The sequence below is a fragment of the Rattus norvegicus genome, chromosome 3 (assembly GCF_036323735.1).
Source record: "Rattus norvegicus strain BN/NHsdMcwi chromosome 3, GRCr8, whole genome shotgun sequence".
Classification (NCBI taxonomy): domain Eukaryota; kingdom Metazoa; phylum Chordata; class Mammalia; order Rodentia; family Muridae; genus Rattus; species Rattus norvegicus.
The window spans coordinates 142363971-143517403 of record NC_086021.1 but is presented as its reverse complement, the minus strand read 5'-3'; the positions used below and the strand labels follow the sequence as shown (position 1 = coordinate 143517403).

General features: G+C 40.7%; 2 protein-coding genes, 3 long non-coding RNA genes and 3 pseudogenes across 24 annotated transcripts in view; 4 read left to right on the top strand and 4 right to left on the bottom strand.

The window, feature by feature from the left end:
• Positions 1-111683, bottom strand: part of Plcb4 (phospholipase C, beta 4) — a 369409-nt gene extending 257726 nt beyond the window's left edge. For 5 of the 19 annotated variants that reach the window (XM_039104317.2, XM_006235083.5, XM_063283136.1 and 2 more), the window contains exons 1-2: positions 111314-111382; positions 23911-23979 (exon numbers count right to left, since the gene is read on the bottom strand). The gene's annotated coding sequence lies outside the window, so the exon portion shown is untranslated. Of the gene's footprint in view, positions 2274-23910; positions 23980-37471; positions 37540-111313; positions 111473-111553 lie in introns of those variants that run through there. The other 14 variants (XM_039104324.2, XM_006235088.5, XM_063283133.1 and 11 more) reach the window with 9 other exon arrangements.
• LOC134486450 (uncharacterized) lies at positions 48124-62654 on the top strand. Its single transcript, XR_010065398.1, has 2 exons — positions 48124-48280; positions 61445-62654. It is a non-coding gene; the product is annotated as an uncharacterized LOC134486450 (long non-coding RNA).
• A 90349-nt stretch (positions 111684-202032) lies between the features above and the next one.
• Positions 202033-209899, bottom strand: LOC120101678 (uncharacterized). The gene is made up of 3 exons (XR_010065397.1): positions 208902-209899; positions 205262-205391; positions 202033-203852 (listed from the first exon to the last, which is right to left on the bottom strand). It is a non-coding gene; the product is annotated as an uncharacterized LOC120101678 (long non-coding RNA).
• A 20750-nt stretch (positions 209900-230649) lies between these two features.
• Positions 230650-240311, bottom strand: LOC134486159 (mRNA turnover protein 4 homolog; annotated as a pseudogene).
• Positions 240312-293361: 53050 nt separating this feature from the next.
• On the bottom strand, positions 293362-1004639 carry Plcb1 (phospholipase C beta 1). Of its 2 annotated transcripts, XM_017591467.3 has the most exons (33): positions 1004074-1004213; positions 977550-977627; positions 800477-800545; positions 572921-573058; positions 537680-537759; positions 535963-536016; positions 534893-534968; positions 523999-524099; positions 522367-522533; positions 485915-486061; positions 470766-470923; positions 456125-456207; positions 447724-447808; positions 444397-444574; positions 439646-439713; positions 436828-436924; positions 434811-434895; positions 432667-432791; positions 430052-430206; positions 426849-427013; positions 426063-426162; positions 424782-424886; positions 423685-423794; positions 413491-413623; positions 410997-411050; positions 408474-408693; positions 402562-402742; positions 380318-380394; positions 380127-380216; positions 379209-379266; positions 378554-378640; positions 366630-366747; positions 294936-294956 (listed from the first exon to the last, which is right to left on the bottom strand). In XM_017591467.3, the coding sequence occupies exons 1-32, from the start codon at positions 1004170-1004172 to the stop codon at positions 366649-366651; spliced, it is 3522 nt and encodes a 1173-aa protein (XP_017446956.1). In that variant the 5' UTR covers positions 1004173-1004213; the 3' UTR covers positions 294936-294956; positions 366630-366648. The 2 variants fall into 2 exon arrangements, with proteins under 2 accessions (NP_001071109.1, XP_017446956.1); NM_001077641.2 differs by lacking the exon at positions 366630-366747 and having other exon boundaries at positions 293362-294956; positions 1004074-1004639.
• On the top strand, positions 901279-901944 carry Nsa2-ps5 (NSA2 ribosome biogenesis factor, pseudogene 5; annotated as a pseudogene).
• On the top strand, positions 907491-910846 carry LOC120101919 (uncharacterized). The gene is made up of 2 exons (XR_005502963.2): positions 907491-907727; positions 910274-910846. It is a non-coding gene; the product is annotated as an uncharacterized LOC120101919 (long non-coding RNA).
• Positions 1004640-1011595: 6956 nt separating the features above from the next.
• On the top strand, positions 1011596-1013733 carry Rtkn-ps1 (rhotekin, pseudogene 1; annotated as a pseudogene).
• Positions 1013734-1153433: the final 139700 nt, after the last annotated feature.

The window sequence follows — 1153433 nt, the reverse complement described above, 5'->3', positions numbered from 1 at the left end:
AGGCAGTACAGTACCCAGGGCAGTTAGTTCTGGACAAGCTCCCTCCTTCCAGGACAGGAGAAAGGAGCAGGAGTCTTGGATGAGCAAGCTCACACAGACAGCAATGGCAACAGGGAACCAAAAAGTCCCACCCCTCAGTCAGAGTGAGAGGCTGGGCAAACACTGCCCTTGGCCAGAACAAAATAGACAGACAGCGGCTAAGAGGGACTCTTTCAAGTATTCTAAGCAGAACGGCAGATAGAGTAAATGCTTTCTACAGGCTGACTGCCGAGGAACGCTGCCTGGGAGGGAGTGAACAGCCAGGAACAGGACCAGAAGTGCTTCTTAGATAGAAACTAGTGTCCATTACAAGAGGAACTGCACCTGCATTCCTTAAAACAAAACAAAACAGAAACAACAGCAACAAAAACAAACAAACAAACAAAACCCTTAAGATCTAGTCGATAAAGGGAAAAAGTCTGCTGTGTAGGAAATGGCGTATTGGGAAAACTTGTGCAGAAGCTCTCTCGGATCTGCCTGTCAATCTTCTCGCCCATTTCCTCCTCTACAGTACCTTGAGGGTGTGAAAAGGCACAGGAATCTTCTAAGCTCATAGGGTTCTGGTAGTGCAGGAATAAAGAGAAGCAAATGTGAACTCGTGTCTAAAAGGAGCTCTAGAATTAACGTCCCTTTGAGAACAGTAAATTGTTGAAGATTTTGCCCTATAACTAAATTTCATTAGGAATACAATTGCATGTCAAATTAACATGCTAATGCATATACATATACAAATCCTCAGATGTTCCCATCTGCAAGTGCTAACTTTACAATAAAGATGTCAGCATTTCCCAACTGTACCAAATAATACAGGGTGCATAACGATATTTCAGGTCAAATTCTACAACAACCAGTCTATATGAACACAAATGGGTTTCTACATTGCGAGATTTCTAGTGTGTGACAACTGCATATTGCCAATGAATCGATTAGATGGGACGTTTCATGCTTTGTTTCCCAGACTTATTTAATCACAGGTCTCTCTTTATTTGAGAACATCCAGGGAGAAGTGTATTTACAATACCGATTTGTGAAATGCTTAGAACTCTACATTCCATTTGCTAACTTATAGTTTACCAAGCTGACACTGAGATAACATCTTTAAAAAGCCACAGAGTTGGGTTCCTCATATGTCCCAACTTGCAAAAATACCTCTGATAGAACAGTATATCAATTTCTACATACATCAGAGCCTAAGTATTTTGCAGCTTTCCCCCCAAGCGCTGGCAAATGAAAAGAAAGCATACCATACAGATGCTCAGTGACTATTACCTTAGTAATCTCTCAGATTACCTGACAAAAGCAGCGTAGGTCTTTTTGCTCACAGGGAATGGTCAATCAAGGCAGGGAGGTCATGGCGCCAGGAGTCTGAGGTAGCTGGTCACACTGAGTCCACCATGAAGAAGAACAGAGCGATGAATGGTGATGCTCAGTTAGCTTCCTCCTTCTCAGGCCTTCAAGACCCAAGCTTAGGGCATGATGTCATCCTCTTAAGGGTGGCTTTTCCATCTCACTCAACGTAATCAAGACAGTCCCTCACAGGCATAGCCAGAGGTTTGTCTCCTAGATGACTCTAGATCCTGTCAAACTGATACAAGTTAGTAACCATCGTGGCTACTAACTACTTTATAATGCAAATCTAAAAGATAACTGGTGTCCACGCACAGGGATTGGTATAGCTACTCTGATACTCTGCAGCTGCCACAGTGGGCATGAGGCTGAGTAATGATACCCTGTCATCTGCAAACACTGAAGGCTAAATGTTAGAGATTGACGCTGAGCTAAAGTACCCTCTGGAGAGTGTACCACAAATACTGAAACCAAGTCAGAAGCAATCTGTAAAACCACCATCCTAACACAATACAACTTGCATCTGTGTGTGCAACCACTCACACACTGGTGCACATCCTAGAGGCGAACCTGATTCTCACGCAAGCACTTCATGTGTCTCAATTCACCGAACAGAGTCCTACAGTCCTCACTCAACCCCCAGCAACCCCTACACAGCTACTGTTCTTATTGAAAGAAGACGGGAATGTGGGTAGACCTTCCAGAACATGGGTGGCAATGCAGTCACGCACTGCAGAACACGCTGCTCCACCCAGAAGATTCTCCCTCAATGACCTTCCTTAAAAACAGAGCCTCCTGGGGGCTATGGTTGGAGTTCCACAGTTCAGAATATGCTTAGCAGACACAAGTTCCTGGGTTCAATCAAGCCCTAGAACCATCCTTTTTTCCATTAAAAAAAATTAAAAAATACAGAGGCTGGAGAAATGGCTCAGCACTTAAGAGAGCATGTTGTTTTTGTAGAGGACCCAGGCTCAGTGAGTTCCTAATGCCCACATGGTGGTTCACAACCACCTGTAACTCCAGTTCCAGGGGATCCAGGGTCCTCTTGTGACCTCCTACAGCACTAAGCAAACACAGGACAAGCATACAAAAACACAGGCAAAACACTCACATATCAAATTAAATAAATAAATATAAAAATAAGTAAAATTGAAAACTTCTTAACCCGCTTTTACTCTTCTGATTTACTAATAGGAACACATGTAATAAACGTAACTATCAAAAAATTCTTTTACACAGTAATCCATGACCAAAACTGAGAAATCCAGTGTGAAGCACCACACGTTTAAAATGGCTATCCAAATGGTACAGAAGTTCACTGATGTGGGTAGACTTTTGTAATTATGGTGTGAACTATTTTTTATTTGCAATTTTTAAATAATACATTTTATTTTAAAATTAATTTAAAGCCTGTCTTCTTGGGGTTTCTTTTTTGAACCAAATATTATATCTTTAATTCACAAGTATAGTTTCTAGTGAATAAATAAAATCATAAATAAGATATCTATTTGAAATACTATCAGATACTGAAAATAATATTTGATTTTTGAAATAAGGAAGGAAAGAGCAAAAAATGCTGAATATTGGGGAAGAGAAAGAACTGAGCACAGGAGATGCAAAGTTAGGAACAAGGAGCAAAAGATAATTGTTTTTCTAGTACTAAGTCTGCCTTGTAGTTTTAGTTTTAATGATAAATAAATGCATAAAATGTATTCGATATTAAAGGTGTAAAATTTAATGTGAGCGCTCAGCGCTTCTGAATGCCTATTCCACATGTACAGAAGTTCACTGAGTTTCATGGACTTCTGGTCTAGTTAATACTGATGTATGTTTTCATTTATCTGCAAGGGTTTTTTTTAATAGTAAAGCTTATGAAATTAAATTACATATAATTTAAATATAAAATTACAAAGAAATGGTTAGGGGAGATACAGGATGATCTGGAAAGCAGAACTGGAACGACTTTCATCAGGAGGGCACATGAGAATCAAGAGAAAAACACGGAGCCAGAAGCTCGAGACGTACGCCAGGCATGTGCTGCAGTTGCTGACATGTGCGCTCAACCTGCTTACTGCGGGCGCCCAGCTGCAAAAGAGGAGGTAACACACAGAGACACTCTCTACTGTCGAGACGTAGCTGAGTGCCATGACACTGGATATAGGCCAGGACAGTGTTAAAAGCTCCTTGTGAACATAACATGTGTTAATGTAGAATGTTCGGGCCACAGAAGGCAACATGAATTTCCTCCATCTCACCTACTGCCCTGCTGGATGGCGTCAGCCCTTCTCTCTGTTTAGACGGCTGGCTCATGGGTTCCCATCTGAGTGAGTTAGCCCTTTGTCGTGGTTTCCTGCAGCCGTACAGCTCTGCACTCTGTTGCTGCACTTTATTGCGCTCCTGGTTTGAACTTCTTTTTTGCTCTGGTGTTTGCAACATAATGTATTTAAATATGAACTGAAAGCCTGTAACCTAGAGTATTCTGAGCATAATAAAAGCATCGCCCATCTTGCCAATATGAAAAATGAGGAACACGAACGAGAGATTGGAGAAGAGAGAAACGTGGGAGTGCTATCTTAATCTCATATCTTGGCATCAATAAATAGGCTCTAAAGCTAATAAATTCTACAAACAATGGATTTCATATTGCTATTCCCATTAATAATGACTTGCTACAACAAAGAGAGACCTGAAAACTAACAAACACAACAAGCAAATCACAGGAAAAGCAGAAACAGAAGACAGGCTACTGACCCAGTGAGAAGTAGCGCTCCACCTCTCCATTACACACACAGACTCTCTGCCTTACCCCTTGCATTGCAGACCCTCTGCTGTTGGCACTCTCAGAGAGTGGTCATCTTTTACCCAGACAGTGTCAAACTATTTAGCACTGAGTGTCCTGGAACTCCCTCTGTACCCTGTGAAGTCCTCGAACTCACAGAAATGCACCTCCCTGGTCTCCTTGGTACCGGGATTAAAGGTGACTCTGATTTCTCTGCACTTCACCTAATTTGGCAGACATCTCTCAGAAGTTTGATACCAGGACTTAAAACACTGCTTTCACTTGGTTAAGAATTTTGCCCCACTTACCTTCATTTTCACAGTTTCAGAAAAAAAAAAACAAGACACCTCCACAAAACAGATCTTCACAAAAAAAAAAAAAAAAAAAAAAATCTCCTGCTTTCCTCATGTTCATTCTCATTTCCTACACAGGCTAGTCTCGAACTCACAAAGCAGCGAAGGATGACCTTCAACACCTCTTGGCCTCTGCCTCCGGGATGCTGGAAGCGCAGTCCTGTGGCCACTCCCACTTCTACCTTCTTGTCTTTGTTAAGTGTACCTCAATTTTTTTTCAGTTATCAAGATGTTGTCCATTTATTTCTGATTAGGCACTAGAACCCTGGAATAAAATAAATGTCTTTATACTGTATAAAATATGCCTTTAATAGAGGATAGGATTTTGTGAGTTTTCTTTTTTTTCTTTTCATTATTTTACTTATTTATTCACTTTACATTCCTAGAGCAGACCCCCTCCCTCCTCTCCTCCCACTCCCACCATCTCACCCTCCTTCTTTCATTCTCCTCCGCGCTGGGCTGGATAGCAGCATGCCCTGGGACAGTACCCACTTACTTCTGGTTGCTGCTGCTACACAGTCTGCATAGCCTACAAATGAGAATTTTCCACAACCCTCTGACCTCCAGGTTGAGTAACTAGTAATGAAAATTGGCTGTGGTGGGGATAATCCCATCACAGAAACTGGCAAATAGTTCAAATCAGGCTGGTCCCTGGCAGTACACCAGTACAGAGGCCTGCGCGTCAGACAAATACTGGAAACAACCACTGCTTTTTGAGCTGTGTAAAGTAAGAGTACATCCACTTCTTCCCCTAGGGACACTCTGTCTTTCAGGCTTTTTAAACAATGAACTGATTCAGAGGGCTTGACTTCCTTGATGCTACACTTCACCAAGATACACTAGTGTTATTGTCAACAATGCAGAGCCTGTGTGCACAGGTGAGCTGCACTGCTAGAGGGAACCCCATTCTTCCCAGTTCTCCTGGATACACGCACATAGCATGTTTAGTCCTAATACCTTTAACTTGGTGTTCATTATCATCATTACTGAGAAACTTAGGAAAGCACAAGGACATTTGTTTATTGTAAACTAACAAATATTTATATATAATAAATAAAACTTTAAAGATGCAGACACGATCATATCTCTGCCTCTTCTCCTTCTTCTTCCACTTATCTCAAATGCCAAAACATTAAAAATAATAACAATCCCACCATTCCTTTCACTAGCTCTCAGCTGTCTATAAGGTAAAGCAAAAACAGTTATTTAGTGGTGTCTTTGACCCCCTTAACTTCACAGAGATCTATTCTAAAAATGATATCCAGTATACTCAATCAACTGGGGGAGGGACAGGAAAGGAAGGACAAATAATCAGTGACCATTAGTGTACAGCACAGTGAAGCCAGGCTAAAACGCACAGCCAACTGGTCTACCTGGGCCATCTACCTAGTGGCCATGAAACAAAACTATTTCACAGAGGAAAAAACAAGCATACCAAAGAATAATCGAACATACCAGAATCATGTGAGATGATAGCATCACCAGTGTCACTGATTCCTGGTGCTCATTGCATCACTGGGTAGCAGAGCTACTAAATTGTAACAATAATATCACTACTGAAGTTTATCTTACTAATAATCGACATTAAAAGGAGAAAAATCATTACATTTAAAAACAGAAATGACAAGACAATAAAGACTCTTCCTAAATTCTCCCCTACCTAGGGTTTTGGTTTTGTTACTTTGGTTGGTTTGTCTGTTGTTTTTGAAACAGAGTTTCTCTGTGTAGCTCTGGCTGTCCTGGAACTCCTTGCATAGACCACGCTGGCCTCAAACGTAGAGCTCTGCCTGCCTCTGCCTCTCAAATGCCAGGATTAAAGGCTACCTAGCAATTTTAATGGATTAATTTCATCTTTATTTATGTGTATATCTATGTGAATAGATGCCCTTGGAGGTCAGAAAGGAGTGCTGAATTCCCCTGGAACTAGAGTTCCAGGCAGCTGGCAGGAGGGCTGAGGACTGAACTCAGGTTCTATACGAGAACAGCAATCACTCTTAACCTCTACATCAGCATTTCAGCTCCCACCTGAACATTTCACTGCACTGCAGAGGGTTACTCGAACACTAAGAAACTCTATGAAAACTACACAGCAAACTTAATATACAGAGAGTGCTCTCTATGCCCATGAATCAGCACAGCTACCCAGGAGTAGGAGTTCATGGTGGCACCTTGTAATGACAGCAGTCTAAACAAGAGCATCTCTATTTGCAAGCTGTACATAATCAACAGAGGAGACTCTAAAGCATGTGGACCATGACTGGGAATTCTGGTGGAACCTATGGTTCTGCATTTGTATCTAAGTAATCACTTAGAAGACAGGGATAATGGTCCAAAGACTGCAATGTGAATATCAGATACCCAATAGTGGATCTTTCCACAACGACACCTCTGGCAAGTCCAAGCATACTAGACAATGTCTCAACCTTGGTCTACCCCTCAACATGTCTTCCCTGCAAAACTATACAAATCAGGATCAAAAGCATGGACCACTCAAGATAACTGCTAAACATAGAATATAATTATAAGAAAATCCAGAAAGAAATCAAATGAAATAGGCCCAGCTTCAAACTCTTGCTGCTGATGTCCTAGCTGTTTATATGACTTTGAATTAATTGTCAAACTTACCAAGTTAAGTTTCCTTACTTGTACATTGCTAATGGAAATTTACAAGTTTAAGATATTAAATTTAAAAGTTTAAGATATTTCAAATAAAAATATGCATTCTAAAAGGCACTTGGTAGACCAAGTTTCCATGGAATGTTTTATGGATTTCCTGCCTCTGCCTCCCAAATGCTAAGACTATTATGCCCAACTAGTAAGACATAACTCAGGAAAAATATTAGATGTTAACATACCCATACTGTCATGGGCTGGCACACTGTGCGATAGGGCATGCAATAGGATGACAGCTGCCTCTCCAACCCTGAGTCCACTGCTGGACTCGCTTGCTGCTCTAATCCCTGGGCTGCTGCTGGCACTCAGCTCAGAGGCCTCTCTCCCCAGTAAACCATCCAAAGACTGACCACTATGGAAGTTCATTTTTATGCTATTCCAAGTTGTCATACTAGTGATTTCCCATGAGAAGAAACTCTGCTCTCCTAGTCATCAACAGCTAAAGAGTGGAAACGAACTATGTCACTCACACAGCTTTCGTCTATATCACCCACCTCTTGTAGGCTTCTTCTCCCACATACATAAAAGAGTAAAAACAGAGGTTGTCTCCATCACGGTCTTGAAAACAGATTAATTTTTTTTTTCAATTAGCAAAACACTATAAGAAATCATCCTGGAGTGGCAAGATGGCCCAGTGGTAAGGAGTGTTTGTCACCAAGCCTGCACACACCTCTCAGATGACATGAGCTTAATTCCTGGGACCTACACAATGGAAAGCAGGAACCGACTTCTGCAAGTTGTCCACAGGTATGCACATATATGCATACACAGGTAAATACAAATAAATGTTAAAAGAAATTCGTCACTAACTCCATGAAGATAACTCTCTACATTCTTTCTTCTCAAAGCTGAAACGGTTTCTATTTATTTTTAAAATTATGTATACACATGTGTGTTTCTTTGTGGGTATGTACATGTGAGTACAGGTACCGGAGGAGGCCGAAAAGTATCCGATCCCCTTAGAGCTGTAGTCTCGTCTTCCTGACATGGGTACCGGAAACTGAACTTCGGTCCTCTGTGAGAGCAGTAGATCCTCTTCACAGCTGAACCACCCCTCTGTTCCTACATTCTATTTTTTACAGTAATCTATAACACACACACACACACACACACACACACACACACACGCACGCACTTTATATCGTTTTTCTTCTTCAAACAGAAATTAAATTCTTCCAAGCATGAGCAGTATAATTTGTTCAACGTGAATTTTTGTGTGCGCTATGTTCTGGCACTGCTGGGCACTAGTATACACTGAAGAATAAACAGATTATGTCTGTGCCCTTGATGATCTCACTACTTAGAACAGCTCCCACCTCATGTCCAAAGCAGGACACACTGCCAACTAGCTCGGGACCAAAACCTCGCCCTGGCGTAGCCGATGCTATAAGCCACCGCTACATAAACATGTCAACAGAGAACTGACCTGGTTGCAATTCTTTACTCACGCTCAGAAGGCAACAGATGAAATCTGCCAACGAAGTGGTGTGGAGTCTCCGGTGCTGTAACCGTCACACCATACTTCCAGGCTACAGTGCAGCAGCAGCCGCTTGTGACACGGAGCTTGTGAGAGCCTTAGTATGCATGCTCAGCCCCCATATATGCCTGGAATGTGACCACCTTCTCTTCCTAACCCTGAGTTACTTGGCAAGCCAAAGACCTATCAGAAGCTTCCAGATGTTCATCAGCACCCCAAGCAGACAGCAATTGTCATTTTACCTGCCATGGAAGACATACTTAATACTGTGCCACCCGCTTACAGCAATGATATAAAATATCAATACTAAATCTCTACCTATAACCTTATCTTGAAAATAGGCACACTAAGCAAGAATTAAATCAGTTACGTTCACCATCTTTAACTTGTTAAAAATCTGTCAAGCTGAGGACTCTACGATCCTAGGATTGCCTACACAATCATCTGACTATGAATTCATAGGAATCATAGAAACTGGTGGGTTTGAGGAGTGTGGAGACATAGTCAGGAGCTGGGGATATAATTCAGTTAGTAGAAGGCTTGTCCGATATACACAAATCCCTGGGTTCAACATCCATTGATGCATACCCAAGTGAGGTGGCACTTGCCTGCTATATCAGACTCAGGATCTGAGGCCAACATAGGATGAGACCCCGTTATAAACACAGCAAAATCAATCTCTTCTCTCTTCCCTTCCCTTCCCTTCTCTTCCCTTCCCTTCCCTTCCCTTCCCTTCCCCTCCCCCTCCCCCTCCTTCTTCTCTCTCTTCTTCTTCTTCTTCTTCTTCTTCTTCTTCTTCTTCTTCTTCTTCTTCTTCTTCTTCTTCTTCTTCTCCTCTTCCTCCTCCTCCTCCTCTTCCTCCCTTCCTCCCCCCCCCGTCAGGAAATTATATGGCCAGGCATGAGTAAAACCTTCAAATGTAGATTAACTCACTGTTTCTATGGATAAGTCTTAATTATATCCACAAATTGTTTGTACTAAAACCTGGACACTAACAGAAAACCCCTTCCCATCACATGGAAACATGATAGACAGTTCATCCTCAACTGGCACATGAAAAGACACAGTTTACCTTTCCAGCGTAGTCACTTTCCAACAATCCTGTGTTAACCACAGATCCCATCTATACAGAGAGTCCACACTGAACCAAAGGGGAGCTTCCCAGTGTCTCTGGCCTGGGTCTGCATGTGCTCTGATGCACCACTGGCTATGCGGCTGCTGATCGAGCGGGATCAGTGCAAAGCCACTGTTTAAGTAGACCGGTTTGACATTAAAGAGCAACCACACCTTCTCAGATGTAATTTAAACAGAACCCGCCCATAGTCCTCTCCACAAGAAACCCTGAGGTGTTTGCTAACGCATCAGTGAAGCTTTATGCTTATACTTCATGGAATATCTTTAAGTGGCCTGACTGAAAACACAGACCTGATTTCCCTCAACACCCCTCAGCTTTACGGTCCTTAGGCAATTCTGCAGACAATGTATTTCATGTTTTAGACAAGTTGCTAAGTGTGAGAGTCACTACCACTGATGAACTGCAAAGCAATGCTACGTGGTTTACAGAATAAGTGAGGAAAACCCAGAAACCCCTGCAGACCCCCTACAGAAAGATGGACCAATAACTCTGATCTGATGACATTGAATAGTTGCTAAAACCCTTCTATCACTTTTCTTCACTCCCGACTCCTTCCATTTCAACTCTGGGTCTTGACACACAGCAGCATGTACTTCACACTAAAGAAGTCCACCTGCTTTCACTTTGTTTTTAAGGTAATTCATTTATGGTCAATATGCAATGAGACATGGTCAGTGACAGCAGAATTAAAAATGTACTCCAAACAGCTGCCACGTGGAAAGTATTTAAGGATCCCTACAGGGTGTGACTGAAGCACTGAAGCAGAGCAGCTTTGTCACTTGGGATTCATCTATCTCACTGGACATAGAGGGCTACTCCAGAGAGTTATGAGGAAGACACAGAATGGAACAAAAGTTCAATGTGAATGAGGCTCACCAAAAGTTACTAGTGTTTATAAAATATACCTAGAGAGGAATTACCTTCTAACATAGCCCTCGGGCCTGTGAACTGGATCACAAGGATAAGGGACTCCTTCATGGCTCCAGTGCATGTGCAAAGAAAACCCTTTTCTGTTTTGTTCAATAAAATAACCCAACAAACAAGAAGTATGATAACCTTCTATCTAGGAAGGAGGAAATCAAAGATACTATCCTGAATTCCATATTATAACTGTATTTCTTCCCTTACTAAGACTTAAAATTGTTATGAGCTAAGAATGAAGCTCAGAGGTGAGGGCTTTCACAGCAAGCTTAAGGCTATGTTTTCAGTGCCCAGGACAGCCAGAAGACAGGAGACCCTCTATTCCCTACTCATTTGAGATTTTTTTTTGTGGATTCCATACAAAATGTCCCCCTAAGGCTCTTGTGTTCAAGGCCTAGCCTCCAACTAGTGGTGCAATTAAGATCCCGGGCGGACAATCCACACTGTTGAGTTCAGACCTGCATAGGCTATTCTTAGGAGGTGGGCCACTTTAGACATCCATTAGGCATCCATTTCTTTGTTCTCTCCCTCCATCCACCAGCTGCCTGGCCACCATTACATGGAAGCCTCTTCACCACAAATCATATTCTGCCACTCCACAGTCCCCAAAACAAGGGGCTAAGTAACTCTGAGCCCAGAGCTAAAACAAGCCTTCTTGTCCTCAGGTTTATTACCCTTCAGGTAATCTGTCAAAGCATTAGAAAGCTAACAGATTCGGATGTCAGATACATCTTTACAATCAGGCATGTATTTCTTCCAATATGCTAACATCCTATCTGATTCACACAGCGTCTCAAGAACTGCTGTTTTCTTGAATTTTACCACAACAAATTTAAAGTCATTTTATGTAAAGAATTTTTTTTAAATGTGCATGAACACAAACTCAAATTGGTATTTCCTCTGCCGTTTTCTTTGCATAATTTTTCCTTACCATTAACTTCTTTAAAAATGCCTTTATTTGTGCATGTATCCTAATCTAACCACTTTAAACGAGGTGGTTATATTACCTCATTAACACCTCATAAAACTCATGAAGAAAGTCACTTCATTTTAATGTTTGGAGCCTAGTTCACTCCGCTCCATTTAATGGGCATTTTGACTAATATAATGAGGGATGGAAGGGCAACATTGTGAGGTGACAAGAAAAAGGGACCTGAGAGTTCAACCAAAGCCGCCTCCACTCTCTGTGGCGCTGATCCTACTGGATAAGCAAACTTGATCATTTAGTATTAGTTATCAGCTTCCTGGAACTCAACTAGAGCCCCCCCACCCACCCCTCTGAAAAAAGAAAAGACGAAGGACCCTGAAGCTAACATGAACAGAAATGATTAACAATAAAATTAATGCTGATTGCAAATGTAACCTTCAAGATGCCCAGAGCCCAGTAATCCCTGAAAGACCAGATAATAAGGTCTGATTGCTTTAGAATGTCACACACAGGCCTGGGAGAAACAGCCCTGTAAATCGTCGGCGCAATTTATGTACAAGGAGTCCAAAGTTAATTTCTGCAGTCTAAGTCATTGTGTTCTCCACTTCAAGTCTGTCAAATTAGCCCTTTATTTCCTGCATGCTTTGTGTGGCCTGTATTCACGTGCAGAGAGTGAGTCCGGAAAGCAGAACCTGTTCCCTGAGAGCAAACCTCTTGAATATTTGCATATCACAATCTTTTGTGTCTTAACTCTGTCATCTAAGAACAGCATTAAAAGTGCATCCTCATCATCCTCTTGGGGTTGTTGAGAACTATACGAAGCACATAGCTAATACCACCGCCGGTGTTGGCTTCCTGAATAATGGGCACAGGTACCCTTTATATGACTTCTTGAAAAATTACCTATGAGAGATGACTGAAGACACAAGAAAAAAAAATCTACCAAGAAAAACTCTTCCTGGTAGCTATCACAACTGTAAACATTTTATAATCATATTCTGGCATTACAAAGTGTATATAAATGAAATCATTTAGTGGAGTAAGCCAAAAGACATCATCCTATGAGCAGAGTCAATGGCTTTTGCTGCCAACCGGCTTAAAACATTCTCTCCTAAGTGGGTGGTGGTGGTATAAGCCTTTAATCCCAGCACTAGGGAGGAAGGGGGAGGGGAGCTCAGGAGAATCTCTGAGTTCAAGCCCAGCCTGGTCTACATACAGAGTAAGTTCAAGGGCAGCTACAAAGAGAAACCCTGTCTCAAAAAAGGAAAATAACAACAACAACAACTAATAATAATAATAATAATAATAATAACAATAATAATAAAGTTCTCTCCTACTTTATGATTTAACATTGGCATTGTCTTTCTTGATCCTATAGAATCTAGAGTTTTAACTTGAATCCCAGCAAAAGTTAGGCAATGTTTATTCTCAACCTTGACCTTTTTCTTAGACCAGGCAATCAACATGAAAGCCTAGGCTGGCCTACTGGGAAAGCAGAAACTGCATAGAATAAAGTCACCCCATCCCAGAACAGCCAGCACATAGCTATACCCAGCCACGCTACATCCTGTGCCTAAACCGCATCATCAGAGCCATCTATCGACCCACAGCTGACTTTAGATGTGCTCGGTGATCTGCACAAGAGCCACGCAGCTCATTCACAGATTCGATAAAGCTACGTTTTCCCAAAGCAATGATTAACTCACACACTTTCACTTCCTGCTCAGGAGCCCCTCCAGATTAACACTCAGCACACTATGGTCTTCAGACAGCACTTTCTTCAACTGGGTACTGGACACGCACGGGATGGATCAAAGCAAAATGGGAAATGCTGTTCTCGACGCCAGGCTCTGCTTAGGAATGATACAATGGAAGGCACAGAATAGTAGTTAGTGACTGAATACCCGAAGGTAAAGTGGCCCAGGTGGACAGTGCGCATGGAAAACGTGGGATCAACATGGCAAGACCTGATGGGAACCTGAGCTCTAGCCCCTACTATGAAATCAAGGTGTGTTTTTACCCCAAACTTTCTTACTGTTACCTTCCGTCTTCTTCAAGCAACTGTTGCTTCCCACTTGGCTACTGAGAACAACCAACGCCAGCCCTCATTCATCACAGAAATCGCCTTCCTTGGAATGAGCAATTAGGTATTAACCCTTGACCTTACAGTTCCAAAGACGTTTTATCAGCATCTTTAGCCAACCTGAGAGCACATTTCTCCAACAGAAAAAGACGCTTTTATCTAGACACAACGAATAGCAGGGCTGTTTTTTTCTCTGTTCTCCAAAACCAATGAGGAGCACCTACTCATACCTCACTTTGCTGGACAGGCTGTAGCTGACGTTCATATTCATTCCTGCTGAAGAGCAGAGAGCTGTACACTCAAAGAGGGAGGAGCTATCGATGAGTGAGTTCTACCCCTAAGTGCGCACGCTCAGCCCAGTATCCCTCGCGGAATGAAAAATGTGCCTGGGTTCCAGACCCTTCCTCTTGGCTCTTCTTTAAGCATCTAGTTATGAAGAAACGTATGTGTTTAGATCTCTCTCGCTCCCCGAGGACTCCTGAAATCAAATCGCTTTGCCAACACGGCCAGGAAAACAAATCATTTGTGTTGTGGCTGAGCCATACGGCTCCCTTCACAAACACCAGCCGAGCCTGCACAGCTTTGCTCTCACAGAGCCATTTGGGAGAAGATTTTCATGGCAACAGAGGAAATGTTTCTACTAAAACAACACCTACACTTTGCTGGGGATATTTTCAGGAGGCTTCCCCGACTGCCGTTTAAGTCGTTCAAGTATCTCGTTTAAAAGTCTGGCCCAGGGTGAAGTCGGTGGGCCCCATGGGAGGATTTCTCGATCAGTTATTGAATGAGTAATCTGGAGCAAGTCACTTAACCTGGCAAGACCTCAGGACTGTGATAAAACAGAAACCTCAGCCCCTTCAGGAGTCGATGAAATCATGCAAGGAGACACAGTCTAGCACCCAGGTGACATAACAGGAATTCAAAGTAAGGATGGGAACTGGAAGGATCTGTGGCAAATTCAAAGCTAAAATTAACCTTAAGAATCTTAGGGGATAAAGATGGGATATAGTCACTGTGGTCTAGTGAATAGAGTCCACTTCAGCACCAAAAAGTTATTCCCAAGCCATTTGAGTCAGGCTTCCGCTGTGCCCCCATGGTTCAGTACCACTACCAGTTAATATCAGTGAACAAAGTTTCCCTGCTCCCTTCTGCAAAGCTTGAGTTTCAGCTCGGCTTCTCTCTTAGCTCCATCCTGAGTCTGTCCTTCCCTCCACAGGCTGGGTATCTAGAGCACTCCAGAGTAACCTCTGTCCAGTGAGCTCTAGTTTAGGGTCCATATCCCAGGAAACCCAAATTGAGACAGCACAGATACATTCGTTGCTTAGGTGACAAAAGTAAGTCCCACCGAGGTTACAAAACATGTTGGATTGCACAAACCAGGAGTGGTGTTGCTAGAACTGGAGCCCGGTATCTTTAAACTGCCATTCACAATCACTTGATGACATTTTCATCATTTTGACCAAGAAACTAAACTAAACAGTTGGATATTGTCCTCAAGGTAGACTTCAAGAAGCAAATCAGGACAGGGAAAATCACTGTGAAAATAAAAAGGCAACTTCCAGGCTAACAGTGAAGCTCGAGGGTTTCTCATTTGCCCTGGGTGCAGTAGCCAGCAACTGAAACAGGAGAGAGGAGTGGGTTTGACAACAGGGTGTGGGGCTATCAGAGCTCAGGGACTGGAGCCACCTGGTGACAACAGAACAGGCTTCTGAGTTGCGAGGATGGAAACCATGACATGGACACAGTTATTCCCACAGGTACTGCGGGTAGAGACACAGAGAGACACCCTGGCTCTGCCTCCACGACAACCTTCACCAGGGCTTACTCCGGTGCCAGAGGACAATGCGGCCTAGGAGCAGGGGCGAAGCATGGAATAGACAGGTCTAATGGACACAGCTGTGCTTAAACAGCCCAAGAATGCAGCAGGAAAGAAACCGGCAAGAAGCATAAACACTCTGTGAATAAAATTGAACAATTTAAAGCATGAGTCTACGTACAGCCAGCGAAACGGCAAGTGATCGCGTATGCTCTAGCTGCGCTAAGCAGGGGTGTGGGGTGGCATCGCGCTCTCACACTCACTGGGTCTTCACAAGCACAGGCTTCCGTTACTGCTCAGCTCAAAACCCGAGGTCTAAAGAGACAAGGCTTCCAGGCATGGTGGCTCACGGCTTTGATCCAGCATTGGTGGGACAATTTATGGACAGCCTCAGATATGCAGCAAGCAAGACCCTGTTCTTAAAAAACAGGAAATAACTTAAAAATAAAACTATGATTGGGGGGCTGGGGATTTAGCTCAGTGGTAGAGCGCTTACCGGGGTTCGGTCCCCAGCTCCGAAAAAAAGAACCAAAAAAAAAAAAAAAAAAAAAAAAAAACTATGATTGGGATTACAGCTTAGTGGTGAGCGCTTGCCTAGCCTAAGAGAGGGTCTGGGTCCATTCCTACTGCCAAAAATACATAAGAGCCAGGAGCTAAAGGTTTCCCATTATTCTCTCTTAAATACATTTTTAAAAATCTAATACTTCAAAAGTGTGTCTATCCTGCCACAAAAACCTGTTTATTTGACAGTGCTTAAATGGGTAGAATTTCATTACCCAAATTTTATTTATTCAGCTCAAACTGCTCTACAATTTCACATGCAAGTCAACAAAGGAGGAGCTAGAACACAGATTCTTCTCAGGAGTCCTATGCTGACTTCTACTCATGAAGCAGAGGGAGGGGCAGGGAAGGGGAAGGAAAGGAAAACAGAAAATAAAACTAGATTCCCAAAGATGGGCAGCCACAGTTGAGCTTCCCAGAGACAAACACAGCACGGCTCCTCTCTGGTCTTCCTATTTTAAAAACCTCTTACATTACAGACCCTGAGGAGGAGATATGATTTGTTCTTTCAGTACAGACTACGAACACATTTAGTCCTTCCACCCTCCAACAAAACTTCTTTGAGGACATTAGAGCCCTTAATGGCTTGAGAGAGGATCTGGGGTTGAGACCCGGCTTTGCTTTTAGCCGCCTGTTTGGCATTACATAGGCCAAGGATCTTCTCTGTGCCCGTTTTCTCATTTCCTTCTGACATGATGTAATGCCATGACTGCATGGGATCCACACTCCTTTCAGCCCTGAGTAGACTGATCCCACACAAAGACAACAAAGACCCTTTACAGATCCAGATCACCGGTCTGTCTTTTCCTTGACATGGCCCAGATGTCTATTTGTGAGACTGCCTACCAGAATTAAAAGCACAATCTATGGTCGTGGCAGAGAAAGAGTCTGACCTCATTCCTCACTCAGTTGACTGTGATCTCATCCAGCGACTCTTACGCTGGGTCGAGGGTGGTCTGACTGCAGAACACGCTCAACTCTTCTCCTTTCCTGTGACCACACCTTCTGCCATGTAACCTTCAGGTGCCATCCTCTGCTGTCACAGGCCACACCTGCCGTTAGCCAAGAAGACATTATCGAACAGGATGTAAAGTAGCAAAGGCTGTGGAAGTCCTCATACAGCGGCCTTGTCCCCTTCTGTTCTTGCTCCTGTGCCATACCTAAGCAAACATGCCAGACCGAGCATGCTCGAAGGTGAAGGACACACATTGCAGAAATATGTCGCCTTGGTCTTACTGGCTAAAGTCATCCTAACTCACCAACATAGACACATAGGCCAATCCAGCTGAGGGCAGAACTGTTTGCCCAGTCCGCAGGAGACCATAGACACTGCTGTCAGCTGAAGTCAGCTAAGACCAGATGAAGAGCAAGTGAACCTCTAAACGTTTAGGATGGGTACATTTTTAAAAAAAATAGGTATCTTCAGAGCCGGAAAAATGGCTCAGCAGTTAAAAGGACTTACTGTTCTTTTTGTATGCCAGGGCTCAGCTGCTAGCACCTACATGGAGACTCACAACCATCGATAATTCGTGCAAGGAGATTCAGCCCCTCCTTCTGATTCCCATGGGCACCAGGCAGGCACACGGTGAATATACATACATACAACATACGTAAATGCACGTAAAAACACTTGTAGTCAAAATGAAGTAAGTCCAATTTGGTTTTGCAAAATAGGGTTTACCCTGGCTGCCCTGGAACTTGCTCTGTAGACCAGGATGGCCTCAAACTTGGGGATCTTCCTGCTTCTGCCTCCCGAATGCTGGTACTAAAGGCATGGGCCATCATGCCAAGTTAATTTTTTAACTTTGCAAAGACTTTTTCAATTTTATGTTTACTTATATGTAGAGAGGGTGTCACGGGCCTTAGATCCACTGGAGTTAGAGGCAGAGGCAGTTGTGAGCTACCTACTGTGAGGACCGGAAACTGAGCGTCCGTCCTCTGCCAGGGCAGTATGCTATGCACTCTTAACCACTGAGCCAGCTCTCAAGGCAACACACCACCGATGCTTACATGCTTGCCTTCCCCTGAAGTTCTGTGCTTGCTTGTTATGCGGCTTACCGTGGCAATACACGATGGACACCATTCCTGCGGATGCAGACAGCCCAACTGTAAGGATTGTTTCTAGAACTATACTTCGGAGTAATGTCACCCTGCACACGCTTTAAATCCATCAGCACCTTCAAGTCTCTCAACGTTCCAGGATGAAGAAACTGGCTGAACTTCATCTAACTCATATTTTATACAACTGGTTGTACCACAGACCTCCAAGTTCAAGCCCCAATCAAATCACCCCCAGCGTTAGAGCCCAAGTCTAGGCTGAATAGTCTATGCAACCTCTCCGCTAGCTAGACTGTGTGTGTGTGTGTGTGTGTGTGTGTGTGTGTGTGTGTGTGTGTGTGTGTGGTTTTAAAAATGAAAGATAATATTGCAACATGAGTGAAGAATTATATTAGCTCAATCTTCAGTCTGGCACAGCAGCCTCTTCTTGACTTCTTCTTCCTCTTTTCCTATACACATTGTGGACAAAACCACTTTCCTTTCAGCTTTGTGGTGAGATCCACGAAGGCAAAGTGAAACCACTCAATGGGACAATCCGGATTGCCGCAGCCAGTCATCTCCCCATAGGACACCTGGTGGCACAAGCAGTATGTAGGCTCATTTGGATCCACAGGCATGTGCAGGACATCAAAGGGGTGAACGGATAGGATACTGTCGACAAACACAGACCTACTCTTATGCTTCTTTTCCTTTGGGGTGTCCTCTTCTGATGTCCTCCGGCCTTGGGCCCAAGAGCTTCCTTTTTCTTTCTGACTCCAACCTTTTTTCAAGCTCCGTGGTCCAGTGCTTTCAAAGCCACTTCCATCCCTCCTGTCCTTCAGGTCAGCCTCAAAGCATGTCAGGTCAGCATCAGGCCTTCGGATATGCTTATCCACCACCTCGTAGGTCAGCCTGGCCAGCAGCACCTTGCCATCACTGCACTTCTTGTACTTGCTGTAGGCGCCCTGGATCTTCTGGGGGTGCTCCACACGCTGGGCTGATGAAAGTCTTCAAGGTGGAAAGACACTCTGCAGCCAGGACGTCCGTCTCTGCTTTCTTATCTTCTGATCTCTGGTCCGGCTCTCGCATCAGCTGGAAGTTCCTCTCAAGTTCACGGGGAAGGTTCTCAGTGCTGTCCAGATAGTGCTCCAAGTACACAGCAGTCGCCATCGTCGCTGCGGCCACCTAGACCATGAATCTTATGTTCTCCTCCAAGATGGCAAATGGGCCCTTCGAAACAAAAACAACGAAAACCACCCCACAAGCACTCTGACATCACAAAACTTTGTGCTTATAATCGCACATGATTAGAATTTAAGGGTAAACGACCAAGTATTTAAAATCCACAGACGGTGCTACTATCTGCTCCAATAACCTCTACAATTTCAATATCCCCACATGTCTTTGATTACCCGACACAGGCTCACCATCCACTGCCTCCCCTCACTCCCTGACTCCTACCCTGTGTGCACTACGTGTGCTTCCATCAAATGGTCCTGGAGCTTCTGCTCCGAAACCCTCCAGAGTTTGGTCACACGTGACGTGAACCTGAAATCATGGCTCATGCCCCTCTGAATCAGCAGGAGTCCCCTCAAGGTGTGAAAGTTCATCCAGCACTTGCAGCTTCCCTGCTGGCTGCGCCTAGGGGACACCAAACCCCCACATGCTCAGTAGCCACAAGGTGGCACCATAAAAGCTGGTCCACAGAAACATCCACTACACTTTGACACTCAGACTTCAATTTCCGGTGCTCGAAATTAGCAGAGTCCAGAACAACAACCCTGGCATAAAGTGTGGCCTGTACAACGTGGAATTTCTTCTGCAAAGTCCCCAGCACTTAGTCATACACAAATCTCAACAGAAGCAGGATTCATAAAGCTTCGTTTGTTCTTCATGTACTGCTTGAGGTGGTATTTCTCCAAAGCTTCTACTGGGGCCCTCAGACCACGCTGTAAGACCACCTGACAGAACTGACCTGGCATTCATAGTTTCCTACTATAAAACACTGCCATTTGGTGCTGCCTGCATACTGAGAGGGGTCCGCACTTATTCCACTCACAGTAGGGGATTCAGAGATAAACAATGAGCACTCAGTGGGCAAAGTATGTAGCTACAGGGAGAAAGGGGCAGTAGTGAAATGGATACAGAATACAAATACGACTGAAGTTTCTGAGTGTCCTCTCTTTATCCTGCACAGCCCCAGGAACAGATATGTACTAACATTAGTCAGCAACTCACTGGGGAGTGAGAGGCACCGACGATGGAAAGACTCCCTGCCTCAGTCAGCCAATGTGACCACTGTGAATTTAGAAAGACTAAAGAATTAGACTTTCTGAAAGATTTGATTTTGTTCCATTTCTATTATGTGCATGCACGTGAGCGTGCGTGCGTGTGTACATGTGTGCGTGTGTGTGTGTGTGTGTGTGTGTGTGTATGTGTGCATGCGTGCATGTGTGTGTGTTTAGGCAGGCTTACACATTTTCAGTTCTTGCAGAGGCCAGAAAGGGCCCTGCATGTCTCTTGGGAGGAGAATTTCAGGCAGTTGTGACCCACTCAGAACTGCACCAGGCTCCTCTAGACGAGCGGCGTGTGCTCTGTCCTACGTGTGCTCTGTCCTACTGAGCCACCTTTTCAGGAGCTAAACCCACATTTTTTAAGATTTAGGTTACTTATCAAAGACCTAAAAGACATTCAAAAAAACAAAAACAGGATATGACCATACATTTTCCTAGTTGGGAAAAAAATACTCCTTTTATTTTCCGGAGAGAAATATTGTAAACCATTTGTCGCTTCCAGACTCCTGATAATATCGTGAAGGACACACAGAGAAAGACTCTCAGAGCCCAGTGGCTTGGACTTTTTGCTTCATGTCACTGAAAGTCACCAGAGAAATATTTCTACTTCCGCCCTGGACACACAATTCCATACTCCAGTCATGAAGGAAGATGTCATCTTTAAACAGAGAGACAAAAAATTAGTGCAAACACAAGGTGTCCGAGAGCCGAAAAACCGGGTGCTTGCAGGGAGAGATGGAACAGGTGCTGTCTACTTCAAGACCCTACAGACGGGCAGCGTGCACTTGAGGGAAGAACTCCTCGCTGTGCATACCTGCAGCCTTGTTCTCCAGGACTGATTTCTTTTTTTTTTTCCTTTTTTTTTAATTTATTTAATACTTAATAATAATTCTTTGGTTTCCGGGCAAACATCCCCTCCCCCCTCCCCTTCCTTATGGGTGTTCCCCTCCCAACCCTCCCCCCATTGCCGCCCTCCCCCCAACAGTCTAGTTCACTGGGGGTTCAGTCTTAGCAGGACCCAGGGCTTCCCCTTCCACTGGTGCTCTTACTAGGATATTCATTGCTACCTATGAGGTCAGAGTCCAGGGTCAGTCCATGTATAGTCTTTAGGTAGTGGCTTAGTCCCTGGAAGCTCTGGTTGCTTGGCATTGTTGTACATATGGGGTCTCGAGCCCCTTCAATCTCTTCCAGTCCTTTCTCTGATTCCTTCAACGGGGGTCCTATTCTCAGTTCAGTGGTTTGCTGCTGGCATTCGCCTCTGCGTTTGCTGTATTCTGGCTGTGTCTCTCAGGAGCGATCTACATCCGGCTCCTGTCGGTCTGTACTTCTTTGCTTCATCCATCTTGTCTAATTGGGTGGCTGTATATGTATGGGCCACATGTGGGGCAGGCTCTGAATGGGAGTTCCTTCAGTCCAGGACTGATTTCATTTGAACTTTCCTTTGCAGCACCTCACGCCCATTCATTGTATCTAAAAACAAGGGCTGCACAGGAAGCTGCACTTAGGAAGATCCAAAACATCTCACAATCAGTTTAACCCTTCAAATCTAAAATTAAGAAAAGGCACTTCCAACCACTGCTTCATTATTCTCCCAAACACACACCCTGCCCCACTGTGTACTAACATGCCTGTGTTCATGTGTGTGCAATGGTGTGTGCATGTGTGTTTGTGTGTGCATATGTGTGCGCGTGCGCACACGCGTGTGTGTCTTATTTCCCTTCCATCTGAAATCCTTTTTAAAACTCCATGTAAAAGTATAAGCCCACACAACTGGCCACTAGCTATGTCAGGAATGAGACAGCAGGCATGCTCTGTGACTGACACTCCCTTTTGTGACAGGCCTTCAGTGCAGGAACCCTGAGTGCTTCTCAGGGGAAATTCTATCCTTTGGAAATGTTCCAAAATTCATTTTTGTCCTCCCACAGCCTGATTTTCTGCATGCATTCTTTCAAAAACCATCTCCATCCCCTGGGAAGAAAGAAAACCGATACCAAAATTAAACAAAGGCAGTCTTCTGAAGGCCTCTCATGCAAAGCTTTGCAAATAAAAGTGATTTCTTGACTTTGTTCTCTCTTTTCTCTCCACAAAGTTAAATCCCTCACAGTTGTTCGTTATTTTCATTTATAAATGTTTTGCCAGGTAGGAGGACCAACATCCCTGCTACAGAAGGAAGCCCGGCCAGCGAATGCCCAGCACAGGAACCACAGCGGCTAGAACTCCCACAATGCACAACTGCATCCACCCCCAGTTTCTTGCCAATGCTGTTCCTTAATTGGCCATGAATAGTTCCAGTCAGCCCCAGCAATTTCTGCACCCTGAACAGCATAATCTCCTCAGGCATCAGCTGCAAGCTGAAAGTCCCAAATTTTGAAAGAGCATCCAATTAATAATCATCATAATAATGATGAAAGAGATGCCAAACTGCTGTGTGGCGTCTGCCGTTCACAGTGAAAGCTCAGCTAACTGAACCAAATTACTCTCCTCCTGTTCACCCAGTCATTTCTAGTCCCATTTTTGTTTTGAATATATTTTTTTGAGACATTGTCATGCTGGCTCAGATCTAACATTTTGGGTTTTGTTTGTTTGCTGTTTTGCCTTAAAACCATATTCTCTTATAGCCCAGACTCTCCTCAAACCTGCAGTGCAGTTGAGGATGGGTGACCTTAAACTTCTAATCCTCCTGCCTCCAACCCCTAAGCACTGGGATTACAGGTACGTAACACCACAGCTCTTCTTCTCTGACGTTCCTTAAATGGTCTATTCAGTAAGGAAACTTTCTGGAACCCCATAGAACCAAAGGCTGTGATTTCAAACTTCCAATTGTATCCACTAACCAACATTGATTGAGCAAAGACACTATCTGGATATAAAGATAACTGCCGACAGCTGATATCAAGAAAATCACAAGTCCAATCAATAAGACATCTCTAAATGACGATGGTGCATCTGGGAACAAATGCTTCCTGCATACTTGACCCACACCTCATGCCCTAGTGATGATACTGACATGAACCTCCCTTGAACCTCCCCTACTCGCATGGAACTTCTTCCTGGAGCAAGCACCGACAGAAGAATACGGTCTGGATACCAGAAGATCCTAAAGGTAGGACTATAAATCTCAAGGGTTGTAGTATTAAAACAGGAAAGTGAAATAGGATTCCACATGGCAGAAATTTCAAGGAGGTTAGATCATCAATCTAATGGTATTGTGAAGAAAGTGACTCCGTCGATGAAAGAGTGTGCAAAGGCCCCATGACGGGCAGGAGTAAGTAACAGCATTTGGCAAGGGTAGACAGCAGGGCATGAACAAAGTGGGTAATACCAGATGAAGTCAGAGGCTACAAGGAAGGGACCATGCCAGCCCACGAGACCCTTGTTAGGGTTCTGGCTTCCATTCTGAAAGAAGCAAGAAGCCACTGCAGGTTCAGAGAAGAAGGACATTATTGGACATATTTATAAAGACTCACCCAGGGTGCTTTGTTGAGAATCCTCTCAAATGGTTTTCAGCACTCACAGAGAAACTAGCCAGCAGGCTCCTATAGAATCCAAAGGAAAGCAGGGGTTAGACCAGAGGGCAGTGGTGAAGGCAATACCAACTGGCTGCCTTTGGGACGCATGCTCAGTGTCAAACAGAATCATATACTGATGAACTGGATGCTGGCATTGGAAGACAGGCATTGGTTTTGTTTGTTAAATTTTAGTTTTGTTTCCTTTTTCTCTGCTAAATACTGCTTTGGCTTCTGTCTTGGGCATCACCCAAGAGTTTCTGTGTTTAGGGCTCGGTCCTCGGCTTGGTAATAATGAAAATAGTGGAACCAAGCAAAAGGAGGTTATGTGGTTGAGGATGTGCCACCAAGGGAGATATGTGACATTGTTGGTTCCTCTATTTCCCAGATGTTACAGGAGAGCAGCTTCTCAGCAAACACTCCTGGTCTTGACTTTCTGACTAGCCAAAACAAAGACAAGGGAACTAAGTGACCATGGGACTAAACAGGGCACTCTGACCCCAGTCAAACTCTCCTTCTTCTAAGCTGTAGGTAGTCTTGGGGATTTGTCTAGAGAAAGGAAGCTGACTAACGAAATGCTCGATAAAGCTCCAAATGTGTGCTCCCTGGGCCATAAGTCCTGTGATTTATGGTTATACACTACTTTATGGCTCTTCACTCTATTCTGTCGACAAACCCAGCCAGCCTGGGCACCAGTGACCATGCACATCTCTCTCTTCCCACTGAGAATCCAAACATGTTCATATTCCTGTTTTCAGTCTCTCCATTTTCCCTTGTCTCTTTCCCTCCCGTCCCTCTCTTCCCTCTCCCTGTTCTAATGCCACCCACTGTGGCAGAGTGGTATCCATATCCCAAGTGGTACTGATAGCTCTGGCCTCATCTCCCCAAATTTACCTTACCAAAACTGGAGAGAAAATGATGACCTGACTCACTTATTTTATGATACAATGCCAACACTCAGTCTCTGTACCCTGTCTCCAAAGGAGCTTTCTATAGCCGGCCAACTATAGCTCCCTTTCCTCTCCATATTCCTTCATTGACATTGGAAATGGGCATTCTGTCACTTTAGGTCTCTTAAATAATACTCTCCCAGCCTAGAAAGCCCTCTCCTCCCTCTCTTGCACAACTTTTCTTCAATGCACGTATGCATGCCCTCTGCTCACATTCTGGCCTCTACAAAATGCTCTACTCAGGTCCTACACCACAGGTCCCTTCTGCGCTGATGAGCAGGTATTCGTTAAAGAACACATGACAGCTGGTATTCACTTTACATGCTCCACCAACACAGCAGAGCATTTCATACATGTTAGGTCTTAGGCAGTGATGTCCGAAAAATACAGTCTTGCCTTAGCTCAAGCTGAACTGCAGAAGGATTTTGGTAGTTAGACAAAAACCAACATTCCTCAGGAACTTATGAAATGGGTTCCCATCTGCCGAAAAGTTATTTTCCTTGCTTTGGGCATAAGGGGCATATGGCTCTCCATTGAAATATACCTGTGGTTACACATCAACCTTCATGCTTGCCTTCAAAGACCCCAAGCTAGCATCCTAGCGTTTCTCACGTCCCCCGGTACCCTAAACTCCTGGACCTCTCCAGTTCACAGCTTCCCTCCCCTCAGGCCATCCTTCTTATAACCCGCTGTTCTCTTTTCTCTCTTGTTTTTCTCACTGTTCTTCCTTCCCTTGCAGATAGCCTTGGCCACGTCCAGTCTGCTTTTTTTTCCTCTCTGCTCTGCATTCTTCCAAACATGTCTGCGCTCGCTCTCTCTCTCTCTCTCTCTCTCTCTCTCTCTCTCTCTCTCTCTCTCTCTCCCCCCCCCTGTCTCTCATAAACAAACCCCCCATCATGGAGTGGAGTGGCCATTTTGGTGGTTTCTTTACTGCACCCCTTGCACACAATGCACTGTTAATAAATTACTTATTTTAAATAGAGACTTAAAATCCCTAAGAATTTACTCATCGTCTTTGGGGAAGATAGAATCACAGTCACTTCCTACTGCATCTTTCTGTGCCCCACCCCCACAAGTGCCATTTTGATTCATCCACTCATGTTCGTTTTAGACAAAGACCATTCTACAGAAGAACAAAACTTACACCTGGGCTTGTCTCTTAAGAGTGGACTCCCAGGCACATGACATCCGAAATCGTAACCAAACCAGTATTTTTAGCTCATAATCAAACAAATCACTGGCTTCATGGGACTCTCACTGGAAATGGAATGAGAAGTTATGGGATACTGATCATCACTGGCCCATCATCAGTGCGATCTCAGGGATTAGACCTGAGGCCACAGGGTTACAAAAGCAAAAAGGGACAATGATGGCCTTTAGTCCAACGACTTACATTCCAACCAGGGATCTCTGCCACACGGAACAGCATGCTTTCTCCATCCTTTTGTATCATGTTCCTCGGGGCAAGATGTCATTGACCACCTCCAATGGCAGGGGTCACCCAAGAAACTAAGTCCTCATGTTCCCTAAGGGAGAGGACTCCTAAGTTTTCAAGGTGATTAGTCCTCCATTAACCCTTTGTTTTTCAAGGCAACTGCCTGCTATTTTTAATTGACATAGATAAATACTTGTGAGTGCCTAAGCCGGAAGAGGGCAGCCCCATTCCTCTAGAGCCTGGGGCAGAGGACAGGTAGAGCCTACAGCTCCTCTCAGGAAGTGGGATTTGCACTTAGAGCAAAGACATCAGTTAGAAGTTGCCAGGCAGACCAAAGCACAAAATGAAGAGAGCCTTTTTCTCAGGGGCAGAAAAGGACACTGGGTAAAAAGAAGAAAAAGATTGCAATTGTGCTTTATGCCTGTCATCCCAGCGCAGGAGTGGCTGAGGCAGGAGGATGCTACGTTCAAAGCCAGTCTGTGAATAATAAGATGTTGTCCCCAAAGATGAAGTAAAATAAAATAACAAAACTTAAAACAACAACAATAACAATAATAATAACAACTCCTGGACAGTGAGAAAGGTAATGGCTGAGGGAAAGTTAGAAACAAGAAGAGTCAGGTGGGGCTTTCTGGCCTAGTAAAAGAATGTTGAGTTGGATGGGCAGACAGTGAGAGTTCTTTCAAATAATCCTCAGTGTGTGAATTGCCCCACTCATCTGCCAACATTGATTGTGGCTCTTTTGAAATAACATGCCTACCATAAGTGCCTTGAAATAAAACAAAAGCCCTCCGTAGCACACAACTGCCCCCTCTGAACCACAGATGAGTGCTGGGCAGACAGAAACAAACACCAGTGTGTCTTGAGAGCATTTAAACTAAGACACAGTGGCCACAGACAATTGGTGATTAACACTTAACTTAAAGTTTCCAGAGTGGATCATAGTGGATACTAAAAGACATAGAAAACTAGGTATCCAGGAAAAAAAAAAAGCTTCTCTTCTCAAACCCGGCTCTACGGCTAGGGTGACCTTCCGAATGCAATGGGACTTGTCATCCAGGACTTCCTCTCTTTAGGACACTAGTAATAGCTTCTGCTTTTGCACTTTACAATGGTTCTCCTTAACACACTGCGTGCCCCTTCCATGATCTGTCCATTCTGCATGGAGAGAGTATCGAGAAAAGACCATAGACAGGCTAGCTGAGGTCATCGCTAAACTCAACTGCTCATGTTCTGTGAGTCATCGCAAACACTCCAACCACAAAGAATGGCAACTGCTTCAGTCTCTCAGGGAGCCGTGTTGTCCAGCTGAGACCAGTCAATCCACAGACACCTGAAAAGCCGGCTGTTGTTCTGAGCCAGTAAGTTTTGGTGTGCTTGGGTACAAAGCAAGAGAGGGAGAAAGCAGTGAAAGTCCAGAGCAACGGATGAGAAAAGGAAGGAGACACAGACGAGTCCCTGCAGGGCACGGAGCCCGAGTGCAATTCTAGAACTTGGCGCTTGAGCTCCAGGACATCTGATCAAGTTATGGGGCAAATCAGGATCTAAGTCTCATTAATAAAATAAGAATGGACTCAGAAAGGAAGCCTGGAGACCTTCGTAATAGGGTTAAAAAGGAAAATCCCCTGGGCAGCAAAGCTATAAATCTCAGGAGGTGCCTGGAAGAGGAAAATGGAGGAGAGAAAGGAGAAGGAGGCCACGCTGTTTGAGCTATGCCAGTATGGAGGTCAGACACATGGCAGATAAGCTATGAGCAGGAACAGCAGACTCAGTAATGGAGAACTGATGCAAGTTCAAGGTACCGGTGAAAGTGCATTTAGGCCATCAGAAAGAAAAAGAGAAGAGAAAAATCTGCTGTTTTTCCCAAGGTCCCCAGGGTAATTTGAGCACCAGATCAGCTGATACAATAACTTCTGCTCTAGGGGATCCAACATCATTCTTTTGCCTTCATAGGTGTATTCACACACATACACACACACACACACACACACACACACACACACACATACACACACATACATACAATGCACACGTGTGCACATGCACACACACATATACATAATTCATATACACACATATACATGAATTCATACACACACATACATAAATTAAATTAAATAAAAAAGTCACACACAATGATGACACTATATTTAGAGCATTGCTGCAAGATGACACACTATGTTTCTCACTAAATGTCCGATGATTTTTTTCAAATAGTTTTCAGTTTGTTTACGTATCTCTAATATTTTTAGAGTGTGCACAATCCATATCATTCTAAATGATAATAAGCAATTAGATTACCATTTTATCTTTGGCCTCAAGTCCAGGCAGTCCTCCAAAGGCTACCCAGCTCTGGGCTAAATCATGTCTCTGACTCCATCGCAAAACCATTAGGCAATGCAACAGTCCCTCTCTTCCCCTTCATTCTCCTGCCTTCTCTGCTCTCCTTCCAAACCCAACTCATGGATTTCCTGTCACTCACCAACCTCATTGCCTTTTCCTCACAGACTTAAGTGTAGCGACAATTTCTGAATTTTAGTTTTCTTTTTAAAACGCGGAAATGTTTTAAGAATATATTTTCACTTTAACCCCAGGCGTGGGATATGGCTGCTTCAGACTGCCCATGGCAGCTAGATTTGCCTCGTGCTCTGTCTGGCACGGGTGATTTTGCCAGCTGCAGATAGTTTCTGTGATTGTGCGATGTTTGGAATTCTGGACTTTCTAGAGGGTTTATGAATGCTAGGGCACAGAGAGTGGTGTGGATTGGTTTTGGTCGCTATGGGTCACGGTTTGTTAAGTAGTCATGCACAAAGAAAATGAAGAAGGAATTAGATATTTTAATGGTGAAGACCAAACTTATTTCAAGGAACTCGATGCCCCTGATCAGCAGGAGGTTGTCTAAGGATAATGCGGGTCCCCTTTCTGACCCCTGACTTTATTCAGGGATCTCTTTCCTTTTCTCGCCATCCTTTTTTCTCCCTTATCTATTGTTAGGGGGTTGGAAGAGAAAAAAGATAGAGAAGGGTGGAAGAAAAAAGAACCTACTTAAATATACCCTCACTTAGATACACATAGAGCCCACGATAAGCAAAGAGTACTTTATAATTCATATGATAATCACTTGTTTAGACTTCTATTTTCCCAACATATTGTGATTTCCTTAAAAGCACAAACCAAGTACTATTCATTACTGAGTCCACCAAGCGCCTGCATCACGAGGGTCCCTGCAGAGTGAGCCTTTTCTACTGCTGGAGAGCCTTTTCTAGGTGCTTGAGATGTCTTTCACAGCAGCTTTTAAAAACTCTCAGAGAGGGGATTATAGCTCGCTAGGTGGATGGGAAACTTCGAGAACTAAAGAGAAAAATACATACTCATCTAAAATTAGAATATACAAGATAAGCCTGGAATTTCTAGATGGACAGATGCGCTGTACCTTCTGTCTCCCTACATTGCATATTTTTCATCTTATATGGTTAAGTACATTATAATTAGCTGTATGGACAGTCATCGTAAGGCAGAGTTTCAAATTTTCAATCATACTCATACAGGGCTTCCCACAGAGAAAGCATTCTAATACAATTTAAGTCACCTATTCGAAATATCTTTTGGGATAGGACACCTTCCTATATGGTAAGACATCCTAAATGCTGGGTATCCTAGAAGCTCAAGGATAGCTTATCATTTTCTTCCTAATGTCTCTGGCTGTCCCATTTCACCCAAGTGGTTAGGAAGCACAAGACCTCCGAGATGAGATGGTGCTTTAGTAAGGGCCTCAGCAGGAAACAGATGACAACTTGAATGCACAACTACAGGAGTTTATGAGGTGTGATTTACAACGGAGCTTAGGAAGCCAATCACGGAGCAAGACATAGCTTAGGGCTGGAGCAGGAGAGAGAGAGGTATAGAAACCTACAGAGCACAGCTGTATCAGAAAGCTGTATGACGGATTCTGTAGCTTCCAGATGCGTTGTCATTTGTCAGTATGATGGTGAGAAATCTAAGGGAGCAAGCCCCCGACCTAACCGCCTTCCCCTCATTAATCCCCTCTAGGACCTGCCAGCAGTCCGTGGATGTAGCAGTTAGCACCCACCTAAGAGAACTGGAGAGAAAAGCTCTGGAAAGATGAATAACATCGTCTGTTGGAAGTCTCCTACTTCCTTTCTTCCTGGCCAGTCTCTTCCCTTGGAAGAACACTGGGCATATAAATAAAACCCAGCCCAGGTGAGTAGCATTATGGGAACAGCAGATGTCTAGCAACTTAGCTCTTATTCTTTTCCTGAGTGTGCATGTAGAAGCTGCTAGTGACCCACCCAGATTCCTCCACCTCCCCAGTGACTCAGTTTCCCTGTATGGAAGAAGTATTATTCTAGGAGCCCTTATTCTCCTGTCAGTATATCTTTCAGCTATAAATACAAGTAGGAAAGCTTTTGAACGTCCTTAGACCACAGATGTTGGTAAAGAGTCTCACTCTGACTGCCTACTGTGACAGCTCAGAAACATTGTGGTGTTTCTCAAGTCCCCCAGCACAAAGGAGGTCATTTGCCCATCTTGGGATTAGTCCTCCTCTTAGTTGTCTTTCCTTTCTGTTCCTATTGCTTCTGACCCCTAGTGGCAGATACAGGACCCTCCTGGGTACTATTTATACTCCCAAGTTAAGTTCAAACCAGTTTTTGAAGACACCGACCTAAGGTACTAACTATATAACTATAAGTGTTTACTCTGAAGTAAAGAAAAACATGTTCAATTTAGAATCAGAAACTCAGGTTTCTGCACAGCTGCTTGGCTCTGGCCTCACTTTGACGGACAGCTGAGATGCCAGCCCAGGGTTCGGCAGTCCCGATTATCCTGTGCAGTCCGATAATAAGACAGCCTCTAAGTTCCTGCCTAGCTTCCATGTTTACGAAAATTTATTAGAGGAACAGAAATGCTGAGACTCAAATACAAACTGTCACAAAACTCCATTCTTTACAGTAATCTCTAAAACATGAGTAATTCAGAGAGGGAGAGAGGGAGAGAGAAAGAAAAAGAAAGAGGGAGGGAAGGAGAAAGAGAGAGAACAGAAACTGACTTTTGGATCATCCTAAGATAAATATTAGAAATTAAAATTTTGCCTATCTGCCAAATGGTCATAAGATGGGGTTTTCAACCACATTTCCTAGATTTGACAACATAAAAATTAATTTTCACTTATAAATCTCCCACAAACATCTCTTGACAACCCTTTTGCTGTCTTCTGGCTGGAGATAAACTCAGGGTCTAGCCTGTACCAAACAACTATTCTATCAGAGAAGTGCAACACTAGCCCTGTTGTCGACTGTTAATCCACTTTGGCTTGTGTTTGGTTTTGGTAAGTTTTCTGGTATTTGGGAGACTCCAGCCCAGATTCTCACTCTAACGATGCACACAGGACAGCACCCTGAGCCCTAATACTCTGATATGTGTGTACACATTGAAGAAATGGGAGGCTTAGGTTATCCGCATCATTTGCATAGTATCTGCCTACTCTAGTATTTCTTCTTTAAACGAATAGAGTAACCTCAAATTCTACATTTAGACTCTGGTCTTGGGTGTTACTTTACCCAGTGCACTGTTCTAGAGCAAAGCCTACCTACTCACTGGCTAACTTGCTGGGTCCTAAGCATCCCGGAACTGATTCTTAAGAAGGAGGTTTAGGTGCTAGCCATATAGTGGTTTACGACAGCATGTTTCATTTTCAGCTCTTGCAGTTAAAACATTAGCAGAGAGCAATCATTCACGAGCGTGACTGGTAGTCACAACCTTTCAGTACTTTTCGGAAACATACTGCAGGGGAACAGAAAGCATGTATGAATGCTGGGAGGATACTGGGTAGTGGGCAGAAATGACCGTAAGAGACCCCAAAGTTCCTTGACATGTCATCTTAGTCAGCTCCCTTATAACAATGGTGCCATGCATAGCTACATGGGAAATCAGAAAAACAACAAGGAGGTTTCTAAAAATCCTTCAGGTGCTGTTGGGGCTCTTCTTCCTGGTCCTGGTAAGCAAGAGGCTGGGAGATTTGGCAAGCAGGCGAGGCAGCATGGGAACCAAGGCGAAGTTTTAAATTTGTACTATATAGGCACACTATCTGAAAAATGGTTTCCTCCCAGCTTCCTCCAACATGAGGGACCATCAGCTGTTTCTCTGTGATAGCTGAAGAGAAGTGGGGAAATGAGGTCATACAAGGTCACTTGCCAAAAAGTTATATACTAAATATCACAGTTATAAACTTGAACAAAGTGCAAGGGCTAATTTTATGGACATAAAAAAATCATAAAAGTGCTAAAAGTATTAAATTACCAAAACAGGAAATACTGAATCACATTGTTAGAAATGTTAACATGAGTAACTTCGATCTGCCTAGATACTGGTATCAGTAGTTCTCACAGTTGGGTATGTGACAGGATTACCTGGGAACCTTGAAATTTCCAAGTCCCAGGATATACACACCCAAGACACAACATCTTTTCTAACTGATCAATAGCAAGGACATTATTTGACGAGCTACTATTGTGACAGCTCAAAGCCAACCTGTATTATGCTGAGCTAATGCTAATGAGGCTTAGGGTAGAAGATAGTGCCTTCACCCCCTTGGCTCTTCCCCTCACATTTGCTCATCATTAGCACAAAGCTCTGTCTCCTCACCCCTTGTCAATCTGAAACTGCTGCTTCAAGCCACCCACAACTTGATACCCACAAAGCAGATAAATAAGACTGATGAAAAGGCAGTGTCAAATGCAGAACGTTGAAGCCATGACTGTCATGGGGAATGGTGTCCTTGGTGTCTTTCCAGGCATGGCTTACCTATTCGAAAGGAAGCTGCCTGACAGAGTGGGCTACACACTGCTATCAACATGCTCAGCTCTGGCCCCATTCAGGTTGCATTATCATTTAGACATTCATCCACTCACTGAATGTCCACTAGCCATGTAGCTTGGTCCTATCTCTCTCTGAGCTTACAAGTTTGTCGGAACAACAGAATCTATATAGTAACTGCAAGTCAGAAGTAGGGACGGTCGGGCAGTGCAGAGTGATAGATCCATCACCCAGAGGAAGCCATTACCTGCATGGAAAGGGGAGGTACTCCAAAGTGCAGCTACAATAGGCAAAGACCTGTGAAAGCAGAAATGTGACCTCAGGAAGCTGAAATCAGAAAGAGAGAAGGGCTGCCAGAGGTCAGGGGTAAGACAGTATAGGGGGCAGCAGCAGGAAGAAGTGTGGGCCTTCCCCTAGGGCAGGGCTTACCAAAGCTACTGACAGGTTAGGACAGTACCAGACTGTCCTAAGCATGTGTTCAGTAATCTGTGTCTATTCCTGGCAACTTGTCTTATTCTGGGCTTGTTTACCTGTTTTACAATCAGTACAGAAGGACACAGTAGTATCCTCAAACTGCCAAAAATGTGCCCAAATATCACAAGTGGTCCCACTGGAGAACCACTGAGGATGACCTGGGTGGGGCAAATATCTTCGTGGGTGTTTTCAGTAGGTCTGTGAAGAGGGGGGCATCATCCAGCTGTGATATAAGTCAACAGCCAGGGCTGTATTTTGGATAATCTGTAACTTCATGGAAACTTCAGTTATTTTTACCTCATGTTAGAACTGTTGTACATACTTGAATATTGCCACAAAAAAAAAGAAAGAAAATAAAAAAGGTAATGTCATTTCACTTGTTACTGAAATGTATACCTTATCACAGCACAATTTATATAGTACTTTAATAACGGTGTTTCAATATAATGGTTTCCTTTGTAGCTCCTGTTTCTTTTGTTATTTAAAGCATGATGAGAGAACACACCCACAGTCACAGTATTTGACAGGCTGAAGCAGGAGGATTGCAAATTCAGGACCAGCTACACAGCAAGTATAGGGGGGGGGAGGGGACGGGAGGAGAGAGAAGGGGAAGGAAGGGGAGGTGACACACACACACACACACACACACACAAATGTAATTTTAAAAATTTTTTTAAAGTAAATAAAAGGCGAAGGAAAGTTAAAGGCATCAAGGGCATCTATTCAAATCTAAAGCAAGCCTCCTGCCCCATGGACAAATGAGCAAGAGAAGGAAAGAGGCTGCCTAGACCCCACCACCAGTCAGAAGTGGGCCCAGGCATGATGCTCAACATGGGCTCCATATGCTTCCCATCTACTAAATCATAAGGAAAAGCAAAGAGAACCTCACTCCCCCCCATCATGGGACATGTGAGCCCGAACATTTAGCACTGGAATTCGAGCTTTGTAAACGTGGGCAGAAGGAGGCAAAGACAGAAAGGAAAAAAAAATATGTATATGTCGACTCATCTTTACTGAAGGAAAGCAGCAGTAATAATAGGAAAGTTTAAATATTAATTGAGCCCTAGTATGTATCAGGTACTTTTCTAAGCAGTTCATCTACCAAATAGCTTGTAAAAACAACGTGAACCTAATTTCAGAGATGAGAAAACAGAGTCCCAGTGAGATTAAGTGGGTTTCTATTGTTGTGATAAGACAGCATGACCTAATGCAACCTAATGAGCAAAGGGTTTATCCCACTTCCAGGTCACAATCTATCACTGAGAAAAGTCGGGGCCAGAACTCGAGGTGGGAACTTGGAGCCAGAAGTGAATCAGAAGCCATAGAGGGATGCTGGTTACTAGTTTGCTTGCTCACCTTACTTTCTTATAGCACCCAGGACCACAGGAATCATCAATCAAGATAAATAAATAAATAAATAAATAAATAAATAAATAAACAAACAAACAAACAAACAAACCACAGCTTTTCCCCTGGCCAAGTCTGGTGGGGACATCTTATCCACTGAGGGTTCCTTTTCCCTAGGTTGGATCAGGTTGACATAAAAGTAGCTGTCACAAATCCCACCCACAGGGGTGGTAGAAGGCCGACCCTGCACTATGGCACTATGGCAATGCCCTGAAGTGCCCACAGCACTGGAAGGGGTGTCCTCTTTCCATTAGACAGGGTGAAGAAGTTACAGGTCACAAAGATTCTATATCTCATTAGCAAGGACCCAAGAGAAGACTAGAACCCAGAGTTGAACAGCCAGTATGGCGTCCGACTTGATCTCTGGTTTAGGATTTAGTTTGGAAGAATAGAAGAAAGGAAAGGATGAGGAGGAGAGTGAATAATGGATTAGCAGGAAGTCAAGTGCAAGGTCAACAGAAGGAGAGAAAAGCGACAGCTCCACGGAACTCAATCCTGGTGCTCAGACAACTCCAGCTCCATCTCAGAGCCGGAGCAGAAATCAGTCATGGCTCCTTGAACCATGAAAAACCAGCCAGACAAGCTATTAATGTCACCCCAAAGTGTCTTCTAATTTAATGTAATTTCATGCCGCTATGAACCAGCCAGAAGGCGTACAGTTGAAGGGAAAAGGCCTAGAGACAGCGAGCTGCCTTCCTAGGAATCCCTTGGAGATCCCTTTCATGACAAGTTGCCTGATTTTTCCCATTTCAAATCACCCCTCCTACTTTTTGATGGACATCCTGAATGTTCTCAGTCCAGAGACCGAGCATGCTTTCCTTGTTTGGGCTTCATGTCAGTTTCATATCTGATCTTATAATTTCTATCTATCCTAAGAAAACAGGTTGCTCCCTGTTCCCCAAATAGTTGCCTTTGTACGAAGTCAACAAACATTTCTAACTTCCCATATATGAGATCAGATACATTTGCTCCTAACCCAGAGCACTAAGCCATCGCGTGTGCATATGATCCATGTGTACAGTGGGAAAACAATGCAAGCATAGGCGACAACTGCTGGCACTTCCTCCCTGACAACGCACAATACTTGCACTGGCTGTCGATCTTTCTTAGCTAAACATACTCCCTGCAACGACAGTCATTTATTTGCTTCAAGCCAGCTAGATGATACACTAATTAAAGTAACTTACCTTCTAAACTCAGAAGAGGGGAAAGCAAGAAGCATTCTAAAGGCTACAGGAATCTAGAGGCTAAATGTTTCTTTCAGGTCTGGGGACTGTAGATGGGCCGCAAGCCTCAGAGACATGCATGTTTCCCTTTGAAATCACAAAGCCCAGGATTTACTATCTGTGGCTTGCAGCAATGCATTAAACAGAGCTGGTCCATAAATGCTCAAGCTGAACATCCCATTAAAAGCCTTCAGAGATCAATGGAAGTTCACACCCTGCTAGAAGCCAGACTTCTGGAAAGACAATGAAGAAGAGCTGTGATGGGCACAGGCTGCAGGCATCTTCAAGCTGAAGTGGAACACAGGTATCAGAAACTCATCCATTTCCAAGCTCACTACTAAGAACATACTTTTTGTGGAAAACACACTACATAAGTAACATTACAAAGAGAGATAAGAACAACGGACTAGATACGACCAAAGAAGATCCCCTGAGTTCATACTGGCTTTTTAAAGAGAGCTTTAAAAAGACTGGTTTTGTACAAGATGTTACAGGATTTAAATGCTGATGGGAACAGACTTAAGTGTCTTGAACCTGTGGCTGAACAGGGTGGAAATGAAAGATGGACAGGAGTAAGACTCAGACTTGTCGCCCAGACTGTACACACACTCTCTAGATACTGAGTGTGTGTGAGTGTAGGTACGGATTCAGCATACTACCACTCTACAGCTATACCTCTATAAGTGAGAGTGTGAGTGTGTGTGTATGTGTGTGAGTGTATGTGTGTGAGTGTGTGTGTAAGTGTGTGTGAGTGTGTGTGTATGAGTGTGTGTGTAAGTGTGTGTGTGAGTGTGTGTATGAGTGTGAGTGTGTGTGAGTGTGTGAGTGTGCGTGTGTGAGTGTGTGTGAGTGTGTGTGAGTGTGTGTGAGTGTGTGTGTGAGTGTGTGTGAGAGTGTGTGAGTGTGTGTGAGTGTGAGTGTATGTGTGTGAGTGTGTGTGTGAGTGTGTGTGAGTGTGTGTGTGTGAGAGTGTGTGTGAGTGTGTGTGAGTGTGTTGTGTGAGTGTGTATGTGAGTGTGTATGTGAGTGTGTGTGAGAGTGTGTGTGTGAGTGTGGGGGGTGAGTGTGTATGTGTGTGTGTGTGTGTGTGTGTGTGTGTGTGTGTGTGTGTAGGTGTGGATTCAGGACACCACAACTCTCCAGCTACAGAGTGTGAGTGTATATGAGGACAGCTGGGGATTCAGCATTCCTCTTACCTCTCTTTTCCTAGCTTCTCCTGAGGCAAACACTACTTGAAGATTTCAGAAGGACAGCTTGTTTATTAGCACATCATTCCAAGAACTGTGAGGAGGAAATTGGGGAGATGAGCACATCATTTGAATGGATTAACAAAATGTACATACGTACAATGAAGTAATATGAGTCTTAAAAATGAACAAAATTCTAGCACATGCTAACATCATGGACAAACCTTAAAGACACAGCTAAGTGACTATGTGAGTCACAAAAAGACCACCTCAAGTAGTTAATTCATCTAGGAAGAAAAAAAGGATGTCTGTTGCCAAAAGCAAGGAGGGGGATAAAAAAATAACTGTTCAATAGATACTGTTTCATTTTGTAAAATGAAGAAGTTCTGGAAACCAATGGAGGTTATGGAAGCCCAATAACTTGAATGCACTTAGGGCTGCTCAACTGTCTTCTTGAAAGTAGCCAACACACATGCACTCATGTGCACATGCACACACACACACACACACACACACACACATGAAACACACATACATGCATGATACACACACACACACACACACACACATGAAACACACATACATGCATGATACACACACACACACACACACACACACACACACACACCAATAATGAAATAGTTAAGGTGGAACAAATGATGTGTATCTCACCACAATAAAGGAGATGCCACAAGTTTCATAAAATCAGAGGACCTGCAATGTCTACAACACAATCAAAGACTTAAAAACAAAAACAAAAACAAAACAAACAAACAAAAACCTCATGATCAGGAGAAACAAGTGAGGCCCAGAAAAACCACCAACAGGAGGATAGGAAGAAAGCTGTGAAATAAAAGATCAGATGTCTGTCTTTGGGTCTTTGGTTTTGGAATTTTTTTTCTTTTCTGGTTATAAAAATAATCTGCAGTAAAAGTTTAACATACACAAAGTTAGAGTTTCTCACCCATAATCCCCTGGTATGGTTGGTGCTCTTATAATGTGCAGCTTAGAGTCCTACGTGCAAAACCCCAGCTGCCAGTCAGTGGCTTATGCTGCTACTGACCTAGCATCCTCGCTCTCTGAATACATAGGGTAACAGCAAATCCTGTGTCCCTGTCTTTGAACAGCTTGCCACTCAAAACGTAGTCCTCACATACATCAGGAGCCTCAGCAGTCCTAAGAAGTCTTTCATGCACAGACTCTAGACACACTCTGGTTGTGCATCTGTATTTCAGCAAGATTATGGGGTACACCTTACAGGTCTAAAAGTCTGAGATGCAGGGTATTAACACAGCCTTTTGACTGTTCCTATCATTTCTAAAGAGTGTTAGACTTGCTACATCTTTCAAACCTTATAAACTGTCAGCCTTCACATTTTGTTCCTGCCCTGTCTCAGCCACCGTGGCCGTTGCTCAACTTCCCGATCTCATTTCCTCCTTGCAGTTTCCCCTGCCTAGAACACTCCCCAAATGTTTTTGATAACCTCTTCCCATCACTTCTGTTCCAGCACAGATAACACCCACCTCAGATGTTCTAGTTTGATTTCTGTTTGTGTGATAAACACTATGACCAGAGGCAAATTGGAAAGGAATGGATTGAAAACATTTTACAGTTGACAGTCCATTGTTTAAGGAAGCCACGGTGGGAGCTCAAGCCAAGAACCTGAAGCAGAAGCCATGGAAGAATGCTCATTATTGGCTTGCCCACCTGCCTAGGGATGGTGCTGCCCACAGTGGACTGGAGTCTCCTATATGAATCATCAATGAAGAAAATGTCCCACAGACATGCTCACAGATCAATCCAATCAAGGTAATCCCCCAGTCTCACTTCCTCAGGTAATTCTGGGCTGTGTCAATTTGATAGCCAAGATTGGCCATCACATCAGAGAAGATGCTCGCCAGGTTTCAAATGAAGGAACTTCATTACTTGGCATAAAATTATTTGACACAGTATGTGCGTCGATATTATTAATGTATTTTTTCAGATAATGCCATCTGAAAGAAAAACAAACATGACAGCAAACAGTTTTTTTTTTATTTGATGGAATTGAAAATTCTGTTGTAAGGCAAGTTTAAAAGACTAAACGGGTGTTCTCCCAAGAATAAATGCTTCTTTTGTAATTCAATTCAATACTCTTGGATTTTTTTTTTCTTCAGACCTCTAAAGAAAAAAAGGAAAAGCAAATGAATCGGCATGTTGAGACTCGCTCTGAATCGCTTGTGTTCCCAAGGCTGCCGGTTTACTGAGCTTAATATCTTTTTGTCTTTGTCTCATACCAACTTTGTTGGTAACAACAGGGCCTTGTGCACATGCGCAGTGATGCGATTATCAGCGTGTTAGCCCTCTCGCTTTCAGAAACAAAAATGAAACCACAGCGCAGCAGCACGCTGTCGAGGCAGAATTCACTAAACCTGGAGGTATTACCTGCTTTTGCTGGGAAGGGGAGTGCAGAAAGAGACAGATATAAAGTAGCCAGAAACTTGATCTCTTAAACTTACAGGCACACATGACACTCTGTGTCTAAGAATTCTGCTCTTAGAACTGGATCCTAAAGATATGGAAACACATGTATGGTCAGTGAATGACATCACAGCCTTATTTGTAATTGGAATTTAAAAAAATTATAGTACTAGACAGTGAGTTAAGTAAGTCATAGAATAGAGCAAGCCATTCACAATAGAACTTGTTTAAAGCTCTAGTCAACAACGTGGAAAGTGTGCCGAGCCCTCGCTGCAAGCCTGTGGCCAGCCCTGGCTACCTGGAGGCTGAGTATGCAAGCATCACAACCTGAAGGGCAGCTTGGTCCAGAGTGAGCTGAAGGCTGGCCAACTTCATGAGGACCAGGGATGTCGTTCAGCGGTAGATGGCTCAGCGGTAGATTATAACCTCTGGGGCAGTCCCTAGTACTACGAGAACTTACTTGTGATGTAAAAAAAAAAAAAAAAAAGAGTTCCTGCTAGGTTCTTTTTCATACCAAGGTTTATAAGAATGGATCTTCAGTCCAGCCACTATCTTTAATTTCACAGACATATCAGTCCTTCTTGTCCCCTTCCCTTCTTTTCTTCAGTTTTTCAAAGAACTCGTCACCACCACATAGAGACATGGAGGTCACTGTCCATCTCCTGCACGAACACAGTAACCCCAAGAAAAGAGGAGCTAAGAGCTCAGCACCACACACTGTGCCCAGGCACACAGGACCCCGCACATGTGACCTGGGAAACAAAAGACTGGCTAGAGCATCCTGCATACATAAGGGACATGAGACATGGGCCAGACAGTCCCAAAATACTCCTGGTGGCTCTGGCTGGGTAGTGAGAACACTCAAGCTTCATTCTCTTCTTATATTGATCTATATCTACCAAATTTTATGTCATAGTATAAATAACTATATCCTCTTTTAATTGTGTCTGTGTGTGTATATATATATATATTATATGTGTGTATGTATATGATATTATATATTTATATACTTAAATGTATGCTAAATATATACTTATATTTAAATAAATGCAAATATTTCCCCTTTGTTTTATAATATATGTAAACAACTTTTTTTAAAGATTTATTTGTTTATTTTATATATAAGTACACTGTAGCTGTCTTCAGACACACCAGAAGAGGGCATCAGGTCCCATTACAGATGGTTGTAAGCCACCATGTGGTTGCTGGGATTTGAACTCAGGACCTCTGGAAGAGCAATCAGTGCTCTTGAATCCTGAGCCATCTCTCCAGCTCATGTAAACAACTATATTTGGTGATCTAAGAAGAGTACTCTTCATTCCATTACTGCCAACTTCTACAAAATGGAAAAAAAATAACATTTTACTCTTCAAATCAAATAACCAAAATGAAATCTCAAAGGAGAGGTTAAAAGATACCAATATGTCCTTTCTTGCTTCTCACAGCACACACCCTCATCAGTTACACAACAAAGCTCAGAGCACAGTCCTTAACAAGATGTCTGGTGCCCTGCTCCTCCCTCTCTGACTTGTGGAGCACTCTGTGGTTAGAGCAGGAGGTGACAGTCACATCTCAGCGGGCTTCCTACAGTTTCACTCCCATTGTATTGGAAGGCGACACAACCACACAATTGCATCACTGTGTCCTCCTGCTTGGAAAGCAGAAGTGTCACCAAGAGACACCTGGGGGGAAGCAAGCGGGTGGAGGAAGGCATTCAGAAACTCCCTGAAGACAGCCAGCGGGTCAGCCTTAACATTGTCATTGTATCATGTTCCTTACAGAGTGGTAAGAAGGCTTAAAATGCGCTTCCTGGGCTATAGTCAATGCTTCCACTTTCAGTTCTTTTACTATAAGCATTTTAGAATTAATAAACTAAAGATCAGATGCTATTCAAAAGCACTGACTGCAAAGGTCATACTTGTCAAATAATAATGCAGATGAAAATCTGCATAGGGAATAGTGTGTGCAGAGAGAAGGGCACAGTGTGTGCAGAGAGAAGGGCACAGTGCGTGCAGAGAGAATCCCCACAGGCAGCCAATATCTAAAGGATCAGAAATGGCCCGCTCCTTTACACAGGGTGTGGTGGGTGCTGTTGAACTGGCTGCCCAGGGTCGACTCCAAACCTCCTGCCTCAGCCCCACACCTGCTCCTTCTGTATCTTCCTCCTCCTCTGCCTCTGTAGCATTTCCCTTCATGCAGGGCCTGGAAGGAGCCAAAGGACGCTCACATTAAAGGGAGTGTTTCTTTGTTATCTGCATGAAGTCAACCATTCATTCTATTCTGAAAGCTGTGGCAGAATTCCTTAAGCATTTCTTTAAAAACGCTGATTTAATTTTGTAAGTGATTTTTCAATGCTCTAGATTCAATGTAAGAAAGCCACGACCCAACTGGAAAATCAGGCATGGCATTAGCATCTGTAAAGCGCGCAAGCCGAGAATGGTTTTCACACGTTTAAGTGGCTGAAAAGAATCCGAAAAGCAAGCACTTCGTGACACATGATCAAATGGATTCAAAACTTGTTGCTCGTGAGTATACGTTTGCCAGGATGCCACTATCCCCGTTCACCTGAGTACTGTTTGTGACTGTTCTTGGCCATAAGAATGAAAAACTAAAATGAAAACAATATCAAAAAACTCTCACTTTCTGGACTTGACAGAAAAAGTCTGTCGACTCCAACTCACGTCGCAGGTGCATGTATATACAATATGACAGCCACATTCACCACGAAACTGTAAGCCTCTGCGTCATGAGCTTTATGTACATTATTTGACAGTAGTTTAAATAGGAAAGGTTTCTGCAAATCAGCATCTACCTGTTTTGTAAAGGTGTGGATGAGAGAGCTGGAGAAACGTTTGCAATCCTGACAGAGAACAGTTTTCTCCATATTTTTCTGTCAAATAGTTAGGTAGTGTTTTTCTGTTTACTAATACAATGTTATTGCCTGTACTAAGAATATACAATCATCTCGTTAGTTTCTCTGGGCTTTGTGGTTTTGTTGTTGTTGTTTTGGTTTTTGCTGGGTTTTGTTTTATTTGAGACAAGGCCTATGTACAGCCTTGGCTACCCCGAAACTCACTCTGTATAGAAATCCACCTGTCTCTGCCTCTCTCGGGCTGGGATTAAAGGTGTGTGCCACCAGGTGGAGCATCTCGTGGTTTTCTTAAAGTTATCATTACAAGCGGCATCTTCAAAGTAGTGTCTTCACCATGGAAATATGAACTCTTATAAACGGCATTATACAGTACAGTACAGTAACGTTTGCGCCACAGTAATACGCAGCGGTAAGTATTTTAATAGTTATAGAATTTAGGCTGGTGAGAAGGCTCAGTAGGAGGTATAGGTTCCTGCTTCGAAGCCTGACAACCTAAGTTTAAGCTGAGGACTCACATGGCGTAGGGAGAAAAATGACTCCTATACACTATTGTCTGATCATCATACACACCACGGTCTCTGACCCACCTACATACAGACACAGGCTGTTTCTGAGTTCCGTATAAAGACAAAACACTTTAAAGTAGTCCCACTCTTAACCCTTGGTGATCCTCGTGACCCTCGATCACTCCAAGGGATCATGACTGATCATTTCTACTTTAATAAGAATGTACCTGTCCAGAATGCTTGGCTTATGAGGTTTTCCCAATGCATATTACACATAAAATTCATATAGCCATATGTTCAATTATACCACTACATTTTATTACCTTACTTTTTATTTTTAAAATTAAATTTTACTAATTTATGATTTAAAAACTTGCAAATAATAAGAAACATCACACACCAAAATTAGCCAGACCCAAAGGTCAAAATAACTTCTATATAGTCAAAAGCTGTGGAGCTTCAGATTAAATTTTACACATATACTCAAGCACGCACATACACACATAAATCAAACAGATGAACATTAAAAAATTACATTTCCATTATCAAGTATATTTCATGTTCTTATCCTCCACCAAAAACAAGATCCGTAGCAGCATTAGAACTAATCAGTTAACTTTACATCCTTTTCTCACATCCGTGACTGGCATCCAGTCCTTCAGCAGACCCTTATATTAAGCCTTTTCTACAAATTATACTGTACCCACCAGCACATTTGCTAATAAATAAATATATCAGCCAACTTCTGCATGTGAGAGAGAAGGTTCTTGGTTTCCCTTTCTAAGATCATGTGACCTCACTTAATAGTAAATATTCTAATATATTAATATATATTCTATTATTAGTTTATTGTATATTAATTTATAATATTATATCATTATATATTAATATATTATATATAATATAATAATGTATACTATATATATTACAATATATTATATATAACATTATATTATATATAAACCATTTTTCTGATTTTTAACTTCATTATTCTTTAGTATTCACATATATATCCACATGTATTCATATTTATGTTCACATTATATATACACACTATCCATTCATCTGCTGATGAACCACTAATTTGGCTCCAGTGTTTTGATGAGGCAGCAGTAAACAAAGGGGGTGTGAATATCTGTGTGGACGGCTGTGGAGTTCTCTCATGTTTCCTATTTTAAACAGGTAGCAAAATGTTTCAGAGATGCGGCACTGCGTGCACAGGGGCAGGGCGTGCTAGCTCCTGGTTGAACCACATTTATAATTCAATTCCTGCCAATTCATGTTGGCTTTTACACTGCAAGCCAAATAGTCCTTTTAACTATACTCAGATGCACAATAATTGACAGCTCATTACAACAAGTGGTCTCAGGGGGAAAGTAGAGAGGTAGTGGTGTATAAATGCTTTAGTCTCTAAGCATGGCCTAACATGAAGACAAATAAAACCCACTCTCCCCTTAGATACACTGGATCTTTAAATGTTTCCATTAAACAAAATCAATATCCTTTTTCCTCTCTTAAATATTGCATGCTGAAATCCAAAGAATACAATAAATTAACCTAAGTTTTCCCATGAAATATAGGCATTATAATTCTTATAAGTCCGTAACTTAAAGAGCAGAAATTAGTATTTTGTTTTGTTTTACGAGTCAAGTTGTGCCGTGGCCCAGATTGGCCTCAGACTAGTTAAATATCCAGGCATGAACTTGAACTCTCAATCTCCCTGCTTCTACCTCCTGAGTGTTGAAATTACAGACCTGGGCCACTACACCTATTGTCATTCGAGGGTAAGGCTCGATCCCAGGATTTTGGGATGTCAGGTAGGCACTCTACCAACTGAGACCTGCTCCAGCCCCCAGTAACAGTTTTTAAAGTAATGGGATAAAGGACACCAAATTATGGAACAAAAGGATATTTCTAAAGCAGTCCCTAAAATCTACGTTTCCCTGAATTACACAAGCACAGCTACAGAGGAAGGAACTGGGCCAACCGCTCTCTATCAGCATAACGTTTGTGATGTCAGCTGTGGCCTTTGTAGGGGCAAGAAGCATTAACAATGTTCATTTTCAATTTTCCTGAGTTTTCAAAGTTATCTTCGACAAACAACATTTTTACAATAAGAAAAAAATACAATACTCTTTCTTCATCTCTTGTCCGATTCAATATCCGTCAGAAAAACACGGCACTGTTAAAATACGGGCCTAACCACAACCATAGAAGACCAATAAGCGTTATTTCGTTTATTGTTTTCTACCAGGTCAAACGTTGGTAGAAAATAGTTAAACACATAACATTTCTTTTCAAGTGTAGAGGGGGAAACAGAGAGAGAAATACTACTGATAATAAGGTGCAATATTTAATACCTCGTATTCTCCAGTTTGAGACTAAAACGAAACCTGATTTCAGGAACAGGCATTAAACATAATCACCTTAATATCAGCAGGGGGAAAATACTGAGCCAAAGTTACTGTTGAACTTCCGACTACCTGTGTCTACTTTCCGGCACTGGGACAGCCAACGTCCACATCCCGCCATGCCCCGTACACGGCATGCAAGGCTAAGAACCCTAGCCCAGCATCGCCTGTAGGAGACTGGTGTTTCACACGCATTTGTTTGAGTGCCTATGTTGGACACATGTTGTTGAAACCTTCACTAGAGCGCTATTTCTGCCGAGGGCTCACCTTTGCCTTTCAAAGCAAAACAAAAATTCTCCCTGCAGGGTTTTAGACTATCCCAGTAGCCCACTTTATGGTAATGTGTTCCTCGGTGGCCTACTTGGGCTCAGAAAACTGAGCACACACCACTTCCCACAGTCAGAGCAGGCAGAAGCTGGTCCTGGCTGAGAGAATAAGCAGGTGTGACTGACGCTACTGAAGTTGAAGGAAAGATGAGAAACTGTGGGGAGGGTGGAAGGGGGTGGGGCCACAGGGAGCAGTGCATAAGAGCCAGGAAGGAAGGAGGGAGGGAGGCAGAAAGGAAGAAGGAACAGGATCGTGGGATGATGAAAGACCCCAAAGTGGAGCTCAAGGACCAGCCTCGGGAGGTCAAGTAAAAGGCCATGCATTTATTTGAACATGGGAAGGCAGGGAAATAGGCAGAAACGAGATAGGAAGCGGAGAAGGCTGCATGGGTAAGACTGACACACCCCTGTAGGCAGAGCAAGCTTAGGGAGGAAAGAGCCTGAGGGAAATACTCCCCACTGAGAAGGGATGGCAAGATATTGATGAGGGAAATTTAGCCAAGAAACATGGCAAGGGAGGTGAGAGGATGTGGGAATCTGAAGTCAAGATTTCCGGAGCCATCTGTATCCTCCAAATCCCTCCTTTGCATGGACTTGCTGTAGCCTCCTCCAGCAATAAGGCAAGCAGTCGAAGGGGAGGCACCGGGGAAAGCCCTGTGCTCCTTCAGCTTCCTTCCTTGGACATGTAGCTGGATACAAGATGAGGTTGTCTTTCTTGGGGCAGCGCCCAGAGCTCTGCCTCTAGGGCTGGATAATCACACAGATGCCAGCCGACCAGCCTGTTACGCAGACCTCTGAAAGAGCTGACTGACAGGTCGGAGTCTGACCAGCTCACTCCCAACCGTGACAGCATCTGCAAATGTGCGCCCGGTTCTTAGAGGTCTGGCGTCAGAACTCCCTGACAGGCAGCCATGAGCTTAAAAATGAGAATTACAATGAGAATTAAAATTAAAAATGAGAATTCTCACATCACCTAAAACAGCAGCCAGCTGTGGCTTGCCTTTAAAAATGGAGTCTGTGCTAACGAAGCCTCCTTAGGAAGCATGACAAGATGGGTTATAAAACTTACTTCCCTGAGAAAACATGAGCAGATGGCTGCCAATGAATCTTTAATTATCTTCAATTCATTACGCAGACATTAACCTTGACAAATTAATAAAGGTGAACTGATACATACACTTAAGGCTTACGTGATTTAAATGGTTCCCACTGCAGCAAGTGCACAGCCATGGATGCTGATCAAACCCTTCTGAAATGGACACCTTCTCATCCTTCTTAAAACCATAGAGTGAAGTTGTAGTGTCGTGAATAGGCACTTTTTTTATTTTTACTTTCCTTTTTGACACTGTAAAGGAGACGGAGTAAGGTTCCAAGCTATTAAACTATTTGTGATGTACAAGTCATCACCGTAATTGGGGGCACACTTTCTTCTGACCTTTACAAAACTTTCATTTCCCAGACGTAACAGACAAGAGGCACTTTCACAGCACTGATAATGATTATCCCTATGGGGACCTGCCAATTATAAGCTTAACACGAGAGGAATATCTTATTGGCTATCGCAGAGTCTCCCGGTGCACTAGAATACAGCAGAAAAATCTCACAGATCATGATTGGATGAGAATCCGGGTGTGCTGAAAGTCTAATCTAGAGAAATGTCCGCTGAAATAACGCTAGGGAAACAACTGCCCTCCTGCGTCTGACGCTGCGTGTCCAGAAAGTGGCACATAACCACACCGCGACTGTGAGTCGACAGCTAGGCTGGTGAAAACCGCTAACACTGAGCCATGAAACACACAGCGGCGGCAATAACTCAGAACGACTGCACAGTAAGGCACGGAGCCCTTGCCAGCTCCCCAGGCTCCAGCCTTCCGGAGCCCTCTGTCTAATCTTTCTCAGCACAGGGGCCTTTATAAAGTGCAAAGGAACACTTCCTAAGGTTGGCACTCAGCTGATACCAAATGCCACAACAGTACTTGAGTAAAGGATTCATGAAATCCCTAGGGGCTTTTTCTCCCCTCTAATCACTCCTAATGAGGCACTGATTTTATTCTTAATTTGACTCGCATTCTCTTTACTCATACAGGTGTTCCCCAACTTACCATGGTTTGACTCTATCATGGCGGAAATGCAATTCAGCAGAAACTGCACCCTGCATTTTTTAATTTGCACCATTTCCCTGGGCTCCCTGGACAGCATCGATGTGTCCAGGTTTCCCCTTGGCACCGCCATTTACAGCAAGTGTAAGTACCCCACGTTCAATAGTGTACTGTGTTGCCAGTCTCTAAGAGCAGAAGGCTGGTTTCTCCCAAAGTGTCGTAGTCAGCATTCTAGCCCTCCACTATACCCTACCTGGCCACGAAACACTTACACTTGATTACTGGTCATGTGAAGTGCAGCTTATGGAAACTGACATGGGCCATTGTTGTGTAGCAGTTTTCTCTGTCGCAGGAAAACTGCGACAGAAGTAAGCAACTCAAAATAGCTTCAAAAAGTCCCTGAAACTGATCAGACTCACTAAGCTCCTCCCTCCAGAAGAGTGAACAGTAAAGACGATTGAGAGTCACTCTCAGACAAGTCAAGCTGCAAGGTAGACTCTCAGACAAGCCCCACATCCTAAAACAAGCAGAGATCAGTCAAATTGCCTAAAAGAAGCAAAGACAAGCCAAGGTGCCCAGAAGAGGCTCAGACCAACTGAACTACCTAGAAAGGATGCTCTCCAGTCTGTTGATCTGCTCGAAGGCTGTGCACTGTGTTGAGTCACTGTGTGAATAGGCTTTGAGACCCTCCTCCTAGACATGTGGGAGCTCGTCTTCTCCTGTTTGACTTTGGGGCAAGATGTAGAACTCTCTGCTCCTCCTGTACCATGCCTACCTGGATGCAGCCCTGCTTCCTGCCTTGATGAGAACAGACAGAACCTCTGAACCTGTAAGCCAGCCCCAGTTAAATGTTGTCCTTTATAAGAGTTACCTTGGTCATGGTGTCTGTTCACAGCAATGGAACCCCTAAGACTGAAACCAACAATAAGCAATAGATACCATTTCGGATTATTCATAAAAGTATGTCGGGAGTCTAAGGCTCTCGAGCAGAATGCTGAGTGCAGGTGGTAAAGCCCTGGGGTAGGGATGAGATGAAACAAGAAGGCACGAGAGCAAGAAGGTGGGAGTGGCTAATGCACGGGGAACAGAAGGAGGGGAAGGGGCTGAATTCACAATTCCTGATGAGAAGTTTTGGCTAAATGGCTTTGTGAAAGGTTTCAATGCCATCTGTAAATTCACATATCCTGAGCTATAAAAGCATTTCATGCCCTTTGACTATAGATAGATGGATGAATGGATGGATAGATAGACAGACAGACAGACAGACAGACAGACAGATAGATAGATTGATTATGATCAAATAAGTGGAAATGGGTAAATAATATATAAACATATGGACCGTAAACCTACTTTAACAGAGGAAACCAAAATGAAGGCTGAAATGTTACACAGTCATCAAACTGCAAGTGCATAAACCTAGTAGGTGCAGACAGTAGATTTCTGTGAGAACTGTCAAAGAACCCAGAAGAAACCTACTGGAGCAAACGGAGGAGTTCGGCAGTTTGCGGGAAACGATGGAGAGGAATGGCACACACACACACACACACACACACACACACACACACACACACGGAGCAAGAGTACAAAAACTCAAATAAAAATGAAAACCGAGCTCGAGAAGAGCTCCTTTGTAGAAACGGGAAACGGAGAGGTGCAAAGAATTGAATCACGTACTAGCATATATGTAATTGACATTTTTGTTCATGAGAACGTTAAAGCCATGCACGCAGCATTTGCATGTCACCTAGAGCATAACATCAGAAATGGGGCTGTAAATGATGAGTATGTAGGTACCCAAACTGCCACATTTTCAACCACGAATGTATGTGGTCCTAATGGAGGTCCAGAGATGCACAAACGTGTGCTTGCTGGTGGCTTTGCCAGACTACGAGGACCACGAAGAGCTTTCTTTTCTTCCAAACTCCTGTAGAACTTTCAAAGTAGCATTAACAGTCTACTAAAGCGAGCATATTACAAGCCTGGAAAACAGCAGGTGCAGAGCCTAAAAATCACACTTTAAAATTGTAATTTAGAGTAAACTTCACTAAGGCTGAACAGCAGCTGATCACACACAAGCATGTGCGAGGATGAAAACCCATCACGTTTAAGGAATGGCCTCATATTCATTACAATAGATTTACATTTTAATTATACCGTGCACAGCTTCCTAAAGTCTATCATGAACAGAGTATGACAGTACGGAAGTGCCTTCATTAGTGACTAAAACATGATACCTCGTTCACGGAAAGAAAACTGTCTTCACACTGCAGCTGTAGGAGAACCTCTGGGACTGTTCAGGTTTTGATTTATTACTCAGAGGCTTTAAAAAAAGAGAGAATATAATAAGATTTTAATGTAATTTTAAATTTTCATGTAGACCGCAAACTCATAGTTCTCAGTGAAGGAGTCAACCCTCAGAACAAGATTCCCATCTCGAATTGAGGGAAGGTGTATAAAATAAACTCCAACACCTTTGTTCAAGCAAAGAAAGGCCCTCAAAGGCTACCTCTGGTGATGGGTGCCTGGTAAGGACAAAGGAGCTGGCCAGATGTCCTGTGAAATTCACTGTCATCACCTGGCTTAACAGCAAAGCATTAACTACCAGCTCACCTTCTCCAGGCAGCAGAGCCCTGCCCAGGTTCGTCACGAGCTTCCTTAGGCAAGAAATGCTCCCTCTGCAATAGCACACCTGTACAGGAGCAAATGTCAGGACACGGGCACCTTAGGAAGCTGTGTGAGCTCTCCCCAAGTCTCACCAAGGGTTTTAGAAAGCTGCTCTGAGGAGAGGTAAGGGCCTCTAACATAGTAAATTGGTCTTGTTCCTCCTCTGGCTGACTCTTCTTACAGTCATGACTCGTTCACTGGCTAAAGAATAAACAGAAGGGAGCTCATGATATAACCCCACGTTTAGTACTTAACACTCCTTCCTCCCAAGGCTGAGGCCCAGGCTCTCAGCACCCTCCCTGACATGCTCACTCTCCATGCTCGCTCCAAGACTCTGCTTGGGCCATTCATTCACTTTCAGCTTCTTCAGCTTGGGTCAGTGCCATGTTCTAAGCATCGTTATCTTCCTATCTCTCCTCAGAACCTAAAATCTGGTCACCCCCATGCAAACAGAACACTTATTTCAAAGGGTCTTCTGTCAGTCCCAAATTGTTTTATTAGAAGTCCTTCCTGGGGACAGTGTGTGGTGGGAGCAACCTTTGAGGCAGAGGCTCTCTGTGAATCTGAGGCAACCCTGGTGTTGAGGAAGAGGAAGAGGAAGAAGAAATATCTTAAGAAACTTCCCTCTCATTCTGCTGAACACAAAGCTATGTGAGGTAGCCAGACAGGCCAGGTTCTGTGCTTAGCATTCTCCTGACAGGGACACCAATGAACAGAATTGGTGCAATATTAGTAACAACCTGGAGAACTGAAAACTCCAGAATAAAAGAAGTTTAATTGTGTTTGATACTGTTTTAATAATTTGGAATATTAGATTACTTAGCAATTTAGATTATTAAGAAACAAATAAAATTAAGCATTTTGGCAATTTTGATTATGAGAAAACCAAGGGAAAAAATCCACAAAGATAATTAAAGTATCTAGCAAGATATGATTTCCCCGAAATCCCCTGTATTTCCGGCTATCTCCTTAGACATTCAGACCTATAGGACAGCAGAGGACAGCAGGCGGTCTGTGAATGCAAGGACACTAGCATGGCGCATTTGCGCAATCAGAACTCCAAGTTCCCTCTCCTGTCTCCCAGGGAGGTCCTCAAAGAATGTTCCCTTGGGGGGCTGCCAGTTTTGTGTTGCTATCTGAGGAAGCTGGGAGGTGCCCATGAGCTAACACAGCAAAGTTCCAATGCCAAAATATTTCAGGCATTTTAATTTTTATTACAATTTAAACGGACCTCAGAATAGACGGAAACTTGCTTCCTGAACTTTACTTGTGTGTAAATGAGTCCATTAATTTTCCTTCTGAGCACCGGGTTGGCACCAGGTAAACTGGTATGTATAAGATCTCAGCCCCTCCCCCCCACCTCAGTTCTCCTGACTTTTGCAGGGAACCAGCATGAGACTCTTCAGCCTTCAATCCCTCCAGAAAGGCCTGCCTTTGTGGAAAAGGCAAAGCCTTATACTTAATACGCTGAAAAGCTGAATTTAAAAAAAATAAAAAGAGAAGAGGAGGAAATTGTTCTAATTACAGGGAGAACTTGTACATGCAAATGCAGTTTTCCTTGGGGAAATTTGCATGTTCTTCTTAATATGGAATCCCCAAGCCAAAAGTACACATTTTCCTCATCTTTAAAGCAATGCTCTTGCCCAGAAACTGCACAGAAAAGCAATCTATGAATGTGCTCTAGGCCTGGCCCAAAATTCCTGCTTATGAAAGAAAGGACTTTATGAAGTGTTTCGCAATGCTCAAAAGATACACTGTCATCCATAAGGAAGAAGCAGCACAGTAAAATGGTTGCTTCAACAGCAGTCTATCTAAACCACTCTTTGTCACGGTTATATACATTTTATAAATTATTCTCAAATGCTGAGCACTTCCAATCAGACAACAAAGACTGGTCTTAAATGCGAGGAAAAGAAAACACTCATGCATGATTTTGTGATAACGAAAGTAATTAAGGAATACATAGTACAGACATCCAAATTGAGACTCATTTTTAATTCGGTCTAAATCCACTCAAATGTACCTTTGCAGTGGAGTGTGGTGGTCTCTCACCCACTCTGGATGCTGAGGCAGGAGGACTGCCGTTTAAGAGGTCTGCATGAACTGTATAGGGAATTGAGGCCAGCCTGGCCAATGTGGCAAGACTGCCTCGATATTTTTTATTTATTTTATTTTTTAAAGTATGCGTATGAATTTGTATCTGTGTATAAGTATGTGTACTTGAGCTCAAGTGCCCACAGGAAATGGAGATATTTGATTTCCCGGGAACTGTAGTCACAGGTACTTGTACGCCAGCCAATGTGGGGACTGGAGTCAAACTTGGGTCCTTTGCAAGAGCAGTACTCACTCTTAACAATTAGCCATCTCTCTAGCCCTGTCTAAATCATTTTTTTTTAATTTTCATTCTTGGATATTTTATGTATTTACATTTCAAATGTTATTACCTTGACTCCCTTTCCTATCCCTTCCCCCCCCCCGCCCCGCTTCTATGAGGATGCTCCCACTCCCAGCCACTCCCACTAAACGCCCTGGCATTACCTAAGTTGGGGAAACCAGCTTTCACAGGACCAAGGGCTTTTCCTCCTATTGATGATAGACAATGTCATCCTCTGCTACATATGTGGCTGGAGTCATGGGTCCCTCCATGTGTGCTCATTGGTTGGTGGTTTAGTCCCTGGAAGTTCTGGTGGGGTCTGGTTGGTTGATATTGTTCTTCCTATGAGGTTGCAAACCCCTTCAGCTCCTTCAGTCTTTTCCTTAACTGTTGGGGTCCCCTTTGTTCAGTCCAATGATTAGCAAGCATCCTCATCTGAATTCGTAGGGCTCTGGCAGAACTTCTCAGGGGACAGCAAGCACTTCTTGGCATCAGTGGTAGTGACTGGGCTTGGTGGCTGCATATGGGATGGATCCCCAGGTGGGGCACTCTCTGGATAACCATTTCTTCAGCCCCTGCTCCACTCTTTGTCCTTATATTTCCTCCCTTGAGTATTTTATTCTCCCTTATAAGAAGGACTGAAGCACGCTTTGATCTTCCTTCTTCTTGAGCTTCATAGGATCTGTGAATTTTTTCTTAGTTATTCCAAGTTTTTGAGCAAATATCCACTTCTCAGGGAGTACATAGCATGTTTTTTTCTTTTATGATTGGGACACCTTACTCAGGATGATACTTTCTAGTTCCATCCATTTGCCTAAGAATTTCATGAAGTCATTGTTAATAGCTTAATAGTACTCCATTGTGTAAATGTACCACATTTTCTGTATCCATTCCTCTGTTGAAGAACATTTGGGTTCTTTCCAGCTTCTCGCTATTATAAATAAGGCTGCTATGAACATAGTGGAGTATGTATCCTTGTTATATGTTGGGGGATCTTTTGAGTGTATGCCCAGAAGTGGTGTAGCTGGTCCTCAGGTAGTACTATGTCCAATTTTCATAGGAACCTTCAGACTGATTTCCAGAGTGGTTGTACCAGTTTGCAATCCCACCAACAAGGGAGGAGTGTTCCTATTTCTCCACATCCTCACCAGCATCTGCTGTCACCTGAGTTTTTGATCTTAGCCATTCTCACTGGTGTGAGGTTGTTTTGATTGTATTTTCCTAATGACTAAGGATGTTGAACATTTCTTTAGCTGCTTCTCAGCCATTGGTTATTTTTCAGCTGAGAATTCTTTGTTTAGTTCTGTACCCCATTTTTAAGAGGATTATTTGACTCTCTGGAGTCTAACTTCTTGAGTTCTTTGTATATATTAGATATTAGCCCTCTATCGGATGTAGGATTGGTTTTATCTTTTCTCAATCTGTTGGTTGCTGTTTTGTCCTAATGACAGTGTCCTTTGCCTTACAGAAGCTTTGCAATTTTATGAGGTTCCATTTGTCGATTCTTGATCTTAGAATATAAGCCATTGGTGCTCTGTTCAGGAAATTTTCCCCTGTGCCCATGTGTTTGAGGCTCTTCCCCACTTTCTCTTCTATTAGTTTTATGTGAAGGTCTTTGATCCACTTGGACTTGAGCTTTGTACAAGGAGATGAGACTGGGTCAATTTGCATTCTTCTCCATGCTGACCTACAATTGAACCAGCACCTTTGTTGAAAATACTGTCTTTTTTCTACTGGGTGGTTTTAGCTCCTTTGTCAAAGATCAAGTGACCATAGGTATGTGGGTTCATTTCTGGATCTTCAATTAAATAGCAGATGACAGAGCTCAAGGGTGAACTGATAAGTAGGATTCGAGACCAGCACTGAGGGAAAAAATGTTTCCATTTGAGATCTGAAGACCACGGTGTGATGGCATAGCCTATATAGCCCCTGTTCTCAGAAGGCTGAAGCAGGAGCCCTGCAAAATCTAGAAAAAACTGAGGTATGCTGCAAGATACTAACTAGTTCAATTGAATTTTTTCTTTTCTATAATCAACTTTGATGATAGTAATAGGTGATGGTAATACTTCCCAAGGGTGATGGACACTAAGTATTTCCTTTTCACAGTGAAAACACTGCAAAAGCAACAGACCATTCTGAAGTAACTATTCTCCACGTGGAAGAAGCCTAAAGTTCTAGTTTAACTGTGGCAGCTGGTTCACTCCAACAGGCTGTTCCTATAATCACAATAAATAAAATATTCTTTATGAGCTACTTACTGGAGAAAACTGTTTATATTTTTTGTCAGATATTTTCAATGCAAACAAGTTAGCAGTAGCTTTGGGCAATGAACCCCGCCAGCTAATACAGCAGTTGTCTAAACTAAAGGAGTGTGTGTGTGTGTGTGTGTATGTGTGTGTGTGTGTGTGTGTGAGAGAGAGAGAGAGAGAGAGAGAGAGAGAGAGAAAGAGAGAGACAGAGAGAGAGACAGAGAGAGACAGAGACAGAGACAGAGACAGGGACAGGGACAGAGACAGAAACAGAACTGAATGGAAACATTTTTGTCCCTCAGAATTTACAAGATGATACTAGAAGGCTGAAATAACCTGTCAAATGAGTTAGGTCACACCTTCCAGATATATCCCTTGAAAGGTGGGAGAGCACACTGAGGAAAGTAGGTTTGGGAAGGGTGAGTCTGAGAAGGGTGGGTCTGAAGGGGTGGGTCTGACGAGGGTGACTGAGGAGGTAGGTCTGAGGAGGGTGGGTCTGAGGAGGGTAGGTCTGAGGAGGTAGATCTGAGAAGGGTGGGTCTAAGGAAGTGGGTCTGTTTAATCTGTTTATTTTGTCTGTTTATATGAGATAGTATAGCGAATAAACCATATTTTCCAGGACATTTCTATGTAGCTCAGCAATCATATACATATCATTTGAAGGATACTTAAAACCTAGGTTTTCAAGTTCCACGGCAATAAATGCTAATTACAGTAGAAAGTTCTTTCAATCAGAAAGGTGTTCCACATCCATTCAACTATCATTTTACTACCTGTGCTCTTTTAAAAATATAAAACTCCAAACAATATCGCCTGGTACTGTGTGTCAACCTCGAACAGCTTTTATTTCTGTGCCGAGCTTCATATTTTTCCACAAATTAGCATACTGTGAAAAGCAGAGTGCTGATCAGTAAAACGCCCACTTACTGATCACAGAGATGCTGGAAACCATCTTCGCTGACACTTGTCCAAAAGCCCCAATCCCCGATTCACAGAACCTCAAGAATCTGCAAGAGTTTAACCTGCTCCACACTGAGCAGAGCAACTTGGGGACAATACAAATCCAGAGGACAATCCCCAGGACACTACGGTCTTGGACCCATAATTGAAAACTCCCTGGCAAAACGGAGGTAATATTTATGTACGAGCGAACTCCATCCATCTGTGCCTGGCGCATAAATCTCTCCCTGTATGTTCTGTAGAACGCTGGTCGGGTGGGGGTGGGGACGTTATCTTAACTGCGTCCTGCCCTTATTTGATAAGCTCTAGAATGTGTATGTGTTGTGGCCATATGTGGTGAAGGGGCAGGATGTTGAGTCAAGAAACAACAACTTAACACCCTGACACTCCCCTCAGGTGTAATTTTAATTCCCAGTTTAGATCATTTTAGGACAGGACAAGAATTCTCTACCAGCAAATGGTTGGGTTTTCCTTTCTAAACAGAGACTCTGTTAAACGCATATTTTGAAGTTTTACTTTAATATGTTTATTGATATTTTTCTAGAAAAAGGACCAGAAGTGTGACATGTTTGTTTACTTTTAACAAATCAACTGGCCCAAAGGGGTGAGGGATTCATGAACAACAAATGTTCTTCTGGCACCAGCATGTTATAGATATTTATGGCTCAGGGCCCAGAGACATAAATAAAGATTTTGTTCTAAGGGGAGTTATGGTATACTGATTTAAGCAATAGGGAAACTACTTATGTACAAAGAATGTGTGTTTTCAAGTATGGGCAAAGTTCTTGTGAAAGGAGATAGTGCAGTTATTTTATTGTTACTATGATGTTGTGTTGTTGTTGTGTTGTTGTTGTTGTTGTTGTGGTCTTACATTTCTGGGCTCAAACTTTACCAAGCACATGGTGTTTCCTAAACAGTTCCCTTTTCTCCTCCCCTTTCTTCTTTCCTAGCCCTTTCTCCCTAACCCCCTCCCTGCTCTGGGTCCTTCTCCCTGTTACTCTTAGCTAGAATACAACTAGCTAGACTTTACTTCCTCCATGGGCTATGGCTCCACGAATGGCTACATTTGTACAGCTACATATGCATCAGTCAGCCGAACAATTAAAAGTCATTTCAAGGGACATAGGAATGTTGCCCTTCCATAAAGCTGATTTATTCTTCTTCCTGTTTTGGTTGCTTTATCAAGGTAGCAATTTCAAGGTATTATGAAAATAATAGAAGTTTTCCTTTCTGAATCCTTAAAATGATAGTGTTCAGCAGTAGCTGGGAGTCCATGCTTCATAACTCACATGTCATCTAGAAAGGCTCTACGTCTGTTAACGCACTTACACTCTGGCCAAGTTTCAATTCTCACTTCCTAAGCCAGTCCTCTTATGATGCCTCCTTTTGACACACGTGTCAATTGGCATCTCAGATGCTATGCTGCCTTGGTTTTCTTCCTCCCCTGGTATTTTTCTCTTGTTGCTGATCTTTAATATGGATTCTTTGTAATCACCCTATTCTGAAGAACAAGTGTCCTGAGAGTCATTCTTCAGCCCCCACGGCTTCCTGTACACATTCACTTTTTCTTGTCCTCACCCACTTATAGCTCCTGTATTTGCCCATCTCCTTCCCAGGTCGAGTCAATTGCAGGTTTATATCTATCTTGACATGAACATCTATCTAACGAAAATCTTAAATTTTACAGATCCCAAACCAAGTTCCAAACTTCCACCATCCAAACTTCCTGCTCAGCCCAGTCATGCAGACTTCCTTGCTCTTCTGCCTTGGGGTGCTGACATCTGCCATCACCCCTAGCAACCTTGCGGGAGGGGGCATTCCCCAGACAAGACACTTCTATCTTAGCACCTCAGGTCCTCAACTCAAAGACTACCTTCTCAGGGACTCCTTTCCAGCCTGTGGTTTCCTAAAGCTGTAATGCATCCCTTTTCTCTCTGATATAATCAAGGTAGCAATATCCCTTGACTGTGTTATCGTTAGTGTTCCAGAGCATAATATGAAGCCCCAGATCCTAGATCAATAGGGCGACAATCCATACTGGCTGGATGACTAATTCCATGCTCCTCTGCAGCCTGTCGCTCTCCATTGACAACTACCCATGACTTGCACCGCCGTAAGCATGCAGGAACCAGGCCTGTAGCACACAGGACTAGCTGAAGTTGGCGTGTCTGTCTGAAGTCTCCTACTTTCTAATGGCTGCCCAACATTCGGCCATCTGCCTCTACCATACATAATGATTAAACCACTGGTTTACCAGAGGGATATTCCATCGTTCTTGCTATCATTAAAAAATTCTGACGATAATCACCTTCTTTACATGGCTATCGGGTTGTAGCTTCATACTACATTTGAAGAAAGGAAATGTACACTTAAAATGTTATGCATGCTGTTCATCTTCAGGAAGACAGGCAAGATAAAAACGAAGGCTGGTCCAAGTGCATTAGGGCAGCACTGTTGAAAGAGCAGTCCACAGTTCTTGCCGAAGGGCAAATCCATAACTGGTCCACGATGTGGTAGATAAGGGAATTGAGTAGGAACATTTGCAAAATATTTGGTGAGGTAATGTACTTTTGGTTTGTTTGGTTTTTATTTTGTTTTGTTTTTACATAAGGGCTTACTGCATAGCCCTGGCTGAGTCGGAACTCTGTAGATCAGGCTGGCCTCGAACTCACAAAGATTCACCCGTCTCCACCTCCGAGTGCTGGGATTAAAACTGTGTGCCACCATACTCTCAACCGTGTGTGTGTGTGTGTGTGTGTGTGTGTGTGTGTGTGCACAAACATAATATACATATAAAACTTTGCGTGCTCTTTATTTTCCTTTTATGGTTTATAGTTCATGGTTTTATAAACTAAGAAAAGTGACCCATTCACAAGAGCTCAAGGGAGAGATGATATTTTATTTTTATCAACACCATTATAAATTACAGAATCATCTTTTTAACTGTCACTTGAGGCACTGACCAAGACTGCACCATTACTGCTTTAATTTGCACTTTAATGCTAACATGTTTGCCTATGTTCTGATTTGTCACTGACCACATATTCATTACTTTTGAATTGTCTGTTTTATATCTTCCCCATAACTCTAATTAGGTCCTTACCTTAGAGATGCAATCTTAGAGGCTTATTTTAGAATTCTTTGAACCTGGAGGATATTGGCTTTTTGTTTGACATAAAAATTGCAAATATTTCTCCAGTATAATATATCTTTCTGCAAAAAAATCTAAATATTAAAATAAAAATTTTAAACACCTTTGTAGTCATCAAGCTGGAGTATTCTTTCAGTGTTTCTACTGAGATACCCTCCCCCATCGAGTCTCAATGCCACATCCAGATTGTGAGAATACCTCTTTACTTCTGACCCTTACTTACAATTTGCATTGTGACATAGTTTGACTCTCTGGATTCCTGCTACACAAGCAGGAGTGTGACAGAGCCCCTGCTGCAGCCTTTGAGATGACAGGCAAGTGTTCCAACACTTTTCATTAAATAATTCATCTTTTTCCTACCAACCTGAAATATCAATCTTATCAGGTACTGAATTATCATAATTTCATATCTAAAATTAGACTGTATATTTTATTCATTGGGTTAGCTTTATGTCCATAGGTCTGCTCACCAGGGATTCACACTCTGTAAATAGCCGGGGTGGCAAGGGGTACTGAGGCAACTTCCCTATAATGTGCATGTGGCACAGGCAGGTTGGGTCTTCCAGATGATGTCCCAAGTTACTGTGTCAGATTCCCTCACTTTGACAGGAGTGGAACTGAGCATGTCATGTATCGGAACAAAACTAATATTTCAATCTAACTGTGCTAAATCTGGCTTCCTAAGAATAAAATATTTCTCTCTACTAAGTTAAAATAAATGTCACATCCTAAAATTTTGCATCTGCCCATGTTTAATAGCTATACATTCGTAGGTAAATTACTGGCAACTTTGTATACCAAAGTTGTTTTGCACTACTATCTTTTTTAAGTGAAAATTCTTTTACTTTATAGTCATAGTTCATTTGCCAACTTCTTCCTTTTTATCTTTTTTTTCTTTTCTTCCTTTTTTGTTGTTGTTGTTTGGATTTTTTTCGTTTTTTGTTTGTTTGTTTGTTTGTTTGTTTGTTTTTGGTAATTTTTGGAAACAGAGCCTCTTTATATAGCCACCACTGGTCAGGAACTCACTCTCTACGTAGACCATGCTGGTCTCAGATTCACAAAGATCCAAGTGCTTCTAACTCTGTTTTAATTAAAGATGTGTACTACCATGCCAGCTACTTATTTAACTTCTTCTATAACAAAGACACACACACACACACACACACACACACACACACATACACACACATACCAGACACACACACACACACCAGACACACACACACACACACACACCCCAAGGATGCCAAAGTTGGGCTGAAGGACAGAGAAGGCTAAAAAGGGAGCACAGCAGCAAGCAGCTCATCTGGAACACAAGGTACCCTTCATTCATGTCCTATGGAAGCGGGAGCTGGTGATGAAGCCTCTGCTTTGGGGAAAAGGACCTGGAGGCAGGACGCAGAACAGAGGTAATTCTGGATGACTGAGACACAAAGTAAGAAAGAAAAAAAAAAAAAACATTCCCAAGTTCCAGACATCCGCTTCACTGTGATGTAGGGTCTGGAGGTTGGAGATATGGTTCTGGTTAGATTCTCCTCCAGAGGACTGAGGTTTGATTTCCAGATCCTACACGGTGGCTCACAACTACACGCACCTCCATTTACAGGGGATCAGATGCCCTCTTCATATTTCTGCAAGCACCACATATACGCGTGGTACACAGATATAAATGAATGCAAAACAAACAATTAAATGGATAAATTAATGATGATGATGGTAGTAGTAGTCGTCGTCATCATCATCCTAAACAAAATGAAGGGTCTATGTCTCCTCCTTTTGATGCCAGACTTTGTGACTTTTTCAACAAACATAATATAGCAAACAAAACTGGGTTTAACCTCAAGTCCTGATGTTACAATAGCAATTTTTTTTAAACAACCATTCTCTAAGGACCTTCTTCTCTCTTGCAGTTCAGCTGGTATAGTCACAAGCAGTTCACAGACAGCCCACACGGAACTTCCCTGGAGTGTTTACAGTAATGTGCGAGGTGAACACGAATGGGTCGCCGTCATAAGAGTGTATGCTGGGGCAGCCAATCAAAGACCCAGGGATGCACCAAGCTGTCTCTGCCAACCCCCACCCTACCTGTGACCACTCTGTTCTGAGCACGCAGTAAAGGCCAGTTCAGATCAATGGGAGCAGCAGCAGCTCGGCTGGGAGCAGCTGGTTTCCTGCTAATTGACACTGAAGGTGCAGCCAACAGGAAAATGTAGGACGAAATTAAAATCATTATTTGTGCCTTCTTCTTTCAGTCTTCGTCTCTTGCCTTGGTCACACTCGTTAGATGGAAATGGATTTTCCATGTAAGTCAGCTTTCCATTCCTAAACAAAATAACTGAGAAAACTCAGAAGGGGAAAAGGTTTACGGTTCTCAACGTTTCTGGCCATGGTTGCTTGGCCTCCTTGCTTTGGGCCTAGAGCAAGACAGCACACCATGTGAGACACATGATACAGGGGAAGCCCATTACTGTATGATGGGCAAACAAATAAGAAAGAGTAAAACAATAAATACAATACAAAACTGGAGTGAGGGCATGGTGGTACACACCTTTAAACCCAGGAAAGGAGGGCAGAGGCAGGGGGAATCGCTGAGTTCAAGGCTAGCCTAGTTTACACAGTGAGTTGCAGGACAGCCTGAAACTGTCCTACACAGAGAAACCCTGTCTTTAAAAACAACAACAGTAAGAAAGAAAAAAATTCATTGGTGATTTAAACCCCCTGCCATGCCATAGCTCTTTTGTTTCTGCCACTTTCTAACCAAGCTGGAGATTAATTTTGAGAACATGGCTTTGAGGTGCATTCAAGGTCCAGACTGCAGGAAGTACAAGGCAGGAAATATAATGGAAACTGAAGATATTTCATGAGCAATCCTTGGACATTTAGTGTGTGGACAGTGGTTTTCAGTGCATGCACAAGGCCCCATTATGAGCCCACGGTGCCAAACCTGCACATAACAAACTAAGCTGCATTTGCCGCCTCTCGCTCTCTTTGTCTCTCAAGTCAGAGTGTGAAAGAGCTTTGATCGTGTTTGAGATTTCAGCAGACTGACCACAGGGGAGAAGAGAGAAGTCAAGTAGCTTCTGTTCAAAGAAGACACTGGAAATGAAGAGCTTGCAAAAACAGTGCCCGGGAGACAGAGTCAGGCAGATCTCTGTGAATTAAAGGGCAGCCTGGTCTACAGAGTGAGTTTCAGACCAGCCAGAGCTACCGCTACAGAGCTACAAAGTAAATCAATAGATGGCAGACAGACTGACGATAGGTAAGACGGACAAACTCACAGATATATATCACTGAGGAAAATTGCTAGCAATTATATATATGTATATATATATATATTCATGTTTATACAGAATGGGTTTACAAAAGTTATTTAAATCAATAAATATTTTAATGTCCCCACTTTGTTTTCTAAGGCAGCAAATATGTATGGCGTAAGCCACACACCAAAAGCCTTTCAGATCCAGAGAAGTTTTCCTAAGGGTATAGAAGGGCTCGAGACTACAGAGTCTGCAGTTCATCCTATGCTGAGACAGGGAGCACGCACACACTGTAAAGAACACAGGGGATTAAAGAAGCCTTGGGTTACATCCCAAACCCCACAAAACCAGAGCATTCGATGGAAGAGCTGACGGTAAAACAGAGAAGAGAGTATGTGGAGCGCCTACGGAGAATAGGTCCTAACATCTCATCATCAGCTTCATCACTGAAGTGGATGTGACACCCACATGGCTCCTTTTATACAAATATAATAATTGTGCTTAGAAGCAGTTCTACACTGTAAAGAATATGATACTGACAATCAAACCATCTGTCTCCAGTTACATATGCCAATAATAAAATGTCTTTAGCTTTGTTCTAGATGACACATAGTCCTGAACCTTCTCTGATATAGCAAGAGGTGGGGGCACAAATTCTAACGTAGTTTTATTTATGTTAACTGAAAACTTTACTCAGTATCATGAAACAAATAATCCATTAATAATCTCATGGGTACACAATTGCTATCTTCATATTTTAGAAGTAGATAATGACATTAGTTATTTAACTAATAACTAGTTAATGCACAGTAAAGTACAAAGCCAACCCGTCTCTAATTCTTCATTTCTCTTAGGCCATCATTTGATCACATCACATCAAGAGAATGACGGACCAACACACTGGAGACTTTGGAATGAATATCAAATATTTTTCTCCCACTGTTTAATCTGAGGGAATTTCATAACCAAAAGATTTCACTTTTTTTTCCTTTTTTCATATTCACTGTCTACCTCAATACCTTACATAAGAGCCTTAGGTCTGAGAAATGTCTTCTAATGAGACTATCAAATTTTTTCTATACCTTTGGTCACTAAACTTGAATAATCAGGTACCATAAGCCTCATGGTGATTTAAAAAGAATTATCAATCACTCAAGGGGCTGGAGAGATGGCGCAGCACTAAAGGGCACTGTTGCTCTTCCTGCAGACTTAGGTTCAAGTCTCAGTAACTGCATGGCGATCCACAACCATCTGGAACTCCAGTTCCCAAAGAGCTGAGGCCCTCTTCTGGCCATGATCCTAAGACATGCCGGCAAGCAAAACACACACATACAAAAACTTTTAATGAAAAAAAAAAACACTCAAAATGCTAAATTTTAGGAAACGTTTAAGTCATTTGTCAACAGGGCATTCAGTTCTTCCAAAGCAAAGGTGTAGCATGAGCAGTGCGGAGAGGCATGCGGCAAGAAGTCCTGTTGCATGTGTGGGTCAGCCAGTCTGCTCACTATGGGGAGAACAGTCCAGATCATGAGCAACTGCAGAAGTTAGCCTGTGAGTGATAAGAGAACCACACGGGGCTTCAGTGCAATGTGGCTCTCTGAGACAGCTGTAGAGGCATGCTCAGCACACTGCTCTGTCCTCCACAGCCACTCTCGCCCTTCTTCCAGGACAGAACTTCTACTGGGAAAGACTATAGCTAGGACCAGAGGCTTTCTAATCAAGATTGTGGGGTGAACGCTGAAGGTGGAGCACTCATCTGAGAGGCCACATTCACACATACATACACACAAACGCACAGATAAACACACACACACACACACACATGCACAGAAACCACACACAGACATACATACACACAAACACACAGATAAACACACACACACACACACGCACAGAAACCACACACAGACATACATACACACACATACATACATACACACAAACGCACAGATAAACACACACACACACGCACATATATCACACACAGACATACATACACACACATACATACACACACATATAGACACACATGCACACACATATATATGCACAAGCATATACATATACACACATTCATACAAACACACACATATACATATGGACATGTACATATCCATACACACATGCATAAATGTATACACATATATAAACACACACACACACAAAAGAAGAATTTATGCTCATTTGTGGGGTACCATTTAGAGACCTCAGTCATACAACAATTTGGACGCAGATCCAAATGGATTCTATTTCTCATCATACACGGAATCCTCATAGTCATCATCTATGTCCAACCCAGGGAGGAAGGAAGACAGGACACAGGGTTTCCTAAGCCTTGTTTAGATCTGCATGCTGTGATCTGCTCACAATCTGTTGGTGAGGTCCAAGGAAGGCTACTTCTGCGGTTCCCAGGGCTGGGAAGCTGGGCACAATCCTCCCTCTACAACTCTTTTCTAACCAAGATTTGTTGTACAGGCTTGATGGACAGCTGGCTTGTGTGCTGGGGGTAATGGTTCCACGGCCACGTACATCTCTGATACTTCCAACATGTGAACATTCCATAGTAGACTCCTCCTCCAAGAACAGGCAGCCTAACCCTGCCAAAACTACGTTTGGAACAAGGGATTCCCCAATGGGATGTACGTGAACATGGCACAGAGGACGCTGTGCACTGCAGAGATAGATGATGCAGATGCTCACACAGCTGCTGTGAACACCAAGGCGTACAGGAAGCACAGACAACATGTGTAAGGATTTACAATGCCACATAAAACAGAATGCAAGTCTATTCGTTCTAGAAAGCAAACAAAACAGACAGATCAACCTAGCTGCAGGAATCAGAAATACAGTGACTGTTCACAGACAATAATTTGGATTAGATTCTGAGTACGAGAAGCAAAATTGTAAACATGACTCTCTACGAAGGAAACAAATTGTTCCACAACTTAGCCAGAGCTGATTGCTTGAAATTTCCAATACAAATATTCATTCCTTAAAGGAAATTCCTTTCCATAAGGAATGCCAGGAGACTCTATTGGCTTTATAATTGGTTTAAAGAATTACTGGAATATGGTTGGTCCCAGAACTGCAGATTATGCAAGTGTTCTACCACAGAGCCACACTCCCAGCACTGGAAATGCTAGAACTCAAAGGACCGTATTTGGAACTAGCTTTCGTGCTTGAAGGCTCTATCTAGCCAGCCCAGCGTGTAGGAAGCAGAATGACCGTAGCATCATAAAGGGAACTCTTCTGCTGTCCCCAGCTACTCAGTCAGTCTGCAAACCTGAGCAGTCTTTGCCTGGGAGACATATTCAGTCAATATGACGACAGACAGGACTAATTATTAATGTGATAAAGGCCTAGTGCCGTGGCAGTATCTTTTACATTGTGAATCTATTGCTGTAAGTGTCTAGGTTCCAAACCCTGGGGTGACCTAAATAAATGAATACATGTTTTCAGTTTTCACTCACACCCTCTGCTTCATAACTCTCAGCTCAAGGAAGGCAAGAGAAACTAGAATGTTTCCTTACCAAGGCAGAAGACAGAAACTCTAACCTTACACTGTCTTCCTGTCTTCTAGTTAGCCCTAAGAAAAAGAAAACAAACAAAACCACTACTGGTCTACACCACATCTACCTAGTTCATATGATCCTCATCATTCCAAAAGTAGCCTGTCTCACAGCCTAGAGAGAAGAATGCCATGGTGTTAGGCCCGAAGACGCTGGCCAAGCCAGGCCTTGTTGTAGCCCAGTCTATCAATAGCAGTGCCTTTGTAATCAAGTCTTCCTAGATAGAGAACCAGAAGGGCAGACTTCAGTATCCAGACAGCTGAATACGCCCAAGTTCCTGGAAGTTGGAGTAACCAGGTAAGACATGAAAATCCCACATCCTCTTCTCATCACCCTAGGCTCATCTCCATCGTCCACAGTCCTGGCCCTGATTGTATACCAATGAGCTCAGGTACATGTTTTCTTGAGTTCCGTGGAGCACTTTGAGCAAATTAATCAAATCCAAGAAACAGACTGGGAGAAGCCTGACCAGTGGGTAGGGAGCCCAGGGAAAACCCCCAGAGCACTGGCAGAGATGGTCTTGGGAACAGAGCCCTGATCCTGTGTGATCTGGTACCGCTTGATGGAGTTGGGACACCCAACTAGAATCTACTGCAGAAATGACTGCATGCAGAATGGGAAGGAGATGTCCCCATAGCTGGTGACAGAAGTCATTGGCTATGGTAGATGGCAGGAAGACATGTCTACTTTGTTCCCCTGGAACAGCAAACGCGTAAAAGAAAAGAAGAAAAAGAAAACAAATGAGCGTCATTCATTCTATCTTAACAACACTTGTGGCCTGTCCTGGTTAAGTCCTAACTTGATTCAAGTACCTTTCCCATATTCTGGAGCATAGTCTTCTTCTACTGTAAGGGCCTATTTTTATTGTCAGCAACAATTATTAGTCATTTACAGTTTTGCACAAAGAAGCACACTGAAGCAAAAAGTTGCTCTTAATTCAGTAACCCTCTTGTGTTAATGTATGCCCTTCACATAATGAGCTACTTAGCATTGTAGACTGTGTATGCAAGGGAGATAGCATTTGTTGCGTACGTGAGGAAACGCGGTATAACCATAGACTCCAGGACTATAACCACGCTTACAGTTTTCTGGGCTCTGCAATCTGCACAAAACGGTCTGGACCTTGTACAAAGGTTCAGTCTCCAGCCTGTGGTGCTGCTGGGCAGACACAGATCCTAGTGGGAAGTTATGTCCATCACTGGAATGTGCCTTGCACACAAGAACCCTTGCCCTTCCGGTGTCTGTTTCCTCTGAGCCCTGAGATAAGAGTCTTCCCTCATCGCACCCTCCCTATCATGATATTTTGTCTCCTCAGAGGCCCAAAAGCAGTAAGACCAACAGACTACGGGCTAAAATTTCCAAAACTATGAGCCAAATTAAACCATTCATCCTTTTAAGTTGGTTCTCTCTCGTATTCTGTCATAGTAATAGGAAGCTAACAAAGACCGAGTCCTGTAGTAAAGACTGCGCCCCTGAGTTTCCAACTACATCACAGAAATATGGTTCTTTATTTCTGAGAGAGCTCTGGATAGGTGTTTGAAAATGAGAAAAAGCAACTCCCCCGAGTGCCTAGAAGCCCGAAGTTCTCAATGTATAGCTCAAGGCAGAGCAGACATAGTAATCACTTTTAGTAGAATATACACAACATACACTCTTTACTTTGCAGCTAATCGCAATTGGCATTTAGACTTTAATGATAATTAATGTCTAAATATCTTATTTCCAAAAACCCACACTTACAAAATTCAACATTGTATCTATCACGCTACTGGCACTTTTCTGATCACCAGATACTATCTTCATTCTGTAATTAAAACACACTTTATTGTGTGTATCATCTTTGATGTCAAAATCTACAGAATCAAATTTTATGGAAGAGGTAATCACTTTCCAAATTTCATCATAATTACTCAGTAAGCAGTCTGCATACGGCAGACACTTGAAGCCCAATTTTGGAGCTTATCTCCGCCATCTCTAAAGTTCACAATTAGTACACTCCCAGTGTTCGCATGCGATGCTGGCTCTATTTATAGGAAATAAGCTAACTTCGACTCCTCTGTTTCAATTCTAAGATTAGAGAGGGATTCTCCCCTACGCCTGATTTTCAGTTTCCTAGTATATGCCCTCATTTTCCCTTGTACTGTCTAGCGGTGGAGATGATTTATGAGATGTGAGCAGCTGCGTCAGGAACTCTCAGGCAAGCAGAACAGGGCCTGTTCCAGGTGGAGGTGACCTTACACTGCACTAGAACTGAACACTGGAAGAGTATTTAAGCTCACGTCAACATCACAAATACATTGTTTATAAATAAAACAGGGAAGGTTCCCACCTTATAACTTCTCTGACCAGAAATGTTTGGAAAGCTGCAACCTCGCCTTCAAGAGCACACTAGAGGGTAACGCAGGTAAGGACACAGGCCAGGGACACTGGCCCTGTTATTTTGGAATACCCTAAAATATGAAGAATCTGTGATTTGGGGTGATAGCCTTATCCAACACCCACCCCATGGCATGCGTGCCTGGATGAGTATCTTAGTATCCACAGCCGTTTTCCTGAAAACGCACTGTCTTCGGAATCAAAGTCCCCAAGTACTATCAGGCAGGGTAGGTAATAACATGGCTGCCATCCCAGCAGAGGCAAAACATTGTGATTTTAGAGGCTAGCCTCAGTGACATGGAAAAATTCTGTATCAAAACAACAAAAAAAGGTAATTAAGTAAAAGATTGTTTAAATTAAGCCCCTAAATACTCTGTTGAGCCTAGACAGTGAACAGATGTCATCCATGTTGTAGAGCAAAAGGTATCAGATAAGAACTAAAGCACTTACAGAAAATGTGTCTATGAAATTCAGACATCTGTCGTAGACTATGAGATTATGAGGAAACACACCCAGGATCATCCCCAACCTTGTCATAGTCAGTAACACCAGCATATCACAACTCATGCTCTGAAAAAAAGAAGTTTTATCAAAAAAAAAAAAGTATAGATACCAGTATCCAGTTTTAGTGCTGGAAACCCACAATCCCAGCACAGAAAGCCTGGGTTCAGAGGGTCGTGGGTTCAAGGCTACTCTGAGCTATATAAGCATACCTTATTGCCCAAAGCCAGAACATAAAGACTTAACAATTTTTATTGGCGGACAGTATCCTGTATTTCTACTTCTGGGTATCCTAGAAAGATGTCACCCAGGAAATGGAGACGAACATATTTAATCAAGATGGGCTACAATAAATCTATTTCAATATAAAAATGTCTGTGCTGGGGGCTTCCTTTATTGTGGCTCCCACACTTGAGTTCTGCGAGCATCAGCTCCTCTCTCAAACGTTCTGTACAAAACCTGGCAAATGCTGACTGTAAATCGAGTGACTTGAGGCTTTAATTTGGCTTCTAGTGGCATATGTTGAGGGTATAAAAACAGCTTCTTAAACAGTTTAGACTGTAACTATAAAAAATAACAGAAAGAGTAATCAAAGACTAATTAACTTTTTAGATGCACACCTTTTTAAAGAAACATTGCACTATAACAGTCTATATTCAGAGTATCATCTCTTCCTGGGAGGAGGGGCTATAGAAGGCAGGGCCTCCACTCGTGACAAATACAAGGCTGGCTCTCAGGAGTGACAAGGGTAATACACAGGCCAGGGCAGCCTGAGTACTGCGTATTCCTTTCCAATAACAAAGAGAAGCCTTAAAACTAGACAAAGTGTTTCTTTAGAGAAACCTAAGGAAACAACTGAAGGCTTTGTTTCCAATGAATTGCTGTCTAAGAGGCAAATGGATAAATCCAGGTGGGAAACTGATCAAAGGAAATGTATGTTTTTCAAAACAGAAATTAAAGCACTGACTTGCTGGGAGTGTTGCTGAATTCCATGACATCAGTAGCTAAATGAAGACAAACGTGTGCCAAACTCCACGTCTATTTCTTTCACAGTGGGACACAGAGGAGACAGGGCAGGGTTGGGTTGTAAGAGGGTAAAGACCTACAGACACCCCTACCTTCCTTTCAATTTCCACTGACAAAGCATCCACTCATACTCCTTATTGTTCTCAGTGAAGAATCGTGATCGAGAGAAATAGGTCAGGAAGCTTAAAACATCATACCTATAATTTTATGTTACACTCATAGTAACTGTTTCGTACGAAACCTCAATCTTTTGGAGGCTGGATACAGTTAAAAGCACTTACTGCTCTTCCAGAGGTACTGAGTTCAGTCTCCAGCATCCCCTTCAGATGGCTCACAACCACCTGTAATCCACTCCCGGTTATGCCTTTGGCCATCACAGGCAACTATATTCATGTGCATATGCCGCCCCACACACATATACACACAATTATAAATCATGAAACTATTTTTTAAAAATCTCAGTAACTAATAAATACTAAGTAAAACTTTTTCCTTCAAAAAAAATCACTTTATGTGCATTAAATAATTTTAATATTCTAATTAAGTAAACGGTTTAACTTAACTCTAGCTAATCATCTTCAAGTATGGGTTATTTTTAATCAAATCCAAGTAAAAAGGACAATGGAATAATGACATAGGTTTGTAATTCTGACCGTGACCTCAAACCAGGGGTCGGTCATTCAGTGAGAAGATGTACAGATTCTAAAACAGTGTCTTGGATTCTGGCCCATGAGAACCCCAAGGACGAGATTCCCCATGAGCCATTTCCAGCACTCACGGAAGTGTGTAAATGGGAGCCATCTTCTTTTCAGACAAGATTCCTCCAAAACTTGAAACTGAAAAATCCCCCCCTGCACCTTACCTAAAGGAGCAAGAGCCCACTCCTGCCATCAGTACCGGGGTCTGCAAACCACCAAGTGTGAGTTCCGGAAAGTGAGTTCACACTTAGCTCCAGACTCACTTCCTCTAAAGCAACACGGTTTCTAAACAGGGTCTCCCCTAAAAGACCAGCATCTGGGATCTCTCCTCTCCAACTTTCTGTGGCATCGAATGCCAGCCGGCGTCACTGTGACCCACTGACTGAGCAGAACACACGGGGAGAGGAGAAGCTGGCTTCTCTATCTGAAATTAAAGTTGCAGGCAATCTTTGTTAGCAAAGGAGGAGAGACAGGCTGGTGACTGATATCTGCACATTAGTCACGGCATGTGCTCTGGGCCGACCCATGGCATAGTAGCAACTTAGACAGAACTACTTGTCAACTTTAAGTAAAACTGGTTCCAAAAGTAGCATGACTTGTATGATTTATTTAAGGGAGCTGATGAAGTAACTTACTGTAATGTAACAGAATATTCCTGAAAGTCTACTGTAAAGCTCGCACTGCAGCTCATTGACACTTAACTTTTCCCGTGATAAAATGCTTTTTAAATGGTCATCCTATAAAAGTGAAAATATCAATAAATGCACAAATAAAAACGGTAACCACCTTCTGAGAACAAATTAGCAAGCATGGGATAGGGGAGATGGCTCAGAGGTCAAGAGCACTTGCTGCTCTTGCAGGGGACTGAGGCTCAGTTCCCAGCATCCAAATGGTGGCTCACACCATATGTATCTCCAGAACGAGGGGATTCAACACCTTCTTCTGACCGCCCACCCAGCCCATCCATAGTGCACAGGTACTCAGGCGCACACACACACACACACACACACACACACACACACACACACACACACGTATGTCAAATAAATATTTTTAAAAATAAATAACAAGTATGTGTTTACTTGCAGGGAAGCTATCATTTTCTTCAAGTGTCCCCTGGCTTGGAGAAGTGACCAGTAGTTAAAAATATATCTTTGATTAACAAATGCAGAAAATGGATGAGCGACCATTGCTAACAACAGAAAATTCTTTGTAAATAAGTAATCTGAGAAACAGCACGTTTCTGAAAAGATGCTTTATCGGCTCAAGCTCTGGGACCACAGATATAAACTATTAGATTTGCAACCAGCTAATGCTGGCTACATGATCTATGGCTGGGAAAAGCTAAAAAAAAAATGGGCAATCCGTGGATTATTCCGCTGATTTTAGCTAAAATTTTCAAGAGACAAAGGGGGGACACATGAGGGCAATGCACAGCTGTTACAATAAGCAGGAAAAGCCACACTCTGAGGAAATGCCTCCTCGTGATCTCAGAATATGACTTACTGACCCCCTCTTACTGACCCCCTCCACCTCCCGCCCCAGAAAAACGGTGTACGGCTGTACCAGGTCTATTTCAAAGCCAAACTGAGTACAAATAAAAAAAATCAAACTCAGCATCTTTCTATAGACAACATGCACAAGACCCAACACTGAATCCTAACATGATTTACGAGAAAGGGGGGGACTTCCCAGTGAGATAGTAAATGGAACCTTATCGGTATACTCACTGATGGGAAGCAGTCAGCATAATGCACAGTAACTTCTGCTCTTGCAAGAGGCAGTAGCTGTAAGGGAAGTCAGTGACCAGGTGAGATGTCCATGGGGAAGCAGGCAGCAGCTGTGGGCTGGAAGAGCTGCCAGCCACAAGCAGCTGGGCAAGGTGGAAATCCCCCAGGAAGTGCTTCCCTCACACACAGCAGTGCTGAAGCCATAGACAGACGGAAGATCAAGGGCTGGCTGCATAACTGGCATGGGGGCCCAGGAGCTGGAGAAGCTGAAGCAGATGTAAGGCTTGGTTGAGGTCAATGGGAGCCTTCAGACTGCAGCCTCAAGCCACCCCGTTTCACATACACACTGGCTCCTCAGGAAGGTTCAAGGAAAGAACTGAGTCAGAGCCTTGTACACTCTCATCGCCCTGGGCATGGAACGAGGGGCCTGACAGATGACTAGGAAACACAGCAGGCTCCCCATCACGGGCACCACTGAGGTCAGTAGGAACCCCCAGCGATAGCTCCTTTCCTTCCCTGCCCTATGGTACTGATCCAGAAAGAGCATCAAGGAGGGAACTGAGAATCACAGAGCTGCATCAGGGAATGTGGTCCAGAAACTCTATGTAACTATACGTGCTGGATAGTTTTATGTCAAGCTGACAGGAACTAAAGTCATTTGAAAAAAGGGAGCCTCAACTGAGATGATCAGGATGTAGGCAACCTTGTAGGGCATTTTCTTGATTGGTAATGGATGGGGAGAACTCAACCCACTGTGGGTGGTCCTGTGCTTGTGCTGGGTGTCCAGATTTCTCTAAGAAAACAGGCTGAGCAAGCCATGATGAGCAAGCCAGTAAGCAGCACCCCTCCATGCATCGGCTCCTGCCTCCAGGTTCCCCCTCTCTTTACATTCCTGTCCTGACTTCTTCAATGATGAACGGTGATATGGAATTGTAAGCCAAATAAACCCTTTCCTCCCCAACTTGCTTTTAGTCATGGTATTTCATCATAGCAACAGTAACCCTAAATAAGGCATGGACTAAACTCCAAACCTGGGTGAATATATTTCAACTAAAAACGAAAATTCCCACACCTCATCAGCATGGTTTGCTTCAAGAAACCAGGAGGGCAAGAACTCAAATCTCGTCCCACCAAGGAAGAAATTGGTATATGATTTCTTTTTAATCTAATGTACCTAATGTCCTAACACACGTCATGCTATCCTTACTTGCTGATCCTCCGGTGGTAGCTATGGTACTTAAAGAAATTACTGATTTAAACTGGCTGCTATGGGATTTTCAGAGTGGACCTATCCAGACACTGGGTTGGCCCTGAAGTTAGTATCTTATTCCAAGAATAATATAGGGGTCGTACTGGGTGCCCCAAGCATATGGACTGCACATTTAAACTTCTGAACTGTGAAGCTCAATTTCACCACAACCTATTTCCACTTGAACATGCAAATACTTCAGTGAAAGTACAAGTGCATAGCGTGTAAGAAAAAAATGGAGGGAGGGTGAAGGGAGGGAGGGTGAAGGGAGGGAGGGTGAAGAGAGGGAGGGTGAAGAGAGGGAGGGTGAAGAGAGGAGGTGAAGGGAGGGAGGGAGGGAGAAGGAAGGGGGGGGTGAAGTAACTGCAGTGTGTATCTGTGCAGTAATATAAGGAACATGACAAATGAAGGCAGTACGCCCTGTGAAAAACACCAGCTTTGTTGTGGTGGCACTTGTTGCTGTGATAAACACCATGACCTAACATGACTTGGAGAGGAGAGGGTTTGTTTCATCTGATTACAGCCCGTAATTGAAGGAAGCCAAGGCAGGAACTATGGAGAAATGATGCTTTTTACCTCGCTCCCCAACTCATCTTCAGCATACTTTCTACAACATAATCCAGGCCCATCCGTCTAGAGATGGCACTGCACACAGTAGACTAGACTCTCCTACATTAATTAGCAATAATAATGATGATGATTATAATAATAATAGTATTAGATGTCCAGTAGACATGCCAACAGTGATTGAGGCACTTCCTCAACTGAGTGTTTCCTCTTCCCAGATGTTCAATGTGACAACCAATAGTAGGCATCATGGTAAATTAGATGAAATACTAGGAAAGGAAATTTTAGAGTATTATAATAACAATGATTAATGACATCAAAGACTATACAAATAAACTCCAAAATGAATTCAAAGAGCATTCAAGAGCCAAAATGAGAAGTTTAACCTAACATATGAAAGTAAGTATATGAAACCGTAATTTGATAAATAAAAATATAGAAGAAAGACATGTTGAAATTGTAGAAATGAAAACGTCCATAAGTAAAATAAAAACTCAAAAGAAATTAATGTTAGTGCAATAGATCAAGTGGAAGACAGATGAAATAAAAGATAAATTAGAAAATAGGCAAAGGTCAATTTTTAAAATTGTGGACAGACCATGCAAATTCCATGAGACACCATTAAAAGACCAAGTTTACAAATCATGAGGATGGAATAGCTTCAGGCTAAAGGTAAAAACATTATATTTAGTAAAATCACCACAGAACAGTTTACAGATCATGAGAGATGACCACCCGGACTCGGGATGTATGTAGAACAACAAAGCAGCAAAGAGTCTCCTGACATCATAGTATAGTTAAAACACTAAACCTAGGGAACCAAAAGAAAAATATTGAATGCTCATTAGAGAAACACCAAGTTACAAGTTACGTATTAGATTATAGAATTACATCATTATTAGAATCTGAGCTCCCAGGGACTAAACCACCATCCAAAGAGTACACATGGAGAGACCCATGGCTCCAGCATGGCTCCAGCTGCTTATGTAGTAAAGGATGGCATTCTCTGGCATCAATAAGAGGAGAAGTCCTTGGTCTTGTGAAGCCTCTATGTTCCAGTGTAGGGGAATGCCAGGGCAGGGTGGCAGAAGTGGATGGGAGGGGGAGCATTCTCATAGAAACAGGGGGAGGGGGATTGGGAGAGGGGAGAACCTGGAAAGGGGATAACATTTGAAATGTAAACACATAAAAATATCCAATAAAAATTGCAGAAAAAAAAGCAACAAAAACGACAAAACAACCCAGGAGTTAACCACAGCACAGTAACAATAGGGGACTTCTATTCTAAGCAGCTCACATCAGACAGAAATGAGCAGGGAAACACCTAAGTTAAATGACAACCCAGCACACAGAACATGGACGGAGCAGCTACAGAGATGTCCGCCAATCATTACAGCACACATATGCTTCTCGGTAGGTCGTCTCTTAGGAAATGAAGCAAGTCTTAACAAACACAGGGAGAATTACAAAGGTTAATTCTTTGTAACTTGTCTGATCACAAATGAAACACAAATGAACAGCAAGAGAAACTGCAGGGCATGCACAAATATGGAGATGGATGGGTCACGGGAGAAATCAAGGGGAAAAGCTTGAAGTCCCTAAAAATGAATGACAGCAACAATGAGAAACCAACAAAATTCAATGAAAGCGGCCCTAAGACAGGCATGGATAGATAGAGCTCTAAGCGCCTACACTAAAGAGTCAGAGATTTCAATAAACAGTGCAACCAAGACCTTAGGACCTTAGAAGACCAGGAACAAGCCAAACCCTAAGCCAGAAAGGAAGTAACTAAGATCAGGACAGAAATCAGTGAAATGGAAACCTTAAAAACAATACAAGGAATCGATGTAACAAAGAGTTAACTCTTGGTAAAAAGTAAACAAATTGGCAAGGTTAGTCAAACTAACCAGAAGAAGAAGGCCCAAACTAACAAAAGTATAGAATCTATACCTTTTCATCAACACTATAAATGAGACAGAAGCCATTACAACAGGTACTGGTAACATTCAGAAAATCTGTAAGGCACACCTTAAAAAATCATATGTTCTGCTGAGGAGGGAGATCTAAAAGATGCCAATGACTTCCTAGATACATATGGCCAATCAAAAATAAACTGAGATGAGATCACCAAACCAAACTGATCTCTAACAAGCAACGAGATTAAAGGAGCAAGTTTAAAAGCCTCCTGACTAGAGACATTCAGGTCCAGACAGATGCAATGGTGAATTCTACCAGACACTCAAAAGGGAACCAGTGTTTCTGACACTATTCCATCAGATAGGAAAGGAAGAGTACAATCTCAAAGGACACAATAAGATCCTCAACCAAATACTTGACAAACGGAATTGAGGAACAGATCAACAGATCTTGCAAACCAGTACAGCCACTATGGAAATCAGTACAGAGGGTTCTCCAAAACAAACTGACAAGCTTATCTTATGACCTGCTGATCATACCACTCCTGGGTACTTAACCGAAGGACTCCAAGTCGCCACACAGACACTTGACATCCCTGCTTCCTGCAGGGTTACTCACAGTGTCTAACCAACTTAGGTACCTGCCAAAAGAGGAAAAGATGAGGAAATAGGACTTACAGACACAGTGGAATTTCTCTTTTAACCTTGAAGAAGAATGAAGTTAGGCCTTTTACAAGACAGTACAGTTGGAAATAATCATTGCCCAAATAAGTCCAGTCTCAGACAGACAAATATTGTCTGTCTCTGTTGATACGTAAAATCATAAATGTGTAAGTGACATGAACATAGAAGCAAAACTAGGAGACAATGGGGACTATTGGGAGTGGAAGGGGAAGGGGGAGAGGAGCAGCGCCTAGCAGGGTGGGAATACATCGTACATCATAGGCTAGCATGAACATGGCCTGATGTGTAGTAGGGTGTGGCTCACTTGGGAGAGTACTTGTCTAGCATACAGGAGTGTCCTGGGTTTAGGTCCCAGCACTGCAGAAGTGGACCCTGGTCCTAGCACTGCAGAAGTGGACCCTGGTCCTAGCACTGCAGAAGTGGACCCTGGTCCTAGCACTGCCGAAGTGGACCCTGGTCCTAGCACTGCAGAAGTGGACCCTGGTCCTAGCACTGCAGAAGTGGACCCTGGTCCTAGCACTGCAGAAGTGGACCCTGGTCCTAGCACTGCCGAAGTGGACCCTGGTCCTAGCACTGCAGAAGTGGACCCTGGTCCTAGCACTGCAGAAGTGGACCCTGGTCCTAGCACTGCAGAAGTGGACCCTGGTCCTAGCACTGCAGAAGTGGACGCTGGTCCTAGCACTGCAGAAGTGGACCCTGGTCCTAGCACTGCAGAAGTGGACCCTGGTCCTAGCACTGCAGAAGTGGACCCTGGTCCTAGCACTGCAGAAGTGGACCCTGGTCCTAGCACTGCAGAAGTGGACCCTGGTCCTAGCACTGCAGAAGTGGACCCTGGTCCTAGCACTGCAGAAGTGGACCCTGGTCCTAGCACTGCAGAAATGGACCCTGGTCCTAGCACTGCAGAAGTGGACCCTGGTCCTAGCACTGCAGAAGTGGACCCTGCTGGTGCTCATTGTCAGCACTCAACTCCTTGTCCAAAGCAGTCTACCCAGACCGTGGGCACCACACTGGCAGCCCCTGACTCGGGAGTTAAAACTACTGCTACATATAGATAATGGAGCAACTGGACAAGTGGGACTCTGTGAAAAGAAAGGGAGGAAGGGAGGGAGGGAGGGAGGGAGGAAAGGAAGAGAAGAAAGAGGAAATGGGAGAGAAGAGGAGAAAAAGCAAAAAATGGCCTGATGTATCTATGTATAATTGATAAAAATTAAAAAGCAGTAAGTAATAAGAGAAAGAAGGGAAGAAAAGTGAGAGGGGAGGAAGAGGGGGCACAAGGGGAGGAGGGAGGGAGGAGAGGAGGGAGGGAGGAGAGGAGGGAGGAGAGGAGGGAGGAGAGGGGGAGGGAGAGAGTAGGTCATCATTTTCTGTGTTCTTTCTCAAGTCTTCCTGTCCTAAAACAAGCCATTTCCTTTCCAACAAAGAAAGAATGGCAAACCTTACAAAAGAAATGTACTGAACTTACTGAGTAAGCATACAAAAGCTGGAAAGGGGCAGGAGAGGAAAATCAGAGGAACTCGGCTTTATGAGGCATGCTTCCAGATTTATCTGTGAAAAGACGGAAGGTCAGAGAAGGGAGTGTATGGGTAATAATTATAAATGAGTTCGGTGGCAGAGGTCAGCTAAACAAACTTTAGTTCTTTTGAGTTTCAAAATCACACTTCCAACAATTGATTCCAAGAGCTAAGAGAAACTTCATTACTTTACAACCATATGTAGAAAGTTTTCACTTCTCCAGCCGTAATTTAAAGTCTGATTTTACTAGATTGAGAATGATCTATTATGGAGTTCATATATTTCATAAATAGAGTAGCAACTCATAATTGTCAAGTCACAGAATGGAGGACTAAATCCATTTGAAGTACTAGCAATAAAATTCCTAGGTGTGATGTCATGACTGTCTGTCTCATGGCTATGATCTTGGCTTCCTTCTGGGAGGGGATATGCCAAGTCAAAAGGATCTGTAGCCCAGATTTCGTCTGAAGCTAATGGCAGCCATGTGACCCAGCCATGACCAGTGTCAAGCTCTAAGAGAAGCTGTCAGAAACATCCCCTGAGAGGTTCAGCGCCATCTTCCAAATCTTGAGAACCAAACAAGACTGTTTGATGAAGAAAAGCAGCAAATCTGCCTGTTGGGTGGCCTTGCTGAAAAGCTATCTCCCTTCCACTTTTTCATGTCAGGTGTGACAGATTTCTATGCGCTTAAGCTGATATTTCTATAATTCACTGCCGAGTGGATTCTCACAAGCCACATATAATTTGTTCTTCCCTTTGCTGTATTCTCAGAGGTTGCCCCACTTCTACTGTGATGCTCCATAAAACTAAGAACCAATTCACAATCACTGCTGACCTCATCAACAGTACAGAAGACTATGTCCTACCCTCAAAGACCAACAAACTGGGAAAAAAAGATCATGTCCACCAATCTACAATGTGCCTTTCTGTGAACCACAATTGTTTATTCGGGATGGAACAGAAAGAAAATCAAAGGAAAAACATTCAATGCTGTTCCAATGACCAAAGAAATAGGAACTCTTCAGTTTTGAGGTAAGCCTCCAAGACCCTATGTCTCAAGAAAGAAAAACAAGTAAGTTTAGCATGACTAGATTAAATAGCACAAACAAAACATCACTACCAAGAGCTCAAAGATATTGTCGGGGGCTTAAGGGATAACCTAACTCAAATGCTAGTTCCTCCTTCTATGGATCCCAAGACACACACCTTCCAGAGATGGTAAAATTCTGTTTTTTAATGTGTGCATGTGTGAGTGTGTGTTCATAAACACGTGGACACCTCCACACACACGCAGAAGCTAGAGAACACTGGGTGTTTTCTGTTGTTCTCTGTCTTATGCTCTTGACACAGGTTCTCTCGCTGAAGCTCCAGTAATCTTCCTGTTTCCAGCCTCCACCTCCTTCCACCCGTTCAAAGTTCCCCACACTCCCACCCCTACTCACTGCTGGGGTTAAAGGAGAACGTGGCCAAACCTGACTTGTTAACATGGATGCTTAAGAGCTGAACCAAGGCCTTCATCCGTGTGCAACTGGCATTCTTACCCGACCTCTGCCCCCAAGCCATCACCCAAGCACATAGAACACAAAATTCCATAGTAATTTCTAGCTGCTGATTTACCTTGACACGGTGTAAACTTTTAGAACTCAGAAAGCTGACCGTAATTACCAATAAACGCTTATAACTAAATATGTAAATCAATGTATTGATTACTTTTTAAAAAAGATTTATTTATTTTATTTGTACAGTGTAGCTGTCTTCAGACACACCAGAAGAGGGTATCAGATCTCATTACAGATGTTGTGAGCCATCATGTGGTTGCTGAGAATTGAACTCAGGACCTCTGGAAGAGCAGTTAGTGTTCTTAAGCCATCTCTCCAGTCCTATAGGTCATTTTTTAAGAGATTTTATAGATTGCCCAGTCTTGAAAGAAAGAGAGAGAGAGAGAGAGAGAGAGAGAGAGAGAGAGAGAACTGTACAAACAGGTCAGCTGAAACAGGATGGCACTGTAATTGCTCAATGTCTCCAGTAAGACTCCACACCCAACAACAGCTATTCATCACAAGAAGACATTTCGGCACATCCCACCTAGCTTTCGGTCACCAGCTTCACCCTTCGGAAGAGCGCAAGTTTGGAGGGATCTGAAGGGATCAGCTTAGGTTGTGTCTCTGGTATAAGGTAGACTTTACACTCAAACTCAGGAAAGTCAGTTTTCAAGTTGCTGTTCTGTCATGCCTCCCATGTTGGGTTTTTATCAAACCATTAATAAACCATTTATTTTCAAACTACACATAGACAGTAGCTCAGGAAACATTTGCAAGAACCTTCATATATAGACCCAAAAGAAACCTCAAGCACAGATAGTATTTGCCATATCCTGAGGCAGACATGGCTGTGACCCAGATAGGGACTCCCTAGCTTATCTGAGCATCTATAGCACACTTATGAAAAAAGCTATTTGTCCAACCTAGACAAGCCTACGGCTTGAGAGTCAGATGACCTGCTGGCGTCTGGATCTTAAATGTCTGTCTCCCCATCGTGTTCAAGGCTTGCTGTTATGTAGTCTCCTGCCCTGTGTCCCCAGTCTAACATCCCATATCCCCCCCATAATCCTTATGATGTGAGGCTAAGAGGTTTTCAGATCACTGGTCTGTGTTTGAAGGGAGTAATCAGACCTTAATTCCCCAATTTCCTCTCCCGCCTCCTCTCCCGCCTTCCTTCTTTCCTCCTCTGACTTTGCCTATTCCCTTGGACATGACAACAGACTCCTTCAAGCACTCCTGCAGTGAAGCAAAGTAAGACTGCAGGTTTGAGGTGGCTTATGTCAGGCCCTCTGTCGTGGTAACATAAAGCTTACACAGTTCCCTCCTCATAGATGGTACACAGATACTAAAGCACCCTGTCATAGTTGGAGAGCATATACTAAGACCCCTGGGGGCTTCTGACCACGCGTGGCCTCTGAAATAAGATCCACCATTCCTGAGCAGATTGACTGAGCAGTGTAAGATAGTGGACACCACTGAACGGACGAGAGAGTGGGGGAAATCCACTGCACAAAGGAAAATATCAGCACAGTACTCAGCGCTACGTTCTTAACACTTTTTCTTAAATAAATAATGCCTCTTTCAAGCTGATGAAAACCTCAGCGAAAATATTTATCCAGTCAACATCTTAGTGACATAAGCTGTTAGGATAGGACACACACTTGCAAACACACACACACACACACACACACACACACACACACACTCCAACAACTTCATCAATGCACATGGAGAAGAAACAGACTCTCCACCCCCGAAACACTTGCTAATTATTTTTACACAATATGTGCACAGTCTGCAGTTTTGCTGCTGAAGGGGAACGTGAACCACAACACACATTAGCAGAGCCTGCTGCTCGCCGCCCAGCTGATACAACCCTGCGATTCTGTAGCAATAATGAGGGCTTTTCTGAGTCATCATCTCTGTCAAAACAGATGCATAAATGCCAAATCCCCATGTAGGACATAAAAACTGAAATGTGTCAGAAGCCAAATGTACTTGAAGTTATTAAGTGAGAAGGCATATTTCCATTGTTTGCCCGGCCTTTCTGCTAGTTATGTCTGACTTTAAAATTTTCCACCCAGAGCTGCTTTCCTAACACCTCAATTTAATATAAAGGTGATGTGGAATTTTTAACCTCCAATAGTAACTTACCTCCCTTTTAAAAGATAAATATATCCTTCCTTCCTTCCTTTCTTTCCTTCTTTCTTTTCTTATAAAATCTTTCAATACTTTCCCCACAATACAAAGGTGGAAAAAGTGCTCTCAAATCGCACCCACAATCCTTCTGTGGAGTTAGTATTTCTCTACCCTCCACCAAAGGCCAATGATTTTAAAAGACAAGATCACAAAAACAAGAAGGTAGTTTTCAAAGGCGGAAATTGGCCACAACAGTGAACTCAGTTTTCAACTTGTTTTAAATTTCAAACTCACGGATGCCTAGCAAATTGGGAATCCTTCATGAAAGCTTACTTTGCTCCGAGAGCACCCGGAACAACAGGCCAAAGGCACTGCTATTCCCCTTGGCATTTCACTCCACAGCAGAAGACACTGTCCCATTCACCCGATGGAATACTGAGGTGCATATGAAATTGGCTGTTACATAAGATACCAGGACTGATGCTAAAAGACGGACGTCACAATAACTCTTTCCATGTGTCCTCTGTCTTTTCTTCTCTCTTTCTCTTCATCTTCAAGTAATTAGCAACTAATCTCAAAAGATTATAGAAGCCGCTAATGTTCAAGGAAATGTGCAGAGTTGTACTTAAGTTTATGATTCTATTGGACACGATCTTGGTACAAACCTACAAAGTCTGACCATAAAAGGTCTTCTTGGTCTGCTTGGGGGTTTGTTGTGCTTGTTTTAGTTTTTAGATTTTGCTCCTTCTTACCTGTATGGATGTTTTTCCTAAGCATAGATGTCTGGGCACCATGTGCATACAGTGCCTATAGAAGTCAAAAGAGGGCATCGGATCCGCTGGAACTGGAGTTACAGATAGGTGTGAGTTGCCTTCTGAGTGCTGAGAACCAAACCCAGGTCCTCTGGAAGAACAGCCAGTGCTCTTAACCTCTGCACCATCTCTTCAGCACCATTGTTTGTTTGTTTGTTTTGCTTTTTTATTGCAATAAATATAAATTAAAGATATTCCACCATGAAAAGACAGCTTTTTGGTCACCCATGGGGAAAATGTACCAATAAGAAGCAAAGTGCTATCTCTCCCAGTCCGTGGTGCTGTACTATGAGCAGACAAGGATACTATTGTTCCTTCATCATCTCCGGTTTTCAACGGTATTTTAAGAATGATAATGTAATATGTTTATAAGCTCACAGTGAGTTTTAAGACTCTTGAAACCTGGGGCTAGAGAGATGGCTCAGTGGTTAAGGGTATCCACTGCCCTTACAGAGGGCTGTTCTTGCAGAGAATGGGAACTCAACTACAAGCTCCCTTGTCAGGCATTTGACAACCACCTGTAACCAGCTCCAGGGTACCGGACCCCTCTGACCTCAGTAGGAGCCTTTGTTCACTTGAACAAACCCACAGACAGACCACACACACACACACACACACACACACACACACACACACACACACACAGCATCAAACCTAAACTTTTCAGTTACAAGAGAAAGCCTCTTGGATACTACCAAGATGTAATCACATTTTCATTCATATTATATAATAAATTATAGGTTTATAACTTTTGAAGCATCTTGACAACTAACTTTGCCCAAGATTAAATTCGTAATTTTAAAATGACTTCTCATCATGCACCACCAGAATGTCCAGGCTTTGGGACAAAACCATTTTAATTATTTTGAAATTATTTTCTAAATCAATAAAGTAATATAAACATTTCATAACCACGTATATCCGAATTACAAATTTTAAAACACTGAGTGTGTTTTAAACTTTAAGTCATGTGTCGTTGACCAACTATTAAGATGTATTTGTGGGAAGTCCCACAACCGCGGATCCCGGCCCGCAGCAGCTCTCTGCTCCCAGACCCGGTGAGAGAGAGAGACCCAACCGCCTGGTCAGGTGGGCACTCCTGAGGCTGCAGAGCGGAAGAGACCACCAACACTGCTCACCCCTGCCCACATCCCTGGCCCAAGAGGAAACTGTATAAGGCCTCTGGGCTCCCGTGGGGGAGGGCCCGGGAGCGGCAGGACACCTGCCAGAGACACCGCCGGAACCTGAAGGAAACAGACCAGATGAACAGTTCTCTGCACCCAAATCCCGTGGGAGGGAGAGCTAAACCTTCAGAGAGGCAGACAAGCCTGGGAAACCAGAAGAGACTGCTCCCTGCACACACATCTCGGACGCCAGAGGAAAAAGCCAAAGACCATCTGGAACCCTGGTGCACTGAAGCTCCCGGAAGGGGCGGCACAGGTCTTCCTGGTTGCTGCCGCTGCAGAGAGCCCCTGGGCAGCACCCCACGAGCGAACTTGAGCCTCGGGACCACAGGTAAGACCAAATTTTCTGCTGCAAGAAAGCTGCCTGGTGAACTCAAGACACAGGCCCACAGGAACAGCTGAAGACCTGTAGAGAGGAAAAACTACACGCCCGAAAGCAGAACACTCTGTCCCCATAACTGACTGAAAGAGAGGAAAACAGGTCTACAGCACTCCTGACACACAGGCTTATAGGACAGTCTAGCCACTGTCAGAAATAGCAGAACAAAGTAACAGTAGAGATAATCTGATGGCGAGAGGCAAGCGAAGGAACCCAAGCAACAGAAACCAAGACTACATGGCACCATCGGAGCTCAATTCTCCCATCAAAACAAACATGGAATATCCAAACACACCAGAAAAGCAAGATGTAGTTTCAAAATCATTTTTGATCATGATGCTGGAGACTTCAAGAAAGACGTGAAGAACTCCCTTAGAGAACAAGTAGAAGCCTACAGAGAGGAATTGCAAAAATGCCTGAAAGAATTCCAGGAAAACATAAATAAACAAGTAGAAGCCCATAGAGAGGAGACACAAAAATCCCTGAAAGAATTCCAGGAAAACATAAATAAACAAGTAGAAGCCCATAGAGAGGAGACACAAAAATCCCTGAAAGAATTCCAGGAAAACACAATCAAACAGTTGAAGGAATTAAAAATGGAAATAGAAGCAATCAAGAAAGAACACATGGAAACAACCCTGGATATAGAAAACCAAAAGAAGAGACAAGGAGCTGTAGATACAAGCTTCACCAACAGAATACAAGAGATGGAAGAGAGAATCTCAGGAGCAGAAGATTCCATAGAAATCATTGACTCAACTGTCAAAGATAATGTAAAGCGGAAAAAGCTACTGGTCCAAAACATACAGGAAATCCAGGACTCAATGAGAAGATCAAACCTAAGGATAATAGGTATAGAAGAGAGTGAAGACTCCCAGCTCAAAGGACCAGTAAATATCTTCAACAAAATCATAGAAGAAAACTTCCCTAACCTAAAAAAAGAGATACCCATAGACATACAAGAAGCCTACAGAACTCCAAATAGATTGGACCAGAAAAGAAACACCTCCCGTCACATAATTGTCAAAACACCAAACGCACAAAATAAAGAAAGAATATTAAAAGCAGTAAGGGAAAAAGGTCAAGTAACATATAAAGGCAGACCTATCAGAATCACACCAGACTTCTCGCCAGAAACTATGAAGGCTAGAAGATCCTGGACTGATGTCATACAGACCCTAAGAGAACACAAATGCCAGCCAAGGTTACTGTATCCAGCAAAACTCTCAATTAACATTGATGGAGAAACCAAGATATTCCATGACAAAACCAGATTTATACAATATCTTTCTACAAATCCAGCACTACAAAGGATAATAAATGGTAAAGCCCAACATAAGGAGGCAAGCTATACCCTAGAAGAAGCAAGAAACTAATCGTCTTGGCAACAAAACAAAGAGAATGAAAGCACACAAACATAACCTCACTTCCAAATATGAATATAACGGGAAGCAATAATCACTATTCCTTAATATCTCTCAATATCAATGGCCTCAACTCCCCAATAAAAAGACATAGATTAACAAACTGGATATGCAACGAGGACCCTGCATTCTGCTGCCTACAGGAAACACACCTCAGAGACAAAGACAGACACTACCTCAGAGTGAAAGGCTGGAAAACAACTTTCCAAGCAAATGGACAGAAGAAGCAAGCTGGAGTAGCCATTCTAATATCAAATAAAATCAATTTTCAACTAAAAGTCATCAAAAAAGATAAGGAAGGACACTTCATATTCATCAAAGGAAAAATCCACCAAGATGAAGTCTCAATCCTAAATATTTATGCCCCAAATACAAGGGCACCAACATACGTAAAAGAAACCTTACTAAAGCTCAAAACACACATTGCACCTCACACAATAATAGTGGGAGATTTCAACACCCCACTCTCATCAATGGACAGATCATGGAAACAGAAATTAAACAGAGATGTAGACAGACTAAGAGAAGTCATGAGCCAAATGGACTTAACGGATATTTATAGAACATTCTATCCTAAAGCAAAAGGATATACCTTCTTCTCAGCTCCTCATGGTACTTTCTCCAAAATTGACCATATAATTGGTCAAAAAACGGGCCTCAACAGGTACAGAAAGATAGAAATAATCCCATGCGTGCTATCGGACCACCACGGCCTAAAACTGGTCTTCAATAACAATAAGGGAAGAATGCCCACATATACGTGGAAATTGAACAATGCTCTACTCAATGATAACCTGGTCAAGGAAGAAATAAAGAAAGAAATTAAAAACTTTTTAGAATTTAATGAAAATGAAGGTATAACATACCAAAACTTATGGGACACAATGAAAGCTGTGCTAAGAGGAAAACTCAGAGCGCTGAGTGCCTGCAGAAAGAAACAGGAAAGAGCATATGTCAGCAGCTTGACAGCACACCTAAAAGCTCTAGAACAAAAAGAAGCAAATACACCCAGGAGGAGTAGAAGGCAGGAAATAATCAAACTCAGAGCTGAAATCAACCAAGTAGAAACAAAAAGGACCATAGAAAGAATCAACAGAACCAAAAGTTGGTTCTTTGAGAAAATCAACAAGATAGATAAACCCTTAGCCAGACTAACGAGAGGACACAGAGAGTGCGTCCAAATTAACAAAATCAGAAATGAAAAGGGAGACATAACTACAGATTCAGAGGAAATTCAAAAAATCATCAGATCTTACTATAAAAACCTATATTCAACAAAACTTGAAAATCTTCAGGAAATGGACAATTTCCTAGACAGATACCAGGTATCGAAGTTAAATCAGGAACAGATAAACCAGTTAAACAACCCCATAACTCCTAAGGAAATAGAAGCAGTCATTAAAGGTCTCCCAACCAAAAAGAGCCCAGGTCCAGACGGGTTTAGTGCAGAATTCTATCAAACCTTCATAGAAGACCTCATACCAATATTATCCAAACTATTCCACAAAATTGAAACAGATGGAGCCCTACCGAATTCCTTCTACGAAGCCACAATTACTCTTATACCTAAACCACACAAAGACCCAACAAAGAAAGAGAACTTCAGACCAATTTCCCTTATGAATATCGACGCAAAAATACTCAATAAAATTCTGGCAAACCGAATTCAAGAGCACATCAAAACAATCATCCACCATGATCAAGTAGACTTCATCCCAGGCATGCAGGGATGGTTTAATATACGGAAAACCATCAACGTGATCCATCATATAAACAAACTGAAAGAACAGAACCACATGATCATTTCATTAGATGTTGAGAAAGCATTTGACAAAATTCAACACCCCTTCATGATAAAAGTCCTGGAAAGAATAGGAATTCAAGGCCCATACCTAAACATAGTAAAAGCCATATACAGCAAACAAGTTGCTAACATTAAACTAAATGGAGAGAAACTTGAAGCAATCCCAGTAAAATCAGGGACTAGACAAGGCTGCCCACTCTCTCCCTACTTATTCAATATAGTTCTTGAAGTTCTAGCCAGAGCAATCAGACAACAAAAGGAGATCAAGGGGATACAGATCGGAAAAGAAGAGGTCAAAATATCACTATTTGCAGACGACATGATAGTATATTTAAGTGATCCCAAAAGTTCCACCAGAGAACTACTAAAGCTGATAAACAACTTCAGCAAAGTGGCTGGGTATAAAATTAACTCAAATAAATCAGTTGCCTTCCTCTATACAAAAGAGAAACAAGCCGAGAAAGAAATTAGGGAAACGACACCCTTCATAATAGACCCAAATAATATAAAGTACCTCGGTGTGACTTTAACCAAGCAAGTAAAAGATTTGTACAATAAGAACTTCAAGACACTGAGGAAAGAAATTGAAGAAGACCTCAGAAGATGGAAAGATCTCCCATGCTCATGGATTGGCAGGATTAATTTAGTAAAAATGGCCATTTTACCAAAAGCAATCTACAGATTCAATGCAATCCCCATCAAAATACCAATCCAAATCTTCAAAGAGTTAGACAGAATAATTTGCAAATTCATCTGGAATAACAAAAAACCCAGGATAGCTAAAGCTATCCTCAACAATAAAAGGACTTCAGGGGGAATCACTATCCCTGAACTCAAGCAGTATTACAGAGCAATAGTGATAAAAACTGCATGGTATTGGTACAGAGACAGACAGATAGACCAATGGAATAGAATTGAAGACACAGAAATGAACCCACACACCTATGGTCACTTGATTTTTGACAAAGGAGCCAAAACCATCCAATGGAAAAAAGATAGCATTTTCAGCAAATGGTGCTGGTTCAACTGGAGGGCAACATGTAGAAGAATGCAGATCGATCCATCCTTATCACCCTGTACAAAGCTTAAGTCCAAGTGGATCAAGGACCTCCACATCAAACCAGACACACTCAAACTAATAGAAGAAAAACTAGGGAAGCATCTGGAACACATGGGCACTGGAAAAAATTTCCTGAACAAAACACCAATGGCTTATGCTCTAAGATCAAGAATCGACAAATGGGATCTCATAAAACTGCAAAGCTTCTGTAAGGCAAAGGACACTGTGGTTAGGACAAAACGGCAACCAACAGATTGGGAAAAGATCTTTACCAATCCTACAACAGATAGAGGCCTTATATCCAAAATATACAAAGAACTCAAGAAGTTAGACCGCAGGGAAACAAATAACCCTATTAAAAATGGGGTTCAGAGCTAAACAAAGAATTCACAGCTGAGGAATGCCGAATGGCTGAGAAACACCTAAAGAAATGTTCAACATCTTTAGTCATAAGGGAAATGCAAATCAAAACAACCCTGAGATTTCACCTCACACCAGTGAGAATGGCTAAGATCAAAAACTCAGGGGACAGCAGATGCTGGCGAGGATGTGGAGAAAGAGGAACACTCCTCCATTGTTGGTGGGATTGCAGACTGGTAAAACCATTCTGGAAATCAGTCTGGAGGTTCCTCAGAAAATTGGACAGTGAACTGCCTGAGGATCCAGCTATACCTCTCTTGGGCATATACCCAAAAGATGCCTCAACATATAAAAGAGACACGTGCTCTACTATGTTCATCGCAGCCTTATTCATAATAGCCAGAAACTGGAAAGAACCCAGATCCCCTTCAACAGAGGAATGGATACAGAAAATGTGGTACATCTACACAATGGAATATTACTCAGCTATCAAAAACAACGAGTTTATGAAATTCGTAGGCAAATGGTTGGAACTGGAAAATATCATCCTGAGTGAGCTAACCCAATCACAGAAAGACATACATGGTATGCACTCATTGATAAGTGGCTATTAGCCCAAATGCTTGAATTACCCTAGATCCCTAGAACAAACGAAACTCAAGACGGATGATCAAAATGTGAATGCTTCACTCCTTCTTTAAATGAGGAAAAAGAATACCCTTGGCAGGGAAGGGAGAGGCAAAGATTAAAACAGAGACTGAAGGAACACCCATTCAGAGCCTGCCCCACATGTGGCCCATACATATACAGCCACCCAATTAGACAAGATGGATGAAGCAAAGAAGTGCAGACCGACAGGAGCCGGATGTAGATCGCTCCTGAGAGACACAGCCAGAATACAGCAAATACAGAGGCGAATGCCAGCAGCAAACCACTGAACTGAGAATAGGTCCCCCGTTGAAGGAATCAGAGAAAGAACTGGAAGAGCTTGAAGGGGCTCGAGACCCCAAAAGTACAACAATGTCAAGCAACCAGAGCTTCCAGGGACTAAGCCACTACCTAAAGACTATACATGGACTGACCCTGGCCTCTGACCCCATAGGTAGCAATGCATATCCTAGTAAGAGCACCAGTGGAAGGGGAAGCCCTGGGTCCTGCTAAGACTGAACCCCCAGTGAACTAGACTATGGGGGGAGGGCGGCAATGGGGGGAGGGTTGGGAGGGGAACACCCATAAGGAAGGGGAGGGGGGAGGGGGATGTTTGTCCGGAAACCGGGAAAGGGAATAACACTTGAAATGTATATAAGAAATACTCAAGTTAATTAAAAAAAAAAAACTAAAAAGTAAAAAAAAAAAGATGTATTTGTTATATTTCTGTACTGGTTAGTTGTATGTTAACTTGAAACAAGCTAACATCAACAAAGAGGAGGGAACTTCAATTGAAAAATGATTCAGCTGTATGCAGACCAGTAGGACATTTTTTAAATTATGATTTATGAAGGAGGGCTCAGCCTTTTGTGGGTGGTTCCCTCCCTGGGCTCTTGATCCTGGGTTCTATAAGAAAGCAGGCTGAGCAACCCATTGAGAGCAAGGCAGTAAGCAGCACCCTCCATGTTTTCTGCATCAGCTCCTGCCTCCGGGTTACTGCCCTCTATGAATTCCTGCCATCACTGCTTTTGATGATTAGCTGTTACATAGAACTCACCTCCCCAAATCGCTTTTGATCATGGTGTTTCATCACAGCAATAGAACCTGTAACTAGTACTATTTCATGTACACTATTACATTATATGTTATTTGTAAGCTATACTGGGACTATAAAATATATATTTCTATTTATATGTGTATATATACACAGAAATGTATACTCACCATACAAACATACAAAACACGAAAGATATATAATATGTATAGGCTACCATGTTCACAGATTTCTAGCAGAGACACCTGCCCACCCAGCTTCAGCTTTGATCTACCCTGACCAACCTGACCAACTAATTTGAGCTAGCAAGAGTTCTGAATTAGTTTTTCCACTTGAGTGGCCCACTATTTAACCAAGTAAGTAAAGACTGTTGCAGATTAGAAATCTCATTCCTCCCATTATGTCAGTCATCTTTACCTCCCCCAGAGACCGATGCCAGCAATCATCTTGAGCTTATTAACTGGTCATTTATTTGCTCCTTAGTGGTTTTTTTGTAACAGAGTAGGGAGGTTATAGACTGTGGCAGCCCCAGACAATGAGTGTTTCTCAAGGTTTAACACTCCTAAACACCCTAGAGCTCAAAACCTAATCTCTAAATTCTTTCCAAGAGAAGCAGAACAGGAACTGTCCTGAGGTTTCAGAAGATCACCCAAACACTTGAAATGGCACACAATGAGAAGTGTTCTCTTGCATACTTCCAGGCCTCGCAGCACACGGCCAGAGCAGACCAGAAGCCATCTACACTGAGGAGACTGGAATAAAGGACTCTTCAAAGACAATCTCATCATTCCCCTCCAGCCTTCTCTATCAGCCCCACAAAGTACCCCAAACCATTCTCATAAACAGGGCTGTCGGTAGTGAGGAAAGCTGGTATCCCATTTGCTGGCTGCATGCATGCCTACCCACAGAAACTCATGAACTGATCTGCGGACCATGAGACGGTGGAGCGCCCATGCCTGGCTGAGGCTGCCTGTGATTACAAAACAGAACAGGGCCCCAGGAAAAGGGGAAAAGGGCTATAAATACTTTGTGAGACAGTCATTTTCACTGATTCTGTTAAATGTCCCACCCAATTAAGGTTTCTGTACAAAGGTACAAGAACGATCCAGTCAACCACTAGATGAGAGGTGCCAAATTCTTACGAGGTTAGCCAGACAGGGCACTGCTTTCACCAAGCAAAGTCACAATCCAACGATCTTGCAAGAAACTCCAAAGGGTGGATTAAGTATGTCTGAGAAAGAAGAGCCAGGCGGCTGACAGCCCTGCTAAGTGCAGAAGCTTTGGGCCCGTCTTTACTCCCTGTAATCTCTCGGCGAGCCAGAGCCAGCGGACAGGAGGACGGACTAATCCTGCAAAGGACTGACTTTCTTGCTCATGACTGATGAGCAAACCGGGGGTCAGATGGGAGAAGACACAAATTGGGTGAGAGAACGGATATTCTAACATTCATGGACATTTTCTTTTCTAGTATTTGAAATTGGGTTGCTTCAAATATACTATAATGACACAAAATTATGGGATGTGTCGAATATACCAATCCAATGGAGAAGAAGGTGGAGAAAAAGAAAGCTATTTTCTATTGGTTTTATACTTTGTGATCCAGTCAACAGATAAGTTACACTGAGGATCCAACCTGTAGGTTTATTTCTGTAAATTTAAGATACGAAAAGCAAATAAACAAACAAAAAACAAAAAATACTGAGGCAGTGCTGAAAACTCAAAAGCACCGCAGCACAACCATATAAAAAGTGATGTCCAATGGGAAGGGACCAAACATTTCACCCAAACAGTCAAGCTGACCAGAAGAAGTCCAGCTGTCCAATCAATCAATCAATCAATCAATCAATCATTTCCACCATACAACCTTTGGGTAAGAAACACATGAAAGATTCGAAAAGATGAAAAAGTATTAAACCAAGCAAAGCAAAAGCATATGCAAGCTGAACTGGCTGTGCTGAGGACCAATGGACTTAAACAGACACACGGAGACCGTGGCCCTTCCAGGTAATGAAAGTGCACACCTGAAAGAAAGCTCTGAGAGCCTAAGCCTTCACTTAGCTAACCTCTTCACAGGGAGGACAGTGACGGGCTTCTTCAGAAGCATCGGTCAGGGCACCACCAGTGACTTCTCTCAACTTCCTGTTTTAGAGACTGTCTTCATATGCCAGGGACCTCCAAGTTGAGTGTTTTCACCAGGAACTCAACACTCTACTTGAGCAGAAACCATGGGTTGGTTGTTAGGCAGCATAGCCTTGGAGGAGAAGGCTCTGGGGACTGGGACACACAGACACCGTCTGTGACATGCTTGCTTTGCAGTCCTCGACAATTTCAACAAGACTGTTTCCTTATCCACGGAATGAGGATATTGCCACAGAACTCACAGGACACGCAAGAAAATCAATAAGGAAGGAATCAGAACTGCCGAAGGCGACTTGGCCTGTCACAGACAACTTTGGAAGGCCGTACACATTGCTAAGCCACCTCCAGAAAGTGGCCTGGGGTTTCAAGCCTTCACAAAACACTTGGAAAATGTCAGCTTCCTTCCCAGACATGGACGTTGTACCTGAGTAACTGTAAAGAGCTATTTTCTGCACAGAATCTTGGACTGTCACACACATCCTCCTCTACATATGCAAATAAGATTCAAAGGACCACATTTTACTGTCCTGGCGACTTTGCCTCACTTCACAAGTGAGCGATGAAGGGAAGGTAATAACCCCAACGGTGATTTAATTCCCATCACCTCCTCCTCTGTCCAAACTGATTCACGCAAGTGGATGCTTTTCAAACATCCCTCACCCTGAACAGGTTTAACTGAAAGGTTTTTGTTTTCAAAATTAAAAACAGCGACCCTCTGTTCTCAGCTACAATGAGAACCACGCTGTCCCAGGGACTGTAACACCAACTGACAAAATAGAGAAAGATTCCTCAGAAAATGAACCATTTCCAGTGGGTAAATCAGTGAGATGCTTACCCGTGTCCAAAGTGTTCGAGTCTTGGCGGCTTCCTGAGCTGTCTTATTGGGATGTGAAAATGTGACAGGAATGGACACGCACAATCCCAGTGGGCTTTACCTTCTCAGATCACCAGCTACCCCCAATGCCAAAGTCACAGTCAAGGTTACCATGCTTCCCACTGGGGAAAGTAGGTGTCAGCAAGGTAGGTGACTCCCATTTATGCTGCCTCACATAACCACATAAAATTTAAGGCCGAGACAAAACTTGATAATTAATGTTAAAAAATGCATTGCTTAGATGCCAATTATAGAAACAGCAGAATGCATAAGAATCCAAAATAGAATTTAAAAAAATAACGAGCTAAGAAGAGATGTAGAAGAACAGCATGTGGCCTCTCTTCTCAGCTTATACATTAATTTTAAGGCACGCGAAGAACCTACTGTGTGCTGGCTGCTGCATGAGTCTCACCTGAAAACTGGAGCTCCACTGTGGCCAAAGAGACCACACGGCTTGTACAGATAACTTCAACTGGCCAGAAGCTGCTCCAGCGAGTCTCTGGAATTTAGAACATACATAGGGACAAACTGTATGTCCTACCTGACTCCATTCTATGATATAGCTAAACCAGGCGCTGGAGAGAGTGCTTTAAATAAAAGTAGATCATCCCTACACAATCAAACTCTCTGTGATTTAGCACTACAATGTTTTAGCAGCTTGCTCAAAATGCCCATGTATTTCTTTTTAATTTAAAGCACAATACCACAACGCGTTCTATTTGTGGTACCTTTGTAGTCAATCTTTCCATTTATACTGAATATTAATCACTTAGCAGGTTTGTTCCCTATTTTATAACCTCGGTTCCACAAGTATTTTACTTCTTTATCAGTAATTTGCATGGAAGTCATTAAATAGAATACCACACACATAACAACTCTATTCTGCTCTATGTGTTCCCCCGGTGAGCACCAAGTCACAAAAAACGGTGTACAGTACTTAGCGCAAGTCTAATGCTAAGTTATTCTACAGAGAATCTGACAAATGAAAACCTTTGGCTACTAAAAAGAACTTAAGATATATTTTCTAGAGAAAAAACAAAACACTGTTCTAAAACTACCCACAAGTATATGTCATGTATAAAATTATAAGCTAGGCGAAGATTTGAGTTAGTCATTGTGGGAAGTGATTTAAGACCATCTAATATGGTTATCATTCCATTCTGGGATTTCTCAAAGAAGTGTGTGAGGTTCACGCAGTGAAAGAAGGTAAGACAGACAGGACTTTTCTAAGCTCCACCCACAAATGGTAAAGCTTCTAAAAGCACTGTAAATCAAGCCTTCTGAGGCAAGGAGCTCAGGCTCAAAGGCCAAAATTAATATTCTAAGATTAGACTACTAGGCTAATTTCATCATTTTGTCCTCCTAATTTGCCAAGCGCTTTCCTTTATATAACTTACTCAACAAGCAAATACAAAGCACTTGCTTCATGTCAAATACTGTGCAAGGTTAATGAGAAAACAGGCATAGCTAACCTCAGCCTGAGGGACCTTCCGGCCAAAGTGTGTGTGTGTGTGTGTGTGCGTGTGTGCGCGTGTGTGCGTGCGTGTGTGTGTGTGTGTGTGCGTGTGTGTGTGTGCATATGCATGTGTATGTGCATGTGTGTATATGTGTGTGCATGTGTGTATGTGTGTGCCTGTGTATGTGTTTGTGTGTGTGCACGTGTATGTGTGTGCATGTATGTATATGTGTGTGCATGTGTGTAGGTGTGCATGTGTATGTGTGTGTGCGTATGTGTATATATGTGTGCATGTGTGTATGTGTGTGCCTGTATGTGTGTGCATGTGTATGTGTGTGCATGTGTGTACGTGTGTGTGCATGTGTGTACGTGTGTGTGTCTGTGTGTGTGTCTGTGTGTGTGTCTGTGTGTCTGTGTTTGTGTGTACACGCACGCAGTGGTGAAACACTGAATACTAACAAGTAAACACTGAACTGTACAAAGTCACATATGCTCTGGAACCAGCACTTATGAATACATTAAAAATGAGCCAATATAGCTGATAAGTCTACTCCCTTACTCTGTAATATGTATATTTCTTTGGGTTACTATCTCAATAGGACCCTATTATGTATATGATGATGCTGTGACTGCTGTAACAAAATGCCACAGACCAGGTGGCTTAAACAGCAGAAAGCTTATTTTCTCCCAGTTCTGAAGGCTTGAAGTCCGGGATCAATGTTCAGGCAATCCTGGCTTCTCCTGACGCCTGTCTCCCAGCTAAGACTGCTACTTTCTCATCTCTGTCCTCCTGTGACCTTTCCTCTGTACTCATGTAGGCACAGATACAGCAGTGTGCACTCAGAACAAGCTTATTTTGAAGGCTATCTGTATCGTAAATCAATCACAAGACCTTGAATAAATGTTTTAATCACTCAGTGTTCTTAGTATCAAACGATGATTATGCCTACCCTGCGGGATTACAGAAAGAATGAGGTTGCATTCCTAAGGCCCAAGGAACATAACACAGATCTAAAGCACACTGGGTTCTGAGCTGGGTCTCAAAGTAACCTGGGAAATCACATTATAAAATATTGCAATAGTCCAACTCGAAATTACAACTCTCAAATATTATGACTTTGCGAAATAATGACTCAGAAATACCACAGAACAACTCCATGTCTCCAGTATGGTTTCATGATTATTCCAATTCATACCTACTATCTATCATTTCAGTGCTTGAGCATGCATGCATGCATGCATCTTTCTGCCTGTCTGTAAATGGGTGTTTATGTCTGTCTGTCTGTGTATGTATCTGCGGGTGTAACTATCTATGTTTGTGTTTGTGTGTGTGCACGCTCATGTGCATGAGTATGTGTGTGTGTGTCTATGCCTACCTATAAGCCTGCCTCTGTGTGTGTCTTTCTATGCTCATGTGCCTGCAATGTGTGTGTGTGTCAATCTGATTGTATGTGCCTGTCTTGTCTGTGTATACCTGTAGGGTGTGTGGGTGCATTACTGTGACTGTCTATCTGTCTGTGTCTCTGTGGGAGGGGGATGTGTGTGTTTCTCTGTCTGTCTGTCTATGGGAGTCTATATTTGCATAGGTGTGTATATCTCTGTGTCTTTCTGTTTATGCCTGTGGGGTGTGCGAGTTCCACCCTGAGGGTTTCAGACCTGTGGGAAGGCAGGAAGAATGCAGGAAGCAGTGACTCCCAAGCACTGTGTTCCTGGCACTTCGTTGCTTCTGGCTGGAAATGGGTAAGTTTCTCTTAAAAATATTTGGATCAAATACCTTGTTAAGACAGTCAGTATACTTTCCAAGTGACTGATGCTGTCAGTTCTCCCACAATTCTGGGAACACCTTGGTTTGGTACAAAGGGGAACACTTTCAGAAGGTTCGACAGACATCTGCAACTCTCAGTCCAGAAGTAGACTCCTCCTGCTTCTCAATCTTTAGGAGGACCCCGAGAGCCTGTCCTGTTGAAATCCAAACTTAGAAAACAAGGGTTGGCCTGTCACTCAACAGTTCAGAAGGGAGCAGTTATACTGAGTCACCTCAGGTTGGGGACTAACACCCAAGCCATCTGTGTGCCTCACATTCTTCCTCTTCCCTGAAGGCTGGAGAAAACCACTGCATGCTACTTGTGACAGACGGAGAGGAGCTTTAGCCAGTTACTCTGATTCCTTCAAAGGGAATGGGTAAATGGACAGAATGAGGCCAGGATCTTGATTCTGTGAGGGCATCACGGGTTCAAAAGGCTCTAAATGAAAGGAAATACTCTCTTCATTTCCAAGTGCTGCTGTATTTTCTCAGCAGCCGCAGTAACTAAGCTAAAATCTTCCTCCTAAATATTGTCTCCACTGAAACCTGAATGATGATCTATTTAATAACTAACATTCTCAGCAGCATTTTTTCAACACAAAGCTAAAAGAGATTTGCAAAATAAAAAGATGCGAATTGAAAAAGAAAAGAACGCTCTTAAACACCACCAATGCCACATGGGTGGAGGGCAGAGTTACAGTTCAAAAGCCATTCTTCAGAATAACTCAAACTATTGCAAATAACACAGTCCCCCATCTCTAGAGCACAGAAAGACACTCTTTCAAAAATAATATTGAGTGGAATATTCCCCTTCAATTAAGTGTATTTCTATTTGGCAGTGATATATTCCCAGGTCATTTTGAAAATAAAATATGATGCGAAAATCAAGTACAAAGCATTTTAGATCACGGTGAGCCCAATTAAATAAAATAATCTTTTTAAATAAATTACTTTCCCCCGAATTCCTTGCAAGCTTGAAATGGGGAAATTTCTCTGACTTGCTGCTATAAGGAAATACACTAGACAGAAAACAAGCAAAATATATTAAAACGGAGCACATGACACAGAAAAGACAATGTGAGCATGTGCCCTCCAGGCATAGATGACAGACTGTCTCCTGGGAAACATCTCTGGGTGTGGTTTGCTATTATAACATTAGTTTCTGTCAGAGAAATAACGAACACAGCCTTTCCAGATTACTGATCACCTTTCCAAAATGGTTACTCTGCCATCTGTCAGCAACCAGTGATTCCCCTTACAAGTGTGTCCGAGGCTTCCTGCTCTGAATGGTGGCACTCCTCTGACTTGCTCAGTTGCTGCTATTCTAATTTACACCACGGGTAGAATTTGCACTGTTGGCATTTAGCACTCACTCATTTAAGAGACACTGATTAAGTCCCAGAGATGCGCCCAATTTTTTTTTTCTGTGTACATGTCATGTTTGAGCTAAAACATGAACAGCTGACATGGGGATAGAGGTGCAGCACCCACGGGCACTTGAGTTGGAAATCAAAGCCCGTGGTGAGGGATCGAAGTCCCCCTCAATCAGAGTCTATGAAGAGCGATGAGGAGGGCGGACAGCTCAAAGTCACATAGTGCACAGGAGCCACGGCGTTTAGCTTCTTGGAGTTGAATGATGCTTAATACAGGTTATACAAATAAAGGAGTTAAAATTTCACTGCGGAGTTCAGACCAAGGATGGCTCGCATTCATCAAATTAGGGAAACAGAAATTAATCCTGAAAGCGCTGGGGAGTTGCGGAAGGGTTTTATAAATAATGCTCCAAGGCTTCTTTTGTAGGGATTTCTTTAGCTGGTGTGAAGAATGAAGTCATAGGCAAAGATGTAAAGCTATGAGGTAGCTGTCTGTGTGTTTCTCTTCCTGCAAACTGTAAAGTCCTACATGGAAGGGGGAAAACAAACAAACAAACAAATAACCACCACCATTGTAAAGAATACCTGCGGCTCACACCATTGTAAAGAATACCTGCGGCTCACACCATTGTAAAGAATACCTGCGGCTCACACCATTGTAAAGAATACCTGCGGCTCACACCATTGTAAAGAATACCTGCGGCTCACTCCAGAGCCAAGAGAATACACGATTGACAGATTATACAGCTGGAACAATCCAGGCTTGGAATGATAAGTATATTGTTATGGTTATGGTTTGAATCTAAAATGTTTATTACAGGTGTATTTAAACCCTTGGTCCCCAGCTGTTAGTGCCAGTTTTGGAGGCTGTGGAACCCTTAGGAGGCAGGACCTAGCTAGAGGAAGCTGGTCACCGAGGAGCAGGTCTCATGCATTATTATCCGTGTTCTGGTCACAGGGTCTCTCTGCTTACGTATCAGCAGTGATGTCAATGTACAGCCTCACGGTCCTGCTACCCAATACCCGCCAGCTCTGCCCATGCCTGCCAGGCCAGAAGGGACTGTACCTCCCCAAACTGCGAGCCAAAATAAACCTTCCCTCCTTTAAATTGTTTCCTGTCCTGTATTTTTGTCATAAGGGGGTGTGGGGGGCACAGATTCACTAGATGAGCATCGAGCTACCCAAAGGTCTAGAAACTGGGATAAGGCATGCATTTGAAGTGAAGTGGTTGGGGCACTCTGACCTGCAGGTACCCATAAGGACTTCAAGGTCATTATCTCTAGCAGAAAAAAAAAAAAAAGATGCGTTTGAAACTCAGACGAAAATGTACAGCTACGGGAGCTTTCAGTGAACAGTAAGCTGACAGACCAGACCGGCAAAAGCACCATCTCCTACAGAGAGAGTTTTAGAGTGAGCGATGTAGAGGCCTCCAGGGAACACCAGGTCAAGGGCTGAGTGGTGAAGGCTCTTGGCGAAGCTCTGCCTCACCACATAAAAACAATTGGTGTGCAAGGGAGGAGAAATCCCTCGGAAGCAGGGACTTCAAGATCTACAGCAGGAACCGCAAGAATGAATCAATCAAGCAAAATCTGTTTACTCTGGAGGGAGGATGCTGCACTTTCACGGGTGATTCTGGGACCACACGAGAGCAGAGGCTGATGGTGAGTGTCCTGGAACCTTAAACTATAAACCCTGGATGTAAGGAAAGGTGAATCCCCTCCAGCTGCCTGATTCTATGATTCTAATCTCCTTCCATTGCTTGTTCACGAAGATCAAATGCACAAGCCCGACAGAGCAGTCTTCCCCTTCTCAAACAACAGGAGCAGAAACGCGAGGCAGCCGCTAAAGCTGATTATGTCTGGTGTCTTTACTGCTCTGCTGAACAAATGAGAAAACACAATTTGTCCGTGTCTACCAAGTGATGCTAACGATTCCGTTAAATTGACTCCTTCAAAGAAAAATTAGCACTAATATCTTAATTTCTTCCTCGACTCCTCCCACCCCCAGGATACCTGATATTTTAAAGAATTTAACAAAATATTAAAAGCAAAGGAATGGCTTCACAGGATTAATAATGACAGACATTATGAAGCCCCTTCACCTCTAAACCTAACCCGTCAGATAAACGTACTAGGTTTCTCATTCTATGGTTTTACCGAAGAAAAGGAGTCTATTCCAAATGACACTGAAAAACTGTAAGCCAATGCTACTCTGAGGACAACCTCAAGTCTTACTGACAGCAGCCATGTGATACTACGGAACAATCTCAAGTTTCGATTTAATTGTTGTAGCTAGAGTTTTATTTTCTTTTTCACAAAACACTACAGGTTTTCTGCTCTGGCCAGACGTCTAGCCTGAGAGCCTCCCACTCTAGCCTGGGGAGTAGCTGGGCTCTGCCATCTGCCTCTCCTGACCGGTTACCAGCTCTTTCCACACTGCTCACTGTTGACCCATAGCTTTTATCTGGGTTCATCTATCTAGGCGACAGAGTACATATACTCACATTCCTGCTTTCCTTGCTGTATTACAGGGTCATTGTGTACCCTACAAAGGTCACGGCTCCTGACTGTTTCTTCTTGCTCCTTCCCTTCAGTCACAAATCGTCAGTCTTCCTTGCTTGTCCACCCTTTAGCACTTATACTCACTGTACTCATCTGCCCACAGTCTCTAAAGGGTCTTTTTTAGGGCCCTCTCCAGAGGACGTGATTTACACATATTTTCTCATCAGGTCCTAAGACAGGGGCTTGAAGAGTGAGTTTTCACAGACACTGTGAAAGGAAATTGTCTGTAAACTGTCACATGCTATAGTGTCTCCATGAACCTAGCACAGACTTTTTTGAATACGCAATTTTCAATGCCAAGGAGTCTTACCATGTTTCTACAGTACTCAATGTGCTGTAAAAATAAACATACAGAAGGCATACATTCAGGATCTGAACGTCCGTGCCAGGCCAACCAGAAGTTTGTTTTTAAAATAGGTATCTGGAGAAAGAGCTGAAGGATTCAGACCCATGTTTGGAAAAGAGACACGATTCCGGTCTTCCTGCCACCATGTGCTTCCATCAGGGTACCCTGACCGTGACCCTGAGATGCTAGCTAAGAGCATGCCATCAAATTCTGAAGAGCAACTAAGTGGATGTATGTTACTGCTAATAATTACAATGATCACAACTGTCACTTGAACGAGGTCAATATCAATGGCCTAGATTTACTGTGTTCCCCCCAATAAGTCTTGAAATGAAAACACAATGTAGTTTCTAAGGTATCCAGCTCTTTTTGGCTACAATTCATTTCTCAAACAAATGAAAATTATCGTGGGGGTACCCACTAAAGACGCTTAGTAAGAGTGCAATGCCATTGATCGCCCCAAATCTCTTGGGAAAAGGTATAAGGAATTCCAATTTTTCTGGCTTTTGTTGCAGGCTTGTTCACATCTTTGGTTGGTTGGGTTGGGTTGGGGGATTGGTGTATTGAGGCTGGGTCATGCTTATGTAAGCTAGGCTGGCTTCAAACTCAATGTCCTCTTGCCTCAGCCTCCTGGGTGTTGGGCTTACAGGTAAATACCGCCAACCCTGGCTTCTGGTGAATTCTTTGATAATTCTACACAGATGCTGTTCAACAGCCAGCGGTTTGTGTTGCCAGGACTCCACAGATAGATACTCAAGTCCCTTAGATAAAATAGTGGTATTTGCTTACACATCCCCCCCCATATATTAAATCACCTCACTATCTGTGGTACCTTCTACAGCATAAATAATTACAGTAATGCATTGTTAAGGGAATAACCATCAAAAATTGTCTAGGCCTGGGGAAGGAGCTCAGTTAGAGAGTGCCTAGAATAAATATGTACATGTTCAGAACAGATACTTTTCCCTCCAAACAATTTTGACCCGTAACTACTTGAACACTCAGAACCCAGAGCGTAGAAGGGAGACAGACAGCATTAGCAAATCTAAATTTACCAATAAGTCAAGACAGGCATTTTTAACCGTCAAATTAACTTAATTGTCCAAGGTCAGCATCAATCTGTATTGTGCATCCGCCCGGTGGACCCTGACTTCTCTGAACACAAACCCAGGGTGCTTAGGACATGTCCCTGTTGGAGAAGGCCTAGAGTCTCAAAGCTAACCAAGATGATCGGAGAACAGACGTTGTACTCTGATTCTACAAAGCATCTCTTTATTAAGGTCTTTCACCTTAGCCCCTTAACTGGAGAATAGTTTTTTTTATTAAATACTGTAGTTTAAATAAATGATTTATTTCTAAAGTCATTCCCAGGTATACAATATAACTGAACTCTAAATGAACAAGTAAAACTGTGTAGCAATTTGGGCTATGTCAGTTAGAAGATCCATTTATATGCCTAACCTGAGGTTCTCTGAGACACAAATTCTATCACAGACCTTTTCTGAATGGTAATTTGACAGTGTTTTCTCTGAATTTTAAAGGCGATTAAGACAATTTTGACCAAATAATTCTATTTCTTAGAATTTAGTAGTAAAAAACTGACACACAAATTCATGAAGACCAATGAAATCGTCTATCTTTCACTGTACAGTCATGAGAAAACCGTTAAAGCACTACAAGATTATATGTCTTACCAGACTCTATGCAGTGTTACAAAGCTGAGATAACCAGTGTCCAGACAATAAATGAAATTACCATACGACACAGTTATGAAGACAAAGCAAGTCACAGAAAAATAAATGTGGTATGATTCTGTTTATATAATAAAATGCATCTGCATGTACAGTATGATACAATTTATGTAACAAGAAAACCACGTCTATGTATTTGCGTATGTAAATGAATGGACAAAGGGAGGGAAGAGACACTTGCAGCTGTTGCCAATGGTTATATCTGGGGAGGGTGTAGGTGGGAAAGAGTACTTTACATATTGCTTCTGTATTTCTGCATTGTCATTTCAACTGGAACACGTTAGTACATCACTTACATCATTTTAGAAACCAGCAAAAATAAAAACTTAAATTCCAGAGAGGGCCTCGGCTATCTAGTCAATAACCAAACATCAATAGATACAGGAGAACCCCATCTCAAGAGACTACACTTCCATTTGACCCAAAGTGATCTTCCATTGAAGACTGAGAAGGAAAAACTAGGGCAGGTGCGCCTTGAAATGCTCGCCCACAGAAACATATCTAACTTCTCAGTGTTCCGAATAAATACTGCAACTGTCAATACAGGGAGAGATATCCCAAGATTTGCAGAATTCAAGCATCGACAGAGGCAAGAGAGCCTCTATGACCCCATAATAAAGGAAACCACTCATTTCTCTACGCTAAACTGATCACATTTCAAAGCACTGTCAGGAAATGTCCCACCTCTCTCAACTCTGAATACTTGTCGGTACCTTAGAAAATGGGATGAGAAAAAAAAAAAGTCAGATATTTACAACTCTATGCTCATCCAAAATAAGGGAGACTATATGACAAATTTTAAAACCTCCTCCTTTAAAAACGGCTCAAAACTGCAAATAAAACTAATGGTATTCTGTAGGGCACAGTGCATTTGAGAATTTATGCTTGACAGAAGGACCAACATGGGAACTCTCAGGCTGAATTCCTGCCACAAATGTGTCTGTCCGGTTTGGCAATAACACGGACTGTGTGCATGCAAGTGGAGGCCAGAGGTCACCTTCCTGTTCATTCCTCAGTTGCAACAACCCTTGAGTTTTGTTTTCTGAGGAAGGGTCTCTCACAGGCCTGGGGACAACTGGCTGCTCTCCGCTGGCTGTCTAGCAAGCCCCAGGATCTGCCTGTCTCTACCTCCCTGGCTCTGGAATTCTCTGGAATAACCCTGTTATTCCCAGATTTCTTACAGGATTCTTGGGCTCTACCTCGGGGCTTCGTGATTATGGGGCAATCGCTGTACCAGTTGAGCAATCTCCTTGGCCCAACTTCCAAGCACTTTTTAGCTTATTAACTTACCGATTTTATGTGTGTCTGCATGCATATCTGTGCACCATTATGTACCTGGTCCACACAGAGGCCAGAGAGGGTATCAGATCCTCTGAGACTTAAATTAGAGATGGTCCTAAGTCACTGAGAATCAAATCTGGGTCCTCTGGATTAAAAAAAAAAAAGCCAGTTCTCTGAACCAGCCCTCCAACCCTGCCCAAGCACTTTCAAATGAGGAACTTCCACGGTCCTGATACTCTGTGTTCCTTGCTTTGCTATAAAATGTGCATGCAGTGGCAGACTCTTCTGGCAGGTCCTCCTGGGAAGGGACACCCATAGGCCACCACACCCATGGTCCCAGACACCTGTTCAATAGCACTTGTGTGTGCGGCTTACCTGGCTCCTACACCAGGGGCCCCAGCAACCTCGCCGAAACCATAAAACTTTGTCAGCGGCAAACTAACTTGACAGACAGCCTTACTTCTTCTTTTGACCTTAATTTTTTATTGATTATTTGATAATGTCACATAATGTACTTTCCAGTCCTCCCAGGCCCACCCCTTGCCCTTATGATCTCTCCCAAAATCAAAGAAAAAAAAATAATACTGAATCTCTACATTCTTAGTCCCTGGCTCAGGTTAGCAATCTATTAATCCCCTCTTTCTGTCTTCCAGTCCATGCAACTGCAGGAACAAAAGCCCCTTGAACAAGACCAGGAAACAGGGCTTTATCCTCAACTTGCTATTCTGATTCCACCATCACAGCCATTGCCAGAAACATATCTGTTACATCTGAGCCCAGCCACTTAAAATAACTGCCACACCATGTTTTGTGGTTTACAAAGAAAGGAAGGAGAGAGGGAGAGAGAGAGGGAGGGAGGGAGGGAGGGAGGGAGGGAGGGAGGGAGGAAGGAAGGAAGGAAGGAAGGAAGGAAGGAAGGAAGGAAGGAAGGAAGAAGTCCCTTCTGTAGCATGCACTACACCATCCACAGGTAACACCGTGGTTTAAAAGTTGGAGTTCTGGGCTAACATGGTGCTTGCTTATAATTCTAACCTTTGAGAGCCTAAAGCAAGAGGATTTGCAGTTTGGAGCCAGCATGTGCTACACAGCTAGACCCCAAAACTAAACAACAGCAACAACAATAACAACAACAACTGGTTTAGGTGTCAATCTGCTTAGATTTCAATCACAACTCTAAGCCCATCACCTGATTAACCTCCCAAATGTAAGTTCTCCCCAAATGTAAACTTAAGAAGCTGTCACACCTCCCAACCCCGCTCGAAAAGTGTCCAGGAAGATCAAATGAAGTGGCATGTTTCAAGTTGTTGACAAATATCTGGTTTGGGGGTTTGTTTTGCTTTGTTTCCCCTTGTTATTGCTACTACGAGCAGAAAAGTTTAATGTTCCCGCTAATGCCCATGGGACCAGAGGAGGCACGATGTGCCCTAAACATCAGTGGTCCCTAAATGCTTCTCATGGATGTTTCCATCCTCCTAAGGCTAACTTGCTTAATATGGTCTCTTTTTAAGCCTTGCTGGAGGACACAGAGGCCCTGGGGATGGCATCTGGCTCCTGCATTACAGTTCAAAACCCCACACTTGCAGAATTTTAAGGCTATTAGAACTGAGCAGTGCTGTATTCCTCTACCCAAATACAGTCGCAGGGTGAGGTAAGCCCAGAGGAAGATCTGGCTTCAGGAGGTGGCCTGTGGGGTCACTGTGGGTCGTTCCCTAACTGTCAGGTGAGAGTTTGAGTATGTTTTACATGTTTTAAATGAGTTTTTCTGCATGGGCTCCAACAAAGGAACCAATGCCCTCTACGCTGATGGAGGAAAGTGAGAATTGTAGGCAGTGAACCTAGTAACATCAGTGGGAGAAGAGGCAGAGTGGTTGTCACAGCAACAGAAGCACCATTCCTCATCACCCAGCACCAACGTTAACCAGGGGGTTGGGGAAGTAGTCTTTAATAAGATAGTCAACCGAGGCTCTGAGCGGACACGTGGGGCCACGTGGCCAGCACAGGATAGAAGCTCAGGGATGACGGATTCCAGCACTTTAAGATCTCAATGTCTACTCCTGAAGGCAAATCCAAAGCACAACTTCCCGGCCTATCCATCCACCAACTCTGAGAGCCACCATTGGTCTCAGACCAATGTCCTTCACATAGTAGGGGTTTCCATTTTTGCAGTCCAGTAAATGCTCTCGACTCTTCCAAGTACATTTCAAATGTGTGAAATTAAATACTACTTATACGTACCACTGAAATGAATCATAGTTATCAAAATAATGTCTTTAATTGAACTCACACTTGGCTGGAGAGGTGACACATCAGCTAAGAGCACTTGTTCTTCCGAAAGGACCAGGATTAGGTTCCCAGGACCCACGTGGTGGCTGGCTAACAGTCCTCTGTAACTCCAGCTCTAGAGAAAACAGTGCCCTCTTCTGGCCTCGTAGGGCACTGCACACACACAGTACTAATACAAATACAGGCAAAATACTCATACACGTAAAATTAAAACAAAACAAAAAAAATCTAAAAATTAACAAAACAAAATGAACGCATATGAAAATGCACATCTTTTCAACCCTCTGAATGCCAAAGGCTAACCAAGAATGGTTCTAGTTCATGCTGGAACTGTCACTTGGAAATATATAAAAATTAAAGGCCTACCAGCAATATCCATGGCCCATGTTCAGATCTCAGTGACATAGATCCGCGGTGAAGGCCTCTGGTCTAGGTGGGGGGAAGAGCTGTCCAACATAAAGGACTGTTCTGTGTTCTCTCTGGATCGGCCACTTAAGTCGAATCTGACTTACTCGTTCTTCCTGCCTCTAAGGAAACAGCTACTTTAGTTCATTCATGCTAAAAAGCCAAATAACATCCTCCAATTGTTTGGGAGGAAAAGAATGCTTTGCAAGGGTGTTGTACTCTAAAGTAATGATTTGCCTGTCCCTCGCTGTGGCTAGAGGTGGAATTCCCCAAGGGACCATGTGAGAACTGTGAGGGACACTCCCCAAAAAGGGGAAAGGATAATGCTCTTGTGCTCGCATGGTGCGTAATGTTCTCAGTGCAGGTTTTATGGAAAGCAGTTATGAGAGGGCTTCAGTAAAGGAGAGAAAGGGTCCAGTTCATATCAGGAAAGTCTTTTTTTTTTCTAAAACTTGCCATTCATTCCACTGAACAAAATGATGTACTGGCTAAGATTCGAAAGGGAGGGCATTCCTACCTCCCTCTGGGTACTCCGGTTACACCTTCACAGAACAACAGCATCCAAAGGGAGGAGAACCCAGCCAGGCTCTCAGAAAGTGAGGTTCCCACTCATGTGAAGCGGGCTTTGCAAATAAAGATCACTCCAGGACGACTCTTTGAAAGCAGGCTGAACTATAAGGACGAAGCGGGATTCTCCGGTCATCCACTCGCTGCTGTGTCAGTGCCGGAGTCCCCCTATACCGCAGGCAATGTGAACCCATTCTTTGTTGACGGTAAAGAACCAGAGGCATGAACACTCAAGGCAGAACTGAAAAACAGTATTACAGCTTGAGGAAGCACTTCTACTTTAAAGGGTGAGGCTTTATCAAAGGAAAAACTATTACACAGAAAAATAAATAGGAAGGGAGAGAAGCAAGGTTACCTACGCCCTGAGTATGACCTCGGAATAGGAATTCCTATGAGAGTTAAATAGTATCCTTGCAAACAAGGTTAACATTTGAACTCAAGCTCCAAAAGCAGGTGCCTGTCGTTGTCGCTGGGGGATGTCCTTATTTCTCAAGAGGTGGCTAAGTCTCTTCCACAGACTCCTTCCCTTAGGAAGCAAAAAGTAACTATTTACAAACTGCAGTCTGGACATGAACTACAAATAGTGATCAGTAAACATCCTCAGGGTCCTTGACCTCATTCTAAATATCAAACGCAGAGCGTCTTGCTTATACGGAACTCACCAAGGGAGTTTTCAAGGCATGTGTCGTCCCTGCTGGTAAGCATGCAGTTTTCTTCAAAAGCTCTTACTCTGGAAGTGGTCACAAATGACATTAACCAAGTCCTAATGTTCCTCATAATTTTCATTTGTCAAGTCATATTCCCCCAAAATATCTGAGTTCACTAATAAGACATTTGTTCAAAGTGTGAAAATTACAAAAACTAGTCCTTCCTATAGCACTATTACCTAACTGCCTTGATCTGAAAATACATAATTTATTTGCAACTTAAGATTTAAAAATTTAAAAAGTCAGACGTGGCAGCTAATTATTAGCTTTATAAAAATCCACCAATTCATCCATTTGGGCTTGCCAGCTGCACCTAAAAAACTGGGGATGACAATCAGATACTGTCCCCAGAAGCTTATATCCCAGCCTATCAAGACACAGCCTGCCACTGTAATGGGTCCACAGACAACATCGCAGTTGTGTATAAACCCAATCTCATGTGATGGGGAGGTAGGTACAAATACAAGGCAATCGTTTAGTCAGTCAGTTACCAGTGAACCAAAATTTAAAACAAATTAGTAGTAGCCTTAGAAAACAGCATGTTCACTAGGGTTGCCAAATATGTACCAAGTTGCCCAAATCTGCAGTATACATTGATGGACAGGGGGCTGGATACATTCTTGGAAAGAGAGTAAACAAATACATTAGCACCAGCACTAAACGGTCTGTTTCAATGGTGATACAAGTCTTTAAAATCCACTTCTTCAAAAGCTCTTTTGAAACCCTTAAGGGTTTTTTTAATCCCCATATTTCCCTATCTGATATGACAGAAAGTACGCAGCCTGGATTCCGGGCCATGTAAGTTTAACATCACTCACATTTTAAAAGACACAAATATAAAGCTCGCAAAAGAGTATTTCAGCATGGAGCCCTTCTGCGTGGGCGTGCATTTGTAAAGTAAAAGTAGAATTATTCCAACAGATGTAAATGTGCTCTCTGTGATCAAATGGAGTCTTTTGAAATTCTGTTTTGACAGTTCCTTGTAAAACAGCATTTCCACCGCGATTAATTCAGGGCTGGTAGTGATATCATCAAAGCTAAATCAAAACTAAGTTCTGATGGCTGAGTAATAAAACGGGGGTGGGGGGGGCGGGGGGGGGGAAGCACACCCAGGAACCAGACACCCAGCACTCTGCAGCACACTGCTACATGTAAAGACATACTCATTCTGCCAACCAAGTTTCACCAACATAAAAATGCTCAGAAATGCTATTCTATTTTTAAAGTAATTTTTTTCTTACAAGAGGTTTCCCCCACAGACACCAGTCACATATTAAATGTCTACAGCGTAAAAAGATGATATAACAGATCAATACACCAGTTGAAAAATATGCAAGACTGTTCTGTGGGGGGAAAAAATTCTAGATTACATAACACAGACAGTCAGGGATTACACCACAAGGTCCTGGTGAGCTGAATTTCTGAGCCTCTGTATCAATCTGCAACTTGGGAAAACGAAGTTTGAAGGGTTCAAAACATTAGGTTCTCAGTTCAAACACATCTTTAAAAAGACATCGGTCTTTAAAATACTCAAAGGACTAAGTTGAAATTTTACACACACACACACACACACACACACACTCTTCCTATCCTAAAAAGTAATTCACTTTCTGAGCTCCATGAAGTCTGCCCAGGTAAAGTCACTGGCTGCTCTTCCCCATCATCTTATTTTATGCTCTGATTTCCCTTTAAAAAGAGAAATTCGATTCTTTTTCAAAGCACTGTACTCCTGCCTATGCTTGGACGTTATTGTCAACCACGGTTATTCAAAACATTACTATCTCCACAAATGGACAATTTAGATTTACAGACCACCATGCATCCCACTTTTACTTCAAAAATGGCGACTGTCCAAAAAATGTTTTGCCCCAAATTAAATCTCAAGCCCCTTGCTTTAGAGAAATAGGAAGAATCACTATAGGAGGTTAGGGGTTTTTAAAAGTCATATCCCAGGGGTTGGGGATTTAGCTCAGTGGTAGAGCGCCTGCCTAGGAAGCGCAAGGCCCTGGGTTCTGTCCCCAGCTCCGGAAAAAAGAACCAAAAGAAAAAAAAAAAAGAAAAAAAAAGTCATATCCCAAATGCATGGATATTTGTGGAAATATAAGACATTTGCCTTTCTTTCTAGAAAATGCTGGATCTATAACTCTGGAGTTGTTCAATTGGAAAATTCTGTGTTTTCACACTTAGATTCAGTAGTTTACAAAGTCTAAACTCAGAAACCGTACAATATAGACAGGGTCTAATTGACTAAGAAAAAACAACTTTAAACTTCTGAAAATAAAGCGATGTTCTTTTACATGCTTTTAGGGGGCCAAAAAACTGCCCTAAAGGAGCGCTTAGCCTGTCAGTGTCAACTGGAAACAGTCTATCATTTGTAAGCTGCCCCCAGAAGACGCTGAAATGCACACGCACACACATTTACATGCGTTGCACAGTGCCAACTATTTCCAACCAAAATAATCATATACACGTCGAGCCGAGCTATTTCTAGCGCAGAAGAGGGTGAACGTCCGGGTAGGCAGAGGAAACCCAGTAGCAGATGATTGTTGGGTAGGCGGGTGGCGGCGGGGTCCCCTGCCTCCCGCGCAGGACGCCTCGCACCCCGCACCTGCACCGGGTCCTCGGCAGGGCATCCGGGGGCGCGCGCGCGCGTCCGGGACGCGCCCGCGGGAAGCCGAGTAACCCGGCGGGCTGGGAGCGGCGGGAGCATCCCCGGGCGGGACCCAAAGCGCCTTCTCCTACCTGTCACTTCGAGGCGAGTCGCTGCTGGGGATGCGGCCACCGCCGCCTCCGGGAACCCCGCTGTGTGCGCGCGCGCGTGTCTGTGTGCGCGCCTGTGAGAGCCTGTTTGCGGCGCGGCTCCTTAGCCGCTCGCGCGCCGCCACCCCCTCCCCGCCGCCGCGGCCGCCGAGCCCCTCCGGCGCCGCCCCGCCCTCCGCCGCCTCCGCCCCCCACCGGCCTGCGCCTCCCCGCCGCGCTCACCTCGTCCGCCCGCTGCCCAGGGCTCCGCCCGCCCGCCGCTCCCGCCGAGCCGGGCCCCGTGCGGCCCCGGGCCCGCCGCCCCTGCTCCCGGCCGCGACGCTGCCTCCGGAGCCCAAGCCGTCGCCTCGCAGCCCCAACCTGCCCGGGCTACGGAGCATGCCCAGTGCGGCGCCCGGCGGGGCTGGGGGTGGACCGGGGCCGCGCGGGCCGGCCGGGGTGGGGGTTGGCTGTCCCGGGGTCGCCGCCGCCTTCCCGGTGCAGGGTATGGGCGCGTGCCCGTGCGGACTGAGCTGAGCCCTCAGCGGGACACCACGCGCCGCTGGCCACGACTCAGCGGGTGCCCGGCCCTGGAGGAGGGGGCGCGAGCCAGCCAGAACCGGGAGCGGGAACTGGGCTTTCGTCTATGTTACATTGAACAAACACGGAGAGCTTGTACACTGCAGCAAAGGGATTTTATTCATTCAGCCCGAGAAACAATCTGCCGGAGGAAGTACTACAGCAGGCTTACACTGAGCCAGAAAGTGATTTCCAAAGTCTTCCCCCAAGTGATCCTAAGACGTGCACCTAACTCCACCCTTAGACTTCGGTCCCAGGGATGCTGGGGACCGCTGTGGCCAGCTCTCCCTGTGCCTGGAACCGACATCCGGGTGCCCTAAGTCCTGCTGAGGCCGCCTGGCCGTGTGCATCCAGCGGCACCCTTTGTGGAGACCCTACACAGGAGTCGCTCCGGAACTCCCCGAGGGCTTCCTCCTACAGAGGCCACTCGGTTTCCTCCCTCTCCTGCTTGGCGGCGGCCACCAAAACCCGGAGACGTGGCACCTGCGCACTGGGGACTGGGGCCCATGCTCGCTGCGGAACTGGGCATGCTCAGCTGCCCGAGCTGGTCTGGCGGGTCAAGAGGAAAGGGCTCAGTTTGGAGGTTAGCTTAAAAAAATGGAGAGGAAGAGGGCAGAGGTGTGGGCACAAAGGGACAATCCAGGCCCTGTGGGCACAAGCAGTTGAAAATGCAAAACAGTTGATCCCTTAGTTCATTCTGGCGGTTACCAGCAGAGATAGAAAGAAAATAACCACCAAAAGTTCATCAACTAGTGTGATGGTAAATGCCTATAATGCCAGTTGGTTTACAGAGCAGCCTAAACTATGCAATGGGTTCAAAGCCAACCTGAACTCTGTCTCAAAACAAGAAAGGAAAAATAATCTGTCAATGTAAGGGAGATGGACCGAGAGCCACTGACCACTTCCTAGCCAAACACAGAGCTTCAGGTTTAAGTGAGCCTTGAAAAGGGTTTCTCAGTGCTGAAGCTGCGTGTCTGTGAGGGAACCCACAGAAACATTCACTAACCCAGGTCAGCCTTTTCCACCAGGGTTAAAAAGACACCAAAGATCCCAGAGAAAGCTGATACTTCACTGGCCAGGGTCTTCAAGATGCATGGGTCCGGTCCCATGCCAGTGTGTTAAGACTGCTTTTCCGAGTGTAGTGGACCAGGCACACACGTTACCTGACAGGCTTTTGAACGTACAGATTTTCATTAGGCAACACAGGAGTAAAATCCTATGTTCTCCATTTCTAACAACTCCTTCTGATATCGCTGGTCTTAAGCTGAGACTGACTAGCAAGGGTTTAGAGCAGTATTTTAGGCATGCTCTCCGCGAGTGTGAGAAAACTGTGGCTCAGAAAAGGTAAGGAATTTGCCCCCAGGTTGAGTAGTCAATGAATAGTATAGCTAAACTCAAACCAGTTCCTCAGGGCTTCTCTTGTATGTCTTATAGTCCTCAAATATTATCCCCAGAAAGGTGAGCTGAAAGCTATCATTTATGTGACTGACAGTTCTTAACAGTAGAATTTAGTACATAATATACTCAAATATAGTTAATTGGTTAGCCTTTGATGTCTAACAAAACCACCAACACATAGTAGCCTGAAACAATTACTGAGCACTCACCTTTCTCTGGATGAGCTCCTGGGACTGCTATGAGCTGAGCAGTTCTGCCCTGCAGCCACATGCACAGGATGCTTCCGCATAGTTTTCATACAGCAAGCTGCAGCCTTCAGCAGCAAGGAAAGCAAGTCCCAATTTAAGGTAGTACTTCCTACACTGCGGTTTTGATAGGAGTTTATGAAAAACGGAGTGACCATTTCAAAGAGGTGTACCACACAAGCAAACTTCTGTAAATCTAGCTTTCTACCCAAGAGTTCACTCCAAGTTTTATAGATTAAACGATTCGTTTTACATATGGAGAAGAAACTCACAGTAGCCTTTTGTCACGTCGGGTACTCACACTAATATTGAGCTCATTGTCTCTTGATGCTTTATGAACAGCGGAGTTTTCTAAATCCTAAATGAAATATGATTTTATCCAGGATCCTCTTCCCTCCCCTTAATGGCTTCTTAGACACTTTTCAAAGGCTTTGCCCAAGACTCTAAGGTAAACATAAGTCATTTCCTTGATGAAGGTAGATACTATCACAAGAGACAGCCGGTGACATGAAGCTCAAGAAGAAGGACGACCAAAGTGCAGATGCTTCACTTCTTCTTCGAAAGGGGAACAAAAATAATCATAGGAAGAAATACGGAGACAAAGTTTAGAGCAGAGACTGAAGGAAAGGCCATTCAGAGACTGTCTGACCTGGGGATCCAGCCCATATATATACAGTCACCAAACCCAGACAATATTGCTGATGCTAAGAAGTGCACGCTGACAGGAGCCTGATATAGCTGTCTCCTGAGAGGCTCTGCCAGAGCATGACAAATACAGAGGCGAATGCTCACAGCCAACCACTGAACTGAGAACAGAGTCCCCACTGGAGGAGTTAGAGAAAGGATTGAAGGAGCTGAAGGGGTTTGCAACCTCATAAGGACAACAATACCAACCAGCCAGAGCTCCTAGGGACTAAACCACCATCCAAATGGACAGACCCATGGATCTAGCTGCATATATAGCAGAGGATGGCCTTGCTGGGCACCAATGGGAAGAGAAAACCTTGGTTCTGTCAAAGCCCAGTGTAGGGGAATCTCAGGGTGAGGAGGTGGGAAGATGTGGGTGGGTGGGTGGACAGGTGCGGGAACACCGTCATAGAAGAGGGGGGAGGAGGGATGGGATGGGGGTTTATGATGGGAAACAGGAAAAGGGGATAACATTTGAAATGTAAATTTTAAAAAATCCCATTAAAAAATGCTAAGTACCATGGGTAAAGAAAGGAAATGAAGAGGATTCCCGGAAGTAGGCAGGGAAGACTTCCAGTTTGGATGAGGACAGAGATAGCATCTCTTCGGATTTAACATTTAAGCAGAACCCGGATGAAAAGAGATAGATAGATGTCTGGGAAGAAACATGCCCAGCAGAAAGGAGCAACAGGAAGCTAAGATGAAAATGTGTTTAACCTGTTCCAGAATCAGGAAGGAACCAAGTGGCCACCTGAGGCGTAAAATGAGGAGAATTGAGGACTTGGGGGGCAATTGGGAGCCAAATCTACTAAGAACACAGAAACAATTTTGTACATAAATCTTGTAAGTGCCCTGTGAGCCAATTGAAAGATGTCAAGCAAGGTTGTGACAGGATTGGTGGATGGATGGATGGATGGATGGATGGATGGATGGATGGATGGATGGTTTTAAGCAGGTTCACACTGAAAATGTCTGTAGGAGCAGACATATTGGAGAGGTTCCTCAGAGCGCCTGGAAGGAGAAAGAGAGTGCTGGTGGTGTAATTCTGTTTTAATTAAAAGTACATTTTTTAAGGAAAGAAAAATGAAGATAATGTCTGTAGGAGCAAGAACACAGTGAGGAAGCCTACAGTAAGCAGTCGTCCGTACTAGGGCAGGTCTGATACCTTGCACAGGATTGGAACTCAGAACAAGTAAAATCCTCCACTTATATTCAGGTTTCTCTTTTCTCTCAGGATGGGCCCAGATAGGCCCCTTGGTTCCTTAAAGAAGTTGGTGGCACAGGATTTGACTTAATTACTATCCTGTCCACTGCCCCCTGCCCCCTTGCCCATCTGGGTGTAGTTTCCCAGAGCTATATAAAGGAGGTTCGGAGAAGAAAGGGGATGAATGCCCTTGCCTTTAACCTATGACCATTGAGATGGCATCTCTGTTTAGTATGGGAGGAGACCATTGTCACTCTCCAGGGCAGGTCTGTCAGTTCTCTGCTGAGGAGGTAGTAGGTAGGCTCCTGACACTCATGTCTTCAACTCCAACCCTTGGATCTGCAGTTTTCCCCCCTATGTCCCATGGCATCCCAATTCACATGTTAGGAAGGCCACACTACAGACCATGGCTTCTGAAAGAAAGTTCCACAATGTCTGCTGGGAACACAGAGAAAATGGAGAAATGTTGCCCTTCCCAGACAGAAGCGCAGGTTGGCAAGAAGGAAGGCAAGTGAGTGACTTAAGAGATGCCTATACCCACTTGTGAAGGCTTTCCCTGGACTCTGGGTCCCTGCATTCCCCTCTGCTATGGACATCAGTCATAATTCCCTAGCAGTGTGCTGTTACACAGATCAGCATTAGCCATAGAGAAGTTGGGAGCATCCATTATGCAAACAGTTCCTCAGCTGAGTGTTTCGAAACTCTAAGGTTGATCTTGTGAAGTATGACAGGGAGGAACAGCAATAGTAAGGGGTTTCAGGTTAACCCTGGACTGCAAAAGACCACACTGCATCCTCTCTAGAGAAAGGGCAATGCGTATATTATCCCAGTTTAAAGTGGCCCATTAATCAAGGTTTCTACCAAGCTCTTTACATGCTGTCCTTTGGAAAATGAAGAGGTCACCACTGACCTATTTGTCCAGTTTGCCTTAATTAGAAACATACATCTTTCTGTAAAGTGGGCAGCTAACAGACAGGTCTGACATGAGGCGTCTTGGCCCCAGGGTCTCCCTCCCTAACCTTGTGCCACTGTGTGCTAGAGAACTAAAACAATTTAAAAACACTGAGAACTAAAGAAAATGGTCATAAAGAAAATGTTTATGGTGCTTTGAATATGCTTGACCCAAGGAGTGGCACTATTCGGAGGTCTGGCCTTGTTGGCGTGGGTGTGGTCTTGTTGGAGGAAGTGAGTCACTGTGGGGGTAGGCTTTGAGATCTTCCCCTTAGCTGCCTGAAGATGAAGATGTAGAACTCTCAGCATTTTCTGCACCATGCCTGCCTAGAAGCTACTATCCTCCCACCTTGACGATAAGGAACTAAACCTCTGAGCCTATAACCCAGCCCCAGTCATCCTTTATACTTAAGAGTTGTCTTGGTCATGGTGTCTGTTCACAGCAGTAAAACCCTAAGTTCAAGGGCTAGATTTGTGTATAGAGTAGTAGCCAATGTTAAAAATAAACCCCAACGGGGTTGGGATTTAGCTCAGTGGTAGAGCGCTTGCCTAGGAAGCGCAAGGTCCTGGGTTCGGTCCCCAGCTCCGAAAAAAAAAAGAACCAAAAATAAACCCCAACTTTCTGTTTTATCAATTGTTGGTTGGAGTTTAAATAGAGATTATAACAAAAAGCAAGGTGGAAATGACAGTTTAGTTACATTCCAAATGATTTGTTGAAAAAAAATTTTTTATGTGAGCCAAGCTTAGGACATGATGACATAGATGGAAACTTAATAAACTGTGAAGGTGGTGATGATGGTGATGGTGGTGATGACGATGATGTTTGCTAGTCAGGAAGTATAACTTATATACAAGGAGGCATGACATTCTTAAGTGGGGGTCAAGACATTTTCACTTACATAGCAACCCATGTGACCATCATCACAACTGCAACAAGATACAGAACATCATTACCACTCCAGAAGGTTCTCCGGGTTCTGGTTTGGTCATTGCTCCTTCTGTGAACACACACACTGTCCCCACCACTACATTACCAGCAGCCCCATCCCAATGCCAGAGCGTTGCCTCTGCTTGTCTCTGAACTTCATGTAAAAAGAACCATGAAGACTGTGACTGGTGTTTTTCATTCATTATGTCTGTGACATTCGTCCCTCCTGTAGCTTCTGTCTGAAGTTTCTTCCTGTTTGCAGTCTGGCTTCATTGCTTGAATACAATAAAATCAATTTATCCTACTTATCATGGAGTCGAAAAAAGTGGGGAAATTTTGTTTTGTTTTGGTGTTTGACACAGGATTTCCTGTGTAGGTTTGGCTGTCCTGGAACTCATTCTGTAGAACCAGGCTGGCCTCCAACTCAGAGACCCGCCTACCTCTGCTTCCTAATGCTGGGATTAAAGGCATGTGCCACCACCACCCAAATTCGTAAAAACACTGTCCATGACAGTCCATGCACGGCTCTGATAATGCCAGCTGTGTATTTCTCTTCTTCTCAGCACAGGCTAATTAATATGCTGGGCTCAATCCTGTTCATGGGTTGTTCTGGAAGGATAAAAAAGGTAAATTCCTACATATTTTTCAGAAAGCACAAATAAGGCGACGGCATATTCCTAGATAAACTATAAAGCATTTTCTTCAAATAGGCCAGGAAACAAATGCCAGAATAGCCAGAATGTGTTTTACTGGGGTTAGAGTAGAAAGCCTCAAAAGCACACAGCAGCATTTGAGGCAGGATATGACTTGTAAGTGAGGGTGCTGTCCCTACTTAGTGTCCCATAGGCATGCTTGTGACAGAATAACATAATTTAAATGAGACTATGTGGAAACTACGCACGCTGCCTAATGAGTCCGACAGTGCTTGTCTGGTCACGTGATTACACCTGTCTCTCCAGTCTGCACACGGGAGCATGCTATGTTGGTAAATACAATGACTCCTTCCTTCTGTTGTGCTGAAATGAGGTTAGAAAAGAGTGTTCGCTTACACCGCAAATATCAACTGAGCAATCCATGAGACTCAATGTTCCCTTTTCCCTTCACTGGCTCTATGTGGATGGAATTGCAACAAAACTACAATTCCATTAATTTCGTTATTGCTCTCTGCCTCAGGAAGCCCAAAATTTCACCCATCAAAATAATAATAATAATTTTGACCTTCCTTATGCAGTCAATTTTGCCACTGTGATTCCTCCTGACCAAGATGAAAAACAACAGTTTTACAGCATTGCTTCTAGTGTGGCTGGAGAAGACTAAATGATCCAATCACTCCAACTCACAGTGGTCCATCTCAGAGCCGCTGTGCTACCTGCCCTGGTGACCTACCTAATGGACACCATGCCAGGATGCTACCTACCATGCCAGAAACTGCAACCTTCACTGGTCTACATAATTAAAAACACAGAACACAAGGCTAATGCGTAGCCACAGAATTCTATATAGCCTGCTAATTTTTAAATTAATGATTTAAAAAAAAATAGAATGTATCTTGTAGGTTATGTCTCTTCAATGAAGCTCCCTATCCTGGCTTTCTAAGATGGGCTGACACATTTTCTAGCTCTTAACTGAGGAAAGCACAGGATTTCTGAGAGCCACCTGAGATTTGAGCGCTAAAGGAAGGCCTTTCTCGGATTTAGGCAGGATGACATGTTAGTGGGACAAGTTTCTCACTGTACAAAGATGCCCAGCAAATGGAGTAAGTGTTGTCTGAGATGATCCCCGGCTAAGCCCAGGGCCAAGTCAACTCCAGAGGTTTCCGTTCTTTGGAAAATTACAGATGAAGAACCATTCCCGGAACCAGATGCAGCCATTGTTTTCCCTGCATCCAGTCGGCCCCTTGAAACGGCTTCATTGATCAGCAGTAAACAGCAAAAGTTCTGTTAATGTTCATGCTTGTACTTTTCTTTCTGAGGCTAAGGGGCTGGAGAGATGGCTCAGTGATTAAGTGTTTGCTCTTACAGAAGACTTCGATTCAGTCTCCAGAATCCACATGGTGGCTTGCAACTGCTTTCAGGGGATCCATCACCCTCTCTTGGCGCCTTCAAGCTCCAGGCAGGCAGGCAAAACACTCACACACATAGAATCAAAACAAGTAGACTTTAAAAGATGCTAGTGATAAAATCAGAAGTGAGAGTCTCCATTTGACTGTTTCCTGAGGGGCCTCCTGTCTGCTGAACTCACAATGGCAGAGATGGCAGAAACAATGTCAAAGGAAGAAGCCCATTCTTGCCTAGGCTTGCATGTACCTACACCATGTTGCCCAAAGCATGTCAATGATTGGGCTCTGGGTTTAAGTGTAGGGCAAAGTAAAAATGATAACTTTCTATTTTATTATATATATGTATATATATGTAATAATGCATCATGGGTGGGAGCTGCTGAGATAAATGCTCTCTCTGGAGAGGTGAACACGTAGGATCATCATTATCCCCTATCACTCCACAGTATCAGAGCATGCCTTCTTGAGGGAAGGGACCACTGTCCATCTGCTTGCAATTCCCAAGGTGCTGCACCGTACTTGGACTTAATGAATATTTGCTAAACAAAACAAAACAGACGGAAAATCAAAACAACAGCCACAAAAACCCCCACTGGCCTTGGAATCCACCGAGAGGCTGTAAGCCAGTAAGTCATTTTTACTTCTGCAGCCACATATTATACTGAGTCACTCATTAAGCAGTATTGATTGACATCATTTTATAAATACCCCTTAAATCATCCTGGCCATTCAGAACACATCTTCTCTAACCCTTCAAGGTGGAACTGAGCCTATTATGTTTCCTCACAGCCTATTTAATAGCACTTGCCTCATTGTTTTACAGGTATCTGTTGGTCTGTCTCACCTCGAAGGAGTGTAAAACTTTGTCCTGCAAAATCAGGACCTTAGTTCTTTCTTTCTTTCTTTCTTTCTTTCTTTCTTTCTTTCTTTCTTTCTTTCTTTCTTCCTTTCTTCCTTCCTTCCTTCCTTTCTTTCTTTCTTTCTTTTAACCCCAGCAAAAGAAATAGCAACCTATTTTTTAAAGTCAGTAAGATGTGGTCAAGACAAAAATTTCAAAGGACTGTTCCCCACCCCCCAGGTATTCATGAACAACAAAATGTTACTATATACCTCTATCTTACTTAGCCTGCCTAAGAATCTGCATAGAGACATTCTCTTTTTCTTCCTCTCTCCTCTGTTATGGTTTGAATAGAAAACGCCACCCTTCTAGGCACCTATGCTAAATGCTTGGACCCTAACTGATAGCACTGTTTTGGGATGTGATGAAAACTTTGGGAGGTGAAGCTTAAAGAGAGAGGAAGTGGGGGAGGAGAGGCCTTTGATAATTTTACTTGGTCACTGGTTTCTTGTCCTCTCTGCCCTTCCGTTTGCAATGAGGTGAACTGTTGTCCTCCATACATTCCTGTCACAGTCATACTCTGCCCAAGGGCACAAGGTCAAGTGATCATAGATAGAACCTTCTGAACCCGTGAGACAAAGTGAATCTTGCACACTTTAAGTTGTTCCCTAAGAGACTTTAGTCACAGTTATGCAAAAGCAACTAATGGAACCCTCTTAAGTCTGTCATCTTTTGCAGGTTTGTCTGTGCACATAGAGCAGCCCCAACCTTTCCCACTCTATGGAGGTGCCATTATTAATGAATTATTTAATTTGGGGCTGGAAAGAAGGGTCAGTTTGCAAAGTGCTTTCTGTACAAGCAGGAGGACTTAATTCAATCCCAGGACTCAAAAAGAATAAACAAACAAACAAACAAAAAAAACAAAAACAAAAGACCCAGTGTGTCAGCGTGCCAGTTTCTACACACAATGCCAGTGCTGAGGAGAGAGAGAGAGACAGTGGATTCCCTGGCCTTGCTGTTCAGCTAGTTGAATTATCAAGCTCCATGTTCACTAAGAGATCCTATTTTAACAAATAAAGTTGAGAGAAATCAAGGAAGACACCCCTATCAATCTTTCATTCTCTTTCTCTCTCTCTCTCTCTCTCTCTCTCTCTCTCTCTCTCTCTCTCACACACACACACACACACACACACACACACACACACACAAAACTGAGTTTTAAACTTTTTTAGATTTTTTTTGTCGGAGCTGAGGACCGAACCCAGGGCCTTGTGCTTGCTAGGCAAGTGCTCTACCACTGAGCTAAATCCCAACCCCTAGATTTTTTTAATGTGTTCTGCCTGCATATATATATATATATATATATATATATATATATATATATATCCATGTGTATGTGTACCACAGGCATGCCTGGAGGCCTCAGAGTTCTATAGAAAGCATAAGATCCCCTGAAACAAGATCATGCAGGGTTGGGAACTAGACTTTGCCTGTGGTGTACCTGCACTGTTTCCTTCAGGTCTCCTCTCCTAGTGCTATTTCTGTTATCCATTCATGTTGCACATTTGATTGGCATTTGAATGAATCTAAGTCTTACAGTTAAATGGTTTCAGCAATGGTTCATTTATTGCATTTTCTCCATTCACATCGTGGTTCGTTGACGTCTGCCTCCAGAATAATGTATTTAAAAGGGATTATGAGATCCATATTCCTTAAAGATTTTATGTCAAGGTGTTCGCTGTAGAGAGAGGACTGCTCAGCTTTGTGTAGAATGCAGGTTTTCCCTCCCTTTATGTCTTAGGACCGTTACATACATTACTGCCACCATGTCACTTTGCTGGAGGGAGTCTGAGGCTGCTTTGATAGCTTTTGTCTTAAAGACGGTTAATTTTTAAAATCAAAGTTTTCAACCTTTGATATCTTACCTCTGAGGTGACATAACTTTATAGAGATATTTTACAGCAATCTACAGATATTTTACTTTTTTGTTTATTTGAAAAGATTTTAGTTTCTTCTTAGTGATATTTTTACATGTATCTGTGTGTTTGCACACATGAGTGTAGTACCCACACCATCCAGGGGATGGAGTGACATCCTCTAGATCTGGAGTTACAGTTGGGTGCTGGGTACCAAACTCTGGTCCTCTGTGAAAGCCGTGTACAGTTTTAAGCTTTGCCGCAGCTCCTCAGGCTCTGTTTGACCTTTCTGGCCAGAATCACATTCTCTATTCCAGACGGGCCTGAACTTATGTTAATTCGCTGCCTCAGCCTTCTCAAGAGTATAAACAGGATCATCACACTTGGCTTCCAAGGTTTGCATTTTAAATTTTTATATTTATAGTTATCCAGGAAGCCTGGGAAATGCTTACCATTTCCCATGTTTTAAATGATTTAAATATATTTCATTCTCCCTAAAAGCAAAATTGAGCCTCACTCTGTACAGCAGGGGATTTCCTCCTACCTCACATATAGGTCAACTATCTGATCACCAAGATAAAATACAGCCCTGCAAGAAATTCTTTCTTCTTTTATTTTATTTTTAATCAGAAAAACTTTGGACAATATACCTTGATTATGTTTTCCTCTTCCCCTACTCCTCCCAGATTCTCTGCATCCTTCCTTCTTCCCCAACTGTGTGTTCATTCTCCCTTTCCAACAATAAGGAGACACACACACACACACAAACACACACACACACACAAAAGAAAAGCAACAACAACAAAAACAAATAGAGCAAATGTCAAAAGATCAATAATTTATATTATTTTATTTTACATATTTTATGTTATATATTTTATATTACATTTATATTTATATTATGTTTGATTATGTTTATTTATTATTTACATATATAATATATATTATATATACTATATATAACTCAAACAAAGAAAAACAAAACAAAAATTTCCAGAAAAATATAATTTTTCATTTTGTGTTGGCCAACTACTTCTAGTCATGGATCTTGCCCTGGAATGTGGTTAATGTATCCAGTGGTAATCCATTGGAGAAAAATGGTTTTCCTTTTGCCAGAGGGTATCAATTACAGACAGCTTCTTGGTTAGGACTGGGACCTGTACTCACTTCCCCCACTTAGTGTGCACAGCTTTTATTGATATGAAAAGAAACCAACTTCCTTCCTATGACAATGATCTGCTTTTCCCTTCAGTCCCATCATCTTTGTGACAGGCAGAATAGTGTCCCAATCATCGTCCTCATTTCCCGAGTCTCTAAACAGATTTCCTTCCATGACAACAGAGGCTTTGGAGATGCGCTAAGCTAAGGATTCTACAACATTGAAGCATCTCTTGAATCGTCTAGGTGGCTCCTGTAACTGATTTCCTTTAGAAGAGAAGAAGGGAAGCAAGCAAAGAACAAAGGTACTGAGCCTTGTGGTCAGCACCCGACCTGTAACCAGGGCTTCTGGCTTTGAAAGTGAAAAACAGGGGCCATAAGCCAAGGTGTGAGGGCTGCCTCTAGACATTGTCACAAAATATACGGCAAGATAGATAGATAGATAGATAGATAGATAGATAGATAGATAGATAGATAGATAGATAGATAAAAATACAAACTATTGGGTTCGGTCCCCAGCTCCGAAAAAAAAAATACAAATTATATCATTAGTACATGAACGGCAACATAGTACATAACTGTGTGTAAAAAGAAAAAAGAAAAAGTCAAGCCAAATACACAATAAACAAGGAAATATTTTGAATTCATGTAGACAAAAAGAATTTCTAAAATCCTTTTTTTGAATTTAGCATAGAAAATAAGCTCAACTGTGTAGAAAACTTTTGATAGCAGAGAGACTTACAGAATTGAGAATGCAAGCGACACAGAAAGTATGTCACGTTCTGTGGTTAAAACATCTACCTATGATTTATAGAGTTTATTTAAAGAAATAGAGGGACAAGGGAGTTGGCTCAGTGGTTAAGAGCACTGACTGCTCTTCCAGAGGTCCTGAGTTCAATTCCCAGCAACCACATGTAATTCCCACAACCATCTGTAATAAGAACCAATGTCCTCTTCTGGTGTGTCTGAAGAGAGTGACAGTGTACTCACATACATAAAATAAGTAAATAAAATTTCTTTAAAAGATAGGGGCTGGAGAGATGGCTTAGTGGGCATCTCCAGAACTCACTATGAAGCCAGGAGTGGTATCATGTGCCTGTAATCCCAGTATTGAGAATTGGAGACCAGGAATTGGAGATCCCAGTGACTCTCTGGCCAGTTAGTCAAAACAGTAAGCTCAAGGCTCAGGTGACAAACCCTGATTGAAAAAGTAATGTCCACCTCTGGTGTCCTCATATTCATGTGTACACACACTCACACGCACACACCCACGAACACGTATGAATGCATGCACACCAGACACAAACTGATTTCAACTGGGACTGATTCTCTGAGATAGATAAGTTCATTATTTTTAAAGAGAAGAGGAACAGTGGCTCTGGGAATTACCATGTAGACTACTGAAAATCTCCAGGCAAATTTCTTTGATGCTGCTATTAGTATGCAGAAAATGATGTTCTTTTCTTTTTGTTTTCTTTTCTTCCCCTCCCCTCTCCTCCCCCTCCTCTCCTCCCCTCCTTTTCCCTTTCTTTCCCTTTCTTTCCCTTTCTTTCCCTTTCTTTCCTTCCCTTTCCTTCCCTTTCCTTCCCTTTCCTTCCCTTTCCTTCCCTTTCCTTCCCTTCCCTTCCCTTCCCTTCCCTTCCCTTCCTTCCCTTCCCTTCCCTTCCCTTTCCTTTTTCAGGGAGAGAGTGTTCAAGAAAGGATTTCTCGGGACAGTCCTGGCTGTCCTAGAACTTACGTTATGGATGAGGCTGGCTTTGAACTCAGAGACCCCACATGCCTCTGCCTCCCAAGTGCTGGCAATTAAAGGTGTGCACCACCACCACACATTGACAATGTTTGCTTGTTTGTTTGTTTGTTTGTTTGTTTGTTTTTTACTTTCTTTAATTCCATTCAGGACACTGTAGCTTCTGTGATGTTTCTTTTTGTTTGTTCTAGGGGCAGGACTACAGTCCAGCAATAGGGCATTTTCCTGCCATACGTATGGTCCTTGGTTCCAACGAGGCACCGCAGCTCCATTGATCACTTGTTCTGAGGACTCCCTCACCAATGTAGAACTTTGGAGATGTTATCAGGACAGACAGTCCCTGGGGCCACTACTCCTCACTGTCTTATAACATTACCCCTGTACTTTTCCAAGGCAGCACCATACTGGTTTCCTTATGGTTCTGGCTTTGATCACTTTTTTCTTCTGCCTACTTTAATGTCATTTCCACGAGGGCACAGCAGTACCTTTTCAGGGAACCAGGCCTGGCTGATTATGGGCATTATGGCTGGGTTGACTCAGCCTTCTGGCTAAATTTAGAAAAGTAAGTAGAAGCAGAAATGAGGTAAGTGGAATTAAATGCCAGAGCAAACGAGGGGCTCAGGGCTTCAACCAAAACCACTTTCCAGGTGTGCTTTTGGTAATCTAAGTTAAGATCATCAAGTGAGTGGTGTTTTTCAACTTCAGTTTCCTCATAGGTTTGTTAAGAAAAATATTGATCTTTTATTAGATACTGGTGCTTTATTGGGTGCTCAAACCAATAAACCTTCTCCGAGGTCTATAGAAGCCATACAAAACAGGCTTCAACAAGAGTCTATTCTCAAGAAAAAAAATATTATATATTTGGGCATTGGCCCAAAATCAACGGCCATCTCTTCACATTCATTTTAATGGTCTCTCAAGGGTTTACCCAGTCCCCTGCTCCTTTTTACAGTCCTCCAAATCTTTTATATAACAAGGGTCTATTGGATAGGGAGTCCACATGGGATCTTTTTACCTGGGAAATCTGAATAGGTGAGAATAGAGAAGGCACTGTACTTGGTAGTTAGTTTGAGGATTAAATGAAGTACATGATATGCTTGTTAAGGGGCTTCAGGAAAACATGACAAGAGACAGAGAAGTAAATTATGAGGAATTCACTAATGAGATTATGGAGATGAGGAGTCCTGGGGTCTGCAATCAGAAAGACAATAGGAATTATCAGTTCAAACAGGAGATCCAGAGCACAAAGAGAATGGGCTGGTGAAACTTCCATTCTCAAAGTTGCTCTCCTAGAGAGTCAACCTCTTGTTAAAGCTCATCACTTCCAATTTCAGTCTTGCTCAGAAACACCACTCTAACTGAATGTCTGTACTTGATATGGCCACATCAAATTGACATATGAAGCCAACAGCCCCTTCTTAGCTTTGTACCCAGCTGTACTAATGAATGTTTTTCTGACCACCTCCAGTTCTCATAAATTTTATTTTCTCTGAGCTTCTGTATTGTTTTGATGATAGAACCATAAAGAAGTGACTTTTTATGACACTTATAGCACTGAAATATGTTTTATTGATTGTTTAAGGCCATTTTATTTTCCCAGGGCTACTAGAGAGAAAAACAAGGAAATCGTAGTCATCTCCAATTGCTGAATTAGTTAGGACACTCATGGCTTTTCCTGCCAGCTTGTTAAAGAAAGGAGGTGACTTCTTGTCTCATCTCATAACTGCAAAAAGGAGATACTCTGAGCAAGCCATTCCTGGAGATAGGGCTTGTTCATTAGAGAGAAAGATTGGTGTCTTGTTAGGCACATAGCTTGAAGACAGCTGTGCACCTTTTCCAGCCCAATTTGTGCCATCACAATGAATTGGAGGCCAAGGAGGACATTCTTGGGGAAAATTGAGAAGTAGCCCCAATATTAGGAAACATAAAGGAAACTAATGAACATTAAGTATAATATCTGACTCATATGAAGATAGATACTTTTGACAAGAAGATAGGGTGGAGGATGGGGAAGGAGCAAACCACCACTCAGAATGGGATGAAATAGCATAATATGCAAGTAAGGCGATAGTATCAATCTTCACCATAGCTCATTCTTGTGAGACTTTCAGAAGGCACCAAAAGACCACTGCTGCAACTCACATGCATGAGGAAGCATAAACAAACCAAATGGCTTCTTGAATCGCCATCTCACAGAATGAATCAGAGACAACAAGAGGCAGGGATACAACTCTCCAAAGGGTCCCCAGCAGACCAGGAGCTTAGATATAACAACACAGCAACCAAATGAAGATTACCTAGAGGAGGCCAACAACAACATTCCCACACATCCCATAGTTGTACATCTTACTGCTGACAGACAGCCATCTTTATTTCCATCCTATCCATTCTTCATCACCTCTGAAAGACAAGAGAAAAGAAGGAGATGAGGAAACAATCCCCCAAAAAGTCCAGAAACGTCTTCCCTCCCTTGGTAGAGGAAGCATCAGATAGCCTTTTGTGTTAGTCATAGTTTCTATTGCTATGACAAATACTTGACAAAAAGCTGAACTGGAAATTTCTGGTTTCTTTGGACACTCAGCTGTGCCATGTGATGTTTTTCTGGAAAATGTCTGGTGAGAGGATGTTCTGATGAAGCAGACACATGGGAGGATGTTTTGCTAAGAACAGACACGTGGTGTTTTTCTGGAAGCTGCCTGGAAAAGGGGCCTGTGGTGTTTTGCTAGAGCAGATGCTTGAGAGGACAGGCGATGTTTGCAAAGGATGTAAGGATAGCCCAACAGACAATGGATGCGCTGTGTGGCATTGGTTCGCCTTGCCACTCTTTGCTCGTCTTCACTGGGCTTTGCTGCTACTGCTCTTTGCTGACAATGTCTGTGATATTGGTTTGCCTTACCTTCTTTGCTGATCATATTTTGTTGTGACTTCATACACAGAAACACACTAAGGAACTCTTGCTGCTTCCACAGACTCGGGCCAATTGGCAGAGCCTACTGATTCTTTTTTTTTTTTTTTTTTTTAGATTGAACTGCCATTGCTGATCCATGGATGGTGGTTTTGAGTGGATCAAGCTACCATCATTGAGTCATGAACTGCTGATAGCCTGACAATGCAGACTGGATTTACCCAATAGAACCGTGTCTGAACAGGTCATGTTTACCTTTCCTTTCTACTATCTCTTTTGGTTGGTGGGTTAGAAGGTTAAAGTGTTTAAGAACCCTTATGAAAGTAGGTATTTTTTGTTTTTGTTTTTGTTTTTTAAATCTAAGTCTACAAAAAAATGACCTAAAGGGAGGGATGCTTCTTTTTGGCTCATAGTCCTACCGGTTTTCTCATAGTCCTGGTTCTCTTTATTCTGTGTCTATGGAGAGGTACATCAATATGGTGTATCAGATGCTATACATCTTACGACAGCTAGAAAATAGAGGCTGTGGGCAAGCTACAAACCCCAAGGACACACCCCCATTGACCTACTCCCTTCAGCTAGATTCAACTACTGAACCTGCCAGAACTTACCAAATTAGTGCCACCAGCATAGCCATGATATCAATACAGAAACATGGGAAGACAGCTCATATTTAAGCAGTAACGGCTTCTCTCCTACAAGTCTCTAAGTCAGGAAGTAGAAAGTGTTCTAAGCTAGGTCTATCGGTGCTCCAAGTTGGATCACTCAGAACTCTTAAATAAATGTAGTAGAGGTACTTCTAGTCATGCAAATATCTGCTCTGTCTTTACTGCACAGAAAGCAAACAATTCTGAATACTGTAGTTAGGCTGAGTTGTGTACTCACTCTGGCCCCTGGTCTCTGACGAAAAGTCATTAAGTTTCATTTTTGAGCTAAGAAAGTAAAATCTTTGGAGACTCTCCAGTGTTTATCCCCCTGCTGTGGCCCCATGAAAGATATATATTAGATTCAACAGTGTCATGAAATACAGGCAGATGGGGATCTGAGTCATCTCTTGGAAGGGAGATGCCTTGGAATTCATTTTGGCCCATCTCAGGTTTTCCATGAGTAAGAAATAAACCTCATCATTTGAGATTCCTGATTATTTTATAACCAAAGGATAATCTAACCAATTCTGATTAATGTGAAAACTGATCTTGGAAGAGGGAGGTCACCCAGAATCCTAAACTATTTGGCAGAAATATATCAGTCACAGGATGGGTGAGCATATCCAAGTCTGGAAAGACAGTAGTCCATGTAGAGAGGAGGAGAGCATTCATTAAAACTGTCATCAGATAGCCCACTATTTAAATGTTTGCTATTAAATGTGCTAAATATTTACTATTGTTGTAATGAAAAGCTACAAGCTTGCACGTAAGGCACTACAAATTTACTATTTTAAAGTCATAGTGGGTAAAAATCCCCCTGCTTTTCTTTCTGCATGCTCCAGGAGAAAATGTGTTTTCTTGTTCACATTTCAGTTGAACTGTCTGTAGGACCCAGTTCCTGGCAGCTGTAGGACTGATGTTCCCATTTCCCTGCTGGCTGTTATCTGAGCATTGCCCTCAGCTTCAGAGGCCACCACCTACCTTGACTTGTTACCTGTTTCCTCACCTAGGCAGCAAGAAGAGATAAGACTTTAAAGCTCCCTGACTGACTGGTCTGCCTCCTTCTCTATTTTAAGAGTTGGTTTGATGAGACAAGTGCTCATGTACACATGCAAGACCGTTTTCCTCTTGAAGGTTGTGTGCCAGTGAAAACACTGAGTGGCTTTTCTTGTTTTGCCTCTGCTTTAGCTGTACAATCAATGTAGAAAACGTCCATGATGTCAAAAGGTGTTAGGCTCCTACCAAAGAGCGAGCAGGCTGTAGAAGACACCAGCAATGTGCCCTCTAAACCAATTCCTTTCCAACACTGTTTACTTGATCAGATCCTGCAGGCTGAGGATCTGATTGTCCCTCCTTATAGATACCTGCCATAAACCCCCAAATATTCTGCCTGTACTTCAGATTAACCTACCTTATACTGGAGTTCTTATGACTTGGTCCTGAATTCACTTGGTTTCCGTGAAAAGCTCACAAAACTCAGAAACACCCACTTTCCCTGTTTTTTTATACATGTAATAAAAAGGATACAAATGAAGAGATGGGCAAGAAGAGACATATAGCTTCCATGCTACTTTTAAATGGCCAAACCATCCAGGAACCTTTGCATGTTCAGTTAAATGAATGTTTGTTCTCCAAGCCATGTTCTTTTGAGGTTTGTGGTTTCTTCATGTGTAGGTGTGAATGAAGGGTGCACAGTCAAGTCAGAGTAGAGTCAAAGAGAAATGGGTTCTCTATTGATGAGTGCTGAACAGAAAAATCAGCAGGACCTGTCCACACCGATTTTTCTTGGCCTTTGAACGACATTCCCTTCTCTAGAGTAAAAGACAAGGCCCCACTAGAATAAGAGCTTCGTTTGACCACTACAAGACAAGGGTAGGTTGGTGATTCTTTCCCTATTCCAAGACTGAAAGATGAGGGAAATCAGTTGTGCTTTTAACTATTCCTTTTAAAGCACTCAGTGTACTATTTGGGCTCACATTAAGAATCTTTGTTAAGAATGCTACCTTTAAAGAAACTGTCAATCTGTCTTCCAAAATGGCTAGACTGGTCTCCTTTCTTGCAGTGAATGAGGGTTTCCACTACTCCGTGTCAATATTATTAAAAGATCCAGAGGAAAAACTTAATAAAAAAGAATATCGGGACTTACTATACAATATTTAAAAAAATACAGCACAAGACATTTAAGAAAATCTGGATGTACTTTCTTCGTGAACCGTGGGAGCTCTGAAATGTAGATTCCTTGTGCATAAATTTGGCGAGGTAATGACGCATGTAAGACACTCTTCCCTCTTCCCTTTCTCTCGCACAACATCAGTGTGGTGGTGGAACCCAATATTACTCCATGCTGAGATGTTTGAGAAGCTAAGTGATGAAGGCTGATTTTCTGTTTCTCGTTGCTTTTTCCTCTCTATATAATTATCACTAGAGAGTCACTAATTAGCTGTGAACTCCCAGGGTGAAGTTCACCCTTCTGCCCACAGAGTCTGTCTCTACAGGTGCCTTTTCTATCACTCAGGGATTTCTTTCCTGAGGTGTTATAAGAACTGAAGGCTTTTGCTGTCCAATCATAGTCATGTTTCGGAGCTGTTTTTTCTTCTTATCCCAGTTTCATTAAACTTTATGCTCTTACATTTTCTTTGTCCCTACATTTATCTGCTAGGAGTTCAGTATCCAGACTAGCTGCAAATACATACAATGGTTTGCCTTTATTTGTTATATGGTAGGACCAACAGTCTCTGCTGATTTACGTAAAGGCTTTTTACTCTGATTGTTTAGTTTTGACTAAGCTCTTTCAGAAGTTTTGAGGGTTCAACTCCAAAAAGTGAAATGAAATAAAAGAAATCTTTATTCTTTACAATCCCAGAATTTAAAAAAAAACAGAAGCAAACAAACAAACAAACAAACAACAACAACAACAACAACAACAGAACCTTTGTTTTTCCTAAACACATGGGCATCCTTGGAAATCCCCAAAGAGATCCCTTTGAAAGATTATGTGTCTGAATCCCCCCTCCTGTGTGTGTGTGTGTGTGTGTGTGTGTGTGTATGTGTGTGTGTTAGTGTGTGTGTATGTGTGTGTGTATGTGTGTATGTGTGTGTATATGTGTGTGTTAGTGTGTGTGTATGTGTGTGTATGTGTGTGTATGTGTGTGTGTTAGTGTGTGTGTGTGGTGTGTGTGTATGTGTGTATATGTGTGTGTGTGTTAGTGTGTGTGTATGCATGTATGCACGCACCCTCTCTCTTCCTTTCTTGCTTCGGTCAGAGCTGAAGGTTATGGGCATTTGCCACTATGCTGAGCATTGGGGTTGATGTCACTTGAACAAGTTTGAAAAAAATAATTTGGAGCCTCTGAAAGTCAGTATGCCAGGAGGTCTGAACATGTAGAGAGATATGTTCTCAAAATAGGACACAAGGCTTCTGGTAGGCAATTTAATCACAACTGTTCAGTCCTAAACACACACAAGGCACATTAAATGAAATCGGCAGGTTGCATTTCAAATTTCGATGTATATATGCAATAATATTTATTAAAGAATAAGAGGCCATGAATTTGAGGAGGGGCATAGTAGGATATTAAAGGAGCAAAGGGGATAAAAGTAAGTATAGTTCTCAGACAAAAAAATCTCAAAAAAAAAATATTAAAAACCAGGAGAAAAATATTTACAGAGAGGTAGGAATGACGCCTTATTGAATAAGTGGGAAATGCCTTTCAATCTTCTCTCCTCTTGGTATGGGAGAATCAAATTCAGGGCTACACATGTCAGACAGGTGTCTTGCCAGTGAACTACACACTCTATTCTTTACCCTTTGATTAGCCTAAATGCTCACACTTAAAGGAACGAAGTGCTCTGTAACCCTGTGCTTACATGCTCATGTTACTTGATAATAGTCTCTTCAAGATACAATCTCTAGACATCAGTTTATGTTTATATTTTAGATTTTATTTATTTAGATGAGTAATAAGTCCTAAAAACCACGAAACTGGATCAACAAAATAGAAACATTCTCTACCTTATTATTAGTTGCATTATCGATCAATCCATATTCTTGGGGGGAAGTGAGGTTTTTTCTGTGACTTTCTTAGATTCACAGTTCAACTGAAAAAAAAAATACTTAGTCCTTATGAGTCTGAGTGTTCTCATCTGGAAAATAAGTAACAATTATATCTGAGGCACTTGGCAGTTACATGAAATAGACTTTTTTTTTTCAATCTCTCCACTTCCCCCTTTCTCTAAGCAGGGATATCTTTTACTTCCTAGAACTACAATATCCAATCATTACTTTAGATAAGCCAGGAATAACTGTTTAATGAGTCACACTCGTAGTGGTGCAAACACTCAGTGGCCAAATATGGATACTAGCAGCTGAATTGGACAGCATAGACAGAAAACTTCCATCTCCTAAGGAAGCGCTCTTACTCTGCTCTTCCAGACCCTTGCTGTACTGTGTTCACAGTGGAAAGCAAGCAGACAAACAAACAAACAAACAAACAAACCACCAATGTCCTGGAAACAACAAAAAAATGAAATGATAAACGATGAGACCTTTCTACTGTAAGCGAAATGTAAGCTTTAAACACATATTTTTTATTTAACTTATTTTTACTTTTTATTTTAATGTATTGGAATATGTGTTGGGATAACGCATTCCAATCCCTAAGTACTGCCCTGAGATTTAGTTAAAGGAAAACAGGCTCAATTCCAATGCAGTGGACATGATGGAGATACTTTCGCATCGAAATGAAATGTTCATGTTTTGGCTGGATTTGCTCCTTTGCCGTACATTTCACTGGACCTAGATCACCTTTGAATTTTTGCCTACTTGACCCAATTCTTTACAAAATAACTATTTGATTAAAATAATAATGGTTTTAAATGTCCTTATGAGTCCTTCCTGGATATTAAACTATATTTGTTTTCTCTAATTGGTACAGAACCTTCACATCGCTGCACAGCATAGAATAAATAGCCAATGGGAACTAATTGGAAGCCTCCTTCTCATGACCAGCACATCTATGGTTTCCTTTCCTACCGATGAAGAAGAATCTTCTGGCTCCTAAAGTATCTAAAGTAGCTAGAGACTAATAAAAATACATTAATTCTTGAGTTCTTGGTTGATTATTCTATTTCACCTCTTTTACAGTTTTAGAAATTATACTTTCCTAACTATAGCATAATGTTTGCTTATACTTTTCAAAATAAAGAACAATTTTAAATTGGACAAAAGCCCCGACTCTTTGACATTAGAGACTACAGACTCATCTCTAGTGAGCCCTAAGTTCTTCCCATTCCCAATTGTTTCAGGAATGTAAAATGTGACTAGTAGGTATGGCATGAGGAAAGTGTTTTTCCAATCTACTAGAGCTGTACAACAAACTCAGCCTTGAGATATATATCAACTGAGACCCCAGCTTGACATCTATTAGGTTTACAATGGATTGTGCTTCTGTCACATCGTGGGTTCATACCTTATCCACTCTTTCATAGCCAAATCTAACTCTATTTCTCCCATGTATTCTGAGATAGTTGGTTTTATTGGTTTAGAATTGGGATAGAGCTCTTTCTATCTCCATTGCCTGGAGTAACTGCAATTAATTAACCTGTAATGAAAGCACTTGCTGAGGGGTTGCTTTGAAAATTAAGTAAGAAATAATGTGTACTGCAAGTTCATGGCACCTAAAACTCAGTGGTAGCATTGATGATAAACCTTCCCACTTGTTTCCAACCAGGCTGTCCTCCTGCTGCTGCTGGAGACTTCCATGATCCCTTTACCAGTCATCAGGTCTGCTGGGGGTAGAAATTATAATTCAGCATTGAGATTTGAATGTGAATTGTTCTTCATCTCCTCTGTGCCATTGGACACTGGTCTGTAGTTAGTAGTGATGTTCTGGGGGTTTGTGCAGACTCACCGGAAGCCATCAGTCATTGAGAGTAGTCTTGAGGCTTCATAGCCAAGCCCTGCTCTCCGTCCTTTCTCTCCCTCTCTGTCTCCAGAAGCGCTCCACAATTCCACTCCCATATTTCCATGTACGATGAACCATATCCCTTCTTAAGCTATGGGCCAAAAATAAAAGCTTTTTAAGTTGCATTTGTCAGGTATTCAGAAAGGGAATGGGAAAACGGTTATATGTTTGCTGGAAAGGCATCTCCATCACACTTTCCTGAGTTTGAGACCTGTACACCAGTCCCATGAGGCTGATCTAGTTATAGACTACCAAAACTGAATTCTGAATACACACTTAGGACTGATGCCAAATTGGAATAACAAAATAAGACATGTGATTCTCCATGACAACAGAAAGATGGAATTTCCCAGAGCAGTCCATTCTCTCGAATTGTTTGAGCTATACGTGACATCGTAGCCACATGTCTTTATGATTCATGTATGTCCATCGTCCCTCTGTTCAGTGCAGGCTGCTATTCATGGTAAAGATGACATCCATAGTTACCTGTTGCTACTGTTTGAAAGTGGAGCTTCTAAAACTTATTTTGAAATTTAAGTGTGGAGGAGGACCAATCAGAAGTGATTCAGTCATGAGAGGTCTACACTTGTGAGTGGACATGGGTGGATGATGTCATAACAGGAGTAAAAACCCAATGAAAATAATAATCCCAGTTCTTTTTCTTTCTCTCACCATCCATCCCTGTGTGTGATAACGTTTATCGTGTCAGACACGACAAGAAGGTCCTTTTGGATGTCCCTGAACCTTGGACTCTCCACCTCCAGAATCATTAGGCCAATAAACTTCTGTTGTTCATAATGTACCAAGCCTGTCTGTATCCTGTTACAGCAGCAGAAAATGAGGAGGACACCACTAATGCCTCTGTATTTACAGTGCCCTATGGCACTCCAATGCAGAATAACTCAATTCAATTCCAAAGAAGCCACAACAAAATGTTTACCCTTCAAGATTACAGAAAAAAAGTACCATTACTCACACGATGTCATGCATCAAAGTTTCTCTTCTTGATCCATTTTCCTGTCTTTACAAATATCTTCCTAGCCCCTCTTATGTCACCACCTGGTGATTATTCCTCCTCTACCTTTCCCTGACTCTTACCAAAGATTGCTTTAAGCAGGGGAGGGATCCAATAACCTCATTCACATTAAAATGTAAATTAGTAATTCCCTGCAAGGCTTAATAGGGTCTCTCCCATGGGGAATTTATATTTTAATGTGAACCAAAGGACCACATCTATAAAAGTATAATTTCAAGGATCAGAAATTTAAGTAGAGAAGGTCAGTCAAGGAGGCTGTAGGCCCTTCTCAGATGTGTCAGATCATGGACAGTGGAGAATGCAAGGCCTGTAAGGAGTTAACCAGAAACTGAGGACCAGAGAGAATAGTGTGACTACTCCTAGATGACCATGACTGAAGGATGAGATAGAACATGCATTCAGAGGGCTGTGTGCAGGCAGAAGTCAGTTGTTCAGCTCCTTCAGAAGTCAGCAAAGGGGAGGACCAACAAGAGGAAGTGAATAGGACTTCTGACAGGCATGAGATGAATCTGACAACAGGCAATTTGCAGGCATCCAAACAAAGAAAGAGCAATGCCAGGAAACACACACTCTATTAGGGCAAGAGGGTGTGTTAAATGCAGGAGAAATTCTGAAGCCTTGTCTCAAAGAAATACAATGGTTTTAGCAAGAGTGAAGTTGATGCTTATCCCCAAACAAGAAATAGCCAGAACAAATGACAAGGGAGGAAAAATTTCTTCTTGCTGTACTTTGCCTGTCTACTACCTATTCCTCATGACTGACAGCCACTTAATTCATTCTTGTTAGTGCGTCACTTAGAAGCACTTGATGCCCACTAAATGTGGTTCATGGGCTCTCCATCTTTAGCTTTGGTTCCCTCTGCCCTGTTTTTCATCAACTGACTCTTCCTTCTATTCTCCACACTTTATCTTCTAAGATTCATTCTCTTGGAGTGATTTATGTTGCATGCAGAGTGCTCAGTCTAGGCCTCTGATGGTGTCAAAGCCCTGTTCCTCCTCTGGAGTCAACATTAGCTAACTTTGGCTCACTCGCTATTGTTGGGAGTCCTGAAGACACTTGCTACAGAAGAAACCTATCATTTAGAGTATGTGATAAGCTTCATGCTATAACCTGGGCCTTTCCCCTCATAGAAGGTCAGCAGCTCCAAACAAAGATAGACATTTGTACTTCTAATTAGATGGTGCTCCTAAAACTTTCTGGACAAGCAACCAAATGATGGTTGCACCAGCACTGTACAGAGTGTGTTGCATTTAGATCTTCTGATGGTTTTTGTTCCTTGATGTAGACTAAAGGGAGAAGGTTGCTTGGGACATACTTTCTCACATCCACTGTTGTAGTATGAGAAAATAATGAGAACTATGCAAGTGTATTCAGAAACTTTGAGCATGCAGGATGCAGAATAGTTTGACTTACTCAGAATGAACCATGACATATCCCAGAGCATTAAAGTACTTACAAATAACGCAACTTACCCCATTGACCCATAGTTGTAATAAAGATAAAGTAACAGGAGAGGAAAAGAGGAGGAGCTACACATTTGAGGGGTGTTTTTTTTTTCAGCAGGAGACCAAGGATCTCACACTCATCACCTCATACATCTATTAATAACTGCAAACAGTTTTCTCTGGTTCTTTATTTGACAGAGACACTTAGGAACAGAGACGTCAGGTATGCAGGTTACAAGAGCAACAAAAGAGTTAAAGAGTTCACAGTTATTGAATATTATACGTTTCGGGTCTTTTCTGTGATAAATAATAGAAAATACACCCTAAGATGTTTTAACAACAACACTGACTCCATGCTGGTCAAAAGGTCTTTAAGGAGAGGATTTGAGGTTTGGTTTCCAATTAATAATCATCATTCCTGAGATCCAGGCCTTCCTTGCTTGTACCCTGCCTTTCTCACTTAGGGAATTAGTACATATTAGTTCACGACAATAAAATACCTCTAGCGACAGCAGCCTTCTGCACACCACCTCTAATACATCCTTATGACATCCCACTTTTTAAAGTCTACACATAACACTAATCCTGATTTCTTATTGGCTACAATTATATTATACGGTCTTATATAAACTCATCATTTGAAAGGAGGAAAAGCACTCAAATTAATTTAGACAAAAGTATGACTTAGTCCCTACATATTAGACTTCTGAGATTTCTTATCTTCTAAACATACAGGATTCCTGAGATAGTTAAATAAAATTGTTGTTCTGTTAATAAAGAAGAAAGACAGAAAAGTTTGGTTTGGTTAGACAACTGATGATTTCTGTCAACTTCTTTATTTGTGTTTGCATTGTGTTGCACTTATCAATTAATTAAATATGTCCACGACTGCAACATAAACATTTGATAATAGGTTTAAATTTTATATTTCATTCTGGAAATTAGGAGAAAATTTTCTAACATCATTCAAATTATAAATTTAAAGCCTGAATCAAAGTTAGTTTCTCATGCCAAGGCTCTTACCAAAGTCTAAATATTATAAGTTCTGATAGATTGATAAATGACACATAGATTACTTATATATGTGTATATATCTCTGAAATCAGAATGTAACTAAACTAATAATCTGTGAAGGTCTTAGGGACAACCTTTCATTTACTAAAAGTTACATAAAATAATATTTTAATGTGTCTTATCATCAACAGTATAACTGGGAAGAAAATGACTTTCAAGTTAAGATCGGTTTTTACCTTGTGATAGCAATGGACTAATCTTGTATACCCAAAATACCACTGTCCTGATTAATTACTCCTGCAAATATTTGCCTTGTCTCTTGCTCTGGGTTGATGAGTCACAGGGAGTTCATATAACACTATTAATACACTATTGATAAAGTCATCTTCTTATAAGTTCAAATCCAGACTAACACCTGTTTATGGAGGGTTGTCTCTTTCCTTGAAATATAACCACTCTCTTTAGTAAGACAAGTATTCAGACACCTAACTACAATGAATACAGATCAGAATGAGGAGCAAGGCAGTAATCTTCAGAATGTTGTGTTGCCTGGCGAAAGGAAAGGCATATTCAGAAATATATTATGAAGCCATCTACAAGGCCAAGTTTGTTGCAAGTGTTTTTAGCACAGCTAAAGTATGCTAAACCTGCCTATACAAAATGACTAGAATTAGTTTGAAAAGTTAGAGGACAAGGGCAATTTCAATAGAAATCAGAGGAAGACAAGAGTAACATTTATTTACATTTATTATTATCCTTATTCTTAGTCGAGAACAGCTTTCTGCATGATGCAGATCCTGCTGTCCTGGGGGAAAAATTCTGAGAACCTATGTTCTAGAGAACAGGGAACATGGAAAAGGTAGTCTGTCTGCATTCTGACAGTGACACGCAAAGTTTAACAAGGCGTTGGAAGGTCAAGAGGCTTAAAATACAGCTGTTTTGAAGTAAATACCACAGGAAATCCAGAGAATCTTAGAGCAGGGTTGAACCCTTACATAGCAACAGTTGAAACTGAAAAGGCTTCAACTGACAAACTTCCAGGAAAGCTTCACATTGAACAGAATGATTTAGCCCAAGACAAAGGTCAGATAAACCTGAACCTGTTCTCTTACAGGTCCTCAGAGTAACTGCCATGGTTCAGCAGAAAGACATCGAGACTAGGACATAAACTAACAACAAACAACCAAACAGAAAAGCCATAGGACTTGAGACATATGTTTAGCACCAGATCTATGTAATGATGTAACCATACTAAATTGTTTTTTAAATCACATGATTGCATCTGTGCTTCTGTTTGAATTTGGAAACAAGAGAGAGTCTCCTTCACTGAATATGAGAAAAAAGAATTTATTATTTCAACCACTATACACAATGGCCAGTTCAGGTTCTTATACAGAACATGCACTTGATAAGTGTGTATTGAGAAAAATGGAAAAGAAACCCACAATAGTCATCAGAAATCTAAAATTTGCAGGTAAAATCTGACTATGAAAACTAAGTATCCCTCATTGTAAATATAGTTCCCATTGTACTCCAGACACAGAGGTATACGAACATAAAGAACTTGAGGGCAGAACTAATGGTATGGGGTAAAAGGGCAAGGAAATCTCCCCAGAGGGCAGAATCACCACGCTCTGCCGAGGAAGTCCCCTACTTTTGGGGTAGTACTCAGGGCAAGTACCTATTATTTGCCCAGTGGGATTTTGTAATCCCTTTATGTCTCTCTGTGTTCACTTCTAGAATAGGAAGTTTGTTTGTTCTGCAAGATCAGTCTTTGCTATGTGTTATAGGAGCTTTCTGGTCACTTACCTTCTTAAATATAGGTCACACGACTAGCCACTGTGGATACAATGACGTTTGACATCACCTGGGACCTCAGGGTTGAGCCAGGTGTATGATCAGATAAAGCATTAAGCTGTTTGTGGCTGTATCATCCTAGTCTTTAAGGGAAACATCTTCAAATCCACCCCCCACCCTCTATCTTCACAGTCTTCTCTCTGTGAGGTAATATCCTAAGGCGTCCTTCTTGAGAGGATAACCCAGGATAATCTCTCAGTCTCAAAATTCTTAATGCGTATATATTGTGTATGGTGTCTGTGACAAGCACTATTCTTACTTAGTTTATTGCTATAGAGATTAAGTGGTAGCTAGTCACTAGTTGTGAGGATTGTGTGAAACCTTTACGGAAGGCAAGTTGCCCTCTGAACCATCCCTTTTTCCCTTCCCAGCATGAGATTTCTGGGTAAGTTCCCATTTCTTTGGGGTCCCTTGCTTCAATAGTCATAGTCAGAATGAGAGACACAACTGTCTCTAGAAAATCTTCATTTCTGCTAGGGCAGCTGCATAGTGACAGGCAGGAATACTAAACCCTCTCCAACGGGTAAGGCACGATGAAAACGACACGTAAACTACTCTACAAGCATACCATGTATGCTTTAGCCAGTCTTATTAATTTGGCGTATGCTACTAAAGCGTCTTCCATGTGGCTCTCATCAGACTCTGTTGCTACCGTTTTGTAGAAATATTTTTAATATCCTCAATAGAATTTTACTTCTTAATTTTTAATAATATCTCAAGCGCATTTTTAGAAGAAAAATTTCAAATATTTTGATTTTTAAGGATATATTATTAGTCTACTTCCATTGTAGGCAAAAAGCACATTCTGGAGAATTTGAATCCCTTGAAATTTGTTGAGGATTTATCGATACCGTAACATTTGGTCTATCTTTGTGAACCTATTGCTTGTACTTGAAAAGAACACATTTTGCAGTTATTGGGTAAGATGGTCTATAAATATCAATTGGGTCAAGGTGGTTGATACAGACTCTTCAGATTTAGAAAAAAATTAAATGCCTAATCATTTGGGGAATAGAAATTAAGTATGGTAAATTTATATACAAAGCTATTTTATTCCTGAGCACTCAGAAAAATTTTACTCTGTTGACTCTCAGATGTGGTAAATGCTCTCATTAGCTTCCTGCATTTCTCTTGTAGAAACACGTCTAAGTGGATGAGATTGACCAGAGACAGTTATTAAGGCCGAATATTGTACAAACCACACAGAAAGGTCTGTCAGAGCTCTTCAAGTACCTAGCGTATTAAGCCTAAGCTTTCAAGTGTCTGTTGAAGGACTGTTCAAAGCTGGAGTGACCTATGCATTTGGAAATACTTACCTTTGCTCATTTTAATTGATGAAATTGGCTAATTTCTCTAAACAATAGGGCACAGCCCATCTTATATCGCTGATGTTCACCAATGTGCCCCATGTTCCTCATAAGCCAGATAGTCCAATGGCCAATGTTCAGTCAACAAAACACCAGAAAACTCCAATGGAAAACCAAAGGGAGATGGGCTGGAGAAATGGCTCAGTGGTTAAGAGCACGGATTGCTCTTCCAGGGGTCCTCAGTTCAATTCCCAGCTACCACAGAGTGGTTTACAACCATCTATCGATGTGATCTGATGCCCTTTTCTGGCATGCAGGTGTATATGTAGATATAACACTCATATACATAAAAATGAACAAATAAATCTTTTAAAAAAAACCTAGAATGAAGCAGAACGACACACCCAATGACACTGCAGTAACAGTATTAGTTTCAAAGAAATTAAGAGAAAAAGCAGGTCACAGTTTGTGAAGGTGTCCACCTTCCTGCAATAGGCATAGACTAACTCTAGATCCTTCTTAGCCCAGACATGACATTAGAGGACATACAAAATGGATCTGACTAAAAACCTAGTTCTTTTTATTCTAGTTCAACTAAAACTATTTTTTTGCAATTTCATAATATATAAAATGTATTTTAATCAATTCACCCCCAACTCTCTCCTTAACTTTCCAATACACTCCCTCACACTTTGATGCCTCCTTCTGTTTTCCTATTTGTTTATTTATATTTCTAGTCAATGAGTGCGATTAGTGCGGCCACTTGAGCATATGTAAACAACCACAGGCCATCCCCATGGAGAGAAATGACTGCCTATCTAATGGCCTGTTAGCACCAACGGATATACTGTGAACAGTCATTCTGTACTGCTCCTCTCTGGTTCTATGGCTACTCAAACAATGGACCCCAAGAACCAGAATTCTACAAGCATCGCCAGCTAAAGAAAGCAAAGGTTAAAGCCCCGGGGCAGCCAGAGTAGAAACTGTGTCTAAGAGAAAGATTTACAAGCTGTCTGATGACTTTGCAAGAGAGACTGGAGCTGAGACAATAGTAGGCGAAGTACAATACCTCTGCTAGTTACACATATCTCTTAGCTCCTTTAAAGTAGCATAAGGTAGCTTTAAGCTTTACTCTGTTGTTAAGTTGTAAAGATGAAAAAGGGAGGTAATCCCTCTGGATCTCCTTGCCTCTCTTCTTAATGTTGCTGTGTTGCTTAAATTTTCTTTCTCTGCTTTTCACTTTTAATTTGACTCTTTTTATTAGTTGAAAATGGCCAAACCTGGTCTGTTGGGGAACAGGCTGTGACCCAAAATACTGAAAACACCCTCAGCAGCCATCAGTCACCAGTAACTCCTCAGTTAGAAGTGGAACCTCATGAGTCCCTTACCAGTCTTACTGACTGGCATGTTCTTGGGCAGGCATTGTGCAAGTATCTGAAGCTGCAGGTTCAAAAGCTGTGTACAAAAGCTATTTACTGCTAATAGTTCCACAGCCTGTGGTGGGGTTTCACAAGCCCCTCCTCCATCTATGGTCGAATTGATTGTTGTTCTAATCTTGTGCATTCAAATGCTCCCACATTAGTTTGTGTCCTGTGCAGAGGATGCTATTTTGAAGCTGACCTCCCAACCTCTACCTCTAACAATCTTGTTGCATCCTTTCCTGTGATGTCCCCTGAGTCTCACCGGAAGAAGTGTGACGCGAAGGTCTTATTTGGAGTTGACACTCCACAGTCCTTTATTCTTTGCCCTTTGACCATTCGTGAGTCCTTGATTCAATTACTACCATTAAAAACAACAAAAGGGGAAAAAAAGCTTCAGCCAGTAAGGATTGCTAACTCCAGAATTTAGAGAACGTGCAGTACTCACAAAAGCACAAGAGCATGCAGTGCACAAAGGGCAGGAGCCATCCTTGTTGGTTTTTTCTAACAAAGGTGGTGATTGTGTTTTTTCCCATTGGCTGGGTTCCTACCTCACAGTTTTTCTAGATTGGCTAGGTATTTAAAAAAAAGGGTAAAGAAAATGAAGGACAGAAGGAAGGAGTCATTGCTCCAGGCCATCAAGTACCGGAAATAGAGCAAGTCTTTCCAGTAAACAAAAGTTTGACTGGTTTGGGGTGGGGGTTAAATATTTGCATAAATGGTTTACAATGTGGAGGAGATACAAAGATTTGAATTTCTTATCATCAGCAGAAGTTTTACATCAATTGATAGTAAAGGCTGATTTTTAATGTTTCTTTTAGTCGTTTTTCCAGACAGGCACATGGATCAATAAAATAGAATAAAGGAGCCACGTATAAGTCCATGCTTCTACAAAAGCATAACTTTTGACAAAGATACCTATTAAAGAAAAGAGAGCATCTTCAACAAATTGTGCTGGAAAAACTAAATGCAACATGTAGAAGAATAAAATTTGATTCTTATCTCTGACACCACACCCAACTCCACAACCCATTCCCAAAATCTCAACTGCAAATACATCAAGGACCTCAACATAGGACAAGATACTCTGAATCTCCTAGAGGGAAGAGGGTGCTTGCTTCACTCACAGATGCAGTTAAGGACTTTTCAATAAGATTCCCATAGCATAAGAAAGTAACAACCAACAGTCAACCAATGGGAACTTGTAGAACTCAAAAGCTTTACAGCAAAAGAGACGATCAATCAAATGAAGACGCATCCTACAGAATAGAAATTTCCTTTTCTCAGATGTCCAACTGAGGATTAGTATCTAGAATATACAAGGAACTGGTGTGTGCATGTATGTGTGTGTGTGTGTGTGTGTGTGTGTGTGTGTGTGTGTGTGTGTGTGTGTAAATCCCTAAACACCAAGAAAACAGACAGCCTAATTAAAAAGTGTTCTGTGGAACTGAGTTTCTCAAAAGAAGAAATGCAAAGAGCTAAGAAATATTTGTAAAACTGCTCAATATCTTAGCCTTCGGGATATGCAAAGCAACACTACTTTTCTACTATTCCAGCCAGAAAGGTGAAGATCAAGAAAACAGATGCTGGTAAGGATGTGGAGAAAGGGGAACATTTATTCTCTGCTGATGGGACTACATACTGGTGTAATAATTGTGGGAATCATTAGGGAGCTTCCTTTAAAAGCTAAAAATGGATCTACCACATGACCAGGCTATACTACTCCTAGCCACAGACCAAAGGGATTCTATAGTTACTACAGAGACACTTGCTCCTCCAAGGTCCGTGCTGCTGTATTCACAATATAGGATGGGGTGGGGGAGCTATCTCTCAGCTGACGAACATGTAATAAAAATAAAAACACAATGGAATTTTGAGTGAGCTGTAAAGCAAACTGAAATTGTGAAATCTGCAGGTATATGGACAGAACTGGAAACGAAATCACACTGAGGAAGCCCATCTCAGAAAGACAAAAATATCACACATTTTCTCTCTCACTAAGATTTGTATTTAAACTGGAGTATGTAGAAAAGCCAGGGCACTCACTTTAAGAAGACTTTGGGGAGGGATTTTTAAAGAAGGGGAGATGATAGAATAGAGGTGGCGGGAATGGGGGGAAGGGAGTAATAACAGGAGAGGGGAGTTTTAAGAGAAAAACAGTTTTTAATCTTCCTTATAAAATCAAATAAATTTTAATATGATTAAGGCATTTTATCAGATAGAATTTTTAGCTGCAATTGACAGAAATAAGCACCAGATTATTTGACCTAAAAAAAAATAGTGATTTCTGAATATGGAGTATCCCATTTAAATGATAAGAAAGATGACTGACATTTTCAAATGGTTAGGAAGATAAGCATGGTAGCCTGTGCTCATAATTTCAGTAATGTAGGAACTGAGGTAGGAGTGTAAATCCAAGAAATATCTAGTAAGAGCCTACCTCTAAACGAACAAGTAGTGAAGTAAAATCAAGTAGAAAACAAGGCCAGTGGAATCGGTGTTCCCTAGGTGCAGTGGCCTAAGGGCTAGGAGTGGCCACCTCATCAAGTTCTGTGTCTAAAGTTCCCTTTGACAATGACTTGGATTAGCCTAGGTTGCTCACAAACCTATCTCCCGGCTGCCAAATGAAGGAAGAAAAAATGTTTGTTTGTTTATTTATTTATTTATTTATTTATTTATTTATTTTCTAAAAAGGAATTAAGCTGTACATTTCAACAAGCCTTATACAGCAAGAAAGACATGCCTTAGAAGAAAAGGGTTTCAGACAGAGATAGGAGAAAAGAGATAGACACTAACCAAGTTGCTGCTCTTCTGTTTTGTAACCGACGGTATTCACAGAAGACACACAGAGAGAAATCGGCTCTCAGTTGCTTGTCTCCTACACTGATACGTTGGAAGGAAATCCATAGCATGTCCACATACTGTTTATTATCCACAACAATCTGTGGAATTGGAGGAGTTGGGTTCAATACTGTATTTGTCATTGAGCAACTGTATGAACTTCTTTGAGTCACTGTTTCCTTGAACTGCAGAGTTTTCACAAGGGAATTGGGGTTGACGAAGCCTACGGTATTTGTCAGAGCCGAAAAGAACTCTCTCGTTGGAACTAGCTCGGATGGAGGAAACAGCTAACTAGAAACCTACACCCAGTGAGACCATTTTGCACTTGTAATAAGGTTGACGCTGCTGAAAAACTGATTCTACAGTTCTGCTTAATTTTAATGGCTTTAGATTTAAATGGTCTCTTGTGGTTAGTGACAATAAAACAGGGAAATACAACTCTGGACCCTAAAACCTATAAAAATAGGAGCCTTGTCTGCCTTGAGTGATGATTGCCTCTTCTCCCAGCTTCACGAACCAGTGTCAAGTCGCCAGTTTCCAAGTTCCCTGTAAGACTTTAGCAGATCTCTAATGAGTAGAACACATGAGGTACACAGCATAGTTCTTGTGACACATGGTTCTACGGGGGAAAACACCATAGACAAGCAATACTTTAGTATGATAAAAGTTAAGGACTTGTTACTGAGATGCAGAGACCGCACAGTAGAAAGAGGTATGACTGAAGACCTATCTGAAGCATAGACGTCAGCCTTGCTGTGAGAGCACAGAAGGTGAGACCATGCCTGGAGGTTCTGGAAACAATGGTTTGGGAAAGCAGGGGATGGCGAGTAAGGCAGGTAAAAGGGCAATGTAGTTTATATGCGGGGGCCTGGTAGGTGTTGTATTAGAAACATCCTTAGCTTCACTTTGATGGAGTTGGAAAGTTTTGACAAACAGTCTGCAACACATCTCATTTGTGTTTTTCAAAGGATCCCTCTTGATGTACTGTGAACCAAGGGCTGGTAACAAAGAAAGACCATTGAGAGTACCGATGGAGAGATTTTAACTACCAGGCAAGACATGGTGATGATGACTTGAACTATAAAAGCGGCAAAAGTGACATCTTAGTCTATTTTCTTTTCTTTCTTTTAGTTGACTTTTTTTGTAGTGCTGAACTTCCTACCTAGGGCATCACATCGTCCAAGCGATCACTGAATCACGTCCCCCAGCCTCTCAGTTTTGCTGTCACTGTGACTGAATAAAACAGATTGAGAAAACTATGTAGCTTGAAAGGATTTATCCACAGTTCTAGATATAGAAATAGCAAGGAGCCAGAAAGCCCAGCTTTTAGTGGTGGAGGGTGCTACAAGCTGAGATAGCAAATACTCCAGAAGGACACATTCAAACCAAACCACTCTTCTAAGAACTAAATAATCCACTAATGGATTAAGGAAGCCATCCATGAGGGCAGAGCCGCAAAGAAATAGTCACCTATTAATGGTCCAATCCCCAAATATGATCAGCGCAGTAACACAAGGAATGTCTTTTGCAAATGAGTTCTCAACTATAACTGCAGTAGGTGATAGAAATGGTCAAGTTCAGGGACTGGACTTAATGTTAGCAGCATTGACTAACGGACGGGCCGTGGTTTGTGAAGAACAGATGAGATGATGACAGAGGTGAAACTCAAAGAATGGCATTAGAATTTACTCGTGTGAGCAGAACCGTGGGTGAGCAGTTTAGGAGGTCAGACAAGGAGCTGCAGCTGTCATCAGTTGAACCTGAAATCGGGGGTGAAGTGTGAGCCTGCCCCATGAACCTCTCATCTGCATTGGTTGAGGAGGTGATCACAGCACCTTGTACGCAGAGGAACAAGTGAAGACAGAGTGCTATGCAGCTTGCTCTTCTGCTCTATCAGGACCTGAGCAGTGCCCAGTCATCTCTGGGTACCCAGAGTTCTCAGCTGCCTATCACTGCCCATTAATGATCAAAGGGCAAGCCATTCAGCTGTGCCAGTCACTGTGCATTCCGCCTGGAGCAAGCTGTCTAGACAGTGTCTTTCATTCCCCACTAACACATTTTTGCTTTAAAAATTATTTTAATTCAACACGATGAATAGAATATATTGTGTGTTTCCTTAGGTAGGTACCTTCCACAATTAGAAAACATTGCACACTTTCAGTATGAAAGAGGTTACACATGTCCCCCCTTGGAGACAAATTATGAACTATTAGTGAGGACATTTATAGGCAGCTATGTCTCTGCTTTATGGAAGTTTCTTTAGACCCAGAAAGCTATGATAAGGGAAATAAATGTAATTAACTTTGAAATGCTAAATAGTTAGCTGCAAACACCCACCTCCTCTTTAGCCTTGGCAAGGATTTTTCTAGGTTTTGGATTCGCTCATTTACGAAATCTGGAAGTCTGGCATTTGCTTGTTGTTGAGTTTGTGCCAAGAAAACGAGATGTTTGTCATCTGATAGAACAGAAGGCCTCTTTGATTTCCTGGGAGACTACAGACTTGGAGAATGTGCAGCTTGCAGGAAAGGAAAGGGAAACCCATAGATGTAGCCCTGGGGGCTGCCAAGCTTTTTCTTGAAGGATTTGTAGAACAGGAGCCATGTTGTGAGGCTACTTAGCTGCCTAGGACTTCGACCTACTCCTCCTTGCTGAGTTCCCACATAAAGCTTTATTTAGGAGTTCGTGATTCGTGTCCGAGTCCTAACTACGCTCCTATTTCTTCTGACGTATCTCAGGCCAGCACTTGACTTCTCTTCCCGTGTCTCTCTACAATGTATACCTTCATTCTATATCTCCCCTAAGTGATCTGTATGGAGAAAGGGTCTGTTTGACCACCAGGGAAAGATGTCTGCATTCCAAGCGGCCAATGCACACTTAGGAGTCCCTTTGTATCCCAGTAGGCTGTACTGCTTTCCTGCTCAGACCCCATTCACCAACCCCTATCTGTGTCCCTTTGGCTGTAAGGAAAGGTGTTGTCAATAGTTTGCTTCTGACTGGACCATTGCCTTTGGCTGACGGAAGTCAACTGGCTTGGAGATGCCTGACAGGTTTTCTGTACCTTTGACCTATATTCACTGACTAATAAACCAGAGTGACACACTTAGGCCTAATCTTTTGCCCAAAAGCTAGACAAACCCATAGTGGAACTGATGCTTCTGGGCCCCATGGACCAGATTAAGATTATGGGGTTAAGGCTTTCTCTTGAGACTACATTCTTACTTGTCTCCGTCTGCTTCTCTATCTATCCCCACAATCTCCTGTAGGTCTTCTGGAAGCATATTCTTACTCTATGTGCAAACAGCCTTAGTTGGCACTGTGTTTATAAAGTTGACTTGACAGCAGGCTCTAAATTCCAGACTTGGGGATACATCTTACCTTAAGGGTTAGAGAATACCTGGCTAGTTTCATTTCCTGCAAATGGATTCACTCATAGCTACAATTATGACATGAAGTGACCTTGCAGAAGATCAATAGTGAGTGGCTGTTATTCCTTGAAGAGATGGTCTCAGATATTTGACACTTACCTGAAGGCCACAGAGTGCTGTGAGGTTGAATTTGTGGGTAAATGCCACCTAATGACTACAACATAAACATGTAAACTACAGTGCCATAACAAGAATTTCACAAAGACATTGTTTTGAAGTGGGGCCTTATTTTTTTCCATCTTTATTAACTTGAGTATTTCTTATTTACATTTCGATTGTTATTCCCTTTCCTGGTTTCCGGGCCAACATCCCCCTAACACCTCCCCCTCCTCTTCTATATGGGTGTTCCCCTCCCCGTCCTTCCCCCATTACTGCCCTCCCCCCAATAGTCACGTTCACTGGGGGTTCAGTCTTGGCAGGACCCAGGGCTTCCCCTTCCACTGGTGCTCTTACTAGGATATTCATTGCTACCTATGAGGTCAGAGTCCAGGGTCAGTCCATGTATAGTCTTTAGGTAGTGGCTTAGTCCCTGGAAGCTCTGGTTGCTTGGCATTGTTGTTCATATGGGGGTCTCGAGCCCCTTCAAGCTCTTCCAGTCCTTTCTCTGATTCCTTCAACGGGGGTCCCGTTCTCAGTTCAGTGGTTTACTGCTGGCATTCGCCTATGTATTTGCTGTATTCTGGCTGTGTCTCTCAGGAGAGATCTATATCCGGTTCCTGTCGGCCTGAACTTCTTTGCTTCATCCATCTTATCTAGTTTGGTGGCTGTATATGTATGGGCCACATGTGGGGCAGGCTCTGAATGGGTGTTCCTTCTGCCTCTGTTCTAAACTTTGCCTCCCTATTCACTCCCAAGGATATTCTTGTTCCCCTTTTAAAGAAGGAGTGAAGCATTCGCATTTTGGTCATCCTTCCTGAGTTTCATGTGTTCTGTGCATCTAGGGTAATTCAAGCATTTGGGCTAGTATCCACTTATCAATGAGTGCATACCATGTGTGTTTTTCTGTGATTGGGTTACCTCACTCAGGAAGTGGGGCCTTATTATGTCAGAGCCTAATGATGTTCCTCTTGATTCCTGAGTGCTGATATTATGATCATGTCCTAGCAAACCAAAAGATGGTTTTAATCTGAAAATGCTTAAAGTTTCAGGAGTGTATATTAAGTTTCTTCACAGTGTTTAATCAAGATTTTCAAAAAAAAATCTTAATCTATTTTTTTCTTCCTTAAAATGTGAGTACAGCACTATCAACAACACCTGGAACTTTCTTGTACATATAGAATCTTTGATCTTAATCCAGCTGAATCAGAATTCATAATCTATTTCTCATGAGATAGATTCTTAACCATATGAAAATTTGAGACTATAAGTTTGAAGAAGCCTTTCAGCAATTGTATTAGTTACATTTAGGTCCTATGACAAGTGTGCACATAAACAAGGCAGGTGTCTTGGTGTCCTATTGCTGTGGAGAGCTATAATAACCAAGACTTCTCATATAAAAGGAAGCATTTATTTGGGAGCTTGCTTTCAATTTCAGAGAGTTACAATCTATGATCATCAAACAGGAAGCATGGTGGCGCAAAGGTAAGCATAGTGCTGAAGCAACATCTAAGAGTTTACACCTTGATCCAGGCAGAAGGTAGAGGGGTAGAAGGGTGGGAAGGAGACATTGTGGGATGGTAAGGGCATTTGAAACCTCAAAGTCTCTCTATTACTAGTAATATACCTCCTCTAAGAAGGCTACCCATTCTAATAGTTCCCAACACATTCAAACACGGGAGCCTATGGAGACATTCTCATTCAAAACACCACAGAAGGGAAGATTTATTTTGGCTCTCAGTTTCAGAGGGTTCAGTTCATGGTGGCTTGGTCCTATATGTTTGGGCAGGACATCATGGCAGTTGGAGCAGGAGTGGGTAAGATAGGAAGTTATTCTTCTCATGGAAGACATGAACAGAGAGAGTGGGGAAGGCACTGGAGATCAGGATTACTATCAAAGGCATGCTTACTAGGACTCACTTTCTCCAGCTAGGTACCACATCCAAAGGTTTCCAGAACATTCCAAAATAGATTCACCAACTAGAAATCAAATGTTGAATGTATGAATCTATGGGGGATATTTCATATTCAAGGCACAAAAACACATTTTCATGATGGACATAACTGGAAAAAAATTGAAAATGACCTGATCTACAAAACAATAGCTCAAGGTAGAATAAAGAGAATGTGTTGGCAGTCTCTGTAGCCTCAGCACACAAGAGGTGAGCAGGAGCATTGTGAGCTTGAGACTTGTCGTGGCTATACAATACTCTGTCTTTAAAAAAAAAAAGACATAGCCACAGTTACAAATTTAAGATATAAAATCTGCATAGATTAGGGATCCTCTCAGCTTTCATCAGAGAATCTTTTTTTTTCACAATGGGTAGCAGTTAATGCAGAGACTCATAACTGGCCAAAGTATTGAGAAATACTTCTTTTGTATTATTTTTGAAATTTTTATAAATTTTTTTATTTGTATTTGAGAAACGATTCTCAAAGTATGGAGAAGCAAATGTTGAGTGCCGTACCTAAAAAGGACTTCTCAATCACCTACACCAAGGTTCAGGGAATACTGAAGAAAGAGTGTAGGGGCGAGAGATAAGGAAGAGTGTGCTGTGCTGTAGCACAATGCTGTAAACGGTGTCATTACTATTGCATTCATAACTCACTGCAGCTGTGGACATTGTACAAAATTCATACAAGGTTGAGCCCATCAACATCTCCTCGTGGATGGGAAGGGACTATGAGATGCCACCACACCACCAAGGGATTGTTAACAGTTAATGATTTCTGGGAGTGTGCGCCATTTTATTCTGTGAGGCAGCCACTGACAGAGTGTCTATGCTCCATTAAAGGATCCCCACACAGGCTCATGTGAGTGACCTAGTTAAACTCAATGGGACACAAAAAGACGAAAGGCAAAAAGGGACTTGGGTTTTTTTTTTTTTAAGATGGTCTTTAACAGGAGAGGAAAGGAAATTAGAGAGAGTGACAGTGATTGAAAGTGCCTAAAATTCATTAAATGCATGTATGTGTTTTAGCAGTCAAATTAGCAAAATGATTGAAAGACAAAATTAATACTGAAAACAGAAGAAGAAAAAGGAGGACAAGGAGGAGGACCAGGAGGAGGTGAAGAAAAGAAGAAGGAGAAGGAGGAGAAGGAGAAGGAAGGAGAGGGAAGGAGAAGGAAATGTACTTGCTCAGTGTCTTTTTTCTATAACTTGTAACCATTCAGGACAGCTTGTAGAATTGGGTATACCCAAAGCACTTCTGAGATACCAAAATAAATGCTAAATTAGTTCACAAATCAAAATGATCTTACAGAAACTCTTGGTGCTTGTTTTCAGCTGTCTGTCCTGATCTAGTCAGACTATTTCTCTGGTTGCAAAGTCTTGGGTGGAATTTTGAGAGTCATTCCAAGGACAGTGGCTTCCTGACATTAAAGCCACAGCTTTGGGCTTGCCTTATGTACTGGGGATTTGCAAGTGCAGAGCCCAGGACCATCCTGACCTTCAGAATCGGAAGCTCTGGGGTGTGCATTGACCATCATCACTGAGATCCTTATGAGTCTGATGAGGCCCAAACTCTGCTTCCACTGTTTCGGAGGAAGGAAAGTGTGAAACTGATAAGGAGGAACAGACAGAGAAGGGAAACCAAGATACTGAGAAGCTCCAGCAGCTCTTAGAGCCTTGGCCTGATTAAGGGGATGGGTAGGAGTTTCAGTAAGATGGGCCGGGTGTGAGAAAAGACAGTGATAAAACCCTATTTGCATGTCTGGGGCATAGATTTTTAAAGCTCAGCAAGCAAGATGCTAAAAGACAAGGAGTCATTACAGACTATTCAAAGTGTCCGACTTTTGTTCTTCTGAGTGATGACGGGCCATTTATCTGTAAGTAGAGAAACATTAGGCTAAGAAAGAAAGAAAAGCGCAGGTGAAAGGGAGAGGATTCTGTTCTCTGAAGGTTTAATTTACCCTGGAGTGCTGAATAAAGACGCCGCCATTATACTGTTAGGTAGGGGAATAATGCCCTGTAGATCTGCCCTGAAATCTCAGCCACAAAGCACTGCTGTAAATGGGATCCAGTCCACCGAGATGTTACTCTGTGATGGGAACTTCGGTGGAAAATGAGAGCGACCGAGTTAACACTTTAGGGCCTCATTCAGTATTTTGTTAGACCCATATCTATCTTCCAAACCACTTTTACTCTAACGATATATCCAGATCATTCTATTTACTTTACCATGTTTTCTTTACACCTGTGTGTCTCTAACAGGCTTTCAAGCCACAGTTGCCTCTAATTGAGTGAAACTAAGTTTTAAGTGGATATTAATATTTATTCAAGAATACAAAACAGCAATCTGAGCATTCACATCAGCTCCAGCTGAATTCAGCCTCTGGGATCCCAACTGCTGCCTGATCATGATTTTTCTCACACCTTATTAGATTTCTCCTATTTGTTTTGACAAATTAGGCGCATTGACACAAAATTACATGTATTATTCTCCTAGGTATGGAGCTGGGTACTAGTACTAAAAAAATGTCAAAAATGTCCTTCAGATTAGAGGGGTAGAGCGGGTTACATTGTAAAGCAAATTTCTGTGAGCATTATTCAGTAGCTACACAGCTTGCACTTTACATTGAAATTATTGAGACCTTGAAAAAAAGTCAGAAGAAGTGGCTTCGGGGAGTGAACTTGTCTTGAACCACTGACATCAAAGGAAATAACACTGCTTTAAGGAAGTTGTGCTAATTCAGACAAAATTTTTCCCTGATAAAGGGACACTCAGCCTGTTCAGTAGGGGAGCCCGTGTCTCTATAGGTATTAGACACAGTGTTTCTGTCCTACCTTAGAGAAAGATTTAAGCTCTATGAATGGCTGCAGGCTAGGAGGTGGGAGTGTGGGGAGTTCCTCTCATGTTCAGCACTTCCTGCCTAGGAAGAAAAGACGGGTGCATTTGAAGGCCTTTGCTCATACTTCCACACCCTTCTTAAACATTTACAAAGTGTTCTTTACAGTTTCAGTATCAATGGTGGTCTCTTTTTTTTTAAAGCTATAAAATAGGAACCCACTTACATAACTTAAACAAATGAAGAATACATTTGTTTGATGGCTATTACGCAACCCTTCAGGAATAAATAAATTGTGCTTTTTATATGAGGTTACACGAGGATGATGGATGTTCCCTTCAGAGTGCACAATAGGATGCTTCTGTGAGTGATGGTCTGCTGCTTCTGTTGTCATTTGTACGTTAGCGAAAGTATACAGTGACTAATAATACCATTGAGAATATTGCAACAGTTCAGCTCTGTAGACAGGTGTTTACATCTGTTGTCTTTATTGTCTTCCCAAAACTGGCAAGTGGAACATAGACTACTCTGGCCAATCTTGACTATCAACTTGATTGAACAGAGAACTGTCTGGAATATCAGTTGGTGGGGAGAGTACTCCAGAGAGGGCTATAAAAAAGGTGGATTCTGAACGAGTCAGTGAGTTCATCCCTTATGCCTCTGAAGATGGGCCATTGTAGGGAGGTGTAGAACAGGAAGAGGCGGAGCCTACTGGAGAAAGTAGGTCTCTGCAGGGTGTTCTTAGTGACTTCATCTTGCTTTGCCATCTTCCTGTTTGTCTAGTCTCTGCTTTCTGTTTACCATAGATGACTCACTCTTCTTCTACAGGTTCCCTTCCTGGTAGACGGTTCTCTGACATTGTGGCTCTAAATAAATAATTTTCTTCTTTAACTTATGTCCCTCAGGCATCTTTGGTCATAGCTTCCCAAAAGTAGCAAACCACTAGGCTATAAAGTACATTTTTTGTTATATGAACACATTCTGTCTTCCAACGCTACCGTTTCTTCATTTTCTTCAATCAGAAGATGTAATCCCTCCTCTTGGCATGGGGAAAGATCTTCTGTTTTGATCAGATCTGAGATGCAAACATCATACAATGTCACTGCCTTTTTTCTTGGACTGGAATGCTAAAGGCTTCAGTGGAGGAGGGCATCTCGTGTCAAATCCTCAAGCCAAACATATTTGTATGCTGAGTCCAGTATGGTGAGATAGGGGGCTTTGCTGAATCGTACATTAAAATGAGTTTCTCTGCATGATTTTTGGTTTGATAGTCATACAAGGGGGTTTGAGATGATTCAACCATCAAAAGTCTTCATTTAAAAACTTTCCCCCACATAGTCTTATCCTTAAACACTTAGAGACTATGGGGTTGGGGAGATGTCCAGTGGCCTTGAAAGTATGAGGACTTGAGTTTGAATTTTCCGAACCCACATAAAGCTGAGCAAGTGGTAAATACCTCAGTCCTAGTGTTTCTAGATGGGAGCCAAGGACAGAGGAATTGGAAAGTTGGAGGCCAGTTAGACATAAAATAACCATCCCAACTAAAACATCAACATCAATAAAAACTCTGCCTCAAAAAAAGTTTAGAAGGTGAGAGACCATTACCAGAGTCAGAGTTTGTCCTGATATTTAAACCCAGACTATGACATGTGTGCCCTTGCACACTCTCTCACATACACAAGCATATAAATTACACATAAACTGTAAAGGGACCCCAGACCTTAGTATACTGACGCCATGACAGAAGTACCATCTGGCCTTGGAATTATAGGCAGCAACACCTGTCAAAAAGAGAACAAAAACCTAATCTGTCAGCCTTGATAGTTCTGAGAAAGTATCTAAATGTGTTCTCTTTGCTTTTATGGCTTCTTTCTGTAGTTCCACTTCTGGCTAACTAGTTTTGCAACTGATGTTTATCAGCCCACGATGTAGTTTTTGTGCTTAAAAGCTCATTCTGGGTTCCAAACACCGAGAGTAGTTGCCAGCTGGCTAATATAGACTTTTTATTGGCTTGACTATGTGTGTGAGTGGTCTTCTCAGGAGAATATATTGCAACACAAAAACCTGTAGGAACTGATAACTTTGGCTGTTGCCTTTTACTATACCCACTTTTTCTATATAATCTCACTGACAATCAGAATAACCATTTTCTCAGACAAATAGCAACTGCTCTTCTATATTCTATCTCAGAGGCGAGCCAAGACTGTAGACAGGTGTGAGCACATGCTTATGTGTACTGCCCACAAAATGAGGGCTGAAACTGGTGATTTCTACAGCTTTCAGGACAACATACCAACACTTATCCATTCTCTACAGGGTTCTATTCATATACTAAGAAGCAAGGAGACAGGAAAACAAAACAGGAAGAAGGAACATGTTTTAAATCTAGAAATACTCAGAGAACTAGCCACTGGCAGTAAGTCTGTATGGATTGTTTGCCAAGAAATCTCTTATTGCCTTCTACTCTAGCCATTCTTTTCTTCCTTTCTTCCTTTTTTCCTTCCTTCCTTCTTTCCTTCCTTCCTTCCTTCCTTCCTCCCTCCCTTCCTTCCTTCCTTTCTTTATTTCTCTCTTTTTCTCTTTCTCTCTTTCTTTCTTTCTTCTTAGTACAAGAACAAATCTTTGGTCAAAAATGAGAAACAATCCTTTAACACTGATAAAATTCACCTAAAATATGATCTCATAAAGAGATATGAAAGTATTACCTAATCTGTGTATACATAGCCACAGGCCTACAGTTGTCTAGTGAGTGTTTGGCAGTTGCACTATTTCATATCAACCTTCCTTTCCTGACTGTGAATGCATAGGATAATTCTTGAATGCTATAGTCAGGAACATACTAAATGCTATAATATCACTTAAGTAAACAAAATTTGCTAAATCTGCTTGCAAAACAGAATCTTTTTGCTTGTTTTTCTTTTATTGAATATTTTCTTTATTTACATTTCAAATGTTATCCCCTTTCCCAGGTTTCACTCCAGAAACTCCCATCCCATCCCCACTCCCCCTGCTTCTATGATGGTGCTCCCTTACTCACTCACTCACTCACTCACTCACTCACTCACTCACTCCTCCCTGCCCTCGTGTTCCCCTACACCTAGGCATAGAACCTTCTCAGAATTAAGAGCCTCTCCTCCCATTGATGCCTGATAAGGCCATCCTCTGCTACTTGTGTGGCTGGAGCCATGGGTCCCTCCATGTGTACTCTTTGGTTGGTGGCTTGGTTTTTGGGAGCTCTGGGGTATCTGGTTGGTTGATATTGTTGTTTTTCCTATGGAGTTACAAATCTCTTCAGCTCCTTCAATCCTTTCTCTAGCTCCTCCACTGGGGACCCGGTTCTCAGTCCAATGGTTGGCTTCAAGGATCTGCCTCTGTATTTTTCAGGCTCTGGTAGAGCCTCTCAGGCATCAGCTATATCAGACTCCTGTCAGTATGCACTTGCAAGACAGAATCTTAGAAGTTAGGGTTTGTTTGCTCTGTGTTCACTAATTCTAGTGAAGGAATTTCACTAGGGGCATGCATGCATTTTGTTCAGAGAAAATGAAAAGCTTTGATATAGTTCTCAAAGAGTTGATGAATCGCAGAAGAAAATCTATTGCCAAAAGACTGTGACCTCAGGTGATTTCCACCTTGAGCAAGTGTGACTTTATCTAATATAATATGTAATGAAAACATGCTATACACCATCGGTTCCTACCTCAGGATAAGTTAGGCATTGTAGCATAACACTAGGAGCCTATTTCATCAAGTATACATCTTATCTGCTGACTGCTGTCTCTGCCTTGGCTCTTGCCCAAGCCTCGTGGTTCCTTTTTGTACACATGGGCTGGTCTGGAATTCCATGGCAATTTGGCTCTGTAGCCTGCAGGTGCAGATACTCAATACACCCAAGGAAATTTCACCACACACTGTTTTCTAAGTAGGGGACTAAAATGATGTGAACTCTTTCACTCTCAGGCTTACTATAAATGCCTTCTCAACACTCCCATGTTTTTAAAAAAAAAACCACTTTAGAGGACAAACATGTCCATGGTTTCAGAGTTGAAAATAACAATCATTTTAAAAACAAATAATCTGACTCCAAAGCCAGCCTTATGCCCTGGACCTAATTGTATCACATGTTCATGCAAATCAAATATGTGTGTTATGAAGTCCATTCTGAATTATTTAAAACAAGCAAAGCTAAACACAAAATAAAGCTTATCTAAAAGTTTGTTCCTTTGTTTGGTGCATATCTAATATGTGTTCTGAGAGTTTGTGGTTTTCATTGATTAAGATTTCCAGTTACTGTCTTTTTACTATGATGACCAGTATTTTGATTATCTGAAAATAATTCTGTATCAAAACAACTTCACCCTAATATCAGAAAACAACAATCTTTGCTGGTCCTAAGAGTGATATAGGCTCACCTAGGTGGGTCCCTGGGAAGTGGGGAGAGAGATTTTCTTGCCCCCTAGTTTACTGCTCTCTTCCAGTGGAGTGTTTGGGGTACACGTAGTGTTCAGTGAAAACATTCACTCAATAAGTAAATGAATTAAATGAATGAGGGGACTGGTAGATGAGTGAGTGAGTGAAAAAAAGAGTGAGAGAGAGAGAGAGAGAGAGAGAGAATTACACAGAAGCAGTGGAAGGCATTCTATTGAAATACATGCTAATTTTTAAAGTCATCCAGTGTTAATTCAAAGACTATATTTTCAATAAATAACCGTCAAATAATCCTATAGGATATTCAGTCACAACAGCACTTGTCATTTGTCTTTCCTATGAAAATGAATGTAGCTCAGCCAATAAATCCCAAGATCCCAAGGTCCTAAAATACATACAATGTTCGGAGCCAGTGTGGTTTAAGGATCCCTAACACTGACATGTAGAACACAAAGTGATGGGGAAATTAAGAGGTAGTTAAAACTTGCCCTGTTCTTATTCCTGGCTTCCATCAATAGGGGCTTCAAGCCTGAAAAATTCATGGAACTTCTTTGCAAATCAAACAGCAGTTGGAGTAAAATCTAAGATGACTCAGGAAGCCAGGGCCTCAGGTCCAAAATATAACCAGACTGTTATGTGACTCTGTGAAGCCTCAGAAGTCTAATTTAAAAATTACTGGGTTAATTTGCTTTTCTATGGCAAATGGTCCCTGAAAATGATGGTATAATTTATCACCCAGGCATGAGGATGAAAAGTTCTTGGTGTGTAGCCAGGCCCTGTCTAATTGTGTAAGTCTGGGCATTGCGATTCTTTCATTTATTCTCAGTGAGCTTATAGATCACCATGTTTTCATCTTTTTTTCCCACTTCTAGCATCTAGAACTATTTAAAAAATAGAAAAAACCATAAACACTAATAATTCAACAATAAAAACTCAAAAAGCATGTAGACCAAAGGAAAATTAGTATTTGTTATGTCTCATCATTATAATCAGAATTTTTTTCCAGTCATCTTAGTAGATAACCACTGCCGTGGTCCCTCCCACTCCAGCTTTGCCTCTTAGTAAGAAAATTCACAACACTATCGAAAACATCTCTTTCAAAGACTGCTGACACTGAGTCCTCATGGTGAAACCTTGGCTATTATTGTGAATATATTTTGAGGTTGAGTGATTTCTTTTTTGCAAATACTTCTCTATGTGCTCTCTTTGAGTCTTTCTCTCTCTCTCTCTCTCTCTCTCTCTCTCTCTCTCTCTCTCTCTCTCTCTCTCCTCACTATGAATCCCTGGTTAGCGTGGAATGCACTATATAGTCCAGGCAGCCTCCAACTTACAGAAGTCTTCCCACCTCTGCCTTCCCAGTTCTGGGATTAAAGGCTTGGGCCAACACGGCTCCCATATTCTACACCTATTCATCACATACATGGGATCTATTATTGATTCTCTCTCTTCCTAGTTGAAGGAATATTTAGTTATGTGGCTACCTTCTGCCTTGGTTTATCTCCTGTAAACTGAGAGTGATAATATTTAACTCACAGTGCTACACTGAAGGAGAGTTGGGAAGTTAATTCAATACACATGAAACTCCTGCTTATGTCAGTGCTGAGGATCGAGTTGTTGTGCCTTCCTGGCTAGTGTTCTAGTGTTGAGCTACCCTGCCATCTCTCTCAATTGTACACTGAAGCTTGTACCTGATACCTGTTGATGAATGTCCTAAAGTCTAATCATTGAGAAACTGCTATGTACCATTGAGTCTGCTAAGCCCTCAGTATACAAAGATGAATTTTTGCCTACCTGTACATCTGGGCATTAATTACATATGTGCAGTGTCCAAATAGACTAGAAGAGGGCATCAGATTTTCTAGTACTTGAGTTATAGGCAAATGTGAGCTGTCATTTGGGGTGCTGTGAATTGAACCCAAGTAGTCTGGAAAAGTAGCCAGTGTGCTTAACCCTTGAGCCATATCTCCAGTCACCCCCACCCATTTGAAAATACATTTGTGACAAGATCAAGTTGTCTGGGCTGGCCTTGAATTTGAAGTTCTCCTACCTTTTCCTCCCAGTGGGATACAGAGGGCACCAGGTGTACACTACGGTGGCCAGCTTATTTGGATCTTGACTCCTCAGTAAAAGTTAAAAACACTGAGAAAGTCAAAGATTACAGCATATTAGATGTATTAACTATTGCCATATTCAAATGTGATACATTGAAAAAATCCCTCATGTTCTAAAAATACAGACTGATTTGCTTATAAGTAAAGTAATATGATAAAAGTAATGTCTATGTATCTGGCATTGGCTTCAAAATAATTTGTCAAGTCTGAGACAAGGGACACAAATGAATGTAGATTTGCCATGAGTTGAAGATTGTTGACATAGGTATTAGGTATGTATTTAATTTTTATGTTTTAGTGCACGTTTAGTGTTTTTTATTTTGTTAATAGTAAATGAGTTTTGTGGAAAATGCACATACATATTGGTGGGAGCTAGCGATCTCTAACACTTTCAATGTAACCATTTGTATAGATGAAAAACATTGTGACTTGGAAAAGACTAATGGATAGAGTCTTCAATGGGAGAAGTACTAAAGGACACAGAAGGGCCCAGGGACTGGTAGGAATAAAGCAAGAGAATGATGTCATACAATTGATCTAGAAAGAGTTGGGAAGGTAGACACTCATATAAGTTAACTGAGTATTAAAAAGGAAAGTGCATCAAGCCTTTATCAAGAACCTACTCATCACTGTGGGGACATACATGAGTCAAACAAAATGAGGTCTACTTGGTTTGCTTCAGTAAAGCAAGAACTCTCCCTTCCAAATTCTTCATGCTCCTCATAAGATACTTGAAAAGAACTTCATATGGGATTTGGTGTTACCTTTGTGATGACTGTTTGGGCTTACCAGTAACAGAATTTTATTGCTCACAATGTAGAGGGTAGTCCAAGATGCAAATTCCAGAAGATGTAGTGTCTGGTTGAGGGTTATCCCTAATAGCTAGTACCTTCTGGTTGTGTGTTCACATGAAGGTGAGTGAACTCCCTTGACCTCCTTTTTATAAAGGAATTAACTTCAGGATCCAACCGCCTCCCAGAAGACTCAGCGTCCTAATATTATTGGCACAGAGGTTAGGATTCATATATAAGTAGTGTGGGGCACATAATTCTAGTTTGTAAGTGTGTAAGAAAATAGGGCCAGCTCTAGGTAAGATATTGACAAGAAGCTGGGTTATCTGAGCTTAGTTCTACTCTAGGAGGCTAGAAGCAACCAAATGTACCATTGGTCAAGAAGCAACCATCGCTAATTACTCAGAAGAGTCAAGGGCTGCCAGTGCCAAGTAGTCTTGTGTCTCTTTTGTTTAGTTGCAGTGTGAGTTTTATATATGTTCAGCAAGGGATGTCTTGGCCAATTTGTCAAGAGAGCCACTTTTTACTTTCTTGATACATACCTGGGGAGGAAAGACACTGGCTTCTGAAGACAAGAGGGCTAGCTTGGACTTTCACAGGTAATTAGATGGAGCTTCAGGGAGACTTCTTAGCATTTCATATTTTGGGTAAACTTTATTTTTAATTGTTTTCTGTAAGAAGAGCATGTGTATACACATCTGAAATAGCAGAGAACAGCAGAGGAAAAAATGGATTCCAATTAACATGAGCAAGTATCAGTCTCAGAGTACTGAATGAGAACAGCATAACCAATTACCTTGCAAGCAAGTCCTACATAGAGAATAGAAAACTCATTAAAATAAAAATTAAAAGGGGTCTCTCTAATGGTTCCAGCAATCCAGCAGATAGTTTTAGAGACTATGAACAGAAATCTGGGGCTGTATTTCTTTAATGAACTTCACACCATTAACTTTACAGAAAGAAAAACACCATCAAGAAATAAATGGAAAAAGCTCAATGGGCATCCAGGACAGGGTTACTCGAGGCAAACCACCCCTTAAGCAACAAAACCCTGCTTTTCCATTTGTATCTTTCTATTGACCACATCAAAAAAGCATGGATAAAATAATTAAAACAACTTTTGCTGACATAGGAGTACATAGGTGCAACTGCTGGCCATCTTTATCTTCCTAGGCTGAAATGTTTTCCAAATGACATTTTGTTCTCTATTTCATAATTGGAATTCTGACTTTGGAGAAACATGGATGTTGCCATGGATGTTGCTCTTATATGTCCATTACAGGCTCACATATTCCCCCCTGTTATTGTTGTTGTTATTGTCCCTGTTCTCCAGAATGACATTATTGAGAAATGGTGGACTCAGGGCCTTCTGGGAGGTTCTTAGGCTGTTAGAGATGGGGGAGGCCGGTGGGATTCTGACTTCTTTTCCTCTTTTCCTTCTCAGCCAAGAGTGGTCCTTAGGCCCATCTATGACATGCTTCCTCAGTACAGACAGCAGGCTCGTCAGTCGTGAACCAGACCCTCTGAAACAATGAGCCTCTTTGTCTTTTCTCTGTATATGTTGGTTATTTCAGGTATTTGCTAGTAGTTACAGAAGGCTGAGAGACACAAATGAGGACTATTTTATGCTTGTCACATCCAGAAAATGGAATATCTTCCTATATGGTCTGAATGGCTTCTCTCTCAATAACAAGGCTAGTTCCCTTATAAAAGAGGCTTTGGAGAGCTCCCTCCCTCCTTTTAACTCCTGAGGTCAGTGACAAAGCTCCATCTACAAACCAGAGTCCAGCTCCTACACGATGCAGAATGTACAGGCATCATGATCTTACACTCTGCAACTTTCAAAGATACACGGAACCAATTTCTGCAGATTATTAATTGTCCAGGTTAAGGCATTTTGAGGTACCATTTCTCTTCAAGAGCCACAATGGCTGAACACTACAGGGAATTCCAGATGTGGGGCAGGGAAGGGCAGAAACTTGTTCTAATGCTCGTAGACACAATGCCTTTCCAAGGAGTAGGGCCTGAGCTCAGAGCTCCCTAATTGGGGAGGCTCTGAAGGGAGAGGTTGGGGAGAAATGAAAGGGTCAGATACATAAAGGGAGCAGAATTAGAAGAAAAGCAAGAGAGACAGATGTACAGTAAGAACCTTCTGTGAGTGCTCTCACAGTAGACTCAGTAACCCTTAAATTATGCTACTGCTTACCATTTAGAATAGGTGATTCTCAGCTTGTAGGTAGCAATCCCTTTGGAGGTCTAACTACCCTTTCTCAAGGGTCACATATCAGATATCCTGCATATCACATACTTACACTATGATTCATAATAGTAACAAAATTAATATCATGAAGTAGCAATAGAAATAATATTATGGTTGGGGTCACCACAACATGACCTGTTGTGTTGCAGCATTAGGAAGGTTGAGAACCACTGGTTCTTTATTAACTAATATTAATATTAATATTCTTTTATTGAAGAAAAAACAGAGAATGTGGTTGGTTCCTTGGAAATACTGCTAGGATTGTTGGAAGACTAATAGGTGAGGAGACATGTTTGAATTGCTTCTTAGTAACAGCCAGGATCATAAAATCACTGCTAAAGGGAAGTGAACAGGTAACACAAAAGAGCCATTTGTGCTGAAATATGTGAACTATGGCCAACAGCAAGCATCCTACTCAAACACCTTATTCAGTACTGAATCTGCAAAACCTTATCAGTGCCCACAGGGAGACCCTCGGTTTAAGAGGTAGGATTCACACCGGTCATGTCTGTGGTGCTTTCTTCTCCATCTCAACCTGGCTGTGCTTCTTCCTCACTCTCATCACCAGGTTTCTTTCTCTCTCCTTCTTTTTAAAGTTTTTAAAGGAAGCTTTTGCTTATTTACCTTTTTTAAAGACTTATTTATTTATTTTATGTATGCAAGTACACTATCACTGTCTTCAGACACACCAGAAGAGAGCATCAGATCCCCATTACGGATGGTTGTGAGCCATCATGTGGTTGCTGGGGTTTGAACTCAGGACTTCTGGAAGAACCGTCAGTGCTCTTAACCAGTGAACCATCTCTCCAGCCCTTGTTTATTTTTTAATATGTGCATTACAGGAAACAAAACACAAGAAGGTAAGAATAAAGTCTCCCAGTCACAAGCAGTTCACCTTGAGGTATCATTCCAGATCCTGCAAGTGTACAAACACTGAGGTCATTGAGATTATATAGCATGTACCGAGCTTTTGCCCCATTGTGAATATTCACCAACTAAAAACCCCACGCTGCATGAGGATTTTGATAACAAAGAATACACCAAACCATCTCAGTCAGTCAGACAAAATTGTAATCCAATCTTCCTTGGCACCAGAAATTTCATAGAAGACAAAAACAGTAGCAGGTCTCTAGATAGACGGGCTGGCAAAGTTACAACTAAATTCTGCATTCACTCGGTGCTCAGCTCACAAAGAAACACAAAGCAACAGACCACACTAAGTATAGCATTCCCAAGTTTATCTTCAGATCTATACACTAACATATGCAGAAGAAGGGGTGTTCCCACTCAAGAAATGTATTCCTGTGGAGCAGCTGAGAGATCACCTACGGCAGGGGCTCTCAGGGAATCAGTCTCAACACAGCTGCAGACCTCATGCTGAGAACCTCTCTGCCCTCCAGTCAGCCTAGCAACATGAACTTCCTCACATGGTCCGGACATGGCTTAGCAGTTCCACGTTCAAGAGGGACCCTCTTTGTCAGTTCTACCATATCCACTGGCTGTAGTTTTAACCATGTGCTCTCCTTTAGGACATTATGTTCAGAAGATGGGAAATGGACTGTGCACAATGAACACAAGTATTTTACCAAGATGCACATAGGGACCCCTGGTTACAGCTGTCTTCTGGACACAGAGGCACTAGCAGCCTTTCTCTCTCCCATCCTCTTCTCTGCACAACTCCTAAATGCAGATGATGCTAGTGAGAGATTAACAAAGGCCACACCCAGAAGACAGCCCTCCCCAAAGACTAGCCTGACATTTAGTGATTCTTTTGCTACTTCTAACATCCTTAGGCACTGGGACGGACCTCTAATGCCTGGCAACATTGACTGGAATGCATACCTAACCAATGGCTAGACAACGTGAACCAACCAACCGCTACAGTGCCTTTTCCTCAGCACCTGATCTTTGCCCGAGCCCACCTCCACCACCTGGTAGCAGCATTTGCTCCAAGGCCAAGTTCAACCTCCACTTCCCCAGTGTGACCATTCCTATGAAATAACAAAGTAATTCTAAAGACGTGGTATCAGCCCTCTATTTTTACCATGGTGTGCATTTTCCCCACTTATGCATTACTGTATGCCTGTGTGCACATCTGTGCCACTCCACTTGTGGAAGCTAAAAGAAAAGTTGTGAATTACTTTTCTCCTATCAAGTGGATCCCGGAAATCAAACTCAGATCACCAGCTTGGTGGCCAGCACTTTCCATGTTGAGCCACCCCACCAGTCCATTAGGTACACTTTCTTCCTGTTTTCAGACAAAGTCTATATACAGGCTGACCCAGAACACAGAGATCCACCTGCCCCAGCCTCGAGTTGAAGGCCTGCATGACCACATCAAGTCTATTATGCACTTAAAAGTCTAGAGGCTCGATGTTCCCAATAAGCATTTCAGTGTATATTGTACATTGCAGTGAATACATTCACCTAACGAAGGCTGTGGTCAGAAACTGCCTTCTAAACAGGGTCTAGGCCCTCTTCCAATTGTCTCCATCCAGGAGTCACGTGTATGCAACTGTCATGTTTGTGTGGGGATTTTAACAATTTCACTTCCTAGGTGCTTTTAAGAAGAGGGTTTTTTTTTCCTACAGATTTTAACATAATTTACAAACATGCCTTTTTACTGCATCCTTTGTCACACACTGGCACCTCTTTACTGTCTAGGAAGACCAGGTGCAGCAAATTTGGATACATGTCTTCTAATCATTGCAAAATAAGATATGCAATAAGGGACAATGACTAATCTTGCACTACCAAATTTACTTTCTTTGTTTCTTCTCCTAAATCCTCCCAAGTCAGGCTGCATTGCTCAGAAGTGGTTTTCTCTTTCTAGTTCCAAAAGACAGCATTTCATCATGAGTTTAAACAGAATAATTTATGAGATGTATTATTTACTGTCTGCTTTTAACATACTTTGTGTACTTTTAAACACCTAGAAAGGCTAGATATTTCAGATAAGGACATAAATTTGTCTCCTATATACACATTATATGTGTAGTGTTGAAACCACACATATAATGATGGTTAGATCTCAAAGTGTCTTCTGGTGAGAACATTCTAGTTTCTGACCTTTTTTCCCATTCAGCCCCTCTCCTGTATTCTATGACACAGGTACCTCTCACTTGGATGATAAACTTCCACAACTCTTCAGAAGACAAGCTTGCTATGAACTAACAGAATAGACAGAATGTGTGAGTTTACTAACTCTATTTTGTCATACATTGGCAATTTCTTTAATACCTAGAGATTAGATATAGGACTCATTTGTCCACTATGTACAATATATACAGTATAGCAAAGTTACACAAGATGCACGCAGCATACGGTGAAATGCAAGCTAGAAATGTCTAGTGCACTAATGGAATCTTTTTGCAGTTTCTTCCCTCCCACCTCCTCAATCCACTGAACAAGTACAGCCAGTACACTGTTCTCAGAGGTAGATTAACAATTCTATTTCTACACACAGTATTTCTCCAGTTAAAAAAAAAACTGTGTATGCAAAATATTATTCTACTATTTGTACCTTTAAATGTATTAAGCACTTTCAAATATCTAGAAAGGCTAGATGTTTCATGTAAGAACTTATCTGCTATTCACATGGCATTGGTAAATAAAACTGTATGCAAAGTAATGGATATTATCTGAGGTATCTTCTGAATATAACCATTTGGGTATCAACCCACTTTCTTTCCCCTTCCCTCTGCCTTCAAACCAGTAGACAAACATAAGCATGTAGGAGGAGGAAGAAGTCGGGAGACAGATTGCTCTCTCTCTCTCTCTCTCTCTCTCTCTCTCTCTCTCTCTCTCTCTCCCCCTCCCTCCTTCCCTCCCTTCTTCCCTCCCTTCTTCCCTCCCTCCCTCCCCTACTGTGTATGCATTTTAGTCTTCATTTCTCACACCCACCGTGTGCGTGCGTGTGTGTGTCTGTGTGTGTGTGTGTGTGTTTGTGTGTTTGAAAATGCCAAGTTTTTTTTGTACTGTCTTTTTAGCTGCTCTGAAGTGCTTGACATATCTTATAAGAAGTAGTAAAATACTCTGTAAAATATTTTTTTGTTAGGATTCATTTGAAATATTGTTTGGAGAGGAATAGCCAAACCTCTCCTGAGTTGACCACATTGTGCTTGTGCCCTGGTTTTCAGGAGAAGTAAATCCAGAGCTCTTAGCCATTGTGGTCCACGGGCAGAAAGAAACCACTGTCCCATTTTGTTTGACTTTGCTCTGTACATAGTGAATGTAAAGAAAAAACAGGACCTGTTTTACAATATCTAGTCACTCTAGATGTTAAAGAGGGTGTCAGTATGACAAAGTAGAATTAATAGGACAATATATTTTTTTTTTACTTTTTGTGTTAAAGAATTTTTAATTACTCCTGCTACATGTGTGCTGTTTACTGGACTGCTGTGTACGTTACTTGAAACATCTGGTCTATTTAGATGTTTAGATGTGCCCGATGCATGTTAAATGCAGAGGTAGTGAAATATCACTTTGTAAATATCATTTTGCAAAAACTTGTAAACTTTTGTCTTTGGGAGTGGAGTGATGAGTCCCTATGACCAGGGTTATCTGTGCTTGCTCGGTGGTTTGGAGGAAGTAATGGAAGGCAGGCAGTGGCAGTGGTCGTGTAGTAGTGTGTGTATGGGACCTTCTCACATGCCATTTCTATGTGCTTGCATTTCATTTGCTGTGTGTATACTGTATGTAATGAACGAATATGTCTAAATTTTTCAACATCTAGACTTTAGATATTAAAGTGATAGCCAACGTATGACAAAGTAGTAAAATTAGCAATAGTGGACACAGTTAAAATTCATAGAAAAGATTGTTCTGTGAATGACTTGGGGATAGGAATTTGTTCAGGTTTCTCTTTAATTAGAAAAAAATTCTTTTATTTCCGCTAATCCTTCAGAACAGCTGGGCTGCTTGCAAGGTTGAAAGACACACTATTCTCTTCAGAGATCAGCAGCAAATTCCTGGCCAATACTTACCTTATTAGTCTCTCACACTGTATCTTCCTCTCTTATTTCCTGTACTGCTTCTGGGTTTTGTTTTCAACTTTTTTCTCAATTAATTTTTGTCTTTTCATTTCTGGAGCAACTTCCAAAGTGGAATTGTCGATAATTTTTTTTATCATATTGTTGTTATTATTTACTCCTTGAGCACACATTCTCTTTGGATAAATACATTTCATATGTCATAGCATTCTTTATCATGGTTACCTTCAACTAGACTAACACTTCTGGCCTTTTTGATCTCTTTCCCTATCTCTCTCTAAGGAAGGAGGAAGGGGCTTAGCTGCTAGAAGAATTCAGAAACAAAGATGAACACACTTCACTGGATTTCTGCCCCATGCTACTGGCTTGCTAACAAAGAAGACTCAGTCTCATCTAGTCCATTGGGTAACTTTTTGAGAAGTAGCCTCACTGGACACATGGTCTTTCCTCAGGTACATGGTTCTTGCATTCAGTTAGGAAAGCTTTATTGGAGAGCAGATTAAATGCACTTTCCTCAGCCCTGTGATTTTAGTCATAAAACTTTAGTGACAGAATATGAGCAAAATATATTGTATGAAATATTTCAAAAATAAAATCTAGAAAAAAGTTTGGATGGGCAAAAATTATGTACATGTTAGATAGATATTGACTTCATGAACTTTCTTCATGATTTAAAGAATGATTTCCTAAAATCGAGATGAACTTTTAGAACACCATTTATACACAGCCCATTAATGTAAGTCTAGATGAATTCCATAATTTATCTGTTATGTGACTGACCATCTCCACCCCTTAAGAAGTTAATGCCTGGGCCCACAGACATTATATAACTGTCACAAATGACTATCTTGATAAATGTCATTATTATGTTGTGTTTATGACATTTGAGTTAAGGACTCTTAAAAATCAAAATATCTTTAAATGGTATTGCGCTTTGTGTGTGTGTGTGTGTGTGTGTGTGTGTGTGTGTGTGTGTATGTGTGATTATTCAACATATACATGAGCAACACACATAATAAATATACTGCTTTTATTTGCTATAAGACTCTCTTATACAGCAAGAGAAGCCTATGAGACCATTTCTAAATTATGATACAGAAATAGCTTTGTCTTTTACAACTTTTGGAATAACCTGAGCTTTCATGGAGAGAAAGTCTCAACCTGGCTGGTGTCTCCATCTCCTCTTTTCCTGATGTGAGTGTCAGCACCATGCAATCTTTTACCCATAGTGCTGCTGGTAATGAAACACTGCCAGTTTTAGTGGCGGATGCTGACGAAGACAGACAAGTCAAAGTGCCAATTTGCATTTGCAGTCCACATGAATCAAAGACACCAATTGCCCACTAGTTTTCTTCTGAGAGGTAGGAAATAAATCTGTAATTATAAAGGCCCTGCTAGGCAAATGCTTTCCTGACATGCCACCAGGTTAGGATGGATGTAATGATGGATAAGACATTGCTCTTATTCTGAAACCCCAGTGAGTGTGGAGTCTTTCCAACTTAGCTGAAAAGCATTGTGTGAAAGGAAAAGATGGTAAGGATAAAATAGTAAATGGGGCCACTAGCTTAGCTCTATGGTTTTTGGAAAAGTTAAATCCAAGAGAAAACCTGGAAATAAAGAGTTGAGTACTCGGATAAAGGAACTGGCAGCGTGAGCAGGAAACAGGAAAAGGAAAAAATAATCAAACGAAGAGGCAAAGATAAATGACTAGATATCAGTCACGACAAACTTGACCCAACCTGTGCCACCAAATCTGGGGCTATGTCTACTGTTTGTCTTATGCTGAATGGCTCATTCAATGCTTACCATACATTACTGGCAAAGAATTATGATCAACCATTATCTCCTACTGGTCTCATTTTGTCAAGAAATATCTCCTTAGGCATACTGAAACATTTTGCTATGATTTAATATAAAAATTTAAAAACATCTCTTTAATACCTGCATGGGATTATCCAGGAAATAAACTTTGTCTTAGATGCTTAACAGTACCTATTCTAGTCAATAGAAAAACTGAAAATAGTAACCAGGTTGTGTTTATCTCTGAAGGTCTCCAATCTTATGGGCAGATGGTCTGGCTCTTTTACAGCCTTTAGTGATGGCTGAGGGGACTACCAGACTCATGGTTTATGCTGGGACCAGAGAATTGTGCCTGAAAGCAGAGTAGACAGAGACTCACTCAGTGGACTACAGTGAGGTGAGCTTAGCAGAATCTTGGCTTGGGGACAAGTCCCCACACACCCACAAAACACCATTTCTTTGACACTGAGCATTAAAACCTCACTTAAAACTGAGTTGCTTAGGGTTGGGGATTTAGCTCAGCGGTAGAGTGCTTGCCTAGCAGGCGCAAGGCCCTGGGTTCGATCCCCAGCTCCGGAAAAAAAAAACAAAAAAACTGAGTTGCTTGACACAATCATCACTTTAGTTCATTGAAAGCAAGTTAGCTCCTGATTCTTGATGGGTTTATTTTGGTAAGATTGGAACTGGTTGCATTTTGTCAAATTAATAAATTATCAAGATTTCATGTATATGCACTATATTTATATAATTTTCCCTTCTCCCATTTCCAAATCCCTTCCATGCCTCACCTTTCAACACACACACACACACACACACACACACACACACACACACACACACACACACACAACCTGGTGGATCTGTTTAGTGTTGTTTATATGTATATGCTTTTAGGACTGACCATATTGTATTGAATAAACAATTAGCAATCTTATCCCTGGAGAAGACTCTTTCTCCTTCTATCTGCAGTCATTAATTGCCTATAGCTCTTCATCTGCCCCTGAGAATTACCCCATCTACACTGGCAGGTCAGCTGATGGTTTGATCAGTCAGACTTTGTTAAGACAGCCACATTGTTAAGATTTCATGGATGTGGATTCCCCATCATACATAGAAAACACAACCTTGTATCAGACTTCCTATGACTCTTATGGTCCTCTGACTCTTTCAATCTTTCCTTTTCTTCTTTCATGATGCTCTGGACTCTTAGGTGTAAGGTATGCAGTAGATGCATTGGTTGGACCTGGGTACCTGTAGTCAGTTGTTCTCTGAACTGCGTTGATCATTTGACTCATTGTGGCTTCCTGTAACGATTTCTGTCTGTTTCAAAAAGAACCTTCTTTAATGTGGCGGGAGAGGTATACTTATCTGTGCATGTAAGGATAAAAATTTAGACAGTAGGTAGTAATTATACTGGTTTAGGAAAGTAGTTGTACTGTGTTCTCCTCTAGGACTGATCATCTCATTAATTGTGGGTAGCTAGCTAGGTTTGCGGTACCAGGCAAGGTTTCCTTTTTGTTGAGAGAATCTTAAGTCCAGTTAGATGACTGTTGGTTACTCCCAAGATATTTAGGGATATTTTACTGTGCTGGTTCTTACTGTGGTTCGCAGACATCACTGTTGGGTAACACTACCTGTCTTGCTTCACAGCTTGCATAACACCTTCCAACACTAGGAAGACTTGTCTTCTAGAAGGAGGTTTCTGGGTCAACTCGATTCATCTAACTCTTGTATCCGAAGGACATGATGTTTTGAGCAATAAGGACTTATCTTTAACTTCCGGGAGGTAACCAAGGACAACAGCAATATCCTACATTGTTTGGGGGGTTGTTTAGATTCCCTTGACTAACAATATGAAGTTCCTTGTGCCTCGTACTGAGGTTTTCGTTAGACTCTACAGCTCTTGGAGGGAGTATTATTATTATTATTATTATTTTGGTTCTTTTTTTCGGAGCTGGGGACCGAACCCAGGGCCTTGCGCTTCCTAGGCAAGCGCTCTACCACTGAGCTAAATCCCCAACCCCTGGAGGGAGTATTATTACTCCGAATGGCATAACTTCTTCAGGTAAATAAAGTTGTATACTATATAAACTATACATATGCATATATAGTGTATATGTATATATATATGTAACACAAATACATATATACATATATATACACACACATATATGTATACATCCATGTTTTTTGTTTTGTTTAACTGATGAATTTATTGGATATCTTCTTTAATTACATTTCAAATGTTATCCCCTTATATCCATATTTGTTAAGAATGTATTTTATATATAACAAACATATGTACACACATACAAGCATATTTAAGGCTGTGTGGGGGGAATACAAAATAATGATTTCCTATGGCTTTTTCAAACATCTTTAGAGTTCTGCACCCTCCTTCCATCTTCTCCTTTTATATTGTCCTTCCTCCTCCCTCTCAACTGAAGCCCACCCCCTTTTCCCATTTCTCCCCTTACACCCGCTGTATCCCACTATTGCCTTTTCTAGAACTCTGTCCTCCCTGTTCTATGCTCTCCTTTCACTTTTTTTGTTGTTGTTGTTTCTGTGGTAACTCCAGGGTAAATGCTTACATCTACAGATTTGGCACTGGGTCACACAAATAAAATAAAACTTTTTTGTCATGGAGATTGCAAGAGGCCAGGTAAGGTGTCTTCCTAGTGGTCTTTCATTCTCCACGCTGGTCTGTAGAGATCTCCATTTCCAAGAACAACAAATGAGCAAATCCCAAACTATGTATGCTTTCCAAGTCTCTGATTGGCCATGTTTGATACCACCATATTGATCAAAACAAATCACATGGCCAACATCAACATTTTATTGAAGGAAGTTGAGAAACCGGGAATGGAGAGGCTCTGCTAATTAAAGTGATTGCCATGCAAAAGTGAGGTCTGAGTTAGGATTCCCCAGGCCCTGTGTAAAATAAGGGACATAGTGTGTGTGTGTGTGTGTGTGTGTGTGTGTGTGTGTGTGTGTGTGTGTTGGGGGGACCTGTAATCCCAGTGCTGAGGAGGCAGAAATAGGATTCCTGTGTTTGCTTGCTAGCTAGTCTAGCTGAATCAGTAAGCTATAGGTTCAGCAATGAACCCTGTCTGCCCAGCAAAATAAGGTGGAAAACTATAAAGGAAGACACTTGATGTTAAACTCTAGCTCCTTCTGGACATGCACACACATGCATATGTACTTACACATATGCACCTATACAGAAGTATATATATATACATACATATATATATATATATACATACATATATATATGTGTGTGTTTGTGTATATATATACACACATACTTACATACTCATACATACAAATACAGGAAATAAGCATATTCCTTTTGTGAGATGAGAGATCTTTCTTGCATAAACACACACACACACACACACACACACACACACACACACACAGTAGAGGGGGCAGATGAGAACAGATGCTGGGAAATAAACTTAGAGCTTTATATGTGCTAAGCAGGCATTTTACCACCGAGCTATATCCCTGACCCTACAACTCCTCTTACTAGAAAAAATGATGAAAGCAACACAAAAACAATCCCTGAGTAATTTGTGGACATTTTTGGCAATCAGTCAAGAACAGATGCATATTGAAGTTCATTGGGGATTATGACTAATGCTGAAGCAACACACTAACATAATTACATCCATTTCAGGAAGGGAAGCTTTTTTATCAGTATGTATATATGCACACATGCATGTATGATGCATGTTAATGTCCCAGAAGTGTTTTTTTTAATTTATTTATTTATTTGCGTACCAGATGATGTTCCCAGAGAGTCTTTCCCTTCATCCCCCCCCACCCCTTCTCCACCCTGGCACATCTTCCCCTACTGAGGCCAGACAGAGCAGCAACAAAGACTGAGTTGCTTGTTTGCTACATATGTGCCCCAGGGCTTTGTTCCAGCCCCTGTATATTCTTTGGATGGTAGCTCAGCTTCTGAGAACTCCCAGGGATTCAAGTTAGCCGAATCTGTTGGTCTTCCTATGGAGTTCCTATCCCCTCAGGGCATTCATCCTTCCCACAACTCTTCCATTTTATGTTTGGCTGTGGATATCTGCATCTGTTTCAGTCAGCTGCTGGGTAGAGCCTCTCAGAGGACAGTTATGCTAGGCTCCTAACTGAAAGCAGAACCGAATGTCATTAGTAATGTCAGAGATTGGTGCTTGCCCAAGGGATGGGTTTTGAGTTGGGCCAACTATTGTTTGGCCTTTCCTTCGGTCTCTGCTCCATCCCGGTATTTGTCCCCCAGGTCAATTTGAATGGTCCAGATGGATTGTTCTTCAGAGTGCAGGTTCCTTCAAATGTTCTGTGCCTTGTCATCAGTTAAAGGATATAATAAGTAAATTTCTAGACCCCGCGCTGAGATTCTGATGGGATTGGCCTGGGATAAAGCTGGAGAAGGTCCAATTCTGATAAGTTCTTAGGGGGTGCTTCTCATCTGATTGGATGTCAATATTACCACAATTAACTATTACAAATAACCACCTGGGCTTATTTCTCTGTACATGAAGCATGATCACTGTTGGCTCACACTTAGTATTCTTTCTCAGGCCCTGTCTCTCAGGCATTTCAATACAGCTAGTCAGTAGGTAACCACCATCACAAAAGATCCTGCACTGAGAAACAAGGCTGCTCTATCCGCTCCCTTTCGCAGGGTTCCCTCTCAACTAAGCACCTACCTCTTTTTCCTTCAGCTTCCTATTAAATGAACAGAATGGATGATTATATGGACGAGTGGCTAGAAAGAAACCTGAAGCCTTCAGTAGCCAACAACAGAAGTCAACTGTGACGGTGAGCTCGCCTTTCAGTATCCATCAAAGCATATAAAAGATCCAAGATGAATCCCTGGGAAGTCCGATTCTGACCTCTGCTAATCTGGATGTAGGAAGCACAGAGACGAATCGCTCGCTTGCTCTTTGGTAAGAGGAGATGCTTTTCAAGTACAGTATTTGCAGCTCATGCTTGGTCAGAAGGAAGTGAGCACTCTGCTCTATTCTGATAATTGCGATTGAGAGGTGCTCTTGTCAGCATTGGCCAGAAAAATTATTGTCTATTCTTTACTGTAATCAACAGTCTATTATAAAATACACCCTCTATCTGGACACTTCTACCTTCTAGGTAACAGGATGCCATAGTTGACTAGACAATTAGCTCATTCTCTTTCAAAGTTTCCAAAGAAGAGAAGGCTGATTTGTATTGTACTTGTGCCACTGTCTGCCACCACCTTCATGTGAGCAGACATATCGCCAGCTTGGCAGAGCACAATGCTCTATTTAGTTTTAGACTCCCCCACCCCCAACCTACAGATGGATCTCCTATCAGAGCCCTTCAGGAAATCTCAGTGTTCCTCTTTACATGTCTCCGAATCTCCAGTGTTTAATTGTGCTTGGCTAGTTAGCAGACATTTTCTCCCTCTTTGAAGGGAGGGTCTCATGGCCATGTTATATGGGCCTGGGTTAGTGTGGTTACATAAGGTTTACCACATAGGCCTTTCATTCACATGCACAAAGGAATATCTCAGGGCATCTTGGGACATAAAACAAGAAGTAGCTATAGCCTTATCGTATGATAGATGGTGCTACCTTTTGCTTTGGAGAATTCCCCCACACTGATTTGCATAGTGGCTACATCAATCTTTTTATCATCATCATCATCATCATCATCATCACTGTTTTTTACATTGTACATTCTGCTCAGTGCCACCCTCCTAGTCACCCCCTCCACAATCCTTTCCCCTCCCCCTTCCCTTTCTCCTTTGAGCAAGTGGAGCCTTCCTGGTTATCCCCCAACCCTTGAACATCAAGTCTCTATGAGGCTAAGCATATCCTGTCCCACTGAGACCAGACAACCACTATATCAATTTTCAATTCTACTAATAGTTCTGTGGGACATGGTGAGGAGGGGCGCACGCGTGCGTGCGTGCGTGCGTGCGTGCGTGCGTGTGTGTGTGTGTGTGTGTGTGTGTGTGTGTTACTGCTGTGTGTGAAAGTCCGAGAACAAAAATGGCAGTCTGTACTTTCCTTTTACCATGATGTTCTAGGAGTTGAACTCAGGCAATTAGGCTTGGTGGCCAGTGCCTTGGCCTCATGAGTCACACTTATTTTTGTCCTTCACTTGTTTGTTAAAGTAAGAAGCATAGATTCTTCTTCCTCCTGCTAAATTAAAGGCATGTATCCATGCTACATCTCTAGCTGGTTATCAGCCAGTTAACCTCGTCCATCTCCATAAGAGACAGTAGGAGTGGCCTTCCAGGCAGAATCTGTCATGTGTCTCTGCCACGCAGAGATAGAAAGCACACTGCTGTTGTAACTATTCTCAAGAGTGAAAACGCAGGTCAGAGCAGCGTGAATGCTCGTGTTTAGGTGGGTCACAAGACAAATGGGTGATGTTTCTGTTCCGGAAACAAGTAACTTAGCCAGCTGTGGAATAATGCCCATCCACGATGACTAATTCCACATCTGGATAGTCCAAACCTTTTCTTTAGGCAGCAGCAAGCGGGCTCTGCAGATGGTAGGAGATACCCCCTTCTGAAAGAAGCCTATGAAAAGCTTGTTTGTTTTTGGCACCCCGGTCACTTGCAGTGCTATGGCAGTTGCAGCTTGAGGGACAGTTTGTCTGAGCTCTCCTCTGGCCTCAAAGCATCCTGGGAAGCTCTCTGTCATCTCCGAGATCTTTGCTGTGTTCTTCCTCTGCATCTGGGGGAGCCACTCAGCCTTCCAGAGAAGGTGTTGCTCTCAAGCTTTGTTGTGAAACCCCCAATGACATGTTAGTGTTTTGCTTTCTGGACTGCTAATACCTGCTTAAAACTCGCTGATAGCTGAAGTGAAGAGAAGGCAGTGTTCTTGAGTAAGCCACAGGGTTCATCAAATCTCATACTCTACAATAGTACTCAAAGAGATCATCCATGACCCCAGTGGGAGGTAGCTCAGAGTTTTCTAGGTAGAAATCAGGAATTCTAGTTCCTGGGGTTTTGTACATAACTCCAAACTATAGGCCCTGAGTTTACACATTTTGAAAGTCTAGATAATCATAAGGAAAAAATGTAACAGACTAAATTCTTTCAGAAAATATGCTAATGATATTACTCTATCATCAAAATTGGCTCTCAGGTATATGTTTTAAAATATTTTTATTTTGAAAAAATCAAATATTCAAATAACAATACAAAGGTTTGCATATATCATTTCCAAGGTTCACATGTTGTCACATTGACTCTCTCTCCTTGTCCACAGTACAGGTCTGACCTTCTTTATTTCTCGTTCTTCCTTTTACCTCTCTCCTCCCATGCTCCTGTGTCTATGGTTTGGTTCTTTGTATTGCTGAGTTCTGCTGAGGCAGATTTAACCACCCATGGATTTAAATATTTGGACAAAAAGAATTGCATCTCTATTAAGCAAGTACAGACTTCTTTCTTGCTGTTATTCCCCAAATAATTCGGTATAAAAATGATGTACAGGGTCTTTTTTATAAATACCTACAGATGACTTAAAACACATGAAAGATGTGAATGGATTATAAGCAAAGGTGATTCTATGTCACCTAAAGGACAGGGTGCTGCTGCCAATGCTTTCCCTACATGTTGCTGTACACATCCACACAGACAGGTATGTATTCCATTGAACTGCAGCTCAGACATCAAACCCAAGAAACTTGCTATTCACACAGTGTTGTTATTTAGAATACATACTCAAATTTTGCTGATTAATCAGTGTCTTTAACAGAAGTTAAGCTTTATTCAGCCTCACTTCGCACGGAAAGTATATATTATGCTCTCTGTGTCATTTATACTTTTGACAAGCAGGGGACAATTGTTTCTAATCTGATGACATCAAACAGAGGACCTTGAGTTAAGAATAAGCAGGCATCAAATCTATAGGCACAATTAGTTTCTTTGGATTGTTACAGCTAGTGGCTTAAACTTTGTAAAACAACCCTTTGTCTTCACTGGACCCTGTGATATACAGCTCAATAGGAAATGAATAAGTGTACTTCGGGTCTGAGACACTCTGTTGTAATTGGGGTCAAGTCTTTGAGGCAGTTAGCAATCCGTGGTCTGTTATAAGACTCAGACCTCAGACTTCAGTGCTTTGGCTGGCGATCACCTCAATACATGGCCACCAAGAAGAGGCACACCGGGAAATAAAACTTAGGGTACAATACAAATTTAAAATTGTTATCAAGAAATCAATTTTATGGTTTAAATATTTTCTTAAACATGGTTTTACCCTTAGAGAATAAAATTGCTGATTCTATAGAGTAACCTAATTTTTTGAGATTTCCCCTTAGAGCTAAAATCCCAGTTATAATGTAGAAAAGGATATTACTTATTAAAAGTGTTCCAATAGCAAAAGCACAGAAGGTGAGCTCTGTTTATAGGCAGAACATCTGTATCTACATCTGTATCTACATCCCTCTGCACCTTACCGTTGAGTATGCTCCTGCCGGACCAAATGCCTTTGCTATCTTGCCATTGGAGCAAGGGTTTCCCTTAAAGACATTGATTTTTGAAACAAAATGAAAGAAAATCAAGAAACCAAGAAGGACAGCAGCACGAAGAGCTGTGACAGGTGCTGAGCCTCGGAACTCCTACAGGTTAACAGACCCGGAATCAGGAACTGCTAATATTAAGGACGACATGTAAGTTATCTTTATATTTTTATAGTATCACTCATCCTTGAATTTAACCTGTTATTCTATAAGCCTTAAAACGGAACCATCTTATTTGTATTTAATGTGATTAGAGCTGGGAACCCACTCCTATCATGGCAATATTGAATGCTAAAAGGTTTCCTATGTAGTTTCCAAGCACGGGTGCTATTGTGATGTTTTAAACATTTCTAGGTTCTTTAGTCCATCGCGGTATGTTAGTCATGCTAATAAATGGATTGTAGTTCTGTTTAGTTTCAGAAAGTTTGCTGCCTGATTGTGAAGGTACGCTGATTCCTTAGAACACCGTGTTGCTCCAGCTGCTGGTACTAATGTCAGGAACTGAGTGATCAAAGTGTCTGTCAGATTAAGAGGAATGGAATCCCTCTCAATAATGTGTGCAGAATGCCAGATCAAGAGAATGGAGGGCACTACAGCTCACAGCCATCTCTCAGAGAGTATTTTTATTCATTTGGGACTCAGACTTCAAGAAGATGCCCCACACGGCACCTGCCTGTGGAATGTGTAATTTAACAGGAGACAGTGTTTTGAGAAGGAAATTACAGAGCTGTACTGTAGCCCCAGGTAATCTTATTAATCTTTTTGACCTTTTCTTTTGCTGTTGAACCGGTTTCTTCTAAAAGGAAGATAGCATTATCATTCTTTATGGAAGTAGGAAGTAGGAAAAACAAGGACAGCAATGGGATGGTTTTTAATGCATGGCACTAATGGACAGTGGACCCATGCAGGTGACACTGTGGTCACTCAAGAAGATAATTCATGTGTTTACCTCATTCCTGCCCTTCTCTTTCTAATTGCAACAGAATTCTAGAACCTGACAGAGGATTCTTATTTAGCAGATTTAGTAGATTTGATGGGGAAAAAAATCGAGTCACCAGTAAAGTAGTTTTTGTTTGAAAGGAAAAACTTATAATCGTTAATTTCCTTGAGAGGTCAGAGAGGTGTGACATTTTTGGAGGGCTTCAGACATGTAACAGAGGGGTCCATGACAGAAACCCCACATCTCCTTTAGGTTCCCTTAAGATGTTCTTCTCCTTTGAAGGGTGTCACTTCTCTCCTGAAGCATGTAACAGATTTCCCATCATGTCTGAAAACTAAAGTTTTGTGAAGATGTTCTGGGCTGCAAAGTTCCTAAAGCTATTTTCCTGAAGGGGTGCGTGTTGGGGTGCATGGATGGGTCCGTGAAAGGTGTGCGGAGGGATTCATAATTCATGAATTAAGAGTAAGAAAAGGGGCTAAAGGGGCCCCCACTGATTTAATGAGTCTTCTTAAATCTCCATTAGTCTGAAGTTCTCTTTGGTAAGATTTTTAAATGTGTCCTTTTGCTTTTATCACTCTTTCATCTCCTCCCCATCTGCTACATGATATCACGCTGGACATTACCAGCGAGAAAGTACTTAAGTGCACACACGGTTACAGCGATGGAGCTGAAGGATACAGCATGGTAACTGCAGTGCCCTGAGTCCAGTGGAGGATGACACGGTGAATGAGCTTAGGAGCCTAGCTAACCACGTGGTGCCCCATAGGCAAGGGGCTGGCCATGTATAGTTTTGGGTAGGTTTTTCTTCCCCCTAAATAAAAGTTCCTGAAACATACACACATCCGTTGATTTATAGTATGTATTATATTTATTAATTTATTAAATATGTATTATATTTATATTAATTGTATATTTAATATTAATGAAATATAATATAAATGATCTGTGTCTATTTAGAGTTCAAGGGGAAACATGAGCAAGGTGACAAGACAAGCAGTATATGGTCCCTAATGGCTGAAATATTTTATTTAAAATTTTTTAGCTCATTTTTCCATGGGTATACGAACTTCTAGAATGACTTCTAAACCGCAAACAGGTTTTAAGTAGACAACTCACCAGCGTGATTTATAATTATGACATTGTACAGTAGATCATGGTATCCTTATTGTGGTATGAACAGTTAACAAGCGATCTGCCCTTTTAATAGGCTTTTAAGTGTGTGGTATTTTCTGGTTGACTTGAGTTCAATGCTGTATGGCAGACCTCTGAACCTTACTCCATCCTGCTCGAATGGAGGTGCTTGCTCAAGGATTGACAGCTCTCATTTGGCCTCCCCACTGCCCACCCCATCCCTAAGATCTTGCAACAAACATTCTATTTGTTTTTATTGTATGAGTTAGACTACTTTGTATATTTCATGTATGTAAGGGGCATCATGAAGCACAGTTGATTTTCTGTGACTGGCACATTTCACTCAGGATGCCTTCAAGAGCCATGCACATTTTTTTTCTGATTGCGGGGTTTCCTTTTTCAAGGCAGGGTAGTATTCCACCATTCTGCCATACTACATTGTCTCTATCCACTTACCCATTGATGGAGAGTTAAGGTCATTTTCACACCTTAGCTATTGTGACTAGTACCTTAGTAAATGAAAACAAAAATATGATGCCTTCCTACCTGTCAAGATGGCTATTATTAAAAAAAAAAAGTCAGCAAGCATTACAAAAGATATGGAGGAATTGGAGTGCTTGCCTTCTGTTTCTGGCCATGCAAAATGGTATAACTGCCACGGAAAATGGCAATCCTTTAAAATACAAAAAAGATAGAATCACCATGATGATTCTTTTCTATGCTTGTGTGGAAAGAAGGAAGGTCCATGCCATGGAGTTTACCCTTTGTCAGTAGAAGGATTGTCCAACCATTTTGTGGCATTTAAAATATTTATGTTTTGCTTTCTCTGTTTCAAGAAAAGTCATTGATGAGACTCTATTATGATGCTGTTATGCACTTAGGCTTGTTTCAGGCTGTCTCCAAGAAGTTGGGAATACTTATGAGAGGACTGGAGAACCACAGGAAGTATCTACACATTCTAAAACCCTGTGGTTGGGGACATAGCTATTGGTAAAGAGTTTTCTCTTTATGATTTCTGCCCTCAGCATCCACGTAAAAAGCCAAGTATGACCATACTCATTTGGAACGCTCAGGAGACAGGGTAACCCTGGGACTCACTTGCTAACCATCTTCGCCTAACCAATAAACTCCAGGTTCAGGGAGAGATCTGGTCTTGAAAAATCAGGTGGAGAACAATTGAGGAAGACACCTGAATTCAACTTCTGACCTAAATATACATGCATATACATGTATACATGTACACACATGTACACACATGTGCACTCGTGAGAATACATACACATAAAGAATTTTTTAAAAATCTTAAAGGCTGAGTTTGCTTGGTAATGTATATTGTGCAGTACTTAGAGATCCAAGTCAGATGAGTATAGGGCACTTAATATTTTATGTGTATCACCATTAGCCTTATAACATAATGCTAATATGCAACTAATATACAACATATACTGTTATAACATAAAGTACAAGATTCAGCAGCTCTAGCATTTATTATGTGAGTGGATAGATAATTTCTGTATGTTTATAGGTGCATAGAGTTTTGTTATGTTGTACAGTATATGGAAGGACAATAAATTGGTACTGAGTGTAAGACCTTCAAGTCGGGAGTTGCTTGTCAAGGTTGTTTACTTATGCAACTAAATTTGCCTGAACTGACTGTTGACTTCATATGAACCTTATGGAAGGTGATTTTCTGAAACAAATTATTGGAGACAAATTTATTTCCATTTTTTTGGTCTTTTATTCTTTCTCTTTTTTCCTTATCTCTTCAAAGTTCATTTGTGCAAATCCTTTCTGACATTTTCAGGCAGTGTCTTCTTCAAAGCTGTATTTGGGGAATTCGGCTGAATGCTCATGGTTCACAAGGAAAGTATCTGGGGTCCTCCTATATACAATGTCATTTAGGACCAGTCCTGTCTTTCAGTCTGAGCATTCTCCTGTCAGCCTGTCTTTAGTGGCAGGGAAGACAGAAAGCCAGTAAGTGAGAGAAAAGAAATAGCTGGCCAGTCCCACCCAGCTGCTTAGAGCAGAGGAAACAAAGCACACCCTGATTGCCCAAATTTCTGATATTGTACTTAAGCTTTGCCTTGTTTGTTGTGTCCCTTGCCCACTCCCACACTGTAAGATCAACCACTCATTGACTATCCTTAGATTCTTCACGAGAGAATGTGCATATTCAGAGACAAATGAATATTCGTTGACCGTGAAACCCAATGCCATCTCCCATGGAAAACTGTCATTCAGCTTTGACACCCCTCCAAGCATACACAGAGTGTGTCACTTGCTATGTCTGTTTTGAAGAGCATGCCTTCGTGCCTTTGATAGGTTAGAATCTCATCAAACTCATTAAGTATGAACTCGGAGTGAATTGCTCCCTTGTCCCTCTGGAATGTTAAGGCAAACCTTATCAGACACACAATAAGGGAACTATTGACTTAACTACTAGACTTGGAAAACGCACATGAACATGAGTTTGGCTGACACTTTGAGGATTTAGCGGATGCTCCTCACAAGACTAGAAGCATATGGTGTAATGTACTGCATTGTGTTAGACTCTTCTCTGAGTACCAAGAAGTTCAGTTGGAGCCAGGGAATCCGGTTAGCCTTCAGGCTGTGAAGTCCCTCATACTAGAAGGGACCTAGGAGTCATCACAGATGTCCCCCCCAAAAAATCACTGTTTTGAAAGGTAGACACCAAACTTTAATAATTAGACTTTATTTTCTAAGGAATGCTAGCCAGTAACTGGACTTTAATAAAATTAGGAGCCTCTCTCTATGATTCATCTAGTATATTCCTTGTGAAACTTCTTCACATTATTCTTTTTCTCTTAATTTATTGTGAACCCATGAACCACTTTATTTGCATGACAATGACATGATCCATGGGGTCATACTTTGATTATCTTTTATTTCTACGTTATTGATGTTAAACTAATCGGAGGAACTTCATGTCTGGAGAGGAAACTTTAGACATATAGTCCAAACCTCAGCTGATGTTTGAGATTTGTGAGGCTAAGAGAGGAGGGTTGACATAAGCATTTATAGGACGTCAATCAACTGTATGTGAGCATATGCGTCACAGGCATCTAATCTTCATGGGAACTTCTTGCATACCTAGTCTTTGAGCTGAGAATTTGAAGCATACCATAAGAAACCATGGCATGGGAGGCTTCAAGAACTTCAGTGCCTTAGCCACCTTTCTCAGTCCTTCTCACCCTACCCAAGAAGCTACTGTCTTAGTCAGTTTGGGTCTCCATATAATAGGCTTGATGATGTCTTACCAATGCCTGGTATTTTTTTCTAACAATTGTAGAGGCTGAGGTTGGGGTGCCAACATCCCAGGGTATTAATGCTAGAATTCTTCTCTGTTGTAGCCTGCAGCCCTCTCCTTAGATCCTTACAAGTAGGTAGAGAATGTCCCTTGCTTCAGAATGCTAACATACATATGAGGGCTCCACTTCATGATGTAAGCCCTTCCTGAGCCATGTTATAGCATCAGATTTTCAACTTACTAATTTTTAAGGGTGTCAAGAGCTACAAGACTTTGATCAACAATACTGCTCCCCAGTACTAAAATTTGCCAGATAGAAAAATGGAATCATGTAACATCCCCCTCAGCTCTTAACGGGATACACAGAGAGTGCAGTGCAAGCTATCACAAGGAAGCCATAGGTTGTGTCTAGAATGGAGGAAATCCTGTACAGTAAACCATCCTGTTTGTTCAGCTCATAAATAACATAAAAAAGAATAGGGTCTATTGTATAATCTGAGACTTGAGAGACAGATTAACCAGGTGCAGCCCGTGGACCTTGGATCCTGACTCACAAGCCAAGTGCAGAAGGAGGAACTGAAAAACTGGAACTTAATCCTGAAGTGATCCCAGGGACCGCTGTGTGCCATTTCAGTGTGAAGCTGCAACTTTGGCTCATTTAAAACTATTTTGGTTTCAGAAACATGTGCTTAGTCAATATACACGTATTCACTTCATATGAATAAAAATATGGGACTTACACTAAAATTCAGATTCCTTAACTTACTCTGTGTGATTGTAAGTTTGCATTTTGTTTTGTTTTGTTTTGTTTTAACAGCTATAGTTGCCAGATTCTATTTTCAATTCTGTTCCGGAGTCTGAGGTAGTAACAAAGTGACCCATCTATGTTTACCATGAGTCTATGTATAAACAAAATCAAATTTCCTTAAAAGCAAAGATATCTATCTCCTTATCCTTGAGCTCGGGGATACTTCAAGTGCTGCTTGAAGTCCCTTCCTGAGACCTATCTGCTGTTACAGGGTCAAAATGCCCCACCCGCTCAATGGTAAGCTCCAAGGTCTTCTGAAATGTCTCCTTCTGAGGCGTCTTTTTGAAGCAAGCCAAGGCCACCTCCATTCTAAAATGAGGTAAGAGGCTCTCATGACACACTGGCTAAATGAAACTGATGTTCAAAGAGTTCTGAAGGTCGTCCCTTGAATATGTGCACGAGGAAGGCAGGAATGCATGGTTCATGTTCCTAGATGTCAATGTCGCCTTCAGTTCCTAGGAAACCTCATTTCTTTCTCAGCGCTGCTTTGGAGGAGAGCCTGAAGCAAGACAGGAAATAAATGTTCGTATCCTGGTTTCTGTTCGTTACGGAAGGCCAGCAGGCCAGCTCCTTTGTGGAATTTAAAAGAAGATAGGAGTTAAGGCCAAAGAGACAAAGCTTTGTAAGGGTGCCAGGGTTTAAGCAGAGAAGAGAATCTTATCTTTCAAAATGATGAAAGGGAGCCTCGAGTTTATAAACCAAAGCAACCTCCAGGCACTCCTAAAGTCCGTGCTTCTCAGTCTATAGTGCACATACACACATTTTTAGAGTGTTGTTAGAATGCACATGGTGGGCTGGTGAGCGGCTCAGCAGGGAGAAAGCTCTTCCTGCCAAGCTTAAGGACTTGAGTTGGATCCTGGGACCACAAGATTGACCTCCACAAATACACCATGGCCTGTAAGCACGCATGCACATGAGCATGTGCCCACACACTTATTCACACACACATTCACATACACATTCTCACACACACACTCACATACACATTCACACATATATACACACTCACATACACTTACACATTCACACACTCAAATTCACACATACACACTCACTCACATACATATTAACACAGTCAAACTCACATACTCGTCTATACACATACTCACATACAGAAACACTCACATACTCATTCACACACACACTCACACACACTCACATACACATACACACACTCACACACACATACACACTCACATACACTTACACATTCACACACTCAAATACACACATACACACTCACATACATATTAACACAGTCAAACTCACATACATGTCTTTACACATACATACAGACATATACATACACACTCACGTACTCAACTCACACTCAGATACACAGACTCACATGCTCACACATATACACACATTCACACACTCACATACAGATTCATACCCATATACACACAAATACATATTCACATACACATTCACACACATAAGCATACATATACACATCCACACATACATACATATACAACATAAATAAATAAATGTTCAAAATGTGTATTATGACCCAGCAGGTTGGAATGACCTTCTAACAGACTTGCAGAAGGTATCTGTGGTCAGTCTATAGTTTATTTGAGTTTATGGTCGCCTGGTTACTTTTAGAGATGGGATCTAATTTCTTTTCTTGGCCTCTTTCTCTAGGGCTGGGTCTTTTATTTTTATACCATTTGTGAAAATACATCTGTTAATCCTCATGAGTGCAAGCTGAGGATAAATTTAATGATGAGTTCACGTTAAGTGCATGGCCACCATTCAGAGTCACACGGGAGACTTCAGAGGGGACAGGAGGGCAGAGGCAGTCAGAGCTTGAAAAAGAACACTTATAAATGCTGGGCTATTTTTCATGTTTTCTCACCAAGGCTTTTAGGTGTTGTTAGGTGAGGGTTATTGTTTCTATGTAGGAAAGACCCAGAAGTACTGGCTTAGAGCCATCCAAAGCAAAATGGGAAACTGCAGAAAACATGACCCAGTTTCTTCAAAAATAAATGCCAGGGAGAAAAGGAGGAGGGGCAGGGACTATCTCAGATGAAGAGATCTAAGGGCTGTAGGAAACAATGCAGCATGGGCACCTTGCTGGAAATCTGATTTGGTTGAGTAAAACCTAAAACAGACATTTTTGGAGGCACTTGGTGACCTGGAACATAGGCCTGCTCATAAGTATTAAAAAACTGTAGTCAATTGTGGTGCATGTGCTCATGTTATTGCAAGCATGTCCCAGAAACATTATCTGTAGAGATCAAATAGTAAAATTATATCCTGTTTTCACTTGCCTAAAAATACACACACACACACACACATACACACACACACACACACGTTCACACATGTGCACATGCACATGCCCACACACACATATATACACACACTCATACACACACATATATACAAATACATTCATGCACATATACACACACACATAGTCACACACATACATACACCCACACATTCACCCACATATACACATACACATATAAAATATAAATGCACATTCAAACATATATATACACACATGCACATTTACATACATATATGCATATTCATAGGTATATATATATACACAAACACATTCAAACACACATATACATACATACATATACATAAACATTCACATACATATATACACACACGTTCACAGCCACACACACACACATATATATACATTTACACACATATATACATACACATTCATACACATGTAAGTACACATATTTGCACATACACATATAACACACATATATACACACATTCATACACACACATACATATATATACACATTCACACACATACATATATACACACATATTCACACACACACACATATTCACACACATATATACACACACAGTGATGAGGGGAGGAGGGAGAAATGAAACAAAACTGGCAGATGCTACTAAGCATAATTCTTGAGACTTGATGTTTTAAAACTTTAAATTAATCTTAGAATTTCAAAAAAGCTGTATAATATTTTATTCTAGCAACAAAGGCCTCAATACTTATTTCTTAGCTTCTCCTAATGTAACATCCTATGTCACTGAGTTTACATGTCCTATGTTACAGAAAGATCAACAGCAGGGAGTTAGCAATACTATAACACTATTAAGTGAACCAGAAATTTCATTCTAATTTCATCCACTCTCTCAATTAATGTCATTCTTCTTCTTAGGAAACAAGGGGGGTGTCCCATCTTGAATTTGCTTATCCTATTTTCTCTTTCTCCTCTGGTCTGTGATTAGTCCCATTGCCTGCCCCCAATTAATTTTCATGCTCTTGTCACATTAGCAATACACATTAGTTATGATGTAGAAAATCCTTCAGTTTGGGTTAGTCCTAGGTCTGGCCAAGGTTCAAACTGAAGTGTACTTACGTTTTCATCATATTGTTCTCTCTAAATTTAGGTATATTTGAAAATTTTCCATAGCAGAAGTGAAAACAACTGTAAGTTCAAGCATTGTGAGGTTGTGTAACTTCTTTAAATTTAATAGCTCTTAAATGAGAAGAGCTGATACTAGAATTCAGAAATATCCAAGTTTAAAAAAGTCCGTTAGCATCCTTTATATTATAAAGTGTGATATAAAACAATCTTTAAATGTAAAGGCAAGTCTCATGGGTGAGAAGCCCTGCAGACATTTTCTTGCTCTGAACGTAATTAATCTACTCCCACTTTATGGGTGCTTTCCAATAATGAGGCTATGCAATCAACACTGGGTTCTGTTTTGCACAGTCCCTTAGTTAGAAATTATATACTTTGAATTCTCACTCAAAATACACACAGGGAAGCAAAAATAAATATTGAATATATGGTGACAGAGAAGGTCATAGAATTTAGAGTTAGAATTGCAGTCTTCCTTTGGGAAAAGACTTAACAAAAATAACACAGTTGGCATTCCTTCCTCTAAACATTTATCCTTCTCTCCCTTTCTTCCTCAGGAAACACAAGAAACAGAGGATTTTCTGAGGTTATTTGTGTGTGTGTGTGTGTGTGTGTGTGTGTGTGTGTGTGTGTGACTTCTATCTATAACCATTCTCCATCCTATGTGCCCTAAATAGCACTCAGGCTTGACTTTTAAAGGTCATAATCTAAGGTACAGTAATCTCTTCTAAATAATTTCAAATTTCCAGTCAACTTCACCCATACTATGTATTATAAAAACCAATTGTATTGATCTCTTGAGTTAAATAGTCATGCCACTCAAAAAAGCTGTGGCCATGGAGAGGTACGGCATATGGTTTCCATAACACTTGCAGCCTACTTCTGCAACTAAAGTTCTAGGGAGATGATAGGATAGGATCTAGCTGAAAAGCAGACAACTTACCTCCTCTATTTCTTATAATTAGGCATTGGCAGGTTCTATCCTTATTTTGTTGAGTATAAATCCACAGGACGTATCCTGAGAACTTACCTAATGGTTCTCACATACAAATGAAAAGAACCACACATCTAAGTAAAAAACACTTAGTTATGTCTGGAGAAATGAAGATGACATAAAAGCCTTCAGAAAAAGTTGTGACACCAAGAACTTGAAGGACAAGTTTGAAGGCACAGCTCTTTCCAGGTTTGGTCTTACTAGGTAAGTGCGGGCTCCCTAGCCTAACTCCATATGAACTCTTAACACGAAGTCATGAGTGTTGTGACTTGGTCACCTGAGGGCTGAAGTGTTTCAAATTCAGTCTCATTGCTCATGACTTCTCCTTAATTTTATAAAAATACTAATTTTGTTCAGCTCCCAGAGATTCTTGGATGAAATCACAGTGATTTCCAGTTGAGGGGTGCTACGTGTAGGTGTTCACCATGAGGACCTGTACCCCATCTTCCATACAAGTTCCATGGGCAGTGCACTCCCCCCAACCCATTAAGCTTATTCCTGCCACTTGCTTTGGTCAGTGAAGCAGAAGTAGCCATGAGAAGAATTTGCATGGTCTCTGGGGTCACTGACCGTGTCTTCACCCACATCTGGTTTATATTGTGACATTTACAGAGGAAAACAGTTCTTCCATAGTGTCAGAAAGGGGGAGAATCATGTGGAAGAAAGTGATTGCACCAGGCACAGTGTTTGTCTTTCTTCTCTCATTGTGCTTCAGGGCACCCATGTTAACCACTAAGCTGTTGAATTTCTGGGTGGAGAATCACTTGGTGAATGAGCTGTCAAGAGTGCTGGGGTGGGGGATGTGTGCATCTAGACACTGAGGGTTCCTGTTGTCAACCTAAGCAGAGCCAGCAGCCACAGTGTGGAAAGAAGCACCAAGAGAGAGAAGCAGAGCTCCATTTACTTAAGAACAATGCAAGGACCACACCTTTCTTCCGGGGCCTTACACACACAGGACACCAGCAAAATCCTGAACAAATGAAGTCATAGTTTAAACTGGGCTTGTCTTTGTACTAGCCACTGGCCATCTGGAGCACACAATAAAGGGAAATCCACTAGAAGGAAACTCCAGAAAGGTCCAAACACTGTAACTTGGACTTGGAACGTTTAAAGGAGGACAGCAGAAGCAGTTCCTACTTGGAATGGAGTTTGTTTACTCTGCTTGTTTGAAACCTGAGCCAATGACCCTAATGGTTTTGACTGGTTCTAAGGGCTCTTTTGTTTTTGTCCAATGGAGCACCTATTTCTGCAAATGAATTTTTACTGATAGCACTGGCAAGACTTTTCTTGTCTTCAGAACTGAAGTCACATCTTGCCCCAAAGCTACCTGGTGCTATAGGGAGAAAGGGCAGTAATTTAGAGTCACGGAGTCCCTGCTGCTTGGAAGGTAGGATGGTTATTGTACTCTGAGGGGAGAGGTATGAAGGAAGTCATGGGGTAAATAAACAGGAACAATGGCATGTTTTAGCTTCAGCCTGTGCTCTTCTAGGGGAGGAAGATACATACCCAAATTGTGACCAAAACTTGGCTTTTTAAAAGGTGTAGAAGGTGGGGGAGTCAACAATTTAACAGTATTTCAATTGCAGTGAGTCCTTTTCCACCTCCCCCTATGCACAGAGTGTCACTGAGGGCCTTTCCCAGTCTGAGCACAGTTCACCTTAGGTGAGGGTGCCTGTTTAAGATGCCATCTTTCAATGTGATTAGCATCTGGAGAGCCTTGGGATTCAGGATAAGGGTAGTCTGGTACTTGTGATGACCAAGTCTACAGGGTCTGTACTTGGAAAGAGAGTGGAGATTAAAAAGTCATCTTGTTATGGCTGCAAAGCCCAAGCCCCAGTCCTTGCATGGTCGTGGACCCTCTGAGCCCACATTCTTCACTGGCAAAACAAGAGGCCTGGAATCTTGAAGCAATGGAGCATTTCTTTTACTTATCACTGAAGCCTGAGGTAGAAAGGATTGCTGTGGTCGAAGCTCCTGTTGGAGCCAGGGCCTTGAGCTCTTCATCACTCCACGGAGACCTGTGTTGTCTGTACTACTGGCCAGCAAATGACCATAACAATCCACAGACAATGCACTTCCCATCCCATTAATGTCAGGCTTGCTCCATGACTTGCTTTGGTCAAGGGACAGAAAAAGATGTTGAGAAGAAAAAGAAAAAGATGTTGAGAATGAGTATGAATGATCAAAACAGCATGGCATTCCTGGGATTTGAGGTGTCGACAGTATGTCCATGAAGCAATGATCTTCATCCTAGTGGGAGAGGATATATTAATATATTTTACTCTTAGGTTGATTAAACTTTAGACCCATGAATAAGGTATAAAGGTTTTTGTTTTATTTTGTCTTGTTTTGTTTATGTTTGTTGTTTTTGAAGTCTCTGAGATTTGGGGGATGGATATTTGATACACAGCTTTATTCTAGCAAAGTGTGGATAATGAACAGCTCTAAAACCTATTCTCAAAACCTGTGTATAGACAGAATTGGTATAAGAGAGAAAGAGTCTAAATCATTAAAAAAACAAATTCAGCAGTCCCAACAACCCGGCACACATATTTCACTAATGTTGCCCATCATAAGTAATTGAACTGTTTGTGCCAACTAGATATCTAGGGTTGCTCTTTTACTCAATTGTTTTCCAGTCTGATTTTCCAGAATCTAGATCACGCTTTCAGCGCTCTTAATTACGTAAGTGGAATACTCTTTTAATAGGTTTCACTGGTTAGTTTTTGTCAACTGGACCCAAACTGGGGTCATCTTGGAAGAGGGAACCTCAAGTGAGAAATCACCTCCATTGGATTGGCCTATGGGTGTGTCTGTGGAGTATTTTCTTGATTGACGGGGGATGTGGGAGGGCCCAGGACACTGTAGTTGGTACCCAGGACCTCTTGACGAGTAGTCCTGGACTGCAGAAGAGAGCAAATGGAGTAAGCCAAGAGGAGTAAACCAGTAAACAACATTCCTCCATGGTTCTTGTCTCTGCTTTCTGAGCTGACATCTATCAATGTGAAATTGATGTGTGAGCCAAATAAACCCCTTTCCTCTTCAAGTTGCTTTTTGGTGTTTAGCACAGTAACAGAGATGCAAACTAGGACAATGTTCCCCCTGTAAATCATAGCACCTGAACCCCGGTGTGAGACTCTGAGTATTGGCAAACAAACTTAGCCACTTTACCTTCTAAACCCCAATGCCTTCCTCCCCATTAGCCTCACTGTCATTATAGCCAACATAATATCTACCAACAGCTAGCACTGGTTTCATCATGAAGTTTCCAAGGTGAAGTGGAATGGAGATCCACAGGGACCATTGCAAAGGGTTTCCTACACACTGCCCCCTCACCAGGCTAATGACAGAATCTCAGTCACTGCAGCCAAGGCCAACAGTTTTTAAAAGAGTGAGCTCAGTCAGTGAGGAAAGGTGGTCATATTCGTTCCTCTAGTAGTAGCTTCACTTCAGCAAAGCTAGAAGTAATTCAGCCAGACTTTGGTACCAAATGGCTTCTGTCAGCCTCCCTTTGTGAGCTCAATTTTCTCCACTATGTTCCAGAAACTAGTCCCTGGTTGACATCTGAGCAGGCCAAGAAGGAATTTCTGCCATTTTCCAGAACCATTTATTGAACACCTTCGGGACAGATACAACAGTATGCTTAGTACGACAGTGTCACCATGAAAGCAACCAGACCCATCAAAGTCAACACTAAGTGGGGAAAAATAAATCTCGTTAAAAACCCACAGATTTCTTACAATGAGCTATAATTGAAACAGTGGAGGAAAACATAGATTGTTTTGGGCTCAGTGGGTCTCTGTGGGTCATGATATTATACCTTTCACCTGGAGATGCCTCTTATGACACCTTGGAATTGAAAAACAGACCCAGATAAACAAGTAGACAAAGATAAGTAGAACCTTTTCAAATAACACTTGAAGACAGACGCTGTACTTCATATTCAAGTAGTATTAGTATGTTTTTCTAAAAAAAATTAATCTTTGGGCATACAATTGACTTCTACAGATTCCTTTGCTATACTTTCTAGCCTTGGGTATTCTTTCTTGTCCTTTTACAAGCCTTGGTATTGATTCTTTGTGAGTTTTACTTACATCATGCACTCTAGCCCCACCCATCTCCTGTCTCTTTGTATCTGCCCTTTGCCCTTGCAATGTCCTGCTTTGGATTTGCAGGACTGGCCCTTTCATACCACCCAGCAGTTCACAGATGGTGTAGATGTTGGGGTGGGTTAACTCAAAGCCCTGGATCTGGGAAATAGCTGAGCTAGTCAGCCAGCCAGCTTTCCCATACCACCAGGGTTAGCTCTCTAGCACTCCCCTGACTAGCTCTCCCAATGTCTTAGCCACCAAGGGGCAAGGCCAGCTCTTCCCTCCCCCGCCCTGCTACAGTGGTGAGGGACTGGGGGTTTGGGGGTTCCTCAGGCTTTTGAGACACTGTTCTGATGGAACCCACTCTAAAAGCCATGCCAGTCAGCACAGTGAACTCAATGAATTTTATGAGGTCACCTGTAGCTGTCCTTATATGTCCCACACTACAAACAAATCATGCTCTCCTTTAGAGAAAAGATCAGGCTAGCATGTGGCCATTCCAATGATTGTGACAATCAGAATAGGTATTAACTGAGCACTTACCTCAGACCACATACAGCTCCAAGAACTTCACCCTGACTAATCACAATTTCTAAAATGCCCACTAATCTCCAGTTTTGCAGACAAAGCATAAGAAACCTAGATGACCTCTTTAGATTTCTGACTTCACAGAGTTTCTAACCCTGGTAAGATGCTTTCATAGGAAATCTGTGGGCAGAATTCAGGGGACACTTGAGTGAGAAAACGTGCGTCTTGTAGTGATTTCTAACTGAATTGGTGTAGTTCCTTTGGTTAAGGAATGTAGACACCAAACCGGCTCTGACTTCAATACGAGTAAACACTATAGATGTGTTTCCCTGCCATGCGACAGTTGTGGCTGTACTGTTTAAATTTGAGTTATGCCCTTCACTACTTAGTAATTGGAGAAGTTAATCTGAGAAGATAGAAAGATCTCCCAAGCTCATGGATTGGCAGGATTAATATTGTAAAAAGTGACCATCTTGCCAAAAGCAATCTACAGATTCAATGCAATCCCCATCACAACTCAATTTCTCATAGATTTAAAAAGAGGACTTTGCAAATTCATTTGGAATAACAAAAAGCTCAGGATAGCAAAACTATTCTCAACCATAAAAGAACTGCTGGGGGAATCACTATCCCTGACCTAAAGCTGTATGACAGAGCAATCATGATTAAAAACTGCATGGTATTGGTACAGAGACAGGCAGGTAGATCAATGGAATAGAAGACCCAGAAATGAACCCACACATCTATGATCACTTGATTTTTGACAAAGGAGCTAAAACCATCCAGTGGAAAAAAGACAGTATTTTCAACAAATGGTACTGGTTCAACTGTCAGTCAGCATGTAGAAGAATGCAAATCGATCTATTTTTATCACCTTGTACAAAGCTCAAGTCCAAGGGGATCAAGGACCCCCTAAAGAATTCCTAACTGAGGAATGTGGAATGGACAAGAAACATCTAAAAAATGCTCAACATCCTTAGTCATCTGGGAAATGCAAATCAAAACAACCCTGAGATTCTACCTCACACCAGTCAGAATGACTAAGACCAAAACATGACAAAGGGTGATGGTGAGGATGTGGAAAAAGAGAAATACTCCTCTATTGTTCACCAACAATGGGATTGCAAACTGTAATAACCACCATGGAAACCAGTCTGGTGGTTCCTCAGAAAATTGGACATAGTACTATCTGGAGACCCAGTTAGACCATTCCTGGGCATATACCCAAAAGATGCTCCAACATATAACAAGGACACATGCTCCACTATGTTCATAGCAGCCTTATTTATAATAGCCAGAAGCTGGAACGAACCCAGATATCCTTCAACAGAGGAATAGATACAGAAAATGTGGTACATCTACACCATGGAATACTACTCAGCTATTAAAAATGAAGACTTCATGAAATTCTTAGGCAAATGGATGGAACTAGAAAATATCATTCTGAGTGAGGTAACCCAGTCACAAGAGAGCACACATGGTATTCACTTACCGATAAGTAGATATTAGCCCAAAAGCTTGGAATACCCAAGATACAATTTACAGACCAAGCTCAAGAAGGAAAACCAAAGTGTGGATGCTTCAGTCCTTCCTAGAAGGGGGAACGAAATACTCACAGTAGGAAATATGGAGACAAAGTGTAAAGCAGAGATTGCAGGAAAGGCCATCCAGAGACTACCCCATCTGGGGACCCATCCCATATACAGGCACAAAACCCAGTCACTATGTGGATGCCAAGAATTGCTTGTTGACAGGAGCCTGATATAGCTGTCTCCTGAGAGGCTCTGTTAGAGCCTGACAAATACAGAGGCTAATGCTCACAACCGACCATTAGACTGAGCAGGGGGTCCCCAATGGAGGAGTTAGAGAAAGGACTGAAGGAGCTGAAGGGGTTTGCAGCCCCATAGGAAGAACAACAATATCAACTAAGCAGACCCCCTAGAGCTCCCAGCGACTAAACCACCAACCAAAGAGTACACATGGAGAGAACTATGGCTCCAGCAGCATATGCAGCAGAGGATGGCTTTGTAAGACAACAATGGAAGACAAGGCCCTTGGTCCTGTGAAGGCTTGATGCCCCAGTGTAAGGAAATTTCAGGGTGGGGAGGCAGGTGTGGATGGGTGGGTGGGGGAAGTACCCTCAGAGAAGCAGGGAGGGGGGTGGGATAGGTGATATCTGGAGGCAAAACTAGGAAAGGCATTAACATTTAAAATGTAAATAAAAATATCCAATAAAAGAAAAAAATAACAATAAAAATCATGTATTCTAATTCCATGTCAGTGGGTTGTATTTTGTTTTGATAATTTATTTTTTTGTTTTGTGCATATAAACTATTATTCTGCTACAGCATGGATAAACCTTGAATCTCCTGTTAAAAGAAAGAATCCTGTCACAAAGGATATTTATATCACTTCCTGAGGAAGCTTCTAGAACAAGCAAATCTATAGAGATTAGTGGCTGCCAATGGCTGGGAAGGAGAAGTGGGAAGTGATTGCTGAGTTTCCTTATGGAGGGGATAGAGGGATAGGGAGGATGGGGACTGAAGAAAATGTTCTCAAGTTGGATGTTGGTGATCCCTTCTGATAATGTACTAAGACAAAATTGTGCCTTTGAGTGAGTTCGGTAACAGTAAAATTACACTCTATTCAGCTGTTAAAAGCAAGCACCATGATATTCTGGACTGGTCAGAGCTTTCTTGAACTGCTTGTGAACCCATAGGTGCACAGAAGCCATACCTAGGGCAGGCCTCAAGAGGTATCTAGACAGGTTCTATTAACTACTTGAAAAGTGCTAGATTCAGCTGTGCATTTCTTTAATCTCAGCAGCAAGGCAGGTACATGTCTGAGATTGAGACCAGCCTGATCTACATAGAAAATTGAAGGCCAGGCAGGGATATGCAGTGAGATCCTGGTATTTCTTTCCATAGCAACCATTAAAGTGCGTTTCTTAGGATATTCAAGGCGAAAATACAGGGACTAGCTTTCTTTTTCAGCCTAGCAGAGCCCAAAAGTTTTGTTTGGGCTGAGTGCAAATTAATTCTCTACCCACTTCTGGAACCATCACTTTTGCCAGCAAAGAGTTCTTTGTGCCTCTGTGTGCAGGTTTGTGTGTGTGTGTGTGTGTGTGTGTGTGTGGTGTGTATTTATACACTGCTTTTTAGGTTAGTGGTCAGGTGATTTTGAACAACGTAAATACTTATGGAAGGATCATGTAAGGTTCAACTCCTCCAAAAATACTTATCCGAAGACATCAGTCTGCCAGGAAATGAATGACAGTGACAATGTCCTCTCCTCCTGTAGCCCACCATGACTCATTGGTGCCCTTCAGTCTAGCTTTCCTGGAGGCATATTTGACTCACTGACTGTTGTCTTTTGCACCTTTGGAGGACTGTTTTTATACATGCTGGCAGTTAGCTATCTCATGCACCTGCTACTCTATTGGGCAGAGGGCTTCTTTGGGCAAAGAAGGGCAGCAGGACCTAGAAGAACCAAAGATTTAAGGAGCCTTGGTACATTTTACACCCAGTGAAAAATTGGACTTGGACCAAGAACTCGTTTTACTCACCTGTGGATCATTTAGTCTGCGTTCCCAAGAGGACTGAACACAAAGTGTCCAGTCATTAGGGTACTCATTAACATACTATATTACTCTTCCTCCTTTCTTTGACTCATTATGTGTACATAAGCATGTGCTCATAGACACACACACACACACACACACACACACATACACACACACACATACACACACACACACACACACACACACACACACACACACCACTTAAGCTTGTTCAGATCATCTCCAAAACAAACTTCTTTAGACATATGTTCTCGTTTATGGGTTTGATCTAGAGAAACCTCAATTTAATTAAATATGCATGAGATGTGTAGCTGGGCCCAAGTAAAATAGAGCTTTCGGTGTGTTGCATTAACAGACTACCCACCAAGCAGCAAGACCCTTTCACCACTGGGATGCAGCCTCTGTAGTCCACTAATTCTGTCACTGTTCAAACATTTGGGGACACCTGTTTGTTAACTAATGATTGTTATGGTGAGATTTCCAGTGATATCGCATTTTTAATTGGTGAGCATAAAGTATACAGTTTTAAATTCACAAATGTTAGTTCAGGCCAATCTAGCACAGGGATTATCATGGGTAGGCGAAAGAACTCTTTCCTCTTGCAAATTAAAAGTGGCTTGAAGGGAGAATAAATAATCAACCTTGGTCAAATCATCCTCTGGTGGGTTATTGTCCTAGTCCTTGTTCTGGAATGTGCCTCTAAAGGCGTCCTTACTGTGGATGCTGGCCAGGGCAACTGAGTACCCACAAGACGACTGCTCCTGCTTAGATGCCTCATCCAGAATGGCTTCAGGGAGAGATCTGAAAGGGGCAGGAGGGCATGAAGCAATTACATGGACACTGGGACACACAGACAGAAGAGCTGGGATCGGGTGGGCTGGGCTCTCTGATGGAAAAAACACAGAACCCTAGAAACTCAGTGTATTTGTTATCTAGAGTTGACCATGGGGGTGAGTTTATAGTATACAATTAAATCATGGAGGCAGGTTTAACTAGACTCAGTAGGAGTGGACTCTAGAAGGGTCTTTAGACCATAAACTTTAGGGAGGAAAAAAAGATACAATGGACATTTCTACAAATACAATTAACATTTATACTCAGGCCCCTGAAGAAGGCTTTGCAATCCCTCTGAAGCTTACCTCAGGAAGGCATAGCCATTACTAAGGACAAAGACAATGGAGGCCTTGACATTGCCATGCCCATAAGAATACCACACATTTGCTGAAATGTCATTCACATTTGGGGTGAAGGGAGGAAATATCTTCAGTTCCCTCTCAAAGAATAGTTGTTCCTGCTTAGTTAATCTCATCATGGGGGTAGCCTGGTTACCAGGCTGCACCACTCCTGAAAGACAAGGTGACCACGGGTATAGGACAATGACTGGAGACTTCCTGGTGCCATGCTGTGTATATTGAAAACAGGATGGTATAAAGCAACGGACCCTAGTTACCCGTATCCTGGTGCCTTTTGTCCTAGAGAGATGAGGTAGGCTCGCCGAGCTTAAGGCTAGTCAGTTCTTTATGTAGTTAACTTGCTTGGATGCAAAGTTAAGCAGGAACCAGCCTCAATGTTTTCAAACAAAAAGGGATGCCAAACTTTTACTCTGCATTTATCTATGTATAAATAAATATTTATGTATAAGACACCAAGGGGTGTCGTGAGGCCCAAGTGCAGAGCAAGAAGTAGATTCTAAGTCCTTGTCACATTAGTGTCTTAACTAGACAGTCTTCCTGGATATAATGGCTGACCATCAGTTCTGTTTACAAGAAACTTGAACATTCCTCCTTCAGGCTCCGATGGGATGGTAGAGACAGGGTAGGGCCAGGATTAGAGAGAGGTAGGACTAAACCAATGTCCCCGCCATTGACTCATCTGGCAGCTCCAAGGATCCCATGCCAGGCACAGCTGCCTTCCTCAGATCTACCTCAGAGGCTAGGAAAAGTCTGTATTTTGGAGTCTGATAGGAGCTCATGTGGAGAGCCCAATTTTGCAGCTTTGCCCTTCACAGAATGATCTGGGAATAGCAACTGGGATCGTCCAGAGAAGCTTGTTAGAAAAGCAAGAAATTGAACCTTCCCCAGCCCTGCTGAGGCAGCCTGGGAACTCTGGGAGGTTTCAATGCATCCTTTCAGAAGCTCTGTGTAGGAAGCAACTCCTGAGGGCCTCTAACTACAATGTGGGCTTGTGTTCCTCTCCCTTATAGATCTTTTCTGCCAGGATTAGGATTTAGAAAGAACACATCTTGTTTTTGTTGTTGTTGTTGGTGGTGGTGGTGGTGGTGGTGATGTGTGACTGTGTGCCCAAGGCTTTTCTCCAAAGAACCAAAACCAGTTCAGACAAAGCCCATGACTTCCTCAGTCTCGTGTTTTATCTTAGAGACTCATGAAATTTATATGTAATTCCATAACATACCGACATTTATCTTAAACTAAGACTATTTGCTTTGACCTCTAAAATTTTTGAGACAAACCAATTCTTCAGGGACATGCAGCATATGTTTCCTTCCTGCCCATGATGTCCCCTATGACCGGAGAGGGGTCTTCCAAGGCACATGTGTTGAAAGGCTTGCTCAGCAATCTGTCATGCTGTTGGAAAGTGGTAGAACCTTTAAGAGATTGGACCTAGTAGGTTACTGGGGTGTTCCTTCGAAGGAAACATTGAGACCCCATCTTCTCCAACATTATTTTCCCTGGCAATGATAAATGGAACAGCCATAATATCTCCCAACACACCCCACCACCCCGTTTTATCTTGTCAAACTTTCAAGGCAGCAAGGCCAGTTGACCATGGGCTGAAACCTCCAAAACACTCAGCTAAAATAAACTTTTTCATTCTTAAAGTTAATTGCCTTGGGTATTTTGTTATAGCAAAGGAATGCTGATTCTCACAAGTCCTTGTCTTCTAGCTTTCTACACGCACACCGTAGCAAGTGATTCAATCAGTTAATAATTTAAGAGGGAAATGACTGGAAATTGCGGATTCCAATTATTAGCGAAAAGATAGGGATTCATAAACTTGATTAGAATAGGAAAACTTTCTTTGAATTTTTAATACTAACTATTGATTACAGAATAGAAAAAACCTTTTATATACTCTACTCTTCAAAAACAGGAGGGATTTAGATTAGTTCCATTTTTTTTCTCTTCTGAAGTCAGGAATACCCTTATGTTTGGTTCCCTACAGGTGGAACCCTGAGGCAAGCATTTGAGAATGTTTGTCTTAGTGTGTGTGTGTGTATGTGTGTGTGTGTGTGTGTGTGTGTGTGTGTGTGTGTGTCTTTAGAGAAAGCAGCATGAGGCCATGAGCTGGGCAAGAATATGACTTTGGTAATGTCTGGCAGAGGCTTGAATCACTGAGCACCCTGGAGCATGACTCATCCCACTGAGTTGCATCACTTGAGGGTGAGCCAAGGCTGTGTCTTCACACAGGCCTGTCATTGACTCTGAAGTGCTTGCAGAAGAGAGGGTAAATCTAGGCAAGGCAATTCCCAAGGATGGGAGCAGCAGTCCAGTCAGAAATCCCCACAGAAAGCTGGCAAGGAAACCTTGTAGAAGTGGGGCTAGGGGTAGGGAGTGCTAAAACCAGGGTCCACCCCAGCTTCCATATGGTATGAAACATTGACCCTCCTGTTCCGGGGCATTGTGATCTAGAGGGTCTGGCTTCTTTGCTGTTACCCTTTTTGTATACAATTCACATCATTCATTGTAGAGTGATTGAGGTGTGTTCAACAAAATGTGTGCTTAGCTGATTTTGTCATTGTGTCAGCATCATAGAGTGTACTTACACAAACTAAGATGACTATAGCAACACTGGCCACAGTAACCCCACCGGTCACAGCAGCACAAGCAGCTGATCATTGAGACATCATTGTATGGTAACATAATAACATCATAGTCTGCATAACACTGTTGGTAATTGCCACTGGGCAGATAGCTCCTGGTTTTGGCTTTAAAAAAAAGTTTCAAAGAAGCTTTGGGATTCCCATCCAAGCCTCTCTAACTTGTCATGACATTCAGGTGACATTCCTAAAGTGGTTCCCTTCTTTCCCATGTTGGATTTCCATCATGCTCCTGTTCTGGTCACACCCATGAGGCAAGGTTGCTTTTTCCTGAACACCAAGTACTAAGGAAATAATGACGTTGCAGGCCTTATCTCTCTGGTTGATTAGTTGATTACTTAAACAGCTGCTGGACGCTGAAGCTGCCTTGGCAGGCATCCACACTGAGGAGGGGGGCACACCAAGCCCTCCCGGTGAACCACAGCCATTACCAGGCGGGGAAACATCCTTAAGTGTCAAGTGGCTTTCAGATGAGCAGATTATGATGCTTTTGTAATCACCTTAGGTGACCTGGTGCTGGGAAGGTGGCCTGCTTTCATGCTGCACAAAACCTGGAAATGGCTTTTACCACAGTGCAAATTAAGCAGGATGCTTAAGTCAGAATCAACAGGAGGCAGCATGTTGCTTTAAAAAAAAAAGAAGAAGAAGAAAAAACCCTTCCTTCTTTTTTATCCAACTTTCCTCTCATCTGTTTTCTGCTCTCTCCAGGCTGGGGTTGCAGAATGGTTTTCCACACTGTGTAAGTAGAAGACAAAATCCTCTAAGCAGCTGTTGTGATTCTGAAACGAATCCCAAGAAGTCACAGTACACGACTTTCCATGCAACAATTTTATTTTACCATCTAGAGAGGCACTCGTTGTATGTCTGACCACCATGTCTAACATGTATGAGAGACAGCCTTAAAAACAGTACTGTCCATTCCACATCCTCTGCGGTGCTGACTACTAACAAGAGATGACAAAATTCTTGGGAAGTTTTTGATTTGTGTGAAGACATTCAGAGGTCCTAAAGTTCTTTTTCTGAGAGCAAATTATTGGTATGATTGAACTGTCAAGTTGTTCCTGAATGAAGGAAAGAAAAGAAGTCAGAAGGAAGACATGGCAACCCCTAAGGATGTATTGTGGAGGAAGTTTAATATAGATACTAGGAAGAGTATAGTCAGAGGCATCTGGGAGTGACCAAAGTGACCAGGACCTGACTGAGCTGGTCCATGTGAGGAAAGAGGGGGAGCAAGAAAGGAGGCACTGACCAAGAGGGACAGCCTAGGCTAAGAGACTGGCCAAGAGATAAAGATGCCCAGCATGCACAAAGTTCTAGTTCCACCCCAGTACCATATGAACTGACCAGGATAGCAAACACAGGCCCAGAAGTAGAGACAGGATGAAGTTTGAAGGACATTCTTGGCTACATAGTGAATTTGACTCCAGTCTGGGATCCATGATACCTTGTCTGAGAAACAGAGCTGGGGGATGGGGTGGGGTTGGGGGGACACAGGCAAAGAGATAGAGACAGAGACTGAGAGTTAGAGAGACAGAGAGATAGAGACAGAGAGGTACAAAAGAATGAAGAGTTCACCAGATTACTTTAACCCAGTGTTTTGGAAAAAAAAATCACCTCACCATGTCCTCTGGCATGAGGAAATATCACTTTCCAAGTGTCCTCAGGGAAGCACCTTTGTCCCTTATTTCCTGAAGAGAACAGTGTGTCTGAAAGGGTTTCCTGCTCCCTCGGTTGGAACAGTGATGAGAGGAGCCTCAGTAGCCTACACACACAGTCAGCAGGAATCTACCCAATTAACCAGTTGGCTTGGTGTGGCCAAGAAAAGTCCATGTTTCTTAGTAAGTGTCCCCAGGTTTCACCATGACAAGTGCTTTCTACAGAGGTTGCGCCAGCATTTGGTGGCTCATTGTGAATTTTAAAGTGAAAGGAAGAGTTAAGTTGAGGCGGCTGATGGGTCAGAGGGGTTCGTTCTTCCAGTCCACCTGCCTCCTTGGCTTCTCCTCAACTCAGAGCTCCTTTTGCTCAGGCAGGCTGACCCTGTCTGCATTAGAATTCAGCCTTCAGACATGTTGCCGCCTGGCTTACTGTCAGCCTCTTGGAACACTCTGTGCTTCACTTGGACTTGTCACAATCTAGATCCTCTTTTCATGGATCATGTTTCAGACAGGAAACATGATATGGGTGTTACTCGGCAGTCTAGCCTGGGCTAACCTGACCTTTAATTTCTTCTTTCTCCATTTCCTTCATCACAGCCATTCTCTTTTTAACCACGGGATCCAGAAGAACCTGAATTGATGTTCCATGGCGGCATCATGTGAATAGCTTCAGCAGACAGCTGGCCTGTGTTGGAGTCTTAGCATTCCTTTCCTCCAGTCAGGCTCCCGTGCCCACTTAGCAACCACTTAACTGTCCACTCCAGCCCTCAGAGAAGCCCGCTGTGCTGATTTGTATCAGAGATTAGCTCTACCTGTCTGTGAACTTCATGGATGCGTCTGGTTTCTTTTACTTGCTATAATATTTTTGAGACTCGGCGGATATACTTCAGATGACTGGAGTGTGAGCAGCATTGAGTTTCTGGACATTTCTCTGATGGCTGTGAATCTTCTAAGATCTCAGGGGAGAGCAGAGGAGACCTAAGGAAGGGAATCTTTTGAGTCCTCCCCTTGTTCTTTCCAAGGTCAACACTTTGTCTGAGTGTGCACAGTGATTGGAAACAGAGATTGCTGGGTTCCCTACAATTCCTTGACAAGGGATCATTGCCAAGGCCAAGGCCACAGTGTTTAGAGAAAGCCTCCCAGGGGTTCTTGCAGCTGTCTCCTGGAAGTCCTGCCCCTCCTGCAGGAGACAAAGGCTGGCCTTGGCTCTCAGCATGGGAGACTGCAGGCTTCCATTTCCTGCCCAGCCTTGGGGAATCTCCTTCCTACTTCACTCCTTCCCATCCCCCAAGCACAGGAACCTCTCTGCCCTGCTCCCTGCTCCCATTTCCTTATCAAATGTTTAGGATTAAACTGTTTTCTTACAGCAGCTTTCCCGTTGGCCTTGCTTGACCTGGACCTGAGACAAAAGAACACAATGAATGGCTTTCTCTGCCGGCCACTCCAGTGTCCTTGCGGCCTTGGAGTGGCTTAGATGTGGTCCTTTTACCTCTTCAGTTTTATCTGATATTCTTCATTTTATTCCCTGTACTCCAAGCCTACCGGCCTTGTTACTAGAGTTATTAGGGGCAGAGCCTGAACCCCAATAGCCCTAATATGCCAGATTTGCCCATTTGTCCCCAATAAGATAATTAAACAAACAATAATAGTGAAAAACTCAGAAAAAGGAAATTTAGCCAGTGTGGCCGCACTGGGATGCAGGATAAAGCCATCACATGACTCCTGAAGGTTTGTCTTCTGAGGTCCCTGTGAGGTTTCAGACTCAGGAAAATGGCTCACTGAGGTACTTGTCTAACATATCCAAGTGGAAGCTTGCTGAAAGGTTCTCTCAGCATAGCCCAGTACTTGTTAGAGTCATCCTGACTGACATACCCAGCCCCTACCCTACTCTCTCCAGGGCCTGGGTTGTTCTTCCCACAGTTACTCTGCTCTCTATATAATCTCAGCCATTTTGGACACAAGATACTTTTTTTGATGTTGGCCTCTGGGCCACCTGATCTGTGGCTCCTCTCTTAGGCCTCCTCTCCTCTCTGTCTTCTTTTCCTCTCTTGCTTTTTGTCCCCCTGCCTCCAGCCCATTTCAGTCAAGACCCTTCCAGATGCCTCTGACTATGTTGTCTCTCATATATACAATAAAATTGCTCCTTCTATACCCAGAAGCAGTCATGTGTTCTCTCTGTCTCTCTGTCTCTCTGTCTCTCTCTCTGTCTCTCTCTCTGTCTCTCTGTCTCTCTCTCTGTCTCTGTCTCTCTGTCTCTGTCTCTGTCTCTGTCTCTCTCTCTCTCTCTCTCTCTCTCTCTCTCTCTCATTCCCACAGAAAATTTGAGTGAGGGACAGAGTTATGCACAGCTAAGCAGTAAGGCATTATCCTGTCAATCATTTACCCACCACAATCATAGCTCCAGTTTCTCCAGAAAATGTGTTCTGCTGCTTCTTCAGAATTGTTCAAAATATCCTTCAAAGGATACCCCTCTGGCTGGCACTCGTCTTCAGCCTTTTCCTTCTCTCACAATGAGATCTAGGAAGAAATACCAATTTCTTGGAGACCATTAGTTTATGAGTGTGGTAGCCAAGAGGAAGGGCATGGCTGACACTTTAGCATATGTCCATTACTGCTGGCATAGCTACCCTCTGTCTCTGGAACAGCCAAAAGTTCTACCTCTTCTTTAGGGCCTTCTCCATAGCTTCTTTTGTGTGGGTCATTCTTATCTTTAAGTGGCTGACTTTCATTCAGGTCATAACCAAATGTCACCCCTACAGAATAGAAAAGTCATCATTGTTCACAAAGGGCCAAACCTACTCCCCCTTCACATGATGAAGATGGTTTTGCAGTAGCTATTTTGTCTAGTTCATTTATTTCTTTGTTGATTCATTCATCTATTATTATCTTACCCCCACTGTAGAATGTGGGCCTGTCGGTCACACCCACGATGTTTACTTGTAATCTATTGTCACAATCAAACTGTGTAATGAACTAACAACCTCAGTATCACAGACAGACACCTATTTATCATGCATTTTCATGTCAGCAACTTAGACGGCCTGGTGGTACAGTTCTGAGGCTCAACGAGCTAGTGTATTTGGTCACACCCACCAGCAGGGTTCTATCTGCAGGTATGACCAGGCAAGTTGGTTTACTGTAAGGGTTCTAGAAGGAACGTACTACTGAGAAGCCTCAGAGAACAAGTAATTTGCAAGACTTTGTCATGGCATAGCTGTTAATATCTACTGGCAAAAAAAGAGTCATGGTGGACAACCAGAAAAAACAAACAAACAAACAACAACAACAACAACAAAACCCAAAAAACAAAAAAACAAAAAAAAGATTCTAAGTTTGTTCAAAGAATTCAAAGGATAAAGTGGTCTCCCAAATTAATATTAAGAGAATACAAATACCTGAATGAAATGTAGAAATAACTACTGAGGTCCTCTGAATAGACATAGGCATACTAAAGAAAAACCAAAATGAAATACTGGAAATGATTTCCACAACAAGCCAGATAAAGCATTGTGGAAATCCTCACCATAGATTTAATCAAGGAGAGGATAGATTATGTCAGCTTAACACACACACACACACACACACACACACACACACACACACACACACACAACCTACCTGACTTCCCAGAAATTAATGAACCTGTCTCTCTTGCATAAACTCGAAACACCTCTGCACCAGGAACCCAGCCCACCCAGGCTCCTAAACCCTTCCCCTTGCATTCACTACCTCTGCTTCTTGGAACATCACTCCAGGAACCAACTATTGGTCTTTTGCACCAGGCTAGCCTACAACTACCAGGAGTCAAGGCCCCACGGCTTCCTGCAGCAGCAGCTAGAGCTACCTCACATTTGACAGGGATGTCGTAGATACATACTCTTTGGACAAAAGCTAGGCTCTTTAACAAACGATGCTAGGAAAACCAGACATCTATATGTAGATGAGCAAATTATTATTTCTTATCTCTTACCCTGCAAAAAAAATTAACTCCAAATGGATCAAAGACGCCTTTGCAAGTCCTAAAACAGCTAGTGGAGAAAGCACACCTTGAGATAAAGGTTCAGGTTCAGGTAGGTTTTTTAACTGGCCACCCAGTTAAAAAAGCCAATAATTGGAAGTTGATGAAATTAAAAGGCTTTTGTGCAATGAAGTAAAGAGTTAACTGAGTAAAGAGACAGCATACAGACTCAGATTGGGGGAAAAAAACCTTGCCAGACCTACGTCTAAAAAGGATTAATATCTAGAGTATACAAAGAACTCAAATAACCAAACAGCAAGAAAACAAATAACACAGTCAATAAATGGCCTCTGGAACTGAACACAGAGTTCTCAGGAGAAGTGTAAATGGCCAATAGTTGTTTTAAGAAGTGTTCGACATCCTTAGCCATCAGGAAAATACAAACTAAAACTGCTTTGGGATGTTTATCTCACCCGAGTCTGATGGGCATCATCCGCAGACAGATGAGAAGTTCTGAAATGAATGTGAGGAAAGAGGGACCTTTATTCACTACGGGTAGGAGTGTAACTGAGGCAACCACTATGGAAATCAGTGTGGAGGTGTCCCAGAAAGCTAAATACAGAGCTACCATATAACCCAGCTCCACCACCCGCCCCGGTGTACACTCACAGGACTCCTTCCTACCATAAAGGTACTTCACAGCCTTGCTTACTGCTGTCCTATTCACTATAGCAAAATGATTGCATCAAGCTGGGTAATTGGTAAACAGATAAGGAAAGCATGGTATGTGTACCATCCATTCTCCCTCATCTGGGTGTGCATTTTATGTGGGGGTGAGTATGGATAGGGAACAAGAAATTAGAAAGGAGACCAGCAGGGGTCAAAAGTGCCTTAAAAGGAGAAAAGTAGGGAGGGTAATAGAATACATGTGATCTAAATGTGGGCAGCAGGGACAGGGGTGGAAGGGTTTAAGCAGGGGCTGGGAGTGGGGACATGGGAGAAGGTCTGAAAAAGCCAAGTATGCATGAAAATGTGATGAGAAAATATTACCATTGCACGCTAATAATAAAAAGTGAGAAATGGGAGCAACACTAGAACACACACACACACACACACACACACACACACACACACACACACACACACGGCCTTACCCTGCCTGACACACAATTTCTAGGGCTGCTGGGATAATCATTCCAAAACTTCCTATCTTGTAAGCATCTGATGGCCTAAAATACCTTACCTGGAATTCTAACATGGATTGCTGTATTTAGCTACAGGGAAGAAATGACTGGATTTTCCTTCCAAGTGCGCTCTCACAAGGAGGAATAAACAGAAAATATTGATAGATGGTCAAGGTTAAAGTTTCACTTCTTGTTCATTTCTCCAGAATTACAGGTCATTACCGGCGGCAATGCATGGGACTGTCTTTAGTGGGAACGTGTTGTCTGATAGCTGTGCTACATTATGAGACAATTTTTCTAAGCGACAGAAAGTAATTAAAAGATATCACAGAAAATCAATCTGCCCAGTTAATCTTGCCACTTCCACACCGGGAAAGGACTTCTTGATGACTTCTTTCTCCGCTCCACCATCAGACATCAGAAACAGAGTTTTACATTTAGACACCACGTGTGGGTAGGATCCTTTCTGGAAAGTAGTACAGTAAATATTTTTATCCTTCTGGAACATGTATTCTCTACCGCAGCTACTGAACTCGGTCTTTGCAGGATTGAACCTTGCAAGCTGAAATGCAAATTAATGTATGACGGTATCCTCAGACCCAAAATGACTTGGAAAAACTTGAGCAGACTATGGCATTGGCTATCATTTACAAAACTATATTTTTCAGTCCTATAAGAATTTTTGGGAAATTCTTTAGGGAAAGTGTTGCAGAATGACTAATTTGAGCCATGAAATCCCTTTAAAAACAGAAGAAGAAAGAAAAGAAAACTCAGCCATCCCCCAAATGAACAGCTTAATGCTTCCAAAAAGTATGATAATATTACTTAACAAAAAAAATAGTTTGCAAACTTGGCTTGTGATGTCAAGGGAATCCGTGGATTTACCTCAAGAGCGTGTTGCTTGGCCATCTCAGTGTGGAGATTATAAAGGGGCTGCTCCACTTGGAAGAGAACAAGTCTTTTCTTTTGCTCTCTCAACAGTTCCTCTGCATCCCTTGAAAACAGCAAGTTCTCTTGAACAATTTATGATCCACTCTTGCTGTACAAGAAGAAATGTACCTTGCTTTCTGGGCGTAAGATTTAGCAAGTGATGACCTTGATTCTCAGTTTCATTTTCATTTTAGATAAACAACGTTTAGTGTAGGTGTGTCCTTTGCAACACTTAAAAGATACAGATTATACAAATGGATTATTTGTTTTCTGAGTTTAGTATTTAAATGGGCCACCTGTATTTCACTTGCTACCCTACGTGGACCACTTTAACATCTCGGTGCTTCAGTTCGCTCTTCTGTAAAATGTGAAAATTGCACCTATGTAATAGGACTGTTGTCAGCTCTAATGAGACTAATAAATAATTTTAATTTAAAACACATCAATGAGATCCTGGCACACCGTGAGTATAGAAGATGACCTATTAACTACCACTGGCTATTTTATTATCTGATTGGTATTAGCAGTACATATACATGATGATGTAATTGTTAAGATTGGATTGTGTCACCCTCCAAATTTGTAAGTTGAAATCTGAATTCCCAGTGTGACTCTGAAGGTGTAATTAAGGTGAAGTAAGGTCGATAGTCAACTCATATCTTTTCGGGAAGAGTTAAGGCTCCTGGCATGCAGAAGAAAAGCTGTGTGCACGCAGGCTGTGAGTGAAGAAAGAGGCCTTCTGGGAAAGCAAACCTTCCAGTGCCCGCAAAGTAACTGTGAGCAGCTACAATGCTGCGGACATAAACTGCTCTTGTTCAAGTCACTAGGGAATTTCCTATGTCAGCCTTGGCCCTTAATACAGTAATCAGCTGGACGACGTCACGTATTTTATAGGCTGCCAACGATTGAGATGATGTCGTAAGTATGGGTTAAAATGGTTCAATGATAATGACTTTGTCTGTCTCCTCTTATTAAATATTCTTTTTACAAATTTCTTATTTGTGTTCTTTGTTTCAGTTTTTCTTTCATTCTTTTTTTTTTGATGTTTGTACCTCAGTGCCACCTTCCATTTTAATTCTTATTTTGAAATCATAAGGTGTTTCCACCCATGAAAGCAAAGTTGCTTGAGGAAACATAGCCTTGACCCCAATCAGGACAATGCTAGCCCACATACAGAGCCAACACTGCTTAGCATCTTAAACTCCCTTTCCTGTAAATTTCTTCTCTTTCTTCCTACCCCTCCTCTTCTGCCACTGAGACTAATGAAAGAAGTGGGCATTGACTTGTGTGTGTGTGTGTGTGTGTGTGTGTGTGTGTGTGTGTGTGTGTGTGTGTGACTCATTATTCTAGCTAGACAGGAAGTAAAATATAAAACTCTTCGATATTCAGAGTCAGCATCTATGTGCGGTGTTGACCGACTCTGTATGGTTAATATGCATTTGTGCTATTTCCTGTTGATGTGCTTGTAAATCGTTTTTATATGTTTGTAAACACTTTGATATCTAAACAACCTCTGTCTCCCATAAAATATAGTTTCCCTTAAAAGACCCTTATAAAACACAGGATTTGCTTCACAATGATGCAGGAGTAGAAACAAATATTAGGAGGGAGATGACAGATGTAGCCATTTGATGGGCAGACTGGGGTTTATTGTGACTTTCTGTTCCTTTGAAGTATGCTTACAAATGTCTATATTATGGTGGGTGTCCAACTTTCCACTCCCCCTTAATAAAATTATATATCTATGCCATTTGCTGTTTGACTGTACAGATAATTTGTATATTAATGCCAACCAATAAAATGTGCTTATTTCTGGGAGATACAAAATACACAAAGACACACACACAGAGAAACACACATAGATACACACACACACACACACACACACACACACACACACACACACACACACATTAAAATGGCTAAATCTAGCCAGTTAATACAGAGACTTTAAATATGTGTCATGGTAGACTTTAGATATTTATTTTCTGTCCTTTACCTTAAGAAGAGCATGGCGGTTGGGGATTTAGCTCAGTGGTAGAGCGCTTGCCTAGCAAGCGCAAGGCCCTGGGTTCGGTCCCCAGCTCCGAAAAAAAGAAAAAAGAAAAAAAAAAAGAAGAGCATGGAGTAGCTCCTTTATCCTTTTCTCTGGAACAAAAAAGCAAGAATCATAGCCAAACTCAATTCACATTTTGAGGGCTAGCTCAATCCACACTAGCCGAGGATAGCCAAACCTTAGCCGACTTATAGGCTGTGAGAGTGCCATAAATGTTTGCTTTTCAAATCACTGGGACCTTGAGTTGTTACAGAGAATTATATGGAAAAAAATTAACATAGAATCATAACTTCTTCATAATTTTTTGAGGTTTATTTATTTTTATGCATATGGAAGCTCTGCTTGAATATATGTCTGTATAGCATACTCCAGTGCCCAAGTAGTTCAGAAGAGGGATCAGACCCCTTGAAACAGGAATTAAACACACTTCTGAACCATGATGTAGGTGCTGAGAATTGATCAGAGATCCCTGGAAGAGCAGCAGTCAGTGCTTCTAACACTTAAGCCATTTCTCCAGCCTCAGAAACACAATTTCTTCAATGAAGAAATATGTGCTTAAAAGTTCACTCAACATTGACAACTCTATGCTACATAAAATTAACCTTAATCTAACTTTAGGTTAAATACTGTAGAATCTGAAGGATTTAGATTCTCGTTTGAGGTCCATCTATATCTACTTAACAAATTTAAGAGCTAGCAATTGATTCTCACACTGTCCTTTAGATCCCTGCCTTATTCATAGTGATTGAAAAAGTTCCTTGGGGTCTTTCTGATGTTTTGTGAAAGGCTAGAGACCCATTCAAGGTCTGTCTTGTGAGACAAAGAATGCAATGAGGCTTCTGTACAGAATTCAGAAGCAGGAACAATAGCTTATCTGTTCCTCAGGGAGTGCAGATAGGAGATGAAGTTGAGCCAGCAGAGTTGACACCTATGTTTGGTTTGTCCCATTTTGCAGGCTTGGGGGATCACTTTTTCATATTTTAGACATTGCAGTTTTTGTATTTATGATGACAATTTTTTGCAGATGGCAAAGTATCTCGTCTTATAGCATGAAGCATTTCAGTGCATGAGAGTCAAGTGTCCAAAGGGCCTGGAGCCTTTAGCCTTCATCTTTCTGCTCATGGGGCCACAGCCCTGGTCCTTCTTCTAGGCTCGTCTCTGTTGCTTTCTCGAGATTTTCCAAGTGGTGTTCTCTCTCCTCATTTCAACATGTTTGGTGTGTTCTCTTAGTACAATGGAGTTTGGCAAGAAGATTCTGTTTTTTCACTTAGCCTTAGTGTCTGAAAAGGCAGATGGAGGAAAGGTCTAGGATAAGTGTAGTTTTGTTGGGAGATAATCCTTCAAAAAAGCTGTGAAGGGGAGCCAATGAAGGGTGAGCTGGCACTGGAGCCACCCTACTGGAACTTCTCTGTGGTGTTACAGAAGACGCATTGGTTTTCTATTTCCTTACTTTGTAGAACTCACTTTAGACTGAGCCACTGAAAACCTTTCCCAGCTGTCTCCTGTTTCTGAATTCTGGAGGGCTGCTTCTCCTAGTGCCATAAGGTTGCCGACTTCCTGCCTGTATTACAAGTGGGCTGTGCTCATTCTCCAGGCTCACAGAAAGCCTCCTCAGGGCTGAGAAAAACGTGAAGCAGCTGTTTTGGGTGGGGAACTGTTGGGGTTATCAGGAACAGGTCTGGGACAGGTGACTCAGGTCCATCGACAAGCAACACAGCAGAGAATTGTTGACGAGTTCAGAATGAGTATACAGAGTGCCAGTGTTCAATGTACGAATCCTCTCCAAATCTGAATACTGAAATCTTCCCCACTAATGGATGGTGTTGTCTGAGGCCTTTGAGAAGTGATTCAGTCGTGATGAAGGCCATTGTGAATTGGATGTGCTCTTAGGACAGAGGTCACAAAGAGTTCTTAACTCTCCTGCCATGTGACCCTATAGTATAAAGACAGTGTCTGGGAACCAGAAGCAGATCTATCTTTCCAGCCCTCAAAATTGTGAAGAATAAATTTCTCTTTGGAAGTCATCCAGCCTACTGTCATTTTTTTTAAAGCAGCCCAAATGGAATAGGTCAGATCCAGTTTTTCTATGGAGCCCCTTCTCCGACACACCTGGTATTCTTCAAGCTCTGGAAAAGAACAAACTAAAGGCCACAGCACAGAGTAAGAACAGTCCATTCACTCCCCCTGCTCCTCTTCTCAAGGCCCACCTCTTCCCCATGGGAGCAAACACCCGGTAGGTAGAGGCAAGGAGACTTGTGTCTGGGAGCATCTCCTATCTCCAGCCTGTACTCGGCCTCACGCCTTTTCTATTACAATGGTTGGACTAAGTTTACATGATTTTACAATTAAGTCTCTGTCATTTTTATCATCTTCTACTTCAGTTTTATTATTCTTGGCATCTGTCAGGCTGCCCCAGCTTCATCTGGAAACAAAGAGCATCCTGTGTATATTAGTGCTCTCCAAAACAACATTCAGAGTACCTCCCACATAAAGCAGTGCAGCCAAATTGTCTGGGATATTTGGTGAGAAGACTGAAAAAAGGCAATTTTGATTGCATAAGCCTTGTATACTAGTGTCCTGGTTATTTGTTTGTTTGTTTATTCATTCATTCATTCTTTTGTTTGTTTTTTTTTATGAACTCGACATAAGTTAGAGTCATTTGGTAAGAGGAAACATCAATCAAGAAAATGTCCTTGCCAGACAGGTTTGTGGGAAAGCCACTATGACACCTGTGAACCACAGCAATGACTAGTCTGGCATGATACAAAAAGGATATAATTTAGGCAGTTTGCCTTGGTTGTAACCAATAGCTCTCTAATAAGACTTAAGACCTGCTTCACAAAGGGAAATCATGCCGAGTGTGGGAAACATAGCCAAGTACACAAAGCTAGTGAAGTCATCAATCTTGGAGGAGAATCTACAACCTTCATTTTATTAAGTCAACATATTCCTAACTATATTCTAAATATTTATTGTTAAATCCACAGATAATTATAGTTCTCATTCCCTCATCAAACAGACCTCTCTGCAATTCACAGGGGCCATTATGGAAAACCACAAACAGTCAAAATGCAGAGTTGTAGAGCCTAGACGCAGGTGATGTATCTACAGAACTCTTACAACTCAGGATCACTGCGGAAGAATAGGCAGGGAGAGTCTGAGAGTCTGAAGAATAGGAAGTTTGCTGTGAGAATGTGTATCTTAAAAATGACAGATGCCACATACATAAAATATAAACAACACGACTGCCTAAATTACCGGAACAAGTACAGAATGGATAAACATGTTAACTTGGAAGCGGAAAAGCTCACAAAACCTCGATGATAGACAAAGAATTACAGGCAACTGAGGAGTGTTGAGAGCAGGAGAAATAGCTTTCTTTGGGGAAGAACACACCAAATGGTTATCTAACACCAAATGCTCAGCCCTGAAAACATACATGTAAACAATAACATATGGAATGAACAGGTTCTGTTCATATGTTTGGGAATGTATATGTAAACAATTAAAGAAAAAAGGCCAGATTTTGAAAGAGCAAGAAAGGGGTACATGGGGAGGCTTGGGGGAAGAAAGGGAAAAGGAGATTATGTAATTATATTATAATCTTGAAAAGTTTTAAAAAATTTATTCAGAGAAAGGAAGGAAGGAAGGAAGGAAGGGAGGAAGGGAGGAAGGAAGGAAGGAAGGAAGGAAGGGAAGAAGGGAGGGAGGGAGGAAGGAAGGAAGGAAGGAAGGGAGGGAGGAAGGAAGGAAGGAAGGGAGGGAGGAAGGGAGGGAGGAAGGAAGGAAGGAAGGGAGGAAGGAAGGGAGGAAGGAAGGGAGGAAGGAAGGAAGGAAGGAAGGGAGGAAGGGAGGAAGGAAGGAAGGGAGGGAGGAAGGGAGGGAGGAAGGAAGGAAGTAAGGAAGGAAGGGAGGAAGGAAGGAAGGAAGGGAGGGAGGGAGGGAGGGAGGGAGGAAGGGAGGAAGGAAGGAAGGAAGGGAGGGAGGAAGGGAGGAAGGGAGGAAGGAAGGGAGGAAGGAAGGAAGGGAGGAAGGGAGGAAGGGAGGAAGGAGGCTGAACACGCCATGAGGAGCAAGGCAGTAATCAGCATCTCTCCCTGGTTTCTTCTTCAGTTTCTGCTTCCATCTTCCTGCCTGGCTTGAGCTCCTGTCCAGACTTTCTTTCGTGTGACCAGGGGGTTGTTGTAAGATAAGAGAAAGCCTTTCTTCCCCAAATTGCATGTCATTGCAATGTTTTATCACATCACTAGAATCCCTAAGTAAAGGAGATTAAATTGGTACCAGGACAAAGGGGATCATTGTGTCAGACCATGTGGTTCTGTGTGAACTGGGGTAGAATTTGAACGTTGGGCTGGAAAATCCATTTGAGTTCTCCAAGTGCTCGATAAGACTGTTGATGATAATGAAACTGGCAAGGTGTGAAAACGCTCGAGAGTCCTTTAAAGACTCTACTGGGGCCACTTAATGTTTTGAATTAAGAGTCTGTGGTTCTGGCAGCTGGCAAATATGTTGCGGTGAACAAGAAATCAGAACTACTAAAGTGAAACTTTTACTGGGCCAAACTGATCAGGTGGTCTGAAGAATCAGCTGTGATTAAGACGAGACCAGCATCATTGAGGTGAAATCTTTGAGAGAATTTCCTCAGGAACAGCACACCAAAGCTGTGGTAGGGGGACAAGGTTGTACCATGTGCTGGGAGCAGCAGAACTTTATAATTGTAAAAGTCACCCATGGCACCGGACTCAAGAGCATGAAGGGGTTGTGGAGAACACTTGGTGTTTGGTGCTACGAAAATCTGGGAGAGAGCATTGCTTAAGTTATAGCCTCAGTTACAGCTGCAGCCCCAGGGCTGAAGGGGTCATGGTGAGAAATCGAGGCTTGGCATCATACAGCAGGGTCAGAGTCCCCGAAGAGATCCACACGGGTAAGGGTGCAGCCCCATTGTATACTGCAGATCCCAGAATTTTGAAGATGCCAGTACCATGGGGTGACCAGTAAGGTCAGCAGAAGGTGTAGAATGATACTAGTCTGAAGCTATTAGATGTGTTGTGTGACCTGTGGATAATGAAGAAGTGGGGTTAGGAAGGTCTTTTGGAGTCCAGAGGGTTGAGAGTGAACACCAGATGCCCCGTTCTGACCATTTTACATGGTCAGACTTTGTTTTTGCCTTGATTTGATTATAAGACTGCCCTGGCTTCTTTTTTAAACATTTCTTTGGAGTCCACAGTTAAAGAGACATTGTACAGAGAGGCTTATGATATTTTATAAAGGGTAGAACTTCAACGAGACTTTGGATGTTTTAAAGAGATTGACCTGTTGAAGTGTTTGAAGTTTTACAAACTGCAGTACTTTTAAAATGAGGAAAGTGTTTCATATTGAGATATTGATATTAATATAAGGAAATATTAAAAATAAGGTTTAATAGTATTGTAGTGGCATGCTACATCGACAAGGGTCAATTGTCCTGATTTTCTTCTTGTCAACTTGACTCAAGCTAGAAGCTAGAGTCATTTAGGAAGAGGGTCCCTCAATTGAGAAAATATGCCCACCAAGTTGGCCTGTAAACAAATCTCTGGAGTATTCTCTTGACTATTGATTGATATAGAGGGGCCCAGTTCACTGTGTGTACAGTGTCACTTGTGAGAAGGTGGCCCTGAATTGTATAAAAAAGCAGACTGAACACGTCATGAAAAACAACACCATAACCTGTCCTTCTGCGTGGCTCTTGCCTCCATTCCTGCCTCCAATTTTCCCCCTTGAGCTCCTGCCCTGACTTCCCTCAGTGAGGGGCTATGGCATGGAAATGTAAGAAAACAAACGCTTTCCTCCCTAAGTTGCTTTTAGCAGTGTATTTTATCACAGCAACAGAAACCCTAAGACTCTGGAAAGAAGTCAAAACAGTGCACGATGTCCCATAAATGAAGTGGGATTCATCGAGAGCTATTTTGTAATGGCTACGTTATAGATACTGAGTCCATATACTACTGACACATGGCTTTGAGCTCAGCACCATCCTCGCTCCTCTGTACCCAAGTCACTATGCTTCAAGATTCAGTTTCCCAAGATGTGAACTGTACTGGTCTCCCCTATTCTACAGTGTGGGCCACTCAGGCTAACTTCAGTGAGGATAGATACAATAAGCTTCAGTCTGTGGAAAACAGGATAACGGAGAGACTCTGTCTGTCAGTAAGGATGCTTCTCCAAGAAGTTAAATGCTGTGAGGGCCATCTAGGAAATTGATTTCCTCAGGAAATAGTCTAGAAAGCTGATTTATGAAGACAGAATTATATTGAGCACCCTGACTCCTCTGAACTTCTCCTGGAGGCTCAAAAGACATGCCCATGGAGGGAGGGGAAAGATTGTGCTATGCCACACTGTTTTTAGTCAACACATTTTGTTTCTGAGCCTAAGAACTGCAGTCTTCCCTATGTTCATCTGTCATTAAGAGATCAATTCCCCCAACTCCCGATTCTGCCATGACTTTTTGTTACTGGTGGTCAGGGTCTAGGCCAGGTATTTCTAGATTCTTGGCATCTTTTTATTTTTAATTAATCATTTTTTTACATTTCAAATGTTATTCCCTTCCCCATCTCTCCTCTATGGACCCCCCACCCCATCTCCCACCCCTCTGCCTTGAAGAGAGTGCCCACACTCACCCATCTGCTCCCCTCTTCACCCTTCTAGCATCTCTTCTCTCTGGGGCATCAAACCTCCACAAGACCAAGTGCTCCCCCTCCCACTGATGCCAGATGAGGCAGTCCTAGCAGGAGCCATGGACCAACCCATATATACGCTTTGGTAGGTGGTTTAGTCCCTGGGAGCTCTAAGGGGTTTGATACTCTTGTTTTTTCTATGGGGTTGCAATCCCCTTCAGCTCCTTCAGCCCTTCTCCTGGGTTCAGTCCAATGGTTGGCTGTGAATATCTGCATATGTCTTAGTCAGGTGTTGACAGAGCCTCTCAGAGGACAGTCATACCAAGCCCATGTCTACAAGGACATCTTGGCATCAGCAGTAGCGTTAGGGTTTGGTATCTGTGGATGGAATGAATTGCACGGTGGGGTGGTCTCTGGATGGTCTTCTTGGCATCTTATCCAAAGAATTTTTAAGGGTCCATTATTCATTGAAGAATGACAACCTGGACTCAAATAGTATGCAAAAGCAGAGAGTGTTTTATTCTGCAGAAGTCCAGCATGTTGGGGTCTATCATCTACTGAGATGGAGCCTCCCCTGTCCCGTCCCCACTTCAATGAATTTGCAGACCCCATTTAAAGCACATTAGGTGAAATCTATTGGCTTTATCGCTAGGAATATTTCTGAACCATTACTGGGGAGTGGGAGGCTGGAAACTGTTGCTGAGGAAGTCTCTTGAAACTGTTGCTGACCCATTGACCTTGCCTCAGGCCAGGTGGCTTCTGATGGCAGGGCAGTTTCGGTTTGGCTGCCTGAGGCCTGGGTTGTTTTATGTTTTTTTTTCCCCCAGTAACTGATATGCCTGGATTTGGCTGGACTTGGTAACAGAGATTTAGGCCTAGTCTCCTGAACTGCCAATTTGGAGCCTGTCATGGGGTCAGCCTGTCTTAATTGAAGATAGAGGCTCACACAGATTGGCAAAAGAAGCAAGAAAACATAATTCAAAGCAAAGTGATAGTGTAAATTACAAAGGGATACACTGGTCAGATTGACAGGTGGCCACAAGAGTGAGATCACTTAAGGGCCCTGACACTTTCTTTATAGCACTTTCTTTTATGGGTTTCAGTAGAAAAAAAAAAAGAGCATGGATACTATTTTGGTGGTCCTCCACTTTGATTGATAATATAATGATTAGGTCATATAATCCCCTGTCCTACGTGCTCATGGGTCTTTCCATAATGCACCTGATTTTAACTATATGTACACCCAATGTGCATAGGCTTAAGATGGTAAGTAGGAGAATTTCCCTAAACATAAGGTATAGAACACAATTTCCCTGAGCTTCCTAAGCATGCTCAGTCCTTCTGTCCCTCATAAAGGGATAAGTTGGGTATATACTTAAACAGAAACCACTTACATTTATTTGTTATTAGGGTTGGAGAAATTCATACTTACATTTAGAGATGAAGTTCCTGTAACCTGACTCAGATTAGAGGACCAAGTTGCTTGCACATTGTTTGGAGAGTGTGTGCATTGTGTGTGCATGACATATTTAAGTGAGGCACTGGGCTGTGTTACAAGAGGGGGCTTGGTGTGCAAGAACCTCAAACCAGGATATTAAACTGATGCTGTGCTGGCCTGTCTAACTTTCTTCTTTTGCTATTATTTTGAATACAGTGGAAATGGCATGACTATTCTGTGAGGGTTCAGCGGATCAAATACTCCCATTTTCTTATATATTAAGCTACATAGGTCAGTCATCTTTCAATAGAATGAGAAATACCTCATACCACACTAGAGTGAACCAGCCATGACATATAACTGAGACCACTTTAGTCTAGCCACATCCCCATAAATGGGGCCTGTCAGTCAGTCAGCACCAAGCTGTGGAAGCCTGAATCAATCAAGTGGAGATCAGTAGAATCCCCAGTTGAGTCAACAGAGTTGCTAATTTATAGACTGTGAGCTTACACATTTGTCATTTTAACCCACTACATTTTGAGATGGTTCGTTTAGCATAATAGGTCATCGAAGAAATCAAGAAACAAAAGTTTTTAGAGCAGTGGTTTCCTTTCTTTTATGTGTTTTCACCGTGAAGATCACTTCCTTCCATCAAATGAATTCCCTGAGAGCTTTCAGCTTTCTTGTTCACCAGTAAAAACCACTACCACTACCACCACCAACAAAACAACACCCCTCCCCAAACAAGCAAAACAAAAGATAATAGTGTAAATATTTTGGCTGGGTGTTAGAGAGGTCAATAGGAAAAGGGGCACAGATGAGAGATGTAGTATTAGCAGTCAAAGCTATTTATCAGCCTGGGTCAAGCACAAACAGGAACAAAGTGCTAAGATCCAAAGACAAGTGGATCTGAACTGACTTAAGTCTCTTTAGCGCTCTTGCTCTGTGGCTCCTACAGCAATGCTACATTGTTATAAGAGTCTCTGCAAGCTTGGTGATAATTCCTTCAATTCTTTCTTCTGAGCTCACTGATTTCCGCCTGTGCATAGATTAAAATGGAAAGTGAGGCTGTCTCCACCTGTGCTGCCAGAAACCTTCCAGGAAACTCCCCAATCAGAACACTCAATCAAGCCTGTCCGTGAAGTCTGTCTACACAGTGGCAGCATCAGCAGGTGGCATAAGTGGCGTCTCCCACTGAGGAGACCACAAACACAGACATCTGTTGCCAACTGCTTGGAAGAAAGCTGCACATACACACTGCCTCAGAGGGGTGTTCTTGAGAGCTACCCATATGCCAGGGTCTTGGCTCTGTTTTCAATCTAAGAATAATTTGCTAAATTACTCAGGATATACCATATGCAAGAATGCAAAGTCCTCCCCCACCCCCTCAGTCTCTTTGATGGATTCTGCTTCTAACTCCTAACTGAAAGCTCTGAGCTCTCTCTCTCTCTCTCTCTCTCTCTCTCTCTCTCTCTCTCCTCTCCTCTCTCTCTCTTCTCTCCTCTCTCTCTCTCTCTTCTCTTCTCTCCTCTCTCTCTCTCTCTCTCTCTAAAAAAAAAAAAAAACCCTTCTGCAAAACAAACCTTTATCCAGTGAGCTGCATGCCCTGTTTCTAAGCTAAATTTCTAAAGTACATTCTCTCCAATCATGATGGCAAGGTCTCAACTTCCTCACCTGGAAAGACAATGGCTACCAGGAAAATACTACCTAGATCCAGCAATACTTAGAGAATTAAGTATGCTGAAGAATGAGAAAGCAGAAAAGAGTAGAGAACTGTGTAGTTGGCAATAGTTTCCCAAAGACATTCTCTTCCTCCAGCCTCTCCCTCCTTCCCAATCTCTATTAATCATTCTTCTGCATTTGGGGCAAAACATTCCTTTTTAACTTCTTCATATGAAACAGAACACTATCACTTGCCTTCCATGTCTGACTTATGGGTTATTTCACTTAACATGGCATGCCTCTCCTTTGATCTGTTTTGCTTTAATTCATTCCTCTTCGTGGCTGAATAATTTCCATCACGTCTGTGTCCATTTTCTTTATTCACTCATTGATAGGTTGATTCTGTATTTTAGCTATTGTCAATAGACCACAATGGTCAATAGACAAATAGAACACGACAGCAGGTTTCTGTTTCTCGATGCACCTGTTTTCATCTGTGATTTGGTCTGTCCCTTGACAGTCCACCAGGATACTGGTTAATGAATGACAAGCCTCACCTGTGCCACCATGGCCCATTCCACTACAAAACCTTACAAATTAGGTTGAACAAGCATTCATTAAGCATACAACTGGCCAGTTAGCCTTAGAGATCTTTGGCCTAGAAACTTGGGGATGACTCTCAATTGCTATTCCTTTGGGGTTTAAATAGACTTCAATCAAGTCTGTCATAATAGAATGAGTCAGTAAGGAAGAGAGGAAGAGGAGAAGGTGAGATGGATATAAGCATGGGCAAGCTGTAGGAAGTTGTGTGTATATGTGTGTGTGTGTGTGTGTGTGTGTGTGTGTGTGTGTGTGTGTGTGCACGGGTGTGTGTTCACTGTTCCACCACTGAACGTCACTCCCAGCCCCTGTCCTTGACTGAGAACATTATCTCACTGGCCCTTTGACCAGGTCTTCAGAGTCTCTTCTTGTCAATATCATGGTGCAAATTTGGCTCACTCCCTCAGACAACTAGGGAGATAGGAATCGATTTTCTGAGGTTTTCCTAAAACACCCATTTCTCCAACAGCCCATAGAAGTTCGTTCTCTTACAAGATACTTATTTATTCTGACAGCTACAGCAGAAATGCAAGGAAATTTGCTCATTCTCTTAATAGATACCTAGTTATACTAACAGTTAAAGCAGAAATGAAAGAAAGTGAGCCCTAGCCTTGGACTTTCCATCTAGAAGCCATGCCACAATAAACAAGGATTGCCTTGACACCCAACCCCATGCATGTTAGAAGGAATAGGCCACATGTTCCTGATGGCATAGCAGTCAGTTGTCCTGAGCTAGGATGGCCAAGGGCAGGAATGGCCAGGAAAACCTGGCCTCTTTTTATTTCATTAGCTTGAATTCTTTCCCCATCAGACCTCTTGCACCAAATGCAAACGACCAGTTATTTGGGCCGATTGTTTCTGCCTGTTGTTTTGTTTTGTTTTTGTTCTTGTTCTGTGCAAAAAATGGGGCCTGCAGAGGAGGGGAGCTACAGCAAGGGAATTACATAATTCAGAGGCTTCCGGAAGAGTTGATGGAGTTACATAGCTCTCTCCTAATTATTTCCCTCTTGGGCTCCAATTACATGGTAGAAACTTTCGGGCACTCCACCAATTCATCATCTTCAAATTCCCATGGATTATGAAAACCAAAGGGCCTGAACCCAAAGCTTAACATTGTTCTAGTGCCAGCAGAAGGCTTAAAAGATTAGATCTGAGGAGGAGGCAGGAGGGGATAGTTTCTGTCTTAAGCAGGCAAACAACAGCCTAAAATTTGGCTGGTAGTCTCCTGCTGGGAATTCTCCCTTTGCTCATCACTGTCAGAGGACCAATAGAATTTTTCTTCTTACAGAAAGCACCAGGGACTCTTCAGAGAAGGCAAGGACCACTGCTGAACAAAATTACTATTTCTCTCTCTATTGGCATGGCTGCTTTGTGTAATATTTTTATTTTGTTTTGTTTATGGTGCTCATGAGTTTCCCTCCACTACACCCTGCACTAGGGATTCTCTTCAAGGTCTTGTGCACTTTAAGTGAGCACCGCTATGCAGGAGCTGTGTCCCCAACTTTTACCCTCTTTTGATATGTTGCTGGAGGGTTTGGGAGAAGCTAACCCATTGCCTCTAAAAGTGAAGGTCACAAACAGTTTGTATGATAACAGAGCAATTGTATATTTCAGCTTCTTCTTACTCAGTGCTTATCAAGGCTATACTGTACGTTCAGGTGCTCTCTCTGGTCAGAGTGACAGTGCATTACACAGTCCAAGACGATAGCTGATGAATGTTTAGGAAAATCGCAGGGACGTGGCTAGTCTTGAAAACCTTCGGAAACCCCCAGAGAACTCCCTCATAAGTGTTTACCTCACTCTTATCAATGGTATGTGGTTGTGCTCATGTGTCGAGAGGCCAAGGTTATTTTGTTTGTGTTTCATTCGGGATGAATTTCCTCCCACATAACTGAGTGGGCACCTACCTACTTGACTTCTTTTTTTAATAACTGGATGAATCTGTGGAGAAGCCACTGTGTATCAGTTCTGCCTTGCCCTTTCTTTAGGCTACATTTTTAGTATCTAACCGTTATCATGCTGCCTAGGAACCACCATTGTTTCAAGCACAAAGTTCTTATTTTTTACAACCTGAAAGGAGTTTGGAGTTTGGAGTTTGAGGCTGTAGCCACGGTTGTGTGCAGAAAAGACACCCAAGAGGCAAGGTCTCCTCTCCTGCCCCAACCCCCACCTACCTGCTCACAAGGGCCCAAGGTTGCCGCTTTCTCCAGCTGCTTCTACTGAGTGGAGAAGACTAGGGGCTTCTAAGACCTTCGTTTTCTACCTCTCCTATCTACCTCATCCTTTTGGCTTCAAACCTGCACTACCTCATGCTGTTCTCAGCTGAGAACGAGGAAGACTAGAAATGCAGTCATCTTCATTTGTTCATTCAAGCTAGGTGAGTCGCAGCCCTTCCTGCAATAGGACTCAGCACAGTACTGACAAATCGTTGCTTGGACATGTAGAAGGAGATTAATTAGGTGACAGGTTAATTTAAGGGCCACAAAAGGACATGAGGGTAGAAAGCATCAAAGAGTTCCCTGGCATTGGCATGCTATTTGGAAAGTGAGGAAGTATGTTGAGGTTCACAAGGATTTGGGAAATGGACAATAGAGGCAGATTCTCAAACAGACAGCTTGAAGCTTTCCAGTCCAGCCGGCAAGCAGATCCTAAACTGCTTCTCACTGCCCAGATAAAAATGAACCAGAAGAACAGCTTGTGGCTTTAAACTGTCTGTAGAGCTAAAGGGTAAAGTGATGACAGTAAAAACAATCGTTGTGCCTTCCTGACCAAAGCCACCAAAAGCTAATTGATAAATATGGTTGGCTATCTCCTTCCTCCAACATCTCGAACTGGCCAGCTCCAACAGTCTTTAACTGACTGCAGAGTTGCACCATCAGAATAGGATGCAGTTAATTATTTCTTCCTATCATACTTGATAAGTGGGGGTGTGGTTTTGTGCTATCCCAGGGAAAACACGCTTTTTAGACCCACTCCTGTAAAAGCCTTAGTTGATGAATTCCACGAAACCTGGTGTTTGTTCTTTCCCAGTTTGTTCCTTTGGCCTTTTTAGCAACCTTGTGACCTTCCTCTGAATTCTGGTTTCATCAAAACTCTCTAAACTCTTTTTTTTTCTTTTTAATTTCCCATGTGGCTCTTTGGGAAGATACTGCAGGAGAGGCATCTTTGCCTTGGCTATTTTACCTGAGGTTCAAGGTGATTTTCCATTTCTCCAGTACTGGACTATACTCAGATTTTGAACTCCATGTCTGTCCAGTGAGGGATAGGGAAATAACAAATTACTTTACTTATTATGAACTATTGGTAGTTTTCCAAATATGTTTTTGGAATCATACTTCACCCCTTTTAAGGGAGAAAAGTTTCACTTTCTAATACAGGACAATAAACCTGTATCTATCTTTTAGGGGGAAATGTTACTTGGTAGACTGTGGGAGATAGTCCAGTGGTTTAGAGTGCTTGTTTCTCTTCCAGAGGATGCTAGTGGCTTAGAACTGTACAAGCACGTATAATTCCAGCTCTAGCCACCCTCCTCTGGACTTTGAATGTACCACACACATGTGGCAGCCCCTCTACACATATACGTGCATGTGCATAGGTGTGCTCACACATGCACACACATATACCACACAAATTAAAACTTTTAAAAGTATAATTCAGTGCATTTCTCTCTCTATCTCTCCTACAGTTCATCATACAAAAAGGGCATTTCTTTTATTTTAAAAGAACACAGCATTTTAAGGTTTTTGTTAAGTGTGCATAACTACCTAGCTTTTCAGAATCTTTGCCTAAATACATTAATACATATAAATTCAACTACTAAAAATAGTCTCATTTTTTAGTTCTGACACTTTCAGCACAAAGAAGAGTACCATAGTGCTCATCTAACCATGACCCACACTCAACAGTGGTCAGAAACTTGCCAAGCCTGACTTATTTATTTCTTTAGGAAAACATTTCCCCTTCACACCTGTATTGGTAGGAATGAACTTGGTTGTTTGAGTCTCCTAACATGGTGACATCAGTTCCTTTGTAAAGTTGAAATTTTCATAGACTTCTTGAATATACATATATCATGTTGCTCGCTTACCTGATTTAAATCTCAATATATTATTAAGTTCATGGTGAGGTCATTTTGAAGTCAATGCCAGGCATCATGTCAAGATATGGCCACCCATTGTGATATGCATCTACAAACACCACACTGTGGGTATTAACTTCCATAGCATAATGCCAATAATTTTTTTGAATAGAATAGCCATCACATAGTTAAAGACTTGCACTATGGGGCTTTTGTATATTGTTTCACTTGACCATGCTTATGTGGAGAGACAGAAGGTCGGTAGATTGAGTTCTTTAAAGATAGATCTGTATGTGACTATCTCTCTGAACCACAGCTGAGAGGTGGCCAGGCTGCACCTTAAGGTTGTAACTGGGAAATGGAAACAGCATTAGCAGTTTCTCCAGGCTGCCAGGCTGCTTCTCCGACACACTCGTAGTGAGGGTGATCTCATGCTTCTTACATAACCCTGGGTTGTGTAATGCTGCTCCTTCACCGCTGTGAGATGAGCTCAGGTACCAGGATACACGCTCAAGGGACGTCTGTCACTCAAGGAACGGCTGTCACTCAAGGGACGGCTGTCAGTCTGTATCGCGTGCCCAGTGTGTGTCTGGCAACAACCGACGGGTCACTTACTGAATGTGAACATCCTCGAATTTGGATTTTATGCGATGTGGACCAACTATCTCTGTGTAAAGCTAAAAGATTCCAAATTACAGGAGCTGTATCATGTAGCAAATGCATAGAACAAATAGCAGAGTGGAGGGAACTTGCACACTTCATTTCTGTAGCTGATCCTGAAGATATGGGGATTTCTGGGGGACTAAAATGAGTCAGGAGCTTGAAGTCACCTCCAAGATGGACTGGGAAACTGGGCAGGCCTTATGACGGTAGACTAAACCCGTGGACTTGGAATGGTGGCTGCTGTGCAGACCAGACACAGCAGGGCTTTCACGTTAACAGAGACTATTTGTTCTTCCCACGTTGATGTCTTTGTGGTGTCTCCATTCTGCTGTCTGGAATGTTTTTCTTCTACCTTTACTATAATTAAAAGAAGAATCTCCAGTATGCATATCTTGGCTGGACTAACTCGAGCTTCTATTTCATATTCTATAAAATTTCAGGGGGAAATTCAGTTTGCCAGAGATAGGCTTTTCCCCACTTGTTCATGCTTTGTCCAGTAAATTACAGAGAGAAGGTAGGAAAGGGCTCTATAGATGGTGTTTGAGTTAGAGAACAGTTGGTATTGAACTAATATTTAAGTGAGGAGAGACTCTCCAAAGAAGCCTGTCATATCCCAGTCAACACCCACAACAACATCCTATAAGGAGGATAACTTTAGCACCATTTTACTAAAAGATTAGTCATGGCTCAGAAACTTTTGCCTAAAATGATACCTCTGGATGGATTTTGTTGTTATTTTTAAAATACAGTGTTTATTAATTCTTTAAGACTTTTATATATCAATCGTTTATATTTTCATCTTATTTACCTCAACTCCTGCCCTAGCTCCTGCCAGGTTCGTCCTCCCCCTTGTCCTACTTTATGCACTCTCAGTTTGAAAAAAGAACTGACCAAGACCCAGTTTCTGCTGCCTGTATATTCATGGGTACTGGGCCAAACACCAGAGTCACAACTTGCCAGGGATCACTCTTTAAAGAAGAGCTACTCTCTGAGATAGTCCCTATCTAATGTTCTCAGCGCCTCGGCTGGTGGGGGGCAGGGCTTGTGAGCCCCTCACCGGGTCATGGTACAATGCTAATTAGCTTGATCTTGCACAGGTTTTATGTCAGCCATCTCACCTGCTGTGACTTCATGAGTACAGTGGTCCTGTGGTATCAAGAAAACACTGGTCAGCTCCTGTCCTCTTTGATCCCTGGCTCATTTAACATCCTCTTCCACCATGGTCCCTGAGCCTTAGGAGGAGGTGTTATGTAGATGTGTCATTGGTGGCTGAGCACTCCACCAACACTTCCTCATTGTAGTCTGATAAACTGGAGGTTCTGCATTAACCCTGGTATAATTCACAAGGAATGATGACAGAACCTGGGTTTGAATGCAGCTCTGTATGAATCCTAAGCTCATCGTCCAGCCAAGCCCAGCCTACATTCTCACCATCTTAGTAGTAACACATTTCTATTCAGTAACTCTTATGGGGACACGAGAAGTTTCTGTTTTTATAGCATTGATTCATATAGAAAAAAGGAGAGTAGTTATTTTCATATTTCCATGTGTAGAGAATCAAAATCAATTCAGTCATTAGGTTTCAGCCAAAAGTTAAGGAAAACTTTCTCTGACAGTCCAAGGTTGATAGAAACCATGTTGCCTATATCAGCAGCTAGCATACCTTTTTTTTTTTATTAACTTGAGCTAGCATACCTTTTTTTTTTTTTATTAACTTGAGTATTTCTTATATACATTTCGAGTGTTATTCCCTTTCCCGGTATCTGGGCAAACATCCCCCTCCCCCCTCCCCTTCCTTATGGGTGTTCCCCTCCCCACCCTCCCCCCATTGCCGCCCTCCCCCCAACAGTCTAATTCACTGGGGGTTCAGTCTTAGCAGGACCCAGGGCTTCCCCTTCCACTGGTGCTCTTACTAGGATATTCATTGCTACCTATGAGGTCAGAGTCCAGGGTCAGTCCATGTATAGTCTTTAGGTAGTGGCTTAGTCCCTGGAAGCTCTGGTTGCTTGGCATTGTTGTACATATGGGGTTTCGAGCCCCTTCAAGCTCTTCCAGTTCTTTCTCTGATTCCTTCAACGGGGGTCCTATTCTCAGTTCAGTGGTTTGCTGGCTAGCATACCTTTTATGTAAATGATAATAAATATTTTAGACTTTGTGGCATACAAGGCCTCCGTATAAAGTAATTATTTAACATTGATGCTCTAGTCTAAACCAAGGCGTGTCAATAAAAGTTTCTGTGTGAGTACCAAAATTGCAATTTTAAGTGATTTCCACTTATGAACACCATTTTTGTTTTGAGGCTTTTCAAACATGCAAAGCCATCCTTAGCTCACAGGTCAGATTTCTTCCATGGGCCATGCAATTTCCTACCCCCTGATATGCATAAAGATATACTGGAAAAACAGTGCCAGACTTGCTATCATGGAACTGACCAACTAGAGTTAAAAAAACAATGAACCATATGGTTATACCAGAATTTCAAGACTACAGTAGCAACAAAAGATACGAAAGAGAAGATTAAAACAACCCTTGAGTATGTACTGTAAGGGGAGTAAGTGGATCAAGTCTGGGGTGAGACTAGAGAAACTCTCCATCGGTAATCTTCTAGTCTTCCTGCGAGCTCCTCAACAGGAAATCAATATTACTGACTCCTAGCCATGTCGAGCACCCATAGTTGTATCTAATCAGTTCGACTGCCTTTGCAGCCAGGTGAATTTACCAAGAGATGAGCCATCCTATTTTTGATCCCAGAGTTCTTTTTGCCACATTTCTAACCAGCTGTCTTTTTTTGTGTACACATCTAGCAGCTTGAGCTTCCCATTCTAATCCTTATTTATTTATTTTTATTGGATATTTTAAATTTGCATTTCAAATGTTAACCCCTTTCCCCTCTGGAAAGCCCCTATCCCATTCCCCCTCCCCCTGCTTATATGATGGTGCTTCCACACCCACCCACTCCCAACTCCCCACATGTTTCCCTACACTGGGGTATTGAGCCTTCACAGGACAAAGGACCTCTCCTCCCATTCATGTCTGACAAGGCCATCCTCTGTGACATATGCAGATGGAGACTTGGGGAGCCCATGAGTACTCTTTGGTTGGTGGATTAGTCCTTGAGCTCTGGGGGGGTTTGGTTGGTTGATATTGTAGTTCTTCCTTTAGGGTTGAAAACCTTCAGCTCCTTTAGTACTTTCTCTAATTCCTCCATTGGGAACCCTGTGCTCAGTCCAATGGTTGTTTGCAAGCATTTGCCTCTGTATTTGTCAGGCTCTGGTAGAGCCTCTCAATCCTTATTAATCCTCAGGGTTTTTTTTTTTCTTCAGTTTAGACAACTGGTAAAGATACTCTGTCTCCAGAATCAGTTTTCTTCCCCTCATCCAGCAGCACAGCTTTGGTTCAGTTCTAAATTTTCAGTTCTCATTAATCAGAAGAACAATAGGTAGCCATGCACCAGGAGAGACTCCCTATGGACACTCAAATCCCTAGACTCACAAGTTCTTTATGTAAAAATGGAATATTTGCAGAAAGCTAACAATGTCCTCCCATGTGTGTTAAATCATCTCTAGATTATTTGCAATACCTAATAATGCATAGACACTATGCTATAGCCCATTGTTTAAGGAATAATGATTTTACAAGAATCAATGTGTTCATTACATATTTTTTTTCTGAACAGTTTAAATTCTCAGCTAACTGAACCTGCAGGTATAGAACTCATGAGATTTCATTCTATTGGTGCTGAAACCATGCCCAGCCCAAACCTCTGGGTCAGAATATCCCAGGAGCGTGACAGGATGCCAGAGGTAATCTCTAAGCATTCAAGCACTTGCTACAGATGTCTCTGAAATGACCCAGACTCCCAGACACATATTTGTAAATGTTGGAAACAGAACCAGAAAAATAAAATCAAAATTTGTCCTGAAAGTGCACTGATGAGGGCTTACAGAACTCCTAGGGTTCCGTTACTTTCAATGAAGGAGGGGATAATGAAGCCTCTGGTGTAGATTTAGAGGAACAAGACCCCTAAGAACTGGTCCCATTACATGGGAACATCTGTGACTTCTTTGATAATAAATGCAGTGTAGTAATTTAATTGCAACACTCATGATTTGTGTGCCCACCACCACGTGTAAGGTTCTTGATACAGATACAGAAAGCATTAGGAAGACAATCAATTGAATGTATTTCCACCATTGTAATTTATAAAATGGCTGGAAGCTCTTTGAGAGCCTTCCTTTCTTTTTTTCCCCCTATTTGATCTTTTTTTTTTTTTGGTTCTTTTTTTTGGAGCTGGGGACCGAACCCAGGGCCTTGCGCTTCCTAGGTAAGCGCTCTACCACTGAGCTAAATCCCCAGCCCCCCCCCCCATTTGATCTTTAATTTGGTTTTTCTTTTTTCTTTTCTTTTATTGGATATTTTCTTTATTTACATTTAAAATGTTATCCCCTTTCTCGGAAATCCCCTATCCCATCCGCCCTCCCCCTGCGTCTATGAGGGTGCTCCCCTACCCACCCACCCACTCACCCACCCCTTTCCATAGTCCCACCCTGACATTCCCCTACACTGAGGCATAGAGGACTAATCCTTCCCCTTTCAGTTTGGCTAAGCATGTTTGAAACAAACAAACAAAAAGTCACAGAAACCATAGCATATTACTTCTAAGGCAAAATCAGTTTGTTTATTTTGTTTATTTGAGCTTTCATTGAACTGTCACTTTGAGGAAGGTGGAAAGTAGGCACCATATAAGAAAATCTGCTATCTCTGCTCAATCTGCTGGAGATTCACATAAGGGGCTCCAGAAAACAGCTGGAGGTAAGCCTATCCAATAGCCTCGACCACCCACCGCCAGCCATTGGTGTGAAGTAGCCCTCATACTAGACCCAACCAAGCCTTCAGATGATTACAGTCCCGCTAACATCTGATTGCAATCACTTCAGAGAATCTCAGAGATACCTTCCAGGCTCTAGAATTAGAAGACTCCGGAGCCGCAGCCACATACCATCAGCAAAGCTGCTAGGTCTGGGGAAGAAGTTGTTCCATAGCAGAAACACCAGCAACAATAGGCAGAACTATGTTCATGATAACCTATGAATATTATTATAACCACATTTCTAACCACATCAAGGTGGTGGGATCAGTAGTAAAACAATAGTTTTATAGTGTTAAATGCAGTCATGTTAATTGTGACTTATTAGTGCCAACATAAGGAGTCAAAGAGAGGAAAAACACAAACATCGAGCTGAGGTCCAATCATGTGGTACTGCTCAATTCTCATGAAGATTTTGGATCCAACTCTCAAATGCTGCTCTTCTCTTTTGAGCATCTAATGGCCTTAGCTGCTTAATACCATCAGCTGAGGTCTATTTACTCCTTTTTTTCTTAAGAGTCTCTGCTGTCTACAGGGTGTATTCTTTATAGAAACAAAGTCATTGCCCAGCACCCTCCTTGGTCTTTATCCATAGCAAAAATAAACAGCTGCTCCCTCCAGAGGGTGACATCAGTCCTGGTGGGGTGGGGGTGGGGTGTCCAGAGGAGATCAAGAACTTGCTGGGAGGCCTTAGTCCTGGTTCCCAGAGTCAACTGTCATCATCTTCTTCCTCAGACTCTCCCTCAGACTCAGACGCGCTCTCAGGTAGGTCATGGTCCATCTGCTGGAATCTCCCTGACTGGGCATCCCACATGAATTTGATGGTCACTCTGGATTCGGCCATCTCGTACCCAAACAACTTCAGGACACGGGCCTGCTCTGGGGTCAGCACGTCACCCTCCTTGCATACTTCATAGTCAGAAAGCAGGGTCACCACACCGTTCTTGAGGGCAGTGGGCAGACCCAGTTGCCTCAGCTGAGGCTCCATGGAATGAGGGAACTGTTTCAGCGGCCCTGGATCCGGGCTCACAGTTCAAGTTGCTTTGTTCCCTCCTCGAGCAAAATCCATTTCTGTATACTTTGTGAACCACTCATTCACCTCCTCCTTCCTGCGGTTGGTAAAAAGGAGCCCAACTTCACCTCTCAACTTCTTGTGGACCTGATGTAGGTTGTCTTTGTATTCATCAGATGGGCTTCGACCCAAGGCCACCATTATCACCTTGTTTTGCCAAAGAACTTCCGACTGTGCTTCCAGGCATTCCGGATGTCCTTCAGCTTGCTGTTTCTCATGTTGGCCATAGAGAAGATGAAGAGGTACTTGTAGGTGTCCACACATTTCCAAAGCTCTTTTTATCAGGTTCTGCTTCAGTTCCAAACCTTTCTTGGCAGTTTTTGTTAAGGAAACTTTCTTGTCTCGCTTGCATTTGAGCACCGCGCTAAAGGAATGTGCAGCGGAAGTTATTTTACTCCTTTAATGAGCCATGAAAACCAAAGTGAGTTTCCTAGCTTCTATCCTCATATAGTCTGTTCAACAAAGAATATTTCACTTCCGGTCACCAGAATGTGTGGTTATTTCTTTTGAGCAGCAACGACTTACCTCTCTACTGTGCACATAGTGGATGTCATACAACTCAGTTCAATTATGATGCTTTCAACTTACTGCAAAGTCTGACTGCAAAGTCTGCCTGGTTTCGTGGACTGAAAACTCAGTCCCACAAGGCTGCCACTAGATCCAGACACCAATTACAACTGGAACAGAAATGATACCCTTTACAGTATAGATCAATGTTATAAACCTAACCTTCTATGCCTTCCTTTTGCACTTAGTTAATTTGCTAGAGAACCCAGGGAAACAGCTTACATTTATCCATTTATTGATAAAGGATATAACAGTGTATGAAGTGTGTGGAAGGAGTTCAGAGTTCCCATGCCCTCTCCATCTACTATCCCTCTAGCAATTTAACTTGTTCAGCTATCCATAAATTTCCCAAACACTTGGGTTTTTAGGTAGGCATCATCACATAGACATGTTTGACTAAGCAATTGGGCATTATTGATGACCTACACTGTCAGTCCTTCTCCAACCATTGGACGTCAGGGGCTCATAAACCTCTAACCATGTCCTGGTATTTGTGTGACAAGTCCTAATCCTGAAGCTATATAGGACCCCAAACTCCTATTTATGTCATGATCATATAAAAGAAGGCTCATGATTCCAGGTGCTAAGAACTGTATGTCAGAGGGTTGGGGATTTGGCTCAGTGGTAGAGCACTTGCCTAGCAAGTGCAAGGCCCTGGGTTCGGTCCCCAGCTCCAAAAAGAGAGAGAGAGAGAGAGAGAGAGAGAGAGAGAGAGAGAGAGAGAGAGAGAGAGAGAACTGTATGTCAGGAAACAAGGTTGAAGACCAAATAATATTCTACCCTCTTGCAACTTCCAGACATTATTCATGGAGAGTGAACCACTCCTGAACCTTACCAATCACTTTACGATGTATATTCTGCTGTGAAAAAAGACAGAAAGAGCTGAATTGGTAGGAGGTCTGTCCTGTCATGCACATACCTATTAAAAACTCATTTACATAAAAGTGTTTTAACCTGACTAATTAGCAACCCATAAGTAAATCCTAGATAGATAGTTTCCAAAACATTTTGGAGATGCAACTCATTATTTGGGATCCTAACTCTGAAGGATCTACCAATGAGGACCTTACAATTTCATTTGTTGTATTATAAACAATTCTTTTTATCAAAATAAGTTACATATAGCATTTAATATATATATGCTTGTATTAGTCAGGGTTCTCTAGAGTCACATATATGGAAATGTCTCTATATATTAAAGGAAATTATTATAACTACCTATAGTATGCAGTCCAAATAACCCAACAATGGGCAGTCCAAGAATCTAGCAGTTGCTCAGTCCCACAATCTTAGTTGTTTCAGCGGGTCTGTGTAAGCTGGAATCTTGAAGAAGTATGTCCCAACAGATGTGCTGGCAAGTAAGTGCAAACAGGCAAAGAGGAGTGAATCTTGCTTCTTATGTAGGCTTCCAGAAGAAGGTGTGGCCCACGTGTACCACCACACCTGGACTTGGAACTTTCTCTGTCCTAGGTTGGTCTTGAATTCAAGAGATCTGTTTGCCTCTGTCTCCTGGGATTAAAGGCATGTACTACCTTGCCTGGACTTAAGCTTTTTATGGCCACTATGCCTCAAGATTTGGATCAAAGAGGTGTGTCATCCCATGTCAAGATCCAGGTCAGAGGCCTGTGTCTCCCAGACTCAAGATCTGGATCACAAGTGTGCTCTCCATTTCTAGATTGTAATTCATTCCAGATGTAGTCAAGTTGACAACCATAAATAGCCATAACAATGATATATATTTAACATAAATATTATCTATAACATTTTAATAAATACACTGTGCTTGGTGAATTTCTTTGCAATCAGTTTGAGAAGCACAACCAAATTTGAAACATTACAGTTCTCCAGTACTCCTAGACCTTTCAGATTCAAAGGTAACCATCATTCTGATTTCCAACATGATAGAGCAATTTAACTTTTTAAGAGACAGGGTCTTAAGGGTTGGGGATTTAGCTCAGTGGTAGAGCGCTTGCCTAGGAAGCGCAAGGCCCTGGGTTTGGTCCCCAGCTCCGAAAAAAAGAACCAAAAAAAAAAAAAAAAAAGAGAGAGACAGGGTCTTGCTGTATATGCCAGGCTGGTGTTTTTCCTCATGGTAACTAACTTGGGTAGGAAGAAACACAAAAGGAAAGAAAATAGAGCTTCTAGAGTGTTCTAGAAGTCTAGAATGCCAGAATTGCACTAGTCTATCGGCAAGAGGTAAATCTCTGTGATGACTTGCTGGTTAATCAGAGTAAGAGGGCTGGAGAGACGGAATGGTTAAGAGCACTGGCTGTTCTTCCAGAAGTCCTGAGTTCAAATCCCGGCAACCACATGGTGGCTCACAACCATCTGTAATAGGATCTGATTTCCTCTTCTGGTGTGTCTGAAGAGAGTGATGGTGTACTCACATACATAAAATAAATAAATAAATATTTATTTAAAAAAAAGAAGTCAGAATTAACCAGAGATTGTGTTTGCTGGCTCCTGGTCAAATTTATGAGCTGAATGCTTTCCTGGTTATAAACTGCCCTTCTGTAGAGACCACTGACAGTTTTAATGCTAGGCCCAATGGTGGTTGGCCAAAAGACTTTAGTAACTCCCAGAAGGTCATTACTATAGTAGAGGTAAGACTATTTTTTGAGTATTAGGAAAAAATCTTGTGAGAAAGTAGTTGCCAATCGGATTCTCCGTGATTCCGCGGGCCCATAGTTCAACCCAAAGCACTCTAAAAGCTCAAGATTTTCAACAAAATGAATTTTGACCCATGCTTCAACTCCTCATTAAGCCAGATGATAATGAGAAATTAGTTCTAAGTTATTAAAACTAATCGAGATATGGACAAAGGGTGATCCATTAGTATAACAGAATGTTATATTACAATGATAATGTACAAACCTCAATTATATCTGGTGACATGTACTAATTTTCCAGAAATAGTAAATAGAGAAAAGAACATGTGATGTCTGAGTCTTTTTCTATAGCTCTAGAACAGATGACATTATAGGGCATGGTGCCGGGTGCCTATTCTCCTACTAGCACAAAAGGAGACTAGAAGGAGCCTGACAGGACTTCAAGACTAGCCTAGGCAACATAGAATTAATGACCCTGTCTCTTAAAATCACAACAAAGCAAAACAAAATAGACTAAAATAATCCAGAATGTTAGAAGCTAGGATGGTTGCCTTTGACAGTTGAGTCCAGTTTGGAGAACTGGTTTACTTGGGCTCTGCTTCCCTCAGTGCAAATCTTACAAAGAACATTATTTAGCTGTTCACTTAGTCCTAGTTTATGTATATTGTGTATGTCACATACATGCTACACATATGTGCATATTTATGTGTGTGTGTGTGTGTCTTTGGTTTAAAAGAATCCAATAACAAACTTTTTAAAAGACTTCTTAAAACACCCATTAAAATCTATAGATTTTTAAGATATGAATCACATATCTTTGAAAAAAATCTATCTTGGATATTGATATATATTAACATTTACAATCAGTTTTTAATGGATATATGTTTGTTGGACACAGTCCCAAGGAAGCAAACATTTTCATTCAGATACCTGGACTTTAGAAAGATCAAAGCTTTCCTTTGTGCTTCTATTTGGGCCACACAGCCCACTTTTAATCTTCCTAAAAACAATTTCTCTCAACTCACGTTTCAAAAAGTTCAGAAGTGCTTTTGTGTCTAGAACTTACATCATAAAAACCAGGCTGGCAGTACAGACATCAGGGGAAGTGCAATTCCACTCTCCAATTGGATTTGCTCACTGAAATATGTGTGTACTTCTTTAAGGATCTTAAGACACATGCCTGCCTTTACAAAGGCCATTGTTTAGAAAGGGAAGCCAAGGAGGCCCATAAAGAAACAGGTATATGCATGAGAAGGCAGCAGAAAATGTTTACCATTGTCTTTGAATATGGGACAATAGAGGAAAAGGCTATACTGAATCTAAGAAGCTGCCAGACTCTTTTCAGGGTTTGCTTCCCTACTTCAGTACACAAAATTTTGTTTATGGAGTTTTCTAGAGCTGATAGGATTAATATTGCCAGTATCCAAGATGAATCTGAAGATGGAAAGTTACTTCTTCCTGGAGGATGTGGTGCTGAGACTGTGGCCCTCTTTCCTCAGCCAAATGAGACAAATTCCCCAGTACTAACTCCTAAAATGAAAGTGGGTCTCACTTTCTACTGCTTGGCACCTCATAAATAGATCTTCTGAGGAAGAAAATCATTAGTGAGCGATGGCATGGGAAGGAACCAGCATCCACCTCCACTGTCAGGTTCTTCAGTTCTGTATGAGTCAAGTTGACAATGGTGGCCAGACTTCATCTTTTCCATTTTCCAGTCAGCGTGAAGGCAGAGGGACAATAACAGCAGTAGTCTTTGGAGCATCTTCGAGGGAGGAAGGGATGAAACAGTGGAAGGGTTTAGATGAGGTCATATTAAAGAAGAGAATTTCATGCCATATCACTGAGCCCTTGCAAGCATAGTTGCAGACATCGCACCAGGAAGTAAAGACACAGGCACCAACAGGAATATCACAGCAAACCAGGTAAGATGGCCTCCCTGCTTCCCCAACCCTTGCTCCCATTTCCTAAATGTCTTCTTTGGGTGATCACTGGCTGTTATCTAGTCATTGTAAATGACCTTTGTATTTCTGTATCATGTCTAGTGCTGTGAATTGAGATGTTGTCTGCTTTGCACAGATGCAGATTTTTCTAGGATTTAATTCCTAGGGTGAACTTGCTAGAGAGTAAGACTAGAATCACATTTGGAGAGGCTTCCGTTTCACTCTTCACTCCTAGTAGCTTCAGGACCATGCTCTTATACAATGGTGCTAAGACTTCATCTTGTGCTTCTGAAAACATCATTCCTTGTTTTTTAAGTTCTCTGTGAACTTCTAAAGGTGCTGCTTGACTCTTTGCTTCATTTTTAAACTTCCTGGAACCATTTTGTAAATATGGGCTCAAATTTTTACTATGTACACATATGTTTTCCTCAACATGGTTTGTAAGAGTAATAACTTAACTCCCCTTAAGCCTTAAGAAGGGGAATCTGTTGAAAAAAACAAACTAATGACTATAGTTTAAAGCAGAAGGTAGATATACTTCAGAGCAGTGGTTTGTTAAGCGAGTATTGTTCCTACTCTTTACTATGACATGGATATCAAAGCTCCATGTGTTCCTACCTTACCCCCACTCCAGTATGGCAGTGTTGGAGTGGTAAAACCTTGAAAAGAGGAAGCCCAATGCAAGATAACAAGGTGCTGTGGCACCTCCCATGGCCATGATTCATGCTTTAAGTTAGTTTTGGCAGGAATGAGCTGTTGTGGTGAAGTTAGTCTATTTTGTTGGACCTTGAAAGGTAGCTTGGTTCCCAGTTGAGCTAAGGCTAGAAACTCCCAGTGACCCTGAAGGGATGGTAGGAGTTGCCCGTTCCTGGGTACCAGGCCCCTGTCACTAGCCGTAGCTCCCCATAGATTTATGGCCTTTAGTCACATAAGGGCAATGCTCCAAGCCCATCTACAGATAGAGGATGTGATCTGTGGTCACACAGGCTCAAGACAGATCTCCATTTTAATGAGATACCTAAAGGCCAGGAGGGCTTGATCAATAAGCTTGCCTTCCCAGACATTTTTCCCTGTGAAAGGTATTTAACCTCAAGCCCACCCTGAGAAGTGGGATACTCACCCACTTTCTGGCATGATAATAAATGCCTTAAAACCATGGACTGACTCTTTTCATCAGGATCCATCATGGGAAGCCATGGAGAAGGCCTTTACCTATAGAACCACCGTTTATTCTCCCGTAGAAAGCTTCTCTGCACTCCGTGCCACAACTTCCACCAAGGTCAAGCTCGCAGCCTTCAAGACAAGGACTCCCCTTCATCCCCACCGCAGGACCAGTCAGAGCCCCCTCTTCTTGTCCACCTCCCCCAGCCCCGGGCTAGATGCAGTCCATGGGCCCTATTCCATTCTCAACTGTTCTGCAGCTTCCAGCGGTGCCTGGGTGTTCAAGAACCTGAGAACCAGATGGCCCCAGTCTTGTCGCAGGCCTGGGGACCCCTGAGCCAGCTCTGGCTGTCCCTTGCCTCAGACTGTTCTTCCCTACCCCACCCCTAGAGCAATGTCCTGGGACTTCCCTATAGCCCACACCTGCCCAGCAACAGTGTGGGGTAAGCTTGGTCAACTTCCCGTGCCCAGCTCCCCTGCAGCTGAGCCCTGTGATAGAGAAGAGCAGGTACCACATAACCCTACACCATCCTTTCTACAGATGGTTGCTTTTCTCGTTTCTATACTAGCTTTGGTTGCAACCAGAAGGCTCTCAAGAGGATGCAAGTACCATGAGTCAAACAAACCTCTTTAAGCAAAACCTTGTCTCAGGAATTCTGCCATGGTGATGCCCAACAGGCTAAGACAAACTTGCCTACAACCTTCTGTTGATGTCTCTGTAATTAGAAAAGGCAATAATTAATGCACTTGATTTTAGCTCTAACTGGAAAATGGCACCTGAAGCAAATCAAGGGACCTTGGTAAAATTGCATTTATGTGGTTTTTATTTCTCCTGACAATTTATTTGACATTTTTAAGACAATGCATGCTTTTCAGTTTTTGTACAGACACTATGCATTTACAGCCTGGCACCTTCTATGGAATGTGCCCTGGGCATAGGAAGGGGTAATCCAGATAAGACTTTGTCCTCAGAGTTCAGTTTGGCAGAGCTGGTTTTTACAGTGAAATTGGTTGTTTCTGTTAGTGTTCTCTCATTAATCACAACAACCTTGTTTTGCCTCAAGAGTCCTGTAACATGTTATCAGAAAGTGTAGCAGCTTAACATAACCACTTAATTCTGCTCACAGTTTTATGGGCCAGAATGTTGGGTAGGCTGTTCTGCATTCTCTCATATGGTTGAAGTCAGCCTTGGACTGGGCTGTATTTCTTTGAGTTTGCACCTGCCAGATGGTTCCTGTAGTAGAAAGATGTCACCCAGGGCTTGTGCAGGTTGAGGAGAACCCTTCCCCATTGCCTTTCCAACACCATCCTTCTGATAGAAGTGGCTCTCCAAGAACAAGCATCCCATAAGAAACAGGAGGCATAGCTCAGCCTTTCCTGGCCTGCCCTTCAAGTTCCTAGCATTACTTTTGTTGTATGCTATGGACTACATGTAGGTCAACAAGGTTGGTCTAGATTCAAGTTGGAGGAGGCACATAGAGCTCCTCTATCAATGGAAGTTGTTCCTTAAGGTCTGAGAACACAGCATCTAGAATAACAAGATATATGGGAGTATTTGAGGACCTATTAGAGATAAACCAGAAGCTGGGCTGGAACATGACTATGGGATTTGGATCTCTACTAACAAAGCCTCCTGCAGTGTGTCTCTCTGAATACTTTTTGGTAAAGCTAATAAAAGCAATGCTTTATGTAATCCATTCATTATCAGGTTTCTTCCTAGGAACTGTGGGACAAAGGCCTGTGCTGTCATAGCTAGTATTTGTTTTAGTTGATACTCACAGTATATTGGAAAGAGGGATATTTTGTTCTTCTAAACAGGATTTTCTTTGTTTAGATTTGCCAATGAAAAACAAACAAAAAAGAGCACATTAATAGTTCCAATAGCAGAAAATGTAAGGTTATTAAGGTACCAGGAGTCACGAGTGTGTCACTCTCCAGGACTCAGTCCTGGAGCACAGTTGCCAGGTTCCTAACACATTTCTACCTGTAGCCTCCCAGTTGATTCTTTGTCATTGGTTCTTCCACAACAGAAGGAATTTTATTAGAAAGACACTCTGGCACAGTTTTGAATATACAGGTTTCCTTGGCCATGACTCTAGGTCCCCTCTGACCTAGCTGGAGGCAGAGATTGTCCTCTCACCGTTGTCACAGCCCTGCTGGGCAGGCTGCTTCCTACAGATGCTGCTTATGAGCTCAGCCCAAAGGAGCCAGATCTATTTCCCATCATCAGACAGAGAAAGGCCACTCCAGAGCCCTTCCTCCACTGACAGTTGTGATAAATGCCTATCTATCGCATGATATTGTTTCTGAGATCTCCCCACGGTACAGAGAACAACTAACTACCTGCCTCATATGTAAGATTCTAGTCCGAATGTCAGCATTGGCCCTGCGGATTGGCTAATCTCCCAAAGTCATTTTCTTCACGTTTTCAGTGAGTGGATTTCCATCTTTCTTAATGAAGACCCTCGCAAGAAGTACAGTTTGCAGAATATCCCAGATCTCAGATCCCAGATCTGCAACTAAAATTTTTATGGAATAATGTTTAACCTTTCTCTGTGAAAGCGCTGGGAGATTTAAAATATCTTTTTGTGTTTTGGGTTGGTTTATTTATTTTTTTATGGCAACTGTGAGCTAACAAGTCAATATAGTAACATCACCACATAGTTGGGCCACAGACTACTGAAACAATCGCCCCCACCCCCAGTTAGGCCTAGACACTAAAAAGTGTCATCTTGCTCGCTAGCAACTTCTTCATGGTTTGGAAGATCACCAAGTGCCTTGGTATGTGGAAGGACTTCGGGATGAGTCAGAGGTTGATCTAGACTCTGTGTATCTGTCACCAACTTGGTCTTCCATACCTTTCTGGTGAGACTCCTGAGGAATTCGATTCCCTTCTCTTCTGATGGAGGCTAAACAGAATCATTCTGAATGACCTGATTATTGCCAACAGCTTAGAATGAAACATCAAAAATATGGGGCATGTATAGGTAATTTATTTTCTAGGATTCTTTTTGGCTTCAAAAAGGACAATTTTGTATGACTCACCTGAGGGAAAGACTCTACACACCAGAAGAATGAGGGGAGGTCAAATTTTGGTTAAAAAAAAAAGACAATAGTCAATTCTTTATTGTATACTTACCTTGTGCCAGGCACACTTCTAAGTACTTTATATTACTAATTTACGGGATTTCAAAAATAATTCCCATTCTACAGATGAGTAAACCAAGGTACCAACAGATAGGTAGTTGGCCTGAAACATTGTTAGGGGATGATAGGTTCCAGCCTAGGTTTTATGGCCTCAGATTTCAGTTTGTTTCTAGTAGTTTGATATCCTGTATGCCTTTAACAATGATTTCTGAAGTGTGATTTTTTTCAGCCAGCCTTCCTGTGATGGAACACCAACATAGACAAGTGAGTTGAAGAAAGGTTTATTCAGTCTAGAGAGCTGTCAGCTACAAACTGCTTCTCAACTCTGTCCTTGAGAGAACTGCATGGAGATATCACAGCCTTGTTTTGGCTGTGAAATTTGCATAAAGATCCAGGCTCAAGGTTCATTAAAAACATGTTTTAGGGTGTTAAGCAACTTGTAGATCTCCAGGTAAAGATCATTTTCAACATGCATTTGCATATAGATCTGAATCTCAGGAAAGAAGGCAGGCCAGTCTAGTGTTGTGAGTAACCTGTGTCAGAAACATGAATACATCTATGTCTTTCTACAATGTCAAAGTTTAATGAAAAACAATAAATTGCAGGGTACATTAGTTTATTCAGCAAGAATTTGCCAAATGGTCCCGATTCTCTTTGAGGTTGGCTAAAGCAAATATAGGTCCTTTCGCTTTCATTTTAACTGCATTTGTTGGCTCTCAGATCATACATTACAGGTAACACAGTACATATGCCTACATATATGTGTATATGTAGTTTATAGAGGGTTAAAGAGACTGCAATAGAATTCAAAGAGTGCCCATAGATCTGAGACTTGGAAGCTGGAAACTGGAAAGCATGCTTAAAGAATCTCATTGAAGTCTCATAGCTAGCCCCAACAGAGGTCCTCTGGAAACACTGCTGCAGAGTCAAACCATAGAGTCACAGATTTGAGCCTCACTTTGGGATCAGTCCTGAGCTGCATCACCAAGAGGCCTTGGGAATGAGGAACAGGATGGGCTCTAGATGGGAAGACTGGTGGACAAAAGCATGGACAGACAGAGGCAATTTGCATAGTGAGGAGTCTGTCAACCTGAAGCCCCTTGTGATAATGATAGAGGTTTAATGCCTACTGGTTCCTTAACACATGTACCAAAGAGCCAGATGACAGGTTGGCAAGGTCACTGTTGTCTTAGTGTTACAACTTTTCTTTCTTAAAGATTTATTTATTTATTTTATGCATTTGAGTACACCGTCGCTGTCTTCAGACACATCAGAAGAGGGCATCAGATCCCATTGCAGATGGTTGTGAGCCACCATGCAGTTGCTGGGAATTGAACTCAGGACCTCTGGAAGAATAGTCAGTGTTCTTAACTACTGAGTTATCTCTTGCCCCTGTTATAACTTTAACAGAGAAAACTGGCAAGTTTGTGGGAAGAAACTGACACAAGGGTGCCTCTTTTAGGAGAGCCTTTTGACATGGAAAGCAGTATGTGGGAAAGTGGACCATGTTTGGGGCCCAATTTGGTTGGGTATGTTCAGAGTCCCCGGCACCAGGAACCCACTTGAGATGGTAGAAGGTCCCCTGCTCCCTACCAGATTACTGGCCTGGAACACATGCCACACTTCGTAGGAAACTGACCTGTGGTCATGTAGCCTGGAAAGGAGTTCTCCGTGCCAATGAGGTCTAAAAACCCTGAAGATTTAGCCAATAAGCTTCTCTTCCTGAACATTCCTCTCTGCAAAAGGTATTTAATCTCTGGTCTACCTTGAGGAGATGGTATGCATATGTTTTCCACAACGAACAATCAATAAGCAGTTTGGAGCCAAGAACTGTCTCTTTCATCAAGCAGCATCATGGAGAGCATGGAGAACTTTGCCTATAGAGCTGCCTAAGCTTCCCAGAGAAGGTCCCCCGTGCTCCCAGACAACCTCACTAAGCTAAGGACTTTCACCCATGAGCTAAGCCAAAGTTCCCCTCCCCCAGTGGCAGGCTCATCCTCAGCCCATGGGCCTACTCTGTTCCCAACTCTGAGACCTATTTAGGAGTTTGGGAGCTCTCGAGCTGGGGGCTCCTCAACACAAGTCCATGGTCCCACGACCCTTTGTTCCCCACTCCATGTGGTTTCAAACAAGGATTGGACACCCAGGAGCTCAGGAACCCTAGTTTCAGCCTCCCATATCCTGGGCTGTGTTTTCCCACTTCCTGAGTGGTCTGTCTATACCTCCCTTGAGCCCAGCATCTGACAGTGGTGGTGCAGGGTAAATGCAGTCTAGTATTCCGTGTTTTGTGTGCCCAGCACCCCAAGGGCAGTACAAAATCAACCCAGAGCAGTGGGCAGCTTTGAAGTGAGAGAGCGTTAGCAAAAAATGGAATGTCATACTGCAATGATGAGGCTTTGAAGGAACAGAGGGTGTTCTCTTCAAATACCAAAGAGGTATTTAATAATGTTACAACTGCCATGTATAGATAGTATGGTAATGATGAGAGAGAGAGAGAAAGAGAGAGAGAGAGAGAGAGAGAGAGAGAGAGAGAGAGAGAGAGAGACAGACAGATAGACAGACAGAGGAGGGGGATAGAGGGAGGGAGGGAGGGAGAGGGCAGGGAGATGGAGAGAGAGAGAGATATTGAGAGAGAGCCTTGAAATCCTAGAAAGGAAGTTTCTGGCTTTCACATGTTTTCAAGGGGGTGGGATGTTTCATTGGTATGGAGGAAGGTACTAAATCAGACCATAGTTAAAAAAAAATGCCGTTGCCTTTGAGGATACAGGTGGAAGGCTGGGCTTATTTTTCCCCTTCTAGGTCTGAGTGCCATAATCCATTATAGCAAGGGCTTGTCAGTTCTTTGTTCTAAAGAACAGGCTACAGGGGTTGTGGCCTATTTTCCCCCAGGCTTCTCCTTTAAAAGAAGCCCATCTTAAAGCATCAGATCCATTGTGTAACAGGCAACATCAGGTATTTTCCTCCTCCTCATGAGGTCCAGATGTTGGTCTTGCCTCCTTTCTTACGTTTGGTAAGTTCTCAGACCTGGTTTTCCTGATTGGATTTTAATGTGCTCATATGATTGTTATCAACTTCGGTGCATTTAAAGGATGGCACTCTTTCTTCTTTTAAGAGTAAGTTACTATCACTTCTCGGCCTTTTGGGTAAGATCAAGTGAAGAATAAATTATCTTATGGGTGGTGCTAGACATCTGGTAGTGTTTATGTGCCACAATGGTTCACTGTCTTACTTCTGCATTTATACTCAAAGTGGAATAAAGTGTGCTTATTAAAGAGCCTTTTCTGAACCAGGTAGAGCCTAGAAAAATTACCATTTTTACACAATAAAGAGTTGCTTAGAGTAGGACACAGTGTGATCTTAATATTTAGGAGCAGAGACATTGTAAACTTTAACAGATATACAATAGTGGAGTTTGGGTGAAGGTCCAAGTTTAAAATCAATTGAGAATAAAAATCAACTAACAATAGAGTTTTACAAAGAGCAATGAAGTACTCAAGGGATCAATGGAAACACCAATACTTTAAAAAAATGGTGGGAAGGATAGTCAGAGTTGTGAAAGGAAGAACAGAGGCCAATGGAAAGTAGACAAAAGTATGGGTGTGTCCATCAGCAGGTCATACCTAGGATGAGTCTAGAGGTCCAAGGGCAGAAAGCATCATCTGTCAGATGTCCACCAGGCACTTAGAAGAAGCCAGAGCAGTGAAGACTGGAGAGGAAGTGGAAGAGAAGAAGGCAGAGAGAACTGAGAAGCTTGTCTGGGATCGGGTCAGAGCAAGGACAAGAAAGGCTTCTGGGATTGGAAGGATTGTGTTGGAAAACTTGTATTGAATTTAAAACAATGACATGTTGAGATGGCCAAGGGAAGAAGTGATGGACAGTAAGCTCAGGAACAAAGGGTCCCAAGGAACTGATGTGGGAACTCACCTCGGCCTTAAAAACAGGATGTATTGTTCTGTCAGCCTCAAAATAAGTGAAAGATGTCAGATGTGAGGGGGCCACCTACAACATACAATTAAAATTCATATGAAACCTCGAAGCATGGGAAATTCCTAGAATGAGGAAGTTGATTGGTAATTGTTAGGGGTTGCTGGGAGGAGAGAATGGAGTGACTGCTGATGGCTCAGGTTTGTGGTTTTGCTTGGCACAGTCAGGTGATGTTTAACTTTGTGAACATGGTACGCCAGAAATGGAAAAACGATGTGTGCTACAGGAAACAGGCTAATGGTTTCTAAAAGCTTGGAAGAAACAACTTTTCTTGAGAACAATGAAAAGCCTCATTTTCTAGGGTATGAATGTCGTATTTCCATGGGAAGAGGCCACCCCAGCTGTGTGATTTGCACAGACACCGCACAGTGTGAAAATGGAGCCTTTTTTTTTTTTTGCAATTATTAAGAATTTTAAGACAGCATATAAACTGTACATGGGGCTCTTCTAATCACGGGCTCTTGGGGTGAGGGAGCACTCTTCTGAGCTTCGGTCTTTTCTGAGTGTGAGCCCTGGTAGGACTTTACAGGTTCCCTAAGGCACATCTCATGGAGGAGCATCTTACTTCATATCGTAGAGCTCGGAGTTTTCATCCACAGAACTAGGAAGTATGCTGAGATGAGGGAACGAATAGAAATCTGGAATTATCCTTGCAGTGAAGTGGAGGTTCAACTGCCTCTGACATGCAAAGAGAATTACTAGGCAACCAAGAAAGCCAGTTATTGTTAGAAAGCACCGATTCATACTAATATGGTTATGATTTTTCAAATTTACAATCCAGCCATTGTTCCCCCTCATCTTCCCCTCCTACAGTTTCTCACCAGTTCCTCTTCCTCTTTGTCTCTGAGAGGATGCTCCTCCACCACCAGGACTTCCTGCTCCCTGGGGCCTCAAGACTCTCAAGGAGTAGGTGCATGTTCTCCCACTGAATCCAGACCAGGCAGTCCTCAGCTATATATGCTTTGGGGGCCTCAGACAGGCTCCTTTATGCTGCCTGGTTGGTGGTTCAGTGTCTGGGAAGCTCCCAGGGGTCTGAGTCAGTTCAGACTGTTGGACTTCCTATGGGGTCACCCTCCTCTTCTACTTCTTTTATCCTTCCCCTCTTTCAACCACAGAGGTCCTCAACTTCAGTCCAAGGGTTGGGTGTAAGTATCTGCATCTATCTCAGTCAGCTGCTGGCTGGGCTTCTCAGAGGACAGCTATGCTAGGCTCCTGTTTGTAAGCACATCATAGCATCAGTCATAGTGTCAGGCCTTGGTATCTCCCCATGAGGTGGACTCCCTGTTGGGCCGGTCACTGGACCACCTCTCCCAAAAATGTTATGATTTCCTTTGAACACTGGCTCTTCAAAAATGAAATAGATGGGTAGAGATGTCTTAGGCAATGTTCCATTGCTTTGAAGAGACACAATGACAATGGCAACTCTTATAAAGGAAAGAATTGAATTGGGAGCTTGTTTACAGTTTCATAGATTTAGTCCATTATCAGTGGAATGGCAAACATGGTACATAGACAGACGTGGTGCTGGAGAAGGAGATGAGAGTATAGGATGAGAGAGCCACTGGGCATGGTTTGGGCTATTACATCCACAAAGCCCACACCAGTGATACACTTCCTCCAAGGCCACACTTTCAACAAGGACATGTCTCCTAATCCTTCTCAAGTAGGCTAAGTACTATAAAGTATTACTCTATGGGGGCCATTTAAAAAAAAGATTTATTTATTTATTTAATGTATGTGAGTACACTGTCACTGTCTTCAGACACACCAGAAGAGGGCATCAGATCCCATTACAGATGGCTGTGAGCCACAATGTGGTGGCCGGGAATTGAACTCAGGACCTCTAGAAAAGCAGTCAGTTTTCTTAACTGATGAGCCATCTCTCCAACACCCAGCCCCTTTTACAGGGGCCGTTCTTATTCAACCCGCCACAGAGATGAGCCTATTCTAGGCAAATATTGCTGAGGATCAAACAAACAAAGAGTTGAAAATTAACAATTAGGCTAATTGGAGTTAATAGATCACTTCAGATGAGTTCACCTTACTTAGCAGGTGTTTATATGAGACCTGAAAACAGCAAGAAGAGGTTAAAATCTAAATGAAGTCCAAATGCAGAAGACTGGGAAGCAAGAGCAAGAGTGGAGATAGTAGACTTGGATGGAACTGTTGGAATGTAAGTTTTCAGGTGGTTTTGGGGGGCTTTAAAAAGTCAAGGATCCAGCTCTGCTTCTGTTGAGTCTGTTATAGAGAATGATCCAATTCATAGAGCCTCAAGTCTGAAGCAATTGTTGTCTTAAGATCTAATAAGGACAAGTTATTCTCTACAAGGAAAGAAATGTCCTCCATTGAACACAGCAAATGAGTGTTGATAGATGCTGCATATGGCATGACAGATGGAGGAATTCAGGAAACACACTTTTCTCTGTCACAGACGTGCTTCCTCTCATGGTTTTGCTCCTTTATGTGGTAGCTGCTCTTCATTCAGTTCTCACCTCCTCTATCCTCGCTATGCAGAAAGGGCATATCAGGAACCAAGCTGAGGGTGGCCAGGAAACTGCCCAGTGTGTGGTTATCTCTCAAAAATCACAAATGTATTTCTTCAGTTTCTTGAAATATACTCTCTGTTGAAGCTCAATAAATGAAAGTTTATATGCTTGCAGGTCCATAGAGATAGCTTTCAGAGATATACTCCTTCTAGCAAGGTCTCTACCACCATGATGGGAACTATCCTTGTTTCCAGCCATGAATATTAGTTTCGCCTTCTCAGTCCTTTGTAAATTGGACCATAAAGCGTGTTCTCTTTGTGTTTAGCTTCTTTTCCTCAGTGTTATGCTTGTGAATTTCACACCAGCGTTGATCAATCTTTTTGATGGTTGTACGCTTCATTACTCATAGGGGACCAATTCCAGGGTTTCCCAGTGATACTGAGGAACACTGATACACAAGCCCTTTGTATAAGTAGACTTAGCATCTGCACCTAACCTTTGCTTGTGTTCCTATATGCTTTAGATCATCTCCAGACTATTTATAATACCCAACAAAATGTAAGTAGATACAGCCTATTGCTTAGGGAAAATAACAAGGAGATAATTGTACAGTTCAGTACCAGTGTTATAGTTTTTCAAATATTTTTGAGTTACTGTAGTTGAGTATGTGGATATAGAGGGCCAACTCTATTGCACTAATATTCTGTCTCTGTGTATGTATGTATGTATGTATGTATGTATGTATGTATGTATGTATGTATCTCTCTCTATCTATCTATCTATCTATCTCTCTATCTATCTATCTACCATCTATCTATCATCTATTAATCATCAATTTATGTATTTATTTATGTATTTATCTATTCCCTTTTTTGGTGGAAAACTGGGTCGTGTCTAGTTTGGGAATACTTTGAATATTTTTCATTCATCTGTCTTTTGTTGAAAATATATTCTATTGCTATTGTATATATGCACCAATAACTTCTGGGTCCTAGTGTATAAATGACTATCAAGCTTTTCTGGATATAGTGAAAGACATTTCCAAATTGACAATGTTACTTTTGACTGTCATCCACACTGCAGAAGAATCTCAGCTGCTCTCTACTTTTCCAACATTGGTATTGTCTGTATTTAAAAATTCTGGTCATTCTTTGAAGTTGGTAGTACTACTTGTATTACATTTAACATGCATTTACTGGGTAACTCATTGCGGGTTTAGCACTGTGCTAGATGCTGAAGGATATGTCTCAGACATATGTTAGAGCTCTCTGCTCATAAGTGAGAAAAACTTAATTGGAGCTGGCATAAAGCTAAACAGATTTTGTATTACTCAGGGTTCTCTAGAGTCACAGAACTTATGGAATGTCACTATATATTAAGGAAATTTATTGTGATGACTTACAGTTTGTAATTCAATTAACCCAACAATGGGCAGCTGTGGATGGGACGTCCAAGAATCTAGTAGTCACTCAGTCCCATGAGGGTAGTTGTTTGAGCTGGTCTTCTGTAGAAGTAGGTTCCAATGGATGTGTTGGCAAGTAAGTGCAAGCAGTCAAGAAAAGAGTGAATCTTCCTTCTTCCAATGTCCCTAAATATGCCTCTAGCATGTATGGCTCAAATTAAAGGTGTGTATCACCATGCCTGGGTCTGGTACTTGCTTTGTCCCAGGATGACCTTGAACTCAGAGATCTCCTTGTCTCAGTCTCCTGGAAATAAAGGCATGTACTATAAGCTTTTCATGGCCACTATGCCTCAAGATCTTCATGTCAAGATCCAGGTCAGAAGCTTGTGTCTTCCAGCCTCAATATCTGGATCACAGGTGTGCCCTCCAATTCTTGATGGTAGTTCATTCCAGATAAAGTCAAGTTGATAACAAGGAATAGTCTTACAGATTCATTGTCCATAAAATTGAGCTGTAGGGAGGAAGCTAAAGCAGAAACCTGGCACTAGTTAGATTTTTTTCATTCTTTCACCTTTTCTCTCTGGGTATTGACTTCATTCCTTCATGCTATAGAGCAGCGGTTCTCAGCCTTCCCAATGCTATGACCCTTTAAGACAGTTCCTCATGTTGTGGAGACTCCAACCATAAAATTATTTTCGTTGCTACTTCCTAGCTGTAATTTTGCTACTGTTATGAATTGTAAAATAAATATCTGTGTTTTCTGATGGTCTTAGATGACACCTGTGAAGGGATGGTTTACCCATAGGAGTCATGACCTACGGGTTCAGAACCACAGCCCAAGGCGGTTTCTTTGTGTGGTTAGGCCCTTGGTCAATGGCAAGGCTCTGCTTCTAAGAACAAAAAAGGAGAAAAATTGTTCTTTGTTTGATGAGTTCTAATAATAAATCCACAAAGACATGTTTTTATTAGGATAGCGTGAGTTGCATGCTCATCTCTGAACTGGCTGTAGAGTTTATCAGAGGATTGAAAGGGAAGATGGCAGGTAAATCATTATCACTGACACATTTTAGAATGAAGCCCAATAAAAAGTTCATTATTTTGTCAAAGGAGGCATTGACTATTGAAGATGGTTCAAATTCTATACCAATGACGTGGCTCAGATCGGAATAATGTCTCAGAATGAGGAAGGTAAAAATAGGTAGTTTTCTGAAAAATTCTCAGTAATTGTGCTAGTGGGTTTTATTGTTGACATTGTTGTTGCATAGTAGATTATTTGTAAAAATGGATGCAACATTCTTCTCTTGGTATTCAAACAGCTTGAAATGCAGCTCCTATGACTTCCCTCTCACCCATAAACATTCTGTACCTGCAGCTCTCCTTGGCAAATGTCCATGATCCTGGCATCTCCAATATCCTGGGATCTTCATTGCAACTAAAGCTGCTCTTTCACAAATGACCTATCCTGTCTTCTGTAAGGACTCCAATCCTGGCATATGGGACCTGGCCTCAGCTGTTGTCCATGATCCCTGAAATCCTGTATCTTTCATGCTTTTTAAAGCCAATACCACATGCACGATCCATACAAAATTGCCAAGATCCGCTGCCAACTTAAGATGCAGCTTGGCTTTCTTTGAGGAAAACTGCTGTGGGCTGACCCTGAGAAACAAATCCTATTGTCCCAATGAAGTTCTAAGCTTTCACCTTAGTGGTGCTGACCTCTTACTAATCACTCTAATTCCTCAGCCACGGCCTGATCAGCACCCCATTGTCCCAATCAAGCACAAAAGGTTTCACCTCGATGATGTTGTTCTACTATAAATTACAGTTAATTCAGTACCCTGTATCTGGTTCCCAACAAAGTCTTTCCCTCTGAATCTGGTCTTTCACTGTGTGCATTATTCCCAGAACCCTTATCTTCAGAGCTCCCATAAGAATGACCCATGAAGCTCTGTTCACAGTACTCAATGTTTTTTCCAGCCCAAAGTTCTGAAGTCTTTTACATTTCTTCCAAAGAGCAACATGGTCGTTCTAGTGGTTTGCATACGTTTGTACCAGGGAATGGCACTATAGGTGTGGCCTTGTTGGAGTAGATGTGGTCTTGTTGGAGGAAGTGTGCCACTATGGGGGTTGGCTTTGAGACCCTCCGCCTAGATGCCTGAGGAGCTAGTCTTCTCCTAGCAGCCTTCAGATGAAGATATAGAACTCTTAGTTCCTTCACATCATGCCTGTCTGGACACTGCCATGCTCCCGTCTTGATGAAAATGGACTGAACCTCTGAACCAATCAAATGTTGTCCCTATAAGAGTTGCCATGTTCATAGTGTCTCTTCTCAGTAATGAAACTCTCTAACTAAGACAGTCATATCTATCAGAGGTAAATTTTACCCCACTTCCCAGGTACCAACTTCTATACTACTTTCATTTCTGTTCTGTGACTGAAAAATTAAAAGTACTTGTTACAAAAGTCGTTTTGGAGGAGGAAAGCTTTTATTAAAAATTCCAGGTCACGGTCCATTATGTGGGGGAATCATAGCAACAGGAACTCGAGACAATTTGTCACACTGTATACCTCCAAGCAAGAGCACAGAAAAACCACACAAGGTATCAGCTTGCTTGCAATAGGTCAGTCCCCTCCCCACTGTTACACACCCTAGGACCTTTACCAATGTACAAATGCCTTTGAGAGAAGGAGAACATGAAGTACAGAAGAGAGAGTGAATGCTGTTCTTGATGGCTGGGCAAATAACTTATGTTCAAATGTAGACATGAGCAGGAGGGTATGGGAAAATGTCTGCATGGAATGTTGCATAGAGTCAGTGAGTTTATAAAAGGGCAAAGGACAGATAATAGTATAAGAAAAGTTAGCTGTGTGAGTTAAGGCAGCAGAGAAAAATACAAGTGATCTTAATAGGAACATAGTTCTGATCTTCTTTTTTGATGAATGTTTTTGTTTTTTTGAGACTAGCTGGCCTCAAACTTGATATGAAGCTGAAGATGACCTTGACCTTTTGACACTTCTGTCTCAAGGGCAAGGGTTACAGGTTTGTGCCATTATATCTAGCTTAGATGAACATTTTAACTTTTTTTAAAATGGTAGACTGTACAGATGGTTTTACTCTTTTTCTGTTTTATTTATAATACAATGTTTTACTCTCTCCTATCTATAAATGTCATTTCCTCACACCATGAGACAGTCTTAGATAATAGACTCAAGAAGAAATAATAGTGTGCCAATTTCAAGCTAGGCTTTAGGAAATCTTGCATGGCTCTGCTTATTTTTGGAAGACAGCCTTCACGATGTGAATGAGCCCTGGCTAACCTCCTAATCGATAAGAAATAATACAAAGTAAACTTGAATCTTTATAGCTGCTTTTTTCTTAGAACAACTGCCTCTCCCTGATTCATTCAGCATAGTGACAGTCTGCAGGTGCAACAAGATGCTAAACTAAATACCCAGCCATGGGTACTTGCATAGGTTTACATGACTAGACATAACTTCCCTTCTATCGAGTGGGCCTTAGATGCAGTTAGGCAACTGCTGGTTACTCACACACTGTAAGTGTCCATTGCACCATTAGGGATATATTGGAAAGATTAGCCATTGTTATGGTTCATAGACTTTACATATATATAGTAAGACTGTTTATTGCTGTCAACAAGCTGGCAGCTTGGATAGTGCCTTTTGATACTGTGAGAGAAAATCTTCAAGAAGGAGGCTTCCTGGACAGTGCCAGATTCATTCCTCAAATCCGGTGTCCAAAGCATGTGGTATATTCAACAATAGGGTCTTATCTTCTAGTTATGGGACACACAAACACACACACACACACACACACACACACACACACACACACACCCCTATATTCCTCTATCTATCTATCTATCTATCTATCTATCTATCTATCTATCTATCTATCTATCTATCTATCTATCTGTGGTACTTACTTCGAGATGCCCCCAAGTGAGATACCCCCAAGTGAGATACCCCCAAGTGAGATACCCCCAAGTGAGATACCAAGATGCAGATTGATGCAAAAGCAAGAGGCTTATTTTCCGTTGTGTTGGGGGTTGACCCTCAATCAGTCCCTTGGGGCGAGTGACAGACTAGAAGGTGAATGGATATCATAAACAGTTTTTATACTTTTTAGGGGCACAGTTTACCTCAGCAAGGTTACAGTTCAAACTTATTGGCTAAGCATATTGACCTCTAAATCTATTGGCTAGCAAGCATCACTCAGTACATTCTGAGAATTTTCTACTCAGTAATGTTCCTGTGGGTGGAGGATGAAACTTAGCCTAGCCTTGACCTGAGGCTGGTGGGTGTAAGGCTGGTGAAAGCCCCTAGGGTCCTTCATTCCCCTCTTTTTCTTGTACAAGCTCCAATCTTGGAGCTACGCTTAGGGGTCTCTGGTGACTAACTCATATTCATCAGGTCCTATCCTCAGGGTCTCATATTGTTGGTGCAGGACCATCAGTTGTACTGCACCTATTCTCTCTTTTATGAAGGCTATAAGCTTCTTAATATGCAGTGTCCAAAGGGCAACAATAGCAGGAGAATAATTAAGGGTCCTAACAAGGTGGATATGAGGGTGGCTAGCCAAGGAGAGGAGTAAAACCATGACTCAAACCAGCCCTGACTCTGTTCTCTTTCTCTCTTCCACTTGGCTAGCCCTTCTCTCACCTTGGCCATTTTCATACCCCAATTTGTACAACCTGAGTCACCAAGTTTTCCCTTTAGCTATTCTGTTGCTTCTTTGTCTTTCTGAGTGAATCTGATTATTATTGGGTTACAGGTGACTTAATTCCTTCTCGTTCCTCCCGAGACATAAGGTATTATCTGAGAGAAACTGCTAGTCTGCACCTGGCATTCTACCATCACATCTATACCGCTTCTGCTCAGGCTGACAGGAATGTTTCCAACCACCAAGTCAAGTCCTGGTTCTGAGTAAAGTGGTTTCAATTAATTTATACTCATCATCATCTAGTCTGGTAGTCAGAATGGGCTCTTCAGGCAGGAAGTGTATCTGGGACCCCATCTTGGAGATTAAGTCTCGCCCCGACAGAAGGTAGTGAGAGCCTGGGATGACCATAAATGAATGCAATACCTGGCCCATCCCTAGGTGCGCTGTTCTTCAGGTAGACTTGAATACATTTTGGTGCCAGTGGCTCCTTGGACCCAAAAATCTTTTCTTGGAAATGGGGCCATCGGCTTGGAGGAGGACAAAGTGTTGAGCCCCTGTGTCCACCAAGAATTGAGTGGGTTTCTCCTTCACTCTCAGAGTTATCTTGGGTTCAGGGAGGGAGTATGAACCCTGTCATACCTAGTCGCTGTCTTTCCCCAGGACTAACACCTTTGCCATTTGGGGATGCTTTCGCCAAGGCCTGGGATTCTCCTTCCCCCCACTTCCGTTTGTTAGGGCACCATGGGGCCCAGTAGTCCCTCTCCTTGCAATGTGCCCACTAGTCCTTTTCAATGTTTTTGTTTGTTTGCTTGTTTGTTTTGTTTCTCTTTGGTTAGAGTCTGTCTTTTCTCCTCTCCCTAACTACTGTAGCCAAGATTCTCTGTAAATTCCTTTCCTGTCACTTTTCCTTTTTCACCTTCTTTTTATCTTCTTCCTTTCTCTTTCTTTGACCCTTCTCCTCCTCTGTCTCCCTTTTATGGTAGACTTTCTCCGAAACCTACATTAAATTCCTCAATGACTTATCCTGTGGTCCCTCTAGTCTCTGAAGCTTTTCCTGATATATCTACTAGCCGGGTCTATAAAAGCCATAGTCACAGTAGCGTTGTGCTCCTCGCTGCTGGGGTCATAGGGCATATATTGGTGGAATGCCCCTATGAGCTGCTCTAGAAAGGCTGAGGGTGACTCATCTGGTCCCTGCTTAACTTCACATACCTTGATCAAATTGGTGGGTCATTGTGCGGTCCCCTTGAGATCTGCTAACAGAGACTAGCAGTAGACCTTCAGATGCTCCTTACCTTCTGCAATACTAAAGTCCCAGCCAGGTCTACTCAGGGATCTACTCAGGCTATTAATGACAGCCTGGTCAATAGATGATGCCTTTGTGTCTGAAGGGACATTCTTTCTGGCTTCCTGCATTATCATCTCTCTCTCTTTGGTCATGAAGAGCACTCTTATTAGTTGTTATATATCATCCCAGGTGGGCTGATGAGTAAATAAAACTGTCTTCAAGATTAATCAGCCCCTTGGGGTTATCTAAAAAGGGGGCTGTTGGGCCTCCCAGTTGTACAAGTTGTCAGAAAAGAAAGGCCAATATTGCATAGCTTGATTGCCATCCTCATCCATGGGCCCATAGGCTCAGAGTGGGAGGATCATTGTTGCATGGGGTCAAGTGGCACTTTTGCTCTGGGTCCCCATGGCTGGTCCCAGTTCTGAGGTTCCCTTCCCACTTCCACCCCCTTGCTGGGGCTGGAAGAAAGGGGTGGGGGGTAAAGGGCACTGAATGAGGCCTCAAGGGAGATCCTTGAGGAGGAGCCATGGGAACTGGGGCCATGATGGGGGGTGAGGGGATGGAGGACCCATCAGTAGCAGATCTGCTGTGGAAGGGTCCTGGAGGATGTTCTTCTTTACAGACTCATAGGTCTCTCTGGGGTTATTCTCCTTCATGGCCAGGACCTGCGAGAGTCTTGAAGACAAAAAGTCTTTTATCCAAGAGGGGGGGACCTTCATTTGATACTTCTAGGTAATTATATAGGGCACTTGGTCTGAGCGCCTGAGGGATCCTGGTCTAAATACTCTTTCCTCTACTGCTTTGATCACCTTCAAATCAAAGGTCCCTTTGGGTGACCACCCTACTCTGAAGGTGGGCCATTCAGAGGAGCAGAGAGTAACTAACCTGCCCTTCTTTACTACTACTGACAGGTTTTCTCCTCTTTCCCCAACTTCCCTACAGTGGTTAACTAGGATGCTTAATGGGGGTAGATTCAGTCTGCTCCAAGTCCAAAATTAACATCAGTCCAAATCCAAGAACACAGAGAAAGACAATCAACACACAGACAGTTCACCCATACCGTGGGTTCAGAAACCAGGTTATAGCAAGACTCAGTTGACTCCTGATAATACTGTGTCTTGCCCTTTCCAAAAGGAGCAGAGTCCTTCAGACTCCCTCTGGGGGGCCTGAATCATCCTCCAGACTCCCCATGGTCACAGCATTAAGGCAAGTCTGCCTTGCCACAGTTGACCAAGCCAGACCAGAGGCTTTCAGCTGACACTGTGCTCCTGAGCCCAGAATGAAAGCAAAAGACAGAGAGACAAACACAGACAAACACTTACGAGCAGAAACTTACGAACTCGGTCTTTTTTCCTCTAATCAGTCTAGTCAGTGGTCACTTGGGGGTGTCCTTGCTGGCGAGCCTCCAAATGTAAGAGCCCCCCAACCCTTGGTCAGCGGTACTTAGTTCAAGAAGCCCCCAAATGAAACCCTGAGACACAGACTGATGCAAAGGAACGAGGTTTATTTTCCGGCAGCCTGCCAGTGTCTACCCTCAATCATCCTGGAGGCGAGTGACTAGAAGGTGACCCTGAATGGCTATTGCAAACGGTTTTTATACTTTTTGGGGCCATGGGTTACCCCAGAAAGGTTACAGTTCAAACTTATTGGCTAAGCATATTGACCTTTAAATCTATTGGCTAGCAAGCATTACTCGTACATTCTGAGAATTTTCTACTCATTAATGATCCTGTGGGTGGAGAATGAAACTTGGCCTAGTCTTGACCCGAGGCAGGTGGATGTAAGGCTGGCAAAAGCCCCTAGGGTCCTACATATCTATCTAAAAATTCCCATATATGTATCTGTGAGTGCGTATTTTGAGTAATGCAGAGTAATGTTTCCATTTGGAGTTTTCTTCCATTTTTTCCCATTTCCTTATTCATCGTACTTGTGTCCTCCCCATTTGCTCACTAATTGAGTAAATGCCTTGCAGTTGGTTCTCATGGAGGCATTTCCTCAAGGGAGGTACCTTTGTCTGTGCTATCTCCAGCTTGTATCAAGTTGACATGCAAAACCAGCCAGTACAGTAGTTAATACTATACTAAAGAAATAAGTGTTAATGGTCACCTTTTAAGAGAAGCTGAAACTAATCGTATAATTGCAACTAATTGAAATGACTTAGTGCTGGTCCAGTGTAGCCTTGGTAGGGATGGAATAACAAGGTTCCACCCCTGGAACAGAACTAACAGGGCATGGGCTGCTATGGGCATAAGGCTTATCTGTATAATAATGTACGTATTTCTATGTTCCTCCTTCAGGGAGTGTCCTACATGTTAATATTAATGACTCCATGATAATCAGAGACAGCAAGAGTCTAGGAGGAGAAGGTGTGACTAATGTCTCAGTAAAATGGTAAACTCTGGGACCTTCAGGCCTTAAGGCTGTGGAAAAGAACTCTAAAAAACATGAGTTCAAAAATATGTAATTTCTCAGCTATGCAAAAAATAATGCAATATGAATTATATGAGGGGCTTCATGAATTTAAAGGAACAAAAGCAGCTGGGCTGTGAACCAACTTGTCAGAAAGATCCTAAGGAAGGAGATAAAGAGATTTAGGAAGTGGTAATCGAAGGAGATCCCACCCAGCTAAGTTTTTTGTTTGTACTTGCAAGGGTAGACAGATTCCTGAGTTCAGGGTCAGATCAAGGTTAGGCTGAGGTGTGGTAGAATAGTAATTTCAGGGTGAGTGCCACCCATTTAATTTATCCTCTGTGCTTAGCAGAAGCAGCCACATCTCTGAATTTTTTTGCAATGTTAAAAAAAATGCAAGTGCTTGCCGTTTCTTAAGAATCAAGGGGCTGGGGTTGCAGGATGCTGCTTCTTAGGATAATCGAAAGGGAACCTGGAGTAAAGAACTGGATTGGTATGTAAAATAAAAGACTGGGCCTGTGATCGGTAAGAGATGAGCTATGGAGAGAATTTGTTTTTAGAATAGCAAGAGAGAACTGCTTAGAGAACTATTTCAAGCAGAAAATATAAAGAAAACTGTCTGGAGGTCACCAGAGGAAGGACAACAGAGAGAAAGGAATCCAGAGAGCTGTCTTGAGCGGAACATAGGCCACCAGCTTTGACCCACGATTTGACTTGAGTTGTTTGCTTTTGTCGCTCCCAGACACCCCTTCTCTCAGAAACCTCTCTAAGCTGCATCTGGTCCTTGGCAACTTAGCTTGTGAACTCATTCTGAAACACGTTCTGACATTGAAGGGGAAAAAAAAATACTCGCATGCTCATCCATGTTTCTGACATAGCACATTCACGAAAAATGTCATGGCAAATGTAATTTTGAAGAAGGCAATTCTAATAGCAGAGCTTAAGACTTGGAATGGGGAGGAAGAAGGGAAAGAAGCTAACCGCTACTAGAAAAATATTAATGTCAGAATTCAGAAGTCATTGTACATGTGCATTTTTAGAAGATCTTAATACATGAATAATTAATGGAGGAATTAGAGTTTATCTCCAAGTAGCTAGAAAATTGATGTCTCAATCAACAAGAGGGAAGTTGAAACAAGGAACTAGTTTTTAGGCTGGAATAATGTTTGGCTCATGAGCTAATTCCAACAGGCCGCATAAGTGAAAGCTATTACTTCATGGCATGAAATTAATAGCATCAATTCCAGTGATGAGTCAGTTGTTCAGGGAAGAATATTTGATAGTTCATTCAGAAGCATAGGTCTGCCCTAGTTAGCACTAGTTATTGGGTATTTTATCTGCTGACAAGTGCTTTAAAATAATCATAAGCATTTTTCTGATTAGTTTTCCTCATTCCGAGGCTTAACTGGGTCTGTGTGGCAGGGTGTTTCATGGCTTGATGAACTCTAAGACATGCTCTCATTAAAGAGTATATTGACACATGGAGATTTTAAGCAAAAACAATTTGACAGGAGGATCAACCTGATGTTCATTTGCCCTGTTACCTTAAGGTATGTTCTAAGACCCTATATTAGATTGCCATTATCCAGAGGAACAGATCATCTTTGTCTTTCAGACAAGGACGCCGAGAAGCATCTGAACACATTTTAATAAAGTTTCTCCAGCTCAGCATCTTCTTTTGGTTCTATAGTGTTAACTTTCCATTCTTTATCAAATCTTCTGATGACCTGGATGAGAAATATTCCCCATAGATTCATGTATTTGAACTCTTGGTTTCCTGTTGATGGCGATATATTTGGGAAGGTTATGGAAGAAGTACATCACTGGGAGCAGGTTTTAAGTGTTTATACCCTGGACCCATTTCCAGTTTGCTCTCTCTGTTTCTAGTATACACAGGAAGTTGTAATGTGAACAGCTAGTTTCCCCCTCCTCCTGCTACACTGTGTCTGTCATTATAGACTTAAGCCTTTGACGCCTTAGGCCAGTATAATCCTTCCTCAAATTGCTTTTGGTCACAGTATTTTATTACAGCAACAGAAAAATAACTAATAAAAGCCCACTGTTAAAGAATATAAATTACCTGGGCAGAGGTAGTGTACACTTTTAATCCCAGAACTCAGGATGTAGAGACAGGTAGATTTCAGTTAATTCAAGGCCAACCTAGTTTACAGAGTAAGACTATGATAGCCAGAGCTACACAGAAGAACCCTGTCTGGAAAAAAAAAACAATAACAAAAACAAAAACAAAAGCAAGAAAGTAAACAGATAAACAAATAAAAACTGCATAAACTACTTTCTACAAGCTTTATTCCCTAATGAAGGTTCCTGTATTGGTCATACTTACACTCAAGACTTTAAAACCCTTTACTCATTTTAATTTTTGTTATACAGACCTCAGCCAATGAACCTACAAGGTACAAAAATTATGGTATTTATTCCCCACAAGCTACTGTGGACCATGGCTGAAGCAGGATGGATCTGAAGGTCTGCTAAAGTGATAGTCACTGGTTACCGACCGGGAGCTCAGACGGTGTTGGCTACAAAACTTATATGTAGTCTTTCTATATTCCTTGGACATTCTTATAGTACAGTGGTTGGGCCCAAAATCCCCAAGAAACCAAAGTAGAAGTGAATGCCATTTTTATGACCAGCTCTTGAAGATTCACAAAAGGTTTAAGGGGAGTGGTCACAGGACCCACTACTTGGTGGGAGAAGTGTAACTCCCACACTATCAGAGAACCACACGGAATGAAGTCCTTTGTTTATCTTTAGAAAACCTGCCACACACATATCTGAGTGAAAATAATTCTGATTTGTCTTTCAGAGAGTTTCTAAGGACGGCAAGGTCTCAGACCGCAGTGTGGCAAAGGGAATTGGAAGGAGAAGGCTGGAAACCCAGCTTCGGTGTCATTACAATTAAACTCTCCAGCTTTGTAATTCTGAACTGAAATAACTTCCAACCCAGGAATGAAAATGTAAACTCAAAACTGTAGAATTGCTGTAATGGAATACTTCACTAAAAAGCATCTAGGACATTCCTTCAACTCCAGACAATCTGAATTTAACACATTCCAACAAGATTTTTTTTAAACCACCCTTTCTAGAATGTAGCCATACAAGGAGATTCTTCTACAGTCTTTCTTAATTGTGCTCTCCAGTGTCTTCCGATAGTTCCCAGCCTTTAATTTATAAATGCTATCTGCAGTGTCATTCCCCTTGGCATAATATTTTAGGTATTGCTAAAACCTAGACCTGAATCTGAAATATGTAAATGCATTCTACCAACCTCCAGGAACGAAAAACATGCTTCAAGCTAAAAACGTATCAATCCCTCCAATTCGTCAAGACTCTTCTACATATTCCAAAACCCCTTAATTATGGGCTCCCACTAATCTGTTAAAACATAAGACTCTTACATTGAAAAAAAATTGTGTTAAAATTTGTCTTTCATGTATAAAAGCAGATCAAGGCAAGAGTGCTTTCAGACTTCTGTTTATCCCAATTCCTATATTATCTATCAGCTGCCTCCCTTCCTACCTCTATGTTAAGGCAGACCTTGGCCTCCAATCTGCCACTCCACTCAGCTGTCTTCCCATGCTCCTCTGCGTTAAGTCAAGGCTAGGGCTCTGTAGTTCCTGGTTCGGAAATGACGGTTACTTAGAATTCTGTGCAGATTGGTGAGAATTGTACCAAGGAGACATTTAAAGCTTTCTCAGCATAACACCACCACCACATTGTCATTGTAATGGTTATCATCTTTATAAAATACTAAAACCAAGTATTAAGTACTCTGTGTAAGGTCAGGCAGAGTCATTTCATGACAATATGGAGAGCCCCAGTAGATTGGGCACAGAAATGAAACACAGAATCTTGGAAGATGGCTCAGTGGGTGACAGCTTGCTATGCAAGGAGAACCTGAGGTCAAATTCCCAGCACCCAAGAAAGAGTTAGACATGGCTGCACATGTTGGAGAGCAGAAACTGGTAGATCCTGGGACCTCATTGGCCAGCCAGCACAGTTGATACTGTGACTCTTAGGTTCAGTTAGAGGACCTGCTTTAAGGAGCCCAATAGAGAAAGAACCTTCTCTAATCTCTGTCTTACTTAAGAGTCTCATTGCTGTGAGGAGATGCCATGAACTTGGTGTCACCTAAAACAAAAGCATTTAATTCAGACTGGCTTACAGTCCCGGAGGTTTAGTCCATTTTCATCATGGCGGGAAGCTTGGCAGCATCCAGGCAGCCATGGTGCTGGAGAAGGAGCTGAGAGCTACATTGTAATCTGCTCACAGCCCGGGACTGTGTGCCCCACTGTGGGAGCTTGAGCATCTGAGACCTCAAAGCCTGCCCCGACAGTGACACATTTCCTCCAACAAAGTCACACCTACTCTAATAAGGCCACACCTCCTAATATCACTCCCTCTGGACCAAGCCTTCAAATACATGAGTCTGTGGGGGACATTCTTATTCAAACGACCAGTCTGCAACACATACACTAAGAAAACACAAGAGGAAAACATTACAATTCATAAAAGGCTAACAGTTTAAAAAGCTATTCTATCAAAAGCACTTACTTTTCCCCCCAGACAACCCTTTTTAGAGAAAGAAATAGATTTAGGGACATCTGGCCTCCAGTCTATTCTGAATCACAGAGAAAGACAGAGAAACCGGGGTGGGGGGGTTTGGAGACTTGGGTATCTTGGACATGGGCTGCTAACAGAGGGCTGCAAACCTAGATCTACCTATGGTCCTCCTTTGTTAAAAATGGAGATTAAGATTCCCAAGGTTTCAGACAAGCCCCCAAATAGTGTTCATGGACTGTATCTGGAGAAGTGTCTTTGGGAGCATCTGCATTACACCAGGAAGAATGCAGGTGATAACTGAATGAATTTGGAACCACTTGGTAATCAATGAGAAGCAATAGTAGATTCTGTCTCCTTACCAATTGCTAGCAGTAGCTAGACAAAGCTATTCATTTATTATTTATAAATGGAACAGGTTATATTATATCTTATTATACATGAAAATTCTGCCTTAACAAATCTTACCCCTTACACAGAAAAAATGTCACAGAGGTTTTGAAACAAAGACAATTTATTGCTATAGCTTCTAAAAATTAATTTACTAAGTTAATAAGAAATAAGGAGGATACACTATATCTCAGGCATTGGGGAAAAAAAAATCTAATCCTTCACCCGACTATGGATAGGAGATGAGGACTCAGGTTCAAGTACAAGAGACAGATATTTCTAATCCACATGGCATGTTTGATAAGATATCACTGCTGAATTCCTTTCCATATGGAAGGAAGACAGATGACTCATTATTAAGCATGAGAAGACATCTCAGTTTACAAACACATTATCGAAACTGTCAACAGCATAGGTTCCAAGTGAGAAAGCATACTTGTCCTGGTGAGCATATGAATCTGACACATGGCATTGTTTAATAATGGAGAATATCTAATAGCAAGAAGAAACTGGACTTCCTCTAAATAGTTCGAGTGAGTATACAAAGACAAAGGTTCTTTACACATGTCTGGATTTTCTGTAGCATTAACATCAATTTTCACTAGTTTTAAAGAATATATCATTCTTTCTTTTTTTCCCAGGTCTGCTAATCTATTTGTTCTTTAGAAATGTGGACCCTTATAAGCAATTATTTTCCCCGTGGGTACTAGGGGCTTCTATAAAAATCTTAAAAATAGTTATGGATATTGACTGCATTATAGTATCTTTACACTGAAATGTTTATCTGAATACATTTTCTTAGGTCCACAACTAGCAGGTTATGAAACTCCCCAGTACTCCTATAAAACTTTCTGGAGATCTTATGATAGAAAAAAATACAATACAATGCTGTGTGATGTTGGACTGCTCAACTTACTTCTGACAGTACAATCCTAGAAAGTCCAGTGTGTGTCCCCCAGGCAGAAGAGCTGTAAAGAAGACTTCTCCTCTGCTGAGCTGTAGCCCTGGAGTCATGGCCCAGGACTCATTTCATTGTCCATTGCTCCCCCAATGGAGGCTGCTGACTGCACCAGCTAGACAGCGGTCCTATACTGTCCCACGCGCGACCTCTCGCCGGCAAGAAGCACGCGGGCACACATAGAAATCCTTGCTATGAGTAAACTTTATTTTAATCTTAAGGAGAAGCCCTGCGCGCCGGGAAGGCGCGCTTATAAAACCCTAGCGCAGCGCATCCACACCTGATTGGTTGCTTACTCATGACCTCATCAGGCACGCCCCGGAATGGGCAAAGACCTGGCACGAAGCACTCTTGCACATGCGCACACAGTTAATCTCCCGATAAGGAGTCGGCTGGCGCGGCGAAGGCTAGCGCCATCTTGTCTGACTCGGCCTTCCACGTGGGGCGCAGTGGAAGCCAGTGCCATCTAGTGGTGGCGAATGTTATTGCGGCCCTTTACATCTCCCCCTTATCTTTTTATTAATTAATAGCGGTAAACTATTGTCTAGGCTGGTCTAGGTCCCTGCAGTTACGTCCATCTGCTGTGGCTCCTGTCTTAGGTCGTTCCTCTATGTCACAGCCTTATCCGTCGAAGGGTAACCCTATCGCCACCGGGCCCCGTGTCTTAGATTGGTCTGTGCATGAGGAAAGTTTTCCGTCTCTGGATACCACAGTGCTGTGTGACAGTAACTGAATAATGACCTAGGGCAAACTCTAAAAAGAGGCCAGCCAGAAGGTGAGTTAGTGGGGAGATCATGATCACCCTATCGCGTGCAATGAGGAAACCTCAGCGATGTAGAAGGGCTGATCAAAGGAATCTTGAGTCTCTCTCATCCCAGTGTAATGGATCCACAGATCCATGGGGTGCAAGAGCAGAGAACTCAGATACCGACTAATTTTTGAAGATAGATAACCAAATTTTAGGGGAGGCCCCTTGTTCAAATGGCTACAAGTGTTTGAGTGATAACGGCCTTGTCACGTTTTTGTTGAGATCTGAGTTTGCAAACCAACCATAGCATGAATACTAATCCACAGCATAGGGCTGCACCAAACAGAGCCACCCCCACCCATTCTTAGAAGTACTAGGAATCCAAATCCAAAGAGGGCTAGAGGTAGTTTCTGAGGGATCCATCTGGGAGTCATTTCTAGGCGTCAGAATTCTCCGTGTCAGTCGTTCCGGTAGCCAGAATGGATTGTCTTCTTCCTGTGGGAAAACACAAACCGCTCCCCTGGATCTTATTAAAATAGGATCCGGGCCTTTCCATAGACCAGTCAAAATATCTTTCCATTTTACCATCTCTTTTGGTCTATCAGGCTCTGAATTGTGACATTCGGCCGCAGTATGGCCTTGGGCGTCAAGATTTAAAAAATTAAGGGTGAAGAGTGCTATGGAAACAGCTCTCTTGGTACTGAGGGTAGAGCCTCCTCGACTCCCCCTTTTTGTTTAATTAAATAGGATTTGAGAGTGTGATGGGCACGTTCTACAATGCCCTGTCCCTGAGGATTATATGGGAGCCCAGTCAGATGAGTCACCTCCATCTGGTGGCAGAACTGTTGAAATTTTTGAGAAGTATAAGCTGGTCCATTGTCTGTCTTAAGGAGTTTGGGTCTACCCCAAGCGCTCTACGCCTCGAGGCAATGTTGAATTGTATGTGAGGCCTTTTTTCCTGTTAGAGGTGTAGCAAACATAATGTCAGAGCATGTATCAATAGAAACATGTAGATACTGAAGTTTTCCAAAAGAAGGGATATGAGTAACATCCATTTGTCAAACCTGTAGCGGTTGGATTCCTCGTGGGTTAACTCCCACATGTGGTATAGGCAGGAATTGACAACAATTTTGACATTGGGTAACTATCTCCCTAGCTTCTTTTCTAGTCAAAGCAAATCGGCGGCGTAAAGTTTTAGCCGTCACATGAAATCGTCTGTGAAATTCTTTTGCTACATCTAATTGAGGGGACAAGGCAACTGTAATCACTCTTGGAGCTTTGTCCGCTAGGTCATTTCCGCGGGACATTGGCCCAGGAAGGCCCGAGTGAGCTCTAATATGTGTTATGAATACAGGGGATCTCCTGTTGAGAAGGTTAGATTGAATTTGTTGAAAAATTTGAACACGTTTGTTGGAAGGCCTAATTAATCTAGCCACCTCAAGAACCTTAACTGTATTAACCACATAAGAGGAATCTGACACAATGTTAAGCGGGCCTGGGAAGGTCTCGAGGACCTCTAGCACCACTAAACATTCCACAACTTGAGGTGAGGTTTCATTATACTGTTTAGATACTACCTTATTATTGACCACATAAGCACCTATACCAGTTTTTGACCCATCTGTATACACTATAACCTCATCAACAAGTGGTTTCTGAGACATTATGCGTGGGAACACAATGGCTTGGCTTAAAGCAAATTGTAGGATCGGGTGTTTTGGATAATGATTATCAATCTGTCTAGCAAAGGAAGTAACTAACACTGTCCAAGCATTTGAGGTAGCAGCTAATGTTTGAACCTGAATGGCTGTATATGGTACTATCAAAGTTTTGGGTTCTTTCCCAAAATGAGTAATAGCTGCCTTCAACCCGCGGAGTGCAAGCTGAGCAACCGCATCGGGATACCAGTCAATAATCTTAGCAGGAGATGTATTGGGATGGATCCATAATAAAGGCCCATCCTGCCACAAGACAGCTGTTGGCAATTGCATAGTTTTGAAAACACACAAGTCAAAAGGTTTGGTTTCATCAATGCGCTGTAATTGAGCATCCTGTAAGGCTTTTTCTACAACTTGTAAGGCCTGGTTTGTGGCTGGCGTCTATGTTCTCGGAGAGGAGATATGAGAGTCCCCTTCTAAAATATCAAATAAAGGTTTCAACTCAGCAGAGGAAACCTTTAAAAATTGTCTCAGCCAATTTATATCTCCCAATAATTTTTGGAAATCATTTAAGGTATGTAAATGATCTCTGTGAATCTCTAATTTCTAGGGAACTATTTTTTCAGGATAAATGACCGATCCCAGAAATGAGCCAATTTCTGTAATTTGAACCTTTTCTGTAGCGACTTGTAGTCCCCATTGTCCCAATGTTTTGATTAAGATGGGATATGAGGTCTGTAAGGTGGTTAAATCTTTATCACATGTTAAGATATCATCCATGTAATGAGCCAGCAACAAGGAAGGAAATTGCTTCCTTATAGGTTCAAGGGCTCGTTGCACATATAGTTGGCAAATATTGGGGCTATTGGCCATGCCTTGAGGCAGGACCCTCCACTGAAATCTCTTATCAGGTTCAAGATGATTAATAGCTGGTATAGTAAATGCAAACCTCTGTCTGTCTTGTGGACACAAGGGGATGGAAAAGAAACAATCCTCAATGTCTATAATTATTATCTTCCATTGCTTAGGTAAAGCAGAGAGTAAGGGTAGGCCTCGTTGGATCGAGCCAAATAAACGCATCTGTGCATTAATGGCTCTCAAATCATGGAGAAGTCTCCATTTTTCTGATTTTTTCTTTATCACAAAAATAGGAGTATTCCATGGTGAAATGGACGGTTCCAAGTGACCAAGCTGTAATTGTTCATTAACCAATTTAGTGGCAGCTTCTAATTTTTCAGAGGATAGATGCCATTGAGGAACCCATATCACTTCCTCTGTGAGCCAGGGTATGGGCATAGAACCCTCAATGGCACCTAGGAAAAACCCAGGCCCTGCCTTCCTGTATTACCTTCTTGTGGAACCGGTTTTAATTTTCCTTGTTCCTTTTTTCTTAATCTCTTCCCTTTCTCGTAGCCCATTCTCTTCATAATCTCGACAACGAGAGTACTCGTTGGTCAATGTCAGACCTAGACCCTGTAAGACATCCCTCCCCCAAATGTTAACAGGAAGAGGGAGGACATAAGGAATAAACCTTCCTGATTGGCCTTCTGGAGCATGCCAGATCAAGGAGCATGAGCTGATAGTGGGGCTGGCCTCATACCCTAGTCCTTGTAAGGAATGGGATGATTGAGTGACAGGCCATGTCTTAGGCCACCACTTAGAGGAGATAACACTCTTATCAGCCCCTGTATCTAGAATTCTCTTAAAAGTTTTCCCTTCTATATTCAACTCTAAAGAGGGTCTGGAATTAAGGTCCATTATTAGTTAAGCAGAATCAGTCCCAGAAGATCCAAACTTCGAGGTGCCTCTAGGGACCCTGGAAAAAGGAAAATGATCATGTAAGCTTGGAAGAATAATCAACTGAGCAATCTTGTCACCTGGGGAAATGGAAAAAACGCCTTGAGGGCATGAGCAGAGAACTTGAAGTTCTCCTGTGTAATCTCGATTTTTTTTTGTATCAACATTTGATATGCTTTATTGAAAGGTGACAAGTAGAACAGGTAAATACAGTGGGTTCTGTGTGGGGAACATGCGCAGGACTATACAGGTGAGCTGCAGAAACCCCTACTGGGAAATCCACTTCCTCAGCGACTGACTGACGTTTCTCCATCTATTCATTCACTAGCTCAACTGACATCAGTCAACAGGGGGTTTACTTTGCAAGACTCAGCAGCTAGATTCCGGATGACACAAAGTGACTAACTGTGCCAAATTCTTAAAATTTCTTCAGGTGTGGTTTTTGTCACGAAGCAGTTTTTAAGTAGATCTCTCTAGGAAGGACAATCCACACCTTTTCAGACAGCCAATGGAACATCTAAATTTCAATCTGTACAACCTAACAGTAGTTACGGTCCTCTATTGTACAAATTCGTTACACTACATACACAAATATACAACAAGCAAGTTCCAGGGTGAACAATTAGTCCCTTTAAAGTTAAGGAGGACCGTCCCATAACAAGGCCAACACTTCCCACGGGTAGGGGGCCTTTGTAGTCAGTGGGGACAGGTTGTACACCCATCAGTGGCATTAATATGAATTGGGTGGTGGAATAGAGGTCCACTCCTGTTGAGCCTCTTGTGGCTCTGTGAACCGTGGTATCCATCTGTTGTAAGCTGGAGTCCCATATGTTTTGGGGCCCTGAGACCTGGGGCCCAGATACCCGTTTTTTTGGAATGTTTTCGCCCCCTTTTGCCTGGGGAGGCCCGGGCTGAATAAGCCTGCCTCTGATATCTTTAACTGAGCGACCGACACTCACTAGCCCAATGATAGCCTTTCCCACACTTAGTACACAGTCCTGGTGCTCTCTTCCTAGTGAGGGCTTGACACTCCTTTTTCAAATGTCTTGGTTTGTCACAGTTATAGCAGACCTTGTGATCACCTGTACCTGAGCACTTTTGGCCCTGTAGGATAGCAGCCGCAAGGCCGGCATTAGTAAGCGGGCCTCCAAGTTCTCGGCAAACTCTTAGCCAGTCCTGTAATCCTTTGCTCTTCCTAGGTGTAATAGCTGCTCTGCATTCCTGTGTGGCTTGCTCATAGACCAACTGTTCCACTAAAGGCATTGCCTGTTCAGGGTCTCCAAAGATCCTGCCTGCTGCCTCCATCATCCTAGCCACGAAGTCTGAGAATGGCTCCTGGGGGGCTTGTATGATTCTCGTTAAGTGTCCCCCGGACTCTCCCTTCTTGGAAAGTGCCTTCCATGCCTTAACGGCGGCAGTGGAAATTTGAGCATATGCTCCCCAGTCATAGTTAGTTTGATTATTGGCATATTGCCCTTGTCCTATTAGCAGATCAAGCGTCCAGTCTCTCTGATTGCCTTCAGCAATGGCATTGACTTTGGCCTGTGCCTGAGAGGCGTCATACCATAAGGCTTTCCATTCCATATATTGTCCCATATTGGGAAGCGCAACCTTCACTGTTGTCTGCCAGTCTCCTGGAGTCATGGCCAGAGTAGCAAGCCTTTCGACTTGAGCAATAGTAAAATTGGCACTAACTCCATAGTTACGGACCGACTCGGCAAGTTCTTTAATTTGAATATATTCTACTGGTGCGTGAACATGGCCTCCATCGGCAGCCTCAAACACCGGGAATGCCTGCTGTATCTTTTTCTTTTCCTCTTTAGTGAGGAAGGAATCTGAGTGGAATCTCTCCATATAAGACGGAGAGGCGCTAGGACTTATAGGCTGGGAAACCACATGGTTTCCACCTCCCACTTCCTTTTGTTTACCCAAGCTGTTAGCTCGTTGTTCATCTGGGTAGCATCTTTCTTTTTCACAGCGAGCTGCCTCATCTTCTAAATCCTCTCCCTCAGAGGAGCTAAGCTCGTCTGTCTCTGAGCTATCAAGCTCTGAAGTCTTTGAATCCTTTACAGGATAAAGACTTCTGCTTTTCAAGACCTTTTTCTCCTTCCTCTGTTTTATCTCACCTGGGGCGTTTTTTCCCCATTCTCTCTCTTCCACGGATCTAAAGTCCTTGGAAGGGTCTTTTTCTTAGGTGCACCTTTTCTCTTTAAACTCTTTAATTCGTTATCTAACCCTATTTCTGACGCGCCGCCTCGCCCTTCCCCCAACGCTCTCCGCTTTGCTGTTACAGCTGGGCAGTTCTCACGCGACCTCTGATGCCGTTTGGCGGTAACTAGAAACTCAAAGGTCAATAGAAAAAGCCCGAGGACGGCCAGAGCAACCATAAAGGTTCTTGCCGCATCCGGCAGAGGGCTGAGCTGGAACAGATCAAGGCTAAACATGGTCTCTTAGAGTTTTAACCCCACTCACAGCTTCTGGACTTCTTCCGTGAAACGGAGGCTTCCCGTAGCGCCAGCGATGATGTGGCTTTTGTCCCGGGTTTCAGCACCAAATATCCCACCTCTCGCCGGCAAGAAGCACGCGGGCACACATAGAAATCCTTGCTATGAGTAAGCTTTATTTTAATCTTAAGGAGAAGCCCCGCGCGCCGGCAAGGCGCGCTTATAAAACCCTAGCGCAGCGCATCCACACCTGATTGGTTGCTTACTCATGACCTCATCAGGCACGCCCCGGAATGGGCAAAGACCTGGCACGAAGGCACTCTTGCACATGCGCACACAGTTAATCTCCCGATAAGGAGTCGGCTGGCGTGGCGAAGGCTAGCGCCATCTTGTCTGACTCGGCCTTCCACGTGGGGCGCAGTGGAAGCCAGCGCCATCTAGTGGTGGCGAATGTTATTGTGGCCCTTTACACTATACCTCTTCTCTGATTTGGCACCCTGTTAGGTAATTATGACTTAATTGACTCTTCAGACAACTTGGTGAGTGCTCTCAGGGGAGCAGGCATTTTGAGCCCTGTTTAGATAGTTAATGAGTGTAGGCAGGAACAAGGTGAAGCTCGATTAAGTGTGTAAAGACTATCAATGGGGCAAACCTATGAAAGGAACTATGGGAGGAGTATGTGGACCAGAGAGCAGGTACCCAGGTGTTTCCCATCTTTGCCTGGCAGCAGATGACGAGAGGCATTCTGTCTTGTCCTTCATGTTTCAAACGGCTTGTCCTCATTGTATAGGGAACAAGCTCTCTAGTGCTCAATGTCCAGCCTGTAGAAATTACACTTTTCAAAGACCCCTCGGGGGACTGGCACTCTATGCTCAGGCTTCTGTGATGAGCATACTAGTGGATAAAAGCAGACATTTCCTACAGACATGGAGACAGAAAGGCTCGGACAAGATGCCAGCTTGTCTTCTGTCTGGTAACGACCATCCTTTTAGCATGCAGATGGCTGCCATCTTTAAAATGTTTTAATAATTAACATTTATTCATCATTTCCAATGTTTTCATTATGACATTTTTATGTAAACATATTATGTTTTTTTGGTCATATTTGTTCCCATTACCTACTCTTGTTTCTCTTATTTTTCTACTGGTCCCTTTCTATCAAAACCAGTCCTGTTTCTTCTACATACAACATATGAACACACACACACACACACACACACACACACACACACACACACACTCCTAATCTGCTTATTTTGGTTAGCATTGTAGTCCTCAATTCTATCTTTTCCCTGCATATTATATAATTTCCTTTTCTGTTATGGGTAAGAAGCACTCTCGCTGCTTATACGTATTTATATTTATACATTTTCTTTGTTCATTCATCTATTTATGGATGTCTAGGCTGACTCCATAACTTACCTATTATGAACAGTGCTGCAATGAACATGGAGATTCAAATATGTCTGCAGTACACTGACTTAATTTCCTTTGAGCACATAACCATCATTTTGAAGAATCATCATACTGATATGTATAGTGGCTGTTCTAATTCCTTTTCTTATGCATCCCTACCAGAATTAGTTGGTGTCTATTTTCTTGGTGATAGCTGATATGGCTGTCTTCTTGTTCATTCACGTAGCCAATCAAGTTTCAGTTATGCTTTCTGATAGGGGTGTTTGTTAATCTTATCATGAAGGCTACACCCTTATAACCTAATACCTCCAGCATTAGTCAGTTTACTAGAAGGACAGAGAGAATCTATATCTCTAATCAAAGATGACTTATTTTATTAGCCTATATAATAGGGGGTCTAGGTAGCTTAACAACAACAGCTGGTTGGCTGGCTGTGCATGCTGGAGAGGTAACCAGTTAAGTGCCCAATCCAAGAAGCTAATTGCCTCAGTAATCCCAATCTAGCACCAAGGCCCTAAAGGTTCCTGAAACATCACCTGTGAGAGTCCACATTGAAGAGCCAAGGAAGGAAACATCTGGTGTTAGCAGATAGGCTAAGCACGTGTTCAAAAAGGAAGCAGGCATTTGCACGTCCACGCTGCCTGCCTCCAATGTTCCTATGCTTCCAAGTATCTGGAGGTTGCTGTGCATACTCAGTGTATCTCTTGCCCTGAAGTAACTGTCCTACATGTCACTCTGCTCTGGAAATGTCCCAGACATACAGGTACATTGTACCTGTGCTAGACACATCTTAATCCAGGTAAGTGAAAGACCAAGACCATCTATCATGCTCTCCAGAAACCCCATGTCTGAATTCTTTCCAATGGGGAGTAGAACTTCTTCAGTATATGGATGTAGTAGAGATGAAACATTTAGTCTGCAGTAGCCGAGGAGCATTTATATGACTTCATAGGGCAGGATATAAATATGTAGGAAATTTAAACCCCTTCTAGTCCAACTGTCTGAATGGGCACAGGCTGAGTGAGACCCACGGCATCCAATTTTTAATTTCATCCTGATAATAATATTGTAAAGAAGGCCTTAGTACTCACATTCAATGGAAAATGGTTCCAGAAATACAAAGTAGCTCATTTAAGCATTGAAAACGTAGTCAAATGATGGGACTGCAACATGAACCCAAGTGTGTTTTCAGTTGTTTTCTTAACGACAGAACATTGATTTCACTGAATGCCTGACCCGAGCAACTCTGGACCCAACGAATGAGTTAAAGACAGAAATGAGGGCATTGCCTGGAAGCACAGTCACAGCACATCTTCTTTTGACACACTCACATTCGAGCTTCCATAGCTCTGTTTATTTGTCCAGATTCCAGATATTTTAAATAGTTTTTGGAGAAACAGATGGGAAAGAGTGGCATGAATCAGTTCGGTTAAATAACTGCCATGGGTGAGAAGATGAACAAGCAGAGTTATTTTATGTAGGAATTGTCGTCGTCGTCGTCGTCATCATCATCATCATCATCATCATCATCATCATCATCATCACCTCTACCTTTGATATCCTATTGAGTCCTAGTAGTTTGAAAGGGAACTTGTATTTCTTTGGAATGTGATCATGTACCAAGATTGAGCATGAACCAATCCACTGCCTTACAATTACACAGTTAACATGGAGCCAAAGAGGCTGAGCTATCTGTGTACTTCTGACTGATACCTATTTCTCAAGTTGCTCATATAGGAAACATGAGTCTACTACAAAATATTGGGTAATACGCATGTCCTGGCTCCCTCCCCATCCCCCTGTCTCAGGCCTGGAGTCAAAATAAGATTATTTTGTTCAGTGTTTCATATTTTAGAAAAAGAATAATTAACAGGTGTCTGAGATCAGAGAACACAATAGACACCTCTTATCTTTGATGCCCTGTGGCAGCACCTTAATGAAATACTGTGACGGAGGTTGACATTTCTCTCCTTAGGAGGAAGCAGAGAGCAAACAAAGGGATATTCACAGAAAGAAGCCACTGGAAGGTTCCATCTCCGTGCAGACTTCTTATTATGCAGTTGTTTGTTTAGGTGCCTGAGTTGTTTGACTATACATGTTAGAACTGTAACCCTGGCCTACGCAAAGCAGTCTGCACAGAAATAGAGCAGGGGGATGGGATGGAGAACCGACATGGCTGTGGCTCCTTTCTAAGTTAATTACAAGAACATCTTAAATGAGGCATTTTTGAGTATCTTCAGCAAGGCCATCAGCCATGCGTGGAGCAAAGGCTTGTTTTTAAAATGGTGACGCTGTTCATGGAATGCTTTGTTACTAATTTAGAATGCTTGTCCTGAGAGTTCAAATCTCAGGCATCTGTTGCCATCCACCACGTGCTTTCTTCAGGCCAAAATCCACTTGTGGTGGAATCTCAAAGCTGGGCAGCTCCACGGGGAGCCAGCAAGGCCTGGGAGAGAGATCTTGCTGTTCGGGGACTTATTTAGACAGAGCTCCAGCTTTGAAAACCACACGCTTTGGATATGGGAACCATAAATAATTTTGGGGAATATCCATCCCATTCTCCTTTCTGTAAAGGGTGCAGTAGACCTGCTAGCCTTCTGAATTTGTGATTGACTATGGACTGTTAGCTGGTGATAGGTAAATGAATGCTTTAATTCAACTTGGCTAGTCAGGCCAGGCCTGCCGTGATTAAATAAATGGAAGAACCTTTTGTTCCTCCTCCTTGAATTTCAGACAAAAATGTAAAAGGACAAGGAGCAAAGTTCCCACTGAGCCCCATAGACATTAGTTGACCTCCAAATCTGTGCCTGCAATATTAATGCACATTGTGATGCCATTTGAATGCTTGTTACATAGCGTAGTCACATTGACTGTCTAACATATAAATGAATTAATTGTATTACTTTATCTCACAGTGTACATGTATGTAAACTAACATGATCATTTCAAACTACCTCACACAAGATATAAAAGAGCAATTTAATTAACATTTATCTGAAAAAGAAAGAGTTCTTTGGGACACAGTAGATATCAGCTTTCTCCAAGTGGAGCAAAATAAAGACCTGGATTAGACACCCAGGGTGGTGGTGAAATGTGTAAGTGAATTGATTTGTGCTCTCATGTCAGTGAAGTCTGTTAAAATTCTCTAGTACAAGAGTAGCTCAAAAATTGTCTAAAAAGCTCTGAATCTGGTGTTTTAGCTGAGCGCTTGCCTAGCCTGCCCAAAGCCTGAGGTTCAGTCCCCAGCAATGAATAACTGGGCGATTGGGAGTGATGGCTCACACCCACCATCCCGGCTGTGGGAGAGTGTTGAACTCCTCACTCTGATCAGTGTTGCGCGCCTGCAGTTATTAAAGTTCAAGAGCTGTATAGATTGGTTTTATACATTACCGAGTATGTATACACGTAACAAAAATAACTGACAATGAAGCCATGGATTTGAGCATGCTTTGGGATGTGGGAAGACCAGGAGAGAGGAGGAAGAGAAACAATGTAAAGACAATACTCATGCATAAAATTCCAAATTTAAAAAACAATCAATCAATCAATCAAACAAATAAACAAAAAACAAATGCTCTTGAGTATTCGAAGGAAAAAAAGCCTATAAACTGCTGAGGAGAATGTGATGGTCTGCAGCCATTATGGAGATTCCTTAAGAACCTAAAATAGGTCTGCCATGTGCTAACCCTGAATCCCTTTCCTGGTATATACTCAAAGGCAAGGAAACCAACATACTAAATCTATGTGTCTGTGGTTACTGTCCACAACGCTGCCATAGAAACTCAGTTGTGAAATTCGTCTAGATGTCCATTAGTGAATGTATAACAACATGGCATATCTATATACTAAAGTATAGTACAGTCATCATAAATAATTTTTATTATTTAAGTGAAAATGGAAGCAGATGACATTAAATTAAATGAGCCAAGCATAGAAAAGCCAGCCCTGTGTGCTCTTCCTCATAGAGTAGGAAGTAAAAAGTCCTCTTGACTATATAATAATGGTTAGTAGAGGTTGGGTAGGCATATGTAAGAGAGGGGTACATGATGGGGTTTGGGTTTAATCATCACATACTGTTTATAGAATGTAATACTATACATGTTTACATACTATTTATAAGGATGGAATTCTCACATTGACATCCATTTGTATGTCAATAGAAATCAATACAAATTAATAAAAGTTGTAATAATAATGAACGTGTGTTTTTTTAAAGGAGCTGCTCTGACCAAAGCCAATGGCGATACTAATCTATGTACATAAATATAACTATTTATGTGGCAATTTGATAGGTGCATGATGTCCATTTGGTGGAACAAAACCAGTACCTTCCCGATTAGGGACTATGACCTCCCCAGTCACAGGGCCATCACCTCTCCAGTCACAGGGTTTTGGCCAGGTTTACAGTAACAAACATGGAATTTTCTCTTGTGTGGACTGGGCCTCTAATCCAATCAGAGAGTAGCTGGTTACCCCATCACAAACTTGCCATTAATGTACCAGTGGGAACTTTCCCTGACCAGTCTGTAGTGTTGCATGCTGAGTATGACTGTTGACCATTCTTCCTAGTAGCTTGCATCCCACTCCTCAGCAAAGCTAAAAGAAAGCTAGCCAGCAGGAAGGAGCCTTCAATTTTGGTTCCAGGGACCAAAGTACATGATGTCTTCAACAATCTATGTGCGATGGGCAAATACCTGTATTGCTCGGGAGGCTTCAGAGGCTTCCCATGTCAGTGTGGTAGCTAGGCCACTATTAGTGCTGGGTTTTAACAACCTATGTTTTCTGTTATCAGTCTGTTACACCCATTCAGGTCACTCCCCTTTAAACTGCTCTTAAAATTAGTTTAACCATTATCAGGTTTTCCTCTGACTTTTCATGCATCCCTATTTTCTGTTGATCCTTTTGTCACCCTTCTCTCCTTGTCCCTACTTCCTCTGAAGAAATTCTCCTCCCCCACGATTTCTGCTCCCATTTTCACACCACATCTGTTCTATTGTTTCCCCACCTCCTTGTTTTTCTCCCCTTTCATGGACTTTATTCTGGTTTCTGGGTTTCTACAAACACTCCCACGTAAATGCTCATGAATGAGAACATGTGGTGTCTCTCTTTTTGACCCGAGTTAACTTACAATATGATGTTTTTCAGTCTCAGCCATTTATGCAAATTTCATAATTTCCCTTTTCCTTACAACTGAATGAAATTCCATTGTATATACATGCTACATTTTGATTATCCTTCTACATTGAGTTATAATTGTTGTTTTATTTGTTTTGTTTTCTTAGTGTCTTTCTAGAAATATATTTTCACTAGGAAGTGAATTTTCTTCTCTTATTTAGTAGAAGGATTCAATGGTCTCCCTCCCCCACTTTATTGTCAGCAGGTCTGGTCTAGCCTTTGGTGTCCCACTTGTGACCCATTGAGGGTCAGAGACTGTAGCACTGGGTTGCCAGTTGGAGAAAGTAAGGCTTCTAGATTATTTAGAGTAAAGGGTGTCAGTGCTGAATTTTGAGGTGGATGGAATCGAAGGTAGGGTGGGGATGGGGTGGGGGTGGGAGTAGGATGGAGCAAAGAATGGTGAAGACAGCATGTGGCTGCAGGCGTGAGGGTGTAGGGAGAATATTTCAGAGATGTAGAAGAGAGAAAGGGTTTCTGTTGCTTCAGTAAAGGGAAGCCCAGTCATCAGGTTCTATCATGGTGTGTGACAGGAGTCAAAAAACACTGTGGTTTAACAGTTAACATACAAAGTTATAAGTAATTATATTAAAAAATTAGGAGAAACTAACCTACTAAAATTTTAGAAAAAACAGTGAAAACAAGACAAAATAAAAAAATTTAAAAAGCACATAAACAAAATGTGCATACAAGCTAACAAATGAGCGCCAACTCATGGGGTTGGGCCAGAGATTGAGACAGATGTGCGCAGAGCTCTAACCTAAAAGATTAAAGATATTGGTCCAGTCGTTTCTTTTTCAGTGGGATTCTGTGATTCCTCACACTCCTAAGCCTTTCCTTTGCACCAGTTCAGGTCAAGGGAAAAGAGCGGATCAGCCATCTTGAGTATCTCTGCCTCTTACTGAGGACTTCTTTAGGGTCCTGTAGGTCTCGCTGCTTTCTACTAGACTTTCCAGAGCTGGATATCCTTATCCTGCCCACCAGGTACAAACCCACTATGTGTGAATAATGGAGGAAGCTCCCATAGCAGCACTCTGAAGGGATGTGGGCAATGTGCCGCCTAGTATCACAGCACAGTACTGCCCTGCACATGGCTCTCCTTGGCTGTCAGGCTCAGGGGTCTCCTAGTCAGTTTTGTAGTACTGCTCTTGGTCCTTACTTTGTTTGTTTGTTTTCCCAGAGTCAAGGTTTCACTCTTAGATTCCCAGGGCTATACCTGTAATGAGGGTAGTGTGAGAGTGTTGGTGATGATGTTTGGGTTGGGCAGTTGAGATGGGTGGGCTCAGGGACAGCTTCTAAAAATGTGGTGTGAATAGATGGTAGTGGGGTACAGGGACAACTGCAGCTGCACTCTGGTAATGGCTGAACCAGCAGACTGTGATGTCTGAGGGGGGCAAGTCCCAGGTATTATTTACAGTTGGAATACTGGAAAGGCAGCAACTCACTTGCAGTACAGTTCTTTGTCCCCACCAACCCTGCGAACTGAACTTAGGATCTCACACATGCTGTACCACTGAGCTATAGTCCTAGCTCTGATGTTCTTTAAGCAGGCCATTAGAGGAGGCATAGGCTTGGGCCTCAGAGTTCCTTTGGCTGATAGGATATGGCTCAGGTAGCAGCTGTGTGTCTGTGAATGCTGAGTCCTGTTATGGAGGACTAGTGGGCCAGTGTTTACCAGCGTGCTGTGTGGGAAGTAGCTTGGCTGCGTGGTACAGCAGTCGTGGTCCTCTGCACAGCCTGCTATGGTCACCTGCTTGCTGAGACGTGGCTTTTGCTCAACCATCTTACTGGAGATTCAGGATGTTGGTTTTCATAGATTTGTTTGGCTGACTTTTACTTTCAGTCTAAAATGTCCAAACAAAAAGCACAGAAGACACTGGATAGGGATTTGTCTACTGCAAATATCCTCTCAGAGACTTTGGGAGTGGAGATGTAACACGACTCACCTTTATAGAATGTTCAGTACCTGAGGTAAAAACCCGCGTCTTAGAAAAATCAGTAAATGCTCAACTATGCCAAAGAAGCAAACTCTGACGATTATGATAGGTTTTAGGAACACATGTATTTATGTTAGAGCAGAGGATAACACACAGGAGCAAAACTTAGAAGACTCACATCTAAGGCATCATGAGAGAAAACTACGCGTAGGACCAGGAAGCTCATGGATAAGTGGCAGAGGATAAGTTAGAAATGAGGGCATATGATTTCCCTTTCCTCAAGCTCCTTCAAGTAGGCTTATAGTCAAAAGTTCATACCAGTTGGTATCCTCTGAATCACACCACAACTTAGTGGCTAAAACAAACAATCCTTTATGGATATTGATAATTTTTTAAAATGAGTTGTCCAGGCACTTTGGGCTAGCATGGCTGTCCTAGGCGATGGCAGTAACCCATCGGTGCCAGATGCTGGTCAATTAGCTAGATGGCTTAGCTAATCTTGGTTGGCTCTATTCCCCATCTGGTGGTTTTTTGTTTTTGTTTTTTGCTTGGAAAATGAGATCAGCTTAGTTTAGAAATATTTCTCGTCCATCACAGGTTAAGGTAAGGCTGTTCTCATGGTGGTGTTAGAGTTTCCTTGTGTAGCAACTGGAATGGAGTGAGCTCATTGATTAGCCAAAGCCCATCTTAAGGCCAGCCTGTGTACAAGGGCAGGGAAAAGACAGGAAGAGTCGTTAGCTCTCGATTGCACGATCTATCAATCAAATCATACCAGGAGGCCATTTTTGCAGTCAATCAACTACAGGTTAATTAATTTAACCTTTCCTGCCATCCATTGTGCTTGGCCTAGTGCCATTGTAGTCCCTGTAGATAAAGAGTAATTGATCTTCGACCTCTTACTGAAGTCTATATAATGAAAGCACCTGTTTCCTTAGGAAACTTTTGGTGATTCAGGGTCAGAGTTTTCAACCATTGTCCAGAAAAGCATAGCCCTTAAAGTAGATATTTTATCTTCTATTTAAAAGTCATATTAGAAAGTCACATAGAAATTCAGAGGCAATGTAGGGTGCATAAATTAAAATTGGCTTTGGTGAGAATAATTGACTTCTCAGAGGTGCGGCCAACAGGGAACTGTCAGGATAGATGAGTTTTTACACGTCTCAGAGAGAAACTGGAGCTCTTACTGCTAAATTTAACTCACAAGGATATCATACATACATCTGACAGCTTGAAGGTCTTCAGTGTATAGGAATCTTTGCCGTCTCTGTCCGATGTCTTTCTAATTGCTATTTCAACTGAGATATGTGAGTGAGGGGGCAGAGGATCCCCAAATAACACATGGGCCACTTCATTTTTAGACTTTGATTAGCTCCTCTCCCCAGGAGATTGACAGGGAAAAGAATAAGTTATCCAGCTGTAGGGTTGGGGAAGGAGAGCCACAAAGGTGTTCTTATGGAAAAATAGTTGAAACGTTTCAAACAAAGGAAAGCAAAAGAAAACAAAACAACCGAAACCTAGTAACGTGGACAGAACTGTGATTATGCCTGATTAAACAGAAAGGAATAAATGATACAATACTGAGGGGTCACCAGGCTGGAATCTAAGAGAGGGTTGGTAAATATGTAAGCAAGGAGTTGAGGCCAATTTGATCTGGAATATATATATATATATATATATATATATATATATATATGTGTGTGTGTGTGTGTGTGTGTGTGTGTGTGTGTGTGTGTGTGTGTGTATACATGTCCATGCACTCAAAAGCATCAATTTTGAAGGACTCATAAGACAAATAAAAATGAAAGACCTAGGAGTGCACTTACATCAGAGAGTGTAGGAAGCAGTGAACTTGGTACTCCACAGGGTCAACGTTAGGATACAGGAAAAGCCAGTGAATGCTGTGTAGCACTGTTTTTGTTGTAAATGATTTAGGGAGTTTCCCAGCCTAGGGCCTTATGCATTACTAAATAAGCACACCACCACTGGCCTGTCCTTAGTTTAGTTTAGTTTTTAATTTATTTATTTTTATATATGAGTACACTGTCACTGTCTCCAGACACACCAGAGGAGGGCATCAGATCCCATTACAGATGGTTGCCAGTCACCATGTGGTTGCTGGGAACTGAACTCAGGACCTCTGGAAGAGCAGTCAGTGCTCTTAATCACTGAATCATCTCCCCATCCCCCCCTTAGTTTAGTTTTTAATTTTGAGACATGGTCTCACTAAGTTGCGCAGGTAGGCCTTGAACTTGTGACTGCCCTGCTTCAACCTCCTGAATATCTGTGATTACAGGTTTGCCTCGTCAGGCCCATTGACAAGAGGTATACATTTGGGTATTGAGTAAAGCATTATGACTAACATTTCAACATCAGTGGTCAACAGAAGGACATTTGGGAGCTTTTTCTTCATGATAAATTCTCCCTGGAAAAACCTTGTATTTTGAAAGTGTTTATGTTAATATAATATTTGATATTATAAGACTATAAAGCTTCTTACACTGGAAGAATTCTTGTCCTGGTTTTAGGTATGGGAAATGCCCTTAGGTTAGGGAGTGGAGATTTCAGCTCATTTCAAGTCCATCTTCTTCTAGCTGTGATCTTCTTCCACAGAGAAGTCTTCGAGGGGTATCAATGATTATCTTCAATAGTTCAGAAGTCTTTGGTAGAGTGTGAATTCTTTTTATAAAAATAAACAGTCCATTTTGAATATTTATTGACTAAAAGCAAAAAACCAGAACCCCTCACTAGATTATTTTCAGTTACAAATCTGTTCCAGGACACTGAAGTAGTGTCAAGATACTGTACTGAGGGGTTGGGCCATCCTGGTTTTTATTGTCACCTTTTCAAGCGGCCTCCACTGTCCTGCCTTTCCACTGTTCTGATTCATTTAGAGGCTGTAGCTCTCTCTGCTTTTTCTGTCTGAGCCTCAGGAATACTGGACTTTTTCTGTTGTTTTCAAGCCACATCAAGATAAACAGATTTCTTGCCATTGTCTCAGCATTATTTGCTGATGTTGATTACACCCTCTCTGGCGTCCTATTCTTTTCTTGGTACTTTACAAGAGGAGGCAAAAATTGTTCTCTTGTACTTGCAATTTTACTGCTCTTCACATCTCAAATGCAAACAATTACCTCAGAAAATGGCCACCATGACCTCACTTCATTTAAACCTGTGTCCATTGTATGAGTCCTCTGTATCCCTCTGAGTGACTGAAAAACCCTGGGAAGCATATTACATACCTCTAGTCATCCTCCTCACTGCATCGATCCCTGAGATGTGGATCACAGGATGATACAGAATTGTAAATTAATGGCAGGTTAGGCAGAGAAAAAGCAGTATAGAGTATGAGATTTTAAAGATGTCAAGCTTCTTCTGTTGTAAGTATTGCCCTAGATTTAGATGTGGGGTGTCTATGTGGGCCCCATTCTAGGATTCCTCTGGCTACGCATCTTCTAAACCTGGGATATGTGCTAATCTGAGGGCCATAGTCCCCCTTTCTGCTGGGTTGTCAGTTTAGAATGCCTTTTCCAAAAATCTCAAGTCCAATTCCAGGTCTCCCCAAGCCTCTACTCTGGATCTACTCTCTTAAAATCAATGAAGCTGAAATTATCTTCAGTGTGTAGTCAGATAACTGGGCAAAGGTCAACTATCGGCTTAACAACTGATGAATTATGAAGCTCATTTTTCTACTTTATAGGTAGTTTTAAAAAGCAGGAGACCTACTACAGATGCGGTGGTGCTTGGGAGACAGGATGAAGAAATTTCCTGATAAAATGCTCCCTCTACTTATAAGATTCATTGCTTCTCTGGAGAGGGTTGGCCAAAGTGTGCAAGAGATTGGAAGTGCTGGAGCTGACACCTTGCAGGAACCCACAATCAGTGAACAGATTCTCCAAATCTTGGTGGGTTAATTGTTTTAAAGATGCTTTACAAATCCTTTTAAAGGCCAAGTAAAACTGAGTCCTGTTGCTTACAAAGATAACTTGCTTAACAAAATATCTTTCATAGCCTCATATTAAGAAACTAGAATAAAGGAAAAAAACAAGAATCAGAACTTGGAACTGGGCAATATTTAGGGTCATGTGTTTTCAATTACATAGAGGAGAAAGAAAGGAAGAGTCATTTTAAAAGACCTTTATAGTGCATTGTGAATCAGTCTAACTTGCCCAATCTTACAAGTTATTAAAAAAACTTATCTTTTAAATCAGCTACTTGGACTCATAAACCCAGTGTGGAACATGGGCTCTATTTGAAGTTAAAGAGATGACGGTTGCCCTTTGCTGTATAAAGGGAGGGAGCAACTAGGGAAGCAACTTTACCAGGACTGAGACATGTCACATGTCAGTTGATGCAAAAGACCCTCGTACATGTCTGAGGTGGGTTTGAAAGCATGTATGTGTGCCCGTGCACACCTGCATAACAATAGTGCTTCAGTGATGAAAGAGCACCTATCTCTTCCTTTTTCTATGTTGTGCTGGGATAGAGACACACACTGATTCATTTTGAGAGAGAAACCTGAACAATAGGCTTATCTGGACATGATTATTACGAAGAAACTGGCGTTGTATCCTATGCCAGAACCCATGCTTGGAGCATAGTTTATTAAATGTGTGTTGACCAAATGTGTGGATGATGAAATGTACATATAGCATTTAAGGTTCTTCCTTGGGTGATTCTATTGTTGCCTTCTTATTGTGCATTGTTGGGGGTCTGAATTGGGTGGCACTAGAATATTTGGGAAAGAGAAAATGATAATCTCGGAGAGCCTATAGGATTGTTGGAAAGGCAAAAGAAAAGATCCTAAACCCAGAGATAAAGGCTGGGGAGACAAAAGCCCATACAGATTAGTTTGGGGAGAAGAGAGATGCAGGCCCTTTATCTGTGGCAATCACATACAGCAAGAGAAAGAAATGCAGAAAATAGTTTTAAGAGACTCTATCAGGAATCAAATCCTATCCGGCCTCTCCTATAGAGATACAACTCCACATTTATCTCTTCTTCACAGCCATTTCCCCACTTTTGGGCTATTGTTGCTTTGAATACAGCTAGAAATGGGGTTTTCTGATGGTTTTCAGTAAGTTCACATGCAGCCTCAGGTTCTCATAAAGTAGATGGCCCTTATAGAAAATAAGGAAGGAAATTGTGTTATTTGTTTGATCCTAAGATTCTTTTTTTCTTTTTCTGAAGGAGGATGCACTTTCATATTTGACAAGGAATCATAATATTTCAAGATTCCTTTTCTTTGCTCTTAGGACATCTCTTATTGGCAGCCTGAATTTCTTGACAGTGGAAATTGGGTAACGTGTTATGCAATGCACTTTAACTTTTAAAGGACATTTAATCAATATTTCCATTCAGTTTTCTGTAATAAATTTCCTCCCATAGGAAAAAATGAAATCATAGTGAATTTACCAAGTACAGTGCACCTTGTTTGTAAGAGAAAAAAAGAAAAATCTGGGGAAATAAACTGGTATTTCATTAAAAAATACAGATAATAACTTTGTAAATCCCCAGATTTCGCTGTTGTCAAGTGATCAAAGAAGCTTCATTTTGCTGTGGGCAAAGTTTAAGGCAGAGACTGTCCAACCTGCTGGGAGTATCATCCTATAAATGCTCAACTGTAGATGGGGACTCTATATTCATCCCCCTATCTCCTTTAAGGTTCAGGAAAAATTGTGGATGAAGAAGAGTATGGTTAAGTGCTGTCCTTTGGGCATGACAAGAGTGCTATATACACAAACTCACAGTAGTTCTACCTACCTGCATAAGATGGATACAAAATTAAGTAGGTTGAATTTCAAACATGGAGTTGACACTGAGCCTACATTTTTTGCTGAGAAGCTATTGGCTGTTGATGGTTGCTGGGGATGGAGAGTCACTTGTCTTTGGGAGGATGCCACTGGTAGCCAGCCTGTGCCCTATAAGCTGACTCCACAACCATGTTCAACTGAGCAGCATTACTTGAAATCAGTGGGTTATTTAAAAAAAAAGAGTATGTGTGACATGTTTTTGGAGGGATGTTCATCAAAGTTGAAAGAAAGGAGTAGGGACATATATGAGCAAGATATGTTGTGTATATGTACGAAGTTTTCAAAGAATAAAAAATAAGAGAACTATCAGAATTATTTCTGTAAGTATCTACTTCTTTTTATCAGCTCCAAGAAGGGTGTACACTGGGAGAGCTTTCTCTAGATAAGATTTTGGAATGGACAAGCATAACTGAGACATGGGTCAAAGTCAAGAAAGTGGACACCAATTTTAAAACAAATTTCAACACAATTAAAAATGAACAGATGACCTGAATAGATATTTCTTCAAAGAAGATGTTCAACCAACTGTAATGTCTAACACCTTTCGGTCACTTTGATGCAAATTAAAGCCATAGTAAAATACTTCATGTTGATACTGTGGTATTGACTACAAAGACAGAACACCAGAAAGGCAAGCAAGCATGTCCTCATCGACTTTGGAAGACAGTTGGTAGATCCTAATTTGTAGAACATAAAGTTAATACTTTGACTGGGTATTTCTACTACTTGGTATACACACAGGACAACAGAAAATACATATAGACAATTATTCAAAATTTCCTAGCAGTGTAATTCATAGTAATTAGAAGGTAGAAACAAACCACCTGTCAGTCAAGTGTAAACCCAAGGGACTGGAGAGTTCACTCCATAGGTAAAAGCATCCCCATTCTTCTAGAGGACTGTAGTTAGGATCTTAGTACCCACCTCTGGTAGAAGCTAACAACGGTCTGTGACGCCAGCTTCCAGGAATCTGATGAGACTGCACACATGTGGGAGACACTCACACATACACATAGGCAAGAGACAACACCCAAAACTATTTAACATGATATGTACTCCCTGAGAAATATTACTCAATTGTTAAAAAATAAAGCCTTAGATACATGTATAGTTTTATATAACCCATGAAAACTCTATGCTAAATAAAAGCAACCAGGCACTAGAACACAAATATAGAATCTAAATGTGTGAAATGTTCAGAAAAGAAGTGTCCAAGGAGATAGAATTAGAGAAGTGGTTTCTAGTGGGTTGGCAGAAAAATAAATGGAGAGATGTCAGGAAGAGATTGCTCATAGGTATCCGATTTCTTTTGGGGTGAAGGAAATAGTATGCAGTTAGAAATAATGGTTAATGAGAAACTCACTAACTACACTAAAGACTAATGAAATGTGTACTATGAAACAGTGAACATTATGCTATGTGAATCACACGCAATAAAGATATTGTTAGAAAAATAAATATTTAGAAGGGGATGAAGTGACTGGACACAGTATCACTGGTTAAGAAGGCTTTCTGACCTTTGACAAAGTCCAACCCGCATCCAGGATAAAAGTTTTGGTGAGTTTAGGGATACAAATACCTCAACAAATAAAGGCAGTTTACAGCAAGTCCAATGAAAAGAAACTCAAAGCAATTCCACTAAAATCAGGAATGAGGCAAGGTTGTCCACTCTCAACATACCTATTCAATATAGTACTTGAAATCTTAGCTATAGTAATAACACAACTGAAGGAGATCAAGGGGCTAAATTGGAAAGTAGGAAGTCGATGTATCTTTATTTGCAGATAATGTGACAGTATACATAAGTGACCCAAAAATTCCACCACCAGAAAACCCTACCCAGCTGATAAACACTTTTAGCAAAGTAGCGGGATACACAATTAACTAAAACAAAACAAAGCAAAACAAAACTAAAAACCACAACTCTTTAGATTTTTCTATATACAAATGACAGACTAAGAAAGAAATAAGGGGAAGAAACACCTAATACAAAAATATAAAATATTTTGAGAAAAATCTAACCAAGCAAGTGAAATAACTGCATGATTAAAAAAATCCTCAAGTCATTGAAGAAATAAATTGAAGAAGATATCAGAAGATGGAAAGATCTCCCATGCTCCTGTGTAGGAAGGATTAATTTAATAGAAACAGTCATTCTACCAATAATAGTCTACAGATTTAATGACAACCCCATCAAAATTCCAACACAATTCTTCATGGATCTTGAAAACACAATTTTCAGCTTCATATGGAAACACACACGCAGGCGTGCGCGCACGCGCGCGCGCGCGCGCGCACGCACACACACACACACACACACACACACACACACACACACACACAAACAAGAATAGCTAAAACAACCCTGAATAATAAAAGAATTGTCTGTGATATTGCCATTATCACTTTTAAGTAATACTACAAAGCTATAGTAATAAAAACAGCATGGTATTGGCATAAAACATATAGGTCAGTGGAATTGAATTGAGTACACAGATATGAATCCACACACCCATGGATACTTGTTTTTAATAAAAATGCCACAAACATACACTTGGAAAAAGCATCTTCAACAAATGGTGCTGGTTAAACTGGATGGCTGTATGTAGAAGAAAATCCAAGTAGATCCATAATTATCACCCTGCACAAAAGTCAACGCCAAATGGATCAAAGACCTCAACATAAAATCAGATACACTGAACCTGATAGAAGAGAAATAGGGAATAGGCTGAAGCTCATTTATACAAGAAAAAGGCTTTCTGTTCAGAACACTGTTAGTATAGGCACTAAGATCAACAATTATTAAGTGGGATATCATGAAACTGAGACACTTCTGCCTGGCAAAAGACACTGTTATTCCAACAAAGCACAGCCTTACAAAATGGGAAAAGACTTTTAGCAACTACACATCCAATAGAAGACTAATATCCAAAATATATAAGAACTCAGGAAGCTAAATATCAGGAAAACAAATAATCCAATTTAAAAACGAAATACATATCTAAACAGAGAATTCTCAATAGTTGAAACTCAAATGTCTGAGAAACACTTAAAGAGATGCTTAATTAACATCCTTAGCCATCAAGGAAATACAAATCAAAACTACTTTGAAATTTTATCTTATACCTGTCAGAATGACCTGTCAGAATGGCTACAGTCAATAAAACTAGTGACAGTACATGCTGGCAAGAATATGGAGTAAGGGAACATTCATCTATTGCTAGTGGGAGTGTAAACTTGTACATCCACTATGCAAATTAGTATGGCAGTTCCTTAGGAAGATGGGAATTGACCTACCTCAAGATGCAGCTCTACCACTCTTGGGCATATACCCAAAGGATGCTTCATCCTACAACAAAGTGCTTACTCACTCAACCATGTTCATTGCTGTTCCCTGTCCTTCAACAGAAGAATGGATAAAGAAAGTGTGGAACATTTACAATTCAGTATTATTCAACAGTTAAAAACTGACACTGTCAAACTCACAGGAAAAAGGATCGGACTAGAAAAAAATCATTGTGAATGAGGCAGCATAAACTCAGAAAGACAAATATGGTATGTATTTGCTTATATGTGAACATTAGTTAAGTCAATGATAACCAAGCTATGATCTATAGAATCAAAGAGGGTAGGTATAGAGTAAGAGACTACAGGATACGTATAGGCCTCATTAGGAAAGGGAAAAAGCATAGATAATTATGGATGGATGGGGAAGACTGGAACAAGAGTAACAAGTGGAGAGCCTTTGGGGACAGAATATAGGGAGAGACAGATAAAATTAAGGGCCATTTGAGGGGTAATATGGAAACCCAATAAAGTAGACATTTCCTGAAATATATACACATATGAAGACAATCTAAATGAAATCGTCTAATAATGGGGGACTCAGAGTCTCAACTGGTCATCTCTTGTCACCAAACAAAGCTTCTAGTAGTAGGTTTGTATTACATCTAATTGAGTTGTTGGCCAGAGTTCCTGTGGGAATCCCCAAGCATTCTAGATTCCAAGGACTACAGGTTTCTCTCCACAAATTGACAGCAAGGCTCTATTGCTGAAGATAACACTTATACAACTCAGAGAACATGGAGAAGTCCAGCTGGTGACTACATCGAGCCTTTATCCCTATGTTCTAGTGTGTTTGGTACAGGAAGGTATTCTGCACACTACCAAAGAGAAAAGTAAAGACCAAACCAACCACAAATGTCCTGCTTGCAAGATTGGCCAGGACAATTGTAGATAGTCCAGGGATCGAGAGGAAAACCAAATACCACTAGTCTTTCAAAAAGGTAGTGATAAAATGACTCCTAATGATATTCTGCTATACTCATAGATCAGTGTCAGGGTCACCCATCATCAGAGAAGCTTCCTCCTGCATCAGATGGGATCAAATACAGACAGACATGCTGAGAGAGGGAGACCTTAGAACACTCAGCCCTAAATGGAATTTCTCCATTGAATCCTTCCCCTCAATGCTCAGAGAACCTCTTGGAAGGAGATGAAAGAACATAAAAGCCAGGGGGAATGGAGGACACCATGAAAACAAGACACTCTAAATCAACATGAGAAAAGCTCATACGCACTCACAGAGCCTGAGGGAGCATGCGTAGGACCTGCACAGGACTGTACCAGGTTCTCTGTTTTTAATGGGATTCTTGAATATGCCCATGAGTGGGCCACTGAATCTTGTGCCGTCTCTTGGATTCTTTTCGTTCCGTTGGTTTGTGTTGTCAAGCTTTGATGTGACATTTGTTTTATATTATATTTTATTATTTTTATTATTACTCCGTAGAAGCCCATTCTTTCCTAATAAGAGACAGAAATGCAGTGGAGTAGATAGGAGCGGACACAGAGAGGAACTGGGAGGATCAGAAACCATGATCAGGATATGTTACTTGAGAAGTCAATCCACTGTCAGTAGAATAGGAAACAAAAATAGGGGAGGCTCCTGAGGTTTTGCTTGAAACAAAAAGATTGGTTGGTACCTCTGAGAGCATAATTTTTCCAACCAGTATCTCAGAACCTAGGAATCAGAGACTGACCTCCTTCCACCAGGAACTAGTTTGTGTTTAAAGGTTGCTGCCTTGATTCAAAGACACCGTGGAATGGACATTGTTTTTTGTTCACTGATAAAGAACAAAATGACATGGTCATTTTGTTCACACACAATGGCACAGGTTCTGGACTTTTTTGCTTGTTGTATTTTAAGGTGTTGCTAACTCAGAAGTAGAGAAACATTGAAGTTTGAGTGGATGCCTTCTCTTACGTAGATAGGAGTTGTTTGCTTTCCTTTCACCCTTGATATAATTGCTAGATGGACAAGTTAATGTATTCACCACAAACATATTATTACTCATCCACTGAGCACATGTGGTGAGTGGGAGGATTGACTTGTGAGGCATAGCATCTGCCCGAGAGAGAGGCATTTAAGGTAGGAAGGAGAGGGATACTCTAGGAGTCTAGGGAAGAGCATTTGGAACCCATTGGGTGAGATGGTGCCTCAGGTTAGAGGGAGCTGGATTGGACACTGCTAACTAGGTGTGTCTGGTGGAAGCACCTAGTTTAAGGTCTCACACAGCCATAGAGGGATTAGTTTTTATCCTGGAGACAGCAGAGATCTTTTAAAGGCTTTCCATCTCCTTTGGGCTTTGACATGGGTAGTCAAACTATAGTGTGGGGGAAGGGATTACATGACTGACAATGGATTTTGAGAACTTGGGCAGGTGGGAGGTGCTGGTGGCTCCACTCATGGATGGGCCCAGTGGCAGAAAGCAAACAAGCATGAGTTATCATGAGTTAATCAAAACTGACTAATATGAATTGGCGATTTCTTGGGGAAGGAATGAGGGAGAAGACATATCAAAAATAGTGTTGGGTGTGGGAATGTCGCTCAGTTGGTAGTGCTTGGCCTAGCATACACAAATCCCTTGCTTTGATGCCTAGCACTACATATACTTGTGCTAGTACACCCCTTGGATTATAATCCTAGCACTTGGCAGGTGGAAGCAGGATGATGAGACAGTCAAGGCTATCTCCCTCACATGGGGAGTTTGAGGCTAGCCTGAATACATGAAAAAAAAAAACCTCCACAAAATAACAACACAACAACAACCAAAACAAGCCACCAATGTCAATGTTCAGCCTTAGGCACCTGGAGTAAGAGTTTTCTTTTCATTGATGAAGAAAACAAAAGAGTTGGAATGCCAAAAGAGTGACAAGAATTCTGCTGGGTGTACAGTGCTTATGTAGTCTGTATTGGCTAAAGACAGCTTTGTGGTTATGATTATCTTTTCCCTAACTTGTATGTTCTTCAGGGACCAAAACTCTGGCCTACATGGAGTAGGCCTACATAGTTACACAGTGTTCACAAGCACATATGACCTCTACATGTAGTCATAAAAACTACTTCACTATTCCTTCATGACTGTCTCAGAAGGCTTACTTTTGGATTCTAACTACTTTACTGTAGGCTACAGTAAAAGTCCAATGGTCTTCCAGCCCAGAGCCCCAGGGGCTCCCAGCTGTTGTATCACTCCAGATGGGTGTCTAAAGTAAAGCCCCAAGGCTCTCCCCGAGACATTGCAGGTAGACAGAGGCAGGCTATTCTCAACCCTGCTCTATTTGAATTCCTGTCTCTGTCCCCTAAGTCTATGACAGACAAGAGTTCACTGGGAATCACCTACTTCATGGCAATAGATAACTGGTATGCTACATTCGGGGTGCCTTTGTGATATGGACAGAGATTGCACATGTACGCTCCCTTTCCCACCAATGCTGCAATCTACATATTTCAGTAAAAAGCGTGCAGGTTGCACCACTTCTTCTCATTTCCATGATTTGTCAAAAACATTTGCTTTGCCTCTCTTAGGTTAGAAAGAAAGGGAGAAAGAAAGGGGTGACCAAGAGAAAAAAAGAAGAGACTCCATTGTGGGGGAGTAACAAGTGATAAGCTGCTTCTAGAGGGCGGAGGTGGGACAATAGCAGTCATGGCTGCGCCCTCCACATAGCACCACAGAGTCTAATGTGCCTGGGCACTGGTGTGTTGTGTAAGGAGGGCATTCTACACTGATGACAGCCATTGTGTTCGTTGTCACTGACCTCCCTGGAAAGTGGGCTCGGACTCTAATAAGGTCCAGCTGGACTGTGTTAAGAAATTTTTATTGTTTCCTTTGGACTTGTGATGAAAGCACAGAAAATTACAAGTGGAAGAAACGTCATGCCACAAAATTGCATAGAATGATTACAAAAAAATGTGAATTATGCATTTTAAATAATTTGAGATAGAAGAACCCAAATATGTACATTTTGAGAGCATCAAATACTTTTCCTTCTCTCTCTTTCTCTTCTTAAAAGGCGAGAATCACAATGTTCAATCCATTACATACAGTATTAACACAGTGTACAAGGGCAACATTAAATTCAAAGGAATGCAAGCAATGGCCCTTTCTTTTGGAACTTAATTAATGACTGCTTATCTATTACAGGAGTATTAATTAATGTATGGTGGTACTGAAATGTTAAAAACCAAAGCACATGGCATGTCATTAGAACTTTGAACACTGAATTACACGGCCAACCACGTTATTCTCAGTAGTTTAAAGGTGTCAGGGATACAGTCTAATTTAATGCATGACTCTACTTTCTACTATTGGAAAAACCACAGTACAGAATTTCACACATTCAACGAAGAACAAGGCAAATACATAAAGGCACAAAACTGCACATCATACAGACCCCTTTTCTTTACCTTTGTCTATTTTCAAGTAATATTAATATTATCAATGGATAGTATCACGGTAGTAGTTTCGATGATGCAAGATGCACAGTGTTACACACTACCCCACAACTGCAAAAAGTGTCACTGTACAGATATAAAAATGTGATTACAGTAAATGACCAAATACAAAACATTGTAAAATGACTAGAATCACCAAGATAATGAAGTCCAACTACCAAAACAGGATTTGAAAGTCAAGGTTATTCAACCTCAGTCGCTGTATGGACTATGTTGAAATCCAATGTTCCGCAACAACCACCACTAAGTTTGGTTTCGAATCCTGTTATCCATTCACTCTTCCCCAATTTTCAACAGTCTGTAACTGTGTGTGTAAAATGCAGCATTCCATTTGGACTGTCCTCACTTCCTTCTGAGTAATGCCTTTCCTTCAAAGTGCAAAAGTTGTATGGTTCACAAGAGATCTCTCTTCAGTGGAAGGTAAGCTTTAGTAAGTGACTAATTAACACTCTTGATCCTTCAGATAAAATACAATCATCTCTGAAGGGGATGTGATTTTTTTCCCCTTGTGTCTCAATAGGTGTGTGTGTGTGTGTGTGTGTGTGTGTGTGTGTGTGTGTGTGGTGTATGTGTGTGATCAAACACTTTCATGGTGTTTGAAACAAGCCTTCATTTTGATTAACACTTAATTATGGTCCTAGTTATTGCTTAAAGTTAAATAAAATTATTTCCAGAAAAATACTAAATTCTTGAAACACAAACTTCAGGACACAACTGTTTTTTGCTTTGCTAAATTATAAGCAGACAGGTTCACTTTAAAATAAAATGAAGCCATGGGCATTGTCATTGCTGGGTTTTAATGTTCTTTGTCCCACTCTCTAAACCATATTTTTTCTATATAATATTATTTCTTAAGACCTTTTAATTATGATTTTATTAGCGTTAGCATGATATAATTTGTTTCTCTTATTCACTTTAGAATAAAATAAGAATTAAAAAAGACATAACTAAGTGAAGTAAATATACAAACTAAAATACAACCAGAGCTTTATTTCTATCAGTATAAAATTGAAATTATTCAGTTAAAATTTATTGAAGATAGTAGTAATACATTTGCACTCTATTTCCTATGCATTTTTGCATACACTGACCATTAAAACAAGCTCAAAATCTGATACTTAAAATCCAATTTTTGATCCTCCAATTTTTTTAGTAAACTCATTTTCTAAATTCTAAGATTACCTCAAGTTGCATCATTGACTCCATAAACTGATTCTTAGCATTTCCGTATAATTTAATTATCCACATAACATATATTCGACCCATTTCTTCTCTGTCCATGTATCCCTGAACTTGCTTTTAAATCTTATGGAAGAGATTTGGGTCACTGCCAATTAATAAACACACATGTACACTCATGCGTATGTATGTGTGTGCACTTATATGGCTGGGTGCATACATGTACTATATACATGGAGATAATGTATATCATTTATACATGTGCATTTAGATAAATATTCTATCTTCCTTTCTACAGTAAAAATAAATGAACCACGAAAAAATATCTGACAATAAAATAGCCCACTGGATCCTGTTCAGTCTGGCGGAAACCCTGACTCAACAGAACAAACCCATTGCAGCTGTTTGATAGCCTCAGGTCAACAACCGATAGATATCCAAAGACGTGCAGCCAAATATACAACCCATATTGCTAATCGTAAAATGGCTTCACTGGGAAATGATACAGTCATGTGATTTTTTTTTATAAAAGAAACCAGCTTATATGAGTCACTATGGTATCTAATAAAGCCATGTCAATAGCAAATACAGATGCCTCTGGGATAAATAAATTAGCAAATGGCAAGCCACCAGTGCCTGCAAAGCAAAGGGTGAAACAATGCACTATACACGTTAACTTGAAAACATGGGTTTGCGGGGCAGTCAGGGAAACAATGCTCAGAGTGGAATGTTCCAGAGTGTTAAATGGTGCCGCGCACTTCTCAAACTCTCTCTTTTACTTGGAAATACTGTACACCAGGGCTTCAAACGAAGACACGAGCTCTAGTTTTCTTCAAAGAAGACATTGTCCTTCATTACATAGTCCATGGAGCCTGGAGCTGCCTGCTTTTAATTTACTATTGGAACGAAAAGAAAAATCCTGCATACATGCACCCTTCTCTCTAAGACCGCAATAGTTTCCACATGACACAAGGGACCAGGGTATGGGACCTTCACACGGATCCTTCTGGAACTCTCCCTTTGGTGTGGATTTCAGGCTAAGGGATGTTTCTCAGGAAGATGGCCCGGGCAGTGATCTTTGTCTTTAGAGTCCGATGGAGTTCAAGCAGCCGTGCATGTCTGGTAGGCCCGGCAGGGACATCACAGAGGAGTATCAAACTCTCTTCCCGCGTTCTCTCCTTGTACCTCCTCACTGGAGGGAGACTTGAGGTTCACCTTAGCAGGGTCTGAGGCCAGCGAGGGAGGGGCAGAGCCGTGATTGCTGTCCTCACTAACCTTCCCTTTCATGGCTTCCTGTACAAACTCCAGAATCTCCAGGGGCAGTCTTTTGAACTTGTCTTGGTATTCTTGCTCCAGCTCCATCTGCAGCTGAGAGACATCAAGAGAGGAAAACGGTTGAGGTCGTTTACATTTCTCAGCTCACCCGTACAGACATTGCTTCCCAGAGCTGGGTGAAGGGCACAGCCCGGATAAATGGACTTATGGCGCCATTCACCAGTCAGCTACAGTGAAGATGGGTAACAGTCAGGATGTGCCATTGGTCCCTGGCTGAAAATCAAGTTGTGGTCATGTGGTGTAGCAAGCCTAAGGACTTGGAGGAAGACAAACAAACTCAAGTCTAAACACACACACACACACACACACACACACACACACACACACTTGGAAAAGTTTACAGAAGCAGTATATAATGAGTGAAATTCTTACGCTCAGGGACTGAATAGTGTCAACAACAGGGCTTCATCTTGAGGTTGGAAAACTAAGAGTGAGTATTTAATTTGTTTATTCAGTTAGTATTTTGGGGTTTTATAGAACCGCATGTATGCTAAGCAAACCCGCTCCCACAGATCAATAATACCCCAAGTCAGCTGGCGCCTTTAAAGCAGTGGTTCTCAACCTTCCTTATGCCAAGACTGTTTAACACAGTTCCTTATGTCGTGGTGACCCCCTACCAAAAATTATTTCATTGCGACTCCAGGGCTGTAGTTTTGCTACTGTTATGAATTGTAATGTAAATATCTGATACACAGGACATCTGCTATGCCACCCTTGTGAAAAGGTCATTTGATCACCGAATGAAGCTCTGTGAAGTTTTTTTTTTCAAATGAACTCCACTCATACACATTAACTTTTGCTGAGTTCTTTTTTAAATCACTTCCTTACTTCCTTTCTCAATGCCATTTTTATTTGTCTTTTAAAGTGCTACAGTTACCTTTTAAATGTCTTCTATTTTGCCTGTTTTATGTGGATTGCTATCTATGAGCAGGTGAGGGCAGGCACAAGATAAGGCAAAGCCTGCGTTTGGGCAGTGAAAAAGTAAGGCGGGCACAGAGTTTTGGAGAGAGAGAGGGAGGAGAAAGGGAGAGGAAGAACCAAGAGGGAGGAGGAGAAGGACGACCCAGATCCGTGTGGCCTTAAAGGGCCACAGGTAGTTATGAATATTTCATAAGGGATGGATTTTATAGGACAATTTGTCTTATCTAGGTGGGTAGTTCATATTACTACTAATTGGTTCAGAGTTTATTGTGTGGACATTTTGTGGGGTGAGGATTTACTGATATAAATCTGATTGATAAATTATAAGATTATTGAGTTTTGATTTTGACGGGTTACTGGGAGTTGTGACTAAACCACAGGGGCCAGAGGCTGGGGTTGTGAGCAGAGTTCACAGCAGAGAGTCCCAAGAGGGTGGCTGCTGCTGGGGCCAGAAAATAGCCAGCCACAAGGTGGCGCTAGCCATGGAGGCAAGATCTCTACAGGACCCAAAGAGGAACCGGTGACAACATGGGATGGAGATTGGGAGCTTAGTGAGTCGGGTTGAGATGCTTTGTTGATTAAGATGAAAATACCTGGCAGATGCCATGAGGCCCCGCAGGAGCCAGCACTAGTGTGGAACGGTAGATTCTTTTTTTCAATATTTACCGCTACATGCCTTGGAAAATTGCAAGACCTTTTAAATGCCAAGGAACTCTTCATATACAGACTTACACAGCTGCCTTAGCTATAAAGTAGCTATAAAATACTTTCTCACGCAGAGGTGAGGGTATTCGGAGCAGTGAGGGCAGGAGGCTGCTTACAAGAAGACTCTGTGGTTTCCGCCCAAAGGAAACTCTGGATTTAACATATCCTGAAGACAATGCTCCTTTGCTGCCCCTCATTAGCCTTGAGGTAACTCCTTTTAACAGCACCTGAGTGGATGAGGCAGGAGGATCATCATGGATACAAGGCTAGCCCAAGCTACACAGTGACTTTAAAAAACAAAATAAGACAAACAAACAAAACCCAGAAAGTTCTTGAGATCTGAAAATGATTTTGGTGCTTGTTCGCCTTCTGATGCGCACAGACCGTGTGGGTGCTTGGCCTTGACTCTCGCTCAGGAGATAGCGGTGGGCCGAGCCTCTGCATTCTCAGCAGTTCCGCATGATGCCAGTACTGCTAGCGAGCTCTCACTACTTACGCTGACTATTTTCTCTTTAAGGCCCCAATTGTACTCTGGGCACATCCTAGCTGCATATCCTCTGTCTGCAACAAATGAAGCCTCTCAGGCTTGGCTTTGACTCTTGGGAGCTTCCATTGTGAAGTCAGTCCTCAGGGCTACTGCCCTGGTGAGTCTGAACCTCTTTCCTGGACATTGCTAACCATTTGACAGCATCTAATAGCTCAATTCCTTCACGGTCTCTTTAGGTCAGATAATCTGTCAGGTCTTAGCGATTTAGTCTCTGTATCTCTATGTAATCAGCTCTGCAACTCTAAAACTCCTGAAGTTTTGAAGTACAGAAAGTTCTGGTAAATCTACACAAATTCAGCAAGAATGAGAGTTATTTGTAGCCCTTGTGTGGTCTCCTCCGTGTGTATTGCAGAATGGTTAATTTGTGTAGCGTATGGACCAGGCCTTCCTGAGATGTTGCATTCATGATATACACAATGCATTATCTTTCCAAATAAAAATTGTTACCATTTCTAAAAAGGCAATGGAGTGGAAGGATGGTATAATGAATTCCGCATCTAGCTAGGAGACCACCTCCAACACATACATCAAATGGAGTGTGAAAAAAAATGGTTCACCTTTGGTATTCAGAAAATCAACTTTCTCCCCTCTCAAAGAAAATACAAGGAAAGAAATTTATGGAGGGAGTGAGGGAAGGAGAGAAGGAGGGAGGGAGAGACAGAGAGAGAGAGAGAGAGAGAGAGAGAGAACACAAGACTCAATCAAAAGAGAAGAGTGCCCACGGCCCCCAAAATGCACTGGATTATGTTGGAGCAAGGACACCATAAACATGGTCCCGTATTCTTTGGCTCAATAAAATCACTTCAGACTCATAGACAAGAAAACACTTGTCCTTTCATCCCCCACTTCCCCAACAATTCAGAAGAACACATGGTTTGTGTAGTAGCTTAGTTTGCCAGAGTGAAATCTCACCCCATGACAGGTCCGCTGTATTACCAGCAGCCATCTCTGTCCATCACAGCCGTCAATCCAGCACACCTGTGATTAGCTTCAGTTCCAAGCAAACCAAGGAAAGGAAGAATAACACGAGGGTGTGCATTGGGGCCACAGAAGATGATTGTTTTTATTTAGGTTTGATGGGTGAGTCTACTACTGGTGTGTTAGACCTAATTTAGCAGTATCTCCTAAGATGTTGTATAAGACACTATGCAATTTCAGAGTGATTCATCATCATAATCATCATCATCATTATTAAAAAGAAAAGAAATACGAGGAAATGCCAAATGATCAGCCAACACTTTTTAAGGACGTTGGTAATTCAATTCCTGTAAAGACAATTTCGATAATTTAATTTTAATAATGATGCTTAACAGTTTGTAATCATTGACCTAATTGTGGCTAAGTCATAACTATCCTGGACTTTTCCTCTTATCATGAGGTAGAAGTAGACTTTTATTGCATTCTAAACTAGGCCACTGCCTTATGGTTTGGATGAAATGTCATGTATGCTATGCTTTAGAAAAGTCATTCAATTATTAATAAGCTAATTTAAAAATTGTATTTACTCTTAGATGTCAAAGCCAAATTTTTCTTTTACTCTTCTTATAAACCAGTGACTTGTTCCTTGTAAAAAAAATATCAAAAGTATACAGGTGAATTCGTGGAACCATTCCCGGAAAGCCCCATCCAACTGGAGTTAGTACAGATCAAGGACTGTTGATAACACGGGCCGAGAAAGTCTGGTGAGTGAGAGAATCGGGCTGTGTAAGAAGGGGGAGGGTGGGACTGAAGAAGATGTGACCCAGCTAAAGGTGGTACCAGTAGCTAGGTTCTAGCTCAGGCTTGTCAGATTCTGGTTTTTCACGAAAACAAAAACAAAATTAAACAAAGCACAGCAGAACAACAGCAACAACCCCCCCGCCCCCAGAAATGGAAATTGTTCCTGTGAGAGTTTCTGACTTATTGTCAGCAGTCAAACAAAATAATATTTGTCAGTCCAACGACATTTTCAGACACTGGATGGTAATCTGGTATCAGCTGCAGGAAGGAAAACAAGTGTGTCCACCCAGTGTTGAGTCCTTTCTGTTTCTTACAGATTTTTGTGCTACACATGACCCCTCCATGAAGCTGGGCAGATCCTAAGAACCTGGTTTGTCCAGTGTTCTGCATGAGAAGTTGTTAACTTACCAGGCTCCAAGGGGTCTGAACCCAGCAAGTTTATGTGCCAAGCAGACATTATTAACTGAGTGTGGTGGCAGAAGCTGGAGCTGTCGTCTTGGCTTCCCAGATATGAGCCAGAGGGTGAGCCGGGCATGAGTGCCAGATCAGTCTGGATACAGAATTAAGGCCTGATTGCCCAAAGCTGCCCATTTCCCCGGGAGACAGCCTTATACTTACTTACATTTATTTGGTGTTATAAGTACCTCTTGATATTAAAAAAAATTCCCAAAGTATTTTAAGACAAAAACAAATTAACAAAAAGAAAACAAAGACAACATATCTAGCCTTTGATTGGGGAAGTCTACATTTTAGAATGTGGCCTGCAGGCATGAGGCTAAGGATGTTCAAAGCATTATGACGTTGACTGTAGAGGCAAAATAAAAGAGCAATGGTGGTAACGAAAACACAGCCCAATGCCAACCTCCATAGATAATCTTTTTTTTTTTTTACATTTTTTGCTCAAATATACATTTTCTATTATCTTTAAGTATTGGCTGTATCACATGCCACCTGAAAATAAAGACATTTTCTTACATAATGGCAGTATCTTAATCAGTTTCAAGAAAATAATAACAATTGTTAATTGTACATTTTTTTGTTATATCTTTCTTACCTTTCCCATTTCAGGTATTTATCCCTGTCTCAGATTTTAGAAGTCTTGTCTAATTTTCTTACTGAACACACACATTCTGAGTTTGTCTGGTTTGTCCCTTGCAGTGTCATTTAAGTTGACTCTTGGAAACTAGAAGCTAACTGCAGGTCTCATTATGTGGAACGTAAACATTTGATTTGGAAGAACGGTCAACAGGAATTCGTTTCTAGCTCCTATTGCCACTCGTTTGTGGGTATCTGGATCAGCTGGTTCTATTACCAGTGATGTCACTGGAGACCTACGTAGCTTGGTAACTGTTGCGCCTGGATTTTGCCAGGATCTGTTTTTGTCATTTCAATAGGCAGTTCCACTGTGAGGGCTAATTATAGATCTGTATGAAGTCTCCTCCACAACTTCATATACAACTGGTAATTCATTACACTTCATTGGAGGTAGACGGCCATTTCTTTCTTTCTTTCTTTCTTTCTTTCTTTCTTTCTTTCTTTCTTTCTTTCTTTTATTAGAGAACTGGTTTTTTTATTTGAACAAAAAACAAGACATTGTTTAATGTATTTACACCTGAAAGTTTCAGTTCTATGATTTTTTTTATGTTTTGGGGTTTTTTTTCATTTTTATTGGATATTTTCTTTATCTACATTTCAAATATTATACCTCTTCCTGGTTTCATCTCCAGAAATATTCTATCCCATCTTCCCACCCATGTCTCCATGAGGGTGCTCCTTCACCAACCCACCCACTCCATCCCACCTCCCTACCCTGGTATTCCCCTACACTGGGGCATCTACCCTTCACAAGACCAAGGACCTCTCCTCCTATTGATGCTGGACAGGGATGCAGCTGGAGCCATGGATTGCTCGATGTGTATGCTTTGGTTGGTGGTTTAGTCCCTGGGAGCTGGGGTGGGGGTTCTGGTTGGTTGATATTGTTGTTCTTCCTATGGGGTTGCAAACACCCTCAGCTATCTCACTCCTTTCTCTAAATCCTCCAGTGGGGACCTCATTCTCAGTTCAAAGGTTGGCTGTAAACATCCTCCTCTGTATTTGTCAGGGTCTGGCAGAATCTCTCAGGAGACACGTATATCAGGGTCCTGTCACCATACACCTCTTGGCATCCCCAGTAGTGACTGGGTTTGGTGGCTGCATGTGGAATGAATCCCCATGTTAGACGGCCATTTCTAATCATTTTATATTTAGTTGGTATTATTTTGTGATGAGCAGCAAAAAGCATAGCAATCTCCAGTGTGCACCAACGACTTTCAACCTGGACCAAAGTTCTCCCTGAAGGTAAGGCAAAAGTTCAAGGTTTTCTTCCTTTTCTTTAATTACAAATTTTGTGAATAAAAAATGGTGAGAGTAATAATTTTTCAAGTTCCATAATTCTTCCTCCTCTTCTTTCTCCTTCTTGTCACCCCATCTCTCTGTCTCTCCTTTCCCAAATGAATGCAGACAATTCTTCTTACTTATGCCTTGGATTTTAATCAGTTCTATAGTTTTGTGCTGGCTGGTTGTTTATATCAAAGTTCAAATGTCTGGTGTGTGCCTGAGGGGACACTTTCAGGATGGCTCTGAGGTTTGTTAGAATATCCTTTTTTGATTTTTGAGTATTTAATTGCTTGTGTGTGTGTGTGTGTGTGTGTGTGTGTGTGTGTGTGTGTGTGCCTGGACACTTCTGAATGTTCCCTGTACCAAACACAGAAGCAGTTGCCTTCTGAGGAAGCTCTGGTTCCTCCCATGAAAGCTTTAATAAACCCATCCCTGGATCCTGGAAGTGCTTGCTGTTTTCCATCACCAAGCACAGGCTGCCTCACAGCATGGCTAGGAAATATACTTTGAAAAGTGATTGGTTCACACTGCTATTTTAAATGATTTTGTTTGCTTTTGTTTTGGAGACAGAGTCATGCTATGTAGCCCAAGCAGGATTGGAACTCACTATGGCAACCAGACTGGTCTTGAACCCACATTCTTTCTGTTGCTTCAGCTTCCTAAGTGCTGGCATGGCAAGTGCTCACCACCATGCCACACTTCAATTTTTAAATACGATATTATATTCAGTTTCTGCCTAACGTAATCAATTTTTTTCTTATAGTGAAAATTTTGCCTTCTGATTTGTCATGGTTTGTATATGCTTGGCCCAAGGAGTGGCACTATTAGGTGTGGCTTTGTTGGAGTAGCTGTGTGGGTATGGGCTTGAAGACCCTCATCCTAGCTGCCTTCAGATGAGGATGTACAATTTTCATCTCTGCCTGCATCATGCCTGCTTGGATGCTGCCCTGCTCCCACCCTGATGATAATGGCTTGAAACTCTGAACCTGTAAGCCTGTAAGCCAGCCCCAATTAAATGTTGTCCTTTATAAGACATGCCTTGGTCATGGTGTCTGTTCACAGCAGTAAAACCCTAACTAAGTCAAAATTGTATTATAGTGTTTACCTCCATGCTTTATGTCAACTGCGCAGAAAATTTCAATATTATGATCATTGAAATAACTAGGTATCATTCCAAGTACAAGATTCTTTTTATTCCCAGAATGTGTTTGGCTAAGAATAGTTCCCTGTTAAAGTATATCTAAAAATATTATATTCCTCCCGCAGTTATGATGCCTTTGACAGATGTACAAGTAGTTTGTTCTCATTAGATCTTTTAGGCTAGTTTATTCTTTCTCATTTTTGGCAGTAGTAGTTACTACATATAGTTAAAATTCTTTTCCTGATTATCATCTATCTACTATCTCCATAATTATATTTTATGTGCATTGGTGTTTACCTACACGTATGTCTGTGTGAGGGTATCAGATCTTGGAGTGAGCTGCTATTTGGTTGCTGGGAATTAAATCAGGGTCCTGCTCAAGACCAGTCAGTGCCTTTAACTGTTAAACTATCTCTCCAGCCCCCTTTTCAACCCTCTTACATTATATTTTTGGTGTGTTATATTTAGTAATTATTTTGTACCGACATTTTGAAAATTATTTCTAAAGAGAAAGGAAAATAGTAAAACAAATTAGCAAAGAAACTAAAAATTATCCAAACACAAGTATTTCTGTGAAAGGGTTCTACTTAACAACATATGATATATCCAAGTAAGTGTAAATTAATAAATGGATTTGAAGGCAGAGAAATGGGGTGGTATGGAGTATGTCACAACTGTCACATTGCTGTTACAAGAACTGCCAAGTCTACCTGTACTTGTATACATCATCTGTGAATATGAGAAAAATAAAAAAAAAGCCTAGAGTTCTTTTCAAAGGAAATATTAGAACATGAACTGTGCGGGGATCTTGAGTATTTTTATTTCCTCTCTTTCCCACTTTCAGGGTAATGTGATTATATTATTTTTGGCATGAAAATGTCTTTCTAAAATGAAAACCAAATCTAATATCCGTTTTAAAAAATAAATAGGAGGAAAGGCAAACTCTGGGTGTGTGACAGAGTCAATGATCACTGCAGAGAATTTAGTTCTCTGGCTTAAACTTCATCAGTTGGATAAATGGATAATCAAAACAGCAGAAGAGAAACCTTCCCAAAATACATTCACAGAATGGATAGTTTCAGATTTAGCCAGAGCCACCTTTTAAGGCCCTGTCTTATATTTAGATTAAGTTCATGAATTTTTAGAAAAGTTCAGAGTGAGGTCAGTCATGTTACCTGAGGATCATTCCAAAAGTCCCATGTGGGAAAAGCAATCTCTATCTTGTATCCACCACTCTGGTTTTTTAAAATTTGTTTTCCTCTAAGTTTTCTTAGACTATGTTTCCATGAGATTTTCGAATCAATATGGATGGGTCCATGAGAAATGCCTTTTGTATCTAAATACTGAGAAACACTAAATAAAACAACACTGATGTTTGCCTAAATTTCTAGCTAAGTTTGAAGATGGGAAGACTCCTAAATAATGAAAATAAGAAAAGCCCTCCCCAGGAAGAAGCTTCCTGGGTAGCAGAGGAGAATCTCCATCCGGCAGGATCAGGCTTCTTTGTTGGGCTAGGAAGGATGAGAAGGGCTGTGTAAGGTCAGTGATCTCTACTTTTCTGATGAGAATTACTAAAACGAGTATAGGCAAAGACGCTAAAATGATTCATAAGGTCTATGGAGGACATATATTTGTCAAGAGATTTGGAAATCAGAATAAATAATAAAAAAATGAACAAGTACAGCTTCCAATTCAAATTACTGATGTGAATAAGGAATCCAGTGTCAGTAAATCGAAGCAGAAACTGTTCATCAACTGTTGTACCTGTGAGGGCTCAGCCGTGAAACGTTAAATTCAGACACATTGGATTCCCTCACAACCCAGGCCCGGAGTGAGCCATATAGACAAGCAGGTACCAGTGACCATGAGCTGAAGTTCAGAGCCACAGACATGCCTAGGGAAATTCTGTTTGTGTTGGACCTTGTAACTCAAAGTTGCCATTGGCAACAGAAACCTAAAGAAGGGCAGCGTGATGATCAGTGCATTTCTAGGTCAAACAGGAAATTCTTGGGACATGAAATAAATACATTAGAAGAACAAAAGACTTCTGGGTTTAAAAAGAAGGGAAAAGAAACAAAACTTACATTTCATGCCAATGTAGAAGAATACAGTGAACTCACAAGATAAATCGAAGTGTTTTTATCAGGAGGATGAGCAGAGTACATTTATTTTTGCCAGGATTTCCCAAGTAGCTACATTTATTATAAACAATAAAATTAATTAACTTTCATCTCATAAACAAACGTTAACTAGCAATAGGGCTTATTGTAAAGGGCCTACAAGGAAACCACGAATTACCTGTTACCAGAGATTCACACCAAGAGGATAATTCAGAGGCTAGATAAGACTCTTTTTTTTGGGGGGGGGTTCTTTTTTTTGGAGCTGGGGACCGAACCCAGGGCCTTGTGCTTCCTAGGCAAGCTCTCTACCACTGAGCTAAATCCCCAACCCCTAGATAAGACTCTTAACTAAACTGGTATCAAGTGTGTTCATTAGACAAAGCTGACCTTGGGAAGCTCATTTGGAGTTTTAATTGTCTTATATCTAATTTTAATTTTATTTATTAGGTCAGAACATGTATGTGTCTTATCTCTGCTATTCTGGGTTCTGGAGATCGAACTCAGGTCATCACGCTTGTGCAGAAAACGCTTCTAGCTCACACTTCCATCTCACTGACTCTACAATTGTCTCAAATATACAAGGAAGATTACTATTCTCATTTCCTCTGTGTACTATTAAAAGGTTTAAATGAGATTATGTTTTGCATATTGTGATGGTTTTGCATATTAGTAATGAATTGGTGTTGAATCTTATTTCTGAAAGGAGATAAAAAACAGGATTTGTACACAAACACATTTGTCATCCTGCCTGCTCAGTGGCCCATCTTTGCCAACGCAACATGATCATTGGTCTTCCTGAATCTCACTTTTTGGGATGGATTCTGGTTTATTGTTGATTTTGGTACATTTATCAATAAGTAATATTTTTGAAGGGTTTGATGCTATGTGTTAAGAGGCACTCAGAATCTTTTCAAGATAAGAATAGCTATGTACAGAAAAAAGATGTTGGACAGAAAGGATGCCACAGACCACAATAGGATATATGGGTTGGCGAGGAAGCCTAGATCGTGACCTTAAAGTGACACTGGAAATATTCTTTGAGGAGTTTAGAGCTAAAATTTGGGTCTCACAGGATCTGTTAATACCCTTGTCATCATTATATTCAGAGGTGCTCCCTTTTCTGTAGAACAAATAATAAATGTCATTTTTCAGACAGACAGTTCTTTGGCTTAAATTCCCTTTTTGGTGTTTCACCTAAAGGTGTGCTATGTGTGGAGAAATAGCTGATTGTTAGGCTTTGAGGATGCTGTAATATACACAACGCAACCCTTGGTCTAGTTCTTTCATTTCAGCTAGAGATCACTTATGAGCTGTACATATTCTTTAGTTGAGGCAGATCTTTCAAAAAAAAAAAAAGAGAGCACTGTCAGCAAGTTTTAGTGCTTCCCTAAAGTTAATGCACAAGCAAAAGAGCTAGGGTTTCTTAGGTTCCAGCTCAGAAACACTAGATCTAGGATAGGTGGTGAAAAATTGCATTTCTAACCAGCTCTCAGATGATGCAGATGCTGCTGGTCTGATGAGACTTTGTGTAATACCAGTTTTGACAATGGCGTTCAGGCAGTTTTCTCCAGTCGACTTCTCTCCCTCTTCCACACTATTGCAGGAATAGATAAATAAACCAATATACGTACATACACACACACACACACACACACACACACACACACACGCGCGCGCGCGCGTGCACACACACACACACACACACACTGGAAAGACTTCTTTCTGGTAAATCTCTCCATTGTAGACCCCGGAACCTTAGGGTTGGTTTTCAGTGTTCACTGTAAAACACAGGGTAAGGGGCAGAATGGGGGATGCTAAATGCACAGGAAGGAGAGATGAGCAGCCAATAAGGTACACAGAACACCAAGCTGATCCGGATGTGGAGCGAATAAAAGAAGAAAAAAAACCAGAATGTAGACATCATGTCATTTTTTTTACAGTAGAGTCCCTAGCATGCCTTTGCGTCCTGTCATAGCTCCTATGTGCACACTCCTCTTTAAGTAACAGAGGAAATTTATACTCTTCATCTGATGAAGAACACAAGGGAGTTCCGGTTCCTTTTCCTCTTAGCCACGCCTCCATTGCGTCTTCACTGCCAACATCTGAACACACCCCTCCTTAGACATTTCTGTTACTATTTCTTAACACAGCCCATACTTTAGACTTCTGAGCTTTGCTATGCCTCTCAAATCTTCTTTTGCACTTCTCTCACAGGCACCTAGAGATTACTGTAGAAACCTTGGAAAGGGATGTTAGCAATTATGCAGTCAAATCCTACAAGATTTCAAAGTCTTGGAAAGGGACTTTTGCAATTATATAGTCAAACCCTTTCCTTTTACTAAGTGCAAACCTGTGGCCCAAAGCAGTTAGTGGTTTCTAAGAATATAGGGCTTGCTGGTGGCAAGGGAGCCCTCCAATCCAATCAGCTCTCTTCTGTGGCAGACAGACTGCATGACCGGCTATGGCATTTTCGCTCATTTTTGTTTTTATAACCTTTGACTACAGCTAAGTTCCTCACATTAAAGGCGTAGTATGTATTTTTGCCTGTCTTTCAATACAAAGGCTATGTGGTTTGTTTTAACCAATCATATGTTATCATTTATGGCCTAATCAGAAGCATGGAGAAAGTCTTAGTTAGCATTCATTATAGCTCTTCTGCCGTACCCTGGGATATGGTAGAAGGTGAGACACAGCCTAGATTGACTGTTCAACTTCAAATGGACACCCAAAGAGGCAAAGCAAATCCACACAAAGGCCACGGAGACACCTACATGACCTGTAATGAACTGGACTAGCGAAGCTCAGTCACAAGGAGCTAACTCTTACAAAGCTGTGAGTCAAACGACTGTTAGTAAATGCTGGAGTGATTGGTGTCATGGGCACAGCATTGTTATGGCATTTCCCAATGCCTTTCATGACTTTTCTCAAAAGCTCTATAGTCCTGGCATAGAATTCGTTTACCATCTTCCATAAATAAGGCACCTGCCATGTGTGTGGGGTGTGTGTGTGTGTGTGTGTGTGTGTGTGTGTGTGTGTGTTTCCACACACGTGGGGATGTGTGCAGCACAAGTGTGCACACATTTGCTTGTGTGGTATGCATATGTGTGTGCTAAATACATAATATATATGATATATAAATACATATATATGGATATATGTGATATATGAATTTATATAATATATGGATGTATATCCATATTCTAGCCATTCAACATCTAGGAGCAACCTCTACTACAATTTAATGCATTTAAGGCAGTAATGGAGAACTCATCTACTTCATCTCAACTTGGGAACTCTCCCAAGTTCCATGTCTTGGGAGTTTTTGTTTTGGTTCTAGCATACTATTCTCTTACAGGGCCCTGCTATTGAGGCCTGGGAATTTTCTCTTTTTCAGTGGGTGCTTTCTTTAGACTCATTTGTTATCTATTAGAGCTAAGAGTAAAGATGATTATGAGTGAGAAAATAACTTTTGATTCTGCTCAACACTCCAGAGATACCGTGTTTAATGGGACATTATGATTATACCTGAAATGCCGAAGCTCCACCATACCTGTGAGGACTTGTGCTCTGGTCTAAGGCAGTTTAAGAGAATTATTTTGTAATTTAGAGGTAATAAAATTTTGGCATATTATTCAAAAAACACCCTACCATTCATGAATTGAAGGAACAGAAGCTTACCACCTAAGTGACTTAGAAAAGAATCGCGATTTGAACCTAACTAAATTGTTGTCCTCTAATCCGAGCTCCATCCCTATTGTTTCTGATGAAGCCCTTCTTATGAAAAGACAAGATGTGCAAAGACCCTGGTAACTGTACTGTATGAGCCAAGGGGCCACTAGCAAATCATTTCAATATGATTTCCGTGGGTGTCTAGGATTTCAAAGTTGCTTTCCTAACGTAAGTAGGGAGTATTTCATTGAAAAGCAACTTTAGGGAAGGACACTGTGGCACTCTTCTTGACACTTGGGCCATGTAACACGGAGTAGGATTTTGTAGAAAATAATAAGGACTCCCAACCTTGTGTCATCAGCTCAGTCTATTTCTAAGCCTTCACTGGGCACTTCTCTGTCTGTCTTGTTTAGAAGATGCTGGCCTTCCACTCTCCCTGTGTAATTCTTCAGTTTTTGAGCCTGTTTATTTGCTGGGCTGGTTGTTCTTCTGTTTGGCATTATGAGTCTAATTTAATTTGACTATTTCTGTAAAGAGCCAGAGACTATAAGGAAGGGCAAGCAAATAGAAAACTGGAATAAGAAAAAAAAATCATAGTTAAAAAGGAAAAGTATTTCAAACTATAAACAATCTGACAGACTGCCAATAAACAAGAAAACACAGACCTGGAAAAAGAAATATAGTTCTATAATGTTAGCAATAATTAAAATTCATCAAGGGCTTACTGTTCTCAGAGATTTTCATGTAGACCAGCATAGTAACTTCAGTGTGACTGACCTGAGACATCATTGGGGTCCGAGAAATAACATAAAGTTGTGAATTAGATTTTGGGCCAAGTAACAAGAGATAGTTGCTTTATTATCTATGGAGAAATGGTGCTGTATTTCTTGATTAAAAATGTTAAAATGACTGTAAGAGGGAGCCAGTGAACATTTCGGACAATAAACTTTTATGATTCTTTCCCAATCCTTAGTGCCATTTCACTAAGGAACCTCGAATCCAGCCATGATCTTCCTTTTACATGTGCCACTAGATGCACACCACAAATAGTTTGAACCCCTGTAAATGCACTTTTTTGCAAAGAAAAAAATAAGGACCCCAAACTTTGTGTATGAAACTTAAAGCATGTAACCTTAAGATGCTATATTCTTGACTGACAAATAAAGATTTCCCCCAAAAAACCCTAAAACTGGAAAATTTGACATATCCCAAAGCCATGTGAAAGGCTCAGCTGACACTAGCTGCTGTCACTAGTTTGTAACACCTTGTTTACCTAACTGTGAGGAGCAAGAACGTGTTTACAAATTATGACTTAAGATCTTAGAGGGACAGGAAGAGAGGAAACACAGAGGAAATCCCCTTTGTAAACACACAAACCTTACTATGACCTTAGAATGTTGTAAGGACTAAAAGATTAATCAAAGGCTAATTCTAGATTGAGCAGCTATTACTTTTTTATCAAGAGGAAGGATTAAATTCACTCTCTGAATTTAATTCCTGCATGGCTCAGCATTCAAAGCTCATCCCTACTATACACAATGAAGGCAGCTCGTTCAAATAAGCTGAGTCTTGGGCCCTATGAAGCCTTTTCACAGAGAAGGGTCTTGAATTCCTGTGGTCCCTTCATTTGTGCATGCCTCGATGCTGGCTTCTTTTAAGACCCAGGCATCATGGTAAGAGCCCAACTTCAGCCCCAGCAAGGACCATTGTCTTGACTCAGCCTGAGCATTTAGAAAGCGTGAGGCAGGCTCTGTCACATGCCCTAGAATGAACTCAGATCGTCCCCAAAGAGAGTCCTCTTGATCACCTAAAATTAGTTTTGGTTTTTCTTTTTCCTAAGTGTATATTTCAAGAGTGGTAAGCTGTCCTAGGGTTTTATCCGGATAATTGATTTGGGTGCTTAGGGAGTGAGTGTGTCCTAATTATATAGAGTCACTCTTAAGCATGATGTTTATATCTTCTGCTTCAATTGCTGGGCTTTAGGGCTTACCAATTTACAAGTTGGTTTGAAGGACTCTGATTGTCAGGAGCCTGAAGTATCCACCCAAGATGAAATCGAAAACAATGATAGAATTTTTCAGGGACAGCAAACTGAAACCAAGCCAACATGAAGTTCTGTAAGTGAGGCGGGGCTGAGTGGGAATTGTGGTGAACACAGAAGACATATCTGGGTAGCCAATGGTAGTTACCCAGTCTTCCTGACTAGATTATAGTCAAGTGAAATACATGCTCAAGTGTGGCTTATCTGATTTTTTTTCCCCTGGAGCTGGGGACCGAACCCATGGCCTTGCGCTTGCTAGGCAAGAGCTCTACCATTGAGCTAAATCCCCAACCCCTTTCTATGTTCATTCTTATTTGTGGTTCCTAGCTCTAATCATCAGGTATGAGTGCAAATCTGAAGTAGTTGCAGAAACCAGAACAGGGTGAGATGGTGGGGATGGAGGGAGAGAGCAGAAGCTAGAGAGAGAGAGAGAGAGAGAGAGAGAGAGAGAGAGAGAGAGAGAGGGAGAGAGAGAGAGAGAGGTGGGGGGAATAGCAGGTTGTGGGCCCTATGGAGAGGGAGCTATAGAATGGTTTAGCTGGGGACAGAGAAGGGATGCAATTTACTGAAAACAGAAGGGAGAAGTAATACTGAATACTGAAGATGCTTGAAAAGGCCATAGAAAACATTTTATCTTTACCTAAAATTCCATATTATATATAAGTACACACACACACACACACACACACACACACACACACACACACACACACAATGTTATGCCACTAGGGATGTTCCTCTTATAAGAGTAGGAAAATGTCTTTCTATTAGAAATTTCAGTACTAGATATGAGAAACTTCCTTTTGAATTTTGTTCAGGGAAGTCTAAGGTAACTCCTCACAGAGCTATATAGACTATTGATGTTGATTTTGTTACTTATCAGAACTCGAAGGTAAATCCATATTGAAGACAACACGTTCTTTGAATATAGGAGATGGATCTCTCCTGAAAGCCTCCTTCTGTGGTCTAGCACTCATAGTACAGAAGGTGCTATGCAAGCTGCCAATGGAGAAAACCTGCCAATATTTATACCCAGCTGTGATATTTACACAACACAATAATATCCAGTATGGCAATATACCCTGATGGTGTGTTATAGTGGCAGTTATATCTTAGAAGTAACCAATAAATGTCTAGTGGAATTAAGACCTGATCAAGAGGAGAGAATTCAAGCCTAATAATGTAAACCTTGCCAATTACCCATGATTAATGAAGTCATGGATTCTAAAGGAGAAGCTACTACTGTCACTTTCTTAAGCTAATATAGCTTCTAACTATACTTATCCTTCTAAATACTTATCCTTATACATACAGCACAGGTAAATGTAGCTCTCATCTCTGATCAGTGAAGCTTTTTTTCTTAAGCAGACAGAAAGCCACAAATGGTCAAAATGCAGAGAACAACTGTATCTGGAGTTACCAATCCTGATTGTTAGTGAACACAAAAAGAGGGAGTGCAAACAGTGTAAGAATCAGAAGACTAAGGCATGTGCTGAGAGACAGTGCCTCTCTGTAGGACAGGGAAGCCGCGTCTGTGAAGTATTAACAAATTGTTAGTCAAAGCAATACTGGAGCAATGACAACACTAGTTGAAATGCCATCATGGATGGAACTCCCATAAAGCCCCACCACTAAATGAAGTATAGGTAATTAATTATTCTTGAAAGAGGGGGAATCAGTCTTCTCTGGGGATCAGACCATGGTAGGTTATCCAAGGCCAAGTGGTCTGCCCTACATGAGCAACACTAAATGGACTCAGCAGGTTTTGTTAATATATTTATATGTACATATTCATGTAACTATAATAAATAAAGTAAAAAAGAACAGAGAAAGTACATGAAAGTAGAAACTGGGCTTGGAGGTAGAGGTAGGGAAACTAAGAGGGTAGGAAGTCAGACATGATAATAGGTTATTTAAAACGATCAAAGTATAGTAAATTTTGAGAAAAGACACATAGGGGCACCACTGTGTTTTAATACCTTTGTCAATGTGGCTCTAGCACGTGACCCACAGCATGAAAGGAACCTGATGCTCTGAGTCACACGGTAGAAATACGCTGGTCAACGGGGAACACTCATGCATGGCTGTTCTATTTTATGAAGCCACTTTTGGCACTGTTTGTCATAGCAGCTAGTAGTCGATGGATACATTCTTACATACATAATTTAAATTGTCCAATTTAAATTGGAATTAATGAAATGCTGAATATACTTCAAGACATTATAAATGTTTCTCCTAGTCACCTTTATTGACCAATCATGAGGAGAGAATCTTAAAGTTGTTGTAGGCATTTTTGCTTATTCTGATTTTAAAGTAAAAATTAGCGAATAATGCCAACTGTAAGTCTTGAATACTTTATAGCTACTACACGGCTGTAAGAACGAGCTGGTGTTATGAAACCCAGGGACGTTATTACTTCACATCAATCTTCATCATTTTTTTCTTTTACAAGGAAACTATAGAAATGGGAAAAATTGTCCCTTTCTTCCATCAGAGTCTAAAATACATAGTATCTATGGTTTATGACTGTAGTGAAGCTAATTTCGTAACCACAGGTCAGGTGACTTCAGTTCAGTTCTATTGTAAATCAATTTTAGAACACCAGTCCTTTTTTTTTTTTCCTTCTTGGGTAACAAGGCAGAGATAAAAAGCAAAAGCTTAGTGTTTTGCAGCTGCCTTATTAAGTGTCCATATCCTGGGTTGGCCTCAAAAACTTGGGGGGAGGGTTCTTCTGTAAATTGTTCAATGCAGAGAATTAAAATCCTTTCCGAGGAATCCTGGATTTAAGCATGGTAAATAACAGCACAAGAAAGTTATGATTCATCTTACTGGTGACAGGAAAGTGTACTGGGTTCCACTAAACCTGTCCTGTATTCAGTTAATCACAGCAGTGAGAGAGCCAACATAGTTTCACATTATATGTAGCATGTGCTTAGAAGTGGACAGTAAGCCCTGACCTGTGGTTCATTTTCTACTTATGCTTATGTATTTTTCCCTTCACTACCTAATACATTTCCTGATTCGCTCATATTTTAAAAGTGTACTTCTCTGTACCTGGCACTGTGACACAAGATAGTCATAGGGACAGGAACAAGAAACAGCCTTGATCTTACAGACTTTCCAGATTAGTGAGAAAAATGTCATATCCAAAACAAAAGTGTGATATACTGAGAAGTACCATGCCAAGATGTATACACAGGCAAGGAGGGAAGGTACAGTCGCCCGTCCTTGTCATCACAGAGAAGGAATTACTCAAGACCACAGGAATGGTTATCATGGAATGGGCTGGCTCTCCTACATATTTTCTAGATGACAGCTGCTTAAGTTCAATACAAGCCCATTGGATCACTTCCATTTTCATTTCGTTCCATTCTAAAATGACCATGAGAGGAAGAATGGCAAGAGTGGGGTGAAGCATAGTAATGCATCCCTGTAATCTCAGGAACTCAGGGAAGAGAAGCCAGGAGGATAACCAGACCAGTCAGGGATATGCTGTAAGACCTATTGTCTCAAAAAAACAAACCACAAAAATTCAAGAATGTAAAACAGGTTTTTAAAAACCTGAATATGTTGTTTATTTTTATGCTAACTAATATAAAGCACCTGAGGTAAAAATATTCCATGATAAAGGAGAGACTAATGACCTAATCAATCATAAAATTATTATGCATAAAATGTCACTCAGAAGATGAAGCAACATAATTCCTATAAATGGAAGTCCTCCTTATGAGTCACTGTTTCAACATATGCTCATGAAGAATGAGTATAAATGTGACAGACTTTTTACAGGTGGTATAGGCCTGTACTGTCAGCTACTCGAGAGGCTGAGGCCAGAGAATCACAAGTTTAAGGCTAGCCCAGGCAACTTCATAAAACTCTCAAAATGAAACAGTGAAAAGGGCTGAGGATGAACTCACAGATGAATGCTTGTCTAGCATGTGCTGGTTTCAATTCCCACTGTCTCCAAAAAGAAAGGAAATATGACAGACTTCTCAGCTGCCATTAGAAGGTTTCAACTTTTGAGTCGTCTACCTTCTTGAGAGGGAGGAAAGTTTCCCTGTTTCAACGTGTTTTGGAAATTTGTCAGGGCCTCCCTGGTTTCACTAACAAAGGAGGGCAATGTGCTTCTGGTAACACAATGATAATATAGCACAGAAATGTGTGGGGGTAGGTCACATAAAGTGGGTGAGGTCTCACAGACTCAAAGACTATCAATGTCACCAGGAATCGTGTTAGAAATACAAATTCTTGGGCCGACTGTATAATTAGAAAAGCTAGGGATAGGATCCCACTTCTCTGTACTTTATTAGTTGATTCTGCTAATGTCAAAGTCTGAGAGAGTTCCGGTTAGAGCTTGAAGAGGACCCACAGGAGTATTATTTCCACAGTACACAAATTAAGTCACTGAGCTTTTAGTGTGAATATGCTGGCTAGCACATTCTGGGTGGAAATTTGCAAGTTTCCTTTTTTGGGGGAGCCTGGGGTACACTAGTTCCTAATGCATGTTGGTGTTATTTGACATTATTAGAAAATATTTGAGAGATTGTTCATACATTTTCCAGTGACTTCGTGTACTTTGAAAAATAATACTACCTAGATTTGCATGGGTTTGAAACAGTTTACACTCAGCCAAAATTCAAGTAAATTGAGTTTGAATATGTATTGTCCCCAACCTTAGGTAGAGACCCTGATCTCAGTGGTCACACATAAAATATAACAGAAGTCTATGGAAGTATGTTGAGAAATACTTTCCACAAAGAAAGAAAATGAATATACAAGAGAACTGACGGGCTGTGATTGGAACATGGCCAGTATGTGCCAACACAAACCCTTCCCATATATTCCCTCAGCAATATATGGAGTAGACAGATAAAGGAAAATTCCAATTGGTCCCAGTGCTTTTTTTTCTTACATAACATTTCAAGCCAAAGGAAAAATTGTCAAGAAAAATTATTTTCTGTTTTTATACAAATAAAGCATGTGCAGCATATGAGTATGTTTAAAAGCAGTGTATCCCAGCAAAACAAGACCAAAGTTTTGTAGAAGTAATTTGTTATTGAACTGATTAATGGCTTAGCTGTTTAAAAAAAACAGATTTCACACTAAACAACAATCAAGTACTAATGCTGGAGACACAATATACACTTAAAAGGCTTTTATTTTAAGATATATAGCTATTACAGTCATATTTTCAACACTTCCCATCTCCAATAAATTAAACATTCATTTCCTTTTTCTTTTTAGCTGCCTTTTAACCAAATCTTTTGTCTCTAAGACAAGGACCTAATGCATAAACAAATGAAGTAGCCTTTGTTCTTACTTTTAAAAGCTTGAGTATATTATTCCTTGTTAACATCTTCTCTTCTTAGATCACAAATGGATATAGATTATTTTGGTAGAAAAGGTATTAGGAAGGAGCAATTCTACATGTATTTTCTCTTCCTGCTGTTTCCCAGGTTTTACCACCGTCTAGTAGGCAATTACTCAGCTGAATTACCTGTCCTCTGTGAGGATAATTATCTTGGTCTAAGAGATTGAGAGAGGCTATATTGGAAAAAGTATGTTCAACAAGACATATCCAAACAGCGACTCGCAGTTGGGAAGATATCCAAAACTAATCCATCAGGAAGTTCATATGCATATGAAAAACTTAAATACAAAAGTTTGAACAGAATTGTTAGTTTTATTAACATGGACATGAAGGGTTAAATAGAAAGAGTCCCCTTGTCAAGTGCTTCCTATTTGTGAGCACTGCTATTTGTGCAGGCATTCAGATGTGTCTTTTTATTTTAAGATGAATTAGAACCAAACAGTGAGCAAGCTCACATCTAAGTGATGACTTTAGTGTTGGGTGAACTGACTGGAACATGTTCTTCTTTCCCAGGAGAATCTGTGGCGAAGATGGACTAGTCAATAAGGCACAGATTGGCTGCCACCTTTGTGTCTTTTCAGGCATAGGTGCAAATGGTCTTGCCTTAGTGACAATCTGAGAGGCTGGATTATGTCTCAATACGGGAACATATTAGCAGGTTAGAGAGGAATTCTTACTAGCCATGCCTCTGCTGCCATTGTTTTTCTCACTTTCCAATTGCCAGACCATACTACCCTGATACCAGGAGTTGGGAAAAAGGGAGTGGACTTTTTTGTTTACTAAAGTCCCTTTTAAATTAAAGTCTTATTTTAAAAAACCTACAATTAATAAGAATGTGTTTATTTGACCACTTGTTAAGTAACCATTCCCTGACACATATACACTGGACTCCTATAATAGTTTTATGCCATGCTATGACAAGAAACCCTGTGGAGTCTGCACTAAAATGCCTGAGTACATCATCTGGAAGGTATTATAGTGAATCACTTGGCCTTGGACATGTACACTGCAGATAGCCTAAATAATGCAAAGGATCCACAGCTCTCAGTGGGACTTGTACGGCCTTCCACCATCCAGCTTCACATGGTCTCTGTATCATTCTAGCAAGAGCCATCCTTGATCTGTCAGTTTCACGTAAAATTTTCCATTTCTACACAACATCAGAGTCTGATGCCCGAAATAAATGTTCTTTCCAATTATTCTTGTGACTTTTCAGAGCAATTCAGCCCCGAGACTCAGGTACCTAGATATTATTACCAAGTACAAGCACATATGTAAATATTTTATAATGAACACAGAAGAGCGTTACCATAATCCCTTGCACGTAAGAGCAGGCCATGGAGGATGTGCACGTGTTTACTGGTGGGATTTAGAAATGAGGATTACAGGTATGGCTGGACTGAATTTACAAGAGGGCTCAAAAGACAGTTCAAAAATAGGAAATATAAAAATGATGTCTTAAAGCTGCTTAAAAACACATTTGAGAAAACAGACTTCCAAGGACTTAAGACTTTCCTTACAGGGAAGAAAATATTATAAGATTCCAGTGACTAAAGAGCCAAAAATTGCTCTTGAAAGGGCTATGCTAAGCTTTGGCCCTTAATTTGATGCTGCTAGGAGGCTCTGGAAACCTTAGGAGCTCATAAGAGGCCTTAGGTCAAGATACTTTTGAAAGCCCTAGGTCACAGAGGGACCCACCCCGCCCCTTCTTTACTCTCTCTTAGGTCACAGTGATACCACAGTCCTCCCTCATTCTTTCTTTTTTCACATGCTACCAGTAGGTAAGGAGGCCCCCTTGACAGTCACATTGACTATGATGTACTGTGCCATCACAGGCCTAAGGCAATGAGTCCAACTGGTCATAGATGCACTAACAGAAACCCAAGTAACAATAGTTGAGGCAATTCTGAAGAAGAACTGTGGAATCTGCCTGGCAGGTTGTGTTCTGTGGAGTTCCGAAGAGTCAAGAGATTGATACGATACAAATGTAAATGACTTAACCCCAGGAACAGCATACGGATCACAGACACTGACACAGGAGTGATGCGACTGTCATAGTATCATGAGACCATGGCTAAGTGGCAGGGAAAAGATAGATTAGACTTAAGATAGATCATAATTATAAAGATGATGATCGTAGGAATCAGACATCAGTTCCTCCTGTACTAGACATAAATTTACATACTTCCAAGACCTAAAAGCCCAAACCAAAAGTTGGATATTTTATGGTATGTTAGTACATTTCACTCTTTGCTTTGAGATGCCTCAAGTACAATTAAATTAGGGAAGTTTGCCAATTAAATGCAAGTAAAGTGAGAAGCAATGTGTAAACAGGACAGAGATGTTAGCAATGAGCCATAGCAAAACTGGGTTTGTGCTCTATAAAGAATTATTACAAGCAACAAGGCAACCTAACAAAGGTGTTTGCATAAGAAGGTGTACTGGCTGATTTTGTGTGTCAGTTTGACGCAAGCTGGAGTTATCGCAGAGAAAGGAGCCTCCCTTGAGGAAATGCCTCCATGAGATCCAGCTGTAAGGCATTTTCTCACACACTTCCTCCAACAAGGCCATTCTTGTTCCAACAAGGCCACCCCTCCTAGTAGTGCCACTCCCTTTGGGCCAAGCATTCAAACACCTGAGTCTATGGGGTCCATACCTATTCAAATCACCACACTGTACATGAATAAAATAACAGATCTGCTCATTACAGAAAACTCTTGAACATCACTAAAATACTCACCTACAGAGAAGGGCTAAGTGACTATAATGTGATCATGACATAGAAGGGTGTATGGATGTCAAAACAACTAGAACAACATTCAACAGGTACAGAGAGACTATACTTAGACATACTGTACTGTATTAAAACTTCCTTATATCCATAGAAAAAGGTGTGTTTAGCACATGTAGGAGTGATTGATGTATAAAACCTATCAATAGGATGATGTGTTAGTCCTATCTGTGAGGTTTTGGATAGGACATGAGTAACATTGCTCTGTTTTGAGACCTGTTCAAGAGGCCTCAAGTCCTTCCTCATTCTCCTGGATATTTGACAACAGAATTTGAATAAGCATGGACTTATTTGACCTTGGTGAGAGAGTATTTAAAAAAAATAAAACAAAACAAACAAAACAAAACCAAGCTGTTGTAAAGAAGGCCATTTTGAAGCCTTGCACAGCCTGCTATGTCATAAAGAGGAAGGAGGGGCCATGTTGTGCACACCAACGAGAAGCCCTAAGACCAGATTTTCCTGTATCACCAATTCATGAATAATGGTGTACATTTCTTACTTTATGCCATTGTTTGAAATACTGCTTGTTACTTAGCAACAACAGCCAAGCAATGCAGCATGTCCGAGGATCATGAGTGTTGTCTGACAAGTGGACAAACCTATTTAATCAGCACCACATAAAGAAAGGAAACATCACACGAGCAGTGCAATATTGCGACTGAGTCCTTCCACTCGGTATTTCACCTGTTGGGCTGCCACATTTGGTTGTGTGCCACTATGGCTTATACATTCTTTTTTTTTTTTTTTTCCGGAGCTGGGGACCGAACCCAGGGCCTTGCGCTTCCTAGGCAAGCGCTCTACCACTGAGCTAAATCCCCAACCCCTGGCTTATACATTCTTATTGACACACTATATTCAAACTTGAGGTCATATTTAATCTCAGCCTGGACCAGGTGATAGTCATTGGGCTAGTTCTAGTTTTGGGCCTTTGTAACTCGTGCAACTGTGAAAGATCTAGAATATCTTTGAAGAATATATGTGCACATTTCAAAGTAGAAAAAGAAAAAGAAAACCTCAATATCCAAAACTATAGAAATATCAATGCTATAGAAAGACGTGTGTATGTGATACAGGAAACTGGAGGTTAATGTCTTTATGCAGGTGAAGATAAAACAAGGCCTGTCATTGGATGAGGAGGAAGGGAGGTGGGAACAGAGGTTTTAGAAGGAAAGGGAGAAGCAGAATAGAGGGGAGAAGCAACATGGAGGCAGACGTAAACAATCCTTATGCATCTCTATATAGATACAGGTTTTTATGAATATGTCTTAAGGGATAAATTTCTATAGGTCAATTTATCATATCTAGGAGGGTGGTTTATGTCTTTATCAATTGGTTATGAGTTTATTGTGTGGATGTATTGTGTGGATGTATTATTGATTGAGAATTTAAGATATAAATCTGATTGTTGGTTTGCAGTTTGTTAAGTCTTGATTTTATCAGGTAGCTGGAACCTGAGGGTTTGCGGCTAGTAGAGAGCCACCAGGAGGGATACTAACCAGAGATAAATTATAGTTAGTTCCACATGGCCCCACCGGTGCTGGAACTAACTCTAGGGACCAGAGTGGCAAGGTGCCATGCTGGAATGGCTTGAAGACTGCCTGGGCCTGAGAGTACTTGGGGGCAGTGTGGAGCTACAGTGCCATGCGGCCCCACGAGTGCCAGTGCTAGCACAGGATAAAAGGTTACCAGTTTTTTTGTTGTTGTTTGTTTTTTGGTTTTTTAGTATTTATTGCAACAGGAAACCTATGTGAATTTAAAAAGTATAGAAATTGTACAAACAATATTGCAATTCCTGGTAAACTTGGACGGTTGAAAGTGGAAAAAGACAGAAAGGAGAGGATAAGGAAAGAAACGAGAGAAAGAGATAAGAAGAGAAAGATTTGTGTTGTAAATTTTTATAGGAATACAATTAGAAATACACTAATAGGATCTTTCACAAGTCAACAAGAAGGGAATGTCGTCAACAAAGAATTTTTTTTTCCAATTCTTAAAATGTAGCATAGGGCTACCTGCTATATAAAGTACGAGATTAGATCTGGGTATGGTGGAGCAGGCCGGTCACCTGACCTCAGGATGTTGGAGTAGAGAATGAGGGAGGAGGAAGGAAGGTCACCCTCAGTTCCACTGAGAGTCTGAAGTCAGGAGCTACGTGTGGAGAGGAGACACCTCAAAAACAAAACCAAAGAAGTAGAAAAATAGAACTAGTGAATTCTGAAAAGTTGCTATTCCATGCGGCAGATTTTATACTTGGAAAAAGAAAGGACTTAGAAGTTTAGGTATTTTGTACCAGAAATTTGATGTACATTTTCTTTGAAGATCCAGGCATGTTGGCACACACCTGTAATCCCAGCTACTTAGGAGGGTAGGTACAGAGGCTTCCAAGTTGAAGGTCAGCCTGAGAAGATAGTGCGGTCTTGTATCAGAAGTGAACCGAAAAGATAAATCTTATATGAAGGTGAATACATTTCAGAAGTATTTTTCCCTCTATGACTTCTGGTTGGCAGGTTACCTCTATCTTTCCAAGATGTTGGTGGTTAAAGTATCATGAGTCTCTGCTGCCCAGCGACGGGATGGCTAAAGCAGCATCTTTGAGGAACATCTCAGCGTCAACTTGATTCTTCACCCTGAAAGGGTTCCTTCTTCAGGGAAGTGTCCTTCGCTCTCCCTAAACTTGCTAGACTGTGGAATGGGAAATGACCTTCTTTTTGCCGGTCATGCGATTCATTGAATTATTTTCCTGGGGGCTTGAGTCTGGAGGTGGTAGTGGTTTGGGGCAGGGTGCTGCAGCTAGGTGAACTTGACCTTGGAGACCGGTGCCAATAGAGAACAAAAACTTAGGTTGGAAATGCTGGCTTCTTTTTCTTATTTCTCCCTCCTTACTAACAACGTTGTTCAAAATACAGCCCCAATGCCATTTCTCTGGTGAGACATCTTAGAGCAGAGGCGAGGGTGAGTGGGAGAGAAATTGCCTCCCAACATCCTAACCCCATTTTGTGATTTATTTTTTGAGCCACTTCTCTAACCGCTATGCTCACAAACATTGAAGGGGGGAATTCCCATATCAATTCTACATTAGGTCACATCCCTTATTAATCAGGTGTTTTCACTCTCTTCAACAAACTCTAAATTCACTGAGCACACATCATTTCAAATTTTCCCTATCCCTGCTATGTTATTTAAACTTTTCCTACATATCAATTAGTTGGAAATAATAAGTCTTTAGGCTATCCATTAATTGCTGCGCTGTAGACATGATCTGTATTTAAAATTGTGTGAGGAAAATTAAGGTGAAGCACGAAGGAGTCTTGGCTAATGGTGAAGGCTTCCTAGCCTTTCAGAGCAGCAAGAGGGGGATCCTGGGGGTGGGATGGGGCTCCTCCCCTGGTTAGTCATTGCAGTGTGAGATCTGAAACAGCCTGCTCCAGCTCTAGGCTCCTCTTCCTGGCTTTCCGTTTTTCATTTTGAATACTGACTGTATTTGGTCATGCTGCAGCAGAAGAAAATGATTTGTCTGCCAAAGGCTCTTTTCTAGTGGAAATTTATTATAAATAGTTTAAAGGCAACGAGGCTTCATAATGAATTTCCCTTCCTCTCCTCCCTCTCGCAAGCATAACACATCTCTGGTCTGGAGTCTCTGTAATCTTGGTTAAGTTTTGGGGAGGCAGGAAGCTGAGCCATGGTGGAGTGGGGACAAAGAAGAGGTGTCACCAAGAGCCACCTCACCCACCAGTGAGTTTATTTCAGTAAATGCTGCAGTTTTACTGGAAGATTCCTTGAGGGAAGAAGTCAGGGAGCCCCCGCGGCTGGCACAGGGCCACTGGAGCTGTGACAATTTTATAAAGAGTCTTTGCCTTTCTAATCACCAAGCCTCTTGCTGTGCTGAGCAGAGTCCCACCCCCCTGGATCTATCTGATTTAGTCCCTTGCCAGCGAGGACTGAAGAATGGGGACTGGAAACCCTGGAAAGTGAAAGGGAGGATGGGAGGAGTGTTTGGGAGCGGGAGTCTTTTTCACAACTCGCCCTGTCCTGGGAAGTTCAAGTTCAGACTTGTTGATTTTGCATTTGCATGCTCATCCGTTCTTGTTTTCCTTTTTTCTCAAGCTTCTTGTTTTGGACTCCCTGTGATTAATCATATTGACCATGGATCCTGAAAAGCCCTGTATTGTGGGGTCGTTCTTGCCCTCTAGTGGTCAAAGAATGTATTAAAATACCACTCATGCTTTATACTCCTGGCCAAAGAGAGTTTAGAGTTCAGTCAGAGAAACAAGCTTTAGCTTTCCTTTTGCATAAGCTGCTTTTGAAACTCCTTAATATGCATATCTGTTTTCATATTTTCACAAGTTGGAATTGCTATTTGGGCCCTTCCTATCCCTTCTTATCGGAGATGGGGCTCCACTATGTTGGCGAGGCTGGTCTTGAACTCTAGATTGAGAGATCTTTCCTGGCTCAGCATCTCCAGCTTCAGAGTCCTGTGCTACTTCCTCCAGGAGAGGTTAACAAGTGTCTACTCACCCCAGACAGGACGCTGACACACCGAAGGAACAGTTCTACCTAAGTCCTGCTTGGTAAGCCAATGAGATTGCTCCTCATTGAGTTTACTCTTTAGGAGTGTGGGCAAAGGCCTTTTCTTACAGGAATATACACAGGTCACCTACTGCACATCACTGAAAGGCCCATCCCAGCTCAGGTATCAAGGTATCAAGGAAATGGATTATGGAGTACCCCTTTCAAAACAGTTCATCTCCTGTGTACATTAGCTCCCTCCTAAGATCACACAGCTGGTGACAACAGTTCACAGGTAGGGCTCCAGGTAAAGGTCTGTTGGGAGACCTCTCCAGCTTTTTCTGCTATGGAGTATCAACAACTCCACTACCGTTACCACAGACATAGCCGTTCTGCATTGTTTTGCTTACTTTGTTGCCCTGATTGGGGCTGTACATTCTGTACTTCTGTTCAATTAGGGCTCTTGGCTATGTCAGGCTGGGGGAAATAGTGTTTAATCCGGGCTATGACATGTACAGTCACTTAGTCTATCTATAACAAATTAGTGTTGAGTGGACTGATGAATCCCCATCATTGCCAGAATGAAACATGTGTGGATGTTGTGTGTGTCTGTTGTGTGTGATGTTATGTGTGTATGTGGTGTGTGTATATGTTACGTGTGTGTTGTGCGTGTGGTAGTGGTGGTGTGTGTATGTGTGTGGTATGTGTGCATGTGTGTGTTGTGTGTGGTATGTGCGTATGTGTTATGTGTGGTGTGGTATGTGTGTGTTATATATAATGTGTGTGTATGGTATGTTGTATGTGTTGTGTGTGTGGTGGTGGTGTGTGTGTTATATATAATGTGTGTGTATGGTATGTTGTATGTGTTGTGTGTGTGGTGGTGGTGGTGTGTGTGTTATATATAATGTGTGTGTATGGTATGTTGTATGTGTTGTGTGTGTGGTGGTGGTGGTGTGTGTGTTATGTGTAATGTGTGTGTTGGTATGTTGTATGTGTTGTGTGTGTGGTGGTGTGTGTGTTTGTGTGTGTGCTTTTCCTATTGTCCTTAGTGGGACTTGTTACTAGAGAACTTCCATTCAAAATGTAGGTGACCTCCCTGGCTCTCAGCTCCCCATTGGTTCTAGGAACTATTACCTTATAGATTGACACAATGAAACTTCTGGCCACAGACAGGGGAAGTGATAAAAGCTCACTTCTGTAATCCCTAGTCACCCCAGGGCTGGCTGGCTGCGATCATCCTGTTTACTATACTTCTGCTACATTTCAGTAGGCAGCCCTAGAAAGCCAGAAATGACTGCCATTATAGGAAAACAGAAACACTGTGTAGAGAGACATGAAATCTCAGCTCAAACAATGCTTGCCGATGTCTGATGATTTCTGGTACTTTCACATCTTAGGATGTGAAAATGGTACTTCTCGTGCCTGATTAATCCTAGAAGGGGCACACTTGCGTGCCTGCTCACACATCTCTTATTCTGTGTCTGTAACTAACCTATCACTAATGACAAGGGAGGGGTGAGAACACATTTCCCAGGACTGCAAGCTTATCCTGGGAACACCAGCATATGGTCAGCCCTGAACTCCTTTCTGGGATGAGGTCCTCCTGTCAGACGCAGACAGATAATGTCACTGGGCACGGCCGCTGTAAGACTCACACTGAATACAGTTATCTGGGTTTCCTTAGCACTATCTTGGAGGATTGCTTTATTATTGATAAAGAGGAGCTCTCTGTAATGGTGAGAATTTCTTTTTTAACTAATTAATTAGTCCTAATTTTCTTTTAGATAATGTCTCAAGTAGTTCAAACCATCTTCAAATCTCTATATACCTGAGGCCAGACTTGAATTCCTGATCTTCCTGCCTTTATCTTCCAAGAGTTAGGATTGTAGGAGACAACCACTATACTTGGCTCAACAGGGAGAGTTTTCTCAAGATCTACAATTAGGAGCTCAGAATTGATTGATCTTGCTGCTTTTGGGAGACCTAATACGAAGATATTCACTAATGTCACTAGCTAGGATTTAGTAGTGACACTTCATAACCTCAATACGGATGAGATGACAGAATGAGTAAGGGGCAGCAAAGAAGCAGAAAACAGGAAGCAGAAAGAGGATGGATGCCTAGGGCTGTGATGTTTGGTGGGTAGCATGAACTCCGATGACCAAGGTAGACAATCATGGTATGGACCTCTAAAACCTTGGAATTCCCGTCAACTAAAAATCTAAGAAATTGTGGACTGGAATCATATAATGGACAGGATAGGCACAGAGCATCCCACTGTCATCCAGAATAAGGCTCTTAGGGACCCAAGTTGGGATGATCATTCTGGGTTGTTTTGCAGCCCATTACAGATCCTGAGGAAATGCCCTTCTTTATACCATCGTGTGGCCTATTGAAGGCTTATATAAGCAAATGCATAAATCATAACGCTAAGGGTCTTTAAACTGCAGGAAAGTAATAGTGATTAAATATTCAGAAGAGAACAGGTGAGGGATGAGGGTCAAATGGTAGTGGAGTTCATGGCCAGAGACCACAGGAGTAGGGTAACTGTGGCCAAAAGGAAGATATGGCCCCCTTTACAGGGAAGTGGTAGTAACTGCTCCCAATTCACTGGAACATGGACTAAGTGTGGTCTTCTTATATTTCAAAAGAAGCAAGGGACCATTTTTTTTAAAGAAATCTTTTTTTATCAAAAGAAAGGAAAAGTAAAGCCCAAGTGTCATGCTGATACGTTACACAGATTGTGCTTAGGGGTTACTCCAATCAGGTTACCAGTTTGAAATATATGACTTCAGATGGTTGAAACAGTCTTTTCAGTGTCAGGTTCCTGGAATGTTCTGTGTCTCAACAAATACCTTACAATGTGGCTGCATAAATACCTTACCATGGGCAATTGATAACCTATGAATTCATTCCTATAGGTCCAGAGAATGGGAGGTTCTAGATCAAGTTCTAGAGTCAGTGTCTGGCAAAGGCTTCTCCCTGCTTCTAGGGTGGTACCTCTTGGTTGTCAACCAAGGAGAAAGGATAACAAGGACAAGGTGCTTCAAGTCCTTACCAGGGCACTAATCTGATCTTAAAGAGTAGGCACTGTTGCATTGTGGGTTACATTTCAACATGAACTCTAGAGGCCCAAAGACATTCAAAGCACAGGCAGAGGGGGATTTATCTTCCTACTTCTCAGATCCTTAGGTTGAGAATCACAGAGACTTTTCAAGTCTTTTCCCCACCAAGTTTGTATTCTCAAACGTGACTGCCTCTGGATGTTCCTGTACACGCATAATTCACAAGCAATATTGGCACAGCTGTATTCCTGACCACACTTCCTAGATCTGACAGGAGAAATAAACAACGTGCCTGTGGATAATTTTTAGTGTCTTGGTTTACACTGAAATGAAAGGGATTTGCTTTGGCCGTGACAGATATTTAGATTTTTTTTTGTAGTATTATCTCCTTTGCTCAAGGAAAGGAAACCATGCTTGCAGTCACACAGCTCCAGATTGAAAGCTGTGGCACATTCACGCCTGTGAGTGCTTTAAGGAGGCCATTTTGAGTAGGGGCTTAGGGAATGGAATTGTAGAGTATGTTTGCCTGTTTGTTTGTTAACTCTGGGAGTGGATAGCCTTATAAGCTTGTGGTGAGTCCTTATACCTCTAACCTCTAGGGTAAAATGAGGATGGTAAGACAACCTTCCAGATGCTGTGGGAGATATAAGGGGATAGTTCCTATGGGCATGTAGTGAGAGCTGAATCAGTAAGGTTTGTCATTATTTCAAAATCACATACCCAAGGTAGGACTTCCTTTCTGGGGTAAACCCAAATAAAGGCAGATCCCACTGAAGTATTTGACTTTATTTGTAAGAGTATGGCAATGGGTGTTCTCTCCAAAAGAACTCAGAGGCAATGTGCATACACTTTACAGCATCGGAATCGTTGAGTAGGCCATTTCCCCCAGCCTAGTGCTAAGGCCATTAAAAGCACGGGTGTGAAGCACTTCATATGCCAGTCCTGCCGAGTTGCATGATTATGCAGTTATTACACAGCCTCCATCCTTCCCCATGGAGACTGGCCATGTGACTGTGTCTGCTATGTAAAAACAAGATCCAAACAAAGAGCAAGACATCGTGGTCATGTTATCCTGTCTCTTTGAAGGCAAAACAGAGTTAGTTTTCATTTAAAAATACAATTAAGATATCCTTTCATTCTCAGTGTCTATTCTGGACTTAAGAGAGACTCATGCTAAATGTCACACTGTGCTCTACATGGTCACCGTCTCACTTCCCCTCAGCATTTTTTCCTGCCTCGGCTCTTTGGTTATTGTAATTATCCTCTTATCATATAATGCAACTTAAACGATGAAAAATATCCTTTAAAAACTCTGGCATAATAAAAAGAAAATTGGCTCGGATAGAAGTTTAGCAAACTGGAGCTTCGAAGTAAATGCTTTGTAACTGAGCAATAGACACAACGAGGCGGAATGAGCTGCAGGGAAATTAGTCTCGCGGGAGGGGGTTATCAATTGTATTAATCTTTTTACACACACAAAGCAAACTGCTAACTTCATGGCTATTTTTCTGTAATTGTTTCCTTTCCATTTGGCTGCTTTGTGCTTTTGATTTTTTCAGCTTCGCCTGCTTTCTGCTCTCTCTGGCACTAAAGTGTGGCATCCTTTCTAGTTTCTAGAGCTAGAACTGGAGTAGAGTGCTATTCTGTCTTCATGTGGTATCATATCAAATATGAACTAAAGTCCCACACTCTCCTACAGGCACTCAGAAGGTTCGTTCTGTATGCATTAGTGAAATATATTTATATATATATATGATATATATTATGTACATAGAATATGTACCATAATATATAATAATTACACTATATATACATATATATCTCCAGTTCAATATAAGTTCCAATTCTAACTTTGCTTTCTTTTTCTGACCCATGCATTTATTGAGAATACCAATTGTTTTCCAAATACCTGTGGATTTTAAATACTCTTTTGGTTATTGGTTTCCCGCTTATTCTGGTTTGGTACAAGAACATCCTCAGCATGATTTTGTGTGGCTGAGTATGTATTGTCCACTCTTTGAATGTAGTGCATTAAACGCATGATTGTCTTATATTGATTAGCTGTGGTACTCACATTTTCTGTGCTTTTTCTAGTTCTTTGTCCTGCTGCTTTCATTAGAAAAAGTGCGAAAATCTCCACCTAGATTTGAGGGGTGGACAGAGGTACTCTTGTTTATACTATAGTTTACAGCTCCATCCCTTTTGCTCCACACATACCTGGGTTGAGAGGATTTACAGGCTAGCTTATCTATTTTAAACAAGCAAATGTCACTAGGTGACTCAATCCTCTGCAAAGTGACAGAGAAGGGTAACATGGGCAGCCTTGGGAACGGTGAGCAAAAGGGACTGACAAATTTGACTTTCCTCTCTCTCCTACATTCTTAGATCACTGAAGCATTGTTCAGCAAATATTGAGTGTTTGGAATATAGAGTCACTTTTTCTATGTCTTAAGGACCTTTGCCTCAAGTATACAGGATATTAATGAGAACTCGAAGGTATCAGATTTCGCAGAGTACTTAAGACTTAATCATTAGTTACAGCAGCAAACCTTTGCAATTGGCGGCTAGGATAAAATTAAAGGTGTGTGATATAGTACCCATGGCGGTGCATGGGTATCTCTTCCATTTAGAATGTCAAATCTGTAAGAGGCAATTTTTGAAGGACAGCAACAACCATTAAAATCTGGAATTTAAAAAGTCTAGTGCTTGAATTTGATTATTGATTTCTGAATCACAGTGTCAAACCAAGTATTCTGAAAATTATAAAGGCTGTCCAAATGCAAGTGTTCATTATGGAGGCTGTACCAACCTATGTGTTCATTATGGAAGCTGTCCAAACGTGTTTTCTTACCTTGGGAACAGTGGGTTATTTTGAAGCACTAACAAACAAGACTAAATGTTTCTTTTCTAATTTCTATTTTTATTTTATCACGATTGAAATGTACTTATACATATTATATCTTCATTTTTACAAACATAGCTATCAGTCTAATAATTCCACAATTTTAAAAAAGCTTTGAGTGAGGAAGAAAGTACTCCGTTCTTAGTGGCATTGAAAAGTTTGGGTGTCACTTCTCTACGTTACCACTTTACTCTTTGATTTTTGTCCCAGCTTGAAAATACAGGCCACTGGGTGGCCAATCCACTTTTCACTTTTCAGAAAATTAAAAAGTTTCCAAAGCCTGAAAATTCCTTCTGACTTACTTCAAGATGTTCTGTGCATTTGTAATGTGGAAGATCTTCCCAATACTGTCCACAAGATGCTAGCAAGTCGTGTCTTCAAAACTTGGTGAAACATGGATAGGAGGAACATGGTCATCCTCTAAGCTCAGTCATAGGCACGTCTCTGGCTTTCCGATTTTTAAAGAACAATATGTAAGCTGACATTAACTAAAGGACATATATCTATAATACATAGTTTCACTTCTTTCGTGTTTTTGGTAAATTGTTATTCCCTAATGATTTCACCCTAAAGTCTATAAGCAAAGCTCCTTCTGGGGAGCTGGGGAGCTGGAGAGATGGCTCAGCAGTTGACAGCATGGCTGCTCTTGCATAGCAATGCAGTAGAGTTGCCAGTGCTCACATGAAAGCTCACGCCTCTGTAATTGTCGTTCTATGAATGTCACACGTTCTTCTGGCCTCTGTGATCTCTGTACAAAAATGCTCAAATTACCCTAGATGCACAGAACACATGAAACTCAAGTAGGATAATCAAAATGCGAACGCTTCACTCCTTCTTTAAAAGGGGAACAAGAATACCCTTGGCAGGGAATAGGGAGGCAAAGTTTAGAACAGAGGCAGAAGGAACACCCATTCAGAGCCTGCCCCACATGTGGCCCATACATATACAGCCACCCAATTAGACAAGATGGATGAAGCAAAGAAGTGCAGACTGACAGGAGCCGGATGTAGATCGCTCCTGAGAGACACAGCCAGAATACAGCAAATACAGAGGCTAATGCCAGCAGTAAACCACTGAACTGAGAATAGGTCCCCCATTGAAGGAATCAGAGAAAGAACTGGAAGAGCTTGAAGGGGCTCGAGACCCCATATGTACAACAATGTCAAGCAACCAGAGCTTCCAGGGACTAAGCCACTACCTAAAGACTATACATGGACTGACCCTGGACTCTGACCTCATAGGTAGCAATGAATAGCCTAGTAAGAGCACCAGTGGAAGGGGAAGCTCTTGGTTCTGCCAAGACTGAACCCCCAATGAACAAGATTGTTGGGGGGAGGGCGGTAATGGGGGAAGGATGGGGAGGGGAACACCCATCGAGAAGGGGAGGGGGAGGTTCAGGGGGATGTTGGCCTGGAAACTGGGCAAGGGAATAACAATTGAAATGTAAATAAGAAATACCCGATTTAATACAGATGGAGAAAAAAAGTGGTGCACAGATACATATGCAGGCAAAACACTCAAACACATAAAATTACACATATATAATTTATTTTAAAAATTATAAAAGATAATATATATTATATTTAAAAAGCACTGGCTGTTCTAGAGGACCTAGAAACGGTTTCCACCATGCACATGAGAGCTGAGAACCATCTTTAATTCCAGTTCTAGGGGATCTTATGTCCTCTTTTGACCTTCTTGGACACCAGAAATATATCTAGTATACATACCTACATACATACATACATACATACACACACCCCCCACATTTTAAGAACTCACACACATAAAAACCTAAAATATTTAAGCTAAAAACCTTGTGTTCTGAATTCAATTGGCTTAAATAATGCAAAACAAAGTTAAATAATGCAAAACAAAAGAATATAAAACATTTCAACATAAAATTCTGGCTTGACACAAAACCAGACTTCTAAATGTATAAGATTAGCCTAAACTAATCAAATACCAGAGTCATTAGAAAGAAACAGTAACATTTAGCTTTGTTTATTTGACGTAAGGATGACAAACACTATCCCAATAGATCAAATATTTAAAAAAAATTGCATTAAAAATGTCATCGTGAAATGTCTATATAAGGATTCTTGCGGAGTGCTTCTTTATCTCTGAGATAAAATAAGCTTATCCTGTGAGCATTCTCCCAGGATTTCATTTTTCCCACTATTTAAAAATTTGGGGTGCTGGATACTGAACCTAGCATCCGACACAGGGCAAGCACACACATTATCCTTGAGTTACACATCAGCTCTCCTGCTACACAGGAGTTACACACCTGCTTTTCAGAACATTAGACAGTCCGGGATCTGCAGTTCCAATCTCATTCTACTGTACACTGATGTCACCATTTCCTAATTATATTAGTTTGCAGTAATGACCATACTACCTGAGATGCTTTCAAAATTATGAAGAACGTCAATACTAACCAGAGTCATTGGATGTTGTCTTCACAACTACTCTCTTACTAACCCCAAGCAAAAGAGGTACCAAATAATTAATGTTTTGCACCAAGCTGAAGAAATAACTTAAGGCTCTTCCAAGTAAGTTCATTTCTATAAAAAGACTTCAAGATGTTACCACAAGTGTGAAACTCACGGCAAGGCCACAAGCTCAGAGTCTCTGGAGAATGCGATCTACAGTGTCCAACACCTTCCTCAACACAGTCAACGACAGTCAACAGGTCTGTAGAGTTCTAACAGTACCATCTTAACATCTTTCCATGGCACTCTAGAGTTCTAATTTTAATGTTAACACAATGTAAGAGCAGAACTGCATGGACACATTAACATATATATGTGTACATACATATGTACATATATACTAAAATATGTATACACATACTGATATATGTGGTATACAATTATATATATATATATCATATATGATACATGCATATGAGATGCGGTTGCTAAAGAATACCATAGCAGGGAAAGCAGAAACAATGTGAGATTTAACTGAACACAGAATTAAAAAACAGTTGGTCTCAATGACTATAACTGTCCTGAGTTTCTTTTAATGAAACTCTGTTTCGGAAGGGAAAAAAAGGCAAACAAATTTGTCTCACATTCCCACAAGGGAAACTCATCTGTGTTTGCAGCAGGCATGATAAATGGTACTGTTCTTTAAAATACAGTCACAACTGAAGGCAATTATGGTAACCGGAATACACTGTAACGTTTGAGAAATGACTCCACAAAATGACTAAATATCGTCTTCAATGTGTTTTAAAGAAAGTACCTCATAAGATAACACATCTACTTCTATAAACTGTGGTCACATGAAGTGATGGTGGGAATTAGTGTTTGAATTTAGAATTGTTGTGAGCTGCCATGTCTGTATGTGAAAGCAAGCTGCTTCCAAATGTGTAGCTATGCTGGGCTGCTCAGGTCAGTCGTTCCTGATGAGACTCAGTCTGAAGAAGTCTCTTTCAAATTAAAAAGAAAAATGAAGTCAAGGGCCCTGGATTGAACTTATTCTTATAGCAGGTTTTGGTGCTATTATCTTTAGCACCAAAGGTAATATATGCTAAGTATGGTATGCTTTCAATAACTACATGTTGGTCAGTCTGGACTTCTGCAAGGTTTATCATAAAAGAACCCAAACTGGGCACAGAGCCTACATACCTATAACACGAGTATTTGGGAGCTTGGGGTCTAAAAGTTATGTCTTGAAAGTCAGTCTGTAATACTTAGGGAGACATAGCAGAGAGTGAGAGAAAGGAGGAGGAGAGAGGGAAACAGGGAGAGGAATGGTCAGTGGGGGTAGAGGGGTGTGTGTAGTCACTGCTGTCTGTTGAACAGCCACAGTTTTCAGATTGTCTCGAGCTCCCAGCAAGGTACAACACAGAGAAGTCACCTTTATCCCTGAGGGTCTGTCTGTCCACTGTCTAGTTTATTTTTATTTTATTATTTTCATTTATTCAGAGAAAACAAATTTATTTATTTATTTTATTTATGTGAGTACACTGTACTTGTCTTCAGACATCGGCATAGTATTCCATTACAGATGGCTGTGAGCCACCATGTGGTTGCTGGGAATTGAACCCACGATCTTTGGAAGAGCAGTCAGTGCTCTTAACTGCTATAACATCTCTCCAGGCCCTGATTTTCATTTTTTGAAATGGAGTAATATGTAGATTAAGTTCAGCTCGGATTCACTAGATGGCTAAAGGTGACCTTGAATTTCTGGTCTCCCTGTCTTTATCTCCCAAATATTGGGATTACGATTGTACACCGCCACACTTGGTTTATGTGGAGCTGATGATCAAACCCATGGCTTTGTGCATGCTAGTGTAGAGGAAATCTTTTGTGTAATATATGGAAGTTTTACCTGTCAATAAAAAAAAAAACTATGACCAATGAGCTCAGAGGGATTAGAAGGTGGGACATCTGTCAGAGAGAGTGAGGATTCTGGAAAAGAGAGAGGTCCCACAGACAGAGAAATTGGTCACATGTAACTGAGACCTTGGTAAACCAGCCACACGGCAGAACTTAGAATAGAATATGATCCAAGACTTCTGGGCAGGCATTTATTCATATATAGCAAGCCTCAGTCATTTCGTGAACTTGGTTATGGGTGGGAAAAGCTGCTGCTACATGCAGGAAGGTGAAACACTTACCTTTCCCATCTGTCAGTTTCCTTCCCTTCCCTTCCCTTCCCTTCCCTTCCCTTCCCTTCCCTTCCCTTCCCTTCCCTTCCCTTCCCTTCCCTTCCCTTCCCTTCCCTTCCCTTTCCTTTCCTTTCCTTCTTTTCCTTTCCTTTCCCCTTCTCCTCCTCCTTCCTGTGTGTGTGTGTGTGTGTGTGTTCATACACACAAATGTTAAACTCTAGACTCTCAGTAATTATGTTTGATTCTAATTCTCCCAATGTACTGCATGATCCTGTGTTGACCTCCATTTTTTCATTTTAAGGATATAGGTGTGTGTGTGTGTGTGTGTGTGTGTGTGTGTGTGTGTGTGTGTGAAGGACGGTAATAATGTCCATCTATCAGATAAATTGAGACATATCACATTAAATCCATAATGAATACTAAATCCTTGAGTCTGTGCAGACATAACCCACATGGCTATCTTCTGAGGTGAAATGCATTTGGCTCAATGTTAAGAATTCTCAAAGTTGTCACCATTTCAACTCTATTCAAAACTTCTAAGTTCAACTTTCTGACAGAGCTGACAGAGACTATGGAGGAGTGCTGTTTACCTGCTTGCTCCCCATGACTTGCTAAGCCTGCTTACTTATAGCACCCAGGACCATCAGCACAGGGATGATGCTACCCACAACTGGCTGAGACCTCTCACATCAATCACTAAGAAAAGATTGGGCTTGCCCCCCCCACTCCAATCTTATGGAGGCATTTCCTCAGTCGAGGGTCCCTCCTCTCTGATGACGCTAGCTTGTTTCATAAAATATCTAGAAAAAAAAATCATGTATTAAAGTGAGGCCTCACTCCCTTTCTTGTTCTTCATGTCAAGCTATAGGATCTGTCCTGTCATTTCCTCAATCTGTGCTAGCATGCTGATTTGTTTGGATTGTGACTGAAGTGACCATTTGCAGCATTTGAGCACAGGCCATAAGAGGTCTGTAGATAACAGGTTTTAAAATATCTGGGCTAGGCAGTTAGTGGTTGGGTTCAATCATTCACACTGTTTCAGCTTCCAAAGAGATAGATAAAGCTACTCTTCAACCAGTCGCCATGGTTACTGACATAGTAACACCTGGTTATTGATTTAATCATGAAATTTTTTTTCTTTTTTTAAAAAAGATGTTATTTATTTATTTATTTTTTTTTTTGCTTTTTTTTTTTTTATTAACTTGAGTATTTCTTATATACATTTCGAGTGTTATTCCCTTTCCCGGTTTCCGGGCAAACATCCCCCTCCCCCCTCCCCTTCCTTATGGGTGTTCCCCTCCCAACCCTCCCCCCATTGCCGCCCTCCCCCCATAGACTAGTTCACTGGGGGTTCAGTCTTAGCAGGACCTAGGGCTTCCCCTTCCACTGGTGCTCTTACTAGGATATTCATTGCTACCTATGGGGTCAGAGTCCAGGGTCAGTCCATGTATAGTCTTTAGGTAGTGGCTTAGTCCCTGGAAGCTCTGGTTGCTTGGCATTGTTGTACTTTTGGGGTCTCGAGCCCCTTCAAGCTCTTCCAGTTCTTTCTCTGATTCCTTCAATAGGGGACCTATTCTCAGTTCAGTGGTTTGCTGCTGGCATTCGCCTCTGTATTTGCTGTATTCTGGCTGTGTCTCTCAGGAGCGATCTACATCCGGCTTCTGTCGGTCTGCACTTCTTTGCTTCATCCATCTTGTCTAATTGGGTGGCTGTATATGTATGGGCCAAATGTGGGGCAGGCTCTAAATGGGTGTTCCTTAAGTCTCTGTTTTAATCTTTGCCTCTCCCTTCCCTGCCAAGGGTATTCTTTTTCCTCATTTAAAGAAGGAGTGAAGCATTCACATTTTGATCATCCGTCTTGAGTTTCGTTTGTTCTAGGGATCTAGGGTAATTCAAGCATTTGGGCTAATAGCCACTTATCAATGAGTGCATACCATGTATGTCTTTCTGTGATTGGGTTAGCTCACTCAGGATGATATTTTCCAGTTCCAACCATTTGCCTACGAATTTCATAAACTCGTTGTTTTTGATAGCTGAGTAATATTCCATTGTGTAGATGAACCACATTTTCTGTACCCATTCCTCTGTTGAAGGGCATCTGGGTTCTTTCCAGCTTCTGGCTATTATAAATAAGGCTGCGATGAACATAGTGGAGCACGTGTCTCTTTTATATGTTGAGGCATCTTTTGGGTATATGCCCAAGAGAGGTATAGCTGGATCCTCAGGCAGTTCAATGTCCAATTTTCTGAGGAACCTCCAGACTGATTTCCAGAATGGTTTTACCAGTCTGCAATCCCACCAACAATGGAGGAGTGTTCCTCTTTCTCCACATCCTCGCCAGCATCTGCTGTCACCTGAGTTTTTGATCTTAGCCAATCGCACTGGTGTGAGGTGAAATCTCAGGGTTGTTTTGATTTGCATTTCCCTTATGACTAAAGATGTTGAACATTTCTTTAGGTGTTTCACAGCCATTCGGCATTCCTCAGCTGTGAATTCTTTGTTTAGCTCTGAACCCCATTTTTTAATAGGGTTATTTGTTTCCCTGCGGTCTAACTTCTTGAGTTCTTTGTATATTTTGGATATAAGGCCTCTATCTGTTGTAGGATTGGTAAAGATCTTTTCCCAATCTGTTGGTTGCCGTTTTGTCCTAACCACAGTGTCCTTTGCTTTACAGAAGCTTTGCAGTTTTATGAGATCCCATTTGTCGATTCTTGATCTTAGAGCATAAGCCATTGGTGTTTTGTTCAGGAAATTTTTTCCAGTGCCCATGTGTTCCAGATGTTTCCCTAGTTTTTCTTCTATTAGTTTGAGTGTGTCTGGTTTGATGTGGAGGTCCTTGATCCACTTGGACTTAAGCTTTGTACAGGGTGACAAGCACGGATCGATCTGCATTCTTCCACATGTTGCCCTCCAGTTGAACCAGCACCATTTGCTGAAAATGCTATCTTTTTTCCATTGGATGGTTTTGGCTCCTTTGTCAAAAATCAAGTGACCATAGGTGTGTGGGTTCATTTCTGCGTCTTCAATTCTATTCCATTGGTCTATCTGTCTGTCCCTGTACCAATACCATGCAGTTTTTATCACTATTGCTCTGTAATACTGCTTGAGTTCACGGATAGTGATTCCCCCTGAAGTCCTTTTATTGTTGAGGATAGCTTTAGCTATCCTGGGTTTTTTGTTATTCCAGATGAATTTGCAAATTGTTCTGTCTAACTCTTTGAAGAATTGGATTGGTATTTTGATGGGGATTGCATTGAATCTGTAGATTGCTTTTGGTAAAATGGCCATTTTTACTATATTAATCCTGCCAATCCATGAGCATGGGAGATCTTTCCATCTTCTGAGGTCTTCTTCAATTTCTTTCCTCAGTGTCTTGAAGTTCTTATTGTACAGATCTTTTACTTGCTTGGTTAAAGTCACACCGAGGTACTTTATATTATTTGGGTCTATTATGAAGGGTGTCGTTTCCCTAATTTCTTTCTCGGCTTGTTTCTCTTTTGTATAGAGGAAGGCAACTGATTTATTTGAGTTAATTTTATACCCAGCCACTTTGCTGAAGTTGTTTATCAGCTTTAGTAGTTCTCTGGTGGAACTTTTGGGATCACTTAAATATACTATCATGTCATCTGCAAATAGTGATATTTTGACCTCTTCTTTTCCGATCTGTATCCCTTTGATCTCCTTTTGTTGTCTGATTGCTCTGGCTAGAACTTCAAGAACTATATTGAATAAGTAGGGAGAGAGTGGGCAGCCTTGTCTAGTCCCTGATTTTAGTGGGATTGCTTCAAGTTTCTCTCCATTTAGTTTAATGTTAGCAACTGGTTTGCTGTATATGGCTTTTACTATGTTTAGGTATGGGCCTTGAATTCCTATTCTTTCCAGGACTTTTATCATGAAGGGGTGTTGAATTTTGTCAAATGCTTTCTCCGCATCTAATGAAATGATCATGTGGTTCTGTTCTTTCAGTTTGTTTATATAATGGATCACGTTGATGGTTTTCCGTATATTAAACCATCCCTGCATGCCTGGGATGAAGCCTACTTGATCATGGTGGATGATTGTTTTGATGTGCTCTTGAATTCGGTTTGCCAGAATTTTATTGAGTATTTTTGCGTCGATATTCATAAGGGAAATTGGTCTGAAGTTCTCTTTCTTTGTTGTGTCTTTGTGTGGTTTAGGTATAAGAGTAATTGTGGCTTCGTAGAAGGAATTCGGTAGGGCTCCATCTGTTTCAATTTTGTGGAATAGTTTGGATAATATTGGTATGAGGTCTTCTATGAAGGTTTGATAGAATTCTGCACTAAACCCGTCTGGACCTGGGCTCTTTTTGGTTGGGAGACCTTTAATGACTGCTTCTATTTCCTTAGGAGTTATGGGGTTGTTTAACTGGTTTATCTGTTCCTGATTTAACTTCGATACCTGGTATCTGTCTAGGAAATTGTCCATTTCCTGAAGATTTTCAAATTTTGTTGAATATAGGTTTTTATAGTAAGATCTGATGATTTTTTGAATTTCCTCTGAATCTGTAGTTATGTCTCCCTTTTCCTTTCTGATTTTGTTAATTTGGACGCACTCTCTGTGTCCTCTCGTTAGTATGGCTAAGGGTTTATCTATCTTGTTGATTTTCTCAAAGAACCAACTTTTGGTTCTGTTGATTCTTTCTATGGTCCTTTTTGTTTCTACTTGGTTGATTTCAGCTCTGAGTTTGATTATTTCCTGCCTTCTACTCCTCCTGGGTGTATTTGCTTCTTTTTGTTCTAGAGCTTTTAGGTGTGCTGTCAAGCTGCTGACATATGCTCTTTCCTGTTTCTTTCTGCAGGCACTCAGCGCTATGAGTTTTCCTCTTAGCACAGCTTTCATTGTGTCCCATAAGTTTGGGTATGTTGTACCTTCCTTTTCATTAAATTCTAAAAAGTTTTTAATTTCTTTCTTTATTTCTTCCTTGACCAGGTTATCATTGAGTAGAGCATTGTTCAATTTCGTGTATGTGGGCATTCTTCCTTGATTGTTATTGAAGACCAGTTTTAGGCCGTGGTGGTCCGATAGCACGCATGAGATGATTTCTATCTTTCTGTACCTGTTGAGGCCCGTTTTTTGACCAATTATATGGTCAATTTTGGAGAAAGTGCCATGAGGAGCTGAGAAGAAGGTATATCCTTTTGCTTTAGGATAGAATGTTCTATAAATATCTGTTAAGTCCATTTGGCTCATGACTTCTCTTAGTCTGTCGACATCACTGTTTAATTTCTGTTTCCATGATCTGTCCATTGATGAGAGTGGGGTGTTGAAATCTCCCACTATTATTGTGTGAGGTGCAATGTGTGTTTTGAGCTTTAGTAAGGTTTCTTTTATGTATGTAGGTGCCCTTGTATTTGGGGCATAGATATTTAGGATTGAGAGTTCATCTTGGTGGATTTTTCCTTTGATGAATATGAAGTGTCCTTCCTTATCTTTTTTGATGACTTTTAGTTGGAAATTGATTTTATTTGATATTAGAATGGCTACTCCAGCTTGCTTCTTCTGACCATTTGCTTGGAAAGTTGTTTTCCAGCCTTTCACTCTGAGGTAGTGTCTGTCTTTGTCTCTGAGGTGTGTTTCCTGTAGGCAGCAGAATGCAGGGTCCTCGTTGCGTATCCAGTTTGTTAATCTATGTCTTTTTATTGGGGAGTTGAGGCCATTGATATTGAGAGATATTAAGGAATAGTGATTATTGTTTCCCTTTATATTCATATTTGGATGTGAGATTATGTTTGTGTGCTTTCATTCTCTTTGTTTTGTTGCCAAGACGATTAGTTTCTTGCTTCTTCTAGGGTATAGCTTGCCTCCTTATGTTGGGCTTTACCATTTATTATCCTTTGTAGTGCTGGATTTGTAGAAAGATATTGTGTAAATTTGGTTTTGTCATGGAATATCTTGGTTTCTCCATCAATGTTAATTGAGAGTTTTGCTGGATACAGTAACCTGGGCTGGCATTTGTGTTCTCTTAGGGTCTGTATGACATCAGTCCAGGATCTTCTGGCCTTCATAGTTTCTGGCGAGAAGTCTGGTGTGATTCTGATAGGTCTCCCTTTATATGTTACTTGACCTTTTTCCCTTACTGCTTTTAATATTCTTTCTTTATTTTGTGCGTTTGGTGTTTTGACAATTATGTGACGGAGGTGTTTCTTTTCTGGTCCAATCTATTTGGAGTTCTGTAGGCTTCTTGTATGTCTATGGGTATCTCTTTTTTTAGGTTAGGGAAGTTTTCTTCTATGATTTTGTTGAAGATATTTACTGGTCCTTTGAGCTGGGAGTCTTCACTCTCTTCTATACCTATTATCCTTAGGTTTGATCTTCTCATTGAGTCCTGGATTTCCTGTATGTTTTGGACCAGTAGCTTTTTCCGCTTTACATTATCTTTGACAGTTGAGTCAATGATTTCTATGGAATCTTCTGCTCCTGAGATTCTCTCTTCCATCTCTTGTATTCTGTTGGTGAAGCTTGTATCTACAGCTCCTTGTCTCTTCTTTTGGTTTTCTATATCCAGGGTTGTTTCCATGTGTTCTTTCTTGATTGCTTCTATTTCCATTTTTAATTCCTTCAACTGTTTGATTGTGTTTTCCTGGAATTCTTTCAGGGATTTTTGCGATTCCTCTCTGTAGGCTTCTACTTGTTTATTAATGTTTTCCTGTGTTTCCCTAAGTGTGTTCATGTCTTTCTTGAAGTCCTCCCGCATCATGATCAAATATGATTTTGAAACTAGATCTTGCTTTTCTGGTGTGTTTGAATATTCCATGTTTGTTTTGGTGGGAGAATTGGGCTCCGATGATGGCATGTAGTCTTGGTTTCTGTTGCTTGGGTTCCTGCGCTTGCCTCTCGCCATCAGATTATCTCTAGTGTTACTTTGTTCTGCTATTTCTGACAGTGGCTAGACTGTCCTATAAGCCTGTGTGTCAGGAGTGCTGTAGACCTGTTTTCCTCTCTTTCAGTCAGTTATGGGGACAGAGTGTTCTGCTTTCGGGCGTGTAGTTTTTCCTCTCTACAGGTCTTCAGCTGTTCCTGTGGGCCTGTGTCTTGAGTTCACCAGGCAGGTCACTTGCAGCAGAAAAGTTGGTCTTACCTGTGGTCCCGAGGCTCAGGTTCGCTCGTGGGGTGCTGCCCAGGGGCTCTCTGCAGCGGCAGCAACCAGGAAGACCTGTGCCGCCCCTTCCGGGAGCTTCAGTGCACCAGGGTTCCAGATGGTCTTTGGCTTTTTCCTCTGGCGTCTGAGATGTGTGTGCAGGGAGCAGTCTCTTCTGGTTTCCCAGGCTTGTCTGCCTCTCTGAAGGTTTAGCTCTCCCTCCCACGGGATTTGGGTGCAGAGAACTGTTTATCCGGTCTGTTTCTTTCCGGTTCCGGTGGTGTCTCAGGCAGGTGTCCTGCTGCTCCTGGGCCCTCCTCCACGGGAGCCCAGAGGCCTTATACAGTTTCCTCTTGGGCCAGGGATGTGGGCAGGGGTGAGCAGTGTTGTTGGTCTCTTCCGCTCTGCAGCCTCAGGAGTGCCCACCTGACCAGGCGGTTGGGTCTCTCTCTCACCGGGTCTGGGAGCAGAGAGCTGCTGCGGGCCGGGATCCGCGGGTGTGGGACTTCCGGTAAACACCTAATCATGAAATTTTTGAGGTCGCTTATGACTCAGCTAAAATTTACTAATCCAATTATTTTAAATAGGATACGTGTGCTTTAGACTATTTTCTGTACTACGAGGTATGACTGGTGAGATATTTATGAAGAGATTATGTAGGTAATTTACAAAATGTAAACAGTCAGAAGCCTTTCCACAGCAAATCTGCAATGAGGGGTCTTGAAAGACAGAAATCCATAAATGGATTTGAATCATCACTGTCATGTGGGGCAGGATAATAGCTACCTCGATGGACAGGGCTCCTCCACTTGGTGTGTGGCAAGCCTTTACACATGTATCAGGGTAGAAACTAATAAGGTGCTTCAAAATAGGTCTTCAAAGGCTGCAGTCTGCTAATTCAGAAAAGGAAAGGGCTATCACAGGGGTGGAGAATCAGGAGAGGGCTATCACAGGGGTGGAGAATCAGGAGAGGGCTATCACAGGGGTGGAGAATCAGGAGAGGGCTATCACAGGGGTGGAGAATCAGGAGAGGGCTATCTCAGGAGTGGAGAGTTTTACCAACTCGCAAAAAGTTGGCAAAAAGCCACTCCCCTGGTTGGCAAGATGGCTCAGAGGGTAGAGGGTGCTTGTTGGATAAGCCTGAAGACCTGAGTTCAATCCTGAAAACCTATGTAAGGGCAAAAGGAGAGAACATACTTGCAAAAGTTATTCTCTGACCTGCACACACATGTCATGCCATGTGTATCGAAGCCCATTTCCATCTGAGTTAATTCACAGGCTATGGGAAATTAGAATGTGGACATATCTTTGGGGTTGGGATATCCTCTCAACTTCTTGCTATTTAATGATCCTTGATAGTGTATGTAGCTGTGAGGTCTTTCTAAAGAAGTTAATCTTTATCATCAAGATAACTAATCCTCTTGCATTCTTCAAGTACTCAGATTAATCCACCTGGCAAAGTGAGAGGCAGTTAATTATTGTAGTAAAGATCTTTATCCCAAGGCCATGCACTGAAAATGAGATCAAACATTGCCTTTAGACAGGGAGTCATCTGTAGGTCAGTCTTATGATAGGGATTCTAATAATCTGCTCAGAGTCAGAACCAGCATGTGCTCAAATCTACGGAAAGTAAATAGGTTTTAGTTGAGCTTTTAACATGTCAATGGTCATCAAGTTCACTGTTCAAGCACAAGGTACTACAAAATGACCTCCATCCTGGATTTCTCTCTGCTTTCCCTGGTGTTAGCCTCTATAGCCCTTGACTACATTTTTAAGTTTCCTTGGTATTATGATACTTCAAAATGAAATGAAATTTAATTTCTTTAATGTATTAGATCAGACAAGTTTTAGAACCAGGTGTTACACAATTTATTAAATATGCTGGAAAGCTCCCCATTTGTCTCAGTATAAACAACTGTTCTGATGAAAATTTAAGACCACTAAGTTTTATTATGGTCAGTAATTGTTTCTTCTCTAGAGATGTGGAGTCTTAAGTCTGTGTCTGTAGCATCCTTTGGTCAATAAAGTGTTTATTAAAAAGCCATATACTAATAGAAAAGAAGATTCTGTGAGCTAGTTCAAACGTTGGTACAGATTTTTTGATACCTTGAAAATCACTTTCTGCTAATAATGGTAAAGCATTTATGGAATTATTTTTAAAAATTCATTAATCAAAAAAATGGCGTGGGCTGGAGAGATGGTTCATTAGTTAAGAGCATTTGCTGCACTTGAAGAGGCCTCAGGTTCAATTCCGTGTACATACATAGCAGCCATTTATAACTTCAATTTTAGGGGATCCAACATGGTTTTCTGGCTTCTGTGGGCACCAGGCACATGTATACATATACACACTCATGTACATAAGAGAAAAATAAGTAAATCTTTAGAAAAATACATGGCTAGTTGATCACTTAAAAATAGAACTTAGCTTTCAAGGAAACGACAAGAACAAACAAAGGTAATTGGTGGCATTTTGTCCACATTCTAACCAATGTCTGAGATTTGTCCTGAGGCCTTACAGCCTCCTTCTGCTGCAATGATCTGCCTTTACACTGCTAACACTGAGACACTGTAAACTCAGGCAGAAAAATCCAATAAGAAATAAAAGTGTGGCGATCACAGAGCGTCTTAAGTAGGAATTCAACAAGAGGGAGATCATGACTGAAATCTGATGTGACTGTTCATCACCCAACAGACAGATATGTGGGTCAGTGACAGGACGGCTCTCTGGTCCATGACTCTGAACGTGAGCATCTGTGGGAGACTTTGCCGGGAGCTCCATCTCTGAAGAACAGCCTTGCTTCCTAAAAGCTGTGCATGAAGCTTAGGGAATTCTGGGATTCCCTGCACTACCCATGGGAAATCAGGGCTGAAATATAAGCCATATGGAGATAGATATACTGCTGTAGTTTGCATGTGTATTCAGAAGCTCACCTCTGGTGTGCTGGGGTTGGGAGGTGGAGCCTAATACAGTGATTGGATTACCAAGGTGGGGCCCTTAGTCATGATGGCATGGGCTGTTGGAGTGAGACCCTGCTTGCACTTTTCTTTGAATCTGCTTATTTGACTTCACTCTCTGCTATGTTGTCATGCAGCACAAAGGCCTGTCTCAGATGCTGTCCTCTGCCCAAGGACTTCCTGGGCTTCAGAACCAGTTTAAAAGTTTTAAATGAACTTTGAAAAGTCCCAAACTGTTTTCTTGACACCAGCCTTTGCACAAATTTTATTACACTTAATACACGGAGACTTATTTACTCCATTCTCACAGGGCTTTACATGATTTTTAAACCACATACTTTAACTTCATTCAGCAAGGGAACCTCTTCACTTTTAGTGGATGAATATAGTGAATCTCTGTTTTCTTGCTGGTGGCTCCCCCATCCCTGGGTTTTGTTGTTGTTGTTTTTTTTGTCCAGTAGTTCTAAGTCATAGACAACCAAGAATATAAGTATTCAAAAAACACATTTACAAGGATATATGTAAATCAAAAACAAAAAGCAAGACAAAACAAAACAGAAAACGGAAGCGTTTATCAAAGTCTGTCTGGCCTCATGATACTTTCTAATAAATCCATCTATGTGGCACTGGATACTTTTGGGGATGGGCTGGGGGAATCAGACACAGCCTAAGGTGGAATATGGGAGACTCAGCTCCATTCAGTCAGCAGCAAAGTCTCCAAGCTGCACAAAGATGCTCCTGACCCAACAGTGTAGAAAGACAGGCCGTGCATAGGAAAGGCAGGCGAGAAAGGACGGGGCTGGAGGGCTTTAAAGTCTCAATGCCAAAGCTCTGAACTGTCTTCTGTGCACTAGGGACTTAATGTGAATGACCCTCTACTGGCTAATGCACGGAACAGCAGGGGTGACTTCAACAGTCACACAGATGCCATGGCTGAGGTTTGCATTAAAGTCTGAATTAAATCCATGCCCAAGAAATCTTGAGCTGTAATCCCCACATCTCAGGCTTCCCTTTGAAGTCAGTGATGCTTCAGGGAAATGCTGAGGAATTTGAAGTTTAAATGAAATGTATTTCTAGAGGCTTTTTCTCCAATATTTTATTAGAAAATTCCCCCAACATGTGTAGCATTTAAAAGAATTGAACAGCAGATGCCAACAGATTCACCAGGCTGTTCTACCATTGACCATTATTGTGCTTTTACAAGTTAGCATATTTCTGCCTCATTTGATCTTGGGATACATTTCAAAGGGACTTCTAGACTTCAAAGCTTATATATCAGCACACGTGTGATTAGTTGGGGTTCATCATGATTAAAAAAGACATTCTAAAAGTGCAGAATAATTCTCTTGTCTCATAGGTGAATTCTCTTAGGTCTGGGTGAGTCTGCCCTGAGAATCTGTACTGGACAAAGCCATACAGTCGATCCTTTCTGAAACAACTACTGCTAAGCATAGGAAACAAAGCAAAACAAATAAGAAACTACTTGTAAGTGAGGGGGGGAAAGGGGGAAGTTTGCTCCTTTCTCTCTCTCATTTGTTGATATTAAATCAGTTGGGTTGGGTCCCTTAGGGTGCTTCATGAGGGCACTGTGATATTCATGAATATTATGGGGTAGAAGCTGCAACCCTGGGTCTGCACAAATCCTCAAAAATAGCCATACAGAATGTTTTTATTTTTGTCAGAAATAAGTCTATAAATTTCTGGCTTGTGCTTAAGCTTGGCCCAATAAAGGACAGCATGTCCTAATTAGTGGGGTCATCCTCGAGAAATGGCAGTAATAGCTTTAGGATGATGCTGGCTCGATCAGCTCCCATGTAAACTAATCATCCCTGTCTCCACCATTTTCTTAAGAGAAGGTTGAAAAGATAATTGGCCTTGCTGTCAGGAGGGTCAGCAGATTCCCCTGCCAAACCTTTGAGAGAACTTAATTGGACTTTGGACACTAGAGAAGACAGTGACCTCTAAATAGAAGGGAGCTCTTAAGAGTATCTATAGGAATTACAGAAAGACAAAGACAGCTGAGGCCCTCAGCAGGCATGAGAAAGGCTACAGTGCCGGAGACACACATTAGGAAAGTCTAAACTGCAAATTTCCCACAGCAACCAAATCAGTATAGCTCTGGAACCGCCCTCTTCTTTCATTTCATTTCCCTAAGTTCCGAAGAATAGTCTCTATTAAAACAATCTGTCATGCTGCTATTTTCCTTCCTTTAGCTCAACGACTGGCAAGCTATCCTCAAGGGAGCCACTCAGAAAATATTTTGACTGTGTAGGCTCTACTGTTTCTGAAGCAATTGTTCAGTTTGGTACAGGAGATACAGACCCAGACAACACATGAGGAAATGGGCACACTTATGCTTAGTAAAACGTCTTGAATTTTCTGTTTCAAGTTAGTTCACGTGTTCTAAAATATTCTTCTCTTGGCCAGTTTTCAATCATTTCAAAATCCAACTCATTCTTTGTGCCTTGGGTTGTCTGAAAACAGGAAGTAGCATGGGTTTGATTTTCTGGTAGACTTCCTGTGACGGTAGAAAAGATACACACTGGCACAGTACAGGACTGGACCCACCAGCTACAGGACGGGGACATAGGGATCACAAGAAGGAACTGAATTTTTAAATGCCATTTAATTGTAATTAAATAAAGACTGAATAGCTGTGCATGGTTCATGATTGTGCAATACAGTTGCATAGCTTTCTTTCACATTAATGAGAAAGGATCCACATCTTTTTGGCCTACAAACAAAAATCCTTATTTTTGCAGCATATGTCATATAGTTCCCACTCACAGTGCAGAGACCACTTCTGTATATACCGGTGCGTGCACACTGTGGGTGGCGCCACGTGCACACTTTGCACACTGTCTGTGCTCAAATATATGTCCAAAGCATAGTGCTCATGTGTGAGTACATACCATGCAGCTTTTTGCGTTTTGCCTATCAAGCAGAGTGGAAAACATAATTAGGAGGGGAAAAATGTTCCTTGACACATGCTTTCTCTTCCTATTTATTACCTATGCAAACAAATACAGGATTGTGTAAACTATTTTATGGTATGAAGTTCACCATTTCTTTTAGTTTGCTCAATTATTTAATTTTTAAGAAATCTTATATCCCCCTTTATTTCAGCTTGTAGTAATGAGCCTGCAAAAGTGATCCAGGAAATGAGATCTGAGCTATGTAATGTGGTCATTTCCAAGTAAATGACAATATACAACCCCAGGTCATTTCTGATGAAATCTCCATTCACAGGCAGTACTTCATGCTGTGCTCCCAAGCAAAGTCCAGAGAAGCTGACTTGTCACACAGAAAATCACAAAAAATCAGTAACGTTTAAACTGTTTTTGTAACAGGTACATTGAGCAAGACTGTACATAGCTATTTAGATGGCTCAGAGGCTTCTCCAGTGTCCAACAGTGCTCTCACTTTGTCCTCTCCAGAGCCCGTGCTTGGTTCTTACTGGCAATTTCATAGTCTGGTGACAGGTACCAACAACCCCTCAATTGCACAGCCAGAAAGACAGACAATCTTTTCCCTTCTTCTTTTATTGACACCTTGCAGCTAACTCAGCGCTTGGTCCTGCTTCACATGCTCCCCTCTGTTGTCACAATCCAGATTCATAAGTTAACGGCTGGCTCTTGTTGCATTGATACAATGGGCACAATCAGTCTCCTCACAGGTTAAGAAGTGTGCTTGAGTAAATGAAAGCAACAAGGGTCTTGAGAAAGCCCGAGTGACTCTATGGTAGTACCTAGGAGTGGGAGGTCACAGTGCCAATGGCACCTACAAACTTAGTCAGTCGCCAGGCATTACTAACGACTAATGCACAGGTTTTGAGTGTGGACTCACTGTTCCCAACTGACTTCTTTCCTCAGTTCCTTGGTCTCACTTTATCTCACACGGTCCATCTGTCTTTCAAGATGCTCATCTCTCTTTGCTGTGTGCATTAATGTTGTTCTCTATTCTTCTTGGGTACAAAACTCTCCTGAAATAAGTGTAATTTGGAGCTCCAATCCTTATTGTACTGAAGTCCAGTTGTTCTCTCCTATTCATCTAGTTACTGACATTTATTTATAGTGGTGAGGACTGAACTCAGTGTTTTGTGCATGTTAGGCAAGCCATGCTCAGTCTCGAAACCCAAACTTGATGGCTGTATGACAATCCAGTGCCCAGCTGGGCACACGCCAGCTATGTGTCTATACTATTCTTTATATGACCTCAAAATTACATGTGGTTTCTATCATACACTCTCCATGTCCACTTCATGTAACCTCACTTGTCCTGGAGTTTTGAGAAGGCCATAAAATGTTTATTAATGAAGCTGATCCTGGGTCCACTCAAATTTGGGCATCCAAACAAAATATTAAACAGAAAGTTATAGCCATCATTTAAACCCATGCTGTGATGTTTTGGGGTTGATTCTGGAAGTGTTCTGGAAGCAGGGACTATCCTGAGGTCTTTGCTTGGTGTCTGAGGAGCAAGGAAAAGAAATAGGATATTACAAATTGATTGGTGGGTGTTTATTACCACATCCTCTTTTAGATCTCAGAATATTTTATTTTCTTTGCATCTACTTGACATTTAGGAATTAAGAATATTTTTTTTCCTAAAAAGGCAGATGACAGTAAGCATGGTTTGGCGGTATACTGCAAGGCCATCTGCAGATAGAGCATTTCTTTGTCATCTTCTTTAGCAGTTTTCCACTAGGTTGAAATGATTCATGATAACTGTATGTAGAAAGTGCAACGGAAACTCCTTCAGACTAAGCTGCTATCTTGCTTCAATTCGCCCGAGTTCCTCAGAAGGCGTGGAGCTCATCAACTTCTTTGGTGAGTATCTCCAATGTACCCTCTTCCCTGTGAGCTGTGCATCTGCTCTCTACCCTCAGATGGCCTATGTTTTTCTTGTTTTATGGTTGGAACACAGTTCTGCTAAATGTAGAGAGTCTCTCAAGCAACAGAAGGAGCTTGGCCTCCTTACCCTGATCCCTTTCATTTGTGGAATCTGGAAACACATTTGTGTCTGTTCCATGTAATCTCATAAAGGGCTGTATCTCTTGGTTCTTCTGCATGCACGGGTAGGTTCCCAGCCAATCATATGGAATGAGTTGATACTGCTTTACCCTGAGCATTAGTAACATTAGCAATATGTTCTTTCAGTGTTTCAGTGTGCATTGCTGGCTCTTAGTGGTTTTGTCCACATCTCACTAGGTTGACAGTGACACCTGTCTTAGTTAGGCTTTCACTGCTGCTAAGAGTCACCATGACCAAGGCAACTCTTATAAGGGACAACATTTAATTGGGGCTCAAGTTCAGAGGTTCAGTCCATTATTATCAAGGCAGGAGCATGGCAGCATCCAGGAGGATCTTACATCTTGTTCCAAGGCAAACAGGAGAAGACTGTTTCTTCCAGGCAGCTAGGAGGAAGGTCTCAAAGCCTATTCTGACAGTGATACACTTCCTCATGAACGACACACCTATTGCAACAGGGTACACCTCCTAGTAGTGCCACTCCCTGAGCTAGGCATATTCAAACCACCACAATACCCATCACTCATTTGCTGAATGGAATTAGCATATTATCATCTTACTAGTTGAAACCGTATCCAACAATTGGATTATCTATGCTATGTAATACAACCAATAGAATTTCATGTTAAAAAAAAAAAAACCCAGGTCCTGAATGCTTTAAGTATTAAACCACGGGCTGTGGGGCCTGTAACTAGGTCACATATTGTGCTGAATGATTCTGACCTGTCCTTTGCCATTGGCTACACACATCAGTGTCAGATGGATACAAATATATCTTTAGAAAGAGACCATGTGTCAAAGTGTTGATCTACCAGGCACAGACCTAGGATAGGACTGGCTCCCAGAATAACATTTGCAAATCAAACTGAAGTCAGCTCAGCCCAGATTGAATTGCTTTGCTTAATATTTTCTTTGCATGTCAAAACCTGACAGGATCCAGCCTCTTATATCTGTGACTCTCAACATAACTTATATTAACTTGAGTTTCTGTATGCTTTTCAATTACCTCTAAATTTACAAGTTTTTCACCTATACTAATACTAGATACATCAGTATAATGCATAGTATATGTCATAATATATACTAGTAGTATATACTATCTATAATATTACCATGTATATTATGATATATACTAATTAGTAAGGTTTATGCATAACAATTATCTGCCCTTCAAAATATATTTTATGAGCAGAACACATACCCCCCCTTACTTAGACAGAATTGTCAATAGTTGTATAAGTTTTGGGTATTTTTTTCCATATCAGTAAAGAAATCCTCCCTTTTCTACAAGGCACAAAGTAGTGAACATTATCTTCTAAAGATTTAACAGCTTTATGCTTCACACTTAAGCGTTGACACAACGTAGGTGTGAATTTTCTCATGTTGTGTTGGGCGTACGTTCATTTACATTTTCTTCATATTGATAACCCACGGCCCTGGCATCATGGATTGACAGGTCCTTTCTCTGCTAACGTCCAGAGTCAACTCTGTCACAGAGTTTCACACTGGGTGCAGTATTTTAAGTGTAACTTATTAGCACCAACATTTAATGTGCCAAGATCCCATCGATATCTTTAAGGTTCCACATTGATGATTTTCATATGTGATAACATTTTACAGCTTAAAGTTACCTTAAAGTTCATTACCGCCTACCTCTTAGATCTCCGCTTTCTCACACACATTTGAGAATCTACTTAGCACATTCTACAAGTGTTGAGATAATTTTCTTGGCATTGTATTTCATCTATAAGTCAACTAGGACAAACTCTTTTTATACCGTTGACTCTTGGCATTCATAAGAATGTTATAATCAGACTGGTTTGATGTTTGCAAGTTCTGATAGATTTCTTTTATAATTTTCCATATTTGCCACTAGCATTATTGCCATATATAGGACATTTGCTAAGGCATTACAAGTAAAAGTTACGCTTAGTGCTTGCTCTTTATTTCTGAAAATGCAGTTGATGTGTATGTCTCTTTTGACACCAGGCTACTTTCTAAGTGCTTATAAAGTAACTATGGTGTACATGTTTTGAACAGACACACATCCTTACAAAGGCAGTCTTTCTTCAACAAAAATCTCAATGGCATACTGCATAGATAGGATATGAGAGACATTTAGGTCTAATAGGAATGGTAATCACGATGGTTTTCTTGGATTGGATTAACACACACAAACACACACACACAAACACACACACACACACACACACACACACACACACACTAGTAAAATGTCAAACTGTGTGCAAACACTCAAGTCCTCTAACGATAACTCTTTTTTCAGTGAGCTCTGTGTGTCAGTCACTGAGAAAGGAGTGTTAAACATTTTAAATACAGAGCTGGATGTACTAGTGCTGATGTTGGTAACACACATCTTTTGAGAGCACACAGTGGACATACACACACACACACACACACACACACACACACACACACACACACACACACATGACATTTCAATTCTTGTATCCTCTTGGACAACTGGATGTTTTGTCATTCTGCAGTAGCCTTCACTTATTTTAGCCTAAAAATCTGTTTTACTTGAGGGTTTCAATTAGTGTCTGACATAGTTTTCTTTACTTTTGATGTCTAACTTTCCTAAACTCCTTACATGTCCATTTCAAGCAGTGCAGTGTTGAACATTCTTTTAAGTGCAAGCTAATGATCTTCACTATTTGTCAGTGGGCCCTTGTGTGTATGCTGTAATTACTGATGCAGTGGGGTCTGAATTCATCACCTCACTTCACGTTTTTATCCTTTCCTTTCCTTCTCTGTTTAGTCCTTCCTTTCCCCACTTCTTTCTGTTGTCCTGTGTTTTCTAATCTCAGATTTTTCTGTTCTGCAGTTTATGATGCTACAACCTTTTTATTCTTTCAGCAAAAATTCCAATATCCATGAACTTACAGGCCAACTAAAGTTTTCACACTCCTTCTGAGCAACACAGGGACTAATGTTTTAATATCAACTTCTTTCGAATGAATTGTGGCTTCATATCTTATTTCTATAATATAAACACACAAACTATCATTATTTTCTTACATAGTCATCCTTTAGATTCATTTGCTAATTAATCTCTGGGATGCTGCTATTCAGTCTTCCTTTCTTCGGTCATTTTTCCTCTGACTTTTCTTATTGAAGGTTTGTTGGTAAGTGAACTAAGATTCACCATTGTTAGTGTGGCACAAATCCTGGATGGTTTTTTGTTTGTTTGTTTTGTTTTTGACTAGGCTTAAAACATTCTCATTGTTTTCTGTTCTTAAGTGATATTTTGGGTTTCTGAAATTTCACTAAGTTGGATCTGGATATGGAATTCTTTTTAAAAATGTATCCTGTTTATGATTCTGACTGTATGAGTTCATGTCCTCCATTAATTCTAAGGACAAAGTTTTCAGAGCTTTCATTCCCTCACCTTCTCTCGTTCAATCTGTTATAACCCAAATATCTCTACTGTATTTCTGCATGTCTTTGACATTCCTCAATATTATAGTAATTTCATTAACTGTCCATCTGTGACTGTAGCTATGGATTGGATTTTATGTAGAACTGTGTTGTGCATTTATGGAAAAATCAATTTGTTTCAAGTTTGCTTCAACCTCATTTAAGTTCATGACTCACACTGTCAATCTTCCACACACCTGCTCTGTTGTCCCTCAGAATTCCCACATCCCTGTCTGTAGCCTTCTGCCTGCCTTCTGCTGCTCCTGTCCTTCTCACTCAGGAACTGTCCTTGTATGTAATGTGGTGAGATGGTTTGTCTTGGAAGTTTACATACAGTAGAAGTCTAAGGTACAGCTTAACAACTGATTCCTTTATAGACAAACAGATTATACCAGCAGCCCTAAGTAAGGTACACGTAGACCAGATAGTGGGTCTGTGAAGTTGTATGCATTCAGGATTTCTCAGTTTCTGTGAGAAGCAGCCAGAAATCATGGCCTCCCAGGGAAAAGCAAGCAAGCAAGCAGGCAAGCAGGCAAGCAGGCAAGCAGGCAAGCAAGTGAACAAACAAACAAAAATTCCTTTTCTCTTTATAGTACATCATGCCTTGAAAAGACTATTTTCTTGAAATTCTTTATAATAACAGTTTTATTTTATTTTAAATTGATGCATGGTCAGAGTCTTTGTGGCTCCTCATTGCCCTGGTTTTAGGAAGTGTGTTTTTACAGAACACCTTGTGCTAGCTGCCCTTCCTTTTCTTCTGCTGTCCAAACACCTCAGGAGATACCCTCTGGGGGAAGCTCACTCTTGCTGCTTTGTGTGCAGTGTTTCCACTCAGAGGCTCCTCCTTTGGACAGCCCTGGCTTCTTTCTGTCTGTTGATGCCTTCAGACACCTTTTAATGCACCCTAAGCTTTCACTGTCTCTGTTTCTCTTTCTAGATGTTTTCGGAACTTAAATCATTTCCTGCAGTGGTGATTTAATCAAACTATAAAGTTAAATTTTACTAGCATTCAGGTAGTTATAATTTTTGCATGAAAAAATATACCGAAGTTTGTTCAAAACCGACTTTTAGATCCACAGATGTGGAGTTTTCTGCTGAGAGGATCACGTGACTTCAGGAGTACTTCAGTATTACTGTGAGTCTAGTAAGAGCCAATCAAGCTTGAAGGGCTCATTAGCAGAAACACGATGGCATCAAGGAATCATAATGGCATCTTTTAGGCTGGAATGGAGGTTTGAAAAGCTAGAAATAGAAAGAGGGCACTTAGAGGAAGTGGATGCAGATGAACAGCCGGAGGAAAGTTTAGGATCCAACCATCTCCCAAGAAACTTTTACTAGTAATAGATTCTTTACATTAAATTAAGAGTATTTTAAGCCATGAAGAAAATGAATGAATATGTTATTTTTGGAACATTGCAACCATGACACCCTACCCAATCTCAGCTCCCTTCCCATGTTAACTGTGTTTTAAGCTGGTAAATAAACACCTATGACTTCTCTATTTCTTCACATGCTTGTCTTTGCTCACACACCCATGCTCAAACATCCTTTGTCTTACATTTCAATAACATTTATAGGCTGTATGGTATTTCTGTGTGTCTGGACATGTTTTTAATCAACTCTTCTGCTTGTCTGGTCACAGAACTCTCCAGTCAACCCTTTCAGAATTGTGAAGACATGGGTTTGCTTCACACCTCCCCATTATCTGTAGAGAAGCTGACCCCACGCTTGCTTTCAATTTGTCACCTACAGTTTTCTTTCTAAAAATGTTTGGAAATTGTCTCTTGCTTTTGATAGTGTTGATTTTTCTGGTTTGGGGGCTTTATGTGGATCTATTTCTGCTGCTGCTGTTCTTAGTATGCATGTTGGATCTTAATAATTAATCTGTGCCTGGAGTTGCAAAAATCTTTCCTATCCTAGCTCAATGATATTTGTATCTTTTGGTCTCCTTTGGACAACCTTCCCCCTAAGCTCCTGGCCCTGGGCATGTAGCTACTTACTGCCATGTTACCTCCCAACCATTTGTTTGTATTCTAATTATTTAGTGATCTCCTATGTAGTTGTTTCCTCTTCTTTATCCTTCGATTCTTCTGTCTTTCATTATCATTTTAGGAGAATCATTAAGTGTCACTTCTCAAATATCCTACAGAAATACACAAGATTCCTGAAGCATCTCTGTATCAGTTATATAATATGATTCTATATTTTATGGTTTGTCTTATAGTATAACATACACATGACGGTAACTGAATTCCTTTTCATTATATATTTTCAGTGTTTTATAATGAATGGATAGATTTTAAATTGTCAAATATTTCTATATCTAACCTCCATGCTACATATGTAATTCACAAGATGGGATATACGTAGGAAAAGAGAGTGGTTGGGAGTGGGGTTGCTGTCCAGAGAAGAAGTCTGGAAGCTACACTACAGGCTGGTCTCACCACTCCATGAGTGGATTGCTCTTTCTTTTTCTGGTAAATCAACACATCAACCATGCTTAGGTCAGAGGCCTATCTTAGAATTGCAGGCCTAGGAATACCTCCTTTATCTCTGCCTTTGATGAATGTAAATTAAAATCCCCCCAGCCCATCAACATACTTTTATGTCAATAAGAGCACAGCCATTGTTAAGTGCCAGCTATGAGTAGAAGTTCAGTGGGAGAAAGTCTCTATTAAGGAAGAGAGGGTGAAGCCGAGGAAAGACCATCCCTACACACAGGGAGAAAGGAAAACGTAGCCCTCAGGGGCGCACCAACAAGTATTGAGTTAACAAGCTGCCCCCCATCTGTGATTGTAAACCCATAGCAGTTAAAAATGAATAAAAGAGGGCCCAGTAAAGAGCCACCAGAACAAACAAGGCTGGCTGCAGACATCATCCCTTCAACACTTCAACACTTCAACTTCCCTTCAACATCCCTGCAACACGGATGCAAAGGCTGATCGGAAAGAAAAGAGACCGGAGTTTTAACTGGCTTTGTACTTCAATAGTGAGCATGCGGACAGCCAGGCAGAAAGGCCCAAGGAGATGTGCTCAGTTGTGTCAGTTGTCAGACAGACTGACAAGTGTAAAAAGTACCATGTATGGTACAGTGTTCAAAGAGAACACACACTGATGACAATGTGATTTTGTTGATTGTATGTTCTAAGGATTAAAAGAGAAGTTTTATCAGAGTTCATGTCAAAGCAATGAGCTGCTGTGCCTTTATGTCTACACAACTATCCCAACCCACTCCACCTCACTCTCATGTATACACAGGCACATGCACACTCACACACATACACACACACTCACACGCATACACACACATTTACATACACACGCACATGCACACATGCATACATGCACACATGCACATGTGCACACACACAGACACACAGACACACACACACACACACACACACACACACACGAGTCAGCCTTCTGTACTCATGAACTCTGTATTTGTGGAGTCAACCAATCATGGATCAGAAATGTTTGAAACAAAATTGGATTTGTACTGACAATATTTAAATGTTCGTTCTTATCAGTGATCTTTAAATAATGACAATAACATTTATCACCACCCACATTCATACTGTATTAAGAATTAAAAGTGGGTTGCAGATGATTTAAAGTATATGGAAATATGGAAGCAATGTGCAATTCTAAGCTAATACCATGTCAATGTATATAAGATGCATGAACATCCATAGATGTTGGTACCTGTGGGTGGCCCTGCAAGCACTTTCTTATGGATCTTGAGTTATCAGTATATATTCAAGTGTCGATGCATTGATAGATGAATTGCTGGCTATGGAGTTCTTCTTTTAAATTAACTGCTTGTTAGGTATAAGTTAAAAGAAAAAAAATCCCAACTAGTCTCTTTTACTCATCTATAAGTAAGAATTTTATTTACAAGATTAGCTATCAAGGTGTTGAGGGTTTTAATGTGTAGCCTTTAGGTTTTACAATTCTGTTAGCTTTAATGCTCATGCGGAATGCTCCCAAAGGCCAGAATCTATACAAGGACCAACATGTAACCCAGCTGAGGACATCACCCATTCTTCTTCATCCTGGGTTCTCAGAAAAATCTCACACAGCAGCTTTTGCCATGTTTTAGTTTCACCAATAAGATTTAAATAATGCTTACAGATTTCGGACATGACAGTGTTGTGCGCATGAGATGTGAACACTTAGGCACAGAGTTCAAGGGAAAAGAATACAGGTCGTGACCTCCCAGCTGAGCTTAAGTGCGAGCCAAGTGAGAGAAGAGGGAGTATGCATGGGTCACATGCAAAGTGTTGCTATGACTGGGCCCTGGCAAGGGCCGACATTACTGTCATCATCTCTCTGGCAGTAGCAGACATATACTGGAGTAAGGTCACAGAAGTAGATGTCAAGAGTCAGTTCACTTTTTTTAATATAAATATTTTGTTATTTTTAAGGCACATTAATGACTTCCTAATGCTTTCTTTCCGCCCTATGAGTGGGTTTGTGTTTGTGTGTGCAATTATTTTGTTAGAGAAGATATTATTAAGATATTATGAGTTTTTAAGAATAAAACAGTTTTTAATTATGTATTAGGGTGGTTGTTATAGATGCAGCATTTGTCTAGCACTCTTGAGGCACTGGATTCAATCTTGAGAACCACGAAACTTGAGAAAAGAAAATTCTGACCTTAACTAAGCAGACCCAAGCCTTTTAGCAATGGAAACAAGAATGCATTTTCTACAAAATAGGAGATTTTAAGGTTTTTCTTAAAATACTGCCAAACCTTTCTATGAAAGTATAAACACAGCAGAGAAAACTAAAAGAGAAAGTCAGAAAATGCTGGTGTCACCTCATCCATATGCCTCTCATTCCCAAGGACCCAGGCGTTCATGAAGATTTTGTTATTTGCCTCCTTATAAACATCTGTCTGTCACAGCAGGTGTTGGGTCATGAGAGGACATGGTGTCCAGGAAGTCTGAAATTAGGTTAGAAATCTCCCAGGTGACCAATTCTCTTTCAGTTGACTCACGTAGCTCATTGCACCTAGCACAGCTCCTGAACTGCCTGTCTGTGATATGGCTGGGACATAAGTCACACAGAGATATCCCTAAATGTGGTCACTGAAGATGCAAGGACCACAGGTCCAGTGAAGGAACACAGAGAGGCAGTGATTCCCTTTCTAACTGACAGAGGAATCAGACCATTTCCTTAGTTACTCTGAAATTCTGCTCCCTACAAAATTGGTTGCCCCATTTCTTGTGTGGGTCAGTCTCCAAGTTAGAAGCTGGCCCTCCCATTTCTTTGCTTCCCTACATGGAGGGTAAATCTATTACAGATCTCCGTGTATTTTCTGCAAACCTTACTTCTATGTCCTCTCAGGGACTAGCACCTCACTACTGGGTTAGACTTACTCATCTCTTGAGACCAGAAAAGACTGGTAGAACTCACTGTGTGAGCTCATGGTCTTGTAGAACTGACACGAATCAGCATGCCATCAGAGTGGGGATTTTTTTGTTTGTTACTATGCTTTGGGTAGCACACTCAGAATGTCATTTCCCATTACTGGGGCATACAACACTTCCCTACCTTCCTGAGAAAAGGATGTAGAGAGCTATGAACCAGTTAAGACTTTTTCCATTTTGTGGCCCAGAAAGGTATACAGGACACACACAAAACTTCACCTATTACTCTATTTTCTCCTCCTTTCCCTTCTACATCCAAGTCTACAGTTGGAAGATCTGGGCTCTCCTCATTCTCTATTCCTTGTCCCTGGTGCCACTGTCTTTGCAGAAATAGTAAGACTGTGGTCTCTCAAGTTGGTTACTGGGCTGAAATGCTCTAAAGGAACTGAGAGGAATCTCTTGCAATCCTATATTTCAGGATGTGTATCCCATCACCAAAACCTTCTTTATTAGGAGACTCATCCTTTCCTAGAAGAACTCTTCCTTGGGTGTAAAGCTATTGCTCACAGTGGGAAAAACAATAATTTATTTTGTGCAAAATGCTTCCTTTACATCATTGGGTAGAATGGATTCTAATGACTGAAACTAGCATTAGCCTCCTATTGTGTGGTAGATGTCTCAGTAGAGCAGTCCGGCATGGAGTTTTACGCTGTAGGAGATCATGCTGTAAATACTGTCACTAGAAGGCACCAAACAGCAAAGGAAAACAACCTAGAATTCAGGTGGTATCTTCAGGGGTGGTCGAACTTTTATTTTATGACTGCTCTGCTTATATACACATTAAGATATTGTCTATGAAGAGAAAAGCCCTCCTGACTACCGTGAAGGCAGGTGAAAGCATCTTCCTTGGTCTTTTCTTTGGTTACCATCTCCTTTATTTATTCATGTCAAACTACATTCAGCTATAAATTACAAGGACTTACTAACTTCTTGGCCTCTGAGTTTCCCTCTTATTCTGTTCTTCCATGATTCTTGTAGAATTCAGCTTCCTTCAGTCTAAACTTTGAGAAGCATGTCAGATGACCTGTTTTTCATTGCCTGCCTCATCCTGATCCTTCCAGTGTCATCTAGACTCCATTTCTACTTTCCACCAGTTGCTCAAAATTAATGAAGCTACTGACAACTTCCTGGCTACTGAAGTCTTCTGTGGCTATAATTTGCGTAAGCCAATCACATTTTCAGAGCAGGAAATTTGGTCCCAGTGTCAGAGGTGGGATACTTAGGAAGTGACAGATCAATGGATTGATAGGTTATGACAGGGGTGGCTTGGTTTCACAAGCCACCTCTCTGGCAACTTGTTCCATCCTGTTATGTAAAGACTCTGCTACAGTGTGCTCCATCAAGACAGGCTCAGTGGATGCTCGTCAGAAGTTAGTGGTGCATTCTGGGACTCCTCAGCCTCCAGAAGTGTCAGCTGAATAAACTCTGTTCTGCATCAATGAGCCACTCTGGAAGAACATGTTGTAGTAGCAGAAAGCATACTTAACAGAGCAGCTTCAGAAAGTGGGAAGTTCTCTTCATGCTGACATGATTGTACTCTTGTTTCCCTGCTATTCTAGATTTCTTCCCCACCTTCCAGACCTTCCCTTATATCTTTCCTTTCCATTTTCTTTTTGCCAGATTTTAAATGTTCTCTTTTTTTTCAAAATACATCAAGGATTTTATGCATCCAGACATATAAGTTTGGGCAGATTGTGGTATCCTTAATCCTCCCTTTCTCCACCAATATTTTAGGCATACAAATCACACTCGGGAGAAAGGATACAAATTTTAAATCATTTAATCATTTCTGCTTGAACCCCTCTACCTGTACATACCTCAAGAAGTGTTGGCTCTGCTCAGAAAATACATACACTGCAGAGTTAATCTCAAGAGCAGGGCTAGGACAGGTCAGCTAGTGCTGGCAATCATTCTTACAGAACGTTGAGGAAGTCATTTTAACTTCCTGGTCCTCACATTTCAGAGCTCACAGCTGTGATTTAGCCTTAGCTTTGGGTAGAGATTGAAGATGAACTCTTCCAAATGCACACTCATTTTTCAAAGTCTGAATTTTTCAAACCCCAGACATGCTAGAAGATGACGTGGAAGGGTGAGATTGGAGAGATATGCTTCCTGTAAGAAAGTCACATTTCAACCCCAAACTGCTTCTTCCCCTGGGATCTATTCAACTTCACTTATGGCCACATGAGTGTTTTAGAAGATTGAAAGAGAAACAACACATTTATACAAATGAACTGAGAAAGTGTTGGCTTGGCATTGGTCACCAGCAAGTTGAGTCTCCACAATGGGAAGATTGTCAATGTGACGGCTGAGGCAATTTTTCGATAGACATGTTGCTGACTGGGCTATAGAACTGTTGCCAAGACTGGACTTTTGTTTTAGGTGACTCTGGTTTTCCTAAAATAGTGCCTTCTGGTTACCTGGGAGATGACTGTTTCGAAAGATACTACAACCTTTCCCTGTTGTGGGATGAAATACCTGTGAAAAGTAATACAATTCCATAGGAAATCTTGTTTTGTTTATAATGAATGGGTGCTATGGTTTAAATATGATTTGTCCCCATTCGAAACCCATGGTGAGATCTAATCTCCATTATGAGTTATTAAGAAGCAGAATAAGGTGAGATATTCAATAAGAGATTAAGGTTCTGCCTTCAAGAATGGCTTAATGCACACGTGACTAGGGGATTAATGAGATATCTTAAGAACAAACACAGGATTGCTGCAAAAGCTTATTCCCTGTCTCTCACCATGTGATGCCCTTTTCTACCTTGGAACTCTGCCAGCAACCAAGTCATCATCAGATGTGGCCTCTGGACCTCAGATCAGAACCATGAGCTGCAGTAAACCTCTTAACAGCTCATGTAGCCAGTGTATTTATTGTGTTACGAACAACAGAAGTAGATTACAACAGTGATAATCATCTTTCTACAGTGGCAAGCTCCAGCAGAAACTCTGTATAAATTCTAGGGAAACCCTGTGCTAGGAAACATAGAGTTCGAGCCAGTGGTGTGCTGACATGTGTTTAACAAGGGACTTTTCTAGAAAGAAAAAGTGTCCTATTCATAGAGTTTGGTATTTCTCAAGGTATAAGTTCTTGTACAATGTCCAACTTTAAACAATCAAATAGATGATTTTGCACAAGGGTTGGGGGAAAATACTATTATAACCACCATACAGATCCTAAATGTAAAAATGTATATTGATAATGATGGAAACTTGTAAATAATCAGTAAGTGCTGACTTTGGAGTATTAGCTACATTTTCTTTTAATATAATTTATTTATTTCTAAGTTTATGCAATGAAAAAGTAACAATAGTCATATTTAACAATTAAAACAAAATCTCTGGAAAATTAAAAATAGACTTTAGTATGCTGGTTTGTCGTCAAAAAATAAAATGAAATTACTGCTTGCTTACATAATGCACTTGATGTGCATGAAATTGGCATGTTGGTTCAAGCGTTTTTACACTTGTCAATGTTCTAGCATGTTGTGTTATTTATAGATACATAACTCCAAAAGAGTGACTAAAGTTATCAGGAGCTACAGAGGTGACACTTTGACTTGCATATGAACAATACATTTCCTTTTCTATGAAAAGTAAATCATGGGTAGACATCTGTTTATTGAATGATGTGTGATACCATCTAAACTGTGTCATCTGAATTTGAATACTGAAACCCTGGTTCAAGGATTGTGACTATATTTAGATGAAGAGAAACAGACAGCGGGGGACATGCCCCGTTTTCACACCAAAGCAAGGTCACGTGAAGACATTAGTGAGTCTTTTCTTTCCAAGCCTAGAATCTAAAACCATCTCCACAGATACCTTGATCTTAGAGTTACAGACCCCTCAACAAGGAAAAAGTATTTTTGCTTTAAGCTCTAATCTGTGGTATTTTGTAACGGAATCCTGAGCCCATGAATACAACAGAAACAATAAGACTGTACATAGCCCCACGATACCAACATGATGCTCATATCTAGGCCGTTTCTAAAGCTGTGGGTATTACCTTCTGTCTGCTCTTGTGCCTCAGACTTCAACTCTGTCCTCTGGGTCTCAGTTAAATCCTTGCCATCTTGGATATGCCACCTACAGTTATGGTTTTCCCAAGTAACTTCTTTTCTCTCCCACTATGAGCAACTTTTGTTTCTTTGTTGTTTTGGCCTGTTTTAAACTTATGGTGATTCTCCTGCTTCAGCTTTCCAAGGGCTGGGGTTATAGGTCAAGCCATCACCTTGAGTTTCCAAACACCTTTTTATAATGATAATCGCAGTGGGTGTGGCCAATGCAGATCCTTTGTAGGCAGATGGCCACAGACTGGAAATTAAGCCGATAATCAAAAAAACCAGCACTGACCACTCAGACACTAACACTTAAGTACCCGAAGAAAGCCCTGTAGGACACTTCATCATGGGAGACAACCTTCCACTAGACACAATGCACCTTTTTATTTTCCCAGTTGAAAACTCAAAGCCTGCTATGTAAAAGACATCTTTTAGTTGAATTAATGAGGTAAACGGAGGACATTGTTCACCCAACTATAGCTTTGTAAAGGAATCAGTTCCCGTACGCTGGAGACTAAGCAAAGACACTGGACTCTATTGTCCATGGGTACAAAATTGAAAACAAACTATTTTCATTTTCTCCAGGATGAGAACACCGATATACATCATTACGATATAATTATAGACTCCATCTCTCCGTGGTTAGCTCAGAAGAGCACTATCGATTCTAATTTATTTTTCTAGGCCATCGAGGCTCCGTTGCTCTATCAGTGACCCTATGGACTCATTAAATCTTTCAGTATGATATTTATGCAGCTGTTTAATGAGTCCTCCAACACCTTCAATTCTCTGAATCTCATGCCTATTATTTTAGAGGTAAACGTCTCACTTTAATTAATCATATCCTTCATGGACTCAAAGGAGATCACAGAAAGGTTACAGAACTTTCTGTTGGGGAAAAGATTCTTTGTTTCCACATTTAAAGGTCTTCAAAGACACACTGCAGTTCTTAGAGGCTCCTTTAAGTGTTTAGACATCCTTACTCCCAGAGAAATTCCTTTATTTCTTGCTTAAATCTTTCTAAATGTAACCCAAAGTACTTGCATTGTTTCTGTTGTCAGAGAAGAAGAGCGGGCTAAGGGATCATAGACTCCAGAGAAGCCCATTCCTGCTGTGTGAGAGACTTAAATACAATCTAGAAGAAGATGGCCCTCTTTTATGATGGTTTCAGCTTTTCTAGTATCCTAAGGGGAAACTTAGGGTATAATAAATGTAACTTCAAAGGATACATGAAAGCCAATTGCTTAACAAATAAAACTAGGCCCATACACTATCCCTTCATATACACTAGCCCCACGTACACATTAGCTCCTAGAATACACTAGCCCCTTATACATACTAGCTCCTAGTACATACTAAGCCCTTTCTAGAATACTTCAGAAGAAAGCTTAATTAACAAGGATGCTTAGAGAGAGCTGGGGTTGCAGCAGATTTTGCTAAGAGGAGTTTGAGGTGCCTAGGGAGCCAAATCCATTTAGTCTCTGGTTTGAAGTCAGCTCCTACAGATTATGCTAAAGGTGAGTAGGGGCGTGGCCATTCGTGAGGATGGTCACTGACCCTCTCACATCTCTGCTTCCTCAAGTGTACAGCACAGAGGACAAGAAGACAGCACACGTGACATGGTCAGAAGGTCTTGATAAGAGTGCATGTTGGATAAATGCTATTATTAGGATAAAATTTAATACATTTTATTGCTGGTAGTTGACTTTTAATACATACACCAAATCATGAAGGAGAGGGGTGTTTTATTCTTTGCCAGAAGGGTGTTCCCTTTAGTATTTTGGGGAATGGGACCTTTAATAGATCCTTAACATTTTAAAAGGTTCGTCTTATTTGGATCATGTCACTTATGAATCTATGTGAGTGCTATGCCCTTGAAGTCCAGAAGAAGATGTCAGACCCTGTGAGGGCAGCGTTCAAGGCATTTGTGAGCTCCTTGACATCATGGGTGCTAGGAGCTGAACTTGGTTCCTGTGTAAGAGCAGTGAGCTTTCTCACCTGCCGAGCCATCTCTCTAGCTCCCCCTGGGCTTCTTATCTAAGATTTGCATCCACGCAGGGTGGATGTGCATGTAAGAGTCTGCTAACCCTTCTCTTTCACTATTAAAAAGAGAAGTTTCAAGGATTACTAGTTGGGGATTTAGCTCAGTGATAGTGCGCTTGCCTAACAAGCACAAGGCCCTGGGTTTGATCCTCAGCTCCGAGGGGGGGGAACCCCGAAAGGGCTTTTTCAGCAATTTCCTTCCAGATTATCAAGGATTACTAGAAGTCTGGTCTCCCTGTTCAGCTCCACCTATTGATCTCCAGCTAATAACTAGGAGTATACTTTTTCATCAGTGATGAAAGTGTGCACTCATAATTCTAAAACCATGAACTTCAGCTACTGCATACAAGTACTCCTGGGAACCACCTTCTTTATATCACAAGCTGTATGTGCTACTAGCTTTAATTAATTTGCCCCTTTTCTAGTTGGTATGTGGAAATAGAAGTATTTAATGACAAATAAACATTTTGGGAAAATTAAAATTGGAAGAAAAATTGGCTTTCTATATACTGCTATGTAAGAACAGTTTGTATTTTTTTTAACTACAAAATACTATAATTGGTTTTCTTCTGGTTTAGCAGTGAGACCTATTTTTCATAAGAAGTGTGAGGTTGGTTTATTTTTACATCACCCTTTGTCTCTAAGCAGCTAAAGGGAACAAACTAACAATGTGATTAAAGATTTTTTTGGAAGTCTAGGTATTATGGGAATAACCTTTTAACAGATAAATCATTTTGGCCCTCTGTTTATTTGGTTGGTTGTTTCTTTGCTGTGTGCCAGGCAGAAGGTCAGTTGTTATTCTGAAGGGAATGAAGTTGTAAATGAGGCCATCAGAAGCTGAATGCAATACTAGGACAAAACATAGCATGCACAGTCCCTATGCATTTGCTTTGGAAAGAAAGCTCAGGTCCTGCATTTTTAGGGTCACTGTCATTTGTAAATTTTGAGAAAATCCAGAGTTCTATTCAGCATATAAAATGTCTCACAATGGCTCTCAAAATAAAGTCAGTGAGATAGTTCAGCTGCAAAAAATGCTAGCTGCCAAGGTGGACCTGAGTTTGATCCCTGGGACTCACAGTATAGAAAGGATCAACTCTTTCAAGCAGTCCTTTGACCTCCACACAATGCTGAGGTACCCACCTTTCATGAAAAGAAGGAAACCACCAGTCTGCAAGGAACCCATGAGAACTAAGCCTTAACATTCAGATGCAAATGAGGAGGGTGCTCCTATTCTCCCCTTGGCCTTTGCCTGCACAAGATGGAAATCTGTGTAAGCCAGATCTCCTTTTCCCCAAGAATGAGCTCCATCACTGGGTCACATAGGTACAATCACTGATGAGAAGGTGTGGTCAGAATCAGGACTAGGCTCTAACTTTGTCCTCAAATACTCTCTGTCTTTCTCTGTGTCTCTCTGTCTCTGTCATCTCTGTCTCTCTGTATCTCTGTCTGTCTCTGTCTCTGTCTCTCTCTGTCTTTCTCTCCCTCCCTCCCTCCCTCTCTCATTTCCTTTCACTCTCCAAGAGAAAATAATATCGAAGGTTTATGATTAGATAAAAACAAAATTCAAGTTTAGAAGCAGCTTACAGCTTTTTCCATATGCTAAAGACAGGATATAGAAATGTTCTAGAACTCTGGCAGTCACATCATGGTCACAGAAAATGAGGGCCACCTAGTTAGAAAAGCAGATTCTTCTACCCAACTAGACCTCCTGGATCAGGATATGGGCTTAACAGGATCCCCACGTAATTCACAGACCCATTAAGATGTGGTCAGCACTGAGCCAAAGCAAGTGTCAAGGATAGCTGTTGCAGGGTCTTACCTCCCCTCCTTGCAAAGAGTTGGCAGCCATTTTGGAATATGTTTTTACATAGCATCACAGATCAACAGATATTTGGAGAAAAAAATGTTTCCAGTTTCATTGTAGAACTCAATTTTTGTTATCTTATAAAAGAATCTTGCTATTAAAAAGATTATTTTATGGGGAACACCCATAAAGAAGGGGAGGGGGAGGGGTTAGGGGGATGTTGGCCCGGAAACCGGGAAAGGGAATAACATTCGAAATGTAAACAAGAAATACTCAAATTAATAAAAAAAAAGAAAAAAAGATTATTTTATTTTCAAATATAAGTATTACTATGAATCATAATACAATATTTCAGTACATGCACATGGCATATGTGTATTAGGTCAAAATAACCCATCACTTCAAACATATTCTGGGATGTGTGTGTGTGTGTGTGTGTGTGTGTGTGTGTGTGTGTGTGTGTGTGTGTTTGTGTGTGTATGTGTACGTGCGCGTGCATGCGTTGATCACATTCAAAATCCTGTCTACTAATTATTTTGCAGTATACAATTAAATATTGTTGGTCATAATTAACGAGGCTACTGTGCTGTTAGAAATTTGACATCACAAGGATGTCTCATGTCTCATCCCAAACGCACACCCTCTGGAATGGCACAGAGCAGTTTTCAGATTAGTTTAAGGAATTCAATAGATTGTTACAAATCAACTGCAAGTTAAAATCCTCCATTGAAAGTTTAGACCTGCATTTTTCTCCAATCTCTCACTGCTGACCCAGAATTCCTGCTGCAGCGGTGTGATCTGGTGCTCTTGCCTCTATGAAGTCAGGAGTACGAGCTGCTCTCTTAACTTCAAATGCCATTCAATAATAAATTAACTTTGTAGAATTTTTACAAGGAATCCTATGGTGCAGAGTAGAATGGGTTAAGACTCCCTGAGAGGCTGCTCTTGTGCTCTTGGTGGGGGTTGGGGAGCGCTGTGTAGAAAGGGAGTTAGTGGGAGTCACTGGAAAATACACTTTCAGACTGGGAAGAAGAGTTGAGCAAGAAAGAAGGAAAGCAAGATTTAGAAAGGGAAGCCAATTTCATAAACAGAAGTAAACAGAAGAAAGAAAGGGAGTTTATGTTGGTTGGAAAGAATGCAAAGACAGAGAAGGCTATACCAGAGGAGTACAGGAAAGGCCAAGGAAGACATTCTAGATGTGCCAGAAACTCCACAGGAAACAGAAGGGACTGTGGAGGAAGGAGGGTGAGGACCGAACAGGCAAGCCACGCTGCCTGCACAGGGCATGGCCACATACCACCCTTCTCTCAAAAGGGCCCTCCCACCCAGTCCTACCTGGCTAGAAGGACGGTGCTCACCACTTGAGAGCTTGAGGGTTGGGGGGAGTAAAGTTGGGGGGAACAGAGGGATCCTCATGGCAACTTTCCGACAAGACTGAGGAGGAGCCTTCCCCCTGTGTGAAGAAAAAGGGAGGCTGTCATTTCTCTGTCAAGGAAATGGCTTTCTGAATCACCTGGTGTTTCAGATTTAGGTCTGGGTGGTCCCTTGATGTGCCTTCCGGAGTAGCAGTTTAACACCTCGTCCTTCCTCAACACCTGCAGGGTGGCATGGGATCCAGCCTGCCAAAAACACAGTGCTACTGCTAATTGACTTCTTGGCTTTTCCCCACCCTCTCCAGGGATTAGACACTGAATGTGATGACAACTCTGTATATCCCACTACATCAGGAGTCCTGAGAAAAGAGGATGTTGATTGACAGCTTTTCACTAGGATAAGCCAATCCAATGAGTTGAGTTTTAATGCTCCATTTTTCATTTGCAAAGTGAAAGAATGTTTTTAAATGCAGTTAATTTAAATATCTCTCTACCTAAAGAAAGAATGAAAAATCATTACTGGGACTCCCTTCAGCAGCATATATGTGGTAACAGGAACCATGTTGAGATTATGATGGCCCGTGAATAAATTGACATGCAAATTAATGAGCTGTTCTGTATTAAATAATTGACTTAAAATATTTACTGAACAGGAAGAATGTGACTGGCATTGACATTTACAGTGCTTTGGCATCAATGAGCACAAGTAGAGAAAAATAGAAGCTTTCATTCCTTTGTAGTTTGTACCCTACTGGGGAAAGACAATCAGACTTAAGTAAGAAGTCTATTACTGAATGAACAGTACAGTGAAGCACAGATTAGAATATAAAGGAAAAAACGGTCAGAAATGGAAGTCATTATAGTATACAAATTTCAGATTTTTTTGTCTTCATCTTTATGTGTTTGGGTATTTGACCTCAGTGTATGTCTGGGCATCATATATGTGCCCAGTGACCATAGAGGCCAGAAGACTGTGCTAGGTTCCCTGGAACCGGGGTTACAAAAAGCCATGGACCTCCATGTGGTTTCTGTGACTTAAACCTGGGTCCTCAGGGAAAGCAGCAAATGTTCTTAACAATCTCTCCGAGCCTGGCAGGCTCAAACGTAAACACAGTGGTCACGCAAAGTCTCCTCAAGATCAGTGACTTGAGAGAGACTTGAAATACAGGAGAAGAGTTGTTCATTCAACACTTGGGGTATGAGGAAACAATCTATGTAGGAGTCAAGGGTGGAATGGGCTGTTTGTTGGGGCACAGCAAAAAGGCCAATATGGACTGAGCAATGGTAGATCCATGTGGAAAGGAAGAAGGGATTCAGAATGAAAGGACCGGACCTTGTAAACCATTTTTGTGAGATAGACAGAGGTCATCCAAAAGGCCTTAGACAGAGAAGTGATTCAATTTAATGGTTGACTCTTGCTGCCAAGATAGGACTAGACTTTTACTGTCACAAAGCTGTAGGGAAACCATTTTAAAACAAGTGGTATGGCCATGCTGTCTTTGGCCAAGGCAGGTGGACTGAACAATTACTTGATATCTAAATATATTAGGCTCTCGTCAAATCCTAGGGTTCTCTGATTCCATCTAAATCAAAGAGTAGTCAGTGAAATCCTGTTTGATCCTTTCAGTTAGAAATTCTAAAACTTCCTTGTCAGACTCTGAGGCTCAACTAATGATAGAATAAATGCAGAAGACTTGTGCCAACTGATTTTGCTTATATAAATGGGACCCCCATGGCTGATTGGCTATACTAATGCTCTTAAGGCATAACCTGCGAAATAAAGTAACTTAGTGTTAGCTGCTGTTTTCCTACGTTGAACAGAAGTTTCTGCAGTTTTCTCAGCACAGAGCCATAAACTGACCCTTTTTAGGAAAACCTTTCTTTCAGTCTTTATACTTTGATTTACCAAGGACTTGAAGACTCTTAAGATATACTGTCTTCGGGTAATTAAACACCTTTCTTGATTTGAGTTTCAATAGATTCCCTTTCCAAGTTCAAAGGCTTGAGTAAAATCACATAATGGTTTTCAGATATTGATTATACTTTAACTTCTATATTTTTTGCTTTAAAGGTGTTTACAATGTATGTATTGATACTGTTAATTGTCTCGTTTATCACAAAGGAGGATTTGAAAGTTAGACAAATATTGAGGATTTAAAATCCAGTCAGTAGTAGAAGAATGCAGGCAAATCATGTACCATGTCATGAACAAGAGGTCAGGGAATGGAGAGAAATCCCAAAACTCCCATCCCTGAGTATGCAGGGGTTTTGTTTGTGTGTACTCCAGTGGAAACATCGAATGTATCAGTAAGTTTTTGATGCTAAATTGCTGTTTACTGAGAAGACTTAGAACCGTAACTTAAGACCATCTACTTAGCAGATAGAGTGTATTCCCTTTGGAGTCTCCACCTTCTTGCCCAGTGTAACTAACTGCATATTCCTACATCACCTCATTTCTAGGAAGGGAAAAATCCAGAAAAAAAAGATAGAAATAAAGTAAAGAATTAAACCTTAGTGAGTAAGATAGAGTCAATGCATTAGTTGACAGAGAGTCAGAGAAAAAAGCCTATCTACAGGGAAGCACAAAACAAAAATAAGAAAAAAAATCCTGAAGTTAATGGGAAAAGATGGAGTGAGAGTATATTTGGCGTGAGAACACACATATATAACACATGCAGACATGTGTAATGCATAAATGTGAATGCACACACACATACACACACTTGCACACAGAATAAAATCCCCAAAGTAAAGGAATATGTTCAGAAGAAGAAGAGGAAGAAGAGGAAGAAGAGGAAGAAGAAGAAGAGGAGGAGGAGGAGGAGGAAGAGGAGGAAGAGGAAGAGGAAGAAGAGGAAGAAGAAGAAGAAGAGGAAGAAGAAGAAGAGGAGGAAGGAGAAGAAGAAGAAGAAGAAGAAGAAGAAGAAGAAGAAGAAGAAGAAGAAGAAGAAGAAGAAGAAGAAGAAGAAGAAGAAGAAGAAGAAGAAGAAGAAAAAGAAGAAGAAGAAGAAGAGGCTGTTGTTTGCTCCTGTGAGGGCTGAGAGTTCTGGCAGAACAGATGAAGTTATCTGCCTAGCTATTTCAAACACACAGATACACTTTAGAGTTCTCTGTTTGGTCATTTCAAACACAGAGATACATTTTAGAGTTATCTGTCTGGCTACTTCAAACACACAGACACATTATAGAGTTATCTGTCTGGACATTTCAAATACACAGATACATTATAGTTATTTGTCTGGCTACTTGAAACAGACAGATACATTAGACAGTTATCTATCTGGCCATTTCAAACACAGAACCATTAGAGTTATCTGTCTAGCCATTTCAAACACACAGATACATTACAGAGTTATCTTTCAGGCCATTTCAATTACACAAATACATTAAAGTTATCTGTCTGACTACTTCAAACACACAGATACATTATAGAATTATCTGTTTGACCATTTCAAACACACAAATACATTATAGAATTATCTGTCTGACCATTTTAAACACACGGATACATTATAGAAACAGTGTATAAGATAAAAAAAAACTTACCCCAAAACAAAAAACTATAAATGAGGCCAAAGGGAAGAAACACAAATTATGTCTAAAGAATTACACTAATGCTTAAGTACACCAACAGATACAGGAAGGCAGCAGAATTCTATCCCTAATAAGATATCAGAAAGTAACTGCCAACACAAAATTCTATACCCAGTGAAAGTATCATTGCAAAGGGAAGATGATGTGAATTTTTTGTCTACATTTTAAAGATCTATCTATCTATCTATCTATCTATCTATCTATCTATCTATCTATCTATCTATCTATCTTTCTATCCTTATTTGTTTGTTTATATATTTATTTATTTTACATGAGTACACTGTAGCTGTCTTCAGACACACCAGAAGAGGGCATCAGATCCCATCACAGAGGGTGGTGAGCCACCATGTGTTGCTGGGAATTGAACTCAGGACCTCTGGAAGAGCAGTCAGTGCTTTTAACCACTGAGTCATCTTCTAGCACCTTTGTCCGCATTTTAAAATTAAGAATGTTCAGAAAGGAAGGCTGTGAGTGTGTAGATAAACTGAATAAAACCAATGGCACAACATGCACTGGTCTCCCATTTTATGAGTTTAAAAGTCCTTAATTGTCATCTTATGCCTTTTTCAATGTCTTCAGTAAGGACATCTAAAAACAGAGGACACAGTGTAAATTAGAGAGAAACTTTGTTAGAGCCTTTGTTCTCACTGAAAGAACCTCTCACTGTGTACAGGTGAGCTATGTAACACTTGTTGATAGTTTTACTGTATTTCAGAGTATTGGCCAGCGATTTTTAGACATTTTATTAAAATTTGTTCTAAGTTTAAAAAGTCTTTATGGTCACAATTGGTCTTAAAAATAAGTTGAGTTTGGACAAAGGGAAGTGAAAATGGTCCCAAATTCCCTGGTATCACCTGAAGGAAAGCAAACATGTGTCAGATTTATGTTCAAAAGACTAAAGAATAACTGTATTTTCCTTCTAAGAAGACAAGTCTTTGCATTGGTAAAAATGAAAAACAGCCTCATAAGGAACAGATAAAACCAAACTACTATGTGCATTAATTTGATGAGTGAAGCATGACCCAAAGGCTGCTGGCTCCTACTCAGGAGTTTGGGTTCTCCCAGGAGGGGTTCTAATTGACACTGGCAGGGAAAATCCATTCGTAACCGCCAAATAGCACAGATTAGAAGAGGTGCAAATGAATTAGTAAAAGAAAGGTCTAACTTTAAATCCTCAAGTTGAGCCTTTCCACATGAATAACAGGGCAAATGTCAGTTATATCCAGGGTTACACTTCAAAAGCAGCAGTGGTTTCTAGCATGATTAACTTCAGTCCAGAGATGAGTCACTCACCCTGCCACAGAAATGTCAGAGGACATAAGGAAAACCACTCTATATTCCTCTGGTTGACAAAGGGAGGGGGGATTGGAAAAGAAAGAAGGGAGGAGGCAGTAGCTACATGACTAAATGTTTTTCAGAAATAAACGAAATGCCCTAAGGCTTCCTGGAATTCTTTCTTGATGATGAGCTAAATTAAAACAGAAAACCTATGGCTGAAGAAACACCAAAGACAAATTAAGTGCCAGACTAAAAATAAATAAATAAATTACAAATTTATTGACTGTGTTTTGAGGTCAGGCAGACAGTTCATTAAAAAGTCCTGTCAAAAGACTATTCCTGTAACAAGAGCCATTAGCCACAGAGTGATCAATAGACATTGGGATATTTGCAACGGATCGAGGGCAGCATGCTAAAATAATCCTCTTTCAAATGTTCAGGAATAAGAGTAGAAGGTCCTGTCTGCCATTGTAACTTGTAGTTGTTCTGGCCTACACTGGCTGCTCAATATTGGCAGCTGAGGTTTTGAATCCCTTCCAGCATGTTCTGTATACATTAATTCTTTCTTATTGGCTTGGCGAACTCAGGTGTAGAAATCCTGATGAAACCAATTATGTCACTAAATTGGAAGCATGGACAGTGCTCTTACAAGCATCTTCCCGGTTCTGTGGTTGAAGTTTGCAAATATATATATATATATATATATATATATATATATATATATATATATATATATCTTAGACACAATCAAAGACATATATTTAAGGGCTCAGTGAAGCAGTTGACTGCCAGGAAACATGTATCTGAATATTTCTCTGGAACTGAGAATTCTGTTGAAAAGGAACTGAATGTCTATTAAGAATGTCTATTGTTTGTAACTTAATAAGTCTCAGTGGGACTTGAATTGGGCAACTTGATCTCATGTCAAATCAAGGGTCAAAATATTTATTTCTTGTGTAAATTGCCTCTGAGGACCACACACCTTCATTTTATTTATTTATTTTTCAATGCTCTCAGAAGTTACACGCCAATAGAACAGACACAGTATGCTTGTTTAGAATGGAGACACACACAAAACAAAACAAAAGAGAAAAAAAAATTCTACCTATCACAAGGGTCAGTTACCTGCTGCAATGTGGGCCAGTCCAAATTAAGCTTTCACACTGGGGCCATCATCTGCTCCCATCAAACAGGGACCATGAAGACTGGAGATGCTGGTTCTGATGAACCATACTCTCCTTTGAATGTTCTATTGAGGGTTAGTAAGAACAAGGAGCCTTGGTTCACCAGGAGCCTGAGTTTGCTGAGTGAAGGGTCCACCAAGCTCTAGTTTGCATGAACCCTATTTTGTCAGTGAAATGTATTGCTACTGAAGGACTGTTGGCCTTCATCAATTGTGGTTTGAATGTCTTTCTTATGTTAAATTTTCAAATCTTCTTTTACTTCTAACAGACAAGAATTTGTTTATCGACAATGAAGAATGTTATACAGATAAGTCTAGAGTTCGAAACATCTCAAAATAGTAGATAAGGGTAGAGTGCTCTAAAACGAGCTTTCTCTATGTTGGGATCATGAGTGTGGTGGCCAGCATGTACCTATTCACATAAATTCAACAGATGAAGAAGGGTGGATTATTGTATTCAATAATATGCTGGATGGCACTGAAGAAAGAGGAGAAATGCTATACAGTGCCATTTTCGGTTATAAGCAAATGATTGTACATCATTAGGTTCTACTTAGAATTATTTTCCTGCCCCCGTTTTGAGGAGGATTGCTCTATTCCCGAACTAAGAGTGATGTTTGAGCATGTTTTCATGTCATTAAACCAGTCTGCCTTGCCATCGTTCTTACTGAATGGGACTGCCTTGGTGAACCTGTTTCATAGCTACTGTTGATGGTTTTGTTTCCCTGAGTTTTTTTCTCTTTACTTTTGTTGCTGCTCTGATTAATTTTGGTCAGATCTAACACCAAACTCTGAAGCCCTTCCCTTATCACACTGATGAGGGATGATTCCAAAGACAGTGCTAGTATATTTCTGGTCCACATCCCACAGTCAGAGGCACATTGCGTTCTACTCAGTCATCCTGGCCTTTCCTAACCTACACTTGCTGTCCTATGTTTCAGTGTCTATCTTTGCATCTCACCCTTGATCTTGCCATTTCCCTCCACTGATTCTCACTGCTGCTTGCAAGTCTAGATCTGAAGTGTCCCCCAGAGGTCCATGAATAAATGCTTGGTCCATGGCACATGTGCTATAAGGAGTTTAAAGAAGGCCTGTAGTGAGGGCTGGTTAGGCATGGTATCTTATATACCTTTAATCAGTACTGAGGGGGCAGAGACAGGAGGACCACAGTGATATTAAGATGGTATAAGCTATATAATAACCCTGTCTCAATTTATTTATTTTTTTAAAGTGCATCCAGTAGGAAGAAATGATCTTAGTGGGAATGTTCCCTTGAAGAAAACATTAGGACTCTGGTCTATTCTTTCTGTTTCTAACTTCTGTCTTTCAAACATGAACATGATTCCTCTACCATGTGCTGTCTCTATGATGTGGTGTGCTAGAATAGGTCCCGTGCAATATAGGGCCAAACAACTGGGACTAATATATCTGAGCTTCTGAGATGAAACGACCCTTTTCTCTTTTTAAGTTAAATACTTCAGGTATTGTGTCACAGTGGCAGAAAGCTTTTGTCATCGTGTTTTTTTCTCATTTGTTGTATATCTTACAATATTACCACATGTGATTTTTTTGTCTTGTTTTGTTTTGGTGGAGACAGTGTCTTATATAAATGGCTTCAAGCCTGATATGTAGCCAAGGGTGACCTGTAAAACTCTTGATCCTCCTGCTTCCTCTTGCCAAGTGCTGGGATTATAGATGTGAGCTACCATGGCTGGCTTCACGTGCGCTTTCTTATTTTATTATCAAAGCAATGGCTCTGAAAACACACTCTTAAGCTCCAAAGAACACACTTCAACAAGTGATTTAGCTTGACACGAAACCAAAGGTTTTCAAGGGCTTCCTTCCAATCCGCTCACAACAAGATGGCCATAAGAACAGCATCACGGATGAAGGAGCGAACTTATCATGGTATTTAGTTACACTAAGAAATAAAGGTGGGGTTGGGGATTTAGCTCAGTGGTAGAGCGCTTGCCTAGGAAGCACAAGGCCCTGGGTTTGATCCCCAGCTCCGAAAAAAAGAACCAAAAAAAAAAAAAAAAAAAGAGTTGCCTTGGTCATGGTTTAGGGGTTGGGGATTTAGCTCAGTGGTAGAACACTTGCCTAGCAAGTGCAAGGCCCTGGATTCAGTCCCCAGCTCCGAAAAAAAGAAAAGGAAAAAAAAAGAAATAAAGGCAAGAGAATAACTCAGAACTCAGAGGAACACTTTAGATCCTCTCCAAGGAGCTAAGAACGAAGAAATAAAAGCTGCTAGGTATATTGCTGTAGTGAAATGGTTAACCCCCAATTACTATTAATTCACTCTTCAATGAGAAAGCACCAATTTCATTTAGGTTTCTGCTGACTTCTTGGTTCTAACCAAGAAGCTGAACTCCTTCCACCTCTGTGAATGAGTCTTAGGCACTCTACGCCAGTCATGAATACTATGCTTTCTCTCTTGGGATTTGTTTAGGGACTAGAATGTGGCTCCATCACAGCGTCATGGCAGACAATCTATTTTGTGGGGGTGGGATGGTGGGAGGCCATTCTGGAAGGTTTCCATCAGTCTTCTGAAGGGAATAAAGCAAGAAGCTTTCCCATTCTGGTTTTGAATGGTTCTACACAGGTGACGAGGCAGTGGGGCATAGCAACCATCTTCACTGACTTTAGAGCCTAGGGACAGCAAGCAACGACAATTAAATTCTAAAAATATGGATTCCCGATGATACTGCTGGGTCACTAAACCAGCTACCCAACTCTAGAACTGGCCACCCATCCGTAGAAGTCACCAGCTATACCCAGAAATGGCTATCCAGCCTCAGAACTGGCTGCCCACTTGATGTGGCTTGAATGGAAAGTGTCTCCTTTAGTTCCTGTATTTGAATACTTGATCCCAGCAGGTAATGCTGCTTAGGTAGATTATAGAACTTTAAGGGCGTGGAGCCTTGCTGGTGGAGGTACATCCTGGAGGTGATCTTTCAGGGCTGCATCCTACTTTCTGCTCTCCTTTTCTCTGCTTCCTGCCTGTGGGTAGAGATATACTCATCCAGTTTCCTGCTCCAGCAACCTGCTCCCCTGTCTCCCTTGCCATCACATACTCTCTCCTGCACTTCTCTCTCTTCCCAATGGTAAACCAAAATAAACTTTTCTGTGAGTTAGTTTTGGTCATGCTGTTTTGTCTCAACAGAAAAACAACAAATACAGCATCTACTGTATGCCTAGAACTGTCCTCCCACTCCTAGAATTATGAAGACTCAAACAGTAATATTGTTATTTATTAAGGTGGCACTGTTCAAGACAATTATTTATTTAGTTCACTAGAAGTGTGGCCTCACTATATTATCTAGATGAACCATGAGACGTCAGTTTTCCAGCCTTCAGTTCCCAAGTTAATGGGATTATATATGCATTAGACCATGCCCAGCAGGCCTAATTTGATTTTCTGTAAAACTGTACTCTGGCAGAAAAATTGCCAAAACTTATTAGTCATTTTAATGTTTGGTTGTATACAGAGAAGAAATTCTAAGATGCTTCAAAAGGAAGTAACTTGATTTTATTTATGATGACATAAAACATATGTCTACCTGAGTTTACACATGCATGAGTGCATGTGTGCATGCACATGCATGTGCACACATGTGCTGAGGACTAGGGAGCTCAGTCAGTAAAGTTCTTGCCTTGCACACATGTAAATGTGTGTCAATATGCACAATTTACACACATATGTATGATGTCATTCCCTTATAATCTTAGCTCTGGAGAGGGAAAGGCAAACAGATCCTGGGTCCCTAGCCAGTCAGCCTAGACTACTTGGAGAGTTTCAGGTTAGTTTGAGACCCTACCTCAAAACAAAAACATGGATAGTACCTAAGGAATTTTCCACTGGTCTACACACACACACACACACACACACACACACACACACACACACACACACGTGTACCTACACACCTGTGAATAAATGTACATATAATATCTATGAATTACTTAAAGTAAATTGTATGACTTTAAAATATATTCATTGCATTTTATCTATGGTTAAAATATTTACAATGTTGAACACATCCATACTCAAAAAAAAAAACCTGAAAATAGTAGTAGTTGTAGATAAGAGTTCTTAGAGATCTAAAACTGGCTATGAGATTCACCATAAATAAATTTTATTACTCCAGAATACAAAGTGATGACAAATTCAACTTCAGATGCTAAACTTGAAACCGTTCGGGTCTGAATATATACAGTTCTGACTACTTAATATTTTTCTTAAATTTTAGTCAAATCTGAACCTATTATTTCAAATATTTGAGTATGTAAATGAGGTTGATTCTGAAAATAAAATACAGTGCCCCTCCCCCAGTATGCTCTGAAGCCACAAAAAGTCAAAACTAATCTGCCCCTGAGTGTCCTCAAGCTCAAGGACTCCTTCCTTGATATTATTACTCTTGTGGTTTGGAGCCATCACTAGGTGTAAAGGGTCATAGATCCTGTGACAGAGAGGACCACTATGTGGCCATGTTGTGCACAGGGCCAGTGTTCATCCAGGGCTGCTGAACACTGCTTCAAGGGGTCATCAGCTGCTTGGAAAGTTGCACATCTTAGGACTTCATGGATTGCCCACTGTGTGAATTTTACACTTAATATTTTTAGGTCATGAGTGGCTTTAGGCAACTTAATTTGAGGAAAGGGAGGCCAGGGATATAAAGGAGACAACCGTGTGGCCATTTCTAACATTATACTAAAATGCATCCCATTGTATTAGCATAAGGGGCCTGAGAGGCTGGCTCAGAATATCTGAACTGTATATTTACAGGAGAAACTTAAGAACTAACAATGTACATGGTAACTATTGATTTTTACGAAGCCTGAAATCTTTAGGAATAACAACCACTAAGTGACTCTCATACATAGCAAACACGAAGGCTAAAGAACACAAATAACTATGAAAATGTATCTAGAGTAAGCCAGGAGGGATCTCCCTGAAGCCAACCCAGGAATGCTACACACAAATAAATAAACCTAGAACTTGAGTTTTGCAGGCTCAATAAACACTCAGGCAGAATGGCAGTGCTTTCAAGAAGCTGTGTTTTTCAACTCTAGCTAAAAAGGCAGGGAGACCTAAAAAGTCTATTTTGTTTTAAGAGAAGAAAAACATTCAGCAATGAATCAGAATGGATAGAATGTTCTAGAACTACTATGCTATTGGCTAACCTTGCAAGTATTTGGTTTACAGATAGGTTTTTCAACTAAACGTCCATATACAACTGATTTCAAGAAGCCACAAGTACAGTGTGCTTTGATTTGTTGGTTTGGATTGGACTCAGGACCTAGCACACCCTGATCACTCACAGTACCTCTGAGCCTCACTCTGAGCTGTAATATCATCTGAAAGAACAGCACTGGTCAGCTGTTGCTATGGGCACAAAGAGACATTCTTGTCTCTTTTTCTTTCTTTCCCCCTTGTTTTTATGGAAGACTTTGCCCTGCCAGAGTGATCTTGGTGAAGAGTGTCCTCTGCTGGGCCAATTCTGGTGTTACAGCATCACAAGATGAGGTTGATTGGTTCAAGAAATACTCAAGTTAATAAAAAAAAAAATACCCATGCCCAAGCCATGTATCAGACTAGCTGAAACCAAATCTGTCCAGAGGGTTCCAAGCACTCATACACTTTAGACAGACGCCATTGGTGATGAGTGCTTGCAGAATATTGGTGTATTTTTACTATCACCAAAATGATGAATTTTACACTCAAGTAATGGCCCAAGATGTTGTTCGAGAAAACCAGGAGACTTTACTTTTACTGAATAGAAAGCAAATGAGCCGAGTATGTCTAGACTGTGTCATTTAGCTCCATTTACCTTGGGCTTCTCATCCAGGATCTGCTGGCGGATCTCCTTGTGTTTTTCCACAAGTTTTTCTTGTCTTTTACTTTGTGCTTCCTCTAACTGTAAGAAAGTTACCAAAAGAAAAGAGTCATTGTAGGAAAAAAAATTAAACTTTATGCATGTTACAAGAAACAAAACCAAACAAAAATACTCCAAAAATTTTCAGATCTATGGTATCATTCTGGGCCAGAATTGGCCTTTGGACCTAGGTGATGGGAACATAGGACAGGATGGGGTGGTGACTGGTGGACATACATTGAAAATCTTTGAAACTATAATACAAATTTTAAAGAAGTTGAAGGACTGATCTGGATGTGGATGTAACCTCTATCACTAATAACAGTGAAGGGATCTTTCCAGAACCATCTTTTGTGGCATGTTTTGGGGGTTCCTGACTTAGGCAGTGATTCCAACCCAATCCATTTTATAGCCATTTGATTTAGCTCTTTTATACTTCGGCTGGCAATACTCAGAACAAGTGAACCCTTACAGAGTAGCACAGAGGAGCTGGATGCTGGTGGAAAGTAGATACAAGGAGGCACCGATCTCCTCCTAGAAGTTCACAGTGAGGTTGGCAACCATTTGTGTGGCATTTGCAAACGGTGGGGGGAGGGGTGGGCAGACATACCCTCTTGATGTACTGCACCACCTCCTGGATGTATGATCGGATCATCTCTGTCTTCTCCCTAAATGAAAACAAGCCACAGATCATTATACTATCCCACCAGGAACTCTAGCTGTCTATGCTTTTACTATCACTGTATAGCTGCTGGAAGAAAGGTCAAACCTGCACATGTGTACACGTGTGTACACATGTGCGCTCGTGTTTGTGTGTGTGTGTGTGTGTGTGTGTGTGTGTGTGTGTGTGTGTGTGTTTGGGATTACTAATGGCCATGCCTCTCCCCAAGCACAGGTTCTGTTTTTTTTTTTTTTTTAAAGATGCTCCCAAGGTTGTCTAATAACTTGAGAAATGAGTAATCAGTCATTTCCCAAAAGGGATCACTTTACTTTTTTTCTTAAAGGCCCACAGTGCCATTGTTTGAGAGCTCCCTGTAAAAACCATACAAAAGAGACTGTGGTGGTTTGAATGAGGATGGCTACCATAGCATCATATTTTTGAACGCTTAGTAGCCAGGGAGTGGCACTCTTTGATAGGATTAAGATTAGGAGGTATGGTCTCATTGGAGGAAGGTTGTCACTGGAGATGGGCTTTGAGGTGTCAAAAGCCCAAGCCTGCCCTGCCCTCCCCAATCAGGATATATCTTTCAGCTACTGTGCTAGCAACTTGAGTGCTGTGCTCCTGCCTTGATGATAATGGACTAATCCTACGAAACTGTAAGCAAGCCTACCATGAAATTCTTCCTTTTCTATGAGTTGTCTTGGTCATGGTGTCTCTCCACAGGAATAGAACAATGACTAAGCAGGAATCATGTAAAAGGTTAACTCAAGGAGAGATTTTACTAAGAGGCCTTGGTTAAGACACTGGTTCCCTGACAGGGAGCACCTGCTCCTTGGTCCAGGTAGGGAGGGGCCGATTTCCACTCACTCTTCCATCTGGCTTTTGTCTTTGGACTTGGCTTCTGTTATCTTCTCCTGCCTCTTCTTATCCATTTTCTTCTTTAATTCCTTCTTCTCTCTGAATTTACAATGGGGGGAAAATTCAGACAAATCGAGTAGCAAGCAACATTTCCAGCATTCATGTATATTCAGGCCGAATGTGAAGAGATGGAGACTTACTTCTCGCAGATTTCCTTCAGCTTCTTCAACTGATTGTTCTGACACTCTTCAGCAACATCTGTCAACTTCTGAATGAGCTGAGGGAAGAAAATGCCAGTTTGATGTTTTTCCGTGATCATAGGCACAAACTTCCTGCCTCTGTCCTTCGCACCCCAAACACCAGCATGGGCATGCATATTTAAGACAACCTGGGGCTAAGATGTTGTTAGAATCACAAAGATCTGACTTTGGCAAGAAGGGCATGATTTTAAAGTATCGAATGGTCTGTTTGTGTTTTTTAAAGATGAAATCTCTCTGATTTTCTCTCTTAATTGAATCGAATTCATTAGATTGTCCTTCCAGTTCCGGTGGCTTGGCCTCAGTCAGTGCAAACACAGCCAACACCTTGGACCTGGGTTTTCAATTCTACTCTGCAACACAATAAAAGTATTATTTGGGGGCTGGGGATGCAGATTGGTGGTAAAAAGCTTTGAAGGTATGAATTGGGCCAGGGTCTACCTTTTCTGAACCAGTATTTTCTTGATTATAAATTATACCATGGCTACTTTTACCTCTAGTAAGTAGTGCGAAACTTAAATAAAATAATAAGTAAGTTATAGTCAGTAGTGCAGAATTCTGGGTTTCTGGGTATATTTTGTTGCTGTTGTTGACTTGCTTTGAGAGTAACATCAGTTACCCATCTCAGAAAATGATGTAATGTCCTTGTGAGGTAGCTTCAGTTGACACAAAGATCATCAGGAATGTTTTTCTGTGCTGTTCTTAAAACCTGGGTTCTGAGAATGTAATAACCATATCATTTGACATCTATTTCCTTCTCAAATCAAGATTCAAGACAGCAGCAACCGTATCTTTGGATCCTCAATATCCTCATGGTTTCCAGCATTCAGTACACGCCTAATGAATGTCAATGACTTGAGAGTAAAATTTCATGCCAATTAGTCCTCATTCTTTTTGCCACACCGAAAGTCTGTAGCAATAGATCTCAGCCTTTCCACTGGAGCATGAAATATATGGCTTGCACTTTCCTTCAGAGGCCCCACTACTATTTTCAAATTATAGATTTTCTTCCCCCAATCATACAGAGTAAGATGAGTTAACTAGTCTAATATACGGAATATCTATCAAAGTAACAAGGCATGGAAGAGTGGTCCTAGGATCCATAGCGTGTACCCAAATCCATGGATGCCTTATGCTAATGGTGTAGCATTTGCCATAGTATTCACATACTCTCCTGTGGACTTTAAATCACCCTCAGACTGTGTATAATATCTACAACATTCTAAATGTTGTAAACGAATCTCAGGCAGGCTCTACAATCTGGGGTCTTCACCTCTGTTTGATGCTGCTCTCCCATCTGGTTTCAGAAGTTATTTTCAAATCCCTTCAAGGGTCTGAGGAGATGGCTCCAGAGGTAGAAATAGCACAATGACCTGGGTTCTAATCTCCAACCCATATAAATAGCAGGCATGGCCATTCCTGTGTATAACCCCAGTGTTGATTTCAGAGGCTCAGAGAGACCCATGTTCACATACGATAAACATGAAAGTTGCAGCATTTGTATGTAAATAGCTATCAAGGAGGATGTGGGTCACAAAATGCCCACTTCATCATTCAGAAGAGACTGCAGAGAGGACCTGACTCTTGATCCAGCACAGAAATTATTCAGAGAATCCCTACTTTGCTCTATCAGATTCACTTGGGGAGATTTTTCAAGGATGCAGATTGCAAGGCTCTTGTTCCTAGGCTTATTAACTGGTGAATGTTATTTCCATAACCTCGTCTGGAAATGTGGATGCTTAAGTGGTCTGTGGGGTACCTCGTAGGTACTCATTTGAATGTTAGAGCCATTACTGGTCCTTTTTCCTGTTTTCGCCTCATTCATGTGACCACAGATTATTTTAGTTTTATCTGCTCATATTTTTTGCTTTCTTCCTACCTATTGTCCTCATCCTTAGCAGCCTGGCATTCACCAACAAAGCCAGCCATCCTCTCAATGCTGGCATTTATTTTCATTTGGGTTAAGTCTTCATATATAAGAGTACCACAGTCCCCTGAGGTTTCCCTAGCTGTTTGTCTTCAGACCATGTGAACTCACTTTTTATTATTCTCAACTCTTATTCCCACTTTCTTGGTTCCCACTGTGTGTACCTGTTGGGAAACTATTCGTTTCGGGCTAAGCTTGGGTGATGGCTCATCTGAATTGATCCTGTTACTCACGTGTCCTACAATGAGCAGCTTCAGCATGACAAAAGATTCACATTAGAAACAAAAACTCTCGGGCCCTCTCCTAGACCAAGAACTCAGAATCTGTATTTCCTCAAGACTCCTAGGACAAAATGTACACCTTGGAATTTGAGAAGCCCTGCCCAGATTATTGAGGAAGATGTTGACATCATTAAAGAAGCCATTTCAGTTTGTATGGTCTGTCTCAGGATCTTTAGAACTTTGTGTTCTCTTCACTGCTCCAAATGGAGTGCTCTAATCTCTGCAACTAGGGTGGTTTAGACAGCTTAGGTAAACACACACACACGCACACATACACACACACTCTCACACACACACATACTCACACACACATACACACACACACTCACACATACACACACACACACACACACACACACACACACACACACACACACACACTTCTCGACAGACCATATAACATATGGTCCTTAATTTGGTTGGTTTGCTTTCCCCCTCTAAATTAAGTTTCTTTACTTCCCTTCATGTCTTTTCTACTTGTAGAGGGATCTGAAAAAAGCATTCTCTGTTTTTCTCAGAAATCTCCTGTCTCATGGGATAAACTCTCTCTGTGCAAAACCACATTTTTATCTCTCCTCCCAAAACCATTCCCTCTTGTCCTTGCCTACTAACCCTAACTGTGGATGCTTCTCACTTCCCTACCTCATCATCTGAATAAACGAGCAGAGGCTTCCTCTCTTCCTGAAGACATGGTTCTTCCTTTTATCAGACATCTTTATTCAATTCAACTTTTTCTCTCTTGGTAGTTTCATCATCCATTGAATCATAGACATCTGTAAATTTTTTTACATGGCACAGTTTTCTAGTAACAAGAACCCTGGTGCACGTATTTATAAACCTGCGATCCATCTTGCAAGCATTTCTTCCTTGTCTGCAGTCTCACATTGGCTTCTCTACTCTAGCCCAGAGATTTTCTGTTCTTGATGTCTCCAAGGCTTATCTGTCCCTGTCCCCAGAGAGATCTCAACTTGTAGATTGTCTTTTAACATTGGCGTTCATTACACTTCAATAAACAAGGCAATAGTTTTCTTCCAGAACTGTCTGCACACACCTGTGTGTACACTTTCCCCCTATCTTTTCAGTGGCAGTCCTATGTGACCAGGACATAGCACAAATAAAAATTCCAATTCCCATGATTGTAGAGCTATCCTGGACTGTGCCGTTATGCCTCATCAGCTCTTACTTATTTCTATCTGAAGTCTGTATAATTAAGCTCTTTGTATCTACTTGTACCTAGGTAGCAGCATGGGCACCATCATAAGTCTATTAGTGGCTGGAAAGAAGATGGTACATGTGCATACACACTGGGTCTCTTTCCTATCCCACCAAGAGAAGGCCTGGGCCCAGCTGTGCTTTCTCACACAGCACTGTTTCTCTGGGAAGGACATGCTCTGCTTTCTGGCTCATATTTGGCTCCCATGAGAACTGCTGTATTCTTCACCCTCCATTTGTTGGCCAAAGTCATTGATTCAGGTGATCACTGTTCTAATCATAGCTTGACTTCTGGACACGTGTGACTTCTCTAAGATAACAAGGCTGGCCAACCATGACCCTAGCAAGTTTCTTCCTTAAGATTCACCTACAGGTCAATGGAGAAAGAAATGAAAACCCCGTGTTGTCTCGAATTCCAATAAGGATAATACTAAGACTAAAGGGAAGCATCAGAGAGGGAAAAGTGGTAATAATCACAGGAGAGCTACAGGAAGTTTCTGGATAGGCTTCCTAGATAGGTTGTTTCTGGATTCATCTCTGTTAATTCCCTTCTTTACATTTCCACAGTACTTTTTTTTTCTTTTTCTTTTTTTTTGGAGCTGGGGACCGAACCCAGGGCCTTGCACTTGCTAGGCAAGCGCTCTACCACTGAGCTAAATCCCCAACCCCCACAGTACTTTTTTTAATACATGATTCTATCCTGTTTATTTTTTCTAGAATATATTAATGCTCAAGTTAGTCCAGCACTTCTTTCTAACTCTTGCAATCTGGAGCAACTTGAAAAACAACAACCAGCGAACAAAAAACAAAATAAAACCAAAACAAATCAACCAAACAACCCCCCCAAACAAAAACAAAAACAAAACTAAAAGTCTCCATTGTTCCCAAAATAAGGTGAAAAAACTTGAGTTTTGGTTCAAAGTTTTCACTGTATGAGATGTGAATGCATGACTCAGAAGAATGGTTTTCATAGTAATGGAAGCATTGTTAACAAACCTAGAAGAAGAGGAGATTAACTTTTGGAGTTAACTGTTAGCTACAAGCTTCTCCAGGGACAAACAATTAAAGTAACAGCAGAAAAAAGATTTAGAGTTCCTAGGAAATGAACCAATATTCCATATGGTAATCTGGAATTATACACATGATGTTTAATTTTAACTGTTGATCTAATTTCTCTTTTCTCAAACAAATGCATTTTTTACTTTGTTTACTATTCATGACAATTCCCTAGTTAAATGTCTGAACAATTTAAAGAATCAAAAACCAAAACCAAAACAAATAAACAAAAGTTCTAAAGCCCCAGAGAATAGAATTTCACGCTTGTTTTTAACTCTGAACTAAATTTCAATTGGCTTAGTCACTGGAACTTTTTTTCCCACAGATGAGTATGATGTTAAGTCAAAGAGGATAAAAGATGTGTGCACAGAAATTTGCAGTCTCTTCTGAAAGGGATGACTTTGGGAGATAGACAAATGCCAGTGTTAGATCAACTCACGCATAGTTCCTCTCCTTTGTCCCTCTCATTAATTCCTGGCGAGTGCCAAAGCCACTCTACTGAGTTTCCACCATGAACTGCTCAACTTCTACAAAGAAGGCATGTACAATGAATGTTGATTATTTAGTGATCCAAAGATGAAACACAACCCTGAGAGTTTAAAGACATGGTAGATGTTTACTCTGGGGAGTCTTGACCACTGAAGTTAAAGTCTTCATTTCTGCATTCAGCAGCTCCTTGCTGAACATCTAAGGCATCACAGACAGTCTGACTGTGAGGAAAGGGGACACTCTCTACAGAGAGCTGACTTTCTCCAAAGAAGAAAGTTTTGGGTAAAAAGGTAGCCATCTTGGTTGACTGTTTAAAACAGTCTTTCATTCACATGCAACTAGGATTCATTTTTATTTTCCACAATTAAAGATAATTTATACCTACTCACTTGACCCTAAATGTTTTGGTGCTATATGTTTATCAGAGTTCTCAGGATCAGAACCAGGAACTCATACATGACAAGAAAGTACTCGAACACCAGACGAGACCTAAATAGTTGGACTTAAATATTCATATGATTCTTAGATGAAATTTCCTTTATTCCAGAAGTAACAAAATACTCTTGAAAGTCTGGCCAGCATCCTTATACGTTGTAAATAATTTCATTCAACTTCTTCACTCTGGATTTATATCACAACAAGTGCCATGATTATCTATAGGGAGACAGGACTGGAACACTATAATATGCTTCCTTAAATGATGCTCTCCTTCCATGAGGCTATAGCTAACAATACTTGAACACCTTTTTACAAATCGGTAAGTCTGGTGCAGCAGCTACGGCCTATTTTGCAGCCTAAGTGGCACATGATGAGTTGTGTCGCTGCAGCTCTTTAGGCCTTCTGACTCTGAAAGCCACAGTGGCCACTTCAGAATAAATGAATACATACTAATTGCTTGAAATAACCATCATTGTAAATAGGGGTTTTTAGCTAATTAGCATTGCAGGCCTGACCAAAGGAGATAACATTTGTCTTGTTTGTAACTTGCTTATAAATCATGGGTTTTTTGGTCCATTTGGGAGGCAGGCCCAGAAGACCTGCCCCTGAGGATAAGTATCATGTCTGCCTTTTATTCCCCCTAAATACAAAGTATATCATTTGTCAGATGAAATGCAGTGATTCTTGCAATTCCCGGGTGTTTATGCTAAGGGCCAGTCATGTGGATCCTATTTAAGAATTTTTCTTATATCAGAATATCTTTCTCCCCAAGCTGCTTCATGTTGACACAAACCAAAGCTGTTCTCTGACGGGTCTTGGGTTTTGTTGTTCATCTATGTTTTCTTTAATCATTACTAAATAGTCATTAGCACCACTAAATTAAATCAAGACAATATACATTGTGTGTGAAAGAAAGAAAGAAAGAGAGAAAGAAAGAGAGGGGGAGGGAGGGAGGGAAGAAGGGAGGAAGGAAGGGAGGAAGAAAGAAAGAAAGAAAGAAAGAAAGAAAGAAAGAAAGAGAGGAAGGAAGAAAGAAAGACCAAGGTTTAAAATTCTGTTACTTTAAACTAGACATCCTAATTTTTATTTTAATATCTCTGGCAGGCGAATCATCCTACAGGCTATAGGAGACTAACATCCAAGGGAAAGGAGACTTTCTAAGAATTTTTCTATACATTTCTTGTTTTAGAAATAGAGATACAGATACCAAGGAGGTGAAGTAGTTTTATCAAAAGTTACATGTGTGAGAACATAAGCCATGGTGCCTTCCCTCAATCCCGTGCTGATATCTTTGGTAAAGGATTATCACCATACTCTAGTCACTTGGTTATGTTTCCATGAATTGATCTATTAAATCTCACATGAGAACTATAAGGGATGTACACAGACTGATCTTTTTGCTAAATTTAGCTCCAAATCTATGCCTTTTCCTGCACTCATACTTTGCACTGTGACTTATACCTGCTCGAATCAAAGAGTCTAGATCTCTAACATTTGACAAGTCCTATGACTTGACTTAAACAACATGATAAAAAAGAACTCTTAAGAAAGTTTCCATAGGCTGCCGCCGCAGAGAGCTCGTGGGCAGCACCCTGCGAGCGAACTTGAGCCTCGGGACCACAGGTAAGACCAACTTTTTTGCTGCAAGAGACCTGCCTTGTGAACTCAGGACACACAGAGGCAGAATTCCTCTAGGACCGGGCACTTCCTGTGTTTACCGGGAGTCCCAAACCTGCGGATCCCGGCCTGCAGCAGCTCTCTGCTCCCAGACCCCGTGGGAGAGAGACCTCACAGCCTGGTCAGGTGGGCACTCCTGAGGCTGCAGAGCGGAAGAGACCACCAACACTGCCACATCCCTGGCCCAAGAGGAAACTGTATACGACCTCTGCTCCTGTGCCCTCCTCTGCTGTTCTCTGACGGGTCTTGGGTTTTGTTGTTCATCTATGTTTTCTTTAATCATTACTAAATAGTCATTAGCACCACTAAATTAAATCAAGACAATATACATTGTGTGTGAAAGAAAGAAAGAAAGAGAGAAAGAAAGAGAGGGGGAGGGAGGGAGGGAGCAGGAGGACCGCTGCGCCTGAGACACCGCCATAATCTGAAGGAACAGACTGGATAAACAGTTCTCTGCACCCAAATCCCGTGGGAGGGAGAGCTAAACCTTCAGAGAGGCAGACACGCCTGGGAAACCAGAAGAGACTGCACTCTGCACACATCTCGGACGCCAGAGGAAAACACCAAACACCATCTGGAACCCTGGTGCACTAAAGCTCCCGGAAAGGGCAGCGCAGATCTTCCTGGTTGCTGCCGCCACAGAGAGCTCGTGGGCAGCACCCCGCGAGCGAACTTGAGGCTCGGGACCACAGGTAAGACCAACTTTTCTGCTGCAAGTGACCTGCCTGATGAACTCAAGACACAGACCCACAGGAACAGCTGAAGACCTGTAGAGAGGAAAAACTACACGCCCGAAAGCAGAACACTCTGTTCCCATAACTGGCTGAAAGAAAACAGGAAAACAGGTCTACAGCACTCCTGACACACAGGCTTATAGGACAGTCTAGCCACTGTCAGAAATAGCAGAACAAAGTAACACTAGAGATAATCTGATGGCGAGAGGCAAGCGCAGGAACCCAAGCAACAGAAACCAAGACTACATGGCACCATCGGAGCCCAATTCTCCCACCAAACCAAACACTGAATATCCAAACACACCAGAAAAGCAAGACCTAGATTTAAAATCATATTTGATCATGATGCTGGAGGACTTTAAGAAAGACGTGAAGAACTCCCTTAGAGAAACACAGGAAAACATTAATAAACAAGTAGAAGCCTACAGAGAGGAATCACAAAAATCCCTGAAAGAATTCCAGGAAAACACAATCAAACAGTTGAAGGAATTAAAAATGGAAATAGAAGAAATCAAGAAAGAACACATGGAAATAACCCTGGATATAGAAAACCAAAAGAAGAGACAAGGAGCTGTAGATACAAGCTTCACCAACAGAATACAAGAGATGGAAGAGAGAATCTCAGGAGCAGAAGATTCCATAGAAATCATTGACTCAACTGTCAAAGATAACGTAAAGCGGAAAAAACTACTGGTCCAAAACATACAGGAAATCCAGGACTCAATGAGAAGATCAAACCTATGGATAATAGGTATAGAAGAGAGTGAAGACTCCCAGCTCAAAGGACCAGTAAATATCTTTAACAAAATCATAGAAGAAAACTTCCCTAACCTAAAAAAAGAGATACCCATAGGCATACAAGAAGCCTACAGAACTCCAAATAGATTGGACCAGAAAAGAAACACCTCCCGTCACATAATTGTCAAAACACCAAACGGACAAAATGAAGAAAGAATATTAAAAGCAGCAAGGGAAAAAGGTCAAGTAACATATAAAGGCAGACCTATCAGAATCACACCAGACTTTTCGCCAGAAACTATGAAGGCCAGAAGATCCTGGACTAATGTCATACAGACCCTAAGAGAACACAAATGCCAGCCCAGGTTACTGTATCCTGCAAAAACTCTCAATTAACATAGATGGAGAAACCAAGATATTCCATGACAAAAACAAATTTACACAATATCTTTCTACAAATCCAGCATTACAAAGGATAATAAATGGTAAAGCACAAGATAAGGAGGCAAGCTATACCCTTGAAGAAGCAAGAAACTAATCGTCTTGACAACAAAACAAAGAGAAGAAAAGCACACAAACATAACCTCACATCCAAATATGAATATAACAGGAAGCAATAATCACTATTCCTTAATATCTCTCAACATCAATGGCCTCAACTCCCCAATAAAAAGACATACTGGATACGCAACGAGGACCCTGCATTCTGGTGCCTACAGGAAACACACCTCAGAGACAAAGACAGACACTACCTCAGAGTGAAAGGCTGGAAAACAACTTTCCAAGCAAATGGTCGGAAGAAGCAAGCTGGAGTAGCCATTCTAATATCAAATAAAATCAATTTTCAACTAAAATTCATCAAAAAAGATAAGGAAGGACACTTCATATTCATCAAAGGAAAAATCCACCAAGATGAACTCTCAATCCTAAATATCTATGCCCCAAATACAAGGGCTCCTACATACGTAAAAGAAACCTTACTAAAGCTCAAAACACACATTGCACCTCACACAATAATAGTAGGAGATTTCAACACCCCACTCTCATCAATGGACAGATCATGGAAACAGAAATTAAACAGAGACGTAGACAGACTAAGAGAAGTCATGAGCCAAATGGACTTAACAGATATTTATAGAACATTCTATCCTAAAGCAAAAGGATATACCTTCTTCTCAGCTCCTCATGGTACTTTCTCCAAAATTGACCATATAATTCGTCAAAAAAATGGGCCTCAACAGGTACAGAAAGAAAGAAATAATCCCATGAGTGCTATCAGACCACCACGGCCTAAAACTGGTCTTCAATAATAATAAGGGAAGAATGCCCACATATTGAACAATGCTCTACTCAATGATAACCTGGTCAAGGAAGAAATAAAGAAAGAAATTAAAGACTTTTTAGAATTTAATGAAAATGAAGGTACAACATACCCAAACTTATGGGACACAATGAAAGCTGTGCTAAGAGGAAAACTCATAGCACTGAGTGCCTGCAGAAAGAAACAGGAAAGAACATATGTCAGCAGCTTTACAGCACACCTAAAAGCTCTAGAACAAAAAGAAGCAAATACACCCAGGATGAGTAGAAGGCAGGAAATAATCAAACTCAGAGCTGAAATCAACCAAGTAGAAACAAAAAGGACCATAGAAAGAATCAACAGAACCAAAAGTTGGTTCTTTGAAAAAATCAACAAGATAGACAAACCCTTAGCCATACTAACGAGAGGACACAGAGAGTGCGTCCAAATTAACAAAATCAGAAATGAAAAGGGAGACATAATTACAGATTCAGAGGAAATTCAAAAAATCATCAGATCTTACTATAAAAGCCTATATTCAACAAAACTTGAAAATCTGCAGGAAATGGACAATTTCCTAGACAGATACCAGGTACCGAAGTTAAATCAGGAACAGATAAACCAGTTAAACAACCCCATAACTCCTAAGGAAATAGAAGCAGTCATTAAAGGTCTCCCAACCAAAAAGAGCCCAGGTCCAGACGGGTTTAGTGCAGAATTCTATCAGACCTTCATAGAAGACCTCATACCAATATTATCCAAACTATTCCACAAAATTGAAACAGATGGTGCACTACTGAATTCCTTCTATGAAGCCACAATTACTCTTATACCTAAACCACACAAAGACGCAACAAAGAAAGAGAACTTCGGACCAATTTCCCTTATGAATATCGATGCAAAAATACTCAATAAAATTCTGGCAAACCGAATCCAACAGCACATCAAAACAATCATCGACCATGATCAAGTAGGCTTCATCCCAGGCATGCAGGGATGGTTTAATATAGGGAAAACCATCAACGTGATCCATTATATAAACAAACTGAAAGAACAGAACCACATGATCATTTCATTAGATGCTGAGAAAGCATTTGACAAAATTCAACACCCCTTCATGATAAAAGTCCTGGAAAGAATAGGAATTCAAGGCCCATACCTAAACATAGTAAAAGCCATATACAGCAAACCAGTTGCTAACATTAAACTAAATGGAGAGAAACTTGAAGCAATCCCACTAAAATCAGGGACTAGACAAGGCTGCCCACTCTCTCCCTACTTATTCAATATAGTTCTTGAAGTTCTAGCCAGAGCAATCAGACAACAAAAGGAGGTCAAGGGGATACAGATCAGAAAAGAAGAAGTCAAAATATCACTATTTGCAGATGACATGATAGTATATTTAAGTGATCCCAAAAGTTCCACCAGAGAACTACTAAAGCTGATAAACAACTTCAGCAAAGTGGCTGGGTATAAAATTAACTCAAATAAATCAGTAGCCTTCCTCTACACAAAAGAGAAAGCAGCCGAGAAAGAAATTAGGGAAACGACACCCTTCATAATAGACCCAAATAATATAAAGTACCTCGATGTGACTTTAACCAAGCAAGTAAAAGATTTGTACAATAAGAACTTCAAGACTCTGAAGAAAGAAATTGAAGAAGACCTCAGATGATGGAAAGATCTCCCATGCTCATGGATTGGCAGGATTAATATAGTAAAAATGGCCATTTTACCAAAAGCAATCTACAGATTCAATGCAATGCCCATCAAAATACCAATCCAATTCTTCAAAGAGTTAGACAGAACAATTTGCAAATTCATCTGGAATAACAAAAAACCCAGGATAGCTAAAACTATCCTCAACAAAAAAGGACTTCAGGGGGAATCACTATCCCTGAACTCAAGCAGTATTACAGAGCAATAGTGATAAAAACTGCGTGGTATTGGTACAGAGACAGAAAGATAGAAAAATGGAACAGAATTGAGGACCCAGAAATGAACCCACACACCTATGGGCACTTGATTTTTGACAAAGGAGCCAAAACCATCCAATGGAAAAAAGATAGCATTTTCAGCAAATGGTGCTGGTTCAACTGGAGGTCAACATGTAGAAGAATGCAGATCGATCCATGCTTATCACCCTGTACAAAGCTTAAGTCCAAGTGGATCAAGGACCTCCACATCGAACCAGACACACTCAAACTAATAGAAGAAAAACTAGGGAAGCATCTGGAACACATGGGCACTGGAAAAAATTTCCTGAACAAAACACCAATGGCTTATGCTCTAAGATCAAGAATCGACAAATGGGATCTCATAAAACTGCAAAGCTTCTGTAAGGCAAAGGACACTTTGGTTAGGACAAATCGGCAACCAACAGATTGGGAAAAGATCTTTACCAATCCTGCAACAGATAGAGGCCTTATATCCAAAATATACAAAGAACTCAAGAAGTTAGAACGCAGGGAGACAAATAACCCTATTAAAAATGGGGTTCAGAGCTAAACAAAGAATTCACAGCTGAGGAATGCCGAATGGCTGAGAAACACCTAAAGAAATGTTCAACATCTTTAGTCATAAGGGAAATGCAAATCAAAACAACCCTGAGATTTCACCTCACACCAGTGAGAATGGCTAAGATCAAAAACTCAGTTGACAGCAGATGCTGGAGAGAATGTGGAGAAAAAGGAACACTCCTCCATTGTTGGTGGGGTTGCAGACTGGTACACCCATTCTGGAAATCAGTCTGGAGGTTCCTCAGAAAATTGGACATTGAACTGCCTGAGGATCCAGCTATACCTCTCTTGGCCATATACCCAAAAGATGCCCCAACATATAAAAAAGACACGTGCTGCACTATGTTCATCAGAGCCTTATTTATAATAGCCAGAAGCTGGAAAGAACCCAGATGCCCTTCAACAGAGGAATGGATACAGAAAATGTGGTACATCTACACAATGGAATATTACTCAGCTATCAAAAACAAAGACTTTATGAAATTCGTAGGCAAATGGTTGGAACTGGAAAATATCATCCTGAGTGAGCTAACCCAATCACAGAAAGACACACATGGTATGCACTCATTGATAAGTGGCTATTAGCCCAAATGCTTGAATTACCCTAGATGCCTAGAACAAATGAAACTCAAGACGGATGATCAAAATGTGAATGCTTCACTCCTTCTTTAAAAGGGGAACAAGAATACCCTTGGCAGGGAAGGGAGAGGCAAAGATTAAAACAGAGACAGAAGGAACACCCATTCAGAGCCTGCCCCACATGCGGCCCATACATATACAGCCACCCAATTAGACAAGATGGATGAAGCAAAGAAGTGCAGGCTGACAGGAGCCGGATGTAGATCGCTCCTAAGAGACACAGCCAGAATACTGCAAATACAGAGGCGAATGCCAGCAGCAAACCACTGAACTGAGAATAGGACCCCCGTTGAAGGAATCAGAGAAAGAACTGGAAGAGCTTGAAGGGGCTCGAGACCCCAAAAGTACAACAATACCAAGCAACCAGAGCTTCCAGGGACTAAGCCACTACCCAAAGACTATATATGGACTGACCCTGGACTCTGACCCCATAGGTAGCAATGAATATCCTAGTAAGAGCACCAGTGGAAGGGGAAGCCCTGGGTCCTGCTAAGACTGAACCCCCAGTGAACTAGACTGTTTGGGGGAGGGCGGCAATGGGGGGGAGGGTTGGGAGGGGAACACCCATAAGGAAGGGGAGGGGGGAGGGGGATGTTTGCCCGGAAACCGGAAAAGGGAATAACACTCGAAATGTATATAAGAAATACTCAAGTTAATAAAAAAAAAGTAAAAAAAAAAAAAAAAGAAAGTTTCCATAGAGGTTAGGTGATAGTAAGGAACCAGTGGGGGAAGAGGGGATCATCCAAGGAAGGACAAATAGTACAGTGTTATAAAGAGATAACAGGAAACTGGAATAGAAGGATTAAATGGTGGAGAAACAGTGTCCCCTTGATACAAAAGGACTCATGTATAGAAGACAAACTTACAGACTGGGACAGCACGCACAAGACGTATACAGGTTCAAACCAGACCAAACCCCTGCACTGAAAGGGGGAAGTAGACGCAAAGCCCTGCCCCTACTCCGGAAGTCTTTCGTATTCAGTAACTTCCGGGAAAAGCAAGGGAGCAGTCCACACCTGTGAGTAGTTGGGCCAAACAAAACAAACTCCATTTTCTTGTGTGTGCACTTTGTGTTTTGTCTCGTTTTTTCTTTTTCTTACTGGGTTGTTTGTTGATTTGTTTTGATTTTTGCTTTTTTTTTGGAGTGTATGTGTGTGTTTTGTGAAAGAAAGCTGGGTGCATAGGGAGGTGGGGAGAATCTGGAAGGAGTTAAATGAGGGAAAAGAATATAATTATACTATATTGCATGAAAATGTTTAAATAAAAAGATATTCTTATTTATACATTTATATTACTTACATTACTATTTATGAGTGTATATTTAAAATGTATATAATATAATATAATATGTAGTTATATTAATAAAAACAAACATATATTCTAGTTTCTACATAGAAACGAAAAGGAGCTAATTCTATTAGATTTGACTTAAAGAACCTGGCTAAGGGACTGCTCCTAGGAAGGTAGGTTCAGTTTAAGACACTAAGTTTTTCCTTCCCAAATTTCCTTTCTCCTTGCCCAGTGCCTTGGGGCCTTCAGGAGGTCCAGCCAGGTCTGCACTAATTTTCTGAGCCTTGGCTCAGAAAGATTCGGGTGCTGCTGGAGCCTAAGCAGGTTATTAAACTTCCTGGTACTTCAGGCTTCCCAACTCATAGGATCCCCTACTGCAATGTGGCTGTCCTATGGCCTGTGGCTGACCTCCATGTAGCTAATTTCAAATAACCAGGCTTTTTGTCTTACACTTTCCATTTTCCTCCTCCATGATAAGGAATTTGAAGTTTTCTTGCCTGAAATGTCCCTTTGAACATTAAGGGTGAGTTGTCCCTGAATTTCCATTCATGTTCATTCTTAAATTCTTTTACTACTGAGACTGGGAACCCCAATAGGGGATCCTAATTTCCCCAATGCCATATGGTGGCTCCACCAAGACTTGCCAAAGCACGTACTTGTGCCTTTTAGTTCTTTCATGGGCAGAGAAAGCACCCCATTCCTATAGCTCTAGATGGTGTTAGTATGTATGTACTCCACACTTGTACAGTTTCTTAAAATAATTAGGGAAAATCCAGTGGCAAACTGCACTCTCAAAAGTAAAGTAGGGATGGATAGAAACAGGCAGTTTGTAAAAAAGAGTAATCTGAGTGGCTGGCCAGTATCCATCCAGAAATATGACCATCCATGCTCATAAGTAAAGTTACATATTCTGAAGTAAACATTACGTCCCATGTTTTGCACTGGAAAGAAAAAACAAAAACACCACCAAACAAAGATAAACTCTTTCATGGCAAAGGCACAGACTTCAGACCATGCTGGTGATAAGGCATGTTGATAAAATCTTTCTAGGGGTTGATATGTTACTTAGCACCGTGGCTTTGTGGTGGTTTGTGTATGCTGGGTCTAGGGCATGGCACCACTAGGAGGTGTGTCTTTGCTGGAGTAGGTGTGTCACCATGGGTGGGGGCTTTAATACCCTTGTTCTAGTGGCCTGGAAGCCACTTTTCCTAGCAGCCTTCATATAAAGATGTTGACCTCTCAAAAAAAAAAAGTAAAAAAAGAAATGTAAATAAAAAATATCCAAGAAAAAATATAGTAAAAAAAAAATAAAAGAAAGAACAGAAAAAAAAAAAAGATGTTGAACTCTTAGCTCCTCCTGCACCATGCCTGCCTGGATGCTCCCACCTTGATGATAAGGGACTGAACCTTTGAACCTGTAAGCCAGCCCCAATTAAATTGTATCCTTATAAGAGTTGTCTTGGTCATAGTGTCTGTTCACAGCCATAAATAATTCACAATTGATAAACACCATTAAAATATGATATAAAATATCACTGATGGCCAAGTGCTAAATAAAAGGAGCAAGTTGTGAGCAGTCTATGGATTTATAGTGTGCGTGTGTGTGTGTGTGCGTGTGTGTGTGTGCGTGTGTGTGTGTGCGTGTGTGTGTGTGTTCAACTCCATTTTGGAATGATAGGAAAAGTGACAAAATAAAGCATTTTGACAATTGCTTCATTTATTGTTCTGCTATTAAAATCTTTTAATTATTTGTCATTTATTTTCTGGTAAAAATTGCAGCATTTTAAGGAAAGATAAATGACTTAGTTTTTGAGAAAAAAAAGATTCTGTGCGAAAGTCAGAAAATAAAAGGAAAAAACAGGTAACAGGACCCCAGCAAACAATGGTGAACACCCACCCTGTAATTATTTCTGGTGTGTGTATCTTAGGCAGGGCCACAGACGGGGAAGGTTCAAGAGCCTCACAGCAAGCTGGAGCACAGAGCCAGTCCAAATCATCAAAAGGAAGAGAGTGAGTTCTCGTCAGCTGCACCAGGAAGTCAATAATGACAACACAATTGTGTTTGAAGTACAGACTTCGGAGCCAATTCATATATCACACAAAATAAAGTTGTTTACTTCAGCAGTATTCTATGCATGCTTTTCTTACTGTTCCCTGCAGTCTAATGAACTGATAATCACTCTCCTCTTCATTAAACAGATTAATTCAGTGGTCACACAGCTAGCTACTCAGTGGGCAGCAGTGATCTGTGAGAGGGTATTTGACTCTAACTCCTGTATCATCATCACAGCCTACAAGCTGTTCTACTCATAGCTGGTGACAATCACTCAGAGCTCTGGGTTGAAAATGCATCTTTTGATCCTTTGGGATTGACAGGAATTGGAGGACAGAGGGCTGTGTGGGCTAATGTTGATTTGTCTTAGAATAGCTGCTGGTATGACAGACACGAGGATGTATACAAAGTTAAGACGAAAGGGAGAAGCAATGGATGAGCAGAGCGTATGTGAGGGGCTGGGGTTGTGGGCCAGTGCTTGCCTAGTATTTGTGAGACTCATATTCAGTTCCCAGCACTGAAAGGAAAAGGAAGGAGTAAGAATGGAAAGCAGGGGCCAAGCATCGTGACTGAGATACAAACCTATCAACACTATCACAAAACCCTAGCAACCCCTACCCCTCGACTGTGCGTGCTTTAGCTTTGAATGTGACATGGGGCTAACCATTGACGGTTACTGGAGATTATAATGTGGAACTCCTATCGATAGTTATTGCTTACTAGTGACTTTTAAAAGTAAACCTCACCAGTGATGTGGTACACAACTTTAAGCCTAGTACTCAGGAGGCAAGGGAAGGTGAATCTTTGAGGGTTGGAGGCCAACCTGGTCTACATAGAAAGTTCTAGACCATCCAGGTCTGTGGAACAGTAATGTAGTTCTCAGTTTGTATAACAGGTGGTTCCCAACTGCCAATAACCTCAGCTCCAAGAAATAGAATGTCCTCTTTGGGTCTTCATGGGGACACACACACACACACACACACACACACACACACACACACACACAGAGTATACTCTCATAGAGACGCATGAATAAAATAAAAATAAGTTTTTGAAGTTAAGATCTTATCCAAATAGCATAAAGAAAACACAAGGCTTCCTTCATGGCCCGGGTGCATAAGATGCTATTGGATGAAGCTTCTGTTCCATACTGGGAACCAGAGTCCTTCGTTCGGTAGTGTAAGCACTCAGGCTTTCCCTGGAGAAGTGCTGGGGCTCACAAACGTGAGTGGGTGGTGGTAGTGGGCTCCCTCTGTGTTTTCACACCTCCATACTAGAGCAAGACTTCCTTCTACTGTGAACACAGGCAGGCAAGCCCTGCAGGGACATACTCTGCCATGACAGACAGATGTCATCTGTCTAGCTCACTGATCAAGTTGTGAAGGGTACAGTACTTCCCATTTTAATTAAAGGGAACTTTAGGCGGGTTCTAAAATGTACTAATCTTGAACACAGACAGGTGTTTATCATGCTTCCTTGACTTGAGTGAATGCCGGGTCACCCAGGACTCAGCTGAAACACAAAACATGATATAGCAGATCTGGGATGGGCCCTGCACTCTGCGTGTTGAACAAACAGGTTCAAAACCTCAGAAGCTACCGTCTGTGCAAACTGTGTGTATTGCCTGTCTCCTGTGTTAATATGAACAATGGCTTCAGAAGCGTTTAACCGTTTACAGATTTAGTACATTGTTGCCACAGCTTCGCATTTCTGTCAGCTTACTGATGTCTTTATGACTGATTTCATATTAAAATTAATATGACTGTTAAAATTCTATGTCACGTACTCCTCAAGTGCATTTTACTTATTTTTGTCTATCATCTATCAGAATATTGGGCTGATGTTACTATTTTCAGTGGACTTTTGGTTAGGAGTTTATTGACATCGTTGCCTCTTAGTCTCTGAAATGCAAAAACTGCAACCCATGCACTTCTCACCCTAAAGCATTTTAGGAAATGAAATAGCTTCTCTTTAAATTTCCCATCACCCTTGTACCTGGGGCCTGCACTTTGCATTTGTCTGATTTAGCCTGGGTAGGTGACTCATCATCCAGACACACTGCCAAAGATAAAACTGTCACTTTCAGCCAGCTTTCACTCAAAAAATTCTCGGGCAAACCAATCTCCAGGTATTACATTCGGAATTGGAAAAAAAAAGTCTGGCATTCGTTTTGGAAGTAGAGTGATGGAGTGTGAACTGTGGAAGCCAAATGGCCTTGCAATAAGCTGTAAGCTTCCAAGTCTAAGGAGTCTGGGTCTTAGCGTTCTTAACAAAGGCCTCCATAAGTGGTTTATCTGAACTCCAGGCTCACAAACACGGTGGTGAGCCAGTGAGCATTTTGAGAGGGTTGGTTAACATTTGACCTGACCAGGGCATGTTGATCTGGATACAGATTCATCTTTTATGAGAAATTAGTTCTACAAAGTGTGTATTTCCTTCCTTCAGTGGAAGGGAGCGGGCATAAGTTCTAGCATCCCACCTCTGCCAGAACATTGATACCTCCCACCCCACAGGAAGGGGACTCAGCTGCTTTCTACATTCCTCATTGCACTCCTCCATGCTGAATGGGCAAAGTAGTTTTTCCTTTCGGGATGCTAAAAGTTAGAGTGTTGCTTATGATGATGGTTGGTCATGATTTTGCATTTATGTGATATGTGAGACAATGTTCCTAGAGGAGAAAGAGAGAGAGAGAGAGAGAGAGAGAGAGAGAGAGAGAGAGAGAGAGAGAGAACAAGCCATCAAAAAGAAATACATGGCTATATATGCTTTGCACAAGCAAGAAACACAAAGCAAGCCCTTCACAAAACATTGGCCTACAACCTGAAGCAGGAGAGGAGGCTGTGTTGTATTTAGGAAGCAGAGAATCTACAGGCAGATGGCCAAAGTTCAAATCACAGATGTACCACTTTCTAGTCATAACACCTTGGAAAAGTCACCACATAGAAAGAGCGCAGACAAAAATCCTGAAAGGTAATGAGTGCTCTGAAGAGTAAACCCAATGTGATTCCTGTAACTGACTTAGTCATGCAGTACATGGGCCACCAGTGGATATTCAACATGTAACTGACTTAGTCATGCAGTACGTGGGCCACCAGTGGATATTCAACACACAGCTGTGTCTTCATTGTTATAGTCTGGAGTTCCAGCCATAACTTACTGGAGAACATCAGATAGTAGTGGTTGGATCTGGAAGGACAGTTGTCATCTATTATTAAAGCTAACTTTGGCCCTCTGGCATCTGTCAAGGGAGTCCCTCCTTCACCTCTATCCCACAGCCCTCTCAAGTATTCTTTTACTGCTTCAATTTTTGGAAAAATAATAATTTATATTTTTTATGCGTGAGTATCAGTGCCTCAGTATATGTCTATACACCATATGCAGGCAGTACCAGTAGAGTACAGAAAAGGCATTGGCTGCCCCAGAACTGGAGTTACAAGCAGATGTGGGCGCTGGGAACAGAACCCAGATCCTCTGGAAGACCAGTCAATGCTCTCAACTGTTAAGCTACCTGTCTGGCCCATTATAGTTCACTAGTCTACCCACAAGGCAACTCACTTAAAGTTAAAAACACTTCCTTGAACTTATTTAAGTTCTAGGATCTTAAATAAATTTAAGTTCCACGTCCTCAAAAGGGGCTCCTGGGACAGAATTGTCACTAAGAACCCATTCTATGAAAGACTGCTGAATTAGAACTTATGACAGGGCCTCAATCAGAGTTTTAACCAGCCTTCCAGAGGATCCTGATGTATGCCTTAAGTTGAGAATAACAGGCCAAGTAGAATATGATTTTTGGATAGGTAAGTCATGTGATTCTGACTTTTTAATTTTGTATTGTCATAAAGGATCCAGGATGAAGGCCAAAGCCTCACACCGAGTCACCTATCACACAGTATGCTTTCTTTTACAGTTCAGGTTAGCACATAAAACAAGGGGGTTCATTGTTAAATTTTCAGTCACATGTCCCACTGTGTCTTATCTATAGCCAATCCTCCTCCCTTCCCCCATCCTTCTTCTCTACCTCTAGCTGATCCTTTCTTTCCTCCCAAACAGTATCGTTCCTGTGTTCATGAATTGTATTTATGTGTTTGTGTGTACATGTATATACATACATACATACATACATACATACATACATACAGTCATGCATGGCTTATTCACAAACCTAGCTTCTATGAGAGAGACGAGCTATTCTCCCTCTTTCTCCATTAACTTTTCTTGTTCTCCTCCTGCCCTCCTTTCCCATTCCTTCCCCATTTAGAGCCCCTGCTCTCTTTTCATGTCAAATGTTTATAATTAAATCATACATGAGAGAGAACATGTTCTATGTCTTTTGGAGTCTGGATTATCTAACTGAACCTGACAATCTCCAGTTATACCCATTTTCCTGCGTGTGAAATAACTTAATTCTTCTCTATGCCAAATAACTCTCTGGGTGTTATTTACATTTTCTCTAGCCATTCCTCCTCCTCCTCCTCTCCCTCCCCCTCCTCCTTCTCCTCCCCCTCCCCCTCTTCCTTCTCCTCCTCCCCCTCCTCCTCCTCCTCCCCCTTCTCCTTCTCCTTCTCCTCCTCCTCCTCCTCCTTCTTCTTCTTCTGACTAATATCTTGGCCATTTCCTATTTACAGACTGCTGTGAATAGAGCCAAGATAAAAATGAATGAGCAGTCATCTCTGAGATGTGTTGAGTTAGGATTCCTTTGGGTAGTTGAGTCATACAGGAATGCTGAGTTTGGTTTTTTGAGGGCTTGTGTAACTGATGCCCATAATGGCCACACTAGGTTACCTTCCACAGCAACTTGTGACAGTTTGTCCTGTCTCACAACCTCACTAGTTATTTGTTGTCATCTGTTTCTAGCCATTCTGACCTGGGTGAAATGGACTCTCAAAGCAGTCGTAATTTGACAGCTGAAGATATTGAACATGTTTGTACCTTTATTGGCCATTTGTCTTTCTTCTTTGGAGAACTGTCTATTCAACTATTGTACATGTACTGATTCGATGGCTCCTTTTCATGGGGTTCAAATTGTATAGTTCTTTATAGGTTTTAATCACTTGTTGGACGTACAATTGGCCAAGATTTCCTTCCTTTTCTAGACTGTCTCTTCATACACAGTGAATTCCTTACATGGACAGACTCATAGCAACAGGATGGATAATCCTAGGAAAGCATTTCCTCGGTACACTGCCCTTTTGGTCAAGGCTGTTTGTTCAATACTTTTGTTTTGGGCATTAGCTTGTTTTCAGGGCTAGCACTTCATTCCTACATTCCCGTTGTGTGTTTCTGTGTGTTAAATATTCCTATTATTTATGAACGCATCAAAAACAGTATCAAGGATTTCGCTATCCAAGAGAAAAATATTTTGACAGGCAAACATCATCACTAACAAAGAGGGTGCCCTTCGATTCACAGGTAGCCGTGAGGCATTGAAGGAAAAACAGGACAATGAGAAGCATGCGGCTTCATCATGCCTGATCCTGAAAAATCTCAGTGATCCAGAAGTAGAAGTGAAAATTTACTTGCTGCCCATGCTTTACCTTTGAGAGATTTTTTTTTTACTCCCTTGTGCCATCTCAAAGATGCTCTGAAACTAATCGATGCTCAAAAATAATCCAGAAAGGTAAAAAATGAAACGTAGCTCCACGGAGGGATTAGAGGAACTCCTCAAACGTGAGGAGGAGTGTTAGTGTACTGGACACTGAGAAGCCTCTGTCCTCTCCACGCTGGGGCGGTACGCTTCTCACTGTGTCCTGTGAGTTGTCTGAGAGCAGCAAACATTTGCTCCTCTGCAGAGCCCGGCAGCTGCACAAACACATCGTTCACACCTTCTGGCTTACCAATTTAATGTGCTCCCGCTTCTGGTACTTCTCACTGTAATACTGCTCTTGCCGAAGATTAAGCAGCTGCTGTTGTTGCTTGTCTTTCAAGTCTATCAACTTCTGAGTCATTTCTGCATCCAGGGCCGCGAGGTCTTGCTCAATGGCGGATGAGCCATGATCTGGGCTGCTGGGTTCAGATCTGCAAAGACACAGAGCTTGGCTCAGGAACTGTGCAGGCGATACCAAGTGATCGTGAGGCCCCGGAAGGCCTTCTCGCAAGGGCGCTGGGCTTGGGGGGTAAAAACTAAGCCACTAGAAGGAGAAGGTGTGAATCCTACATCCAGACAGAAGCTATTTTTGCGTAAAGGACTCTTCACGCTATATGGAGTGCTCAGGGGAGATGGTGGATGAAGGAATGAGAAAATGCTGTACTGAACGCACTGTCCGATGACGACTCAGAGACATTTGTAGGATTTGCTTGGAGATTAAGGGAGATGGGAGACAGGAAGGCATAGCTAGGACTCCAGGGTCTCGGCTTCTCCTGATCCATCTTTAGATATGAAATGTTTTGAGACTCTTTTGCTTTTTGATAGACAATCTGAAGAGTGGTAATCCTTCTACATCTTCCATCCAAACAGGCTCAAAGCCACTCCAGAGCCTCTAGAAATAGATCTTTGGGAGATCTGATACCGAGAAAGCATTTTTCCTCCCGGGGAAGACCATGCAAGCTTTCTTTAATCAGAAAAGTAGAATTATCTGTCCTATATTTCCTTTCCTCAGAGGATAAAAGGTTAACTCAGTGTTAGGGACAGAACCTGTATCAAGAGTTGGTGCTATGTTGCAGAGACACGATGTGTGTGATACTGTACTAGGTATGTCATTTAAAAATTGTCCTAGCCATCTTTAAATAAGAAATAGAAATGAGTGACACTGATTTTAATAAGGTGTGTTATAAGCTGGAGGAGAGATGAACACCTGTACTCCTAACATTCAGGAACTCAAAATAGATAGATTGTGAAGTGCCCCCTCAGTTACATGGCAATCTCTGGACTCAAAATAATAATTGTGTATATAAATATTAGCTTAACCAATTAAAGGAAGCCAAAAGATGTCAGACTTATTTCAGTTTTCTTTTTGTAACAGTCAGAGACATTTGGCATGTATTCCATAATTTAACTACATCATAGTGCTGATAAAATGCACTTTTTTCTTGCCCAGGTTAAATATAAATTTTTCCACTGAGCAATGCCTCTGGTCCAAATGAACCACATTTCAAGGGCCTGAGAGCCACATATAGCTCATGGCTCCTGTCTAAGATGTGTATGTGCATGAGTTTTTCAGCTTTCATAAAGTTTCTACAAACTTGCATAGGCTTGCTCTCCCTCTGTCTCTCTGTCTGTCTCTCTCTGTCTCTGTCCTTGCCCCCCCTTTGTGTGTGTGTGTGTGTGTGTGTGTGTGTGTGTGTGTGTGTGTGTGTGTGTAGAGGAGGTATGGAGTTCTCTGCTTAGGGAACCTGGAATGTTAAACACACAGAGTTGTCCCTTCAAAGGAAGGGATTCATCATGGATATGGTTAATAGGCTGGTGACCTATATGTTCTTTGTGTGGATTAGACCACACTAGACCCTCTCCCCAGACACCATGAGCTTTATAAACCCATCTTTATGGAGGATATCATGTGCACTTTACAAAGAGCTTCAATGTAGTCCTGTCCAATCTCTTGTTTACTTTGTGCTTTGTTGTGCACATATCATTGAGTTAATTGTCAACAGAATGTTTTCACCAGATTACGCTGTGCTAAAATATGCCTGAAATAAACTACTTGCTGTCCTACTCCTTAAGACTGAACCAACACCTTACTTCATCATGTTGAACCAAACCACCTCCTTGCCTCCTGTGGATCATTACTCTGCTGGTCATGGTGGTCACAGAGACCATGCATGTGTGGATTCTAGTAGAACAGAAGGTTTTGGAAGCCCAGCCTGGCTTCCTCTACTGCCTCTTCAGACATTGTGGGTTCTTAAGGGCATGTACATAAACATGTCTCCTGTGATGTCATTTTGATGCTGTATTAGGAATTTTCAGAATATGTTACAAAAGCATGCAAGAATATAATGTGTGCGTCATTAAAGTGGAGTTCTTAGGAGGTAATGAGAGCAAATGTTGCCTTCTTGGACTGTGCAGAAACAGATAAATGCTGATTTAGCCTTCAGCTACCCACATTTCACCTGCTATCTTCTACTCTACCTTCTACCTCTGTTCAGCCTGGAAGGCAAGGTGATTTTTGCTACTTTTAAAAACAAGTGTTGCATGTTCATTGTGTTTTCCAGCTGAGCCCATGTTACATCATATGCCACAATATGGCTCTGAAGCTGCCTCCTGCTTCTCCCTACCTGGTGGGGAAGATGACTCAGAGCCCTGTAAGAGGCATATGCACCACAGCCTGCTGTGTGTGCTCCCTGCCATGGACAGGCGGCTGACACAGTCAGTTTCAAGATGACTTACAGAATTTCCAGCTAGAGAAAAAGGTTGTATTTCTCAGTGGCAATCAATCATTCCTCTCAGCCCAGCCCTTGAAAAACGTTAACGAGAGCCGATGACACGTTTCCAGAAAAGCTGTGACTGTGAAATCTACATCAGCTCCCTGCATCTCTGATGATTGTTGGGTCAAACTGACCACATTGCCCCATTTATCAGCTAACAGGAGCAATAAGGACATCTCACAAGAGTAATCTGTTACTCTTACCCTGTGACCCCAGCTCTGGGTAGGTTACTGTAAAATGTTACAAAACCGAGGCTACTCTTTGCTAGCTCAGGCCTAGCCTGAGCTATACAGAGTCTATATATCTCAAAAACTAACCAACTAACCAAATAAACAAAGGAATATTTTAATCCAAACTACAGAAAATCAAGTAAAAAAGGGAAAAATGACTTATAAGCGCTTCTTCCACTACTGTGTTATTTATTTAAAATCTCAAGTGTACATTGATACTAAAGGATACTATTAAAAATTATAGATCTTCAAAATTCTAAGTTTTACAACATTTTACAGTTTAAATTGTGTGGACTGGTGTTCATGATGATTTTAAAACAATGCCTTACACAATGCTATTAGCGTTCATTAAAGAATAAAAGTTTATGAAGTAAAGCTGTTGTGATTAGCTAAATAAAACCAAGGAAGATAAAAATTCCATAAGAAGGCAATAGGAAAACTTGGTACCTTCGTGTTATTTCTAGTTCCCTAATTAGTAAACATTGAAGAAAATATTTTCGCAATAAAAATGAACCTCATCGATTAGAAAGCAAGAGATTATTTATCATCAACTAACTTGCAAAGGATGCTCCAAGAAAATACATGATCACAACTTAGCAAAGTAAACTCAAATAGTTAGAATGATTGCTGAGTAATCTTACTTGGCCTTCGCTGTGTCCTAAATAGAGTCATAGTATGGAGATATGCACTGAAGTGGGTATCAGTTTCTAAATGCTTTTGTGGGACCATGGGTACCCTTTCTAGAAACAGTCACATGCCAGGTCCCTAAGCAAGCATGCCACAGAACACAGCTGATGGGTAGGCACCGTGCTTTGGCCCCACTGTAGCCGCATCCTGTGCTCTGCTCGTGTTTCTGAGTAGGCCATGGTATGAGTGGGCTTCAGGTCCCTGATGCTGCACTGTGGTAGATGTCCACATAGACTTCATAGGGCTGCTGTGGGGAACGCACAGGGCGGTGCCCCTGAGTGCTTAGTGCCTCTGAGTGACACGTCCTTCTAAGAACCATAGTTTACCTGGAAACCTCCTTTGGAAATTTGCCTGTTGCAAATGTAAGAGTTTTGCTAGTTTAACATTGGATAAGGATGGGTCTTAACCTAGGGACTAGTATCTTTAGAAGAAAGAGAAAATGTTAGTTAGGGTTTCTAGTGTGTGATGTAAACATCATGGCCAAAAGCAGTTTGGGAAGGAAATTCTTACTTGGCTTACATTTCCTGGGTCAGAGTTCACTGGGAGAATCCAAGGCAGGAACTCAAACAAGGTGGGAACCTGGAGGCAGAAGCTGATGCAAAGGCCGTAGGTGGGGGATTGGGGAGGTGCAATGCACTGTCTCACTCTTTATGATCTGCTCAACGGCCTGCTTTCTTATAGAACCCGGAACCACCAGCCAAGGGGTGGCCTCGCCCACAGTGGACTGAATCCTCTCAAACCAATCATCAAGAAAATGCCCTTCAGGTTTACCCACAGCCAATCTTATGGAGGCATTTTCTCAACTGAGATTCCCTGCTCTCAGATGACTCTAGTTTGTATCAAGGTCCCACAAAAAAACTAGCTGGCAAACTGAGCTACATGGTGATACTCTGTTTCAAAACTCTAGGGTCTGGGTATCAGCTAAGTAATGAAGGACTTGTCCAGCATGGACAAGTTCATGGGATCCTTAGCCCTGCGATAAAAAATTAAAAACACAGGGCACTATTCTTTTCTCTGAGGTCATTCTACATCAAAATGCTGTTCCTCTTTTGGATATTCTTCATGGTTATGCTGCACGGTTATATTTGCTGTCCATTTCCCTCTCGTTATTGTGATGCTTTGGGTTTCTGTTGCTGTGATGAAACACCATGACCAAAACCAATAGGGGAGCAAAGGGACAAGTTCACCTTACACTTCCAGGTGACAATCTGCCATTGAAGGAAGTCAGGGAGGAACCTGGAGGACTTCCGGGTGACAATCTGCCATTGAAGGAAGTCAGGGAGGAACCTGGAGGACTTCCGGGTGACAATCTGCCATTGAAGGAAGTCAGGGAGGAACCTGGAGGACTTCCAGGTGACAATCTGCCATTGAAGGAAGTCAGGGAGGAACCTGGAGGACTTCCGGGTGACAATCTGCCATTGAAGGAAGTCAGGGAGGAACCTGGAGGACTTCCAGGTGACAATCTGCCATTGAAGGAAGTCAGGGAGGAACCTGGAGGACTTCCGGGTGACAATCTGCCATTGAAGGAAGTCAGGGAGGAACCTGGAGGAACGAACTAGTGCAGAGACCATGGAGAAACGTTGCTTCCTGACATGTTCCTCATTGCTTCCACAGCCTGCTTCCTTATAGACCCCAGGACCACTAACCCAGCACTACACACAGTAAAATAGCCCTCGCACATCAAACATTCATCCCTGGGACTCTAGCTTGTGTAAGTTGAGATAAAATTCACCAGCAAACATGCCTGCATATTTGCTATTTAAGGGTAAAATTGTATGCAATCATCGAATATCCACAGGGTACAAGAAATACAACAATAATATTACTTAATAGCTATGCTAGGCTTGTTTCTCTCTGCCACATTCTGAGTGTTTTGAGACACGAGAGAATGTACTGTGAGAGCCCCAGACCCTACCATATCTATCAGGTCATTATGGGTTTCAGGCCTCGAAAGGAAGCTGATGCTTCTTCTTCCTCATGGTAAGAAGTCTGTTCAACTAGATCCAAGGTATATAAGAACTCCATACCCACACTTTGGGAGCTGCTACAGTGCGTGTGTGTGCATGTGTGGGGTGTGTGTGTGTGTGTGTGGTGTGTGATCAGCTACATGATATTTGAGTGATGGGGCAGAGGCTCTGGAAGTATGATTGCATATCTACTCCAGAATTTGTTCAAATGAAGAAATCCATACCCGAAGTCCCAGGTATGCCAAAACCAGAGAAAGAAGGGTCATAGGAGTTCAGCCAGTCAAGACTAGCCTGGGAAAGGGGGAGGGAAGGATGGAGGGAGGGAGAGAAGGAAGGCAGGAGGGAGAAACTAAATTTAGCTTATGTGGACTGAAAAGACCCAAGAAGGTCATGGTGGAGCAGGTGCTGTCATTTTGCTCCCTGAGGTGGCTCAGTTAAAAAAGGTGTCGGCACCACACATAGGACATTAACTCCCTCGACCGCAGAATCTCTTTATCGACTCACTTCTTCTTGCTATCCTTTTTGGCGGACTTTTCCAAGGCTGCCCTCCTTCTCAAGTAGTCATTCTGAATCTCATTGTACTTGGTGGTATGCTCCTTGATGAGCTCGGTGGTTTTCTTGTGGTGTCTCTTGACCAGGTCTTTCATTTCTTTGTAGTGCTTCTTTTGAAGTTTCACGAACGATTTCTGTTGCTTGAGCTCTTCAATGGTCTGCGCCTCTACTTCTGCAACAGAAGAGCATAAGAGCTGAGTGACAGAGTGAACTGAGAGTCCAGGGTTAGGGAAGTGGCATTCTGTTCTGAGAGGGACAGCTCATCCCCACCAAGAGAGGCTAAAGAACACAGCTTAGATGTCAGAACTGTCAGACAACTGCTCTGGCTTACTTGCTAACCACTGTGCTAACCAAACTTTGCAGAGAGCCAATTCCTTTCTCTGGAGCTTTAAGGTTGGTTTTCCTAGAAGGAGAGTCTAGAATGGGGATTTGGGTGCCTGTGACTCACTGTGGACTGAGGGGAGGGGAAAGTGAGGAGGACACTGGCAGTGGAAACAACCAAGCAAAAGCAAGCACATCGATTTCAGTCTGACTTCTGAATGATCATAGAGGAACCCCAAGTGTGGACGGCATACCAGGGCTGGTCTACTCACGAGAAAAGAAGGCCAGCTTCTTGTGAATTTGGAGTGGTCAAAAAGGGAACGCAACCTTCTAGAGAGGATTTCCCTTTACACAGAGGGAAATTCTGCAGAGAAGTAGAAACTAGACTTTAATAACCCAGCCTCGCTAAGGCCTGGAATAGGATGTATCACATCGGAGGAGAATGGAGGAGGTCCCCAGCTTCATCCTTTTTAGGGATGATGGCATTCCTACTAAAGATTGGTCTGATGGTTAAATCAAAATAATTAAGGAAAATGTTTAATGGTTCTCAATCTTCCTAATGACGCAGTCCTCATGCGGTGAAATCCAACTATATATATTTTTGCCGCTACTTCATAACTGTACTTCTGTACTGTTCTGAATCATAATGTAAATATTTCTAGAAATGGAGGTTTGCTGAAGGAGGCATGACCCACAGGTTGAGAACCGCTGTGGAAGCGACTTGGCAAATAAACACACACGTTCAGCATCCTTCAGCAGACACACTAACAAGGGACACACCATAGGTTTCTCCCTACGTCTCAGGGGATATGTCAGTCAAGTGTACCAAGAAAGTGTCCTTTAATATAATTTTCCACAAAGGCTTCAGCAGGGCTAGTGGGTCACCTGTATGCCTGCAGTGTTTTATCCAATGTTGAGAAAAAAATGGTCAATGTGACAAAGTCCGACCTTAAATCACTTCATAGACACACGTCATCACTTCTATAATAAGCGTTTGTAAAACGCATTCTCACTTCTGAAGTCCCACATTAGCTTCTTATTACTTGTCCTAGAATTACAAGTTTGGGGGTTTGAGGAGCCTTTCAATGCATGCTGTCTTAACTCCAGTGAATTATTTATTTGGACTCAGTTAACTCAGAGTTCACATGTTTCCATTTCTCAATTTGAACTTTCTGTTTTGGGAACAACAGCACAAAAGATACCATAAATATTTGGAACTGTCAAGAGGTTTGGAAATAATATATATCAGGAACCATAGCAATGGTGAGAAATGGGTTGTGCATAAATGGGGATCAAAATGATAAATTTCTGTTGCTAAACATCAAGAGCTTTAAGCACTTCCTTCTCTTACCATGTGTCTGTCCTGACAACTACTTTTTCTTCCTTTAGAAGGAAGAAGTTGCAGAGAAAACGAGATACACGTAGTTAACAGTTTCCTCAGGCTCAAACTGACTCCTTACGGTTCACATTAATGATTACATTAAGAATTTATAATCCTGAGAAACTGCTGCTGTTTCTGGTAATCAATTCCACCTTAGAAAAAAATGGTTTCTAGAACATGAGCCATGGGTGGTTTAGAAATGGGACCCCCTCTTGCTCCGACCTGTAAGACACAGACATTCTAAAAAACCTTTAAAAAATCCTCCAGGCAAAAAGCTATCCCTTGGAATATCCTAAAATGTAAAAGTATTGTTCATTTGCATAAAGACACATAACACTAGTGGGCAGGCTGTTCAGAGATAGCCGCACTTAGGGTGGTGGTGCGACCCTCTGTGTATTTACACACTTACATATTTTAACATAATACCTCACGGTCATGTTTTCTACATCAGTGTTGTGTTGCTTCCCATGGAAATCTTTAAAAACATGCTTTGTTGTCTTAAAGCTCCTCATAATTCCTCCATGAATGATTTATATGTTTTTTGGCGGACTATAACTGTGTGCATTAAATTCCTATATCCCAAATCCCTAGCCCTGCCCACTTTTGCAAAGCTGACAGGTTTCAGCGAGCATCACCAGGTAAAAAGCAGAATACTGCCAGGAGTCTAGGAACCTTCTGACGCCGTCCCTGACCAGGCGTAATCCAAGCCTCCCTACACTTACGGTGCAATGTTCAGTTGCCAAATGCCTTGAGGAGGAAAGGTTTGTACTCACCTGTTAACACGCTCTGAATCAGATCCTCTGTTTTGGCGGGTGCCTTCACAGACCCTGCAACCAAAAAGATCAAAGAAATGGCCTTCTCTGTCTTTCAGATTTTTATCTCATTTTTACAAGCATGTTTGCGGATGGAGGTGTGGCCATCGGGGTTTCATCTCCAGTACTGGGAGAGTTGTGCCCCTTGATTCTAAGTCTCTTTTTGAGACGATGGCTAATCGTGTTAGAAAGTTGTTTACAACACAATTACTTTTTTTAGTTTGTAACTTGGATTCAAGCCAATGGTGATGAATAATTCCATATATTCTCCATGTATAGGGAGACATCCCTTCACTCAGACCAAAACAAGAAATTCAATCTCAGCAGTGCTACCGCCATCTTCTGGCAAAATCAGGAATGGCATGATTAAAGAATGAATGTTGACCAAAGAACCTTTATCAACTCCAAAGTGCAAAGTGTGAGGTGTAATAGGGCATTTACACACCCTCAAAATGTCTCTCTTTGCACACAGGAGTGGGAAATTACACTTTCAGAGGGAAGCCATTTTGACTTAGGGGTAGTACATGTCAACATCACCTGTCCCCATCAAAATGCGTTAGGAAGGGTACAGCATCAAAACAGAACCCCAGTCTGAAGACAGGAAAACATTGTGACAGCTCAGAGCAAGCAAGGGATATTTTAAATAATAAAATATCAGGGTATAAGAAACAAGAAAGAGTTGAGGGCTGTTCCAGAGGGAAGGCAACTCTGGAGACATGGTGAACAGTGCACTGTGGGACCCCGAGTGCGAATCTACGGCAATACATAGAGCCTGGGGCAAGGCGGGCCGAGCTTAGAGAAGGCGAGCTTGCTTTGAAAGCTTGCTTTGTTCTTGCTGAATGCTGACTTAAGGGGAAGGGGAGAATTTATGCCACAGATTCTGTAATATTTTTTAACTGTCTCCTGCAAGCCAAATTATTTTTTAAGTATCACTTAAGAAGCAAAATGTTAAAATGGCAAATTCTCTTTTATTCCTAGAAGCAATAAACTCTAGTTCAGAAGCTCTGCAAACTTTTGCATGTGGTAAATAATACCATTGGAAAATGCTGTTTCTTGTGTATGGTTAGCCATCTCCTATTACTGATTTCATTGGCTTTCATAGGAGCAGAGTATCAGTTCATGCGTGGTTGATTCAAGTGAAGTAGGATGTGTATTTATAAAACATATTCTCAGGAAAAGCACCCTTGCACATCATTGAGAAGATCTGAATGTTACCAATGGCACATTCCACTATGACAGAGAAGAGAAAGGGCACAGTCCCACTCTAGTGTTTTATTTTATTCTCCCCCTGCTTTATAAACTGACTCAAGCGGATGGATCAAATGCATGCTACCTCTTGGCACTAGGTGACTCTAAAGCATGCATGAAGCTCAACCTGCCCTCAGGATGGGTTCTATGTGTTAAGAGAACACACACACGTACACACATACATACACACGGTCACCACCACTACTTACACATACACATATCCTACCACTCACATAATACACACACATATATGTACACATACAAACACATACATAGGTATCACACACACATATATATATATACATACAAACACATACATACATATCATATACACACACATATATATATACACACACACTCACATCCACCACCATCCCCACCATCACCCTACTCATACACACAAATTCATATAAGCCCAGCCCATATATATGTATATATAGATTTATACTATATATATATATATACATACACATACAAACAAAAGATACATATCACACACACAGAGACAAACATCACACTACACCACACACACACACACACACACACACACACACACACACACACACAAAATTAACCAGAGTGAGCTGAAATGCTAATATGAGATGCATTGAAATTATATTCCTCTGAGAAGCAAGAGAAATGAATGCAGCGTTGGTTGACGCGTAGAAGCTAAAGCAGGCACTCCAGTAGTCACACATACCCTCTGACCTGGCTGTCCTCCACTAGCATCGTGCCCTTCGGGAAGTGCGTCATCACCTCCCAAATAAAACAACAACAGAGCATACCCTGTTGAGGACTGGGATGAAGAGGAGATGACCAAACCCATATGCAAGCCTAGCAGACAGGTTAGCATAGGAGGACATTTAAGGCTACTGGACAATCACATGTTGGCAGAGACTTGAAGTAAAAGCAAGAACGTGCTTCTAAGGCATAGTTGTAAGTTGCTTGTAGAACTCTTCACAAACTCAAACTATCAGTGGAGGGATCATAATTCACCCCCAGATAACAACTAATGGCTGAGGGGGGGGTATAGGTTCTCAGGAGAGCCAGGTGAAGATTTGTGAGACCTCCTAATGTTCAACCATGCACCCATCCTGCCACCTACCCACCCACATTACACAAAGCCATGCGTATATCCCAGAGCCCTCAGAGGAGCCCAGAAGCTGAAGGTTGGAGTGCTAGCAAATAGCACTGTCCCACTCTTTACCTGGAGCAGGCTGGCTGTGTGGAGCCTGGGAAGGTGGCTTGGGTGCAAGGGTTGCGGTGTGATTCACCCCATTCTCTGCTGGAGTTGTCCTGGTTTCACTTGGAGCCTCGGATGACGTTTCCCCGGGGTCAGCCTACGATCATAAACACGTTTTTAACTTTACACTTTATACTATTTTTATTTTCTCCCAGTGCCAATAAGGCTACACATTGTGGCATTTTCACCATTCCTTTGGAGTCGGAAATACCAGGTTTGAAGCTGTCAAGAAAGCAAGATTGACGCAGCTTAGTGTGAAATCAAGAAATGGCAGGTTAATTGCACAAAGGGCTCTGGTTTCCACTCCAACTTGCTCATTCTCTTGGATAGAGGCTTCCCACGCTGCCTCTGGTTCTCACCAGATGCTGTGCATCAAATGAAAAAATAGCAAAATTTAACACAAACAGAGCACCATAAAGACACAGTCTGTCCATCCATTACCAGACTCCTGCCATATCAGTAGACACCAGAGACTCTGTAGAAGGATGGCTAAGCCCAATGTCCCGAGATAGACACACATGAGTGAAACAGCTAAACTGATCTCAGCCTGATCCAGAGTAGCAGAGACTGTGCTGCTGAATGAATAACGCAGAAGGAAGTACTATTTTGATTATATGCCACCAGTTTCCACGTCAGAGCAGGAACCGATGTGGGCAAACAATGATGAGTGCAGACATTAGAGCCAGATATCCTCGGATTCAAATCCAGTCCATTAACAAGTAACTTACTTCTCCGTGCTGTGTCTCCACTTTTATCCGCGAGGTTATGCATGACTTAGGGATCCTAACATTGCCTATCTTATAAGGCGTTTTCCAGGCTCAAAACAGGTAATGTTTAGTAAGTAGCTAGAACGTTTTCTGGTTCTAGTAAATCAGTACATGTACAAAAGAGTTAAGATGGTAGGACATTACCGATAGACAATAATAAATGTATCAAGACTCAGGAGCCCTTCATTCCACCTATTTCAGCAGCTCTGCCCTATTCAAAGTAAACATTCAATAGATGTCTGTTGGATTGATGTTGATCCTTGTAAAGTAATTGCCTCTATAGTAGCATAGTCTTCCAACAGTGCTCTCCCACACTCCAAGTGCCTGACAAGCCCACGGCAAGTTTTACTGGTGATGACTTTATGTTTCTGTGTACTGCATGTATAAGGTATACTAGGGATGTTTTCTTCCATGGGTCACCTGGCTGCCAACACTGTGGCATTTGGGCATGTAATTGCAAACAGCAGACTGGAAATTTTACCAAAGGAAGGCAGAAGTATAAACAGCATCACTGATTCATATTGCCATTCCTACCCTACCCCCAACTCATTACTCTTCATCTTTGAAACAAAGCCTTACTCTATGGCTGTGGATGACCTTGAACTCACGATCCTCCTACAGCCTCAGTGTTGGTGTTGGATCAGTCAGTCCCCCATCGCAGTGTTGTCTTAAGACAACAAATAGCACTGTACATGGCCCGGGCCTCTTCAGTGTACCTGATCTCACTGGGATGGGCGGGAGAAAATACGTGTTGGTACTAAGCCAGACATTAAGACAGGAGCCTAGCCACAGAACCTAGAAGCATTAGATTTCACTATAGGAAAAGTACATCTATTGACAGATGGATAATTCTGATTGGTAAGTTCTCGTATGGCCACATTAAGTTAGCACCCATTAGGAAAATTCTCCCTAGAGTCACATGCCAAGAGGAAAGATGATATATTCTTTGTTCAACCAGACATTGCAAAAGAGAGTCTCCTGGGTCAAATGCTGCATATGGGTTTTTGTTTGTTTGTTTGTTTTCTGTGTTTGTTTCCTATGCTGCCTGATTTTTCCAAGCAGGACATGTCATATACAGAGAATGCTTTTCTTGAAAAACAAAAAAATCAGAGTTAAGGAACTGGAGCTATAAAATGTTGAGCGGGAAAATGGAAGCCACACCTAAACCCAGAGGAAGCTCTTCTAAGTGGGACAGGCATAGCTCAGTGACCACCTACTCCTGCCTGGTGTTGAAGTAAGATGAAAAACTAAATATTCATGTGAACTTACACTTTTGCAAATGACCTAAAGGCCAAAGTGCACCTCCAGGCTGCATTGGACCCAGAGCGACCTCTGCATGCTCTAACTGGACGAGCAGAGTTTGCCTGGAATCCCCAAGCCAGAATGTTAAAGGGATGTTCTGTCTGGAAATGCCCTGGGCCAGCAGCCAACAAATGTGTAGCTCTCACTTCCTCCATCCTGCCAGACACGTGTCCGGAGAAGAGGGTAAGGAGGCGCTGATTAATAGCGTCTTTGTATAGTCAGATTTCCCAAGGGCCTCTGAGGATTTTTTTTTTCTGGGGATGAATGTGATACTTTAGTGAGCATAGATGCTGGCAAACAACAAAAGACTGATGTCTGACAGTTTTGCCAAGGGATGGGTAGAAAAGCCCCAGTTTCCCCATCAGAGAAATTGATAACCGAAGCTGAGGATTCTATGGGCTGGATGACGTTTTCGTCTTGGCTTCATCTCAGCCCAGCCTGGTGGGCTTCACTTTTAGCACCATGGCCGAGTTATCAAAGACAGTACTGAAAGTCAGCACTAAAACCTCTTAAAAGGAAGTCAGAGGTCAAATAGGAGACATGAAAACTTATAGTTTAAGGTCTAAATATTTTAAGTGGCAGGCATTCTGCATTCTATGACAGTGGCAGCTTAGGGGAGCATGAATAAAATAGTAAGTCATGGCTAAGATAGGGACGCATAAGAAGGGGAGATAATTCCTAAAGAACTCCCCTGTTGCACTAGAACAACGTTCAAATATATATAAATATATATTTAAATAATAAATATATACAGATATATTTATTATGGCTAAATACCTACAGTTGTGAAATACTAAATACTAAACCTTTTGATATGATGAAAAAATTAAGTCCTTCCCACCAGATTGATGGTTGAGCTTAAATGCAAAACCCAAATTTTCTGTGCCCAGCTCAAAGGAATCAACACTTTTTACTTTGTTTCTCCCCAGGCCTCTCCATAACGATTACTTTCATGTATTTCAACAAAACAAGGACAAAATGCTTCTCCAAAGTGCTAGAAATTATGACATAAGTAAAGGTACCAAAGATACGTTTTTATAAACTTAATTGCAAGACCCCTGGGATCAATTACATGATTCTCAATTAAAGAAGGTTCCGATGATGGAACTTCAGGTGCTCTTACTAGATTTTTGCTTTTAGCCTCTGCCGCCTAGTGGACATATAGAATTACTGCAATATATTCCTCTTCAGAATGAGGCCAAACATGATTTTTAAAATCTAATATTTCATATTTAAAAATTACATCTTTCCAAAGGTTAAAGTACATGCAAATTCTTTGAGAATATACCACACGTAAATCAGTGAACAGATAACAGTCATTCTTACAGGTTTTGGAGAAGGCAATCTGTGAGGTATGATGTACAAATAAACAGAAAAGACTTGTGCCCTGGACACAAGGAGTTTAATAATCAAGCAGCTGAGAATACATATCATAAGAAATCTGTCTAATGTTTAACATGAAAGTAAAATGTCTTTCACCTATGAGATGTTACTTGGGTTGTTACAGGAGACGCTATTGGGGTTGTTAGAGGATACTAGTTATTCCTGAGTCCTGGGCAGGTAGGATAGCTCAGTACCCACTGAGCTTGCCAACAAACTTCACACCTAAGTTTGAGCCCTGGGACCCACATGGTGGAAAGAGGGACAAATTCTCAGAAGCTTTCCTCTGAGCCTACACACCTGTGCTGAGGCATTCCTGTATGCACACCCTGACACACACACACACACACACACACACACACACACACACACACTAAGCAAATAAATAAATAAATAAATAAATAAATAAATAAATAAATAAATAAATATAAAATTCATTAAAATATGCTGTCCCATCCATGGGACTTGTTAGGATGACAGCATGTTGCCTTGGACCCTGGTGGGTAAGGGTGAGGTTAGCCATTTTCTCAGAACACCATGAGGGAGATTTGTAATTTCAGGATACACGATCCAGTCTGCTAAGAACGAACGTGGGCAGTGTGTATGACTTTGTTAGAGACAGAATTTTGATTGAAACAGCTTTCCAAAACATATAGTTAAGCTGTGCCTAAACTTTCCACTAGCTGAATGAACTTAGCTATCATACCTGTCCTAGCCCTGAGAAATTCAGACTCAGTCCTGAGAAAAACACATCCTGACTGGGCTTTTCCACATGTGTAGGAGTGAAACGCACTGGCACTTGCAGCCCACCTTGAAATGAATTATAAATAGATAAGTGGATAGAGGAGTTTATATGTGATCAAGTGAAGATTGGGACTTAACTGTGGACTGAAATAAGAACATCAATTTTATCATTTTTCACGTTCTACCTGTAGAGTCTGGTAGCACAAGTAAGAAGCAAAAGCTTTAAGTAGTGGGCAAATTTGTCTTCTGCCTTTAGCTTTTGCCTTTCCTTTTTAGAAACCTAACACGCATGAATATTTTTCCCATAAGTATACGTGTGCACTGCATGTGTGCCCAGTCCCTTACAGGGCAGACCAGGGCATTAGATCACTTGGAATTGGAGTCACAGATGGTTTTAAGTCCCCATGTGGCTGCTGGGAACTGAACCTGGGTCTTCTGCAAGAGCAGCGTGTATTTTAACCACCGAGCTCATCTCCCACCCTGTTTTCCAAACGTCTTAATGAGCACCTAATATGTAAAATTAGTTTGGTGTCTTTTGCAATCAGCAGCCAGCAAGCTCTTTCAGTAGTATCTAAAATGGAATCCAAAGGACTCTTCACATGTGAAGGCTGAACCAACCACCATTTCAATAAAGCTAGCATTCCCAACACACATTGACCTAGGAGTGACCACTGCATGTTTAATGTGTGAAGGTTTATTAATTAACATCATTTTCCGAGTCAGAAGTGAGGAGGACAATGTGTGACTTTTCTCAGGGGAGGTGTCTCTAAATATATATCCATACACATGCATATGCATGTGATTTGATATATATCCATTCAGCATAGTAACTGATGTATATACAGCATTAAAATAACATTTGTTCAACAAATGAATTGATGGATTATGAGGGGAGAAAAACTTCCACTCTCAGGTTCCTGCTGGTACATAAGTAGTAGGCATACTTCATTGGCAAAGACCTGAAACTATAGTATATGTTGAATATTATGCTGAAATCAGGAAAAAAAGTGTTTGAGTGAATGAACACTAAATCCGTGAATGGAAAGAATGAAGCTGCTTCTCTTCCTACAGTTGACTCATCACCACAACTGGGAGATTATAAAAATACTAAATATGAATGCACCTGGCCCTGCTGACGATTTTATACACGTGCCAGTATCTATGTGACGAAAACCACAAAGTCGCAGGCATTACAGACTGTGAAATGTGTGTGAAATTTGTATAGAGTCTGTGCACATGCTCAGAATACTTGTAGATCGTGGTTATATAAATAATTGTACTGTACTGTTCAGGAGAATAACTAGGAAAGGGTCTTCATGTCTGTTACGGAGGCAATTTTTTTTAAAGAAATCCACAATCAGTAGTTGGCTGAATACATGGAGACAGAACCCACAGATGCACAGGGCCAAACACTCATCAGAGTTCCCACCACCTCCCTTAGAACATTTTTAACCAAGTTTCTGAGGAAGTCAGAACCACTGAACTAGAATGGTATCCTGGCTCAGTCTGCCCTTCTAAAAGGCAGTCGAAGTACCCTTTGCATCCTTTCCGGTAGGGGCAGAGCTCTGAGATTAAGCTGGATTGTTTTGCATAGACCTTGGCCCAACAGTACAGAGTGGGGACGTTCAGAAAGAGTTCCTCCCGGAGCCCTTCCTCGGTTTCTGGGACTAAACTGTATTTTGGAGGAAATGGGATGGACGAACTTTATCTGGGGAGAACCACACCTTTGCTAGAAAGGATACAGGGCTCCAAAGGAGTAACTTTCTAAGTGTGGCCATCACCAACATCAGATCCTTAGGAATGCAAATTCCAGGGTTTACTCCAAACCATCTGCATCGGACAGGACTGTGCATGGGTGCTGACACTTGCTATACATGGAGAGCCCTGCTACTAAAATCCAGGAAGTTTGTTAGCAATGCAGAATTTTACGCCCTCTGTAAGATTTAATGAATTGGCATTATATCATGATCTGTGGGTAATTTTTATGCACAACCAAATTTGAGAGTTTTGCGCTAGAGCAGGGAGAGAGCCTTCATTAATTGAGAGCCATACTTTTGCACTCCGTCTGCTGTTGGGTACGGTATTGGCAATGATTCCAGTGTTTTGGGAGGGTGAACCTAAAGCCCTGATCTGCAATCCACTGAAAAATGTCACTGCACATGTAGAGTGCTGTGCTGGAGCAAGTCAGTAGTGGGTTTGCTTAAGTTCTGGTGGCTATCGGGGCCTCTTGTGACATCTTACTTTGAATTAAGTGAATCACTCATAATTACAAGAAATCATTTCCTTCTCTAAAAATGGTGGCTACTCTGATTGCCTTAGGGCATTCAAAAAACTGACATGTAACATGTAGCTGATGGATGAAAAGGAAGGTGTCATTTTTTTTCTTTAAGAAACAATTTCACTGACTCTGAGAATTTCTCACAATATATTTTCCCTCTCCTCCAAATGCTCCCATTCTATCTACCTTTCCTCAGCCACCCAACTTCGTGTCTTCATGTCTTTAAAATTCAGGAAGTCCAATATGTACTGCCCATATACTCTTGAGGGTGGCACCATTTAATGGAGTTTGAAGGGTCCACAGGGCCACATCCTTAGAGACAGATGACTCCCCACCCCTTGGCAACTGTCAGTTGTCCACAGCTCCTGAGATGAAGCCTACCTCTCTGCTCTATGCTGTGCTTTTGTCTGCCTTGAGCTTGTGGAGGTCTTGCTCATTCTGTCACAACAGCCATGATGCCCAGATCTGCCCAGATGCCCTTCACAGGGAGACTATGAAGAACCCTTCCTTGCTAACAGTTTCCGGAATATTACAGCTGTGTCTAGTGATGGCGCAGATGTGTTTTACTCAAAGTAGGCTCCACAGGCCAGGAGATTCTGTCAGTGGAGCTTATTGTTAACGAGGCTGAGTATCAGGCTCACACCCAGACCCACGGAATCAGGCTCAGTGTGTCACCATCGCGTCTTGATCGGAATGTAAAGTTTGGAGACATGCTGGTCCACATTAGGAGTGGAGAGATCACATCCCAACTCTTTTGTTTATAAACTCTGTGGCCCTGGGCGAGAAATTTAACCCTTGAGTACCTCCATCTCCTGATCTGCTAAAAGGGGGAAGTTAGAAATTATGGATATCTTAAGGTACACCTGAAAGAAGGGGCTAGCAGCTCCTGCCTGCAATCCTAGTTACTTAGGGCAGGGGGATCAAAAATGTATGACCTGTCCAGGCTATACCATGAGTTCAAGGCCATCCCTAAATAATAATAGCTTGGGGTGTATCTCAAGTGAATATTTGTCAAACCAACCAAAATCAAGCTAACGAACCAGAATGTCACAAAGGTTAGTTAATACCAGGTACATGGAAAGTAGCAATGTTCATTATATTTACCTCCCCCATCTTCTGATATGCTGCAATAGATCACTATTGCTAAAATAACAATAAATACAAGAAACACCCCACACCCCTACCCCCAACTGTCAGATCCTAACTTCTTGACATATGACCCAGGGCCCGAGATGCCTAACACAGACAATTACAGCCTAATCTCTAACAGCTTCTAGTACCTCACCCCAAATGGCCACTAGGGAGGAAACAAACCTACTTCTTCCCAGGGTCATAATCCCCTTTCTCTCAGGGAATTTGCCTGCTGTGTTTTTATCTATAATATACATTACTTAATAAAAGTTTTCTATGAGGCACAGCAGGCAAAGGCATTTGTCACAATACCTACAAACCTTGGTTTTAACCCTGAGACTCCACATTGTGGAAAGAGAAATGATTCCCACAAACTGAACTCTGAGCTCGGCAAGCACCCTATGGGACATGAATGTGCACACACAAGTGTGAACAGTCATGATCATGTGTGTCCCCATGCCTTGGACATACCATTCTCAGCATGACAGTCATGCTCAAATGTTTCATTTTGACATTAAAGTCTGTATGGAATATTTTCTAGCAGATATATTGAGTCACAGTTTTTTCTTTATAAATGTATTTTAACGTAGAAAACAAGAAGAGTTGCTGATATTTTATTTGGCGTCTTACATTAGTATATCTGAGCTTTAAATTTTTATTAAAATTGAAGACAAAATTACACACACAGACGGCATCCTAGTATTGTCTGTATTGATGACTGGCCATGCCTATATATTACTAAAGAGTTTCTTTTTGTTGCTTATGTTTAGTTTTTAATTTGATTTGTAGAGAAATACCTATAACTGCTATAACCCTAAGATTGAGGATTGAGATTATGTTTTTGTTTTTATTCTGCAACATTGTCGACCAACGGCTCGAACGATGATTTTTAAAATGACAAAAGTACTTAGGTGCTAAGGGACATAGCAGTCATCCCAGAGGTTGGGAAACAGATACAGGGAGATGTACAATTTAGGGCCAGCCTGAACTATGTAGCAATATGCTGGCTAAAAACAAAACAAAACAAAACAAAAAAAAGCAAAAACAAAAACAAAAAAAAGAAGAAAAAGAAGGAAAAAATGAAAGGGCACGCAGAAAGTCTCCATGTGATCTTCTAATGCCCAACCATAATTTTTATATTACAGACAGGTCTCCTACAGCTCCTGTGCATACATACTATAGGTCTTGGTTTAGAGATTTATGGGACTCCTGAGAGTGTGAACAAATAGCTCTCAAATTCTTGTGCCTTCTCTTGGATTCTTTTCCTTTTGTTTGTTTTATCCAACTCTGAAATGCTTTTGGTTTATCTTATTATATTTTACTATATTATATTTTATTATTATTACCCCATAGAATCATATTTATTTTCTAATGAGAGAGAGAAAGAGCACTGATCCCGATAGGAGGGCAGAGGAGGAACTGGGAGGATCAGAGGAAGGGAAAACCATAATCAGGATATATTACATGGGAAAACATTTATTTTCAATCAAAGATAAAAAAGTAAAAATAAATATAAATAAATAAATCTTCTTAGCACTCCATGGAACTTCCTCTAAGATATTCTAGGCCACAAACATAGTCTTACCAAATAAAAAAAAAACAAAACAAAACAAAAACAAAACAAAAACAAAACAATTTTTGATAGCTTATCAGGGCACAGAGCAAGAAACTTAGAAACCAATTGCAAGAGAAACCACATAAACTACACAAATATGTGGAGATAGAATTATACACTCTTAAATCACTGGTGGGTTACTGAGAAATCAGGGAGGGAATTAAAAATGTTTTATAATACAAGGAAAAGGAAAAGATAATTTATCAGAGCCTCTGTTATGCTACCAAGACAGTTGTAAGAGGGAGGCTTGGAGCTTAGTGCTTACTCTGCTGCATCCTGGTGAGCTGCAACAATGAGCTGGCCTGGCAGGTGTGTGAGCATATGCATGTCATGATGCCCATGTGTGAGCATATGCATGTCATGATGCCCATGTGTGAGCATATGCATGTCATGATGCCCATGTGTGAGCATATGCATGTCATGATGCCCATGTGTGAGCACATGCATGTCATGATGCCCATGTATGATTCGACTTGTAGGAATTGGTTCTCTCCTTCTACCACATGGTAGAACTCAGGTAGTCAGGTTTGGTGGCAAACACCCTTACCCACTAAGCCTCTCACTAGCCCTTGGTAAGTATTGCCTGTACTATAATATATCACAAATCACTTGAAAAATCATTCGTTTTACATTAAAAAGCAAAAGAAGATACAATGATTTGCTAAGTCGACACAGAAACATCTAGAAACTCTCAAAGCAGCAAGATATGCACTCTTCACTACAACCACAGGATCAGGCACAGGTGTGGTCTAAAGAATGCCAAAGAGGAAGAGAATGTGGACATTTTGGTGACTCATCTAAAGTGTTCTGACTTGAGGCGGAAATCCATGAAGGCGTGTTCCAGTGTGCCATGTCTGAGGTATGATGTCATGGAGTCTATGCCGGCAGGTAAATGTAGAACTCATGTTACAGTCATGCATTAAGATCAGACCCCTTCTCACCTCCTTCTTGACTTCCTCTTCATCCTCCAGTGTCAATGCAGCCAACTGCTTAGCTCTCTGTTCCATCAGATTGACATATCGGATTGGGTTTGATAATGCTTCAATTACATCTAAACGAGGAGGAGACATTGTACATCAAGGTTTCTGGAGGGGTTAACTATCCGTAATCCATCCAAGGGAGCAACCATCTATGCATATAACCCATCAGCTATCCATGTGCTCTCATTCATCCCCCATCCACCCACTCAGTCATGTAGCATCATTAGTTTCCACCTGTCCCTATAATTCTGCACTCAGATATGCCATATTTTGAAATGTCATATGAGACAGGACTTTGATAAAACTCCAGAGAGAAGTCAAAGTCCTTCAGTTCTGAAAGGTAATGATAAGGATTTCAAATCAGGATCACCTCAACTACATCGTCTGTCTCCACCTTTCTTTTGAAGATTTTGTCTATCCCAGCAATGGCCTTCACACTTGGCTTAGTTGGTTAAATGTGTTTCATAGACTCTTCCCATAAAGTCTGTCTTCCAGATTATTAGAACAACCCAAAGATTGGCAATTTGAGTGTCATGTGCATGGCAATGGCTAGGTAGAGACAGTTATAGCTGTCCATCTTTGGGCCAGAAATATGCGTTCCAAGTTTGTCACAGTGTCTGCCAATGGCCAGTATCTTCACTCCCAGGACCCATGGTAATTAAAACAAACCAAACAAAGCAAAAAACAAACAAATCATTTTAAAATGTTAACTTCTGGTTAAGTTAATTCCTGTTAATTTAGAACTCCATCCATAGAATTGACTAGAGATCTGCTACGAGCGAAGGCAAATTCACTGTACAGACCTAGATTAACAACAGTGGAAGGGGCAGCAAGGGTTGGGGAGTGTTTTTTCCTACAGGGATAAGACTGCCTATGTAGAAATAGACTAAACACTGAAAGAGTAGGATTCTAATGGACATGGAGAGGCTCAAATGACTGACCGTTAAGCATCTACACACAAGAAGTTGTGCTTATGAGGCCCACAGTGCCCCAGCATTGGCCCAGTTGGCCTTCCATCCAGCCATGGAGATGCAGATGACCCAGGTAGCACTGTTTACCTGCATACGTGTCTGGGACATAGTCTTTGACTTCTATGTAGACAAAGACAGCTGGCAGCATCAGGGGCTGGTTCCTCTCATTCCGCAGGCAGATGTAGTGATAGCCTGCAGGGAGACAAGGACACCAAGTGTCATCTGTTGGTTTCACAATGCTAGCTATATCCATTCATACCCATGGTGCTCGACAAACAGTCCACTCCCTTCTCAGCTTAATCACACAATTTGAACACTGCTGACTCTGTTTTTATTTTTGTTTTTTTTTTTTCTGTTCTCACCACATTTCCCCTTCCAAACTGTATGCTCCAGTGGTCCAAATTATTGGTCCAAATGTGTCTTCTATAATAAGTCATACTTGACATGGTTTCATGACTGGGGATCTGTTTTGTCCATGAGACATTAGTGGTTTGGGGCAAGCAAAGAATGAATGCACACATGTTGAGTTAGGCACCTTTAATATCCTTGTGGGTTAGGAAAAGGAAATCCCTAGATTGGATGCCACCACTACTTCAGCATGCACCCCAAAATGAGCACACATGGAACAATAATGAACCCAAATGGCACCCCAAAAGCACAACTATGCCACTGAGCTCAGGATAGCCCAGTCAATTTTTATACTGTGGCCAATGTGCTTGGTCTTCCATGAGCTCAGGCTATTCCAGTCGATCTTTATTCTGTGGCTTTACCACACAGGCTCCCATGTTGGAGGCTGTGGGATCATCCAGCTGCTCCCCTCTGCACAGCTGGAGTCATAGGCCTGTGCTACTTGGTCTTGCCAGAGATGGTTTCTGAGAGATAGTCTCATTAAAAAGACTGAGTGTGACCTTACCTAGTTCTCTGGTTTCCTGTCTGGTGAGGTGACCCCTCACCCCCACTTCCTCTAGCAAGCCTCCACTATTAGGCGTTGACCAGAGGAGAAGTTGATGAAATGATCAGATTGTGACCTTGGTAGCTTTCCGGACTGAGTGAAATAAACTTCTTTTCTTTATAAAGTAGTCTGAGTCAGGTATTTTCATTATAGTAGTAAAAAGAAGCTAATACACAGTACTAACCCACGAGACTCATGAATCGGGACCCGTGACTCATGCATGTGAGCTTCCAAGCAGCTTGTTACACATGTATTACAATCAAAGTTGGCTTTGACAACACAGCACCATGACAAACATACACAACTACCAGACTGATTGGAACAATTCTTACGCCCCCACCATTCAGCACAATCACAGAGGAGCAACAGCTCCTAAGTCATTGTTTAATGGAAATCTCTCACCACATTATGCATACCTGGCCGAATTGCTTGCACAGGCAAGATCCGGTGGCCAATAAATTTGCCTCCTTCCTCATATGCTGCTATCCTTAAACAGGCCAGAGAAGGCAGAACTACCTGTGGGGATAGAAAGGATTCTGGTTACAAGAGTAAGCAAACCCTAGAAAGAACTAGAGAAGTACTAGAAAAACTGTCCCTGCTTTTCCCAAAGCTGAGTATCTACTCAGTCAATTTAAGTAAAAAGTTAAGTTGCCTCTCTGTGAAATAAGAAAAGACACGGGACTGCATTTGGGTGTCCCTCTGTGCTTAGTACCATTTGAGGAGCATTGAACGAAAGGGTACCTGTTATTACACATACATCATTAATGAGGAAAGTTCCACGAACTCAGATAGAGGGTCACATCATTACTCGTGTAGGTTTTCACAGGAAATGATTGTGATATATTAAATCAATACCTAAAAATAGGAGCTGGGAATAAGTCTCGGAGGTTAAGAATATTTGTTGCTCTTGAAGAGAATTCAGGTTCAGTTCCTAGCACCCACACAGCAGCTTACAAGGGTCGATAACTCTATTTGTAGGAGCCCTACCTGGCTCTTCTGATATCCTAGGCACCAGGATGTGCTGCACAAATTTATACACAGGGTAGACATTTATACAATTAAATAATGCTAAATACTAAAAAATAAAATTAAAGCCTTTATGATAACCTCCAAAATGCACCCATAACCAAATAACTGCTTTGTTTTTCCTCTGTTTAAAGCACCCAGAAAAATTTGCCTCTCACAGCAAGCATGAGACCCACCTTTTTGAATACAATTGGCTCTTCTTCCCAGACAGGATTTACAGCATTTCCTTGGGATGTCTTGGTTTTAAATGCCTTCCTTCTTGTGTCCACAGGCAAACCAAACATATCCACTTCCACATAAGTCCCAACTTTCTTATCAGAGAGAAACTGACCTGAAATAATCTAGAAAATATCAAGAAGTCTTGAGCCATGAGTAACAAAGCATCGGGGGACAACTCTAAGGTGGTCCAAGAGTTTCCTGAGTGGGAAATCGTACGATGAAATACAAGGAAGAATAGAAATGCCATTGCTCTTCCACTTAAGGAGTTGATTGAGGAGACTGAGAATGGGGAGGTTAGTAGCCAATCAGATGAAGTAGAATGGGAGCAATAAATGAATAGCATCCTTGGAAGTCACCGAGTAATCATGACCTCTCTCCTCATCCAGTTTGCCATCTGCAGAACTGTGGGCCTCCGTTGTCTAGCTAAATAATTAGTCTGTGTCATATTGTTAAGTAAGAGTTAAGTCTACATATTCCTATAACAGTTCCCATGTTTTAGTCTAGCTATAATCTAGTCATCAATATCTTGGGGACCTGCCATAAAGGTTAATGGACACAATAACCGTGGACCACTCAGCGAGATTCCCAGGTTCCTGCCTCCCTGACTCCTTCAGAATCTCTGACCACATCAGCAGGGTCTTTGTCCTTTCTTGGCTCCCACCACTTATGCTCCTGCCGCTGGGCTGGATTTCTCATCCAAACATCATCTTCGAAGTCCTGTCCCTGTCTGTCATGGGTGAGCTCAGAACACTGCTCATGACTTTGTTCCAAACACATAACCTGGGATTGCTCCATCATCCCCTGCTCCTGCTGCACTTTCTGGAATGAAGTATGGGGACATTTTATTTGTTTCCATTAGCCTCTATGACAGGTGATAGATCCCCTGGATGTTGACAACTTGGTTACATGGAGACAAAGATGTGGGGGGTGTTTTGTGGATATGGAGACTCAAAATCTCATTCGAGTCCACAATATTGAACAACTCAGTATGGAGACAAAGTAGACCCACAATCGTGTAGATGGATAAGTAGACAGGAGTAAAGGGAATGATAAGTTTGGTGAGTCCACACCTGCAGTCGATCACTGCTGCTTGACTTGGGTTCTACCTCCTGGAAGGAAGGTTTTAAACAGCACGTTTGAAACTTTCGAGTGAAGTGAGTCCTGCAAGGGATTCAGATGCTCTGAGGTTTTGGGCGCTCATGTTGTTGGATGAAGAGCAGATCCCCAAAGTAACAATGACCCCAAGCCTCAGTGTTCTTGTCAGTCCAGTGGGATGGCATATCAGCATAATAACTTGTAGATCTGGAACGGTAAAGTCTCTGCCAAGAGACACACATAGAGGTGTCACAGGGCCAACAGGAACCTGATGACTCCAGCCCTGGCATGATGACGGGGGGCAGATGCAACTCCATGCAGTGGCTTACATTTTGGACAGAAGCTACAGAGTAAATTTTTGGTAGGGGTTCTTAACTATTTCTTCTTCACCCAACTTTCCTGTATCTATGTCAAGGGCTTATAACTGTTTCCACTGTCGGAATAAAAGTTTCAATGCAAAATCAATAAGCAAAAAAAAAAAAAAACAAAAAAAAACAAAAAAAAAACATGGCAAATAGAATAGATCTGAACAAGATCAAGTTACTGTAGAACATCAATTGACAGGAATGCTTAAAATGAGTGGTGTGTATCTTAGGAGTGTGTCTTAACTGGTCCTGACAGGAATTAAACATTTGCTGAAAACAGTTTCTTAAAATACACTTAGGCAGCACCATTTTGCTTAGTTCACTCTATAATCTGTGCTTTGAAGTAACTCCAAAAGATATAATCACATAATATTTGACTACAATTTTATTTTTAAAACTTGAATATAAAGTGGCTCACTTTGAGGAGAACCAGGGACTGACAGGCAATGCTGGGTGTGGAAATAGAGACCTATCATCCCACACTTAGGTTGAACTGGAGGAACTGCAACTTCAAGGCAAGCCTGGGCTACACAGCAAGATTCTCTCTCAAAGACTGAATGCTTGGGATATAGATCAGTGGGAGGACATTTGCTTAGCAGGTGCAAGGCCTTGGTGTTTTCTCAGCAACAGTATAAAGCATGCGTATGTGCGTGTGTGCGTGCGTGCGTGCGTGCGTGTGTGTGTGTGTGTGTGTGTGTGTGTGTGAACGTGTGTGTATGTGTCTGTGTGTGTATGTGTGTGTATGTGTTTGTGTGTCTGTGTGTGTATGTGTTTGTGTTAAATATTAAACTGTCAAAGGGTTATGTGAACAAGTCACATGACTTTGTTAAGGTCAGTCTGAAAAATGCATTCATGTTTAGTTTTGGAAGTTAAGGTCAGTCTGAAAAATGCTTTTATGTTTAGTTTTGGAAGTTAAGGTCAGTCTGAAAAATGCATTTATGTTTAGTTTTGGGAGTTTATTAGTCATATAACTATTCATGGAAACACAAACTAAAAGAGACTTTAAAAAGTAAACTTTTACTTTTTTTAACACTCTAGTTTCAACAACCATATGCCTCCAGAATCCATGGGGAAGTTCTTTATAAAAACGGAGCCCTCTCATGGCATTAAAATACTTCTTGACAGCTAAAAATTCTCTTCTCACATCTATTACAAAGACTGAATAAAGGATTTGGAAATATTTTTTTAGGATAAGATACAAAGTTAAGAAAGCAACCCTTTAAGATTATTGAAATGGCTTTTACATCCCTGCATACGCCGACATCCATGATTAAACCATGCTTTGGTAACTTGGCAGCTTTTGTTCAATGTTTAATAATTAGAAATCGCGAGCCCTGGGGGAGGGGAGACCGAGACCTGGCTTCCCTGTGCATTTCCCGGTGAGATGCTTGCACTCAGAGAGGATTTGCCTCTGGGAAGTTGCCACTTCATCTATTTCTTTAGCTCCATTTACCCTCATCCTAAGAATGAGACTCAGCTCCTTTATTTCTATGTAGTTTGGAGGAACTTTTAATAAGTATTTGATCCTTAAAAGGAAAAATATATGAAGGAGGCTTCTGAGTTCATAAACTTTTAATGACAGAGATACTTCTTCATGAGAATAAGTGATATTTCAGCCTCTTCTCAGGGATGCACTTGGGACATGGGTGTCAAGAGTAGGGGGTGGGGACTGGGGGTGGTAAGGGCAGGAGTGTACGTACCTTAACAGATAAAGTGTTGGCCACTATCCCATCTACGATTCCTTCAGTAAATGGATCAAAATGCTTGTCTGGCCTCCTCATGAACTCTGGCTTCAGCCTGTAGCCACTCTTCCCATTGTATTCGTACATGCCCATGTTTATCTGCATAGCTAGATCTGATGACCAAAAGCACGCAGTGTGAGTGCATTTGTGTTTAGAAATTGTAGAAAAAGATTATAATATTTTAGTCCACTTCCCCCACTGTCCATGTCTGTACTAGGAAATAGACACTGTCATAAGAATTTAGAGACACAAATAAAAAGTAAAATGAGCTGCAATCCCGCAATTCAGAGAGAACACTGCCACAAGGCTAGTTTATAGTCTGGTTACCCTTTTCGATTCAAATACATTTTCACAAACATTATACTCATTTTACTAAACATTTTTTCTGCCTAAATTTTAACAGCTATATAAAATTCCTTTGAATACTTATATTTGAGTTGATTATTTTTAACCAGTCCATTTTTTGGACACATCTATGTTTCTAGTGAATTTTCAGTAGTTTACATAAGTGTTTCAGTGGATGTTATAATGAGATTTTGGAAAACTTGGCAACGGTTTTGCTAGAAGTAAGGGAAATTGTTGAGTCAAAAGATAAGTACATTAGAAAATGATGTTTCCGCTTTGGTAAGTTTGTTAAAACGTTCTCCAGAGAGTTTACATTAATTCATGCTCACATAAGCCATTTTAGGGAATTTATTGAGGACTGGTTTTTATATAACTCACTATGAGGGGTGCATTAGTTAATTGTTAATTAATTTATAGGAAGACATTTAAATGTGCATTCCTGTGATTAATTACAACCAATAGGAATTATTCACAGACTCTTTTCAAGTGGACAAAGGTTATTGGTCAAAGTCTTCTTAATAGTGCTCTAAATAAATGCCTAAATTTACTATAATTTCTGAGATTATAAAGAATAACACAGTTTAGGGCCTGGAAGCTCAATGGTGGAGTAATTACTTAGCGTGTGCCAAACCCTGGATCAAATCAAAGCTAGATTTGATTCATAGCATGACAGATATATACATATATATAATAAAAATAAAAAGCAGAACAAAGATTTTATTCCTAAGGCATTGAGGAAGTGTCTAGCTGTTCCAAACAGAGATGGAGTAATTTATTTGTACTAATGAGGACAACAAAGAGGTAATGACAGGGTTTTTGGTTTTTTTTTTTTTTTCAGAGTTCTATATAACACTTTTTAAAGCAGAGAAAATAAATTAAAATTTCTCTATTGCTTTATTAAACTATTACGATTATGATACTAAAATTGGACAAAGTAACTTAAGGAAACACCAGACCTCTCATACTTGAAACAGTAAATGTTACTCAGGAAACGGCATTATTAAACAGTACTGATGGTACACAGTCATGAAAAGAAAAGTATTAGTGCCTGTGAGAGGGTTTAGCAGATAAAAAGCATTTGTTTCCAAGCCAGAGAAATCAAATTTGATCCTCAGGGCTCACATGATAGACCAAGAGAGAGGTGACTCATAAAAGTTGTCCTCTGACCTCCATGTGGGTGCCCATACACAGACCCCCACACAGATGAACATGGCATATATGTGTAACACAGACACTCCTCCAAGATTTTAGGGTGTTTAAAACAAAATGGAATCCCTGGGTCACTGTGTTCAGGGAGGCAAGCAGATCTGTTAGTAGGAGTCAGAATGTGATCCATTGATCCAAACTGACAAAAGGAGTCATATCTGTTAAGATATAATTGAAGTTCTGTGGGATAAGTCTTTAGGTTCCGGAAGGAACTGACCTCAACAGAATATACACCAGAGTCAAATCTGGATAGGTTAGAGGCTTATGCTCCAAATAAAAAAGATACCATAGAGACATAGGAGTGGTGGAGAAAGTGATGGGGCCCCAGTTGTCGTCATTAGCATCTTGTTTCTCATGTCACCAACACCACAAAAAAGATGATTTTAACATGAAATATATGTAAAGAATTTTCACATTGAAGTTAATGCAAACATCTGATGAAAAATAAAAATTTGAAGAGTTGAGAAAAGGAGACAGACAGGAGAGTAAGTATGGACTTGGTGTTGGAGTGGAAGGTGTCATCAAATAAAGAATGCACAATACAGAAGCTTGTTTGTGTGTCAGTACACACACACACACACACACACACACACACACACACACACAACCAAGGGAGGTGGCAAATTTCTTAGTGGCAGCATTATTTTTGGAAGATTTCTTCTTTTCTGTTTATATCTGCCTGTGTGTGTATAGGTGTCTTTGTGTGTGTGTGTGTGTGTGTGTGTGTGTGTGTGTGTGTGTGTACGCGTGCACACACAACACAGGTTTATGTGTGTCAGTACACATAACTGTAGAAATATAGCATGATATACAGATATAAAACGCTTTCCATAAATTATTAGACAACCTCTCAATTATATCAAATTTCAATCTTTTTCTTTAGCTTTGATTTTCCTTCACTGAAATTTATTTTTTGAAATCAAATCTGGCTTTCTTCCCCTTCCCCAAGTTCCCACAGTAATGGCTTGTGGACACTTGGAAATATGGCTCTGAGGCAATGGGAGTGAGCTCCGTGTACTTACCCACTGTCTGGAAGTTGAGCGCCACCATCTGACAGCCAGCATTCCAGAAGAGCTGAGGCATGTAGTTGGATGAGTCCACGCGTGTTCCTTTGGGATATATCCTGCTAAGCTGCATCTTGTTGTATCTGGACCATCATGTTAAGTAGTGAATACAATTTCAAAGGTATCATATTTTCCTAGGCTACTTTCTTGTCTCTCACTGGGGAAGTGAATGAGATGTTAATGGTCACATCATATCAATGGGTGAAATAGACACAGAATGAGTTACTGGAATATATGTATTTTTAGAAGCAGTATTGCTTCTGGGAAACCTATGGATACCACAAACTGGGACAGCAAGAATAACTTGTGTCAAAGTCTATGTGGTTGTGAAGTGTTAGGTACAGTTGTAGTGATGATGGGATGGTGCTACGTGCAGTAGTAGACAGTGCAACCCCAAAGCTGTTTCTGAATACTCTTCCCCCATTTTCTTTACCTTCTCTGGGAATGCTCTTTGCCCAGACTATGGCAGTCTTTAAGATTAATGAGGTAGGGGGCTGGGGATTTTGCTCAGTGGTAGAGCGCTTACCTAGGAAGCGCAAGGCCCTGGGTTCTGTCCCCAGCTCCGAAAAAAAGAACCAAAAAAAAAAAAAAAGATTAATTAGGTAAACGGAGCACAGAAATTTCTCACCTTGCTTCAGATTTTAGTTGTTTCCATCCTAAGAACCCCGTAGCCACTGAACACTATGGTTATAACATGATGGACTTGCTCTTATGGAAAAGCAAGGTAGAAGTTGGTACAACACTAATTCGAGTCTTAACGCTAAAACTTGCTGGCCATATGATCTTGAGTAAATTAATTGATCTTTCTGTTCTCAATTTCCTCAGCATTACAGTAATTAAATAATTCCCTTGTCACAGGATTCCTTTGAGAATTAAGGAAGATTAAAAAAAAGGAATGTCCCAAAGTCGGTACTGAATACCAATGACAATAATTTTATAGTATAAACTTAATTATAGAGTTCACAATTGTTACCTCTTCTCTCACTGATGAGTGTGTGTGTCCATCTGTCTGTCCGTCCATCCATCCATCTGTATTTATGTTTGAAACAGAGTGCCATACGTAGCCCAAGCTGTCTTGGACCTGCTGATCCTTCTGCCTCAGCCTCCTGACTGCTGAAATTATATGTGCGTGCTACCATGCTTAGTCTCTGTTGATGAAGCTTTAAGTGATATGTGTGTGTGTGTGTGTGTGTGTGTGTGTGTGTGTGTGTGTGTTAATATGTTCAGGTGCACATTTATGTCTAAGGATATACAGGAGGCCAACCTAGGATGTTACCCCTTGGTTTTATGAGCTAGGGTCTCTTACATGCTTGCAGCTTGCCCAGGTAGGCTAGACTGATGGCCAATAAGCCACAGGGATCCTTCTGTTCCTACCTCACTGCAGTTACAGATGCACATCACCTTATCCAGCTTTCTAAACTACAAGCCCTGAGCTCAAACTCAAGTCCTCCTGCTTAGAGCCACTGATGAGGGGAAAAGGACTTTCATTCTAGAGATTCTGTCATGAAAGGGAACTCCTTAGGATAGTAGTATTGATGTATGAGAAGTAAGATGAAGGCTTCTTGGACCTTCATTCATGGGAAAGTACATAGAACTAGAAACCGCCATTGACATACATTTACAGTATCAGTATGGTCATTGTTTCCACTCCTTTTTAATTGCATATAAATCACACATATGTGAGGTGCTCAGTCAGGTTTATAACACTGTTATAACTATTAATATATATCTATAAACTAGAGAGCATACCTAGACCAGTGTGTAAAGTATACACACTTGTGTGACATATTGTAACCAATCAAATAGCAAATCATAATGTTAGTAGAATTGCCTCTTTTTAATGATGAGCAAAATAAAAATCAAGCAAACTGCCAAGGAACTTAGAAATTGATGGCTTGAGTCAGCTTCGTAGCCAGGATCTCTGTTATCCTAAAGCCAGTTTGTCTCTCTGTAGACCAGGCTATCCTCATTGTATGTGACACCAGAGACTTGGGCTGTAGATGGAAACCATGCTATGGATTTTACTTCTTATGAAACAAACAAACAAACAAACCATGACTTAACCAGGTGAGTTCAGCAGCCATTCATCAAATCAAGGATACTCGACAAATTCAACTGGAGACTTCGTGAGTTGTTCGAGTCCTTTGGTTTCCACGAAGGAAGACATTTCAAAGCTTTTATTTCTTTCTGAGTTCAACAACAACAAATAGGGCAAGATATAAAATTCAGTATTATAAATTACAATACTCTAAAGGAAATAAACAAATATTAAAGTGAACTGGAGGGTACCTGACTCTTTAACATTCATAGACTTTTATCTGTGAACCATTTACCAGCAGTAAAAGTTGAGTCCTGCAAGTTACCTCTTCGAGTGTTCATAGCTTGGGTAGATAGTCTCATGGTTTGTAGGGCATGAGTTAATTAATTAACAGGTGTTATATGGCAAGGAAATGGCCTTGTTCTAAATCCCTTGGGCTTGGCTTCTTGGGGGATCTGCAGATGTGGGGATGTCCCTGCTCACACTGCATGCAATTCACACCCACACTGCCAACTCTTAAAGTCACAGGTGGTGTGGCATGAGAATTAGATCTGTGAAAGGAGAACAATCCTTGGGGAAGGTGGAGTCTGAGAGCCTCATTTTCATAGTGGATCACAACAAACAAACAGCCAAAGCGCTGACTGTGACAAAGACCTCGACATTCCTGAACATCGGCTTGCTAGGAAAACGTGCTGAAACTGGACTTCAAGCCTCGAAAGGGGCAGGGACAAACAGTGATCTCGGTTTAGAAAGACTGACCTTGTCAGGGTTTCTTCAGCTTAGGACCAGAGCCTATGCCCTGTTATACACAGGAAAGAGTTTGAAAAATGATGATCTTTGGGAAGTTTATTCGTCTTGACTCCTTCACTGAGAACCCTACTCTTGGCTCCTAATCCATGTGTTCATCGCCCATTTGCCTTTTTTACCTTCAGAGAAACCCAAACCCCCTTTTTTTGTTTCATCATTAATTTACTCTCAGGCAACTAATCATTTTATCATGACTTTTGGTTAAAATGTCTTCATGATGGGTAAAATATAATCAATGAGATTTCTAGTGTGAGGAAGTGAGAGAAACCAGAGGAGAAAGTGTTTAAATGTCCACGGCATCACTGGGTCTCTCAGAATTTCCAGTCCTCACCCCTCTGCCTGGAAGCCCCCCTAGGGGCTTTGCATGGTGGAGCCATAGAAAGTGAAGCCAAATGGCAGGAAACCCACTGCTTTAAGATGCTTACATTGAACAGCTTCGGGGAACAAGAATCGGCAATTATGGTATCGGAAAATGCTCATCTTTATGTATGAGCTACAGTGAAATTTAAATTCCTTGCATGTAGCCAGACACCAAGTGCTGCTATGAGACTCAGAGCAGAAATGCACAAATGTAAATAAACATGCCACGTAGAAGCTTACAGTTGGTATATCTACATTTTTTTTTAAATGAGGATTTTGCATTTAACCAAAATTTCAGTTAAGAAGTCAGGATCCCTGAACATATATTTGGCACTACCATAAAAGGGTTTTCACCCTCTAGGTAACAGACAAATACTTTTTAAAATTTAATATGGATGTACAGTTGGGAGAAAGGAAAGCAAAGAGTGGTGTGAATTGTGTCACCTAGTCACATAGTTGTCTAAACACATGAAATCTGCTAGACAGTTGGAACCTAGGTGGGTTGGTTTTATTTTGGGGTACCAAGCTTGTCCAAGTTTTTCTTGCTCCCCTTCTGCCATGCTTGGATGATTAACATTGTCACTATGTCACTAGTGGTCCCATGGGAGTTGTAGCAAGACAAAATGAAATGTGAAATTCTCACTCATTTGGAGACTGGTTTGTTATCCTTCCCGTAGCCATGCATGATCTGTGGTCTTATTAAATACGTGGAGGAACATCATGCAATAACCATTTTCTAAAATATTAAATGCAATTATAATTTTGAAGTGTTCAAAGAGTTAGGTTTCTGTAATGATACCAAGATGTGCAATCCAGGCACATATCCAAGATGTCTAGAACAGAACACTTCTACCAGGTTTTGATTACCTCCTGTTTACAGATTATTCTAGAGATTTTTCTGCAGGAAATCTTACTTTTTGAAGTTTCAAAGGACTCAAACTTGACAGGCTGAATATAGTTCACCAGGTTAGACATCTCTTCTGTGGCCATGGCCTCGCTGCCAGCAGTCCCCTGGAAGCAAAAATAAAATATAATAAGCATTTCCGAGTCAGCCTTATATTATACTGGGCTTCCTTCTCCAGAAAATGGAGCAGAAAATCCTTCCCTTTGGAAAAGAACTTCAGCAATATCTACCATGGGGGAGGGATGCAGTGCAGGCCATGTCCTCATCACAAATTTCTGATGGCGCATATGTTTTAGAGTTTGGAATTGGCAGTGCTTGTTTATATATAATAGATACTGTGGGGATGAGACATAAATCTACCAAAAAATTCACTCAAAACTCACTGGCCTGCTAGACTCACTGGCTAATTTTTTTTAATGCTGAGTATTGAAACTAGCACATAACAATTTTAAACATATTTTTTCATAGTGTAGAATTTTCCATGAGTAGTGTCAGGTCAGCCTCTCAAGGTTTTAAGGTTTTGGATATTTTAGACTCTAGATTTTCAGATTATGTATACTCGGTGTATGTTTACTTTATGAATATGAGAGACAACAGGATTGTCTGGGGCCAATAGAGTCAGTGTGGCTCTTTATTAGAACTGGTTCTCAACTTGTGGGTCTCGACCCTTTTGTGACCAACTGACTCTTTCACAGGGGTTGCCTAAGAACATCAGAAAATGAAGGCATTTAGATTAAGACTCGTGACAGTAGAAAAATCAAAGTTATGAAGCAGTAACAAGAATAATTTTATGGTTAGGGGTTGCCACAACATGAGCAACTGTATGAAAGGGTCGTAGCATTGAGAAGGTTGAGCAGCACTGCTTGATAGGGATGCAGAGCCTCAACCCTCTCCCTAGGTATCAGGAGTGAAAATCTGTATCAATAAGGTGATGCCCACAGGAACTGCAGTCCTCTACAGCAGAAAGCACAGAGGAAGTCTACAGTCAGAAAATGGAGAACTCATTTGACAGTAACATTTATCATGTAGGTATATGACCCGAAACAGAGACTAATTAAACAAAGGTTGCCTTGTGTAAGGGCAGTGGGGCTCTGCCCACAATTCCTCTATTTCTTGATAAGCATTCCCTCTCCTTTGCTGGTTCTTGTGTGAAAAGGTGTGTCGTATGGCAACAGATTAGTGGTTTACGTTCCAGAACAAGGCCATCTGACATTAAATCCAAAGCCCGCTGGTCAAAAGCTATTCCACTATGGACAAGTGAATTACCTGCTGTTTAATCATGTGCAAAACTCGGAATGTAAATCAGTCCTATAGCATGTAAGGTCTTTTAATTATTAAAAGTAAGATAAAAAAGCTGGGTGTGGTGGTGCTTGCCTTTCATCCCAGTTCTCAGGAGACAGAGGCAGGCAGATAGATCTCTGAGTCATGGCTACACAGAGAAACCCTGTCTTGAAAAAAGGAAGGAAGTGAGGAAGGAAGGAAGGAAGGAAGTAGGAAAGAAGGAGGAAGGGCAGGGGGGGGGGTTGAGCTCAGAACCGTGCCTGGCAAATAGTAAGATCTTACATTAATTTAGATGTTATCTGCAATTACATATCCTTTAATACAAGTTTTAATGAAGAAAACCCGAAGTCATTACTTGCACAAGACAGGCCTCTAGAGATGGGTCTAATATTTTCTCACTTTTAGTTTAGAAGGGGAAATGCATAGAGATGAGGTTTCTTTATGAAAACTCTAGTAGAAATATTCTGGTTAAATGCCAACTGGGAAATACTCATTTTAAAAATAGACAATTGCGGAAGATCCGAGTGTACCCCGAAGCCACTCTCAGACAGATGGGGCCTTGGTTATTACAGCAGCGCCCCTCTGAGAAGTCAAGACGAATTTAGTGGGGCCATGAAAAGCACAATTTAAACTAAGCTGGACACCACGGCTCCTGGGTGTGGTCTCAGCGATATGGAGGCTGAGGTGAGAGGACTGCATTTACCCCAGAAGTTTGGGAGCATCCTAGGCTACCCAGTGAGACTCATTCATAAGGAAAGGAGTGCCAAATAAGAATAATTTATTAAGCTGAGCAGGGGCGGTGCACATGGGAGGCAGAGGCAGGCAGATCTCAGAGTTGGAAGTCAACCTGGTTGACGAAGCTAGTTCCAGAACAACCAGGGTCGCACCGAGAAATGCTGTCTCAAAAAGGAAAAACAAACAAACAAACAACACAATGCTTAGTGAGCTATCCGTAGTGATACACACCTACATTCCCAGCGTTCTAGATACGGAAGCAGGAAGATCTTAAGTTTGAGGCTAGCCTGAGCTACAAAGTTAACTCAGGTCAGACTGGGCTGCCTAATGATCATATCCTATCACATAACCATGCAAGTTATCAAACACCTGAACAAATGAATGAATATTTGAAAAAAGAAGTGCTACTTTTATTTACTATAAGGCTGTCGTACAGAGCAAAGACTCTGAAACATATTTGAATGCAGATACAGTACAAATTTTGTGATATTGACTGAAAGAGAATCCTGCAGTCCTCATTGAACTGTAGCTGATTTGATTCTGAGTTCTGTGCAGTTATTACTTTGAGCTGGTGGCATCTCCAGGAGAGCTATGTCAACATGTCACTCCATTTGATACAAAACCAAGACAGTGTAGTCACTCTCTCATTTCTGAGCATTCCTGCAAACCCTGTGCTTTACCTGGATTTCAGACCATTGAACAAATCATATAACTGCCTTAAAAAAAAAAAAAAGCTAGCGATCCAGTGTCCTGTGCTTATTCTTTTTTGCCACTAGATGGCAGAAGGGGATTATAAGATATCCATAACCCACCTCATCCATGGAAGACTTTTTACAGTCATCATCGTCGTCATCGTCATCACTCTCCGTATCTGCTTCCCCTGTCAAATTTTAATCACAGACCACAGTTTCAGGATTTGAAAGTTCAAGGAATTTGCAAAAGAACACTGCCAACTGTGTTCAGGGCATGCCCTCGAAGGCCCACCTTCTGCTTCTTTTAAAGTTGTTTCTCCCCACCCCCGAAGATTTACATTTTCCTAGTAACAGAGAATTAAGTTGACATTTGGACAAAATTCATAAATTTGATTTGAGAATTACATAGAAAACTTCAGGTTCTATTTTAAAATGCCTTGTGACATTTTTTCCCCATTTGTGTTTAAGTACTTAACTCATTTGGTATAATTTTCTCTGTGTGCATCCTACAGTCATGTACATGTTCTTTCTCGTGGATGTCAAACTGTATGACCCTAACAGAGACAAATCTTGCTTTCATTCTTCTGCCTATCCTAAACCGTGCCCCTTTGAAGTATCCCTTGGCCAGCACGCAGCTCAGTGACCAACCTTCTCCAATAAAATGACTTCACAGAGGTTGAAGAAGAAGTTCATGAATGAGACCAGGAACTGTGTGGAAATGGTACCACAGATAACATGAGAACTGACAAGTGCGGGTCCATAGTTACCTAACCAATGCCCCAATCACAAACACGATAGCTTCTTCAGCTCTTAGTGCGGGAGAGTCTGCGACAGTGGATGGCTACAGTGTCTTGCGAACTCACAGTAGTTGTGACAGCATGCACGAGAGTCAGTCAAGCTCAAGCCAGACAGAAATCCAAACAAGGAGAGGGGAGGGGAGCGTGAAGTCTCACCCTTAGAGGAGGAGCTACTGGCAATTAATAACTTCCGGAAGACAGGGAGTCAGTTTTTATGAGAGTTTATCCCTCCGGTAAGGTGATCATATTTCAGAGGAAGGCTGCACGCCCAAGAATATTTGGACAGCACAAATTTGTATTTAAAACAAAGAAAGAAACGGAACACACAGTTGGAAGGGTGGGGAAGGGTAGTGGATCTAAGAATTGTCTGGGGTAAGCATGATCAGAACATATTGTGTGGAATTCTCAAGTAACTAATAAATGATTTTTTAATGATATCATTCTTTTTTTAAAGGGCAAGATGAAATAATCTAATGTAAAAAGAAAAACAATGGAAAGCAATAAAAATAGAAAAAAGCTTTAAAATCACTACACTTAAAAAAAATCTATATCGATATTACCTAATTTAGCATCACGTTTAGCCAATAAATAGTCATTTCAATTGGTTGATTCTATCCTTCTCTCTAGAGTTAATGGATACTTTTAGGTAAAATATCTACATTAGTAGTAAACACTAAATTCTATTATACTTCTAGGTTCCATTCAAACTCAATCACGTAAAAATATTTTCAAGAAAAAAGTAAAGAAGCCACAGTTGGTTCTCTTTCAGTCACCACTGCTCCCCCTTCAGTTTTCCCCACTGCAATAGCACAAACAGCCCAGTAGATGGCAGGAGGAGCTCATTCATGAGGCAGCACGCCATGCCTGGTATCTGCTCCCAAAGGGGCCTTCTAAAAAGTTGGCACACTCTTCAGCGCCGATGATAGTGCCACAGCGCTACCTTCCAAGAAGCCCCTCTGTGTTTTCATGTGAGGGACCAAGGTCAGTCAGTGAGGAAAGCATGCACCAAACTTCTGCAGAGGGGAAAGACTTCTGCGGCCAGTAACTGTGGATAGCCTGTTAAAGAGAGCCACAGCAAGTCCTTGACGGTGCTGACGTAATAATTACGTGAACCATTTATACCTGCTGAAAAATGCACCCTATTATATCACAGGCACATTGATTGTGGAGGCTGCTACTTGATATTTCATATGCATTTCATTTCCTGAAGCTCTTCTTTGTACTATTATCTTTAATGGAGGTGGGGTGTCCTTTAATCAAGCAACCTTGAAAAGATGATTGCCGGAACATCCTACAAAATGATTCATGAAACCTAACAATTGTCCAATCACCGTTTCAAATACCCATCCAGGCCGTATCTTGACTTCATCTGCCTCTACTGGGAAAACAAAGACCTGATTTTTCTTTGGCAAGCTTAACAAAGAAAAAAACATACTGATCTGTCACTATTTACTGTCACCACAGAGTCAATACATACTTAAGGGGCTTCTCTTTTCTTATAAGACTTTGAGAGGACCCTAGAGAAATCTATTTGAACCATAAAAATAATACCCTTTTAAAAAGCAATACTAACAACACCCAAAAGTGGTATCGTACTTGACCCTTGTTAATTCTGGACTGTGTGCTGGCAAAGGGTTGGCTCCCAGAAGAGGCATCCAGCCAACAGAGTAACTTAGCTTTAAAATAAGATCCATGTCCTGTGTTTGTTCCTGGTACTGGGAACATCCACAAAACAAATGATAAATTATCAGGTCCCTTTACTCCTGGGCCTACCTGCATAGGAAAGCCTCCAAGACTACATGGCAATAAACACCAATTGCACAGGACCGACTCCTGGCTAGCTTAGGAAACCTACAGAATTGCTAACAGATTATAGCTGTTTCACCGTATTAAGCAATTGTGGTCACTGCCTGTAGAAGCCATTGTTAGCGTCATGCATCCAGTTAATGGGAGAGAGAAACGGTTTAGATAAAAGCAAATCTCACAAATATCCACCAAGCACCCACGTGCAAAGGAAGGCACATGGGGACAGGTTGGGAAAGAAGTGGCCTCTAATGATCATCGAATCGCACTTCAAATGCATTCTTACTGAGAATGGAAATTAAGTTTCAAAAGTAAATAAGAATTATGTCATGATATTTGAAAAAAAAAAAACACATTCGTGATCCACAGGGGAGAAATGTTCTGAAAGAATGATATGCCTTAGGGTGTACCTTAGGGTGTCAATTTAAATTACAAGAGCAGTTGACAAGTGAGACAGACAACAGGACAAAAGGTAAGTCAGGCTCAGTCAGGGCTTGCAGGGGTGAGCCGCTCAGCTCAGAGGAAGAGCACCTGCCTAGTCTGTGAGAGGTCATGGCGACAGAGGCTCAAACAGACAGACCTGAACACCCAACCACACAAGCAACCAACCGACCGAGTCGGCCACACTGTGTTCTGATTGCCCTGCTTTACATTTTAACATTCCAGTTGTTTAAAGATCTTTTAACCTGTGTGAGATAGGCATGGGGAAATACAGATATCTGAGCAATACATGCATTTTCATCAAATAAAGATGGAGTTACATTAAGATAGAAAATACGACCAGAGTCCAGAAGAAATCAGGGCTCCCTTCTAGTTCTAAGGCTAGCGGTGACCCTGACTTCTAACAGCTTATCTTGGTGTTGCTTGCTCTTGTACTCGTACAGATGGAGCTATGTAGTAACTTCTCTCTCTCTCTCTCTCTCTCTCTCTTGCACTATTGTGTTCACTTTGCTTCTGTGGATAGCCGTAAATCACCCCCATTCTATACATTATTCTTTTGTGTGATTAAAGCATGATTTGTAATCAGCTGGTGGATGGCTTGCTGCCAGTGTTTGGATATTTTTAATAGCATTGCTTATAGCAATTTTTCTGTCTCTTGATAAATATCACTACCCACTTCTTGTTATCCCTTTCCCTGGGAATAGAACTGGGGTCGGGGGAGTACTTGTGCTTAGCTTTTGTTGATATATTAAGCATCTTTTTTCTTTCGTCCCAGCCTTCTTGGCTTGGCTTTCTTCCTCTTTCCTCCCCTCCTCTGTTCTCTCTCTCTCTCTCTCTCTCTCTCTCTCTCTCTCTCTCTCTCTCTCTCCCTCCTTCCCTCCCTCTCTCTCTCTCTCTCTCTCTCTCTCTCTAGGGATAGGACCCAAGAGCCCCTCCGTGCCAGGCATTCCCTCTACCATGAGAGCAGTCAGTGCCCCAGAGAAACATCATCACCCTCCAATAAGGAGATCTTTGAAATTGTCAGGATTCCGGGTAAGGGGAAATAAATTACGATCAACGGCAAATAACCCAAAGTGAACCAGCGGCATTTGGATTTTTGTCGCAGGAGGAGTCAGTTTCAAACTAGCGTGAAAAAAAATGCTGGCATTGCCAGTCCCTCTCATGGACAATGCAAGCCATTTGTCACTTCACACTTTTTAATGCGATCTATAAAACATGGGAGAACTGCGAAGCCCAGAACCCATCAATGGCTGCATTACGAGTCTGCCAATCTTGTCTTCCCTTCTGATGATGCTGTGCATGGTGAACTACGGTGCAGCAGATTTGCCTCGTGTGAAAGCCAGAGTTATACCTTCCCAAAGATGAGCTGACTCCAAGGGTGAGGTCAGGCTGAGGCAGGGGACTGCCTTGGACTCTCTCAGTAGACCTAAGTAGTAACATGAGGCTATGAGCTGACAACAGTCCCAAGTGGTGGTCAGAGGGTAAAGTGACCACAGAAGAGGGACTACAGAGATGCATCATTACTGGCTTAGAAGCTGGAGGGAGGGGAACCCGTGAGCCGGTGCGTGTGCGTGGCCTCTAGGACTTGAGAAAACACAGACAAATCCTTCCTTAGAGCTTCCACAAAGTAACTCAGCCTGACTGACACTTTTGGTTTATTCTAGAGGCTTTCTCATAGACCTTTCAACCTACAGAACTTGTGATTAAGAGTGTCATAGAAAAGCATTGCGACATAAACCATCCAAAGAGGGAACGCTAAAAGCCCTTCTAGGCCAGTTTCGGAGCAGGAGATCTGAAAATCCACTCCTCCTGAGCCTGGCAGCCCCTCACCAGCTCCCGGAGACGAAGGCTCGAACACGCTGGAAGAGTCGCTGTACGTGTTGGAAGCTTGCTCAGAGAGCTTCTTTTTACCACTTCCCTCTGACGACTTGTGTGACTTCTTCTTGTTTTTCACCAAGATTTTATACATTAAATCCATAGGGCTTGGAAGAGGTACCCCAGATTCCAGCTATTTAAAAGAAAGCACAGCTTTTAGAAGCACTGTCCCTTCCTTCCAGGGACCTCTCTAATCCCACCACTTTGGATACCACAGCCTCTAGATAAGCATGTACCATGTTCAGCACAGCTCATGAGAGGGTTCTGATTCTGCCCTAATTTTCTTTTAAAAAAATAAAAGATGCATTTAAATGACCTAACTCATTTTCCACAATTAAACTACAAAAGTGAGGCCACTGAAATGTACTGGTAGATTTGATGGACTGAATGTGGACTCTCAGGCATTTTCTGATGGGCCGTGCAGGTCCAATCATTTTACTGAAGATACATGAACCATTTCTGACCCAAATCTTCGGGGAAAGGCCAGACATTTGACAGAAAGAATTGGTAAAGTTGGACAAAAGGTTCTAAATGAGTCCCTGTCTTAGACAAAGTGCTAGGGACTGCAGAATCTTGTTGCTTTCAGGTGGGTTTTTAGCATTTGCCAAGATAGACATAATTGCAGATTTTCCTCTTGCCCCTAGATTTGAGCTGTCTTATTCCTGAGCCTTACTTCACTGTTGCAGCTTGTTCATATAATGGGAAATCAATTTCCCATGAGAGGGTTATAAGCTACTGTATCAGGGAGCATGTGCAGGACCCAAGACGGACTTATTTTTAGAGAGGCCTTTGAAGTCCCATAAGCTGGCCCTCTAGCCTTTGCTTGCCACGAGTCTAGGGACTAGTGTGAACTTGAAAACATGCAGATACTGGGCCAAAGTGTCCAGGAGGAAGCGGTTACTTTAGGTTTTGGCTGCTCTTTGCCTTTGTGAATAGGGATATGACTGCTACCAATCCCCCGGACAGGGTCCTCTTACTGTACTCAGGAGTTACAAGGAGATGAAGAGAAGCTCTTCCATTGTGTTATGCTGGGCCCCCTTGAAAACCCGAGTCCAGGACCTGGAGTTGGTATGCCAATGACTTATAGCTCCAAGCCTAGAGAGCCAGACTTCTACTGCTCCAGGCCTAAGAGGCTAAAGATTTAAGGTGACAGGCTTTCAGTTTGAGGACCACGGAGTGAGCTTTAGCCAGCATTTGTCTGGAACTGGGCAGCTGTCATTATCTTCGGCTTCTGGCAGCAGTGAACAGGAGCAAGGGATAGATAGTATCTGCGTGTGATCTATCTCCTGAAAGAGCTTAGGGTTTCAGGACCCTGAGCACCTAAAATCCTAGTATTATACATAGGTTGGGATCCTGGGAACTTAAGGCTTAGTTCTCTTTGCAAAGACTTCTATTAGATAGGGCCCGATTTCCTGTTCTCGCCCTTTTCAGCTCATTGTGTGTCTAGCACCTTTGTTCCTGACCTCGGCTACTCTTCAGAATCCCAGTGTCATCCCTCTGATGCTATTCTGTTGCTGCTTCTACCCAGCTCCTCTTCCTGCCCCCAGTTCAGCCCTAGGAGAAAAGCAGGACTGAGAATTGTCCTTATGAACTGCTTATGCTGCAACACCAGGGGGCAGCACTGGAGGGTGTCTCTCTCTGGAGTCATTTAGCTAAACAGCTTCCTTTCTACAGTGGCGAAGGGGGCGTGGCAGGTGTGTCTACAACCCACTGCACCGCAGAATCCACACACCAATTAAATACTGCTAGGCACAAGTTTCTGCTGGGCCACCAGGAAATGTGCTCCCCTCTGTCTTAGGTGAGTGTGGCTGTTCAGAGTTCGCTGAAGCTGGTGATGGAATGAAGTGTGGTGCATGCTGTTTAACCCAGAAGTAGCTAGAATGGTACTACATGGAGCTGGAGTTTTGCTTTGGCAGCATGAAGCTGCAGTTGTAGAGCAGCTCCCTCAAGGCAGGCATACAATGTTCAGGGCTGTCAGGCTGTCATCAGAGCAGTCCTGCTGGCCGCTAAAGAGGTGCTGCTTGGCAGACAATCCTCTGTTAAAGGACACCCAGGAAGGGGCTAACTACTGTCCATTAAGGAATCAGATTTACTTAGCTCCCCAATAATCTTGTTTAAAGGAAAAATAAGCATTAAGAGAGAAGCTTAGGGCTGGAGAGATGGCTCAGGGGTTAAGAGCACTGACTGCTCTTCCAAAGGACCTGAGTTCAAATCCCAGCAATCACATGGTGGCTCATAACCATCTGTAATGAGATTCGATGCCCTCTTCTGGTCTGTCCAAAGACAGTGACAGTGTACTCACATACATGGAATAAATTAAATCTTAAAAAAAAGAGAGGGGGGTTTAAATAGTATTTAACAACTATCTTCTCTTAGCTGAATACTCATGGGGAGAGTTGGGACATTTTATCTGTTCATGGATACAACTGACGCCTGAGTATTGTCTCGAAGGTAAATGTAGGTGGTGGGCAGCAGTTGGTGGGCAGCAGGTGGTAGAGAGCAGGTGGGAGAAATAGGCTCAGGAACCAGCCTTGCCCCATTTTGCATTTACTTCAAAGGACTGTGACAAAGATCCAGTGGGGTGTGGGGTTTAAAGAGTGCTATCCTTTTGGACTGTCTCTATGAGCTGACTTTCATTGCTGAAGACTTTGTAATATTGACTGATTCCTGACAACTGAAATATTCTTTCCTAGAGGGGAAGAGGGAGGCTGATGAGGTCTGGGGAGTAAACAAATCTCACACATTCAGGAAGTTCCTGAAACCTAAAAGGTTCTCAAGGCTCCTTTCCAGATTATACCAGCAGTGTGGACTGCCTGGGGTTGGGGGTTGGGAATGGAGGGACTGCTCAACCTCTCTAGCTGCAGGCATGTCAGGCAGGGAGCACCAGGGATGTAGCATTTATGAGTTGATGCCCATGCTGGAGTGGGCTTTTGGATTATGGAGTTGCCTATGAGTTATCCACACTACTGTCAATAACCCTTCACCTATATTCTCGTAAGTAACCCCATGGCATCAAATTAGACTTTGGTGAAATTACTACTTTGGCTTGTCCTCAGTAACTTATTTGGGATAAACAGACATTTGTTCACAAAAACTAACTGTGTCACTTTAAGCTGAGGAGGGATAAGGCCAGAAAAAAAAGGAAATAGACACATATCTTCTGACCTCAGTAGAGCTGAGATCCTGCTGGTCAAACTACACCGATCATATATCTATACAGAGGACGTATCTCCCCAGCTGAAACTAATAAGTGTTCTCCTCTGACACGTCACAGCTACTTACTGGGTATTTTTCCAGTGGCTCCATAAGGAGGGCATCACCAAAGATTAATCGGCAATACTCGGCCATCTTGGCTTGTTGCTTCGGGCTAAGAGCAAGAAAAAAAGGAATTATGGGGTTTATTCAGAGAGGTTTCATTGCATTATTAACATGAAAAGAAGTCAGTCAGGATCATTTTTTTTTGCTACGAAACACTATCCTAAATATCACAAGAACACAGGTACTCACATATTACACACGCACAGCATGCAGGGAGGTAGTGCAAGGCTATTTTTAAGGTCATCGTATACAACCAAGACAAGGACATAACCTATCAGTTCCCAGTCTCCAGATCCATAAGACTCCTAGAGTTAGAAACTTCATTCCTTTTGTTGGATTCCCTGGCTCTAATATCAAGTGCAAGCTGCCTGGGATAGGATTATTTTCATGGTTCCCTGTGAATTCTTGGATTAAATGTATTGCAGCACCAGAAAGCAGAAAAGGATAATTTATAAGGAGTCAACAGGGGAAAGAAGAGTGAGAAAGAGAGGAGACTAGATGGAGGGAGAGAGCTTCATATGCAGAAGGAAACCAAGCAGATGTGTGTGTGTGTGTGTGTGTGTGTGTGTGTGTGTGTGTGTGTGTGTGCATGTGCAGAATGCTCTTGAATGCGGCTGGTGCTGCAGGTTCCCAAATGGGTTGCACTGCGTGCATGGGGGATGCTGGAAGGGTAAAGCAGCTTTGGCAAAGGCCTTCTCCAATTCTTTTCTTCCCTGTTTTTTTTTGAGACATGGCTTCACTGTGCAGTCTAGGCTGGCCTGATGTTTGAGAACCTCCTGCCTCAACACCCTGTGTGCCAGGATGACAGACGTACACGCACCACTGTGTTCAGATTTGCTTGCCAGCAAAGTTTCTGTGTAGAGAGAGTGGAGCAAAGGAGGTAGTAACCCAGTTGGCTGCCAGGAGGAAGTTGGTCTGTCAGGGGCTAGAGTTCAAGGTTTGAGTACTTGAGCTCCTGGCTCTGAATTGCTCTGAATCTGTATGAGAAGGATTTTAACTGCATTTGGAACCAGACAAAGGATGCTGAGAGATGCGACAGAGTAAGGGTTGCACCTTTGAAGAACTACACCAGCAAGATGCATATAAAGTGATCCCATGGGGAGGAGACACACTGCGGCTAGCCCGGATGAACTGTGCTCCAGCCCTTGTAAAGATGCTGTTAGAGGGAACATCCGAATGCTTTCAGCACTCCTGTTTCTCTTGACCTTTTCAGATGCAATTAAAGATCAGTTTTCTCATCCTGGGCAATGATAAACATCATTACCCGGTACCCAGTACTGCTGGGTTATTTATGATCTACAAGCGGAGGGTCCTAACTTCCCCGGGTTATACTGCAATGGCAATCCATTCTAGCAAAAAAAGAAATGTAGTAAAGAGAGGACTAGTAGCCATGATGCAAATGATGGTGCTTTGCTCTAAATAATAAAGATTAGAAGATGTAATTCATATTTTTACTCCTCCCCTGAAGGGTAAGCCTGGAACACACAGTGTTTTCTGTGAAAGGGGTACTTAGACCGAAGCTCTGCTTCAGTGCAGAAGGAAAGCACTCCTTATATGCTGTTTCTAACAAAAATGAATTGTGTGATCTATGGTCAGGTGAGCTTTTGGGGTGCATATGTCAACTCTCCAAGTTATTATCTTCTTGGAACTGTGGGAACGTTGAAGGAAAGATTCCAAGAACTTGCAAAGCCCAACACATCAATTGTAAATCTTTCTCCTGTGATGAAGTCTTCTTATATAAACTAAAGCTCACTTCAAACTGTGCATCCCAAGGCTAGCTTCAAACTTGCAATTCTCCTGCCTTTGCTGGGATTGTGTCCACAGCAAAGCTTTTCACTTCCACACTGATCCTGTGTTGCTTGAGCAGGATTTTGCTGTATGATCTACACAGCCCTAAGAAAGAAGGATGATGTCTCTAGGAAGTTTAAGAAAGGACTGACTGACCCTTGACTAAATCCTGACTCATACAGGAGGTTATGATTAGGGACAATTCATTAGAAGCTGTATGGATGGGACCTTTGGGGCAGGCAGGGAAGTGGTTGATGGGGTAAATGATTTCTGCCAGTGGTAACTTACATAGAAGTCTTCTAGGTCAGCCTGCTCTCTGGCTGTGACTGGCACTGTTCTAGGCTGCACTAAAGAATAACACAGAGAACTTGCATTTTGAGCAAAGCTATGGGTTAATCCTGATATGAGCAGTTCATGAGCCACACGTCATTCAGATCACTGGGATTGTCAGAAAACTGCAGATTCACACTTCGAGTCTATAGGGCAAACACGCAGGTATTTCTAAGAAGTTCCCAGAGAACATATACTGTTGGTCTGAGGATTGCTTTGTGAAAGATGTCTGTGTGAATACAAGGAGAGGAAGATGTAGGCATCCAAGAAAAAACTGAAATGTGATATTCTCTAACCAGGTCATTCATGTTCTCAAAAAACACAAGCATTCTTTTAATAGAACAGAGAGCAAAGTGAACACACACACACACACACACACACACACACACACACACACACACGCACACACACACCCTTGGAAAACAAAGAGACTTTAATTGTAGGGCAGACCCGCAGAAATAAATGACATTAAAACTGCAATTAACAAATAAAGAAATTCCAAAGTTTTTAAAGTATTGACATCAGCCACCATGGTAATAAAATTAAAGGGACAAAAGTCACAAATATATTATGTGTCTCAAGCCACAGAAGATATTTCAAAACATATTAGAGCATTCACAAAGCATCTGCCAAATAGGTCAGTTTTCTGACAAAGAATTTACCCTCCAAGATAAACTAAGCCAATGTCCTTTTTGGATCTTGGCAAAAATCTCAGTTTGTAGTAAAACCAAGATTAGAAGTCACTTCAGTCAAATTCAATATAAGATTCTTTCCTTGAAATGCTAGTTCATAAATCAAATGGAAGCTTTTAAAACTAACTGTCCTTCCTTCCGCTCCTGCTTCTCTTTTTGTTATTGTTTGTGATTGAGGTAGTTTTGTGTGCGTGCATGTGGTGTGTGTATGTGTGTGTGTGTGTGTGTGTGTGTGTGTGTGTGTGCCTGCACATGTGCACATGCATCAAGAATCATGTGTACTATGCTGTGGACGTACAGAGATCAGAAGACAAATTTTGTACAGTTGCTTCTCTCCAGGCACCTTTTGTGGGTTGTAAGGATTCGGGTTTCCAGTCTTACTGATTCAGGACCATCACTAGCTGAGCCATTTTGCTGGCAGGAAGTGGGGTTTGTTTAAAACAGTATTCTTCTTTTTTTTTTTTTTGACCCAATTGGTAAGATATAATTGCACACTTAAACATACAAAGCCTGGTACCATCCACCCCTTAGGAACATTGATAACAACTTGTAAATACACAGAGCAGAATTGTAACATCACCAGCCATGGCTTCTCCCCTCTTTCTCTCTCCTCTGTCCTCCCTCTCTCCCTTAGTCTCCTCCTCTTCCTTCAAACTTCTCTCCCACCCATCCTTCCTTCTCCTCCAATGACAGGCCTCCTTCTATCCTGTACCTGCCCCTCACCTTTACAAATTCAATGGAGAGGTGGTTCTGGTGAAGTCACCCGAGTTCTGAGTCCTTGACTAGGCAGCTGTCCTTGGGGCAGTGGAATTAGCATCAAAATACAGTAACTTCAGGGCAAACCACAACATTTCACCCTTTTTGTCCAGTTAAAAAGCCTTTTCACTTATATATTGAGTACAATTACCATTCTACAATTTATAAAGCATTTGATATACTCAACACCCAGTCCATCACTATATCAGTTAAACAGAACATTCCATTCCATTCCAGCTTAAGAAAGGCTTAAAATCTATATCTTGGCTAGCTTGTATACTATCTGATAACTATCCAATAAAATATGTATATTCAGAGTTATACAGCCTGATAGGCTATGAGACTATAATCAGTCTTCAACCCCGTCAGAAATCTGAGAATGACCAAGTATTTATACACATAGGAAGCCTAACACGGCTTCCAGAACTGAGAGGTTGTAGAGACAAATCTCCGCTAGCACAGGCCCCTGTTAGCAACATGTGAGCGCAAGTCTTCAGCCTTCTGGCCCAAAATCAACTGACAGACTCTTGAAATGCAGATTTTGAAGGGCTGATCACCCTGTCTTGGCAGGGTTTATCAGTCAACTATACTGCATAATTTATCCTTTTCTGGACAGTATTAGTCTGCAGATGAAACAGGCAGTTTTGCCAGTGGCTGCCTAGCCACAAAGGATTGCCTCACCTGGAGGTAGAGATGTGCAAATTCCTCATTAAATTCACCAAAGGGGAACTGTTAGGAGCAGATATGCTCAACAAAAGATAAATAACTTTAAATCTCAATTTTTGTGGATTTCTGACGTTTTTGAAAACCATCTACCTATATAAGACAATCTGTACTGTTGTCTTTATATCTTAATAATATCTTGAAAGCACTCTCACAACGACAGTAATATGTTTGCTATTTGGCCCTTAACTCACATGTGTAATCAACTCAGAAGTTTGTAATGACATCAATAGAAGGACTGGCTCTAATCCTTGTACTTTTAAACCTTTTTTGACAAATAAATTCTATACCAAAACAAAGTATTCTCATTTAGGAAGTGGGAAGCATCTCTCTGGGAATCCTTGGAAGCAGGCGAGTAGAGAGCAGTTAGGTGCAGCGCCCCCACACCAGCCATGGGTAGGTGATTTAAAATGTTTGAAGAGGAAATAGTAAAATCTGGATTTCTCCCATTTCTTTTCCCCAGCAATGTGGTGGGGTTTTTTTGTTTGTTTGTTTGTTTGTTTGCTTGTTTTGTTTTGTTTTTTGTTTGTTTGTTTGTTTGATTGAATGCTTTTTTTTAATGGTAGTGTGGATCAAGTTAGTCGGAAGCAGAAGTCTGGGCTGGCTCTGTTGCAGATATAGCACAGAGGACCCTGAGGTGGTTTACCAGAAAGGGAAAGCAGCCACAGATGTGTGCAGGGAGTGGTGCTAGGTCGCGGTGTTGAGGGTTCTGAGGGTTCATCTGGTGTGGGTGACAATGAGCTTGCTAGGATCTGACGAGTGATGTTGAATTAGGCAAGGCGATCCATGGGTCAAATATAGGGTTCTAATGGAAGCCCACTGCTTCCACTGAGTGTGTGATAATTCCTCCTGGGAAATCTCTGGGCTGAGCCACTTGGCTCTGGAGGTGAAGGAGAGAACCGCAGAACAACTTGCTCTCACATCAGAAGTCAGCACTTGCATTTCACGTGCAATACTATTAACATAATTGCGTATCCTGGGAATGTTATTTTCCTGGCTTTGTTTGTTCTTTGTTGTTGCTGTTGTCTTATCATTATGTGTGAATTATGAATGAACTCGAGACAGCTACATTTATTTACCAAGAGAATGCAGTGTTCTGGTGCTAGAGCCTCTTTGCTTGTGTGCAGTGTACGAATTAGGTTTTGTGTCCAGTTTGGGATCTCCATGCAATTAAAGTGGAAGACTGCAAAACACATCCTGTGGCCGCGGATCTCAGATATCTCTCATCTGATATGATGAGATCTCATAGATCTCTGGTTGTCTTGATTCCAAGTCTTGGAAGTTTCTGATACTTCCGTTTAGGTGTGTGTGTGTGTGTGTGTGTGTGTGTGTGTGTGTGTGTGTGTGTGTGTGTTCATATCCGGTATTCTAAGGACAGGCTAGCTTGGTTTGAATCTCATCTCAGCTGCATAGCCTCAAGCAAGCTAAATGCTTACTTGGGGTTCAGTTTGTTTATCTGAAAGATAAGGTTAACCCTGTTCCTTTGATGAACAACGGGGTTTATAACAAGGGCTGTGCGAACATGGAACATATAGGGAACAGTATTTGGTGCAAAATACATGTTGAGTAAATGCAAGGTTTTCTCTGTCATGGTGTTTATGGGTGTGGTCTCTCTGTCCAAGTGAGACTTTACTTTGTAGCAGGTAAGACAATACAAAATGGAACAGCATTTCTTGATTTTTGTCTGCTTTAAAAAGACATACTCCTTTGAGGAAATAACACTGTGGGGTGTCTGTTATTAAAGAAAACAAAAGCTAGGCACTGTTGACAAATCTGAAAACCACTCTGCCTGATCAAAATGGACAGGGGTTGCTAAACCCAAGGAAAAATGAGATAGATAAGGCAGAGAAAGCCCCCCACAAAGTCACTTGCAAATCTGAGCTGTTGCTGCAAACCAAGTGGGAAATGCAGTCACTGCAGGGGTGAGGAGATGTAGCAAGGAATGGGGTAGGTTCTGGTCTCTTCCATGCCCCTCAGAGGTGTTAGGAAACCGATGTATAGTGATTTCATCATTCATAGGATGAAATGCTCCCAACGACACAGAATGCAGAGTGGCAAATGCTGTGCTGTCCTGAGAGCAAACTAGAAATATACTTACAAAATTGGTCACTTCAAACTAAAGTTGTTTTCTACTCATGCGTTAACGGAATACTGTATTTAATTAGTTAAAAATTTGATTCTGCTCAAACTGCTTCCTGAAGATTTAGGAATTCATGCACCAAAGCATGTGTTGCAAATTAGCAAATTCAAAAGGACTCTCAGAAGAAAAGAGAGACAAAGGCATATATGAACCCTTTCATCATAAGTGCTACCAGCTTCATTAAAACAAACAAAAAACCAAAAGGACCCAAACAACAATAACAGCCTGCCAGGGGTCCTTGTGAGGTATAGAAGACTTCACAACACTCTGTAAGGAATCATGGCCCTACCACATGTTCTTTACATCTTCACACTAAAGTTGTCCTTTAAATGGACTTTGTCTCAACACAAACAATTATCTTTCCTTATGTGCTCATGAGAACAAGCAACTGTATGATACTATGATCTGCTATCGAGATCATAGTAATAATTACCTCACCTTGACTCTTTGCAATAAAATGAACAGTTACTAGATGGGGTAGTACACCCTTGTAATCTAGCACTTTCCAGGCTATGGCAGGAGAATTGAGTGTGTAAAGCACTCTTGGTTACATAGGAGTACCATGTCTCACAAATGAGGGGTGGGTATTGCTGCTCAGTTGAAGACCATATATCTCATAGACACAAGGCTCCATATTCCACCACATGCATGGCAAATAGTTGAGTAAATAAAGTAGTTATGCCAGAGTTGTTCTTGAAGAAATAAAGTTTCATAGTTTTATAGATATGAGAAACAAAGTTATAAAAACAAGGTTTTGAGAAATTCATCTGGTGGTCAGGATGCCTATAACAAACTTGTGACCTTTCTGAGAGCTATATCTGACGTCATGATGCTCAGTGATATGATAAAGTTTTGGTGATCAAGATTCTGACTAAGCTAATTAAGACAAAACAAAGAAAGACAACTGTTCTCAGAAAGACCCTATCCGTCCCTGTGGTAAATTCCAAGAACAACCGCAAGATGTCATCCTGACCCTGCCTGACCACCCAGTTCACCCCCCTCTCTAAGGGACGTGCAAACTTAGCCCTTTCCCAGTGATTCTCCAAGGCCAGGTGTAGGGTTGGATGAGGAAAGTGACTAATTGAGCCAAGAACAGCCCCTTGAGCAGGCCAGCCAATACCTGACCAGATCCTTTGTCCTGTGTACCATCAATGAGAATAGGCCAGCTAACCCTGTTGCTGAAGTCTGCCCTCTGTAATTAATAAATGTTGTGTGCTTTTTGGATTTGGGATTGCCTCTCCCTGCATGGATGAGCAACCCCACGTACGTGGATTAAAAAACCTTATACCCTCATGCAATTGCAGCGGTCACTTTGTCAATCTGTGCTCTGTGGGTGGTACTCATGAGGTAAGGCCACTATGGGGGTCTTACAACATTCTTTCCTTCTGTATCTCAGCAGTAGGTGCAGGCTACTTTGAAATAGACAGATTTTCCCAATACAAATAAGCAGTGAAAAAGAGCAGGAAAAGGAGGGATGTAGCTAACAGACACGGGTATAAGAAGAGAGTTTATAGCCACTTCAACCACAGTCAGAAGGAAAGGGAACTGGCCTTTTAAGACAGCATAATGGAGTATAAATGCATAGCAATAGGATTTATGAAACAGGGTTTTAAGAGTGGCCCACTGATTTCCAACTTGGTAAAGAAATGACATACCGTAAAGACAATGCACTCTACAATACCTCAAAGTGAAATCCTTGGTTTAGAATCATATGATGGCAGACTGAGAGGCTGACCCCACTAGCCCATGGGCTATTTTAATGCTCATAAGGTTTAAGTGAGTGGTTCATCCTTTGCAGATGAACGCAAGCCACTTACTCTACAACATGATTGAAAGACACCAATGCTGATGTCAAACCATCTGAAATCAGGTGGAAAATTGCTAAAGAGGCCTCAATAGGAAGGAAGACTGCTCACCGGATGTTCCAAATACTTACGAATCCACATGGTTCTCAAAGGAAAGGAGGATGGGAAAAGGAGAAGTCTTGAACGCACACTCTGCGATGGCTTCTATGACTTCCTAAAACAAGAACACACACATACTCAACACTGCTCAGTTCTTCACATGCATTTTCCCCACCTTGGAGTTAAATCCATTAGTCTGGTGGGGTTTCTTGTTCATTTCTTTTGGTCTTTATATGTGTCAGGTGTGTACCCACTGCTGTTGTTTATAGCAGTACTGGGCTCAAAACTAGGGCCTCACGCATGCTAGGCAAGAACTCTGGCTCTGATGATGTGCTCAGCTCTGAGAGCTGTGTTTTGGACGATCAAATAAGGCAAATTTTCTACCCATGCATTTACTTTCTGAATCAAACTGCTGTTAGCATTTGGTCATATTTATTTCTGGTCTGTTATGTGTGTGTGTGTGTGTGTGTGTGTGTGTGTGTTTGTGTATTTGTGTGATTTTGTTTAAATAATCGTTACAAAATCTGTATTTTACATAAATATTATTAAGAGATAAATAAGAGGGGTTGGAGTATAGATGGGTAGCAGGGTGCCTTCTGAGAGTGGGCAAGGTCCTGGGTTTTATTGCCAGCATCAAACTCAACCAAACAACAGCAAACAAAGTGGAGACGGACCTTATGTTGATGACAAAAATGCTTAAGACAGAGTTGCGCAGTCACCATCCCAAAGTACAGCAGCTGCTCGCTTTACCCAAGCCACCTCATACACACACTCTCAGCAACCCAGCCCACAGCCTGAATCTTTACATTTCCGAATACCTCTTGCTCCAAACATCTCACATACACTAAGTCATGGGATGTATGGTTGGGAATCTTCAGGTAATGCGTTTCCGAAGGCCAGGTGCGTTCTAGCATGTATCAGTATCAGTTTTCCTCATATATAGTTGTTGTAAATATTTATTTTAGGGCAGGAGCGGTTTAGGCTGCTCTATACCCTAGGTGCTTTATCCAGCAATGAAAATACGCCATATGTCATAAGCTTCAAGAGCTCTACAAAATTCTGGAAAAAAATACCATGTTGACTTAACTAGACATCAACTGTTAGATGAGTCCATAATTCTGGGAATGGACTCTTGAAAGAAGAAAAAACAGGCTGACTAGCATGAGCTCATTCCCAGTCTTTAACATGCTTCCAAATCACTTTTCATTGTAAACTGTCTACAGCAATGCACAAAGGATCAGACTGCGAAGCATATTCACTACTACGTACTGGAGCACTTTTTTCCAAAGTGTTTTTCTTATTTACATGGTATTGAAACACAATCTCTTATTTATTTATTTTTATTTGCTTTGAGGATTTATTGGTTTTTGTTGCATGTGTGTGTTGTCTACAAGCATGCCCATGCACCACACACATGCGATGCTTACACAGGCCAGAAGAGGGCATCAGATTCCCTGGAACTGGAGTTACAGATTGGCCGTGTGGGCTCTGTGAATTACACTCTGGTCTTCTAGAATGACCAGCGTTCCTAATCACTGAGCCATCTCCTCAGCCCCTCGGTTACTGTTTAAGTGCCCCACCATCCACGCTATTTAAACTTCACATTACCCTACACTGCTTTTCTTTACATTTACTCTTTGCAGTTGTGACTTCTGTTCTCATTCTTCATGCTGAAACCCTTCCCACAGAGTCCTCTCTCTCTCCTGTGCAGTGCACAGTGTTCTTTATAGCAATGTCATTAAGCTATTTCCCTTGCCTGGGAGTGGAAATGAGGCTTTCTAATTCTGGGCTGCATTTGCATATATCTTCTAAGAATGATGCTCTAGCACAGGGCGAGAACCACTCTTACTCTTTCTTAGAAGTGAATTCACAGATTGCTTTTCATACATAATCAATTTAACTTTTATCACTGCCGAGTCCATCAAAATAAGAGCACTATAAAAAGCAAGTGATGTCCAGGAAGCAGCATTTTTTATTTTGTACAGCCGCACACAGATTGTGGGTGCAAGCGGGCTTGGGTTGAGCAACTGTCTTGGACTTGCAAGCCCTGTGATGTTGGGAGAATTGACCTAGTGCTTCTGAGCTTTGGCCTGAAGGGTTGTAAAGTAGGAGTGATAAGCCACAGGTCTGTTGTGAAGGTACAGTGAGAGAAAGAGAAAAGATAGCTCACACTGAGCAGATATTAAGTCATCTTGAGGCTCTTTTCTTGCTATTGATTCCCTCCTTCTTGTTATAACCTACACTTTGACTACTAACACTAAGACCTCAGTTAAATGAGTTCCTGCTATATTCCACACACAATTGTACCATGCTACTGACATCCCATAAGGAGAATACTAATCTTCCTTTAGACACGTTAGAAAGTGGAAGTTCAGAACTCCAGCTCACCTCCAGAAGGTTTCCAAGCTCATCTGTCACATGCTTCTCAGCTCCCACTCGGTACATAACCAAGTCTGGCTTGTGCTGACCATGCTATGGGTATGGACTTCTGGCATCTTCCTAGTGGGCATGGGCCAAGCAGACAGGACTCTAAACTCCCCTCACCAGTTTTACAGAGGACCCAATTTGACTCTCAGCCCTCAGAAGGTTGAATAAGAATTCCTTACCTATAAAACACTATAGCCTTTATCTTTATAGGAAGAAAACTGAAATTTGGCTTTGCAGTCAAAGACAATGTTCCAATGTCTGGGGCTCACATCTGCAGGCTTCTCACAGCATGCCTGACAGACAGTGAAATGCATTTCTATTTACAGTAAGCCTAGGAGGGGTGCACTATTACCACTCATTTGCTGAATAGGAACAAGGCCCAGGCTGAGAGGAAGCTTTTCCAAGACCTTGCAGCCATCAGTGCTGGAGCTGCTCCTGGATGCCCTTAGTTGACCCAGCAGTCAACTAAGACCCTAACATCTATCTTCTTTTTCTCTCTTTTCCTCCCTCTACCTCCTCTCTCTGTCTGGCTCTCCTCCTTCTCTACAATACATTTAGCTACAGGTTAATAAAGCTTTGTCAAATTTTCACATCAAATAAGTCTTTACTGAATTATAAGTTGGTGACCAGTGAAACATCCAGAAGCCTTTCCGGGAGACTTTTGTTCTTAAGGTATGAAATATTTTGCAAGGTATGCATGATTTCTCAGGGTCAGAAAACTAGCAATGACTCTTAAGCTGCTTTCTTCCATGTGTGCTACATTAGTGGCACGGGTGTTACAGTCGTTTCCAGTACCACACTCCTATTACTCCAGAGACTGACAACACTGCTTTCAGTAACCTGCTGACTGCACAGGTCAGTGAATAACTGCAGTGGGAAAACTGTGCTTGAACACGTTTCCTTTGTGTGTCTGGATTGTGTGCAAATTCCAGACACAACTTTACAGTGCCACTGACTGCCCATAAGAGGAATACTTACTTTCACAGTTGCTCATGTACTGCATGCTTTTAATCTCAGTACTCAGGAGGCAGAGGCAGGTGGATCTCTGTGAGTTTGAGGCTAACCTGGTCTACAGAGCAAGTTCTGACACAACCAAAGGTACACAGCAAAACCCTATATCAAGAGGGGGGGAGGGGGAGAGGGAGAAAGAGAGAGAGAAAGAGAGAGAGAGAGAGAGAGAGAGAGAGAGAGAGAGAGAAGGGGGAAGGGAGGGAGGGAGAGAGAGAAAGACAGAGAGAGAGAGGAAGGAAGGGGGAAAGAGGGAGGGAGGAAGAGAGAGATATGAAAGAATAGCAGAGGGAGTTTATATTGGTAGACATTTATGGAACAATATGAAATTATACCTTAAATTATCATTTCTTACAGAAAACAAAGGCTTATTTTCAGAAATCTTTGATTTGACTGATTTATCTATTTTTATTACGTGTTTTCTTTTCCATTCTACTTCATACAATTGCTGGTTAGGGGTAGCTGCCTGAGGGGAGACAAATCCTGGGATGGAGTTGGGAGGGTGGTATCTGCCCTGTGTAGGGCAAAAGAGACTGAATGTGAATGGAGTGGGGCCAGAAGGTACATTTGAAGGACAGCTATCCAAAAGACCAAGACAGATGGTGTGAAAACTGGAGCAAAGGTCAAACGGAGAAGTGACGCTAGCCACAACTCCACGCTGGCATAAAGAAGCTGACTTACTGCCTCCCCTTCCCCTTGGAGCAGACCACTTGGTTTCCGTCTATACAATAAGCAAGTACAATATGTAAATAGGAATCGTTGCTTTGTGAGGTGCATCACACGGCGGCAGTGTTCTGAAACACACAAACCGAGGGCAGACAAATGGTGTGACATAAAAGGGCAAACTCTGCACTCTGCTTATTTTGCTGCTGCAGTATGGACTAGACGGTCAAATACAATCTAGACACACTGCAAAGCCAGTTCCAAATGCCCAGGTAACAGAGTAAGCGACATTTCACTGCCTGCCAAATGTTATATGAGGAATCTCATATACCTCAATGGAGGGGCAGATTTCATTTGCATAATGGCCAGAGGAAAGGCAGACAGACATGAAAGTGAGGCTACACTTCGATTGCCCTGGCATGGCAAAACTCCAAATCCTTATTGATCACCTCCTCTCTGTCAGGCTCAATTCAGTGTGCTGGGGCTGGATGAGGTCACAGAATGAAGGACTCGTCTTTGTGGGATTACATGATATTAGGAAACCCAGTAGGCAGAGGACACAGTGATTGGGTTAAGCAGCATGTTATAAGGTGACTGGGTCCCATGTGGAAATTTAAAAACACAGAGCGAGGTGGTGAGAGATTTTTCTATCTGAAAGGGTATGGAGTCACCATTAGTAGGAATATGAAACAGAGAAGTCCTAGTAGTCCTTACTGGGGTGACATTTGAGATGCTTCAAAGAAGTAATAGGAGAGCTTCTGTTCAACCTGGGCAGAAGTATGGTGGCCTGGAAGGGTCAGAGAACCTTGATGTGGCTCATGTAGTTCCCAAAACACAGTGGGTTGAGTGAATGACACAGTACATGGTAAGGATTGGGGTAATTTGCTGATTGGAGAGCAGAAGAGGTCCAATCCCTTGTCCCAATCTGACCCTTCCAAAGTCACTTATGCACCAGGCTCTGGGAAAGCAGAGCAGGGGCTGGTCTTGTGTGAGGGAAGTGGGGAGCTCTAAGTGTCAGAATTAAGTCACAAAGGTTCTGCACTGCAGTTACCGGACTCTGAGAGAGGCATCTGTATCCTTGGCTCTTTCCTAACTTGGCTCCCGGAGTAAAAACAAAACAAAACAAAACAAAACAAAACAAAACAAAGCAACAACAAAACAAAACCAAAAAACCTTGTTGCTAAATTTATCTACAGCTTAGGCTAGCGTTTCCACTACTACCCGCTCCCCTTCATGTCTCTCCAAATCTCATGAGCAGCAGCATAGGGGTAGGGGTCAGGAGGGTAGAGCTGGGCCATCTCTGGCCACTCTGCTCAACCTCAGCAGGCAGATGGATGTGGTCCTCTGCCCTTAAGCCTCGAAAGCTGCCAGGGTTTGGATGCCCTGGGAAGCAGACTGAATGAGTTCAGGCAAGGACATTTATCCAGCAGAGGGCAGGAGCTCACAAATGTGACTGAAGGACCACTTGTAGGTCAAGTGCACAGGAAGAGTCACTCCAAGTCAACCAGGTGGCTAAGGCTGGGAAGTCAATGCTCCACACAAAGGAAAATTTCCTCAGAACATGCTAGTTGTTTATTCTGATCTCAGGACCTCAAAAAATTTTGGTGATTAAGCTTTAAGAGAATGGAATCATGACTCACAGGGATTCTAACAGATAGAAGTGGGACATGGCAGGGTGGTGGGTGAGTGTCCCAGAAGCTCACTTATAGCTCTAGGTCGTCCCTACTCCTCCTATGGTTGAGACCCTTTGCACCATTGCCAGTTGGAGAAATCTCTTGACTCATGGGCTTTTCCCAGCCTCTCCTCTGTGGCCCCTGGCCACAGTCTTTCTTACAGAGCCTAACTAATTGAAACTAGACAGAGCAGAGGGCTAAAAGGAAGAAAGGAAGTGGCATATGGAAATAAAACCATAAAAAACCATATTTTCCCCCTCATTTAAGGTTATTAAACAATTTCAGAGTGGTCGGTTTCAGGAGTCAATATAACTTTTAAAGATTTTGGTCAGAATTTGAGTCAAACTATATTAAATGTGTTGTGAGATTAAGTGAAGATTAAGTGTAACTTTTCTTTATGGTGTTGCAATCCAATTCTTGAAAAGCCAAATAAAAGCAAACCATGCTTGGAATCCTACAATCGAGAAGCACAGGCAGAGGCAGGAGTTCAAGTCCAGCCTATGCTATAGAGGTGGTTGTTTTTAAAACAACAACAAAAAATTCTATAGAAATATCATCCCACTTGCATTGCTGATGACATCAATGGCACAGGACACATGGCTGGTGCCTGGCACAGTAGCTTAAACCAGAAACAGACAGACAAACAAACCCATTTCTCTGAAATGAATCTGGTCTAGCCTGAAAACCCTGCTTTTTTTGGCTATTCCATTACTGACACCTGATTTATTTGGTCACATCTCAAGTACCCTGGAGTTAAGACTAATTTTTCTAAATTTCAATATTCTTTAAAAAAAATCACAAAGTGGTAAAAAACCCAAGTCAGCGCAGACAACAGCTTCATCCAGATTATTCCCTGGGAAGCTAGCACCCCTGATGTTCTCACTTAATGAACCCATATAGCCCCTGCCAATGGTTCTTTGCAGGATTGTAGACAGAAATCTGATAATCTGGCTCAGATGTCCATATACATGGTGGGTGGCAAAGTCCGTTACAGCATGGGATGGATCCAAGGGTAGAAGGAGAACAATAAGACCGAAACACACCTGAGTCTTGCTCAAGAACGACTTCAGATCCTCCTCTGTCACTAACAGTTGTGGTCCTGCCTCCTTGGCTAATAAAGTCACAATCATTGGATTCTTTCTGTTCTTGACAACATCCAATCCACCACAGGGCACCACTGCTTCCTTTAACCATCTTCTAAACCATCCAATCAATCAGAACCCATCCTGTCAGCAATACAGGGCAAATACCCACCAGGACAGTATAGATCCCCACGACAGAAACCTTCCTTGTTCATGACCAAAACAAATACACTTACTAGCCATGTGATGTCAGAGGTCTCTGGTAGACAGACACCATGTTTTAAACCTAGCATCATAGATGAGGGCATTTACATGATGCTCATTTTGCCTCTAAAACCCTGAACTCACAAATGCATTCAAGCTTAAAAGTTTTTAACACAAATGTGCACAAAAAGTTTGGGATTTTGGAATATTTGGGTTTTTGGGTTTTTGGTTTATGGGTGTTCAGCCAGTAAAGTCTAAGAAAATCTTTCCCAAACTGATAAACTCGGCAATCTGAAAGACATCTGATGCCAGGCATTTCTGATAAGAGACACTCAAATGATACCATAATTAAATGGTAGCAAATGAATAAAGCAAAGCTAGAAATATATGAAACAAATTTCACAAATCTCCCAGCATGGAGTGAAAAATCCAAAACAGAAAAATAATGCAGACTACAATATGTAGCAATATTAGCCAATCTGTGCAACTTTTGGGGTCACACTCTTTAGGATTGTCCTCGAATGTGGATTGCTTTAAAATGTACAAAATAGTGTTCACTGCGATGCTCAAGGGAGCTCTTAGGACAGGGCAGATCACCATGGGAATGGCTACACGAGTGTGTTTCTGGGGTTCTGCTTCTTTTTTTTTTTATTAACTTGAGTATTTCTTATATACATTTCAAGTGTTATTCCCTTTCCCGGTTTCCGGGCAAATATCCCCCTCCCGCCTCCCCTTCCTTATAGGTGTTCCCCTCCCAACCCTCCCCCCATTGCCGCCCTCCCCCCCATAGTCTAGTTCACTGGGGGTTCAGTCTTAGCAGGACCCAGGGCTTCCCCTTCCACTGGTGCTCTTACTAGGATATTCATTGCTACCTATGGGGTCAGAGTCCAGGGTCAGTCCATGTATAGTCTTTAGGTAGTGGCTTAGTCCCTGGAAGCTCTGGTTGCTTGACATTGTTGTACATATGGGGTCTCGAGCCCCTTCAAGCTCTTCCAGTTCTTTCTCTGATTCCTTCAACGGGGGACTTATTCTCAGTTCAGTGGTTTGCTGCTGGCATTCGCCTCTGTATTTGCTGTATTCTGGTTGTGTCTCTCAGGAGCGATCTACATCCGGCTCCTGTTGGTCTGCACTTCTTTGCTTCATCCATCTTGTCTAATTGGGTGGCTGTATATGTATGGGCCACATGTGGGGCAGGCTCTGAATGGGTGTTCCTTCAGTCTCTGTTTTAATCTTTGCCTCTCCCTTCCCTGCCAAGGGTATTCTTTTTCCTCATTTAAAGAAGGAGTGAAGCATTCACATTTTGATCATCCGTCTTGAATTTCGTTTGTTCTAGGGATCTAGGGTAATTCAAGCATTTGGGCTAATAGCCACTTATCAATGAGTGCATACCATGTATGTCTTTCTGTGATTGGGTTAGCTCACTCAGGATGATTATTTTCCAGTTCCAACCATTTGCCTATGAATTTCATAAAGCCGTTGTTTTTGATAGCTGAGTAATATTCCATTGTGTAGATGTACCACATTTTCTGTATCCATTCCTCTGTTGAAGGGCATCTGGTTTCTTTCCAGTTTCTGGCTATTATAAATAAGGCTGCGATGAACATAGTGGAGCACGTGTCTCTTTTAGATGTTGAGGCATCTTTTGGGTATATGCCCAAGAGAGGTATAGCTGGATCCTCAGGCAGTTCAATGTCCAATTTTCTGAGGAACCTCCAGACTGATTTCCAGAATGGTTTTACCAGTCTGCAACCCCACCAACAATGGAGGAGTGTTCCTCTTTCTCCACATCCTCGCCAGCATCTGCTGTCCCCTGAGTTTTTGATCTTAGCCATTCTCACTGGTGTGAGGTGAAATCTCAGGGTTGTTTTGATTTGCATTTCCCTTATGACTAAAGATGTTGAACATTTCTTTAGGTGTTTCTCAGCCATTCGGCATTCCTCAGCTGTGAATTCTTTGCTTAGCTCTGAACCCCATTTTTAATAGGGTTATTTGTTTCCCTGTGGTCTAACTTCTTGAGTTCTTTGTATATTTTGGATATAAGGCCTCTATCTGTTGTAGGATTGGTAAAGATCTTTTCCCAATCTGTTGGTTGCCGTTTTGTCCTAACCACAGTGTCCTTTGCCTTACAGAAGCATTGCAGTTTTATGAGATCCCATTTGTCGATTCTTGATCTTAGAGCGTAAGCCATTGGTGTTTTGTTCAGGAAATTTTTTCCAGTGCCTGTGTGTTCGAGATGCTGCCCTAGTTTTTCTTCTATTAGTTTGAGTGTGTCTGGTTTGATGTGGAGCTCCTTGATCCACTTGGACTTAAGCTTTGTACAGGGTGATAAGCATGGATCGATCTGCATTCTTCTACATGTTGACCTCCAGTTGAACCAGCACCATTTGTTGAAAATGCTATCTTTTTTCCATTGGATGGTTTTGGCTCCTTTGTCAAAAATCAAGTGACCATAGGTCTGTGGGTTCATTTCTGGGTCTTCAATTCTATTCCATTGGTCTATCTGTCTGTCTCTGTACCAATACCATGCAGTTTTTATCACTATTGCTCTGTAATACTGCTTGAGTTCAGCGATAGTGATTCCCCCTGAAGTCCTTTTATTGTTGAGGATAGTTTTAGCTATCCTGGGTTTTTTGTTATTCCAGATGAATTTGCAAATTGTTCTGTCTAACTCTTTGAAGAATTGGATTGGTATTTTGATGGGGATTGCATTGAATCTGTAGATCGCTTTTGGTAAAATGGCCATTTTTACTATATTAATCCTGCCAATCCATGAGCATGGGAGATCTTTCCATCTTCTGAGGTCTTCTTCAATTTCTTTCCTCAGTGTCTTGAAGTTCTTATTGTACAGATCTTTTACTTGCTTGGTTAAAGTCACACCGAGGTACTTTATATTATTTGGGTCTATTATGAAGGGTGTCGTTTCCCTAATTTCTTTCTCGGCTTGTTTCTCTTTTGTATAGAGGAAGGCAACTGATTTATTTGAGTTAATTTTATACCCAGCCACTTTGCTGAAGTTGTTTATCAGCTTTAGTAGTTCTCTGGTGGAACTTTTGGGATCACTTAAATATACTATCATGTCATCTGCAAATAGTGATATTTTGACCTCTTCTTTTCCGATCTGTATCCCCTTGACCTCCTTTTGTTGTCTGATTGCTCTGGCTAGAACTTCAAGAACTATATTGAATAAGTAGGGAGAGAGTGGGCAGCCTTGTCTAGTCCCTGATTTTAGTGGGATTGCTTCAAGTTTCTCTCCATTTAGTTTAATGTTAGCAACTGGTTTGCTGTATATGGCTTTTACTATGTTTAGGTATGGGCCTTGAATTCCTATTCTTTCCAGGACTTTTATCATGAAGGGGTGTTGAATTTTGTCAAATGCTTTCTCAGCATCTAATTAAATGATCATGTGGTTTTTGTTCTTTCAGTTTGTTTATATAATGGATCACGTTGATGGTTTTCCGTATATTAAACCATCCCTGCATGCCTGGGATGAAGCCTACTTGATCATGGTGGATGATTGTTTTGATGTGCTCTTGAGTTCGGTTTGCCAGAATTTTATTGAGTATTTTTGCGTCGATATTCATAAGGGAAATTGGTCTGAAGTTCTCTTTCTTTGTTGGGTCTTTGTGTGGTTTAGTTATAAGAGTAATTGTGGCTTCATAGAAGGAATTCGGTAGTGCTCCATCTGTTTCAATTTTGTGGAATAGTTTGGATAATATTGGTATGAGGTCTTCTATGAAGGTCTGATAGAATTCTGCACTAAACCCGTCTGGACCTGGGCTCTTTTTGGTTGGGAGACCTTTAATGACTGCTTCTATTTCCTTAGGAGTTATGGGGTTGTTTAACTGGTTTATCTGTTCCTGATTTAACTTCTGTACCTGGTATCTGTCTAGGAAATTGTCCATTTCCTGAAGATTTTCAAGTTTTGTTGAATATAGGCTTTTATAGTAAGATCTTATGATTTTTTGAATTTCCTCTGAATCTGTAGTTATGTCTCCCTTTTCATTTCTGATTTTGTTAATTTGGACACACTCTCTGTGTCCTCTCGTTAGTCTGGCTAAGGATTTATCTATCTTGTTGATTTTCTCAAAGAACCAACTTTTGGTTCTGTTGATTCTTTCTATGGTCCTTTTTGTTTCTACTTGGTTGATTTCAGCTCTGAGTTTGATTATTTCCTGCCTTCTACTCCTCCTGGGTCTATTTGCTTCTTTTTGTTCTAGAGCTTTTAGGTGTGCTGTCAAGCTGCTGACATATGCTCTTTCCTGTTTCTTTCTGCAGGCACTCAGCGCTATGAGTTTTCCTCTCAGCACAGCTTTCATTGTGTCCCATAAGTTTGGGTATGTTGTACCATAATTTTCATTAAATTCTAAAAAGTTTTTAATTTCTTTCTTTATTTCTTCCTTGACCAGGTTATCATTGAGTAGAGCATTGTTCAATTTCCACGTATATGTGGGCATTCTTCCCTTATTGTTATTGAAGACCAGTTTTAGCCCGTGGTGGTCCGATAGCACGCATGGGATTATTTCTATCTTTCTGTACCTGTTGAGGCCCATTTTTTGACCAATTATATGGTCAATTTTGGAGAAAGTACCATGAGGAGCTGAGAAGAAGGTATATCCTTTTGCTTTAGGATAGAATGTTCTATAAATATCCGTTAAGTCCATTTGGCTCATGACTTCTCTTAGTCTGTCGACATCACTGTTTAATTTCTGTTTCCATGATCTGTCCATTGATGAGAGTGGGGTGTTGAAATCTATTATTGTGTGAGGTGCAATGTGTGTTTTGAGCTTTAGTAAGGTTTCTTTTACATATGTAGGTGCCCTTGTATTTGGGGCATAGATATTTAGGATTGAGAGTTCATCTTGGTGGATTTTTCCTTTGATGAATATGAAGTGTCCTTCCTTATCTTTTTTGATGACTTTTAGTTGAAAATTTATTTTTGATATTAGAATGGCTACTCCAGCTTGCTTCTTCTGACCATTTGCTTGGAAAGTTGTTTTCCAGCCTTTCACTCTGAGGTAGTGTCTGTCTTTGTCTCTGAGGTGTGTTTCCTGTAGGCAGGGTCCTCGTTGCGTATCCACTTTGTTAATCTATTTCTTTTTATTGGGGAGTTGAGGCCATTGATGTTGAGAGATATTAAGGATAGTGATTATTGCTTCCCGTTATATTCATATTTGGATGTGAGGTTATGTTTGTGTGCTTTCATTCTCTTTGTTTTGTTGCCAAGACGATTAGTTTCTTGCTTCTTCTAGGGTATAGCTTGCCTCCTTATGTTGGGCTTTACCATTTATTATCCTTTGTAGTGCTGGATCTGTAGAAAGATATTGTGTAAATTTGGTTTTGTCATGGAATATCTTGGTTTCTCCATCTATGTTAATTGAGAGTTTTGCAGGATACAGTAACCTGGGCTGGCATTTGTGTTCTCTTAGGGTCTGTATGACATCAGTCCAGGATCTTCTGGCCTTCATAGTTTCTGGCGAGAAGTCTGGTCTGATTCTGATAGGTCTGCCTTTATATGTTACTTGACCTTTTTCCCTTACTGCTTTTAATATTCTTTCTTTATTTTGTGCATTTGGTGTTTTGACAATTATGGGACGGGAGGTGTTTCTTTTCTGGTCCAATCTATTTGGAGTTCTGTAGGCTTCTTGTATGTCTATGGGTATCTCTTTTTTTAGGTTAGGGAAGTTTTCTTCTATGATTTTGTTGAAGATATTTACTGGTCCTTTGAGCTGGGAGTCTTCACTCTCTTCTATACCTCTTATCCTTAGGTTTGATCTTCTCATTGAGTCCTGGATTTCCTGTATGTTTTGGACCAGTAGCTTTTTCAGCTTTACATTATCTTTGACAGTTGAGTCAATGATTTCTATGGAATCTTCTGCTCCTGAGATTCTCTCTTCCATCTCTTGTATTCTGTTGGTGAAGCTTGTATCTACAGCTCCTTGTCTCTTCTTTTGGTTTTCTATATCCAGGGTTGTTTCCATGTGTTCTTTCTTGATTGCTTCTATTTCCATTTTAAATTCCTTCAACTGTTTGATTGTGTTTTTCCTGGAATCTTTCATGGATTTTTGCGATTCTTTCAGGGATTTTTGCGATTCCTCTCTGTAGGCTTCTACTTGTTTATTAATGGTTTCCTGTGTTTCCCTAAGGGAGTTCTTCACGTCTTTCTTGAAGTCCTCCAGCATCATGGTCAAATATGATTTTGAAACTATATCTTGCTTTTCTTGTGTGTTTGGATATTCCGTGTTTGTTTTGGTGGGAGAATTGGGCTCCGATGATGCCATGTAGTCTTGGTTTCTGTTGCTTGGGTTCCTGCGCTTGCCTCTCGCCATCAGATTATCTCTAGTGTTACTTTGTTCTGCTATTTCTGACAGTGGCTAGACTGTCCTATAAGCCTGTGTGTCAGGAGTGCTGTAGACCTGTTTTCCTCTCTTTCAGTCAGTTATGGGGACAGAGTGTTCTGCTTTCGGGCGTGTAGTTTTTCCTCTCTACAGGTCTTCAGCTGTTCCTGTGCGCCTGTGTCTTGAGTTCACCAGGCAGCTTTCTTGCAGCAGAAAAGTTGGTCTTACCTGTGGTCCCGAGGCTCAAGTTCGCTCGTGGGGTGCTGCCCACGGGCTCTCTGCAGCGGCAGCAACCAGGAAGATATGTGCCGCCCCTTCCTGGAGCTTCAGTGCACCAGGGTTCCAGATGGCATTTGGTGTTTTCCTCTGGCGTCCGAGATGTGTGTGCAGAGTGCAGTCTCTTCTGGTTTCCCAGGCTTGTCTGCCTCTCTGAAGGTTTAGCTCTCCCTCCCACGGGATTTGGGTGCAGAGAACTGTTTCTTTTCTTTCTTTTTTTTTTTTTTTTTGGTTCTTTTTTTTTTCAGAGCTGGGAACCGAACCCAGGGCCTTGCGCTTCCTAGGTAAGCGCTCTACCACTGAGCTAAATCCCCAGCCCTGAGAACTGTTTATCTGGTCTGTTTCCTTCAGGTTCTGGCGGTGTCTCAGGCAGGGGTCCTGCCGCTCCTGGGCCCTCCCCCACGGGAGCCCAGAGGCCTTATACAGTTTCCTCTTGGGCCAGGGATGTGGGCAGGGGTGGGCAGTGTTGGTGGTCTCTTCCGCTCTGCAGCCTCAGGAGTGCCCACCTCTGGGGTTCTGCTTCTTGATTTACATGGAAGATACATGAGTACACACAGTGACCTTAAGATGTACCGGGGGTGGGGGGGGAGCAGCACACACCTTTAATCCCAGCACTCAGGAGGCAGGTCTCTGAGTTCAAGGCTAGCTTGGACTGCTGAGTGAGTTCTCAGACAGCCGGGGCTACCTAGAGACATCCTGCCTCAAAAAAATGTAGCAGCACCGCACATATTCTTAATTTTAAGTATGTTTGACAAATAGTAAAACACAAGAAAGTAACGAGTGGACAAAAACAAATGGACAAAAATCTTGGATCTTTCCCATGTAAGTTTCCTTAGAATTTGGTTAGTTGGACAAGCTGCTGCATTTTAGCTTCTGAATTGAAACACAAAGATGATTCTTGGCCCCTGCACTTGATTGTAACACCCAGACAGACATTATCTGAGAAAGCTTTATTCCCATGGTGCCAGGTCTCCCAGCTGCCTTGTAGCAAGCCCCTTACTCTACCTTGAAGGATATTTCTGTTGTCATGGTGAATCCATGGGTGATGACAGGCTCTTCCTCAGCGGTCCTGCCCTTCCAGCAGTCCAGCTCCACACAGCGACATCCAGACAGAAGCACCTGGCGATACATCTCTACAGACGAGTTCCCAGCCAACTGGCCAGCTGCAAAACAAAGCCCAGAATCGTCCCTTGAGTCAAAGGAAGTAGAGAGGGGGGCGCCATCAAAAGCTCTTTACATGAGGCAGCCTGGGTGGCATCAGGGCTCCCTAGTGGTGAGTTGGGAGTGGAAGACAGGAGAGAGGAAGCATATTGTAACAAGGACACACGCGCTGTGACTCAACCACAGGCCTTTGTAGTCAACGGTTCAACTTGACAAAATAAACTGTCTAGCACGTCTGTTATACAAGAATCAGAATCCATTCTGGTTGGAAATGACACAGAACAGCAAAGGCACCAACATTTCCCAAGAGAAGACATAGAAAACAGAAAACACAGGTCTGTTCATGGAAGACACTTAGTAAGTGAAGACCACACACTCCTCAAATTGGTGTATAATTCTAATTCATATCAAATTCAACCTGATATTTTGATTCTTCTGCCTACAGAAATTAGGATTCTGACCCAAACCTTCACAAGGGATTATAAAAGATGTTAGTTAGCAACCAGGCATCTTGACTACCTGCCCCAGGGATCCAGGGACAGCAGGATACATCATCACCAGATGCCAAGATGCAACACATTCCCACTGGTACCACAAGTTACATATCCTCCCTGAGCATGCCCTACATCCCTTATAAAAGGCCGGTCTCTCTTTTCTCCACTCTCTTCTTCCCTCCACCCTTGTCCACAGGCAACCTCAGGATAGCCCCTCCCTAATAAACCTCCCATGTGAGATCTGCCCCATGGTGTGACTTTATGACACCTTTCCTATAGATCGTATGGGGAAGCAGTGCTTAATTAGCCAAAGTAATCTTGAAAAAATATTAACAAAGTTGGAAGAATCACATTTTCCAGTTTTAGGATTTACCACCAAGTTATAGTAATGAAGATAGTGTGGTGCCACCACAGGAAGAAACACACAGGTAAATGCAGTGGAAATGAAGGTTTACAAAAATACCTTCTGTTTATGGTCAACTGACTTCCAACAGGGTTACCAATACAGCTCAGTACAAAAAACATTAGTATTTTCAATGAATTAGCCTGTGCCACCAATAGGACAACCAGATGCAAAAAGTAAACAAACAAACAAACTGGATCTGTTTTTCACACCACATAGAATAAATTAACGCAAAATTGATCAAGTGCCTAAAAGAGCTAAAAGAATTTACGTCTTAGAAGAAACATAGGAAGTGGTGGTGGCTGTGCACAGCCAACATCCAACAGCCCAAGCAGCAAAAGGAACAATAGGCAAACTTTATAAGATTGAAACTTGTGAAATAACTCAGTGAAGAGCTGAGATAACTTAGTGAAACTGTGATGTAGCTACTTAGGGCTAAGTGGGCTCCACCCCTGCCAGCATAATTAGTTTTGGGCCCTACCTCCCATCCCATGTCCTTGCCAAACGGTGATATTTGAGGGAGGGGGTAGTATGCCAATTGCCCCTCCTTAGGAAATACCATGTGAGAGAAAGAGAAAGCACCACAGTTGCCCCTCAACACGTTAATACCACATGAAATGATAGCTCTAGGTCAGACAATAGGGAGGAAGGAGGGGTAGCAGCGTCCTTTGAGGGAGAGCTATTCCCTCCTAGTAAGCCCAGCTTGTGTAGGTTTACTTTTTGTTTTTTCTTCCTTTAATTTTCTCTTTAATTAGATGTTCTATTATGTGATTTAATTAGATTTTCCGTTATGTGATTTTTTTTTCTTCCATTTTTGGTCAAAAGAATGGACTTGAGTTCACACCTCTGATCCTAGGTGGAGATGAACCTTTCTAAACTGGACAAATATCATAAGGTTACTATGTGGCCAAGAGGCTTTCTAGTAAAGAAAAGAAAAAGATACACCTAGTCCACTCCCTTCAGAATTAGCACACATGACTATATTAATCACCTGGACAGAAAACACCCCCCTGGAAAAGCGGCTGCTTCCATAGATTTTAGAAAGTGTTTGGTTTTGGACCCTGGGACAAGGTGAATAGTTTACATACCAAAGCAGATCAGGCCTCCGGGTTCTCATTGCATCCCTACCTGGCATACCTTGCCTCCCATCTATAAACTTTCCAGCCCAGGGGCTGGACTGCTATTCCTCAGATATTCTTCTCTATATAGTCCAGATATTTTGGTCTTTCTCTCTCTGTTCTCCTCTTTGCCTCTAGGTTCTCATTGCATCCCTACCTGCAAACCCGCATCCCTGTCCCTGTCCCTCTCCCTCCCTTCTTCCTCCACCCCTCTTTCTCCCTCTTTCCCCTTGGTGACTTCCCTGGCCTTGGTCCTTGTTGCTGGTAAACCTGCCCACCTGAGAGCAGCTTCCTAGTAAACCTGCCTTTAATGTCATCTAATCCGGGTTAAATTGGCTCATTTCTCTGGCGGTGGAGAAACAACCTGTCTGAAAACCATACAAAGCCTACCTAAGGGTGGAGAGTGGCACGTGGTCCCTCTGCTGTTGCTCTCCCAGCTGGGGGCTGCTTCCCTTTGTCCTTTGCTAGGTACCTTGTAATAAGTTCCACCATCTTCTAAATTGTGCTCTCAGTGACTTGTCTGAATTCTGACAAAAGTCACCTGTATCGGACACCTGAGGAGAGCTGGTGAGATTAGACTGTGCTCTGTGTTAATTCCATACGGTATAAGAGGTTGGCCTCAGGTTGTGTCTTGCCCTGGGAGACTGCATTTTTACAAACAGCCTTTACTCCCATTTAAGAGCAGATGGGAAGGTGGGAAGTCTCTGTATCTTGATTAGCAGGTGAATTCCACCATATGTCCAGCACCACCCATGAAGCAGGGAATGGTATACAGCTTATTCTCAGTGATGAGCAGAGTGCTGCCCTGGGAATTTATTGCCTTGAATTGGGGCCCTATAAACAGATGTGAATGTCAAAATCACATCAGTTACAACAGGCACTAGAATCTGCTGAACACATCAGATTGAGAAAAGAATACAATGGTTGGGCCTCATTGACACCATGATGACAATAACTCTGTTGACTTGACCTGGTGTATGCTCCGGGGACAGATTGGCAGAGAGCACCCGACTATCTCAGGGGCTTTGGTTTGATCAGTCTCCGCTGCTCAGGCAGTATGTCTGACTTGCCATCTGCCCATTCCTTCACATGGACCTGGCCTTGTGCTTTATCTTTGTCACTTCCGTGGCCCTGCATCTCACCTGGGCAGCGTGACTCTCATGGACTCTCTCTGACTCTGTGTTTGACTCCACATCAGCACCTCTAGCATAGTTCCTACAGCGCTTGCTTCCTGACTCCCATATAAACGCTCTTTACATTTTATCGGTCATCTTCTGCCTCTTAATAAGGTCCCTTGAACTCCTTAAACTCTAAAGAGACCTCTTCACCCCCCGTATCCCTTCTGTAACCTCTGTTTATACCTGTACACAGCTACATTTGCTGCGTGATAAGCAGACATGATCTGAGAGTTAATATTCTTAATTAAGATTGGAATAAAAGGAGTGCTGATTGCCAATGTCCAGCCATCCAAGAAAATCAAGACTACTTGGCAAACTGCAACCAACAAAACTGATGTAGCTTGTAAACTGATTGTAACTTAATAATTCTGGACACTGTGCAGAAACACAAATATGTCTGTCTACGTTCCTAGGAAGGGGACTCATGACAAGAATCCAGAGTGATATCTTTGTCACAAAGTTATGAAATTGTGACAATAAAAGCAGATGAGAAGTCTGAGGGCAGAGGCCATGGCTTAAAATATTATATATTCATTCACTTAATGAGAATGTGTGTGCATGAGTATATGTATGTGTACCATGTGTAGGGTTAGAAGGCAGTATCAAATCCCTTGGAACTGGAGTTGAAATGGTGAATTATGAGCCACCATCTATTAACAGGGACATGAACGTGTTTCCTTTGCAAGACCAGTAGGTGCTCTCACCCATGGAGTCATCTCTAGTCCTGGTGGTCACTGGTTACTTGATAGAACTGCTTAAAAAGGATTAATGATAAATAGGTTTGAAATAAGTCTATTACCAAACATACGAATTGGAGTCTTTGATTTCCTTTGATCAAAAATTTCTTTGATCAATACTTTATGTTTTGTTTTATTTATTTATTATTTATTTATTTACTAATTTATTTATGAGTCATAGTCTTACTCTGTAGTCTAGGTTACCCCACTCAAATTAAAATACCTCCTGCCTCGCCTTCCTTAGTGTTGGGAGTACTGAATGTTTTTGCCTCTTTCCCCTTGGATCTCTTTTATAGCCAGTTGTAGCATGTTGATAAAAACTGTCAAAATGACCTTGAGATGGACAACATCTGCCCTGTGGAGACACACAGGGGAAAGAAAATGAGATTAGGCCAACTGGCTTAATTTTACTTTTATATGCATGGCACACTACCAGACCATCAACAGAACAAAAGGACAACACTCTTCCACTCTTTGGTGCTAGACAGCTCTAGAAAAGGCACCGGAAGGCTGATTAAGTGCATTTGCATAATCATCTGTCTTTACTAGAAAAATAGGACATTTAAACACACAAATGTATCTGCAAAAACAAAAATGCTGACAGAACAACCTGGGAGACTCCTGATGCTGGATAATCTATTTGCCATTTATAATTGCCTCAAAGTTTATTGTCATTGTGAAACTGTTCCCATGTCTGGGAACATAAAAGACAAGGGGTGGGGGAGGCAGTGAAAAATAACACTGTTATCATTTCTAAACCTTTAAACTATAGGAAGTGAAGAATTGAAAAAAAATCATTAGATTGATTTATCAAAAGGTTTGTTCCTGCATAAAATAGGGCAGATCTCCATGTGTGCTGTTTTTGTGATTTTATAGACTTTAGAATCCCTGTGAGATAGGCATCTACGCATGCATGTAGGAAATCACATCAATTCTTTTAACTGAGGTGAGAAGGCCCACCTCGGTGCCCAGCATCTGTGATGGCTGTTCTTGGTCATCAACCTGACTACATCTAGAATTAATTAAAACCCCAAATGGCTGGGCACACCTGTGAGGGATTTATTTATTTTTGGCTTGACTGGATCATTGGAGGTGGGAAGATCCACTTCTAATGCAGACCTTTAAGGTGAGAAGGCCACACCTCTAATGGAGATCTTTTCATGTAGGAAGGCTCAAGTCTAATCTGAGGCACACCTTCTGCTGGAGCCTATAGAAGGTCATGGAAGAGGGAAGCTCACTCTTTGCCTACTTCCTCTCTCCCTTGTTAGCAAGACCATTCATCCCTTCACTGGCAGTAGAGTTCTTAGGGATTCTGGCCTATACTGAAGACCAGCTGAGACAAATAGTCTTGTGGACTGAACAACTACTGAATTCATGGGCAGTCATTGCTGGGCTGGACTACAGCCTGTAAATCATTCTAGTAAATTATATAATACACACACAGAGACCACTCACGCGCGTGTGTGCGCGCGCGCGCACGCATACACACACACACACACACACACACGTATAACTCTGGTACTCTAGATTCTAGAGAATCCTGACTAATGACACTCCACACTCACCCCTCTATTCTGATAGTGGTGACCATGTGATCAGCTGCCTCAAGGTCCTGCCACTCTGCCTTCCTTACCATGTTTAACTCTGCCCTTGATCCGTGACTCAGGATAAACCCATGCTCCTTTCAGTGACTTTTGCCAGAGCATTTTATTACAGCCACAGGAAACTTAAGACAGTTGTGTGAAGACTGTGAAAGGTGTGTCACTGATGACATTGATGTTATCACACAGTGTGATTTCTGTTTACGCAGTCAATACTTTGTTAAGCTGTCTATTTTTCTGATGTGTAACGCTGCATCTTCCTCTTGTCTCAGTTGGCAAAACCTGGACAAGTTCTTCTGGGCACTCAGAACTTTCTCACTCCTTTGTCATAAAAGTTATCCCACTTTTACCCTCCACCCCAATATGGTTTCTCACAAATATATTGTCTTCCTCTTTATCTCCCTCCTTGATGGCAGCTGATGAGATTTACAGCTTTCTCATCTAGATCTCTGAGTTATTGTTTTAAACTCTAATAAAATTGTTCTCAAGCTTTCTTCTGAGTCCATACTGTTATTAACATGACCAAAAAGCCTGAGAAGGGATGCCTAATTTTTCTGGCAACACTTAGCACACTAACTGGAGTACCCCCACATTTGTGTAACTATCAAATGCTACAGATTGCTTGGTCCTCTCAGACTATTCATGCCATGGTTGTGGAAAGATGGATTGTTGTAGGGCCAAAGCCAAAATTATCCAGGACTCTTTTAGAACCTTTGGTAGCCATAGACCTTTACTTTGTGTATGACTGTCTGTGTGTGGGGGTGGGGGTGAGGGTGGGGGTGAGGGAGGGGGACTAGAATCACACTAGCCCTGATTTCAACCTTTCCGCCTCAGTTCCCTAGAGCTGTAGGCTAGTTTAGAGTTACATCTTCTTCTCTATCCGATCTCACAGGCTGCGTGCGACTAGTTGATACCAGCATCTCTAACCAAACAGTAGAACTCCAGCCTTCATCACCCGTAATGTGATGCATTCCATAAGATAACCTCTGAACCCACAGCAGAGATCACTGCCTTACTGCACCCTGCCCCGTTAGGCTCCCATCAATGTTCCTGTACTTGGGATGTCTGCTGATTGACTTCCCTTTTGTTTGGTGACTACGAAAGTTCATCCAGTCTCTTCTACAGTGAACCAATCATTCAGGGTCTCTGTACCTGGGGCAGGCTTACTCATACCTGACTCACAACAGTGTTTTCTTGTCTCCGTCAAAACAGAGACATTATTTTATGTCGACAGTAACTAAGTAAAACTGGAGTACTTTGTCATAAATGATTCAAGGTACACCTGAAAAATATTTCTGTGAACTGGCTTGCCAATACACTTGTCATTCAATAATAATTAGAAGGAATCGAATGTACTTTCTCAGTGTGGGGTTTTCAAGATGAAAATAACCCGAAAACACTGCTTGGGTTTACCATACAGCGCCTACAAGACTGCAGAATCCCTCCAAAGTAAATGTCTTGCTCATTCTTAAATATTTAAAAAGAAAAAAAGGAAGTCTTTAAAGAAATCCCAGAGAAAACCTATATCCCCATTATCCCATTACTTGGAATTGGAATTCCTATTGTGTTCCCTGGATGTGATATAATTTCCATTCTTCCCTTTTTTTTCTCCCTAAAGTCTCTGGTTTATTTCATTTTCTTCCCTGAAATTCTTTACCTCTCTTCATAAACCATATCCTCCCACTGCACTGCCATGTGACTGGGCCTAAGCACTACTGATATGTCCTGAGCCATTCAACCCTTGGTATTTCAGAAACTATTCCTTGACCTTGTCTCTGCTTGACCACGTGTACTCTCTAACTTTGTGACTGCCCTCTAAGCTGCAGTTCCTTCCCAGATGGATGTAGAGCGGTGCCTCAAGTCACTCTACAGTGGCTCCTTTGCCTTGGCTACTTGTGGCAGTGCTAGTTACAGTCCCTGGGATTTGGATTCTGCTTACCAAGGCAGCCAGGAACAAAAGACTTGAAACTGGAAATCACCAACTTCTCTACTAATACAACCTTCTGAGAAATTCCTCATGCTTTAAAGCATGGCATGTAGCTGTCTACCTTTATGTTTATCATTGTGTGATGTTTCCCTTCACCTCCAAAGGATCCCTTCCAGAATATGATGTGCTTGTTAACTCAGCAGTCTCCTGTAAACACTGTCACCTTCAATAAGTGGAGATGGGCACAATTTTTGCCTACTTATAATTCTTTGCCACTCTGTCAGGGCATATGACCTTATGGCTGCATGTATGGGAGCAGCCCAGGTGACCAAGAATATATTGAATTCATCAGCTGTTGTCCCACTAGGAACACAAAGCTCTCTTGATTATAGATTCAAGTGATATTAAAGGCCTAAGCAAGACAGCATGGAAGGCTCCCTCTCCTGAGAAAATCTATTTCAGCCTTAAGCCTTACTGTTCACAGACATATCATCAGGTCTGTGTATATTCCCCAACATGCTTTCTGTGGGAGGCACTGGTTACTGGGAATGCAAAATATAAGGCACACCCTTAACCTTATCACCTGGCAGGGGAGTGGAATACGAAATATGATGGTTCCTGTTTACCATGGATTTTAAACTCTCCTCACAATCTTACACTTACTTTCTCTTTCTTACATACCATTCAAACAAACCATTATTTAGGTTATAATAGGCTTCAGGGACCCCTCCCAGCCACAGAAAAGAAATCTCGAATCTCTTCATTCTGCCAAGGCAAAATTCCATCCTCAGAGGCCAGAATGGCCTCAGCTGTATGGCATAACTCGGTGATACATGGTAAGAATAATGGAAAGACTACTGGGTGGACTGAGAGGATGGGTTTGGGGGTCCTCTACACACTCTTACAGAGGGTCTTAAGTCAAGGACATTCACAGAGGTAGGTGTGGATATCGGTCATAGAAAGCCCATGCTAAGGGTGCACAGTCAACCTGAAATCATGAAAGACCCAAAAGACAGGGAGTAACTGATGACACTCATGAATTTCCAATTGAGTCAAGCCTTGGCTGCTGAGGCTGTGCTGTGTGGGTATAAATTCCTCATTCTTTAAGTCACTTAGACAGTATCCAATCATATGCAATCACATTCTGCCACAGGAACCCCAGCTCTTTTAATTTATCTTCATTTTATAAAGCAGCCAAGGTAAGAGTGTCATTTAAAGGTAAATTGAAGTAGGGATTGTTTATTTCCTAAGTTTATTCCACCACTCAATTTTCTTAGGTCTGTGTGTAACTAAAAAATGTTAAAAGCTTGCAGATGCTACAGTCTAGCGACAGGGAGAAGGATAAAAGAAGGGGGTGGGTGGACTCAAGTCTTGGGTGAATAATGATTGGTTTATAAGGGTACCACTGGGCTTTTTCTCCAGCCAAGAAAGTATATGGGAGAAGAGAATAATTATTCTAGATCTTCAATGAGATAATTCAATCCATCAGATTATTGGGGTAAGTAAATCTTAATTTAATACTTTTCAACATTAACTCTCAAATCCTGCATTTTTTTCTAAGTGGGATAAGGATATTATAAATTAGGAAATGATACAGAATAAAGCTGTGTTTATATAGAACCATTGTCTCCCAAATTCTTGGAGATTGGAGAGTTTTATGAGCCAGCTAAGCTGTAGGTTGAAATGACTATATAAAGTTCTGCCCTGGGAAAGGTTTTTATGTTATTGCTGGATATTTTTGTTTGTTTGTTTGTTTGTTTGGTATTTGGGTTCTGGATTTTTTTCTCCTCAAGTCATTGGGATTGACTTGGAGAGAAGCAATAACTTAAAACACACTCACTACAGAGTCACTGGCAAGGCTGTCCAAAACTCCCAAAAGTGACCACTGTAACTGATAATCAGCTCATTCTACTCGTAGTATTTTTATTAATCTCATGTATTTTTCCTTTTGCATCCACCCAAATTTTTAATGAGATGTAGTAACAGGGAGAGGAAATAACAGTCAGAGCTTTCCAAACGGATTCACTTCTCCTGCTGTATAGTTTTAATTTTTACGGTCCCTTTGAAAGTTCAGAAGAAAACAATCCACATTTTGCAAGTCTTCTTGTTTGGATTGGAGTGGGTGCCTCAGAAATACAAGTTCTGAAAATGCTTTAAGGGAAGTGGAGTGGTGGTAGGGCGCCTTTGGATTGCCTGGGTCATTCTGTCTTAATTCTTATAACCAGAACACAGACCTGCCGGTGCCTCCCTCTCCCTGTGCCCAGCCTTGCTTAGGCTCATGTGAGCAGGAACCCTCCTTGGGCTACCACAAACATACTGCTTCAACAAAATAAGGTTTATGTAAAGTTTCCATTTGTCTTAGAAATGGAGATGAAGCACAGGTATGCACCTGAAGGAATCCAAGATGGCGGACAGGCGAGGGGCCTGCGAGGCACGTTGAAAATCTAGTTTCTTAGTTGTTGGCTTTCAGATTTAATTGGATCTGCATTAGGCTTTGACTGTGTATGTGTTTACATGTTTACAGCGTGTTTAACTCATTTGAGGGCATTTGGGTTTTTATACCAGAGACGTTCCCATTTACTCAAAGGCCCTCTGGGAAATAGGAATGCTGTATTCATTCTGTGTGTAATTAAAGCATCAAACCTCCTACTGGTATATGAAACAAAGGCACATTTTTTAACCATGAATCCAAAAAGGGTTGAAAAGCCTATGAAAACTGTTTCCTCCCTCTCTCCTTTCCTTCTCCCTTTCCTTCCCTCTCTCCCCCTCCTTTCCTTCCTCTTTTTTCTTTCCTACCTTCTTCCCCTCCCCTCCTGATTACGTTATTCCCCTCAATTCTCCCACAGGAGAGAGAATGCTTTGTCTTGAACTTGAAAAGTGTAATGTGGTGAGAATATGTTTGATCTAATTCAAATCCGTTCAATGCAGACCACGGCATGATAATAACTCAGAAGACAGAGCAAGAAAAACAAGTAGACTACTCAAGATCACGACAGAAGTTAGCGGCAGCTGATGTTACTAGAATCAAATAGTGAGTCAGAATTAATCAGAGTCATGTTATGTTAATTAGATACAAAATGGGAAGAGGCTGATTTGAACTCTTTTTTTCCCCCAGAAAATAGTCAGAGGGTTGGGGGTCTCACTCATTGGTAGAGCATTTGCCTAACATGAGCTGCTCCAGGTTCCATGCCTAGTTAAATGGGGGGAAAGGGGAGTCCTATTTCCTGGTAGTTAAACATCATAACTTCTCAGAACTGTTAGCCATTGATGTGCCATTACCCTTTATGGTTTTCATTACTGTACAATCACTGTAGAAAGTGATGGGCTTCATTAGGACAATTCCATGCATGGTTGTCATGGTTATATTTTGATCAGACTTTGATCTTCTTTGTCCCATTAACCCTCTCTTGTCCTTCTCCCTTCTCCTTCCTCCTGTTACCTGATCACAGAAGTTCCCCTTTCAGGTCCCAGCATAGTGTCCTATCTGACTTCCGGTATGCATTTTTTAAGTGTGGATTTCACAGATGATACATGGTGATCTCTAGTTTATTCATTTTCCTGAGAAAAACAGCATTCTGTTCTTCCTTTCCGTCAAAGGTACTCCGCTGTGTTTAAATACCAAGTTTGCTTTGGCTACACTGAGTCACATCTTGGCTACCGTGAAGTTCCTCAGGACACAGATGTCCAGGAATTTCTGAGTTGGGTTTCTTCAGGCACACACACAAGAAAGATAGTTCCATTTTCAGATTCTATTGAAACCTGTATACCAATCTGGCATATTAGAGCTCAACCTCCATGATTAGGTTACAGAGTTATGTTGAGGAGGAAGATGTTAGTGAACGCCAAGAAATTAACTCATGTAAAAAACTTTGCTGAAATGCACTTTATAAAAAGAAACCATCAAGGGAATTTTGAACTATATTACTGCATGTTTCAATATTGAATAATTTTCCCATAAGTATTATTGTGTTACCAAGATGTAACTCAATATATAATCAGCAATTGCATATTATTAGGGTTGGTGGTAACTAGATATAATTGATGACAGACTAAAGTTACTGATGGGTGTTCAGCTATAGAATGAAAAATTTATGTTGAAAGACAGAACTGGAAGTACCTTTGTGACACATACCCTCAGAAGTGCCACATAAAAGTTTCTTTTCTAGATTTGGGTAGAACCTGTCACAAAAATCATTTGGAAATGGTGCCTCATAGCACAGGGTCCAGATTGCTATTAAAGTACTTTTCTCCCCTAGGAAAATGGGACTCATTGTGTGAGTCTGTGCCTGTGAGTGCATGCATGCACGTGTGCATGTACATACGTGTGCATGTACGCATGTGTGTATATGTGTGTATTGGGGGGCAGCATGGGCGGATGACAGAGATGTCTGATTCTGCTTGGATACAGGGAACTCAATGAGTCTTAAAGGCATTTTTAAAGATCACAAATCCTGTCAACAAGCTCCATGAAGGGGACAACAGAGACACCTGAGTACCAAAGGGAGAAAGGCTGTGTGTGAGATAGCACATCTTCAAAGGAAAGCCACACATCCACGTAACATGCAGAAAGATACTAAGTGATACATTCCAGGATGGCAAAGAAAGAATGCATATCCAATTAGTATGGACACCTAATCACTGTACCACTGCAGATACATGGGAAGCCAAGAATACAAATACTAATGCTGGAAGCATTTTTGGACGTCAAAGAATTGCCAATACATTACTTGGTACTGAAAATTATTCCACATATAGAAAATTTAGACACATATTTATTTCTTTTTAAAAAAAAATCCTGTCCTTAGTATGTGATAAAAACAAGAAGTAAGCAGTATCTTTTCACCTTCAGTTCCTTAGATTAAGTTTAAAAAGTTTATTTTTCTTTTCTTTTCTCCTCCTCATCTTTTTGGAGACAGGGTGTCAGTCATCATGTAGGTCTGGCTGATTTGGAAGTCAGTATATATCTAGGCTGATCTGAATTCTGCCTGCTTCTGCCTCTCAAGTGCTAGGTAGGATTAAAGGCAGGCACCACCACACCACCCAAAAAACTAAAACTGTATTTTTAACTTGGCATTTGATACACTTCCTTGAACTTCTATTTAAAAAAAAAAGGCATCCATACAAATTGTGACGTTCTTTCCAGTTGTAAATAGAGGTAACAGGTCACAGTTCCACTGGCAACATATGTGACTTTGTAACTAACAGAAATCACAGCTATTTAACAATTTATTTAAATTGTTTCAAACATCAAAACAGAGTCCTCGTATGTATTTAAAATTTGTTAACAAAAATATGTTACTTTAGTATAAACTATTTTAATACTGACAAAATATTAGTGAATTTTATTTTAATGCTAGATACTTTATTTCCATATATTTATACTCTGAGAAGGGTCCATAATCCTCACCAAGCTTACAATAGGTCAGTAGTACCAAACAAAGAAGGGGAAAATCCTTCATAGAGGATGATAAACATGGATGAGTGATCTGTGGTTTTTGTTTATTTGTTTGCTTGTAGTAGCACTGGTAGTAGTAGTCTTAATGAGCTGAATTCAAGGAAGGTGGCAGAGTAGACACTCTTCTTTTCTATGACTTTGTGTTTTTGTTTTTGTTAGGTTTTGGTTTATTTGTTTGTTTGTTGCTGTTGTTGTTTCTTAAAGTGTCACTATGCAGCCCTAGTTGTCCTGGACCTTGCTATATAGACCAGGCTGACCTTGGGATCATAAAGATCTGTCTGTCTCTGCACATCTCTTTCTTAAACATACGAGGCCTACAGTGGTCTTGAAGCAGGACTGAGAACTCTTTCAGATTTTCCCATTGAGGGCCTGGCTATGTCCCCTCTCTAGGGACCCAGGTAGGTTTATGACTTCCAATAAATGGCAGAATAACACAACTCACTGTGCTTTAGAAGCTAAGTTGGAAAAACTAGGCAAACTTTCTCCTGATTTTGTGTGCTTGTTCTGGCAGCACAGAGTTCATGTACCTTCCCCGGAGTCACCATGATACAGGGAAACCCAAGCAATGCCGTGAAGCCTCTTTCAGATAACACCTTCATAGCTTTGAGTCATTTCAGTTGAACTGGCAGACATGTAGGAGACAGTAACAGAAGGTTCCATCACAGAAGTGGTTTGTGTCATCTCCCACATCCTGATACTATGCCTGGAAGAAATCTAAGACATCCTAGGAACACAGATGAGCGGTGCCCTCTTTCCTTCATGACACGGTATGGCCATTATTTTATTCCATTGCACTGGATTGGTTTGCTATGTGGCAATGAGGGACTAGAATAAAGCTTAGGAGGAGTCCAGCAACAGCTAATTTGTGACATGAGTTTTTCTTAGTAGACACCACCAGTAGGAAAAAGCAGGTCAGAAAAGTTATGCAAGCTGTGTGATTCCCACAAGCTTCTAAACAGTGATGTAAAATTCCTATACTCCAGTACTGGCAAGATAGTTTCGAACTGTGTAGATTACCCTGAGATAGCCCATTCTGGCTGTCTCATGGTTATAGTGCTAACTTTGCTCATTCTCACTTAGTGCAGGAACAACACAGACATACTTGAGATTCGAGCAAAGGATAGACTAGGGAGATCTAGAGAATTGACTTCTGCCCTGTCACTCATGGGCAGATTGAAGTTTTCTTACATACCATATGTCTATCCAGTCCTTGAATCTCAAGTCTTTATGTGTATCACTGTGAGTCCAGCCTGCAGCACAAACTGAACACGCCCAGACCAGGCCTACCAGCGTGTCTACACAACCTGGAAGGTATGAGGCCCATCTATCTCCCTCAAACACCAAATAACACTCCAGGCTAAAGTTGTCTTACATCTGTTAGGATTACAAAGCAGGATGAGTATTAAGTTTGTTTGTCAAAGCTTCTCTTTTCTTTGTAAACCAGCAGCAGGGTTTCTCTAAGGACATTCTAAGGCTTGTGATTAGGGATGAAAACGTGCTTCTTTCCGATGATTCACCAAAAACCTTGCCAATGTTCACTTTAGGATCAATGTAAGACACTGTTTTCTCTCACTTTATTATTTATTTACTACTAAACCTGTCACTTAGAAAATGTCTGTTTATTTAATTTGAAGCCCTGCTTCACTGTGTATGAAAAGCCATTTGCCTCAGAGCAGGTTCAGAGCCCTTAAAGATGAGTATAACAGAGGATTAGGTAGGGTTGCCAATGGCTTTGTTCATTTTTTGTGGTGTTGGGTATAGGACAAGGCTTCCTGTACACTAACAGGCATTTGAACCATATTCCCTTGAGAAATGCCTATAAGTTCACTGTACACTTAATTCTATTAAACAAAATTCCATAGCTCAGAAAACATTAGATACCACTACAGTCTGGGAGACTTTAAAAACAACATAAACTGCACGCAGAGGATGGGACAACTTCACAAATACGCCCAGGGTGGCTTCTACCCAGAGAGGTCAGCAAGGCAACCCAAGCCCACAGAGGCCATGCCCAGGCCAAAGGAAACATTTGTTTTCTGACAACAGACACTAGAAATATCAGAAATTGCATCCCACGTACCTGTGAGGTAGGTGTTGTGTGAGGAATTGATGAAATAGTGAGACAGGGGCTGAGACATGTCTTCGTTCAAATCCAGTTTCTCAGGTGAAACGACTCCATTTTCTTCTCCGCTCAGGTAGCGCATGAATCCATCCACTGACATCTGCCCTGGAGAAAGTGGATTTAAAGGCATGTGAGAGGCTCACCGTTCCGATACTGGTGGGCGTTACTGGTGGGGTCAGCTTGCACGGATCCATCCCAAACAAACAAAACCCACTCTCAGCATCCAAGGAAAAGACAGAGGACATAGTTGTTTATTAATATGGACCCATATTTGTCTAGGATCATGCTGTGTTCTGCCACTCTCTCCATATGAATTAAGAATTCTAATGAATTAAGGATCTCCATATGAATTAAGATTATTCTGATGCTTCCTCACTTTTCAGATGATTTAAACACAGACTTTCTTCTTTTAAATATGACAACGACTATCAAGTTAATAAATTCCAAAAGGAAGGGTTAACTCTGGGTAAATCACCTTGAGATGGTTTTCCAAATTTTCCATTAAGAATATAAATTGCTTTTAGTTTTATAATAAAAAAATGAATGATTATTTAACTTTAAATTAAAAGTGTTCAAATTATTTTCCCCTTACACAAAATAAAGGTAAAATAAAGATGATTTATGCTTTACATAACAAACCGAAAGCAAAACCCGCGGAGTCCAGCCTGCAGCAGCTCTCTGCTCCCAGACCCCGTGGGAGAGAGACCTCACAGCCGGATCAGGTGGGCAGTCCTGAGGCTGCAGAGTGGAAGAGACCACCAACACTGCCCACCCCTGCCCACATCCCTGGCCCAAGAGGAAACTGTATACGGCCTCTGGGTTCCCGCAGAGGAGGGCCCAGGAGCAGGAGGACCGCTGCGCCTGAGACACCGCCAGAATCTGAAGGAACAGACCGGATAAACAGTTCTCTGCAGCCAGATCCCGTGGGAGGGAGAGCTAAACCTTCAGAGAGGCAGACACGCCTGGGAAACCAGAAGAGACTGCACTCTGCACACATCTCGGACGCCAGAGGAAAAGACCAAGCAACACCCCACGAGCAAACTTGAGCCTCGGGACCACAGGTAAGACCAACTTTTCTGCTGCAAGTGACCTGCCTGGTGAACTCAAGACACAGGAACAGCTGAAGACAGCTGTAGAGGGGAAAAACTACACGCCCGAAAGCAGAACACTCTGTCCCCATAACTGGCTGAAAGAAAACAGCAAAACAGGTCTACAGCACTCCTGACACACAGGCTTATAGGACAGTTTAGCCACTGTCAGAAATAGCAGAACAAAGTAACACTACAGATAATCTGATGGCAAGAGGCAAGCGCAAGAACCCAAGCAACAGAAACCAAGACTACATGGCATCATCAGAGCCCAATTCTCCCACCAAAACAAACATGGAATATCCAAACACACCAGAAAAGCAAGACCTAGTTTCAAAAACATATTTGATCATGATGCTGGAGGACTTCAAGAAAGACGTGAAGAACTCCCTTAGAGAACAAGTAGAAGCCTACAGAGAGGAATCACAAAAATCCCTGAAAGAATTCCAGGAAAACACAATCAAACAGTTGAAGGAATTAAAAATGGAAATAGAAGCAATCAAGAAAGAACACATGGACACAACCCTGGATATAGAAAACCAAAAGAAGAGACAAGGAGCTGTAGATACAAGCTTCACCAACAGAATACAAGAAATGGAAGAGAGAATCTCAGGAGCAGAAGATTCCATAGAAATCACTGACTCAACTGTCAAAGATAATGTAAAGCTGAAAAAGCTACTGGTCCAAAACATACAGGAAATCCAGGACTCAATGAGAAGATCAAACCTAAGGATAATAGGTATAGAAGAGAGTGAAGACTCCCAGCTCAAAGGACCAGTAAATATCTTCAACAAAATCATAGAAGAAAACTTCCTTAACCTAAAAAATGAGATACCCATAGGCATACAAGAAGCCTACAGAACTCCAAATAGATTGGACCAGAAAAGAAACACCTCCCGTCACATAATTGTCAAAACACCAAACGCACAAAATAAAGAAAGAATAGTAAAAGCAGTAAGGGAAAAATGTCAAGTAACATAGAAAGGCAGACCTATCAGAATCACACCAGACTTTTCGCCAGAAACTATGAAGGCCAGAAGATCCTGGACAGATGTCATACAGACCCTAAGAGAACACAAATGCCAGCCCAGGTTACTGTATCCTACAAAACTCTCAATTAACATAGATGGAGAAGCCAAGATATTCCATGACAAAACCAAATTTACACAATATCTTTCTACAGATCCAGCACTACAAAGGATAATAAATGGTAAAGCCCAACATAAGGAGGCAAACTATACCCTAGAAGAAGCAAGAAACTAATCGTCTTGGCAACAAAACAAAGAGGAGAAAAGCACACAAACATAACCTCACATCCAAATATGAATATAACAGGAAGCAATAATCACTATTCCTTAATATCTCTCAACATCAATGGCCTCAACTCCCCAATAAAAAGACATAGATTAACAAACTGGATACGCAACGAGGACCCTGCATTCTGGTGCCTACAGGAAACACACCTCAGAGACAAAGACAGACACTACCTCAGAGTGAAAGGCTGGAAAAAAACTTTCCAAGCAAATGGTCAGAAGAAGCAAGCTGGAGTAGCCATTCTAATATCAAACAAAATCTATTTTCAACTAAAAGTCATCAAAAAAGATAAGGAAGGACACTTCATATTCATCAAAGGAAAAATCCACCAAGATGAACCCTCAATCCTAAATATCTATGCCCCAAATACAAGGGCACCTACATACGTAAAAGAAACCTTACTAAAGCTCAAAACACACATTGCACCTCACACAATAACAGTAGGAGATTTCAACACCCCACTCTCATCAATGGACAGATCATGGAAACAGAAATTAAACAGAGACGTAGACAGACTAAGAGAAGTCATGAGCCAAATGGACTTAACAGATATTTACAGAACATTCTATCCTAAAGTAAAAGGATATACCTTCTTCTCAGCTCCTCATGGTACTTTCTCCAAAATTGACCATATAATTGGTCAAAAAACGGGCCTCAACATGTACAGAAAGATAGAAATAATCCCATGCGTGCTATCAGACCACCACGGCCTAAAACTGGTCTTCAATAACAATAAGGGAAGAATGCCCACATATACGTGGAAATTGAACAATGCTCTACTCAATGATAACCTGGTCAAGGAAGAAATAAAGAAAGAAATTAAAGACTTTTTAGAATTTAATGAAAATTATGGTACAACATACCCAAACTTATGGGACACAATGAAAGCTGTGCTAAGAGGAAAATTCATAGCACTGAGTGCCTGAATGAAGAAACAGGAAAGAGCATATATCAGCAGCTTGACAGCACACCTAAAAGCTCTAGAACAAAAAGAAGCAAATACACCCAGGAGGAGTAGAAGGCAGGAAATAATCAAACTCAGAGCTGAAATCAACCAAGTAGAAACAAAAAGGACCATAGAAAGAATCAACAGAACCAAAAGTTGGTTCTTTGAGAAAATCAACAAGATAGATAAATCCTTAGCCAGACTAACGAGACGACACAGAGAGTGTGTCCAAATTAACAAAATCAGAAATGAAAAGGGAGACATAACTACAGATTCAGAGGAAATTCAAAAAATCATAAGATCTTACTATAAAAGCCTATATTCAACAAAACTTGAAAATCTGCAGGAAATGGACAATTTCCTAGACAGATACCAGGTACAGAAGTTAAATCAGGAACAGATAAACCAGTTAAACAACCCCATAACTCCTAAGGAAATAGAAGCAGTCATTAAGGGTCTCCCAACCAAAAAGAGCCCAGGTCCAGACGGGTTTAGTGCAGAATTCTATCAGACCTTCATAGAAGACCTCATACCAATATTATCCAAACTATTCCACAAAATTGAAACAGATGGAGCACTACCGAATTCCTTCTATGAAGCCACAATTACTCTTATAACTAAACCACACAAAGACCCAACAAAGAAAGAGAACTTCAGACCAATTTCCCTTATGAATATCGACGCAAAAATACTCAATAAAATTCTGGCAAACCGAATCCAAGAGCACATCAAAACAATCATCCACCATGATCAAGTAGGCTTCATCCCAGGCATGCAGGGATGGTTTAATATACGGAAAACCATCAATGTGATCCATTATATAAACAAACTGAAAGAACAAAAAACACATGATCATTTCATTAGATGCTGAGAAAGCATTTGACAAAATTCAACACCCCTTCATGATAAAAGTCCTGGAAAGAATAGGAATTCAAGGCCCATACCTAAACATAGTAAAAGCCATATACAGCAAACCAGTTGCTAACATTAAACTAAATGGAGAGAAACTTGAAGCAATCCCACTAAAATCAGGGACTAGACAAGGCTGCCCACTCTCTCCCTACTTATTCAATATAGTTCTTGAAGTTCTAGCCAGAGCAATCAGACAACAAAAGGAGGTCAAGGGGATACAGATCGGAAAAGAAGAGGTCAAAATATCACTATTTGCACATGATATGATAGTATATTTAAGTGATCCCAAAAGTTCCACCAGAGAACTACTAAAGCTGATAAACAACTTCAGCAAAGTGGCTGGGTATAAAATTAACTCAAATAAATCAGTAGCCTTCCTCTACACAAAAGAGAAACAAGCTGAGAAAGAAATTAGGGAAACGACACCCTTCATAATAGACCCAAATAATATAAAGTACCTCGGTGTGACTTTAACCAAGCAAGTAAAAGATTTGTACAATAAGAACTTCAAGACACTGAAGAAAGAAATTGAAGAAGACCTCAGAAGATGGAAAAATCTCCCATGCTCATGGATTGGCAGGATTAATATAGTAAAAATGGCCATTTTACCAAAAGCGATCTACAGATTCAATGCAATCCCCATCAAAATACCAATCCAATTCTTCAAAGCGTTAGACAGAACAATTTGCAAATTCATCTGGAATAACAAATAACCCAGGATAGCTAAAACTATCCTCAACAATAAAAGGACTTCAGGGGGAATCACTATCCCTGAACTCAAGCAGTATTACAGGAGCAATAGTGATAAAAACTGCATGGTATTGGTACAGAGACAGACAGATAGACCAATGGAATAGAATTGAAGACCCAGAAATGAGCCCACACACCTATGGTCACTTGATTTTTGACAAAGGAGCCAAAGCGATGCAATGGAAAAAAGATAGGATTTTCAGCAAATGGTGCTGGTTCAACTGGAGGTCAACATGTAGAAGAATGCAGATCGATCCATGCTTATCACCCTGTACAAAGCTTAAGTCCAAGTGGATCAAGGACCTCCACATCAAGCCAGACACACTCAAACTAATAAAAGAAAAACTAGTGAAGCATCTGGAACACATGAGCACTGGAAAAAATTTCCTGAACAATACACCAATGGCTTATGCTCTAAGATCAAGAATCGACAAATGTGATCTCATAAAACTGCAAAGCTTCTGTAAGGCAAAGGACACTGTGGTTAGGACAAAACGGCAACCAACAGATTGGGAAAAGATCTTTACCAATCCTACAACAGATAGAGGCCTTATATCCAAAATATACAAAGAACTCAAGAAGTTAGACCGCAGGGAGACAAATAACCCTATTAAAAAATGGGGCTCAGAGCTAAACAAAGAATTCACAGCTGAGGAATGTCGAATGGCAGAGAAACACCTAAAGAAATGTTCAACATCTTTAGTCATAAGGGAAATGCAAATCAAAACAACCCTGAGATTTCACCTCACACCAGTGAGAATGGCTAAGATCAAAAACTCAAGTGACAGCAGATGCTGGAGAGGATGTGGAGAAAGAGGAACACTCCTCCATTGTTGGTGGGGTTGCAGACTGATACAACCATTCTGGAAATCAGTCTGGAGGTTCCTCAGAAAATTGGACATTGAACTGCCTGAGAACCCAGCTATACCTCTCTTGGGCATAACCCAAAAGATGCCCCAACATATAAAAAGACACGTGCTCCACTATGTTCATCGCAGTCTTATTTATAATAGCCAGAAGCTGGAAAGAACCCAGATGCCCTTCAACAGAGGAATGGATACAGAAAATGTGGTACATCTACACAATGGAATATTACTCAGCTATCTAAAAGAATGACTTTATGAAATTCGTAGGCAAATGGTTGGAACTGGAAAATATCATCCTGAGTGAGCTAACCCAATCACAGAAACACACACATGGTATGCACTCATTGATAAGTGGCTATTAGCCCAAATGCATGAATTACCCTAGATGCCTAGAACAAATGAAACTCAAGACGGATGATCAAAATGTGAATGCTTCACTCCTTCTTTAAAAGGTGAACAAGAATACCCTTGGGAGGGAATAGAGAGGCAAAGATTAAAACAGACACAGAAGGAACACCCATTCAGAGCCTTTCCCACATGTGGCCCATACATATAGAGCCACCCAATTAGACAAGATGGATGAAGCAAAGAAGTGCAGGCCGACAGGAGCCGGATGTAGATCGCTCCTGAGAGACACAGCCAGAATACAGCAAATACAGAGGCGAATGCCAGCAGCAAACCACTGAACTGAGAATAGGACCCCCGTTGAAGGAATCAAAGAAAGAACTGGAAGAGCTTGAAGGGGCTCGAGACCCCATATGTACAACAACGCCAAGCAACCAGAGTTTCCAGGGACTAAGCCACTACCTAAAGACTATACATGGACTGACCCTGGACTCTGACCTCATAGGTAGCAATGAATATCCTAGTAAGAGCACCAGTGGAAGGGGAAACCCTGGGTCCTGCTAAGACTGAACCCCCCAGTGAACTAGACTGTTGGGGGGAGGGCGGCAATGGGGGGAGGGTGAGAAGGGGAACACCCATAAGGAAGGGGAGGTGGGAGGGGGATGTTTGCCCGGAAACCGGGAAAGGGAATACCACTCGAAATGTATATAAGAAATACTCAAGTTAATTGAAAAAAACAACAACAACAACAACAACAACAAAAAAAACCACGAAAGCATATAGAAGGGAAGGGGAGAGCTCTGGGCTTTGTATTTACACATTTACTTCAGATAGAAAAAATGAGACTTTCATGTTATAAGTCAACTTAGAAACTTGTCTTTTCTTATAACATTTTGAACAGGCACTGCTAAATATTGAGACCATTGTTTTATTTCACCATTATGGATGTGAAATCCAAAGATAGGATTTGCACATATTTAGAGAGCACAATCTGAAGCCATATTACAAGGACGAGATAATCTCTAGTTTTCGCTTCAGCAGTCACAGGTGTACAGAGCCTAACCACAGCACATTTCTTCACCTTTGCAATCCAAGCTTCAAAACAATAGCCAAGGAATGGGAAATGAAGGTGTGTCAGTAAAGGGTAGGGGTAGCAAATCTGATTATCTTGTTGAAACAGTTTCGTGTTAATTTAAAAGTGTTATCTCTTCATAGAAGACATTTAGCAATTGAGATAAGCAGAGAGAAAAACACTTTTCTAAACATCTAACTGTTCCTTCCGAAGAACAGACTTTGGAATCTTTACTGTGTATCATCAAAAGGGTAGGGGTGTGTGTGTGAGTGTGTGTGTGTGCGTGTGTGTGTGTGTGTGTGTGTGTGTGTGTATTTTAACAGGATGCAAGTGTGTGCATATATATCTAACACAGTTCAGTAATTTGTTGTGAATTAAATGAATGATATGTTATAAATATTTTTTATCACAAAGTAAATTTTCCCAAGGTCAATGCTTAACTTGAATTCCTAAAATACATACCTACTTATATTTTATATAAGTTAAAATAAGATAAGGCAATAGGCTATTATTATTGGTTATTTAAATTTGTTTCAAATATTTTCGTAAGCATAAATGACACTGTGTTAAATGCTATGTCAGTTAAGTCTTTATACCCACACTTAATTCCTTTTGTAAGCTGCGTGGTCAGGAACAGAACTATCGATTGAGAATATTCATGTCATTGTGGCTTTGAATGAAGATCACTACATTTTTTTAGGTGTGCAATTTATAAACAGCAGAGTTAACCATAACATTTTACCATAGTAAATCCTTTTCACACCTAATATATTTTTTAAGATAACATACAAAATCCTGGGAATATTATAGTTAAATCAATGTTAATATCATTCAAGAATGAATGAATGAATGGACAGAAGCTTGACTATTGGCTCTCTAAAGACTCTCTATTCTATGAAAGAAACATAAATTTTTTACATTTGATTTATCACCGTCATGGTCTGTGGACATGCATGATGCAGGAGTTTAGATGCATACGCCATAGAACATGTGAGGCGGGTCGGACAGCTCTGTGGAGTAGGTTTTTTTTTCCACCTTTACATGAGTTCCAGGGACTGAATACAGGTCACCAGGCTTCCTCATCGAGCATTGGCTAAATTATTTTGCCAGAGTAGAAAGAAACATTTAAACACATGCTCAAATGGAAATAAGTATTTGCACCACAAACTGCTAAAACCAGACTCCAACGTGGGTCTCAATAGTTTTTGTAATGGTAACAGAGAGGTAACAAGAAGTCCTTTTGTTGGAGACAGAAAGAAGATATAAAAGCTTTAACTGGCATGTTTGTGACCTACAGCAGTGACTCCCCTGTGCTTGTGTGTGACCAGTCTTCAACAGGCACCATCATCTATACATTCAAATACCCATCACTTAACACAGCAACCATCCTGGTCATGTGTCCATTAGAAATCCCAAAGCAAGCCTTGATGGTGAGATGTGTACATCCCTTCAACTGATCATGAATTTTATAAGTAAACAAGTCAGCTTAGTGCCAAAGCTATTTCTACAGATGGTTCAAAAATATTTTGGATAGAACTCTTAAGGAAAAATTTCATAAGAGATTTAGTCTTTTCCAATCTTTCCTCTTTTTTGTGATTATTGTGGCTTGCTAAATCTTACTTTATCCGGTCTTCATCCTTCCCTTCCTTATTTTGCTTTCCTCTCTCTTCACCATCTATTTATTTAACAATTTACTTAGCATGCACTACATACACAGACAGACAAAGCACAGGAAGTACAGATGGAGAGCCTGCCTTCAAAGAGCTCACATTCTGGCAGAGAGCACACCTTTTCACCCCTTGAACTGCCACTGGCACAACAATGTGTGCAGTTCCAGCTCTGCTATCCCTGAGGTCTTCGATGATGCTCTGCACCTTCTCAGATTAATTCTTCTACATGATTAGAGCCAATCAAATTTTAAAATAAATTGCTCTGAAAGTAGAGGGTCACCTAGGACAATAGGATTTGGTCTTTTTATCCCACGCAAATAGCAACTTTATCCAACTCTGTCTCCCACTGGGGCCATGCCTTAGGGTCCAGGTTCCTAAACTCTGACTAGGAAAGTATGGTAAGGTAACTTCTGGATGGGTGTCGATGCCGGGCAGTCAGTGTTTACTTCAGTTCCCAGGTTAGTGGAAGCTTGGGCATGCATTCCTTTTAGTGGAATACAAAATGTACCAATAGAGGACAGTGTGACAACAAAATAAGACAAAAAGAAAAACAGTTTAGATAAAGTATTTGCAATAGGCTAGAGATGGCAAATTCGTTTTTAAAAGAAAGTTTCATTGCATTTTATGTGTCTGTGTGGGTATATACAGATGAGACAGTGCTGAGAGAGGGCAGAGGTGTCAGATCCCCCTAGAGATAGATTTACAGGTGAGACTGTGAGCCACTCAAGTGGGGCTTAGAACCAAACTCCAGTCCTGCACAAATGCAGTATGTGCAGAATGGCACCTTTGAAGTTTCCAGGCAAATGTAAGGTCAGCATCTCTACCTGCATATTCTTAATACATCAAGGGAACCTGTGCTGAGACTGAACTCTGGGAGTAATTTGAGACTGTGAACCTTGTTTGTGAATAATCTTGTTGTCTGTATTGAATACAGAACACAAAATGAGGGCCGCCTAATGTACAAACGCCATCTTCTGATGGAATCGTTATAATTCCGATCATTATAATTCAGATCTTTTTACAAAAGAATGTGTCAAAATTTGATTCATTCATTAATAAGAAGGTCAGGGATATGACAAAACCAGTTTAAAGAGGCTATGAATCACTAACTCATCTATCTATCATCTATTTAGTTTGTCTATTGTCTATCTTTTTAAATTGTAATTAAAAACTTAATAATTAAAATAGACAAACATGCCTCTTTTTTTTTTTTTTTTACAAATTTCCATGCTGAGATTTGAGTACAGTGTCTCACACATGCTAAGCAAGTATTCTACTGCTGGGCTATGTGCCTAGTGTCTTTGTCAGGAAAAACCAAGCCAAATACCAAAATTAAACACAGACATGGGCAAAATTGCTAAATTAAATACAAATCTAGTTAGGAATCCACATACCAGTCTTTTAGATAATCTTTTACATTTATTATTTCATAGAAATCTAATATTTTAATTTGCTTCCCCCCCCCCTTTGGTGTTGAACATTGAATCAAGGGCCTCACTCATTATAAGCGGTACAAACAGGCACTGAAACCCTGAGCTATGATTGTAGATCCTTACCATAATATTAAATGCAGGTCACAATCAGAAAACAATTTAGATGAGTTAGTACTTCCGAAGATTATTTATTTAAACAAAAAATCCCCAGGGAAGGACATTTTGTAATTTTATTTTAAAAATTTACTTACTATTATTAGTAAGCGTGCATATGTATGAATGCAGGTGTGGGCATGTGTGTGCCAGGATTTAGTTCTCTTCTTCTACTGAGGGTTCAAGGAATCATACTGAAGAAGACAGGCTGGCAGTGGAAGAATGATTTTACCTACTGAGGTGGATTACACTTATCTAAATCTGAATAAGAACAAGCAGGTTTTGGTCACATGAGTGATGAAATACTTTCCACTCCATAGCTTTACCTGCTAATAACAGGAACAAGTATTCAAGCTTGCTGATGCGCCAAGTGAACGGGTAGAGGTGTGGCAAAGTCAAGAGAAGTCATTGTGAAAATTAGTATTTCTTAAGGTGTAATATAGGTGAGTCAGTTAAAGGGTCAATTCAAAATATATTTCATAGCTCGTACAATGTAAGAAAATAGCCTTCCATTGGTCAAGGTATGGGGGCAGAGAACAGACTCTCACATTTTCTTTGCTTCCTTGTAACCAATGGTGGAAGAATGCTGTCATCATTGACTTAAAACCATCAGCATTAAAAACAAAGAAACAAAAATAAATCTTTCACTGTGTGTGAAAATTTCCCATTATTTTCATAGTCCATGGAGGAACACAGAAGGTAGAAAACATTGAGAACTGATGTAGGAAGAAGTTAGACATTGTAATTCAATGGAGGAACATTTGCCTAACAGGTACGAGGCCAGAGTTCAGTCCCTCCAAAAATGTAAAACAAAACAAAACAGGAGCCTGGGAAATGACTGAGGGGCTAAAGGTGTTTGCTTCATGCATGAGCTGAGTCTGATCCCCATGATACACATGGAAGTAGGGGAGTTGTCTGTTCTCTGACTTCTACATGTTTCTAAACACACACATAAACACGCGTGCATGATCGCATGCAGTCAGGCACGCACACAAAAATTAAATGTAATAAAATCATCAAAACCAAACCAAGGCCTAAAACAACCAAACCACCAAGCAAATGGAAACACATTGTCTTTCTAAACAAGTTTGCAACCAACTAAGATACTCATTTTCCACATTCCTACCAGCAGAAAATCAAGGACTTACTTGTCAACCACAGGCCTCCTTACGATTTTTCTTCCAGTTTTCAAGTTATGTAAATTCAAGTGAGCTAATATATTAGGGATGATTTAAAATAAGACAGCCCATATCAGAAGGAATATGAAACATTAGGTCACAATGAGGAGCAATCAATGGTAAATACAGTTTTTTTTTTCTGGAATAAGATCAAATGAAGTTTAAAGGGTAAAGACAAAGACTAAAAATAAAATCCCTGACATATTTTCTTAATACAGTCTAGTATTATTTCCCATTGTCCATATGGGTCACACAATGCACCTTAAGGTATTTATGAAAACACAAACTATTAAACCATTTGGAGTCAACTTAGGGAAACAGACCCTCAGGGAATGAAATGTAACACTGTTCTATGAACCTCTTCAGAAGAAACCCAGTGTTCACTGTCTTCAGTGGAAAAAAGAAACTGGTTCTGAAAAGGGAGAACAGACCTGGCTTCACTAGAGAGGAGCCATCTTTAAAGAGACCCCAGAGGAAAGCAACTTGACCACATGATGGTCCCCATGGGACATTTAAATGTCTGGTCATTTTTATCCAACAACATATTTGTCATAAACTCTCAAATATCATAGGGTTTTACACGGAGGTCATGGCCATTCACCACACTCTCCCTCTACTTGGCCCTCTCTTGCCCTTGGTTCAGAAAATGGCTTCTTCTGATAGTTTCCTGTAAGATCAGAAAGACCCAAACCCAACACATCTGTGCCATTCTAACATCTTCCAGAGGTGCTCTGACACACAGAGTCGTGTGTCATTTAACTATGTGTAGTTCATCCACATAATATATGGAAAGCCCCCAAAGGAGTTCCAAAGTAAGGGCACAGTCTGAGGCTATGCAGACCTTGAAGGACAATGGGAAAGGAAGAGGATTTATGCTCATGAAAGGGAACTCTGGAACATGGAAAAGAATACTCTAGAAGAGCTATATGACTGATTCTCCAATATCAGGGTCTTATTAGCACACACATATTTCTAACAGAACTTTCTGGAATGACTCTTCTGTTCCAGGCATCTAGAAAAAGATATTTGGATCTCAAGTCTATCCAAGAAGAGTCAGATGTCTTGAATTCACATGGAAACCAGGGTTCTCCTTGCTGGTGGCTTGCAATAACATTTTTATAAAGAGCCCATTTCTATGTGCCCCACATTGGCAGAAATGAGGGATGTGTCCATCAGCTCCTTGCCTCCCAGAATATTTAGGGCTGGAGAGATTTTCCATAGTTAAGAGCACTGTTGATCTTGCAGGTTCCATTTCCAAGACCCACAAAACAACTTACAACCATCTGTAACTCCAGTTCCAAGGGATCCAATGTTTTCTTCTAGTCCTCATGGACACCAGATGAGGATGTGTACAGACATACATACAGGCAAAAACACTCATATAAATAAAAAGATCCCTAAAACATGGCTACAGTTCTGCTGACCAGGTCTGGCAATTTTGATTACTGGTAGACTGAGCTTGGAAGGAAGACATGAAGAGAGACCAAGGCTAGAGGCTAGAGAGTGAATAGAATCTCCAAGGAGCACCATGACGTCATCTGAGTAATTTGCTTTTGATGCGTACATGAAATTCTAAATGGGGAGGAATTGGGGAATGACAAGATGAACACCTGCATGGTCTGGGAGCCAAGAGCGGATTTCTCAATTCATAGCCTTTCTATAGATGCTTTCTTTTTTTTTCTCCCTCCCTCCTTCCCTCTATAGATGCTTTCTAAAAATGACTTGTCTCATTGCAATGATACAAGAAATAAGCCCCTCAATTTTTCATTGATTAGGGGCTAAGACTTGCTAATATTTAAGCTGATGTTTCTATGTCTATTTACTTCTAATTCCCAAAAGAATTTTCTTATTTATGTTTTTTTTAAAACTTTCCATCATGAAAGAAGAGGGCACCATTCTTTCTTATATTAACTCTCCCAGCACATATGAGGTCACTGTATCCATAGATATTACATATGGCTATGTATCCTAGTCAAAACTAAGTCGTCTAGTAACCCAACAATTACCTTGCATAATTTCTAACTATCTAACTTCCCTTCAGTTTAATAATTGTCTTGTTTGTCATTTACTAATTTGTTTGCATGTAGTTCTAGGACAACTTCAAACTGTCCATCAGTATCCTGAACCTCACTGTAATGTGTTCAAATGAAAGTGCTCTCAGTTGCAATGTCTTGAAGTCTTTCTGGGAGCCTTCTGATCTAGTTAGTATAATAGAAACTGATGGATTCCTATTACTTTTGATTCTAGTTTATTCCTGTTCTCTGTTATTCTCATATGCTATGTCTTACTCATTCATTTTTTAAAAAAATTTTAGTTGTACGACATTTGTCTGTAATTTCCTGTGGAAAGGTTTAAGAGTGTTGAATTTCCTGAACTCTGCACGTGTGAAAATTGATCACATTCACTTGCACACATACTTCCTAGTTTAGCTGGGTATAGCACTATTTGTAGAATTTTTAATATTCTTTTATAAAATTGCTTTTGTTGTCTTTCTATTTCCAGCATGGTTGTTGGAAATAGTGAAATCTTTCTAATCCATCATCTTAGAAGCCATTATGTGGCTTATTTTGCTTTTGTCTTTCTAGAAATTTTCAGTATATTTGGCTCTAATTTATTAAAATTTCACAATGATTTTTCTTGATATGATTTTGTCTTTACCCTCTGCTTAGGTAATGATTGGGTATGAAAGTTATTAGCCTGTTTCAGATAAATTTATTTTTCCAGATAAAATTCTGTTTTCTTCTTTCTCGAATATTGTTTTCTCAGATTTAAAACTTTTAACCATCTTAAACATATATATTCACACAATTTTCACTTGTTTGTTTGACTCTTAGCTATTTCTTTAATTCTATTCCCACCTTTTCAGTGTTTTGTTTCTTCTATGTTATTTTTAATATCCACAAGCCAACTTATGTTATCTAACATTTTTTAAAAAATGACATCTGCACCTATTTCAAAGATGAATCTATGTTGTTACTTTTCTAAGGATAAGGTTATACCTATATTTAATAATTCTTGCTGTATATTTTTTCTGTTGCTACTTTCCCCCTTATCTCTAAATTTTTTTATTCTATGCCTAGGTAACTACTGTCTACTTATATTTTCTAATCAGCAGAATGAAACCATTCACTAGGTTACTTTAAAGAACTTTGATGAATAGCTTTGAGAACCCTGTGGTTGATGAGGCATCGCTGCAGAAGAATCTGCCATTGTTTCTCTGGGAGGGATCCCTAATCTTCAGGATTCCCTGTCTCATCTTTTGCACAATAAATGCATAGGATGGGCCAAATGTAGGGAAAGTATGTCTCTATGTGTTGCGGTCTGTGATCTTATTTTCAAAATGGTTGCTCTGCCTGTCCCTATTCTGTGTCATCTTCATTTAGTCTGTTCTCTCAGATAGGGATTCTGACATATATTTCATCAGTTTCCAGTCCCCATCATATTCGGTTTTGCCACTCCTACATCTGGAGGAGTATAGCATCTTCAATTCCTGAGCCGTTTACAGTTTCTATGGAATAACTCAGGGTGATTCCATGCCACTTGGTTGATCTATGACCAGTTCCTCAGATCTATTAGAGCTGACCTTCTAAGATAATTGTCATCTTCTTAGTTCAAACCCTTTCTAGATCACACCTATAAGATTATCTCTTAATGCAGTTTTAGTGTGGACTCAAGGTAGCATAATTAGATAAACATGCTCATCCCATTATGTTTAGCTTGATGTTCGACTATGTTTCTACAATGATATGTACTTTCTAGTATTCTTAGATAAAACTGATTATATTGGATTAAGTGCATTTTAATAGTTTTAGATGAAATTGATTCATATGGAACGGACTTTAAAACAAGACAAAAACCAACATCTTCTTTTTTGCCAGGAGCTTATTATGGCCATTGCTTTGCCTTTTCTTTTTGGAGTGGGAACGTGCAGTTACAAACATCTCACGATAGGTGGCACTGGAGGAATAATTTGTCAATCAGGTACCTGGCTGTGATTTTCCCTTAAAGCACTTAATCAGAGGGGCAGACCTGGGTCTGAACCTGCAATTGGTAAATTGCTTAGTCCTCATGACTTCTCTTGCCAAGTCTTCACTGTCAACTTTACTGGGTTTAAAAATTACGTGGGGAACTCACATCTGGCTATGTATATGACAGCATTTATATAGACATTTAGCTAAGAAAGTATGTCCCACCCTGAATGTGGGTGGCATCATTCCATGGGATGGAGTTCTGTAAGGAATGCAAAGGAAGAAGGCGAACCGACGCTAGCATTCATCTCTCTGCTTTCTGACAGTGGGTGCATTGTGGGTAGCTGTCTCGCGCTCCCGCTACACCAGCTCGAGCTGCCATACCTTCCTCACTGTGATGGAGAGAACTCTCAAGCTGTGAGGCAGAGCAGACCTTTCCCTCCTTAAGTTGCTTTGGTCAGATATTTTGTCACAGCAATAGGATAAGGAACCAGTTAGACACGTATCCAGGAAATGCCCCTTTCATGGCATTAACAACAGATATGGAATTGCTTGTGAGTGAGGAGTTCCCAGCCCCCTCCCCAAAAATATGGCTGTTCATGTTTTTCTTTTTAGATAATGGGTTACGACTTGATAGAAAGTCTAATATGTAACCACAGGCAGGATCATGAATGAGGAAAAACTGCCTTTGAATAGGTTCATTCATTTGGTCTGTTTCTTGCCTGCTGCTTAACAAATCATTCATATTTCCTGCCATACACAGGATGGACTCAGTCCACCGCCACTGTCACTGTGCAAGGGCTAAATCCTTCTTCTTTTTCTTGGATATTTTATATTTATGTTTCAAATGTTATGTCCCTTCCTCCCTCTCCCTTACCCCCTCCTCCCTTCCCCTGCTTCTATGAGGATGCTCCCACCTCAATGCCCTGGCATTCCCCTACACTGGAGAAAGAGACTTCACAGGACCAAGGGCTTTTCCTCCCATTGATTCTGGACAATGACATCCTCTGCTATATATGTGACTGGAGCCATGTGTACTCTGGTTGGTGGTTTAGTCCCTGGGAGCTCTGGTGGGGTTTGGACCCTTCTGGTCTCTATCTGCATCCAGAGTTGGGGCTGTTCCACAGCCCTCAAACCCAAAACCTGCCTACAGAGAGCTGGTCTGCCAGGAGCACTCTCCCTCCTAAACCCATAGGTAGGACCCCATGTTCTCTCCACTGACTATGCAAAGAAAACTTGTATGCATTTTTTTTTTTGTAAATACAAAATCTGAAGAAAGGAGCTTGCTCAAGACAGCATAGAACACAGAGGGTTTCTGCTCTTAGGGGGACAGGTTGTGTTGTACTGCTGTGGAAGACATTGTCCATGGTCTAGTAACAGAGAAAACCATAGTAATAGTGGTGATAATACAAAATATCTATCACTCTGAGAAAGCGATTCATTTTCAGTTCAGTAAACAGAGGCTTAGAGGGAAACTTGAATGGCAAGTGTGGAGGCTGGACCCGTAGCTCATGCTGGACCATGAAAAGATAGCTGGGTGAGGCTGATCATATCTATCCATTTATCTTTCCTAGCACTGTCCTAAGTAAGGGCCATGGACTATGGAAAATAGGACATTTTGCTGAATAGACAGTTGGCCTTAATCTGCCTCCAGTGCATCAGTTCTAAAAATAGCTCTGAGTGTGACCAGGAAAAGAGTCTTTCCCATGATTTACTTATCTCGCTAAACTGTGTTACTTTAATCTTTTTGTTAGAAGAAGCCAGGCTCTGGCAGATAAATGACCCATCTGGCAGAGGCGTGAGGATTAGGGTCTTTGATTTGAATTTGTCTATCAAGGTCCAAAATTCCCTTCCAGACTTAATTTATGTTCTAATCTCTGTGTGCAATTTAGAGGAGTCCTCCAGAATTTTCTTTCTTCCACCTATGAATCTTACATCTGGGAGACGGAAAATAAAATACAATATAAAATGCGTTATGCCAGCATTGGACATTAGAAATGCTAAACAGGAGGTGATACTGTTAGTGGGATTTGCAGAAGCTATGCAGGTGAGCTTTTAAAGGGTAAGAGAAGCCAAATGCATGCAAATATCTTCAAAGCGGTTTAGCCCTGGGAAATTCTGCCTTAGAAGACAGATGGTCCACATGTATCATCGCACAGCTGACATGGGAAAACTGGACAATGTGCCTGCCAGTTAGCATGGGCACCAACCACATTCTGTCGTGCCAAATGCCAATTAGGCAGGATCTGGCGCTCATATGTTTGGATGTCACTGGGATTAGGTGGATGAAAAGCCATTCATCGTCATTCAAGCCTCACTCTCTGTGTAATGATAGCAGAGGTCGTTGGAACACTTCCTGCCCAAGGGCTTAACACCTCCTTAAATCACTTCCAAGCTCAGCAGCAAGACGCTATTTCTTGGCTTATGTTTATTCCTGGTGCTATGACCCTTGAGGATTCTGCTAGCTTCTCTCAGGGAAAGAAGTGCAGATGGCATTGACATCTCATGGCTCACCCAAATCTATTTGCCTGCTTTCAGCAATAATCATTAACTGTCCCTCTTCTTTTCTGCTTGGGCACAGATTTTCCTATAGCATATGTTAACTACCTTGGTTTCTATGCAATAGATGAAAATTTCTGGCTTTTTAATTTTTGTTCAGATTTTCCAATCCTGTATTTAATGTGTTCTACACATGTTCTCAGGCATTAGTATTTTATCTTACATTGAAAGGATCATCCATCCTATGCATTCGAATAGACTGTAAAACCTGCCCTATACTGTGAACAAATACAAGCTAAGGCATGGCGTGATGATGCTCTTTGAATGCTTTTTTGTTGAAGAGCCTCCCCATAGGTCAGTCAGTCCCTGTCCCTGCTGCCACAGCTCCCTGTGGTTCTGCAGTTTTCTCAGTCTCTTAAGTTGTACTTGTTGATGTGGTTGGTGTGAAAGTTCTTAATGATGACACCTAACTTTGATTCAGCACTTTCCCTTCTCCAAAGCATTCTCACATTTGTGAATTTATTTACTCCTCATGGGTCTGTTTGACAAGTCAAAGAAGTTTTTGCTATTTAACTTGACAGAGGAAGTCTTGACTTAAGGAAGACTTAACCACCTATTCAAATTGACATGGAAAGAGAAAGACAGACGGTTTAGATTAGGCCTTTTGTTTAAAAGCTAGGTGTGGTGGCTTACACTTGTAATCTTAGTAGCTGGGAGGCAGAGGCAGGAAGATTGCTATAAATCTGAGTCCAGCTGTGCTACACAGCAGGCTCCAGGCCAGCCTGGAGTTATATAGTTCTATATAGTTCTATATAGTTCTATTATATGAAGCTATATAGTAAAACTTTGTCCCAAACAAACACCCTGCAAAAGAACACAACAAAGAAGGAAACTTTCCTTATTCTCTGTTTTCCCTCTAGTACAAGCAATGTCCCCTCACCCTACATATGCTAGGCATGCACCCTGCGGCTATCATCATCCTCAGTCTCCTTTCTTTTTAAAATGGAGCCTAGAATTGCCCAGGTCCAGATCTCCTTTTGGAATAGAGGTTCTCAGAGGGTAGAGTTAAGTAGCATACATTTCATAAGTTCACCTTTTGCTGCACTGTTTTGTGTTTTTGACCACAATGCAAAGGAGGCAAGGTCTTCTAGACCCTTGACCATAATGTCTAGGTCAAGTGGATGCTAACTTTACAGATGCAAAGCCTTCACTCTCCTTAACCTTGTCTACTTTGAAGCACAAAGGTAGGCCCAACTGTGTGTTCTCCCAAGCTTCCTGAGAAGGAACAAAGAACCATCCTAGCATTTCAAGTGTTATGAGACTCTGTCCACCCGTCCTGGGAACCCTGATCTGTAGACTTCTGGAAGCACAAGCAGGAAATGACACATTCAGCTTTCAGATCATCCTGAGATTAAAGGTCTTCGCCACTATAACCAATTCCAGCAGTTCTTAAGTTAGATGCACAGTGCATGGTTTTAAAATCAAAATGGCTGTGACATGGCCTCAGGCATCTGGTAAAGAAAGCAGCTGTATGGTTATCCTGGACCATGGAGGATGTTTTCTCTGACTGAGTGGAGATTGGCTTGCTTCTTTGTTTTCTTCCGTACTTAGGATCAAACATAGGGTGCAGACATGCTAGTTAAGTGCTTTAGCCCTGGGTTACATATCCCGGATATTTTTTTACCTCCCAGGCAGGCCTTAGAGTTGAGATTTCCTATGTCAGCCTCTCACGTAACCAGCATTACAGACTTGTGCCATCAGGTTCAGGTGGAACATTCTTTAATACTACTGCAATCAGGGTGAACATTTGTTTTGCTGGTAGAGAGACTGTAGTAGGTGGTATCAGTGTCTAGGAGGAAATATGATTCAACTTCCATTTGCATCTCTCTACTTGATGTCTTACTTGGGAGCCCCTGGAAGTTAGGACTTCCCTAGAGCATCCTCAAACACAGTGCATGATGGATGACCAACATACTAACATAATGTGTGCACTAGTACTGAGCTCTGCTTGTGCACGGTGAAAACAGAGCCTTCTCTAGCTGCCTTTTCCTTCTTCTCCATCCTGTGGCCTTTCCACTACTTCCAAGGATTATATCTCAAATGTTTTTGAACTCCAGTTTATTTTTTCAGAGTTAGTTCCTAAGGAAATGTGGAAAAGGGACATATGCAACATCTGCTCATTTTCTACATTTTAGCTGCAGTGCTAGGTAACGTGGTTGATTTTTGTCTATTGTCCAAAATTAAGGCTTGACCCTAAGCTTGGAGATATGTTTTTAACAACAGCTGGAGTTCTAGAGATTGCAAGGGTTCAGAGTTAAAACTGAGCCCCAAGAATTGCTGAAGCCCCTTAACGAAATCCTCAGTTATCACTGGGTTCCATTTGATAGCCATTTAGTTCAGTTGTGAGTTAACACAGTCCAGTCTAGTTTCCTTGTGATCATGACTCTTAGAGTTTTACTGCTGTGAACAGACACCATGACCAAGGCAACTCCTATAAGGACAACATTTAATTGGTGCTGGCTTATAGGTTCAGAGGTTCAGTCCATTATCATCAAGGTAGGAAGCATGGCATCATCCAGGAAGGCATGGTGCAGAAGGAGCTGAGCGTTCTATCTCTTCATCCACTAGGAGAAGACTGTCTCTCATTTGGATAGAAGGAGGGTCTCATTGACTACCCCCACAGTGACACACTTCTTCAAGAAAGACCATACCTGCTTCAACAAGTCCATACCTCTTAATGGTGCTACTCCCTCAGTCAAACATGTTCAAACCACCATATCATAACTTGTGTGTTCCATACATTCAATGAGTCTTCCTCTTATCTGGTGTGAATGACACTCTGGGGATTGCAGTGCTGGGGATAGGTCAATCTACCTAGCTGTTCCTCTTACTGAACAGTGAAAACAGAGCCTTCTATCTACAGCTGAAATAGACTTCCATCTATCTACAGGTGAAAGGGGGAAAGTGTGACAGCAGACGGTGTGACTGTCATTGCCATGTTCTGATGGTAAGTTTCATGGAAGGGAAAAGAGCTATTTTCATAATCTAAATACTTCACACATGAAATGGCAGGGCATCTTGGGAAATATTTTGTGATAAGGGAAGAAGCCAGAAGACACCATACAGTAGGTGTCTTGACCTACCAGGCTCTCTTCCCTTCTCTTGAGGCTGCCATTTGTCTTTGCCTTTTACTATTTTTACATTTCCTGCGTGGCTATTTTCTGAACAAAAGGAATTTTTGTTGTGACAAGACAATGCTGTGAGTTTCTGGATAGAGTCTAGCTGCTGAGCAAACACTGAGGTCATCGAAGGAAAGGCCAGAGGAGGAAAATACAGGCTTCCTGGGCTAGGCCACTGCTTCCCCTCTTAGTCTAGACTTTCTGGGAATAAAGGAAAAAGCAGCAAGAGAAGGAAGGTGCTGGTAGCTATCTGGTCTACCAGGCGACAGCAGGCATACCATGGCTGTTCCAGGAAAAGGAGGGTTTAGTTCATTTATTTGTTTCTTTCCCCCATTCTTAGCCCATTTCAAATATGCCAGAGAGGTCTATGAAGATAAGAGTCTCAGAGTGAAGAGGAACTTTCAAAGCACACAGGAAGGATAGTGCCATTCTTTCCTAACCTTCCACAGGGGCTAGAAAGTCAATAGATGGAATTTAAGTAGGATTCTAATCAATACAATGTTAGAGCGGCTTTCAGCAGCTTCTTCTGCGCAGTAAATTAAGGCATAAAAGAATTAGCTAAGGCATATAGTTTTCGTTTGACTTTGTCTTTGGAGAAGTTGGCTTTGTTCTTTCATTTTAGTTCTTTCATTCCCTCAGGTGCTGTGTGAGTAATCTATGCACACACCTTCATTGTGAGGCAGATCTTTAAACCGGTCAATATTGCCTCCAGATGAGCAGTTTTAAAACTGAACATCTTGTATCTCCTGGGGTTTGAGCCATGGCGCCTACAGGAGCAAGCAGCGGACTGCAGAAGACACATGGGAAGGGAAGGCTCTCACCACCTGCTTCTAGGACACACTAGCTCCTTCTTTTGTAACCCTAACAGTGCTTTTGGCAGCTTTATTTTCTCTACACACTGGTTTTCTTGTAATACTTTGTTAGAAAAAAACCCAGACAAAGTAGTCTGTCAGGAGCAAATTTGAGAACCGTGGCTGTAGTTGCCATGTTGACATACAATGTCAGCACTCTATCTCTTTTCTAGGAATTGCTATGGGGGAGCCCACATGGGACTCTAGAGCAGCTGAGGGCAAGAGGGAGGATAGAAGGAGCCTCAGTCACAGAAGAGTTTCTTTCTTACCTGCCTCTTCTGTGATAGTTAAGTGCTGAATGGCTAAGTCCCTCGCTGACAGGAGTCCCTGATGTATAAGCCTCATGGATAGTAACAAGGAAGATGTTGGGAGATAGTAGGACATGTACTTCCCTACTTCAGGGTCCTGCTACCATTGCCAGGGATTTTCAGGATGGCTGTGGCTGGATTGAGAGGAAGTGTTGGAGTGTTATGGAAGCTGCTGCTGGCTAGGGGTGGATACTGTGTGCCAAGAGAAATGAGGAACACCCATGTCACCAAGCTACAGTGTCATCCCCTTTCACAGGAGCAAGGAGGCCTTACTTCACAGTGTTTACTTTCTTAAGTCTGCCCTGATGCCAGACATTTTCTTAAACTCTGACAAGACATTTGATTTTTCAAATATGCATATGGCCATAATAATAATAAAAACAACAACAACAACAACAACAACATTTTTGGGATAGTGTTTCAAGTAGCACAGCCGGACTTAGACCCTCTATGTATTCAAACATAATCCTAAACTCCCTATCCCCCTGCTCCTCCTTCCCAAGTGCTGGGAACTAGTGTACCACTTTCTCTGGTTTATGAGGTGCTGGGATGAAACCCATGGCTTTCTGTGTGCTGGGCTATCGCTCTATCAACTGACGTTACATCCCTAGCTGAAACTTTTATAAGTTCTATCTAGAAAAGGAGATATAGAGACAGAGAAATATAACTTTAAACTCTATAAGGAAAAGAGTAATACTAAAGTAAAAAATCACGTGAAAGTTCCAGGTCATGAGTTATGTACAAATTCTTATGTTTATAACTTAGTCATCATTTTAAATACATATTTATGAAAAACATATTAATCCAGACATAAATATTCAGTCAAAGTCTCAATATGCTATTCTTTTCAGGTTTTGTGACTAAGTGATTCTAACATGTAACTTGTTACATGCAATTATGTCTGTCAAGGACTATAACAGTGATGTTCAACTGTAACCCCTACGTTTAGGACATAAATGATTAAGTAAAAGTTGTTAATTTCTTATTAATAGTTCTGTCAACTCTGTTTACTGGGTGATGATACACAGTCTTGTCACACACAGCTTACTTAGCTCTTTGAACAATCTTTTATGGAATCATTTCAAAGATGAGAAGATATGGGAGAGCTATTGATCAAAAAGTGCCTTAAAGTATGATGACCCAGTACTAATGAGACATATTGGTGGAGTATATTAAATACTTTCTTGTGACAAGATTACTTCTCATAGGTAATTTAAAGGAAGAAAGATTTATTTTGGTTCAGCTTCAGCTCATCAATGGGGAAAGCATGGCAGGAACGTCCAATCAATTGATGACAAGAGCTTGTGTTTGAGGATGAAACATTGTGGGAGACCAAGAAGCAGATAATGTATAGCAGAAAGCAGCAGCAGACATGACATTTAAAGGGTGACCTCCAATGGCCCACTTACTTCACCCAGACCTACCTCTTAGAGGTTTCTTGGCCTTCTAAAATCTGGGCACTATCTGGGAACAGCCATCTAACCACAGGAGGCTGACTAAAACATTAAGACTCAAACCATAGCATAGATTCTATGATTATTTTTTATTTGTCTTGCAACCACCCCTTCTTTGTCTAGTGAGCTTAACTCCTTTGAATGTTGAGGACTTCTTCATCCATTATCAAGTCACATGGTATGTGGTTTAGATAGATGATCCCGCAGTGATCCTAGGGAGACCCAGGTGACCCAAATGTGTCTAGTTATTCTATTTGATCCTCCAGACAGTGATTGTTTTAAACTCAAGAGTGACCTTGGGTGACCTAGACAAAGCCCAGGATTCTGACAGTTTTGATGGAGCCATGAGTGAAAATAAGTTCTTTACCTTGGGATACCTCGGTTGGTAGACCTGGAGCTTTGGTGTCTATCATGTTTAGAGAATCTGCTAAAGAGCTTTGGTGAATATAGAAAACATGATGAAAGACAGGAAAAGATATAGAAAAAAAACCCTGCATATTGTATATTTGTGAGTAGAACCTGATGTTTTTGTTAGTGTCTTTTAAAATTTATTTGAAAGTTTCATATGCATATATACTGAATATTTGGTTCTTTTTAATCCCCTCTATCATTAGCTTTTTTTTTTTATTATTTCCCCTACTGAAACTCTACTTCCTTTGATGCCTTTTCTGTTTTTGTGCCTTACTGGGTTAATTTTGTTTGCTGTATGACACGGTTGGGGTTACTTGCTAGAGTATGGGCAACTTATTGGTAGTTATACAACTGAATGGGTCCTCCCCAGGACCCATTCACTGCTCATGGCCTCACCAATGCAATGTTTTGATAAGTAGCTGATTGCAGGATGACGAACTAAACAAATGTACAGGTTCATTGTCTCAGGTACTTATTTCTGTGTTTCACACCTTGGAAACCTCTTCTTTTAGCTATTTTAAAACAAACAGTGCATTATCACTTATTATGGCCATCAGCACATCATTAATGCTTACTTTTCCTACATGTATCGTGTCACCCTCTGATCAGCATGCCTCCCATTGGCTCTTCCCCGGCTCACGGAACTATCACTGCACTCTCTGCTTCCACTCATCACCTTCTAGATGGTTCTCATAGGTGAAATCATGCAGTCCGAGAGGAATCACATCATTTGAGCTCCTGAATTCACATACTCAAAGCCACTGCAATCCAGACTCTGGGCTAGTTGGATAAGCACATGTGTTTCTGTGTTTCAACCCAATTTACATTTCTGTTGCTTTCGAATGCGGAGCACAATCTCATGTGCAAAGCTCAGACTCCGATCACACTGCTTTCTTCCTGGGATTAATAATGTTCCACTATAGTTGGACTGTATTTGGATTTAAAATAAAACAATATTGAAAACACAATTAGTTACTCCTCTTGAGACAGGCATATTAACCTTGGTTCTACTTTGTGAAAAATGCTTGGTGCACCTGAACTTGTAATGCTTTGCTTAAAACCAAAATGTCGTGCATCATAAATCTGAGTTTATTTCAACTCTTAAACCATTAACTTCCTAGGTACTGATCAAACACTAAAGGGAATTACATACCTTCAGTTTTATAATTTAGTGGCAATAAAACATGTAGTACATATAAAATATAGTGTATATACTTATATAGTACAGTCTATAAGTCATTTATAAGGAAGACTCAGTGATAAAGGTGCATGGAGCTTGAAGTACTCACTAATACTGTGTTCTGCTATATCAGTTCAATTATTCAACAAACAAACACATACATACATACATACACACAGACATGCATGCACACACACACTAGCACATGCTCTTTTTAAGGGAGTAAGAGAAGAAACAAACTCAGTTGTTTTATTTCAGTTTTTCAGTCTAAGCAAAAAAAATTGCCTTCATTCATGGGCATTCATTAAATCCAGAGGTCTGCTTTCTATTGTCAAAAGCACCAATATAACTGTCTTGTTTTTCATGCTAATTTTAACTCACTGTTTTTTTTCTAAAGAGTTTAAGTGATTAAAAAGACATTAGTCTTCAAACTAAAACATCCATGAACATCTTGTTCAGGAGTGGCAAGGGTCTCTCTGCTTTCCCTAGTCAAGCATAGTTAGATCAGCATTCAGACAATTCAGCAAGAAGTGTTTGGTGACTGGAATGGGGACATTTCTAAATGTATGACATTAAATTAAAAGAGAGAGAAAACTCCCTTGAGAACGGTGTTTACTATAAGATTCCAATCCTCTCTTTGTGGAAATGAAGTATGCAAACATTTGGCTTAGAATGCACAGGACAGAAACCCTTGGACTGTTTATATTGAATAAATGCATCTGTCCAAGCAGAGATACCAGAGTGGACATATGGCCAACCGGCCAGCTACATCTGGCTAATGGCAACAAGGGCATTCTCTTCTGAATACTTTACATCTTCTCATGTCCTTTTCTTCAGAATGCCTGTAGGTATATGAGTTTAATGTTCAGGCTTCTGGCTACATTAAATTTTTTCATTTAATCTTTGTCTTCTACTTAAAAATTTAAAACATTCCCATGAGCTGGGCACGACAGCAGAAACCTTGAATACCAGATCCTGGGAGTAAGAGGCAGGTCAGTTATTCAAGATCTCATATATGTTCAAGCTAGGACTATCCTCATCTCTATGGAGAGTTTTAGGCCGCTTAACAATATACAGTGATACTATATCTTAAAAACAAAACAAAACAAAACAAACAAACAAATGAACAATGCCCTCCCAACCAGCTCTCCAGAAACTAAACATTAACATTTATCATGTATATGTATTATTTAACCATTAAAAACCGACTTTAAATGTAATTCTGGAATTCCTGGGAATTAGGTCTCACAGGACAGGGAAGTAGCTAGGCTAAAAGTAGATCTTCACCTCTTCCCTGTTAGTTGCAAATCTAATGCTCAGGTCCAGCTCTATAGCAAACTACCTGTTGAAGCTTCTCTCTTCTCTCTTTCCGGATCTCCAGGGCATAATGCAGCTCTTTTTCTCCAGCTTCTCTACTTATGCATCCCCTTGTATCAGCTATCAACTCCAGCATGCATTTCCTGGAAGCCCACCAGCCAAGCCTGCCAGTGAAGCCAACAGGCCAGGGAAAGCAGGTAGATGCTCTTCAGATGTTCACTCTGCCTCTACTCCTCCAAATCCAACCCCCCGATTTCATTCCTAGCTCATAGCAGACTGCCTGCTGTGGCCTCTCCTTCCTTTCTGCTCTCATTTCCAGGAGACTAAGGAGACACTGATGGAGCATCCTGCTCTTCTTCCTTCTGTAGACCCCTGTGCCTCTCCTTCCTTTGGAGCCCATCCCAATTCCTGTCAGCACCCAATACTTAGAAACATATTGTATCTGGAACCCCAGTGTCTATATCTGGCAAGATCTCAGAAGCAGTCTCTACAAGGCAAACCACAGACACCACACTCTCCTAAGAGACAGAGAGGGCAACAGAAACCAAGGAACAAAACATCCACTGAACAAAGATAGGACCAGATGTCAGCACCGAGAATTATGATCACCTCAAATCCAGATGCCTAGATATCAATATAAAGACACACTCAATAATTAATAGCCAGAACAATATAGAGGACAGCAATCCTACAAAAATAGGTCCTGAGGAATGAAACATAGTTGAAATATAAGACAAAGACTTCAAATTAGCCTTTATGAATATGTCAGAGGTCCTTAAGTAAAAATCATGAATAAATCCATTAAAGAAACCTATGAAAACAGTGGAAAAAAATGAATAAAACTGTTCAAGACCTGAAAATAAAAATACAATTAATAAATGAAATCTAAACTAAGGGAAATCTGGAAATTAAAAATTTAGAAACTTGAACAAGTTCTTGAGAGGCAAGACTCACCAACAGAATGGAAAGACAGAAGACAATCTAAGGTATTGAGGACATAATAGGAAAAAATGGGTATTTTGGTAAAAAAAAACAAGCCTTAAAAATATCTAGGCAGAAAGCTTCCAAAAAATTTGGACACTATGAAAAGTCCAAATCTACAAATAATAGGAAGAAAGGAAGGAGAAAACAAAATAATACCCAGGTTAAGACACAGAAAATATTTTCAACTAAATCATAGGAGAAAGTTTTCCTAACCCAAGGAAGGAGGTGCCTATCACAGTAGAAGAAGCACAAAGAACACCAAAAAGACTGGACCAGAAAAAAAATACTCCTCAGCACATGATAATCAAAACACTAGAACAGAGAAAAATATTAAACCTGCATGAAAAAAGACAAAGTAACACATAAAGGCAGACCAATTAGAATTATACTTGACTTTTGAATTAAGACGCTAATTCTAGAAAAAGCTAGAAGGGCCTGGGCACTGTTCTAGGAAACATTAAAAGACCACTGATGCCAGCTATCTCAGTTAGGGTTTTATTGCTGTGAAGAGACACCATGACCACAGCAAGTCTTATAAAAGCAAACATTTAATTAAGGCTGGCTTACAGTTTAGGGGGTTAGTCCACTATCATCATGGCAGGAAGCACGGCATTGTACAGGCAGACAGGGTGCTGGAGAAGGAGCTGAGAGTTCTACATCTTGATCCACAGGCAGCAGGGGAAAGACTGAGCCACATTAGTCCTAGCTTGAACATATATGAGACCTTCAAGCCTGTACCCTTAAAGCCTGTACCCACCGTGACACACTTCCTCCAACAAAGCTACACCTCTTCTAATAGCGCCATTCCCTATCAGCCAAACATTCAAACACAAGAGTCTAAGGGGCACTCCTCCTATTTAAGCCACCACACTAGGCCAGACAAATATATCCAGCAAAGCTTTTAATCACAATAGAGGATGATGATGAAAAAGGAGGAGGAGGAAGAGAAGGAGGAGGAACAAGAGACATTCTATGCTAAAACCAAATTTAAGCACTTTCTATCTACAAATTCTGCCCCTATAGAAAGTGTTCCAAGGAAAGTATCAATCTGGAGAGGTTAAGCACATCAGGAAAATATGAGGAATAAATAATCTCAGGGCAGCAAATCATAAGAGGAGAAAGGAATCGACATACTACCCATTGATAACACTCAATAGTAGTGGTACAAATTTCCCAAGATACTCTAAGCAAATGAACCTAAGAAGCAAGTTGGTGCCAAAATATACTTCAAGCCAAAATAACCCGAAGAGATAGAGAAGGATACTACACACTCATCAAAGGAAAAGTCTACCAAGAGGATATTCCGATTCTTTTTTTTTTATCTTATACCTCGGTAATAGAAAACCTTACTGGCAATAAAAGCCATGTTTTCAGGGCTAGAGAGGTGGCTCAGGGGATGAGAGCACTTGCTCTTGCCAAGGACCTTGGCTTTATTCCAATTCTTAATATTTATACCCCAAGCACAAGGGTACCCAAGGTCATAAAATAGACACCAGTACAGCTTAAATTACCTATTGACCTTCACACACTGATAGTGGGAGACTTCAACACCCCACTCTTGACAATAGGTCATGCAGACAAAAACTAAACAGATTAATGTTGGTGCTAACTTATGCCATAAACCAAATGTACTAAAGTAACTATAGAACATATTACCCAAACTCAGCAACTCATGGAACATTCTCCAAAAATGACCATATACTCAGATACAAAGGAAATTTCAACAGATGTAAGAAAATTGAAATAACACAGTGCATCTTATCTGAATACCATTAACATTGGATATCACTCACAAAAGAAAGCTTACAAGTTCATGAAAACTGGACAACTCTACCTGACACTTATATGACTGAGAGTCTGAGACTAAAATAGCTCAAGGAGCATGGGTAAAAGCAAATACTACTACCATAAAAGCATAATGTAGCAATGAAAGGACTTCTAATGACATTATGCTGTACTCATAGAGCAGTGTCTTGCTCAGCCACCATCAGAAAAGCTTCCTCCTGCAGCAGATGGGAACAAATACAGAGACCCACAGCCAGACGTTATGCAGAGAGTAAGAAACCTTGGACACTCAGCCCTAAATGAGAAATGTCCATCAACTCCATCCCCTCAGAGTCCAGGAAACTATTTGGAGGAGGGGGCAGAAAGAGTATTAGAGCCCAGAGAGAACGGAGAACACCAAGAAAATATGGCCCTCTAAATTAACGTCATAGATACACACACAAACTCACAGAGACTAGGTCAGAACACACGGGACCTGCACAGGTCTGCACCAGATGGGGTCCTTGAGATGAAAGAACTTGACACTTTCTTCCATCTCTAGCCCAATGAAAATTTTGTTTCTTCCAAGGAAGTATTGCTGGGAATAAAATCCACTCTTAAGAAATATCATCCTGAGTTAGGTAACCCAATCACAGAAAAACACACATGGTATACACTCATTGATAAGTGGATATTAGCCCAAATGCTCCAATTACCCTAAATGCACAGAACACATGAAACTCAAGAAGGATGACCAAAATGCGATGCTTTACTCCTTCTTTAAAAGAGGAACAAGAATACCCATGGGAGGGGATAGAGAGGCAAAGTTTAGAACAGAGACTGAAGGAACACCCATTCAGAGCCTGCCCCACATGTGGCCCATACATATACAGCCACCAAACTAGATAAGATGGATGAAGCAAAGAAGTGCAGGCTGACAGGAACTAGATGTAGATCTCTCCTGAGAGACACAGTCAGAATATGGCAAATACATAGGCGAATGCCAGCAGCAAACCACGGAACTGAGAACGGGACCCCCGTTGAAGGAAACAGAGAAAGGACTGAAAGAGCTTGAAGGGGCTCGAGACCCCATATGAACAACAATGCCAACCAACCAGAGCCTCCAGGGACTAAGCCACTACCCAAAGACTATACATGGACTGACCCTGGACTCTGACCTCATAGGTAGCAATGAATATCCTAGTAAGAGCACCAGTGGAAGGGGAAGCCCTTGGTCCTGCCACAACTGAACCCCCAGTAAAGGGACTGTTGGGGGGAGGGCGGTAATGGAGGGAGGATGGGGAGGGGAACACCCATAGAGAAGGGGAGGTGGAGAGGTTATGGGGATGTTGACCTGGAAACCGGGAAAGGGAATAACAATTGAAATGTAAATAAGGAATACCCAATTTAATAACGATGGAGGAAAAAAAACAGAGTCAGCCTCATGCCCTGCAGTAGATGACCAACAGAAAATAAACTCAAGGCCATCTTTGGAGGTGCTCTGTCTCATAACGTGGAGTCACAGTTTCTTAATTTTTTCCTCTCTTTTATGAAAAATATAATTTAATGCTGTTTTTATTTATTGTTTTACAGTATAACTCTATTACGTATGTATGTATGTATGTATGTATGTATGTATGTGTGTATGTATATAAATAACTTTCAGTTTTATGGGGTCCTGAATATGTGTTTATCTGTACCTGTGCCTTTCCTTAAGAACTCTTCCTTCTGTTTGTTTTCTTTGTCTTATTCTGATTTTTAAAAAATCTTACTATATTTACTTATTTTGTTATTATCCCTTAGATGCCTGTTTGTGTCTTTAAAGGAGAAACAGAAAGGGTGTGGTTCAGGATGGGAGGGGAGATGAGGAACTTGGTGGAGTAGAGAGAGGAGAAAACATACTCAGAATATATTGTACGGGGAAAGTCTATTTTCAATAAAAGAAAAGCACTTATTTCTCAAAATCAGAGTTTATGCATATTTCTAACATATGTATTTGCTACATTCACAATTATATAAGCTTCTTATGCCTCACACTGAAAGATTAACTTTGTACCTGGTGATTTTTAGGGCATAAATGAAAAATAGAAGTTTTCTTCTGAGGTAAATCAGACTAAGTTTGTCAGTCAATATTGGGAGTAACACCAACTGAATTGATTCTTGGACACACCTGAGGAAATATTCAAAATGCTAGCAGCAGGAGAAAACAAGTCATGACATCATATTGGACTCTGGTATCTATTTCTTTGTGTTTTCATTGATAAAAATACAAGAAACAGCTGATTTGGAGTTACAATTGCTTTCACAAGGAGCAGGCCTTTATTAAGTCTTGAGTAAGTCATTTGACTACCAAGTCTTGGCTTTGCTCTCTGAAAAATGTTCCTGTGCACTTAAATACTTATTTGTTCATCATTTGGGTTAGTGCTGGGTCTCAGGGTTCCCTTCCTGTGAGGCAGTGCTCTACCACTAAGCTGCATGCCTAGCACCCATGTGCATTTTAAAAGTCACATGATTAAAGGAACCATTTCCTTAGAGCTCTGAACCAGCCACCACATTCAAGTAAACCGTGGCTTTGTACTAGGCTAACTGTGACTCACACTTTTCTAATAAAGAAATGACAAAATGGTTTTTATTTGTTTTTAAAGAAAAGAAATCCCAAAGTCAAACACAACAGGTTAGGAACTGCAAAGTCTAAATTAATAACTGATTTTCATTGTCTAACATAATATTGTAAAGGTTTAGTTTCTTTTCTTTTTGCTTTGTTTACTTTTTCACACTATCTTTCTCTGTAGCCCTAGCTATCCTGGAATTCACAGAGATCTGCTTGTCTCTCCCTCCCGCGTGCTGGGTTTAAAGGCGTCAACCACCATACCTGCTCTCAACCTTTTACTTTCTAAAGTTTTGCAATTTCTCCACTGCACAGATAAACCTCAAACTCCTTCTCCTATTGACTATGAAGCCAAAGTGAATAGGCAAGAAAAAAGAATCTCTAGTCTTCTTTGTTCCCATAAGCTGTGGCACCAACAGCTCAGGATCAGCACTGTTTTCTTACTCAAGTGGCTGGATTAAGAAATAGATGCTGCCTCTCAAGCAGATTTCCTCTGGGTATTTAATGGAGATTTAGAATAACAACTGTCTGGGCTGTTTGTCCAGACATACTTGTCTGTCCTGTGATGTTTTTAGACTCAGCAGGCATGACCGCGTAAGTCCTGTCTTAACTTTTCTTAGTGATAACTTTATAAGGATGCTCAAGATAGTTGGATGAGTGCATGAATGGACAAAAGTATTACCCTTGACGACCAGAAAGACCTTCCATTCATTTCTGTTAAAGTTAGTTCATCTTGGAGATGCCCTGGGCCATCCCTATGGGGCTCCATCTTTCTACCCATCCTCAGTCCCTCTCAAACCCTGGCTGCTCTGTGTAGCTCCTTCAGGCTAAGCCAGCACTGCTCAGTGCCTTGTTAGAAATGCAGAACGAAGAACTTAAATTTGACAAGGCGTCCAGTGACTTTGAGACACATTAGCACTTGATAAATATGTTACTTTTGTTTACATCCTACTGATATTGAAAAGATGAGAAACCTTCAAACCCTTCTTTGTGGCTTTTTTGCTTGCATTTGCTAAGAAAGGGCTTTGCTGTGTAACTCAGGCTGACCTTCAATTTGAGATTCTCCTGCCTCAGCCTCCCTAGTGTTGAGATTACAGGTTTGTGCCCCTATGTCCAATTAGTACAGGTCTTCAATATTGAAAATTTTATCTTTTGATTTCACATCTCTTAATTTTTCATCAACGGTTTTTTGTTTGTTTTGTTTTTAAATGCTGAAGTCATAAAGAATACAGATGCATGTGTGCGTGCATGCTTACAGATTTGAATTAGCTGGATAAGGGCCTATAGTTCCTTCCTCCAGGGCTGTCACATCAAAGAATGGTCTCTATGTCTAGATAAGCCACCATCGCCTCCCTTAAACACTTAATCCAGTTGAGGTGGTCAATCCTTTGGCTAATGGACCACCCGTCAGGAAGATATGACTACTTTAAGCCATGCTAACAAGGCAGGAAGAATAATTAATATTCCTGGTGTGTCAAGAAAGAGCCACCTGCTTTTCTGAGTTCTGATCAAAATAATTACTGTTCTTAATATTTTTTCCCTTCTGTTTTTCTTTTAGATGCTGGCAAAAGCCTATGTATCCTTTATCTGGTGTGTTGGGTTTCCTTACAGTTTCTCTACCATGGGTCACCTTTATGCTGGCTTAACTCAAGCAGCACAGACCCCTCTCCCTCTATGCTCCCAACTATGAATCTAAAAAACCCAAAAAAACCCTAAAACAACACCAAACCAAACCAAATCAACCAACCAAACAAAAAAAACAAATCAAAACCAAAACAACAAACAAACAAACAAACAAAAACCAAAAAAACCCCAACAAAACAAACCAAAAATCCTCTCTCTAAGCTGTGAATTTCATTCCTCTAACTCATGAGATAAGAACCACAAAGTCACTGGTTTGGGTAGCTTTTGTGTCATTGAGTTTCCAGGATCCTAGATTTTTGGGGAACTGTCATTCTCAAAGATACCCAGACATTCCAGTATTGTTTTTATTTTCCTACATTAAATAATAATGGTAATCTATTAGCTATCATGTGTTAATCTAACCCAAATCACACACTTTCACTTTACCCTTGAAATAGGGCAGTTATCAGAGGTTTGTTTTTGTGCATGGGCTTTGGGGTTGAAGTGGGCCTACTGAAGGCTCATATAATCCAACCAGTTGATTACTGCACAGGTGAGTTTCTAACTCACTAGGTGGAGGGTGGCAGTTTTATCTAACCAGATCTCCTTATTTATCATTTCTGTCTCATGAAGTGACAGAGGTTCATCTCCTACACTAGTAAGTGATCAGGCATCTCCACATCTCGGTGCTACAGGACACTCCTATCCTACCCACGTGTTACTTGAGGTTTCTGTGGAGAGATACTAATCTACTCCCACTATTATGGGGAATGATGCTTTGTTGGGTCATAAATGCTTCATGGAAGTGATCAGACCTCACCTCTCAGCCTGTAATAATATTGCATACTTAAGCAGGTCTACTTTATAGGTCGAGGAGGAAAAAAAGAAAGTCTAATACCCAAGTTCCTTATTATAATCTAGAGAGCAGCTAGATGGGACGCACCAGAGGAATTTAAACCAATCTTCAACACTTCAATATCCAGAGTAGACTTCATGCCATCACATGGGTCAGATGCTTTCGAGACAGTATTATTTATTTCAAACTCACAAAAGGTCAGTGAAAAACATCTCCCTGTTCAGTTCTGCAGAAGAGAAAGCTCGTGCTGGGTGAGGTTAAGTGTCAAGATGACGTGCCCTGGGCTGCCTCTGGCTACTGTGGCTATTGGTTTCATGAGCAATGTCATTAGGCCATGGGGAGGCCTGCTGGTTTCAAAAAAGCTTTTCCTGGTCACATTGTTATGAGCTAATCATTTTTAGAACTCATTCTGGAACTGTTCCACCCATGAATGTTAGCTGTTCTTGGAAAAGTCAGGAAGCATAAATAAGGAAAAAAAGGAGCGTGCATGAGAAAAAATAAGGGGGGCAGGGCATCTTTGCGAATGCTTGCACCGCTGCCCCACCAACGACGAGGCAAACAATCGGCTTGTGGCTTCCTTTAACTGACTTCACTTGAATGGCAACAGTGGAAATAATGTTAGTAATCAGGGCAAAATGCTTGGCCAAGAACATAGAGAAGCTGAAAAAAAAGTTGTCTATAACTTCCCAATGAACAGATTGAAAGGAAAACAAAATACGATTTTGTTGTATACTTAATACACAGCTCCCTTTTCCTTTGAGAGGGCTGATTCCAGGATGAGAACACTTGTGCCATCCACCCTCATTTGGGGTTTGTGATTGCTATTTCTGTTACTACATGAGGTGCCTGCATGTTGACATACAAGTCATTTCTTCTCAATAACTGGTTCACTGTGATTATAGAGTCCCTATAGACTCTAGAAATTTGCAGTAAGGTCAGCCATGATGGATCAGGTTTCTGAACGAGGGTCTTTGAATCCAGAAGAGAGTCAGTACCAGTGACACAGGTTTCACCAAAAACCTTCAATATAATTAGAACATCAGCAAGAAACTTCTTGATCATATTTTGTAATTCATTTCTCTAACATAAAAAATATATATTTAAAAATAATTTCCAGGTAACTTAAAACTGCCATTAAGGTATTATTTTCTACTCTTTTTCCCTACCAAGATTTTAATTTAAATCTATCAAAACGTCAGAATATTCTCCATGTGGAAAGATTTATCAGCTAATGTAAATTGGAATAAGATATAATTATAGCAGACTGAATATTCTCTTAGTTTTGGAAACTTGGAGAAAAACAAACAAGAAAAGAGAAAACCAAAATAAATTCATGGACTACTTTATAGAACTTTCAAAAAAAGTAGCTCTAGTGGATAACTAATTGAATTAGTTAATTTGCTGCATGAGGAAAATAAACATTCAATTATTGTATAAATTTGAGGGAAAAATAAAGATATTTAAAAATATGTGGCTTGCACCATAGACGGAACTAGAAAAGTTAATCGCCAAAGTTGAAACAACAGAAACAAACTACATCAGGTAAAAAAAAAAAAAAAAAGAAAAGAAAAGAAACATCCAGACAGAAAGGCGCTACGTGACCTTACATCCCTTACACCCAGAGTGTGGCCGGTCAGAGGAGGCAGAGACCCCGCAGTGTGGAGTGGAGAATGCACCCTACCTTTCTTGGCGAGGCTGCTGTTGGGCTCGTACTTCTCAATCAACACTTGGACCTGCTCTTGCTTCAGAGGTGGGTAAAGTATTTCATTCAGCCGGGGATCTCTCTGCTTAAGGTTGATAAAATCCATCATCTGATCAACAGTAAGGTACGGTTTGCTTTTGGCACCACTGGAAGTTATGAAAACACAAGAAACAAGAAATCTCAGTCCTTTCCACATCTTATGTATGCATTCGATAACCGAGAGATCAAATTGTGCCACGTCTGGAAAGTCTATAGTGGAGTTCTGACCTTGCCCTAAACACACCCTGCTGCTACTCCACAAAGCTTGGTGGGCTACCACTCTTCCTAACCACCACCTCGGCCAACCTAGAGAAGCCTCGGATGACTAACAGCATCCTTTACCACATGTAACATTTAAAGATAAACTGCTGACTTATCACTTCAAAAAGAAAAAGTCCAATGTACTTGAATACATTTTACCTTTTCATCTCACTGAAGTTACAGGTTTACAAGAGTCTATACTGCTTTTATTTACTTGTTTTTGCTTGTAGAGATGGGCTCACTGTGTTCCCCTGTTTCTCCTGGTGCTTCAGTCCAGGCTGGCTTCAAATTCCTACTAAGCCTCCTGAGTCAGTGTCTTTCAGGATGATAACGACAATTTATGCTATTATGTAGAGCTAAAGTGCAATATCATTTTATCCTGAAAACAACTCTGATACTGAATAGCATTGTTCAGGTGCCTATTTCAAGTTAATTGGCAACCCATGACAATTCAATGGTATGAATATGGTGGCTCACACAGCAAAGGTGTTCAGTGTGCAAAGTGACACTCCGCAGTGGGACTTGTCCTCTGTTAGTTACTTCCTTTATTAAATTTGGGTTGACTATTTGCCATTAGGTAGACTTTGGTATATCAAGAAAGAAAACGTGTGCTTCCATTAAATTGTTTCTTTTCTCTTTTCATTTCTGTGTCTCTTTAAGAAGAAATACCTAGGGGCTAGAGAGATGGTGCAGCACTTAAGGGCCCTTATTCTTGCAAAGGACCCAGATTCAGTGCCCAGCACCCACATGGTGGCTGATAACTGTATGTAACTCCAGATTCAGGGAATCCAACTCCCTCTTCTGGGCTCTAAGAGAACTGGGCATATGCACAGTATGTAGATATTCATGTAGGCAAAAGAGTCTCATACATTAAATAAAAATAAATCTAAAAAAGCACTGTCTGTAAACATCTGTAATTCCTAGAATCAGGGAAAATCAGATGCTGTCTAAGGGTTCTTAGTAATCTAAACTTCTCTATACTGATGCCATTGGCAGGAATACAATACGTAGTGTTCGGTCAGGAATCCTTCTGTTACATGAATCTTTCTTTTGTATGTTAAGACATTTTCTGCTGTATCCATAAGCATTAGTCTAAACAAAGCCAACTGAGCATGTGAAAATGGCATCTGGCCATACATGTGTCATAGGAAACACATGCTTATCAAAGCAGGTTTGTCAAGGCCAATAGCACAGTCTCATCTCCATTAAGCCTCTGCTTTTGGACATTCTCCTTGTAGTCCTAACAAAAGTCTGCCCTAGACACTCTATCATTGTAAGGTAGAAAAAGTAGATTAAAATGCGTCCTCTTACAATTCAGAGAAGATGTTATCAATTTCAGGTCGGGGACAAAGATTGTTCAGGAAAACTCTGTATACATCTGGAGTAAAGTCCTCTTGAGGGATGGAATCGTTCTGGAGAGCAAAATAACAGAGTGAGTGGGAGCTTCCTCTAGTTACTTTCCGGATTTTTCTTTGTCCCTCCCTCCCTCCCTCCCTCCCTCCCTCCCTCCCTCTCTCTTTCCTCCTTTCTTTTTCCTTTTGGCCAAACCAGGCCAAAACATCCAGAGAATATCTCTAAGGCCAACTCTAGATTTCATGTAGAACTTTGGCATGTCAACGATATTTTCTGTTATTTTTAAATTTTAATTGAAGCTTAAGAATTTTATCCTGCTAAACAGATCTTAACACAGTTTTAATAAAGTAAATTATACATAGGAAGACAGAATCTGTTTTGTAGAAATGTTTAACTTGCCTTTTTGTCCCCCCTTCTTCCCTCCCCCTCTTCCTCCTCCTCCTCCTCCTCCTCCTCCTCCTCCTCTTCCTCCTCCACTGAACCTGCTCATTTGCTTTCCCAGTTCTAAGATTACAAGAATGAACCACCATGTCTGGGTTGTTTATGTGGGTTAAGGAATCAAATGCATGTTTTCATGCCCTTTCCTATGTGAAGCATCTTTCCAGCTCATTTTATCATTTTATGCTCCCCTTCTTTCTTTGTTTCATTTCTTTTCTCTTTCTTTTTTCTTTTCTTTTCTTTTCTTTTCTTTTCTTTTCTTTCTTTCTTTCCTTCTTTCTTTCTTTCTTTCTTTCTCCCTCCCTCCCCCCTCTCTTCCCTCCCTTCCTTCCTCCCTCCTTTCCTGTCTGTCTTCCCCCTTCTTTCTACCCAGTCCTTTTCTCTGTTTTAGGTTGAGTCTTCCTCCTTATAAGTAGTGGTAGAAGACATATAACTTTGTTTGCCATTGCAAGCCTTTGAAGCGGGCACATCAGTGGCATGAGGAATATGCGTATTTCATGTCCTTTATCAGGCTTTTGAGTAAATATTTTTAAAAGTGATGACCTTGGAGAGAATACTAAAATAGAAACATACACACATTTTACACTTCGAGGTTACAGTCCATCAATGAGGACAGTCAGGGCGGGGACTCAGGCAAGGCAGACACTGATGCAGAGGCCATGGAGGAGTGCTGGGTTCCGTTATTTGTTCTGTTGTAAGACACTTTTCCTAGGCAGGACAGCCCCAGTCATTATTTGCTACTGATTGCTCATTGTTCCATTGTTTGGGAAGTGAGCCGCTGATATAAAAGGCCACTTCTAGGGCTCATGTTTGCTGTTTGGTTGGGCTGCCATGGAAACCGGAAGCATGTATTTGAGTCCTTGTTAACAGGAAGGACATTTTTCACGCAGCTTCCTATTTCAGGTACATGCCTGAATGATTATTTTTATTTTCAAGTCCCTAGAAGAAAGAAAACACCCTTCCTTTTAAACACAGTCATATATTTTAACAGAAAATGAAAAAAAAATCACTGTTTGGAATTGTCCGATGCTTGCTAACAGACCAGAAAATGTAACTTAGCACTTGGCAGAGAGCAGAGCTCCCATGTTTGTGCAATGAAAAAAAATGAAGTAATACTTCCTTGACTAAGTTCATTTATAGGAAAGCATACTATTTTAGAAAAATGAATTCTGAGAAAACAAAACAATACGTAAGAACATATGAAAGATCTCTGTACCAACAACCTTGGGATGCTTAAACACAGCTTTGAAACCATGAGCTCAAGAGCTCAGGTTCAAGAACATCAGAAATCCTCTTGAAGGGCTTTATTGGTGATTTGCCACTCAGAGAATGGAGACAGGAGCAGCCCGGGTTATGGGCCTCCAGAATTCCACTATGTTTATGAAAAGAAATACCTCTGACCAGAGGATGCCTGTGTCTATCTGAGTTAGAAAGACAGCTCTTTTGCTTTTTGAGATAGGAAAAGTGACTTGTCCAACTTTTTGACTATGAGAAAAATATTTAAAATCATTTGCAAAAAAAAAATGTTCAGTGGTGCTGCCGTCTAACTCAAGTACATTCAACTTCCCTGCATTTATGAACCCCAAGTGAAATATGACACTCTGTTAGTAAACATATCTCTTGCTGACGTCATCTACCAGATAGAAGATGATTTTCTTTTAGTTTTTTTAAATTTACATTTCATATGTTATTCCTATCCTGGTTTCCCCTTCAGAAACCCGCTATCTCCCCCTGCTTCTATGAGGGTGCTCCTCACCCTACTCCTTTCCACCTCCCCGCCCTGACATTCACCTACTTTGGGGCATTGAACCTTGACAAAAATAATGGCCTGTCCTCCCATTCATGTCTGACAAGGCCATCCTCTGCTACATATGCAGCTAGGGCCATAGGTCCATCCCTGTGTACTCTTTGGTTGGTGGTTTAGTCCCTGGTAGCTCGGGGTGGGAGGGTCTGGTTGGTTCATATTGCTGTTCTTCTTAGGGGGCTGCAAACACCTTCAACTCCTTCAGTCCTTTCTCTACCTCCTCCACTGGGAACCCCATTCTCAGTCCCATGGTTGGCTGTGAGCATCTGTATTTGTCAGGCTCTGGAGGAGTCTCTAAGGAGACAGTTATATCAGGCTCCTGTCAGCATGCGTTTCTTGGCACCCACATATTGTCAGGGTTTGGTGACTGTATATGGGAGGGATCCCCAGGTGGGGCAGTCTCTGGAAGGCATTTCCTTCAGTATCTGCTCCACACTTTGTTTCCACATTTTTTCCTCTGAGTATTTTTGTTCCCTCTTCTAAGAATGACTGAAGCATCCACATTTTGGTCTTCCTTCTTCTTGAGTTTCATGTAGTCTCTGAATTGTATCTTGCATAATCCCAGCTTTGGGGCCAATATCCACTTATCAATGAGTATATGCCATGTGCATTCTTTTGTGACTGGGTTACCTCACTGAGAATAATATTTTCTAGTTTCATCCATTTGCCTAAGAATGTCATGAAGTCATTGTTTTTAATAGCTGACTAATACTCCATTGTGTAGATGCACCACATTTTCTGTATCCATTCCTCTGTTGAAGGGCATCTGGGTTCTTTCCAGCTTCTGGCTATTATAAATAAGACTGCTATGAACATAGTGGAGCATGTGTCTTTGTTATATGTAGGAGCATCTTTTGGGTATATGCCCAAGAGAGGTATAGCTGGGTCCTCAGGTAGTACTATGTCCAATTATCTGAGGAACCTCCAGACTTATTTCCACAGTGGTTGTACCAACTTGCAATCCCACCAACAATGAAGGAGTGTTCCTCTTTCTCCATGTCCTCACAAACATCTGCTGTCACCTGAGTTTTTGATCTTAGCCATTCTGACGGGTGTGAGGTGGAATCTCAGGGTTGTTTTGATTTGCATTTCTCTGATGACTAAGGATGTTGAACATTTCTTTAAGTGCTTCTTTTTTATTTAATTTTTAAAAATGTTTGAATTCTTTAAAAACAAATCTATAGTTTATACACATTGAATTTATCACACAAAATATATTCAACTGCATAATTTTTGTATAGAAAAATGAGATTGCCAAAATATAAGCAGGTCATTTACACAACATGTATTCTAGTTAAATTTTCCCAAGGGATTCATCAATTAGTCTAACAGCAATACTCTTGCCTTTCTTTAGGTGCTTCTTGGTCATTCAATATTCTTTAGTTGAGAATTCTCTTTTTAGCTCTGTACCCCATTTTTAATAGCATTATTAATTCTCTGGAGGCTAACTTATTGAGTTTTTTGTATATATTGGACATTAGCCCTCTAATCAGATGTAGGATTAGTAAAGATATTTTCCCAATCTGTTGGTTGATGTTTTGTCCAAATGACAGTGCCCTTTGCCTTACAGACACTTTTTAATTTTATGAGGTTTCATTTATCAATTCTTGATCTTAGAGCATAAGCCATGGGTGCTCTCTCTGTTCAGAAAAATTTCCCCTATACCCTTATGTTTCCCTATTTTATCTTCTGTTAGTTCCAGTGTATATGATTTTACATGGAGGTCCTTGATCCACTTGTACTTGACCTTTGTACTAGGTGATAAAAATGCATCAATTTGCTTTCTTCTACATGCTGACCTCCAGTTGAACCAGCACCATTTGTTGAAAATGCTGTCTTTGTTCCATCTGATGGTTTTAGCTCCTTTGTCAAAGATCAAGTGGCCATAGGTGTGTGGGTTCATTTCTGGGCCTTCAATTCTATTCTATTGATCTACATGCCTGTCTCTGTACCAATACCATACAGTTTTTATCACTATTATTCTGTAGTACTGCTTGAGGTTAGGGATGATGATTTCCCCCAGAAATTCTTTTATTGTTGAGAATTGTTTGTCTATCCTGGATTTTTTGTTACTCCAAATGAATTTTCAAATTGCTCTTTCTAACTCTATGAAGAATTGCGTTGGAATTTTGATGGGGATTGCATTGAATCTGGCCATTTTTACAATATTAATCCTGCCAATCCATGAGTATGGGGAGATCTTTCTATCTTCTGAGATCAACTTCTACAATTATTACGTTGTGAAGGGCATAACTCAAATTTAAACAGTACAGCCACAACTGTCACATGGTAGGGAAACATATTTATGGTGTTTACTAGTGTACATATACATGTCAGAGCCGGTTTGCTGTCTATATTCTTTAACCAAAGGGACTACACCAATTCATTTAGAAATCACTACAAGATGCATGGTTTCTCATTCTTATACAAGTGTCCCCTAAATTCTGTCCATAGATTCCCTATGGATTCTTCATGAAGAAGCATCTTACCCTGGTTAGAAACCATACTCTGTGAAGTCAGAAATCTCCCTAGCAGGTCTTCTAGGTTTCTTATGCTTTGTCTGCAAAACTAGAGATTAATGGACATTTTAGAAGTTGTGATTAGTCAGGATGAAGTTCTTGGAGCTGTATGTGGTCTGAGGTAAGTGCTCAGTTAATATCTAGTCTGATTGTCACAATCATTGGCCACATGCTGCGCAATCTTTTCTCTAAAGGAGAGCATGATTCATTTGTAGTGTGGGACATGTGATGACAGTTACAGGTGACCTCAAAAATAGTGTGTTCACTGTGCTAAGCTAGCATGGCTTTCAGACTGGGTTCCATCAGAACAGTGTCTTAAAAGGATTATGAAGCCCCCACCCTGGTCTCTCACCACTGTGGCAGGAGGGAGGGGAAAGCTGGCCCTGCCCCTTGCCTGCTGTACAGGGCCCTGCACCTAACCTGGGCAGCACAGTAAAGCTAGCCCTGATGGCAAAAGTGTGGGTGAGCCGGCATTCCACTCATCTCATACTTCCTCTGTGTTAAGTCCTCAGATGCACAATTATCTCTGCTCTTATGTACCGGTTAGAACCAGGGACTAAGCCACTACCTAAAGACTATACATGGACTGACCCTGGACTCTGACCTCATAGGTAGCATTGAATATCCTAGTAAGAGCACCAGTGGAAGGGGAAGCCCTGGGTCCTGCTAAGACTGAACGTGATTGTTGGGGGAGGGCGGCAATGGGGGGAGGGTTGGGAGGGGAACACCCATAAGGAAGGGGAGGGGAGAGGGGGATGTTTGCCTGGAAACCGGGAAAGGGAATAACACTCAAAATGTATATAAGAAATACTCAAGTTAATAAAAAAAAAAGAACTTGCACTGCTATGTGCATGTGTATGCATATACATGTGTATGTGTGTATATGTATATATGTATATACATGTGTATGTGTATATATGTATACATGTATATATAAAATGTAATATGTAATATATTCAAGTCTAAGGATGGATCCAAAAGAGGAAAACTCATTTCATGACTTCATCTGGATTCAGGCATCTAATATAAAACATTTTTTTGTGACCTTCTGTTGCTACCATTACTTGGAATTTTGAAGATGAGATTAAGAATACTAGTGTAACTTCAAGATGAGGGTAATTGGCGTAGGAACCATGAAGCATTAATGCAAATGTGAAGGGCTGGCACTTTTCTAGTCATGTACTTACACAGAGTCTTACTAGAGAAAAGATGCTATGAACTTCCGGTGTTAGCAATAGCATTTGCAGATCCCATGGACTTGGTTACATCATGTCCACATGTGAAGTAAATAAAATATAGGGCATAGATACAGATTGTGTATATGCAAATACATAACACACTCAAAAGGGTAGCAAGAGTTCAGACTGAGCACTTGCTGTGCGCTAAGCAAGCCCCTCCTGAATATTTTTATTTTGTCCCTGGAACCACCTCTTACTGTTAGCATTTTACTGCCATAGCATGGTGCTAGGAAGTCACAAAACTTTCCTGAGGTCCTTGGTAAGCCAGCTAGGTGGTGGCAGCAGGCACAATTTTGAGTCACTGTAACTCACACAGGAAACCCATGAGCTTAAGGATCACATTCATTTCAGGATGGTGACTTTATTTCTCTGTTTTACATATTTGTATAATTAAAGAAAAATTTTATGATGAACTTGAATTTAACATTCAAAGAGTTAAACTACATTTTATTAAAGCAGATTCTAATAGAGTCTATAGATTTATTATTATTATCATTATTATCATTATCATTATTATTATCTTTTTTGGTAATTTATTCTATGTGTATGTGTACTTGGCCTGCATGTATATCTGTGTACCACATACATTTAAAGTGCCACAGACCAGAAGAGGTGACTGCTTCCTTATCATTAGAAATAGTTGTAAGTGGGCACCAGGAATCAAACCTGGGTCCTCTGGATGAGTAGCAAGTGTCTAGCTAATGAGTCACCTGCCTACCTCTAGCTGCTGTTGTATAGTGCATTATTGCCTAGTATATTTTAGACAATCAGCTCTTTTTAATATTCTTGTCTTAGAATCATAAAACAAAAGCTAAATTAGCCAGAGCCCATGGAATCACTTCAAATAAATTGCTCATTGTATATTGAATTCTTGTGGGAATTCTTGAAGTATAATTTTGATATAGTGGTTTTAGGAACCATAACTGCAAAATGATAATGTTTCTAATCTATTTTCAGAATGTAAGGCAATGGACTACAGCTACACAGAAATGTTCCTTTAGAAATGTCTGTAGCATTCCTTAAGAAGCCATGCAGAAGTCTTTAAGTAGGACATAACTAGTTTCCCTATGTTTTAATGCATACCTACCTACTTACTGTAGTAAAGTTTATATTTAAAACAAATATATGGGTTCATTTCTTATTTTCTTCATTGAAATGCAGCCACACAGGCCAATGTCATGGCAAGACTACAGTGCAATCCCAAATGTCACCGAGCCCTTTCAAGTTAATAAGCCTTAAACCAAGGGAATTTGGTACTGATAAATTATTTTCAATTCTCAGAGAGCTTGTGGGTAGAATAGTAATTTTCTGAATATGAAAAGGTTTTCACAGGTCTCACTGGAAAATATGTTTGGATTATTAATAGAAGGACAGTAATTGCTTCGTCTCGTTTTAGGTAGCATATTACTTTTTTACCAATTAGGGTAACTTGAGGCCAGTAACTGTACTCTCTGAAGGAGAATCTCTAAAGCAATGTGTTATTCCAGCAAATCATGTCAGCCAGGGTACAAGTTCAAGTGCATTAATTATTCCTAACAACGTGCACAAAGATAATGTTTAAAAAGTCTCAACAGGATATCCACAGCATTTCTGGTAATGTGTCTATTTACAGAACACAATTAAATTCAGTTTGAATGATGGCTGGCTAGGAAGCAGACTCCCACTTATGCAGAATTACCTACCATTTATATCACCCCTTCCTTCTCTGGAATGTGTAAAGTACCCCTAGGCATATACTCTGGATCTTTTAGCTAAGCCGTGACCTATACCCTCTGTTCTGTACGTATGAAACTACTACAGGGTTGTTGAAAATTGTTTTTGATATACTATAGACAGCCCAGAGAAACATTTATTTCCCGTCTTTGAAATGGTCTTGTGTTTGTGAATCTTCAAAAAAAAAAAAAAAAAAAGAAAAGAAAAAGCATTTGAATTCTACAAGTCCTACAGATAAATTATAGTTTACAATGAATAATGATCTTTCAAAACTATAATGGAGGTTGATTGTATCTTAAAATATCTTCAGTTTGTTTTCAGAAAATTGCCATTACATTTAATTTGCTAAAGATAAGTATTTTTTTTCTAATTTAAACATAACCCCTACTGCTTAAATCTCATTTTCCTTCAAATCGTCTCCAGTTGATATTGGGCTGAAAATGTAAGACTATAATAGACATAGTGAATTATACAGACTCAATTTATGTTTATTGACTGAATTTTCAGAATCCAATTGTTCAGAAAATTGCAATTTACAGAGAATTGATTGATGGATTCGATTTTTTTTTCTGTCCAGCTTCATTTTGTGTTCCTTCTTTTCAGTTCACTGGATGCAGACCACTAAGCTGATCACTGTATTTCCCAAGATTGTATCGAGGAAAGATAAACCTAGACGTGGTCACGAAGGGTGAAAATATCTTCTCATGCCTTGTAATTCTATCTCTGTGCTTCTTCTTTAGGCTGAGTGTGAGTGTGGTCACTCCTCTGCTGGTCAAACTCTTCCCAAACCTCGGGCTCTGTGCACTCTTTTTATAGAATGGATTTTTCTTCTGAGGGCAGCACCCGTTCCGTTTTAAACAGCATCTCTTTCCATTTAAGAATGCCTTTCTTGGCATATGTATTGACTAATTCTCTCCAGATACTATACTGTTCTTGAAAACTAGGGCCACACCATTCACTTGGTGCCTATCAGTATGTGGCAGGAATTCACTGAATATTGGTCGAGGTAAGGACAGGAATTATTTTGTTCTGTCTTTCCCACACCAAAGCTTCTACCAGAAAATAAAGTAGGTGTGTCTGAGCGATTTAATTCATTCAGTGCAATGAAGGGAATGGTGGGAAGATGGGGTACCACAGTATAGCACTCTCAAGGTCTAACAGAGGCCCTGGGTTTGATCTCCAGCACGACCCCTTCACACAGAGAAGAAAAGAAAGGAAATAGGGAGCAGGGGCCAGAACTGTGCGCGACAGCCTTTTTAGCGCAACTGGCCACAGGCACTGAAGAGAGCAAAATTGGTATTGGAACAGGCATTCTTGTGACCTAACAAAATCTTCCCTTTTGTCATTTTGTTTTTTTAAAGAACGTTTTCTTGTTTGTCTCTTTGGTTGTTTGGTTTTGGTTTGAAGATAGTGTCTCATTATGCAGCCCAGGGATGGCCTGGGACTTAGAGTGATCTCAGTTTCTGTTCCTGATTGCTGGAATTTCAGGTACCAAATACCACACCCAGCTACTGTTCTTTTTAATTTTGTTTAGTTTTCTAAAGTTTGGAGTCAGAATTGGGTGACAAATGTGCTCAGTCCTTTATTATAATTTCATCTTATGTTGAAAATCAGCTTTCCAATCTCAGTGCAACTGGAACATGGTTAGTTATCTCTGGAGGCCCTGAGGCCCACCAGTACCTAATGATCTGGATGAGGGCTTACTTGTTGCTTAGACACTAGGTGAGTCTAATTTGGAAGGGAATGGAAAATTCTACATAAGCATGTGGGACAGAGTTCATGCAACACACTGTTCTCCCAGAAGTACTGGTAACACATCCTTTTAGAATTATATGGCAATGAGTTGAAAAGGAGAGGAGTTCCTCTTGGTGGCTAAAGTATATGGAAGGTATTGTTTGTCAGGCATAAAAATAAAAGAGCATCTTGTGTGGTGGCCTTCTCCCTGTGAGTGGTGAGTGACCTCCAAACTCCTTTAAACCTGCATCCCCTTCAGTAGAACCTGTGGGCAAAGTCTTGAGGAGTATATATACTAAGTTTATCAACACGTGCACCATGTACCAATCAGTGTCTATAATGAATACATTAGAGGTTCAAAGAGATAAGTTGAAATTTGTTATCCACAAGTTTCTAAAGCAGTGGTTTTCAACCTTCCTAGTGCTATGACCCTTTAGTAAAGTTCCTCATGTTGTGGTGACCCCACACCATAGTTATTGCATTGCTACTTCATAGCAATAATTTTAGGAATTATAATACAAATATCTGATATGTGATCCCTGTGAAAGAGTCTTTTGACCCCCAAGGGGGTTATGAGCCACAGTTTAAAAGATACTGTTCCAGTACATGATAGTTCAAGATTATCAATAGGTAATATCCCAAGAGGCATTAAGAGTGGGTTTATTATAAATAATGTGTTCGAATCACATTGAAAATTCACACACACACGCACACACACACACACACACACACAAACACAGACACACACACACAAGCAGACACATTGATTAGACTTTCCTTCTTCCTTACTGTTTCCCCCCCCCCCCCTCAAACTCTGCCTCTCCCACTCCCTGTCTCTGCTTCTCTCTGTACCATTCCTGCCCAAAGACAAGAGTCTCATGTAACCCAGGGTAGCTTTGAACTCACTATGTGGCTGAGGATGGTCTTAAAATACTGTCCTCATATCTTCTACACCCTAACTCATGCAATATTGGGTATTTGCCAACATGCTCAGATAGTTTCCTTTCATTGACAATAAAGAGTCATTCTAGACTGAACTGGTGGGAATATGAGAATTAGTTGGTCTGTCTGACACATTGCATATATTAACAAATAAGTTATGTTTCTTTTTAATTGTCGTTTTGTTGTTGTTGGTCTTATTTGTTTGGTTTTCTGAAGCCAGTTTAGAATACATAGCCCTGGATGACTTGGAATTTGCTGTTTAGCCCATGCTAGCCTCAAACTTGCCGCACTCCTCGTCCTTCCTCTTGGTTGCTGGCATTATAGGCGTCTAACACCTTACCCTCCTCCCTTATGGGTTTCATAATCGCATCAAGCTATGGCTAGGAACTACTAGGCAGTACAAGTTTAGTACAGATTTGTAAGAATGGTGACATGGCAGGAGAGTGGAAGCACAGCATGCTCACCCTTGACGATGGAAGACTACAGGCCTCTAGCGCAGTTTCCACTCGCTTCCGGTCTGCCGAAAACAGTCGATAGATGCTAAGAGTGAAAACATCCATGAGAGCTGGTTAAAAGGTGAAGCAGTTCACTGAATATACAGTTGACCCCAACTCAGGATATTACATAGAATGAAAGCTAGGTAGCTTTGAACAGTGCAAAACCAACTGTTCTCCAGACATCGGCATCTGTTCTCAAGAACTATGTGTATCTTTAAAACTTTGTGTCTGATATAAAAATCAAGATTCTCAGACAGTGGAGATGACCCAATGAAAGCTATCACACTAGCTAATTTTCATATTAATTCCTAAAATAAATGACCTTCCCAATTTTCCCAATTGTGTTCCTTGTTATACATACTGTCTCTGATGGTCCATTGTGTAAAGCTCATAGCTGGCTTCTATGTCGAACCTGAGGGACTTCTGGCTAATGTGTTCTAATAGTGTACTTTCTTTGGCCACACCTTTGGATTTTTTTTAAAGAAGTGCTAGGAATTGAATATGGTGATCTGAATTTGTGATATCTATTGAAACATTACAAAACTCAGTCCAGTGCTCAGCACGTCTGCGTGGTAAAGGTGACCTGCCATCTTGTTCATACTGGCTTTTCCTAGTGGCTCTCTTCATCTCTTGTTTTGTGACTTAGGCTCCCTGTCTGGCACCTTTGTTTACTGAAAATTCAGAGCCCTGCCTTATAGTGACCACTAGGGGCATCCAAGTTACAAAATGGGCACTGCTAGAATGGATCTGAACCTGAGCTGAATTCTGGGATTGATGCAATGGGATTTCTTTCCTCTCCCCTCTACCTGCTTCCCACATATTCTCCAAAATGATGCCACAGGAAGTGGCAGCCCGAGTAGTGTCATGGGAAAACAGCTGCTCTCGTGTGAGACTAGCATGAAGAAAGACAGGGTTACCATACCATTTCAATGCTTCAACTCAGTTTGGTATAGAAATAAACGAGACCTATGGCACAGATGCAAGTTTTTTGTGACAAAGCAGATGAATGATTTAAAAAAAACACTCCTGTGGCTTACTTTTTAAGAGGAATGCGCCCTTCTGGGGTCACCTGAAGCTTGAGCTTAGTATATCTGTTGGGAGAATAAAAACAACAAAAAAGTAAGTCATTAAATTTAAAAAGTACTGAAAAAATATAATCTGAGAAGATTTCATGTCCATGTGCAGTGTGCTGAATTTGCCAAACTATTTAAATCTCCAAATTGGTATCTGGATGGTGAAATGGAATACTGTCTGTTTAGAAGCCTCCAAGAAGTTCCTTTCATGCCTTCTGGAGTCAACCTCCACACATCATTGTCATGTTTACATTAAACAGCAGAAATTGTCTTTTTTTGTTTTTATCCCTTACATAAAGTGGGATTGTGTTTTGGGTCTGGCTTCTTTCTCTCAGTATTAAGTTTCTGTCATTCATCTGTATCCTAATAGTTTGTTCATAAGAAATTCACAGAGAATATCAGGACTATGTATTTACCTCTTCATCTACCCTCAGACACATAGGTAGAGAGTCACAGCCACAGAACTCTCAACCACTGGTAATGGCAGTGTCAATAGAAAATGCTGTCTTGGGACACTGCACATACCATCACCCAGAGATCCCACATCCAGTTTGGTAGACAACACATTCATCAAAATTCATGTGCTACAATTCCCACAGTAGCCCTCACAAGGGTTATCCATCTGGAACAGACCTTTGCACTAGACTATGATCAGTCAACCGATTTCAACCATGCTGGGTCTGAGCTTGAACATCTTACTTCTCTCTGTATCTCATTCATTAGCAGTATCTAGAAAAGTACATGTTCTACAAATACTCGTTGGATGGAGGATGTCAGGTCAGATAAACAGGATAAAAAGAAAGGAGAAAGGAAGGGAAGAGGTGTGTTGGGAGGATTCTTAAGGTAACAAAGGGGAGATGGGAACACGCCATGATGAAGAATTTGAGGGAAGACCTGTCACTAAAATTCACCGAAGAGCAAAACAGAATGTGGTTGAGATGAGGTGTAAACCAAAGGGCATGGCATTGGGAACAAGAAGGAAGACAGAAGTCTCTTCAGTGAAACAGAAGCATGTCCATTATTGTTTCTCTTGTGATTTTGATTTAAAGGTCTCCTGAGTTCCTGAACCTCAAGAGTCACCAGGAGGAACACATCCATCTCCTGCTTCCCTGATGCTTATCTGGCCGACATCATTATTTCCTTGGTCAAGTAATTTTTAGAATGGCTATTGCAATTCAAAAGTGATTTCTCAACTTATTTCCTTTCCTTCTCCTCTTATTTCCCTTCTGTTTGCTCCTCTATTCTTTCTCTCCTCTATTGCTTTCTGCAAACGTCTTGAAGGTCTGGAATTCCATTATGGATCCATTATTGAAGGAAGGAGGTAGGAAGCTCTTGTGGTACCCACCCAAATTCTCCAAATATAGAGAAACAGGTCACATGTTGTTCATTCTCTTCAAATGTTACTATGAGAGGACACAGGCAGAGGCAGCAGGGAATGCTCTGAAAAGAGCAATTTTGTGTTCTTAATACAGCTTAATACAGCTGCCAGGGGTCAAGTCACCTCAGCCTGATGAAGTCTTCCAGGTATGAACAGAAGAGAAATCTGCCCTCCTATCCCAAAGGGAAATATATGTTTATAAATGTGAGAAGCCCAGGCAGCATAAACAAAAGCTTCACAAAGGAGAAAGGAAATTGACTCAGAAGGAGCAACACCCTTAGTAACACAATCAGAGTGACTTACGCTTTCTCCAGAAATGCGTCCCTGGACATGTTCTGAGCCAGCAGGTTTGTTGCCAAACTGAAAACCTCATTTGTCCATTCCTGAAAAATATAAATCATAGTTTCATTAGTTTAAAATACTACTCAGGTATAAACTATGCTTTTAACTTGTCTGCCAGGAAGACAGACAAATCAATAAAAGTTGGATGTGAACAAATTACTACCCACCCCTTCTTTTTTTTGATAAAAATCTTATTAAATTCAAATATGTGATTCCTCTTTTAGTAAGGAACTGTATATATAAAAATACATTCTTCAGGGTTGGGGATTTAGCTCAGTGGTAGAGCACTTGCCTAGCAAGTGCAAGGCCCTGGGTTCGGTCCTCAGCTCTTAAAAAAATAGGAAAAAAATATATTTTTCTATCTTTTAAATTCCTCATGGATAAAACTGCTGTGCTTTAAACAGTGTATAATTTTGCTATTTTTTGCTGAATTATAAACAAATGCAGATTAGCAATATAGTTTAAAATGTGGTAAATATATTTTCAATGGAATTGAAAAGATTCTTTTTGCTTTATCACTCACATACAGGAGATTTCTTGATGTTAACTAAATCCTTGTCAGATGCAGCCTCAATGCCAATCAACACTGAGCTCTCTCTTCTTCACACCCTGGAAATCCCTTGCTACTCCCCATAACTCACACAACCACCAGTATTCCCACTTGGCTTCCAAGAAACCGGAGCGTGGCCTGCTACAAAAGGAAGGTTGCAGCTCCATTTATGGCGATAATTCCAAGCACACAATGATCTTTGTCTTGCTCAGTAATGATAGGATAGTTGGCATCCTTGGGTCTGGGTTTGGGCTCCTCCATGATGAACCATCTCATCGCTAACCTCCACCATGTTCAGTAGCTCCCATTACAGTCTATCTTTCCTTAGAAGTCTACTGAGATTAGTTTCCATATTTGGATGCTCACCTGTTTCGATATATGTACTAAAGATGGTCATACACTCTTAATAAATTGATCCTTGGTCATAATGTATGATATTGTCTTTAAAAGACTTTTTTAAACTTAATGTCTACTTTATCTACTATACAGTGACCATAAGTGGTCGTTCTGGTTAGCATTAGTCTGTAGTAGTTTTCTTTCATCCATTAAACTGTCAGTTTATGTGTGTACTACAGTGAGTCTCTTACAGCAGTATACTGTTGGATCTTTTCTTTTAAAAAAATTCTAGCTAGTCAGTTTCCACCTGTTAGAAAAGTTACTCAAGTTACATTTAATTATTGGATATGTGTGAGAGTTTAATGCTGGCATTTTGTCAGTTTTATACAATCTATACTCAATTCTATTGTTGTGATTTTTCTCTTTAAAATTAATTAACTAATTAATTTAAAACACTTTCACAAGTTTATACAACACATTCTGGTGACCCTTTCTTCTTTTCTTTTTACTCCTATCACTGCCAGTCCCCTGCCTTTCCAAATCCATGACTTTTTGATTTAGTGTCTTAACACTAAGTAGGCTGTCTGTGTAAGCATGGCTTGGGCACTATCTTTAAGTGCCTCGCAGGTTCAGGAGCGAGTGTAAAACTAGGCAGCCATCACCCTGTTTCCCAGAATCTGGCAGTTGCCAATAGTTTATCAGTAAATGGTAGGACCCTGTGGCCCCCCCCCCTTTATTTAGAGATGATTGTTGACGATCCCAAAGGTGTGGTCCAGTGCTGGTAGGCACAGGGGCCAAAAATTTATGATTGACATGTCCTGGCCATGTATAGAAGATAGCTTTTTGTAGACCTTCTCCCTATATTCTGGCTTTTACATTCTTTGTTCAATGTCACAGTCAACTGTCTGTGAGCCTTAAAGGACTGGCATAAGCATCTTTCAGGGGTTGGGGGCTGAGTCCTCAACCATCCTTGAGTCTCAGCATTGTGCATAACCATGGCTCTCTGCTTTTACTTCTGTTCAATGCAAAGATATGTTTCTCTCTGAGAGGCTAAGAACAGCCTTTGTCTGTGAGTATAAAGGGATGCTTAGAAGGTGCTTTGATGTGAGGACAATTTAGTTATGCAGCAGTACTAGGTATCCTACACAGGCTTCAGATAGCCCCAGTCATGCTCTTTTGACCAGATTTACGCTACTAGGCATAGATTCCTGCTTGTGGAGTAGGCTTCATGTCTAATCAAAAACATGCGGTCGCCCCTATACAAGTCATACCATGGTTACCACCATGAGCATATCTTGAGGTTTGGTATTAGTTTATAGATCTGACATCTGGGCAAGACCACTGATGCTTTTACTAACCCCTGCTCCCACATCCTGCAGAGCATCATCTGGCACTATGCAAGATACCAGCAGGGAGAAGCTCAAAGAGTTCGGGTGGACAATCTAGAATCTTGTGTTCTTTGTATTTATTATAAAATAATGTATTTTGGTCAGCATTTTTGTACCATATACTTGTTATTTCTACTACTGATTTTTACTAATCTTTACACAGTATCTTTAAAAATTGTGACTGTTTGCTTCTTGGCTTAAAAGCCTAATAATATGCTATCATGTGATAACGGGACACTTTGTACAGAGAGAACAGAGAAATCAGAAAGGGAAGGCAGACTGCTTCAGGTGGAAAACTAACTGGAAAAAGCAGCAGTTCTCACGCACAGATATGTTAGGAGTTACAGAGAAGTGATCTAAGTAACAGGAATGAGGAGAGAAGATAGCAAGTGAAAATGCAATAACCAAAATACCACCAAAAGCCCAGAGCAGGCGGTGAGGGCCAGGACGGAACTCAGCACTAGGAGGATCATTTGCCAACAATGAAATGCTGAATCTGAGGCTGAGGTAGCAAAGGTGAAGACCTGAGGAGGCAGCACCAATGTGGAGAAGGGACAAAGCTCTGACCTTTACAGATTACAGGCCAATGATTTAGAAACAACAACACGGGACAATTATAAAAGGAAGATAAAACCAGACACCACCGACCTTGAAGTGCACACAGAAGACCTGTTTATAACAGTGTGGAAAGCAATTTTAATAAAATTAAATAGTTTGAAAATAAACAATAAACATTGCCACTGGTTTTTAAATTTTGTTTCTTTTTAGTATTTTCTGGAATAACTAGATTTTTCTAGCTCTATGGCAACTTTATGTTGTAGTGACAACATTTATAATTGAGGTCATTGTGCAGTTTCATAGTTTTTAAAAATTTTTTATTCTTTTAAGAGCTGTGGTTCTCACTCTGTGGGTTATGATCCCTTTGAAGATTGCATGTCAACTATCCTGTATATCAGATATTTACATTGAGATTCATAATAGTAGAAAAATTACAGTTATAATGTAGCAACAAGTTAATTTTATGAAATCATCATCACAACATAAGAAATGGTATTAAAAGGCTGCAGCATTAGGAAGGTTGAGAACCATGGGTTGAGAGCTAATTTCAAGTCAAATTCTAAAGGAATTAAAACTATTTCTGGAGATTTAATTTTAGTCTAACATTTTAGGCTGAAAATCTAAGTCTTCCACCATATATAGTCCAATAAGAATATAACGTGAGCCAAGTGGAACTTTGAATTTTCTAGTAACCAAATTTTACAATAGAAAAGAAGTACACAAAATTATTTTTACTAAGGTATTTAATTTTGTATAGCATTTTACCTGTTTGAGTATCTCTGTGGCAACACAATAAGAAAATTCACCCAACCTCATGTGATGGGTGAGTATAAATGTGGGTATAAAAATGAAAATTATATAAAAAATTACCTTCATCCTGTATATAGAAGTTAAGTATAAAACATGAATTAATTTTATGTTCAAACTTGAATTTTATCTTCAAGATTTCTCATTAGAATTCTAGGAAAGAAACTCCAGAATTAGAGGCATTTCCGGACCTGTGAATTGGAGGTGAGGGATGCTCGACCTGTGTTACACACATAAGTAATATATTATGAACAAGATACTTCGTAGTCTTTTGACACATTGAACTGAAATAAGGCATGGGTTTGTGTTTCAAAAGCCTCCTGGGTGCATACAAGTTCCAGTCCTCAGTAATATACTCTGTGCATTTACTTGTGGTTGTGAATGCCAATCGATCAGCCCAGGTCTTCTACATTCACTGGTCTTTCTGTGGTCCTTTCACAGAAGAAAATAGCATATCTTACTTTGGGCTGCCCATAAGTAGTTCATGAGATGATGTTTTATAAGGATTGGCCTTTAACAGTGTTCCATGGCAAAAATTAGAGAAGTACTAGTCAGAGAGAAGGGAGATGGGTTAGAATCAAGTCAAATCCTGGGGACATTAACAATGGTGAAGTACCACCCCAGGGAGAGGATACATAAGAGCTGAGTTTACTGGTCAGTGAGGAGGAGAATGTGTGTAATACGACTGTGCTTATTAGTTTCAATATAGGACCACAGAAGAGGCTGAGAAAGCCTTAGGCATCCTGGTCTCCTTGTTATCTAAGTGTGTTCTCCAGGAGCAATAGTCAACAAATATCACTTGTTTGACAGTGAAAGTAGATTCAAAAGGAAGATGGTCAGAACCCTACTAGAATCTATCCCAGTATAGAAACAAGTGTCTCGGGATTCTTGAAGGAGAGAAGTAGCCATTATATACGCGGAAGGAATGTACAACCAAGCTTTTGGGGAAAATGGCCAATGAATGGAACAACATTTCTCAGATTTTCACATGCATCTGCATCAGGGATTTGGTGAAGGGCATTTGCTCCTTTGGTGATCTCTAGAGGGGGCATAGAGCCTGTTTTTTCTCAGGTGCTTCTGGGCAAGGTCTTTTCTGCACCTGGACATGAATGACCAGGCTCTAGAATAAACATGTAGCACCATCTGAAAACCTGTTAGAAATATGGATTTCAGGCTCCATACTGCACCAGAATCTATATTTACCCAGTAAACCTTTATGTGATTTATACGTGTCAACATTAAAATATATGGCTAGGCCAGAAGGAGCACTCTGAAAAAGCAAGGCATTCCAGGATTTGGCTTGGGAAGCTTCAGCCCAGTCTTTTGTTATCCCCCTTTCAATCAAATAAATAAATGATTTTGGGCTATTGCATGGCCCCCGAAGACCTTGCAGCTGCGTTAGGCACCACATGGCCAAAGAAAAGGGGCCAGAATACAATGAAGTGTAAGAAAATCAGAGTCACCATTTGGGATCAAATTACTGGTTTCTGGGACTTTAAACCTGAACTCATCATGAGGCTGTGGAATATGCGTCGCTGTAGAGCCGGAGGATCTTACTGGGGTCTTCACAAATCTAACGCTGAGTTTTGGTTACTGTGGCCTGAGAAGAGCAGGTCCTTTGCTCTAGAGAAACTGCTCTTTACCGTTCAGAAACTAAGTACTCCCAGTCACTCCACTTGGCTTGGCTCCAGCTATTTAAATCTTAAATCTTCTTAAGGGCCATTTCATGCCTCGGGTTTAATCTCACTCTTAGGACAAAGGTCTTAACCGGAGAGCACAACTCTAAAGATGAACTGCAGTGGAATCTGCTATAGTTTCAGTGATCCTGGTTCTATTCCTTCTCCTCTCAGGTGTCAGTTTAGACAGGTCCAAGGGTACTTTTCCTACCATGTCATGAAGGGAAAGGAAAGGGTCATGAAGGCCCTTTTATTTCTAAATCTATGTTGTAAAAATTGTGGCATGTGATTTCCAAACAAGTATGTGGCATATGTTTTTCCTTAGTACCATGACCACTTATTGGTCATGAATATCAGTTATAGTGATAACAGTTGCCTGGATGTTTACTGTATTCTGAAAAGTGACCTTTGCATCCAGTAACTGACTCTCAATATTTTATTAGGAGATGAGTAGCTGTTATCCTTATTTAACAGAAGGGACTCATGGATTCAAAACACTTACAATTTATATCTTACTGCTAATACTGCAGATCACTGGTTTCTTGGACTTCAAACCTGACTTTTTAGATGCTGTGCTCTCTGTTGTGTTGTTCTGGAAAATTAAAGCTAATCAACACAAAGAGATAAAATAAACCCACTGAACTACATTCTATAGCCAATGCTAATTTATAACTTCCTATAGCTGGGCTACTTGTAAGCATTTATAATTAACCAATTTTTACTCCTTACTGTCCAAAAGACAGTCTATTATCAACAGCCCATTTTGCAGATGAGTAGGTGGATAGGGAGTTGTTCAAAAGCTAGCACAAGGTGAACACAAATAGCTAGGGACATTTGGAATTTGGACCTGAGCTTGTCTCTAGAGTCAAGTGCAAATGCTTTACAGCTACCTTACAACAATGAAGTAAATGAAGTAGGAGAGAAACAAGAAATGATCTAACGGAGAGAACACGGGGGCTTGCCATAAAACACAGAGCTGATGTTTTGCAGCCCTAATGGACATGAGCACCAGCTCAACTCAAATTTTCCTTTAGTTCATGTACAGAAAATAGAAAAGTCCAGCCCTAGCATGACTCATCCTTGTCTTTCATCCAAATCCAAGCCATGAGGTAGATCAGTTAAATGCTCCGGGTTCTGAGAACAGAAGGGAATTCTCCAGGGCTAATTCAGCTTCTGACTAAGATGAATCAACACACAAAGACAGTGTCTTTGAAAGGAAATGCCATTCTTGCCAATGTTTCTGTTTTCTACTATTCTGATTCATGCAATTTGAAATGTTTTAATGCATTTACATTACTTTTTATCTTTTAGTATTTTATTTTTTTGCTATACATGCAAAACACATAGACTGATGTAACTAACACATCCATCCATTAATACAAATTTGACAAACATTAATATTTTGTCACACTTTCTTAATCATTTTTTAAAATGTATACTTAAAACATTGCAAACTCCTTTTTATTGGATATTTTATCTATTTACATTTCAAATATTATCTCCTATCCTGGTTTCTCCATCACAAACACCCTCTCTCATCCCCCTCCCCCTGTTTCTATGAGGGTACTCCCCCATGCACCCACCTCACTGCCCTAAACTAGGGCATCTAGCCTTTATAGGACCAATGGACTCCCCTTCCATTGATGCCATCCAGATAAGGGCATCCTCTGCTACATATGCAGCTGGGGCCATGGGTCCTCTTTGGTTGGTGGTTTTGTCACTGGGAACTCTGGTTGGTTGATACTATTGTTCTTTTTATGGGGCTGCAGACCCCTTCAGCTCCTCCAGTCCTTACACTAACTACTCCATTGGGGTCCCCTTGCTCAGTCAGATGGTTGGCTGCAAGCATCCTCATCTGTATCAGTAGGGCTCTGGCAGAGCCGCTCAGGGGACATTCATATCAGGCTCCTGTCAGCAAGCACTTCTTGGCATCAGCAATAGGGTCTGGGTTTGGTGTCTGCATATGGGATGGATCCCCAGGTGGGGCAGTCTCTGTATTGCCTTTCCTTCAGTCTCTGCTATACTCTTTGACCCCATATTTTCTATAGATAGGAGCAATTTTGGGTTAAAATTTTGGAGATGAGAGGGTGGACCCATTCCTCAACTGGGGCCTTGTCTAGCTTCTGGGTATGGTCTCTACAGGTTCTCCCTCCCCTTTGTTGGGTATTTCAGGTAATGTCATCCCTATTGGGTCCTGGGAGCCTCTGGCTTTCCTGACAACTGGGACTTTTTGATGACTAACCCTCAGTTCCCCATCCCCCATTGCTACATACCTCAGTTCAATTTCCTGAACCTTTGTATATCGCCCCTTTTCCTCCCACACTTGATCCTGTCCCCCTTTCCCCTCCCCCTCTTCTTTTCCTCCCAAGTCCCTCCCATCCTCTAACTCCCATGAGTATTTTGTTCCCCCTTCTAAGAAGGACTAAAGCATCAACATTTTCGACTTCCTTCTTCTTGAGCTTCATATTGTCTGTAAATTTATTTTGGGTATTCTGAGCGTTTGGGCTAAATATCCACTTATCAGTGAGTACATATCATGTAAGTTCTTTTGTGATTGGGTTATCTCACTCAGCATGATATTTTCTAGTTCCATCCATTTGGAAATTTCATGATATCATTGTTTTTACTAGCTGAGTAGTACTCCATTGTGTAGATGCACTGCATTTTCTGTATCAGTTCCTCTGATGAAGGGCATCTGGGTTATTTCCAGCTTCTGGTTATTATATATAAGGCTACTATGAAAATAGTGGAGCATGTATTCTTGCTATATGTTGGAGCATCTTTTGGGTAGAAGCCCAGGAGTGGTATAGCTGGGTCCTCAGCTATGTCCAATTGACTGATTTCCAGAGTGGCTGTACCAACTTGCAATCCCACCAACAATGGAGGAATGTTCTTCTTTCTCCATGTCCTCACCAGCATCTGATCTTAGCCATTCTGACTGGCATGAGGTGGAATCTCAAGGTCGTTTTGATTTGCATTTCTCTGATGACTAAGGATGTTGAACGTTTCTTTAGGTGCTTCTTGGTCATTTGATATTTCTCAGTTGACAATTCTTTGTTTAGCTCTGTACCCCATTTTGAATAGGGTTATTTGATTCTCTGGAGTCTAACTTGTTGAGTTTTTTGTATGTACTGGTATTAGCCCTCTATCAGATGGAGGATTGGTAAAGATCTTTTCCCAATCTGTTGGTTGCCATTTTGTCCTATTGACAGTGTCCTTTCAATTTTATGAGGTCCCATTTGTCAATTCTTGACCTTAAAGCATAAGCCATTGGTGTTCTGTTCAGGAAAATTTCCCCTGTGCCAATGTGTTCAAGGCTCTTCCCCACATTCTCTTCTATTAGATTCATGTATCTGGTTTTATCTGGAGGTCCTTGATCCACTTGGGCTTGAGCTTTGTACAAGGTGATAAGAATGGATCAAATTGCATTCTTCAACATGCTGATCACCAGTTGGATCAGAAAGAGTAATTTGCAAATTCATTTGGAATAACCAAATCCCAGGATAGAGAAACCTATTTTCAACAGTAAAAGAACTTCTGGAGGAATCAACATCCTTAACTTCAAGTTATACTACAGAGCAATAATGATAAAACCTACATGGTATTGGTACAGAGACAGGCAGGTAGATCAATGGAATAGAATTGAAGACCCAGAAATGAACCCACACACCTATGGTCACTTGATCTTTGACAAAAAGCTAAAACCATCCAATAGAAAAAAGACAGCATTGTAATCTCTTGCAATGCAGTTTAAACTGATTCTTCCTGTGTTTACTCTTCTTCCCCTTTCAGGAGCAAGCTTTACTTTGAACACCACAACTTCCACATCTTCTTTTATACGCTTTTCCGAAGAGAATGGTATAGACCAGGGTCAGTAGACTAAGGTCTGGGGAGGTTACTCAATCCCCCTGTCAGATTTGTAAATAAAGTTTTATTAGGAAATCGACACACTTCTCTTCTGTTTTGTCTGTGTCTGTTTTCATGTTTCAATTTCAGAGGTGACTATTTTTAATTGATCTGACCCCTGGAATGCAAACAGTATGGAACTTCTCCTAGACAGTGTTTACTACTGTTTACTAGGGCTCCCTCTATGTTGGAAAGTAGTGCTTCTATTGCTCAGCTAGAGGCTGTTTGTCATCAATATCATTTATTCAAAACAAGAGCATTGTACATAGGCCCAGTTCATTTTAACTCTCACATTCTTCTACTACAGAAAGATATCATTTGAGGATCTCTACCTTTATGGATGCATATTCATGCTAATTTCTTTAAAAAAATGTTTGTTCCATACTTAATGTTGTCCTAGGACACAGTCAAATGATTCTCTATTGTGGTTGTGAAGATCGTAAAGAATTGTCTTCTCCTAGAGCATCACCAGCTATGTCTGTGACCATGCACTTCTCATAGAATATACAATGCAATGCTTATCATCACTTCAATGAGCTCCTGACAGCCATTGGCAGGGAAGGAGGCATTGAGCTTCATCTTGACACAGTCAGTTGCCTAGGAGTTGTCATGGTTATATTGACATTGTGACTTACCAAGGCAGCTAAGCATTGCTTTATGTATTTGGGAGCGATTTTGTTTCCTTTTTACCTTTTTCAAATTTCATAGTCATGTTCTGATTTATTTGTTTGGTCCTCTGCAAAAATGCAAGTACTCAACTCTCTTCTGCCCCATTCTTATAATCTCTACCCGCTTTTATCTTCATTGTTCTTTTCACTGTTTTTAAAAGGGAGTGGAGCTTTGCTTGTTTGAGGGCTAAGCTCAAACAAATCTACCAGTTTGAGTACCACTACTGTTTGCAGATGCGAGAAGTACACAGTGGCTCGTGTCGTAAATGGTCTCATTACATCATGTCCTGTCAGGATCCCAGGGAATGGCTTCAACTTAATACTAACATGCTGGAATCACAAGAAAAGTTAAGTGTATCCTCTTTCAGAGATACATATTCACTCAAAATGTTCTTTGAGGAGGTGAAAATATTCTAGAAGGTCTCTGAGCATCTCCCTGTTTATATACATATGTATATAATAATACATAATATAACTATATACATATTGAATTACAATTCAATTCATACTGCTGTAAAGGACTAGCAAGGACCATGTTTTGGCAGCTTTATATATTATAATTATGTATGAAAAATTATTTGTTGTGTCATGTATGCACATGTGTGTGAGTTATGATCATCTGTGTGTCCACATGTGTGCATATGTGGGTAGAGGGCTAGAGACTGACTTTGAGTATTCACTCCACCATTCTCCCCTTATATCTTGAAACAGTGTCTCTCATTGGTCCTGGAGGTTGCTGGTTGACTACACTGGCTGCCCCAGGCCCCTGCCAGTCTCTATCAGTCTTCAGCACTGTAGTTGCAGATGTCCACTGTCACAACTGGCTTTATGTATATGCAGAAGAGCCAAAGAACCAGCATTTCATTCACAGAGCTATCTCCTCAGCCTTTGTAATTAAATTTTCAATAAACATTTTAATACCATTTTAATTTTGGTGTAAAACTGAGTGGCAGGTACCAAGGGTTTCCATGCCTTCCCTGCACTCCCAGATGAATAGCTTGTTTCATTATTAAATGTCCCCCCACCAGAATGGTAGATTTATTATATTCAATGAACCTACATTAACTCGTTATTATCACTCAGAATCCATCTTTTATATTAGAGTTTGTTGCTTGATGTTACATGTTCTGTGAACTTAGGAAAATCTAAAATGGCACACACCAGCAGTTACTATCAAGGCAGCTCTCCTGGCTGAAGTATCCTCTGTCTCTAATCAATTTTACTCTCCTATTACATGATGAGTTTCAAAAGGGTCTTGGGATTTGTCATAACTTAAAGCTGCATATTTCAACACTTGTCACATATTTTTAAGTACTTTATCTTCTACTTACTGATAGTTGCTAATTTGTAACTGATTTCCAATATCTCACATGTGATACCAGCCGGAGATATGAGTGAGGAAGAACATGTTATGGCTCCTTCAGAATGGCCTCATCTGACTGAACATGCCTCACTACACTATAGTACACTACACTACACCACACCACACCACACCACACCACACCACGCCACGCCACGCCACGCCACGCCACACCACACCACACCACACCACACCACACCACACTACACTACACTACACTACACTACACTACACTACACTACACTACATGAAGCACAATCCATGATGCAGGGCATTTGTCTCGACACTGTAAAGAATCTTTTCACAATAAGAACGTTCTTTGTGTTGCACAGCCTGCGTTCGAACCAGAAAAGACTCTAAGAGATGTCACTGCATGTGTGCTCTGAGATAGAACATTCAGATTGTTAGAAACATTTCTGGTGCTCATGGTCTGGTATTTGGTAACAGAGCAAGTCTCAGATCCCATCATCAGAATGTTCCTAGTCTCATACCCAAAGAGAAGTCATTGTCAATCACAGAGTGACAAGACTACCATTGTCACTATGTCAGCCACAAGAAACCCCAAACAAGAAGTGTATTAGTGTCTGGTAACAGCAGTGTTGAGACATAAACATTCTATTCATGAGTTGAGGTAATATCAAGGAAAGATGCACCATTATTTTCTTTTTTTTTTTATTAACTTGAGTATTTCTTATATACATTTCGAGTGTTATTCCCTTTCCCAGTTTCCGGGCAAACATTCCCCTCCCCCCTCCCCTTCCTTATGGGTGTTCCCCTCCCCACCCTCCCCCCATTGCCGCCCTCCCCCCAACATTTTCAAATGCCTTTAGGTTACCATTGACTAATGTGCAACTCAAGTTAACTTGGGAAATAGTAAAATTGATCAAGAACATCGATTTATTCAATGTAATTGACAGAAAATCTGCACAAATTGTAGAAGAAATGCATAAATAATCCAAGTTGACCAGAAGCCAAGAGACAAAAGCTCAGAGACATCATTTACTGGTTTTGCAATGAGTTTGCAATCAAAGTTTTTTTTTCCTGATGACACAATTCCTTTCCAACTGGAAAGCTTTCTTATGGCTCCAACTATGGGTCTTTCGTATAGCTGTCTTACATGATGGAAGCTGTCAACACAGAATCTGGCTGGTTTCTTTACCTTTCATAGAACATTCTTTGTACTGGTCTAGTGGATCTACCTTTTGGACAATAAATTCATGTCAGAACCTTGTAATTCATAAAAGGTCAAATCCTGAGCTAAGTGAAACAGTATGTAGAAGGAATGGTGTGGAAAACACTGTGATTTTTGTTTAAGAGCACGAGGACAACATGTGTGTCATTGCTTCACTTACACAGTAGCTCATCATTATGTCTGATTGTGTCTACAAAGTAGGATAAATTCTTAGTCATTGAGTTAAGCTGACCACACAAATGCACATGTTAACACAACAAACCAACAAAAGTTTCTATGCCTGAGAATCTTTGTCTTTGGAAATTCATCCCCAGGTCTCCCTACAGTTTTAAGTTTTGAACATCTCTTTGGCTACAGGGTTGGTGCTGTTGACTTTCTACGTTTCCTATTGTAATGTAAACTGTGTTGGAATGGGATTTTTAGATGTTAGTTTTAATATGGCTGAGGGAGTTCTCCAGTAAACAAAGTATGTGGTTTACAGCATGTGTCCTGGCAGTTCTGTCCTGTTCCACACCTTTGTGCTACATGGTAAAGATGTGACACCCAACCACCTTCCTGCAGTCAAGAGAAACAGCACTGTGCTAAATGGTGCTCTGCAGTTCTAGAAAAGCATTTACTTGCCTGGAAGCACATTGCATGTACAGAGGTTCACACATTCGTCTGTCTTTGACAGGTGCTAGGTCTACTAAGAAGGCCAGACTTCCCATTTGTCTGACACACAGGAAAAGTTTAATGTTGTGAAGTCAGACTAAGATTGTTTTGAAGAGAACAGTATGAAAAAAATTAGCCCCCTTTCTGCAGTTTGAATAAGACTTGTCCCCTCTGAATCTCATGCTAAATTTTAATTGTCATTGTGGTGTTGGGTGATGGGGCCATTTACGATGTGACTTGTTCATTAGGAAGATTAATGGTGTTCTTGGGATTATGGCCAATCCTGGCATGTGAGGGAGTCCTCATTTTCATGGGACTGAGCCAGTGACACAGAATGAGATATTAAAAAATTGTGACACCTCTCATGTCTTTTCCACAGACACCTGCTTGTCTTTTATGTCAAAGCCCAGGGTTCTAGCCAACCAGATGTGACTCCCCGGGGTTGAACCTCGAACTACAGGACACATTTAGACAAATAAATTCTAAATGTCTAAATTCTTTTACAATTTCCAACTCCCAGTTTTCTTGTTACAGAGTCAAAAATGGACTAAGACACCCTGCCCTCCACCAAAGAACAAATGGAAGAAAAAGACAGGTACAGGTGCTTTTTGAAATTAGGAGAGGTCTGTGCTGTCCTTGTGAGCTTTGAGGGTCCTTTTTGCATCAGCTGAGTGGGTAGGGGCACAATAATTCTCTCTCCAGCTACTTTCCTGACCCGTTCCTTGCGTATGGAAGCTCCAATCATTCATACTTATAGCTCCACGTCAACTGGCCATATACTTGGGACAGTAGCCCCCGATTGCCTAATATCACTTTTATCGAAACATCTGGTATTACTCTCATCCTAATGGTCTTGGCATTAATTACTTTGCCCTGGCTGATTTTTCACAGCACACTACAGACAATAAGTGTATGCTAGCAGATTCTCTTATTATAATAATTATCTAACCCTGCTTATTCTGAAAGAAGTTCTGTTTGAAGATATTAAAGCAGAAAGATTTAATGAAAGAAAGGAAGGACGATCAAAGCTAATTCCACAGTGGGAGGAACTTCAAGAAGGAAACAGGGAGCAATCAGCACTGCTTGGGAGGTAAATGGTATTGCTTATTTGCTAAACTGAAACGTTTGACAAAATTAAAACTGCGTTCCTGCAAAATTGGGTCTTAAGTACTCACAGGTAGTTCCTCATTAACGTATAACAGAATGAAGGGATTCTGGTAAAATGTAATTTTCTCATTTGGAAATCAATCTGTTTAAAATGCCTTAATTATACCTCCCCACTTTATTTTAAACCTGCTAGTAGACTTGATTCTTTTCCTTGAAGTGAGGAGAGGCTTGGCCCTTGGTAGGGAACTTAATCCTGTTAGTCCCTCCTGTGCCATAAGAGCTACTCTGTACCTTTGACTTTGGCATTTCATTCATTTTCATATTGCTCTGCCTTCTTCTAGATGACCTTAACATTTTGTGTACTGGACTTCAGAGCTACTGTCTGCCACCTCTGAACTGGACAGTCCACTGCTGCTACCCTTCCACATTATGGCCTAACTGAAACCCACTGTCACCTGCACCAGCAGTACATCCAACTCTATTTGCTTAGTCCCAATATGTGCACATGCACAGGGGAAGTCATAGGTAAGTAGAAGTTGTTGGAGAGGGGTGTTCTGGGGAAAATATGATTTCTGGCTAAAGGCTGTCCAGAAAGCACATGGATGGCTAGGGATCAGCAAACATTTTGGTCTGAGGAGATAGCCAGGGACATTGGTCTTGTAAGTCTGGATCTATTAAAGACAGAGACCATTTACCTTCGTGCTTCCTGATATAGAGGAGAAAACACAAGAAACAATAATAAACAGAGAGAAACTCTTATCTTTCCATGCTACTGTGAACGTGGCTCCCTGACTCCTATGTTGCACAGCATGCCACAGTTCTTTCTAAAGAGTTTCTCAATTTCTTAAAAGACAAACTCTAAGATATGTGTCACTGGAAGTAACTGGTTGTAAATTATTCTGCACGAACAGGAGGAAGTAATGAAAGGATAGCAACCTGTCCGTTTTCCTCCAGTTAGTCATTGTGCTATCTCTCTCTCTCTCTCTCTCTTTCTCTCTCTCTCTCTCTCTCTGTATGTGCGCGTGTGCATGTGTGTATGCATGTGTGAACGTGCATGTACACACACACCCCCACTCATGAACACATGCATGCTCCTTTCTCAATGAACCAAGAGCTCACCCATGCTCCTCTGCGGTCCATTTCCATCTCCCTTCGCCTTCCTTCTTTTTTTTTTTTTTTTTGGTTCTTTTTTTCGGAGCTGGGGACCGAACCCAGGGCCTTGCGCTTCCTAGGCAAGCGCTCTACCACTGAGCTAAATCCCCAGCCCCTTCGCCTTCCTTCTTACCCCACTTCCTATCTTACTCCATGCTTGATGACCAGTGGTACCCAAGCTCAAACAGTTCAAGATGTTTCTCATCAGGTCTGAGCTTCATGACCCCTATCATTCTCTTAGTGCTTACATTCCTTTCTTGCCTCTTTTATAATAACTTAAGCAGGGTAAGAGGGTCCCAGTGCTCATAATTCATTGTTCTGAGGCTGTTATCTGATTTTCCCCTCACTACAAACATGCCTGTAGTCATTCTTAGCATTCTATTTTGTCTTTTATTACACAGAAAAACCATCAACATATCTTTGGCCTTGGAAATAGATTCTGAGTCTAGTCAACTTTAGCCCAAACATTCATGTATGCTTCTTCCTTCTGTTTTTGGATGACTGGAACCAGAACAATACGGTTAGACTGTGTAACACTACCTTCATCCCCTGGTCACTCACAACAATAATGGTTCTTACTGGTATCACCCGACATCCTGTCATTTCTCTGCTCCTACATATCATTTGCCTTCAACTCCACTGGCGCCTGAGTTCTGCCATCATTCTGGGCATTCTCCGGATCCTGTCTCCTGACTCTTCTTCAGGTTGTCATCTATGGGCACCCTTTCATGGCTCCCTATTTTAAACTGTGTTTAAAGATCAAGTGTTCTCCCACTCTCCAGCACTCCTCTGCACTCCTCCACCCCCCACCCCTCTGCATTTGACCTGTCCTGACTTGTTTTGCTGTCAGTCTGCTTCCTCTGTTCTGTTACTTCTCCAACCTTAGCACCCAGTGCTATGCAGGATAAATAGCAGGTAGGTAAATTTGTTTGGATCAGTGGATATTATTATTCGGTCACTTGTGGCATACATACCATCTGTTAGAAAGTCAAACACAGCATTGCTAAACATTGTGGATTATAATTTATGGGACACTCTTTTTCCTTTATTATTTTTTGTTCAAAAAAATCTAAGTTTTACTTATTGACTATTATCACAGAGTGATCCTGAAATGAAAATAAACAGCATATTATAAATGTCCCCATTATAAAAATAGAGTTTTTATCTTTGGGGATTAGCTTAAAACATTTATTACTATTAATTTTGAAGAACATCAAAGAAAAATGTGCAAAACCTTTTATGCATCAAGTTCTCAAAATAAGAATGGTCCAGAACTGGTTTGGTGGATCCCTTCACCTACTCTTCTTCAGCTTTCATCTTTATTTAATAGGGTGTACAGTTTCTTCTCCTCCTCCTTCTTCCTGTGTTTGGCATTGTAACTCAGGTCTTGAACTTACATTTGCCATACTAAATCCCAGCTCCCCAAGTGCTACGATTATAGTATGTACCTCTGTCCTCTGTACCTAGCTGATTTTTTCCCCTCAAACAAAAAAATAAAGTCTTTCCTATGTATTAGTTTCTCTCGTTTCTTTATCTTGAAGTTGTCAACTGCTAGAATGCAGAAGTTGACTTTCATATTTCAAAAAGTTCACAGTGAGTGATGGGCACATAGGAAGAAGAAACAAGGATACTCTGTGGGAACAGGTTGGGTTTGGGAACAATCAGAAGGGAAGTAATATTGCCCATGTCTTCCTACTTAAGATTTTGTCAAATTATGGACAGAAAATCATGGGAACCTTCCATGGAGAAAGCTTGAAACAACTACCAATAGAGGAGCCTTAAGGTCTTCTACTCTAAAAGATGAGAAGATTAGAGTCTATGTTGCTCAAAGCCTCTAGGGCTTGAACATTTTACATGATCTATCAGTTCCTTCCAGTGTTCAAATGCCTCCTTTCTTTTATCCCTCCCTCCCTCTCTCTAACCCTTTCTTCTTTCTCTCCTTTTTCCTCTCCCCTCTAAAGATAGTTCCTGGTCATCACACGTCAAAATAGAACTTGATTTCTGTATACCAAGAGGGACCAAGCTCTGATGTTCTGCTTTCATCAACTCCCATGTCTAAGGCCATGCGTTAAACACACCAGCAGCTAAGTTCAGAGTAATACATGCAGAAAACCTGATAATGTTTCTTGATGAAATGGAAAGAACATTAGAAGATTCATGGAGATCTTTGATGGGAAAAGGAGATGGTGAATCTCAAGTGAGGCCTAGGCCATATTCAGAAAGGAAGGGATAGTTGGAAAGAGAAGTTTCTAGAAGAGCAGGATCATGACTATCAAGAACACCTATTAAGGGTTTGAATAAAACAGCCCAGAAGAAGAAAGTGAGGGAAGAGATGTGGGAGCTCATTAGAAGGGAGACAGAGCACGTGGATACCACATAGATGGTGGGAAACTGCTCATGTGGACGAAGTTTAGGAAGGTTCCAGGAAATCTCATAATGTAACCTTCGAATAAGTGAGTTAAATTCTCCAAGACAGAGCTCCAGGGGATCTGCTTTAGAAAATGCAGATGCTTAAGACTGATGCTCTGTGTACACAACATGTTTTGGAGAATATATTCTCTCTCTCTTTCTCTGTCTCTCTCTCTTCCTCCCTCTCCCACCCCCTATGTGTGTGTGTGTGTCTGTGTGTGTGTAAAACAATATTTAAAAATGTAGCTGGAAATTTGCCATACCTATTAAGGCAGAACACAGAAAAAAACCCGATGACCAGCAATTATACTTTGCAGAGTATGCCCCCAGGAAAGGCAGCTGCGTTACTTTTGTATTGTAATAGCTCTAAATTGGGCACTGTCAGGGCATCTGTCAAGTATAGCATAAAGTACAGAATACTATGTAACAAAGAGAATTAGCGAATTCTCCCCATAAAGCAGAGAACACTAAACTCATAAATCTGAAATGATAGAAAACAGACAATAATTACTCCATTCTATAAAGCCATTTAGACATACTTTGAAAATGGATAGAAGAGATCAATGTTAGAAGCCCAAGGACTTCTAGAAGAGTAGATGCCTGGGATCATGATGATGATGGATTTTATGGGACAGCTTTAGATCTGGATCCTAGGAATATGTGTGTGCTTCCTTTGCAAATATCCACCAGGCCGTAGTTAAGATATGAACCCTTTGCTGTGTGCTTAGTGAACATCCGCATAGCTATACGAAAATGCATTTATTTTGCTTTGCCCGTTTGCAAATGCTTAAAAGAATTCAGTGCTAAGGAAAGATGAAAGCAGTGGCATCTGGCAATGCCTGCTCAGTTAAGCAACATACAGTTTCCCCTCACAGCAATTACTGGACATCCCTGTCTCAACCCAGTGGGCTCGAAAGCAGTTGAGTAGGCTGTTTCCCAACAGAATTAAGGCTGAAGTCTGACGAAGTCGGTGATTTACAATATACATATGTGGGGGTCCTACTAATGTGTCCGATAATTTGATATTTCATATCAGAGCCTTGTATCCTGCCTGTCAGGTGACAGATGCCCTCCCTAATTTCATGGGACTGGAATGAGAGGGAAGACAAGCAGATGAGTCTCCCATTACCCAGCCCCTCAGGCATCACATATTAGACCTATTTCTCCTTACACCACAAGCACCGGGCTTCTTTCTTTCCTTTAGAGGTTTTACTGCTGATGACTAGAGAAAGAGCTCAATGGACCCAGAGGTAAACATACACCTTTCTAAATGCAAAAGAGTAAGGTGGTGCCTTTGGTTTCCTTCCTTATTGGGATTCCTCTGGGCTAAATTCCAGGACAGATTTCATTACTGACTGAGCTTCCAGGGGAAATGAGTATTCACTTAGCAGCTGTAATCTGGGTCCCTGAGACCCCAAGTTGGATGCTAGCATATGGCAATCCTGGGACCTGGGACAGGCTGCCTCTGGCTCATAGCACTTCACAGTTTGTGGCCCACAGGATGCTGCTTATACGGCATGTGATTAGAACATACTAGTAGACACACCGAGTCAGTTTCTCTACCACACCCGGAGAGAAGAACAAGACACAGCATAAAGAATTGTAGTGGGCAGGCAGAAGAAAGCCATTTTCTCTTAAGACACACTGTCCACTCGAAAATTTGCTCTGATGAGTCAGTTAGCTTACTGGAAATGACACGAATTTTGTGGATGGATGTAAATGACCTGCCTTTTACAGTCTGAGGTAACCTTACCAGTTAGGTCTTTAAAGTAATTCACTAACTAGTGAGGAAAAGTGCTTGAGAAATCAAATAGGTATTGTTCTCACTGAGTGACTGCAGACCAAAATTCAGCTTCAGTGATAAGAAAAGTGTGGGAATCAGACAGCATTTCTTCTATGATGTTTAGCTACTAGGGCCATCAGTGCATTCTGCGGTCCTCACCTAAGCAAAGCCCCCATTCCACTGCTCCTAAGCTCAGCTTCTCTGGATAGCAGAATAGGAACAGTCCCTCTCCCATACTGTATGTGTGTCTGTCTGTCTGTCTGTAAACATGTATGTGTGTGTGGATGTATGTATTCCATGTGTATATATGTGTGTATACTGTATATTTCTTTCTCTCTCTCTCTCTCTCTCTCTCTCTCCACACACACACACACACACACACACACACACACACACACATGCCACAGCATATATGTGGAGGCCAGAGGGCAGTGTGTAGAGGTTGGTATTCTTCTACCACGTGAGTTCTGGGGATTGAACACAGGTTGTCAGGGTCAATGCGCCATCTCACCAACCTACAGGCAGACATTTTGGAGATACAGATCAGATGGTAGTATTTTTGACTTTTGATTATTTTTATGATTTATATCATAATAACTCACATTTGTCATGTACAAGCAGCCCTAGACAATATGAAAGCAAATGGGAATTGCTATGTTACAGTAAAATCCCACTTACAAAAAGCAAGTGTTGGGTCTGTTTGGCTCCAGGTTTAACTTTTTTAAATCCTGTACTAACTCTTCTTTCTCTTGTCTAGTCAAAGATACCTCTCAATACGTCTACTTATCTACATGAGTTCTTGGGTTTCTTGTATAAGAACACTCTCACCAGTATAGAAGATGGAATTATTTTTCGCACCTTAAAAGCACCTCGACCTTGCTCTCTGCCTCAGGAACTTTCTCATGTCCCTGTTGTACATTACACCATGACTTCTCAAAAAGGAAACTGATTTGGATTTCTTGTTACATCCCAAATCCCCAATGTCACTCTGGTCAGGGATTTGAACCTGAGAGTCCACCGAGGGTGCCCTAACAAGGTAGCAGTGACCTTGATGTCATTAGAGCCAGTTGTCAGTGGGAGCAACACTGATATATTGGATTTCATTTACCCTTGAAATCCCTTTCCAACTGACTTCCGATGACTCACATTTCTGGTTTCTCCTTCAGCATCTTTAATTTCCAACTCTTATGTAATGATGGAGTGCTCATGACTCCAAGGTAGGCAATCTTCTCTATCTAGGGTCATTTCCCAATTGATCTTTTATCCAGTTTCATCGAGTCTCATGGTGATTTTAAATGCTATTAATTATCTAATATTAATAAATCTAATAAATATCTAATTTATTAGTTTGTATGTCCCATTTGTTGCTCAACCCTAGGCCTACATAATGATCCTCCCACTCAGCATCTCCGCATGGAGTTTTCATGATTTCAAATTGAACGTGATAAAACTTAACCTCTGGCATATACCCCAAGCTGAAATTTTATATTTTAGATTAAATTCCCCTATGTCAGTGAGGGATACTTCTAACTTTCTTGCCATTCAAGACAAAATACTAACAACATTTTTTGTTTCCTTTCTCCTTCAGATAACACAGTTCCAAAGTATCTGCTGTTGGCTCTTGCTTTAAATTATGGAGACTCAGACTCCCTTTTATTTCCTCTGCAATTTCTTCTTTGCTCCAGTAAGTGCCAGTTCGCTTAGACCATTGCAGGAGTTTCTATTTGACTTGCGTTTCCCTATTGCTGTCATCTCCCTCTCCTGACCTCACCCATTACTGAAGAAGTACTAAGTCAGATCACATCTGTGCTAAGTTTAGAATTCCCTAATGGCTTCAAATTCACTCACAGTAAAAGCAGAGTCCTTCCTCGTAATGGCTTACTGTCATCCTTGTTGTCACTGTGTTATCTCTAGACACACCAACCTTGATGGAGAACATTTATAATTTTTGTTTGCCTATTTGGAATATTCTATGTCCAAACATATTCCTGGATTATTTCTTCAGATGCTTCAAGTCTTTGCTGCGCAAACTCACAGATATTACAAGGATTAAGAGCCTTGGAGGACACTAAGGGCAAGGCTCTCCTCCATGGTTGATTTTGGACCTCAACCTACATTTAGTCACTTCCCATCTGATCTTTCATCAAGTTTCCTTAAGTTTCATGATGGTTTTAAATGCTATTAATTATCTTGTGCCTGGTAACACTAGAATGAGAAGTCCTTTATTAGGATTTAAAGAACTCTGTGAGAAGGCAGTAGGCAGTGTCTGGGCTTTCTTGAGGCCAGTAAGGCAAAGCAGCTTCTTCCTAGTTAAAATAGAATCCAAGTTCTATCTTTCAGCTTAAGTAGAGATCTGATATTCGAAGATACCTAAAACATTGCATACTAGGCTCTCCTCCCCTTAAGGCTTAACCCATCTGCGTCTGCCACTTGCCTGATCAGGAGTTCACACTCTAAAAGAAGAGATTATCACTCTAACAAGGTAAAGAACTCATCTTTGTCGAAAGCCTCCCCAATGATGCAGACGAGACAGAGCTTCCACCACAGTGTTGTCTGCTTTTCTGAGACCGAATCCAGAAAATATATAACTTCTTTCTCTTTTAAAACGAATCTTCTGTTTTATGTATAAGGGTGTCTGTATTGATGACTGTGTATCACTTATGATGTGCCTGGTGTCTGAGGAGCCCAAACAGGGTGTTAGATCTCTTGGAACTAGAGTTATAGACGGTTGTAAACCACCACATGGGTGTTGGGAATTGAACCCAGGTCCTCTGCAAGAGCTGCCAGTGCTCTTATTTACCGAGCCATCTTCAGCCCCATCTCTTCCTTTGTTTGTTTCTTTTTCTTTTGGATATTGGCCACAAAACAAACAAACAAATAAAACCAAGAACACACATACACACAAAACTAGGCACACTTTTTCAGACACTCTGGGTTTGTTACCCATTCTCTAAAATCAAAATCCTACCACGCCCTCTATAGAGATGCTTTCTGACTCCATTGCAAATGGCATGACTATCTTTTCTTTTCGGCTTGAGGGTTTACAGCTTGTGTACATTGGTAGGGTACTCTCTTCACATCTTCTTTGGAAGGGATTGAGAGGAAGAGAGGAGGGGAAGAGGAAAAAAGGGGGGCAGAATCACGTGTGGGAAGAGACAGGGAGATGTACAGAGGGTCAGGAAATTAAGCAGAGAGGTGTAGCAATTGGAATGGGGAACTGGGGATAGCCAACAGAAAGTTCCAGATGCCAGAAAACAAGAGGCCCCCAGGACTTAACAGGGATGACATTAGCTGAAATACCCAACAATGGGGAAGGAGAACCTGTAGAGACCATATCCAGAGGTTAGGCATGGTCTCTGTTTGAGGGATGAGGCCCTCCTCACCCTTCTCAAAATTTTAACCCAGAATTGCTCCTGTCTAAAGGAAATACAGGGACAAAGAGAGGAGCAGAGACTGAAGAAAAGGCCATCCAGAAACTGTCCCACCTGTGGATCCATCCCATATGCAGCCACCAAACCCAGTCACTATTCCTGATGCAACAAGAGCTTGCTGACAGGAGCCTGGTATGGATGTCTCCCTTTAAATTATTTCTCATTAAGGAGTTTGAGATCCTAAAAAGGAAACCTGTTTCTTAGGCAATAGAGATGTCTGGTGTGACCAGTCTGTGTACTGTCCAATTCCTAACACTCTCAATTTCAACTAGACCTTTGTTGACCACAGCCTTCCCTTCCTTCCTGGTTGATTTTTTTTGATGATCTCTCCTTCACTAGAATTGTTCCATATGGCAAAATCATTGTTCTGTTTACTGCTTTATCCTTAGCAACCGGAACGGAGCTTATGACACTGTGCAGAGCTTAATACATCAAAGGGTGAATGATCCCAACATCTTCCCTTTATGCTTCCAAACCTTACATAAATTGTCAAGGGGCTTCCCATGTGTCGGGTGAGTATGGCTGAAATGTCAGATCTGTGGACTCCTTAAGTGTCTTCTTCCCTTTCCTGTGTTCCTTCCTGTGTTCCTTTGTGTGTGTCCCTAATTTCAGGACTTATTAATATGGATTTTCTTCCCTACAGTTAGCAAAAACAGCCTCATGCTGGAGATATATTTCATTTACAATAGTTTGTTTTCTCCAGCAACACAACAGCCCACCCTTGTCTCCTCAGCAACAGCTAAGCTGCTTGTTCTGCCTTTATTTAATTAATGGGTTGAATGTTGAGAGGTGACCTTGCAGAATACTGAGCAGTGCATAGATTTACCCTACTTACATCATATTCTGTCCCCCTCGGTCTTTTAATTTTCCTTACATGCTCAAAGGTGGAGACTGGAGGCATCCAAAAGATTTTCCTTTGTGTTATTCTGTTTCTTCCCTCCTCTCATTCCCACCCCCTTCACAGCACATGGAGATACCTGGTTAAGAATGCAATCTGATTGGAGATACAAATAGGTCATTATTATGAGAAGTGTCATGCAAAGAGTCCATATTTCTTAGGTATCCTTAAGATTCTGAGCAATGTTTGTAAGTTAGAGAGTATACAAGTATGCTTAAGAATGCAGATTTGGCTCTTATAAGTAAGCTGCTGGGCCGGCCCCACTGTGCTCAGAGGTCAAGACCTAAGAATCTATTCAGTGCAATGTTTGTCTTCCTTAATATGAATCTAGCCTGAAAAGCTGCCAATAGAAGTCCCCAAATGACATCCAGCTCATGGTTGTGATTGTTTGTCTAACATGATATGTGAAAACAACTGCTGTCTATATTTAACATCCTATCTGGACGCTCCAGCTCCTTTTCACCCAGAGGTCAGACCACACTAGAATACAAGGCCCAGATCTGCAGGATGCAAATCTCCTGGGAAACTGTTAGACATGCAAATACTCAGAGTCTATCCCAGACTCACTGGGTGGGGCTGCGCACCCAGTCCTTCCGTACTCTGGCCACAATCAAGTTTTGTACCTACTTGTTCCCAGAGCCTGGGAGAAGTGGAGGAACAGCTAAACTGATTAGAATGTCTAGTGGAGATTGTTGGAGGGACTGACATCTTCTCCAATCATCTCTGCCGTATTTCTGTGCAGTGTGGTTATTAATACACCTGATAAGGTCCTGCACACATTTAAGACTACAACCTGTATGCACCCTAGGCAGTCTCTGAGAAAGAGTGATTGTCCTTGTGGCTGAGGTTGTTGCAGGAGTTAACTGAGAATGAACAAGGATGGAGAGCTTCATAGCACCTCTTATTGGTAGGGAATCCCAAAGGAGGTTGGACCAAAATTTGGAGAACTAAAGGTTCTTCCAGACTACTAGAAAAAGCCATAGGGCAAGAGCATGTGCAGAGATGATGCTGAAGAGAACAATGGGGTGTGACAGCTGTGCTTGAGTAGCCTTCAAGTCCAAGGTCCACAGGAGGATAGAAGAGGTTAGAGCCAAGAAGACAGTAATGATGGTTAGTAGACGTTTGACTCTGAATGAGGCCAGTGATTGGCATTGTGTGGGTTTCCAAGGAAGATGTAGTCATGGTATGATGTTTAAAAGATATAGTGTGCTCCCTAAAGATATCTTGCCCAGATTTTTATATTCCTTTTCCTTTCCCTCAGATGATAAAGCAGCCACATTTACTATGGATTTTGTTTACTCTCTTCAACCTTTGATTTCATTCACTTAGTGGATACCTCCAACCTTGCAGTAGATTGTACAAAGGAGTCAATGGAGTGAAAGTTAAGAGCCTAAAGGACCAAGACCTTCACCATCTCTCCTGAAACTCTGCAGAGTGGCCTGGCATCTCACGTGGGTGAGATAAGGTTCTGGAGTGTCAAGTGACAACAAACATACTTGGTCACTGGCCTTCTGGAGAGCAAGGATGTGTGGAGAATGGTATGACTTACATTCTTTTTTTTTTTTTTTTTATCAAGGAGATTTTATTTTTTATTTTTTTTATTTTTTATTAACTTGAGTATTTCTTATATACATTTCAAGTGTTATTCCCTTTCCCGGTTTCCGGGCAAAATCCCCCTCCCCCCTCCCCTTCCTTATGGGTGTTCCCCTCCCAACCCTCCCCCCATTGCCGCCCTCCCCCCATAGTCTAGTTCACTGGGGGTTCAGTCTTAGCAGGACCCAGGGCTTCCCCTTCCACTGGTGCTCTTACTAGGATATTCATTGCTACCTATGGGGTCAGAGTCCAGGGTCAGTCCATGTATAGTCTTTAGGTAGTGGCTTAGTCCCTGGAAGCTCTGGTTGCTTGACATTGTTGTACTTTTGGGGTCTCGAGCCCCTTCAAGCTCTTCCAGTTCTTTCTCTGATTCCTTCAACGGGGGACCTATTCTCAGCTCAGTGGTTTGCTGCTGGCATTCGCCTCTGTATTTGCTGTATTCTGGCTGTGTCTCTCAGGAGCGATCTACATCCAGCTCCTGTCGGTCTGCACTTCTTTGCTTCATCCATCTTGTCCAATTGGGTGGCTGTATATGTATGGGCCACCTGTGGGGCAGGCTCTGAATGGGTGTTCCTTCAGTCTCTGTTTTAATCTTTGCCTCTCCCTTCCCAGCCAAGGGTATTCTTTTTCCTCATTTAAAGAAGGAGTGAAGCATTCACATTTTGATCATCCGTTTTGAGTTTCGTTTGTTCTAGGGATCTAGGGTAATTCAAGCATTTGGGCTAATAGCCACTTATCAATGAGTGCATACCATGTATGTCTTTCTGTGATTGGGTTAGCTCACTCAGGATGATATTTTCCAGTTCCAACCATTTGCCTACGAATTTCATAGACTCGTTGTTTTTGATAGCTGAGTAATATTCCATTGTGTAGATGTACCACATTTTCTGTATCCATTCCTCTGTTGAAGGGCATCTGGGTTCTTTCCAGTTTCTGGCTATTATAAATAAGGCTGCGATGAACATAGTGGAGCACGTGTCTCTTTTATATGTTGAGGCATCTTTTGGGTATATGCCCAAGAGAGGTATAGCTGGATCCTCAGGCAGTTCAATGTCCAATTTTCTGAGGAACCTCCAGACTGATTTCCAGAATGGTTTTACCAGTCTGCAATCCCACCAACAATGGAGGAGTGTTCCTCTTTCTCCACATCCTCGCCAGCATCTGCTGTCACCTGAGTTTTTGATCTTAGCCATTCTCACTGGTGTGAGGTGAAATCTCAGGGTTGTTTTGATTTGCATTTCCCTTATGACTAAAGATGTTGAACATTTCTTTAGGTGTTTCTCAGCCATTCGGCATTCCTCAGCTGTGAATTCTTTGTTTAGCTCTGAACCCCATTTTTTAATAGGGTTATTTGTTTCCCTGCGGTCTAACTTCTTGAGTTCTTTGTATATTTTGGATATAAGGCCTCTATCTGTTGTAGGATTGGTAAAGATCTTTTCCCAATCTGTTGGTTGCCGTTTTGTCCTAACCACCGTGTCCTTTGCCTTACAGAAGCTTTGCAGTTTTATGAGATCCCATTTGTCGATTCTTGATCTTAGAGCATAAGCCATTGGTGTATTGTTCAGGAAATTTTTTCCAGTGCCCATGTGTTCCAGATGCTTCCCTAGTTTTTCTTCTATTAGTTTGAGTGTGTCTGGTTTGATGTGGAGGTCCTTGATCCACTTGGACTTAAGCTTTGTACAGGGTGATAAGCATGGATCGATCTGCATTCTTCTACATGTTGCCCTCCAGTTGAACCAGCACCATTTGCTGAAAATGCTATCTTTTTTCCATTGGATGGTTTTGGCTCCTTTGTCAAAAATCAAGTGACCATAGGTGTGTGGGTTCATTTCTGGGTCTTCAATTCTATTCCATTGGTCTATCTGTCTGTCTCTGTACCAATACCATGCAGTTTTTATCACTATTGCTCTGTAATACTGCTTGAGTTCAGGGATAGTGATTCCCCCTGAAGTCCTTTTATTGTTGAGGATAGCTTTAGCTATCCTGGGTTTTTTGTTATTCCAGATGAATTTGCAAATTGTTCTGTCTAACTCTTTGAAGAATTGGATTGGTATTTTGATGGGGATTGCATTGAATCTGTAGATTGCTTTTGGTAAAATGGCCATTTTTACTATATTAATCCTGCCAATCCATGAGCATGGGAGATCTTTCCATCTTCTGAGGTCTTCTTCAATTTCTTTCCTCAGTGTCTTGAAGTTCTTATTGTACAGATCTTTTACTTGCTTGGTTAAAGTCACACCGAGGTACTTTATATTATTTGGGTCTATTATGAAGGGTGTCGTTTCCCTAATTTCTTTCTCGGCTTGTTTCTCTTTTGTATACAGGAAGGCAACTGATTTATTTGAGTTAATTTTATACCCAGCCACTTTGCTGAAGTTGTTTATCAGCTTTAGTAGTTCTCTGGTGGAACTTTTGGGATCACTTAAATATACTATCATGTCATCTGCAAATAGTGATATTTTGACTTCTTCTTTTCCGATCTGTATCCCCTTGATCTCCTTTTGTTGTCTGATTGCTCTGGCTAGAACTTCAAGAACTATATTGAATAAGTAGGGAGAGAGTGGGCAGCCTTGTCTAGTCCATGATTTTAGTGGGATTGCTTCGAGTTTCTCTCCATTTAGTTTAATGTTAGCAACTGGTTTGCTGTATATGGCTTTTACTATGTTTAGGTATGGGCCTTGAATTCCTATTCTTTCCAGGACTTTTATCATGAAGGGGTGTTGAATTTTGTCAAATGCTTTCTCAGCATCTAATGAAATGATCATGTGGTTTTGTTCTTTCAGTTTGTTTATATGATGGATCACGTTGATGGTTTTCCGTATATTAAACCATCCCTGCATGCCTGGGATGAAGCCTACTGGATCATGGTGGATGATTGTTTTGATGTGCTCTTGAATTCGGTTTGCCAGAATTTTATTGAGTATTTTTGCGTCGATATTCATAAGGGAAATTGGTCTGAAGTTCTCTTTCTTTGTTGTGTCTTTGTGTGGTTTAGGTATAAGAGTAATTGTGGCTTCGTAGAAGGAATTCGGTAGTGCTCCATCTGTTTCAATTTTGTGGAATAGTTTGGATAATATTGGTATGAGGTCTTCTATGAAGGTTTGATAGAATTCTGCACTAAACCCGTCTGGACCTGGGCTCTTTTTGGTTGGAAGACCTTTAATGACTGCTTCTATTTCCTTAGGAGTTATGGGGTTGTTTAACTGGTTTATCTGTTCCTGATTTAACTTCGATACCTGGTATCTGTCTAGGAAATTGTCCATTTCCTGAAGATTTTCAAATTTTGTTGAATATAGGTTTTTATAGTAAGATCTGATGATTTTTTGAATTTCCTCTGAATCTGTAGTTATGTCTCCCTTTTCATTTCTAATTTTGTTAATTTGGACGCACTCTCTGTGTCCTCTCGTTAGTCTGGCTAAGGGTTTATCTATCTTGTTGATTTTCTCAAAGAACCAACTTTTGGTTCTGTTGATTCTTTCTATGGTCCTTTTTGTTTCTACTTGGTTGATTTCAGCTCTGAGTTTGATTATTTCCTGCCTTCTACTCCTCCTGGGTGTATTTGCTTCTTTTTGTTCTAGAGCTTTTAGGTGTGCTGTTAAGCTGCTGACATATGCTCTTTCCTGTTTCTTTCTGCAGGCACTCAGCGCTATGAGTTTTCCTCTTAGCACAGCTTTCATTGTGTCCCATAAGTTTGGGTATGTTGTATCTTCATTTTCATTAAATTCTAAAAAGTTTTTAATTTCTTTCTTTATTTCTTCCTTGACCAGGTTATCATTGAGTAGAGCATTGTTCAATTTCCACGTATATGTGGGCATTCTTCCCTTATTGTTATTGAAGACCAGTTTTAGGCCGTGGTGGTCCGATAGCATGCATGGGATTATCTCTATCTTTCTGTACCTGTTGAGGCCCGTTTTTTGACCAATTATATGGTCAATTTTGGAGAAAGTACCATGAGGAGCTGAGAAGAAGGTATATCCTTTTGCTTTAGGATAGAATGTTCTATAAATATCCGTTAAGTCCATTTGGCTCATGACTTCTCTTAGTCTGTCGACATCACTGTTTAATTTCTGTTTCCATGATCTGTCCATTGATGAGAGTGGGGTGTTGAAGTCTCCCACTATTATTGTGTGAGGTGCAATGTGTGTTTTGAGCTTTAGTAAGGTTTCTTTTACGTATGTAGGTGCCCTTGTATTTGGGGCATAGATATTTAGGATTGAGAGTTCATCTTGGTGGATTTTTCCTTTGATGAATATGAAGTGTCCTTCCTTATCTTTTTTGATGACTTTTAGTTGGAAATTGATTTTATTTGATATTAGAATGGCTACTCCAGCTTGCTTCTTCTGACCATTTGCTTGGAAAGTTGTTTTCCAGCCTTTCACTCTGAGGTAGTGTCTGTCTTTGTCTCTGAGGTGTGTTTCCTGTAGGCAGCAGAATGCAGGGTCCTCATTGCGTATCCACTTTGTTAATCTATGTCTTTTTATTGGGGAGTTGAGGCCATTGATATTGAGAGATATTAAGGAATAGTGATTATTGCTTCCCTTTATATTCATATTTGGATGTGAGGTTATGTTTGTGTGCTTTCATTCTCTTTGTTTTGTTGCCAAGACGATTAGTTTTTTGCTTCTTCTAGGGTATAGCTTGCCTCCTTATGTTGGGCTTTACCATTTATTATCCTTTGTAGTGCTGGATTTGTAGAAAGATATTGTGTAAATTTGGTTTTGTCATGGAATATCTTGGTTTCTCCATCAATGTTAATTGAGAGTTTTGCTGGATACAGTAACCTGGGCTGGCATTTGTGTTCTCTTAGGGTCTGTATGACATCAGTCCAGGATCTTCTGGCCTTCATAGTTTCTGGCGAGAAGTCTGGTGTGATTCTGATAGGTCTCCCTTTATATGTTACTTGACCTTTTTCCCTTACTGCTTTTAATATTCTTTCTTTATTTTGTGCGTTTGGTGTTTTGACAATTATGTGACGGGAGGTGTTTCTTTTCTGGTCCAATCTATTTGGAGTTCTGTAGGCTTCTTGTATGTCTATGGGTATCTCTTTTTTTAGGTTAGGGAAGTTTTCTTCTATGATTTTGTTGAAGATATTTACTGGTCCTTTGAGCTGGGAGTCTTCACTCTCTTCTATACCTATTATCCTTAGGTTTGATCTTCTCATTGAGTCCTGGATTTCCTGTATGTTTTGGACCAGTAGCTTTTTCCGCTTTACATTATCTTTGACAGTTGAGTCAATGATTTCTATGGAATCTTCTGCTCCTGAGATTCTCTCTTCCATCTCTTGAATTCTGTTGGTGAGGCTTGTATCTACAGCTCCTTGTCTCTTCTTTTGGTTTTCTGTATCCAGGGTTGTTTCCATGTGTTCTTTCTTGATTGCTTCTATTTCCATTTTTAATTCCTTCAATTGTTTGATTGTGTTTTCCTGGAATTCTTTCAGGGATTTTTGCGATTCCTCTCTGTAGGCTTTTACTTGTTTATTAATGTTTTCCTGTGCTTCCCTAAGTGTGTTCATGTCTTTCTTGAAGTCCTCCAGCATCATGATCAAATATGATTTTGTAACTAGATCTTGCTTTTCTGGTGTGTTTGGATATTCCATGTTTGTTTTGGTGGGAGAATTGGGCTCCGATGATGGCATGTAGTCTTGGTTTCTGTTGCTTGGGTTCCTGCGCTTGCCTCTCGCCATCAGATTATCTCTAGTGTTACTTTGTTCTGCTATTTCTGACAGTGGCTAGACTGTCCTATAAGCCTGTGTGTCAGGAGTGCTGTAGACCTGTTTTCCTCTCTTTCAGTCAGTTATGGGGACAGAGTGTTCTGCTTTCTGGCGTGTAATTTTTCCTCTCTACAGGTCTTCAGCTGTTCCTGTGGGCCTGTGTCTTGAGTTCACCAGGCAGCTTTCTTGCAGCAGAAAATTTGGTCTTACCTGTGGTCCCGAGGCTCAGGTTCGCTCGTGGGGTGCTGCCCAGGGGCTCTCTGCAGGGGCAGCAACCAGGAAGACCTGTGCCGCCCCTTCCGGGAACTTCAGTGCACCAGGGTTCCAGATGGTCTTTGGCTTTTTCCTCTGGCGTCCGAGATGTGTGTGCAGGGAGCAGTCACTTCTGGTTTCCCAGGCTTGTCTGCCTCTCTGAAGGTTTAGCTCTCCCTCCCACGGGATTTGGGTGCAGAGAACTGTTTATCCGGTCTGTTTCTTTCAGGTTCCGGTGGTGTCTCAGGCACAGGGGTCCTGCCGCTCCTGGGCCCTTCCCCACGGGAGCCCAGAGGCCTTATACAGTTTCCTCTTGGGCCAGGGATGTGGGCAGGGGTGAGCAGAGTTGGTGGTCTCTTCCGCTCTGCAGCTTCAGGAGTGCCCACCTGACCAGGCGGTTGGGTCTCTCTCTCACCGGGTCTGGGAGCAGAGAGCTGCTGCGGGCCGGGATCATGACTTACATTCTTATTTCTCAGACACATTAATCCCCCAGAGGGAAGCTAATTGTTCGGGTGCAGGAAGGCTAGCAAGTCAGGCTGTGTCAGGAGGATATGACTGTTGTTTAACTGTAAGAGACACTGTTTTTAGTCCAACCACAAAGGGAAGTTGGAAGACAGTTTCCTTTGTGTGTCTGTTCTTTCTTAAGGAGTGAATTAAAAATCCAGTTACAGTGGCACACATCTTTAGCTCCAACACTTCTGAGGCTGAGACGGGATGAGTGCAAGTTTGAGGTCAGCCTGGGCTATACACAAAATTCAAGCTTTGAGGTCAGCCTGGCATACATAGTATAACCCTGTCTCAAAAATAAACGAACAAATAAGAAAACCACTAACTTCAGCAAGTTTGGAACTATTTTTATGCTAGTGTTTCAAAGGCACAGCTTTCTTCAGAGATTGGCCTTCTCTGACTGATTCATTAAGGAACAAGTTCCTCCTTCTGCTTTTACCTCCTCAGGCCTCCTGCTTTATTCTTCTGCACACTACTTTATCTGACATAAGGCATGTCTTGCTGTGAGTGAGCTGCTCATTTTTTTCTAGAACATCAGAAGAAATAGCCCGGTTCATCACCGAAGCCCTGATACTGTAATTGTGTCTGACACAGGAAAGACTCCCACCCTGTACATACATATTGAATAATGGCGTGAGCGGTTGTCTACTTGTAAACAAAGTCTTCTGCTAGAATTCAGTGTTCAGGGGACATTGGGTTTTACTGTGCATCCTACATCATGACCATTACGTCTCAAACCCTAGAACAAATAGCTGAGGTGCCTATTTACCTATCACAGTGGACTTGGACTTAGCCACCAGGTTCTCCCAGCATCCCTCAGTCCCTGTCTGGCTGTTACAGGGAATGGATGGCATGCCCTTCCCCTAGAGGCTCTTTGATACATAAACTAAACGTTTTGCTTACCTGCTCCTTTCTACCCTTTGCTCTCTTTCTTGACTCCTACACTTAGTTCCTGTCTTTCCCATCTCCTCAAGTGGCTGAAGGTCATGTCCACTCTGGACTCACTCAGATGGCTCTGCCTCTGGCTATGCTCTTCCTTTTATCTACAATAAACTTTCTCTTCCGCTATACATAGGAGTAGTCAAGTCTTTTTATATTTCTTTGTTTCATTTTTTCTTTTGTTTTTTTTTTCATTCAATGATACACCCTTTCCTTCAAGTCTAGCACTGCACAGGACACCTGAGATTATATATACAGAGTGATAAAGTGAGAAAATGTTAACAGCCAAAATAGATGCTTTTCAAGGAAAATGCATCTGAGAATTTAAATCTCTGGCCATGCAATTTCCCTGGGGGGCAGGCAATTCTATAATCATTTATACCCAGATAATGCAAAAATGTACTACATAAGTTCATCAATTATTCCAGGAACTTTAAGTAACCGAAAGAATAACTTCTGTAGATACTATAATGATAGGGACAATGATGGGATTAGATATTAAAATCTAAGGAAAATTCGTGTGTGTGAACCACAGAGAGCAGGAAATTGAACATTTATAAAATAAAACTTTACAAAGGCTTAAAGCAACAGAACATATACAGATTGCTGTGCAACATAGTAGGTCTACATCAGTCTCACTAAAGACCTGCTTGCAAGTAACATTTATTGAACATCTTAATTAGAAACCTAATGGATATCAAGATTGATCTTGGGGATGTGCGTGTGTCCTGGAGAGAAATTCTTATGACGTCATACACATGTTTAGCATTTGTTTACCTGTAGACATCCATGGTCTGCTGACGGATTCAATACTGAGAAATGTGGTTAAACAACACAGTGAGTTAACAACAGGATTCTTAAATAGGAAGGAAGAGAAGGCACGTGTAATGCCAACAGGGCAGAGCTCTCCACACTCGTATCTCCAAGTGTAATTATATTTTGTTGTTACACAGAGAAAGCAGATTAGGATTTAACACACTTGGAAAATGTAGCTTCCAATACCCCAGAGTATTATAGTTGGTTGGCATTTTATTCATTCTGTTGTAAGAACCAAAGTTGATAATACGGAGATGGTCAGAACTATATCCCTGCCAAAAATCACTGACAGATGACAGAGAAGGCTAACACATTCCACTGTAACTCATACAATTGTCAGACCACCCCAATCCAGGCAATTATAGACCACAAGGTCCTGACCATACACCCTCACCGGGAGTGATCATGTAGCTGTGATCTTAATATGCATGCTCTATGAGGGCACTCAAAGGATATGTGGACCCCTAACTCTGCTTAGATTCATATCCTTAACTCTTGAAGGTAAAGGAAAGTTCTGTAAAACAAAGTACAAAATGGGTGGGAGTGGGAGCCCTTCCTTACAGTGTGTTCATTTCAATCCCTTCCGAATGCTCATTCTATCACAGGAGTCCCTATATCAGATACCTTACATATCAGGTATTTACATTACAATTCAGAAGAGTAGGAAAATTATAGTTATGAGGTACAACAAAATAATTGTATGGTTGGGGTTCACTGCACCTTGGGAAACTGTATTAAAGGGTCACAACATTAGGGAGCTGGAGAACCAGTGCTCTAAAGGAAATATCAGCATCAAGAATTTTCAGCTTCTTGTCTGATAGTTTTCTATACTCTCGCTCATTCTGTGTACATCTGGAAGGCCCATTTTTTAAACTAGAATAGTTAAAATAGCCTTTCCAGTCTATAGCTAAATAATTACTTACTGTTTAAAATTTAAAGTGTATATTTTATTTCACATACTAACTACAGAACTACTACATGACTGCTGGCAATCTGTGTGGTGTGGAGGGGAAATAGGCTTAGACTGTGTTGATGTCGAGCACCCTCAGGAGAAAGTCGGACATGAAAATGGAGTTGGAAATGGTACCGACGCCAAAGTGATCAGGAAGAATGCTCAGCAGGTGAAATGAAATGTGGTTTTACATTTAGCTCAGTGGTAGAGCGCTTGCCTAGCAAGCGCAAGGCCCTGGGTTCGGTCCTCAGCTCCGAAAAAAAAAAAAAAAGAAAAAAAGAAAAAGAGAGAAAAAAGAAATATGGTTTTACCTACATTCTGTTGTTCAAAGGAATTTTATCTAATGCCCTATGTTTCATGAAAACAATCTCTGTTATTGAACATAGATGTTACTATTGAAAGCTGTTTTAAATACACGAACGCTTGACAGTTAAATTATTTTCAGATGACAGTTTAACCCAAACTAAATATTAAACAAATCAAAAATCTTCTATATGTATTGAACAATATCACCAGAAATCAGATGAAGATGACAGCTTTCGGGGGCCCCACCTACCATACCTTGGCCACTTCCTCTTGAAAAGCCACAAGATTCAGGTGGGAGATATTCACCAGGTCTGGCCCATACACCACAGTTATCATGCGCTGTTCCAAGTGTCCGATGTTCCCAACATCCAGAAGTTCACGTAACTTGGGGTCCTGAGTAAGAAATGTTAAAAAGAGTAGAAGATAAGGAAAGATTCGAACATGGTAGCACAGCTTTAAATGGATTAGAACGAGACGTGCCTTTTCCAGGGGAAGGTTGTATGAATGTTAGTGTTCCACTCTTCAGTGACTGGAGAGGTCAGAGCTCGGGGGCTGGGGGGTGCTTCTAGTCAAGACCTGTGGTTTTCAGTGACGTGCTCTTCCTACCATATGGCTACTCTGCCGCACATTCTTATGTGTCAGGATTCTTCTTCTATTCCCTCTAGTCATCTAATGAGCTATACATTGAAATGAAAAAATCTTATCTTTTTCCTCCTTTCACGGACATGTTAAAACAAACGAACAAACAAACAAGGAAGCAAGCAAACATAAGAAGTTCTTATGGAATAAAAATGCTCATGCCTGCTGTAGTCTAAACAATTAAAGACACTAGAAGCGTATGCACTGGTACCATTGGTAAATGGTGCAAAGTTAAGGGAGGGAATGGGGTCTTACTGGAGTCTTCTGATCTTTGAGGGGATCCCCAAGAAGGCAATATTGAGCCCTAGACCTCTCTGCTTCCTCTCCTTTAGCTCTTCCAGGCCATGGGGTGAATGGGTTTGTTACGTCTGCTTTTGTGAGGTGTGCTGTTCACCCACTAGATGGGAAAGAACAGTTGGTCTTCCCAGTCAGAGACAGAAACCCTATGAGCTGAGATAAGCCCATTGTCATTATTGTAAGCTGATTGGCTCCAAGGATTTGTTATGATCACAGGAAACTACCTGGAGCAGAAACATGGCCAAGGTTCTTGCTCTGACCTTTCCTCCACAGAATACAGATATAAAAAGGCGAAAAGGCAGGGTGTTAGCATGAGTTTTACATATGATGGTTCAGGCTCCTCACTCAGCATGTTCTGGGATTTGGGCATAGCGGATGCCTGTCATATTTTCTGAACAACCTACATTCTTTGGGAACACTCTGAGTAACAGTCCCATGGAAATATAGTTATTTTGTTTTTGCCTTTTTTTTCTGGGAAAAGGAAGCTTCCAAACTCACAGAACTCAAAATAAAACTGAAAATAGGGCTTAGTCAACTTGGCTGCATTTATTTTCCTCCCACAGGACAGGCCCTGTAGGACTTTTCAGTCCATGCAGAAAATTAGCATCAAATCAATCACTTAGCAAATTTGTTGCCAGCTTCTGAGCAAGGTCCAGAGTGGAATTTGTATTTATTTAGTGAAACGCCAGGCCAACAGGGCCTGATTACTGAGGCTGGTTATTCTTGCCTCCTTGTGTGGATTTTTATAAACCCTTGCAAAGAAAAAAAAAGAATTAAAAATAAAAAAAAAACAGCAAAAGAAAATAAGCAAACCTTTCCAGCTAAGTCATTCACTCAGTATCATTAATTTTCCCTTCACTTAATAAAACTTTCTCTTGTGTGGCTGCAGGAAAAGGTGCACTTTCAGGCAAGCTATGGAGAAATAAACCTTGCCCAGTAGAGGTGAAGATTCAATTCCACTGATAAGGCAAGATCTTATGAGGCCAAATGAAGCCTCCTGGAAAGATGTGCAGTTTCCCTCAGAGAATCACTTCTGAAACCCACAAAAAGAGAGTTATAAACTCAAACAAAGTTGGAGATTCCAGCACTGTAGAATCAAAAGAAGATGAAAAGGGAATCAGCAGGCATGTGATGTGTCACTGAAACAGGGGAACTTGAGGCATGTAGAGGCTCTCCAAAGGATGTGCTTAAATGATGCTCAAAGGGTTTCCAGGATTCTATCTGCTATGAAAATATTATTACAAGATAGAGTCAGCAAGAATTTATACAGAACATGGCATCTTTGTATGATTACTACTAATGGCTGGTGACACATATACATTAAAAATTCCTTGGCCTTTATATAATCAGAGTTGGTGTCTGGGCTTAGGTTGAGAAAGCAGGCTGCTGAAAGGGAATTGATGATGAAACCTGAGTATTGGTGAGTCAATGGGAACTGTTCATCTTCAAATGATTTTTGAATATGAACTAGAAAAGCAACTGGGTTGGAGATATATTTCATCAATAGAAATTCTAATAGTTTAAAATTATGTAGTTTATGATACAAAATGAGAAATGACTTAAAATATCTAACAAGAAAGTTGTTTTCTAATATCCATTTTTTTGTTTGTTTTAGAGTGTGATATTTTACACTTGATCTTAGCCAAAAGACCGAGAAGCGATGAGTGTGATATTTTAAACTGTATTTTACCTCTCTTCAATATTGGTCCTTTTAATCTCCTCTGTACTAATACTATAACTTCTCAAGTGTGGAACATTTCTCAGCATAGCCACCTGTGAGACATGTGCTGATAAAGACACATCTCTTCAAGTACCACAGGCTATCTCCAGCAGCTTTAGACCATCAGACTGTGCAAAGGAAAAACCCAGAAACACCACCTTCACCAGCTTCACAGAGGAGAACCCCGAAGAGGCAAAAAATTCAGTGAACACAGAGGTCTAAACTTTTGGGAAAATTAGTGGTTAATTTCTAAAAGCAAACATGCAAAATCAAAATTGTAACAAGGTCAAAGCCCTGTAAATAGTTGGTCTGCAAATTACTCTGTGCCCTAAGGCTTTTCTCCCAAGCAACTCTATATGAGTCGCAAAATTCTTGATAGTTTTTCAGAGGAGACTCAACTGCCCAGGTTCTGGAGCACTTCAACATGTCAATATATAGACTAGAACTGCTTTTAAGAATAAACTATCACTAAACTTTGCAAAGACTCTAGTTTTTCCAAGAGGCTTAATATAACAGAGAAAACTAAAAGCTGAAGTGAGCTTTGAATCTTGCATTGCTCAGCTTCAAGCCTTACTTTCCACAGAGAATATTCTTTCTGTGTCTTTACAGTTGGAGCTAATCAGAGTGTCCATGAACCCTGGAGGTTTTCACTCAACCCCTGGGTTTCCTCTCATCCTGTAAGAGTTAGGAAGCAGAAGTGGTCTGGCTAAATGAGTCCATTTTCTCTCAATCATCAGGACTCATGATTAAATTACTCCATGTTCATTCTAAAAAGAGGAGAGTTTTATTCTGGGTGAGATCAGTTAGTTACTACCATTCCTTGGTAACAGGCTCCTGAGCAAAGTAAAAACTTGTCTACACTCAAGAAGGTGAACTCAAGTATGCCACAATTAAGTAACTATATAATTCAGAACATCGGAGACAAATGAAAAATAAAACATAAGTTGGTTTTGTTTGTTTTGTTTTTATGAACACTAAATGATGGTGCTGGAGAGATGGCTCAGGGTTAAGAGCAGTGGCTGCTCTTCCAGAGGACCTAGGTTCAATTTCCAGCATCCCCATGGCAGCTTAAAACTGTCTGTAATTCCAGTTCCAGGGGATCTGGCATGCTCACACAGACATACATGCAAGCAAAAACACCAATGTGTTTAAAATAAAAATAAATAAATCATTAAAAAATAATAAAAGCCGATTTAGAGCTTTACTAGCTAGTCCGATGTTTAAGGAAAAGTTATTTTATTTGTATGCCAGGATTTCAGATACAGAAACTGTCCGATGCAGAGAAACCCACTGTACCCGTTTGTTTACCACCATGAAATATGTCTTTATCAGATTCTAGGCTTATTCAAAACTTTTTATATGGAGACAATTCTAGTCTCAGAACTTAATTCAGTGTTCTCAATCTGGATTATAGTTATCCATCACTCATGAAAAAAGTTAGAAATGTTAAAGTCTTTTGATACTCAGTGTGATAACTGTAAATAAACACATTCCTTGATATGCTTAAATGAGATTGGTATAAAAATCATGTGGATGGTTCAAATAGAAGAAAAACTAACCATCATATACAATCACCTTCCAAAAGTGATGTTTATGGATATGACTGCCTTGTCTGCAGGCATGTATGTGCACTCGGGGCATGCTCGGTGCCCTCAAAGATCACAAGAGTGAATCAGATCTCCCGAACCTAGAGTTACAGATAGTTATGACTGAGCATGTAGGTGATGGGAATTAAATCTGTTCTCTGCAAGAGCAGCAAGGATTCTTAATCTTTGCCAGCAGAACTGCTATAGAATATCATGAAACCCATAGGCTGGAGGGGCACGAGTGTGCACACAGTGGGTAATAAGGAATTCTGGGTTACTTCATGCTTGAGCGCCCTATAGAAAGGGTGAAATGCATCACCTTCTCCCTCAACCTGCAGGGAATCAAGTCTACTTGGTAATTTCCCATATTCATATGGTTTGGTTAAAGCATAGACCAGTATTTCTTGGAGTTTGCTTATCTCTCTGACTGGTAAGGTTTTTGTTTGACTGTTTCTTGTTTGGTTTCGTCTTATTGGTCATGTTTTGTCTTTCATCTCCATTTTATTTAACTATTTTGTAGAAACACCTGTCTTCTTTCATGGTGCTCCGTCACAGTTGTATATTGCCAAGGAAGCTTCTAGAACATGAGAATACACTCGAACGGAGGACTGACAATTCTTTAGAAATAAGTGTTCTTTTTGTTTTGAAATCAACCTGCCCACATATACGTACACTAACACTGTACTGACCCCATTGTCACTGGACTTGGTTTATTGAACTTACAACAGCAGACTGGGTCTAGACCCAGAAAAGTACTTGTAGGGGTTTCCTATGAGGACATCTGTCTCAGTCAAACAGGAGCTGCAGCTCTAGTCAACAGTTAGTCAGACCGTGGATGTCCAGCAGCAAAGGGCAGCTTTTACTGAAAAACACCTACAGTTCTTCCTAGTTCCTTCATGCAAATGAGAGGTCTAAACTGCAACACAATGTTCCTTCTTGACTGGCCAATGCCTAAATGGGCTTGGTGGCTCATACTGTAATCCTAACTACAATAGAAGCTGAAACAGGAGGATCAAGAGTTCAATTCGGTCCCCAGCTCCGAAAAAAAAAAAAGAGTTCAAATGTGCATGGGTAAGTCAAAGAGACCCTGGTTTTATTTTTTTAAGACTGTTTGTATGTTCATGGCCTATCTATTGTCTAGTATTCAGAAAGCTTTAGATTTGAATCCCCAGTACCAAAGTGGCAGGCTGGTTGGCAAGGCTGAGTCAGAGGAGTTGGTGATCGAAGTCTGCAAGCCTGTTCAGTGTCTGGCCCTGCTGGTCAGTGTCTGATCTCAATTGTAGGCAATTCCTCATCATCTCTGACTCATACAGTCAGGTAAGTCTTTGGAAGGGTGACCTTTGTCTCCATCTGCTACTGATGTTTTCACAGATATGTTTTTGACTCTAGGGCAGCATGGAAAGCCAGAATTCCTGTTTAGGGTCTTGTGTGGATTTCCTGTGAAAGTGGCAATTGGCTCTGATCCCTTGGGACCTTATCTGAACTTTTCAATGGTTTCAGTCTGTCACCCAGTGGGGGAGGCATCAGATTCTGTACTCAGTCTGCTGGGCACTTGGCTCTACTATTTAAAGCTTCGTGGACTTTTGTTAACAACCCTATGCCTCAGTTTTCTCGCCTGTGAATTGGGGCTGATAGCAATTGTCACAGTGAACACATGAGCCAACAAGAAAGCAGCTGAGGAGAAGAAAATCATAGCTTGAAAATAAAAACCAGAATGTTCCCCCCACGGAATAACCGAACCTCATAACAACCAGAACATTCTGCTGTCAGACTTTTCCACGTATTCCTTACCATTTGTATTTAGGCTTGTGTGGATCATGTATAAGGGGACAACTGTATTTTAAAATCATGCATTTGGATTCAGTATTTCTCTTAATTTGCTCTCTCTTGTGGGAAGCATTTTGTAGAGAGCTAAAAGACAAACCATTTCTAGAACTTCTCAATTATCAGCTCCTTCGTTCAACTGCTTTCAAAAATAAAGCAACATGGTTTCAGAGTTTCCACATAGTTCCCACACGATGTAGATACTAAGGACAATTCTTGCTATGTACAACGTTACCACAGTGAGTACACATGCGCTCATGTACCTCAGGCATGAGTGTGCACATGTGCAAGTGACATGATTTCTATCATGAAACATAGTCAATAAACGTTAGCTACCATTTATCTTTTTTTCCTCATTAAGACTAAATGCTTTTAGGAGCTAAGAGAGAGGTTTTTTCTATTGATTCACTACAAATAACTGAAGGAGTATGGATTAGGTGAGGATTTGTCTGTGAGTGTCTGAGAAGATGTGCATATTGGCTGAAGCTTCTAAACATGTATTTGAAAATTAAATGTATTTTGACTTTCCTTTTTTTCCTTAGTTTTACTTACATCTTTCTTTCTATCACCCCAGGTATACATAACTTAACCATCTCTGACAATACATAGAGAGCAATATGATGTTATTCCTTTAGAATCTTAGGGATATAAAACTCTTCACAGTTCAGTCTTGATGAGACTTGACAGCTACTTTCACAAGGAATAACTACCAACACCAAAATAAGCCCTGGCTTCACTATGCCTTTTTATGTGTGTGCTTTTCAGTGGTTCTAAGAAGCTATCTTCAACATTCCTTATAGCTATTCATCAAAGCACACTATGCATGAAGACCAGAGTTGCAATCTCTAAGACCTCCAATTTCAACAAGGAGAAGAAAAAAAAAAAACATCTGGAGAGTTCTGTGATTGGGTCTATTCAATGAGACCCGAGGGCTAATGATGTCTCCCTGCTGTAAGGCCATCGCCAGCTTTCTCAGCACCATTCTGCACAGGGAACAGGAAAAGAGTTTAAGGAGCATGAAGCACTCTTAATTTGATTCAGATATGACCCAATACAGTACAGATCCCAGGACCTTATTAGGCAGGTGAGGTCTGTCCATTTTCCTCGTTACTGTAACTAATGATCTGCCTGTGCTGGGGTTTTCATATCTTCACTGTGTTTATACGGGTTCGTCTCTTTTTTCCCCTCTTCCTATCTCAGGCACCTTTTCTCTCCATCACCAAGAATTTTGCCAGAATATCTTGCTAATCGGTTGCAAAGCGGGAAGCCAAATGTTCTATGTCTTCCTGTGAAGATGACATTCAAGGCCCGGTCTGGTGTATTTTGAAATGAGACATGTTATCTGCTTTTGTATCCAGAGAATTCTAATCACCCTGTTTGTCAATGATTGCCTGAAAAGTGTCATTGCTTGACTTATTTGTTGGTTTATCAAATATAAGCTCTAGAGTTAAACCTTGACATGCACTACCTTGGGCATACCTTAGATGGCATCTGCGCCCCTTTTGTTTCAATCACTTCAGCTCAATGCCCTTATATGGGATGCAGTTTAGGACCAATAGAGTTTACAAGACTGAGAGAGGTTCACAGTTTGACTCCACTCTGGTGTTTCTGTAGTATTGCTGGGTAATTTCAACAATTAAGTGCAAAATTGAATTGTACCGGGCAGGGAATGAAAGCCTTCCCGTGGTTTGCCAGCAACTGCTTAACAATAGACTCTCAGAAACCCAAATCAAGCAAAACACCAAATATTCAAAACACAAAATTCAAACAAGCCAACAAGTTAAGATCCTACACAGCTCTAGGGTAACACTTAGTGATGCCTGTGAGATAAAGAAGCAATCTTGAGCTAACCAATGACATGGCTAAATTAAAGATATTACTCTTTGAGTCATTAGTCATCAGCCTATTGTCCCATGCTATTCAACTGTACATCTGTAAGAGGGACAACACACCCCAAGATGACAGACAATCATAATAGTATTTAATAAAATAATTTAAAAGTTATATATCTTGACTATTTATTAGAGGTATTATTTTAAATATAATTTATTTGGTTGCAAGTTTATATTATTCCATTTCTAATAACACCTGAGGTTAACAATCAGAGGACTTTGCAACCATCTAACAATTGCCTACTGTTAACTAGTATAAGCTGGCTCCAACACTTCAGTTCTTGAAATCAGAGGCAGCCCGCAAAAGCTAAGGAAGAGAAACTCTATGTTATTGAGACCATGGATTGGCCTGGATTTGAAAACCCTACCTTGAATGTTGCCCATTTCTCTGTTTGCCTAATGAAGACTGCCTGAGACTGACTTCTTGTCACAGATTGCTGCTGCATGCCCTGACCTCTGTAAGAGGACCCCAGTGAGCACTCCCCAGAATGGTTCCCTTGGGCAGATCCAGCTCTTTGGGCTCCATCCCCGTAGACTTAGAACTAATCTAATGTAAAAGGGAATTAGAGTGCCTTGATCCAAAGTAGAATTGCCACTTCCTCCCCATGAAGGAATGTGTTCCTCTAGGGAGCTTCTCCCGTGCCCCAATGCAGCACAGTCAGCACTCATTCACCGAACAAAGCTTTATCAAGCCTCTGCTGTTCACCAGACATTGCGTTAGCTGGTGGAGCTCTATTAATGAATAAAACCAGATAGCTTTGCCTTGGTCGTACTTACGATCTAGTGAGTCAATGAATATTTAAAAATAAAACAACAAAAACAAACCCTTTAGATTTAAGCACTCAGAGGAAAAGGCAGGAAGGTGGCTACTTTGAGACCAGCTTGGGGTATGTATGGAGGATCAATCCTCAAAAACCAGAAAACAGCTAAAAAGACAAAACAAAAACCAAAGAGTCTCATAGCTAAATATAAGAGAGTGTACTTCAGGGGTTGGGGATTTAGCTCAGTGGTAGAGCACTTGCCTAGCAAGTGCAAGGCCCTGGGTTCGGTCCTCAGCTCCAAGAGAGAGAGAGAGAGAGAAAGAGAGAGAGAGAGAGAGAGAGAGAGAGAGAGAGAGAGAGAGAGAGAGAGAGGGAGAGAGAGAGAACTTTAGGTGTCTAACAATGGTAATGAAATAGAGGGGAATCTGGCAAGTGATAGTTTTCTTTCTTTCTTCTTTCTTCTTTCTTTCTTTCTTTCTTTCTTTCTTTCTTTCTTTCTTTCTTTCTTTCCTTCCTTCCTTCTTTCCTTCTTTCCTTCTTCCTCTCTCTCTCTCTCTCTCTCCTTCCCTCCCTCCCTCTTTCTTTTTCTCTTCTTTCTTTTGAGACAGAGTTACATATATAGCCTTGACTTGCCTGAAACTCACTATGTAGACCAGGATAGCCCAGAACTCACTGAGATCCACCTGCCCTTGCCTCCTGAGTTCTGGAATTAAAGATATGTCTCACCAAGCCCAGACTCCCTAGAAGCATTTTGATTCATTGAATTTTGTTAACAAATAAAGTAGTTGTAGTCAGAAACATTGAAGACTATGGGCAGAAATCATATGCCAATCATTCTTCCCTGTGATTAGAGGAAGAATATCAAGTTTGAAAATATTAAAAGTAGGGGGAAAGGTTGGATAAAGTAAAGCAGGAGAGATAAATTGAGTGCCACAGTGTGACAGAGATAGGGTTTACTCTTATGAAAGCATTCTAAGATAAACACCACTGAATAGTTAGAAGCTGGGGAAAACTAGGTTATCATTTCTTAGAATGTTGGTTCAGACTGAAAGGGGAATGTGTGTATAATATTTACCTTTCTACCTTATATTTTGGTGTTTTGAAACAGGTCATCCCTATGGAGCTTGGGCTGGTCTGTATTTTTTTATGTAGCCCAGACTGGCCTTGAACCGTTAACCTCTGACTCTTGAATTTTGGAAGTATAGTCACATACCATCATAGCTATCTCCTGTGTGGCATTGTAATAGTGCACACTAGTGGCTTAGACCAGGTGTACGGCGGTCTAGATGGAAAGGTTTGAGACCTACATAAAACAAATCAGCATGACTTGACATTGGCATTGGTACTGGTGTGGAAAAGATGGGCATACCTGAAGTACTGAGTTTCTAAACTGCCCAACCAAGATGTTGGTGATGTTCTTAGGAGTGACAGTGATGCCAGAAGGAATCCTGAGTTCAAACTTTGAAACTCTAAGCCTGAAGAGTTTGAGAGCTACATTCAGGACATAAGTCCAGTTGGAAAATACTACAAAGCCCCCCTTTTCAGTCTGATAAACAGGATTCTAAACACAGGAAAAGATGCCTACAGAGCAAAACTGTTACATAGATTTGTTATATCATTTTCTGTTTTATGGGTTTCAGGCCATTCTATTTTCACCTCACACCTCCTTCCCTTGATTCTTCAGCTAAAACCATTTTATATTTATCAAAATATGACTTCTTGAGAAAGCCTAACGAAGTATGACCATGTAAAGAATAGCGTCTAATGAATTCAAAGAGAGGTGACACATTTTGGCTAAGTCTCCACAGAAGATAGATGTCAAAGGTTTTTGTGCATTGTGTTCAGCAGCAAACAGAGATTTCCGAAACAAGGTACTTTATGACAAACACTGATTTCTAAAGCTATTGTGTTTTGTGTGGGTGGTTTTGCATAGTGATGGAGAACTACAAAAGCACCTTCTAAATATAATACATCAGATTCTTCTATACTTATAACAAAAGAACTATAAATCACTGGCTTCTGAATTAGATAGTTTCAGATCCAGCATTTTGCCAATTTCTTTAAAATTCTGTGTAATACACCGACACACGTGAAATGAAAATAATTCAAGTGCATAAGATGGGATTGTATGGCATGTAGCTTTAAAAAGTTATACTTCTGAAGGATTTTAAGCTATAATGTACATTGTACAAGCAAAATTAATAGAGGTTTGCCAGGTGAGAAAGCTTTGAGAATTCTAGGGTACAAGGCAGGCAGGGAATCTGAAAAGGTGATGTGTTTTGGTCAATCAGTAATTACGTCAGAGTTAATGGATCCATTGTATGCAGAATGCCTTCTAAACAGGTTATGGCTATTGTCTCTGTGGTATATAAGTCAATGTGTAGCCAAGTCTTCTGGTCAGAGGTCCTGGATATCCACTAGGACCATAAGAGACAAGAGGACTTAGGACCTAGGTACAGAGGCCAGTAGAATGTGAAACCTGAAAGTTTTAAAGGAATCCTTTAAGAGGAAGAAATTAGCTGTCATGTCTCACAACCTTGCCCATCCAGTGAAGAGCCAAGACAAGGCCTTGAGATCTACCTTTTTCTAAACTCATTTTGGTAGTTTATATGTATTTGTTATTAGTTTTTGTGTGTTTGTGTGTGCATACACATAATGTGTGTGTGTGTGTGTGTGTGTGTGTGTGTGTGTGTGTGTACGTGAGTGCATACACATACATTCTACAGTGTGCAGGTGGAGATGAGAGAACAGCTCTACAGAGCAGGCTCTCCACATCTACCTATACCTGGGTTCCAAGGCTCAATCTTGGGTTGCTAGACTTCTGCCAGCAAGTGACTTTAGTTGACAAGCTACCTTACTGGTCCTACTTTTGTGTTTTACATCACAGAATTTCAAGAAAAATTTGAATGTTCATTGAAGTGCCCTTCAGTATAAGAACTGACTCACAAGTGAATTCTGGAGCTCTACAAACACCACAGGTGCACTCCCCGAACCTGCTACGTCTGTACTCTTCTTCATTCATTCAATAAAGTATGTCTTCCCTGCCTGCTGGCTCTAAGGATCTGCTAAGAGAAACAAAGGCACGGCCTCTAAGGTGTAAGTGCTTCTTGACCACACAGCAGCTGAGTAAGTGTGATGATGGGTGTTGAAAAGGTGAAGAAGTAAAGCTGACGTGTTTTCAACAGAAAGAGCTTCAGATGAGAGCACGGCTTAGGAGTCAAACAGTGCCAAGAGGGTGACTTGGAGATACCACTGCAGCGCAACCAGAGTGCCCACAGTCACTGACATACCTGTCTACTCCGGCCATGGAACTCCATAAAATATAATGGTAAAAAAAATCTTTCTTGTCATCATTACCAACTCTCCTGGTAATTCTAGGACTCATGGTTTTAGAATTAAGAAACTCCAATTTACATTGGTTTAATTGAGATGGGGCCTTATATAATTCCAAGATGGTAATGGACTCTATATGTAGCCAAGGCTGGCCTTGACCTCCTGAATCATTTTGTCTCTATTTTCCCAGTGCTGGGATAACAAGCATGCACTAGCATGCTGGGCTTCACACACTTCCTTCCTTCCTTTCTCTCTTTCTTTCTCTTTCTTCCTTTTTTCTTCCTTCCTTCCTTTCTTTCTTTCTTTCTTTGTCAATTAAGGTGAAATAGAGGGTTTTACCATTTAAAAATAATTATCTACTTTAACTAGCCAACTTCATGTGTTTAAATGCTATCGCTGTAATTGGGATCTAGAATGCACCCCAATGGCCCATGTCTCTACAATGTGCCCCTTAGAACATTGTGTTTGGAGTGGTGGACTCTTTAAGAGGTGGAGCCTAGAAAAAGGAAGTTAAGTCACTCAGAAAATGCCTTTGAAAGAAATTTGGGATCCTGTCCCTATCTCTCTAGTCTTCCTGAGAGCTTTTAGATATATATCACACCCCTCTCTTCTGTCCATAGCCCCAAATTATCAGTCTTGCAAGCCATAAAGAACATCTTCTGATGCTGTGTAAACTGGGTACATCAAGTATTTCTTTGTGATAGAATGCTAAAGTAGTAGTGGGAAACTTTCTAAGTTTTGTTAAAGATATTAATTTATTTTAAAGTTTAAACTTCCAATAATACCTATGCTTAATATTATGAATACAATAGTATTTATTTCTTGTATTTGATAAGTAAGAGTTACACAAAATGGCACCTAATGCTGCCATTTTAGGTCTCAGGTGCATGCTTTGGAATCTTCAAAAACATAAGGGTTTCTACATTAGAGTGGAAACTTACATGCAGACTGAGCCTCATGCACAAAGGTATATAGGTGCCAATATCTCTCCTATTCTTGTTTCGTTCTTGCCTTTCATAAATAGTAATAATGATAAGTAAAAGTAAAATTACCAACTACTTCAGTAGCTACAATGATTCTTTTCTTTTCTTTTTCTCCAGACAATTTTTTTCATTAGGTATATTTTTTTACTTACATTTAAAATGCTATTCCCTTTCCCAGTTTCCTGTCCATAAGCCCCATCCCCTCCCCCCCATATGAGTGTTCCCCACCCCATTCCATCCCCCTTAGGCCCCCCGACATTCCCCTGCACTGAGGGTCCAACCTTGGCAGGACCAAGGGCTTCCCCTTCCTCTGGTTCCCCAACAAGTCTATTCTCTGCTACATATGCAGCTGGAGCCCTGGATCAGTCCATGTGTAGTCTTTGGGTAGTGGTTTAGTCCCTGGAAGCTCTGGTTGGTTGGCATTGTTGTTCTTATGGGGTTGCAAGCCCCTTCAGCTCTTTCAATACTTCCTCTAATCCCCCAAAGGGGGTTCTGTTCTCAGTTCAGTGGTTTGCTGCTAGCATGGACCTCTGTATTGGACATGCTCTGGATGTTGTCTCTTAGGAGAGATCTATATCCCGTTCCTTTCAGTATGCGTTTTTTAGCTTCATCAATCTTATCTAGTTTTGGTGGCTGTATATATAGGGGCCACATGGGCCACACGATGATTTTCTAGGAAGCTTAGAAAGAAAGCATGACACACTTCTTAGATCTTTAGCTTACCCTTGATTTCAGGCTTTCTTTCATTAAAAATTAAAATTAAAATGAATTTACTTAAGATAAACTTCATAATAAAGTTGAATTCTACCTACCTTCTTCACACTGTATTAAAAAAATTAACTCACAATATTAGACTTTAGGCAACTCTGTAAATAAAAATCTTTGAGGCCTTGAATTAGACATCCATTTTTTGTCACAATCTGAGTTAGAGCATTGACAACCGAGTAGTAAATTGAATTTCCTTAGTTGTCAACATAGTAAACTGGCAAGATAATCGAGTAGTAAACCATGTCTAGAGTGTAAGATTCTCCAGGTTTAAAAACAAAAAACAAAAACAACAACCAACTAACCAGAAATAGAGAAATGCATTGCAGAGCAATGGCTCTCTATCAAGAAACAGAAAATCCACAAAATGGGAGGAAGCACTTGTCCACTGTGTCTGTGAAGAGGCCTGTCTCATACAATGCTGGTGGGAATGTAAAGCAGTTTTGGCATGGCCCTTGGAAGAGTGGGGAATTCCTCAATATGGTAAAGTCGTTATCCACATGATCTAGCAATTTCATTCCTAGGCATAAGTCTACAAGAAATAGATGTGTGTTATGTGCTAACAACAACAATTTTTCCATAAAATGCAGCAACAGGGCTCTTTATGACAATCAGTCAAAGGTTGCAGCAGCCAGACATGATGCTTTACCCTTCTTAGTCTAGTGCATCACCCAGAATTTGAAGCTAACCTGGACTACAGGGCCTGCATGGAGTAAACAATCTTGTCTTCAATGCAAATAAGGAAATTAAAGGTGAAATAATCCAAGTGTCCATCCACTGATAAATTGTAACCAAAATTCAGTATAAATATGAAATGGCATATTAATGTCAATCAAAGCAATGAAACACTGATACATGCTACCCTGGAGAAAGCATGAAAACATCAGACTCTGTAAAGGAAACCAAACATGTAAGAACAAACGTGGTAGTATGATCCCATTTACATGAAATTTCTACAATTGTCTTGTACTGGCTGGTTTTGTGTCAACTTGTCATAAGCTGGAAGTTATCACAGAGGAGTCTCAATTGAGACCCAGCTATAAGGCATTTTCTCAACTTGTGATCAAGGGGGGAGGACCCAGCCCATTTTGGGTGGTGTCATTTCTGGGTTGGTGGTCTTGGGTTCTATAAGAGAGTAAGCTAAACAAGCCAGGGGAAGCAAGCCAGTAAGTAACATCCCTCCATGGCCTCTGTATCAGCTCCTGCTTCCTGACCTGCTTGAGTTCTAGTCCTGACTTCCTCTGGTGATAACAGCAACATGGACGTGTAAGCTGACTAAACACTTTCCTCCACAATTTGCTTCTTGGTCAAGATCTTTGTGCTGGAATAGAAACCCTAAGACAAGTTTAATCTTTCTTTAAAGGATGTCTCTTATAGGCTGACCTCAACTTTATCATGTAACCAAGAATAGACTTAAATCTATGATCCTCCTGCCTCTCCCTTCCAAGTGCTTGGATTACCAGCATGTACCATGATTACCAGCTTAAAATTGTAATTCTAAAGACTGGAAATTAAATAGTTGCTATGGAGAAAAGAAGATGGCTACTTTTGAATGTGGAGTTTCATTTTAGAGTCACAAAAATATTCTGCAACTAGCGATGATGGTATAAATGTGTATCAAAATACTGAATATACTAAAACCATTGAATCACACACTCTTCGAAGGTGAATTTCCTACTGTTTTGATAAATGTCAGTACTCAGAAATCTATGCACCCTGACAGAGTTGCTTCAGAATATGTTCAGGAACCCCGGGACCTTGAAAAGATGGGATTTTCTTGGCCTAATGACAGTGTTGAATTGAAGGGAGAGATGGCAAGAGTGGAGGCCACCAGGTGTGATGAAACTATCATTTGTAACCAACACAGCTGTCATGATGACTTTTAATTCCCAAGTCTCTATAGCTGTAAGATACGGTGTCGATTTCATCCCATAGTGGACTAATCTCCACACTTTCTGTCTCCTTCCTATTTCCTTCCTCACAAATGAAAAATCTCGAGCCCAGTCTATGGCATGCTTGCTACGTGGATTGCTAAAATACAAACCCCAGAAAGCAAGCTCACACCTAGTAGATAGCATTGGCTTTACTATGCTCGTCTACTTGTTATGGGGATGAACGCAAGGGTTCAGAGGGAGGACAAATGTTGGGGGAAAACCGTACTTTCAGTTCAGTACCCTATAATTAATTTCAGTAGGAAATGCTTTAAAGGAAATGCATTTCACTTCTCCATATATTAAAAAAAAGGAAAGATACTGTGAGGTTTAATTCAGAAGCAGAACATCAATGAGTCTATATTGATATATCTCAAAACACTTTTAGGACTAATAGTACCAAATTATATAGGCCTGGAGATTAATTATTGAAGTCCTCCAGTTATGGTAAAATACGTATTGATGCTAGTCAAATACTAGAAACTGCAATTAAAACCAAGCTTTGTTTGGAACCCACATAATTATTGCTAATATTTTTATTTTTGTATTCTTGTAAGTTTGTTTATTCAGAAAATATTTGAGCTGCTGCCTTGGGCATGTGGCTAGGCCAATGGACTCACATTTGTTTTGTTTTGTTGTTGTTGTTTTATAAAATGAATTTGTGAAACTGTTTATGAAATGCTTTAGTGTCTGTTTTGTAAGATTTATTTATTTTATTATATATGAGTACACTGTTTCTGTCTTCAGACACACCAGAAGAGGGCATCAGATCCCACAACAGATGGTTGTGAGCCACCATGTGGTTGCTGAGAATTGAACTCAGGATCTCTGGGAGAGCAGTCAGTGCTCTTAACCACTGAGCCATCTCTCCAGCCCCAGGCATTAGTATTTTGGGGAAGATACTCTACAAGTATACGTAAAATTATTTAACCACTTGGAAATATTTTCTGACTCCTGGTTAACAAATGTCACCAGACAATAATGCCAAATTCAGGTTAACAATGGAGGTTCCTATTATAAAGGGAGTTTTGAGCTGGAGCGAATTCACTTTCTGGGCATTTCTAAGTGAAGAGAACAATTTTATGTCAGGGGGTGGAGCTCAAATGTTTATAGAATCCCCAAGCTCTTTCTCATTTTTCTTAAGTTTATATGTGATATTAGGTCCCAGACTATGAGGATATAAAACTGTGAGTTAAGTATACAAATTAAACACCACACGCCTCTGTGTACATTAAATATGTCATCACAGAATTACCTCTGAGGGATGACACATGCACTGAAGAGCACAGAGTGCATTTGTCTGACACATCACAGATCATAGTCACTCATGGGGTAGGATGTATCCAATTGAGGAATAACAGTGTCACATATGTGTGCTATATGATGTGTTAACATGTGCATACAAACTGCACGCCTGCTATATAACGTATGCATTGCCTCATATACTCCCCATTTTTGTAGTCATTTTAATGTATAGACATGATATTTGACCCAAACTTCGGAAACTGTGAGCCCAAAATAAATAAAATAAGTAAATAAATAAAATCATCTCTCCATTTAAGATGAGGCTGTATTTTGTGTTGGTGGTTGTTTTGTTCACACTGTGATTATTCTGCCGCATTTCAGGGACCACAAAACTGACTAACACCAGCGAGCAGAGGGAATTATTGTTCCAGAGGTCGTTGCAATTGCTAATCCAGAGCCCATGCTGAGAATCACTTAGGTTTCAATGTACACACAGCTGGGTTGACAAGCCCTGACTGTCTTGGGCTCCATCATTGGCAAGGAAAGGGCAGTGGCCTGAGGACTCCACTGAACGTGCTAAACCCCACCAGCTGGAGATTACCTACAAGACTGTGTGAACTTCATCCCAGAGCCTCCCTTCAGGCAAAGAGCAAATGTTAACCTGACTTTGGAACAGAGCCACTTTGAAAACCTTAAACATGGGGCTTAGCCATAGATTTATAGGGATGCATAGGAAAGGGAGCCATTTGGTTCCTGAACTATTTGTGATGCCTGGGTCGGGGTTTGGTGAGTTGAGTCAATGGAGATAAAAATTATAAGAAAAAGGAACAGAAACCCAAAAGAGCATTGCTGAGTTGACAGATGCAAGGATGGGCCACACGCTGCTAGAATCGGCTGATCGGTAACCCAGTGTGAACCTTGTGTTTCACAGACCACAGGCCTTCCTTTCATTTTCTGTCCTCTTGGGAGCCCTTAATAGACTGTAAATGCTGCTATTACGGAAACAACACAGGATTTTAGCACTGAATGTATACATTTGGGACTCTTTCAATACAGAAAGAAAGATACACTAAAAACAAGGAGAACAGGAGTTTCCTTGACACCAGGCCCAGGGTCCTCATCACGGCTTGGGGAATTCCACCGCTCAGGAAGATTGAGAAACTTCCCAGCTAAGACAGCAGCTTCGAACCACACCCCAAAACATCAAGAGCTCTGGAAGTTAAGCCAGGAAGTGAAGCACACAAGTTCTCTGCATTAGCACTGGCAGAAGAGAGCAATTAAAAACATTCAAATACTCTTTACTAGCTCTGCTTGCCCTTTAAGTGATGGGAATTTTTTTCTGTTAATATTCTTTGACCTGAGAACAATCCCCAGTTAGCATTCTGAAGAACTGATTGGGTTTCAGCTCGAATCTGTACCCTCTGGTTAATCATCATGTATTACACAGTTTGTGGATGAAATATATTTGGACAGGGATAGATAAGTCTATTCATGATAATTCAACGCTGACATTCAGGGCTTAATTCAATTTTCAGAAGTGATGATCTTCATGGCATTTCGGCAAGCCTGCTTTAATTAATATCTCGACACCTCTTTAAATACCATTTTGCATTCTATACACCTGCTTTAAATCAAGGCAGTCTGAGGACTTTCACATGAGCCTCTATTCTGGGAATGCCAAGAGCCAACCTTTCTTTTGTTCGATTTTTGACAAAAATAACCTGGTGTCAAATGTTCTCCTTAATGTATAGATTTTTTTTATGAGTAGTAGACAATTAGGCCTCATTTCCTAGGGTCAGTTTTTCAGACTTGCCTCAAAAAATTACTTCTGATCTGAGGTAGACAAGATGGTGCACCGTGTCCAGTGTGTGAAGAGACATTGGATGAACCTGAGGTATCCGGAACTGTGGGAAACACCTAGGCCTACAGAATGAAGTATTGATGGTAATGGAGGTGCTGGACTATCAAAGGGAGAGATGGACTTGGAAGGAAGCTGTCCTTCACCACACTTTCAGTGCAAGCTTTGTTGGGAAAGAAGCTTCGGAGTAATTACAATATCTGCCAGAGTGTAAAATCTTTTCCACAAGCACACATCTTTCCACTAGACCTGGGTACACAAACAGCCTGCTCAGGGCCATTCTAGATAGAGATGAACCACCTAGGTGAGTCCCACTTGCTTACACAGGAGCCATGTAAATGCAATCCTGTTCTGTTCTTCTATTCCCCAATTTACATATAGGTTCCGATGCACACAGTCACTTCAGGCTTATGGATCTAAACAGTAATTACTATCTCTGAGAACACAGGGCATGGGCAGTAAGTGCTAGCTTCTGACATTGATGTTACTGGAGAACAAACCCAGGACCTAGTGCGTGCTATGCAAGTGCTCCCTCCCTGAGCTACGTCACTGTGAACATTTGTATCTCTGCTTGCACACTTACATATCGGACATCACAATGATAAAGACAAAGAACAGTTGCCTCTCCTTTTCTCTTGCTCATTCGGTATGGTCTCATCATTTTGGTCTCATCAAGTCTTTTTTCTGTTTTTCCCCTTGTATTTGACACAGTCATTTTAATTGCCCTTAAAATATCCTTGTCTTTAGGTTGCATCTGAGAGGTTTATATTAGCCTTGAAAGATGATCCACAGACACATCTTTATTCTTGCATAAAAATTCACAGATGCCCCTCTTAAAAAGTTCCTGTGTGCTATTGCATGCATTATAAAATGTAAGAGCAACCTTTAAAACAATTCAAAGGTTAATACAATAATGTGTTCCTTTACGGAATGCCCTTTTAAGCACCTAATTTGGGAGAGTAACTGTCGTCTAAGAATGAATCAGATACGAGCTTAATGTCTGATGGAGGCAAGATGCACTTAGCGAAATGGTTTGTTTCTAAAGGCGTGATTTATCCGCTGTGTTGTTTATATAGTGTATTTAAGGCACTGAGCTCATGCTGATATGCTGTCTAAAGAGTGCCATTGCTTTTGTTTCCTAAAAGAGATACTGAAGGATTCCTGCAATTCCCATCTGCAAAGGGTTCTCCAAGGGCTGGACAATCCACTGTGCTCTCAGAACTCTGCTCTTAGAAAGAAGGAACTGAGCCAGACATGTAGCACAGAAGGAGGCTAGGTATCTCACCCTAGGCTTACTCAGAACCATGCAGATCCCAAGAGGGCTTGTGTGTTCAGAACTGTCTGGAAAGGCCTGATTCAGTTGTGGTGTGCACTGTGGTATGTGGAACAGCATGGGGAAACCAGAGACCAGATCTCTGAGTTCAAGCCAGAATGATTTCAGGGCCACCGCTCAGCATTTTCTCAAGAAGAATTGGTTGTTCCCTGAAGTCATATTTTCAGTCAGTGCTGGCAAACACCAAGGATGCTCGGAAATGCCTGGCGTGGCTCTGAGGGCAGTATGCCTCAGTTTCTTCAGAGTAAAAGAACCTTCCAAAAAAGACTGTCAGGAAGCCATGTGGAACTTCTCAAAATACTTCAGTGCCAAATAATTCCATGAATTCAGTCTTCCACACCCTTCCTAAAGAAGCCCCCAAATGAAACCTCAGTCAACTCACCATGTTTCCATCAAACTCGCCATGATTCCGGTAGGAACTATTTGATATGCTCATTGGATCTTATTTAAACTGAAGAAAGTATACTTTTCAGTTAATGGCACAAACCTCTAAATAGAAGTGAATACATACAAGACACTAGACAAGCACACGGCTGGCAATGGGAGTAAAGGTGAAGAGAAGGCTGAGAGATCCTCTACCTTATCAGACAAAAATGCCTTGGCTGCACATTGGAATCTTCAGGAAGCTCTTAAAAATTGGCTGCCTGATCCTACCCTCAGGATTCTGATTAGTTAGTTGGACTGGGTTCAACTTTGGATTTGAAAGTTTTAAAAGTGATTCAAAGGCCCCAGGATTTAGAAACCAGGTAAAGGGATGGCTGTGGTAAAGAGATTACACACCTGCAACCTAATACTCTACAGGTTGAGGTAGGCACTTCATGAGGACTAGGCCTGTCTGGGCTAGAGTGAGACCCTATCTCTCAATCACACCATATCCAAAAATTCACTGTGCATTAAACCAAAGCTTGTGTTGCATTATTTGCATTGCTGCTGTTAAGAATGGGGCTGTGCTCTGCTTTCCCCCTCCCCCATCTCTGATTCACTTGCTCTAACTCCTAATGTGGCCATGTTTGGAAATACGACCTTTAAATAATACAGGTTAAATGAGGACAATAATACAGGTTAAATGAGGATATAAAGATGCACCCTTGCGGCTGGGGATTTAGCTCAGTGGTAGAGCACTTACCTAGGAAGCACAAGGCCCTGGGTTCGGTCCCCAGCTCCGAAAAAAAGAACCAAAAAAAAAAAAAGATGCACCCTTGCACTAATAAGAATAGAATCACTATCAGAAGGTGAAAGAGAGTGGGAAGGGTATCTGCAGAGACAAGGCCACTTAAAATCATGGCTGCAAGAGAGACTTCAGGAGAAAGCAAAGCTGTTGATATCTTGACTTTGCACTTCCAGCCTCCGCAGTCATGAGGAAAGACATTTCATTTCCTTCAGGCACTGACCGAAGGATGGCCTTAGGCCAGCCTGAGTAGACCTGATAGGAACTATTATTTTGGCTGCCTCTTGACCTTTCTGGTGAATATGATTCACCCTAGCACTCGCCACTCAGGAAAATGGAGAGCATGTATGTATTCATCCTCCAAACTCCGGCCAAAAAAAAAAGCCCTCCGGTATTTGTCTGAAGACCCACAGTTAGTGTCTTGTGAATGGAGTCCAAATTCATCATGGCCTGAATGCTGCCTTTGAGAGCACTCAAGACTGCCTTCAAGGAGCAGGCAGGACTCCGTGAAGGAACATCCACCTGTTTTTGCCTTTCAGCCTAACTGTCATCAGGACAATGAGTAAAAGCACTTGCCACTTAAGTCTGGCATCCTGAATTCAATCCCTGGAACACAGAGAGGACGAACAGAACTGGCTCCCAACGTTTTCCTCTGACTTCCACTCATGCTGAGACACATATAAGCATCACACATTTACAATATAATAAACATTTTTTCTTTCTTTTTTTTTTTTTTTCGGAGCTGGGGACCGAACCCAGGGCCTTGTGCTTCCTAGGCAAGCGCTCTACCACTGAGCTAAATCCCCAACCCCTAATAAATATTTTTTTAAGTCACAAGAATTAGGTTTCTTTTTTCATGCCTCGAGAATCCATGAGGCATAAAACTGCATGGGATAGGTCACCCCGACCCACCCAGCATAGTAATGTAGGTTCCTTGATGGCCAAAAGATACAAAATAAAACAAAATGTTTTTTAAAAATATTTCCTAGAGAGTCTGCTATCACTTAGGGGTAGAGCATTGTCTAGAATGTACAAGGATATGAGTTTGATCCCTGGCAATACAAAAATAAAAATAAAAGTCACAAACAAAATCTTTTCCTGGTTATCGCAATTCATACTCAGAAGTTCCAGCACAGAGGACCAATGGCCCTTCAAGGTCCTCCGTTGCTTCTGTGGATCAACCCAACTGCATACAGTGTCTTTCCATCACCTTTCTGCTGCTGTTTCTTCTCCTTCCCTCTTTTAACTTAGAAAAGCCTCCTCTTCGTGATCTTGCAAATACTGATTTTGGATGACTAAAATGTGTGTTTCCTCTCTGGGTGGCCAATCTTCATTTCAGCTTTAAGCAACTTTCTGTTCTTTAGGTCAGTGTGCCTCAATTTGCCTTTTAGGTTGGCATTTCTGGGGACCATGGCAGGCCTCTGAGGGCCTTCCTGCTACTCTCACAGGCTTCTTCTGACAGATCCTGACGAGGACATGTTACCACTGTGTTTTCTTACTCTACAAGCTCAGCCTAAGCTTGCCAGTAAGTTCTTTCAGGCTTCAAGTCTCCAATGTCTTTGGCCAAAGCTGGACTTTGAGCTGTTTGCAACCCTTCTCTGTGCAAATGAGGAGCAGACTAGCATTTGCAAGGTATGGACAGCTTTGTCTGCCTTCCTTTGTGAGGGGATAAAGATGTGCATTCTCACAAGTGTTCCAGAGTCAGGACACAGTCCCCTCACTGCAATGACCCTGCTTCAACTAGTAACCAACATCCGTTCAAATGCACTGTGAGGTATGGCTTGTTTTGTTTGCTTTTGTTTTGTGACACTTTCATCTCTCAAGGGGACCAAACCTCTTTTTCTGACATCTGGGGTAGGAAATGATGCTCTCAGTAATGAAAGCATTACTAGAAGTGCTCAGGCACTGGTCCATGACCTGTAGCAGTCCCACCGGGACTCCCAATAGAAGACTGTTTTAAGGAACTTTCAGCTCAGCCAGGAGCCCATCAAAGCACCTGGGTCAGCCAACTTCCGGTAAGACAATCAGGGTCCTGAGACACATAAATGAGCTAAATGGATTCAGGAGCAAGGCATAGAGGGGTCACCACACAAGTGCATGCTTGAATTCCCATGAGGCCAGACCTGGTCACTTAGCAGAGAAATCTAAATTGTGGCAAATTGCTTCTCACAGCCTTTCGCTTCCCTTCTTGGACACAAAGCCTTCCTCTCACTCCAGCTGGCTTCATGGATCACACTTATGGCATCTAACCTGCCTTTGCCTAGGAGCCTGGCTTCATTTAAGGACATCATTAAATGCCATTAATTAAAATGATTTAAAAAACAACTCCAAAAGTGGCATATTTCTACTCTGGGTTGAAAAAATCCAATTTAAATAAAAACAGAATGCAAAGATCATTTTTAAAAAGGTATTTTAAACCTTCTAAATACAGCTCAGAAAAAAATGTTGCCTCCTTGCAAATGGTAAATGAAGAAAAATCAACAGAGATGATTTGAGGACTAAGACTTCAAAAATGGCTTTTTCCACCCACTACTACAGCCCAAGGCAGGTACCTCAGGGATAATTGTTTGTGTGAGCACACACTCAAACTGTCCTTGCCTTTGTTTTCAGGTTAAACTTCATGATAGAAGCTGAGCATGTCCAGATACACTTTTGTCCATCACTTGACTCTTGTAAACATTTGCTTCATGATGTAAGTTAGGCATACCTCCTTACAAATGTGCCTACTATATCATCTTCATACATTGGAACCATAAACAGCATGCTCATGAATGTCCCTATCCCTCCATGTCTACGTATGTGTCTCCCAAGTAAATCCTGATGGTTCCTTGATTTAAGAAAAGTATTTACCTGGAAATAACTGGCAAGTTCTCCTTCCCTGCTATGAATATTAAATATGTCTCTGCTATATCTTCAATATTTTATTTTGGATTTGCAGACCGGTTATGCTCTGTGGCATTTAGGATTCAGCACTGTCACTGCTATGAGTTGGCTTCATTTTCCCTATAAGAGCCATGAAACTCAAGCTACCTTTATAGAATGTTGGGGCTTCCCCAAGGCAACACATTGACCATCCATGGGGCTGGTCTGAAGCTTCCCAGGAGGGTTTTTGTCCCTACCAACACCTAAGAGGAAATTGAAAGGTTTGCTAATACAACACAGTCCTTGGCTCTGATCCATATTGGCTGAACTCCATCAATTTTGTTACCCTTTCCAGGTTAAGAACTGGGATCAGGGCTACAGCACTTGCCCAGTATGTCTCAAAAAGTGTGTTCAACCCCTAATACCACAAATAATAGATTATCTACTTCCTTGCAACACGGAAACCATCTAACAATGAGGATTTTCTGATATCCCCCTGACTGTTCACAAGTACAGATATAACATTTTCCCAACCATTTCTTTTAGAGCAATGGTTCTCAACCTTCCTAATAAAGTGACCCTTGAATACAGTTCCTCATGCCATAGTGACTCTCAATCAGAAAATTATCTTTGTTGTTATTTCATAACTGTAACTTTGCTATTATTAGGAATCATAATGGAAATATCTGTTTTCTGATGGTCTTAGGAAACCCCTGTGAAAGGGTCATTCTACCCTGTAACAGGGTCTGATCCCACAGATTGAAAAGCTGTTTTATAGGCTCTCACTTCTTTTGGTTTATCCTATCTACAATACATATTCCCTCAAAGCCCGCCCCCTTCTCTCTCCTTCCCCCTCTATTGGTCTGCTGTTGCTGCTCCTCTATGGGTTGCCTGAGATCATCTTGAAGTAAGGTTCAGGAGAACCTCAGTCTCAGACTCCCAAATATCGATGACTACAGGTATACACTACATGGCTTGGCACTTGGGGGAAATTCTTTAAAATTTACTTCCTTCTCTCAAATGCGGGGACTATTTTCAGACAACAAGAACAACAAGAATACCCAGATTTAGCCTTCTATAAGGATCTACAGACTGTAAGCCTTCCCACGGGAATTCTTTATAACTGCGATTTCTAATAAATTAAAGCAAAAGCTTGAGAAAGCCCTGAACGGGCCTTCCCAAACTACTCCATCAGGTTGAGCCCTTTCGGAAAACACTTTTTGCCCTTTTCCTTACAGGGTTATGCCCTAGGGTCTATAATCTAATTACAGAAGTAGCAGACTGAGTATATTTAAAGGACTTAACCAGTCAGCCAAATTGATATCCAAAGGAAGGCTTTATGGCATTTTAGTAGGCTATTTTAAGGTTTTTTTTAAAAAAGAAATTTAAGTAAACAAAGGGAGATTTCTTTTCTTCTTTCTTTTTCCGTTTCTTTCTCTCTCCTCCCACCACCTTCTTCTTTTTCATTTACTTGGGTTCCAGGCCTTGAACTCAGGTCCTCATGATTATACAGCAAACACTTGGTCTGCTGAGCCATCTCCTTAGGGTGCCTCAAACACTGAGTACTTCTTTTGAGTGACTAGAATTTGTGCTTTATCTCAGTTTTGACTAAAGTCTTTGTTCTCAAAGCCCATGTGCCTCAATTTGCTTTTTAACTTGACAGAGAGGCCCAACATTTTATAGGAGACAGTCATTGTCTTAGATCATTCACAAACTAGGTGCTTATAAGCCATAGATTATTCTGTGCTCTGGAGGCTGGAAATTCCAAGATCTAGGTAGAGTGTGTATCAGTCCTTGCATGATGTAAAGTTCGAAGGAGAGCTCAGTGTTGTCTTTCATAAGCTAATCTCATTCTCCAGTGCTTTCATGAGAATTGTTTTCGAAAAGGGAGTTAGGGCTATAACACATATAATTTGAGGGGACATAAATGCTTTGTTTATTATATTGTCACATAAATGGATGATTTCAGTACAGTAATAAAAGTACTGAAAAGAAGCCCAAATAGCACACCTGAGGAAGACCCAGTAGGACCTGAGCTGAGGCAGTTTTAAAGAATCCCGTTTTTGTCTTCAAAAAGTAACAAGAAATACCCCAACTGCTATGAAGTCTTAAGTCACCTCTCTGGAACTAATTCTGCTTTGTTTACAGCTCATCATTTAAATGTAAAATATGCAAGCAATATTGGTTGAGTTATTTTGGGCTCCTTTTGTATTTAATTATGCAACAAGTAAATTTAGCCTAGTAGAAGATAAAATCGATATAGAACTTCTATATTTTATTTCATTTTACTATTTCTATTGCTGTATGACAAATTCCACACTTGGTGGCTTAAAACAACACATACTTAATATTGTCCAGTATCATGGGTCTGAAGTCTGACTTAAATGCTTTTGGGATGCCTCAAGGGGGAAATGTATGCATTTTCCTTCTCAAGTATCTAGAGATAACCAGCTCTGCTTGGGTCATGAGCTCCTTCCTTCCACCTTGAAAAGCAGAAACACTGAGCCAAGTCCTCTTTCTTACATCACTCTACCTCCTGATCCATTTTCTGCTTTAAACGCCCATGCCATTACCAGTAGGTCAAATCCAGTTTGTTAAGATTGAGCTCGTGTTTCCATGTTTTCAGTCCATGGTAATTCTATGACATTTTGGACTGGTTATGATACAGTATATTATGTTGGCAGTCTGTGGAAAATTAAACTATTGACTTCATGAGAAGGAAAGAAGGAGGGAGATGGCCAGGGAAAGGAAGAAGGACAAAGAGAGGGACAAGGACAGTGAGAGGGACAGGGACAGGGACCAGGAGACAAAGGAAGAAGTACTAGTGACTTAACGCCTTTTATTAACTTCCACCTCTTCCCAACAGTAGAAGTCTAGAAATCAACCTATGGGCATTTTTTGGGGACACTCTGGATCCAACTATGTACTCTGGGTTATTAACCCAATTTTAAAGTCATCTCATCACTCTCCTTGATGTCTCTCTTTTTTGTTGGATATTTTATGTATTTACATTTCAAATGTTACGCTCCACCCACGCTTTTATGAAGATGCTCCCTCTCCCACCCATCCACTCCCACTCAACGCCCTGGCATTCCCCTACACTGAGGAAACGAGTCTTCATAAAGCCAAGGGCCTTTCCTCCCATTGATGCCAGACAAGGCAATCCCCTGCTACACACGCAGCTGGAACCATGGGTGGTTCCATGTGTACTCTTTGGTTTAGTCCCTGGGAGCTCTGGGAATCTGGTTGATATTGCTGTTCTCCCTATGCGGTTGCAAACTCCTTCAGCTCCTTCAGTCCTTTCTCTAACTCTTCCATTGGGATCCCCATGGTGTTCAGTCTGATGGTTAGCTGCAAGCACCATCATCTGTATCAGTAAGGTTTTGGCAGAGCCTCTTAGTAGACATTCATATCCGGCTCCTGTCAGCAAGCACTTCTTGGCATCAGCAATAGTGTCTGGGTTTGGTGACTGCATATGGGATGGATACCCAGGAGGGATAATCTCTGGATGACCTTTACTTCAGTCTCTGCTCCACTCTTTGCCCCTGTATTTCCTCCTGTGAGTATTTTGTTCCCCCTTCTAAGAAGCACTACATGAGGACCCAGCTCACCCAAAAGATGCTCCAACACATAACAATAACACATGCTCCACTATGTTTATAGCAGCCTTAATTATAATAGCCAGAAGCTGGAAAGAACCCAGATGTCCTTCAACAGAGGAATGGATACAGAAAATGTGGTACATTTACACAATGGAGTACTACTCAGCTATTGAAAACAATGGCTTCATGAAATTCTTAGGCAAATGGATGGAGCTAGAAAACATCATCCCGAGTGAGGTAACCCAGTCACAAAAGAACACACATGGTATCCATTCACTGTCCTTAATTTCATCTGCAAACGTCGTACCTATTCACTATGCAACAACACATCGCCCAACACATCGCCAGGCTCCAAACGTCAAGACACAGAAACCACCAGGGATCTGTTGTCTACTGAGTACCAAGTGAGTTTAGCCTAACACAAAGTAAAGCACACCAATAAATTGATAAAAATAGGCTGATCTCCTATAATAAGAGAAAACTGAGATCCAAAGAGCTGTAATTGCCAACCTCACCATTTTGTCATTAAAGCAATTTAGAAGTGAAGGTAGAAGAAATTGGCTTTTAAAGGTGCAATTAACATTCAGCTCTGCCCTAAGTAGAGAGCCATGCTGTATAGCTGTGATTGCCCCGCAGGCATTAAAGAGACATTATCTTCCGACTGCTTCTACACTTAATATGTGTATCATAGGTAATACTTGAGAATGGTCACTGGACGAACATATTTTTAAGAAAGCATTTTTTTGTTCACCTTTAATTTAGCAAGTACACTCTTCATATATGATGTAGTCAGCCTACAATATATTTTGAGTGCAATAACTGAAGTTATATTCAACTTTCTAGTTTCACAAATAATATGAGAATATTATTTGCCACTTTGTCCCACTGAGTTGTGCCAAGACTCTATGCTGAGAGTTTGTGATATATTAGTTCATTTAGCCAGGGAAACTTTTATAATGACCCATCTCATGCATGGCGGAACACTGCAGATTATAGCAAGATATTCTAAACTTCCTCAAAATAATTTTGATGACTGTTTCTTTTACTTCTTACTTAAATTATTCTAAGTATATGGAAATTGATTTAAACATCCCCATAATTCCTGGCAGAGATCTTGCTTGTCATGCACAACCAATGAGTGTATACTGAGTTAGAGCAGAAATAACTGTTTTTTTTTTTTTACAGTAACCAAGGGTTGTGATTAGTCACCCCAGCAACAGACATTTCAAATACATGAAAATCTAGGACAGGTTTGGTTGCATGTGTTTTTAAAACAATTTTGGTGGGAGATGAAGTGAAAATATTAATTTGAAAATGTGAACAGGTGAGAGAAATCACCTCACTCGTCACTCTACCTTACACTGGTAACTGGAAACAGGTGGAAATGTTCCATAACTTGTTTATGGGCAGCCATCTTGGGAAAACTTGAACTTCAGAGTCCTGACTTGATTTCTACAGGTGTCAGGATTTTTAATTCTGCATACACATAAACCCCTTGTGACATTTCTGCATTGTTTCTCTGTGCTGCAATTTGAGCATGCCTGATCCGAAGACTTTGAAACGTTCCCAAATATGAACACAGCATGTGGGGGTCCTCTGTTTCTGGATTAGGTATAGTCAACTAGTAAAGTCTGTTCAAATGTTAAAGACAACGATGGAAAAAAAAACAATAAAGCACCTCTGAAATCTGTCTCTAAGCACTTCAGAGAAGGAACACTGAACTTTTGCTTTGAAAATAGATTCCCAGGGGGCTGGGGATTTAGCTCAGTGGTAGAGCGCTTACCTAGGAAGCACAAGGCCCTGGGTTCGGTCCCCAGCTCCGAAAAAAAAAAAAAAAAAAAAAAAAAGAACCGAAAATAGATTCCCAGGCAATTTAGTTTGAGATTAGAACACAGTGACCAAAGAGGCTGTTCATTCCTATGCTGAAATGAATATGGGTTCTCTGAAGATAGAAAAAATAGGAACTGAATAATGAAGGAAACAGGAGGAAAGAAACAAGAGAAAAGAGGGAAGGCAAACAGGGAGGGAAGGAACAGGGGTGGAAGGAAAGAGGGAGGGAGAGGAGGAAAGAGAAAGAGAAACAAGACCCATGGTGTCTCACTGGTATTACTCTGTCTGCTTTTCTGAAGTGCTCTCCCTTTGCAGAGGGTAATACAGCTTCTAGTGGAATCCCCCTTGCCTGTACAGTTATGATATTATTATGTAATAAAGCAAAGAGTCAAACTGCTACACTCTCTTCCTGAGATGGCCCCTAGGCAGGCTTCATTAAGAACAGTGTTGTACATGATCTGCTAATTGTTTTAATTCCTACTAATTAATAATAACCCAACTCATTTAGTATAAATCCTGAGAGGATTCCCTGTTGGTACTGTTCAAAGACTAAGAAGATTCAACATACTCCCTTTGTGAACTTTACTCGGCTGTTACTTTTGATAGCTCTCTGGCATCAGTCTTAAGAAGAGCAAAAAGATCATTTTCTGATCTTAAAAAAATTGCACAATTTTACTGATTTAATAATCATTCTGTTAGGTAAAAAACTTAGATCTACTGAAAGATATTTTGAGGCCTGAAAATTTTATAAAAATATTATTGTTATATAACTTGAATCCATGTTCCATACCCTATACAGAGAAATAAAAATATATCTAAGGCTCGGGAATTGGTATTTCAATGAATTCCCCCGGGTCACAGTCTTATTGAAGAAATCCAAGGCAGAAGTTGAATCAGAACACCACACAGGAGCTCTGCTTATGGGCTGGCTCCCCCTGGCTTGCTCAGTTTGCCTTCTTAGACCACCGATGGCCACCTGCCTGGGACGGCTCTGTGTTCATTGGGCTGTGCTCTCCCACTTCAATCATGAATCAAGAAAAATGATTCAAAGAATGGAGGCAATTCTTTGATCAAGATTCCCTCCTTCCTAGTGACTTTAGCTTATGTCAAATTGTCAGAAACAAACCAGCACAGGACCCCAGATATTGTAGCTTAGAATACTAAGCTAATACTGGGTTAATTCTGGATTTTGGAGTTGAAATTTGGGACAAACTGACTAAACACAAGTCAGTGGACATTTATTTATTTATTTATTATTTATTTAATGTGTATATGATGTGAGAGCTAGGACACACACACATACACACACATATGTATGAATTTTACATGTGTGAAAATTAGACCACTTGCAGACGTCCCTTCCTACCTCTGCCATGTGGGACATGGGATCAAATGTAGGTCATCGGGCACGGCAGCACCTGCCTATCCAATTACTGGAATCTAAATTGTCTTAATCTGATGTATATGGAGATGAATTTTGCAGAATATAAGAAAGGACAATGTGTGTGTGTGTGTGTGTGTGTGTGTGTGTGTGTGCGTGCACTTAATATGCTGTCAGGGATCAAATTGAGGACCCTGTGTATGCTCAGCAAATACTCTACTACTGAGTAATTTGAAATGAACATTTAATACTCTCAGTGGGTTTTGCTTGTTGCGTTTGTGAGTGACCACTAAAACCCAGGGCATTTTGATTTGTCGGTATGAATATCCGTCCTCTATAAACACTGACTGACATTGAGGGAGTGGGGTAATTAGAAAGCCTGGTCCTGCCACCAGACCAGTATCAACTTTAAAAAATATATTTATTTTTTAGGTATAGGTGGAACATGCCTATAATATCAACATTTGGGAGGTAGAGGCAGGATGGTCAGGATTTTAAGGCCAATCTCAGCTATATATTGAGTTCAAGGGTAATCTGGGCTACAGGCAAACCTTGTCTCAATAGTGTAGTAGTAGTAATGGTGGTGGTGGTGGTGGTAGTAGCAGAAGCAGTAGCAGTAGTAAATAATACTAATGATGATGAGGAGGAGGGAGAGAAGGAGGAGGAGGGAAAGAAGGAGGAGGGAGAGAAGGAGGATGAGGAGGAGGAGGAGGAGCAGCTAATTAACTTACTTTTTGGTAAGAGTCAAATCTAGGGTCTTGACTGTGCTAGTTAAGTGTCTGAATACTCAGTTACATTCTCAACCTTGCATCTTCTTTTAATTTGTTTATATTCATTTATTTTGTTTTTATTTTCTAGTTGAGTCTTTAAAAACCATATTTTAACTGAAATAGAATAGTATATTTCTCCCTTCATTTCCTCCCTCAAAACCCTCACATGTCTCCCCCTACTCTCATGTTGATTATTATGTTACATATGTACATATGTAGATGTGTGCACAAATATATAAATTCAACTTGCTAAGTACATTTTTGCTCTTTGTATGCATATAGTTTCAGGGCAGAACATTCTACATGGTTAACCAACTGGGGAACCCACACCTGGGAAATGCTTATTCTCCATCCAACAACCATAAGTTGTCTATAGTTCTTTTTCTAGGGGTGAGACCCTGTAAAATTTTTCCTCTTTCACATCAGCATGCCCATTGATACTGCCACTGTTCCAGTCTTGTTATGCAGCAATTTCTAAGAGAGAATGTTTCACAGCTGAATTCCTGGTATTCTGGTTCTTATAATCTTTCTGCCCTGAGGATAGGTGGGATTAGGGATAACTAATACCAAGGTTATTCAATAAAGCCTCAAAGAATAATTCTATTTTATATGTCTGTAAAGTAGAAATTGTACCACTTGGGCTGACAATAGAGTAACAAAAGCCTAGTACAAAGCACCAGGTTCATCTGTTAGAATGCTTATTGGTCAGGGTAGATCAACTGACTCCCAAAACAATATAGACTATTGATGTGGACCTCAGCTGCCAACCAGGAGTTAAGTTACCCTTATTGTCGAAGTCACTAAATTCGTACAACTCAGGACTTGGATGATTTGAGCTGGAACTGACCTTGAAAGCCTCCTTCCTATGGCCTAGCTTTCATGGAACCAGAAAAATACTAAGAAAGCTGCCAAGGAAGATAAACAATAGTTGTATCCAGCTGCAACACCTATGGATCATAACAATGCCAGTATGGTAAGGCATCCCTAAAAGTGCTATAAACAAGTGACCAACAGCTGTCTAGTTGGATTTGAGGCCCATTCAATAGGAGGCAGATCCTGCTCGGAACTAAAAACCTGGCCAAATGCTCTCCTACTGTTGCTTTACTAGGCCATTATAATTCCTTGTTATGTTCTAAGTCTCATCCTTATACCAACAGATAAATGGAGCAACTACCTCTCATCAAAGAAATCTGTCTTTACTGCAAACGGAACCCATCACAGAAAACCACAACTGGACACAATACAGGAACCAACTGGTGGTGGGAGCCCAACCCCAATGGATGAATCTACATCATACTCCTGCATCCACTTTTAAATGCAAATGTATTTTCCCCACTTCCTGTGTTGATGACAACTCTCCTACCATCCCTGAACAATATTGTTTCCTTGTGAAAATTGTTCCTGGAATGAAGCCAGACTCTGACGCTGGTAAACAGATCTACAAGAGTGGTGTTGAGTTAAGCAAAATGAAGAGATTTCAGAAGAAGGAAAGAAATGACTTCAAAGTGCCAATGGTCTCCTTTCTAGAAGGGTAAATCTGCCACAAGCCTAAAGAATAAAACTTAAATGTTAATTGGATATTTGAAGTGAGATACATACATCCGTTGCCATTCAAAAGTTTCTCAAGTTTCTTTAACTGATGAGGTTCAGTGAGGGGCCTCCTACCTCCTCTGGGGTCTGCATGTGGTCATTCAGTGTGCACATAATGACTCTAGGATATTGATTTGGAATGAGACAAAATTCTCCTCAAAGAGTTTTTGCAACTCAATTGCAAACCAGAAACATGAACAGCATTTGGAGGATTTAGAAGGAGCTATCAACCTTGTGTGGAGAGGAGGTGGTGAGCTCTCCTAGAGAATAGCCAGACAGAGTTCATGCAAGTAGCTCTACAGGTGAACTTAGAAAAGGTTTAGTAGTTGAACTATAAGTTAGCAAATAGTAGGGATGGCCTCAAATCTAAGAAACATGTGGAGGAATACTGAAAAAGCATAGTGGGGCTAAAGTTGTAATTCACCAGAAAAAGTGAAGCATGTGCAAGGCCCTTGGTATGACCCCTGCATCCCAAACAAAACAACTAAACCAAGATAGGCTAGAATAAGAGAAACTGCAGAACATGGCAGCTAGAATTTAGGATTCTGCAATATGAGTACTTGACTGAGACTTAACAGGAAAAGAGAAAAGAGTCAAAGCTGGGTGTGCTGGTGGTGCAAGAGAGGCAAAATATTGATAGTTCTTTTGATTCTAAGGTGTGTGTGTGTGTGTGTGTGTGTGTGTGTGTGTGTGTGTGTGTGTGTGAATTTTTGTGTTTCTTGCACGTGTGTCCTGGTGTGTGTGTGGAGACGAGAGGTTAATGGGTTAAGAATATAGGAAGCTTTCCTTACGGCCCTACACCCTCCTTTTTGAGGTAGGGTTTCTTACTGATTGCAGAGTTCACTAGTTTGTCAAGGCTATCTACACTAGCCTGGGAGCTCTGAAAATCCTCTGCTCTCCTCTTCCCCAGTATTAAGATCGCAAACACATGACCTCTGTTTGTTAGTTCACTTTTAATATGGGAGCTAGGGATCAGAAGTCAGTTCCTCATTACTTTGGAAACAAGTACTTTACTGATTGACTTATTTCTCCTGCCACAACATTTAGTAGTTAATCAGAAATAATAACATGATGAAACATAGGGAGCATTTGCCAATGAAGAACCAGTTACACGGTCTGGAGTAAACAGACTATAGTCTCGTGCAAGACACATATACCATCTCAAACAACTGAGCAGAGACAGATGTAGGAGGGTAAGATCTTAAGAGCTGTGGGTAGTTATGAGAAAAGCCTTGTGGTGGTCAGAAGTACAGCCCAAGCTCTAGAATGTACACAGAGAGGGTCTTGTCTCTGACAGTTAAGAGATCTGAAAAGACTGAGTTTGCACCTTAGAGTATGCCAGAATGGTAGTGCCAAACCTGAGGAGCATTTGCTTCTGGAAAACCAGCAAAGTCCCAAGACCCAGCCTGAGACTCCTGCCTCACTACAGGGAGCACCCATAGTAACAGTGCGAGGGAAGGTTGTCTAAGTAGAAAATGACTGATTTCTTGGGATTATGGTGCCTTAAAGTGGCCAGAAAAGAGACTAGGACACTGTGATTAGATTTCTCTTGATACTCTTTAGAGAACTAATTCTTCCGGAGCAACAAGCAATATTCAGTACTGTCTGTGATGGAGCTGAGTGATGGTTTACAATGAGCAAGTAATCAAGGCAGCCTGCTGGAGGACTAGACATCCTGTTCCAATTTGAATGGCAACATGTATGTGTACATGGGTAAGTTAATAAGGATACACACATAGGGCATGTAAACTGTGTTCTGTGAGTTGTGATGTACCAGGAAGTAAAGAATCAGAGAAAAGACATCAAAGGTATTCATGTACTGATGCATCCCAATTTGAACCCTATGTTGTAGTGAGTTAACCACCCAGTGTCCCCACAAGATGCTACCTGCTGTGAGATGCAATGTGCTTTATCAGTTCGGTTCTCTGGCATTTTATATTTTGCCGATAGATTATGATCCTTCCTAAATAGTCTTCCCTCATTTAAGAATAAGAAGTTGTTTAAAATCACTGCTATTAATAATTAAACTAACCGGACGCGTTCTTTATGCAGTTAATTTACAAATGCAGATGTGAACCAATATTGTTTTCCACTGCTAAAGTGCTTTATTTAATTTCTCTAAGGTCCCTGTTTTTGCCCCGGAAATACTCATTCAAATGCAGGTGTGAGGACGCATAAGCTTCTTAGCGGTGACTCAGAGTGCTGACGGGCCCCTTTTTATGATTTTTCCAGACAGAGAAGAGTGGCTCAGCATGTTAAGTAGCTACAATGGTATAATTCAGCCGTAAATGGATGCTCCACATGGCTGCCTACCGCTCCTAAGTCTCTGCACCTTAAGTGCCATGCTAATACACTGGAATTTCATTTCTCCTTCCCTTGCATAGCTAGATAAAGGCTGATCCAAAGTTCATAACGCAAAATTGAAAGATTCTCTTTAAAGCATTTTCAAGGCATGCAAAAGGAATGGAGACAGTCCCATGAAGATATTCCGGTAAGCAGAGGAATCAGGGAACTATGCTTTGTTTAAAGCATGCAGATGACTAAGTTCTGAGAGCAGTTTTATTTTGTATGGGAAATACATGCTGGAGACTCTACATTCCATAACTATCCTCCTGGGCTGGGAATATTAGGTCAGGTTGCTAGAAGCCAAGCCTAAATGAAAATCCTTAAAGCATTCAATTCTTGAGTCAGGCTCTCAAGGGAAACACGTACGGAATACAGGATGAATGTTTGAAAAGGTGAAGACCTAAGGATTCTGTTTCATCTGGAGACAAGTCTTAGCCGCTTTCTAAGAAGAGTTCTAGAGTTTGAATGTCCTAATATGTAGTCCCCAAATAGGGCTGCTTGGCTCATGATATAAAAAAGATAGATAGATAGATAGATAGATAGATAGATAGATAGATAGATACATACATACATACATACATACATAATACATACATAGATAGATACATAGACACATATATAGATACATAGATAGATACATAGACAGACAGACAGACAGAACTAATGGCTAGAAGATCTTCAGCAATTTGTAGTAAAATGAATCCATTGATTTAAAAACATTTTAATTTGAAATTACATCATAAGGATATATCATGAGCATATTCAAGGACTTGCCACTTTGACCCTTGGGCTTCTGCACTTGTTAGGCACAAGATACAGTTTAGAAACCATAGTCTATCAGCCAAGTACTGGTTCATTAATACCATGTAACGGAGTTTCAACTCCTGCTACTTGACAACAACAAGTAATGGTTAGCTTGCACCTTTGTGACTTGGCTTCATGGTCCTGCTGTTATATGTTGATCCTGCTCACATACATGGGGACAAATTTGCCATTGCCTCATTGAGAGTAGCTTTGGCCGTGGCAAATCCACTTAGTTCTGCCTCACACTTCCCCTTCCTGGCAGGGTGGCCTGGATATACTATTTGTGTGACAGTGTCATCTAATTGTAATTCTAACTGCACAAGCTCCATGTCTTAGGGTACAGATACCATGGTGGTCGTGATGAAGAATTGGTGGTCATACTGTAATCAATCTCCCACAAAAGTAAATGCCAACAAACATGTTTCACAGAAAAGAAGTGCTTTGCCAACCTATGAGGTTAATATTCTATTGCTGTCATTATGCCTGGGAATTGAGACTTAGATTTATTAAGTAATTTCTGCTGAGCTGATATGTATTTCTATCAAAATCAATGGCTAAGAAACTTCTTCAGGTCTGTGTATGTTTCTCATTCTTATTGATCTACTAAGTTGTGGTGCATGGTAGGCTTAAAGCAGAAACTGAATCATTCATACAAGTTATACTGGAAGTGCTGATAAACTATGACTTATGTGCGGGGATCCAGGTTGGGATGAATTTTTGTTCTAATCATCGTGAGTGGTAAGGGACCAAGAGGAAATATGTAGTAAATAAGAAGACCAAAGAAATTACTAGGGAGAGGGTGGGCAATGAGACTATTCCATGAAATAATTTAACCTAATTTTATACTTTGTGTAGTTCTTTAAACAGTATTGGTTTTAATCCTTTCATAAAACTTTGTCTTCATTATATTCAGCCCTTGTGTGAATAACTTTGGTGGGTTCTCTAGTATAATTTCCTGTAACTGCTTTTTTTTTGTAGCTAAACCCAATGATTCTTGGTATCCCACTCTTCTCCAGTAGAGGTTATCTTTTATTTTATTTTTATGGATCAACAGTTTTGTTTATTTAGTCATGTGTTTTGCCAGGCCTAGAGTCATTCAGCTCTGATGACCTACAGTCTTCACACAAGTGACTGTCTCATGAGCATCCAAGGAAAGCTAGATCATTCAACAAACATCAATGGCAAAGACAGCTTATAATAAACATGGGGCTGGTGTTTGTGATGTGTATACACGTTTGCCTCGCCCTTGGCACTAACTCAGCTATTAATCAGTAAAGAAAGAAACAAGCACAACCAAAAATAAATTATAAAGGTTAACAGAGGTGAAGCTTGTGAAATTGTGATTTCCGGAGAGATGGATGAGGTCCTTGTGGACCTAAGTGGTCAAGTTTAGTAGTTTCTGGGAAAATTTTAAAGACATGTTGACAAGGGTGGAGGTTCTGGAGCCCCCACACACAGGCAGGTTTATTGTGAGAATCTGGTACATACATAGGGACAAAAGGCTCAAATATCCAAGTACTAGAAGCCATAACAGGCCTTGGCATCTCAACATTGAAAACAAGAAAGACCAAGGGAAAAGTCTTTAAAAGCCATTGGCAATCTAATAATTGGCCAAAAGGAATCACATGGTTGCTTCCATGCACTCATCTTTAGCCTCTTACACTAACTATTCTTTGAAAATGCCAGCTGCCTTAAGGCTGCTGAGATCTGAGGCTGATGGCACAAAAAGTAAGATATATAATACAAGGGGACACGACAGGCTGCTATTCTTTTTACCCTTGCCAGCTAATATTGCTTAAGTTAAAAAGTCAGTGAAGAAAGTGTGAACTGAATTGATCATTCTATGTGATTATCTTTAAGACTCTTAAAAAGTATGTATTTTTATGTCTATAACAATAGGTTATATTATTTATTAATGTTTATTATAAAATGCTCATTTCTTCACCTCCAGCTGCTCTGCTATGGTTCTCTTCTTTCCCACACCTCAGGAACAAGGAATTAAGATCAATTCTCTAGTTTTCTTCTTTTATGTGGTGCATGGTTTGCTCTTAATTTATGTGTAAGCTGCTTTCTCTGTCACATACAATCTCAGAAAAACTCACAGAAATGTAGGTGATGTCTGAGTTACTACATGGCAATCATTAAATCGTGACTAAAATAAACATGAAAATAAAGATGACAGAAAACTGAGTCCTAAAGATTATTTTATTTTAGGAAAGGCAAATTAATGCTTTAGAATATCTCCTTAGAGGGAAAAATGATAGAAAAGTAATTTGCTATTGGGAAGTGTTGATAAGTGCCCAATTATATTTTTCTTTAGATGAATACATATATATTCATACATACATATATATTCCCAAATATACCTTAAATGAATTTGCATTTTATAGCAACTGTATGTGAAGGCCCATATATGTGACATATGTAAGTCACACTATATATGTAAACACTTAAATAAAAACTGGAAATAATATATTTAAATCATTGTCTGGAAATTTTGCCTTGGTATATCCACGTGAAGTGTTGCCTTTAAAACTCTTGCTAAATGAAACGAATTCTTAGCTTGCACACAGAAGTGGCAATGGCAGCGAGGCAGCATGCTTTGCTCCTCCTGGGCGTCATGATCACTGCTCCATCGTTCGCTCATTACAGAGCGGAGGAGTCACATCAATAACAAGGGCAGGCTCTTCTCTTTGCCGTGTTACTAGCAGGGCCCAGTCCTAGAACTCTCCAGAGCATTTCTTTATTAGAATATGAAAACAGGCTAAGTGCTTCTGCAGGGGAGGCTACCTGACTGAACATTAGGTGAAAGTACTCACCAGTTGTCTGGACATTACTTCCAATTACAACTTTGGTCAACTGAGGAGTCATTTACAAAATTAAAGAAGAAATTACAATTTTAAGAGTACTCATTGCACTTAATTTAAACCTGTGAATGTGTGTCAACTAATTTGCCATTCATTTTAACTGCCATGGTTTTATTGTACATTACAGACTACGAAAATCAGGCCTTAAGTAAGATGCAGGTATTTGAAGATCACATACGCTTCATGAAGGAGGGATTTTTGTTTCTGACCCATTCATCCATTAGTCTTCCAATGTCTCCGAGGTGCACCTCTGGGCTTACTCTTGAAGGGAAGAGTCAAAGCAAATAGGAACTACTGTCACTGGAGGGATGTGGAGATCAGCTTCCACATGAAATGAAATCAAGAAGCCCTCAGATCTTCACTTCAACAATACCAGCCTTACCACACAGTAAACTCACATCAAGGAAAGCCCGGGGTGGCACTCTGGAGATTCTGGGAGGCCAGAGTTGTACTGCATGCAGTGAGATGAACCTGTTCATCAAAGGGGATTCCTTTTCAGACTGACATGAGACTCCATGTATACACATGTACTCTTTATGCACAATAATCTCCTATGGCAAGAGAAAAGCTGTTGAGATCTTGGTGATGTCAGCCTAGTTCTGTTGTGAAAAGCTGCACTCCAGGGTCAAGAGAGCTACTTTCTTTCTGTCTAAACATCTAGCCCATTTTAGTAATGTTCCTGAAACCCATAAGAGGTCTAATTTCCATATTGAATCTGCATATCCTTGAATTGGTTACCTAGTGTCATTATGCCTCTATATCTGGGTAATCTAATCAATACACTGCACTAGATAGATATCTACAAAGTAGCATGTGAGAAATCCCTGTGTGGGTTACTATCATATACAGGTTCTGGAAAAGCTTGAACTCAACCCCTACTGTGTCTTCTACACTCGGCCTCCCTCTTCCCCATGCCCTATTTTTTGGTCATCTCTCTATCTTTATCATTTGTCTTCTAACCCCCAGTCTTTGTATCTTTCTGTCTGAAATCATTTTCTGTGCCCAGAGTGTGCTTAATACATCTCATGCTAAAAGTGCCATGGAGTTGATGTATCTAGCAGACAGTCCTTAGCCAAGTCTCTTGAGACAGAGACACTGGCCATGCCTCTCAGTTTCCAGTGCATTGGCTCTAGCTGCCCACAAAGCAAGTGCCTTGACAAGATAGTCTGTTGACTACATTTCTTCCTTGTCCTATTTCTTACTGCCCATGATGGTGTCACGCTAACTCCAAAAAGAAACTATTCTGACTCAAGTCTTCAAGTTGGGACCAACATACAAACAAACTGAACTAAAATTACTCCCATTACTGATTATTGTTAGAAAAAAATGATTGAGAACCACACACCTACCACAGCTGTTTTTGTCTCTGATCAATTTTAAACTTCCATGTCCTTAGGATATTGTTATCTTAATCTTGGCATTTACAAAAGACTATTATGGTCTTGACATTTTGTCTTTTGTTGTGAAAACTGATTACTGGAACCTTCTGAGATCTGATTATAAGCATCAAACATGAATCAGACCTTTAAAAAGAGACTTGGAGGAAACTCTCAGAGATCTGCATTCATCTCACAGTCTTCTTTTGTCCATGGGACAAGTCCGTTAGTCACTAACTGAAGAGATGTAAATGTTCAATGATCTCAGGTTTTCAAAGGCCTGAGATTCCTTGTTTTTTATTTTGTTCTCACAAGATTGTAGCCTAGAAGCCTTGAAAAGAAACTACCACTTTAATCACCCATCAATACTCAGGAGCCCTGGTCCGAGAAAGAAAGTAAGGAAAATGGGAAAGAATTTGATGCTTTTGAAAGCTTAGAGTAAATTTTCATGACCCAAGATCAAAGTGAATCATGGTTAATTAGAACTGGGCTCTTTACAGATGGATCAGAAAAATGGTGTGGGTGGATCCCCCCACTCACATTATACACACACACACACACACACACACACACACACACACACTACAGAACACACACATAACACACATAACACCACACAACACCACACACACACAACACACACATAACACACATAATACCATACAACACCACACACACACACAGAGCACAGAACACACACACACATAACACACACAACACACACATAACACACACACACACACACACACACACACACACACACACACCAGTGCAAATAACTCAGATTGTTCTTGCTGTTAATGATGAAGAAAGTAGGTAGGACGCTGAAAGACAGACTGATATCCAAAACTTGGAAAGAATCTAAAATGAACAGAAGCTTCTGAGTGAGAATCCTGCATACCACAGATATAAACTAATGCCACACTCATCATTGTCCAGTTTTGATAGCACATCCTCTGGAAATTCTGTCCCAAGAATCTGTGTTTTTCTAAGCAATGGTTCTTTAAAAAGTGTCACCCCTGCTGTCCGTTTATTTATCTGTGAGAGAATGCAAGTAAACATGCTTCCTAGAGAATGACTGTTCTTCCCAGAAACTGCCTTTATGAAGAACACCAATGACCTCCATATGATCATATTCACTTCTCTTTCCTTCTCCTTCCCTGCCCTCTCTCCCTGCCTCCATCCTTCCTTTCTTTTTCCTCCTTTCCGTCTCTTCCATTCTTTCTTCTAACCCTGGGTGTTGAGCCTAGGGCCAGGCATGTGCTAGGTGACAGCTCAATCTGTTACATCCCTGCCCAATTCTTTCCCATTCCCACCATGCTTAACTGCTTAGCAATTTCCTGTTTTATTTTATTTTTTGCCATCATTTATAATTTGTGTGGTTTCAAGGATTATATAACCTAATTCCTCAGACCTCAGGATCCACTTACACATTTTCATGTGAATGCAGGGTTAGTTTAACAAGAGGAGACTTGTACAAACACAGAAGGAACTAGACAAGGCTGGAGGTTCTGTAGAGTGTCCTAAATTTCTTAAGAATTTGAAATTTGAAGTAGTATTTTACTTCTCAAGTGGTTGCCCATAAGGTGGCATAGGGGCAGGATTGGGTGAATTGTGTATGCCCATGCTTTCTCCGTGCCCAAAGTTCATGGACAGATTCTTGGATTAGCATTGCTTAAGACATCCAGGGGAGATCTTGAGGCTAACAGTGAGCTTTCCATTTGAGTCAGAGCCTGATTTAAAAGCAGAAAGAAGGTAATAGTTACCAATCACGAATATGCCCGACCTTACTTGTTCCGTTCTGTATGTAAGCCAATCGCTGTGAGAAAGGGTGACAGAGGTGGGAGAACCAGGATACCTTTCATTCTCTCCCAACTCACATAAGCCATCTCCTCAGGTCTTCACACAATTATTTTATTGCTTGTTGCTTGTTTTGTTTTGTTTTTGCTTGGTTGTTGTTTTTGGTTTTTTTGGTTTGTATTTTTGTTTTTTTGGGGGGTGGTGGGGGCGGGGGTGAGGATGTTGCTCTGGGATTCAGCTCCATATAGCATGTAACATCGTATCTGAAACAAGCTAGGTCCTCAGTAATTGCATTCCAACCGAGTAAATAAAAAATTAATAATAAATGAGATTGGTAGCTGTGATGGCTAATCTTGGTTGACAGCATGACTGCAGCTCAAATTATCTAAAACCCAAATAGCTGGGCACACCTGTGATAGATTCTTATTTTTATTTTTGTCCTGAGTGGATCATTGGAAGTAGGAAGACTCATCCTAAATCTGGCTTCTGGTGGCAGCCCCACATACCAGGAAAAATGAAGCTTTTGCTTTTTGCCTGCTTGTCCTCACTCTTCCTGGCAAGTTCATCTATACTGCTACTGTGGTACTCCTTCACTGGTGTTAGAACTTATTTCTTAAGGATTCTAATATAGACTGAAGACCGGTTGAGACATCTAGTCTGTTGAACCCAATAAGTACCAGACTGGTGGTGGCCTTTCCATCTGGTGACAGCCACAGTAGGACTAGGGAGAGCACAGTTTGTAAAGCACTCTAACAAATTCCCTTTTAATACCTATTCTACCTGTTTTGTTCCTCCAGAGGTTTGGGTACATTTCCTCTCTGGATGGGGTATATATGCCTTTTATCTATACATATGTGTATGTACATGTGAAATCACCGATATACACATATTTAGGGATATCCTAGATACTAACAGAACTTCCAGACCCATTTCTGCGTCTCATTTACTTGTATTAGGCACAGATTGGGATAGAATTGGCTCTCAGTGCCCTGGCAAAGGACTGCTGTTTACTTTGTGGTCAGTTTTATCCTCTGGCTGTAGATTCTAACTCAGTAATGAGCGGGGGGTGGGGGGGTGGGAGGACCCTTGATGAAGGATGGAAGGATGAATGTTGGGATTGTGTTCTATGGCTCACCCTTGGCGTCATCAAGAATGATTGGGGTTCCGCTGGCATAAAACCGACAACAAAGGAGAGTGCTTGCCTTAATATGAGGCAAAGAGACAAAGGGATGAGGGATGTATTGTGAGCCACCATGCTGGCTGGATCTACTCATAAAAAAAAAAAAATCATCATATTGCCTGCCTGCCTCTCTCTCCACTGTCTCCTGCTCCCAAACTGGTGCTTGTTAAAATAATCTTTAAGACAAATTCTATCTCAAGTCTTTTGCCAGAGTGTGTCTCTAAGGCATCATCTAACTAATCAAATGAGGCTTACTGCAGGCTAAGGCCTAAGGTTAGGCTCCTAAAAACATTTACTGGACATCTGGAATCTTCCCAGCTCTATGTCTAAAAAATTTGAAAACAAAGTATAAAGTTTACTTTAGAAAACAGGCAAACACAGCCTGGCAGTGGTGGTGCACGCTTTTAGTTTCAGAACGTAGTTCTCTGTAAGTTCAAGGCCATCCTGGTCTACACAGAAACCTGTCTCTAAAACAAAACAGAACAAACAACAACAGAAACAAAACCAATCAAACAAACAAACGTAACAAGCACGCGTGCGCGCGCGCACACACACACACACACACACACACACACACACACACACACACACGTCTATGTAACCACACTGGCTTTAAACAAAACACTTTAAAAAATTGAGTGCAAATAACTAAAGTTTCATGATTTTTAAGCAAAAAGGAGTGTTTGTTCATTATAAAGGACCTCTAGAACTTTGTTTGTTCACCCCTGTGGAGTTCTTAGAACTCCTGAAAAGTATACATTTCTCTTTCCCTAGGCGTTAGTCATCACACTTTAGAGAAACACTTAAATAGCAGCATGTGCTATAATAACGGGGTTCTTTCATTAAATCCCTCTTTAAGGAAAGCCTGCCTTGTTAACTATTGTTAGATTTCTCTCCCTTAGTTCAAGTAGAACATTGGCTACAAAATCTCACAGGTAAAATCCAAAGACTAATAAGAAATTTTCACATATTCAAGTTTTCCTGAAACCATAGTATATGTTTTTCAGTATATCTATGGCAGGAAAGTGCAGTGGGCAGGGCAGCTCGCTTCACAGTCATCAGAAAGCATTGAGAGGAACCGGAAGAAGCTGAGTCCCAAGCTCTTCAATGCTCTCAATAGCCCATCTTCCTTTCACAAGGCCCCATCTTCCAAAGGTTCTATCATCTTCCACCACCACCACCATTTTGTATACAAACTTTTAACTTGGAAGCCTTTGAGCAACATTTAAGATCCAAACTATTACTGTATAGCCTCCTGTTTTAAAAATTAATAATATGTGGGTAAGTTATTTTCAAAGGAAGCTTGTTGCTACAACAATATCATAGCTAAGGGCATACATGTGAATGCACATGCACTCAACCACACACCTACACACACCTACACACACACACACCTACACACACATACACACACCTACACACACCTACACACACCTACACACATACACACACCTACACACACATACACACACATACACACACCTACACAAGTAGAGCACTGTCCCTCAGAACCTTTGCCTTCTTCAGATTTGTGATTTGTGTGTGTGATCTGAAAACTGAACTGATTATAAATTCCCTTCAAAGTATAAATTTACTTCAAAGACACAGCTTTCGTCGCCAAGTCGCAGCTTCTAAATAGTGTTTCCAGATTTTAACAACTTCAAATAGACACTTCAACACTGGTTGTTTTTAAGCAGAACAGGAACATACCAAGTACTATAATGCTTATTATTACCTATTTTAAAGTGCAGTACCATGGCAAAGTTTCTTACATATGCCAGTGAAAATTAGTTTTAAAGGCATTGATTGTGTGATGTTTACTAAAACATCTACAATTTGAAAGGAGAAACTTTTTCATAACAATAGAAATCCTTAACGGACTTGGTGATATATCCAGGAAGCTCTAACTTTGGACCATTCTGTCCTCAAAGGGGAAGGATGAGGCAGGGATCTGAGGGTCTTAATAATTTAGGGTACAGGCTGGCAATAACAGGAGAGGAGTTGAAGGTGGGGGAGGAAGTGGAAATGAGTCACAATCTCTACACTATTTCCCTTTTATTTTATCTCTAATGCCCTCCCAAACTATTATACTTGTTCCCAGATTCACTCTATCTTCCCTAGAGTTCTAGGTTAACGCATCATTCAGGTTCTCTAGAGAAACAGAGCCAACAGAATGAATACCTACATACAAACATACATAAATACATGTACAGACATATATGCATACATATATACACATACATACAAACATACCTACATCCTTACACACAAAATACATATATATATGCATACATACACACATAAATATATAAACATACACACATACATGCAAACATACATATGAGATGTATAAGAAATACATGAGATGATGTCTTAAACTGGCTTAACCAATACCACAGAAACTATCTAAGAATGGCCACCTCACTCCAGAGAGGTTCCCCAGTCCCTGTGACTGGGCTTCTCAGAAGTCTTAACCTGACAATGAAAGTTTGGAGAGTTCCTGGAGAGCCATGAGTCCTTAGTCTTTGCTGGGAGCCCAGAGAAGTTGGTTCTAGTATCAGCAAATAAATCAGAATCAGCAACAGGGTAAATGAAGATGTTGCACCAGGTTGTGTCTCTCCCGTGCACACAGTCAGGGTAGACCTCCCCAACCAATAAAGGCCATCAAGATCATTTCCCAGACACTCCCTAACCAACCTGATGTGCACAATTCCTCAAGTTAGGAGATCTGTTCAAGTGATTAAAAGCTATAGCAAATCAACATGAAAAACCAACCCTCAAAGTAAGGAACAGAGAACTCAAGCCATTGCCTTGGGAGCCCTGAGCACGTTAGCTCGCTGGAAGTGTGAGTATTTCTCCAGTATTAAGAGCCTACCCGTCAGCCATCAGGTCTGTATCATACAATGATCCAAACTCCTGGCAGCATCCTCATGGAGAAAGCTTGGTGTGGTCTGGGCCAACTCATAAAAAATGTACTGGAATCTTTTCTCAAAGTCTGGAAATTCAGAATCAATGGGCTATTACAGACCAATTCAGGGAACGCCAAGTACAAACAACACTGGCAAATCCAGGATATGCAGAGTGCTGTGGTGTGAAATAGCTGCAAATAGTCTGCTTTATTAGTATTGTATTGCATGAATATATAGGTTAAGCTATCAGAAATGAATTATATTCTCAGGATAGCTGTATGTATGTAGATGAGGTCTAGGAAACTGAAAACAGTCTTTGCCACCTATAGGTGGTATAGAAAAGTGACACTATATGGAAGCGGGTTACAAACTACATTTGTGCCACATGACTGGAAGTGTTGCTAGGAAAATCATTAGTGTCTACTCGTGCGACTTCAGTGCTGTGATTACCAACATAGCCAAGCAGAGCTGAAATGCATTCCACTGACAACTGCCTGCTTCAAAGTTAGCCATAGGAATGTTATGTTTCTTTGGCAACATGTAAATAATGATCATCTTCACTTTCATAGTAATGTGCTCTCTGCGAGTGTCTTTCACATTCCTGAGCTTGTGAAGCATTGCTTCCCAGCCCTGTGCAAAGGTGTTAGGGGTGACTGTTGTTTATTAGGAACAACTCTGGGAGAAGGTGTGTACTTCTTTCCTAGGCTAAAGATAACCTGGGTGGAGATCTCAGCCACGTGCTCCCTTGGCACAGAAAGCAGGCATTCCTGAGGTTTAAAGACTGTGCTCACCCATTAGAAGGGGCATGTGTCAGGAAGCACTCCTGAGAAAATAGCCGTAGGATGTCAGGCAGCTAGAGGACTTGGAAATCACAAATAGCTGGGGCATAAAAAAATCTACTTAGAAAACTTCCAAGTACCAATATTAAAATATTTATGTCACCCTTTATGTAATGTGTAGCAAAGCGAGGCAAATTTTTTGAACTGTTGATTTTATTTTAATTTCTAAATGTACCTCATTGAATATTTTATTAATTATTTGCTTTACATCCTGATCACAGTTTCCCCTCACATGCACGCACAGGCTCATGAAGACCAAAAGAAGGTTTTGGCTACCCTTAAAACTATATTTACAGGTGGCTATGAGTCATCCAGCATAGGTGATGGAAATTGAACTTGTGTCTTCAACAAGGGAAGCAAGCTCTCTTAACTACTTAGCCATCTCTCCATCTCAATGACTGATTTTTTTAATACATAGGAATTAAGTCTACTCCTCCACCCTAAGATGTTCCCTAGTACAGACACACTTTTAAGCTTAGCTTCATAAACATACATAGTTCACATCTCTTGGGCTTACATAATACAACACCAAAAAGTACCAGCTTCATGTTAGTAGGGGAGGTGAAAACGTGAATGCCAACAGAATACCTCTTTCATAGTTGATGGGCTAAAGATCAGCCCTTGAATATGTAGTTTTCCTAGCTTAAAACTTGCTGTGGGAATAGAAGAAGTAAATCACCCAAAGGCTTCCCAAGCTACTAACCTGAAATTAGAACTACTTTAGAAATTACTGCAACAAGGCTGTATTAATGGCAAGCTTTTGGCCCATATAAATTTATGCTGACAGATGAGTTGAACTTCCGGGTGACTGGGGTTATGCTTATTTCAAATGCCACCCACCCCCCACAGAAGTATAAGATAAATCACTATTATTAAAGATACCATGAAGTTCAGACACAGAGCCCAGAGATCCTTGAGCTGATACTGACACAGAGGTATCTTCCCTGAGGACTCGCTTTCCTAATATGTGAAGGTGCCATGCAAGCCTCTAAAGGAAGGATGCACTAGTAATTCCTTCCTTTTCATCTCATAATTCTTTCTATTGGATATTTTTAATTTTCATTTCAAATGTTATCCCCTTTCCCCCCACCCAACCACCCACCCCTCCCAGCCTCCTCGCCCTGACATTTCTTAACACTAGGGGTTTCAGCCTTTGCAGGACCAAGGGCTTCTCCTCCCTTTGGTGCCCAACAAGGCCATTCTCTGCTACATATGTTGCTGGAGACATGGGTCTGTCCATGTGTACTCTTTGGATGGTGGTTTAGTCCCTGGGAGCTTTGGTTGGTTGGTATTGTTGTTCTTATGGGGTTGCTAAGCCCTTCAGCTCCTTCAATCCTTTCTCTAACTCCTCCAATGGGGACCCTGTTCTCAGTTCAATGGTAGGCTGGGAGCATGCCCAGTGGTGACACTTGTGAACCACAGTAATGCCAAGCATAGCATGATAACCTGAAGGGCATAGAAGTAGCTTGCCTATCTTGATGGTGATCAACAACACTCTAATTGGACTGAAGGTCCACTCAGTAAGAGGGGAATTATGCCTGGGCACTAGAAACCAAGCCAACTACCCAGGGCTAGTGATGCCATGGATTTAGGAGAAGAACGTGCAACTGTCACTTTACTAGACCAGCATAACCCCTAATGACAGTCTAATATGTGTCCTAACAAGCACAGATAAGTGTAGTCCTCACTGTAACTTCTCTTTGCAACAGATGGAAACCATTAGAGAAGGCCACAACCAATCAAATGCAGAGTTGCAGAGCCTGGTCCCAATGGGTACATCTACAACACAATGCCTGCATCTAGTGGTCAGGAAATATTGAATAATACCAGGACAGAAAAGCTGCAGGAGCCAGAGGATCATGGCATTTGATGGCCCCTAGGAATGTCAGAAGCTCACCAACATGACTGCCTAACCATGAATTTAACATGGCAAACACCAATAGACATGCTAATGTGGACTGGCAAAGCCCCCTGAGTTTTTATCCTATACAAAGAACTACAGGCCAGGGAGGAAAAGTTGAAGCAGGACAATTGGTCTTAACCCAGGGAACAATCCAATTGGTTTTCCAATACCAGATGGTCAACTATGAAAATATACATACAAGTAACATTATACAAACTGACTAGGTTGTACTTATATATTTATGAATACACAAACACACACACAATACACATACACACATACACACACAGAGACACACATAACACATTCATAACAACAATTAATAAAAAAAGGAGAGCGAGAGATCAAGTATTTGAAATAGAGCAAGGAGGGGCATGTGGGAGAGTTTGGAGGGTGGTAAGGGAAAGGGAGGAAATGATATAATTATATTATAATCTCAAAAATAAAAGAATTCTGAAAAATGTCACTCAGCTACAAAAAGAAATGAATGTTAAGTCCACAAAAGTGTTGTGTAATGGAAGGCCTATCCATTACTCTGGTAGGGAGAGTATTCTGGTAGGTGGGCATGACATAAATATAAACTATTAGCATGCAGACAGAGCAAATGAAATTGCTTTGCCCAATTATTAATCCCCAGGCAACAAGGGACACTTAACCCTCTGCTTTCCAGAACAGTGCTCTCACTTAGAGCATTTCCTTCCTTCTCCCAGAATCCAGCAGTACACCATTGCTTCTCTTCCCATACTGGCCACTTGCTGCTTAAAGCCGAAGTGCCAGCTCCCAGAAACACAGCTACAGTTAAGGATCATGGGGCAGCTTCTCAGACTCTCGAGGCTAAATCTGCCTTCTGATCCAAGCCTATCAGATTTCTGAAGAGGAGCACTGTGTGCTCAAGATATGAGGAGGATATGTGAGAACAGGTCTTCAGAGCTGTTACTGGTCCAAGAAGCTCTTCCTACGCACGTAAGAAGGCTATAGATGAACTTGCCAAGGACGCTTCACTCCCTTCTAGCTTTCTTCACTCAGGACCTGCTGAGAGGAAAAGGCAAGCAGCCTTAACTAGATATTGTTCCATGTCATGACTGGGAAGGTTTCTTTTATTGAGGCAGAGGAAGGCACTTTCTCGCCTAAACGGATGAATATGATTTCGGTCCCCAGGACTCCTATGCTGCAAAGAGAGAACTGACTCCCATAAGTTGTCCTCTCCCTTCCACATGCAAACCATGGCATGTACACCTTCCTCCAGTAAATAAAATAATGTAATCAAGAGTATCAACTTCCCCTGTACTTGTAAATGATGTGATAGGCACAACTTCTCATGTCCTATGATATAGTAAGGGTTCTTAATTTTATAGGGAAGACTATGATTTTTAACACAAACTTTAATATATGTATATACATATGAATGCATGCATGCATATGGGTATTTTGCCCGTTTGTATGGACACTACATTCATGCAGTGCTCACAAAGGGCAGAAGAGGATATGGAATCCCTGGAACTGGAGTCACAAAGACTTGTGAGCTGCCCAGGGGATACTAAGAAATGGACTCTGTAAGAGCAGTCAGTGCTTTTACCTGATCAGTCCGGCAGCAGCATAGTTTGCTTTTGATTGTTTTTTTTTTGAGACAAGGGTTCCCTACAGAGTCATGGCTGGCCTGCAAGTCACAGAGATCTGACTGCCTCTGCCTCTCCTAGAATCAAAGATATGCACCACCACCCCTGGCAAAGATCATTATTAATTGTAGGCTTAGATATATTTAAAGTTAATTACACTGATAATCTTTAAGCCTATTAGCTTAGTAAGTAAAACAGATTTAGCCTATCAACTGCACTTTCTAATTTAATTTAGAATACAATTTAATCCTGATGCAGATTAAGACACCTCAGCAAGATTCCAAAGACCAGGAGGAAAGGTAACCAGGAGCATGCAATAGTCTAAAATTGTTTTATTCAGAAGTAACCTCAGCAGATTTTTCAATCTGATTCTTGAAATTTTGCTTGCATTTCCAAAAAAAGTAAATTTCAGGATGTCACTGCCGAGGACTTGGTGCTTACTGCGGGGAACCACGGAGCATTTTCCTGCCCCTATGGCTGTAGAGGCATAGATGACAGAAATGTCCCCACTGTGTGGTATCATATCCATCCCACTGCACATACAACTGCAGAAATTGTGATTATGTCCTAAGTTAAATATACCACACCTCAGGACAGAAAATATCTATTAATTTCATTCCTTCAGGCTCATGGACACATCTATCCAATACCTGAAGCGGATCACACAGGCATCATGAGGCAAGAGGTGAGCGAACAATGGCTGCAAGCCAGTGTGATGGCAGAGTTCATATAGCAGGACTTGCATGACTACTGACACAGGGAAGACACAAGGCCACCCCCAAAGGAGCTGCGATCAGTGCCACCAACTGAGTGGACCGATGGCTTCCCTCTGCTTCACTCTAATGACATCTCCTATCTTGACCCTTACAATATTCCCTGCTCTCAGTGTGCATCTCCAGAAAAGATTACCCTATTCTGGGAGGATCCTGACCCACTTCTGGAATTCTCCACCCCCTCCCCACTTTAACTCACAAATGACTTTCACTCCCACTGAAGTTTTCTGATAGGATGCTCTCCAGAATCTCAAGCAGGGTGTCTCCTTTTAGGCATCCCCTCACACTTCTTGAGCATGTCCCTAGTTTCTCCCTGGAATAAGTTCCCTCCAATTCTTTATTTTTTGTTCCTAGTCTCCAAACTCCATCTGATGGTGACAGGAAGCTGTAAATCATGAGTAGACGTTTTGAGCTGGTCTGTCTGTCTCTGAGACTTCCACATCCTTTTCCACAAGTGATAAAACGACAAGAAAATAACAAAGTATGTGTAGGAGTCTCCCTCCACATCAAAGTTATAAGAGCAGGTAAACCCTACCTGCAGGTGCCTTCAATGTTCTCTGTGAACCAAGGCAGAGAACTTGTGAGCTTCAGGGCAGAGCTTATCAGCATTTAACACCTACCTGCTGGTATCTTAACATTTACTGCTTCTATTTACTTTCATGGCCAATGGCTGAACCCAGGTCCTTGAGTGTGCTAGGCACATGCTGTACTATTGAGCCACACAGTTTGCCGACTCTTTCCATACACTGATGTGTAACTACATTATCCTTGGGCTAGTTGAATTCAACTGGTCTTGAAGACATCATTTTTCCAATTTCCTTTCATCCTTTGTCCATGGTTTCCCTCACCTACATCAGAGTTCCTGATAATCCTCCCTTCCATAGATTAGTTGTATTTTTCTTGTTTCATGCCTCATTTCATTACTGATGAAAGCGGGACCTCCTGAACAGTATGTGGTAATTGTAGAGTCACCATCTTGCCATTATTTGGGTTTGCTGCTTTTGCCTACTGTGGGGTGGAGTTAGTTGTTTAGTAGTTTTTCTAAACATTCTTATTAGCCTATATATTGCAAATTTTCCATTGCAAAAGTACAGTTGCATGGCATTAAGCAAAATTATACTGCTGTATTTTCCAGATGCCACTGCCACCTATTTACCAAACTTACTCAGCCCAGCCTCAATTCCGCACCCATTAAACAATATTCTCATCTTTAACTGGTGTCTGATAACTGCCTTTTCCTGTCTGTAAGGATATTACTCTACACATTTCATATCATTGGAATTATACAAATATATATCCTTTTGGTCTGAATAATTTTGTTTAGTAAAATGTCTTCGAAGTCCAACTATTTTCTAGGTTGTTTCCAATTTTCTTTACTTTGTTAAGGCCGGATAATTTTCCATTTGGTGTACATATCACATCCCATTCATATGTGCATCTATTGATATAAACGTTGGTTGTTTCCACCTTTTGACTATCATGAATAATGCTTTATGAAAAGGACGTGAAAATATGTCTCAGTCTCTGCTTTCAAACATTTGGGTGCATATTCTCAGAAGTAGACTTGCTGGATTAAAATTTGAAAACCCACCATATAATTTTCCATGCTGCTGTAGCATTTCACACCCCTGCCATTAATGAACAAAGATTCTCATCATCGTTATTTTTACTATTATTTTAAAATGATAGCCATATTAGTCTAAATGCAGTGGTATTTCGTTTGGCTTTGATTGACCCATCCTCCATGGTTACTAATACCCTGTGTCTTATCCTGTATTTGTTGTTTATCTGTGAACCATCACTAGAGAAATTTATTTATATATTCACTCATTCTTGTCCACTATTTTTTAATTTATATTGTATTTTATATTTATATATTATATTTTAATTTTGTGTGTGCCTGAAGCTGTTGCTCAGTTAGTAGATTAGATAGTGACTTAACAAAAACTTCCTTAACTACACACACACACACACACACACACACACACACACACACACACACATACACCCTTTGCATACCTTTTCAGATTGTCTTGTGTTGGACACTTTGTTGTTGCTTATCATATGTATCTGAATCTCTGTCTGAGCTTTCATTTCCTGATGTTATATCTCTGCGAGTTAAGATGGAAGGAAAAACTTACAGTTTTTTTAAAGTATCAGTCCTACCTGGGACATCTGCATAATTGTAGAGTCTTCATTACATGGAAACGTATCTGCAGAATCATTATCCCTGAAGCAATTGTCTGCATTGCCTCTTCTCTCAGGATTTATGTATGCCTATTGTTTCTACCAACTGCCATCTTTTGCTCTAGGTGGCTAGTTCATTTAACTCTCAAAGTTTTTCAGAAATATTTTATATAACAGCTTGTATTGCCTCAGAGACTTCTAAACTGGGGACTGGGAAGTCAAGAGACATCTGTTATTCCTCCAAGAAAGCCCAGATGCATCCACATGGGCAAAGATTCCTTGGTTATAAAGCCTGTTCTGAGGGGGGCATGAGACTAAGTATCCTTACCAAGCACACAGTTTCTGTATTTAAGAGCACTGCCATACTGAGTATATGGCCATAGTAAGTTACAATATCACTGACAAATGTTAGTCAGCTGTGCTGGGGTCAGATAAGTCAAGAGCAGTAGTGAGGAACACCTTTGGTGTGTCTACCATGGTCTTTCTAGAAAGAATCATCTAAGAGAAAAGACCTGTTTGGAATGTGGGTAACTCCATCCCATATTCTGGGGTCGCAATCTGAATAGAAGGAGGAAAGTGAGAAGGCCAACTGGGTAATAGCATTGAGCACTCTCTGTGATATGGGTAATCAATGTCCATGGCCATTAGCAGAAGCTGGCCCCATCGTCACAGCTTCCTGGTGGGATGGTCAGCCTCCCTGGAACAGTGCACCCAAACAAGCTGGCCTGCTGTGTATTTGTTCACAGAAATAAAAACAATAGTGAACACACCCACAAAGCTCTCTACCACATTAAGATGACCTTTTCTTGATTGAGCATAGGCTTGGCTGTCTAAACCTTTGTGTCCTATGCAGAGATCTGACAGCACATCACAATTACAGAGGTTTTTGCTGTTATTGTTTGCTTTCTCACTGGCTTTCTGGAGGAATGCGCCTTTGGAACTTCTTTTGCTGAGCTGATCACTAAGCCTCCTTTCATGAGAATGAGTAGATCCACAACTTGCCTCATTCTAGATACTTTTTTTAAATCAGTGAGTAAAAGTAGAAGAGGGAGAGAATGTGTGGCTAGGTATCGCCAGAATTACCTTTTTCACTTCAAAGCTCTAATTATGCACCTAACACATATGACCCTTTGCCTGACCCCCCCCCCATTAAAGTCTGTTCAATCCTATTAAGGTTGTGGGTCTACACATCCTCATATGCGCTCTCAGGTGCTCCTGTCTCCATGCCTCTGTTCTGCAACCGAACACCCTAAACCATCAATGCCACGAGCCCAATTAAACACTCTTTTATAAGTTGCTTTTGTCATTGGGCTTTGTCACAGCATTAGGAAAGCAACTAATATAGCCATCCTGACCAACTCCCAGACCCAGACTATTCTCAGAAACTCACGGATGATAGTTAGCTCTATCAGCACCCAACACCATAGAAACTGGAATGTTTCCCATTTTTCAATGTGGAGTGGGGCTTGGGCTTTTATGGTTTCAGCATTGGGTCTCTAAAGACACATTTTCTAGTCCCTGCCTGACCCTAAGTCTTTTTTGGAAAGGTTATGTTCCTCCCTGTATTTTCTATAAATCTCTGTCTCTCTCCAATGCCTCTTAAGTGTTTCATATAAACGTGAGAAAGACAAAGCCAGCGAGACATTCAGTGTAATGATAAGGTGCTGCCTGTGTGTGCGTCGGGAGGATACGGCATGTGCACTTATAAATGTTACAGCACTGATTTGGGTGTCAGGGCTTCATCAGAAGAATCTGAAAAGGTTTCAGCTGGAGAACAGACTATAATTTCCATGTCTGCCCCAAATAATCAGTCACTGACAAGCCAGAAATTCTTAGCAGTAAAGATTGAGCCAATTTTCTCTGTTTCATAAAAGCACTTTTTTTTTCCACAAAGAAACTTTTAAATGACATTAGGTCTGATTGAAATTACATGAAAGAGACACCGAGTCACAGGAATAAATGAAAAGAAGTTTAATAAGTGCCCGGGAATGCTGGTGCGACAGTGATTGGTGTGCTGGACAGCCTACCTCTGCATAGATCTGCTGGGTAATAATTAAAACACGTGAGTTACTCTCAGCATTGGAAGATTCCTTCCAAGTTAGATGCAGATTGGGATGTGAGCTCTTAGCTACTGCCCAATGCCATGCCTGCCGGTCTCCATGTTCCCCACCATGATAGTTGTGAACCTATCTCCCTGAAACTGTGATCAAGCCCCCAATGTTTTCTTCTATAAGCTGCCTTGGTTGTAGGATCTCTTTCACAGCAATAGAACGTTAACTAGGACACCAAGTCACTAGGGAGTGAACCTCAAAGCTCAGGTGGATGAGGCAAGCACTGATCACTGAACTCCCTTCCCAGTCCTTTTGACTTCTGCAAGGTCTCAAGTTGGTGTTGAACTCAGCTTAGACAGGACTTGAGAGTGTTGATCCTCAGACTCTTGAGTAGCTGAGATGACAGACCTGTGCCTAGTGACAGTAACTGTGCACTTACCGCATGACCAGTGCTCCTAGTCCTTGTTTATTACTTAAAAGAGATGAAATATATCTACTTAATGACGCGTCCATTATACCTTTTTCTGATTTATCCCAAATTGGGAATAACTGAAGGCTCCACAAACTGGTAAAGTGATAAGTAATTTATGGCATATTCAGGTAGAAGAATTCTACTCAGCTGCATGTAGCAGTGAGTTGCTGATAGCCAAGCCAGTGATTCTCAGATTCATGTTTAAGGCAATGGTTTTTCAACCTTCCCAATGTTGTGAGCCTTTAATACACTCCCACATATTGTAGTGACCTGACCATAAAATTATTTTTCTTGCTGCTTCACAACTGTAATTTTGCTGTTGTTATGATTCATAATATAAATATCTGTGTTTTCCAATGGTCTTGGACAATCCATGTGAAAGGATGATTGGATCCCAAAGGAGGCCATGGCCCATGGGTTGAGAACCACTGGTTTAAAGAAACAGACACAAAGGATATTGTAATCCATGGTCCCACTTACATTAAGCTTAAGTAAAGGGAAAATATGCTATGATGGCTGGAAATAGGTTGGTCGCTAGCTGGGAACTGCATGGGGGTTGATAGAAAAAAGAATACAGAGGTATTTTCTGGACAGATTATATGTACATATCATACTATTCATGCTGATTGTGTGCTCCCATATAATTGTATACTTGCAAGGAAGAGTATACTTAATATTTGTATTATCTGGGGTGTGGAGATGTAGTCTGTCGCAGGGCACCTGCATGCACTAAAGCCCGTGCCTTAAGTTGAAGCTAAGCCCACTTTTTGAAGCTGCCCTGGAAACACAGTATTCTGTGGTGAGCTGCTTCTTGGAGATGACAGATGACTTTATCATGGCTCCTAATAGTAATGCTGCTTTGGATTCATTTACTTGGATCCTTCTTGACTTCATTGTTGATTCTCTTCCCATACCTCAAATACTGTCCATAGTCACATCCATAAGAATAAAGGGTTAAAGTATTAAAATCATCTGGGAGGTGATTAGGTGGAAACAAGTGAATCATGAGAAAAATGATCCTTCTGTCCTTAGAAGATAAAGGCCTTGAAGAACTGAGAAGTTACTAGATCTTAAAACCAATTTTTTTTGCATACCAAATGCTTGTGGTATCTGAGGAAATGATTCCATCCTATACCGGAGCTGTGCCGACAGACCCAATAGTGAATCTAAACAGTGAAATTCCTCATTACAACAACAGAAACCAAAACAAAACTGTGAAATTGCCTGCTTCGCGCTTGTGAGAGTGTGTCTTTTGAATACCATGATTATTTTGTCCTGAGAAAGTATAAAACACATGCAGATTATAAAGCCACTGTGACTGACAAGAGAGTGGCCTATGGAATTCAGTTTCCAATTTGTAACAAAATCCACTGCTGCTAAAAATTCAGCCCACTTCTTGCGGGTATGAAGCATACAGTTTTCAGTTATTGTCAGATGTATCAAGGACACATCCCAGCAACAGATATCACGTGGACATGTGAACAATGTGCATTTCTCAAGATTATCCTCAGTTCCTAATGTCTCCTAGAGGTGATTACTATGTAGTAACTCTAAAACCAACCGACTCATGAGGATGCAAGTTTAAGGTAAGCTTAAGAACAATAAAGGAAGTTGTGTCAACTCAGTTAAATAGTATTGTAAAACGATAACTTAGAAAAACAAAGACATGTGATTCGTGGAAAAATATAGTTTCTCATATTTTGTGAAATTCCATTCAATTTAATTATTCCCACCAATACTAAGGGAAGAGCTATGGCAACAATGGGCATTGAACTTCCAATCTTAATGGCTTGGTGTCTGCTCATTGTCTGTTCCACTTCTCATATCCTGCTATAAAAAAAGCTAAATCACTAAATGGATAGGTATATCTTCAACTCTGGGACAGAGGAGGGAGGAATAAAGGGAGGAGGGGGAAGGAGGGAGGGAGGGAAGGAGAAGCAGAGGAGGGTGCGGGGGAGGGAGGAGGGTAGGTATGGGTAAGAGGTGGTCAGGGAGGCTGTTTTGTTGAACTGGAACTTGAGTTATGAAAAGGAGACAAGAATCAAGACAGAAGAGAAGCAGGTTTGATGGAAGGCTCATCTTTCATCCAAAGTCAGGATAAATAAATGAGGTGGGAGCACACAGGGCTTGGAGAGACATGATAAAGATTTTGGTGTTTTAATAAAAGTAACAAAAGCTATTGTAGGGATAAAATCTGAATTTTACTTGATGTGCAAGCTAATCAGGAAGTCACAGTCATTATAGGGTTGAGAAAAGAAATGATTGGTAGTGCGGTTACTGGAAAATGTCCTGGGAAAGACAGAATGAATTCAGGAAGAAAATCAGGAAGAATAAATCCAGAAATAATATTTCAGGACATGTACAGGATTACGTATGGGCAATGTGAAAGAGAAAGATGTAAAAATGTGACTGGTTTCCATAGCAGGAGAGACAGAGGTGACCCACTCAGAATGAGAAGGGTAACCTTTCTAAAATCATGCATTAGATATAAGCCCCAATGCAGGATGATTTTCTGCGGTCTCAACCTGAGGTGTTAAGAAGTCAAATTCTGCTCCAAATGTGTGATGAACAATTAGATCACTGATTTGATGATACTCACATCTGAAGATGCCATAATTGCTTATTTTTAAATAATGGTGCCAGAGTTGGCTGTAGGGCTTCAATGTGCACAAGAGCAAGCCACAAGAAGACAGAATGAGCACAGAAATAAATTGTGTGGTGCTCAGTAGCCCAAAGAAACAATGAGCTGGCATTATTACAAGTGTAGGGAAATGAAAAAGCTCAATAAAGTGACAGTCTGACACTCTGGATTCCTCAAAGAACTATCCAAGTTATTATTCTGGAAATGCATGCATTTGTTTTATCAGTGAACCATTTGAGCTGGTGAATTGTTCATTAACAAGAACTAGGAAGTGCAATTATAAATTTTCAGATACATATAGCAAAATATGCAACCTGGAGACAGCAGAGTAGGGATAGGAACAGGCCAGGGCTAGAGATAATAACAGGAAGAACGTAGCTGAATTTAAACGAAGAGTTCATCTGCTATGGTCTAAGAGAACTCACTCAAAAAGAGATTTTTTTCCACAAAGCTTCATGGTGCTAACCACTTCTGACAAACACATAACTTAAATAAGAAGTGGCTAAAACACATGAGTGGTGATTTTAGCTCAAATCTAAGGCTTTTCAGCTATATGCTTTTATATGCTAAATGTTGTTTTTTGTAGCAAGATCTATTGATTGTGTTTCTTTGTCTTTTGCTCATAGAATACCTCTAACTTTTAATTCTTCCACAGATTGTAACAGCAGTGGTCTGGCACTCTTTAATGGTTAACCTCCCTCAATTGTCAGACTATTGGATTGAGCATCTCCTAGGAGACTGATAAGCATAAATATTTCTGTGTATGCCTGTGAAGGAATGTGCACAGAGATAAAAAGTGTGAACTCTGACCTAATGAAAGATCTGATGAATTCATAGTATGAAAGCATTATTGGGAGGCGGTGAAATTTGGAATGTTGCATCTAACTAGAAGAAGTGGGTCAGTAGGGTCAGTAGGGGTGTATCCTTGGGCTTTTATCATCCCCTGGCCCTTTAATCTCTCTCTCTCTCTCTCTCTCTCTCTCTCTCTCTCTCTCTCTCTCTCTCTCTCTCTCTCTCCCTCCTCCCCCCCTCTGTGCTTCCCATGAGCCATGACATGAGCTACCATGCCTTCTATGACCTTCCCATCGTGGATGGAACTCAGAAACTATAAGTAACCTTTCATTCCTTGAGTTATTCTTGCAAGATACTTTAGTAAGGAGGAAAAAAATCTAATAAAGTTTCCATATAGAAACATGGCTATATTCTTAGAAATGCAAGAAAATCCTGTGCCATGGTGTGCTTTGAAAACATGGTTTGGGCTGTGAATAGTGAGTATTTTGTAGGTTAGCACATCACTACTGAAACATTCATCACAGCAGCTTATCGGTGCTGGATAAGGTTTTTTTTTTGTTTTTTGTTTTTTTTTTTTTTTTTTTTTTGTCATTTTAACACAAGGCAGAGACATCAGAGAAGGGGAAACCTCAGTTGAGAAATTGCTTTGCACAGGTAAGTCTGTGGGGGTATTTTCTTGCTTAATGATTAATGGAGGAGGGCCCAGCCCAACCTACTGAGGGCAGTACTACCCACCCTTCCTCAGATCATCTTGGGTTGTACAAGACAGCAGGCCAAATGAGCTGTGGAGGAGAAAGGCAGGGAGCAGAGTTCCTCCATGGCTTCTGTTTCAGTTCCTGCTTTGAGTTCCTGCCCTGACTTCCCTCAGTGATAGTATGTGACCTGCCACTTATAAGATGAAATGAACCCTTTTTCTCCCCAAGTTGCTTTTGGTCAGTGTTTTATCACAGCAATAGAAAAGTAATACAGTACCCATTAGAAATAATTGTGGGGGAAATTGTCTTAATACTCAAGACCAAGCAGGTACATGACTCAGATTTGGATAAACTAATTTTTAAGTCATTGTGTAAGCCAGACAGGCCTTATTCTCCACAACACTCATTCCTCAGCCTCTCAGGTGCTACAATTAAAGGCATGGCCACCATGTTTGGGTCAATTTAAACAGTGATTCTGGTCTTTTTGCCAAGTGACTTCACCCTTTATAATATGGTTATTTCGTCTACAGCATTGATATGGTTTCATTCTTCTTCAAAACATTATTTTGAAGTTAAAATTAAAATGTTGGTAAATTTGTGGAGTATTGAAATATGTCCGTCACCATTAGCAGTCCTATGGTGCCACTACTTTTGTAAAATAAACTGGGTACTTCTGTCAGTCCACCGTGCTGTAGGGCACAGCCTCAGGGGAGGAGAAATGAGGGAAGTGCTTGACGGTGATTGTCCTTAGTGTGGCTGCAGTTGTCTGGGAGCACAAAACGGCTGACTAGGGGAGAATTAAGCTGCAGCTCTGTAAGCAAAGACATTGTATGTTCCCCACAGTGATGGTAAATGACCGAGACAGGCCATGGTTCTAAACTGTTTATTGACTGTTCATGGTGGAAAATGAATGCATACCTTAATTTACCAACTTCTCAGGGTGCATCTGAGATTAAGTACCATTTGCAGGGAGGAATGACTGGGAAGGCAAGCTTATTGGCTAAGCAAGCCTCAAGGTACCTCAGTAGTATGGAGAACTCTGTTCTGGGCCTACCTGAGCACAGATCATATTTCCTTATGTGGGGGAGTGTGTCGCTTTAACCATGGACTCTTCCATGGCTTTTCATTTGGGCTGAAAACCTGAGCCATCTTTGACTCTTTCTTCTGCTCATTTCCAAGTCTAACTGCCATGATTTGATACCACTGTTGCTTATACTGGTATAGCCTGTCAATCACTACATATAAAGTAGTGGAAGAATTAGTTCCCTGTTCCTCAGCCACAGCTTTAGTTTTCCAATGATCTCTTCCCTAGCCCAGCCTCTCTGAACATGATTGCATAGCCAAGAGCTGCTAAACTCATCTTCTATGACACACACTGAGTCATACTACACTCCTGCTGAGAAGCGTCCAGGGGTTTCTAGTGCCACCCAAGAAAGACTGCATGGAAAAGCTTCCATGGTCGTGTCCTCAAGTCACCTCCTCCGGACTGTTCTCTCTTGTCAACCTAGAGCCCAGGTACTAGGTCTCTCCTGGACAAACTGGCCAGCCCAGGCAGCCAAGGGCTTCTTGTGTGTGCTCCTGTCCCATGATGTAGTCAGTCTGCTCTTGCACTGGTGAGGCCCTTCTTCTTAGCCTTCTCACTACTTGACATTCCTTACAACACTACATCTGTCACTCAGAAGTATTCTTAAGAAGTAAGACTTCTTAGGGGAAAAATATCATCTCCAATTCTATATCCAGCACCTTTTTTTTTCTCATAAACTATAGGGCTTTTCAATCTCTCTCTCTCTCTCTCTCTCTCTCTCTCTCTCTCTCTCTCTCTCTCTTTCCCTTCCTCCTCCCTTTTGATCCTTTCTTCCTTCTTTTCCTTTCTTTCTGACATATATATCTTTAAACTGTCATTTCATTGATAACCAAGACCCTGAAGAAAATGTTATGAAGAGAGGGAGAAGGCACAGCAGATGAAGGTTTGCTGGTAGGCGGCAGGGAGAAGGACCAGAGTTGAGATAATTTATGTAAATGCTAAGTGGAGTGCTGGCTCACCTGAACCTCCAGTGCTCAGCATGTGGAGATTGTGCCCTAGTGCAAGACACCTAGTGAGAGTAGCATTCCTGGTGACCCATGAGCCTCAACTGACAGACCCTGCCCCGGTGAATAAGGTGAAGAATTACCAAGAAAAACTCTTGACATCAACCTCACTGAAAGCCCATCTCAACATTAGTGACAACTCATGAAGGCTGGAATCCTGGCGCTCTCTGCATGACATGCGAGTAGCTCAATAAAACAGAGTTTCCTCAACAGCCCTCACTGCTTACATAACTTAGGGAAGGAAGGGCCTTGTTCAAGTGAGAGTAACTTCCTGAGACTTCTGAATTGTTTATTTCCTTAGTTCCTTTTGAAATTTTTGGGGTTTTTGTTTGGGGTGTGTGTGTGTGTGTGTGTGTGTGTGTGTGTGTGTGTGTGTGTGTGTGTTATGTTTGTTCAGCTCAACGAGGAAAGATCTCCTGGTGCTGGAGTTATGGGCAGTTGTGAACTGTCCACTGTGGGTACTAGGAACTGAGCTCAGGTCTTCTGGAAGGCCAACAAGTGCTCTTAACATCTGAGCCACCTCCAGCCCTGAGGACTTCCCATGATGAACTTCCTTCCATGATGGAATGCTTCAACTCAGAGGAGAGTGTCACACCCATAAACATGAACATGCATACACACAGAAGTATTACACATATATGCACACAAGCACAGAAACACAAAGAAGCAACCCTCCACACACACATGCTTATGCAGAGAAACACAACACACACATAAATGAAAAATAAATAAAAGTTACTGTTTGTATGTAAGCCTTTACATCAGATCAATTTTGAGACTTACACAGCTAACGCATACACCCAGACATTTTTGTCTCCCTTCATTTGGCCTTTTATTGAGAAGATGGCTCTATTAACCAGATTTTACCAGACTGGAAGTGCCAAGCCTGTCTCAGAAATATTTCAGCACTTGAGACAAACAAAAATTGCCAGAAATACCAACAATTGCACTTGTCTTGGTGGTGTTGTGATGCCCTAGTACCAAATAGGCAGAGCTTTTCCAGCTTCTTTAGCTGGCTCCTGTGGATGCCACTCACAGAAGGCAACTTTAGCACATCTCATGGGGACACTGTGAAGTCTCATTTTCCAAGCATGTTCCTGGCTCTCAATTTATCCTTGACCCTTCTCTTGCACTGTGGACGTGTGGGCTGCTAGGAGGACAATGGCTGTCCAGGCCAGGAAGCAGGGAGTAGAAGTGGAGGCAGGAGTCGAATGCTTGATACTCTGGTCACTGGTAGCTTCATTTTTCCCATCAGCCTGACTTTCCCACCCTCCTTCTGCAAGTGCCCATGCTTCTCTGAGGCTGGATAATCCATCTGTATGCCAGTTCTACATCTAGGAAAGAGGTTTCATCTCAATAATAACTTCTTGAAATGCTTGTTCTCCTAGATTTAGATTTGTGTTTCCCAGAGTGCCCTGGTGTGCCTGTGTTGCAATGCTCTTCTTGTCTCCACCTCCTGAGAAGCTGCTACTACTGGCACCATCTATGGCTAAATTAAGTTTTTCTCTGACATACATTTGTGAGCCTAACTTTTTCCTTCATTGTCGGACATTTGCATATGGTAGATGGAGCCATTGCAGACCACAGTGATGTCACCGTATTCTTTTCACCTAACATCCTTTGTGCTCTGTAGCCCGAGTGTTTCTACCTCTTTCACTGCTCCACTTATGCCCACCATTTACAATTATGTTCTGTTTGTGCTTTGCATAATCTTTGGGTCTCCCTTCACACTCGGAGTGAGAACTCGCATGCTTCAAGTGGCCCCAGAGTCCCTGCAGTCTATATTAATGTGTCTCTCGTGTTATCATAGGTGCAGCTTCTCTAATTCATATTCATGTATTCTCCTTCCTAGTCCCCACCCCCTTCCCTACCTTCCTTACATATTTTTCCAGTGCTGGGGATCTGAACATGCTAATTTTCCTTTAAAAATAATTTTCTGTACATATTCTAACATGTGAAGTGACCCCAAGGGATGTGGTCTGAAGGGTATTTTGATTCGATAGGTCTTGATTAAGGTCTAAAATTCTGCATTTCCAACCAACCGCTAGAATACATCAGTGTAGTTTTACTGGTACGTGACTAGAGAATTCATATATAAGTAAGAACGGAGCTTTGATACATTTTTCTGTTTCTTCATTTTACCACTATATTCTCAGTGCCCAGGTCCTGTCAGCTACATAGTAGCTGTTCAGTTAACATTCAAAGATAAATGAATGGATGTGTTTTATTTAAGTAGAGGAAAACTGTGGTTCCACTTTCCACCTTGCTGCTGGGGGGTGTCCAGTCCTTGCTGGTATCAGAGTGGGGTCTGAACAGAGAGGAGAGGTCCTACAACAGCCAGCTACTAGCCTGGGGTGTGGGGTGGGATCCAGTTTAGCTCAGGGGTGAGTATATGAAGGGCAGAGAGGCCTTCTGAAGGAGACAGGCAGTATGGCTCTACGTGACCGTGGGTCTCGGTGAGAGAGACAGTCTTTACTTGTCCCTATTTTTTATTGTTTATCATAGAAGATGGGTACATATCACTTACACATGGTAGACAAGAGATTAAATATCTTTTACAGGAAGGGATGTCTGGGAAGGGTTGCTTATTGGCTAAACCCGTTGGGCTGGCCCATCTAGATAACTCATTGGTATGGAGAACTCTGTGCTACTCTGACCTTCATGTGGTGTGCTGTGGTCACATGCTCCAGGACAGGAACAAAAAACCTACCCATCTCAGATATGAGAATATCTCATATGCACTTCTCTGAGCCTCAGTTTCCCTGATTTGCACCAACAATTCTAAAAATCACCTCTAAGGTCCAGTGTGGGTTAAAGCATATTATTCAGTCAATTCACCTGAATCAGAAAAATTAGTGTTTCCCAACCAGGTGAAAAGTGAGAGCAACTGTGCACACAGCATGAAAGCTCTTTCCTTTTTCTTAAAAGCGACGTCCTCTCCCTGTTCTCACTGATCTCTGACTAAAAGCCATGAACCTGTATTTTCAGAACAGTTGGGTGTTAGGAGTTATTTAAAAGAAATACAGGAAAGAAAGCTCCTTGGCCATATTCAAAGCCATGTAGGGTCACAAGGACATCTACGGAACAGCCAGTGAGACTTCTGGCAAGAGAGGGCAGTTACTGAGGGAAAACATGAGGGCAAGACATTTACTGCTTAAAATAATCCCGAGTGCCTGCCTATTTTGCCAGCCTACTACCAGGCTTTCCACTGACCTCTGCCTTCCCAGAATTCTGCCCTTTCTCCATAGGAAAAGGATAATGGGTGCCCAAGGCACTAGGAGATCGTACCATCTCCAAGTTCAAATCTTTGAAAGGACAGGTCATAGAAACATAGGCATCTAGAGATGTATTTCATTTCCGGACCATTTATTTGGCTATTTGGAAAGAGCACAGCTTGGCAGAGGGAGGGAAGGACCCATCTGAGGCTGCTGTATGAGTGTTACAAATGGCCCTGTGAATTGAAGAAGCACTCTGGGATCCTGCTCACATAGAGGTCTCAGTCTATTCACAGTTTTACCTCTGATTGGGAGGAAAATTACTCACAGCTGGGAAATGAAGTCACATCTGTGCTCCATAGGAGCCGAAGCCACCTCATTCCTCTTTGCTTGCTGGAAATTGTACTACCATTTCCAAACCCTATGCAAATGGGAGAGGGAGACGTTTGCAGGGAAAGAAAGCTACAGCTCCGAGCTCTTTCTAGCATCTGGATTGGGACACTGAAGGTGAGTACTGACGCACCCGTCCTTCCTTTAGTGTGCCATTCAGTGAAATGTGGAATGAGTTAGCCGTTTTACTTGGCAAACACTCAAAAGTAAACATGTCTTTCAAAAGAAAAGTAAATCATGCACACCCCGAAGAGGCCAGATCCAGTGGGCCACACATCATCATTCTGTCTCTCTTTTGCACAACGACTTCTATGGTCAGACGCCCAACCACCAGACTTCTTTACACAGCAAGAGAGAGGATGGGTCTGGAGCTTTCTAAGTGAACTCAATGAGAATGTGGCATGCAGTCCTTTGCCACGTATATGTTATCTTGAAGCATCTCCTAGTGCTTACTCACAGTGAGACCCTCACGACTGCACACAGAAATGGTGGTAGGAGACATAAAAGTGGCTTCCCCTTCTCAAATCCTTTAAAGGAAGTTTACGTGTACATTTCCCCCCATGTTAATGCATATGCCACACATCAGTGTTGCGATAATAAAGCAATTACACTTCATTGGGAGTGGTGGAAAAATTACTAAAATAAATAAACACAAGGCATGAGAGTTCTAAGTCATTGGCTTAGAAGAGCCCAAGCACAAGGTAATAATTTTTTGTGTCAACATCAAGTCCTAACCTCACTAGATCTATGGTAGGAGTAACAGTATTGCCTTTATTCACTGACTGTCAACAATGTGGAGCAGGTGGGAATGATTCTGATCATCAGTTATATTTGACACAACCTCAACCCTGCATTGCGTCAATGGGAGTCTGTGAAGAGGCGCTCCAGTGGTTTGGAAACATTTGAAAGGAGGTTTAAGACATCAGGTAATGCATGAAAGATGGGGAGGGGTGTCAGTTGTGGTGTGGCTGCTGCAAATAGATTGCCAGGATGATTTGTGTGAAAGGGCATGTCGAGGCAGACAGGGACAAGGGGCAGGCTTTTCAGACAGAATGGGCTTCTGATTGCTAGCTGACAAGGTGTTTGCTTTTCTGTTTTCTAAATTACACAGGAAGTGTCCCATGTAGTGATTTACGGCAGAGTGGGGTTTCAGCCACCTGTGGGCCTCAGAAAACTCTGGAGTGCTACCAAAGAGAAGCAGGATGTTTTCAGAAAAGTCTCTCCACATCAAAAAGCTAGAGAGGTGGGGCGTCACCTTCCACCTTCCAGACAGCAGGCTATGAAGAAAGTAAGGCAATGTCAAGTCATCGCTCATTCTCCAGGACCAGAATTAAGGGACAATCTGCACAAAAGAGCCTTTTCAGGCCGAGTTTCAAGCCTTGTTTTCTTGACTACATAACATGGACCAGGGACCTTTTCTTGAAAATCAACTCCTTCTCCTAAGCTATGTGACTACTGCCCTGATGGAAAACTGAAGCGTATTTCATTTATTTTTTTTAATTTACACTTAAACTGATACATAAAACCACAAACCTCCATTTGTTTGGGTTACTGTACCATATGTCAATGATGCCTACACTGTGTCACCTTTGTGATGGCAGGCACGAACACCTTTCCGAACCTTGGTGCCACTGCTTTTTGGGCAACTGAAACAAGCTGCTGTTGTTTGATATGTTATTCATTAATCCCTATTCTTATCAACCAATAGGATAATGAAAGAGAATCAAGAGACAGTTAGATGCCTGGTGTGTCCTCCACACTCAGGAGTGCTTCTGATATAGAAAGACACTTGCTCAAAGCCCAGTGAACTAAGCATCGGATGTTCTTCCTTCTCTTGAATTCCGATAGAATTCATGGTGCATTGACACTTAAAGGAAAGTTAAACACACACACACACACACACACACACACACACACACACAGAGAGAGAGAGAGAGAGAGAGAGAGAGAGAGAGAGAGAGAGAGAGAGGAGAGACATAAAGAAGGGAGTGGGAAGGCAGGAGGGGAGAAGGGACAAAGGTAGGAAGACTTTTTTGTTACAAACAATGTTGTGTTATGTGATACAATGGTCTAATGGGACACTCATTTCTTACTCTTTGTCCTTTAAGGGAGGAGTTTTAACTTGTTACTCCTTTTAAATTCTATGTACCCTGTATGCAAAATAGTCACTAAATACATGTGGATGCAGTGGCCAAAGATACATGTGTTTTCAAGTTTGCTTGAATTGTTTAAAAAAAAAATCAAAGACCAATAATTTTAAATTATTTTCTCCAGTCTTCCCATTTGTCAGTGTCCTGTAGTCTGACAAAGGTCTCATTTGTCATGTGAATCAAAGAATATGGGAACGCCGGGTAACCTTAAATCCCATTTCTGCTGTGGCTGTGATAGAATAAAGGGTATGGTGAAAACATTTGATGACTATTTTAGAGGTGGGTTGGTTAAAATATTGGTTATGAAAATGAAGTCAAGAATGGAGCCTCTCCATCCGTTATCCCATTCGCAGGTCACACACTTGCACTCTCACAGTTTGATAGCAAAAGCGAGGATTGCTTGATAGTAAAAAGTGATGTATCAAGGGAGCACAGGAGGGGAAAAGGAAACCAATGTTGGGTTTTGTGTGAACTGTGGCCATTGTGGCATAATCCTTTCTAAGGACATTCTTTTGTGAGAAGCACTGCAAATCATTTGTTTTATAGCATGTACATATTCTAATTTCCCTGACTCTTTGTTTTTTTAATTACAATATTAACTGAATCCACAGAATGTTGTTCCTACAATGCAAACAACGTATTTATTCTTACACTTACAGGTGGGTCAGAATTTAGTTGGTTAGCTAAGATGTACAGGGCAGGGCAGGAACCCCTGGTGGGCAGCCATTACTAATCAATGGTGACACGGGGGCGGGGCGGAGGCACACTAGAGAGCTGTGTTTCCTTGGCTTCCCTGGTTTCTCTACAATCACTCTGATCCTAAAAGGATGAATACCTGAACGTGGGACTCTTGGCTTCAGGAGGAAGCAGTTTATATCTTAGTTAAATTCAGATTCAAATGTTAGTAATTTTCCCCAAATTATGAATATTACACAAACTTCCTCTTAATAGTAAACTGCAACACTCCACCCATGCTCCATTCTCTATGCAGATTGATTTCCATGACAGAAGAAAGAAACCGGTGGTCCCAGCACCAGAGTGGTCTGTCTATAGTGCACTGTAAATGGTCAAGTGCTGCCACTGAGCTCTTGAGTCCTCCGGCTGGCTGCGATCCATACTTGATTCTTATCCAGCTGTTCTGTAACTGATTGCCATAGGTACAGATATCTTAGATCTGGTTTCCTGAGAACATAATTCGGTCCCACAGGAAGTCACCATAAGGAAGATTGGTGTGCCTAGATCTGAATCATTATCAAAATTCCTTACGCTGGCTGTCTCACTAAACACTTGCGGGCATGGGGATTTGTGGCCTTTTCCAAACAGCACTGTACATTTTTCTTCCTAGAGACCTGAAAAACATTGAGGATGGTTTTCTCACATGACTATATGACATAGTCTGGCAATACTGATTATGACTGATGTAAGGTACATGGTGAGTGCTGTGGAAAGGGTTGTGTTTGGCACCGCAAAGGCAATGGTGCTGTAGAACGAAGGCTATTTAAGCCTAGAGAGAAACAGACATGAGAGTCTGATAGCCACTGAAGTGTTTGCCGGTTCTAAAACTTCTTAAGCAACTTCTCTCTGACTTAAAGGAAGAGAAGTTCAGGGTTTTGTGTTCTTGATGTTAGTGAGGTTGCTTCTGTACATAACTGTCTATAAAGGAAAGGAATTATATCACATATGCATTTCTAGCAATTATGCCTACTCTACCTGGCAGACACATGCCTGTGTTAGAGTCAACCTGAAATCAAATGTTCCTTATGTGATATCCTGTGTTCGAAGAAGGCTGTCACTAGGTCTTCCTCTCTGCATTGATTGACATTGTCCTGGACAGAACGACTCTGCCGACTCCTTGAATGCGATGAAGGAGACGCTCTCCCAGTTCCAGGTGCTGAGAGCCTTCCACTCTCTGTCCCTGCCTTCTTGGAGTACTAATTTGTTAAACTGGATGTTCAGACTACTCTGCCATCCAAGAGGTTTCGTCAAGAGCACAGAGAGACCAGACCTAGAAGTGGAGATCATGCGGATGCCTCGCTCTTCTAAACCTTGTAGAGCACTTTAGTTGCAACAACCACCTCACCACAACTATGTGGGAGACTCCAAGAGAGAACTCAGCAGAGCCCAGCCAAGCTGTGAGATTTGGAGGTGAACTGCTACTTAGCCATCTCCATTGATTACACATGAAAATATTAGCAATGGAGGAGGAGATTAACTATGTAAGCAGAAAGACAGATTCAGAGCTGAAACCCAACCCACAAAACCCTCCTATGGTACGGGGAGGGCACATTTCATCCTGTAAATCCATGAACTTCTTTCTTATAAAAATAGTTCCTGGTGTAGGAGAGATGGCTTAACAGGTAAGAGCACTGGCTGCTCTTTCAGAGGTCCTGAGTTCAATTCCCAGCAACCACATGGTGGCTCACAACCATTTGTAATGGATCTGATGCCCTCTTCAGGTGTGCATGAAGATATCGTACATATATATATATATATATATATATATATATATATGTAATCATATGTATAAAATAAATCTTAAAAATAAAAAGTAGTTTATCTCTATGTTAGCAAGGTTTAATTTTATATATATGTATAAATTTAGTATATGTATATAGGAGAGACAGAGAGACAGGGGTTTGACTATTCAGAACACACACACTCACACACAGACATATACACGCAGAGAGAAGATCATGGATGTTTGAGATGATGACTATACCAGTGAATTATAGATTTTTTGTATGTTATATCCATTCATTCCAGTGTCACACTATACCCAATACATATATACAATTATTATGTGTTAACTAAAAAGAAAACATTTAAAGCAAGCCAGATATAATGAGCATCATAGTCACCAAATTAATTATAAATTAATGAAACAGATTTTTCAAAGTCAGGAAAAAAGGAAATTAAGTCCCACAAACCCACCATCGCTCCATTCCTGCCATCAGGGATGTAGTAACTCCTCACTGTATTTTTCTCTGATCATGGACAGTCTATTTTATGTCCTTAAAATTATAACCAAAAGTGAGGCTTGGTTTACTGGCATCTGAAACTTGCATAATCAGAGAAGAAGAAATTATAAAAAAGAGAAAATTAAAATTGTATGAAAAATGATCAAGTCCAATAATTCACAAAGTGTGCTGCCACCTTCCCTGTCTTTGAAGCCCGTGAAGTGAGCCGCCTGTGCCCGGGGCTTCACCAGCTTCATAGCAAATCTGCCACCAGCCATAATACATATAACAATTTACATCCAATTTAATTATAGGAAAAAATTTCTAGGTTGGAACCTAAAAGATTATAAACGTTATATTCTCAGTGGGATGACTATACTGTAACTGCCCTTTGAAGAACTGACATTTGGGGCTGGGTGAGTCTTAGCTGTAGGGTACTGACTTCTGTGAATTACCCCCTGAGCTGTGGTAACAAAATTGTCTTTCCTCAAAAACATGTTCCAATTAATGAATAGTCTATGGTTTTTTAATATTATTTTCTCCTTTATCATTATAAATGAAACATATTTCAATCATAAACATATTTCAATAATAACTTTATTAAAATTTCCCTCATATAAACATAATCTCTATATTTACATGGCTTTTGACATATACTTCTGACTTTCATTTCCCAAAAGTCATTAGAACTACACAGTGACACACTGAAGTGCAGATATGGATATATTCACTGTGTTATAGTAAAATTCAAAATTAATTACAGTATAATAAAATCATGTCTAATCTATATAACAAATTAGCATAGTTTAAATTATAATTGGGCAATTTACCTCCTATAAAATGGTTGGCAATAAATCCTGGATGGACATCCTCCTTTTCTATAAAAATTACAGTTGTAGTAATTTCACTTTGCCAGCGAAATGCTCCATTGTGCGCAACAAAAGAAGAGACGTGAGGATGCGCTGGGAGATGCTGACCTTGCTGTTAGCGTGGGTCAGTTCTTCATTGGGGAGTTCTCGTAAATTCAGAAAGCCAGTGGAGAGACTCCCTCAGCACAGTCCCCGCACTGGTGCAAGGAAGCCCTGCGTTCTGCTGGACATCCCATGACAATCAGAAAGGACTCAGCGGGCTGGATCCCTGTCTGTACCTATCCGGTGCGGAACTCACTTTTTCCTGTACTTTTTGCCTAAACATCCTTCAAACCCCTCTTCCACAGTGAAGTAAAGACGCAGCTGGATCTATCAGCAGTAAAACCAAGACAACTGTTCTCTTTCTGTATGGAATACCAGTCGCTCCCTCTCAAAGAAAGAACGCTGAGAAGGGAGGGACTCGTCTGTCTGATGGAAACATGACCACCTAGGATGCAACTTCAACTTGATAAAGCCCAGTGTGTATTGTGGAAGACTCCTCTAGGCTTTGATGCAGCTTTGGGGTCAGTGAGTCACTGTAAGGAGTCAGCCTCCTGCACACCAGCCCCGCTGTCGGGTCACATAGTCTCTCTGAGGTACCAGAAGGGCAAGATTTGTAGCCCCTGAGGCACTCCCAGTCCAGGCAGCTATAAAAGTGAACACAGAGTTTTTATAAGCCTGGTGTCCAGGGGCTGAGCTGTGGCCCTTCACCTCCATTAACGATGTCTCTCAAAGACGACATTCCAAGTTTATTCCTGTCTTCCGTCCTTCCATGTCTCCTCCTTCTCAACCCCTCCCCCAACACACACAACCCAGTGTTTATTTATGGTCTTTTCTTCCCCTTCTTTCTGTCTCACATCTTCACATTCCAATAAGTTTTGAACTAATTCATGAAAACTGAAGGGAAATAGAGGTTTTTTTTTTTTGTTGTTGTTGTTTTAAGTGCTAATTTGTTCTTGTTCATGCTTTTCAATTCCACAACTGGCTTCATGGCTTTGATCTATGTCTATTTAATGAGAGGCTTAAGAGTCAGTTAATATAAATTTACCATATTTGGACCAGAAATACACCTGCTCAAAGCTGACAAAGATTGTACCATGCAGAGCTGACATGATAAACAAAGAGGAGAGCAAGAAAAGCTCTAGCAAGCCCTTGGGAAGTTGGGGCGATTAGCAGGGAATGCAGGTGGCATCTGACACAGGTCAGGAAGGAACTGCATCCCCTATGACTGCCTAGCAACCAGAATGTGTAGCTGGCCTAGCTTTTAATGGGTAAGATCAGGCAGTGTCTGGAGACTTAGTAACTGATAAAGCAGAGTTATTGATGATCTTGTAGACTGAACAGGTAAAGAGAGTCCAATAGATTGTTTATCCTTTAAATGTTCGATTTGCTTTGTTTAGATAGAAATACTCTAAAATGCAGACACCATAACCTGGGTTCATAAAACATAACATTGGCACATAAGATTCTAATTTTAGAGCAATATAGAAAATAAAATTTCAATGTCCCAATAGTGACTAGGCTTTTTCACACTTTACCTTTCTCGTCATGCTTTGGATATAATGAAGCACAGCCCAGTAGACCAGATTGCAGTATTTAACTCATTATCATTTTTATGTATCTTTAAAGTTTTTTTTCATTTCTAGTTTTCATATTTTCAAGGGAATCTGGAAGAAACATTATACGACAAGAGGTTTTATGCTTTAAAACAATTTACAGCTTTTGTGGTACAGTGGTTAATATTATACGCTGCTGTTTCATGGGACGCAAGTTCAGTTCCCAGTGTCAAGATCAGGTGGCTATAGCCACCTGTGACTTCAGCTCCTGTGGATGATCAGACATCAGCTTCAGCCTCTGTGACCACTTATACATGTGCATGGAGAGAGAGAGAGAGAGAGAGAGAGAGAGAGAGAGAGAGAGAGAGAGAGAGAGAGAGGGAGGGATCTTAAAAATATAAAACAAAAATAATAAGTTAAAAAAATCACCTATTCTAAAAACTTAGATAAGTGGAAATAATTTTGTGTTTGATATAATATCAGATATTGGATACATATCTGTAAATATCAGATATATACATATAAATACCAAAGAATCTGTAAGATTTTATGAATGGTTTACTGTATCATTCTTCCTCCTTTATTTTCTGAGATAGACAGAATTAAATGTTTAATGCACAGGGGAGGAAGGTATGGGGGAAAAATCATCACTAAAATTTTGACTGAGCATTGATTTGAATGTTTCGTATGTATCTTATCAAATAGAGAAATGCTTAAGTTGGCTTACCGAAGGTGTTTAAGCACATGTGATTTCTGTGTGCATGGAGATGCACATACTTCACTCAAATATTCCAATCAAAATCATTGTACTTTGCTATTTTTATTCAAAAGAAAAAATTTCCTTCATGCAGTCGGTCCAAACCAGAGTCAAAGCATAGGTAATTAAGCACAATTACCCTTCACTCTGGAGAGATAGGCAGGACTTCAAGACAATGCAGTATAACACATAGCTTCCTCCTATGGCTTTCCAAGAGTACGCATTACAGTCTTTGTTTAAGGAGCTGCTAAAGTGTGTCCTCTGCCTTGCTGACATTTGTTCCTGCATTCATTATTTGCACACTCTCCTTCTGCTAAAACCCCATAACCCTATCATCCATTTCTCAAGTCTTTCTAGATCTTCAATACTCTGACTCGGAACCGTGCTCATTTTGTTATATTAGAACCAACTTTTAATTTTCATGCTGTCAGCTAATCAAATGCTCCAATAATGTGCAAAAAAATCAATGAAGTGAGATCAATAAAACCTACTGTGAACTTTGGATTTGGGTCACAAGAACTATCCAGGCAAGCAGAATACTCAAATGTCTGAATATGATATCCGAACATTCACTATCTTGACATACAAATAAGTTTTTTAGAATTGATGGGTTGCACCTAAAAGACATGAGACAATTGAATTTATAATTTTGTAATTGTCAATTCTACAAGTTCGAATTAATGGAGACTTTATATTATGTTAGAATGCTTGCGGGCATTTTGGCAAAATTAGCAAAGCTAGTCAAATTTGAAAATTCTGACAGATACTATGCTGAACACTTTCTTTGATGATACTGGAATTTAATTAAAATCAGTCATCAAAAAAGTTACAAGATTTCATCCTTTTAAAAAATGCTATAGACTTCAAAGAAGAAACATCGGAAACCAGGCTACATTTTAAAACGATTTATTTATTGTTATTTTATATGCATTGGTGTCTTGCCTGCATGAGGGTGTCTGTATGAGAGTGCCAGATCTTCTAGAACTGGAGTTAAGACAGTTATGAGCTGCCATGTGGGTGCTGGGAATTGAACTTAGGTCCTTTGAAAGAGCAGCCAGTGTTTTTTTTTTTTTTTTAAATTAACTTGAGTATTTCTTATATACATTTCGAGTGTTATTCCCTTTCCCGGTTTCCGGGCAAACATCTCCCTAATCCCTCCCCCTCCCCTTCTTTATGGGTGTTCCCTCCCCATCCTCCCCCCATTGCCGCCCTCCCCCCAACAATCTAGTTCACTGGGGGTTCAGTCTTAGCAGGACCCAGGGCTTCCCCTTCCACTGGTGCTCTTACTAGGATATTCATTGCTACCTATGAGGTCAGAGTCCAGGGTCAGTCCATGTATAGTCTTTAGGTAGTGGCTTAGTCCCTGGAAGCTCTGGTTGCTTGGCATTGTTGTACATATGGGGTCTCGAGCCCCTTCAAGCTCTTCCAGTTCTTTCTCTGATTCCTTCAATGGGGGTCCTTTTCTCAGTTCAGTTGTTTGCTGCTGGCATTCGCCTCTGTATTTGCTGTATTCTGGCTGTGTCTCTCAGGAGCGATCTACATCCGGCTCCTGTCAGTCTGCACTTCTTTGTTTCATCCATCTTGTCTAATTGGATGGTTGTATATGTATGGGCCACATGTGGGGCAGGCTCTGAATGGGTGTTCCTTCAGTGTCTGTTTTAATCTTGCCTCTCTATTCCCTGCCAAGGGTATTCTTGTTCCCCTTTTAAAGAAGGAGTGAAGCATTCACATTTTGATCATCCTTCTTGAGTTTCATTTGTTCTAGGCATCTAGGGTAATTCAAGCATTTGGGCTAATAGCCACTTATCAATGAGTGCATACCATGTGTGTTTCTCTGTGATTGGGTTACCTCACTCAGAATGATATTTTCCAGTTCCAACCATTTGCCTACGAATTTCATAAAGTCATTGTTTTTGATAGCTGAGTAATATTCCATTGTGTAGATGTACCACATTTTCTGTATCCATTCCTCTGTTGAAGGGCATCTGGGTTCTTTCCAGCTTCTGGCTATTATAAATAAGGCTGCGATGAACATAGTGGAGCACGTGTCTTTTTTATATGTTGGGGCATCTTTTGGGTATATGCCCAAGAGAGGTATAGCTGGATCCTCAGGCAGTTCAATGTCCAATTTTCTGAGGAACCTCCAGACTGATTTCCAGAGTGGTTGTACCAGTCTGAAATCCCACCAACAATGGAGGAGTGTTCCTCTTTCTCTGCATCCTTGCCAGCATCTGCAGCCAGTGTTCTTAACCACTGAGTCATCTCTCCAGCCCCCAAACTACACTTTTATTTATTTATTTATTTTTTAAGAGTTAATTAGAGCACAAGCATTGCATGAAATAAACTTTATTGTTTTTGTTTTGTTTTGTTTTGTTGAGGCAGGGTTTCTGGGTATAGCCTTAGCTGCCCTGGAATGAACTTTGTAGACTACTCTGGCTTCTAACTTGAGATCTGCAGGCCTCTCCTTCCCAAGTGTTGGGATTAAAGGTTTGTTCCACCACCCTAGGTGAAATAAGTTTTTGTTGTTTGTTTTTGTTTTTTCAAGAAAAGCTTTCTCTGTGTATCCTTGGCTATTCTCAAATTCACTTTGCAGACCAGGCTAGCCTAGATAAACTAGGAGTTGAGAAAAAGTGGACTTATATATTTATGTTTGTGAGTGAGGCAGGTTTATGGTTTATGAACTCCTGGCATATAACTTCAAAGTTTAAAATATACTACTGATAAACATATCACTTGGTCCAAAGCAATAAATATTATAACAAATAAAGAAATAGTCATGTAAATAAGAAGCAATGAAAGACCCAGGAACAATAAAGGCAAACACCCAAAGAAAGAATTCAAAGATGCAAACACCTGAAAGAATACATTGAAGATGTTTAGTTTTATTAGCAATCAAGACCAGGACATGTTAACATGCTAAAATATAAGTTTACATTGACTTAGTTAAAATGCTGGATATCATTCGCTGATAGCCAAGATTTAGCTAACAGTTCTCATACACTTTGAGGGGAATGCCTCTAGCATTTCCTTGGAAAAGAATTTCATAGCTAGGTTGGAAATTGGGCCTTGGCAGGAAGTGCAGAAGTTCCATTTGGGATCACTTATCTTGACTGTCAGCCTGATTGGATTAAAAAAACACCTAGGAGATTGTGAAGCACCTCTGAGAGTGCCTGTGAGAGAATTCCAAGGGATAATTATATTAAGACGACCTGCCCTAAAGTGGATTAATCACTTGATGCATTCATAATAAGATAGATTATTGGAAAATAGTTAAAGACAGGAGGTAGGGTACAGCTGGAGGAAGGATGTCACCCAGGCAAGATCTTTGGGGTTATATTCTACCCTGGCTTCTTCATGAATGACTTTTCACTTGCTTCCTGCTCTCCCTGAGTGACAGTTTTCTCTACCACACAATCCCTCCCATGTTGTTCTGTCTTATAAAGGGGCAAGAAACACTGAACCAGTGTCCCCCAACTGGACCCTTAGAAACCACTGGGCCAAAATAAATAATCCCTCTCTCACTATTCTTGTCAGGTATTTTTTCACTGAAGTCTCTAAAGCACTAACCTATATAGACTCCAAGATGGCAAGACCTTCAAACAAAGAGCACTGGGAACAATGACAAGAATGTTCATCAAAAACATTGAGATGTCAAAAAGTAATTGGCCTCAAAATGTCTATAAACTAGAATGGTCTAAAACTAATTGCAGTATATTTTTTGTGTTGCACACTATAAACAAAAATAAAAAACAAAACAAACCCTACTCTTCTGGGACCAATATATATGAAATAATAACGAAAGGCTCTGAAGAAGAGACAAAGAAGACAAGAATTTATATTCAGTGTTTCTATTTACATATGTTTAAAAGCACTATGCCATTTAAGAATATGTATAAACCCAATTTTTTTCCACGTGGAGAGGTTTAATGAGAGAAGAGTAGAAGAGAGGAGGAACAAAGGAGGCCTGCCATGGGCACATGGAGGAAAGGAGGTAGGGTGGGGAGAGAAGCGACAGGGACAAAGAGGGCACAAGGGCAGAGCAGAGCAAAGAGAAAGAGGGAGCAAGAGAGGAGTAAGAAGGTATAAACCCAATTTAAGTGTATGTTTATATTTAAGGAAATCATGAATAAAGAAGGTATTACAACTAAAAGTTCATTATAGTACTTATGTCTTTTAGAGATGGGTAAGAGTGTTGAGTACTAAGAGAGGTGTATCAAGAGATCTGTCAATATCTTTTGTTACTATAAAATTGCTCTACAAAAATTTGACAACATGAAGCAAAATTTCCAATATCTAAAACTCTTAAACCATATATCCTATGAAGAATGAATATTGCAAAAACAGTCTAATATACTTAATAATATGAATATAAAGTTATAGTACATAGCCTTATTAGTAATGTAATAGCCTTGGAATCAGTGGCACAAGAAAAGACTTTCTAAACAGAACACTAACACCAACAACTAATAAATGGGACTTCATGAAACTGAAAAGTTTTCAGCATGGCAAAGGACACTGTCATTAAAGCAGCATGCTACAGAATGGGAAAGGACTTAATCAGCTAAACATCTGGTAGAGAACTAACATCACAAGACAAAAAAGAAGTAGAACAAAATAGATATCAAGAAAACAAATAACTAAGTTTAAAAATGGGGTGCAGATTTAAACAGAATTCTCAAACTAGAAGACTAAGAAACAAAGGACTGTCTAACATCATTGAATATCAGGGATTATAAATCAAAATTATTTTGAGGTTTACTTTTCACCTCTTAGAATAGCTAAGCTCAACAAAACAAGTGGCAGCACCTGATGACAAGGAAGATGTGGAGTAAGTGGAACACCCATCCAATCTGGTGGGAGTGCAAACTTGTACAGCCACTATGGAAATGAGCGTAGCAGGTCCTCAGGAAGATGAAATCTGTGAACCTAAAGATCTACCTCTACCACTCTTGGGCATGAGTTGTCCTACCAGAAACACTTTCATCACCATGTTTGTTGTTGCCAAAAACCAGAAACAACCTAGATGTCCCTCAACAGATGATAATCGATAAAGAAAATGTGGTCCATTAACACAGTGGAGTATTACTCGGCTGTTAGAGAATTAAAATCATAAAATGTGCAGGTAAACAGATGGAACTAGAAAAGATTCATCCCAAGTCAGGTAACCGAGGCCCAGGAAAACAAACATAGTATGTAGTCACTTATCCCTAGATGTCGGCTGTTAAACCATTGAAAACCAAGCTACAGTCCACAGAACCACAGCGGTTAGGTATAGAGTACGGAACTGGGGGTGAGTGGGTCGATAGGTCTCATTAGGAATGGAAAACAGAATAGGTAGTTATGGATGGATGGGGGATCCTGGAACAAGAGGATCAAGGTGTGGAATGAAGAGAATGATGGAGGGAATACTGAAAGAGACTGCTAAAATTGGGTGCCATTTGAAGGGTAGTATGGAAACCTAATAATAGTGTATGTGACTCTCTCTCTCTCTCTCTCTCTCTCTCTCTCTCTCTCTCTCTCTCTCCCCCCCCCTCAGTTTGTGTGTGTGTGTGTGTGTGTGTGTGTGTGTGTGTGTGTGAAACTACCCGATTACTCTGGAAACAGACAGAGGCCTCACTGAACATCTCTTGTCACTGAAAGCTTCCTACATTACTGGGATTGAGTTATATCTATTTGCAAACGAGTCACATAATGGGAACCCCCAAACCACTCAGGGACTTGCCAAGACTACAGGGTACTTTCCACAAACTGATGGAACAGCTCCACTGCTGAAAATGACACTTACACAACTCACTGAAGGTGGAAAAGTCAGGCTAGTGGCTAAATAGAGCCTCCACCCCTACATACTAGTGCCTTTGTTACAGGACAGTACTCTCTATACTGTGAAAGGAGAAATACAAACACCAACTCAGCCACAAACTCAAACTCTGGTGATCTACATTGGTGTATGGCCTAGCATGACGCTTGTGGGATCACAAATCAAATGATCTGATTTGACTTAGAACAAACGCCAGGAGTTAAACCCATTCCCAACACTGCTAGAGTGACAAAAACCTGAGACTAGATATCCCTACAGGTGAAACCAAATACCACTATTTTAAGAAAAATAAACAAATTAAAAAATATATAGCAATAAAATGGCTCCTAATGACATGGTCATCATCACCAATCAATGTTTTGATCAGCGAATCACAGAAAGTTCTTCCTGCAGCAAATGAGAAAACATAGAGACCCACAGCCAGAGGTTATGCAGATAGTGAGAGACCATAGGTCACTCAGTCATAAATGGATTGTCTCCATCAAGGCCCTCCCCTCAGGGATTGGGGAACTCTACAGAAGAGGGTACAGAAAGAGGGTGAGAACTAGAGGGGACGAAGAACACCAAGGAAACAATGGCCTCTAAATCAAAATGATGGATGCACATCTGAATCCAGAGAGACTGAGGCAGCACGCACAGGGCCTGCAAAGGCCTGCACCAGATGCATATAAGCTGAAAGAAGTGGACCATATCCCTGTCCCTAATCCAGACGTAATCTCCAGCAATTTGATAATCACTAGCAAATAAAATTTAGTTTTCTCCAAGGGACTCTCACTGTGGAAACAAACTACCCTTAGGTGTAGGCTGCAGGCCTCAAAGTAGATAGGCGACTGAAAGTGAACTCATTGGTACTTGCAGGTTTCTTGCCTCATAATGTCAGGGCTTTTACTTTTTAATTCATCCTATTCTAATTATAAATTTAATTTAATATATTCGTATTTATTTATATTTTCTTCTCTCTGCACATTCATTTTGTGCATATATATATACATGCACATGCATGCACACAGACACACATGTGTATACACAGTCACACACACACACACACACACACACACTTCCAGTTTTGTGTTCTTATGTGATTCCTGGTTGTGTGAAGGACTGGGTCTCTCTACTAGTTTCGTTTACCTTCTCTTGGGCTCTTTTCCTTTGGTTTGTTTTTTCTTATTCCAATATGTTAACTATGTTTTATCATTTTATATTGTATGTATTTTTATTATCCCTTGGAAGCCTATTTGTTTTCTGGTGAGAGACAAAAAGGGGTGAATCTGAATGAAAAGGGAGGGGGAGCAACTGGTAGGAGAAGAGCGAAGGCAACTATGATCAGGATATATTATGTGACTAAAGAATCGATTTTCAGTAGAAGGAAACATAGTTTGGTGCTCGCATATAATGAAACTGCTCAGAGTGCTGCAAAGAATTAGAGGAACATGTTAGCACATGTTTTTAACGGTTTGGAAAATGATCAGTGTATACTATTAAATGTAATCATGAATTTTTTTACATAGTTTCATACTTCCCTTTCTCTCTCTCTTTCTCCCTCCCTGTTTCCCATCTTTCTAGTCAGGTATGGACTTTTTTTCCTGAATTCCTGGGCTGTTAGTGAGTTCAAGTGATCCTCTCTGTCATGTCAAAGGCTTTTTACCACAGGTGCATTACCACCCAGGCAACTGCTACATAATTGTCTTAACAATATAAAATGTATTTTGGCACTTTTTGACTCAGAACCAGAACAAGTAAGCTAAAAATTTCAGAAATAAAAGTAAGGCATCCTGTATGCGACTTTGCCATGGTTTTGTAGGTGCCCATCTGTCTACGGTGGAACTTTTATATAAAACTCTTCTGTTGCCGTCTGAGCCTTGTAGTAGCAGCTTCTCATTAAAGTTTCTTTTCTCATATTTATGCCTTACATAGTAAATAGTCCTTTTCCATTTCTCTAGGAAGGGTCACAGCTCTTTTAGCCCCATATGCAACTTAGAAAGAAATAGAGCCCTGGGTGTGGATGATCCAGTTTCACTTGTATGGATCCTTTGACTAGACATGTGAGCTCTCTGCACAGTATCCTGTTTTATAAATACTAGTGATCTTCAAGGGCAGTCATTCTGGAATGCCAGGGTGAGGCTTAGAGCCTTTTAAAGTCTGCATCACTCTCCCTAGTCCCCCCCCCCCCTTTATTTTTCACCAACAGACATGACATACTTACTCTGAATTCTCTTATGGAATGTATCCACTAGCGCAGTTGAAGAAATGAGTTTTTTGTTTTGTTTTGTTTTTTATGAGAAACACGGATGCGATCAGTACTCACACCTGACTTTTCAACAACTTTCAGGCTGACAATTTTACACCTTTGGGAGCTCCCCAAGGTCACAAGATGGCTGCTACAAATCCTGTCTAGCACCAAAGACAACTTTAACCAACAAGAAGTTCCGCAGCTTGATCTTAAAGGCTACCACTAGTCAAATACCTACTGCCATAGACTCATTTGCCTCTGCTTTCTTTTACACAGGTGGGATCTCATGAAAGCACAATGACCCTTGTAAGTCGTACACTCTTTTGGCTTCCCTCATTACACATGTTGAGCTATTCATGATAAAGTAGGTTGGTTGTTGCAATACGGGACTACATCACTGTTCATTTATCCATTCTCCCACAAAGGCAAAGTGCGTCAAGCTTTTAGCTACTATAAATAAGGTTGTTGTAAGCACTACAATAGAAAGGTATGAATGGATTCAGAGATACCCAGAAAATGAATCATGAGAGCATAGGATCAATATGTAATTAGCCTTTTCCAAATTACCAGGCATTTTGTTGATATTTCCCGATGCTGCTCTTTCAGGCGTAATGATGCAGTGAACACTCTGTGCCAACAACACTTTGTGTATCACTGGGGTGTTTCTGCTGTCCTGACATTTCATTGAGAACTACATGTGGGAGCAGGGACACGATTATAATGTCTTAAGACCCCACATTTCCTTCACATATTTGAAAATATTAGTGTTTAAGGCTCATCTTTCTTTGAGTCCAGTTACAACAAAATGACAATAATGTATACATATCTTAAGGATAGATCAAAGAAATTGTATATATAAAATTAAACAGTAACATGAAAAGTTCACAGTGAGAACCAATATTTCCATCTTGATCCTGTAAAATTTTGTGTTTGTGTTCAAATTTAATGTAAGTGTGATCGTATAGTTTTGAAAGGTCGTATAAGATATATAAACTCTAAAAAGCAAAACAAAACTTTTGTTATTGATAGGCTTTTTAATCTCCCTGGGTGACACAAATATAAGCCAAATAAGACCAGATTAAAAGCAGATAAAGGCAGGTTTATGAGGAGGCAGCTCTCAGGTGGAGTCACTGATCTCATAGATGAAAGCCAGTGAAGTCATAACCAGGAATTTTATAGTTTAGGTGAAGAGTGATGACAAGGCAGCCAGGAGCTGAGACTGTGCCCATACATGGTCAAAAACTGAGTCCCTGGATGGGCACTCTTGGTTGGGTGGCTGGCAACATGGAGAGAAGGTTTTCTCTGTGTGGGAGGGGTTGGAGGTAGGAGGGCTGATGGGGTTTCCCAGCCTGTGCAGGGGATGAGCAGGGGTTCCAGCTTAACAATTATGTATCAAATTTTAGAAAAAGAAAGAGAATGAGCCTTAATATGCTTAACAGACACCAGTGGTCACCCGACAATACATATCAGGTGCTATCTTGGCATTCATGCCCATGATATTTAATCTTTCAACATGTCAAGAAGCAGGTAATTGTCCTCAGTTTTCTGAATAAAATAAAATCACAGACTAAAAGAGATGAAAATATGTTGCCCATCTCAAAAGGCTAGGATAGTTGACTAGGATGCATCCCTGAGTCTGACACGAAACAGCTGTACCTGACAGCTGTGCCTGATTATCCTGCTGAGCCCAACATCAGCCACCTGTGTCTGAAATTATCCTCCTTAGTCTGACATTATTTTCCGGAATAAACTTCATATTGTTGGGCCTGACATCATCCAACTGTTTCTGACATCACTCAGCTGTGCCTGTCACTGTCCTGCTGTGCCTGACATCATTCTACCATGTCTGACAATATTCAGTTGTGTCCGGCATCACTCTGCCATGTGTGACATCATCCATCTGTGCCTGAAACCATCCAGCTGGGCCTGACGTTATCCACCTGTGTCTGGTAACATCCTCCTGTACCTGACATCCTTTGCCTGAGCCTGATAGCATACTGTTGGGCCTGACCTCATCTATCTGTGTCTGAAATCTTCCCACTGTGCTTGACATTATCCAGTTGTGCCTGACATCATCTTGCTCTGCTTGACATCATCCTAATGTGCCTGACACAATCCTGTTGTGCCTGACATCCTTCTGCTAAGTCTGACAATATTCTCTTGTGTCTGCCATCATGCTGCTGTATTCAGGATCATCTCCCTGTGCACAACATCCTCTCCTGTGGCTGGCAGCAACCAGTTGTTTCTGATAGTTATCATCGTGTTGTCTTTGATGTCATTCTGTGTGGCATGACATCATCCAGCTGTGTTTGACATCATCCTTCTTCAACTGGCAACAGCTAGCATGTTTGACATAGAATACTAGTCCTCAAAATTGCAAATGGTTAATGAACAGAAAAAAAGTCTCAGAGAAAAAAAAAGACACTGTTACTAGCTCCATCTACTCCTCCATAACATAAAATATGAAAACAACCTGTTAGAGATGAAGGTCGAAATCAGATTTGATAACAATGTTCCTGCCAGGCTGTTTCAGAGTCGCTCATGTTTTCCCATTTTCTGTTTTCTCCTCCAAATTGAAACAGTGAGTGTATCTTAACATTGCAGCCTACAGCTATACATTGCTGTTCATAGAGTCCATTTTTTCATTAAAATGCAATGAATGCCCCAAGACAGAATAATACATAATTGTAAGTAATATAATAAGCAACAGACAAATCTCAAAACACAGCATTACTTCATGAAGTTATCCTCCAGTCAGGGTGATTCTTGCACTCGGCACAGTACCCTGCTGAAGGACAATGAAAATGTCCTTTTTTTACATAGTGAAAGGGGATGGAACCGTGAGCCAATGCCAGGGTTCAAGTCTGAAGGCAGCCGGAAGTGCCACCGCCATTTAATTCAAGTGATTTTCTAATAGTAAGTGGGAAGAAGATATCCAATGTATTCAATGTCTTAAAGGAAGTATGAAGAGCTGAAAAAAATCACAGTCAAGAGGGCAGAATCTCTGGGCTGAAGGAGAATTAGCATTCAGTGGGGTAAGGTCACTTGGCCAAGGGACCGCCCCTAGGAAGGTGAGTTCACCTCTTTCCATACTAAAGAATTAGGTGGAATAACTACCCCTTAAATGAGATATTGTACTCCCCCACCCATAATCCCCACTCTTAGTGCAAGAGCTTACCATAAACCTGCCCACTTTTCTGAACTATATGGAGGCCTAATTTCTCCTCCTCTTCCCCCTCCCTCTCCCCTTCCCTCCTCCCCCCTGCTCTTATTCCCCTACCTCCCCCCTCCTTCCTTTTGTTTATATCTTTTGAGGCATATTTTTCTCTGTCTAGCTCTATCCTTCCTGGAACTCACCCTCTCTCCAGGCTGGCCTTGAACTCAGAGATCTGCCTGCCAGGCCTCCTGCGTCCTGGGGTTAAAGGGTACACCACCAGGCTTCCATGACCTTTCTAAGCATGCTGTTTTAACACTTGTGGTTTACCCAGCATTTGGGACTTCCCTACTCTTTCTCTGAAACTTCTCTCCAGAACCTGTTGTATTTATCAGCCATTGGTCTGACCTCCATGCCAGATTAAATGGCATGCACAGCTCACCCCACCCCTGCCTCCTCCTTGCTCCTCCTTTCTCAAGGCAGCTCTTAAGGTTTTGCTGGCCTCTGAAGTATTCTATTTGGAATGCTAATTTCCCTTGTATTATCAGGCAAGTAGAAAAGGGTCCCCAAATTCCAATAACCACAGCATACTATGTTGGATGTTGCAAATAGGTTTTATAGCACAAAAATAAAGGCCTGGAAGAAGGTGTGTAGAATTCACTAAAGGAACAACAGCAAATGTTAGTCACATGATAAAAGTGCATAAACCAAAGAAAGGTCCCCAGGGAAATGAAACGAAAAGGCAATGCTTGAATGAAGCCTCAGGTCTGTGGGACACCTTAAAGTACAGGGACAACTACAGGAACGCAACTTTGAAAAGTGACTTTCTTCCATGTACTTTAAAAACCTGGAGTATAACAGCACTAGAAATACACATGGAATGACTTATCACAGAATCACAGGCCTGAGTTCCCTTCCCAGATCACCCCCACAGAACACCCATTGTCTCAAAGCAGCCCCCATACCCTTCCCTGTGCATTACTCCACCCCGAAAAGAATTGTTGCTCGAGTATATTTAAGTGATCCCAAAAGTTCCACCAGAGAACTACTAAAGCTGATAAACAACTTCAGCAAAGTGGCTGGGTATAAAATTAACTCAAATAAATCAGTTGCCTTCCTCTATACAAAAGAGAAACAAGCCGAGAAAGAAATTAGGGAAACAACACCCTTCATAATAGACCCAAATAATATAAAGTAACTCGGTGTGACTTTAACCAAGCAAGTAAAAGATCTGTACAATAAGAACTTCAAGACACTGAGGAAAGAAATTGAAGAAGACCTCAGAAGATGGAAAGATCTCCCATGCTCATGGATTGGCAGGATTAATATAGTAAAAATGGCCATTTTACCAAAAGCAATCTACAGATTCAATGCAATCCCCATCAAAATACCAATCCAATTCTTCAAAGAGTTAGACAGAACAATTTGCAAATTCATCTGGAATAACAAAAAACCCAGGATAGCTAAAGCTATCCTCAACAATAAAAGGACTTCAGGGGGAATCACTATCCCTGAACTCAAGCAGTATTACAGAGCAATAGTGATAAAAACTGCATGGTATTGGTACAGAGACAGACAGATAGACCAATGGAATAGAATTGAAGACCCAGAAATGAACCTACACACTTATGGTCACTTGATTTTTGACAAAGGAGCCAAAACCATCCAATGGAAAAAAGATAGCATTTTCAGCAAATGGTGCTGGTTCAACTGGAGGTCAACATGTAGAAGAATGCAAATCGATCCGTGCTTATCACCCTGTACAAAGCTTAAGTCCAAGTGGATCAAGGACCTCCACATCAAACCAGACACACTCAAACTAATAGAAGAAAAACTAGGGAAGCATCTGGAACACATGGGCACTGGAAAAAATTTCCTGAACAAAACACCAATGGCTTATGCCCTAAGATCAAGAATCGACAAATGGGATCTCATAAAATTGCAAAGCTTCTGTAAGGCAAAGGACACTGGTTAGGACAAAACGGCAACCAACAGATTGGGAAAAGATCTTTACCAATCCTACAACAGATAGAGGCCTTATATCCAAAATATACAAAGAACTCAAGAAGTTAGACCGCAGGGAGACAAATAACCCTATTAAAAATGGGGTTCAGAGCTAAACAAAGAATTCACAGCTGAGGAATGCCGAATGGCTGAGAAACACCTAAAGAAATGTTCAACATCTTTAGTCATAAGGGAAATGCAAATCAAAACAACCCTGAGATTTCACCTCACACCAGTGAGAATGGCTAAGATCAAAAACTCAGGTGACAGCAGATGCTGGCGAGGATGTAGAGAAAGAGGAACACTCCTCCATTGTTGGTAGGATTGCAGACTGGTACAACCGCTCTGGAAATCAGTCTGGAGGTTCCTCAGAAAATTGGACATTGAACTGCCTGAGGATCCAGCTATACCTCTCTTGGGCATATACCCAAAAGATGCCTCAACATATAAAAGAGACACGTGCTCCACTATGTTCATTGCAGCCTTATTTATAATAGCCAGAAACTGGAAAGAACCCAGATGCCCTTCAACAGAGGAATGGATACAGAAAATGTGGTACATCTACACAATGGAATATTACTCAGCTATCAAAAACAACGAGTTTATGAAATTCGTAGGCAAATGGTTGGAACTGGAAAATATCATCCTGAGTGAGCTAACCCAATCACAGAAAGACATACATGGTATGCACTCATTGATAAGTGGCTATTAGCCCAAATGCTTGAATTACCCTATATCCCTAGAACAAACGAAACTCAAGACAGATGATCAAAATGTGAATGCTTCACTCCTTCTTTAAATGAGGAAAAAGAATACCCTTGGCAGGGAAGGGAGAGGCAAAGATTAAAACAGAGACTGAAGGAACACCCATTCAGAGCCTGCCCCACATGTGGCCCATACATATACAGCCACCCAATTAGACAAGATGGATGAAGCAAAGAAGTGCAGGCCGACAGGAGCCGGATGTAGATCTCTCCTGAGAGACACAGCCAGAATACAGCAAATACAGAGGCGAATGCCAGCAGCAAACCACTGAACTGAGAATAGGTCCCCCGTTGAAGGAATCAGAGAAAGAACTGGAAGAGCTTGAAGGGGCTCGAGACCCCATATGTACAACAATGTCAAGCAACCAGAGCTTCCAGGGACTAAGCCACTACCTAAAGACTATACATGGACTGACCCTGGACTCTGACCCCATAGGTAGCAATGAATATCCTAGTAAGAGCACCAGTGGAAGGGGAAGCCCTGGGTCCTGCTAAGACTGAACCCCCAGTGAACTAGACTATGGGGGGGAGGGCGGCAATGGGGGGAGTGTTGGGAGGGGAACACCCATAAGGAAGGGGAGGGGGGAGGGGGATGTTTGCCCGGAAACCGGGAAAGGGAATAACACTCGAAATGTATATAAGAAATACTCAAGTTAATAAAAAAAATGAAAAAAAAAAAAGAATTGTTGCTCGAATGAACTTCAATTTGGTTACAGGAACATGGAGCTCCAAGTAAACAAACAGAAACTTCAGGGGAAAAAAGTGAATCTAATCCCAATTTGATTTGAATTGAACAAGTGTGGCCCTCATAAGTTAAAGCCAGGAAAAGAAAAATTTGTGCTTGTCTATAATAGCCAGGCAAGAAGACAAGTCCCTTGGTCCCCATTTTTAAAGAAATTTTCTGAGTTTTCCCTCATTTAATTAGGTCTGGTTCATGAGCAGCACTGGGGTGATCTTTCTTTACAGGTCTCCTGGCTCTAACACCAGCAAAACTGATTGCTGGGAGGGAACGGAATTGGATTTGCTTCCCAGTGTCTAGGTGGCATGATTTCCCTTTTCAAGCTCTCTGTGCCTGGAGAATAAGTTGGTCAATACGATGGAAGAAAGTTGTGTCTTCTTGTCACACTGCTTTAGTATGAAACTAACTGGTCTAATTGAAAGTGATTACCTAAACGAGGCCCTGTCAACACCGGAATAAAATTAACTATAACTACTTGAACAAACATTTATGACATTTCCGACCCCAAAATAAGTGCCACCCTTATTTAACTAATTATAATTGAATAGCAAGCCAAAGCTTATATCAAGGCAAAGCTTTCTTCATCAAGTGTCCACAATGGATTCCCTTTTTCTTATGTTTATGTGGGCTAAGAAGATATTTTATAATGAATTCATTTCTTTAACTCCTTCTATCTTTTGATTTCCCATCCTTTAATCTGAGTTTGAGCCCCCCCCCCCCCACACATCAGTGTCATTGTCAACAGCATCTTTCTTGGGCATTGGCTTTATAAATCAAATGGAATAATATAGATTACCAGTCATGGCTACTTTTAATATAGTTCTCTAAATATTTGCGATTGGACATAGAAGCCAGCCCACTGCCTTCTGAGTGATGCCTTGATGGCAGTTTGCGAGCACATTCTACTGCACTCACAGCTGGGCAGTGAACACCTCACAGCCCCGCCTCATCTCTGTATCACAAATGCACAGGGCATGAATTACTAATAATGTCTTTAGACAAGTATAATGCCAATTAATAGATCTTTGAAGGTAGCATTTACTTCTCCTTGTAAACAAATCAACTCTGTCTGTCAATGGTGTCAAACATTAAGTTTTAAAACCCCAGTACCTCCTATCACATAGTAGACCTTTCGAGCTGACACCTGACTTTCCTTGTTAGAGATCTTCTGTTCCATTTATTGTGACACAACTGGACCTATAAATATTTAATCATTTCCCTGCCACTTGCCTAATATAGGAAAGAAGAAACCTGACTAATGACACTTAGCCAAATTGACCTTGAAGGGACAAGACATATTTAAATGTTATTCTTGTCGTGGTTTGCATTTAAGAAGGGAAGCTACTGCCAGAATGGTTTAGCTAAATGGATTTATTAAAAGAAATATCCCAGGCATAGGTTACAAAAAAAAATAATCTCATCATTCTCCACCCTGAAAACCTCAGACGCTTTGATTTCTCTCGTGATTTGCTAAATTTCTGAACTGCCAAAGCTATTTAAAAATTTATACCTTATTAACCATATTCTTTAATATTAGTTGATAGACCATTAAATTATGGTTAGTAAGCCCCTATGAATGAAACATGATTCTCACCTTTTTGATATGAAGGTTTTAAAACAGGAAATGGAAAGAGAAGGGTTTTCTTATGTTTTTCCTCCATTGCTGCTCTTCTTACTATTTCCATGTCTTTACATGTATGTCCACACATGCACGCAGGTGCTGGTGGACAGCAGAAGAAGGTGTTTGAACACATAAAGCTGGAGTTAAAGGAAGCTGTGAGCTGCCCAGTACCAGTACTAGGAACCAAATCCAGGCCTTCTGCAAGAGCAGCAAGTGCTCTTAACTCCAGAACTGTATCTTTATACCTCCCCCTTGCTGACTGTTATTCCTGTTTCAAATTCTTAATTATGTATGACATCCATGTTGGAAGTTTTTGCTATTTCAAAATTAAATTATTAGTTAACCTATTGTATTGTATCGAATTAATGAGAATCTGAAAGCAACTTTGTGGTACAAAATTTAGACTCGATGTAAAGTTATATAAGTATAAACCTACTATTGTAAAAATTTGAGAGCAACACAAGCACGATGTTTACACTTCCCATACACCACATACTCGGCCTCTGGGGGCTTAGTTTTCAGAAGCTTCCTCTGTCTTCCTAGGAATCCAACTCTTGGATGCTGAGAATCACATGACATCTAACACTCATTGAGTGCCAACATCTTTCTCCTTTTCCTGTACACTGGTATAAAAACCATCTCGATACACTATACTCTCAGGAAACTCTGTCTTTGAAGTATAAATTCTAACTCAGAGGTTGAATTACTGACACCCTCTTCATTGCCAATCATATCCTGAGTCTCAAGCTTTCTTGAGACCATCAATCAAATCTGCACAGTAGTCCACTTGTTCATCATAGAGTGGAGTGGACGATGCCCTTGTTTCTTTCCCCCTTTGGATTTCTCTCTCTGACTCTGTCTCTCACCGCCACCAAGCACACATTTCTGTACCAACAGAATCATTTATAAAGCTCCAGGAGTTTGCTTTTCCTTTTGAATTCTCACTACAGCACATACTTACTTCTTGGCCACATCACTACTGTGATTATTAGTGTTTGCTACAGAGTAGATTTATAAAAGCTGAATGGAAGCACAAATGTTAGCCAAACCTCCCCCTTTGCCCCAAGATCACCGGAGCTTTGCAAAGCTCTTGGCATTTCATCCTTACCTGCTCTACTTTTCTGGTCGAAAGCAGTAAGAGTCTATGGCGACATTGTCTTTTAGCTGTCTGTTCCATTGAAAGCAATGCTCATGCTCTGTGACTAGAACTGCATTTGATGACACCTTCATCTGCACATCCCAGCCAGTTTGATTTGAATGCCAGCAGGAAGGACCACACACTGAGACTTCCTCATTGAAGAAGCAGGTGCCCTCTATGTCCGGCCTCAGAAAACAAGTCTTGAATGAAGATATCCTTCCCATGTTTAAAATCGCATACAAATAAAGATTTTTCATTTGTGTGTATGGCTTAGAACACATTTATAATAAAGTCATTCTGATTATATTATCATGGTTAAGAGTCTTGAAGCTGGGCTGGAGAGATGGCTCAGAGGTTAAGAGCACTGACTGCTCTCCCAGAGGTCCTGAGTTCAATTCCCAGCCACATATGGTGGCTCAAAACCATGTCTAATGCATTCTGGTGCCATTTTCTGGCAGGTCAGCACATATTCATGCAGAACCCTGTATGCTGCATAAATAGACCTTGAAGTCATGCCTTTTGCTTTTTGATATTTTGAGTAGCACCAGCTGCTTTTAGTCATTGAGCCTTGCAATGAGTCCTTCATTACAACAAAACCACTTTCTCTAATCTGACTTTTGTGGACCCTGACGAAAGGGAATTGGCTTCTACTTTGACCACGCACGTTTACTGGAGGAAGAAAAGTAGGACACAGAATAAGAAACCATGAACAGACTTTGGGGTCTAGTAGTCCATGTTGAGGCATCTGTCCTGCCAGGTAGGTGAGTTCCTGGACAGAGTAGCTGGCATTTACGATAGCCCACTAGGACAGACATAAAAAACTGATGACGTAAGTATCTTCAATGCTGCCCCCTCACAAAACAGGCCCAAGATGGCTATTCTTACAACGACCAATTGATGTGGTTCCGAGGAAACTTCCAGAACACCCCAAGGTATGTGAGATGCACACTCAGGTGTCTCATGTTTTCAACTTGATCCAAAACACTCCTCTGGACTCTATGTTACATCTCACAATCACAATGAAGGAGGAGTGTTAGGTTTGCACACTATAGGTGCACAGACTGCTAACTGGTAAATGCAGGATCTGTGGAGGGAGTGCGGACTCCATCCATAACAGGAGAAAGTGATACAAGCTCCAGAAACATTTACAGCTTCCAACCACAGTGTCGGCACCGAGGCAGCTCCCACAGCAGCTGGTGGGTCTAGGCAGGACACCTCACCTGCTACAAGGAAGAAGAGCTGTGGTAAGAGCGAAAGATGAGGTAAGCCACACTCCTCAACTCTGGTTTCTGTGGGGCATCATGATTTCCCCGTCTCCTCAAGGACTCTGTGTCCATTTGTTAGTACTGGTACAAGACCATCAAGCCTTTAGGCATCCTCACAACACCCCCATCTATGAACCAACTTTGAGTGACTGTCTCAATTATTTGAATCCTTGTATCTTCTCTTGAAGTGATCTGTTCTCTAATGCATTTCTGGGACCTAAAATTTCTGTATTTCATTCACTTGCGTACACCTTTCCAGATTTTACCATCTCAAAAACTAGGATGCTATATCCTAAAACGGATGGAAGGAGTTTTTTCCAAATTACTATTGGTTATGTAATAAAAGTGCCCCTTATGGTTACTAGCTTGTAAAATTTACTGAAATGTAACATATCACACATGGAATGGGCTCATATAGACTGTTCTATAAAACCCCATAACATTTGGTTCCGTATCTGTGCTCACTGATACAATAATAGAATTAGAGGTGACCTTTCAACGTAGCTCATGCTTAAATACCAATGCGTTTGAACTAGTAATCCACTGGGTGCAGTGGGCTCTATATATGGCAATTTGTGCAAAGAACAGAGCTAGGGAATATAAGGAAAAGTGCCTGGACCCATCAGCCCACAGGACCTCCCTCTCCCTCTCCCTCTCCCTCTCCCTCTCCCTCTCCCTCTCCCTCTCCCTCTCCCTCTCCCTCTCCCTCTCCCTCTCCCTCTCCCTCTCCCTCTCCCTCTCCCTCTCCCTCTCCCTCTCCCTCTCCCTCTCCCTCTCCCTCTCCCCTTTCACCTTACTAATTTGTACAAATGAGTAGGGCCTAACTGAATTAATGAAAATTATGGGAAAAACCAACTTTTTTTATTTTTTAAAAAAATTAAAGAACAAGTAGCTGATACAAGGTTAATGAGGCATCACCTAGAATTAGCCCTTCAGGGAGCAGCCTTAATAAATGGATAAGAATAATTTATAATTAGGCTTTTCTCTCCGTACTTGAACAGTGCTTAAGATGGGCATATTTATAAGAAGGTTATACACATCTTCCAGTGCTTTGCAATTTTATTTCTATTTTTAATTTGTCCTAGGATAGTTTTCTGATTTTTTTTTTTCGTGCAGCTGGCTTAATAGAATCCCCTCCTGGTGTTCTACGAATGTTTCAGTTAGCGAGTGAGACTTCTATTTTATCAATGTTTAGGCACATGTAATTGTACATACCTGAAACATTTGCAGAAACCCGAGGCTATACTTAGTGCACAGAGTTCTGATGAGAGAATCCAGACCACGAGGATTGAGTGCAGAGGATGCATACACTATTTAGGTCATGTGAATCGGGTAGTAATTGCCTTTGTGGGTGCAGTATCTGGCTGGACCATGAAAGGAGGAGGCTAGTGTGACGTTCTACATCTTGATCAGGATGAGCTTTAAGTGCTTTTGTATATTTGCCTGAGTTTTTGTGGAAGATACACTTACCCTGGTATATTCAGAAGGCAGATTTTACCTTAACAAAGTGTTGCTAGGAAAAGATGTGTTACTCAGACCTTGGTCTCTACTTTAGAGAATAAGTTAGCACAGAAAACAACAAAAAAAATCCCCAAACAAAACCGAAATAAAACAACAAAACTAGCTGGGTAAAGGGAAAAGGAAGAATAGTTAACTAAATGTTATTGTGTGCGATTTAAATGATTTTAGCCAAGTTCTGTATGTCTCCGTAACCTTTCTGAATGGACTAACTTTAGAGACTGATTTAGGTTGAAATGGCAATCATTAGAATGCTAACTTTAAAACAATAGGGTATCCTGAAATAAAATCCTCCAATAATCCTCCTGTCTGAGTCCTAGTCTCACCAAGGCCTTTGTCATGTCTCTAGACTCAGAGATTTTACAGGTAAAGTGCTAGTGGCTCCTAAAGGGACATTTCTTATCACTCTGTCACCTAAGTGTGATTTCTAAGTAGATTTGCTCTGTGACTCCTAGGATTTAGAAAAAGCAATCCCCTTTGTCTTGACAGCTTTCCTGGCTTCAAAGGAAACTAAACCAGGCTTGGCACTGCACAGCCAATAATCTGATCTGAGCTACTTCAGAAAAGGAGGCAGAAGAGTTTCAAGCTCAAGGCCAGCTTGGGCTATTGAGGGAGTTCAAAGTCAGGCTGGGCAGCTTACTAAGACCTTATCTCAAAATAATAAGTAAATAAATATTTAATTTCAAAAAAAAAGAAAAGAAAAAAATTGGGAGATGGCTCAGTGTTTGAGCATCTGCCTGGAATATGTGAAGCCCGAAGTTGAACACGCAGTCCCTCACACACATAAGAGAATAAGTAAATAAGCAAAGAACGTAATAAGCCAGCCAAGTGACTTAGTCTCATTTAGGCTGTCTAATGATAAGGCAATGACACTGGCCCAAGACTATATCTACTCACACTATCTACCAGGAAACATCTGACAACGTCACCATTAAAATGATTAAAACCAAGAAATAATGTGAAAGCTAAGCATCCTTCAGGGTTTAATAAACAATGTCACAAGTTGCCTAATAGTGTTCTATAAATAAAATTATTAACATAAATATGCACACATACAAATTATGTTCATATGAAGAACTGAAGGCAAAGCAAGAGATAAATAAAGAAGTGTTTGCATGCCATTTTGGTGGCTCTTTGTGGGGAGGGGTAGAAACTTCTGTATTTAGCTACTAATGTGTCTACTGCCTTTATGTAATATCATAAACAAATTAGCAGGTAGTTATACAAAATGAAGGCAATTATGCAAAAAATATTCAGATCCTCTGGAGCAACTCCTGCCTCCCACCTGCAGTCCTGATGTGTGGGCTACACGGGGCAGGCAGGCGAGGATGCTGGAACGACCCCCACCTCTTCAGGGTGGGGTACTTTGCCTCCTACTCCTTGGCTTTCACTTGTTCAAGCGGTTTCTTTCAGGTTTGAGGTCAATGTCTCTCCTTTCCAGAAGGTTTGGCTCAGTCTTCCATACACCTCTCTTCCCTCCACACTGATCCAAGTCACACATTAGCTACAGTCCTCTGTAGGGCTCACAGCTGCACTTTCCTCCTTGGGTCTCACATAATGGGTACCCAGAGACAAGAGATGAGTTAACTTCACTGACAGAATGACTTCAGGGTGTGGACGCCTGCCACACTGTAGCAGGTATCTGGCAGGCATGCCTGGATAAGCAAATGAATGATAAATCTCAGTGGAGAGCAGAGATGAAGCCCTGGGATATCCCATCTCCGAGGCCACTGTCTCCACTTGGATATCCTTGTCAGTCCTATCTCGAATCTCACATCCTTATGGACCTCCCTAGAAAGGAGTAAGAAATGTTTTTAAACATAAACACATCACACTGGGGGAAGCTGACAACCTTGATGTTTCTGGTTTTACTATTTAGTGTAGACTAATAATACTAAGAAAGAATTAATGACTTCAACAGGTAAAAGGATTCAGAAAGGTATGAATTGTAAAATCACAAAAATGAATTACATTCAAAATAAATTCACTAAAATTTACTGCCATGCCAATAAAGATTATTATTATTATTATTATTATTATTGTTGTTGTTGTTGTTGTTGTTGTTGTTATTGAACCAGGTTTCAATCTGAACTGAGAAGTGGGTAGTTTTCTTCACAAAGTGATCCAAGACTCCAGACTCCAGTGCCCCCCTTTCTGCTCCCTTCTTGGTACTGCAATCCATGTGACTGCCTCACTGGTTAGGAGGGAGGTACCATCTCCTTCTGTTCAATAAGCAAGAGTTTAGACACACAGGCCCCTAACTACAAATAAGGCCGGGAGATGTAGCTGCCCTGTGCTTAATTAACAGAGCGCAAAGCCTGAACCCAAGCAGTGCTACTGTTACCATGTCTGCTACACAGGGGCTGTTGGATTCATTTTGTCTACAGTGTTGTGTCTGGAATGAAACTGACATTGTTCATAGGTGACCCTCCAGTTATTAGGCTGGCATGACTCTCACAGAGAACCCGCCTACTTCATCATTCTGGCACGGATTCCATTTCAAATGTAAACCACAGTTTTCAGTTCTTACTGTGGTTGGTATCTTTCCACGTGCCAGCGCATTCCTTCTGGTTCTTTCATTGTAAGTAGGCTCCAGGCTCACCCCACAATCTCCCTCAAGGTCTAGGAGTCTAACTTGAGTGATTTCAGACAGCAGGTGCTAGACACAAACAACTTCATACCATTATGTATGGTTCTTTGAATTCAACATGCTGCCAGCCCTCAATGCTTTTGATATTTTCCTCCTCTTTCAGGATTTAGCCCCAGCATCCCTTCAGTTGATCATTGCCTGTCTGTGCTCCCTGAGAAGGCTGTCACACATCAAGGAGAATTATAGGGCTCACTGCCTAGTATTAGATGCCCTATTAACTCATCTGTAAGCACTGTAAGGATCACAAAGCCTCGGACAGTGTTGTATTTTTCTATACAAATAAATAAGAAATAAATAACAGTAAAGAGTATATAGAAATGATAGTGTTTTGTATATCTGAGTAAATATGACTCAACTACATGGTACCCAAGGATTGAGTCACCAGGCATTCTGGAATTTAAAACACTAATATAACAGAAGGATGTCATATCACAATGAAAGTGTAACCCTGAGCATATTAGAGCCATAATTTCTTATTTTCTATCAAGCCCTGGGATTATGACAGAAACTACTAACCCAGTGTTCTTAATTTAACTAAATATAGCATTGCTATATGACACTCAGCAAAAATAACTGACTCGGACTTTAGAAATTACCTCCATGGTTAACAGAGAAACAGTTTTTGCTAGACAAGTCTGTCCTTTGGAAGTGGTCATCAACCCCCTTTCATTACCAAGGGAGTTGACTTATCTATGTGTTATTATGTTGGGATCAACAATGGCACTCAATTCTACCTAGTCAGGAACAGAGACTATAGAGGTCTGCCCGAAATCTATCACTGGCTTCTGACTAATACAATCAAGCTAGTTGATGAGGGAGAAGCTTGAAACAGGCAGGCATTGCTGAATGTGCCCTTGCCTTTATGCTCCATCTGTCACCAGGAGAAAGCATGGCCTTATGGGAGATTTAAGGGACTCCTTAGGGCAGAGCTGCCTCAGCTAGGCTGTCCAGCTAATAAACATCTGTAGCTGATGTAATCAGAGGAGTGGCATTTTCAGCTGAGCTACTGAACTTCCAGATGTCTGCTGTGCACCAAATATTCATGTACACTTCTTATTTGAACTCTTCCCTATACTATGTCTCCTTCAAGATCATGCCTAACTAGATAGTAAGTGGTTTCTGAATGAGACCATGTACTTTGAACCAATTTTGACTACAGAGAGTGGAGACCACCAAGGAAGTTCAAATGAGCTCTTCACGAAGTTAGCTAATGAAAATACCACACCTTAGTTTGGATAATTGGATAAGGGAGAAGCCTTAAACACAATAACCAAAGTTAACAGAGCCTAAGCTATGGGAGGGAAATTGCAGGAGAAGAGAGTGAGGTAGGTGAATGATTAAGGTAGAAATTTCTAACATTCGTATGCATCCTGAGTCTATTGAGTGCCATAATTAGAAATGCAATCTACAGTAATGGTGTCTCCATGCTAACAGTTATTAGTTTAATAAAAATGCTGGTATGGTAATGTAGATGCTATTGCTGAAACAGCTCCCTAATTGAAGGGTTATTATTCCAGTCACTTTAGAACAGAAATGTAAATAAGTGAAGGCTGTTGAAAGTATACAGAGCTTCCATTAGGGCTAAACCTCTGAAGACCTCTGCTTCTCTTGACCCTAATACTTCAGACCTCGACTTTAACAGTTAAAGGGGACTTTCTTATTTTCTCTTTAAAAACACATTATCAAAGAGTCTAAGCAGCATTTAGCTTTGTATCTTGTTTTGAGAGTGGGGTCTGCTGAACTCAACTTGGGTCCTTAATGGAAACTCAGTCCAACCATGGAGGAGGGTGCCATTCTTAACCACATCTGAGAACGATTTGCATAAAAGTTTCAGAAGCACCAGGTTTCCATTTAGAGAAATTTATTCACACCCAAAGTAAAAATAAGTATTTATACATACACAGTATACAGTATATGAAATATACATTGTAATTTACAAAATATAGTTTTAACTTTTAGTTATGGTGTTCTTGGTTAAGGTAAAAATGACTCCGTGAGACTAGACAGTGTTTTCCCACCTGGAACAAATTAATTGTTTAGGGACAGAGCTTTCTGCTTTACTGTGATGTCCTTTTTTATTTTTTCTTCTTCTTTCTAATGGTTTTGAAAATGTCTTAGCTCTTTGGCTCTGGAAGACCTTGGTAAGTTCTATAAATCAGACATCTCCATTGACAATATTCTAGGGGCAATCTTCTTCTGGTTGATTTTAGGTATAACTGTCATATTTCTGGCAGTAGTTCATGATAGCAGCTGGCAGAAAGGAAACGGAAATTGCGCAATGCTTAGTGGGAGCGTGCTGTCCTGCATTTTAGCACCTGGGGTACACGTCTTGACTCTGAATTGTCCCATCTATTAGAACTCACATGGAACGCTGAAAGTATGAAAACTCTCGGCACTGCAAGGAAATGTCATTTGTCATAGTGAGGCGGACTAAGAAAACAGGGCTCACCTTGTCTACCATTGACACTTCATGATTACACTGTTTTGTTCTGGATTTGAGCTGAAAATTGGACCCAAGGCTCTGCACCTGCTGGCAAGACTTTCTCCATAGATTTCTTTTCCTGCATGTGAGAGGGTGTACTACATTCCTCACAGGTACTACAAGTATACATTACTGTTGAATGTAGGCTTGTCCACTCTGTTCCTCACCTGATCTCCGTCCAGATAAAACAGGTCTAACATAACCGAGGACTTCCTTTCGACTCCCCTATCTCATTAATTTCACTTGTTCTTGAGTTTCAGACAAAAACAATAACACGCAAGTACTTGTAAGTTTGTACATTTACAAATTGAAGACTTTTATTAAAACACTCAACAGTGGCATCATTTTGCTAATGGGTTTTGTAAGACAAATAGTGTCTAATTATACATACATGTGGAATCTAAGTCTCAAACTCATAGAAACGGAGTACACTGATGATTTCTGGAGGTAGCAGGAGGAATGGCAGGCAAGAAGCAGAGGGTCAAAGGCCACCAAGCCTCAAGCAGGCAGCAGGAAGTATTCAGATGACCTCCTGCAGAGCAAAGCCATTGTAATTAGTATTAATGGATTGCATCTTTCCAAATTGTGGAAAGAGTAGATTTGAAATGTTCTCACCACAGAAGTATATGAGATTATGATTGTGCTAATTAGTCTGATGTGTTCACTTCAAAAATTGTATATAAGTAGGTGCAGTTTTTATCCGTCGACAAAAATGAAATGAAACCACAGCAAATGGTTAGGGGGCTGAATGTAGCTGGCCCAGCATGCTTGTCTGACACATAAGAGGCCCACAGATAGATCCCTAAGCAACACACACACACACAGGGCTGTCCAGAGGCAGCTGCCATCTGTGTATTTCTATGCTGAAGAAACAATACCCCGAGTGGGAGATAATATTTAAAAACTTAAAAAGGGACAAAAATACACAGCAACTCAAGAAATTCTGTAACAGGAGAGCAATATGGTCTGAGAGCAGGCAAAGAACTTGAGTAGGCTGCCTTTCTCTTCCTTCCTTCTTTCCTTCCTTCCTTTCTTTTTTCCTTTCTTTTTTTCTGGAAGACATACAAATGGTCAACACATCTATGAAAACCAGTCCTTAAACCAGTCCCCAGTTGTTTCAGAAATGCAAATTAAAATTACAATGAGATTATCACCTCAGAGCTGCTCTAATGTCTGTCACCAGACAGATGGAGGATGAGAGATGGCTCAGCAGGGAGGCACCAGCTGCCACACCTGATGACAGGGGTATATAGTTCATGTAGTCCTGGGATGGCCTACATGGTACACGGAGAGAATTAGCCTCCAAGGGTTGTTTTCTGATCTCTACAAGTAGAGCATATGAACCCACACATACAAACAATAATTGAAAGAGGCAAAGGATCATAAAAACTTACGAGGGCATTGAGTAAAAAAAATTTATGTGCACTGTTGTTAGGAACTTAACTTTGGATCTACTTTATAGAAAAATGCTTTAGAAGATGGAAGAGAAAATTATCACCTCCCACTTCCCTGCAGAGACCCCAAAGAAGTGAAATCAATTCACAGGGGAGAGAGTGCATATTCCCAAGTCCACTTCAACTCTATCCACAACAGTGAATGAACAGAATCAAAGTAGGTATCTATTGATAGATGGATAAAGAAACTACACACACACACACACACACACACACACACAAACACACACGCGCACAATCATTCATTAGTTAAAAATCAAATACTGACTAATACTAACTAAGAAATAGTGGTGAACCTATCTGAAGAAGTTCAGGGACATACATGACTGAAGTTTTGCTCATTGATCTGAGGATGTGACTCAGCAGTGTAACGCCTACTTAGGAAGCCTGAGGCTCTGGGTTTTCCTCCACCATTTAAACGGACAAACAGGCCACCCAGAAACTACAAGAAACAAAAGAAAAATGATCACCAAAACTTTGTCTGCTGTTGAAGCAATCCAAGCGCTTCTTTAGGATATTCACACAAAGCAACTTTGAGAGAACATAGGAGAGCAGAAACTTTAAAAATTAACTTTAAAAGGGGTCAGTGTTCTTCCTCAACAAAGCATGGGCCATCAGTGTGTCACTGTTTGTCTGGAGAACTGGCCTCGGTTTATTGAAGGATGGGGAAAAGCAACCTGTCCCTAGGCCTGATATCATTTGATAAAGTCAACGACATGTCATGTCACATATCACACTCTTGAACGGAAGGCTCAGTGATCTTTTCTCCATTGACATAGCAGACCATATGCTGCTTCCACAGGCAAAGAACACCGCAGGCTATGTAATGATTTGAATAAGAAACATCTCACAGGCTCATGTGTTTGAATGCTGGTCCCAGCATGTGGTGCTGTTCTGAGAGATTATGGGCTCTGTGGACTGTAGCTTGTCTAAGGGATATGGATTGCTGGGAACAGGCCTTGAAGATGATGTCTTCAAATTCCATTGTAAACGCTACCTTCTGATCTACGAAGCCAAACTGTAACTTCTGGCCACCACGAACAGAGCTGTCCCCACCCCTACCCTGACCCCATTCCCTGCCATGATGGACTGTAACTTCTAAATTGAGCCCAGATAACTTCTGCTCTTAAATTACATGTGCTGGTTCTATGGCCATAGTGGAGAAAAATAACTAGTCTCTAAACTAAACTATAAACTAAACTAAACCTGGTCACAGCTACGCAATCAAGACATCATAGCATTCTCTACCACTGGTTATGAATTATACTTTTTGTCGGAAGTGATGCTAAGCATATTTCCTGAGGCAGCTACGAAAAAGAAAGGCAAGACGGCAAAGCCACAACGAAGCAGATGGACTATGACATTTACTTGAATTCACCTCTGTCTTAAAGGTCCTAGAGGGGCAATACCATGCACCACCATTTGGAAGATGGTCGATTATCTGCAGGTCTGAAGAAGGAAGTCCACAGTAACATCAATCGCCGCGATACTGACCAAATAAGATTTTCAACGGTGTGCCCGTGCCTTCAGAAGGTGTCACCATTTAAAAACCACGGCATCCCTGAATTCATTCTGGCCACACTGACTCTTCACTTTTCCTTCACTACATTCTACAAGCATCAAGCAGAACACAGTTTGATGAATAACGGTAACTAAGCTTTCTTTCAGAACACAAACTCGACGGTAGTCATCTCCTGCCTTTGCAGTCTGCCCCAGATTGACAGGGTCTCATTCAGGGATGTTTCATGTACATTTGCATAAATTTTCAAAGCGCACAGAAAAGATATTCAATAGCCTTTTCTGTTTCAGCTCAAAAATGATGCTTTCATTTCCAGTTCTTTTGTAAGAGACTGCTTCTCTACTTCTCTCTGATGTGGAATGCGTTCTGGAAGCACATGAAGCGGGTCGCCATTTTTATTGTCTAGGCGATGCAGGCAGTAGATTTGGGGTTATTTCTCTTGGTGGCACACGAAAAAACTAAAAATGCGATTAGATAACAGTTAAGATTCAACAGAGCACTGCTAGTACCTCAAAAAAAAAGCAGGCATTTGAGGACAGAGATGACAGATTTAAACAATAATCATCAAAGGAAAGTGCATTTTAAAAACAAGCTGATTCAGGCTAATGACGTGTTCCAAGGTGGTCATCCCAAAGCAGGGGTAAACGATACAGCATCAGAGAGAACTGCTTTCAATTAGGAATAAAATTCTGTTGTGGTCGATTATCACTTTTCCCTGGTACTTCCTCATAATTCTGTAGCACCATTTCCCTTCACACACCAAATATCCCCCTGGTTTTACTTACTGTTAAAATTTTCATCACACACACACACACACACACACACAAATATAAAATTTAAAGTTACATATATTTCAAATTGATACTATGTTGTCTCTTTATTTATTAAAGTAGCCACAATAACTACACAAATATTATTTTCTAAAATAACTATTTACACTGGACCCCCAATATGCTTCCTTTGCATATAACCTCGAACATATGCTTACTTCTCCAACAAGTAAGAAAGGGTTTGATTTGAATTTTCTCATCTTAGTCAAGGATCATATGCCTACCCCTTCATTGCTAAGAATATTGAAAAGGGGGTTTGGATACAAATACATTACCATGTGATGTATCTGTAAGTCATATAAAGAGTCAAGCATTCATTAATTATTCAACTTACCAAATGGATAAACAAAATTAATACAATTACTTTATTTTAAAATGGTCTGGAGTAATACAGAATCTAGTTGTCAAAAAAGTTCTGGGCTAATGTAATTATCTCCTTTTTTTGCAATTAAATAACATAGACTTTACCCAAGTAGAGAGAGTGGCAGATATTGGAGGCCATAAAAATATAGTTTGGGTAGTAAAACTTCCAAATTATGAAAAAAAGATGACTTGAAGCATCCTAGCATGATTATAAAGGGTGATATATAATATTGTAATGTTCAGTAAGGAATATTTGATAATGAAACCTTATCTATTCTTATTGTATCATAAATATAGCTTTTAAAATATTTATTTTCAAATAATTTATCCTTAACATTTTTTCAGTTATTAGATAAACTTTGTCCAATTTCCTGACACCTATCTCTTCAACCTTTTCCTTTATAAAAAATGTGAAGGGTTTATAACTAACCACATTTTTGATCTTTGGCAATTACTATGTCTCAGTTATCCTCAGACTCTGATAGTCAGACAGTGACCTCCAATTTATTAAAAGCAATACATTTATGCCAAGTGTGACAGGTGTGGCCTTGTAAATTATATAAGACAGGAGATGTGTGAGAGTAAAAATATTTGATGAAAATTTCATTTTATTGTGTTAATAGACCTATATAATATGTCAATTAAAGGCATTTCAAATACTAAGGAGCATGAAGATATCCCAGCAGGTAAAAGTCCCTATAGAAGCACGAGGACCTGAGTTTAAAGCTCCAATACCTGTCTAAAACTCCTAGGTAACCTTCTCACTTAACTTCTCAGCACTGTGTGGGGCAGAAATGGCATGGGCTGAGGGCTGAGGGGAGACACTGCTCACCCAAGCATAGCTCTACATTCAGTTATAGACTGTCTCAAAGAAGTAAGGCAAGCAGTGATAAAGAAGGACACTGGATGCCGTCTTCTGGCCTCCATACATTTGTGGTTGTACCTGTACAACTATATGCACATACATGACACATATACATAGCACACATACTCATACAGAAAAGAATAATAAAAATAAAACATGCTCTTCTATAGTATGAGGAAACAGAGAGATGTTCCACCTTAAAATGAGGTGACTAGCTCCTTAGTTTTAGACAAATCAGGCTCCAGAAAAGACTTGTTCGTATGACTTAATGACTTTTGATTCATGGCATGAAGAATTCTGAACAGAAGAAAAAAGCAAATGTACTGAAACAATGAAAACTTCACAGACAAGTAGCTGTAGGCAGTAAAGAGATAATATTTTTGTTGCTGTATATACACAGTACAGCTATACCATCAGACCATCTTTTCTGTCCTTCTCCACACCTGATCCTGAACCCGCGCCATTCCCCTCCCCATCCTCTCTCCCACCCAGTGGCTCTCTCCATCTCCTCTTATGACTATTTTACTCCTGTTTCTAAGTGAGATTCAGGCATCCTCTCTTGTGCCTTCCTTCTAGTTTATCTTCTTTGGGTCTGTGGAGTGTAGCATGAGTACCCTGTATTTTATGGCTAAGATGCTCTGATAATTAAGAACATACCATGCATGCATGTCCTTTTGGGACTGGTTTACCTCACTTAGGATGATATTTTCAAAATCCATCCATTTGCCTGCAGAATTCATGATGTCTTTCTTTTTAGTGGCTGAATAGTATTCCATTGAGTAGATGTACCACGTTTTCTTTATCCATTCTTCAGTTGAAGGACATCTAAGTTGTTTCCAGTTTCTGGCTATTATGAGTAAAGCTGTTATGAATATAGTTGAGCAAGTGTCTTTGTAGGATATTGGTGCATCTTTTGGGCATTTGCCCAGGAGTACTATAGCAGGGTGTTGAAGTAAGAACTATTCTCAGAACTATTTGAGAAACTGCCAAATTGATTTTCAAAGTGGTTGTACAAGTTTGCACTCCCACCAGCAATGGAGAAGTGTTTCTTTTGCTCCACAATCTTAACAGCTTTGCTGTCACTTGAGCATAGGGGATATGGAACCTGAAGAGGCCACCGCCTGTACCCAGGCAGGAACTCCAGTGAATCCAGAGAGACATCATCCCACCCAAAAAACTTTTTACCCAAAATTTATCCTGTCTCCATGCAGGGATGAGGGAATGGAGCAGAGACTGAGGAAATGGTCAGCCAATAACCAGCCCATCTAGAGACACATCCAATGGTCAAGCACCAATCTCTGACACTATTAATTGTATTCTGTTATCTTTGCAAACAAGAGTCTATCATGACTATCCTCTGAGAGGCTCTACCCAGCACCTAACTCAGGTGGATGCAGACAACCACAGTCAAACATTGACTGGAGCTTAGTGACTCCTATGGAAAGGTAGGAAGAATTGCTGGCACTGAAGGGGATGGGAACTCCATAGGAAGACCAACAGAGTCAACTAATCCACATTCTTGGGGCTCTCAGAGACTGTACCACCAACCAAAGAGCATACAAGGGCTGAACCTAGGTCTCTCCACGAATGTGTTGTAGATATGCAGTTTGGTCTTCAGGTGGGTCCCAAACAACTGGAGTGGAGTTATCCCGGAGCTGTTGCTTGTCCATGGGATATATTCTAAGTGGGCTGCCTTGCATAGTCTCAGTGAGAAGGAAAGAGAATTGATGTGCCAGGGTGGGAAGATAACGAGAGGAGAAGACGAGGGGGAGAAGGGAAGGTTTGTGGGAGAGGGTGACTTGGGGAACAGTAAGCTGGATACTCGATATAAAGTGAATAATTAAAAAGAAACAAAGAATAACAGCAAAAAAAAACCACAAAAAAGAAACAAAGCATTTCTTATGAAACCCACAACTGCTGATAGCATTATGGTTGTAGTGTTTATAATTACATAGGGGAGCTCAGTTGCAGTGGGTTCAAGTCCACAGAGGAAATACTAGATTGGAATTATAGACCAAGTATGGATTACATTGTTATTACTTCTTTTTAAACTAAGTTATTGTTTCTAAAATATTTGTAAACCAAATGAAACAAACCCATATCAGCTAATGCTGTTCTGTTCCAGTGTTGTGCTAGGCCAGGTTATAAATGACCAAGACCAAGAAAGAAGAGAAGCAGGTGCCACACAGAGACTCTAGGCAATATTTTCATTCCACACGCCATAGCTAAAACAAAGCCAAAAGCCCAAGTTACATTTCCCAGCTATGCTGAAAGCTATTCCCCCAAGAAACATGGAAAAGAGAGTTTTCCCAGTTGTCCATTTTGACAGATCCCTCCAATAATAATAGCAAGTAATTTGCATGTAATCTAACCTGCTTTTAATTAAATTGTTACCCCATTTACTCTCTTAAAAGCCAACTTATTTCTCCAAACAGATGGGACATAATTACTAGCTCCAAGAGATTGTACCTCAACTGAGCCAACTGTATTTTCCCTCATCTTCTAAATGTTAAAATTTCTAGGAGTTTCATGGAGAAGAATTGCTATGATTGAGTCACTATATAATTTCCCTCCTCCCCAACCCCCCAAACTGCCCTGAGTTTAGCAAGTAGAATATAGTAAATGAAACATCCCTTGGAAGCACAAACGTAATAAGTAATCTGTTACTTCAGAGATTTCTTTTTAAAATAAATTTCAAAACGGCTAGTAGCAGCCTGTATGACTCTGTTCCTTGACTTTCCCCTTTCCCTATGGGAAGGAGGACATAAACCCTCAATTACTGTTTTATTCACCAATTGCCAATTGCATTGATTCAAGTGTCTCTGGCAGGATAATGAAAACCAATATCCATTATCCACTCCCTCCTACCCAGCCCATGCTTCCTGCATTAGTCACAGTAGGTTGAGATGGAGCAAGCTCCTCTGTCTCAAGAGGGCTCCGTGCTCAACCAGAGAAGGGTGGGAACAGACTGAAAGAATGAAAATGGCCTCGCTAGAGCAAGTGTTGGCAGCGTGGGGGCATGTCTTTGTGTGGGCTTTCATAAGAAAAGGCATATGGCTCCCTTGTCACAGCAAGAACTTTCTAACTTCTTGGTCAGGAGGAAAGCACAGGAGAGTGCAGCTGCCCATCTGCCAATGGCTCTGCAGATTTTAGACAACTTAGTGGCAACATTCATTTCAGCACGGGGCTGTCTTTGTGTTTTGATGTTCGTATCGTTTTGTTTTCTAGTGACTTAGATTAAAATCTTTTCAGGGTCAGGTAAGAAGAAAACAAAGAGGAAGCTATGGGGCAGGGATTTAAGCCATGTCCATCCATTGTTGTTAAGGAAGTGAATTTTGTACGTAACCCAAAGATCTTATGGTCCAGAGACTAACAACATGAAAAGGGATTACATTCTTGACTTAGATTTTTTAAGAAAATGCTGCTAGTGCTGTTCAGTGTTTAGCACTGAATCCCTGACATTGTGAATGCTAAGGATACACTCCACTGAAAAATTATTTCTTTTGGTACTTCTAGTGGCATGGAGGCACGACATATTTCTACTTAGAAGTTGGGTGTGACCATGTGTTTGATTTGACCAAGCACATGTCAGCAGAAGTGGCCTATGGCGTGTCTGTGCAAACACTTCTGGAGCCTGGGTATGATATGTCACTTGTTCTTTCTGTTTTGTACTAGAATTCACAGTATACCAGTGAGGCTGTACCATGATTGAATGTCAGATGGGAGTGACAAGGGGTAAGCCCCCTGCCAACCTGAGGTGAAACTGTAGCTAGATTGAGAAATATATATTAAAAAAACACCTGTGAAACTCATCTAACAAAAGAACATTTCAAGTAGAATTTATATAACCCTTGACTTTCCCAACACCTTTGCTTCAACCTGAGAGACACCAGATGTGCCACATTGAGTAATTGTGGATGACAAGCAGAAGGAAGTGTCAACACCAGGAACACTTTCTTTTCTCCATTACGAGCTACCAGTCAAGTAATGTAGGCATTAGATGGGTGAATGAAAGTTTTGCATTTGACTTCCCTAGAGCCATGCATCTTTCTATTAAATGTCCAAATTATTTAGTATTTAAATGAGAAATATATTCTCAGGATTTGAAATTCAAAGGGAGGAGAGAAGAAAGCATATAATGAAACATGTCACTTGTGCCCTTGATCATATCTGCCCAGGTCTGAATTCACAATTCCTAAGCCCTACTTAGATGTATGCACAGAAAATTCAAATACTAGCCAAGCGTGGTGATGGAGGCTTTTAATCTCAGTGCTCAAGAGTCTGGGGAGAGAGATAGTGAAATAGATACTAGACTGTTGTGCTACACAGTGAAGTCTTATCACAAAAAAACCAAAGCCACCAAGACAAAAAACAAAGCCACACAACAACATAAAGCCCAAATATAAATCTTAGTAAAACAACATTTAAAAATGTCAAACTTTTAAATGTTCTCTGAAAACAAGACTATTCATAAACACATGTTGATAATCTAAATCATCGGGGTTGGTTGAGTAAAGGGGAAAACAATAGAATTCAGCCACAAGTTTATAAGCCATAAAACAAATGAACTTTCTGTTCTCTTCAAACTCATTAAAAAGTGTACATGCAACCACACAGGGTTTGTTTAACGGTAAGAAAAGAGACTAAACTGGTGATATGTGAAGGGGATGACTCTTGTGGAACTGGAGGTCATTCACGTAGCAGACAGTAGATATCTTCAACCCTTCAGGAAAGGACAGAAGCACAGAGTTTGAGGGAACAGGCAGTGGCAAGAAGGGCATTATGCTGAACTGGCTGGAAAGAGGACAGGCAGTCTATTGAAACCCAGGACTATGCGCAGACACTAAGCAACAGAAGGAGTAGGAGGGCTGAGTAGACACCAGGCACTGTAGTCGAGGCAAATGTTACCCTGACTAGTTTAGACTCTATACTTAAGGAGCTGTGTGGAAGGGAACAATCAGTCTGGTCACAGGAGATTCTGCTTCTTAGCATTATGAGCCCTCTGTCGTTCACTTTCCAAGTAGTCGATTTGATCAGCACATCAGTCTTTAAAGTGGGTCTTATTTTTTATGCCTCTCCAGATAAAAAAGCTAAGGTGCCCACTATCGCAGCGCATAGCTTCATTGGAGGGACCACAATCTCCTTCCTTCCCTCCTTCAAAGCCATGACAGATGGAGGACGATAACTGGCCAGAGTAGAGCAGCAAGGAGACTTTGATCTGACCCAAGCTTTAAGATTCTCTGTAACTCCAGAAAGCAAAGGGAGGAAACATAAATCAGAAATAAAATAATATTCTTTTTTCATTGTTTTTACAAGTTTATCTCTCTCTTGAAATTATTTTTAAAAATATATCTGGGCTTGGGGATTTATACAATTATTGTACCAGAAAATTTTCTTAGAACCCTTAAAAGGATAAAATATTTCCAGTGAATATTGAAGAGCAGTAGTTTGGGAACTACTAAGAACCATTAAGTAATTGCTAATTCCTCAATCAGAAAACTCTAAACACTTCCTTATCAATGAGAAGTCCATTTATCTCAACTGTTCCATGGTGGGTGCACGTCAGAGAAAGAAACTATAGTTAAACGAATGAGTCAGGTGCCAAAAAATACAGATCCAATGACTCAAAATAAAATGTGTATATAGACATCTTTAAAAATACAATAAATGACTTCCAAGTATAAACCTGTCCATTTGCCTCATCAACTGAAAGATGTTAAAGAATTAATTCTGGGGAAATGGTGTTTCTCTTACAATGCTGCCTTCATCACAAACAGTGACAGTGTTGACAAGAGAAAGAATGCCACACCAGAGTGGTCCCCATCAGTTATCTCCTCTCTGCGATGTCTTAGAAATATGCATTTTAACAGCTATGCTATCTTTAAAGCCAATGCACAGAATGTTATTAATTTTAGTTTTAACTCCATGTCCTGACATATTTAAAAATAAATATTATTTATTTGTGATTAGGAAGTGTGACACGAAAATGACAAATAACCTTAGCAATAAAATGTTACATAAGTGAGCAATTTGAAGTAAATCTGTCAACCATAAGTTTTAGCTGATCTTTTGTGTTTGAAATTTAAATAAGCACATGGTTGTAAAAAGTACCAATCTTAGAGAAATAAGACATGGAAATAATATAAGCAATAATATTTTATATTTAATAAATATATACTTGATATACTTATTTCATAAATATATACATTCATAAAATATTTTAATTAAATAGCATTTATATTTAAATAGATATTGTATATATTTATATAATATAAATTTATATGTATATTTAACAGATATGATAATCCACTGTCTATGACTTGTTATAATCTGCCTGTAAATGAATGTTAAGACTTCAGAAATAATACTAACAAGCCACAGGCACTAACCAAGGGGGAATTGTGCTGCAGAAAGAATATGGATAATGGTGAGGACTGAAGAATGGCATGTTTCTTCCATCCCACTCCATGAAATTTATCATAGATTGACAATTTCCCTATCCAGCTGGTCACTCCAGAAGGACCAGGGCCTGTGGTCTAGAAGCTCACAGTGTTTTGGGCACCAAATAGTTACAGGTTTCTTTGCAGGAACCTCAGGAGATGGGACATGTTCAAGAACCTTCAAGAGACACTGTAATAGAGACCCCATAGATGTAACCTGCTGTCCTGGGTCATTGCTTTTAGACCAGGGGATATATCTGTATTTCATTTCAGTCACCACACACTGAACTTTACCCCCAGTGCATGCTCTTGGGTGCTCTGCTGGGCACCTGGGGAACAATTTTGTGTGCATGTAGCACAGTGTCCATGCCTGGCTGACACCTGAGGCAGGAGGGAATAGCCAAGAACATAAATGAAGAAATGAACTTGGGAGCATAAAACTACTAAGAGAGAAGTTTTCTCATACTCAGAAGGCTTCGGGGCAATTTGAATTATATTACAACCAAAATGCCCTATCTGCCATGGACAAAGTACCCACATGTGTAAAGTCTTTACCCCTGGCATCCCTGCTGTTTCTTCACTAAAGATCTGATACAACTACGCACCATTGAGTTTGCCTATGTTTCTGGCTTCTTGCTGACAAAATAAGCACATGGTTCTAGAAGAGCCCCTCGTGTGAACGTCTGCATAATGCTGTTTACTTAACATTGCATTAGTGTTCAACAATTCAGGAACACACATGCAAAGGCGTTTCATTGTAAGAAATAAAAAGAACACAAGTAGCAAATGTGAAAAGAATACTTGAATTTTCAGGAAATATTTTACACTCTTACTTTCAGTGTTTCCTAAATACACCAGCTTGGTAGTTCCTGCCCAATGAAGAGCCCATAACAAAAATAGTTATTTTCCAAACGAAACGTGTAAAGGAGTTCGAAGTGAGATAATATGCATCTTGAATGCCACACAGGTAGACTCTGCAAGCTCAGTAAGGTCACTCCGTTTACAGGGTAAGTTTTACTCATCTGCAGTTTTTTCAACCATGGCAAGTGATCCAGGGAGTGGTTCGGTAAATAGTATGTACTCAGAAGAATGTAAGAAAGGCTAGAATGTCAGCTTTCCTGGTGACCCTTCTTCGCTCTGGAGCCCTGCCTTGCTCTGGAACCCTGCCCTGCTGGAATATAAAAGCCCAGGATCATGTGCCAGAAGGCGAGCTACGTAGAAAGAGGAACTTCCCACCTCAGTAGAGTTCCTGCTCAGACAACATTCAGCTGATGTGGAAGATGACAGCTTAGCCTGACTACCCATCAGCCAAATGGCTCCCAAATGCAGAACCCAGATTTCAACAGGCTGAACGGGAGCCTACACTGAAGTTTGTCTCAGGTCAAGAAATACTGGACTAGTTTGTTGCTTGACAAAGCAGGCACCCTCCTCACTCCCATGCATAGGTGAGTCACCACTATATGTCACATGTCCCTGATTATTGACCTGAAACTTTTATATAGTCTCCTTATTTCCTGTTCAATTTCTTGGAAATGGAGCTTGGAATACAGAAATAAAATAAAGCTGTCAAAGGTCTCTCTCCTCAGAGAGGCTCCATTTCCAAGAAATTGGAAAAAAAATAAGATCAACAACTGTACTAAGTTCTTACATGCCATTCTAACACTAAATAAAGAGTAAATGAAAATCTCAACCCTTGGATGGAACTGATTGTTTTGTTAGCTTTATTAGTGTCCTAAAAGATAAACGGTGAGTGACCAGGAAACCAAAATATAGTTGCAAAGTCATTATCATTACGAAAAGAGATGCAAAACTTAAGTACTTGTGAAAAAGATTATCTACTAGGTTAGCAAATTAATGCAGTGATTAGAAATAAACACCATTTAATAAGCAAGGTTAAATTTCCGTTGCTAATGAGCTTCTCACATGGCTACTTATTAAGTGATTTGAAACTATAACGAGTTCGGATATTTTTCTATACTTGGCTTATTTATTCAAAACCTATTTTGTACCTTCTCCAACAAAAATATTTTGTAAATTTACTGGGTATTTGTTTGGTTTTCTGTCATCCACATGGGTGATCCTAGCAACTATTGGTTATTCAAAATGTGCTTTGATCTGCATAAAATAATCTAAAGCTTTGGTCCAGCAGCCATATCCAATTTATTTTATGGTCAAATGCATGGTTAAGTCGTCCATAATTAATTGGCTTGTAACTGGTGTCAACAGCCCTCACAAACTAAAATTATTTATTTTGTTTTGTACAAAATGACAAAAATGAGATGGGTAAATTGGATAGCAATTTTCTCCTCAAAACATATTTAATAATTGCCAGCAGAACTGTAACCAAAGCATTATCTTCTGAACGACTTTCCAAAATTAATTTTAGACAGACTGTATTTACTGAACTTCTCATATATTATTTTATCGTTCAATAACAAGTATCAGATGACTATTTCAAACGCTCAACAATGCATTGAATGTTTTTTAAAAATTTAAATATTTTGCTATTGGTCTGTATGGCCTGCAGTTAAACCACAAATAAAATGCAAATTTATCTTTTACTTTAAGTTTTAATGTGTTTCTGTTCATAAAATTCATGAGCCTAAGCAAAAATGTTGTAGATATTTTCCTTTCATTCCTAAGCAATTAAATTCATTAGCATGTTTATGATACAGTTATATTTTTAGCTTTCTTAGCCACATATATTCTATATACATGGCATTTGCTGTTATTACAGGAGCCATTTAAAACTGTATGCCAACTTCTAATATCATCAGTCAGTCAGTACTTTAGACTCAGCATACAGACCCAAGATAAACTAGCTTTTATTTATTTGAGTCCCTGTCTTTCTAAGTCAGTTTTCTACTTGCAAAATGAGCCTACTGTCTCATACCTATGTAATAAAAGTAAACATGACATTTTCCAAGTATATAAAGGGAAGGTACTAGATACATCACTGGACAAAGTATTAGTGTGTGTGTGTGTGTGTGTGTGTGTGTGTGTGTGTGTGTGTGTGTGTGTACAGATCAACTTGCTATGTGTGTATTGTATACTATCACAGTCTTTCCATGGCCTGATTTCTAATTATGCCACTAGAAGGTGATGATTAAGACTGTCCTGAGGGCTAGAAGTCTAGCTCTGTGGTAGAATATACACTAAACATGTTTGAAGCTCTGAGTTCTGTCTCTAAAACAAGAAAAGCAAATAAGCAAACAGGAAAACAAACAAACATGAACAAGAAAATGTCCTTAGCAAACCTCTTGCCAAAAAGGTGTCTGCAGAAGCAATCTGCCTCCATAGTGGCCTGTTGACTATTACCAGTTGGCCTGGATGGCTGTATCCTCCTTAAGAATTCTAGGTGTAGGAGATGAGAACACTGCTCACTCTTATCAAGGAAAAGAAAGAAATTGATCATCCCACATTTTTAGAGAATAACATTTCCTTGAATACTTTAGATCTGGGATATACTTTTCCACCTCTGAGTAACAACTTTCTCATTTAGCTTTTCTCCAGGTCTCATTGAACATTTATTGTGTGAAGCAATAATTCTAAGCACTAGAGGTTAAAGACAAAAACATGGCATAGCTACCCTCTGTTACTGACTCTATCCTTTAAGGCCAGATAGAAAGGACTAGAAAGCCTAACAAACTGAAAGTTACTACCTTTTTGTGATACGAGTTTTGAGCAAAACAAGCCTGGTTAATACGGGAGAAGGATCTACAGAAGTTGGAGTAGAGTGGTCACAGACACTGTGTGTGCAGGTGACTCTCCCTGAGCTAGGAAGACGTGGAGACAGAGGCAGAGCCTAGCAAATGCAGAAGACATTCAAGCAGGAAACGGGTTGAGAAGGGAGACCTTGAGCAGGAAGAAGGTTGGTAAGAGGCCTTGAAGCAGGAAATCTAAGTAAATTTCAGGCCAGGCCATGGAATTGGGTAATAAGATCAGACCCAGAGTTAATGAACACCAGTCCTTTCTCAAACGGAAGTCAGAATATGAAGTTTATGAGATGTCCTCAAGCACCCAAGGTAGAGCTACTACACTAGAAGGACAGACAGAAAGAATGGAGGAGGAGACAGCCTCAGGGACTTAATTAGCTCCAGTCTCATCGTTTGTTATTACTTGCTTTTACCACCAACGTGTGGTCAATAACACTGTTAAGGCCATGGTGTTAGTATTGTTCAAGTTGTTCTCAGAAACTTAGAGCTGCTTTTGAGTCTCTCAAATCAGCTAAAACAAATGGACCCTTGGGCACCCATCCAGATGTTCATCAGGTAGCCATTTGACATCAGAGGGCCTCTCAAACCTCTCTTAGAGCATGCCAGAGCTGCCATTCTCTAAGTGAATGCCCTATAAAGCATCATGGTTGACTATGTAGAGCAGACCACTGAGTGTTTCCTTTCTCCACTTCTAATGACCCCTTACTGCATGCCGAAATCCACCTTGTTGGCTTATTCCATAACTGTGACACAATTCAATAACAAAGTGTACAGAGGTATACTTGAGATATGCTGTTCCTAATAAATTTCCTTCCCAGTGAGGACTGGCACACAGCAGAAAAGGAAAGAAAAGGGACCTCTGGTTAACTTAACAAGAAGGGAAGAGCAAGTGGGTAAGCATAAGTATGTTGGAAAAGAATGAGGAAACTTTTTGAGCCACAAAGAAAGAAGTAGAAACCTAAGAGAGAAATCTGACAAAGGGACACTTTTGAAAGATCTCCTGAAATCGTAGTCTGTGAAAAGACCCCCCTTCCCATTGCTGTTCCTTGACTTCCCCTTCACTCTCTCAGCTAGCTTTTACTTTCTGTCTTTGGAGCAGGCTCACTTGTACAATGTAAAGCAGCCACCAATACTTCAACAATAAATACATGGCTAATGTCGGCCACAATATGAACGTCTGTCCTCTTGAGAAGAATGGCATTACTGCTGCACTGACACTACTAAAAGCAATTTAAGATCCAGAGAAAATTAACAGAAGTAAGTTTCCCATTGTTTGTATAATTTTATTATTAAAACTATATATTATCACAACTAATAAGACCAGTTATGCCTCAGTGTAACACAATAGTATGTTGGCGTTACAAATAGCAAAGTTTTCTTTACAGAAATTAAGGCAGCAAATTTTCACACTCAGAACTAAATCAGTATGAGAAAATTCTACCTCGGTTAAGGTTTAATCCTACCATACATTCTAAGACAGATAGTTTTAGGTCCTGGCCTCTGTTTGCGTTCTCATGTGGGCCAAGGGAAATTCATCATTTCCCTTTACTTCTTCAATCTAAAACTGTAACCTGCTACATCACACTTCATCTTGAATATCGGAGGAAGTTGAATCAACAAAAACAAGCACTTCCTGCTTAAATTGTTTAGCTTTATATCATGTTACTTTTTTTTTTTGATAGAAACTACCCGATTCTGAAACGCAATTGTGTCAAACATTTCCATAAAACGTTCTTTTATGCAAACTTACAAAAGACCTATTTGAACAGTTTCTTGCAAGAATTCCATTTGGAAGATGTAGCTGCCAATGCAAATTGCATAAAAGGCATGACTCAGGCAGCCAAACAAACTCCCCACAAATCAGGACAACTTCAAAAGCCTAAAGGCTGGAGCGCTAGGAAAGTCAACAGAAAGGAAATGAACTTGCTTGCTTTGTCATTATCAAGCTGAGAAGAACTGGACGAGAAAAAAAAATGATTGACAAAAGTAACCATTCACTGAAAATGATCAGCTTTGCTAGTGAAAGAGGAAGCCAACATACACAAAACAATTCGAGCCAGCTTCATTCGCCCAATCACACTCTGAGTGAAAAATGTGTACTTAGTCGAAGTCAACTTAATAATTTCAATTTCCAATCAAAAGGGAGCAAGGGAAAGCTTCTAGAATTGCCATCTTCAAAACACAACTCCAAAACGAAACCATTGAAAATATTTTATTATGTTTCATTTGTGAGTATGCGTATGTAGGATCTTGTCCATGCCATAGAATATGTACATCTCATAGTCAGAGAACAATTTACAGAAATTGTTTCTGTCTACCATGTTGGCCCTTTATCTTTAGTCTCGGTGGCAAGCACCTTCACTTTCTAGGTCATTCTCCCAGCCTAAAACCAATCCTTTTGTATCATAAAACATACGTCAATACCAGACAGTGACCCACTGGTGAAGTTATACCAACAGAAGAAATACCTGATGGGAACCAACTTATTCTCTTGGGACAAGCAGTCCATTGTTCAAGAATAGACATGAAATATATACTAGGATGTCCTTGTGTTGGGGAGACGTCCTGGGAACAGTGAGACTGGGTGAGGTCACAAGAAAGAGTACTGGAGAAGAGAGTTACCTAGAGAAATGAACTTCAGAGATGGGCACAGAGCACTTCTACCAATGCTGACCAGACCACAAATGTGAGTGAATACGTTAGGCTGAGAAGACTACATGTCAAAACAAACCAACCTCTTCCACTAGCCAAGGCCCATGGGAAGCCCCGGTAAGTGGAGAAAAGGTATCTGAGAAATAATATTGAAAATGTTTCTAATTTGATAAGAAACATAAATCCTTAGATTCGAATAGCTCAGCGAATCCCAAGTGCGAGAACCATGAAGAAACCTAAGCTCAGGGATAATAATACTAACAAATCTCTCCAAACATATGATAGAAAACACAAATGAATTTGAAGTAGGATGGACAACCAAAACATGAAAAGATTAATAATGAGCAAATTTATTTTCTAAAAAGTATCATTAATCTCTTTTATATAGCCCAGTCATTATCCCCCTCCCACTCTGCTCTCTGACAGTTCCTCATCCCATTCCTCTTCCCCTGTCTCCAAGAGAATGTTCTCACCTCTATACCCCTACCCCATCAGACCTCTTCATTCCTTGGGACCTCAAGACTCTCAAGGGTTAGATGCATCTTCTCTCATTGAGGCTAGACCAGGCAGGCCTCTGCTATGCATTTATTGGGGGCCTCGGAGTAGCTAGTGTATGCTGCCTGGTTGGTGGCTAAGTGTCTGAGAGATCTCAGGGGTCTGGGTTAGTGGAGATGACTGGTCTTCCTATAGCGTCACCCTCCTCCTCAGCTTCTTCTAGCCTTTCCCTAACTCATCCACAATGGTCCCTGGCTTCTGTCCATGGGCTGAGTGTAGGTATCTGCATCTGACTCTTTCAGCCACTTGTTGGGCCTCCCAGAGGGCAGCCATGCTGGGCCCCTGTCTATAATTTCTTTAAATAACATGAACCCCTCCCGAAAAGGTACTTAAGGGGAATTGATAAACCTGAACACCTCTGTTCAACTATTAAATAATTTATATTCATAGATAAAAGCAAAACCAAAGAACCCAAAATGCCCTATATCAGACTGTTTCATGATAAATGCATCCCAACCTGCAAAGAAAAAACAATACTAATAGATTCATCCTGTGATAAATGGCCCAAAAGGAACAATACCCACCTCACTATGTGCATCTTTAAAACTCAAATCACACAGAATGACAAGAAAAATAAAAGTTCTAAAGGGTTCAACTTAGATAATACATTGGAAAACAAGGAGTAACTCAGGTTCAGTAACACGTGGCAATAGTAACACAGAATAACTGGAAGAGGACTTAGTACCAGGCATGGAAAGGTTCTTGTATCACTTAAAAATTAATGAACAAGATTCACAGTAACAAACAAAATGCAAAAAAATGACCATGTCAGTGGATTCAGAAAAATATATTTAATAAAAATCTAACAGTTATCTAATAATAGATAAAAGAAAAATAGAAATATCATCAAATATCTATATGACATGTACAGCTATCATACTGTTTTACATGTATGTTAATATGCTATATTATATATCACTCTATACTATTATATCATATATTTATTATATAATGAAAAAGGACTAACTGTGAATCAGTCAAATGTGTCAGATATGTTAGTTCTGCTGAGCACAGCACCAGGCTATCCATGTAGATTCAAAGGAGAATAGCATGATCATCTTGTAGAAACACAATGCCAGCTGTAAAAAGCTATCATTCTATCTAATAAGGGAGTCTAGAGGAATGGTCCCACCCAAGAACAATGTATAAAAATTAACTTTATTTCTATACAGTGACAACAATAATTTGGATTCAAAGTTAAAGAAACAATGGTATAGAAGATATACTACTTAGGGATAGATTTGAGTCTGTAAGTGTTTTACACTGTAAACTATAAAACAATCCTGAAAGAAATGTCAAAGCTGTGGCTGGCATTGAGACAGTGGTAGGGCATTTGCCTAACAAGTATGAGGTCTCAATTTGTTCTCTAGCACCAGAAAAAAGAGACCAAAACAAGAGAGGAAAAAAGGGGGTCAGGGAAGTAGGGTAGATGAAAAAAGTGAGGAAGAGGGGGAGAGGGAGTTGGGAAAAAGTGGGAGAGGGTAGGGAAGGAGGAGGAAGGCAGAGGGAGGAGGAAGATGAGCCAAATAAATATGTATATGATGTTGAGGTTTTGGGTTACACAATATTTTAAAGAATTATTCCCAAAATTCATATTGATACTTAATGCAATCACAATCACAATCACAATTATTTTGGTAGAAGTTGAGGACTGATTCTAAAAATTTTATGTAAATGGGAGAATCTACATCCAAATTAACTCTAAAAAAGAAAATGAATGTGCAAGACCTAAGTTATCTGATTTTTTAATGATCTGTATAAAATCATAATAATTAAGGCAGTGCAACACTGGCAGAAGGAAACACAAATGAATGGAACAGAACATGGGAGGTCAGAAGGTGCCACAGATTTTCAACTACAGACCATGGATAACTCAGTAACACAAATTAGTTTTAACACAGGGCTCAGTGAGGCTTGGATAACCATATTTTACCAAGAACTTCCAACTGGTGCACAACACCTCACACCACACACAAACACTAACATAGACCCCGGCACTAATGTCAAACTAAAACACAAATTATTATAAAAGGATGATAAAATCTTTGAGTTAGGTAAAGCCTTTTAATATACAATGAGAGCAGAATATACAAAAGAAAAAAATTGATAACTAGACTTCTTGAGAGATAATCTCATAAGAATGAGAAAACCCAGTATGGCCTTGAAAGAAACTCTTCCAGAACATAAGCAGTACATACATCTCAAAAAAATGACTCAAACCTGACTCATACACAAGCATCAGGAATGATTCATACCTGACTTCATACACAAGCAAAGAGAATAAGAAAGTGGGAGAGAGGAAGCTGCTGTCCTAAAGAGATACTTGGTTCCTCTCTGTCTTTCAGACAATGCAAACAATGGACCTCAAAAATGTGGGACTTTCTTCAGAAATCTCATGCTGGAAGAGAAAGGCAGCACCAGGCAGAGGGTTAGTTTGTGTTCTTGAAAGAGATTTTACAATTCTAGCATTTTGGCTTCAATGTCAGTCCAGACAAGGATGGGTAAACACTGGGTAGGACCAGGCCTTGACCTTTCTGCTTAGATACGCATGCCCTTGGTCCTCCACTTAATCTATGATCTATTTTAGGACTGCATCTTGGGGTGTTTCTCTGGACATTTTTATCCTTCTCCTCAATGTGGCCATATTAAATAAATGTCTCCTTTTGCTTTCCACTCTTAGTTTGGCTCTTTTAATGGGATTACTGGGGGCGAGTTGCCTGAATTGGAGCACAGACTGTAAACCCCAAGTTCACCAACAGGAACTGCCAAGCCAAAATTGGAGGAAGATTTGGACCAACATTTTACTAAAGAGAAATAGAAATAAGAACTAGAAAAGATCCTTAACACCATGAGTGATTAGGGGTCTGTAAGTAAATAGCAACTGGAATGCCACTTCCTACTCATCAGCAGAGGTAAAATCAGGAAGCTCTTAGCAACCCAAACATTGGTAAGGATGCTACGTTTTGTTAGTACTGATGTACAAGATAGAAAAGCAATATACATATATACCAAAACTTGCATACAGGTATTTACAGTAGGTTTTTTAAGGAATAACTCATAAACCAGAAGTTGATACGTTCTTACCAGAAAACTAATGCTGTGGTAACCAACCTCCCATTAAAAGTAGCTTCGCTCTTCCTTTTCCTATGGACTGGCAGTGCTAGGGAACACACGATCATCAATGCACCCATGCTCAAGTCTTGCGTACACAACCCTGACTCGGGGAGCTTTGCTCTTCACTTTAGAGTCTGACTGAAAGCCTAGGAATTCCTGAGAAAGACCTACTTTGCTCATTGTAGGTTGTGGTAGACGTTGATGACATTTCAGCTGCTATGCTTCAAGTTCAAAGCAAGCCAGACGTGACCCTTACCACAATGATGTGGAAGGGTCTTCTGAGAGGAGGAGCTACAGAGGGAGATACAGGGTAGGACGGGAAGCAGATATTTCCACAATAGTAAAATATGCCACCGATGTCATAGTAATAGACTCTTCTCTTTCAAGGTGCAAGATATTTTAATATTACATCCTACATGGATAATTTTCTGTATTTGCCCTGCCAAATGCAAGAGTGATTTCAAAGATCCTTTCAGACTCCACAGACGAAGCGTTCCATCAAACAGCCCAAAGATTTAATACAAGAAGCCACCAGAGCCACAGAATAACTCTATTAAGGAAAACTCCAATGTAGAAGTAACAGGGGTGCCTTTAAGTTTAGTCCACACACTGCTGCAGGGAGAGCATGGCCCTGCTGAAAAGCCAGTTTTCAACATAACACTTGCAAAAAGTAACAACCTTCTGGAAGCACGGTGCTACTGTGGCTGACAGCACAGTATGCACCCTGTGGCTACCCTGGGCCCACACCAGCCCTCTGCACCTCCATGGCTTCACTCCACCTGATGTTCAGAGGCAGTTAGATCCACCAGTTGCCGGATCCACACCCAAACTTACTAGAAGATAGATAGTTTCATACTCCACGAAATTAGTGGGAGAAGGTGGAGGGGGGAATATGAAGCCAAGTCCCCCCCTTTAGGAATAACTTGTATACATACAAAAGCATTTTCATTTGTTATTTCCAGGTCATTTAGTTAAGACACTTTGTATGTTAACTACACCCCACGTCCTTTGGTAAGAAAAGCATTCCTTAATGCCCAGTGGATTTTCGATCTGAGTTCTCTTAGCATTTTGTGTATTACACTGCAGAAGCTATGTCTATACTCTTGCTACGCTACAGAGCATTCTGGTGTACGGATATCTCCTTCATGGCTATTTATGGAGCTAGGTTCCTCTTCCCCACAAATCCGTAAACGTTTCTTGAGAACAGAACCCATAACCACACTGAGTTCCCAGTCCAAAGCAGAGGCACATATACATGGCAGTCATTACACGGGAAAATAATAATCCAGCGTCATAAACTGTGCTTACCAGTTTATTTGGGAAAATGCATTCTAACCTTCATTTGTCTGTATAACATGCCATGTTGAAATTAAACAGGCCATGCCAAAGTTCTTATACTACAAGCTATCAACTAAATGTGGCTATCTGCTCCAGCAGGACTTGGGTGCAGGAACACAGGGCAGCAGATGGCACAGTGGCTGCCCACACATGTCTCCTTAAAATAGTCAGTGTTCTCCTGAGAACTGTCAAAGCTCCGTCTATTTGTATTATCTTAATCAGACATCAAACATTCTTTTTTTAAGATTTTATTCATTCATTCATTCATTCATTCATTCATTTAATGTATATGAGTACATTGTCACTGTCTTCAGACACAGCAGAAGAGGGCATCGGATCCCATTACAGATGGTTGTGAGTCACCATGTGGTTGCTGGGAACTGAACTCAGGACCTCTGGAAGGGGAGTCAGTGCTCTTAACCACTGAGCCATCTCTCCAGCCCAACATCAAACAGTCTTAGAAGGCACTTTGATAGATGTGGCACCAAACACACTTAGATCTTGCATCTTGCTATGCTACCTTCCTCATTGCTGAAACCAAATGCCTGACAGAGCAATTGAAGGAAAGAAAAGTTTTGTGTTAGCTTATGATTTAAGAAGGATATAGCCTGAGAGGGCATGGGGGTAGGAATGGGAGGTGGCTTGCTTCTTTGTGTCCATAGTCAGGAAGCAAAGTCCTGAATGGAGCTCAGCTGGATTTTTTTTCTTTTTTCTTTTTTTCAGTCTGGGATCAGCCCATGGGATGGCATTATTTACATTCAGTGTGGATCTTCCTTCTCAGTTAAACCAAGGGTCTGGAAACACCCTCATAGATATGTGCAGAGGTACATTTCCATGGTGATTCTAAATCCAGTCACATTAACAATGGAGATTAACCACCACATTGCCAAAATGTCAGCAACCATTTTTAAAAAGATTCTAGGATAAAAGGATGGAGACAAAAAACAAAAAGAACAACAACAACAACAACAACAAGAACAAAAACAACAAAAACAAACCCAAAACAGAACATTTTTAAATATCAGGAAAATTGACAGCCTGAAAAAAAAAGTATGACAAGGAACTGGCGTTTGTGCACATATATTTGAATGAATTAGATGCAAAGATACTGGAATAATTTATTAGATAAAGTTTGCCTTTTTTAAATAACTAATTTCATGTCTTCAACAGATTCTACTTCTTAATATTTTTTGGGCCAAGAATATTGGTATCCATGCTTGCCACCATGCTTAGTGGCATTGGTTTAAATTCCATGACACCACAAAAACAAAGAATTTGTTTTTATGTGGTGAACTGTACAGCGGTAATCTTCTTCAAAGCAGGTTAGGATATTTGTTTAATTTCATAACAGACTTTTCTGTTCTCTTAGGAAATCACTGGGAGCCTCGAAATAATATTTATACAGACCATGCGGCTACCTCTCTTTTCCCCTATCGGGGAAATAGAAGCTTCACTTTTATTAGTCATTGAAAGGAAAGTCCTTCAAAATATGCTACCATGAAAAACTTTGTCTCTGAAAGTCTATTGCTCTTTTAAGATTTCAAACTGAAGGTCTTTGATAGGATTTAATAATCATAATCTGACTGCCTTTCAAGTGCCCAGGGGACAGGGTTTGTCAGCCAATGAAGTATACAATCCCAGACAGTTCCGGTTTTTCTGGGGCACATTTACCCAGCAAGAAGAGTTTAGATTTAACTTGCTAAGATAATACTTGCTTATTGGACAGATCGGCAAGTGATGCTACCAAAGATCTGAGTTAGATGGGCAAAGAAATTAGATATAGACTTGTTATAGAGATGAATGACCCAAGTAGGAACAATGAAGTCCTCATTGTGCATGGCACCTGCTGTCTAGAAGGTCACTTCAAGGTCACTTCATACAGACACTTTCTTCTCAATGCGGCTATGGAAACTGGATTCAGGACTTTGTGTATTAGAAGCAGATACCAGTGAGATTTACCTCCAGGTTATGTTTTATTAAACTATTATTATATTAATAAGTGTCCAGTATATACACGTACAGATACTTAATTGGCACATAGAAATTTTATATATTTATAGGTCCCGGGTAGGGTCTTTAATATGTTTATACAAATTAATCAAAGCAGGGGAATTGGTAACTCAGACTTAGACCAATATAGCATTTTTTTTGTGTTCACACCATTCAAAACTTCTTTCTATTAGTTTCTTAAAATAGTCAATAAATTGTTATCTGCCATAATATGGTCTATTGTACCCATGAATGCCTCTTGTTTTTAATTTGTATGTTTTTACTCACTTTACATCCTGATCACAGCCCCCTCCCTCACCTCCCTAGTCTTTTTCTTATAAATCCCATCCCCCATTGGCCCCACCCCTTAGCAGAGAAGGAGAGTGCCCCTTGGGTACCATCTTACCCTAGGGCATCTAGTTGTAGCAAGTTTAGGCACATCCTGTCCTACTGGGGCCCAAGTAGGCAGTCCAAGCAGCATGGAAGAGGACTGAAAGGCAGGGAACAGACACTGAGACAGCCTCCATAAAGAAACTGCAAAGTTCTCCTACCAGCAATGTAAATATAGAAAGAAGCAACCCCATGTATGCTTCTTAAATTGTCATATGCCTTCATTTCTTCATTGAAAACAGCTGTCTATGTCACAAAAATAGCTCAAAGTCATTTTAACCTACCTGGCCAGTATCTAGAACTAGCACTTAGAATTGCCACTTGTAAGAAATAAATAACATAGAGAGTATTTCTTTTTACAAGTCATCTAAAACTAATTGCATTTCAAGTGGAAACAATGGCTGTTTTGAGTTTACGCTCTCCTATGTTTCCTATCTGGCTTTTAATCTCACAACCACACCTTAAGAGGCTTCCAATTATAAAACAATTATTGTTCAACATAAAGCCAAACAATGCACCCTCCCCCAAGTCACTGAAAGTTTAAGACCCCAGAGGGAAGATTGGTGGTGAGTCAGGCGGTTAACTGGAATTGTGCAGTGCCCTGAACTACATTCTTAACAAGAATAGTCTGAACTCTCAAAAGGACAGTCAAACCCAAAACTTCCCCATTGTTTTTGACCAATCTGATAGTGAAAAAGGCAGAGATTTTTAATGAAGTGGCATAAAAGAAAGGACTTTTGCATTCTAACTACAATAAAGACCTAAGATGCTTGTTCTAACAACCTTTGCATTTTAGCTCAAGTGGAAATGTTATTTTGTCTCTTAGATTTTGACCCTCCCTGTTAAAATTCAAAAGAACTCAGAACAATTATGAATTAACCTAGGACTCATCTAGAATTCCTTTTATATACATTTACCCCATCCCTCCACTGTGTTCTAAGCTTAATTGAGAAAGATGGATGCAGCTCTGTTGGAAAGGACATTTCAGTGACTGCTATAGTGGTCTAAATCTTAAAAAATCAAAGAATCAAAATAAGTACAAAGTTGACTATTCCTGACTCACAAATGTGGAAGGACTCATGAGGCCCAGTGTAGGTGATGCCTATGCAGGTAGTCCTGGGTTGTGTAAAGGAAAGAGAGAGAGAGAGAGAGAGAGAGAGAGAGAGAGAGAGAGAGAGAGACTGACTAACCAAATGAGTCAGAAAGAGCAAGACAATAAACAGAAATCCTTAATGGCTTCTGCTTCCAGGTCCTTTGTGAGCTCTGCATGACTTCCTCCTTCATGATGGGCTATAAACTGTAAGACAAATAAGCCTTGGAGTGGATTGGCCTAATGCTGCTCTTATTCTAACTCTGATTTGGGTCCCCCACAGTGTTTGCCCTAGAGACTAGGAGTCTGCAGAAGACGCTGAGGGATCCTGCTTCCAGTTCATTTTGATGGTTAAATAAAGACGCCAGCAACTAGTGACTGGAGCGAAGAGACAAAGCCAGGACCAAGTATTCATTAGCTTGCTGAGAGAAAAACAAGAGAGAGGAGGAGAAGAAGCCACCACTGGATAAAGAAGAACATTCAGGAGAGGAGAAAGGAAAGCCACCAGGGACTAGGGGCCAAGAGAACGTGGTCCTCTGAGAGGGCTGCCTGGTTGTAGTTAAGAGTAACCCCGATGGAACACAGTAAACAGTGAGTGATAGCTCGGGTTATCACAGGAAAGTAGATTCTAACAGCACTAAGGAGAGGCAGTCACCAAGCTATTGTGCTGCCTAAGACATATTTAACAATATAAAGGCTGTGTGTGTCTTTCATCCAGCAACATAAATGATTTAAGGCTGGAAGAAACCCTGAGCTGGGATTTTAAAATATATTCTATGACAAAATCTTTTCCTCCTCAAATTACTTCTGGCTAGTGTTTTATCAAACAATGTAGTAACAGGTCCATAGGCTTTGCCTAGACAGACCTGACTTCGATGTTATGTGGAGGATTGTGTAAATGTTTGAAATTTGGTCTGGAAAAATTATTAAGTGCTCAAGTTCAACTGGCTATTCTGTGGGAGCTTGGAAGATAAAGAATGTTGAAAGAAATGTAGACTGTGGAGGCCTGGCTTGTAGAGTTTCAGAAGAAAGCAAAGATTTCATCAGGGCCATCCAAAAGCTACATCTAAATTAAGAATTTGTGGTTTCTGGTCAGTTAGGCCCAAAGAATCTGCAAGATCAGTATCACTAAAGTAAAGCCTTTGCTTGGCTGGGACCATTGATGCTAATTGCCTGAGGTGGAAAAATCTTTTGTGATTAATAAGATACCAATATAAATGAAGTTAAAGCTTATGGGAAGTGTTTCCTCACAGTCAGCACACAGAAACTGTGGTCCAGAAGAGTCAATATTACATCTCTTGATAATGTTAAAGTCTTCCGTGTAGTACTGACTTTGGTGAAATGAGTGCTGTAAGTTTGAAGAAATTGTACAGCACGTGTTAGGCTCAGCACTCAGAGGCAAGGAGGTCACTGGGGAATGTGTAGCCTCAGTTGCAGTGACACTCAACATGCTGGGGATGTCAAGACAATGGGAAGACCACCAAGGACAACAGCAATGTGGCCAAGAACTCACCTGTGGCTACCAGATAAGGTACATTTGCAGTGGATGGCAGAGCTGAGAAGTGGGACTACCCAAGCCCTTTGGATCCCCAAAGATCACGAGTTAGTTCAAGATGCCAAACACTGAAGTATTTACACTTCTGACCTGGGCTTAGCTTTGATTTATGACTGAGCCCTGGCTCTTCTTTTCTGAAATAAGAAAGTATTAACATGTTTTTGGTTTTATAGGAACCCATGGTTCCTATAAATTGGATTTTATAAAATACACAATGCACTTTTAAAATGCTGAAAGTTTTAAAGGCTGTGTGACTTTTAAAGTTATAATAAGTGTTATACTATGATAGTTACACAAGATTTTGGAAAGAATCAAGACAATGTATGGTTTAATACAGAAATAACTTGTGTGTCAAGTTGACAAGGGGACAATTGTGTTAGTTAAGTTTTCGTCAGCACACATGCTGAAGTCCTCTGAGAAGAGAAACCCTCAACTGAAAAGCTGTCTCTGTAAGACTATCCTGTAAGGAACTGGGGACGGGTTCTTGATTAATGAATGATGTGGGAGAGCACACTGTGGGTAGTACCACTCCTGTGCAGGTGGCCTGGACTGTATTATAAAAGTGATCTTAGAGAACCATGGAGTAAGCAAGTAAGCAGCATTCCTCCATGGCCATGTTCAAATTTCTATTCCATGTTCTTTTCTGAGTTCTGCCATGACTACTTTTCACAGTAGACTATAATCTGTAAGATTAATAACACCCCTCCCCCACACAACTCGTTTTTGGTTAGTATTTTATTACAAAAATAGAAAGCAAGCTTTGACAGTCTACAAGTCAGTGAGTCCCTCTCAACTATAGGAGGGTTTCGCCTGAAACTCTGTAAAGCTCTATCTCAGTCTGGGCTACAATAGGAGTCCACATTTTGCACAGCATCTCTTACATGTGTATAGATCGTGGCATTAGATATAGATATAGATATTAGTAGAATAAGAGACCCAGATTCATCTTCTCATTACTGGTATTCATTCAGACCCAAGTTTATAGATGGAGCTCTTCGGCTCTAATGTGCTTCCCTTCCAGCTAATATCGTTTCTCAGAACCTCCTAGTAAAGGACCAGAAGAAAACACAAAGAGTTCCTAGGTTACAACTGAATTCTTATAACAGCATCATTGTCCTTAAACCTCAATTATTAGTAAATGTATACCATGCATGGGAACTTCTTTCTGCCCTAAAAATCCGAAGAATACTGAAGCACACTATAGCTTCTGCCTTTACACAGCTTGCAACACATTCAAAAAGTTAAAAACTACCACCACAAGTACAAATGAAACATTAGGAAAATTAGTTTATTGGATAACTGGCTCCCTTTTTTTTCCTTCCCCCTGCCCCAACTCTTATTTTTAAAAAGAAAAGGAGGAACACTCAGCAGAAAGGAGTGAGATTTGTGGAGGACTGACTGGATCCTCAGTCCTGCACCTTCCCTCTACTTCTGTTTGCCTGGATCCTGATGGATAGAACTTTCCGGATTTGAACCATACAAACTTGTTCATTTACACAAAGTCCTCTTAGACAAGAGTGCCTTTAGTTTTATTTTTTTAATTAAAGAAAACACTGGAAACAGCTGGAAGTTTTCTATTCCCTGCTTTTCTGTGGTGCTGTTCACTGTACCTATCATTCCCAATAGTAGAGTCCCTGACAAAAAAGATTATAATCATTTAGGTGACCCCCATCTCTCTCTATTTCTCTCTCCCTCCCTCCTTTCCCCCCTTTCTCCCTCCTTCCCTCCCTCTGTCCCTCCCTCCCTTTCTTCCTCTTCCCTCCCTCCCTCTCTCTTTGGATACAGGGTCTCTGGCTAGCCTGGAACTCACTCTGTAGGCCAGGCCAGCATCAAGCACACAGAGGTCCTCCCATCTCTGTCCCGAGAGTGCTGGGATTAAAGGCACGTACCATGGTGCAAGCCAAGTGCAGGTTTCCAATTGTCCTTCATTTCAAGCAATTGACCTATACACAGACGTTCTCTTTCCTTACACTTCCTGAGAGCTTATAACCACAGTACAGTCTCAAAAGAACATTTACTCATTTCCATCTACTTATAAAGAGCGATCTTGTACTGGAGGATATACTGGAGAGTGCTAAACTGTCCAAAAGCTGGTGTTTGAACTTCAAAGATGTGTTAGACTCCACAAGTAAGTGAACAAGTGAGACTGTGATAATGTTCTAAAAACAACAAAGGGAGGTGACAGATGGTGACCAGAAGGCCAGAAAATGTTCAGAAAAGGCATGCCTGAAATAAAGACATCTTTTAAAAGGCACACATGCAAAGCAGCGAGAGTCTCCGAGGAGAGAGGCCCTGAGATTCCACCCATCAGATCTCCGTGTGTGCAGTTTGCTTGTGGTTCATTCACGTATTCCCACTGTGCCCTAGCTGATGTCTGTCTCATGTTACCATTGTGAAAATATGTATATTACAACTTTATCTTTGCTGTCTTTTTTCTATTAGGGCATGAAACAAGGAAAAATAGTTACACAGTTTAATAGAAAACTGTTCTTTCTTTTCAGGACAATGACTTTCTATAACATTGTTTATCTAAACAAGGAAAATTAGAGAAATTCAGAGTTTAAGATGGGTCATGACAAAGCTATGAGTAGAAACTTAAAAATCTGCCTCTCAGCTTGGGTAAATGAGTCTGAAATTTCACCCTTAGATACTTTTCAAATTTAAATTTAAATAGTATATTAACTTTAGAAGTGAAGTCGTTTTGTGGTATTTTAAATAAAATGAATTCTCCTTGTAACTACTCTAGAAATCTTTATCTAGCTCAGTCTGGGCCTGGTACTTGGTATCATCCTGCCTTCCAGATACTATATGGTAGGCATGCACATCCATGACTGGTTGGGAAATAAGTATGTGGTTACCAGGAAGAATTAAAACGCAGCTGAGATTTTGACTCTGATGACAGATAGTCATTGTTCTAGCAGAAACTCAAGTCAATCGCTCCTTTTGTTTGTAAGCTTAAAGGATTAACTCCATATTTTTAATAAAGACTCAACAGAACAACCCTGTTCAAATTCATAAGGTTTACAACCGAGAAGAATTAATGAGGTGAGTAACTAGGGCACAGGCTATTAATATAGACTTAATTTCTGAGGGTCAACTTCTTTTCACTAATGATAACTGTAATAATTTGTTTGTATGTATTAGACATGGAGACCAGAGGGACGAGGGTTTCTCACTGTGCTGGATTCTGTTAAGGACTGATGGCTCATTGGGAGCTCAAGGTTCCCATAGGTCCCTGCACCTCCCATGCTGGGATTACAGTACATACTACCACATAAGCTTTTTTGCATTGGTTCTCCCATCAAACTAAGGTCCTTGTGTTCTGAGAAAGAATTTTATTGACTGTGTCATGTCCTTATCTCTCACTGTAACAATTTGATAAAAAAAATGTAAAGGTGATAGGTCAGCATATGACATTATGTCATCACGAAATCCTATATGCATTTGTTGCATGTGTGTAATGCTACACTCAGAGTGAGGTAGGTGAGAACACTCAATACATGTGTAAACACGTCTGGAGTAGCATAATGTATCAGTCATTACAGAGGGGGCCACAGACTCAGAGTTGACTGTCAGTGGCTTACAAGGAATCAGGATACGAGTCAATATGTTTTCAGTTATTTTAGCTGAATCTGTGTTAAAGGGGAATACAATAGCTATTGTAGAGACTTGTCCTCTCAAGTAATATGAGCCTGATTAATCAAATAAAGCTTTGGTCTATCGCCTTTCTTATTGTTTCCATAAATCACAGCCATAATAAAGGTTCGAAAATAAGTGGATGGAAAACCACCCCCATAATGACCCACGCCTCTTCCCAAGGAACTACTCTTGACTGAGTTAGGAAGATGTAGGCGGGTTCAACAAATAGCTCTGTAATCACGAACAGCCATGTACTCTGTCTTTCTGACATGTTTTGAGCATGATTTTTAAACCCACTCTATTGTAAGCAACCCTATTTGGCTGACAGTCTGCATTAAAATACATATTTTTACAAAATGTAAAATTGTATCCTCTGTAATTAAATTGCCTTTTATTTTTCTCAGGGAAAATAAGAAGCACTGCTGTGTTTTCAAAATAATAATAAAAAAAAGTTGCAAAGCCTTTTCCGACAATTGGCATTACACGTGATTGGCTGGACCGACCGCTAAGCAATTTTGAAAATATTGTTACAATCGCTTTTAGTGAGAGGAAGATACTGGATGTTGCACAAATATTTTTAGAGAACTATTCTTTGTATTCATTGCTATAAGCTAATGGATATGCCAATTTGTGAAGCTGGACAAAATAAACCAATTTTATCCTAGGATTGCAGAACCACAGTTCTAACACAATCTCCTTTAAGCACAGAATAAATTGAGCTAGAGAGAAATGAGTTTTATTAAAATAAGAACCCACTCATAGTAAAATAATTTCTAAAGCTGTGGGTGTTCATGAACATTCACATCAATAGTAAATGATGTTTGAAACTTAGAAGATACCTTGGTATTTATTTTCTCCTTTTTCATATGATGATATTCAAGGAGACTTCGACTTGGTAAAATCAATAATAAAACATATTTAGAGAAAGCATCATCCTTCAATTGATTTCATTCATTACTTGTAGATTTCAGATTGAAAAACATATTCGAATTATTTATTTCTTGAGTGTGAACTCCATGATGTTCTGTCTTATGCAAGTCAGGTGAAGGATGAAGAAAAATATAGAATGCATTTAGAAGTTAGTGAAAAATACCTCACATGTAAAGAAATGTCCTTCAAAGGCAAGTAAAGACAGTGTATAGAAGGCACCCTAGAGGGAATCTTGATGAGCTTAACTGAAATGCACAGTCAAGAAGAAGGCGTACTACCTAAGCTCTCAGCTAATAACATTAGATTAAATACACTAAGGCACTAGGAGCCACGTGGAGTCCTACAGAGCTGACATAATACAAGACAGTGGGCATATCTAATGTTGGATAAATTAAAGGTGCAAAATATACTGAATATAGGAATTCCAAGAGAAAAATATTTTCAAAATAAAGCGTATATATCAGAGCTGTTAAAAAAATCAAATCAGCCAAGTGTGGTGGCACATACCTTTAATCCAAACACTCGGGAGGCAGAGGCAGATCCCTGAATTCAAAGCTAGTGTGTTCCCAGATAGCCAGGGCTACACAAAGAAACCCTACCTCAAACAAACAAAAATCAAAATAATTTGTACTATCAAAGTAGTGCTATTATGCATTAAATGCCCCTGTCAATAATTATAAGACAAGTCAGCTAAAGAGACTGAAAACAAATATCTGAAGATTTGGATGTCTGTCTTGCTATACCATATTATAAAAGTTTATTACTTAAAACGAATAGAATACATTATAGTTTAATGTTGAAAATTCAACATGAGTTTGAATTCTTCTTTATGCTCCAGATGAAGCGGTGCAGGTCTATGGCCTCCCACTTTTCTACTGTGAAGAGACACATCAGTTTTGTCTCCACAGTGGTTATCAAACTGCATTAGTCTCTTCTCAAGTCTCCTACATTCAGCCTCCATCAGACAGTCTGGGTGTGTCTCCTTGGAGCTTGGAGGACCTCATAGGAAACCATTGTTCTATGGCACTATGAAGAGATCCGGAACTTTTCTTATTGATGACATAGACCACACCCTAAAGACATAATCCGTCTACATTAGAAACATTCCAAGAACTGTGGGCACATTGGGGAATGCTTCAAAGATAAACATGTCTTTCTCATGATGTCTCCTGCAATAATTCCTTCCCACTCCCCCTGCCCCCAGATGCAGCCCACTAAGGTTTCAAGATTGTTTCCTGCCCTCCCTTTTCATTTTTATTTTTCTGTTTACTCTGTGGTGGTACATGTGACTCTAACATGCCCCTGAAGTTATTCCCTGCCCAAACTGGCAGATTTCCACCTGCTCAGACACAAAGCTTGCTTTCTGTCACTATAATTTTCTTCTTTAGTTTTCCTGTTTACTTTGTAGTAGTATGAGCTTGAACATATCCCTCATTTTTACACTTTGCCCATCTTGTTGGACTGACACCTGCTAAGGCACCAATTTAGAGTAGTGAAACCTTTCTCCTGCTGGCCTGGTGATGTCATTGTGCTGTATCATAAACCTTTGAATGACATTGGATTAGCATGGGGACTCAAGAGATGAGGAAGGCCACAGACTTTCATTTCTCCATTCCTGCCATGGAGCTCCTGTCCTAAAGCAAAGACTTTGGACAGTGATGGAGCATTATCTAGGGGCTCACCCATCCTGTAGCTGGTCTATATATTCCACAACCACCATGAACTGTTAGAGTTTAGATTAGGAGCCATCTAGTCCTGAAAATCCTAGAATAAAACAGAACCGCATGGAGGCACTTTGTGCATACAAACTTCTCCCTTCAGAACCAGTAATTACTTAAAACACACTTTTCTCATAGTGGACAACAAGTGTCAGAGAACATCTGTAACAGAAGGCCTATATAAAATCGCTGTGTCACTGTATCAGTGACATCTGACTGAACCAGAGCATACCAATGGAAGAGACTATTAAATCTATCCACCTTTAGCCATGGCCCAGACAGAGGGCAAAGGAAAAATTGTGAATGAATGACAGCACTAAAAACAGGTGCTGGTGATGGGAAAGTGATTAATAGAGCGGATCACTAAAGACCCTGTAGTGTGTGAAGATTGTTATATTCTGCAATGTTTCCTGTTAGTGAAAACAGTGCTAACACCTGCACTCTTGCCCACTCATAACTTGGCAGTGATAGTGAACAGTCAAAGAATTCACACTAGCAATGGTTACAAAGCATGTAGGCTAATACGTGACAAATTCCTGTAAACCAGAAATACTATACCTTCCGAAATGGATCTTAGCACGATCAATATTCACAATGCCCTGCACTTATATACAGGCTACTCTATGGACAGTACAAATAAAAATGTTCATTCTTACATGCACAATGTGATGTCTTCTATGTATTTTATAATTTCTAATTTGTTCCAATTAGCATTCTAAAACCAATATGAAAGGTTGATGATAAATGTAAAGATATAAAACACATAAACTCTCAGGTATAGCATTCTTGAATACATGTGTTTCTTGTGAATAGGTTATGACTCCACAAGAGACACTACTTGTCATGATTATAGCTGTAAGTCCAGTTTTCTACACTGAAGAATTAATAACGACATACATTCCAAAATAATAATTAGAGAATGAATTGGGCATAATTGCCAGAGTATGCATGCAGCAATATTTTTCCCACAAATATAACAGAATAAAATTTATGAAAGACAAATATATAACATCCAAAGAAATCTGGCAATATTTAATTGGTTAAAAAATAACTGCTGCCCAGACCCGGTGAGAGAGAGACCCAACCGCCTGGTCAGGTGGGCACGCCTGAGGCTGCAGAGCGGAAGAGACCACCAACTCTGCTCACCCCTGCCCACATCCCTGGCCCAAGAGGAAACTGTATAAGGCCTCTGGGCTCCCGTGGGGGAGGGCCCAGGAGCGGCAGGACCCCTGTCCCTGAGACACCGCCGGAACCTGAAAGAAACAGACCAGATAAACAGTTCTCTGCACCCAAATCCCGTGGGAGGGAGAGCTAAACCTTCAGAGAGGCAGACAAGCCTGGGAAACCAGAAGTGACTGCTCCCTGCACACACATCTCGGAGGCCAGAGGAAAAAGCCAAAGACCATCTGGAACCCTGGTGCACTGAAGTTCCCGGAAAGGGCGGCACAGGTCTTCCTGGTTGCTGCCGCTGCAGAGAGCCCCTGGGCAGCACCCCACGAGCGAACCTGAGCCTCGGGACCACAGGTAAGACCAAATTTTCTGCTGCAAGAAAGCTGCCTGGTGAGCTTGGGACACAGGAAAGCAGAATTTCTCTAGGACCGGGCACGTTCTGTGTTTACCGGAAGTCCCACACCCGCGGATCCCGGCCCGCAGCAGCTCTCTGCTCCCAGACCCGGTGAGAGAGAGACCCAACCGCCTGGTCAGGTGGGCACTCCTGAGGCTGCAGAGCGGAAGAGACCACCAACTCTGCTCACCCCTGCCCACATCCCTGGCCCAAGAGGAAACTGTATAAGGCCTCTGGGCTCCCGTGGGGAAGGGCCCAGGAGCGGCAGGACCCCTGTGCCTGAGACACCGCCGGAACCTGAAAGAAACAGACCGGATAAACAGTTCTCTGCACCCAAATCCCGTGGGAGGGAGAGCTAAAACTTCAGAGAGGCAGACAAGCCTGGGAAACCAGAAGTGACTGCTCCCTGCACACACATCTCGGAAGCCAGAGGAAAAAGCCAAAGACCATCTGGAACCATGGTGCACTGAAGCTCCCGGAAGGGGCGGCACAGGTCTTCCTGGTTGCTGCCGCTGCAGAGAGCCCGTGGGCAGCACCCCACGAGCGAACCTGAGCCTCGGGACCACAGGTAAGACCAAATTTTCTGCTGCAAGAAAGCTGCCTGGTGAACTCAAGACACAGGCCCACAGGAACAGCTGAAGACCTGTAGAGAGGAAAAACTACACGCCAGAAAGCAGAACACTCTGTCCCCATAACTGACTGAAAGAGAGGAAAACAGGTCTACAGCACTCCTGTCACACAGGCTTATAGGACAGTCTAGCCACTGTCAGAAATAGCAGAACAAAGTAACACTAGAGATAATCTGATGGCGAGAGGCAAGCGCAGGAACCCAAGCAACAGAAACCAAGACTACATGCCATCATCGGAGCCCAATTCTCCCACCAAAACAAACATGGAATATCCAAACACACCAGAAAAGCAAGATCTAGTTACAAAATCATATTTGATCATGATGCTGGAGGACTTCAAGAAAGACATGAACACACTTAGGGAAGCACAGGAAAACATTAATAAACAAGTAAAAGCCTACAGAGAGGAATCGCAAAAATCCCTGAAAGAATTCCAGGAAAACACAATCAAACAGTTGAAGGAATTAAAAATGGAAATAGAAGCAATCAAGAAAGAACACATGGAAACAACCCTGGATATAGAAAACCAAAAGAAGAGACAAGGAGCTGTAGATACAAGCCTCACCAACAGAATTCAAGAGATGGAAGAGAGAATTTCAGGAGCAGAAGATTCCATAGAAATCATTGACTCAACTGTCAAAGATAATGTAAAGCGGAAAAAGCTACTGGTCCAAAACATAGAGGAAATCCAGGACTCAATGAGAAGATCAAACCTAAGGATAATAGGTATAGAAGAGAGTGAAGACTCCCAGCTCAAAGGACCAGTAAATATCTTCAACAAAATCATAGAAGAAAACTTCCCTAACCTAAAAAAAGAGATACCCATAGACATACAAGAAGCCTACAGAACTCCAAATAGATTGGACCAGAAAAGAAACACCTCCCGTCACATAATTGTCAAAACACCAAACGCACAAAATAAAGAAAGAATATTAAAAGCAGTAAGGGAAAAAGGTCAAGTAACATATAAAGGGAGACCTATCAGAATCACACCAGACTTCTCGCCAGAAACTATGAAGGCCAGAAGATCCTGGACTGATGTCATACAGACCCTAAGAGAACACAAATGCCAGCCCAGGTTACTGTATCCAGCAAAACTCTCAATTAACATTGATGGAGAAACCAAGATATTCCATGACAAAACCAAATTTACACAATATCTTTCTACAAATCCAGCACTACAAAGGATAATAAATGGTAAAGCCCAACATAAGGAGGCAAGCTATACCCTAGAAGAAGCAAGAAACTAATCGTCTTGGCAACAAAACAAAGAGAATGAAAGCACACAAACATAACCTCACATCCAAATATGAATATAAAGGGAAGCAATAATCACTATTCCTTAATATCTCTCAATATCAATGGCCTCAACTCCCCAATAAAAAGACATAGATTAACAAACTGGATACGCAATGAGGACCCTGCATTCTGCTGCCTACAGGAAACACACCTCAGAGACAAAGACAGACACTACCTCAGAGTGAAAGGCTGGAAAACAACTTTCCAAGCAAATGGTCAGAAGAAGCAAGCTGGAGTAGCCATTCTAATATCAAATAAAATCAATTTCCAACTAAAAGTCATCAAAAAAGATAAGGAAGGACACTTCATATTCATCAAAGGAAAAATCCACCAAGATGAACTCTCAATCCTAAATATCTATGCCCCAAATACAAGGGCACCTACATACGTAAAAGAAACCTTACTAAAGCTCAAAACACACATTGCACCTCACACAATAATAGTGGGAGACTTCAACACCCCACTCTCATCAATGGACAGATCATGGAAACAGAAATTAAACAGTAATGTCGACAGACTAAGAGAAGTCATGAGCCAAATGGACTTAACGGATATTTATAGAACATTCTATCCTAAAGCAAAAGGATATACCTTCTTCTCAGCTCCTCATGGTACTTTCTCCAAAATTGACCATATAATTGGTCAAAAAACGGGCCTCAACAGGTACAGAAAGATAGAGATAATCCCATGCATGCTATCGGACCACCACGGCCTAAAACTGGTCTTCAATAACAATAAGGGAAGAATGCCCACATATACGTGGAAATTGAACAATGCTCTACTCAATGATAACCTGGTCAAGGCAGAAATAAAGAAAGAAATTAAAAACTTTTTAGAATTTAATGAAAATGAAGATACAACATACCCAAACTTATGGGACACAATGAAAGCTGTGCTAAGAGGAAAACTCATAGCGCTGAGTGCCTGCAGAAAGAAACAGGAAAGAGCATATGTCAGCAGCTTGACAGCACACCTAAAAGCTCTAGAACAAAAAGAAGCAAATACACCCAGGAGGAGTAGAAGGCAGGAAATAATCAAACTCAGAGCTGAAATCAACCAAGTAGAAACAAAAAGGACCATAGAAAGAATCAACAGAACCAAAAGTTGGTTCTTTGAGAAAATCAACAAGATAGATAAACCCTTAGCCAGACTAACGAGAGGACACAGAGAGTGCGTCCAAATTAACAAAATTAGAAATGAAAAGGGAGACATAACTACAGATTCAGAGGAAATTCAAAAAATCATCAGATCTTACTATAAAAACCTATATTCAACAAAATTTGAAAATCTTCAGGAAATGGACAATTTCCTAGACAGATACCAGGTATCGAAGTTAAATCAGGAACAGATAAACCAGTTAAACAACCCCATAACTCCTAAGGAAATAGAAGCAGTCATTAAAGGTCTTCCAATCAAAAAGAGCCCAGGTCCAGACGGGTTTAGTGCAGAATTCTATCAAACCTTCATAGAAGACCTCATACCAATATTATCCAAACTATTCCACAAAATTGAAACAGATGGAGCACTACCGAATTCCTTCTACGAAGCCACAATTACTCTTATACCTAAACCACACAAAGACACAACAAAGAAAGAGAACTTCAGACCAATTTCCCTTATGAATATCGACGCAAAAATACTCAATAAAATTCTGGCAAACCGAATTCAAGAGCACATCAAAACAATCATCCACCATGATCAAGTAGGCTTCATCCCAGGCATGCAGGGATGGTTTAATATACGGAAAACCATCAACGTGATCCATCATATAAACAAACTGAAAGAACAAAACCACATGATCATTTCATTAGATGCTGAGAAAGCATTTGACAAAATTCAACACCCCTTCATGATAAAAGTCCTGGAAAGAATAGGAATTCAAGGCCCATACCTAAACATAGTAAAAGCCATATACAGCAAACCAGTTGCTAACATTAAACTAAATGGAGAGAAACTCGAAGCAATCCCACTAAAATCAGGGACTAGACAAGGCTGCCCACTCTCTCCCTACTTATTCAATATAGTTCTTGAAGTTCTAGCCAGAGCAATCAGACAACAAAAGGAGATCAAGGGGATACAGATCGGAAAAGAAGAAGTCAAAATATCACTATTTGCAGATGACATAATAGTATATTTAAGTGATCCCAAAAGTTCCACCAGAGAACTACTAAAGCTGATAAACAACTTCAGCAAAGTGGCTGGGTATAAAATTAACTCAAATAAATCAGTTGCCTTCCTCTATACAAAAGAGAAACAAGCCGAGAAAGAAATTAGGGAAACGACACCCTTCATAATAGACCCAAATAATATAAAGTACCTCGGTGTGACTTTAACCAAGCAAGTAAAAGATCTGTACAATAAGAACTTCAAGACACTGAGGAAAGAAATTGAAGAAGACCTCAGAAGATGGAAAGATCTCCCATGCTCATGGATTGGCAGGATTAATATAGTAAAAATGGCCATTTTACCAAAAGCAATCTACAGATTCAATGCAATCCCCATCAAAATACCAATCCAATTCTTCAAAGAGTTAGACACAACAATTTGCAAATTCATCTGGAATAACAAAAAACCCAGGATAGCTAAAGCTATCCTCAACAATAAAAGGACTTCAGGGGGAATCACTATCCCTGAACTCAAGCAGTATTACAGAGCAATAGTGATAAAAACTGCATGGTGTTGGTACAGAGACAGACAGATAGACCAATGGAATAGAATTGAAGACCCAGAAATGAACCCACACACCTATGGTCACTTGATTTTTGACAAAGGAGCCAAAACCATCCAATGGAAAAAAGATAGCATTTTCAGCAAATGGTGCTGGTTCAACTGGAGGGCAACATGTAGAAGAATGCAGATCGATCCATGCTTATCACCCTGTACAAAGCTTAAGTCCAAGTGGATCAAGGACCTCCACATCAAACCAGACACACTCAAACTAATAGAAGAAAAACTAGGGAAGCATCTGGAACACATGGGCACTGGAAAAAATTTCCTGAACAAAACACCAATGGCTTATGCTCTAAGATCAAGAATCGACAAATGGGATCTCATAAAACTGCAAAGCTTCTGTAAGGCAAAGGACACGGTGGTTAGGACAAAACGGCAACCAACAGATTGGGAAAAGATCTTTACCAATCCTACAACAGATAGAGGCCTTATATCCAAAATATACAAAGAACTCAAGAAGTTAGACCGCAGGGAAACAAATAACCCTATTAAAAAATGGGGTTCAGAGCTAAACAAAGAATTCACAGCTGAGGAATGCCGAATGGCTGAGAAACACCTAAAGAAATGTTCAACATCTTTAGTCATAAGGGAAATGCAAATCAAAACAACCCTGAGATTTCACCTCACACCAGTGAGAATGGCTAAGATCAAAAACTCAGGTGACAGCAGATGCTGGCGAGGATGTGGAGAAAGAGGAACACTCCTCCATTGTTGGTGGGATTGCAGACTGGTACAACCGCTCTGGAAATCAGTCTGGAGGTTCCTCAGAAAATTGGACATTGAACTGCCTGAGGATCCAGCTATACCTCTCTTGGGCATATACCAAAAAGATGCCTCAACATATAAAAGAGACACGTGCTCCACTATGTTCATCGCAGCCTTATTTATAATAGCCAGAAAATGGAAAGAACCGAGATGCCCTTCAACAGAGGAATGGATACAGAAAATGTGGTACATCTACACAATGGAATATTACTCAGCTATCAAAAACAACGAGTCTATGAAATTCGTAGGCAAATGGTTGGAACTGGAAAATATCATCCTGAGTGAGCTAACCCAATCACAGAAAGACATACATGGTATGCACTCATTGATAAGTGGCTATTAGCCCAAATGCTTGAATTACCCTAGATCCCTAGAACAAACGAAACTCAAGACGGATGATCAAAATGTGAATGCTTCACTCCTTCTTTAAATGAGGAAAAAGAATACCCTTGGCTGGGAAGGGAGAGGCAAAGATTAAAACAGAGACTGAAGGAACACCCATTCAGAGCCTGCCCCACAGGTGGCCCATACATATACAGCCACCCAATTGGACAAGATGGATGAAGCAAAGAAGTGCAGACCGACAGGAGCCGGATGTAGATCGCTCCTGAGAGACACAGCCAGAATACAGCAAATACAGAGGCGAATGCCAGCAGCAAACCACTGAGCTGAGAATAGGTCCCCCGTTGAAGGAATCAGAGAAAGAACTGGAAGAGCTTGAAGGGGCTCGAGACCCCAAAAGTACAACAATGTCAAGCAACCAGAGCTTCCAGGGACTAAGCCACTACCTAAAGACTATATATGGACTGACCCTGGACTCTGACCCCATAGGTAGCAATGAATATCCTATTAAGAGCACCAGTGGAAGGGGAAGCCCTGGGTCCTGCTAAGACTGAACCCCCAGTGAACTAGACTATGGGGGGAGGGCGGCAATGGGGGGAGGGTTGGGAGGGGAACACCCATAAGGAAGGGGAGGGGGGAGGGGGATTTTGCCCGGAAACCGGGAAAGGGAATAACACTCGAAATGTATATAAGAAATACTCAAGTTAATAAAAAAAAAAAGTAAAAAAAAATAACTGCTTATGTTAGCAGATTTTAGACTATTAGTAGCTAGAAGCAGTTTCAGAATTAACATTTTATGAAACTGTCATGTGCTACACTTTGAAATTAGAGAAACCACAAAGAAATATCACAATCCACACCCTTCTTTTCTCCATTTTATTAAAAAAAGTCATTCCATGTTTATTTACTGTGTACATGGGGATGGAGAACACGTGACAGGCAAGAGTGTGATGGTCTGAGGGCAACCTAAAGGAGTTGGTTTCTCCCTCCTCCCTGTGAGTCCCAGGGCTCAAACTCAGGGCTTTAGGCTTAACAACAGGTAGCCTTCTACCCTGGGCAGTCTCAAGCCACTACAATCCACACTCTTGGGGAAAAACTCATTATAACTAAGATATGTTTCTCTTACAACTAGTTCTCATCCAATATAAGAATTAGAATTTCTGCAATTTTCTCGATGTACATAAAATCCGATGTTCAAAAATGAACAGTGTGACTGACGTGGAGTAGGGCTCCTGCAGTTAGTTCCTGCTATTGTTTTTGTTTGTTTTGCTGCATTCAAGTCACTGCTTCTAAACTATATGAACTGGACTTTTTTTTCCATTATGCTTTCCCTTCTTTTTTCCCCTCAGATTTTTTTGGTTTCACTGTAATGGCGTCATTTGACTTTTTTCCCTCAGTTTTCAGAACACACATCTGCAAGTGTCATTGACTAGTTAAATGCATGCATCCTCAACCAGTGTCTAGCAACTCGCCCTTTGCCTCCACTATGATGGTATAAACTAAGTCATTCTTGCAAATGCTGATCAGGGCTAAGTGCTAAAGGCTGCCTTACTCACATAGGAAGAACTACAGGAACAGGGCTGCTTCAACTAACCCCAGTGGAAATTACTGGTTCATTCCCTGCATGCAAACTTTTATTCAATAGGATTAAATCCAGAAAACAAGCAATGAGACTTCATGGAGGTGATAGTTAGGCGAAACCATGACAGGGAAGAGAAAAAGATGGTTGGAACCAGTGATAACTAGTTACACGAAACTCATAAGTTTCTAGACATATTTTACACCATCCCAGGTATCAGTATACCAGAGTCCTCATTGCTGGATAAATCTGTCAGTGCTGAAGGTCTATCCCAGGGCCATGTTCACACTAAGATAAGCTCTTCTGGACTCCAGCCCTGCCTGGTCATTTGCTTTTAATATCAGGCTGAGACCCACCCAACTTTGCAAGAAAGGACATTTTAAAAATACCTTACAATTAAACCACAGTACCAACTATCAAGATTTCACACTACTTGCAGATATCTCTCAAAATGAGTTGTATTTCAGCTTGGCCTAGAGATCGGAAATGCTAGATCTGCCCAGCTATCTACATGAAGCAGGAGAGATTCACTTGTCTCATAGGCCCACAGGGTTTGCTAATGTTTCCGGTCCTCAGAATACCCATCAGACCATGGTAAGACGCTGATTCAGTTGGTCTGGTTGATCTTGAACATCTGTTCTCTTTTAAACCTGCTGAGTAAGCTAAAATAGAGTCTAATTTCAGAAAAACTGGATTGTACCACCATCTTTATGACGGGTCCTTTCTCTACAGCTGCTGTTTGAATAGTCCTTCATGATAAAGGACTAATGTAACTGCCGAATCGTTGATTGCTGCCCTATAAAAGGGGGTGTGTGCCTCCTTCTACAAGCTTTTGTGGTGTCTGAATAAATAACATCCTTATCCCTTTGGACATCACACACAGAAAAGCCATCTCAATTCAAGGCAAAATAACAAACCCACTGAGACTACTCTGTGGAGGGTGGTCCAGACAATATATTGGCCTCATTTTGTAAGAAATGCAACATTTTAGTCCCCCCCAGACTCACTGACTTAAAATTTATATTTTAATAAGATTCGGAGATGATTTTGGAGCTCATTAAAACTGAGAAAGTACAGCTTTAATGGCACTCGCTTGTGTTTCTCCTAAGTTTTGAACTCAAGCGCTTGATCAGAGGTGTGTGTTAGTACAGTGTTCACTGCACTTAAGAAAATTAACATCAACAACTGGCCAAAGTGAGTTAACAGAACTCAGGGGAACACTGTATCCTTACCTGTTTGGTTTAGGAAGGTAAAGTAAGGCCATCTTATGGAGTAGCACTGATTCTACGAGGTGAGCAGCAGCTTCCTGTGCTCTATGGTGGTCCAGTGGTACAGATGCTCCCTTAGGACAAACTCCTTGCACTCAAGCATAGCCACTATTCTCTTTTTTATTTGCACTTAATGATTTTTATTTTTTTAAAGATTTATTTTATATTTTATTGGAGATTTTTAAATTTACATTTCAATTATTATCCCCTTTCCTGGTTTCCCATCCATAAACTCCATATCCCATCCCTCTCCCCCTTCTTGTATGAGGTTGTTCCCCTACCCACCCATCAACCGCTTCCTGCCTCCCCACTCTGACATTCTCCTACACTGGAGTCTAGCATTGGCAGGGACAAGGGCTTTTCTTCCCATTGGTGCCCAACAAGACCATCCTCTGCTAAATCTGCAGCTGGAGCCATGAGTCTGTCCATGTGTATTTAAAAGATTTATTTTGATGTTATGTATATATGTGTTTTATTTGCATGTATGTCTACCCAAAAGTGCCAGAGCAGAGCAGCAGAGGGTGTCAGGTTCTCTGAAAATGCAATTACAGATGGCTATGAACCATTATGTGAGTTCTGAGAACCCAAGTGGGTCCCCTATAAGAGAAACAAGTGCTGCACCATCTATCCATGTCTTGATCTTTATTTTTTGTTAATGTTTTCAAATGATGAGTTATTAAATACAACCAAAGGAGAACTTTTCACTAGCTAAGAATAAATGATTCTCCGCTGATAACTTTTCCCCGTGCATTCCTCCCCACAACCCTATTCTACTTCAACTCCTCTAAGGTCAACTTGTCCAGATTGCACCGATGAATGAACCCGGCCCCTTGTCTTTCTTTGTCTTCTTCCCTTAGCACAATATTTTTCCCATTCACACAGGACTGCACCCCTTTTAAGGCTGAGTCCTGTTCTGTTGCATACCCGCAGTACATTTTCTTCAGTCACCTACTGAATGAACACTACGGCTGCTTCCACTCCTTACACATTGTGAATAGTGCCACAGTGATCATGGGAGAACAGACGCCCATTGCTAACAGTGTACACATACTGTTCTCCCAACTTTTCAGCTCCTTCTTGACTTAGGGTCTACCTTTGCATTGCTCTACACCTTCACTTGTTTCCTGCCAGATAACCACAGCATCTAGCATTTTCTCCCTCAATTCATCTAGGTATGTTCTGCTATGTGATACTTTCACAGCACCGTCTTCATGACTCTCTCTCTCTCTCTCTCTCTCTCTCTCTCTCTCTCTCTCTCTTTCTCCCCCTTTCCTTGTTCTCTAGCATTTCACTCCACTATATCTTCCCCCTATGTAACTATGCTTGACATTAGGTTTTATTTTATTTATGAGAATTTTGTTTTATTCATAACTCTACCCAGCATCTACATCATAACCAGACGTTCACTGAGTAGCCATTACTTGGTCAATAAATAAATAAAACCCATCTCCAAGTTCCACCCCTTTTTGCTACTGGAGACTGAGAATGAGCTAAAGGCTCCCTTAATGTTGGTGCCAAATACACACGAGCTAGGTAAAGGGTTGATAGGAATTAAGAGCATAGCAGACAAGGAATTCATTGTTCAAAGGAGGTCTCCTAGAGGTCTTAGGAACAGTCTAGAGGTTATGACCAATTCTTGTTTCTAGAGATAGCCTTCTATGTTTCCATTTAATAAGAAAACAACACATTGTAGATATGGGAGAGGAGTTGGTCCCAGGGTTTGTATGTCTGAGCTGGCACCAATAATTGACTGCTGATGGCCAGGCCTATGTGAGAATTCACCTCAAGAATAATGACATCATGCCTTAATCCTCCCAAATCACATTTTCACCCACTGAGCAGTTCAGACAAAGCCAATTACATGATGTCATTTTCTATTTCAAAGAGAGGCTATGCACATGGCTGGATATTTCCTCCCATTAGTGCCCTAAAGTGACAGCAAGCAGCTCAAATCTCTTTCATGCTAATGGTACCTTGTGAAAGGCAAACTAACATGGCCAGGCTGTCAAAACCCATTTTTAAAGCTACATATGAAAATCAGATACTCAATTTGACATTCAGGAAAATTTGAGATATACAAATGGTTATTTGTTTTGTAAAGTGAGAACAGATCTATTGCTCAACAAAATTTGCCTTCTACTAACATAAAAAACATCTGTGAACTAATTTGATGAAAACTTATTAAGGAAATTGCTTAACATGAAGATATATTAATTATTAGGCTGAGATTTAAATGCATAATTAATATGTGTATGCATGTGTAATTTTGGAGATAACTATCTCTTCTTCATTATTCAGATTGCTTTCAAGATGATCATAAACACAAATGAACAAATACTCAGCCACATGTGTCAGAGATACATGAGATCTCTAAAATCCACACACTCTTCTTAAACATTTATTAACATTTCCCAATATACTTTGTGGTTAAGGGTGCTCATATAATTGACTTTAGACCAATGAATATGAACTAGTATTTCTATATATTCAAAAATACCTTCAACTGGTCATCCTTCATGTTCTTGCCTCTTATAACTTCATATAACGTTGCTGGCTAAACTGAGGTCCTAAGTTTAATACTCAGCACCAAAAATAACATAAAAAACAAAACTCATAATACAATTCTTTAGTGTTATGTACTATGATTGAGAGCTTATATTGCATAGCATCTAGTACCAAAGAGGACCATAGTCTCTCTCCTAGATCTTACATCATGATCTCAAAGCTATGATTCCTCAATTCTCCAAAATTCTTGAGATAACTACAAGACCTCAGTGAAGAAGAGACAATTTCTTCTAGACAGGCATTCTATAGTGATAGCATATCAGGGGCCTGGCTAGCAGAGGCAGCCTATGTTATGTAGGAGAAACTGCACAGCTGCCTCTGTATAAATGCTGGGGGCTACCCCAGGACCACGCAGATACAAAACCATCTCCTGTAAAAGGACCTAATTGAGGACTGCCTGAAAGACCAAGGATTGCTAATACAGACAATGCCAGCCAATTGGGAACTACTGCTTATAAGAGATGCTTTCTTGGGACCAATGGGGTGTGGGTGGAGGGTATTAAGTGAGCTTGCTGAGGCGTTTTTGAACTTCCCCTGGAGTCTAGGCCACCTCACCTCCAACCTCCAAGGGCAAGTAGGGTTGGGCAGCGGGCAGTTCAGGGCACAGGCAGCAATGCTACACATTTGTCTTCTACTTGACAGCCCAGAATCTCACCACAGGCATTTTGATCAAAACAATAAAATAGGTAAGATAAATGATAAAATATATAAAACAAAATAAATATAGTACAATAACAAACACTGAACAGAAAAAGCCATTCATTTGAGTTACTGATGTAACCTGGCCCAAAATAGAATCCACAAAGTCTTCAGATCATAACATCAACCATGATGGTGTCTGCAGAATCAAATCATCCAAGCTAATTTTGCTTGAAACAGAAGTTAAGCTAATTTTCCAAGAAAAACTTAAGTGTTAAGTTTCCCAATGGACACATTTCTAGTTTCCTTTGGGAAAAATTAAAATGATCATGAACACAGAGTGGTTTGAGAATATTTAATATCTTCAAGTGAAGGGATGAAAACTGACCGAAGCCTCCTCCAGTGCATTCTCTCTCTCTCTCTCTCTCTCTCTCTCTCTCTCTCTCTCTGACTTCAATAGTTACTATAAGAAATATATCAATCTTGGTAAACACACACACACACACACACACACACACACACACACACACTCGCAGAGGGTAGTGAGAGAGCCACTAACAAATTCATAATTCCTAAGCTTTTTCTAGAAATAGCTTCTTTCAACTAAACTTACGAGAAATAGCAAACTCATTACAAATATCCCTTGAACATGATCTAAATGAAACCAGCTATGGCAAAATTAATGAGGAAACCCCATTTCTACTGAAACACAGCCCCCAGGTAGGGCTATTTGAAACACATACTTTGAGAAGCATCGTGAATTACATTTAGCACTTTTGAAATACCAAAAAAAAAAACCCCAAACAAACAAAACGAAACAAAACAAACCAAAACTTGCCATAGAACACAGCTCACCTAGCAGGGGGCCAGTTATAAACTCGGACGACAAATAACACGCCAGCTGGTAGGAGGAGTCACGACCTATCTGGTTCAATCTCCTATTTCTTTTTTCCCTGTTTTCTGTTTAATCATAGTGGTTTTCATTTAGTGAATACCCAATCCCATCCATATGAATTCTGACTTTGCGGCAGGCAGTTACCAATCACTGCTTCTTTACCTGGGCTTCATACTTGTCCTCTTGTCACAATCAACAGCTCTCTCTGGCAGTAAGCTTCTATTTAGAGAAATTAACGTTGGTGAATTGATGCTCTCCTAATTGACTTCTGTATGACACACGTCACAAAAGAGCAGGAAGGCAAGGAAAGGGCTTCATATCACCTACACGTGTGCATATAATTTGCTTTCATAGATGAAAGCCCAAGAAAGATCTTTACTGCAGGTTCCGCACTGTATGTATTGAGTCTAAGTTTCCCCAGCTGTAACAAGCTTCCTATCTCCTTTTGATATTAAACCCATTAATATTCTACAGACTGACTTGGGAGACATGTAATTAAATATCACATTCAATGTAGGAGTCTGTACATGGAAGGTAATTTGTAACTAGTACACTGATATAAACCTGTTAGTAATTGCTTAGAATTAACTATAGTTTCAAACATTCCATATTACCACATTCTCTGTCTTCTTTCTTTAACTCCTTTGCCAATGTCACTTCAATAATTATTATAAGAAATATATCAACTTTGTAGATACATGCGAATTCTGGATTTACCAGTCCCTCATTGAGGGGATGGAAACAGTCTTTCAGTTTCTTAAGGTTTAAAAAATAGAATCACCATTGTGACCCAGGGTTCCCAGTCCTGAAGCTATTCTGAAGACAGATCAAGATGGATTTTAACTAGAGTTTTAGGCTCTATTGCCTCCAACGGGCTAAGTTAGTTTGGTCACCTATCTTCAAATGCCATTAAAGAACTTAGCAGTGTCAAAAAGCTTAGGAAATTTGTTTAAATGTGCTCTGGGAACATGAATGAATAAAGGGCTCCAGTAACTCCAAGTTCATCCACATAGTATTGATAAGAGCTTAACTTAAGAAGAGCAAGCAATGGGGCAGGAGGCAAGAGAAATGGCCAAGCAAGTAGACGTAGATATGTGTGATGCAGCTGATCATTGTCTCTGTTCGGATTCTGTGGGTTGGTACAAAGACGAAGTTTTGCTGCTTTGGAGACAAGCTGGTCCTACTCCAGAGTAAGACCTTTCTACCACACATAATTTCCTTGTGAGATGGTCTGTCCTGTGAGGCTCTGCTTTTCCTGGGACCCAAGGTGACTGAATGCCCCGAAAAACAGCTATAGAACTTCATATGCTTTCTGAGGGTCCAAGTCTTGACATTTGAAAAAGCTGACAGTAGAAGCCCCCAGTAGTATCTTTGTCTCTGAATTTAAATGAGATGGGATAAGTAGGTAGCATGGGTTGCTAGGTAGGTAGCATGGGTTGCTAGATAGATTTTCTTTGATTGATTTACATGTCTACGTGAAAGATAAATGACTGATCTAAAGGGAGGACACAGATGCAGACGGAAGGTAGATTCCAGGTTCCTACCCAGTTGCCATTGGCCTCGTGAACCAGTCAGGAAACAATGATTTTAATAAAGGCAGTTTGTAAGAGCCAGTTACATAACATCTACACAAAAATTATGTGTGAGGGGTTGGGGATTTAGCTCAGTGGTAGAGCACTTGCCTAGAAAGCACAAGGCCCTGGGTTTGGTCCTCAGCTCCAAAAAAAAAAAAAAAAAAAAAAAAAAAGAAAAGAAAAAAAATTATACATGACATGGATGAACTCTTAGCCAAAGGTCAGAAATAGTCCAACAGTCCATAGATAAGTAGATAATTAAAATGTGGTATACCCAGACGTGAAAATATTATCTCATTATAAGATGTAGTGAACTTTAGGCCACTGGATGGAGTCATTCATTATACACCATGACTAAATTATTCAAAGAATAAGAACAGCCAAGTCTGGATAAGAAAATTGAGTAGTGGTTACCCCATGCTGTGAGGACCTGAGGACAAATGAGTAGTGCCTTAGTGGACATTGTCCTTTGGAGTTGACAAATTCATTTTTAAGTTCCGTTGGAATGATGGCTCTACAATGCCACACACAGAAATCATTGCACTGTTCACTGTTCACCTTGTAACAATGGAGGATGGTGGGCAAACTAATAATTTTGTTTACTCCTTTGTTTTGTACCAAACACAACCCCTGAATCTGACTCAACTCTGTAAAAGGCTGCTCTGGGATAAAGGAAGGGTGGGGAGAAATGAAAAACTCACTCTTTTTCCTTAATGAAAATTGTAGGGTTTTTTTCCTCATTTTTCCCTCCAGCACTTTCAACCAATAACAATGTTCACAGGTACAAGCATGTATGTTTAACAAAGCATAAATTAACCAGCATTATAGCTATATGAAACTGGAGTTTAACATAAAGCTATACTTGCACATGAAAGACCTAAACAGTCAAAAATATGATTCAACACAGTACATGACCAATTTGGAGACATAACTCATAACTGTGGATTTGCTTTAGAGTTCTCTGATATATTGTAAGTCCCCAAGCACTGTCATAACCAGCCTGCTTAAGTAGGCTGCCACATGCCTGTCCTGCATGGAATCTGAATTTTTTTCCTTAAATATCCCTTCTACTATGCAATTATCTTCCAAGAAAGTGCTGTCAGACTGTAAGAAATCTCTTGAGAAACCTTTGACTGTATCAACTCCGTTTCCTGTGGTGAAAACAACACAAGTTCAGTGATGGGACTGTAAACTGCTTGGCTTTACCCAGGTGTTCAGACATGGGTCCCTAGCACAGCAAAATCGTCATCCTTATCATCACTGCCATTGTCATCATCAACATCACCACCACCACCAGCAGCCCCGAAACACGTCACCACAGGTGCCACCCAGAATCCATCATCTCTAACGTCCTGATGGAGGACACTGCACCAGCTCAGCAGATGGTCTAAGTTATCCTTAGATTTGAGTAAGGAAGACAAATGGTTCTGACTTGAGTCTTTCCCTAACATTTCCTGACTACTTCTCTCAGGTAAAACAGACTATATACGTCAGTCTGTGCCTTCATAAAATAAAGAAAATATAATAGGACTTTAAAATACCATTATGGTTAGCTGAGTTAGATGATACATACAGAAAATTTTATTACTAAAAACAATTACTTAGATGTTGGTTGCCAGGATCATGATAAAGCAATTAACTAATATGTAACTAATAAAAACATGCTTGATGTACTGAACAATTTTATTCATTTGTCTAAATAGCAGGAGTTTGAAAAAGTGTCACATTTTGAATGTGGAAGAAATTATATTACAACTTTCATGTACTGTGACAGTCATGATGCTAACTAAATACTAACATCCTCACTACTCACATAAGCCTCAGATAAAAGTTGAAACAAGTGGACATGGTTGTTCATATCACTTATGCAAGCCACTCAAAAGGCTCTTGAGTTCTAAGCCACCCTGGGATATACCATGAGTTGGAGGATCTCCTAGGAGACACAGGCAGATACCCTGAGAAACTAAACATTAATAAGGGCTGGGTATGTGGCTCTGTGGCAGAGTGTTTCTCCACTGGTCCAATCCTCAGTAGTGCCAAACACGTGTGCAGTTATAGTCTCTCTTTTACAAATAATAAAGGTTTTAATACAATGTAGTTATCCAGTGCCAATTGTCTATGTTGTAGAATTCACACTCACAAGCACTGCATTAAACTGACTTGTTACCTAAGTTGTTACCTAGGTGAGAATACAGAGAGAGATATTAAAAGCCTAGACACGAATGATGCAACATTATACATTTTCATGTAGGCATACGACCATGTCATTAGTGCTAGGTCAAGATTTAGAACATTACTTCAAAAAGGCTTTTTCATACCTCTTTCTGTCAATATCCCCTAAGCACACAATTACCCACCTATTGTTCGTCTCTGCTCCCGAGGCTTCTATGTAGAGGAACCACAGAGTCAAGAGCATCATGCTTGATTTCTTGTGCTCTAAGTTATCTTTGCAAAATTCCTCCATCCCTTTGTTTTGTGTTGTATAGTGGTAGTTTACTTTGTTATATTGTTCTCATTGAAACATATCTGTTTCAATCATAAATAGCAGCACTCTAGTCTAATTCCTTTTAATGTCAGGCAAAGGGTGAGGACAAGAATCCGTATGCTACCCATTAGCTAACATGGCTGAAATAGAAACTAAACTGGAAGTCTTTCTAATTGTGCAAATTAATGATGAATATTCTGATATAAAGCCAAACACACAGTATAAAGGCACCTTGGTAAAAACTCAGGAAAGAAAAGAAGGAAGGAAGGAAGGAAGGAAGGAAGGAAGGAAGGAAGGAAAATGAAATGGTTCAATGTCCTGCCAAAGATGGCCCATGCAAGTCCACTGGATGCCATTACATAATTTTTAGAGAAAGCAGCAATAATTCCACGAGAACCTGATTTGATTGTTGGGTTCAAGAGCAGGAGTCTTAGTCACATCACCAACAGCAATATGTGCCACTGAGGATTTAAGAGATGGCAGATATTGAACTGATGTGGCCATCTGAAGAGCTCAGGGTTCAATTCAGAGTTGGAGTTAAAAGTCAGAATCTTATTAAGTGCTTTCGTGTCTTTTTTATAAATGGTTATCAGAATCAGAAATATAGTATGTGTTGAGTTCAGGAATGTATTGGGATTTACTCTGGAAGCAACACTGAAGAAATGTGAGTAAGAGGAGGTCACCGTGAGTATCCACGGCTCTGGAAAGATAGAAGCCAGCTGTCTCATCAGTGCCACCCTTGGCATGCCACATACTGTACATGCCTCTCTACCTAAGGACTCAGAAGAGCCTATCTGTAATATGATCTTACTTAATGATTTTACTGTGATACAGATTAAAACAGCCAAGATGTAGGGTCAGTCAGTTGAAATGAATGTGGAACAAAGTGTTTAATGTTATGAATTAGAACCCCAAGGTTTTTGTTTTTGTTTTTTTAAGGAGGTCATATCTACAAATAAGAAATCTCAATAATATTAATTTCCCCTTAATTTGTACTGAAACTATTTAATTATCAATAAAAAGATAGAGAAACATCACGATGGCTTTATTTGGCTAACTTTAAGGAAACATAGCTATAGCCTTTTGGTTATGCAAGGACAGAGCTGCCATACCTGGCTTCTCTTAATCTGTATGACAACTCAGCTCAGGTCCCACGTATAGCTTTTCTGCTGTATGACGAAATCAAACCAAGTGACCTTAGAAGACACTGATGCCAAAGGAAGTCTTCATTGTAGGTTGTGGGGAAAGCCCCAAGTGAACATGTACGGTTGACAAGGGCACAGCCATGTCAAGGACCTCCTATGTCTCAGCTGCAGCAGAATAACAATGCCTTCCTTGGATGAGGCTCAGGATAGCAAAAACTTTTTTGGGCTCTTGTGCGGATGCTGACAGTGTGTGCAGACAATGTCCACCATAGCCTTCTCCCCATGGATATTTAAGGCTTAAGACTGCTCCCTTACAGAGACTGCTTCATATTGCGATTAGCTAAACCCGCATCTTTGATTCATTTGTGTATAACTCTGGCTCCTTATTTATCTGTATGTAATAACTCCACCTTCTTCCTTGTTCAGCTGTATTCCCCACCACCACACACAATAAACTATCTAAAAAAAAACACAACAACAACCACAACAGCAACAAAAATAACAAAAATAAACAACTGAGAAAAATAAACAACTCAGAAAACCACACTGAGTTTCTGGGCTGCTGTGTCTTTTATATCAGAGAGCCTGGTCCTTGTTTTTACCTGTATCCCAGTAATTGTCTTTTCTTCATTCCCTTGCCTCCTGTGTGACCTCAGTCCCTAGGGCTTACTGGTTGCAACACATCACCTAAGGATGGCTGAAGTCTTCATGACCTTGAGGATCAATCTGCTTGATTCGTGGGTGAACAACTGGAACTATAAAGAACTGGAGTTTCACCGGTGCTGGAATTCAACTGGAAATCTCTCATGCAGTTGTAAGAGCAGAAACTGAGAAAGAAATCTTTCAGGGGACAACAAGAATTGTTTTGTTTGTCCTTCACATTTAATGAAAGGAAAATCTTTCCTCTGAGATGACATCAATACATAGTTTTTCATTCAATTTATGGCTTGTAGACAGTGTGTGTGTATGTGTGTGTGTGTGTGTGTGTAGGTACTCAAAAGTTATTGTTTACTGATTGGCTGTTCATATCCATCCGCTTGGCAATCTAGTTCAAACTAACAAATACCTTCCTTAGAGTGCCTTCAGCTTGAGAAAATTCTCTAGAAAATATAATACAAAATAACAAAGTTATTGTGGCAAGAACCTAAAATATAAAATATAATAATTTTAAAACACAGAAAAATTAGATATAAGAACTATCTGAGAATGGTTAACACTCACAGAACAAAGAAAAGAATGAAAATAAGACCCAGAAAGAATAAGCAAAAAGGAGTAAGAGCTGTTGTTCTTTGATAGAATATGATGAATTGAGTAAATGATAATGTATTATGTATCTCAAAATTGATGAAATTACTATGAATGTGCTCTCAAAGCGAAATGACAAATTTACAATTCTATATTTGCTAACCACACTGATTTGATCATTACTCAATGTGCACGGGAATCAAAACATCATGCTGAACTTCATAAATATGCATAAATGTGTCAGTCAACCGAAATAAAATAATTAAAAAGAAAGAAGCTCTGAAAAAAAAAGACCAATACAGAGTTGTGGAACCAAGTACCAATGGTCACGTCTAGAAAATAACTCCCTCACCAAAGGTTCAGGAGACACTGAGTAAGAGGGGACAAAACGTTGTAAGAACCAGAATATCAGTGAATTGGCTGCGAGACTGTCTCCTCAGAATGTGGGAAGCTACACCCATAATCTCTCACCAACAAGACTGCCTCAATGTGGATGAGACAAGAATAACAACAGACTGGCCAAAGTTGATTGGAGACTGCCGAGCAGACCCAACCCTCCACAAAGAACTGTAGGTAACTAAGGAAAGCTGGGAGTGGGAAAGACAGTCATCCCTGGGGAGAAGCACACCAATACTTTATCTGGTACCAAATGGTCACCTTTAAAACATACATACAAGAAATATTATATAGACTGAAGAGGTTGTTTATATGTATTTAAGAATATGTACCTATGTATGTATGTATGTATGTATGTATGTATGTATGTATTAAAAACAGTTAATGAAGGAGACCATTAGTTTGAAAGAAAACAAGAATCTACATATGAAAGGATTTGAAGGGAGGAAAAAAGACAGGAATGATGTAATTATATTATAACCTCGAAAAATAAAAGAAATAATAATAGTATGATTATCCTCAGGTTACAGCTCAATGTCAGAGTGCTTTCTTAGCATATGTGAGTCTCTATAATCAAATTTCAGGACATGTGTGTATGTAGACATGCACACACACAAATGGAGAAAGAGAAGGAGAAGGAGAGGGAGAGGGGGAGAGAGAGAGAGAGATCTTGAAGACAATGTGAAATGAGCATTTGGAGGGTTGATGACAGAGAAGTGATGAATAAATGATCTGCAAGTGCATGAGAATAGTTGAACTCAATTTGTACACGTAGGAAGGCAGTGTTCAAAATAGTCCAGAAAGCGGTGTGGTAGTTTGAATAAGAATGCCCTCTATAGTCTTATAGATTTGAATGTTTGGTCACCAGGAAGTGGCAGTATTTGAAGGTGTTGGTAGGTGTGACCTTGGAAGATATGAGATACTGGGGTGGGTTTTGAGGCATCAAATGCTCATGTCAAGTCCAGAGTCTTTCTCTTCCTACTATGTGTGGTTCTCAGCTCCTTCTCCTGCACAACATCTGCCTGTAGGCCTTCCTGCTTCCCAGCATGTTGATAATGGCCTAAGTCTCTGAAACTGTAAGCAAGCCCCAATTAAATGCTTTCTTTTATAAGAGCTGTCATGGTCATAGTGTTTCCTCACAAGAGCTATCATGGTCATAGTGTTTCCTCACAAGAGCTATCATGGTCATAGTGTTTCCTCACAAGAGCTGTCATGGTCATAGTGTTTCCTCACAAGAGCTATCATGGTCATAGTGTTTCCTCACAAGAGCTGTCATGGTCATAGTATTTCCTCACAAGAGCTATCATGGTCATAGTGTTTCCTCACAAGAGCTGTCATGGTCATAGTGTTTCCTCACAAGAGCTATCATGGTCATAGTGTTTCCTCACAAGAGTTGTCATGGTCATAGTGTTTCCTCACAAGAGCTGTCATGGTCATAGTGTTTCCTCACAAGAGCTATCATGGTCATAGTGTTTCCTCACAAGAGCTATCATGGTCATAGTGTTTCCTCACAAGAGCTGTCATGGTCATAGTGTTTCCTCACAAGAGCTATCATGGTCATAGTGTTTCCTGACAAGAGCTGTCATGGTCATAGTGTTTCCTCACAAGAGCTATCATGGTCATAGTGTTTCCTCACAAGAGCTGTCATGGTCACAGTGTTTCCTCACAGAAGCATAAAGTTGACTAAGACAATCAGAAATTACAGAAGACCAAAGGCAACTTGAGAATACTAGCAATGCATACAGGGAGTGATAGTTTCAAGGGACTAACAACCAGACTTGCCCATCAACCGTAATTGATGAAACCAGTCTGTAGGATATTGCTGCCATGTGCCAAGAACCGACTACTGCAATCTTGAAACCAAAACCCCAGAAAACATACTTTCTAAAATAAAAGGATTCCCAAGGAATGCATTTGAATTAATAGATCAGAACCAAACAAAACAAGCCCAAATGTCAAGTCAGATACACAAAGAGAGTTAAAAAGCAAGTGGACACATGTGCAAATTCATGTAATCACTGGGTGTGCTAAAAGCATCAAATTCCTGTTCCTTAAGAAAGTTAGAAGCCACATGGCCACCATTAAAGTGAAACTGCTCAAGGCATTATCATACATGAAGAAGGAAATTTTTATAAAACAGGACACACAATATACTTTTACATTAATTGAAATGGTACAGCAAAAAATCAAATTTAAAACAATCAAGAGGAGTAAGATCAGAAAAACAACAACAACAAAAAAAAAAAACCAAAAAACAAAAATACCCAAAAAACTTAACTTGGTAATTGTATCAACATGAATAAAACTGAAACAATATGCAGTGAGAAATCAAGAGTCATAAAACTATAGACAGCCTGAGTCCATCTGTATTCATCATAAGACTCTTTCAAAAGAAATATGCTCATATGTGTAAACAGTAGTCAACATGGTTTTGAAATCAGTTGGTATAAGATAAAGCCATAAAGAGAGAGTAGAGGAAAACAGGTAAGAATTCACAGGGATTGATGACAAGGAGGGATAAGGAGTCATCCAGAGGCTTCCTACGATAAAGGAAGCTGGGGTAGTTGTACAAATGTCTATTATAATCCATTACACAAATAGCAGTAACATAATACATTCCTCATTTCTTCAAGGTTGAAGTGACACGGAAAGGTGCTTTCTCTATTATTTTGTATTTTTATTCTTGCAAAAAGATTCTAGAAGTGTTCTGCCCAGTGGGCCGCCAATGGTACTTTTTCTTTAATGCCTGAAAATTACTAGGAAAAATCGAGTACTTTGTGCACAGTTCTTATTTCGTAAGGAGGCAAGAGGACCATGTAGTAGGTTAGGACAGTGGTCTCCACTCTGATCTACTTCCTCCCACAGAGGCTCAGAACCAAATATAAAATTCACTCTGTGCCATGTGATTGTCGGTATATCCATTTAGCTTCTATATTTATTCTGATTTGTTGACTTCCTTTAAAAAGTCATCTGGAAGAAAGGTTCATATCAGTAAAGAAATGCTGATGAGCACAAAGAGGAAGTGGGGTTGGCTGCAATGTCAAGGTTTAAACAAAGCCTTGGAATTATTTAATAAGGTCTATGAACTTGTTTAACAATATGTAACAGGAAATGCCTACATTATAAGGTAGAAGCCCTTTAAGAAATACAAAATCAATCTGTTCTCTCTCAAAAATGTCTCAATGTGTCTTACTCAATCATCCTTAAATGGTGAAGCTCCCAGTTCCAGCCATACATAAATCATGACTGGACAAAGGTCACCGGATGGCTGTTTCATGCCATTACAAGGAATCGGAAGACTATCGATATTTCTAGAACTCAACACAAAGGTAGAAAATAAAAGAGCTTAAAGCTTCCCTTAGCCTCAGTGGGGATTCAATGAGTTTGTGCATGTAAAGTAGTTAGAACAGCTTTTCATACTCACTAAATGCTAGCTGTTGTTGTAGTTTGCTGTTTCCATGAGGAAAACAAAGCTTTAGATAAAAGCTGTGTGTGTGTGTGTGTGTGTGTGTGTGTGTCTGTCTGTCTGTCTGTCTGTCTGTCTGTCTGTGTCTGTGTATCGATGTATGCTAAAGAAAGTTTATGCCAAACAAATATGTCACCACCATGACATGTATGACAACTTTTTTTTGAAAGATAAAATTAAATTTAGGAACAAAAAACCCAGACGAAAATATCTTATTTCCACGTAAAATAGAATGACAGTAAAATATTGCTCCCAGGCCATCAAACTAATTTCTACACATGGAAAAGACATAAAAACTGTTTAGAGTTGTTAGCGTTATTTTTTGTCACTATATTAGTGCTGCGACCAAACCGGGTGCAATACTCTTAAGCCTAGACTACGTTCTAGACCATTTATGTTATTATTTAATCTAGAAATTAGGTAGTGGTTGTGTCTAAGCAAGTTTCTGTATGATTTCACCGAAAATATGACTGAATGTGGAGAATTGCTCATCTTGACCAAACCAAGAATTTTCAGAGCAAAGCCTAAGTACAGAAAAAGATGTACCAAAAATCTTATGTGAACTACACAGCAAGTCTGGGAGATAAGCATTACAGCTCCATAATCATGGTTGCTATTTTGAGACGAAGAAACTAATGCTTAGAGGATGAAGTAGCTTGTCAGAAACGTCACTATAACTAGCGGAGGCAAATCTATCCATTTACCATGTCTTGTAACTTCAAAGTCAAGTCTTTGTAACACCTGACAGTCCTCTACATCTTCTCCATAACTACAGACCATGTCTGTTAAAAAAGAGTGCAATTTATAATATGCATGGGCTGTTCTTGATTCCATGCCAGGTTCTGGATGTTATAGAAATGGTTAGTCTTCTAGAATTTGAGAGTAGAATGCTGGTTACCAAAGGCTTGCTAGAGCGGAAGAAATCACAAGGTTGGTTACCCAGGAGCCAGTTAGAATCATTTAGGCATTCTGTTACATGGAGGGGGCACTTTAGATAAAGATTACAACAGCACATACTTAAAAATAGCTATAGCACGGAATTTAAAATTTTATGACAAAGAACTACTAATTGTTAGCAAGGATTTATGCTTATCCTAATTGAAACACTGTGTAAATTTTACAGCTTTAGAAAAAACTACATAACACCTCATAAAAATGTGCAATCTTTATGTGTCAGTTAAAAAGATTTGAAGAATTCTGATAAATTCAGGAGCAGTCGGATAATTCTGTCCTCAAGACTAGGAAAAGCCAAGAAGTTGTAAGTCCCCCAGGAGAAGCAAATATAGGTAGCTACTTAAATTTAATTTCATTAGACCAAATTCACTAAATTAAATTTATGTTCCTCAGTTGCACGGGCTCCCTTTTCATACTGAGCATCTCCAAGTGGCAAAGAGCCACTGGCCGAGAAAGTGCCAGCAATGAGTGAATCCATGACCATTGCAGCAGAACTCTTACCAGAAAGCCCTTTCTGGAGCCAGCCTCCTTCACATGCATTCCCACGTCAGAAGCCCCTCCACCCAGGAGCAATTCAATAGCAGAGTCCCCTGTGATTTATGTACTGCTCAAGATCTCAAATGAAATAGTTTGGAGGAAAGGGTTGAGGATTTTTCCAAAAATTTCACAACCAAGTAAAATATGTGAGACAGATGAAGAAGACAGTGTGGGGGCACTAAGCTGAATGCAGATAACTTGCACTACAAAGAAACAGTGACCATCACACAGGGCAGCCATCTGTCATCCCCACAAAGAAATCACAGAAAACTCAATAACACTTCCTAAGGGGAGAAAACTTCCTTTACTAATGAACATCAGTTGGACAGAATAACAGGTTTCAGAGTGACATCTTAACACATGTAACATACATCCTCTGATGATTTCCACCTGTCATTGGCTTCCTTATTTCACACTCCCCTCCTTCTCCCTGGGCTCTTCCTTCTGTATAATTCCATGCAATCCATTTTGTTCTTCTTGTAAATTACATGTATGACTATATATATATGTATATGTATATATATATATATACTTTTCTTTCCAATGTAATTTAATATACAGAAAATGGTAATCCTCTCTCTAATCCATGTTCCTGCAAAGAATATGAGTTTATTTTTATTTGTGGTAAAATAATATTCCAATGTTTGTGTATAGGTGTCTGGGTTCATGCGTGGGGGAGGATGTCTCTCCTCTCTGTCTCTGACTATCTGACTCTGTCTCTGTCTCTCAGTCTTTGTCACTCAATCTTTGTCTCTCTCTCTCTCTTTCTCTCTCTTGGTGTTTCTTTCTGTCTGTCTACCAGTCAGATGGCAACATCAAGTTTAAGACACTATCCATCTTCCTTTTGAGTTAGGGTCTGTTGTCATAGTGCTCTCAATGTAGATTAGGATAGGCCAATCAGCCTCCGGGATCCACCTCTGCCTCCTCAGCACTGAGATTACAAGTATGCACTACTGAGCCCGGAATTTTGATTTTAATGTGGCTTATGGTGACTGGACTCAGGTCATTGTGCTCTCAAAGCTAGCACATCAAAGACCGGCCCATCCCCCTCGCTTCCATATCACATTTTGTTTATTCATGTGTTGATGAGTACCTACATTGATTTTGTAATTTGTCTATTGTTGTAATAATGGCATATTGTTCTATGATTATTTGACTCCTGAAAGTATTCACTAAAGACTATAACATTTTAGATTTAGTCTTTGGAAGAATATTCATACTGATTTCCATCACTGCTGAACTAATTTACACAGCAACAAACAATATAAACAGGTTCCTTTAACATGGGCCTCCATTCAGTATCCATTATCTAGTGCACTCTTGATAACCATCATTCTGACCAGAGAAGCAACAGTAATGTATGTTAATAATGCATGCACCTTAGGGTTTTAAACATCCTAATGTTATAGGTATGCATCCGAGTGTGTACATTTGCACCATATGCAGGGCAGGGGTCTATAGAGATTAGAAGAGGCATCAGATCGCCCAGAGTTGGAATTCGAGATGGTTGGGACCCACCGTGTGGGTGCTAGGAACTAAACCAGGTCCTCTGTACAAGAATCCTCTACTTTTAGCCACTGAGCCATCTCTCTACACCACTGTCTTAAGCTTGATGGATATTTGGGAGCAAAGCCATTTCTTGTGGTGCTGGTATAGGCAGAGCAACCTATTAGAGGAGTTAGCCAAGCTTCGAGAGGGATATGTTTGGGGCAGTACACTTCACTATCAGTTACTGGAGAGTTACTATTCTAGGGAATATGAATGCTCTGAGGTGATGTGGGAAAGTCATCCTCTCATTCTCTTACCAAAATAATTAGATAAAAACATTACAAAACTGGAGCTATTAAGTCTAGAACAATGAGAGGAGTTATAAAAGGTCCAAGAAAACAGGTATGTCCCACAGTGTGTTTCTCTCCACCTCATTCCAACCTAGGGTATAGGGGAATCATTTCTACCACTTCTTAGTTAATGGAAAATAAGCTTTGAGATGTGTGCAAATATTTCTTTTTTATGTACAGAAATCAAATTGTCTCAGGAAAAGAAAACATTAGTTAATCATTTCTCAGAAAGACTCTGGCAATCACTGGAGCACACAGGGAGTGTTTTCAGATGGACACTCACCATTTGGGCAAAAAGACATTACATGTGAGTTCATTACAGTTCTTCCACAAGTTATGGGAAATCCTATTGAGAAAAATAGTTATTCATCATCTTCTGGCCATTAATATCTAGAAGTAATCTTATGTGTACCATGCAGAGTAGTGATTTGTAAAATGACTTCAAACCCACTGGGTAAATCCAGAATAGTGTGGTCTCTATTGATGATCACTGCATGTTGGGATCTTCATGACCTGAGGTCATTTGAGATTTCCTGGATCAATCATATTAGATTATTTAAATGGCAGAGTTTTCTGTGAGCTTCATAAACCCCCACAATATGAATTGGCTTAAACATTTCTGTCTTCTATATCAAAGGTATATAATTATAATTGCATATTATGCATAGCTATATACAAATGCATATAATTACATTACCTAATAATGTTTATTACATTATTCAAGAAGCCCTTTCTGTACTCAAAACTAAACTGATATATAAAACTCCAGTGAACATTGTCCAGGAATGAAAAAGAGAGTGAAGGTCGTCAATTGTATGCCGCTCAAGCATGGAGATACAAGAGACCCAAACATGAGAAAACAATCAGTGTCCAGCATCAATAATTTATTATGTAATGATGAGCCAAGAACTACATTAATCCCTACCCAAACAATAAAGCTGAAAGAAAAAGAATGGTCCCATGGGGATGCATATTCATACCCGACACCATTACTATGCAAATACCTAAAGATTAAATTAACTTCCTTTGCCAATACTTTCTGACTGAGACCAGTATTATGAATTTTTCTGCACAATTGATTTTTTGGTCCAAGTCATAGCTTACTGGTTTTCTAAAAACAAAATGAAATGTCTATGAATATGTTCCCCATCCTTGCCTATCCTTCAAATCAACCAGACTCATTAGAAACGTTCTGAGAACCCAGCTTTTAAATTGTCTAATGGCATCAATACACCCTGTGCCTCCATGTACAAGTGTGACAAGCAATTCACATTTTATTCTACATTGGCTTTTTAATTCTATTGAAATAAAATCTGAACATTTCAAAGAGTAGGCACCATGTTATTAGAATATTTTGTGGAGTGTCAAACCCTGTACAAACATTACTTCATTCATCTGCGTGATTTCTTTCCTGGAGTGGGTGGTATGTTATTATTACCACTAAGTAGGAAAAGTTTGCTTTGAAGGTCAACTTCGCTGTCTGTAAAAGAACTTTTTATAGGAGAGTTTGAAGTGGCAACCTCATTCCTTCTTGATTCCAGGCAGGCACACTGAATAAGTCAAATGGGCAGAATTGGATATACAAAGGGAATAACATGTATCAAAAAGTGAACACGCATAAATTTGGTGCAAGTAAGGCTGGTGATATATAGAGAGAGTTAAAGGTAAAGCTTATAAAAGTCCTTGGATCCAGAAAAAAATGTTTTTCCTAGGAATTACATTGACTTTTATGAAAGCAACTTGTTGTATGCATTAGGAGGAAGAGCACAGACCCAAGAGTATATCGATAGTACAAAGTGTACTTGATGGGTTTAACTTAACAACAAAAAGGACATAGTGTTGAAGCAGATGGAAATGGGGTTGGATATGGAAGAAGTTGGGAGAAGGAGTTAATGCTGTCAAAAATATATTGCAAAAAAATTTCAAGGAAATAAAAAAAATGAAGAAATAACAAAGAGAAGCATAGTGTTTTGAGATACATGGAAGCTTAAGTAAAAAACTACTATTATACATGGGCATGGTGATGCACACATTTAATCCTGGAACTTGAGAGGCAGAGACAGGCTAATCTCTGTGAGTTCTAGGCCAGCTTGAATTACATAATGAATTCCAAGTCAACCAGTGCCACATAGTGAAAACTGACCAAAAGGGGATGGGACAAGAAAAACATTTCACACTCACCAATTTCTGACTGGTCATAAGAGGCTAAACATGCAAATGGCTAGTGTGTGGCCATATATTACTAATGATAACAGAGCTCTTACCTCAAGGTCTGCAGTGACCCATTGGAGACAAAGAAGAGGTCAGTAACCATCAGCTCAAATAGATAATCACAAATCAGCCATCAGTTAATGGACTCTACTTTCTCCTCCTCCTTTGGGCGAAGGACTAACAGGACAAAGATACTTCTCAAACCAGCCATGACTGATCCACACTTCTATATAAATCTAGCTTCTTCAAGTCGACAACCACCGTTCAGCATGTGCTTGAACCATGTCCCTTTTTTTAAAGATTTATTTATTTATTTAATGTATATGAGTACACTCTAGCTGACTTAGACACACCAGAAGAGAGGTTTCAGATCTCATTACAGATGGTTGTGAGCCACCATGTGGTTGCTGGGAATTGAACTCAGGACCTCTGGAAGAGCAGTCAGTACTCTTAACCGCTGAGCCATCTCTCCAGCCTGAACCTTGTCCCTTTTAATCTGAAATCTTTCTATACTAGGATTAGAGTCTCTGCCAAATATAAGTGATTGTAACCGACTCTCCTGGAAAACCTAAATAAATATCTTGTTTGTTCTCATTTGTGTGATCTCTGTTCATTTCCACCAAGTATTTTAGAAAGCAATCCAGGAAAACAATGGAGAAGGAGGTTTCAGAATGAGCAGAACTCCCAGTTCTATACCAGAATAGCATGCCAAAAACTATGCGATGTGTCTGGAAGGCATAGTATGTGCATGTACGTGTGTGTGTGTGTGTGTGTGTGTGTGTGTGTGTGTGTGTCTTTGTACATGTGCCTATGTGTGATTTTGCCAAAGTAATTAATTAGTGGATACGTATATAACTGGCTGGAAAAAGAAGGCAGGGAGATAATGAAAGCAATAAACAGGCCATTCTATAAACTTCATAGTCTACTTTCTAGTAAATGATAGCTCCAAATGGGGACTGATAGGATTGAACTCGAAAATTTTGGAAGGTAACAGCTGCAGCCTGGTGAAAGGTGGATGGAAGTTGGGGTGGTTCATGAACGGGCTGTGCAAGCATCAAGGTTAATGGAGGGATACAAGATGCCGCAGACCTAGAAAAGAGCAGCGGAAAAAGTAAGCAAGATGACAGACACTGAAGACACACATCCAGCACAGTGTGAGACAAAAACAACAGACTAAGAGGTATTCTTCACTTCTGGCTAGTATTATCCTGTTGTAAAAATATAAAATAAAATGCTGTCTTTTACCCCCACTATGTCCGCACTGCAGTGCTCCAAGATATCTGCTAGATATTTTAATTCTCAGTCAGCAAAGCCTCTCACCCGCTTTGCTCCATCTCATATCACACTGCTGAAGGCCTCTCTCTGAGCCTGGCAGCAATCACTCTACCTATCTAGTTCCCAAGGCAGGTTTCCATGCCAGAAACACACGTCCAATTCCCTCTGTCCCTCCTGTCTCTCCTCTTTCTGTTCCAGTCTTCTCCTCTTCCTTCAAACTTTTCTCCCTCCCATCCTTCCTTCTCATCTATCCTATACCTGCCTCTCATCTGTATTTTACAAATTAAATGGGGAAAAGTTTCTGGCGAAGTCACCTGAGTCCTGAGCATGTGACTATGCAACCTTTCTTGGGGCAGTGGAATTAGCATCAAAATACAGATAACTCCAGGGCAACCCACATCATCCATACAGAAATATGCAAGTACTAGTAAGTAATAACATGAGACCAGTTGCCTCCCCTCCAAAACTGTGGATTTCTGTTTATAAATTATTCTGTTTTTGGCATTGTGACAGAATGGTCTAAATGAATGGGAACAAAGTTTCTCATGTCAAAAGCAGTAAGTCTAATCTTGTTCACTTTATATGAAAATTTTGTCACAAAACACATTTTTATTAAAGCAAAATTACCCTCTGTAGAAGATGAACTAGTTCTTCTAGAAGACTTTGCAATTTATAAAGCCTGAAGAGCGTTCTCACAAAACAAAGCAAACCCTCCTCATCAAGTGAACCAATAGTGATTTTGCTTTTTATGGAGAAACAAAACCACTACCACAAACTCATTAGCTCAGAAATCTCAGCAGTGGAGACAAAAGTCCACACAAAACTACTGATACAAGAACATTAGGTTATACTCATGCCACTAGCATTTTACTTCAAAAGAACTTCCTGAAAAGCCAGCCATTCTTTTAAGTATTGTTATGTGTAAGATAGGAAAATAAAGAATACAGTAAAATTTTGCTTTTAAAATAGATATTAGAAGGCTAAATTAAGTAAAAAGAAATTCTTATGTTCTGCTTTTAAACCAAACCTTTGATTTTTTTCTCTGCCACAAGCAATGAAGTGAAATGAATCATTGATTAAACCATAACATGGATTCCTATGATTTATCATGTGGTTTTGATTATGATATAAAAAGCTTTGATCCTGCTGAACACATTTAACTATCTGTGCTTGATTGCGACCTTTAAGCACAAATTAGAGCTCATACTCAACACAAAGGCTACATCTATGAAGGGACAAGGAAGCAGCATAAGCATCCGTCAGGTCACATAATACATGAGCTGTGCCGGGGGACATGGTTGTGTTACCATCTCAGGCCACCACAGTCACATCACTGCTGATTTTGGGTATCAACATCATCAAGATGGGTATGAAAAGAACAGAGCTAGAAAAAAACATTGCTGGTAGTAACACTGTCACAGTAAACAACGAGTCATAAAGACACAGGAAACTTTGTGTTCCATAAGCTGTCCAACCTAAATCAAGACATACATGGGACAGGTTAGTAAAATACATAATACCTTTGATGGCAATAAATGCTACAGAGAGGGGCGAAGGGGATGCTAGGGAAGGCTGGGATGCGAAAGTGACATCTGAGGAATGACATGCAGAAAGGACAGGAAGAGCCTTGCTGGAGTCTGGAGACAGCATGCAGACACAAGCACGAACATCTCCACAAACCTACCATCCTTAGCTCATCTGCTCAGTGTAATAACCTATGAGTCATCCTGACTCGCTGCATCTCATTTCATATCTAATCCATCACTGAATTCTGACAGCTCAGACTCCCAGATCTGTGCCCATGTCTTCCTGGTTCTCTACAGGAGGCTCAAGCCATAGCCCGGCCAACTGCTTCCCAGCCCATATCTTCTAGCCCAGTGTAAATTCTTCACACAGAAGGAAGGATGCTCTCCAGAAGATACATAGAGACATTTCATTTTTCCAGCACATCCTCCAAAATTCTAATCCATGCCAAGAAAATCTTGACTCCCGGTCAAGATGAAGGTATGCTAGCTGCTCCCTGTGAACTTTATTCTGCCTCTCTTGTCACTAACTCTTTTGTGGTGGTGTGCCACTTCATATGCAGAGCTTGAATTCATTGGTTAGGCTGTCATTAATAAAATGTCACAAACCAGGGTGACACAAACAATAGGAATTTATTTTCTCATGGCTCTGGAGGCTGGAAGCTGCCTTCCGGAATGGCTTCTATAAAAGATTTTCTTTCTGGCCTATTGGTGGATGTTTGGTCCATGTCTTCACCTGCCTTTCATATATAGATAAGCAGGGAGAATATACTCTGTATGTGTTACTTTTCTTCTGAGGACATCATACCAGAGCCCACCTTTAAGACCTTATTTAAGCTTAATTGATTTCTTAAAATCCTTGCTTCCAAACAGAGTTCTACTTGGGTTTGACCTATTTATAACATCTGTTGGGAAGAGGACACTAATCATAATATATATAAGTTAATATAATATAATAATATAATAATATAAAAGTCATTTCAGGCTTTCTTCTCTGCCTGCCATAACTAGTCTTCCAGACTTTGCAAGATCTCTCTGCTCCTTCATTTCATGCAGGTATATTGTTTCCTTGGCCACCTCACACAGCACTGCCACCTCTACCCCACCTTCTTTTCTTTGCCTTCCCTTTGCCCTTTCTGACTCTTCCATATTTGATACCCTACTCAGTAGTTCATAGCTTGTTTCCTGTATGGATCCCCAAAGACAAGGATTTTTCCCATGCTCTAGCATAGCAAATGGTACACAAGGGTTCAATCCACATTTTGAATAAAATTCTCACAGCATCCTCCCAAGAAGCCAGTATTAGATCCATCACACATATTGAGGCTTAAAGAAGTTGAACAAAATGACCAGGCTCTTTCCACCAGAAGCAAGATTTAAATCCAAGTGAAGTTATATTTCATCTACTATAATCTGCATCCTTCCCAGGAATCCTGTGGGTTAGCTATAGAGGCTCTTCTTAGTGATTGGCTTTGCTTCGAAGTCAAGGGCTCTCCACACATCTGATGAAGGTAATGCTGGAAGGCAGGGTCAGCAGCTTCCTTTACAAGGGCTGGACCTAAAGGGTATCTTCACAAAGGTCTAGCCTTCAAAAGGATGGTAACACAGTGACCAACATTCTCTAAAGGTCAGCTACCCAACTCAGAACATGATGAGAAAAGTCCCGATGCAAGGCTGGCAGGATTCAAAGAACACTGACTTTTACCTGGGTTAGAACAGACAGAGGAGACTTGTAGTTGCCAGGTTGGTGCCCATGAAAGCTGGTGGGGTGGACTCCGGGACAATTTACCAATCTGGCAGACAAGGCATGGCTATTTATGGGTATCATTACCACTACGCCAACATACTTTCCACCTTCAGTCATTCTTACTCCCCTTTGTTAAGCCCTACAGTTATCTAAGTCATCACGTTCCTATCAGGATATTTCCCCAGGGTATTCATCTGGTAAAAATCTTATTAGTCCTTTAAAGTCCAACTTAAATAGCCTTCTCTCCTTGGCTCCTTTTGGACAGAAACAAATGTTCCTTTTCCAGGGTTCACTGAGTTTCATTAGCAGAACCAGCCACTGTAGAAGCCAACTCTATTCCAGTAAACACAACATCATTTGTTTCAGCTTACCTCTCTGTGAGAATCCTTTTGAAAGATACCACCTATATGGCATCTGGTGTATGTCTTCAGGATGTCAACACATGCCTAGCAGTCTGAAGGAACGTAATGAATGTTTGAGAAGTAAACTTTCACATTCATAGAGCGCCCTTGATATTTGGGTGAAGCCAATAAAGAATTGTCTAACAGAGGAATGAATCGGTCTCATCCCTCACACTTCGGTGCCTTTTCAGTGGACCAGTCTGTTTAAGTCATTCTATCATGCGTTTTCAAAAGGTCACTATGTTCTCAGAATGGACTCCCTTGCCTACCTTTTGAGCTTGTAGTTTTGGCAAAAATGCTACAGGATAAGGTAAATATTTAAATAGAAATAGAGGAAGAAAGAAGAAAATCTTTTTCTTGAAAAAAAAAAGGTTCACTTCATAGAGTGTACTAAATCAGAGACTTAAAAATGAAAAAAAAAGCTTTGCAATTGAGAAGCATATAAAGTCAAGTGTTGCAACAATAGTGCCTACATAATGTAATATTTAAGATGAAATCTGCTTTGCATTTGCTAGATTATTATTATTTTACACTTGATCTTAGCCAAAAGGCTGAGAAGCAATTATTATTTTATAATAATTGGTTTCATCTTTCAAAAAAAGATATCAGAAATCTAGATCTGGGTTTCAGGAAAGATTTTAGTGAATGTCAAATCTAAATGATTCCTCTGACACATTCATGAGGGCCCTGTTATTTGTTTTTGTTTTGTTTTGTTTTTGGTTGGATGGTTGGTTTTGATAAATGAGAAAAAAAAGAAGAAAAATAGGTAACAGGGTGAGAGGCCAAAAGGGAGTGAAGCTAAAAGGCACAGAGGACATTGCTAATAAAAAGTAATTTCATTCTTATTTTTTAAAAGGAGTCTATGGGCATAGACAACACCAAACTCAGTCACTCAAAAGTTCTGTCCAAAGGCAAATTGTTGGTTTCCTTAGAGTGATTTCCTTTGATTTTTATCACAAAGAAAATGGAGCTTTAATAAGTCATTCTGTGACATGGCCATAGACAGGCACGGGGGACACTGAAATTGATGAATAAATGGATACCATGTAGTTAAAAGTCTAGAAAGTAAGTATGTAACTGATGAAAGAAATATGTGCAGTCTCCTGTTACTGTGAAGACTTAGCTTCCTTTGTATGGCCTCGATAGCCTTTGTAAATACAGCGATTAAAATCACTTTGACATTTGGTACCTACCTCCCAATGACATTACATATAGATGCACATGATATTTCTCTTGACACAAACCTCTTTTTGTAATGTGGCAAAGAAATGATATGGCCCCCTGTATCACGTCATGCTGGTTTGAATAGATCTAACCCTATAGTCCTTAATACTCTTTGATAAATGTCTGAGAGAAAGTTGAACTTCTAGAAAACATGGTGTTCATATTTGATTTTGTTTGGTTTTTGCCCTTGTTTACTGAGTTGGCCACATGTCACAAATGAGATATGGTAGAATTTGTCAAGTAACATTTACTAGGTATGAACATGGAATTTGTAGGAAATCCACTCCTAAAAACAAAATCCTTAAGAAAAGAATATAATTTCACGCTAAGGTGGTGGGTCAAAAGTGTATATTCCAAAACATCTTTGCTATCAGTAATGATAGTCAAACCAAGGAACTATGTTCAACTTCCATTAGTGTGAAATTGTTTTGAGGAGTGTTCTCTCACTTTTCACATTCTAGATGCCTTATGAAATGTCATCTAACCACTTGTACCTGTGGTCACAGAATCCCAGAAGCTCAGAAGTGGAAGGGACCTCCAAGTTCTGTCTGTTCAACAGCCCCTGCCAAAGCTTTCAGTAAAGGTAATTCCCTTTCTTACCCTGGAGCTGTTTGCCCAACCTTAAATAACTGAGACTGGTTTTTCTGTGCGAGACTCATAGCTTTGTTCTCTGCTGTCACCATTCAAACTAATAGCAAAAATCCAGAGAAGGGAGGAAAATACTTTTAAAGAACAACAACAAAAATGGCCCTTCACCAAGATGTTTTAACAGAAAGGACTAGCATTTTTCTTTTTTTTTTTTTTTTTTTTTCTTTTTTTTCCGGAGCTGGGGACCGAACCCAGGGCCTTGCGCTTGCTAGGCAAGCGCTCTACCACTGAGCTAAATCCCCAACCCCAGGACTAGCATTTTTCAAAAATGAAATTATCTCTGAGATAGTACATTGACATTCTCTCCAAATGTGCTCAGAAATGGCAGGCATTGTTATTTGTGTCCCAGTAGGAGCTCTGATGTTGAAACAAGTTTTTGTAAGACTGGATTTTCACAACCTTGGGCCTACAATTTGTCTTCGATGGCACTCTAGCACAGCAATTATTCTGCCAACGCAGGCTTCTGCTGCTGCCTTTGAAACATAACACATCTACAGATTTAGTTAGATGTGGATCAGCCACTTCGCCTCACAAACGCTCCGCTCACAAGAAAATATGGCGTCTGCTGTGTGTCTTTGAAAAGCTGTAATTATCAAGTCCTAGCAGTAGAAACAGAGAAAGGCACAAGGCTAGAGTGCACTTAAAGATTTCTTAAGTGTGCGCTTAACCTGCTCGATTGGGTTAAAAATCCCTGGCAGGGTCAACAGGAAAACAGAAACTGTGAGTTTTCTTTTCCTTGCAATAACTTTCATGCTGCTTAAAAATAAAGGAAAAGCATGGCTTTTGAATGGGACTTACTACTGTTGCAGTTTCTTGAATAAGTCTGCAAGCTGGCAACACAGAACTCATTGTACGCCACGGAAGGAGTAAGTTTTTGGCATTGAAAGCCATCCTAACAGGAAAATATATGTGGTGTTATCAATACCAACTTGGGACAGCCTGTCTTACTATTGCTGCCAAGAACTGATTTCAAAGAGGACAATACCAGTACAACGAGGGTTGGCGACATTTTCCTGATGTTCTGTCCAACATATACATCAGAGTCTGAAATCACAGAGCCCACGGGAAGTAAAAGGTCATCTTGTCACTCTTTTCTCTGTCTTTCCCCTCCCTCCTTCAGCCTTTATTGAAAACACTCCTGCTAAATCCATATTCCTGAATGTCTGAGGGCAGCTTTTGTTGAGTAGTTTGAAGGAGCCTTGCACTTCAGCCTGCTTCCTTGTTTGGTGGTGCAAGAATTTACAAAAGGGTTTGCGCTCTCCCCTCCATGGAGAGCTTGGTTCTGACTTCCTTTGGAAAACCCTTCGCAGTTCCAAAGAAACAAGCCCTGAGCTCATTGCATATTCTTTCCTACAGCTGAACTGTGCCCAGTCACTGGGCTGTTGCTCCCACTCCTATTGTGCCTTCTTCAGAAGCCACGACCTAATGATAGTAACCAGTGTTCTATTGTTGTGAATAATTCAGAATGTACCAAACATCATGTTAGGTCATTCTCTCAATGAATCATCCATGAATCTAAGGATCCCTATTTCAGGGACAAGGACCAGGAACTATACTCCTTGCCCATGTCTCACAGCTATTCAGGAATGGACAGGAAGATAAAAATCCAAGTTTCTAATATTCAGTGTTCAAACTCTGGGTTTTTATATTTGGCCACATGCTTTTCCTGACCATATTCCTACGTATGGAATTGCTCCAGAAGCATGCCCCCAGACAGGGTGTCACTGGTATAGGAATGTTGGTCTCTAACTTTTTAAATCATACCCAGAGTGCTATTACTATTTGTAATAGCTCAATGTCTCATTCAGATATCTGCATCCATCTGCTCACGCTTCAGACCAGTTTGACACTTGAGAATTCCACTTCTACATACCCAAAACGAGAAACCACCGAGACCTCATCAATCCCCGATCACAGTAACCAATGAACTGCTCATATAGTTAACGTATGCACAACAGAAAATCTAAAGCAAGTTTTCCTAATGGCTTTGGAGAGTTTAATCATAAAAACAATTGGGCATAAGAAGGGGTGTAGGAATATTATTTGAGAAAAGACCCAGCAAAAACATTGATTCACTGGGGATGAATGGCTAACTTGCTTGACTACTCTAATTCCAGGTGGTTGTTCATGTTCAAAGTTCTTTTCTAAGTGTCCCCCATTAGGGATTTAAATATCTATATCTACCAGTATGAATGTCATTCATACTATGTGGACAAGACTTTAAGGAAAAGAGAACTCTGAGATGAAAGCAGATTGCAAACGTCAATAGCCAAGGTGTGTGTATCCCAGAATCTGCCACTCCTAGGACCTGCTGTTATCCCAGGACTGAGAACACCAGTAGAGGGAGGAAGTAGTGAGAGTGTGGGACATGTGATGGTGAAGCAGAGGGGCTAAGGGAAAAAACACCTTATGCTTCCTGCCTGTGCTCCAGTAACCTGGTCGTCTGTCCCACTGGCCAAAAGCATAGCCAGCTCAGCTGGTCATGGAACCTGAGTAATGCATCCCGTCAGAGACATCTTTTCATAGGACAAGAAATAGAAACATCGTGGAGACTAACTAGAGAGATAACGTAGGACTAGGGGGTGAGAGGGCAGCAGAAAAAAAAAGTTCAGCATGAATGACACCTTTGCTTTTGGTTTGGTGGTCCATAGACCAGCCTGCCAATTTACTTCCCAGAATGTCAAAGTTATCTTTAAATGGATATTGAACATTTTGTATTTCCCTTTGCCTTTTAAAATTATGGACTTCCTTCAATCTGGATGGGGGGCTTGTCTGCTACTACAGCAGACAATAATTTTATCTTTGATAACAATAGGTTGTAAGGTGCAGGGCCTATTCTCTTGTGCAATGTGAATTGAATCTCATGTGATACTCATACACCGATTTTGCTTTTGTAATTATTGTTTGTTTGATTTCGTTGTTGTTGATAGTTGTATGGCATAGACAACTTAATTTCCTGGGCTTTATCAAGAAAAAAGTTTTAAAGAGCTAAGACTTGTTGCCCTCTACTGGCTTGATGATTTGAGAAATTCTAATTTATTTCTAATATATCCTAATATTCACATTTATGATTGATTTAAATGATATTGAAAATGTTGGTCACCATTCCCAGTCCGATGGTTGGCTGGCAGCATCCACATCTGTATTGGTCAGGCTCTGGCACAGTCTCTCAGGGGACAGCTATTGGTCCTGTGAAGGCCTGATGCCCCAACATAGGCAAATGCTAAGGAGGTGACATGGGAGTAGGTGGGTGGTTAGGGAAGCACCCTCATAGAAGCAGGGGAAGGGGGAAAGGATTAGAGGTTTCTGGAGAGGAAACTAGAAAGGGGATGACAATTTAACTGTAAATAAATAAAATAATCAATAAAAAAGAAAATGGTGGTTAATTATGGTAAGAAAGGTCCACCTGAGTTATACTTAGAAGAGGGCAGTTTAGGGCAGTTTTATTTGAAATTTTACTGAACTTTTGGTGTAGATATCCATTCAATTGAACATTGATTGCTCATATTTATGGAATTTCTGTTGACACTAACAAAGATATAAAACTTCAAGTGTTTAAAACATGTAGAGTTTTTTTCTAGAAAATGTTCAAAATATAAATAAGAAATATATTACAGAATCAAGTCATATTTTTGTTCATATCTATTCATAAACAAATGGAATACATTCTATTATTTTATGCCTTGTAATAGTGTCAATTTTGTTATGTCTGTGTCCCTTCTGTTCTTACTGTCTAAAATTAGAGCTAGATCACATCATTCCTAAAACCAGGGGTCCTTGTTGTCTGTACATATTTCTCTACAATGCTTCTTTATATTAATTATGTAACACTTCTATGGTAAGACATGCCATTGTTTCTGCTTAATCTTCCTCAGTTGATATAAATACAATGAGCCAAATGAAAACCTTCACATATGAAGAGCTTCACAGTTTGACAAGCCAGATCAGAAAGTCATCTGAGATCTCATCAAGCCAAACAGAAAGCCATCTGTTGATTGTTCAGTGAACTTCCAAACTTTAGATTTAGTTGTCAACCTGGGGCACCTATGAGAGGTGATGGAATTGTTCCTAAGTAGGGCCTAGTAGAAGGAAGTTGGGTTACAAAGAATGCCATTGAAGATTATACGAGGGCTACCTTGGCTGCTTCCTTTTCTTCTACCCCATCAGATCAGCAGCCTCATCCCTCCACACGTTTACTGCCACAATGTTTTGCCTCAACACAGGCACAACAGTAACAGAAACAGCTAACTGAGAACAAAAACCTCTGACATTATGAGCCCACATACTTTTCTTAAGATTTATTTATTTATTTTATGCGTGTGAGTACACTGTTGCTTTCTTCAGACACACCAGAAGAGGTCACCAGATCCCCTTACGGATGGTTGTGAGCCACTGTGTGATTGCTGGGAATTGAACTCAGGACCTCTGGAAGAAAAGTCAGTGGTCTTAACCACTGAGCCTCTCCAGCAAAAAGGCTTATATTGGCTTTTTAAAATTTGATTTTGTGCACAGTAATAGCGCAAAAATGATTACCAATATTGTGTCTGATAGACATCGTGAGAAGGGCCACCATGTTCTCAGCACAGGAAAGGATCTCTTGGGAGACTAACACTGGAAGTAGCTCGTGCTCTGATCAGGGATTGGTCATATACATCATATGTGATGGCTAATTTGTAAGCAAATCGTGCTTCACTTGGTCCTTGGATTTATGCAAAACAATCTGTATTTGAATAAATATTATTTGTAAGCCTCCAGAATAGGAAGTATTTATTATCTACTGCTGACACGAGTTGGGTTGCAATCATCAACTTTCTTATATTGTGATCAGATTTATTTGTAAGTAGTAAAGTAACAACTATTAAATATCTTGGCTGGATAATGTACTCTAATCAACTCTCTCGTGAATCATAGCATCCTAAGTTTTGAATATTCCATTTGAACTGAGGAAATCTGTAACTGATGGTCTTTGCTATCAGACTCTTTGATATTTCTTTTCTTTTTAAAAAGAAAAAATTATTTCATGTATTTACCTGTTCATCTACTTGTTTGTTTATTGGTCGGACGTTCACTGCTGTGCCAAGTACCCGACATAAACTAAGGTGGTTATTTGGTATGTTCTTGATTACAGAGGTTGCTGTCCGCCAGGAAGTATGGCATGGTACGGTATGGCTTCTCACTTCAAGACATAGGAGAGCAACGCCACAGCGCCTGCTCCAAATGACCCTCCCCGTAGGCCCATTTATTCTCTCCATGTCTCAGACTATGGGATGTTGCATCTCACATTCAGGAAATGTCTTCTTCCCTTAGGCAACCATGTCTGGAAATGCCCGTCTTGAAATGCACAGGGATATGCTTTATTAATCCCCTATGAAGTTCTCAGTTCAATTGGGCTGACATTCAAAACTAATTGCAACAGTATCTCACTTTTCTTAATTTTCGAAATTTTCCCTTTTATTGAAAGTAGACATTTTTCATAAAATACACCGGATTATAGTTTCCCTCCCTCTGTTTCGAAGCAAAACTATCATACTGAAGTTGAAAACAGCAACCAAACCTGAGGAAAAGAGTCCAAAAAGCAGGCACGAGAGTTTGATATTTGTCTGTTTAACTGTACTGTTTTAACTAGAAGGGCACCAGTTACAAAGAATGGCTTAAATTTAATCTAATTGCATACAACAAAAATAATTGTCAAATGATCGAAAAGCACGATTATTTATTTGAAGGTAAATGTTGAATTTTTGCAATTGGCACCTTTTGGAAAAGATTACCTGTCAGATGGCAAAGTCTACTGAACTTATTCTTCACGTCTCTGCACTATGAAATGATGAAGCTGGAGTTCTTACACATGTTCTTGCTATAATATGGAAACTCTCCAGATAAAAACCTGAAGGGACATAGTTGTCTTGTAGAAAGACAATTATTTCACTATTTTTTTTCTTTTTTTTTATTAACTTGAGTATTTCTTATATACATTTCGAGTGTTATTCCCTTTCCTGGTATCTGGGCAAACATCCCCCTCCCCCCTCCCCTTCCTTAAGATACATAGCAGGATTAAAAAGTAGCTCCTATGCAAAGTCCAGGTACACATTAAATACCACAATGATTTGATCCAAATTTTCCTCCTCCCTCCAGTGATCCAGCTCAAAGCATTGAGTAGTTTTCTTGGACACAGAAAACATAAACAAAGTCCAGTTTTCAAATAACAGAATCAGAATAGGAGACTCTGTGGCCGTTTCCTTCCAGCCATATTTCATTTGCTATGGGATTAATTCAAGCTTAAATCATCTGTTGTTATCAGAATACCATCATTAAGATGATTTTATGCAGCCTTAGAGATGTAGTTTCCATCACTGACTGATTGCCCTCAAATCATCCGTATCCGCCATCTCCTGGGTCATTCTACCTTATGTTTACCTTGACCCTGGTGCTAGTACCTTCTATTGCAACTCCCCTTTTAGAAAAAAAAACCTTCCTGCATGTGAAATTCTTCAAAGAAATGATAACAACCGCCTCATTATTCTTTCAGTTGAACCTTGTTTAAAGTAGCAGAGTTTCATAGGATCTGTTTCTGTAAACTTTGAAAGTAAACCCACAACTACATCTTCAAATAAGACAGCGAATCCTGACACTGTTAAATCAAATATGAGATAAAGTAGAGGCCAGAATGGTGTCAAAAGAAGGCATATGCAGTTAAAGAAAGCTTTTAGCAATTTAGAATTCTGTTCCACAGAGAGGGGCATTTCTCTCTGTACCTAAGGGGGTAGTGGGGTAGCTAGTCAAAAGAAGAGGGATAGGTTAAATCAAATAAAATGTCTCTAAAAATATAGCATATGCTTACTAGAAATATAAAGAGCTTATAAACCTATCCCGTGTCATCAAAATTGCCAAATACCATCTGCTCAAATATCTAAATATTGCACAACCGGTGAAAAATTCCAATTTAGGCTGTAGCTTGAATACATATGCCGTAAAATTCTTTAAAAATAGTTGACATACACTGCAGCCTCTCTGATTACATATCTGACTATTTCTGCACTTCACTTTTCCCTATGAAATAGTCACAGTTTATTTTACTTGTCTTTATGGGTCTTAGGAAAAAAAAACCACGGCTTGTCATCCTTTGAGGCATCTAAAAGTAGAGGTTTCTTGTTAAGGCATTGTTTCAAGCAGTCAATAAAATATAGTCCTTAGACTCAGAAAACCCTACTGTGGAGTAACACCACCATCCAGGGCTCAAAACTTAGCATTTTTTTTCTATAAATAGCTTAGCCACAGATCCTGAGTTCTGCGGATGGAAAAGGTACAGCAGACGAGTGATTTGCATTCCGTCAAGTGTTAAATCGTTTGCTCAGGCTCATTGAGAGTTTTCTGAGTGCACACTCCACATAAGGCACTAGGGATACAAACGTAGATTAAAGAAAGCTTACAGTTGAGAAGAAAGTAATGAAGTGCTTAAAATAGCCAGAGAGGGGGACATTCTGGGATGTACTGCCCTAGTGAGGATGTATCCCTTACTCTCCCCTCCTCTCAATTCCTTTTCTGGAGTAGATCGAAGAAAAAGGTGAAAATAGTTTCAGAATGCCAAGGGGTAAACCAGTTGTGTCCTTTCTGTTGGAAAGGCAACAGAATAGGTAGCTTCTCTCTCCTTTGCCAGGGACCAGGTACTAGGAGGATATACTTGTTTGCAACTGAGGGTGTCGAGCTCACCTCAGTCAGGAAGTAGAAAAATTAGTTGTTCTCACTAGACCCAGAGGCACCTTGTCTAGCATATTACTAGGGACTTACAGCCATTTGACTCCTAAAGTATTCCCTGGGTCACTGAGGCAAGTGGCTTCCTTCCAGTGAGGTCTAAAAAACCTGGTTTGCTTATTAATTTGTAGGAAACACCTTTGTGTGAGAGGGATGGCACATACTTTCTTTATAACATATCCTGTGGTGTTTTGCCTGTGTGTATGTCTATGTGTGAGTATCTGATCTCCTAGAACTAGAGTTATAGACAGATGGGGGTGTTGGGAATTGAACTCAGTTCCTCTGGAAGAGCAGCCAGTGCCATCTCTCCAGTGCAGACCTAGAAAGACATGCATGGTATGTTCTCACTTATAAGTAGATATTACAGTAGATAATACAGGATGACCATGCTACAATCCACACACCCACAGAAGCTAAGCAACAAGGAAGACCCAAGCAAGGATGCTTGAATCGCACTCAGAGGGAAGAAATAGGCATCAGAAGTAGATGGAGAAAGGGAACTGGGAGGGAGAGTGAGTAGGGGAATTGGGATGGGGATCAGGTGAAGGGAGATTGGGGCTAGGGATGAGAGGGCTGGAAGAGAGAAGGGAAAGCTGTGAGGGGGCATCTCTGGGACAAGCTGAAGACCTAGGACAGGGGTAACCCTAGCTGAGACCCCTAGCAGAGAGGCATATGGAGACTGAAGTGGCCACCTCCTGAATCCAGGCAGGACTTCCAGAGGAAGGAGAGAAACACTAACCCACCCACAAAAATTTCAACCCAAAATTTTCCCTGCCTACAAAGTGTTCAGGTATAAAGGTGGAACAGAGATTAGAGGAATGGCCAACCAATGTCTGGCTCAACTTGAGATCCACCCAATGGAGAGAACATACTGATGACACTATTAATAACAGTCTACTATGCTCACAGACAGGAGCCTCGCATAACTTTCCTCGGAGAGGTTTCACACAGCAGCAGATGGAAACAGATGCAAAGACCCACAGATAAATATCAGGAAGAGCTCCTGGGGTTTTGAGGGAGAGTAGAGGGAAGGATTGAGAGAACTGGAGAGGTCAAGGACAACACAAGAAGACCTACACACCCAAGGAATCTGGGCTCCTGGGGGCTCACGGAGACTGAACCACCAACCAAAGTGCATGCATGGACTGGATCTAGTCCCATTACACATATGTAGCAGATGTACAGCTTGGTCTTCACATGGGTCCTTCAACAACTGGAGAGGGGCCTGCCTCTTACTGAGACTCCGTTGACTTCCTTTGGATCCCCTTACTCCAGCTGGACTGGCTTGTCTGGCCTCAGTAAGAGAGATGCCCTTAGTTTTGATTTATTCTGCCAGAGTAGGTTGATACCCAAGGGTGGGCCTCCCCTTCTCTGAGGAGAAGGAGCACAGGGAATGAGAGAAGTGGGATGGGAGTGTTGAACTGGGAGAAGAGGAGATTGGGATTTTTGATTGGGATATAAAGCAAATAAATAAATAAATGTTGTATTCCAATATGTATTCCAATAAATGTTGTATTCCACCTTTTTCCCTTTCTTTACCATTTCTTTTGCCAATTAGAAACTTCCAGTGTTTAGACAAACTGCCAATGTTTTTCTGTTATGGTTCTGGGTTTTGTGTCATTTCTAAAAATGTCTTCTCATACTGTACAAAGTATTTTGCATATTTTATTGCTTTGTGTTTCTCTCAGTTTACATCCTTATTCCACCTCAGATTTATTTGCATATAAAAATACTTATAAGTGGCTAGCCACTATCATTTATTATTTGAAAATGTCACTTTGTTGTTTACTTACTCAAAGGGAACATAGAACATTAAATTATCTATTTATAGAAAAATACATAAAATAGAATATTAAAAATAAGACATAAAGATATGACATATTCCAGCACAAAGCATAACCATGTAAAATATTAATACAGTCATGCGATTTTAACTGTCTAGGAGAATGATCGCCTCACATTGTTATGATGTGAATGAGGATGTACCTAGTATTATTTATTGGTAATTTATTTTTATTTACTTATCAGTCTCTTAAACTTCATTGATATGTATATAACTGAGTTCAAGATCTTCCTAAAGAGGTTGTCTTGATCACTGTCATGAAAGTTGTCAGAGCAAAAATAAGATGGAAATGTAATATCAATATTTTTACTATTCTTGGGAACACTACAATAGCTAGCATATGTATACATTTGACAGCCAGAGAATTCCCATGTATACAAAGTAGAGGTAAGCAGAGCTCAAGTTAGATGATGAAAACATAAAATGTCCCTCTACTGTACCAGATGAGTGGCTATTTGAGAGATATAACTCTGCTCCATTGTTCAGTACTGCAACCAACTACTTTTTATTTGTGTTGCGTAGGTGTGCAACCCTGAAGCATTAGCACCATGATAAAGTGGATTCCATATAGCCGTTCTTGATGACCTATGCCTGTTGGAACCGTTTCTAATCTCGGCTACCATCTGGCTATCAGCTGCATATACTAGGAGACAATGTTTGAGTAGATAGCAACTTTCAAATGTCTTCTCTTTTTGCCAAATCTCACTCATCTTGGGAAAATCTGTTTGTCCTTGACTTCTACATCCCATTTAGGAAAATTCTCTATTCTTAGAAATTTTTCTCTGCATCTCCCTGTTTGATAACAGAGTGCCAATCACAGTATTTGGAGGCCAACTTTGCCCTTGGTTAGAGGGAAGGCTGCAGACAGAAGCCTGACCTGCTAGATCATCAATGTCCAGGGACACAATGATAGGCCCAAGGTTGCCACATGATTTGAACTGCTCCAAACAAAACAAAAGAAAACAAAACAACAACAGCAACAAAAATCACTAGGAGTTTCCATCAAAAACACATGGAAGCTGGGATCTTTCTTTCCTCTAGAGTTGGAGAAATGAAAGCCTGAAAAATAGGTGGGAGATAGTTTAGGGGGGCGAAAAGACAGATTGAAACTCAAGAAATGGTGAAACTAAAAAAAAAAGAGGAAAGAGAAAAGAAGAGGGGATTAAAGGAGAAGTTTTGTTTTGTTTTGTTCTTCCTTTTTTTTTGACTATAATAGATTTTAAATGAGGAATCCTTGTGCTATGTAGACTGTAGATGAATTAATATGAAGTCTTAATTTGCATGTTTTTCTGAGCACAAATGAAAATTCTACAGTTAGTGAAACAAAATAATTACAGCTTGAAAGTGATGTATTTTGACATAAACTTAAAATTCTTAATGTTGACCCTTCCACAAGAACCAGACAACACATCCCTGTTTTCTTTGTGTGAAGAGTGTGTCACTGGGGGATCACAACTTATTCTGGACATCGCGGTGTAGCTCACCTCTATCTTGAGTTTCTCAACCACCGGATGACTGCTTCAAAAGCTGCTTCAACTAATCCTGTGAAGGTTCATTTCCCCAGTGTAGGGGAATGCCAGGTTGTTGAGGTGAGAGTGTGTATGGGGGAGAGCATCCTCGAAGAAGCAGGGGGAGGGGTTGTGGGAGAGGAGGGAACCGGAAATAACATTTGAAATGTAAATAAACTATCCAATAAAATAATAACAATTTAAAAAAACAAAACTAATAAAACATTCTCTCTCTCTCTCTCTCTCTCTCTCTCTCTCTCTCTCCCCCTCCCTTTCTCCCTCCCATAACAAAAAAATCTTTGCTATATATGAGTGGGAGATAGGGGATTATCTTTAAAAGAATCTCAATGTTTACTGCCTAAAAATGGAGCCTTGTCAGTAAGGCTAGCTAACCCCTGAGGATTACAACTCCGGTGTCACTTAGGTACACATAGTAGATTTTAATGATTGTGCAATAAACTGTCACAGATTTAACCTCTTACAACAATTCACATGACCTTGCTCTTTCCACGGCCCAGATGCCCAGACATAGCCTCACTAAGACTTCTGTTAGGATGTCATAAGGCTATGATTAAGGTGTCAGCCAGATTGTGTTAACATCTCCAGACTTCAACAAAGAACAATCTGCTTCGGAACTCAGCCTGGGTGCTGGCAGAATTCAATTTCCTAAGCTTTATGGCTATATGCCTTAGCTTTCTATATAGCTGCATATACTGAAGGCACTGTGCTACTGCCAATGGCTTCCTATGTTCTTGGAAGCTGCCATGTTGTTCACCATGTCTTCTACGACAACGTCACTGACTGAATAATGTAGGCAAAAATAGCCTGTCACCCCAGAAGGACCTACTCCCTTAAAAAGTCTTTACCTCATTAAGTTGGAACCACATAGAATGATCTATCTTTTGATTAACTCTAAATTAACTGGCTTAAATTTTACATGTGCATGTTTTTAACCTGTGTCAAGTTCTACTAGCTAGAAGCAAGCCCTGGATTCCTTCAGAGGGCAAGGCTTATTGAATGGATGCAGGACAGTACAGGGATCATGGGGGCAGCTCATGAATTCTTTTCTAGTGGCTCTACATAAGAATTTAGAGCTTTCTTGTCTGGCCTCAGTGGGAGAGGATGCTTGTATCCCAGCAAAGACTTGATGCACCAGGCTGGGGGAATCTCAGGGGGTGAGCATCCTTTCAGAGGAGAAGGGGATGAGGGATGGGGGAGGGATTTGGTGAGGGGGCTCAGGAGGGGAGGCAGTGATTGGGATGTAAAAAATAAAAAAAATAAAATAGGTGTGTTTTAAAATAAATTTATTTTTAAAAATTAAGCAGGACAATAAAGAGTTCTAACCTCGGGCCACTGGGTAGATATGTCATCTTATTTCATTCCCAGATACCTGACTTTATAGCAGACATTCTACTGCAGACAGATTTTGTGCTATAAATCCAACAGCTACAGTTATATGACCGATTTCAATATGATGCAAACTTTTATTAGAACACAGTATGTGCATAAGATAATTATCCATGTTCACAAGCAACTATGTGACACAGTATGGAGTCATGGGAGTGTTGGGGATTATGGGACTACTAACCATGTCTTGCTTTTATCATTTTGTTTTATTATCTAATGAAGTAGAAGCACTATCCCCTGACTCCTGAAGCATTGGAGCGGGCCAGACAGTATCATCCCAGATGGGGGTAATGATCAAAGACATAGGTAGGTATTGGGGCTAGGTAGACCTTTGTCTAGCTCATATATTGTGTGACCACTAGAAAGTTATACAATCTCTTCAAATCTATATCCTCACATATACTATGATTATAACTTTATGACTATATTTAATATCTTGTGCTGAAATGCTTAGTACTGTCATTAACATATGTGAGTTTCCTGTTAAATATGTTCCGCTATTTTAATAAATGTAAGCTGCCCAGTTCAGCAGGTCATTGAGCAAATATTACTTGTGCACCTAGGTTCTTCCTAGCACAGCTGGATACAGCAGTAAACAAGACAGCAAAAACTCCATGCCCTCCTGACCACACAGCCTTACATATGCACCTGGCACCTCCTGCTCTAATTTTTAAGTTACACCTTTGGAATACAGAGCAACACTAAAATAGACACCTTAAGTCTGAGTTATTGCGAACCTTTGGTGCTTGGTGTGCAGGGCACAGGCAGTAAAGTTTTACATGGAAGAGGAAAAAAATAGAGAAATCATAGGGTAGACACTGTACCTCCAAAACCACTTTAAAATCCATGAATAACAAACAGACTATTAGAATAAGGGCACACATTAAGAAATTATTAATGAACTTCTGCCTCATTAAAAACAACTTATGTATAATTGTACCTATTTATGATTTTAGCTTTAATAACAGAAAATTAATGCTAAGGATCAGGCAAGAAATAAACACCTCAGACATTTTCAGTCACTGTGACTGAAAATCACCTTGTAATTTTCTGGTAACAAAGGCACAATCAAAAATATGACAGCATGAGTAATTTTTGGTTTTTAATAGAAGATTTTGCCTCTCTATGCTACCAGTGACTACTCTAGATGTCACACTGACAAAAGTAATCATGGTGGAGAATCTCCTCATAAACAGAAATCATGCATGCCATTCTTGTAGGCTATTCATGATGGCTCTCACCAGAAGGCTAGGAACATTATGAGCTGTATAAAACCAGTTGATCATAATGATGAGAGTAATGATGGTGAAAACATTCATTCTAAACACGTGGTCTGTGCCAGCTCCCATTTCATGTTCCCTGTGTATGTTCTAATAAAATTTTTGCCACATTACCGTGAGGCAGTGTTCATTTACAGTTCAAGAAAAAGGCACGAGACACTAAATCTCTCTAAAGGTCACACAGAGAACAAGATTCCAGTAATTTCACTCTGTGGCACATGTTTTACTTTGTAATTTATGATTCTTCTCTTTATAGCACACTTTCAGAAAGCATGGGAGAAAACCACTGTCCACACTGCACATCAAAATCATCATACTCTCCTCAAATTCAAACTCTCTAGCACACCGTTAACAATCTCTTGGGAATTTTCTCTAGCGTTTTCTTTGCTTTACCATTATTAGAAAGTAAGATTTTGTTTTTCAGTCATTAGGAAATTAGATCCCAGGTGCCTGTAATTCTGCTCAAAATATGAGGTAGGTGGGGAAGGGAATTCATAAGGAATTTTTTCAGATTTAACCGTCCTCCCTAAAGATAATGATATCAGAAGACCTTGCTGATCCTGATTAGAAAGAACTTTGTTTAATCTCAGCTGATTGCACCGATGATGGTGAGTCCATTTGTTCTGGAAAACCAGTTCCTGCCAGGACTGATGAATTAATACCACATGTGGTGGGAAAACCTACAAATAGCAAAGTCAATGAGACCTTGTTATCCACACACCTCCCCCGCCCCCCGGTGCTGCTGGGAGGAAGCATGCAGGATTGGTGGGTTCACTGTTAAAGTTAAGCCCAGACAGGAAATGTTTTTGATGCCAGCTGGATTTCTACACCTCTGAGCTGTTAGTTTTGAGTATGACTGATACCTTTCTCCCTTACTCAACTGACAAACACATACACTGGCTCAATCCAAAGGTTTAATATTGGCAACCTCAATCACCACTTCAGTGTTCTTTTCATTTTGATCTTGGGGAAAGTTTCTCAGAAAAAAATAATAAACAAACAAGAAACTGGAAGGAAGGGGGGGGATATCCTGCCAGCCACAGAATAGACTCAGCTGATAAGACATTAACATTTAGTTCACATTTAGAACCTTTAGTTAACTGAGTTGTAGCCTCCAAATTCATGCTAAAGCTTCACCTCCAATGTGACCTTAGTTTGAGACCTGGTGTCCTGTAAGTAATTAAAGTTAAATGAGGTTACAAGGGCAGGTCCCTAACAAAATAGGATCCCTGTCCTTAAAAGAAGAGTTACAGGCAAGCAAAAAGGTAAAGCTGTTTCTCAGACCTTCGGTTCTGGTTTTGAAGAAGCAAGAGAAGTACATTTCTCTTACATCATCCAGTTCGGAGTATCTCAAAATCATTTTAGCTCACAATTCAAAATTAAATTTCAGTTAATAGTTTGTTCTCTCTAAGACCTTTATGGGAAAACTCAAGATTTCAAAGTACACCTTGTTGACTTCCTAAAGTATCTGGCAAACTGTACATTGTCTGCAGAATCAGCTGCACACACAGCCTCATGCACGTGGTCTAATGTAAAGTTCAAGACCCTTATATTGTACATAACCAAACACGGGGTACCCTCCCTTACTTCCGTGACTGTACCAGGACTGACTGCGTTTTAAGGAAACACATTTGTTGACAAAATTTATTGAAAATAGATGTAAACAGTTCATGGTATTTAAAAGAATACACAACTTTTAAGAAGAAAGAAAGAGATTCACATCTGGAGTGAAGAAGGGGATAGTTGCCATATTTCTTGGAATGAATTCCTTGCCCTTTTCTGTTTCTAGTTCTAGACCCTAGCTCTAAAGCCCCCAAAGGTGATGCTCCTTCAGGGTACCACTTTGCAGAGTCATACTGCAAGTGGTAAGGCCTATGTCTAGCAGAGAACAAGAATGATATCCTGTTGGCCTTAACATTGTTTGATCATTCATCTTGAGAGCACCACCATTTCCATGTGCTTATAGTCTTTGTGTATATATTCCTATATATAGCAAATTTTTTCAAGTGTCTATATTTTAATCATATTAATTGAAGTATCAATATGCTTATACATGTATAATATACAGTATTAATTAAATATTAGATAAAATGGGTAATATTCAGTAAAGTTGGTTCTGTCAAGTCAATTAAAAGAAACAACACAAAAGGATTTGCTTTGATTTATACATGTAATTTATATATTTTCTCTTTTTTGAGATGTACATATATATGCAACAGTCCTTCTGACTTATTCATTGAAAGGTTTTGATTGAAGGCAGTCAGAGTGCTAATATCATCCAGCTAGGTGCCTTACCTATGCACCCGGGAGACTTGATTCTCAGTGTGTCTGGAGCCAATTCTATTCCCAAGCATGGTGCTCTTGGGATTGCTCTTCTGGTTCGTACCTGAGACCAGTGTCTCCAAATGTACACCTTCTCTCTCCTGTCAAGACCTGAGGCTTCATCATACAATGTGATGAATACCACACTTACAGCATTCTCTGTCTGTCCAGGAAGCTGGTCCCTGACTGATGGACACTTTTACTTAGTATGGCTGAATCTGAGTCATGCTCATACGCAGGCTGCCTGACACCTAACAAATAGCTGGGCAAGCTCAAAGTAGTTTATCTTTTAAAACCTCTCACAGTGGACTCACCATGGAAAGCCATAAAGTTAATCCATAAACCCAGTAGAATGTAATGCCTGTCTTACTTGGCAGCTGCAACAATTAAAATGCCTGGGTAGTGCTTGTGGCGCAGCTTAGTGGTAGAGCGTTTGCCTAGTAGAAGAAAATGAGACTTCAGCCCAAGCGTTGCAAACAAAGCAACAGCAAAAGGCCTGTGCACACTTGATGCCCTTGTATTTTCATGTTCTTCCTTGCATATAGATCCCCATTGTCAATGTTCCTGGCAGGAATGTGTTCATGTGGATCAGTGTTTTATTTATTTTTACACCTTACTTTTCAGTAAGAAATGCATTTTGTATGTCACTCAGTACACTCAAGAAATAAATGTATAGTAACCGAGAAACAAGTCATAGAACTGCATTCAACCTCCTTAGCTGATAAACTCTGAGATTCTTTATAGTGACGGACTTTATTCTAGTGTATTATTCCTCCAGTGGGTTGTGAATACAACCCATAAATAAATTTATAACCCACAAATGGGTCACAGCTCAAAACACCTGATAGACAGCAACATCATTGTTGGGCTAACATCCAGGACACTGAGAAATGCTCTTATTTTAAGTCTGCCAGGAAATTCTCTTCTCTTCCTTCCTTATAATAAGTTATCACATTTAATTATTTGAGAAGTCAGAAAGGGAAAACATCCAACTTTTCTGTCTTACTTACCAATCAGCACTAAAAGAGTAGGTACAGTAGCTCCTCAACACGCATCTTCAGAGCGTCCCACAGTCTGTGTTGGATGATATTAGACCCTGTCCATATTGTGATATTCTATGTCACCTACTTATAGACACATTTTAGGACATGTTTCCCCCACTAAGTACCTGCCCCACACTGTGCCTTGAACTTTCATGTCAAAGCTTCTACAGCAAGCTAGCTTGAGTTCTTTCTTCCTCCTTCCTAATTTCTCAAATAGATGAGCTATTACTGTAAATCTTAGCAATCTCAACTACAACTTATACCCTTTCCTTAGGAACTTCACTTTCTAACTTAAAAGAGATACTTTAGAGATCCCTTTTGTATACTGAAACTGTAAGTAAAATAGTGTCACTCATTAAACTCAAGCACTGTGACTCACCAAGCTTCAGTCCCATAACTAGGATAGCTATGCAATGTTTAAAGTGTGGGAAGTCTATACAAGGGAGATACAGAGGGACAGAACAGTACAGTGTAAGCTATCGCCTTGCTAAAAGGAATATCATGTGATTTCAAATTTGTAAATTTATTATTTGAGATTTTTCTATTTAATATTTTTGTATCATAATTGATCAGCCTCACAGAGCTGTTTACTCAAGGTTAGATGTGATCAGTGATATCATGATTCAAAGCAGTTGAGATCCCTCTCACCCAACCCTCACTAAAATGGGTCCATTAGCACTCCTTCCTACAGGAAGGGGCAATACTAGCTGTGATCATGAAACCCACCACTCCACAAGTAGACAGAAGCTGTTAAGCTTGAACTGAAGGAGACTCTTGGGTGATGCAGCTTCTTATTTGGTGCTCCTGTCCCAGTAAGTAATCTCAATAAAGTCGTTGACTTAGCAAGCTGGAGTTATTTCTTTAGGTCCACCATTGCCCCCTCTGTCTGTGATGAACAGAAATAAACTCCGTGGATAAGTCAAACAGCAACCATGATGTTCTAAGCCACAGATAGGGAATTAATGTATTTGGGGTAGCTCAGGCACACATCTTAGTTTCCTAAGGCTAGCAGAAAAAATCTGGCCAGAACCTGGAATCATATTCTAAGGAAGAAGAGAATAAGAGACAATTAAATACAGGAACCACTAATAAGACCTCCTCTCCCCTCTGCAATTGTTCTGGAGGTTTGAAGAAGCCATTCTCTTTCAAGAACCCCCCCCCAATGGTAGCAGAGCTGATCTATAACTCACGAGTTACATATTAACTGCCATAGGAAAAAATCAAACTGATTCTTTTCTCCCTTATTAAAAAATATCAGAGACACTCAATGTGGTTTGGTGGAATTTACAGAACTGATTTCTAACACCATCTTTCTCCAAAATAACTCTAACTACCTGCTTCCATAGTCACCTCTGCAAACCCAGTGTAAACAGCTGACATTCCATTTAATTGGACACAGTTCCTTGCTCATAGGACCCAATAGTGTTTTGCAGTTTAATGTTGGTTTCCCTGGGATAGGCAATATAGACCAAAGGTAATAATTTTGTCCTTTAATTGTATCTTAGTTAGGGTTTTATTGTTGTGAAGAGATACCATGACCATAGCAACTCTTAAAAAAGGAGAACATTTAATTTGGGCTGGCCTACAGTTTCTAAGTTTAATCCATTATCATCCTGGCAGAAGTCATGGTGGTGTGCAGGCAGACATGATGCTGGAGAAGACTTGAGAGTTCTACATGTTTATCCACAGGCAGCATAAGGAGACTTTGTGCCATACTTGGGGTAGCTTGACCATTTAAGACATCAAAGCCTGCCGCCAAACTGACGCACTTCTTCAAACAAGGTCATATATACTCGATCAAGACCACACCTCCTAACAGCACTACACTCTGTGGTCCAACCTTTCAAACATGTGAGTCTGATAGGGACCATTCCTATTCAAATAAACACAAATTGATATAACACATTTTTCCTACATGTTTCTTCTTTTTTTTTATCTGAATGACTTGAAAAACAATCCTTCTTCTGGATTTTCGTTTATTTGCTTTGATTTTTGAGACATGGTGCTGCTGGGTAGCACAGGCTAGTCTGAAACTCCTGGTTCCTCTGCCTTCAGTGTGCCAACAAGCCTGTTCGCTTCTCCTCCGCAAGTCATGGGTTTTTACTGATGATCTTCTAGACCAGAGTTATTCAACATGGGTCACAACTTATTTCCAAAATTATTTACATTATGATTCATAACAGTATCAAAATTATAGTTGTGAAGTAGCAACAAAAATGATTTTATAATTAGGGGTCACGAGAGCCTGAGGAGCTGTAGTACAGGAGCACAGGTTGAAAACCATTGTTCTAGCCTTTATCTTTCCTCCTTCAGTTTATTTACATGCTCTCTGGCTCTCTTTAAGTGTCTCCCTCAAGAAACAGCTCTCTCTACAGCTATAGTCATATTTAGCCACCATCTGATGGGTTTTAAAAAACCCAGTATGACCACATTTGATGAGAGATTCAAGGTTTACATCTTCAAATCTCCTGAAGCCAGCTTATCTCCTAAGCTTTCTGACTGAGACCTAACCAGACTTTCCTTTGCCTTCACTTGAGGCAACACATTTGACGTGTCTAGTTTCTCTTGAATTACTCTAAAATCATCTTGTTTTAATAGTTTTCCCTTTTATTATCCGTTGCTGTCCTTGTCCTGTTCGGTTTTTTCTTCTAATGTTCTGATAATATCTGTCTACATATCATAAAACAAATTCTGTTTGTACTTGGAGTTTCAAGAAATATTGTAAGCCATACAAAAACAAGAAAATGTTGCTATAATTAAGCAACTAACATGTATGTATCCTTTCATACATTTTTCTGTGTCTAAGATAGGAGTAGCTAAATATTCTTATTTAACAGAAATCCCCAAGTGTCTCAGAGCTTCTATGCTTGGATAAAATACCACAACGAAAAGCAACTTGGGGAGGAAAGAGTTCGTTTTACCTTACAGCTTATAGTCCATTATCCAAGGAAGTGAGGCCAGGCTCAAGGGAAGAACTGAAGGAGAGGCTCTGGTGACACTGCTTACTGGCTTGCTCTGCCTGCTTTCCTACACAACCCAGAACTCTCAGTCCAGGGATAAGATTATCCAAAAGGATGCCCCATATGCCAATCTGTTAGAGGAATTTTCTCATTTCTTGTGATATGACTCTACCTCGTGTCAAATTGACACAAAACTTGCCAGGATACCAATATTAAACACTCTTGTTCATTTCAGTCCACCATTTGTTCATTTTCTGGCACCCTCGCTGATCTCCATCTCTGCATTTTTAGAAGGCCGGAGCTCAGCTTGCAAAAGAAAAATTCCAATTTTGCTGATCAAGTCAAGCTTGCGACCTCTGTGTGTACAGAGAACTAATGTGCTTGGATAGAGTTAAACATAGAGGGAAAAAATCCAATTGTAACAGAGCTCCCATTTTCTCAGTGCTGGAGAGCATGGGATATTTCTTCCTTTCCAATCCTGATTTATTTTCAGCCTCGTCCAAGAACTACTGGGAGTTAAAGTAGCACATTGCTCACGGGCCGAGCCCTCTGTAAAGAGCGATCCCTGGACTGCCTCTTTCTCAGCAGTCACTGTTCCATGTCTCAGGGAACGAAATGACAATTCATCCTGTCCCTGGCTCTTCCAGGCAGAAGTGAAGCAGTGCTTCCTCTGTTTCTTTCAACTCGGCATAAAATCAGAATCTGCTACCAGCACAGATGCCAGAAAAGTGTCACGGTGTAAAGCTGAAAGCGGGAGAAGGGTGAGCTTAGGCAGGTCTCCCTGCTGCCTCTGCAAGATCGCAGGGAGAAAAAAAAATACGACTAGTTTGAAAAGCAGACAGAAGTGCACTCTCATGGATGTGGCTTTTGAAACTTTTCCCCCCAGAAAATTGAATGCAATGTGTACAGGACGCTTTAACCCCTGCAGATGCAGGAAGGAAACAAAGCCTTATTAATCGTGCACTGATGCTGACAGTGAGGTGCCCTTTATTCTGTGCTTTGACCAGTTTAACTGAGAATTGATTCTCCTTGTCTTGGGAATTTATATTTGCCCATTGCAGAAGCTAAAGGTACACAATTGTGCTTTAAGGATGAAGGCATGACTCTGTGTGTGAGAGGGAGGAGGAGAAGTGGAAGGAGAGGGGGAGGGGAGAGGGAGAGATAGAGATAGAGAGAGAGAGAGAGAGAGAGAGAGAGAGAGAGAGAGAGAGAGAGAGAGAATAATTACAGCAATCTGGGAGTGGAGGCAACAAGAGGATGTCAGAGTCATTCTAAGCTATGTTTAGAGCATGAGTCCAGCCTAAGCTACATGAGACTCTGCCTTAGGGAAAAAGAAAAGAACCAATGATGGAGGAGGAGGAGGAGGAGGAGGAAGAGGAGGAGAAGGAGGAGGAGGAGGAGGAGGAGGAGGAGAGGGAGGAGGAGAGGGAGGAGGGACGGGGGATTAGCAATCAGTGTGCTGAGAAGTATGAACTTCAATTTAGGACTTCAGACCTTTTCTATTCATGTGGCCTATGGTATCACCTAGGCCCTGATTAGAGCTTTAGAATCTCTGCCCAACACAAGCACCAGTCCAGACTGGTGTTTTAAAAGGCTCCAAGGGTGGGAGAGGGCAAAGCCTGATGCCTTCTACAGACCAAGAAGCAACTTCCAGGAAGACTTGACAGTTTCTTTGGAACATGGCTAAGTACTGTAGACTTCTTCACCACAATAGCACTTCCAAACATTTTAGAGGGCCAGTGTAAACCTTTATGCAAAAATACAAAATAAACACAATCATAAATATACATCTGTGTGCTTTAAGTTTTACATAATTTTCCGTGTGTGCATGCTAATGCATACATATATGTGGTTCTCGGTATCAGAATCTGTCCCTACAGAAACACAGACTGTTGAACTGAAGTGGAACCTTTGGTAAATACTTAATATTCTGGTGGTTAAATTCTAATGTCTGAAAACTTTGCCCAGCTCTGTTTATAGGATAGTGTTGGCAAAGAGAGATGGCAGCCAAGAGGGCTAAATGCATTTTAAAAATAGGAAAATTTCAAATAGAATTATTATCCCCTAGACTTTTTTTTTTTTGCTAGTAAAACACTTAGTGGCTGTTGAAATGGGCTCCTCCATACTGAAACAGTGTTGCCTGAGAGAAATCCACAAAAGTAAACTAGTTTAAACAAATCAATAAACACTGTATAGTTATACAAATACTTCGTTGGTTTCCAATACGTGAATGTCATCTGAGCCTGTAGGAAACAAATGTTTGAATGGGGGTTGTATGATTCAGAGGGAATCTTCACCACAGCATATTTGGTGGTGTTGTAAATCCTGCCCTGAGTCATTTATCTTACAAAACTACAGCAGTTAAAGCAAATTCAACATCCATTGTTACTATGTGCTCATTTTTGTGGGCATGCCTACAAAAGTGGGGTGTGTGTGTGTGTGTGTGTGTGTGTGTGTGTGTGTGTCTGTGTGCCTTGCAAGTGTGTGCACTGTGTGTGTATAAATGTGTGCATACAAGTATGTGTGCATGAATGTGTGTATATGTGCATTACGTGTGTGTATGTGTGTGTGTCTGTGTGCCTTGCATGTGTGTGCAGTGTGTGTGTATAAATGTGTGCGTACAAGTATGTGTGCATGAATGTGTGTATATGTGCATTACGTGTGTGTGTGTCTGTGTGCCTTGCATGTGTGTGCAGTGTGTGTGTATAAATGTGTGTGTACAAGTATGTGTGCATGAATGTGTGTGTGTGTGTCTGTGTGCCTTGCATGTGTGTGCAGTGTGTGTATAAATTTGTATGTACAAGTATGTGTGCATGAATGTGTGTATATGTGCATTACGTGTGTGTGTGTGTGTGTGTGTGTGTGTGTGTGTGTGTTATGAGGAGGATCTGCAAGCACAATATTTAAAGCTCAAACTGAAGCCAGCTTCCAGACTCTTCATGGTTTAAGCAGGCTCAAGCAAGCTTTTCTTTAAGTCCTGGTTCCTCTGCTCTCTGCATGTGCTCCTCACTTTCCAATACAATGCAGTTAGCTTGATTAAGCACTTACTGTGCATATTAAGACTCCTTCCAGAGCTACTCCAGGAAGCTCTGAGAGATACACAAATGAATATGAGCAGGTCCCTGCCTTATGGAGTATGACGGCAGGTGCAGGGACTAATAGGAACACAGTGCTTGCCAGATTTGAAGGTCAAAACTTTTCTGTTATTAATCTGGCTTATATCCCAACTAAGTACAAATTGCTTTGATCTCAGCTGATGTACCATCCTAAAGGGGAAGACAGTCAGTCTAGCACAATGGAAGGCTAGAATAAATTCCTATCTTAAACTTTTATGCTTAGGTTTTGTTGTCGATTTTTTGAGGTGTGCTCTCCTCATAAGGCTTCTAACTTACTATGTCGCCCAGGTTGCCCTCAAACTTACAATCCTCCTGCTTCTGCACCTACGTGTGGCTAGTACAGTCTAGCACCACTGTTCCTGGATCTAAAGCATTACTTTTTTAAATTTTTAAATGCAGATCAACATGTATGTCTTCATCTATTTACTCTGTCTGGGGAACTGAACACAGTCTTGCCCATGCCAGGCAAGTGCTTTACCAATGAGCTACATGCTAGACCCTCTCTAAAGGATGCCTAAAGCAGGTATTTTTATGGTGTAAATGTTTATGTCTAAACCTTTAGATACTGGAATAAGATCCTATCACTTGAGTTTCAGGCCTTTGCCCTGACAGCTCTCTCCATGTGGAATACCAATACATTTTGTAACTATTGGCTCCTTCTCAACACTTGAAACACTTCTCTGACACCATTAGAATAGAGTCCTCAGTCTCCCTAAGATGCTCATCTACTGGTTAGTACACCTGAGAAGCACACATTAATCTAATTAACATTTACAGGAAAATGCAAATCAAAAGTCTTTTGATACTCCTTCTCACCACAGCAACCGTGGCCTTTATTAAGAAAACAGGTCATATCAAGCACTGCCAAAGTTCTGAGGAAAGGGAAATCCATACATTGTTAGTATGATTGTTAATGCTTGCAACCAGCTGGTCTCCGGTGGAATTTAAGGCCCACCCCACATGAGAGAATTCATGTCTGTTATTGTAAACTGAGTCAAAAGCCCATAGCTGGGGAAACCATGGGCACTGGGAGCAGGAAAAGCATGCCGCTGTTGTTTCAATAAATTCACATGGTATCAAGCTGCTTTGCATTGATGCCCATAGTCCTTGCCATATGCTATGCTCAGCCTCAGTCGGATTAGCTTCTCTTTGCAGTGAAACACAGTGAATGCAGCGACTCGTGGCTTCTTACAATGCTGAGGGTAAGCAACAGCTGGGTGCTCAACCCTGCAAGGGCCTTTACCCTGCGTCCTCTAAGGTTCAGAGAGCATCACATAAGAGGAAACAGAAAGCTGTCTGGTGGGGACGGGTGATGCAAAGTGTTGTCTTCTGGGTCTGACGCAGACTTTGCAAAGAAAACATTCACAGCAGCTGCTATACACACAGCTGCACAAAGCCGGGCCTGTAAACAATCATGGGACGGGAGTCCAAGGTGCTACGGCCTCTCGGGCTATGGGTGAGTGCCAAGGAAGGGCAAATCGTTCTCTGTAGTGCGTCTCCACTGCTGAGTCTACCAGGTTCTAGAGGAGCGTTCTGTACCCTTTGTCATAGAATGGCCCCCTTTAAGCTCAGTCATCACAAATCAAGAGCAAAGGACATGAAAGTGGGCAGAGCCTTATAGGGAAGAATTCCTGGGGGGAGTGTGGGGGCGAAGTGAGAATGGGGTGAGAATAACTAGTGTGTTATATGCATTAGGAAACTGTCAAAGAATAACGCATAAAATTTGAGACTACATTCATGGGGATCACTTCAGGAACAAGTCCTATTTATTCCTTTATTTCCCTTTATTTTATTGAGAATAGATTTTTTCCCACAGAATACAGTCTGATTATAGTTCCCCTCACCAAAGTCTTCTTAGATTTACTTAAATGTCACTCATTTGCTTGTCCACTCAACATGCCATTGTTCATCTCCTGAATGTCAGGTTCTGCCCTACTGCCTCAATAGTAGTGATTACCAAAATAGATCACTTCTTATGTCTTGAGGCTTATGAATGGGTTTACTGGTAATTATCAATACCATGCAAAAAAGTAACTCAATAATTCAGTATCAGGCCCACCCAGTAATAATTCATCTTAAACAGTGCTTCCTTAACATTGAGAAAATCAGACTGGTTGAGATTATAATGATAACATCCATAGATAATTTTACATGTTCTTCATCCAGCTTTCAAAACAGGCTGTAAAAGACATGATTCATCTGGTATCCTTTTATAGATAAGGAAATGATAGTGTGTAAAGTTATGCCTTGGGTTGATGGGGACGATAGTCAGATTGAACCTGGCTGGCTCCTATCCAGGGTTTATGCTACCACATCCACTGTCAGGCTGCAGCCTGGCTCCTGTGAGAGCTGGCATCACTAATCAGGATGCCCGTGAGATCAGTATAACCAGCCTTTTTGCATACGGCAAAAGCCTCTATAACCATGCAAGTGGACTTGCCAGCCCATATGGCTGTGCCTAGTGTCAGCTGTAGTCTAGTTTCACAAGACAAATGTTTCCTTTTCACTGAGGTATTAATATTCAGCGAGATGTTCAGATCTTAAGTTAATAATTCACTGAGTTTGAGGAATGCATATATTCATGGACAGCCCATGTCAAGATAGAGATCATTGCTAATCCTGAAGAGAAGCTCTCCCTTTTACCCATTTTTGGGCAGCTGTACATGCTTTACTTGGTCTGATATGGATTTCTGCAGCACTTTGAATTATGAGTGATGGCTTTGAGTCCCCGTAAAGGCTTCAGTTGTCAGAGCTAGCCAACGATCACACGTGAAAGTGGTATCAATCACACATTGAACAGCAAGCTGCAATTCTGGACTTCTCTGCCCTCTTTTTATCTATGGCATCTGTCTCAAAGTGTCAGTCATGCTCTGTCTTCACCAAATACACCTGGTTTTACAAACGCCACCGATAATCGTGGTGCCCCTGAAAAGACACCAGCTCATTTGCTTGTCTGTCTGTGTCTCGTAACGTAAGTATCACTACGCACAACTTCGCTAAACAAATGCACTAGGTCTATTTGTCTAATCCAAAAATCATGGCTCATCAGCAATGCCCCTGGACAAGCAGAAAAGACTTGCTATTTCCATACTGATTACCTCAGGAGGCACCTAATCTGATGGACATGAAGGTGATAAATCAGAATAAATACTAGGCCCGTGACTGTCAAATTTTAACACGAATATAAATCCTCTGAGAATCTCTCTAAAATTTAGATGCTTATTTCTTTGGTCTCAGCCGAGCCTGACATGTTCTAGGAATCATTTGTCATGCTGCTGATGCTGCTCAAGAAAGAACCGAAGCTGATACAGGAAGGTTGTGGGAAACAATTCAAGTTTGGATTAAATACACATGTATAAGTACTGTTCTCATTAATGTGAAGAACTGTCTTCCAAGCAGTGATAAGGAAGAAAGAACTAATTCGGACACACAGCTTAAATGTATACTCCATCATGGCAAGGCACAGTGGCAGAAGTGGGGTGGTAGAGAAAGCAGTTGCTTGTTCACATCACTGAAGCTCAGAGAACGACGGGAATGCTGGCACGCATCTGACTTTCTTCTCCTCTTTATCCAGTTTTGAGACCCTTGTGGTGGTGCCATCTACATAAATCCTCTTTGGAATCACCTTTACAGATACGTCAAGAGTCTGCCTCACTGATGTCCAAGGCATTTCATTACAGACAACAGTATAAATTAACCTTCACAAGCCCCCAACTCCCAGGCATTCGACAGTAAACTTGATCTCACATCAGAAACCCTGGGAGACTCGCCTAACTAAGTGGCTGTTTAACGCAGGTCTTAGCAGAGTGCTAGTGTGAACTGTGACATTCTAAGTGCGTGCTACGGCGGAGGTTTCCTGTGGATTGGACCCTGAAAGCTTTTCTTCACAGAACATCTGTTGCATGCACCCACCTCTAATAGGGTGTTAGGCACCCAGACATCCTTCATCCTAAACTTCTATAGTTCCAAGGGACTTACATCCTTGATCTGATTGTCTTTATAAATCAAAGATGGACACTGTCTAGCTCATGTGGAGGCTAAGCTTACTCTCTAGCACTGCCAGAAAATAAATTTTCCTCCTTTTGTATTTCTTAATTTGACTTTCCTTACTTCTGTCTTCCTGAAACAAGTTATACAAAATTTCAAATCAACAAGGCTGAGCTTATAAGTAAGTTCTTACCAGTGTGTTGACCTAGCAAAGTAGCTCTGGACAGAAAGCAAGCCCTGGAAGATACCAACCGCACACGCTTATTCACTAAGCGCTCCAGAAATGACAAGGTCTGTGTTTCCTTTCCTGTGCATGAGCAGGGGCTGTACATCCTTCCTGGTCTACCTGGGAAGGCTGGGGCTTGTGTCTAACTTCTCTCAGTTCCACCCTTCCCCCACATCATTTTTGTGCTAGGGATGTATTCTCTGTCTGACAGCTCAGAGTTAAAAAAGTTTCTTTCCAAACTGTCAAACTGGTCTATTCCACCAGCGTATTTAAGACAGAAACAGACTTTAAAACTCAGCACTTCTAGGAAGCCTAAGACACTGTGAACAGGAAAGCCAATTGCTTTCTGTCTAACGTAGACTGTCCTCTCCCAGGCAATTTGGATTTCTGAAGTTGGCTCTGGCATCATGTTATGACATTCCACATGTTATGACATCCCACATGTTATGACATGCACTGTTCTGATGAACATGCACAAAGATTTGCAAAGTCTCATTCACTGAAAAAACACTATAAGAAGGAGAAAATACTGTGCTACCTATTCAATACATTCCTGTTACTCTTCTGACTCATGTTTATGGTTCTATGTGATCATGAGTAAGCCTTGTGGTGGTTCACAGAATATTCAGAAATCACAAACTCACATTCTCCCCTTCTGAGTACCCCAGGCAAGAGCAGATGCTCTAGGCCAGAGAAGGTGGTCGCCTTTCAGCACTCAGCCTCTCCTTTAGTTGTTCACCTTCTGCTGACTGGGGGTGTCTCTTTTCGTTCCAATCCTTTGAGTAGGAAAAATTACTACCCATCTTTTATAGGGAAAGAAACCGAGGGCTTGCTCTGCTATAAAAATGTATAACTGCATGTCTTAGATGGATTTTGGAGCTGGCAAGAACCAGGAATCAGATTTGCGACTGTGACCTTATTTAATAATACAGCATTGACAGGCACAATTCTAGTAAGTAATTGCATTTACATTAATTGGATATAAGATGGTCACTGCTATAGCAATCCATGGTCTATAACAGAAGAGCAATGACACTCTTACTTCAACATTAGGACAACAAAGTTAAGTCCCTCAAAACTGTAAGTATTTTGACAGGTTGGATCCATATACATTTAATTAAAGAGTATAGTGTACTTTGGAAGAGCTGGTCCCACTCTAATACCATTGCTTCCACGATAAAGCATAAAAATCATTTATACTTTGAGATGCTTTTTATTGAACAGGCAGTGTGTTGGGTCTGAGAATCTGGATGTTTCTGAACATATGAGCTCATTTATTTTTGCAAAGCCCATTCCTAAAGTAGATGTCACAGCGAAGCACCCTGCATCGCATTAAAGCAGCCAAGCACTGTATTCAAAGTGTTACAAGCTGAATCTTACACACCAAAACAGCTTAATTTCATTTTCTAAAAGACGGAAGGCCATTTTAACATCTTCAATTTTCCACATGAGCGAGGATGCTTACATAATCATTAGCTGTGATAATCAAGTGGAAATTGCATTAATGAAGTTTCATGGAAAAGTACAAAATATTTTATATACAGTGAATTATTTTTAAAAAAAAATGGGTCTCTTGAAGCTCTAAGAAATGTCTCCTGTTCCTCATATCTTCTCTATACTTTTCTCTATAGTAATAAAACAGGGCTCCAGACGCACTGGAGAAACATGGGACCTGCCTCTCTCCAGAACACATTATCATTGTATTAGAGCCATGAAATACTTCTAGAATCCTCAGTGTTGTATTAAAATTGAGATATATTTAGACAAGAAGTCCCAGGCAAAGATTTCTGTCCAGTAATAAAAATGTGAGGTTTTTTTATTATAGACACATGTATTTGAAATAGAAATGTCCATATTTAAAAATATATAAGGCAATGCAAATGGTTTATAGTAAATAAATAATTTTATAAAGAAGAAGAGCCATAGAAGCTTTGCTGAGGGAGTTGCTCTCCAGGAAAGACTCCTATGCAAATGCTGCTCTGGCAAGAATGTGTGGCGCGCACATCTCATATTAACACAGCTGGAACTGGAGCTTTTGAGAGCCAATTAGGATTAGGTGAGGTCTTAAAAGAAGGTCTCATGCTGTCATTATAAGAAGAGCAAAGACCCATAGTGTAGAATTCTCTGTCACCCTTCCTAATGCTGTGACCCTTTAATAACTGTGGTGCCTGCAAACCATAAAGTGATTTTGTTGCTACTTCATAACTGTAATTTTGCTACCATTATGAATAGTAATGAAAATATTTGTCAAAAGGTTAAGAACTATTTCTATGACATCTCATGTGACATTATGAAGCCCAAAAGGAAGGCAGCCTCCCAGTGCTAGTGTCCTGCCATCTGACACCCCTGTTTCTTCCAAATAAACGAGAGTAAGCAAGCCAAGTTTGCCAAGTAAACGCCATGTTCTTTAAATTCTATCTGTATTTCATTATGAAACCAGAAATGAGGATGAAAACAATTCAGCATTCATTTCTGAGGTCTACTACAAGCAGATCCATTCCTCTGAAGCTGTGCAAACATGGACAGACACTGTCTACTTACTGTCACTCGGAGGCAAACTGAGGGTGGTGAGCCTCACAGTAGGTCCTAAGAAAGCTGGCACATGGTTGGGCAATCTGTCCCACTCAGAGTGTCTTGGAATCAAGGTTACTGCATCTTACAAAATTACGGGTGCTGGTAGCAACATAGGACATTGATACTGTACATATCTGTTGACTGTAGGTCAGAGACAGCAGATGAAGAGAAAACTATGTGAGCTGCAGAGATGAAGACAAGATAAATCTAGTTCTCACATCCTTCATAGCCAACCTCAGCAATACATACACCTGACCTGTAGAAAGTGCGAGGGACTTCACCTGGGAACTGGTGACGAGCCAGGCTGAAGCAGTTCTACTGACAGCTCATGACTGGGTGCCATGATCCATCAAGGTAACCTCAGATCAACATCTTAGTTGAAGTGGTCTAGTGGGCTTGGTTTTCTGAGGGAGATGGGTCTGTGGACCCTTCCTGTCTACACTAAAACACCTTGCTTCAGGCATTACCGTTCACTAATAGGAAATGGGCTTATAGAATTTGACATATTGGCATTTTCTAATGTGAGATTTTTCTGCTCAGACATCCTGTCTCCTTCCAAAGTATAAGTGACCCTGTTGGGAACAGTGGATAGAATTAAATTTCAAGTCAATTAAAGAATCCCATTACAATCAGACTGCCCATGAGTTCAGGGGCATTTTTATCATGACTTATTAAATTGAACTGTGTCTGTGTGTTTAACTCTGAGGTGAGCGAGCACTTGTTAAACAGGGAGTATGTTGTCGTTCTCATACAACCCACCATCCTACCAAGACACTTTCTAGGTCCAGCTTTTATGACAGTTTAGCAAAATATTGGGGGCAATGGTCTCAGAAAATATTGTAATTCTCTTTGATTTATGTTTCTTTAGCTTTTGGCTTTTTAGCTTTCCAAACTTTTTAGGGCCAACTTTTAAAGTCCTGGTCTCAAAAATGAACCCAGGATCCATTCAAACCCTCTTTACCATTTACTACAGAGAAACATAGTCAGACATGAGTTCAACTAGAGATGTTCCACAAAGCCAGACCACAACATCCATGTAAGAGGGTATATTTGAATCTCAATGAAGGAAGTAACAGGTCAGCAAGCAACAGGGTCAGCTGTGCCCTCCTTCGGAAAAGATTTAAAGGCAGATGTGGAAATGCTATGTGACTCACTCCTGTAGCAAATATTCTTCAGTATTAAAAGAAAAAACAAATGCATTGCTAATGTTCACTCCTCCACAATAAAAGCAGAATCCCCAGTGTCTCTGAATGGGTGATTAATTAACAAATGAAGATTGCTGGAGGGCAGTGTTTCTCCAGCTTTCAGGAGCACATCACTTTGCCAGGAGAGGTTGTCAAAATGCACATTTTGACTGGGTCCATTTGGGTAAGAGTCAAGAGTCTGCAGTACTAATGCACTCCCAGGTGATGCAGATGACCCTTGCCCAAGGCCACACTTGAAGTGGTAAAGCTGAGGTCACCACTAGAAAGAAACTCATTTCCTTTATCACGGGTGTCAGGTTTTAGAGGCACTATAGCAATGTGCAACTAGTGGCTGCTGAACTACACAGACAAAGAGTATTGTAGCAATGTAAAAAGTGTGTTAGAGGGCTGGAGGGGTGGCTCAGTGGTTAAGTGCACTGACTGCTCTTTCCGGAGGTCCTGATTTCAATTCCCAACAACCACATGGTGGCTCACAACCATCTGTAATGGGATCCGATGCCTTCTTCTGGTGTGTCTGAAGACAGCTACAGTGTACTCATATGCAAAAAAAAATGGACATTTTTTTTAAAAAAAGTTTGTTGGATAGAATTGTTTGAAATGCTTGGAAAATGGTCTCAAATAACACTAATTCTCCTTGATTGCTGTGTCTTTAGTTTTCTTTCTTTGTTACTTTCTCTCCATTTTCCTCACCATTTCAAGTCCATGCACCATCAAAACAGTGTGCTTTTCACTACTCATTCCTAGTTTAAGCAGATTTGATGAATGATAGATATTAATTTGTAAAAGGCTTGGGGAAAATAAATTTAATTTGCTGTAGCTTTAAATATCTGCAGTGTCTTCATATACAATCTATCAATAGTTGATTTTAGTAACAGCAAAAAAAAATAGTCAGTATTTATCTCTTAGTATGAAGACTGAGGAAAAAAGATTCTTCTACCCAAAAAACAGATTTGATTTTATTTCCTACACATGTTCCCCCAATCTACTTTTCTGTGAAAAATGATTCTTTTTCTATCTCATATAGCCAATGACCCTTGCAGTAGTTGAAAATTCTACTCACTGTTGCACTGATTAAAGGGTAACCATCTTTCTGGACAAGGAAGCTATGCCCACGTATTTAGCATATTACAAACCATTTGATGGGAGTTTAACGACATTCACTTTAGAAAACTACAGATGATAACAGGCTACATCAGAGGGACACTTGTGGAAGGTCACAGGATGTCATCGGTCAATTGTTCTACATTTTGAGTTTTCAAATCTGGTTGAAGACAGGGAGAAAGGTTTTTAAAACTGCAAGACTCAAAACATATAAACACCACAGATAAAGGTTCTAAATTGAGGTGTGTGGATGTCGTCTCTTGCAGAGAGGTCCTGGTAACAAACATTTTTTTTGTCAATCCTTCCATACTCAGCTAGAGCAGCCGTGGAGCATCTCTGAAATTGGCAACTCCAGGATCTGCAGGAAAGTCAGGAGCATCCTTGGCTGGTTTCACATGTTTGATAAACCGCGTATCATCATAACTGTTATAATTATAACTTGAAGTAGAATTGGAGAGATGGAACAAGTTATGTTCCCAGCAACCAAGGTGGCTGGCGCACAGCCGCCTATAACTCTAGCTCCAGAAGATAAAATAATTCTGGCTACCTTTAGCACCTGCATTCATTTATACATGCATGTGCATGTATGTACACACCTGCACACAGACCCATACACAGAGACACCAAAAATTAATCTTAAAAATCCATAGCTAAATTAAAGTAGACTGTTCATAATTTGATACATAAGTGGTTGTATAATACACAATAAGTTCAATAAAGGTAAATACGCTGTCTTTATTTTTATTACAAAGCGCTAATAAAAAGAGTAAACAGGCTGCTATATGTTCCTATAGCACACACCCCAGAAAGGTAGAAATGGCAAATTGGGTAAGGATGTCTAAAACACGATCAATTTCATATTCTTACCGAAGTGTAAATTAAGGCAATTCTCTTACCAAAACACTTGGCACTAGTCAGCACAGGATTCATTGACAACTACACATGTGGCAATTACACACCTGTTCATTCACACTGAGCAGGAAGCATGGAGTAGGATACTAAGATCAATAGCATGTATTTCCTATGGCTACTGTAAGACTGCCATCCACTCCGTGACTTAAAGTAACAGAAGTTTATTTTTATAGTTCTGGGGACTACTTGTCATACCACAAAATTGGAAACTATATAAACAACTGAAAGTAGTCTGACACGGAACAAAGTACATGCAATAAGAATTTATGTCAAATTATTGCCTTATTAATTCTATTATTTATAGATGTCAAGTGAATCGATCCATCACTTGCCTTTGACTGAGGAATGAATGCATTAGGTCAAACACATTTCCCATCACCCTCTCTCCTATTCCTCAGCTTCATTTTTCTTGTAGCTCCATCACTCTCTTAGATGACTGTTCATTTACATAGTCTTATTGTCAATGTCAACCTTAATAGTTTTGAAGATCCATGTGGTCAAATTCTCATCTGTCTGCCTTAGATAATAAGGAATTTGGTTCTGAAATATAATATTCATAGGGGCTGGGATATATATATATATATATATATTCATACACACATATGTACATGTATATATGGACCCCCACCATACAAAGTCTGAAGCATGGCAAATTCCCAGTTTCTGTGATGTCCATATTTGTGAAACGAGCCCTACATGTAGACAACTGAATGTTATCAAAGGAAACCACTTCCTAGACTTGCAAGAGCCACCCCCCTCCTCATACACCTTGCTTCACAGCTCAACCATCATGCCTATGTATTCTTATGGCTTCTGCTTATTTACTGGGACCTCATAGCCGGTGGATGTGCCAGTGATCTCTCTCCATCAATCTATATCTTGCTAAAATGCTACTTGACTCTGAAGAACATTTGCAATCTTTTCAGTACTCAACACTGTAGAAAAATACCCATAATTAGATTTTTTGATAGTAAATCAACTATAGCTTATATTCAGAGTCTTTATTAAAGTAGAACATGAATCATGAAAATTAATAATGAAACTACATGACAATCAGCAGTAGAAAAACGAAAATAACACTGTTGCTAGATGCAGATATCCACGGCTCTTCAGTGCCTTGAACAGGCAGCGATGTGTGTGGCATCAACAGATAGAATGATGAATGCGAGGTAATTTGCTCACATGTCACAGTTGGGTAGTGGCACGGTTGAAAATAGACTCTCAACAGTTGACTTTTTAACAGTGTGATTTCAGCTACTTAGAAAAAAAAGGCTAATCAGCCCAGGGGTGTAACATTCCACAAAGCTAAGAATCACCATTCCAAGAAAGTGCTGTATTCCCTCACCTACAGATTCACATGTGGGAGCTTCACTTTCAAACAAGCACAGCCCAATAACACCAAGAATCTGATTTCAAGCCTAAGAAGCCTGGTCAAAGGAAGCTAAGTCTTTTAATTTATAGTTTTCAGTGGCTCAGACGTGTGGTTCTCAACCTGTGCATCATAACCCCTTTGGGAGTCGAAGACCTTTCCACATGGGTCACCTAAGACCATCAGAAAGCACAGATAATTTGCATTACAGTTCCTAACAGTAGCAACATCACAGTTATGAAGTAGCAATGAAATAGCTCTATGGTTGAGGGTCACTACAGCATGAGGAACCATATTAAAAGGTCACGGCATTAAGGAAGTTTGAGAAACACTGGTTTAGAGCATCCTTGGAAATGATTTCTTTCATTCTTCACCTTACTGCTTTCAGTCTCACAGCAACCAGGACATATGATTCATACAGAGAATGGCAAATTATTGAACATGGAAAGAAACACTGGAGAAAATGTAAACTGGCAACTCTGTCTTTTGATATAGAAATGTAAATATTTGGCCCAAATTCTAAAATAAGAAATTCACACAGAGGATTCATTCCACAAAACTGCAACACCCATTGCTTTCAATGCCAGCTAGCTGTCAATATTCTTGATAATAAAATCTGCCTAGAAAGAAAGAAAACAAACTCTCTGTCACGTTTCTACTGGTAAATAAGAAAAATATTTTAAATATGTAAGCACATGCATGCGAGCCCTAAAAAGATGTAAACAGCTACTTTAACTTAAAACCTAGGCAATGTCCCATGGAACAAAGGAAACTGTGTGTAAGCCATCCTTCTCAATGAAAAGCAAGAATGGTCTTGGTGTCCAGGACGATAGGCATTTGTATTTTACAAAAGGAAGATACAAGCAGTTTCCACTAAACCCCTTTTCTGATTGGACTAACATCCAAAGGGTACTGGATGTAGACAGGCAAAGCCATCCTAGACGTTGAATAAAATTAATATTTTCTTTGAGTTTCGGTCACCTGTGCATCTCGCTGGACATCACTTAAGTTCATACCAGGTTTGTTTCTGGGTAACAATCACTCTATTCAAAATATGTCTCATGGTGAAGCTTGATTCATCTTCTAATCTATTCAATCCAATGCACAGCCCATGGTGCCAACTTAGTATCCTATAAATTTTAATATCTCCTAAAAGACTTCTATGTTCCATTGATGGAATTAGCTATGCTTACATTGTATTACATTGTTTCTATATTTTCTCCTGTTCTGTTGTGTAATGTGTAAGGACCACTTACACCAGCATTCATCTTATTTCTTCTTTAATATTGTATGAAACAGTGTGAGATTGTCTTGTGGGAGATGTTCACTATGCTTTTAAGTGACTTGGATAGTTACAATCACAAATTTGACTTCTCATAACATACTATTACATACAATATTGATTAATTTGTAAGAAAACACCCATAGGTGAGAATTTTACCAAGTGGTCATACTATGTAAAATTCAATTCCCAAACAAAGGAAGTACCAAATCTGGTCATTGTGGTTCATGTTTGTAATATCAGAAACTGGGAGACTGAGAGGTGGATGACATTAAGGTCACTGTGGGCTATATGGTGAATTATAGGCCAGCCTGGGCAACATAGTGAATTATAGACCACCCAGGCTAAAGGTAAGGCACTGATTCAAGGCAAACAAACAAATAAAAATAAAAATCACAGTCCCATAAAATACAGATGTCATATTTAGAAATGAGAGGAAACAGCCCCCAGAGACACTTTGATTGCATTCATATTAGAAAGACAGTCTAAAATATTATGAATATTTAGTAAACAAAATGCATAGTAAAACATGTGTGTATATATTTCACACACACATATATATCAAAATAATTATTTCATTAAAGGATGTTTGAACTATGAATAAAAGTTCTATTTAGAATACTGTACATGTGGGATAGTATTTGGTTATATTCTCTGTATATGATGAATGCTTTAAGGCGTTTTAAGAGCTATAAAGACAGCATGAAGAAAAATAAAGACACGCTATCCATGTGGACAGAAATAATTACTATGCTAATGACAAAAATGATAATCTCTGTGTGTTAAATTTTAAATACCAATAAAATTCCAAGAGTCTTGAGAACAATAATGATTCTGAAATTAATACAGCAATCTGAAAGAGAATTAATAGAAGAATTTGTTGTTGAAGGCTCTAATGTGGGGGGATGAAGCAGCAAGACTGTGAGTTTGAAGCTCTATTGAGCTACGTAGTGAGTTCAAGTCCAGCCTGGACCATTTAGTAAGGCACCCTCTGGAAAGCCAAAGAGCTGGAGATGCTATGTGGCAGAGAATTCTTGCCAAATACATAAGGTTTGGTCCAAATCTCAGTGCCACCAAATGACAAATATTAAATGCTTAAGCAACCCTTCTGCTTAAGGAAGCTAACATATTTAAGTATACACTTTAGTATTTGTGCCCCCAGTATAATCAATAAAAAGAAGAGTTATATGTGTGGTGACCACTGTCACAAAAACTACAGCACAATGGACACGCAGAGGCTGATCCTCCAGTCACATAAGTGAATTATCACTGTCTGCAACTTTCCCAGTGATTAGGTAAAAATGACAGTTCTTATCCTCCTTAGATCAGAATCCAATCGAGAAATGGGGCATTTTAACCTGCATAATGCGGCCAAGATATGTCCATGAAATGCCAGGAGCAGTTCAGAATATAAGGAAACTTCTGGGATTATGCAAGATTTCCATCTCCTAGAATTGACAGACGTAAAAAGCACAGGGCAGATGCAATCCGCTCCCACATGCTTTACGGCTATTTAAAGGGCCTGCCAACATGAATAATGCACACAGGTTATTTTTACACAAAATGCACTCCCAATTACACAATGGATAGCTCAGTGATGGCACAGATTTTCCAGAAGTTGAATTTATAAAACAAACTTTTCTTCTTGTTTTTATTTTCTGGTCTTTGTGATTAAATTTATAAGATTATGTGATTTGCTTAAGTAGGAATGAATTCATTTTACATCTCCAAAGAATTTGAAAACACTAAAACTAATAAAATTTTTAAGTATAAAACTGCAATTTTAGCTTTAAAAACACATTATATATAATAAACATTGTATTATATAATATGTACAATATATTCTATAACATATACATGCATAACATATAATATATGTGTTATATCATATGTATGCATGTCTTAAAGAAAATGTCTGGTGTGAGGCCAGATATTAAATGAGGACAATAGTATTAAGAGTAAAACTTAATAGAAAGGGACTGATATTCTTTTCATTCTTTAATAATAAATCCTCTTTTACATCGAGGAATATGAATGCACCTTAAGTTTTTATAGCAAATATTCAAAGGCAGACTGAGCAATGCAATAGTCCCGAAACAGACCCAGGCACAGGCAAATCCTAGTCCTGAGAAGGCAGTAACTCCTAATTCACAGGGAAAAGGTTAGGTTTCAGACAAGTAGTCCAAAAGACAGACTTCGAGATAGATGGCACCAGGATAAAAGAACAGTAAACTTAAAAGGACCCAATTGTATTTTAAAATACAGAATTCAAAGAAGTGCTGGGAGCTGACACTGCTCAGTGGGTAGAGGCCCTTGCCTTATAAACCTGAAACCTGAGTTCAATCCCATGCAAAGGAAGAAAGAATAAAATCAATTAGACAAGTTTGTAACCTGCCCTACCTCATCACCACACACACACACACACACACACACACACACACACACACACACACAATTTTAGGAATGTAGATAGATTTGGAATAAAGAAATAAAAATTCTAAAAATAAAACTTTGATTCAGACCTCAGAACATATAACAGGGAAATCCCTGATCCAGGAAGTAAATGTAAGAAAAATTGAAATATGCAACAGGGTGGGGTGGGGTTGGAGGGGAGCTCTTGAAATTCCCAGACACCAGGAACGTGAGAAACTCTCTGGACCTCAGAGGGATGACCTTAGCCAAACCTAAAGAGATTACCTCTAATAGAACGTAGAGGCATGGGGCCACCTGTCCATCTTCAAAATTTTTGACCCAGAATTTTTCCTGTCTAATGTAAATGCAGAAACAAAACTGGAGCAGAGGCTGAGGAAAGGCTAGCCTTCCAAAGACCAGCCCAACTTAGGATCCATCCCATGGTCAGGCCCCAAACCCTGACACTGTTACTGATGCCATGTTGTGTTTGAAGACAGGACCCTAGCGTGTCTGTCCTCTGAGAGGCTCTACCAGCAGCTGACTGAGACAGATGCAGATACTCACAGCCAAACATTGAACTGAGGTCAGCAACCCCTAAAGAAGAGTTAGGGGAAGGACTGAAGGAGCTGAAGGGGGTTGCGACCCCATGGGAAGAACAACAGCAACAACTAACAGTATCAACTATCAAATAAACTCCTCAGAGTTCCCAGAGACTAAACCACCAAGCAAAGAGCAGACATGGGCTGGTCTGTGGTCCCTGCAACATATGTAGCAGAGGACTGCCTTATCTGGCCTCAGTGTGAAAGGATGTGTTTAATCCCACAGAAACTTGATGCCCCAGGGAAGGGGGATACCAACTTGTTGGAAGGGTGAGGCGGGAGTGGGTGGATGGAGTAAGAGAGCACCCTCTCAGAAGCAAAGGGGAGGGGGGATGAGGTGATGAACTCATAGTGCAAGGACCAGGAAGAGAGGCAACATTTGGAATGTTAATTAATTAATTAATAATTAATTAAAAGAAGAGTAAAGGACTGGAAGTTAAGCCTTGTTATTCTTCAACTCAGAAGATAAGGAAGAGGATTGGGAAATAGTGCCAGCCCAGCCTGGACTAAAGTGTGAGTCTGTCTCAAAACATAAAACCAAAGCAAAACCGAACGAAACAATTAAAAAAAAAACTTAAAATGTAACTATGGAAAAGTTAGAAGGCATAAAAATAACTCTTCTTCACAAGCAACAGAAAATATGATAGATTCAAATGAAACCAAGTGCTATATAGGAGAAAATGCGACAAACAAAATCAAAAGGCACATAAAATCACAAGGAGGAAAATGTGCATCTGTAATAGAAATCTGGAAGGAGCAGAAGTCCTCAGCCTGCCTGAAGAGGGCAGTGCATGCTCCAAATGCACAGCACAAGGCTGTTAACTGAGGCAGAGGTATTGGGCAGGTAAGAGTGGTGGGTGTCAACCTTGGCAGCTTGACCTTCCTGAAGGGCCTAAGTACACGTCCTGTAAATCTGACTGGAGCTTGAACTATCTGGAGGCAGCTCCTATGGAGGTCTTTATCAAAACAACTTCAGTGTCCCAGGAAACTGCACGTGTTCTACTGAGGGATGACTAGAACTCTAGAGAACTGAGTCCAATTTCGTCCTTCTTTCTCTGTTATTTTTAGTCCAAGAGTGTTGACTTTTTTCAAACTTGTCTTCAGAGTGTTGACCTCAAGGCTCAGTTTCCAAATGCTACTACCTTGATCAGGGATTGGTTGGAAAGCTAGTAGAGCTTGCCAAACTCCAAAATTGAGATTTATGTCTCTTGTCTTTAGAATAGTTTGTATGCATGTAGTTTGATATAAAATCTCATATTTTTTTAAAGTCCTTATTGTATTTGAGGATCAGGATAGTATACTGGATAGCTTCAACAGGATTGACTAGGCCATTGTTGAGAATGAATGAATATATATGCATATGTATGTGTATGTGTACATATGTACACACACACACACACACACACACACACACACACACACACACACACGCTGTAGAACCCAAAGTACCCTTGAACTCTGCTTCTCAATAACTGGGATCTTATAAGCGTAAGCCACACGGTCCAGCCCATTCCAGTTGTCTTGAATGTGTTACGGAAGAGCACTTGTTTCCTTCTGTGTAGTCTGTTCCCCATTTGAGATATGACAGTGCAGACACATTTTTCTGTCACATTACTAGATCTGCAGGGTCTTATAAAACCATTGAAAACCTACACTAAACTTCCACTGGTAACCAGCCTTTCCCTTCCACATGAAGGATGGCATTTCAGGATGCTGTGACCATTCAGTAACAAAACCCCTTTATAGCATGCTTCTCTACCCACTTTGCAGGGTAAAGCCCATTTGGTCTCAGGCATAGCAGTCAGTGGTCCTCTACTACTGAAAAGGGTAGACAGGGCTGTCTCTAGAGTGGGAACTACAGCATGCCCAGATAATCCAACATTTCAAATAAACAACATAGGTTTGGTATGTCACTTCATTTGCTTAGTGTGTCTCCTACCCCTGTATGTCCATTGGACATTAACTGTTTGCTAAATGCCACCAATACCTTTTAAATCACTGAATAAAAAGCTTTTAACACCCAAAACTCAAGTGAGTTTTGGAGTTTGCTTAGATGTGCAGAGCTTGAAACATTCACACTCCATGATCTCGGGGCACAGAAATGTACAGAGAATTCAAAAATGAGAAAGATAAACACCACCACGACCATTAATAACCTATTAGTACTCACAGTGGGGACAAGATACCTAGTTTGACATTGGAAGATTCTTAATTAAATCCATCCATCTATATGTGTGTGCATGTGTTGAGGCTAAATGTATGTAAGAATATCACAGAAAACTTGCACTATTAAGGTCATTTTGTGACATTAAAAATGAAATTAAAGGTTTAAAAATAGGGGAAAGGGGCTGGGGATTTAGCTCAGTGGTAGAGCGCTTACCTAGGAAGCGCAAGGCCCTGGGTTCGGTCCCCAGCTCCAAAAAAAAAAAGAACCAAAAAAAAAAAATAGGGGAAAAACAGTAGAATTCTGTGAAGGAAATGTTAGTAAAACAAATAATTCCAGGAATTTATCCTGAAATTGGACCTCTGCCTATGTAAAGGAAAGCAGTGTTTCAGTTGCAGCCTCATCAAGAAACAAGCAGCAGCTAAGTGTGGTGCATACCTCTCATCGCAGCACTGTAAGTCGGGAGCAGGTGGATCTCTGGGAGTTTAGGGCCAGCCTGGTTTACATAGTCACTTCTAAGACAGTCAGAACTACATAGCGAGATTCTGTCCAAAGAAGAAAGAAAGGAAGAAAGGAAGAAAGAAAGAAAGAAAGAAAGAAAGAAAGAAAGAAAGAAAGAAAGAAAGAAAGAAAGAAAGAGAGAGAGAGAGAGAGAGAGAAAGAAAGAGAGAGAGAGAGAGGAGGGAGAGGAGGAAGGAGAGAGGGAGGGAGGGACAGAAGGGGGAGAGAGGGAGGGGGGAGAGACGGAGGGGGGGAGGAAGAAGAAGCAAAGAAAGAAACAGATAAGAAAGAAAGAAATGAAGGAAGGAAGGGAGGGAGGGAGGGAGGGAGGAAGGAAGGAAGGAAGGAAGGAAGGAAGGAAGGCAGGCAGGCAGGCAGGCAGGAAGGGTGGGCAGAAAAGCTTTCCCATAGAAGGCAGATTCAAAAACAAGCAAGCAAGCACAAAAAGAAACCAATAACAACAAAAATACCAGAGATAGTTCTGCAGTGGAGCTGTACAAAGGGAAAAAGAAGAATGTCATGATCTTGTCTTCTTCGAGTCATTTTGAGGTTATATTAACATAGCAAAGGGGGCTGGAGACATGCCTAACCATTCAAGAGCACGGACTGATGTTTCAAAGGACCCCAGTTCAATTCCCAGTACCCATATGGCAATTTACAGCCATCTATATTTCCAGTCCCAAAGAATCCAATGGCCACTTTCGTCCTCAATGGATAGAAGATACACATATGTTGCACACATGAATACGTGCCTGTGCGCATGCATGTGTGCGCGCACGCACACACACACACACACACACACAAATCACTAGACATGTAACATAGCTTTAAAAAAATAAAACAGCAGAAACGTATGGCATACAGTAAAAAATTAATCTTATGCAGGAATAACAAGGACACATTTTATATATTTTGAAAGAAACTGGCATCTCAGATCACTAGGAAAAGATGGGTTTATTTTTACTACCTGTCCTTGGAGGACTAGATCTCCATGTGTGTGTTTGTGGGTGTGTATTACCTCTTGTTCTTGCAAAGACTCGTGTGTGTGTGTGTGTGTGTGTGTGTGTGTGTGTGTGTGTGTGTGTGTAGTGAGATTTTCAGAATGTGAAAAGGAACCAAAGGAAAGGAGAGTGAACAGGAGTGAAAAGACCATCATTCTCAGTCCTGAAATGTTGAGTTGAGTGCATAGTTTACCTCTTCAAAATATAAAGTCGATAAACAGAATAGAGAATTTAAGCTCTAAAGATGAGGATAAGTATAATTAAAAGGACCCAAGTGAATGCTAAGTAATATTATAACTCCTCAGGAAATTGGTTAATTTTAATAACCTTGCAACACACATGCCCAGTAAAAAGCTCCCTAATAGATGAACAGAAACACAAAGAAATGGTGCGTTTTTTTCAAGTGGGTTATGCTATGGAAGCATTTCATAGAGAATATAACTAACAAGTAACTATTTAGGTAGGAAATACATTTGTCACGACAAGAGAATTATATGCACGAAAGGAGAAATAAGAAATATCTCTTTGGAAATGGGTTAAACTCAAATCAAATTCAAGGTATTACCTACCGCATGCATTACAGTGCATGGAAATAATATCAAAAGATTAATTCAGATTGGTTGCAGAATTTCTAATAACATCAAAGGTGACAAAGAGTGTTTTCTAACTGTACAAAAACAAATCAATAATAAATATTTTATAACTTGAGATGAATAGATTGTTCTTTGAGGCAAAAACTAATGGGTGTGTAGATGTACTTGACTGTGATGCATACTGTGACTACTTAGGTGACAGAAACACACACTTAGGCAGGGTGTGCTCTTTAAAAAGCAAATACATGACAGTGTGTCTGGAATTAGTCAGCATCTAAAGCAACTGATTCACGTTTCCAATTTTTTTCTTGAAAAAGCTGGTTTTTTGAAGCAGCTGTAGTTTCTGCCATTCATGAAATAAAAGACATAAACCTTGTCACTTTCCATGATTTATACTTAACTGTCCTTTGGATATACATGTTCCCACATTTAGAGACTGAGGCAATAATTCAGGAATGGCCCCTGGAGTAATTATTTTTTGTCTTCTTAGTCATATAGGAGTCGATCGGTGCCACGAATGTATAATTCTAGAGCTCTTCCCATGTAGGAATAGGATTAATAGTGCATGAATATTTTTGTCACATGCAACTAATATCAACTAATGCTAAGTTATTTTGGTAAGATTAAAGAAATATTTTGAATTGATTTAGATCCATCAGAGGTGATTGCTGCTTTAGAACCAATAGTTTCTCGCCTTCTTAACCATTAACCAGGGCAAAGATTCTACCAACACCCCAAGAGCACATCCCTGAACTTCAGGATCCCCACTTCCTCTGTTTATTATCTAAAGCTGGCTTGCATAAGAAATGTGCTAAGACTACAAAGCAAAGCCTGTGTGATGGTGTGTATACGATTGGTCTAGGGAGTAGCATGATTGGAAGGTGTGGCCTTGTTGGAGTAGGTGTGCCACTATGGGAATGGGCTTTAAGACCCTCATTCTAGCTGTCTGGAGACCAGTATTCTGCTAACAGCCTTCAGATGAAGATGTAGAACTCTCAGCTCCTCCTGCACCATGTCTGCCTCAATGCTGACATGCTCCCACCTTGATGATAATGGAATGAACCTCTGAACCTGTAAGCCAGCCCCAATTCAAATGTTGCCTCTTAGAAAACTTGCCTTGGTTATAACGTCTGTTCACAGAACTATAACCCTAGCATGGTTCAGTTTAATGTATTGTTTTCTGCAATGGCTTCGTCTTTCACTTTTGAATCTTGAACTGAGCAGGAACACTGCAAATGTAGCTGCAGATCAATGAAGAGACTGGAGTAAAAGACACATAGGGCTCTAGATCCTGGAACATTTCTAAGAATTTACTTAGAAGAATTTAGTTCTAGTGTGGCAGTTACATATTAGGAAAACATTACAGAGCACACTCAATCTCTCCTGACTTTCCATATTTTCTAAACTAGAGTAACATTTCTCCTTTAAGAATGGAAAATAATAAGAACTCTTGTCACAATTCCCCATATTTCAAATACTCTACAGTGTACTTCAGATCAATTATTTGACGGAAGCACAATCACTTCAAATCATAAAATTTTGTACAACTGACCTAAAAACTAAGTATTAAATATAGTTTGTTGTGATATAGTTTATTCTTTAACAAACTTCTCCAATTGCCTATCAACTACTAACTCTTCTGAAATATATACTCAATCACTTTCTTTTATTTTTACATTGGAAACACTATTCTTTTTCATAGTCTCTGTGGTGAGTATACTTTAAATATTGTTACTTTAAAATGTGTAAACATAAAATTGTGTATTTATTCTTCATCATGTGTGTGTGTGTGTGTGTGTGTGTGTGTGTGTAAAATGAGGGGTCTTAAATGAATTTCATTTAGATTTTCATATGATATCCATATTTACAAATTATAGATACTGTCTTATAAACACAACATCACTTTCAAACAATATTACATGGGAATGATTCATACAGAAACAAACTCGCTCACTGACTCCTGCTTTAGAAAGTATGACAATACAAAAAAACAAATGTATAATTTCCTGAACAGTTTGTATGTGACCTAATCTAGGGCACTTTTGAAAAGCCTTATTAAATCCTCATAAAGCTCCTAAAGGATGAAAATAATACAACCGGTTTAATAGAAAAAATGACTAACGCACCTAATTTCAACTAAAGATAATCAAACTGAATTTCAATTAACACTTGTAAAAAGAAGAGTTACTTTGGCTAACATTATTTTGAACAGAAATAACCAATCCTGAACCAGCTTTCATTTGGAATAACCCCCACTATCAGGACAAACCCCCACTATGGCAAATACTGAGGAAGAACAACATAAAGGGAGGAAATACTCAATCAGACTTACAGCTTCCCGGTTTGCAGCCTACGACACACTGGACCCATTCCTTTAGGATGAGAGAAAGCAAATCGTATGGTGGCCAGAATACAAGTGGCCAAGATGTCTCACCTCATGATGTCTTAAAATGGTAAGGTGACAGTTACAGGACAAGATAACGTCCCAAAGGACAGTCTCCAATGATGCATTTACAATGATCATATCACCTTGCAGAATCCTCTGATGAAGCTATCAGTAAATTAGTCCATTGAGGAAGACAAAGCCTTCATGATCCAGTTGCCTTCCAAAGTCAAAAGTACCCATCAAGTATTTGAGCAGAGCATTGGGGGGAGGGAGGGCACACACACTTCATAAACAGCACAGAATGACGAATGAAATTTTTTTTTTCAGATTTTCAGAATAATCTTAAACATAGTCTTCCATTTCCTCACTCTACCAAGGTGCCTCACAGATCCTACAGCATCACGCATTCTAACTGCAAAACAATTTTGATTCGTATGCCTTTTAATTTTGAAAGTCTATGGTAGATAGAAAGGCAACTCCTGAAGTCCTAGTTCATCTCCTTTATTTTGCTCAATGGAATAGGAGTCCCTTGAATGAGGACAGCATCAGAGGTCTCTTCTAATGCCATTACATCACCTGTACATCAGCTTTCAGAACTCAGGGTCTTGGACTATTTCTGCTGTGACAACAAAGTGCCTGACACTGGGAGTTTTGAGAGTCAAAGACCCTTGATTCCCACTGTGGTGGAGGGAGATATCTAGCTGGAGGTTCAGAGTCTCATGAAGGCTAGCCTCTGCTTTAAGAGGGTACTCTGAATGCTGGGTCCTCACATGACAGACAGGGAAAACATGGAACGCTTTAGGAAGGGTATTTTAAAAATGGCCATAAGCCACTCTTGAGAAAGGAACCCTCATGACCTTATCCCTTCTTAATAACACTGCATAGGTGCTTGAGGGTCACTAGGGATTTTTGAGGGGACACAAGCATTGCAATCACACCACCCACTTCACAAAAATGAACACTGTGCTCTATCTCCTCTGAGTCCTAATAGCAGTCAGGAACTGGAGGGATCGGCTCTGTATTTTTACAAAGCACTCCACTCTCCTTTGAAAACGATCTCATCCCTTAAATCATCTGTCAATTAGCATTCCAGTATTTCTGTATTAGACATTATGTCAAATTACTTTAGAATCTCCTCTCCTAAATGGACATAGTGTAAGGAATATATATATATATATATATATATATATATATATATATATGCATACTTATCTATCTGTCTTACTTAGAGCCGTGAAAAAGACAGCAATAAGAAACCTCGAGCAGGTAGAGACATAAGTAGCCACGGGCAGTTCCCTACAGCCAAACATAATGTGGTCTTGTTATTCACCATGGCTAAACTCAACCAACAGCTCCATTCAGTTGCTGCTCTCTTTCCAGGCAAACCAAGGTACATGGTTGGGAACTCTCAACTAATGTGTACACCAAGGCTTGAATCTGGGGCCCTCTGACCCAAAATCTTGTTATTTCATTTCAAAACAGTGCTTTGGATTTTGCTTCAGTGTCTTCAGAATGCAGGAGGGAAATACCAACATGTTCTTAAGTGGAAGCAAACTGCTTTAAAATTATTTTGATTGTTGAGAAAAATCTATTAAACTCTTGGCAAACTAGGACGGTTTTCTAAATAAGTACTGTGAGTCTTAACAATAGAATTGCAACAACGGTTCTCTTGGGATAGGTGGCTGGCTCCAGAATTAGTCAGACTTCAAGTTTATTTGTTTTTCTAGCTATATTACAAATATATATTTGAAGGTAGGCTTAATAATCAGAGATACAATGGAATCAATTCTCAATAAGAAGGAATCCAAAGTAGGACATGGAATTCTACAATATACAAGACAATTTCCTAATTTTAACATGCCTTTGCCTATATATTTTACCAACATACATCAATAATAATAGACAGAGTATATCTTGCAGGTATAATGATGTCACCTTTGTGTTGAGTCCTTGGGGCATTTTCCTCTTGGGTTTCTACAGCAATGAGATAAGATAAACACTGCGATTATGCTTGCATTTCAGATAAAGAAACCGAGTCTCATCTATAGAAAATGGTGTGCTGGCTTGTACAGCTTGCAATTAATTGCCTTTGACACACTGCTTCGCACCCATGAGTTTGTGCCGCAGTAGCTACTACGCTCTATTATGCATTTACCGTGCACCAAGACACTCGATGGTGTTTCTAGGACATACAAAATTCATGCCAACAGAAAAGCCATGTTCTTCAGTAAAGCCACATAGAAAATCAATAACATGGATCTTAAAAATGATCTCAACTGTCATGGTCTCTTCCACTTTGACAGTCACATTGATTCTAATGAATACAGATCACTTATCTTTATTAGGTCACAGTTACTCTTTATAGAAGTAAGTCATAAACTTGGTCATAAACTACTGTGAGGAGATATTTCTTTTGGCTGCATTATGCCCCCTCAAAATTCATGTGTTGAAGTCTTAACCCATACATCTTCCAATGTAGTCAGAGGAAATGAAACCATAGGACATGCATATTTTTCTTAATTGAGAACAGCAGTCAAGTTTAAAGAGGACTAGATTGAAAGATTGTAGGAAAATTCCCAGTGTCTTTCTCTATCATAATTCTGAAATCACTCTCTTCTAAAGAAAAGCTATCCATTTAAGCTGGCACCTTTCGCTCCTAGAAATTTATCTCCAGCTTGACTGAACACAAGCGTGCCTCAGAGGAGCATTAGAGGAAATAGAGTGTCTGAGCCCCACAACACATGTCAGAATTTAATTGATCTGGGTGTGGATTAGGCACCAAGATTTCAATCATTCCCCAAGTATTTTTTCATATCTTTATATTAGAACCCACAATAGAAGCCCTGCTTTAAGTACAGGTCAATGGGTAGAATTATTTTTTACAATGAAAACCACAAGATGGCATAATTTTTCACTTGAAAGAATTAAAATTGAGAAATATTTTTAGATATTTACCCTGCACCTCTACAAGTTGAGCACACTGTTTATAGGTTGAGGTCACATAAGACAGAAGCACTATTATCAAGACCTAAAATCTTTTGAAGATAACTAGACTTTAACTCCTTCCAATAAACAATGTTTTTGATACTGGGAACCAGGACACACATATTGTCTGCCACCATATTCTTTAGCTTCTATAGTCCCCTGGAAGAGGTGTGGCCTCCTTTCATTCCTAGACAACTAAGTGCCTTGGAAACTATTGGATAGGAAGGCACTAAGGTAAGAGTTTTGTCATAATAAAAACTTGGAACATAAATTCAAGCATACACATTTTCAGTTCTTTGTATTTTACAAATAGATTTGCACATACACTGAATAATGTAGGAATTGTCCAAAAAATTCAAATTTAACTGTAGGTAAGAGACATACTAAGATCTCCTCAAATAAGGGGACTTATTCTAACATCCCAGTAAAGACCTCAGATTTGAAAGATGCTTTCGAGAAAGTAAAAGCTGCCAGCCATTAGAGAAGATGCTGCGCCTTAATGGTCACTTTCAGGGTCATTTTTTGCCTCCACTATAAAATGTCCTTGAGGGTAAGGCTCAGGTAAAAACAGCTACAGGATTTCAAGTACAAATAGGCACCCATTCTCACCAACCCCAGAATCCCAACGTTTCTGCTACCAAAGTTATATAAAGGTTTCTGTTTCCAAGGAAACTACTGACATATATGGAATTTAATGAACATAAAAAGGAAGCACGCCATATAATTTACATTGAAAGTTAAGCAGGAATAGCTGTCACACACACACACACACACACACACACACACACGTACACACACACGCGCACACACGCACACTCTAAGAAATTTTCACTCTATTTTGCTTCCATTTAGTAAAAAACCATAGATACATTTATAGAAACAGAATGCCAAAAACAACTCTGAAAAGGCTCTTGCAACATGTGAAGTGAATTAAGAAACGGTTGAAGCTGAGAATAAGGGCGAGAGGTTGATCTCATTAACTGGTTAGGAAAAAACAGGAACCCTTGGATTTTGTTGTATGAAGTGTCTTTTTTCATTCTTTCTTTCTAGCCCACACATATCTACATCAGGTTTTATGTCTGCAGTTTCACACAATGATAAATCTAGACAAAGTCTGCAAATTTGCTGATAATCACCAAGAGGGGCAATGAATAAAGTTCTTGTTTTTTAACTCCAAGCATCGGAGATGATTCATTGAAACCAGTGTTGTAGAACACCCAAATAACAGCTCATTATGAGAAGTCTATGTAGGCTTCCAAATCCTATGATGAGCTCTTTGGGATGTGACAACCCTTAAATAAACAGTCCTTTATGAACACTAGCAAGACATGTTCATGATATAGGGAGATTTTGAAAGACTGTGCAGGGGTATCCTAAACAGGAAGATTCAGTATGAAAATACCTAGGAGAAAATACCACTTGAAGCCCATCCCCCACCCCAACTACCTTCACTTTCTTAAATGCATTTTGAGGGACATGGGTGCTCTTGTCTGTTATTTTCTCTCTGACTTCCTTTTCTTAACTCAAGGCATGATTCACAAAAGTCTCAGGCATTAAAAACACACACTGTGGTGCAGCCAGCATTTAATGCACCCATGAGGCCCCTTCATCTTCTCAAACTGAGCTCTGAACTAAGTAAGAACCTTCACTTCCCGCCCCACTGCCCTGGCATCTACCACTCTACTCTTTGAATGGGAATACTCTGGCTATCTAACCTCGGAATGGAGTCACACCTTCATTGTCCTCTCTGTATGCCTTATTTCACTCTAGACAAATACCTTCAGGGTTTGCTTATGTAGTGCACGTTAAAATGTCAGCCCTTCAGGGCTAACGGATGGAAGGATACGCTGCATTTTCATATTTCCATTCCTCTTAGAGAGACACTGGTCAATAAGCGCCTGCTCGCTCGGGTTTCTGCTTTCAACTCCTCGGTAAAGCGCTGTTCACAGACCCTTCTGCTGGCTCCTCACAAAGTCATCAAGGTCTATGTGCCATGGACATTAAGATGGAGTTCTGACACTTCTGCTCCCCTCTCTCCTACCTGCCTCTCCATCCACATCTCTCTGTGTGTATTTGTACACTGTGTTTCATATGTGAGCATGGTGTATACAAGTGTGCTGGGATATGTGCCCATGAGTGAGTATGTGGATTTTGGAACAGGATTTCAGGGTCTCGTCCTTTGTTTCCTGCCCTAGTGCCCTGAAATAAGCCCCCCTAATCAAACAGAAGCTTGCCATTTTGGCAAGAGTAATTGGCTAATGGGATCTCAGGACCCACCTGTCTCTGCTTCCCAATTCTGGGGTCCCAGACATGTCTAACTATGCTGCAGCTTTTGACAATGCTGAGGGCATTCAAACTAAAGTCCTATGCTTGCAGACAGGGACTCTTACCCACTGAACGCCCCTAGCCTTAGTGTCCTTTAACTCAAACATTCCCTAGGACACCTTATCCAAGCTTTAAACACCCACAGATCCATTTCTAGGGCCGACATCGCTGAACTGAGTCTTCTTAACATTAGGCATTTGACAGGCAACGCAACCATTTAATTACTCAAAACCAAACTCTAGATCCAAACTAGACCTAGATATCTAGATCCAATATCTAGATCCAAACTCAAGAATACAGTTAAACTGTATTCCTTTTCTCTTTTTTTTTCCAATCTCAGGACATAACAAACCAATTATACTATTTTTTCAAGGTAAACATAATAGTTCTTTTTAAATTCTTTCTTTCCTCCAACACATCAATGCATGCCAAGTTCTCATATTTAATGCATAGTTACATGTTACCATGGTTTTTTTTTTTTTTTTGCTACCTCAGCAGCTACCAACAAGTCACCCACATTACAATCTAGGATGTCTAGAGTAGCTATTCAGTCAGTCTCCATTGCTTCTTCCTTCACTTGCTGAAGTCCGATCTCAACACAGACAACAGTATTGCCCACCAGTTCTGTTCCAAAGACTGTTCAGAAGTCTGAACTCAAGGCTTCGGATCATTCCTTGAAGAACTCTCAAACACAAGTTACACAGGGAGCAGAGCTATTTGCCTTGTTTGTTCACTGTTACTTCACCCAGAGCCTAGGTGCGTGCTGCCTAGAAATCATGAAGTCCTTGCTAAACCCTTCAGAATATAGTTTAAAAAATAGTAATAATAAAAGTATCACTTTCTACATAGAGATTATAAAAGCAAGGGCTAATCAATTTTTAAAATTTAATTTTACCCTAATAGGCCTCGTGAGATTCTGCTGATACTATGTACAATTTAGAATGTAATTATTGACCTAGATATTTACACAGCATCCATATTGTAATCAGCATTGCAGATCGGGAATACATTGACCTCTCTCTGTCAAAGCATCTGGTGGCCAGGAAAGTGTGTGAAACAGTTCACTTTACAGAAAGTAAAGTTCAAAAGACACGTCCTAGTAATGTTTCTCATAGATATTGCCATATGTGTCATTGAAAACTGAATATAGACAGCATGGTGGTAGCACATGGTATAAAGTTGGGGGGTCTTTGTCACTGTGACTTTTCTTCCCGTGGAGTCTGAATTTAATTTAGAATTACTTACCAGAAGCCATGTATAAACCGTAATTAACACCAATATTATTTTCTTTTGGTTTATATCCTGTGACTTTCATGAGCTTTGGTCTTGTTTTTCTTTACGTCTACCTGATTTTATGTCAAGGGAGAGAAGTTTTAGGTTATGTCAATTTGCTGGGCACTGGTTCTAGAATCTATAATATGAAACAACTGAGTGCGATCAATTCCCTTATAAAATTTGGAATCAAGGGCTAGCAGAAACTGGACTCTTCTCACCAGAACTCTACAACACCTCCATTGAACAGATGGGGAAGTGACACTCAGTAGAAGGAAGGCACGCACGCCATCTTGAAGCTCATCAGTAGCACAGCAGAACTGAGGCCCCTTTGTCCCTACTTCTACTGTTCAGCACACCCAGTGATGTGCTAAATCCCAAGGAACATGAAGGTGATGATGTCATCCTTTTGTGCATATTTGCATCTTATAATCTTTCTCATGCAGCCTTATAGCAAAGACATATACTTTGCCCCATGACCCGGAAGAGATACTGAATGTACACAAAAAAACGTTCCGTGAGAAAGGCTGCCCAGAACCAGACTGAATTTTTAATTCCAGTCAAGTCTATTTCAATTAATGCTGGACACCAGCCATGAAATTAATCTGCTGGGTCAAGAACTACTAATAGATCGGACACCACCGTGTCAGTGTCTGAAAACAGACCTGTTTTAGAAGTCAGCCCACAGAGTGGATATGAACAGCATACCCCAGATATATGTGCGGCAGTGCTTGGCGAGTAAGTGCACTTCGGAAATGGATAGTCGAGCGGAGGGAAGAGACAAGAGAGAGGAAGAGCTATGCATTTTAGAGACAAAGCTGTAAGGTGCCTTCTGTTTTTTACATTTAGACTGTAAAGTCTCCCAAAGTCACTCTAATGAGACATTTCAAAACCAGTGACTTGAACAAAGGCTGTGCAGAGAAGAGCAGATTTTCACCCTATGCACTGTGCTGGAAGTCAACACTTAAGTTCATTAGCAGGGCATCACATTGCCTTCTCCATTCCCTAAAAATGTCATTTCAAATCACAGCAGGCACAGTAAACAGCTCATTCTCAGCCCAGCGTTGAATTTTTATGTAGCAAGATGCTGTGAAAAACAAAAGCATTACAAATACACAGATAAATATTTGCAGGGTGCCTTAGTATTTTGATAAACATCTACTCCACGGGCGCTTTTCCTCTGATCTAGAAGCTTCAACCCGAAGTCTTACACTGATCTGTTCTGTTACATTGCTGTTTTCCCAAGTCAACAGCTTTTCACAGGCTGTCTCTGTGCCCTTTTATGACCCCATCTTTTTTATGGTTGATATCTTAGTTTGCTTTTGCTTATTTGTTTGCCTTTTAATTTTGTCTTCTTGAGTTTTTTTTTACTTCTTTTTTGTTTATTTGTTTGCTTTTTGTTTTCTTGGTCTTGTTTGTTTTTAAAACACATTGTTGTGCACACAGCCCACTCTGGGCTCACACGAGGCAGCCTAAATCAACCTTCCTATTCCCAGGATCATTACATTACAACGTTGTTCTACTTTTTAAACTTTATTTTACTGTGTTTTTCCACTTTTTACTTTGAATTTCCTGTTTTAATTTCTGCAAACTTTATTCCAGCATTCTGGTTTTTTCCGTTTTTTCTTTTCATTTTTTTAAAAAAGGGTCTCACTAAGTAGCTTCAGCTGCTCTGGAACTCACTCTGTAGACCAGGTTTGCCTCAAACTCAAAGAGAGCCACCTGCCTCTGCTTCCTGAGTGCTGGGATTAAGGTGTGCACCACCACACCTGGCCTTTATCCCAGCATTCTTCATGGTCTCTACCCTTTAAGCAGCCATCTACCTCAGGCCACACACCTCGTTCAAAGAGGTGTTCTACTGACTCACTCTGGAATGCTTTAGTGAAATTCTTCTCCATCTATACCCTCTTGTCCTGACATCAGCCAAGCGCTGTTGAGTGTGTCACTGTGTGGGAGAAGGGGGAGCTGAAAGCCAGGCTCACCAGGGTGGCGAGAAAAATAATCACGGTCCCTGATGCCAAAAATTGAGCTGTAGATAAGATTTGAACATCGCACACATTTTAAATAAGTTGTGTTGGTAGGTATGCAGGTTGAACAGAGGTCATCTTTGTCAAATTAAGGCCTCTTTCACTGACACATTCTCCCTCACTGCCTGTGGATCCACACAGCTCCTTTAACAAGACGCCTACCCAGATCACTCCTGACATTTCAACTTCTCCAATTTAAGAAAATGAGATGAAAATTGACTTCCTGAAAATCAGATTTGAAATTTTAAAATAATATTTTCGAAAAGGGTTGGGAAGAAGGGTGAGAATAACTCAGGGATAGAGCCCTTGCCAGGTGTCGAGGAGGTCAGTCCTGTCTTCAGTGCCACCACTTTTAAGATGGCAATATCATCAGCACATGAAAGTAGTGATGTTTGAACTCAGCTGAAACTGTGTTTTTCAACACCCCGAAGCCAGGCACCATCTGTAGCCACAATGTCCTTAGAAAACCAGGCTTTGTGGGGAGGTGAGAACCAGGCAACAACATTTAAAAAAATGTTTCCCAGGTGATTTTATGAGAAGTTAAATTTGTGCAAATAGTTTGTTAATGATTTGTTCCTTGCCTCCTCAAAACATCCCTACTCGGTACCTAGCATTACCACTGAGCCTATGAGGAGGAAGTGTGTCTCTGCCAGGTGACACAGGTAAATAGAAGAGAACCAGCTTCGGCAATGTGAACATAGACTAAAGGTCGGAGGGCACAGCAAGGAAGCAGAATGGCCCATAGAAAAAGCAACCCTTGTCTCCCAGAGCATTAGGAGAAACAGACAAGCTGAGCAGTATGGGTTTCGAAAGCACTTCCCCAAGGGAGGCACTTTGAGATCTAATCATAGTTTATCAGCTGAACGCAGTGCAGATGCCACTTCTGTCCTCTATCAACATTCAATAGACATTTATCAAACAGCATCCATAAACCAAGTACTTACTGATAAGCTAGCCGGGAGCTCACTTACAGTGAAAGAGACCAGCGCCAGCCTGTGGGAGGGGGTTGGCTTTGACTCCTAAGATTTGGGGAACAGTGGGGTCTATTGAAAACCAGTGGGAGTTGGTGAGGTGGGGCATGTAACTGTCCTCAGATAGTATTGATATGAGGTGAGGTCAATAACTTCTAGTTAAAAGGCACATTTTGCTGCTAAGCTACTGATAGAATATACTGAGCTAACAGGCTGGCAATGAAAGCTGACTGAAATGGTGTTTGAAGGAGAAAAAAAGCTTCTTTGCTAACCCCGAACCGGGAATAATTCTGCATCACGAACAACATATTAATTCTAAGTGCAAAGACCAGGACGTGGAAATCCCCTCTATGAGAAAGTAAAAGGTAAATTGGTTTCACACGAAACACATTTAGAAGCCTTCTCACAAACATTTCTGATTTTTTTCCTTTCTAAATATTATTTTTTTTCACATTTTCTAGACACCCATTTTAACCCATTCAGCTAACCCCAGCATTTGGTATTTGCTCGGTGCCAGACTGCCAGCACCAACCTACGACTGCAAAGATGTCTGTGAGGGGAAATTATTCAAGCTGACGGTTTCTCTGTACGCCCAAAGCAGCAGATCACTCTGGATGCTAATGAAACTGTTCTGACTTTTAGAGGCTTAAGCAGCAGTTGTGGGAAGACCCTAAAAAAGAAAATTGCTATTTTAAACTCCTAAATGGCAACTCCCCTGCCTCCTTGCTTGGCCGATACACTCCCCCCCCCCCCGAGGAAAGAAGTATTGAATGCCTTAAATATTATATCCAGTAACAAAGGGTTTTCAACTACCTAGATAAGTTAAAAAAATGCATTTTCTCCACCCAGCATTTGAATTTTATCTTCAGAAAATGTGTTCCGAACCCAAACTAATGACATCCGTCTTAGCATGTCTTAAAACACCCTCATTACTAATGTGCAGAATTTACTTTTGCCTCTGTACTTGTCCGTGTTTTAGTTGCACAGTGTTTGAGTTTCGTATTGTCTCTGCTCACTAGGATGACTGCAGTTTATGCTAGAAGTAAGGAAAGAAATGTATGTCTACCAATGTTTCTGAGTTAAATGATATTCTGCAAAAGAGCGTACGCCTTTGAAATTAACCAACACAGGCCGAGCATAACTTATTCAAAATACTTTACAGTTTTGAAACATTGGAGTATATGTACTCAGATACCTTCTTAATAGGACCCAAGTCTAAACACAAAAATCCATAACCACCTCATACATATTGCCTGAAAGTAATTTTACACAATATTTTTAATCACCAAGGCATATCATGGGTCAGTATGAAATTTCCCACTCACAATGTATAGTATTTTGCCATTTCCAATTTAGGAGAGTAATCTGTCCACAAATGAAGAGCAATAAGGCCGTATGTTCACTCATTATTTCTACCTTTTAATGAAACTGGAGGTGAGGAGGGCTCACTGGCTGTTGTGTATTACAACAGCTACAACACAGAAGCTTTTAATTGGGGCAATTAATTGATATCTTGACATAGATAAAGAATCAAAGCAACAGCTGGTACAGGCACAGGCTCCTACCTTGGGAGCTTTGGCGTGCTTCCCACACCTGGCATCCTTGACGAGGCTGAGATCTAACAGCTCCGTCTCCTGAAAAGCAAAATGGGAAGTTGTTAGGAAACCACACAGACTGTTCATCTTTGTTTTATGTCATTGACATCACTTTAAAGAACATTATCATCTGGAGGTTTACCTGAGGACTTAACTACAGTAAGCTACCCCTCACCCCCATATTATGTCTCATTAAGTCAGGAGGAAGAAAAAGTTCATCACTGCTAACTACTCAAAAGTATGTTAAAACACATATTCCAATATATTTGCTAAAGCATCTTTAAAAAGTTAAAAGCATGATTTGCATCCCTAAATCTAAATCCTCTAAGACAGTCGTTCTCAGCCTCCCTAATGCTGCAAACTTTTAAGACAGTTCCTCATGTTGTGGTGACCCCACCACCACCACCACACACACACATACCAACCATAAAATTATTTAGTTGGTACCTCAGAACTGTAATTTTACTACGGTTATGATTGCAATGTAAATATCTCATATGCAGGATAGCTGACTAGTGTGGGGGTCACGACCCGCAGGTTGAGAACTTCCACTCTTAAGCCATTCCTAAATCAAAAGAAATCCAGCTTTGTCCCAGAGTTGAAAAGAAACCCTGGGGTTCCTAGGTGAATGCATTTGGGTATGGGGGAAATCAAGAAGGCCGGAGGAAGTTACATGCTCCCATCATCAGCTCGCTCTCACACCTAATATATCTGGCCAATATTACAGATGGATACACACACACACACACACACACACACACACACACACACACACCCCAAATTCTGCTGTCAGGCTTTGCACACAAATTTCAGGCCACTTCCCTTTCACTTAATCATTATCAAATGTACTTTTTAATTTATTATTCAAAAACTATAATATCTAATTACTCCAGGAAACAAGAAACATGCGTTGATTTTCTGAAGTGCCATCAAGTGGGGGTGGGGGAGAGAAACATGAAATATATGTGTCTGTTGGGAAAGAGTACTTTTCCCTGGGTGCACGTGGAAGAATCATTTAGCTTGGAGAAGTGGGAGGCAGGTTCATCACAACTGGAGAGTACAGAATTATTCCATAGAAGAATGGCCCAAAGATTTAAGAAGGATCTAAGATATTCATAGTCTTCAGATATTTAGAGACACAACCCATGCATGGAGAGATAAAGAAGAGGAGGAAGACAAAAAATAATAAAGCTGTATGCACAGTAGTAATCCAACAAGGGAGTATCAAGGGCGACCCTCTGTGTCCCATTTGGATTAAGTATTGAACATGGGAAGGGAAATCATGGAAGACAACAGTACAGGGTTGGGAACACTGAAGGTTTACTGACAGAGCATAGGTTTGCAGTGTAGGTGTACCAATCAGCGAGCACAGTGCTATAATGAATAGAACTCCCTTAAAGGGGGTTGCAATCATCCAACAATGTGGCCTGGTCAAGAGTCAATGGGATGCAGACATCTACCCCACTTATCTCAGAAAAGGCACTATAATATGATTCATCTGACAACAGACTCTAGATAACCCACAACAGACTCTCTAGAAATCTCATCCAAGATACTCAAGAATACTGATACTGATACTCCCTGGAGGCTTTTTACAGCAGGTACCTTCCAATTCCAAATGTCTGGTCTAAAACACTTTGATAACTGTTTTAAGGCTTGAGTGCAAAGGGTCTACTGGGATATGGATTCCCTCTACTGCATACAAATCCATACCAGACCAAAGAGCACGCTCTGCCCTGGCCACCTCTCTGAGACATGGAGTGAAGGTTGGATGGAGGAGACATCTTCCCATGATTATTCTATCTCAGAAGTGCTTTCCTGTCTTAGTGAATCTCCTGGTTTCATCTGCACTGTGACTGACCTGTGGAAACCTTCCCATACCATATGGAGTGACATGCGAGGACCAAGCAAAAGGACCTTCCTTGCAGGACAGTGTGACGTCGACTAAGCTGCCTTCACTCACAGTACTTCAGGTACCCAGAAAAGTGTGCTAACCCCTTGGCATTCAATGTTTGGCTTAGGCAATTGCATCATGGATCTGTCCTGGAGAAATAATGAAGACAAGACTTGATGAAGTTGAAGCCCAAGCCTGGGTTTCTTGATCTCCACAGCAGTAGCAACTACTTTGCTGAAGAGGAAGGCAGGGAAGTACTAATAAAGCCTTTGGAAGTTTAATCTACAAGACAGGAACAGTATGGCCATCTGAGAGGTGAGATAAAGAGTGAAGGTTTATCAATGGAGAATTCTGGAAGAGACTGTGGCATAAAGAAGGAGAAAGATCACCAAACAGTGCCAGAGGTTCTGACTTCCTCACTGGAACAAAAACCTTAGGCAAACTGCTTTCATATTTGAGAATTCATGATTTGAGAAATCTGTCCAGGAGCAAATGCCATTCGTTAATTCCTCTGACATTGTTTAATGAATGCTGGCAATGCACAGTCCAATCATGAGGATTGAATCACAAAATGCAAAAGTAGGCTCTCCAATTTGAGGCACTGTGAGTAATCCAGTCAGTCCCTGTTAAACGAGATACTTCCAAACGCCTGCAGATCCTGGTTGGGGAAGGCTAGCACAAAGATGGTGTAGATTTCCTGGCTTTGCAGTTTATATAGGGAGGAGGACAGATTCTCCTAGAGGGCCAATTAGAGGGAGATGAATACAGGCAGGAATGATGAGCATAAAGCACTCATGCAGCAGATGTGCAAAGGTATATATGACAGTCCATAGGTGTTAAATGACCATCTCTCATGGGTAGGATAAAAGCTATCTACACCCACATTATATACTTACCAAAGTTTGAGAGTAACACTTTCTATTCAAAGCTTTTCTTCTCAGTTGAACAAATGGACTGAAACATTGCTTGCTTGTTTATACACAAAAACCCAAACTAAGTTCACAAAGAACTTAGTAGGCCTCATTACTTTTATACTGGAGATAATGAATATTGTTCCGTATTGCCAGCTTCGGCGAAGGTTTCATTCCCTAAGTGGTGGAGTGATAGTTAATGCCAGCTACCCTAGGGGTTCATTCCGATAGCACAGAGCTAAGCAGCTTCTCTCACTGGTGTGTAAAATTGTGTGTTCAGGAAAAGCATCAAGGGCACCATGGGGTGCATAATGTGGCACGGGGAAGACCCAGGTAGTAGAGCTGTTCACGGGCCCTTTCAGCTGGAAAGGGGTGATGTAAAATCACATCCCCACTTCCATTTCCATACCGTACCAGTCCTCTGGGGCTTTCACTGCATCTTTTTCTCTCCTTCCTGACGGAGAGAATGCAGAAGCCAAAGCATAGGACCACAGAAATGTTACCTATGCCATGGAAACTTCTTCTGGGCTAATTTTCCTGTGTTAATAGTTTTAATGACCTAATCCATTATAAAGCACGGTGTGGTCTCTCTCTCAGCTCATTTGACAGTTGGTACCTTCTAGCTTTGCAAAGCTTGCTGGATACAAATTGCATCACTGATTAAATGGTGACAATACGACACATACCAGTGGCTCTGAGAATGTAGCCTGCATTAGAGTCCCTTGAAAGGCTTAAAGACATTAAGCATGCGAATTTGATATCTAATAACCTTCTGACTGGTGCTGATGCTGCTGTCGAAGGACCAGCACTTTGAGGTATGCTTATAAAGACCCAATTTCAGGCTGCTGCTGTATGGTTTTTAGGTGCATGATGAATAAGGGCTATATAACAGTTATAAATTATATGAAGACTCTCTAACTCATTTTTTCTATAGAGAGCTGTCACTAATACCCGCTGAATATCAAACTATGACTAATAGTAATCTAGGATTGGATTTGATGTACTTAAGGGAAAACACCATAACCTCCTAGTTTTGAAAGTTCCTTTATATTAAATTTGTCCTGAAGGAAATACCTTTAAGTGTCCAGAAATTTAAAGCATTAAAATGGTGTTGTGTTGCTGAATACCCTGCTATTTAAACAATGCTGAGGTGTCTTTAAAGCAGTGAAGTAGAGGTGTTTCCGTTCTAAGAACATCCAGCTTGCTCAGGTGTATAAAGGGAAAATATAGCAACACACATCTGTTTTTGACCTACTATGGCATCTTCAATGCCTGGACCACAGTCCTAGGGGCAGCAACAAATGTACTTACATATTATGCTTCTTTCTCCCTTTATAAGTATGGCAGAGTGAATCAACAGCCATCAAAGGTTTGGGGAAACATTGCTCCAGATTTTTGTTTTGAATGTGAAATGAGAAAAGGAAGACCTGTGAGCTACGGAAAGACTGGATGGTCTCTGATGTTTATATTCAGCAGGAAGATTTCAACCCATCAGCCATAAACCCACTGTGAGGGAGATGAGCCATGAAATCCACTGCAATTTCAGGAAAGAATACAGTTTAAAATGCAACTCTTTCCAGAATACCAAGTCCTGTGCATGGTTACCAAATCCCATTAGTCACCCAATATAATAGCATGCTTCAAGCTCACACAATACATAATCAGAACAGCAATTACAGCCATAAACATTTCACAGGGAAGATATTAATGGTGGGGTGTATGGTGTGATTATGTGTACCTCCACATGGGGGATATTCATTAAGCTGTTCAACCTTGATTCACCAAAATAAGAATCAGTTAATAGATTGGCTGTCAAACATCTTCGAAATTCACAATTGGAGAATGTTTGGGGGATCCTTCTAAGAGGGTTTTGAGTTGAGGAGAAGCCTAGGCATAGACCCTCTTTGTTATTTTAACTACTTTGTGAGAGGGCTGCCTAATGTGTGCTGTGCAGCTGTCAACATTCCCTGCACTGTCTCGCCTTTCCAGCTCTTGCTTCACTCATTCCATAGGCATAATTTTTGTCTTTTTTTTAAAAACCTGCAACGTAAAAAAAGACCAATGGGAATGAGATGCACCATCCCTGAAAAAGGTGACTATCTCATATTCTTTACTTGAACACACTTACATTGACTATAAGCAAGCATCATCAACCTAAAAGGCATAAAATGCAAGGATTCTCTTGCAGCTATCCCTTGTTATCAACACAAAGTGAAGCTGACTGTGGCAAATGTTTGTGTGCACCAGGTAACCCATGTTGCAAACATGTATGCATGTGTGGGCAACATCATGATTATTGGGCTGAGATCTCTTATTTAGCAAGTAAAGCTAATGCACACACATAAATGCTAATGCTTGGAACATTTCCCGTTTTGAGCAAAAAGGGAAAAGTTCTAGTAGAAGCATGGTTAATTAGTGACTTTTCTGCTGCTGTCATACAGTACCATAACCAAAGGCAACTTAACTTAAGGGAGAATGGGTATATTGTGGGGTACGTATTCAGAGGGATGAGTCCATTATTGCAAGGGATATAGCATCTTATGGCAGGGATTGATGGAAGGAGAGAAAAGCTTCCCGAGTATGTCTATAGCAGCAAGTATGATGGGAAGCAGAAGTGGGGAAGGCTTTTAAATTTGAAAGCCCACCCCAGTGATGTCCTTCATCCCGCAAAGCTATACCTCCCCATGGCCTCTAAATGGCACCATTAACAGTGGGCCAAGTGTCAAAATGCCTGAGCTAATAGTGAGGATTTCAACTCTAATTCAAACTCTAGAGTTGATAAAGCATATAGGAAAAAAACAGGAAATATATGAAAATAAATAAAGATATGAAGATTAAAGATATTTCATGAAACCCAGAAATAATAAGAGATTTTCTAGAGAAATTGACTTCAACTTCATTGCCAGAATTAAATGTGAAACACGATGAATATGTGTAGTGGAAACGGAAAGCATAAGATTACTGCTAGGTAAGGGGTTATACTGTAATTGTCTATTAACATGGAGCTTCTGGGTTTCTCTCTTCCTTCGTTTCTTTCTTTTTTTCTTTCTTTCTTTTGAATATATTGACAAAGACACTAGGCCACCTCTTCTCCACAAATAGTGTTTGGGCTGCCGGGCAGATGCTGTATTCTATCTTGGTTTATGCTAGAAATGATAACCGGATAAAGAAGGTTAATGCTGTCCAATCTAGGCTCTATAACAGGAAAACTGTAAAACATTATTAACTCTCACTTTTACATAAAAAGTCAATCTGATACGTAGTTGTTTGCAAACACGAAAGGTGACTGATGCAGTGTGTGAATTACCACAATTCCTTGTTCTAAAGACCATGTCCAGAACTCAGTGCTTTTCAATGCCACTTTCTTCTGGAGTCTGAACGTTACCTCTAGCCTTACTTACAAATTCTGTTTCAATGACATAGACAGGAATACAGCCTATATAAGAGAAAATGTGGAAATTAACATTATTTGTATGTTATTCTCTCTTTCCTTTCCTCTGCCTTTATACTTCTCCTTCAGAGATAAAGCATCTGTCAAAGATTAGGGATCCTACGGTCTTTCAAAAGCTAAAACCTGTAAAGAGAAGCTCACACCTCACCAAGCCAGTCAGCGTCTCTAATGCAATGTCTAATCCTAATGGGGCTCCTAAACAAGGTACACATTTTCTAGGCTTTCTATTTCACTTTGAGTGGGAGATGTTGTAAGCACAAACTGGAGGATAATAAGCAATGAAGGTGACGCCTAGGGAAATGGAGGGAAACCGTGGTGACTAATCACATGACATCATGCTGAGAAGGAAGCCGTGGAGTGGGGATGGGCCCGGAAGGTTTCCAGCCTCTTTGCTCATCTTACACATTCTCGTTTAGAGTCTGCAATTTAGCACATATTCAGTAAATACTGAAAATATATTTTTGAGCAAAAGAACCCAAAGCTGCCATTATTCCAGTGGATAGATTTCAGTCTAGATATGTCTTCAGAGAGTGTTTATTCACAAGAAGAGTGAATTCACAGAGTGGAGAAACAGGAGCAAAAAGCAATAGCCCACATAGATGTCTTGCTGAGATGACAAGGTTAGTTCATGAGGCAACCTGTTGATAGGAACACCCAGGAGAGCAGGGTGGATAAGAGGAAAATAAGCCATGCAAAGGTCCCAAAGAAGGAACACATAACATGCAAGTTTAAAAATGCTGTGCACTCTAGGAGACAGCATGGCTAACTTCCAGCCTCGCAAGACACCGTGGCTAGTATAAGAGCTTGTGTCAGTATTCGAAAAGTACTTAAAACAGTGGTTCTCAACCTCCTAAGGCTGCCACCCTTTAATACAGTTCCTCATGCTATCATGATCCCCCAACCATAAAACTGTTTCCATTGCTACTTCACAGCTCATTTTCTACTGTTATGAGCTGTAATGTACTTCCTGATGGTCTTAGTTGACCCCTATGAAAGGGTAGATCTACTTGCCCCTCCACAAATGGGTTGCAACCCATAGGTTGAGAACCACTGACTTAAAGACTCCGTCAAGTTTTGAACAAGAGCTTCCAGATCATCATTAGAAGATATCACTTTGGCCTCAAAATACAGTTTCTCAATATTTGTAGCAGAATCGTCCCTAGAACTTCAAGGACACCACTATTTACAAAAGTTCCCAGCCTTGCATAAATATATATTATCTGTAGGTAACTAAGCAAACTGTCTTAGTTAGGGTTTCTATTGCTATGAAGAGACATCATAACCTTGCAACTTTTATAAACAAAACATTTAGCTGAAGCTGGCTAACAGTTTCTAAGATTTAGTCCATTATCTTCTTGGAGAGAAGCATGGCAACATATAGGCAGACATGGTGTAGGAGAAGGAGCTGAGAGTTCTACGTCTTGATCCATGGGCAGCAGAAGGAAACTGCTAGACTTGGCCTGATTTGAGCATAAGAGACTTCAAAGCCTGTCCACACAGTGGCACACTTAGTCCATCAAGGCCATACATACCGTAAGAAGGCTACGTTTCCTAATAGTGCCACTCCCCGTGAGCCAAGCATATTCAAACCACCACACACATCTTCTGTGATTCTTTAAATCTTCTCTGGATTACTTACAATGTCCAAGGCAATTTACATAATATATAAGTCATTGTTAGACTACATTTGGGGGGAAATCATGACAAGAACTTGTCATTACGGATTCAGTAAACACACAATTTCTTTCTTTTGGAATGTTTTTGATCCACAGTTGTGTGCTGTTCAAAAATACACACCCTGGTAAGGACTCTGGTAAGGAATTCTAGAATGACTAGGTCTTCATTGTAGTTTTGATATCTAGAGTGATCAGAAAAAGATAAACTACAAGGAATCAGATGATAAACCAGAAGACCTTCATACAATCAATGCCAAGAAAAAGTCCATCCAGGAGGAGGAGGTTAGTTATTAGTCTTAAAACTTATGGAGAGCTTGAATTAATGAGGCAAAAAGTTTATTGAAGTTTATTGTGATGGGATTAAAGTTTCTTTATCACAAAGGAGGTGGACATGAACAGTGTAATTAGCACTACCAACAGGAGCAGTAAGTAGAACTATTACAAACAGAGACCAGAGATCTACCAAGAATTGCAGGAGATGATCTGCAGGTGTCACCGCATTGAACAGTGCAACAGCACTGACACTGTATCTAATTCTTCCCTTTGTCAGATGAGAGAACTAAGAAATTTGCCACCACTATTGGCCAACTGGGTAATTTTATTACACAGGGCAACATCTTCGCCACTTGTAGTAGGGGGATACTAAGGTGGCCCTGTGGCACCAGGGCATTTATGTAAGTACTTCCACTCAAATATAGGCACAACCACACTGGCTTTGACCCAGGAGACTGGGGCAGGGGTGACAAATTATCAAGCTCATGATTATGCTGGGAGAGGTGGAGAAGGTGAGAGGATGTTGCAGAATGTATGAAAGCTTTCAATCTGGTGACTTAACCAAAAGTGCCTTCTCAGAATATCTAAGTAAGAGAAGGTAGGAACAGAGGCTCTGAACTGACTGCTATGTTGTGTCCTATCTAAGTAAAAGAAAATCTCTAGGAGAAAGGGAATTCAGACGAACAATGTTGAGGAAGTAAACGGTGACAATGACATGAGCCTAGGTGGCAAAATTAGAGCTAAATGTGCAGCAGCCACCCTGAAGACTTCCTTGCATCCCAGCGAGCACCCAAACAGGTGTGACTCTGACAGATTGAAACACTACGAGAGATGTTTGCCATTAAGTGTGTTCTAATTTGTTATAAAGCAGGAGAGAACAAATACAGTACTCCCCGAGAACATCTCAAATGATAGCATGACTTTATTTTCACCTCACAATATAATCTTTCTCTGTGAAACCTATATCTACCTTAGATGACAAATAGATATATGTGAAGTCTACGGACAACATGCTTGAGTTTACTAGTTCTTATTATCAGGCAGCTCATAGAGCGAGGTGCCATACTTGACTCGGGTGGGAGGTGTATGGTGCTGCATTTGTTAAGGACTCAAGCAATAGACAACAATATCAGTGTCGCTAAAGATTACACTCATACAATCTTCTGCTATCCGCTGTGCTAGGAGAACATACTCACTTCATGCTAATCAGATTAAGGGATAATAGCAGCCATCATTTTGCAAATGGTTTCTTGAGTGCTAGAACCGATCTCTCTGAATATTTTAGGTGAGCACAGGATCTAATTTCCATAAAAGGTCTTTAGAAAGGAATAGGAGACACTATAGACGTATCATGGGGCAAGCTGCTTCTACCTGTGGAGTCCAGATGATCTCAGTGTAGCCAGATTGACTTTCTGAGTCATCTAAAATGTTAGCATTGGCCTTTACCTATTTCAGGGTGGGTGAGCTGCCAGCAGAATTTTTAATCTGGCCATTGAATCTGCTTCTGATCTTACCTTCCGACAACTGAACACACAACTTACCATATGCCAGTTATACTCCTTAAGCTCCTTTATGGCTCAACATAATGGTTTTGAGAATATGGTCCTTTGACAAAGGACACCAATACCACTTGAGAGATGACAGAAAGGTCTTTGCCTTCCCCTAGACATACTGTACTAGAAGCTATGGCGTGGAAACCAACAATCTTGTAAAATAAGCCTCAGGGTGATTCAAATACAAGCCAAGGTTAGAGAACTTCTGCCCTAGATCTTAAATGGAGACAGTAGCTGCCCACAGAGAAGCCTAATTAAGCAGAGCTAGGTAGGACATCCAGACGTTTGGATGGGCTACCTTTATCCATTTATGAAAGAATTGCACCGAAGTCCTTATTAGCAATGAAAGAACTGTTCATCAATAGTCTGAAAAAAGTTTGCTTTAGACTTCTGTGTGTATCAGCAGCAAGTGTATTAAAGCAACCATTTCTATGCTGAGCCCTGGAGGCCAGGCAGAGTCAGAGCCACATTCTAAGTAAGGCTGGCTTAGTTCCAGATGTTCTGATTCAAACCCTGTGCGTGATACTTCTGGGCTGGCAACCAAATACACTTCGCTTTCTCTCTAGTCACAAAATCAGGGCATGTCTGGTGATCTCTGAAGTCTACATAAACAACATCCAACCTTGCTTTACCTTTGTAGCCACTTGGTGAAATAAATCTACCTGGAGAAACTAATTTTTACCTTCAACTATTTGTTTAAAAATAGACAGTAGACATTTCTCAGCACTAAGTTTGTATTTTGTCTGATTGAGTCTGAGTTTCAGCCATGACAGGTTCCCAAGACACTTTTGATCTTAAGTGACGTTTTGAATATGTGAGGAGTTAATCTGTTTTAAATTCACACACACACACACACACACACACACACACACACACACACACACACACACACACCACAATGCTTCTGTTTCTTTTGCAATGACTTGCTTCTTAAGATTACTTTGAGTTTTCTGGCAAGGCAGAGGGATCAAACTGAGTCTCTTCCAAATGCTAATTTGTACCATATGGGGTTGGGAATCTAATGGGGAGGATGAGGCTTAATGAATTTTCCTGAGGAGAACATTCAGAGTCAATCAATATATGGACCCTGAGGTTCTCCTGGAGTGCTCTGAATTTAAAAGTAAACTTTCCTTTTGATTAAGCTGCAGATCAGCCCAGCACTAATGCGTGTACAAAACAAACCAAGTGGCTAAGACTAAGCACTCTGGGAAAGCTTAAGTCCTCCCAGGTTGTTTTTCATGAATTCAGGACATCCGCTGTGCTGCTCACCTGGCTCCCTGCCTAGCCCCTTTTCTAGCTAGACACCACCTCCCATGGTCTATTTCACTCTCACAACGGGCATTTGTGATCTTTGACTACCTTTGGCCTGCTAGACACACTTTTCTGAGGGGAGGAGACAGCAGGGAGTGCTGGAAGGCTGTGTACCCTGGAGCAAACTTGAGCTGTTGACTGACAGGTGGAGACAGAATGCCTGGCAACCCAGACACAGGGTAGGACAAAGTTCCCAGTACAACTTTTGCTCTGGAGCCCTCAGGAGGGCATTATTTAAGGCTGGGGCTCTAGCTTAAACCCTTGCCTGGCCCCACCCCAATCCTTTTGGGTAGCCTCAGTGGTCATTATTTCCTAGGGTTCTTTTCTTATGACACCTTTTAGACATAACGCCTTGCATGGGTTGGGGGTGATAAGTTCAAAGCGCAGATCCCTTATCATTTATTTATAGCTAATTTGGAAAATAAGGTTAAACTGGAAACCAGCCAGAATCATACACACTTACTGCTGTTAATTATTATGTCTTTGGCCATGCCCTCTTCTGCATGTCCAAGCCATCATTATTACATACCGTCTTAATTCAGTTCAAATTTCATGTCAGTGCTGGGCAAGTCACCTTATATCATCCGTAGCACATAAGCTATTTTGACCCTTCCTGAGAGATAGACAGCTGGAAGCAAAATGTGTGCCAACAGTTTTAGCAAAAGTATAGCCACGTCATTATCTAGGAGGAGCCTGATTTTAAATCCTCCCCACTAGGAAAATCAAAGCTATAAAAAGCAGTCATTTACCTAATCCCCTAGTCAGACTTAATTTTGTCAAATTCAGTGCTAAAAGGAAACATGTTCATCTCCACTGTGTGACTTCCTTCTTTATAAGGATGGATTTCATTTTTGCCACCCACTCTGACTCTTCTATGAAAAAAAAAACTCTGAACCTAATGGGACACATATAACTTTATTCCAAACCTGAATAAAAATGATTCACAAGCAGTACTAACTAGCCTCGTTGGGTGATCAAATGACAAAAAAGGCATTAAGTTGGGAAGGGAGGGTCTTGGGGGGTTCATGGGGAAGACTAAGGGAGAGATGGAAAGTATACATGCCTGCATTCTCAAAATTATAGGAAAATGGTTTTTAACCCCAGCAAAAATAGAAAATACAAATAATATTCTTCTAGGTGTTTTCAGGAATATCATCAACTTTGTATTGATCCTTATTAGGAAGGAGAGGGAGGGTAACAAGTGAATCTGACAGTGAATGCTGATGAGAGATGCAAGACAGCACAGGTTGAATAAAAGTAAAGAGTTTAGATTTCAAACCTTCAAAAAGGGGCAAACTTTAAGTGTTCTCATTATGGGGCACTGGAATACATAGGAGGCCGTGGATCTGTTCATTAGCTTGATAAAGTCTGAGCACACCGCATAACATCACATTGTGTTAAACAAATATGGTTGCTTATTGGCCAATTTGAGGCGTGTTTATATAAGTTTATGCATACATGCAATCACCACTAGTGAAAAAAGAAGCCATGAATTTGAAGGAGAATGGGGGTAGGTTGAAGGGAGGGTTTAGAGGGAGGAAAGAGAATGAAAAGATGTCACAATTATATGATAACTTCCAAAATGTCGGTGGGTTTTTGTTTGTAGGAGAACTATGCAAGAAAAACAAAGCAGACCTGGTGATCATGTGAGGCTCAAATTCAAGACTTACTCAATGAAATTCAAGGCGATGCAAGTATATCCATAGTGGACGGGGCCCACACTCTGAAGACAGAGACATAAGGATCACAGATCCTCAAGAACTAAGGCTGTAGTAGCAAATTTGAAAGGAGAGGGGAGAGATCTAGACCTGTAGGAGTTCACTAAAAATGGCTGCATTTTAGAGAACATAGGAATTTCAATCTTAAGGTCAGATGTAGACACATTTGGGAGGCGGGCAATGAGTGGGAGAAATAGTGAATAGTCTTACACTGTCCTTAAACTTCTGCATAGGGGATCATGGAGCTGCTCCCAGTCTCCCTCCTGACAATGAGAAAGGAAGTAATAAGTTGTGAAAACTCTTTTACAAGACCTAATGTTTGCCCCAATTACTGCCCAGAACAGCAAGTCCAAAGAAAACAAACAAGGGCAGCTAATAGAAGGCATTTGTTTTCGACAGCACTCCCCTGACTTGACCTTTAGGAGAACGCTGAGAAAGCCTCACATCTCCTTTCTTTATCTGAATAGGTTGAAAAATGATGACAACAGACACTTTATTTCAATCAACTGGTGAGGAGCATGGAGCCATTCAGAAATTAAAGAATAGGAAGTTGGATGAGAGTAAAAGAGAGTTAAGAAGCCAGACGGAAGTTGAGACCAGAAGGACTCTTGAGTAAAGCCACACCCTGAAAGAAAAAAAAATCACAGAAAGAAAACATACCACTGGTGCGGAGCTAAAACAAACCCACATTAAAACAATGCAACGCATGATTTAAGAGGGGTTTGTCTCCTGTTACTATCTGTGCTTTTTTTCTATCACACACACACACACACACACACACACACACACACACACACACACACGTTATTTCTGCAAAGAGACAATGAGAGGAGGCAGGAGAAACTAGAAAGCATTCCATAGGTGCTAACAGTGATAATTCCTAGCATAAGCCTAACATGCAGGGGTCAGCCATGGCTTTTGTCTCTGTATAGACAGAGATGATAAAAAAACATGGAGGTATAAGCTAGGAGAAGAGGCAGCCAGTTTTCATGCCCACCTACACTCAGGAAGGCTGATTAATGGTGGCGGCAGTGGTTACAGTGTGGTCCCCTGAAAATCTACTCAGACAGAATGGATCGGTACACTTTACATTTGGTTTCTGTGCATGCTCAGACCAGAATGTCCCCTTGTCACGGCAGAGGACTCTGAGAACAGAGAATTCACTGAAAGCCAAGTGTAACAAATAAAGAGAGTCCTTGGATGACTTTTCTCAAAGTCTAAGCTGTATGGTGGACTGAGAACCATTGGATAATGGAACTGTTCCCATCAAAAGTTGGCATGGGCACAGGGCTGGAGAAAACGTCTTTGTAATTTCTGCTTCTTCTCAATTAAATACATCATCCTTTTAAACAACATCTTTGTAAAACACAGTTAAGGGAAAATATCTAATATACGATAGTTCTTTTTATCAAAGACGAGGCAGTGGGGAGCAAGAGTCAGTAAGATGTCCAGTTGCTGGGAGATGTCTTTTGCCAGAATTGCACGGACTAATCCCAGTGATCACCTTTGGATATGAGCCCTCTATGTTGATTCCCCACAGCCTCAGACTTCCAAAACAGAATCTATTTTGATTTTGTATGTTTTCATTTCACAACTTATAAAGCCATGATAAAAGTACTTTATCCTCTAGAGCTTTGAACTACTGAATCTTACAATCTCCTTTGCAGCCTAAATATAGACTGGCTTCACTGTCCCTGTGTATATAAATTTTCAAAAGAAACAACTCATGAATCCTTAATATAGGCCTCAAGTTCCCAAGGGGACAGATCACCATTTTCAATATTGAAAAATGTATTTTTTCCTGTGCAGATAAAAGTAAAGTATAATAATAAGTTTTCCTTGGAATTACATCCCATGATTAAAAAAGAAAGTAGCACGAAGACCAGATATTAGTTCTGGAAGCATATTTCAGTGATGGAGCCATTGTCTGACTTACATAAGATCCTGGTTCAATCCCCAGCATTGAGAAAATGGTGAGAGCAAACACCCATGCCCTCCCCTCCCTCGGGGGAAAAATTATTTAATATAAACATTGGATTACTCTTTTGTGAAACTACTTTATCTTGCTTTTTCTTAAAATTCCTGTTATTGTCTTGTTCTTTTCCTTAACTTATTTGCAGATGATTGCCTGCCTAGTTCTAACCTAGTCACTTTTATCTTTCTACCGATTCATCCTTTTCATGCAGGCCTCATTGGAAAAGAATCTGTTGTTTCTCGCGTCCTAGGTTATGTGGATTTCCAGTCACAAGTCAGATGAATCACATTTGCTCTATGTGGGTCAGTCAAAATTAAGTACAGAAATCTCTTAAGTACCAAAATTGGTCTTATTCTGTCTTATGATTATGGAATTAAATTAACCTGAGTCTTAAGCACTGTATGTCTTTCGGCGTTATTATTTTTTTTTATTGCAAAAGCTAGACCACAGCAAATAGTACAACCTGACAGAAAGTGCACAGAGTTCATAACTTTCTCCTTCATTCCATTATTATTTGACAGGAGCTTTACAGAGTGTAGCCCTCTACTCAGTGTACTGAGTCATCTGGGAGCTTATTAAAATCTCAAGTTTTTGGACCCCACCCAAAGCCCCTAACTTGGAACTCAAGGGGCCTGGAACCAACAGTCTCAGCCTTAACAAAATGCTACAAATGATTCCTATGTATCCTTGAGTTTGAGATCTCTGGGCAGACAATTATGGATTGGTGACCAGCATGCTCTGTACCTGGGTTTCTTGTTCTGAATAATTTCTCTGCCTAAAAGAATTTGTAAAAAACACATAATCATAATGATAGTCAGGTGCCACTCTTAAAAAATTTATAGCTGAAAATTTATATGAGAGAACACATCTGTACTGCACAAATACAAAGAAAATTAATCTCAGATACAGCAGAGTCTGACTTTATACTGTAGACATTCTGCAAGTCTATGTTTTAAAGAACAAAAAAAAAGCAGTTTGAAGAGTCTCATTGACTCATTAGACACTATTTAATGTTAGAACTCTGATGACGCTGGTAGTATTCCGAGTATATATATAAGCATTGCCGAACACATTGAAAACTTGTTCTGATGGAATTCTTACTAATTAACTTGCAGGACACTGAAGGTTGAGGGGTTGCCACACTTGGAATGGTGACAGTGAGCGGACTTCATCATGATGGCTATGCCCTTCCCCCACACAGGAATGTGGGTTTTCACACTAAATCCTTGATGGGTTTATGCATCTTAAGGCAGAGAGGTAACTCACTGGCCACCGTGATCCACATTTCCCCTACCACTGCAGATAACAGTGAGGAAATCCTTTCTCCATCAAGAGCTGTGTTTCCCAGCATCCCTAGCACTTGTGGGTATGTGAGTAGTGCTCACAAATGAAACAGGAATGGATGAGAAGTGAGGGTCATGTCTGATCTCATTCTTTCTTCTTTGTCCTTTGTATGAAATGAAGAAACCCTAGAGGATTCCGGGTAGATTAGCATCTACCTGAATCATAAGTTGAAGAAAGCTACCTTCTATAAGACCACCTATCCTAGACTACTTAGGACATGGGAAGTGTTTTTGTGTGTGTTAAGCTGTTCAAACCCCAAGTTTTATTTTGTTATAGAAGACAGGATACTCAAGACAATTACAGAGCAATATGAACTTTAAAAATATGGCAGATATCATATCCTCATGTCATAATATAAACCATTTAAAATAGAACATTGGAAAATCAAAAAACATAGGAACAGATATAATTTTATGTCCATGTTTTACAGATGAAATTGAGACCACTCTGGGTGAAGGGTTTTGACTTGAGCATTACTGTGTAACAATCTTCTCTAACTTCCAGAAGCCCCAATTCACTGGTTATCACACTACACTGGCCAGAAAGATAAAGTCCCATGAGATGTACCACCAGTGTCCCCTCTAAGGATATAGGCTGATGCTCACAGATCAGCTATCAGCTTTCATGAGGCATGATTCTTTTATGCAGTAGGAAGTGTTTATTTCAGAGACTGAAATAATATCTCACAGATTGGTCAAAGTGCTGAGAATTAGTGGCTGTTGAGTGTCCAGCTATAAGTGGACCATCTGTATCACTCCCTCCATAGCTCTGAGAATGTCACAAAAGATAGAAGAGAAAGAATAAGAGCTGGGGATGGGCTGGAGTGCGGTGGGAACACTGTCTTCTAGGCATTTGGGGGTCATTACAGTTTTAAGCATATAGTGGCTATGATTACCTGCAGGAAACTGGGTCTGTCAACATCCTGCCACAGGGGAGAGGACTTTCAGCCAACTCCTCTCTAAGGATATATGGTTAATAGTGGAAAGGGGGAGACATTGTCGTCAGTGGGACAGCTACTAGTCTTATAGATCTTCTCTCACCCGTGATACATAAGCAGCCATAATGAAACTCAAAGGGTTAAAAAATAAAAGGAAAGGCGTGGGAGGAGGCAAAAGGAGGAAGAGAAGAAAGGGTGGAGGAAAAAAAGACAACGTGAACAGAGGAGAGCTGGTGCAGAAGAGGAACGAGAGCCAATGTGAGTGGGAGAGGGACAAGAGAGGCTAGGAGGAGTGAATACAATTAAAATGCGTAAATGTGTATATAAATACCATAACAAAACAGTGTTATATATTGATATATGCTAATAGGTCATAAAATATAACAAGCATTCACTAACATATATAAGATTTACAAGGTTTGCTTAAATGCTATAATCTCCCTGAAGACTGCCGCTATATTTTTATGTACATATAGACATTTTGAATGTTCCTAATTAATTTGAGCCAGTGATAGGAAGCAATGACCCTCAGCCAGCTCTGTAGTGGGAACCAAGAATATTGGCATCCAGTCATGTTGAAATGATTAACAATAACGTATGAGGTAAACAGAGTGCAATGCTAAGCATCTGTCTCCCAGCAGGCCCTAGTGTATAAAGCCTCCACCGTTTGTTATGTCTCTCCGCACTGAACACCAGATTTGCTTCTCTAAAATAATTTTGCATTTTTCTCATTGTTATTGTGGAGTAGGACTGCCATATTTACAAGTGAAGAGACAGAGTTCAAACCCTGAGCACTGCCGGGTGCTTAGCAGAAACCTGAGGTCATAGTGGTAGGCTTTCACACGCCACTCTTCTCAACCACACTACATTCCTGCTATTTTTTTCAAATGTTATTTTCAACCCTTCTCTAGTTTCTCTCCCCTAGCTTTCTCTATCTTAGAGATGTTTTGGGAAGTTTTTATTGTCATAAAATACATTCAACTTACAAAGTACCATTTTAATAATTTTAAGTGTACAAATCAGTGATATTAAGTGCATTGAGACCACAGTGCAGCTGTCACTGTCATCCTCTTCAGAGCCTTTTATATTCTCGAACTGAAATTCTGCCCACATTAAGTAATGACATGACACTTCATTATCTGCTTTCCATCCTGACAAACATCATCCTACTTCTAAACTTGGTCCATTCAAAGACAAACAGAAAAATCATGCAGTTTAAAACAGTTTGGAATTTAAAGAAAATTACAGCATTACAAGGAGATATATACAGAACTTCTGTATATCAAACTCAATGTCTGCTATGATTAATATCTTGTTAGTATGACAGGTATAATTAATAAAGTGACACTGACACTTTCGCTGAAGTTCATTTTTTATTTATAAGGCTTTAGCCTGACCCATGATCTTTCTCCTGTGGCTCCATGTCATTAAAGTTGACATTACACTCAGGTCTCTTAAGTTCCCATACTGTGTTACACATGCTTTCCTTGTCTTTGATAACCTTGACACTTGACCTCTATCTTTACCTTTCTCTCTCTCTCTCTCAATATATATATATATATATATAATATATGTGTGTGTGTGTATATATATATATATATACATACACACACACACACACACACACACACACACACACACACACACACACACACACACCCAGGGCCAGACAGTTCTGAGCAATGCTCTAAAATTCTAAACCCCTGATCTCCATCCACACCATCCCACTGCATCTCATCTAAGTAACTTGTCCTCAGTATGACTGGATGGATGCTCTCTCCCCTGCCTGCAGCAATGTGTACCAGTCTTTTTAACTGTAAGGCTGTTGCTTGCATCTCCATTTGAAGTATACTGCCTCAAAGGAAAAACCCTCTGGGAAACCTCATTTAAGATTTAGGAAGTTCTTCACATGGAGGAGTATTGTGTAGATCAATTATTTGGGGTTATTATGTTTGAGGAAGTTATTATTCTTCTAAATCGTCTGCTTACTATTTTTTTTTCATTGAAAAAGAACAGCATGGGCCACCCATATTCATTTTACAGTTTGGGATACAACCCAATATTAGATTTTATTAATTAATTTATTTATTTGCTTTAAAGTGTTCCAGCTGTGGGTATTGAGGTCCCCTTCATTGTCTACTGAGTCCTTTTGCTGTTTCCCCTGCTGTGTTCTCCATACTTTCTTCCTGGGACTGTTCGATACCTCAGGATCATTTTGCAAATGCTCTCTTCCAGCTTTTCTAGTCAGTTATTTCTCTTTGTAACCTGGTATTTGAAACTGACACCATGAGTTTGGGCCCACTCATTGCTACTAAGGTGCCATAATATCTAGGGCCTCTGAGTGCATAGAAAACGTCTCAATTCACGTCATCACAATCATCCACATCTACAATTGCTCCCATGTGTATCCAACTGTATAGATATTAAACTAAACATGGATTCACGGCACTAGCTACAATGATAGTTCATGAGCACATGGATCTGTTCCCCTTAAATGACAACTACTCACCGCAGTAGTGATAGACCTTGTTTTCACAATGAGCTATCCACCTGACTACTCCACACTAGCACACAGTACTGTGGTCATGGAACTGTCAACTCCCACCCCGCAATAGGAAACCTCTTTATTGGCTAGTTATACAAATTTTCTGCTGTTGGTTTAATAGATTTCAGTCATTTCCAAAGCTATATAAGTCAGAATTTTTTTCCTAACTCCCTTAAGCAAAGTTTCATGTATCTATAAAGTATGTATGTATGTATGTATGTATGTATGTATGTATGTGTGCATGCATGTATGAATGTATGTGTATAAAATCTGCATTCTCTTCTAAGATGCTTTTGGATCCCCCCAAATGATGTTTAAACCTCTGAATTCATTAAAGTGAACTTGATGCTAAAATGTGCTATGGGCTTTTATAAATGCACAGTGAATGTGTTTGCAATTGTGATGTTCTACACATTGACTCCAACACAAAGAACATCCAGTGTGCTTCACCCTTTAAGTGCCCTATACACCTTGGAGCAACGAACCCTCACGTTCCCATCTCTACGCCTTTGCCTTTTATAGAATGCCACACCAATAAACTCAGCCAAAACACCCTTTTCAGACTGGCTGACTTTACTTCAGGTTTACCCATGTGCCCGTCTGGTTTGATGCTCTTGCTTTCACCACTGAATAGCATTCTATTCTAGTCATCATAGCTTATCCGTGCGTCCACTGAAGACTTCTTTGCTTCCAGTTGGGAGCTACAAAGAATAAAGCTTCTATAAACATTTGCACAAAGAGTTTTGCGTGTACACAAATTTTTGATTTGTGCCTACAAATACAGTTGTTAGATCACGTGCTAAGATTATAATTAGCTTCATAGTAAATTGCCAGCATAGTTTCCAAAGACATAACCAGTGCACTTTCACCAGGATTCTAGTGTCTTCCTTTGCCACTGCAAAAGGCCGTGATATTTCACACTTTAATTTATGTGTGTGTGTGTGCATGTGTGTGTGTGTGTGTGTGAGAGAGAGAGAGAGAGAAAGATAGAAACAGAGAGAAAGAGAGAGAAACAGAGACAGAGACAGAGAGACAGACACACACAGAGAGAGAGAAACAGAGAGAGAGACAGAGAGAGAAACAGAGACAGAGACAGAGAGACAGAGAGAGAAACAGAGAAACAGAGACAGAGAGACAGACAGACACAGAGAGAGAGAAACAGAAACAGAGACAGAGAGACAGACAGACAGACACACACACACACAGAGACAGAAACAGAGAGAGAGACACACAGAGAGAAACAGAGACAGAGACAGAGAGACAGAGAGAGAGAAACAGAGAAACAGAGACAGAGAGACAGACAGACAGACACACAGAGAGAGAGAGAAACAGAGAGAGAGAGAGACAGAGAGAGAAATGATGCTGAGCACTGTTTTTATGCATAGCCACCTAGATCTTACATTCTCCCACCACCAGTAACTTTTTACTTAGACTATGTTCTTATCAATAGTCACCAAACTTTTTTATTGTCTTTCTACAATTTTTTAACAGAAGAGTTTTCAAGTATTTTCTCACAGCTCATGTTGCTTTCCTTCCTTCTTTCTCATAATGATAAAATTGGCACAAATGCTCCACTTTCAGTATAGTTCATCAATTTTTTTCTCTCAGAAATCATACTTTTGATGTCACAGCTAAAAGCCAAAATTATTCAAAATGTTGATGTCTCCCTCCCTCCCTTCCTCCCTCCCTCCCTCCCTCTCTTCTCTCTCTCTCTCTCTCTCTCTCTCTCTCTCTCTCTCTCTCTCTCTCTCTCTCTCTCTGTGTGAATTTGAGAACATTACACATCATTTACTGAGACAGGTACTCTCACTTGGCCTGGAGCTCACCAAGTGAGCTAGGCTTGTGGGAAGGAGAGTCCCAGGCTTCCCCTGTTACTGCCTCCCAAATGCACGCAGCTTATCTGAACGGACTTTGGAGATGGAACCCAAGTCCTCGAGCTTGATGATGGAGCCATTTCCCTGGCACTAATTTTGTTTTTGTAAGACAGGTTTTATTGGTTTGCATTTTGATTCATGCCCATCACTTAATGTGAGCTACCGACCAGTCATTCGAGTTAATACTTTGTATAAGGTATAAGCTCCACAGTTGAGTTTCATTCGTGTTTGCAGATGGACACACATTCGTTCAAAGCCTATTGCTACATAGACTTTACTTTCCCCTTTGGGTCGTTCCTGTGGCTCTATAAAAATCTGCTTACCACATTCATTACTTCCCATCCACATATGTTTTATTTATATTTTGTCAAAATCACGTTTTCTTCATTACCACAGTTTTATAGTAAATTAAAATCAGGTATTGTGACTTCTTGAGCTTCAGTTTTCCGTTTTGATAATATAATGACTAGGGTCGGTTCTTTGAATTAGCATATAAATCATAAAACCAGTTTATAAACATGTAAAAAAGTTTTCTAAAACTTTAATAGGGATTGCATTAAATGAATAGATTGAGAAGAGACATCTTTACAGTATGGAATCTTCCTACTGTAAACGGGTAAGAGCTCTGAATCTCACTAGATCAGCTTTCATTTCTTTCAACAGTACTTTGTTTTCTGTACACATCTGACTGACATATCAGTCATAAATTTTTTCACAAGAAATTTAATTTTTATGGTATTTCAGGTTCATGTTCGTTTATAGGAAAATAACTGATTTTTTTTTCAATCGATCTCAACTCTACAATACTGATGAGCTCATTATCTATCCTGGAACATTTGTTAAAAATAGACAATTTGGGTTTCCTTACACAGAAAATCATGCCATGCATATCAAAGCATTTTTATTTCTGCCTTCCATTTGGGTCCTTTCATGCTCTGATTCCCTTTCTTTTCAACTGGATCGAATTCAAGTTTCTCTCCACAATCCACTGGATGCTCATATTTCTCCTTCTCAAGAGTGCAGTGTCCACCTAGCACACCTGCACAAACACCTGGCTATCCTTCCCCGCATTGCACGGACCCTGGTAGAGCACACCCATGCTTCAGCAGTAGTAAGTGCCCTTACTGTCCATCCTCACTAGCAATGCTGCTAGCAAGGAAACAACAACCTGCCTCTCACTCATCTCCTTTCAAAACAACTGCGAAGACTGCAAAATCTGTGCAGGCTGTAACAACAGAATATCCAGGCACCAATTGCATGGTTTCCCTGAAACTTCAGGCAGTAGAATAATAGCAGGACTACTTTGGTAACTTGTATATTCCATTACAATCAGATAAAGGGTTATGTCCCATAAAGGTCCTTGAATGCTGACTGTGACAATTATGAGAACTAGCTCATTTGCGTTTTATTAGAATCTACCTATCCTTTTCTCCTGCTGCCACCTGGGCAATCTTTCCTTCTTATTCCTTTAATCACAATTGGGTTCTCTGCCGAAATTCTTGTCTTTTTCAGCTGTTTCCTTTAAACTACTAAGGGTCTTATTATCTTTGTTAATCTTTGAGTCCTGTCCTACTGACTTTATTAGATTGAATTGTTACAATGGAGTGTTCTATAGCCTGGATGCACATATACATTTGTATATGGGTGGATTAATAATGTGTGAATGCATAGGCTTTTTGAATGTTTCATACATATGTATTTGTAATTCAAACATAATTGCATACGGGTGAGATATGTCTGCATTTATGTCCTTTTAGCATAAATTGAGGAAATAACTATTAATTATGAATTAAAATCATTGGATCCAGCTGATAGTTATAAAGAACATGTTCTAGTTTAGTTTAGTAAAGAATATGGCCAGAGCAACATTGGCTTGAACAGGTTCAAGTCTATTTCTCTAGGAGTTCAAGGGTGCTGAGGACACATCACAAATGGAACTACCTCTGACTTTTCTGCCCAACACTCCTCTGGCTTTAGGTAGAGATGAGAATTCAAACCTCATCCATGCTTACATCCTTCTGGGATGCAGCAGAAAAAAACAAGAGGACACACAAGTGCCTCTCCCTCTAAGAAAATGTACTTAAATCCCCACTGACTTTTCATAAGCACACTCAGCTGCTTGGTGTAGATGCTGGAAAGAACATCAGAGTGGATGTCAGGTCCACTATATGTGGGCTTTTCCTTGTCTAGAGTAAGGACACTTCTTTCTGCATACATTAGTAGGAATACAATCTTCACATTTCTTGGAAATCATGTGCACACTTTTCAGACATAGTGGAGTCACAAATAAAGCCTCACCTCTCTCAGCTCATCCTACTGAGAAACCTGCTTCCTGAGGCTCTCATTCCCAGAATAGCATCTCCGAGGCACACCTACAAACACCTCTTTCTAAAGGAAAGGTGAAGGAAACATGGATAATCACATCTTCCCTCAAGGTCCTCCTACTCATTTTGCCTGAGAGAAAATCTGCTTTCTAGGGAGCGGGCTTTCTCTGTCCTTGAACAACACGAAGTTAATCCAACCCTGCGATTTCTCAATAAAGTTAAAATCGTAGAAATACATCCTCCACACACTTCATATCATTTATCAAGTTTAAGTTCTACAGTGACAGTAAGAATACAGTTTAATTGGTGGTGTAGCATTGGGAGTGAGAACTGACGATTCAGATTCCTGACATAGGTAAATTCCCAATCTGACAGTAAATTAAATGAATAGGTGTACCTGTTCCTGACCCTGTATCACCCAGCTATGGACAGTTCCATAAAAGCTGGTCCAAATGAACACAAAAGAAAAATACCTATGAAGTTCACTTTAGAGACTGCAGGAATCCATGATTAGATTCTCTATTCGTTCTTTCTTCTACTCTGGATTTGTTTTCTCCCAGATCATAGCAGTTTATGGCCATGAACTTTTTTTTGCTAGTTAGCTACTATTTGAATAAAACATCCACTCTGACTGATTGATCTTGAGATGCCAAGGCTGGCTTGGAACCTGAGATCTTCCTGCCTCAGCCTCCAGAGTGCTGAGGTTACAGGCATGAGATACCACAACCAACTGGCAGCTAGCTTTCTAAAGCTCCATTCCAAAATCAGTATAAAGTAGACATTTCAAGACAAGGGACTGCAGTTTTCTTCATCCTGTCTACAAACTCTAATTTTAATGAGACCAAATGCTTGCTGTGACATCCTTATCATTTTTCCCATAAATAGAAAACTCCAGCGGTAAAACACATTTCTTCCTCTTAACTGGCATATTCTCATAGTCTTAACCTTTTCTTGTTTATAGCTTTATACAGGAACAATGTTAGAGCTTCTTAGCTGCTTAACATCAAAGCTAACCCCACCCTGGGAGGCTGGACTATTTACTTGCTTACTTTTTATACTTTGAACTTGGCCCTTTGTTCAAGGCCCTGCATCTTCAAGCCCACAAATACTTTAAAACACCCACATTTCTTAATTTCTCGTGTGTCTCATGGGTCAGCTATTCTCACACAGATCTATAGCTCTTGGTAATCAACATCATATCGCTGAGGGATGTGAGCCATGTGTGTCACAGACTGCTGAATCAACACTACCGAAAAGCTGTTATCAAAGTTCAAAATAAACTGTGTCATAATAAACATTGTCATAGAATTCCACTCCGCACCTGTGACAGAGTATATCCTTCAAAGAACTCCACATCACAGAGTGATGACAGAGCTCCATGACACAGAGTTGTGCGTAGAGTGTTTCTCAGACAATCCTTGCATCGGATAGATACCTTTCTAGAAGAGAACGCAATTGCCTCCAGGAAGGAGATTAAATTCCTCCAGGGATTTAACTTCTACTATTTCTCTTTGGGATTCCAAAAACAAGCACTGGATGATATCTGATTAAATGAAGTATTTTTTTCACCCCCAAAACTACTGGTGGATTTATTCCATAGTTCATTGCAAAGTAAATTTTACTTCTGTCTTACAGCAGATTAAGTATTCCAGGACAGAATTTTGCATGTTAACTACTTTGATTAATGCAACAATAAAATGTGGGGTTAAAAGAGTGTGCATTTAAATAGTTCAAAGTCTAATTAATATAATTTTAAGGAAAGATACAATATCTTTATCAGCCGAAAAGGAGAAAATGCTAAGAAATGATACAAATGAAATCTTTCCGAAGCTGGTGCCTCATTCTGGCACACTTCTCCTGCACTTAATTCTCTTGACAGAATAAGAACAAGGTCAACGTAACATTCTCAAAATGTCAGAATCATAGTCATTAACTACTCAAGCCTTGAAAAGCAGGCCTGCCTAATTATCTTTACCATGGCTAGGTTTTCCAATCACACTAGATATGAAGCAGAGAGTCACACGGGCAGGTAGAAAGAGTGGGAACACGAGATGGGTACATTTCACCAGCAAGAAGAGGATGAAATTCATTTGTTTGGGATTGCAGTTTTGGAGTGAGAGAGTTTGACTATTTCTGTATTTGGTGAATAGTGAGTTCAAGGTCAGTTCTGTCTCAAATCAAGTGAAAATAAATAAAAAATAAGGTCTACAATGTAGCTCAGAGTATTGGACTCACAGGTATCAGGTCCAATATTTGACCCTCAGACATGAAAAACTCATAGGGCAAGCATGGAGAAATCTTCATGTCTATTGAATCTGTTTCCCACCACAATAAACAGGAGTGGTGTTGTTCTCCCCTTTGTGTAACACAGGGAGGTTCACATCTCACCCTTCTACATCAAATCCTGGTATCTCCCCTCTTCGACCATCCTAGATTTTTGAAAAAGATGCCACTGAGGTAAAACCATGAAGCAGAGGAGAAATGGTGAGGACACCATGCAAAGGAAGCCAGCGTGATTCTGCACAGCACTCTTTGTGATCAGACAGTGTTTGGGAAAAGAACATTTTTTTTATAGATCAATAGGTGTGAATATGGCAACAGAGAGCTTCAGACAGCACAGCTTAGCTTCCTCCTCTCCTTCCTTAGCAAGGAAGATTGGGAGACAGCTGCTTATCAGTGTACTGCATGCTGGGCATCTAGTGGACCCAGGGCAGCACCTATAGTAGGACAGTACTCAAGGAAAGCGTGTGCTGTACCACCGGACTACAGCCCCTGCTCCGGATGATATCCAGTGTCAGCCGAAGTGTTTGTAAGTAAAAATACAATGAAAATACACATGGGAATAAAGAGCACAAGAAACTCAGCTTTCTAACTGTGATCCACGCTCCATCTCAAAGCCTTGAACACATCCGTGTCAACACAGAAGACCCGGAAGAAGAAACCCAGTCTTTTCATCTTCCCTAGGAAGGCACTATGCAGTGCTAATGAAGAGCACACTTTGGCAGTTTTGACAAAGCATTTGTACTTTTTGATGAGTACACAGTGTACCAAGTATACTAAAAAATAATTGTCAGTTTGGTTAAAACACTTTTCTGTTTTTAATTGCCTAAGGCCAAACTTGTACAAAGAAAACAGTGATCATTAAGGGGTATAAATTCTTTTCAGTATGCCAAATCTGCACCAACATGCCTATTTTTAGCATGCATTTTGTCCCTTCATCCTTTTACTAGGTCTTGAGTGTCAAAGCATTTGCCTGCAGCAACATCCCCCCTCTGCCCCCATCGCCTAGCTTCCCCCCAAGCAAATGCACACATTCTTACAAAAACTACTGGACAGAAAAGCAGGCATTCTAGCAACTGCTTCTGGAGGTAACATGTGACTTGATTTACCTTGGAGTTTACAAGAGTTAGTTGAAAACCTCTGTAGGCCTGCATGTGTGGTCTGAAGGCAACCGAGGACAGCAGGACAGAGTATACCGGGGAGAGCCTTTTGGAAGAGCCGTGCTGGCTAATAACTGTTATCAACATGATCAGACCGAGAGAGCCTTAAGAAATAACTAAAACCAACTTCCTGATGTACTCTAAAGGCATTTTGGCATTTGAATCAATGAACTGATTGAGGTAGCCACACCTGAATATAGATGTTGCCATCCAATACTTAGATGCCTGATTAGGACAAAAGGCAGGAAACTTGCACACAGAGGTAAGGACTTTCCTTGAACAGGCCCATTTACTTGTTTATTTTTACTGCTCTTACCACTTGGAGACATTAGATAGCAGTTCCTCCAGCTTTTCATAACAGACTCATACCTGTGACTCTCAAAGGGCTCTCAGGACTTCAGCAGTCACTGGGTACTCTGGCTCTCCAACCTGCAGATAACTGCTGATTGGCTATTCCACTTCCGATTAGGTAAGCCAATGTAACTGTGCATGTAACCTATTGGTTCTGTTCCTCTGGTGGACACAAACATAAGAAGGGAACCATGAAAAATGGGAGCTTTAAAATAGATGATTTCACTTGGGCATGGTTCTGGTAGATGCGCCACAGTGCCGGGGAGGGAAACTGGAAAGGAAGACAAAGGCTGCACGAACTCAGGTGCCATAGAAGCCTGAGGAACTCGGGTGTGAAATAACAAGATAATAAAGAAAGCAGACGTGCACACATAAGGCAATCTATCATGAAACAGAGAAGTCAGATTTTAGCTCAGATTCTATAAATAGAGCCACTGTTCCCACCTAAAGAAGCAAAATCAAATGTCCCCCTTTGTAGTTGTGCTCAAAGGAGAAGGTGGACTAAGGACATGGTGCCCAGTTGTCACAGATGGTAAGAACCAAACAAGCCCACAGAATCCACCTCTTGGGTTGGTTAATAAAGCTGGACACATGCATCTGGCAGCATGGTCTGGAGGCAAGTCAAGACTCTTTATGGGCTCGACTTGCAGTATTTACAAACTGAAAGAAAAAGCACTTGGTTCCAGATCCGCAAAATAACCAAACATCAGCAACAAATAACCCTGGCAGCCTAGAAAAGAAACAGCATGGGGTCTCAAAAAAAGGACTGGGAACTAGGGCAGAGCAAAGCGGAGGTCAGAGAAGCACAGTGCAGCTTCTCCTAGATGGCAAGGGCCAACTTCTCAAGATCTTGGACTATGACTTGACAGCAGCCTCCTGCTGTATGGCAGGATGATTCTGTGTTGATTTCTTAAAACCCTGCGAACACTATTGCATGTGTGCAAACTCAAAATGCTCTTGTGGTCCGCAGAAGCCTCTGAAGTAGGTTATTTAATGTGCTCATAAGTTGGATGTAGCACCCAGCGATCTGTATCTCCCAGGAGCAGCAAGATAACTAGAAAGCCCGCCTTGGCCAAAGTTCTGCCTGTAGGATGCTTGTTCCTTGCTGTGTATTGTTACGTGCCGAACTCAAAGGATGGATCTAAAATGGTCCACAGAGAAGCATTAGCAGTCATGCTAATGTGTATGAAATCCTCAGTTTTTAAAGGATAACTCAGGTGATATCCAAATAGTGAGTTGACATTGAGAGGTGAGCCAGGCTTCACTCCACTCAAAGCAGAGGCCCAGAGAAGCAGCGGGGAAGTTGGCAGAAATGGGCACAGATAATAACTAGTGACTCTGAATTTCTTACCACAGAGGTGGTCAACTAGAAGGAGGCTGTCCTTTTCTGGTGCTGAGGACTGAACTCAGGATCTTATGCATATTGGGTACTTGATCCACCTTCGAGTTACATTCCAGATTAGAAATCTATAGTTTAACAAGATTTTGATGCATGCTATGGCTGAAGAAATGCTGGTCTATGTAATGTAGATGATGTATGATCTAATGAAGAACATGGAACCCTCTGAGAGCTGCTAAGAAATGAAAGACCTCTGGCTTCATCCCACACATGCTGACTCAGAAGGGGTATGTTTCTCAGAGCCCTGTCCCTGGGGCTGGTGGGCAGAAGCAGTCTGGAAAGCTGACCAGGACTTGAATAATAAAACCCTAAAGGAGGGAGTCCCTGTGAGAGAGCGAGGGATAGACTGGAGGAACATTGGGCACAATGTGTGAACAGGAGTGAACAACTCCTCCCTCTGTGTCTCGATTTATAGCCTTGTAGCACAAAAGGACCATTTGGATACTCACCTGGGAAGAATGAATAGCATGCTCTGTTGGGACCTGAGGGAGCCTGAGGCCTACTATAATGGATAATAAAGATTTCCATTCACCAGGGCTACGCATCAGTTTTTGTAATTGTCCTGCTTCAAAAGATGAAAATATTTCAGAGCTAGGCTACACACGAAGTCATATGTGTGTCTTGTAGAATATAAGGCAGTGATACTTGGAGAGAGGTAGAGATAGGACACAGTTAGCACTGGTCAGATTGAGGTGAGGGTCTCTGGGGTTTAGCTTTGGCTCAGGGTTACAAACCTTTGCCAGCTATAGCTCAGCAGTGGTAGGGGCACTAATGAGATGAGGGAGTGAGTTATGGACTGGGGGAACGGGCAAGGTCTACCTGAGAGACATCGCATACAGGTGAGAAACCCCTGATCTCTCTAGCCATAAACCTGCTTTCTTCTGATGATGACTGTGATGGCTGGCAAAGGCATGATGACATGGACAGCAAAAGGAAGGAAACGCAGACCAGTTTACCTTCCCTATATGATTTCATGTAGAAACCAGTTCCAGTTTAACAGATTACTGGTCTGTTAATGAATAAACTCTCGCATCTTATAAACTGTAGATTATTGAATATAGATTCCTACTCTTGAGATGTGCGTGCCGCCCTCCACATACTTCTGGCATCTGACACAGCCTTTCACACTCAATGCAAGTGTCCTGAGCATCTCCATGGGACACTGTTGATTGAGCCTAACTCTAACCTCTATTTGCAATGCTCAGGAGGATACACAGTTGCAGCCCCTCTGGTCAGTTTTACTGCCCCCCCACCACAATCTCTCCGTGTTCTTGGGACCCATGGAGAAACAGTTTCATCCAGGAGCTTTTGCCCCGGTCATTTTTTTCACAGATCGTGCATGAGATCGGAAGGGTCTGAATCTTCACTCTGCTTTCAGTTTTGCAACCAAAGGCCTTTCTGTAACTCAGTCTCCAGACATGTAAAATGCAGACAATAAACTGTTTTAGATCAGTTTCTCATTGACAGGGAATAAGCAAATGCAAAGGACTTAGAAGAGAAACCAGCACACAGCAGATATTCATTAAATGCCAGCTACAGTTATGGTCATATGTGCAGTTTGACTGTTATAAACTATTATTATCCAACATGTATTTAATATACATTAAGCAAATGAAAATCTAAGATCCAGATAGTGTTAATACAATACAATTAAAGGCAAGCAGAAAGTGAAGCCAAGATCCTAGGGAAAGTGCTTTGGGCAAGATGGTTTAGGACTTGGCAGGCCTCTGTAAGGAAGTCCATTCCATGACACAAGGGGCATCTTCAGGAACAACTGGTAGAAAAGAGTTTCATCAAAATTAAAAGGCAGCAAGTACACATGGAGGGCTCCAGGGCTCCAGCTACATATGTAGCAGAAGATGGCCTTATCAGACACCAATGGAAGGGGAAGCCCTTGGTCCTGTGGAGGCCTGATGCCCTAGCACAGGGGAATGCCAGAGCAGCGAAGCAAGGGTGCAGGAGCACCCTCATAAAGACAAAGGGAGATGGGATGGGGGTTTGTAGAGGAGATACTTGGAAGGGGGATATCCTTTAAAATGTAAATAAATAAAATGATGAATTAAAAAAAAGAACTGAGGCCAGAAAGTTCAAGAACACTTTACCAGCAAATTTACTGCTCGGTGAAGGTTTTGTCCCTGCTGTCAATGTGGCACCTCTCATGCTTCACTCTTCAAGGAAGAAATACACATGGGAATAGAGTAAACAAGGCCCAGTTAGTACTTCACAGCCCTTTTAAGAATCACTAATTCCCAGGAGAGTCTTTTAGTAGGATTATCCATTAAGACACTCGGATTCAGGATACAGATCCGTCTACTCATTTATAAGAAGAAAGGCAGAAAAGACAATGATGGGAAGACTAATACTCAGCCTTTGCTGAGCTCATGTTGTGTGTTAGATCCTGAGCGGAGCCCTTTTTAGACATCAAGACACTCCTAGGGCCTTGCGACAGACAAAAGAACAGAGGCCTGGAGAAGTCAGTGCACACCTATTTAGGGAGAGAAGTTGTAACTAGAAAGCTTTGGTGATGTGTGGATCAACCAAGAAAATTACCAAATGTAGAAGAGTGTTTGTGAAGCAGCAAGAGCATAGTGTGGGTGTACAGAGGGAGGCAAGCAAGAGGTCAAGGTGCAGGTGGGCTGAAAGCCAATCCCGAAATTAATTTTGTAACACAGCCAGTGGTGATGGTGTAACTCTTAATGGAAGGTTGGCAGACCTTGCTGGCGGAGGAGTTCAGGCAGTAAATATGCCTGTCCTGCTGTCTGCAGAAGGACCCCATTACCTTTCTATCACCATCTCCACTAGCCTCACCCCGTTGACCTCTCCCAGTTTCTTGATAAGAGAAGGTGAACGTGGTCAGTACTGTGATCACAACTGCCCTTGTTCTCTCATGAATACTTGATGAGTCTATACAGCAACACTAACGTTGCAGAAAACTGGGAGACTTTGGTAACTTTAAGCAGGCACCTGCCCTATGATTCGACAAGCCTGTGCCTATGTAATTTCCTGAGAAAGAAGAAAATGCATCCACATTGGACCAGTATTAAGACTGATGATGGCAGCTTTAGTCATACTAGCTCAAAACTGGAAACAACTTAGGCATCCATCACCAAGAGGAGAGACAAGCAAACTGTAGTAAAATCATATAAAGAGTGCTACATGGCAATAAAAAAGAGCAATGTTACTTGGCAGCAATCAGGGTGAAATTTAAGACCATTGTGTTGAGTGACAAACAAATATGCTGATCGAGCTATACAACACCACACCAGGTGATTCAACCCAGTTGACAAGCAAGAGCACCCAAATGCTGGCCAGCTCATGGGATCTTCACTCTTCCTAGGTGTCTTCTGGGTGCAGGGGTGAGAAGTGCTTAATGGATAGGAACACAGTAATTTTCTGGAAGGCTGAAAATATTCTGCGATGAGCTACATTACAGTTGCAAAGCTGGGTGCTAACTGTCCACATTGACTAAATGATAAGGTTTAGATGTACACATTAGTTTAAATAAGTTTTATCGTGCAGAAGAACCATTAGCCTACGAGAAGAGACTCAACTCTTTTCTGACAACTGGGTACAAACACTGCAAACTCAACTCTCTTCATTGGAGACTTTTAAGTGTGTTGTCCCTGTCCCAGATGGACGACTCCTCTCATACATACAAAACATAAAATAATTCAACAAGTCCTGCACTCTCTCATGATCAGACCACCATAGTATTTTCTCCTTGTAAGACAGTATTAATGAAAAAATATTCATTACTAACTTAGCAAAATAGTTAGGATACTGCTGGCAGGATATAGACCTATGGAGAAAAGGAACTTGAAATTTCTTTATGAGTGAACCCATGAGTAATTAACATACCTTTCATGTGTAAATATGTATCACCTACTTCAGAACCATATGACTGCTCATCTGCTGTCAGGATGTGGCAGATTTAAGCATGTGCAAAGAAGGAACAGTTTATCATAACTTTTCGAGCTACAAATCCCTGGGAAGGTTGGCCACTCTCTAAATTCTGGGCCCTCTAGTATCCATAGCTGTCTTCTCAGAAAACACAGTTGATCTCAGGAATCTTCTTGGCACCAGCCATCCATCATGGCTCAGACTCCTTACCAACTTCTAGCAAGAGACACAGTTTTTGGGAATGGGGAGATCTTGCTGTGAGAAAAATAATGAACCCAAGATTCCGTGAACTCACTCTTTCTCACTAAATTTACTTCCTTTTCATTCTCACATAACCCAAAGTGTCAAAGATTTACTTGAAGTGTTTTGTAAAAGAAATTGCATATCTCAATTGTGCTCCCCTCCCAGTCCTTGAACAGAAGGTCTAGAGAATCAGGTGAACCTGGGAAGTGAACTTCACTCAAGTTAGTATAGAAACTTAGCAACTGGGAGCAAGTAAAAGTCTTAATTTATACAATTCCCACGTGCATTTTACAAGGACTGTTTTTAAGTGTCAGTCAAGTATGCACACATTGGTTATTCTGAGATGTTATTTGTTAAGGATGATTCCATAAATAAGTTATACAATGGACAGGTTAACATTTTTGTATTTTCTTTTTAATTTTATTTTTAGGAGCTGAGGACCGAACCCTCTGACTCCTCTTGCAGAGAGTTTGGAACCACAGGACAGCCCACAGGCATCTCTAACTGCAGTTCCAGGGGACTCAGCACCCTCCTCTGGCCTCCACAGGGAATTAGTATGCACATGGTGCACAGGCAAAAAGGCAAAGGAAACACCCAAAGACATTTAAAAAATTCTGTAAACGCTTTCTAAAAATTCTGTGCGTAGAGGCATGCTCTTGCAATCCAGTGCCTACTTAGAGAGCTTCATCGAGTGAGGGATGTATCTCAAAAGTAAGTTGTAGAGAACCTGAGGAATAGGATTAGCAGTTGTGATCTGGCTTCCGTAAGAGCGTGCACACACACACACATACACACACACACACACACACACGCACACACACACGCACACACACACAAATGAAGCTGGCTTTACATCCTAATTTTAACACACACTAGCTGAGTGACTTTGGGTCAGTTACTTAATATTAATAGTGCCTATTTTTAAGTCCGTGTTTACTTTAAATACCAAGCACTTAGAGCAGTATCTAACATGTAAATTGTGCTTAGCTACTTTTTGCTATTATTTTTAACCAATATTTATATTCTGGTTACTCCTATTAGAATCATTAGAGACATCATAAATCTTTGTTACTATGGGAACTTAGACATATAGACATACTAATATATATAATCAAAATATAATTAATTTGACTAAAATCTATTATATTATAGCAATTATATTTATATCACATAATATAATATTTACATAATCATGTACATCATAACAATTTAAATGTATTATTATGTAACATAAGCAAATATTTTATATAGTGTGTATAATGAATTAATATAATAAAATATAATTAGTTATATATTACATATATTACATATTCATTCTAAATAAAGATAAATGAAAATGGCATACCATAATTTTTCTATAAATGTTAAAATATAAAATGTTATCATCAAAATGTTGTAAGCTGTACTAGGAAAATCAGAGTAAGAATAAAAAAGAAACAATGACTAATGGTAATGCAAAAGCTAAATCTATTTCCCACATAGGCATGTGCAATTAAGGGGGCAAAGCCATCATGTTTTCAGGAAACTTAAAGGAATTTCATCCCAAACTCAACAGGCATCTTCCTAAGCATCTAGTGACGTTTGGTCAGAACTCTGCTCTTCTGAGAGTTCCCTATCATAGCATCAAATCCCGCATGCAGAATAGAATCGGAATCCACTTTTCATAGGCTTTACAGGAGATGTACATAGAAAGTCTAGAGACCCACTATTCTATTCTATCCTATTCTATACTATCATGTTCTATACTATTCTAGAGAACTCCAGGTACACTCTTGAATATCACAGTCTGTCCTATTATAAGCTATTACTGATTCTTTATTTTTATCACATGTAAGTAACATCCACTTTGATGCCATTTTAAGAAATTCCTAAGCCATGACTTCATTTTTGTAAGCACATATGTAAATCTGTGCACAATGTAAAATGTATACTAGAAATGGGTACATAGTTTTATGGCACACAACCGTTTATACTCGTTATCAATTTCCGAAGGGGTTAGGTGAACTTTCTGTAGCCTTTCTTCCCTTTCGTCTTAGTTCTGTTCACTGGAGAATTCAAGATCAGCTTTATTAATTCTTCTTAGAATGTTGATACTAGCTTCTTACCTTCCCTGGACTTCTTTTCTCCAGGCCAAAGAACCCAACTATTCTCCCTGGCTCCTGCTGTTCTGCCACACTTCTCTTGCCCTTCAGAGCCCCAACCCCCATGTTATCAACAGGCCACTGAGACAGGATGCCAGGGCCCAGCTCTCCCTGGCCAGCATTATTAACAGCAATCAGCTCTTCTCCAGGACTTCTTTCTTTTTAGCTAATAACTTCTTCCCTTGAAAATGTCATTTGAAAAGTCATAGGAGGAATTGGTTCCTAAGTCACATGAATTACTGCAATTTCCCAAATATACTGGTGATGCCAGGAAGAGGCCTGTGTTTGCCCTGTAATAGCATTAATTGCACAGACTCAATATTCATTCCTACTGCAGAAGAGAATAATTACAACATGTGCTTGAGAGAAGACAACTGCAGGAGCACGGAGTGTTTTCTGAGATAAGCAAGAAAAGGATGGATCTGCTCTTGCACAGGCAGAGACACTCAAGTGTAGCCAAGGGAAGTGCTCATGGTTATGCGACATGGGTCAAGCTCTAGAAGGCAAGGTAATGTTGTTATGACAATGTAGTGAATAAAAACAAAGGACAAGGCACCCCGGTTGGGAGTCAAAGTTCACAAAAAATTGGATCTATAATTCTTTGATCTAGTTTTGTGCCAAGGCAGTTCAGAACATAACTCTCCAATAAGTCAGTATATCATGTATTAGTTGGAACACGTTGGCTGGGACACTGATCATTTAATGTCAGTGAGAGGCTTGATCACTTCCAAACACAGAGTGGTCACATCCAGCACTGGGGTCAACATACTTATTAAAATTTCAAACATTAATATGCTACCAAAAGTTTTATATAAAAGGTTGTCATCTGACAGCTCAAAGGTCAATTTATAGAACCCTGTTTGAACACAGAAAACACTACCTCTAAACAGGAAAAGATATTTATAATGTAAAAGTCAATGAGCTGGCCCTGTTTATTAGCACTGAATGAATCTGGAGATACCACTCAGTACAAAAGAGCTACAGAAATGAAAACACGGGTACATATTCTAAAAATAGTTTCTGAACTTTGTACCATTGCAAAAAGAATTCAAGAATTTTTCACAATGATACAGCAGCCTTGGACGGGAACATAGAAGCTATACATGGAAAAACATGTACTGAATATATATATATATGTATATATACATATATATATACATATATATGGAATATAGACAAGCTATGGTCATAAAAGTAGTTTTGACCTTATAACCATAAGCAAGTGGTATTATCAAGCTTTGATCAGAGAAACTTCTTTATGTAGTGACTGGTAAATGCTTATCCCTACCCAATCCAAAGCTCAGGAAGCATTGAAAAAAAGAAAGAAAAGGAACAAAGAGGAGTATAAGGCGAGGAAGGCCATGAAATGTTCGCTTCTAAACATAACATGAGTGTTGCAATCCTGAACTTAACATCTATGTTTGTCTTATGGACCTGCATAAGACTAAGCCTGAAAACCGTTAAGTCATGAATGAAGAGAAGTCTATGAAGGCCTACCTGTCCCTGTGGAATCAGTACTTCTTGATAGGTGCTAGGAAAGAAGGACTAATTGTCTTCAGTGGTCAAGAGAAAGTTCCCCATATTTCAGTGAATACTCCAAAGGATGGTGTATAAAAATCATCCTGGTTAAAAATCAATGAGTCACAAAACAAACCAAAAACAAAACAAAACAAAGACTATATCGACATGAAAGTGAGAGGGACGTTAGGAGAAAGGAGAAGGGTCTCAAAGGATGGGAGGGGAATAAAAGAGGGAACAGGAATAAACATGATCAAAATGCATTGCATACATGGATGAAATTCTCCAACAACATATTCAATAAAAAGGAGAGAATAGAATTATTACTGATCTATATTAAGTTAGACTTGAATATTGTTTTAGTCTTTTAATATGGTTCCTTTTTCTTAGAGGAAACTAGTTATTTCTTCAAACAGTATGGGAAAAGCAAACAAGTGTGTGGGCTAGCACATAATGTCACTCCATAAATTAGTTCCTATTTATTCAACTGCACGGTTTCAGATCTTATTAGCAAGTTATTTTTGTCACACTTATGACAATTCTGGGACAGAAAGAATATTTACAGTGAATACCATTTTATATGCATGGCTGTCTTAATGCTATATGTGTATCATTCTACTTAAGGCCCATAAACCTTGGAAGTAGTGATAATAATATTCCAATTTATGAAGTAAGAAAGTGAGGTTTATAGGTGTATTAACTTGCCACAAACCTTACTGCTATTAATAGAAATATGTAGTTTTGAAAGTCAAGCCCCGCCCTCCACTCTGTGTGTGTGTGTGTGTGTGTGTGTGTGTGTGTGTGTGTGTGTGTGTGTGTGTGCCTTTGCATTCATCCATGGAGATAGAAAGAGAAAGTAAATGTCATGTTCCTTTCTGATTCATTCCCTCTCCCTCTCCCTCTCCCTCTCCCTCTCCCTCTCCCTCTCTCTCTCTCTCTCTCTCCCTCTCCCTCTCCCTCTCCCTCTCCCTCTCCCTCCCTCTCCCCCTCCCCCTCTCCCTCTCCCTCCCTCTCCCTCTCCCTCTCCCTCTCCCTCTCTCTCTCTCTCTGTCTCTCTGTATGTATGTATACACACACACTAGGTATGATGGACTAGATATATTTTATGTATAATGACTGGCTAGGCTGGCTGGCTATTCAGCAAGCCCCTGGGTTCCTCCCATCTCCACTTCTGGCACCAGACTTAGAGAAATGTCCCACCAACCCCGTCTCATTTTTATATACTTGTAGGAGAACTGAACTCCAGTCCTTATACTGGCACATCAAACGCTTTAACCACTAAGTGGTTTCTCCAGGTCTTAAAACCAACTTTTTCTATTCTAAATATTCATTCCATTGCAACATGCCACCTGAGAGTTAAAAGGAGCCTTATTGTCAATAGTCTATGTCCTGAATAGTGTATCTAAAAACAGGATCTACAGGAGAACAGGGACCAGACAGGGTCTCCATGAGTTCAAGTAAGCAACTTGTCATGAGGACAAACTTTTGGCTCCAAACATGTTTCTAAGACTGAGCCTCTCAGCCTCACAACTGTCAACATATTAAGTCAGCTGTTGTTTTTCTCTTAGGGGATGCCATAGCCATTATAGGATGCTGGCAGTACCCTGTCTTCTACCCAAAGATTCCAATACTTCCTTCCTCTATGCAAGGCCATCACATGTCTCCAAATATTGTGAGACTCTCAGTAATTTTGAGCAGTTTCCAAAGCCATAAAATGACATTCTTTATTGAAAAGTAACGAAACACTACTAAGTTCAATTACTACTCCAAGGCCAGGAAGTAAGAGAATCCCCATATCTTTGTTTGAACTAAGATTAAAGAAATAGCAGCTTTGCACAGTTCTTTTAGCAAACCTTGGCCTAAGTAATGTTAGCTGTCCTATACCAGATAAGCCTCAGACTCTCTGGTCCATAGTTACTACAAGACTATCCCCACCCACGTTACAGTCCAACTTATCTGTTCCTAAGTAGATGGCTTCCCTGAAAGGGATCACTCCACAACTAGATTCCATGATTTGGGCTCTCATCTCCAACACATGTATGAAGTTCCCTCAATTTATATAGGTAGGGGACACACACTAAGTTTCTCTAGTTTGTGGGTTAAATGTGTTCTCCAAAGTCTTTATGTGGAAAAGTCAGACCTCAGGCACAAGGTTGAGAGCTTGGGAGTGCTTTAAGGGGTGGTAAGGATTGATGGGTGGCATTACTATGGTGTCCCATAGGAGAGCGGTTTGCATGTAACAGTGAGCGCTGTGCTCCTCCTCTTACTCTCTTACTCGCATGATGCTTCCTACCTTCTACCACAAGATGCCATAGAAGAAAGGCCCTCATTAGGTGTGGGGCCTCCAATCTGCACATCCTAGACTCCAGAATAACTAGAGATAAATTTCTTTATAAATTTTCCATTCTCAAGTATTTTTTTTATGTCAACCTAAAAGGAGCTAAAAAAGGAAGGCATGCCCTTTCTGGAACTCTATGAGTCGACAACGGATAGGCTTTATTTACATTGCTCTGAAGTGAGATGGTCATAGAAGCCTTTACCAGGAAGACATCTGCTAGTGATAATTCTATCCCAACTGGGAGACACATGTATTTTAGAGACTTTCCACCCACCTGTGCCTCAAATTGGCATCTTTCAAATCACTGCTTCAGATGAATAACTTGATAAATTCAGCAAATGCAAACCCAATCATACATGTGATATTTCCAAATTTCATATATTATAAAGTTTGCATACAAATTGTTTCTCGGACTTAAAGTTAGTAGCGATATCTATAACCTCTGAGTTTGACTATGAATTGGAGGTACCAACCTCAGAAGATAGAGAAAGTCTGTTCAAAACAGGAAAGGAGAACCGTCAGCCAAGGCCTGGGTTAGCACATTAGTTATAAGCACAGACGGGGGAGGCTGAACAATTCCAACCTGGTCCCTGTATGTGACCTTAGGCAAGTGATTCAGTCTGTCAGGTTCTCCGAGCTCTCACCTAGTGTGATGACTCAACTAAGAAATGCTTCCCACAGTCCTGGGCATTTGAACAATTTTTCTTCAATTGAGGCAGTTTGGCCAATTGGAGAAAGATGTTCATTCGGGTCAATTTGCTCTTTCTATTTCAAGATGTGAGCCCCCAGTTTCCTTCCCCTAACATCATGCCTTTGCTCCACTCTAGACTCTAGAACCATAAAGCCAAATAAACTCGTTTTTTGTTTTCCCTCCAAGTGGCCTTGGTTTGTATTGTTTTATCACAGCAATAGAAAAGTAACTAAAACACCTGCAGATGATAATAGCCAAAACTCTGTCTGGCTAACAAGACAGTTAAATGATAACAATACATGAGCAGCACTTCAAGTAAGTATCCATAATAAATTATGTGTATTGATACTATCCCATACCAGACATCTAACATATGACCTACAAACTGTCAGGTTTTTCTGATGTACGCATGCCACTTGGGAGGGGCCCCTTGGGTTTGCCCACTTTAGCTGCCCTGTAAACATCAAATAAACTGTTATAAACTTTAGCAGACTTGCTAAATTCTACAGTAGACACCCGAAATGACAGCATCTGGAAAGTAAGTGTCAATGAATCAGCATAAATCCACCCTGTTGGCTGGAGGCTGGAAAGCAGCCCAGAGCTCAAGCCCCACTGACATTGAGCCAGTGGCATCCTGTTCACTTAAATATCAAGGGCACACCAGAGCATGATGCAAGATGGCAGCAAGGTCAAATGCTTTGTGTGTTCTTCTGCCAGATCTGCAGCCAGAGACTCGAGGGCCAAGAACAGAAACCAAGCATTCAACCTCGTCTACCCATTCACGATCCTAAATTGCCTCATGTTCTGAATGAGGAGACGCAGACTCAGGAAAGCCCCTGTTCTCATGAAGGATATAAATCCAAACCCAGATTTATTGATGCTGCCACCAACTGTCTCCCACGTGCTAGTCCATGTGTGCTGCTGTACATTTCACATACAGAGAAAAGTAAATTTCAAAACACATAAGACAAAAAAAGGCAAAAACAAAACAAACAAACAAAAACCCCACCCAAAACAGGAATAAATCCAAAACCAAAACCCAAAAACCCCAAAGGTTTTCTTTTAGTAAGGTGCCATGCTTTTCCATGTACAAACAGATTTCTAAATTTCACAATTATTTCCCCCAGATGGAGGATGAATTCCTGCTGTCTATGAGTATCCAGTATCTTCGCTCTAAGAAAACTAAACAAACCGAAGCCATTTGACTCCAGCAATGAGCTTTGAGTTAGGATCAAAAGATCCCAAAGCCATTCTTCAGGTGAGGCGCCTCAGAACTAAAAATGCATTTTTGTGGACCTAGACGTCACACTTCAGTTGCTTCTGTCAAGAGTACTCTGTAAAAAGGCTTCACATGACCGTGGCACAAGCAAAACCAGCCACAAAACCTTGCAAAAGGCTTCACCCTGCCAGGCGCAAAGGTTTCTGCCCCAGCAGGGTAGCGTAAAAGACATATCTCAATGTCAGGCTTTGGAAAATATTTTTCTCTAAGTTTTAACATAAACAAAATTCCGCATGTTGGGTCTCATTCCTTCAAGGCATAGAAAGTGAGAACATGGTAGGAGGCATAATATTCCAAATCAAGTATCTTCCTGGAGAACATTATTTTCTCAGATAATCCTCAAGATAATCTTCATAAATGCCTCATGCTCTCAGCTCACTTTAAAGATGCTCTGAGAGTCAAGCATAGTCCCCTTGTCATTATCTGTTTTCAGTGAGACAGCAACATAAATATCTTCACACACAAATGCATACGAGCGCATGTGTGCACATGAATTTTTCTCTAGTCCATGTTTTTCTGACCCATAAAATGGTACGTTGTGGTTTATCCATCAATATGTCAGAAGGATCCATGCATATTAAATATTTGGTACTCACTGAAAGCCCACTGGAAAAAAAAGTTATCCCTCTCCCTCTCTCCTTTGCAGTTCATTTTATTTCATATCAAAGCTTTATGCACAGCAAAGCTAAGATGCTCCTAGCAGAGTTACAGTAACACTCCTTCAAGTCAACAAGTAACAAACTCTACCGAAATGTTCAGAAGCCATCTTTCAGGTCTGCTGCATGCCAGTGAGTCATTCTTCAAAGCAGATTTGTAAAACACTCCCCTGACTCTGCAGGGCCCATTGAATTAGATCGAGAAAAGAGGAATTCTAAACAACCTCTTCTACAGCAAAGGGAACCTCCACAGAGTCATGCCCATTCAGCAGAGCTTCAGAACCCAGAGAGCAAGCAGCACGAGGACAGCAGCGAGGACTGCTGCCGCCATGCAACCTAAGCAGTGGATCAAGGGCAGGAAGTATGCTACAGCACCTAGTGAGAACCCACTGAACATGAGCGTCAGCACAGCATGTGTCTTCCACGGCTAAGAGTTGTGGCTTTCTGAGCATTCATAGGCAACATCCGGTAAAACCACATCTCCTTTTGAAGACACCTAAGGATACAGGTTCTGGAACTAGACCATCTCCGTTCAATTTCCACTTTACCAGTTAAAGCTAGGAGTCTTGGTTCACCTTATTAACCTCTCCACACTTCGTTTTTCCACTTAAAGAATGAAATCTTCACCTTATAGTTTCTATAATAATCGATTGAGTTAATATGTGAGTGTGTACTGAGAATAAGGCCTTGGGCATGAGAAGAAATTAAAGGAAGAGATAATATCAGTTTATAGCCACTGATTACCTTCATTTAAAGACTATATGGTTTCTGTCTTCCCCGATCCAAGTGGAAGATGTGGAATTGGATTTTTACTTTTTTGAGTTTTGCGCCAAGAGATAATTATACCATGAGACCTGCCTGCTACCTACCTATTTTCTCATTTTCAGTGGAAAAAGAAGGCCATATTTACAAGAGGTAGCCTGGCCAAACAAGTCCTTTACAAATAGCCAAGTAGTGCTTTCTTTAATACAATCTCTGCTACACAGCTGATTTCAAGGGACCCAGAAGTCAAAACCTTCAAGAAGTTACTTAGACTACGGAAAGGTTCAACTCAGAGCATGGAGTCATAGCTCCAAATACAGCATAGATGGACTCAGAGAAACCCCTTAGGCCACACACAACTGTAGGAAAATGCTGGTTTTCACAAGAGAACAGTGACGAAAAGCCTCAGGCTGCTGAAACTCTGAGTTACTTCAGTTCCAGACACAGGAGAGAATGAATCACAGTTGCAGTGTGCTGGATAAAAGTCTTTAGTTTTTGCTGTAAGGGCAAAACACCATCCAGTCAAAGACTGAGCATCTTTTGGTAAGAGGGTTCCTGTATCTTTCCAAGTACATCTGGTAGAGATGAAATGGAAAATTTGAAAGGTGCCCTTGAGAGATGCTGGGGTCTGACTCTTTTACTAAGAACACATATCAACTCTAGTTGTGAAACTTTCTCATGTATGGAATATAGATTAAGAATAGAGAAATATAGAATTAGCTTTTGGTGCTTGAGACATTCAAAACTAAACACGTAAGTAATGAATGGCTTCCTCATGTGAACTTTGCGTTCTTGCTGGGCCCAGGATAAGACTGCCAATAGCAGCCACTGTTATACTGGCTGCTCAAGATTATAGTTTTTTTGTGAGCTTGCACCCAAAAGAAAATCCAACAGAGTGTTGGGGAAAACTGTCCATAGACACAAACATTCCCTGCATCTGCCTCATATTTCCATGTTAAGCACCTATAGAAGCAGCACCTTTCAGATTTACCCTACAATTAAGGAGCAGCAAGATAAGAGGAGAAACAGAGGCTTAACGAGAAAATAAAACATTATTTCAGTCACATTTTTATGTATTTGTATGTATTCTTCTATAGAGACAAATGTAGTCATTTATGCACAGACATGTATATATGTACATATATGTATAAAACTCCATATATATGTACATATAGAAGTGGGTACATGCACTTGAGTTCGTGAAACAAACTAAAGGCATTCAGTACCCTCCACATCTGCTCAGTAATATCCTCAACTGTATCTTTAGTTGGCTATAATGTATGTAGCCCACAGTTTGTCTTCCTTTCTGAGCAATCTTCTACTCCACCAAAACTTTCAGGAACCTCAGAATGGTAACAATAACGTGATATTTTATTTCGAGGCATCTGTCTTAGAATATGTAAAAATTTAAAACACCATCAAGGACAATATGCAAAAAGTAAAACGTTAGATCTCATTTAAGTTGCAATTTAATCGGCAATGCACTGATTTAATTTACAAAGCTAATATGACATATGACATACATAATGGTACGCATAGCGAATATTTATTACTCATCCAGGAATAAATAACATTGAAAACATACAAATAGAAATGATGCAAGATGAGTAAAACTGACATGTAATGGTTAAGTCCACCATGCCTACACAAGACATGTACTAGAAAATTAACAAAATCCAAAAGGGTGCTGACACCAACATTCCCTGAAGCAGTCCATTTGGGGCACCCTCTAGAAGCAGCAGATTTAAGCTATGATTAAAGAGCAACGATATGAGAGGAAAAATAGGCTTAACAAGATACTAAAATTTATCCCAGTCACATTTTTATGTATTTGTATGTACTCTTCTATAGAGACAATTAGTGCATATATATATATATATATATATATATATATATATATATATATATTGAACGGGGTACAGGCACTTAAGTTTGTGCAATAAACTAAAGGCAATCAGGGATCATGGTCAAAAGCAGAAGACAATACAATTATTCAACAATGTATGAAATGAATGTCCAGCCAGAAAATCAACAGAAATACCTTAGGGCATAAGGGAAGCACAAGTTAATTAAAAATTTGGCATACAAAATTGCCGTGCACTAAAACTGGAAGGATCCTGGTATCCTCTGAGCTGAACTGTGACAGGCAGCCTTCCAAGTGGGTGGGGGAGGGAGGCATTGTTCTCTGGCAGCCACATTTCTTTTGTCTCTTCAGTAACATCCCCATCTGAGCTCACAGGACTCTCGAAGTCTACTAAGTCATATTTCCCAGCTGCCCTTGCGAGCGGGCATTTAACTTAATTCTGGCCAACAGGCTACATGCTTCCTTGATGTATGAAATTCTGTGTCACGTTCTTAATAAGAAGCGGGATGCCTCTGTGTCCACCTTCTTGCCATGGAAACCTGACATGCTGGGTGCTATGACACATATGCAGCCATATGAGCTCTGGCATCTTGTTGAACAATGCAAAAATAAACCTGGGTCCTCAGACAATTATATGGACTAGGGTCTTCTTAAATTGCTCACTGGTTCAGATCTTAAAATGTAAAAGAAATAATCCGCCCGCTTTGTTTCGGCTACTTTTTCTTATCCCTCTGTAACTGCATGTTATTATTCTGCAAATATTACCATTTGTTTCACTGTTTTATCTCAGGCTTTTATATGTCTGAGAACCTTTTGGAAGCTCACAAAAAGAAATTAAAAAAAATGAAGCAGTTGTCTGGACTTAATTTAAAAGAAAGAATGTTCTACTTATTTTCCTTTTTAAAAAACAAGAGGAAAAAAAAAACCACTGTGAATTACCCAGTCAGAGGATGTGGCTAGATAAGTAGTTTGTCGCTTTTTATTCCATAGCTTAATAATTAAGGTAAGTCGCCTGCAAAACTTTCTGAGGAAACAGATAGCATACAATATGAACATGTTTTAAGTCATAAGAAAAAGTAAGTATTGTTTTAAGACTATGAAATAAGGGTAAAGGAAAACAATCTGTATCATTCCTAGATAGCATAAGATCAGTTGGGGATGGCTGGCTGGCCCAATGACCTTCAGTGTCACTCCCTGGAGCTGTAGGCACTGGACTGGAATGCAAACTTTCAAACGCCAGAATCTTTTCCCCACGGCATGAGCAAGCACTTATGAGCCAGGAAAATGAGTTAAGACCGAAAAGTAAAACCGTAGAAATAACTTTGTATTACTGTGTCTGGAAAGTCAGTATATACTACATAATTTCCCAGGGAATTGAACTGAGTACCTGGAAGAATTGGAAAGAGAGATCTTTTTGAATTCAGAGAGACTCATGAGAATTTAACAGCATATATTTACACTTCTAAGGAGAGCCACTTAACAGAGAGTAAAATATTTACTTAGACAACCATGAAGGGCAAGTCTCTTTTGAAAACACAAACTTTAAGTGCTCTTAAGTAGATTAGGAAAGCGGGTGCAAGTACTTGTAGCTTCACGTCATGTTTATAGTATTTTAAGATATTGTCTCCCCTGGAAACAATGTTGTCAATGGGCAGTAGCCTTTCAATGAAGGGCATGGGTGTTATCCCTGTGGAGTTACAGATCCCCCAGGCAAAATGAAACCTTTCACCCCTGAGCTTTTCTGGTACTTCCTGAACATTCTACCAAATTCTTAACACGTCCATCATTGCTTCTTCTTACCCTCTGCTTACCAGAGAATTGCTTCAGCACAGTTGGAGAGGACACTCTTATATTCAAAAGCACTGACTCTAAAGATGGGGACTGTTCTAGTCCAAAGTTCCCCAAACCATGTATGTGTGGCATTAGGCACAGTACCTTCTTCTCTCAAGCCATACCTTTAAAATATGTACAATTATCAAGTAGATTGCTAAAGGATGACATGGGTTAATACATAACCATTTCACAGGCTAGTATCTAGAACTCAGTAATGATCACATTCATATCAAATCTGACTCCAGAATTATCTATGGATACATAATTCAAATGCTTTAAAAATTCTATTGAAAACATAAGTTCAATGACATTGTGGGATGACTGCAATAAAAAAAGTCATCTCTCAAGTTTACTCCAAAAGGTTCTAAAATGTAGATAGATTACAATGATAAGGTCCTCTTTGAAAGCATGGGACTTGAATCCTGGCACACTCTTGCTCAGACTATACCCTGACAAGCCAACGTTGAAGACTGGATTTTTAAGTCACTTATTTTAGAGACTCTATTGTATTGGTTCATAACAGCCTTGCCTTTCAGCCTCCCCCCACACCTTATATCATTTACTCCTGTGAAGACTTTGTGACCAGTATGTGCCATGATTATTTGAAGAACAAAACTTCAGTTTAAATGTAAAGTTCAACAAGAAAAGTGCCTGGAAACCTATCTGTGTAGTTTTGGTGTCAGAAGTTAACATAGCCAGAACTCCATTTTTATAGGTTCAGCTTACAACGAAGCTTCTGCAGACTGAAAATGTACTCAGGGCACTGGAGAGTTGACCCAAACACTGGAGAGTATTTAAGAACATTGACTGTTCTTCCAGAGACCTTGGGTTGATTCCCAGTACTGACATGGTCTATTATGATGCCTATGAACAACAACAACCACCGCAACAGAAAACCCAAAGGGTATAGTAGTGGCATGCATAACTTGGTGAAGAGTAATTCTTATTCTCTTTCAACCACAATTCTGATGTCTCTGTTTCAAATCACTCAGGAACTTCTCATTCAGAGATTCCTACTTTTGTGGTCTCCACATCAAAGAAGGCTAGATTATGGTGCATTTCCCAAGTGACACTTTATACTGTCCCTTTCATTCAATAAATAATTTTCATGACATTTATGACATAACACATCCTCAGAACAAAATATTGTTCTTGTAAATTTTCTCGAATGCAATGGTCTACATATTCAAGCTGGTATTGAATATACCATACAGAGAGTAGCCAAATTTTACAAGTGCATGCTCAACAAAGTTGATGGATCAAATCCTAGGTGGAGAGACACTTAACTTGCTCAAATATGTTCATAGCAGCTTAATTTATAATAGCTAGATAGTGGAAACAACTAAAGATTCATTGTGTACAACAACTCAATGGCATTCTAGTTAGCTATTAAAAACAAGGGCATCATGAAATTTGTTGGCAAATTGGTGGAACTAGAAAATATCTTTCTAAGTAAGGTAATCTAGTCCCAGAAAGACATGTATGGTATATACTCATAAGTGGACATCAGCCCAAAGTACAGGATAAACATGCTACAATCCACAGACCCAAAGCAACTAACTAATAAGAAGGCCCAAAGGAGGATACTTGAATCTTACTCAGAAGGGGAAACAAAATATTCATCAGAGGTGGATGGAGAGAGGGATTTGAGAGTGGGTGAGGAGGGGAATAGGGATGGGTATCTGGTGTGGGGAGAGATAGGGCTGGAGACTCTTAGCCAAGAGTGAGAAAGGAAATCGGTGGAGGAGGGGGGAGCATCTGTGGGACTAGATTGAGTCTTGGAACACAGGAGGCTCCTGAGAGGATATGGGGATGACCCTAGCTGAGATTCATACCAGAGGGGGAAATGGAGACAGATGTAACTACCTCCTGTAGCCAGGTAGGGCTTCCAGTAGAGGGAGGGAGAAATCAACCCATCAAGGAAACCTTCAACCCAAAATTTGTCCTGCTACAAGATGCACAGTGATAAAGATGAAGCAGAGACTGAGGGAAGAGCCAACTAAGACTGACCCAACTTGAGACCCATCCCATGTGAGAGAGCCAACCCAGCACTATTAATGATACTCTGCTATGCTTGCAAACAAGGACCTAGCATAAGTGTCTCTTAAGAAGCTTCATCCAGCAGCAGATAGAAACAGATGCAGAGATCCACAGCTAAGCATCAGGCAGAGCTCTGGGAGTCATATAGATGAGTGGGGAATAGAACTGAGCAAGCCAGAGGGGTCAAGGATACCACAAGAAGACCTACAGAATCAACTAACCTGGGCCTGTGGGGGATCACAAGACTGAATGACCAACCAAAAAGCATGCAGAGGCTGGATCTAGGCACCCTACACATTTGTAACAGATATGCAGCTTGGTCTTCATGTGGGTTCAGTAACAATAGGATAGAATGCTGTCTGTGACTTTGTTGCCTGTCCATGGGATCCCCTTCCCCTAACTGAACTGCCTTGTTGGGCCAAAGTGCCAAAAGACGAGCTTAGTCCTGCTGGGACTGGATGTCTCAAGGTGGGTGGAACCCAAGGGAGGGGGGCTTCCCTTCTCTGAGGAGAAGAGAAGAAGATAATAGGCGAAGATTTATAAAGGTGAAACTGGGAGAAGGGGAGGGAGACAGGCTGTGATCGGGATGTAAAGTGAATAAATAAATACATTTTTTAAAAAATCCCAGGTGAGACTATGCTTTCAAAACATTGAATTAACTGTCTTTGACTAGAAACTCTTCCCCTCTGACAGAGGGGATCTGACAGCACTTGGAAAGGCAATGCCACTCTACTGAATAGAGATGCTCCTCTCAACGAGAACACGCTGTGAGGTATATTTTTTGTGTCAGTTCTGTCAAACCTTGACATGCAGCTCGCCCCACACAATTCAACAGATCTGGTCAGTAGCAGCTAATTCCCAACCCTCTGACAAACCAAGTCAGTCGCCCTTCCTAACAAAAAACTGAGATGTGGATAATTTGATATTCTAGCTTCTTTCTGCTGGTCTAAGGCTCATAAAGTAGTGATTTTCAAAGACCCGTGGACTTTCTCTCATATCCTTTTTCTGTTATTGTAGCTGTCTATTACAGCTATCTTGGAATTCAATGAATGACTTCGTTTGTTTTTCATTTCCAAACACTATTTTGATTCCAGTGCTGTATCATACCAACTTCTTTCTTTTTTTTTCCGTGCCAAGCCAGGAGAGGAAGAGAGGAAGAGAGAGAGAGAGAGAGAGAGAGAGAGAGAGAGAGAGAGAGAGAGAGGAGGAAGAAAGAGAAAGGAGGAAGAAAGAGCGGAAGAGAGGAAGTTCTTTTTTATTCTATACATTATTCCTAGGCTAGTATACTAAGAACTTGACCTTACAAAAGGGGCTGCATGGACTGCTGTGGGATAGAATATGTGAGGATTGACAGAACAAAGACCACAATTGAAGAAAAGTATAACCCAGTAATAAGGGTGGCCCTGGAATCTAATTCTGAGAATGTTATGGTAGATGGCTCCTATTGGGTCTTCCAAAGAATGCATGCACAGACAAGGGCTGGAAATACAGAGCTCATCTGAGCAGTGCAATCGCAGGAAGAACTAACGGTGTGCAGAAATCAAAGGTGGAGATGGGAAGAAAGAGGAATGGAACATGCAACGACTGAATAATGATGCATCGTCATAGGAGTTCAATCTCATTGGGAAACGTGGGAAATCTGAGAAAAGCCCGTCTCAGATCTACCCCCACAGTAAAGCGGAGACACTTAAGGAACCGTTCTAGCAGATCTCATCTGTAACTGGTCAAGAGTTGCTCCAGGGCATTCATTCCTGAGGAGCTCAGCCAGGCAGTGCCTAACTGTGAGCATTCCAGAGGAGACAGCACAGCAGCCTGAAGCAAACAGCACATCTTGGATGTCTAGGGAGTTTCAGAGGGCAAGGCACATCCACTGCAGGGCATAGGTGTCCCCCGCACACATTCAGAATCCAGAACAAGAACATATTGTGGCAGGCCTTTAATTGGGGTTCACACTGATTTGAGAAATGTTCTGATGATTTGGTGGCAGGGTTTTAGGCCATGTAGTATTATCAAAACCCATCTTCGTTGTTAATAGTACACCAGGGGACTCTGTATAACTGGCCTTGGAAGCTACAACATCCTGAGAAAACATTTAAAGAACCCCAACCCTCTCTATGAGGAGTTGCCCTTTCCAATCACAGGGCCTGTTTCACCCCTTCAGTTTCTTTAGTGTCTCCCCTAGTCTTTAGGGCAGCAACAATACCTTTTAAAAGCTAATATTCATAAACAAGGACCGAACAGAAAGGAAGAAAACAAACATTTTTAGGAGGGACCAGCATCTACAGGTTTATTAAGTGCTTAGAACATAAAAGCAAGGATATTCGTGAATGACAAAAAAGTACAGGCAAAGAGACCTATGGCTTAAAGCCTGTGTCAAATCAGAATTTTTCTAGCATGTTTCCATTTTGCTTCAAAAAACAAAAACCCAAACACAAAACTCCATACTCACCCAAATAAATGCATCCTCAGAGAAAAGCTCTGTGAATCATTAGCAGTATATTCCACTGTTTTTAAACACCACAGGAGCAGCTTGGAGCTACACAACTTATTTCGATTTTGTTTTCACAGAAGCATGACAAGTGGACAAGCTAAACTTTGAAAACAGCAGAGAATACTGGAAGCCATTTTCCCTTCTTCGTCTCCTTTTCTCTCCTTTGCTCTTGTCTCTGTCCTCTTCTCATTTCTTTTTAATTTTCCTCCTGGCATTTTTTTCCTCTTTGTTTCCCTGTTTTCTGTTTGGTTAATATTAAGTATAAGCTAGAATGAAGTTGTAACAGTGTTGTTTGCAGTGTGTGTGTGTGTGTGTGTGTGTGTGTGTGTGTGTGTGTGTGCAAAATATCAAATGCAATTAGTTTTAGCATTTGGAAAAGTATTTTCATAAAAAATTACTTTGACACAAGAATAGACCCAAAAAGAGTGTGTCCAGATACTGACTGGGTAACTGGCAAGACAAAACTAGAGCTTGATTAAAAATAGCCACAAAGTGATATGCAAGTTGTGGCTTGGTTTCTCTAAGACATGGCATACAGGGAAGAAGCCAGAATTGCTCATACCAGTGGCTTCTGGCTCTGAGCCTGGAGCTGTCAAGTTCTGGACAAACCACACCATTGTCATATTTTAATGGCTGACTTTGAGTAGGTTACTCAAGATCCTCTGTGAGCCAGCGTATTTCCATGAACTTACGATTGCTTACCTACAATTTTCTTTTAATGCATAGTCCCTCCTTGCAAAACAGATGTATGGTAGAAGGGAATCCGCCAAACAGTTTGCTGGGCACCAAATATTCAGAAGTTCTAACATCTGTCAGATGTGGTCTCAGATGTGTCTTAGGCAATAACCATAGTCATAGGCACATGTGTCTCTATTGCTATGAAAGCTACTAATGTGAGAGACACAGTTATTTAATAATAACATAATGTGACACATAGAGAAGCAAGTTTCTTCATTCTTTGGCACTTACTGAAAGGATGAGAGCATAAAAAGAAGCCAAAATGACACCCCCCAGACCCATCATCATTACTATTATCATACCTGACACACACACACACACACACACACACACACACACACACACACACACACGAAAGAAAGAAAGAAAGAAAGAAAGAAAGGAAGGAAGGAAGGAAGGAAGGAAGGAAGGAAGAAAGAAAGAAAGAAAGAAAGAAAGAAAGAAAGAAAGAAAGAAAACGAAAAAAGAAATTGTCAATACTTTCAAGCCAGCCCCTACATTACTATACTATAGAATATTGATAGTGCGCACTGGTCTACACCCACAATTTGATTTGAATAAAGGAAGAAATATTTTACAGCTATTGGGTCACTACAAGCATAAATAAAATGTAAACTCTTTCACCCACATTTGGGGGTCTGGGGACAGGGTTTGGAAAAACTGCCCAAGCATCTTGAAAACCACCGCGTGTACTGCAGGAACAGCGTGTACTGCAGGAACTAACCCCTTTGTCTACCTAGACACTTTACCTTTAAGAAGTAGACTATAACCCAGTGTAGGGGAATATGCCTGAAGCCCTATCACTTGCAGGCTGAGATTGGAGAATTTCTAATTTCAGGCAAGTCTAGACTGCAGATGGTGAAAATCTGCCTCAAAAAAAAAAAAAAAGGACAAAAACAGCTGAAGTCTAGTTTTCTTCCTCTTGAGTCTTTCTGGCTTTAAGAAAAGGGCACCGGAAATGACCGTATGGCATGATGAACCTAAAATTCTAGTAGGCTTATTTTCTTCCTCTTTCTCTGTGGTTGTCCTAGTCAGTCACCATGTGCTCATGGTGGGGATGATCTTCTAGGGGATGAAGGACACTGACCCAGTTATTCTGTCATTATAGCCATCTGCCTGGCATATAAGTAAACCAAACCAGAAAAGCCAACTGCCCAGAGAGCCTGATGAAATCTTCCACATTCATATATGTGAACTAAACAAGGACTTAGTGTCTTAAACCAATGGATCTGGGACAATGTGTTAAGCAACATTTTCTTGGCAACAGAGAACTAATGTATCAATGGAGGTAAGATTTCAACACAGGCTGGAATCCTGACGCAGGTATTCCCAGACCCATCTTTTGAGGTGAAAAGTAATTATCAAGCTCATCCAGCTATGAGTACTGTGAGCTGCCATAATGATTGGCCTTAACAGATAAGGTCCCTGATAACATAGTGAAATGAATGACATGAAGTAACCACCCAATTTCTGATAAGATTTAAAGCCTGCATAAGGAAACCCATACCTAACATTATTAATATTACCTATGTCTGGATAGGTAATAGACCTATGGGAAAACCTAAAACTCCTATTCTACTAGGTGGACATAATATTAAAATGACTTCTAATGACTTATTGCTACCTCCATTGATCACCACTTCTCTCAGCTATCACTAGAGAAGCTTCTTCTTGCTGTAGATAATGCTTAAACAGATACACTCAACTGGTCAACATACAGAGAATATGAGACTGTGGAGTGCTCAGCTCTAAATGGAACATATCCACCATACCCTTCCCCCAAGACTCGGGGATCTTCATGGAAGGCAGGGTTGAAATATTCTAAGAGTCAGAGGTATTAAAGGAATTTTAAAACAGTCAGTGTTTTCCAGACACAACAGGTCATCTATCCATAGGAAATCAGAGTGACTGTGACAGCAAACTACAAGTCCAGCACAAGCTCAAACCACACAAATCCAGCTTGAAAGGCAAGGTGGGAAGCAGACACGAAAATCTATCAGTAGCTCCAGAACTACTGGCACTTGATAGCTCCTGGGAAAGGTAGAGCTGCTTTCTTTTCATGGTGTGGCTGGGAGGTTGCTTATACTCCAGGGCAGTCTCCACTCTCAAGATAGTTAAGCAATACATATTGGACTCAATGTGTTTAAATGTTTTCTTGGTTTCTCAGTTCTTTCCTTTCCTTTCCTTCCCTTCCCTTCCCTTCCCTTCCCTTCCCTTCCCTTCCCTTTCCTTTCCTTTTTCCCTCCCTCCCTCCCTCCCTCCCCTCTCTCTCTTTCTTCCTTTCTTCCTTTCTTCCTTCCTTCCTTTCTTTCTTTCTTTCTTTCTTTCTTTCTTTCTTTCTTTCTTTCTTTCTTTCTTCTTAGAATTACCTGTACACTAGGATATACTTGGAAACAAGGCTGGAGGAAAGCAAACTCTGACTATCATTACCATTTTGTTTGTGAATTCCAAGCTCATTACTGGTCTATGTCTTCTCATTTGGAAACCGGGTTGCTTGATAAATTTCAAAGCAGGACATAAAGAAGATAAAATGCTCCTAACAGAATTTAAATGGAAAGAAAGCATCACTGAAAGTGCCGAGAGGCCACAATAAGAAATAACAAGGAATGTTTTAAGCTAAAAGGACCAGTGGACCGGCTATTAAATAACTGTACGGTTGAGTTTTAACAAGAAGAATGCCTACATTTTATGTTTCATTTTCATGACGAACAAATTATCACAAAACCTTATTAAACTGTAGCAAGATGGACAAATTACGACTGGGAAAAGAACATGCCAAAAGAGATCACAGGCCCATCCACACTGACAGCCTTTCTAACAAGCTGGCCTGAGTGGAGAGCTCAGCTTTCTACATCAAGTCTCTCCACTAGCAGGGACTAGAAGCCCTGGAGGTTGTGCTTTCATTTCCTAGCACTAAAGCTCTGTGAGTTCCTCAGCTTCATGGCTGAATGGTGTTTTGGGAATGAGGCTATTTACCCAGCATGCACTTGGACCCCTGAGTACTAACTTGGAACAAGCACTTGCTAGGAGATCACCTGTGTATGCATGGTTAAGAGCCACCCAGCATCACCTACCATGGAGCCTTGAAACTGCTTCAAAAACTAATAATGGATAAGAGAACCTGCAAAATTAGACACTCTGACAGTGAGGCTAGAGAATTTGTTTAACAAGCTCTCTGAGAGAATCTGAAGCAGCCTCGAGTATGAAAATTTTGGTTTCAAAGCATTTCAGTGTATTCGTTTTCTCTAAACCCTTACAAGTCCATCCACTCAACATTCTGCTACTTTGAAACCCTCCAGTTGTTAAAAGGGCTTGCATAGTACAGTTACCCAGTGTCTGCTTGCCATTTGACTTCACTCCTTCATTTATTTAATACTTACTAAGACTTAAACACATTACTGAATATAAACAAGGACAAGGATCTTTTTCTCCTGGGTTTATATTCGTGTGTGTGTGTGTGTGTGTGTGTGTGTGTGTGTGTGTGTGTTGCAGTGGGTGTAGACAGAGAGTAAGCAAAGGCATCATGACACACAACATACAAACAAATCATATAACATAAGACATAGAAAAGGGGAGGGAAAAGAGAGTGCATATGTCCCCAGCAGGGCCTGGGGACACTGAGCTGACTTCATCCTCCCAACAAGACCACTGTAGGGAAGAAAACAGAAACTCTACCTTCACGGTTCTAAGAGTCAGCAGCTTTCAACCTCATTTTTTCTTTCTCTCAAGCTTTGATACCCTCATGTAATGACAGCTATAGTTTTTATGAACCTTGGGAAGACTCACTGTGAGGCAGAGATCTGTACTCAGGCATGTTAGGGGATAAAGGTGGGATAAGTTAAAGGAACTGGAAGGAAATAAAGCAAGGGGAGCATAAAGAAGAAAGAAATGGGAGGGGAATAGAGAAAAAGAGGAGGGCTAGGAAGCAGAGGGTAGCAAAGGGAACAGAGAAAGAGGGAGGGAGGCTGGGGGGTGGGGAAGTGAGAAAGTGAGAGAAAGAAGTGAGGCTCTAATGCAGTCACTGAAAATGTACCTGTAAACCTCTTAGGAGCTCTGAGTTGAAAAGGTTCTTCTAGAAGAAGGCAGAGTCCCTGAGTCCCTGAGTCAAAACTTATTAGGTCAGTTTCTACAGAGGAGTTGGTGTATCAATACCCAGCACCTTACAAAACCAACTAACTTAATAAGGGCATGCAAAAAAGGAGCACAAACCACACATTTCTTGGTTTTTTAAAATATTTTTTTCCATCTAGACTAGTGAGTAATAAACCTTTGGCGACATGTCCATCAAACTCTCATCTGTAGCTCAAGTGAATTAGCAGTATTAAAACACTACGTAAGTCTTTGCAAGAGAGTATTAGTTCTGCCAGATATCAACAAAGTGCACAAATTCTTACTCTAGGCAGGTGAAACTGCCAAGATTATAATTGCTTATAACTGGAACTAGGCAAAGAAATTAATGTTGCTGAATAGTGTTCAACTCCCCGAGAGTTGACAAATTTACTCAAGACTGGATATCATCTGGAAAACAAGGAGGAAAAACTCCATGCAATATGGCTAGCTTTTCCTGAAACCCCAGAGCAGTCACATTTAACATGGTAAATATTTAATTCCATCACTTGCAGTTAGCCTTCGCCCTCAGTGTTTCACTCCAACAGCTCAGAGAGCATAGGCAAACATTCGGACTCCTATTACCTGCCTGGTGTTCTTGCTGGCTTAGCTAGCTGCCTTGGGCCAGAATCACAGGAAAAAGGGTAAGCAATACTAGGAGACAAGAAATCTAATGGGAGTGGAAGAAGCTGAACATGACCTTCAACAATGAGGATTCCACAATTCCTCCTTTTTTATGAGAGACTATAGTCTGAGAGAGAACGGTGAGCTTATATTTAATGACTCCAAGAAGAGGGAATAATTTCTCTCTCTTTGGAGAAGGAATCCAGTGCCTTGACAAGTGTTCTTAGCCTGTCAACAACCTGAGTTTGCCTAATTAGACCTTGTGATTTCAAGGACAATTTTCTCCCGTTGAATGCTATGATCAGCAGAGGTATGGTAACTCTTCAGTACTTAGGCTAAATGAGTTCTGAGAGTTTCTCATTAGGCTGGGCCACAAGAGACCTGCAGGAGCATTGGAAGCAGTGAAGCAGAAGCTATACTGACCATCCAGCAGAGCACCCTGGAGCCCAGCACATCCTGTGAGCCATCCATCCCTGAGCTAGTTGGTATAACTTGGGGCTGCTATTATATAGCACATTTTACGAAGACATAAACGATACCACTTTCTCCTGTTGCATCCTCTGATTTGAAAGTAAATGCTGTTGCTTTCTGCTTTATAGAAAAGCCTTGCTGAAGGAGAGGCAAAGCACCCTCTCACACACTCCAAAATTCTTCAAAGAACCAGGGTCTCCTCCAACTCAATGTACCTTCCCTACAGAAGATTCTAGCTAAGTAGCAAACTGGCAGTTGGGTAGAGATCAGTGACTCATGTTCCTCCCGGGGACACAAAATTTAGGGTCTTCTCCACTCTTAGAAATCGAACCCCTCATCTGTAATCATGTGTTTCTGCCAAGTATTTAATATGGATCAATGACAGGCTTAGGGCATCACCTAGATCACCAGTTAGTGGATTTGACTCTATCAGAGACGATCTCTTCAGCTCCCTAACCAAGCGTGTCAACTGAGGAAAACACGGGTCCTATTTCGAGCAAACTGTGACTCTAGACTCATGGAAATATTTCCTTCTTACCCGAGGTCCTCTCCAATCATCTGAGAAGAGATGTGTGCATTTAACAGAGATTAAGCCTAGCCTCACACTGAGAAACAAGATTTATCAAATGTCACTCAGTCAAACACAGTCAAGTATGCCTCTCCTCTCATTTCTAAAAAGGGAGGTAGATCACAGTGAAATCCAAATGGCAAACTTTCCAACTCCATCAACCTCCCACTGATTGCATAAACCTGTAAATGAACTCAGTGCACTCTAGACCAGACATGGTCTCAGAGAGATCCAGAATCTTGAAAATATGCTCTGTAATAGAATAAGATACATCCACCCAAATATCTATCTTTGATGATGAAGCTGTCATAAGACTAAGTAAGGCCAGTTCACTTTTCGCTTTTTTCCCTTTCAGGTTTTTTTTTATTTTAATAATTGACTTCATAACAAAGCATTTCACTTTTACAAGTAAAGTTTATATGTGGTAAAATGTATATATTTTAGTATACATTTGTGAATTTTGATAAAAGCACTCACATTATAGAAACCCTACTAAAATGTGGATTATCTGAATGACCTGGAGGGCCCCCATGCTCTTCTTAATCAACCCCAGGCCTGAAGCAACTAGGATTTCTTTTGACACCATAGATTAATTTTGCTTGTTTCCAAATTCATGCAAATATAAGATGTATAAGCTTACTTCCTCAGCATCATGTTTTAGAAAGACACCCAAGGCTGTGAATATCAGAGTCACTCTCTCATGTTGCTGCATAGGATTACTTGGGGCAGATGTAGAATCACAAATTTTAAGCTTTTGTTCTGATACTTGAAGCTGATTAACCTGCTAATCTGGATAAGGTACATCGTTTCTTTCAAAACATTATTTTAAATTTGAAATATAGTTTAAAAGAAGGCAAGAAAGAACAAAAGATAGATGACGTGCTACACACCTACAGGAAACATTTTATCTTCAAGACCTATTGCCAGCCTGAGAGAAGCCATCAACCCGCTGTCATCTCAGGCACAGCGGCAACAATGCAACCTGAAGAATAATTCCCTGGGTGCTTGATTTCTGGCAAACTCCCTTAACTGGCTAGCACGCTAATCCCTTTCTTAGAAGAACACTTAGCACTGGAAACGTGTGAGGCAAACATAAAAATCCAAGTCCCAGTTTCGTATGCAAATCAGCACCATGGAAACCAGGGCAGCACTGCTGGGCTCGGGGCAACTGGTGGGAAACAGATGCGCTATGAATCAAAAGCTGAAGAAAAGTGCTGTCAACAAGATTATGGACCCAGCTTGCTACTCACCCTGTGGCCTCCTTTAATTCTCAACCAAGAGAACTTGACACTTCTGTGGACTAGATCATCCTGGGGCTTCTAAGTCTCATTTGTGACCCTAACTAGAAAAAACCCCGCTTATTTACAACACAGACATTCAAGTGTAACATTCAGTGATTTTACATTTACACTAAATATAATTTTAGAAGTTGTAAACATGTATACATATCTATTCAAATAACAAAATAAGTGTGTTTCTGTGTCAGGTGGCTGTAGGAATATTTTTATTCCCCAGTTATCTTTGTGTGATAATAATCACCTCTGAATGTTATTATGAAGTTCAACACTAAATCTGATAATAGAAATGAATGTCGTTGTGTATAGGGTAGAGTGGTTCTACCTGGAAAGGTATTCACAGACTTCTAGGGTGATAAACACGTTCTTCTTTTGGCCTGAATGATTATGTCACATATCATCATTGAACTATAGAAAAAAGTTCATTAATTTTGCCATAATTTTCAAATTTACTGCTATAATACAACAGAAGCAATATATTATTAATAGAGAATTCCATAGGTTATCCTAAATCCAGAGGTCCCTAATCCCCAAAGGATCACTGATTCACTGAGAAGAGCTAAGAGCTGCAGTGAGGCCAAGAAAGTCCAATGGACCCTGGCTATTGAGTACCCCATCATCTAGTTAGACGACTCTAATGATCTCCCATGTTTGTCCAGTCTATGTGGATACTTCACAATCATAACCATATGTCTCTGGAGAGAGATGCACCAGCCAAGGCAAGGTGGCATCTGAAACTGAACCAGATTGACAGTGAAGCCCCTGAATGTAACCAAAGCCTTTCCCCTCATCCTCTCTGAAGAAGAAAAAAATAACTGGGAAGGAGACTTTGCTGTATTCCATCCCAGCATTTTCTTAGTATGAACTGTTAAAGATCATTTTGTCATTTGATTCTTGTTTTCAAGCTTGGGTACCTGTCCGGTTTATCCTAGAAGATAACCCAACTCAATTACTTATAGATAAGGACACTCAGCATTGATCCTTTTAACTAAGTAATCATTAGTTACACAATACAGACCTGGGTGATAGCTATCAGGCATTTGCCATTTAAGAACACAAAGAGCTTCCTTCCAAAGAAGTCAATACTCACTCTACTCATGTTGTTGTAGGGCCTATGAACCAACTCTTACTCATCCCGGTAGACAGAGTCAAAGACAGCCTGAGGCTTACTTGACGAGGTTGGCCTATCTTCTAGCTGATGACTTCTAAAGCTGTTTCAGGAAATGACTGAATTCAAACAAGGGAGTCTTGTACTCATGAGCACTGTAACCAAAGGGACCAAAGGGACCTGTGACCCTGGTGCAGACACATTTCCTGCCCCACCTCAGAGCCTGCACCTTCATAAATAAAGGGGTGAATATAAATACTGTCTTCTTACCACAATAGTTGATGACAAAAATGGAAACTACTTGTAATGGTTTGTCTCTTTGTCTCAAAAATTCTTGGTTTCTGACCAAACTATATATATATATATATATATTTCTATGGACTTATTTTAAATGGAACCAGTGAGAAGTGGAAGAGTGACAAAAGAGAGCTGTGGAGGACAAATACACAAGAAAGGTAATATCATAATGAAAGCCATTATTTGCATACAAAGTGAAAAATTAATAAACATATTTGATACCTTTCATCATTACGAAAAAGGAATGCATTAACTCATATCTATCAGATATAAAGGGAGAATAAAGCTAATGTTGGCAGATTTTAATATTATTATCATTATTCATAATTACTCAACAAATATGGTCTAATAATTCTTGGCAGAGCTTATTTGAAGTTTATTGGCTCATGTGAATTAAAACTCTACCCCTTCCACATTTAATTATAAGATATTTGGGGAACTACATCGCTTCCTGTATTTTACTGATATTTTTATCTGTAAAATGGGCCTATTCACAATCCTTCCCTCATGGTCGCTATGAGGATTAAGTTAGTTAATTTTTTCCAAAGAACATAAATCCTCTGGCCCATGCAAAGTCTTATACACCTGTGTATTAAGTGACAAATTAAAGTAAATGCTTTCTCAAAAAAGAATATGACAGTTATCAAATAATCCGCTCTCCTTTGAAATAAGTTCCTTTGTATGAATCAGCAGTAGATTTTGTTGTTTGACAAGAAAACGATGTTTCTGGATTAACCATTCTGACATTTACAGTCTCCTCTAACAAAAGATCAAAGCAGCCCTGGAGAAGAGACAATCAAGAATCAAACAGACCTGTTCTTAAGTAACAACACAATTAACGATTAAAATGGGAAAACACTGAACTGAAAACAAATCAAACCCCTCATTATCACTGAAATATTGTTTCCACTGTGAAGAGAAGCAGCCCGGCTTTTACAAGTGATTCCACTTGATAACTTGGGAGAATTCATCAGGAACGGGTACCTCTGCTGAGTCCAACCCTACCAGAATTCATCTGACACTGACTGCAGAAAGAGAAGGTTATTTCTGATTAATTTTTATGGAACCAATTAACATTGAATCTAGAGCCCCCGAGACATTTAATTAACCCCCAGATGTCCCTTTCTGCACCCCTAACTCCCAGCCCCACCCGTAGGTCTTGGGCATGTTTCCTTTAAAATCAACACTATTTTTAGACACTGAAATGTGGAAGCTTTTGCTAACTCTATTTAGAGAGCATGCAGGATGCCAGCTAAATGTCCCACTTTACCTCATCCTTCACCCGACCAACAGTTGGAAACACTTAGTTCTGCTCTGCTTCCATTGTGTCTCTGAAGCCATTTGAGTGATTTAAATCACAGATAAGTATTTGCAAATGAGCTGAAGAAATAAAGATGCGTCTGAACACTCCACTCTGCCTTGTTAGAAATGTGCATGGTTCTAGGTTAATTCTTGGGGATTTGGCTAATGCTTTGCAAATTGCAGCAGAGTTCTCCCCTGGTTGTAACATTTCATGGTTAGATTTGCGCTTCCAGGTCAAGAATTTGTTTAGCCCTGTTAAAATGTCTTAAACTCTCCCCTTACAGAATTGCAGAGGAAATTATGCCAAAAAAAAAGTTCTTTGTGTACTTTCCAAATGACCTTTAACCTGCTAAGCAAACAGCAGTAAGTTCGGCCTTGTCTTATTTCATAAAACATTACTGTGGCTAGCTTTAGGCTGATCATGGTAGACACCAAGAGAATCCATAAAAACTGTTATTAATCCCACTTTACAGATGGCAAGACTAAGGATTACACACATTAAGGGGTTTGGACAGACTGAATAACCAATCTACGATCAATCCGAAATGAGAAAATTTAATAAAAGCACCAAGTATATAAGACAGGATATGTACAGGAGGCTTCACACCCTGACATGTCCAGTGTCATGAATGTGGCATTTCTGGGGCATTTCTCCTGCATGGCTCCAGTGTGGGAACTGGGACCTTTAGTCATAATAAATCCATTGCAGACAAAGAGCAAAGGGCTGAAGATCTGTAGAAATATCGAGCCTGTTCATTCTTTGCTCTCTTCTGTTCTCCTTCTCTTGTAAAACACTATCCCTTACATCCAATCTCAGTATGGTGATAACCAAGAGAGAGTATATTCTGTACTAGGAGTGGTTCATGGACTTAGCATCCTCTGCCAGCTCCTAAACTGTCAACAAAGAAGGCATTAAATACCACACAGTTAAGTTTCATCAGAGTTAGATACAAAACAACAGGCCTAAGGCAGGGGTTATGGTGGTGCAATCCTACTGCCTCGTCTACTTAGAGGACTTACGTCAAATCGCTGGAAGCTAAGAGTTGAAGAACCATGACTAAAACTACAACAAAATCTCTACCTACGTCGGCCTTCAGATGCTCTGGAACTGACTACATGGAGCTCTGGCCCCACAGTCCATGGCTGCTTATCATCATGAGAGTAATGCTGTTCATTGGCGCAATTTACTTTAGCAGACTAAAAACAGACCCTGCGATCTCCGTTGTTTGCCTTGTATGTCTGTCTATGAAAACAAAAGCTAGCTGCTACCCAGGCACGGAAGTGAGCATCTATATTTACATGTGTAATTCTAACAGTCACTAAAAGCTGAGTTGACACTACAACTGATACAGGACCAGGGCCCTAGCCTTAAGAAAGATATAAAAAACACCACTATGTAGATCTTTGGCCTCTGAGGACAAGTCAAACCTTAAACCAGATCTCATTTTACCTTTTCCTCAAACCACTAGAGGGCGATAGCTATAGACAAGAAGACTGACATAACAGGACTTGGGCTTCTCATTCATTCATTCATCCTTTCACCATAAGTAGTTGGCACCTCCAGAAGCTGGCATCAGCTCTCAAGGTGAACTGGAAGAACATGGTTGTGACCCAGAAGCACCTGGACTCAAGCCCTGATGTAGATGCTTACCTGTAGTCTTTAGCCATTTTGAGCAGACTTCCCAGCAGGGAAACAGGGTGGCTAATGTTTGTTGACTGTGGAGAGGATCAATCAGTACAGCACTTTTAGAAATCCAATGAATATCCTGTTCAGAGCACGTGACAGAAATAGCATCTTCCCTCAAGAAATCATCAATGGTTGATGCTTTCAGGAAGGATAAGGGAAGTGTTGAACCATCATAAAAGAGGGAGGATTTTTGATTTTGAGTCTAATGGGCAAAGGACCAATTTCTGTTTCCTTCTTTGTAAAATGTCTCATTGATAGGGCGGGACATGGCAACTACTCAATTGAGATTGTTGTTGAGGATGATATATACCAGCAACTTTTTTATACCTCAATATAAGTGTTCCATAATGACTACTTCTTATTACAATAACAATAATGACAATGATAATTGTGTACACAAGGACAAGTAGAAACACACACACACACACACACACACACACACACACACACACACACACACACACACAGTGCTAGGCAAAGAATTTGGAAAGGCTCTGAGTTGTCTTGACCATAAAATAGGCCCCACAGAAGGAGTTTGAGACCAGCAGTCTCTCTTATAAAAGAGCTTTCACACACAAGGAAAGTTTTGATTCATTGTGTTTGGCCCCTTGGGATAAATCAGCCTCAAAGGATTAAAACAATAGGGGACTCTCTTTTTGTTTAGTCTTTTTAAAAAAGAAAAGAAAACTACCCAATAGGACAGAGACAACACAGAATGCTTCTGGAAAGAGGGGATTTGGGATGACTAGAGGAATTGAGGCAGTACCAATTTTTTTTACGGAGGTGTTCCCAATGTACCATAGACACTGACTCTAGGGGGCACAGCTGACCTTTAAAATCCTCTGGAGACTGAAATAATTAAGCCAGAGAAACAGGCAGTTGCTCCAGAACTATGGCCATGTGTTGAGGACATCGCCCAAGTGCCTCTGAGTCCCTCTGTTGGGTTCTTTGTTTCTACTGGGTCAAGACTGTGTGCTCTCATCTGCCCACAGAGCTCCCTCCTTCCACAGACCTAGAACAAGCGCCTGCTCACCTCTCAGTCTGAGATGATCTTTCAAGGAAGCAGCAAGAAATGCTATTCGTTTAAGATGAGAAGCTGGCCTTTGGTGACCGTTCCATTTTAATTCGTGGCTTATTGGCAATCACTCCTCTCCTGCTGAAAATTAATTAAGGCTTGTGTTCAGCAGGAGCTGGTATTTGCTTTGAATCTCAGACCCTACCACCTGAAACTCTGAGCGACAAAAACGCATCTCCAATTTGGGGCTCCATGAGGCAAAATTGAAGAGCCCCCTGTTGCTTGCAGCTATTCTGTTCTGAACAATGGACTATAAATGTTCCCAGCAACAATATGCGGGATAGATTTCAGCCACCTGGAAGTTCCTGCTGATTTTACCAAAAGGGAAAAAGAAGCATATACCTAGATGGGACAGAACTGGCCAATTTGAATAGGCAAAAACTAATTTTTCAACGATTAAATATTTTACCATCATCTTTGCCATGATATTCATTTTTTGCTAATATTCATTTGCCATGATAGTCATTTTCTGGAAGAAATAGCTCGTGGTGTATATGAAGAGTCCTAAGAAGTCACTTGAGTAGACGGCATTATTCCAGCTAATAAGCTTTGTGTTTAACAGAGGGCATTATCACCCACAGATTTCTCTTATTTCTCATAGATGTGCCTTTGAAAGCCTCTATGTACCTCTGTGCCATTCTTGGAGCTTCCGTCTGCTCGGAAAGGTAAGTACAGACACTGTTTAGAATGTCAAGAGTTAGAAGTAACCCTTGCCAGGAAGGCAAATGGGGGAAGAAAACCATGACCTTTACTTTGAAACCCCAGGTCTCTATAAAGGATAACATAACAAAGAGGAACAGGAAGTTTTCTTTTGCCCCAGATTCTTTTTCGTATGTTTTTAAGAGCTGCTCCTGAGAGCAGGCCATCTATTTCAGGGACACCCATAGGATATGAGATGGATTCAACTCTGCCTTTACCAGGATAGGCTACTCCTTGCTGTCCTCATCCTCCTACTAGAGACCACTGTCCTCTGCCAGTGCAGCCATTTGGAGTTGATTCCTATCTCACAGCAGAGCAGTGAATGCAGCTAATACAGGCTGTCGCGGTTTTAATTTTCTACATTATCTTGGATCGCCTTCTTCCTAGACTGCCTTCCAGTATCCATGAAGCTCTACCCCAATGCCCAGATAATACATTAATTATGGCACAGTACTTGATAAATAAAATTATTTCTTAGAAGATAAGAAGGGCCCAAGCTTTTACTTGAACCTTGTGTGTGATTAAATAAAAGACATGCTAATAAACTAACATTAAAAACTGAAAAGTGCACCAAAGCATGTGGCTTATAATTTATCCAAGCTATAGTGGTCAGAACACTCTTTAATCAGAAGAACAACTAGACATGTACATTTTAACACAGAGTGACAAGACATCGGCACTTCTCAGTTACATTTCTAACTGAAAGCCAAAGATTTAAGTAGCCAAAATACAACATTGACACCAGATAAAGTAAAATTAAAAGGCTAATTTTGACCAAATCAAGTAGTCTATTTCAAATTGAATTGCAGTTGACTTCAATCGGCCACATCTTTGGCCCTCATTATTGAGTGCCAGAATGTTGAATAATTGTCATGAGATCCGCAGATGCTATCATACAAATGCAATAGTTTCCCAAATTAGAGAATTGGCATGTGTTTCATTATAAAAGAAATTAGCTTAAGAATCTCTATTATTTTTCTTGACAAGTCACCAATTGTTCATTTTGCATTAAATCTAGCTAAAAATACTAAACTAAAGGTTTTGGGGAACTTAAAAGAGGGGTCTACCCAGTCTACTCGTAGCATGGAGGCAAGAAAATGAAAATGAGAAGTTATAAGCAAGTGCTTACATGAACACAGAGCTCCTATCAGGCAGCAGGCACTGCGCAAAGTGCATCACCTTTCCTGACATTTTTAATCTTGCTGATACCTGTAGGAGGCAGTTGCTATTCTTATCTCTATTTTGGTATGGAGCCATCAAGGCAAAAGGCAAAGTGATGTGCCAAGCTCAAGCCGTCAGGAAATGATAAAGCCATTATTGGAATCTAGGTAGGCTTGCACCAAGGCCACATTCATCCCAAGTCCCAACTCTTGGAAATGATATGAATTCTGCTAACCTTCTGGCTGTGCAACCTCAAGCATCAATCCCATTTATTTCATTAGGATCAATCCTTCAAAGAAGATTTACTGAGTTAACGTGAATGCACATTTATACCCGGTGCCTGGATGGTAAGCAGACCTGGTCTATCAGGAAGGGCAGGTGAGAGGATTCCAGATGGTGGACTCAGCGTGAGCAGAAGGGCGCTGGGGATGGTACTCCAGCAGCAGCAGCAGGAGCTCCATTTGTCTACTGAGTGGAAAACAGAATGGTGCAAGAGAGCGAGGTCTTGAATCCCTGATGTCTGCCTACATTTATCTCATAGAATCCATGGTTTCCTTCAACCCAGGCAACACATAGACTTGCTAAGATGAATATGACATTTGTTTATTTAGAAACAAGAGGAAGCACTATGGCCTCATCATGGCTTCCTACTTCCTAATAAAGGATAGCAAAAACCCTCTCTCAAAGGCTTAACAAAAGAGAAAAGTGGTGTGACTATTGAATTTGGGGCATGAAACTCAGTTCTTTGCAAAGAACCTACTTTCTTTGAGCTGTAAGAAAGTTTCACAAACAGTATTGCTGTGCTTTGCATGCTAAAGGATATCGAAGAACTCAGCAGTAGACAGTAGCTGGGTAAGGATTTACTGAAGTCGTATATCTAAATGTTGGATTTCCAGAAAGGGTGTAGGGTTCCTACAGCTCCTATGACTGGGTCCTGTACTCCCAGAGTCTACTAACAGGAACAGGTAGAGATAGTTATTCTAAGTATGAGGCCTAATATAGAGTTCTGCCCCCAATTGTGGCCCAGGTACTGTGTGTGTGTGTGTGTGTGTGTGTGTGTGTGTGTGTGTATACATGTACATATGTGTGTACATACATACATATATGTGTATATATGTGCATGCATGTATGTGTGTATGTGTGTATGTGTCACAAGCACTGTCTAAGAAGGCAGGTGTCTCTCAAATGAAGTAGATGCTAGTGTTGTTTACCAAAGTCTTTATCTCTACAATAGTAAGTGTTACCATTTCCTGAAGCATAGTAAAGACACCTCACTTTAAGCCATCCCTGCCCATTCTCTCTCATATTCAGTCCACTTTTGGTGAATACTTACAATGAGCCCAGCACTATACTACATGTTGCAATTATGAAATAATGGGAGCTCCTTTCCCAATGCCTAAAAACAATGTCTTCCAAATAAGTGCAACTATAGGGAAGGAAGGTCCGTGCAGCAGTGAAAGTGGGAAGGTTATGATTATGGGTTAGGGGAGGGGCCTTTTTGACCTAGTGTGTAAGGCTAAAAGTTTTAATGGTCTCAGTTCATCATCTTCCCTATATCTCTGTGGAATCAGCATATCCCCTGCTCTCTGAAACCCAGCTAAGGAATGTCATATGTTTCAGCCAATGGGATATTAGAAATGGTATGACAGAGCACTGAGCAGCACTTGGAGTCTCCACCTACACTGTCTTTCTGAGAATATAATCTGCAGCAAGTGTTCTGTGGGATGAGACAGATGAGAGGGAACTGAACCTCCCTCCTCTTCCTGGATGGAATCATTTCAGACCAGTCCCTCGCTATGTATTCCTTTTTTTTTCTTTTTTTCGGAGCTGGGGACCAAACCCAGGGCCTTGTGCTTGCGAGGCAAGCGCTCTACCACTGAGCTAAATCCCTAACCCCCCTCGCTATGTATTCCCAAGCATGTAAGTGAACTTATCGATCACTTACATGCTTGGAAATACATGATCAAACAAAGCGAACGTAACCTCTCTACATCTGTGAGCAGCAGATGCCTACTTTTGCCATGGAGGCCAGCATTACTGTGGCGAGAGCTGGGTGATACAGAAGATGGCATCCAAGCAGCGCTCTGAGAAATCAGAAGCTAGTTAATCAAGAGGAAATCCTTGACTTTAAAATGTCGTAGAAATGAAGAGAAATTGAAGAATTCTATTATTGTTAGGGTATAAAAGCAACCAAACATGATGATGGGTCAGACAGGAAGCATCAGTCTAAGAAACACTAGTGGGTAACTCTTAGACATCCAGTTTGGACAAATAAATAGGATTGCTATAAAATTTACTGCGAAAGAAGAAACCGGGGTTCAAATGAAGGTGAGAAAGTGACATGTGAGAGGAGACGTCAGGTCGCTAACTCCAAAGCAAGCACAGAGAAGATGGATGGTGTGAGTGTGGGAGGGGATACATCTCCATCCAGGGCCTGAATGGCATGCTTTACAGTGAGGTAAATGTTGAGAATAGAAGGGCGTCTGGGTCTAAAAGTAGCCTGTGTGTGTTTATACATGCACGTAAGGCACATGATAAAACATATGTAATGTCATTAAAAACAAAAGTCAAGTGGTATTTTAAGGTATGACTATTAGGTTCCTAGCTTGTAAATCTCTGTGTTGATCACTGTACTAGGCAGAAAGAAATACTTAAGAGTCTAAGTTCACTTCCCACTGAAAACCTAAGATATTCCTGGAAGAAAGGAGATCCAGAGTAGAGGCTCAAGGAGAGAACTTGTGAGTGATGGCTGTCATAATGGGGGAATGAAGGTGCCAGAGTACTTGGGTACCTCTGCTGACTCCTGTTGCCTTGTTCTTGAAATTCCATGCTGTCTACCACTTACCTTTTCAATCATAAACTATCTACTATCGACAAGCATCTATCTATGACTTAGGGTTTTATTGTTGTGAAGAGACAATAGGACCATGGCAACTCATAAAGAAAAACATTTTATTAGGACTGGCTTACAGTTTCAGAAATTTATTCTATTATCACGGTGAAGAATGTGGCAGCATCAGGCAGATATGATGCTGGAGAAAGAGCTGAGAGTTCTACCTGTGGGAGCTGGCAGCAGGAGACTGTATCCACACTAGGCATAGCTTGAGCATGTGAGAGCTCAAATTCCACCCCCACAGTGACACACTTCCTTCAACAAAGCTACACTTACTCCAACAAAGCCACATATCCTAATAGTGGCACTCTTTATGGGCCAAGAGTTCAAACACATCAGGCTGTGGGGCACATTCCCATCAAACCATCACAATCTACTGGCCTTATATTCCTTATAAATGGGACTATATGTAGTATTACACATGTATAACATGCCCACATATGTATTTAACATGCTTTATGCCACTGAAGTTTTTCTGATCTATAACATCATTAGAATGAAAGAAATGCTCAATGAATACATCTAAAATTAGAAAAATAAATAATGTTTACATGCAAGGCTTTTTATAATCTAAGGAAGCACGTACATGCACACACACACGCACACACACACACACACACACACACACACACACACAATAAAGTGCAAAATAAGGTTTGGATTCCCAAGGAATTTTTATGTAACACTGTCTCATTCAATGCTGAAAGAAGAGAAATAAAATCCCAGGCTCTACCCCAAATGGAAGCGTGTGTTCTTACTGTGATAAATTCATAGTATAATGAGATTAAGTATATTCCCTTAAAGATTAAATATCAGAAATGTGACCGAGGTGATATTTTCTCAAAAGAAGAAATAGCTTGAGAAACAAGAATACAAAATATGTCATTTTTTTCTCTCAGCACCTATATTCATAGTGAGTCTTGAAAGGATGTTTGCATAAACTCCCCTATGGCCCCAATACTTGGAAGATTTAGCAATCTGATTCAAGTTCTTGCTTCGTCTTATCAGAACAGGTGTTTTGTGAGGACATGATGCAGCAGGCTAGACAAGCAGCAGGACACCCGTCAAAGTCAATAGGAACGCTAAACAGCAAAAGTCAAGTTGAACGTGTTAGCATTCAGGTTAGGACTAATGAGGCCCAGAGCCTACTGCAAGATGCACATATATTACCACATTCGGATAACCAGCCCACCCGAAACCTCCCTGTAAAATGTCTGGCTTTAATTCCTAAGAGAGTGCCCACTCCTCATCTTTAAAATCCCTCATCGCTGCTGGGCATGAGTGATTCCAGCATCCACAGAGTCCCAAGAAAGCTTTCTTTTCCCAATCAATACTCTCACTCCCAGTCATCCTTCAGTGGCTATGATTATTATTACTTGGCATTCAATTGCCTTCCCCCATTTTCTCCAGTTCCCTTTCAAGAATTTTGTCAATAAACAATTAAGAGGCCATGGCATTCAGTGGCTTTCCCCCTACGCTTTTTGTATTTTTAACATCATTGGACAGCTATTCTTTGGCGATGGAACAATTTTACTATGACTGTGGCAAAGCACACTTTAGAATATAAGTTCATCTCGAGCGGTACACTCATACGCTGGGTGATTTTACCTTCAGTTCTGTATATCTATGCATAGACACACAGGCACACATATATGCATTTAAATATATGTCTATATATCATGCATAATGTTAACATAGATTTATACATGCATTTGTAGATAATGTTACATAAATATACAAACAAACAGATACAAGCCTATACATTATTCTTATCCACGTTCATTCCAAGTAAGGAAAAACAAGTTCCAATAATATAGCACAGGCCGCTGAGTAGAAATTATTTTGAACTAGAAATTAATTTTTAAACTCCCTCATCTTGCAAATCAGCAGAAAAAGAAATATGTGATCACCTCATCATGCATAAAATTATAAGCAAAACGACAGCATGGACAACCCTCATGTATTTTCCAAAGCATTCTCTAAAGCTGTTCTATCCTCTATGCAGTATCAGAAATTCCTCCAGTGTCCTACCGCAGTCCTTACTGTGCAGTTGGTAGAAGAAAAGAGAGTCATAGACACACACAGAGAGAGAGAGGGGGGGGACAAAAAACAGAGACTGACAGACAGGGAGACAGGCAGAAACAGACAGAGACAGGCAGACACAGACAGAGACAGATGGAGAGACCCAGGTGTACATGGCTAGACACCATTGCAGTCCACTTGATTAAACACCCAGCAGAAGGAGGGCAAGAAAAAGAGCCCTGCTTTGAGACTGAAGTAACTCTCCACAGTTCTTTTCCTTTGCCCCTCCCTCCCTTGCAGACCACCATTTCCCCCAGCCTGAAGACAGTCTTCCATACCTCAACATGTAAAACAGCATCTCCTTGGAAGACAATCAGCCAGGTAATAACACTTCACTGTGAGAAGATCTTTGCTGTCGCAACTACTAATAATGGTTTTTAGGAACTTAGCAAATACTTATTGGGCATCTACTTCTTGGATAGACACACGGTAACAGGCAAAGATTTTAGATGCTGACCCAGCCGTTTTACATATAAACATTAATTTAATGTCACGAGAAAGGCAGCATGAACTTCACTTTTCTGGGAAAATGTGGGGCAGAGTGAGGTTGAAAGATTTCATTAAAGTCACAGAACCAGACCTTATAATGCCCATCTTAACTGTAATGTTCTGCAGGACAGTGCTCCAATCTGGGCAAGGCTTTAGAATAACATGAACATCTGGCATTCAGAGCATCTTTGGGACATGTTGGCATCTTTATATTGCCTTGTTCTGTGTTCATTTTCTAGATAAAAATCCAAGGTCAGATACTTTATGTGTCTGACCAGCATTCAATTCTTGGGTAGAGCCTCAGAGACGAACACAGACCTTTTGCTTCCTTTCTTAACCATTAGACTAAACTTGCATGAGAATTTCCTTTTACACATCCTCAAGGCAGTAAATAAACCTATTATCAGGCATTAAGATTAAAGATGTTTTATGGGAAATGCTGAGGCTTGACAAGGCAGGCAAGCCAAACCTCTTCAATTCCTTCAGGACTCCGCACTGAGTCCTAAGGATTTGTGCTTATCCTACAAGCCAGCTGATTAGAAAGTTCCTTTCTTCAGTCAATCTGTTCTAGAACATTTGCATCCTTTGACTCACCATAGAAGATTATACACATGGAAACACAGAGCAGAGCTTAGGAGGTGTCTGAAAGCATTTCCAATGCTATTTTTTGCCCAGTAGCATTTCCTCCCTTTTGGAGTCACTTAATCCTCCCAGAATGCAAATCAATCCTTTACTATGTATTTTAAGGCACCGCTAAAGCCCTTGGAATAGATACACAATGGGACAAAGGCATGTCCAAAGAGTCAAATTTATTTAATTTTTATATTTCCTCCACCTGAATATTATTTTCATAACCATCACTGTGTTAACTTAGGTTTCTAAATCTGAAACATGGAGGTAAAAATAACACCCATTAATAGCAAAATTATGACAGTTAGGAAAGACTGGTTTACTGGGTGCTTAAGACCCTGTAGGACACATGTGAGCATCATGTCTTGTGAACTAATGGGAAGGGAAATCTACAGTGAGCTGCAGGGAGAAGGAACACAGAAGTTCACAGTCCTAGGGACAGAGGAACAAGGACATGATTCAGATCTTGAGTGTCCCCCAAAGACCTGTGAGTCATCAGGGGACAATGTATCAAGGGCAAGAGCAGGAGATAAACTTTATGAGGTAGGACATGAAGGAGGAAGCCAGGCCTCTGGGAACTTGCCGCCTTGGAGAGATACCCAGCTGCCTCCTGCCTCCATAGGCAGCAACGGCAACCTCACACAAACACAGTTAAAACACCAGAGGAAGCAGGGGACAGATGCTGAAACAGTCCTGATCAGGCAAGTCTACCAATGCATGGGACTCCTAATGAAAATGCTAAGGTAACAGGCTAATGAGTAGCCGAGTCTGCATGAGAACACAAAATGAGGACCCTGGGGAGCTCAAGCCTTCCCTGAACCTTGACCCTTGACTTGGTGACCACAATGGTGTCATTTTGCTTTTCTCCCCATGGGCAGAACAAGGTAAGCAATAGCAGCAGTGCCAGAAAGCTCACAGAAAGGATTGAGTGGCCCCATTCAAGAAGGTAAGCATTAACACCCTGCAGGCACTGGTCCGGATGGAGCCAACTCCGTGTTGGCCCAGAGCCCTTTCTTATTTCTCTTTCACTCCTGACAAGGAGAAGCACAAATGTGCCATCCTGCAGATTAAATTTTAAGCCCATTAAAAATTACTGCCCCAAATAAGCTTCTATTCAATTTTCAGTTGGGCTGGGCATTCCTTTATTCTCAGACCCCACCTTCCCAACCAAATGCTACTGACTGGTAAGTAATTGTGAAGGACATTCTGAATAAATGAATGAACAAAAGAACACGTTCTAGTCTGCCTAACCTTGCCAGCAGCTATCATTTATAATTGTAACACATAATGTTTATATCTATGACACACGACAGTATTTTAAAATTCTTAATATCACAAATGGGGTTGAAGTGTACAGCTGCCTTAGTTTCTTCAAGTTAATAGAAAGGTCTTCTAGATTTTGGATTCCACAGATGGTGGAAACAAGTAGGAGGCTGTGATGGCATTAAAAGTTAGAGGGGATCACAGGTGCACTAAAAGGACAAAGCAGAGGTTTACCCTCAGACACTGTAAGGGACACTTGGCTGGGCTCTACGTGGACCTTGCTTACCATTCCTGCACAGACTCACTTCCTCAGTGCCATGGCGGCACTCATACTTTGTCAGGTACATCAGTCAGACTTACTGCTCAAGACTGGATGTTAATGTCAGACTTCCCCCACCCCCAAGCCATTGAACAATGTTTGATGAGACTGGAGGAGAAGGCCCACAGTTGACTCGTTCCTTGGATGGACATACAAGACGCAGACTGTCTCCTACAAAATTCCCAAGACAGTCCATCACCACAGAGCAGGGGCAAGTGCCTTGAAATGAACACCACTAGCGACTTCTGTTTGCTCTCTCACTCCTCCAATTCACAAAAGAGTTTCCTGGCACTGTCTCCCCAAAGTTAACTGCACTGAATTCTTGCCTCCAAGTCTCCTCTTCGGGGAATCGAAATAACAACAGTCACCTAGTCTTCTGCTGCATTCTGTACCCTATGTCCTTCCTTTCTGTCTGGATCTCAAAAGCAAAATCGATTTCTATCTACCTACCAAGTTTTAGATGCTCAGAAACTGGGAAGCAGCTGAGGGCTCACAGATTTTAGGATGCCTGCTGTACCATTTTAGGGGACACAGCAAAAATTAATTAGAGCCAAGGAAGCCAAGAAATCAATTAGAACAAACCAAGCCTTAAACCTCCAGTTGCCTGCTATTTTATAGTGCATGTTGGAATATGGAAAAAGACAATCAGATTGATCTTTGAGAAATTATACCTGCTACCATTCACCTCTCAGAGGCTCTGGCACTCACTGGTTAGTTCCTTCTGAACCGCTCAGAAATGCTGACAAGCTGCAGCCAAATGGTTTGGAGTCCCAGGAAGTTGGAAGAGAAACTGAGAGAGGAGCAGACCAAGCTCTCTGAGTCATACTTCATGGCTGTCAGTGAGCATCTTGGCCAGTGGCTTGGCCTCAGTCACTTTGGAATTCTCCACAAGGACATTTGTCTTTCCTTTGTTGGTTGTGTCAATTTATTTCCAGTCTCACCTTTCTGTGGAGACCTTCCACTAGAGAATTTCAAAAGAGCACAGAGGAGCCAAGCCAGACACACACACACACACACACACACACACACACACACACACACACACACACACACACACACACACACTGGTTGGTTCCTACTTCTATGATTTAAACCAGGTTGCTTAGCTTGCCTGCCTCTGCCCCATTTTCTTCATCAGCAAAGTGTAAATGACACATGCAGTAGACAGGAGAGAAGCACATCACCTTTCCAGGTATCTGAGTAGCAATGCCACCATCAAACCTTTTGAAACAAGACTACACTTCAACAAGGTTTGGAGGAGGCTGGTACACACTACAGCCTCAGAAGCACTGTCAAAGCACATGACAAGTGTTCAAGCAGAGCTGGCCAATCTTAGCATTCCCCATCAAATTTTACTATTATTATCTCAGCTAACATACTACTACAGAGGCCCATCTTCAATGATTAGCTAAGTGCCTCCATTATGAACAGCACATTCTTTTTGTGTCACTGATTCTGACAACCTTTCTCTATTCATAAAACTATTTGACCCCCAGCTTATGATTGGCTAGTTCTTCCCAAGCATAGTTTGCCTTCCTCAGACTCTTTCCTGAGAACAAGTCTCCAGTGGCTCCCTTGTATGAGAATCCCATTCCTACACTCTGCTTCTAGAGAAACCTAACATAAGATATAGCAGCCCCCGCCTTCTATTTGCAAAATTTTCTTTCGCTACCATCATCCCAGGGAAAGAGTCGTAGATCTTGAGACAGTCAAGACCAGTCTTATCAGCACAATTGCTAGGCTCTTGTAAATCTTTCTCAGCTATCTCGCATCCTTCTTTCCACTTCCAACTCAGCACCCTAAGTCTGCCCTCAACTTCAGTTTCTCGGTTACCTTCTCCTTGTTCAGCAACCCAAAACTTCCCTCCTCTTAGCTGTGTTTCTAATCTCCCACCTGGGGAAGCAAGAGGCCTATGGCTGCTCTGCCCGTGATCTCACATGGTTGGTTACCTTAAGAGAGCCAATCTGGCGCTTTGAACGAAGACTAGACAGTTTTATGTCCAACAGAAAAGTTCTGCTGTTCAGAGAGCATATAAGATGGTACTGCCCAGGACAAGCACCATGGTGGCTCACTCTAGCATGCATCTTTGTCTCCCTCCCTTTTAATTTTAATGCCTGTTAAGGCATGTAAAATCATTCATAAGGATGTTATCAGAGAAATTATCCAAACTCTCAGTGCTGATGTTTCACTGGTTATAAATAGGGTTTCTACTGCCCACTGGACCTTAAAGGTACTACAGCAGCAATGGCTGCTGTCACCATATAAATGCCCTAAATCCCTTGAGTAATTACTAGTCTGTGGAGGTAACGTGGAGGTGATGAACAAGCCAAGAGGGTCCCTGCTGCTTCTTTGTACACCCATCAGGCGGACACTATGATTCTGTTGGCTTAATTATTACACCTTGTATAGATGAATGCAGGGAACATGCTTGCCTTGTCATCAGCCTCCCAGGGGACTGGTACTGAGTAATTGCTTTCCATCATGGCAGGAGCCATCGACTGCCAGCCACAGGCACCATCTGGTTCCCAGTCCCTCCCCCACATGCTTCAGCAAGCCTCCTGGGGACAAGATGGGATATCAGGGTTGCTGTTATCTTCAACAGGCTCATGGCTTTTTTCTCCTATATTTAAATCATAAACTTTATGTTAGTAAATAACCCTGAAATACTGAGCTGAATATATTTACAAATATACACATTTATGTTATACTGTTTTATATTTCACTGTCATATGAAATGTGAAATATTATAGAATTATATATATGCATGTATATGTGTGTGTGAGAACCAAACATTTAGCATATATACTTATCATTACATTGTCATCTTTTGAGTAATAGACTAAACAAAGCCATTCCTGAATAGGTAAGAAACACTTGATAAATAATATTGAAAATATTAATTTGATTTCAGAAGAACTTACACGTGTTTGAATGTTATCTATTACAAAACTTCACTATAAATTTCTCTTGAATTAAAAGTGAAATGTTAAAATCACAAAAGATGAAATTTATGCAGCTAAATATCTTTGTTAATGTTCTATGAGTAAATATATACACATGATATTATATGAGCCTTTTCAATCTCTCTAAGCCACCTTATATATCTATAAGGAGGGCAGGGAACCTGAAAAGGGCTCCAAATAGAATAGAGAGGAGGATAAAAAACCTTAGGTCCCTCCTTCATATAAAGAACTGGCCAATAATAAAGAAAAATTTCAGTTTAGCAATTGAGAATTCTAACATGAAACAGATAATCACCATGTGTTGAATTAATTAGCAACAACTAACAAAAAGGGAAACAGATGAAAAAAGCACACATAGTTCACTTTAGGAACCGTGAAGGAGTACTACACTGTACAAGCCCTGCTCTCTCAACTGTTGTCTGCTCTCCCAGGTAGGTGGAGGCGTTCATGGATAAGCACAGGCAGGAATCCTCAGAGCCACTTTTGCTGTCACATCACAAAAACAATCTGATGAGGATCAAATAGCACAAGCCATCTCAGCTAATGACCATGATGCAAACTGGGCTTTATCTCCTACAGTGGCAAGTGGGAACACACATCTCGTTCACAAATGCTTACTGAATCCATTCTGTACTGGTTTTCATTGAGAGGTCGGCCGATATTCTGAAGGGTTTCTTTTGATACATGACTTGTGATTTTTCTTATACTTTCAGTTCTTCTCGGTTTTGTATTTTAACTACAGTTTGCCATGGGATTTTATTTTCCAGTCCTGTCTATTAGGTGTTGTCTGTGTTTCTCTTTTCTGTATACTCACTTGGTAATAATTACCTATATAATTCCCTTGATTGGAGTTTTCTTCTATGATCTTGTAAAGATATGATATGGTCCATGACTTTGAACTGGGATTCCTCTCCTTCATGTATGCCAATACTTAGATTGGGTCTTTCCATGGTCCTTGTACTTTCATGTATTTATTAAATATATTCGTATTTTTTTGCTTGAGTGGTTCAGTTCCTCTACTGTCTATCTTCAAGTCCTGATTTCCTGTGACTACTTGATCCAGTCTGCTGGTAGGGCTTCCCTTCCAATCGGGTTCTTAGAGGTTTCACATCCAACTTCATTTTACCTTGAGTTTGCTTCATTATTTCTTTTCGGAAATTAGATTTATTCATTTTATGTGGCAGTGTTTTGCCTGCATGTATTCATATGGACAACATGTATTATTGGTGCCCAAGGAGGTCAGAAGAGGACCTGGAGTTACAGATAGTTGTGAACCACCATGTGCGTACTAGGAATAGAACCCAGGTCCTCTGCAAGAGCAACAAATGTTCTTAACCACTGACCATCTCTAGCCTCCTCTCCTCAATATTTCTATCTCTTTTATGAATTCCTGAACTGTCTTCATCATTATTTCCAGCCACATGTTTGGGTGTTTGGGGTCATCATTCGAGCATTTATTGTTATCTTCTTTTTCAATTCATTTAGCTGCTTCCTAGTGTCTATTTTTAAAAGCCCCTGAATTATCTGATAGAGTTTGTGCTAGTCCTCTGTTTTAATTCTGTTTCCTAGGATTCATCGAGATAATTCTCATTAGAGGAGAGTTCTATAAGACTAGAGAGCTGGGGTGGGGGGAATACACTGTTCTAGCCTTATTATTTATGGTTTTGCTACACGAGCTGGGCATGTGGATTTTATATTTTAGTTATGTGTCCTATGTGTTATTCTAATCTGCACGGGTTGAGCTCGTGAAGGAGCTGAGCCAGAGACAGCAGGTGCAAACACAGGTGCACGAACTGCTCCATTGCAGTTAGGACTGCAACTGTGTAGATGGCACTGGGACAGGCGAATGTCAGAGGAACTCAGCACACAAGTTGTGCATGTGGAACTAGGCCAGTGAGACCAATAGACCACGACAGAAGAGTTATAGCCTGCTGGCCCAGAAACAATACCAACGATGCTTTCGAATTACGCAAGTTCAGCTAAATATTAATAAGGATGAAACAAGAAGCACCATGAAATATTTCTTGAGTCTCTCTCAATAAATAAATACAATAGGGTCAAAGCAGCCCTTGAAGCATGTAGCATCCTAGAATCACCACTGAGGATGGGGTTGGTTGTTAACCACTATGTGGGTGCTAAGAATTGAACATGGGTCCTCTGCGAGAATAATGGGTGCTCTTGACCACTGATCTGTCTCAAGTCTCCATCCCCCATTCATCAATATTTCCATGTCTTTAATGAATTCATTCTCAAATGCCATGAGGCACTGGAACCTGGAACAGCACACCCATAAGGAATGGTCCGGCTTTGTAAAATATCAACTTGGGGACATCTTCCTAATTTGGAGCTTCATTTCAATGAAGACAAGGGGTCACACACGATCAACCTAAACAAATCGTTCAGTTAGACAGTTCTTCATGTAGCTACTGAACTAGCAATATAAACACATGGATTTACCTTTCACATAAGGGGGGGGGAGGAAATAGATTGGTAGATTGGGATGTCAAAAGTTTCTAATTTCCTGCCATTATTATTTTACATCTCTTGTCAAATATCAAACCTACTTCAACAGTGTCCCTTTGTCCAATAATGTATATGAATTATTACATAAGAACTAAAAAACTGTCAAAAGTTTAATCCCTAATGATATTGATTTGCCTGCCTACCTATATTTATAAATATTGAACAAAGAGCATACATTTGGGAAGAATATTTACTAGGGTGAACACAAATAAAACATCTGGTTTAAAGAATCAATCAATTCCTGAAGTAGGGACTCTGTAAACATAGAGGATATAAGAGCTGGAGAAGAGAAAAATTAGAAAGTGGGAGGTAAAGAGAAGAAAGATAAGGGCTGGGAAGGCTAGGCTAGCAAAGGAGAGAAAGAAAAAAAACCATAGTAAAATAAACAGATTTATTAGAAAGTGCAGACATAACTAGCCAAATATAGAAAGCAAAAGCAAAGCAGCAGTTACAGGAGCAAGCCTTTTAGACGGACCCAGAAGGAACAGGTGAAGAGACAACCCCGAACAACAGCCTAGAGCAAGAGAACAGAAAGCACAGAAACAAGAGACATGAGCAGAGTGCAAGGAACTACGGCAAGTCTGCGGGGTTAAAATACTTCCCTGGATTCCAGAATCTTTTGTCAGTGTCTTTTCATCTTATACAGAGCCAAGCTTTTTTATAGTTCAAGATGAGGGTAAATGTCGTCGGCATGATAGAAAACAAAGTCACAATTTCTTCCAAAGACTTAAAATTCCAATGTTGTTATGCCTCCTACCTCATGCAGAAGACAGAGAAAGTGTTTTGACGGGAAATGACAGTAACTAAGAACTCTGTTGCAGCAAATCCACAGGAGAGTCGGAATGCTGCCTGCATGCATGAGGTCTGAAGGGTAACATGCATGACTGCATTTAAACTTACCACTGAAAAACATGCGCTGGTCCATCAAGAAAATAGGCACAAATGAGAATGATCTGCTTAAGAAGCCAGCAGTGAGCAGTCGGGCCCCAGTGTGTGGTAATGAGCTGTCTGTTCCCTTTTCAAATGTCCACTCATGCAAGCAAGTTATCGATTCCCAATTAGGCAAAAGTGTTCCGTACATATTAGCTGGTACAATTTCTAGGAATGCAAATGTTTATTTAAGACAGAAGCCTCCTCCAAGTTAGTAAAGAGAGTATATTTAAAGATGAACTGTCTCTTCATCATCGACTTTTCAGAAACCCATTACTAAAACAGATTAATGCCATATGAGAAATCATAATCAAGATGAACAAATAACCAAGAACTTGTTTTTAAGGTCCTATGGTGACCATAACAAAACAGAAAGGAAACAATATTAAGAAATTACTGTTAGTGTTCAAACAATAATTCATGCCAAAAGGTTATCTAATCATGAGGAGAATACATACTTATCTTTACATACAAATTTGGGGTACAACTTGGTATGTTCTCTTCTGATGGCTCATCTTGGAAAATATAATAAAAACTTAAAGTATTTATTGTAGCTCCAAGCTAAGCACCTTAGAAATTCACCAAAAATATTTATAAACATCAATGTGTTTAAAACAACTATAAAAATCTAAATAAAAATATAAATTTGGTGAAATATATAATACTATGCAGCTGTTAAAAAAGTATTTTGATGGACCTTAAATACTGGAGGAAACATTCAGGGTATCTTACTAAATTAAAGAAAAATAGCAATTAGCATTAAGTTCTGCATTAAGTAATGGAAGGAAGTGTGCCAAGCTCAAAAATGGAAGATTTATGAATGACATTTATTTTCTTCTTCAACGTTTTATATATTGTGTCAGACTGTCAGATAGCCTCCAGTACCCAGCCTTTGTTCTTCCTGTACTAACTGAACTTCCAATTTTAGCTAGGTACAAGACTATAAAATAGAGATGAAGTTTCCCAGTACCCTTTGGTGTGACTAAGCACAGGCTAATGGAATTACAGTGGCGGTGATACGACTGACCTCTGGCAATGTGTAGAGCCACGTTCTCTCTCTCTGCTTCTTGCTGGTAAGTGACTGAAGTTAGAGCTGAATCAACCATTTTGGACCATAAGGTAGAAGCTAAGTTAGAGGTCACCAGCATAGAATAGAGAAGCCGGTTCCCATATCACAGGGGCCACAGATGCTCTCACCTATGCAGCTCAGAATAGCACGGAACGCCACCATTGTTGCAGGATCTAGAGTCACATCTAACAGGTACTCTTACCAAAAATCTTATCATGACATTTTATTAACTTCATAGGAGAAAGTACAATTAAAGGAAATAATAAGATATTTAACTGAAACTTTTGGGGCAAAGCCCAACTCTGAGACTCACAGTAAAAATAATTCACCAAAATGTTAAAACCACTACCACCACAAACACAGTCTACAATCATTTTAGCTGATATGTTCTATCTCCCCTGTGTGATTATTTTTAAACACAAAGAAGAGTTGGACAATAAGATTTGTCTGTACTCTTCTGATGCTTCCCTTTCCTTTGCTTTTCTTAAAGAAAGATCAGTGGGAAAGTAAAAGAAAATAGTTCAAATACAACACACTTAGGAAATAGGACTAGGGGGCAGCTTCTACACTTTCTACCTACATGTTGGAGAATATTTTGGGTGAAAAATCACAAAATGTCTTCAGAAATTACGAATGGGCTGAGCTGTCTGCACCTTCTTCGTTTCTGGTGCATAAAGGCCAATTAGGAAAATGAGCATGGAAATCTGAAAAGATAATGAAACAAAAACTTATATTTTCTTTGCACTTGAAGAAATCAGAGTTTAGGGAGGCAGTGGTGGTGCACGGCTTTAACCCCAGCACTTGAGGAGAAGAGCAGGCAGAGTTCTGCGCAGTCAAAGCCAGCCTGGTCCACAGAGCAAGATGCTGAACAACCAAGGTTACACAGAACAACACTGTATGGACACCTCCCCCCACCAGGAAAAAGAGAAAAAGAAGGAAGTCTGATTTTTACTGTTGAATTAATTACAAAGTGGAACTCACAGGGTCCATATTTTCCTCGGTATTTAGTTTAGAAAATTTCATACAGTTTGTTTTTATCATATTCTTCTCTGTCCCTAAACTCCCTCCAGATCCTCCCCACCCCCTATCAAGTCAACAGCATGTTCTTTTGCCATCTTAAAAAAAATAGAAAAAAAAGATACTAAAGTAATACGAGTCCAACTTCTCCTGCACTTGGAGTGCGGTTGATATACTCACTCCATTGAAGCAAAGAGATTTTTCCCCTTCTCAAATGATATCATTTGTAAGTAGTTTTTTGGCCAGGGGTGGGATTTTTGTGCCCATTTGCCCTCTGGTCTGTTGGGGTTTTGTCTGGCTTGGGCTTGTAGGAGTCTTATCCATGCTGTCACGATCTTTGTGAGTTCGTACGTACAGCTGCCCTGCTGTGTCTGGAAAGTACTGTTTCTTTAAAATCATCTAAAACCTCTGGCTCATACAATTTCCTGACCCCTGTTCTGCATAGATCCTGAACCCTGAGAGGTGTGTTAAAGACATCTGATGCAAGGTTAAACACTCTAAAAGGTACCTTCCTATTTTACATGATAAAGAATAAATTATTCAGACAATAGTACAAATGGGAAAGAAAGGTATGGAGCAATAGCTCTCTAGAAGCTATTGAGGCTTGCTTGCATGTCAGCATTCTTTCATACACATACTAAAGGCCAGTAATCATAAGACGAGCTGCCCAACTACGAACTATGAGATCCCCTCAAAACAAATCACCCAAGAGGAAAACCGTCATGTGCAGAAACACAGACTCCCCAGCAGGACACTGCTTTGGGAGATAAATAGTTTTAAAGAAACATAGTAACAACATCTCTTCGAATTCTTATGCTATTTGAAATTCCATATGACTCCCACATGAGCTTCTGAGCTTCTCTGTCTTCTTGAAGTAGATAATCTAAGCAAGGCGGGCACACTGGGAAAGAACAAGTCGCCCAATGGGCCAGGGGTACCTACGGGAACCTGATCTTGCATGGTGATTCTTGCCTTTTTATCTGTTTCCAGACCCGGATTTTTACCTAGAAATTTAAGGTATGATTGAAAAAGAAACTTAACTTAGCTGCTAGGAGGCCCTGCTGCAGGGTTGACTCCCGCTTTCATCTACACTTTAACCAAGCAGATTCTAATTTGAAAATAATCCAGTTTTCCTTTTGATTTCTAATAAACATTTCATCCTCCATGCTCTCTGAAAGTAGAGAATCAAAGTGCAACTTAATAATGAATGAGGGATTCTGGGGACAAAGCAAAATTGACAGTGGTATTTATAACTCAATTATTTTGATATTTATGCAAAACATACATTTGTAGTTCCTGGGCTCTATATATGACCTGAATACATAAAATAAAAATATCCTACAGTAATCGAGGACAGAAAATTCGATGATCTCCTGGTATAATAATTTTAGCTGAAAATTTAAATACAATGAAAATGACAGTTTTAACAAACTTGACAACAGCTTAACGTTAAAGGAATCATCTCTCCTATGCCCACTCTCCCATTATCAACCTCAAAGAATGAGTTTAGTTCTACTAAAAAAATGTACTGTGAAGTGTAATGCACACACATAAAATCCATCAAGACCATTACAGGGTCTGTCCGGCTCTTCAAGGCACTTTCTTGTGTACTCTTGGTGCTAACCTGGCTCTCACTAGAGAAAAGCAAAAACCAACTGCTATAGTGGACATGGATTGGGGGCATTGCTGGTCGAGGTGGCAGAATATAGTGGTGAAACCTTTACAACGTATTAGGTAAACATAGCACTGGAAACAGCACCCTCAGAGGATAGTCGCTCATTTGTAGCATGTGTTAATTCCCAGTAGAGGAGAGTGAGCCCACCCCACACACTTGGCCTTTACTACACGTGGCTGGTTCCATTCTTCACCATGTTTTACAAAAAAAAAAAGGGTCCAACCCCATGCTATTAAGATTTTGAGGCTACCAGAATTGTAAGCTAAAAGCATTTTTTCTTTAAATCAGATTGCCTCAAGAATTTTTATTACAGCAACAGAACATAAACTAACACACCTGCCATTTACATTGTCTTTTTGCTTTCGTTTTTACTTACTACTTTGATCAGTTTAGTTGCACTCCTTATATACCAATTTGGCTTTTGTCTTGCTGTATTTTATGTAAGTGAGGTCCCTACATTTAATGCTGTCTATTATTTTGCACATGACTTTCATCTAGCAACATCATATTGGAGAAATCATTCCTGAGTGTGTGTGGTGTAATTTCTGCTGTCACTGCGTAGCAAGGCTTTGTGTAGACACACTAAGGTTTTATAAGGAAAATCACATGAAAATGCCATTTTAACTATTTCATGCATGAGACTCAGCAGCATTGAGTATGTTTACAATCCTGTGTAACCATGACCATTTGTTTGTATACGGCACCATTTTGGCATCCCAAAGAGCAATCATGTAGTCATCAAACAACGGTCCCTGCTAACCTCCATACCATTCATTAGCTCTTTGTAGGGTCTTCATGTATGTAGAATCATACATTCTGGCCCTTTAATCTAATGACTTCTAGTTCATCTATGTACTAGAAAGTATCAGAATTCTACTCTTTTCATTTCTGTGGCAAATACATGAAACAACTTATGAGAGCCCAGGTTGGCCTCAAACTACTGGCTGGCCTACATTACTATCCTGAGTAAGGTGATTCCAGGCAGGAGCTACCACATCCCCAGCTCTGCAGAATTTTAATGTGAGTTGGGAACATCAGTTTTATGGGATTAGAGACTGTTTCTCTTCACATTTCTCTCGCGGGTTATAGTGTTCTCCATGAAGAAAGTAACACCTACGTCAGCACACACAGTGACAACAAACGCTGATGTTCGTGACTATCTGTGAAATTTTGTGAAACTGCAAGTTCTGATTCAGTAAGCTTGAGTTGAGGGCCTGAGAGTTTGCATTTTTAATGGCTTCTCAGGGTCAGAGATACAATGAGGGGTATGAATGCTGGAAAACAGTGCAGTGATATAAACTCAAATCAAACACCAAGCACAGTAATCTTCTGTTTAAAGCAACCTACGGTGTGAAAGCCACACTCCGAATGTCCTCTGCCCTGCGTGTGGCTTGTCATCACACACATTTCATATGAAGTGACTCACAGTTAATTTCTGAGGCCAAAGCGAAGTCAACTCTTAGAGAAGAGCAATGCAATGAATGGTGACTGGCAGAGCGTATGGTCAAGATTGGCACCAGTTCTCGTCCACCCAAGTAGACACCAGCTGCCAGCAGGGCATCTCATAGACCCTGTGGTTCACAGAGTTTCCTCTCTGCCCTGAGCCTGGTTACTTAGCCTGAGCAGACAGCTGGTGGAGCTGTATGAAAGATGAACACGAGATGAGTCTGTCAGACTTGGCCTTACTCAGATCACTAAACAGCGAAACCACAACATTTTGTATGCAAATTTTTCTTGTAAAGCATTTAGACTGTTAAAAGAATGTTTACTGCAAAAAAATTCACACAAAGAACTTTCCACTGGATGGATAACAGCAGTAAGAAGAGAAAATATTCATCAGAGGGGTTCATCGGGCCCTGCCATGCATTTGCTCATGTCACTGCCACAGCGACGCTGAGACAGATACGTCACACAACACTCTCCACCAGCAGCAAAGTGTACAACAGAACAATCAGATTGAATGTCATACTTCACTGTTCCTACCTGTGAATACTGTTTATCCATAGGGGGAAAAATCACCGAAATCAATAGGAAGCATTTGGTAGGAGGCTAAACTGTTCTTGTCCTACCTGCTTTTGGAGTGGAAAACACCCTCACAATGCCATGGACAGTCTACTCTACTTATTACTCTTTTGTTAGCTTTTGCTTTTGAAGCATCAAAGACACTGTTTTTTCTTTGCTTTGCTTTGCTTTGCTTAAATGATCTAGATAGCATATCTTTTCTGAATGTTCTCATTCTCTCCTCTCTCTCTCTCTCTCTCTCTCTCTCTCTCTCTCTCTCTCTCTCTCTCTCTCTCTCTCGTTTTATAAAAAAAATCCAAGCAAGAAAAAAGATAAGTCGAGAGAAAAAAGAGACTTCTCCAATAAAGAGAAAGTTAGTGAGTTGTGTATGTTTCTCGCTATTCAGCTTATAAACTGGGGGTGAAAAGGCAAGGGCAGTGTTCTCAACACTGACAGGAACTGAAAGCTTAAAAAGCCAAATTAAAACACAAAAACACTGAAGCCCGTTGGGGTTCATCTAAACACCCTTCCAAGAAGCTGCAGCTCTTCCAGATAATGTCCTTGCAGCACAGCAAACACCTTCAATGGTAGCAGAAACAACCTCCTGACCTTGGGTCAAAACACTGGGAGGATCTCAGGTTTAAAAAGTTAAGGAAGACTTAAATAGTGCCTTGAAGAATACATTTTAAAATGAGAAAAATAATTATAACAAAGACAGAAAAGAAACAGAAAGAAACAGAGTTTAACCCTGTGGAATAACTCAGATAGCTAAGAAAGTAACAGAGGTTTCTGTATCAAGAGGAGCTAGGAATCACTGATCATCACACACACACACACACACACACGCACACATACACACACACACACACATACACACACACACACATACACACACACATACACACACATACACACACACATACACACACACACATACACACACACATACACAGTCATGCACATGCATGCATGCACAGAAACATGTACATATACACATGCACAGTACACAGACACACACATGCACACACATGCAGGTACACACGAACAGGAACATGAGTGTGACACATTCACACAGTTATGTAAATCTGATGAACGCTATATAACAAAATGTTAAAACAAAATGGGACCTCCTCCAAAAAATCGTACAATGTTAGTTGCCTCCCCATTGAAGGCAAACAAAATGAAGCCTTAACACCCAGTTCTCAGACCACAGCCTTCAAATGGAAACATTCTGGTCTCAGACAAAGGAAGGAAGCCAAGAGTCACCAATATTTTATTGGAAAAAGGCTAATATTTGAAAAGCACCATCCGAGCAAGATGAAAAGGGGGCAGAGCAACTATGGAAAGCATCCTAGATCAGAGGAAAACAAGGAAGATTTTTTTAGCATCCAAACAAGCAGTTCATCACAAAGAAAGAACAATTCCTTCCTTCTTAAAGTTCTGCATGATCCTGAGCTAGAAGGTCATGAAGCAATGGCTATAAAAGAGGTCCAAGAATAGTGTACCTAGCCACACTAGCCACCATGGAAGACCACATAGGCTAACACAATGGGGCCCTTGCTACATCCTCATTATTACAGACTTTGAGAGCAGAACTGAGGCAAGGTAGAGAAGAATCAAGACAAAGGACTTGGGACTGCAAGGCCACAGTTGAGCTTAGGTAGAGAGTATAAATTACATTAGGATACGATGCTGGTAAAAGTCAAGTATCAGAAACATTGTTCCAGGATGAGATGGGGCCACTAAGCATGGACAGTTTAAAATAAATAAATAAGTCAGTAAAGTAAAATAAAATAACAAATAAAAGAGACACACAATACCGAGACATGGTGTCAGATGAAGAAGAAAAGACTAATTAGAGTTAATGCATCTTAGGGAGGGAATCAATAACAAAACTAGAACTTTAAGACGACAGAAAGAACAGTCTTAGTTTTGTAAAGCTATTCATACTTCCTCTATATATGAATCTGTATGTATGCCAAGACACAAAGATGGGGCAATGTTAAGGAAGGTGACTTACTTCTGATGGCACAGGTATTTCTTTAGTTGATATTTATATTGTTTTATTCATTAGTTGATCTCTCTCTCCCTCTTTGTGTGTGTGTGTGTGTGTGTGTGTGTGTGTGTCTATAAACCTACATTTTAAAATGCCATATTTCAAAAGTCACAGACTGATCTTAAGGGTATTTGCAGACAGTGGCTACTCAGCCTTTAATGTAAGTCCCTGCATCCATCATAGGTTCCTATCCCATTTCCCACACTTGCGACCCTGGTCATGTTGATCTCTGCCTTTTGCCTACCCTTTGATCACTTTTACCAGTGTTAGTGATGAGACACATATGGTGATCTTGGGATCACTGCTGCTTCCTCTACTCTTCCTTTACTCCTGTCTGAGTGTCGAAGATCAAACGGCAGCTTTGTCCAAGTCTTACACAAAGTTGATGAGTTCAGAGCCCAGACATATCTTGAGCCATAGCCCACAGTATTCCTAGCATCCCAATTTTGGAAAAATTTATTTTCTCACCTTCTTTTAAAATGGTATTTCATGCAGTCTTTGAAATCCACCAGGAATCAACTTCTTAAATGCAAATCGTCACTGTTTTAAAAACATAGTGTTCCAAAAGAGTTGTGAAAAAACTCACACTGTCAGGAGCTCAGGAGAGCCAAGTCTTTGTATCAGCCCCTGAGGCTGGGTCTCCTGCCTAGGAAAGCTCCCAGGGTGGATGCTTTGTAACAGTAATGCAGAACTTTCTGTGATGGAGAACCTATCTAGATGACCAGGAACCTGGCCACCTATTTCAGCATAAACATTTACTGTTGACTTATGGTTACCAATCAAAATTTATCATTAGAAAGGTGTTTTTAAAAAATTTGTCTGGCCAAGTTTCTCTTCACACTTTAAATTTAAATCCAGCAGATTTAAAAGTAAGCCACTGTTATTCATATCAGCCAAATAAAGGCTGCCATAAAATAGGAATTAATACTGTGAAATGACTAAATTATCCCCAAAGTCTTTACATGTGAGTTCAATTATTATCCACTTCTTTTGCTAAATGTTCATTTATCTAGAAATCATGTCAGACTACTTCTAGAGGAGACATTGCTCCCCTACCCCCCTACCCCATTGCCAGCATCCTCTGTGGTCCATTTCCAGCTAGGTCATTGACTGGGATCAGTCTATAATGTAGGAGTTGTTCCTCAATCATTGTAACCAATGTACTTTGACTCATTTTCCTTCATCTAGCTGGATTCTGTCCTGAGTGTAAACTTCAATAACAAACAGGGACATGGGTCCCACTCTTCCTTACCAGCTGTCAGGCACTCCAGCAACTCAAATGCAGAGATGGCAGAATGACCACACGCTGTCTGAAGCTTCAGAGGTGGTATTTAATTTAGCAATTAAATTTATCTCCTTTAACAAAACTTGTCACCCCAACTCTGAGGCATTACAAACATTCTACATAGTTGGTGTCTGCTGAACTCGGTAAGAGGATGCCTCCCCGGATAGCTCAACAATCCATAAAATTATAAATTATAAATGATAAAATTATAGGGAACAAGCAAGAAAGTTGGCTGGGAGTTTGATTTTCCCAGTGGTGTGTACTCAACTAGAGTTAGCAATACACACCTTTTCAACAAGAATTATGACTGTTTAAGATTTGATACGAAAGAAATAAAAAACATCACCCAGTTTCATGATGAAGAAACAGAAGAGAAATACCCCAAGGACGTTTGCCAGGATGAGTCTGTTCTATTTACTGCACATCCCACAATCACTGGTCACATAAGAAAGCTGGTCGTTACCATCCTGCCTTTGCTTTCTCTCCTCTGTACTGATGCATGATGCTGTGACACTAGCGAAGCCCATGACATTATCTGTGACAGTGACGGCACTCACTACAACCCAAGTCTCCCATGCATACATCCCAGGACACAAACGCTATCCTCTCTACCTACCCAACAACACTTCCCCAATGCACAGGATTTTTCCACATAAACATATCCTTATTTAGCACCTCTTCTGTTCTTTGTACTCCTGTGTTTTGTTTAGTGCTTCAAACTTGTTCTTTCCAAACCACTGAACGCTCTTGTTTAGCCCAAAGACTAAGGCGATCAAAGCCTATGAAGGATGTTATGGACAACGCGAAAGAAGTTTGCCAGGATGGCAGGATCTCACATTGTTCTTCCTTCTTATTCCTTAGAAATCTCCCCCTCCTCTCCACTTACTCCATCTTCCTCCAAAGCTGTGTAGGTGGAATGTGCTACTTGATAAATGCAGCCTAGTTATGTAATGTGGCTGCTTCTTTACAAGATGTTTTAACCAGGGTTACCTTATTTTGTCTCTGTTATGTAATTGGGTTGTACAAGCCTTTAAATCCCTCCACCTACATAAATATTAATCTTGTGTCTTGCTTGTTTGATTCCAGGCACTTATGTCTTGTACTTTTTACTTTTATGGGTAACTTTAACTTGTCTTATCTCTTTGCTGTGTTAAGCAAACATTTCACAGTCAAATCATCTTGTTTTCAAGCCACACATGTACCACACTTCTCACACGAGCCATGTGGAAATTTCTCTACTTGGAAGCAGAAGGCATTCATAAAGAAGTTATAGTATGAGGAATGAAGACTAATGCTCTTAAGTGATGAAGATTACATTCCATATATATATTTGATCCTAATTTTAAAGTTTTCATTCATTTTGAGATGTAGAGTCTTAATCCAAAGAGAAGTAAAAAATGAAAACATGAAAAGTAGATTATACTGGACAGGGCTGTGAACAAAGCCTCCTGAAAGCAGAAATGGCAAAGGAGCCTTAGGTGGCAGCATCATAACGTCAACAAAGCAACATGGGATGTGACTAGTCACAAGAAAACCGAAAAGACCCGAACAAAATCTGTCCCATCTAGTTCATTCCCACACTTCCTCCAGGCTCACTGAGAAGGTCTAGAGAATGCTGCCTACCACTTGCCATAAACCTTCTCATAAAGAAAAGTTTTTAAACAGAAAACAAAACACAGTAGCATGGCAGGGAACACATGGCCCTGGCTTAAGAATGTTCAGCATTCTCAGCCCGCACCATGTACAACAATACGCTCTTCTGAGTGAGTAGCATGGGGGTTGGAAAATGTGGTGGCTAATTTCTTCCATATTTCGTAGGTTTTGTTTGCTCTCTCAGCAAAAGGGTACAAGATGGGATTGAGGCCAGTTATGTAACAGCAGCTCTATAATTCTTTAATGTCTCTGTGTGACTCAGACAGTTGATAAAAAAATTAAATCAATTTCATATACTATTGACAGAAATAAGAATCTTAAACAGATTTCACTTTCAAAAAGTGAAGGATCAGAATTTACATTTGCTTTTGCTCTGTTTTGTTAACTCCTACTTCATAGTCCTGAGACTAAACCTAAGAGCTGAGCATGTGTTGATCTACAACCACAGTCCCTCCAACAAACTATTCATTTTGAGACATACTGCAAGACCTGGCTTTGGGTTATTATGCTATGATGAAATACTATGACCGAAAGCAACTTGGGAAAGAAAAGGTTTATTTCACTCACAGTTCCATATAGCAGTTCATCGTCTGAGCACTGAAGGCATGTAGGGCAGGAACTTGGAGGCAGGAGCTTACACAGAAGACATCAAGGGGTACTGCTTGCTGACTTGCTCCTCATAGCTTGCACAGCCATAGAACCCAGGACTATCAGCTCATGCATGGCACCACCCAATGGGATGGGACTCCCCCGCCAATCGCTAAGAAAATACTTACAGTTGGATATTATGGAAGTATTTTCTCAATTGATGATATCTTGAAATAAAACTAGCCAGCATAGCTTCCCAAGCTTAAACTCAAGATCCTCCTGCCTCTGCCCACCTAGTGCTGGGAGTACCCAGTGGTCCAACAAACCTAGCTGAAAGGTAGATTCTAACCACAAACATCAACATCAGTAGACATCAGAAGGTCAACAGCAGGAAACAGAGAAAGGAAGTTACAGATGATTGTAAGCCACCATGTGCATGCTAGGAATTGATCTCCAGTCTTCTCAAAGAGTAACAAGTGTTCTCAAGTGGTGAGCCATCTCTCCCGTTCCAAGCATTTGATTTTCACTAAACAAAATGGTCATTTGGGGGAGATTATTGGGTAATCATTCCAGCCACGGTGTTTAAAACAAGAACAACAGCAATACATTATTTTCAGCTAAACACAACCAACCAAACCGACGGGTGAACACTGTGTTGAACTAAGATGTATCATTTCCAGCTTTAATCTATAACTTGCTCATTGGAATGGACAAAAAAATGTTAAAACTCACCAGAATTAAACTAAAATGCTTTGCATTGTACGAAGAATGTCTAAGTTGTTGTTTGCTGCTTGAAGCTGACTTGTTTTGAAAGCTGATTTTGCCATATGCAAGAGTTGTCAATCAAACGAGGAAGTCAGAGTATGCCGCATCCCGGCATCTCACTGTGTTGATGTGGTAGAAGCCAGAATTCTGTCTTCACCCTCCACCCTACCCCCGACAGAGATGCAGAACTTATGTTTTTGTTTTTGACTAAATAATAAAAACAATAAGCAACAAAACCAGCTTTGGAGGAAAAGTAAGAAAAAAGAACAGTTTGTGAAAACGTCGTGAAGAAGACAATGAGGTGAATGAAATTAAGGGTGTTCCACAACTCACCACAACATTTCAAGACACCGGGCTTTATTTCTGATTTCTAAAAGTTCTGAATTATGAAAAGTTCAATACACAAATGCACCAAATATTTAGCCAATCAATCCTCTTTAAAAATACTTGCATGCATTATAGCACCGAAGTTGACTTCAATATTATTTATCTCTTGCAATCATCATTGTTATTTCCACCTTTCCCATGACTCAAGTTGAATGATTTGCAGGAAGTGTTCATACACACACACACACACACACACACACACACACACACACACACACACACACACTGAACACCATTTCATTTTCTTTGGCCCAGGTCTCATATGTATTTCTCAATATTTCTGAGTGGAGAAAACATATAGAGTAGAATAAAGCAAATTAGCATCATAAAGTGTTTTAAGCTAGGTTGCTGCAAATCAGAGGAGCTAAGACAGGAGACTGAAGGGTCATAATTAACACCAGTGACTGCTGGGAAAATGGGAATGAAAGAGACCAGTGATACAGAGAACTGAGTCGAGCCAGACAGTGGTCCCATATAAAATCTACCCTGCTCCCACTGTTCCAGGAACCTTGTTACCACTGGTTACTGTAACATAAATTTTATATATGCTGACCTATACATTTCTCAAAACCACCTTACAGTAAAACCTTCCCTATTATCTCTACCCTATGAGTGCAAAAAGATCAGTGTGTGGTAGAGAGGTAACACAAGACACAGCGTCCATCCACACTCAGACATACTGCCCTCACATCAGCTCCCCGAACTACCTCACAATGTTACCTCAATAAGTGCAGAAGGATAAAATATTCACAGGGCATAAAGTATCCCATTATCCGTAAAGAGATCATCATGCTTTGAATAGATACCAAGCATTTTGTTTCTCTAATAGCCTCTACTTTGCTTTTGAGTATGTTCAGCATGAAACAAATGGCTATATAAAACCTGCTCTAGAATTTGGTTATTTCTAAAGTTGTTGGATGAAACTATTCTCCGCAGAATATGTTCATTTTATTAACAAGATAGAAATGTGAGCATTTCTGGCCCAAGTTTTGAGCTAAATATATCAATTATATCCGACTGATGTAGGAGGCCCTAAGTGACATCTTCCCTAGAACTAGGACTCTTAGAGGCATCTATGGAAAGAGAACAGACACAACAGCGTATTGTTAAACAAAAGATTCAATAATACAAGACTTTGCCTGACTGACTGGTGTCTTTAGTCACACATTTTTTGGAAAATAAGTGCTCAACTAAATAAAGCATCAGAATGTTCTCAGAAAACACAATTCTTCCATTAGCAAACTATTCTCTTAAAACTACTTATAATCCAAGTGATAGGTGGCATTGTCCTTCTTAAGTAAACATTCTACTTATTAATGCATTCACTTACCTTCCACATTAATTTTCTTTTAAATACAAATTTATCAAGAATCAAGAAAGAAGGTAAGTGTGGACATCTGTCTACAGAATTCATTGACATTCCTCCAGTGAAGGAAAGAAAGAGCGGGGAGGAGACCTGAAGAACTAAGCCTTGGAGGTCACAGTCTGTATCCCATCAAGTCATTTGGCCACCCATTCCTGAGAAGCCAATTCAAACGGTAAAATTAATAATATAATTAAAAGGCAGAGAAAGTAGATTATTCACTGTAGTCACATTCTAGAGAAAGACAAAGAGACTCAGTGACTTTACTAGTCCATCTTCACATTCCTGAAATGCCATTAAACTTTAAATATTAGGTACATGTCAAGAGTCCTCCTCAAGATGTGGTCTTACCCACCACTGACCCATCCTTGTTTATGCTTCAGTCTCTTTCTGTGAAATGTTCTGGCATGTTATAAATCTTATTTGTTATTGGTTTTATTATTGTTGTTGTTGTTTTGTCAGAAGAAACATTCCTCCTCTCACTGATGCCTCCTCCCGTCAAAAGATCCCCGTGACGGGAGGTATTCTTGGGTCCATTATTTCTGTAATGTGATAGACGGATTGAGGGACACATTTGTCTTTTTAGAAAAGCCTCATTTCTACCCAGTCTGTTATAGAACCACTAAAGAAAACCCAACTTAGGCCAACAACAGACAAAATTGACGGTGAATAAGTAGGGAAAGAATATTAGTTTCTTTGAGATGATTTGTTTCCCAGAAATAGATAACTGATACAGTCTGTATGAAAGAAAACATAAACAAGAATAATTCAAATAATGCTATGAAATTCATATCAACTTTTAAAGAATAAAGGTTTATAAAATACAGGTCCTAGAAATCCAAATATTTTCCATAAAAATAATCTCTTAGCATAAATTACTATATATTAATTAAAATATATCTTACTTGTTATACACTTGCATATACATTTCTTTGACAACATACAAAACTGAAATAGATACTTGTACTATGAGAAGACTGTGAAGGGCTGGATCTTAAGTTTTATTTGGAATCAGGAATGAGAAGCATATGATATGTTAACATTTTATTAATAAAATATTCCTGAATGTTGCAGATTTAATTGTTTAATTTCATACGTATGAGTGTTTTGCTTATATCTATGTAGGTGCAGCATCTGTCTGCCTGGAGCCTTCAGGGATCAGAGGGCATTAGATCCTCTGAAACTGGACTTACGGATGGATGTAAGCTAACAAGTGTCTACTGATGTGTTACTGAGCCTGAATCCTCTGCAAGAGCAAAAAATTGCTCTTACCCACTAAGCCATCTCTCCAGCCCTTTGTATAAAAATTTAAATTCAATGTGATAACTATCAAGTCTGCAGACAGCAACAAAAATGTTATACAATTAGAGACAAAAGCAGAGTCATGTTATTAGCTGTGCTATAGATTTTTCTACAGATTCAAAATTAGACTATTTGATATTTCCATATAGTATACATATATTTGTAATTATATATAATGTGGACCTAGAAATCTCAAAAAAAAATCCTCCCTTTCTGTTTCTGATAGCTTCTAGTACAGTCTTTTAAATTTTATTCAGCCGTTCCTATTTTTAGGAAAAATTCTGGTCTCGAAGAAAGAAGGCTCATGGGCGAAAACCTCTAGTTTGAAAAATGTTGACATTAGTTTTCATCTGCTATGAATCAGAGTCATTAGAAAAGCTTTGATAATAAGCACTTGCCTAAGGGGTGAGCTGTTCTCTGCTTACTGCTGAGAACTTTTCACTAATGTGAGTGGCCACAGGTAGGGCTTATTATTTTTCTTCTTTTCCAATAATAATGACAGCAATTAACAACTGTCTAGTGTTTTCCAGATTATGAGCACTTTTCAAATATATCACCTCAAACCTTCACTGAGTTAACTGGTAAAGGCAATATAATATTGCACAATTAAGTTCAATTCTAGGTGATTTTGTCATTTTATTATTGAAGTTAAAGTGAACCTTCAGTAACTGAGATGCATCACACCACTTTCCCATGGCCTAGTAATTGAGTTAGTCTTGGATGCATGACGCGCTCGATCTCCTGGGGAAAAGGGAGTACATTATCCAAGCCAAAAGCCTTCTCTTGGGCAAATAGCACAAGTCAACCATATTAGATTGAATGTTTCAAATTCCTTATAATGTAAGAACCTTAAACTATGACAAAAGAAGAGAGAAAGGCAAAGAGTCAGTCAGAAAATAATGACATAAGCTTGTTTCTGCCAAGCATCCTTCAGGAAAGCAGCCTGTCCTGCCACCAACCCAGAACAAAGCCATCAGTGTTACTAGTGGTTGTTATTGTTGCTTTAACTGGTTTAAACAGCAGTCTAATGCTTGAGGGACGTACATTAACATTCAATCCCAAGTCCTCACTCGGAGATATTTTAAACACTTATTTAAATAGAAGTAGTAGGTCAGATATAATTTTAACGAACATAGTTTTTCCTGGGTGGTTGAAATCTTAGCATTCAACGTAATTTACAGAGGCTTTAAAAAGATCACTTTTAAATGAATAAAGTAATCTCAGATGTCTTCTTATACATCTTCACCCATCTGCACTAATATTGTGGTTTGAGTTAAAATTGCCAGCTTCTATATCACGTGAATACTCTCAAATTGTTGGAACCCAAATAAAAGAAATAAGTATTCTGGAGTGTTCTAGAAAAGAGCTAGATAGTTATCAAAGTTACAATGGTAGAAATGCAGTGTGCCTAACAAGGTGAAGAGTCTGAAAAAAAGAAAGTTTTTTTTTCTTAAATGATCTTAGAGCAGCACACTACTCACAGCAAACATACTCTCAGCGTAATAAGTTAGTAATATACTTGGGCAGAGGCATAACTGGCTGGCAATGCAATATTTCTGCTTTTCTTCTGAAAGTAAATTCCTTATTCATTTATGACATGGTTTGAATTTTGACTTATTTAAACTGGGGATTTTTGACCTAAGGGCAAATTCAAGACACTCAGGGGTAATTACATTCAGGCTTATATGGGTATAAAAGTAGTTCAATGTTTCAAAAAAATCTAGAAATAAATATATCCATATAAAAGCATTTAAATTTGTCAAGTTGCCCGAAAAAAATGTAATAAGGAAAAGTAGACGATCTAAATGAATGGTAATTTATCACTAGGACATTCACTGGAAGCAGAGTGCAAACTCTGATCACCAATTGCGATCCATCAATTGTTGGTTGAAGGATACATTGGGAGAAACAACACTAAAGACTCGCAGCCTACTAGGCGAGTGGGCCCAGAATTCCTGTGGTATAAAGAAAGTGTTATACAATGCAAACACGATCATGTGAACAAGAATATTCTAGAATGGTAAGGTCTAAAAGACAAGAACAGAACACTCATAGTATTCACTGTAGGAGATCATACATGCACCCTGCACACTAATTTCACCATGGAAACATCAAACTGATACTAAGTTATGCCTATAAGATGAGCTCATGCATAAATTTGTTCCTTTCACAAACATCTATTCTCAGGGATTCCTATGGCAGGAGTAAATGGAAGAGTAGGAGAGTTAACCAAATGAAAGTACGACTGGCCTTAGTGTGCTAATGGGAAAGGAAAAATCAACAGAACAAAGTATCTGGTGCAATGGCACTGCTTACACATGAAGCTGCTATTAAGTAAATGAATTTCACCTTTATATTAATGTTTTATTGGATCAATAGATACAGTTAGCTGTTTAGTGTGGCAAGGACCTTCCCCTAATTAAAAAAAAAAAGATCTCAGGGGACCAATCACAGGGCAAGGAGTATGTGGGACAGCCAGGAGAGGGAGGGGAAGAGAGATGGAGAAAAGGGACTTGAGGTTTTTAGGGACAGAGAGAGAGAGAGAGAGAGAGAGAGAGAGAGAGAGAGAGAGAGAGAGAGAGAGGAATAGAGGATGTAATGAACTTGAGCACCCATACCACCCAACCTAACCCCCCAAACCATCCCCATCCCCCATCCCACCCCTGGTTAGTCCCTGGCAGATCTGCCACAGGAGGATTTAACTTAGTATGGCTCACTAATTAGGATGTCAGTAGTTGCGTGCAGCACCAGTTGATTCTAAACTAACTTTGTGTGGTGGTTTCCTTCCCGTGGCAACTCAATTGAATTCAAGAGAAAGGTATGGGACACATGAAATTTGGATGCATGGAGCTGGTGTGGTAGCAACCCGCCAAGAGAACTTAGCGAATCAGGTGGAGGAGACATTTCAAGAGGGTCAAAGAGTCTACCAAGATAAGAACAGCCCACTGGTGCCATGTGGGTCTCCGGTACCGGTGTAGTGTGGACTGGTATGATCCCCTTTTTATTATTTAATGCTACAGTTGAGTCTATAGCACTACACAGGTCAATGAAATGACGCATCAAGATTTCCCTGTGTGGGTAACTATCTGTAGCCACAATACTGATTCTGCCTTGACTAGATCACGTGTTTCAAAGGAGAAACCAACAGTTTCACATCATTTGAAAGTCATAGGGAAGAGCACATTACAAAATCGAAGTCACCCTTTTATGGAACACTAAAACCAGCAGGCAAGATTTCCACAGGTGGCCCTGTTTGCTGAGGTAACAGAATGTGGAGATGCCCAAGAACTTCCTGTAAGTTTCCTTAAATATTTAGCTTAAAAAATTGTTTTAAGATAATACTCCAACCATTTTTCTCTTCTTTATCCCTCTTCCAAACTCCCTGTAAACTAGCACCTGCTCTCTTTTAAATTCAGGGTCACCTTTTTATTAACTTTTTGTAATATACATATGCATACACACACATATGTGTGTGTGTGCGCGCCCCTGTGTGTGTAATATATAAAAATAACCACTTAGCCTGTATGTTACTTTTGTGTGTGTGTGTGTGTGTGTGTGTGTGTGTGTGTATAATATATAAAAATAACCAGTCTGTATAATGTTACTTGTGTGTGTGTGTGTGTGTGTGTAATATATAAAAATAACCACTTAGCTTGTATGTTACTTGTGTGTGTGTGTGTATATAATATATAAAAATAACCAGTCTGTATAATGTTACTTGTGTGTGTGTGTGTGTGTGTGTGTGTGTAATATATAAAAATAACCACTCAGCCTGTATAATGTTACGTGTGTGTGTGTGTGTGTGTGTGTGTGTGTGTGTGTGTGTGTGTGTTTTCAGGGCTGACCATTTGGAATTAAATAGATAACTGGTGTGTGCTTCTCAGATTTCAGCATTAATTAGTTGCTGTTAGCTATTAGTGCAGGATTGAGACCTCTTTCCTACCAACTTTACATGGATGAATTACTTGAATTGTTCTCCTTCATCACCTATATTTGCCTAATTTCTTTGCCATCTGAAGATCTTCTGGAATGCACAGGGAATCCTATCATCCTAGCCATTTTCAAAGAAATAAAAAGCAGTTGCCAACATTAACTCGGCAATAAGAAAATAACAGTCACATTCTTGAGTCCACTGTGAAGAACACTTTCTCTTTCTGAGTATGTATAATTCCAGTGGTCTTCACAAAAACAAACAAATGTTGCTGTTAGAAACCTTAATAAAATGTAAAGTTTCATCAATATCAGTTTTTTAAAACTTTTTATGATTTTAAATGGTTATATTTTATATCTCTAGATATAATTATATGTATTAATTTTTAAATTCTTATACCACCTTTCTTACTTTCTCATATCTGTTGCTCTTGTTATCTCTTCACTTCCTAACTTCCTCATTTTCTCCTGTGAGACAGAATCTCTTTCTGAAGATCATCCTGGGCAACAAGTTATTATGTAGACCAAGCTCAACCTGATTGTGTAATCCTCCTGCTTCAGCCTGCCCATTGCTAGGATGACAGTTATCAAAACTATCACCACCGATTTTATCACACAGTGAATTGTAACATTGAAAATCAGGAGGAAAAGCGGATCCAAGTTTTGTGTATCTCAATGATGTCATCTGGAAAATTCCTTTTCTTGTCTCTTAACTCTAACAGATTTTTTCCTTTAATATCACATTTCTTTTTAATAACCAATATAATAATAAAATACAAGAATCACTCTGAATAGTATACACAGACGCTTATCTAGGTATGACTCTGGGCTACAGACAGTTTTTGCCTATGGCAAACTTCAACATATCAACCCTCAGCTTCAAGGCTTCCCTTTATTCTCTGGGCATAAAGAGAAGCTCTTGCTTCGAGGACGTAATTGTATTTAGTTTTCCATTGCACTGTGGTCTGAGTGTTGGTTTCCTTTCCAAACACAGCGCAATGTGATACTATCAAGAAGCAAGGGAAACCTTTGAGAAGGGAGCAACTTATGAAGGTTTCACTTGATGGATGATATGATGGAGACTTGAGGAAGTCTGTTTGCCCATTTGGCTTTCCTACGTAAGGAGACACGGTTCAAAGGCACATGTGCGAAGTGCGGGCCCCATCACACTCATGCTGCTTGTGTGTTTCCTAGCCCTCAGAACTGGGTATAGGTATTACTGTTTATGAATGACCAAGGGCATATTTGTTCTAAGCAGTCTGAAGACAGAGACTTATGTCTACTGCATTGTTTTTATTTGTAATATTTCTGTGAATAAAAGAAACTAGGTTTTCCATCTAGGAATTCCTAGCAGCTAGCAGTGTCTCTGGCATTGTTTGGCTTGTGTAAATACTTACGCTGACAGTTTCAAAATAAGATGGACTGTATCAGGGTTCATGTCCTCAGACAGAGCTGATAGCCATGTCTCTGATATATTGTTGGACTCAAATAAACATTACTTGACTAGCAGATAGAAATGATGACTGAATGTACCAGTTGACTAAATGATTAAAATGGACCATCCACAATTATACCTTATGGACATTTTTCTACTTCAAGCACATGAAGAGTATATAAAAGAGAGACTTACACAGGCTAAAGATGTGACAAAAAGGGGTGATACCCAGGAATTAAGAAGAGTTTGGAACCCAGAAGGTTGCGAACGGCTGCTCCGTGGCTGTCATCATGTCACAAAATGAATATATTGAATTGCACCGCAAACGATATGGATGTCGTCTGGACTACCATGAGAAAAAGAGAAAGAAAGAAGGTCGGGAGGCCCATGAATGTTCAAAGAAGGAAAAAAAAATGATCAGGCTGAAGTCTAAGCTCTGCTATAAACAGCGCCATGCTGAGAAAATACAAATGAAAAGACTATTAAGATGCATGAAAAGAGAAACGCCAAGCAGAAGGATGACATGAGGAGAAGGCGCCACAGGGAGCAGTGCCTGCCTACCTGATGGACCGAGAGAGGCAGTCGAGAGCAAAAATACTTTCCAACTTGATTAAGCAGAAACGGAAAGAGAAGGCAGGAAAATGGGAGGTCTCTCTACCCAAAGTTCATGCCCAAGGAGAAACAGAAGTACTGAAAGTTATTTGAACAGGAAAAAGAAAAAAGAAGGCATAGAAAAGAATAGTTACAAAAGTCTGCTTTGTTGGTGATGGTTTTACAAGAAAACCATCTAAATATAAAAGGTCCATTAGGCCAATGGGTTTACGTTTCAAAAAAGCGCATGTCACACACTCTGAGCTGAAAGCTACCTTTTGCCTGCCTATACTCGGTGTGAAATAGAATCCCTCATCCCCAGTATACACAACCCTGGGTGTGATCTCCAAAGGTACAGTCATTGAAGTGAATGTGAGCGAGCTGGGCCTTGTGACACAAGGAGGCAAGGTGATTTGGGAAAAGTATGCTCCAGTTACCAACAATCCTGAAAATGATGCGTGCATAAATGCTGGTTTGACAGTAACATCATACAAGTCATTCTACTCACTATGGAAAACTACACAGTGTCAGGAAAACACCATCACTGTGATCATTCTGAACTACCAATCAGCCTTACCCCATGTGCAGTCATCAAGAAGTTTTTATTAAATTGTAAAGGAAAGTAAAACAATGCCCAATTTTACATTTACAAAAAAAGATATGACAAAAAGGACCTACCACCCATTTCACAGATGCTAAATCCTACAAAATACAGTATCACAAAACCCAGCAGAGCACTAACCAATAAAAGCAAGCGTAATATTGTAACAAGAAATTAGGTTATTACCAGCAACAAGTTAGAAGATAATTTTTTAAAAAATATTATTAAGTTATAATTCCCTTTATTAAGTGGACACTTGTAAAATACAAGGTGAGAATCAGACAAAGCTCTGATCTGACTTTGGTAGACACCTTAGAAACATGCTTCACCACCCACATCTCACGTCCTGCAGGGCAGATTTTCCCAGATAAAGATATGCCCATCAGATGTGGAAAGATAGGCTTATGCTTAAATACAAGTTTTCAGCAACTCCCTTTGTGTGTGACTTCCCTACTGTGTTGTGAAAAATGTACTCAGTCTCAGATAATTCTCTGCTAAGTATACTAAGCCAGGGATTGAAGACAGTTGCCCTGCCTGTTACTATTTTACATCTAAAACAATGACAGCAAATCTCTGGCAGCAGATTTTTAAGCACCCAATATTCAGGCTTCTAATCCACTCTTTATGGTCTGAAATTCCAAAGGGGTAAGATGTAAGCATGGATAATTAAAAAAGAGTGCAGTTAATGTGCTCAACACATAAGAGAGATGGCATACACAGTAGCAATGTGCACTAACCAAAAGCAACAATTTGAGCCTCAGTCCCCTCCAGTTATAGGACCCACTGGAGTGGCAAAGCAGAAGGCTGTCTCACCGTATTGCTTTACGCTCTCCTATGTGAAGACAATGCTTTTGATAAAGCCTCCAATTTCAGAGTGAACATGACCCCAAATCACAGGAAAATCCAAAGCAAAGCAAAGTGAGCTCTCTATCAATGATGTTTCTATCTGTCAAAGTGAGATATATCATCAGAAGGTTTCATAATTAACTTTGGAATGCCATTCTTATTCTCCACTGAAGACTTAGTTTCCAGCTCTAACATAGCTTTGGGCAAAGCTTTTTTTTGAATTACTTCCAGTGATGGACAGGGCCAGGATTTAGATGAGTTACTGTAACAATGATGATAAGCTCAGAATCATGTCTTTTATTAACTTGTCTCCTATTGGCTTATCAGCCAATTCTGATTTCTTACAAGACCCTAAAATGAGGTATATTAGAAATAATGACACTTCAAAGTAGAACATCTTTTTATAACTATAAATGTATTTTTAAATATGATGGAGACTATTACTATCACTTTGGAAATCTGCAATATCTATTAATTTAGTTTCTTTTCCTCTGAATTTTAAACTTTTCTAAACTTTCCTTATTCACTATTTAAGTTGTATTTTTGAAAAATGGCTAGATAGTTTCAAAGACTAGGTTCCTTCAGAAGTAAATCTTTGATTTGCATTTCCCTGATGATTAAGGATGTTGAACATTTCTTTAGGTGCTTCTCAGTCATTTAGTATTCCTCAGTTGAGAAATCTTTGTTTAACTCTGTACCCCATGTTTAACAGGATTATTTGATTCTCTGAAGTCTAACTTCTTGAGTTCTTTGTATATATTAGATATTAGCCCTCTATCATATGAAGGATTGGAAAAGACATTTTCCCAATCTGTTGGTTGCATCTTACCCTATTGACAGTGTCCTTTGCCTTAAAGAAGCTTTGCAACTTTTTTGAGGTTCCATTTGTCGATTCTTGATCTTAGAGCATAAGCCATTGGTGTTCTGTTCAGGAAATTTTGCCTTGTGCCTATGTGTTTGCGGCTCTTCCCCAATTTCTCTTCTATTAATTTCAGTGTATCTGGTTTTATGTGAAGGTCTTTGATCCACCTGAACTTGATCTTCGTATAAGGTTATAAGACTGGGTAAATTTGCATTCCTCTACATGCTGACCTCCAGTTGAACCAGCATCATTTGTTGAAAACACTGTCTTTTTTCTATTGGATAGTTTTAGCTCCTTTGTCAAAGATCAAGTGACCACAGGTGAGTGCGTTAATTTCTGGGTCTTCAATTCTATTCCACTGATCCACTTGCCTGTCTCTCTCTGTACCAATACCATGCAGTTTTTGTTTCAGTTTTTTTTTTTTTTTGTTGTTTTTTTTTATCAAAATTGCTCAGTAATACAGCTTGAGGTCAGAGATGGTGATTCCCCCAGAAATTCTTTTATTGTTGAGAATAGTTTTTGCTATCCTGAGATACCACCTCTCACCAGTCAGATGGTTAAGATAAAAATTCAGATGAGAGTAGATGCTGGCGAGGCTGTGGAGAAAGAGGAACAATCCTCCACTGTTAGTGGGATTGCAAGCTGATACACCAACTCTGAAAATCACTCTGGCAGTTCCTCAGAAAACTGGACATAGTACTACCTGAGGACCCAGCTATACCATTCCTGGACATATACCCAAAAGATGCTCCAACATATAACAAGGACACGTGCTCCACTATGTTCATAGCAACTTTATTTATAATAGTCAAAGCTGGAAAGAATCCAGCTGTCCTTCAACCGAGGAATGGATACAGAAAATGTGGTACATCTATACAATGGAATACTACTTAGCTATTAAAAGCAATGACTTCATGAAATTCTTAGATAAATGGATGGAACTAGAAAATATCATCCTGAGTGAGGTAACCCAGTCACAAAAGAACACATATGGTATGCACTCACTGATAAGTGGATATTAGCCCAAAAGCTCAAATTACCCAAGATACAATCTACAGACCACATGAAGCTCAAGAAGATGGATGACCAAAATGTGAATGTTTCACTCCTTCTTAAAAGGGGGAACAAAAATATCCATAGGATGGACATGGAGGCAAAATTTGGAGCAGAGAATGAATGAAGCCATTCAGAGCCCATCCCACATGTGCCCCATATACATACAGCCACCAAAACTAGATAAAATTGAGGAAACCATGAAAAATAAAATTAAAAAAGAAATGAAAAAAGAAGTAAATCTTGATGACTGAAATACTTTGCGGTAGGAAAAATAGTCCTGCATAGCCCCATCACCATTTCCTTCTTTAAAGGAGTATGTAAAAGTCAATTCTTGCTACCACATTCCTTCTCTAGCAATGCTCTAATCAAATGTCCATGGCTGATTTAGCTACTGCCTAGCAGATTACCATATTACCTGGGAGGCTGAAACCTGAGGAAGATTGTCTAGGACTTTTGTCTTCAACCTTGGGCCATATTTTTATGAACTGGCATTACTTTAAGGGCTGCTCATGGGTAGAATGGGTGTGGGTAGCTTTGAGTAGCAGACCTGCCATTTTCTATCAGAAGGCTTCCAGTTGAACATGAGATCTGTATAACTGGTCCCTGGAAACTCTGAAGGTTCTCAGGAATGGATATGATTGCCAGAAGATCTAATCTCTCCATCCTTCTACAATTCTTTGTTCCATCTCCAGGTCCTACATGCTATGTCTGCAACTGTATGCAGCTTCAGTCTTCTTTATGGGCTCCCTTGAGAAAATTACAACTATCTTAATAGTGTGAGAATCTGGAAGGGACTACAAAGAGACTGATTGTGCTGGCTTACTGTCATTCATGGGGGCTCTCTTCACTTTCCATGGCTTGTGTCCACATTCCTCACTCCTATCTTTGCTGATCCTTCCCTCTTAAACCTAAGCACACTCCTAAACACACTCCTCCACACAGGTCTGCTTCTGGGGAGCACAATGTAAGACATCAGACTAGTTTAAGAACTAATATTTATAGAAAACTTACTTTCTCCAGACCCACACTAGCCATTGCAAACATATTATCTCATTGGCTCCCACCCAAAAGGTATATATCCACCATTCTTACACTTGAAACCCTGAAGTTACAGAAGAGAAAGACAAGCTCGTGTATTTAAGTGGCCTTTTGTTACACAGTGTTTGTTCCTCATCTGACTGAAGAGGGTTATTTCCTATACTGTCCTTTATTTCCAAGGAAAATAATAAGCATGTATTTGCCCTCTGTTACAAACATTCAGATATTAGTCATATTTATGGAATTGTGTGTGATGAAATTAATTAAACTGCCTGAGTTCATTCATGATTGAAATGCAGAGAATATCACTTAAATCCCTGTCTTGGCAGTCCCTGAATCCAAGTCATTTCATTTCACATATACAAACTAATAAAGAATGGTAACTAAACTCCTGATTTGATGTGGTTTACTATGTGACTGTATCATAGTTTCTATGAGAATGAGTCTCCTAGGGAAATGCAGTATACAATGGACATGTTAACCAACACCCCAGCTTAAGATTTCAAAAGAAAAATAGTGATGCTCCTTAGAAAATGTAGAACAATCTTAAAGTCAAAAGGAAATATATATAATCACTATTACATGTTCTGTCTCAAAAGGATGTATCCCGAGACCTCTGTGTAGTGACATGAAAAATATGTGTCTTTTGTTAAAATATTGGAGCCCATACTGTAGGAGCTCAGAGTAGAGAGAGGGGATGCTGAAGCTATGGAAATTTTCCCATCACAGGAAGGAAGCATGCCAGTCACCAAGGGCAACACAGAGCATCTGACACGTAACAGCAACTGAGTTAGAAGCTGCATAGAGACTTTGTTTGTGTAAGTCACTGGGTATGGTGCTTTAAAAAGTCACATTATAATGTCCTGTCCTTTGACTTCCTGAGAGATAAAGGTTTAAATCATAGCAGCAGGACTTCAAGAGCAGTTATCATAGCTCTAGAGAAGTCTGGTTAAGCTTAGACATTCAGACCAAGTGAAATACCAGCTCAGTTAGGAAATCCCTATGAAAATGGCTCATGTTTACAAACTAATCAATACAATGGAGACACTCTTAGAAAAACTGCACATGTACAGACTATACACAGTACTATCAATGTCCAGGTAAGCTAAATAAAATAGTGAGAGATTAATTTGTCTCTGCTTGTCATTCGGAGTAAAATGGTGGCACATGGTCACCATCATCTCCTTTGCTTTTCAACTAGTGATTGGCAGTAGTTTCCTTTAAGTGGTTAAATCCAGATCAACACAGTAACTTGTTTTGACTAAAAGAAAGTGTCAGAGGCCACAGTGGTTGGGATGGCAGCCCTCAATCATTGTTTGTTTCTACTTCTCTTGAAAACACTTTGTAAACTCTTGCCTGAAAGAACCTAGGAAGAGGAGAACCTGCAATCCATGCGCTCTCATCCCAGCAAACAAGAGTTAATCTGCTCCTCAGCGCTGCTCTGCTGAGCCAGCAGCCAGTTGAAACCGATCCCTGAGCAGACAGACGAACCACCAGCTGAACGACGTAGACTGCTGATACACAGAATCGCAGTCTAAATCGAGGATTGCAATTTAAAGCTACTACAATTTAAGATGATTTCTTAGACATGTAAAAATAGCTATCTGATACACATCTCACTTCGTTTTCGAATTTCACTATTGCTTATGATTGACAATGTAATGACTTCATTTTCCTGAGAACTGCTGGGGTTCCGAAGGACACTCACGTCAATGGACCAGCAGAGAGAAGATCACAGTTAAGAGGTAATAGAATAGCACATGGTTTATACATTTTGTCACAACCCACCCTTGGAAGAGTGAGCTAGTGATCTGAAGTTCAGCCCTGTTGATCAGTTTTGCCTTTCTTGGCCTTTACATTAGAAATGAACTTCCAGTTTGTGTCTGACTGCTTCCATTCAGTATAGTATTATGGGATTTTGGCCCTATGGCAACATGAATTACCAGTTCTCTCTGCCTCACAGCTGAGTGGTACATGCATTGAGAATATACTTCAGCTTGTCGCTCTGCTTTCTGTTGGTGGACGACTGAGTTGTGTTGGGGAGTATTACTATGACCTTATACAATTATTCCTGTAACTGTCTTCTGATGGTCTAACATGTACATTCCTAGTAGGTTTGTACTAGTAAGATATTATATGGCATAATATGGTATAGTGTAATATGATATGGTGTGGGATGATATCTAATATGGTACAATATTATACAATATACAGGTATAACTTTAATAGTTTTCCAAAACAACCCCTCCCCAGCAACCCATGGGAGTTCCAGTTATCTTTACTCAAACTTGACACTGAAAGTTTTTCCTATGGCTATGTACTAAATACATTTTTATAGGTACGTAAAGTGTGTGTCTTTATAAATGCAGTAATTGTTACTATATAATTCTCTGATACAGAATATAATTTGTTTAATTAGTCATTGTAAATTAATTAGTAAAAACCAGTTCTTTCAATTCTTCAGAAGGAGAAAATTACATTTGGTTGTCTTCACTCTGTCTAAACGAGGGAACAGATAGACAGCTGAAATGTTGCTGTGAACATGGCATATTCTGAGTGTCATCTAACACTTGGTTTGAAATCTAAGAGAAGAGCAAAGAAAAATCACTGTTAGCTTTTACCATTTAAACCTATCACAGGTTCTGGAGAATAAGTGTTAGTCCCTGCTCAGTAGCTAAATTCCAAATCATTCCTGTGACCACTGCTCATCCTACAGGAATAAAGCCGAGACAGTTTCACAAATTCTAACATTTGTAAATAGGATCTGCAGTTAAGGAAAGTAGCCACTGGGACACACACAGCTTGTCTTTTTAAAGATTCTATTTATATTCACTGGATGACCACCATTAGGAGGTACATAATTCCCTCATAGAAAACTAAAAATATATTTCCTGGCCTCTACCAGGAACTGTCAGAGACTCAAGAAGAAGCTCGTGCTCTGGCCAAAACACAACAATTCTTTCAGATCCATGTTGCCTGCATTAGAAGATGTCTAGGCCCTGTCAATAAGTACAACTAGAAGAATTACTCTGTCTGGTGTTTAGAAATTTAACTTTTACCTCTTTCCTTTTGTCATGTAAGGCACACTTAGGCATCACTGGGCATCAGTCAAACACAGGCTTCAGAACAGTATTGGCATCAGTCTTCCCTTATCTACAGTCATGTCTTGCTTGCTTCTAAAGTTTTCCTACCAAAATATTTCACCTATTATCACAGTGATTTTATTTTATTTGTTTTTACACAATGAAAAAGTAATTCCCACAGTGATGTAAATTTAGGTCCATGACGATTGGCTACTGGATTATATTTTTCTCCAAAGTATTTGCAGCCTTGTTTTCTTAACTTATTGGTGACAGGCTTTGTGTCTTTCACAAGTGACCAACATTCCACTTACAGGTTTATAGCCAACACTTCCATATCACAGCTAAGCCCTGGTCAGTGGCATTCAAACCAGATGCATCCCACTGTCCTGATGCCACTCCTCTCCCATCTCTCTGGAACTATGCTTCAGATCCTTGCCTATGTTACTGCCATTTTCTCTTAACTGACTTTTGGTCTCAATGTACCCATCTTTGCAAATCACATTACACCAAATTTCTTTCCCTTGCAAGCTTTCTCCATTCAGTGTGAGAATCAAGAGCAAGGCCTTCAACATAGTTCATGCGAATGCTTAACCACACAACCTATTACTTGCTCTTTGTAGCTCAAATATCAATCAAAACTTTCTTAAAGAAGCTGCCTGTGCCTGCTATCAATGACCTGCTCTGGGGCAACAGAGCAGGAGTTCTGGAAGCCAAGCTCCTCACCACTGATAACGGGAACAGTGATAAACACATGGCCATGGAGTGTGGTGTTGAGCTCACTGAGGCCAGTGCACTTTGCTGTGGTTGGAGTAGCCAAACCCCAGACTCTTCTGTGAGATGTAAAACATATGGATGAGGAAGATGAAGAGAAGGTGAGAGGAGCTACTAAGTTTTCCAGAAACACAGAGGCCATCTGAGTTTTAGGCACCCAATTGATACCTGCCATTCTCCCCGAGGTTCTATTAAATTTCTTGATAAAATACTTTGTCTGCCACAATCAACGTATGTCATCCAAAGTCAGTTCAACATGTTCATAGATAGGGCTACCTTTTAGGTAAATCTGATTAGACCACGCTTGCCCTCCATAGCTGTCTTCATCTCAATGGCCCTACATAGACTCTTCCCCTCTATAAATGCTAGTCTCTCTTCTCTCTTCATGGTAAATCATATCTTTTAAGGACTTGACTGAGATTCTGTTCTTCCAACAGGTGCTGTTTGCTACGGCTTTTCTAAGGTTGGTGCTGGGTTAAGAGAAGGTAGACATAAAGAAATGATGCTCCGTGCACACTGCACTGCTAGCACTCTGCTTCCATTTGCTGATATGGAAATCAAGAAAAATGAAAAATATCACATAGATTTGTCTTGAAGTTCTAAGAAACATAGGAAAATTACTGTCCCAGTTCCTGCCTTCGTGGGAGCCCAGTGACATCTCTTTGTACTTCTTGTCTTTCTATTCCTACAGAATTTTGTGTCAACATCAAACTGAAACTGGGTAGCAACAAAGATTGGCTATTTATCAAAAACATGAATGCCTTTGGGTCTCATTCTCCTAGAAGCAGGAAGTCTTGGTGATGTGTTCTTCCAGGTCGAGAGCTTACAAAGACTCCTGTACCAAGCTAGCAAAACAGGTAGCTATATGATAAGTCAGACCATCAACTAAAAAGCAATCTGCCCCTATGGCATGGGACTTATGGAGGAGAAACAAATGTGATTAAAATAGCTTTGTCTGGAAAGTAAAGGCTTGATTTTTTCCAATACATTGCTTTTCTTGTTGGACTAAATTCATGGTGCATGGTCGTTGTTGTCTTTTATATTTGGAAAATTAACAAATGAGGAAACAATGGTGATTAGGTTGATAAGCTTATAAAAGAGAAATTTTATAAGCAGAAAGACTTCAATTTCATTAAGAAATATACAACCATGAACATATTAACAGATGCAAGGAAACTGGACCATATAACCCAGAGAAATAATTTTAACCAGACAATCTTATACTCACAAAAGTCTTCTCTAACTCCCAATTTATTAACTACAATTTTGCTCTCCACAATTCATTGATTTAAATGGCAAAACAGAACTGGTTGTTAAAACGAGTTTAAAATTTGTTCTGTAGGCATCCTGGACCTAGATGGGCATCTTTGCTGGGGTAGGGGATTTCTGCTACAATATTTTTTCTCTGTGCTGTTCTTATTATAATATTCTCTATGCTTTCACTAAGGTGTGCATCTCTATTGTCTCTGTCCTAATTTAAATGGTGGGTCTTTTCAAGTGCCCCAGTGCTCTCCCACTCTGTTCATACTTCTTTTAAATTTATCATTGGCCTTTACTGCATTATCCAATTCCTCTCTCATATCTTTCCATCCTTATTATATTTTCTATATGGTCTATGTCAGGAGTTCCACTAAGATTTTGCTTTCATTTTAATTACTTCGTTTTTCATTTCTAGAATTATTTATGCTTTGGGCTTTCTTCAGTAATTCTACCTCTGTTTTCTATGGAACAGGTTTCTCTAAAAAGCACAGATCCATGGTTAACTCTAATCTAGTTCTTGGTTATGGGGCCCCATAAATCCCACTAAACATTCTTGTTTGTTACCCTCCAAACTTGGTAGTAAGACCCCATTGCTCCAAATACCACATACCTGAGTCATAACGTGCAATGACATCAAGTTGATAACCACCTGGAAGGTTAGATTTCATAGTTCTAGAAAGTTTATATATACACTATCTGGTGAGGGAGGGAGTCATCAATAGTCCTATCCAACTGTGAACTCTTCAGTCTATAATAGCACCTGGCCTTGAAAGATATGCCTACTAGTACAAATATGGGAGTAACCAACTACCTTTTAAAAACTGGATTTAAAGCATGATCTGCTTAATAAAATCCATCTCTGGCACCATTAACTTATCTAAACACCCATAGCCTGCTAATGTCCCCGAGGGAGAATCTATTATTCTTCTAAATAGATACAATAAACTAACCCCTACATTCTTATCTTTATACCCATAGGTGAGTGCATTTATCAATGCTTATCAGAGAAGCTCCTTTTTGGGATGATGATGATTAACATGGAGATTCATAACCAGTCAACATGCAGAGAATAAGAATCTATGGAGAAATAGTCAGTTCTAAATGTATTATCTATAACACATGCCTTCCCCTTCATGGCTAATAGATCATTGCCAATGGGGGAGCAGAGTGATTGTGGGAGATAGAGAGAACAGATGATTATGGTGAAGCAATATTTGATAGACATAGCAGAACAGCTGCACACCTGAACTCACAGAGGCACGGACTGAATGCATAAGATCAGCACAAGAGCAAGCCAGACAAATGCCAGCATGAATTAGGCAATGAGGATTCATGAAGTTCTACCCTGTCCAAGGAGCTATTAGAAACCAATGACTGTGATGAAGAGTTAGACTTCTTCAGGAATGTAGGCCTGTCAGAATACCCATGCTCTCCCTGATGACCCCATTCCTATGCACATGTAGGCACTCTCCCTAAATGGAATCTGTGGGTATTATTTTTAAAAAGAAAGAGAATGAGCACAGATGTTTGGTGGGGGAAAATGGTAAAGCAGATAAAGAAAGGCAGAGAATGGAGAATGGATTTGATTCAAATATATTGCATGAGTATATGAACATTAAATAAAATATTTTCTAAAATAGTAAAACATAAAGAAAATTTATGTGGTACCTACTATGATATGTGTTCTTTTTTTCTTTTATAAAATTTAATAACAGAACTATTGAAGCATATAAAAAGCCAGAAATGTTAAATATTTATGATTTTTAGCAAAGTATATGTTTGGATTTGCTCTCCTTATTCCTAAAATTTAATTAAGTTGCTAGGCTGAAAGATGACTGGTACAGTCATGCTGGAGAAAACCAAACAATGCTAGCTAAGATGTAAAATGCATATATTATCTCTATGGGTGTAAAACACAATTAGTATTTCCATACGGGGAGTAAGACTTTCGACCCTTACTAATGAAGCTTCACTTCCTGGACCGGGCTATGTGAACTTTTACCAAAACCACCTCTACAGGGTTCTTTTCTGTGTGTGTATGTTACTAAACTGAACACTTTCCAGGGTAATGAACAGTAGGCATAGATCATATGTTGCCCTTAGTCAGCTTCAAAAGCTATGGAAAAGGGATCTCCAGTCAACTTCCCAGAACTGTGCTTGTGGATGAAGGTGGGATGAGGGGAGCATGAATAGAGGGTAAGACAGAGAGAAGAGGAAGAGAATGGGTTCTTAGAAGGGAATTCTACAACACCCCAAACTGCAAATGACTGAACATCAACATTATCCATAACCTTGTACCAGAGAATAGCCTTCCTGTATGCTCAGGCCCTGCCCACAACCAATCCCATATCAATCACAACTGTCAGTATTTTCTATACAAGAACTGAATGATGCAAAAGTCACTACTTAGTTGCTCCCTCTAACCAAATCATGTCTGTGGAACAAGGCAGACACCCACAGCCTCTACCTTATACAGGCTTTCTGCTGCTCCCATAGCTACTGATCACTACAAAGTACACTAAATAAACTCTTCTTTCTACTATGCTCCAAGGGGCAAGTATTTTCACTTAATGGCCTACTACCCATCACACGTGCAACCCTACTGCACAGTTTTCATGGGAGAAATTCTGTGTAGTCTTCAAATCATTTCGTTTCGATCCCAAAACAATACAAACCTTTAAAGAAGATGTCAATAATTTAATGCCAAACTGTGCATCTCTTCAATGTAGTTCAAGTCTTTCCTTACGATAATAGACAATTGTTTTACAAAATTTGGGGATTGCTTTTCTTTAAGTTTATTTTATTGTTTTTATCAATAAAAAACATCTTTCAATATGTACGGTGGTTGAAACTGAGATCACATTTATATAATTGGTTAGCTAATTAATGCCATGGTTGGTGTCTGATTATATTACAGATTCTATTTGTGTCTCCCTCAGATCAAGGGCAGAACTTGATTATCTAATTTACTAGCAATAAAGAAGCCACTAACCAGAGATGCCTCCTTCAACTCTGAAGTAGCAAATAGTCCTGTCACGCCACTTCTGCTGCTAGACTACAAAGCACACTTCATGTAAAGTAAAAAGAAATGTGACTTTATACTGATAAGCAATGAACATTATTTATTCTAATTCCAGGAATTTCAAATAGGAACAAATGAGTAAGTTAAAATCAACCATGATCTCCCACCCAGAGGAAGTCACTAGCAGCTGGATTCTTATCAATGTAGTTTCTGGGCATCTCAAATTGTCACAAAGGATTTAGTTCATTGTCCTTTCCAATCTGAATTGCTTCCTTAACAATGGGACTGTACACACTTTATGTATTGTTCAATTAGAGAACATTTATTTAAACCCTGCAAAATATCATCATAATTTAGCTGATTTCTTGGTTTTAAGAAATATATAGATATACCACTACTACTCCATAATATTTTATCACATTTGATTGTGTGTTTGTACGTGCGTGCACACATATATCTGCAACACAGGCCACATGTGAAAGTCAGAGCGCAGCCTGCAAGTGTCAGTTCTCTCTAGCCCTCATGTGCATTCCAGGGATCCAGCTTAGGCTCTCAGACTTGGTTGCAGAAGCCGCTGATCTCTAAGGCACCTCACTGGCTACCAGTCTGTTACAATGTTAACCAGTGGTACAGAGAATCCCATTAAAATAGCTGATCAATTCTGCAATCATTAGAATAAATTGTCACTAGTAAAATTGTTGACCTGAATGGTTTGAAGGCTTTTTTATTTTGATAAATTTGTCAAAGACTTAAAAAAAATTGAACAAATCTCATCAACCTGCATAGTAACAAATCTAGAGAGGAATAATCCAGCGCTGGGAGGAGTTATCACCAACCACTGCATAGGGGAAACACCACGCATCAGATAGAATGCAATTATCAAACACTGAGTCTTAGGTCTGTTTTTTTTTTAATTATATGTGAAGATTATATTTGTATATTTTTGTTCGTATATGCATATCTTTGGTTAATTTTTTTAAAGATTTATTTATTATATATGAGTACACTGTAGCTGTCTTCAGACACACCAGGAGAGGGAATCGGATTTCATTATGTGAGCCACCATGTGGTTGCTGGGATTTGAACTCAGGACCTCTGGAAGAGCAGTCGGTGCTCTTAACTGCTGAGCCATCTCTCCAGCCCATCTTTGGTTAATTTTAAAGCTAGTAAGGATTACTTCTATTTCTTTTCATCTTTGTTAACTGTTCCTATAATCCCTTATCCATGTTCTTATTTTTCATATATATGTATATATATATATACATATTTACCTTATAAAAAGAGAATGAGGATTTAAACTTTTAAATGTCTCCGAGTTTTTTTTGCCAGATAGATAGATAGATAGATAGATAGATAGATAGATAGATAGATAAGTGGGTGGGTGGATGGAGATGATCAAGTCTAAAGCGCTCCACTTTGCCTTTTAAATTATAAATTAATTTTTAACTATTATAATAACTAATTATAATTATAAATATAAAAATAATTGTAATAATTAATAATCTGTTGAAGCATTTTTAAGTAAATACTACCTACTGTACCCAACTTTCTCTTTGTGCGTTCAACCTCTTATTGAATAATCCATCTCTTATTGAATACTCCATTGCTCAAGTGATTTAGCACAATTTTGGATCACCTTGAAAATATTTCAGAACTTTATGAATATTTGGAGTTTATATACTGGGTTTTATTTTAATGTGCATTTTTATATTGGGAGTGGACATTGGAATGTTTTCTAACTTTTCTCCTCAGATTTGTCTTAATTACTTCTACTGCTTTATTTATACATGTTTATAGGGTAGAGTGTGCGGATTGAGAGAGGGGTGCAATGTAATTAAATCACAGGAATCATCCAATAAATTTAGATTTTTTTTTATAATCCTCATTTATGACTGGAAGTCCTCATGAGAATGTTTAAAGTCATATGCTTTCCCAAGATAGATTCTTGCTCCTGGCAAATGTTCACAGTCTTCTTTTTCCTAGTGTTTATGGTACTTACCAAATGTTCTGCCACAGACTTGTGGAACACTCTGGTTCTATTTTCATTTATCATAATGCCCAGAGTGCAACCAGCACATAGACCCTGACTGTTGCTTTGAGATTGTCTCTAATATTCCTAAGCTTATGAGATCTTTTTAAAAATCATTAATAGAACATTATCATCTTTGTCACCTTATGAAAATGATCATGTGATTTACCTCCTTTTACCTGCAGAGATAATAGCTGTAAAGATATGTTTTCTAATATTAAAATACATTTCAGGATTGTCTTTGTTATGTTGGATTTTTAATATACTAGATTTTATCTGTTGCCAACTTCAGTCTTAACCACCTAGCAGAAAAAGTCTGAAGCACAGTTTAGAAACAGAACACATTAGGTAAAGGAGCTGTAATGTCGTCGATTGCCACATTTATTTCTATGTGACTGGAACCAAGTCAAGCTTTCAAGACATGTGCTTTCAACAAAACCACATAGAGAGTATAGTTTAAAAAAATTTCAGGGGGTTGGGGATTTAGCTCAGCGGTAGAGTGCTTGCCTAGCAAGCACAAGGCCCTGGATTCGGTCCCCAGCTCCGAAAAAAAGAAAAAAAAATTTCAATAAGCCAGGCAGTGATGGCACATGCCTTTAATCCCAGCAGTTAGGAGGCAAAGACAGGCAGATCTCTGTAAATTCAAGGTTGGCCTGCTATACAGGGCAAGTTTGGGACAGCCAGGGCTACACAGAGAAACTCTGCCTCAAACAAGCAAACAAACAAACAAACAAAAACCCAAATAAACAGAAAAAATAATTAAATAAACAACAGCCTAGCCCAAAGAAGAAAAAATTCTAATTAATCTAACCAGAATACTGTTAGCAGAAAGGGCATTTTGGAAAGAATCACATCTCTACTCACAGGACATGTTTATCTAGTACATAATTCAGAACACACACACACACACACACACACACACACACAGAGTTTCTCCAATAGTCTTTGAAAACAAAGTCTCAGTGTAAAAGCATAAACAAAGGGGAGCAGCCAGTCTGCTTTGTTGTGCCTGGTGCTTAACATCATGGGCTTAAAAACCTAACAAGCAGCGGAGCAGACTTTCCCTTACATTGTCTCCTCAGCACTGATAAGCAACCCCGAGGTCTATTTTTAGTAAAATGCTGTTTTTAATCTAGAAAGCTCCTACTCCATGACAATTTATCAACCGCTGCCAGATCTACAAAGTCAAGACAATGGAAGACATAAGTCTGGATTGAAACAAAGAGTTTGATCCTTCTGCAACAGCGCTTGGACCCAGGATCACACCTTTAGTGATTCCATACAGCTTTAAGAATGGTATTTAGCAGAATATGGAATTTCGCAGCTTCCTTTAATGTGGTACGGTGTGAAGAAAGGGTTCAAAAAGGGTTGACTGTTCCATTCCATCAGAGGCTGGAAAATTCAGACAGGAACAAGCAGGGCAAGTACCCTCCAGGCTTGCAAATCCATGCCCACCATAACAACCAACTCTGATCACCACCCAGAACATCTGGGGAACACTGCTTTCTATTTTCGCATCACTCCTGTTGCTGTTATTAGTAGTATCATTACTATTATTTTGACCTACTAGATAATTCTTGCATATTTCACAAAAAAGACTAGGATAAAGCCACTTTGGGAAAGTGCTTCATCTTTAAAAGCTGAACACAGACACTCTTTTACCGGATGTATGCTGAGCCAGCTCTCCTTGTGTTGTAAGCTGACTGTGCATAACCCTTTCCTACTTTATATTCAAGTGTGTAGCGCCTGCCTCTCAGCAGCTCCACTCCAAGGCAGATGTGTTTACAGATGCACAAGAAATATGCACGGGATACATGTGGCAATGGCATTATTAATGACATTGATTGAGAAGCTGTTCAAGCTCCTACTGTGATATCATAGATAAATGAATGTGGGGCACACCATCTAGAACATTATATCATAACAAGAATTATGAAGCATGGAGCATTGTGACTAAATCTTACACATGACATAGTGAGTGAGAGACAGAATAAAAACAGACACACCCAAACAGAGTAAGCTGTGAGTTTCCATTTAGAATCCAAAGGTTACCCTCAGGAGGAGAAGCAATGCCTGCAAGGAAGGAGGAAGGTGTGGTTGGAGAGCTGTGAAGTGTTCTATTTCTCACATGGCTATACTTGTATAATAATAGTGAAAAAAATCCTGAAGTAATATTTGTAATTGTCTACTTTCTAACTGTATTTTCTTACTTTATAAAACAATTGTAAAAGACAGGGGGAAAAAAAAGAATCAGGTCAGATAAGCACCAACTTAGAAAGGTTGTATGACCTTATCTTGGTTATGTATCCTCGTCAAGCAGAGCAAGACATTTTACTTGACACAAAGATTCAACAGTTATGATTATTCTCTTCACCATTCTGACTCCTCGTCCCTCCTGGATGTATCACCTTGTCGCTCTATGTGTCCTCCTGCAATACTCTAGGGTGATTATTCTCCTTCCTCCTTACTTCTTCCTCCTGTTAAGTGGTCATCCTTCTTCAAGACCACAGAGTTAGGTCTTTATTCATAGAATTATCTCAAACGTGGTAGTGGTAAGTATTTGGTGATGGCGAACAAATGACTATTACAAAGCTACACGGTTTGGCTCACACACCAGGTGATTGGTAGTCATACTCCCATCTATCGAACTAGTCAAGTGGTTGATTGAATTATAAAGGAAACAAATCGAAACACCACACTACAAGGTTGATATGCCCATGGCAAGAACTTTCTAGAGTAGGATGCCATGCTAAACCTTTCATGATGAGACACAATGGACTCATTTATTCATGGTTTCCTTTCCATTGGTCTTGGTCACTATAGTGAATTGCCTTTAAAAACATTAATGGATAATTCCAGAAAGAAACAATTTATAAGATGGGTATAGTACTATGCATCTGCAATCCTAGCACTGGGAGGTTGAGGCTGGTAGATGAGAAGTTCAAGGCCATGATCAGATACATATCAATCTGAAGCCAATCTCTCCTCCGTGAGGCCCTGAATCAAAAACTGAAAAACCAAAAGGGAATAAAGTTTTAAAAATCTAGCCATGCAATGAAATCGTGTAACCTTGCACTGTGTATTGTCAAGTTGATAACTATCTGTGTGCTCATCACATATGACTGAATACAGTACTCTCCACATTAGGTAGGAGTTGTCTCACTTAACAGATCAACTGTTCCAGTAGAGCAGTGTTTGTGTTCAAATGACCCTAAGTTTACTAAGTACTAGCTTGAGAGGATTAGCACATTGAAGCTGGTAGTTCAAATACTGAATGAAAGAGAAACTCTACAATGTTTCTCTCAAGGTACAAAAATATTACATTCTTATTTTGCTAAAATGTAAACATATCATATACAGTCTTTGGTTTATTTATTACTTGAGTTTTGGAATTTATTTCTAAAGGATAAGCAAGGCTACCATCCATATGGTCCACACACAGTCCAGATCCACATAATTACTCATAGATATCATTATCAGCTCTTTGAATGATACCAGATCACGCCTGTGGGATCAACAGTGCACCGGACTCTAACAGGACTTTGAAGAAAGAACTAATGAAAGGAGGATGGAGAACATGAATATCTTGCCTCCACTTCAAAATGAGAGAAGGGCAATGTCCTTCTGAGGAGAGTGAGGCATGGGGAAACATGTCAGGAACACGTGGGCAGAAATGACGGCAAACATAAAGGACAAATATCTTATTGTCCCAGCTTCTGGTTAAAAATAAGAGGAACTTACTCTCTAACAGCATCCTAAAAAGAGGAGTGTGTCAACTTGACACAAACTGGAATCATTTGGGAAGAATGAATTCCAACTGAGGAAACGATCCCCACCAGACTGGTCAGTGAACAAATAATCCTGTGTGGCATACTCTTCATTGATGATTGATGTGGGACAACCCAGCTCACTCTGTCGCATGCCACCCCTGGGTGAGTGCTTCTGGATGCTATAAGAAAGAAGGTTGAGTAAGCCATAGAGAAGAAACCAGTCATATACCCTTCTTCATGGCCTTGCTTTACTTCCTGCCTCCAAGTTCCTGTCCTGACTTCCTTTAATGGTATACTATGAAATGGAAGGAAGTGTGGGTAAATAAACCCTTTCCTCCTAAAGCGTTTATGGTCAAGATGACAATCATCAAGAAACAAGTGTTGCTGAGGTTGCAAACAAAAGGGAACATTTTATATGCTACTAGTGTGAATGTAAACTAGTTCAGGACGTATAGAAACCAGTGAAGAGATTGCTAAAATAACAACAACAACAAAACAGATAGAAATGTTTCAGATCACACACCACTTCTCAGTAGTTATTCCAAACACCCCAAACCAGCACTCCTACAAATGTCTTGCACATGGATAGTTATTGGAGCCTCGTTCACAACAATAGCCATGTTATGGAACTAATATGGGGGTGTCATTTCAGGGAAAGTCAACTTGGTAGCTATCCAAAATACCTAACAACAGAGGAACGGATAAAGAAAATAGGATCTACATACACAATGAAAACATTAGTCGTAAAAACTAATGCCATTTTGGAGGTTAAGAATGGGAAGAACATTGGAGTTTAAGTAGGATACGTTCAAAGTATATTGTACACGTGCATGGAAATGACCTTATAACTTTCCATGATAATGGTAATAATAAAATAGGACAAATGTTACCAGAAATAACAATAAATAAAAAAAGTTATTTCAGGGCTGTAGTTATAGGTCAATGACAGAACACTTGCCTGACGTGGTTTTTGCTTCAGCGTGAGCTCTTGCCTCAGTCCTTGCTCTGACAGCCTTCAACAGTGGACTGTGATTTGGAAATGTAAGCCCAATAAACCCCTTCTTCCCTTAAGTTGCTTTTTGTCAATGTGCTTTATCACAACAACAGAAAAGCAAACTAAAATAATATATAACACCTAATAATTTTTATATCATGTACATATTGAAATAATATATTTGAAGTGTTAAGCTACTAAAATATTTTAATGAAGTTTCAATTGCTCTTGTCTTTCCTTAATTTGATTAGTAGAAAATTAAATATTCCCTATGTACATGAAAAAAAGAAATTAAAAAATAAAACTATCCTAGAAGGCTAAAATAATCCATGGAGAAAGAGGAAGGCTATGTTACAAAGGACAGAAAAGGGATGGAGATTAAAGAGTCCTGGGACCCTCAACAGAAAAACCTAGAAGACATGGAAAAAGGACCTACTTTGTTAAAAGATTCTGATCTTGTTTGACTGGTGCCTGCTTCCCCTGTGTGCATAGTGTAGGTTCTTCCTTCCTCATTACAGTGCATGTGCAGACACAACAGAACGGCCAAGGGGACAAGAGAGGAGGCTGAGGTCAAACAATCCAGCATACCACAGGCAGTATCGGGCAGGATGTCAAGGAAGCACACAAACCAAGGGAACCTATGAAGTAGTAGTCCAAAGTTCTGGGTCACAGTAAGAAGAGAGCATGAGACAAGGGTCTTCAGTGATATCACCCCTGAAGTGTCACAACGACCAAAACAGAAACCTCAATGATCTCAGAATCAGGATGTGGCTTTAGTATCAGTGGAAAAGAAGTTCATCGATTAGTCAGTGATTGGTACAAGAACAAGAATGTAAATCACTATGTACCAAGAATCACTTTGTTATGAGAGGGATGGAGGGAAGAACCCTAGTAGGGCACAGGTAAAGAAAGAAAATGTGTAAAAGAAACATTTAAGCTAGCACCCAATGTGTCTGTCTGAGTAGTATATCCTCAGGATGCTCCTTCCAAGTTGTATAGGCAGGCATGAGCCCTAAGGTTCATGAGAACACTGTCTTTTTCAATATAGCTTCCTTCAAGGAACTTCCTCATGTCTTGGTGGTGACTGTGTTCAGTCAAGCTGAGCTAAGCTAGCCCACTGTGCTTGTCACTTCACATATACATCAAAGGAGCCAAGTAGCGAAATGTGGACTTTGTAATACCAACAGGAAAAAGTAAGATGAAATAAAATAGAACACGCCTGTCTGTAGTATATGAATACTCTTTTCAAACTCTCTTCTGAAAAACAACTAAATTCCAAATGAGAAAGTAGGGAACGTCCTTTCCCCATACAATGTTGATAGCCAGCATTTGTCATTACGTTTGTAAGTAAAACAGAGGGGCCCTGTTCATAAGGAGACGCACATTGACATTTCCGTGAGTGTAATACCAGTATGCTTAGAGACAATCATCCAGAGACTTGGGATTAGAAATCAAGCAAGTGTTCAAATAAAACTAAGCGCTGCTAGCGTAAAGATGGTTTTTAGGGCTAGAGAATGGACCATTCATTGTTTTTTATTTGTGTATAATTAATGATTCTATAATAAATTAGATTTTGAAAAGAGAGAATATACATCAGAAGCCAGAGATCTCCCCTTCCAAAAAAAAAAAAAAAAACAAATATACCATTTATAATTTCAAGCATGTAAAGTTCCAAACCAGGCAGAACAAGTCCAATGCACATCAAGAGTGATCTACTTTGATAAGGCTAGACAGTGACCAAAGGTGGTAGGTATGTTTCTTAATCTGAAAAATGTGGAAGTCTCGCTTGGAATTTGAAAGAGCTTTTGAAAGGTACAATAGTGGATCTTTTACTTTTAAATATGTACATTAAAAACAAATAACTAAACTGTGGCATGGTGTAGCTAGGTGTTAGTTACTGCTGAATTGATTAAATAACATATTTGTAGTGTCAGCTCTAGAGCATGGTCTATGTTTTATGAAACATAGTGATTTAAAATAGAGTCTTAATCTCAACAGCATCATGAAATACATATCTTGGAAGAACACTTCTTTTTCTTGAGCGTATCTTGTCTCAAGATCAAAGTATTTGTAGAAGACATGGGGAGCATTTGGTAACCCTATAACTCACTGTTAAATAGCTCCCAGCACTCCCAACTCAAAGAAAATGACACTTATGGATCAGAGGAGTTATGACACTTACCAAATGCTACCATGATAATCAGAAAGGAATAGGTCTATACCAATGTGGCTTAAAAGCCTATGTACCTATTTCCATTTCACCAGAATGACTTCGAATGCAAGCAACAAGCAAATGTGCCAATTAAGTTACATGTTTATTGTACATTAAAGCAAACTGTTTTGTTTAAATTTTGGTGTTTGTTTCTAACCAAAATAGCGCAGAATGAAAACAATCTGAAACTGTAACAATCTACTTTGAAACAACCCATTAACCTCCCAAGTGTTAATTCTCACTCTAATTCATCTACCAAATCTATCCTCCTTGTGTTTTCTATAACATAGCTACTGCCCCAGAAGCAAGGACTTCAAGGGTCATGCCAATTCACCATCTAGAGGGGAAAGCATATTGTATCATTGGAGAAAAGTTCTCTGTAGCAAGTTAGGGATGTCCAATCTGTTTGAAACCTGTTTGCACAACGTAACTTTCTAAAGAATACCTTCATGCATGCATCTGAATTGAATCACTACTAAGAATGAATGCACTTGCTGGATTCTACAAGTATTTGGCTAGATGTTTATATACTCAGAACACAAGCCTTTCCCATGGAATTTAACCAAGAATTTTGTGCCCTGGGAAATGAAGAGGCCTGGACTTCATTCAACAAAAGCAAATGTGCATATTAAAACAAGTTTAATGCTCAATTGCCAAATTTCAAAAGTTTATAGACATCGCAATCAATAAAATAGACATTCTTCTGTTTTCTGAAAGGAAAAGGGGAAAGGGGAGAAAAGAGAAAAGAAAGACCAAAAGGTCAATGCTGGGACTCTACCAAGCCTTCAGGCAGGACTGTTCATGGGTGTTCCTCCAGATGGCAGACTTCCAGAGAGCTTGCCAACGTACTGGCCTTGCTTGGGACCCAGAGGTCTTACAGCTTGTCCTAGTAGAACTGTGAGACAATATAAATGTTTGAAGATAGCCTAGAAGTTGGAAACTTATTAGGTGAAACACCTCAAAAACACCATATTACAATCTCTGCCACAGAAGGAAGACCAAGTCCTAACATGGAACACAGGCAGAGAACAGCGTGACGTCAGAGCAGAGCTGGGATTCCATTTAACAGAGGCACTGCCAGGCGCTCCAGGAAGGGAGCAGTGTTTACCATTCATGGGAATCGGACCACGTTGTTTGATTTAGAATAGCCAACATACAAATGGAGGCATGCATGTCACTCATGAGAACAATGGTAATTTAACTAATTAAATGCTATAGCCACAGTATGTTTATGTAAAGATTACACATATGTACTTGTTGTCTAGTTGAAAAAAACATGAGCAAAGGGGGTGGGGGATGGAAATTTTCTTAGAGACTGCTAACATGGAGAGGGCTAACCCAGGCGTAACTAACTGCAGAATTTCAGATATGTACCAAAGAAAAATTGCTTTATCGAAATCTAAATTAATATGTACAAAATCTTCTACGTGTATAACTGTAATTTTGGTAAAAGGCAAGAAGATACTTCAAGAAATGGCTACAATTTTGTCAAATCACTGAAAGACATCCATTTTCACAAAGAGACTTGCAAAGTTTGAATAGAATAAGCTCTTTATAATCGTGTCTACACTTATCACAGTATATGTGCAGAACACCAAAGACCGAGAAAATCTTGAAACATAGTTGGAAGAGATAAATTCTGCCCGCTAAAAATGAAGGCATATAGGACACAGATTTCTTTAGAGTTGAAAGGAAGGAAATGTGTCACCCAAGATTTCTAAATTCAGGAATAGAGAAATTCAGGTAATGAAAGTACATTCCTTTTATGGACTTGAGCAACAACAGAAGTTGCAGTAAGTTCTACTGGCTGAAGAAAAATAAAATGAATATTCTAGATGAAGAGTCCATGCATAGGGTAACATGTTCTAAAGACATGATTTTCCTATTTATAAAAAATAATACACGTACTAGCTGAAGCAAAATTACAACAAATATCATTTTTTTTCATTTAATCTACAAGTTCTTTGAAGAGTTTGTAGTAAGTACATTCTATGGAGCAGCAGCAACAGGGGTGTCAGTTCTCCTTGCAGAACCTATAAAACCCCAACGCTATTGCCAAGCAATTGAACACTGAGGCTGCAAGATAACGAATTACAACAAATATCTTATTGGGCTGAGATATCGTTATCTTGAACCAGGCAAATCGATTCTTATATGACTTGATTCAGTATCAATGCTGTCTTGGGAAGCTGTAAGAACCTGCGGGAAGATTATAAAAAATTTGAATCTGAATTTTCCCAGTGTTGATCTTTTAACTGACCCTAAGAAACTATACAAAAAGACACTTAAGACATCTCAATGGGGATGTCTACGGAATGTGACATTTTCAGATCTTCTTAAGTACTGAAACTCCTGGATTTCACCTCTGACCCAGAACTTCTCTTGTGATTCTGTTTTCAGAACTGCGTTTCAATCCCAATGGAGAACCAATCAGAGATGCATTCTCAGCAGGAGTTCCCAGCCCATGACCACCAGGCCAGGGATAGACTAGCAAGAGAGTATGACTCACTCTCCTTTTAAATGCAGGTCAAAAAGCCAAGATGGAGCCTTCCCTGATGGTAGATTGGTAAAAGCTTGTCACCGTTTTGAAATTACAGGGTTATAAAACAAGAATCAAGGATTTCTTTTCAGGCCTTTCCTTACTTTCCACTTTGTCTATTCTTAGTAAGAACTAGTAAGTGGCAGTTAAGTGGAAGGGAGAGGAGGAAGAAGAGGTGAAGAGGAAGAATAGGAGGGGGAAGAGGAAGAAGAGAAGGAATAGGGAAGGGAGAAAAAGGAGCAGAAGGAGGAGGAAGAGGAAAGGATAGTGGCAATCTACTATGAGAATATCAGAAAGCCAAGAACGCTTCACTCAGTAACTCTGGTTACCATCCTCATGACAGGTGCAACTCCTGTACTCTGACCAAGATGCTCCAGAGTCCTGAACCAAAATGGAAAACAGTACCTTTTCCAAAGTCTTGTAAAGTTGGACTGTCTCAAATCAGACTGTGGTACAAGGGACTCAGTTTCTAGCAATTATCACAGACTTCTAGAAGGTATCACTCAAGCCATTTGTGCAAGCATACACAAGCTACGCCTATTAACTCATTTAATTTTCATAGCAATGACTAGACTACAAACAGATGGGAAGTAGAGTGTAATCAATGGTGGAAACAAGTCCTATCTATATCTTCCCTAAAGCTGGTGGTGCCCTTAAAGATAGCTATTTCCACGTATAAAGAAAGATCAGCATGTGGTCCTGATGTCAGGATACCAGACATCATTTCACTTCCTCCTGTTTGGCTTCACAAGAGGCAAAAAAGAATATTGTGGGAGAGCTGCACCAGGGAATTCAAATAACAGTACTTAATTTACTCACAATTCTGGAGGATAGAAGTCTCAAATGAAAGACACACAACAGCCTCATTGGCCCTTCCAAGATCTATAGGAAGATGCTGCTTTGTCTCTTTTTCATAATTCTTCATGTTCCATGGCAGTTCACCACACCACACTAACTTCCAATTCTCACAAGCAATATCATGTGCTCCTTATATGCCCTCTTTTGTTGTATTCAAGATACCAGCCATGATATTTAAAGCAAAATCAAATCCAGTGACTTTGTATCTTAACTAATAGCATCCATGAAATCTGTATTTATAAGTAAGATTACATTTTGAGACAGGTATGAATTAAGAAAAAGGCACTATTCTAACCATTATATCCTTAAAGTATGACTAATTCTTACTTGTATAGGCCCAACCCAAACTTTACAGTTTTTATAAAACTATTTTTTTATCTTGTATTTCGGTAGCACTTGTGGATTTCAAATCCAGATTCCTTCACTTGAGCAGCACTATACATAATTTAGGCATGAATTATTCATCTCAGGTTTTGGTGATAAAAACCAAGACTTTATAAAAATCACTTATCCAACTTGAAATCTCAGAGCAATGGCACATCTGGAATAATCAGAGATCAGAAGGCATGACTTTAGCTGAGTATATATACTCATATTTACTACCCTTGAACATAAGAACATTGCATTCATCAAGGGTGCACTGTATGACTCTGTATTAGTTATTATTGTAGATAACAAATGAAAAAAGATATTAAAAAATCGATTACCACTCTTAAAGTAATTTTCAACCAACTCTCAATTCCTGTACTATATGCTGTACTGTATGACTTATAATTTCAATGTGTTTCATATACATACTTATTAAATGATCATTCCGATTCCTGTCTATTCTTCTAATAATGTCACTGTCGTATGAGAAGGAGACAATGAGCCATCACCCTATTCTAGGAATGGGCATTGACTAAATTTGGTGCTCTTTAAAGTATAGAGAATGCTGTTCATTCAACATTAACCTCTGCCTGGCTTAAAATGATTTAAAGATGTAGGTTGGTATCATAATTCAGTAAGTCAGAGCTTGGCAAGTTAAAATATGCCATTTAAGGACCACCTTCTTTCTACAGAGTAGCCAAAGAACCACTCATGACTGTCCAAGCTTCTCATCTGTGACTAACACCTGTTCTAGGAACTTTGCTTGTACCAATAAGCCCCCTCTAGATGAGTCACAACTCTAATAACTAACACCTTCTATAAAAGTTCATCGTTAATACAATAATCTATCCAGGCACTCATACACTTACGATCCAACAAAACAGATTTCATGAAAAAGAAACAAAAGAGAAGTAAATTATTCAAACAACATAAGCCTCTCAGTATGCTTGTCTGGCCTTAAATTTCTCTAGAAGAAATGAAGTCATCAGATGTTCACATCTAGAAAGAAACCTCACTGATAGAGGTGTCCCTAGCATTCTGGTACGATAACTAGTTTTCAGTAACTTTCTGAACAAAACTAAGTTGAAAATCCCCTTTACAAACAAGGCAACTTTACTTTTAAAGTCTAGTGCATATTAAAACTCAGAAACACTTAATTATATAGAAGAAAGAGAGAGAGAGAGTAAAATGAATTGTGGGTCCTTTCAAATGACTCCTTTTCAACATGAAAGCATGCTAAGAAACTTGAGATATGACGGACATATGGAGTCAACTCATGGACCAACCCTGAGCTCTGTGAAACCTACAGTACTCAATGGCTTGGAACTGACTTGCCTGAAACTGCCCATTCATCATCTCTGTTCCCTGTGACAGTCTAGATTGGGTCTGGCTGACTGGCTGTTACTATTATCAATACTTAAATGCTATTTGCTCGGTGCCGAGGTATTCTGTAAGTATTTGACCTTAAGAATAACTCTGAGAAGTAGGTGTCATTATTTTTTATTCCCAGTTCACCCAAGAGGAAACTGAGAGCATAAGGAACTGCCCCAAAGCCACAGAACTAAATGGCAGAAATGGAAGAATGGAGCCTGGTTGCAGAATCAACACTCCCCTATGCATGCTTTAATGCACACAGACAGGTTCATCCATAACATGCTCCCAATAATGTGGATGATGTGCACCCGTGCCCCAGTCTCGGAATAGCAAGGGCTCAGCTTGCAAATGAAAACAGCTGTGGATCTATCTGCGTGTAGCACTAAATGCACTCTGGGGTATTTAATGGATTAAAATGCACTCTGATGGTGAATGCATCCACTTCTAACTCACTTCAAGGTCCTCAGCTCTTGAATTGTGCTATTGACAGATCTCTTCAGTTCTTTGGTAAGAAGTTTTAGGTCACAAGTACAAACCCCAGCAATTTCTCCCTAGCCTTCCGGTTGTCTCATTGTTTGAAGCCTCTTTCTCTTCACTTGGAATGTCCTCAGTGGTGCTTTATGTCAACCAACAGTAGAAGCAGGACACTCATCTCAGCCCAACTTGGATCAATCCCTTCCTTTATTCTCCCCTAAGTTTTTGTTCACGTCAATTAATCCGGCCATCTTTCCTTTAACTCTGACATCTTCTGGGACTCTAACTGGACATTGCATACACTCACTAGGAGATGACAAATTGAAATAATGCTAGATCCAGCATACACATTCTTCAATCAGAATTGTTACACACTATGGTTTATGTGGAAAACTTTCAGTTGTTTTAAGAAGATATGAGAACTAGGGAAAGGGAGTCAGTACTTCTTGCTATGCAAGCATGAGGACCTAAGTTTGACCCCAACACCCATGTATAAAGCCAAGCATGTGGTATACACCTGTTTTCCAGCCCTTTGCAGGCAAAATTGGGTAGATCCTTGGAGCTTATGGCTAACTAGTTTTGCCATATTGATGAGTTGCAGCTTTGGTGAGAGATGCTGTATATTTATTTAAAAAAAGAGTGGACAATAACAGAGGAAAGATAACTGATATGGATCTCCTCCATGGTCACACACATGCTTATTCACCCTCAACATGTGTGCACACACAGGAACACATACAAGCAGAGATATACAATAGAATATGTTCTGTGAATGACATCCAATAATAGCACCTTCAGTAAGGAGCGCACTCAGTGCCTGAAGGCTCTTTGCTTTCCGTTTCATCAGTATAGGGGATTAAACTCAGGGCCTTGCACAGGCTAGACAAGAACTCTGACCATGTGCCACTCCCACAGTTTCGGTACTAAAGTTCAACACAGCCACAGTAGGTAGCAAACTCTCCTTATGGTTAAGTGCAGTGAGAGAAATACTCTGGATTTTTGGCTTTCCCTGTTCATCATGGTCTGTGTGGTTCTGCAGTCTATGTTTAAACAGTCATGAGGCCCTTATTCTGACCTCTTAGAGAATGAAGGTCTTTTACTTACCTGGAAATGACTTTTCTGAGTGATGCTATAAATTATGATCAGCTTTCTAGAGTTATACAAATATCATCCACTTTCTAGCTTTACTTAGAATTATATGTTTAAAGACAAATTCAACACTGATCCCTTGTCTGTTTTGGAAGACCCTCTCATTGAGCTTCAAAACAGAATGTAACAAGCAAGATCATTTAGAGCATTATTTCAGTTTTTTAAGCTTCAGGAGTAGACCTTAGAGCCAGAGATTCAGTCTGAGACCCACAATGACCTTTGATTCAATTTTAGCTCTCAGTTTTTCTTCAACCTGAAACTCCATTATTTTTTTTTTTGGTTCTTTTTTTCGGAGCTGGGGACCGAACCCAGGGCCTTGAGCTTCTTAGGCAAGCGCTCTACCACTGAGCTAAATCCCCAACCCCAAAACTCCATATTTTTGAAAGGCTTTACTTAATTCAGCCTGCGAATACAAATCCATGTACAAAGTATGGTGTGTGTTCATAATTCTGTTATAAAGATTTCCTAAGTACAAAACAAAGTTTACATCAAACTTTGCCAAGGACTCCCAAATATGGCATTTCTTCAACTGTGAGAGCCTTCCAGTTTTCCTGAACTCATGTCCCCGTGTCCTATCATCATGTTAAATGTCAAAAGGATCTTAAAATATCTAGTTTTAACAGACTCCTCAAAAATCACATAAATAGCCTTTATAAGTGAAAGAAATATAAAGAAGTAGGATGTTTTTTTCAAATGCACTCTGTGTAAAGTTTATCTATTACTCATGGTATACACTGTGCTCCTTCCTGTGAATTTAAAAAGCCCGTAAATAGAGATGCACACAACATTCAAATATAATGAATTACCTGATAATGTCCCTATTTGAGCATTTCCCAAATTTTTTCAGCCACTTTTATGAGACTGATCCACTCATGCTGGTTTTGGATCAAAGCTCAGCTCTTGATCCACAGAACCAAAAAGAAATTGCTCAGAGTAAGAGCCTCTATTGAGTTCAAGGCTTCAGGGCAGATCCAAGTCTCCAAGTATGAACACCTGCCTTTCCCTCAAACTACGACTGTTGATGGAGAATTCCAAATGAACTGTCTAATATCTGGCTTTCTTATTCCAAGAGGGGCAGGGATAATGAACTCTAAGTTTTGTCTAGGGAAAATTCTTGACCCTTACCACCTCCCCCAAGCTGATCATGCCCCCTGCTTGGCTACCAGTTGGCATCTCAGTACAACAGGAAACAAAGGCAGCCCTTCCCCTACAAGTCATTTTTCTTCCCTGAACTTTCAAAATTCACAGACTGATTCAGAAAAGAAGAGAAATTACAGGGGGAAACCTATGACCTGCCTCTTGGTTACAGTGTAGAGGGGAGGGAAACGGACAATGGGATTCTCCAGAAGGTCAGGAACCAAAAAAAAAAAGTAATTTTCCAAGGGGCCTCCAATTCAGAGAGTACACACAGCAGTCTGGCCCTGTACAGCTACGGAAAACAGCCTCGAGAAGCTCCCTCAAGGCTCAGAAGGCAAAATATCTTTATGCCAGTAGCATACAAAGAAACAGGATGGTAGGTAGCATACTTCGTATTGGCACCATTTTCAGGGTAGGTTGGTCTGATTGGTAATCTTGGGCACCCTCTGGATAGCCTTCCTTGAGCAGAAAACCACAATCTCCCAATTAATGATCCAGGGAGCCTGCATCCTTTCTCTGCTAGAAAGTGAAAAAAAAATTAAATACCACACCAACCCAAACCACATTCCTAATCACATGATTGTTTAAAGGGCAACCCAAAGGCCACATCAGAGGGCTTTATTGCACCAAAAATGAATGAGCTAGCATGAGACCCTGACATAAAAGACAGCACACCCATGTGAGAAGAGAACAAGGGGGAGATGTAGGGTGAATACATTGGAGCAGCCTTAGGATGAATGAAGACACAGCCAGCACCATCAAATAATGAAGCCATGTCTAAGCGGAAGTTATTATTTACTTTTCACAAAAGCTAAAACTGCTCTTTGACCCCCACCCCCATTGTTGACCTTTGGCTTTCTCAGCCCCTTTACCACAGGATTTTCAAATAACTTTCACTAATGCCCCTGCGTTGTTCAAGCAGTCCAGAACGCATTATATGGAAACTTTTAAATGTGGATGCTAAATTGGCTCGGGACTCTCTGCCTGGTAGGAAAATGTCTTTATTAGTGTTTTAGTGCTCAGCACTGGAAGATGCCCTCATTATTAAAGAGAAGTTCCTCCAAAAGAATGATGAACAATGATCTGTCTCCATGCATAACAGGTGTTGAAGAAGCGAGATCAGAGCTCTCTAAAGGCAAAGAATATTTTTCATATTTTTCTTAACTTGTATTAATGAAATGCAGTCATGACGGGACAGACACACATCCAAAACTTTCCCTATTGTTTCCGTTGTTTATATTCTCCTCTGGGTCTCGAGGCGTCTCAGAAATCAAATCTGTGCCATAGGACAGGCTGCTGTTAGCTTTGTCCAATCTTCACTCTGTACTATAGATGACCTCCTGGCTTTTCTAGTTGGCTTTCCTGCCTCCTGCCTTAGGGACTCATTGTCTTCAGATTCCTCTCTATACAGAGGTTGAAATGTCACAAATGATCACATGTTGGGTGGCCCTTGCAGAGGAAAGCTGCTGTCATGACACCCTCAGGGGACCTTGTTTCCTTCTCTGTACACAGGCTGGAGTCTTCTGGGCTCAGCTCAAGAACATCATGCTTTCTGGCCATTGTCTAATGAGCATTTAGTCTCTGACCAACTAGACCTTAAGCTACATGAGATATTACTTTTGTGCACCACCGTAGCCTCAGGCGCAGCATTATACCAGCCTACGAAACAACTCTTACATGAATTAGTAATATATAAATGCACTTCTAAGACAATGAATCCAGGAATTCCAGCAGGAGACGGGATATGCGATCTCAAAGGTAGCCAAGGAGGCTTTAGTGAAGTGGCAATTCACAGCATGGGCTGAATAAGGGACCCGAGAATAAAAAAATGTTGTCTTTCAGCCCCAAGTGTACAAAGATAAAAGTGTCTCCGTTTTATTATATCAAAGATTAACTAGGTTAAAGCTTTTACCCTCTGATGGAACACTTTCAGCTGTGAGTTCTAAAGTGTATACACAGATGGTTTTCGGTAGCCTCTACGTGCAGAAGCAACAGAAGCTTCCAAGTATAACAAATGTCTTCCAAAGGATGCACAAATAAAGGCATACCACTACAGGCTGGACCTTTTGACTCAGTGAACAGGGCTTTTGGACCAGGTTTGCATTTATGGGTGTGTTTCATTTAGGAGAAAAAAGAGGATACAGAATCATTATATGTTATTTGTTTATAAATCGTGAGGTTTATTTTAGTATACACATGACTGTATTGATTAAAAACAAGCATGTCTGCATGCTAATAAAGTAGAAGTGTTTATATTTTATGTAAGTACTCATTTATTTATTATTAAGTTTTTATTCGCTGTCAGGGAATTGTGTTTTATTATGGAATTTTCCCAACAAACTTTGCTCTCGATTTTTCTCTCTAGTTCCCTTCTTTCCCACCATGTCCCTCCAACCCCAGTAGCCTTCTCTCTGCTTTCAAGTCATATTCAACCATGATCACCCCCTCTTCTCAATACCCTTTGTTCCATTCTCTTGTTCCCCCATCTCATTTCATAGTTCAAAACTCTCTCATGACCACCTCATTTGCAACCATATAAACATGAAAAGTCAGGGTCCCATATGAAAGAGAATATCTAATTTTTGTCTTTGTGAGAGTGGGTCACCTCACCCAATATAACACTTTACAAATCCATTCGTTTTCCTGAAGTTTTCACAACTCATTTTTCCTGACCAGTGAGTAAAATATTATAGCTTAAATGTATGTGTGGTGTGTGTGTGTGTGTGTGTGTGTGTGTGTGTGTGTATGTATTCAATTAATTATTCAATGAATCAAAAGTTCAGTTGCTCCTTTGAGCTTTATAAATTACATTATGGCCTATCCATGCTAAAGAAGTGTCTGCTTTCTTAAAAATATAATAATGATGATAATAATATAATAATAATAATAATAATAATAATAATAATAATAATAAATACCCAGAATTTTCTAAGTGTTCTATTCATTGAATGCCCCTGAGCAAGGTCTTCAGTGTAATTGCAACTGAAAAACAATCATAGAAAGGAGGTAAGTCTATCACCAGACCCAAAGTAGAAGTCTAAATATGCTTTGGCACCTATGTCTAGAACTCCATGTGGTGGCATGAAGTCTGCTAGCATCGGAGGTCAAGAATCAGTGCTTCCACCAAGGGAATTCAATACTTCATCAATGTCAATGCTGATAAAGGAAAGAAAACCCCTTACAGGGTGAACAGGATATTAATAGCTTAATGAAGATTGACCTAGAAAGCAGGTTTATATTTTTATCAAGGATGATGCAGTAGGTAGTGAACTGCTTTGAATGGTGTATTTTAGGGAAACTGCTAACTCGAGAAATTTAGGGATCTGTTCTAATCCTAATTCACTGAAGACTCAGTTTAGATTTCCTCAGGAAACTGGATGAATACAGCTTCCCCTGCAAAACACAAAGCTAAGATTCAGTGGATCTAAGAAATTCCAAGCAATAAGAGAATCTCTTCCTATGTCACTCTATCATTGATGTGATGTGATAGATGGATCCCACAGTTATCAATCTTACCCTTTTATCAATCTTACCCTTTTCTGAAGACATTTAGAGTCACACCTGCTACAGTTTTACTTGAACATGGATCATCCTATAATGATTCTACTTAGAATTATTTTATTTCTATAATAATAAGAAAGTACTACACATTCAGTAAAACAGTGTTTCAGACCTTGCTCCTCCCTGGACCCTCCAATGTGTGATAGTATCTTTCCTGTCTTCCTCAACCCTGGGGAGAGAAGAGACTCCGCACAGCACAGTGTGGTGTGTTGTCAAGTCAAACTGTACCACAGTGTGGCGAGTTTATTTCATGCATTACCAACTTGTGGTGTACTTAGTTTACTAAGGGTTTATCAAAATGTCACCCAATTGCAAGTCAAGGACTGTCCTCACTGTTTGAATGATAAGACATAAGGAGCCTAAAGAGTCAAATTCACAAATTTGTCCAAGTTCACCACTGGCATTGCTCCTTCTGCTTAGATCATGTCCAGCAGAGCTAAGCGCACACCAACCTTTTCCACACAAAGCAGCCAAGTGGAGAGTTTGCGGGACAGAGCTACAGCTTTCCTGTTTAATGGACATGACGGTGCCTCTTTTATTGCTAGCTGTGCTTCATTTCATGGGTGTCAGCCTTATCTTTACAGGGAAACACAGGGTCCCAACATCTTGCTAAGAGCTTTCTCGGGAAGCCAAAGCATTCTAAGCATGAAATGAAGACTGTACAAATCCTCCTTCATGCAAGACCCCATGAGCTCATGCTGATATACTGAGTTTCCCTGCATCACGCATATGTTCTGAAGTTAGATGTGCAGTGAAGAGAAAGCTAATAAGGTTCATTTAGCAAATGTCCCCCTTCCTCATCCATTTTCAAAAAGAAATCTGTCCTTCTAGAGGAACCGTTCTATGAGCTCGAATAGAGGAAGCAGAAGGAAGAAATACTGACCATGGCAGAACACAGCTTCACAGAAACCAAATTACAGAGTGAGCTGTGTACCTCTTTTATCCCACAGGATTTAAAACTAAGATGGGAATCACGACCATCCATAGTAACATTTGTCTAATGGAAAAATGAGATTGGACTTTTTCTGACAGTGAGGACAAGGCTTTGGTTTTCCAATTAGATTATACCCAGAACATTTCCCATAAATTAAATGACTTAAGACTACAGTGGCAGGGCTTGGGCAGACATCAACTTATGACAAAATCATATTGTATCTGGTCACAGTGAAGACCTCTAGGTGAGTCAGGGAAAGGAGGCCTCACTTTTCATTTTGTATATTTTTGAATTGTTTGGTTCTTCCTTGTTCCCAACAGAGATGACAGCATTGAAGTTGAAAATCCTCAAATACATTCATTGAGCAAGTTCCACTTTTGTAATTTAAGAACACAGAGAAAAAAATGTAAGTGTAAGTAGAATAAAGTAACCTTTTAAGACAATATAATATACCACAGTAAATTATCCTAAGATTACACCCTCCTTTGCTGTTCCTTAATTGTACTGTACATGTGCCCATTGTTCACAGACAATAGCTAACTCCTTGGAGAACGAATGCTACATTTGCCAAGAAAAGCTGTTTCCACTTTCACTTCTAAATGAAAAGTCACTTGGGTACTGAACTGAAAAATGTATACTAGCTTTTTCCAAACTGTTGACAAATCCCAAGGTTAAACACATTGGGTAACCTCAATTCTTACATGAAAGGGATGAGAGAGTACCCTTTTGCTTTCCTCAAAGTTTAATCAGAAGAGCAGCCAGAGATTCTGTGGCCCCAGTAGCTGCACCTTACAGCCCAGAGCCTTTCTTTAGCATTATCTCTGGCATGATTAATCATCCTCTCCACAGAAAACTGCCAGCAAAGCATTTCTAGAAACAAAACCCATTAATATCGTCTCGACTGCCCGTTCAAAATCTCCCACTGTGAAGACCCAGACAAAAGCTGAGCAAAACATGAGTATCACTAAACAACAATAGCTTCCATTCTCCACTGCATTGACCTGACTAGCCTAGCGACATTAAGTTCACTAGTAAAATGTATATTCTGTATATAGAGTGTATAATTTTAAAGAGCTGAAACATCTTTATTGAATGACTTTCCATAATCATCATACGGTGAGTGAAAATATTAATTTGGTCTTGACTTAATAATTTGATTCAAAAATTTCTTATTCTCTATCAGGGTGCTCAGATCAAAAAGTACACATAAGCTCATTGGGACTGAAAGCCTATTGTCATAGTGAGGAGCTACCCACATGTCATCTACAATCCAGATGCAAATGATATTGAACAGCTCACATTTTATTAGACTTGTGTTTGTTCAGTGTGATGACGCCTGTTGGACCCTTTAATTAACTTGGGAAAGTACATTACATAAACAAAGAGTTTCCTCTCTAAGGGCAACATCCTAGTGACGGAATGAAGTCATGTATTCTCTGCATTCTTACTATAGAGAAAGATGACTGTCTCCTCCCTTCTTATCAATGCTTGCATCGATTACCCTAAAATCTCTTTATGAGATCCAATTCTAACTTAGTTATAAAGAAAATGAATAAAGAAATACACCGTTAGAAAAATAATAAATCGAATGAAGCATTTTACCTGTTAGCCAACTACGCTAGGATATGCATAGAGCCCTAGCACTTGGGAGACTGAGACAGGAGGATTGACACTACTAACACATAGCCTGGGCTATGCTACAAGACTCTATTGATGAAAACCGATAAGCAAATACTCTAGTTACATGCTTCCAGCTCCATGCTCCCAAAAGATGCTTCTTTAAGTCTGTATCCTAGTAGTTCTAGAGTAGGGTCTCATGTCTCTGATAAAAAGAGCCAGTGGGAAAAGCAAAACAAAGAAACATCCAATTGCCACTGGTTCAGTCCAAATACTGTTCCTTCTTTGGGACTGACCTCCTCCTGCCGCCATGAAAACACCCCCCTGAGACTATAAGGAGAGGTAAGACTCCATGTCCTGCTTGAAATCATTTTTTAAGTTTAAAAGTTGTAACACAGTTGAAGAACGGTGACAGTCATTGGAGAAAAAAAGGGGGAAGCAGATTTGATATTATATTGAATTAAAATGTTTCACTATGAAATAAAGTATGTTTTTGGACCAAGAGTAAATATGTAATAAAGGGTTGACTCACAGATTCTCTTAGACTTTCTCTGTGGCTTCATAAGGGAAACTGACATTGTACTGCACAAGGGATAAAGCCTGTCTTCTCAGAGATGCTACAGAGAGAGGTAGGCTTGACCGCACCAACCTTTTGAGGTTGAGGAGGACAGACCCGCAACAGAGAACAGCAGCATCTTTCACAAAAGAGATCTGCAACATCGCTCATGACAGAAACTAGACAGACTGCTGCGACATACCCACTGTAATTATTAGTTAATGTAACACCAGTCTTCCATTTATAACCACAGTTTCAATATAATTAACGTTTTCCATGAAAGAATCAATTTTGTGTTTTTGAATCTCTGTGTTTTTGAAGATGTTGCATAAATATCATTATAACAGAAGGGAACTTCAAACCAACTCTAATGAAACAGCTGGCTTCATGTCTGAATATCCCTTCCAGTTCTATGTAAACAAACAGTTACATTTTGCATGTTTATGATCAGAGTGGGTGTGTCCTCTTTTTATTTCCCATAATTTAATACAAAAATATTTACATAGTACTTCACTTTCCAATTTTATTCCTGTGACACTAAAACATTTAATGCTGTTGGGACATCAAGACTTCCTTGCTTCTTTTTTTAAATTAGCTACGTCTAACTGTTTTGATTATAAAACATGGCCATCACTTGTTTTTTAAATGCAACTCTAAAAACTTAGTTTCATTTTCTCCAGAATCATGATGATTTCCCCTTCAGCTTGAGGACTCTTCCTTCCAACATGTTGTGATAAGAATGCTGCCACAGTCCTCTGTTGAGCTGTAGATGTCTCACCCTATAGCTCTGAAGCTAAGAACATTACTGAGGACACCAGGCACTGTGTAGATACCTGACAACTGCAATTTAAGCAGGCTTCGTGGACAAGTGAATTATGAATACCAAAAGAAGACTCCTCACCTAAGAAAATGAAATAAGCAGGAATATGGCACACAGACACATGTCCTAGCTAGGTAAAACAAGACACTCTGGTGTGTAACTCTCATACCCTCTTCTTGGACCAAACTCTCAAACTGTGTTTGCAATGAAGTCTGTTGTAAAATGATTTTAATTTTTTATTAAGTTATTTAACGCTATGTCTAGAAAATACACAGGTACAAGAAAGTTTCCCTCTCTAACAAAAACTGTTAGGAGAGAACACAACCAGGCTCTGTCCTTACCCAGAAGAAATCTTTGACACACAGACTTTAACTTTTCCGTTTTGACCATATGCTGAGAAATGAACAGAACAGAACTGCGAGTGTCAAGGTTATGTGGACCCATCTACCCCTGTCCGATGTAACCCTATAAAATTCTGACCCTTCCCTTGCAGTTTACCCAAGTCCCAGACACCCTGCAAATACATGCCAATGATTTAGAGTGGATATCTATAGGTGTTTTCTTCATAACAACCAAAATACCTAGAAATCTCACTTTAAATCCTTGATAAGACTAAATATCCAGTGAGCCTGTTTATTAAGTATCATAATTAAATTCTAAATACCCATCTGCATATAAGCTGTATGTTGCACTTGGTTCATAGAAATGGTATGTGTTCTCAATTGTGGTTCCCCTTTTATTTTTTTGAGCTTATTTGTCATCGAGATTTGGTTTCTGAATGTTTGTTTTTAACAATGGACCTCAGAATGACCGTCATGTCCTTTATTACTTAGCATGTGACTTTCTTCTTAGTCTTCCTGATAAGTCAGAAATAAGATCTTGCAGCTTGACAAATTTTCTTTTCTTGGGGCAAAAGTCCTTCATACATTGAATATCAAGACACTTAATTAAGCTTTATATGCATAATAATAAAGTTAGAAGCCAAAAGACCAAGATAAAAAAGAAATCAAAGGCTGAAACACCATATCTTGTTCTGTTTCATCAGGTCTTAAAGCATAAATTACTCGCTAAGAATTATGCCATATTTCATAACAACATTATTGAACTGGTTATTTTAAACCTGACTTTTGGACTTCATTTTTCCTCGTTATTATTACCCTAAATAGATTTTTAACACAGAGAGTTTAAAGAAGCTGCAGGATAAGTTTAACTCAAAACTTATTTCCAGCATGTCATATATTTTTTCATAGATGGTAAACAAACTTAGAGTAAAATTAACAAAACTTTAATGTCAGAGAAGTAGGTGCAACCAGTTCTGGCTGGCAATTCTGTGCAAGAGTGGATAATGACAGAAGGAACTGTTATTAAGGGTGTATCATGTACTTCACCGTCGTAGGCGGACTGGCCTCTATGCAGAAACACGAAGACATGGCTATTGAGGAAGCCACTCATTCTCCATAGAAATGACAGAACATTCCCACTGATAGCATGTGTGTGGACATCCGCTCCACTCTCCCCATTTGTGGCTCAGGCAATGAACCATGGCTAATCCCCCAACTCCAACTCCTCTGCTTCTTCTCACTACCCAGCATTTATTCACCTATTTCTCTTCCTCATCAATTTTGAGTTCTCTTCCTCTACGTGTCCTCTCTTCTCTGATCCATTGTATTTAGGCAAGAAGAAAACAAACCTACATCTTGGCTTAACGTTTTCTTCTAACTTGGGTATTTTTGTTGTTGTGTTTTGTTTTTCATGGTTCTGACAGCATGTGCTTATTTTGCAGTGACTCTGGGGAGAACTCGGTAGGGTTGAGACGTAAGACAGAAAGGAAGGTAGGTAGTGAGGTACACCCAAATGGAACCATAACTGCTCACTATGAGTGCCTGGGGCTGATGGTTCTTGAATTCTGTAAAACTTTGTGCACTCTGACTCTAGGTCATGTCAACTGAAGAATGAGGAAAGTAGGGCAGTCCCCTACTTTAAACAGTCCCCACCATAGCCTCACTGTCTACTCTCCCCTGAGAATGCATACCCCTCAATTTTTAAATAAATACTGCCCAAGCATTCTCCTTATGTGTCATTGATCACACTTAGGCAAGTGGCTGCCCCTTCCCTTAAAGCATCTCTCTTTCCAGATGTGTATCTTCCTCTAGACACATTTATCCTCTTCCTGTCTACCCAACACATTGCCCTAGCCATATCTACAGATGTGCGCCTCTCAAACTGACTGAGCTCCAAACCCATTTCTCCATATAGTTTGGCATCTTCATCTAAATAATTATGTACGTTTTGCAAATATATTATGTTCAAAAGCAAACCCATTACCACTTCCCCCTCCTTACTTCAATAGATTTTGTTTTCAGTGGAAAAAAAATGATAGATCCATCATTGCTCTCCATTCTCCTTGAGAGTTGCTGTCCAGCTGTTTGGCCACATGGGACCATTTCCTCTTCCCTCTTCACAACAGTGACTTGTCACTGTTCCCATACTTTGTCCTGTCTCCTTCCTGTTCCTTTAACTACTACCTTGTTCAATTTCTAAAAGGTACTCTCAACCCTGTAGAGAAGTTAGGTTAATTTATAAAGAAACAAAACCCATGAGGCCTTCTAGACCCTCATTTCTACTTTATAATGAATCCCTGCTCACTTTATATGCTATGTCTACCCTTCCTCAAAGAACAATGGCCTTATTTAAACCAGGTGGTTTTGGTCTTCTCTTCCTAAAATACACCTCCATTTTAAAAAATTGCTTTCCCCCCCCGCCCTCGTCTATCTTTCCTTATTTCTCCCACAGCTCTCTGTGATCCCTGAATATATTTCTTATGCTACCAAATGCTTATCATCACACTATCTGATACTATCATAGCAGACAAACCATCTATTTCTCTCCTTCAGGAGTTCTTGGTTCCTGTCTGAGACCCCAGAACACAGATGCATTGCCTAACATACACACAGCTCTCATTCTATGTTATTAAGTTGAATATGAAATGAATTTCTTTTTGTGATCTTGGAATTATCTCAACTAGAAAGTGCCTTAAATTTTCTGCATTTGAAGGTCAACTTGTGTCATAGAATCCAGTGGCAGATATCACTATAGAAGCAGAGCATGTGGTAAAGACAAGCACATATACTGTTCACCGCAACATGTAAAATGGCTGATGTTCTAAACAGTAGGACATTGACATGAACAAAAATAAGAAGACAGGTCAGTAGGTACCAAGAAGAATACCCGTAACTAACTCTATTGGCTGAACAATAAAATTAATAGTAAGATAAACCCCACTAGAAACATTCATTTTGACATTTGCATTGAACATGGACAGAAATCAAGAAGAACCTACATAGTCTAACACTGGCAAAGACTCTATGATCCCTCACTCATATTGTTGGTAAACTGCTCACATTAAAAGGTGAGCCTTTCTCTTAAGTGTGTATATTATTAATATAAAATTTAGTATTAATTTTATTATACCTTTAATTCAATATTAATATAAATTTTGTTCCAGAAGTGGATGGTTTAAAATTCATCTTTAATTTCCAGCTGACCAACCCTGCCTCAGCATGCTTGGGACTTCCAATTATTAACTACAGTAAGCCCAAGCTCTGGGTTAGACAATATGCTTGAGTTGTGATGCTTTGAAAACTAAGTTTTGTTCTCTATTTATATTTTTGATAGTGGGTTTTATCTGTACTAAAGACAGAGTGGTATTGTTGAATTAGGTGAAGAAAAGTGGGTTTATTTTAATATAGAAAACTTTAGCAAATTTCTTGGGAATCCAGGCTGGTTTCATGAAAAATATAATTGTGACTACAGCTAAAAACAGACCAGATTTATGGGCCAGTCCATGGTCCAGGACCTCAGTCTCCACTCAACAAGACATCAGGTTTGGACAGACAGTCTGCAAAATGAACAGCCAGTGAACACATTTCCAATGTGTCAAGGCCATGAGTGACAAGGGAAGACAGAACTGTCACAGATTTCATGGGATCTAGGAAACGTAACAACCGAATGCAAGGCAGGCTATTGGATTGGATTCTGGACAGAAGATAACTCAGAAGAGAAGATGGTAGCACTCATGTTAGCTGGGTCACTACTTAACTCCTATTACTTGATGTCATATTATAATCATGCAAGATGTTAAGATTGTAGGAGTGAGACGAATACAAGATAGGCACACTATTTTTTACAATTTACACCAATCGTTTCAAAACAAAGAGTTTAGAAAGAAATGTTTGAGAAGTGGCGCTTGTATGCAATGAATGTATAGTCATGAAGAAAAATTAGATCGTCACCTTTTGCTGGAAAATGAAAATAATTAGCAACCATTACACTAGCAAAATAAGTCAGACTTAGGGAAATACTACATGTTTCGTCTTATGCAGACAATAAATTTAAATACATATAGAAAATACTTTTTCCTGATCATTGTTACATGGATATGCAAAATGTGCATATACATGCCAACCATCATCCATCCCTATTAGAATGCATTTGTTTGTGTGTTTGTTTTTGCCACCTTGGTCATGCTGTCATTCAACACCTACTGTGTGACTTATTACTTGTTATTCAGACTGTTAGATTCCCATCTCTCCAATTCTACTCACTGTTTCTCCAAAGCCTCTCCAGAGCTTTCTATTGACTGGGAGAAGAAGGAAACCCTCAAGCCCCAAATGCTGCTGGGCTGCTTTCCTTTCACTCCTGAATCAGTGCTCCTATCTCTTTGTCCAGTGCTCTAAGCTCTGGGTTCACTGCCTTCGCACTATAAGTCTCCTCAAGGGGAGCTCTTCCACATTGCCAAGCTCAAGGGACTCACATGCTTAGGACTCGATGCGCTTCCCATCTGGACTCAAACTGTTTGAAAGCTCAGATCCTACTGACTCCAGGTTCTCTGAACCCACAGCCCAGACAGGGTGCCTTTGAAATACCATCTCTCAGGGCAGCACTTTCTCCTCCACTCCACAGCAGACTCTCCGTGCTTCTCCAGGACTCACGTGTATGCCACACTTACAGAGTTTTATGCCCTTGGTGACCATTCCTATCTCCAGTTGCATGGTTCTAACATAAAGTAGATGCTCAGTGAACAATTACCCAAGAGTGTACGTATAAATGAACAGATGGCTTAAAACATAGGAAATAGAAAAGACATATCAGTCCTATGTCAAATGTGCTAATGTTACTATAGTGTGTGTGTGTGTGTGTGTGTGTGTGTGTGTGTTCCAGAAGAAGTCTTTCTCATTCCATTTGTGCTTTTGAAGCAAAAATAGAGTAGGCAGAATGGCTTATAAAAAGAAATCATACCATTATCCTTTATTGCTCTCAGGTCTGAAGATGGGTACACATAAATCAAGGGACCTGGCAGATTCCCTGCCAGGTGAAAACTGCTCTCTTCCTCCTAGAAGGATATCTTCTGCTGCTTCTTGTGTGGCAGAGTGGGCAAGAAGGATGCCATGGATTCTTTTCTAAAGGTGGTGATTTTATCGAGGGGCTAACCAGAACACTCCTTGTCACCTTCCAAAGGCCCCAAGTCCACATGCCATAACAGTGGGGATCAGTTTCAAAGGTTTGGGAGGATACAGCAACACTCAGCAGTGACAGACCTTCTGTCTCAGTAACACAATGACAAATTATTGCTTTATCTATTAAGCCTCTTTTATTTTTTTCTCCTTTAGAATACTTTCTTCTTTATTTTCTGAAAAGGTTTTCTACTAATAGCATCTGGGAAAAGCCCATCTTCATAATGTCGAATAATTATGCAATTTTTGCAGTGGAGTATTATTTCTACTTAAATCAGAGACAAGGTGCTAAATTGGGTAGGCAAATTAGAATTGGTATAAGGGGGCTGAGAGAAGTCATTGCAGGTTGCAAAGAAATTGGATGTTATGAAACATGCCTCAACTTTGTCTCCTTGTTGCTACTGCACTGTTGCTCGCTGAGCAAGCCTAGTCTAGTCAGATGTGGACAGGAAGACAGAATTTGTCATGCTCACAGAAAATGGTAGAATGCCCTTTTGCCTCTCGTACTGAAAGTGCAAACCTTTTTATTACTAAGTCTTTTAGGGGGGAAATTAACATTTGCTTACTGTAGTCTATTATAGCCAAGTTAATAGATTCCTAGCTGAAAATAATTAGCCCTCACCAGCAGGATTGCAGAAGATCTCCTATCAATCTAAAACATAAACTTCATCGAAGTTGTCATCTTCCTTTCCTATACTCACCACACTTACTTTAGCCTAAATTGAAAGTGTGCTAATATTGCTGACAAGTGCCCATTCCAAAATCATTCTAATTCTATGTCTTTGAACTGATGAACATTTATTCCAACACATGAACATGGTTCTATCAAGTGCTAAGGGATTAAACATTTAGCTGTTTGCTTGTAAACATTTACCTGTAAAATAAAAAGGACGTGCTACCCTACTGAGAAGTTTCCAACTTTTACACTTTGAATGCTGCAGTAGACATAGCTCATGATTTCACAGCAATATTTATCACAGGTTCTAACTGCTTCAGCCTAAAGATCTGAAGAGGTAACAGAAAAATATAAGTCCCAGCAAAGTCCTAAAAGGAGAAAAGATCAAAAAGAAGACAAAATTCAAATTTAAGCTCAATACTAGATCAGATCCCACTATCTAATCAATAATATGAATTCTGTCAAAATAAAGAGTGCTACATCAACAATAGAACTGTTTCCCTTTCATGTAAGAGAAAGCGGAAACCAGAAAATGTGGTAGCAACATGGTAACACTAGAATTCAAGTTTCCAACTTTCTGCTCTGAACTCTTAGCCCATTGCTTTCTAATGGTCCAGAGTGTCTGCTGAGGCCCTGGACATCCATATTTGGGAAGAAGAAAGCAAAAAGACTCTCTGATTAATCAAATCTGAGGAAAAAATATCAAGGGATACCAAATGCCACTTATGTGTCATTGATCTAGAAGCTGTACATAGCTGCAAGGGAAGCTAGAAAATACCATTTTTATGTCCAAAGAAAAACATTCCCATTTAAATGAATTAAAAAAAAAAACAGGGATAATGCATTTGGTGTGGAAAATAGCTCTCCTTGCCATTCCTACAAGAACATAACAGTCTTCTTTTCTACATTTTCCATCAACTAGTACATGAACACACTTTAAAAAGTATAAAGAAGGTTTATTTAGCCAGTGAAGATTTTCACACCCACCCATCTCCATCTGCCAGTTTCCACCCACCACAAAACACTTTTATTCATTTTTTATATCTCCTTCTAGTTTCTTTAAGGCTAAAATGTGCAAAAGAAGATTATTCTTGCCTCTTCCCCGTCCCCCAGGAGCTATTTCCAAATCAGCACATGGAGCCACCGTTCTCCACTGCTACTTCCTTTGAATTGCCTTTTATAGCTGTGTAGTATTCCATGACTGTGGCTACCAGGGCTTAACTAATTCGCTCCCCTGTCAAATATTTTGTTTTGAGTTCCAGTCTTCTGCTTAACCTGAGCGTATGGAGGTAAGTTTACTGTAGGGGTAAACTGTAGAAGCTTCATTTCCAGCACAAAGGGCATATTTATAATTTTGATAGATATCACCAATCTTTCTTCCATGAATGTGATAATGATATAAACTCCCATTAGCAGCACATGAACGTATCTGTTTCCCATGCCCCCCTAAATATAAGGATCAAAATACCAGTTATCTGTATTTGAATGTTGTCTTTGAGTCTCTAATTATATGAAAATATTGTAAGTATTACATAAAAAGGCAGACATCCCGGGCTGGACTTCACCATCAAAAACGTGCAGAGCAAATGTCTTAGTTATGCTGTAGATATACTGAATAGTCAGTGGACAGTATTTTTTTTATTAAGGTCTGCTAGTTCTATGTGGCTGTTAGACCATTTCCTCTAAACAAGCCCCATTTTCATAAGATCTTGGAATAAACTCACGATCTTTGACACATACCTTCACCATCTGTCCCCCATTGTAATGTTGAGCAGTTGCCTTCTGCCCTGAACATATGCCCTTACTCTTAACAGTTTCTCTCAAAATCCCCCCTGCCTTTTCTACATGTCCGATCCCTCTGGGTCTTTTCTATCCATCCCCAAGGCACTATCTCTACATGCTGAATCTTACCTGTACCTAACCTGCTGTCGTTCAGGTGGCGTTTGCTCCTCTCCTCATAGCTGACAGAAATGCATTCCTACCTTCACAGGTAGATTGGGAGGGGAGTACAACCAACCTCTGTCTCTGATCTGAGGACACAGCCAATGCTGAGTCCTTCCTCATGGAAGCCTTAGGTCAAATGTTCAGGAGGCATGGCTGACAGAGGGCTCTCTTCCAACACCCCAATCTTGCCAGGCAAGTGTCACTTGTCATGTGCCCTTAATGTTGCCTTCAGTCATTTCAACTCTCCACTTAGCAGTGTACAGTTCCTTGTTTTGGTCTCACAGGTTTTTCTCTTAAGTTTGAAACTACATTAAAATAGAATGTTACCCTCTTATTTAGCTGGAAGCCCTTATGTGCATGCTCTTACCTCATTAACTTGTTTCATCCAAGTTCCTCCAACTATCTCCAGTCACATCTGTCAATTTGCTTTCCTTGCCAGATCACAACTACTATGACCTGGCTTAGTGTGCTAGGCACAGGGTGCTGACAAATAGCATTCTATCCAGCTTCCTCACTGGCCTACAGCCACTCTCTTAGGAAAGGACATTAAATATTTGAAACCACTGAGTGACCTTCAATGAACTGCACCTGTAAAAAAAAGACCAGTGCATTTAGAAAAAGAGAGATTATCTCCAGGTCTTTAGTTACTTATTAAAGGACTCCCAGTGTCACTAAAGAGTTAATGGTTGCCCTTAAATAGCCAGCTTTAAGCTGATAAATAATCTGGGTGCTGTAAATAAAAAGCCATCAGGAAGGACCATTATGCACATACAGATTGTCTTCAGATGCCTCAACCTCTAAACTCAGTAAACAACCGACCTGAAAATCCAGGATTCAAAACAGCTGACTGAATCCTCACTTCATTCTGCCATCATAAACACAAAGTGTTTTTCAAGCTCACTAAACACAAAGCATAACTTGTCTTTGATGGGAAGAGGACAGTATTTCAATTCTCAAAACAGGAGCATTGGCACTTGGGAATAGTTAGGATTTTCTCAAGTGTAGAACTGAACAGTTTCATATAATCGAGCAAAAATAACACTAATCTGTGTACTTTTAACAGTGAGTGTAAAAAGAGATATGAAGAAACTACTTATCTGAGAATTTCAGGTGGTTCATGCACTAGCCTGCTTAATGATTAACAAGGCTTCCTGGAAAAGGCATGGGGGTATGCACAACTAATAAAAATGGGGGAAGGGGTCTGCTGCTTCAACAACCTAGGGGAAGGGGGCCACCTGGACCTAATCTGAACAACCCTGATTCTAGACGTTTATACAGAATCTATAGTTCGGTGTTTTTGTGTCTTAATGTGTCAGTCTGTGAGAAAAGGAACGAGCAGAATGCCTGTTCACTACCAATCCAGGATACCCTAGCAACAAGGCAGCTGGTCTCAAGTCACAGCCTTGTGACTTAATAGAACATTAATGAATATTCTGTTAAAGCCACCCTTTCTGCTTTTCTTCTTATACAAATTATTTTCCAAGCAAAGCATCCACAAAGTGTTTGGGTTCCTCCATGTCTCTGCACGGGACAAATAGCAATGAAGAGGGGAGTTGTCAGCACTCAACTTCTCCCATGCTGAAAGCTCTTAGAAAAATCTTCCTGGAAATAATACAAGACATGGGGGATGGGGAATCAATACATTGTCATAACCCTGCTTCTTAAGAATATGTGGATGATAAATTATGGCAAACTTCACCCATAAGGTCATTGCATCTCCTATGAGTACATTGGACTGACTGTGCCACAATCTTTGCAGCAACCTAGAAAGGGCTCCATCTCCCTCGTGTAGCATCTCTGCATCCAAAATGTCTGGTTTTTTACATGTACAAATGGAATATTCCCTAATAGGAATATTATAAACATAATACATATTTTAATAAATTATATGAAATTAAATACATATCCACATAAACATGATATTCAACCATACCTTTATAGTAAAATGGTTACTAAAATACTAAACCAGCATGCCCCCTGATTTCAAAGTACTTATTTTCTCCTACAATAAGAGATATAATTTACTCATTCAACAAAAAAAAAAATAGAAATCTGATGGTTGTTGAATCTTAAACTACTTGGTTTAGTAGTCAACTATGAAACTCTTTTTTATGTTTAGCTCCAAAGTTCCACATTGTGCCATAAGGCATAAGCAAACCACCACCACCCTCAACCTCGCACACCCTAGACAGTAACCATATTTGTTTATTGTTACTTTACTTTAACTCTTCCTCTACCACTATTCATACAATAGGCATTGCTGGAGTCTGAAACTTGACCTGTATATTCAAACTATCGTTCATAGTAGCTATGTGAAAACAAGAGGTGGGAATACTGCCACCACCACACTCATTCTCCACTGGAGATATTGATATTTATTTCAACAGACATGAATGCCAAGGACTATAGAAAAAAATAAATTGCAAGAACTCTATAAAGTAAATGAAGTCTGGCCAGCCATTACTGTCAACAAAAAAAGAAGTGACTGAAAATGTCTCGTGCCACTATAAAATATGTGATTAAAGAGAAAACTGTGGCCCTAATTAGAACTGTCACTGAAGAAATGGAAAAGGGGCAGAATTACAGATATACCCAGAGGATGTGGTAGCTGTCTGTATACCCAAGGGAAAGAGGAGAAAGGGATGGTGGCAACGCCAAAGGGTTGCTATGGGGATGGCAAGGTGACATGAGGAGCTAAGACAAAGATAAAAGGAAGGATTGGGTGGGAGGAAAAGAAACACTCAAAGTGAGGTACTTAATCGGCATCTCTGTAAGGTTACATGGCAAAGGGGTTCACAGATGGGGCGTTAAGGTTGGCATGACAGATAAGAGGTCAGAACTGAATACTAAAAGTGAGTAACAGCACCCACTGGGGTGGGTGAAGTTATGTGGGAACAAATACAAAGTGGCGAGGTCCTAGATGCACTTGAGAAGAAGCACTCTTACAGGGCTATGCAAAGAGCCGATCTCACCAAAAGCCCAGGATATTCAGGTCGGAATACCGTCATCACATTTGTGCTGAGGTCAGGACTTAACGCTGGTGCTCAGAGTCAGTGATAGATCCCAGCAGAAAAGTACACGCTGCTCTGTGCCGAGGAGATAAGACACTCTGACAGCTAACTTTGACTCAAAAAAAAAACCAAAACAAAACAAAATCTTCGGGTTTCTCTAATCAACGATCGGCTCTCCCTCACAATTATATCTCAAATCGAGAGGCCTCCCAGTCTCTCTCTGCCCACTTTATAACTATTTCTTCATCATACAAGTACTTTCAATAATAAAATCTTTTATTCTGCGTTTTTAATCTCATCTAAGTTTTCAATTCTCAGAGGCTTTAGACAATAAGAGACACAGGAAAACTGATGACAACCCTCACTGTCAGTCATCAGATCCTTTCAGCATTGTGGTTGGTAGCAAAATCACAGATAGGCAAAAGGTGTGTACCTCTCGCACACCAAAAATATTATATGGAAAGAGTTTGGAGGTACAGTAGTCACGTTACCTCCCTTTTCTGTCCCCACCACCTTGAAAGTCATATTTATCTTTTTATGCGAACACGATTCTATTTTTATTCATTCTTCTCATTACGCACTTTCCGGACAACACCATGCTAATGACTGACATATTATACAGGTCTTTGTTCATTACTGCAGAGAGATAACGTCACAGCCTCTTCATTCAGCTCTGAGCAATCTTCAAAATCTTCCCTTATATGAACAGCCCGCAACTTATTCAACTGGCTACCTAATCACAGGCGCTTACATCATTCCTCAGTAGAATATTAAAGCAGTCCTGAGACTCAGCTCATTTATACATTATTTTGTACATAAACAAACACATATGAGATAACATCCCAAAGAGAAATTGCTGAGTAAACTTATATTAACAGCTCTGACAGATATTACCAAATCACCCTCATAATAGAGGGATCACTGCACTTTCCCCAAAAATGCATGCACGATAAGGTTAGTCGATTCAGCCTTACCATTAGGAAGTGTGGTATTGAATGCTTGATACTGGTATGTTAGAAAGGGAAGGCCAGTGTAGCTACAACTTGTACTCAACTGTTAAGAATGGATTTGTGTTTCTTTTCTCTTTTTCATATCTAAGAGCTTTCTGCAGTTTCCGCTTTAATTGGATTGCTGGAATTCTGACAATTAATTTTAATCCACTTCAAGAATTATTACGGGGAGCACCACGGTGTGGTAGATGCTTTACAAGTGTAAGACCATTAAACCTAATACCGTTAGCAAAAGAGAGGCTGATGGGAGCGAGAAAGAATGCTCTCCAGTGCACTTTCTACATCTGTCATAGCACAAATGAGATATGGGCAAAAGCTAGCATTTAGTTACATAATAGCTACTGAAAAGTCCAATTTCTTCAGACTCATTCTCACTATCTCTATAGCCACAGTTCTCAAACTGTCGGTTGAGTTTTGGGTTGGAGGACCCTTTAATAGGGATGGCATATCAGATGTTATGCATAAAAGATATTTACATTATGATTCATAATAGTAGTAAAATTACAGTTCGAAGTGACAATGTAGTAATTTTATGGTTGGGGGTCACTCAACATGAGGAACTGTATTAAAGGGTGGCAGCATTAGGAAGGTTCAGAACCACTGGACTAGAGGGAGCTTTTGGAAATTACAAACTGTAAAAGTGTGCCCTGGAATTCAGCCATTAAGGTTAAATGCAAATGTTTTCATGCTTACTCCAAGGTAAGTTAACTCTCACGGTGTTGGTCAGATGACTTTGTGGCACACCTTCCTGCCATTCTGATAGCATTCCTCCTTCCAGACTCTCTTCTCGAATGCATAGAGCAGAGGTAAGTTCTGAAATCATAATCTGTACAACTTCCAGTGTGTGTTCCTGTGTAAAAATGTCTGAAGTGTATTTTAGTCACTTGTAATTCCTTTATTAAAAATTCAAGATTCCACACCATTGCTACAAAAGTAGCCATCATTTTAAAGTAGAAACATTCATGATTTCTAAATGATCTAGATAAGGAATGGAAGTTACAGCCACACCAAGAGAACCATTCTTCTTCCAAAATAGCCAGAAGTAAAAAGTCGTATCTCGGGTGCTCTAACAATAAAAGACTTGATATGAGAAACGAACTTTCATCGTCATAGCTGCTGACATGGTGATCCTGAATGCAAGTGAAACTTAATCCAAGAAACTTCTATTTCAGAACCTTGCAGGTAACTGCACACTGACACCTAAAGGCATGGACCAGTGAGCAGGGATGATGCATAACCCATTACCTTTTTGCTTAAATCCTTTCCCAATCCTAGCTGGCAAGTTTGACTCCTGGAGCACACCTGGTTCACACTTGGATAAGCCTAAAGACCTGACATTAATATTTGGCAGACTGGAACTCATAAACCGCAACTAGCTCTCTGAAATTGCCTCGGCTTAATTTTTTTAAAATCTTTCCTTTTTATTGAGAATTTCGTGTGTATTCAGCATTTTTGATGAAGTTTAACCTCTATTCCCTCTACTTTCTTATCCCCTCACCTTGTCCCCTCTCAATTTCATGTCCCTTGTAGAGCTGGGCATTCTGAACGTTCACAGGTTGACAGTTTGTGGCTCTTTGTGTCAACTGGAAACTGGTACAAAAAGAAACTGGTGAGGGCTGAACAGTGCACTAATGATGGGAATAACTGTAAACCAATAGGAGTCACTCTACCACTGTGCCCACTCAGCAAAATAGTAGTAGCTGGTACTCCTCCAGGACCTATGACCTTCCTAGACTCAAATTCTTGGTCAGTAGCAAAACATGAGTTCTATCTTGTGGAATAGGCTTCAAAGACAGTTTAAAAGTAGTTGGTCTCTTATAATATCTGTACCACTATTGGACCAGTGTGTGTATCTGTCAGGTCAGGTGTTATTCGGCACACCGGGATCACAGCTGGATATGGCTGATAGATGCTTGTCTTCTCCAGTACCGAATGCAGGGTGTAAAGGCACTATGAAAAGCAGCCAGTAGGGATGAAGCGTCTTAGTCAGTACCACCTTGATTTGTCCATGTCTTAGGAATGAAGTATGTGATGTCTTCAGCAATAGTGTATTGCCATCAAGGTGTTGTGGGCAGCTAAGATCGTGGCATGTTAGATCATGGCATGTAAGCCTGTCATGTTTGTGGTTCTAAAGTATACTACTGGCCCAGCAATCCACTGCCAGAAGTATGAGGGAATAAATGAGGTGTCATATTAAAGCCTAGACTTTATGCACTTTTCTATGCTCTGTTTAATTCTATAGACCCCTACCTCTGTCCAGAGAACAAACTCAGGCTTGCCAAGAAGAGGGCAAACCAAACAGAGTAGCACAAGTCATTCTGTATCATCCAGCTCCTCTTCCAAGAAAAATAGCCCACTGCAGGCTCTTTATTTGAGAGCATTGGACCTTAGGTGAGGCATTGCTCCCCCTCCATTTAAAACATACATATATATATATGACACACACACATATATATGAATATATATATGACACACACACACATATATATATATATGACACCAAAAAAACTAGTTAATTTTAATTTTATGGTTAAGTTTAATTTTCATTCACTATAAACCTACCAGGAGTTCCAAACCATGCTTCAATTTGTTTAAGATCCTAAATAGTGGGACATTAACATACTCCAGGAATTTGTTGTACTTGCTATTTGCAGAAAGATTAAGTGAATTAAAAATAAACTTACAATAGAGTTTTATTAAAAGGTGGAAGGTTTGACATTAACCAAACTTGTACTTAATGGCTAAGAAATATATTTGCAAATTATTCATTTCACCTAAAGAATTTTGTGATTTGGACACAAATTTTGTTTCTGTTTTGAAAATGATGCTTTGAGAGTCACAAAGTTACATGACAAACGAGGACCGAATCCCAGAAGAATTTGGCGATAACCACTTGTTCTCTGTAAGTGGAACAGAATAGTGGTCTGTGTGCCTGTCACAGCAATGCACAGCGAGGCCGAATCCCAGGAGCTACGTGACACAGCCTCATCTTCCCTCATGGCTATGGGACAGGCTAATGACCTTGTGTCACACACTGCTGAACTAATGAATACTTACAACATGAGCTTTAAGTCCTAGAAGACTGGACAAACAGTGGCTTCACTCCATCTCACATCATGTACATTGTACATGCGTATGTATTCATCTGAACACGTGCTTGCAGGTATATGTCCATGTCCCTCGAGGAGTCAACTCCTGTCATTTTCATACTTCTGTAAAATTATTTTATTACAGCAGCTCACATTTATTGCTAAAGCATGAGATGCTTTCCAGGTAGATGCAATACTACTGACACTGAGAGGGGAGTCATGGCAAGAGTAACTTTGAGCTTCTGTTGTGATTTACCAGGAGCAGGTTTGGGTATTTGCCAATATTCTGAAGATGTGGAACACCATCTTCAGCGCACGGTCCCTCATATGGCTGCTTTATCACTACTTCACTATCCCTCCTTACCTTCACCTGGTCCTGACGCCTGACAGCCGCCCATAGGTTGCTGATGGCTTAAGAGTTTCTTTATTTTAAAACTCTTACATAAATGCAATCAGAATGAATGTAACCTTTGGACATGGAATTTTTTTACTCTACATACTGAGTAGCTTTGCCTGTTGTATGTGTGCATGCTTGTGTACATTATACAGTTCATTACTTTTAGTTGCTGGCTTGTATTTGATGCACCAACTTAGTGTAACTATGCACTATGAAAGATACCGCAGCTTTTTTCAGTCTGACACTATTGTGAAAATAAAACTTATTATGACCTATCAGTGTAAAAATTCTTTTCACTTTTTGTGATGGATGCTTTCTGACTAGCATTGCTGTATAATATAACAATGCATAAGTATTGCCATAGGAAACTACCCCGTTGTTTCCCCACATTCTACACTGTTTCACATGCCTACCAGCTGTAACCAGTGATCAGATCTCCCTACTGCCTTGCTAGTCACTCTCTTTTTTAATTTTAACTGGATATTTTATTTATCTACATTTCAAATGTTATCCCCTTTCCTGGTTTCCCTTTTGCAAACCCCCTATCTCAGCCCCCTTTACCCTGCTTCTATGAGGGTTCTCCCCGACACACCCACCCAATCCCTCCTCATCTCCCTAACATTCCTCAACTCTGGGACTTCAAGCCATTACAGCAGCAGGAGCCTCCCCTCCCACTGATGCCAGATAAGGCCCCTTCAGCTCCTTCAGTCCTTCTCCTAACTCCTCCACTGGGTTCCCTGACATCAGTCCTGTGGTTGGCTTCGAGCATCAGCATCTGTATTGGTCAGGCTCTGGTGGAGTCTTTCAGGAGACAGCTGTATCAGGCTCCTGTCAGCAAGCACTTCTTGGCATCAACAATAGTGTTTTGGTTTGGTGTCTGCATGTGGGATGGACCCCCAGGTGGGGCAGTCTCTGGATGGCCTTTCCTTCAATCTCTGCTCCACTCTTTGTCCCTGTATTTCCTTTAGACAGGAGTAGTTCTGAGTGAAAATTTTGGAGATGGGTGGGTGGCCCCCATCACGCAACAGGGGTTGGCCATGCCTAACCTCTGCATGTGGTCTCAACAGGTTCTTTCTCCCCTTTGTGGAGTATTTCAGCTAATGTCATCCCTGTGTGGCCCTGGGAGGCTGATGCTGTCCTAGCATCTGGGACTTTTTGGTTGCTACCCACAGTTCCCCATCCCCCACTGCTACATACCTCTTCTCAATTCCCTGACCCATTGTACAAATCTTCTATCTCCTCCCATACCTGATTCTGCCCCTCTTTTCCCCCTCTACTGCCTCTCTTCCTCCCAAGCCCCTCCCACCATCTACTTCCCTTGATTATTTTGTTCCTCCTCCTAAGTAGGACTCAAGCAACCACTTTTTGGACTTCTTTCCTCTTGAGCTTCATGTGGTCCATGAGCTGTATCATGGGCATTCCAAGCTCTTTGCCTACTATTCACTTATCAGTGAGTACAAACAATGGGTATTCTTTTGTTACCTCATTCAGGGTATTTTCTAGATCCATCCATTTGCCTACAAATTTCATGAAGTCATTGTTTTTAATAACTAAGTAGTAAACCATTGTGTAAATATACATTTTCTGTATCCATCCTCTGTTGAGGGACATTTGGGTTGTTACCAGTTTCTGGTTCATACAAATATGGCTACTATGAACATAGTGGAGCATGTATCCTTGTTATATGTTGGAGCATCTTTTGGGTGTATGCTGGGACCTCAGGTAGTACTATATCCAATTTTCTGAGGAACCTCCAGACTGATTTCCAGAGTGGTTTTACCAACTTGCAATCCTACCAACAATGGAGGAGTGTTCCTCTTTTTCCACATCCTTGCTAGCATCTGTTGTCACCTCAGTTTTTGATCTTAGCCATTCTGACAGGTGTGAGGTGGTAACTCAGAGTTGTTTTGTTTTGCATTTCCCTGGTGACTAAAGATGTTGAACATTCCTTTGGGGGCTTCCCAGATATTCGATATTTCTTAGTTGAGAATTCTTTGCTTAACACTGTTCCCCATTTTTTTTTGGTTCTTTTTTTCGGTGCTGGGGACCGAACCCAGGGCCTTGCGCTTCCTAGGCAAGCGCTCTACCACTGAGCTAAATCCCCAGCCCCTGTTCCCCATTTTTTAATAGGGCTATTTGGTTCTCTGGAGTCTAACTTGTTGAGTTCTTTGTATATATTTGATATTAGCCCTCCATAGGATGTAGGATTGGTAAAGATCTTTTCCAAATCTGTTGGTTGCCATTTTGTCCTATTGACAGTGTCCTTTGTCTTACAAAAGCTTTTCAATTTTAAGAGGGCCCATTCTTGATCTTAGAGCATATATCTCCTTATCTATTCAATATAGTGCCTGAAGTCCTAGCCAGAGAAATTAGACACAAAAGGAGGTCAAAGGAATATGAACAGGAAAGAAAGAAGCCAAAATATCACTATTTGCAGTTGATATGATAGTATATAGTTACCCCCCAAAATTCCACCAGAGAACTCTTACAGCTAATAAACAACTTCAGCAAAGTGGCTGGGTATAAAATTAACTCAAACAAATTAGTAGCCTTCCTCTACTTAAAGGATAAGTGGGCTGAGAAAGAAATTAGGGAAATGACACCCTTCACAATAGTCACAAATAATATAAAATATCTTGGGGTGACTCTAATTAAACAAGTGAAAGATCTGTATGACAAGAACTTCAAGTCTCTGAAGAAAGACATCCAAGAAGACCTCAGAGGATGGAAATATCTCCCATGCTAGTCTCTTTTTCAACTGTAGCTCTTGAAAGGTGTCTAGTGACATCTAATTGGATTTCAGTCTGTATTTCCCTAACAGAATTGATGGTGTCTTACATGCCACCTGTTTAAGCACTTTAAGAGGTGAACTATGTGTGTATACATACCGTCTATCAATTCTCTTGCTTTCTTGGGTGTTCCTTCATGACTTGTTTGATCTATTTCGATCTTACTTGATCTATGTAAAGTATATGAGACAGGGTCCCACAATTAATTTATTAATCTCAAGTTGGCCTGGAGTTCATTATCGTCCTGCTCCAGCCTCTTGAGTGTGGAGATGACAGTATGTTTCGCCATAGGCTTTAACACCCTCTCAGGTGTTGGAGTTAGGGTGTGATAGGACACATGAGAGACTGGGTTCCATCCCTGGTACTGAAAAAAAAAAACAAAAACAAACAAACAAAAGCCCAGAAGGCCCACAGTTTCACACTTGCTAATTCTTAATTTGGGACCTTCTCCCTATAGAGAACAACATGCACCATCCCCCATGGACTCTGAATCTCTGCTCAGAGGTCAGCTCATCACAAAGGTTTCCCTTGACCATGCATAAGCAGCCCTTCTGGCTCCCTTTCTAGCTCTCCTCAAATTCTCATGGCACTCCATAGCAGGCTGCCATGGTCCTTGCATTTGCATTCTGTCTCTGATAGCTGAAACACAAGAGCACTGCCATTCAGGAGCTGTTCAGGAGCTATGAGTGACCCTCAGTTTGCACATCCCATCTCTAGACCCAGCCTGGATTAACATGGGTAGAATGGGTACAGCAATCTGCTCCTTGGGGAACAAACACACCTGAAGAGAAACTGCCCTAGGCTGTTAAAAAGACAGAAGCAGGTGGGGTAGTTCCCAGCCAGGTAAATGTTCAAGGGCGATTTGCCCTCTTTAATCAGTGCTTGTAAAATATATTGGGATAAAGAAATGTCCATCTTGTGCTCCACGACCACTTTCTACTGGCAACAGGATATGTCCACAGTTGAACACCTGGTAGTAAAGACAAATCAATACAGTTCCTTTCATTTTAAAAGGCAAGAGTTATTCTTTAGTTCGTCTGAATCTTCAGGTTTCGAAACTATATGAACTACAATGAAAAACAAATTTGAAGGAACACACAGTGCATCAAACATGATAAACACTAATCACATATGCTGTACAATTAATTTAATCTCAACCATACTTTTATTTTCCTATATGGGAAGTATGAGGCAAAGAGAGGTTAAGCCACATGCAGCAAATGCCACAGCTCAGAAGTGACAGAGCCAAGGTTTAGACATAGAGCTTAGAAACTTCACCTTCAGTTATGCACTGCTTCAAAAACAACCACACACCTAAAACTTCTGTCCCAAGTGAATGAAACCCATGAGAAAATAAGATAATAAAAATGCAAGAAGTTAATGTCAAGAGTCTTTTCCCAAAGCTTCAGCCTAAAGCTGACCATAAGCAAGAGTCCATGCTGCCCTCACAGTGAAGAGAGTTAAACTGAGCAAGATTCTTGGAAACTGCGTGGCCTTTGTTGTCTGTTACTTTCACAGTAAACACAGATGTTTCAGAGTGCAGCCATGGACATAAATAACAGGATGTGAGCTCCTGTTCAACACACCTGGATGGACCAGCTCTTCAGTGGTCAACACTGATCAACCTAGAGAAAGGAACGATACTGCCCTTGCAGAATTGTGGTATTTTGGACTTCAGAAAATATCCTGTCTGATTATTTTCGACCTGTAAAGACAGCAATTCCATATGTCTTAACCTAATAAATTTAGGACTTTTCTATTAACTTCCTATATAACCAGTCTTTTTGATTCAGAGTTTCTGTGTTTATGTAAAGCTTGAAATTAAAGATCACCTGAAATGTCTGTATGTGCTGTGATTTTTTTTTAAATGTAATATTCTATGCCAGGTCAAACACAGAACAAATAAATAAGGGTGACTCCACAGCCTATTGCCTTTGGACTTTTAATTTTATGTTCCTGAAAGTTATAAGAAATGATATTGTTTTTTCTCAGCCTGACCATATAAATCTAAAACTTTAAATTTGATGTAAAATAAATCATTACATGATTTTCCTATCCCAGTATACCCACCTAGACCTTGAAAAGAAAGTGATTTATACCAAATCATTCATTCAACTGTTTCCCTATGCTTACCTGCTTTTAAATTTTATTACTTGTGCTTTATAAGATCCAAATATAATTACCACAGACTTGCAATCTTCTGTGGAAAACACACAACCAGCAACATTATCTATTTGTCCTGATAGCACATAAAGCTCTTAACTAAATCTGAGCAGACATCTTCATCTGTATATCTTATATACAGCAGTGAGAAGGACAGGGTAGGCTCTTTAAAACCAAAACAGGATCAGCACATGAGTGTCCCCCAGAACCCAGGTGGAGCACAGACAGCCCACTAAAGGGATAAGTCAGTGTTTCTCAAAATTCCACGGAAGTTTTAGAGTATATTGATAAGCCATTAATAATAGTAAATTTAATTTCTACTTGCTAAATCAGCACAAGGATCCCTTGAACCCAAATGGAATGATCACGTTGACCAGTAGAGGGACAAATCAGCATCCCTCAAAACTCCACAGAACCAGTGCATAGACATCCACAGAACTTAGGTAAAACACTAAAATTGTCCAGTAAAGGGATAAGGTCAGTTTCCACAAATTAATTGCCTCAAGCCATCTTAATTAATACCATAGTGGCACTCTTTCAATAAGAAATATAAATATAATATGAAGGATTGGTGTGTGATATCCAATGAGAAATCAGACTCGATGCCTGTTTTTCAGAGGTAGACAGTCTCAATCTATAGGGCTATCTTGCCTGGAAACTCAGTTTACACCAAACTATGTTCTCCTCTTCAGCCATCCATTTCTGAGCCTCAGTGAGTCAAGACCAATTGGTATCTTCATTCAGTCTTGTGTGCGGATTCTTCTCTTACTTTGAGCTCCATCATGAGTATTCTGGAGTTCCTAGAATCTGAGTGGACACGGGAGCTCCTATCATGAAGTTAACAGAGCTGTTAATATAGCCACAGACTAAGACAGTGACATTCCTTTAAAGGTCCAATTTTTTCAATCAGATTAGGTACAGAAGGATGCAGACAATGGACCAAAAATATCTGGTTAGATATTCAACTCACATTTACTACAATTTCTACTGAAAGGAGCTAGCAGACAGCTAAGGGAGCTCTTTCCGCACATGGCATGCCAGGCATTTCACAAGATTCCGGGGAAGTGTATGTATTATTCCCATTTTACAGCACAGGAAACCAAAGCACAGATTGGTTAATAGCCTTCTGCAGAGACACATAGTGTTCAAGCCAGGGTCTGAACCAGCGTGTCCAGTCCATGATTTCACACGGGGAACTGTACAAAAGAGCAGTTAGGGAGGCGGAGGCCACAACCTAATTCTGTACACCACAAAAGTCAAGAGATGGAGATTAACTGAACTTTTCATGCTCCGTGGCTCCCTACCCAATATACATCCACTAGATAAGGGCCTTCCTTCCCTCTCACTGCATGCCCTGTTGGCTCAGTTAGATATAAATACGCTGATGCTGCATCTTCACAGAGCACACTCAGCTTAAAAAAAGATGAGCTCAGAGCAAGGACTGATCCTTTCGCACGCTTCACTGAGAAAACCTACTGCCCTCACCCTCGATCAAATGCATCTGTTTCCCATCTCAGAAAAACGCTTGTGTGGCCCAGGCTACCGGAGGTGTAGAATGATTTCTACCTTCACTGTGGTAATTTTCCCATGCTCATTTTTCAACAGTGGAGAGTCCTGAGGTTTGATTCCCATTTTCTCCCAGTTATTTTAACAGGTTTGGGTTATTTCCACATCTTTAAAACAGACTTTTATAAAAAGAGTAATATTTCACACTGGGAAAAAACCAAACAAACAATACTTGGAAATCTTCAGAGGAGAGGACAGAGGGGTAAAATGGTGAATGAAATGCAAGATTGGTAACAATTACAGTAGCTAGCTTTGTTTATTCATCTGCTGTTAGACTCTGACAAGGCAAACCTCAAACTCACAATCCTCCTGCTTCCTCCTCCTCAGTGCTGGGAGTTTATACTTCTGGCTTAGTCTTGTTTGTAACTATCCCTGAAAGCTCTTTTTAAAGATTATTGTCCCTCTCTATTGATCCATTACATGGCTGGTGTTTCCTACCATGTATATTCACAGCTACCCAGCTCTCTGCCAGAGGCCTAACAGCAAAGCATTTTCTTGATCTGAATTTTCAAACCTTGGAGTTATCCCAGACCTTCTCCCTCTGTAAGTTGATTGTCTCAGCTTTTGTTACAGTGGTGGAAAGCTGACTGAAAACAGTCTCATAAGTGACTTAACATCTCTCTGTCTTCTTACCAATGTCCTGCTCCAACTTAGTCCTCAGTAGATCTGAGACACTGCCTAATTTCCACAGTTGTCATAGGGAGGATGCTGGGTAAGAATGGAGTTTACTTCTCTGCCATCTGAGAGGGAACTTTTCATTCCTTTGAGAGCATCACTCAAGTGTCTGAAGACTGGAGTGTACACAAGTGAAACATTTACCTTGCTGGGGTATTACAGTGATGCAGATGAGGAAGGGAGCAATCGTTCTCTCCCCACTGAAACAGCCCATTAAAATACAACAGATATTCTACTGATTTGAGACAATATTTTAAAGGACACTTCCAAATGTGTATGTCAGTACTCACAAAGCATTCACCTCAGTGTATCCATGCCTTCTGACGACACGTCTTTGCAAGTCTTCTTATGGATACCTGGCATCTGCTACTTTTCTGTATGAATGACTTGCTCTGACATCAAAAACCATGGAAGACCCACTAGTATGGCAACTCTATTTCTAGGACTTTGAAGCATCTACTCTCCTGGAGGCTGCGAGTCCAGTGACCTACAAAAACAGGCTGGACTAGCCTGTTGAAGGATTAGGGACCACATGGGTCACACACCAATCAGACCATCAACAAAGTGAAGCATTGGGCACAACACACAGCTCTTTTGTAGAGTCACACATTCACCACAGGATATAGGTAGAGGCTAAATGGAACCCAGAGGAAACCAAAAATGATCCACCCAAACCCACATCAGAGTGTGAACCCATGTTGCGTCCCACATGAATGAAAAGGTGCTGTTCTGAGGCACTACATTTTAGGACATTTTGCTACACAGCAAACGCTAATAACTTCTATTGTTGTCGTTGTTGCTGCCACTTTGTTTGTTTAGCTTTGCTCTTTACAAATAATTACATCACAAAAACTAAAGAGAACCGGAAAATATCTCTTAGCAGACAATATATACATTTAAAAGGAGTAACAGTATCACCTTTGATCGCTTCTAAAGCAGATTTATTTATATGTTCAGCTATAAATTTTCTAATATGTCAGCCTCAGCTAAATCACCGGTTTTACTTAGTTTTGAGAATGACAGCGTACCACACTAGAAAGACTCTTCCTTGGTATTTTAGAATTGTACATTTTAATTTTTGTGGATGTATGTGCATGTCCATATTATACCCATGTAGATGTGCATGCATGTGTGTATACATGCATGTTAGGTATAGAGGGCAAACCTCAACAATTCCTCAGGGGCTTTCTGATCATGACTTTAAAAATAAGATCTCTCTCTGGCCTAAGATTCACCAATTAGACTGGGCTGGCTTTGCAGTAAGCCACAAGGATACCTCTGTAATGTTGGGATGACAAAGTTTGAGCATCCCATGATGCTCAAACTTTTCTGCAGGTTCTAAGGATAAACTCAGCTCCGCGGGCTGGTACCTCAATGGCTGAGTTGTCTCCTCAGCCCTATTGGTCCTCAGTTCTATCAGAGAAAAATGAAGAGATTGAAGATTATAAATTCTAAAACCCTGTCAAATTCCAAAATGAAGGATTTGGGCATATTTTCTCTCCCTTCCCCCATCCCCCACACAAACAAACACACAAATGCCTCCTCCCTCTCAAATAACAGTCTCTGGGTACCAGCACTCTATCAAGTATAGCCCTGAGCCATAGCAACAGCACTGTAGGGAACCAACATTTATATATGGCAGCAGTGTGCTAGCATATGTAAGGCAGCTTAGTCAATTGTACAAGGACCTCCCAAAACCCACATTTAATCACAAGGCACTATGGCATGAAATCTCTCATACTGGGAGTCAAGAGCAGTCAACACAGGAAATGGATGCTCAACTTTACAAAATTGTTTTACTGTAACTGAAATGCATGGCCCAACAAGATGGTGGCCATTTAAACTGCAGACAATACACTGCCTCAGCAGAGGGAAATCACTGAAAGGATGTCATATGGAAAGTAATGTTCTCCACCATAGGGAATGACACAAAGCCAGGACACTTAGTGTGGCTGAAGGACAAAAAGCAAGGGGCAAGAGGCCTGTTCTTCCCGTGGCCCAACAGAAGTGGAGAAAAATGTGTTAAGCAAGGAAGACTGGGAAACGTGGTGCTGAGAATGCAGCAGGAATGGGGCAGGCATGAAGCAACGGAGAGTGCAATATGAATCTAGGAAATGCTTGGCCTCATGTATCTCAGATACAAGACATTGTTTGAGGAAATAAGACCAAGAGCTATGTGTCCAGTCAGTGAATGAAGTGCAGATGAAGAGTCCCTGGACCATGACTAAAGAATAGTTGCTATTCAACTCCAGCAAAGTTGACTGAGGTGGACAGCTAGGGAGTGGAGAATCATGACAGGAAGGGAGGCAAATTAGCTCAACATTTCAAGGAGGATGGGACAATCAGTACTGTGAGGCAAGGCTATAAAAAGGCACCTGAAGCATGAAGGATAGGAGGGTGGAGAAGGGAAGGGGTCAGAGCCCAATGAACATTGATTAAGGAGTAGGTGAATGCAGAGAATCTAAACAGAAGTTTGGTGAGAATGGAAAGGCAGAAAAGGTGCAGCTGTGAGGGGCCAGGGTGGGACGGAGTTCTCTGGTATAGAAGAGTCACTCTGTGGTTGATAATGCAAAGCCAGTTAGAGTATTGAAAACTCAGTGAGTACAGGAAATAAGCATGACAGTAAATTCACTGAGGAGTCAGGCTCCTGGATCGAGAAGATCGAGATCACCTGGGAAGGGAGACAGATAGGAGCAGAAGATGAGGGTGACTCCGATGCTTAGAACCTGGTGGAGATGTCCCATTACGCGCTCCCATTTCTCTCTTCTGCAGAAGGTTGGAGGTCATAGAAAATGCTGAGGGGAGCATCTGGCAGCTGAAACATGGAGACTAATGAATGAGTAACAGAAGGAACAAACCTTAGATGTGGACACTGACAGATGGGCCTTTTACTACCTAGTAACCTTTAACCTCAGACAAGCTACTGTACAACCTTCTTGAGTCTCAGCCATTTGGTATACACCGATTGAGCAATTCCTGCATACTGGCAGTGTACTAGAAACAGGTAATGGTAATTGGGTAATATCCTTGAATTTAAGGGCTTCATCATTTAATGGCCAGGCAAAAGGGGATTAGACAAAATTAACCCATCACGGAAAGTGCTAAGGTAAAAAAGAACTATGATGTATTCTCATAGCACCAAAGAGATATCCCCCTCCAAACCACAAGGGTTGGAAACAGCCTTCCAAGGGAAAAACTGCCACAATTAGCTTGCATGAACCTTCTTAATTATCGTACAAACCAATCGGTTTAAAGTATGATTACCCACACAGTCATGTTCTTTGGAGCCCCTGGCTGTCAGAATTGAGCCTGAAAACCTTCTCATAATAACACAAAACTGACTGGGACACTGTTTTCTGTGTATTCATTCCCCCATTTGACTCTCAAAAGTAGTACCTTGAACTATCCCCAAATCTTCAATGGGAAATAAATGACAAAAGCCGATCCCACTATCAGTACCTATACCCCACGATCTAACGAAAGAGAGAAATTCTCATTCTCCGTAAGATCTTAAAAACATCTCACTGCAAGGAAACTGTGTACTGGCTCAGAAATGCCATTCCAAATCCATATTCCACTCACCCATGTCTATGGAAATTTTCCACCATCATGGGAATGTTCCCTAATGACACCAGTCCATCCAAAGGTTGCTACGAAGCACTCGACTAGGGGTACCATGATGAAGGAAATGGATTTTAATTTAAATTAATTTTTAAATTGAATTTAAAAGCCATGTGTACATAGGGAATATTGCATCAGACAGCACAATCCACTCACTGCTCACTGTGATGAGCAGGAGGCGAAGTTAATTCCCATGTTCCACAAAAGGAAGTCATTCTACCTGGTGACGTGACACCACCATTCTTATTTCCTTTAGATTGATGGAGCAATGCAGCTTGAAATCCTTTGCCAGGGAGTCATATTTATAAATCTTACCTAGCACAATGCCACATGAAAGTCACTTTGGAGTAATAGCCCTTTAAAGTGGCGCGGGACCCCAAGGCACACACACTTGAGATCCATATTTCAGGGAGAGTGAGGCGGCTTAGGGAAACAAATGTTTTGCTTAAAACACTGAGGTGCAGGCCTTGAAATATGCTGACCTTCAGCCATGTTCTCCACTGCAAAACTCAATCTTTATGCTACGTGTTCCAGTGGCTCATTGAGACCAAATTAACAGCGTTCAACCAGAAGCTTCATTCGCTAACACACTGAAGATTCCAAATAGGCTATTGCCAGAGTGGCCAGATGTTTACACCTAATGAGTGTTCAGATCCTTGTAAATTAAGTAGGCTGGCCTAGGAGGGGACTGGCAGATTGAATATCACATGCCCTGGCTATGGCCGTCATCTGCTGTCCTGCTCTGGCCAAATGTGGCTATAGGGGCCTGTTGGACAATACTATTGTGTGATATTTGTTTGAGAAACTTAGATTTACACGTAAACTCTCTAGGTTTTGAAATGTGAGACCATTGTGCACACTAAGCAAAATCTGTGTATGAATGTGTTCAACTCCCAGTTTGTAGCTTATAGCACACAGAGATATAAAGTTGGGGTAACTGAAAATTAAAGCTTCAAAAGCAGCCGCTGCTGATAGCATTAGTGCTCTCTCTCTCTCTCTCTCTCTCTCTCTCTCTCTCTCTCTCTCACACACACACACAAACACACACACACACACACACTCATACACACCAACCGACAGGTCTCAGCTACAGCCATGTATGAGAGCTTTCTCAAAGCCTGGAACTTGCTTGACTTATGGCCCTGGAGCAAGAGAAGTTGGCACAAGAGGTAGAACAACAGACCAGAAGAGCTGGTCACTGACTTCCGGGGTTTGATGGGTAATTACCACAGCTCCCTCTCCTCTCTGCTGTCTCCAGACTTTCACAGAGGAATAGAATCTATCAGGTATTCGGCTTCCTTTGTTAAGCACTCACCTCACACCAACTGCCTTTGCTTGCTTACCTCAGGTCCCCACTGTGTGTCATAGGTCAAAGGGTCACCCTGAATAAAGCTTGACAGCTGGAAGAATTAACCCAGCACCAAAGCTTCCTTCAGCATTTTTTTTAATTTTTGATTTCATCTCTCTCTTTAATTATGAACCGGGCTCAAGCCTATGAGAAAGTCAAAACATAGCTAAGATTGCATTTACTCTGGTATTCTAATATCTCAATATTCAAACTATACTGCTGAAGCTGCTGTCCTCTTGCATAATGAAGCCACGCAAGAGGAACAAATGTTTGTCTAAAAATAGAATCCATTATGTATAGCAGCACAGTCATTAGCGTCTTAGTATAGCAACTAGTTCTGCCTCATAAAACTTTTCATTGACGCCTTCATTTCACACAGGTGCACTGCGGGCCATGGTGCAGTGCCATTTCCAGACCACAGACCCGAAGCGGAGTTCTGCACCATGCTGGACAGAAATCTCATGCAAAATCGTTCTCATCCTGTTCACATCCCGGGCAGAAGGCAGAGTGGAAACAAAGCATCCCCATGAGAGAAATGGGAATTTTGTGTCATCCATGTGTACTATCTGAAGATGGCCAAAAGGCAGGCTTCCTATCACGTGTAAAATTTACCTGACTTTCCATAGTTTCCCTGGTTGAGTGTATATGGGAGTAAAAGGGAAATTCTAATCAACGGACAAGAAATGATACAACATTGCAATTTAGTACGATACTCTTGGTATTTGTAGATAAAAGCTTAGTTATAAAATTAAATAATTACATAGGTTTGGGTTGGCTTTTCTCTTGGCTGTTATACTTTGAAATTTGTTTTGATGGTTTGGTTTGGTTTGGTTTGGTTTGGTTTGGTTTGGTTTGGTTATGCTAAATATTGACCAGAGTCTTGTAGATGCTAAAACATACTCTGTCACTGTTACAGTCTAAGCTCTTTAAAGTCACTCTTAATACCACATTCCCTTCTCCAAAAGGGTAGCCAAATTAATTATGTCCCTTTACCTAATGGAGAATCTAGCTGATGAACACAAAGGAGGACAGGCAGGCTTAGATGGGGACATTTCTAAGCACATAATACCTGAATATTTTGGAGAGTGGGAAGCTAACACATTTTAATTAATTATAAATATTACAAAAATCCTATTCTGGTTCAATCTTGAATATTAAGAAACATTCTAAAGTTGCCAGTAATTTCCTGTTTTACTAAATTCAATTTAAGGATTATCATCCAATTATATTTAAATAATTCGGAATCTCGCTGATTCTGAATGTTCATGACGCGAGTTGCTCCTGAGGAAAATTGGCCATGGTGCAGGCTACCAAAGCCACGTGTGCACGGCCTCTAAGTTTCAGGAATTCTTTGGTGATGCTCACCTGGGCTGCGTGATATAAAAAATGAGGAACTTTAAAAAATAAAGTGCACCCCACATAGCAACTCAGTAAAGCAGAACTGTTGCATCAGGGAAGGGGTTGCGGAGCAAAAGACAGTGCTGTTTGTAGCTTCTCCAATGGTTTCTAATGTGCAGCCCGAGTGGAGCATCCTTCTTCATACTCTGCTTCTTCTTGGAAAATGAACTGTGCCTATTAAGCCTCCTTATTCAAACAAATCTGAGGAAGAAAGTCCTTCAGATAAATAACCTAACACATTAATCAATTTCTTTAAAACATAAAATGTTAAAATCTAGGCCATATGGCCAGACAGCCCTGTCATGATTCTATTTCTGACACGGGTCAACCACAAAACCAAAGGTCAGTACATTACCTCTGAGTGCACTTAAATTTACTTGCTTATAAATGATGATAATTATAGCACTGACCTTCACAGGCTTATGAACATGATTACACAGTGTATACATTATTATAGCACAGTGATGTAGTTTGTAAAGCTTTTATACTAATATATAAACAATACATATTTATATATAAAGTAGGTTTGTATGTAATATACAAACACTATATTATATAAAATAACATTGTATAATAGTATACATATGACATTATATCCTATTTTTAATATACAGACATCACAATATATACTAGGACACATAATGATACATTGTATAAGAGTATACATATATTATAGTACATAGTATATGTATGCATTTGTGCATATATACATATGTAAAAGTTTACTGGAGCATAATATACACTCACTATATGTCATAAATATATTCTATGAAAACTACATATTTATTTAAATATATAATATTATAAACAATAAATCTATATATGTATGCATACCTCTCCTCTCTTTTTTTCTACTACATTGTATATGGATATGCGATATGGAAAATATCCCAGCCATGCTTGCCGTTACCAATGCTAAGGAAAAGATACTAGAAAATAAACATTAAGAGTGAACATTCCCCCAGACTTGAATTTGTATGTGAATAATGTCTTTTCAATCAACTGCTCAAGTGTTGTGTTTTTCCTTTTTAAATTGTTTAAATAAAACAGACGATAATGAAAAATGGAACAAAACAGTTAGTTACTCTACTTTCTTTGGCCTTGTTTGTGTGGTGATAAATGTTTTCAAAATGGGAATCTAAATTTAGTTTCACCAAAATACGAAGAGAAGTTTGTCCTGTTTATTAAGTATAGAGGGAACTTGGTGGAACCCCATAAGTAGGGTCAAACAATCTTGTCTTGGCAACAAAATGAACCACAAAAGAACCAAGACCATTCACTTTATCTAAGACATCTGCAGTTCAAGCAAGCTGGCACAGTAAGGCCAATGGTTGTCTGCGTAAAAGGAACCAAAATCATAAACAACATGCAAATGCATTTCCTCCACACATTCTTCCAATTCCACAGCTCAAATCATGTTTCTACCAAAAAAAAAAAAATTGAAGCCCCTCCTAACAGTTCCATAAAATGGAAAATATGCCATTCAATTTCTAAGACTGAAAGAGCTATACAGGAAAATCATAAAACCATGCCTAACTTTCATAAATAGGTTATACTAAGAATACTGAGTGCCACCATCCCTCCACTTTCTCCACTTGTCCCTCACATATGTGTTCCCAGACAGACACATAGTGACGGTGACACAACAAAGAAACTGTCATGATGACATTTCACCAAAACTACAGTGACATCAAAATACACACCAAGGAACTATACTTCATCAGAAATGCCATCAAAATGTCATGAATCACCAGCCACCACGGATGCATGAAAGACTCCACCTATACTATGTACACTTAAGTTGTGCCTACAAACAGTAAGCCTGAGTAACGCCTGGCTCTCCTGTACCAGCCAGCATCTATCATAGTGAGAACCTAGGTGAAGTCCTGGTGGTGAAAAGACAGTGTTGACAGAGATGGAACTTAATGAGAAATTCAACTGATGAGTAGGGCAATGGGCCTGTTCCTAGCAATCTGACCTCAGTGGTTTGCTTATGCTCAGAAACACTAGACTCCTAACTTCTAAGGATCAAGTCGGTGTGGATAAGGAACAGTGCTTGGTACCAGTATAAATGTGATAATCCCAAAACGATTATCTTAGGGACAAGACACAGAGAACTGTGAAGCATCTGAGTCTCCTGGAGGATGTTAATACCATTTTCTCTTATCAAAGACCTTTAAATCATCCTAAAGCTTATTCTATACGAGGCTTCCAATCCCCTACGGTCTAAAACACTTTCACCTATGATGGAGTATTTATTAGTGAATATCCTCAGAGGAAATGTCTTTCTGGCAATGAATCTCTTCTTTGCCTTCCATGGCTCTGTTCCCAAAACATTATGAAATACATAAACAAACATCTTGTTGCCCAACAAGCCTCAAGCTTCAGTGCTCTAGATCAAAAGAGCACAAGAATCCTGAGTAGAAAACAGGTCACTGTTAGCAAGATGAAAAACAGGAGTAAAAATGCAAACATGCATAAATGGTCACTTTGCTTTCGGAGCAGCACATTGATGGTTCCTAAGAATGCACTGGGAACAACTGGGCAGTCACCAATTGTTTACACCAAAAGTCACCAAAAAGGACTGGGTGTTCACAAAGTAGTAGGCATGATGTTATTGTTTACAGTGAACCTTCATCCTTATCCTAACTTAGCAATACTTTTTTATAGATGAGCAAGGCAGGGCCCAGACAGATAGTCATCTAAGACCTGAGGTGACGTATTAAACATAAGACTTCAAACACTGAACCCGAAGGCAGGCACATCTGCCATGACAATATAAATTAGTTCTGTTTCTGTTTCTGGGAAAACAGCCCTGGCTTAAAGCAGTAGCTCTTCACTGAAGAAGACCTTCATCATGCTGATTCTGGAGGCTTCTATGCTAATCTATTCAGTACTAGATATGCATAGCAAGCCAATCCCAAGAAGTGAAAATGGTTTACTTTAGAAGCCGTTCTGGGATAAGGCAGGGGTGAGAAAGGGAGGTAGAAAGAGAGCCTTATTGGTTTTTCTTTTTCAAACCAGTTAAGGATGGGGTAGGCTTTATTCCACAGGAGCACTTTAGGCATTAACATCCAGCATGTATCTCTGAGTTTTCCAGCCTAAAGAGCTGGCATAGATGTGCTATGTACCCATCAGATCTCATTGATGAAGGTGGGTGTTACTCACCACACACTGAGGAGCACAGGAGATGTGAGGTGACTTCTAACAGCTGGAGATAAAAAGCACAAAGTGTCAGATGCTGGCTGGATGCAGGAACAAGGCTTGGGGTCCTATGGAGGGGCAGGGAGCAGGTGGTCCACGTAGGACTGCTTCCATCTGTCTCACTGACAGCCCAGATGGAGAGGGACAAAGGGAGGGAGGAAAACACTGGCCACAGGAGTGTCGGTCAGTCTGCAGTGAGCCAGGAACAGTGGCAGCGCTGACAAAGCTGCACCACATCAACGGTGCTGCACGCTAAGGTGACATCATTTATCCTTTCAGCCTCTTGGAAACGTCAGTGAAGGCGAGCAAGCTTCAGCCCTTAGTTTGTAATTGCATCCTTATGTGCAAGCATGCTGTCCATTCTGGAGTGCTATAGGAAAGGAAGATCAGAAATGCTGTTCCTGGAATGTAGTAGACACGTATCTTCCACAGAGGAAGCCCGCTCATCCTAAAGCATGGACCCACCCTTCTCTATGGAGGCCAGACTGGCTTTTCAGAGGAAATCACATGATTCTTTTTGTGAGGTTTATGATTCAACATCTAAAATATTTCTTAGCTCTGGACTTCTGTTTTAAAAATATCGCCGTGGCTTAGGTAAATATTTAACTTTTAAACTTTTCATTTGAACTCTGTATAGAAATCTCAGATGACAAGAGAAGGGTATCGACCGCTGACATTTACAGAAACATCACACATCAGCACTCTGGATGAGGGGCCCACAGGCTGCCTCACACAAAGTCCTAGAGAGGAAGAGAGAGTGGTAGATGGAGCAGAGGGCAGAGTCAATTCCGTTTATGTTTCTTCCCAGAAATGAGTGAACATTCGAGCACAAACGTATGCCTGCGATCTAAATCACGTGCAAACAGAAGGGGTGGTGCCTGCTCAACCAGAAAGCGCAAAAGGCAGAAGGTAACTAGGCATGAAGTAGATAGTGGCAGCCATGAAGTCCACAGGCACAGACATTTCAAGCTATTCAAGTCAGTGGTGACAACAGAGCATCAGGTCACTATAATGCCTTTGCAGTCCTGTGAACCCTCAACCTCTAAGCCAGGAAGAAGGTCCGACAGCAAATGGTACTATAGGGTGCTACCCACTGACTACAACTAGAAAGTGTAGGGAGCCATCAACACACAGGACAACCTTCTGGGAGAAATAAAATTAAGATCCCCATCTCACACCATCCATCAGTATCTGCTGCATGTGGGTTCCAACCTCAATTAATAGTAACGATAGCAGTAAGGAAGATGAGTCAGGGGGAAAAAAAGAAACATAAAAGTTGAAATATGACTCCATCAGACTTTTCAAGCCATGAATGAATTAGATGCTGGGGAATCCAAGACGAGCCACAGACGGGAGAACGTATTTGCAAGATTCACTGCAGCTAGAACACAAGAAGTATCAACACCAGGGCAAGGGATGTGGTAAATAACCCAGAACAGAAATGGCCAGTAATGACTGAAGAGATGCTCCGTTTCCTGGCAAGTCAGTTAGGGCAGATTAAGACGTAGATAGATGCAACAGTTGCGTCAGGCGGGCAAAAGTTGAAGTGGTTCCTAGCAGTGTTGACTGGGGCATGAGAACAGCTTCTCTCACATAACATTGTGTAGGTGCAGCCAAGGACCAAAATTAAAGTTAGCTTTGGGTTTCACACAGCACTGGTACTAGTGAGTGTTTCCCTTAGAGAACCTGTAACCTGTATACTCAAGGGTAGAGCATCGGGCTGGCCATTACTCTGTGTGGTAAGTGTTGCCCCAAGTTAGAAACACCAAGAATCTGTCAAGGGGAACTTCACTGTCCTTGAAGAAAAGTTTGCAATCCACTACGAGGACACATTAGTACAAGTTAAAAGAAGGGGTTAGGTTCAGGTATGAATATCTATAACATTTGGAGAAGTCAAAGATAGGTTTTGAAATAGCAAAAGCAACATAATAACAGGATAAAATTATATTTGAGCCAAATAAATCAACATTTACAGAGTTATGTACCTCAAATCCCTGAAGGAAGCCCAAGAATAAACCAGAAAGATGATATCCATACCCAGAAAACACACAGACTCACAGACACAGACACACACACACAGACACACACACACACACACACACACACACACACACACAGAGAGAGAGAGAGAGAGAGAGAGAGAGAGAGAGAGAGAGAGAGGTGGGAGGAAGGGGAGGGAAAGGAGAGTAGGAGGGAGAGGGAGAGAGGGAGAGAGAGCGCTAGGATTAATATTATGAAAAAATGTGATAATGTTGAAGATATTTATACTGCTTTAATCTCTTACTAGAAGGAAACTATGTCTTAACTGCATTTTTAAAAATGTGTATCAGGGCTGGGGATTTAGCTCAGTGGTAGAGCGCTTACCTAGGAAGCGCAAGGCCCTGGGTTCGGTCCCCAGCTCCGGAAAAAAAAATGTGTATCAAAATATAGTAGTAAAGAGTCCTTCACCAAACATGTATTTTTTCCCCTCTCATTCCTTCTTAAACATTATGTACTTATCTTCCCTTCCCCAAGGCTCCTCTTTTAGGGAAAGAAGAATTTATTGAAGTTTCTTGAGCTTCTCAGATCTGAACTAAACTGGTTTTATTTTTACACCAAACTTGGCACAGAAACAGGGCTTGAAACTGCAAGACAATGTTCTCCTGTATCACATTCTAGATAGGAGTTTGTGGGTTCTTCTAGGTTGAGCCTTTTCTCAGATTCTCATAGTGACTTAGATTCCTTGGCTGGCGCTCCCTGTTATGACTGCTGGTATTCTTGTGGCAGAGTCTAATGAAGGCTACCTTTTTGGCACTTGGGGTGGGGAGGAACTTCTTCTCACCCACGCCTTATAAATAAATTCATCCTTCTTACATACCCCACACTCATACCAGAAAAGCCACTGTGCTTAAAATAAAATGATCGTGTTCAGTAGCTCATTTTTGCTAATTATATTCAATAATCTTTACAGAACCAACAGTCAGAAAAATTGTCAAAATAAGTCCAGCAGCGGAACAAAGTATGCACATTTATCCCTGAAAGTGTATTCACACTCATCTGCTTGCACCAACCCAAATACCTTGTCAGGGGTTTGCTACACACATTTCAGCTCTCTAAAAATGAATTGCCAGCTCTGGTTTTGGATTATGAAATCTCTCATCTGTGCTGTCTGTCTTCTTTGTCACCTATCATTTCTATGGTGACAAGTCAAACAGCAGTTGGTTTCGTGAGGCAGCACTGCGTTGTCTCCAGAGAGGAAGCCAGCAGCTTGAAATGAGGGCAAGTGCAAGGCAGTACACAGCCATGACAGGAAATGAACATGTGTTAGACGCCATGAATGTGAGGGGCTCCTTCCAGAGTCATACAAAGTAAGCTCTAGCAATAAAGCTCTTTTGAGTGGCTCTCTGACCACTTGCCTTACCTGTGAGCTGGGGAAGCTTCCAGAGATTACTAACCAAGGTGCTTCTACGCAAGCTTCTTGGATCAAAGGCAGAGCATGTTGAGGGACAGCTCAGAGAAAGACAAGGCATCTCATATTAAATACCAACGCAAGCTTCCCAATCACGGAAAACAAATGTGTAAACTCAAACGGTTGAAAGAAGTATTGTGTTCTCTGTGAGGTCTCTATAACCCTGATGACAGGTTCTTAATACTGACAACCAGAAAAACGAAATACTCTGAACAAGGAGTCCTGTACGGAGCACCGTGATTGCACCACTCAGCCCTGTTCCTTTAAAGAAGCTTATGCACAACCTCAGCTGAAAGTATGGCATGCTGCCCTCTGTTTGTGTGCACAGTTTGTCCAGCCTGCATGGACTCTAATGCATTGTTTACAGTCGTCCGAGACCAAAAAGTGGATACATCACTTGATCTGGTTCCAAGACTGGGCTTAAAGCCAGAAAGAAAAATGACAAACTTGAAAATGTGCTAAGTTTCCTTTATTATTATTTTCTTAAATCCTCTCATCTGTTCAAGTCTAAGATAGATGACCACTGACCAAAAAATAAAGCTCTAAACAAGATAAACGACTAGGGAATGACTTAGCGATCTAAGAAATAAAGAGTAAAATTACCATTTCTGGACTAAGATTAATATCCATAAGAATAAGACAAAAAGCAGTAAAGAAACAGAAAGCTGTCCCTTCCCCTTCCCACCATTATTCGTTCCCATTAGTTAGAAACAGCACTGAGACCAAGAGGGAAAAAAGGAAAAGCTGATATAAACACTTACAGCCATTTTCTCTCCACTGAAATGTAAGAGTGTGTGTGTGTGTGTGTGTGTGTGTGTGTGTGTGTGTGTGTGTGTGTGTGTGTGTTTGTCTGTGTGTGTGTGTGTGTTGCGTTAAAACATTGGGCTTTCAAAATAAAAGAGATCCATTAAAGAGTCGTTGGTTTTCTTCTCTTCTTCAAGCAAAGAAACGTTTGTGATTAGCCTTCTAGTGGAACTTAACTGAGTTGCTGTGAATTATTTAAAATCCCCAAAATATCTTCTGGTGCTTTTATGGAAATTTGATTTACAAGTTGAAAAAATCAAACTGACAGTTTGGTCTCTTGTACAAGAACCCAACCTTTGGAAATGCTCTAGGCATTATAAATAAATCTTTCACAAATATAGCTGTGACTGTTCTAAAAATAGTCCTTAGGAGTGAAAAGAGAAAAAAAACCCTTTTAAGCCATTGTTTTACACATAACAGCAGGAAACCAAACAGAATGTCGAAGACAATGTGATTAACACACCCAGTAACAAACATGAATAGTGACTATGAGATCTCTACCCACATATATCCTGACCCATGTGTAAATTCTATAGTTTCCTCCCAAATCTATGGTAATAGATGCTTCCAGAACAAACATATACAGCAGTTAACTATAACTCCAGCATCATTACAATAGAATTTGCTTTTTAAGACTGTAAGCTGGCCCATTCAGGGCTGGCCTAAAAGCCAGATATTAATTTTTCAGCATAGAAAAGTTTCTGAGAGGACCCACATGCACAGTTACCACATGTATGCACAAGTGTAAAAGGCTGTGCACGGCACAGCCTAAACAAATCACCCCAGGACTTTGGGTACCTGGAATCTAGCACTGTAGAGAGAGTCTCTTGTGTACTGTATGAAAACATCACCTGTCAATAAAAAGACGATGGCCTATTAGCTAAGGCAGGAAATAGGAGGTGGCAATTCCAGAAGGGACGGAGGAACTGTGAGATAAGAGTCAGGTGTGAAAAGAAATTCGCCCCAAACTCTGAGGAGACCGACACATGAAACTGAGAGGAAGTTACCAGGCAAATGGCACTCACAAAATAGAATGAATGGGTTAATTAAATTACAAGCTATTCAGGGGTAGAAGCTTGTGGCCTAGGCATTTATTCATAAATAATAAGTATGACAGTCATTATTTCAGGAACTGGGCATGGGTAGAAAAGCCCACAGTTACATAACATAGGGTTCAAAACTAATATTTGAACCACTCTGTACAGTAATTGGGGAGCCCCTATCTGTTCTAATAGAATTCTATTAGCATTGCTTCCCTACTAGTTTGTAAATGTATTTTGTAATCTCAAAACAACAACAAAACACCTCTTCAGATGTCAGAAATTGTAGAATGAAAACATGTGCTGGGCCTCAGGTGCCAGTGACTCTTGAAATAACAACCACTTCCTATGAATATTCTTGTCTAACTGCCCATTAAACCTCAAATAAATCTTATGGTCTGCAGACAATTTTTAATAATTCAGTGTGGAATTGTCAACTGGCTTTATAAGAATTGAGCTACTGAATTCTTAGTATTGTGGGCAGAAAGCTAAATGTGGGAGGTTTCTTGAAAACTCAATAAAATGATTAAAGGAAACATAGCTTTAATTTTTAACACTGCTCCAGTTTGACTCTCTGTTGCTGTGATAAACATGATCAAACGCAATGGGGGGCAATGGTTTATTTAGCTTCTGGTTTACAATATAGAACCAGGCAAAAACCCAGGCAGGAACTCAAGGAAGGAATCTGCAATCAGGAACTGAAGCAGAATCCACAGAGAAACACGATTTACTGGCTTGACCCCAGTCTCGTGTTCACCTACCTTTCCTACATAGCCAGGACCACCTGCCTAGGAATGGCACTGCCTACAGAAGGCCTGACTCCTACCTCAATTGTAAGTAATAAATATCCCATATGTATGTCCACAACGGAGGAGGCAATTCCGTATATGTATGTCCCTCCCTCCAGATGTGACAACCACAATTTGCCATTACAAACATGAATAAATTTTCAAGGCCATATCAGACTACTACCAGGAGAAATTTTAATTACGGCACAGGGAGAAATGAGAAGGACTGGTTGGTCAACCCTTGGCCATTAAGGTCAAAGGGAATCGTCCCATTGTCTTCCTTCATTCTGCATCCAAAATCATGTTCACCACCAAATACAATCTGCAAGCCTAGCTTCTTGTCTTAACAGAAAACAATTATTGTAGCACCTAGTGAATCCAGAATTTTATACAGGCATCTATGAAAAGTCCTAAGGCCCTTAGCCTGAGTCTCTGGAAGTAAAATCAATAACACTACCAGAGGTCATCTGTGAGATGGGTAGACGTACATAAGGTAAACAAATACTGTGTAAGTAACCAACAGGAAAATGTAAGAAAGACATCTTAACTCTTACCTTATTCTGATCTGTCCAGTAAAAGAAAAATCCCTGAGGATCGGTCCTCAAAATAATTGGAGTAACTATAGTGGAGTCCTAGAAAATGAAAGAAAGCAAGCACATTAGGTCATGTCTCTTTGGGAAGTTATTAAGAACCAATAACTATTATGTGACTCTTCAATGTTATCAATTATTAAGAAGAAGTTTAAAACAAAGTAGACAGTCATTTTAACTTCATAAAATTATCAAACAGACAACTGAAGTGACAGCTCATGTCCAAAAGTGATTGCTACACAAACATCAGGACCTGAGTTCAAATCCCTAGAACCTACATGAAGCCAAGTATGGTAATAGACAGTTTAATGCCAGCATTCCTAAGGCAATATGGGAGGTACAGATAAGAAAAATCCCCAGAAGCCCCTGGACTAGCAAGCCTGGTATAAAGATCAGTAAACAACAAAAAGATCTTGTTCCAAAGATGGTAGAGAGTTAGGATCCTCCAATGCTGTCCTCTGATCTCCACACAAACACCATGGGACATGTAAACCCTTGCAACATAATCGCATCCACATACATGTACCAGAAGATTATCAGACACAGAACTGACAGAGTTAAGCACTAATCAGAACATCTCTGTCTAACTGGAAAAGGAAGATAGTGATGTAGGCATTTATTAAGACACAATTTTAAAGACACTGGCATACTTTCTGTTAGGAAACTATATTTAGATTCCCAAATAATGTTAACACTAACTATCATCACATATTTCATATAATTAAGGTTAATTAAAATCCATGCTTGAGGATAATATTTTAAATTACATTTGCTCCATAAATGATTTTTAATTGTACCAAAGAGAGTAAGCCTAGCATTTGGGCATTATTGTTTCCAAGGTAACAGTAAATAGGGCCATCTTTCACATATTTGGAAAGGTGCATAGGAAAATGTTGCAGTTTTCAATTCCACATGCTAATCTAAAACATCATAGACAAATAGTGCTGGGAATTTAATGCACAAGTCTATGAAGCTCGGTTGTATGCATTTTGTTATAAAAGCAAACGTTGTTGAGATGTGTTCTGCTTTCCCAGCAATATTCAAAAACTTACTTCTTACACACACACACAAATACATCAAATACTGTTTTACAAAATTCAAGTAAAACTACATCATTTCCCCTTTCCTTTGCTTCCATCAACTCCTTCCATGTCTCTTCATTATCCCAACCTCTCCTGATTCAAGTCCATGGCTTCTCTTCCATGATTTGTTATGCATATGTGTACATACATACACCTCCTGCTGACTGTGACTTGTGTTTATATAGTTTCAGGGCTGACCCTTTGGTATTAGATAACCAACTAAGGGGTTCATCCCTTGAGAAGACTAATTCTGCCTCTCCCAGCACTCATTAGGTGACCATCGTTCTTTGTCTAGGGGTGGGATCCCCCAAGATCTCCCCATCCCACATGACCATATTTAGTGCTAAACTAAAATACTCACGCCTTTTCCGAAAATACATTTTTCATTTTTCCCTTTTGCTCTTTTGAGATCATAATTACATCATTTCCCCTTCCCCTTTCCCTCCAACCCCTCCTATATACCTCTCTCTTCTCTCGTTTAAATCCATGTCCTCCTTTCTTCATAGTTGTTCCACGCATTTATATATTTATATTTTTATGCATTTATAATTTATATATTTATGAATTTATATATTTATATACATGTACATCCCTAGATATAAACTACTTAGTCTAAATAAGGTTACTCAAATATATATTTTTAAGGGCTGTCACATGGCATTGGATACCCAACTGTCATGCTCTTCCCTTGAAAAGATGACCTCTCCCTCTCTCTGAGTCCCTTAGTTGTCTGCAGTTCTAGTGTAGGACTGAAGTGACTTCACTGCCAATTTTGTTGGTGTTGTTTTCTTGCTTTTAAGACTGTGTTTACTTATAATAATTATAATTACTTTTCTCCCAAGCCCTCCATCTAGCACTCCCCACTTCCTTTCAAAGTTGGAACACTTTTTTCATTGTTGTTATTATAGGCACATATGTGACTACATATACATATATATTACTAATGTAGCCTACTGAGTCCATACGATTCTTGTATGTATATATCCAGGGTCAACCAACTGGCACTAGACAATCAATTAGTATGTTTTTCCTTGGGGAGGCCCACCTCTTCCACTCCCAGCTTTCCTCAGCTGTCTATAATTCTTTGCGGAGGGTTGAGGCCTCATGGCCTTTTTTTCTCATCCAGTTTGTTCGTTTTTGTCATCCTTGTTCAGCTCTTATTTGGATGGTCTTGTGAAATCATGGCTATTGGAGAACAATCTACAAGCACTAATTTATTGAGCCAGCACAATCTCTAACAATGTATAAACATTTGTCCTTATACCCACAGGTAAATGTAGACTTCTCCAGTCTTCAAGGATGCTTCCCTTGGCCACAGACAGAGACCATTACAGAAAACCACAACAAATCAACAAAGAGTATGCTCCAGCCCAGTCCCAATCAATACATCTGCAAAACCCTCCTATATGTAAGGTTGAAGAAGAGGAGAGGAAAGATTGTAAAAGCCAGAGGATCCGAGAGTTTGCGGTGAGCTTGTCTCCTAGGGCTGGAGAGATGATCCAGCCATTAAAGGCAAGGCTCACAACCAAAACAAGAGATTGTTTCTCCTCAGAAGCTGTACCCACAAAGTCCCACTAGCTACCTTTTTTCCATTTTATTGAAAATAAGAGGTCTTTTCACAAATAATATAACTTGATTACAGTTTCCACACCCCTCTACCACTCCCAACCTCACATCCCATCAACAGCCACTTCCTGTCTCTCATTAGAAAACAAAACAGGCTTCTAAGGGATAAATAGTAAAGTATAATAAAATAAAGTATAAGGTAAGGTGAAAACTAGCACATCGGAATGGACAAAACAACCAGAAACAAAAGAACCCAAGGGAAGGCCCAAGAAACAGATCTGTTCATTTGCACACTGAAAAACTCCATTCAAAAAAAAGAAAACCACTAAACTGGAAGCTATAATAAAAACCAAGGAAATGCTGCAGATCCATGCAGACCCTGAGCATGTGACCCTAGTCTCTGTGAGTTTATATGTTGATTTGTTGATTTAAAGGGCTTCATTGTCTTGGTGTCCTTCATCTTCTCTGGTCCTTAAGACTCTTCTGCTTCCTCTTCTGCAGTTCCTTGAAACTCAAAGAGATTTGATGAGGACATCTTGTATAGGGATTGTTATTCCAAAGGCTCTCGCTCTTGCAAGTTATCTGGCTCTGGGTTTCTGTACTTTTTCCCATCTGCTGCAGGGGGAAAGCTCTCAGATGATGGTTGAGCAAGACGCTGGTCTATGAGGAATGCAGAGTGCCATTGCCTGCCATGTTATTGCTACATTTTACCCTTTTTTAAACAATAGTATTTGGGTTTACCCTAAGTCCCTGGACTATCTAGAGACAAGTGTCAGATATGGGTTCCATCTCACACAGTGGCCTTTAGTCAAATCACTATTGGTTGTTTATTCTCACAAGCTTTGTGCCAACATTGCACCAGCATGTCTTGCAGGCAGGACACCAGTATCAATCCAAGGTTTTGTGGGTTCATTTGTATTATGTTTCTCTTTTGGTCATGTGCAGATTACCTTCAGGTCCTCCAGCTGTTAGAACATGGAGGGTGAAAGCTCTACGTAGGCACCAGCTTGGTTTCTCTAATCAACACAATGAGCTGTGAAGGTGTTGTCTTCAGCATTGTACCTTGCCATCAGTTTGTGGAGAGCTGTCTTGGCAACAGCCGGCGTTGTTTGGTGATTCCCATGGGCTTCCTTTGGCCACAAACTCAATTAGACGTAACCCATTTGCAGTGATGAGATGGCCTGTTGGGGCTCTGTCTCCCTCAATTATTTGCCAACCATAGTTAAGTCATCATAAATGTATTTTTGAAAGCTTCAACTGTATTAGATGGCCCTTAATTTTAGTGGTCTTCCCAGTATTCTCTCCTTTGTTCCCCTGCCCATTTGTTTGTTCCATTGCAGGCACTCCCATCATGCTTCCATAACTATCTATTCTATTTCCCAGTCCTAATGAGATCTATCTGTTCCCCCCTTGACCCCTTAAATGTAATGATGGTTCTATAGATTACAGGTGGGTTATCACGGACTTATAAGCATATATCCACATATTAGCAAATAACATATTTCTCTTTCTGGTTCTAGGATACCTCACTCAGCATGATTTTGTTTGTTTTGTTTTTGTTTTGCTTGCTTTATTTTGATTTTGTGTGTTTCTGGTTCACTCCATTTATGTGAGAATTTCATGGTTTCACTTTTTAATAGTTGGGATATTTTTCAGCTATATGGGGTTTCCTTTGGGCATAATTTTTTGTCTTGCTTTGCTTCATTATTTTTACTTATTGACATACCAAACTCTGCCCCCACCTCCCGGTTCCCCACTCACAGAGTTCCTTCCCCCATCCCCTCCCCTTTTCCTATTAGGGAAGGACCCCCTTGGGCATCTCCATACCCTTTCACATCAAGTCTCTGCCAGATTAGGCCAGACAAGACAGCCCTGTTGGGGAACAGGGTCCTTGTTCTTTGGTTGGTGGTTCATTCTCTGAGAGTTCCCAGGGGTCCAGATTACTTGATTTTATTGTTCCTCCTATGGGGTTCCCATCCCCTTCGGAGTTTTCAATTCTTCCACCAACTCTTCCATAAGAGTCCCTGACCTTTGTCCAATGTTTGGCTGTAAGTATCTGCATCTGTATCAGTCAGCTCCTGGGTGAAGCCTCTCAGAGGACTGTTATACGAGGCTCCTGTCTTCAAGCATGACGGAGTATCATTAATAATGTGAGGGTCTGGTACTTACCCATGGGATAGGTTTCAAGTTGGGACCTTTATTGGTTGGCCATGCCTTCACTCTCCATTCAATCTCTGTCCCTGCATTTCTTTTAGACAGGATAAATTTGGGGTCAAAGGTCTTGTGGGTGGATTGGTGTCCTTATCCCTCTACTGGGTGTCCTGTCTGGCTACAGGAGGCAGCTTCTTCAGGTATCATGTTCCCACTGCTAGGCATGTCAGAGACAGTCTCCCCAGTGTTTCCACATAACGCTGAGAATAGTCCTTTCAAAGTCTGGGATGAATTGTGTTGGAATTTTATGGGGATAGCATCAAATCTGTGGATTGCTTTTAGTAAGATGGCTGTTTTTTACTATATCACCCCTACCAACTATGAGCATAGGAGATCTTTACATCTTCTGATATCTTCTTCAGTTTCTTTCTCAAAATCTTAATTATTCTTGTAAGTCTTTCACTTGCTTGGTTAGAGTTACCACAAGATATTTCATATTATTTGAGTTCATCAAGAAGTGTCTTTCCTAGATTTCTACATCAGTTCATTTGCTATTTGTATACTTGTATACACTTGTATATTTGTACACTTGTTATTATATATTTGTATACTGATTTTTCTGAGTTAATTTTGTGTACAGCTAAACATTTTGCTGAAAGAAACACTTTGCTGAAAGTGTTTATCAGCTATAGGAGTTATCCAGTAGAATGTTTAGGCTATTGTATAAATACTATCATATCATCTACAGATAAAGATACTGGACTTCTTCCTTTTCAATTTGTATTCCATTTATTCTCCAGTTGTCTTATTGCTCTAGGTAAGTCTTCAAGCACGATATTGAATGTATATGGAGAGGGTAGACAACCGTGTCTTATTTCATATTTTGATGGAATTACTCTGAATCTCTTTCCACTTAAGTTGGCTATGGGCTTGCTGTAAACTACCTTTATCGTGTTGATATACGTCATTGGATCCCTAATCGCCTCAAGATTTTCATCATGAAGGAGTGTTGAATTTTTTCAAAGGCCATCTTGGCATTTAATGAGATGATCTTATGGTTTGTGCCTTTTAGTTTGTTTCTATGGTGATTATTTATATATCAATTTACATATGCTGCATCTCTAAGATGAAGGCTACTTGATCATGGTGGGTATATTTTAATGTGTTTTTACATTCTGTTTGCAAGTAATTTATTGAGAACATTTGCATCTGTGTTCATTAGGGAAATTAATCTGTGATTCACTTTCAGTGTCGGGTCTTTATTAGGTATGGTTATCAGGGTAACTGTGGCTTCATAAATCATACTGGGCAATGTCCCTTCTGTTTACATTTGTGGAATAATTTAAGTACTGTATTTAACTCTTAGAAAGTCTAGTAAAATTCTATGCTAAAACCATCTAATCCAGGATTGGATTTTGTTGTTGTTGTTTGTTAGGTAACATTGAAAAACTTTTAATGACTGCTTCTACCTCACTAGAGTTTACAGGTGTGTTTAAATTGCTTATCTGATCTTAACTTTAGTAAGTGCTATATATAAGAAAATTATCGGGCTTTTGGTTTTTTGGTTTTGTTTTGTTTAGGTTTTTTCAATTTGGTGGGGTTCAGATTTTTAAAGTATATCCTTAGGATTCTCTGGATTCTCTCAGTGATTCTTGTTAAGTCTCCATTTTCATTTCTCATTTGGTAGTTTGGATATTCTCTCTGCCTTTAGTTAATTGGGATAAAGTTTTCAATCTTACTAATGTTTCTCAAAGAATCAACTCTTTGTTTCATTGATTCATTGTATTGATTCAATTTTATTGATTTCAGCCCTGAATTTGATTATTTCTTGCCATTTACTCCTTTTGGTGTATCATTTATTCCCTTTGTTCTAGAGCTTTCATGTGTGCTGTTAAGTTACAAGTAGGAGATTTTCTCCATTTTTCTATGTAGGCATTAGTGCTGTAACTTGCTTCTTAAAACCACTTTCATTGTGTCCATATACTTTGATGTGTTATATATTCCTTTTCATTCAATTCTAGGAAGTCTTTTATTTCTTTATCGTTTCCACCTTGACCCATTTTTCATTGAGTGACCTTAAGTTCCATGAGTTTGTACGCACTCTATTGTTTCCATTGTAACTGATATGCAGCTTTAATCCATGATGGTCAGAAAGCATGAACGGTGTGATTTCAATTTCCTTGTACCTGCTGAGATACAGGTACAATGTTTGTCTAATGTTTGGTCAATTTTGGAAAAAGGTCTATGAGCTGTTGAGAAGAAGAAATATACTTTCTGCTGATGCCAGGAAGCACTTGCTGACAGGAGCCTGGTATAGCTGTCCCCTGAGAGGCTTTGCAAGAGCCTGACCATTACAGTTGTAGATGCTCACAGCCAACCATTGGACTGAGCATGGGGTCTCCAACAGAGGAGTTAGATAAAGGATTGAAGGAGCTGAAGGGATTTACAACCCATAGGAAGAACAACAATATCCACCAACCAGACTACCCAGAGCTCCCAGTGACTAAACTACCAACCAAAGAGAACCTGTGGAGACCATATCCAGAGGTTAGGCATTCTCCCCTCACCCCACTACCAATTGAGGGATGGAGCCACCAAACCATCTCCAAAATTTTAACCCAGCAATGCTCCCGTCTAAAGGAAATACAGAAACAAAGAGTAGAGCAAAGACTAAAGGAAAGGTCATCCAGAGACTGCCCCACATGGAGATCATGCGGACAGCAAACCCAGACACTATTGCTGATGCCAAGAAGTGTTTCCTGACAGGGGCCTGATACAGCTGCCTGCTGAGAAGCTCTGCCAGATCCCTACCAATACAAATGCAGATGCTCTAAGCCAACCATCAGATCTATCACAGGGATCCCAATGAAGGAGTTAGGGAAAGGACTGAAGGAACAAAAGGGGTCTTATCTGGCATCAATGGGAGGGGAGGCCCTTGGTCCTGTGGCTTGATGCCCCAGTGTTGAGGAATTCTCTGAAGGTGAGGAGAAAGTGGGTGGGTGCGTGGGGGAACACCCTCATAGAAGCAGGATAAAGGAGGATGAAATAGGGAGTTTGCAGAGCAAAAACCTGGGAAGGGGATATCATTTGAAATGTAAATAAATAAAATATCCAATTTTTTTAAAAGAGAGTACACACGAAGGGACCCATGTCTCCAGTTGCATATATAGCAGAGGATTGTCTTATCTAGCATCAATGGGAGGGGAGGCCCTTGGTCCTGAGGAAGCTCGATGCCACAGGATAGGCAGATGCTAGGGCAGTGAGGCAGAAATGTGTGGGAGGATGGAGAGGGGAGCCCCCTCATAGAAGCAGTGGGGAAGAGGATGGTATGGGGTGTTTGCGGAGGGGAAACTGGAAAGGGGGATAACATTTGAAATAAATAAAATGACCAATAAAAATACCCAAACAAACAAACAAAAAACTTCTGTAAATATATGTTAGGTCCATTTGGGTGGTTGGCTGCTGGCCAGCTAGCTGGTTGGCTGGCTGGTTGGTTGGTTGGTTGGCTGGTTGGCTGTTTGGCTGTTTGGCTGGTTGGCTGGTTGGTTGGCTGGCTGACTGGTTGGTTGGCTGATTGACTGGTTGGTTGGCTGGTTAGTTGGTTGGCTGGTTGGTTGGCTGATTGACTGGTTGGTTGGCTGGTTAGTTGGTTGGTTGATTGGTTGGCTGGTTGGTTGGTTGGTTGGTTGAACTTTCTCCTCAAAAACAGAGGACCAAATCCAGAGCTTGTGTTCTACCACTGAGTTAAATCCCTAACCCCTGTTCATTTAGTTTATAGCATAAACCAAATAGTTAGTTCCAGCAAATATCTTGTTTAGTTTACGTCTGGATGACCTATCTATTGGCTAGAGTGGGTTACTTAAACCTTCACTTTCAGTGTGTGAGGGGTCAATATCTGATTTAAACTGTTGTAGTGTTTTTTTATGAAGTTGGGTGCCCTTGTGTTGGTTCCATAGATGTTAAGAGTTGTAATATCCTCTTAGTTGATTTTCCTTTGATGAGTATGTAATATCCTTCCCCATCTCTTCTGATTATTTTGGTTTGAAGTCTATTTTGTCAATACTAAAATGACTACAATAGCTTGCTTCTAAGGTACATTTGCTTGGAACATCTTTGTCCTCCTTACCCTGAGGTAATGTCTATCCTTGATGTAAAGGTTTGGTTCTAGAATGCAGCAGAAGGATATATCCTGTTTTCTCATTTATTCTGTTAGTCTGTGTCTTTTTAAAGCCACTGATAGTGAGAGAAATCAATGAGTAGTGTTCATTGATTCCTGTTATTTTGTTGTTGTTGTTGTTGTTGTGGTGGTGGTGGTGGTTGTTTGTTGTTTCTGGTGTGTGTGTGTGTGTGTGTGTGTGTGTGTGTGTGTTCCCTTCTTTGATTTGGTTATCAGAATCATTTATTTTTTTTACTTTTCTTCTGTGTAGTTAACCATTTTATGTTGGAGTTGCCCTTCTAGTGCATTCTGTAGGCCTAGGTTTATAGTCAGTACTCTTATTAGCTCCATCTATGGTAACTGAAAGTTTTGCTGGGTATAGCAGCCTGGTCTGGCATCTGTGGTCTCTCAGATTTTGTAGAACATCTGTCCATACACTTTGACCTTTTAAAGTCTCCATTGAAAAGTCAGGTGTTACAGTAATAGGTCTGTCTTTTTACATTACTTGGTCTTCTTCCTTGCAGCTTTAATATTCTCTCTTTGTTCTGTTTGTTTAGTGTTGAGCTGGCTTTCTTTTCTGATCCAATATATTTTGTGTTCTGTATGTTTCTTGTACCTTGACAGCCATCTCTTTCTTTCAGTTAGGGGAAAAATTTTTTCTATGATTTTTTTTTAAAAATTTTCTGTGCTTTTGACCAGGTTGCCTTCTGCTATTTCCTTTATTCATAGGCTTTGTATTTTCATGTTGTCACATTTCCTGGGTGTTTCGGGATGTTTTTTTTTTTAATTTAACATTTTCTTTGACAAGATATCGATTTCTTCTCTTCTGTCTCAAATGCCTGAGATTCTCTCTTCAATCTTGGTGGGGCTTGCCTCTGTGGTTCCTGTTCTAGATCCTAAATTTTTCATCTCCTCATTTCCCTCCGTTTTGACTTATTCATTCTGTTTACATTTTCAGGTCTTGAACTGTTTTGTTCATTTCCATCCACTGTTTGTGTTCACATAGCCTTCTTTAATGGATTTCTTCATTTCCTTTTTAAGTACTTCTATCATATTCATAAAGGCATTTTAAAGTCTTTCTTTTGTACTCCAACTATGTTCAAATACTCAGAGCCTGTTGCAGTAGGGTTGCAGGGCTTTCGTGACGACATATTGTTATTGTGATTTTATGCTGGGATCTAAGTATCTGGGTTTGGGAAGACTGTAATTCCAGATGCTGAGATCTGACCTTGTCTGTTTTGGTTTCCGTTTCCTCTGTGGTTCTTAGAATAGTATGTTGTCTAGTAGGAATTCTTCTGGGATCCTGACAGGTGTGGCCACCGAGAAGTCTACATATTGGACTTTCCAGGTATTGTGTTTCTAGGTGTTGGGAGTTGACACTTAGGAATGGAGATGGGGCATGGATGGAGTTCACAGGAAAGAGGAAAGCAGGGTGTTACCTATGCAGAATTTGCATAGTCCCCGAGAATGGGGGCAGAGAGTGAGGAGAGGCTGCAGGAGGTGGTCTGTTACAGAGCTAGGTATGAGAATGGAGAATTGGACTTGGTGGAATGGAGGGAAACATGAAGATCTGTAGTTGGCCAACCTGCTTCCCTTGGGAGTAGTGGCCTCTGGGTTCCTAGGGAATGCCTGCTGGGTTGATGGCTGGGATAAAGTATTGCAATGGATGATGGGGGATAGGCATTTATGAGGGGGAAGATCTATATAATCCACTGGACATGGGGACAGGGGCAAGGGTATCCTGAGCAAGTGACTGCTATAGAGTTAGGGAGTAGAGGTTAAATGTGGAGGAGAAAGAAATAAATGAAGAACTGCAATTCACCTATCTGCTTCCTTGGCTGGAGCCCACTTCAAAAAAATGTTTTCGTATATATCCAAACTACAGCAAATCCTAACCTCTACATAATCCAAAGAAGTTGTAATGAGAACTTACAGAGAACTTTCAGAGAGAGCCTTGGAAGTTTTTATTGTTTGTTCGTGGTAGGCCAAGTAATAAAATGAATTCTCGTTTCCTTGTAAGTTCAGTTTTAAGAGCTCAGGGCAGGATGCTGCCCATTTGGTTTCCAATGCCTCCCTATTCCCTTCCTCAGTTCCTCACTGGGCAGGGACGGAAAGGCAGAGGTACTGTTGATATGCATCTGAGAAGGTTGAGGAAATCAAAAAGGATGGATTTTAAGTAAAGCACCTATCCAAATGCATTCATGCCACATAACATTTGCTATTAATGTTAGAATATTTCAAAACAAAAAAAGTTGGCCCAGGGCATGATGTGAAAGCACTTGTTTCCCAAGCCCGGAGAACTGCGTGTGACTGTGGGAACTCACACATCCCCAGAACCCATGTATAAAAATCTGGGGGCAGTGGCTCAAATCTGTAATCCTGCATGCTTATGACAAGGCTGAAGACAGAGATACTATTGGCCAGACGGTCACAGGCCAGTTAGCCCAGAGTACTACCGCAGAGAGACACTGTGATTCAGCAAGGTAAAAAACTTGAGACCCAGCTCCCATATGTTGCTCTCTGATCTCCACAAATTCATCTTGGCAAGCACATGGGCAAATGCCTGCATACGCACACATGTGTATAAACACACACACACACACACACACACACGCACACACACACACACACACACACACACAAGTATCAAGTGTAGGTTTATCGTGACATGTGTTTATTGAGTAAAACAGATAAAACGTCAACTTTAGCACTGCTAAGCTTGCAGTTGGGTGGCGCTGCACTCACATACACACATATTACTGTGCTAGTGTGAACAGTGGCAGAAACATATCATTGTCCCTAGCGGAAATGCCACAACCATTAAACATCACATGCTAGTCCCTCTGTCTACACCTCTAACAACTACCATTCTACTTCCTGTCTCAAAAATTACTCTATGTGATACTTACAAGCATACAAGTCTCTTTTCTGCCTGGCTTATTTCCCTTAGCAAAACATCATCCATGTGCATTCATGCTGCAGCCTTTCTCTCTGAGGCTCCGTTTTATAGATGCACCATGTTTCACTATCTTCTCATCCTTCCGTGGGCATTTGGGTCACTTGCTTTGGTAACTGTCAATAATGTTACTGTGGTCAAAGAAGCATGGACATCTCTTTGAAATTTTACTTTCAGTTATTGTCAGTAGATATCTAACAGTAGGATTGCTGGCTCATGTGGCAGGTCTAAAGCAACCACCATTCTATCTTACTTTGATATTCTTTATGCATTCATTTTTTACTACTTCTTTCCAAATGTATTTATTTCATGTGTATGGATGTTTAGTCTTCACGTACATCTGTGAGCTGCTTGCATATCTATTACACACAGAGGTCAAAAAACAATGTTGGATATACTAGGACTGGTGTTCCAACAGTTGTGAGCAGCCATGTAGGTGCTGAAAATCAAACTGGAATAACTGTCAGTGCTCTCAACCACTGAGCTAGCACTCTAGCCTCTTTCCACACGTTCTTAACCTACAGCTTGAAAAAAATCATTAAAAGAATTGCACCATTGCAGGAAATTTCATAAGGAGTGGAAGATTTCAAAATCACTTAAAATTTAAATGTCAAAAAGAAGATATTTGGAAATAAAATTTGATCTGAAAATGCAGGAGTAATTGGAAAACGTTTTAGGCTTCTGTGAGATTACACATTTGACAGTTCACAGGAGCATTGGCAGCCATGTTCTCTCCTCTGTTCTTAAGGTGAGCAGAATGAAATCACTGGTAAGCTGTACACAGTACATCCTCCAACTTCCAGACCAACTTAAACTAACCTATAAGTGTGACTTATCATTTTCATGGCACCTCCTCTTCTTATCAGAGCAGATCCCATTAAAAAAGATCTTGGTGACAATTCCCTGCAAGATTCTAAAGTGAAAAGATCTATCGAATTTAGATCCTGGTCTCTCTGTATTAGGCCTCTTAGCTTAAATCAGTTACTGCCAATTTTAGTTTATTTGTTCTCCTTCCTGGCCCCATACTTGGGTACAAGTCCCCACTTAGTGATCATTTATCTCAGCTTTATGCCCTCTTTCTTCATATTCACCTCAAACATTCCAGGACCAACTGGAATTCAGCATTCTTGTCACTCAAGGCATAATCTGACTCAGAAATACACAAATCTTCACTTCCGGTTTCAGTGGCTACATAGATGCAAAAGCATGTATTCTCCCCATATCAAAGCAGCTACTCAGCCAAGCTGCTACATATTAACTGTCAGAATATATACCTAGGGGTGATGTCTGAAATACATGGTCATCCTCTTGCTCCCATGAGAACTGAGGATGGGATGGGATTCTTAGATCACTTGTCTACTCTAGCACTGAGCCAACCCTCATAGGGTATCTTGGTTTAGTAACTAATTTCTGTTCTAGTTTGTTTTCTATCACTGTGATAAAATGACTAAAGTAACTTGGAGAAGAAAGGTGTTTAGCTTATAGGCTACAGCCTATTTATAGGGGGAAATCCATGACAAAAACTGAAGGCAGGAACTTAGCAGTAGGAAAGGAAGCTGAAGACAGGAAAGAATGCTGCTTAAGGACTTTCCCTGCATAGCTCTTTCAACTTGCTTTGTTATACAAGGCAGGACTCCCATCCCAGAGGTGTTTTGTTTATTTTGGAACTGAGAACATTGATATTGAGAGATATCAATGAGTAGTGTTCATTTATTCCTGTTATTTTGTTGTTATTGTTGTTGTTTCCTGTGAGTGTATGTGTGTGTGAGTGTGTGTGTGTGTGTGAGAGAGAGAGAGAGAGAGAATGTGTGTGTGTGCGTGCGTGTGTGCGTGTGTGTGTGTGTGTGTGTGTGTGTGTGTGTCCCTCTTTTGATTTGCTGATCAGGATTATTTATTCCTTGTGTTTTCTTCTGTGTAGTTAACCATTGTTTTTTGCTTTCCCAAAACAATCATTAATTAAGAAAATGTCCCACAGGTTTGCCTACATTTCAGTCAAATGAAAGCATTTTCTCAATTGTGGTTCCCTTTTGCCAGATGACTGGAGAATCTATTCAGCATCTATCTAGCATCTTAAAATAATCTAATCAAGACAAAAGGTTTTTATGTTTTTTCTTTCTTCATCAATATCATTAGCATGGGAATTCCATAAGTTGATAGTTTTGAAATTTTCAGGTATACCAGATGTACCCGAGTTGGTAAAAAGGATTGTTGAACCCTTTCTGTGGAGTTAAGTAATAATGAAGGTTTGGTTGTGTTTGTTTGTTTGTTTGTTTGTTTGTTTGTTTTTCTTATGTGTAGCATAGAGTCTGAGAATACATAGTTCTCATAAGCAGACAAAGATGCTGATGCTGCTGGTCCAGAGTCATATGTGTGAGAACCACAGTAGTGTGGTGGTGAGTCAGGAAGACAATAACATGTGAGGGTTATTCCTCAGGCATCGCCCATTATTTGGGAGGACAGACCTCGGGCCTTGAACTCACCAAGCTGGATGGCTAATGAGCCCATGGATCTAACCTGTATCTGTCTCACTTGTATGTATGTACCCATATACACATAAGAAGTCTCATGAGATCATAATATATTTCTATGAAACAGAGAAGCTGCAAACACAGATGACAACAGCAAGGAAACTTGGTTCTCTTTTCTGACATTCCCATCTGGAGATTTTCCATGTTTGCGAACTCTTCACCTAGCCCAGGTAGGCTACAGGCTGACTCCAGTGCAAGATGCTGAAGACCTCAGAGCATGCCCTTGTTTGGTGATAGTTTCTTTAAGGATATGATTAAGTTAGGAAGTCTTCAGGGTGGGTGCTAATCCAAGTATCCTTACAAGAAGTGGAAGCTGGGGCACAGACACAAACTGAAAGAGATAGAGGGGGAAACAGCTACCCATAAAGTCAAAAAGAAAGGCCTGGAATAAACCGTTTCCTCTGACTCTTAGAAAAAAAAATGAGCTTGCTAAAACTATATACTTTCAGTCTCCAGAACCAGGAGGAAAGTGTGAAAAATCTGTGCTACTTTATTGTGGAAGCCCACATAAATTGATGTGGAAATTACCATTAGCCACATGAGTAAGCAGCAGTCCACAGGTCCCAGAGCTTGTTCCTTAGCATACATCTAAGGTGTGTTGGCCAAAGATGAACACAATTCTGACGCTGTGCTGACTTTCATGCTTTCTAGCTGCTCCAAGAGAAGACATGTGACTAGATCCAAACACTTCTAAATGAATCAACACTGTAAAATCAGCACAGGAAAAAAAGAGAGACTCCAATGTTCCACAGTGTTGCCCATGATTTAGAGTAGGAAGTGGTAGAGAGAAATATGCTGATAATGTACACTGGGGTAAAAAGGGAGAATTCTGAGACAAAACACAAAATATAACCAATACTACTCTGAATATGAGACAAAAGCATAATACACTCAACCTATTGCTTTTCTCCTTATCATAACTAAATATCCAACAAAAAGCAACTTAAGGAAAGGTTTATTTGGCCTTATGGTTTAAAGTAAGACAGTTTTTCACAATGGGAAAACATAGGATTAGCTGCTCTGTGTTAATAAGAAAGGATGGTACCCACATGCTCACATCTCAGAAAATCAGGAAGCAGAGAGAAAGACAGAAGTTGGAAATAGAGCAGGTCTACAGACCTCTAGGAAAATCCCATAATGGTCCACATCCCCTAGTGAGGGCCCTTCCCTAAGGTTTCACAAGCTCTCATGTCAGTACCTCCAGTTGGGGACCAAGTGATCATACACACAAGCTTGTAGGGAATATTTGACATGAACCCATAGCAAATGAGAAAGCAGGATGCTCAATTGCATCTGTGAAGCAGAAATCCCCTGCTCATCATTGGATGGGTGTTTTCTTCCAGGGCTATAGGTAGACTGAAACTTCTCCAAACAAAGGAAAATACAGAACTAAGATGCAAAAACTGATCACTTCAATACAGCTCTAGAGATCAAATAAGCATCCAACTTGAGTTGAATTTACCGTGATTTATGACTACTGATGCTGACTATCTTTTTATGTACTTACTAACATGCTTGTAGTGGGGAGGGACATAGAGAAGGAGAAAGGCAAAAGAGGGACCTCATACATTTTTAAATCAGTTAAGACTAGAGCATGTTATTTTAATCAGTGATTCTCAACAGGGGACAGTGATTCTCAACTCCGAGGATGGCAGGCAATATCTAGAAAGAGTTTTGAACATCGCAATTCTGGCATGTATTAGGTAAAAGCCAGATAAGCCACTGGCCACCTTACAACACAAGTAAGCCAGAACATCACAGAAAAATATTTCCTGGCCCCAAATGTCAGTAATTTGGACACTGAGGACCATGGGTTGATTAACTTCCTGTTGACTTTATGTGTTAAAACTTCCTAGACCAAGGCACTGCATACACAAGCAGGCTCTTGCTAGCACACAGCATTATCTGAGCCACAATCCCCACTGGCTTATCCTGCTTCTGTCCTTCAATGTCCTGTGTTCCTTTACTCCTTATAATGTCCCCACATCCTCTTTCATGGCTAAAACACCTCCTGTCCTCTTGTTAAGTGTTACATAGCACCCAGATCTTCTCATTAGTAGAATTTATCGAAAGAAATTTTCCCCATACTTCTTATAAATATGTGTACTTTTTTCTGCAACAATATAATTAGAAAAAAAGATATCTTTGTTTAACTAATATCTCCTCCACTTGCATATAAACTCCATAGGAATGAGAACAAAGGCATTTATTATCACAAATTCACAATGCTGGTTGATTATCTTTTAATATGTATCAACATATTTTAATGCGTGAATATTAACTGCATGATGGATGTGCAAGAGGGCACTGTAGGAAGATACTAGATAGATTCCAAATGACAACATCTGGAGTTGGGGCCTACATTTGTCTTAAGCCATAGCCAAAAGAAAAATTCAAACAAATGGTGAGGGAGAAACAAGGCTTTTTGAGGGCTGAGACGGAGGGAGAGGGTGAGAAGAAAAGAGATGGTGAACAGAGGTTACATCCTCAGGGCAGGGGAGGCCACTCGGCTGGCAGAGACCTTCCCAGCATGCTTAGCACAATCTCGGTGAGGATGATGCTTAAGTCTACTGCCAGCTCTGGAAAGTCAGAGGGAAGGAGATCAGAAGTCCAAGGGCAAATTCTGCTACAGAGCAAAGGTGGAAACATCAGATCTGGGGAAATGAGGTGGAGAAAAAAGGGGAGGGAAGAGAAAGGAAAGGAGGGAAGAGAGCTAGAAACAGTGTAACTTTTTTTCTGCTCAGAATCTGCAGGCTGAAGGTTTTGCTACAGTTACCATAGTAAATATCACCTAAAAACCCCTGTTTGAAAATCTCCTTCCTCAGAGTGAGGTTAGGGGGAGCCAATGGGGTCTTCAGAAGAGAGGGACTTATCAGGAGTTGTCCAGGACTACAGGATTCTTTCTATCTTCCTTCCTGGCAACGAGAAGATCTGATTGTATTCTGTCACATTCTCCTGCTATGACACAAGTTGCCTTGTCCAAAGAAACAGGACCAAGCTGTGAACAAGGAAACCTCTAAAACTAGGAGGGGAAATAAACTTCTTCTGGCAAGTAGGTTACCACAGATGTTTGGTTTTGTAATGGAATGTTGATTGAGGCAAGCATATTGATTGGTATGTTCTTAGAAGAGAAACTGGTATTGTTCAGAGACAAGTGAGGCGAGGATAACAATGAAGCCTGGACTTTTGAGATGCCTAGAGCAGGGCTCTTAGAGAAGGAGGGGGGTGATTTTGAAGCAGGAGCTTAGGGAAGGAGGGTGCTGATTCCCAGTGAAGGGGAGGAATGGGAGGAAATTTAGTTGTCCAATGTCTTTGCTGCTTCTGTGCAGAATGACTGTTGCAAACAGAAATTTGATTTTTAAGTAGAAATTTAGATCAATAGGCCTGTATTTGTTATTACTTCGTTTTAGGAATAAAGATCATATAACTTTCTGTGAATCATTCTCATGGCAGAATGTTTCATATAACCCAATCTTTTATTTCCCTGTAATTCCCCACATTTAGGAATTTCTTGAAGGGTGGTTTTCATTGGTGATACAAATGAGCATCTCTTTTAAAAAGCAAAAACCTGTGGTGCCATGCATTATGCTAGCTAGACTGGCTGGCAGGTGCCCATGAGCCTAGCACTTGAGAGGGAGAGGGAGATTAAGTCTAGTATCTGCTAGCTTGTGAGTTCAGTGCAAGCCTGAACTTCAGACAAAAACAGCAAGACTTTGTCAGGCAGGGTTTGGTGGGAAAGAACCCTCTCTGGGATTGTGAACACAAACTGATGATGACAGGTAAGTAAACACTTGACAGAATCACTGGAAAGGCTAAAGAAGCAACTTGGAGATGAATCTTCGTGAATGAACCTAACACCTTTCAGACTCAAGAAAGACAGCAGAGATCCAACAGCAAAGACAAAAGAAAAACTCGGCTGGAAGGAGAACAACCTCTCAGCATCATGACAAAGCCTTAACCACTGTGCCATCGCTTCGGTGTCTCACAGAAGTTCAAACAACACAAAGTACGCAGTTGTTGGCCTCTTTCACAACTTCGCCCACCACGTTTCACTCACATCTGTCAATTTCATATACAGCCAGAAGCTCAGCCCCGAGGTATTCTGGGACACAAAGTTAAAGTACCCAGACATTTTGTCCCCGGAAGTCCTACCAAGAATGTATGGGAATGGATGCAGACTGAGGCATACTCAAAGATCACAAGTGCACCACTGACTGCAATAACTTTTCTTTGATCAGCTAGACTACTTGTTGAGGGGCTCTGTGGACTTGGTGCTCCTTTTAAAGCTCATATAGCCTCTGCTATGGAAGGAATCAAAATCCACTTGCAGATACTCACTTTGTAGGTAAATCTAAAAATAACAATTTTTTTTAAATATCCAAATCTTCCAGGCCCCAGTGTTGTCTGGTGACACACACCATGTCCAGTCCAGGTGACAATGTTTCCTTTGCTCACTAATCCCTTTTCCCCTGGACTTGCTTATAAAACTTCAACACAATAAAGTGAAACAAAACACTGAGAACTAAAAAAGCCTTCAAATGGAGAACAGATGTAGGATGTTTTTAATTCTTTATTAATACCAACTACCTATTGTTCTCATTTTATATAATAGTCTATTTCCCAATCTATAATACTTTAGTTTCTTGGTAATATATTTGTTCAATATCCATTAACACATAGATCAAAACATTTTTTAAGAATGGAAATTAAAATTTTTCAAGATAACACATGAAAAGAAAAAGTGGAATATTGGACCTTCTAAGGGATTGAAGATGATTGGGAAAAACTCTTATTAAAGAGCCAGCCATTCTTTAGCTCCTATTTCTCAGCTCATCTTTTTTTGACAAGAATTGAATGTTTTCTTAGGATCCTATAAGTAAATCATCTCTCAGCAATGTGTCTCTAGGATCTTTGCTTCAGAGACATCTACCATCCGCCTCTGATTAGTGACTCAAATATAAATATGCAATACATATGGAATTTGTGATAGGGCCTGAATGTCTGCAGTAACCTAATGTTGACTCAGAGAACAGGAAAACTAATGTTTCCAGCTAGCAAGGACTTGTATTTAAACAGAGACCCAAAGCATCAGTCGACAACCATCCATCAGTCCCATCCCATTTCTGCTGCGACTTACCACTCACGGTTACAGGGAACACTTTTGAAAAAGAGTCGCTTGACTTCAGGTTACCAGGTTGGCCATAAGAAAGCAAATTCTTCCTGTTCCATTTAAATATCACCACAGGCAAGTACAGTTTGAAGCTATTTGTTGATGGGTTAAATTCAAGGGAAATAGTCAAGATATTCTAATTGCCAGTACAAATTAAGCTACTGCACTGGGAGCGGATAATGTCTGCATCAGGTGTTATGGCGAGGAAATGGACTGCAATCAATCCAATTCCTTTGGGACAAAAGTTGCCACCGAACTTTTCTTCTTTAAAATGGTTATTTTGTATTATGTGAATTCTTCCTCCATGTTTACATGTTATAATTTTTAAAATGCTAAATTAAAAACAAAACGAAAGTTGGGGAACAGCCAACTGATACAGGGTCTGGTTAGTATAAACAGAGACCCTGGATTCAGCTTCCATCACAGAAACAGAGATGAAGGAAGGAAAGAAAAAGGGGAATGAAAAAAATATATCCTGACAATGGTGTTCTGTGAGCCTGCTGTGCTGTGCAGGTAACTGTCTGTGTGCATTCCTCCCTCTGGTTGAATTTCTCGAGCTATGTTTCTTCCTGTGGGGCACTGTCCACTCCTGTTCCCCTTTCCTCAATCAGCCTCAGAACAGATAAGGACCTAATCAGGGCTCATCTACGCTAAGGTTCAACCACTTTTGTTGTTACTGCTGAAGACAGGGTCAGTTTCTGCAATAATAAAATATGCTGTAGGCTGAAGTGGTTTGGTTTAGATTCCGTTCAAAATAAAAATAGCTGTTGTAGATTAAAAACAGGCCTAAGCATCTATGGAGTTACCAGTCATAAAAAGCTACCCAGAGGGTAGGGATGGTGTTAAGAACAGACTCTGGATCTTTTCAAGCTGGCCAGTAATGATGTCCCTAGAGAGTGTGTTGGTGACAAGTGACTGACTACTCCGTGGAAACCGATGCACCAGGACACATGACTTGTATTTATTTTTTTTCTTACATTAATGTTCCACTGTGATGTAAACCTTGGCTCTCCTTTATCATCTCCCATAGAGAAAATATATTCTTGTTCATTTACATTATAGTCATTATTGATAGTCAACAGAGAATCAGAGTTCTTTGGACAGACAAGAAATGGCATATGCAGATAGTTTTAATTTTTTTATTCAGTTTACATATTTGTATATGTGCCTGGGTATAGTTATGTGCATCATATACATGCCTGTGGAGGTCAGACGAGGGCGTCAGAGTCCCTGGAACTGAGTTATAAATCATTGTTAACAACTGTATGGATGCTGGAAACTGAACTCCGGTCCTCTGCCAGAGCTAGGGCTCTTCAGTAATGACCCATTCCTGTACTCTATAACCCCCATGTACTCTGCAGAGAGTGATGGTGTCTTCAGTCGGAAATCCACCTCTGTGCTACCCAACCTAGATCCTCCTACTGTCAACTCAACTCTTCCTTCCATTTCCCATAACCTTTCCAAAGGGAATCTGCTGACTTCCTACTTCTGACATCCTCCTCTCTGCTCCCTTCACTAATCCTGTCAGAATTATCTTGTGCCCATTATAGAAAGCAAAACTGATTCTAAGGATTCTTTTGTCCTTTCCATTACTATTTTTATTTGGGTGGGCAAGGAGTACAGGAGGATATGGCTTGTTTCAAATGGGAGGGGCCTTACTAGATTTATAAATCTAGAGACCTAAGTTTTCTCAAATGTTCCCAACAACTCACTCCAGACTCTTGGCTTCTGAATGGTAGGTTGCCCTTACAAAAACAGTATGTCCCATGTGAAACCATACATGTGTCGCGTGTGTGCATGTGTGTTCATGTGTGCACAAGTGTGGGGTGTATGCAATGCATGAAGAAATAAAACTTCTGGGTGGTTTGTAAACTGGCTTGCTTGTAAAGAATGGTTCCTGCTTTGAATTAAGTAGACTCATTTTCTCGGGAACATTTGAAAATTTTACAAAGGGTAAAAATAGATGTTTTTCCTCTTTAAATTAAAAAATATAAAATTGAAACTCATATTAAAGGGAATGTAGTAAAAGTCTGGAAATTACAGACTGTAGTTTGTAGAATAAGAGTGGTATCTAACTTGTACAGGCTACCTTCCTAAGATCCATGAATCCATTTCTATTTCTATTTCTGTAGCTTGCTTGTTTTTCAAAACTCCCTTTTATTGGGAGGTTCCTGTGTACCAGAAATGATACAAGGAGATGCATATGAACCCAATAGCTCTTCTGTAATATAAGAAATACACTAGACACACTACAGTTAAGAAACATGGGGTAGGGATAGACTATGCAACTTACCCACAATGTGCTATGAATTTAGGAGCCAAGAGTGAAAAACAGAAAAAAAAAAAGACCAGACCTGACCAGATCTAAGAGTGGACAAGTGATACATGCCCTTAATCCCAGCACTCAGGAGGTAGAGGCAGGCTGATCTTTGTGAATTTGAGACCAGTCTGGTCTACAAAGAGAGTTCCAGGACAGTCATGGCTGTTATACAAAGAAATACTATAAAAGGATGAGGAAGAGGAGGAGGAGGGAGGAGGAGGACGAGGAGGAAAAGATGATAAAGAAAAAAGAAAAAGAAAAGTGGGGAGAGGGAGAGGAAAGGAGACTCCCCAGAGGTTGGAAGATTAAAAATAAAGTCCAAGGTTTGAAACATTGGCGGGCCAGAGGCTGGGGGCCAGGGGCAGGAGGGTGGATTACACAGTTTTGGGTCATTCCTTTCCTATCTCCTGTTCAATTACTGAGTAGCAGTTTCCTCTGAGACTGAAACATTCTATTCTGCAGGGAAGTTTCTTAAACCAAAAGATAAACAATTAAGAGTATCTTCAGGGGCTGGAGAGATGGCTCAGCCGTTAAAGGCTAGGCTCACAACCAAATATATAAGAGTATCTTCAGGAAGTCCCTGAAACAGACCAAATTTACTGGGCCACTTACTCCTTAGAGTAAACAATAAAGACAACTAAGAGTCAGTCTGCAAAGAAAATTCACAGATAAGACCTGCTCCCTGGAAGAAGAAACCAACCAAGCTGCCTAGAGAAGGGTTAGCCCCACTGAGTGGCTTGGAAAGGACACTCTCCAACCTGTTGAGCTGGCTGCTGGCTGTGCAGTGTGCTCCAGGTTCCCAGCTTTCTGAGTTGTCTCTTATGCTGGGGTAGACTTTGGTGACATCATTGAGTCATTTCTGTTTCTGCAAGTAACTCCTTACCCACACTCCTGTAATTAACCTTAATAATAATTATTGTTCACCAAGTTGAACTTCAGAGTTATCTGTACTGGATCTGTCATTGCTCCCTATCTGGGGCAAGTAGATGTGTGTGTAGTATTTTCCCAGGAAAAGTTTGATCACATAACACCAATCCAGACAGAAGTCAAAACTCAAAGGAATGAAGGCTTTCTTGCTAAGTAAATTACGATCCACTGTCTACCTCACCACAGCACTCCTGTAACACCCACAGTACAAAGAACTGACCATGTCCCACCTTTAATCTGGTCATATGCAAATACGAGGTAAAAGGCTGGGATTTGCTTTTTTGCTGTTATTAGTAAACATGCAGCTACCATAAGTCAGCACTTTCTCCTTTCACTGAGTCCAGGAAGACAGGATCAGGCTTTGTGATGTTATATTATGTCACAATTACTAGTTTTAAACTATTACAACAATCCAAACCTTCCCCCTGGCTTCTAAAGACTCACAGGTCTTCCTTGACACAACAGGGAGTGTCTGGGTGGGCGCAGCAGAGTATCTGTGGAGCCCAGCTCCTGCTCTTGGCCACTTGATACCTGTTGTCCTCTGTTAGTGACTCTGTCAGTGCCAACCATCCCTAGAACGTGCACAACCCGACCAGGACTTTGGTAAAGAGCCAACAAGTTATGCATGGCATAGCCCTGTCTAGGTGATGTCTCCCATTCCATATAGTGATTGGCAAAACAGGACTATTATGTTGTGTAGCACTTTAATATCTGAAGTGCCACCCAACATGCCACTTTTAAATTCTCAGTATGTACTGCGGTGTCTAATACAAAAGCAAAATATCTATGGGATTTGCCCACGCTCCCTCTTTATAGACTAGAAAGCAGTTATTCATTCCAATCCGAGTATTGATGCTTCAGTAAATAACCCCAGAGGATCTAACAAGGCAGCCACTGGGGTGTTTCCAATTCCTAGATGACAAATGTCTTAAAATGTAAGCATAAAGACAAAATTAAATTCACAAGCCACTGAACATTTATGTGGGCTAAGAAGCTACAGTAACAGTTCATTCACAAACCTTTCCCCTGGACATACACAATGCTGTTTCCCAGAGCAGCAAGCACCACGGCCCCATTAACTAAGGCCTTGTTGGAAAGGTACACCCTCTAGCCCTAGCCCAGAGCTGAATCAGAAACAGGACAGAGCCAGCAATCCCAGGACTAAAAGGACTTCTGGATGCTTCTGATGGGAGAAATAAAGGGAAGGTTGCATGATCCTACAGGATTCCCACAGAATGTATAGGGGGTCTGGTATTTCCAGTTTTGTACAAGAGACAACAAAGGTGCAACATGTTCATTTGTCTAGAGTCACACTGCTGAGCTAGAGAACCCAGACCTCTGATTCAAGCTTCAGTTTTCTTTGTCTTGAAAGCGAAGCCTCACGAAGATGCGATAGAAACAGTCAAACAGATCAAACCGGCTTGGTGCTAATAGTGGAAACTCAAAGTAGGAGGACTGGAGAAGGGGATGCCCAGGCACTACAACAGGGATACTAAGAATGTCTTATTGCCTCCTAGTGCACAGATGACAGAAAGCAAGAGAGCCAAGTGCCTGCAGGATATTTCTCTAAAGTCCAGTTAATTTGTCCTCTGGGTGTAGTCTGTTTTCTCTTTAAGAAGACCTCTAGGCTCCCTCCCAAGTATGTGCCTACTTAGCACAAGCTTCCCCAGGAATTCACTGCTGCTTTGAGTGGGCTATTCTGCCTACTTCTCCCTTCTCCTACGGCTGACTATGATGGCTTCTCCATCATTCTGGGAGCATCATTTGATCTTGGTGTTTGATGATGTTCACTCTATAATGGGAGAGATTTCACCTACTTTCTCCATCACCCCCAACATGGAGTTCAAGACAGGCACTGATGAAGTGAGCCTGGAACGTTTGCTACTTAAACACATGTAACACGAATCACCTATCTGGATATCTAGAACCTTCATTCTCGAAATTATTTTCTCAAAAAACAGACTTTATGGAGAATTAATAAAATACAGTTTAAAGAGCATTAAATAAAAAGAATTCCCAGCTTATGGCCAAAACAAACCTCATTTTACTCTGGAACTCTGCCCTGTCCCCCAATTCCCTCCCCTTCCCCCATCCACTCCCTGTCTTTCCCCTCCTCTTCTCTCTCTTTCTCTCCACTTTACCCCTTTCTTCTCTTTCTCAGATCCACCCTTTTATTTGCTTTTTACCTAAGGATGTCTAGGGACTAGAACATTGTATTTCCGAAGTGCACTTTCCTTTTGTTTTCTTGACAAAAACAATTCATTTGTGTCTGAGTTATTGTTTGGATTCTATTGCATTTCTAACAGCCTCCGGTTCAATTAGACTGGGAGGGAAAGCGGACAAGTGCAAAGCCCTTGGTAAAGAGGGTGTGTTTGCATCCTTCCCTACATCATTTGGTAATTGGCAAGAGATTTCAAGGAGGCTGTGGCTCGTACTGCAAGTTCAGTTTGCAATTCCAACTGGACAAAATATAGACACGGATGCACTCAGCTAAGTAATTGGATTCGCTACCTGGAATATTTAAATTGTTTTCAGACACTGGAAATTGGCTTAAGAAGATTAAAGTAAAATACCCGGGAGGATAACAGGCTGTAATTTACGGAGGTGGGAAATCATCTCGGTTAGAGGACCTGTTCATTCTCCTACAGTTGCTCCGGATAGGAGATGTGTTAATCATTAGGGTTGGAATTTCTTTAGGTCCTGACAGCTTGGGTTTTTTCAGGTAAGTTGCTCTTGTCAAACCCATTGGATGACACCCAGGAAGCTACATTGATAGTGTAGTGTGCGCATTTTCAGTAAGAAGCCTTTAAGTGTTCTGAAGGTATCTAGGGTGAAGGGAAGGGAAAGGTCATAGGAAGTCCTGAAGCTGGTCAGGATGTCTCCTATATAGCAAAGGGTGCAAGTGCACCAGAGGATGAAGTTGTAGGTCTATTTCAAAGTGAAGACTTAAGCAAGCTCATTTCTGAAAACCTGGCCCTGTCTGCAAGCCCGTTTTGTGCTCCTCAGCCCTAACAGCCCCTCATCTGCTCACCAATCAACCTCTTGTGTGCACTCACAGCCCTTCCCAAGGCCCCTCACTCCACAGCCAGGCGCTAAAGTTTGGCATCAACGACCACCTGTCGGCTGTACCGCTGTGTCTGTCCTCTGCTGCGTGGCCAGCATTAAAAATGCTCAAGAGTTAGCGGTAACTACAAGGTTTTGGACCTGGATGGTAGGTAGCAGCGTAACTGGACGCCTTAGCTAGCTAGCCGAGGGGGTGGGTGTGTTTGGGGGTTGCTTCTAGTTCTCTCCAGCGCTATCCAGCTGGCCCTAACTTCATGCTCTTTCCAAACTCTCAGTACCTGTCACTGGGTAAAACCTGTCCCTCTGGCTCCACTGGCCCCAAAGACTTAAGTCTCTCAGAGGTGCTGGTCAGACCCACCAAAGACGTCAACTCTAAACCCCCTAGGAGGAGGAGAGCGCGCGAAAAGCTACCACCACCTGCCACCTACCCAGGCAGCTAGCAACCTGTGCGCCCCAGGCTGCCCGCGCCCGCTCCAGCGCCCCATTGCATAACGCGCCCCTCGCCCCACCCCCACGCAGCCCGCCCTCGGGTGCCCGGCCCGCACCCCACCGCGCCGCCCCTCACTTACATCATCCCACTTGACGAATTTGGTGCCCTTCTTGAGGCTGTCGGACACGCACACGGGCTTGAGTTGCAAGGCGTGCACTCCGGGCTGAGCCCCAGCCATCTGGGCTCATCGGGGCTCCGGGCGGCCCGGGCGAGCGCAGTGGAGACGGGACACGGAGCTCCGGGCGCAAGCGGGCTTGGCTCTCGGTTCAGCAGGCTCTTGCCTCCGCTGCCCGCCGACCTCCCGGCCTCTTGGCCTCCGCACCTCTGGCCCGCGCCGCTTAGTAAGCGGGACTACACGCGAAGGCACAGCAGCCTGCCATGCCCCGGGCGGGACGCAGGGTCTGGAGCCCGCGGTGATTGTAGAGCCTCGGGAGACAAGAAGGAGCAGAGCCCGGCAGTGCGAGCCGCCCGCCGCCTGATCCTGCTCGGCCGCCGCCTGGAAGCGCACCATTCAGCACATCCTCTGTGCACAGAGGGAGCGCGCGAGTGACACGCTCCGGTCCCCTCCTCCCTCCGCTCCTCCCGCCCCTGCTCCGCCACCCTCGCTCGCGGTCCTCCTCCCCCAGCTCCCTGCCCAACTTTGCGCGCTGGGTCAGCGACAGCAAGCGGGAACGCAGCGGCACCTCCCGGCTCCCGGGCCCCACTGCAGCCGACGCCTGCGCCGCACATCCTCTGAGCATGCCCGGTGCCCTTAGCCAACGCCAGGGTTTGGGGGCTTTCTGGGAACCTGGATGCCGATTTGGTTGGTTGTTAATCAGATTCTAACCTGTATATAAAGAAGGAAGTTAAGGAGGAATGGGGAGAAAGCCCTAGGCTTTCTTTGTCTCCGGGGCTCTCCGGCCTTTTCAGAGAGGGTTCTCATTTTTATAGAGAAGCACTTGAGAGGTTTAGATCAGGAACTCCAGAGAAACCTTGCCGGGCCAGAAAGTTGACAGATTCTAATCTGGACGGCCCACAAACAGTATTTAGGAAATAAAAAGTTCAGGGGAGGAGGGCAAAGCTTTTATTCCCCCAGGAAGATGAAAGGAGTGGGCTTGGGGTCTGGGCAGGGTGGGAGCCCTATAGAATCAATCGTAGGTGTAGGGATGTCTGTCTTGACTTCACAAGGTTGATACTGTCAAGTGTTTGAGAGGTTGTGGAGCAACTAGAATCTTCATTCATGACAGGGGTGGAGGGTGGGGTATAAAGTGCTAAATCTACCTTAGAAAATAATCTCTAATAAAGTTAAAACTCACACGCTCCAGAAATTCTACTCCTGAGTTTTTTGGTCCACACAAAGGAAAACATACATAGACCTGTCCAGCATGTTAAAGGCAACTGAAAATCGTAAATGTCAAACAACAGGTGACTAGAGAAACAAACTTTAGTACATATATATGTTCCCCAAACTAGATTACTATTCCATGATAATAAAGGACAGACACTCCAAAACATAATCCTCGAGCACACAAAGTTTAGGCTTAGTGAAATGAGCCGACCAAGAGCGTGCAACAAGATGCCCTCTGCACGGTCTGTAGAATAGTCCACGTGTTCTGTGGTGACAGAAAGTAGATCAAGGAGGTACCTGTGGCCAGTGATGAGAAACATTGGCATAAAAGGAAACATTTGAGAATGACAGAAAGGTTTCGTATCTGTATACTTATATTTGTTAAACCTTGTAAGACTGGACACATAAAACGAGTGAATTTTATTCTAATAAATATTGCCATAAAGGCCGATTTTGGAAAAAGAAGAGACAGTATAAAGAAGAGGCTCCAGTAAAATGGTTTTAGACAGTCAAGACAATTGCCAACAAGCCTAATGGCCAGAGTTTCATCCCCAAACTCCACATGGTAAAAGGACAGACCTGACTCCCCCAGTTGTCCCCTGACCTACAAACCTACACCTTGGTACACTAGGGTATATACACACCGAGAGAGAGAGAGAGAGAGAGAGAGAGAGAGAGAGAGAGAGAGAGAGAGAGAGAGGAAGAAGAAGAAGAAGAAGAAGAAGAAGAAGAAGAAGAAGAAGAAGAAGAAGAAGAAGAAGAAGAAGAAGAAGAAGAAGAAAGGGAGGAGGAGGAGGAGGAGGAAGAGGAGGAGGAGGAGGAAGAAGAAGAAGAAGAAGAAGAAGAAGAGGAGGAGGAGGAGGAGGAGGAGGAGGAGGAGGAGGAAGAGGAAGAGGAAGAGGAAGAAGAGAAGAGAAATATGACTTTCAGCCTTTTTTCTCTATGCACTTAGTTCTCAGGTTCTATTGCTACAGTGAAACACCATGACCAAAACGCAAATTGGGAAGAAGAAGGTTTATTTGGGTTGACTGTCCAGATCATAATCCATCATTGGAGGAAGTCAGGATTGGGAACAGGAGCCTGGAGGCAGGAGCTGATGCAGACAGAGGCTTTGAAGGAGAACTGCTTACTGGCTTGCTTACTCAAGGCTTGCTCAGCCTACTTTCTTATAGAACCCAAGACCAGTAGCCCAGGGATGTCACCATTCATAATGGGCTAGGACCCACCCCCATTGATTACTAATTGAAAAAAATGCCTTACAGCTGGATCTCGTGAAGGCATTTCCTCAACAGGGGCTCCCATCTGATGACTCTAGATTGTGTCAGGTGACACATAAACCAGCCAGTACACCAAGTCACTGCGGGCCGATGTTTATAAACTCAACCAAAACACTACTAAAAATATATCTGAAAAGCTAAGGGTGCATCCCAGTGCTAGATCTTTTACCTGATATGTATAGAAGTCTGTTATGAATCCCAAATGCCACCTGAATATATATCCATAGACTAACAGACAGATGGTAGATTATCAATAGGTAAGATGGAAAACCAGTTATATTCTTGGAACTATCACAAGGAGCTAGGATTTCTGTTATCTTTGGAGGGCTTGTCTTGTTCTTGGAGCAACTTCACACACACACACACACACACACACACACACACACACAGAGAGAGAGAGAGAGACAGAGAGACAGAGAGACAGAGACAGAGACACAGAGACAGAGACACAGAGAAAGAGATGGAGAGATATAGAAATAGAAAGTGACAAAAAGAGAGAAACAGAGAAAGATAGAGAAAGAGAGAGACAGAGAGACAGAGACAGAGACACAGAGAAAGAGATGGAGAGATATAGAAATAGAAAGTGACAAAAAGAAACAGAAAGATAAAGAGAGAGACAGCGAGACAGAGAGAGACAGAGAGAGACAAAGACAGAGAGAGACAAAGACAGAGAGAGACAAAGACAGAGAGACAGAGACACAGAGAGAGATATTAAAAGAGACTAAAAGACTTGTTTCATTCTGGTCCTGCCATATCAAAGTATACGATGGATCTGATGCCTATAGTCCTTCCAAGTAGTGGCCCTGACTCACCAGCTACCTCACAGAAGGCAATGCCCTCAAGATCCACATTCATTTTAATCATCAATGACCACAATAAGTCTCTTCTTCCAAGGCTCCAGATCATCTCAATAATCCTTACTGCACGCCCTACCAGGTTGTTTTGTCCTAGTCTTGTCTTTCCTTTTCTCTCCCTCAATTATTTTAGCATCCACTGAAATAATTATTGAGCAGAAAGCTGTAGTTGGAGTACCTTAGGAAGTCAAAATAGACAGGGGCTGCTCCCTAAAAGGTACTCTAGAGGAACCGTAGGCCAAAGTACTAGCTGAACGATTCCCAGGTACTCCATAATGGAATCCTTCCCAGCCATCGGCATCTCTACCCTTTTTTATCTTCAAAGCAAATGCTAAATTGTTTAGCTGGCAACCATGCTTAGTGATGAATTATGAAACTAATTATAATCATTCCATTTTCCTCCACTGACCTTTGTCTGTAACTGCCTGAGACATAAGATAGTCAAATCTAATGAATAAGGTGAAGGTTGAGTACTTCTGAGGAAAATCTCTCATATTTAGGTCCCTTCTTCTCTCTCTTCCTTTCTCTCTCTTCCTTCCCCCTTGCTTGCCCTCCTCCCCCCTCGTTATTTCTCTTGACTGAATAGAACAATGGAGAAACAGAGAGAGGGAGAAGGAGAGGGAGAGGGAGGGAGGGAGGGAGGGAGAGAGAGAGAGAGAGAGAGAGAGAGAGAGAGAGAGAGAGAGAGAAGAGGAGAGAAAAACAGTGTTCTTTTTGGACTCCATAAGCCTCTAAACCATCTCTAGACTTTCTGATAAATGTCATAGTACATATCTTCACCAACTAATCTTTACTGTTACTCTTAGCTGATCTACCATATAGAATAATTGACCCTTTGTAACGGTTAGTTTTAATAGTCAATGTAGCCTAGAATCATTGGATGTAATTATCTCCACCAGGTTGGCCTGTAGGCAAGTCTGTAAGGGATTCCTTCCCTTGTTAACTGATGCAGGAGGACCCAGTCCATCATAGACAACACATTCCCTAGGCTGTGTCCTGAACTGCATAAGAATGAAGAAAGGTAGCCAAAAGCAAGCAAGCAAGCAAGAATGCACGTATTCTTTATTCTCGATTGTGGATGTGGTTTGATTTATTGCTCGTGTTCCTGCCTCAACTTCACCAAAATGATAGACTATGATCTGGGTCACAGAACCAGCAACTGGTACCGACTCCCGGGAAGTTTGATGTTAGAATCCTGACTTGCTATATAGATCTGAGTAGGTTTTTATCTGCTTATAACATATATACAAATATTCCAAATTCTATCGAAACTGTATTATAGAACACAGACTTCTCTGATCAGTTTGTAGAGCCGTGAGGCTTGGTACACTGGAAAGGACTTTTGTAATTCTTCCTAATAGCCGGCTATTCCAATTACTAGATGTGTGAGCATGGAAAAATGATCATAACTTCTGAAATGAAATATGCTAGTGTGCAAAAATAATGATGGTGAGGGCTAGTTCCTGGTACTTTTTCAAAGAGTTTTATGCCCTCGATGGTTTATTATTCATATTAGCCCTATAAACTCTGTTTCTCTTTATTCTATACTTGAGGAAAATGAGTCAGAGGAACAGGAAATGATTAGCACAAATTTTCTACCAAGTACAAATTAAGAGACAAAATCCAAACCTAGGATGTTGGTCCAGGAATTGCCTCACAAACCACACCACACCGTTCAGTCAGACAGGGATAGTTTCTTGAGCATAGGCCACAGGACTGGTCAGAACCAGAACCCACATTTGGGAACTGAATCATGACCATGAATTAGGATCCTGCGGGGTTTTTAAGCCCCAAATCCACAAACTTCTGTTATTTCACCAATCAGGATTTAGGCTTAGGGGGATTTCCTTAGGACCATGTCTCTGTTGTACACTCATCCTGTTCCCATTGGTAGGGGTACTCAACTGTGGCAGGGGGCTTGTCTTGTCTAATATTCATGGCCTAACTTGTCTACCAGGATGGGACTTGACTAACATTCATGTCTTAACTTGCCAACCAGAGTGCCAGTTACCCACGTACATGTCTCTTCTTGCCAAATCGGATGCCAGTTGCCAGGAAGTTCTTGGGAAATTCCGTTTTACTGGACCACTACGCAAAATAGAAGTCTTAGTCCAAATACTTTCTTTTATTGGTGCCAGTGTCTCTCTTATGTTGGGGTCTATCCCAGGGTCAGATTCTACCACAAAAGCTTAAATACTGTGGTAGGAAGTTGGGTGGTTGGTTTGGGTCCAAGCTCATTATAGGTAACTATAAAAAACAGTTCTATTGACTTTTTATCATGATATATTATTTCCAAGGGTACAGAACAGAACAGAACATGTAATCAATCTTGGAATTGGAAAGTTTTCTATTAACAGCAGAAACATGAGAAAGTTTCCTTATAATGGCAGACTAACCAAGTAACTCTTACCTAGGCGTTAACAAGTCCCCAGGTCAACAGATGCAATCACCACAATAATGTATCTTGAAAAGTAATTATAACGACCAAATGCCATCCTGTGTGTTAAGTCCTTGCTACATAGCATTAATCCATGGTAGTTAACAAACATACATGCAATAATTTTACAAATATAGTAAACTGCCTGCATGAGCCCTAAAATAACTGAATCTTCAAAATAGAACCCTAATTCTGTGGTCTTGTGATTCAGCCCGCTCCATTTTTGCAATGATTCTATAAACTCTAATCAGATCCATTTTCACCTCTAACCTTCTAGGATTGTAAAGCTCCCTTGCCTCATGAATAAATGAGCTCTAATTGCAACTAAGCATCCAGGTTCCTCTGACCCTGTCTCTCTTTAAATAATGGAGAAATACAAAGAAAACCACAGATTTGTAATAACATCTGGGTGGCAGTAAAAGCTCCCAGGTAGCTTTCCCTTTCCTTGCCTTACCTGCATAACAGCGATGGATACGGTCTACACAGCAACCTTGGGGGCCATCTATTGAAGAAGGTAGAGCCACAGCTAGCCAGAGTCGCTTAATAGCTCCCTGGAAGGTCATTCTGATGACTTATTCATTTGTACAGTTCAGGGATGTGAATAAGAAATATATTTAGAGTGTTTGAGCCAAGAATTAAATGTCATTGGCATCATGGATATAATTATACTCCTCTATAATAGAAGAGATAAGGCTTACATATCTTAGATGGTAAATAGGAAAATACACCCTGGTGGCATTGCTTGCCAAGTTCTGACTCAGTGAGGACTGTTATCCAGCGAGATATAGAGATGGGCAGAGCCCCAAAGAAGACAACATGAAATTATCACCAGAACATGGAAAGGATCCATATTTCCCCTTTCAACCAGGAAACCCTTTCTTTAAAGCAAAATACATTTCCCTAAATTCTATTGCACAAAAGAAAAAAATACTGTATTGATGTTACAAAAAAAATGGGCTTTCTTTTTCCTGCTTGAAAAATGACCTTAAATTCATTTAAGCTCTGCTTTACCCTTCACTTAAAGCAAAGGCTTTCATTGAAATTGGCTGATTGCCTTAAACACAATTCCAAAAAAAGACTTTTGAAGCTCAGATCCAAAAATGTTTAAGGAGAGAGACACCCAGCAGACTCTGGATTTCACAGAAAATATTGGTGTTGGGGAAGGAAGGCTGCAGAAAAAAAATGCCTCCCACTGGAAGGAAGTGTCCCTTCCCTGCTTCACCCACTGCTCTCTCTGGCCCACAGACAGAGGGAGATGAGGTTCAAAGCACAATTTTCATGAGTCAGTTTCTCTTCCAGACGTGTATCATCTCTGTTCACAAAAATAAACATCACACTCCCTACTTCTTGCTTCAAATAAAACCACCATGTTGGTTCTCCAGAGATACCTACGTCATAAGTGACAGAATCTGAAGAATTCCTTTCTGTTTTCATGCATTCGGATGCTATGAGTGGGTTTTTTTTTCAAATGGTTTGCCTTATGGTTAAATTATAGTGAATTCACCCCTGAGTTTAGGTGAAGCTACACTCTACATTTCTGTACTTCCTTTCCTGTCATCTACACAGATTCCCGTTGCAATTGCTGATGTAGTGGCAACAAAAACAAGCAAACGAATCAAAACAAACAAACAAACAAAAAAACCACAGGAAGAATTCACCAGTATTTTCAGTATTTTTCCAAGACTTTAATACACATCATTATGACCATGGGCAGGATCAGGTTTTCTCTAGCATTGCCTCTTCAAGATACAGTTATCCCACTTCAAGAACTAAAAGCAAACTTTGCAAGCATCCTCGGTTGCAGGAAAAAAAATGTATTACTAAAACCTACAGGATGCTCAGAAGAAATGTTGGAAGAAATCCTGTTGAAAACTTCTGGCAGCTGCCCAGTACCAGTTCTCATGGTATTGAAGTAGTAGAACTCTGGTTTAATTTAGAGTTACTTTGCCTCATTCATTGTCCTGCTTCTCCTGTTACCTGAAATTCAGGCTTAATGGAGGACATTCTGCTCATGAGATGACCTTAAGAATTAAAGCCAGGAATTGGACAGTTGGTCGATGTGAGGGAAAATATTTCTTTTGCATTTAGATTTGGGTTTTTTTGGGGGGGTGGGGCTTGGTTGGTTGGTTGGTTTTTTTTCCCTTGTGGAGCCATGTTGAATCCTCTCTCTGACATAGCTACAAGCAACAAACACCAGTCGCCTCTGGTGCCCTACAGGCTCACAGACATGCATACAGCTGATGGAAATGTTTGGGAAGGATTGGAAGGTGTGGCCTTGTTGCAGGAAGTATGCCACTGGTGAGACATACTGATGAGATTTGAGGTTTCAAAAGCATTACACTATTTCCACTGTGATCTCTGCCTCCTACTGTTTCTTTGCTCAGCTTCAACAAACTCTAACCCTCCCAGCTAAACACATTCTTTTCTAAGTCATGGTGTTTTGCTACAGCAATAGGAAAGTAACTTAAGATGCTACAACTTCGCTAATTGTCTTTCAGGGCTCTTGTCTGCAGATGGGAAAAATATCTTTTGTTTTATTACCATGTGTTTGGCAGAGTTTTGGCCCTGATAAAAGTGCTGCTTCTGAATCATTCTACTTTGAAAATGTTTTACCCTAATTTCCCCAGGATCAGGACAGAAGCGCTGGCTTTCGTGAAAAAGAACTGTACTTAAAGCATGTCTGAGCATGGGTCGCGAGGGAGCTAGCACAGTGATGCATTTTATTTAAAATGAATCCCAACGCTACAGTAGCAGCTACGTAATTCCAGTGTATATCACCAGTTATGTCAATCTGGCATGATTTACAGACACTAGGAAGTCTCACTTCTTCCTCACTTAAATATCTTTTTTGATTAATACTGATATATGTATGCTAGGGAATGATAAACAAAGCTTTAGACCGTTTAATTCTTCATCAAACTAAATACTGTAACTCGAAAATTTTTCTAGCGTTCCTCTGGTTTTAAAAAGCAAACTAGAGGAGCGCAGGGAGTGCACTGAGCCAGGGGATTGCCAGCATATTCTCTGGAAACCTTCAGAGCTGGGTCTCAGTGGCCATGGGCTCCGCCCTGGAGACAGAGTTCAAACGCGCCCACTTATGGAGGACACAGTGTTGCAGAGGAATTAGAACTTGAGATCCGCAGGAGGGAAGGGACGCAAACCTCTTTTTTTACTGGGGAGCTGAGAATGCAGATCCTGGGCAAGACCCGCTGTTCACTGTTGTCATCGACAAGGAGACTAGGGTCCGGAAAGGGAATTGGAGCGGGCCCCAGAGTGGCCTTTCACCCTCAGCATCAACAGTGGGTCCAGATGATGAGGTGACAAACACGCTCCAAGTGGAGAGCAGGGGAGGCCTGCAGAACTCGACTGAGGCACTGTGGCAGCTCTTCTTTGACAACAGCCAGTGGAAGCGCTGTTGTGATGGAAGTTATGAAGATCGAAACTCCTGCTCCCCGGGAACGACCCCAAGCACTGGCCGAGGAGGAGTCTTTATACCACCAGACAGCCATTGTGAGAGCATCTCAGCTGTGACAAACATCCTGGCCCAGGGGGAGGGCATAAGGCTGGAGTGGAGCCGCCCCCACCCTGGCTAGCAATGTTGACAGACCAGCCTGCCTTGCATAATTCTTGCTCACCTGCCTCAGTGGTCCCAGTCCCAACATGGATGCAGACCCTGCCCTGTCCTGGGGAAGACCCTGACCTTTCCCTGGATGCTGCCCCCTGCAGAACATTCCCTTGGGTCTTCTCACTCGGTTGTACACCCCCCATAGCGATCCCCACAATCCACAGGTTTCTACAGCAAAAGTCAGCTCAGCTCAGCACATGGCTCCAGTCCCCAGTGTGAGAGGCACCAGCAAGAGGATCTAGCCAAGAGAGAAAATGACCCAAGGACAACTGGGTTCTAGGTCCAGTTGGCCAGCTTGGGTTTCTCTTCCTCCACTGGACTAGTAGGGAAGGCTGGGGAGGGGATGGTATCGAGGAGACCATTCCTGGAGCTGGCTAGGATCCCCCTAAGCACTTCCTGGGAGAAAATTGAAATAACTCTGCCCTACCTCCCTACACTAACCAGCCTCCAGGGCTGTATTGGAGAGTGGGGAGGAAAGCACCTCCCTTGTGACCCCTATATCAACCATTAAAGTTATTTAACAGCTAAATAAATAAATAAATAAATAAATAAATAAATAATCTGTCATCGTAGATACAGTTTTCTGATGCCAATCCACCCACAATAGATAATTTTGAGCTAGAAGATTTGCAATCCCCAGAAGGACTGCAGGTTCTAGGATTGCAGTTTAAATAGCTAAGCCTTTGAAACAATTGTTTTAGTTATGGCTACTGTTGCTGTGCTGAAACACCATGACCAAAAAAAAATCTTGGAGAGGAAAGGGTCTATTGTACTCAGAGTTTATCACCCAAAGCAGTGAAAGCAGAAACTGATCAGGGCAGGAATCTAATCTAATGTAAAGGTCACATGTAAATATTGTATTGGAGTGTATGCATTTATCTACCACATATTATCCATACTACACATCAGAAAAAATGGGCAAACACCCGCAGAGAACTTGAAAGGCTAGCTCAGACAGGGAGCTGGTAGCAATGCTTCTGCTACAAATAGAAAAATAATGTGGAAAATGGTTTCCTTAAAATTGCAGTTAAAAAAATCCAATCATAAATACAGAGCTACACAAAATAACTACATTTTGGACCAAAATGGATAATAATGATAATAATAATTAAAGAAATAATAATAACAATAGTAATAATACGTCCTTTGTCTTAGGGTTTCTATTGTTGACAAGAGACACCATGACCAAGGCAACTTTTATAGGAGACAATATTTAATTGAGGCTGGCTTACAGGATCAGAGGTTCAGTCCATTATCATCATGGCAGGAAGCATGGCAGCATCCAGGCAGACACAGTGTTGTTGAAGAAGGAGCTGAGAGTTTTATGTCTTGATCAGAAGGCAGTCAAGACAATACTGGCGTTCTCAGGAAGCTAGGAGGATGCGCTCTTTGCCCACCTCCACAGTGACACACTTTCTCCAACAAGGCCACGCCTCCTAATAGAGCCACTTCTTGGGCCAACCATATTCAAACCACTACATGCCTTAAAAGAAATTAATTGCTTTTAAAATATTTATCATTAAAAGGAAAAAAAGAAAAAGAAAAGGACAGTGAAGAAAGACCCTTCTAATGAATCCTGCTCTGCTATTTGAGGTGCGCTACCACAGAATGAAAGGAAAACAAAAGGAGTTTGAAATAATCTCCTTGGATTAGTTCTGGTCTTGCCTTGTGGAAATGAGGACAGTAATTCCTGATTCCTTCCCACAATTTATTAAACCCAGTACAATGAGTAGCTCTATGGCAGGAACAGTAGACATTTTTGTCAGCAGTTAAAGCATAGATATTACAAACTTTGTGGCCTGAATGGCACTTTCTATCAATGCTACTTTACCATTACAAACTGAAAACAACTCCAGGTAATACCCAAGTGAGAGAGTTTATCTGTGACCCAGTAAGTCTGGGATTGCTTCCTCCTCTTCCTCTTCCTCCTCCTCTTCCTCCTCCCCCTCCTCCTCCTCTTCCTCCTCCTCTTCTTCCTCCTCTTCCTCCTCTTCTTCCTCTTCCTCTTCCTCTTCTTCCTCATCTTCTTCCTCTTCCTCTTCCTCTTCTTCCTCCCTCCTCCTCCTCTTGTTCTTCTTCTTCTTCTTCTTCTTCTTCTTCTTCTTCTTCTTCTTCTTCTTCTTCTTCTTCTTCTTCTTCTTCTTCCCCCTCTCTCTCTCTCTCTCTCTCTCTCTCTCTCTCTCTCTCTCTCTCTCTCTCTCTCTCTCTCTCTCCCTCCCTCCCTTTTCTGTAAATAAGTAAAGTCTATTGGAGTGCAAAGCAGTGGTGGCATTTGCCTTTAATCCCAGCACTTAGGAGGCAAAGGCAGGTAGATCTCTATGAGATCAAGGCCAACTTGGTCTACAGAACAAGTTCTAGGACAGCCAGGACTACACAGAGAAACCTTGTCTCAAACAAAACAAAACACAGCAATGCAAGGTAAAACAAAACAAAACAAAACCCTTTATTGGAAAGAACTTTTAAATGAATAAATAAATAATTACACAGCAACATTAGCCAGACCCAAACTGAACACCATACAGTTAGAATAGCCACTCTGCAGCTGTGGGGCTATGCCTTTGCCACTCTCGGTTTTATTTTTATGAATTTATTGCACACACACGTGGACGCACACACACACACACTCACATACACTCACACACACATACACACACACCCACACACACCCACACACACCCACATACACAAACACACACACATACACACACACCACACACACTCACACACACTCACACACACACATACACAAACACACACATACACACACACACCACACACACATACACACACACGCACAAGCACACACACACACACACACAAGACCATGCACCTGAAGGCAAAGTTAAAACTAGAAAACAATTTGCTTTATAGCCTCATTCATGACTAACATGTGTACTCCCTGCATTCTATCTATCCTTACTCCGCACCTAATACTAACATTGTTCCTTCTCCTTTCTAAATGTTATACACCAGTATATGCATTTGTTTAGACACACACATACCACAGCTTGCATATGAGGGAGAACATGCCACTTTTTTCTAAGATTGTGTGAGCTCTTAATATTATACATTATAAAACCACCCTGCAAATTTTGTAATGTAATTTAGAGCTGATTAATATTCCATTTTACAATGCACTATAATTTTCTTTCTATTAATGGGCAACTAAGTTGCCTCCTCTCCTTGATATAGTGAATAATGCCATAATACAATAAACATAGGCATGTAAATATTTCTAGTGGAGTATGAAGTTCTCTGGGGATGTGCTCAAGACTGAAATAGTTGATATATATATGTATATATATGTATATATACATATATATTCTATCTTTAGTCTTTGAAGAAATTTCCAAACTGATTCCCATAATTGCTGAATTATTTTGCACCCTGTCAACAGTGAAGACTTTCTTTTCACATCAATCCAACATCTGCTGTCATATTTCTTGATTATGATAATTCTGACTGAGGTGAGGTGGTATCTAAGGGTAAGTTTAATATCTATTTCCTTGATTGTTAGGTATAGTGAGCGCCTTTAAAAAATACTTATTGGACATCTCCATTTCCTCTCAGGAAGACTGCCTATTTGGTTCTTCTGGCCATTTGTTGTTTGGAGTTTTATTCTTTCGGTGTTTAATTTCTTCAATTTCTTTGTAAATTTGGGATATTAGACCTTTGCCTGAAGTGTAGCTGGCAAAGATTTTCTCTAGTCCTGTAGACTGTCTGCTTGTTCTGTTAGTAATTTTTTTCCTGCTGTTCAGAAACTTTCTATTTTCATGGAATTCCATTTGTTAACACTTTGGCTGGTTTCTGGTTTTTTTGGAGTTCTATTTGGGAAGTTTTGCCTTCTCCAATGCCTGGAAGAGGATTCCCTATGTTTTCCTTTAGAGGTTTTAGCTCTTTGGTTTTAAATTAATGTTTTTGATTAATTTTGAATCGATTTTTATACAAAGTGAAAGGAATAAATCTAATTTCATTCTTCTTCAGGAAGATACCCAGTTAGGCTGCACCATTTGTTGAATATGCTATCTTTTTTTTTCCACAATACATGCTTTTGCATTCTTTGTCAAAATTAAATGGGCATAACTTCGTCATTTTATTTCCGGGCCCTTTAATTTGATCTACTGATCTGCCTGTTCACTTACTGTTAGTAACAGACTTTCTTAGTCACTGTAGTTCTGCAATATAGTTTGAGGTCTGGTTTAATACTTCCAACCGAATTTCTGACCTTTAGAACTACTTTGGTTAATTTTGAGGTTTATGATCCCATGCTAATTCTTGATTTATTTACCTAAATTTGTGAAATATAACATCAGAATTTTGAGAAATTTTTTATTAAACCCATAGATTAATAGCCATTCTCATAATATTAATTTTTCTATCAGGAAAGTCTTTCTCTCATCTAGTGTCTTCTTTAATCTCCTTTTCCCATGTCCCAACATCTTCATTGTAGAGATCTTTGTCTTATTTTGTTAGATATATTCCTAAATACTTTTGGGTAACTATTTTGAACAGGACCATTTTCCCAATCTGCTTTTATGAAAGTACATAGTTGAAATGTGTGAAGACTACTGTTTTGCTCTGTTTCTGTTTATTTTGCATACTGCAACTTCACTGTGAGAGTTTTAGATCCATAGTTTTAGATCCTATAAGGACTAAGTCATTTTATAAGAACCTAAGTCATAGGCAAATAGCAATAATTTGATTTATTTTACCATTTTTATTCTCTCTCTCTCTTCTCTCTCTCTCTCTTTGCCTTTTTGCCTTTTTCTATCTAATTGCTATTGCTAAGACATCAGACAGTATATCAAATAAGAGATAGTGGGTATCCTTGTCTTATTCCTGATTTCCTTATTCCTGATTCCTAAGGAAATACTCTGAGACTGTCTCCATTTTGTAGGACGTGCTTCCCTAATTGGTCCTTGGTTGTTTCAATAAAAAAAGGAGGAATCCAGTTGCTGGGAGAAAGGAAAAAGGTGGGACTTTTAGGTCCCAGGAGGAAGAGAAGGAACCCAGGAAGAGGCGAGAGAATTCTGACCAGGCTTTGGAGCAAGTAGAAAGCGGTAGGTCTTGGGCGTTTAGAGTTTGTAACCTCCGCTGCCCGCAGAGGCCAAGGAGGACAGAGGGAGCCAGTTGATAAGATTAAGGCAGAAAATTCCTTGCCTCGCCATTGAGTTATCTGGCTAGTTTTAAAACAATAAAACTGTCTTGTGCGTTTCATCCTTGGAGCTAAGGTGGGCAGGAGGAGAAAGAGAGCAGTCGCTGGGGTGGTTGTTGGAGGCTTGACAACTAGCTGTGAGGGACTGGGACAGCAATCACAGCTGGTGGGGGTTGTGGGGGCGACACAACCAGCTGGCCATTGGCTGAGCTGAGTGAGACCAGGCTCAGCTTATCTCAGAATGTAGCCTAGAGTGTGGCCCCGGGGCAGAGGAGCAAGCATGCTCTTAAAAATTGCATGCAACACCATTTACTATAATGTTGTCCACAAGCCAACATATATCCTTTATTATTTTGAGGTGTATTTTATTTTTTCCTAACATCTCCAGAACTTTTATCATGAAGGCCCACTGCATTTTGTCATCAATTGAAGTGGCTACGCCGTTTCTGTGCTTAGGTTTACTTATGTGGTATATTACATCTGTTGGCCTAGGGATGTTTAACAACCTTAATGGGATAAAGCACATGTGATGGTAATTCGTGAACTTCTTAATGTATTCCTGAATTCCGTAAGCAAGTATTGTGTTGAGAACGTTCGCATTTGTGTTCATCAAAGAAATTGGTCTTCAGCTGTTGTTGTTGGTGGTGGTGGTAGTGTATATTTCCTGGTTTTAATGTCAGAGTAATATTGGTTTCTTAGATTCAATTTGGTAGTATTCCTTTAATTTCTACTTTGTGGTGCAAGCTGTGGAGATTTTCTATGAGATATTCCCGGACAGTTTGATATAATTCATCACTGAATTCACGTAGTCCTGAGCTCTCTTTGAGGGGAAGTTTTTGTTTGTTTGTTTCTTTCTTTCTTTGTTTTGTTGTTGTTGCTGTTTTTGGTAGTAGGTTTTCTAAGAGAGGGTTTCTTTTTTTTTTAATTTATTTAATACTTAATAATAATTCTTTGGTTTCCTGGCAAACATCCCCCTCCCCCCTCCCCTTCCTTATGGGTGTTCCCCTCCCAACCCTCCCCCCATTGCCGCCCTCCCCCCAACAGTCTAGTTCACTGGGGGTTCAGTCTTAGCAGGACCCAGGGCTTCCCCTTCCACTGGTGCTCTTACTAGGCTATTCATTGCTACCTATGGGGTCAGAGTCCAGGGTCAGTCCATGTATAGTCTTTAGGTAGTGGCTCAGTCCCTGGAAGCTCTGGTTGCTTGGCATTGTTGTACATATGGGGTCTCGAGCCCCTTCAAGCTCTTCCAGTTCTTTCTCTGATTCCTTCAACGGGGGTCCTATTCTCAGTTCAGTGGTTTGCTGCTGGCATTCGCCTCTGTGTTTGCTGTATTCTGGCTGTGTCTCTCAGGAGCGATCTACATCCGGCTCCTGTCGGTCTGCACTTCTTTGCTTCATTCATCTTGTCTAATTGGGTGGCTGTATTTGTATGGGCCACATGTGGGGCAGACTCTGAATGGGTGTTCCTTCAGTCTCTGTTTTAATCTTTGCCTAAGACAGGGTTTCTGTGTGTAGCCCTGGTTGTCCTGGAACTCACTCTATAGACCAAGCTGGCCTTGAACTCACTTGGCCTGGATTAAAGGCATATGCCACCATTGCCAGCTGAAGGGAAGCTTTTTTTTTTTTTTTTTTTTTTGGTTCTTTTTTTTTTTTCGGAGCTGGGGACCGAACCCAGGGCCTTGCGCTTCCTAGGTAAGCGCTCTACCACTGAGCTAAATCCCCAGCCCCGGGAAGCTTTTTAAACACAGTTTCAATTTCATTTTTTTTTGTAATGGGTCTGTTTAAGTTATTTATATTTTCTGGATTTTATGTGATATTTCTCATATTTCTTTAAACATGAGCATTTATCACTACCTGTTTAGTGACTTATATGAAATCCATGACAAAGAATACAAGGAAAATGTCTAAATATGTTCAAAGATCTCAAAGCAGACACAGATGACTTATGAATAAATTCTAAGAGGATACGGATAATTTCCAGAGTGAATATTTTAAAGTTGAATGAATAAGGATGTCAGTGTAAGATACAAAAGTAAAATTCAGCATATAGAAATATTTTTTATATTCAAAAGATAGCAGCAATGAAATTTTCAGCACTCCCAATAAGAAACCCCTTGGAGAGTCTTGCAAATGGAATGGGTCATATAGTGGTAGAGTAGCAGGCGTTAAGAATAGGGTAGAGGAACTATGCAATTTAGTTAAAGTTAACCACAATTTCTTTTAAAAATATATGAACAAAATATAAGAGGTTCTTGGGATACATCGTACACATACAAAACAAGATCATATTTACAAATTATTGGCATAGAAGGAAAAGAATTCTATGCCAGAGGCATAGAAAATATTTTCAATTAAATTGCAAGATGATCTCTCAATTTTAAGGTTTAGTTTCAGACCCCAGGATAAAGGGCTGAGGTACATATTTTGCACACCAAAGCAGACCTGGCCTTGAGGTTCTCCCAGCATCCCTCAGTCCGTATCTGGCATATCTGCCCAAAATTCTGAATTTTTCAGTTCAGGGTCTCGGCTGTCCTTCCCTCAGAGGCTCTTCCCTATATAATCCAGACATTTTGGTCTCCTCTTCTTCTCTCTCCCCTTCTCTCTGCCTATGTGCTCTTTCTCTCTTTCTCTTCCCCTTCCCCTCTTTCTTCCTTTGTATGGCGACTTCCCTGGCCTCAGTCCCTGGGGCCAGTAAACTTACCAGAGAACACTTTGCCATAAACCTTCATTTAATATAATCTCATTTCATTTCAACAGTGGAGAAATTATTCATCACTAACAAAAGAGATAGATGTTCATCCAAGTACAAGAGGCATGTAAAACACCAAATAGACTAGACCAGAAACATATTTTGTTATACATAAAATAATCATAGTGTCCCTACCCCTGTTCCATAACCCTTATTTCCTGAGCTGTGTGTTCTGTACAGAATATCTGAGCTACAGACAATGTAATGGGGTATCAGGCAAAGCTTTAATAGAATAGTGAAGGCTGACTAGAAAACTCCGGATTGACCCTGCTATGAATAATTTTTCAGTCACCTACTAGCTCTTAATAGAATATCTTTTTTTATTGGACTTTTTAATTTATTTCCTGGATGTTTTGGGTTAGGAGATTTTTGCATTTCTTTGACTATTGTGTCAATGTTTTCTAAGGTATCTTCTGCACCTGAGATTCTCCCCTCTATCTCTTGTATTCTATTGGTGATGCTTACGTCTATGACTCCTGATCTCTTTCCTATATTTTCTATCTCCAGGGTTGTCTCCCTTTCTGATTTCTTTATTGTTTCTATTTCCATTTTTAGATCCTGGATGGTTTTGTTCAATTCCTTCCCTGTGTTTGGTTATGTTTTCCTGTAATTCTTTGAGGCATTTTTTTTGTTTCCTCTTTAAGGACATCTACTTTTTACCTGTGTTGTCTTATATTTCTTTAAGGAAGTTATTTATGTCCTTCTTAAAGTCCTGTAACATCATCATGAGTTGTGATTTTAAGTCAGAATCTTGCTTTTCCTATGTGCTGGGGTATCCAGGGCTTGCTGTGGTGGGGGAACTATGTTCTGATGATGCCAAGTGGTCTTAGTTTCTGTTGCTTAGATTCTAACCCTTGCTTCTTGACATCTGCTTAGCTCTGGCGTTAGCTGGTCTTGCATTCTCTGACAGTGGCTTGACCCTCCTGTAAACCTGTGTGTCAAGAGATTGGCTTTCTCCCAGCAGGATCAGAGTACAGAAAAGTGTCACAGAGTCAGCTCTGGTCACAGGTGAAAACCAGAATGATCCTGTCCCAGATTGCTCCTTGGTTCCTGCGTCCAGAGTACTCCAGGCGAGTTACTCTTGGGCCAGGAATGTGAGCAGAAGTGATGCTCTCACTTGTGCTCTCAGGATTGTCTGTAATTCTGAGAGTCCAGCTGTCTCCCGATGGGATCTGAGTACAGAGTAGAATATATTTTCATATGATATGAGGATAGAAAATAAATATTGAACCACAGGAAAAAACTAAATTGTATTTGTGTGTGTGTGTGTGTGTGTGTGTGTGTGTGTATGTGTGTGTGTGTGTGTGAATGTATGTACATATGTATTATGGGGTTTGGGGGACTGGGTGCCCTAGCATATTGTGGAAGTCAAAGGTCAACTTTGTGGAGTCTCTCCTTTCATTTTCATGTAGATTTGTGCATTAAACTCAGGTCAGGTCACCAGGTTTATATGGCAAGAGCCTTTATCCACAGCTGTATAGTGGGCCCGTAACTCTTCATTTCCATGATCATTGCTTTTGATTGTCAACTTGATTGGACTTCAGATTAACTTGGGGATATGTTAGAAATATCTTGGTGTATAGTATGTCTCAGTAGATATATCTAAAGACAGTTAACTGAGGATTGTCATATACCATAAATATGGATTCTGTAGGGGCCCAGATGAATAAAATGGAAAGGAGAAAGCCAGAGAGGCACTAGCATTCTCTGTTCACTCATTAAGTCAACAGCTCTCCATGTATTTCTGCCACCATTATTCTCTGTCCAAGAGCCTGTAGCCAAGTGACATTATGAAACCATGAGCCAAAATACAGTAATGTTCCATCCAAGTTATTCTTAAGTGTTTGTATAACAATGAGAAAAGTGACTGGTATAATTTTATATTAAGGAAACTAATTCATCCTAATGCTTTTCCTCTTTCCTACATGTTGAGAGAATTGATTATACTCGGGATACAATGACCAGTGCTACTGAGAGAAAGGGGACTCTGTATGATTATAAGTTACTAACATTTGAGGCACTGCCTTTATAAATATGGTGACTAACTTTATGAATTTAATTTTTGGTCTCTCATTTACCAAAGTCCTTTTTTAAATTTTAATGAATCCAATTAAAATAGTCCATGTTTGGAGATGGAGCACTTTGTGGTCCCAGGAAATTCTCTTTAATTGAGTGCAAACATTGTTACAGGGAAATAGAAGAGGCTTCGGGGTCAGTCGCTGATTTCTTTTGCACTGGCCTTCACTATGAAGTTATTTAGCAGGTTTGGTTCTCAGGAAGATGCATTGGAGTAGATGAAAGCGAGATAAAGAATTGCAGAGCTTCACAGAAGAAAATGGTTGCTTGCAATGGCCATGCTACCAGAGTGTGTGCAATCACACGTATATGCAAGCTCCCACAAAGCTGTTCAGGCTGAAACACACTCACCTTCAGTTTCCACTGCTGAATTAATAAGTAAGGACATGCATACATGGTTTTTAATATTCCTGTTTGGTTTTCAGAAAATTATATACAAACTTGATTTTTAAAAGATCAAACAAATCACCAAAGCTATTTAGTAAAAGAAGCAACCCTCAGTTCCACCTTCAATCAACTTCTCTTCAGATGAACTTTGAGTTATTTTTGCCTCAGACCAAATACTATATTTATATTTACACTTAATTACTCTGTTCATTGTGTATTGCTGTCTTGAGTCTAAAAATATTTAAGAAGCTTTGAAAAATTATCCTCTCCCTGTTTCTCTTCATGCCTTATAATCCCACATAAATGAGTTTGTCATAATTTTTAACTCAATATTTAATATTTATATTGTTGTTATGAATCTTATAATATAGTACCTGTGGAGTTGTGCTACTTTAGTATATACTCATATGTTATCTAAGTACAGTTATTCACTGTATAATTGGTTTTAAACATACTTCTCAGTTCCTGTATGGTGGTTTGTTCCATTGTCCCTTTTATTTATCATTTGATCAACTTGCTTTATACAGAATAGCATAGCCTCAGTTGCTGACAGTTTCCTGTGATGTGTATAGACACTGTGTGAATTCTCTCAGTCTTATCTTAAAGGGAACTTTCATGAGAATCTTGGTGCATTCATCCCAGGCTGAGAGTCCCTCTTGATGGGTTGGAAGTCACCTCTTGTCCTCGTCTTCCTCACCTATACTCAACATGGTTGCTTCAAATGATTTTACTTGTGGTCTCCTCTATGCCAACTGTAGTTTTGAAACTGGATGCAAACCTGAACATATCTGAGAAGGAGGAATGTCACTGGAAGAACTGCTTCCCCTCCATCATTTTGTTCTGTAGGTAAGTTGATGCGGGGCCTTTTCTTGATTAATGATTGATATAGGAAGACCTAGTTTACCGTGCAAAGTGCTCCCATGGGCAGATAGTCCTGGGTTGTATAAGAAATAAGCTGAGCAAGCTGTGGGGCAAGGCAAAAAGCCCTGGTCCTCTGTGGCAGTGGTTCTCAACCTGTGGGTCACAATCCCTTTGGGGGTGGTTCCTAAGTCCACGGAAAAACACAGTTATTTACATTACAATTCATAATAGCAGCAAAATTACAGTTATGAAGTAGCAACAAAAATAACTTTTTTTATGCTTGGGGTCACCACAACATGAAGAACTGAATTAAAGGGTCATAGCAGTAGGAAGGCTGAAAACTACTGCTCTAGTGCCTGCTTCAGTTCCTGCCTTGAGGTCCTGCCATGATCCTCCTTCATGATGAACTCCAGTAGTCATCCAAAAAAATTTTTATTTTCTCACCCCAAGTTGCTTTTGGTCATGCTACTGTGACAGCAATAAACACCTAAGAGGGCCAAAGATCCCTAAGAAGGAGAAAGCATATATATGTATATATATATATGTATATGTGTGTGTGTGTGTGTGTGTGTGTGTGTCTTTTCTGTCAATCATGATTAATTAATTGGATGAGAAGAAAAATTCTAATTTAGAAATCAGCTTCTCTGAATTTCGGAGGATTATAATCTTTCCCATTGTCTATTTTGTTATTTAAATGATGTATCTTTAATTGGTGTACAGCCCTTGATAATCCTGGAACTCCACAAAGCAGTTCTTAAATGAGTGTATAGTGTATGTAGTTGGAGCATGCTTGCCCCCAAAAGTTCAACAATTTCTTATCCTTTCCTCTACCCACTAGCTCCCTTTGTTCCTCTAGATATATTTATTTGTTTTCACATTATTTTACAAACATTTTAATTAAATCATAATTACAGCACTTGCCCCCTTTCCTCCTTTCAACCACTCCTATGTCCCCTCCCTCTTTCTTCAATCAATGAATCAATGGCTCTTCTGTTATTATTGTACAGCAGACACACATACACAGAGAGAGGGGAGGAGGGCAGGGGGAATGGGATGGAGAGGGAAAGAAAGAGACAAGGCCCCAAGTCAAGGTTTTTTTGTCCCCAACACCATCCCCTCCATATATACCTGATTTCAGGGATGGCCACTTTGTATTGGATAACCAATTGGGGACCAATCCTCAGGGAAATTAATTCTTCCATTCTCATTAGTCTTTAGACTCATGTCATTCTTTGTCTAGAACTGTGTCTTGGTTAGGGTTTCTATTGTTAAAATATCATGACTAAAAGCAACTTGATGTTGAAAACATTTATTATACATCTTAAACACAGTCTATGATGAAGCCAGAGAAGAAAGTCAAGACTGAAGCCTGGAGACAAGAACTAAAGCTAGCTCCCTTTCTGACTTTCTCCTCATAGGATCCTTAGCCTGCTTTCTTATGCAACCCAGGATGACCTGCCTAGGGGTGACATTGCCCATAGTGACCTAGGCCTTTACACATTAATAATCAGTCAGAAAAAAAAAGGTTCCACAAACTTGTCTAGAGGCAAAGTGATAGAAGCATTTTACGATTCCTTCTTCCCAGAAGCCCCTTATTGATATCAAGTTGGCCTAAAATAATTGCTAACAGAGAATGGAATCCTGTTAAGATTTCTCCCTTCTATATTAGCATAGCTATTACTATTGTCATTATTCAGGACTTCTGTAGGCAGCCATGTTGAGGTGTCACTGGTGTGGCCTCAATGTTGTTTCTAAGAGAGAAAAGTTTCACAGTAGACTTTCTGACCCTCTGTCTCTTACAGTCTTCCTGTTTCCTCTCCTTACATATGGATCTGTGGGGGCTGAACCATCCAAGTCTGTTGATCTCTGCATTATGATATCAAGGATGTATGATATTATTTTATATTAACTAGAATTATATTCAATAATATAAATGTATGTGAATATATATAGTACATAGTCTGTGTGTATGTGTGTGTGTATGTGTGTGTGTGTGTGTGTGTGTGTGTGTGTGTGTGTTAAATGAAGTTATGCTTCTTGGACTAACAATGCTTCCTACTATAACCATGCACATCTAATAAAACTACATTACTAGGCATGAAAATTTCCTTTCCAGTTGTTGAGCAGAATAATTCAAATGACTCCTCAAACAGTATAAGCTATAGCCATTGTCCTTTGTCACTATAAGTTCTTTCCTAACGCTGAAGGTCCCGCATGGCGCACATGAGTCAAATGACTTGAGCTAGAGCGAATCTGAGACCCTTCTCTCTCAAACCTAACTTTCATAGTACTAGAAAATACTATTGAAGCTACCAAGGGAGGAAAGCAATCAATAGGCCTATCCTGCTGTGATGAGTAAATATGCTATAAAAATGCCTTCTGTCTGAGGACTCATGCTCCCAGATTCAGTAAATAAGATAACTGTCATCCTTCTAAAAGTAAGACGTAAGTGAGAGGAAGCTATCAGAAAATAGCATAAATCAAATATGGTCCATAAAACTACTAGCAATTTACAAATTATCCTGTTAAAAGGATGGCTGAGAAAGACGTCATACCCCAGTTATTGCACCACATTACATTGTTCCAGTAGCACAAATGGGATGCTTCAGATGCTAGAAAGTACATTTTAGCCAAACTTGTACATTAATAAAAATAGTTGGCACGTATCATAGGTCTTGCTAAGTACAAATTTGGCTTTCCTATTGCAGGAGCATGGTGATGTTGCAGTGGCCAAGCGTCTGGTTTAGCAGATGTATATAAGTCTATGACAAATGCTTATAAGAATATTCAAGCAGAGTACCATGTTAAACTGAAAACAAACTGGCACTACTATTCTGTCTCTTCCGATACCTAGTCAATGCCTTTTTGCACCACCTCTTTCTTATTCAGGGTTCAGCTACGCTTAGGATCAGAATAAAGAATATGTCAATTTTAAGCTTTAGCCCCAGTTATTCCTGGATGACCTAAGTAATTGGGTCATCAGAACCCAGCAGAACCAACTCTTTGAGCTTAACTTAGAGCCAGTGTCTCCAAGATCTTGAGACAGTTCAACCAAGATCAAGGGACTGCTTTCTAATCCACAGGAGCATCTGAGTGGACGGTAGCTACCAGAAGACCTGCTCAGCTGGCTTGCATACTAAGGAACAATTATAAACGCTCATTGTCTTGATTCACATTTTGGCAGAGATTTTAACACAGTATTGATATGGTAACGGATAAATAAATGACCATGCAGAGCCATGCTAGTGAACACATAGCTGGCTATTTACATCGTTGTGTATTAGCTCTGTTGTATGTTTTCTCTTTACAATCCAGGATATACCTACAGTTAACCAAAGTCATTCAGGGTCTGAGTTTCATTTCTTTATTTTAGAAGTACTCCTAAATTCTATTTTCTCAGGTTAGGATTCTGACTCTGCTATTAGTCAAGAGTAACAAAGTACTGTTTGTGCAAGAAGAAAATAAATTGACGTAGAGAAAATCATGACTCACCAGCTCACTAACCTCAAGAGGAACTTTCATTTAGTAGGAGAGACTTTAAATTTCTTTTTTTCTTCCTTTTGTCTCCTCAATTCTTCTTCCTGCCTGCCTCCTGTCCTCCCTCTGTCCCTCTGTGCCTCTCTGTGTCTCTGTCCCAACTGTCCCACCTGCTGGGACTCAAACACAGAAACTCAGATATGACAACCACACATGCTACTGTCAAGCTACACACCCAGCCCCAATTATCTTTTTCTCTAGGTGGAGCAACACTATTGTGGAGATGTAACTGAGCTCATCAGAGTCATGGAATTTTGGAAGCAGCCATGGTTCCTATTAACATTGAAAGCCTGGGTCTGGTCTTTTGCTTGAGAGTTTATTTGGGTCATTTCCTAATATTATGGGTGTATATGCAGCATGCTAATACAGCTGAGATCAACATGGCCCAAGAGCTAGGACAACTAAATTCATGGGAAGACAAATGCTGGATTCACCAGCGTAAGCAGTGGAGAGACTTTGCAAGTTAGGACTTCCCATGACAGTCCACACAGAAGAATCTATTCATGAAGAAATGGACCCAACTGAATCTCTGGCTTCTGTTGTGAGTGCCATTTGGAGTTCAGAGACAGAACACTCCCTGAATCAGTATTTTGTTCTCAAAAAGGAGGGGTATGTTCAGTGTCATATCCAATTAATGGTGACTTTGCTTTGGTATTTGCAGTGTGGATAGACTGTGTCTAATTTCCTCTGTAGAGTATGGCAGTTCTTCTCAGTACACACTACAGCTTGCAATGCCCTGGAACCCAGGACTATAGCCAACGCTGACAGTAGCACACTGGATATGGTAGGTAAGTTGTAGACTATTTGCTTGTGCTTTGTAACAAGAGCAAGCTACTCCTCCAAAGGTTGTCAGGCAGCACACAGTAGCTAACACATCACTCCATCTGAATCCACAGACTACTCAATCTCTAATTAAAGTCAAGCCAAGTAAACAAATGGATTCTTATTTCCATTGCCTAAGAACTAAGGTGGCAAGCTTTTCAGGTGGATGCCTTTTGTTAACTCTTCTAGATTTATCCCCATCATTATCATCCTGTGTGTTCTCTCTCTCTCTCTCTCTCTCTCTCTCTCTCTCTCTCTCTCTCTCTCTCCCCCTCTCCATCCCCTCCCCAACCCCCCCCCCAGATATTGGTGTGTCAGCTGAGGTATTGTGCTGTGTGCCTCCTGATGGCTTCATTCTCTGGGACAGGATAAAATTGAGGCAGGAGACTAGGGAGTGAGGCAGAGGAAGAGATTCCATAGATTAACAGGAAAAACCAGAAGACTTCAGCCCACTAGGGCTTCTTTCTACAAGGGAGCAATCCCAGGAGAAAGGGGGTGGGGGATTATACAAAAGACCCATAAAAGGTCACACAGCTCCTCACCCCTTCCTTTTTACTGTCTTGGCACTAGGCGCAGGCCACTTCAGGCGCGCCTCCAAGCTCATTTGTATTTCCTCTTTTATAACCTCTCCTTTCCCCTAACAATCCATACATCTCTGCACCATTCATTGTAAGGAGGCTGAAGAACCTGAACAAATGCTGGCTGCCCTCCAGACACAAACACACTCCATGCAGAAGGAAAGAAGAGATAAATTCAGAGGACTTGTTTGCATGGTTCCTGCTTCTTGTCTCTCAGCACCTCCACTCATAGCATCCAGGGAAGGTTGACTCTTCCTCAGTTGTCTTCACAGTTCATGTTTACTCTGAGAACACTTGTCACTAGGGACTGCTAATAGCCTCGCTATTAGAATTAGGTCCAGGGTCCTCCACTGCCCATGTTCTCCTGGCTACTTTTTTTCTTTTCTTTTTTTTGGATCTGGGGACCGAACCCAGGGTCTTGAGCTTGCTAGGCAAGCGCTCTACCACTGAGCTAAATCTCCAACCCTCCTGGCTACTTTTTTTTTTTGGTTCTTTTTTTCGGAGCTGGGGACCGAACCCAGGGCCTTGCGCTTCCTAGGTAAGCGCTCTAACCACTGAGCTAAATCCCCAGCCCCTCCTGGCTACTTTTTAATATGTCCTTTACTGACCTTCAGTTATCTCACTTGAATATGTCCTAGGCTTGTTGCTGAGATTCCTGATTTAAGCGTTGTTAAGTAGAACCTCACAGTTTCTACTGATTGAAAAAAGAAGTTTATTAAAATGTTTTTCATCCTGTTTCCTTTCCCCACTCATCCCAAATCCTACCCAGTCCCTTATTCACTTACCTTTATAGTCTCTCTTTTTCTCACTCCCTCTCTCAAAACAAACAAAAGAAAATCAAAACAAACAACAACAACAAAACAAAAAACCTGTAAGACAAACAAAACAAAACAAAACAAAAAGCAACCCCCCCAAAAAAATGGAGTCTGTTTTGTTTGCCAATTGCCCCTGTAGTGCTTTGTATATAAAATTTTCTGGAAGTTGCCTTGCTCATAGAGTCTCTACACAGCTATAGAAAAGTAACCAAGACAGAAGTTGGTATCAGGAGTAGAGTACTGCTGTGAAAGGCCTGACCATGCTTATTTTTAAAGAGATGTAGAATAGCACTTTGTACTGGGAAAGCAGTTGGGTGCTGTAAGCAGAGTTTAAAGGGCCATCCTAGAAGGAACTTGGAAGATAGTATTACTAACAGTAATTTGAGGTCTACTTCAAGAGTTTTCAGGGGGGAATAATATCAGCAACTAGGATAGAGACCATTCTGATGTTATTTTAGAAGAGAATATAGTTGGTTTTCACTCTTACCCTAAGAAACTGTGGTTTGAATAGCCCCCCCCCATATATTTATGTGTTTGAATGCTTAGCTACTGGGAGTAGCACTATTAAGAGGTGTGGCCTTGTTGGAGGACACGTGTCTCTATGGAGTTAAGCTTGAGTTTTCCTAGTGCTCAAGCCCCACCTAGTACAGTGCAGATGAGACCCTCCTCCTGGCTGCTGCAGAAGACAGTCTCTTTCTATTGTCTTATCTTTGGATCAAGATATAGAACTCTCAGCTTTTCCACAGCATCATGTCTGCCTGGATGCTGCCATGCTTCCTACCATGATGATAATGAACTAAACCTTTGAAACTGTAAGCCAGCCACAATTCAATGATTGCCTTTATAAGAGTTGCCTTGATTATGGTGTCTCTTCACAGCATTCGGAAGCCAAACTAAGACACTCTGAGGCTAAATTGAAGAACTTTGGACTAGTTTTGTTGCAGAGATTTCCAGACAACATAAAATTGGCCGTGTTGCAGGGTTATTAGTAGTCACCATTATGCGGGTCTACAATGAAAAAGACCAAGACAGCAAAAATAAATAAAAAATATATCAAGTTTGAGGAAATAAAAAAGCAACAGGAAATGTAACGCTGGAGCCAAGGCTTGTGCTAAAAGATGGAAGGAAGGGCCGGATGCAAAATGAAATAAAGGAAGTGGTGCTATCAGGCAAACCCCAGCCAGCCAATCCTGCAATTTGTGGAAGGAAAAGTCCTGGGGGATTTTCTCTTTCTAAAAAGTATCAAAACTTATACAAATGAGGTCTCAAAATCCCATGCTTGCCCAGCCCAGATAACTCAGCAACTGCTCTAGCACCTGCCTTAATGCTGCCATGCTCCCCACCATGAAGAGAAGCCTTAGAAACTGTAAGCAAGGCAGTAGTGAAATGCTTTCTCTCAAAAGGGTTGTCTTGAAGGAAAACTCATAGCTCTGAGTGCTTCCAAATAGAAACTGGAGAGAGCATACATTAGCAGCTTACAGCACACTTAAAAACTCTAGAACAAAAAGAAGCAAATACACCCAAGAGGAGAACTCAGGGCTGAAAGCAAGAAAGCAGAAACGAGAAGAACTATACAAAGAATCCACAAAACCAGGAGTTAGTTCTTTGAGAAAATCAACAACATAGATAAACCCTTAGCCAGACTATCCAGAGGGCACACAGAGAGAATTAACAAAATCAGAATTGAAAAGGGAGACATAACAAAAGAAACTGAGGAAAAAGAAAAAAAAAGATCAGATCCTACTACAAAAACCTATACTCAACAAAACTCCAAAATCTGGATGAAATGAGCAATTTTCTAGACAGATACCAGGAAGCAAAGTTAAATCAGGATCAGATAAACTATCTAAACAGTCCCATAACTCAAAAAAAAAAAATAGAAGCAGTCATTAAATGTCTCCCAACCAAAAAAAGCCCATGACCACATGGGTTTAGTAGAGAATTCTATCAGACCTTCATAGAAGACCTAATACCAATACTGTCCAAACTATTCCACAAAATAGAAACAGAAGTAATATTACACAATTCCTTCTATGAAGTCACAATTACACTTATATCTAAACCACTCAAAGACCCAACAAAGAAAGAGAACTTCAGACCAAATTCCCTTAAGAATATCAATGCAAAAATACTCAATAAAATTCTTGCAAACTGAATCCAAGAACACATCAAAACAATCATACATTATGATTAAGTAGGCTTCACCCCAGGGATGCAGGCATGGTTCAATATATGGAAACATAATCCACTATATAAAAAATACTCAAAGAAAAAACCACATGGTCATCTCATTAGATGCTGAGAAAGCATTAGACAAAATTCAACACCTCTTCATGTTAAAAGTCTTGGAAAGATCAGAAATTCAAGGCCCATACCTAAACATAGTAAAAGCAAAATACAGGAAACCAGTAGCCAACATCAAACTAAATGGAGAAAAACTTGAAGCAATCCCACTAAAATCAGGGACTAGACAAGGCTGCCCACTCTCTCCCTACCTATTCAATATAGTACTTGAAGGCCTAGCACAGCAATCAGACAACAAAAGGAGGTCAAAGAGATACAAATTGGAAAGGAAGAAGTCAAAGTATCACTATTTGCAGATGATATAATAGTATACTTAAGTGGCCCCCAAAACTCTACCAGAGAACTACAGCTAATAACTTCAGCAAAGTGGCTGAATATAAAATTAAAACAAATTAGTAGCCTTCCTCTACTCAAAAGATAAACAGGCTAAGAAAGAAATTAGGGAAATGACACCCTTCACAATAGTCAGAAATAATATAAAATACCTTGGTGTGACTCTAACCAATCAAATGAAAGATCAGTATGACAAGAACTTCAAATCTCTGAAGAAATAAATTGAAGATTTCAGAAGATGGAAAGAACTCTCATGCTCATGGATTGGCAGGATTAATATAGTAAAAGTGGCAATCTTGCCAAAAGCAATCTACAGATTTAATGAAATCCCCATCAAAATTCCAACTCAGGTCTTCATAGAGTTAGAAAGAGCAATTTGGAAATTCATTTGGAATAACAAAAAACCTAGGATAGCGAAGAAAACTATCCTTCACAATAAAAGAACTTCTGGGGGAATCACCATCCCTGACTTCAAGCAGTATTACAGAGCAATAGTGATAAAAACTGTATGGTATTGGTACTGAGACAGACATGTAGATCAATGGTATAGACTTGAAGACCCAGAAATGAACCTCCACACCTATGGTCACTTGATCTTTGACAAAGGAGCTAAAACCATCCAGTGGGAAAAGGACAGCATTTTCAACAAATGTTGCTTGTTCAACTGGAGGTCAGCATGTAGAAGAATGCAAATCAATCCATTCTTATTGTCCTGTTCAAAGCTTAGGTCCAAGATCAAGGACATAAAACCAGATACACTCAAACTAATAGAAGAAAAAGTGAGGAAGAGCCTCGAAAAAAATGGGCACTGGGGAAAATTTCCTGAACAGAACACCAACAGCTTATGCTCTAAGATCAAGAATCGATGAATGGGACATCATAAAATTGCAAGGCTTCTGTAAGGAAAAGGACACCGTCAACAGGACAAAAAGGCAACCACCAGTTTGGGAAAAGATCTTTACCAATCCTACATCTGATAGAGAGCTAATATCCAATATATACAAAGAACTCAACAAGTTAGACTCCAGACAATCAATTAACCCTATTAAAAATGGGGAACAAACATTAAATTAAACAAATTCTCAACTAAGAAATACCAAATGTCTGAGAAGCACCTAAAGGAATGTTCAACATCCTTAATTATCAGGGAAACTCAAATCAAAACAACCCTGAGATTCCACCTCACACCAGTCAGAATGGCTAAGTTCAAAAACCCAGGTGACAGCAGATGCTGGTGAGGATGTGGAGAAAGAGGACCACTCCTCCATTGTTGGTGGGATTGCAAGACTCTGGAAATCAGTCTAGAGGTTCCTCAGAAAATTGGATATTGTTCTACCTGAGGACCCAGAAATACCACTCTTGGGCATATACCCAAGTGATGTTCCAACATACAATAACTACACATGCTTCACTACATTTGTGGCAGCCTTATTTATAATAGGCAGAAGCTGGTAACAACCCAGATGTCTCTCAACAGAGGAATAAATACAGAAAATGTGGTACATCTACACAGTATATAGTACTACTCAGCTATTAAGAACAACGACTTCATGAAATTCATAGACAAATAGATGGAACTACAAAATATCATCCTGAGTGAGATAACCCATCAAAAAAAAAAAAACCCACACATGGATGTACTCACTGATAAGTGGATATTAGCCCAAAAGCTTGGATACCCAAGATACAATTCACAGACCACATGAAGCTCAAGAAGAAGGAAGACCAAAGTGCAGATGCCTCAGTCCTTCTTAGAAGGAGAAACAAAAATATTCATAGGAGGAGATATGCAGACAAAGTTTGGAGCAAAGACTGAAGGAAAGGCCATCCAGAGACTGCCCCACTTGGGGATCCAGCTCATATACATACAGCCACTAAACCCAGACACTACTGCTGATGCCAAGAAGTGCATGCTGACAGGAGCCTGATATAGCTGTGTCCTGAGAGGCTCTGCCAGACCATGACAAATACAGAGGCGAATGCTCACAGCCAACCATTGAACTGAGAATGTGGTTCATATTGGAGGAATTAGAGAAAGAATTGAAGGAGCTGATTTGCAACACCATAGGAACAAAAATACCAACCAACCAGAGCTCCCAGGGACTAAACCACCATCCAAAGAGTACACATGGACAGACCCATAACTCCAGCTACATATGTTGGCACCAACGGAAGGAGAAGACCTTGTTCCTGCCAATTCTGACCCCACCCCCAGTGTGCAGTAATATCTGGGTAGAGAAGCAGGAAGGGGTGGGTTCATGCTCATAGAAGAAGGGGGAGGGGAGATGGAATAGGGGATTTATGGATAGGAAACAGGGAAAGGGGATAACACTTGAAATGTAAATTAAAAATATTTAATAAAAAAAGAGTTGTCTTGGTCATGGAGACAATTCACAACAATATAAGGATGACTAAGACAGGCTAACACAGTCAGCTCTGACAATGTATGTGCAAAATAATAATACTGTACAGACTGAGGAGCACTTATTTGTTTCAGGACACACACCCACCCACCAATAACTAGTGTGAAATGAGGCCATTAATTTGAAAAAGAACCAGCAGGGTTTGGGGGAATGTATGGGAGGGCATGCAAAGAAGGAAAGGGAAGGGGAAAGGATGTTATTATATTACAATTTCAAAATATGAAAGAAATGGTAAAATTGCTATTTTGTGGTCCCATGGATATCTTTGAAATGTGATCCTTTATGCTCTCACAAATAAAGGGCTTTACAAAAACACTAAGACGAAATTCAATGGCCACTTTGGGGAATCTGAGAGCAAAACAATTAGGAAGGAAAACTGTAAACCTCAGCAGATACCTGTGGGAGGCTTAGGCACGAACGAGCGAAACAGTTATCATTTACAAGCAGCTAGTTGGCCAAACAGGTGGGGTGCAGTTTCAAAGAAAGAGTGAGAAAACTCTGAGTATCAATAAAGTAAAATGTTCAGGCTTTGGAAAAACAGAAAGAACAATTAAAAGTTTCATCTTTCTGAGTAGCTAGCTCTGTCAAATGGACAAGCCACAGTACTGTTGAATGGATGCTCTGCAAGTGACTGTACAATGACAGGGTGCTTGGGCACGACTGCACATTGTTTCACTTCCAGAATAATTATTCCTCCCATATCCACCGCAGGACATTGGGTGACAATAACTGTCTTGAAGGCTGAATCCCTATTAAGGTGACAGACTCAGCAGGATTCACTCTTAAGGCAACAATAGCATCTGATGTTATAATCTGAAAAAGATGAGAGTGACTGACATATACTCACCCAGAGCCAGAGGTAGATTCCATTCCTTTGACCAGACTGAAAGAGCTTTCCTTTAGTGGACCTCCAACAGGGCTCTGGTAGGCAGCCTCTATGGCCTCCAAGGCTACTGTAACATCCCTACACCAAGAGTTCAGACCCTAAAATTATTGAGAAAATTAGTCAAAAACAGGAAATGCAACCTATTTTTACCCTGAAAATCTAGAGGCTCAATCCCAGAGCTGTTCCTCACAAGGGATTGGTTTGTATTCACACCCTCACACAGCCTTCGGGCAGAGGTGTTCCTTCAAAAAGAGATAAGGGACAAGAGCTCCCTTCTGGCGTTCCTGACATCTGCTTCTGGCCAAGGACAGGAGCAGAACCTTTCACTTTCTGGGATTCCTGACTTTGTTTTCGATCGCCTGTCTCCCTGTTCTCATCCTTGGGATTTAGTACGGCACAAAATCAAGGGTGATATGGATGTGATAGATCATTTGTTTTCTCTTTTTCCTCTTTAGGATTTCAGACAGAGCAGGTGGTCCATCCCGATGTGGAAGAGTGCCTGCTGGGGCGCCTTCACTCCGTAGAGGCAGGTGTGTGTGGTTAGTGTTTATCATGCTGTGGCCAAACAGGCAACGAAGAATGCCAGTGACAACCAGAAGCAGTGTGAGTTTCAAAGGCTCATCCCTAATTGCTTATTTCCACCCACTAAGCCCAGTGTGCGAAAGGTTCCAAGACTTCCAAGGACATAACCGCCAGCTAGGGATTAGGTGTTTAAAAATTCGAGCCTGTGGGAGACATTCAGACATAAACTACAGGGTGGACCCTAAGGAGAGTGCCTGTGTATGGCAGGTGAGAGTCAGAATTCAGCCACAGAGATTGACATGTCAACAGACTTTTCAGTGGTATCAGCAGGGTCAGAACAATTTTTTTTCTTTGCTAAAGCTAATTTGATTTAAGCTTGTAGAACTAGCAACTAAAAATTGATTATTGCCTATTGCCATACAACTTAAAGCTCAAATGACTCAACGAGTTAGAAATTAGAATTTACCTTTTCTCTAAGAAAATGCAGGGATGAGAAGAATGTAGAAAAATTTGACTCACTATTTTCAGAGTTTCTTTAATGTTATTATTGCATCTTTAAAAAATGAAGCAATTAAGGAGCAAGTCAAGAAAAAAACGCAAAAGTTTAAGTAAACTTGAAAAAGAAACACTGGGTAAAACGTTTCATTGAAGAGATAAAATAAAAATAATCACTTGATATTTAGCATCTGAGGCTATCTATTTATTCAACTCATTTGATAATTTGTTGTGTACATGGTCCTGGTACTATGTATGCGCTGGGTGCTTGGGTTATACTAAGTAGACACAAAATCCCATGCTTGAAGAGTTGATCTATGAGAAATAGGCAACAATAGTAAATACGAACAATAAATAAGAACAATGATAGGTTGCTAGGTAACAGAGAAAAAATTATTATTCATAGACTGTGAGAAGAAAGCAGTTTTGGAATGAACTGGTAGATACTCTCTTGCTTAGTCCCATAGTGAAGTTAAGCTCTGATAAGACTGGCAAAGATTGGGCTCAAGACGGTGAGGAGAAGGGAGCATCTGCAAGAGGTTTTAAGTAGATCCAGGATGCTGGAGAAAAGTCAGGAGTTGTGTAGATCAACAGTAGGAGCTGCGTCCTAGAGACAAAAGCAGGACGCTTCCAGGAAAGGGTCCTGTAGGGTTTTGCAGTGATTCCCAGGACTTTGTATTCCAATAAACAGGAAGCAGGAGGGTTGTCTGAAGTGGGATCTGACGAGTTACACCCTGTTCACCCTGGCCCTTGGGCTGGTTAGAAGAACAGGAAATAAATGTAAAAGCCAAACTGTGAAGAAGCAGGCAAGCAAATTTAAAGAACAATGTAAATTTTCAGTGGTCATTTGAAGAGGTCATAATAACCACACAACAGAAGTTCCAGAAAGAGAAAAGAGAAGTTGGACAAGGGAAGTAAATGACTATAGAAATCCTACAGATGAGTTTTCTATTGGCAAATAAAATATAAATCTACCCAAAAGTCTCACTGAGATCTATAAAAATGAAGAAAAAAACTCATGTCTGAAATCAGGTTAAATAAGTAAGTGCCTATATGCGTTTGAAGAGGAAAGCAACAATGGTGATTTCTCACAAAGGTAGGATGAGAATACCAGCAACAGCAGAGGCAGAACACATTAGGGCTAAGTGTCCAAGTTTCAAAGATCAAATTATTTTGAACTAACAAGTCCATGCTCAAGTCAATTTCATAGATGCCAGAGGACAAATAAAGGTATTTTCTGATATGGAAAGGTTCGACTAAACAAACTAGATAAGATGGATGAAGCAAAGAAGTGCAGACCGACAGGAACCGGATGTAGATCTCTCCTGAGAGACACAGCCAGAATACAGCAAATACAGAGGCGAATGCCAGCAGCAAACCACTGAACTGAGAACGGGACCCCCGTTGAAGGAATCAGAGAAAACACTGGAAGAGCTTGAAGGGGATTGAGACCCCATATGTACAACAATGCCAAGGAACCAGAGCTTCCAGGGACTAAGCCACTACCTAAAGACTATACATGGACTGACCCTGGACTCTGACCTCATAGGTAGCAATGAATATCCTAGTAAGAGCACCAGTGGAAGGGGAAGCCCTTGGTCCTGCCAAGACTGAACCCCTGGTGAATGTGATTGTTGGGGGGGAGGGTGGTAACGGGGGGGGGATGGGGAGGGGAACACCCATACAGAAGGGGAGGGGGAGGGGTTAGGGGGATGTTGGCCCAGAAGCGAGGAAGGGGAATAACAATTGAAATGTAAATAAGAAATACCCAAGTTAATAAAGATGAAAAAAAAAAAACAACTTTTGGCTAAATGTTCTGAAGGCCCTATTCCAAAAATAATTTGAGAACATTAAAGACATTGGAACCAATAAAATAAGAACCAATAACGAGTTTATTGTTACATTATTAAGATAACCAAAGAAGTAGGTAGAATAATAACAAAACCAGCTAAAGTTAATGTGTTTCAACTATATGCCAGTTCCATACCCACCAGTGTTTCTCAAATTTAACTTTAAAAGATAATTACAGATTTACATCAAATTTAAAGAACTAGCAAAGATATAGCAAATTTTCTTCTCAATTTCAATGTGTAGAAAGTAGAAATGTAATTTCTTAAGAAATAGTTAAAATTTTTATCAATCACTATATGATTTTACATCCCATTCAGCATTGCAGGATGAGACAGCTTAGGTACGCTGTTGCTCTTGTACAGCCTTTTAAACTGTTTTATTTTAACTATTGTGATGGCCATGGAAGAGTATCTCACTGCTGTTATCGTGTGCAATATCTTATGTGAAGTAATTCTTTTTATTTTGACTGGGGTTTGAGAAGGAAAAGGGAGCATGGGAAAGAGAGGCATTGAATTGAAAGTCCTTCTGGTAAGAAGTCAAGCACTTCAACGAGCATCTTGCGAGGGACCCTAGCCATAAGCTTCAGTCTCACTAGACAGTATGAGATATCTACTGTTCGACACTTCTGAGAGTGGGGAAGTCTTGCCCTGTGTGGAATATGGCTCAGTGAGATGTGATCTGGTAAGTGTCTACACTCAGGTTGCCTTCGATTCCAGGCAGAGGTATGGAGAATGTCACATGAGGAAAGGATTTAATTTCAGAGGCTGGAAAGCTCCTCATAACAGGTGGGTTTTGACCGTAGGGCTTCCAGTAGTTGGATTAGGAGAGAGACTGAGGGAACCAGCACATGGGGGCTCTTCTAAGTACCTGCAGGGTCTGGGTTCTAATAATGGTGCCCATAGGGCTTTTACTGCTGAGGTCCCTGATCCAACAAATAATCAAGTTAGCCATCATCAAAGTTGAAAGGTTTTGCTCTGTGAAAATTTTCCTTAGAATATGAAATGGTGCAATGTGGAGAAAAAAAAAACAAAACAACACAAAACAAACAAAACAAAACAAAAAAACCAAAACAAAACAAACAAAACAAAAACAAATAAAAAAACCCAAGCAAACAACAACAAAATATCCCAACATGTTTACGGTTCACTTATCCAAAAGGATCAGTATCTAGAATATATACACAGATAAACCATCATGCAATGTGCAAAACAGAATTTGTTATTCCTCCATATTTCCATGCCTTTTCTTTCCCTTTCTTGCTTTATGGAATATTGAGTATTTTCGGTGTTATGCTCAAAGAGTAGCGGAATCAGACTACTTGTTTCATTCCTATCTTCCTGGGAAATCTTCCCTTAAGTAAGATGCTATCTTTGGAATTTATAAGTAAAATTTGACCCAATGGCTTTCCCTTCTATTACTTTCCTGATAGTTCTCTCTTTGTCTCTCATCATGAGATATGTCTTGATTTTTGTGGAATTCCTTTTCTTCTTTATTGACATAGTCATGTGACTTTTCTTCATCTTGTTAATCTGGGTACCATTATTTATATTTGGATGCTCAGTGGCCCTTCTAGCCTAGTAATTAATACCACTTGGCTGTGTTTACTATTTTTTAAAATATTTCTGAATTTCTTTAGTATTGTTTTTATATATTTTTGTCACTACATTTGTTTTTCTTAAACAAAACAAAAACCAAAAAAACAGCCAACCCCCCCCCCCCAAAATACTCCTCAGGCCAGTGAGCTTGCTCAGTCTGCAGAAGCATTTACTTCATAAGTCTGGCAATCTATGTTTGGTCCCTAGAACCCATGTAAAGGTGGAAGGAGAGACCTGTCTTCACAAAGTCAGCTTCTGACTTCTAGGCACCCTGTGGCACATGTGCCCACACACAAATTACGTGCCTATGTGCACCCTTTTCAAAAATCAAAAACTTCTCTCTGAGGTTTTAATATTGGGATAGCTATCTGTAAAACGTGTCCTGGTGTTTTCCAGAAGAGATTGCACAGCACTACCATTGATTCTTTAAATATTCGTTAGCATTGTATAGTGACATTGTCTAGGCTGGAGAGTTTACTTACAGAAGTTAGTTGCAAAGTCATTCTTCTTTATGTTTACAAGGAATTGTTTGTATTGGATGAGCATTGTCCTGTGTGTCATTTGAGGAATCGGTCCCTTTCATCTAATGTGACACATTTATGTGCTGAAATTGTTTATGAAGGCCTCTTTTGTGCCTGAAGGTCCACAGTGAGAACTCTTTTCATCCATGACTCTGACAGCCTGTATCCACTTTCTCAGGATTGCCAGACAGTCACCGATTTTATCAATCCTTTCAAAGACTCAACTCTTACTTCATTTAATTAACCTTTTCTGTTTTCAACTTTATTCTATTCTTATCTTTATTATTTCTCCTCTTTGGCTTATTTTAGGCTTAATTTGTTTTTCATCATTTTATTAGGATTCTCTAAAGGAAAGAACTGATAGAATCAAATGTATATATTTATAGGTTGTGTGTATACATATATACAGATAAATTGGTAAATATATAGATGTATAGATGGATGGGTGAATAGATAGAATGACTGCAACACTCAAATTTTCCTTTAACTGCTACGTTGACTGTATATAATTTTTGATATATTGTATTTTCATTTTCATCCATCTCAGAGTGCTTGAAAAATTCTCATGAATCTTTCTCTTTGGCCCACACATAGTATCAAGGCATGTTGCTCGAGCTCCTCTTTCTTGCTTAGAGATTTTCATGTTCTCTTTTTGCTAAATGTTTTTGCTTCTTATGTGGTTAGAACAGACTGTATCACAATTATTTTAAATTTGTTGAGTTCTTTTGATGCCGTAGACCAGGGTGTGGTCTTAATGGTATATATTCCCTTGGTGCATGAAAAGAATGCATACCCTGCTGATGGGGAGATTGATATACAAATGCTATTTATATCCTGTTGGCTAACAGTGTGCTTGAGGTTTTATTTGTGCTTGCTAGATTGCTGCCTATTTTGTATATTAATTGTTGCAGTATGGATTTGTTGTCTCCAGTAACAACTATGGCTATGATCTCTTTTTAGTTCTATTGGCTTTATTTTCATTCATTAGCAGTTCTTTTGTTGGGTGACTGCTCATTCCAAATTTCTAGGAATTCTTTGAAGACTGATGCTTTGTTAATATGTAATATCTTCATATTTGGTGATTTTCTCTGCTACTTTATTATTATCCTTAAACATAATACTACATATAATATATCATTATAAGTTTATTATTTATATTATTACATTATTTATTCTATTTTATTGGATATAATATATATCCATTTTCAATGTGAAAGAATTTTCTTTCAATATTTATGCCTCTACTCTATTGCAATGCTATATATAAAATATGTTTTTGTAGATAGAATATATGAGGAGCATTGTTTTATTTATCTCTTTTTAGGGTGCAGTTCAGGCTGAACTTGAACTCATGATCACCCTTTGCTCTATCTCCTCAGCATATCTTACCAGTGTGTTGTACCAAAGCCACCTGAGGGCATGTTTTAGTCAGTATGTTTAGACCATGTACAGTTGATATAGTTGTTGATGGGTTAAGATTATATTTTCCATCTTTTATTTTATTTACCTTTATTATATTTTGTTCATTAATTTATTTAGAATTTCTTTGTAGCTCCTTTTAGTGATTATTATAGGTAATGTATCATATATGCAAATGTTATTACATTGTAATAGTAAAATTATTTCACCATCTTTGATGATAGATGGAAACTTGACCTCTTTCTATTTGCCTCCCCTTGTAGTTATCTTAGAATTTATTCTTCACTTTATTTTCATTTTGAACCACATAGTTATCATTTTTGTTCTGTAAAATACATACATTTGAAGGATAAAATAAGGTGTATCATGACCTGTTTTTACCTTAAAAGATATTCACTATCATTACCCAACTAGAAACAACTCACACAGAATGAAATTCTACTTGGCAACAACTTTTAAGACAGTTATAATTTAAAAGGTAATAAGTAGTATAGAGATTGGTGAAAAATTGAAACTCTCATATATTGCTGATATGAGTATATAATAACTTTACTTCTTTAAAAGATAAGAATATGCAGTTACAATATAACCAAAGATGCTCAATACAACAGAAAATATGCTTATAAAATGTATATAGCAATGCTCATAACAGAATGTCTCACAATAGCCCCCAGACAGCAACACTACAAATTCCATCAGTTGGTAAGTAGACTTTTAAAAAAGGTTTAGCCTATGCACACAATGAAATATTTAGTCATAAAATTCTCCATAATATGAATAAACCCAGAAAACTTTATTCTACATGTTAAGAGCCAAACACAAAGGGCTATGTATTATGTAATTCTAATTGTATGAAGGTTCCAGATCAGACAAACCCTTACAGAGAGTATGTAGCTTAGGGATTTCCAGCAACTGATGGTCAAAAGGAATGAAGTTAAGAGTAACTGCTAGTGTGTACAGAGGTCTGTGGAAGATTATGAAATGTTTTGGATTTGATAGTGGTGACAGTTGTGTAACTTCAAGATAGGATTTCAAAACTCTGAATTGTGTGCCTTTTGTGGGGAAGTTCTATGGTAGTTAATTGTGTTTCTTTCATGTAAAGGAGATTGACATCTTAAGGGAAAGCAGAAGGTTTTTACTGGCCAAGAGATTCCTCAGTGCTACCTCCTTGGTCTCTGTAAATATTTAATTAGTTATTTATTATTTATTTTAAGAAATTATTTCATAGCTTCCTTCAATATATTTTGATCATCATCCTCAGCCCTCCCTCAACTCCTCTGAGACGGACCATCTTCAGAACATAGCCAATTTTCGTGTCCTGTTTGGTTTTTGTTGTTATTGTTGTTGTTGTAATTTTTATACCCATCAAGTTTACTATGTGCTAAATATATCTTTTTGGATGTATGGCCCCTCGCTTGGGCAGGGTCTACTTACCAGAGGCTTTGCTTTTATAGAACACTGACCCTCCCTTTTCCAGAAGCTATGTATTGCAAAAATCTCCTTGGCTAGAGGTGGGACTTCATGCCCACCTCACCTATCCATTTTGAGATTTGTTCTCACTTGAGCTTACCAAAGTCTTGTGTATATTGTCATAACCAGTGTGTGTTCATATGTGAGGTTTCTGTTCTGTATCCAGAAGACTATGTTTTCGTGTAGCCACCATCTACACCCTTATAGTCATGCTTCCGGTGTTTACAATTTTTTGGCACCTGTTCTTCAGTGATTCTTGAACTTTGGAAGAAAGGGATATAATATAGATGTCCTATTAGTGTTGGATATTCCACAGTCTCTTATTTTCCGTACTTTGACCAATTGCTGTTTGCTGTGTTAATTGCTATCTTCTACAAAGAGAAGCTTCTCTGGTGAGGGATAAGAGATGGACTAATTTATGAGTATAAGGACAAACCCTTAAGAGTTAGTTAGATACTGTGTCCATTTAGCAAATGGGTTCTTTGCTAGGACCTAGGACCTGTCTAGCCACAGGTTCATCACCCTGGTAATGGTGTCAGCTATGAGTCTTACCTTGTGGAGCATCCCTTAAGTCTAATTATAAAGTAGTTGGTTACTGCCACGGTATTCATGCCACTGATGCACAAGAGGGCAGTAGACCTTGTCAGGCCAGTCACTGTTGTAGCACGCAGGACTCAACAGCTTTGTGTGATTGATAACAATTTTGTCCTCTGGTGGTGGAAACAGCAGCTTCCAACATTAGGAAATCAATCCTGTAAGTCTAAAACTTTGCAGTTTACACCAGCTGGATTTTGTCGTATTTCAAAGCTCAAGTATATAATGTCAGAAGCATATGGTCGTACTCTCGAGTTCTGGAAGGTCAACAGTAGCCTTGCCAATACCTATAGTGTTTGTAGTCTGTGAGACTTCACTGGCCAACAACTCCAAGAAAGATAACCCAGTTCTGGTACTGGAATTTTTCTGTTACCCTATCATGTCTATTAGGAGCATTGTATTACCCCATACACATTACAGGTTAAGTCCTCTTAAGCTCTTTATATAGGTTTGTGTATATATTTTAGGACGCTTCTACAGTTGTAAGTATGTTTAAAAAGACTTTAGTCTTAGTTATTCTTCACTACAGTGTATCCTCTACTCAGCCTTCCTACCCCACAGACCAATTCAGTCCTTCCTGGTTTTGTATTTTCTTTAAAGCCTTTATGCTACTGCATTGCATCTGCGTTCCCTTTAGCATCTTCCTCCATGGTCAATGACTAAGTTCCTCACGTCTACGGATATTCCAAATAAAACACAAATACAAAGATTCAAAGCTAACATGCACAAATGAGAGAGAACATGTGAAATGTTTCTTTCTGGGCATGGATTATCAAACTTCGTTTTAACTCCATTCATTTGCTTATGAATTTCATTTTTCTTTATTGCTGAATATTTTTATTGTGTTAATATACCACATTTTCATTATTTATTTATCATTTGATGATCATCGAGGCTGTTTTTATTTCCTAGCTCTTGTTAATGAAGAGGCAGTAAGTGTGAATTAGTAGGTACCTCTATAGTCAGACATAAGTTCTTTGGGTATATGCCCAATACAGCTAGATCATGTGATAGATCTAATTCTTGCTTTATAAAAAAATTTCCACCGATTGCAATGGTGGTCATACCAGTTTTTGTTTCCACCAACAGTTAAAAAACACTATATTGGGCTGGAGAGATGGCTTAGTGGTTAAGAGCAATGACTGCTCTTCCTGAGGTCCTGAGTTCAATTCCCAGCAACCACATGGTGGCTCACAACCATCTGTAATGGGATCCGATGCCCCCTTCTGGTGTGTCTGAAGACAGCTACAGTGTACTCATATTAATAAAGTAAATCTTAAAAAAAAACAATAACACTATACTTCCCCCTTTTCCATCTCTAAGCCAGCATTCGCTCATTTGTCATAAATCGTGTTTTTGATTTTGTTTTATCTTAGCTATTCTGTTTGGGGCAAGATGAAGCCTCAAGGTACTTTTAAATAGAATTTCCTTGATAGCCAAGGATGCTGAATATTAATTTTTTCACATAAATTTATATGTCAGCATTTGAGAATTCTTTGTCTAGATTCATGCCCTATTTTTTTGTTTATTTCTATATTTTTTTTATTAACTTGAGTATTTCTTATATACATTTCAAGTGTTATTCCCTTTCCCGGTATCCGGGCAAACATCCCCCTCCCCCCTCCCCTTCCTTATAGGTGTTCCCCTCCCAACCCTCCCCCCATTGCCGCCCTCCCCCCACCAGTCTAGTTCACTGGGGGTTCAGTCTTAGCAGGACCCAGGGCTTCCCCTTCCACTGGTGCTTTTACTAGGATATGCATTGCTACCTATGAGGTCAGAGTCCAGGGTCAGTCCATGTATAGTCTTTGGGTAGGGGCTTAGTCCCTGGAAGCTCTGGTTGCTTGGCATTGTTGTACATATGGAGTCTCGAGCCCCTTCAAGCTCTTCCAGTTCTTTCTCTGATTCCTTCAACGGGGGTCCTATTCTCAGTTCAGTGGTTTGCTGCTGTCATGCCCTATTTTTAAATTATTTTTTCTTTATATTTGTTCTTTGTTTTTGGTCTTTAGTTCTTTGTATGTTCTGGATATTAACTCTGTCAGATGTATAACTGGTAAAGATCTTTATTTTTATTTTTGTATATTTTTGTCTCATTCTATGGGCGCTGTCTAGTCTCTAGAATGGTGGTGTCCTTTGTTATACAGAAGCTTTTCAATTTCACGTTCTCTATGTATTAATTGTTGGTCTTAATGCCTGGCCCTCTCTTGTATCTGTAAGTTCCCAGTAGCACTACTTTGCTATCAGATTTATTGTATTAGGTCTTGCATTGCAGTCCTAGATCCATTTAGAGTTAGGTTTTGTATAAGAAGAGAGGTAAGGATCTATTTTCAGTCTTCAAAACTTAGGCACTCAGTATGAATGACACCATTTGTTGAAGATACCTTCTTTTCTCCAATTATGCATTTTTAACAATGATATTAAATTTAGGTAGCTAAAGGAGCAAGAAGTAGGCTTATCTGAGTCCTCAATTCTATTCTAATGATCAGTGACTCTATTCTATGCGAGTACCATATGGTTTTATTACCATAGTGACATTGTATACATTGATATCATAGGTGATTCCTCCAGTAGTGTCTTATTATTCAGTATAGTTTTTGGCAACTCGGGGTCTTTTGTGTTTTCCAAATGAAATGTAAAAATATTATTTTTACAACTTATTTGGGGAATGACATTGGAATTGATGGGGATGGTATTGAATCCTGTAGGTTACTTGTACTAGGTTGGCCATTTCCACAGTATTTATCCTGGCAGTCTATGGGCACAGAAGGGTTTCCTTTTGATACCTTCTTCAATTTCTTTTTTCAGTGGTTTAAAGTTTCACTGTGTCTTTCCCTTCCTTGGCTAGACTCTTCGTAAGAATTACTTCTAAGCTGTCATGAGTGGTATTGTTTTCCTAGTGTATTTCTCTGTATGTCTGCCCTTAATGTTAAGGCAGCTACTGCTTGTTGTTATCATTGTTATTGTTGATTTGTTTGTTCGTTTGTTTGAATTTTGTACCCTGTTGCTTTGATGAATGTGTTTATCAACTGAAGGGATTTTCTGATGGAGGCTGTTGGGACTTCTGTGTGTAGATATTCATCTGCAGGTAAGGGTACTGCTCACTGGCCTTCACTGAGGGATTCAACTGCTCTGTATCATCTTTCATTCCTGACTCCCCATTCAGTGTGACACATTCCATTGGTGATGCTTTCCTGGGGTGTTAGTCATCTTACTGAGTTTCTCATGTTCAGCATTGTTTCGCTGTGGGTCTTCTTTAAAATTCTGATGGGTACTGGGTATGGAGTCACAGATGCCTTTAATCTCAGTATTTGAGAGGCAGAGACAAGCAGAAACTTGTGAGTTTGAGGGCAACCTGCTCTACATAGTGAGTTCCAGGCTAGCCAGAGGTACACAGTGAGACTCTGTGCAAATTTTTTTTCTCAGATTGTCTTTTCATGGCTTGCATTGCCTTCCTTATTTCTTTCATATTTTTATCTTTTTTGAGTTGTTTGACCAGAGTTATAATCATTCTTTTAAATTCTTCATCTGGGGCTTCTTTTTCTTCCTTTTGTTTATTTGTTTGTTCTCTTAGTTATGTAGTATCCTTCTTTGTCAGTATTATAAGGGGGTTAATTCATAGAAGGGCTGGGCCATCAGTTTCTTATGTTTGTCTGGTATCTGGGGCTACAGTCTTCCTCAGGCCTTCGGCCTGTCAGCTGCAGTCTACTACCTTCAGCAGCTTGGTCAAGGAGCTAGAAACATGTTTCCCCAAACAGTATCAACTGGTTCTGGGTTTCAAAGATAGATAATGCAAAGGGAGGATCCCAAGTAGGAGCCAGAAGGAGTCTGATGAATCCTGAATGGGGAGGGGAGGGCGGATGGTTTGGGTTTTAGGTTATGTGTGGAGAGTCACCGGAGGTAAGCAGGCTAAGAGCTGGTGAGTCCCGGAAGGATGGAGAGGGGTCTGAGGGAGGTCATGGTCCTTGGCAAGCCACGGTAGATGAGGAGCTGTGAAGAGGCACATAGCAAATTACTTATGTCTCTGTGTCATGTGGGCCGGCTAGACATGCCACCTCAGCCTCTCTTTCCAGTATGTTACGTTTGTTTACCTGCTTTGCTTTACCACTCACCCGAATTCTATTTCCATCATAATAAAAAGTACATATATTATCCTATAGGATTGAAATACTGTCTCCCAGACCATTTACTGAATTCTTGCTGACAGAGTTGGGTGAATTTTATCTGATTTGCATGTAGTTCACTTTCCACATGTGAGACGTGTTCAATTGTATGCACAATTCCCCACTTTTCCTCCTAATCTACAATGTAGATGATAAGTCAAAGACATACAACACGTTGTTCTATGGGAGTAGACATAGGCTTGATTTTATCTATAGTAAGTATTATACATACTTTGTTATTATTTCTATCATATCTCATCATTGGCTTTCATACAATGTGTTGTGACATAAAAATCTGAAGTAATGTTAGGTCAGTCTGTATTTACCACTCCCTTGTCCTGGAATAGTCTCCTCCATTGAAAAAAAATGTTCACCACAGTGAATGATAGATAGATGGATAATTTTGAAAGGGACAAACAAACCACCAAGATCTAAGGTCAAAGTTGTCTAAAATAAAATTGGGAAAGGAGAGAGAAAAAGACTTAAGGGATCTTGAAGAATAGAAATCATAGGCTGATATTTATCTTCTGTGTTGTGCTATAATCAAACTCTCCTCCTCCGTCTGTTATAGTGATCATTATAGATGGGAGGCAGGAGAGCAGAGGAAGACTCCAAGGGACAGCAAGAAACAAATGGAGAATTTCACATGAATGGGAGAAATGAAGACAGAGGTAGACGTCGGAGCGCAAACCACTTCAGGAAGTTGTGAAAATCAGAGAGGAGGCATGAAAGATTGCACATGACTCTGTACAGGGATTCAAGGCAGTTTCATAATCTCAAAGGGCGCATTGTAATATTTTATTAGTCAGAAAGCTAGCGAAAGCACTTGCTGGGATTCCACCAAAACCTCAATTTCTCCCAATTCTGGTAAAATAAGGAACTGTTTGGTTCTCTGCAAAATGAGAACAATCTGCCACAGGAAAAAAACATCAGTTTATAGCCTTTTAGTGTTTATAATAACCTATGAGAAAGGAATCTATCCCAGCCACTCTCCACCACCACACAAGTGTCTACAGGAAAAGGATGCTATGGTCGAGAAAAGGGAATGATGGCATACTGTTACATGGTGCAGTAGAACTATTTTCAATTACATTTAGTCTATATTTTGAAATATATAGAGTGCTTTAGTACACAGGTACTTTTCTATATTTAATAAATAAGTATATTTTAATAATTATATGTAAATTATTTTTGTTAATCATATGACCTGTAAATTTTTAGATAACAGGCATTTATACGTTTAGAGTTCAGTCAGCTTTACAACAGTAGCCTCATAAGTCAGAGTGGCCAAAACTTTAGATAAACCATCAAGTATTTGAATTCTTCTAGATGTCACATATCAGGTAGTTCCCTTTAGGACTCATGTGGATTGTGGAATATTAGGATGAATTAATATTTTTCCTTGGAAAAATATCCAAAAGAAAGATAATTTCCCTTATAATTGTAAGTTTGTCATATGTCATAAACTGGGCAGGTAAATATTAGTTGCAACTTGATTTCTCTGCTTTTGTCAGTTCATAAGATTCAGATGTACCGTATAGCATTTATCATAAATCAAAAAGGTACTGGTATTTATTATCGGTTTTTGCACATTTGGTATCTATTTGATCCCCACTCAAGTTCTATAATATAGTGACCACTACTCTCACCTTACAGAAAACGACGAGAGATTTTGATGCTTTGCAGACTTGCTTGCTGCTTGAAACAGAAATGTCTATGCTTAATCTAGCTGTCCTTTGTCCCTCAGTGCCTGAGTGCAGGTTGATGTGCAACTTCTTAGCTCAATAAAAATGAAGTTCATTGCAGTCTGCAGATTTCTAAAATATATTGTTTTTGTTGCAAGTTGGGGCAAAGGAGAGGCAAGGACTGTGCCCTCATATTTTGAAATGGAAAGAGTCACAATAAAGGAATATTGAATTCAATTTAAAAAGGCAGGGTGAAGTCATTTAAACTCCTTTCCCCCTGTTTAATTACTGACCCCTGAAGGACTTGAGGTGCTCTCTTCGACACTCAGCCACTGAACGCTGCATTCGAGAAATGATAATTGGAAAAACTTAGTTGTCATCCTCGTCTTATTAAAACCATTTTGTGAGAAAATTCAAGAGAGAAGAGAGCTGAGATATCCATGCACCACTTATTTGCTAAGTCACTCAGACTTGGATACCATTCCTTTTTTTTTCAATTCAGAGCTACATACATATAATATTTTTAAAATATACAAACCTGGGTCTGTAGAAAAGATTGGTGTGGGGTTGATGAAAAGTGTCAGTAGGGGCCTTTTCTCAGCAGCAACACGATTATGGAGCGAGCCTATCTCTCCAGAGGGCGGATGCACTTCACAGCAGACTATTAAATGATAAGGAGGGGAAAAAAAGTAATTTCCCCAGAATAATTTCTACAACTACAGAAATATCTTACAGAAGTGGATACTCCATTCTCTCCAAAATGCATGTTGCTATAGCCTGTGATGAAATATTTTAAATATCCAAGGACGAGTCTCTCCTGGGTGCTGCAGATAGCGCTGTTCATCTGAATGTTTATATTTTTATTGTCTGGAAAAGTGAACACAAAACAGTGGAGAGCCGATGCGAGTGGCTCGGAATAGGGGACCTGGAAACAAAGCTGTTGAAATTGAATTGAAAAGACAGAAGCAATGTCAATTGATACTTTTCATTGAGGTGATAATATGAGATATTTAAAGGGAGTTTTAAAGGGGAAAAGAATAAGATGTTTATATTTACTGTATAAAGCAATCTGAAAATATATATGGCTATTATATTAAATGTTTATGGACATTTTGTGCTACTGTTACATTTTTCAGTAGTCAGAATATAATGGTTGGATGTGAAACATTTATAAGCAAATTGGAATAAACATTACAGTTTTTGGAATTACTGAAGTTAGGAAAGATTACAGCACTGGGGCAGAGGCAAATATTCTCTAAGCTAGATCTACCATTTTTCCTGAATATCTAACTTTAAGATATAATGATCCTCTTTATCTTCCTATAAGCATTCTCCAATCAGTTTTGCATTTTAATTCCCATTTTATTAGTCTAAACATTCCTTGAGAAGACTATCCGAAGTATTGATTGACACAGTCTTTCTTAACACCCCTAATGCTGCGACCCTTTAATACAGTTCCTCATGTTGTGGTGACCCCCAAGCATAAATGTATATCCATTGCTACTTCATTTTTGTAAATTTGCTAGTGTTTTGAATCATAAAGTAATATCTGTGTTATCCAGTGGTCTTCGATGCCCCCTGTGAAAAGGTTTTTCTACAACCCTCTGGGCGGTCACCACTCACAGGTTGAGAACTACTGGACTGACATGATACTTATTCTCTGCTTGTAGGGTACTTGAACATCTGGAAGACCTTTCTTTTTTGTCATGTTATTTTAAGAATATTTTAACTTTATTCTTTGCAAATTACACACATGCATATGATGTTGTATTATCGTATTTATCTCCCACAATCTCCCTCAGCTCCCCAGTTAGTCTGACTCCCTCCCATTTACCATTATCATTAGTTACTACTACTACTATTACTTACTACTACTACTACTACTACTACTACTACTACTACTACTACTACCAGTCTCTGGATCCTATTAGCTCTGATCATATGCATATGGATGTGTAACCATTGACTACAGCATGGGCAAACTAATAGCAACCATACCCCAAAAGAATAGTGACTCCCTCACCCTCAATATATCAACTGCCAGTAGACCTCAGTTAGGGGTGGGGTTTCCTGAGTCCCACTCCCAACCATGTTGGATCTTTGACTGGCTTGAATTTGATCAAGCCAAAACAACAACAACAACAACAACAACAACAACAACCAACAACAAAACAACAACAAACCCCCAAACCAAAAACAAATAAAAGGAAAAGCCACCAAACAAGATGCAGACCATTTGTATTCTGTATTATTTTACCTACACGCCCTGCCTTCTGTCTCTGTGGCTGCAGTTACTGTGACTGCTATGTTATTCTCCTTCTGTCTCCTCTTTGTTTTCATTCTCTTCCATTTTCTGTCTCTCTCTGGCATTGGTATCCCCCCAAAGTTTTCTCATAGAATCCCAAGGTGTCAGTCCTTAGGTACCTACTCTGCACTATGCCGTAGGTTTTGCACAAACTAATTTTAATCTCTCGACATAAAGAAGAATAATGGGAAGAAAAAGAGAAAACACTTCATTTTTTTTCTTTGATATTTGTAATAAGCATTACTTTCTCAGTTACCAAAGAAGAGGACTTGGCAGCTACTGAAATCAAGAAATAGTGTTAATTAGACAGCATCGCCATTGGGAAAGAGTTGTAAAATGTCACTGTGAATTGTCAGTGAAAGTGTATGTACACATACAGTCTAATACTTACTTTCACATGCTTTCCAGACAGAAAAGGACAGGCAGCCTCAGTTTTAGAATAAAGCAGTTGAAACCAAATATGGCAGCAGATAGTGGATAATGTGTACCTCCTTTTGTCTTCTTGTTCTCAATGCAATATGTAGCGTTAAATAATAAAAAAGGAATTTTCCATCCCATGCTACCACCAGGGCTACTTTCTAACCCTACTGGTCTTGCTCGTCAGACTCTCTGGCCCAGAGCTCTTGAAATGTCTCCACCCAACTCGCTAAGGTCCCTTGGCAGGTCGCTGCCATGTCAGCCCCAGGCAACGACCACTCATCTCGAGGTTAGCTGTCACAAATCCCTGTACCCCAGCAAGATCAAAGCTCTAGAGGCTTGTAAGTTATCAATCAGATTGATATCAGTAAATTCTCACCTCATAAAACGTCCACACATTAGAGTTAGAGCCAATTAATATTGATATAAACTGCCTACCTAGATAAGACAAATTGTCCTGGAATTATCCATACCTTATAAGCTATTCATAGCTACTTATGGTTATTTAAAGCTATAAGGATCTGGGTCATCTTTCTCTTCCCCCATCTTCCTTCCTTCTCCCCTCTCTCCTATCTCTCCTGCCTCTCAAAAACTATGCACCCGCCCTTTTTTTCTACTGCCCAATCACAGGCTTTAGCCTGGTCTTTACCTGCCCTCACCTGCTTGCAGACAGCAATCTATACACTATTTGCATAATTACCTAAGCTCTTTATTCATGCTGTCTCAACAAAGTAAGCTAATGGCATTTCCATTAATTACCCTTGTGGAGTTTCAAGTCAGGGGTGCTCAGGAGAGTTCTTGTCCCAGTCTTACCAAAGCTTGTATATCTCACAACTCTGAACTCTAAGTGAAATGTGCTAAAATGTCCCAGAATAAGAATGTCCTAAACCTATCTGAGTCCACTATGCTATGATTTAAATTATTTATTACCTTGTTCAACCTTAGCTATTTGAAACATCTGTGTAATTCCTATTATTGAATCCTGTTGTTTGGGGATGTGCATACAATTCCCTGCCTGCATACATTGTACTGCCTACATAAAATACTTTTGGTCCCATGCCCATTTAAAAAAATCTGTAATGTTTCATTAATCAATAATATAAAAGTAAGTAATACTTTGAAGTGACAAGCTTAAAAATCCAGAGGGTAAATGACATAAACTCTAAAGCCTGAATATCTGCATTTAAACCGTGACCACAGCACTTGACATTAAACAAGTCTTCTCTGTTTTACTTTATTCATCAAAGTATGAGACTCATCTGACACCCAGTGATGAAATAATATGAACCAAATTTGCCTTATCATCCAAAATAATAAACGAATAGAAAAGGATACATGTACCATAATTTTAAAGATATCAAACACCAAGCTTCCAGGAGAGGAAATCTCTGAGACGTCTGACTCCAAGAATGTTTCAATGCCTTTGTAGTACAAATAAGGGGAATGCTAGGAATGGGGAGAAGATTTTTAGGCGTTATAGACAGGAAACTGTATCAAGGGAGAGCAGATTCCAACTGCCACCCTGACAGATGGTTAGACAGTAACGAGGGATTTCTGGGCTGTGCTGTGGTTGTTCTGTGAGTCCTCAGCAAAGTGATGATCCACATGTAATGGAAAGGAATTACCTGAGCCTGGGGAAAACATCACCTGGGAGGATTCTGATTAATTCACACAGAGTTGGGGCCCAGTTTGCATCAACCAAGTGGACTAGAAAATCTCAAAGCTTATTGAACAGGAGGTGCCAAGGATGCTCTCAGCTGATGGCTTGCATGTGGGAATTTATCGTATGTAGACTAAAAATTGTGTGCTCCACCTGATTATAAAAGCAAACCTCTAAAAGATCAAATTCTCCTCCAGAGTAAAATAAAAGGGTTGTAGCATAAAAACATTTAGCATTCAAAATGAAATACACACTCAATGACATACTGACCCAAATAGTATGAGACCTGAGAAGAAGCAGGAAAATAAGATTTATGATGAGAAGGGAGGGCATGGAGGGAGGATGATGGAAGAGAATTTGATGGGAATAAAATGGAAGTCGATTAAAAGTACATTATATGCATATATGAAACTCACAACTGATAAAAACATAAAAATAAGAAAGCTCTGTAACAAGAAAAACCAAGTATGACTAGGCATGGCATAGTCAAATTTCTAAATACTTCATTGTAAAAGAAAAAGATCTTATAAACAGGACAATATATTCCGTGTAGAGGCACAAAGAGAAGCATGAGAGACTTTTCATCAGGATGAAAACTGCAGGATGGAAGGCATTGGGACAGAGACTTGAGACAACGCCGAGGATGGCCTAATTGTGCAGTGAGGGAGCCACACGTTCAGCCCAACAACATGCAATGACCCAATGCTTACAGTAAAAATAACTCATCACGTGATTCAAATTTCCGGGGTAAGAGAGAGCTTTACACAGACACATAGTTTCATGAAAGAAACAAAATGTCAGTCTAATCTGAAAGCAAAATAACTCATCCCAAACAAAAGAAAGTAGAAGACACTGCATTAGTATCGCACAAAGGAAATAGTAGAGAAAACAATGTCTTAATTGTAAAAATGATTTCCTTCATAATGATGCAGACAGCAATACGTCTAGGGAATTTAAAAGTTCCAGTTGGGTTTTTGGGTGGTGGGAGGAGGACAGTTACTTCTGAGACAGGGTCTGTCTATGTAGCTCTGGCTGTCCTGGAACACTGTATGTAGTCCAGACTGGACTCGAACTCCCTGCCTTTGCCTCCCAAGTGCTGGGATTAAAGGTATGTACCACCACAGCTGGTGAAAGTTTAATTGTTAATGTACATAAGAACAGTATGATTATTCGTTGATTGAAACATGTGACTCCCGGAAACTGATAGAGCCACGTTTGTCAGGCTTTAAGCGCTCTCTCTCTCCCTCTCCCTCTCCCTCTCCCTCTCCCTCTCCCTCTCCCTCTCCCTCTCCCTCTCCCTCTCCCTCTCCCTCTCCCTCTCCCTCTCCCTCTCCCTCTCTCTCTCTCTCTCTCTCTCTCTCTCTCTCTCTCTCTCTCTCTGGTAGAACAAAGTAGAGCATAAGTTAGTAAGACTATAATGGATTTCTATCACAGTCAAATGTCCCCTTACCGAATTCAAATTTACAACTCTCCAAGACAACAGCGAATACATTTTTATCAGTTACACTTTGAATATTTATGCGTCTGGATGATGCTTAGAGCCACAAAACAAGTCTTAGGGAGTTAAGCTGGGATGTCAACAATGGAGGAGCAGTAGAAATCATTAGCATAAAAGATCGCTGAAAATATTGATAAGTAAACGAGAAGATTCTAATGTCCATGAATTAACGATTCAGTCCAACCAACCAGACACCCCAGCATTCCCAGGGACTAAACCACCAACCAATGAGTAGACATGGAGAAACCCATGGCTTCAGCCACACGTGTAGCAGAAGATGGCCTTGTCTGGCATCAGTAGGAAGAGAATCCTTTGGGCCTGTGAAGGCTCGTTTTCACTGTGTATGGGATGCCTGGGCCTTGAGGTGGGAGTGGGTGGGTGGAGGTGGGAGTCTTCAGAGAAGCAAGGAGAGAAGGGAGTATGGGAGGGGAGGCTATAACATTTGAATTGTAAATACATACAATATCCAATAAAAAATAAAATAAAGTAACAATAAAATGACCCCTAAGGACAAAAAAAAAAAAAAGACTCAGTCCAGTGATATATTCAAGACATAGCTCAGTAGCAGAATATTTATCTAGAGTGGACCCAGCCTTGGAATCTAACTCCAGCACCAGAAAGCAAGAGATTAAGTCCAATATGATATTATAAAATATTTTAATATGAATGAAAATAAAACATTTCAAAATGTTTACATGCCTGTGTTCAGTAATTAGCAGTAATATTTCAGCAAGCAAGTTCTATATTTGCAGGGTAAGAGAGGTCTTGAGTTTGTTAACTTAATAAACTAGAAAATAGAGGAAAAGAAGTTAATAGAATAAAGCAAAACCTAATTTAAATATGCAATTGTAAAACAAGTTGTTTACAGTCCAATCTCAGGCATGGGTTTGTGTCCAAACACCTTACTTGAGTCATCCCAGAGACATTTACAATTGCAAATATTGGGAATGGACAAGAGGATCAAACAGGAGAGGCCAGCTAATCTTCATCAAGAAGTTGACCACCGCTTTGGACGGCTGCAGTTTAATTTGATGCAGGCCTTCTTGGAGCCAATGTGGAGTATGTCTTAAGAGTTTTCCAACAGAGCTATAAGGAAGATGGTGCCTGTCTTCCTGTTTCTAATCCAATATTTCCCTCTAGAAATTCTTAATATTTTCCTGACCAGAGCAAGTCGATATTAACTCCTATACAAGCAGAGTTTCAGGTGTTTGAAATAGCAGCCTCAGCATGAAGGAATGAACCCCAAAAGAAATAAGGAGTAGCAATCAGTAGCCTCAGCTATGCTGTACTCACCCAGGAATGCAGTAACTTTTCAATGGTTCTCTCGGGTTAAATTCTTTCATGTGTCCAGTCTTTCACAGCGGCTTTTCAATGGATGGCCTCATCACATTTTGGTGTATGACTTCACATGCTGATAATGTGCTTGGGAAACGCAGAGGGATGCTAAGATGTACTGCAGCTGCCACACACATGACCATGACAAAGAACAGTCCCTGAGGGATTGCAGGGATTACCACCCTGAAGCTTTCCTTATTTAAGAAGTCAAATGCTGATAAATCTGTAACTCATCAGATGTGTTTTTGAGAATTCTTGTGGGTATTTATTACAACAATTCATTTTCCCCCTCTTCGTCATGATCTCTGAACACAATTAGGTTGGCATTTTCCTTTTCTATTTCGAGGAAATGTTTACCACAGGAAACCTGTGTGTGGAAAGAGTCATTAGGCCAGTAAGGATGATCTTCTCTGACCTAACATACTATTTCTTTCCCACTAGTCTTAACAACTAATACAATTCTCCTTATCCCAGCTGAGAAGCCAACATTAATGAAAGTCATATGCTGAGACACCAAAGCTCAACATTAACAAGGAACTATTAGTGAGAAAAAAATCCCAAACCTGGTCAAAAATTAACTGGGCAAGAATATTTAAAACATGGTGGGGATTCACATGCGACCTAACAGTCATAAGAAGAGGGTTTCATGAGGGTCTTCTGCATTGAATGTGGTATGAATGTACCTGATTTAAACATCTCTTTTTATTTCAAGAGGCCTACGATACCCATAGCATGTTTCAGTATGGAATGGTCTGCATTAGTTATAGATTTTGAATAAAAAAAATCACCTAAAATTTACTGGCTCAATACAATGGAATATGACCTCATAGACTTACATGAATTTTGAATTTTGGCACACTCATGTGTGTCTTCCATCAGAAGGGTTTTCCACTCATCAATAGTATTGAGGTTGGCAAATGACTCCAATGGGGAAGAATCCATTTTCATGGTTGCAAACAGGCTTATTTTTTCTTTGCACTAGCTGATGGGCTGAGAACTTCTTAAGTTTCTTTTCATTGAGGCTCTCTAGTACAGCTTGCAATATGCCAGTTGGCTCATATTAATTCTGATCAACACAAGGAGCTGGGAGATGAAGCAAACAGAATTCAGTCTTTTGACACTAGACCTAGTCTCTCCTTTGACATGGATTGAAATCCTGACCATAATTAAGAAAATTTTATAGACAAATTAAAACTCAGTGATGGATATCACTAAAAACTGTTTAAATGGCTACCGAGAAAAGAAAAGAAAAGAAAAGAAAAGGAAAAAAGGAAGGAAGGGATGGAGGAAGGAAGGAAGGAAGGAAGGAAGGAAGGAAGGAAGGAAGGAAGGAAAAAAAAACAGCATGACTCCTCTTAGGATACCCTGGAAAACAAAGTTCTCATGTCTCCAGAGAAAGGAGTTTGCCATTTCCTGGCTCCTTCAAGCAAAATAGGCAAAGTACAAATTTATTTCCCAGAGGGGGGTTATGCTATGATGACTCAAAGGACATACGTCGCCTTTAGATTTTTTCCTCAAGTGTAGAGATAATTTAATTCTTTCCCCCTGAGGGTTGGTTGAGGAGAATCTTTAACATTTGTGCCATTTTCTAGGTGACTGGAGAGCAACTACCAAGTCAATTCAAAAAACACTGGCCACCCTGTGTTTCTTCTATCTGTAAAATTTCACCCTGTGAAATCTATAAGTTTCTTCTATCCCTATTAGTATATCCCTAATAAACACAGCATTCAACCAAACATCTCAGTTGTTCAATGTCTTCTTGAAGTTCAGTCTACATTGCTACCCCAGACACTCTTCCAGAGAGGTATTTCTTTTTTACTCTGTTCCAGTCAAACTGACAGAAGGAAATGAGAATTTCTCCATGGTCTTGTGTCCACTTATTCAGAGCTCTGTGGCTACATTCTAGCTGAAGTTTCCTACATCACAAGGAACCTCAGCTTGGTTTATCCTATTTGCTTAAAAATAATACACTGTATTATCTTTATCTACTTATACCATATTTTTGTGCTTGTATACTTCATTTTCTCAGATGGATTTAAAATTTTTAACAAAACTAATAAACCAAAAAATTTCCCCATAATGTTATGCTTTGCATATTGTAATGGTAAGCTTTGATTGTCAACTTGACAGGATATAGGAGACAAGCCTCTGGGCATACCTACCTATGTGGATTATCTAGGGTAGTTAGTCTCTGGGCACATTTTTGAAACAACACTAGGTTAATTGATATAGAAAGAACTACCCGGAGTGTGGAACCACACACTGAAACCACACATAGGTCCTCTTGCTGTGTTTCTTCTGATTTAATACACATAGCATTCAGTCAAACATCTCAGTTATTTAAAGTCTTCTTGAAGTTCAATCTACATTGCTTTCCCATCCTATACAAAGGGCTGGGATCCTACATTTTATTATGAGACATGTAGCTGAGCATGACCATTCATCACTGTTGCTTTCTGCTGCAGATGGATTAGGACCATTGCCTGAAGCTCTCCCTATTGTGACTTCCCCACCATGACTGCGCCACCTTCCAACTGTGAGCTAAAATAAATCCTTTCCTCCTTAGGTTGCTCTTCTCAGATGGTTTAGCATAACAATGACACAAGTAACTCATACACATGTTATCTCTGATGAGAAGTTTGGAAATGGTAAAAAAAAAAACAAGCTGTACTAAGTTCAAAATACCCTATATGGACTTGATATAGATAGAACGGATCTGTATTTCTGATTACTCCATAAGAGGACAACAGAAATGATTAAATTTAGCATCCTATTGATGCTCTATAGTGCACCCACCCACTGGCTGTGTGATTGCACTCTCTGCTCTCAACATCCTATATAAAACTATAAGAGTCATGAGGAAAGACTTCTCTTGTAGAAAACCTGGGTTCAAGTTCCAGAGCCTACGTGGGACAACATACATGAAACTCCCTATAACTTCTACTCTAATTGGCCCCAATAGGCACCTGCACTCATATGCACACGCATGCTCGTGCACACACACACACACACGTGCACACACACACACACACACACACACAGAATTTTAAAAATGCCTAATATTTAAAAGTGGTATACCCTTTTGATTTGGGCATAATTATTTATTAATTTTAAATTGTTTAAAATGTTTTTATTCATTCTTTGATAATTTGATACATTTACACTCCTACTAGATAGCCCCACAATGGCTTCCTTTCAAAATTCTTTATATTTTATTTTATTTTACTCTCATATATTACAAACTGACTGCAATTTCACTTCATTACACTGTGTCCAGTTCCCCCCATACCTCCCTCCTCTCTCCCCCGGATCCATTCCTTCTCCATTTCCCTTAGGAAAAGAACAGGCTTCCCAGAGATATCAACCAAACACAGATGCAATAAAACTAAGCACAAACCCTCATATCAGGGTTGGACAAGGCAATTCAGTAGGAGGAAAAGGGTCCCAAGAGTAGGCAAAATGAAAATCCCCAACTCCCACTGTTAGGACTCCCACAAAAACATCGAGTTAACAACTATGGCATATTTGCAGAGGCCCTAGTACAGATCCCTTTAGGCTGTGTGATTGTGGTTTTAGTATCTGTGAGCCCCTGGGAGCTTTGCTTTGTTGAATCTGAGTTGTATTCTTCTGGTCCTTTGACCTCTCTTGCTCCTGCAATCCTTCCTCTTCCTCTTCTTTGTGGTCCCCTAGAGCTCCAAAAGGAGGGACCAAATGGAGATGGCCAATTTGGTTTGCACCTAATGTTTGGCTGTGGTTCTCTGCATCTGCTCCAGTCAGCTGCCAGAGGAAACCTCTCTGATGACCATGAAGCTAGGCAAGATCTATAAATATAGCACAAGATCATTATTGATATTTCTTTCTATCTTAGATCTCTGATCACTTCCTGGCACCCAGGCAATGTCAGATATGGGCTCCCTCTCCTTGGTGTAGACCTCAAATTAGACCAGTCATTGGTTGGCCACTCCCACAAGTTCTGCACCTCCATAGCCCCAGCAAATCATGCAGACAGAATAGATTGTCCTTTCCCCCCACCCCCTCCCATTCTCTCTCTCTCTCTCTCTCTCTCTCTCTCTCTCTCTCTCTCTCTCTCTCTGTGTGTGTGTGTGTGTGTGTGTGTGTGTGTGTGTGTGTGTGTGTATAGAGTATCTGCTGGAGTACATCTCACAACACTCTTCCCATTAGCAGCTGATAAGTAGCAAACTTTTTTTTATAACATGGGACAAATTAGGGAATCAAGATAACTGATTACCAGGGAAATTCTCATAAATAAATGAGGTGGTATCTGTTGTCATTATAATAGGGAGGTGTTCAGTAGATGACATTAGAGAAACAGATCATGCCCTGGAAAAGAAGCACAAACCCAATATCCCATCTATCCCAATATATAAATAAAATGTTAACAGAAAGAGAGACAGAGACAAAGACAGAGAGAGAGAGAGAGAGAGAGAGAGAGAGAGAGAGAGAGAGATGGAGAGTATGGATGTCACCTTAGAAAAGGTCTGACAAAGCTCTAAGGAAAAGATACTTGTATCATATAGTACTGAAGTTTTATGAACTATATCTTTTCAGAGTTAGAAGATAAGGCATAAAATGGAGAAAACCAATGGCAATTTATATAGCTATTTGAGATAAATAAATACCTTGATCAATTAAAGAAGAACATATTTTCACAAAATATTGCTCAAAGATTGGTAAAGTTAAAACTATCTGACACACTATTCAACCATGTTTTAAAGTTAAATTTCATAGATACAAATCCAAAGTAGAAAATTCATTTGTCCAGTAGCTACATAGGAAATATGTTCAACTGCCCTCATTACACAGAGAACTGGAATTTCGAACAGTTTGGCAAGAAATGTAAATCTTTGTTGAACTTTGGGTTGATAAGAGTCAAGAATGCATTAACTTTCCTGAATAACTGGTGGTAATAATTTGGCACAACCATTTTGAAAGAGAATTTGGCAGAATTTCTATGAAGCATTAAATATAGATCCCCTTTTAGTGAACAGTTCTTCTTCTGATTATGCTAGAAAAATCTGGCCCATGTGAGGAGGCATGAAGGAGAATGGGTAAGTAGCATCTGTTAAACCTTTTCAATGGGATACATAATGCAACAGTTAAAAAGGTCCATGTGGTTCTTACTGTTCTGACCTGAAATATTGCTGAGACTTTTCTAAGAGATCTAACCACAGGAAGCAGGGATATATTCATAATTACACTTATGGGCTGGAGAGTTGGCTCAGCCGTTAAAGGGTAGGCTCACAACCAAAAATAAAAAAATTACACACACGTGCACAACACACACACACACACACACACACACACACGATCTTTCTTTACATTCCGTTTACAGTAAATTATTGTTGGATCATGAAAAACATGGAGGCTGGGCATGGTGGGGTGGCATTCATCTTTCATCGCAGCACTTGGGAGGCAGAGGCATGACCGAGTACTATGTTTGACTCTGTGACATCAAGGACCTTAAAGGTGAGGAATGAGAAAATCAGGTGTGAGTCCTCATAGCTTTCAAGGACAGCCTGGTTGGGTAGTGAGTTCCAGGTCAGCTAGGGTTAAATAATTGAGACTTTGTCTTAAACAGGAAAATGAACATGGCATATATAAAAATGTATGACCTATGTTTTAATAAATATAAGAGTGCATCTGTATATTCACCCTACTTACTTATGTATACATCAGAGGGATTCAAAGATACAGACAAAAGCATACATAGAATGTAAATGGACTAAAGTTAGAGGTGATTAATAAGTACATCTGTTTTATTTGTTATTTTTGAAACAAAATGGGTATCAGAATCTACATACGAATCAATAAAAGCAAAATAAGTAAAATTAAATGAATTTAAAAATATAAATGAACGATTGAGTGGGATTCTTTCTTCCAAATGTATTTGATGATTTCTTTCCTTATTGTTCTACCCAGATGCTCTTGGAAGATGAAGCAGGCATTCCCAGGAAGCAAAAGAGATAGGAATGCCCAAGCCTGATTTTTCCCCTTGAATTTACGATCCTTGAGGTTTGGGAGTCAAAGTTCTTGACTGTTGTCCCACAGCAGTGATTATAATGTGTCTAGTAATTTAAAAAGAAATGGACCCTTTTCTGAAATAGATTAGGAACACTGTTCTAGTGACTGAAATGTATTATTTACAACTGTGTCCAATGAAGAACATGTCCCTTTACTCACTGACAAAAGGTCACTGTTAGCAGTGACAGAATTGCCAACACCCCATTATTTGTCAAAATAAATTCACACAAACAAGTTTTTATTGATTCATTGATGGGCCTTGTTTTCTTCCTGAAAATGCTCATAGAGGTTTTTAAGTTTCACGTGGCATACACTAATGGATGTCCAAAGCCACAACCGTAGTTCACCATTATTGCTTAGCATCCTGAACGCAACTGCTGTTCCAGACCAGCTTAGGTCGCCCATGCTTGACTGTGTTCAGCTGCTTTAAATGCTTTATCATTTGCTAAGTGTACTCACCATTAGTTATTGAAGACTGATTGGTGCCAGTGCCCAGATTCATAAGTATGTAATACCTCTTGCTTAAAGGTTGGGAAATGATCCTGTTGTATAAGTGACACTGCTTTATGTCTTGTGACCTCAGAAAGCATTGGTACATGCGTTTGAATATACGGCTGGGATTCAGACCTTGGTCCTAAAAATAAAGGGTTTCTTCTGTAGCTATAAGATAGTCACTCTCCTAAATGGCAAGATCAGTTTTCTCAATATCATCAAAGAATTAAATCCTTTCCCAGATCTGGAATCTAAATGGGAATCTCACTCTTTCTTTCCCTCATTTTTCCTCCTTCCTTTCTCCGTCTTCTCTTTCCTTAAGTCTGAGTGCGAAGGATAGAATCACCCACTGCTTCAATTATTCCAACTGAAATAGTAGGCTAATGCTAAATTGCCCTCAAGTTATTACGCTTCAGATAAAAATCACTAAGAGACGATGAAGGAGAAAAATTGATAATTCTTTTTATCCAGAATATAGACACCAATTGAGAAAAATAGCATCAGCTAATTGTTCTTCTGCAGAATTTTCAAATATACATTTTAGATCAACGAAGGAAGATTAAAAAAAAAAAGACACAGTTCCTTCCCATTTCTGCCTCAAAAATGTTTGCATCTAGTCAATATTTTTAAAATCGGCAATGTAGAGGTTATAAAACTTAATAGTTCACCCTAAAGAAAACATGTGTTAGCCAATGGTCTTTGGCCATTTATAACTTTGGCAAAATCACCCGAGTTAGAGCAAAAGGCTTCATGTGAAGAATCTCAGACAAGCTGCACATATTTACATTTGTGCAAAGTTACAAGTACAACGAGGTGGCAAAATGCTCCTTTCCCCACGGTTAGACCTGCTTAAAAATCAACCTCTACTCCATGTTTAAGGTTTCTGTTTGATATTTTTCTGTCCCTGACACTGGCTCTGTTTTGGGCACAGGATGGGTATCATTCCTAGGTATTCATAGATGCATTGCTCTCTGTTACATGTGTACTTCAGGGAATACTGGGTATGGGCTGAGAATTAGGTGTACCAATATGGGTCCACATATGCAATAAGACTACTTCTGGATCCTGCACCGAGCCCTTTTAGTCCTCTGAATATGACCCTTTCACTCTCAAAAGGCCTGCCCCTTGTTTTTTTTTTTTTTAGTATACCATGACCAGAATGATTTTAAAAAAATGTGGGGTTTTCTTTGGTGAACAAGATAAGGTTTATTAGAGTTCATGGGAGCATCCCAAAGGATGAGGGCAGGTATTGACCAAATGGAGCTCATAGAAGAAAACTCTCATTGGGTGACAGTAGACAAGGACCAACCTACATTTTTTAGAAGTTTATTATTAGGGCATGTGAGTGTGAGTCGTGTGTGTGTGTGTGTGTGTGTGTGTGTGTGTGTGTGTGTTTTGTAGATGGTACATGATTGTCTCCTTCCAACTTTATGTGGGTTCTGGAAATTGAATTGAAGTCTCCAGGCTTGCCTAGCAAGCACTTTTACTTGCGGATTCCTTTTGCCCCAACCCACGTGCCAGCCAGCATGTATTTATTTTGTGTTAGTTCTAAAATTTTTTTAATGTGTCTTTAAATAGTTTTAAAGATTGTTGATTTAACTCAGTATACACTACTTGCCTGACAATTGCCCAGGTTCAGCCTCCAACACACACACACACACACACACACACACACACACACACACACACACACACACACACAAACACACACACACACACACAAACGCGCGCGCGCGTAGATACTTATCATCTAGAGAAATGTGCAATGCTCAAAGGAAGACAGAATAAACGAATTACCTAGTTGTCAGAGCTGGTCTCAGAAGCGGAAGCAGGAAGCAAGATAGTTTGCATAAGGAAATCCTGTCTTTCAAGGAAGAAGGAATTTAAAATTTTTCTTACTAAATGAGGTTCAAATTTAAAGATTCCTTAGGCTAAACTACAACGGCACTTCCAGTGGAGTTGAAAGAAGCATACAGTTTTGAAGAGCAATAAATTCCATGGACATCTCCAATGTTAGAATAGAACGGAGAATTAGAGTTGAATTGTTTAAACAGACTCAAGTCTCCTTCAAATAGAAGTCACCAGTCTAAATGGGCAAGGCTGGGCCTGGGCGGGGCGAGGGGCGGGGCGGGGCGGGGCCGGGGCGGCAGTGGGAGTGGTGTGGATTCAGCAGCCAGAACAGCCTCTAGCTCCCAGCAGGACACCCGTTTGCAAAAGTAGTTCAACAGAAGGTAGGGGTGGCACTGGAAACCCTTACAGTGCAGTCTGAATTTCCATCAAAGAGCAGTGAGAGCAAACTGTCTCTCCATCACTGTGGTGTCTGAATAAGAACATTAAATAACAGCAGCCCTCCTGTCAGGAGGTCAGTTTAACTGTGAGGAAACCCAGCAGTAAGCAAGGTACTACAATGCCATCAAAATGAGGCGATGGCTTGTATGGCAGCTGGCACTCCTACAAAGCCGCAAGGCCAAATGGCTTGGACTGTTCTCATACTTATGAACACCCTTGGATTCCTGTTCTCTAGCAGACCATTCTAGAGCTACAGGAGTCGGGGGAGGACAGGGGGAGGACTGCGTCAAACACTTCTACCACTAAGCGAGAAATAAAAGTGCCACATAGATACTCACGGAAGAAATTACTTGTTCCATAAATAGCATAGGGCTACCATCTTAAATATGTATATGGTGGCTTCCAAAGTCAGCCAGATTAGTAATTTACTGCAGATAAAAACCATGGTAATTTGAAAGATGCATGGTTGTTTACTGTACCAGCATCCCAAGTTCCTCTGGCTTCGGAATCTATACTCAACTAGTTCTCCTCTGCTGCCATTCTGGCCTTACACTCAAGTGAACATGAGAACAGCTATTCTGCGCTTCTAAATTGTTGTCTACAAAAGTGGTTCTCAACCCTCCTAATGCTGTAACCCTTAAATACAGCTCCTTATGTTGTGGTGACCCACAGTGAGGCTGGTCACTAGGCTGACCTTCTGCAAGAAACCGCAAGTAGTTGTTGGTCTTTGGAATAGTTAGAAAAGAAATGATGCAGCATGTAATCGCGCGTCAGAAAAGAATCACAAGGCTATGAGTTGAACGGGCTGGGAATGAAGACTAATTACAATCTGTGAGGAAAACAAGTGTCTAAATGTTAACTGATCAAATATTCATCCATCGTTGTCCCAGCCTGACTTGTGACATGTGCTAAAACTGCCCCATAAGATTTTCTCAAGTAATTGTTTTTTTTCTTGGTTAAAGTATTGCTATAGATGGCTCAGAGGTTAAGAGCACTGACTGCTCTTCCAGAGGTCCTGAGTTCAATTCCCAGCAACCACGAGGTGGTTCACAACCATCTGTAATGGGATCCGATGCCCTCTTCTGGTGTGTTTGAAGACAGCCAAAAGTGTATTCACATAAAATAAATAAAGTATTGCTATATGCCACTTCAGGTAATTTAATGAAAATTTCTCTGGATTGCCAGCCATCCGTTATCGTAAAGAAAACGTTGCTAGGATGATCATTTTCAATGTTGTTTTGCTATTTTGAAAACAACTAAGCCATTTAAAAAACGGAGGACCCCCAGGAATGGTTTGCTACCACCCCAGATCTGAAATGTATAAATTATATGATTATAGTTAATAATAGAAAAAATAATATGCAAATGATGAAATATATGCTAACATAATTAGATTTCTTTTTCTCAAGGGAAGAAGGTACTAATTCTTCTCCACAGGTAATGACCATAATTAATTTGGTTGGTACTTTTTTTAACCCTGGAGCTGGAAGAAGTAGATGCTTGTCTCCATCCCCACTCAGAAGCTGCTGCCAATTGAAGTCTACTTACAAATGAAAATTAAGTTTTCTCTAAGGGCGCCTCGCGGGAAAAACGAACTGCTCTTAAGAAAAGGTCAGAAAACTACTCAGTGGTGTCTTTGGAGGCACCATATCTCATAATACATGAGAGCTCTTCCTTTTTAAATTGTATTTTCTTTCCTTTTTTTAAACCCCAAAGGTCCTTAGCATATATACTATGGCTTCTGGTTTTTATGCCTTTTTGGGACTCCTGAGGAGTATGTGAATCAGTGTGTCTCTATCTGTGTCTTGTGCCTGTTTTGGACTCCTTTCCTTCTATTGGTTTGTTTTCTCCTAATCTGTTGTTTGTGCCTTGGCTTTATCTTACTATATTTTATTTTAGTTTATTATTATCCCTTAGCACCTTGTATTCTAATGAGAGACAGAAAGAGTGTAAATGCGGATGGAAGGGGAAAAAACTGGGAACAGTTGAGGATGGTAAAACTATAATCAGATTATACTATATGAAAAAAATTATACTTTCATGTATTATTTTCATAGTTTGTTACTAGAAAAAAACAATATTTTGAATAAAACAATAAAGTAAAAATTTAAATAACTATATATTAAATTATTTAATTCACATTATTTTGCATATTTTTGTAGGCATAATGTTTTGTGCACTGTGTAAAGGGCATTGTTGTGTTATTCGAATGCTAATTTCTCTGCCCTTACATCAGGTTCAATCCAGACACTGGTACTTTTATCGACTAGGAGTATATGTGTACATGCACAGCCATACTTGACTTTATGGAAGCATTTGAAGCTCTGTCAAGTAGTAAGTGTAAAATACTATTTGATCTTTAAATTCCGTGCTTTGAACTCTGAGTAAGAACAGCCATTAAAAAAATAAATAAATAAAACCAATTTGTTGTCAAGGCAAGCTTCTGTTTCATGAATTGCCCAATCCTTTCATTGGTCTTATTTCTCAAATCACCACTTTCTGTGAACTTGTAGGAATTTTTATGAAATCGTGGGAACAAACCTTTGACTGTGACATGTGTTGTAATGCCTTCTTCACCTCTGACTCACATCAGCTTGTTCATGACATCTGCGCTAGTTATCTGTTGCTGGGAAGCAAAGCACCGCAAACACCACAGCTCCGAACACGGCGTGTTTGTTGTCGCACCCTTTCTGTTGGTTGAGATTCTGTCCTGGTTTAGCAAACCCTTATGCCTCGGTCCCTCTCACAAGGCTCTACCCAGGGTGTTAGCCAGAGCGCAGCCTCCTGGGAAGGATCAACAGAGTTCTGATCAACTCCTCCTTTATCTACATGACATTCTTGGTACCTTGCTCCTTTTGTTTTGGTCCTGGGGGTGTTCCCTTTGGGCCAGCTGACCGCATGGTAACCTGACACCTACTTCACCAAAGCCAGGCAATGTCTGTAGTGGAACTTAGTAGAAGCTCTTGTGATTAGCATGGGAATGGCAGGCTCTGAAGATTGAGACATTCTGTTGATTGGACTAACTCCAGGGGAAGAAATCACCCCAAGCCATGGATAGCAAAGAGAAAGGGTCAAAAGAAACTGTTAAGAGCCGTCTATTGTTCAATTATGCAATTCTGTAGTTTCTGTCTTTTACTTATAATAACAGTCTGCTTGTCAAAAGTTTATTTTATTGTTTTGTTCACACAGCACTCTGTCTTGAGGAAACAACCTACATTTTGCTGGTTAACTTTTCAAAGTTAGTCTTCATTTAGTTTTCTTTTATTGTTTGGACTATAAACTGACCCTTTCTCTATATAGAAAATTAAATATCCCCATACTACATGTCCCCACAAATTTGGAGTCACATCACATTCATGTCCCATACATAGTTTTGTTTCCCTTTTGTTCCTTTTGATCTATTTTTCTCCCAGCATAGCAGTAGCAATGCATTATAAACAAGACACCACTAAACTTACACTGACTCCATAACTGGAATGCATATCACATTTCTCCAAAACACTATTGGTTGTTATTATGCATCTTTCCTCTATGGTATTCCCTTTAATTTGTAGGACTAATTATGAAGCCTCCTAATGGACTTCCAAAACTTACAGAATACTGAATTTTATATATTAAATTCACATACTGATTTTTATATAATTTTATATGATGGAGTTTAATTTCTAAATTATCACAGCAAGAAATTAACGATAGCAACTACTATTTCAAAGAACAATTATAATCATATGCTGTAACGTAAATTCTTTTTTTCTTTCTTTCTTTTTTTTGGAGCTGAGGACCAAACGCAGGGCCTTGCACTTTCTAGGCAAGCGCTCTACCACTGAGCTAAATCCCCAACCCCTGTAACAGAAATTCTTTAAAGGCTGGAGAAGAGAATGGCTCAGTGGTTAAGAGTGGTTGCTGTTCAACCATGAGGACCAGAAGTATATAAGCTGAGCAGCTCATAACTACCTGTGACTCCAGCGCTGAGGGATCCAGTCCTCTTTTCTGGCTTCTAAAGGTATGTGACACACATGTGATAATATAGTCAACACAGACCTGTACACAGAAACAAAGGCACATGCCCACACTACATGCATGTATATGCGTGTGCGCTCGCGCGCGCACACACACACACACACACACATACACACACACACACACACACACACACACACACAAATAAAATAGAACTTAAAAACTTCTTTAAAACTAGCTTTTTTGGATTGAATCTGAAAGCCTACTGCCCAAGATTCATTAAATGGAGTGTTGCCTACCAGCTGATGTCCTAAGAGGAATCTGAATATATAAGGTTCTGACTTATTCAAAAGACTCATTATGTGAAGAATTCATAATCTGCTGCTGTTATTGAGAGGTGGAGAAGAACAGGAAGTGTAGCATAGTTCAGAGAAGTAGTTCACTGAAAAAAGGCTCTGAAAAGATGCTTCTTGTCCCTGTCCCCATTACCCGGCTCTGCTTTCTGACCTCCATGTAATCAACAGTCGTCCTTCACACTCATGATGTTCAGCCTTGCTGCAGACAAAATAATGACACTAGACCATGCTTAGACAGAGAACCAAAATGAACCTCTCTCCTCTGTAGGGTTATGCGTTCTGTGGATGCTCCACCACAGGGCTTGGCTGCTTGGGAAGGCAAGACATGGGAAGTTTGACCAAGATTACCCCAGGCTGTCACCTGGTGGGTGTTGGGCTGTAGGGCAGCCTCTGGAAGAGGAGGAAGAGCTGGAAACAGTGGGGGCTGTGGACTAGATCTAGCCCCAGGGCCTAGGGGGAAAGAGGAGAGCTCCAGCAGGGATAGTCCTTGGCTTGACAGTGACAGGCTGTGGTGGCTGTGACTGGGAGTGCAGGGAGGCCTTCTAAGAGAGATTAGACAGCAGCTCTGTAGGTGAAGGTCTTCTCTGTGACTCCCTAAAGCAGATCCTGATGAAAAGAGGCAGTCATGGTTTTAAGACATTTATTGTTATGGCGGAAAGTGGATGAGTAAAACTGTACCCACTTCTCAGGGTGGGCCTGAGATTAAAATCATTTTTCAGGGAGGAGTGTCTGGGAAGGAAAGGTTAATTGGCTAAGCCTCTAGGCCTTTAGGTACCTCATTATAATGGAGATCTGTTTGGAGCCTACTTGACGTATGGTCACATCCTCTAACTGTAGAGGGGCTTGGGAATCTATGGAAGGCTGAGGCTAGTGATGGGGGAGGGGCGTGTGTTCCCCCGGAATCAGGGGAAAGGCCTACTGTCCCTTCAGGGTCACTAGGGTTTCTAGCCTTAGCTCAACCAGGAACCAGGCTGCCTTACACAGTCCCACACCCCTTTTAAGTGATTTATCATAAATGGAAGTCTAACACACTTGCCAACTATTTATTTCAGGGATTTTACAGTTGTTAACTTTTAGCCAGAGGTGGCCACTAGTGATTAAGGCCACAGATATAAATTTATTGCTGAGCAGTCCTGCAAACAAGTTTTAAATAAATTTGTCAACTTCTTTGATAAATTTAATGTGCAGCTAAGTTGGAATTTGTTTTAGGTCCACTAATGGAGATCCAGCCAAGTTTTGAAGTTGTCTTTTCATGCTGCCTTTCATCTGAATATTCTAATCTTGTGGTGACTTTGATAATCCACAAAGTGGATCTCAGTTGTGGTTTGTCCTGGAGTTATCTGTATTTTGATGCTAATTCCACTGCCCCAAGGACAGCTTCCCTGTACTCAGGAATCAGGTGACTTCACCAGAACCTTCTCCCCATTGAATTTGTAAAGTACAGGTGAGGGGCAGGTACAGGATAGAAGGAGGCCTGTCATTGGAGGAGAAGGAAGGATGGGCAGGAGAGAAGTTTGAAGGAAGAGGAGGAGACCAGAAGAGAAGGAGAGAGAGGAGACAGAGAGAGGGGAGAAGCCATGGCAGGTGATGTTAACATTCTGCTTTGTGTATTTACAGGTTGTTATTAATGTTCCTAAGGGATGGGTGGTACTGGGCTTTGTATGTTTAAGTGGGCAATTATATCTTATCAATTGGGTCAAAGATTACTGTGCTGTGTGTTCTTTTATGCAAAGGTTTAGTGTAGGAAAGTGTGCATCTGGGATGTTTTTCCGCCAAGATAACTAGCAGATATCTTGGGGCACCCGCGGTGCGGACCTAGTGGGTAAAAGACAACCGTACCTTTTTATTTTTATATTTTTACAACAACAGATCTCAGCCTTCCATCACTGGATGGGCAGGAATCATAGTGACCAAAGCTCTAGTGTGGGAACTCTGTAATGGAAATTGTGCCCTTTTTAAATGTATGTTTTATTAGATATTTTATTTATTTGCATTTCAAACGATATGCCCTTTCCAGGTTTCCTCTCTGCAAACCCTGTATCCCATCCCCCTCCCCATGCTCCTATGAGGGTGCTCCCCCACCCCCCATGCACTCCTGCCTCACCAACCTAGCATTCCCCTACACTGGGGCATCAGGCTTTCACAGGACCAAGGGCCTCCTCTCCCACTGATGTTAGATAAGACCATCCTCTACTACATATGCAGCTGGAGCCATGGGTTTGTCCATGTGTACCCTTTGGTTGGTGGTTTAGGCCCTGGAAGCTCTGGGGGGTCTAGTTAGTTGATATTATTGTTCTTCCTATAAAGTCAAAAACCCCTTCAGCTCCTACAATCCTTTCCTTAACTCCTCTATTAGGGTCCCCGTGCTCAGTCCGATAGATAGCTGCAAGTATCCACATCTGTACTGGTCAGGCTCTGGCAGAGCTTCTCAGGAGACAGCTGTATCAGACTCTTCTTGGCATCAGCAGTAGTGTCTGGGTTTGATGGCTGCATCTGGGATGGCTCCCCATGTGGGGCAGTCTCTGAATGGGCTTTCCTTCAGACTCTGCGCCACTCTTTGTCCTTGCATTTAGACAGGAGCAATTTAGGGTTAAAATTTGGGAGATGGGTGAGTGGCCCTATACCGCAATCGAGGGCTGTGTCTAACCTCTGGATATGGTCTCTACAGGGTCTCTCTCCCTTTTGTTGATTATTTCAGCTAATGTCATCCACGTTAGGTCCTGGGAGCCTCTTGCTTTCTTGGCCTCTGGGACTTTCTGGTGGTTAGCTCTGGTTCCCCATCCCCCATTGCTAGGCACCTCTGTTCAATTTCATATAATCATGTGAATTAGATCATAGATATTCTGAGCTTCTTCCCTAATATAAACACTTATCAGTGAGTACATACCATGTATGCTCTTTTGTGATTGGGTTACATCACTTGGGATGATATTTTCCAGTTCCATCCATTTGCCTATGAATTTCATGAAGTCATTGTTTTTGATAGCTGAGTAATACTCCATTGTGTAGATGTACCATATTTTCTGTATCCATTCCTCTGCTGAAGGGCATCTGGGTTCTTTCCAGCTTCTGGCTATTATAAATAAGGCTTCTATGAACATAGTGGAGCATGTGTCCTTGCTATATGTTGGAGCATCTTTTGGATATATGCCCAGGAGTGGTATAGCTGGATTCTCAATTTTCTGAGGAACCACCAGACTGATTTCCAGAGTGGTTGTATCAGCTTCCAATCCCACCAACAATGGAGGAGTGTTCCTCTTTCTCCATACCACTGCTAGCATCTGCTGTCACCTGAGGTTTTTATCTTAACCATTCTGACCTGTGTGAGGTGGAATCTCATGGTCATTTTGATTTGCATTTCCCTGATGACTGAGAATGTTGAACTTTTTTTTTTTTGGTGCTTCTTGCCCATTCAATATTCCTCAGTTGAGAATTCTTTGTTTACCTCTGTACCCTATTTTTGAATAGGTTTATCTGGTTCTCTGGAGGCTAACCTCTTGAGTTTTTGGTATATATTGGATATTAGCCTTCTATTGGATATAGGAATGATAAAGTTCTTTTCCCAACTGTTGGTTGCTGTTTTGTCCTATTGACAATGTCTTTTGCCTTACAGAAGCTTTTCAATTTTATGAGGCCCCATTTGTCAATTTTTGATCTTAGAGCATGAGCCATTGGTGTTCTGTTCAGGAAATTTTCTCCAGTGCCCATGTGTTCAAGGCTCTATTCCACTTTCGCTTCTGTTAGTTTTAGTGTATCTGGTTTTATGCGCAGGTCCTTGGTCCACTTGGACTTGAGCTTTGCACAGGGCTACAATAATAGAATGATTTGCATTCTTCTACACTCTGACTGACAGTTGAGCCAGCACCATTTGTTGAAAATGCTATCTTCTTTCCACTGCATGGTTTTAGCTTCTTTGTCAAAGATCAAGTGCCCATAGGTGTGTGGGTTCATTTCTGGGTCTTCCATTCTATTCCATTGATCTACCTGCCTGTTTCTGTACCAATACCATACAGTTTTTATCACTATTGCTCTGTAATATAGCTTGAGGTCAGGAATGGTGATTCCCCCAGAAGTTCTTTTTTTGTTGAGAATAGTTTTTGCTATACTGGGTCTTTGATTACTTGAAAGGAATTTTGAAAATTGCTCTTTCTAAGACTGTGAAGAATTGATTTGGAATTTTGATGGTGATCGCATTGACTATGTAGGTTACTTTCAGGAAGATGGCCATTTTTACTGTATTAGTCCTGCCAATCCACGAGCATCAGAGATCTTTCTATCTTCTGAGGTCCTCTTTGATTTCTTTCTTCAGAGACTTGAAGTTCTTGTCATACAGATCTTTTACTTGCTTGTTTAGAGTCACACCAAGATATTTTATATTATTCATGACTGTTGTGAAGGGTTTCGCTTTCCTAATTTCTTTCTCAGCCTGTTTATCTTTTGAGTAGAGAAAAGTTTACTGATTTGTTTGAGTTCATTTTATACCCAGCCACACTTTGCTGAAGTTGTTTATCTTATTTATTAATACTCTGGTGGAATTTTTGGTGTCACTTAAGTATAGTATCATCTGCAAATAATTTTATTTTGACTTCTTTCTTTTAAATTTGTATCACTTTGACCTCCATTTGTTGTCTAATTGTTCTGGCTAGAACTTCAGGTACTATATTGAATAGATAGGGGGACAGTGGGCAACCTTTTCTTGTCCCTGATTTTAGTAGGATTGTTTCAAGTTTCTCTCCATTTACTTTGATGTTGGCTAGTGGTTTACTATATATTATTTTTACTATGTTTAGGTATGGGCCTTTAATTCCTGATCTTCCCAAGACCTTTAACATGAAGGGGTGTTGTATTTTGTCAAAGGCTTTTTCAGCATCTGATGAGATGATCATGTGGTTCTTGGAGTTTGTTTATATAGTGGATTACATTGGTGGATTTTCGTATATTGAAGCATTCCTGTATCCTGGGATGACGCTTACTTGATCTTGGTGAATGATTGTTTTGATGTGCTCTTGGATTGGGTTTGCACAAAATTTATTGAGTATTTTTGCATTGATATTCATACTATATCTGGTCTGAAGAGAACTGGTCTCAAGTTCTCTTTCTTTGTTGGGTGTTTGTGTGGTTTAGGTATCAGCATAACTGTGGCTTCATAAAACAAATTAGGTGTGCTCCTTCTTCTTCTATTTTGTGGAATAGTTTGAAGAACATTGATATTAGGTCTTCCTTGAAAGTCTGATAGAATTCTGCACTAAGACCATCTGGTCCTGGGCTTTTTTTGGTTGGGAAACTTTTAATTACTGCTTCTATTTCTTAGGGGTTATGGGCCTGCTTAGATGGTTTATCTGATCCTGATTTAACTTTGGTACCTGATATATGTCTAGAAAACCATCTATTTCATCAAGATTTTCCAGTTTTGTTGAGTGTGGGTTTTTGTAGTAGGATCTGATGATTTTTTTAATTTCCCCATTTTCTGTTGTTATGTCTCCCTTTTCATTTCTAAATTTGTTAATTTAGATACTGTCTCTGTGCCCTCTGGTAAGTCTGACTATCTTGTGAATCTTCCTAAAGAACCAGCTCCCGGTTTTGTTAATTCGTTGTACAGTTCACTTTGTTTCTACTTGGTTGATTTCAACCCTGAGTTTATTTCCTGCTCTCTACTCTTCTTGGGTGTATTTGGTTCTTTTTTGTTCTAGATCCTTCATATGTGCTCTTGAGCTGCTAGTGAATGCTCTCTCCAATTTCTTTTTGGAGGCACTCAGAGCTATGAGTTTTCCTCTTAGCACTGCTTTCATTGTGTCCCGTAAGTTTAGGTATGTTGTGCCTTCATTTTCACTAAATTCTAAATATTCTTTAATTTCTTTTTTATTTATTCCCTGACCAGGTTATCATTGAGAAGAGAGTTGTTCAGTTTCCATGTGTGGGTAGGTTTTCTGTTTTTTGTTTTTTGTTTTTTTCTTGTTATTGAAGACCAGCCTTAGTCTGCAGTGATCTGATAAGATGTATGGGATGATCTCAATCTTCTTATATCTGTTGAGGCTTGTTTTGGGGCTAATTATATAGCCAATTTTGGAGAAGGTACCATGAGGTGTTGAACAGAAGGTATATATATTCTTTTGTTTTAGGATGAAATGTTCTACAGATATCTGTTAATTCCGTTTGGTTCACAACTTCTGTTAATTTCACTGTGTCTCTGTTTAGTTTCTGTTTCCATGATCTGTCCATTGATGAGAGTGGGTGTTGAAGTCTCCCACTATTATTTTTGAGGTGCAATGTGTGATTTGATATTTAGTAAAGCTTCTTTTATGAATGTGGCTGCCCTTGCATTGTGTTCAAATTTGAGAGCTCATCTTGGTCAATTTTTCCTTTGATGAGTATGAAGTGTCCTTCCTCATCTTTTTTGATAACTTTTGCTTGAAAGTCAATTTTATTCCATATTAGAATGGCTACTACAGCCTGTTTCTTGGGATCATTTCCTTGGACATTTTTTCCCAGCCTTGTACTCTTTGTCACTTAGGTGCATTTCCTATATGCAGCAAAATGCTGGGTCCTATATACGTATCCAGTCTGTTAGTCTTTATCTTTTTATTGGGAAATTGAGTCCATTGATGTTAAGAAATATTAAGGAATAGTGTTTGTTGCTTCCTGTTATTTTTTGTTGTTAGATGTGGAATTATGTTTGTGTGGCTCTCTTCTTTTGGGTTTGTTGCAAGAAGATTACTTCCTTGCCTTTTCTAGGGTGTAGTTTCCCTCCTTGTGGTTGAGTTTTTTTATCTATTATTCTTTGTAGGGCTAGATTTGTGGAAAGATATTGTATAAATTTGGTTTTGTCATGGTATATCTTGGGTTCTCTATTGATGGTAATTGAGAGTTTTGCCTTGGATTATAGCCTGGCCTGGTATTTGTGTTCTACTAAGGTCTGTATGATATCTGCCCAGGATCTTCTGTCTTTCATAGTCTCTGTAGAGAAGTCTGGTGTGATTCTCATAGAAGTCTGGTCTGCCTTTATATGTTACTTGACCTTTTTCCCTTAATGCTTTTAATATTCTTTCTTTGTTTTGTGAGTTCGATGCTTTGACTATTATGTGTCAGGAGGAGTTTCTTTTCTGGTTCAATATATTTGAGGTTTTGTAAGCTTCTTGTATGTTTATGGGCACCTTTTTCTCTAGGTTATGGAACTTTTCTTCTATAATTTTGTTGAAGGTATTTACTGGCCCTTTAAGTTGGCTGTGTTCGTTCTCTTCTATACCTATCATCCTTAGCTTTGGCCTTTTCATTATGTTCTGGATTTCCTGGATATTTTGGGTTAGCAGCATTTTGCATTTTGCATTTTCATTAACTGTTGTGTCAATGTTTTCTATGGTATCTCCTGCCCCTGAAATTCTCTCTTCTATTTCTTTTTTTCTGTTGGTGATGCTTGCATCTATGACTCCTGATCTCTTTCCCTAGTTTTCTATTTCCAGGGTTGTCTCCTTTTGTGATTTCTTTATTGTTTCTATTTCTATGTTTAGATCCTGGATGGTTTTGTTCAATTCCTTCAACTGTTTGGTTGTGTTTTTCTATATTTCTTTAAGGGATTTGTGTGTTTACTCTTTAAATGTTTCCACCTATTTACCTGTGTTCTCCTATATTTCTTTGAAGGAGTTATGTATGTCCTTCTTAAATTCCTCTATCATCATCATGAGATGTGATTTTAAATCAGAATCTTGCTTTTCTGGTGTGTTGGGGAATCCAGGGCTTGCTGTGGTAGGAGAACCGGTTTCTGATTATGTCAAGTAGCCTTGGTTTCTGTTGCTTATGTACTTGTGCTTGCTTCTTGCCATCTGGTTATCTCTGGTGTTAGCTGGTCTTGCTGTCTCTGTCTGTATGTTGTAGTTTCAAATGAGCTTGTGAGCCTGCGATCTTTGGTATGTTAGCACTTCTTGGAGAAAAGCTCTCTGTGGGTGGATTTGGGTTGTGGTAATCATTTGCACAGGGTTAGCTGCAGGGCACAGATGGAAATTGGAAGCAAATGTGCATATTTAAAGAATCGTTCTGTTCTTATGCAGACAATACAGAGCCATGACATGATTGGAATTCTACATGTCTATCTACGATCAGATGTGTTAGCATCAGGCACATCCATGGACAGCTAGAAGAGATCTCACAGCAATCAGGCATCTTTACAGTCAGCTTCTGGACTCAACAACAGGCCAGGTCATCTCTAGGCAACAGTGTTGCTCCTGCATCCATCTCTTTGAACATGTGCCAGGCCTCTCCCCGCGTCCTGTTGCACATGTGCCATGAATAAAAGTCCTCCCTGCGCCCCCCTCCTTTGACCTTCTACCTCTTACCTCTTCCCAATAAACCTTCCACATGTGACTTGCTGCATAGTGTGATTTGTTCTGATTCATGGAACACAGCTCCTTCCCGTCAGGGCCTTGTAGTTGCAGAGGTAAGAAACTGTATGCAACCACCTTTTGCAATATAGTTCACTAGAATTCCATCAGACTTAGAAGCATGGTTTGATGGCCCAAATTGATACTCCCATTATATATAAGGCAACCAAGGAGAAGCTCACCCTGTAACATATCTATATCCTTAGCTCAAGTCCTCATCTCCAGAGCTACAGGTACACAGGAATCCTGTGACTGTAGTTCTCCCTCTTCTCTTCTCCCTCTCACTTTTATCCTTCTTCTCACCTTTCTACTCTCCCTGTCCTGCCTTTCTCACACTCATAAAAACCGAGGTCCTACTCTATTTTCTGTTGTAGACTTTCGTCACCTGTTTCTTTTGAATGATTTAAAATATTTAAAAAAGAATTAAAAAAAGAAAGCTTGTACTTGTGGGGTGTTGTCTCTGTCTGTGATGCTCATTTTCTCTCTTCTGTATTAAAGCCTTTTTCTGAACTTGGTGGGAATCTCTGACATTAATGGTTTCATGTTCTTATGGAAAACCTCAAACCAACCCAAGACAAAGTTCTTACCTTTGCTGGGATAAAGGCATCTGAGGCTTCCGGTTTCTGAGTAATTTACAAAGAGAACCCTAGTATTAGAGAAGAAAACTAGGTTGTAAATTCATGTTTTCGTGCCCACACAGTCCATGCTCATAAGCATTATGTCATGCTTCCCCGTCCCCACTTTCCCTCACAAATGGTGAACTGTGAAGCATAAACATATTTAAAATGGCCAGCAAGTTGGCTCAGTGGGTGAAAGTTCTTGTTGCCAAGCCAGGAACCTGAGTTTGATCCTAGGAACTCATTTAGTAGAAGGAGTCTACGGACTCCCTCAAGTTGTTCTCTGAACTACAAGAATACACATAACAATAAACAAAAAATAAGTGTAAAAATGATATTTACTTTTTCACTAAGACCTTGGCTATTTAGAACAGGATTAATTGTCATCCTTGTTTTGTAATATTTTCACATAAAGGCTGCCTTTATAATTTATTGTGCAATTTTATATAATATATAGTCATAGCCTATCAAACAAAATAAAAGGTGAAATGTGTAAGGTGACAAAATATGAGCTCTTCTCCTTTTATCTTATGTCTCATCTCTGTGGATGCACATCATCTAGAAACCCACATTCAATAATTCCGCTTGGTGTCTTCCATGTGGTTTAACATCTAAAAGATATTCACCTACATTTTCTAAACCTTTAAAAGGTAAAAATAAACTTTTAAGACTGGACTTAAGTTTTAAGTCTGGCAGGGCCTGGGCTAGTGACTTTTCACTCATTCCTGTTCTGTTCCAGACCAAAGTTCATGCACCATGATCTTCTCTGTGCCTCTCACTCCTAGGTTATAGTTCTGCTGTGCCATCTCCTTCCAGTCCAGCTTTATGACATGTCTAGATTCCCAGTTTAGCAAACCTCCCTTCCCTCTTACTGCCTCAAAAGAGTCTTTAATGTTCCTGGTCTATTAGATTTCCATGGAAATTATTGCAGTATCTGAGAAAATCAGCAATAAAAATCTGTTGTAGTATTGACTGGAATTGCTTGCTATTGCTATGATGAAACACCAAAAGCAGCCTGGGGGTGGGGTTTATTTCATTCACAGTTCCACTTAGCATTTCATCATTAAAAACAGTGAGGGTCGAATTCAAGCAGGGCAGTGACCTGAGGGAAGAACTGATGCGTGGACAAGTGCTGCTTGCTGGCTTGCTCTATTTGTCTTGCTTAGCCTGATTTCTTATAGAACCCAGGACACGAATCTAGGAATGGCACCAGCTATAATGGGCTGGGGCCATCTTCACCAATCACTAATTAAGAACTGGGCTATAGCCAGATTTTATGGAGACATTTTTACAAATGAGGATCTCTTCTTACAGATAACTCTCCATGTGTCAAATTGACATATAACTGCCCAGCACAAATCACTAGTTCAATTATGGAAAAATTGGAATAATTATAAGATTTCATTCCTTTTTATATTCCTTAATGCATAAATACAATTTCATATAATTTTACCAATGAATATTGTATCTATATTACATCTAATCCCAAATAAATCAATATTTTCTGGCATTACTGTAGATTTATCTCTTATTTTGTATTTTCTGAGTATTGTTCTAACTTATGGTTATTAATTAAACTGACAACTATAATAAATTCAATTTTACCTAAGTATCTGACAACCTTTATATTTGATATGTCACACCTATCACCCCTTGGCAGCAATGAAACATATAAATCACAGTTTCTCATGATGTGTGTGTCTTCTTTATTCTGTTGCTCTTTCTGGCTAAGATCTCAAACAACGTTAATAAAAGCAGTCATGGACAGATTATCAATCTTAAGAAAGCTATTTTAAATGTTTCATTATGTACAGTTATGTCTGATCTAGGCCTTAAAGAAACTGGCAGACTTAAAACATCTTTCTTATCTTGATTTGGGAGATACGAATTTTGTAATTGCTGATCTTTAGCCGTGAATGTTGCTAAGTTTTACAACACTTGCCTAGCATGTGTGAGACCCTAGGTTCAATCCCAGCCTGAGAAAAAGTTTCTCCTCCAACTATTATCATATTTACATGTTTATAAAGCTTATGTTTTATCATAGTTAATCATTGTATACACTGGTGTAGTTTGTGTATGTGTTATTTTGGGATTTTTGTATCCCTAAAAAGTCAGTGAAATTACTGTGTACCTTTTCAGAATTAGTCATTCATAGATGAATTCTGATAACACACCCTATGGGCCATTACACTTAAACATTTTTCCTATGCAGTAAAGGTTATGCAGTTATCGTTTCAGGATGATGTGTATAATATTATATATAATGCACATATATAATGCACATTTATATAAAGGTTTCTATAGTATAAATCATGTGTATATTATTGCTTTCTTTTCCAGTGTGACTCCAAAAAAAGTTTCTTTCTCTTGTAAAGTGTCCTATTGAAGGTGCTGGAAACTGGACACTGGCTCAGACCTGTACTTTTGGCGCTTTGGAAGCAGAGTGAGTATAAGTTTAAAGTCATCTGGGTAAGTTATATAGCAAGTCTGTCAAAACAAAACTAATCCCTGGCCTTACTGTATCCAGAAATGCTGAGTAAATGGGAACAGATAACTTTACAAAGAATTGCTCTGAACTTTCTGAACTGAGTTTCTATTTTGGAGGCTAACAGGCAACACTTTGGCAGGGAGGTAAAACAGATGTTCCTTATTCTGACTTAGGCAGCAAATCCAGAAGTTCTCTGTTAACAGTGGGGGCATTGTGCAGACAGTTTCACCATCAATCCTGATCAGGACTCACTCAGAGCAAGAGCATAGTCCACACTGTCTACAGGAAGACAGCAACAGTAGGGCTCTTATTTCAGTGAGGCAGCTGGCTAATACATCCCAAATGACCCCAGACAGGGAAAAGCAGCAAGTACCATTAAGTCTCTTTGCAAGTGCAGTTGGGCTACCTCAGTCTCTTCCTCTAGATGCCTTCAGATACTTGTTGGCCTCATCCTTCTGATTTATGTTCATCAATCCTAGCAACCATGCACTGATATTGGCAACCTTCATAAGTACTTCATCTAGTGACATGTTTTAATAACAATTACCCATAACGATAGTACAAACCCACCACCTTAGACCAAGTTCATGGTTTGACCTTTGCTCCAGATCTCCTCTGGGTTCAGCAGAATATCTGGACATCATTACCCTCGTACCATTTCTCAGTCCTCTGTCATTTCTGCCCCTTTCTTACCGGTTTTATCTGGGAACACTCACTTGACAAATCATTTAGACGTGTTCCTCAGCTTTAGGGTTTGCTGCTGAGGACATCACTCTAAGACCAGCGTCAGATGTGAAGTGTCATGCCGTTGATTCATTTTCTGATTGTGTGACTAATTCCTACACGGTCTCCTTATCTTTGTGAATGTTATTGTCATTGAGGAAAAAATTATGGTACTAGACAAAAGTTCTATAAAACTATTCCTACTTTAATGACATAGGCAGATTTTTTTTTCATTCTTTGATAAGTTGCTGCTGGTGAAATCTAATGGAGTTCATGAAACAACTCGTAGTTTAATTAAAGTTGGAACAACACGGCTTTAGCACTTTGTCCTTTGCAGGAAGTAAGTAACATTGTCAAAAGGTTTAAAGTGCATATGTGGCTCATGTTTGTTTGACTGTTACTTAGGCTTTGAAGAACTCACCAAGTAGACAGTAGAGTCAGCATAACTGAGCCTGCGTACAAGAAGATCTGTCGTCCTGATAGTCAGTCAGATATCATCACAGTCATGTCATCAGCGTGGAAACTCTCGTATAGTCTGGTACGGTCAAGGCTGACCCTAAGTACTGAAGGACGGAGCAGTAACAGAAAGTAACTGTGCTGAGTTATCCCTACCTTGCGTCTCCTCTAAATGCATAAAACTGGACGAAGAACAGAGATGACAGATGACAGGAAAACGAACACTTCAAGAGCAGTTTCTACTTCGGATCCTTATTCTTTAGATTGGTTTAAGAATGGACTGTCCTAGTCAGGGTTACTGGTGCTGTGATGAAGCACTATGAACAAAACCAAGATGGGGGAGAAAAGTTTATTATAGAACCCAGGACTACCAGCACAGGGGTCTCCAACCTACAATGTGCTGGGCCTTCCCCCATCAATCACTAAGTAAGAAAATGCCCTATGGGTTTGCCTAAAACCCCAGCTTATGGAGGCATTTTCTCAATTGATGTTCTCTCCTCTCATATAACTTTAGCTTGTGTCAGTTGACATAATTTAACTTTAAAAAAAAGATTTATTTATTTATTTTATTTATTTATCCATTTAGTATGTATACAGAATTCTGCCTGCATGCCAGAAGTGGGAACCAGATCTCATTGTGGATGGGTATGAGCCGTCATGTGGTAGCTGGGAATTGAACTCAGGACTCTATTTCATCATCTAGGAAATTCAGCTGGTAACAGGAGTTGGAAAAACAGCATTGGAAAAAAATCACATCTCTGACAATCATTGCTCAGTCCTAAAACTAACCCCTGTAATTAAGTGCCACATCATGGATCTGTCTCCTCAAAGCTTGATTTCATGTAGGAATAACATTTTAAAACTAAGGAGAACAGCAATCCAAGTTTTAACGGGAGTACCCTAGGTGTTACAGTGCTAGGAAGACAGTCATTTTCCTTTTTACAAGTCATCTCTCCACTGCTATATTTTATATATTGATTTGGTTTGATGCTGGTCTTTTTAACATGTGGTTCATTTTTGGCCCTCTGTAGGTCTCTTTTATTATCAAAGGTATTATTCTTTTATACACTTTGATAAGAGATGCACATTAGTAACAGAACTTGGAAAATACGGGATGCCTTTTCCTAAACTAAAATGAACTTGGGAATGTAACTGCTAAGAGTCAAAGCAAAGGAACTTGTGTGTGATCGGGTGCACATGTATGTGTCTGCACACGTATGTGAAAATCAGAGAATGATCTCAGTTTCATTCTTCAGTCTCACTGGGGTTGCCAAGTTGGCTAGGTTTCCTGGCATCAAGCTCACACCCCCATGTCTGTTGCTCCAACTCTGAGTTTACAAGTGCATACCATCACATATGGCTTTGTTTGTTTGTTTGTTTGTTTAACATGGCTTAGGGGGGCCTAAATTCGGGCCCTTAATTTTTCAATGCAATTAATTTAACCATTTGAGCTATATCTCCAGTTCCCAAAGCTAGGAAGGTTGTGAACTCATTCTATGTCTTCCTTAGATCATCATTCATCTTTAGGAAGCCATTAACAAAATTGTAATCCTTGAACAAATAAGCTATTTTCTACCAGTTCCACAATCTGGAATCCTTGAGTTATAAGTAATTTTCTCCAATGAATATGCACACAAAGGAATTATTATCATTTCTTACTAAAAGCATATTTGTTATGAATTTGTTGGTGAGGATAAAGTGGACCCCAAAGTATCTTACAATAAAAATGACTGTGGCTCAGGAAACTGTTTACATTTCAGTAGGCTCGAGTCACAGCTTGCCATGATAGCCAAGCATATTCTTGGCTAGCTCTCCGTAAACTACATGAATCCCATCTGTCTATATTAGTCAACACCAGGACAAGCAATGTTGATTGGGAAAGGTGCAGAGGACTGGAAATGATATGAGGATGGCAAGGAAGCTCATATCTGGGATGAGGGACCTCTCCCATGGTCACCACAGTGAGATTAATGAAGCTGAGTCTGGGAACGCATGGCAAACATGCCTACAGCTATTTCCATAAAAACCATGGAATCAATCTTTGGTAATGGATGCTACTACAGGGCATGAAGGATTTTTAAAAATCATTCTCAGCATATAGTGTACAAAGCAGAGAAGTAGAAAGGTCATCTACAGCTGGGGAAAGTGCACCAGGGAGGAGATACAGGTTGCCATTCTTGAATATGGACCAAGAGACATAGAAATGCAAAGCCTGATGGCTACAGTTAGGGTGCCAGTGACATCTATCCCATAATCCAAACAGTCACATCCTATGGTGTCCTCGCCCAAATACAAATGAGAATGTAACGTGACTCACTGCAAACTTAATTCCACAAACATGTCTTTAATAGCCATCTCAAAACATACATATATCTTTCACAAAGTCATCTAAAAACTAAAAAAAATCATATATATATATATATATATGTCATAAAAACCTACTTTAAATAATTGTGCTCTTTTTCGTTCCTTCATACTAAATTGTCTGTCCCTTAAGAGTAGATTTTATTTGAAAATTCCTTTGCATTTATTTCAGTTTCTGCTTTCTATTAATCATACTTTGTGTTTACTTAGAGTAATCTTATATTTTCCTACTTAAATAAAAATGCTAAGACTTTAAAAAGTCAATATCCAGAATAAGAATAAATCAGGACATACTTTAGAAGTCATCTTCAGAATTTCATTACTACCATTCTCGACTTACATCATTAAAAGGATCCCATGTGGCACTAATATGCTTGTTTTCTGTTACCATAACAAAATATCTTAGACTAGTAATGTAAAGTAGGAAAGAGTTAGTGTGAGTCCCAGCTTCCCATTGCTGCCATGTGGCTGTTGTCTCTGGGCTATGAGTGACACAGATCATCACGTAGTGAGTGTGCAGCGACATAGACCTCTCACTTCATGATAACAAGGAAGCCTAAGAAGAAAGAAGAGGAAAGGATGAGGGCAAAATGAACATTCAAGGAAATTCCATTCTCCTCAGTGACTTACCTCATCCATGGAGACCTCATTTTCTACTTTCCATCCTCTCCCCATATGCATTCATCTATGAATATATAAATGAATGAACACCCATGAGGATAAAACCTCATGATTCAGAAGCCTTACCTTTGAACACTGCTGCTTTGAAGACCAAGACTTCAACTCATGAATTTTGGGAATAGTTCAGATTCAAACTGCAAGAGCTGAAAATAATTAGGGTACAAGTAGGAGCAAATCTACAGAGAAGAACAGAGGAGCCACTCCAGATATCAGTCATCCTTAAAAAAATCATGCTGCTTCTTGCAAACATTAATGTTCTTGTTGTCTATAGGCATAAACCCAGTCTCTATAGCTAGGAAGTGCAACAATTCAGACTCCGCCCAAGCCTGTGCTGGATTCCTGCTAATCAGTGTTTCTCTTCCCCAGTTAACGCCATCCTCACACCTGTGCCCACTTCATCTTGCTTTGGCTTCTGGCTCTCCTACTTCTGCCTGTGTTCAGTGAACACACCACTGCTGTGGTTTGTTCACATCTAATTCTGCCAGATCAAATCATGTATTTCAAAATGTTTCACAAGTCAAGTGTAACTAGAATTTATCCTGGTTTGTTCTTCATTGTCATTATGTCCTCAATTCTTGTAATGTCATCACTCAGTGTCCACAAGTATCCTAAGTCATCTCTAGGTCCTATATAATGCCTAAACAAGTGACCATACTATTTAAATAGTTATCATACTGTATTGCTGAGGGAATAATGATCAGGAAATAAAATCTATAGATGTTCAGTACACGTATAGTTTTCCCCTAATGTTTTGATCTGCAGTTAGTTGATTCCATAGATGTGGAAATAATTGTACAGAAAGTTGACTATAACTGTTTTATTCATTTTTACCTAATGGTTGCATTAATGGCTCCATACCTTTAGCCTTCGAATCTTGCTTAAATATTCTTTAGTCTCTAGGCTTGATCATGTGACTTATTCTCACCAATAGAACGATAGTCAGCACAGAACCAGAGACTTGAAAAGCTTTTGTACAATTTGATTTGTTCTCACACTTATCTCTCTCAAGGTCAAAGAAGAAAAGAACATCAGGTAAGATCATCAGCTCACAGACAGGCAGCCAGCACCATGGAGAGGAGCAAGTCAACATGTGTGCATGTCCAAAGAGGATGTATAACTTCCATGTTAATACATGTTTAATCTTTTAAAGATTTACCTACCAAGGATGAAAATTAAGGGGGCTATCCAGCTTCTAAATTTTCACTCTGGAGACTGTGTATAAGTAGAAAAGTATGCATTGCTAAATATGTATACTAAATATGAATTGATTACTATGCAAACTTCAAATGAATACTTCTTGAGGTCCTGTACTTAGACATCTTTAATGGAATCCCAGCAAAGGGATGGGAACAGCCCTTTGTTCACCCAGCAAACCTCATGCATGTAAGCCAATCCACTGGGTACTATAGGAACAATAGCAATATATAATTAAGCACACGTATACATATATAGTGTGTGCGTTTCAGAGCTATGTACTGATTTGCTTATGACACTGTTTGTGATATAAACAATACCATAAGAGAGACAAATAGTTATCTACATTTGAAGATTAGGTATTCATTTATGTTTATTATTAGGATAAAAATTATGTTTATAAATAAAAAAATCAAGATCAATATCAGCATAGTCGCCTTACTGGACCATAGCTGACCCAGATTAAGGAAGAAAATAAGTGGAGAAGAGTTGAGATCCAGCTCTGGCCCACTGAAACCCCAAATTTAAAAACTAAGTGATTTTTGCAGCCCATTGAGCTTCTGTAATAATTGTTGCACATTGCATAACAGTAGTTGACTGATAGGTCTTCAGGCTTCCAAGGTCTACATTTCCAGTCTTTCCTGTTTACCATTGCTCTTGTAGCACCCAGTGGATTGGCTTACATGCATGAGGATTTTACAAAAGCTTTGCTGGGAGAACAAAGACTGTTCTTATCCCCTTTGCTGGGATCTCATTGAAGATTTCTAAGTACCTGACCTCAAGAGGTCTTCACTTGAAATTGGCATAGTAATTATCAATATCAGCCATTTACAATAACTATACCAAATTATAATTTCTATATAGATACCTCAATATTCTCACCTTAACAAAAAGGTTTAATATAGACTTCTACAATTGAGTCTCGGCAATTAGTACTATGTTACTGAAAAAAAAAGGTGATGAAAAACTATATGTGATTCCTAAAATTTAGCATCAAAGAATCACAAATTTCCCTATCATTAATCATTATAATAAGTATGTTGGAATCCTTAGAAAATGCAAGAGAACTCAATGTAAGATATACATCATGTAGCATTAAAAATACTGTGAAAAAACCCACATTAAAAATATTCAGAATACATAAATATATTTTGAGCTACACATCTACTTAAGGCTTCAAAATGATTGTGTCTTCATCTTTTTATCTAAATTGTCTTATGTGTGTACCCAGTGAAAATTGGAAGATATCTCAAAAATTAAATTGAATAAGAACTCAAGAAAAAATATTCCAAATAAGTCCTAAAATGATAACGATGATTCAGCCTCAAACTAGATTCGTAACCAGACCGTCAGATGAAGCAAACACTATCTGAGAACAAATACCAACTCAGTCAAGGTCTGAGGGGAAATGGCTGACACAGGAAGTCACATGCTTGCTTTTTATTAACCATAAACTTTTTTGTTTTCAAATTACAGAAAAAATAGTGTTGGAGAATGCTTTTACAGTCAACGCTTATAATCTGTTCTAAGATTTTGCATCCCAAGAGAATAAATGTTGCTGTGTCTCAAGTTATCCACACTAATCACCAAGTCTGGAGGACTTGGTGGCCTCACAGGAAAGTTGTAACTGCTGGACATAATCACAGAAGGTTCTGTTAGATGACATGGTTGTTTTGTAATTAGGGCAGTTTGGGCTCATTCGCACAATCCAAACAAATGATCCAAACATAAGTGCCCCAAAACTTTTTTGGATATTTAAAATAATACAAGGCATCAGCCTGTTCAAAGCCATGAAAATTCCATGGCTGTCTGACCTGCAGTAGAAGACAGACTGCAGTTTAAATTGACTGCACCGTTGGCAGGTTCGCTAAGGAGGGATGTTCATATCTTTCAGTGTTCAGGAGAGTGTGGAATAAATTTAGAACTCCAGCAAAGCGAGAAATAAACTTTGAACTATGGGAGACTGAGAAATAAGCTTTGCCCTTCAGTAGATACCACAAAGCTAGCAAATACAGACATGGAGTGGCTACTTCATAGAGTATTATATCTAAAATTTACATGCAGACCATATATATGAAAAATGAAGGCTACTATGAATAAAATCTTAGAGGATTCAGGTATTAAAAGACCTGAGATCTAATCTGAAAGCTGTGGAGTTCATGTGAAATGGAGCAGATTATATAGTGAATGTATGATAAACACTAAGATATGGATATAAATTCATTTCATCTGGATCACACTAAGGAGGACGTTTTTCATGCATAAAAATTTCACCAGGCTTCCATATTTATAATTCTATTTTATGCTTCCCTCTACTGGAACCTTTTCAACACAAAATAGCTGGTGTTGGGACAGATTAATATCTATTCATTCCTTCTCTTTTATTCTCTTCCCACAGAGAGCTTTGTTTAAGCATACATTCTCAAGAATGCTTCAAGATTACTTAGCCTCTTTCATGCTTTATTCCAGGAAAACACATTTCAGGACATCTGTAAAGTGTATAAATTCAAAAGAACAGAATAGAAGCTCTTTACACAGAAATTATGCTTATTAAAGGTGAGAATATCTTTCCGAGTTCCATTTTTCATTCAGGTGGCTATTTTGAAATATTTTTCTATAAATGAAATTTTGCTATTTCAGGCGTTACATGTTCAGATATCTTGATATTCTGGCAGGAATTTATCTCATTGAAGTGAAGAATTACATTATCCAGAGTGGCATAATATACATGACATGAGTAGTAAATTTTCCAGAATTTATAATACAGAGAAAGCCATACTTAGAAAAATGTCAAGACATGTTCAAAGGTGAGCTTTCTTCAAATACGCATTTACTCAATATGTTGGTAGCAAATGTCTTGAGTTTTAATGACCAGTTGAAAACAAGGATACATTTGCTCAGGGACTTTCTGTAATCAAGATAAAATATCTGCCAGTTTTAACCACAGAAGCCAACACTACAGAAGGAGCTCCTGCCAGCCGTGAGTATTCTCAATGCTTGCTACTTTATGATTCGACTACATGCAATTCTGGAGCCAAGTTCTAAGGGAGAAATAATAGTTAAAAGCTTCTGGAAGATTTATTTCAAATGTGCCTTTTATCTTTTCAGTGTAGACCTCTGCGAACAAGATCTATTCTTAAAAGATGGAGCTAAAGCAGGAGAAATGAGCCAAAACCTATTAATACAATGAGTGCGTCCAAATGCTAGCATTGACAGCGAGGCTGGTTCACTCTAAGGTTAGCTAAACAATTATTTTAAGGACTCACTGTCCTTTCTGGGAAAACGACCTGCAATGTCAAATGTTCTCATGATGTGAGACATCAAACAGTCATCAGTGATTAATAGCTATTCATAAAACATGAACTTCATTTAGTGAATTACAGGATATATAGTCAATGCTTGTTTAGATTCTGCAGTTGGAATTGTACTGAAATCATGATGCCACTTATCTTTATTAGACAGGTGTCTCTTAGGCTACCACAACTGCCAAGTATAATTCAATGTGCCTATTGCTGTCATGGGAATGTTAGCTGTGGTTGTCTTTGACAGTGGGTTGGGGAACCAAAGTGCATAGGTAAGTTTGCTATGAGGTGGGGACAGAGCATTATTTTATGGACAACCGTTAAAAAAAATACCTTGGAGGAATGAGATTTGGGTTCTTTATGCTAATCTACAGCCCGATTGTTTAGAATAGTGCCCAAAACACAGTAGAAAAATTTAAAAGCATGCTTTTAATGAGTGACTTATAGTAATGCAGAGTTATCAATACATTAATAGGAAGATTTAGAAGGTTTCTAATCATCTGTGTTGAAATGTGGATATATGCTAGTTATTACTATTTTTCTGAGTTGCTCTGATGACGATTCTGGTCCTGATTTCTATTTAACAAGAATGCTTGGAAGCAGAGTGTATACATACAAAACCCTATGCAATGAATTGTTTGTCCACTTACCATGTGCTGTGTCACACGGTTTGTCTCCTGTATTTCTCCCGCTGATGTCACTGTTTACCTCTTTATTACTTCCTCTCACTTAGCTTTTCCGCTACAAATGTTTCTTTGGGCTTCATCAAAATTGCCTTCACCTTTCATTTTGTCTGAATTACTATCTGTATGATATTACAAACGTGAAAGAATTAAACAGTCAACATAAAACAACATAAACTAAGCTCCTCTCTCCCTCGCCCCCTTCTAAAAATCTGGTCGTAGCATAGTCCTCCTGTTAAATTATTTTTAGAATAAGAAAACAGAGGTGGTGACCCGGAATCCACACCAGCGTTCACTATTTGGCAGTTATTAGCCAGTTAGTTGTCAACTTTTAAAAATCATTTCCTTTTTCTGATATTATCACATTATTTCTTTGTATACCAACTCTCTTGTAAAATGTTTAGAGCTTAGTCACTTCCAATCCTAATGTCACTTCATGTATAACATGTAAGATTTAAGAAGTTATATCCTTGGATTAAGAGTATGTCATTTCTCATTTCTGAATTCCTGAATTCTGAATAATTTCCTAAGTCCTTACAGGCCACCAGACCAAATTCAGTATGATCATCAACTCCATCATAATTTAGACTCAGATTTTTGGCATCTGTCCCTCTTCTTATTATGCATTTATACTTACTACACATCTGTATCTTTCTGATGTTCGAAAACTGCACATTACATGTTCCATCTATTTTTGTTACTTTGATGTCTTAGTAAATCCTTGCCTTTTGTTCCAATAAATCCTACTAGCCGTTTAAGATTGAGGTCACATGGAGGGTTCATGTGCCATTCTACCACATGGAATCCTTTTCTCCTATCTGTATTGGGATGGATTCTTCCTTCCTGACTCAACTGATTCTTAATGTTCAAAATGTGTTTCTGATGAATCGAACTGACAGTATCCAAGAGCATTTCACGTATTTTCAAAGAACGTGACTTCACAGGCAAAATGGAAATCAGTGGAAATATGTAATATAACTAAAGTACAGAGAAGTTGCTAGAGATGAAAATTTGTCATAATTTTGACCCTCACTTGGATATTTAAGACTGTGCTTGTAATTTTAAATGAAAACAGTGCAGCCTTTGAGGTTACTTTGCTTGGTTGATTTCTGCTTCTTTGCCCTTTTCTTCCTGTTGGGTCTCCTATCACAGGTTATATTGTCCGTATTTCTACTCAGCAAAGCCTCTGTGTTCCACTCTTCAAGTAACAAATATTTAGTAGCAAAAATTACCACCACGTTTTAGGGCCAGTCTTATCTAATAAAATTAGGTTGAAAGATGAATTATCAGTTGACCTTCCATCCTCTGCATAGCATCATGATGTATTTTTAAATGAATTCTTTCATTCAGTGGTCTCCAAGATCATGTGGGTATCGATATTACCTGCCCTCATTTACAATTCTTATACATGCTTTTGCAATGGCTATCTATTGGTTTTCAAGTGCAAATATTTAATTGCCTGCACAAAATCAGGTGTAATACTTTACTTATCATCAAGAAAATATACATTAGTAGTATGACCTTAATCCCTCTACAAAGAATACCAAAGTGAAATGAAAGGCATTACTTGTTATCTAAGAAATTCTCAGTAGCTGAGAGAAATTCTGCTGGGGGAAAGGAATAAATCACTTTAAGAAACTGTTCAGCAGAATGTGTTAAGCCTAAATAGATGTATACTCTTTGATGCCACAGGTCAACTCTTACTTCAACATCCAAAAAATATAATCACATATATTCATCAAAATATATGGACAAGGACGTGTTTGAGTCACATCGAACTGCACAGAACCTGTATCGGAGTAGGTGAATCATATTATCGCATGCACCAGAAAGAATGAAAAAATATTACTTTACACAGCAGCAGAGGTGTTTATAAATGAAGTCGCCCTGAGAGGTAGACTAATGCCCTTTCTTGATTTAGATTTTAACTGTGTGGTTATGCTTGGTCTGTCAGAGTCCATCAAGTTGCATACACACCTAGAGTTTTTTCACTTACGGTTATACGTATGTTTCTTTCTTAAAGCTCCTGATAATCTTCACGATGTCTATGTATCCTGTTGTAAGATTGTTGAATATTATTGATGGATGAGTGTAATGTACAGCTCCCAGCCCCCTGGGCCATCTTCTTCAGTCTGTACGAGTTTCTCAGCATTGTTTTCAAAGTACTCAGATGAAAGCAACCTCCTCTCTTTCAAACAATCCTTTCAGGAATCAAATCCTTAGTGTTTAGATACAGTTTAAATAACAATTTCAAATCTCCAAGACCCCACTGCCTTTAAAAAAGATTTTTATTTTTTATTTATTTTATATATCTGAGTACACTGTCACTATCTTCAGACACAACCAAAGAGGGCATCAAATCTCATTGCAAATGGTTGTGAGCCGCCATGTGGTTGCTGGGATTTGAACTCAGGACCTCTGGAAGAACAGTCAGTGCTCTTAACCGCTGAGCCATCTCTTCAGCCCCCCACACAGCCTTTTTATACTTCTGTGTTTCCCCCTATATTTTGGCCCAAAGGCAGGAAAGTCTTAAGGCAAACAAATACTGTGATGAATCAGAAACAAAATCTCCTAAGATATCCAAATTCCATCTGCCACACATGTATACACACATGCAGTCCCTTATTTACCCAGCACACCTCTGTCTGTTGCTAACCATGAACTCAGCGCTGGAGTGACTAGTGAGAAAGGTCTCAGATGTCCCCGCTTTTACAGGCACTGACCTTCTACCTGAGCGGGTTCCAGACTGAATACCTCCAGAGACAGGCTGGGATATCAGCCTGAGAACACAGATGATTTTAAATAGAAAGGAGAGGAAAGGAGAAAGAAGGAAGGGAAGGAGGGAGGGAAAGAGAAAGGGAAGGAGGAAAGGAAGGAAAGAAGGAAAATAGAAGGGAAATCAAAGCCCATACTGCACTATATCTTTGGAGTATTTCAGAGATCACCTCAGAGTTGTCCCACTCAAGAGTCCATCAACTTCAGGCCCTCCCTGATCAAGGACTAGTGGTATTTGATCTCACTGTCACTCTGTCCTACCTTGTTGCACAGGCTGACTTTGAACTTATGGAGTCCTGAAAGAGATGCAAGGCAAGAAAGCTCAAGCATGAAGAATGGAGCCAAAGGCTAGAAAGGGAGATAGGAGATAGAAAATGCGATTTTAGAGTTCAGTGGCTCTGCTACAGGGAAACAGATAGGAGCTGTTAACAAAGTAAAAAGCAAGAAAAGCATGAGAGAGTGGGAACGCCTGGGGAGTCTTGACCAGCTGGCAACAAAGTGCAGCCAAGTGTGTGTGTTTACATTAAAACAAGAAAGCTTGTTTAATGGAAGCACATTCTTAGGCTAAGGAGACAACTTATTTTTAAAGTTAAAAACATATTACCTATAAACAATTGTTTATATATATGATTATATATATATGTGTGTATATGATTTTTAACTTCCATTCCATGTTAATTGAGAAAATATAAAAAGATTTATATATAAGGCTATAACTTAAGTATGAATATACTTTATAAAAATGTAGCTCTATGGAGCTGGATATTCAGTGGTTAAGAACGTAATTCTCTTGTGGAAGACCTAAGTTCAGTTCACATTTTTAAGATTTATTTTTATTTATTTATTTTCTAAGTTATATGTTAATTATCGTGTATTTGTGCGTATGGCATTGGGGAGGGGCATATGTATGTGTGAGCAGTTATCTGCAGAGATAAGAAGAGGACAATGGATCAAGCTGAGTCACAGGCAATGGTGAGCTATTTTGATGTGAGTGCTGTGAACTGAACTCAGGTCCTCTACAAGAGCACTATGTGTTCTGAACCACTGAACCATCTATCCAGCCCCACAGACCTACATTTTTATAAATTATATACCTACTTAACTATTCCTATTCACTTATATATGAACATATTTATATATTCTAGTTTAACAAGGAATGGAAATGGAATAAATTTTCATCCCCAGTCATTATGTACAAATGAGGAGTATAGAAAAACCATTGTGTGTGTTGTGATTGAGGATGAGGAAGCTTTGAGAAAGTTCAGAAGTTTCTAGTTCCCAGCTAACCAAGAGACAGCTGGTAAGCATTGTATAGAGACAGGAGAAATACATGCAATAGGATACAAGAAAATGAGACATTAACATATTGACATTAACCTAAATTGAATGTCAGGACTTGAAGAGTGCCTGGCAGAGTGGTTGCCTCACAAGTGCAAGGCTTTAGGTTCAATTCTCAGGATGAAAAAATTAACTAAATTAAATTTATTCTTCATCTACAGTTGAAATTCCATTATGGAAAGGGCTATTATGAGATGAAAGGGACTGGAAATATAAGTAAACAAAACATGTAACAAGGCTTCAGACATAATGGAGAACTTATTTTTTAAAACCCTTTTCTCTTATTAATCTTTCAGGAAATATTTCCTGTCAGAAAACTAGAGATATTTATTATCAAGTGACTCACACTGAGATTCATCTCTGATCTTTTTTTTTTTTTTGCTCTTGTTTTTAAAACCGAGAAGTAGTTAGAAAGACAAATATGCTATTTGTCTTAAATTTGTTATGTATCCTGACATCTCTTACAGAAGTTTCGAGAGCCACTTAGCTAGAGTGGAAAGACTGCTGCACTGACAGTGAGGTGGGAGAACTGAACTGACTTGGCAGTTGAGCTGGAGTTGAGACTTCGGTGGCACCATATGCTTTAAGCCGATTGATGCAAAAGGATGAGGGAATCCGGATGCGGCTGACTCCTCAGTTGTTTTTTTTTGTTTTTTTTTTTATTTTTTATTTTATTTTATTTTTTTATTAACTTGAGTATTTCTTATATACATTTCAAGTGTTATTCCCTTTCCCGGTTTCCGGGCAAAATCCCCCTCCCCCCTCCCCTTCCTTATGGGTGTTCCCCTCCCAACCCTCCCCCCATTGCCGCCCTCCCCCCATAGTCTAGTTCACTGGGGGTTCAGTCTTAGCAGGACCCAGGGCTTCCCCTTCCACTGGTGCTCTTACTAGGATATTCATTGCTACCTATGGGGTCAGAGTCCAGGGTCAGTCCATATATAGTCTTTAGGTAGTGGCTTAGTCCCTGGAAGCTCTGGTTGCTTGACATTGTTGTACTTTTGGGGTCTCGAGCCCCTTCAAGCTCTTCCAGTTCTTTCTCTGATTCCTTCAACGGGGGACCTATTCTCAGCTCAGTGGTTTGCTGCTGGCATTCGCCTCTGTATTTGCTGTATTCTGGCTGTGTCTCTCAGGAGCGATCTACATCCGGCTCCTGTCGGTCTGCACTTCTTTGCTTCATCCATCTTGTCCAATTGGGTGGCTGTATATGTATGGGCCACCTGTGGGGCAGGCTCTGAATGGGTGTTCCTTCAGTCTCTGTTTTAATCTTTGCCTCTCCCTTCCCAGCCAAGGGTATTCTTTTTCCTCATTTAAAGAAGGAGTGAAGCATTCACATTTTGATCATCCGTCTTGAGTTTCGTTTGTTCTAGGGATCTAGGGTAATTCAAGCATTTGGGCTAATAGCCACTTATCAATGAGTGCATACCATGTATGTCTTTCTGTGATTGGGTTAGCTCACTCAGGATGATATTTTCCAGTTCCAACCATTTGCCTACGAATTTCATAGACTCATTGTTTTTGATAGCTGAGTAATATTCCATTGTGTAGATGTACCACATTTTCTGTATCCATTCCTCTGTTGAAGGGCATCTCGGTTCTTTCCATTTTCTGGCTATTATAAATAAGGCTGCGATGAACATAGTGGAGCACGTGTCTCTTTTATATGTTGAGGCATCTTTTGGGTATATGCCCAAGAGAGGTATAGCTGGATCCTCAGGCAGTTCAATGTCCAATTTTCTGAGGAACCTCCAGACTGATTTCCAGAATGGTTTTACCAGTCTGCAATCCCACCAACAATGGAGGAGTGTTCCTCTTTCTCCACATCCTCGCCAGCACCTGCTGTCACCTGAGTTTTTGATCTTAGCCATTCTCACTAGTGTGAGGTGAAATCTCAGGGTTGTTTTGATTTGCATTTCCCTTATGACTAAAGATGTTGAACATTTCTTTAGGTGTTTCTCAGCCATTCGGCATTCCTCAGCTGTGAATTCTTTGTTTAGCTCTGAACCCCATTTTTTAATAGGGTTATTTGTTTCCCTGCGGTCTAACTTCTTGAGTTCTTTGTATATTTTGGATATAAGGCCTCTATCTGTTGTAGGATTGGTAAAGATCTTTTCCCAATCTGTTGGTTGCCGTTTTGTCCTAACCACCGTGTCCTTTGCCTTACAGAAGCTTTGCAGTTTTATGAGATCCCATTTGTCGATTCTTGATCTTAGAGCATAAGCCATTGGTGTTTTGTTCAGGAAATTTTTTCCAGTGCCCATGTGTTCCAGATGCTTCCCTAGTTTTTCTTCTATTAGTTTGAGTGTGTCTGGTTTGATGTGGAGGTCCTTGATCCACTTGGACTTAAGCTTTGTACAGGGTGATAAGCATGGATCGATCTGCATTCTTCTACATGTTGACCTCCAGTTGAACCAGCACCATTTGCTGAAAATGCTATCTTTTTTCCATTGGATGGTTTTGGCTCCTTTGTCAAAAATCAAGTGACCATAGGTGTGTGGGTTCATTTCTGGGTCTTCAATTCTATTCCATTGGTCTATCTGTCTGTCTCTGTACCAATACCATGCAGTTTTTATCACTATTGCTCTGTAATACTGCTTGAGTTCAGGGATAGTGATTCCCCCTGAAGTCCTTTTATTGTTGAGGATAGCTTTAGCTATCCTGGGTTTTTTGTTATTCCAGATGAATTTGCAAATTGTTCTGTCTAACTCTTTGAAGAATTGGATTGGTATTTTGATGGGGATTGCATTGAATCTGTAGATTGCTTTTGGTAAAATGGCCATTTTTACTATATTAATCCTGCCAATCCATGAGCATGGGAGATCTTTCCATCTTCTGAGGTCTTCTTCAATTTCTTTCCTCAGTGTCTTGAAGTTCTTATTGTACAGATCTTTTACTTGCTTGGTTAAAGTCACACCGAGGTACTTTATATTATTTGGGTCTATTATGAAGGGTGTCGTTTCCCTAATTTCTTTCTCGGCTTGTTTCTCTTTTGTATAGAGGAAGGCAACTGATTTATTTGAGTTAATTTTATACCCAGCCACTTTGCTGAAGTTGTTTATCAGCTTTAGTAGTTCTCTGGTGGAACTTTTGGGATCACTTAAATATACTATCATGTCATCTGCAAATAGTGATATTTTGACTTCTTCTTTTCCGATCTGTATCCCCTTGATCTCCTTTTGTTGTCTGATTGCTCTCGCTAGAACTTCAAGAACTATATTGAATAAGTAGGGAGAGAGTGGGCAGCCTTGTCTAGTCCCTGATTTTAGTGGGATTGCTTCGAGTTTCTCTCCATTTAGTTTAATGTTAGCAACTGGTTTGCTGTATATGGCTTTTGAAAATCTTCAGGAAATGGACAATTTCCTAGACAGATACCAGGTATCGAAGTTAAATCAGGAACAGATAAACCAGTTAAACAACCCCATAACTCCTAAGGAAATAGAAGCAGTCATTAAAGGTCTTCCAACCAAAAAGAGCCCAGGTCCAGACGGGTTTAGTGCAGAATTCTATCAAACCTTCATAGAAGACCTCATACCAATATTATCCAAACTATTCCACAAAATTGAAACAGATGGAGCACTACCGAATTCCTTCTACGAAGCCACAATTACTCTTATACCTAAACCACACAAAGACACAACAAAGAAAGAGAACTTCAGACCAATTTCCCTTATGAATATCGACGCAAAAATACTCAATAAAATTCTGGCAAACCGAATTCAAGAGCACATCAAAACAATCATCCACCATGATCAAGTAGGCTTCATCCCAGGCATGCAGGGATGGTTTAATATACGGAAAACCATCAACGTGATCCATCATATAAACAAACTGAAAGAACAAAACCACATGATCATTTCATTAGATGCTGGGAAAGCATTTGACAAAATTCAACACCCCTTCATGATAAAAGTCCTGGAAAGAATAGGAATTCAAGGCCCATTCCTCAGTTGTTTTAAAGGCAAAGGGTCATGGACACAATGGCTTATTTTTTTTAATGGATTTAAATTTGGTTTTAAGCTATTGAGATCACATGCAAAAGATGCAGGGAGTCAGTCCAAGATATTGTATACACACGCGCATACACACACACACACACACACACACACACACACACACACACACCATGAGAGAGACGGGGGTTGGGGGGAGAGGCAGACAGACAGACAGACACAAAGAAGACAGGTATACAAGGAGGGAGGGAAGTAGGAATGGGTGGATGGAGAGAGGGACGGAAGGAACTCCATTATCTGACCCTGTTTGCCCTTGTTTCTAACATTTATACACTTTGACAGTTCTTTAGCCATGTAATTTCTAGGAGGCCACCTGTTACTCAATGGACCACAATCCTCTCTAAATATTCTCCATAAACATACTGATTAGGAAACAGGAAATACTGCATCAAATCTGTTGCTGTAAAATTAAAAAAAAATAAAATGCTGTCTTTTACTCCAACTAGGTCTGGCACCACAATGCCCCAAGATATGAGATAGATATCTTAATTTCAGTCAGCAAAGCCTCTCGTCCACTTTGCTCCATCCCATATAACACTGCCAATGGCCTCTCTCTGAGCCTGGCAATAATCTCTCTTCTTGGAGTCAGTGATTAATTCTCTGTATCTAAGTTCCAAACCATAGGTGAAAAGCCCCACGTGATTCAGGTAATCTCTGTACTCTCTTCTTAAAAACAAACTTAAGTCACCTTCTAACAATACCTGTCATTAAGAAGTAGCTTGTCTAACTAGGATTTCAACCCAAAATTCCCACATTAGAAGGAATATGAGGATCCTGAAAGACTTTTTAAATAACTTTTTTTAAAAAGCAGCTTTAATCTCTAACTCTCTGAGCTGACGCTATTTAACACACAGCAGGGGACCTATAGCCTGCAGCACTCACATCTGGAGAATAGCTCACCATTGCCTGTGACTCAGCTTGATCCATTGTCCTCTTCTTATCTCTGCAGATAACTGCTCACACATACATATGCCCCTCCCCCAATGCCATACGCACAAATACACGATAATTAACATATAACTTAGAAAATAAATAAATAAAAATAAATCTTAAAAATGTGAACTGAACTTAGGTCTTCCACAAGAGAATTACGTTCTTAACCACTGAATATCCAGCTCCATAGAGCTACATTTTTATAAAGTATATTCATACTTAAGTCTCTACAACCTCTCAGTTCTGGAAGCTGTGTTAGGCTTCCTATGTTTAGATAATTGGTCATTCTCAGATTCAACGGAGTTGAAGACTGATTATAGACTCATAGCCTGTCTAGCTGTTTAACTCTGAAAATACATATTTTATTAGATAGTTATCAGATAGTATACAAGCTAGCCAGGATATAACATAGATTTTCAGCCTTTCTTAAGCTTGAATGGATAACTAAATGTTCTGTTTAATGATACAGTGTTGGGCTGGGTGTTAGATATATTTTATGCTTTTAATTACAAAGTGATAATGGTTGTGCTCAGCTTATATTTAGAGAAAAGGTTTTATTAATTAGGCAAAAAGGGTGAAGTGTAGGATATCATACAGGTGAAGGCAGGTACAAGATAGAATAAGGCTTATTAATGGACAAGAAGGATGGATGAGCGGGAGAAAAGTTTGAAGGAAGAGGAGAAGACTGGAACAGAAGGAGACTGGTGGAAGAAACCATCAAGAGAACATGGAGGCTGATGTTAAGATTCCACTCTGTATTTACAGGTTGTTATGAGTATTCTAAAGGGATGGATGTGTATAGGTCTTTGTATGTTTAAGTGAGCAATTATATCTTATCAATTGGATCAGAGGTTATTGTGTTGTGTGTTCTTTTTTTGTGGCGATTTGAGTTTCAGAGAGTGTGTGGCAGCAGAGACACTGGGCTGCCACAGAGTTGGGATGTGTGTTTCTGGCATGGTGGAGCCCACTCTTGGGTAGAGAGATTGCTGCCAGGCTCAGCGAAAAGCCTTCGGCCCGTGTGACATGGGATGGAGCAGAGCAGGTGAGACACTTGCTGATGGAGATGAAGACGTCCACCAGATACCGTGGGGCACTGTGGTGCTGGTTCTGGTGCCGCGTAAAGAAAGCCATTTTTTTTTTTTTATAATTTTACAGCAACACAAATCAGAAAAAGTTTAGAAGGGAAATCATTGATTAAAAACAAAACAAACCATAGCTGTCGTATATTATCCTCCCCCACTTTGGGCATGCAAAACCTCATTGGGTAATTTTATGAATTTCAGTTACAAACCCTGAATTACCATTACCTGAAATAAAGATACTATGAAAAGATCCCTTTTTAAAAACTCTTTTCTGATTTAAACATTTATTTCACTGTGTATGCATGTGCAGATATATATATATGTATATATATGTATATACACACACACATATCTGTGTGTGTGTATTTGCGTGTGTATATGAGTATATGTGGGGGGGGAGTGCTTGTGCTCATGTGCCATTGTGTATGGGTGAGGTCAGAGGAGAGCCGGTAGGAGTCAACTCTATCATTCTATAATGTAAATTCTGGGGATGAACACATGAGCATTCTCATTGTCCCTTTTCTGGGGATTTATAAAGCATTTGAAATTAAAGCTAAATTAGTCATAACACGAATAGATGGTAATATTTGGCAGCAATGACAGAGAATGACCTGTTGATTAGTCTGATAATACAAACGAAGCTCCTTGGGTTCAACAAAAGCTGCTGCTAAGCAAGTGGCCTTTTGGAAAATTCCAGATTGTAGAGAAAAATGAGACTAGTAATCTCCAGAGGCGGTGGGTGAATGAAGGGAATTGACTGTAAACGAATAGGAAGGAAGGACTGGGGCAATGGTATTCTTTATTTTCATTGTAGCAGTGGTGGCTATATAGCTTTGGCTATGTATTATACTTTGTTTAAATGCAGGAGAATGATACACCTTAAAAGGTTAATTTTGAACATATACAAATAATCTAATAATATATTTACTTTAAAATTTCCTTCTTGTTTTAAAGTTAGATTCACCTCCCCACCCAATGGCCCCACACTCTTGATTTTCTTTCTGCACTATCCTGTGATGCCCTACTCTCAGATGCATGCCAGCATTTGTCCTGAGTTACAGGTGTCTGTGTTGCTCCAATGTGCTGTGATGACTAACCATGTTTCCTTCAGGGAGGAGGAGCAACTGAGGATGAAGGACAGACTGGTCATTGCCAGCATACTTAGAAGTTCACAATAGTTTTTTGAAAGATTTTCCCTCACTTCTTAGAGTTCTTTAAGTTTTAACTAACAAAAGTGAGAGCTTGAAAAGAAAAATCAGAAAGCTAATGGGACTCTCATAAGCTGCAGAAAAAACCCATGAAGGTTAAATACATACCTGATTGGGTTGAATTCTTCAGAGAAATCACGAATCTTATGGTTATATGTGTGTAAGGATTTGGCCTTGTTTTTAAAAAGTTACAGGTCATGGAAGCCCATGTCTATTCTCTGCTTTGATCAGTAGAGTAGAAAGACCATGTGTCTTCTGAGACTAAGTGATTAAAGGATTGTCAGCATGGGGTGGGGGGGGGGAGTACTCAGTGATGGAGATGAGAGCCACAGTGCAGAAGGTATAATGCCCTGGTGCAGACACGTTGTAAGAAATTCCAGGTTGTGTGTAACTGCTCTGTTTGTTACAGAGCCATATCTGACTCCAGCCCTAGAGGTGTCCAAGACAAGGCACCATATGTGGCAATTAAGATGCCTTTGATGATGCCAACTGACATCGTAGAGCAAAGACAAGCCATCTCCATTGTGCCCTATCCAATTTTGTCAGCCTACGACCATTGTATATAAGGGCTGTTGTGTATTTGTATCTAGTCACCAAGTTTGAAGGTAGTTTTCTTAGAAAACTATAGGTAATTGAACAGATGTGAAATAGTTAAGAAGGAGGAAGGAAGGAAGGAAAGAAGGAAGGAAGGAAGGAAGGAAGGAAGGAAGGAAGGAAGGAAGGAAGGAAAAAACACGAGGATAATTTTATGTTAAGTTGTCTATTAAGGCACAATACATAACCTTGATTGAATAGTGAAGAAAATATTAGAAACAAAAGAATTTTCAAAATAAAAAATTTTGTAAGGAAAAAGAAAAATTGAAATAAAAATTTAAAAGAGCAGGAAGCAACATAGCTAGTCCTGGGGTCATTTGACTAAGAGTTCAGATTGATGTTCTGCTAACAATAGGTAAATGAAGTGTGACACGTTGTTTGCCAAGTCTTTGGCCACCACACAGACCAGGATAAGGATCAAAAAAGGCAGTATATCATATATATATAAAGTAGTCAGGACAGCTTCCAGAATACAGAACTTGCTCAATAAGTGTTATTACTAGTGATTATTTTCATTGTAAAGGAAAGCAACAAGGCCTCCAATAACTGTTCCCTATTTCCCTCCCAGCTTCTCTATGTGCATCTGTATTAATCTTCCTCCCTTCTCTGAAGAATGGTTCTGCTTCCTTCTGATCTTAAAAGACTAACAATGATAGCCTTTCTCTTAACTTGTGTTTTTTCATTCAAGCCAACACAGACTCTTTAGGGTCTCTTATTCTAACTTCAAAATACTATCAAGCAGGATTCTGGTGAATAGATCATGGATTGTGTGATCACCTAGAGCCAATCATCTTTGAAACAGCTGTGCAGGGGTTATTGGAAGGCAAGTATGCTTTCTCAAAAAGGCAGCCCTCAGAGGTGGGAAATTGGTTGACCAGAGAGTTACTTAATTAGAAGTTGATGCCAACATGGGTTGGTTGTCGAACCAAGATGATTTTCATTTTATGATTACAGTAGTAATTTTAATTAAGAAAATTAGAGTTGCATCTCTGGTATTTGTAATCTAAAAAGGTTATATTGCCCATTCAATGTATAGGCCATTGAATTTGAGAAAGCATGGCTTAAGAAAATATTATACTCCTCAAATTTTGTCACTTTGTAACTATCTTTATAATACAATGTTAAAATTGCAATTGCTTCTCTATAAGTTCCAGGCCAGCCCGGCCTACAGAGTGAGTTTGAGAAATAGCCAAGCTGTTATACAGAGAATTCCTGTCCTGAAAAACAGAAACAAAACAAGAAAAAAGTCTAATCCCTTAGTTTCTATAAAGTAAGTTGCCTTTTTTAAAAAATGCAAAAAAGAAAAGAAAAGAAAAAAAAGACTATGTGCGTATCATCTTTTGTTTTATGAAAGCATTACCGTATTTGTAAAACTAATGCTGTTTTGTTTTGAATAGGGTTTTCTAAGGAACCCAGACTGCTGACCTTCAAGCTCTTCCTATCTTGATGGTGCTAGCATTGCAGGCGTGCCGCTCTGTGCTAGGTTTTAATGACATCTTAGGCATAGTCTAAGTCTGCAGTTATTTCAGGATTATGCTCTCACAAGAGCCCAAGTAAGGGAAAGGCAGTTTTGATAGGTCAGAGCAAATGTTACAAAAGTAAATCCCTGCAGCTCTCCATGTATTTCTGTGGTCTCTGGTCATCTGTCTTCAGTCATGAGTGGAAGAACATAAATACCCAGTAACCTAAAGGGTTCCAGAATTTACAGTTTTTGGTTATATAGCCCAAGGAGACTTCAAAGTTTTAGCAGTTTTGTAAATGTTTTAATTATCTCATATTTTTACCAATGAAGACATGAGACGCATAAATTGACATAGAGGTCTGCCTGCTCAGTGAGGTAACTCTAATTTTTAACTATGTACAAAATATTTATTTACAAAGCCTGATCCTTAACTAACTGCTAGCTCTTTAGAAATCTCTTTCTGTGTCATTCTACCTAGCTAGCCTACCTTTATCTTGAGCTCCTGCAGGCCCAAGAGGGCTCCTTAGCTTTTTCCTAGGATACCTTTTACCTGTGTCTTGCCACCTGCTTCTCTGTTGTTCCTGCAACCCTAAGGAGAAAAATCTCTTTCTTTTACCCAGAGCTCCTTCCATGAAGGCTATTGGAAGCCAAAAAAAAGGACAAAAAATACAGAGCAAGAGTTCTATCAAAGGCCCAATTATACACACACACACACACACACACACACACACACACACACACACACACACACATATAACATATATATACATATATAATATATATATGATATATATATATATATATATATATATATATATATATTTCCCCCTAGCTCCTTCCTTACAACCTTGGCAGGCTGATCCATGTCAACATCATGGTGGCAGTGCTCCAAGCCAAGTCAATAGGGACCAAACCATTTCACCTTTATGGTAGGGTTGCTCATGGCCAACCAGCTGACTTGTCCTCTGGTCATAGAGCAAAGAACACAACACAAGACCTCTCCCAAGCAACTTGCCTTAAAACAGGCAGGGAATTTTCATTCTTTAGTATTCTTGTCTGTGGAGGCTTTTAGGGGCACCCCCAAATGGCTTCTCTTCAGGATACACCTAACAGCATCTAACAAACACAATATCTATTTAAGCTTTAATCTTTTGTTAACAGTTGGTTTTCTATGTACAATATTCAAATACCCCATAGTTCTCATCAAAGTGCAAACTCACACTGATACTACAGTGAGTTAGTGCTTCTACTTTGCACACTTTGACACCTTAGATGTTGTGATTCCTTATCACTTTGATAATTCAAGTGCTGGTTGAATGAAGTTCTATTCTGATAATCAGCCATTACTTTGCACAAATGTGTGCTTTGTCTAATGAATCCATTGTATTTTCTGTTTGCCAACTTACAGTTTGCACATTTGCTTATTTGTTGCTTCTATATATTCCATATGTTAATTTCACTCCTGGTGTAGATCGCAGAGAGAACTTTTCGATAGGAACAAATTTTAATATGAACAAGCACATAAGCACAAAGCAACCTTCTCCTCATGTTTGGCAAGGTGGAGGGAGATCTGCAAAAGACCAAGAAATCCTTCTGTGCACTGAGTTTCATCCCTGTGCCAGCGCTGCCCTGCCCCTTCTTCATGATACATAAGTTGTTTCCCTTTCTTCACACTTAGTATCTTTTAATACTAAGAGACAGGGACAAAGTGTAAAGGGCTTCATCTGGGAAGTAACTGGCCCAATCTCCATGGTTCCCATACTGTGACAACCTTTCCCAAGTATTCTCAAGCTACCTGGGCAGCTCCGAAAACTCTCACAAGAGTCTGAGAACTATTCCACAGCAAACCATAAGTATCAACTTTGGAAAACCCAAGTATCAACCTGGGCAGTATACATTTCATGGTGGAAGAGATCTTTGGTGTCACCAGAGACCGTCACCTAATACACACATTATCAGCCAGGTCTAGACACAAGAAGTCAGCTGTGATAGGCTAGTCAAGTGGGGACTTTTCATCTCTCTCCCTTCACCTCTCCTGTCTTCTTTTCAACCTTTCCTGAAACTCAGGGTCTGAAACCCCAGCTGCCAGGAGGCTACAAGATGAGAAGAAATAAGAGAACAAGCACAAATGAGCCACACCCTGTTCCTAAAGACCCCACTCTATGTAGCACAGAACTGGAGAAGATGAGTAGACACCTCACTACAGAGGGAAGTTCGGAGTGTTGCTTAATTTCTTGGGCCGAAATGAGAATGTGTTTTCATTTCTGTTTCTTTACTTTCATTTCCTTTTCTTTTGAGATGGGATCTAACTATATATCTGAGGCGATCTTCTAAATCCCCTCCCTCCTGCCTAGACCTTCCAAGTGCTTCGGTTACAGGCATGCCTCAACACTGTGACTGAATTGAAAGTGGATGACTTAGCAAGAATATGGGACAGAACAGTCATGGAACCCATTGAAGCTTCTACTTAAGAACATCTTAGGATCTTCCTGAGGAATCAGAAATAGTTACATTTTTGTTTTGGCCACACAGTTACCTGGCAGCAGCCAGGTTCGCCTGACTCACTATAAAGGGGGCTATTTGCCCCCTCCTCACTCTCTTACCCTCTTACTTTCACCCCTTCCCTTCTCTTCTCTACCCCTCTCCTCTCCTCTGGTCTCCTCTCCTCCCCTCCCCTCCCCTCTCTTCTTCTCTCCCCTCTCCCCTACCCTAACCCCTCCCCCTCTCCTTCTTCTTTCTTCTCTCTCTGTTGTCCCCTGTCCTCTTCCTTCTTCCCTCTCGCCTCCTCACTCTCTCTCTGCCTTTCTGTCTCTAGTCCCTTCTCAACTCCCCTTCTCATGCCCTAAACAAACTTTAAACCATATTCTGTCCACCATACAGCTGGTACCTCAAGGGGAAGGGATGCCTAAGCACGGGCCCACAGAGGTACCCCCTTCCACCTCTCCATACTATGCCTCTACTGAACACATCCTGGTTCTTTCTATCTTTTTTTATAAAACATAACGATCAATACATTTTTCCCTTAATCTCTCCTTTGGCTTCTGTTATAAAATAATTTATTTATAAACGTCAACATTTTAGGTTGCCAGATTTATCTGTCATGTGAGATATTTTCGTACTCCAAGATTATAAATATGTCCTACATTTTAAAACTAATATCCCACAATTTAGTTTTCTATCACTGTTTTTAGATGCATCTGATATTCACTTCATGTTGTGTCTGTTGTCAGGAGCAGCCTTGCCCAAATTCACGAGCGTAGATCACATCCAGGGCTTAGTTCTTTGACTGATCCTAGCTTCCAGGTTGGACAGTTCTAAAGGTGCAGCTCATCCTGCCTCAGGGCTGCTGAGATCTCAGCGTATACTGCCGGGGTCACTCAGAAACCAAAATACCTGTCTCAAAGAAAATTGCTTTCTTCCAAGATCAAATTAAAAATCTCACTCCATTGTACTGAGCAATTTGACTTCATACTCCCATTAATTTTTTTAAAAAGAATTATTGTTGGATGGGCATGCTCATGGTATAATACTCTTGTGTAGGTCAGAGTATAGCCTTCTGGAGTTGGATTTTTCCTTCTTTGTGTGTATACCAGAAGTTAAACATGGGTCTTTAGGTGTGACATTAGCTATCTTAACTTGCTGGGTCATCTCATTGAGTCTGTACTTCCCATTTTAAATATATAAATACACTTCCCAATATGAATACCTTATTATATAGTGAGTTTCCCTTTGGTCATAGGTATGTATTTGGCCTCTTTAGAATATCTGAATCTTCTGCTTATACTTTTAAATTCTTAACACAATTTAAAAGAAATATGTGGATGAGTGCTTCTCTCTGCGTGTATGTCTGTGATTGCACCATGTGTGTGCAGTGCCCTCAGAGGCCAGGAAGAGGACATCAGACCCTCTGGAACTGAAGTGACAGAAGGCTGTTATTAGTTGTCATGTGGGTGCTGAGAACCAAATCTGGGTCCTCTCTAAGAGCAGTCAGTGCTCTTAACTGCTGAGCCACCTCTCCAGCCCCTGGACTCATATCATGATGATGACAGATTTAAGACACTGAGGCAGATGAGCTGTCTACTGTCACCTTTGTGACTTTCACTTATATTTCCTCTTACAGGTGAAATTTACTTTGTTTCTCAGGAACACATGAAAACACAACATAGATTATATTTGTCATTGTACTGGCTGTATAAAGTATGAACAATTAAAGAATTTAAAAATTAGAATTTTTCTACATGTATATAATTTTTAAATATATGCTGCAGTAATATAGAATTCATGAAAACAATGTAGTCACTATCTCTTATTATCTTTATAAGATCATATGTGTGTGTGTTCACATACATATCGTGAACACACCTATAAGTTTGTTTCCAGATGTTTCGAGAGAGTTCTTTATTTTATTGACTGCTACCTAAGATTTGAAGGCTAATCTCATATTTGACAATCTTTAAAGAATAGTTGTAGTTCTAATAAAACTTTGATTTTTATGCTTACATATTTTTTCTAGCCAGAGGAGATCATTTGTAATGCGGTAACTTTTTCTTTTGCTTTCTAATCAATACAACTAATTTCTTTCTTGTCTTATTCTGTTGGCTATGGTCACAAACAGAATGACTGTGACAGAGCCTTCCTTGGCTTCTTTAATAGGAATTCCTATGACATTTCATCAATAATTGTGCTTTCTTTCCAGGGTGAAGTTGGAAGATATAAAGCATCTCTTTGAGGCAATGGCTTGAGGATGAGCCATCCCGAAGCAGTCAGGAAAAGCGTACTGAAATGAATCATCATTGAGAAAGAGGTGGTATTGTCTGCACAGGTGGGTTCTAGCAAAAACCTCCTGGTCCAGGAGGCAAAGATAAACTGTCTCACTGACAGAATAAATAAATAGAACGTGGAGGAAATTCAATTATATGACATAATGTTCTTTTAAAAATTAAAAAAAAGTGATGTTGAAATTTTATAACTCAGAAGATATATTTAAAAGGACAGCAGATTTGATATATCAGCCAGGAAGTTCCTGTTAAATAAATATCTTTAAGCAAAAAAAAAAACATTCCTAAGATGTAAAGTCATAAAGTAAATGCAATTTGAAGTACAACTCTAGGAAGTCTAATACACAATTAATAAGTATGCCAAACAGACAGAGGACAGATGGAGTGACGCAATAAGTAAGCAATGGAAGCCGTTTACTCTGTGTGGGGGAAAAGCAAATTCTTCACAGAGAAAAAAATAAAATGAGTTCCTGATGAAGTTGAAAAATAAGGTTTGGCATATATTGGTAAAATTTCTGAATCTTAAGAAAAAATTCAGGGAGCTGGAGCAATGGTTCAGTGATTAGGAGAATATGCTGCTCTTGCAGAAGTCCCAGGTTCTGTTTTCTGGATCCACATGGTAGCTTGCAGCCTTCTGTAACTCCAGTTTTGTAACCAATGCACCCTTTGACCACCTTGAGCACCAGGCACACATGTGATTTACACACATACATGCAGGCAAAGCACCTATACACATACAATGAAATAATAAATTAAAAAGAAATTTAAAGAAAAACACGATTTAGGTATATGTAATATATATTATATATAGGGTATATATACATATATACATATATAATTTAAATTGTATTGTAATGTATTGGTTCTGGTTGGGTCAGGGATGAGAAGATCCTCTCATACACCAAGTGGCGTTATGTAACCTTGCTCTCCAAGTTACCCCTGATTTGTGACTAAAGATGCCACCAGCCTACATCTGGGCAGAAGAGAGATACCTGAGGTTTCAGTCCCTGAGCATGAGGTCTGAGTCAAGAGACCATGAGAGAAGAGGAGAACTAGGAGAAGAGAGGAAAATGTATCATGAGAGTAGGTGTATCATGAGGACATGGCCAGGAGAAACTATAAGTATTGGGGGACCATTCCTGGGGAGATAGCCAGGCTAGCAGTTAGAAAAGTAGATTAAGGGTTACCGCACTCCCATTAATTGTCAATCCAAATAAAATAATCATAATCTGAGCCTCATTTATTTATAAGCCAGTCCTGGATAAGCTTAAATTGGTTGTACTACAGGAGTAGATGTAGCCATGTTGGAGAAGGTGCACCATCACTGGAGATGGGCTTTGAGGTTTCAAAAGCCCATGTCAGGTCCAGTGTCTCTCTCTGTTTTTATAGTTTTCAGATCATTTCAGCTACTGCTCCTGCACCATACCTCCCTGCCTGCTGCTGTGCTCCTTGCCATGGTGGTCACGGGCTAACTCTGGGAAACTCTAAGCAAGTCCCCAGTCAAAGGCTTTCTTTTAAAGGGTTGCCTTGGCCCTAGTGTTCCATTATAGCAACATAACAGTACCTAAGCCAGGTTTTTATTTTTAGTTCCTAATACAAAAAAAAAAAAAGAAAAGAAAAGAAAAGGAAAGGAAAGGAAAGGAAACTGAGGCTCAGAGAAATGAAGCAGTTTTGAGCAATAAGACATAGCCGGGAAAACCAACAAAATCATGATAACAGAAATCAGAGAGGAGAGCAGGAGAGCGGAAAGGAGCTTTTACGGAAGGATGTGGAGAGGGTGATAAATTATTAAAAAGGTGAAGCAGCAAGGGGGTTCTTAAGAGCAAAGTGGACAAGCAGGAGTGGGCGGGGCAACGAGGTAGAGGAACCGGAGTACATATATGTAGAAGTGTGATATAACAAAACCCATTATTTTATATACTAACTTAATTAGAAAAGAAGCACTGACGTCGAGCAAGCATGAGCTTCTCCCTGCCTTCAGTTTTGTGCTCTGGCCATGTAAGAAACCTATAACTCCTTTGCCCTTCATTCCTGTCTGCATACATACGCATCACGGTAAAAATGAAAAGAAAACAAACAGGAAGCAAAAACGAAACCGAAGAAACCACTCTAAGATAGAGCTGAGAATGGACATTGCTTGCCCCACATGAAAGCCCCCTCACCAGTGCATGAGTCAAGGTCAGCAATCTAAGGGAGACGTTGGTTATTATCCAGCCTACATGAAAGGAATATTTTTGCAGTGTTATCTAAACACAATTATCCTACAATTACTTTTTCCTATTTTTTTTAATGATTTAGTGATGCACGATGTACTTGTATTAGGGGACCTGTTTAAAATATACAATTTGATACATTTTTGGTGTAGGTGTGTTCTTGTAAAACCAGCACCATGTTGAAGATAATAAACATATCCTCCGGGCCAGTGCCGAGACAGAGTAGGTAAAGGAGTAGACTGTCAAGCCTCACCATGCTTGTTTCATCCCTAGGATCCGCACTGTGAGAGGAAGGGACCAACTCCTGCGACTTGCCCTCTCCCTTCCACACACAGCAGCATCTGTGCTCATCTGCGTGGTCCATCACCCACCAGCGCTGTTATCAATCTCTCTGTGCTGCTCCTCTTCTATCTGAAAGTTGATAGCTTTTAAACAGGAGTTAGGGAGAATGCAAATACAAATGCAAGAGAAGATTAATGAAGAGCGTAACTGAAATCCTGACTTTAGAAGAATTTAAAAGGTAGCACCATAGACAAATGAACTAAGGAAATAAAAAGGAAAGGACATGATCAGACTGAGCCTCGGGAGCGGGAGGGGAGGGAAAGGGCAGAGAGGGGAACCAAGTGCAGCAGCCAGGAGGCCAAAGGTACAAAAAGAGGTGGGTAACCAAAATGTCTGGATCATATAGGAAAGAGCCTCCTCGGGGAGGGCAGCCCAGCTCCCCTGGGCTGGAGAGTTCAGGGTAGAGGGTGGGGTATGCCAGCCATACCCTATAACAAGTAGGGACTGAGGGATTCTGGGAGAACCTGGAGGCCAGGTCTGCTTTCATATGTTAAATAGGCACCTCAGCCACGTGTCCCAGTTTGAAATTTAACAGACAAACTCTAGTCCTAAACACACCTGTGGATACTTTCAAAACTGGATAATAACAAAAAAAAATAATTAAAAGTCCTCAGTAAGAAGGAAAATAAGCCACGGAGGTAAAATGATAAAACAAGTAATTCTATGTGACTGTATACAACATTTGAAAAATCTAGAGAAAAAGTGCATACTTTTTTAGAAAATGGAAATTATTGAAGATTCATTTTTTTTTCAATGAGGCTAACAAGGGATAGAAGACTTTATTATGTTTTTAGTAGATGTTAAGGTGACACTGAAGCAAATGAATGATCGCAGAGCTGGACTGACCAGTCATTTCCACCTTAACTCTGTCATAGACTGAGATGCTTGGAATGCTTCATTTCTCACTTCAGGAAGTCAACAGGGAGCAAAGACCTGCAGGAGAGCGGCCTTCACATAAAGTACCAGCTCTCAAGTCCTCAAGTCAACAAATTAAAGGGAAAGCAAAAATATCACACAGACATTGCTAAGGGAATAAATATCTAAAACAGGAGTAAGAAAAATAACACTATTTTTTGAAAAACCTAACAGCTAATGTTAGATTTGTGAAGAGCTAAATCCTTTTCTACCAAAGCTGTAGGAGGAAGATGTCTAGTACTTTCTTTGTTATTCACGATTATATTAGGAACTCCAACAAATCCAAGGACTCAAAAAATTCCTTAAAAATGACTTATAATTGTCTCTTCTCACCTCCAAGGCAAAAAGGGATCATAGTAAAGAAAAAAATATAATGAGTTTTTTAGCTAATCAGAAGACATATATTCAAGTGTCAATAGAAATAACCAACTAGAAACAAATAACCGAAATCAATTCTTTCATATTAAGAACAAAATCTACATAATTTATAATGCGTCTGAAAACATGACAAAAGCTTTATGTGGAGAAAATTATCAATCTCACTAAAAAGCATAAAAAAAGTTCACATTGTGAAAGAGATGAGTGGAAAAAACACTGAAAAATTCTTGAAGTTTACTCTAAAGGTACCACTGTCTAAATTATGATGCCTTTTGCTTTGTTGGTGAGAAGATACGATTATAATTAACTTTTAAAGAAGTTTTGAATCTTTGAATTCACTGGAGTTTCTAATATAATAGTGAGTAGTAGAGACAGTACTAGACATCAGATAGATAGATAGATAGATAGATAGATAGATAGATAGATAGATAGACAGATATAGATACACACAAGCACACACACAAACACACACACACACACACACACACACACACACACACACACACACACACACACACACACTGTGAGAAACCAGAAATTTCCCAGGTGCATCAAAAGGCATAGGAAGTTGATGAGCTGCAAAGACTGAAAATCATGTGGGAAAGCAGGTGCATTAGAAAAGTGTAAAATTGACACTCACACATTCAAAGAATGACAGATTGGACCTCCAACCTCGTACACAACCAGGTCCATTCCATTTAGTCACTGTATAAATCAGAAAGAAAACAAGAGACCGAATGCATCGTACTAAGAATCTTGGGAACAGTTTGGAAAGAGGAAAAAGCAATGGGAGTTTTACGGAAACGTAGTAGTCCATTTGTTTTAGTTTGTGAGCCAATGTCACCTGCAGCCTGTAGGCCACAGTGGTCCTGACTTTGAGATGTAATTAAGGCTGGTCCTCCTCTTGCCTCTCCTCTGGTGTTCTGGGATTACAGGCAAGAGTCACCACAGTAGGCTTGAAAATCTTAAGGAGTCATAGTAGGGCTAATATTGATAAACACATGTGATTTCATGAAAAAAATTTAAGTATATGACTGAAATGTTTTAAATGAGAAACATCCCCCATAGGCTTATGAATTTAAACATTTGTTCCCCAACTAGCGGTGCTTTTAGGGAAGTCATGGAATCTTTAGGTGTGGTCTTGCTGGAGAAAGTTTATCACTGGGACCAGCTTTGGGGGTCTCTAGTCTTGCCCCACTTTCAGTCTACCCTCTCTGCTTTCTATGTGTGAAGATGTGCTGTCTCAGATCCCTGCTCCTGCCACCATGAATGTGACTTGCTGCCATGGCTCTCTGCTGTGATGACCTCTTAGCCCATGCAACTGAACGTCAAAGTAAGTTTTTCCTCCTTAAGTAGCTTGTAATTGGGATATGTCATCATGGCAAGAGAAAAGTAACTTATATAGTTATGCTACCCACTATTCACAGAGTTCTTACAAAATAAAATCTTACTAGGAAAAATATATAAATTTTACATAAATTCCATATGGATTTTAGAGATTCATATAAATATATATAAATATTTAAAATATAAACTTTATATACCTCATATAAAATAATAAAAATAGGAAGACTTATGGTATAAAGCAATCTGCAGGTGGGCAAAATACTAATAAAGAGTAAACATGGAAAATTCTCAAATTCCTCTGTAGTTAGATCTGAGATGTAAGTGACATCAAGTTCACTTTACAGGACTCAGATGGGAAAAATCGGTGTCTGTACACCTCTTACCGAAAGGAATGCAAAAGAAAGGTTTCTTCAATTCCCAGTGGATATGGAATTAATTTTAGGTCTTTTCGAAAGTAGTATCTGAAGCAATATTTTACTGAAATTCAAAGTACGAGCCAGATGTGGTAGTACATACCTGCAATCATAGCACTGGAGAGGCTAAGACAGGAGACTGAGAGGCGCAGTTCAGTGAGGGCTTTACTTTGAGTTCCTGTCTTTAAAAAAAAGCACCATAAAGAAATGAGTAAATGGATAAGCACACAGTCGTAATTCTTGAACCCTCACACCTAGAGAGTGCAGCGCTGAGAGACAGGGTGTGTGAGGATGAATGTAGCAGTTTGTTTGCTTCAGTTTGGATTGGAAAAAAATTCACTAGTGGAAAACTAACTTTAAAATATTGATATCATGGCTAGTAATATAATGAGCCGGAACTCCAGTAGTGGGCATAATGCACTTCCTTGTCAGGAAGTAAAATGACTAGAATTGCATGTATAAAAATAGTTTTAGAAACAGTAGTAAACTTGTAAACTTTCTTATGTATGTGTATCTCTCTCTCTCTCTCTCTCTCTCTCTCTCTCTCTCTCTGTGTGTGTGTGTGTGTGTGTGTGTGTGTGTGTGGTAAAGTGAGGTGGGTCCAGGTAAGTGAAGTGTTTCATTCTTCCCTTTCCACAATGCAGATGTGTAGGTGGACTTAAGAGCTCCAAAGATCTTTCCAGAAATGGTCCGAGCTTGCCTGAAAATATAATCGTATCTGTCACAGTCTCAACCAGTTTAATGGCAATCATCAGAGTGAAGGGAGGGTATCCTCTGGAGGGCACACACTCACTCAGGCATTGTCTGGGATGCACTCCTAAGACTCTGGCTTCAACACCAAGGCTAAGGTGTCCATTGAAGAGCTAGGAAAGAAGGCCTCAGCCCAATCTCTGCAGCAGGCTGGGGGCCTTGCTGAAGGGAGGTGGAGTCATACTGTCTCCGTGGAAGGGCATGCAGGGACTTTTTGGAAGGATCTAAGAGTAAGCTAAGGGAAAGTGGGAGAGGAAATAAAAACAGGAAAAAAAACCCCACAGTGATCTGCCATTCCCTTGCTCTTATTTAGGGGTTAATCACATATGCCTAGAACAAAACCAACAACAAAAAGGTTTTTCTAGTCCACTTGCCCCAGAGACAGCTACACACAGGGCCATCTCTGCAAAAATAATACCAAATGCTTTCCTAGAGTGATGTTAAAGAAGTTGGTATCATAAATTTCACATGATATCGCGCGTGTGTGTGTGTGTGTGTGTGTGTGTGTGTGTGTACAATGAGATATGGTTGTGAGATTTCAGGACATTTATTTCATTACATATAATATTTCAAGAGACAGATAATATGTCTCTTGAAACATTCCTTTTAAAAAATCAAGCATTATCCACCCCTGCCCACATCCCTGGCCCAAGAGGCAACTGTATAAGGCCTCTGGGTTCCCATAGGGGAGGGCCCGGGAGCGGCAGGACCCCTGCGCCTGAGACACTGACGGAACCTGAAGGAAACAGACCGGATAAACAGTTCTCTGCACCCAAATCCCGTGGGAGGGAGAGCTGAACCTTCAGAGAGGCGGACACACCTGGGAAACCAGAAGAGACTGCACTCTGTGCACATCCAGGCGCCAGAGGAAAACACCAAACGCCATCTGGAACCCTGGTGCACGGAGGCTCCTGGAAAGAGCGGCGCAGATCTTCCCGGTTGCTGCCACAGCGGAGAGGACTTAGGCAGTACCCCACGAGCAAACTTGAGCCTTGGAACTGCAGGTAGGACCAACTTTTCCCCTGCAAGAAACCTGCCTGGTGAACCCAGGACACACAGAGGCAAAATTCCTCTAAGGCCGGGCACTTCCTGTGTTTACCGGAAGTCCCACACCGGCGGATCCCGGACCGCAGCAGCTCCCTGCTCCCAAACCCCGTGGGAGAGAGACCTCACCGCCTGATCAGGTGGGCACTCCTGAGGCTGCAGAGCGGAGGAGACCACCAACACTGCTCACCCCTGCCCATATCCCTGGCCCAAGAGGAAACTGTGTAGAGCCTCTGGGCTCCCGTGGGGGAGGGCCCAGGAGCGGCAGGACTTCTGCGCCTGAGACACTGCCGGAACCTGAAGGAAACAGACCGGATAACAGTTCTCTGCAACCAAATCCCGTGGGAGGGAGAGCTGAACCTTCAGACAGGCGGACACGCCTGGGAAACCAGAAGAGACTGCACTCTGTGCACATCCAGGCGCCAGAGGAAAACACCAAACGTCATCTGAAACCCTGGTGCACGGAGGCTCCAGGAAGGAGCGGCACAGATTTTCCCGGTTGCTGCCACAGCGGAGAGGACTTAGGCAGTACCCCACGAGCAAACTTGAGCCTTGGAACCACAGGTAGGACCAACTTTTCCCCTGCAAGAAACCTGCCTGGTGAACTCAAGACACAGGCCCACAGGAAGAGCTGAAGACCTGTAGAGAGGAAAAACTACACGCCTGAAAGCAGAACACTCTGTCCCCATAACTGGCTGAAAGAAAACAGGAAAACAGGTCTACAGCACTCCTGACACACAGGTTATAGGACAGTCTAGCCACTGTCAGAAATAGCAGAACAAAGTAACACTAGAGATAATCTGATGGCGAGAGGCAAGCGCAGGAACCCAAGCAACAGAATCCAAGACTACATGGCATCATCGGAGCCCAATTCTCCCACCAAAGCAAACACGGAATATCCAAACACACCAGAAAAGCAAGACCTAGTTTCAAAATCATATTTGATCATGATGCTGGAGGACTTCAAGAAAGACATAAAGAACTCCCTTAGAGAACAAGTAGAAGCCTACAGAGAGGAATCGCAAAAATCCCTGAAAGAATTCCAGGAAAACACAATCAAACAGTTGAAGGAATTAAAAATGGAAATAGAAGCAATCAAGAAAGAACACATGGAAACAACCCTGGACATAGAAAATCAAAAGAAAAGACAAGGAGCTGTAGATACAAGCTTCACCAACAGAATTCAAGAGATGGAAGAGAGAATCTCGGGAGCAGAAGATTCCATAGAAATCATTGACTCAACTGTCAAAGATAATGTAAAGCGGAAAAAGCTACTGGTCCAAAACATACAGGAAATCCAGGACTCAATGAGAAGATCAAACCTAAGGATAATAGGTATAGAAGAGAGTGAAGACTCCCAGCTCAAAGGACCAGTAAATATCTTCAACAAAATCATAGAAGAAAACTTCCCTAACCTAAAAAAAGAGATACCCATAGGCATACAAGAAGCCTACAGAACTCCAAATAGATTGGACCAGAAAAGAAACACCTCCCGTCACATAATTGTCAAAACACCAAACGCACAAAATAAAGAAAGAATATTAAAAGCAGTAAGGGAAAAAGGTCAAGTAACATATAAAGGCAGACCTATCAGAATCACACCAGACTTTTCGCCAGAAACTATGAAGGCCAGAAGATCCTGGACAGATGTCATACAGACCCTAAGAGAACACAAATGCCAGCCCAGGTTACTGTATCCTGCAAAACTCTCAATTAACATAGATGGAGAAACCAAGATATTCCATGACAAAACCAAATTTACACAATATCTTTCTACAAGTCCAGCACTACAAAGGATAATAAAGGGTAAAGCCCAACATAAGGAGGCAAGCTATACCCTAGAAGCAAGAAACTAATCATCTTGGCAACAAAACAAAGAGAATGAAAGCACACAAACATAACCTCACTTCCAAATATGAATATAACGGGAAGCAATAATCACTATTCCTTAATATCTCTCAATATCAATGGCCTCAACTCCCCAATAAAAAGACATAGATTAACAAACTGGATACGCAACGAGGACCCTGCATTCTGCTGCCTACAGGAAACACACCTCAGAGACAAAGACAGACATTACCTCAGAGTGAAAGGCTGGAAAACAATTTTCCAAGCAAATGGTCAGAAGAAGCAAGCTGGAGTAGCCATTCTAATATCAAATAAAATCAATTTTCAACTAAAAGTCATCAAAAAAGATAAGGAAGGACACTTCATATTCATCAAAGGAAAAATCCACCAAGATGAACTCTCAATCCTAAATATCTATGCCCCAAATACAAGGGCACCTACATATGTAAAAGAAACCTTACTAAAGCTCAAAACACACATTGCACCTCACACAATAATAGTGGGAGATTTCAACACCCCACTCTCATCAATGGACAGATCATGGAAACAGAAATTAAACAGAGATGTAGACAGACTAAGAGAAGTCATGAGCCAAATGGACTTAACGGATATTTATAGAACATTCTATCCTAAAGCAAAAGGATATACCTTCTTCTCAGCTCCTCATGGTACTTTCTCCAAAATTGACCATATAATTGGTCAAAAAGCGGGCCTCAACAGGTACAGAAAGATAGAAATAATCCCATGCGTGCTATCGGACCACCACGGCCTAAAACTGGTCTTCAATAACAATAAGGGAAGAATGCCCACATATACGTGGAAATTGAACAATGCTCTACTCAATGATAACCTGGTCAAGGAAGAAATAAAGAAAGAAATTAAAAACTTTTTAGAATTTAATGAAAATGAAGGTACAACATACCCAAACTTATGGGACACAATGAAAGCTGTGCTAAGAGGAAAACTCATAGCGCTGAGTGCCTGCAGAAAGAAACAGGAAAGAGCATATGTCAGCAGCTTGACAGCACACCTAAAAGCTCTAGAACAAAAAGAAGCAAATACACCCAGGAGGAGTAGAAGGCAGGAAATAATCAAACTCAGAGCTGAAATCAACCAAGTAGAAACAAAAAGGACCATAGAAAGAATCAACAGAACCAAAAGTTGGTTCTTTGAGAAAATCAACAAGATAGATAAACCCTTAGCCAGACTAACGAGAGGACACAGAGAGTGTGTCCAAATTAACAAAATCAGAAATGAAAAGGGAGACATAACTACAGATTCAGAGGAAATTCAAAAAATCATCAGATCTTACTATAAAAACCTATATTCAACAAAACTTGAAAATCTTCAGGAAATGGACAATTTCCTAGACAGATACCAGGTATCGAAGTTAAATCAGGAACAGATAAACCAGTTAAACAACCCCATAACTCCTAAGGAAATAGAAGCAGTAATTAAAGGTCTCCCAACCAAAAAGAGCCCAGGTCCAGACGGGTTTAGTGCAGAATTCTATCAAACCTTCATAGAAGACCTTATACCAATATTATCCAAACTATTCCACAAAATTGAAACAGATGGAGCCCTACCGAATTCCTTCTATGAAGCCACAATTACTCTTATACCTAAACCACACAGAGACCCAACAAAGAAAGAGAACTTCAGACCAATTTCCCTTATGAATATCGACGCAAAAATACTCAATAAAATTCTGGCAAACCGAATTCAAGAGCACATCAAAACAATCATCCACCATGATCAAGTAGGCTTCATCCCAGGCATGCAGGGATGGTTTAATATAAGGAAAACCATCAACGTGATCCATCATATAAACAAACTGAAAGAACAGAACCACATGATCATTTCATTAGATGCTGAGAAAGCATTTGACAAAATTCAACACCCCTTCATGATAAAAGTCCTGGAAAGAATAGGTATTCAAGGCCCATACCTAAACATAGTAAAAGCCATATACAGCAAACCAGTTGCTAACATTAAACTAAATGGAGAGAAACTTGAAGCAATCCCACTAAAATCAGGGACTAGACAAGGCTGCCCACTCTCTCCCTACTTATTCAATATAGTTCTTGAAGTTCTAGCCAGAGCAATCAGACAACAAAAGGAGATCAAGGGGATACAGATCGGAAAAGAAGAGGTCAAAATATCACTATTTGCAGACGACATGATAGTATATTTAAGTGATCCCAAAAGTTCCACCAGAGAACTACTAAAGCTGATAAACAACTTCAGCAAAGTGGCAGGGTATAACATTAACTCAAATAAATCAGTTGCCTTCCTCTATACAAAAGAGAAACAAGCCGAGAAAGAAATTAGGGAAACGACACCCTTCATAATAGACCCAAATAATATAAAGTACCTCGGTGTGACTTTAACCAAGCAAGTAAAAGATCTGTACAATAAGAACTTCAAGACACTGAGGAAAGAAATTGAAGAAGACCTCAGAAGATGGAAAGATCTCCCATGCTCATGGATTGGCAGGATTAATATAGTAAAAATGGCCATTTTACCAAAAGCAATCTACAGATTCAATGCAATCCCCATCAAAATACCTATCCAATTCTTCAAAGAGTTAGACAGAACAATTTGCAAATTCATCTGGAATAACAAAAAACCCAGGATAGCTAAAGCTATCCTCAACAATAAGAGGACTTCAGGGGGAATCACTATCCCTGAACTCAAGCAGTATTACAGAGCAATAGTGATAAAAACTGCATGGTATTGGTACAGAGACAGACAGATAGACCAATGGAATAGAATTGAAGACCCAGAAATGAACCCACACACCTATGGTCACTTGATTTTTGACAAAGGAGCCAAAACCATCCAATGGAAAAAAGATAGCATTTTCAGCAAATGGTGCTGGTTCAACTGGAGGGCAACATGTAGAAGAATGCAGATCGATCCATGCTTATCACCCTGTACAAAGCTTAAGTCCAAGTGGATCAAGGATCTCCACCTCAAACCAGACACACTCAAACTAATAGAAGAAAAACTAGGGAAGCATCTGGAACACATGGGCACTGGAAAAAATTTCCTGAACAAAACACCAATGGCTTATGCTCTAAGATCAAGAATCGACAAATGGGATCTCATAAAACTGCAAAGCTTCTGTAAGGCAAAGGACACTGTGGTTAGGACAAAACGACAACCAACAGATTGGGAAAAGATCTTTACCAATCCTATAACAGATAGAGGCCTTATATCCAAAATATACAAAGAACTCAAGAAGTTAGACCGCAGGGAAACAAATAACCCTATTAAAAAATGGGGTTCAGAGCTGAACAAAGAATTCACAGCTGAGGAATGCCGAATGGCTGAGAAACACCTAAAGAAATGTTCAACATCTTTAGTCATAAGGGAAATGCAAATCAAAACAACCCTGAGATTTCACCTCACACCAGTGAGAATGGCTAAGATCAAAAACTCAGGTGACAGCAGATGCTGGCGAGGATGTGGAGAAAGAGGAACACTCCTCCATTGTTGGTGGGATTGCAGACTGGTAAAACCATTCTGGAAATCAGTCTGGAGGTTCCTCGGAAAATTGGACATTGAACTGCCTGAGGATCCAGCCATACCTCTCTTGGGCATATACCCAAAAGATGCCTCAACATATAAAAGAGACACGTGCTCCACTATGTTCATCGCAGCCTTATTTATAATAGCCAGAAACTGGAAAGAACCCAGATGCCCTTCAACAGAGGAATGGATACAGAAAATGTGGTACATCTACACAATGGAATATTACTCAGCTATCAAAAACAACGACTTTATGAAATTCGTAGGCAAATGGTTGGAACTGGAAAATATCATCCTGAGTGAGCTAACCCACTCACAGAAAGACATACATGGTATGCACTCATTGATAAGTGGCTATTAGCCCAAATGCTTGAATTACCCTAGATCCCTAGAACAAAGGAAACTCAAGACGGATGATCAAAATGTGAATGCTTCACTCCTTCTTTAAATGAGGAAAAAGAATACCCTTGGCAGGGAAGGGAGAGGCAAAGATTAAAACAGAGACTGAAGGAACACCCATTCAGAGCCTGCCCCACAGGTGGCCCATACATATACAGCCACCCAATTAGACAAGATGGATGAAGCAAAGAAGTGCAGACCGACAGGAGCCGGATGTAGATCGCTCCTGAGAGACACAGCCAGAATACAGCAAATACAGAGGCGAATGCCAGCAGCAAACCACTGAACTGAGAATAGGTCCCCCATTGAAGGAATCAGAGAAAGAACTGGAAGAGCTTGAAGGTGCTCGAGACCCCAAAAGTACAACAATGTCAAGCAACCAGAGCTTCCAGGGACTAAGCCACTACCTAAAGACTATACATGGACTGACCCTGGACTCTGTCCCCATAGGTAGCAATGAATATCCTAGTAAGAGCACCAGTGGAAGGGGAAGCCCTGGGTCCTGCTAAGACTGAACCCCCAGTGAACTAGACTATGCGGGGAGGGTGGCAATGGGGGGAGGTTTGGGAGGGGAACACCCACAAGGAAGGGGAGGGGGGAGGGTGATGTCTGTCCGGAAACCGGGAAAGGGAATAACACTTGAAATGTATATAAGAAATACTCAAGATAATAAAAAAAAATAAAATAAAATAAAATAAAATAAAATAAAAAAAAAGAAAAGAAACTGTACAGAAGGCTCCACCTAAGAGGTCTGGCCTTTATACAGGTCCTACATACAGGGATTGAGAGCTTACTTGATTGAATCTTAACTGAGCTCTTAGACAATGCTTTATGCTGTATATTTTTGTCCCATTTGTTTGTCATCCTATCAAACAAGGTTAGAAATGTCCATGATTGGATTTTGATGGGGCAAGTAAAATCCTGGGACTTCAAATTGATGATCCAGATTTAATTCTGTGTCCCCACACTTAGAAGGAAGTTATCTCCTTCATATCTGTCAGCTTTGAGTTGGGGAAGATGAGAAATAAACACCTCTTTCATCACAAAAAAAAAAAATCTAGCATTATTTATATAATGTAAAAAAAGCTGGTTAAGGTAGGTTCATCATTAGAAATGAATCCTCAGAACTCTGGTAGCCATGGTAACTTATATGCTATAATAAGAAAAGCTAGCTAGGACACCTCATTAAACAAAACAAACTGAAACCGACTTGTCTACTGAGACCCGTTGTGCAGTCTGAGAAATGGTCCAAGTGGAAGCTACCAAAAGAGACAAGTCGCCATCCCCGAGGCTTAATCCCAGCTAACGTAATCTTCCTCTGATGGATGCGGTTTTAGGGAAACAGTGGCTGCTCTTTGAAAAGTGTAAGGTGCTGAGCATGACAGCGATGTCCAAATGGTTTCCCTCCACTCTGAGATGGAAAAAGTAACAGAGGACTCAATGAGTCCCTGCTGACCTCGTGGGAACATGAAAGTCACAGTTATGTAGGATACTGAAGTTTTGACTTACTGGCTCAAAACATCTTTCTGTTTTGAAGTTCTCAAACGGTTCTTTTTGATTAAGTTTGATGATATCTGCAGAAACATGTTTTTGCGGGACAATCAGGGAATGTGCTAAAATGCTGGTTTCCTCCCTTTTGGGTTTTCCCATTTGGTCATTGGGAGGCTCCTTTTCAGTAGTTTGTTTTTTTTTCATCTAAAATGAGAAATTCTCCAAGACTTAAAGAGTAGTCCAGAGGCACAGCAAAGGGGATCACCAGTCAATATGTCCTCAGGCGATAGAAGGGACACCACGTTCAGTGGGCAGGAATTCTTAATATAAAGAAGTGCTCTCCTATCCCTGAAGAGTGAACATGCAAAATGCAGTCCTGTAAGTAGGAGCCACAGGAGCAACTGCCGCCTAAGAGCTAAGCAACAATGGCGGGGGGAATGGACCAATTAAAAAAGAATAGGTGCAAAGGGGACATTAAGGGTGACCAGTCAATTGCCCACAGAGAAGAGGCCTGCCCAGGGTGCTGACAGCCAGTTCTCCTGTGGAGAATTAGCAATTATTGCTGGCATCACTGAGCCTGGAGGAGGCCTCCAAGGAATGCAAGGGTCTTGATCGAGCATTAAAATGACAAGATTTAGATTTTAAAGGCCTGCTCAAAAAAGGTGACAGTAAAGCAACGGACATACAGCCACTGAGTGGACACATCCCAAAGACGCCTCCCATAATTCAGTGGGTTTCTTTAGCTGCTGGGTGATGTTAGATGATTTTCCTAAGTAACGCAGTATTAATTCCAAGCAGGTGCGTGTCTGTCCTGTGAGCCATTTGGCAGTCATATGATACATTTCAGCTCCTTCTGATCTGGGGCCCTTGAAGAAGCAGAAGGTTTTCTCTGCCCTTTGTGTTTGATGAATATGAAAGGGAATCTTTGAGCACGTAGATGAACAAAATATTATTTCAGAAGATGAAAAGACACCTCGGTTTAGTGTAATGATGAAATTAGCTGGCCTGCTTCCACTGTCAAATTCAATAGCTACTTAATTGTGATTGTGCAGAAAGAGTATTTTTAAAAAATGACTCCTTTTCAAAAGATGGAGCAGAGAAGAAAGCCACCTGAATAATCCATTCTTTTGATAAGGATTAATTGAACTATTGATGCTTTCTGGGTTCTGTACGGGGTGGAAAAACAAAAAAAAAAATGATCCAAGTGCAAAGTGATTCCCTTTGTAAGACAGCTCCAGAGGTGCATATGTTGCTGTCTAACAGTTCCCTCTCTATCGCTCCCCTATGTTTATATTATACAGTGTATCACTCATATATGCAGTATAAATATGCACCACTAAGTAGATATTACACTTACATGAGTAAAGACTGCACAGGAAACAATCTCTGTTTTCTCGGAATCCATAGCTCTTTGCAGTTATTTAGTCATAATTATATCTGAACAATAAAGGATAATTTTGAATCAATAAATCACATGCATGAATAACGGTGTTTTGAAAATCTGTCAGCCAGACTGAGGCTGTAGTTATGAACTTGACTGCCACCTAGTGGCAGAAACCTAGAGGCGGAACCACTGAGCGCTAGATCCTTTCCTGCTTAGGAGCCCGTGGCTGTCTCTGAAGGAGCCAGGAGTCTCCCTTTGTTCTTAATGTGCAATGCATGGCTGGGCTGCACCAGCACTGTATTAGTCGCCAGCTTCTTTATTTTTCTCAGAAAAGAAGGGTTTGGAAGGAAATCACGTCAATAGAATATAGCACAGTTGGTATTTGTCTCCATCTCCTTTTGCGCCAAAGGGTGGCAAAAAAGATCAGTGAAAATGTGTTCTACTTCACAAAGAAGGGCTGGCTGTAAATTTAGCCATGAGCCAAAGCTGGAAACACAAAAATACTCTCACAAGTTTCATATTATTAGACAGCAAGTAACTGATTGTATTATTATGATGTGTCCAAGTATGTGTGTGTGTGAACTCAGATGCAAACGACTCTTTGTTTCAAATCATCCTGATGTTTCTCTTTTCAAAGTATTTGCTGTATACCCCAAGGCAGCCTTGAACACAGCTTGCTTTGTAACCCAAGATAGCCATGAATACAAACTTCTTCTTACTCAGCTTCCCCTGTGCTGGGATAACCTGCTCTCACTATCGCCACGCCTACTTTCAGTCTCTCTTTTTTCCTTACTTTCTCCCTTCTTTCTTTCCTTCTTTTCCCCCACCTTCTCTCCTGTCTTTCTCTTTTATATTTGTCATTTACAGTGTTTTAGTGCTATTACATTGTTCTTATATATTTTTTTCTCTTCTCAAACTCACCTGTTTCAGGTGTTATTTATATTACTATACACACACACACACACACACACACACACACACACATATATATATATATATATATATATATATATATATATATATTTCAAGACATGGTTTCTCTATTTAGCCCTGGATCTCTAGAACTCACTTTATAGCCCATTCTGGTCTCGAACTAAGAGATCAACCTTCTTCTGCCTCACAAGTGCATGTGCATGTGCTACTACAATTGGCCATTATGCATTTTTAAAATATTTTTATTGGTATGTTTATGTGTGCATGCACATGCACACATGTACACATGTGTAGGCATGTGTGTGTGCACACATGCACTATGCATACACAGAAGCCAGAAGAGGATGACGGATCTTTGAAGCTAGAGTTATAGCCATTTCGCATATTTGGGACTTGTTATATGGGTTGTCTAATGTGAATTCCTGTCCTCATGACTGGGCAGCAAGCACTCCTAAGAGTCAAACCATCTTCCCAGACTCCTTTTATTGTCTTAATCTCAAGCCTACCAACTCTTTTCACAGATTAAATCTTTCTTTTAAGATAATCACTTGGCTTTTGTAAATACTGGTCCTTTTATTAACGACACAAAAACATCTTATTCTATATTTAGAATAAGAAGAGATTACATTTTAAAAATACACAGTGGAATCAGAAAGCGTGTGGGTGCCAGACTGTGAGGAGCTGTTAGAAAAGGGTGTAGGAAGGTCAAAGGACCCAGTTACCAGCTTGGAAAAGCTTCCCTCTGCCAAAGCAGGACACTTTGTGTAATTAGGTAGGTAAAAGCAGTATTGGATTCTAGCCCAGAGTACAGGAGAAGTATTATAGGCTCAAGCTGAGAGAATCAAGAGTTGAAGGAGAAATAAATAAATCGGGGAAGAAGGGAACCTCCACCTAGACCAATTCTGGTTAAAAGTACAAAAGAAAGGAAGAGGCTAGAAAGTCCCTCAGATACAAAGTAGAGTGGTCCTCTCTGAAGACAAGATCCACAGATAGGGGCTGAACTTGCTAGTCAGATGCTTGAGAAACAGGATGTGTGTATGGTCTTACAGGGAGCAACTTAATATTAAGGTACATTCGACTCCATTTTTTCTTCCTTTTCCTAGTTAAACATAATGCTAGAATTTGATTTTTCCATATTGTCCCTGAATAGTAATTTTCCCTTTAATTGTGTCCCAAGTTTAAGATCAACTTTGTTTTTAACTTGTTATTCCTCTGTAATCTTATACATAAATTGTTTCTGTTGTAATGAGAATTGAAAGGCCATAAAATGTTTCATACTATGTTCCAGTAACTGTCTGATCATAAACCCATAATGTGTACCTTTCCCATTATCATTAAAATAACTATAAGATTTCACTTTTCTAATCATTTGCTATAAAGAGGTTTCCCTACTTTAGTCTTGGCTGACTTCATTCCTCTACTCTGGAGAAGTTTGGACTGAAGAATATATATAAATAAATATATATAATTAATATAAATATATATAATATAAAAATATGAAGAATATATAAATAAGTAAATATATATAATTAATATAAATATATAATAATATAAAAATATATAAATATATATATTTATATATCTTTTACCTAGCACCATCTTGGCGTTAGCTCCTGGTTTTCTCTACCACAATACTCAAAGCTGAGCACAAAGGCTAGCCTGTGAGTTCTAGTACTGAAAGTTGGCAGACAAGGAAGCTCTACCAGGCGGCATTCATTGGCGCTAAGACTCTTCACCTATAACCTCATGATAGGATGCCCTAAGAGCAGCACAGCATCATCTCTGTGGTGTTCAACCTAAAAACCATCGCAGTAGCCGAAATGAGGTTGTATACAGAAGGGCAGCTAGGGGAAGGGCAGCCCAGACCCTGGTTGGAAAGCCTAGGGCAGGGGCAGGAAATACAGGATCACTGTAACACAGTAGTTCTCAACCTTTCTAAGGCTGTGACCTATTAACACAGTTCTCATGATGTGGTGTCCTCCAACTGTAAAATTATTTTGTTGCTAATTCATAACTGTAATTTTGCTACTGGTATGAATATAATATAAATATCTGATATGCAAGATATCTTATATGTGACCCTAAAGGTTGAGAACCACTACTTACAGGTACTGGCTATGCCGAGAGAGACTGGCTGACAATATCCGCTGTGATATATTAGTATACACCTCAGCTGTTTGTCCAGGGGTTTGAGACCTAACATACACAATTTACTGTTTGCTCTGGATTACATATCTAATTATTATTATATTTTCTTTTACAATAAACAAGAAAAAATCATTTGGTGGGCTGAAAGGTGACACGATGCTCATTCTGGTTTTTTTCATTTTGAGATTAGTCAAGAAGAGAGTTAGGATTGTTGTTAAGAAAGGAGTTAATTTCTGACTGATTTTTTTAGAAAAATGTAGTCTGTTCCTAAAGTCAGTTCAATTTTAATTGTTCTACCAGGTTTTTTTTTCAGCTACTACTAGGCACTGACACTCTGCAAACCTATATATACCTTTATCATCTGCGGTCACATCATCAATAGCCAGTACCCATTGCACAAGCAATGTCACTAAATCTCCATATCATTCTAGCAGTCCTCATATCCCAGTGCATTCTGTCATGATGGCTCAAGAAGTTCCACAGTTCATGTTACCACAGAGTGATCATTAATCTTCTGCACATTTGCTTCCTCTACTCTGAAATTACTTTGTTGTTTTAGTGTTAAAAGTCAGGTCCTCACACAAACCAGGCAAGTGCTCTACCCTTGGACCTCAAGCCTCCATCTGAAGTGTACTATGCAGTTTCATCACTGAATCTGCAACATATGCAGCCATAAGCATTATTGGATACAATCCAGCACATCCGGGATTACTATAGACTGCCATCACCATCTTCTAATCCCAAACACTGTGCACCACCCCACAACGGAAACCCTACCTATTAAATGACAACATTTAATTTCTCTTACTGAGTCACGGGTACTTCTGAGATCTAAATGTTCCTCTCATAGTTATCTCATAATAATGGGACCCCACACTAACTGCCCTTTAAGGTTGTCTTGGTCCACTTAGCCTACTGGTGTTACAATTCCTCCACAGAGTATCATGTATTAGAACTTCGTTCCTTTAGGCTTGGAGAGCTGTGAATGTGAAACAATATAAACACAATTCCACTTCTGAATCTCGATCCAGAACTTTCCTGACTGTGGTAGGTGACTCACAGAGATGTAAAATGTCACTGTGATTAGGAAAATGAGTTTGTCACTTTCTTAAAAACGTAAAATACTCTCAATCCTTTGGCTTGGAAATCTCATTCAAATGTAGGCACAGCTGCACACAAAATCCTGCATGCAAACGCACACCGGAACTCCATTCAATATCATTTCTGCAAACTGGATATAATAGTGTCACATCATTACACCCTACATTACAGCAAAAACAGCAACAGCAACAACAACAACAGCAGCAACAACAACAACAACAGCAGCAACAACAACAACAAGCTGTTTCATTAAAAGGCCATATATGATGACTGCCTGAATATGACTTGTGGAAAAATGCCCTGGCCCATAGGGCAGTCAGCGAAGGTTGGGGACCACCTAGGAGAGAATGGGGGACAATAGACTCGAAGAAAGACACCAAGACAAGAGTCTGATCAAGGTGACAATTTTATTTTTTCCCAAGGCTGAATTTATACCACAGCAGGGGTAACAGAGGGAGAGGGGAAGTGGGAAGCATCTACGAAAGCCAAGGACACAGTACTCCTGTGGTCAGCTGATGTCAGCAGGATGTTGGTTTCTCAGAAAGGTCACAGGTTTGTCATACCATTAGTCAGCAAGATGTTGGTTTCTCAGAAAGGTCACAGGTTTGTCATATCACTGGGCATCCTGACCACCAAATTTGTATTAGTCTTCTGCAACTGGCTGAGGATTTTCCATGAACCCAGTCATATTTAACTCTAACTATATTATTAACATCAATAATGGAGGGTTTCAAGGGCATCGTTCCCAATAGAAAAATTATTTGGGTGAGAACAGATCTCTAGCTACCAGGGTTAAGAATGAAATGGAAATGAAGTGTAGATCTTCACTAATGGACCAAGTTTCTTCTAAGCATGGTTTACAATGCACATAGTTTCCAAATTACAATGATATGCTCTACACATTTTTTATTGATATGGGAATTCAATGTACATTTAGTAGAAAGCTGTATGAGGTGTGAAGGTTCCTGTGCCCGCACATAAACACCAGGGGAACCAGGAATGTTGAACACACAGAGTTATTCCTTCTAAGGAAGGGATGTATAACTTTGTTTTCTACCTAGAAGGCTGTGAGCAGCTGTGGTTAACAGTCCAGTGACCATTGAGCTATCTGTGTAGCCGAGACCATACAAAATCCTCCTCCAAACCCTTATTTTGAGCCTGGCAATCTATAGCACCCATCTTTATGGAAGCTTTTGCATGTAGCCAATCTATAGAACCCGTCTTTATCCAATGCATCATGAACCTTTACAAAGAGTTCCTATGTAGCTACATCTTAAGCTTTCTTGTGCACAGAATTGAGTTAATTATCAGGAAAAATGTTACCAAATTGTGCTGTGCTTAAATATGCCTAAAAATCAACTAACTATTCAGGATCAGACATTTGAACTTGAAGTTTGAACAAACACTGGCTACTGAGTCTTGTTGAACCAAACCTGCAGGAAGTCACTTTGAAATCTGAGTTTTGACTTTTTATTTTGCCTAAGCTAGTGTCATTCTTCTGATAATGAGGGGTCCTCATCCAAAAACTTTGCCACAAGGCAAACATGCCTTATTCTTTTTTATTGGATATTTTTTATTTACATTTCAAATGTTATCCTCTTTCCTGGTTTCCTGTCCATAAATCCCCTATCTCATCCCTCCCTTCTTCTATGAGGGTAGTCCCCCACTCAACCATCCACCCTTCCTGCTTCCCCACCCTGACATGCCCCTACATTGGGGGTCAAACCTAGGCAGAACCAAGAGTATCTCCTCCCATTGGTGCCCAATAAGACCATCCTCTACTACATAGGCAGCTGGAGCCATGAGTCTGTCCATATGTACTCTTTGGATGGTGGTTTAGTTCCTAGTAACTCTGGTTGGTTGGTATTGCAAACCCCTTCAACTCCTTCAATCCTTTCTCTAACTCCTCCAATGGGGACCCCGATCTCAGGTCAATGGTTGGCTGCTAGCATTTGCCTCTGTATCTGTCATGCTCTGGCAGAGCCTCTCAGGAGACAGGTATATCAGGCTCCTATCAACATGCACTTCTTGGCATCAGCAATATTGTCTGGGTTTGGTGACTGTATATGGGCTGGATCCCCAGGTGGGGCAGGTTCTGAATGGCCTTTTCTTCAGTCTCTGAACTTGCTTTATTCTAACATGTGCTGTATTGCTTGGGTGCGATGCTCAGAAAGGATATTCATTACTTTCTTTTCACTGTAACTACAACTCTCGAAGAAACAAATGAATGGATGAAAGATGTATTTTGGTTCATAATTCAGAGCTATTCAGTCTGTCATGGTAGTGAATGCTTGGCAGGTCAGCTCAATTCATTGTGACAGGAACATGAGGTAGTGGCTGTTTACACTGTGGCAGACAAGGAAGTAGAGTGAGGCAAGATCCTTTCTCTAGTGAACTTCCTTGTTAGGTAGGCCCCATTTCCTAAATGTTCCTAAAGGAGAGCTGCTGTCTGGAATAAACAAACATTCAAACATAAGCCTGTGGGAAGCATTACAGACTCAAATTTGTGCTAATAGGTGTGACTGTTAATCTTCATGAGAGAACACTGTGGGATTAGTAACTTTCATCTCTGTACATGTCTCTGACAGTATTTCTAAGCAATATGGAACTAAAGGGGAAAGGCTAAACTTAGAGGTAGATGGCATTATTCAACAAACTGGAGTATGGGTGGGGTTAAACGTAGAAAAGATAAATTCAGTCAAGGGTGGGAGCTCTGTTACTCCTTGGTGAGTCTATTGCTCCCACCATTGCCATGGAAGCTAGGAGGTCTCTTCTTTAGCCTTCCAACAGGCACTCATATCAGTCATTCTCTAGCGCCTTTCAAAGCTTTGGTCTCAGACAGGAATCACATTCTTGGTTTCTTTTATCCTGGAAGTTCAACTTCTTGCACTGAGAATACGTGTACATATATCTCCTGTTTCTCTAAGAGAACCTTGATTGACACAGGTTTTGGTGCCAAGAATGGGGTTCATGGTATAAATAAATGTGACCATATATTTCTTGAGAGTTAACTGATTTGTGAAAGAAATTTGGAGGAAAATGGAGACATGGGCTAGAGAAGCAATACAATGCTATAGGCAGAACTTAAGGGGGTAGTTCTGGGATCTTATAAAAGCAAAATGCTGATGGGAACAAAATAAAAAGACTACACAGTCAATGAGAAGAAAGCATGAAAAACCAGCCTAAGAGAGAAACTATATAAGCTACAAGCAGTAACCTCACAGCAGCAGGGCTGTTTAAGCCTTTTGGAGAGGCCATCATGACCCTACCACACAGATGTTAACTCTCTAGGGCAAATAAGATTTAATGTTTGCCCTGAGAAATTGGCTCTTACTTTGAGTATTCCCTAGTTTCTAACCTGTATTTGTCTCACTTTAAAATTGGAATTTTAACTCTTGTACCATTGCAACTTGAATGCATATAATCTTATTTTTGGTGTTCTGGGAGCTGACAGCTAAGAGTGTGTCTCAAATCTCAGAAGGAACATTAGATTTGGACATTTGAATATGTAGTAGGAATCATGAAGATTTCTGGAACTCTTGGAGGTGGAATAAATGTTTTATTAATCGTGTGGCAGCCATGAGCCATGGGGGACCAAGGTAGAGTGTAACAGTTTGAATATAAAATGTCTTCTACCAGCACATGTGTTGAATGCTTGGTTTCTGAGTGATGGTGGCATTTGGACAGGTAGCAAATGCTTAGGAAGTAGGAATGGAGGAAGTGGGTTACTAGGTCACTGGGCTGGGCCTTTCATGGTTAAACCTAAGCACCTTCCACTCTCCCTGCTTCCTGTCTGAGAGGATGTGAGCAATCTCTGCATCATGCTCTCACTGCTAAGATGTTCTGCGTCCTTATAAGCCCTAAAACTCATGGAGCCAAGTATTATGAACTGAAATCTCTGAAATGGAAGGTAAAATCAAATACGACCCTTTTTAAGTTTTACGTCAGATATTTTGTAACACCAAGATTTATTAGATTAGTTCATTCAAAGCATTTTGAATAAATTTTTTTTCAAATTAGACTTCATTTTATTTTAATTTAGGGAGCATATGTAATAGTACCCAGGGGAGGGACCTATTGCTTTGCAGCTTTGATATCCTAGCCAAATGAAAGCTATTTCCTTTCTTATTTGGATTCTGACTCCTCTAGCCACTTGAAGATGGCAATGAACATTCACACCACAGATTGGACATGGGATCCCACAGGGCAGCTGGAGAGCAAAGGATGCTTCTGTGCAATGGAATAAAAGTCCATTGAATCAAACCGTTAAGTAGAGCTAGGTATGCAAAGCTCAGACTATGTGTTCCTCCTTCTCTTTTATAAACATGTGGGTTAAAATACTTTATTTATTTATTTATTTATTTATTTATTTATTTATTTATTTAGAGAGAAGAGAGAGGAAAAGAGAGAGAGAGAGAGAGAGAGAGAGAGAGAGAGAGAGAGAGCACGCACACACCCATGCTGCAGTAGACACTCATAGATCAAAAGATCGTAGGACGACTTGTGGAAGTTGGTCCTCTCCTTCCCATTGTGGGGCTGGAATTCAGCTCCTCGAGCTTACCAGCAATAGCTTTACCCACTGAGTAATGTCATCAGCCCTCTTTATTTCCTTGAATGACTATTTCCACATCTGGGTTCCCTTTAGCAACCTAGGAAATCCTTTGCCAGGTGGGTATATCCGATTGCAGCTGTGTGTTTCTGTTTGTTCTATGTCCCTTTACTCTGTTGTTCTTCTGGTGTCAGATTTTCAACTCCTTATCTCTTAACTCAGTACTCTCAGTGTGGTCTTAGTCTTTCTTTATTTTCTAGAGAGTCTGAACTCAAATAGATTTCAGTGGTTCCCCCATTTTATAGACGAGTATAGTAGGGAAACTTCAAAGTAGCTGATTGAATTGTGTGGAGTTCCATGGATAGTGAATGGCTATATTCAACCCCCGGTAACTCTATCAGATTTCCATCAGCCAGTGTTCCTGTGCCTGAGTCAAAGGTACAGTGTGTCTTGTTTGAACAGGGAAGTGGCACAGGACTAGTGTGGTAACATCCTAAATAAAACCTGACCATTATTTCAAGAAGAATGAGGAAAAAGCATACTGAACATGCAAAACAATTATGTTTCACTAACACATTTTAGGAGAGGGAGAGAGAAGTCTTGTATTAGGCCGGGCTCCAACATCAAACACAAAGATCTGTGCTGTTCTTAGCCAAAGAGTTTAAGCTTGTCACATCCTCTAACTAGATTTCAATCCTCCCCATGCCAAATATTCCATTATTAAAATTAAATTGGCAGAATTTTTGTACAGCAAAGAAGCACTTGCCATGAATATAAAATATGAATCCGGGAAAATCGTGTTCTTTTGGTTTAAAATCACATGCTTTGTCTTCACTTGTGCTAATTGTGTGTTTAAATTATTTTAAATTAGATAAAAGATTCACATAGAACACAAAGATACTCGATTAAAAACCTCCATTGTACCCTGTTCTTTCCTATCTGCCAAGGTTCCTTACATTCCTTAACATGACAAGTTGTGTTATCTTTCTGGGAGAAAGGGGAATCATTGGGAACTTGTGATCCTTTCTGTTTGCAAGGAGCATGTTGTCCTAGAAAAGGCAGAGTGTCAAGTGTCTGCTCAAGAAGCCACTGTCATCAGGATCTGGTAAATGGATTCAGTGTCGTATTTTCAAAGGAACAGGAATTGTCTTCAATTATTTTTTAACATTATTTACTTCTTACTTCATATTTAATTGTTTTTTTGTTTGTTTGTTTGATTGGTTGGTTGGTTAGTTTTTTTGGTCTGCATGTCTGTCACATGCATGCAGTACCGACAGATGCCAGAAGAGGGCATCTGATCCTCTGGAACTGGACTTAAATGGTTGTTAGCTGGCATGTGGATGTTGGGGAAAAGACCTGAGTCCTTTCCAAGAGCAGCAAGAAGTCATAAATCCTAAGCCACCTCTTCATGCACAGCCACTAAATGACTCACATGCACCTTCTAACACTTTTTAAAAGAGGAACAATTCTGCAACTTGATATTTTCAATTAATTTGAAAATCTTACAACGACGACAACAAAAGAGCACAAAATATCAGAAAAATATCAGAGCCAGTTTTGTGGGGGAGATTATGGGAGCAAAGACAAACTCAGTTGGGAGAGGTGTGGAAACAGCTTCTCTCATACAGTTCTTTTGGAAGAATGTGTTGAGAAAAGCCCTATGGAGGGCCATGGCTATAGGTCACCATAGTACTCCAGGTTGCAAATGCCCATTTCCTTCATGCCGGTAAATCTGTTTCATAAAAGTTATCCAGATATCCAGATGAACTCATGCATATTTAGTGCAGGGTATAGTTGGGATTGTTCATTGTTATTTATGAGTATGCGTTTCAAATAATCAAATGCCATCAGTAGAAATTTGTTCCTGTGTATCATGTATAGAATTGTATGCCTATATACATCAAAGCTATGCAATAAAAACATGCAGGGGTTATTAACACAGTTTCTTCCAGACACTGTAATGCTTTAGTAACCACTAGAAAATTACTGGTGTACAGACTTCAAATGTTTCCTTCGAAAATACATACCCAGTTATGTATTTTTCCAATGGGTTATTTTTTATTGTAGTGTATTTTATTACTCTTCCAAGATTTTATACAATGCAATGTATCATGTTAAATATCCTATTTTATTACACTGTACAACACAGCTAACCTGGGCATGTACTAGAAAGCCATGTTAAAATGTCCAATTAAAGGAACAGGTGTTTGTGAGGAAAACGAAGGACACATAAGCACATGCTCAGTGAATTAATGCGAAGTAGAAAAGCACGAGTCTGCATGCCTAAGCATGCTGTGTCCCCTCCACATGTGAATGAACTCACCTCAGAAACAGAATCCTATCAAGATTTCATGTTTTCCAGAGCACAACTTAGTTTTCCTTTTTGAAAACAAAACAAAACAACAACAACAACAACAAAACAAACCTGAGCTTGAGACGTGTTTATGAAATTATTCATGTGAAACTGAAGCTATTCGTGTCAATTTAAGCTCACACATCTAAAGTCTTAAAGGCTTCTTCCCAATCAAAGCTACAACTTCTGGGGCTGAAGAGATGGTTTAGCGGTTAAAATACTTGCTACTCTTGCAAAGATGCAGTTTTGGTGTCTAGTACCCATACAGGGCAACCCCAGTTAAGGGGAATCTAACCTCTGACCTGTGTGGACACCTGCACTCAGGTCCACAAACACATGTGCGTACACACACGCACGCACGCACACGCACACACACACACACACACACACGCACACGCACACGCACCCACACATGCACGCGCGTGCGCGCACACACACACACACACACACATGCACACACATACTTAAGATAATTAAAATAGATCTTAAAATATTGAAGCCAAAACTTCTGAATAGCTTTTGTATGTTTAACATTGGGACAAATACCATGCTTTAAAGTGTTAAAATTTGCCCTGTCTCCATCTGTGTTCAGAGCTGGGGCTGTCCCACAGCCCTTCGGACCCAAAACCTGTCCACAGAGAGCTGGTCTCCCAGGAGTGCTCTCACTCCTAAGTCCACAGGTTGGACCACATTTTATCTCTATTGAGTGTCCAAAAAGAGACCCACCAGGAGTGCACAGGGCACAGGAACCTCAGCGCATCCTGGGAGGGGAAACTTCCAGTCTCAATCTGCACCCAGAGCTGGGGCTGTTCCACAGCCTTCCTGACACAAAACTTGCCTGTAGAGAGTTGGTCTCCCAAGAGCGCTCTCACTCCTAAGTCCGCAGGTGGGACCCCACATTTGCTCCATGGAATGTCCAAGGAGAGACCCGCAGGAAGACTGCAGAACGCAAGAGCTGTGGGGCAGCCTGAGACAGGACCTTTCTGATCTCCATCTGGACCGACCTCTCCCACAGCCCTCCAGAACAAAAACCTGCTCAGAGAGAGCTGGTCTCCCAGGAATGCTCTCATTCCTAATATCACAGGCTTACAGACCCACAGGAGAGACAAGCTCCAGTTAGAGACAATAAGACTAAATAACATCAGAGATAACCAGATAGTGAGAAGCAAGCACAAGAGCCTAAGCAAAAAGAAACCAAGACTACTTGGTATCATCAGAACCCAATTCTCCTACCACAGCAAATACTGGATATTCCAGAACAATGGAAAAGCAAGATTTGGATTTAAAATCACATATCATGAGATGATAGAGGACTTAGAGGGCTAATATCCAATATATACAAAGAACTCAAGAAGTTAGACTCCAGAAAGTCAAATAACCATATTAAAAATGGGGTACAGAGTTATACAAGGAATTCTCAGCTGAGGAATATCAAATGGCTGAGAAGCACCTAAAGAAATGTTCAACATCTTTAGTCATCAGGGAAATGCAAATCAAAACAACCCTGAGATTTCACCTCACACCAGTGAGAATGGCTAAGATCAAAAACTCAGGTGACAGCAAATGCTGGCGAGGATGTGGACAAAGAGGAACACTCCTCCATTGTTGGTGGGATTGCAGACTGGTAAAACCATTCTGGAAATCAGTCTGGAGGTTCCTCAGAAAATTGGACATTGAACTGCCTGAGGATCCAGCTATACCTCTCTTGGGTATATACCCAAAAGATGCTCCAACATACAACAAAGACACGTGTTCCACTATGTTCACAGCAGCCTTATTTATAATAGCCAGAAGCTGGAAAGGATTCAGATGCCCTTCAACAGAGGAATGGATACAGAAAATGTGGTACATCTACCCAATGGAGTACTACTCAGCTATCAAAAACAATGACTTTATGAAATTCATACGCAAATGGATGGAACTAGAAAGTATCATCCTGAGTGAGGTAACCCCATCACAAACACACACACACACACACACACACACACACACACACACACACACACACACACATACACACACATGGTATGCAGTCACTGATAAGTGGATATTAGCCTAAAAGCTCGAATTATTCAAGATACAATCCACAGATCTGATGAAGCTCAAGAAGTATGACCAAAGTGGGGATGCTTCAGTCCTTCTAAAAAGGGGGAACAAAAATATTCATAGTAGGAGATACGGAGACAAAATTTGGAGCAGAGACTGAAGGAATGATCATTCAAAGCCTGCTCCACCTGGGGATCCAGCCCATATATATACAACCACCAAAACTAGACAATATTTTTGAAGCCAGAAGATGCTCCAATATATAAGAACACATGCTCCACTATGTTCATAGCCTCTTTATTTGTAATAGCCAGAAGCTGGAAAGAACCCAGATGTCCCTTAACAGAGGAATGGATACAGAAAATGTGGTACATTTACACAATGGGATACTACTAATCTGTTAAAACCAATGACTTCATGAAATCATAGGCAAATGGATGCAACTAGAAAGTATCACTCTGAGTGAGGTAACCCAGTCACAAAAGAGCACACATGGTATTTACTCACTGCTAAGTGGTTATTAGCCGAAAGAATACCCAAGAAACAACTCACAGAACACATGATGCTCAATAAGGAAGACCAAAATGTGGATGCTTTAATCCTTATTAGAAGGGAGAACAAAATACTCATGGGAAGAAATATAGGGACAAAGAGTGGGGAGATCCATGACATATGCAGCAACCAAAACCCATCACTATTGCTGATGCCAAGAAGTGCAAGTGCTAGCTAACAGGAGGCTGATATAGATGTCTCCTAGGAGCCTCTGCCAGAGTCTTACTGATACAGATGAGGATGCTTGCAGCTAACCATCAGACTGAGCACAGGGACTGCATTGGAGGAATTGGAGAAAGAAATGAAGAAACTGAAGGGTTTGCAATCCCATAGGAAGAAACAATGTTAACCAACCAGACTGCCCCTCCCCAAGAATTTCCAGGGACTAAACCACCAACCAATGAGTATGCATAGGATTCATGACTCCATTTACATATGTAGCATAGGATGGAACTGTCCAGCATCAATAGGAGGAAAATCCCTTCATCCTGTGAAGGCTTGTTTCCCCAATGAACGTTAATGCTAGGGTGTTGAGGTGGGAATGGGTGGGTGGGAGTGAGATCATCTTCATAGAAGCATGAGGAGGGGGGGAGAGGGTATATTGGAGAGGGAGGGAAGGAGATAACAGTTGAAATTTAAAAACATAAAATATCCAATAAAAATTTAAAAAATGATTATTAAGCTTCTGCCTCACTAAAAAAAAAGTGTTAAAATTTATTATTTGTCACTTAGTATATTTTTACACTTTCAACAAGGACATCTATGTAAATCACCATAAAGTTGTCAAGTTGAAAAAAATTGATGAAAAAAAGGTGGTTAAGAAGGGAATGGTGAACCATACCCTTTAGTTCTAGCAGTTAGACAGAAGCAGTGGATCTCTGAGTTTGAGTAAAACCTGGTCTACAAAGCAAGTCCCAGGGACAGGCATGGTTAAGTGATCCCTGTCTCAAAAATCAAACAAAAAACAAAAACCCAAACAAAGCAACAAACAAACAATCAAAACAAAAGAAGAAGAGAGGTGGTTAAACACCAAGCAATGCTGTAAGGAACAGCACCTTTCTTGAAACTTCTGTTTCTTGGAAACTCAATTTCAAAGCATTCCACAGAAATTGATACACATATGTCTTAGTTAGGATTTCTATTGCTGTGGTGAAATACCATGTTCAAAAAGGGGGGAGGCAATGTGGGGAGGAAAAGGGTAACAATCCATACCTGAGAGAACTTAGAGCAGGAACTCAACCAGAGCAGGGCCTGGGGGCAGGAATTAGAGAAGCCATGGAGGAGTGCTACTTACTGGCTTGCTCATCATTGCTTGTTCAGCCTGCTTTCTTGTAGCACCCAGACATATCAGCCAAGGTGTGATACTGCCCACAGTGATCTGTGCAAAGGACCAGCTTTGGCTTGGAGAAGGGGCCTAAGGAAGGGATGTTTGGAAGAGCCAAAATAAACTATTCAAAGCCAATAAGGTGGTTGTAAGTGATAGTCCTGTGTTGTGCTCAACATAGTTCTACAGAGATCACCAGACTGCTCAGCTCTTGTGGATCAAAGCCTAGTCCTTTATTTGCATATAAATTCAATTGTACATCACAGGTTCCCTTTTGATTATTCCATGAATTGAAATTTTATGACCTTAGCCCCTTGATTCTTAGAAAACACAGCAAGTACACTTTTAAAAAAGCAAAACACAAAACAAAACAAGCAATCAAAACATGACAAATGAGTTTAGAGATTTGCCAGCATTTGAAAGCACAGACAGTAAGCTAACTGGGTAGGATCTCATTCTGAGATTACCATTTTCACCATGCCTGGACCTCTGTGTTATGCAAATCTTGAACTCAGAATCTGCCTGCCTTTGTAAGCACAAACAATAAACTTAGCTGGGTGGGATCTTGTCCTTTGATCACCACTCCCTAAATCTCTTTATCTCCTTCCTTAATATCTTTCTGACAGGCTGGCTCATTGTTCAGCTCCTTCTGTTCTTTCATGTCTGAGAAGCCCCTCATATAGTTTATATTGCATCCTTATATTTTGCATACTGGAGATATTATATATTCTTAAACTCCTGTTTTCAGAATTCATTCTCCCAGCTTTAAGGGCTGTCCTGAATGTCATAGCATTTACCACTTTTCTATTAGACACACCCTTGCCTCCCAGACTGGTACTGTTTCAAATTATCATGAAGTCATTAAATTTGGCAGGGAAAACATTCCTTGATAACCTTGGCATGAAAAATATTTCCAAGAGGAGGAGCATAAACTAAGGTGTGCACATCGTCGCACAAACAAGTTTCGTGCCTAACAATAGTCAACACTTATGGAGGTCCATGCCCTGTCAGCCGTGCTCCAGGGGCAGGAACAATGTCACAAGGTCCCTTGCTCAGCCATGCAGGACTCAGCAGAACTGGGCCTTTCTGCATTAATCATCAATCAAGAAAATGAATACACAGGCTAATCTGACGGAGGCATTTTCTCAATTTAGATTATCTCTTCTCAAATGAATCAAGCTGTATCAAGTATGTCAATAAAAGTAGCCAGCACAGTATAATGTTTAAAGAATCAACTATTCTTACTATTCTTAGAAATTTGTCTTAGAAAAGACAAGTGTTCTTTGAAATGATCAAATATATATATGCTCTTGTTAGCATGTTAAAATTTGCTAGCAATGTGTATCAAAGCCCAGGACTTAGATGAGTCTTTGACTTCTTGCTGTGTTGAGGAAAACAGAGGCTAGGTTTGGGAAAAGAGGGAATAAATTTGTATTTTATGGGTGCATGCCTGTGCGGAAATAGGGTGTGTGTGTGTGTGTGTGTGTGTGTGTGTGAGAGAGAGAGAGAGAGAGAGAGAGAGAGAGAGAGAGAGAGATGATAGATAGATAGATAGATAGATAGATAGATAGATAGATAGATAGATGATAGATAGACAGACAGACAGACAGACAGACAGACAGACAGACAGATAGGTATAGATATATATCAGGGTAGCAGTTCATTTTATGATATGTGAGACACGTTTGGTTGCTCAACATGACTTCGAGTGTGCTGTCCATAGTAGAAGCATATGGTTTGTACTTTCCTGTGGATCATGAACACAAACATCTGAGCTTTGATACCTAAGTAGCACTCATTAACAAACCAACATGTGATAATTTACCACGTGGTTCAGCACGTTTATGTTCTATGGCTTAAGATTTAGTGTTTCAGAAACACGGCGCTGACTGAATTCTTTCTGTGGGTTTTCTGTGGGTATTGCTGTTGTGAGGCAGGGTGGCCTGAAACAGGCAATGCTGCCCAGGCTGACCTTGAATTTTTGATTCTCTTAGCTCAGCCTCCTAAGTGATTAGATTTTTGGCATCTACCACTATGTTGAGACTTGTCTTAGATCTTTTAAGGAAATAAAAGATTTAAGTTAACAGAACACATTTTGTTTCAAAAAGTAAACTTGAAAGTGTTCAGAATCCAGATAAGTTTAAGAATTCAAGTAAATTTTAGAATCATGTTCAATCAATGTCTCTAGACAGGTTTTTTTTTTTTTTTTATTAACTTGAGTATTTCTTATATACATTTCGAGTGTTATTCCCTTTCCCGGTTTCCGGGCAAACATCCCCCTCCCCCCTCCCCTTCCTTATGGATGTTCCCCTCCCAACCCTCCCCCCATTGCCGCCCTCCCCCCATAGATTAGTTCACTGGGGGTTCAGTCTTAGCAGGACCCAGGGCTTCCCCTTCCACTGGTGCTCTTACTAGGATATTCATTGCTACCTATGGGGTCAGAGTCCAGGGTCAGTCCATGTATAGTCTTTAGGTAGTGGCTTAGTCCCTGGAAGCTCTGATTGCTTGGCATTGTTGTACTTTTGGGGTCTCAAGCCCCTTCAAGCTCTTCCAGTTCTTTCTCTGATTCCTTCAATAGGGGACCTATTCTCAGTTCAGTGGTTTGCTGCTGGCATTCGCCTCTGTATTTGCTGTATTCTGGCTGTGTCTCTCAGGAGAGATCTACATCCGGCTCCTGTCGGTCTGCACTTCTTTGCTTCATCCATCTTGTCTAATTGGGTGGCTGTATATGTATGGGCCACATGTGGGGCAGGCTCTGAATGGGTGTTCCTTCAGTCTCTGTTTTAATCTTTGCCTCTCCCTTCCCTGCCAAGGGTATTCTTTTTCCTCATTTAAAGAAGGAGTGAAGCATTCATATTTTGATCATCCGTCTTGAGTTTCGTTTGTTCTAGGGATCTAGGGTAATTCAAGCATTTGGGCTAATAGCCACTTATCAATGAGTGCATACCATGTATGTCTTTCTGTGATTGGGTTAGCTCACTCAGGATGATATTTTCCAGTTCCAACCATTTGCCTACGAATTTCATAAACTCGTTGTTTTTGATAGCTGAGTAATATTCCATTGTGTAGATGTACCACATTTTCTGTATCCATTCCTCTGTTGAAGGGCATCTGGGTTCTTTCCAGTTTCTGGCTATTATAAATAAGGCTGCGATGAACATAGTGGAGCACGTGTCTCTTTTATATGTTGAGGCATCTTTTGGGTATATGCCCAAGAGAGGTATAGCTGGATCCTCAGGCAGTTCAATGTCCAATTTTCTGAGGAACCTCCAGACTGATTTCCAGAATGGTTTTACTAGTCTGCAACCCCACCAACAATGGAGGAGTGTTCCTCTTTCTCCACATCCTCGCCAGCATCTGCTGTCACCTGAGTTTTTGATCTTAGCCATTCTCACTGGTGTGAGGTGAAATCTCAGGGTTGTTTTGATTTGCATTTCCCTTATGACTAAAGATGTTGAACATTTCTTTAGGTGTTTCTCAGCCATTCGGCATTCCTCAGCTGTGAATTCTTTGTTTAGCTCTGAACCCCATTTTTTAATAGGGTTATTTGTTTCCCTGCGGTCTAACTTCTTGAGTTCTTTGTATATTTTGGATATAAGGCCTCTATCTGTTGTAGGATTGGTAAAGATCTTTTCCCAATCTGTTGGTTGCCGTTTTGTCCTAACCACAGTGTCCTTTGCCTTACAGAAGCTTTGCAGTTTTATGAGATCCCATTTGTCGATTCTTGATCTTAGAGCATAAGCCATTGGTGTTTTGTTCAGGAAATTTTTTCCAGTGCCCATGTGTTCCAGATGCTTCCCTAGTTTTTCTTCTATTAGTTTGAGTGTGTCTGGTTTGATGTGGAGGTCCTTGATCCACTTGGACTTAAGCTTTGTACAGGGTGATAAGCATGGATCGATATGCATTCTTCTACATGTTGCCCTCCAGTTGAACCAGCACCATTTGCTGAAAATGCTATCTTTTTTCCATTGGATGGTTTTGGCTCCTTTGTCAAAAATCAAGTGACCATAGGTGTGTGGGTTCATTTCTGGGTCTTCAATTCTATTCCATTGGTCTATCTGTCTGTCTCTGTACCAATACCATGCAGTTTTTATCACTATTGCTCTGTAATACTGCTTGAGTTCAGGGATAGTGATTCCCCCTGAAGTCCTTTTATTGTTGAGGATAGCTTTAGCTATCCTGGGTTTTTTGTTATTCCAGATGAATTTGCAAATTGTTCTGTCTAAGTCTTTGAAGAATTGGATTGGTATTTTGATGGGGATTGCATTGAATCTGTAGATTGCTTTTGGTAAAATGGCCATTTTTACTATATTATTCCTGCCAATCCATGAGCATGGGAGATCTTTCCATCTTCTGAGGTCTTCTTCAATTTCTTTCCTCAGTGTCTTGAAGTTCTTATTGTACAGATCTTTTACTTGCTTGGTTAAAGTCACACCGAGGTACTTTATATTATTTGGGTCTATTATGAAGGGTGTCGTTTCCCTAATTTCTTTCTCGGCTTGTTTCTCTTTTGTATAGAGGAAGGCACCTGATTTATTTGAGTTAATTTTATACCCAGCCACTTTGCTGAAGTTGTTTATCAGCTTTAGTAGTTCTCTGGTGGAACTTTTGGGATCACTTAAATATACTATCATGTCATCTGCAAATAGTGATATTTAGACCTCTTCTTTTCCGATCTGTATCCCCTTGATCTCCTTTTGTTGTCTGATTGCTCTGGCTAGAACTTCAAGAACTATATTGAATAAGTAGGGAGAGAGTGGGCAGCCTTGTCTAGTCCCTGATTTTAGTGGGATTGCTTCAAGTTTCTCTCCATTTAGTTTAATGTTAGCAACTGGTTTGCTGTATATGGCTTTTACTATGTTTAGGTATGGGCCTTGAATTCCTATTCTTTCCAGGACTTTTATCATGAAGGGGTGTTGAATTTTGTCAAATGCTTTCTCAGCATCTAATGAAATGATCATGTGGTTCTGTTCTTTCAGTTTGTTTATATAATGGATCACGTTGATGGTTTTCCGTATATTAAACCATCCCTGCATGCCTGGGATGAAGCCTACTTGATCATGGTGGATGATTGTTTTGATGTGCTCTTGAATTCGGTTTGCCAGAATTTTATTGAGTATTTTTGCGTCGATATTCATAAGGGAAATTGGTCTGAAGTTCTCTTTCTTTGTTGTGTCTTTGTGTGGTTTAGGTATAAGAGTGATTGTGGCTTCGTAGAAGGAATTCGGTAGTGCTCCATCTGTTTCAATTTTGTGGAATAGTTTGGATAATATTGGTATGAGGTCTTCTATGAAGGTTTGATAGAATTCTGCACTAAACCCGTCTGGACCTGGGCTCTTTTTGGTTGGGAGACCTTTAATGACTGCTTCTATTTCCTTAGGAGTTATGGGGTTGTTTAACTGGTTTATCTGTTCCTGATTTAACTTCAATACCTGGTATCTGTCTAGGAAATTGTCCATTTCCTGAAGATTTTCAAATTTTGTTGAATATAGGTTTTTATAGTAAGATCTGATGATTTTTTGAATTTCCTCCGAATCTGTAGTTATGTCTCCCTTTTCATTTCTGATTTTGTTAATTTGGACACACTCTCTGTGTCCTCTCGTTAGTCTGGCTAAGGGTTTATCTATCTTGTTGATTTTCTCAAAGAACCAACTTTTGGTTCTGTTGATTCTTTCTATGGTCCTTTTTGTTTCTACTTGGTTGATTTCAGCTCTGAGTTTGATTATTTCCTGCCTTCTACTCCTCCTGGGTGTATTTGCTTCTTTTTGTTCTAGAGCTTTTAGGTGTGCTGTCAAGCTGCTGACATATGCTCTTTCCTGTTTCTTTCTGCAGGCACTCAGCGCTATGAGTTTTCCTCTTAGCACAGCTTTCATTGTGTCCCATAAGTTTGAGTATGTTGTATCTTCATTTTCATTAAATTCTAAAAAGTTTTTAATTTCTTTCTTTATTTCTTCCTTGACCAGGTTATCATTGAGTAGAGCATTGTTCAATTTCCACGTATATGTGGGCATTCTTCCCTTATTGTTATTGAAGACCAGTTTTAGGCCATGGTGGTCCGATAGCACGCATGGGATTATTTCTATCTTTCTGTACCTGTTGAGGCCCGTTTTTTGACCAATTATATGGTCAATTTTGGAGAAAGTACCATGAGGAGCTGAGAAGAAGGTATATCCTTTTGCTTTAGGATAGAATGTTCTATAAATATCCGTTAAGTCCATTTGGCTCATGACTTCTCTTAGTCTGTCGACATCACTGTTTAATTTCTGTTTCCATGATCTGTCCATTGATGAGAGTGGGGTGTTGAAATCTCCCACTATTATTGTGTGAGGTGCAATGTGTGTTTTGAGCTTTAGTAAGGTTTCTTTTACGTATGTAGGTGCCCTTGTATTTGGGGCATAGATATTTAGGATTGAGAGTTCATCTTGGTGGATTTTTCCTTTGATGAATATGAAGTGTCCTTCCTTATCTTTTTTGATGACTTTTAGTTGGAAATTGATTTTATTTGATATTAGAATGGCTACTCCAGCTTGCTTCTTCTGACCATTTGCTTGGAAAGTTGTTTTCCAGCCTTTCACTCTGAGGTAGTGTCTGTCTTTGTCTCTGAGGTGTGTTTCCTGTAGGCAGCAGAATGCAGGGTCCTCGTTGCGTATCCAGTTTGTTAATCTATGTCTTTTTATTGGGGAGTTGAGGCCATTGATATTGAGAGATATTAAGGAATAGTGATTATTGTTTCCCTTTATATTCATATTTGGATGTGAGGTTATGTTTGTGTGCTTTCATTCTCTTTGTTTTGTTGCCAAGACGATTAGTTTCTTGCTTCTTCTAGGGTATAGCTTGCCTCCTTATGTTGGGCTTTACCATTTATTATCCTTTGTAGTGCTGGATTTGTAGAAAGATATTGTGTAAATTTGGTTTTGTCATGGAATATCTTGGTTTCTCCATCAATGTTAATTGAGAGTTTTGCTGGATACAGTAACCTGGGCTGGCATTTGTGTTCTCTTAGTGTCTGTATAACATCAGTCCAGGATCTTCTGGCCTTCATAGTTTCTGGCGAGAAGTCTGGTGTGATTCTGATAGGTCTGCCTTTATATGTTACTTGACCTTTTTCCCTTACTGCTTTTAATATTCTTTCTTTATTTTGTGCATTTGGTGTTTATGTGACGGGAGGTGTTTCTTTTCTGGTCCAATCTATTTGGAGTTCTGTAGGCTTCTTGTATGTCTATGGGTATCTCTTTTTTTAGGTTAGGGAAGTTTTCTTCTATGATTTTGTTGAAGATATTTACTGGTCCTTTGAGCTGGGAGTCTTCACTCTCTTCTATACCTATTATCCTTAGGTTTGATCTTCTCATTGAGTCCTGGATTTCCTGTATGTTTTGGACCAGTAGCTTTTTCCGCTTTATATTATCTTTGACAGTTGAGTCAATGATTTCTATGGAATCTTCTGCTCCTGAGATTCTCTCTTCCATCTCTTGTATTCTGTTGGTGAAGCTTGTATCTACAGCTCCTTGTCTCTTCTTTTGGTTTTCTATATCCAGGGTTGTTTCCATGTGTTCTTTCTTGATTGCTTCTATTTCCATTTTTAATTCCTTCAACTGTTTGATTGTGTTTTCCTGGAATTCTTTCAGCGATTTTTGTGATTCCTCTCTGTAGGCTTTTACTTGTTTATTAATGTTTTCCTGTGCTTCCCTAAGTGTGTTCATGTCTTTCTTGAAGTCCTCCAGCATCATGATCAAATATGATTTTGAAACTAGATCTTGCTTTTCTGGTGTGTTTGGATATTCCGTGTTTGCTTTGGTGGGAGAATTGGGCTCCGATGATGCCATGTAGTCTTGGTTTCTGTTGCTTGGGTTCCTGCGCTTGCCTCTCGCCATCAGATTATCTCTAGTGTTACTTTGTTCTGCTATTTCTGACAGTGGCTAGACTGTCCTATAAGCCTGTGTGTCAGGAGTGCTGTAGACCTGTTTTCCTCTCTTTCAGTCAGTTATGGGGACAGAGTGTTCTGCTTTCGGGCGTGTAGTTTTTCCTCTCTACAGGTCTTCAGCTGTTCCTGTGGGCCTGTGTCTTGAGTTCACCAGGCAGCTTTCTTGCAGCAGAAAATTTGGTCTTACCTGTGGTCCCGAGGCTCAGGTTCGCTCGTGGGGTGCTGCCCAGGGGCTCTCTGCAGCGGCAGCAACCAGGAAGACCTGTGCCGCCCCTTCTGGGAGCTTCAGTGTACCAGGGTTCCAGATGGTCTTTGGCTTTTTCCTCTGGCGTCCGAGATGTGTGTGCAGGGAGCAGTCTCTTCTGGTTTCCCAGGCTTGTCTGCCTCTCTGAAGGTTTAGCTCTCCCTCCCACGGGATTTGGGTGCAGAGAACTGTTTATCCGGTCTGTTTCTTTCAGGTTCCGGTGGTGTCTCTCTAGACAGGTTTTTACAGTGGCAAAGGACTGCTAAAACAAGAGCGATCTATGCAGATATAACACTATTCTGAGTGTTAGCAGAGTCATCGTATTTATCCTGATTATCCCTAGATGCTACATCCAACTTGAGGACGCGTCTAAATTTAGAGAGTTTTTCACTCATGTCTAAAATATTTGAAAGGGAAATAATGCAGTCTTTTACAACTGTTCCAGAGAAGCCACTGCACGAAGCAAGCATATTCTTGGTGTTAAAATAGAAAGAAAAAAATTACAGATGGAAACGTTGTTCCTAGAAGTTAGCCTAGATCCAAAATCCTCCAGCCAATATTGTCCATCTACATCAAGACATGTGAGGACACAGTACTGTGACTAACTTGCTTTTCCCAGCCCTGCCTCAAAAATAAAAGGTTTGAATAAAGTATTTGTATAACACATTATACATTTAAAAGAAAAAAATCAAGTTATTTTTAAAAGGTGCAGAACAATTGTTTAAAAGCCTACCTATTTCTGGCAAGAAGTTTTGGGAAATTATAAACAGAGGAGTATTGCTCAATCTAATTAGTGAGCATTTAAAAACATCCCGTATTTTATAACAATATTGAAATGCAGAACCAACACCACAACAAAAGATAGTCAACAACAAAGCCTACACTATAAAACTACTTCCTTCCAGTCAAGTTTGAACTGGCTGTCTAAAGGGGCAGAATAAAAATTAAGTTGTATTAAAACTGGCAAATACGATATAAATTCCGTGTTATTTACTTAGAATAAATTAAGAGACAAAACATGTCCAAAACCTGTGTAGCAAATTAGCACGAATCCAGTGGCTTAAAATGACACATTTAATGAGCTCAGTTCCTGTGGCTGTGAGCCACAGAATTGTAGGAATAATTTGCTGCGTATGGTCTCAGTATTGCAGGAGTTCTCAGAGTCCTCTTCCAAGCTTTAAGGTTGCTGCAGGGGCCAGCTTGCTGTGGCTGAGGACTGAAGCACTCAGCTGCCAGAGGTTAGACCACTCAATGTGTGCTTGCTTGCTTTCTGCAGGACACATCTTCAGGAAAAGCCTAGGCTACAGAAATTAGTACCAGGCATTGGGAGTACTGTTGTGACTGGCCTGACTATTCTGTTTGTTTGTAGAATGTGGACTTTGGGACGTTGAACTAGAAAAGTGACTGGATGCTTTAAATGGGGCTTAGTGGGTTATACTGGTAGCAACATGGACAGTGGTGCTGAAGGTGATGTGAATTATTGGGGTCCAGATCAAGAGGTTTCAGAGGTGAGAATAGTAAGTGGCCTACTTACTTGTGTTATTTCTTGTGTTATTTTGGCAAAGAATGTGGCCGCTTTTGGCCGTTGTCCTAAAAGATTGCTGGAGGCTAAATTTAAGAGGCTTGGATTAATGATATTGGCAGAGAATTTCAAGAGAGCTTATTATCGACTCTGTCATATGGTTCTGATGACCTTGCTTATGAAAATCCATAATGAAAAATAGCAAACAGGTCAAAAAATAAATACAAAATGCCCAGCATGAAGAGAAAAGGAGCACCAGGATATGTAATGTTCGAAGTAAGTCTAATGTTCAAGGTTAAAGAAAGGCCTGTTTCAAGGTAGAATAAAGGGCGTGGTAACCTCAGGGCAAGACCCTCTCAGCTCAGTTTCCAACTTGTGAAAAGGAATCGAAGAAAAATCTAAGCAGTTGAAGGAAACGATTAACAACAGAAAGCTAATCCAAAAGTAATTGAATGAGGGTGGCCAAGTTCAGCCCCAGAATATCAGGATGTCTTACTCATAGCTGAGGAACTATTATTATTGTCACATGACACCTGCTAGGAGAGGGACACTCAGTGTTCTTTAAGATTATAGCCTTTAGTAGATCAACTACATCCCACCCACCCACCCAAGCATAAATTGGAATCAATAATTTTAGAACAAGGACAACTCACAAAGCTGACTGGTTAGGAAAGGGATCTTGAAGGAATGGGATAGAGATGAATATGATCAAAATACTTTGACAAAGAATCACTAAAAATACTTTTAAAATTTAAAAAGAATATCTAGCAAATATATTCATACACAGTTCCACATATAGAAAATTGAAGACAGGCAGAACACTCGGGCAGTACTAAGGATTCCTACAAACTGCGAAGGCATGCCCATAAGTAATGCCACATAATTAGAGACAAAGATCCCTTCCAGAAGGCACGCAAGGCCTGGTGATTGGGAAAACCAGGTCGGGGACCCCAGTGGTGCTGGTGCGTGACTTCACCCACATGTTCTGTGTGTGTGGAAATGTTAGTGTGCAGTACAAAGTTCCTTCGACTTTTCGGCTTTGTGTTCATTTATAGTGTTCTGGCATCATGGGATATTCAATAGCATCTTTGACTTCTGCCCACCACATACTCATAATAATTCTTACTCTTAGCAATCTCCCCCAAGTGCCCCAGATATCAACAAATACACTTCCACCCGGGAAGGGTAAAGTCACCTTTTTAGTAGAGGACCATTGGTCCCATAATTTTTTGATGAAAATTTATCAACATAAGAATGGCTGTTACTTCTGTACAATGTGAACAATGTATACAATGTATGCAATATGCATGATCTTCTTACATAGGTAAAGAATGGCATGTTCTTTCTCTCAGCAGTTTCTGTTCATCCAAATCCCAGCCGATGTGTCACCTCTGTTGCCTAGCTCTTTTATCTACTGGGGACTTTAGAAACCACTTAATTTACAAAAGAGGAATTTTTAATCATGTATTAAGCGATTTGATGAAAATTCTATTTTGCACAGCAGAAAATAAGATAAGTGATTATGAGAAAGTGATTATGTTTTTAAAATAAATATCACAAAACTTATCTATTATTTCTGGGGCTTTGGCATAGGAATGCTGGCATTTTTAAGACTTGGTAGATTTATTTTTATTGTTTGAAACAGGAGCAGGCGTCAAAAACACAGCATGCTTCACATTGTAGGTGTTGTTAATGCATGCTGTCTTTTATGTAGATATACTTGAAGGAAAAAGTAGTGTTGTGATTCATCAGGGTTTAGGCATTGCTGTAAATCTGCTGTGAAACAGAAAAGGTTACACCAGAAAGAGGATCACTGCCACAGCCCAAGCACCTGTGTTAGCTTGGATGAATAAAAGCTCAAGGGTGTGTGTGAGTCTGTGAACAGACGCAGGTAGACAGTTGACATCAACTTTCATATCTTAGAATTCATGTAACCTGTGTGCTCTTTTGGTTATGTTTTTAATGACACTTTACAAGAAAGAAATTTAGTGAGGACCAAAGAAGCATAAAATTGAACCAAGCGTAGGATCGCACGACCATACATATGAAGCCTCTACAGCTATCACATGGTTTATGAGGCAGGAGGAGCATGAAAAGAAACCCAGGAGACATGGAGAGGGAAGGAAATCCTTCTTTCTGGGACCTCGTTTGCCTCTCCTGTTAACAGGGAAGAAAACATCAACTCCACTAGGAAATCAAAATTGCTTGCAGAAATAATGCACATTTCCCTCAGATATGTTGCAAATGATCTCAAAAACAAAAGACTGCTCATGCAGAGCCAGGACGTTCATAAGTTTGTGTTCTTTCTTGTTAACAATGAATTTTCCTCCTTAAATCTCAATAATGTACTTCATAATTTGTCCTAAGAACTTCATGTACAAAAGGAAAATATTTTAAATAAGAGAATTACGCAAACCACATAATGCCATTCTACTTCATTTTAAACATTACTTAAAAAATTTATCCTCTTTAAAAAGTGTAACTTTGAAAGCCATGGGAGTGTATACATAGCCATTGTAAAGA

Excerpts from the sequence above, each read along its gene's own strand:
- Plcb1 (NM_001077641.2), bottom strand. The coding sequence starts at position 1,004,172 with ATGGCTGGGGCTCAGCCCGGAGTGCACGCCTTGCAACTCAAGCCCGTG. Across the intron at positions 424,887-426,062 it reads TGTGCAAGCAATTCGGCCAG|GCTATCACTACATCTGCCTG; the intron begins GTATGCATAATG and ends GTCTCCCTGCAG. Across the intron at positions 380,217-380,317 it reads CTGAAGGAAATCTGCGAGAA|AGAGAAGAAGGAATTAAAGA; the intron begins GTAAGTCTCCAT and ends TTGTAAATTCAG.